At 40.3% G+C, this 1094525-nt stretch overlaps 6 protein-coding genes, 2 long non-coding RNA genes, 2 other non-coding genes and 3 pseudogenes across 45 annotated transcripts; 7 read left to right on the plus strand and 6 right to left on the minus strand.

Moving 5' to 3' along the window:
- Window positions 1-752: 752 nt before the first annotated feature.
- On the minus strand, window positions 753-180593 carry COL28A1 (collagen type XXVIII alpha 1 chain). Of its 2 annotated transcripts, XM_061413526.1 has the most exons (35): window positions 180451-180593; window positions 176823-176980; window positions 175467-176023; window positions 168373-168393; window positions 166698-166754; window positions 164965-165018; window positions 162229-162270; window positions 158184-158210; window positions 152922-152966; window positions 150376-150420; window positions 149356-149409; window positions 132738-132806; window positions 131251-131319; window positions 124505-124573; window positions 121665-121733; window positions 117186-117254; window positions 112496-112564; window positions 109907-109975; window positions 101324-101395; window positions 100520-100588; window positions 97254-97325; window positions 92406-92474; window positions 91719-91787; window positions 87099-87167; window positions 86817-86885; window positions 73072-73140; window positions 70588-70656; window positions 29538-29606; window positions 28669-28749; window positions 28544-28579; window positions 23212-23248; window positions 20833-21387; window positions 18931-19088; window positions 4988-5189; window positions 753-1038 (listed from the first exon to the last, which is right to left on the minus strand). In XM_061413526.1, exons 2-35 carry the CDS (start codon window positions 176941-176943, stop codon window positions 866-868), a joined length of 3444 nt encoding a protein of 1147 aa, XP_061269510.1. In that variant the 5' UTR covers window positions 176944-176980; window positions 180451-180593; the 3' UTR covers window positions 753-865. The 2 variants fall into 2 exon arrangements, with proteins under 2 accessions (XP_061269510.1, XP_061269511.1); XM_061413527.1 differs by lacking the exons at window positions 91719-91787; window positions 92406-92474.
- Window positions 48043-48114, plus strand: TRNAS-GCU (transfer RNA serine (anticodon GCU)). Its single transcript has one exon. It is a non-coding gene; the product is annotated as a tRNA-Ser (tRNA).
- A 27878-nt stretch (window positions 180594-208471) lies between the features above and the next one.
- MIOS (meiosis regulator for oocyte development) lies at window positions 208472-245618 on the plus strand. 8 transcript variants are annotated; one of them, XM_061413529.1, is made up of 12 exons: window positions 208472-208572; window positions 209733-209824; window positions 215284-216625; window positions 216947-217045; window positions 223794-224048; window positions 226181-226350; window positions 228746-228811; window positions 230587-230745; window positions 235301-235453; window positions 236861-237065; window positions 244147-244276; window positions 245385-245618. In XM_061413529.1, the coding sequence occupies exons 3-12, from the start codon at window positions 215332-215334 to the stop codon at window positions 245479-245481; spliced, it is 2628 nt and encodes an 875-aa protein (XP_061269513.1). In that variant the 5' UTR covers window positions 208472-208572; window positions 209733-209824; window positions 215284-215331; the 3' UTR covers window positions 245482-245618. The 8 variants fall into 8 exon arrangements, with proteins under 8 accessions (XP_061269513.1, XP_061269515.1, XP_061269518.1 ...); XM_061413531.1 differs by having other exon boundaries at window positions 208565-208855; XM_061413534.1 differs by having other exon boundaries at window positions 208565-208743; window positions 215281-216625.
- On the minus strand, window positions 243115-243882 carry LOC133245869 (pancreatic progenitor cell differentiation and proliferation factor-like; annotated as a pseudogene).
- Window positions 245619-264581: 18963 nt separating the features above from the next.
- TRNAC-GCA (transfer RNA cysteine (anticodon GCA)) lies at window positions 264582-264653 on the plus strand. The gene has a single exon. It is a non-coding gene; the product is annotated as a tRNA-Cys (tRNA).
- A 1398-nt stretch (window positions 264654-266051) lies between these two features.
- RPA3 (replication protein A3) lies at window positions 266052-269302 on the minus strand. Of its 2 annotated transcripts, none has more exons than XM_061413546.1 (4): window positions 269148-269302; window positions 267947-267997; window positions 267032-267140; window positions 266052-266439 (listed from the first exon to the last, which is right to left on the minus strand). In XM_061413546.1, the coding sequence occupies exons 1-4, from the start codon at window positions 269244-269246 to the stop codon at window positions 266357-266359; spliced, it is 342 nt and encodes a 113-aa protein (XP_061269530.1). In that variant the 5' UTR covers window positions 269247-269302; the 3' UTR covers window positions 266052-266356. The 2 variants fall into 2 exon arrangements, with proteins under 2 accessions (XP_061269530.1, XP_061269529.1); XM_061413545.1 differs by having other exon boundaries at window positions 267923-267997; window positions 269148-269300.
- Window positions 269303-269423: 121 nt separating this feature from the next.
- Window positions 269424-567287, plus strand: UMAD1 (UBAP1-MVB12-associated (UMA) domain containing 1). Of its 6 annotated transcripts, XR_009735792.1 has the most exons (7): window positions 269446-269641; window positions 308417-308516; window positions 452072-452145; window positions 523106-523320; window positions 524899-525026; window positions 543641-543818; window positions 567122-567287. XR_009735792.1 is itself a non-coding variant. In XM_061413542.1 (5 exons), the coding sequence occupies exons 2-5, from the start codon at window positions 308435-308437 to the stop codon at window positions 567129-567131; spliced, it is 381 nt and encodes a 126-aa protein (XP_061269526.1). In that variant the 5' UTR covers window positions 269444-269641; window positions 308417-308434; the 3' UTR covers window positions 567132-567287. The 6 variants fall into 6 exon arrangements, 4 of the variants coding, with proteins under 4 accessions (XP_061269525.1, XP_061269526.1, XP_061269528.1 ...); XR_009735791.1 differs by lacking the exon at window positions 543641-543818; XM_061413542.1 differs by lacking the exons at window positions 524899-525026; window positions 543641-543818 and having other exon boundaries at window positions 269444-269641.
- On the minus strand, window positions 428024-428082 carry LOC133246955 (U6 spliceosomal RNA; annotated as a pseudogene).
- Window positions 452142-630604, minus strand: LOC133245873 (uncharacterized). The gene is made up of 3 exons (XR_009735793.1): window positions 627827-630604; window positions 521962-522138; window positions 452142-452357 (listed from the first exon to the last, which is right to left on the minus strand). It is a non-coding gene; the product is annotated as an uncharacterized LOC133245873 (long non-coding RNA).
- GLCCI1 (glucocorticoid induced 1) lies at window positions 627312-734566 on the plus strand. Of its 4 annotated transcripts, none has more exons than XM_061413536.1 (8): window positions 627312-627862; window positions 657358-657509; window positions 680645-680731; window positions 705197-705313; window positions 711024-711176; window positions 715578-715788; window positions 730424-730544; window positions 731714-734566. In XM_061413536.1, the coding sequence occupies exons 1-8, from the start codon at window positions 627406-627408 to the stop codon at window positions 732057-732059; spliced, it is 1644 nt and encodes a 547-aa protein (XP_061269520.1). In that variant the 5' UTR covers window positions 627312-627405; the 3' UTR covers window positions 732060-734566. The 4 variants fall into 4 exon arrangements, with proteins under 4 accessions (XP_061269520.1, XP_061269522.1, XP_061269521.1 ...); XM_061413538.1 differs by having other exon boundaries at window positions 711024-711134; XM_061413537.1 differs by having other exon boundaries at window positions 705200-705313.
- A 21286-nt stretch (window positions 734567-755852) lies between these two features.
- Window positions 755853-764993, plus strand: LOC133245874 (uncharacterized). The gene is made up of 2 exons (XR_009735794.1): window positions 755853-761827; window positions 764251-764993. It is a non-coding gene; the product is annotated as an uncharacterized LOC133245874 (long non-coding RNA).
- Window positions 764994-768095: 3102 nt separating this feature from the next.
- ICA1 (islet cell autoantigen 1) lies at window positions 768096-931272 on the minus strand. 19 transcript variants are annotated; one of them, XM_061413549.1, is made up of 15 exons: window positions 931104-931252; window positions 905246-905348; window positions 901046-901211; window positions 898005-898077; window positions 892266-892389; window positions 887785-887983; window positions 818433-818558; window positions 817219-817317; window positions 802668-802765; window positions 800104-800156; window positions 797369-797431; window positions 797226-797258; window positions 783030-783299; window positions 771107-771193; window positions 768096-768946 (listed from the first exon to the last, which is right to left on the minus strand). In XM_061413549.1, the coding sequence occupies exons 2-15, from the start codon at window positions 905260-905262 to the stop codon at window positions 768825-768827; spliced, it is 1530 nt and encodes a 509-aa protein (XP_061269533.1). In that variant the 5' UTR covers window positions 905263-905348; window positions 931104-931252; the 3' UTR covers window positions 768096-768824. The 19 variants fall into 19 exon arrangements, with proteins under 19 accessions (XP_061269533.1, XP_061269538.1, XP_061269535.1 ...); XM_061413554.1 differs by having other exon boundaries at window positions 901046-901208; window positions 905246-905286; window positions 931104-931199; XM_061413551.1 differs by having other exon boundaries at window positions 905246-905286; window positions 931104-931199.
- Window positions 931273-940198: 8926 nt separating this feature from the next.
- LOC133246736 (elongation factor 1-beta-like) lies at window positions 940199-952770 on the plus strand (annotated as a pseudogene).
- Window positions 952771-1094525: the final 141755 nt, after the last annotated feature.

A 1094525-nucleotide genomic window follows, 5' to 3' on the forward strand; every position in this document is an offset into this window, starting at 1 on the left:
CTCCATTGTGTGCTTTTACACATTTTAAAGGAAGAGTAGAAAAAGTTCCTTTATCTTAATTACAATTGTTAAATATATAGCTTAAACATACAACAAAGGCTTTTCTTCCAAATATGTTGGAGTGGGAAACAACAGTTAATAAATTTAAGTCATTTTAATTCAGATTGATTTCTTAATCATTTTCAGGGCAAATAAAGCAAAAATCTAACTACCTATTCCACCCCTGGGGTCACTCATCTTCCAGAACCACTCCATCTTGCTGGGTTTCCCCCAAACAGAGTATCTTTCTTACCTTACCACCATCTCTGCACAAACATACTCTCATCCCTTCTAATGCTCAAAACCAAGTTCTTCCCCACCAGCTACATTTTGCAGCAGGCAGGGGTTTGATGGGTTCAGGGGACTAAGGCAGGTGCTAAGGGACTGGGGGAGCCAGTGGGCGTAGGGTGGTCTGGGGTGGGAGTTTCATGTGACATAAGACGTGCAAAGGAATTAATGGCAATCAGAACCACATTGCAGGTTTTGAAGTAGATAGAACATGTGTACTGAGGTTACATAGCCCGGGGTCAGGCCCCCCAGCCCTGCCACTTTTTATTTGGGTGACAGTAGAGTTCCTAAACTTCTGAGAGTCTCAACATCTTCATCTGTAAAAATAGTTACTAATACCTACATCGTAGCGTGGTTGTAGGATTTGACTGTGTCAGTGCTGTCAGTATACAGTATACAGTATACAAAACTGTCAGTGCTCAGTATACACTCAAATGCGGTGTTTATTTGCATTGGGTGAATATTGAAATTACAGAGATTCTTTCTAGGCTTGTTGATAGAGATGTAGATTTGACTCAGTACAGGGTAATTTACTTGCTCATCCTTGAATGCAGATTTCTTCACACTCCTTTTCGCTGTTGAATCTATTTCCCGAGCCTTTACAGCCACTGAACCAAAAGCGAGCGCAGGAATTGACCTGTTTGTCATAATACCATCGAACCACATATTCACTACAGTTCCCTGGTTGTAGGGGTTCCAGACATCTAGGATCTAGAGTGAGAAAAAAATAGCCAGTTATTATAGGTTTTTCTTTCACTGAACAGTAAAAGCTTTATGAAGCTTTTTCTCTATGCACACTAACATACTAAGAAAGTGTGATTCTAAGTTAAGAAAACATTCCCAAATACCCAAAATATTTCCTCTACCACCTGAAACTTTACTTAAATATACATTCCCCTGAAAACGTTGAAGTTTTTGGTCTTCATGAAATCCCATTAAATGCTTATTTCCCTGAAAGCATAATACTGTGAGCCTTCTTTAGCTTATACTCTTGTGAGTCACCTTGAAATTATTTATTAGTTTTGATAGTTTTTGTGTGGAGATTTTAGGGTTCTCTGTGCCAGTATTGTGTCATCTGCCACTGTCATCTGAGTGACAGTTATTTCTTCCCTTCCAATTGGATATGCTTTATTTCTTTTTCTTGCCTGACTGCTGAGACTGGGACTTCCGGCAGTATCGTTAATAGAAGCTGTGAGAGTAGGCATCCTAGTTTGTTCCTGAATTTAGTGGAAAGGCTCTCATATTTTCACCACTGAGTATGTGAGTTTGCAGAAATGGCCATTTTCTCCTTTTTTTTTTTTCCCAGTTGTGTTTGTAGTTCTTCTCTGATCATTTCATCTTATTTTTGCTTCTCTCATTGTGGTTTGATGACTTTCTTTTGTAGTATGCCTGGATTCCTTTATCTCAACATTTCTTTTAGGGTAGATTTCAGTTCAGTTCAGTTGCTCAGTCGTGTCCGACTCTTTGCGACCTCATGAATCGCAGCATGCCAGGCCTCCCCGTCCATCACCAACTCCCAGAGTTCACCCAAACTCATGTGCATCAGGCTGGTGACGCCATCCAGCCATCTCATCCTCTGTTGTCCCCTTCTCCTTCTGCCCCCAATCCCTCTCCGCATCAGGGACTTTTCCAATGAGTCAGTTCTTCGCATCAGGTGGCCAAAGTATTGGACTTTCAGTCTCAGCATCAGTCCTTCCAATGAACACCCAGGACTGGTCTCCTTTAGGATGGACTGGTTGGATCTCCTTGCCGTCCAAGGGACTTGCAAGAGTCTTCTCCAGCACCACAGTTCAAATGCATCAATTCTTTAGCACTCAGCTTTCTTCACAGTCCAATTCTCACATCCATACATGACCACTAGAAAAACCATAGCCTTGACTAGATGGACCTTTGTTGGCAAAGTAATGTCTCTGCTTTACAATATGCTGTCTAGGTTGGTCATAACTTTCCTTCCAAGGAGTAAGCGTCTTTTAATTTCATGGCTGCAGTCACCATCTGCAGTGATTTTGGAGCCCCAAAAAATAAAGGTTGACACTGTTTCCACTGTTTCCCCATCTATTTCCCATGAAGTAATGGGACCAGATGCCATGACCTTCGTTTTCTGAATGTTGAGCTTTAAGCCAACTTTTTCACTCTCCTCTTTCACTTTCAGTATTGCTTAATTCTTTTAGTTTTTGCTTGTCTGAGAAATTCTGCATCTCTCCTTCTGTTCTAAGTGGTAATATCGCTGTGTAGAGTATCCTAGGTTGTGGGTTTTCCCTTTCAGCCCTCTACATCATGTCACTCCCTCTGGCCTGCAAACTTTCTGCAGAGAAATCAGCTGATAGCCTTATGGGGATTCCCTTGTATATGACTCTGTTTTTTTTTTTTTTTTCCTCTTGCTACCTTTAGATTTCTCTCTTTAACTTTTGCTATTTTAATTATAGTATGTCTTGGTGTGGGTCTGTTGGGTTCACCTTGTTTGGGACCCCCTGTGCTTCCTGTACCTGGATCTGTTTCATTCTTCAGATTTGTGAAGTTTTCAGCAGTAATCTCAGCAAATGCATTTTTGATCCTCTTCTGTCTCTCTTTTCCCTTTTGATGCAAATGTAGGTATGTTTGATGTTACCCCCAGAGGTCTCATATGTTGCATTTGTTTTTTGTTTTTGTCTATCTGTTGTTCTGATTGGGCAATTTCTATTATTCTATCTTCCGGATCACTTATGTGTTCTTCTGTGTCATTTATTCTGTTCTTCATTCCGTCTAGAGTATTATTTATCTCAGATATTGAATTATCTGTTCCACTTGTCTTATTTATGGTTTCTAGTTATTAAAATGACTTGTATTCAGATCATTTCTCTTCCCTAATTAGCATTTTTATTACCAATGATTTGAATTCTTTATGTCATAAGTTGCTTATTTATGTTTCATTGTTTTTTATTTTTTTTCCGGGGGTTTGCTCTCTTGTTCTTTCAATGGACAGTAGTTCCTCTGCCTTTTCATCTTCCCTAACGGTCCCTGTCTGTGAATCTAGATGAGACTGTTACCTGTTTTGGCTCTGAAGAGGTTTTCCTATGTGGGAGTGTCCCTGTGCGATCTCCATGTGCCCAGGGCCGTTTGTGGGAGAGCTGGATTTGATGTGGATGCCAGCCCCATCTTTCCTCAGGGTGTGCTGACAGCTGCCATTTGGGTAAGGGAGCAGGGCTGGCGATGGAGACGCTGGAACTGGAGCCGGCTGTGAGGCCCAGTGTCTTCTCTGCTCAGTGGCCGTCACCACCCTGTCAGGGGCAGGACCTGCTCCCAAGTTGCTGGAGTAGAAGCCCTGAGGATCAGGCTTGAGCTGACTCTTCGCCCTTTAAAGTGTGTGTTTTTCCTTCTCCCTACTCTGGGATTTTTGCTCCAAAGGAAGAGAGTTCTGAAGCAAGTGGGGCTCGTGTGCTCTGACCATTCACACATCTGTAGTTTGGCTCAAAGGCACGCCACAGTCTCGTCTTTCCTGCTGTTGTGGCCACCCGAGATCTAGTGCTCGGCTGTAGCATGGAGTGAGTGGGGCTGGAATGCTCCCTCCTCTTGGGCTGGGGCATGCAGCAAGGTAGTCCTGGGAATTCTAGCAGCTGTGCTGCAGTCAGAATCTGGGCTGCTTCTGGGGGGCTGCTTGAATACAGGCCAACGGTGGCTGCTCTCTTTATATCACAATTTTCTTTTAAAAAGATCATCTTTTACAGAACAATAAAAACATGACCTTCTAATGTCAGTTGACAAGTTTTGGAAACACTTCCACTTCTCCAAAAAATATAAAAAATTAAGCTAAGTAGAGCTACAATAATAAAGCCATTTGTTAAATTCCTTTTTTTATTTCATGGTTGTCCTTAGTCCCTTGGTTAGTATTTCTTACGGAGAAAGTAATGCCAAGGTGAGAAAATTCCTGAAAAAGGCCAAATAGATGCTTGCTGCCTGATACTTGTGTTTTGCGCAATAGTTTACATGCCGTAAGCTTCATTTCTCAATAGCAGAACAAGCCCTTTCTCCATCTGCCATAATCATTTCCCCAGATTTGAAGTATATCTCAACCAATGTATTTTCTAAAACTGACCGCTAACTTTGCCTCTTTGGCCAAGTGGAAATGAGCAGTGGATTCTATCTCCCTCCAGTCTTAAAAAACAATAACTAAGTGATGTCTGTTTCAAGCCAACCTAAGCTGCTTGGGGACAAGAAAATTGTCTCTCTTGCATGTTCTTTAGAAACTACATATGTAGTGATTAATTTTTATGGATATTGACGCCATAGACAATATGTTGGGGAATCGGAACGTAGATTCTAGCTTCTTTCTCTTTCTTCCACCCAGGGGTCAAAGCTTCAAATGTCTACAGGCGTGAAGGTTCCAAGTAAGACAATAGGGGATGGTAGGAGCTGTGGTGAACATGAGACCAGCATCCTCTCTAAAGGCATTCACATTTTAACAGTAACAGTAAGCACTCTAAGACCTTTACAAGTTTTGATCAAATTTGTTCCACGACCAGTCTGTTCTCCAATTCTATATATAATACAATGAAAAGCTTCTTCTGTCCTGCCTGTTTAGAATCAGAACATGCTCCCTCTGCCTCTGGATGAAATTTTAGAGACCATCCTTTTGGTGCCTTATTATTACGGATACAGCAGCTGATGGACAGAAATCTCTTACCTTTGTGCACAAAATTTTCTGGCTCTAAGTTCGAAGTGGAACTCGGAGCTCTGGTTTCCAGGCCCTTTGCCTGATCCTCAGGAGGCCTGGGCAGTGGCCCCGGGATGGTGGCAGCCTCAGGTGAAGGAGTGGTGGCCGGGCTGGCAGCCCAGGTCCTCTCTGAAGGCTCATTCTCTCTGTCCTGGGCCCCGGAGACATGCACCTGCACAAAGAATCCAGAGCTTTGAAGCTGGTGATATCAAGTCAAGAAGGCGAGTTTGCTTTGGGGAAGATTTAAAGTCCAGCACTCCAGCTTCTCCCCAGTTTTTCAATGTTAGTTATTTCAGTAAAAGCTCAGGAAGTGATGCCTCGCCTCTATGTCAGGCATCCCCGAATACCTGAGTTATGCATTTTCTGACCACCTCATGCAGGTGTAAGTGTGTGTACGTGCGCACGCGCACACACACACACACACACACACACGTCCTGCTGCTAGGCACAAATGCTTTTCTTCTGGGCCTTTCAGAGAGATCTACCTGCAGGGCATAAAGCGAGTGAGTTTGAGAGGAGTTTCATCTTCATCCTTTTCTTAGTCAGTTGTATGAAGAGGGAAAATAATCACTATTTCTTTAACGTTTTTTTTTCATGGCCTTTTCCTCTCTGTTTTCTAACACTAGAGAGCTTAACAATATATTCCAAAATCTCTACCACAAACTCAACCAATGTTGAGATTGGGAACTGGAGTGACAGAGGCCGATAATGCAGCTAAAATAAAAACAAGAGCATCACTTCTCATCTCATCCTATTATCTGGACCCAGCAAATGCCAAATGCTGCAGGATGTAGCTTCTAAGAAGCTCTGGGAAATGTATGCTAGCTAAGGAATGAAGGATTATAATTTCAAAAGCAAGTTTTCTGAACTAAGAATTCTAAGTTTCATCTAAATTTATGATATGTAATGAAACAAGAAAGAAAATATGTTTTAGTTAAAAAAAACAAAAAACAGTCAGGCCAGTTATTCTTGCCTACAGTTGCCCGGAGCTAGAACAATCTTTCATGGTCCAATTAAGTTCTTTTTCTTTTCCTCTTGGATCCCAGCTACACGGAATTGAATGGATCATTTATTTCAGTCCTAGCACAGTGTGGCCATTTATCCTTGCAAGGCCCTCTCTTGTTTGTTTGTGTTTATTTGTTTATTTAAATAAGCAAACCTGTGAACTAGGTAAAGTTGTTTTTGCTGCTTTCTCACCTGTGGTTCGTGTCATCTTGTGACCAGAGCCAGCTGTCATCATTAGCTGCTCTCTGCCATCTAAGATGTTCCACCGCTTTTGATTCTGTGTACAAATACAATACTTTGGCCACCCGATGTGAACAGCCAGCTCGTTGGGAAGGACCCTGATGCTGAGAAAGATTGAAGGCAGAAGGAGTAGAGGGCAACAGAAGTTGAAATTGTTTGGAGGGTACCACCAATTCAATGGACATGAACTTGGGCAAATTCTGGGAGATGGTGACAGAGAGGGAAGCTTGGCGTACTGCAGTCCATGAGGGTCACAAAGAGTTGACATGACTTGGCTGCTGAACAACAACAACATACACACACATACACACACACGCACACACACATACACACAGTGGGGAAGGGCTAGTTAACTTTATTACTCATGTATGTATGTTTTTATGGCAATTAAGTGATTATCAGAGCAAATGTTTCCATTAGGACTGATCTGGTCATCAGCATATGTAAAGGGCACTCAATTCAAATGCCATAGTGGCATTTCACTAACCACAGACACATTTTTTGGTACAAATGGAGGTAAAACTGTGGGTCACTTGGCGTTCCTCTTTCTTTCAGAATGATCTTGTATATACCAGTGACAATTTGAATATGAACTTTGTTATATTCGTAGAACTAGAGAATTGTAAGATTAGGGGAAGCCTTTATCAGTACTTCATTTTCTACAGGGGAGTCTAAAGCACCAATTAATAATTAATGATCTAAAACTTCCCCCAAATTATTGGAAAGCTAGTGGCAAAACTAGAAATCCCTTTTTCAGGAAAGAAATACTGAGGCTTTTAGGTTTGTTTGTTTTTTTTTTAACTTGTATATATTTCATATTAAGCCAAACTAAGTTAAAATCTTTGACTGAGAAGTAGTTTATCAAACATCACGAAGACAACAGACTTTAGGGCTACACTTGAGATATACTGTCTGTCGAGAGAGAATGTCCCTTTGAAGAAGTTCCCTAGACAGTGCAGTTCTCTTAAAGGAATAACTCAGCCCCAGTAGCCATCTCGTTCAAGCCTCATGGCCTCATAAGTTATTCTCTGCTTCTTGGAAGTCTAGGAGTGTATGCTTCTTTCTCAGTTACATCATCATGTGGGAATTTTGACTACTAGAGCATTATACCTCAAGTTCTAGAACAAGTGAATTTTTTTTCCATAAATGAGAATAATTTTATCTTTTGGCTCCAGGGGACTTCAGTTTATTTAAATAAATACATAATTGTTTGCCATTTTTATGACTTTCTTATTGCAAAAGCAAATGTGTTCATTGAAGGGAATTTACAAAATTCCCTGGACAAGCAACAGGAAGAAACTAGAAATCACAAGTGATTCCACCTCCCAGAAATAATTGTTGTTGACACTCAGATGGTTTATCCCCCACCCCATCTTTTTTTTTTTTTTGATATGCATGTGTATTTTTTAAGAAAATATATACTGTATGTTGGTTTTCTGTTTTTTTTTAATATATATTATGCTTCCATATATTTTACTGTGGCTCCATAATACCATTTTGAATACAGAATATACATAACTACAGTGGTAATTTTTAGCATTTAATTTGCTTTTTTTTTGTTTTTCTGTGAGAAGCTACATGGCTCATTCAGATCAAACAACACACATATTTGAACCTTCTGAGACAAAGTTCCCTCCAAAAATGTTTTACCAATTTGTACTCTCACTAGTAAGTGTCTTTCCTTAAACTATTACCATTTATGAGACATTCTGATTGGAAAAGGAGAAAAAGCTTGATAGGTCCTTCAACTGATCTACATAGCCCTGCCGGCCTGTACTCTTACTACCCCCAGTACATCTGGCTCTGACCTTCCACTCCCTCCTCCTCCTCATTCTGCCTCAAGCTCTCAAAGTCAGCCTGCTTGCCCCAGCAGGAAGTGTTTGTCCCCAGCAGCAAAAGCCAGCCAGCACGAAGTTGCCCTGTCCAGAAGGTGCATGGTACCTTCCAGGGCTCCACGCTTGGCCCTGATCATGCAGAAGTTAACCTTTAATCCTATCCTCTCGATCATTTCTTATTTCACATGTGTAAATATCACTTCCCTGATAAGCCAAACCACATTTCTCTCTCTTTCTCTTTTTTCCCTTCCTTCCTGCCTTTGCTTCTTTATTTAAAATCTTTATAGCATGGAAGAGTAAATATTTGCCACTGGGTAAGTTCAGAATGAGTAAGAGAGAGAGACAAAAAGGGAGAGAGATGGGATTGGGGGACACTTTAGATTCATTATTCAATTCCTCTAGGCTTTACTGTTTATTTTATTTTTGGCTGTGCACTGCGTGGTATGTGAAATCTTAGTTCCCAGACTAGGGATTGAACCTGTGGCCCCTGTACTGGAAGCAGAGCAGAGTCCTAACCACTGGACCATCCGGGAATTCCCTCCTCTAGGCTTTAATGTCATCATTTTAAAATAGGGAAAGATTAGACCCTAACATAAAGCTCCACTATTTTGGCAACCTGGTGTGAAGAGCCGACTCATTGAAAAAGACCCTGATGCTGGGAAAGATTCAGGGCAGGAGGAGAAAGGGGCAACAGAGGATGAGATGGTTAGCTGGTATCATCCACTCAGTGGACATGAGTTTGAGCAAACTCCGGGAGATAGTGAAGGACAGGGAAGCCTGGCATGCTGCAGTCCATAGGGTCGCAAAGAGTCAGATACAAGTGAGCAACTGAACAACAATACCTTCCAACTCTGAAAGCGAGATGTGAGCAGCCCCAGATTTTACTGGTAGAATACACACCAAACTCATGATAATGGCTGCTTCTGGAGAGAAGAGGAGGAGAAAGAGACTCTAAAGGAAAATAGCAAGGACTTTCTCTGAAGCAAGAGTGATGAACAAAGGGAAACACCGGTTATATCTGGGTGGTGGGCTTGCCAATGTTTGCTATATGCCTTCTCTGTTGTTGTTATTTTTTTATAAATCTTAACCCTAAACACAACAAGCTGCCTCTCAGCTCTGCACATTTCTGCTCCTGCCATACACCGACCTGCCTTGGAGGAGACGAATGTTCCCAGCACCAAGCTGGGCACACACAGTAAAACACGGCAGAGGATCTGGGGCCTGTGAGGGCTGACACCTGGACGCTGGGCCTGCTCCGTGCAGCTGGACAGGCAGATGTGTAAGATCGGTCCCTTCCAGCCTCAGTGCAGATCTTTAAGGGGAGAAAACAGATTTCGAGCTGCATCCAAGAACGTGAACGGGTGACCTAAAGGAGGATTACTAACCAGACACCACACTATTCCAGAGCATCCTTTGGTTTCTGACTTCCAGACACTTTCCTCATAATTCATTACCCTGAACCTTGCTTATATTATAGACAAGCTCTTTGAACCTGAGCTCCTGTCTCCCCTGGACAGATGCCAGTGATCAAGTACATTGGCTCATGTGCTCAGACTTAGCTTTTCCCAGAAGCGCAGAGCCACGTTGCTCCCAGGGAGCTGTGGGGCTCCTACACCTGCCAGCTGGCTCCACTGCCCATGCCTTCAAGGTATCTGGCTTCTAGGTTCTGACCTTGACTGGCCCTTCCTAGAAAATAGTGCTTCTTAGCCAGGTCTCTCGACACTCCAGCACTGAATACTCTGTCTGCATTTAAGGTTGCTGAGGACTGTGGGGAGCACCTTGAGTTTGGGCTGTGCCTCCCTGGATCGCCTGCAGCTTTCCTAGAGGTAAACTGCAGGATTTTATTCTGTTTAAGGCTTCTCATACATTAGTATAATGTCCTTCATTCTGGCATTGCCCAGGAAAGGTTGTTGACTGTTTCTAATGACATATTTTACAAAAGAATATTCTGGGAATAATGCCTTATTGTACAAATGAGGAAGCTTTAAGAAACAGGTGATTCATGCAATGTTAGGTTGCTGTCAGATCTCATTTCTAAGATATCTTTCATTGTGAAATACACTATAAAATTAAGCCTAGAAAAAGACCACAACTAAGTAGATGCATATTAATCTCTGAAATAACAAAGTAGAAGTACAAACTTTGGAGACAAGGATTTAACTTCAGAATTGAAACTTGAGTCAGTCAAGTTTGCTGACTTCCAGATCTGGGGTATTATTTTCTAGATCAGTTTGCAATATGCTACTTTTTTCTTCTCCATAGGAGAGAAACATCTTACATACTGAGGCTTCTAAGTCTATGATAAGCAATATATGAGGTTTCCACAGGCACATCACCTGGAAATTCTAATAATTAGGTATTGTTCAGTTTAATTTGAGTTTTTTTGACTACCACAATGAGGGAGTATTAATTGTACTTTATAAACAAATAAATTATAGTATTGACCAATATAGCCATATCCGTATATGTGGCTTAATCAAGGCCACTTACAAAAACTAGGTCTGATTTCAGGAAATCAACTTAATTTTCATGTCAGTGGAGAAACTAAACTAATATTAGGCTTAGTCTCAAGTGTTTTGAAAGTTTAAAAAGTCTTTGTGTTTTGAAAGTATTGATTATGGCCTTTGAGTATGCCTGAATAGGTTACTTCATTCAATAATGAGTATAGGATGATTGAGCAACCTATAAAATTTTACTTGAATAAGACATATGGAGAAAATATAGATGCACCCAAATATTTGTCTTTTTCCTAATCTGCCATGGATGCTCAGTACCAAGTTAAGATATAGGCCATCACAGACAGGTTTTTAAGAAAATTCAGCCAAAATGGAATCATATGTATGAGAAATATTAACAATTCAATGATGTTATTTTTAAAAGGGCAAAAAAAAATAAAATGACTCTATCAGCAAGTAATGGATAAACTGAAGAGTATATAGAAAAGAGAGATATGATAAGAGTTTTGAGACCATATTATTAAATACTGATCAGAAATGATGAGGCCCTGATCTAAGGCAGTAGAGATGTTAGTGAGAAGAAAAGAGTTGAGAACATAGGTCAAGGGGTGATAACAGACCAGAGATGACAGTTCCAATGAGTGTGAAAGATACAGTGAGAGCAGAGCTCCAGGTGTGGCTCAGGTTTCTTGCTCGATACCCAGCTGGTTGGAGGGACTATATTGTATGAAGGAAATCCACTGCTGTGTTCAGCATGGTGAACACATTTCACATTGCGTGCCTGCAGGACACCCAGAAGATGATGTACACAGACAATCAAAATGTGTATCTGGGACCCAGGAGAAAGGCCTGGAGTGGGGCTGCAGATTTGAGAACTGTTAGCACACATGGCTTTGAAACTTAGAGAATATGGAATAAGAGAAGTAGGCCAAGAACAGATCTCAGAAAGATGGAGTTTAATGCTAAGGGGTAAACAGAGAAAGAAAAACCCCAAAAGCAATTGAGAAAGAATGCTCAGAAGGAGGACCGGGAGAAAGAGGACTTGCAAAATCAAAAATCAGCAGTGACAGGGTGATATATGCAAAAGAGAAATCAGGTAAGAACAGGATGATAAGGATCTAGCAATGAGAGGGTTGTTGGTGACTTTTGCAGCAGCAGGGCTTCAGTGACACAGTCGAGGCAGCAACCTTACTTTGGAGGGCTTCCCAGAGGAATGGAAGTGAATGGAAGTGAGGAAACAGAGCGAAAGCCAGGGGGAGATAGGGAGGGTGCAGGTGGGGACATGAGTAGCAGAGATTGGCCTGTGGAATAACTTTATTATATAAAGATAGAGATAGGATAGAATCACAGTTGACATAAGAATTATGGATTAGGGAAGGTTTTAGATGGGAGAGTCTGAAGCCTGTTTGCTGCCTCTGGGGAAGGAGTTGGAAGTGTTGCCAGGGAAGGACACCACAGGGAAGGAAGGTCCTGGTTTCAGAAGAGGCAGAAGGGAATAGATAGGCCCCAGAGCACAGTAGGGGACAAGTGGGTGCCACATCAGAGTGGAGGCGAGAGTCCACAGTCAGGTCTGAGAGAAAGGACACGTCCAATTCCAGCATCCAGGCAGGACCTGCCTAGGGCTGCGGTTCTCAGAATACTGTCAGTGGAACCCTGGTTTCAGAGTGGCCCTCTTTATTTTTTAATTAATTTTTACTGGCGTAACACTTTACAGTGTTAGTTTCTACTGTACAGTAAAGTGAATCATCCATAAGACATATATCCACTCCCCTTTGGATTTCCTTCCCATTCAGGTCACCACAGTGCATTGAGTAGAGTTCCCTGTGCTATATAGTATCTTATCATTAGTTATCTATTTTTATACATAGTATCAATAGAATATATGTTTCAATCCCAATCTCCCAATTCCTCACATCCACCCTTTCCCCGTTGGTATCCATATATTTGTTCTCTACGTCCGGGTTTCTATTTCAGCTTTGCACGTAGGGTCATCTATACCATTTTTTTAGATTCCACATATATGCGTTAATATAGGGTATTTATTTTTCTCTTCCCAACTTAGCTCTGAATGACAGTCTCCAGGTCCATCCATGTTTCCACAGATGACCCAATTTCGTTCCCCTTTATAGAAGTGGCCCTCTTTAGAATGGATCTTGAGATGGAGTTAGAACAAGTAAGCGTTGTGGGGAAAGGAGAGTAAGAGATCAAAGAGGTAGACTGAAAATAGAGATGAAGATCTTTGAGCAGCTTACATGATCATGGCAGAAGGGGAGAACTGAGGCCAGTGGCATGGGGACGAGGGATAGGGTCTCTCTAACAGGATACACAGAGAGGGCGGGCAGCTAGTGGAGTCAGCCTGCTGTATTAGCTTTTTGTAATTGACTTCAGTACAGAGCATCCATTACTTCCACGGAAATGAGGAAGCTGTATGCTCAGCTTAAGGCTGGCACTGGACTATGCATCAGGACCACATCATATAAAAGGAGAGGACTTGGGGCTCCCCCTCTGCCTCCACCCTCTGTCCACCCCATGCAGGAGCTACTCAGAGGGCCTCTTCCCACACCAGCTTGACTGACTTCCCTAGGTTGCTATGGAATCAGTCATTCTTCATAGGAATCCCACAGCCTCCTTTCTACAGAGAGGGAAAAAAAAAAAAAAAAAACCTTTGCTGCCAGTTACCTAAGTTGTTTGCAATCTGGGAACAATTTTTCATCTTACAAAAAAGGAGTTTTGTGGAAAAGGTAGACAGGGATTCTTTCCTTTCTACTCTTTCAAGGGGAAAAAAAATCTGAAATCTTGTTGCAAGAAACTGGCTCCAGCGAATGGGCCCTGTGCACTGACATTATTTATTAATCCATTTAGAATGACAAACAGTGACTTCATGCAGGAAATTCATATACTTGTTTGCTTAGTGGTCCATTACTGGTTATGGCCACTTGGTCTGATTAAATGATGTTTACTTGATTTGATTGCCCTGCTCCAGTTTATATCCAGGAAATCTTTCTCCAGCTGGCCACACCCTGAAACAAGGAAAGAACATGAAGTGCCAACATTGTTAATCCCATAAAAGATAAGGATTTCTTATGTATACAGTCTTTTGAATCGCAGTATAATTGATGACTTTCCCTAAAGAAAATCTTCAGATTTCTTTTTTAGCCTAACAGTTGGTATAGCCTTCATTTGGTCCTTACGTATTTATTGAGCATCTACTGTGTACAAGATGAAGCACAAGTCTAGGTCCCAAGAGACACAAAGTTTAATTAGATACAAATGTCCTCAAGGAATTCAAATCCATTAGGAAAGTTAGGGTACCTACAAAATTCATTATTAACGATGTAAAATGTGATAGAGTTCAGAAGAAAGTATAAGCTTTCCTGAGATTTCAGGAGAGAGACAGAATAGAACGAATGATGTACATGTCTCGTTTCCTAAGACTGCCCAAAAGGGCAACACAGCAGGAACTGCCAAAGCTTTATGAACTTAGCAGAACCTTGGAAATCCTTCTGCTTTCTATATTTCACAGCACATCTGTTTGTAGGTATTTAGTATACATCATGTTCATTACACAATTAGATAAAATAGTTCAAATGCAAGTCTTTCTTGACTTGAGTCAATCCATTGGCTTACACCACTCACAAAAGAGTAAATAACTGATAACAGATTTTCCTCTAAAAAAATGGATTTTTGCTAGAAAGGAGAGGAAGAAGAAACACTGAGCTTGGTATCTTAAGGAGTGATAAAAGAAAGACAACAGAGAAGGAAATTAGAAACACAAAAAGGACTTCTGACATCATTTATTTTGCAATATTGTCTAGGGTAGGCTTGGGAACAAACTGAGGATTGGAAGGTTTTGACAGATTCATTTTACTTTGGAGGTTTCAATACTATAATTATACTTTTAGATAAAGCATGTGCATTCACGGATATATAAATATGTTTTTGTATTTATGAGTGTTCCCTGGTGGCTCAGACAGTAAAGAATCTGCCTGCAATGCGGGAGAGCTGGGTTTGATCCCTGGGTTGGGAAGATCCCCTGGAGAAGGGAATGGCAACCCACTCCAGTACTGTTGCCTGGAGACTCCCCTTGGACAGAGGAGCCTGGTAGGCTACAATCCATGGGGCTGCAAAGAGTCAGACATGACTGAGCAACTAAGAACATATATTATATATACACATGACAGATCTAAGTGTGAATATAAATGCATATATGTTTGTTCAAATTAAATATCTATTAGGATCATTCATTTTTTAAAATTCAGCCTTACTTTAGTGCTTCTGCAAAGAGAGCCAGGGTGAGAAGGCATAGATTCAAGAGAGACTATCCAAGTTCAAGGTCATTACAAACTCCCATTAGGAGTTCATTACAAGCTCCCACTCTCAGTAAGAAGCCCCATAGGGAGATCCAACTGATGCCCACCAGGTAACTCTTGGTGCTGTAAATCTAAGCTATTTTGGATGTACTCTTCGCATGCTCTCCCCTCCCCAGCTACTAGAATGCTTCCTCTGCCATAATCTATTAACGTCACTTGTCTCTCAGGGCATCTAACTTCCTGGGTCACAACACCAGAGTCACAGGGTCTTCTTGCTGCCCCTCATTCTGTGTCATTGCCTTGAATGTCCCTCTGTCACCTCCACTTTGGCACAGATTAAGCCCATTATTTTCCTTCAGAGAATCCTACCCCTACCCTGCCTGCTATATTCTCCATCTCAGTGGATGTTTCAGTCTACCCCATCTCCAAGCTAGAATCCAATCATCATCCCCAAGCCCTCTTCCTAACCTCCACTGACTCTCCAATTCCTGTTCTTTCTACCCAGAAATGGCTTTCCAATCCATGCTTCCTTTTATTCTGGGGCCCCTGTCTTAGTTTAAGGCTTTATTATCTCTCACCTGGACCGTTACTCCTCACATCCCAACCTCCAGTCTCCTCTCCTCCTCCTTCTTCTATTTATCTTTCACCCTGCAACCAAATGTGACTGTACGATCCTTGTTTTTAAAACTCCTCTGCTTTCTTCTGGTTGCCTGGCCTATGGAGGAAGTTCAAGCTCCTTAGTTTGACACATTTATAATTAGCCCTCAAATTATTTGTCCAGTTTTAACTCTCACCCTTTTGCAGGTACACCTTTGGCTCCAGTTAGACTGAACTTGTCCTAATTTCTTAAATGCCATTCCCTATGGATTCCCCCTTTGCCCCTACATGTTCCTTCTTCTTGGAAATACCCTTCCCCCTGCTCTTGCCTTGAAGAACTCTTCAGTTCAGTTCAATTCAGTTCAGTCGCTCAGTCGTGGCCAACTCTTTCCAACCCCATGAATCGCAGCACGCCAGGCCTTCCTGTCCATCACCAACTCCCGGAGTTCACTCAGACTCACATCCATCGAGTCAGTGATGCCATCCAGCCATCTCATTCTCTGTTGTCCCCTTCTCCCCCTGCCCCCAATCCCTCCCAGCATCAGAGTCTTTTCCAATGAGTCAACTCTTCACATGAGGTGGCCAAAGTACTGGAGTTTCAGCTTTAGCATCATTCCTTCCAAAGAAATCCCAGGGCTGATCTTCAGAATGGACTGGTTGGATCTCCTTGCAGTCCAAGGGACTCTCAAGAGTCTTCTCCAACACCACAGTTCAAAAGCATAATTCTTTGGCACTCAGCCTTCTTCACAGTCCAACTCTCACATCCATACATGACCACAGGAAAAACCATAGCCTTGACTAGACAGACCTTTGTTGGCAAAGTAATGTCTCTGCTTTTGAACATGCTATCTAGGTTGGTCATAACTTTCCTTCCAAGGAGTAAGCGTCTTTTAATTTCATGGCTGCAGTCACCATCTGCAGTGATTTTGGAGCCCCAAAAATAAAGTCTGACACTGTTTCCACTGTTGCCCTATCTATTTCCCATGAAGTGATGGGACTGGATGCCATGATCTTCGTTTTCTGAATGTTGAGCTTTAAGCCAACTTTTCCACTCTCCACTTTCACTTTCATCAAGAGGCTTTTGAGTTCCTCTTCACTTTCTGCCATAAGGGTGGTGTCATCTGCATATCTGAGGTTATTGATATTTCTCCCGGCAGTCTTGATTCCAGCTTGTGTTTCTTCCAGTCCAGTGTTTCTCATGATGTACTCTGCATATAAGTTAAATAAGCAGGGTGACAATATACAGCTTTGATGGACTCCTTTTACGTAATCTTAAAACTTAGCTCAATACCAGCTCCTCTGTAAAGCCTTACATTACTCTGTCCTGATATTAATCTGCAGCATCTCTTGAGCTTCCTCCATAGCTCTGCTAAAGTTCTTAATACTCCCTGTACTCATCCATTCTCTGAGAGACCATGGACTTCTGCTGGGTAGGAACTGTACCTTAAGATCCACCCTTGAGCACCACAGTAAATGATCAGTACATCTCACCGGAACTCATTGATTTTGAGGAGAGCTCTGTTTAGACACTGCTTGCTGGATGAAACCTGAGTTTGTTCTTGTATAGGTAGTTTTTAGAAAGAAACATGGATTGATTAGGGCCAGGACAAAGAGATAAATCACAGGAGAAGGAGAAGATAGACTGTGTACATTATTGCCTATAATTTACTTTCAAATGCTTAATAAAGACCAGGGTTGGCAAACCCCTATGGGCTGAATGTGAATCTTCACCTGTTTTGGGAAATAAGTTTTATCTGAACATAGCCATGTTCATTCATTGCAGTACTGGCTATGACTCCTTTTGCATTTCTAAGGCAGAGTTGAGTCACTGCAACAGAGATGAAGTGGCCTGCAAAATCCCAAATCTTTCCTATATCAGTTCAGTTCAGTCGCTCAGTCGTGTCTGACTCTTTGCGGCCCCATGAACTGCAGCATGCCAGGCCTCCCTGTCCATCACCAACTCTCAGAGTCTACCCAAACTCATGTCCATATAGCCCTTCACAAAAAGGGTTTATTGACCCCCTGATATAGACCATGTGGTATAAGTGTGTGTTAATTTAAATCTACAATCCAGGGGTTGTCTGTTGCCCTAATCAGAATTACCCATATTGAAGTTGGTTAGTATTTAATCAAATAGATTACAGACCTTTCTGACCTTTTTTGATATCATATAAAAATCTTGTGAGTCCTGTAATTTGTCCCCATAGGAATGGCAGCAGGGTCTTTCCTGGCATCAGGGTCTTTTTCAATAAGTTGGCGGATTCTGGGAAAGATTGAGGGCAGGAGGAGAAGGGAACAACAGAGGACGAGATGGTTGGATGGCATCACCGACCCAATGGACCTGAGTCTGAGCAAACTCCAGGAGATAGTGGAGGACAGGGAAATCTACTGTGCTACAGGCCGTGGGGCGGCAAGGAGTCAGACAACTTAATGACTAAACAACAACAACAGGAATAGCATCCTCAGCCTGACTCCTGAATGGTCCTGCATTCACCTACTAGTCTGGGGGTTTCTCAAGTCTTCAGTTCCTAGTCAGTTAGTGGAATCCTAATACTTGAACATTGTTGCACTGGTTCAAAATAAATCTTCCATGTCTTTGAAGACTTCATAAAAGGACACCACAGGGGGAGTTCATTGAGCTTATAAAATACGGACACTGCTGTGTACTTGCTTGCCAGACCATGTCTATGCATGTGATAGACATCGGTTCACACCAGCTTTAGTTGTGAGTTGGTGGGAAAGAGACTACATCACTCACCCACTGGTAATTATGAGAGGCTCTCCAGTTCTAACCTAAAAGAAACTTATGAGTTGCTTGTGACCCATGGCTGAGGTCAGTGCTCAGAGGCTTGCTCTAAGGACATCACCTTTGTCTCAATACATTAAGGAGGTAGTTCTCTCATACACACATGATTGGGGAGCTCTGAAATGAAGCATCCGCCTTGTGCCACATGCATGCATAGCTTCCCTCCCTGTCCCTGCCCTGGGTGCAGGCAGGGGAAGCTAAGTGAGCAAGAGGGCGGGCGGGAGGGAGAGAGAGTGCAGACAGAGCATGTGTGCACTTGCCAGAAACTTGAAAGGGTGCAAAGTGTGCAGTGGATACACAGACGGATGGGGAGATTTGCAACCCAGTACAGAAAGATGATTCGGATAGTGTCGTATTGATCTGTTCTAGTGAACATGATTACTTTTGACACTGGCAGGGGTATAATATAAAAATATTATTTGTAGCATATAATAAATAAGTATAAAACATGGAAATGTCTATCTGTCTCATATTCATGCTCATAAACCCCAGGGCTATTTCAGAACTAGAAATCTAGAAACAGAAGGCTAATATTTAGAGCCAAGGACCTGAAACTATCCATACCTCAGTTGATTCTTGAAAGCTCAGGACAAGATGGTCTTCAATGTAGAGCAGACAGAATATATCATTTTAGGCTCACAAATTGAGCAAGATGGTTACTTACAGACTCAGAAATGTCTTTCTGGGGCTCTGGAGTGGATTCATGGCGTTCTTCCCCCGATATCCCAAATCCAGGTTGAAGCGGTGAGGAACCCAAAATATGAAAGAGGTAGGCTTCGAAATCCTCACAACTTTTTGTAAATAATTTTTGCTTCAGGGTATCTTTTAAAAAAGAGAAGTAGAGAAGGGTTTGGAGGAGCAATGAAACATTACTCAAATCCGTTTATTATAAAGATCTTCTGCACTCTCCACTTGCCCAGCACTTGAAGTCAACCACTAGGAGAGCTAAGTTTTTAAAGCATTTTTACATCATCTGTAAGAGGCCATCTAAAATAATTTAATGTAATAATATAGAATGGCCCAACTGAAGCTGAAGCTCCAATACTTTGACTACCTGATATGAAGAACTGGCTCTTTGGGAAAAACCCTGATACTGGGAAAGATTGAAGGCAGGAGGAGAAGAGGACGACAGAGGATGAGAAGGTTGGATGGTATCACTGACTCAATGGACATGAGTTTGAGCAAACTCCAGGAGATTGTGAAGGACAGGGAAGCCTGGCGTGCTGCAGTCCACAGGGTTGCAAAGAGTCAGACACGACTTAGTGACTGAACAACAACAAATGGTCCCAATAGGCAAACAGATGACTTAAATTCATTTTATCCAGAGGGAACTACCCTGTGGAAGGGGCGAGTCTCACCCATAATAAGTTTACCAGGCAATTAGCTCTGATTTTGGAGACTGCAAAAGACAAACCAGTCCCAAAATATACCCCTCACGTTAGTAACTTCTTTGGTTGAGATGCCAAAGCTCTTCAGTTATTAAAATATAACTTGTCTGAAATGCTTAATATTCTGGCCATTTCTAACACATTAACTGCCCAGTGAGACTGAATGCACCAGATAAACCCTCCAGTCATCCAGTGTTAAGGAAGCCAGACCCCAGGTTAGGGAGGTCTGAAGTATGAGGGAAAGTGGGATAGTTCTGAGTGTGGTCTGCTCTCCTTAGGGCCAGCTATGTGGGTACCCGGAGCCCCAGGAGCAGGACGAGGCCAGGAGGGCCCATGCCAAGCCACGTCAGGCCCCGCGTCCTGATGATGGAGAAGGAAGGATTGGGTCAAACTGGAGCCTGCAAATACAGTAAGTATACATTTTACTTATTTCATAAGCTTTCTGGGTGTGGGCTCTGCCAGAATGTGTTATGAGTTTCCAGTGACCTGGAATGTTTCATTGTAAAGTGATACTGATCACACTTGAATCACAGGTGAGTCAGTGTCTTAGCATGCCTCACTAGGAAATATCAGTTCTTATGAAAGGGTAAAGCCGCATAGGAAAACCCATCAGATCAGCCCTGAGTGTGTGAGGTGTATTCAAAATGTTGTTCTTTCAGATAAAGTCCTGACTTGTTTACTCTTCATTATCTGTTTTCAGAAAAACAGAGAAGAGGGAATAGAGGAGAATAATTCTAGTTGCTATGTCTCTCATCTCTTTAGATTACCATAACTTTTCCCCACTCATCTTGGACTTATTAATTTATTTTGATTCCACAGTTATTTTCTGCCTTGCTGTGGGCTTGTTCCATCTCTTACCCAAGTTAGGTAACTTTTAGAACATAAGCTAATCTGAGCAATGCCCTCAAATCCTATCCTTTCTTTTCAGCCCTTCAGTTGTAGATACCCCAAGTAAACAACTCCTTGGCCAACTCAGCACTTACTACAAATGAATAAATATAAGGACTGTCCTCTCTGAACTGAATGATACTAAACCTCTTTTCCTTCAGAGTTTGTGTTACAATTTAATGCTGGTGTAAACCTCAGTAGCCTTCTGATTTCCATTTTTGGTCAGGATCATCCCACGATGTGGTTCTTGGAAAGGCTATATAAATTCTTTTCCCCTGGAACTGTCTTACCTTCAAGAGTGATGAAGTCATCAAATAGATAAACGTGCTCACTATCTGGGTCAGTAGCAATCAGATTCATTTCTTGGTGGAAAATGTGGAAGTTGGGGTCATTCCTCTTCACTACCCCAATCACAAATATTTCCACATTGATGTCACTGGCGTTCTTCACCACCTCAGTCAGATTCTTCTCGTCTCGGGTATCTGTCTGCCCATCAGTGATGACCAAGGCCACCTTCTTCATGCCGGGCTTGGCAGCTTCAAACATACGGTTGGCGGCATGGAGCGCTGTGGCCGTGTAGGTACCTTCCCCCAGATACTGCATGTTGTCCACAGCCCGCTTGAGGTCATCCTTGCTGGAGAACTGGGTGAGGTGCGCCACCTCCTCCACCTTATGGCTGTAGTTGATTATGCCTACGCGGGTTGTGGCCAGGTCCAGGGCGACACGGTCCGTCAGGGTCTTCACAAAATTCTTGATGATTTGGAAGTTCTTGAGGCCCACGCTTTCTGAGCTGTCAATCACAAACAGCAGCTCCAGCGGAGTCTCTTTGCATTTACGCCCACAACCTAAAGCACAGATGCGGACACAGAAACACAGCAGGAATGAAAATGAAAACATCCCAGGGAGAGGGGAGGGGGCGGGGATGAACGCGAGACCCGGATCGTAGCCTTCCTTTTCTGTGACCGTGAACACAGCTGGCAGTTGTCTCCCTTCTGGCTTCTATGCCTGAGTCTTTTCAAAATGATACATGGGAGGGGGGCGGGGGGGGGGGGCGTGGAAAAACCTCCCACACAAAATATCAAAATGCTGTAGAGGATAACATAATAAACAGCTAGCCAATTTCTCAGATTAAAATATAAAAGTCTTTTAAAAAGATTCAGCATCCGTTTGCATGCCTTCCTTGTCTGTAAGAGACAACCACCATCCTAAATTTGCTCTTTATTATCCCACCATGTGTATTGAATCTGAATCTGAACGCTAATATTTCAGTCTTCAACCACATCCTTATGTGAAAATGAACACTTACTCATTGATGTGGCCAGTGAGTAAAGTAATGGGATGAAACTTTTTAATTGTCGGGGAAAGATCTGGATCTTTAACTGGGCATAAGCATAGTAGCCCCCCCCCTTGCTATTCTGGCTTATGTCCCCAGTCACCCACGGTGACCCTACGGTGGCTCCCATCTTATCACGGAGGCCTGGAGAACATTTACCCTGTGAAACTGTTCAAGGGGAGTGATCTAGGAACACTGGTCAATAAACAACTTCTATTTATGCTTTATCATTCGAAGCAGTTGCCAGAGTCCCTAAGCAGTAAAAAGTATCAGGGCTCCACTGGTGTATTCGTATCCTTATGTTGCCCAATAACACTCCCACGATAAATCATCAGGAAACTGGCTGCTATTTTTACAGGGTGTCTAGCACTCAGAAGCAACGTCTAAATTAGCCTGTCACCACAGAGAGTCCCAGGCTGCTTCGTAAGGTCCAGAAGTCTTTTGGGGGACAAGACAGTTCTGGGGTTCCCTATGTGGAAGGATAATGATATTCCTTCCTCTGTCCATTTTAAACACAGAAGGTTCTCTTATCGTCATAATCTATTAATTGCTTGCTTTTTGGCTAATCTTTTTGCTTTACTTCCTTGTTCTGATAACTCTGTTTTAAGCCTATTTTGCCATAGGGGCTTCCCAGGGGTCTCAGCGGTAAAGAATCCACCTGCCAGTGCAGGAGGCGCAAGAGATGCGGGTTCGATCCCTGGGTGGGGAAGATCCCCTGGAGTAGGAAATGGCAACCCACCCCAGGATTCTTGCCTGGAAAAACCCATGAATAGAGGAGCCTGGCGGGCTACGGTCCAAGGGGCCACAAAAGAGTTAGACACAACTGAGCAACTGAGCACACACACATTTCACCATGGAAACATTTAGATCGAGGTGCGACACAGGGTGACCTCTGAACTCTGTCCTCTTGCTTTTGAAGTGGCAGGCACTCTAGGTCTCAAAACTCAATTTAGAGACATTACTGTCACCAGCTGGGCTGGACTCAAACACCAGTGAGGCCCCTGTAGTCATGTTTCCTTGGTGGTTCTTTCCTTCCCAGGCTCAGGTAAATGTCACCGAATACAAATGAGCTCAGTGCTAACAAAAGGCCTGGCTGCACAGACTCTGGTGTCTTCATGCTTCTTAACCACTCTGGGAACATGATTTTCTTTCCTTAAATCAGGATTCCCACAGCCCCTCACACTGCTTCCTTTTGGTTTCCCACCAACTTTGCAAATGAAGTTGAAACTTTCCCATGAGCTCTACAGTATACATCTTCTGGGTAAATGCAATATCTTGAACATAGTGGGACTGGTACTTTAAACTGGTGCTTGCTTTCTTGATGGTCAGATCTTACCACATATTTCAAAAATAAGCTTGATGATTTCTTCTTTCTGGAGGGAAAGAGGAAAATGTATTAATTGTGTGACCATAATATTTTTTCCCTAACATAAAAGGGACTGTCTCACTACAGTCAGCATTGGGCTATTTGATTAATCCTTCTGCTGCAAATAAGATACATAGTACAGAGGTTAAAAGTTGGCTACGATATATTATAATTGGAATGTGTTTGAGCTGTAAGATGTAATAGCTGAGACTTGAAGTTCAAACTGCAGCTTTGGTGTTTGTCAGCTGTGTGACCTTGGGCGTGAAGTGACCTAACAGAGGTCTGTGTCTCAGGGCTGTGGTGAGATTAAACGAGGTAACACACACAGCTCTTAGCACAGGGTATGACCCCCAAAGGATGCACTCCCTACAGTTCTGCATCCATGGATACAGAGGGCTGACAGTATTGCGCTGTTGTATATGAGGGACGTGAGCATCCACGGGCTTCGGTACCTCCTGGGTGGAGGGGCGTGTGCTAGAACCAATCCCCTGCAGATACCAGGACGACAGTGCCGTGGGCAACCTGTGCCTTCGTTACATGATTTAAACCACAAGTGCTAACCAACCAGGACAAGCACCTGGTTTGAAAGAGAATTTATTCTGTACCGTATTCTCTCCCCTTTTTCCGGACCCATCCCCAAATTTGCGAGTCTCCTCTCTGGTTTCCTAGTACTCTCACTTGGGTTTCTCCATGAAATGTCCCTGGTTCCTGGATGCCCCTTCCGGGCCCTGCTCCTCACTAGCTCCATCAGAGGGGCCTGAGATGCGCTGAATACTAGCAGTCAATCTGCCGGTGGCCTGTGCCGCGTGGCATGTTTACAAATGACTGGGATGGGACTGGAGAAGTCGGGATTCTACATCTGCCAAAGACGTGACGCTGACAGGGGTGATTAACTTCACAGAGGAGAGAAGCAGAAGCCCAGAAAATCTCAACGGGGAAAAGCAGGGGGCCTTTTCTAAGAAGATAAATGTAACAGCTGCAAAAGTGAAGTTTTAAAGAAAAAGATCTATAATGACAGAACAGGGGTGCGGTGACAGCCCCTGGCATGGCTTAGCAGAAGCATGTGTGGGGAATATTCACGGCATTTTAATTTAGATTGTTTTTTAAACTGTAAATTGAGTAAAAGCCAGTGATTTCAAGTGGCTATACAAAAGTTACTCCCAGTATGAGATTCTTTAAATTATATGAAATAAAGGAATCAACAGTTATCTTTTTTTTTTTTTTTCAGGCTTTGTCATGCTTTTTCCACATTTAGAGAGACAATAAATCTGAAACTAGGGTGTGTCTAAAAAGGAAACTTTCTATATTAATATATTTATATTGTATATCCTGGCAGGGGAAATGTTACACATTTAATATAGTTATTTTTAATTTTTACAAGTGGAGAAAATACTGCAAGTTTTATGATTATAGTTTTTCACTTAACATTATATATCATAATTAATTTCCCATATTACCAAACATTCTGAAAAACTTGATTCCTGGAGTCAGAAGCATGGCCATTTTAAGGTTCTTGATTTAGACTGCCTAACTATCCTCCAGAAAAGTTGTGGTAGCTGATAGCTCTAACCGTAGTATATAAGAAAACCTGTTTTGTTTTAGAGATACAATACTGGTTATTATTACTATATAATCTTTGCCATTTGATAGAGAAAAATATCTCACTGTTTTAAATTACACTTAATCCACTACTTGCAAGGCTAAATTTTAAATGTGCGTTTCCAGTTATATTCTCTTGTGCATGGTCTTTGTGCGTCCTTGGTCCATTTTTTTTTTTCTATTAGAATCTTTGTCTTTTATTGACTTGTAAGAGCAATTTATATATCAAGGTTGCATTTAATTCCTTTCACTGTGCTTTTATGCCATAACCAGGTCTAATATGCTTTAAGTAGTCATATATAATCAACATATTCCATGTAATCTTTGCTTTAAAGTCACTAGAATGAATGATTTCACTTTTTCTGCTAAAATTGCTGAGTAACCTTGGTTTCTCAGTGCCAATGATGAAGGCATCAAATTTATATCCTTCAAAGGACTCATGTTAACATGAGTCTAGTAGCAAGTAGGCAAAGACACAAATACTTTTTATAAGTGCTGTGCCGTTGGATCAGAGCCAAGGAACCACGTCGATCTGCCGGAATACCAGGGGTGGGAGAGTGGAGTTGGTGCTGTGGTCCAGGGAGGTGGGAAGACTCTGACCAGGGTGGAATGGGGTGGAGAGAGAAAGAGGAAGGACCTTCCAGGCAGGGGACAAAACACACAAAGCGCAGTGTATTACAGTACTTGAGTGAACTTATGACTCAGGGTGTGTGACAGGAAGAATGGCAGAAAATGCGGAACACAGCTGGGCTCTCAAGTGCCTTTGTGTCTTGTTGAAGAGTGCGGACTTAGCCTGAGCAGTGAGAACAGACGTGGTCCATGGCAGAGAAGAGAATTGGTTGTACCTTTACTTAAGAAAACTGACTCTGGCAGCCAGTGGAGTGGTCTGAGATTCCTAAATAGTACGGGCAAAGAAAATTAACACCAGAAAACCGTGATGGGGGTGATGGATGGGGAGGGATGGCTTAGAGGGATGCTGCAGAAGGAGATGAAGGGGGTGGTGAGTAACTGGAAGACAGGATGAGGGGAAGGAGGCGTCTAGGAGGTAAACGATAGCAGTGCCACTCTTGGCGGGAGGGAGGGAAGGGACAAGGGCAGGCTGGAGCTAATGAAGAGTGAACTGGGTTCAGCTTGATTCTGGCTGAGTTCGAGGCGCCTGTGGGAAACCCAGCTGGCAAGGCAGTAGGAAGTAAGGTCTGATGCTCGGGAGAGGGGCTCAAGCTGGAGGCAGAGTTAAGAAAGGCCAATGTTCAGTTGGCTGTTGGAAGAGGGGTGGCAGATGAGATGGCTTGGGGCAGGGCTTGCGTGTAACCTGGGAGACCCCTCCATACCCACTTTGGTCAAGCATAGTTTTTCTATATTTATAATCGAAAATGCTTTCTCATCCTCCATACAACTTTACTGTAATATTAAATCCGCCTTTTTGAACTGTGCATCCGTGCACCTTTAATAGCTGTCCCTCCTTGAGAGTTCGAGGACACGGAAGAAATGATCACGGGCAGGTGCTGAGAAACACTAGCATTTCAGGCATAGTTGGAGAAAGTCTTTTTGAAGTAGCTTGGGTGAGAATGATTAAAAACGTGAACTCCCATCAATAGTATTTGCCTCTTGAAAGGGGAATTTGACAAGGTGCTCTGTGACAACCCAGAGGGGTGGGGTTGGGTGTGAGAGATGGGAGGGAAGTTCAAGAGGGAGGGGATGGATATATACCCATTAATGATTCATGATGATGTATGGCAGAAACCAACACAAAGGTGTGAAGGATTATCCTCCAATTAAAAATATACATATATATATTTTTAAAGGAGGAGTCTGTTAGTCTGGACTGAATCTGCCCCTGAGAGTGTGTGAGGATAGGAGAGAGTAGGGGTGGGGAGAAAAAGGAGGCCTTTCGAGAACAGCCTTCATGAGAGAGCAGGCTGGTTCTGGCTTCCAACAAGCCAGCTCCAGCTCTAAGGGCTCTGTATAGCGAGGTGACTCGGGGCATGTTGCTCAAGCTTTCTGCAAGACTTGGCTGGTCTTTATCTGAAAGGGAGACACTCCTCCCTCCCTCATGGGCTGTTATGTGCATTAATGTGTGTCCTGAGCAAGAGAGGGCTGCAGTCTCTAGCCTGTCCCCTTCTCCCTGCCCCCCATCTTCACCAGTCCTATGCTGCCCCGGGGTCTTAGCCAGCACTCACGAGGTGAACCCAAGCTCTGTCAAATACCCGCCAAACGTCTGCCCCTTGGCTACCTCATGCATACAGGCCAGTGCTGTCCACTTCCAAACTTGAGGCCATTTGGGGACAGTTCTGAGATCTGTTTATCCAGAGTGTGGAACAGGGCAGTGTGTACTCAGGGTGGTCGCTCCTCACCTGGAGGAAAGGGCGTACCGGGAGAAGGACTAGGAGTCCAGAGTCGGGGCCCAGTCTGCCTGGGTCCCCCAGGCGACCTGCAGCAGTGGGTCAGGGTGGTGCTGATGTGAAGGAGCCTGTCATACTAGAGTCTCGTTTAATGCCGACCTTGGCTTTCTAAATGCTAGACAAAGGGAAGCGTGAAGGAAAAGAGAATTTGCATCAAATCTCACCTCATTTTGTCTGCTCTGGACCCACACATCACCTCTGTCACAGCCTTTATCAAACTGTAGGTGAACATCCTCTGCCTGCCTTTCTCTCCCATTAGACTGCGAGCTCCTTGAGTCCAGAGATGTGGTCTCTTGTTCTCAACTCTTACCCCTGTGCCTGTCTCAGACCCTGACCCAGGGGATGTGCCCAATAATTGTTGGTGAAATGAATGAGCAAGTGCATGGATGAAGGAAGACAGTTCCCCTCTCCATGCAGGGATGGGATGGAGGGTATAAACCTACAGGGAACATTTCTCTGGGCATTTAACATACACCCTCCTCTGCTACGTGTAGGGAGAAATTGCTGCATGTATAGCTGCTTTATCCTCCATAGGTATCTGGGGAGGGTCTGACGTATGGCGTGGAACAGCGAAGAGAAAAAGGCAGATGGGCCGTGAAGACCGTGCACAGTTCTGTGTGTCACATGCCAGCTCTGGCCTTCATCACGGGAACTCTCAGCTCTGGGCTTCCTGACACTGCATGTAAGGTCAACATCCCCAGACCGTGACCCATCAAAAAGGGAACAAGAGAAGTTCCCTGTTTTCTCCTCAACTCCAGGAAAGGTAGATACTAGAAAGGAAGAATTAGACTTTTCTAGAAATTCTAGAACCTTTCCATCTTGTGGGGCTTTCAGGGGTCAGCTTTGTGTTTGCAATGGAGCAAACCAAAGAGAAGAAAAGGGGGAAGTTTGCACATCATCACAAGTGTGTTGAATAAGTGAATCAGTAAATGAAAGTAATCCCAATTTTGCGATTGTTGTTCCCAGAGCACTTAAAGGAACTAGTTCAGAAAAAAAAAAAAAAAAAAGAGCCCCTATTCTGAAAAAATAAAAAAATCCCTTGTTCATTGGATTTCTTTTAAATGGCTCACCTCTTTGTTAACATTTCTACCAGGGGTCAGGGTGTGTAGTTACATGTCTACAGTGAGGCTGGATAAGGGCTGCTGGGGTAAAGTGCCCCTCACATTCAGATTCAGTCACCCTCTGCATTGAAGCCAGCAGTAATTCTGTGTCAAAGGAAGTCCTACTTGTAATGTGAAAGCACAGATGTAATCATTTTGTGAGCACAAACCCCTCAGCTCCCCTCTGGGATGGATACTCACTGTAAGTCCTTGGTCTCCTTTTGGTCCTTGTAAGCCCTACTTAGTGGAAGAAGAGTAACAGTCAGTGAAGGTTGCACTCGGTTAATGTGTGCAATGACAGTAAGAGGTTAAAAATCACTTCTTGCCTGTTCTCCTTGGGGTCCGGGATCTCCAATTTCCCCTTTATCACCTTTCTTTCCCACATCGCCCCGTTCTCCGTGCTCTCCCTTTACAGCACAATGAAAAGATAAGCTTAGATTGTGAATATTAACGCCAAATAAGGAAAACTCTGAAGTTTCATTTCTTTGCAACTGAGGTACCTCTTGAAGACTCTTGGTTCTTGTTGGTATGAATATACTATATGAAAAAATAGGGGGCATTTTATTTACATCCTCCCAGGTACCATAGGGGCTTCCCCCGTGGCTCAGATGGTAAAGAATCCTTCTGCAGTGCAGTAGCCACAGGAGACACAGGTTCAATCCCTGGGTGGGGAAGATCCCCTGGAGGAGGGCACGGCAACCCACTCTAGTATTGTTGCCTAGAAAATCGCATGGACAGAGGAGCCTGGTGGGCTACAGTCCAAAGGGTTGCAAGGAGTCGGTCATGACTGAAGTGACTGAGCACGCACGTGGACAGGCACCATTATCTAATTCATGATGAACTAGAGACCCCAAGGTGAGGAGACCATGAGATGCCATCTGATCAGTTCACTGACTTTGGGAACTTCAGCTATTATACAGGTTAACACCTGAATTATCTGGTATCTTCCACGTGGGTAGGTTGTAAGGATTTGTTCCTCATCAGCTGGCTTTGAGTTTGAAGAAAAGGAGATTTCATGAAGTAAACATGTTTGTAGTTAGGAAAAGAAATGCATAAGGATTCACTCTGAAGCGGTATTTTTCCTCCAAGCATTGTAAGGAGAGGAGTAACAAGTTCATGAAAGCCCTTCCAGGGTTCAAGTTAAGCCGCTGAGATCCGAAAGCTGAGCATTTCCCTTCAGTCCTGAAATACTTACCTTCTGGCCAGGAAGGCCATGGCCTGTCATGCCCTTTGGCCCTGGGAAGCCCTGAGGTCCTTGCTCCCCCTGCACAAAATACGTGAGATGGATGGTCCTGTTAGTTTCCCAAAATAACTCAGAATATACTTCTTAATCAGATATACATTTGCACTTTCAAAGCTGCAATTATGGAGACCACCCTGGTGGTCCAGGCTTAAGACTTTGCCTTCCAGTGCAGGGGGAGTCAGGGAGGTAAGATCCCACATGTCTCAAGGTCAAAAAACCAAAACATAAAACTAAAGCAATATTGTAACAAACTCAGTAAAAATGGTCTACATCAAAAATAACTTTTTAAAATCTGCATTATAGCATTATCTATATTTTGGGGGAAATACACATGTAAGTAAGATGAGCTCAATGGGATCAATGTAGTAAAAATTTAACTACTTTTTTGGGATAGAAGTAAAGGGGTTGACTTATGACATTTGTCTGTTTCTGTGGTGTAAATACTCCCTCCCACCTTTGCCAATTTCACACTATGAACTTGACATCACAAGTAACAAGCAACTGTTATTCCAGTGGTGATATTATTGGTGATTTTTATAATCTTCTTTATAATTTATATATTTTTGATATGTTGAAATTGTGTATTATCTTCATAATGGAATACAAGAGGGTTTAACAGCATCTCTCTCCAATTAATGCCAAGGGGTGTTTATATAATTCACCACACACTGTTTGTTCCATACCTAATCATTTGTAGTAACATAAATCTATTCATCTAAATTGAATACCTCCTAAATTTGGAATTGAATTTAGAAAACATCTTTTCCTTTCAATACTTGTTGTTAGCTTCCCCCATCATATCTTCCCATTATCTGCTGTTCCTGTACCCCCATCTTCAAAACCACACAGGTTTACAAGATTTTCATGATGCTGCACATGAGCCAGAAGTTATCACTAACAAGTCTACAAAGTCATAGCACTGATGCTGCTTGGACCCTATAGCAACCCCTGCCTCACGCTAGATCATTGTAAGCAGTAAGTCCATGGCAAAGGTTTGAAAGACCACAGGCTCCCAGAATTTGGTTTGCTTACCATTAGCTTCTATCTCAAAGATATCCTGACCATGATCACTAGAATCACTGGTATGCTCAAAAAAAACCTGACCAACTAAACGAGAATCAAGAGTCAGGGTAGGGATAAAATATGCATTTTTGCCATAGGAAGGCCTGAGAGCCATGGCTCCAGAAGGCAGGATGGGCTTTAGGAGGTCACTCCTGGAAGGGGCCACAAAGGGTTGCTTGGAGACCATTTTCCCTAACTCTGAATTGTCAGCATTTCAGAGCCCCTTGTCCTAGCTCATTGACTTTCAAACTTTTTAAACACTGAACCACCCCCCTCCTCCTTTTTTTTTTCTTTTTTGGATGTGGTTACTAATTAGTTTTATTTTTCAATTGGAAGATAATTGCTTTACAATGTTGTGTTGATTTCTGCCACACAACAACATAAATCAGCCAGAATTATATGTATATCCCCTCCCTCGTGAGCCTCCCTCCACCCTCCCACCCTACCCTCTGGGTCGTCACAGAGCGCCGGCTGGGCTCCCTGTGCTGTGCAGCAGCTCCCCCCAGCTGCTTATTTTCCACACGATAGAGTATATATGTCCCTGCTACTCTCCCAGTTTCTCCTCCCTCCTTCTTTCCCTGCTATGCCCACAAGTCTGTTCTCTATGTCTGTATCTCCATTCCTTCCCTACAAATAAGATCATCAGTACTGACTTTCTCTATTCCACATACAGGCATTAATATATAATATTTGTTTATTTCTCTTTCTGACTTTTCACTTTGTATAACAAGCTCTAGGTTCATCCACCTCAGAACACCTGACTCAGATTCACAGAACCCTTTCTTTTTACAAGTGTCATAATAAAATGTTTCAGATACAACATTTTATATGGAAAAACACAAACACTGACATATCACCTTATTAAAAAATGAAATAGTGCAGATACCATCGAAACCCCCAAGGTACCCAATCCCGTTCTCTGAAGGAGAGAGGAAATTTGTCTCTGAATTGATATACATCATTCATATCTCTGCTTTTATACTTTAACTACACACATGTATGCTCTAAAACTGTGAATAATATTGTTCTTAATATTTAAACTTCAAATAATTATACAGTTATACATATAATTTATATTAAAAGCTCTTACACAATGAAGGAAACTATAAGGTGAAAAGACAGCCTTCAGAATGGGAGAAAATAATAGCAAACGAAGCAACTGATAAAGAATTAATCTCAAATATATAAAAGCAGCTGCTGCAGCTCAATTCCAGAAAAATAAATGACCCAATCAAAAAACGGGCCAAAGACCTAAACAGACATCTCTCCAAAGAAGACATGCAGATGGCTAACAAACACATGAAAAGATACTCAACATCACTCATTATCAGAGAAATTCAAATCAAAACCACCATGAGGTACCATCTCATGCCAGTTAGAATGGCAGCTATCCAAAAGTCTACAAGCAATAAATGCTGGAGAGGGTGTGGAGAAAAGGGAACCTTCTTACACTGTTGGTGGGAATGCAAACTAGTACAGCCACTATGGAGAACAGTGTGGAGAGTCCTTAAAAAACTGGAAATAGAACTGCCTTATGATCCAGCAATCCCACTGCAGGGCATACACACTGAGGAAACCAGAATTGAAAGAGACACGTGTACCCCAATGTTCATCTCAGCACTGTTTATAAAAGCCAGGACATGGAAGCAACCTAGATGTCCATCAGCAGATGAATGGATAAGAAAGCTGTGGTACGTATACACAATGGAATATTACTCAGCCATTAAAAAGAATGCATTTGAATCAGTTCTAATGAGGTGGATGAAACTGGAGCCTATTATACAGAATGAAGTTAAGTTGGAAAGAAAAACACCAATACAGTATATTAATGCATATGTATGGAATTTAGAAAGGTGGTAATGATGACTCTATATGTGAGACAGCAAAAGAGACACAGATGTAAAGAACAGTCTTTCAGACCCTGTGGGAGAAGGCGAGGGTGGGATGATTTGAGGGAATAACATTGAAACATGTATATTACCATATTTGAAACGGATCACCAGGCAAGTTTTGATACTTGAGACAGGGTGCTCAGGGCTGGTGCACTGGGATGACCCTGAGGGATGGGATGGGGAGGGAAGTGGGAGGGGCTTCAAGATGGGGGACACGTGTATACCCATGGCTGATTCATGTCGATGTTTGGCAAAAACCACTACAGTGTTGTAAAGTAATTAGCCACCAATTAAAATAAATAAATAAATAAACTTAAAAAAAATTTATTGGAGTATAGTTCCTTGACAATGTTGTGTTAGCTATACACATTCTAATTTGTATTTTAAATATCAACACTATTTGAAATTTATCTTGGAACATATATGTAGTTCTAGTTAATTTCGTCTGCTCTACAGTATTCCATTAACTAACTAGACTGCATTATCTTATTGATGGGCATTCATGTTGTTTCCAGTATTTCCCTATTATAATAATGCTTCAACAAGTAGTCTTTTAGGAGAGAAAGTCTTTTACACATCTTTGCACACTTCCCTAGGAGAGAATTCCCTCATTGAGACCAATCTTATACAGAAGAGTAAAAATAAAATGAACCTAAGTGGAGAGTCTCTTGTTGGTAAGTGAAGTGTTCAAATTCTTCCTGCTCCCAACCCTAGCCCCTTGCAGCAGGCTGGCTTGGCAGAACTCTGAGGCCCTTGCATTTCTTCCATGTAGAATTTCTAAATGGATGGCAGGAAGAGGGTCATAGATTTTCAACCCTAGAGGACTGATAGCAAGTTCCTTCAGTCAATTCAGTTCAGTTCAGTCGCTCAGTCGTGTCTGATCCTTTGTGACTCCATAGACTGCAGCACGCTAGGCCTCCCGGTCCATCACCAACTCCTGGAGTTTACTCAAACTCATGTCCATTGAGTTGGTGATGCCATCCAACCATCTCATCCTCTGTCATCCCCTTCTCCTCCCGCCTTCAATCTTTTCTAGCATCAGGGTCTTTTCTAATAAGTCAGTTTGCATCAGGTGGCCAAAGTATTGGAGTTCCAGCTTCAGCATCAGTCCTTCTAATGAACATTCAAGACTGATTTCCTTTAGGATGGACTGGTTGGATCTCCTTGCAGTCCAAGGGACTCTCAAGAGTCTTCTCCAGCACCACAGTTCAAAAGCATCAATTCTTTGGCACTCAGCTTTCTTTATAGGCCAACTCTCACATCCATACATGACTACTGGAAAAACCATAGCTTTGACCAGACATACCTTTGTTGGCAAAGTAATGTCTCTGCTTTTTAATATGCTATCTAAGTTGGTTATAACTTTTCTTCCAAGGAGCAAGTGTTTTTTAATTTCATGGCTGCAGTCACCATCTGCAGTGATTTGGGGGCCCCAAAAATAAAGTCTGTCACCATTTCCATTGTTTCCCCATCTATTTGCCATGAAGTGATGGGACTGGATGCCATGATCTTTGTTTTCTGAATGTTGAGTTTTAAGCCAACTTTTTCTCTCTCCTCTTTCACTTTCGTCAAGAGGCTCTTTAGTTATTCTTCACTTTCTGCCATAAGGTGGTGTCATCTGCATATTTGAGGTTATTGATATTTCTCCCAGCAATCTTGATTCCAGCTTGTGCTTCATCCAGTCTAGCATTTTGCATGATGTACTCTGCATATAAGTTAAATAAGCAGGGTGACAATATACAGTCTTGACGTACTCCTTTCCCAATGTGGAAAACAACACCCAATTGTGGATGAAGAGGAATAGGCCAGAATATATGGATCACACAGCCCAATGTCATTACACAAACTAGAAAACATGCTCTACCAAGAGTGGGCTACAGCATCTTCTTTACTGTGAAGGATGGAAGGTCTATCTGCATACAGGCTAGTCTGTTATGCAGACCAAGTGACCAGCCCTTAGAGTGAGGTGAAAGACGGTGGGAAGATTCCTGCCTGGGATACTTCCACTCTCTGTTCTCGTCAAAAAGAAAATTACAAGCAAAAAGGACAAGAAAGGTATCCTCTGAAGAAAGATGTATCAGTAAATGACACTTTGGCATAAATTAGCTTTCTCAGATTTTTGGGGAGCAGGGGAATGAGGACATTTTTATTCAACCAGATCCTTGGTTGCAGGGTAGTTTGGGGTTGTCAAGGACATGCCTGACAGCACAGGTACCTGATATGGGGAGTCAGTTGGGTTCCTAACCAGGTGTAGGGGAGATGAAAGGTTCATGGGAGAAATCTGTAACTGGCTTTGTTCCAACCCCAAGGGACAGCGTGTGTGCTCAGTCATTCGGTCGTGTCTTACTCTTTGCGACCCCATGCCCTGTAGCTCTCCAGGCTTCTCTGTCCATAGGATTCCCCAGACAAGGCAAAAAAGGGGCTGGGACTATGGTGTGAGGGTGAATTATTACTGGGGATTATATATTTAGAAAATGAGGGTTCAGAAAGAACTTGATACCTTTCTGACAATTATTCAGAATAATTATTTTACAAACTCTTAGATTTCCTACAGCAGCTAATCTAGAATATATCCAATAAATGTTTATGACTGACCAGCTGCTTTTAAGAAATGACACCATTTCCTTGCAAAGTTAAAAACTACTGTGGCTTCTTTGCCATGCCCTGGGGGAAAAGCCTCAGACTAGCCGATTATCATGTTAGAATCAGCTCCACATTCAGGAATTTATTTTGCATTACTTCATAACATAGACATTTTATATATCATTGTTAACACTGTACTTATTCCAGGCAGCTGGGTTTGTTATAATAAAGGCAGGGTGTTTTTTTTTTTCCTTTTTAATCACCAGTTTCCCTTCAAAATAATTGAAGGCTCCTTATAACTTTCAGATTAGACTATCTAGCTGAAAGCCTTTAGCAAATAAGTCCATGCCTTAGCTTGGAGGAGGTGAATGCTTCCCAATCAGACTTTTTTCCCCTTACAAGGCTCAGGAAAATGACAGGCAATGATTTTCAGGATGGATCAGAAGCCATCCTGCAAGAAAGAACCTGTCTCTCTGAAGGTATAATTAAGTCCACATTTCAAACCCAGCTTCTTAAACACTATATCTCAGTCTTAGATCCTTTGTGCTAAAGATGTGATCTTTTTAACTTTTCAGATGACTGCTCATTCTCTGGGAAAGAGCGTTCTAAGAGTTGTATGCTCTAAGAGTTCTAAGGATAATTTACAACTATCTGAATATTTTTGGTAAATCAGTGGCAAAGAATCTGCCTGCCAGTGCAGGAGATACAGGTTCAATCCCTGGGTAGGGAAGATCCCCTGGAAAAAGGAAATGGCAAGCCACTCCCGTGTTCTTGCCTGGAGAATTCCATGGACAGAGGAGTCCGGCGGGCTACAGAACATGGAGTCACAAACAGACACAACTTAGCGACTAAACAACAACAACATGTGAATATCTTAATAGATTGAGGGAGAGGGTCTATTACTGGTATGTCAGTAAACAGCAGGTTTTCTTCCCAAATGTTTTCTCAGGTGCTGTAAGGGAAAAAATCCAATTCATAGATGAGCAAAAAAAATGTAAAATGGATGTCTGACTTCCTCCTAGGATGTAGAAAACTAGAAAAGACAGCGTTTATTCTTAAAACCTCACCAAAGATGCTAAGCTAATCTTTGAAGTCACAGCTTTCCTTGAATTTATCATAGAGCTATGGTTGCAGGGCAACCAGCTTACACCAAACCCGAGGAGACACAGGCTCATCCAGGGAGAGACAGGGCCTGGATGCTCACCTGCTGGTGACGACAGACAGCATACGTGCCAGTAAGAATTCAGCTACAGTTCTTAACACTGTTCGAGGCTGAGTGTGGGCTAGTGTGAGGAGGCAGAACCCTGGGGAACTTCAGGCATGAAGGAGATTCACAGCCACCCACGCACAGACTCTTCTGGGACCTCACCAGTGCTCCAGAGACTAGGGATAGGCTAAGTCCCAGAGTTTCCCTGAGGAGGCAGACCTAGGGAAGCAGGCAGCAGGGAAAGCCATGAAGCCCCCATGGGGTTTCATGGGGGTCTTTGTCCCCAGGGAAAGGCATGAAGCCCCCAGGGGACAAAAACCTTAACCTGCAGGTGGAAGTGCAGCAAAGCCTGTCACCTTTAGAGCACAAACGATGGAACTGTGGCAGCTTAGGGAAAGCAACAGACTAAAGTCTGCAGGAATGAATCCTGTGCAGACCTTTAGAGAGATCCCACTGCTTGGGGTGGGGAAGGGAGCCATCCTCAGCCCAGACCATTGGAGGCCTCCTGAGTGTTGACTGGACCACATAGAGCCATACACTTTAAAGGGTGAATTAAAAAGAATTAATGGAACACTTGGCAGAATAACTTAGGTCTATAGAGTAAATAATACTATTGTTGTTGGGCTTCCCTGGTAGTTCAGTGGTCAAGAATCCAGCTGCCAATGCAGGAGATGTGGGTTTGATCCCTGGGTGGGGAAAATCCCCTGGAGAAGGAATACCCACTCCAGTATTCCTGCCTGGGAAACCCCATGGACAGAGGAGCCTGGCGGGTGACAGTCCATGGGGTCTCAAAGAGTCAGACACAACCTAGCAACTAAAACAACACCACCACAGAGTAAATAATGCTGTATCAGTGATAATGTTTTAATGTTTATAATTCTCCTGTATTATATAAGTGGTTTTTTTTTTTTTTTTTGGTGTGAAAGATACTGATGTATTATGGGTAAAGGAATAGCGTATCTGCAACTTACGCTCAAATGTTTCAGAAAATGAGTAATGTATGGGTCACGCACACAGCGTCGACAAAGGAAATGTTTAGGGTGTCTGGGTAAAGGGCTATGGGAATTCATATCCCATATCCCATAATTCCTGTATCTTGGCAACTTTTTCATAAGTCTGAAATTACTTCAAAACAAAAGTTAAAAATTAATATATAGGACAAGTGAATGAAGACACTGAGTGCTTGCAGAAAGATGTCTGCCCTTGCCATAGGCGCAGAAGCACATGAGGATACAGGGACTTTACTTACCCAAAGTCTGCAGGCCCACAAGCTAAAAGAACACTTGAAAGACTTAGAGCAAAGCCAGCATTGTGGCCGCCTCCCTCCAGAGACGACTTACGCTCTTTGCATTCAGGAGGCCTACATGGTTACCAGGAACTTGTTTCCTCAGGATTTACATCCATACCAGCTCAGTTCAGCCTTTTAAACCAACCATACCGCTGTCCCACTTGGACAGTTTATAAGCCTGATGCTCATTCTCTCCACCGTGCTGTGAACCAATCCCCTCCCCAACCCCAACTCCTGCACAGGAATGATGTAAATGCTGCTAGAGAAGGTGGAACTCAGCCCTGCACTGCAAGAAAGGGAGCCGAAGCCTGCAGTTACCGTGTTCCCTTCCTGATGGAGTTAATACCCCAATAAAGGATAAAGTCCTTTAATAAAGTCTTGTAAGCAATAATGAAGATAATGACTTAGAGTGGCTTGTTCACATTTACAGAAGAGTATTAGGAAGCCCACGGCTGGGAAAAAGTGTTTTCATTGTTCTAGAATTTTAGCACTTGCCCATCACCTCAGACTAAAACCTAGCTACAATATACCCAAATGGGATTTCGGCCCAACACAGGCTCACATTAGTTGAAAAACTTCACCACTTTATTTTTGCCCTTTACATCCTTTTCATTTTACTGCTGCACTGCTTTCTTCCTTCTCTCTTTCTATTTCTTGCTCAAAGGGAAAGGGCTGAAATCACCGATTACAAGTTATCCAGTCCCTAATATATCCAGCTCAGTCAGAGGCTTGGGTTTCTCCTCCATCAAAGATCTGCAGTCCTGTCTGAGAAATTGCAGAGGCCTGGTTACATACTGCGAAGAAGAGAAACCTCTGGCTAGCCTTCAGTCGAGGCCAACTGGAACATTCTAGGTGGAGAAGAGCCGTTGCTGTAGACTCTGCAGGAAGGGAAGGTATTTTACTTTTGTACTGAATGTTCTTTGCCAGGACGGAGTCATGCCACCCTCTTACAAGCCTAAAGCCATCCCTATCACTGTGAAATGGCCCCCAAAAATCCTAGAGAAAGTCAGCTTGTCATTCTTCCCTCTGCCTCCCCTCCTGTTTGCCTTTCCTTCTTTCTGGTGGTGATTAGAGTCTTGCTAATTAGGAGCCAGGGGAATTGTACATTTTGAAAGCGGGGAGCAAAAGCTTGTTATTCAGCAGTCCTTCTGCCAGCTTGAAGAAAGAAGCCAGTATTGTAGTAAGACGTTGACTTAGTGGGTAACTTGTGTGGTTAGCAAAATGTAGTGACCTGCCCAAATAGTCATCTAGTATTTGGCCCGGAATCCAGGAACCATTCTATTGAAAGGGATTGTTTTCTTATCCTTTGTGGTTACTGCTGGTTCACTTTCCTTTTTTTTTTTTAACTTTTTATTTGGTACTGGGGTATCGCCAAGTAACAATGTGGTGACAGTTTGAGGTGAACAGCGAAAGGACTCAGCCATGCATATACATGGATCCATTCACCCTCAAACTTCCTTTCCATCCAGGCTGCCACAGGACGTTGAGCAGAGTTTCCTGTGCTATACAGTAGATCCTTGTTGGTTATCCATTTTAAATATAACTGCTGGTTCAGTTTAGATAATGTTACTTATAGAGCATATAATCACCCGTGTATATAGAAGGCCCTCATCCAGAGGCCCCTAGAACAACTCAGGGTCTAGCATTTTGGCATTTCTCTCCGTCTCCCTGAATTTGTGATCATAGCAATCTCCTGTTGTAACTAACAGCTGCCATTGACTATGTGCCAATGTACAAAGACTGAGCTAGGTAATGACAGACTTAGGCAGGATCTCACTTAATTTCTGTAATAACCCGGGAGCAAGTATATAAATGATGAAACCAAGGCTTTTCCAGTTCTTCCATGTCACCTCAGATTGAACCTGGTTTCACAGCAATGCTTTGAATGGTAATTCTCTCTCCCAAATGCACAGCTGACTGTTCCTTCAAACAAAAAGTTCTGATTTTCAATCCCTTAGTTCTATCCTGGCATAAAATAGGAACCAGGCAATTTCTCCATCTCTAACCTGAAAATCAGGAGCATCCTGTTTCTTAAAACTCTTTCCTTTGTCTAGTTGGATTGCTCTAACTTCACTTTGATATGCTATTTTGCTATGTTGATCTTCTCTAGTAGACAAAGACAGCCTAATGCTCAGTCTGTAAAGCAGCGCATTTGGGTATTGAATTAATGAGTGAGTTACTTGTCATCAGGGACCCTTTGGCTGGAGTGTGGCCCTGGCTTACCTGGTACCTGGCCAGGAAACAGTCATAATGAATTTAATGAAACATCATGGCTTCCTTGTATTTGATTTTCGTTCAGATGTTGACCTAAACTCACTGTGTCTGGTGAGAGGCAGTGAAATAGTTTACTTTTTACAGATCCCGGGGCTGATTTTGATTTTGTTCCTAAAAACAGTTTAAAACTCTCACCATTTGTTCCTCTCATTTCTCTATGGCCCTCTGTGCAGCCTTTTTTGTTTGTTTTGTTTTTTTGCAGCCTTTTTTTTTTTTTAAATAACCCAAGAACTGTCAGCAATGTATAGCAAGGATTTTCAAAACAGCTCCTGTGGAAATTTCCATGAGCTGGACCGAGATGCTGCTACCATCATTAATCTTGATGACTATAGTCATTTCCTATTGCCACTGTAATGAATGGCCATAAATTTAGTGGCTTCAAACAATGTAAATGTGTTCTCTGACAGTTCTGAAAGTTAGAAGTCCAAAATCAGTTTCACTGGACAAGATGTTAGTAGGGCTGGCTTCCCTTGGATTTTCTGGGGGGAGCAGTTGTTTTCCTAACTTTCTCAGCTCCTGGGGTCACCTGTGTTCTCTGACCAGTGGCCTCTTCCTCCGTTTTCCTCCACTTCATCATCTGTGATTCCATTATCACATCACCTCTTCCATGGTCTATTCTCCTTCTACTTCCCTCTTATAAAGACACTCATGATTACACGTTGGGCCTACAGATTATCCAGGATAACCGTCCCAACTCAAAATGCCTAACTAAATCACACCTGTCCTTCTATCATAGAAGGTAATATTCACAAATTATAAGGATTAGAACATGCACATTTTTAGGGGCCATCACTAAACCTACCACAGTGACTTTTTCTATATTCATGCAAAAAGAAAGAGAATTATTATGATTTTTTTTGTAATTCACCTTAAGATACTTCAGTTTAAGCAGTAACACAAATATGTGTACATGTAAGTTACTTACCTTGAGGGGTGCTGAATTAACCCTTGAAATACCATAGTCAGTAGTCCATACTTCAAAGACAGGTGAGTAACTGAGTCCTTTTGCTGTTCACCTGAAACTTTCACTCTTACCCTCATCCCCTAATAAGGAATCCCTTTAATAAGGAATCTTATTAAGAAGTTAGTTGGGCCCATCACAAGAATATTGTTGTGTTTGCCTCAGAATGAGCATTTTATGCAAAGTACTTGTCAAAGTACTTAAAGAGACACAGAACTGGAATTTGGACCCAGTTTTCAATACATGTTTATATGCCTACCTGTTAATACGTAGCTGAACGTAGGGTAGAATTCTCTCTGAAACTTGCTTTAATTGAAACATGGCACCTAATAGCAAGGTTGTCTAGAGGCCAGATCACGCCTGCCAACTTTTAATCTCCAGAAGCTGCTGCCGACAGTCATCAAAAAGAGTCTGACAAATTGTGACTACCTAAATTGGCCTGGTCCAGCTCACAACAGTCATAGCCAAATGTGCTCAACTCGGCTGTATTTCCCCCCAATCACTTTTGTTAAAATTTTAGTCCCTGCTTCCATTTTTCTGTTTATATATACTGAAAGTGAAAGTGTTAGTCACTCAGTCATGTCTGACTCTTCGTGACCCCATGGACTATAGCCCATTAGGCTCCTCTGTCCATGGAATTTTTCAGGCAAGAATACTGGAGTGGGTTGTCACTCCCTTCTCCAGGGGATCTTTCTGACTCAGGTATCGAACCTGGCTTTCCCACATTGCAGGCAGATTCTTTACCGTCTGAGCCACCAGTGAAGCCCTTTTATCTACTAGCAGGTGATAACGTGACTGAACAAGCAGCACATGAATATTTGAAAATAATCTCTGCGATCGCCAGACCACTGCATGGACTCTTTGCTTGCTTTATAGACACATGAGCTCACTGTTAAGATCTATCCAGTTCATATTTTCCATGAATAAAATGGTTCTTAGCATAAAATCTAGAATTAAGTACATTAATAGGTCACAGTGCATAGAGAAGCAGTCCCCAAACTTTTTGGCAGCAGAGAGCGGTTTCGTGGAAGGCAATTTTTCCACCAGTGGGGGTGGGGGGCAGGTGGCGGTGGTGGGTTTGGAATGATTCAAGCACATACATTTACTGTGCCCTTTACTTCTATTATTATTTTTACATCAGCTCCACCTCAGATCATCAGGCATTATATCCTGGGACCCCTGGCATAGAGCATCATAGCTTCGAGGGGTTTTATTGGCCAAATTCAGTTGCATAAATTGACTTATCCTGCTCTCCTGACTAAATAGCCTTCTGTAAAGCCTGCCAGATTTCATGAATGTCTTGTCTGGCATTTGAATGTACTTGCACCACAGATGATAAATACAAAATGACAAGGTCAGCTTTATCGCAGTTCCTTGGCTAGGCACTCTGGGGGACTCTAATTGTTCCCTTTGTTGGCCATCTGCATGGTTCAGCCTCCTGGTTTTCCTTCTGAGTTTCTCATGATCACTTTGTGTTGAGAACTCTGATGTCTCTCTCGGTCCTCTCTGTGCCCTCAAGGTCTGCCTTGGACCCCTAATCCTGTCCATGGTGACCCTCTGGGGCTAACCCCCAATTCTCTCATCCTCAGTCTTACTCCCGGCTCTAAGCTCCAGGCATAACACGATACCTGCTGTCTAGACCAGTCCCCCTGCTGCCCACATCAGAACCAGACCTGTCCAGTACAGAAACTCTCCTCGGCCACGTCTGCCTTCCTTCCTGGCTTCCCTCTTCCACTCATCTCTCAGTCTTCCAGGCTTGCGATTCCTTTTGTGTTCTGACCTTACTTGTGCTCCCTGAGTACACTCATCCCATCACTGGATCACTGGATGGATTCTAGTCCATCAAACACATCCAAGGAGTCTCCCCTGATTCACCGTCCCCAGCCCCAGTCACGAAGTAGCTGCCCCTGGTCTGCCCACACCTGTCCTGTCGCCTGTCTCCGAGCATCTTTAGGTCTCACATCCTTTCTGCCCTACCTGTCTTGCGTGCATGTGTGTGTGCTTAGTTGCTCACTCATGTCTGACTCTTTGAGACCCCCTGGACTGTAGCCCCCCAGGCTCTTCTGTCCATGGGATTCTCCAGGCAAGAATACTGGAGTGGGTTGCCATGCCCTCCTCCAGGGGATCTTTGCAACCCAGGAATCAAACTCACGTCTCTTACGTCTCTGAAATTGGCAGGCAGGTTCTTTATCACCAGTGCCACCTGGGAAACCCCCTACCTATCTTAAACTCCCACAGTGGAAGCACTCCATCTTATTTATCTTTCTGCCCTTTGAGGTACCTATTCCAGGGCCCTGCATATTGCCCCAAGCTAGAGACAGTGGGTGTGAGGACGAACCATCTTTTTGGTAGAAGTTGCCTAGAAACCATGCATCCTGAACGCTGTCTTATTGAGCCTCACAAACCCCCATTGATATCTCGGTAAAATTCATGATAGGCATTTAGAGATCCATGTGGAAAAGAGATAACAAAATTGAGATGCATGGAAATGTGCCAGCAGAGATTTTCTGATGGGGGTCAACCTAAGGACGTATCTATAAGTAGGCTGACTTTATTAACAGCTCCTGTGGCACTGGCCTTGGAGACAGCTGAACAAAGCAGGTGAGGAGTTTGCCACCAGTCAGAAAAAGCACAGTGACTCATTTCAGAAGCATTCTGCTGACTGCACAGGCCACTGCAGCCGTGCCACCAGGGTGTGAGCTCGGTGGGAGCTGCTGAGCTGGGAAACCACAAATGCCACCACAGCAGCAGGAGATGGGACCTCTGCTTTGGGGCCCTCTAGCCCAGTGTTCAGTCCCTGTGAATAAGCTTGCTGAGTGAAAGGGTTCCAGGAAATGTCGCAGGCTTTCAAATTACTCTTCTTTTCTCAATATATCACTTCATTAACAGATAAGAAGCAGCACTGTGCTGATTTAATGCTGAGGTAGGCTGAATAAGGGCCCCAAAGATATGTGGATTGTGATACCTGGAACCTGTGAAATTTGCCCTATGTGGGGGAAAAGGGATTTTGGCAGGTGTGATTAAGTTACAGGTCTTGGGTGGGGAGATTGTCTTGGACTACCTGGGTGAGTCCTAAATGCATTCACAAATAGTCTTATAAAAGAAATGCAAGAAGAGACTTAGGGGGCATAAGAGAAGTCCTTGTGATTGAAACAGCAAAACAGAGATGGGGAGAAAAGATGTAAGCCACTGGTTCTGGAAATAGAGAAAGGGGCCATAAAATAAGGAATACAAAGAAGGTGGCTCCAGATTCTGGAAAAGCCAAAGTAATAGAATCCCCTCCCCACCACACCTCACCTCCCGGCCTCTGGACTCCCTGTCAGTGTCTTAACTGTGGCCCTATAAGATTCATTTTAGACTTCTGTGCTCCAGAACTACAAAAGAATAAATTGGTACCATAATAAATCACTGGATTTCTAGTCATTTGTTTCAGCAGCCATATGAGACTAACATGTTATAGTTCCTCCCACCTTTAACAGATCAGATCACAACACAGATAATTTTGCATCAAATTACCAAAAACTAATATGGCTCAGAATTCATTTGTATTTCAAATGTCATCAAGGGACACTTCTAACATTAATGCGTGGAGGCTGTGAGCAGTGCCCAAGGTGGCTTTGGGTTCTGCAGGCAAAGACAGTTCCCTGAGAAGTGATGCTCTTCTCCTTCCAGGAGAGAAAGCAGTGCTGAAAAATATTTCACTCCAAAGGGAAGGCTATGCAATATATATGACTTTGCCTTTGCAGCCTAGTTGGAAACTGGCCGAAGAAGGCTCTGAGTCACTAAGCATAATGGCTCAGAATCAACAAGTCCGTCCCTTCTAAACTTGCCCTGGCTCCAGTATACATCATCTGTGAGCTAATTTGTTACAATAGCTTCTTAATCCATGTCTTTCCTTCCGCTCATATGCCTGTATGCCAGGGATTCTCAACTGTAGGCAGGAGGAAGAGGATGGCTCAGGAGACCCTCAGGATGCAAGGGGAAGAGAACATTTCCAAGTACACAGCCCATCTTCTATCCTGACACCACTACCTAAAAAGGGAAAAGTGAGAAGAGCTGCTGGCGGAGTGTTCTGGATATGTGAGTGGTATGGAAACAAAAGAATGAGAAACATTGCCCCAAACTAAAAGACAAATACATGAAAACACTCAACTGGCCACGTCACGTGCTAAGCCACTTCAGTCATGTCAGGCCCCTCTGTCCATGGGATTCTGCAGACAAGAATGCTGGAGTGGGTGGCCGTGCCCTGCTCCAGGGGATCTTCCTGACCCGGGGATCGATCCCACATCTCTTATGCCTCCTGCATTGGCCCGCGGGCTCTTCACCACTAGTGTCACCGGGGAAGCCCAGCTGCACCACTCTTATTATTAAAAGTCTTCCAGATTATATACCCAAGAGAAATGAACACAAAAATGTGCCCACAGGTTTCACAACAGCATTATTTATAATAGCCAAAAAGTAGGAACAACACAAATGTTCCCCAGTGGACAAATGGATAGACAAAATGTGATGTATCTATACGGTGGAGTATTATTTGGCCAAAAAAAAGGAAGTTCTGATACAGCATGGGTGACCTATCATGCTGAGTAAAAGAAGCCAGCCATGAAAGACTGCATTGGGTGATTCCATTTATGTGAAATGTCTGTAACAGGCACATCCACAGAGACAGAAAGTCGAGTAGTGGTTGCCTGGGGCTAAAGGGTGAGTGGGAAGGGAATGAAGAGTGACCACTGTGAAGGATGGGGTTTCTTTTGGGGATAATGACAATGTCCTAACATTAGGTTGCATTGCTAGATGCACAATTCTGTGAAAATAGTAAAAATCATTACATTGTATATTTTAAGCAAGTGACTTGCATAGCATGTGAATTATATCACCAGAAAATTTTTTTGAAAAAATAAACACTACCTGGCCTTTCTTGGAGAAAGAAATGGCAACCCACTCCAGTATTCTTGCCTGAAAAATCCCATGGACAGAGTACATTGTGGGCTACAGTCTGAAGGATCGCAAAGAATTGGACATGACTAAGCACAGCGCCAGGCCTTTCTATCATCAGAGCAGTGGTTTTCGAAATTTGGTGTATCAGAAATACATGCTGAGCTTAACACAGGGACTACTGGGCTCTTCCCTCAGAGTTACTGGCGCCTTAGGTCTAGATGGAGCCCGAGAACTTGCATTTCTAATAGGTTCCTAGGTGATGCTGACTGAGCTGGTTGGTGGCCATGCTTTGAGAGTCACTGATTCATAGGTGCCAACTAAAGCTCTTCAGCTTGGCCATGAAGGCCCTTCACAGTCTGGGCCCCACTGCTTTGTTAACTGTCTTTTCACAAGCTTCGTCTCATCTTAGCCTTGATTCATACAGGTCTATTTCTGGTTCCCTCATTTTCTGGCCTTATGTTGGATGTCATTTTACACCCGTTGTGTCTGCTATGGCACAAAACAGATACTCAGTTAATGTTTTTAGACCATTGATTGTACCCAGATCACCCCAGCACCCTAAATCTCACACCAACAGGTAACTACTGCCTCCTTAGAGCTGGTGCTAGCCACTCGTCCCAATCCCCTCGGATAGGGGCCTTCAATAAATGGGAATGAAAGAGCTAACCAGTCTTCATGAAGCATAAACCGAGAAATTCCAGGTTTACCAAACTGTATAAGGCCGTGCATCCTTGAGCATATAGCCAGAGGGAAGATTCTAAGTAGAGTCACCTAAGCTTTAACTGTGTGGATCACAATAAACTGTGGAAAATTCTGAAAGAGATGGGAATACCAGACCACCTGACCTGCCTCTTGAGAAACCTATATGTAGGTCAGGAATCAACAGTTAGAACTGGACATGGAACAACAGACTGGTTCCAAATAGGGAAAGGAGTACGTCAAGGCTGTATATTGTCACCCTGTTTATTGAACTTATATGCAGAGTACATCATGAGAAATGCTGGGCTGGAAGAAGCACAAGCTGGAATTAAGATTGCCAGGAGAAATATCAATAACCTCAGATACACAGATGACACCACCCTTATGGCAGAAAGTGAAGAGGAACTAAAAAGCCTCTTGATGAAAGTGAAAGTGGAGAGTGAAAAAGTTGGCTTAAAGCTCAACATTCAGAAAACGAAGATCATGGCATCTGGTCCCATCACTTCATGGGAAATAGATGGGGAAACAGTGGAAACAGTGTCAGACTTTATTTTTGGGGGCTCCAAAATCATTGCAGATGGTGACTGCAGCCATGAAATTAAAAGACCTTACTCCTTGGAAGGAAAGTTATGACAATCCTAGATAGCATATTCAAAAGCAGAGTATTACTTTGCCAATAAAGGTCCATCTAGTCAAGGCTGTGGTTTTTCCAGTGGTCATGTATGGATGTGAGAGTTGGACTGTGAAGAAAGCTGAGTGCTGAAGAATTGATGCTTTTGGCCTCCATCTCTGGCCATATCAGTCTGAAGAATTGATGCTTTTGAACTGTGGTGTTGGAGAAGACTATTGAGAATCCCTTGGACTGCAAGGAGATCCAACCAGTCCATCCTAAAGGAGATCAGTCCTGGGTGTTCATTGGAAGGACTGATGTTGAAGCTGAAACTCCAATACTTTGGCCACCTCATGCGAAGAGTTGACTCATTGGAAAAGACCCTGATGCTGGGAGGGACTGGGGGCAGGAGGAGAAGGGGATGACAGAGGATGAGATAGCTGGATGGCATCACTGACTCGATGGATGTGAGTCTGGGTGAACTCCAGGAGTTGGTGATGGACAGGGAGGCCTGGCGTGCTGCGATTCACGGGGTCACAAAGAGTCGGACACGACTGAGCAACTGAACTGAACTGAACTGAAGCTCATTGTGCACAGACTTCAGAAACATCAAAAGGAAATGTGTGGTGAAAGTCTTTTCTGTTGAAATGAACAGAAAAGTACAGCAGGCAGCTTTATACATGAGCAGAAGGCAGCAGGTCCAGGATCACAGTGAATGTGTCTGCACTGTCACGCTTCCAGGTGTGAAACCTGGTGAAAAGTGATCTTTACACCCTCACCAGATGAGTCTGGGGAGAGGGAAATGTGTTTAGACTATATATTACATGTTTGATTATATTGAAAAGAATATACTGGGCTTCCCTGGTGGCTCAGTGGATAAGAATCCACCTGCCAGTGCAGGAGACACGGGTTTGAGCCGTGATCCAGGAAGATCCCAGTGGCTTCCCTGGTGGCTCAGATGGTAAAGTGTCTGCCTGCTATGCAGGAGACCTGGGTTCGATCCCTGGGTTGGGAAGATCTGCCTGGAAAGGAAATGGCAACCCAGTCCAGTATTCTTGCCTGGAAAATTCCATGGACTGAGGAGCCTGGTAGGCTACAGTCCATGGGGTCACAAAGAGTCGGGCACGACTGAGCCACTTCACTTCACTTCACTTCACTTGACCAGGAAGATCCCACATGCCATGGAGCAACTAAGCCCATGCACCATAACTCCTGAGCCTGTGCTCTAGAGCCCGGGAGCCACAACTACTGACCCACGTGCCGCAACTACTGAAGCCTATGCACCCTAGAGCCCGCACTCCGCGACAAGAGAAGTCACCGCCATGAAATGCCCACACACTGCAACTTGAGTAGCTCCTGCTCTCTGCAACTAGCGCAAGTCTGTACAGCAATGAAGACCCAGCACAGCCAACAATAAATACATAAAATAAAAAAAGAATATGCCAATGTGACATGAAGCCAGACCTTCCCTTAGGTCAAAGTTACTTCCTGTCGGTAGGTTTGCTGAGACCTGTTAACTTGTGAGGTGCATGGGAAAAGCAGAGCCAGGGGTGGATTACAGCCACACTTCGCCCCAGGACCTCCGGCAGCCAGTCTGATGACCTCCCATGGAAGCAGAATGCCTGCCTTGTCAACACTCTCCCAGATCAGACCCCCGGCCATCCAGACACTTAAATTGCTGCCCTTCCCACCTAGAAATTCTGAGGCACTGTTGACACTGGTGTCGAAAAGCCACCATGGAAATGCATCACTCTCAAATGCTTGTATTTGAGATGCAGGTATGGGACAGATGCCTCTGCCTTGTTCTCCTAGTTTTATTGCCTGTCACCAAGCATGCCAGTTACTGAAAGACAATCGCATTCTATAAGCTGGTTATTCTGTACCAGGAATTAAAAGTACAGGAAGGGTTACTAGCTAGCTGCTCTCTTAGAATATCTTTCACCAGAGGATTCAAAGTATTAGCTCTTCTATGTGTCTCTTTCCGGATACCCTATGGGAATTAAACACGTAATATTCATAAAGTCCTAATGAGGCCCTTAAACAAGAGTGTTATAGGCTTATTTCATTTAGCATAATGTCCTCCAGGCTGACCATTGTTGTCACATATGCAGAATTTCCTTCTTTTGCAGGGGCGGTGGATAGTAACCTACTGTGCGTTTATACCACATCTTCATTCATTCTTTCATTGCTCATTGGGCACTTAGGTTCTTTCCGTATTTAGGTTATTGCAAATAGTGCTGCAGTGAACATAGGAAGACTGAGATGAGCTAGTCACAGAAGGACAAACACTGCATGACTGTACTTATGTGGGCTTCTGAGGTGGCAGTAGTGGGAAAGAACCTGACTACCAAAGCAGTAGATGGGAGTGTGACCCCTGGGTCAGGAAGATCCCCTGGAGGAGGAAATGGCAACCCGCTCCAGTATTCTTGCCTGGGGAAATCCCATGGACAGAGGAGCCTGGCAAGCTACAGTTCATGGGGCTGCAAAGAGTCAGACACGACTGAAGTGACGGCATGTACTGTGTGAAGTAACGAAAACAGTCAAACTCACAGAAGCAGGGTGGAATGGTAGAAATGAGATAATGGGTAGAAGTCTCAGTTATGCAAGATAAATAAGCTCTAGAGATCTCCTATACTGCATGCTGATATACACTGAAAAATTTGAATAGATCTCATACTAAGTATTCTCACCAAAAAAATTTAAAACTGAAATAGCTGAAAATTCATTTTCATGAATTTCAATGAAAATTTTTTTCATGAAAAAATAATGAATTTGTTTTAAGAATAGAAATGATAAATATATTCAAGTCTGTTTTTATTAAATGAAGAAAATTGTATTAATTGTTAAAAGTTGAAAAAATAGTACACTGGAAGCTTATGGTTAATGCACACTTGCTTTAGGCTGTCCCCAGCCCCATTCATTTATATGCCCTGTTTTCCTTTCTCATTGCTTTTAACTTGTCGTGATAGTAACTATTCCTGACAATTCGAATACCAGTTTCAGAGGTGCAGAACTTACTCACATGAAAAGTTTTCTTATAATTTTTCCCTGAAAAATTTCTAGACTGTCTGCATAAGCTGCTTAATGACAACCTAAGAGGTGCCCTTGCTACACCACAGAACACACAGATGTGGGTGGCATACCTGAGACCCGGAAACAATGAAGCCAAATGAAACAATTTGAAAACAAAGTCACAGCTTCCTATAAAAGCATATCTTTCAAGAAAACTCTGTTATTAACAAAGTTAACTCAGGCTTTAATCACACCATGCTTACTTAAAGGATAAAGCAAGAAAACCCTTGAGTCAAAGTTTAACAGTAAAAGAGACAATATAGGAATAATGAAATTAGACTCCCAAATTTTTGTAAGCCTACACTCATGGTCACAGTGAAGTTGAAAACCACATCAAAGGATTAGCAGCAGCAGAAAAATTCACAAGTAGGCAGATCTCAGTTGAATATAAGGAAAGAAAGTCTATCAATGGTAGATATAGAATAAGCCTTTAGAAATACAGTGAAATGAACATTCAAGTATGGGAGAATACAAAAACGTTCTTAAGGGAAACATATAAATAGCTTATATCCATGTACTAGACAACTATGTAGATGTTTTAAAAATACAGTAAATCTTTATGCATTGATTTGAAGGGCCATTCTTGCCCAGATAACGGGGAGGTGGGTAGGGGGAGGGGGTTGGGGGAATTATGTATAAAATGATTTTTAAAGGTGCTGTATATGTGTGTGTATCCAGTGGAACATATGGAAGCCACACACCTAACTGCAAACAGAGGCACCCTTTACAGGCTGGGACTAAGGGGAAAGAGAGAAACTTTGACAACTTTGTGTGATGATGAGGTATTTGGATTTGATACAAGTATGCATTATTTTCATTTTAAGAGGTAACAGAGCTTTTTTAATTTGTTACAAGGTCTTTGGGAAACATGCAAGAAAGGGGAGAAGCTTCTATTCCCTAGCATACCCAGGGTCTGGAAGGCCAGATACCCTTGAGAATGTCATGGAATATTCTTGTGATGGATGAGAAGTGGATGAGGAGACGCCCTTATAATTCAAAAGATCAAGGGCAGGCCTCTAGCAACTCCCTTCTCTCTGGCATCATGAATATTTCCTCGTTCACTCAAGCTTTGCCATCAGCATACAGCATACCTTACTGCTGCTGCTGTTTAGTCGCTTCAGTCCTGTCCAATTCTGTGTGACCCTATGGACTGTAGCCCACCAGGCTCCTCTGTCCATGGGATTCTGCAGGCAAGAGTACTAGGGTGGGTAGCCATTCCCTTATCCAGGGAATCTTCCCAACCTAGGAATCGGACCTGGGTCTCCTGCATTGTAGGCAGATTCTTTACCACTGAGCCATCAGGGAAGCCCACAGCATACCTTATCTCCCACCTTAAAAAAAAAACAAACTTCCTTAATCGCACATTTCACTCCCTCTATCAGCCCATTCCTATGTTTCCCTGTATGCTCTGTCTTCACTTCCTTTCCCACCGTGATCTCTTTTTGCAACTTTTTATTTTAAAATAATTTCAAACTTACAGAAAAATTGCAACAATAACACAAATATTTCCCATGTTCAACCAGATTTATCAATAATTGTTCAGATTTCTCCCTATGTTTTATTCTGTGTGTATGTTTGTGTTTATGCATGAACGTGTGTGTATAGTTAACTATACCCTCCTCCTTAAAACATGTCACCTGGCTTCCAGGAACCACCTCCTCTTGGTTCTCTACTACTGGCTACTTCTGTTTCCTTTCCTTTTCACTGTAAAAGCCTCCTGATGCTGAGGACCCAGGGCCCATTTCTTTTTCCAATGTGTATTCACTCCCCATGTGTTCTCATCCACTCTCAAGACATTAAATATTATCTGTATATTGTTAAATCAAATGTGTATCTCCTGTCTTGATCTCTCCTCCACACTCTACATTTCTATCCCCAAATACCTACTTCATAGCTCTGATGGAGGTTTACTTTTTGTGTCCAAATCAAAATTTTAGACTTTGTGAGCTATTTTTTTCCATATTAACGCATCCCCATTTTCCTGTAGTTTCTCCCATCTGAGAAAGTGGCAACTCCGTCCTTCCCATTGTTTGGGCCACAAACCTTTGCCATCCTTAAGTCCCTTATCTTACATCCCCCACACGCAACCCGGAATCCAGCTGACCAGTTCCAGGAGTGGAACCCCTCCCTTTTCCCACCACTACCACCCTGGGCTAAAGCACCACCATCTCTTACCTGCACTTTGGTTCCTACCATAACTTTTAATTTAGCTTTCTCCTTCCCACATGCTGCCAGGACATGACGAATGTCAGGTCACTCGTCTACCAAAGCTCTCCACTGGTTTCCCATCACACCTCGTGACTCCTTGCATCCCGGTCATCCTGTCCTGATGTTCTTTGAGTACTGCCAGGCATGGGTTCTTATCCCAAACCCCTCACTAAGAAGCCTCAGAAATCTTCCTACCCACTCCTTGAGCTTCTACCCTGCTTTTCCACGTGCAACATGGAATATCAAGGGCCAGGGATGCAGAACAAAGAAGGACAAAGACAGTGGCCAACAAGGAAGCGTTCTGGCAAAAGAAGCAAAAGCAGGTGGTCAAGGATTCTCCCTCCCAACCGGAGCAGTGCTGTGCTGAGTCTTTTGTTCCTTTAATTCATACTTTCGCCTCCACCATCAGTGCAGCTGTAAACTCTGGGAGGCTGTTTGTTATCCACATTGGCTAATGTTATTAGGATTTAGTTCCTGTTCATGATTCATCAGCACAGCAACCAGGGTTAAACTTAAGGACATTTTGCTTCTTGTCAAGGCTGTTCACAATGCCACCATTTTATGCAATGAGAAGTGGTAAATTATAAATGCCAGTATTTTATGGCTCAGAAAGCATGGACTCTTCTAGACGTGTGGAATACGCTTCGGTCTCATGAGTTCCCAGTCCCATCTCCTACACCAATCTTTACTCAGCATGTGAGAGAATGCATGTAGCAGATGTCTCAGATGGAAAGAAATTTGCTTTATAAAGATGTTTATAGAATCAGACTCTGTAGACTTGTAGTTTTCACTGTGGGTGAAATAAATATCAAGTCAAAATAGTAAACAAAATCATCTTATCTTTTGTAAGGTAAAGAGCCCACAAACCCTATCCACTGGTCCCTATCTTCTTCTCCTCTGCATGGTATGATCTTTTTAAAAAGTAATTGATTTTTATTTTTTGTCCGTGCTGAGTCTTCACTGCTGCACTGGCTTTTCTCTAGTTGCAGAGAGCAGGGGCTGCTCTCTAGTTGAGGTGTGTGGGCTTCTCGCTGTGTTGGCTTCTGTTGTTGCAGAGCACAAGCTCTAGGGTGCTTGGGCTTCAGTAGTTGCTGCACGTGGGCTCAGTAGTTGTGGCTCACAGGCTCTGGAACGCTGGTTCAAGAGTTGTGGCACACGGGCTCTGTTATTTCCTGGCATATGGGATCTTCCCAGATCAGGGCTCAGACCCATGTCTCCTGCGTTAGCCACCCTTAGCCACCAGGGAAGCCTTGATCTCTTTTTTAATTAAAACATTTTTTTTGGTATATGGAAACCCTGTAGCATCTAAACACACGTATAGGTGTTTTACTGAACCTCACAGTCACTTCTGTCCCCTACATTCAGGTCAGTGCCCAGCACATGGAAGACGCTGACTGATATTTGTTGAATGAATGCTCTGGAAATAGGCAAGATGATAAATATTGAGGAAAGCTATAGACAGGGCTCATTTTTCTATTAGATACCTATATGTACCAGATGAGTTGGTTGGATGGTATCACCAACTCAATGGACATGAGCTTGAGCAAGCTCCAGGAGTTGGTGATGGACAGGGAAGCCTGGCGTGCTGCAGTCCATGGGGTCACAAAGAGTAGGACACGACTGAATAACTGAACTGATGTGCCAGGCATGTGTTAGCTGCTCAGGATATGAAAACAAAAATACAAGACATCTGCCATCTCGCAAAGCTCACGGTCTGGTGGTTAGGTAAGAAAACAAGCACCTTTGGTACAATGTGGGGAGCACTGTGATGGGGGTTATCTGGTGGACCGTGGAAACACAGGATTACGATGACAGAGAGAGCTTCTGCAGGCAGGGCTATCTAGTGTGTGCCCTGACAAATGAGTAAGAGAGAGCCTGCTGAAGTAAGGGGTAAAAGGGATCTCCCCAAGAAAAGGGAACAGTATATACAAAAGCCCTGGGGCCAGGGAACACAGCTTTCACTGGAAACTGAAAGGCTTTCAGTGTGATTAGATCTTTGGAAGCTAAGGGTTGAGAAGACTTAAGATTGGGTGCCTAGATCATACAGACTATGGCTAATTTTTTTTAACTGATCTCTTTGCGTATGTGTGTTAGTTGCTTAGTCATGTCTGACTCTTTGTGACCCCATAGACTATAGCCCACCAGGCTCCTGTGTCCATGGAATTCTCCAGGCAAGAATACTGGAGTGGGTTGCCATTCTCTTCTCCAGGAGATCTTTCTGATCCAGGGATCGAACCTGGGTCTCCTGCAGTGCAGGTAGATTCTTTACTGCCTGAGACAACTGGGAAGCCTTATCTCTTTGGATACATGTTAAAAATGTTTCAATTTATTTTCTTGATATATAAATACATACAGGTTTTAAAAATTATACAAAAGATTTTGGATAATATACTTGCATCCATATCTTTACCATGGATGAAGGTTTAGTTTATTTAAAAGACCATTACATATGCTTTCTAATGGCCAATAGAAGACAGATGCCTCTTTTACTGGACTTTGGCAGAGAAGTCAGGTCAAAACAAATGGTACTTCTGTCACATGTATGTGATAAACCCAACAATTTCACCTATGTGTATGAGCATATAATTATCACTGATTGAGGAGAGACAAAGGGCTGAAAGGGAAACAGGCCGATGTAGAGAGGAAAATTCCTCCTTTGTTCTCTTCAGATGCATGATGAGACCATATGTCTAGGGTTAGCATGTTTTATTTTTGTGCCACAGTCCAGATATAAAATACAGTTAGTATGGTTCAAGATTCAGTTGGTAGATTTGCAGTCAGATTTATCTATCTGGCATCAATTTTGTCAGACAGGCCACTAGGTATAAATCCTTTCCTAGAGAATTAAATATATGTAAACTAGATTATAAAACTTGGATTTTCAGGTGCCATGCATAATTGCCTCGATTCCTAAATAATCTTCTTAGTTTAATCCTTGTCCTACTACCTCTATTCTCAGACCAGCAGTCACCATTATTCTTTTTAAAAGTCGTATCATGCTGTTAGTCAAAACCCAGAAAATTGCTACTCACTTCATTCTGGGTATTACCCAGAGTCCTTACAAGGTCCTGTATGGCTATATGTGATCAGACACGCCTTCAACTTCACTGATGTTACCTTTCTAACCTCATCTCCAGCCACACAACTGTCTCTGCTCTTCTTTAAGCAAGCCAGGAGCCTTCTGCTACCAGAGCCTTTCCATGAGCTCTCTCTGCCTGGGGTGCGCTTCTCTCAGAAACCCACAAGCCTGCCTCCCTCATCTCCTCCAGGTCTCTGCTCAAACGTTATCTTCTCATGATGCCATACACTTAAAACATCATCAAGGCTCTCTATCCTCCTAACCCCCCTCTCTCCTTTATTGCATAATAGTTTAAATCTTCAAGTATACTGTATAACTTATTTATTATATTTATTGTCAATAGAATGCAATTTCTATAAAGATAGGAATCTTTGTCTCCTTTGCTCATAGTATATCCCAAGCACCTAGAACAGAGCCCACATATTTACATATATTCAATATTTACTTTTTGAGTGAGTTACTGAAATAAAAATTTTGTATAATTAGCCAAGACTGAATATTAGAGTCAGTGTCCTTAATTTTGAGCAGGAAGATGATCTGATTTTAAAATTGGTATATAAACTTATTTTCCTTATATGCAGAACAAAAGCATTCTGTTTTGGAGGGCATATTGTGTGTGTGTGTTAGTCACTCAGTCATGTCTGACTCTTTGTGACCCCATGGACTGTAGCCCACCAAGCTCCTCTGTCCATGGAATTCTCCAGACAAGAATACTAGAGTGGGTTGCCATTCCTTTCTCCAGGGCATCTTCCTGCCCCAGGATCCATGTCTCCTGCATGGCAGGCAGATTCTTTACCATCTGAGCCACAGTGCATGCATTTGAAAGACATATTAGTGTTATTCATTTCACAATCCTGGAAGAGAGTATATGTGCACTATTATTTAAGTATATACTTAGCAAGAAAACAGAGCAAATGTGTTTGCTTCACAGAATCATCACAGTAAGGTAATGTAAAAGGGAAGGGCAGATTGAGGTCTGTGAAAGATTTATTTCTTTCTAAAACTAGCATCATAATAATAATAGGAACTATTGACTTAAAACCAACAGGAGCCAGTTGGAGAACTTTCAGAAGACTAGTATTCTAATAGATTAAAATTTTATCTTCTCCTTTGAAATTTAAGAACCACTGTTTAAAGGCGTAATTGCATACACCAAAAAGAAGTCTTGTAAAAGCTTACTGTCTTTACACCAATGAATAGGAATCAATAATGAATGCTTTAGTACTACTCTTTAAATGTCATCTCTACAAATATGAACCCACAGGAAAATCTGTCCATATCCAAGTCTTATACTTCCTGGCAAAAGCTACAAAGTTGTAAAAATCTAACAACTAAATAGCACTGGGTCTCTCTTTTATTTCTAACTTAATTATTAACTTAAGAGGACCATGGAAAATGTACTGATATTGCGTAATAGTTGGCCTGTCTGATGACAGGAAATGGAAGGTAAAGTTTCTTCTCCTTAGCTCTTTAATTTATTAGCATTGGTCTTTAAAAGTATTAGATTTAGATCCAATCAATCAAGAATTTACTGAATATATACACTTTGGTTATTGTGGGCAGAACCCACTATGAATACAAAAGAACCACCAGATACAATACTCTCGGGTTTATTCATATAAAACAAGTACCTTTACTTTTATAGCATTCATTGTGGTCCTGTTGCATTGCAGTAATAGATAATTGGGTCACGAAGATATACTTTGAAGAAAGTGGAATCCAGCACTTTCTGAGTAAACTTCTACCCATTCTGCCAACCAAATATACCAAGTACACAGTATCCCCTTACAATCTATAAGAGCAAGGTACTTCCACTATTAAGCTCTAAGATTTAGAAAAGAATTTATCATTTCACAAGTTCAGAGTTCTCTTAATGATGGAATTCAAGAATGGTTTATTGAACTAAAGTATATGCAAATGAACTGTTTTCTGTGTTGACAATGTGGTTACAGGTGGAACTTTACCATCATCTACTGTACAACCTTAATACATTCATTCAATTATTCACTACTTTGTTGATTAATTAAACATTTATTAAGTGATTACTATATGCCAGACCCTCTGCTAGGTGGAAATTAGAGATGAATAAAAGAAACAAAATCCTTGCTCTCAAAGACTTTCTATTTACCAAGAGAAGACAGATAATAAGTAAACAAAGAAACATTTTCAGATGGTAGTAGTGTTATGAAAACAAAATGGGAGAATATAGAGTGATTGAGAATGAAGCAGGGATCAGATGGTGTGGTCAGACATAGTCTCACTAAGGAGATAATGAAGGGAAGGATTCAACCATGTCAAAGGCCAACGTAGGGGAAACAAGAGTGCAGAAGGAAGGGACGTTGCTTTTGGAAAACAGAAAGGAAACCAGAGGGCCTTGATTGTACTGAGTGAAATAAAGGAAGATGCAAGATAAAATCAGAGAGACAGGCAGCATCCAGATCATACTCAGCCTTGGAGAGAGTTTTCTTTCCTTTCTTTCTCTTCTTCCCTTTCTTTTCTTCTTCCTTTCCACTTTTAAAATATTGTAGGAAGACTTTAAAGGCTTTTTAAGCAAGAAAGGTATAGAGTCTAATTTTTTTTTTTTTCTAAAAGAATGTCTATATAGCATGACTGTGTGGACTTAAAAAACTCAAATAGAACATCTAGAAATAATTGAAGCTACAACTGAAGCTAAAAATTCAATGAACTGCTTAAACAACAAATTCAGCACAGCTAAAGAAAGATTTAGTGAACTGGAAAATAGACTAGAAAAATATCAGCCATAATGTATCTCGGAAAGACAAGATTGAGAACATAGAAGAACAGATACAGAGGTAGAGGAATGAAACGATTTAACTAATTATGATTCCAGAAAGATGGAGACAGTATGGGGATGGGAGGACTGGATTGGATTGCTTCAGCAATAAAAGATAAGGCAAAGGATTCCAGAAATAATTTTTAAAATGCTTGTTCACAAACATCAGGAATTCTAACAACTCTTAAGCAAAATAAATAAAAAGAAATTACATCTAAGTACATCATAGACCCAAGACCATATAAAAAGAGAAAAAAGCCTTAAAAATCACAGAGGAAAGGACAAATTACCATCAGAAGAATAGCTAGCCCACCAGGCAACTTTCCAAGAGCAATAATGGAGGCCAAATGATGGGAGAATCTCCCATGCATGAGAGGAAAACCTGTGTGCCTAAAATTCTGTACTCAGAAAAGTGTGTTGTAAGACGACATTACAGAAAATAAATACAGTTTCACTCAAGCAAAAATAGTGAGAGGTTGTGCCAGTAAAAATTTCCTCTAAAGGATATTCTGAAAAATCCAAGTCAGGCAGAAGGAGACTGGTTCCAGTATGAGATGCAAGATGGATTAAAGAGAAACAGACTAGTTTGTGAATAAATCTAAATAACTCAGTTCAGTTCAGTTCAGTTCAGTCGCTCAGTCATGTCCGACTCTTTGAGACCCCATGAATCACAGCACACCAGGCCTCCCTGTCCATCACCAACTCCCGAAGTTCACTCAGACTCACGTCCATCGAGTCAGTGATGCCATCCAGCCATCTCATCCTCTGTCGTCCCCTTCTCCTCCTGCCCCAAATCCCTCCCAGCATCAGAGTCTTTTCCAATGAGTCAACTCTTCACATGAGGTGGCCAAAGTACTGAAGTTTCAGCTTTAGCATCATTCCTTCCAAAGAAACCCCAGGGCTGATCTCCTTCAGAATGGACTGGTTGGATCTCCTTGCAGTCCAAGGGACTCTCAAGAGTCTTCTCCAACACCACAGTTCAAAAGCATCAATTCTTCGGCGCTCAGCCTTCTTCACAGTCCAACTCTCACATCCATACATGACCACAGGAAAAACCATAGCCTTGACTAGACAGATCTTTGTTGGCAAAGTAATGTCTCTGCTTTTCAATATGGTATCTAGATTGGTCATAACTTTCCTTCCAAGAAGTAAGCGTCTTTTAATTTCATGGCTGCAGTCACCATCTGCAATGATTTTGGAGCCCCAAAAATAAAGTCTGACACTGTTTCCACTGTTTCCCCATCTATTTCCCAAGAAGTGATGGGACCAGATGCCATGATCTTCGTTTTCTAAATAACTCAGGATCATATAAAAATATTTTGAAGGATTTAAAATCAATTAAAATATAAGAACACAAGAATAATATTAGCGTAGGGGTTGTTGGGCCAGTGTGAGGAAAGCAGGAGACACTCCATTTTGTAGCCTGCCATCCTTCTTAAAGACTGGATGTGAACTGGGCCTAAGCCCTGCCCAAGTGAGGAGACCATTGCTAATGAAAAGCAGGTCTCCTGGAGACTTCCCTCCCTACAGACAGCAAATGGAGATTGTAGTTGAGGTCAGGCTGCCCCTGTTGGATTAACCATGGAGACATCCCCCCTTGATATATAATCATTGTTGCCCCCTCCCATCCATCAACTTTAATTGTTTGTTCTCCTCGCACCTGCTTATTGTAAAACTCAGTCATATACAACAAAGAGGTTGCTAACAGTGTCAGACTTTATTTTTTTGGGCTCCAAAATCACTGGAGATGGTGACTGCAGCCATGAAATTAAAAAACGCTTACTCCTTGGAAAGTTATGACCAACCTAGATAGCATATTGAAAAGCAGAGACATTACTTTGCCAACAAAGGTCCGTCTAGTCAAGGCTATGGTTTTTCCACTGGTCATGTATGGATGTGAGAGTTGGACTGTGAAGAAAGCTGAGTGCCGAAGAATTGATGCTTTTGAACTGTGGTGTTGGAGAAGACTCTTGAGAGTCCCTTGGACTGCAAGGCCATCAAACCAGTCAATCCTAAAGGAAATCAGTCCTGAATATTCACTGGTGGGATTGATGCTGATGCTGAAGCTTCAATACTTTGGCCACCTGATGCAAAGAGCTGACTCATTGGAAAAGACTCTGATGCTGGGAGGGATTGGGGGCAGGAGGAGAAGGGGACGACAGAGGATGAGATGGCTGGATGGCATCACTGACTCGATGGACGTGAGTCTGAGTGAACTCCGGGAGTTGGTGATGGACAGGGAGGCCTGGCATGCTGCAATTCATGGGGTTGCAATGAGTCGGACATGACTGAGCGACTGAACTGAACTGAACATGTAACCAGTCACCTGGGGGGAGGGAGAGCAGTAATAAACTGCACTCCACTGTCTTGAGTGTCCTCTGAGGTGTTTTCTGTGACTCCAGATTCCACAACAGGGTAATTAAGAGTAAGTATTGAAAAAAAGAGGAATAAAAATTTATAAATTCCTAACTAGTAAAGGGGAAAAACGCAACAGTTAAAAATTAATACATCTTTCAAAGGGAAAGAAAATATTAAAGAAATGGAGTAAGTGGGACAAATAGTTCAAAATTGGAAGGTAGAAATAAACGCTAAACGTTCACTAACCGCCTTAAGTGTAAATGAACTAATGCAAAGACATACATTGTCAGATTGGTGTTGTAAAAATCCACATATTTGTTGTCGAAAAGAAACATGTAAAGTAAGAGGGTGCAAAAAGGCAGAAGTTAAAGGATGACAGAGTAGTACCAGGAAAATTTAGCCGAAAGATAGAAACTCCATTAATCTCGGGTAGTTGCAACTTTAAGGTCAAAAGCGTTATTAAGCACAGAATCCTAAAGAAGTCAGCATGACCAATTTCCTATTTTCTTTCTTTCCCTTTCTCCTCCTTCCTCCTCAGCCCCCTTCTCTGACTTAGCAGCAGACAGTTTTGTTGCCTGTTTTTCTCCATTTCCATATTCTTTGCTCTTCTCACTTGGTCTCCCAGGGCAGAGTCCACACCCCGTGGACCTCTGAGTCTCGTCGTGATCATGTGAGAAGCGGTTCCTAATAATTCAAAAGATTATTGCTTGAAGAATCTTTCATGGGATGAAAGGGAGATTATCCTGAGGTTAGCTGTCAGTCTGAACCACCAATACCCATAAAACTCCACCATCTTTGCTTTGTTAGGGATTCTGTGAGTGACCTTGAACAGGTAACGTAACTTCCTTTCCCTTTGCTTGTTATATTTAAAGTAAGAAGTCTGCAACTAGATAAGCAGTGATGCTGATAACAAAAAGCCAATCACTGTAAAGTAAAGACATCTATAAAGGCAATATAAATTTTAGATTACAGAGTGGTTGGCTACCACTGACTTGTCACAGAGGTTTGCAGGACAAAAGAGTATGTCCTTCCACCACCCAAATCGGAAAGGACTTGATAAGCTTTGGAATGTGTGACTAGTTTCTTGGTTAGAACAGCCTCACCACGAGGCAGCTACACACATCAGCCTAAATCTTGCTGTAATTCCTAGCCTTGTGCCTGGTGATTGATTTAAAAGGTAACAAAGCTCCTGGTTGGGACACAACTGTGCTTGGGGAAAAAGTAGTACTTTTATGCTACTTTCTTTTTACAAATTTATATTATCAAGAAAAAAGAAACCTCACCGTATATTAGTATATCTCACATCTCCAAGGGCCAAGTTTACATCACCAGGTACAAAAACATTTTTGACTTTTCCAAATTTAATTATGAAAGTCTTAAATGGACCTTTTCCTCTCTCTGACATCTACCTTGACTTTGATTACTACCCAACACATAGTTATTTCAAGAAAGCCATCTAGAGCTGTGAGTGACCTTGGAACATGACTTAACATACCTGTACCTAGGTTTCCGAAAGCCTGCCTCACAGGCTGGTGAAGCTGGAATAAGATAACATGTGAAATGTAGAGATTATAGTATGACCCTAGGTGCCTCTCCAAGCTCTGAGTAGTAAAGGTGCCTCTGATCTCACTGAATGCAAAAGGGGAAACATATATACTAGGATCTTACTTCTAGCCAAGCATTGAAAGGTGGGAAAAAGATAACATATATTTTATTAATTTTCAACAGTGAAACTCATGGGCTATCAAGATGGTAGCAGCACCTAAGGGTAGTCTCTCCATGTCCTTTACTCAGCTTGGTTTTATATGGACAACCTGTTACAAGAATGAAAAGAAATACATATATAGTATTTATATCTTTGTATATTAGATAAATGTGATTGGATGGGCAAGAGGCGCAGAGGGAAGGAGGGGAAAGAAAAAGAACAATCTAAAATGGCAGCATGGAAGAGGAAGTGGCACCCACTCCAGTACTCTTGCCTGGAGAGTCCCATGGACAGAGGAGCCTGCTGGGCTACAGTCCGTGGGGTTGCAAAAGTAGGACATGACTGACCATAGCATGCGCACAATGGCAGCATGCTCACATAATTATGAATTATGTAGTAGCTTTAGTATGCAACTGCTCAAATGAAATCTTTCATATAATTTTTAACTTTTGGTGCTAATTAAAAAAATTTTTTTTAATATTCAGCACCAAAATATGGCATTGGATACTATCTTTATTACCAAGACTTTAGTCCTTTTGACTTTTCTTTTGGAATTAGGGAAACCATAGTAAATCTTGGGGCAGGATACAATACATACTTAGGAAAAAATGACTTGGAAATCAGTTTTTCCTTTAGGTTCATAGTAGCGCAAGGAAGCTGGTAGATATCAGTCTTCTGTGATGGTCACTAATCACTGCACAGGCCCTTGTTCACGGTAACTAGACAGTAAAAAGAAGCTGGTAATGCTGATTCAAGCCCCCCTAAATTGAGAGCTTAATATTTTCATTCAAAGTCTGATTTGGGAAATAGGCCATTTAAAAAGGAAATTTCAATAATGCGATTAACATAGGAAAATATTGAGTTGTCCACAAAGTTCATTTGAGTTTTTCCATAACATGTTATAGAAAATCCTGAATGAACTTTTTGGTTCACCCCAATGTCATACCATACGCTCAGATTCAGTTTCAGGAATTAAAAAAAAAAAAAGATACTATCCTGTATCTTAATTGGCTTGAAGAAATGAGAGGCACTTGGCCCAAGAGGGACATGAAAGTGAGATATACAGCTAAGCTCAGAGCCAACCCTGCCCCCCGCCCCCGCCCCAGCTAATAAATGCAAATTGCCCCTGACCTAAGCAACCTATAGTGTAGAGAGTATTATGGGATCTGTTCTTTAGGCTTTGGTTTCTAACCATGCAATTGTTTTTAATTTGGTTTTAAATAGTAATAATAATAAAAAAAGTTTAAAGGTATGAGGATGACTTCAGTGTCTGAAAATAGATTTGTGGACTTTGATGACCAGACTCAATTTTTAGCCACAGCCCTCCCCACTGCCACAGGCACTTTGGCAGGTGTCATCCCAAAACAACAAACCGTTTTATGGTTTAAACTCTCAGGTAGCTCCAATCTCTCCTTTCTACATAGAGGAATCATTATAGGAATTTGAAAATTGCAGTACAGGAAAGCATTAGAAGTTATTTCAGAGATGGTTTCTGGCATAAAGATACACTAAGTTATGCTGTCAAGTATATCCCTTATTCAGAGAAGGCAATGGCAACCCACTCCAGTACTCTTGCCTGGAAAATCCCATGGATGGAGGAGCCTGGTAGGCTGCAGTCCATGGGGTCACAAAGAGTCAGACATGACTGAGCGACTTCATTTTCACTTTTTAGTTTCATGCATTGGAGAAGGAAATGGCAACCCACTCCAGTGTTCTTGCCTGGAGAATCCCAGGGACGGCAGAGCCTGGTGGGCTGCCGTCTCTGGGGCCGCACAGAGTCGGACACGACTGAAGCGACTTAGCAGCAGCATATCCCTTATTATTTCAGTTTAATTTCTAAGTTGTGCTCAGGTTGAATACAGTGAGCATACTGTTACCACAGTTGGTTTTGTGGTCTATTTTTGATGCTGTTGTTAGATTGTGGTCAGGAGGAAGAAAGAAAAATTTAAACTGAAATATCAGAAAGTCACCATATTAAAATACGTGTGAGTGTGTGAGTTGCTCCCTTAGTAATATTAACACCATCAGACGCACAGTTCCGAGGTTCTGAGCTTAGAAGACTAAAACAACTTCTGTGTGCCAGTATACCTTAGCCTTTGTGTGTGTGTGTGCTCAGTTGCTTCAGTCGAAGTGTCTAGCTCTTTGCGACCCCATGGACTGTAGCCTACCAGGCTCTTCTGTCCATGGGATTCTCCAGGCAAGAATACTGAAGTGGGTTGCCATGCCCCACTCCAGGGATATTCTGGACCCAGGGATCAAACTCATGTCTCCTGCGTCTCCTGCATTGTAAGTCCACTCTTCACCACTGAGCTGTGGGGGATGTCCCAGGTATTTGCAACTTACTGTACATTGAACCTATCTCTGACTTCTTAGAAGTGAGAATTTTTCCTCCTTAAGTCAGTTTCATTTCAATGAATGAATCATTTCTATTTCACCTTTAAAGAGGGCAATTTCCCATGCTGTAACAAGTCCACTCTAATAAAATACCTAGTCACATGGATTCTGGAGGCACTTTCAATGTGATCAGGGTCACAGGAGCGGGCAGGGGGGAGGCAAATGGAAAGCTGGCAGGTTCCCTGTGAGATTCCCACCACAGCACGCTGACATCTGTCAAGCTTTAGCCTTTCTGGTGAAGAGACACCAGAAGGTGGCCCACATACCTGATGCATGGAATTTACAGAACCACAGTTGCTTCAATATAGTTGAAAAGACTAACCAAAAAAAAAAAAAATCTACCTGAGATTTGACATTAAGCTTAAACACTGAGCCAAGAATCTTACAAAGTTCTGGGTTCTACTTTGAATTGCTAATCAGAGAGCTTTGGTGGGAGAAGGCTGTTTTCTTTCTGGCTGTTCCTGTGCAAGCTGGGCTGACTCACCCACCATCACACCCCTGCTGATTTCCATCGCTGCTGGCTTCCCATGCAATGTCCTGGGACTCTAGCCCTTCCCTTATTCTCCACGCGAGCCTGATCACCCACCGGCTCCTCCATCTCCCAATGTGGGGCTCATTGCACCAGCTCTGCTTCCTGCCTCTCTTGCCATCCCCATCTCTCTCCAGCCTTTGAACCACAGCTCTCCTGCCGGGTTTCAGGCGGCCCTCTTACTTTGTCCCTGGCTCTGCCAAAGACAGGAATGAGCATTTCCCGTTTGTTCCCTGGTCCCACTACACCCCCAAGCCTCCTCCAGCTCTTTGGCTAGTTCTCAGCATGTCTACTCAAGGCAGTTTCTAAATTATCCACTGGTACTTCTGCTGCTGCTTGAAATAAGTAAGAAGACAGCAAGACTGAGGGTTTTGTTTTGGTTTTTTTGGGGAGGAGGGGGGCGGGGAACATAGGATAAAGGGAATGATAAAGCTGAACCCAGTCCTTGTAAACCAGGTGACTGCTCCCCACAGTATCGGGAGAGTGACAGGCATTCTGGAAGTTGCCATGGAGACCGCTCTTGCTTCCTGTTTTCTTCCTGAAACACCAGCATACTTGAGAATAATGTGTAACTTTACATTTTCCATCTTTCCTAGAAGCTGGTTCCATTTTGCCTGGCAGCAATCGCCAGCTCTTTAGTGAACCCTGGGCCCCTCTTCTTCCTGGGCACACAGGGTACACCACCTTTCTGTGAGATGAGCTCTTGCCGAGGAAACGTGGGCAGAGGTGCTGTGTGTCGCCTCTTGGCCCAGGCTTTTAGGAAGCAGGTGTGCCTCTTCCACACCCTCCCCTTTCTGCTGGCTGAGTGTGAGTGGTAGAGAGACCCCCTCCGATGGAGAAAACATAAATGGGAGTGGAGATTCTCTGAAATCCTATGCGGAAGGAAATTGTCCACCAGTGAGGAAGACTCCCTTTGGCGTGCCATGTGAATGAAAACCTCAATTGTGTTTCAGCCTTTATATATTTGTGGCTGTCTTTTTGGTACACATGTCAGGCCTCCTCTAATTAATGCAATCAATATCTCAGGTTTAAGAATGCTAGATCATATGAATGTCAGAATCTGGGCCTTCATCCTAGAAAATACAAGAGGGACTAGTCGAAAGGAAGGGAAAGCAAGAAGAAATTATAATGTGAATAACTCCAACCATTTACTGCATATGTAACCATGCGTTGAACCTTGTTTTAAACACATTACACGTACTGTCTCATTTAATTTCATTCATTTTCTGTAACAACTTTAGAAAACAGTACTGTTATTATCCCCATTATTCAGATGTGGAAACTGAGGCAAGAGGTGCAGTGCTCAGGAAACCATGATTCAGATCAGTTGATTCCATAACCCAGGCTCTGGGTGAGAAACCACTACTGCGTACTAGGCATTCTGTACAATTTTATCTTCACAACACCTATTGCAAAATAGCTTTATTATCCCCATTTTAAAGATGAGGAAGCTTTAAAGTTCCTCAAAGATAAAAACCTTATACAACTAGACAGATTCAGCCCAAGGTCTTATGTGGCTCTCAAGCTCATTCTCTTTCTGTCAGACCCTTAAGGTCAGAATCTAGATAGAGCAGTGAGGTCACTGGGACTCAGTTTCCCTCCACTTCTGGGCCCAGGAGTCTCTGGGGTTGATCTGTTAGCTCTGTGACCCTGGAACCACTATTGTCATCACGCTTTGTCAGCTTTGGAGATACTGGGATTTCCAGCCCGTGGTGTTCACCAGATTCCCCCTGCACGTCATCAAGACTGTTTGCTCACACTGATAACAAACTGGCGAGGCCTGAAATATCAGTCAGCCCATCCTTGGCCACAGCCTAACTACAGGGAGTACTTCCTCAGTCAGTGAGAGATCAGTCATGTTCAGGCCTCAGCGGAGGATGGAAACCAGTGGCATGGAGGCCCATTCATTTAATGAATAAAGGGTTTACGCACACCTGGAGTCGTAGTCTAGTCCACACCTCTGTCTTGGAAACTCCCAAAGCCGTAGAGGGCCACCAGGAATCCTATTTTCACAAAGACCTCCTGATCCTCTGAGAAAAAAATACTCTGGGAATGTCAAGGCTTGTTGGGACACAAGAACTGAGTTGAACAAAGGTGGAGAGAGGGCGTGCCTCCTGTGTAGAAATGCAGAGTGGATGTCGTCATTTCTGCCTGCCCTCATACTTGGTGTTTTAACCTCGATGACCCACCCTCTCAGTCTCTCTCTCTGGGCCCCTCCAGAGCTGGTTGACACATCAAGCCGTTCCTCAAGACCAAGCCCCACCCTTCCTCCTTCCTGACTTAATCTGAGGACTACTCTGCTACTGACATAACAGGAGAACACGATCAGTGCTGGGGGCTCACGGTGGGACAGCACAGCGGCATCACGCAAGCCCCGACCAGTGTCGTGAATCTGAAAGGCCAAGGCCACTGAGGAACCAGAGAGCCAGTGTCTCGTATTCATTCAATTCACTCAACGTTTGTGGTTGAGAGAAAGCACTGGGGCCCCTGAAGGAGCTGGAGCTCACCTGCAGCGTGCAGCCAGCCAGGCCACAGCGGGGACTGCAGAGCAATGGTGGGAGGTGACTGTGGTGCCCTGGGGAGTGAGCCCATCATGTTGTCCTGGGTTCCCACAGCAGCAGGCTTGGCTGATCCTAGAGCCCTGGGAGGGGTAGGAGGAGAGGGTGCCCAGAAGCTCATGTCTTCCACACTGAGAATCAGAAGATTACGCAGGGGTATGGGAGGGGCAGCCCCACACTCCTTCTAGTCATGCCCATCCCTTCTGCAGATGGTAGACAGAGGGGATCTTGGATCAACCCTTGCCTGATCATGTCACCCTGCTCTGACTTTCAGTCACTCTGGGCCTGAGACCAGACTCATTACTGTAGTCTAAAGGACTCTTGCCTAACCCTGTAAACCCATTCATTTCACTGTGCCACCCCCTCTAGACTCTCTGGAGCTCAAAAGTGATCATTTGATGTCTCTAAACCCCGTGAGGACAAAGTTCCCATCTTTTCACTCATCGTTTTGTACCGCACGTAGCCTACTTGTCTGACATAGATGGTGTTCAGTCAGGGTCGGTTGGTTGGTTGAATGCATGTGCACTCAGTTGCTCAGTTGTGTCCAGCTCTGTGTTTCCCCACGGACTGCAGCCTGCCAGACTCCTCTGTCCATGGGATTCTCCAGGCAACAATACTGGAGTAGGTTGCCGTGCATGCCCTCCTCCAAGGGATCTTCCCAACCCAGGGATCAAACCCATGTCTCCTACGTCTCCTTCGCTGGCAGATGAGTTCTTTGCTACTAGCACCAGCGGGGAGCCCCAGGTTGGTTGAATAATTGGTAAAGCCAATGTTCTAGGACCTAAGGTGGAGCAAATCACTTCTGTGATTGCAGCCTGGGCCCCTTATTTTCCCCACGGTTGGGATGACATCGAGAGACAGGGTACAAATTGGGCCCTGACATGAACATTTGATAACAAGGGCTTCCATCAGAGTCTCATGAACAGACATGCCAGCTAAAGCAGATTTTACTGATTCAAATAGTTTTTTAGAAAGGGGTGTGAAACAGATTCAACAAATGAACACAAGAAATGAAATTTTGCTAAGTGTGGAGCCTTAAAATGACTCGGAGGAACACCGCCAATTCGATTTCTCAGTTCTCTCCCTTTTGGAGGGATGGTGCGAGCCAGGGTCAGAAAAATGAGGTGGGCGTCCTGAGAGAAATGTTTGCCCTGCTGCCAGCAGGGATGGCAGTATGTCTAGAGGAGGCTTGTGAGGCAGCTTTGGTCCAGGCTCACTGCCAACAGCATCAGGCCCCAACCCTCAGTGGAGGAAAAACTTCCCTCACTTCTGATAGGACTGGATACGTGGCAGTGTTCATTTTGGTTCTTTCCTTATGATGGTGGTTTTCCAACCATAGTTTCACTCAGGAGGGACTTTGACCATGGCCTAACCTGGAGGGCGCAAGGAAGGGCGCGGCACCAGGTAACTCAGAATTGATGAGGATTAGTTAAGCACAACTCAAGAGGCCCCTTTGTTAATAAGGAAATAGTTCCCAGATAACAAAGGGGGAAAGCTGGCAGAGAATTTAACACGGCAGTGATAACGAACTGATAGCACACGTGAACTGAGCGAATCATGGGTTCGTTGCTCAAGCAAACTCATAAATTCCAAACCATCTTTTAACTGTAGAACTTAAAAGATGAAGTGTGAGAGGAGCTGTTTACAAGGAAGTAGGTTTCTGCTGGGTTTCCCAGTGCTTGCAGGCTACTGGGAATGTGAGCTGGCCTTTGCTTGGGTACTTGGCCCTACAGATGAACAGCTGTTACTTAAAGATCTGCAGTGGAAGCCATAGATGTTGCGTGATAGATTGGAAGGTTTAACACGGATTTAAATGAGTTTTGCTCTTTTGAGTTAAGAACTCACTCTTAACACAGGAGTAGGTGGCTTAATTTCAACACAGGATTTTTCACATGTATTATCTTCAGCTCCTACTGTCTCCCACTTACTAAGAAATTCTGCCACCTGAAAACGAGTTTGTTTTGAATGCTTCCACTTTTTTAGAGTCAATGTCAGTTACCCACGAGGGAATTACTCTGTTTTGAAGGTTAACCACTATAGTTTATTTGGGTGGAAACAAATAGAATGAGAGTGAGCCAGTAAAAAATAAATACATAAATCAACACATTAGAAGAGGGAACTGTTTAAATTACACAGTAGCCTGTGGATGCCAGATTCTGTCTACTGAGGCAGGGAGACCCTGGGAGTCCCATCTCACAAGACAGGCCTGCTGTGGCGGAGACAGAAATCAAGCAGAATGCAATGGTTGTAAACACTAGTAGCAGAGAGTCGGCGTTCTCACCTGGATGCTCAAGAGAATCACATGGGCGGCTCTTAAACCCACAGGACTCAAACTCTGCCCCCCAGAGATTCAGATGTCCTTCCTCTGGGGTAAGACAGCAGCATTATTCAAAAGCTTCCCCGGGTGATGCCACTGTGAGCTAAAACCAGAAACTCAGGCATCCCTGGGCTAAGAATGGAAGCTGCCGGTGAGGAAGGTGAAGGGAGCGCACGCAGTGGGGGCACAGACTCCCCGTTCAGCTCAGAAACCCACAGAACCGCAAACCACCATGACCATTCAGTTCCGCTCCAAGCTACTTACTACTTACAAAAGCTAAGCTTTTGTGAAGCAAGTGTACTCATACCACGTTTCCACTTTTGGACAATGCCTCTAAATACTGGATGCGATTTTTACTGCTAAGCTTACATTAAGTCCATTTCTTAATAGCCGTGTTTTGTATTATCCACAGCCTCTTCTCCCCCTCACCCTAGTGCGTTGAGAGGCGACCCTAGCACAATTCCATTCACTTACTTTGATTCCTTGTAATCCATAGCCAGGGGAGCCAGGAGGGCCAGGCAAGCCTTTCTGCCCGATGTCACCCTATTAGAAGACACAGAGAAATCCGAGAGAAGGGTAAGGAGATTTAGAAATGAGCAACAGATTACTGCTCTTAGCTGCATTCTCACTGCAGTCTTTCCATATTGATATAAAGCAGGGTTTTTCCAAAAATTTTAAACCACACAATCCTTTCGAACATTTTTACATGTAATCCAGCTATAAAGCGATAAGGCAGAACTGCTGGGTGTAAGCAGAAGTGCTGGCCCCATAGCCTTGCCCGCTTGGGCTCCTCCTGCTGCCCTAAACACCAGGCGTTCAAACATGGCTCACACATAATTCTAGGTAGCCTTTACTATTTTGCACCATTTCAATACAGCCTATTAATTCATGGGGGTTGAACTTAAAGATTCAGCAGGTTTCCTTGCTGGTTCAGGGGTAAAGAGTCTACCTGCCAATGCAGGAAGATCCCTGGGTCAGGAAGAACCCCTGGAAAAGGGGATGGCAACCCACTCCAGTATTCTTGCCTGGAGAATCCCATGGACAGAGGAGCCTGGCGGGCTACAGTCCATGGGGTCACAAAGAGTCGGACACGACTGAGTGACTCTCACTTTCACTGTACTATGTCGCACAATTTCAGTATAGCACATTAATTCACAGAGTTTGCAGTTAAAGACTCAGCACCTATTGACGTGGATCAGAGTTGAATTGCTAAGAAAATATGTAAATGAAGCAAAAAGTATGTCAGTTCCCACTATATTTTCCTTATAGCATAATTTGACCCCATGTATCTTGAGGAAAGACGTCTGTGGTCAAGTAAGATTGGGAAATGTTTACACCATGAATGTGCCTCTCCTTATAGATCCCTGGGGCAGGTGAATATATTAAAGCCTCTAAGAAATCCCACAATAGAAAGGTTAGTTTAACTTTGTTGATCCCAGAAGTTCCCTAATTAACATTTTGGCGAAACAAACTTTCAGGAATCCTGAGTTAATCAAAGTTACTGTGTAGGTCAGTCTTTTCCTTTCCACTATAGGGAAAAACTTTACTTTTTTTCTGATTACAAGAAGAACTTATTGGAGAAAAAGTAAAAATAGGAGTGAAAATTACAATGAAAAAAAAATCAACCCATCGTTCCATCACCCAGTGATAACAACTACTAACATCTCAGAGGGATCTCCATCCATTTAAAGGGATCTGTACGGTTAAGAAATAGCCCACTATCACAATGGAGTTGATGAACAAAAAAAAGATAAACTAAGAACCTTGGTAATTCTAGGATCTGCAGTCAAATCTGTGATTCACAAAGCTCTCTCTCTTTCCTCCCTGATAATAGGATTCTAATTAACTTCTGTGCATTTGGGCTATGAATATACCTGTCTGTAGTTTGAATTTGTGATGGGTGGCTCACTGAAACCTGTTTTCCCTATGAATACCCTTGGTATTTCTTTATTGTTGTTAAGTCATTAAGTCGTGTCCGACTCTTTGCAACCCCATGGACTGTAGCCCACCAGGCTCCTCTGTCCATGGGATTTCCCAGGCAAGAATGCTAGAGTGGGTTGCCATTCTCTTCTCCAGGGAATCTTTCTGACCCAGGGATCAAACCCGTGTCTCCTGCATTGGCAGGCAGATTCTTTACTGCTGAGCCACCTGGGAAGTGGTATTTCCTTACCTGCCTCTTTGAACAAATCAAAGGAATATTTGTTGAGCAAATGAATGAGCAATTAAAACTGGGCTCCTCAACCTGAGCATAATTAACATTTTGAGCTGGATGATTCTTCAGTATGGAAGGCTGTCCTGTGCATCCCAGGCATCAACCCACTAGATCCCAGTAGCCCTCCCTCCCCAGTGGAACTTGACGCCCAGAATGATTCCACATACTGCCAAAGGTCCCCCTGGGTGGAGAGGGGAGGACAAAATCTCCCTCATTGAAAAACACTGGATTAAAAGAATAGAAGGATAAATAACCACCAAATTGGAGGTGGCAAAAGGAAGAGAAGTAGAATGAGAGCAAAGGGAGCCAAAGGAAGTCCCTCTCGGCTTCTACGGGGACAGTAAACTAGGCTCTTGCACTGGGGCCCTGACAGAGGAGACTGTGCACACAGGTCACAACAGACCCATCACCTGTTACCAGGTGGCCTGAGGCACCTCTGGCCAAAGTAAACACAGGCTTCTTAATGTTAGCATAGTCTCTAAGGGGCCTGGGAATATTTTGAGCACTTTGCAATCACTTTTTAAAGAGGCGTTAACTTTCTAATTTCTTTGGGAGGAAGCAAATGACTTTATATGCTTAAATGTTCTATTTTACTGAAAGTTCACGATAATGAAAATGTAAGGCTCTTCATCAGTATCAAGAAAAAATAAGTCAACATGATATGAGCACTTCCTGTGCACTAAATGTTTCCTTGGTCGTCTGGATGGCACCTGACCTGTACCCAGAGCACAGACCTGCGGACTCACCTTTGGCCCTGGGGTTCCTATGCCCCGAGGCCCAGGGGGGCCTGGAGGGCCTCTGACGCCAGGATCTCCCTGAAGAAACACAATGAATGACAAGTTGTTGATTTAAGAAAGTGCTGTGTATCATGTTTCATATAAAATTTCATATGATAATATTTTCTATGAATTTTCATATTCAGAAATATACTGTAAAATCCCAAACCCTTGAATTTGACTAAGATAATAATCTTTTCTTCCAGATCATTTTTCTATATTTGATCAACAGTATTATCTCTCTTTGTTTTCATTTCTTATTGCCATTTATCAAGCCAACTGATATGGGTTCATTTCAAAGCAATCAAGTTAATTAGCTTCTTGGAAACCTTAATATATACTTTTTGGAGCTCGCTTCTTGGGACTTTGGAGAAGTAATTACTGCCATTGTGAAGACAGGGAGAAAGGCGAGACAAGAATAATAATTTTTTAAAAAGCATTAAAAGATATAACCTTTCTGAGCTAGTTGCTCTTACATTTTTATGCAACAGTGATTATCCTACTTGGGCTCGAGATTGGCTTTAGGATACTCCTGCCTCTAGAGGGGTTGTGAGTACACAGTGGGTTCTCTCAAGGTTACAGATTCATCAAAGCATGACAGTTTCATAATAGGCAACCACCACCAGAAATAGGCTTTCCTGGTGGCTAAGTGGTAAAGGCATGACAGCCCACTCCAGTACTCCTGCCTGGAAAATCCCATGGACGGAGGAGCCTGGTAGGCTGCAGTCCATGGGGTCGCTGAGGGTCGGACACGACTGAGCGACTTCACTTTCACTTTTCACTTTCATGCATTGGAGAAGGAAATGGCAACCACTCCAGTATTCTTTCCTGGAGAATCCCAGGACAGGGGAACCTGGTGGGCTGCCATCTATGGGGTCACACAGAGTCTGACATGACTGAAGTGACTTAGCAGTAGTAGACTGGTAAAGAAGCTGCCCACCAGTGCAGCAGACCTGGGTTCATTCTCTGGGTCGGGAAGATCCCCTGGAGGTGGGCATGGCAACCCACTCCAGTATCCTTGCCTGGGAAATCCCATGGACAGAGGAGCCTGGCGGGCTGCAGTCCGTGGGGCTGCAAAGAGTTGGACATGACTGAGCGACTAAACAGCAGCAACAATCACCAGAAAGGTGGTGGGGTCTGATTGAGGTGGGGCGGGCCCTGTGGTTAGATCTCTTTGAGGTGTGAATAAAGGAAGAAGAGGAGAAATTAAAATCTCTTCGTTGATCACTGTCAGTGTCCCCAGTAGTATGTTCTGCATGTTTTTATATGATACTTGGTGTAACTTCATATTCACAAAAATCTTTTTGACGACTAACTTCCCTAACTTCTCTGAACCTTCATAAATTCATCAGACACATAGAAAATCGTGTCTACCTTTCATGGAAATGACAACGAAGGCAGATACAGAATGTCGTGCTCCTATCATCTTGTCTAGCATACAGCAGGCACTTGGTAATTGATAACTCCTCACCCCACCTGTTTTTTTTTAAAGAAGAAACTAAAGTTTGCCCAAAGCTGCATAGCTATTGCGAGGCAGGGCTGGGAGGATGTGGAGAAACAGAATCCGTGTTTGTTGCTGGTACAGCTACTTTGGAAAATAGTTTGGCAGTTTCTTTAAAAGTTCAACATAATTTTACCATTTGATCTAGTAATCTCACTCCTAGGTATATACCCAAAGAAAGTGAAAACATATGTCTACACAGAAACTTAACATATGAATGCTCTTAGCAGAATTATTCATAATAGCCCCAAACTGGGAAAAACCAGAATGTCCAGCAACTGGTAAATGAATAGACAAAATGTGATATAATCGGCAGTTAAAAGGAATGAACGACAGCTGCACACAACAATATAGATGAGCCTCAGAAACTGTTCCTAATGAAAGAAATCAAATACGTGAGACTACATATTGTTTGAGTCCATGTATATGAAATGTCCAGAAAAGGCATATCTGTAGAAACAGAAAGTAAGTCAGTGGTTTCCTGGGGCCAAGAATAGGAGCGTGGAAGGAGAATTAACTATAAATGGACATGAGAGATCTTATTGGAGGATGAAGATGTCCTAAAACTGATTTGTGATGATGGCTATATAGCTTGGTAAATGTACTAAAAAAATCACTAAATCATACACTTGAAGTAGGTGAATCCTAGGACATATAGAATATGCCTCAATAAAGTTATAAAGAAAGAAAGCCTAGAACCAGTCTTTGAACCTAGACTCCCAAGCTCTTTGCCCTAGGTTGTTTTGTCCACGTCCTAATTAAGAGCTAAATAACTAGCTTTTCAACAATTCAAAAATCATAGATTATAAGAAATGATTACATTGTTTATCTAGAAAAACATCCCATCTTTTATTTAGCTTCACTTTCAACTTACAAACCTTAAAATACTTCTATAGAAAACAAGGCCTAAAAATTGGGGAAAACCTTTAAACTTTGTTAATGAGTTAGTTCTTTTATTCCCTACTTCTTAATTACATGTTTCCCTTTTGCTTGCAGGCAACTTTTATGATTCTGGTCTTCTACCTCCATCTCTTCCACTTAGTCCTTAGCTGCTTTTGAGACCACAGATACTAATTCTCTCTTTGACACCTCTCTACTTCTGATTCCCAACTTTTACTGACCCGAAGTTTCTCCCAACTTAATGATCATGCCTATCATCAAGAGCTCCAAGTAGAGAACATGACCTTGTCCTGTATTATACACATTTCTATTATCTCTTCTTTCTTGTGTACCTCTGAAATACCTTTAAAAGGGATATCTATAAGTCCATCAAGCAAGGGTCTCCAGTTATACCTGACCAGTTCACACACTTGCTGCATTTTCTCTTTTATTCAGTTCCTGTGACCTTCACCCTTTAGGAATGTCTGATGGTTAAATGCAATAGAGCAGCTGCCCCTGAGGACACCTTCTTGCCGTCTGCCTATCTGACCCTTAGCCAGTGAGCTTTAACAACATGATGCATGCCACTGGTACTCCAGCGTTTACCTCAAACAAGCTGTCCATCTCTTTTTTCTATATAACCGTTGACATATAGCTATGTTTTATCTATCAGATTAGTCTTTTGTAATCTCTTGATCTATGTAAATATACTTGATCTATGCTTTTATGAATCTGATAGACTTTAAATCAAGTCTTAACACATTCTGCAGGTATTAGAGTTGGTCAGTAACATGTTTTAGGGTAGTTCCTTGGGGTTCATGGACCAACATTTTCAGTAGATGGGAATAACAAGCCGTTAATGAGCTGTGTAAATCCACATAGACCATGTCTCTCTACTCTGGTGGGGTCTTAAAAATGTATCCTGTCTTTTGTTCCACAGCATCTGTTCATGCTAGCCTACAGCACCAGGTAAGAGTGCTTAAGAGGACTGTGGTCAGGACTCACTTCACTCCTGGAGAGCCCCACAAGTGCCCGAGAGGCACAGTTACTATGATATTTTTAGATATGTTGTTTTCTTGTCAGTGGATAGAGTGACATCCACAAGTAAGAAGACTCAACAGGTACTTACAGAGCCAGATTTAGCTTCCACGTGGGAGCTGAGGTTATTGGATCCTGCAGAGGGAGCTCTTGCATTAGGAGATAATGAACAGACCTGAAAGCTAGTCCCGGAGTTGCCATTTGTAACTACAGCCATCAATTTCGTAAGTCTTACAAGTCCCCTGTCATCTCCACTCCCTCGAAAAAGAGTAACTATTTAGAATGTCTTCGGCTTCATCTTGGCCCACAAAAGGATTCTAGATGGGAGATACTCCTTTCAATTTCATACAAAATGGCCAAATTTAGGACTTTCTGCAATGCTTCCAAGTGTGAACTTAGCAAATGATTCAGTAAAGGTTTCACCTAGTCCATAACCTTGCATAGTGGTTAATTTCAACCTCTTTAAAATCATGCATAATTTTATGATGGTCCTAGTAGTCATTCATTAAACCTTTTACATTTTAAAAGGAAGAAAAAGAAGAAAAAGAAAGCAAAGGCACTATCACATGCATTTTCCCTTTGGCAAATATTTTCTTTGGTTAATATTCAAACAATTATAATTACTTACTAATGAAATCAGTAATAAAATTTATTTTTTACTCATGTGTCATGTACTTTTTATTCAATATCTTATCTGAACATCATTACTGTATTTTACACATAAGGAAACTGAGGCTAAAGAGAACATAGGATTTGCCAAAAACCATGCAGCTGGAAGCAATTCCAACCCAGGTCTGACTCCAGAGTCCATCTCCTAAATGATGGTGACTAGAGCCAGAGGCAAGGTGCCGACTTCTCCCCAGACTTGTTTCCAGCTGCCATTTAATGCAAAGACCATGGCTTTGTGGCTGTGAAAGTCCTTTGCCTATACTGAGTCAATCATATTCTCTCAAAAAGAAGAAAAAAACATGTAGATTTTAAGATTTCCAAGAGGTCCACACAGCCCACACAAGCACCCAGCTGTCTCAGGCTTCCCTTTCCCTCGCCCTCTTTTGCCATGCCTTAGTTTTGTGGTTTTCCCCAGATTTCAACTGGTCTCTTTCCAGGTCTCCTACTTACACAAACGCTTACTCTCTGTTTATCTATACTGCAAAACACTTCATTTGGCATAGTAATGTGCACTCTGACTACTACTATTTCTACTAATACTTTAGTGTGTTAGAATTCATAAAAACATCTTATAGACATGATTCCATTCACTTTGCAGAATAACCCTGTGAAGTAGGCTTATTTTCCCAAGTGACAGATGAGGAGGCTAAGTCTGAGGGAGATTAAATGACTTGCTGAGGTCACAGAGTTTATAAGTGGCAAAGATTTCATGTGGAACAGTGATAAGGAGACATCTATTATATCTTTTATGTTCTATAGGATTTAAGTACAATATCTGAGACTTAGAGACAATCTTAGAGACAAAATAGTCCATTAGACTGTCTCCACCTTCGTGTATTAATAAAGCTCTAATCTAAATTGTTTGTGCCAATTTAATTCTCTGTCACTCTTTGAGAGGCTGTGGAAGTAGATTACCGTTGTTCTTAAAGTGATTTCATGCTTTTTTACTTTGGGGGCAATAAACAGAAAATTGAATTCACTATGAAAAGAATTAGCCTCTCAAGGATTTCCCCCCAAAAATGGTACTCTGAAGAGTCCACTATATGATGAAAAAAAGAATGATTGAGTTTTAAAATAAGGTAGGAGTCAAAGTTATGATTTGCAGTTGCTTAATGTTTCTTTTTATCTGGCTTTTAAAGAGAATTAAGATACACCTACTAAGGCTCCAATTACCACAAACATAAGCAACACTCTGGAACGAATTATGTAATGAGCTTGTGACTCCTAAATACCTCACTTATGGTGGCCAGTATGTCAATGGAAGTTTTAGAGGCATTCTGCTAAGCTTTGGACAGACAACTCAGTTATTGATAATTGTGTGTTAATTATTGACTGGGCCGTTGTCAATCACAACTCAATCACTGTTCCCTGACACCCTTTAATGATGAAAAGGGAGACAGTAACAATTACCAGCACAATTCTCAAGTGGATGGGGAAACAAGAAGGTGTAGAAAACAAGATTCAAGTCACTATAACATTTCCTTTAGTGTACTTTCCCAGCTTTAAATTTCAAAGCATTTAAAATAATTTCAACTCTCTCAAATCAGTTTCTCTCCTAGTTCAGTTTCTTCTCCTAGTTTTTTCTCCTAGAAAGTTCCCCTAGAACTTTCTTTTCAGTTCAGTTCAGTAGCCCAGTCGTATCCGACTCTTTGCGACCCCATGAATTGCAGCACGCCAGGCCTCCCTGTCCATCACCATCTCCCGGAGTTCACTCAAACTCATGTCCATCGAGTCGGTGATGCCATCCAGCCATCTCATCCTCTGTCGTCCACTTCTCCTCCTGCCCCCAATCCCTCCCAGCATCAGAGTCTTTTTCCAATGAGTCAACTCTTCGCATGAGGTGGCCAAAATACTGGCGTTTCAGCCTCAGCATCATTCCTTCCAAAGAACTTTCTTTTATTACAGTATAATTGGTTTACAATGCTGTGTTAGTTTCTGCTGTACAACAAAGTGAATCAACTATATGTATACATATGCCCCTCCCTCTCCAGCCTTCCTCCCTCTCCCCCACCCCTAGAATTTCAGTATTCGCTACAGAGCAATAGCATTTTAAAGTCCGTGATAACTTAAAAACTTGCTGTAGAATTTAGCGGGGATTTGTTGTTGATGGTTTCTTCGTTTTCTCAAAATCAACTCATCAAAGATGAGCAAATTATTTCCCTGTGCCGAGAATCTCATTGGAGAGGGAGAGCCTTCTTATTTAGTTAGGTTAGAAACCTTAAAAATAGAAATGTTGATAGTGCCTTTAATGTCAGACAGCAGGTTCTCCTGTGTTGATATTCAATATGATTTTCCACTAGGGGAAAATCCCTGCATGATTAAAAATAAAAAATGTGTTGATGGTGACATGGGTGTTGAATGTTAAGAGGATAAAATGTGCGTCCTTAAGGCTGAAGGGAAGGTATGTATGTACTCCTGGGAAGAGAAATGCAGAGCTAGGGAAAGAGTGAGGAAAAACAAAAATTATACTGAAAATTATAAGGTAAACGTGATTATGGCTCTGATTGCAGAGATCGTGCATAGAACTGCATCGAGGAGTAACCTTGAAAAGTCACCTAGTCGAGTGACCTTTTCTGACATCTAGAGGTCAAACTGCCTGGTATTTAAACTTGATATGGCTCTGGTTTTAATTAGTCCCGTTTTTGAGCTGATTGCCCTGCCTGTAGCAATTTTGCAGTCATATTAAAAATGGTGGGTTTCATCAATTCCAATTTGGAATCATGGACCCTTAATATCACTATCATTAAGTCTGTATCCCAGGTCAGCCCTCCTTGTCAGACAAGGTTCAACATGGAGCTCCTTGTCCAGCCCACGTCCGCTGACAGAATCCACAAATTCCTCGTGCATCTCTGTGTGAATCACTCCTCTGTTCCACCTCTGCCTACTGCTGGTGTGCGCATATGTAAGCCATTGCAGAGAACAGAGAGGCGATTCAGATGCTGGGAACGTTTTCAGAATAATGGTACTCAGAGGGATTCCACATAGACTTGCACTTTAATTTATGAGTATGGGTCACTTTTGTCAAATAAAGCATGTGTTTACAATATTCAAACATTTAAAGCTCTGGAAAACGTTGAACTCTTTGGGGTTTGGGCTTATGCTTCTGCTGAATGTTTATATGATTTATGTTTTGACAATGGAAAAGCTAGAATGGAAAGAGAGACCACCTAACTGTCCCCTAAACAGTGCCGAGGTGGTCGGAAAATGGACAGTATGGAAGATTGAGCATCTGTAGATCAGGACAAGTCATTCCACCGGCTCTGACTTATTAATTCACCTAGTTTTCCATTCATTCATCCATATTTATAGTCTCCCTCTGACACTCAGACAGAATAGTATCAACACTGTTCAGACTCTAAAGGGGCAAGTCATTCAACTTCTTTGGCTCTTGATTTCCTTATCTATAAAATAAGAGAGTTCTTAAAAATTCCATGATAGTCTGGAAATATTTAGGTTGCACATAATATTTAGGTAGTATACAATTATAACATATAACAACAACCACCCAACAAGTTTTTTCTGCCCAGACTTGATTCCAACCACTTAATGGTTAAAAGGTCCCTTAAGAATCCCCCAAACCAGGTTAAAGGTTCTCTTTGCAAGAACTGGCCTCAGTTCCACTGCCCCTGAAGCTTTGGGGAAGGCCTTGGCTTTCTCTGTGATGAACTGGCACAGTGATGGGGGCTGAGAGAGCTGAGAGAGGTGCCTGGTGGGATGCCCCTGCCCTTCTGAGCCCAGGAGAGCCACTCCTCATAATTCTCTCCCAGGAGGCCAAGAACGAACTCCCACCCTCAGAGATCGACATCTGAGACCTCAGCCTCAGCCCTGGGTGATTCACCAGCCTACTGGGATGAAACATACAAAAGCAAAGAATTATCTGGGCTTCTCAAAAGGTAATACAGTTTATAGACTGATAGTCCCCAAATCACAAAGGGTCCTCTTTGTCTCTGGTGTGCATGCTTGAGGAGTGAGTGAATAGTCGCTCAGTCATGTCTGACTCTTTGTGACCCCATGATTATACAGTTCATGGAATTCTCCAGTCCAGAATACTGGAGTGGGTAGCCCTTTTCTCCAGGGGATCTTCCCAACCCAGGGATCGAACCCAGGTCTCCCACATTGCAGGTGGATTCTTTACCAGTTGAGCCACCAGGAAAGCCCAGGAATACTGGAATGGGTAGCCTATCCCTTCTCCAGTAGATCTTCCCGACCCAGGAATCAAACCAGGGTCTCCTGTATTGCAGGCAGATTCTTTACTAGCTGAGTTATTAAGGGAAGCCCTGCGTGCATGCTTAGTCATGTCCAACTCTTTATGACCCCATTGACTGTAGCCCATCCATGGGATTTTCTAGGCAAGAATACTGGAGTGGGTTGCCATTCCCTTCTCCAGGGGTCTTCCTGACCCAGAGTTCGAACTCACATCTCTTGCATTGGCAGGCAGATTCTTTACCTCTGAGCCACCAGGGAAGCCTAGTCTCTTGGGGTCCAGTCAAGAAGTGCAGGCAGTGTAATGCAGGATCTTTGTGCTTGCCCTCCCTATCAGTGAGCTGACAGTTTGGGTCTAAGGACCAGGGCACTGGATGAGCGCTTCCTACTGCGCAAAATCCAATTGTCAGTTCCTCTTTATGGCATGTTCCAAAGTGGATTTTAAAACCGTATCTACTATCTCCTTGGAAACTTGTAGTTTTCATAAGAATTTTAGAAATCTCTCAGAAGCCCTTGTCAAAATTCAGAGTACCTTCAAGGGAAGTGTACGGAGAAGTACTATAACCACTGATGTCAGATGGAATTCCTTCACTTGGAAAAAAGCCACAGAGCACCACAAGGCTGCAAGATGTCAGGGACTGCTTTTTATATGTTTTGAAACATAGGCGCTTTGATTCTAATGTCTGTGTCATATGCTAAACACATGTGACCTTAACTAAATATCGCAAAGCCCACCATAAATTAATCGTCAACCTTAATGGCTTCCTCATTTCAAAACACATTTCTTTTGTAAGTTAATGTCCTAAGGCCAATATTTTAAGGTGACAACACAGAATTTAAGTAAAAAACATATCCAATATATATGTCTATACAATTACACACACATGTGCGTCCATGCACACAAACCCACATATTTCCACACACAATTTCTCTGCCATTTTAAGACAAAATAGAAGGAGAGGAATTTTGCAGACATTTGAGTCCTATGCTTTTGCTACCATTGCAAACCTTAGGTGTTTTGAGAGTCTCAACTCCACCTTACTAAACCAAAAGGACAAAATTAAGTGGAATTAGACTTTTCCAAAAATGTCCTTTTCTTTACCAGCTTCTGTTGGGCTGTGTGGGTAGCCAAAATTTTCTTTAGGAAATAAAAAAGACACATAAAGACTCTAAGGTGTCTATAAAAGAAGAGAGGTGATTTTGGAAGTTATTAGAAGCTGCTGTTTGCTTTTGGAATGTCCTTGATTTTGAAATTCATGATCCAAGTTCTTTGATTCTAAGAAGAGCATGCACTCCTGATATTTCCTTCCAGGGCTAGAGGTGGGCAGGATAACACACCTCCCCAACATCCACAAGAAGGGGAGGCAGGAAGAAGGAAAACGCAGCTGGGAGGGAGGTGTGGAAAGAGACAGGTCCTAACCAACATTCCCTCCTCCCCTGGGTAGAAGTGAGCTGAAGGATGCCGCCTCCATTCAGCTTCCTGTATGAATTAATAGACACAATATGAGTTTGGGCTTCCCTGGTGGCTCAGCAGTAAAGCACTCGCCGGCAACGTAGAAGACACAGGAGACCTGGGTTCGGTTCCTGAGGTGGGAAGATCCCCTGGAGAAGGAAATGGCAACCCATTCCAGTATTCTTGCCTGGAGAATCCCATGGACAGAGAAGCCTGGTGGGCTACAGTCCTTGGGGTCGCACAGAGTTGGACATGGCTGAGCATGCATGCACATAAATGAATATGAGTTTCACCTGAGACACATCTTTTGGCAACATGTTATTAATAACAACCAAAAATAGGCAGGATAAACTTTTGAAAGAACACCTTTTTTTTCCCCCTTAAAATGTATATGAAAAAACACAAGGGACTTTGAGAGAGAAATGATCAATGAAACCATTTAGTAAATGTTTTAGTCTATATGTTAAATAATCTGACATGGTGGAACATTCATGAGAATAAAAATTTTTAAGTGCTATCTGTGCTTAAGTGTCCACCTTTTTATTAGTACTGCTAAATGTAAAGTAGTAATCAGATCAGATCAGATCAGTCACTCAGTCGTGTCCGACTCTTTGCGACCCCATGAATCGCAGCATGCCAGGCCTCCCTGTCCAACACCAACTCCCGGAGTTCACTGAGACTCACATCCATCAAGTCAGTGATGCCATCCAGCCATCTCATCCTCAATAGTATAATTCAATATAACACAATGTATACTTATATAAAATATTTATAATAATCTACTCTATGGAAATGTGAATGGTTATGTGTTTCCATTGGAATATAAACAGTCCGGTATATTTAACACATTTTATTTCACACATACCATATTTTAAATAGGAATAAGCTCCTAGTTCCCTAACTAAAGGAATATTCAGTGTAAAACCAAAAGTTTTTACCAATGTTTCACTTAGCAGAAAATAACGAGGTTTATATATTAAAGTTCCTGTATTTTTAAATTTTAACAGGCACTTTGTCTTAGAGAAAAAAGAATATTTCAGTGCCCCAGTTCAAATAAGGATCAGATTCAGTGCTGAGTCAGAACCTTGGCAAAAGCACCTAGGGTGTCTCTTCCCTGCACAGTCTACTCAGCGCTTTCAGACACGTCTCCCTGACTTTCCTAGTTATCCTGAGAGACAGAGACGGGCAGGACTCAAGATCTCCTTTAGGGATGAATTGAATGCCTTGGGTCTCCAGTCTCATTCTACAAGGGAGAGGATGAAAGAGTACTCGCCCCACAGTACAGAAGCAGCATCGAGGTGGCGGCACTCACAGGTGCCACGGCAGAGACCAAAAACTCAAGACCAAAAGTTGACCTTAGGCACTTATAACCTCTTTCTTTAATGACCTGGCAGCATCTGAAAAACTAAATGTGTAGATCTATTTCTAAGGAGAATTTCTCTCTGTGGGATAATATTGATCATTCACTCATTTTTCATTCATTCAACACATTAAAGAGTTCCTTTTGGGTGGCAAGCCTAGTTTTGGAATCAAGAATTTAGTACAACAAAGAGCTGGCCTTCAGGAAAATTGATACCCTTGTGAAATATGCAGAGCAGGAAATAAGGAAGTTGATTTCAGAAATGATGCATGCCTTGGAGGAAATACACCAGGGGATAGGATTGTGGTAGGGGAGGGAGGGAGAGGAAAGAATTGCCTTTTGTATAGGTGGAGAAGGAGGTCAGATTTGAGACCTTAAGAATGAGCCAGCCTGACAAAGTCAAGGTCTGGAAGCAGGAGTGAGCTAAAGGAGGCCAGGTCAGTGTGGTGGGAGGCAGGCAGCAAGGGAGCAAAGGACAGGTGCTGCGGCCCAGGTTACAAAGGGTCCCAGAGAACACGGAAAGTGGGTGCAGCGTGCTCTCTGTGCAAAGAGAAGCCACCACAGAACACTCTCCGACATACATCACAGCAGGAGCCTCTGTGACCCAGCTCCCAGCACAGTGGAAATAAAAGCAAAAATAAACAAATGGGATCTAATTAAACTTAAAAGCTCCTGCACAACAAAGGAAACTATAAGCAAGGTGAAAAGACAGCCTTCAGAATGGGAGAAAATAATAGCAAAGGAAGCAACTGACAAACAACTAATCTCAAAAATATACAAGCAACTCCTACAGCTCAACTCCAGAAAAATAAATGGTCCAATTAAAAAATGAGCCAAAGAACTAAATAGACGTTTCTCCAAAGAAGACATACAGATGGCTAACAAACACATGAAAAGATGCTCAACATCACTCATTATCAGAGAAATGCAAATCAAAACCACTATGAGGTACCATTTCACACCAGTCAGAATGGCTGTGATCCAAAAGTCTACAAGCAATAAATGCTGGAGAGGGTGTGGAGAAAAGGGAACCCTCTTACACTGTTGGTGGGAATGCAAACTAGTACAGCCACTATGGAGAACAGTGTGGAGATTCCTTAAAAAACTGGAAATAGAACTGCCTTATGATCCAGCAATCCCACTGCTGGGCATACACACTGAGGAAACCAGAATTGAAAGAGACATGTGTATCCCAATGTTCATCGCAGCACTGTTTATAATAGCCAGGACATGGAAGCAACCTAGATGTCCATCAGCAGATGAATCGATAAGAAAGCTGTGGTACATATACACAATGCAGTATTACTCAGCCATTAAAAAGAATGCATTTGAATCAGTTCTAATGAGGTGGATGAAACTGGAGCCTATTATACAGAGTGAAGTAAGCCAGAAAGAAAAACACCAATACAGTATACTAACGCATATATGTGGAATTTAGAAAGATGGTAACAATAACCCTGTATATGAGACAGCAAAAGAGACACTGATGTATAGAACAATCTTTTGGACTCTGTGGGAGAGGGAGAGGGTGGGATGATTTGGGAGAATGGCATTGAAATATGTATAATATCATATATGGAACGAGTCACCAGTCCAGGTTCGATGCACAATACTGGATGCTTGGGGCTGGTGCAATGGGACGACCCAGAGGGATGGTATGGGGAGGGAGAAGGGAGGAGGGTTCAGGATGGGGAACACATGTATACCTGTGGCGGATTCATTTCAATATATGGCAAAACCAATACAATATTGTAAAATTTAAAAATAAAATAAAATTTAAAAAACAAACAAACAAACAAAGAGAAGCCACCAGAGAGTTTTCTTCAGAAGGAAAGGGGTGTGGTCTAATCTCTGGCTTTAAAAGATCAACTTGCCTGCTGTGTAATAGAAGGGCAGAGGTGGAGGAGAGAAGGCCAATGGAGAAGTTGTTTTCACAGCCCTGGTGAGATAGTGGTGATCTCCTTGGGAGACACAGCAGGAGACAAGTAGCCAGAGGCAAGATATAATTTTGAAGGTAGAACTGACAGATTTGCCATAGGACTAGATGTGGAGGGAAGAGAGGGAAAGGAGGACCAAGAATGATTTAGGTATTGTGGCATTAGCAAGGAGTATGAGCAGCACCACTTTCAGGCTGATGGAGTGAAAATCAAAGGCTTTATTTGAGTTATTAGGTTAGAGATGTCTGTGAGAGATCTAAGAGGAGATGTCTGGTAAGAAACTAGGTGTGTGAGACCAGGGCTTCGAGGCAAGAAGATAGACATTTGGAGGCCATCAGTGCGTGGACGGTGGTTAGTGCCATGGGATGGTATGAGAGCATCTAGGCAGGAGCATGACCAGAGAGGGCAGGGGCCTGAACCAAAGTCTGTTCTTGCGACCGGAAGACAAAGCAGCAAACGAATGCAAGGGTTGCTAGCAAGGAAACAGAAGACAAAAACCATAGGGTTAATCTGCATGTTTAAGTGAGCGCAAGGCTCTGGAGAGTCCATAGATGAGGATGAATAACTTCATCAGTTCTTTAGACGCCTCTCCTCTTCTCTCAGGTCCGGTAAAGATGTTCACTTTTACCAAACCTCTTAACTACAGGTACATTTTTAAAGGCTACTGTCGCCTACCTTTGCTCCAGTGTCTCCAACTCCAGGTAATCCCCTTGATCCAGGAGGTCCTGGGATTCCTCGAGGGCCCTGAGATGACATAATAAGGAGGAGAGGGAGCAACCTTGCTGTGTGCAGGGTTCAGGCAGGGAAGGGAGGGAGCGAGGAGAAAAGAGAAAGGAAAAGAAGGGAAGGGAGGGAGGGGAAAAGAAGAAAAGGAGGGAGGGATGAGAGGAAGGAAAGGAAAGAGACAGGAGGAAGAGAGGGAGGGAGGGAGGAGATAACAGCAGCGTTCACACTTACGGGCACACCAGGATAGCCGTCACCTTTGAGTCCTGGAGCACCCACTGGTCCCTGCGGGCCTTGGGCACCCTGCGTGAATTCCAACACAGGAGATATCATGAGCCTAAACTATGAAACAGCTGGCAAAACTTAAGTTCAGTACCAACTCAGCACACCAAAGGCAGATTTGATAAGGGCAGAGGAATGGTCTGAGAATTTTTAGAAGGAAATATGGCAACTTCTTATCTCCTTGTAAGTCTTTCCCATTTCTGTTATGGGAAGCAAATGATGAGTGGAATGAGTGTAAGGAGTATATATAAACTACTACAAAGTCCTGCATAGGAAACATTTCATGGGGGTTAGAAAAGAGCTAGTTGCTGATATTTTAATTTTAAAAATTACAAAACATTAGTGCATCATAAAATAAGGGCAATTATAAAATGAGAAAATTTAGTCGGCACCATGTGAGAAGAGTAGAGAAGAATATGAACAAAATTTTAAGTATAAAATAAGATAGTGTGTGTTACCTATTATTATGTTACATCTATTATCTTCCTCAGTGAGGCCCAAATTAAGTGAGGAATAAAAGCTCAAATAAAAATGAAAAACAGGTTAATTTTTAAAAAACACTTTATAAAAGAATAGGACACAGAGTTAGTGGTTCATATCCTGAGAACTAGGAAAAAGTGATAAATACTGCATTACCATGATGACTTTGGGCATCAGAAACTTAGTAGTAATACTGTCCTCTTATATAGAGGATAAGGAAGGAGGATTATTGCCCTTTGAACAAGAGTTCTCTGTACCAATGAAACTCAGAGAAATTTCTGGCCAGAATAAAATGGAACGAAGGACAAATGAAGAAGACTCTTACCAAAGAAGATTTATTCATTGTAAACCTATTGCACTTATATTTAAAACATTTCTTTACATCCCACATCCCATTTTGTTGCTGTGATAACTCTTACAGTGGCATTTGTCAATTCACATCAATTATTTTGATAAAGAGCTGTTCATGATTTAAAATATTTATGTTTTATCTGTTATCATATGTGAAACAGATCACCAGTCCAGGTTCGATGCATGAGACAGGGTGCTCAGCGCTGGTGCACTGGGATGACCCTGAGGGATAGGATGGGGAGGGAGGTGGGAGGGGGGTTCAGGATGGGGAACACATGTACACCCAGGGCTGATTCACATCAATGTATGGCAAAAACCACTACAATATTGTAAAGTAAAAGCCTCCGATGAATGGATAAAAAAGCAGTAGTACATATACACAATGGAGTATTACTCAGCCATTAAAAAGAATACATTTGAATCAGTTCTAACGAGGTGGATGAAACTGGAGCCTATTATACAGAGTGAAGTAAGCCAGAAAGAAAAACACTAATAGAGTATACTAACGCATATATATGGAATTTAGAAAGATGGTAACAATAACCCCGTATACGAGACAGCAAAAGAGACACTGATGTATAGAACAGTCTTTTGGACTCTGTGGGAGAGGGAGAGGGTAGGATGATTTGGGAGAATGGCATTGAAACATGTATAATATCGTATATGAAACGAGTCACCAGTCCAGGTTCGATGCACGATACTGGATGCTTGGGGCTGGTGCAATGGGACGACCCAGAGGAATGGTATGGGGAGGGAGGAGGGAGGAGGGTTCAGGATGGGGAACACATGTATATCTGTGGTGGATTCATTTTGATACATGGCAAAACCGATACAATATTGTAAAGGTAAAAAAATAATAAAAATAAAAAAAATAAAAAATAACTTTTTAAAAATAATTTTAAAAATAAAAATAAAATATTTATGTTTGCCACATCATTAAAGAAACTCTAATAATAGACATGTGTTTTCCAAGATTGGAAAAAGTAGTCAGATTCCTAATATTTGTCTTATATGTAAGCAAATGCTGAAATCAAGCTGCGTTATTCCAAGCCAAAGTGTTGCCCCAAATCTAATTCCCAAAAATGGTTTCTGATTTTACTCCTATAAATAAATAACTGGGGAAAGATTTTTTTTATGCCAAAAGAAAGTTAAATTGATTTTGAAAATCATGAATACAACAGCTGTAATTTCCTATTAAGACAAAGAGACTGTGGCCTCGTATGGTTAACCATCTTAAGAATGGTCTTCAGAAAACATGTGGCCACTTATAAAAATGCACTATTAATGCACTATTTAGAATGCACTATGTACTTAATGCACATCAACAGAAATCCAAGATGATCTCTTAAAGATGTATGACAAAGCAAAAAACAAATTATTCTGGAGCACTGAATTCTGGTGGCTTCCCCACTAAGGAACTGGTCATATCTGAGAAGCAGTTTATTATACTATTCCAATTATGTGCAAGGTTGAAGCACTAAGCATTTCCTATGGGGACAGGTCCCCAAATAAGATGCCCGTTTCTCTGCGTGCTTACACAAGGAACAGGCCAGCCGCAAAACAAAGCAGTAACTTCCCCCTGGTTAAGTTGAAATTTAAAGAGAAATTGGAATCAAAATTCACTTTCCATTTTCATTCCTAAATTCCAAGCCTATAACAAATTATCAGCAGCTGTTACTGTTTATCCTCTGGCCCCCACACTGCAGGGAAAGCCATTGAAACATCCATGGTTTAGGAACATTTTTTTCCTAGAGATCTGTGTCCTGTCTCCTGCAGAAATTTCAGTTAACTTGTTACTTCTTATGCTAACAGCGGGTAGGGAAAGGGCAGTGTTCTTGCTCAGATTTTTATTTTGGACACCTCTTGATAGTTTCATGGATGGAATTTTGCCACTTGGTTTTTCTGCACTGGATTCAAGAAAATGTTTTGCAGAGTGATTCTCTTTGAAGTGTCTCTCTCATTCAACAGAAATTAGGGTAGAAATCTTAATCAGGTGTTTCAAAATGAGCTTTAAAAAAAAAAATCTGGGTGGTCCCTGAAGAAATACATAAAACTGAATTAATGTGCTAAAATTTTTATCAGCTAACCCTCCATGAACTTAAAAACAATCTATTAGGGGAAAATGGCAGAACAAGTAATCACTAGAGACCAAGGAATTAGAAAAATGACTGGAGTGAAAAGGCAAATAACTCTAAATACCATCACCAATAATGATCAGTAGAAAATGGTTAGAGCTTATAAACATCAACTATGCATTTAGATGGAAAAGGCAATGGCACCCCACTCCAGTATTCTTGCCTGGAAAACCCCATGGACGGAGGGCCTAGTGGACTGTAGTCCACAGGGTCGCCAAGAGTCGGACACGACTGAGCGACTTCACTTTCACTTTTCACTTTCATGCACTGGAGAAGGAAATGGCAACCCACTCTGGTGTTCTTGCCTGGAGAATCCCAGGGATGGGGGAGCCTCGTGGGCTGCCGTCTATGGGGTCGAACAGAGTCAGACATGACTGAAGCGACTTAGCAGCAGCAGCAGCATACATTTAGATGTTGCTTCTCTTGTAAAGAACAGTGTAAGTAGAAAGAAATAACCTTGCATCATGGACCTAGGGTTGCACAGATTCAGGAAGCTATCAAACAGTATGAAAATTGTCACCCAAATGTTCTTGACTGAGGCCATGCCTGTAGTTTTAGCGTTTGGAAGTTTGGAATTTTCTCCTTGAGTCATACATAACTTGGGTTTCTGTAGAGTCTTTTACATAGCTTGGGTTCCTATGTGCCTCAGAGTCTGGGCAGTAGGGTGACCATCTTCTTATGATTTTCCCAGGACATTCTCTGTTTTAGCTTGAAAATATCCCAGAAACGTCTTCTGTCCCCAGTAAGCCAGAAGATAGCACTCTAGCAAGGACAACTCTCAAAGTGATTAAGAACAGCGGAGGTCAGCATCCTACCTCTTGCTTTAAGAGGAATCACTACAACTTATGTTAGTATATAATAGGCTTTGAATTATATGCAAAGATGGTCTAAGTTTTCTTTTTTGAAGTTTGAAAGTCACTGGTGTCAGTACTTGAACCCTTTCATTGAGAATAGACAATTTGATAAAGCCAGCTTCAAAGCTACATAACAACATGCTACTAATTTAATGAGCGCTGATTATGGAGCCCTGAAGCCTGTCCTCATAAACAGGGATGTGCTTGTTGACATTTGGAAAGTAGCATTTCTCTGTGTAAGGCTAGGTTTTATGTGAGGAGGGAAATGGTACTTTGTTGCCATGGGAAAAATAGTGATGATTACTTAAAACTGTCTTCTCTCATCATTATTTGCATTTTCATTTAAAATAACTCTGAAAGATGGACAACAAGCAGGGAAATCTAATTCAATAAAGTTTCTAAACATGAACTCTTTGGACAGTGTTTTGCAGAAGAGATGCATTGGCCATTAATATGTAAATGAAGGAGGCCAGAGGCCATATAATATCATATTATAGACATTACAGAAAGAAAAAGAGCATTTTCAATCAGCTGTTTAGTCAGCAAGCATTTTACCAGAGGAGCTATCATCCTCCACATTTATGAAAAATAAATGATCTGCTGGCTTGATTTTTTAAAGGGGGAATAATATATTCTTATATCTCAGTTCATCAGTGTAGAGACTCTAAGTAGAACAATCTCAGTCATAACTTATGATGCATTAAATCTGCCTTCATTTTTTATTGCAATAAAAGAACATGAATAAAGGATACCTTTGGTCCTCGAATAGCAATTCCAGGTTCTCCTTTAAATCCAGGCATCCCAGGTCCACCTCTGTCTCCCTGCACATGTCAAATAATTTTCAGTTTCAGACTTTAGGTTTTATGAGAAACCATCATGGCTCAGGGCATAAAAAGCCATTGGCCAATTATAAAGAGCTTAATCTCTTAGAATCAGATTCTGAGAGAGTACATCCTTCTAATATATTTGAGAAGAGTTTCAAATCTTAAGCAAATAAAAACTGTCAGTAAAGACTACTAAGCTTTTCAGAGAAGAGCTGAAATAATAGGTGGCTCTCTAGACACAAATATTTAGACTGTGAAAATGTCTGGGAATGCTCTTACATCTGAGTGGATTTCTTTTCTGCCAGACTTTCTGATTAGCAGATTATTCTGAACAAATGCAATAAATTCTTACATGCATTAAGGCTAGCATTTAAGGAAGGTAGTTCAAAGTAGAGTGATAAGGAGCAGAAGACCAGGAGCAGAAAACCTGGTTTCTAGTCTTAAATTTGCTGCTGGCCCTCCATCTGCTTAATCATGAAATGGCAGGGTTGAGCTATATAATATCTTTGGGTTTTTCCAAAGCTAAAATTCTTTCACTGATTTTATGAATCTTTTCCCCACTCCAACTTCCAAAAAATCCAAGTAAAAGAAAAATATATCCCCAAGAATGCATACTTTTGGTCCAGGTGGTCCAGGAATTGATATTCCAGGCATCCCAACAGGGCCCATAATTCCTGGATCACCCTAAAAACAGAACAAAATACTCATTACATTTCAAACAAGGAAATGATATATGGAATTATATTAAGAAAAATATAGAAATATATTTCCAGCATTTTAAAGTATTGTGACCTGTTTCACAAACCACATGAAAATACTTGAGCATCTTTGTTAAGCCACTACTAAAGTTATTAATAATTAAGATTTCACTCCCTATAATAAATAAATTCAGTTAATTCCTTAGTAATAGGAAATTTCTATCTCTTGTGCATCCTTTTATTAGGTAACAAAAATCATGCAATGCGTGGTGATTCATTTTTGTGTTTGTACGCCAGGAAGCTCAGAGGGAAATATTTATTCAGTTATAGCAAATACCTTTAGTGTAAGTTTTAAGGTACATGTGATAGGCAAATAATGTTTTTTTTAGTTTACAACTTTTTCCTTTGAATTTTATGCTCCACATTGTATCAGTCTTCCATTGTATGGTATCTCATGTCCCTTTTTAGAAGTAGTTAGTTTATGGTAAAAAAAAAATTAATATGAATTTTTATAAGGCACCTCTGGTGATTCTGATATAGGTACTACTACTGTACTTTGAAACACTATGCAAAGCAATTGTCTGTCTTTTTAACTTATTTTATTGAGGTATGTTTTAATGTGGTGTTAATTTTTACTATACAGAGAAGTGATTCACGTATAGCTGAACCGTGTATAACATGTCTATATGATTCACGTATACCATATATAAATGTTCGTGTTCTTTTCCATTATGATTTATCACAGGATATTGAATATCGTTCCCTGTGCTTTGGTGGCTCAGATGGTTAAGAATCCGCCTGCAATGTGGGAGACCTGGGTTCAGTCCCTGGGTTGGGCAGATCCCCTGGAGAAGGGAACGACTACCCACTCCAGTATTCTGGCCTGGAGAATTCCATGGACAGAGGAACCTGGCAGGCTATAGTCCATGGGGTCTCAAAGAGTTAGAGACGACTGAGCGACTTTGACTTTCACTTTGTGGTAGGACCTTGTATTTTATCCATTCTAAATATCACAGTTTGCACTGGCTAATCCCTGGCTCCCAGAGCACTCCTCCTCTAGCCCACTCCCCGTTGGCACCACAAGTCTGTTATGTCTGTGAGTCTGTTTCTGTCTTTAGATAGATTCATTTGTGTCATATTTTAGATTCTACATGTAAGTGATATCATATGGTGTTTGTCTTTCTCTTTCTGGCTTTTCTTAGTATGATAATCTCCGGTAAAGCAATTATCTTTAAAAGAGGGTCACACACCCCATGAAGTGTTCAAAATAACACATTTGAGATATTAGAAAAATTTATCAGGACTACACTCTGTACTTTTATCTCATCTTTTAAAATTTCAATCATTTATGTAAATCTCATAATGTATGTTCATATAATAGTTTATGAATAAAAATTAGAATTGAAAACCCAATAAGCAAACATAGATTGCATCATGGTCAATTTTTTTTTTATTAGTAAGGATTTGTAATCAAGCAGTTTAGAAACTACTGATCTAGAGTAGGTGCCAGATCCTGCCTGTTGCCTGTTTTTGTACCCCCAGGACTAAAAATGGCTTTCACGTTTTTAAATGATTGCTATATAGGTGCCTCCATAATATCCTCAATTTGCTTCTTGAACCAAAAAGCCTAAAATATTTGCTCCCTGTACCTTTACCAAAAAATTTGCCTCCTCTTGCCTTTAGAGAGGGCTTCCTAGGTGGTGGTGGTGCTGCTGCTGCTGCTAAGTCGCTTCAGTCGTGTCTGACTCTGTGCGACCCCATAGACGGCAGCCCAACAGGCTCCTCCGTCCCTGGGATTCTCCAGGCAAGAACACTGCAGTGGGTTGCCATTTCCTTCTCCAATGCATGAAAGTGAAAAGGGAAAGTGAAGTCACTCTGTCGTGTCTGACTCAGCGACCCCGTGGACTGCAGCCTACCAGGCTCCTCCATCCGTGGGATTTTCCAGGCAAAAGTACTGGAGTGGGGTGCCATTGCCTTCTGCGCCTAGGTGGTGCTAGTGGTAAAGAACTCACCTGCCAATGCAGAAGACATGAGAGACATGGATTTGATCCCTGGGTTGGGCAGATCCCCTGGAGGAGGGCATGGAAACCCACTCCAGTATTCATGCCTGGAGAATCCTATGGACAGAGGGGCCTGGCAGGCTACAGTCCATAGGGTCTCAGAGAGTCAGACATGACTGAGCAACTTAGCATGTCTTAGAGAATGAACTATGTAATCCTGCTCCTCCAGGAAGGACTCCATTTCGAGGACTCACTGGTAATGACCCCTGCCCTGGGCCCGGTCCATCTTCACAGCTGAGGCCTCCTGCTGTTCTGGTTACCCGTATGACCAAATGGGCTGAACACACTGGCCTTCTGGGGCCAGATGATGCCAAGGCATGTATGTGCCAGTCCTTAATCCAAACCTGTATGTGAGTGGCACAGGACATGGCCAGGATTCTGGCAACAGATAACCACCCTATTCAGTCCCATTAACCTGTTAAAATTTTCACTAAAACCAGGTTAAGTGAAATTATGTGTCTAGAATTAATTTATTCTACTTTTTTTTAATAAAAAGAAGCCAATTACTTTTAAATTTTTTTAATTTTTTATTGAAGTATACTTGATTTACAATGTTGTGCCAATCTCTGCTGTACAGCAAAGTAACTCACTTACACCCATATAGATGTTCTTTACTTATATTCTTTTCCATTGTGGTTTATCATAGGATATTGAATATATTAATAGTCCCCTGAACTATAAAGGAGGACCTTGTTGTTTATCCATTCTATATGTAATAGTTTTCATCGCTAACCCCAAACTCTCAGTCTGTCCGTCACCACCCCTCTCCCCCTTAACAACCATGCCTGTCCTCTATGTCTGTGAGTCTGCTTCTGCTTTATAGACAGGTTTATTTGTGCCACATTTTAGATTTAGCATATAAGGGATACATGGCATTTATCTTTCTGACTTACTTCACTTAGTATGATAATCTCTAGATCCATCCATGTTGCTGCAGATGCCATTATTTCATTGTTTTTTATGGCTGAGTAGGAGTCCATTGTATATTTATCCCACATCTTATTCTTCTTCCATCAGTCTGTTGATGGACATTTAGATTATTTCCGTGTTTGGTCTATTGTGAATAGTGGTGCTATGAACATAGGGGTGCGTGTATCTTTTTGAATCATAGTTTTGTTCAGGTATATGCCCAGAAAAGGGATTACTGATCATACGGTTGTTCTCTTAGTTTTCTGAGGAACTTCCACCCCGTTCTCCGTACTGACTGCAACAACTTTCATTCCCACTGAGACTGTAGGAGGGTCCCCTTTTCTTCACCCTCTCCAGCATTTGTTATTTGTAGACTTTTTAACGATGACCATTCTGACTGGTGTGACGTGGTACCTCAGTATAGTTTTGATTTGCATATCTCTAATAATTAGTAATGTTGAGCATCTTTTCAAGTGCCTGCTAGTCATCTATATGTCTAAAGAAGCCAATTACTTTTAAATATAAAATTGTATACATGGAAAGTATACAAATTTTTTTAAAGACCCTTATTATAAAGTGTGAGTATGTTTTACAATATGGCAATTCTTTATCAGGAAAAGCCTTATTTCAAAATGCAAGAAAATATTCATGTTGAGTCAGTATAACTAAGACATGAAGAGTAATCACTGTTGTTAATACAATATATTTCCTATATAATGGCTTTTCTCATTGTGTGCTCCTTGAACTTCCTGCAGCAGGAGGTAGTTATTTAGGAAATGCAGATTCTTGGGTCCCACCTACATACTAAATCCAGACTTCTTGTGATGGCACCATGAAATATGACTTTGTAACAAGCTCCCAGGCAATAATGATGACATGGAAGTTTAAGAACCACTGGCATGTAGGGGATGCTTTGCTTTGTATCTGTGTGTATCTTCTGGGGGGCCTATTTGTTTTAAAGTTGATCTTTAATCCTCTGGTCCTTGAACTTACTCCCTGTTTCTTTCCTACAATTAGCATCTTCCTGGAGCCCTTAACTCTCTCAGGTGTGCAGTTTTTGTTTGCTGACACATCCAGATGACCTCAATATTCTCTCCTGCTAAGTTAGGACACGTGCCTATTTGCTTGCTTTGCAGTTTCCTTACTTTTTTCTCAGCACCCTGTCTCAGGCAGTTTATCAGGACATATATGCCCTACTTTCCACTTCATTGTGCTGATTTTTTGCTCTCTGAATAATTCCACGTGCTGAACACTAACAATGTACCTGGAACCATGATAAGTGGTGCTTTAGTCATTCCTTAAAGTCATCACAACAACCCTGTGAAATAGACACTGTTACCATGATTATTTCCATGATTAAAGTGACTGATCTCCAAAAGTTCTGGGGTGCAGCAGGGTGAGAATCCCCCTCTCATCCCTTCTGAAGCCCCACTCTACATCCTCCCCTCATTGCCTCTCAGTCTGGGACTTTTTTGTTCTTGTTCAGCAAAGCAAGGTGATAGAGAATTGATATCTCCTATGGTCTTAATGTATCCCAACTATGGAATATTTGGTTGTTAATAAAGAACACTAACACACAGATTCTCTCCTAGCAGCATCAATATTCCAATGAAGATCACATGTTTTATACAATCTCTTTATCCCATTTTGTAATGGTCTGAAATAGTATGTTTTCTAAAGCCTTTTTCATTTTGGAGGCTTTGGTTTTGTATTTCTTAAGAAGGAAACAAGATTCCATTAAAACCAGACACAAGAACAATCTCCCCAAAGCATAAATAAGAATTTATGGTACATACCTTTGGCCCTCCAGGCCCCTGAGACCCTTTCTGTCCTTGATTTCCTTTGCTCCCTTTCTTTCCTTCATCTCCCTGACAAAAAGAATTATAAAAAAGTACAGTTGTTTTATAATATATCCACCTCCATCTTATAGCAACTACGTCATGGCCAGACTCTCAGTGCATACCAACTTCAAAGTCATGTTCCCCAAGCCCAGCTCAGTTGCACAGGGTCTGTCGATGTTCTTGTGTAGATTACATGACTTCAAAACTGTCCAGACTGCACCATTTACTCAGTGTGATTTAACACTTCCTAGGAGAAGACAATGGCACCCCACTTCAGTACTCTTGCCTGGAAAATGCCATGGATGGAGGAGCCTGGTAGGCTGCAGTCCATGGGGTCGCTGAGAGTCGGACACGACTGAGCGACTTCACTTTCACTTTTCATTTTCATGCATTGGAGAAGGAAATGGCAACCCACTCCGGTGTTCTTGCCTGGAGAATCCCAGGGACGGGGAGCCTGGTGGGCTGCCGTCTATGGGGTCGCACAGAGTCGGACACGACTGAAGGGACTTAGCAGCAGCAGCAACAGCAGCAGCAAACTCTGTGTTCAGTATCTTTCCTTGGAGACTTTGATTTGACTTTACAGGTCTTTTGCCCTCTTGGTCTGTTTAAGTAGTGGTTCTGAGACAGTCACAGTTTCGAAGAAGAAAACCACCTATGCTTTTCCACGCTGTTTTTCAGGTTCTGTGCTATCTCAGTTTTGAAACATAAAAGGAGACATTTAAAAAATCAGCCCTGGTTCTTCCTCCATGGAGTTTAATTCTTTCTCCCCAAGGAGGCCAGTAATTCAATTGGTAGAAAGATGAGTGAGCATTAACCCAGTGCAGAGCAACACATTGCCTGGTGTTCCCCAGCAGGGTTGTGTACACCAGTGCTCCCCGCCAGAGAACTTTGTTACCTTCAACCAGAAGCCTCAGAGCATCCCAGAACTATCCTTACCCTAGGGCTCAACTCCAGGGCACCATAGCTAAGCATGTGCCCAGCTCAACAAAAGAATTTCTTGGGGTATGTAGCTGAAGGTGTTAGTCACTCAATTGTGTCCAACTCTTTGTGACCCCATGGGCTATAGCCCACCAGGTTCCTCTATCCAAGGGATTTTTCAGGCATGAATACTGGAGTGGGTAGCTATTCCCATCTCCGGGGGATCTTCCAGACCCAGGAATTGAACTTGGGTCTCCTGCACTGCCGGCAGATTCTTTACCATGAGGCTGTCCAATATTTATGACATAAATGACTATACCACCGTTTTCAAACCTAAACATGCATAAGAATCACCTGGAGATTTCTGGGCCCCCCATCCAGAGTTTCTTATTTACTAGGTCTCTAGTAGAGCCCAATAATTCACATTTCTGACACATTCCCAGGTGACACTGACACTGCTGTTCCAGGGGCTGTGCCCTAAGAACCACTGGCCTATACCGAGGTCATCAGCAGTGCAGACACTCCACTAAAAAGGAGAGAGACCTATAGAATCCACAAACATGCAGACAACTCCCTAGTACCCGTACTAATGGAGGGCAGTGATGGCAGCTAATTTAAAAAACTGTTAAATATCCAAATGTCACTTATCATGTCGTTATCATCTGCCAATAGCATCGAAATCTACCCCAACTCTTTATGTTCTCCTCTTCAGTACCATATTTAACTTATTGACCTAAATGATCCCAGAAGCCAACAGCAGTATGTGTGTGTTTAGTCACTCCGTCATGTCTGACTCTTTGCGACCTCATGGACTATATGGCCAGGCTCCTCCGTCCATGCAGATTCTCCAGGCCAGAATCCTGGAGTGGGTTGCCATGCCCTCCTCCAGGGGGATCTTCCCCACCCAGGGATCAAACCCAGGTCTCCCACATTGCAGGTGGATTCTTGACTATCTGAGCCATCACGGAAGCCCAGATCCACCTAAATGTAGTAAAGAGCCAGCACCACACACTGACTGCTTTGATATATAACATATTCCTGCCTACCACTCTTCTGCAATAGCCTTCTACAAGCCCCATATCCCCTCGATGCCAGAAATTCAGTTCACGCATATTTTCCTTGCTCTGCTGGTGTATTTGACACCACCCATTGCTTTCTTCTTGGAGCCCTTCCTCCTCGGCTCCCCTAACATGGTACTCTGGATTCAGCCTGTCTTCATGCTGTATGGAATGCTCTCTCTCTCCATCTGCTGTAAAATGCAGGACTCCAACCTTAGCTCTCTTTCTCAGAGCTGTCTTTCATCCCCACAGCTTCAATTATTAACTCAAAGGGCCTATTTTCCAAAAGTATATTCAGGGAAACATTAGTTCTCCTGAATGTTAATAGGCAATCATCTCTAAAAGTCCTTTTTGCCTGATGTTAGAAAGGAACTCTCTGTGTATGTTTCCACTCCCTGCTGCCCACTGTGCCCCCCACCCCCTTGCCAAAAAAACCAGATCTCATAGTCTGGTTAGTCAGTTTTAAATTTTAAACATTTAAAATATTTGAAATGCTACAAATACATTTATATTTCACATTCTCATGTTTAAGGCTAATGACTCAATTTTAGCCAATATTTTTAATAATACGTAGACATCTAAGCTATCAATTACTGTTTTAATAGAATTAAAAATAGAACACTAGTAAGTATATGGATTTTATTTTTACTTTGCTCATATATAATTCTTCAGAAAATTTATATGGGTATTGATGACTGCACCTAAGAACTGTAGTAATATCTGACACCTTAGAGGTTGTAGGTCTTATTGATGAATTTGGGTGTTTTCCTACTGACATATAAAGATATTATTCAACAAGTGTTTCTAAAATGTGTTGAATAAATCTATGCCATGTTGTGAAAGTGCCACTTCATCAGGTTATATTTCTTACTACTCTGTGAGATTGTATAAACATTTGAAAAAAAAAAAATTATGGACTTTGATGTCTCAAGGATGTATCCCAAGTCTTCTTTTCCCTTACTGTGTGTGTGTTTTTTAAATGTCAACTTGGCTGTTTATTAAGAAAACATGTGTTGAACTCTTCCTATAAGCTTGGTTTTGTGACAGATGTTAGGAAAATGGAGATGAATAATACATACTTGCTGTCTAGCAAAGCTCAAAAGCTAGTGGCCATAATTTTAAGCCAGAAGTAAACGTCTTTGACATAGCAAGAATAACATCAAATTTCTCCTAAGCTGGCTTCTTAGTATCAAGACCAGAACTCAGCCGTCTGCTTCCCTTCCCCTACCACTGTGGATTCCATACCTTGAGGCCAGGCTGTCCTTTCCCAGGTGGTCCTTCAGGGCCTCTTGCCCCCGGAAGCCCTGCTTCTCCCTAGAGAAAATGACACCAGTGTCTTAGTTGATCCTGCATAGCCAATATGAATACACCCGCCTTGTCTCTGCTTGGATCCTCCAGTACAGAAAAGACCTTCACTCTAGTCTCAAATTTAATTTGGAAGTTTACCAACATGAATAATTTAATATCAAACTTCAGTTTAGCTCAGAGCAGCTGAAATATTGTGGAAAAGTCCAATTTCCCAGCCAGTTGCCAAAGCAATAAGCTCACTTTCTTTTGGCTCTTCGTTCACATTTGGTGGTTTGTTTTTTGAAAAAACAAGAAAGACCTTCAGCCTTACCATCTGCTGTTTTTCTCTACTTACATTGAAAAATGAGTATTTCAAATGTCAACTCAAAATATTTCAGGAAATCTTTATAATGGCCTTACTTCCTGAATACATTTACAGACTTTTCCTTTTTGGAGGGGAGGAAAAAAAGCCTTTTTCTCAAACTTTAAATAAAAGTGCTTTCTAGGAATCCCAAAGGGAGTAGGTCCCTGGAACACCATGGCCAAAACACCAGAGAAAAGACAGAGGTCGTAAGATACTTACTTGGGCTTTGAATTGGTGCTCTTTTATCTGGACTAAGTGAAAAAGGAAATTTAGAGTTGTGGGATATTATTTTCTTAAAGAGACTAAGTTCGTCTTGAATGGTTTCATTTGAGCTCTTGCAGGACCAAGATATATGTGGTTTAATAGTTTTATTCCAATAATATGGAAAACAGTGTTACCTTCTTCCCTGCAGCTCCATCTTCTCCTGGTACTCCTGGCTGTCCTGGGAGCCCTATTGAGCCTGGCTCCCCCTGGTGGATGAGGAGAGATTTTTATTTCCCAGAAGCTCACATTTATCATGGAACTTCACTTTAAGGTACTTGCAGTGGGATGCATCTTATTACAATATCTGAGAAAAGCCTAGGAGCAGGGAAATCTGAATAGTAATTAACAGTCATTAAGCTACTTGACCTTGGGCGAATTACTTAACCTCTCCAGATCTCAGTTTTGGATTATGTTGTTTAATATCAGTTAAACTGTGACCAGCTCCCTCCCCTAAAAGATATGTTGAAGTCCTAAACCTTGGCACCAGTGAATGGGCCTTATTTGGTAACAAAGTTGACATGAGGTCATTATTGTGGGTCCTAATCCAGTGTGACTGGTGTCCTTATGAGAGGAAAATGTAATGTGAAGACAGACACGTAGGGAGAACCCCATGTGACAAGAGAGCCAAGATTAGAGTAATATAGCTACAAGCCAAGGAATGCCAGGGATTGGCCACCACCAGAAGCTAAGAGGCAGAGGAAAATTGTCCCTGATAGGTTTTGGAGGAAGTGTGGCCCTGCAGACACCTTGATTTTTTACTTTTAGCCTCTAGAACCGTGAGAAAATAAATTTCTGTTATGTTAAGAAATTTGTGGTAATTTGTGACAGCAGCCCCTAAAAACTAGTATAAAAATGAGATGAAATAATGGGGACCCAAACATTGCTTCGAACTGTAAAATTCACTTATTATACCCTCTTTGAAGTCAATTTATAATTTAAGTCCTTTAAAATGTTCAGAGAAAACACATGATAGTATCAAACAGTATAACGCTGTCCTTGTTGTTGTTTAGTCATGTCTGACTCTTTGCAAACCCATGGACTGTAGCCCACCAGGCTCCTCTGTCCGTGGGATTCTCCAGGCGAGAACACTGGAGTGGGCTGCCATTTCCTTCTCCAGGGAAATGTGTCCTTACTGCATATATTCAGAGCAAAAAATATTGAAAATAATGAAAAATCATTTCAACTAAACTCAAGTTTAAAAACTAGTGAAAAAAGCACAGTGAACCTAAGAGTAAATAGTAGTGATAGTAATATTAGTTGCTCAGTCATCTCCGACTCTGGAGAAGGAAATGGCAGCCCACTCCAGTGTTCTTGCCTGGAGAATCCTAGGGACGGGGAGCCTGGTGGCTGCCGTCTATGGGGTCACACAGAGTCAGACACGACTGAAGTGACTTAGCAGCAGCAGCATCTCCGACTCTTTGCAACCCCATGGACTGTAGCCTACCAGGCTCGTCCGCCGTGGAGTTCTTCAGGCAAGAATACTGAAGTGGGTGTCCATTTCCTTCTCCAAAAGTAAATAGTAGGATATAATAAAAATGAGAGAAAATCATAAACTTGCTGGCAAAAATCAAGAAGAATAACAAAATTAAAAGGTAATAAAAACTTAAACATACTAAGAAAAGAAATAAACTGTAATGATAAATATTTGTAAAAGAAAAGGCATAAAAAAACAGTATTAGGAATGAAAGGTGAATCTATATACATAGAAAAATTTTAGTTATAGAAAATTTCTGTGATAATCTCAAACAAATATATTGGAAACATTAATACATGGATAATCTTCAAGAAAAATATAAATTACATAAATGACATAAGAAGGAATGGAAAAGCTAAATAAACCAATGCAATTAAATAAATTCAGTCAGTAATTGCAAGTCTGGACTTCCTCTCCCTCCAGGATCACAGGCTTAGTTGACTTTCCAGTCAAACTTACTAAATTTTTAAACATCTGAAGAACAGATATCCCCTCTCTTGTTTCTAAAACATAGAAAAAGAGGGAACTCTATCCAATTTATTTTATGAGGCTAATAAAACTTTGATTTAAAAAACCATACAAGATAAGAAAACTAAATTATAGACCAGTCTACCTAAGAAAAAGATTCCAACTTCAGGTTCTCATGTAAATGAAAGAATTTGTGTGTGTGTATGTGTGTGTGTGTGTGTTAGTTGCTCAGTCATGTCCAACTGTTTGCGACCCCATAGACGGTAGCCTCCCAGGCTCCTCCGTCCATGGATTCTCCAGGCAAGAATACTGGAGTGGGTTGCCATTCTCTTCTCCAGGGAATCTTTCCGACTCAGGGGTTGAACCCAGGTCTCCTGCATTGCAGGCGTATACTTTACCACCTAAGCCACCAGGGAAGCCTTGGAAGAATAGGAACCAGATTTAACTTCCCACCTGATGCAACTAAAAAAGCAGATAAAATACATGAAACAGTGACATTCCTGCTACAGTTTCCCAAGTTTACTATCTGGATAAAGTTTCCAGGCCATTGTTCAGGGAGAGAGAATCCAGGGAAAGTCCAGAAGTCTCTCTAATTTAAGGCGACAAAGCTAAGAGTCTGGATAAGCCAAGATATCAAAAATTCACAAAATAGATTACCAGAGAGGAAGGTGTGACATGAAGAGAGCGATGAAGATCTACTGAGCATCCCCCTTGAGTGTTTAAGTGAATACTGTTCAGCACAGAGTGAAGAAATTACCCCAGGCCATGAAAACAACCACTCGAAAGGATCAGAGAACTGAGGCAGGAGAGAGATGGTGCCTGCTCCCAGCGGCAAGACAAAACTTCACACTGCTGAGGGCATAGATGAGTTCTTTAAAGAGTACTGCCTTAGTAGTGGGGGAAAATTAGCCCCAGACTAGATACCGCTCCTGTCCTACCTAACAAATCTTAAAAGCAAGATCAGAATGCTTTGAGCATTACTGTTTTCAAGTAATGTAGAAGCATCTAAGAAAAAGCATCTAAGAAAAAAAGCTCAAAAATATTTATAGGAATACAAAAAATATCTAGCACCTAAAAAGGTAAACTTCACAATGTCTGGCAGTGAATCAAAAGCTATTGAGGATTCAGAAAAGCTGCAGAAACATAACACAGGGGATAGAATTCATGAATAACATTAGGACAGTTATTATACTGCATTCCATATGTTCAAGAAACCAAAGGAAAATTAAAACTTGTTAATAGACATGATGCTTTCTAAGGCCCACTTGACTTCACATTCCAGGATGTCTGGCTCTAGGTGAGTGATCACACCATCATGATTATCTGGGTTGTGAAGCTCTTTTTTGTACAGTTCTTCTGTGTATTCTTGCCACCTCTTCTTAATATCTTCTGCTTCTGTTAGGTCCATACCATTTCTGTCCTTTATCGAGCCCATCTTTGCATGAAATTTTCCCTTGGTATCTTTAATTTTCTTGAAGAGATCTCTAGTCTTTCCCATTCTGTTGTTTTCCTCTATTTCTTTGCATTGATCCCTGAGGAAGGCTTTCTATCTCTTCTTGCTATTCTTTGGAACTATGCATTCAGATGTTTATATCTTTCCTTTTTTCCTCTGCTTTTCACTTCTCTTCTTTTCACAGCTATTTGTAAGGCCTCCCCAGATAGCCATTCTTGCTTTTTTTTGCATTTCTTTTCCATGAGGATGGCCTTGATTCCTGTCGCCTGTATAATGTCATGAACCTCCTTCCATAGTTCATCAGGCACTCTATCAGATCTAGCCCCTTAAATCTATTTCTCACTTCCACTGTATAATCATAAGGGATTTGATTTAGGTCATACCTGAATGGTGTAGTGGTTTTCCCTACTTTCTTCAATTTAAGTCTGAATTTGGCAATAAGGAGTTCATGATCTGAGCCACAGTGAGCTCCCGGTCTTATTTTTGCTGACTGTACAGAGCTTCTCCATCTTTGGCTGCAAAGAATATAAATATCTGTTGCTTAGAAAGCATCACTATGAACAAAGCTAGTGGAGGTGATGGAATTCCAGTTGAGCTATTTCAAATCCTGAAAGTGCTGCAACTCAATATTGCAGCAAATTTGGAAAACTCAGCAGTGGCCACAGGACTGGAAAAGGTCAGTTTTCATTCCAAGCCCAAAGAAAGGTAATGCCGAAGAATGCTCAGACTACTGCACAATTGCACTCATCTCACACGCTAGTAAAGGAATGCTCAAAATTCTCCAAGCCAGGCTTCAGCAATATGTGAACCGTGAACTTCAAGCTGGTTTTAGAAAAGGCAGAGGAACCAGAGATCAAATTGCCAACATCTGTTGAATCATGGAAAAAGCAAGAGAGTTCCAGAAAAACATCTATTTCTGCTTTATTGACTATGCCAAAGCCTTTGACTGTGTGGATCACAATAAACTGTGGAAAATTCTGAAAGAGATGGGAATACCAGACCACCTGACCTGCCTCTTGAGAAACCTATATGCAGGTCAGAAAGCAACAGTTAGAACTGGACATGGAACAACAGACTGGTTCCAAATAGGAAAAGGAGTACGTCAAGGCTGGATATTGTCACCCTGCTTATTTAACTTACATGCAGAGTACATCATGAGAAATGCTGGACTGGAAGAAGCACAAACTGGAATCAAGATTGCCAGGAGAAATATCAATAACCTCAGATATGCAGATGATACCACCCTTATGGCAGAAAGTGAAGAGGAACTAAAAAGCCTCTTGATGAAAGTGAAAGTGGAGAATGAAAAAGTTGGCTTAAAGCTCAACATTCAGAAAATGAAGATCATGGCATCTGGTCCCATCACTTCATGGGAAATAGATGGGGAAACAGTGGAAACAGTGTCAGATTATTTTGGGGGGCTCCAAAATCACTGCATATGGTGATTGCAGCCATGAAATTAAAAGATGCTTACTCCTTGGAAGAAAAGTTATGACCAACCTAGACAGCATATTCAAAAGCAGAGACATTACTTTGCCAACAAAGGTCCATCTAGTCAAGGCTATGGTTTTTCCAGTGGTCATGTATGGATGTGAGAGTTGGACTGTGAAGAAAGCTGAGTGCCGAAGAATTGATGCTTTTGAACTGTGGTGTTGGAGAAGACTCTTGAGAGTCCCTTGGACTGCAAGGAGATCCAACCAGTCCATTCTGAAGGAGATCAGCCCTGGGATATCTTTGGAAGGAATGATGCTGAGGCTGAAACTCCAGTACTTTGGCCACCTGATGCAAAGAGTTGACTCGTTGGAAAAGACTCTGATGCTGGGAGGGATTGGGGGCAGGAGGAGAAGGGGACAACAGAGGATGAGATGGCTGGATGGCACCACTGACTCAATGGACGTGAGTCTGAGTGAACTCTGGGAATTGGTGATGGACAGGGAGGCCTGGCGTGCTGTGATTCATGGGGCCGCAAAGAGTTGGACACAACCTTGTGACTGAACTGAACTCAACTGACTTTCCTTATAGACACGTTATAGTTAATTGAAAAGTACAAAAAAAGGAAACAATTCACAATCATAAAAATGTACCCAAGGTACCTTTTTAACTAAAAAAAGTAGAAGATGTTTATGGATAAAATGAAAACTATTTTTGTGAAAAAGTAGAGAGTTTTACTCTGTGGTTTGAAAGACTCAATGTTTAATCTGAAGATTCAGTGCAATTTCAAAAACTCTGATGGAATATTTTGTCAAATTTGACAAGCCATTTCTAAAATGTATATATTAGAACCAAGAATAGCCAGGGAAGAAGATGACAGTATTTTCCCTATGGATGATAAAACATTATAAATCTATCATAATCAAGACAGAGAGATAGTAGCACTGAGAGATATTAATAGGCAAATGGAGTGTCATAAAGAACTCAGGCACTGATATTCACACATATAGAAACTTGATACATAACACTGGAGGTATTACAAGTCAGTGTGGCAATTTAATAACTGATGCTAGGATATTTGGTTATCATATAGGGAAAACTAGATTTCCTACCTTGTCCTGGCCACAAAAATAAATTCCAAGTGTATTAAAGATGTAAATTTTAAAAAGTAAAACACTGACATTTTCAAAAGAAAATAAGTAAAAATATATTATGACTTTAGGGTCAAGACATGTTTTAAAATAATATTCCAAAAACCCAAACCATAAAGGGATAGAAATACATCAAAATCGAAAACTTCTATGCACTGAAAAGCCCTCTAACTAAAGTGAAAAAGGCAAACCGTATCTTAAGCTCTGAGAGGAATACTCAGTATCCAAAAAATGAGCATCTACAGGAATTTATAAAAAAGAAAAACCGAGGTCCATTAAACAGTCAAAAACTGTTCAGTTAGATATCAGGGAATAAGAACTGAACCAATGAGATGTGTTTTTTTTTACACATTTCACACTGGCAAGAATGTAGCGAAAAGGGCATTGCTGTCTGTTGCTGGAAGGAAGATAATCTGGTCCGAACACTGTACCCATTGTCTATTTGGAGCAGAATTTTCACAATATGAAAACTGAAAACTTGTATACTCTGTGATCTTCCAATTCACAGCAATCTGTCATCTACTGATAGGAGAAATTTATATCCTTACACAAGACGAAACCCAGAGAATGTTTATGGCAGCATTATTAGCAAATGCACAAAATAGAAAGCAATTTAAATGTCCATCAGTAATGAAGTATTCTCATACAGTGTAGTATTGCAAAGCAATTAAACTGAAGCAAAGGCATATAAAAACACGAGACACAAGGCTGAGTATAAATATATTGCTGAATGATATATTATGTAAAGTTCAAGAATACAAATAAGCAATATATGGCTTATGAATAAAATTGTGGGAAAATCATATAAACTTTGAAAGAATGATAAACACTAAATTCATGATAATGATTATGTCTGGGGAGGGAAGAGGGGACAGCAGAATTGGGGCACACAGACAGAGACCTTCAGCTATCTCTGCAATACTTCTTGAAAACATTTTAGAATACATGTGGCAAAATGTTGATACTTGATAAAGCTGGGTTGTGGAATACATGGGTGTTCTTTGTTATTCTCTACAGTAGGGAGTGTATTTTAAGTATTTCATTTTTTAAAATGAGAGAAGCTTAAGATTACATGTCTATTTAGTGCAAGATTGGGATTTGAATTCAGGTAGTTTAAGTGCCTCATAGTCTTGCTACCCTATATGGCCCCTCTGAAATTGGCGTGAAATGACATAATATGTATATATACACATATATACTATAGACACGTATAGACATAAACATATATATATATGTATATACATGTATATGTACATGGCATATTTAGTACTTAGCACATTGTATGACAGCAAAACCATTCAGCAAACGGCAGCTATTATCACTCTATTAGTATATTTTTTGTCTCTTGCAATTATATGTTTATGTAAATGAAATTTGTACATATTTGTCTTAGACTGTATCTTACATATTATTTTAATACCCAAACTCTCTTAAGAATCGTGACGGTGACTTCAGAACAATGATGGATATTAATCCTCAGCGTGGCTTGCCAGATTCTAGATGCCTTCAGGATGAGTTATCGAAATTGTAAAGGGTAAAACAAGGATTCATTTATTATTCATCAGCACTTATTGAGTACCTATTGTGTCCCTCAAACTGAGGATTTATTAATAAAGAAGAAAAGGAAACAGAGCCCCTGCCCCAGTGGGGTATTACTGTTCAATGGAGATATAAAGCAAGCCATATATGTGATTATAATTTTATTAATAGCCACACTTACAACTTTAAAAGAAACAAATAAAGACAATTCTAATAATATATTTTACTTAATACATCTGAAATTTTGTCATTTCAACATGTACTCCATATACAAATATATTAATCATATAGTTTACATTCATTTTTTGTACCAAGCTTTGTAATCCAGAGTGTATAGTACCTTTGTAGCAAACTCTTAGTTCATACCAGCCACATGTCAAGTATTCAGTAACTCCATGTGGCAAGTGCCTGCCGTTTCTAGAGGGCAGCGTGTTTCTAGAGGGTGTAGTACAATGAAGAGTAATTCAAAAAACATGCAAGTTAAGTGGTAAAATCAAGGGGAACAAAAAAATGTGCTTTTAAATAACTGGGTAACAGTAGTGGGGTAGACATACTTTAGGTTTAGTAAATGAATTTTGAGAAAGTATCTTTTGAGCTGAGACCTGAAGGATGAGAAGGAGCCAGCCACAAAACAAGAGAAGGGAAGTAAGCTTTAGTGAAATTCTACTAAACTTTTATAATATGGCAGGCAACAATGTTCTTAAAGAATCGCTCTGAAAGAGGTGAAAGAGGACCTCTAACGCTAATTAATTAATAATAGAAACACAGTCATCATTAAAATAAACTATGTTTTGGTTCTTCTTAAACCATATGAGTTAAGCATGAGACTCTCTTCTGAATAAATATTCTCCTCTGGATATAAATGAAGCTTTACATAATATGACATAAATGCCTCCAACTAGCTTAGACAGGAGAAGGCAATGGCACCCCACTCCAGTACTCTTGCCTGGAAAATCCCATGGATGGAGGAGCCTGGTGGGCTGCAGTCCATGGGGTCGCTAAGAGTCGGACACGACTGAGCAACTTCACTTTCCCTTTTCACTGTCATGTACTGGAGAAGGAAATGGCAACCCGCTCCAGTGTTCTTGCCTGGAGAATCGCAGGGACGGGGGAGCCTGGTGGGCTGCCGTCTATGGGGTCGCACAGAGTCGGACACGACTGAAGCGACTTAGCAGCAGCAGCAGCAGCTTAGACAACTCACCTTTGGACCTTGTACTCCGAGTCCCACTGGTCCTCTAGGGCCTGTAGGGCCCATCTGGCCAACTTCTCCCTAGTGAGGAAAGAGTATTTGAAGAGTATTTGACTCTAGCACCAAAATAAAAATAACACATACCTTACCTTTGATCTCCTAAGAGCAAAACATATCAGCAAAATAAGATAAAACTGAGTTTCATATACTCCATTCACATATGTGTATATATGCATTTATCTATTCAAATATAGATATATTTCAGGCAAATAGATATATGCACATATATATGTATATATGGTCTGATTTAAAAGACAGGCTGTGTATAATACTCAAAATTGACTTTGAGTCCCCAGGAAGGGCATGTGAAAAAGATGAGCAGTTACAATCCACAGCAACTATAATTGACACATGAGAAACCAAGATTACCGCTGATCCAAAGCAGTATTGTAACCAGAGAGAACAACCTGAGCTTTCACCATTGACCTCAAATCAGAAATTTCAAGGACAGTAACTGTATTCTATTGAGCTACTTCTCACAGGGGACTCTCGAAGGAATCTACTGAAAGGAAGGTACTCTCAGAGAAGTGAAGTGAAAGTCGCTCAGTCGTGTCCGACTCTTTTCGACCCCATGGACTATACAGTCCATGGATTCTCCAGGCCAGAATACTGGAGTGGGTAGCCTTTCCCTTCTCCAGGGGATCTTCCCAACCCAGGGATTGAACTCAGGTCTCCCACATTGCAGGCAGATTCTTTACCAGCTGAGCCACCAGGGGAGCCACAAGGGAAACGCTCAGAGAAGTGTTGATTTAATAATGCTTAGTGATTCTTTGAAGCAACATTAAGGACAGCTGGTTAAACAGTGTCATGCTTCTCCCCAAAGGATAAATAAGGATAAATAATTTATCTTCTAAATTAGAACATAAATTGCCTCCAAGTTCATAGAAAACTTTTATTGGCTAGGTATTTCTGACTCTGTATCTTTAAATATTTTGGTTGTCGGACCTACTGTGTGATCATTGGTGAGAATAAAAACTAGCCAACCCACAGTAACCTCTACTGATATTACTGCTTGAGTTGCTTGAATAAGGTCTCACAAGTAAAAGTAATAAAAACAATAAATTGAGATGTGGAAGTATAGTCTGTCTCCTCGGTAGCCACCGGTTCCACATTTGTGGATTTGAAAGAGTCCGCATAAAATTAAGTCCCTCTGATGAGTTTGTGATTAACCTCTCTATCCAAAACTTTATTATTCCCTTTCTTGTCTGCGCTGTTCCCATTAGGGTTAAGAAGTATCAAAGAAACGGGGGGATTGAAACTGAGCAGGACCCTGTGGACCCCTCCTGGGTTCAAAAGCTCCTCCATTTCCCCTACTTCTTGTTTGTAGATAGACTTGAGTCTCCTGGGCCAGAGTTCCAAAGAACAGGCACAGGCAGTTACTAATTAGGGAAGAGAAGGAATGCAGAAACAAAGGAAAACCAGTTAAACAAGAAAAGTACTGACAATAGTTCAGGGATAAAGCAGTTCCTTCTCTTTAGGAACTTTAAGTCTTAGGGACTGGCATAACAATCTGATGGATATCTCTGAGTTGTTCTTTAAGAACTAAGATCTGCCTCCACCACCTGCTTCTTGTTTGTAGAAGCTTAGCATCTCTGACTCCATATTGTACCTATCTGTTCTGCTGCTTTAATCGCTGAGTCATGAGCCTCTGCTCAGGTCTGCATGTAGACTTGTTAATTACTAAAGGGGTTCTGCTTGCAGATTACAGGTTATGCAAACTTACCTCACATGAGGAGATAAGAAAGTATGAACAAAAATAACGATTGTCTTGTCAAGATTTATAGGAACATCAGGACCAGACTCAGGTCAACTAACCAAGAACAAAATGTTATCACAACCCTCCTTGGACACTCACTGTGGTCATCCTTCTCTTCTTGATCTTAACCCTTTCCAGCTTCCCCCTTCCCTAGCAATAAAGAAGCTTGGTTTCTATCCCAAATTAGGATGGTTCTTTAGAACATTAGCACACCATCTTCTCAGTTTGTTGGCTTTCTGAAAAAAGTTGTTTTTCCTCTCCCCAACACTGTGCCTCTGGACTTACTGGCCCTTCACGCAGCAAGTGGTATGAGCTTGGACTCTGCTACAATTTAACCAACCTTGGTTGGAAAATACTCAGGAAAGAAATTCCAAAAAGTTCCAAAAGCAAAACCTGAATTTGCCACATGCCAGCAACTAAACGCTTTGTAATATTTACAATGTATTTGGTATTAGAAGTTATCTGGAGATGATTTTTTAAATACAGGGAGATATGACTAGATTAAGGGACTGGAGCATCCTAAGATTTTGATATGGGGAAGGGAGTGGGAATCCTAAAATCAACCTTCCAGCAGATGCCAAGGGACAAATGTGAAAGCTGCTAAGAGCATAAAGAATGCACATTACATTCTCTAGACCATTAGGAATATCAGTAGCATTTTGCATTAAATAGAGATCTCTGATTTTGAAGTTCATCCCCTCTGCTGCCTTCCAAATGCACTGGCCACTGACCAGAAAACAACAGTTAGAAAATAGATTAAACTCTTCTCTCATTTAGAAAGTTACCTTGGGACCAGGTGAGCCTTGTCCTGGGGGCCCTTGTGGACCAGGTGGGCCAATGGGACCTTGGATTCCCTTTAAAATAAAGTTTGAAGAATAATATTAGTGAAATTAAGAAGGAATTTAAACGAGAGAAGTTTCAAATCCTCCAAAGTAAAAGTTCAGTTCACATCCCATAGTTGATTACTTGTACTCAGTTAATACTTATTGAATGGGTGGCTGAGGCTGCTAGGGGAACCACAATATGCAATTCTACCATTTTTCCATAGTAAGAGTAATTTTAACTGGCCTGCATTTCTGCTTAGAGTAAAAACCACCTTTCCTAATCCCTGTTGCAGCGGGTATTGCTTGGATTCTGTCCAATGGGATGTGAATGAGGGGATTAGTGCAATTTCATGCTGAAGGAAGGATATAGTGCTCCATCCCTGTTCCCCTCCCCCTTGCTGAAGTGACGACACGGAGCCTGCCTATCCTGGATCAGGTGGATGGGGAAAGCACTTTTGGAATGTCAGACTAACACGAATGAAGAAGCCAGAACCTCTGAAGACCTTAATGAACAGAGGAAACACACCAGCTTGGAGTTTTAAACAGGAGAAATACAGTTTCATCTTATTAACCTATTTCACTTCTCAGTTACATACAGGCAAACCTATATCCTAGCTGTACCAAGGGATATCTATCAGGATGTGAAATTGAAAATTTGACCTAGGCTCTAAGAAGCAAAAGCCTGCAAACACAAAACTGAAGAATGTTCTAATACTTGCCTCTCATTCACACTGTGGGTATAAAAAAGGAGAAGATATGGGATTTAATAAGGTCTTCTCCAGAGAAAAGTCTTCTAAAGTGTTTTCTTTGAAGAAAATGGGGAGAAGTTTGCCACATTATAGAAAGGGAACATCAGTGAAACCTCTGGGAGACCTTGATTTTAGTTTTTGGAACACCATGAACCAGTGTCTGACTCGTTCCAAAGAAAGCTAAAATATGCTGTGATAGCCAAGAGAGGGCTGGGTGGGGTAAGCCCGTGCATCCAGAGCTTGTCAGTGCAAAGGCCATGCAAGTTTTTTTTCCTGTGGACCAGATGTACTCTAGATTCCTGGAGTTGGCCTGGAACTGCTTTGATTTCTGTCCAAGAGGACCTGGAAGAATAATTGGACTCCAGCTGAGAGAGTCCATATAGAGTAAATATATTCCCAGAAAAGCAGAGGCTGATGGGGAGAAACAGCTGGAGGAAGAAAGTCCTTTGTCGGTGTCCCAGGAGTGGCAGTGCAGGAACCCCACCGGGAAAAATGTCAGCATCAAACATCTGTCAAGACCAGAAGACCCAAAGCCATCTGACAATAGACCAGCCAAGAAAGAACCTCCATGCCCTTCCCGCCTGCTCCCATCCTCCCATCCTTGATTCAGCCTGGGAGGGATCAGAAGTACATTCTATCCCATGGACCACAAGCTCATACAAAATGAATGAAGATTAAAAGGAAAATTGATACGTTGACTAAATAGTTTGTATTACACAATTAAAACTGACTTGAAATTTAGAGGTATCCTATGTATGTTTAGTCACTCAGTCATGTCTGACTCTTTGGGGACCCCAAGGACTGTAGCCCACCAGTCTCCTCTGTCCATGGGATTTTCCAGGCAAGAATACTGGATTGGTTAGTCATTTCCTTCATCAGGGAATCTTCCTGACCCAGGGGTCGAACCCGCAGCTCCTGCCACATCTCCTTCATTGGAGGCACATTCTTTTACCCCTGAGCCACCATGGAAACCCCTAGAGGTGATCCTATAACTTACTGTTACCTAAAAGTGATAGGAAAGTCTGTAGCCTGATGGCAATATTTTTTCTGTGGTAGGAAAAAGAAAAAACTTTCCCCATTGATAAAAAATTTAAAGGGATGATGAAAGAAAGACTAAGACTTCGTTTTATTTATCCCCCACAGGTCACGATTATGTAAAAAATGGCTGCAAATACATGATAATTTTATGACAAATGTGATCCTATTTTCTCCAGCTAGATGATACATCTGCTTGTTCATTTTTTAAGTACAGATATCATTCCCTTTTTCTCAGGTTAATGAAGATGAAGCACTTTGAACAATTTAAGGAAGCTAAGGTTCAGGATTTATGCTATGCTATGCTAAGTCACTTCAGTCGTGTCCGACTCTGTGTGACCCCATAGATAGCAGCCCACCAGGCTGCCCTGTTCCTGGGATTCTCCAGGCAAGAACACTGGAGTGGGTTGCCATTTCCTTCTCCAATGCATGAAAGTGAAAAGTGAAAGTGAAGTCGCTCAGTCGTGTCCGACTCTCAGCGACCCCATGGACTGCAGCCTACCAGGCTCCTCCATCCATGGGATTTTCCAGGCATTGAACCATTATAAGAAGGGAATCCTTCCTGACTTTTACAACAGTCTACAAGTACCACGTTAGGATCCAAAAAATTAAAAAGATATGTGCATATAGGCATGTACACATGTATATGTGGTTACTTATATTTCACTTTATTTTATAAGATATTTGAAGTAGTAAAGCTTCTAAATATTTAATGAAAATCTGCAGAGGCCACTTGAGAGAGATTGTAAACATGTTGCTGGAAACAGAAGTTCCCCCAGAAACAGATGAGTGGGAAAATTAATGTCTATAAGAAAAGTGAGAAGATTTAACAATAACAGTAATTCAATGGGTAAGCATGTTATAGTAAGGATAAGAAGAAAAATGGGTAACCGCCTGTGAAGAGGTTAAATTTAAATAGAATATAAATCCCTTGTCTTAAAAGGGTAAACAAGTTTTTTTCTTGTTCAGTTTACAAATGACATATTGCATTCAATTTCCTACCCAGTAGGAGTCAGCTCCATATGGTCACATACACCTTGAAAGGTTTTTACTCTTGAACAAGAAAAGAAGAGGCTGAGAAAGCAGAAGTCAAAGAGGTGTGTTGTTTTTTTTCTTTTTCCTTTTCAAGCTGTAGAACAACTTCCACTGAGAAACAGCATCTGAAAAGACTTGGCTTTCTTTGAACCTCATTTTCAGCCCCACAATGGTGACTCAGCACCAGGAACAGCACAAAACCCAGGATGTAACAGCATGGTCACTTCCAGGATCAGGAGCTTGCTGAAACTAGCAAAGAAAACGACAAAGCTGGAGAATGCCTGGTGGCATAGTCAAACCATGATCCTTATGTAGCCCAAAAACAACAGCTCTTAATTATTGTCTAAATATTTATATACAGATTTATCTTGGCTTCTCCTGCACCTTAATCCTCCTGATGTATTATACTAGGACCGTTACCAAGGGGAAGGAAACAGAAAAAGGAGTAATATCCAACTTGGCTGTTGCTCGAATTAACAACAAAAAATACTGATTAATTAGCATATAATTAAAAATAAACTCAAGAATTTATGTCAATAATGATATTCTCAATTATCTCCTTTTTTATCCTTCTCTCCCTATTCTAGATAAGTGTTAGTTGTTCAGTCATGTCCAACTCGGCAACCCCATGGACTGTAGTCCACCAGGTTCCTCTATTCATGAAATTCTCCAGGCAAGAATACTGGAGTGGGTAGCCATTCTGTTCTTCAGGAGATCTTCCCAATCCAGGGATAAAACCTGGGTCTCCCACATTGCAGGCAGATTCTTTACAGTTTGAGCCACCCATCCTAGATAAAGGAAGTACTATTTGTTCACTAGGCAATGGAATAATTTAAACCATAATCATAAATTTTAAACTTTTTGCCACTTTCTACACAAGAGGACATTCAAAATAAATTTGGATTTGTTGGTCACTTTGATTAAATGAGATCATATAGGTAGACAGTAATGTTATATTCATATTATTTCAGTTAAACAAAATTGCCTCGCTTTTTGAAAAGTTATAATCAGAAGAATTTGGAAGAGGTTCCAGCCATAAATTCAGAGATAGCCTCACAGATCTTTCCTTTCTTCTGACCAAGAGGGACCAAGAGTCATTTATAAACCTGCTCTGTGGTTTGCTTCTATTCAGGAATGGTGCCCCTTCAGTAAAGTGAGTGCCTCTAATGCTGGGCCTTGTTTAGGTTTTTTTTTTTTTTTTTTTTCTAGATTGCTATGTGGCTAGAAAATGGGAAACACTACTCTACTGGCGTCAGAACAGAATGGGATTTCATCAGTCATAAAGATTCAAGGGGAAGAGCAAACACAACCCACCAGGTAAATAAAATATTTCGTTTCCCTTGGGAAACTAAAAGCTCCAAAACCCTCATCCTGTAAATTGGCTTTAATGTTAACAGTCACAGCACCAAGAAACACACAATTTATTTTTTAAGTCTTTGTAAGTTCTCAAAACTAGAATCTTCTGGAACCATCTTATCCCTTCCTACATACCTGTTTGGATGAAAGTGAAAGTTAAAGTGAAGTCGCTCAGTCGTGTCCAACTCTTTGCGACCCCATGGGCAGTAGCCTGCACCAGGCTCCTCCATCCATGGGATTTTCTAGGCAAGAGTACTGGAGTGGGTTGCCATTTCCTTCTCCAGGGAATCTTCCTGACCCAGGGATCGAACCCAGGTCTCCCTCATTGTAGACAGATGCTTTACCATCTGAGCCAACACCATTGCAATTCCACTATCAAATGTACTTATAGCTGTTTGCCGGACTGGCCTTCAGTGAACACCAGGTTTAGGCCAGAATGTTCTGTATGAAAGGGAAAGAGAGAAAGCAGCAATTACCTGTTCCCCTTGACTCCCAATTCCAGGGATGCCCATCAGTCCTTGGGGTCCCACAGGTCCCATATCCCCCTGTGTAGAAATAAGCCAGAAATTTAAGAATACAGCTAACCTCATTCTTTCACACTTTGCTAATCTTGCAATATGATGGATTAAAGTCTCTCTTTTAAACCATAAAGAAGTTCAACATGGAAAGTTACAAAACACCATTGCTTTTAAATAGTGTATGGTTCAAATTTGCCAAAATAGTGAATAATGTTTTCGCTATTTGGTCAAAAATGGTGTATGTTTGCACCAGCTTATATTCATCAATCATTTTTCCATAGAGAAACCAAAAATTCAAAAATTGTTTTTATAATGACACAAACACTTCTTGTTAAGATCATAGAAATATTTAAATATTTAAAACATATAAAATTCATAGGATGTAAGAAGATCAGTATTTGAGAAAGGAATTAAAGAATAATATTTTTTAAATTTCTAAATACCTTTTTCCTCCAAATCTTAACAAAAATTTTAAAACTTTTTAAAAATTTTTAAAAATTTTAAAACTTTTTTAAAACATTTTAAAACTTAAAAAATTATCTAAGGTAAGTGCAGCAAAATGAAAGTACTTCACCTTCTTATTCCATGAATAATTTTGAGAAATAAAGTGAGAGTTATCAGTGAGAACAATATCATTCATCCTTTCTCTGTGTATTTCCACAAATATTTGTTTAGTGTTTATTGTGTGCTAGGAATTGCTCCAACATGGGGAAATAGCAGTGACCAAAACAGACAAAACTCTCTTTCCTCATAGATCTTTCATTTTCTTGGGGAACACAGAAGATAATAAACAAGACAGAAGAAATAATAGTATGCTGAATGATGGTACACGCTAAAGAGAAAAATAAATGGAGGAATGGAGAGATAGCTGCAATCTGGGGAAAGGTGATTCAGGATGGTCTCACTGATGAGAGGGGTAAACCAGGTAGAAACTTGGAGGAGAAGCATTCCAGGCAAAGCAAACATCCATGCAAGGAAGATGCCTAGAACATTCCAGAAACAGCAAGGAGACAATGTGGCTGGAGCTGGTGAGCATGAGGGAAAGCAGTGGAAGATGAAGTCAGGGATGTGGGTCAGTGGGCTCAGGCAGAGCTACTGATAGGGTCTTTTAGGCCATTGTGAGGGCTTTGGCTTTTCTCTACGTGAGCTGAGGAGCCACTAGAGGATTTTGAGCAGAGGAGTAAAAGATCTGGCTTAGTCTTCAAACGTTCACTCTGCAAGCCACATTGAGAACAAACGGAAGAGATGTCCGTATGAGAGATGACTGTGGCCTGGACCAGGCTGTTGAGTGAAGGTGGTGGGGAGTGCTCAGATCCTAGATAGATTTTGCAAGTAAAGCCATCATGATTTGCTATAGATCGAGGATATCTTTGAGGTTTGTGGGAAAACATCAGTTCAGTTCAGTCACTCAGTCGTGTCTGACTCTGCAACCCCATGAACCGCAGCACGCCAGGCCTCCCTGTCCATCACCAACTCCCGGAGTTCACACAAACTCATGTCCATTGAGTCAGTGATGCCATCTAACCATCTCATCCTCTGTTGTCCCCTTCTCCTCCTGCCTTCAATCTTTCCCAACATCAGGGTCTTATCAAATGAGTCAGCTCTTCACATGAGGTGGCCAGAGTATTGGAGTTTCAGCTTTAGCATCACTCCTTCCAATGAACACCCAGGACTGATCTCCTTTAGGATGAACTGGTTGGACCTCCTTGTAGTCCAAGGGACACTCAAGAGTCTTCTCCAACACCACAATTCAAAAGCATCAATTCTTTGGCACTCAGCTTTCTTCACAGTCCAACTCTTACATCCATACATGACCACTGGAAAAACCATAGCCTTGACTAGATGGACCTTTGTTGATAAAGTAAAGTCTCTGCTTTTGAATATGCTATCTAGGTTGGTCATAACTTTCCTTCAAAGGAGTAAGCGTCTTTTAATTTCATGGCTGCAATCACCATCTGCAGTGATTTTGGAGCCCCCCAAAATAAAGTCTCTCACTGTTTCCCCATCTATTTCCCATGAAGTGATGGGACCAGATAACATACTTGGGAAAGCATACTTGTCACTTATTGAGAGGGAAAAGACTGAGATGAAGCAAGGCTGGGGAAGGGTGTAATACCAGTAGCTCAGTTTGGGACGTGTTAAGTTTGAGATACCTAAAATAAACATTCAGGCAGAGATATCAAGTAGGTGAGAGGGGTGTGAGCTGGAGATGTCAATTTGGGAGCTCTCACGATATAGATGGTATTTGAAGTCAAGACTGGGTGAGTTTTCAAGTAGAAAGAGAAGAGAGAAGGTTCAAGGACTGAGCCCTTTGGGTGCTCCAAGTATTAGAGGTCAGAGAGATGAAAAACCAGCAGTGGAGACCGAAAAGTATACAGCCAGAGGGATCAGGTGAAGATATTCTTTCAAGAAGGTGAGGATCCTAGCAGATGATGCTACTGATAGGCCAAGTAAATTGACAACCAAGAGTTGACCACTGGACTAGGCAACATGGATAAATATGCTTTATTTATTTATTTATATTTGTGCTGGGTCTTCATTGCTTTGTATGTGTTTTCTCTATTGCCGCAAGCAGGGGCTGCTCTTCGTTGCAGTGCATGGCATCTCACTGCAGTGGCTTCTCTTGTGGTTGCGTTTCCCGGGCTCTAGAGCACAGGCTCAATAGTTGTGGCACACGGGCTTAGCTCCTCTGCAGCATATGGGATCTTCCCAGATCAGGAATCAAACCTGTGTCTCCCACATTGACAGGTGGATTCTTTACCACTGAGCCACCAGCGAAGCCCAATACACTTATTTTAATGTCAACTGCATTTAGACTACATCAGGATCTGCAAACTTTTTCTTGAACAGTTGGATAGTAAATATTTTATGCTTGAGAGTCATAATAAGGTCTCTTGCAAAACCAGTGAATGCTGCTTCAGTAGTACAAAAGCAGCCAGACAGTAGTTAAATGAATAGGTGTGTCTGCTGAATACTTTATTTACAAAAACAGGCAGCCCACCCTATAGTTTGCCAATGCCTGGGCTAAATAAATATGCTTTTGTGAACAAAAGCACATGATTAGATCATAATTTATATAATATTAAAAACCTGAACCTGTCATGAAGACAGGCCCTGGCATATGCTTCTTAGTGGTTCACTTTGTGTCAAGCCCTAGTCTAAATAAATGTCCATAGAAGGAAATAGGTAATGGACTCGAGTTTTAATTCAAAGCTGGGTTATTCTGATTCAGAACTTGATTGCTTATCATGAGGCATTCATTGTGCCAAATGCTTTTCATGCTTTATCTCATTTAATCCTCACAGAAACCCTCTGAAAGTAAGCACCCCCATTTTCCAGATGAGGTTAAGTTGGGAAGACCCCCCTGGAGAAGGAAATGGCTACCCACTGCAGTATTCTTGCCTGGAGAAGTCCATAGACAGAGGAGCCTGGCTGCAGTCTCTGGGGTCACAAGGAGTCAGACATGAGCAACTAACATTTTACTATTTTCAACTCCCAGTCACACAACGGATAGATTCAAGTCCTCTCCCTCCAACTCCGAACCCAACTCATAATCACTGTTCTGCAAATGTTCAACAGCTCATATAACAGACCTCTTTGGGGAATTACATTACATTTAAATATCTGTAGTAAAGCTACTTCCTTGTTCTGTAAAATAGTGTATTTTTGAGAGTCCTTATCACAGAAGTGTTTATCTAATCACTTGAATCCCAGAATATAAAAGAGTAGGGAAAGAAGAAAGGAGAAGGGAAAGGGAATGAAAATCAGATAAAAGCGTTGCAGTTACTAGGTGACACTGTCCTGATATTTCATTGTCTTCTTTGCATGAGCTCCAGATATGAAACCACAAAGACCATGTCAATACCTGGAAAAGTTAATTTACTGAACTTATAACACAGCATTTACGTTGTATTCAGTAGTCACTACTCCAAAGAATGAAAGAGCATCTTACGTATTTTTGTGTATTTGGAACTGGAGTTACACCACCAGAGCTCAACTATTTGAACCAAGAATTGTATGATGTCTGAAATTTGTATAGTTCAACATTTACTACTGTCTCTGCTACTTAAATACAGATACCCAGAAGAGACAGCTACCAGTAAATAGTAAACAAAAGAAATAAGTAGTTCGAGTAGAAATACAACACCCAAGATAATCATCCATGTCAATTGTTATTCTAATACAATGATGTGTTTAGATATTGACGTATATGTAGGACTCCAAACTAATTGCTGTCTGTGTTTTCGCACATTTCTTATATCCCTTCCTTCTCTGGCAGCTTTCCCTTCCTACCCGTCTTTAAAACGTTTGTAGTTAACTGGATACCTGTGTGGTATGGTTGTCAGGTTGTACATAGTTCATAAATATACATACATAAGGAACAATAAAAAGTCATTTTATTGGCATATTTTCTGTTATCCGCCCTATATGCAATACCTTGTCCCCTTTTATTGATGGGCCCGCTTCTCCTTGTGGGCCAGTTGCTCCTTGAGAACCTTTTTCACCCTGAAAGTATATGGGAGAGCTATCAATGCAGTAATAAAATTCAGGATTTTAAAACAGGTAAAGCATTCAAACCATCAAAATTCACTGCTAACTACAAATGGGTAATTCTAACTCCAAGATTTGTAAACTGACAAAAAAAAAAAAAATAGCATTAACATTTCATAAATATAAAAGAATCTGTTCAAGCAGAAAATTTACACAGCATCACTGAAGTGGGAAAAGAGCCCCATTCCTAATATAATCAGAAATATCTGAAAGTGGGAGATCTAATCAATCATGTATTACAACCAACTGAATCAGTCTTCTGTTTCTTTACCATTTCTGTAACTGTATCCATTACATAATGAAAATCTGTCTCTCAGTATGTGAAATAACATTTGCTAAGATGGAATTATTTATTAAGTGTTTTATACCAAAATTTATAAACATTTATTGAAAACTTAGTTTTAAAAGAATTTGTGGAAAATCTTTTGGGGTCTGCTTCTAGAGCCACATGGCCTACGTGAATCACTCTGGTTGTGATGTCATGTCAATGCAGTCGTAACACTTTGTCATTTGTATGAAAAACAAACCACAGAATTGATCAGAAATAGCACACATTTCATAAATTCATTTGAACCAAGAGTAAAATCAAAGAACATTTGCAAGAAACCTAGGAAAATATACCTTTATGTCTTTCTGTAGTCATTATTTATTCACTTAAGCCCCATGTCATTGCAAAGTAGCCCCAAGAAGTACATACAGAGAACTCCCATTGGTCTTGCTAGTTGAGGAGTGAAGAATTCTGTCTAATGGGTTCTGATTGTTACCACAAAGTACATCTGTGTACAGTCAATCCTAAAACAACACTGAATATAAAGAGTTCTTTCTTTGATGAGTCAGAGGGCAATGCAGTGCTATGGGTTATTATGAAGGAATGTAACATTATACCATGCCGTTGAAACTGCCAGTAAAACGTGCTCTGAAATATGCTTCTCAGTGTTTTATTTACTCTGTTCTCATTTATTTATTTCTTTAAACCCCACAGATTATAAGGAGAAATAATTCTGGCTGTTTGAATTTTCCAGGTTGTTTGGGCTATACATAATTAGAAATTTACTGTGTGCCAAAAAAATTAAATTATGTATGATAAAACTTTCTGAAATGTGGTGCCAAATTGCTGACCTCTGCCTTCTTGTGATGATATTTTGATTAGGCGAGGGCATTAGTAATATCCCCTTTTCCAACATATTATTTCTATTTACTATAACAAATTAAAATGTGTTGGTTAACAAGGGCTTCTTTTAAAATTCAGCCCAGCAGTCACTCACAACTTCGTGTGATATATTTGTTTTAGCTAACTGATTTCCCTTCAGTGGAGATTTAGGTTTCTCATAGATAATTGAATATTGATCATGGTGGAAGAGGCTGAAAATGAGAAGCAATTTTAGAGTGTAAGACCGTACTGAGAAGGTCAGATCTCAGTGACTCGACTGAATGAAGTGGAAGGTCTTAAACACTTAGAAAACAGCACACGCTTCTCGGGGTAGTGTGTGTGCATGCTTGTATGTCTGGGGGAAACATTTTAGGAAAGGAGGAAAGAGGACCCCCAATTTATCCTTGTGAAAGTTCACTTTCAGTCTATTGAAAGTTGCCCAGCCGTGTCCGACTCTTTGCGACCCCCATGGATTGTATGGAATTCTCCAGGCCAGAGTACTGGAGTGGGTAGCCGTTCCCTTCTCCGGGGATCTTCCCAACCCAGGGACCTTACCTACCCTGAAATTCTGTTGTTGCTGCACAAAGGGTCTCAGAAAATCATTTCCTGTGTGGCCTTTAGCAAGTGAGCCATATATTATGGGTAAAGAGTCTAGACCAGGGATCAGCAACCCATTGTCCAACCCCAGCCCACTGCATGCTTTTTTGTAGATACAGCTTTACTGAAGCACAGCCAAGATCACCCATTGTTTAGGGTTGCCTTCATGCTTTGGCAACAGAAGCTAAGTGGTTGCAACAGAAAGCACATGGCTCACAAAGTCTGAAATAGTTACTGTCTGGTTCTTTACAGAAAGTTTGCAAGCCCTGGTCTAGAGGAACTTGAGCTACAAGAATTACGTGTGGGAGGCGGTGCAAACAGTTAACACCTCAGTTGCCAGGTGAGAGGTAGTTCTTGCGTAACATTTTGCTCCTTCTGGTAGTAAGGCAAATTCGATTCCCTCCATCCACCCACGTTACCTTTCTTATATTAATGGCAATAGTGTGATAAATTGGTTTATTAGATTGTTTCTTGTCTGTTTCACAGAACAAAGTTGTGGGTAAAACTTGGTATGTCGTGTGTGTGTTAGTCGCTCAGTCGTGTCCGACTCTTTGAGACCCCATGGACCACAGCCCACCAGGCTCCTCTGTCCATGGAATTCTCCAGGCAAGAATACTGGAGTGGGTTGCCATTTCCTTCTCCAAAACTTGGTATATAGCTATGCTCAATAACTTAATTTCTGGGCATAAAGATGCTATTTATCCCTGTGGTTTTAATGACTATGAATGACTTTAAGAGATTTTCTAATTTCATATGCAGTAACTGTATGAAGCAGCAGCCTTGCAATTACTTGTTTATAATTGCAAATGTCACTATAGCTTCATGTTAAGGGAAAATTTACATACAAATTCACTTAATAGGGTGAAGATGATCAGGAAAATACTTGACCTGGGATAGTTGGCTAGGACACCGTTTTTGAATTTATAATTCATGATCATGCAATAGAGGCATTTCTCCTCCATGTAGAAGGTGCTGTTACCTTTGGCCCTGGAAGTCCTTCTCCCGGTAAGCCTCTCTCTCCTGGTGGTCCCTCAGGCCCGCGGGGACCCTGGTTAGGATACAAGAGAGTGAGGAGCAAAAGGAGAGACAGAGAAAATAGGAGAGAGGAGAGGGCAGGGAGGAGAGAGGAAGAAAGATAATGGTCACATTTCAGTTCACAGGGGCATGCAATGATATAGTCCTATTCACATGATTAGTGAGACTCGATCCTCCTAGTACATACCATGCTGATAAGTAGAATCATATGGTTGTGAAGAATAATATTCTCATTGTATTAAATACTTGTTCTATTTGATTAGCATAAGATGTTCCATTCTGATGTTCTCAAATTGGCAGAAAATGGAAGTGAAGTGATACTTCAGAATAAGGATGAGGAAATCAATCCTAAGAGGAAAGGCTAAAAATCTAGGACTGTGTGGCCCAAAAAAGGATGCAAAGTGATGAAATAATTTAATTAGGCACCAGGGGAAGGAATCACCACACAGCTGTTTTAAAGCACTGAATTCTGTTTACATGCTGTTTTAATTTCCATCCTGATAAATTTGGATTCAGACTTGAATTCTTTCTGGAACTTGTTGAATCCCCTGGAGGTTTATGTGCAAATAGAAATCTTGATAGAATCTTTTAAGAGGTAACAAGACTTTTGATCTCAATGATTAAAATTAAGTCCGTGTGACTCTTGCTCAGAAAGGCACTCAGTAAGGTGAGGACTTCTCACATAAGGAAAGAAAAACAGTGCAGTCTCAGGGTTTGAAACGGATGAACGGGCAGATGCTAGTTGAAAAAGACAACAACAAAATATTCACTTAAACCAGGAATTTTAAAAGATTATGAATTTGTTCTCTCTTTCTTCTTGACCAGAAGGCAAAAAAAAAAAAAAAAAGTAGAAAGGAGACTAATAACAAGAATGGCAGATGCATGAACTGGAGCTTTTCCTCTAGTAGGCATAGAAAGATAATTAGGACTCTCTTGGCAGGGAAGTAAATCTATGATGGTACAAGACGGAGTTGCCCAGAGCCCCAAAGGAGGTCCCCCCCTGTAGACACTCTGAGTGATCTTGGGGCTCAGTCTACAGTAATCTAGGGTGATTTAAGAGATGTTTTCTACTCAAGCCTTGGAGCTGAACTAGGATCCAGCATTATGCACATCAGTGGCCAATCACCACTACAGATTTGTGAGAGAGAAAACTAATTGTACCCCATATCTAATTTTGGGGGGCTTTCCTTAAAATCGTATCTTATAAAAGACAGCCTTCTTTAGTATTTATGCATAGCCAATTTAGTAAAGGCTTTAATTAAAGTAAAAAACTAGCATTTAACTCAATTTAAATTGTTGTACTTATGGGAAAACTAGCTTTTAACCATCCAAGGGCTTAATCAAAGTCCTAATATCCATGACAGAGTAATCTAATGTTAGAGCAATTAACTAGGAGAAAAAGAAATATGGTGTGAAAATTAGATTGCAAACTAGACAGAGAAGCCCTAGCTAATATTACACACTGTATAAAAAAATATTAACAGGTTATTCCTCTTCCTCAAATGAAAATAACCCAATTTTCATGGAATGCAAAGGAGTCTTTTTCCAGCTCATTCAAATTTTTTTCCCATTCATTCAATGAATGTTTACCAAATGCCTGGTAGGTGCAAGTCACTGTGCTAGCGTCTGAAAACAGCAGACAGCCCCACTCCTTGTCTCATAGAGTTTACAGTCTTGCATAATAAACTAAAAGCAGGTTTGGGAGTCATTTGGACTGATGTTCAAGCCACCTCTTGCTACATATCAACAGTGTGATCTTAAATAATTCCATCTCTCTAAGTTCAGCATTCTCACCAGAATAGTGGTAACAATAGTATCTACCTCAACCACACATATTAATATAAGGACTAGATCAGAGAGATGTAAAGCTCTTACATATTAAGCACTCAATAAATATCTGCTTGCTATCACTATCAAAATTGTTTTCCCTGGATCCTTCAATTGCTAAGAAAGTCCTTTCATGAAGTTTTTACAAATTAAGTAGTCTCAGAGTATGACCTATGTTAAGCAATGTGGAGACGCATGCCACATAGAGCAGGCGCTGACACTTGCTTCCACGTCTGCATTTCTGGAAGACAGTAGCCAAGGTGAAAATGAAAATCATGAAGACTTTGAGGAGCCCCATTTTCCAAGCTGCTGAGAACAGAGAGTTAATGCTTGTGAACAATCACTTAGGGGCATTGAAAAAAACAGTGATTCAAGGTTCAATTACTGGAAACCTGGAAACTGTCAGCATAATATTCTGCACCATCAGTATATTCTCAAGTTTTCTAGTTAAACAGTCAAGGTGAATGATGACTGCTAACCAGAGAAAAGAAAGAGCAGGTACTTGGGTTAGAACTATACTTTCAATTTATTAAGATGGTACCAACAGATTATTTTTTAAAAGACAAAAATGCTCAGTAAAAAAGTATCTTTTTCAAAGGCTATCAGATCTAGTTATAACTCTGACATTCTTATTTGGCTTCTAATGAACACCTTTAATTAAAACATATCTAGTGGAAGAGACTAATTATCAATTAACAAAGTCTGACCAGAAATGCTTTATATGAGACATTAACAAGATAAAATATAATTGTCTATTATCATTATCTTCCTTAATAATCTCAATAGTGTGGATAATCGGAGAAGGCAATGGCAACCCACTCCAGTATTCTTGCCTGGAAAATCCCATGGGCGGAGGAGCCTGGTAGGCTGCAGTCCATGGGGTCGCTAAGAGTCGGACAGAACTGAGTGACTTCATTTTCACTTTTCACTTTGATGCACTGGAGAAGGAAATGGCAACCCACTCTAGTGGTCTTGCCTGGAGAATCCCAGGGAAGGGGAGCCTGGTGGGCTGCCGTCTATGGGGTCGCACAGAGTCGGACACGACTGAAGCGGCTTAGCAGCAGCAGCAGCAGCAGTATGGATACTCAATTAAAGTGGTTTCAATATATGTTGTAGGCATTAAAGATAAATATGCTAAATAATATTAAAAATTATCCTTAGTATTCAGTGAAATTTATTTTTAACTTCAAAATAATTAGTTTTACTTCAGGGGATTTTTCTTACTGAAAGTGCTCCCAAAAAACCAAACACAGCACCCTAAGAGTGTTGAACCAATTTATTATTCTTTAATCAGTCATCTGACAGACCAACACACAACTAGTGATAATCATATAATTAAAGATGGTAGCTGTCAGTTCATAGTTCAGTCAAGGAGCTGGAATATTAATTCATTTGATCAGATTTATATTACTATCGTATAAAAAGAGTAGTTAGTACTAAACTAGAAACCACTTGAAATGATTCAGGCAAAGAAACAAATGTAAACAACTTTCAGCAGAAGCTTTGTCAGTCCTAAGATAAGCCTTTATGTTATTTTTAAATAATTCAAAAACTCATTATTGATTTTTATTATGATATTTTGGGACAGTATTTTCATACATTTCTTGAGATTTATCCCCTCTTTGTTATGGTTTTAGTTCCCAATTATTTCACAGACTACACAGTGTCACTCTAATTTGTGTAATTGTGGCTTAGATAACAAGAAAACAAACAAGAATTTCATGTTCTGCCAATACCGTGAAAACCCTCTAGCTACAAAGAGAAAAGCAAATAATACAAATTTTTCTTTAAAATGAAGGCCCCCCAAAAATCAATAATTAAGGGAAGTTACAGGGTTTCAAAACAGAAAGAGAGCTGAACACTAGAGGTATGCCCATAAGCTAACACTGTGACTGTTCTCAGTGAAAAGTGTGGTTGTGTCCTAGGGCAAAGTCCAGGAGTCTAAGAGGAAGAAGTGGGAACAATGACTTAGGCCCACTCAGTGGAAGATGAGCAGGAAATTAGAACTGAAATCCCCCCATAAAACTAGGACCTTCTAAGTTATATATCTCCAATGAAAGGGCAGGGTAGACCACAGTGCTCCCATCAACACAGTGTTATGAATGACAAGAACCGTGTCTACTTCACTTGGGCTCTAAGTGGACCTGACAACTCCTAACCGGGTCCTGTGCTGTGTATGGGTTGTAGTTTCAAGCGACACCACGTTGGTGGTCCTGGGACACCTTAGTCAAGGCATTAACATCAAGTATGTGCCTGGAATACATAAGAGACGCAAATAAATGCACATTTCTCTCAAATATGCTCCAACATAGAACACTTGGGATTTCACAGGTAAACCTGGCTGACAATAAATTCAGATGCCAGGGTACAAAACATACAAGAAATTAATTCTCAGTGAGTAAAAGTGAACCAATAGATACCAAAAAAAGGGAAGGTAGACTTTAAATGATTAATGGTCTTAAGAATAAAAATACAAGAAGCGAAGAGGACAGTATAGCAAAAATATATTAATAAAAAGAGGTAGATTTTTAAAAATAGCTTCAAGAATTTTTTAAAATACTTATTAAGTTAAAAACACAAGGGATGATTTAAGGACATTTTCTAAGTAGAGAAAAATACATTTGTGCATTATGTTAGGTTTTAGGAAACCACCCCAAAATGCAACTAAACAATAGAGTTCTTAAATAAATAATGTAAAAAAGAAAATGTCTGAAGAGATCATAACTAATACCTTGCAAAATTGCTGATTTCTCAGAGATATGAAACTCATGAATTTGAAGCAATATAAATGAAAATATATCCATATGTGTTTGCATCATAGTAAATCTATGGAGATAGTAAGACCTTCAATGGTAGATAGTAATGGCAAATCCTCTCTTGATTATTAATTAATTGCTTGCCCCCACCCCTCACCAATTATGGCCATCATCATGGCCCCCTCCATTATGAAGGAGTTCTGTGGTAGTCAGCATACTATCAGAAATATAACTGGCTCTGTCCAGAGAAAGGTGGCATCAGGCTTCCATGTACCGTTTGCAGATTGGGCATAGTCAGCAGTGCCAACATCCAAGTTAGCTTTGTTCAAAGGAAGTTGATGTCACTCCTGTGTATAGTCTCCATCCCAGCCACTAAGTAACTCAGTGGATGGTAGTAGAGCTAGGAAATGAGATTGAGTGACGTTCCGTCTATTTGCTTATTTAGAACCGTCTTTAAAATGTATGTGGTTTGGTGAGCATTCACCTAGGACACAAATATTTTCATACTCTGTGCTCATGAAGAGAACAGGAGTCTACTTCCAGCTAGGCTGGCCTAACACGCTCAGTTTTGCTCTCCTTTTGTCTGTTCATATGGGGCTATAGGTGTGGCTCGTGGGAAGAGCAACAATGGAGAAGATGCCATCAGAGTCTCCAAGTCAATTACTCATGACACTATTTGTATCTTTAAGAATTGATGCTGGACTTCTACTGCATATAGCCTAGACGTCTTATATAACACCCAGTTCATGATGAATAATTCAACATATATGGTCACGTATTGTCCCTTGGTTAGCCATGCAGTCTCTTTTAGGATTCAGCACAGCAAGGCAGAGCTGTTTATTAAGTTAAAAGTAGGTGGTAAGCCTATGGCTGATTCATGTTGATGTTTGGTAGAAACCAACACAATACTGTAAATCAATTATCCTTCAGTTAAAAATAAATTAATTTTTTAAAAGTAGGCATATGGAAGGAAAAGAAGTCTTATGTTTGTTTCAAAAACCTAGGTTTCTTTTGGACAGCTTATAAAGATTTGACATTGAAACATGAAACTCATTTTTATTCCCACTTATTCAGAACATTGTGAGAAGATTTTTTCATTTCTGTTGAAAACGTCCCAAATTCTCTGCTGTACTCCCTCTACTCATGGCAGCATGTCTGGGCCTGCGTCCTTCTAGCCAATGTCACTTTGCTTTTCTAGGTTTCCAGTCTGCTCTAGTGTAGAATGAGCAGTGTCTGCAGAGAACTCATACTCTCTCTCAGTAGTTAAGTTTTAAGAGTCCTATCTAGTTAGTGGGAACAGCAGATAATTAAGCCAGTATATTTTCCCGCTATATGATGTTCTATTTTTTTGAATCTGTGCATTCAGACATTGGTGAAAAGTCTAACCCTCAAATAACATGCTGCCATTTCATTCCCAGAGTATAGCAAGGAAGCACGCATTTGTCTTAATATTTACATGTGAGGAACTACAAAAACCAATTGAGAGACCAACTATTCAGTCGGTTGTTTTTATTTGAGCTACTATTCTTTTCTAGAAGGATAATGATTACTTGAAAAGTTTAAAACCTTCTTATTCCAGAAGTCACGTTTTATTCATTTCCTCTCCAGCTCTCTTTTGATAGAAAATTTTTTCCTTTCCAACAACAGTGAATATCAAAGCTACCTAAGGTAGAAGCTGCAAATTGCACAGTATTACCTGTCTACCATTATCAATTCTAACTTTAGAGTATACTCAGTATTGGGGGATTATACTCAGTGATTTTTCTCATGATTATAGGAAAGTCAATTACAAATTATAGATATTAAGTCTGAACCTAGATCTCCTATCTCCTAGGAAAATCTGACATATGAGAACGCTTTTCTTCATGGACAAGCTGATTAATTTCATAAGAGATTATACTAAGAGAGAGCCTATGTACATATCCTATAAATATAGTTATCCCTTTTTCAAGTAGTATGAAGACTAACGCCTGGATCTGACCTTTATATATTTATTGACTTTTGTTGTTCAAAAAGATAAAGATAGCTTAGTTTAACCATAGTCTAACCCAAAGGAGCACATAAGAATTTATCCTTTTAATTCCACCTAGAATTTTTTGCTACTCACTGTCTGGCCCGGTTCACCAACACCAGTAGGTCCTGGAGGCCCAGTTCTTCCTTCCTGGCCTCTTTGCCCCTACGAGGAAGAAATAATTGAATGCAAGCTTGAGTTTTTAAATAAAGAACACACATAGCACAAAGTACTCTGGAGATTTCAACAAAGATAGACAGCAAAAATGTCAAACTTTTCAAATTCATAAAGATTAAAAAAAAAAATCTAAAGGAGGAAAGGGCTTCCCTGGTGGCTCAGAGGTAAAGAATCCACCTGCCAATGCAGGAGACGTGGGTTAGATCCTTGAGTCGGGAAGATCCCCTGGAGAAGGAAATGGCAACCCACTCCAATATTCTTGCATGGAGAACCCCATGGACAGAAGAGCCTGGTGGGCTATCCATGGGGTCGCAGAGTCAGACACGACTCAGTGACTAAACAACAGAGCCTGAAATACACCTTGAATTTAAGTGAACAAATTACCCCCAAATGTTCCTCATTCCTTCCTATCTAAATGTAATTTTAGTTTTCAGAAATGATTAGCAGTTGGCAGAACAGACTGTGTGCAACTCGCTCTGATTACTGAGAAGACCAACAGACAATGCTTGTGCTGTTCCCTGGCCCCCGCCACTGTCCTGGGATGCCTCCCATCCCCTCCCCTCCCCTCCCCGTCCTGTTCCATGTCACCTCGCCATTCGTGTTTCACCTTTCATCTCGTTCAGAACCCTTCTCCAGTAACACTGCCAATATAAACTCCACATTCCCTGGAGTCTCAATGTGCTTATTGCCTAAATGCCATCCATGGGGACACCTGGTTACATTCGAAGCGCACTTTTTTGTACTGCTCTCTGTTTTAGCCCCACGTTGAAGTCTTATTGTCCCAGTGACATAGAAAAGCCATTTAAAATAAGCACTTTTGCTCTAGTACATCCTGCATGATGCAGAGCACCCCAGAGTGGTGGGTGTTCCAGTCCTTTCCCAGTTGGTGCTAGTGGTAAAGAACCCACCTGCCAATGCAGGAAATGTAAGAGACATGGATTCAATCCTTGGATTGGGAAGATTCAGCCCTTCCTAGTTTCCAACAAACCTGTCAGCATTTACTTATTCACTGTCAGGGTTCTTCCAATTTCTGCCCCTCTATGCTTATTTGATGTGAGCAGGTGATAGCTGATGTGGTAAGGTATTTCACATCCTAATGACATTTTTGCGTGATAACATTTACAGTCCATGAAAACTCAATAGAACCAGATGTACATTGGTGTGAGGGTGAGTATTTGGAGCCAAGAGTAATTTTCATTCCAAACAATCAAAAAATACATAGATTATTCTTGGGGTAATTGGCCCCAACTAGGGCATTGTGAGTGTCCAAGCATCCAGACTGTAGTAACTCATCCTCAGGCAGACTCCTTGTGTCTCTGAGGGTAAGACTGAGCACAAGTCACAGTCCTCCCAGCCTTACAGTAAATTCAGAAATCATCAGTGGGCAGAGAGACAAGTATCGTTACCTTAACACCTTGCTGTCCAATACCAGGGGCTCCTGGAGGACCATAGGGACCAGGGGGGCCAGGTTCACCCTGGAGGAAGAAACAGTGAGATGTTAGGTCAACTCCAGCATATTTGTTGGGCAGTTCTTAGCTGTACAGTGCTGTGACAGGGGCTTGAGGGCATCAGTACAGCCTAACACTCAGTCTCACGGTCTCCACCCTCACGTGTTTACCATCCAGTTGGACAGACAGCACAGACCCAGGTTGGAATTAGCCATGAGGCACAGTAGACCCAGATTCTAGGGTTCGTGAAAATGTCTCCATTTAAATTCTTAAAATCAGAATTTTTTTAAAACAACTTAATATTGATTATAGTAGTGAATCTAGTCTGGACCACATTTTCTTCATACCAACTCAGTTGAAATCTGTAATTTTAAACATTTTTATGGAGGAAAATCCCCAGAAGCACAAAAGTTTTTAGGATCTGTGAAAAGTCATAATTCAGCCTTCATCCATTTGTTCAGAACATCTTTATTAAATGCTTCTGGCAGACACATTTGTTTCCTACCCAGTGATCATCCTCTCCCTTCTCTCTTCCCTGCTGTTATGAATCTGATCTGTTCAGGTCAGTGGGCAGGTATTCTTCACCCTCAGAGGTGTAAGATGAATGATAATCAGTCTAAAATAAGGGGAGACTCTTCTTTCTCATTGCCACTGATGAGTCTGCGTTAATCCTGTGGCTCAGTTCTAAGAAATGAGATGTGGGGACCTTATGGGATGCAAAGGGAAATTTTGCTTCTGCTTCTTTTGTTCCTTGGAGAGGTAATAGCTTGTCTTATAACCATGAGGCACCAATCTCCCAGATGAATGCCAACGGTTGGTGAGCGTGAGGCAGAAAACGTTTAGAAGAGCCTGGCTCCTGGACAGCCTCTCTGAGCTCCTGATCCGGTCCTGACTACCCACCTTCAAACACTCAGTTCACTCAACAAGAAGCATTCTTACGATTTGAGCTGCTGTTAGTCAGGATATTTGTTACTAGATAGCAGAAGCAGTTCAGTTAATACGGTCTACGAGGTGGCAGGCCCATCATGGAGCTTGGGTGTTATACAACTGAACGTGACCACGGCACTCAAACTCCTGTGTTTCACCAGTGAGGAAACGGAGTCCCAGAGGGATTATCTGGCCTGCACAAACTCACACCTCAGTATCACCCACAGGGATATGGGTCTTTGGGTCTTTCAGGCTTCTGGTCCTGTCATGTTGCCAGAGAAAAGGAGAGTGGCTGTGGATTGCCATTTCTTTTTTATAATGCTGATTTCTTCTGTTTAACAAAATAATGTGTTTTTTTTTATTGACACCAGCATGAGTTTAATTATGAAGTCTTATTCTCACGCTCAGGGAGTTCATATGTTCAGATGCCAGGCAGAGAGCAACAGAGAGCACAGTGGGGAGATCTGTGATTGCTTATGAGAATCTGACTCCTAGACATTTCATGAGATCAATTTTAAATTTTATGCCAGCTGCAAGAAACAAGGTAGTCAACTGATACTCAGAATTCACAATACTTCATCTTGCTGTCAACATAAGCTGAAGATATTAAGAAGAGGTTGCAAGAATACACAGAAGAACTGTACAAAAAAGATCTTCATTACCCAGATACACCACCATGGTGTATGCAGGTCACCTAGAACCAGACATCCTGGAACGTGAAGTCAAGTGGACCTTAGGAAGCATCACTACAAAGCTAGTGGAGATGATGGAATTCCAGCTGAGCTATTTCAAATCCTAAAAGATGATGCTGTGAAAGTGCTGCACTCAATATGTCAGCAAATTTGGAAAACTCAGCAGTGGCCACAAGACTGGAAAAGGTCAGTTTTGTTCCAATCCCAAAATAAGGCAATGCCAAAGAATGCTCAAACTACCGCACAATTGCACTCATCTTACACGCTAGTAAAGTAATGCTCAAAATTCTCCAGTCCAGGCTTCAACAGTACGTGAACTGTGAACTTCCAGATGTTCAAGCTGGATTTAGAAAAGGCAGAGGAACCAGAGATCAAATTGCCAACATCCAGTGGATCATTGAAAAAGCAAGAGAGTTCCAAAAAAACATCCGCTTTTGCTTTCTTGACTATGCCAAAGCCTTTGACCAAAGCCTGTGATCCCCATGTGGATCCCAACAAACTGTGGAAAATTCTTAAAGAGATGGGAATTCCAGACTACCTGACCTGCCTCCTGAGAAATCTGTATGCAGGTCAAGAAGCAACAGTTAGAACTGGACATGGAACAACAGACTGGTTCCAAATAGGAAAAGGAGTACAGTCAAAGCTGTATATTGTCACCCTGCTTATTTAACTTCTATGCAGAGTACATCATGTGATATGCCGTGCTGGATGAAGCACAAGCTGGAATCAAGATTGCCAAGAGAAATATCAATAACCTCAGATATGCAGATGACACCACAATTATTGCAGAAAGCAAAGAACTAAAGAGCCTCTTGATGAAAGTGAAAGAAGAGAGTGAAAAAGTTGGCTTAAAACTCAACATTCATAAAACTAAGATCATGGCATCTGGTCCCATCACTTCATGGCAAATAGATGGGGAAACAATAGAAGCAGTGATAAACTTTATTTTGGGGGGCTCCAAAATCACTGCAGATGGTGACTGCAGCCATGAAATTAAAGACGCTTGCTCCTTGGAAGAAAAGTTATAACCAACCTAGACAGCATAGGTTGGTTAAAAAGCAGAGACATTACTTTACCAACATAGGTCCATCTAGTCAAAGCTATGGTTTTTCCAGTAGTCATGTATGGATGTGAGAGTTGGATGATAAAGAAAGCTGAGTACTGAAGAATTGATGCTTTTGAACTGTGGTGTTGGAGAAGACTCTTGACTGTAAGGAGGTCCAGCCAGTCCATCCTAAAGGAAATCAGTCCTGAATATTCATTGGAAGGACTGATGCTTGAAACTGAAACTCCAATACTTTGGCCACCTGATGTGAAGAACTGACTCATTGGAAAAGACCGTGATGCTGGGCAAGATTGAGGAAGGGCGGAGAAGGAAGACAGAGGATGAGATGTTTAGATGGCATCACCGACTCAAAGGACATGAATTTGAGTAAGCTCCGGGAGTTGGTGATGGACAGGGAGGCCTGGCATGCTGCAGTCCATGGGATCACAAAGAGTTGGACATGACTGAGCGACTGAACTGAACTGAACTGATACCATGGGCCTCAAGATGGAAGAAAGTCAGTGTTTCATACAACCTACTATTAATACAACCTACTATTTAGTACTGCCCTAACTTTATATAGATTGTCTCACTTAATCTTCTAACCATCTTAGGAAATTGGTATTTTTTTCCCATTTTATGATGTAGGAATATCATCTCCTTTTTTAAATTCATTTTTAAGTATGCATGGTATCACAGGGGGAAAAACATGGCCTTTTCTTTCAGTCAGTCGAGTTGAATTCTGGTTCTCTAATTTATAAACAGTTTGAGCTTTTGCAAGATTCCCATATGCAAAATGAGGGTCATTATATTTACCCTGCAGCATTGTTGAAAGGATTCTAAATAGCATCTTAAAAATGTCTGAGTTGTAACGAGTCACGTGGTTGGCTGTATAACATTTGTAGAGCAATTTTTGCTCACTAGACTTTAACTGAGCACCAGCCTGGTACCCAGAACCTCCTTACATAATTATAGACGTAAATCAGGTTGCACCTGTACTTTGCAGACACTTACAATCTGGCTGGAGAGATAAATGAATATAAAACAAAACACAAACATGTGAATTCGCTATAACAAAGGTATTAGTACAGCACACGAGACTCTAAGGCAGAAATGTTTAATTCTACCTGAAGGAATTGGGAAAGTTTTATGCAGTAGTGAAGATGTTTGCTCTGAACAAAAAAAAAGTATGAATCATGTCTCATCTGGTAGAAAAAGGGGACAAAGTTTCAGGAAAAGGAGAGAGTATGGTGTGAAATGTTCTGGGCACAGTGAGCAGCTCTGTGGGCTCAGGCAGACAGGAATGAAGGTGATGGTAGGGTCGCTGTGCGGAGCCGCACTGCCCATGAGAAATATACGAAGAAACACATTTAAAACTTTTAATTTTCCAGAAAGTAATAATAGATTTTACTTAACCCAGTGTCTCCAAAATGTTATCGTTTCAGCATAAGCAATACAAAACTCTTAGTAATGATTTTATTTTCCATTATTTTTAACGTGGTGTCTTCAAAATCCTATGCGTGTTTAATACTTATGGCACATCTCAGTTCGGACTAGCCACATTTCAAGTGCTCAGAAGTCATGTGTGGCTACTCTATATTTTTAATTTATTTTTAATTGGAGGAAGATCCCCTGGAGGAGGGAGCATGGCACCCCGCCCCCCCTCCAGTATTCTTGCCTGGAGAATCCCATGGACAGAGAACTATAGTCCATAGGGTCTCACAGAGTCAGACACAACTGAAGTGACTTAGCCTGCCTGCCTGGAGGATACTTGCTTTACAGTATTGTGTTGATTTCTGCCATACATCAACACGAATCAGCCATAGGCATATATGTGTCCCCTCCCTCTTGAAACTTCCACCTCCCAGCTCATCCCACCCCTCTAGGTATTCACAGAGCACAGGGTTTGAGCTCCCTACATCATACAGCAGATTCCTACCAGCTATCAGTTTTATATATGGCAATATATGTGTTTCAGTGCTACTCTCTCTGTTCATCCCACCTCTCCTTTCCTGAACAGCACAGATTTAGAGTGATTAAAGAGGCTGGAGGCTCAGGTCAGAACCATGGAGAGCACCGACACTTAAGTCAGGTGGGAATGAAAGAAGATAGCATCTTGGGATCTGCAGAAGACAGTGGTCAATAAAACTTGGGTGGGGGGCGGTGTTTGCTGACAAAGCCAGTATAAAAGAAGTCAGGTAAAAGAGAATTTCAAAAGGAACTCATTGTTTCCAAAGACAAAGTGATAATCTTCTACTTGCAAACCTGATCATCTTTCAGCATTCCCTCCATATGTCAAGTGAGAGCCTACAAGTCATTCTTAACATCTCTCACTTCCTTACCGATCGAATGCAATGCATCATCAGCACCTAGCAATGTTCTCCTAACTCTCAAATCCCCCACCTCTGTGTGCTTTACCATGCCTCTCTAGTCTACGCCAAAGTAATATCATTTCCTGCTCAGATTACAACAGTGTTAATACTCTACATGCATCCATTCTAGCACATTCTAATTTACTCTCCCACCCATCCATTGCTGCCAGAGCAATCTTCTAATAGTAATCTGAGTAAGGCCCTTCAAGTCCTTTCCCTCTGCTCTTAGGGTAAGGACAGAGCTCCTTCTAAAGCTTGTGAGCCCCTGCATGGTGTGATGCTGCGGAGTGCAAAACTTTTCACTAGCCACCCTAGCATTTGGCCTTTGTTCAGTTCTCTGTCCTTGCCGTGCTCCCTGCTGCCCCAGGACCTTTGCGTGTGCTATTGTCTCCATCTGGGATGTGGTTACCTCTCTCTTTTCCTAGTTAGTCTTTATTAATCCCTCAGATATTACTTTAAGCAGCATGGCTTCAGGGAGGCCCTCTCTGGTCAGGTGAAATCCCTATTCTAGAGACACTGATAGCATCATTTCTCCTTTTTCTGAGCATTCATTACAGTTGCAGCTTTGCATTTTTACATGTGTTAATATGTCTTCCCAGAGACTGTGAGGAGGGTGTCATGATTTTGCTCAGCTTTCCATTCTCAGTGTTTGCCTAGTTGATATTAACTACTCAACCATCCAGGCCTCAAACATTTACTGAACAGCAACTAAAGAGCAGGTATTGTGCCAGCTGCTAGGGGTGAACAAAACAAGAACTTGGTCTAGGCAGAGGGAGTTGGGGGTTTGGAATTGTTCCTCTGGCATTCCCACTGGTTTACTTAGATTTTCAGCTAAGAGCAACTGTGCATACATTACACAGTGATATCAAGTCCTTATCACATTTTCTCCTGCAAACTTACCCAGACACCATTAATCATTTTTTTAAGTTGAAGTCATAATGAAACCCCAATAGATGGTATAAGGTTACACTGTATGGAAAGTTTGGCTTGGAAATCCAGCACCCCTTATTCCTGGAACTGGCTCTAACCAAAGTCAGTGTCTTTCATATCCCTAAAATAATAAATAATGAGTGGTTGTTCAAGACTGGATTTTTTGAGAACAGAACTTTACCTTTTCTAAAACAATACAATTATGGATCATTTAGTCATACCTTGGACTCTTAACATTAGACAGATATTTAGCAACTTCTTTTCATCATTTCCCAGATATGGATAACACCAACTTTAATACTTTAAGTCTTGTGACAAGTATTCTCATACTTTCCCAGTGGAAGGAAATGATGAATGAGTGTTTTGTAAGGTGCAAAATGGTTCAAGTATGCACAAAATGGGCTTCCCAGGTGGCGCTGGTGGTAAAGAACCTGCCTGCTATGGAGGAAATGTAAGAGACGTGGATTCAATCCCTGGGTCGGGAAGATGCACTGGAGGAGGGCATGGCAACCTACTCCAGTATTCTTGCCTGGAGAATCCCACAGACAGAGGAGCCTGGCAGGCTACAGTAGATCACAAAGAGTTGGATACGACTCAAGCACTTAGCATGCACGCATGCACAAAATTCACTCTTAGCTGAAACTCAATGATGTGATTACTATATTAAAAGGCTTGGGAAAAAAATAAAAGCCCTTTTTTAGAAAGGAATGAAAAGCAGGGGAATGGTGGAGACAGGAAACTAACATTTATCAGATCTTGTTAAGTCAAGCTCTATTTTTAGTTCCTAATTTTTCTTTCAGAGAAGTGTTATTTAATAAGAGGCTTATTTTTAGAAAATGTACCAGGCCAACTCTGTTCTACATTAATGAAAAAGGTTGTCAAAATATTTAGCTGCCTAATTATTGCCAACACATGTGGCACTTACTATGTAACAGGTGCTGTTCTAAGTGCTTTTCATGTATTAACTCATGTGATACTCAGAACAATTCTACTATTGACCCATTACGTGGATGAGAAAACTGAGGCATGAGGAGGAAAAGTTCCCCAGATCAGAGAGCTAACACAGTATAGGGCTAGATCTGAACCCCAGCAGTCTAGCTTTAGAGCGAGTGCTAATAACCGCCATGCAAAAGTGCCTCTTAGGGCTTCTCAATTCTTAAAGTAATTAAAAAATCATTTGATTACAGACTAAATTTATATCTTTATTTTAGTATTAAAAACACACACGTCACAGAGTTACAATCTCCCCATAGTTGAAGATTCATCATATGAAGACAAAGAATCTAACATAAAAATAAGCCAAGAGAAAGTATACTTTTACAAGCTAACATATATGCCCCTTCAGGCACATAAAGTTGGCTTGGATTAGTGCTGTCACTGAATCAGTGGTAAAGTTCATCTAAATTATATTTGGCAATACTATGATCACACAGTGTAACTCTACATATAAAGCAATTGTTAACCAACTGCACTGAATTTGGACCATGATTATTTAAAATCTCCAGTTGCAATATTTTTTGAATAATATCTAGTTGGATAAGAAAAAAGACCACTGTCCATATTCCCCACCTACTTATGCTTTTCAAACAAGAAAAAAACCCATAGTAATGAAGAAACGGTGGAGGATGTGATGAAAACTGTAGTGCTGTAGCAGATTTTAGTAACTCAGCTCCTTTTCTTAATTGCTACTAGGTTAAATCACATGGCACTGACAATATTCAACTATGTTTGACTTACCAAAAGGATGATTCATATGTTTCAATCTGTTAGGAAAGTCGTATTTCATTATACACGATAAAATCTAAGGAAATGTGTGTCATTTTCCCTAAAAGGAAGGACTACTCCACAGTCCATCAGTAGAGCTTTTAAGAATCTCAGATTTGGTGGACACTCTTAGGACGCCTCCAGCACAAAATGAGTTGCTAGAAACTACTCAGGGTGAACCCTCTCCATAAATCCGAGAAGGACGTCAATTTACAGAGAGATGACAGGTTCGTAACAGTGTGACATGTTTCCTAAAAACTTACTCTTGGAGACCGGGGGCAGAGGAAAGTGACAAGAGTTACTGTTGAAAGAGTACACAGTTTATATTAAAATGATGAAAAAATTTTGTAAAGTGATGACAGTTACACAATACTGTGAATGTATTTGATACCACTGAATTGTATACTTACAAATGGTTAAAATGATAAATAGTATATGTACTTTCAGTTCAGTTCAGTTCAGTTCAGTCGCTCAGTCGTGTCCAACTCTTTGCGACCCCATGAATCGCAGCACACCAGGCCTCCCTGTCCATCACCAACTCCCGGAGTTCACTCAGACTCACGTCCATCGAGTCAGTGATGCCATCCAGCCATCTCATCCTCTGTCGTCCCCTTCTCCTCCTGCCCCAAATCCCTCCCAGCATCAGAGTCTTTTCCAATGAGTCAACTCTTCGCATGAGGTGGCCAAAGTACTGGAGTTTCAGCTTTAGCATCATTCCTTCCAAAGAAATCCCAGGGCTGATCTCCTTCAGAATGCACTGGTTGGATCTCCTTGCAGTCCAAGGGACTCTCAAGAGTCTTCTCCAACACCACAGTTCAAAAGCATCAATTCTTCAGCACTCAGCTTTCTTCACAGTCCAACTCTCACATCCATACATGACCACAGGAAAAACCATACCCTTGACTAGATGGATCTTTGTTGGCAAAGTAATGTCTCTGCTTTTCAATATGGTATCTAGGTTGGTCATAACTTTCCTTCCAAGGAGTAAGCATCTTTTAATTTCATGGCTGCAGTCACCATCTGCAGTGATTTTGGAGCCCAAAAAAATAAAGTCTGACACTGTCTCCACTGATTCCCCATTTATTCCCCATGAAGTGATGGGACCAGATGCCGTGATCTTTGTTTTCTGAATGTTGAGTTTTAAGGCAACTTTTTCACTGTCCTCTTTCACTTTCATCAAGAGGCTTTTTAGTTCCTCTTCACTTTCTGCCATAAGGGTGGTGTAATCTGCATATCTGAGGTTATTGATATTTCTCCTGGCAATCTTGATTCCAGCTTGTGCTTCTTCCAGCCCAGCATTTCTCATGATGTACTCTGCATATAAGTTCAATAAGCAGGGTGACAATATACAGCCTTGACGTGTTCCTTTTCCTATTTGGAACCAGTCTGTTGTTCCGTGTTCAGTTCTAACTGTTGCTTCCTGACCTGCATACAAATTTCTCAAGAGGCAGGTCAGGTGGTCTGGTATTCCCATCTGTTTCAGAATTTTCCACAGTTTATTGTGATCCACACAGTCAAAGGCTTTGGCATAGTCAATAAAGCAGAAATAGATGTTTTTCTGGAACTCTCTTGCTTTTTCCTGATCCAGCGGATGTTGGCAATTTGGTCTCTGGTTCCTCTGCCTTTTCTAAAATCAGCTTGAACAACTGGAAGTTCACAGTTCACATATTGCTGAAGCCTGGCTTGGAGAATTTTGAGCATGACTTTACTAGCATGTGAGATGAGTGCAATTGTGCGGTACTTTGAGCATTCTTTGGCATTGCCTTTCTTTGGGATTGGAATGAAAACTGACCTTTTCCAGTCCTGTGGCCAGTGCTGAGTTTTCCAAATTTGCTGGCATATTGAGTGCAGCACTTTCACAGCATCATCTTTCAGGATTTGAAATAGCTCAACTGAAATTCCATCACCTCCACTACCTTTGTTCATAGTGATGCTTTCTAAGGCCCACTTGACTTCACATTCCAGGATGTCTGGCTCTAGGTCAGTGATCACACCATCGTGATTATCTGGGTCATGAAGATCTTTTTTGTATAGTTCTTCTGTGTATTCTTGCCATCTCTTCTTAATATCTTCTGCTTCTGTTAGGTCCATACCATTTCTGTCCTTTATCAAGCCCATCTTTGCATGAAATGTTCCCTTGGTATCTCTAATTTTCTTGAAGAGATCTCTAGTCTTTCTCATTCTGTTGTTTTCCTCTATTTCTTTGCATTGATCGCTGAAGAAGGCTTTCTTATCTCTCCTTGCTATTCTTTGGAACTCTGCATTCAGATACTTATATCTTTCCTTTTCTCCTTTGCTTTTCACTTCGCTTCTTTTCACGGCTATTTGTAAGGCCTCCCCAGGCAGCCATTTTGCTTTTTTGCATTTCTTTTCCATGGGGATGGTCTTGATCCCTGTCTCCTCTACAATGTCACAAACCTCATTCCATAGTTCATCAGGTACTCTATCTATCAGATCTAGTCCCTTAAATCTATTTCTCACTTCCACTGTATAATCGTAAGGAATTTGATTTAGGTCATACCTGATTGGTCTAGTGGTTTTAGCATAATTTAAAAAATCTCACTCTTAGAATAAACTTGATTTTCCCTGCTGCAATGTTGCTGGTAATTCCAACTTACTTGAATTAATTAAGAACGCTGATACAATTTAAAAAAAAATAAAAACCTCTGACATCCTTCTGAAGACACTGCAGTAACTGAATCTGTCCCACATTAGTGCCCCACCTGACTGGGCATGTGGGTTAGCCTCAGCACCCTTTTAAGGGAAACACAGGCAGCACTTGGCTTCCTTGATCCATCAGAGCTTTCCTCTTGGCAGCCTCGGCACACTCATGCGCACATTCATACGCACGCGCGGCATGCCTCATCTGCTGAGGACCATATGTGTCAGATATTTGGGGAGGAAAATCATGTCTTGAAGCCAGTGGCTGACACACCACATGTCCTGGCAACCACTTGAAGTTGTCAGTATCAGTGGTCTCACATCAAATGAGTGAATATGTTCATTTAGAATCCTGGTGGGCAGATAGGCATGTGGGTCAAAGCCCTTTCCACAACAAGTATCGCTGGATTACTAACGATTCTTTCCCGGGCCCGGACAGGAATAGTATTTAGAGTTTGACATCCCTGAAGAAAAAGACAGTCACACAGTTTGGCAGCTCGGCTCTGATTATCCATTAGACAGATACTTGTCATTAAAATTGTAAAGTAATTCTTCGCTTTACACTGCTATGCACCAAGCAGTCACAACTTTGTTCAAAGGTATGAGCCTGCCAGGAGAACCAGAAGGCCCATTATTGGTTTTGGACAACTGGAAAAGCTGACATGTTTGAGTACCTTGAACTTAAAATGCTTTATTTACTTGAAGCCAAAAATGTAGTCATTCTGTTATTAAGAGATCTGTGGACTTAAAAAAACATTTTCTGTTTGGTTAATTATTCTCTGCTGGCAACTGTTGAGGTCTACATGTTTCACCTGATTTCCTTCCCATCAAGTTATAAAGAATTATATCCTATTAGAAATCATCATTTTCCAGTGGTTGAAAGCAATATCATGACGTTAGGGTATTTTTAGGCCTTTGAGTTGTGTGAGAGCTGAAATAAAACTACCCAAAGTTCTAGTGTAAGGAGAAAGTTTCAGCTTCTTCATGGTTGTTCATATATGTGGTATTTGAACTATTTCCAAACCATAGCTGAAATATTAGTGATGTTCAGTAGGTCGATCTACTAAAGCTACTAAGCTAACTTTAAGTCAAAACAAGTATTTAAATATTAATACTATAAAGGCAAAACTAAGAATTTTTGGTTTTGATCTTGCCGCAGGGCATTAGGGATCCTACTTCCCCGACCAGGAATCAAACCTTCACCCCCTGCAGTGGGAGTGTAGAGTCTTAACCACTGGATCCCCCAGGGAAGTCCCAGAATGTATTTTTAAAATTACTAAATCTTCATGGGGCTTCTCTGGTGGCTCAGTGTAAAGAATCCACCTGCTAATGCAGGAGACACGGGTTCAATCCCTGGGTTGGCAAGATCCCCTGGAGAATGAAATGGCAACCCATTCTGGTATTCTTGCCTGGGAAATCCCATGGACAGAGAAGCCTGATATTCTGCAGTCCATGGGGTCACAAAGAGTCAGACATGACTTAACAACTAAACAACAGCAACAAATCATCATTTATGATATATATATATATTCTAGTGAAAATAGTGACATTATAAAAAAAACATAAAATTCTAAGTTTATATATCTGAAACTGTGGGGGAGAAAACAATTAAGTTCCATGCCTGACTCAGGAGTAAGTGGAATTATAAATAAGGTATCAGGTCATTGAATGTACAAGAAGCTTTTGATGGGTTATGTCAACACTGTCCTGTTTCTATATATTATCCTAATATCTTGGAAGAATGGTCAAAAGTCCTGACTTTTGCACCCTTCTCTCTGATTCCTGTACAATCCCTTGTCACTGCCCTTCCCCCAATCTCTCAAACATTTCCAAAACCCTCAAAATCGACAATCTAAGTGATTCCATAGGTCCTACCTGTTTGACCTGTCTGCAGTATGATACTGTTGACAGCTCATTCCATGTAAGACCACTTCCTCATTCTTTCATTCAACAAATGCTTATTTTCTGCTGATCTTAAACATGAGTGTAGATATCATAATTTTTTTCTCTCTCAGATACGATAGTGGTACTCCTGAACTGTTGTCTCTAGATTTCCTGCTTTGGGTTTTTTCAAAACCGTAGTGGATCTGTATACATCTGTCTAATTCCTCTGCCAGTGGTTCGTATCTGAAAGAGGACTGACCATGTTTAAAGGTAGAGTGCACGGAAGCGATAAAGAATCTTGATTAGTACTCTTCCAGCTACAATGTACAGATGCATTCCTAGTAGCTGTTGTCAAGATAACCACTCCTATTTTAAACACTAACCTCTTTTCATAGAGCATTTTGAAGAAAATGAGTCATTGTGTAGGGATGTTTACTAGCTTTACAATTTTAATTTCAAGATCTGTACATTTAGCTTTCATTTACTTAATTTCCTTACAAGAACATCAACTCCTTAAAGAAGTATCTGTTGTGCTTGGGAACCTCAAAAAATGAGAAGGAACCATGACAGAGGTAGATAAGGAGGAGTAGGCTGTCCAAGAGTCATGTACAGTGGGCTAAATGCTTCATTTGCCCCCAATTCCACTAAAACCTACGTCTCACTTATTCATTAATACTAGGTCTGTTGTTTATTTTGGGGCGTAGATGGATGTTTGATTCACCAGTGATTATTTACTCTGACCATATCTATTTATTAAATTGGACCAGACTGGCACTGCCTCTGAGTTTTTGTAACATCTCAGAAGCTAAACTGAACATAAAGTAAGAGTACTTTGAGTTTCTTACACTTGAGTACCACACAAGAAGACACTGGTGTGGGAGTGTGGCGGGGGGTGGGGGAGTGGATCCCTAAAGAAAAATGTATGAACAGCCTCAAGTAGAACAATGGAAGAAGTTAAAATAAGGGAGGCAATTCATCTATTGAAAGAAATCAATGTATAATGTAAATATCACAGCAGTTTTAAGTTGTTTGAGGATTAGCATGTGTTACTTTGACACAAGGGAGTACATCAGGGATAATTCCTAAAGCCCTTTTGGCCCTAGCACTGAGCTCTCATGCTAGAATATTTCAGCAAGTCATAAGCTATTTCATGCTCAGACCACAGGGAGCAGTCCCTCCTCCCAGAGCACAAAGAGGGTCTTCTTGCAAAGAGCAGATCTGGGTAAGATTGGAGATGAAAACATCCTTCAGAAATAACCTCAGAAGGACATCAAGAAATGGCAAAAATTACCCAGTGTGGGCTTGGCACACCCAGCATTCTACTATGTTTATTTGTTCCAGACTAATTTTGGTTACTTGTTCTCTGTGATTTGAAAGGCCTGCCAGTCTCGAGCCATTCTTTCTAGTTATTGGAGGGCCCACTCTATGACTGGATGGAGTGGCTGCCTGACCCACAACAGCCCTTGGGAGGTGGCGTAGGGTTCGGAGGCCTTCAGTTTTTACCGAGAAAGAGCGTGGTGTCAGTTTGGGCCTAAGGATGTGGCTTCTCAGACACTTGTGCGATGACAGTTCTAATTGATTTTAGAGACTGATGGGATGATATTCTTATGAATAGCACTCTTGACCCTCATCTCGTCTGGGAAAGGCTGAGGTGGCCTCAAAGGCTTCATTCTGAGAAAGATCTATGTTTTGTTTCTAAGGTAACGAGGTCATTTAGGGCAGAATAGGAGGTACTTTACATATGGAAACTATTAATGACAGAAATGATGTATGAAACAGGGCCAGAATCACATTTTTCTTTGATTTCACACATGCTATTTTTTCCTTTTATTCTTTGGCCACCTTTTCTGCAAAGCCTTTGATGAAGAAAACCCAAGCACTGGAGCCACAGAACGGGATTGTCATTCATGAGAGAGACTATTCATAATTTCACATTCATAGACAGGCCTCATCTAGAAACTCCCATGGAATCTTTGCAAATGTTACAAGTCCAAAGGTTTCTATTTTAAGGTCTCATAAGAAACAAAATATTTGAAAACACACATTACTGGTTTCTTTTTCCCATGAGAGTCCTCTCCTTCTTTCCTTGCATTTTCAGATGAACATTATAACCAAGTAGACTATAACTCAACAGACTATTGTGGTGTGGTGTTTAGTCACCAAGTCATGTCCGACTGTAGCCCGCCAGGATCCTCTGTCCATGGGATTTTTTCCCGCAAGTATACTGGAGTGGGTTGACATTTCCTTCTCCAGGGGATCTTCCCGACCCAGGGATCAAACCCAGGTCTCCTGCACTGCAGGCAGATTCTTTACTGACTGAACTACTAGGGAAGCCCCAATAGACTATTGTTTCCAGCCATTTAATGATAATTTTACATTAAATGTCTTCACCACAATTTTGGGGGGAAAAAAAGAAACTTTTAAAAGAGAGGCTCTTGAAAAGTTGAAGTCCTCAGCTACTTTTGGAAAAATGACTCCTCTTATGGCAAAGTTGTGAAAGTCAAGAATGAAGTGTTACGTCAGAAAATTACAGCCTGCTTCAAAATACTTTACTCATTATATTTTCTTTCTAAGAATTAATGCCTTGTTAGAATAAAAAGCTAAATTATGTGGAAATAAACTCATTTTAAAAGAAAACTCTAAGTAGTAATCGTATGAGACATGAAGAGACATGATCAAGCAATCACGTTCTTACATGAACTGCCGTCAGCCATCTCCTGAAGTTGCATGTCCAGCTCCCAGCCCAGCATCTCCACAGATGCCCTGACTTCCAGACTTCACTTCTCATTTTCCAAAATAACAGCTTTGGGCTGGTATGATTTCTAATATCCTTCGTGACTCAAAATATCTATAATTCTATCACTGTTACAAACTTCAAATCTGATACCTGATTTTAAGCCTCTTTTTCATGAGCAGGTGAAAATTATCGTCTTAGGTGACCAAAGAATCCAAGAAATAAGTATGGATGTCAAAATATATATGTATATATTTTTTTGTTTGTTTGTTTGTTTGTTTTCCCCTGGCTGCAGGATTTTTACCTACGGCCAAAGCAATTTTGTAAAAAACTTCTACTCAGTATTCAAAAGAGCCATTTCTTTCCCCCAGAGAGAATTAATCCTAGGCAAGGACTGGAAAAGAGAGTTTCCCCAGATGAAGCTTAAGCACACACCCGCTGAGAAGCTCATTCTGTTTTAATTTGCCAATTAAAACTGCCCTGGGAAATCATGCGTTGTCATTATCTCATTAAAAATGCTATGTGTGACCTTCCCTTACCTCTCTCTGAAAAAAGAACATTCAAGTAGCCCACCGGCTCCCCACAACTTAAATTTAAGAGCACCCTTAAAAGACTGGCTTTACCTAGGGTCCTCTGGGATCCATCGTCTGCTCTTATTACTACCATAAATTCTACGGATCTCCAATCACTAACTCAAAATGTTTACTGGGTATTTACTGTATCTGAAATTTTCCAAGCATTGAGAAGTGTTTAAAAGGCACTAAAATGCCTGTTTTCTGCAAATTAATGGCAACTTTCATTGGAAAATAGGATCTTATAAACTGGTCTTTTAAAGATCCCTTCTATATCGTCTTTTGTTTCTATCTGACTTTTATTCAACCCCACCCTGGCTGTCTTGCCTGGTTATCTGTGGAATGAATTACAAGGCTGATACTGAGAGTTGAGATTGAAAGTGTTAGTTGCTCAGTCATGTCCGACTCTTTGCAACCCCATGGACTGTAGCCCACCAGGCCCCTCTGTCCATGGAGGAGTGGGTAGCCATTCCCTTCAATCCCAACCCAGGGATTGAACCCTGGTCTCCTACATTGCAGGCAGATTCTTTACTATCCGAGCCACAGGGTTACACTCTTTAAATTAAAAAGCTTAATTTTTGTTGATATGAAAGTTATAAATCCCCTTTACTTATCAGTTGTATACTGAGTTCACATTACCTGTGGGCAATAGAGCGATTTCAATTGTGTTATTTATTACTACTTTTCAATTTCTAGTGAGTCATAAAATGACTAAAAGCTTGGAGTAAGATGGAAACTCTACAGAAATTCTGGATAATGGCTCACATTTAATAACGCCCCTTTGAGTAATATAATAATAATAAATGAAAAACTATGACACTAGCATCCTACATAGACTTAAACATGATTCTGTGTGTGACACCTGCAGATTATTACGTTTTCCAAAAGATTCATCCTCAAAGAATCCACGGACTCCTGTTTAATAAAAACATGTAGCCCCATAGGTCAATAGGGGAAAGGCACTCTGCCTATCTGTAACCGACGGGGATGATTACCTTATTGCCTTGAAATCCCTTCGGGCCTGGATCCCCAGGAGGTCCAGCGATGCCCTGCTCCAGGATGAAGACCAAGAATTAGTTCTGCATACAAAAGGCCAACGCAGAGTGAATCTTTCATAAGGATCCCTAGAGATCCTGGAGTTGAAGTCAGGACTGTCTGACTCAGAGTTAAGTGAAGGTTACACACATGGAGAAATGGGATGAGATAAAATGCCCTGTGTCAAACACATAGCTTCTAAAACAGTACCTAAGCTGACAGCGAACATTTATTGATGAGCTATTCATTTTCTACACCTGTGCTTCCAACATTATTCCTGTGCTGGGCCACTTTCTGGAAAGATCTTGGTTAAACAACAGCTTTTAAAAATATGTATTAATATCCACGGCATATAACTGAAAATTGGAGTGTCCAATGACCCTTTGATAATAATCAGTTACTGCCCTGCCCTGACACAATTCCAGACCAGAACAAAGAAGATGATGGTTAACAAGATGCCATCTAGGAAATTGGGGTAAAGGTATAATTTTCAGTAGACTTTTTGAAATGCTGAAATTAGCTCTTTATGCATACACACACTCCTCCCATTACAAGTTTAGACAAGGCAAGTCCCCAAACTGGAAAAAACTGATTCAAATCATTTTCTGGAAGAATCATTGCATGTTATTGAGCAGTGACTATTTATGATGGAACAATACAAATGCTGTAATTTAGATAAAATGCATAGCTTTCCCAGCAGCAGTGCAAACATAGGTACATTCTGTTTTCAATTGCTTTGACATTATGCTTTTATCTTCCTAGACTCTAATTTTTTTGTTGTTGTTAACTTTTACTCTTTAGCTACTCACTAAGTAGACTCACCTGCTGGTAACTATCTTGAGGGAGCCTGGATTATTCAAAATACTGTAATTACCTGGGAATCTTTTGACTAAATTGGTAGAGGGTACAAGTGGGCAAAGGGATTTTAAAAGCTTCCTAGATGATTCTAATAGACTTAGATTTGGTTTTCACTCCCTTACCTGAATTCCTCTGGGTCCCTTTGGTCCATTTGGTCCTGGGGATCCCTGTGAAATAAAATTAGTAGTAAGATACTCTAAATATCTATTTAGTTTGCAGTGATCTTAGGTGGCACAGAAGGGACTTTATTCTCAGTAATGGCCAGTCTTTGCAGCTTATCCAAACATCAGATTCATTGTTAACAAAATGGTAATTATTAACAAGCCACCTTGGTTTCCAGTTTTCCTTTAGTAAGAAAATCCATGAAACCACAGTTTTGGATTAAGTCTTTGCCTATATGTATTTGACATTTTGATCAGAATTTTTAAAATGTATTTCTTAAGAATTCTTAGAAAGCAGTATACTTTGTGGAATTCGTATTCTTCCAACAAGGCAATATCAGTTAAATTAAGTGAGTTTCCACAATATATACATCACTCTTTTCCCCATCTTCAGGACATGGAACTTGGCAAAACACAGTTTATACTTAATACTCTTCTAACAAAATATTTCAATATGTCTGTTAACTAGGAAGCCCTTTAAAGTTTCTTTTTATAAGAGTATAATCTAGTCTCTCTTTTCTCAAATTTCTAATTTTTTTAATTACCAAAATGTAACCTATTTATAATAGTTATACCATGACAATTATAGAAAAAAGTAAATTCATGGACAACAATCACACAGAGGCAACTGCTGTTAACATTTTAGGCATGTTTTCATACAATATTGTTCCCAATAGATTTTTTTCTTTAAATAATTTGATCAAAATGTATATCAAATTTTGTGTCCTACTTATCTGGTCTTCCATTCGGTCAAAAATATTTTGCATGTCATTAAAAACTCTTAGTAAACGGAATAATATCTAAGAATGTGAATCTATCATAATTATAATTACTCATTTCCCCAGTTTTGACATTTGTTTCCGATGATTTCTATTGTTAGCAATATTATAGTGAATATCTGTGTGTATAAATCTCTGTTCAACTTCTGATTTATCCCTGAGGATAATTTCCCAGAAGATGATGATTGGCAAAGAACTTGAAGCACATTTAAGGCTCTCTCTCACTTTCTTTTGTCTCTCCACATATGGAAAGATAAAGGAACATTTCCTCCATAAAGTGTGTTCAGATTTTCATTCCCACTACCTGAGTAGAGAGAATACATCTTCATTTTATAGAACCCCCATCAATACTGAGTATTATGTATTACTTTATATTTTTAATATTTTATTGCTAAAATATTTTAATGTTTTAAATTTTACTTCTCTGACTGCTTATATGTTCATTTATTATCCATTTATATTTTCTGTTTTATGTTTTTTCCTGTTCTTTGTACATTTTACATGTAAACTTACATGAACTCATTATGTCAAGGACATTATATTTCTTTGACTTTAGACATGCCTTTTTTCAGATTTTTACATCTCTGATATTGGAATACATGATACAATCAATGCCATCTTACATTTATAGTCAGTACTTTTCTTTCTTTCTAGCACTGAAAATAATAGGGCATTTAACAATCCCTGGCATCTTAGTCAATGAACGACTTTAAATCTTTGTCAGCCATTTTTATTTCACAGAGTTTTCCCAGTTATTGTTCGACTTTCATTTCTGTTCCGTGTGTCCCTTCTTCAGTATTTTCAAGTCCATGTCCATCTCCCGTTTTCAGTTATTCTCTGGGAAGAATCCATTCATTATCACACCTTTCATTTTTCCCAGAGATAATTACCAAGCCTACATTTTTCAGATTCACCTGTCCTTTAACTCTACAGTAGTTTAAAAGCTTTCAGAAAGTTCAAGCTATTTAGTATATAATAGGCCAGGGTCACTATTTTCTGCTTTTCTTCTTACCTTCTGCCTCATTTTCTCTCCTTGACTCTTCCCATAATTAAAAGATGGATACTGAAGCGCTTCATTATGTTGGTGGCATGCTGTTAACAGTTAATTGTAATGAAAACTATTTACTTTCACTCTGTACTTTTTTGGATCCTTTATCATGTTTCAAATACACTATGTATTTCTGGTCCATTAAGGAACTCCTTAACATTTTAATGCTGTCTCCAGTTTACATATTTTATTCATATTTATTTTCTAATGAAGGTAAATAACTACTCAGTTATCTGTGGTTGGCTGCATTTTCAGTTTCAAACCCCTTTCTATGTCTAGTTCTTCCCTATTATTGAAAAGTAGTTCATTAACTTATTTCATAGTGTTCATTCTATTTTCGAAGGTGCTTGTTCTCAGGGTTTAATTTACATCTGGAAAACTATTCCACTTTGATCCAATTGGATCTTGAACTGACTTTGCCAGTTAAGTTACTCTTTCACCATTAACATTTAGTGGGCCTGGTCTCAAAGGTTAGGGTGCCACAGAGGCGTGTGTGGGCTCCATTAACTAAAGTTAGGGGTGGCTTTGTTTTCTGCTTCATGTTTCACAGATGTGAAAATTGAACGGTGACGCTCTAATTCCAGTAGTGAGAGCAACATTATGCTTCCCAGGATTTCCTCTTTAGGAAACTCATTCCCAAGAGATCACAGCTGTTAGCATTTTAAAAGCATGTTCCTTACTTTGTCACCCTTTATGCCGGGTTTACCACATTCTCCACGTTCACCCTAAAAAATAAATACACAAGATAAAGACGACGGTCATTCAGTGTTAGGATTCTTTTTATAAGATTCCCAGCAGAATCTTATGACAGCAGTCTGATGAATTAAACACAATTTTATCCTCAATACTGTGGGTTGTTTGGGCATTGAACTCTGAAAAATTTTATCCTTGAGTCATTCCTAACTTGACAGAATCAAATTAGTAATACCACCTAATGAGGCTTCACATTTTTGAGACATGGATGAAATTAAGAGGAAAGAAACCAAGGCTTAATTAGCATCTACCATATATTATATGCCCTTTGCATATATGTGATTTAATTGAATCCACATTACAGCCCAATGAGATCAGTTTTGCCATTCCTTTTTTTTTCTTTTTTTGCAATTTGATCTTTAGATGTCTTTTTTTAATTGACATATAGTTGACTTGCAATATTAGATTAGTTTCAAGTGTACAAGATAGTGACTCAACGTTTTTATAGATTCCACACCATCCAAAGTTATTCTAAAATATTGCCTATATTCCCTGTGACTTATTTATTTTATAACTGGCAGTTTGTACCTCCTAATCCCCTTCACTTTGATCTTATTTTATACCTGAGGAAACTGAAGCTCAATAAGATAACTTCACTCCATCACTGAGCTAGTAAAGAAGAGTCAAGGTCTGAAACCAGGTCTACTCAGACTCAGAGATCCTGTTCTTTCCACAACACCACATGCTCTGGCCTGAGCACCAACTTTGATCAATTAGTAGCGTTTGCCTAGAAATCCATGAGGAAAAGGTTCTGACTTGACAGAGAAGGGAGCCACAATGAATGAGCAAGGTCTGCACTGAGAGAGAGAGTCAGGGGTGGTGGCAAGCGTGCTGTGTGTTTTCCATCACCTCAGCCTACGGTCCTGCCTTTCCTGGAATATTAATGGGGGAAAAAATTAACATTTAAATGATGCTTTACTGTTTATTATTAGTGTTATTTTACAGACATTATCTCAGTTAATCTGACATCGATGTAAATCATTTAAATCACTGATGTAAATCTTTAATCATTTAATAATGTAAATCATGTCTGAGGTAGATAGTATTAGCCCAGTTTCACAGAATGAACATTTGTGATTTAAATGTAACTTGCTCAGATAGAATGAGAACTGGGGCCTCTGAATACTAATCCATTATATCAGACTTCTAAGACTTTTAATAATTAGAATTTAAAGGTAACAAAGTCAATTAGAAAAACAACTAAAGTTAGAATTTTCAAAGTGTGTTCATGTATATATTTATTTATTCTGAGCCTCCAGGCAATTCATATTTTTAAGAGAAGGCAGTTCTGTTGGGGAGGTTAAATGATTTACGTCAATGTCCATGCCAGCCAATGACTTAATCCAGTGCCGTCACTACGAGTTTCTGTTTCTGCTGCTGTTTTATTATCTCTGTGCTGCTCTAGAGCATGCGTCTTGAACTGCTAATACACAATGACATAAGCAACTTATGCTAGCGTGAACGTCACTGCCCTGCTTCCTTCATTAAGGAAATCTTGCTATGAAAAATGTCAGCTAAGCTAAACTGGACGTTTAGTGATACAGTGGAGTTATACTCTGCTGCAAGCTTCAGCTCAACACAAAATAGCAACAGTTTGCAGGTTGACAGCCAACCTGCTGACCACACTTTGCTCTAAGAAGGGAAATGATAATTGTGACCACCAATTATGGATGCAGAGTGTGTGCCAAAATGTCTTGATGTTATTGCTAATCCCCACAACAGCCTTGCATGGCATATATGTCTCCATTCATCACAAGGAAAATGAGGCTCAGACAGATTAAGCAGCTTGTTGATGACCACAGTCTTGAGTCTGTTAGACACCCAAGTCCGTGTTCTTCCTCAACCACCCAGAGCTGCACAGGGCATGCTGCCATGGTCTGCAAGTTACTCTTCACTAACCTGACACCTCTGCCTGGGGTCCTGCCTGGTATATTGCTGGCATCTGCAGCAGGCAAGAGGGAGGTACAATTTTTAGATCCAACTATGCCTCTATTCAGAAGCAATCTGTCCTCTCTCCCCTTCATATTGTGAGTCAGCCCAACCCAGGAAAAACTGAGCTTTCCCTGAAAACAAGCTGAACATTTATTTCTCAATGCAAATGGAAAATCACTCTTGAAGAATCAATTAGAAAGCAATTAATTTATTGTTGTGGAGTAAAATGAGTGGAATTAAATATGAATGGAAATAAAATGAGCCAACCACCAAAATATAAAACAGAAAAGTACTGTAAATATGCTCAAAATTCTTTTGGCTAAAAACTCACTTTCCATTTGTCCAGACAGATTTGTTAGCTACAGGGTCCTGAGAGGCAGCATTGGTTTGGGGGTCGATTCCCATCAATGAAAATACTGTACTCATGTTATTTGCCTCTGCAAAGGCATTTTCTTCTTTGGTGGGCTCAGTAATCCCTGTGGAATGGTCACAGTTACAAAGTTCCTGAGAGCAAGCACTTCAGAAAATTCTGAATGGATTAGCTCTGTTCCCAGCCTCCAATTTCTGATGCTACTTCTCCTGGTGAAATTCTGGCTTGAATGTGGATAGTTCAGGGTCCTTTCACTCTGACATCTTCTATTTCACTTTCCAATCACCCTGTAAATTGTTTGTTTAGTCATAAGCCATGCCTGACTCTTTTGAGACCCCACGGACTGTAGCCTACCAGACTCCTCTGTCCATGGGATTTCCCAGGCAATAATAGTAGAGCAGGTTGCCATGTCCTTCTCCAGGGGATCTTCCTGACTCAGGAATAGAACCCACATCCCCTGCATGGGCAGGTGGATATTTTTTACCACTGAACCACCGAGAAAGCCTGATAAATTAGGGAGGCCTGCATTGATCCAGTTCTATACAGATGAAAAAAACAGGCATTCTAAGATATTGAGTTGTTCATGTTCTTATGGCCAAGTACAGAATCATGGCATTTCTTACACTCTTCCCCTTTAAGGCCTAACATTTCCAGTTTAGGAATGTATTTATTTGCTTGTATGTAGGTTTAACTCTAATGTTTACAAGGGCCCTGGGGCAAGAGTGCAAGCAGAGGCCCACATACCATGTATCTAAGCAGCTGAAAGTTAGAAGTCAAGCTAATAAACTAGTACTGTTCTAACTTCCTTTCTTGGCAAATGAACCTACAAAAGGAGTAAAAAGTTAAAGGAGTTTTGGAATTCCTCAGAGGTCCACGTGGGAGACCTTTGCCCACGACCTACAGCCCAGCTCCCACTGCACTTCCCATCTCCAGCCCCTTCCACAGCAAAAGAAGCTATGAGTGTGTGTCTGTGAAGGTGCCTGAAGCAGCATAACAAAGCCCCCTCCATGGGCCCCTCCTGCCCCAGCAAAGCTTCCATTTGGTTTCCCTCAGGGCTAGGAAGACGATGGACATGGGGAACAGGTTTGTGTGAGCCTTTGAAGCGGGCTCAGGCCATTTGGCAGGGTCTTCTAGGGTGTTTGTTACCCAGAGTATGATCCGGGAGGAGGGGGCATGGGCCTCTCACCCTGCAGACTCCTGGCTCCGTCACGAGTGAGGAGATTGGAGGGGACCCAGAACAGGACCCTGTAACGCAGGCCTTGGACTTCCCTGGTGACTCAGATGGTAAAAAATCTGCCTGCAATGTGGGCATCCAGGTTCGATCCTTGGATCAGCAAGATCCCCTGGCTACCCACTCTAGTATCCTTGCCCGGAGAATTCCTTGGACAAAGGAGCCTGGTGGGCTGTAGTCATGGAGTCGCAGAGAGTCAGACACAACTGAGCGACTAACACTTTCACTTGCTCAGGTCTGAGGGTTTTAAGACAGAATGAATAATAGCGACATGTTCTGATTTTAAATAGCTTATCTGACAAGGTGAGCATATAATAATAGCAGCATAAACTTAGGAATGAACAACTGCTGCTGCTGCTAAGTCGCTTCAGTCGTGTCTGACTCTGTGCGATCCCATAGATGGCAGCCCATCAGGCTCCCCCATCCCTAGGATTTTCCAGGCAAGAGTACTGGAGTGGGGTGCCATTGCCTTCTCCAATGAACAACTGAACACTCTCAAAGATTTCTGAACTCCAGTCTAACACATTCATTTCTTTTGAATCACTTTGATGTCATAATTAGGAGATCCAACCAGTCCATTCTGAAGGAGATCAGCCCTGGGATTTCTTTGGAAGGAATGATGCTAAAGCTGAAACTCCAGTACTTTGGCTACCTCATGCGAAGAGTTGACTCATTGGAAAAGACTCTGATGCTGGGAGGGATTGGGGGCAGGAGGAGAAGGGGACGACAGAGGATGAGATGGCTGGATGGCATCACTGACTCGATGGACAAGAGTTTGGGTGAACTCTGGGAGTTGGTTCTGGACAGGGAGGCCTGGCGTGCTGCGATTCATGGGGTCTCAAAAAGTTGGACACGACTGAGCGACTGAATTGAACTGAACTGAACTGATGTCATAATTTGTAATTTCCAAATAATCATAAAATAACAACTCATAACCTTTGTCAAATTCACTTCTCCTGCAAGCTCTACCTAGATGATTGACAAAATGAAATAAGTAGTTCTTTACTGCTTAAGCAGGATGATCCATCCTCTTTCCCCCAGTAGACAGTCTTATGTCTATGTTTCATAGGGAGCTAAGTGCCAAGGGACTAGCCTAATTGTAGTATTGCTGTATCCTCTTGTACATAGAAACTTTTGGGCTGGATACTTGTGATGCATGGCTGTAAAAGTCAGGATTCTCTATTGAAAACAATTCATATTTGCAGGGCTAAGAGAGACTGGATTCTGATCTCAGGAATCTTGGGCCACCTTCCATTCTTTATAGCATATACCCATATCTTAAGTTCTATTATTATTTTATGTTAACAGAGTTAAAAATGTAATTAGGAATTTGAGAATCCAGACTTCCAAAAATAAGGGAAAATAACTTTTATTAAGTATAGAAATGAGCTTCCTGGACAATAAAGTATCTGCCTGCAATACAGGAGTCCTGGGTTCAATGCCTGGGTTGGGAAGATCCCCTTGAGAAGGAAATGGCAACCCACTCCAGTATTCTTGCCTGGAGAATCCCATGGACAGAGGAGCCTGGTGGGCTACAGTTCATGGGGTCGCAAAGAGTCCAACACGACTAAGCAACTAACACACATACACGAATATATAAATACAGTTATGTTTCTGTTTTTCTTTATGAAATTCTATTTGTTGCTACCAACTTACCTTCTCACCCTTGTACCCAGGGATTCCCTAATTAAAAAAGAAAAGTAGAATACGGTATTAGAAGGCGTAGTTGGAGGAAGTATCTGATACTTTTCATTTATAAAGTATAACAAAGCACATTTGTACAGTCTTGGAAAGTAAGACCAGGTAAAGATAAGCTCGTTCACTTATCTTTGCTCTTAGGGAATGTGTATATAGTAGAGGGAAGAAAAGAACCTATGTTTCCTTTTATTATAGTCTATTCTTAGTTCCACATATTTTTTTCAAGCCCAATTTCTTACCCTTTCGGCCAGAGCTAAAGGAGAGACTATACACTGAGACTCACTGTAGCAGGGACAACCTGTAACAGCCCTTTCAAAATTGTCCTATTGACGTTTGAACTATGAACTCTCACAGCTGAGGGTGTTCCATGGAGACTGTTAGAGAAATTGGCTTTGGAAACGAGCTGAGATAATGACCTTTAAAATACCCGTAAATATTTATATCCATTCAGGTCCTCCTTTCAAAATCAGTCTCGAATATAGAGCATCACGGAAATGAATGGTTCCTTTGTCAACCCTGGTGAGACAGTGGCCTTTAAGTTACTATATTTTATCCCGCGCTAAATGAGGGGCTGGTGATTCTGCAGCTCTTGTGTGTCAGTCTTGGGAACCCTGCACAGCCTTCTCCGTTGTGTCACTGCCCACAGTCCTTTAAGTAACACGACACTGAATTTTAACCTGATTGGGAAATTACCAGCTTTAAGCAACACCAAGTCTTTAATTGGATCGAGTGTCTTTTTCACACAACTACAGTTTCCAAGTATAAAAATAGAATTGCAAGGCATATTTTTAAATGAGCTGGAGAAACCAGTGGAATAAACAAGATGTAAGTGTAGTTACATGTGAGTCAGAGTACAAAATTTTGTTGTGTAGGACTTTTTTACAAAAGATAAAAAGGAAAACTTTAGGAAACAAGTAACACTTCTCTCCAAATGTGCAGTCACTGAGAAATTGAAGAGTAAAACTAGTAAAACGAAGGAAATGTTATGGTACAATTTAATCCATGTTGGAAACGCTTATTCACGTAAATGGTTTAAGGTTTAGTATAGTGCTTAAAGTTAAAGGCCATAGTTAAACTGGTGTTCTTTATAAAAACAATTCATGTCTGCAGCACTAAAAAAAAGCTGGACTTCCCATCTCAGGAATCTTGGACTTCCCATCTCAGGAACCTTCTAACCCACCATCATATTTAAAATCCTGTCATCATTTTATGTTCAGAGAGGTGAGATTGTATTTAGGAAGGAGCCAATACAGTTTACAAAAATAAAGGAATATTATTTTTTATAGTATAATTTTTTTCCTGTTTTATTTTCTTGTTTTTTTTGTGTTTGTTTTCTTTTTAGTTTTTTCCCTGAAATCCCTGGTTTTACTTGCTAGTTTTAAAATACTCAAATTTAAGGCAGTCAACGCTGTGCTCATTGGTCTCTGCAAAATTTGTTTCTGACTTTCCTATTTCTATTAATGGTACCATCGTGTTTCAAATCAGACAGAAATCAAAAGTTTATTATCATCTTGTCTCTCTACTTGCCCCTTCCATGCTTTTAATCCAACCAATTAAAATTCTCCAACAGCTTCCAGGACACTTAGTTTCATACAGAGGTTATTGTTTTTTGGTAATTACACCTATGTGTATAATCAATGTTGTTTTGTGTTTTTTTTGGCCACAGCATAGGAACTTTTCTTGGCCAGGGATCGAACCCATGCCTCATGCAGTGGAAGCGCAGAGTTTCCACCCCTGGACCTTCAGGTGGGCCCCAGGGCCCTTAGTTACAAATCAAGGCCCATGTGATCCAGCCCCTGCCTACCTCACAGCCTCATCTCCTACCCCCGACTCTCCCTCAAGCTCTGGCTCTCTTGCCATTTCCTGGGCCCCCCAAGCTTCTTCCGCCTCAGTGCTTCTGTACCTACTGCTCTTTCTGCCTAGGAGCCCATGTGACCTTGTTTGCATTTTCATCACTGACTCGATGGACATGAGTTTGAGCACGCCCTGGGAGTTGGTGATGGACAGGGAGGCCTGGTGTGCTGCAGTCCATGTGGTCACAGAGTCAGACGTGACTAAGTGACTGAACTGAACCTTCTCACTGACTGGAATTCTTATTCACTGATTCACCTATTGATCGCCTCCTGCTGCGTGAACACTTCATGAAGCATGATCTCTCTACCTTGCTCACCTCCATTTCCCCCTCACCCAGTATAGGGCCCAGCACATAGCAAGCGCTCAGTAAATCTTGCTGAACAGCTGAGGTAGAGTTAGTCACCACATCCCCGCATTTCTGCACCTTCGTGGTTCTCACAGTGTTCCCCTCCTTTCTGTTTTGTCGTCACCGTAGCTCAGTTCTGTCCAATATAACGTGAGCCACATATGTCATTTTCAGTTCCTTCATAGCCACTTCAAAAATGTAAGAATTAACAGGTGAAATTACTTTTTAATAATATGTTTTATGTCTCCTAACAGGTCAAAATTCTGTCATTTTAACACATGATCAATATTAAAAAATTATCAGTGAGATATTTTCTGTCTTTTTTTTTGATACTGAGTCATCAAAATTCAGTGTGCAGTTCGTTCCTCCAGCACACCTCCCCTCCGGCTTGCCTGTCTTGACCACCAGTTGAGCACACATGGCCGGAGACTCACATTGGCCAGAGCAGCTCTAGCTAATTACCGTCCCTGTTACTTCTCATGCAGCCTGTAGCAACAAACCTCTTCAAAGTAAACGTTCTGCTTATCCCCACTTCAGTTTTGCTTTCAGAGCCAGGCCCAATTAATCTTCTAAAACCACAGCTCTGGGGCCGTGTGCCTCATCTAAATCTCACGGGGAGTCCATCACCCAGCAAAGCCCAGCCTTCCAGGCATCAGGGGTCACCCACTCGGCCCCTCAGGCTGTGTCTGCCAACACTCCTCTTGAGGCCCCATTTCGCCATTCCTCACTCACTGCCCTCCCCCTGGTTGCTGCTCACAGCGCTCTCCAGCTGCAATGCCTACCCCTCCACCTCCCGGTCTGTCTTGATCTGACCTGGTCCTTCCCTCTTAACTCGTGAGGGCTCATCCCATAGAACCCACCCTGACAGCTCTGGTTTTCTCTGAATGCCCATTTATACATAATATTTGACACATGAAATTTTTACAATGTTTACATTCTGCTTCATATTATAGCTGTTTTACCTCTCCTCTGAGATAATGGATTTTCCTGAAAATAAGTACTTTGTCTTAATTTTATTTTCACTAACAGTATGTTTTATACATAGAACATACCTAAAATAAAGTCTTTCCTGAATGAATAACACAAATTTCTGAAGGAATTTCCATTGAGCTTATCAAGCTTTCTATCAAATTTCCCATGACATTGATTACAAATGCCAAGAGAAGTGTTTTTTAAACCTCTGGGTCTGAGTCCTGGGCTTTTTCATCCAAGGGGATAAGCTGAGAGAGAAACATAATACAGCTTCCTTTTAAGTTCCTGTATACCTCTCTGCTATTTGCTACACCACTGCAGTTCTCCAGGAAAATGCAAAAGAAGAAATGTATAGTAATTATTTCTCAGTTGTTCAGTCTCTGACTTCATCTAATTTTAAGGATGATAAATCAACTAGAATGATCTCTTCTTTTGCCTGTAGAATTGGATTTACAAAACCGTAGTTGGGATGATGTAATTCTTAGGCTCCCTGGATCTTTAAATTAATCTTTTTATTTTTTATAAAAAGCACAAGAAGCAAAGCAAAATATTTTTCTCATTGGAGCCTTTCACAAATCTCAACTTGAGCATCAAGGGGCGTCATGTGGTGGAGCACTCTGTCCCATCCTCACTCCTTTTGGACAGAGTATTTTCTCCTCACATTGCAGCTTCTGAGATCATAATCTGTCTGATTGCCTGTCTGAGCCATCCAGAGCACAGGTAGACATAAATCATTTTTGCACTTGCACTGCAGGGGTCACAATGACCCATTACCGAATCTTCGCATCCTGGGATTACTTTCTTAGGAAGGCATTTCAGTCATGTGCATACCCCTGGGCCTCTTTCTCCAGGTTCCCCTTTTTGAGCATCACCCTGCGACAAGAAAAAATTCAGTCAAAATTCCACCGCCCTGCAGAGCAAGTGATTGCTCAATAAAATGCACTCTTCAGAATTCCCAGATTAATAGGTCAACCCAATGGGGAAAGTATCTTTGACCTTGACCACTGACTGACATTCTCCCCATGCAGTCTAGGGAAGAAAACAGCGGTTCAGATAGCCTTTGCCCTTTGAAGTGAAGCCAGACGTACAGGGTACAGAATGCAGGTATGTTTTCACAGCTTGGGCCGAGATTCGCATGCTAGTTTAACAACACGGCCGTTGTTCTCAAATAGACCATTGTACCCTCTCTTGGAGCCAGGCACTCTGGCTTTTCTCCAAGGGGCTTTGGAATATTTTCCAAAATGTCCTGAAGACTGATTGCTTGATTTCAGCAAGACTTAGGAAAATATATTATGTGGCACACAATTACAAGCCAAATAAATGAAATAGTCACAAAGACTTACAACAGGTATTTAACAAAACAAAAAAGAAGACGTGATGGCATTCATTCAGATCCGCAGAAAGTGGGAGAGTGTAGGGGTGTGAGTGTGTGTGTGTGTTGTAAAGCCACCCAAGAATACTTTATGTTCCCTCTCTTTGGCAAGCAGGCAATTGGCAAAAACGCTCTCATGCATCTACCTTATTATATGTTCCATTAACGCCCTAAACCTATTCTCAGAAATGGAGTTACTGGGATTAAAATTTTGAACATTTGAATGCTTCTTATGTAGTCCCTAATTGATTCCCAAAATGTTTGCGTTTGTGCCGTTACCCTTGCAATGAAGAAGAAAGTACTTTCATCACCATATTGCTAGTTATTATTGTTTTAATTATATGTTAGTTACTTTAAGAAACTTTTTAAAATTTAAAATATGGAAAAAAAACAATATGAACTAGATATGAACTATGTGAACTTCCCTCCACCCCCCACCTCCAAAACACCCCAAGAGCCTTGGAGTCCAAAGTTTCTAAAATGTGAATAATTAGTATTAAAGGGCACCTCATTGTCAGTCTTTAAATTTCATCCATTACCCAGTGAAATTAGACATTTTTCTATTTCTTTATTCCCTGGATTTATTTCCTCTCTTGAAAACTGTTCGTGTCCTTTGACCATTTAATTATTCATTTCTCACCTATTTTATAAAGTCGTTATGCGTTACAGCAGGGATTCCCAGGTGGTGCTTGTGGTAAAGAATCCTCCTGCCAATGCAGGAGACTAAGAGACATGGGTTCGATTCCTGGGTCAGGAAGATCCCCTAGAGAAGGAAATGACAACCCACTCCAGTATTCTTGCCTGGAGAATCCCATGAACAGAGGAGCCTGGTGGGCTGCAGTTCACAGGGTCATAAAGAGTCAGACACACCTGAAGTGACTTAGGACATCAGACGGATGCATTGTAGCAATTACATCAATGTCCATTGTATTGGACATAAACATTTCTGTACAGGTCTTCCTCTTTATTTTAATTATTGTTTTTCATTGAATACAATTTTTCTTTAAATTTTCACCTGGTTACATTTCCTAATCTGTCTCCTATGATTCCTTCTGTTCTCTTGAAAGACCATCCCAACAATGATATAATTTTTTAAATCAAAGATTTTCTTTTTTGGATGGCACACAAAGAAAAGAATTAAGGAATTCATAAAGGAGTTTTAATTCTTAAAACTCAAGTGCCAACAGCAATGTGTTTTGGAATATGTATTAGTGATTCATGAAACATTGTAGTACTCAATTTAGACCGCCATTATTTAAGAATCCCACTGCTGGGCACACACACCGAGGAAACCAGAAGGGAAAGAGACACGTGTACCCCAATGTTCATTGCAGCACTGTTTATAATAGCCAGGTCATGGAAGCAACCTAGATGCCCATCAGCAGATGAATGGATAAGAAAGCTGTGGTACATATACACAATGGAGTATTACTCAGCCATTTAAAAGAATACATTTGAATCAGTTCTAATGAGATGGATGAAACTGGAACCTATTATACAGAGTGAAGTAAGCCAGAAAGAAAAACACCAATACAGTATACTAACACATATATATGGAATTTAGAAAGATGGTAACAATAACCCTGTGTACAAGACAGCAAAAGAGACACTGATATATAGATCAGTCTTATGGACTCTGTGGGAGAGGGAGAGGGTGGGGAGATTTGGGAGAATGGCATTGAAACATGTATAATATCATGTATGAAACGAGTTGCCAGTCCAGGTTCGATGCACGATACTGGATGCTTGGGGCTGGTGCACTGGGATGACCCAGAGGGAGGGTATGGGGAGAGAGGAGGGAGGAGGGTTCAGGATGGGGAACACAGGTATACCTGTGGCGGATTCATTTCGATATTTGGCAAAACTAATACAATATTGTAAAGTTTAAAAATAAAATAAAATTTTAAAAAAAATTAAAAATTAAAAAAAAAGAATGAGTTTCTCTTTATTCAACTCCCTAGGTTTCCTGAATTTATTGACTGAAATGGCCATATGCTTCTCTGAATTTGTAAATATAAGTTTATACAAGCCAGACAGATAATGCAGGAGGCAAACAGCCTGTATTCTTCACAGGAATCATCAGATTTTTTTTGGCATTGGCATAAAGTACAATGCTTTGTTTCCTCAATTTTTGTTCTTTAAGTAGAACTAGAAGGAGATACATTGGTTTAAAGAAAAGCTGTTTAGTCATTTACCGGGTTTCCTTTTGGTCCTCGCTCACCTTTGATACCTGGGTTTCCATGTGTACCCTGAAGGCAAAGGGGAAAAAGATTATATGCAACAGACAGTCTATTAGTTTCCTACACCTTACAGTAATTTCTTATCAGCTTCATCCCATAAAATGAGAGAGGATTATAAAAACAAAACTTTGCCTACCAAGCAGAGATTCAACTCTGCTTTCCCATACTACACACCAGGAAGATGACAGTCTCGAACAGGCAGATTCTCTAGAGTTGCTAAAAAAAAAAAATAATGTCTCTCTCTCCCTGATATCCAAGGGAGAGTTTCAAAAGATAGGATAAGAGAGTTCTTCAGTTTTGTTCCAGAAAGGCATTTTATTTTCCTATTCTCAAATCACCAAAAATCTCACTCTTCTGTGAACTGGTTTTGGGAACACTCAATAAATGCTAAATGACATAGTTCTATGGCTGTGGACTGACAGGGCACAATCTAGAGGGTTCCAAAGAGTCAGACACGGCTGAGTGACTATGCATACATGTACACATATGGCTATTCCTATGAAAACATGGTACAGTAGTCTCTTCCAACAATAGAGCAACTGAAATTGTCAGATTAGCTTAGCAATCGTTAAGTCTTCTGTTTATTCTAAAACATAATTGAATATCCCAAGCAAACCTTTCCTGCCCATTTCTTGGTGTAACAAGTATAATCTAAGACTGCACAGGAAGGAGAAGTTAAATCTCTGCTCTGACCAAAATCAGATTCTACTGACTGCCACATTTTCGTGTGATATATCTAGTGTGTATTTTGAAGAAAAAAATTAAGACATTCTCTCTTTCTGATGCCTTGGTTGGTAGAATGATTTGAAAACATATAGGTTTTGGACCCAGGACTCAGAAGAAAATGCGTCCGAGTCTAAGAAACTCACTGTGCCCATTTCCCTCCTTGCCCCCAAATGCAAGCATCAGTTCAAAAACATTATTCATGCATTTTTGTGAAACGTCTCCTCTGGGCTCTTGACCTCTAAGGTTTGAAATCACAGAAGAAAATGAAAAACTGAAGGAGCGCCATGGAGGTGTCTAAAAGCATGTGTTAGAGGAGTCTAGCATCTCCAGTCCTTGTGATGTCGTTTCCAGCACCTTCCCAGAATAGACATGGCACCTGCCAGGTATTAGGGCAGAACGTAAGGGAAGCGCGCACGTCTTCGGGGATTATCATTTCAAGTGCTGAACCATGTTAGCAAATCCTGCCATTTATCTCCGGTTGCCACGTGGTGTCTTCCATCTCACACAATTCACTAAATCCAGAGCTCCCTCACAGGCTTCCTCCCCACTAGGCATTTTTGGGGTTGCACTTGGTTCTGGAGCAGTCACTTGTTTGTAGTTAGAAGTAGGATGAAGCTTTGCCTAGCTCACCGAGGACCTATATGAACCCTTTCCCTATATTTTCACTTCAGTACTGAGAAATTCTGGCTCCAATTGTCGCAGCAGAAGAGGTGCTGAAATATCCTTTGTGGGAAGAACATCTGATTTTAAGGCAAATCTGCCCTCAGTTCAGGTCAGTAAAATCCCAAGCTAATTTCTTAGGACAGAATGTATCCCTTTAGGAATAAAAGAAAGACACAACATTTCCGTTTTTGCTGCAATTTGCTTTTCAACAGCACAAAGTAGCCCAGTGTTTTCAGAATAGAGTATCATGGTTAGGACTTCCTGAGCTGACCCTAAGTTCAAAGCAGAAGTATACTCACCGGAGGCCCTGGATCGCCGGGATCCCCCTTCTCACATTCACAAATCTTGCGCTCACACTAAATCAACAATGAAACACAATGTTAACACACGGTGAAATATAGCGTATTAAATCTCATTCAACACATAATGAAATGGAGCGCTCCCTTGAAGAAACTTTACCTTGAAAATTTATGGAGCTTTTGCTCTCCCTCTAAAATTTTTCTAAGAAAACTCTGAGCTAGGAAGAGCCAGCTAATAAAGTATTAAATGTTGGCATGGTTAAATAAAATAGATCTCCATTAAAAATGGATGTATTAATATATAACATCTACTCATCAGCTAAAATGAGAAAACAAACATTTTCAGTGGACTTTTGGAATTTCTGCTGTTTTTCTTCTATATAACACATCCAGGCTCAATAATATACAAATATCAAATACTGCTTTACTCAACATAGGAAAAATTTTGATTTAAACTGTATTTTATCAATTCTGAAATACATCTTTTTTCTTATTTTCACATCTTTGAAATCAAAAGAAGTATTCTATGAGTCAGGCTTGACCAGGGTGAAACTGGTGTTTTCTGCACATGCCCTTCCGCTCTTCCAGAATGAGATGGAAGAAAACTCTAAAGGCACAACCAGAGCACTTGAAGAAATGCTGTGTCACCTATACTTTTTGTGGCACAGGGGCCGGTATTGTGTGCAAAAGCCAGGGCAGCAATGACTCTGAGACAGAAAGTGATTCAGAAGATTTCGACTTTGAATGCAAAGAAGTTGCAAAAATAACCAATTTCATTTGCTTATATTTTCTGTCTTAAGTATGCACAAAAGTGATACAGGATTTAAAAATCTATATCTAAGTACATCTAAAAGGACTCTTGCCTTAAGTACAAAATTAAAAATTGTGATTCATAAGAAGGCACTGTATTATATTTTAATTGGCAGAGAGCTTTTTTAAAATCTCTCTAAATGGCACAGAAAATAGTGATGTATCTGACCATGTATGATTCAGCGAAGCATGGTTCTCTACAAGTTTTGGTTGGCTTCTAAGTATTTTATGTGATATTATAAGTGTCCTCATGTTAAAGAAGCAATTTCTCGAATTAAGTTCAGATGTTCTAAACCCTCTACCCAGAAACATATGTCCAGTACAGCAGTCCTCAGCAAGCTGATGGTCATCAATTGTGCTGAGTACTGTCCAACCAATATTGGCCAGCTTGCTTCGCCACTTGGTCTGGTGGCCACCATCAGGGAGGAGAATGAGCTTAGTCAGTCATCAGGCAGCAGGGGTGACTCTGAGCCCTGTCCATTAGCCAGGAACACTACTTCATCCTGGCCAACTCAAGGCATACTAGAGTGGAGGACCCTCATGAGCGATGGGTATTGAGACACAGTTAGGATGAAGGAATCAGTATCAAAGTAAGCAAAACTGTATCATGTGCATTATCACTGATTTCTAAAACCACTGTCTAAAATCATTTAAATATTTCCTACTTTTTCTAAAATTTCCAACCTGCAGTGGATATGGCAACATAAAAGAAATCAAGTGGCTGCCTCAAAATAGAGCAGCTCATTTTAAAAAAGTAAGGATTTTTATTTAGTCACACCTTACCTTCTAATGTGAATTATAATGCTGATTTGATTATGTGAGCGTTTTGGAGTAATTCATAGTAATCAAAGCATGTGGTGCTTACCTTCTTTTCAAATAAGATGTCCTAGGAGGGAAAAAAGAATGAAACATTAACTCAATTCATGATTCTGCTTCCAGCTTCTTATTAGCCTTAATTATTCCCAATGGGATATGCAATTTCCAAGAAGAATAGCAATTCAGCCTTTTTAACCTTGTAAAAGCAATAAAGCCCAAGCCAACCACCCAAGGAGTGCTCTGAGCCATATACTAATAGAAGACATGAAGGATACTAACATTCATTAAAAATAATTTTTTTCTGGGAACGTCATCCTATTGCATCCCATGTTTTCTCTCTTGTTCCTTTTTATCAGCTCTAGAATCTCCATAGTTTGGCTACAAGCTCTATCAGCCATAATGAGAATTTTCTTTTGTTTACAAAGACTTAGGCAGAATATGTAATTGTGTATTTTCTCTATTTTTCTATCCCTATGTGCTGTGCTGTGCTTAGTTGCTCAGTCGTGTCCAACTCTTTACAACCCCCAAAGACTGTAGCCAACCAGGCTCCTATGTACATGGGATTCTCCAGGTAAGAATACTGGAGTAGGTTGCCATGCCCTCCTCCAGGGGATCGTCCCAACCCAGGGATCGGACCCACGTCTCCCACATTGCAGGCAGATCGGATTCTTTAACATCTAAGCCACCAGGGAAGACTGAGAATACTAGAGTATGTAGCCTATCCCCTCTCCAAGGATCTTCCTGACCCAGGAATCGAACAGGGTTGTCCTGCATTGCAGGTGTATTCTTTACCATCTGAGCTATCAGGGAAGCTATTTTATCCCTATACAGATGTGCATTTATTGTTTACCGTTAGAACATAAATTTTAGGGTGATAACTTCATGAAATATTAATGAGCCTTAGAAGTCAGTGCGGTCCAGTGGCTCATTCTGTCATAAAGAAACTTGAGACATGGTGCTGTGGCTTGCCCAAGGTCACACTCTTGGGCTGAGCTACCTGACCAAGCTCAGCACTATTTCCTACTTAACCACACAGAGATGAATTAGCCAGAATATTTTTTAAATGACTTTCAATTCATAAGTTTAGAGAAATTCGCAATGTGGTTTTTGTCAGACCTTTAGGCCTCACTCCTCCACTCCAGTTCAGTGGGGTATTATTACCTGAAAAGAAGATCATGTCTGAATCAGTGGACACAAGCTATGTTTACAGATAGAATCATTACTCCCTGAAGGTAGAATTTATGTGTCAAATTAATGCCTTATGACTGAATCTGAGGGGTAGCTCACATATGATAAAATAGAAAACAGAAGCAAAAGCACTACAGTATTTGTTGTAAGTTGTTAAAAATAAAGAATGTGATGAGGAAGCTAAAGATAAGTCAGAGTTGTACCTGTACAGAAGACTCTGCATCCTTTTAGTTTTGTTTTTACTCTACGTTTATTTTGATACAAATGAATTGTTTAGAGAAGGTATAGCAACTTGCTTTAAGTAGTTCTGGTGATTTAATCAGAGAAAAATTTAGACTAGGAATTAAGTGTCATCTAGGATTTTCATCCTGTTTCCACCATTATCTAGCCACCTGACTGTGGGCAAGTCATATCATCCCTCCAGCTCCTTTTCCACGTCTATAAAACAAAGACGCTTGACCCCGTGGTCTTGGGAGCGGTCCAACTCTGGCCACAGACCCTATCTACCAAAATCAGCATCTCAACTATGCTCTCTTTCTCTTGCCCTACCCCAGTGATTTTAAATTACTAAGCAAAGTAAACCCAGGCTGAAAGCAGATGAGATACCTGTGTCTTTAAGAACTAGTAGGTCATGTGGAGATCCAAGCAATCCATTCTAAAGGAGATCACTCCTGGGTGTTCTTTGGAAGGACTGATGCTAAAGCTCAAACTCTAATACTTTGGCCACCTCATGCAAAGAGTTGACTCATTGGAAAAGACTCTGATGCTGGGAGGGATTGGGGGCAGGAGGAGAAGGGGACGACAGAGGATGAGATGGCTGGATGGCATCACCAACTCGATGGAAAGGAGTTTGGGTGAACTCCAGGAGTTGGTGTTGGACAGAGAGGCCTGGCGTGCTGCAATTCATGGGGTTGCAAAGAGTCGGACACAACTGAGCAACTGAACTGAACTGAACTGAACTGAGATCATTTGGACAATGGAAACTTAGCTAAAGTGACAATTTTAGTGTAAAACAGCATTACCCTCTCCAGAATATTTGGCTGTGCACAGAAAGTTGAAATTTACATGCTTTATCTCTAGGCTGCCCAGGACAAGTCCTGGCTTCCACCTGTGATCCTGACATACTTTCCAGACACACCCTAGAGAAATTCTTGTGTAGTTCAGCATTCATTGTTTTTTAATAGTGAAAAATTGGAAATAAAATATCCATCAATAACATACTGGATCAATAAGCAAAATACCACTCAGTAGTTAAAATCAATGTATTGAATTTATATAATTTAACAGAGAAATTTCCTAAAAAGTTGAATGAAAAAGAAAGTTGAAGATGAATGCTTAGAACATGATCCAAATTGTGAAAATATTTAAAATATACATCAGAAACTTGGTGTCGTCTGAGAGGGAAAGAAGGAAAAGAAATCTGAAAGAGAGGCAGTAAAGCAACTAATAATTCAAGTCAGACTGTAATATTTGAAAATAGCTACTGAAATAAAGAAAAATTCAAAGTTGTGTCCCTTTATCACCTTTTTATACTAAGCAATGTCCTTATCAATTTTACACTCATGAATTTAGCCGCTAGTGCGGCAGATGTGTAATTTTACACTTTTTTCGCTTTTCCTTTGAAAATTCAATTTCTGCTTTGCCACATTACCCTTTAAATGTATGTGCCACGAGGCTTAAAAGCGATAACAATGCAACTAATTATTTTTGGAACTCTGGCTTTTGTGTTTGCTTGAATTTATATTTCCGTGGAAACAAAAATGGACCCAAACCGCACAATAGATAAGACTGTTTCAAACAAGAACAAAGCTGCATTCCCTAAGGACACTTGGAGTGCATAAACCCCAGTGATAGAGAATACCGCACAGCAAGCTGCGTGGGAAGGAGAGCCCAGACTTGGCGGGCAGAGAGGGAGGAATAGGATGGTTGTTTGGGAATGGTTGGCCTTCTGGATGATTTTGAATAAAGGAATGCAAAGGACCAACTCATTAGTGGAATGTTGTTCTACATGTCAAAGTTGATAAGGAAAAAAGGCATAAAGACCAATGTGGGCAATCAGACAAAGATAGCACCGAGGAGGGACATTTTAAAAAAGTGGACAGAGCTGGAGGCCTGGAGAGTAGTAAGGCATTTTGCTTAAGCAGAGAGACAGGCCATGTGGAGAACAGTTGGGAGACCGTGGTCAAAGCCAGAGCGAAGGGCATGTTCAGTGAAAGTCTAGGTGGATACTGTGATTTAAATGAAAAAGTATAAATAGAGAAAGGACTTCATCAGAGCAAAGGGAAGGGGCATTTTATTAACAGAGTTTTATGATGGTAGATATGTGGGGAAAAAAGAAATCTAGGCTGGAATTGCCAATTTTGTGAGTGACCATGAGGTCAATGCTCTGAGAAGGGAACAGAGAAAATGTGAGGAAGGTGCCAAAGTTACTAGCATGACGGCAATGGGGGTGAGAATAAGGAGCTTAGTAGGCAAGGGTTACAAATCCCATGACAAAAATAATGTTTGCAACTTGATATAGCAGAAAAAGAGCCATTATCAAATCTCAGAGGAAGAAATAAGGCTCTAAACAGAGGAGGCCTTGAAAAACTGGGAAGTGGACCATCCTAATAATCAATGAAGCCTAGGATTCTAAAGATGATACAGAAATGATGACGTTGATCCCTTCTTGCTCTGTGAGGGAGAAGATGCACTAAATTAATGTTTTTCTTCAGTTCAGTTTAGTTCAGTCACTCAGTCGTGTCAGACTCTTTGCAACACCATGAATCGCAGCACGCCAGGCCTCCCTGTCCATCACCAACTCTCAGAGTTCACTCAGACTCACGCCCATCGAGTCGGTGATGCCTTCCAACCATCTCATCCTCTGTCGTCCCCTTCTTCTCCTGCCCCCAATCCCTCCCAGCATCAGAGTCTTTTCCAATGAGTCAACTCTTCGCATGAGGTGGCCAAAGTACTGGAGTTTCAGCTTTAGCGTCATTCCTTCCAAAGAAATCCCAGGGCTGATCTCCTTCAGAATGGACTGGTTGGATCTCCTTGCAGTCCAAGGGACTCTCAAGAGTCTTCTCCAACACCACAGTTCAAAAGCATCAATTCTTCGGTGCTCACCTTTCTTTATAGTCCAACTCTCACATCCATACATGACCACTGGAAAAACCATAGCCTTGACTAGACGGACCTTTATTGGCAAAGTAATGTCTCTGCTTTTCAATATGCTATATAGGTTGGTCATAACTTTTCTAATGCTTTTTTTAGTACTCTCCAAATAAAGAGACCAATTTGTTACAATTGTTATTCCCATAAAGACTTTTAAAAAGTTTAATGTCAAAGGTAATAAAGAATTTTTTTTAATATCCACATACTCTCTCATGCTCTTTTAAAGGACCAAGTAATATATCCAGAAGGTTGTTTTGAATGTGTTTCTTCAGGGTTCAGTACTGTTCTGTAAATCATAATAAAACAGAAACATGAATATTTTCTTTTTGGAATCATCAGGTCTCTCTTGGGTAATTTAGAACTAAAAATTGTTTTCAGAGGTTCTAACATGGTACTCCCTGATAGAGTGCCAAGGAACATGCAATGATTCCTTGATTTGTCTGGGCTCCTGCAAAATCTATTCACTGTGTACACTTCTGTCCATAAATTCAACTAAAGTCTACTCTGCAATGAAAAGCATAAACTGACAATACAAAAAACCACCCAGATGAATTTCAGAATCATTACACTGGGAGTATGAACCTGACACATGACGCGAGTTCGTTTATATAAAATTCTAGCTGTACACTGATTTAGGTTGACGAGTCAGGTCAGTAGTATCTCAGGCACAAGGGATGCATGTGTTGTGAAGAGGCACAAGGAAACTTTTAGAGATGATGGAAATGTTCCATATCGTATTTGTGTTGGTGGTTTCATGGGTGAATACATCTAGAAAAACTCACGGAATTTTGCACTTAAAGTAGATGAAGTTTTGTACTTAATACATAAGTTAACTTATTTTTTAAAGTCAACTTCATGATTATTTCAAAATAAAAAGTTTAAAAAATTGAACTACAGATGTAATAGACACAGATTAGATAAGGACTTTTTCAAATAGTCTGAGCAAAAGTCCAGTTTTGCTTCCTAGACAGTGGCCATTTGAAACATTGATACTTAGTATATATCTCTTGGAAAACCCCGATAAGCTGTTTGGATCCTGCAGTTTGTTTGGAAAGCGGCACCTCCTTCTAAGAAATGGCTTGTTCACAGAGCTTCCATCTGAACAAACAAGCTGAAACCAGAGGATGCTACGGAAGAGCAGAGTCATTAGGATGCTTGGTCATTTTTCGGTTTCCCCAGAAACAGTTTTGTTTCGGATGTACTGCCAAGAGCCTGCACTCTCAGTTGGGCAGGAATTCTTAGCTAGGGTGTATCTGGAGGGAGTATGAACCTCCTGAGCTGACACATCTGGCCAAACAAGGAGCTGCCTGTCCTGTGTCTTCTCCAGGCAGCAGCAGGTGACTCATTGTCACAACCCCAGGGTTCTTTCCTGCACATGCTGGAAACTTCTGTCTCATTCAGTGGTGAGGACTCAAATTAGGCACAGGCAGGGCTCGGCAGTTAGCCTGACCTCCCTGCATGTTCCCTTTCCTGCAGAAGAGATGCTCACATAAGCATTCACCCCAGGTACCTGGGTCTGAGCCTATCATCCGAGGTCTAGGCAGAACTGCCCCCTCGTCTTCCCTTAATGCCCACGTTTCAAAAGGCTAAAAGCAGCAGTAGATTTTTGAGGAGGGATGTTTCTTAACTGTTTCAAGGAATTTTTGCTTGAGAAAACCTTAAAAAAATTTATTCTCTTCTCTCCCAGTGTAACTTTACAGGGTCAAGCATGCAGACTCTGGGGTCTTTGCCTGGCCTTAAATTTTCAACTATAAAATAGATATAATAAGAGTACCTACATCATAAGATTGTTGTAAACATTGAATAAAATAAAATATATAAAGCCCTCAGAGCAATGCCTAATATACCCCCACTCAAGACATAATCACTATGATTTAGGTAAGAAAAACTCAGCGTCTCATGCTAAAAGCACCTGAGAGTAACAAAATCAAAGCAATGTTGGGAAAAAGAATTGAGATAAGGGACAAAAGGAGCAAGACTGTCTCTGAAAGAGGGCCTGAGGTTTTTTCAATCGATAGAAGAGAGCCATATGAAGTACTCAGGACCTAAAGGACACATCAGCCTAGCCCTCTTGTCAAGAATTTTTTTTTTAATCAGTATTTTTAAGCAAATTAATTTTTGACACTTAACAAATCAATGGCCTTATCTCCAGGAGTTCCTCCTTGAGGAATGTGGTGAAGAGGAATTTTGTTTTGATTGCTTTGCCTTGTGTTCTCCCTAGCAGCGAGGAAGGGTTCTTACAACCAATAAAGAAAAGCAGTGATACCGCCAATCGTGACTTAAAATTAGATGACCTTGTTAACACCTAAGAAGCAAGGAGATCAATTTTCAAAATGGAAGTCTGTGACCTTCACTTGAGCATACTATGGCAAATGGTGAGACAAAGGGTCAAAAAATATTTCTGCACAAGTGGAACGGGAAAAAAAGAACTTAAGACAAATATGGCAGATTGCAATTTGACCACAAGTCGAATACAAGTCAGCAGTGTTCACTGAGCCCACGATGCACAAACAGGAGTCCCAGATGGATGATCGGAGATGAATCCTTCCAAAATCTTCAGCATTGGCTGATAGTAAAGTTAGGAATTCAATTACAGAGAATTAGCCTGGTACCTTCCCGGTTTATGTGCTGCAAACTGTCAAGAATGTAGAGACACATCAGCAAGATTCTTCTTTCCATTTCAAAGGTAGATTTTTTTTTTCCCCTTTCATCTTTTTGACTTATTACCCTTTCAGAATTTGTGAACAAATTATCAGCATTATAATAAGAAATGTACATAAAATCAACACGTTAGGTACCTACCAGGCGATCCTGAATTTTGTCGACAAGGGTTGAATCATTCAACAGGAGAATGGGTACACTGGGTAAATCCCCAGATATCAAACGCAGTTTGGTTTCGTTGACTACAGCAGAAAGTCCAATGGTGATAAATAATATTCCTGCAGTTCTGGCGTCTTCAGAAATACTTTGAACATCTGGATTCTTTGGATGGTCAATGCCATCAGTCATCAGCACGGCCACTTTCATGCCATCCTTACGCCCTTCTCTCTTAAGTAGCCTCGTGGCATTGGCAATGGCGTAGTAAGAGAAAGTACCTTGCCCAATGAAATTCATAGACTTGACCCTCTGTTTAAAAGTCTGTAGATCCTTCCAGGAGGAAAAAGGTGGATCGATTTGGACAGAGCTGCTAAACTGAAGGGCTGCCAGTTTGATGTCATATTTCAAGGAGCCAACTGGGGTCAACTGAAATATCTTGTCACTCAAGCTACCCACAAAATCTTTTTGTTTGTCAAACAGAAAAATTTTGGAACTTTCAGAGCTGTCCACGATGAAGACAAGATCTATGAAGCACGTGGAGTCTGAAATAGAGCAAATTGGTTAGGCAGCATCCTTGTCCCCACTTGTAAAACAACTTTGCGTAAGGAAAGCCCTGAGGCGTGTGGCCTGAATAGCTGATCTCCAAGAGGAGAAGGAAGTAAAAAAGAGAGGCACCTTGGAGATCGGGCTGACATTGTGAATAACTAAATCTCTTTCCAAGTCTTCAAATTCTTTTCCTCCTCTAAAATCATGCAACTCAAAAGCAAACAAAATACCATATATTCGGAGCATCTTCCCAAGGAAAAACTTACTTAAAGTGAGAGGAAAAGAAAGAACATTGTAGTTTAAAAATTCAACAAACACTAGACAAAGTTGTCTAGAAGTAAATAATACTCTGCCTCATTCTCAGATTATGGGACATATTGGTGAGGCCCCATCTTGTTTGGGTACAAATTTTTTTTTTTTTTAACATTTTTTAAATCAAGGGAGAAAATGACTGGATGGATCGTATTGCAGGCGTGCTGAGGGACAAAAAAACCTAATAGTGAGAACTGAAGGTTGAATCCTAGCTCTGTGACTTGCTACTTAATTTGCCTGCAGCCTCAAGCATGCCACTTCACCTTCTGGGCCTCAGTTTCTTTATCTATGTGAGTGGCATTCTCTGTTGTGCCCATTTAAGTATGCTCTGTAAGTATGTAACATGCCTTATGATCATATCAAAATAGAGTATCACATATATACATAAATATGTAGTTTGCTGTTTATACCAAGTGCTATTTGGAAAAATTCATATTAGGGTTTTAAGAAACTAAAACTAACAAAGATAAAACATTTTTTTACCCTGGAGATTTTTCCTTGCAAGTAAATTGGTCTTTGAGCCTTTCTTTCTTTGTCCATATATTGCTTGACTCATAAAAGCTGGCAAAAGCAGGAGATACAGGACAAAACGTCTGTTCCACATTATGATGGATGGTGAAAAATCATCTGCCGTGTAGCACCTTTAATTTAAAAAATCAGTTATAAGTACTTTAATAAGATATAGAGTTTGCTATTTTTAATTTCAAGCCCGTAAAATTTGAAGCTGGTATGTGGAAAGAGAAAAGGGTTTTTCATTCATATTTATGGAGAATTATCCATATGGAGATTTTTAAAGTTTCTAATCTAAATAAATCATGGTGACACAACCAAATATCTATTAATGAATGTTTTTGTATATTCAAAGAATTACATCCAAGTAGTCTGAATTTCCCATTATATTGTGGGGAGCAGGAGAGGGTAGAGCTATTTCAGAACATTTCAGTCCCACTCTATATGATGGCTGTGTTTCAATCACAGGGTCTGTTTGACATATCCACATTCTCCAAGGTAGTATCAGATTGCTACAAGGTTGTTTTGTCCATTTTCATTATAACTAACTCCTGACCATGCCAATATTTTTACAGGGTTGTAGAGAGCCACCACGATTTCAGTCTTAATATTACATGCACAATTTCAGTGAGTTCAGAGGTCGTCAAAAATTGAATTGCCCTTCTGTTTCCACAGAACCCCATTTTCTACATTTACTTTGTTAACTTCATCTCCACTGGAGTTTCAAGCTGTCCTACAGCTGCATATCCAGTCAGTCAAAAGAGTATAAGAGTAAAAAAAAAAAAGAAACAGATTTGCTAAGTGTTAGCTGGAACAACTACTGGACAGATAAAGGACTTGAAATCAGGAAGCAATCCCCTCTGAAAGGCCCTGTGAAACTATTTTCCTGGGTAGATTAAAATATAATCTTGTATTTAAATCTTCAGCAATTTTCAGCACTCAGTAAGCCCAGCTATGTACCAAATGCCTTTAAAAGCCACAGACTTCCCTGGCAAAAGAAGACTCATGTGTGGCTAGCTCAGTATACCTGAGAATGGAAGTAAGAAGGCTTATTTTGAACCCCATGTTTTGCATGGTTTGGAAATGTTTGCCAGCTTGAAGTGTATAGACTTTAGAAGTTCTGGAAAAAGAATCATGCTTTCCTTCTTTGGCACCTTGCCTTCAGGGAATGGTAAACTGGGAAATCATGAGCATGATTTTTTCTAGACTCTCAATGGGCAGGGGAGGTGGTGGGGTGGAAATACATGCTAAGGCAGTAAGGAATGAGATGGGAGACTGACTTCTTCACACATGCCAGATGGAGAAGCCCCAATGAGAAGCAAAGCTATCGGATTGGGGGTGAATCGGTAGAGGGCTCCATGCCATAGTCTGCTCCTCAAATAGCCTCGAATAGCAGGAAGCTTACTAAGCCGACTTTCTATCAGTATGACCAAGTGTGTGTGCTGTGTGTGCTCAGTTATGTCCAACTCTTTGTGACCTCATGGACTGTAGCCCACCAGGCTCCTCTGCCCATGGAATTCTCCAGGCAAGAATACTGGAGTGGGTTGACATTCCCTTCTCCAGGGGATCTTCCTAACCCAGGGTCAAAATCATGTGTCCTGTATTGCAGGCAGATTCTTTACTGTCTGAGCCACCAGGGAAGCCCCATATCTCTTGGCATTTGCCTCAAGTGCAATTGACCAAATGTTAACTGCTCTTCAGACCAGGTATGCTAAGATTTGGAGACAACTAGGTATTAAAACGAGAAGGCAATGGCAACCCACTCCAGTACTCTTGCCTGGAAAATCCCATGGACGGAGGAGCCTGGTAGGCTGCAGTCCATGGGGTTGCTAGGAGTCGGACACGACTCAGCGACTTCATTTTCACTTTTCACTTTTATGCACTGGAGAAGGAAATGGCAACCCACTCCAGTGTTCTTGCCTGGAGAATCCCAGGGATGGTGGAGCCTGGTGGGTTGCCGTCAATGGGGTTGCACAGAGTCGGACATGACTGAAGCGACTTAGCAGCAACAGCAGCAGGTATTAAAAGGGACTTCCCTGGTAGCTCAGATGGTAAAGAATCTGCCTGCAATGCAGGAGACCCCGGTTCAATCCTTGCATCAGGAAGATCACCTGGAGAAGAGAATGGCTACCCATTCCTGCATTCTTGCCTGGAGAATCCCACAGACAGAGGAGCCTGGTGAACTCCAGTCCATGGGATCGCAAAAGGTCAGACATGACTGAGTGACTAACACTTTCACATTTTCACATTCAAAGCTGTGTAGCAAAACGCAGCCGCTGTTACATTTTCAGAGGGGGAAGATGTATAGCATCATGTCCCTGGTATTACATACGACTTCTTTCTTTTGTTGACCCTTGTACTTAAAGAAGTTCTCAGAAGTTCTGGAAATAAGAGACTGAAAATTTAATTTCATTGAGAACAAGAGAGATTTTACAAGCTTGTAGCTTGTAGATCAAGACAACTCTTCAAAAACCTAAAGAAGGGGATTCCCATGAAGGATCCTGAGATGAAAACCACTATTTCTCTTATTTGCAGGCCTCATTTTGGGCTTCGGAAATGCTGGCTTTAAATAGATATCTTTCCCCTAAACTAGGCACTTGCTCAGACAGTTTGTTGACGTGTAATTATGAATTCATAACTGAAGACTTATATATATATAATGTTCCCTAACACAACTGATTCATTAGCAATAATCACAATATCTCATACTTAACTACTATTTGTTCTGACATTTTTTATCTAGTTCTCCAAAACCAAAGTCATGCTGTTGCTTTCCGATATTAGCCAGAGGACACCCTTACACTTTCTCTAGTTTTTCAGTTCTACTATCATCCTGAAATCTCTTATTAGTTTAATATCTTAAGAGCCCACTCATTTTGGATCTTTTTTGTCATGCTTTATTTTGCCTCGGTTTTTAATACTTCCCACCTTTCTCTCATTTAGATGATATATACAAACAAAATAGGTTTCAGGGGGAAAGAGTCATTAGTTAAATAAAGGAAATATAAACCTCTGTGCTTACTACAGTTTGCATTTCATAAATGCAGAAACAATTGTTACCTTTAATCAATGCCGTAGTTTTGGCTTTTTTGTGTGAAAGGTATTTAGGGTAAATATCAGGATCAATAAATCCAACAGAATTTATATTTTATGACATTTTGGAAATAATATTATTTTTCAGCAAAGTTTACTAATTTTATTCACAATGTTTGCATCTCATTTGTTTTGCCATGAAGATAAAGTGATCAGATACTTTATCCAAATCGCTAAACTTACCATGTTATAAAGAATTCTGCAGTGACTACTGAGTTATAAAAATGTGTCCAAATTAAGAAAAAGATGTCCCAAAAGATATTAACAGTATAACAATGCTACATAGTAGGCTATAAATTAAAAATAAATTTTAAAATAGCTTTAAAATTAACATTTCTACATTTTAACACTTATTATTTCCCTGATAATATAATTAAAGTAATAACAAAGGATAAAAAAATCTGATAAGCTTTCTTCACATAATAAATACGTAAACCGTTTAGTCTTCCACAGTTCCTAGATGTCTGAACTAGTTTCGAGTGATTAAAACAAAACAGTCATGTCTTACCTTATAAAGTTTATCAAACAGGAATTAAAGACTGGTTAAGCAAGTGCCAACAGCAAGGACCATTGCTGAGGATGGAGCTGACTATTTGATATTGTTCTGTTCTGTGGGAAATAAAAATTGTCTTTCCCTTTAGATCTTTTGTAATTCTCTACTCATGTTTTTTAGACTAAATTAAAGCAAGAGTGGCTAGGCATTTGGCCAGGGTGCAAGATCTGGGTGGGATCAGTGAGTAATTTAAAGGAACAGTGCCTTTCACAATAAGTCTGTGCTTTCCAGGCTGTTTTAAAAATAACTTGGGCAGATTTCCTACAGTTTAGACATTTATTGACAGCCTGCCTTTGTTTGTCAGGCCATGTCCTCTTTCTGGTCCTTTGCCCGGGAGTTGCTCGGTAAGATACTGTTGCTGAAGAGCTCTGTGAAGGAGGATAAATCATACCAGCTTGCGTGTGCATGCTAAGTCGCTTCAGTCGTGTCCGACTCATTGTGACCCCATGGACTGTAGCCCACCGGGCTCCTCTGTCCATGGGATTTCCAGGCAAGAACACTGAAGTGGGTTCCCACTTACTCCTCCAGGGGATCTTCCCAATCCAGGTGTTGAACCTGCATCTCCTGCATTGCAGGGGGATTTTAGTGACTCTAATTATAGAGTTAGGATTCCAACGAAAACAAGGTCTTGTTGATGTTTAGTCATTAAGTTGTTCCAAATCTTTGTGAGCCCATGGACTGTAGCCCACCAGGCTCCTCTGTCCATGGGATTTCCCAGGCAAGAATATTGGAGTGGGTTTCCATTTCTTTGTCCAGGGGATCTTCCCAACCCAGACTCAGATGCAAATCTGGTTTTTCAACAGAGGCAATGGGTTGATAATTATTGAAGATAGGTCATGAGCATATAAACATTTGTGATTCTAGTCTTTCTACATTTGTGATTTTTGAAAAGTTTCATAATCAAATATAGACTACTGTATAGAATTTAGTCCTGGTTCTGTCTTTCACATGGGGACCTCAGTTTCCCACTTATGAAATGAAGGAGGGAATTTGATTATTTATCAAGATTCTGTCAAACTGTAACTTGACAAGGAAAGTTACAATGGTCAATATTCTGAGGTCTCTGTCTAGGAAAGGTGATCACTGTAGTCATTCCATTCTCTTTTTGTCCTATTTTCTACCTGTGGTTACAGCCCATATTATTAATACATCAATATTTGTCACTGCAAAGCATATTGCCAAGAAGCCACTCGACCCCTACACAATGTATAGCAGGTTTCTCTACAGACTACCTCAAGGATCAGGAAGAGTGAGATGATCAGAGAAAGCAGTAGAAGTGTTCAGTTATAATTTAGAATCAGCTTTCTTAGGAAGACATTTTAGCATTTATATCTCCGCTTATAGTGACAGTAATAACTTCCATTCCATGAACTCTTTACCAGGTGCCAGGCACTGGGCTAAGGGCTTCACACACATTATGGGATTTAACCCTCCAAAAGCAAACCATCTGCTCATTGTAAGGACTACAGGGGTTTGTGTTTTGCAGATAAAGGGTGTTGAGAAAGAGAGGAGCTCACTAACTTGCCCATGGTCATACTAATGCTAGAGAATACCAGAATGGGATCTTAACTCAGATCGCTCTGATCCCTGAGGCTGCATCATTAAGTTTGACATCCATGTGAAATGTGAACATTTTCTTTGCCTCCTCACCACATAGCAGGTTTTGAAGAACTAAGGAAGTTTTGTGGGACGTTGGTAATAGAAAAAAGGAAATAGTGGATATATCACAGAAGTAACGGTGGAATGACCTAGGAAGCAACCACATATGTATCTCAAATAGCCTGTAGATGTTAGCCGCATGTTTCACTTGTGTGAGATGAGAGTCATGGATCAAGGAAGTGGCAGTTCTTCAGAAGATCAGCTCTTTTTCCTAGGGTAGGTTAACAACTTGCAGAAAAATAATACCTCAAGGCTGCAAACAGGTGACCCCTGAGGTGAAAGATGGGACTAAAGACCTCCTGCTTTAGAACTGTTCTGGTTAAAATAAGTGAGGGGTCAGAACCCTGCCTACTCATTCATCGGGGTACTCATCTGTACCCCAAAGGCAGATGTGCTTAGTCATGTCCAGCTCTTTGTGACCCCATGGACTATACTCCACCAGGTTCCTTCATCTATGAGGTTCTCCAGGGAAAAATATTAGAGTGGGTAGTCCTTCCTTTCTCCAGGGGATCTTCCCAACCCAGGGATCAAACCTGGATCTCCTACATTGTAGGCAAATTCTTTACCATCTGAGCCACCAGGAAAGCCCACCTCAAAGGCAGATAGGGCACCTCAAACCTAACGTTTTCTGCCTTTCACTCTCAAGTGTGGAAATCACCACTAAGTTGACTGGATAGATGACTCAAAAAAAATCTTCTGTTCATTTATATAAAGCAATGCGATTTGTAGCCAGAGGAACAATGCACAAGGGTACGTTAATAAAACAATCTTAACCCTAAAGGAGGGTCTTGAATTGGTACACACAGACCAAGTAAAGGAGCAGAGATCACGGTGATGACTAGAACAAGGCAACCTGGAGTCCACGCCCTTCTGCAGTTGGTCTGCAGCAGCCTTATACAGAACGATAACATGCTATTTTTGCTATTACTGCTGCAGGTGGCCCAAGTAAACACCCCATAAATACTTGTTTAATGAATGATAATTAGAAGTATTTTTCAAGAGCTCATCAATCACTTGAGAATCATGATAAACAGATTGCTGCTGCCGCTGCTAAGTCGCTTCAGTCATGTCCGACTCTGTGCGACCCCATAGACGGCAGCCCACCAGGCTCCCCCGTCCCTGGGATTCTCCAGGCAAGAACACTGGAGTGGGTTGCCATTTCCTTCTCCAATGCAGGAAAGTGAAAAGTGAAAGTGAAGTCGCTCAGTCGTGTCCAACTCTTCATGACCCCATGGACTGCAGCCTACTAGGCTCCTCCACCCATGGGATTCCAGGCAAGAGTACTGGAGTGGGGTGTCATTGCCTTCTCCGGATACAACAGATTGCTCTCCTTCAAAGCACTGCTAGACAGGAAATCCTTTTTTGAAATTTTTTAATTTGTTGAAATATTCAACCATATAGAACCTATGTTGGTTGTGTTTGTTTTGGTACCAATGCCAACATCTCCATTTCAACAGTGATGATGTTTTAGGGTCCAAGGATCATTTAAAAGGACAAAAACCTGAGATGACTTGTGAATATCGGAAGGTGTTATGTGCCTGGGGTTACAGAAACACCAAAAGGGCTAGTAACATATCAGAACAGACTTGTCTCATAGTTGCATATCTGGACCAAGATCAAGGTATAATTTAGTGTTTCACAACCTTCTAATTTCACCTACCTCCCAGACTGCTCATCCACAGTAGAAAAGAACATTTTTAGCTGATGAAGGAGAAACCAGTGTCCTTCTTACCCAGCTTGGAAAAGTTAGTCCTTAGCAGTCTATTTTCTTCAGTATAAAATGTTGATACAGTAGAATATCTAACACTTGTCCCAAAGCTCTGGAGGTTCTGTGATTTGTTATCTTTCTTGACTCCAACTCGATGGACATGAGTTTGCGTAAGCTCCGGGAGTTGCTGATGGACAGGGAAGCCCGGCATGCTGCAGTCCATGAGGTCACAAAGTGTCAGACACAACTGAGCGACTGAACTGAACTGAACTGGAGTCCAAAAGTATAACAGATACTCTCTCATGTCATTCATCATAAATTAGAAAGACACCCAAATGGTATTGGTCTATTTATTAACTAAGGGAAGGATTCAAAGCATTCAATGACAAGGAAGTGAACATTATCCTTGGTAATGAAGTGTAGGAATTGTGCCATCTCTTACATCTGGAGCAGTATGGCCCCTTAACATCCATCTACATTTTTTTTCTTTTTTAAAAAATTTATTTTTTAATTGGAGGGAAATTGCTTTATGCTGCTGTGTTGGTTTCTGCCGTACAACAACTCGAATCAGCTGTAATTATATATATATCCCCTCCCTCTTGAGCCTTCCTCCCCTCCCCTCATCCCACCCCTCTAGGTCATCACAGAGTGCCAGGCTGGGCTCCCTGTGTTGTATAGCAACTTCCCACTAGCCATCTATTTTGCACATGATAGTGTATATATCAATGCTCTATTGATCCCACCCTATCCTTCCCCTGCTGTGTCCACAATTAAAAATACATATATTTGTTTTTAGTTGGCTGTGTCAGGTCTTAGTTGCCTAAGGGAACTTCTGTTGCAGCTCAGGGCTTCTTTCTAGTTGTTATGCGTGGGCCCCATTGCCCCGAGGCACGTGGGATCTTAGTTCCCCGACCAGGGATGGAACACATATCACTCTCACTGGAAGGTGACTCCTTAACACTGGACCACTAGGGAATTCCCCATATTTTTTTTGTATTATTTACTCTCTGATCTATATCTATCTATCATCTTGCTTTATTATTTGTCACTTGATCCCCAGCTTGAGTCTCATATACAACAAGAGGGTCCTAGAATCCAGCAGCAGCATAAATCCTCATTGCACCAATCTTATGACTGTGAAAATCTTTCTCTAAAAATTTCCTTCAACATTCATATTTTCTCTTTCTGTACTATTCTTTACTAAGAGCAGATTTCTTATGACAAAACAATCAGGGTGCTATCTGGAAATTTTTTACAATTTTCCTTTCTAAGAAATATCTGAAAGTGTACAGGTCTTCCTCTGTCATAGATTGGAATGTCCAAGTTTTAAAAAAATTATTCCCTTCAGTGAATAAAGAAGTCTTAACTTTTTCATGCAGAATCCACCCAAAAAGAGAAATATAGGCTCTACTTACTAAGCTTTGACCAAAGTCTGCTTTTTTAATGGGGAAAGTATTTTCTGTTTTTCACTTGGCTGGTTTTATTTTCAGGTGTTAGAAAGTGTGTTGTATCTTGGTAAATTCTTCCATTTTTCCACTAGATGGTAGTTAGACTTTTCTTGTATTGGGGACAGATAGTAGCATCAAATCTCAGAACCTGAGGGAAACTTTGAAACCACTTTCATTTGATTCTTCCATTTCACAGGTGATAAGGTAGAGGGCAGGTGTTGAGATGTATCCAAAGATTATCCCATGAGATGGTGAGGGAATAAAGTTTAGATCTTTGTACACTAGCCAGGCATCTTTCATTGTCCCTAAATACCCCAGCAGTTCTCTAGGCCTTTGTACGGAGCAGGAGAAAAAGAAGGCTGTTATTTGGCCAACAGTTTATGTTTCATAAATGTGGATATTTCCTTTAGTAAGAACTGGCTCAGGGCAAATTATCATGGACTAAATTCCAGCACATAACAAGTCTCATCTCTCACTGTAAATCTTCATGTCTGGGTCATCAAGGGCAATGAACACTATTTCTGAGGGCTCAGAGTTGAAGAACTTTCTCCTCCTGGTTTGGGCAGGGATGCCAGAGTAGCCTTGGACTGTAACAATGATTTGAGTAAACTGTGGTGCATATTATTGATACCTGATCAAAATAAAGCCAGTAATAGAGATAGATATCATCACTTGTATGAGTAATAAGTTATAGAAACTCAACACCCTTGTGAGTTTTCTAGTCGGTCCACTTTGGGATTTCATAAGAATATTCAACAAAGTTTTTTAAATAAATCAACTAAACTCCTGGAACTAAAGTATCTTAAGAACATTAAGTAACTTATTTCTCATATTATGTCAATCCATTGCAACTCTGGTTCACACAACAATGTCCCCAATTGAGGTAGCAGTCATCTTTTTTTTTCCCCCCAAGTTACACCTAAATTATATAGCTCCTTCTATACAATAGTTTGTTTCCTCCTCTGTCCTTTTAAATTTGTACAGGGTAAATTATTCAAAGTTTACAGTGAAAGGGACTTGAATTTATATTTTACTATTTTGGGTATGAAAAACCTTTCAATATGCTCAGTCGCTCAGTCATGCCCGATGCTGTGTGACCGCATGGACCTAGGCCGTCAGGCCCCTCTGTCCATGGAATTTTCCAGGCAAGACTACTGGAGTGGGTTGCCATTCCCACTCATACTCCGTTCTACTTATACTTCATTCAATACTATACAACTGAAACAAATGTAAAGTACCTAATATAATCATTATTCATTGTTTATATCCAGAACTACAGATTCTGAAATACATATGTATAATTTTATTCAATGTAAGAACTTTTTATTAATTATATATATGAATATAAAATCGGAGAAGGCGATGGCACCCCACTCCAGTACTCTTGCCTAGAAAATCCCATGGACGGAGGAGCCTGGTGGGCTGCAGTCCACGGGGTCGCTGAGGGTTGGACACGACTGAGCAACTTCACTTTCACTTTTCACTTTCATGCAGTGGAGAAGGAAATGGCAACCCACTCTGGTGGGCTGCCATCTATGGGGTCCCGCAGAGTTGGACACAACTGAAGCGACTTAGCAGCAGCAGCATGAATATAAAATATTCCATTATGCTAATTAACCAAATTAAAAATACTATATACTAACAGAAATGAGTGAGGACTGACCATGGGTCTTGAAGGACTATTGTTTGAAAAAAGATATTTGGGCACCACCTTGTGGGGCTTTGTAGAAAGACACTTTGAGAGAGTGTCTACTATCATTAACAGATTAAAATTCCTAGCTTCCTGGGATGCTAAACAGGTAGAATGCAGGTAGCCGCCTACAGATTTTCTGGGTAGGGTAATAAGAAGATGAATCAAGGGAGTGACAAAATTACTTTATGTATAAATCAAGAAACTAGCATCTGGTGAAATCTGAAATGCATTCATTTAACAAATGTTAACCTAGTTCCTTCTATGTGTGAGGCATTGGGTAGAAAACAAAAAAGACCCAGTCACTTCAGCCTAATGGAAGCGATAGGTAAGTAAAAGGCAATGGCACGTTTTACCAAAAATATTCTCAAGTAGTCAAATATCCAGCTCTAGCCAACAGTAGCGTGCTGGAGTGTTTGAGAGTAGAGGGCACTGGTGTCTGCAACTTTGAATGCATTTAAAAGAAAAGAGGATAGATAGAGGGATGGATGAATATTGTGATCAAGCAAAGATGTCAGATACTATAGATCAGATGTGGATTGCAGAATCTAGGTGGTGGGTAGTGGGTTTGTTATATAATTCTGTCAACTTCTGAGTATATTTGAAAACTTGTATAATAAAATATTAGATAAAAAGGCACTGACAGTACAGTGTGATAATATCCATAACAGAGACCTGCAAAGAGGGCACCTGGCCCAGATTGTGACGCGGAAGTCAGAAGTGCAGGGAGCAGAGGGTGAGTAGGCTCTGAATAGGTGTTAAGTGTTAGCATCACATTTTTGGAATGTGGGAGTATTCATCACCTCTTGTTTTGTTCCAGTCTAGTGGGGCTTTAGCCAAAACTAGAGATGACAAATCCTATTTTTAACAGTCTGTTACATAAACAAATATGTTGTAGGAGCATGGCTAAATCCTTAAATTGAAATAGGGAAATGACAAAAGTCGTGCATGGTAGAAATATCTGAATTTTAAAACTTGTCCTTCAGTATTGTCTCCATAATAATATTTTTAAATTTTAAGTTGAAATGGAAGCATTCATTATGTTTGCTTAATTTTTCATCTTGTATTTGTTGTTTTGATTCAACAAATAATAGGGGGAATAGTGATGATTGTAATGTGTATCCTACGCTCAGGGAATTCACAATAGAATCATATGAGTATACTGTAATATAATCTGCAGTAGCAATATTATAATACATACTTATATATAAGCATGTGCACACACACACTCACTCACGTGTGTGTATGTAAAGAGACTGAGGATGTAAGACAAGGCCCAGCTACAAGTGCCAAGGAGTTAGAACAGTAGACATTACTTCACTTGTGGGAGACTTTGAGAAGCTGAGAGATGTATTTTGAGGAATGGAGAGAGTTTAATTTTTCTACATTTCAGGGAAGGATATTCCAGGGGAAACTGGAAAAAAAGCATGTTTAGGGAAATGGCTGTGTAAAAGTAAATGGGAACAATTCAGTAGGGCTGGAGCTAGAACGCATTAGAGGGTTAAGCTGAAAAGATATGTTGGGCCTGAATGGGGACAACCTCATGTTGATAACTCTTTTTAATATCCCAGAAGCTTTTGTATATGTTACATAGAAAGGAATATTCACCATTTATTAGGAGATCAAACAAGTAGATCCTAAAAGAAATCAGCATTGAATATTCATTGGAAGGACTGATGCTGAAGTTGAAGCTCTAATACTTTGGCCACCTGATGCAAAGAACCTACTTATTAGAAAAGACTCTGCTGCTGGGAAAGATTGAAGATAGGAGGAGAAGGGGGTGACAGAGGATGAGTTGATTGGATGGCATCATGGACCCAATGAACATAAGTTTGAGCAAACTCTGAGAAATGCTGAAGGTCAGGGAAGCCTGGTGTGCTACAGTTGTGAAGAGTCAGACATGACTGAGTGACTGAATAAAACAATTAATTTTAAAATAATATATATCTTATTTTAACAGATAATTCATAAAATATATTAACTTAATAAATTAGATTTCTCCAAATTCATAAACATTATTGTAAACTGAATCCCTTTTTTTGCACATTTACATCAGCAGATTCTTTTAAATGATTTTTAAGAGAAGACAAAATATACTCAACATTGCAACAATTACAAAACTGATATAAAACTTATAAAAGGGCTAAAACTTAGGAAGTAAATTTGTTTCCTCATCCTTTCTGTCCTGATTCTAATTCTGATTCTCTTTATGCTTCTGATTTCTTTCCTCTTCCATTTCTTCCTGGGGTAACAATTATACTCAACTAAGAAAGCCAGGCTTAGCTTTGCAAATATGCCACTGATAGTCCAAATTTTGAACATGAAAATTAAGTCCATTATCCATTTGAAGATTTTTATAGTCATACATTGTACATTACATCAGAAACAGTTCAAATTATTGACTCAGGCCAATCAGATATGCTTTGATTTTTCAGTGACCTGGTCTTTTCCTCAGAATGACACTGGTCCTGAACTCATTATTTTCAGAGTTAGATATGTGTCTGACTTTCAGTTTTGGTTCTGGACATCTTTTTCTCATTTTACCAAGAGAAACCTACTTTTACAACTGCTTTGGACTTCATTGTATTTAGGTAATTCTAAAATTAATTTGATCCGTTGAAAATACAAATTTTCTTTTTCATCCGCCATGAAGACTTACAATATTGACATCTTAACTCCAGGCTGAGGAGTTTGGATCTTGGTCTGTAGGAAACATGAGTCAATGAAGGGTTCTAACAAGAAAAACACTTGAGATGTCCTTCAGAAAGATCAGAGGTTCAGAGTAAAAGGGTAGGAGCAGGGGAGCCAGAAACCAGTTTGGAGACTATTGTTTGGGTGAGCAATAATTAAGACCTAAATAAACTAGGGCAGTAGCTATGGGAGCATAAAAATTAATAGAATTTGAACACCTTCTCTGTTCCAAAAGCACTAATGTGATTTACTCAAATCCTGCCCAATGAGCAGAAGAGATCAGGCAGAGAGATGGCCTGGGATTTGATTGTAATGTTGATGGCTGCCACATTAGTGCTTCAGTGCTCATCAGAAGGGGTGAGCCCAATTTCTTAGTCAATTGGGTGGCTTCTAAACAAATTACCATTGGGTGGCTTCTAAACAACAGAAATTTATTTCTCACAGTTTTGGAGGCTGAAAGTCTGAGATGAAGTGTCAGCACAGTCGGGTTCCAGTGAGGGTCCTCCTCCGGGTTTCAATGCCAACTTCTCATCGTGTCCTCACATGGCAGAAAAAGGGGGAGACAGTTCTCTGGGGCCCCTTTTATAAGGGCACTAATCCCACTCTTGAGGGCTCTACCCTCATGACCTAATTACCTCAGGAAGGCCCCACCTTGTAATATTATCACACTGGGGGTTAGAATTTCAATATATCAATTTGTTGTTGTTATTTAGCCACTAAGTCATGTCCAACTCTTTGCGACCCCATGAACTGTAGTTCCTCTGTCTATGGGATTTCCCAGGCAAGAATACTGGAGTGGATTGCCATTTCCTTCTTCAGGAACCTTCCCTACCGAGGGATTGAACCCACATCTGCATGCAGGCAGAGCCTTTCCCACTGAGCCACCAAGGAAGCCCCATGTCAATTTGGGAGGGAGTACAAAATTCAATCCATAAGACCAGGATACCCACCAATGAAACAGAGACCCTGTGAAGAGACAACTAGAAAAGCAGGAAATGTGAGGATTACCAGTGTTGCAGTTATCATCCTAAAACTACCCCAGTTGATAAAGTGCTCTGCATGCTGCTTGAACTTTATCATTTCTGACTTAATTCTGTGAGTATTGGATTATGAAGTACCCCTTTGTCATTACTGAATTTAGCATCCTAATCCCTCCAACAATGCTCTTTAAAATAATATTCATTGAGTTTTTTCTCATTAAAAATGTTTTACATTTTTTATTTCAGAAAACACAAAAATATAGTAAAGAGAATACTGATCACCTTTAAACCTACCACCCAGGGAAATCTACTGTTAAAATGTTGGCACAGCTCCCTCTAGCCTTTAAAATATAAGGTTAGGGTCATTATGTTTATTCCATCTGGTATTGTTTTATTCCTATAACAGTAAACCATGAGTGTATCCTCTATCTTTGCATATTTTTTCCCCATAAAACAGAGGTTAGTAAACTAACCCAGTCTGGAAGATCCCCTGGAGAAAGAAATGGCAACCTATTCCAGTATTCTCATGTAGAGAATCGCGTGGACAGAGGAGCCTGGCAGGCTGTGGTCCATAGGGTCGTAAACGTCGGACACAACTGAAGCAACTGAGCACACACGCCCGGGCCAGAGGTTAGAAGCACAGTGGTAGAGCCAGATGGTCTGGGTTCATATCCTAGCCCCACCACTTAAGAGATCTCAGGCAATTTACTGAACTTCTCTGTGCCTCAGTTTTCTCATCTGTAACTTGGGTTGATTTTCAGTCTCATCCTCATGAGACTGCCGTGAATTCTCTGATGCAGCACCCAGAAGTCCGCCTTCAGTAATGAATGACTTGCTCCTTCAGCTGCTGGGTGTGATGCCAGAATCTGGCCCACAGCTCTCAGACTTCCTTGAGGACTGCCTTGCCAAGAAAACTGCCTCATTCAAAGTCATGCTGAAAGGTCTGGATCCCTTCTCCCAACTGGAAACAAGTCTGCAGGGCCAATCCTATTCCAAAGTTTCCCACAGATTGGCTGAGGCCTTCATTGGTATTAAATCACAGCTCAGCTTCTCCCTCTGCCCAACCCTGCATTTTCTTCCTCTCTTTCACAAGTGTTTATCTCAAGAATACTCCCTAGTAAGCTCCTACATCCTAATCTCTATCTTGGAATATGGTTGCCACAGCACCCAACCTGAGACAGAGTGTTAAATGAGCCTGTGTTGTGAAGTTTCTGGTACGTGTGTGCTCAGTCGCTCAGTCATATCTGACTCTTTGCAACCCAATGGACTGTAGCCTGCCAGGCTCCTCTGTTCATGGGGCTTTCCAGGCAAGAATAGTTTAGTGGGTTGTCATTTCCTACTCCAGGGAATGTTCTCGACCCAGGGATTGGAACCTGCATCTCTTGTGTCTCCTGCATTGGCAAGTGGAATCTTTACCACTGCGCCACCTGGGAAGCCCTTCTGACACATAGTATAAGCTACATGATTGTTTGTTATCAAACACATAAATAATCTACTGGGAGACAATAAAATGGAAATAAAAGCTCAAGAAGAAAAAGTAGAATAATATAAAGTTTCCTACAATTAAAGAATAGTTTATTTACTAAATTTTTAAATGAATGATAGAAACTTTCATTAAGGTATTTAAATTTCACTGGATACATTTAAAGTTTGATATAACCATTTTATTTACAACATAAACTTTAAAAATTTATTAAAAATCATACCCTTGACAACTTTGTAAATGTATTATGACAATATTAGATGTAATCCAAAAAAATGGTAAGAGCATTATTTTACGAAATCGATTTAGAAGTGTGCTAGAATATTTCTTAAAAACCACTATTTTAAGATGTCTCAGATCTTCACATCCTTGACCTTTGTAAAACGATTACCTAAGCCATATTCCATGTTCACAGGGCCTTAATTTTCACTTGGTGCCTAAAGAGTAAAAGCTTCTCCCAGGTATAGACTGATTTTGTGCATGCGGAAATAAGGAGAGTTGGGATTATCCAGTCATAGGCTCCACAGAATATTCCAATAGCTGCTGAATTGCTGCCTAGGGCAGCGGTAAATTAGAAGGAAATTAGCAATCTTCAACTGCTCTCCTTTATTGGTTTAAAACCACAACCAAGGGAGGAGCCAAGATGGCGGAGGAGTAGGACGGGGAGAACACTTTCTCCCCCACAAATTCATCAAAAGAGCATTTAAACGTCAAGTAAATTCCACAAAACAACTTCTGAATGCCGGCAGAGGACATCAGGCACCCAGAAAAGCCACCCAAGTCTTCGAAAGGAGGTAGGAAAAAATATTAAAGACAAAAAAAGAGACAAGAGAGGGAGGGATGGAGTTCTGTCCCGGGAAGGGAGTCTTAAAAGAGAGAAGTTTCCAAACACCAGGAAACCTTCTCACTGCCGAATCGGTGCCGAGCTTTGGAAGCACAGAGGGCAACATAACAGGGAGAAAAAATAAATAAACAATTAAAACTCGCAGATTGCGAGCCCTACAGTAACTCCCCCAGCGGAGAAGCAGCGCAGACGCCTGCATCCGCCATTAGCAAGCGGGGGCTGGGCAGGGAGGCGCGGCGTGGGCTGCATCGCTTAGAATAAGAATCTGGCCTGAATACCCTGAGTGCTATCTGAGCGAAATAATTTGGGCTAGCAAACCAGACTGTGGGATATCTACCACGCGAAAAGCCAGCCCTAACCTAAGACACCGCCAGGCCCGTGCACGGAACAAAGGACTGAACAGAGATAGCCGGCTGCAGATCTTCCCCCTCCGGTGACAGGCAGCCAGAGCCGGAAGGGGGCAATCGCAGCCCCAGAGAGACATTATCTATAAAACTGTAAGCAGGCTTCTTTGCTAACTAAAACTTACTGGGGGTCTGGACGGTCAACATCTGCCTGAGAAGGTGCGCTGGTTTTACACCCAGATAACCGAGTGGCGGGGAGGCGATAAATCGCAGCATTGGCGCTCCCCAAACACCTCATCACCTGAGCTGCTCGGACCTGGGAAGAGCACAAAACGCAGGCCCAACTGAGTCTGCGCCTCTGAGGACTACCCGAGTGCCTGAACCTGAGCGGCTTGGACCTGGGAGGTGCATGCAACCCAGGGCCGGCCTCGGATTGTTCCCGGCGGAACAACCTAGAGCCCGAGCAGTGTGGGCAGGGAGGCTACACGCGCCGTGAGCGGGGACAGACCCAGTGTGACTGAAGCACTGCAAGCTCACGCCAGTGTTATTTGTTTGCAGCATCCCTCCCTCCCTCCGCACAGCGCGACTGAACAAGTAAGCCTAAAAAAAAAAAAAAAAGTATCCTCCACCATCCCCTTTGTGTCAGGGCGGAAACCAGATACTGAAGAGACTAGCAAACAGAAGAAGATATAACAGAGGGAAACGCCTTGGAAGCTACAGGCAATAGATCAAAACCCTGTGGTTACTACGGACTACATAGGAAGGGGCCTATAGATCTTGAGAAATATAAGTCTGACCAAGGAACTAGCCAAAAATGAACTGAACCCACAATACCCACAACAAAACCAAGAAAGTCCTAGATATATTTTTATTATTTTTATGATCATTCTTTCTTTTTTTTTTAATTAAAAAAAAAAATTTTAAGTCCTCTATTGTTCCTTTAATTTTCACTTTTATAACCTATTACTTTGCAAAAAAAAAAAAAAAAGACCCTGTTTTTTTCTTTTTCAGCAAACTTCATATATATATATTTTATAATTTTTTGACCTTGTTTTTTTTTTTCTTCTTCTTTTCTTTAACATTGTATTTTTGAAATTCCAAACTCTACTCTAGATTTTTAATTTTAGCTTTTTGGTATATGTTATCAATTTTGTACCTATAGTTTTTTTTTACAATTTCTGTGACTTTTTTTTTCTTCTTCTCTGTTTCTTTCTCTTCTTCTTTTATATAACATTGTATATCTGAAATTCCAAACTCTACTCTAGATTTTTAATTTATGCTTTTTGGTATTTGATATCAATTTTGTACCTGTATTTTCTTTATAATTTTTGTGACATTGTTTGTTTTTGTTTGTTTGTTTTCTCGCTTTATTTTTCTTCTTCTTTTTTTTTTTTAACATTGTATTTTTGAAATTCCAAACTCTACTCTAGATTTTTAATTTTTGCTTTTTGGTATTAGTTATCAATTTTGTACCTGTACTTTCTTTATAATTTTCGCGACCTTGTTTGTTTTTGTTTGTTCGTTTTTTCTCTCTTTCTTTTCCTTCTTCTTTTCTTTAACATCGTATTTTTGAAATTCCAAACTCTACTCTAGATTTTTAATTTTTGCTTTTATGTATTTGTTACCAATTTTGTACCTTTAAGAACCCAATCTTCAGGACCCATTTTTCACTAGGGAGCGAGATTACTGGCTTGACTGCTCTCTCTCTCTTTGGACTCTCCTTTTTCTCCACCAGGTCGCCTGTGTCTCCTCCCTAACCCCTCTCGACTCTACCCAACTCTGTGAATTTCTGTGTGTTCCAGATGGTGGAGAGCACTTAGGGAACTGATTACTGGCTGGATCTGTCTCCCTCCTTTTCATTCCCCCCTTTTATCCTTGTGGCCACCTCTGTCACCTTCCTCCTTCTCTTCTCTGTATAACTCCGTGAACATCTCTGAGTGGTCCAGTTGTGGAGTGCACATAAGGAAGTGACTACTGGCTAGCCCACTCTCTCCACTATTGATTCCACCTCATCTCATTTGGGTCACCTCTAACTCCCTCCTCCCTCTTCTCTTCTCCATGTAACCCTGTGAACCTCTCTGAGTGACCCTCACAGTAGAGAAACTTTTCATCTTTAATGTAGATGTTTTTTCAATGGTGCTGTATAGAAGGAGAAGTTTTGAAACTACTGTAAAAACAAGACTGATAACCAGAAGCAGGAGACTTAAGTCCAAACCCTGACTCCAGGGAACTCCTGACTGCAAGGAACATTAATTGACAGGAGCTCATCAAATGCCTCCATACCGACACTGAAGCCGAGCACCACACAAGGGCCAATAAGTTCCAGGGCAAGACATACCAAGCAAATTCTCCAGCAACAAAGGAACACAGCCCTGAGCTTCAAGATACAGGCTGCCCAAAGTCACCCCAAAACTATAGACATCTCATAACTCATTACTGGACATTTCATTGCACTCCAGAGAGAAGAAATACAGCTCCACCCACCAGAACACCGACACAAGCTTCCCTAACCAGGAAACCTTGACAAGCCACGTGTACAAACCCACACACAGTGAGGAAACAATAAAGAGAACTCCACAAACTGCCAGAATACAGAAAGGACACCCCAAACTCAGCAATTTAAACAAGATGAAGAGACAGAGGAATACTCAGCAGATAAAGGAACAGGATAAATGCCCACCAAACCAAACAAAAGAGGAAGAGATAGGGAATCTACCTGATAAAGAATTCCGAATAATGATAGTGAAATTGATCCAAAATCTTGAAATTAAAATGGAATCACAGATAAATAGCCTGGAGACAAGGATTGAGAAGATGCAAGAAAGGTTTAACAAGGACTTAGAAGAAATAAAAAAGAGTCAATATATAATGAATAATGCAATAAATGAAATTAAAAACACTCTGGAGGCAACAAATAGTAGAATAACAGAGGCAGAAGATAGGATTAGTGAATTAGAAGATAGAATGGTAGAAATAAATGAATCAGAGAGGATAAAAGAAAAACAAATTAAAAGAAATGAGGACAATCTCAGAGACCTCCAGGACAATATTAAACGCTACAACATTTGAATCATAGGGGTTCCAGAAGAAGAAGACAAAAAGAAAGACCATGAGAAAATACTTGAGGAGATAATAGTTGAAAACTTCCCTAAAATGGGGAAGGAAATAATCACCCAAGTCCAAGAAACCCAGAGAGTCCCAAACAGGATAAACCCAAGGCGAAACACCCCAAGACACATATTAATCAAATTAACAAAGATCAAACACAAAGAACAAATATTAAAAGCAGCAAGGGAAAAACAACAAATAACACACAAGGGAATTCCCATAAGGATAACAGCTGATCTTTCAATAGAAACTCTTCAAGCCAGGAGGGAATGGCAAGACATACTTAAAGTGATGAAAGAAAATAACCTACAGCCCAGATTATTGTACCCAGCAAGGATCGCATTCAAGTATGAAGGAGAAATCAAAAGCTTTTCAGACAAGCAAAAGCTGAGAGAATTCTGCACCACCAAACCAGCTCTCCAACAAATACTACAGGATATTCTCTAGACAGGAAACACAAAAACGGTGTATAAACTCGAACCCAAAACAATAAAGTAAATGGCAACGGGATCATACTTATCAGTAATTACCTTAAATGTAAATGGGTTGAATGCCCCAACCAAAAGACAAAGACTGGCTGAATGGATACAAAAACAAGACCCCTACATATGTTGTCTACAAGATACCCACCTCAAAACAGGGGACACATACAGACTGAAAGTGAAGGGCTGGAAAAGGATTTTCCATGCAAATAGGGACAAAAAGAAAGCAGGAGTAGCAATACTCATATCAGATAAAATAGACTTTAAAACAAAGGCTGTGAAAAGAGACAAAGAAGGTCACTACATAATGATCAAAGGATCAATCCAAGAAGATATAACAATTATAAATATATATGCACCCAACACGGGAGCACCGCAGTATGTAAGACAAATGCTAATAAGTATGAAAGGAGAAATTAACAATAACACAATAATAGTGGGAGGCTTTAATACCCCACTCACACCTATGGATAGATCAACTAAACAGAAAATTAACAAGGAAACACAAACTTTAAACGATACAATAGACCAGTTAGACCTAATTGATATCTATAGGACATTTCATCCCAAAACAATGAATTTCACCTTTTTCTCAAGCGCACATGGAACCTTCTCCAGGATAGACCACATCCTGGGCCATAAAGCTAGCCTTGGCAAATTCAAAAAAATAGAAATCATTCCAAGCATCTTTTCTGACCACAATGCAGTAAGATTAGATCTCAATTACAGGAGAAAAACTATTAAAAATTCCAACATATGGAGGCTGAACAACACACTGCTGAATAACCAACAAATCACAGAAGCAATCAAAATTTGCATAGAAATGAATGAAAATGAAAACACAACAACCCAAAACCTGTGGGACACGGTAAAAGCAGTCCTAAGGGGAAAGTTCATAGCAATACAGGCACACCTCAAGAAACAAGAAAAAAGTCAAATAAATAACCTAACTCTATACCTAAAGCAACTAGAAAAGGAAGAAATGAAGAACCCCAGGGTTAGTAGAAGGAAAGAAATCTTAAAAACTAGAGCAGAAATAAATGCAAAAGAAACAAAAGAGACCATAGCAAAAATCAACAAAACCAAAAGCTGGTTCTTTGAAAGGATAAATAAAATTGACAAACCATTAGCCAGACTCATCAAGAAACAAAGGGAGAAAAATCAAATCAAAATTAGAAACGAAAATGGAGAGATACAACAGACAACACAGAAATACAAAGGATCATAAGAGACTACTATCAACAATTATATGCCAATAAAATGGACAACGAGGAAAAAATGGACAAATTCTTAGAAAAGTACAACTTTCCAAAACTCGACCAGGAAGAAATAGAAAATCTTAACAGACCCATCACAAGCACGGAAATTGAAACTGTAATCAAAAAACTTCCAGCAAACAAAAGCCCCGGTCCAGACGGCTTCACAGCTGAATTCTATCAAAAATTTAGAGAAGAGCTAACACCTATCCTGCTCAAACTCTTCCAAAAAATTGCAGAGGAAGGTAAACTTCCAAACTCATTCTATGAGGCCACCATCACCCTAATACCAAAACCTGACAAAGATCCCACAAAAAAAAAGAAAACTACAGGCCAATATCACTGATGAACATAGATGCAAAAATCCTTAACAAAATTCTAGCAATCAGAATCCAACAACACATTAAAAAGATCATACACCATGACCAAGTGGGCTTTATCCCAGGGATGCAAGGATTCTTCAATATCCGCAAATCAATCAATGTAATACACCACATTAACAAATTGAAAAATAAAAACCATATGATTATCTCAATAGATGCAGAGAAAGCCTTTGACAAAATTCAACATCCATTTATGATAAAAACCCTCCAGAAAGCAGGAATAGAAAGAACATACCTCAACATAATAAAAGCTATATATGACAAACCCACAGCAAACATTATCCTCAATGGTGAAAAATTGAAAGCATTTTCTCTAAAGTCAGGAACAAGACAAGGGTGCCCACTTTCACCGTTACTATTCAACATAGTTTTGGAAGTTTTGGCCACAGCAATCAGAGCAGAAAAAGAAATAAAAGGAATCCAAATTGGAAAAGAAGAAGTAAAACTCTCACTATTTGCAGATGACATGATCCTCTACATAGAAAACCCTAAAGACTCCACCAGAAAATTACTAGAACTAATCAATGACTATAGTAAAGTTGCAGGATATAAAATCAACACACAGAAATCCCTTGCATTCCTATACACTAATAATGAGAAAACAGAAAGAGAAATTAAGGAAACAATTCCATTCACCATTGCAACGGAAAGAATAAAATACTTAGGAATATATCTACCTAAAGAAACTAAAGACCTCTATATAGAAAACTATGAAACACTGGTGAAAGAAATCAAAGAGGACACTAATAGATGGAGAAATATACCATGTTCATGGATTGGAAGAATCAATATAGTGAAAATGAGTATACGACCCAAAGCAATTTATAGATTCAATGCAATCCCTATCAAGCTACCAACAGTATTCTTCACAGAGCTAGAACAAATAATTTCACAATTTGTATGGAAATACAAAAAACCTCGAATAGCCAAAGCGATCTTGAGAAAGAAGAATGGAACTGGAGGAATCAACCTACCTGACTTCAGGCTCTACTACAAAGCCACAGTTATCAAGACAGTATGGTACTGGCACAAAGACAGAAATATTGATCAATGGAACAAAATAGAAAGCCCAGAGATAAATCCACGCACATATGGACACCTTATCTTTGACAAAGGAGGCAAGAATATACAATGGATTAAAGACAATCTCTTTAACAAGTGGTGCTGGCAAATCTGGTCAACCACTTGTAAAAGAATGAAACTAGACCACTTTCTAACACCATACACAAAAATAAACTCAAAATGGATTAAAGATCTAAATGTAAGACCTGAAACTATAAAACTCCTAGAGGAGAACATAGGCAAAACACTCTCTGACATACATCACAGCAGGATCCTCTATGACCCACCTCCCAGAATATTGGAAATAAAAGCAAAAATAAACAAATGGGACCTAATTAACCTTAAAAGCTTCTGCACATCAAAGGAAACTATTAGCAAGGTGAAAAGACAGCCTTCAGAATGGGAGAAAATAATAGCAAATGAAGCAACTGACAAACAACTAATCTCAAAAATATACAAGCAACTCCTACAGCTCAACTCCAGAAAAATAAATGACCCAATCAAAAAATGGGCCAAAGAACTAAATAGACATTTCTCCAAAGAAGACATACAGATGGCTAACAAACACATGAAAAGATGCTCAACATCACTCATTATCAGAGAAATGCAAATCAAAACCACTATGAGGTACCATTTCACGCCAGTCAGAATGGCTGCGATCCAAAAGTCTACAAATAATAAATGCTGGAGAGGGTGTGGAGGAAAGGGAACCCTCTCACACTGTTGGTGGGAATGCAAACTAGTACAGCCACTATGGAGAACAGTGTGGAGATTCCTTAAAAAACTGGAAATAGAACTGCCTTATGATCCAGCAATCCCACTGCTAGGCATACACCCTGAGGAAACCAGAAGGGAAAGAGACACGTGTACCCCAATGTTCATCGCAGCACTGTCTATAATAGCCAGGACATGGAAGCAACCTAGATGTCCATCAGCAGATGAATGGATAAGAAAGCTGTGGTACATATACACAATGGAGTATTACTCAGCCATTAAAAAGAATACATTTGAATCAGTTCTAATGAGGTGGATGAAACTGGAGCCTATTATACAGAGTGAAGTAAGCCAGAAGGAAAAACATCAATACAGCATACTAACGCATATATATGGAATTTAGAAAGATGGTAACAATAACCCGGTGTATGAGACAGCAAAAGCGACACTGATGTATAGAACAGTCTTATGGACTCTGTGGGAGAGGGAGAGGGTGGGAAGATTTGGGAGAATGCCACTGAAACATGTAAAATATCACGTAAGAAACGAGTTGCCAGTCCAGGTTCGATGCACGATACTGGATGCTTGGGGCTAGTACACTGGGACGACCCAGAGGGACGGTATGGGGAGGGAGGAGGGAGGAGGGTTCAGGATGGGGAACACATGTATACCTGTGGCGGATTCATTTTGATATTTGGCAAAACTAATACAATTATGTAAAGTTTAAAAATAAAATAAAATTAAAAAAAAAAAAAACCACAACCAAAAATTCTGTGCTGGATCACCACAACATAAATAAAAGAGCTTAAAAAGAAGAACATCCTGTTAGTGCTGCTGCTGCTGCTAAGTCGCTTCAGTCGTGTCCAACTCTGTGCGACCCCATAGATGACAGCCCACCAGGCTCCCCCATCCCTGGGATTCTCCAGGCAAGAACACTGGAGTAGGTTGCCATTTCCCTCTCCAATGCAGGAAAGTGAAAAGGGAAAGTGAAGTCGCTCAGTCATGTCCGACTCTTCGCAACCCCATGGACTGCAGCCTACCAGGCTCCTCCATCCATGGGATTTTCCAGGAAAGAGTACTGGATTGGGGTGCCATTGCCTTGTCCGCCTGTTAGGGCTACAGAAGTTTAAATGAACAAAACAAACACTAAGACCAGCAACTCTGGCATCATAAAAATAAATGTTTGATGAAGGCAGGTAGCGTAACAGACCAGTCTGTTAAATTCCCTGATACAGTTTCCTCTTGCAACAAATACAGTGCATTCTCTCACTCTGTAAATATATTTGAATACATATTATGTAGTCAGGCACTCTAGGAAATTCAAAGTTCTATACTAAAAGTTTACTTGAGTGCATGCTAAGACACTTTACTTGTGTCTGATTCTCTGTGACCCTATGGACTGTAGCCCACCAGGCTGCTCTGTCTATGGGATTCACCAGGCAAGAATACTGGAGTGGGTTGTCATGCCCGCCTCCAAAAAATGTTCCTGACCCAGGGATGGAACCAACATCCCTTATGTCTCCTGCATTGCAGGTGGGTTTTTTACTTCTAGCGCCATCTACCTACGAGAAAAATACCATTTGCTATTTTCCAGACAGCAGGCAGGGAGAAGAGGACATGGATAGCAGGTAGCTTCTAAGAGACATTCCTCAGTTTTCCTCACAAGAAACACAGTTTAGTGTAGGAGAATCAATTTTAAGCATAATGAGAAAAGGGTCACATTCGTATAGGGACTTTAGGGAACAAAGAACTGGCAGCAATATGAGAAGAATGCACTTTCACAAAAGCTTGGATGGAAAAAAAGAGAGAAAAAGATATAAGCAGGAGGATAACGTAGATCAGAGAAAGATACTACTTTAGGAGTTATTCAACAGATTTTACTGAGCGCATGCTCTGTGCTGTGCACTGTTTCAGGTTGTGGAGATTAAGCAGAGAATAAAGTATATAGAACCCCCGTGTGTTACTTAGGGAATAGGATAAGCCGCTGTAACAAACATTTCTGAGCAAACAGTAGTTTTTAATGGAAGATAGTTCATTTTCTCTTGTGTAATGGTCCAGAACTCTGTGGCTGATCCAAGGGAGGAGGGAACCTCAGTTCCACGAACTGGCCTAGGACAGACTAACGGAGCAGTTTTGCCCTCCTTCATACATGGCTTCCCTTCCTAGTCCATGTTTCTTTTGGCCATTTTCCAGGGAGTAAGAAAGAAGACAAACTAGACAGTAAGAAGCTTCTCTTTTGAGGGACATGATCCAGTTCTACTCACATCTTACTGGTCAGTTTTTTTTTTTTTAACTTTTTATTTTATATTGGAGTACAGTTGATTAACAATGTTATGTTGATTTCAGGTATACAGCAAAGTGATTCAGTTATAGGTATGCATGTAATTGGGCTTCCCTTGTGGCTTAGCCAGTAAAGAATCCGCCTGCAATGTGGGAGACCTGGGTTTGATCCCTGGGTTGGGAAGATCACCTGGAGAAGGGAAAGGCTATCCACTCCAGTATTCTGGCCTGGAGAATTCCATGCACTGTATAGTCCATGGGGTCACAAAGAGTAGGACACAACTGGGTGACTTTCACTCACATGCATGTAATCTGATTTAGGTCATACCTGAATGGTCTAGTGGTTTTCCCTACTTTTTTAAGTCTGAATTTGGCAATAAGGAGTTCATGATCTGAGCCACAGTCAGCTCCCAGTCTTGTTTTTGTGACTATATAGAGCTTCTCCATTTTTGGCTGCAAAGAATATAATCAATCTGATTTTAGTATTGACCATCTGGTGATGTCCATGTGTAGAGTCTTCTCTTGTATTGTTGGAAGAAGATGTTTGCTATGACCAGTGTGTTCTCTTGGGAAAACTCTATTAGCCTTTGCCCTGCTTCATTCTGTACTCCAAGGCCAAATTTGCCGGTTACTCCAGGTGTTTCTTGACTTCCTACTTTTGCATTCTAGTCCTCTATAATGAAAAGGACATCTGTTTTGGGTGTTAGTTCTAGAAGTTCTTGTAGGTCTTCATAGGAACTATACAAAGAAGAACCTCATGACCCAGATAACCACAATGGTGTGATCACTCACCTAGAGCCAGACATCCTGGAATGCAAAGTCAAGTGGGCCTTAGGAAGCATCACTATGAACAAAGGTAGTGGAGATGATGGAATCCCAGTTGAGCTATTTCAAATCCTAAAAGATGATTCTGTGAAAGTGCTACACTCCATATGTCAGCAAATTTAGAAAACTCAGAAGTGGCCACAGGACTGGAAAAGATCAGTTTTCATTCCAATCCCAAAGAAAGACAATACCAAAGAATGTTCAAACTACCACACGATTGCACTCATCTCACACGCTAGTAAAGTAATGCTCAAAATTCTCCAAGCCAGGCTTCAACAGTATGTGAGCTGTGAACTTCCAGATGTTCAAACAGGTTTTAGAAAAGGCAGAGGAACCAGAGATCAAATTGCCAACATCTGTTGGATCATCAAAAAAGTAAGAGAGTTCCAGAAAAACATCTACTTTTGCTTTATTGACTATGCCAAAGGCTTTGACTGTGTGGATCACAACAAACTGTGGAAAATTCTGAAAGAGATGGGAATACCAGACCACCTGACCTGCCTCTTGAGAAACCTGTATGCGGGTCAGAAAGTAACAGTTAGAACTGGACTTGGAACAACAGACTGGTTCCAAATAGGAAAAGAAGTACGTCTAGGCTGTATATCATCACCTGCTTATTTAACTTATATGCAGAGTACATCATGAGAAATGCTGGGCTGGGAGAAGCGTGAGCTAGAATCAAGATTGCCGGGAGAAATATCAATAACCTCAGATATGCAGATGACACCACCCTTATGGCAGAAAGTGAAGAAGAACTAAAGAGCCTCCTGATGAAAGTGAAAGCGGAGAGTGAAAAAGTTGACTTAAAACTCAACATTCAGAAAACTAAGATCATGGCATCTGATCCCATCACTTCATGGCAAATAGATGGGGAAACAGTGAGAGACTTTATTTTTTGGGGGCTCCAAAATCACTGCAGGTGGTGACTGCAGCTATGAAATTAAAAGACGCTTACTCCTTGGAAGAAAAGTTATGACCAACCTAGACAGCATATTAAAAAGCAGAGACATTACTTTGCCAACAAAGGTTTGTCTCATCAAAGCTATGGTTTTTCCAGTAGTCATGTATGGATGTGAGAGTTGGACTATAAAGCAAGCTGAGCGCTGAAGAATTGATGCTTTTGAACTGTGGTGTTAGAGAAGACTCTTGAGAGTCCCTTGGACCGCAAAGGAGATCCAACCAGTCCATCCTAAAGGATCAGTCCTGGGTGTTCATTGGAAGGACTGATGTTGAAGCTGAAACTCCCAATACTTTGGCTGCCTGATGTGAAGAACTGACTCATTTGAAAAGACCCTGATGCTGGGAAAGATTGAGGGTGGTAGGAGAAGGGGACAACAGAGGATGAGACGACTGGATGGCATCACCGACTCAATGGACACTACTTTGAGTAAGCTCTGGGAGTTGGTGATGGACAGGGAGGCCTGGTATGCTGCCGTTCATGGGATTGCAAAGAGTTGGACACAACTGAGTGAGTGAACTGAACTGATGCATGTAATCTGTTCTTTTTCAAATTCTTTGTTCATTTAGGTTGTTTCATAACATTGAGCAGTGTTCCTGATGCTATACAGTAGGTCATAGTTGGTGGTAGTGGTGGTTGTTCAGTTGATAAGACGTGTCTGACTCTTCTCTATTTTAAATATAGCAGTGGGTACATGTCAATCCTAACCTCCCTCCCTAACTCTCCCTCTCCCCCTTCTCTCCTGGTGACCCTAAGTTCATTCTCTAAGTCTGTGAGTCTTTTTTGATAAAGTCATGCCTAGCCGGTGGTGGTTTAACAGAAGAGAATGTAATGATGTGGAACGTATATTCCAGAAGAGGATGACAGCAACAGTCAAGTAAAGAGCCATTTTTACAGAATTGTTGTTATTGTTGTTTAGTCGCTAAGTCATGTCCGACTCTTTGAGACCCCATGGACTGCAACATGTGAGGCTCCTCTGTCCTCCACTATCTCCCAGAGTTTGCTCATATTCATGTCCATTGAGTTAGTGCTGGGATGGTGAGTTATGGGATGGTGGGCATGAAAGCCTGAGTGGGCTGAATTCAGGGGAAACAGGAGGATGTGGGCTTTGAGAGTGAGTATGCCTCTTGAGAAACCTGTATGCAGGTCAGGAAGCAACAGTTAGAACTGGACATGGAACAACAGACTGGTTCCAAATAGGAAAAGGAGTACGTCAAGGCTGTATACCATCACCCTGCTTATTTAACTTATACACAGAGTACATCATGAGAAACGCTGGGCTGGAGGAAGGACAAGCTGGAATCAAGATTGCCGGGAGAAATATCAATAACCTCAGATATGCAGATGACACCACCCTTATGGGAGAAAGTGAAGAGGAACTCAAAAGCCTCTTGATGAAAGTGAAAGTGGAGAGTGAAAAAGTTGGCTTAAAGCTCAACGTTCAGAAAACAAAGATCATGGCATCTGGTTCCATTACTTCATGGCAAATAGATGGGGAAACAGTGGAAACAGTGTCAGACTATTTTTTGGGGCTCCAAAATCACTGCAGATGGTGACTGCAGCCATGAAATTAAAAGACGCTTACTCCTTTGGAAGGAAAGTTATGACCAACCTAGATAGCATATTGAAAAGCAGAAACATTACTTTGCCAACAAAGGTTCGTCTAGTTAAGGCTATGGTTTTTCCTGTGGTTATGTATGTATGTGAAAGTTGGACTGTGAAGAAAGCTGAGCGCCAAAGAATTGATGCTTTTGAACTGTGGTGTTGGAGAAGACTCTTGAAGAGTCCCTTGGACTGCAAGGAGATCCAACCAGTCCATTCTGAAGGAGATCAGCCCTGGGATGTCTTTAGAAGGAATGATGCTAAAGCTGAAACTCCAGTACTTTGGCCACCTCATGTGAAGAGTTGACTCATTGGGAAAGACTGATGCTGGGAGGGATTGGGGGCAGGAGGAGAAGGGGACGACAGAGGATGAGATGGCTGGATGGCATCACCGACTTGATGGACGTCAGTCTGAGTGAACTCTGGGAGTTGGTGATGGACAGGGAGGCCTGGCCTGCTACGATTCATGCGGTCACATAGAGTTGGACACGACTGAGCGACTAAACTGAACTGATGGTCCTCTCCTTGGAGGAGAAAAGTGGGAGTGACTCAACTGTACGCTGATGGTGAAGAAGCAGTAGAAATGAGGATGTTGCAGACACATGGGGAAGGAGAAATTTGATGTGTAAGGTCCCAGGAGTAACAGCATATAGGGTCCCTCCTTTTCCTGTATGTCAGCTGTAAGGAGGTAAAAATGGGAGTGAATGAAGGCTGTGGGAATTCCTAACAGTTTTAATTTCCTTTCTGAAGTAGGACACAAGGTCTCCTCCTGAGTGTGTGGGGAGATGTTCCCCTCAGCTTTGTGTGGTAGGAGTGAAGAAGGAGGGAACTTATATTGATCTGAGGTTGGGGATTTGGGGCCAGGACCAACACCATTGACAAGAATGGCAAGATAGTGTTTGAAGTGATGAATCCGGTGGTGTCTTGCCTCAGTGCTCAGCATTTTCTTTAGCCTCCACTTCTGCAATGGCAGGAGTTAAAGGGAGCCTCAGACCTCCACAGGCAATACTTGCCGCAGACTCTTCCTCTTACCCAGATTATCTGCCTTGAAGATTATCAGGACTTCACTCTCACTTTTCACTTTCCTGCATTGGAGGAGGAAATGGCAACCCACTAGGGTGTTCTTGCCTGGAGAATTCCAGGGACGGGGGAGCCTCGTGGGCTGACGTCTATGGGGTCACACAGAGTCGGACACGACTGAAGTGACTTAGCAGCAAGCTCAGTATGCTGTTTATATCAATCACCACAAGCCCCAAATGACATCCTTTTAACTACGAACAGACAAGCGAAGATGGCGGGACATCTGAAGAAAGTCTCTGTGTCAGCTTTGTAACACCTGTGGCAGCATCATTCATTCAACTATGGGAGCCAGAAACCTAGAACCGTCTCTCTCCCTCACTCCCATAATCATCCCAACCTCTACATATTCCCCAGGCCATACACTTCTCTCCATCACCACCCTCCCTACCACTGGTAGTATGGGTAACCATCATCTCTCATTTGGATACTTACCTTATCCCTTCCCCTTCTCTCCCGTAAAAGTTGACTATACCACTCTCCTCATTAAAAATGTTCAATGACTGTACCAATGCCTTTAGGGAAAACTCCAGCCGGACTCACTAAGCTGGTTTCCCAACGCTAATACATCATTTTAATCTGTCCCCACTTCCCGGTGTTTCCCCACTGCTATGTGCCCTCCTGACCCTGCACTTGCTCTTCCTCTGCTCTAGAAGGCTCTTCTCTTCCAACCCCTCTGCCCTGTTCCCTTTCCTAGCATCTCCTCGTCCTTCTTGTCTCAGCCCAGCAGTCCTCAAGGAAACATTGCTGACACACACCAACACACGTCTTTATTGTTCAGTCCAGTGTCCCCAGCATTACAGCAAGTACACAGTAGGCACTCGGGACGTCTTTGTGGAGTAAATGAGTGAATAAATTGTGAAGCAAGTACCCTGGATTTTCTGCTACATCGATGGCCCGCAAATAAATTAATGGAAATTTAGACTGATTAAATAAGCTAAGGAGAAGGAAACGGCAACCCACTCCAGGGCTCTTGCCTGGAAAATCCCATGGACGGAAGAGACTAGTAGGCTACGGTCCATGGGGTCGCGAAGAGTCGGACACGACTGAGCGACTTCACTTTGACTTTTCACTTTCATGCATTGGAGAAGGAAATGGCAACCCACTCCAGTGTTCTTGCCTGGAGAATCCCAGGGACAGGGGAGCTTGGTGGGCTGCTGTCTATGGGGTCGCACAGAGTTGGACACGACTGAAGCGACTTAGCAGCAGCAGCAGCAAATAAGCTAAAACGTCTAAAGCCCTTGAAATCCGAAACAACTTGGCGAAGCGGTCTGGATCCAAGTGTCCGGGATCCAGCCGGCGCGCTCAGTGGGCGAGGCCTGCGGAGGTGGACCGCAGCGCTCAGGAAGCAGGCGGGGCCTGCGGATCAACCGGAGCTCCGGAGCAAGGAGCTCCGGAGCAGTGACCACGCCCCGGGGCGGGGCGACTCCCGCGATCGCCGGGGGCGGGGCTCGCAGTTGGGAACTCCCCTTCCGAGGCCGAGGTGAGTCCGTGAGTCCACGAGGCTGGGTGGTCGGGAAGTGGACTCAGGCCGGGTGGCCAGGTTACTGGCCGCGCCGTCGCGGCCGCCATCTTGCCCGTGTGTGGACTCCCCCGGCGGGAGGGGCGGTGACTAGGCCGGAAGCGGCAGTACGACGGGCGCATTGCCTCCCAGGTCGGTGAGTGCGGCCCAGGCCTCGCTCTCGGCTCCGGGAGGCTTTAGTCAAGGGCTCGAGGGCGCTGGGATGATCTCGAGTCGCTCGGGAAAGCCCAGTTGAAAAGCCCAGGCGAGTGCGGACTCGGGGCGGGGGTGCTCCTTCGAGCCGAGACGCGGGGAGTCGCGTTCCGCGCTGCAGGATAACCGCGGCGGGCCCGGCCTCGGAGCTGCAAGCGGCCCGGGGCGCGCGGGTTCCTCCTCCCGGAGCTGGGTCCGCGCTGCAGCCTCCGCGGCGCCGGGTTTATGCGGAACCGCGTCCTCCCCGTGGACGAGAGGCTCAACCAGTGTCTGGAGCTTGGGAGCCCCCAGCAGATTCCTGCCTTACCCGGCTCTGCCTACCAGCCGTGCTCTCCTTGTACTCTATTGAATACTTCAAGGGCCTGTCACCCGGGTGGCGCTGTTCGCAGCCTGTACGGAGTCGTGAAAATTCCGTGAGAGGATAAAGCTTCTCACAGGTGCCACGAGCCTTTCTAAATCACTTCGAAAGCGACTGCCTTTGCATTCTTTTTTATAGCTATATTTTAAGGGAAATTTGGGGTTATACAGAACATCTCCTTGAAGATGGTGATAGAAATGTCTTGAAACTGCTGCTGTTATTACTTGTGCTGAGACAAGTAAAAAAGGGAACAACAACAAGATGTAAAGGGTGGTTGGATACCTTGTACACTTAATATTATATAGGTCTTCACTATCCACTAGCCACACAGGGTTGAGATGTGCTTGAAGTGTAAAATACACTTTGGATTCCCGATATTTGGTACCAGAAGAAAAGTATATGTCTCATTCATAAATGTTACACAGATTGCATGGTGAAAGGATAATATTTTTGATATGTTGCGTTAAATATATTAAATTAGATTTGATTGATTTTATTTTTCAATGTGACTATTGGAAAAGCTTAAGTTAAACGGCTAACACTGTGCTTCTCTTGGACCATGCTATTACAGATGAGCATCTGGTGAGGAACACAGAATCATCAACATGGCTTTCCTTTGCTCAGAAACCATTACTGGGAAGTGAGTCCTTGTTATACTTGAAGGTGAGGATCTAAATGTAAGCTGTAATTATGGCAAGCTCCACCCCTCTGCCCCCAGTGTCTTGGTGTCTCTAGCATTTGAAAGCATTAATTTCCAGGGCTGTTTAAGGGAATCATACTGATATTGACATGTTTTCGATGCGAAGAACTCGTTTAATTTGATTGTCACTACTCTGTGAGATGGAGATAGGAGATGTTCTATCTCTATTTTATAGTCTTGGCATTTTAAGGCACTTGTTAGGGTCAAGCTACTAAGGGGCTGGAGATGTTCTGCTCTTCACCATATTCCTGGTGGTCTTTGTTCAGGAGCCAGGATCTGTCTGTATTGTATGTTGGATTGAAAAGAAAAACAATTGGCTCTTCAACAGCAGGGGCTTGAGCTGCATCAGTTCAGTTCAGTTCAGTTCAGTCGCTCAGTCGCATCCGACTCTCCACGACCCCATGAATCGCAGCAGGCCAGGCCTCCCTGTCCATCACCAACTCCTGGAGTTCACTCAGACCCAGGTCCATTGAGTCAGTGATGCCATCCAGCCATCTCATCCTTTGTCGTCCCCTTATCCTCCTGCCCCCAATCCCTCCCAGCATCAGAGTCTTTTCCAGTGAGTCAACTCTTCGCATGAGGTGGCCAAAGTACTGGAGTTTCAGCTTTAGCATCATTCTTTCCAAAGAAATCCCAGGGCTGATCTCCTTCAAAATGGACTGGTTGGATCTCCTTGCAGTCCAAGGGACTCTAAAGAGTCTTCTCCAAACATAGGTCCACTTATATGTGGGTTTCTTCCAATGGTAAATACCACAGTGCTACAGGGTCCACAGTTGGTTGAATTCGAGGTTGTGGAACCACAGATACAGAGAAAGGACATGTACAGAGGACCAGCTATAAGTTATATGTGGACTGTGCTGGAGGGTTAGTGACCTAACCACCTAGTTGTTCAAGGGTCAACTATGTTTTTTAAGAGGGTATAGATGTACCTATGTATTCAGGGCCAGTTTCACAGTATGTGACCTATGCAGACATTGTCAGGACCCATCTTTAGAAGGCCTGGCACTTGGTATGGTGCTCTTCTGTCATGGTCTTGAAATTCTTAACATGTTTGAATAAGCGGGGGGAGAGGGGGTGCCTGCACGTGTAGTTGATCCCTTCTCTGCTCAGTAATCTAGGATAGGAGTAGGGAGGTGTTAGGAAAGAATGAAAACATCTGGTCCTCTCTGTACACCTATGTGAATTAAGCAGGGTTTGCTAGACTCAACTCTCAAATTCTGTATGAATTTTGATTCTGTATGAATTATTATAGTCAGATTTGTGGATGGTAATATAAATATATACATCATATGAGAAGAATTACAGATGATTCTTAATTGTGAGTCATATAAATTAAATAGTTTTTTAAACTATAGTAACGCTTTCTGTTTGTTTGTTTTTTAAGTTGGATTTTGCCATGTGGCACCACGTTTTCTTACCATAGATCATTTGTGTAAAAAGTACAGCTATAGGATGGAAGCCTATATGATAAATGTGCTTATTTTAGTATTTGTCTTTCAGCGAGAGGAAGATGGGCCAGATCTTAGGATACCTCCAGTTGAGAGGTTTCTTCTGTTTACAAGGGCATGAGTATGAATGAAGCCTTATTTGGCAGTATCTGTTCCTTCTTTGTGATTTCTTAGCTACTTCCTGTTACATAAGGTGCCTTTTCTTCTTCTTAAATTTTTAAATGGTCTGTAACATTGGACATAACTTCAGCACAAGAATACAGGCTTTATTATACTAGTGTATTAGTTAGCTTGTGCATGTGTGCGTGTGCATACACGCTAAGTCCCTTCAGTTGTGTCTGACTCTGCAACCCTATGAACCGTAACCTGCCAGACTCCTCTGTCTGTGGGGATTCTCCAGGCAAGACTACTGGAGTGGGTTGTCATGCCCTCCTCCAGGGGATCTTCCCCACCCAGAGATCAAACCCGTGTCTCTTATGTCTCCTGGATTGGCAGTCAGATTCTTTTGTGCCACCCACAAAAAAACATGCCATAGATGGGTTGACTTAAACTATGTAAATTTATTTTCTTATACTTCTGGATGCTATAAGTCTCAAATTTGGGTGCCAGGATGGTCTGATTCTGGTGAAACCTATACTTCCAGACAGCTGCCTTCTCCCCATGTACTCATATGGGGAGAGAGCTTTGGTATCTCTTCATCTTCTTTTAAGGACACCAGTTCTGTCAGATCAGGGCTTCACCTTATCACTTTGTTTAGCCTTAAGCTTAATTTACCTCCTTAAAGACTCTTGTGGAGATGGGGCTTCAACATAACAAATTTTGGGAGGACACAGTTCAGTCCATAGCAGCCAAGATGGATGCTGCTGCTCCTGAGTCGCTTCAGTCGTGTCCAACCCTGTGGGACCCCATAGACGACAGCCCACCAGGCTCCCCCATCCCTGGGATTCTCCAGGCAAGAACACTGGAGTGGGTTGCCATTTCCTTCTCCAGTGCATGAAAGTGAAAAGTGAAAGTGAAGTCTCTCAGTCGTGTCTGACCCTCAGCGACCCCATGGACCTCAGCCTTCCAGGCTCCTCTGTCCATGGGATTTTCCAGGCAGGAGTACTGGAGTGGGGTGCCATTGCCTTCTCCGCCAAGATGGATATCTGGTTGCTAAAATATCTGTCCCTCTTAACTGCTGTGTTCCCAGCATTTAGAACAGTGTCTGGAACATAGGAGAGGCCCAGTAAATATCTATAGAATAAATGAAAGCCAGTGTATTAGAGCAATCTTCTCAGGGCTGCTCACTGTGGGCCCTTACCAACAGGTGAACCAATTATGACAGTGACCACTTAGTTTTTGGCTGGAGCCAGCGCCTACTAGAAAGGGCAGGGGTGCAAGCGTGGGGAGATTGGTACAACTTGGAGAAAGCAGTGTGAGAAGTGTCAGAGGTAGCATTTAACAAATGCATTTATTTAACAAGTACTTACTAAGTCTCTACTACGGGCCTCATACTGTGCTGGGTACTGGAGGTTCATATAGAGAGCAGAAGATACTTTCCGTACTCTCAGGGAGTTTATAATCTAGTAGGAGAGGTAGAAAGTGAAGTCGCTCAGTCGTGTCTGACTCTTTGCGACCCCATGGACTATAGTCCACCACGCTTCTCTGTCCATGGGATTTCCCAGGCAGGAGTACTAGAACGGGTTGCCATTTCCTTCTCCAGAGGATCTTACCGACCCAGGGATCGAACCCAGGTCTCCCTCATTGTAAACAAGACACTTTACCGTCTGAGCCACCAGGGAAGTAACACTAGTAGGAGAGATGGAGAGGGTGATTTAAGAGGGAGGAATATGATTCGATGAGAGTGTATATCTAAGTAACCTGCTTTTAGATTCGGGAGGGGATAGAGGGTGGTTGGTTTAAGGCTGAGCAGGTTTTAACTTGGCCAAGAAGGGAGGGGAGACCGCTCAAGGCAGAAGAAACAGTGTTTGCAAAGGTGTGGCAGTGGGGGTGGAGGGTCACGTCCTAGGAAGCTAGAGCTCAGTTAGCAGGGAGGCGAATGGGGTGCATTGAGGCTGGAGCAGTAGGTAGGCCAAAGCATTTAGGGTTTTATAGGTTATATTGAAGAGTTGGAAGTCTGTATGAAGAGCAGTTGGAAACCATGAAAGGGTTTTAAGCAGGAGTTGGATAACCTGGATAAGTTTGTGTTTTATTAAGATCACTTTGATATTGTATAATGATGAATTTCATAAATGCCAGAGTAGGAAGATGAATAAAAGAATTGCTGAGACAGCACCACAGGCCAGACATGTTGTCTGTTATTTTTTTATGGAGTCAGTATGCAGAGCCCTGAGACTCGGCAGCCTGGGTGGAGGAAAGAAGACAGTGAATAATTCAGTTGAGTTAGAGTTGGGGGAGGCAAACCCGGAGTGGCAGGGAAATGAAGAAGTTGAGGGTGCTAGTAAGAATATAATTGAAGTGATCAATCTTGGGCTTCAGACCTATTAAGGAAGGAAATAAGGCAGTGTTGGAATTCTTAAAGGCTTTTTCCTTTAAGTTTTGTAAGTCTGTTGAAATTCTAGACTGGTAGTTGCTAACTGAAACTTTTGCAAGATCAAAAAGTTAAGTATGTTTGAGCTGAATTTATTTAGAATATCTTTATTAGGAGTCTGTGCCAGGCTCTGCATCTGGTACAGAACATAAATGAATGAACCCTGACTTCGTGCCTTAAGAACTGACAGCATGGCTGTACAGATACCAATCGCCATGAAGATTATGAATATCTTTGTTCATTTTTTAATCCGTACTTACCTCTAGCCAGACTCAGTGAAAAACAGAAGTTTACATTTTTGTAAGCAGCTTGTATTTTTAAACTAACCATTTTTAGCATAACTGTTTCTAGTGCTTATGTGCTGAAACTTCTACTAGAATAGTTAACCTTTTCAAAAATCCTGTTTCAATACCTATTCAAAGGTTATAGAACTGAAAATTGAAAAAGCCTCTATTGCTCATTCAGTTTCCCAATGTGCAGTGTATCCTACTGGTCATAAGCAGGATGATTTCAGGTAACCCAATTGCACTTTTAATAGTTATATATTTATTCAATGTATGTTAGAAAAATATATTTGACATGTCATACACATGATTCATGGACCTTATGATGAAAGCAAAATTGATTTTCAGATTTTAAGAATGAGTCAGTTTAAGGAAAAACATTAAAAAGGGCACAGGTGGTAGATGAATAACAGAAGTTTGGGAAACACTAGTCTTAAACCAATCCTTAAGCTGTATAGATGAGAAAACAAAAGGACCTCCAAACACAAAAGACCTTTTTTGAGCCTATACTGTACTAGCTGTATAGTATATGTCAGAGCTAGGACTAAAACTGAGTACAATCCTGCTTCTTCCCATTGAAATTTGAAGAGACTTGTGGCTTTTACTTCACATCTGCATTGTCCATTATGGTGGCCTCATGTGGATATTTATATTAAAATTAAATAAAATTTAAAATTTGCACTGCCATATTTTCTAGTGCTCAGTAGTCAGTGTGGCTAATAGTTACCATATTGGACAGTTCAGAGACAGAACATTTCTGTCATTGCAGAAGGTTCTTTTGGATAGTGCAACTTTATTACCTAGATACATGATTACTTACTTAGATACAGTAACCCTTTAATGTTTTATCCCCTTCAAAGGGATGATACTTACTAATTTACTCACCACCTGAAGTTATTTCAACCCTGATTGAAGGTACTAAATTGAAGGTACTGTTAATAGTGCAATTAAGATAATTGATCATGGGAAATAAAGCCAGAATGAAGTTCTCAGATTCGTACCAGCTCAACTTAACTGGAAGACGTCCTTCTTGTCCTCTTTTTATTAATAAATACTGTCTTGAATTCAATAGAAATTTCTAATAGAAAATTTCCTGACTTTCTAAATCCAGCTTAGAATTGTATTTCATTAACATTTTAAAACTTTTTATTTTTAAGCAGATTTTCAGTGAATGGACCTAACTGGACTCTCTGAGATCATCAATAAACATGAGCGGTAGCAAACCTGATATATTGTGGGCACCACACCAGGTTGATAGATTTGTTGTATGTGACTCCGAACTTAGTCTTTACCATGTGGAATCTACTGTGAATTCAGAACTCAAAGCTGGATCTCTACGTTTATCTGAAGACTCTGCAGCTACATTACTATCAATAAATTCAGAAACCCCCTATATGAAATGTGTCGCCTGGTATCTCAGCTATGATCCTGAATGTCTCCTAGCAGTTGGACAAGCAAATGGTCGAGTCGTACTGACAAGTCTTGGTCAAGATCATAACTCAAAGTTCAGAGATTTGATAGGAAAAGAATTTGTTCCAAAACACGCACGACAATGCAATACCCTTGCATGGAATCCAGTGGATAATAACTGGCTTGCTGCTGGTCTAGATAAACATAGAGCTGACTTTTCAGTGCTGATTTGGGATATCTGCAGCAAATATACCCCTGATATAGTTCCCATGGAGAAAGTAAGACTCTCAGTAGGTGAAACTGAAACGTCATTATTAGTAACAAAACCACTTTACGAATTAGGACAGAATGATGCTTGTCTCTCTCTTTGTTGGCTTCCACGAGACCAGAAACTTCTGCTTGCTGGTATGCATCGTAACCTGGCCATTTTTGATCTTCGGAATACAAGTCAGAAGATGTTTGTGAATACGAAAGCTGTTCAGGGCGTGACAGTAGACCCATATTTCCATGATCGTGTTGCTTCCTTCTATGAAGGTCAGGTGGCAATATGGGATCTTAGGAAATTTGAGAAGCCAGTTTTGACTTTGACCGAGCAACCAAAGCCCTTAACAAAAGTAGCCTGGTGTCCAACTAGAACTGGTCTGCTTGCCACTTTAACGAGGGATAGTAATATTATTAGATTATATGATATGCAGCACACACCCACTCCCATTGGTGATGAAACTGAACCCACAATCATTGAAAGAAGTGTGCAACCTTGTGACAATTACATTGCTTCCTTTGCTTGGCATCCGACGAGTCAAAATCGAATGATAGTTGTAACTCCTAACCGGACAATGTCTGACTTCACTGTTTTTGAAAGGATCTCTCTTGCCTGGAGCCCGATTACATCTTTGATGTGGGCTTGTGGTCGTCATTTGTATGAATGTGCAGAAGAAGAAAATGATAATTCTTTAGAAAAAGATATAGCAACGAAGATGCGCCTTCGGGCTTTATCAAGGTATGGGCTTGATACAGAGCAGGTGTGGAGAAACCATATTTTAGCTGGAAATGAGGATCCCCAGCTCAAGTCACTCTGGTACACTCTGCACTATATCCTTTGTGTGGTGAGGTCTGTGAGATGAATCAGATAGAAATGTTCTTGAAGTTTGCGGAAAGGTCAGTCTGTAAATATGCTGAATGTTTTGTGTGCAAATACAAGTCACAGAATAGTAAAATCACAAAGTAAAATTGTTTAAAACTGTTGAACTTGAGATACTGCCTTGCAGATCGAGTAGGAGGAAGAAAAGTAGATCTCTGTAACAGAGTAGAACTGACTGACGCCTTTTATAAATTGGCTCCAAATGAAAATAAGTTTAGTTTTGAAATACTTTATTATGCTTCATCACTAGTATTTCCTATGCATTTAAATACTTATGAAGCAGTATACGGAAGATATGGACCAGAAATCTCCAGGCAACAAAGGATCATTGGTTTATGCAGGAATTAAATCAATTGTAAAATCATCTTTGGGTAAGAAAGTTGTTTTTATTTTCTGCAATGTGTGTTTAATTTTGTTCTCTCTATTTTTTCCCCATATTTAGTTACTTCAGGATACTGTAATATCTGGCCATATTTTTTGACTGCATTGTTTCTGACTGGGTATTTTAGGGAATTGAGTTAAATGCATAATTATTTATATATGTAAAATTCTTTTTGGAGGGAGTCTTGGTTCTTTGAAGGGATAGTTGACTTTTTAAAATCTAGTCATTAATTTATTCACAATTTTTTTTTTGAAGACTCACTTTGAAAGATATTACATTAGAGGATTTATAGGCTCTTCCTGGTGGTTAGTTCAGATTTTATCACAGAATTTACTTTTTTAAAAAATAAATTAAAAAATTTCTAATCGAAAAAGACCCCTTTTATTTTGCTGCCTAAACCCTCCCACTTAGCTGTCTGATGGCAAGGCCTGTATAACTATGACATGAAGTATGGACTTACCTGAAGTGCCTTACTATTTCAGTCCTTGATGATTGAAAAATGTATGAATTAATGTAGGATTGAAATTAATAGACTAACAGTTTAAAAAAAGGAAACATGACAAGAAAGCCAGGCTTACTGTTTGTTCCCTGACTTCTTTAAACAGTTGTTCCTATTGTCTTTATTGGAATTAAATTGTGAATTATAGTTGTTTTCTCAGCCTAGCATTTGATATCTAGCTTTAGATAGCTGTCAAATTTGGTCTCGTCAGGCTGCTAGAAAAGTAGTTCTTATGATTTAGTCAAAAAATAGGAATAGAAGTAATAAATCCAACTTGGTTTTTTATAGGACTTTCATGAATACTGCACAAAAATATACAAAATAAAATGCTATTTTTTAATGAGTAGTTTGAGCATTTCAACTAAATGCTTATATTATTTTATTTTTTTTAAAGGACTTTTAAATTACTTTGGTTCACATTACTGAAGATTGAGTAGACTGTTTATTTCATCTATTTCATTTTAGTGTTCTCTCAGTAGGTCCGACCCAAAAAAGTAACTTTTATTATAAACAATAAAGTGAAAGAGTTTAATTAGAGACTTCCATTTTTATTAATGTAAGTTAAAGGTCAGTAATACTGTGTTACCTTGATGAAAAGTATTTATAGCTATACAGTAGGTCAGACCACATTGCATTCTCAGTATTGTGAGGTTTATTGTTTTTTGCTGTATTTTGATATATTTCGGGGAAAAGCCAGCCAAGTACGTGTAAAGCACAGGGGAATAATGGAATTTCTTTATAAGTTTTTGGTGCAGTAGAAACAAACTGAGTATCATGAGTTAAGAGTAGTCTTTACCCAAACTGTTTGATTAAGACTACTGTTGGAAAGATTACCTCATTGCTGGACTTTTGGCTTTTTGCTTGGTTTGGATTGGTTTAGATATTTTTGTTTCTGCAACCCCAAAGTAAAAAGTAGAGAAATGACTGTCAAAGATGGCAGTCCTTAGGTTTCAATCTTTTCTTTTTTCCTAATTGTATCTCTAATAATTCAGCACATAGTAAGTCAACATGGTGAGCCATCTTGCCCACAGTAACCTAATGCACAAGTTTATAGAGTGCACAGCTAAATTTTAACTTTGGTGACTAATAATATATAGTGAGTGCCTATTATGAATTAGATATCACGCTAGTTGCTTTCTCATTGTTACTTGACTTAATTCTTTCAGCTGTAATATAAGGTAAGTTTATTCATTTGGCCAATATTTATTACTTGCTCACTATATGCCAAGAATCTAGAAACTGGAGACATAACTATCAATAAGATAGCTAAATCTCTTTTGTCATGGAGACTGAATGAGATATGATTCCTGCTCTTGGGAAGATTACAGTCTATAGTTGACCCTTGAACAAGGAGGTTGGAGGGTGGTTAGGGTCGCTGATCCCTCTCCCCCAGTCAAAAATTTGCATACTTATATTTCTTTCTCAAAAACAAAGAAATTGTTAAATGACTCACTCAAGGACAGGAAGCCAGAACAGTTTAGATAGAATTAGGACTCAAAGCCTACTTCTTTTGATTCCACATATTGTGATCTTTAATCAAACACTAACTTTTCCCCACATTTAGAGATCTGTAAAATGAAAATACAGGTACTATATTTATTGAAAACTCTTGTGTATAAGTGGACCCATGCAGTTCAAACTCATATTGTCCATATAGTTCAGAATATGGACAAGTAAAGTTAGTTACAATACAAGGAAGAACAGACAGTTGTGGATAGAAGAATTCATAATCTGGTTGTAGGGACTAGTGGTGGCTTCTTGCAGGAGGTAAAGGCAAAGACAGGGTTCAAACAGGGCGCAGCAGATTCTGTGAGCCCGGAGGAGAGGGGACGGAACATGTTGAGTGTTGCGGGGACAGCGCGGGAGAGGACGCAAAGAGAGAACGGAGGCAGTGGGGCAGCTCAGGCCTTGGGGGTTAGGGAAATTAACATCCCTGATAAAGGGATGATAAATTTTATATAAATATATTAATTATTTGTTATCATCCCTAACAAAGGGAACCCAAGAAAAGATTTTAGCAGTAACAAGATGAGATATGTGTTTTAGAGCTGTCAGTCTGTGTGTGGAATGGATTGGAGAGGATTAAGATAGCAGGGACCTCAGAAGCCATAATAATCAGGCAAGATATGATGGAATTCTTACCGAAGTTAGTGGCAGAAGAGCTAGAGAAACGTGGGTAGATGAGAGAGGGGGACAAATTTAATTGATTGGATGAAGAAGATGGAGAGGAAGGAAAAATGAAAGCATGCTAAGGCAACTGGGATAATACTAATAGCAGTTAATTAGATAGGAATAGCACAGGAAGAATGTGTTTGAGAGCAAGAAAAGAGTTTATTGGGGGATAAATTTGAGATAGCTAGATAGTGATGTCCAACAGATAAATGTAGGTTGAAAAAAGGAGGTCATCCATTTTAATTAATTCTTCAAAGAAATTTGATTATATGAAGGAGGATAAGAAGATATACAGTGATAGCAGCAGGCGAATTTGGGATCATGGGGAGCTTTTGTGTTTTGTTTTTAGCATGGAATTGATTTAGGCATGTTCAAATGCTGATGAGAAGAAACTCATACAAAGCAATTGGAAGATGCAGAATAAAGAGCATGAAGAGCAAAATTCCTAGGAACGGGAACCAATGCATAGGTCAAAGATTGGCTTTAGACAGGAGAGTGCACACCTACTCCATAGCAGGCAGAGGGAAAGGTATGTACGTGCTCAGGTGCATCCTATTCTTTGTGACCCCTTGGCCTGTAACTCACCAGTCCTTTGCCCATGGAATTCTCCATGCCACAATAACGAAGTGGGTTGCCATTTCCTACTCCAGGGGGTCTCCCCAGCCCAAGGATGAAGCCCACGTCTCTTTCGTCTCCTGCATTGGCAGACGGGTTCTTTACCACTGTGCTACCTCGGGAGCCCAGGTGTTTATGCAGGGTGTTTAATGTTCAGTGATCAGAAGCTGATGTGTTTTCCACCCGATGGCTCCTATTTTCTCAACATAGTAGGCTTGCTTGTTGAGAAGAGCAGGGAGGTTGTGGAAATAGAGGAGAGGAGAGAATTGTCTTGAGAAATGGGAAGACTGTGGGGCATTGTTGTTTTTCCAGAAGAAAGAATAAAGGACGGTGGAGCGAGGGAATTAAGGGTCCTGGCAAGAGGTTGATCCGTTGTTGGTCCTTGGGGTCTAAGCTGGAGAGGGAGGAAGATGACAGAGCACTGACAAGGAAATACGAGTGGTCCAAGGATGATTGTGAGGTTGGGATTGTGAGCTGGGAGGCTGGAGAGGGGGGGAGATGACAGAGCACTGACAAGTAAATACGAGTGGTCCAAGGATGATTGTGAGGTTGGGGTTGTGAGCTGGGAGGCTGGAGAGGGAGGAAGATGACAGAACACTGACAAGGAAATACGAGTGGTCAAGGGTGATTGTGAGGTTGGAGTTGTGAGCTGGGAGGCTGGAGAGGGGGGGAGATGACAGAACACTGACAAGGAAATACGAGTGGTCAAAGGATGATTGTGAGGTTGGGGTTGTGAGCTGGGAGGCTGTGAGGTTGTGGGTAGAGAGTGGCTCTTTTGGAGAAGGAATTGTGTGGAGTATGTCCATGATGAGAGTGGGTAAAATCTTGGAGGTGTGGACCACTGGAGATAAGGAAGCCAAGAAACAGAGGCGAGTTTACAGGATGGATCACGTGTAGAATTCAGTCAGGAGGAGAACGCGTGCTCTGAGGGAAGGCCTTGTACAACTTCTGGAGCAGGGTAATGGTGTTGTCAGTAGGTATAATTCCTTCCTTTTAAGATGGCAGAAAATTACATAATGTTGGTCAGCTTTCCATCCAACATGATGAAAATATTTTTCATACTTGAAAGGCAAACTGATCTAGAAAGCATACCTATTAAGAGGAATTCCTTGAAGGGGCAGAATATCTGGGATTTAGATTTTTGAGAACAAAATGCTCTTATAAACATTGGATTATTTTATTGCTCTTTTATTATATAAATGTAAAAATGCAAAATTTTATATCTACAAATAGTATTTGATTGCCTGATGTAGTATTTAAGACAAAAATTTTAACATTTTTAATGTTTAAGTGAACCTGGTTCACTTATTTCCCTCACAGCCATCATAAAATGATGATTTTATTATTTATATATGTTATGCTATGCTAAGTCACTTCAGTCGTGTCCGACTCTCCGCGACCCCATAGACGGCAGCCCACCAGGCTCCCCCATCCCTGGGATTCTCCAGGCAAAAACACTGGAATAGGTTGCCATTTCCTTCTCCAATGCATGAAAGTGAAAAGTGAGTGAAGTCGCTCAGTCGTGCCTGACTCTTAGCGACCCCGTGGACTGCAGCCTACCAGGCTCCTCCGTCCATGGGATTTTCCAGGCAAGAGTACTGGAGTGGGGTGCCTTATATACGGGCAATCTCAAATTTGGGGAATACAATCTTGTCACTTTACCAGGTGATGCTAGTGGTAAAGAACCCATCTGCCGGTACAGGAGACATAAGAGATGCAGGTTCGATCCCTGGATTGGAAAGATCCCCTGGAGGGGAGGGCATGGCAGTCCTCTCCAGTATTCTTGCCTGGAGAATCCCCATGGACTAAGGAACCTGGCGGGCTACAGTCCATAGGGTAGCAAAGAGTCAGATACCACTGAAGCAACTTAATACACATGTGGTGTGTATAAATTGATTTTAATTAATCATAGATTTAAAAATTCATGCATATTAAAATCATGATATGACTATGTACTTAAAAGCCACAATATCACATTACTTACTTGATAACCTTAATTACTTATAGCATAGTTGTTAAGCAGTGGGAATGTCTCTCAGCAGCCAAAATAGTATGACAGAGTATCCATGCATTTACAGAATACTTTTCCACCTCCTAGCAGTGAATTCTTTGGATTCATACATGTTGGTCTCTATTCCATGACACTGTTTCTGGAAAATAAAAAACTCTTAAGAAGCGAGAGTATTATTAAACTGAGGGGAGTTGTCTGAAAAGTAAATTGGTTTTTGTTCACCTGTTTAAAGTTGTATTTTTTAATCAGTAGATGATATCATCAGCACTGAATCCAACACTTACACAGGAGATATGAAAGTAAATACCTTATAATACATCTGCAGCTTGTTTTACCTGAAATGCAGTGACTACATACTGTCCAAACAATTTAAATTTGTTGTTCTGAAAAAAGTCTTCTTTAATTTTTAACATGTTTTATTAACCTTATTGAATTATTCAGAGTTTTCTCAGAATTCTTAAAATTTCACTTCTGCAAACTATAAGAGACTTTGTCTTCACCAGCTTCCCTCGTGGTTGCAAGTAGAGCAGCACACTTCTTTCTGATGGACAGATATTCTCTTAAAACCTTTTCTCAGAAGTCTCTAACTCCTTGATCTGAATTGGCAAATTTCCAGTAGGAGAAGGCGATGGCACCCCACTCCAGTACTCTTGCCTGGAAAATCCCATGGACGGAGGAGCCTGGTGGGCTGCAGTCCGTGGGGTCGAAAAGAGTCGGACACGACTGAGCGACTTCACTTTCACTTTCCACTTTCATGCATTGGAGAAGGAAATGGCAACCCACTCCAGCGTTCTTGCCTGGAGAATCCCAGGGACGGGGAGGCTGGTGGGCTGCCGTCCATGGGGTCGCACAGAGTCGGACACGACTGAAGCGACTTAGCGTACTTTCAAAGTACTTTGATGTTTTTATCTCGCTTTTTCCTATGGATGTGTATATTCATGGAGCGACAGAAGGAGGGGGAGAGTCTGAGTGTTGGTTCTCGGTCACTGAGAATACCTTTCAAATAAAAGACAAGATGCCTGCCCTTTTGGAACTTAGGTTCTAGTAGGAGAAGTGCTAAGGCTGAAAAATAAATATGAGAGTGTATGTTAGTATAAAGGAAGTGGAGGGACCAGTGGTCAGTTAGATAATAACAAGTGGCACCCCGCTTTAGATGAGGTGACCAGGGAGGCTTCTCTGAAACAATGACTCAGCGTGGCCCTCAGAGCGTTGACTCTTACTCCTGTAGCTCTCTCTGGTAGCTCAGGAAGCTATTGTACTTAGCAACGTGTAAAGTATGTTTTGTTTGTGGCATGCTTTATCTTTATGCTGTCTGTCATAATATTGTGGCTGAGAAGTTGAATGTTTAAAATCTAATGTTGAAATACTTCTGTGTAAAACTGACTTCTTTGCCAAATATGTTTAAAAGATAAACATTATAAAGGTGTTTCTTTTTTTTAGGAATGGTGGAAAGCAGCAGACATAATTGGAGTGGGCTGGATAAGCAAAGTGATATTCAGAATTTAAATGAAGAGAGAATCCTAGCTTTACAGCTTTGTGGGTGGATAAAGAAAGGGACGGATGTGGATGTGGGCCCATTTTTGAACTCCCTTGTACAAGAAGGCGAATGGGAGAGAGCAGCTGCTGTGGCATTGTTCAACCTGGATATTCGGCGCGCCATCCAGATCCTGAATGAAGGAGCATCTTCAGGAAAAGGTATAGGGTTATATACTAAGATACATGCCATTCACTGAATCTGTGAAAGAAAAAATGCTGATGATTTTTAAAACTCTAATCAATATTTTTGGTAAATTTTTTTGAAAGAGAAATTAGCACAGAACTGTATCTATAAAAGTAAATGTTAGCCCATCACTTTGATTACAAAGAAAATGTCTTAATTGTCTTTGTAATATTACAAAGAATACACAAATGTTATTTCAGTGTTTTTTCTTTAAAGATAATAAGTTGGCCAGAAAGTTCATAGATAGAAACAGCATAACCATACAATGTTCACATATATTTTGACCAACCCAGTAGTTCACATACATTTAAAGATATTTTTTCTTTGAGACTAGAACTACTTTAGTTTGCAAGCATTTTTATGGCAAACATTTAAGTGCATTTTAGTTTATACTTTACTCTTTGTTATGGTTTTTGGTTGACTTTTAGGAAACTGAATGACACTTTTAGTTAGACTAATATAGATTCTTATAAAAATCATACTTTGATCTGCAAAAGTGTTTCTGCTTGGGTCTGCTTATTTGAACATCATAGCCATTTAATATATTTTTTTAAAAGAAGAAACAAAAGTAAGTGTGATAAAATTTTCACTCTGACATTTTCTGAGAGAAAAGTCAGAGAAATGAATCTTAATCCAAGAATTCAGTTGTCTTTCTTATTGGGACTATTTCATTTCAATACACCAATTTTTAATACACCTTGCCAAATTGTGTATGAGTATTCAGAATATTTGGTGGTCCATTTAAAAACTATTACAGTTCTGTTTTACCATAGGAAAAACACTTGAAATTAGCTATAATATGTTAATTTTGCATATAGTCTAAAAGTTGAAAAAGCTAATGTTTTGCCCAGATTGGCCTCTTTTCCTTCACTTTTACTCTGACATAAATCTGCCCTGTTGGAGAGTGCAGTAGAAGATATGTGGTAATGGAAGAAAGAATTGATATTTAAACCCATTTCTAATTATAATTTTACTATGACCTGAGAGCATGATAATTTTTGTCATCTGTACCTGGAAAATTTGGTGTTAAACACCTATCTTAACAGTAGAGGAAAAGTATCTTCAGTGATTTGAATAACCTTGTTGAGGACTGGAGAAAAAATTTCACTGAATCAAATAGTCCTTTCCATTTGGAGATGGATTGTTCTAACCAGAATTCAAAGAGGATACTCCTTTGTTGTGCTGATGGTAGTACAGGAAGCAGGCACAAGATAACTTGGGGAAAATGTTTCTAGAAATGAGGAGCAGGCTATTAAGAACAAACAGTGGAAAATGTTGTTTTATTTGGAAAAGAAGTAAATGATTAGAATTAAGAAACATAATAAAGTTGCTATAATAAACATAGAAAACGCTTAAGAGTAAAAGTTAATAGTGAATTTAATTTTCTCTTTTGAAGCTAAACTTATGTTAGATGGCTAGGCAGCCATAGGACTGACTGCCAGCCTAGCCGCTCATCAGCAGCCCATATGAACTACTGAGAACAATGTTTAAATTGGTAACAAATACTTTGTTGCGAGTATGTCTAAATACAATTCTGTGGTCATTCTGGTAGTTAATTTTGCCAGAGAAAAATTAAAAGTATAATACTATAATAAGAATGCTGAAATACTGACTTTTAGTACTTTGCTGATAAAACACACACATAAGCATGGGTATTATATATGCAGAAATAGGAAAACAAGATGATTTTGCAAATTGTAGTGCTGAGATACAATAATACCTACTGTCAACACTTTGAAACATCTCTACGTAAATAACCTTGTTGATGAAGTTGGCAGTGTGTTGCTACTTTTTTGCATTTAGGTCCTTAAGCAGTAACATGCTGTATAGGAATCTGCCTGGAATGAGAATTCAAGAATTAAAAGATACGCTTGTCCTGCCCAAGGTTTGCAATATGGGTAGAAATTTTATAATAGTGGAAGATTTTCCTTGTGATTCTTGCCAGATTAACGAGCATGTGTCAGAACCCTTATTCTTTCTAATGGGTTTATTTTCCCGAGGGCTAAAAGTCACCCTCTGATCTTTATTTGTTTTATGATTAAAGAACTCGAAGAAGGAACATTAAGCTTGTGATTACTTTGATCAGCTAGTTCTTTTTAATACACAGGTGATCTGAATCTTAATGTGGTAGCAATGGCTTTATCGGGTTATACGGATGAGAAGAACTCCCTTTGGAGGGAAATGTGCAGCACTTTACGATTACAGTTAAACAACCCATATCTGTGCATCATGTTTGCATTTCTGACAAGTGAAGCAGGATCTTACGACGGAGTATTGGTAAGCTAAGCTGATTTCTGTTTCGTGAGACTCTTCTTTTAAGATAGGAGTTTTTAATACAACTTTGTTAAAATTTGCAAATGTCACTTGCATAAAGTAACATTCTATTTTGATGCATTTATATTATTTAAAGCAAGGTATCTTAAAAATTTGGAGTTCGTTGATAGCAAACTGAACTTGATTTTTTTAGTGGTTTTAATAATAAAATTTAGAGACATAGAAGGATTAAGATTTTATACTTTAGCTGAGGAACTGAGCTCTGGCACTCTACAACTCCAGTTACATATATTTTATATTGAAATATAATCTTTTAAATGTGCATATACTGTTTTTTCTTTTTTTTTTCTTTTTTTAGTTAAGTGAATCAGTGCACAATCACTGATGATCAGGATGTCCAAGTATCTTGTCTGAGTGTTTGTCCTTTGCAGACATGCAGACGTGTTCCAGTTTGGAAGATAAATGATCACACTACTTATAGTGGACTATTTTATTTTTATTTTTTCACTATTTGGTCTTTTCACTGCTATTTTTTCTTTCCTCTCTCTCCTGCTTTAACCCTTATGACCACATCACTAAATAGGTGCTTTATCACAAAGTGGGAGAAGAAAGAAAGGAGTGAGTGGTGTTCATCAGTTTTATTATTGGGTTTTAAGCTTCACCTTGTCACCACAGCTTTATTGGCGTTTGTTGGGCTTCTTTCTAGCACTGAGAAGAGCTGCCAAATGTGAAACGTATTTCTATTTTTTTTTTTTTGCCATTGTAGCACTTTTAAAAATACACATTGATAATTGATTTAAATGTCAAGTCATAAGAATTTCTAAAAACATGTATTTTATTGAGATATCTTAATGAATATGTTAATAAATGTTGTTGGTGTTCCTTTCGACAATTATTTAGTTTATGTGTTTTGTTTACTTTTAGCAAATTACTATTGAACTTTTTTAACTACTTCATATTAATATCCAAGAGCACGTTGGGGTTTTTTTGCCTTGTTTTTACTATTTACTACTCTTTTTGTTAAATAGAAGACTTTAAACGTTGCATCTTGAGAAAATAAAATACTTTTAGGAAGTAGTAGAAGATAATGAAGACTAGAAAAAGAAGTGGATTGTTTAGAGTTTAAATTGATAGAGAAATATATTGTCTAATTATTAAACTTCTGTGTTTCCAATTAAGTGATTTATTAAAAATACCCTCTTTTCTTACACCTAAATAAGGGATATCATATCTTGAGTAGAAAGTTTATATTTCCAAACTGTGTCAAGAGTGTACCTAATTAAACTTTATATGTAAGTAATAATTATCATTGTTCTTTTTTAAAAAAATTATAAGTTACAGTAATCTCGTGAATGGTTTTGAATTGGGAAATCAGAAGATATAGGCCTGAGTCCTTGCTCTCAGTTACCTAAGCTAGTCAGTTAACTTTTCGAGGTTTTAGTTTTTTCATCTGTAAAATGGGACACATAATATTTATAACTCTCTCCAGATCAAAAATAGTAACACATGCAACATAGTTCAAGAGTTAAATCTAGTTTATACCAAATATTTGTCTGTCTAGTTTGTCTCCTCTTTAGGGCAGAACCATATTTTATAATTGAGAAAATACAACCAAGGTATCAACTGAAATGAACCTATGTTTAAAGGAGGAAAACCGTACTTCATGGACTGACTTCAATAGAAACAGGATCTTTTATCCACCCTTAAACTGTATTTTTACTTATCACAGAACTAATTGTACCTTCTACATTTATGGTAAACACTTTTCAAAATAGTATTTTACAATATTGATAAGTATACAAAAACTTAAGAATGTATTGTAACGCCTCTTATTTGGCTACAAGCCACCTACCTATATGACAGTATTTTACTATAGCCACAAAAGTGTGTCTGTTTACTTAGAGTATGTTTTAAAACTTTGAGTTGAGAAACATGTATTGATATTTCTAAATCCTGTGTTAGTATATTTACTGATAAGTCACAGATTTCCTAAACTTGGTGATTAACTTAGAAGCCAAGGAAAGGTTTCCTCAGTTTCTCCTGAATAAATTTCAATGATGAAAGGATTATTGGCATCTTAAATTTGATAAACTGTACACCATTGTTTTTGTTTTATGTTAAAGTTATATAAGACTGAACTAGTTTCAGTTTTTTTTAAGTAAATTGGTCAGTTTAGGAGGTACATCTTTACTTTGTATGAATAACCTTAGCACTGAGTTTTCTGAGCATTACATTAAGAAAGGCATCTTAGGCAGTTCATGGCTCTGCCAGTATACACACAGTAACTTATTAATACATTTGAAAATCAAGTAGTATATTAGGTACAAAATATCTAGTCTGCAAAAATTTAAAACTCACAACACCTGAAAGTAACTCCTTGCTTCTTCTCTTTTTTCAGTATGAAAACAAGGTTGCTGTACGTGACAGAGTGGCATTTGCTTGTAAATTCCTTAGTGATAGTCAGGTAACAACTAATTTAATTTGATATTTAAATTGATTACCACTTACTGTCAGTGGATTAAAAACTAATCTTTATGTGTAAATATGTGTCTATGAGGTTTATATAAAAATTCTTCTAAAAAGTGAGGTAATTTCTTTTAGATTGAGACATAAACATGTATCATATCTAAATGTATTTATTTAAGAATGCTTACTTAATAAGAATCTACTGTTTAGCACAGGAAACTATACTTAATGTCTTGTAATATCTGTAAGGGAAAATAATCTGAAAAAGAATGTTGTCTATATGTATATATATTTTATGTACAGCAAAGTGATTCATATATGTAGATATACAACAGCAAAGTGATTCATGACTGAAACTAAAACCAGTATAAACCAACTATACTTCAATTAAAAAAAAGGAGTCTGAGTTAATAGTTTGTTTCTGCCGTGATGAGTCAAAGTAGTCAGTAGGTAAAGCTGTTAAACTTTTTAGTTTAACATCTCTTAGTAATGCTACATTAAAGAATTTCTTCATTTCTAATACAATAAACAGTAGTATGTGAGGGTTTGGCAACCCACTCCAGTATTCTTGCCTGAAAAACCCGTGGACAGAGCAGCCTGGTGGGCCAAAGTCCATGTGGTTGCAGAGTCAGACAGGACTTAGCAGCTAATACTTTCACATGAATATACTATGTAGATAGTGAGAGAGAAATGTACATAACTAGCTAGTAATACAGTGTGCTAAGTACAATAGTGAGACAGTGCTAGGGGAACATAAAGCAGTCTTGGCTAGAGTTTGGGGTAGGGTGAAGTCATGGGATTGCAAAGAGTTCGACACAAGTAAGAGACTGAGCATGCATGCAGCACAAAGTCAGGGAAGACCTTATAAGAACTGTTTTTTTTTTGTTTGTTTGTTTAGGATAAGATAAAGGACTCATGAGCTTTATTGGATCAGAATCCCAAAAGAGATTTTCAAGGTTTTTTTTTTTGCTTTAATTTTATTGCAGTACAGTTGTTTTACAGTGTTGTGTTAACTTCTGCTGTGCAGCAAGGTGACTCAGTTATGCTTATATACATTCTTTTTCATATTCTTTCCCATTATAGTTTATCACAGGATATTGAATATAGTTTTCTGCAGTATACAATAGGACCTTCTTGTTTATCCATCCTACATATAAGAAATGTTTGTTGTTGATAATCTTGAAGTTCTCTTCCAGTTCAGATTCCATGACTGTTACATCCTTATAGCCATCAAGAATTTTGCATAATAATGACTATTGTTGCTCAGATGCTCAGTCATTTCCAACGCTTAGCAACCCCATGGACTGCAGCCCGCCAGGCTCCTCTGTCCATGGGGTTCTTCTGGCAAGAGTACTGGAGTGAGGTGCCATTTCCTCCTCCAGGGGATCTTCTTGACCCAGTGATCCAACCCGAGTCTTCTTTCTGTATTGGCAGGCAGATTCTTTACCACTAGTGTCACTGGGGAAGCTCAATAATAAGGACAGTTTTCTTTAAATTTAAAACAGTAAATTGTCTGTGGATCTTTTATAGAACAATTAACAGAACATAGTAAATACCTTTCCTTTTTAAAAAAATATTTTAAATGATCATGGATGCTGTATTGTAATTATAATAGATGCACACTTAGAGATCACATATCTAGGTTTTTACAAGGGCTTTTGTTTTAAAATGTTTTCCATTAAGAGTAAAATTGTTCCAAATGTAGAATTTATGAAGCAGAAAATACCAATAGTGAAGTGGATTGCTTTAGAAAAATCACTTTGAATTTTCCAGTTAAATAGGTACATCGAAAAGTTGACCAATGAAATGAAAGAGGCTGGAAATTTGGAGGGAATACTGCTTACAGGCCTCACTAAAGATGGAGTGGACTTAATGGAGAGTTATGTCGACAGAACTGGAGACGTCCAAACAGCAAGTTACTGCATGCTACAGGTTAGTGCGGTGTGGCGGCGGCAGTTTATTAAGGAGGAAAAAATGGCTTAGCTTTCTCTTTCCTTCCCTTACGGAGCGGATATGCTCGTTTGTTTACTTAGGATCTTTAGGAGACATTTAACTTTAATCACTTGATCTACAAAAGACTTCTGCCTTATTTTATTGTCCCTAAGCCCTGGCGTGCTGCAATTCATGGGGTCGCAGAGAGTCAGACACTGAGCGACTGAGCTGAACTGAACTGAACTGAAGCCTCCTGCATTGGGTTAGCCAGTTTTCCTTACCCTTTGGGAAGTGTCGGTCTTAAGTTTATGCAGAGTTCAAATGAAGCAGAAAAACCTCTCTGATTTTTCTGATTGTTGACAGAACAACACTGTCTACAAAGAGATTGCCTTTCCCTGATCTGAATTGCAGTACCTCTTTCTTGAAGTACAGAAGGCAACTTACACTCAGCTCTCAGTTCTCATTATTCCCTTTTATTCTCTCATTTCCTCATTTACTAAATGAGCATGACTCGGAGTAACCATTCATCTGTTTTTCTCTCAGTTTTTACTGCCCACTGATTAAAAATGGATTCCTGGCGAAGATTCCCTATAACTTTGCTTTTGTTGGAAAACTGGTGACATTTTAGAGCATTTTCCTGAGATTTCCTTAGCTCTCCAGCAGATCTTACCCTTTCCTGGTGTTCTCTTTCCTGTTCTTATCCTTTTATGCAGTATAGTAGCATGCTGCATACTGAGTAAACAAAGTAAAATGCCTCCTCCCCCGACCCTCCCTTCTTAGGAACAAATGTAAATACTGGCCCACAAACCACAAAGTAAACTTACCATAAGGTGTCAGGCTACTGTCCTTCTATAGCATAAGGTGTCGTTGTTTTGTTACCAGAATGAGTTTACATCTATTAAATCATGGTATAGATATATGGCTATGAAATACAAATGGTTGGTAATCTCTTAACAAGGTTTATAAAATATATTTAAAATGCAGTGTATAATTGGATATTGCTTTTAAAAAATCTAGTCTGATAATCAGCTGCCTTTTAATTGAGACGTTTCCTCCATTTATATTTATATGGTCAAGATTTAGTACCATCTTGCTGTTTGTTTTCTGTTTTGTTTTCGTGTTCCTTTCCTGCCTTCTTTTGGGCTACTTGAGTATTTTAGTATTTTACTTTATTTCATATGTTGACTTTTTAGTTATATTCCTTTTCATTTTCTTCTTCTTTTAAGTAGTTGCTCCAGGTCTAACAATATGCATCCTTAACTCATCAGTCAACAATTTACTCCTCATAGTTTACATTTTGGAGGCAATGGCGCCCCACTCCAGTACTCTTGCCTGGAAAATCCCATGGATAGAGGAGCCTGGTAGGCTGCAGTCCGTGGGGTCGCTAAGAGTCGGGTCACTAAGAGTCGGACACGACTGAGTGACTTCACTTTCACTTTTCACTTTCATGCATTGGAGAAGGAAATGGCAACCCACTCCAGTGTTCTTGCCTGGAGAATCCCAGGGACGGGGGGGCCTGGTGGGCTGCCATCTATGGGGTCACACAGAGTCGGACACGACTGAAGCGACGCAGCACCAGCAGTTTACATTTCACACGTGGTACATCATGCTTCCTACTTCACCCTTTCTCCTCACACCTGACATTTTCTGCTTTTTGCTTCGTATTTCATGTTTCAAAAATGTTATCACAGTGTAATTCCATTTACAAATCTCCCTCCTTTTTCCTATTGTCGTATATTTTGTTTCTACATACATTATAAACTCCAACTTATAGTTTAGTATTTTTGCTCTTAATAGTTGGTTGTCTTTTATGTAAATTATATGAAGAATGAAAATACGGGCTTTTATATTTGTTTATTGGCCATGTTTTTTTTTGCTGTCCTTACATTAGACTCAGATTTCATCTCTTGTCATTTCCCTTTAGCCTTTTTCTTTAGCATTTCTTATAGTTCAGAGTTGCTGGTGACAGATTCTCATAGCTTAATTTTAATTGAAAATATCTGTTTTATTCATTTTCTTTCAACACTTTAAAGATGTGGTTTCACAGTCTTCTGGCCTCCATTTTTTCTGATGAGAAATCAGGTATTATTGTCTTTGTTTCTCCTGGGCTGCTTTCAGGATTTTCTTTTTGATTCTTAGCAGTTTAAACCTTGAGCCTAGTTGTGGTTCTCTCATCCTGCCTGTGATTCACTCAGGCGTTTGGATCTGCAAGTCAATGTTTTTCATCAGAGTTAGGAAGTTTTCAGGCATTATTTCTTTTAAGTATTTCTTTTTTTACCTCAGTCTTATTCTCTCCCCTTTCTTGGACTATTACTGCACATGTATTAAACCTTTTTTGATTTTGTCCAGTGGGCATCTGAAGCTGTGTTCATTTTCCTTTCATTTGTCCCGCTTCATCAAACTGGATAAATTCTATTGATGTGTTAATCAGCTATTCTTTCACCTTCTATCTGATGTTAGTTTTTCCAGGGAATACTTAATTTCAGTTATTGTACTTTTTAGTTCTAGAGTCTCAATTTTTTTTTTTTGTTTACATTTTTCAGCTCAGTTCCCTGTCCGTTTATAATTAAAACCCTATTTCTTCTAAGTCTGAATACATGTCTAATAGTTGCATTGAGGTCTTTGTTTACTCTAACATAAGGGCTGTTTAAGGTTTAGTTCTATTAACTTTCTTTTTCCTTTACTTTGAACCATGATTTACCTGTTTCTAATATGGCTAGTGTTTTTTTATTGTTCAGTACTGGACATTGCTTGCAGTCCATTATAGAAATCTGGTTTCTTTCCTGCTGAAGTACATTGGTTAATGCTTTTGGAAGTTTGGTTACTTAGTGATCACTTTGGTCTTAAATTTTACTACTGTGGGAAGCCCATAATATTTCCCAAGTCCTTCTGATTTGATCAGACCTAACCTCTGAACTGTTTTCTCTGCACACATTTTCAGAATTTGATTTTAACTTTTATTGAAATGGTTCTAGAGAAGACTTACTAAATATGAATTGACCAGATTCTTTCTTAGTTTATCCTTAGTCCCACAGAAGGGAAGAGTGGGATAGGAAAATTTCTGATTTTTCTGTGAGTCTTCTTTTTAAATCAGGGATTTAGTTCTGGTTGCTGCTGCTAAGTCGCTTCAGTCGTGTCTGACTCTGTGAGACCCCATATAATGGCAGCCCACCAGGCTCCCCCGTCCCTGGGATTCTCCAGGCAAGAATACTGGAGTGGCTTGCCATTTCCTTCTCCAATGCATGAAAGTGAAAAGTCAAAGTGAAGTTGCTCACTCATGTCCGACTCTCAGCAACCTCATGGACTGCAGCCCACCAGGCTCCTCCGACCATGGGATTTTCCAGGCAAGAGTACTGGAGTGGGGTGCCATTGCCTTCTCTGTTAGTTCTGGCTGGTTGGTCATAATTAGGAGTACAGTAGATGTTTACTTTTTTAAAAAGTGAAATTGTCAGCTATTAGTTTTTCATGTGTTCTTTTAGCTAAATTTAACTCTGGTAATTGAAATTAATACTTAATTACTAGGTGAGAGATGTGCTTCTTCTGTCTTGATGAGTTGTCTAAAGGTAGATTGTCTTTATTAGCTGTTACAGGTTTCTTTTTTCCATAAGATGAATGCGAACTGCTCTCTGACATTTCATTTTCTCTGTGGCCCCAAAACTGGAAAATCTTGGCTTCAGATTAATGCCCATTGGATCATTGAGGATAGAGGCTTTTTCTGCTTTGTTCATGTGAAGATAAGGATGGTATCCTGAACAGAGCTAAAAGCAATATATGAAAACTCAAAGCAAGCGTAGGTGAAATGTGGAATGTCACAGCTGCCAGAGAAAATACAGCTTTCAGAAAAGTCTGGCAGGAAATTGAAGTTGTTAATGAGAAGGAATCTAAAGTAAATTTAAGGGAAAGAAAGTATTCCTTTTCACCATGGCTTAGGGGTCAAAGAACTAAGCATTTTTTGTTCAGTTTTGGGTTCTTTCTTGCCCTTTTTTTTTTTTTTTTTTTTTACTTTTAAGGAAATAAATACATGTTTTAGTTGAAGGCCAGGCAGAGAATAAGCAGTTTTAATTTTCAGATAGATAGGTATACTAAAATGGCATCTGAATTCACAGTGCAGTGCTAGATTGGAAGCACCAAGCTCAGTTATTTTAAATGTGATTGAGCAGTTTTGGTGTGTATTTGGAATGAGTAAATATATTTTGTCAACCTAGAAGTTTTAATTGTTGGGAGAAAAAAATATTTGCATCATTTTTTGACTTTACTGCATTCAACCAGGGAGGTGAATTGATTGCTCTTAGGTCTTTAAACTTAAGTAAGAGAGAATTACACTTCCCTGGCCAGGCATAATAGTACACAGTGCATATGTATGTCATTGGTAGAAGCCAGTTTAAATTAATGGAGCTTCCATCAACTGTTTTATCTGTATCCTCATTAGGAGCCGGCTTTTGGCAAAAAGGTGGCCTGTTTCTTCGCTTGTGACTCACACTCACATGTTGCCTAGAATCTTCAGGCTTAGCCAGGAAAATTTTAAAAACTGAAATAATTCATGTTTTCTTTTTAGGGTTCTCCTTTAGATGTTCTTAAAGATGAAAGAGTTCAGTACTGGATTGAGAATTATAGAAATTTGTTAGATGCCTGGAGGTTTTGGCACAAACGAGCTGAATTTGATATTCACAGGAGTAAGTTGGATCCCAGTTCTAAGCCTTTAGCACAGGTAAGTGTACTGTTTTGGAGAGAGTCAAATTGTAACATGTACCTAATAGCCCAGCCAAAAAAAAGAAGTGTTTACAGCATGTTATATAGGGTAAATTGAGGATTCAATTTAATAAATTGCTATTAATAAACTCGTTCTTTGCTCATGTTGACTTCCCACTGATGTCTTAGACTATACTTTGTCTTTAGTTTTCGTGTTTTTTTGGTCCTACACTTTCTCACAGTCCTCTCAGTGTCTTGCACTTTAATCTAACACAGAACAAACCACAGCAGACCTAGAGGATCTTAGGCAAACCTAACTCAGTCCTAAGAGTGTCTGAGTGAGGCTTTCTAGTCTATTCCAAGACCTTTCAAATTTTAACTACTGTATGTTCTTACACTTTGCACTTGGGTATTGTGGTTTTCTGCACTATTATATGTAATAAGGCAGGATTTGTTTAATGGTACATACATACATATCTATATGTCTAATTACACATAGAAATTTATTTTTTCAAGCAGTAGTTTAAAAAACATGAAATAAGCACTATTTAAAATAAACAAGAATTTACTGTATAGCACACTGTCTTGTTATAACCTAAAAGACTCTTGAAAAGACTCTAAAACTGAATTAACTTTGCTGTGCACTTAAAATTATACAGTATTGTAGATCAACTGTACTTTGACTTAAACAAAGCAGCATGAGATCAATTATTACATAAAGCACTTGACATGAGATCACTGTATCTGATTCCAAGCATTAAATCTCATTAACAGTCAGGTATATCCTCGATGTGAGCACTGGATGGTGCTATTTTCCTGTTTTAGAAAATTGACAAATTTCTGTTTGTATTAAAACAACCTGAATATTAGTAAAATAGTGTTACATGATATTTGTTACTACTCTGTATCATAAGTGTTTGAGAGTCTAGGAGTTTAATATAAAGGTAAAGTGAATAGTTTATATTGCTATTATTTCTAAGTTTTAGCTATTTACTGTTATAGGCTCCCTAACTCCTTTTTATCTTAGGAAATGAGTATTTTCTTTACAAGAAAATTTTGTTTAGAATATTGTATCTTTGAAATTTGTATCAAAAGTCATATTAGGATATTTTGTAATGTCCCAGCGTGAACTCTTATTTAGTCTTTGTTATTCCTAAAATTTGGAATCTAATGCTTTTGAGTTTTTCTGTACCTATCAGTGATGTTAGGAAGAATATAACTAAACAAAGTAACAAGAAGAAGTATTCAAATAAAGTAACTGCTAAGTAGAAGTCTTAGAACTAACCAGCTTAACAGATAACTTACAGTATACAATACAATTTTGAAAATTATTGAAAAATACTTTGTTAGGATCAAACTTTAGTTATTTTAAATTTTATTCATGAAGTTTGCATTTTATTTATTTCTCCTTTCATTTGTTTTCTAGGTGTTTGTGAGTTGCAATTTTTGTGGAAAGTCTATCTCCTACAGCTGTTCCACTGTTCCCCATCAGGGCCGAGGTTTCAGTCAGTATGGTGTCAGTGGCTCACCAACGAAATCTAAAGTCACAAGTTGCCCTGGCTGTCGAAAACCCCTTCCTCGCTGTGCACTTTGCCTCATTAATATGGGAACACCTGTTTCTAGTTGTCCTGGTATGACATAATTCTATATAATAATTCAGTATACTTTTTTGAACTGAAATTGTTTCTACGTAATTGATTTAATAATGTTGTAAATAAAAGACATACCACCTTGGTTTTATATTATTTCTAAGAGCAAGCCACTTTGCTGGCTTGGCAGTTTTTGTGTTCTATAATTTATAAAATCTATACATTAAAAGTATAATCTCTATCCACAGTATCTCTAATCTTACATGCTTACCAGTTTAAAGTTTGTAAGAAGAGCTTAAATATTAAATAATCACATACTGTTTTCTTACCACTTTTTCTAAGACGAGCTCCCTCAGATTTTATGTTTAAAAGTCCTGTGGCCTCATCTAGTAACAGACATCTTGTGCACATCAAGAACTTTTGATCATCTCAGACCACTTTGACATTTTCTCTTACTTCATCTTCAAAATCTGCCTGTGAAAATATATAGGGAAAGTATTAACCTAGCGGTTAGAGTCCTGTCCTTCTAAGTTTTGGTGTTGTTTCTGCTATGTCTGTCAGCTGTCTTGTAAATATATGTACTTTTTTAATGGTTAAAAATATTAGAATTATTGTATACTGCTTAACGTAAACATATAGAGAAAATTTTTGAGAACAGTAGATATATAATCGAATATAAATCGAATATAAATATACCTAGTGGCTGGAGATATTTCAGCTATTTATATAAGTTGAAAATCATACTAAAGCAAAAATTTTAATTAGAAATACTTGAATATCTGGCATAATGGTAAATGAATAAGGAATGAAGAACTGCATCTGATACCAGAATGCCTGTTTTAGTTCTGGCTCTGTGATGTTTAGTCTGTGAGATTGAAAGTCACTTTGACCCACTTACATACGGAGTGTTGGACTGGGAGATCCTCCTAGTTGTGAAATTTTATAATTCTCTTCTGTAGCTTATTCTTCTAAGTAGACTGTTTTATTTGTTACCTTAACATCTGAAAGAGATTTGCTAGTATCATTAAGTTACTATTTTTCAAAATAGATCCTTTTTTTAAAACATGAATTTCTTTTATCTGTTTTACTTATTTTTAGCAGTGTTGCTGCTCATGGGCTTTCTCTGGATGCAGTAAGCAGGTTTTACTCCAGTTGCGGTGCCGGGCTTCTCACTGTGGTGAGAGCACAGGCCCCAGGACGTGCGGCTTAGCAGTTGTGGCGCACGGACTTAGTGGCCCTGTGGCACGTGGAATCTTAGCTCCTGGAGCCAGGGATTGAACTCATGTCCCTTGCGTTGGCAGGTCAATTCTTAACCACTGGGCCCCCTGCCCCCCCCCCTTTTTTTTTAACAAATGTAGTATGTAATGTTTTAAATGCACATTAGTCTTGACTTGTTTTAATCAAGGACTTTCACTTTTTACACTGCATGTTGATCAATTTTTTTATGGCCTTGAAAGAAAGCGTTAGTCCCTCAGTTGTGTTCAGCTCTTTATGATTGCATGGACTGTAGCCCACCAGGTTCCTCTGTCCATAGAATTCTCCAGGCAAGAGTACTGGAGTGAGCTGCCGTCCTTCTCCATCTTCCCGACCCAGGGATTGAACCCAAGTCTCTCCCATTACAGACCATTTCTTTACCATCTGAGCCACCAGGGAAGGCATTGCTACTAATAAATAGATAATAACAATTTGAAATAAAAATCTACTACAATGAAAGAACAAGGAAGCAAAATATGGTGTCTAGTAAGTTCTATGTGAACTTAAATACTTAGAAATAATTGAACTTAATATGTCTTTTGGACCGTAAGTCTCAGCAAACTGTACTGGCTAGAGTGCTATTGCTTTTTGCTAGATACTAGCTTTTCAGATTTTTCTATTTTTGAAATAGGTAAGAAAAGATAAAAACAGTTTTCTAGAATTTGAAGAAAATTAAACCATAAAGCATTTTAAGCTCCGTTATAGAGGCTATTGGAAAAGGCAATGGCACCCCACTCCAGTACTCTTGCCTGGAAAATCCCATGGACAGAGGAGCCTGGTGGGCTGCAGTCCATGGGGTCGCCAAGAGTCGGACACGACTGAGCGAATTCACTTTCACTTTTCACTTTCATGCATTGGAGAAGGAAATGGCAACCCACTCCAGTGTTCTTACCTAGAGAATCCCAGGGACGGGGAGCCTGGTGGGCTGCTGTCTATGGGGTCGCACAGTCGGACACAACTGAAGTGACTTAGCAGCAGCAGCAGCAGCATAGAGGCTATTAATTTAATGAAAATTCAACACCCAGGTTTATCAAGTCTTAAAACTTTCTCATATTTGCTTCAGTTTTTTTTTTAATTTGCTGTAGAAGTAATTTCTTTATATAAATTTGAATATTTGTTTAATGCACTAAGTTAAGGCTGATAGCTAGGATGACTCAAAGATCCTCGTGGAGCTTATGGTGTATAAATGTATAAATGAGCATGGATAGCTAACATAAAATAAATTATATGTTCTAGAAAATAAATACGAGTTCAGAATCTTTGGGGCTTCTCAGCTGGTGTCGGTGGTAAAGAATCCACCTGCCAGTGCAGGAGATGTAAGAGATGCAGATTCAAACCCTGAGTCAGAAAGATCCCCTGGGATAGGAAGTGGTAATCCACTCCAGTATTCTTGCCTGGAGAATTCCATGGACAGGAGGAACCTGGCAGGCTACAGTCCATGGGCTTGTAAAAAGCTGGACACGACTGAGCAACTGAGCATGCCTGTCCACAGGTCCTTTTATCTGTCATTCCCAAATCTCTGTAAGATTTGAAAAGCCAAAGTTTAGGTTTGTTTGGGTTTTTTTTTTTTTTTTGAATTTTCAGAATCTCATTTGGCAAAAGAAAAAAATCTGTTCAGAATTGACATGAGGTTATTAAAGTTTTTATTTCTCTTTGTGAACATTCGTATATTTCGTCGCAGAAATACTGATGTGTTTAATTACAGGATGCTGCCTCAGGGTTTTCTGGGGGGTGTAATTTAATATTTGCTCATTATTTTTCTAACATCCCTAAATATTTCAAATTCTGAAATACACTTGGCTCTCTAAGGTGAATAAGGGGTATTTTTTATGTTTTCTAAAGAAAATATTAGGAATTTTGAAAGAAGATAACATTGGTTCTATCTGAAAAACTCTCCCCCTCCCCCCCCCAAAAATAAAGATGCCATTTAAGCTAGTCCTCTAAAGTTTGATAGATTTAAATATGTGGAGATTTTGGAGAAGGCTGCCCAGGTTGTAGACAGAGTACAAAGTATGTACTGGAGTAAAGAGATTGGTAAAGATGGTAATTACCGCGAGTCTGTGGAGACCACTGAGTAGATGAGTGTGACAGGGTCTGGGAAACAGTGTAGGGAAGTCAGGGGAGCCTGGCTCTGATCTTTAAAGGCAGATTGGACTGAGTTAATTACGGAGAAGTAAGCGTTTTCTTAAGCAGAAGACTCTTGAATTCTGAAGTAAAATAGGACCTAATAGAAATCAAATACTGGCTCATGGCAGTGTAAAGATTCAGATGTCCACACCTCCTTGTAGCTCTGTCTGCAGTTAGAGATGGCATCCATCCATTATGCTTTGTGATGCAACTGCCCAGAGTTTCCATAAGTTTATTTAACTGAGGGTTGCAAAGTTTTACACGGAGTTGTGCTTTCAAAGTTGGACTTCTTTTGAAGTGTCTCATTGAATTTATAAGTATACATATTTAGTTATGCTTACAAATTATGAACTGATATTTAGCATTAAAAATTATAAACATTATCTATTTAACAGTGTTTTAGTGCCTGTTTTTTCTAAGTACTAGAAATGTTACAGTAAACAAAACAGACAAAAATCCCTGCCCTTATAGAGCTTAACTTTTCGGTGTGATACATTTGTAAAAGTTAGATTATATATTAGTTTATTATTCTTCTTACTATCATCATTATTGTTATTGTTATTCTAGTTAGTGCCTAAGTGAAACTCTGGTTTCCCCTTACCTATTCTGTGGCACTTACCTTCATGATTTAATATAAATCTTTTAAATTTAAAAGCTGTTTGAGGGACTTTCCTGGCAATTGAGTGATTAAGACTCTGCTTCCACTGCAAGGGGTGCAGGCTCCATCCCTGGTGGGGACGTAAGATCGTGCATGCTGTTTGGCATGACCAAATATATACAATTTAAAAATAATTATTTTTAAAAATTGAAAAAATAAAAGCTGTTTGGATCTTTAAAAGCCTTCTCGCAGGGCAGTGAGGTAGTGCTGTTATTTTAAGCTTTATCAGAAGCCAAGACTTAATCTGTCCTGGATTCAGTCTGTTTTCTCTATGGATTAGAAGTTACAAAAACAAAGAGGAAATCACCAGTGAGAACTATACACAAAAGTATAAAATGCTTTATCCTTAAAGGTCTATATTTTCTTTCTCCCCTCTTCTCCTTCCTTTCATTATTAATCGTTTTTGTTAAGCTTTTAGGAAGAATTTCAGTGTGTATATATCTTAAATCCTTGAACCACCATTATATCCTTTCATTTTCATACCATTACAAAAAGAAATAAGTATATTAAAAAATTGTTTGCAAGACTGTCCTAGCAGTAGTATGATCAGCAATGACCCAGGTGAACTTCTGAATATAGCATTATGTCTTAATAGGTACACAGTTGCTTATTTAAGCTTAATATTTTTACTTTTCTATCCTTTTCTCTATATATGGTCATAAAATATTTTGATTTGCTGTTTTAGAACGAAATGAAACGTATTAAGGTGGCCAAAATTAAGGGAATGAGGATTTTTCAAGCATTGCAAGTTACATAAATGTGTGTGTGTGAATGTAAATGAATAACATTTTTCTTCCATTTCTTGTGGACTCTAGTACAGATGTATACAAATGTACTCATCACGTACTGTGATAAATCAGTCGTCAGTGAGTCTCCCACCCTGCTTAAGATAATACTGTCTGTACCAGTGCCTTGGGTCATTTCTGCCTGCCTCTTCACACCTCTATGGGCTCCTCTTCAAAGGTCACTACTGTCCTAAATCATCTATTAATTTCGTCTCTTGCTTGTCTGTGTAGTTTTATCACATATTTACTTTTGTCTGTGTTTTTAACTCTATAAATGAATCAAATGGCATATATCCTTTGACTTGCCGTTTTTATTCAAGTTTTCTTGGTTTTTAGTTTCAGCTGTGCTGATGAATGTAGTTGTGATTTATTCATTTTTATTACTACTTACCATTTATGACTGTAACACAAATTCTTCCATTGGACATTTGTTTCTTTCCAGATTTTTACTATTATGAACATTCCTGCATATTTCTCCTTTCACTATGCACAGAAGTTTCTTTAGTTCATTTTCATGGAAGCCAAGGGATTCCCTCGTGACTCAGTGTAAGGAATCTGCCTGCAAATCAGGAGACGTGGGTTCAGTTCCTGGACTGGGAAGATCCCCTGGAGAAGGAAATGGCAACCCATCCCAGTATTCTTGCCTGGCGAATATATGGGTAGAGGAGCCTGGCAGAGTACAGTCCATGGAGTCTTAAGAGTTGGACACGACACAGTGACTAAATCACCAGAGATTTGCTGAGTCATATTGTTTGCTAATGTTTTATTTAGGATTTTATGTCTGTTCAGGAGGGAGATTGGCCTATAATCTTCTTTTTTATGTTACCTTTGTCTGGTTTTGTTAGCAAAGTTATACCTGCCTTATGAAAGGCATTGGGGAATTTCCACTCTTTTCCTATACTTTGGAAAGGTGTGTGTGCGGGCTAAGTCCCTCCAGTTGTGTCTGACTCTGTGCAGCCCTGTGGACTGTACCCTGCCAGTTTCCTCTGTCCATGGGATTCTCCAGGCCCTGAAGTGGGTTACCATTTCGTCTTCCAGGGGATCTTCCCAACCCAGGGATCAAACCCACGTCTCTCATGTCTCCTGCACTGGCAGGTGGGTTCTTTACCACTAGTGCCAGTTGGGAAGCCCTGAAGTTTGTGTAGATGAAAATTACCTGTTCCTTCAATGTTTGGTAGAACTCACCTGTAAACCAAACTTGGTGTTTTCTTTATGAGAAGATTTTTAAACTACTGATTATTTCTCTAAAATTGTTAATTCGGATTACTTCTTTTTTTTTTTTTTTGCTCACTCCTGGAGTTTATTGTCCACTTGGTGCAAGGCACAGGGTCATGGGGTGTGAGGAAGGAGCGTTTGTGTGGCTCGGATAGCAGAGAGTGGGATTCTCTCAACTTCCTTTTTGGTGTTTTGCTGTTTTGATATTAAAAAGTGAACTGCTTCCCTTGACTGTAGCCTGCTTGGTCTTGGGGAGAGGAGGGGAAGGGAGGGTACAGGGCAGGGGGAGGAAGAGGGCTCTGAAGAGCCTAGCGCCTTGAAAGGAAGCCTGGCAGCTGGTGGTGGTCACTCAGGACGGGGGCCTGCAGTTGGTTTTGCCAGGCTGGCCGCTGGGCTGCTGCTTCCCCACAGCTTCCCGAGCCAGGTCACATGTGATCGTGCTGGTGGAGGCCTGGGCAGACTCCCGAGTGCTCTGGGGACTCCAGCACTGTGACCATGAACGGGAGAGTGGACTTCCCGAAGAAGAAGCTAGCCCACCAGTGTCCCGGGTCTGCTTTGGGGAGACCCGGGTGGTGGGGGATGACTTCCCCAGGGTACTCAGCACTTCCGCAGGAGCTGTTACTGGAAGTGGAGCCCAGGCGGCGCCGGTAGTAGTCGTGGGTGGCCACGAGCGAGCCGCTGGAGGGGATGGCTGCCATGCTCTTGCTTGCGGGCTAGTAGAAACCTCAGCGGCGACCCCTCCAGGGCCTCGGCGTGAGATCACAGACGGTGGGCACGGGGCGCTAGGCCACAGACCCCATCTGCATAAGAAAAAGCGGGAGGCCACTCCACAAACTAGACGCGAGGGCCCGGATTACTTCTTAGTAGGTTTGATAATGTCTGTTTTTCCACGTATTATTGACTATTAAAAATACAAGAAATTCTGGTTATTATTTTTCAATCTAAACTACATTCTAACATTAAAACTGCTATTTCAATATGAGGTGTGATTTGTATTTTGACATAAATTCAGATTTACCTTTTAAGAAATTTTGAATCAAGTATTATGCTATAGTTAATGAAGATCATTGTTTTTAACCCATAGGAGGATCCAAATCAGATGAAAAAGTAGACTTGAGCAAGGACAAAAAATTAGCTCAGTTTAACAACTGGTTTACATGGTGTCACAATTGCAGGCACGGTGGACATGCCGGACACATGCTTAGTTGGTTCAGGTAACCGGTACATTCCTTCTTTAGTAGGCTTGGGGTTACAGGAGGTAAAGCAGAGGGCCTTTTAAACACTTCAGGTTTATACAGCCAGAGGATGGATGGATTTGTTTTTTACTGTCACTTAAGTTAACACAGATGGCGCAGACATTTGTATCACTAGTTTGTATAATCTTAAACTATAAAATTAAATTTAAGAAACTTTAATAAATGTACGAGTTAAATGTATGAAAAGCATTATTTAACTTTATTTGGGGAGGATATATTTACAGTTTTTTACAACTGACTGAATATCCCATCATATATAATGTCTAGTATGTATGTGAGTTAAATGATAGAATACTTGTCAAACTCCTGTAATAGTTATCTTTTATATAAGCTTGTTATGTAGAAAATAAACATTTCATACAAAGGAGACTCAAGATTATATTTAACACTTACTTTGAGGGCTTCCCTTATAGCTCAGTTGGTAAAGAATCCGCCTGCAATGCAGGAGATCCAGGTTCAATTCGTGGGTCGGGAAGACCCCCTGGAGAAGGGATAGGCTGCCCACTCCAGTATTCTTGGGCTTCCCTTGTGGCTCAGCTGGTAAAGAATCCGACTGCAATGTGGGAGACCTGGGTTTAGATCCCTGGGTTAGGACGATCCCCTGAAGAAGGGAAAGGCTGCCCAGTCCAGTATTCTGGCCTGGAGAATTCCATGGACTGTATGGGGGTCCAAAGTCCGTGGGGGTCACAAAGAGTCGGACACACCTGAGCGACCTTCATTCTCACTTTGAGTGGTATCGGTGGCCCTGTCCGCTTCGTTGCTATAACGTTTGCACCCAGTTTGTCACATGGGCTTAAATCTAAACTCTGAGCACAGACTGTTATGGTCATAACTGTAAATGGGATATATTTAGAAAGTAAAGCTGTTCATTTTTCAGTAACTTTTCCCCCATGTTCAGCTTGGTGCTCATTTCTAGTTTAATGCTTTTGGTCTTCAGGTTTTAATTCCTGTATCTTTCCAAATGCCATTTTGAAAAATTGCATTATAGATATGAATAGGCTATAAGATAAATGTGTGTACGTATGTGTAGTTTAGATTTTTAACTGTGACTTGACTTGTGTTTCAGGGATCACGCCGAGTGTCCCGTGTCTGCATGCACGTGTAAATGTATGCAGTTGGACACAACAGGGAATCTGGTTCCCGCAGAGACTGTCCAGCCATAAAATGCTGTCACTTAAAGAGGAACCTTCAAGTGCAGAGCTTCCTAATAGATGTCCTTCGTAGCTCAGAAACATACCTCAGAACAAGTCACTCATGACTTTCCTGTAATGGGAAAATAAATCATTCTATCAAATCAGCAGTTTGATGTTTGAGTGATTTTGATGTACTTCACAGAGACAAATGCTGCTGAAATGAACATCAGGGTGTGAGCATGAATTCTGTTCAGTAGGTTGAAGATGTTCATTTTAGAAAGAACTTCCTCAGGTTTTGTTGAAATTATGAATGTTCTACAAGCAGTTTCTGGAATCACTAAGAACAGACCTTGAACCCATACCTGTTATGTTGAAATTGGATATCTTTCAGTAAAATCTGCACACTTTTGAAATAGAATAATATGAATAATTTAGTGGTTCAGACAGTAGTTTAAGCTCAACCATGCTTAGTTTCCTTTCAGATAATATTGTGGGTTTTTACTTTTAGAATTAGAAAGACCCCACACACACACACCCTACACTGGAGAATTATTTCTCAATGTATGATTGATACATATTTTTTAAGGAGTCTTTTCTCTCATACACTTTCATTTTAAGATAAATCTTTTGGCACTGACATTTACTGTCTTCCTAAGAAAGGTCAAAACTGAGAAAGTATCATATGACTTTTTCTCATATGAGGAGAAAAATATGCACCATTTTAAGGAAAAGTGTATAAAATTTTCCATTTCCACCTTTTGCTTTCCCAGTGTCCTGATATATCTTCTAAGGTTTCTTTCCCTGTTAATTTATCAACTTATGCTCATGATCTGGAAGCATTGTGCAGAATGCAGAGTTTGTACAAGGTTTTATGTGACCAACCATTCAGCATAATCTATATGTCCCTACTGTGAGAGCCCCTCTTGTAGAATATTCTGTTTTTTCAAAGGTAGATGGAGAAGTTGAGGAAAACAGAGTCACTTTGGAGACAATTTCATCTTTTTACATTTCTAAAAGTAAGTATATCTGGGCCAAAACAGGGACTTCATTTTAAAATTTTATTTTTTCCCTTTTCACAGCTAGATAGTTAAAAGAGAAATACAAAGATTTATAGCATCATCTGACATATGCAGAGGACTGAATTTCATAGTTGAAATTGTACTTTTAGAAAAATAAAAAGTAAGCCTGAAACTTAGATTTTGAAGAAGAAATATCTTTAAGAATTTTAGAAGCTTTTATGTTAGCAATTTTACCTGGTAAAACTAAGATCTATTAGATTAATTTGAGATAAGACCTCTAAGTCCTGAACAAAGGCAGATTCAATTTATTTTTTGTTTTGAGGTCTTTTTACAAAAGGTCCTTTTCTAGGAAAAAATTGCATATCTACAGTAAACATCTCATCAAGATGATCTTTTGTTTAAATCAAAGAACTGGAAGTGTGTGTGTGTGTGTGTGTATATATATATATATATATATATATATATATATATATTTGGTTTTTTTAAACAAAGATTGTTACTAAGGGGACTTTTTCTAATCTAAGCAAGTCTTCCTGATTTCACTTTATTAAAATATTACCTTTACCCTTAAAGTTGCTTCAGTTGAAGTGTTTCTTTCAGATTTACTCTGTAGTATGAAAAATTGGCTTTAATGTCAAACTGTCATATACGTTTTTATTTCTCCTTAGCTAAAGTAAGGTAAATTTTTTGAGTTGACGTTAAGGATGGGGTTATATCTAAAATATGTGTAATTTTTGGAAATACAATATAAGACATAAAGTCTGTTATATAATATGCTTGTTTATGACCAAAGGGTGACATTTTTACAAATAATTGTTTTAACCTATGTGTCAATCTCCTAATATTTTCTGTGATCTCAAATATTCCTGTAAGATGTTTATTATGCTTATTTTGCATCTCATTGTATGTAGACCATGAAAACAGGTTAATTTTTCATTTTTATTAGTAGTTCACTAATATTTGGGTTTAGAAAATGCAAGATTTTACGTAAACATGTTAAATAGAGGTGTTTAATAAAGATGTTTTTATTATTAAAAAAATTGAAGTCAATACATCTAATCTAGAAATTGTGTATGACCACTCTGCAAATAATACAGTAAGATAATATCTGTTATTTTGGTGGCAAATTTGATGCTTAATATTAGAAGTAACTTTTTGTCAACTCTGTTTTTCAGCTTTCCAGAATGATGATGATTCTTTAAAATGGTACATTTTAAAAGTATCTTTGCATTGTCAGTGCTACACACAGTAAGTATTAGAGTTAGGAACAGTGTAGTTCTGCGCTTAATTGCATGGCTGAATGTAATTTCAGTCACTCATTTGCAGATATTCCAAGTATGGGCTTTGAAATTTAAATTATAATCCTAGCCCGTGTCTTAGCTAAGTGACCTAACCTTTTTGAGCTTCAATTTCCTAATACATTCCTCCTTCATAGGGTAATTGGGAGTGTTAGGTTATGAAATAAACATGGAGTGTTATATCTTTGTCACAGAATGCTCTGTAAAAGTAGTGCTTAACAGTCATTGTTACCTAATCTTTATTGGTTACAGTGGCAACCCACTCCAGTACTCTTGCTTGGAGAATCCTATGGGCGTAGGAGCCTGGTAGGCTGCAGTCCATGGGGTTGTGAAGAGTTGGACACGACTGAGCGACTGAGCGATTTCACTTTTCACTTTCCTGCATTGGAGAAGGAAATGGCAACCCACTCCAGTGTTCTTGCTTGGAGAATCCCAGGGATGGGGGAGCCTGGTGGGCTGCTATCTATGGGGTCGCACAGAGTCAGACACGACTGAAGCGACTTAGCAGCAGCAGCAGCAGCAGCATGTGTCAGTACATTTTAATTAAATGTGGTATACTTTAAACAAAGAATCTACATTCCTCTTAGTAGTGAAAATTTCCCAAGGGCTTGTTTTTCCAATTCTGAATCAATACAAATCTTTCTTTTGAGATAGAACTTTACTACTTTTGTTTATCTTGTATTTTGAATATTACTTCTTCCCTATATGAAGAAGTCCTCTGAATAACCACCTAGGATTTTAGTGTGATAGAAGAGGGAACCCAGGGATGAAAATTAAGATTTGGGTCAATCTACACAGCTAACTGCTAACTCTTGAAAACTTGAGGTTGTTTTCATATCTATGTTCAACTCTTAAATCCTGGCCTTCATAGGAGAAAATATCCAGGATTTTCTCAGTATAATCCTTTCTTTACTGCCATTCTTTTATACTTGATGTTCATTTAAGTTAACATTTTGGGATAGTGGTGGTAATAAGGAAGTACACTGTGAAGTCTGTTTTCCCTTGGGATAGCTATAATTAAAACATGTGGGCACTGAGCAGTTGTACATGTCTAACATCTGTTGAGATAGAGGCATCCGAGAGAAGGGGAAGGCTTGTTGGATGTTGGTTCAACATCCCTGTATGAGGGCCTGTGACCACAGGGCCGTGGCAGAGGTGGGGCTAACTCTCCTAGCCACTCCTTTTCCATTACATCATCTGCATATTTTGCTCTCTTCCCCCACAATTGTGTAGGTTACTTTGCTGATTATAAAAAAGCATTTTATGAAAATATTAATCTTTATAAAATACTGATTTTTTTCTAGAGTATATAGACATAAGGAAAGTTTGCCAAATATTTTTAAAAGCTAGCATAATCCAGGTATCAAATGAATATAAATTGCTAAAACAACTGATTTCACTTAGGAATATTTACGATAAATTCATAAATAAAGTGAATATCTGCTTCCCTGGTAGCTCAGTCATAAAGAACCTGCTTACTAATGCAGGAGATGTGGGTTTGATCCCTGGGTTGGGAAGATCCCCTGGAGAAAGAAATGGCAACCCACTCCAGTATTCTTGCCTGGGAAATCTCCTGGACAGAGAAGCCTGGCGGCCTGCCGTCCATGGAGTCACTAAAGAGTTGGACAGAACTCAGTGACAAAGCTAACAACCACCAAGTGAATATCTAATCCCACAGTATATTACTGAGAATAGTAGTTACTATTGGTGCTTTTTATATGCCGGGTACCATGCACATGTCGTGTTTTAGGCCTCACGGTAGCCCTGTGAGGCAGATTCACTGTTACTGTTCCCATTCTACACATGAGGTGGTTAAGGGGTAGGGACGCTGGGTCACATGTCCTGGGTTACACAGCTAATTATAGCAGAGCCAAGACTTAGACACCAGTAGTCTGACTTCCCAGTCTGCACTTCTCATGTTTTATACTTCTCTGTCCTACTTTATGGGCTGTGTGTCAGAAGATAATCCACCACGACAAAGGAGGGTTTACTATATTTAGTATTTATACACCCAAAGAGAAAAACAAACAAACATGTCAGTGGCTTTTGGATACAAAAAGCAGTTGGTAAAATCTAAAAATTGGTTCCCGATCTGTACTTTCATTTTGTTTTTAATCATGAAAAGGAAATATTTCTCCTCCATTTTTCCCTGTCCAATTTTATTGTCTGTCTCAAATAGCCAATATAAACATAGTGAGGAAATCCTAAACTCCTTCCCATTATAGACTAGCATAAACCAAGTATTATGTGGTTCCCACAGGTTCTGCACACAGCAGTGCAGAAGAGGAGAGTGGGTGAAGGCACAGCTTCTTTTCCAAGTCCTTAAGGTTTGGTGAGCAGAAATACCAGAAACTGAGAAGGCAAGCGAACTGGCAAGCTGCAACATGCATACGAATAAGACCCTTAATTCACAATGTTTTCAAGTCCATAAGGAAAAGACACAAGTGGTTAATATTTAATCAAGGATTTGTACAGTCAAAATGGCCAATAAATATTAAGATGGTAATAAAGTAATGATAATTAAAATGACAAAAGGATACTGTTCACTTGCCAGTATGGATTAGAATAATATGCGTTTCCATGTGTTTTCATACGGGAAAGGGACATTCTCAGATAACTTGTAAGAGTATATTATTAGTACAAGTTTTCCTGAGGACAATGAGTAATATATATCAAAAGTCTTAAAAAGCTTCATACCCTTTGACAGATGGATTTGGGAGTATTTTCTGGGAGATTAATTGGATAAGTGCACAAAAGTATATGTTTTTATGAATGATCACATTGTTTATAATAAATTGGAAATCTATATGTTCAATAATAAGAGTAAAGAAATTGTCACATACATATAAGCTATTGTTTGTGAGGGATACTCACAAACTATTCAAATAGTTTGGGTGTTTTTATTGACAAAGTGACATAATATATTTATAAATGGAGGGAAAGGCAAGTTACAGGATAGTCTGTATGGAATATATTTGCATGGAACACTGTAGGAGAGTATTTACAAAATTCTAACACTGGTCATCTTTCAAGAGTAGGATTTTAAGTGGCGTTTTTCTTATCTGCATCTTCTAGTTTTTCTGCAATAAGGATGAATATATAAATAAATATGTATATCACAACACCTTTTGTGTAATCAGTCGCTCAGTCATGTCTGACTCTTTGCCATCTCATGGAATGCAGCCCGCCAGGCTCCTCTGTCCATAGAATTTTCCAAGCAAGAATACTGGAGTGGGTTACCCTTTCCTGCACCAGGGCATCTTTGGGAAGATGGAGCCAGGGATCAAGCCTACATCTCTTGCATCTCCTGCCTTGGCAGGCCAGTTCTTTACCACTAGTGCCACCTGGGGAACCCCATCACACACACCTTACTGGCTTTTATAAAAATTACCCATGACCTGGTGTCTTGTTTTTACCATAATAAATTATTATCTGAGGTGAAGACACTTGCTATAAGGTATTATGAAAAATCAAAACATTTAATTGTTTAGAAAACATTTTTCTAGATTTCATATTCTACAGTAATATATAGGAATAATAAACAGATGCACTTCTTTCTCTTAATCGTCTCTTTCATCATATTTGGAAAAAGTGCATTTAGTTCTCCATTTAACACAGTGGAAAATGGGTCCATAAGGTAATTCTGACTTTCCTGAGGTAGTTTGGTTCAGTCGCTCAGGTCTGACTCTTTGCGACCCTATGCAATGCAGCACGCCAGGCCTCCCTGTCTGTCACCAACTCCCACAGTCCACCCAAACTCGTCCATTGAGTCAGTATTGAGTCAGTGATGCCATCCAACCATCTCATCCTCTGTCGTCCCCTTCTCCTGCCCTCAATCTTTCCCAGCATCAGAGTCTTTTCAAATGAGTCAGCTCTTCTCATCAGGTGGCCAAAGTATTGGAGTTTCAGCTTCAACATCAGTCCTTCCCATGAACACCCAGGACTGATTTCCTTCAGGATGGACTGGTTGGACCTCCTTGCTGTCCAAGGGGCTCTCAAGAATCTTGTCCAACACCACAGTTCTAAAGCATCAATTCTTCTGTGTTCATCTTTTTTTATAGTCCAACTCTCACATCCATACATGACCACAGGAAAAACCATTGCCTTGACTAGACAGACCTTTGTTGACAAAGTAATGTCTCTGCTTTTTAATATGCTGTCTAGGTTGGTCATAACTTTCCTTCCAAGGAGTAAGTGTCTTAATTTCATGGCTGCAGTCACCATCTGCAGTGATTTTGGAGCCCCCCAAAATAAAAGTTAGCCACTGTTGCCGCTGTTTCCCCATCTATTTGCCATGAAGTGATGGGACCAGATGCCATGATCTTCGTTTTCTGAATGTTGAGCTTTAAGCCAACTTTTTCACTCTCCTCTTTCACTTTCATCAGGAGGCTCTTTAGTTCTTCACTTTCTGCCATATGGGTGGTGTCATCTGCATATCTGAGGTTATTGATATTTCTCCTGGCAATCTTGATTCCAGCTTGTGCTTCATCCAGCCCAGTGTTTCTCATGATGTACTCTGCATATAAATAAGCAGGGTGATAGTATACAGCCTGGACATACTCCTTTCCCTATTTGGAACCCATCTGTTGTTCCATGTCCAGTTCTAACTGTTGCTAAGGTAGTGCTATATCATTAATGACTTTATTTCAATCTTCTCTCTCCTAGATGTTCCTCATGATGTTTCCTGACTCCTGTATTTTGGCTCTGGGCCTGTGGCTGTACATCTGTCTTTTGTATTTAGAAATCAGATGATTATTGTCCAATCCAGGCTAGAGTGCATTTTACTCAACTCATTTCCAGTAATTTAAGAAGATACTGATATTTAAGTGCTGAATTCTGGACATTCCTGCATGTCTATGCTTCCAGCAAACAACCAGGCATTAGCATGCTTACATGTGCTGGACACTCAAAGGTTATGATTTCAAAGGGTTGATGGCACCACCGTTGCCTTGGAGGAGCTGTCTAATGGATGAGGTAGACATGAGCATTGTTTTCAGCAGACTCAAATTCACTCAGATTAATATTTGTAATTGCTAGAAAGAGTATCATAATAGCATCTTGTCTCTCTCGGTAGGCCAAAATACATGTCAGTTTATTTAATTTTCTAATTTTGGACTTTCAAACTTATTTTCTAATTAGAAATAATTTGAGGAAGTAGAGGTCCATTACATTTTTCAAAAATGCAATTTTCTTGCTGATCTATTAATAGTATAGTATTTTTAAATGTTTTACTAAGAAGGTAATTTTAGGATTAAAGGATAATTTATGTAATGTCAAATAGCAGTAATAATAGTAATTCAGTGGATACAGTTCTTTCATCATTCAATTTGTGAAAAGCATGTTGCCATAACTTAATTTCATGACTGGAAATTGATATAGGAATCTAGTTAGGCTTTTAAAATATAAAGTCATAAAGACAAGAGTAGTCTAAAGAGCATTTGAAGGGAGTAATGTATCATAAATTTGAAAGAGGCATTTTCACAGAAAAGCATGCAAATTGTTAGTCTTACGTCTTTTTGCATGAGTAATATTAGCTCCACTTTATATATATATATATATATACACACACACACACACACATACACACACATATACATACATGGGGGAGAGGGTAAGTGGGAGTATGTGGGGATGTGTTTGCAAGAAAGTCTGGAGCTTGAGATGGCAAATGTCAAAATTCATGTTTGTTCACATTTTATTACATTGCAGCCAGATACTTGGTTGATGACAGTTTAAGAAGTTGCCACTACCAAACGTGGTAGGTAAAACTAAGTATCCTTCTTAGTATTAAGTAATTTGATAGCTGATTATTTTATAGTAAAAATTTGTTGCAGAGTTCCTGTGCTACACATGTTAGTTATATCAAAGGAAAAGTACTTTCCTCATCAATTTTGGAATTTGTATTATTCATTAAGCACGTATACTTAATATTTGTACAATATGAGTGTGTAGCTTTATGGCACATAAATGTCCCCCAAGTACGATGAAGATGTTTAATTTGTGGAGCAAAATATTCAGCAACTTGATAAGTGTGGGGAAGTTAGTATGTTTTCTCATCTTAAATATTCTGATCTCCTTACCTTCTTCAAAAATGGAATGCAAGGTCAGTTGTGACTCTTAGGACAAACGCACCGTTTTTAAAAGATAGATAAATTTCTGAAATACATGGAATTCTTTTTGAAAAAGTGTATATAATTCTCCCAGTGAATTTTAAGATGCTGCTGGCTTCCAGAAGAGAATTTCTTAAGTCTGGGAACATTATTTTCCACTGGAAGCATAACACATAAACTATAGATAAGCTGGGGCAGGTTCTGAAGGTCATTTCTTTTGGTAACATTGTTCACCTAATTTGGTGAACATACAGTGTTTTTAAGTCTATTTCATTGAATTCCGTTTACCTGTGTCTTCAGAAAATAGTTGCATGAATTATAGAATACATCTGTTCCTTCTAGAGATCTGAGGAGCTTAAAATGTGTTTTACCCTTACTGCTGATAAAACATATACTGTGCAGATAAATGAACCAAGAAGTTATTAATACCTTTTCTGCTTTGCCTCTTTTATTTCTCAGTTCTTTTAGAGTTCACTCCCAATATTCAGGATTCTACAGATTTCTAAATAACCTTTCCAGTATCTTACATTAAAGTTTGAGGAGTATATATTTTCTCAAACAGAGATGTCTGAGCAGAGTGAGAATGAATTCTCATAGAACAAAACTTGCCAAGCATATGTGATGGAACTGTAGGAAAAAAGAGCCTAACTCTAATTTTCAGTAAAGCTTAAAAATAGCTACACTGTTATTATGTATGAGGCCTGACAATTGACATTTCTCATTTTGGCAGCATTCACCTACAGCCCCCTGTCAGGAAATGAATGTGTTCATCTCCAGGGTAAATGATTAATGAGCTGTCTATCATTTCCACTCCTTTGTACCAAGTGGTAGAGGCTTCCCTTGATCATATTGCAGCCATCAGCGTCATTACTGAAATGGACTGTGCCTTGAGAGGGTTATACTAGACTAATAGATTAGCATTTAAATAAAGAATTAACTTATGGCATTAAAAATTAAAAAAAAATTATCCCTTCAGAGTCACTCTGTCACACCTGATAAGGTTGTTCTGTTTTGTTTTTGCTGATCAGCCACCGTCGTAAAACCTTAGCTTGAGCAAAGAAGGATGGAAAAAGGCATAGAGGTCAAGTTGTTCTTGTTTTGAGTACATTGCAGTAAGATTTCCACACTTTTCACTCTTTATTAATCATTGTCATGTTGTATGAAATACATTTATGAAATTATGCAACTTGCATGCAATGATGAACAGTAAACTTGGCAAAGTATTGTGTTTAGAGAAAAAGTGAAAGGGTAAAGACATGTTTGAAAGGCCAGAATTAGTCCAGAAAAGAAAAAAGTTGGAGGATAGAGATTGACAAATGATACTCAGATACAGTGAAGTGAAACTTTTCTAATTTTTGAGCAAGCAGATGTGAGAATGAGGAGATAAGAGCATTGTAATTCAGGTGTCTTGATGATGTCTTCATTTCTAAAACAGATGGCAGAGCATGAGGGTCTGTAGAGGCCTAGAAAAAAAGTGACAGCTTATAGTTTTGGTAAAGCGATATACCCAAAGCAAACAGCTGAAACTCAGAACTTCTAGTTTGGCATCTCCATCCACTCCTGGAATAACTGCCTGAGAGTTCTCAGTATTACTGAATTTAAACTTCCCCCTCAGCTGCTTTTGTCTTCCAGCATATGACTCTCTTCATTCCCCTATATTTTCCCACTGTTTCCTGTCTCTGCTCTCTTCTGATTTTCATGAGACCAACTGTTTAATCTACTTCTGGATTAAGACAACTTCTTGAAATTATATTGGTCACCCAATCAAAGTGCACGTCATTTTCTTTACAGCTGAAACGGGTTGTACAATGAAATGTAGCCATCCCTGGTTTTTCTCAGTCCGTCTGCTTTCAGCCTACACTGATTAAGATTCTAGTAGTTCGGCTGTGGGCGATGGTGGTGTGCGTTTTCATCTTTTTTCTGGTCTGTGTGTATTTTAAGAAGCTGGAAAAGGCAGCTTTGAGTACTGCTAAGTAGAGGACAGTTTTACCTAACAAGAGATTGATATAAATGAGACTTGTATTTTGGAAAGTGGGCAGAATATGGTTACAGTAAGAGGAAACAGTTTTGTGATATGAAAAAACATGGGAACATGAATTATGCAAGTGGACCAATAGCAAAACTTCCTTTATATGTTAAAATTCACCATTGACAAGTGACTCTCAGTTACCAGGAGATGAACAGATTAGGCTCAGGTGTGCTCCAGCTGGAGCTGGGTGCGTGACCACACCCTTCTTTACCCTGACACAAGTTGCTTATCAATTACCCTCTTTTTCTCAGAAACTTTTTCTGCTTTGTTTTGGAGGCATCAACTACCAACTGGTCATTCACTGGTTTGCCATTTTTAGCTCCAAAATTTGGTATGCTCTGACCAATTTTTATTCAAATGTGTGAGTTAAGACTAACAATTCATGATTTTAAATATTTCCTGAGTCATTTTTGTCTGTGTACTGAGTCCAGCTAAGTAGAAATTACCTATTTCCAGGTTGTAGTATTATATATAGTATATATAATTGTAGCATATTATTACAGTTATATGTACAATATACAAATGTAATACATTGTAAATAAATAATATTGTATAAATGTTATACAGTGTTTGTTATAAAATATTATTTTACAATGTGTATTTTAATATGTTTAATATATTCAATAAAACTCTTATTTGCATGCCTGCATGCTTATGAATGGAAATGAATAAATTTGTTTCCTAGGAACAAGTTTCCATAGCTCATAAACACTTAAGTATTTCTCATCAGAGCTCTAGAAGTTTTTCCCTAAACAAAGCAGTCTTTGTCTTTTTCATGACATAGTTTTTCTGTTTTAGCATACGTCAGTTTTGAAGTCTGTAATCTGCATTATATATAGCCTGCAGGTTGTGAGTGAGGTAGCCACTTTCTCCTTTACTGGAAAGGGGAATGTTTTCCTGTGCCACCATGTAATTTGCTTTGCAACAATTATTGCTGTTTGTAACCAGATCTTCTGATCACAAGACACATGTAGCTGAATTTAGAATCTGAAGAGAACACAGAAGGCAGCATGACTGCTTCTAAATGTCATTGATTCAATGATTTTAACTCATAAAAAATTTTAAAGTTCAAATGCATGAATCCAAATTATTCATTTCTGAAATGTACTTTAAATAAATTCGGCAGTGTTCTGTTGTTGCAAATGGTTGTCTATGCATGAGTTTATTTTCCCAAGTCTCTGCAGTTTCCTAACGTTTCCAGTGAGACAGTTTATCAGACTACTTATCTCTAGATTCTGTTTTAAAATTATAGAAGCCAAATGTCATGGATTCCAGACTTTGTAAGGAGTCCACACCTAGAAGCATGCCATGCTTTATAATCCTTTCTAGCCCTTCGATTAAGGAATCATAGAGGTAAATGTAACTGGTTCTTTTACCAATTATTGCAGATGAAGTTTACAAATGTTTCTTTGTCTACCCCTTTTTTGGTCTGTTTTTTTCTTTAAGCGCTGAAAGAATCAAACAGGGAAACATTATTTTTGTTTAAGCTATCTTAGGTATAGTTTTTGAGTTCAAATGTACCGGCAATTGTATTTTCCCTGTTTTTTTTTTTTCGCTTAAACTATGTTCTTACATTTGTACCTCAAATAGGTTTATGTTATAAAATAGAAGGAAGAAAGCAACACAGAGCGTATTTTATTCATCTTGAAATGATATTTTAACGTTTTCTCTACAAAGGTTAATATTCCTGTGACAAATGATGGTAATCAATTGACTGTCCCGTTCTACCGCCACTGAAATTTACATTTAGGAAAGTCACATTGTATGAGTTCATGATGAGAAAACAGGGAAAGAATAGAAGGCATTGCAGTTGTCTTAAATTCTTTTTTTGGAAACAAGTGGGGTAAAAATATATACAGATCGTATCTCATCTTGAGTCGTTTTCATGGCTTAATTATACCACTGAGAGTGAAGGAAATTGCCCAGTGGGTCAGTTCCACTAGGTCACTGAGTTCTAAAAGAAAGAGAAGTCAACAAGTTCCCCTGGTTTGGAGGCCGTGATTCTAATTCCTAGGTCCTCCCTTGATCCATAATATGTTCATATGGAAAACATTTAATAATTTCTGAGGAGATTTCAAGATGAGGCAGCTCCTAGACCACTGTCTGCCTTTCATAAATGGTGAAATACATGACTGACTAAGGCTTACCATCTCTGAGCCAAATTAAAAGAACAATTGGCTCACTAGGACCCTGATCACTTAAAAGATGAATCTCTTTAAAGAAATGTATTTTCTCATCAGGTCTAATGTTTTCATAACACTTAAGCTTCCTCAAAAGCTAAAGAAAAATATTAAAATATTTAAGTGAAATGTGATAGTATTTTTGATTTTCTATAGAGTTATGCTAAATTCATTTAATGCAGTTTGGCTTTAAATAATCATTGTACATTAAGTGAATTAATGAAAATAAATGTTAAGATCTAAATAATATTAATTTCCAAAATGAATATCTAAGGTAAAAATAATGTTAAATTAACTAGCTTTTTAACTAGCGTTTATTCAGTAGAAGAATTTCTCCTTACTGATTATCCCTCAAGATTCAGGGTGACAAGATACCAAGATCTTTCATTGAAACTATTTTTTAAAACCTATAATTATAAAATTTATAATTATAAATTTTATTGCCTCAATATAACATTTTCGGGTGAGAGAGTCTTCTTACCAGCCAAGATAATTGCCTTATTTTCCTGGGGAATATTTTAACGTTGTGTGAAAAGTGAATAGTCTTTTTAAAAGGGGGCTACTTAAGTCACAGTGTCATCAGTGGCATTGCCCGATACTTTTTCCACTGCTTACTTATTTTCCTTCTAGCTTATGATACTTGGGCTTCCCTGGTGGCTCAGACAGTAAAGAATCTGCCCACAGTATGGGAGACCTGGGTTCAATCCCTGGATTGGGAAGATTTCCTGGAGGAGAGCATGGCAACCCACTCCAGTATTCTTGCCTGGAGACTCCCCATAGACAGAGGAGCCTGGTGGGCTGCAGTCCATGGGATCACAGGGAGTTGGATACGACTGAGCGACTAAGCACAGCACAGCGCTCAAGAGTTTGAGAACTGGCTCAAAGCCTTCTCAATTTTGCATCTTAAATACTGTATTATATAGAGTCCACAGGGATTGTTGTTCTTTACTCACCCACCTACAGAAGCAATCTGGTTTAAAGAATCATTTTTCATATGTGAAAGCACTGCGTACGTGTGTGCTGTCGCTTCAGTCATGTCTGACTTTTTGCAACCCGACCCCGTGGGCTATAACCCACCAGGCTTCTCTATCCATAGGAATCTCCAGGCAAGAACACTGGAGTGGGTTGCGATGCCCTCCTCCAGGAGATCTTCCAGGCTCAGGGATCGAACCCATGTCTCTTATGTCTCCTGCATTGGCAGGCGGGTTCTTCAGTCCAAATCTTAACCATGAGGAAATACTAGAACATAAGACCTGCTTCTGACACTTGATAATAAGTAAAGAAGAAACAATGGCATGCTAATAACAAATTTAATCCTTTCCCCCAAGATGAATGTATTACACCATTAATTGTTCATAGCCTACACCTCTGGTCTTAATTAGCCATCTCAAAACCCTATACTGTAGGTCAACTGAGGTCATAAATAACATAAGAGGATTAACTTAAACCAACATCACAATTAGAAAGTAACTCAAAACATATGCTTTATTAAATACTCTAGATTTAGCATCTTTTTATGAGTGAGAACCTGTGGTACTAGGATTCTTAATTTTCTTTCTTTCATGGAATTGATCAGAATCAAATTCCATGTGAATTAATTAAGAGAGGAAACCAAATTGGAGTTTCACTAAATAGAAAATACAGAATTTGATTGTTCTTAATCATAGTAGATTTCTTTAAAACCTTAGGCCAGTTAAATATTAAATAGTTCTGAGTTGAGACATCTTTGGAAATTATGCTAAACTGCCATGGATTGAAATTTCAGAAGGCAAGGACTTTGTAACTCTAGGAATTAGCCCAAGATTAAAATAATTGTTGAGTGACTTAAATGAATATTAAGTTAATACCTTAAAAGACAACTCAAAATTCTTTAAAGTCAGTAATACCAGTTTATCACTCAAAGTGCTTAACTCACCCAGTGAAGAGATGTTTTCAGAGTTGTTTTAATTTTGTCTTTGTCAGGTGAAAATTAAAAAATCATCTGAAAAGCATCTGTAAGATTATGACTGATGACAACCTTTTTATAGCTCATTATTCCTCATGGTAGATTCTGGGTGATATTCCTTTTAGAGAAAAGTTTGGTTGTCATGGTGAATTTAAGTTATCAAAATTCTGTGGCCTATTTCCTACTCTTCCTGGCTTCTCAGGAACACTTGGACCTAAGTTTAAAGTCTTAATTTTATTTCCTGTTGAGTGTTCTTATAGTTGTTACCTCCTTTTATTGATATGTTTTCCCTTTTTATTTTTGTAGCCTCGTTCTTTTTAGAAATGTGTGATATATGTTAGTAATATCAGTCTTTTATTCTCAGTCCTCATCTTCAGTTCTTTGAGTTTTCAGCATCATTGACTTCTCTTTGAAACTCTTCCCTAGCAGTTCATGATATTCCTTCAGTGGATAAATACTTAGCAAGCGCTTACTAGGTGTCAGGCACTATTGGGGTCCTTCTCCTGATTCACACTGCTGTTCCATAAATGCACGTTCCCCCGGGTTTTGTCACGGATTCTGTGGTTTTCTTCCTCAGGATGCTGTCCCTGATTTAGGAACACATTCCCCTACTTGAAAGTGCTGGGGCCAGATGTGCTTCAGGATTCAGAGCTTTTTTATTTTAGAAAAGTGAGAGAGGGTATATTTACTATATGTTATGAAACATCCTTCCCAGAGCGGCAGTACTCTCTAATCAAACATGGTAATACTTGTGCAGTGAAGCTTAGGAATATTTCCAGAAGTCAGATAAAGACCACGAAGTAGCCTCACTACAGTTCTTACCAGGTTTTGTTGCCAAATGCATTTAGCCCCCAATTTGGGAAAAGTGGGTTTCGAACTGTTAAGAAATTTTGAAATTGCAGATAAGGCATTGGTAGATCTTCTTAAACTCTAAATATTAGGCAGGTTGCAACTCAAATCTCTGTCTGGTCCTACTTTTCCAAATATCTTGTGGACATCTTCACACAAGGGCCTGTTAAATACTTAAATTTGTATTGAAGTGAAAATATTGCCTCCTCACCTGTTGATCTCATCCTGGGTTCTTACCTTGTTTGACTCCTGGCATCATCACTCACTGAGTCCTGTGGAATCCATTATAATATATCCTCAACTCTTGGCCTGCTGTCCCTTGTCACTTCACTGAATTATGGTTCAGGCCTTCATTGCCTCTCTTCTCAGCTTTGTGGCTTCTCAAACCAGGGTGCATGGACTAATTTATTTATACACTAGATAGCATCACCAACTCAATGGACATGAATTTGAGCAAAGTCCAGGTGATAGTGGAGGACAGAGGATCCTGGTGTCTGTAGTCCATGTGGTCGCAGAGTCAGAAACGACTTAGTGACTGCTGCTGCTGCTGCTAAGTCACTTCACTCGCGTCTGACTCTGTGCAACCCCATAGACGTCGGCCCACCAGGCTCCACCGTCCCTGGGATTCTCCAGGCAAGAACACTGGAGTGGGTTGCCATTTCCTTCTCCAATGCATGAAAGTGAAAAAGTGAAAGTGAAGTCGCTCAGTCGTGTCAGACTCTTTGCGACCCCATGGACTGCAGCCTACCAGGCTCCTCCGTCCGTGGGATTTTGCAGGCAAGAGTACTGGAGTGGGGTGCCATTGCCTTATCTGGACTTAGTGACTGAATAACAACAAATGTTAGACATTGGGAAATACAGACAAGACAGGTTTTTAAACTACAAGTTCATCTGTAAGAGCCTCTTGGTGGGGAAGGCTAGTAGAATGTGTGTGTTTGTTGCTCAGTTGTATCTTATTCTGCAACTAGTAAAGGACTGACTTACTAAATTAAGAAACACTTGGCACATGGGTATTTTTCATCCATTAAAAAGGATGAGATAGCTCAATATCTCAATTTCCAAGACTTATTAAAGGAAAAATGCATGTTGTAGGGCAGGATATTGAGGTCCTATAGATAGTTTATGTAGAGGAAATTCTGGAAAGCAGCCCACCAATCCATAGTAGCAGCATCTTTGGGGAGACAGTGGGAAATTTACTTTCTGATTTTTATAGTGTTACAAATATAATAAAACTACATATGTATATATAATTTCTTAATCCAAAAAAGAAAAAAAAGGTTATGAGCAAGTTAAGTGTGATGAGAGGACTATAACATAATGTAACTAACTCTGCTTGCTCATGTTTGGGAAAGCTTAGAGAATGTTTTCCTTTGGGCATAGGAACAGACATCCCAATCAGAGCCAAGAGCGAACTCAACAACATCTGGATCTTAAAGGGTCTAGTGTGTTCTGGCAACAGCAGAGCAGTGCTGGGGGTTTGCTTCAGGGGAGAGCAGGATTTGAGTCTGAGGTGAGATGTGGGAAGGTCTGGACGACTAATTAGAGCTGTGGACTTGACTAGTAACTGGGGAGCCTCTGGAGGTTGTTGATTTTGTATTAAGTGCATTTTTTATTTTGGAGTAACTTTAGATTTATAGAAAAGTTACAAAGAAAGAGTTCCTCCCCTCACCCCGGGAGTCTCCTTTTATGTTACCTTATAGTTTCCTGGTACATTCGTCAAAACTAAGAAACCAGTACTGGCCCATCACTTTTGCTCCAGGTTTTATTCAGATTTCACCCGTTTGCCCATCAACATGCGTCTGTTCCAGGAGTCAGTCTGTGATCCCACATCGCATTTAGTCATGTCTCCTTCGTGCTCTGTGACATTCCTTCCTCATTACTTGGACAGTTTTGAGGGGAACCGATCAGTCTGTAGAATGTCCTTCAATTTGAGTATGTTTGATATTCACTCATGGTCAGACTGGCATAACCCGTTTTTGAAAAAATAGCACAAAGGTGAAGTGCCTTTCTTACCCCATTATTCATGGGCACATGGTTATCCACATGTCATCACTGGTGATGTTAACCTTGTTCACTTCGTTAAAGTCATATTGGCCAGGTTTCTCCCCTGTTAAGCTTCCCAGGAAGTTTTCCCCTTTTCACACTTATCTGGTTTTTAAACTTTGTAGTATGTTGATTATAATTGATGTCTGCTGCTAGCTAAGTCACTTCAGTCATGTCCGACTCTGTGCGACCCCATAGATGGCAGCCCACCAGGCCCCCCCGTCCCTGGGATTCTCCAGGCAAGAACACTGGAGTGGCTTGCCATTTCCTTCTCCAATGCATGAAAGTGAAAAGTCAAAGTGAAGTCGCTCAGTCGTGTCCGACTCTTCGCAACCCCGTGGACTGCAGCCCACCAGGCTCCTCCGTCCATGGGATTTTCTTCTTTTTTTGTTTGTCCATGGGATTTTCCAGGCAAGAGTACTGGAGTGGGGTGCCATTGCCTTCTCCGATAATTGATGTCTAATGCAACTCAAAGCAGTAAGGCCAGTCATATATTTAGGGCTGTTGGGATAGCTCAAAGTGAGAAATGACAGCTATCTGAACTTACAGTGGCAGTGACAGTGAAAAGGAGGAGAGGCATTCAAGCTTTTCTGGCCAACAGAGTGGCTTATGGTAGCTTTGAAAGAAACAAGACAAGTCAAGATCACTTCACACCCATTAGGATAACTCTGAACAAAAAGATATTAAGTGTTGAGGATGTGGAGAAATCGGAATCCTCAAACACTGATGCTGGGAATGTAAAATGGTATAGCCACTTTGGAATAGTCTGGCAGTTCCTAAGAAAGTTAAACATACTTACCATTTGATACAGCAATTCCTCTCGTAAGTATACAAAGAGAAATAAAAACACAGGTGTATACTGAAATTAATGTTCATAGTTCATGAATGAGGTTATTAATGTTCATACATGAATATTCATAGTTCATTACAGCTAAATGGTGGAAAACATCCAAATGTAGAGCAGCTGATAATGGATGAAAAAAATGTGGTATATCCATACAGTGGAGTATTTTTTGTCCATAAAAAGGGATGAAGCACAGATGAACCTTGAAAACATTATGGTAAATAAGTCAGTGACAAAAGGTCATATATGATTTCATTTATATGAAATATCCCAGACGGGTAAATCTACAGAGACAGAAAAGTCGACTGGTTCCTTCTTAAGGGCAAGGTGGTGGTGTAGAGATTGGGCCAGGACAGGTAAGTCATGATGAAAACGTTCTAAAATTGACTGTAGTCATGGATGTACCACTCTGTGTACTAAAAGCCACTGAACTGTACACTTGAAATGGTGAATCATATCTAAAAAATTATTACTAAATGTCAGGCAACACACGGCAGGGGAGCTGCATCTGTTCAAACAACACTCTTTCAAGCCAAAGTTCATAGGTAACACGGGGGCTAGAGAAATGGCACCATAAATCATTAGTATAAAGGATTCACTTGTCAGAAGTACCCTCGTCATTTAGTCCAGTTTACTAAACATAGTTGTTCAGGGGTTTCAAACAGGACACCTTTAACATTTAGTGTTTTCCGAGGTTAACACAATTGCGGGCTGACCCCTTCTCTGGCATTGAAGACAACACTGTGTTATTGAGATTGGCTGATGTCCCTCCTACACCTGAATTTCAATTACAGTTGTCTTTATGTAGGGACTTCCCTGGTGGCTCAGATGGTAAAGCGTCTGCCTGCAATGCGGGAGACCCAGGTTCAATCCCTGGGTTGGGAAGATCTCCTGGAGAAGGAAATGGCAACCCACTACAGTACTCTTGCCTGGAAAATCCCATGGACAGAGGAGTCTGGTAGGCTATAGTCCATGGGGTCAGAGTATATGTGTGCTCAGTTGTGTCTGACTCTTTGCAACCCCATGGACTATAGCCTGCCAGGCTCCACTTGTCCATGGGATCTTCCTGGTGAGAATATTGGAGTGCAATTGCCATCTCCTGTTCAAGGGACCTCAAAGGATCTTCCTGACCCAGGGATCAAACCTGCCTCTCCTGCACTGGCAGATTCTTTACCACTGGCGCTGCCTGGGAAGACCAAAATTGTCTTTCCTTAGTGTAATAACATGCTTTACCATGAGTAGCTCCGTTGCTTAAGTAATTTGTAGGATATCTGGGGATGAAATTGAAGATGTTACCAACTTAAATATTCTTGGCATGATCTACAACCTGAATGGATTTAGAATTTATTTCCTCACTGAAGAAAATGGGTCAAGCCATAAAACCTGTGGCTGTACAGGTCACCAATTACTGTTGTACACTTGCAACATGTCACCCGGGTTGGTGGTATAAGTACAAGAATACAGAAATTTCAAATTGATTTGGACTGTTGTTATTAATAAAATCCTGAGAAAGAGATGCTATGATGGTTACTTTTTACGTGTCAGTTACGACTGGGCTAAGGGATACCCAGATAGCTGGTAAAACATTATTTCTGAGTATATCTGTGAGGGTGCTTCTGGAACAGATTAGCATCTAAATCAGTAGATTGAGTAAAGATGGCCCTTGCCGAAGTAGGTGGGCATCATTCAATCCGTTTATAGGGTTAAAATACAACAAAAAGGCAGAGGAAGGGCACATTTGCTCTCTCCTTAAGCTGGAATGTTCATTTTCAACTGCCCTCTGACACTGGAGCTCCTGGTTTTTGGGCCTTTAGACTCTTGCACTTACAGCAGTGTCCTCCCTGTTCTCAGGTCTTCAAATGTGGGCTGCAAGTGACACCATCCACTTCCCTTATTCTCAGGCTTTTGGACTCACACTGTGTACCACTGACTTTCTTGGTTCTCTAGATTGCAGATCGGGTGACTTCTCCACCTCCATAACCATGTAAACCAACTTGTGTAACAATTCATTTACATATACATATCCACATATATCCTATTGGTTCTGATTCTGTAGAAGCCCTAATACAAGTATTCAAAAATTACAGATGTTGGATTCTGTTTGCTTTTAATATCATTGTTTTTTCACAGTGTCAAGGAAGTGATTAACATGGTAATCATGGTTCATGATGTAGCAGTACATTCTTAACCAGGGTTTCATTTGGGAAATGTTAAGTCCTGACCTGACAGGTATTAAATTCCAAGTTTGTGCTTGAACAGGTGACTGAAAGAAGAAGAACGATATGACCAACAGCACATAAGTTTTTATTAATAAAGCAGAAAATATAAGTTCAACCAAATGTTTTTTTTTTTCTTGCATTTAATCTGACCATATGCCAGAGAAATTATTCTTTATGAGAACTTAGGTGAGAACTGTCAATAAGCCAGTTCTGTCAAAAATGGCACACTGGAATATCTAATAAAGTTAGGTAAATGAAATTAAGAAGAGAACAAATTAAATATTAAAAATCACAGGAATTGCTCCTTCAAATATCAGGGGCCTCCTTTAATAGTCTTCAGTGTAGCTCACGGGCAATCATCAAAATAGTTCAACCATACTGCACGACTCCCAAAGGAAAAAACTGAGGGAACTCATGGGTAATCTTCACAGCCTCATTGTAAAGTCCAAGATCTGAAAGAAATAGGTTAGCAAACATTTAATCTACAGTGGAAAGTTGTAACATCAATTATCATTTAAAGAGTTCTACCTGTTTCTCTTTTCTCTCCCTTTTAGAAGAGAGAACTTATTTTCACAATCCATTTGCTAAAACTGTGATATAGGTCATATTTATTTAAGTATGGTTCCAAAAAATAAAAGTCATGCAGTAGAACTTCCATGATTTCCAAAATTCATGGAGTGTAACTTCCATTTTGACTCCCATCGTACAGGCACCATTCTTGCCTGGTTGTGATTTAGGTGTTGTGCATTATTTGATGCCTTTATATATTAAAATCAAATAAAAAAAACTATTAACAGTATTTTTGTTTTGTTTACTTTGTTTTAAAAAATTCTCTTTCCACAAATATTAATCTTCATTGTGTTTCTTATATACAAAAGCATTATTTAGAAGTAGGCCAAAATGTCCTAGCATTTTCCTTTGGGATCAAAAAGTGATACAGAAATTCAAAGTGTAGCAGGACTGAAACTTGAGACCAAGACATAGCAAGTTAAAAATAAAGTTGTTTTCCTCCTAATTACATGAATTACAGAATGTTTTATTTACCAAAAGGATGATTATCTTCTTTAAACTGGACATAAGATGCACACATAATGGTTGCCTTGGCCGTTACTCTTCCAACTACTTCCACGATTCCAGAGATTTCTTCATCAAGCTAATACAAAGAACAGAATACCAACTTGGTGTTATCACATTTTCAGCTGATAATTAACTTGGAAAATTGTTTTAGATTTTACTAATCTTTCATGTAACAAAATCATTTTAAGATTTATCAATGCAAAAATGGAATTGTAACTTGTTAAAAATGTTGGAGTACTTATCACTGTCAGCATGTCACCAGTCCAGTAACCTTTAGTAGTGGCTTCAGGTCTAAAGCTACAGTTACATGTTTAAGTTGAAGACAAAAATCATTTAAAGATACTGAGACTGTCCAGTATTTCCACAAGGAGTAATTTGTTTAAAGGACTTATTGAAAGGAACTTTCTATTATTTATATTTGTACAGTGAGTTCTGTATGCATTAACCAAACAGTACACACATCTGTCTTCATAAAAGACGAAGAAAGTGTACCATAAACATAAACCGTAAAAGCAAGTGACAACCGAAAATAAATGTAAATAAAAATAGAAAATTGAATTTAAAAAATGTGAAACTACGGAGGAAGGGAAAAGTGATTTAAAAAATAATTTTTTTCTTAAGTGATTTTCTGGTCTTTCATAAGGAATGAGAGTTGTCAGCATGTATTTAAAAATAACAGAGCCCCAAAAATCATTGGTTAGAAAAGTAAAGGGAAATGTAAAAGCAGGACACAAATTTTATTTGAGAGAAGTTTGATGAGCTGGTCCTTTATATGTCCACTCCAAGAATAAGAAACATCAGCAACAAACCAAATGAAGAATTAATTATAATATACATAGAATTAATACTTAAACATACAGGCTCCATCAACTCAATAGTTACATTTTTTCCTTCACCATCTGAAAGAATAAACATTTTCCCAGTGGGATGAATCTGAAAAAGAAACACATAATTTTTTTAAAAAGTCCATATAAACTGTTTAAAATCCCCTTAAAAAGACTAGAAGTTTGACAAAAGATGAGCAAATTGACCCACACTTAATTAGTGCACACAAAGCCATTTTTTTGAGCAGTTTAACTAGTTCACATTGTCTTGTGTTACTATACCTGATCAAACGATGCCTAAATTCGAATTTTAGATAAACCATTACCTTTTTAGTGCAAATGTGTCCTGTTAGTTTTATTTGCTAAATCTGGCAACCCAGATTTAGATCTAAGAACAAATTAGAAGAACAAATTAAGGAGGGTTCATATTATCTAAAAGTGAGATCTATTGGCATCCATGATTTAAACAGTATATATCCCACAGATGGTATGTTTTAAAAAATTAGACATGAGGAAGTAAAGAGAAACTGGTTATTAGAACATCTGGGTTCTACTCCCGCGAGACAGCTGCAAAGAATGCAGTCAGATCTGGTTTGAATGCCAGCTTTGCTACTTGCTGTGGCCTTAAGCACTTTTTAACCAGATGCCACTCCTACCCAATTTCCATAACTGTGAAGTCCAAATATACCTATTGCAAGAAGATAATGTGACTGAAATAAACTAATAAGTAAACTTTCATATAAAAGTTTTTTCTCGGTTCCCTGATCCTGAGCCTTTGGCCCTGTTTCTCACCAGTAGGATGAGGGGCTGTGCTCTTAACACTTGGGTAAGATAACAAACTGGCACTGGATCAGTAAAATACAATCAAGCAATGTTTCACAGAAAAGCGACTTCAACGATAAAACAAGGTTTGATAAAAGAGGAAACAGCATAAAAGAAGGAAACAAGAAAACTGGATTAGCTGTCAAGGCCGGCTAATAGAAAACAGATGGAGTTTTGTCTATAATTTCAAGTAAAAAACGAGGGCCGGACACTAGAACGGAGCGCGTTCGAAAAATTCGCGATTCCGCGCGCTAAGAGCCAAACATTGGGCTGCAGTGGTCAAAAAGTGTGCAAACAGTTGCGCTGCGAGAAATAAAGCAATTCGGGGCGCAGTGATGCTTTCTCTCTTCCACCCTCCGTTACCTACCCTGGGGCCGCCAGCCCGACGGCCACGGGGCCCCTCCACCCAAAAAGCCCAGGGCGGTGAGCGCGCGCACCTTCTCCAGCCTCCCTACGAAGCAGACCGGCTGGTCGATGAACTGAGCTAGCATGCTGGCGTTGATGCGCGCCTTGGGCGACTCCATCACGTCCACCATGATTGCAACGCAATGCAGCCGGCGGGAAACAAGCCGACCACTGAGACTGTGCTCCCAGCTGACGTCTACGGGGCGGATTCCCCCGGATCCAATCGGCGGAGACCAGCATTCTCTCTCCGCCAATCAAAAGTGCCGATATCTCCATAGCACTCGCGCAGTCCGGGACAGCGTGGAAGGCAAGGATGCGTCCGGAAGTGGGGACCGGCTGCTTAGTGACGCGCGGCGTCCCGGAAGTTACCCGGTCCTCTGCGAGGCGCGCGTAGGGGCAGGGCTTGGATGGGGCGGGGCTGAGGCTCCCTCCTTCTGAGACCTCGGTCCTTGCTGCGGCTGAACCCCGGAAGCAAGGTGGCGGGCTCCGGTGCCGGTACGACGGGGGACTGCGGCGCGAGCATAAGGTATCTCTTCTCGCGGGAGTCGCCGCATCCTCCCGGTTGCCATTTCTTCCCACGGACGTTTGCGGGAGAGGCGGGAATCGGTGCCTGTTTCGGAGCTGCGCCACTAGCTGTCTGTGTTTCCCCAGTTCTCCTGCAAGGGAAACTCGGAGTTCATGCTGAAATCTAGGGAGCTGGTCTCATTTTGACCCTCTCTCTCCTAGAGCTAGGAAGTGGGGTCCCCAGTGATTTTCATCGCCTTCGGGAAGCTCCTGCAGCTCGGTGGCCGAGGGTTGTTGATTTTCTGCCCTAGCTGCGTCACTTTCCAACGTCAGTTTCACCACCTGTGAGAGGAGGGGCCGCGACCCTTTCTGGTCCCGACATTCTGGCCCCACTGGAGGTGCGGGTTTTCTCACGTCACCTCCGTGTCAGGAGCGAACTGAAGCGTTTGGGAGTGGGTGAGGGAACGGTCACTGGACTGAGAGAGGAGATGGATTCAAATGACTCTTAGATCCTTAGCAGGTGCGCTTCTTCCCGAGACACGATTTCCCTCTCCGCAGAATGAGGTTAGGTAACGTTCATTGCAAAGTCCCAGCTGATTTAAGTTTTGTCCATATGATTCACGGACTCTCTCTTCTGAATTCCCAGTAATTTTCCCTATTGCTTTTCACACCTCAGGATTCTGGAGGGGAGATCGCATGTGAAAGACAACCTGTTTGCAGGAGATTTGGAGCGGGGGGTGGATTCTTGAATCTGTTGTTGGCTTAGGGCCTTTATCCTACGGGATTTGGTACCTGCCTTGCTAGGGATATTCCAGAATGAGTGCTCATAAAAATACCTGCCAAGGATGCTCCAGAAGTTGGAGAAGTGTTTTTTTTTTTTTTAATTGGGATGTTATTATTTTTTAGGAAACCGAATCCATGAATTAGCCTAAAACCATTAGGATCCCTATCTAGGGTCTCGGGTTTAGTCCCACAGTTGCCTTAAGCTAAGAAGATCCTGTTTGAGATGCCACTCAGCACTTTAAGATGGAAATCTGATATCTTAATTAAAGGATAGTTCGCCTCTCTATTTAGCAACTTAGTATTTATGTACATATTCTTACCTTTTAATGTTGCTGTTACTAAGACAAGTTTAAAGGATTTCATTAGCAGAAATAGGGTGCATGTCAGTGGGTATATAAGAAAGTGGTTGCAAGTCAGTAGAGTCTGTGCAAAGCTTTCACATCTTTTGCACTTCAGTGATGTTTGGAAACCAAGTTGATTGCGTTATACAGGGAGGAGTACACATGAACGTCTTTAATAGCAATTTTTTTTTTTTAAAGAGCAGCCCCTAAAGTGCCAGATCTCAATAGCACTTTTATAGCAATGAAAAGAACCACTTTTACCTACCAAGAGCATTTTTTTTAAAAATATGGAGATGAGCAAGAAGATATTTTCAAATAGCTTCTTGGATATTTTTTCGTTCACTTAAAATTTATTGTGTAATGCCTCAATGCACAGAGAAGAGTATATCCAACTGATATGTATAGTTTCCAGAGAAATGAACCCAGTTGGACCTCTCATTTAGCTAAAGAAATGGAACTTTACCAGTTAGGGGTTGTCATTTCCTCAGTTGAAGTCCTTCTCTCACCCAGCTAGAAATAAACACTATCTTGAAATTTGTGTTAAGCACCCTTTTTTTTCTATATAGTTTTATCATATATGTAGCTGTTTCTAAACAGTGTGGTACCAATTTATCCTCCTGTCAGGAGTGTAGGAGAATTCCAATTGATCCACATCACCTCATAGGCCAGAGTAGATGTTGGGAAATCAGCCATGTAGTCCCCATTCCAAATCCAAAGAAGTGGACGCACAAAGGGTCTATCTTCATGAACTCAGCTCCCTTTAAAGAGCCTTCCTGGAAGTCCTTCACAACTTGACTTTCTACTTACTAGGTTAGGGACTTTTCCTTCTATTCCTAGTTTGATAAAAGCTTTAATTGAGTGGTTATGAAATTTGATCAAATGAATTTTTTTGCATTGAGATGATTGAATATATTTTCAATGTTGAATAACATTCTCATTCCTGGAAGAAATACAACTTGGTTATGATACATTATCTTTTATTCTGTATTCTTGGGTTTGATTTGCTATTGTTTTGTTTAAAATGATTTTTGTATTCATGTTCATGAATGAGATTGGTGTGTAGTTTTTCTTTCTCGTGTAGTCTTTGCGAGATTTTGGTATTATTTAATATTAGCATTACAGTAGTCTCATGAAATGGAGAAGGCAATGGCAACCCACTTCAGTACTCTTGCCTGGAAAATCCCATGGACGGAGGAGCCAGGTAGGCTGCAGTCCATGGGGTTGCTAAGAGTCAGGCACGACTGAGCGATTTCACTTTCACTTTTCACTTTCATGCATTGGAGAAGGAAATGGCTACCCGATCCAGTATTCTTGGCCTGGAGAATTCCAGGGACGGGGAGCCTGGTGGGCTGCCATCTGTGGGGTTGCACAGAGTCGGACACAACTGAAGTGACTTAGCAGCAGCAGCAGCAGCAGTCTCATGAAATAAGTTGTGGAATGTTTTCTGTATTCTCTAGGGTTTTATGCAAAACTGGAGACACCTGTTTTTTGATGTTAGGCAGAACTCACCTGTAAAACATTCTAGGTTTGGTATAGTTATCTTCTATTGTTGCTTAGTTCTTATGTCTGACTCTTTTGTGACCCCATGGGCTATAGCCCACCAGGCTTCTCTGTCTATGGGGTTTTCTAGGCAAGAATCCTGGAGTGGGTTGCCATTTCCCCTCCAGGGAATCTTCTGACCCAGGGATCTAACCCACGTTATCTTAACGTGGATTCTTTATCATTGAGTCACCAGGGATACCCATAATTAACTGTACCTGCTGCCTTGGGCATAGCCCACAAATGTTCCTAAGTAGATTTCAGTAAGTTCTAAGTATTTTCTAGTGTCTTACATACTCTCTGATTCAAGGGCTGTTTTTGTTTCCAAATATATAGATTTTGGGCTTCCTTGGTGGCTCAGTGGTAAAGAATCTGCTTCCAATGAGGGAGACTTCGATTCTATCCCTAGGTGGGGAAGGTTCCCTGAAGGAGGAAATGGCAGCCCACTCCAGTATTCTTGCCTGAAGAATCCCATGGACAGAGGAGCCTGGTGGGCTACAGGCCATAGGGTCTCAAAGAGTTCGACACAACTGAACAGCTGAACACACACATAAAAGTTTTACTTATTAAGGTCGTTTTGTTCTTAATTTACAGTGTAAATTGCATTATCCTCAAATGGTATGGTCTGATACTGTGAAAGTATGAGGCTTGCTTTAAGACTTATGAAGTATATGGACAGCTTTTTGCAAATGATTCATGTATTCTTGAGAAAAATTTGTGTTTTCCAGTTACTGGATCAAGCTTGTTAATTGCAGTGTTCAGCTGTTTCTACTTTTGTTTGATTAATGTCTCAATTATAGAGATAATTGCAGATGGTAGCATTGGCAATTTCTGCTTGAACTTCTGACAACTTGTGTTATATATTTTTGAAGATGTGCTTTTCAGTACACACAGATGAAGATTATGAAGGAAAATGGTGCAGTGAAGTAGTGACTATTTCCAATCATGCTTTTTGCCTTAAAGTTAATTTTGTTGCTAATACTGTTGATACGCTGGCTTTCTTATGGTTAAATTTTCTTTGTTGTCTCTTTTTCTGTCCATACTTCACCTAAGGGAGGCAAGACTTTTGAGCTTTAGCGTTCATTTCCTCATCTCTTTGGTGGCTTATTGGAGTGCTGACCTGGTAAGTCTTAGCTCAAAGAGGGAGCAGGTTGATAGCACAGTACTGACAAGGGGATTTTGTAGAAACTAATGTCTGTGGCTGGCAATTTATGTAAGTAAATATTGAAACATCTCCAGTCAATAATATTCAGGTAACAAAAGACATATTAATGTCTCTGGTCAATAAGTTGATGCCAGCCTGTGAGTTCAAGCAGTTCTTCCCTAACAGTGTGCTTCATTAACCAGTAGGCTTCCATTCGGACAGAATTTCCCAAATGTGTGGAGGTTGGATTCTTTTTATTTTTTTCAAATTGTAGTTGTATACTTGATTTGCAGTATTGTTAGTTTCAGATGTACAAAGCGACTCGGTTTTATATTCTTTTCAGAATCTTTTCCGTTGTAAGTTATTGCAAGATATTAAATACAGTTCCCTCTGTGCGTGTGTGTGCTTCGTCACTCAGTCGTGTCTGACTCTTTGCAACCCCATGGATAGTAGCCTGCTAGGCTCCTCTATCCGTTGGGCTTCTCCAGGCAAGAATACTGGAGTGGGTTGCCATGCCCTCCTCCAGGGGATCTTCCCAACCCAGGGATCAAACCCAGGTCTCCTGCACTGCGGGCGAATTCTCTACTGTCTGAACCACCAGAGAAGCCCATAGTTCCCTGTGCTGTACAGTAAATCTCTGTTGCGTCTGTTAATCCCATATTTCTAATTTATCCCGACTCACTCCCTTCTCCCCTTTGTTAACCCATAAGTTCATTTTCTATGCCTGTGAGTCTTGTATATATAATTTTGGATTATTTTTTAGATTGCACGTGAGTGATGTCAAATAGTATTTGTCTTTCTCTGTCTGACTTCGCTGAGTGTAATGTTCTTTAGGTCCATCTCTGTTGCTTCGAGTGGCAATGTTTCGTTCTTTTTTCGTGACCGAGTAATAGTCGACTGTGTGTACATGTGCGTACGCACACCACCTCTCTGTAAGCCGGTCATCTGTTGATGGGCCCTGGGGTTGTTTCCAGGCCTTTCCTATGGTAAATAGTGGGGCTGTGATCATTGCTGGGCATGTATCTTTTCAAATTAAAGTTTTCATCTTTTCTGGATATATGCTCAGGAGTGGGATCGCTGGGTCATATGGTAATTTTAATTTGGTTTTTAAGGACCCTCTGTACTGTTTTTCATAGTGGCTGCACCAGTTTACGTTCCACCAACTGTGTTCTCCACACCCTCCCCAGCATTTTAGTTTTCTGTAGATTTTTTGATGACGGCCATTCTGACTGGTGTGAGGTGATACCTCCTTACGGTTTTGAATTGTATTTCTCTAAACGTTAGCTGTGTTGAGTATCTTTTCATGTGTCTTTTGGCCATCTGTATGTCTTCTTTAGAAAAATATATATTTAGGTCTTCTGTTCATTTATTGATTGGGATATTTGTCTTTTCAATATGAGTTTTATGACCTGTTTGTGTATTTTGGATATTGAGTCCTTATTTGTCAGATTGTTTGCAAATATCTTCTCCCATTCCATATGTTGTATTTTTGTTTATGGTTTCCTTTGCTGTGCAAAAGTTCTTAAGTTTGATTAGGCCCCATTTGTTTATTTTTGCTTTTATTTCTTATGCCTTGGAAAACTGATCTAAGAAAATATTGGTACAATTTATATAAGAGAATGTTTCACCTATGTTCTGTTCTAGGAGTTTTATGGTATCATGTCTTATATTAAGGTCTTTAAACCATTTTGAGTTTATTTTTGTATATGGTGTGAGGGATTATTCTGATTTCATTGACTTGTATGTAACTTTCCCAACACCATTTGTTGAAGAGAATCTCTTTTCTTCATGGTATATTCTTGCCTCCTTTGTTGAAGATGAATTGATTGTAGATGTGGGTTTATTTCTGGGCGCTCTATTCTGTTCCAGTGATCTACATGTCTGTTTTTGTGCTGTTTTGATTACTGTAGCTTTGTAGTATAATGCAAAGTCTAGAAAGGTTATGTTGGAGAAGGCAATGGCAGCCCACTCCAGTACTCTTGCCTGGAAAATCCTATGGACGGAGGAGCCTGGTGGGCTGCAGACACGACTGAGCATCTTCACTTTCATGCATTGGAGAAGGAAATGGCAACCCACTCCAGTGTTCTTGCCTGGAGAATCCCAGGGACGGGGGAGCCTGGTGGGCTGCCGTCTATGGGGTCGCATACAGTTGGGCATGACTGAGTGACTTCACTTTCACTTTTCACTTTCATGCATTGGAGAAGGAAATGGCAACCCACTCCAGTGTTCTTGCCTGGAGAATCCCAGAGAAAGGGGAGCCTGGTGGCTGCCGTCTATGGGGTCGCACAGAGTCGGACACGACTGAAGTGACTTAGCAGCAGCAGAAAGGTTGTGTGGAAGCTGGATTCCTTTTTTCTGAGAACACTAGTGTTTGGTGGATCGCAAGTTCTTTGCCACTTTGCTTGTTATGGTTTTTCCCATATACCTCGTTTGATAAATTTATGCTCTGTGACCTTGTGGTATTTGTGTCGGTGTTGGCCTGATAACTTTCAACTTTTCCGTGCTCTTATGTTTTACGTGTATCTTTTGTAAATAGTGCATATAGCTTGAGGTTTAGTTTTTATACCTTTTGTCCATTTGCATTGATTGTCATCACTGATGTTTTTGGATTCACTTTGGCAGTCATTTTGCACTTCTTGTGTGTTCTGCTTTTTGTTGTTGTTTTCTCCTCTCTTCTTTAGATTTGACTTTTTAAATTTTTTCTGTAATTCTGTTTTATTCTTCTGTATTATATATTCTGTTATATATTCTTTAAAAAAACTTTGTGATCACCCTTTAATGAGCACATTAAAGCCTAAAGTTACTTTTCTCTGTGTTAAGATGAGAACCTGTAACTCCACGGCCCTTTTTTCAATTGTATGCTTTGTCTACAGTTTTAATTCTACTTTAATTAGGTGTTATTATATGGTTGCTTAATGGTAAGAATCTGCCTGCAATGCAAGAGATGCAGGTTCAGTCCCTGTGTTGAAAAGATCCCCTGGAGAAGGAAATGGCAACCCACTCCAGTATTCTCGCCTGGGAAATCCCATGGACAGAGGAGCCTGGTGGGCTACAGTCTATAGGGTCACAAAGAGTCAGACATGACTGAGCAACTAAGCATGAACACATTATCTTATGCAGTTAATATTTGTTTGGAATTGTTCATATGTATCATTTTCTTTTTAGTTTTTAAGACAAAGAATCTGTCTTTACTTTTTATTTTTACATCTCACCTCTTTTTCTGTTGTTTCCCCCTGCCTTTTTCTGAGGTACCTTCTTTGTAAGTTTCTTCAATGGGAATCATTGGTAGTATGTACAACAGTTTGTGTTTCTCTGAATATGCTAATTTCATCTTTGTTTTCAAAAGGCAGGTTTATTATCTATATAGAATTCTAAGTGGACAATTAATTTCTCTTAAGGCTGCTGCTGCTGCTAAGTCGCTTCAGTCGTGTCCGACTCTGTGTGACCCCATAGACGGCAGCCCACCAGGCTCCACCATCCCTGGGATTCTCCAGGCAAGAACACTGGAATGGGTTGCCATTTCCTTCTCCAATGCATGAAAGTGAAAAGTGAAAGTGAAGTCGCTCAGTTGTGTCTGACTCTTAGCAACCCCATGGACTGCAGCGCACCAGGCTCCTCCATCCATGGGACTTTCCAGGCAAGAGTACTGGAGTGGGGTGCCATTGCCTTCTCCATCTCTTAAGGCTACTCTGGTACTATTTTACTCTTAATTTGCTTTTCATTTAAATTGTGATTTTGTTATAAGCTTTCATGTCTGTATCTGCTTGATCTTCAGTTTGTTTGTAATGTGTACTGAAAAGGGTTCTTTTAGTTTTGTGGTGAATATGTTGTGCTTTGTGAATCTGATAATCTTGTCTTGATCAGCACTGGGACATTTTCAACCATTATATTTTTGAGTATTGTTTCTCTCCTATTCTCTAACTCCTTCTGGAAATCCAGTTAGAAGTAAGAAGTAAGGGTGTGCTTTTTACCTTTGTTTTATGATTCAGTGGTTTTGATTCTTTGTGCTGAATTCTGGATAATTTTTTTAGATCTTCCAGTTTACTAATTCTTTATGCAGTTATGACTCATCTGCTATAATTTCAATACTAGTTTTTTTTCTGGAAGTTCTGTTTGGTTCTTTATACACATCTTAGTTGTTATTTGATGCTCTTTTGTCATAGTTTCAGATCTCCCTTTATTTCTTCATATTTCACGGAGTGTAAGGTGAGTCTGTTTAGAGCCTGGTTTTGATATGCACAGTCTTTATGAGTCTGATTCTGTAGAGGTTTTTGATTCTGTTTGAGTCTTCCTTACTGTGGCTTGTATCTTTATTTGTACAGTATTTTTTTAATTATGAATTCATGTTTCTTGGAACTTTGTTGTTGACTTTTTTGAGGTTTAGTTTGAAGGTGTTGTCCTCCAGAGAGAGAGATCTGTGTTTCCTCCTTCCAAGGTTGTTGGCTCCCAGACTTTGTCCTTGTTCCCTGTGGTGGCAGTGGTGGTTTAGTCGCTAAGTTGTGTCCAGCTTTTGTGACTCCATGCACTGTAGCCCCCCAGGCTCTTCTGTCCACGGGATTCTCCCTGTGGGACCTGGGTAATTAAAACCCAGGCTTTTAGCCATTAGCAATCGGTAACGCCTGCAACGAAAATGTTAACTATAGTCCTTGCATATAACCTTGTGGATTTATAGATTCTTGTGTTTTCTGGCTTCTATAGATTTTCTTTATTCTTTTTGGGGGTTAGCATACATTAAAAATAGATATTTATATTTAAAACATTACCACAAGTGCCCTTTTAGAGAGCCACTGTGGGGATTCTGTTAGTTGTTAGGGATGACGAAGTGTCAGTGAAAGTGTAGCAGTGCGCCAGGGGGCGGCAAGAATTCAGGATGAAGGTCTAGGGTTGGTTTTTCTCCCTCTGTCTTGTCTTGTCGTTGCAGAGAATTGAAACGACAGACTACTCATTGCTCAAACAGGCATGGTTTATTAAGCAGGCAGCAGCAGTATTTTCTTGAGCTTTTTGTCTTGTAACAGAGACTTGGAAGGGCAGACTACCTACAGCTCAGTCAGAGCTCTCACATCTCTAGATGGGAGAGGGGCCAACTCCCATAGGAGTGAGTGTTCTCCGCTCCTTTTGGCTTCCCTTTTTATATCTTTTGTCTTTGACCCTGTATAGTCCCTGGAGCCTGATTGGTTTTGCTGGTGCAAAGTAGGGCTTTTACCCCCACCGAGTAGGGTGAATGCTGAAGGCCAGTCAGGGAAGGGGCCGTGTTTGGGTGTTTTCTCCCCAGGGTTTCTCGCTCCAGTCTGAGGCTTCCCCTTTCTGTGGGCTTTTCCCTTTCTCTGACCCTTTCGGGGGCTTTTTCTAGTCACTGTTTTCCTTTAACCACCATTTTGGACTCCTCCTTCCTTACTCTTAACTACCTGACAAAGGTAAGTAGACACAAGAACTTGGAATGTCCTCCTTATATGCCATGCGGAGGAGTTGAGCTTAGTAGTGAGGCTGGCGGATCAAGGGAGTGAAGTTTGACATTTTAGGTTGAGTATTCTGGGTTCATGATGATGAATGGCTTGAACTATAGTAATCAAGGTGCTTTTGGTACAAGTAATATGACCTCTTTAAATCAGCTTAAACTTTTTTTTTTGGTTAATTGTGGTAAAATGTACATAACAAAATGTTACATTTTAACCATTTTTAATTGGATGGCTCAGTGGCACTCGGTGTATTCACGTCGTGTGCAGCCATTGCTGTCATCCAGCTCCTGAACTTTGTCGTCATCGCAGACTGAAATTCCGTGCCCATTTTACCGTTGACTACTCTAGGTACCTCCTGTAAGTAGAATGACACAGTACTTGTCCTTCCTGTCTGGCTTATTTCATTTGACGTCTTCAAGGTTCTTCTATATTGTAGCAGGTATCAGAGTTTCGTTCCTTTTCATGCTGAATTATAGTCCATTGTGTGTAGTGAATACTACATTTTGTTTACCCTTTCTTCTTTTGGGGTACATTTATCAAAAGGAAACTGATTAGAACTTTTTTGGGTTAGCTTGACTGACCTAAAATTATTAGCCTCACAAAGGACTGGAACCATGAATAGGAAAGCTTTTAGAATCCAGGATGTCTTCTTTCTCTTTTTTAAAAAATTTAATCAATTTACTGACTTGTGGCTGTGCTAGGTCTTGTTGCTGCACACAGACTTTCTCTCGTTGCGACGAGCTGGTGCTGCTCTCTACTTGCGGTGTGCCGGTTGCTCACTGGGGTGGCATGGAGCAGCGGCTCCAGGGCGCACAGGCTTCAGTAGTGTGGCATGAGGGCTCAGTCTCCCTGTGCCATGTGGGATCCCCCTGGATCAGGGATTGAACCCACGTGGCCTGTATTGGCAGGTTGATTCTTAACCACTGGACAACCAGGGAAGTCCAGCGCCAACTGATTATCTCTCAATTCCACATTGAGTCTTGCTTGCCCAACTGTGTGACATGAAGCTGGATTCTGCAAACCATTTTCCTTTGGAATATTAGGCATTCCCAGCAGAGGGCCCTGAAGGAACACTGCAAGGCTGTTGTGTCGGGAAGACCCCTCCCTCCCAGGCTCCAGCCCCCATTACGACCTTTGGCAGGAGCCCAGCTGCCAGTTCAGAGGTCAGGTTGTGACCCTGAGGCCTCGCCCTGCCCTCGGCCCAGCTCCAGCCTGCTCTCTGCTGAGTTCCTCCGCTGCTCCTGATACAGTTTCTGTCCCTCCAAGGAGGTCTGAATCCCCACAGTCTTCATCTTGTGGAGTGGTGTGCTTAACTACCTTACGGTCCACTCTTCTTCAGCCTAGAGATAGTGGCTAACTTTTTTTTGGGGCGGGGGGCTGGAGTTTGCACTGCTGTTTTTCTTTGAAATCTTATTCCTTATGAGTATTTACTTCCTGCTGCTGCTAAGTCACTTCAGTCGTGTTCGACTCTCTGCGACCCCACAGACGGCAGCCCACCAGGCTTCCCGTCCCTGGGATTCTCCAGGCAAGAACACTGGAGTGGGTTGCCATGTCCTTCTCCAGTGCATGAAAGTGAAAAGTGAAAGTGAAGTCGCTCAGTCGTGTCCAACCCTCAGCGACCCCATGGACTGCAGCCTTCCAGGCTCCTCCATCCATGGGATTTTCCAGGCAAGAGTACTGGAGTGGGGTGCCATTGCCTTCCAGTTAACAATTCATTGTATTAACATTTTCCCTGCTCAAACAACTGGTGTGATTTCTATTTCCTGACTGGACCCTGACTGATATACATATATGATCATTTTGCAAAAATTTATCAAGCTTTATACTTAAAGATTGTGCACTTCACATATCTTATTTTTGGTGTACAATTATCTGAATTGGTAAATACACTGATACATAAGAATAAATGTTCAATGTGAATTATTAAAAGGCCATGAACATATTACCTCTCAGTTGCTGTTATAGATTGTTTCTTGCTAATTTTAAACTAGAGACTATATTTAAAGAGTGCACATCTTGTAAACTTTTAAAATATTCAGCAGTGGTCCATGAATGCTGTTAATTTGTGGAATAAACAAAAATAAGCAACCCCCCTGCCCCTTTACAAATCTTACACGCTTGTGGAGGTAGTATCATAGAAAGGCTAAGTAGCATCTGTTATACACTTTGAAGACTCTAAACATCTCAAAGCAGGTTTATTTCCCGTCTACCCCAAGATGGCACTTGCCTCATACAGGTGCTCAGCAAACATCTAATGAGGTAGGACACTTCATTGACAGACAGTAACTTTGGCAGGCTGCTGTTCAGTGGCCAAGCCGTGGCTGACTGTTATGCTCCCGGGGTCTCCTGCCTTGAGCTGAATTCTTTACCAGCTGAGCTGTGTGTGCTGGGAATGACTCAGGCCTGAACACTGAAGCAATACAGCACAGAGTAGAGGATACAGACCTGGATTAAATCTTGATACTTGATACCTAAGTGACTTTTGGAAAAATTATTCATCCGTTCCAGAGCTGCAGTTTCTGTAAACATGGGAGATAAAAACATGGACATAAACATGGGAGATAAAAAAGCTTCATGTGGTTATTTTAAGCATTAAGTAAGATTTGCATACGTAAAGCCCTGAGCACAGTGTCTTGTTACACTAAGTATTTAAATAACAGATTGTGACTTAAGTGTTAATAGCGTGACCAAATTGTCCTAAAGTATCTGTTGGACATCTTAATGATGATGAAAAGTAAGATAATGAAGGGGGATGAAAACCCCAGGGTGCTTCCCTAAAGGAGGGAAGTATGTAGGCTTGTCTGAGAGCTGAGATCATGAACCATCTGGGTGATGGTATGTTTTGCCCAGCTCCGCTCAGCAGCCTGGATGGAGGAGACTGTATCCTCCTAGAACAGTTTGAGGGTTGCCAAGATACTGTCTGTACTGTTCAAGAGCTTCAAGAGAATTTTCATCAGAGAGATACTCTTCCTCTTGATCCTTGGGTCTGTATTTTCCCTTCCTTCTGTTGATTTCATTGAAGTGGGTGAGTGCGGCTTCTTCCGTCTTCCTCACTGAACTTTCTATTGCAGGCAGCTTCTTGTTTCTGTGTCTAGTCCTGGAAGATATATGGTTGCATGTGTTCCTTGGCTTGTTCTGTTCCCAGGGGCTAACAGGCACTCATTGTGTGGCTCTGCCAGGCTGAGATGGAAATTTCCATGGCGCACGCAGACTGTCCAGGTCTCTGAATGAGTTAGAGAATTAGGAGCAGTTTGCCTGGAGAATCTCCATGGACAGAGGAGCCCGGCTGGCTACAGCCCAGAGGGTCCCAGAGAGTCATACATGACTGAAGTGACTTAGCATGCACACATGTAATTCTTCAGCCATGAAATAGTATCTGTTACTTTCCTGCATTCTGCTCATGGAGCTTTTTCTCTCTGGGACCCTGTTTTACAGAGTCGTCCTTGGGCAGTTATGAACCATTGCCCTCCTTAATTTTCCCTCTTGCCTGCCCAGGCCAATAATTACTATCTTGGAATGAGGTAGATCTCCCAGGAGAGGGGGAAGGTTAAGAAAGGGAATCCAACTTTGCCAAACTTCGGAAGGAGTTCCCATGCAGTGACCTGTCCGGCAGCCTGTCTTTTTCTGGTAGGTAGAGCTCCTGTGTTTCAGAACTAAGTTCAGGCAATGGGGATGTGGTTCACTCTCCTCCTGCCATTTGCTTGTGTCTTCACTTACTCACTCATCCTTGGATAACATTTCGGAAGATGAAGCACAAGACAGGAAGTATGGTAATGAACTCTTGGGTCAGTTGAGCTTCTTGGTTGTGCAGTTGATGCACCTTTGACTCAGACTATGGCATATGGTGAGTAGACTTTGGCGTATGTTTGATAGAGTTATTGCCAGATTTTGTCTTGTGTTTCTTTCTGTGCATTTTGATGAAACATTGAGGGGAGGTAAAACAGTCAGCTTTCTTATGTACTTAGGAGTGTGAGGCAAGCCTTCAGACAGAGCAGTGTTTGACTAGACTGTTAGCAACCTGTCAGCCACTTGCTTGGCTGGTGCTGGTTTTAACAGGGCTCGGCAGCATGCTTTGTGCCTGCTGGTCCTGGGAGAGGTGGTAGGGAGGCAGCCCAGAGGCAGCATGTATATGGGTAGTTCCTTGAATTTGGAGAAAGTGCCTTGTTTGGTTTGATTTTCTAGGGCCCACCAGTGGGCTTCCCTGGTGGCTCAGACGGTAAGGAATTCGCCTGCAATGTAGGAGACCTGGGTTTGATCCCTGGGTTGGGAAGATCCCCTGGAGAAGGAAACGGCAACCCAGTCCAGTATTCTTGCTGCGATGATCTCATGGACAGAGGAGCCTGGTGGGCTACAGTCCATGGGGTCGCAAAGAGTCGGACACGACTGAGCGACTGTGCTTTGACAGCAGTGTGCCTGGCCAGTATCTGGCCTTCAGCACTTGTTGGTGAAAGAAAAGTGAGCAAATGAACAAACGACTGAATTTTAGAAGTTTGTTTTTGTTTAGGGAGGAAGTACTTTTGATAATGCAGTTAGATTGTATTGGAAGTCAAATAATGTAGATATAATAGGCAAGAATGCTCAACCGCACAATTGCACTCATCTCACACGCTAGTAAAGTAATGCTCAAAATTCTCCAAGCCAGGCTTCAGCAATATGTGAACCGTGAACTTCCTGATGTTCAAGCTGGTTTTAGAAAAGGCAGAGGAACCAGAGATCAAATTGCCAACATCCGCTGGATCATAGAAAAAGCAAGAGAGTTCCAGAAAAACATCTATTTCTGCTTTATTGACTATGCCAAAGCCTTTGACTGTGTGGATCACAATAAACTGTGGAAAATTCTGAAGGAGATGGGAATACCAGACCACCTGATCTGCCTCTTGAGAAATTTGTATGCAGGTCAGGAAGCAACAGTTAGAACTGGACATGGAACAACAGACTGGTTCCAAATAGGAAAAGGAGTTCGTCAAGGCTGTATATTGTCACCCTGTTTATTTAACTTATATGCAGAGTACATCATGAGAAACCCTGTGCTGGAAGAAACACAAGCTGGAATCAAGATTGCCAGGAGAAATATCAATAACCTCAGATATGCAGATGACACCACCCTTATGGCAGAAAGTGAAGAGGAACTCAAAAGCCTCTTGATGAAAGTGAAAGTGGAGAGTGAAAAAGTTGGCTTAAAGCTCAACATTCAGAAAACGAAGATCATGGCATCCCGTCCCACCACTTCATGGGAAATAGATGGGGAAACAGTGGAAACAGTGTCAGACTTTATTTTTCTGGGCTCCAAAATCACTGCAGATGGTGACTGCAGCCATGAAATTAAAAGATGCTTACTCCTTGGAAGGAAGGTTATGACCAACCTAGATAGCATATTCAAAAGCAGAGACATTACTTTGCCAACAAAGGTTCGTCTAGTCAAGGCTATGGTTTTTTTCTGTGGTCATGTATGGATGTGAGAGTTGGACTGTGAAGAAGGCTGAGCGCCAAAGAATTGATGCTTTTGAACTGTGGTGTTGGAGAAGACTCTTGAGAGTCCCTTGGACTGCAAGGAGATCCAACCAGTCCATTCTGAAGGAGATTGGTCCTAGGATTTCTTTGGAAGGAATGATGCTAAAGCTGAGGCTCCAGTACTTTGGCCACCTCATGTGAAGAGTTGACTCATTGGAAAAGACTGATGCTGGGAGGGATTGGGGGCAGGAGGAGAAGGGGACGACAGAGGATGAGATGGCTGGATGGCATCACGGACTCGATGGACGTGAGTCTGAGTGAACTCCGGGAGTTGGTGATGGACAGGGAGGCCTGGCGTGCTACGATTCATGGGGTTGCAAAGAGTGGGACACGACTGAGTGACTGATCTGATCTGATCTGATCTGAATGGGCAGTTGAATTTTTGGAAGTTGTATATAATGATTCATGTTGTGTGGTAGATGTAAGCAAATAGAAACATAAAGACCCACACTGAATAATGTTTTATTTATTTCATTCATTCTCAGTTTCTCTATGCTATAGAGTTGTAAAGAGGGGTGACCTCACATTGGTCTACTTTATTCTCCCTTAGGATATTATTAAATAAATCACCTATTTAAATCAACCACCAAAATACTTGTTTCATGTGAAGAGATACTTTTGTTAGAGTTGTTGTGGGGTCTTTTCCAGGTTGTGCTTTCATTTTAGAGTTGTACCATCAAATGCAGTGGTTAGCAATTTGTGTTTTCTTAATAGGTATCAGTGTTATTTAATCTAAAATCAGAAATTTTTGTGTTAGTTATGTAGAATTATGTTTGTAACTTTTATAAAACATAAAAATACATCATTGTATAATTAACTTATAAGAATCAATATAACACTGAAGCTTCAATTACATTCTTGGTCAATGACTGAGACCAAAATGATACAAATTATGAGTGCAGTTTGTTATAAGGCTCTCAAAGGCAGCAACTTTATCTTCTAAATTTATGTGTCTCTTCACACTATTTAGCATCCTTCCTTAGGAAAAGAAAGATACGGTTTTTACATGTCATGCATTAAAAAGAGGAAAGTTTTGTTTGTTTTAATAGCACCTCTTGAAATTAAGATATCTTATGGCTAGAATGCATCACATGCTAAGTGATCACACCCAATTGTCTGGTCTAAAATACTAACGGTGAAGAGATTGAGAAATTGTGGTCTAATGTAATCTAATGTAATGGGTGATTTCCTCCCCCCTAAATTAGTAGAATCAGTGATGGCTTTTTTTTTAAGTGCTATCCTGTTTTTCATTTTATCAGTAAGAGACAGTAGAGGGAAAAAGCAGTCAGTCTTTATCATTGTCAGGTTGCTGACTTAAAAAATGCACAATGTGATTTGCAAGTTAAGGTTTATTTGCGACAAAATGAGGACTAGAAGCCAGGAGATGGCATTTCAGATACTCTTGAGAAGCTACTCCAAAGAGGTAGGGGAGGACCAGTGTATATGTGATCTTGGTGAAAGGGGAGTATGTGCAATCAAGCATGTATTTTTGCAGGTTTCTGTAAGTCATGAGCGGATAGTGGTCACCATGGAGGAATTTAGTGCTTTTCTAGATGTGAGGAGATGCAAGAATTGGGCTCGTAAAATCAGCTCCTAAGAATATTTAACTCTCAGAAGACTTGTTCTGCCAGTGTTTCCAGAGCACAGAGTGCCTCATTTCTGCTCTGTACCCTGAACGCCTTTCAGGGAATGTTAAAGGTCAGCAAGTGCAGCAGCATGTGATTTAACCCTTGTGGAGGTCGATGGCAAGTGCCTGTTTGTAGTTGACAAAGCTACCATTCTTGATTCTGAAAATCAAGTATGAATTCTGAAAATCAAGTAAGAGTAATGAATTGAAATGAAAACAAAACCCCTCACACCCCCACATCAACAGCAGCAGCAAAACTAGACAAAATGTCTCTAATTCTGATAGAGACTTCGGTGGGTGATGTTTACAGAGCAGTGTCGTGCTGTGCTTAGTCATTCAGTTGTATCTGACTCTTTGCGACCCCATGGACTGTAGCCCACCAGGCCCCTCTGTCCATGGGATTCTCCAGGCAAAAATACTGGAGTGGGGTTATCATGACCTCCTCCAGGGGATCTTCCCGACCCAGGAATCGAACCAGGGTCTCCTGCATTGCAGGCAGATTCTAGTGTTCGTAGGAGCACTATTTATAGTAGTTAAGACATAGAAGCAACCTAAATGAATAGATAAAGAAAATGTGGTATATGTGTACAATGGAGTATTCAGCCATAAAAAAAAAAAGTAAAATAATGCCATTTGCAGCATCATAGAAAGAAAGTGAAAGTAAAGTCGCTCAGTCATGTCCGACTCTTTGCGGCCCCGTGGACTGTAGCCCACCAGGCTTCTCTGTCCATGGGATTTTCCAGGCAAGAATACTGGAGTGGGGTGCCATTTCCTTCTCCAGGGGATCTTCCCGACCCAGGGATCGAACCCGGGTCTCCCGCATTGTAGGCAGATGCTTTATTGTCTAAGCCACCAGGGAAGTCTCTGCAGCATTATCAGATCATATCAGATTAGTCGCTCAGTCGTGTCCGACTCCTTGTGACCCCATGAATCGAAGCACGCCAGGCCTCCCTGTCCATCACCAACTCCCGGAGTTCACTCAGACTCACGTCCATTGAGTCGGTGATGCCATCCAGCCATCTCATCCTCTGTCATCCCCTTCTCCTCCTGCCCCCAATCCCTCCCAGCATCAGAGTCTTTTCCAATGAGTCAACTCTTCGCATGAGGTGGCCAAAGTACTGGAGTTTCAGCTTTAGCATCATTCCTTCTAAAGAACTCCCAGGGATGATCTCCTTCAGAATGGACTGGTTGGATCTCCTTGCAGTCCAAGGGACTCTCAAGAGTCTTCTCCAACACCACAGTTCAAAAGCATCAATTCTTTGGCGCTCAGCCTTCTTCACAGTCCAACTCTCACATCCATACATGACCACAGGAAAAACCATAGCCTTGACTAGACGAACCTTTGTTGGCAAAGTAATGTCTCTGCTTTTGAATATGCTATCTAGGTTGGTCATAACTTTCCTCCCAAGGAGTAAGCGTCTTTTAATTTCATGGCTGCAGTCACCATCTACAGTGATTTTGGAACCCCAAAAAATAAAGTCTGACACTGTTTCCACTGTTTCCCCATCTATTTCCCATGAAGTGATGGGACTGGATGCCATGATCTTTGTTTTCTAAATGTTGAGCTTTAAGCCCAGCGTCATGGATGGACCTAAATTTGTCATACCTTTACATGAAATAAAGTAGAGAAAGACAAATATCGTATGATGTCACTTATTTATGAAATCTAAGAAGATGATACACGTGAACTTATTTACAAAACAGAAACACTCACAGACGTAGGAAAGAATTATGGTTACTACAGGGGAAGGGAGGGACTTCCCTGGTGGTACAGTGGATAAGAATCCACCTGTCAGTGGAGGGGACCTGGGTTCAGTCCCTGGGTTTGAAGATTTCACATGCCGTGGAACAACAAAGCCCGTATGCCACAGCTACTGAGTTGGTGCACCTCAGGCCCGTGTGCCTAGAGCTGTACGTCTAGAGCCCGAGCTGTCGTTGCAGAGAAGCCACTGCAGTGAGAAGTATTTGTTAAAAATACTTTTAAATCAAAAGTATTAAGTTTTAATTAAAATAAGTATTAATTATTCAATATTGTTAATTTAATATTAAATAATATCAAATGTTATTAAATTTATATTTAATTATTTAATATTATTAAATATTTATTAAGTATTAATTAAAAGTTAAAAGAGGGAAGATGAAGGATAAATTAGGAGTATGAAATTAATATATACACTATTGTATGTAAAATAAATAAGGACCAATATATAGCACAGTTAGTCTCTCAGTCGTGCCCGACTCTTTGCAATCCATGGACTGGAGCCCACCAGGCTCCTCTGTCCATGGGATTTTCCAGGCAAGGATATTGGAGTGGTTTACCATTTCCTTCTCCAGGGGATTTTCCCACCCAGGGATTGGACCCGGGTCTTCTGCACTGCAGGCAGATTCTTTACTGACTGAGCTACTAGGGAAGCCCTGGTATATATAGCACAGGGAGCTATATTCACTATCTTGTAGTAGAAAAGATTCTGCAAAATTCTAACGTAAATCAAATATACTTCAATTAAAAATTGAAAAAGGTTTTTATTTGATTTCATATGATATTTGGCTTAGGAAAAAAGCAAATACTATAAAAGAATCATAACATAAATATAAACTGGTCGTGCTTCCTGGTAACAACAGCTATTACGTTTGGTGTATATTTTTCCGTATTTCTTTCCTAAGAATGTACAAAACTTACCTACACATATACAATAGAAAATAATTTTATAATAAAAGTCTGCTAGTTTGGATTTGAAAAACCAAATTAGAAAAAGTACTAGAAAGGATGAAATAGTAGAAAACAGATACTTCAGCTAAAAGGTTGTCTCTCCAAGAGGCCTGGGTGACAGAGCAGCAGTTGTGAGTCCAAGGCCCATGGTCACAAAGGGAGGGACCTTCAGACAGAGTTCAGTCGCTCAGTCATGTCTGACTCTTTGCGACCCCATGAATTGCAGCACGCCAGGACTCCCTGTCCATCACCAACTCCTGGAACCCAAACCCATGTCCGTCGAGTCGGTGATGCCATCCAACCATCTCATCCTCTGTTGTCCCCTTTTCCTCCTGCCCCCAATCCCTCCCAGCATCAGGGACTTTTCAAATAAGTCAGCTCTTCACATGAGGTGGCCTGAGTATTGGAGTTTCAGCTTTAGCATCAGTCCTTCCAATGAACACCCAGGACTGATCTCCTTTAGGATGGGCTGGTTGGATCTCCTTGCAGTCCAAGGGACTCTCAAGAGTCTTCTCCAACACCATAGTTCAAAAACATCCATTCTTCGGTGCTCAGCTTTCTTCACAGTCCAACTCTCACATCCAATCATGAACACTGGAAAAACCATAGCCTTGGCTAGACAGACCTTTGTTGACAAAGTATTGACAAAGTAATGTCTCTGCTTTTCAATATGCTGTCTAGGTTGGTCATAACTTTCCTTCCAAGGAGTAAGTGTCTTTTAATTTCATGGCTGCAGTCACCATTTGCAGTGATTTTGGAGCCCAGAAAAATAAAGTCAGCCTTTGTTTCCACTGTTTCCCCATCTATTGCTCAGCTTTCTTAATAGTCCAACTCTCACATCCATGCAACCATACACCTTCAGTTTATATTCCCCAGAGGTTAGATGCATTGGGATCATCTCGTGTGGTGAGCACAAGGAGTCACTGGGGAGATGGCATAATGTAACTTCAGCCTGTTCCTAATTTTTTGGTGGTGGTTATTTTATTTTTTGCCTTGGCTGTAACTGCAGATGCAGATCTGATTCCAGGCTTTCCCAGCTCAAAGCCTTCCAGAGCTCTTCCCTGAATAATCCTTCAAGCCTTGTTTTGGTGACGGGCTCCTCCTTGTGGCTCCCCGGGCATCTCCCCACTCCCTGGACGTGCTGTCTTTAGACCAGGCCTGCACTTTCCTTCCCTCCTGTCTCAGACCGGGCAGGTTTCACCCTTGGTTATCTGCCTGGCATTTGAATTCCCCCCCTGGATTGTACTGAAGAGGCCAGTTGTTTCTGCAGTTTTGAAATGTGTAACAATAAAGTCAAGTTAATATCTTAGTCCTGGTATGGCAGCTAGTATTATGTGTTGGAAAATGATGAAGAAATGGTAGTATCCACATCCATTTGCTGATAATTAAAGGGATGCATTTTATAGTATAGTTTGAGATCTTAGAAATCATGATCTCAATCCCTGAACTTTTGTTTTCCATTTGAAATTCCACTGATGTTTGTGATTTCAGCTACCACTTACATGCCAACAGCTCCCTAATTCCAACTTACTCCTTTCATTGGAGCTGCTGCTGCTGCTGCTAAGTCACTTCAGTCGTGTCTGACTCTGTGTGACCCCAGAGATGGCAGCCCACCAGTCTCCCTCGTCCCTGGGATTCTCCAGGCAAGAACACTGGAGTGGGTTGCCATTTCCTTCTCCAATGCATGAAAGTGAAAAGTGGAAGTGAAGTTGCTCAGTCGTGTCCGACTCTTAGCGACCCCATGGACCGCAGCCTACCAGGCTCCTCTGTCCATGGGATTTTCCAGGCAGGAGTACTGGAGTGGGGTGCCAATGCCTTCTCCGTTCATTGGAGCACTGGGTCCTATTTTCCAGCTGCATTTTACATATTTCCGTGTGGACCAGTCTTTGCTTCCCTATATCTAAACTTCTCTGAAATGGAGTTCATCATTTTTTTCTTAACCGTCCTTTTCCTACTTTCTTTTTCTTATTCTTAATGTCACTTTCTTTGCTCCCTCAGGCTTGAAGCTTCCATCATCTTTTATTGATTCCTTTCCATCAGTATTTGTAGAGTTGAGTGACTAAATCCTATTTCACAATGCTGTGCATCCCTTCTGTTTCATGTTTTGGTATTTTGGCTATGTGGCATGTGGGGTCTTAGCTCCCTGAACAGTGTTGAAGTTGAATTCTCAACCACCTGACCACCAGGGAAGCCCCTCTGCTTTGCTTCTGGAGTCTTCTGTTTACCTCGTGCTTCCAGTGAGCTGAGGCCCTCTGCTGCCCTTCAGCACGCTGTGCTCTTTGTACCTGCTGAGCTTCTAACAGGAGAGCCCTCCCTTTTCTTCCTGGTTTACATCCGTGCCCATCAAATGAAGTTAAACTCAAGGCTACCTGTTGGTCACATGTAACAGGGCTTTTCTTATTGAGCCTTCTGGAATGTTTTGGACTGTTTAACACTTTTGGGGGCAATATACTCTTTTATGATTAAACTGTCCAAAGCATGGACTTTTGTCTTTTTTGGTCTCTCTTGGAATAAATTAGGAAACTTGTTATTTAGATTTTATTACTTTTGTGTAACCATGCAGTTCAGAACTCGTCATACAGAAGAGGAAGATTAAACATGGTTCAGGATTTTAGTTTTTCAGCAGTATAAAATTTCCTGGATTGATTTATGTCAGTCCTACATAGACATCTTAGTATATTTACATTATCTTAATGTATTTACATTATCAAGAAGTCTGTTGAAACAAGATGATCAGATTGTGAAAATCAGGTTACCTTTAGTCCTTTTGTCCTGGGTAATATTATTTAAAAAGTAAATCTTAGAATAATAGGAAAAATAAATACGTTACTTGTGCTATCCACTTTCCCTTCAGAGCAGTAAAATCTGCCCTGCTTAGCGATCAGAGTAGCCTTCTATATGCAGTCTGTGTATCATTAGAAGTGAAGATGCTGTCCTTTCATTTCTCAGTTTTATGTGAGTGCATTGAGAAAGGAGCATCTTGCTTTGTATATGAAGGCTGCAACTGTAACAGCACAAAGTGATTTAAGAGATTTGAGACAATGAATAACTGTGAACTACAGCGTTTATGGGCTTCCTTGGTGGCTCAGATGGCAAAGAATTTGCCTGCAATGCGGGAGACCTGGGTTTGATCCCTGGGTTGGGAAGATCCTGGAGGAGGGCATGGCAGCCCACTCCAGTATTCTTGCCTGGAGACTCCCATGGACAGAGGTGCCTGGCGGGCTACAGTCCATGGGGTCTCAAAGACTGGACAGGACTGAGAGACTCTGCACAGCACACTGCATTTATATACACCTAGAGTATCATGCTAATAAGGAATTTAAAAAGCGCTTTATTGGGGTATTATCAATACAGGATGAAGTGCACACGTTGAAAGTGTACAGTTTGATCAGTTTTGGCGTGTTTATGTCTCCTGAGACCGTCGCTGTAGTTGAGGTAATGAATATATCTGTCCCCCCCAAAAGTTTCCTCATGATCGTGGTAGTTCCTCCCTCCCACTCTCCCTCCCTGTACCTCCCATTCCCTAGGCAGGCCCTCATCTGCTTTCTGTCACTTTATGTAGTTTGCATTTTCTACAAGTTTTTTGTGGTCTGGCTTCTTTCACTCAGCCTGTTTTTTTTTTTTTTCCCCTCCCAAGATTCATGCATGTTGTAGCGTATCTTAGCCCTTCATGCCTTTTTATCGCTCAATAGTATTATGGGTATGCTCCTGCTACTGCTGCTGCTAAGTCGCTTCAGTCATGTCTGGCTCTGTGACTCCATAGATAGCAGCTTACCAGGCTCCTCCGTCCATGGGATTTTCCAGGCAAGAGTACTGGAGTGGGGTGCCATTGCCTTCTCCGATGGGTATGCTACAATTTGTTTATTCTTTTATTTATTGTTGAACATGTGGGTTGTTTCCAGTTTGGAGCTGTTACCTAAAAAGCTGTATAAAGTTTGCGTATAAATACGGACATACGCTATTGTTTTTCTTAGGTAAATACTTAAAGGAGACAGTCTGGGTCATGTGGTAGGTGTATTTTTACTTTGTCTTAAGAAATGGCCACACCGTTATCCAGAGTGGTTGTACCACAGCATCCAAGAGTTCCAGTTGCTCCATGTTTTTGTCAACAGTTGGCATGGCATGCCTTTTACAGTGTTAATATTTTAAAGGATATATGGTGTTAACCCATTGAGATTTTAATTTGCATTTGCCTGTTGACTAATGATGTTGAGTATCATTTAATGTGGTTCTTTGCCATCACATATCATCTTTGGGAAAATGCCTCTTTGCAGCTTTTGCTCAGTTTTTATTGAATTTTTTTCTCATGATTGAATTTTAAGAATTTTTTGTATGTTCTGAATGTGCGTCCTATTTCAGATCTGTGATTTGCAAGGATTTTCTCCCAACCTGTGTCTTGGGCAGTGAACACTTCATCCCCTTCTGTGTGGAGGCAGCCCCAGGACCCCAGCGTCTGGGGATTAGGAGGCCTTCTGGGCTGGGTCCCAGCTCAGCCAGCCCGTACTGTTGCTGCCGGGGATAATGGCTTTTTAAGAATAAATTTTGATATTTCTCCCATCTGTAAGTGTAAAATTTGCTTACTGTTTACAATTTCTACAATGCTGAAATCATATCTAAGGAAATGAGGCTGGAACATGCTGGAACAAGCAGAAGAAGGCCACTGTCAAAGCCATGTATGTCAGAAGCATGCATGCTTGGGGCTTCCCATCTGCTTGGCTGGGGGCACCAGGGCTGCTATAGGCCTTCTGCACTTTAGGGGTGGAGCTCCTAAATCCCTCTTAGTTTTGCTCAGGATTGCCTTCAAAATCGGGTAGGTTCAGGTTGCTGTTTGTCCCCTTACATATAAGTTGAGTGCTGCATTTTTTGGGGAAGGCAGTGGCACCCCACTTCAGTACTCTTGCCTGGAAAACCCCATGGATGGAGGAGCCTGGTAGGCTGTGGTCCATGGGGTCGCTAAGGGTTGAACACGACTGAGCGACTTCACTTTCACTTTTTCACTTTCATGCATTGGAGAAGGAAATGGCAACCCACTCCAGTGTTCTTGCCTACAGAATCCCGGGGATGGGGGAGCTTGGTGGGCTGCCGTCTATGGGGTCTCACAGAGTCGGACACGACTGAAGCGACTTAGCAGCAGCAGCAGCAGCTGCTGCATTTTTAGTGCCCGGTTAGTATCTGGCCTAGGCACTTACTTTATATTTTATGACTATTTCTTAAGTGAAAGTCTCAAACATGGATGTTGTGGAATTAGCAAGTGTCTTCAGAACACAGAGCTGAGCATGCTTTGGAAAAGTAGGGATTTAGAAAGATAATCATGAAACGTATTTTGACTAATACTAGGAAATATTCTATTGAAGTCCAACACGAATGCTTTGTTAAGGGCTCCTTGTCTTTGGTGCTTTGTTGATGAAAAACGTTCAGTTGTGGTGCCCAAGAGACTTGGTTTAAAATTCTAGCTCTGCTGTGTACTAGCCATATACACGTGCATCCATATGTAACCAACTTCAATTCTTTCATTTACATGATGTGCATAATTATTTGTACGTGGTGGGATGATGGTAAGATTATAGGAGATAGAGTCTTTAAGGCATTTTGGTACTGTGCTTGACACACTGTAGAAGCCTGGCAGATGTTACCGGGGTTTTAGTTACTCCCTTCCCCTTGCCCAGTTTCTGGTCTTAGGTGGGGTCAGAAAATCTGGCTGCTGGAGTGGTGACCTAGCCGTGTAACTTTCCTGCTGTGGGACTAGCTCGTGGAGGGAACATGGCAGAATGGTACTGCCAGCTCTGCTAGGATAAATTTTTATACCACTTTGTATTTTTAATGACACAAAAAATACCATGGGATAAAGGTAATTTGTTGTAGATTTTAGTGTCTCAGGACATAGCCGTTTCATGCACAGACTGATTACTGTAAAGCTATATAGTTAGACTGAATTAGGTGCCTAGTGGAATGAATGAATCACTAATGTCAGCAGCGTTGATGGTACAAGGGAATCCCAAGAGTTGGATTGTGAAATTGGCACCATGTTCCCATGGAAAAACATCTTAAAGGAGTTAAGACAGTGGTCAGGTAGGCAGAATAGCAGGGGTGAGGGTGATGGGTACTTTTGTAGCAGTTTTAGAGCAATTTCCAGTGGCTGTTGGCAGCAGACTGTCTTTGCTGCCCTGCTGAGCCCTTTTGTGCTGTCTCTACTTCCCTTTTCCTATTCCTGAGCTGTTTCTTCCATACTTGGATAGTTGTTGACTTCTTGGAAGCTATGTTCTCTCTCCTCTGAAATGTTTGGGATTTTCTAGTGTTCTAGAATGGCAAACTGTAATAGTATCCATTGCCACAGAAGTCGTACTGTTGACAACCTGCGGCAGCCTGTTTAAGCCTGTGTATTGTTTTAACTTTTTTTATAGGTTATGGAGAGCTTAACTGCTTCACTTATTTGAATTATAAGTTCTGTACAAAATACTTGAATTTAAAAAGATTCTTACACTACTGCTGAGTTTGCTCTGAGATTTATAACAATGTTTCTAAACTTTGGGGGCTTGAGTATGACTCATGAGAAGTGCTTTTCTGATTTTTATGTTTGTTCCATCTCTGTCTTATGGCCAGACATGAAAATGTATTGAAGTTTGAGTCCTTCTCTTAAAGGCTTTTCCTTTGTTTGTTAGAACAGGAACCACTTGCCTTTTTTTGTGTAGCTCTAAAGTTTACTTATTTTGTTCCCTACCTTCTTTTTTTAAAAAATTAATTTATTTTTCTATTAAAGGATAATTGCTTTACAGAATTTTGCTGTTTTCTGTCAAACCTCAACATGAACCAGCCATAGGTATACATATAACCCCTCCCTTTTGAAACTCCCTCGCATCTTCCTCCCCATCTCATCCCGCTAGGTTGATACAGAGCCCCTGTTTGAGTTTGCTGAGCCATACAGCAAATTCCGGTTGGCTATCTATTTTGACATATGGTAATGTAAGTTTCCATGTTACTCTTTCCATACATCTCACCCTCTCCTACCCTCTCCCCATGTCCATAAGTCTTTTATCTATGTCTTTTTCTTCATTCAGTTCAGTTCAGTTGCTCAGTCATGTCTGATTCCTTGCAACCCCATGAATTGCAGCACACCAGGCCTCCCTGTCCATCACCAACTCCCGGAGTTCACTCAGACTCATGTCCATTAAGTCGGTGATGCCGTCTAACCATCTCATCCTCTGTCATCCCCTTCTCCTCCCGCATTCAATCTTTCCCAGCATCAGGGTCTTTTCAAATGAGTCAGTTCTTCACATCAGGTGGCCAAAGTATTGGAGTTTCAGCTTCAACATCCGTCCTTCCAGTGAACACTCAGGACTGATCTCCTTTAGGATGGACTCGTTGGATCTCCTTGCAGTTCAAGGGACTCTCAGAAGTCTTCTCCAACACTACAGTTCAAAGGCATCAATTCTTCGGCTCTCAGCTTTCTTCACAGTCCAACTCTCACATCCATACATGACTACTGGAAAAACCATAGCCTTGACTAGACGGACCTTTGTTGGCAAAGTGACGTCTCTGCTTTTCAACATGCTGTCTAGGTTGGTCATAACTTTCCTTCCAAGGAGTGTCTTTTAATTTCATGGCTGCAATCACCATCTACAGTGATTTTGGAACCCCCCAAAATAAAGTCAGCCACTGTTTCCACCGTTTCCCCATCTGTTTGCCATGAAGTGATGGGACCAGATGCCATGATCTTCGTTTTCTGAATGTTGAGCTTTAAGCCAACTTTTTCACTCTCCTCTTTCACTTTCACCAAAAGGCTCTTAGTTCTTCACTTTCTGCCATAAGGGTGGTGTCCTCTGTATATCTGAGGTTATTGATATTTCTCCTGACAATCTCGATTCCAGCTTGTGCTTCCTCCAGCCCAGCGTTTCTCATGATGTACTCTGCATATAAGTTAAATAAGCAGGGTGACAATATACAGCCTTGATGAACTCCTTTTCCTATTTGGAACCAGTCTGTTGTTCCATGTCCAGTTCTAACTGTTACTTCCTGACCTGCATATAGGTTTCTGAAGAGGCAGGTCAGGTGGCCTGGTATGCCCATCTCTTTCAGAATTTTCTACAATTTATTGTGATCTACACCGTCAAAGGCTTTGGTGTAGTCTATAAAGCAGAAATAGATGATTTTCTGGAACTCTCTTGCTTTTTCCATGATCCAGCAGATGTTGGCAATTTGATCTCTGGTTCCTCTCCCTTTTCTAAAACCAGCTTGACCATCAGGAAGTTCACGGTTCACATATTGCTGAAGCCTGGCTTGGAGAATTTTGAGCATGACTTTACTAGCGTGTGAGATGAGTGCAATTGTGTGATAGTTTGAGCATTCTTTGGCATTGCCTTTCTTTGGGATTGGAATGAAAACTGACCTTTTCCAGTCCTGTGGCCACTGCTGAGTTTTCCATATTTGCTGGCATATTGAGTGCAGCACTTTCACAGCATCATCTTTGAGGATTTGAAATAGCTCAACTGGAATTCCATCACCTCTACTAGCTTTGTTCGTAGTGATACTTCCTAAGGCCCACTTGACTTCATATTCCAGGATGTCTGGCTCTAGGTGAGTGATCATACCATCGTGATTATCTGGGTCATGAAGATCTTTTTTGTACAGTTCTTCTGTGTATTCCTTCCACCTCTTCTTAATATCTTCTGCTTCTGTTAGGTCCATACCATTTCTGTCCTTTATCGAGCTGGTCTTTGCATGAAATGTTCCCTTGGTGTCTCTAATTTTCTTTAAGAGATCTCTAGTCTTTCTTGTTCTATTGTTTTCTTCTATTTCTTTGCATTGATCGCTGAGGAAGGCTTTCTTATCTCTCCTTGCTATTCTTTGGAACTCTGCATTCAATGGGTATATCTTTCCTTTTCTCCTTTGCTTTTTTCTTCTCTTCTTTTCACAGCTATTTGTCAGGCCTCCTCAGACAGCCATTTTGCTTTCTTGCATTTCTTTTTCTTGGAAATGGTCTTGATTCCTATCTCCTATACGATATCACAACCTCTGTCCATAGTTCATCAGGCACTCTATCAGATCTAGTCCCTTAAATCTATTTCTCACTTCAACTGTATAACTATAAGGGATTTGATTTAGGTCATACCTGAATGGTCTAGACTTTCTTCAATTTCAGTCTGAATTTGGCAATAAGGAGTTCATGATCTGAGCCACAGTCAGCTCCCGGTCTTATTTTTGCTGTCTGTATAGAGTTTCTCCATCTTTGGCTGCAAAGAATATAATCAATCTGATTTCAGTATTGACCATCTGGTGATGTCCACGTGTAGAGTCTTCTCTTGCGTTGTTGGAAGAGGGTGTTTGCTATGACCAGTGTGTTCTCTTGGCAAAACTCTATTAGCCTTTGCCCTGCTTCATTCTGTACTCCAAGGCCAAATTTGCCTGTTATTCCAGGTGTTTCTTGACTTCCTACTTTTGTATTCCAGTCCCCTGTAATGAAAAGCACATCATTTTTGCATGTTAGTTATAAGAGGTCTTGTAGGTCTTCCTAGAACTGTTCAACTTCAACTTCTTCAGCATTATTGGTCGGGGCATAGACTTGGATTACCATGATATTGAATGGTTTGCCTTGGAAACAAACAGAGATCATTCTGTCGTTTTTGAGATTGCATCCAAGTATTGCATTTCGGACTTCATTGCTGCCCTGTAAGTATATTTTTTAGTACCATTTTTCTAGATTCTGTATATATGCATTAGAATATAATATTTATCTTTCTCTTTCTGACTTACGTCACTCTGTGTAATAGGCTCTAGGTTTATCCACCTCATTAGAACTGACTCAAATGCATCCCTTTTATGGCTGAGTAATATTCCACTGTGTACCACAACTTCTTTATCCACTCATCTATTGATGGACATCTATGTTGCTTCCTTGTTCTAGCTATTGTAAACAATGTTGCAAAGAACAATGGGATACATGTATTTTTTTCAATTTTGATTTCCTCAGGGTATATGCCTAGGAGTGGGATTGCTGGGTCATATTTCATGTGAAGAGTTGACTCATTGCAAAAGACTCTGATGCTGGGAGGGATTGGGGGGAGGAGGAGAATGGGAGGACAGAGGATGAGATGGCTGGATAGCTTCACTGACTCGATGGATGTGAGTTTGAGTGAACTCTGGGAGTTGGTGATGGACAGGGAGGCCTGGCGTGCTGCAATTCATGGGGTCTCAAAGAGTTGAACACGACTGAGCGACTGAACTGAACTGAACTGATGGTGGTTTTATTCTCAGTTTTTGAAGGAGTCTTCATACCATCTTCCATAGTGGCTGTATCAATTTACACTCCCACCAACAGTGCAAGAGGGTTCCCTTTTTTCCACACCCTCTCCAGCATTTATTGTTTGTAGACTTTTTGATGATGGCCATCTTGACTGGTGTGAGGTGATATCCCATTGTGGTTTTGATTCGCATTTCTCTAATAATGAGCAATGTTGAACATCTTTTCATGTGTTTGTTAGCCATCTGTATGTCTTCTTTGGATAAATGTCTGTTTAGATCTTTTCCCCACTATTTGATTGGGCTGTTTGTTTTTTTGGCATTGAGTTGTATGAGTTGCTTGTATATTTTGGAAATTAATCCTTTGTCGGTTGTTCCATTTGCTATTATTTTCTCCCATTCTGAGGATTGTCTTTTCACCTTGCTTATAGTTTCCTTTGCTGTGCAAAAGCTTTTAAGTTTAATCAGGTCCTACTTGTTTACTTTTGTTCTTATTTCCATTACTCTAGGAGGTGGGTCATAGAGGATCTTGCTTTGATTTATGTCTTCGAATGTTCTGTCTCAAGTGTTCTGTTCCTCTAAAAATTGTATAGTTTCTGGTCTTACATTTAGGTCTTTAATCCATGTTGAGTTTATCTTTGTGTATGGTGTTAGGAAGTGTTCTACTTTCCTTCTTTTACATGTAGCTGTCCAGTTTTCCCAGCACCATTTATTGAAGAGGCTATCTTTGCCCCATTGTATATTCTTGCCTCCTTTGTCAAAAATAAGGTGCCCATAGGTGCATGGCTTTATTTCTGGGCTTTCTATCTCATTCCATTGGTCTATATTTCAGTTTTTGTGCCAGTACCATACTGTCTTGATGACTGTAGTTTTGTAGTATAATCTGAAGTCAGGAAGGTTGATTCCTTCAGTTCCATTCTTCTTTCTCAAGACTGCTTTGGCTGTTGGGGATCTTTTGTGTTTCTATATGAATTGTGAAACTTTTTGTTCTAGTTCTGTGAAAAATGCCATTGGTAATTTGATAGGGATTGCATTGAATCTGTGGATGGCATTTGGTAGTATAGTCATTTTCACGATATTGATTCTTCCTAGCCAGGAACATGGACTATCTCTCCATCTACTTATATCATCTTTGATTTCTTTCATTAGTGTCTTAGATTTTTCTGTGTACAGTTCTTTTGTCTCTTTAGGTAAGTTTATTCCTAGATGTTTAATTCTTTTTGTTGGAATGATGAATGGGATTGATTCCTTAATTTCTCTTTCTGATTTTTCATTGTTAATATATAGAAATGCAGCTGATTTCTGTGTATTGATATGTATCCTGAAACTTTGCTAAATTCAGTGATTAGCTCTAGTGATTTTCTGATACTATCTTTAGGGTTTTCTACATACAGTATCATGTCATCTGCAAACAGTGAGAGCTTACTTCTTCTTTTTTGATCTGGGTTACTTTTCTTTCTTTTTCTTTTCTGATTGTTATAGCTTGGACTTCCAGAACTATGTTGAATAATAGTGGTGAAAGTGGGCACCCTTGTCTTGTTCCTGATCTTAGAGGGAATGCTTTCAGTTTTTCACCATCAAGAATAATGTTTGCTGTAGGCTTATCATATATGGCCTTTGCTATGTTGAGGTAGGTTCCTTCTATGCCCATTTTTGGAAGAGTTTTAATCATTAATGGGTGCTGAATTTGGTCAAAGGCTTTTTCTGCATCTCTTGAGATGATCATATGGTTTTTATCTTTCAATTTGTTAATATGGTGTGTCACAGTGATTTGCATATTTTGAAGAATCCTTGCACCCCTGAAATAAACCCAATTTGATCATGGTGTATGAGCTTTTTGATGTGTTGCTGAATTCTGTTTGCTAAAATCAGGAAACACTTTTTGAAGCACCTCTCTCTGTGTCCACAAAGCTCCTTGTTCTAGAACTCTAACAGCATGTGGCAGTGAACTGAACAAGGGACATTGCCACATTGACCTCCAAAGGGGTAGAAAACTGCAGTCCTGATATGTCTCCTGATAGAAGGTTGAGAGCCTGATGGTTCCACGGTTCTCATCTGTGGTCACTGTGTACTCAGGTCTCTCTCCCTATTGTAGGCAAAACAACTCACCCCTTCCCGAGGAGGTGCTTTAACCTTTTGTCCCATTCATTCATGGCAACATGCTCTAAGGTCAGTATGTCTTCATCAGGTTCAGATGTGGTGCTCTTGGTGTGGCAACTTTGTGAACTAAAGAGACCTGCGGTCTGTCCTGCTGCCCTGTCCTGTAACTGGGAGAGGTAATGCCCAAACCGCTCTCACCCAGAAAGGAGGGGGTGGGGGATTGACGGCAGGTGCAGAGGAGGGCAGTTCTGGCATCCCACTGAACAGGCATCTTGGGGGAGCCCCTGCCTTGGGTTGGAGAATGTTAACTAGTTGTGCCTAGATTTGGCTTCCCAGGAGGCCACCCCACCTCCCCAGCAGTCTCCAGCCCCATTGGCTCCACCCTCTTGGAGTTCCTTCCTTTCCCAGTAACTTCCTTGGCTACCACTGAAGTAAGCACTGGAGAGTAGACCCTCCTTGGCAGATTAGCACTTTGCTCTGGCAGCTTTCTGTCTGCAGGGTTGTGGTAAGTATCCAGTAGTCATAGTCCTTTAATCCAGACTGGTAGTCACTACGGCAGCACAGCTCTCCAAAATTTTATTGGTTACTTATCTATTTGATTGTAGTCAGCTTCAAGTATCTGTAGCTAGATCTACAATTTTGGCTAACTGTCTACAATGCGGGAGACCAGGGTTCGAGCCCTGGGTTGGGAAGATTCCCTGAAGAAGGAAATGGCAATCCACTCCAGTACTATTGCCTGGAAAATCCCATGGACAGAGGAGCCTGGTAGACTACAGTCTGTGGGGTCACAAAGAGTCAGACATGACTGAGCGACTTCACTTATAACTATAGTTATATAACTGTAACTGTAACTCTTAGATCCGCTGCATTTCTCATCTTTCACCCTTAAATGTGCCCCCCTTTATTTATCCAATGGTATCTTTTCTCTGTAAGGCTCCAGTTGGACACTATCCTGCTTCGTCTCTATGCCTTCACCCTTCGTGTCCTAAGTGAAGGGCTTCCCTGGTGGCTCAGTGGTAAAGAATCAGCCCGCCAATTCAGGAGACTTGGGTTCGACCCATGCATTGGGAAGATCTCTTGGAGAAGGGCATGGTAACCCACTCCAGTATTCCTGCCTGGAGAAGCCCATGGACAGAGGAGCCTGGTGGGCTACAGTCCATGGGGTCTTAGAGTCAGACACAACCAAGCAACTAACACACACGCACACATTTTCATGCCAGCTGAGGCTTTAGTATCAGGTTGATGATTATATCCTTGACTTGTCCCTTACCAAGACTGAGAAGACATACAGATGGCTAACAAACACATGAAAAGATGCTCAACATCACTCATTATCAGAGAAATGCAAATCAAGACCACTATGAGGTACCATTTCACACCAGTCAGAATGGCTGCGATCCAAAAGTCTACAAATAATAAATGTTGGAGAGGGTGTGGAGGAAAGGGAACCCTCTTACACTGTTGGTGGGAATGCAAACTAGTACAGCCACTATGGAGAACAGTGTGGAGATTCCTTAAAAAACTGGAAATAGAACTGCCTTACGATCTAGCAATCCCACTGCTGGGCATACACACTGAGAAAACCAGAAGGGAAAGAGACACGTGTACCCCAATGTTCATCGCAGCACTGTTTATAATAGCCAGGATATGGAAACAACCTAGATGTCCATCAGCAGATGAATGGATAAGAAAGCTGTGGTACATATACACAATGGAGTATTACCCAGCCATTAAAAAGAATACATTTGAATCAGTTCTAATGAGGTGGATGAAACTGGAGCCTATTATACAGAGTGAAGTAAGCCAGAAGGAAAAACACCAATACAGTATACTAATGCATATATATGGAATTCAGAAAGATGATAACAATAACCCTGTGTACGAGACAGCAAAAGTGACGCTGATGTATGGAACAGTCTTATGGACTCTGTGGGAGAGGGAGAGGGTGGGAAGATTTGGGAGAATGGCATTGAAACATGTAAAATATCATGTAAGAAACGAGATGCCAGTCCAGGTTCGATGCACGATACTGGATGCTTGGGGCTAGTGCACTGGGACGACCCAGAGGGATGGTATGGGGAGGGAGGAGGGAGGAGGGTTCAGGATGGGGAGCACATGTATACCTGTGATGGATTCATTTTGATATTTGGCAAAACTAATACAACTATGTAAAGTTTAAAAAAAAAAAAAGACTGAGATTTAGTTATCTGCTCTTCCTTCAGAGGCGTTCTCTGTTTTAGTTTTAGCTGTTCGGGTTGAGAACTTAGTTGCTTCTTCCAACCTTTTAAGTCTTTGAATGAACTTTATTTTCTTACATTCCTGCCTGTAAGCCAACCAGTTCTTTTCTGATATCATTTCTTTCTTGGATCAGTTTCTTTTTTTTCTTATTCAGTTTTTTTTTTTTTTTTTAAATCTCATTCCTTGTCTTTTCATCTTTTCCTGTTGCTTTTCCATTTAATCTTTTTTTTTTTTTTCCATTTAATCTTGTTTTTTCTTTTTGCCAGATTTAAAGGCCTTGTCTTGAGGATGCCAAACTTTTTCCAGACTTCTCTTATCGCTCCATCATTATATCCAGTAAGCTCTGTCTTTGCAGATTTCATAGGCTCTTCCTTTTCCTTAACTGAAATATTTTCTTTTTCACACAGCTTGTGTTTTTCTTCTCCTTTTTTTTTTTTTTTTTAAATTTTAGAAAGTGAAACCTGCCAGATATGTTTCCAACAAACTGACTCGTTTACCATCTACTCTGATCTACAACTCAGGGCAGGTTGACCTACACAAGTACCCGAACAAATCACAGTTTCTAGAAGGCTTTTGATCAGATAAAATCTTGACTTACCCTCCCTGCTTGATGTTCTGGTTTTGTTGTTCAGTCAGTCTTTGTGACCCCATGGACTGCAGCATGCCAGGCTTCCCTGTTCTTCACTCTCTCCCTGAGTTTGCTCAAACTCATGTCCTTAGAGTCTATGATATCAATCAACCATCTCATCCTCTGTCATCCCCTTCTCCTCCTGCCTTCAATCTTTCCCAGCATCGGGGTCTTTTCCAGTGAGTCAGTTCTTCGAATCAGGTGGTCCAAGTATTGGAGTTTCAGCTTCCGCATAGTCCTTCTAATGAATATTCAGGACTGATTTCCTTTAGGATGGACTGGTTGGATCTCCTTGCAGTCCAAGGGGCTCTCAAGAGTCTTCTCCAACACCATAGTTCAAAAGTAACAATTCTTCAGCACTCAGGCTTCTTTATAGTCCAAGTCTCATATCCATACATGACTACTGGAAAAACCATAGCTTTTACAAGATAGACCTTTGTCAGCAAAGTAATGTCTCTGCTTTTTAATATATTTTCCAGGTTGGTCATAGCTTTTCTTCCAGTGAGCAGGTGTCTTTTAATTTCATGGCTGCAGTTACCATCTGCAGTGATTTTGGAGCCCGAGAAAATAAAGTCTGTCACTGTTTCCCCATCTATTTATGATGAAGTGATGGGGTCAGATACCATGATCTTCATTTTTTGAATGTTGAATTTTAAGCCAGCTTTTTCACTTTCCTCTTTCACCTTCATTGAAAGGCCCTTTAGTTCTTTGCTTTCTGCCATAAGGGTGATGTCATCTGTATATGTGAAGTGATTGATATTTCTCCCAGAAATCTTTATTCTAGCTTGTGCTTCATCCAGCCTGGCATTTCTCATGATGTACCCTGCATATAAGTTAATAAGCAGAGTGACAGTATATAGCCTCGATGTAATCTTTTCGCAATTTTGAACCAGTCCATTGTTCCATGTCGGCTTCTAACATTGCTTCTTGTCCTGCATACAGGTTTCTTAGGAGGCAGATAAGGTGTTCTGGTATTCCCATCTCTTGAAGAATTTTCCAAAGCTTGTTGTGATCCACACAGTCAAAGTCTTTAGCGTAATCAATGAAGCAGAAGTAGATGTCTCTCTGGATTTCCCGTGCTTTTTCTATAATTCAGAGGATATTGGCAATTTAATCACTGGTTCTTCTGCCTTTTCTAAATCCAGCTTGTACATCTGGAGGTTCTCAGTTCATGTACTGTTGAAGCCTAGCTTGGAGTATTTTGAGCATGGTCTTGCTAGCATGTGAAATGAGTACACTTGTGCAGCAGTTTGAACATTCTTTGGCATTGCCCTTCTTTGAGATTGAAATGCAGACTGACCTTTTCCAGTCCTGTGGCCGAGTTTTCCAAATTTGCTGGCATATTGAGTGCAGTACTTTCACAGCATCATCTTTGAGGATTTGAAATAGTTCAACTGGAATTCCATCACCTCCACTAGCTTTGTTCACAGTGATGCGTCCTAAGGCCCACAAGACTTTGCACTCTTGGATGCCTGGCTCTAGGTGAGTGAGCACACCATCGTGGTTATCTGGATCATTAAGATCTTTTTTGTATAGTTCATCTGTGTATTCTTGCCACTTCTTAATATCCTCTTCGGTTAGGTGCATTCTGTCCTTTTTTGTGCCCATCTTTGGATGAAATGTTCCCTGGGTATCTCTTTCTTGAAGAGCTCTCTATTCTTTCCCATTGTTTTCCTCTATTGTTTTCATTAGATAGTTTTCCTCTATTTCTTTGCATTGTTCACTTAGGAAGGCTTTCTTATCTCTCCTTGCTATTCTTTGGAACTCTGCATTCAATGCGTATATCTTTCCTTTTCTCCTTTGCTTTTTTCTTCTCTTCTTTTCACAGCTATTTGTAAGGCCTCCTCAGACAGCCATTTTGCTTTTTTGCATTGCTTTTGTGGGCAAGGTTTTGTTCACTGTCTCCTGCAGTGTTACGAACCTCGTGTAGTTCTTCAGGCACTCTATCAGATCTAATCCCTTCAATCTATTTGTCACTTCCACTCTATAATCATGAGATTTGATTTAGGTCATACTTAAATGACCTAGTGGTTTTCCCTACTTTTTTCAATTTAGGTCTGAATTTGGCAATAAGGAGCTCATGATCTGAGCCGTAGTCAGCTCCTGGTCTTGTCTTTGCTGTTTGTATAGAGCCTCTCCATCTTTGGCTGCAAAGAATATAATCAATCTGATTTCAGTATTGACCATCGGTGATGTTCATGTATAGAGTCATCTCTTGTGTTACTGGAAGAGAGTGTTTGCTATGACCAGTTCATTCTCTTGGCAAAACTCTATTAGCCTTTGCCCTGCTTCATTTTGTACTCCAAGCCACACTTGCCTGTTACAACAGGCAAGTTTGGCCTCGGATATTCTGATATGGGCAGAATATATGAAACTGAAATGGGGGGCACTTGATGCCACGAGGAATTCTGCTTTGCTGTCTCTTGTATCGCTTTGCTAATAGGGACTGTCCTCAGAATGGTACGTGTTCTCCCCAGTTCCCTTTAGCTTCTTTCCCAGTTGTTTTCTAGGAGTTGTTGCCCTGCCCAAATATATAAAGCTGAATGTACAAAGTTCAGTTCAGTTCAGTTGTTCAGTCGTGTCCGACTCTTTGCGACCCCATGAACTGCAGCACACCAGGCCTCCCTGTCCATCACCAACTCCTGGAGTCCATCCAAACCCATGTCCATCGAGTCGGTGATGCCATCCAGCCATCTCAAACTCTGTCGTCCCCTTCTACCTTCAGTCTTTCCCAGCATCAGGGTCTTTTCAAATGAGTTAGCTCTTCACATCAGGTGGCCAAAGTATTGGAGTTTCAGCTTCAACATCAGTCTTTCCAAAGAACACCCAGCACTGATCTCCTTCAGAATGGACTGGTTGGATCTCCTTGCAGTCCAAGGGACCCTCAAGAATCTTCTCCAACACCACAGTTCAAAAGCATCAATTCTTCGGCTCTCAGCTTTCTTCACAGTCCAACTCTCACATCCATACATGACCACTGGAAAAACCATAGCCTTGACTAGATGGACCTTTGTTGGCAAAGTAATGTCTCTGCTTTTTAATATGCTGTCTAGGTTGGTCATAACTTTCCTTCCAAGTAATAAGCATCTTTTAATTTCATGGCTGCAGTCACCATCTGCAGTGATTTTGGAGCCCAGAAAAATAAAGTCAACCACTGTTTCCACTGTTTCGCCATCTATTTGCCATGAAGTGATGGGACTGGATGCCATGATCTTAGTTTTCTGAATGCTGAGCTTTAAGTCAACTTTTTCACTCTCCTCTTTCACTTTCATCAAGAGGCTCTTATTTCTTCACTTTCTGCCATAAGGGTGGTGTCATCTGCATATCTGAGGTTATTGACATTTCTCCCGGCAATCTTGATTCCAGCTTGTGCTTCTTCCAGCCCAGCGTTTCTCATGATGTACTCTGCATATAAGTTCAATAAGCAGGGTGACAGTATACAGCCTTGACGTACTCCTTTTCCTGTTTGGAACCAGTCTGTTGTTCCGTGTCCAGTTCTAAGTGTTGCTTCCTGACCTGCGTACAGGTTTCTCAAGAGACAGGTCAGGTGGTTTGGTATGCCCGTCTCTTTCAGAATTTTCCACAGTTTATTGTGATCCACACAGTCAAAGGCTTTGGCATAGTCTATAAAGGAGAAATTGATGTTTTTCTGGAACTCTCTTGCTTTTTTGATGATCCAGCGGATGTTGGCAATTTGATCTCTGGTTCCTCTGCCTTTTCTAAAACCAGCTTGAACATCTGGAAGTTCACGGTTCACGTATTGCTGAAGCCTGGCTTGGAGAATTTTGAGCATTACTTTACTAGCGTGTGAGATGAGTGCAGTTGTGCGGTAGTTTGAGCATTCTTTGGCATTGCCTTTCTTCGGGATTGGAATGTACAAAGATGTAAGGATAAAGAGGCGAGAGGCTGTGTGTGTGTGGAGGGGGCAGTGCACAGTAATCTCACCAATATAGATATTTGCCTGATAGGGCTTTAAATCTGGCTGCAGTTTTACCATGAATACAGCCCTGAGTGTCTGAATCAGATAACCAGCTCTGGAGGGTGTGTGTAGTGCCTTCTTTTCTTTTCTCAGGTGGCTTCAGTTTCATGCGGCATGATAAAAAATCTGGAGAGGTGGTTTTTTTTTTTTTTTTTCCTTTCCTCAGTCCAGTGTCCAGTTAATGGTTCCTGGGATCCTTTCAGATTTGGTGTTATCTGTTGATTTTAGTTTTACTTGCAGTGATTTCTTGGATTATTTCCTACACGTTCAGAAGTCTAGAGCGGTTGCAGGATTCAAGGCACACAGGCTGTCAAACTGGAAGTCCATCTCCTGATATTCTGGTTTTGCTTTCTGATACTTCTGTTACCTAGAGAGGGCTCGTGTTCTTAAGTTTGGGGATAGAATTCCTAAAAGTCCTTATTGTGATCTCTTTACATTTGGCTTTGTAGTAAGAAGGGTGAAAGTTTCATCTGAATTTGACATAATACCATGTTTGCTTCTGTTTCAGGTAGCAGCAGAAGCAGCAATGTTTCACTTCTTCAGGAAGCCTCTGGAATCTAAGAAGCCGTCAGTGCCCGAGACAGAGGCAGATGGCTTTGTCCTTTTAGGTGAGCGTTTTTCGGGCTTAGTTGTTGTTGTTTAGTGTCTCGGTGGTGTCTGACTCCTTGCGACCCCGTGGACCGTAGCCCACCAGGCTCCTCTGTCCATGGGATTCTTCAGGCAAGAACACTGGAGTGGGTTCCCATTCCCTTCTCCAGGGGATCTTCCCAATCCAGGGATTGAAGCCACATTATTAGATTAATGATTTTTGTTTTAAAAGACTACTTGAAAAGTTGTATGATTGATTTAAAAATATTTTTCTACTAATCCCAGAATTAGTTGATGTATATGAAATGTATAAAAATATGGATCATTAATCACTTGAAATATTATTGTCAAGTCTGACTTTTCTTGTATATCAGTTTGAATGTGTCCTTCGGGTTCAATTTATAAAATCATCCCATTTTTTCTATCCTGTAAGTGAGTCAACCTTTTTAATTATGAAAAGCCAGAAGTCTTGAAGAATTCTTGATAAATTCAGATTGTGTTTGAAGAAACAGGGCTTAGTGCTGCTTATAAATCAGCTTCTGAAATTAAATTAGGCATCTAGTACATAGTTGCTGAATGAGGTACATTTATTTTTTTATTTAAGTAGAGTTGATTTACAATATTACATTAATTTTCAGGGGTACAACATAGTGATTGAATATTTTCGCAGATTAAGTGCCAATAAAAATTATTATAAGAACTGTTATAACGTAATGGCTATAATTGTGCTGTATAGTACATCCTTGTTGCTTATCTTTTTTATATATAGTGGCCTGTATCTCTTAATCCCATACCCCTAACTTGCCCTTCCCTCTCCCTTTTGGTCACCACTAGTTTGTTTTCTGTATCTGTGAGTTTGTCTCTATTTTGCATATGCTTCACTTGTATTATTTTTGTGATTCCACATGTAAGTGATGTCGTACAGTATTTGTCTTTCTGTGATTTATTTCACTAAACATAATGCTCTCTGGGTCCATCCATGTTGTTGCAAATAGCAGAATTTCATTCTTTTTTATGGCTTTTTATTCTTTTTTTCTGTGTGTGTGTGCACGTGCGCATTGCATTTTCTTAGTCCAGTTGTGTGTTGATAAGTACTTGGGTTTTCTCTTGTCTTGGCTATTTTAGATGGTGCTCCTGTGAGCTTAGGGTACATGTATTTTTTTGAGTTAGTGTTTTCATTTTTTCCAGCTATACACCCAGGAGTGGGATTGCTGGATCATATGGCAGCTCATTTTTAGTGTTTTAAGGAACCTCCATTCTGTTTTGCATGGTGGCTACACCAGTTTACATTCCCATCAAGAGTTTTGAAGTACACTTTAAAATCTAAATATGTTAAATAGTGTCTCCTGAATCTTAAGACTAGTTTATTTTCTATTATAAAATTAATCCCTGCTAGTTGTTAAGATTTTAGTGGCTTTAAAAAATACTCCTTTCAACCAGATATTACGCTCTTCCCAAGGGGAGTTCGGAAACATGACGTTTCCGTCGTGTCATTTTCCAGTCCCAAAGAAGGAATTGGCAGTCTTTCGCTGGTTCTTCCCAGCAGCTGTCTTCTCATAGGGCGTTGAGGAGCAACTAAAACCCAGTGTCCCCTGGGGACACCCGTCCTCTTCCACCTGGATTTCCTTCTGCCAGAGTCAGCTCCTTATCTGAGGATTTGCATGAACTCATAGCGTGTTTGCTCTTGACAGTATTTCTCAGGGTCTCCATTTGTAGATTCTGGTTCTCTACGTCTTCTCTCTATATCTTGGCCTAGTCACTCCGAGGTCCCTTGGCATTGGCAGAGGCTCTGTGTGTCTTGACAAGTGGAAGACGGCTTTTTGGGTTTGCAGGTTATGTTGAACTTTTAGGTTAGGCCTTCTAAGAGCCAGGCTCACACCATACCTCTGACGCCACACATTCAGAATGGGTGGGTGGATCTCTGCCTTTTCAGCACTTCTCTTCAGAACCTGGTCTCTTGCAGTAAGGACACGGGGGTTTTACCCCTCTGGCCCTCTTCCATTTCTTGGCCTTAATCTCTGGGAGACCAGAGGAGAGTTTTCGTTATAGTTAAATGCTACCATAAAATATGCTGTCTTTTCCACAGTCATGTTCTGGTAGGTCTGTGGGTTTCCTGGATCTGCTTCCTGGGACCTGGAACAGGGGCTGTAGGTGAGAGTGGTGAGAGCTGTTTTCTCTCTGACCAGATCCGCTGCGTCTGAGGCAAAGTAGTGGGGCATAGTCTGACCAGGGTTGCTGGTTTTTCTGGGGAGCCTCCTGACAGGGATGAAGTGGGGTGCCACCAACCCGGCTGCTTCCCTGGCCCTTCTTACAGTGTCAGGAAATTGTGCTTTGGCTTCTAAGACAGATCATCCCCCAATTCTGTTTCCAATGCTGCCAGTGTTGCTTCCCTCTGACCTGCTGAATTAGCCCAACTAACGGAAAAAACTTCAGGGGTGCCTCTAGTCTCCTGTGATGTTTCTGCCTCTTCTGGAGTTTCACAAAAAGTTCTTTCAGAAATTTGCTCTAGCAATGCCTGGTTCTCCAAACTCTGCTCTGTATTTCTTGTTTTAGAATACCTCTGTAGCCTGGAGAAAGGCATGCAACCCACTCCAGTATTCTTGCCTGGAGAAGCCCCATGGACAGAGGAGCCGGGTGGGCTGCAGTCCGTGGGGTCCCATGGAGTGACACAACTGAAGTGACTTAGCACACAGCTTTAATGCACATGCAGAGAGCTGTGTTTTCCTGTTGTCTCATGATGAGAAATAGTGCACTGACGTGTCTGCGAGCACACAGCTTCTGTAGCTGTACTTGAAGAACTCTTGATCCGTCTTGCCTTCTTCTGTGGCCTGCCACTTGCAACATCACAGAGACAAGTTTTAACCACAGCTGAAAAAGCTGCTGTGGCTGCTGTTTCTAAAATCTCCTCCGGTGTCTGGAGATACACTTCAAGCTTGTAGCTTGAAGATATTTCACTGCCTGTCTTAGCCCAGCAGGGGTTTCTGCCCCCAACTGGTGAAGCTTCTGTTGTGGACTCTACCTTTCTAAGAAAGAGTAGTTTAAGTAGTGGTCCTTACCTGAGGCTCAGAAGACAGAAATGCCAAGAGTTGCTACTTCTTGAGGGAATCTCCAGCTATTACTTCCTCTGGTATGGTTTCACAGACCAGCTGCTCCGTCTGATACCTCTCAGCTCTAACGGTGCCGTTTCCCGTAAGCTGACACGCTGTGTGTTGAGAGCGTTTTTGCAGGGCCATCTTGGCCTGAGTGGGATTTAGCTCCTGCACCACGTGTGCTGTGGTTGAGCAGTCACAGTGAGGCATCATCCTGCCCCAAGCTCAGGACTGTAATTTAATTTCAGGTGCGGCTGGTCCCACACCCTTGTTCAAATGATCCAAGCAAGAGCAGACCCCCACATGTTGACTGAGGCCTCCTGGTCCTTCAGCTGCAGTGTCTACTGATGCTTATCTCGGTTTAGTGCCATTTTTTCCCCCAGGTGTAAAGCTCCAACCCCTCCACCATTTTCCATGAAAAATCCTTGGGTTACTATGGTTATGTGATTTTTTTTCCTCCTAGAATCTTCCAGAAAGTTTTTTTTTGTTTGTTTTGTTTTTATCTCCTGCTTTCAGGAAGAAAAGGAGAGGACAGAGTGCCCTTCTCGCACCTGGTGTTTTTTCAAGTTTAGCTCAGAATAATCTTTATGCCAAAGTGGCATATTTTGGGTTGGTATATCTGCCACCCTTCACCATTTGGGGAAGTTACAAAACCTCCCAGGTATCATTTAGCTTATTTAGAAAATGAGCATGGTAACAATAGGGTTATTCAGGAGATTAAATGAGTTAATGTGTGTAATATGCTTAGGAGAACACTTTGAGTGAGGTGGTCATGTATCTCCATATACGGTGTGTGCTAAATTGCTTCGGTCATGTCCAGCTCTTTGTGACCCCATGGACTGGCCTGCCGGGCTGTCTGTCCATGAGATTTCCCAGGTGAGAATATTGGAGTGGGTTGCTATACCTTCTCTGGTGGCTCAAACCCATATCTTTTATGTCTCCTGCATTCACAGGGTGGTTCTTTACCACTAGCTCCCTGGGAAGCCCCCATATACAGAAGAGGACTTGAAAAAGTTCGCCAGCTTACATGGGCCAGATCTGGAATCAGCCCAGGCCTTCTAACTTCAGAGCCTGTCCTCTTAACCACTAAGCTATCCCTCTTTTTTTTTTTTTTTTTTAAGTCACATTATCATTTAAAATTTTGAGACAGTAGTGACACTTTAAGCTCTTTTTAAAAATTTAAATTGTGTTCAATAATTTTCATATATTCCTTAAGTAACTTTATTATTGAATGGGATTAAAATATAGTGCAAAGGAGAACAGGATTAAATGCCAGAGAAGTATAAATATATCATGTCTGTCAGTTTAACTTTCCCTGAGTTCCCTAGACAATTAATTTTTAAAAGACTAAGTGCTATGCTTTCTTGTTTTCTTTTTTTAATAAAAGAGGGTTGGTTGTGTTATACATAAATTTGGCTTTAATTTTGGCTGCCTCAGACGTTCCACTATTTAATATTTTTAGATACTTAAAAATATTACAATAAACTATAATCTCCTTAATGAAGTTGCGATTGGAAGACAGAGTCAGCCCTCTATTTCCACAAAGTTCCACATCTATGAATTCAACCAACTGCAGATTGAAAATATTGAAAAAAAAAATCCAGAGTGGTCCAGCAAAGTAAAACTTAAATTTGGGGTGTGTCTAGCAACGGTTTCCATGCCATTTATATTGTATCAGGTGTGATGAGTAATTTAAAGTATACAGGAGGGTATGCATAGGTTATATGCAAATACTGCACTGTTTATTTAAGGAACTTGGTGAGCCACTGCAGATTTTAATAAGGGTACTGCAGAAACCTAGGAACAACTATACACTGTTGAGTTAGTGAAATATCCTTCTGCAGTTAAAGCCTTAACTGAGAATTGACCAATAAAACTCAGGATAGGTTATTTGGGAATATAGTAAATTACCTTAAAAAATAGGATGGTAATCTGTTTTTAGAAACTGGTCTAAGTTCTTTTTATCATATGGTTCTACATTAACTTATATAATATCTACTTTCAGAGCATGCTCTGTGTATATGTAAAAAAATTTGAAAAGATATCACATAGGTCAGATGATAGCTATGAACGACTTTTATCAACATGACTCCGTCCTTTGGCATATGTGCTTTGGTTATCATGTGTCCACTCATCTTGCTTGGTCCTTTTGTGCAGTAGATAGATTGCAGGAAAATAATTGTCTGTACGTGTTTCTGTGTGTTTGTTAACTTATAAATGATACACCTAAGTGAAGGCTTAGATTATATCTATACCAAATGAACTTCTTCAGTTCATTTCAGTCGCTCAGTTGTGTCCGACTCTTTGCGACCCCGTGTACCGCAGCACGCCAGGCCTCCCTGTCCATCACCAACTCCCAGAGTTCACCCAAACCCATGTCCATTGAGTCGGTGATGCCATCCAACAGTCTCGTCCTCTGCCATCCCCTCTCCTCCTGCCTTCAATCTTTCTCAGCATTAGGGTCTTTTCAAATGAGTCAGTTCTTCGCATCAAGTGGCCAGAGTATTGGAGTTTCAGCTTTAACATCAGTCCTTCCAATGAACACCCAGGACCGATCTCCTTTAGGATGGACTGGTTGGATCTCCTTGCAGTCAGAGGGACTCTCAAGAGTCTTCTCCACCACCACCGGTTCAAAAGCATCGATTCTTCAGTGCTCAGCTTTCTTTATAGTGCAACTGTCATATCCATACATGACCACTGGAAAAACCATGGCTTTGACTAGACAGACCTTTCTTGGCAAACTGATACCTCTGCTTTTTAATATGCTGTCTAGGTTGGTCACAGTTTTTCTTTGAAGGAGCAAGCATCTTTTAATTTCATGGCTGCAGTAACCATCTGCAGTGATTTTGGAACCCAAGACAATAAAGTCTGTCACTGCTTCCATTGTTTCCCCATCTATTTGCCATGAAGTGATGGGACCAGATGCCATGATCTTAGTTTTATGAATGTTGAGCTTTAAGCCACCTTTTTCATTCTCCGCTTTCACTTTCATCAAGCGGCTCTTTGTTTTTCTTCGCTTTCAAGGTGGTATCATCTGAGTATCTGAGGTTATTGATATTTCTCTCGGCAATCTTGATCCCAGCTTGTGCTTCATCCAGCTCAGCATTTCACATGATGTACTCTGCATATATGTTAAATAAACAGGGTGACAATATACAACCTTGACATGCTCCTTTCCCAGTTTGGAATCAGTCTGTTGTTCCATGTCTCTAGCTCTTGCCTCTTGATCTGAATACAGATTTCTCAACAACTTCTTATCAGTATGGATTCTGTAGAATTTGTTAAGACTGTTATCTTACTTGGCCTTTATAACGTATTTCTAAAAAGGTTAGAGGTTAGAGTAAATTATGTTGTTAAGGGTATAAGTTACCTGTATTTCCCTCCTTGACAATACCTTTTCCCCTAGACATGCCTTCCAACTTAACACAAATAGGTTTGAGGTCACGATTATTAGATGATGTTGCTGAAGTCGACACCCATGACTTGAAACTCAGGGTCTAAGCAGACCCTAGGCTCTTTTATTGATAATAGGGATATATGGGCTGCTTGTACAGAATTAGCTCACTTTTGGACAGAAAGCTTTTTCCGTTAGGGTTTCCAAAGCATTTAGCCTTTGTAAAATGTCGAGTGTGCTAAATAATAGTAAGGAAATTAAAAACAAAAAGGCCTGGTGGGAAAACATCCTTTCGCTTTAACTAGTTCTTATTCTCATAAGGAGGTAATAACTATTCGTTCATTCAGTAATGAAATCGAAGTAATCCTCTAGGGTACTCATTTTACACAAAAACAAATTGCAGTTTTCTTTTGTATCACTGGGTGGCGGTTTTTCTTAGTCTTACACTACTGTTTAAAACCCCAGCAAGCCTGGTACTATTTGTAATTACCAGGGTTTTCTTCTGTTATGACATGTTTAATTGTGCTTTCAAGACATTATCTTTAGGTTGATTACAAATTTACTACTGTAGTATGCAACCTCTTATTTTAAATTAAGGAAAAGAGTATCTGTTGCCTAGATGTTGGCATAAAATCCTTCCAAAACTAAGACAAAGGCATCAATTAGCTTATTATATTATAGAAAAAAAGAAAAATAATAGCAACCAAGAAAAGTCACAGAAAATAAAGTGGAAAGGATTATTGTATATTCACCAACATTGGTGACCAAATAGTGAATGTAACTTTGGAGCAGGCAAATGAAATTGGGCAAACACCATTAAAGAGATTAAAGGAATTGGGTTACAGTAAAACTAAAGTTCATAGTGTTTTTCAGAATATGCAGGTGCTTCTTAAAACTATAGCCTAAGAACTTCTAGCTCCCATTAAGCTAATTATTTTGTAAAACTGATTGAATTTAGAATCAGTTTAGTAATTCACCACAGCTTGAATTTCATCTTTTAAATACTGACACTGAAGTATGTACTTGAGTCTCACCTCTGTTTGCCAGTTTAAATGGTAAATCAGGTTTTGGGAAATAGTGTGTTTAAAGTTTTAAGACTGTCTCCTACTGAATTCCCCATGGTGGGAATCATTGAAATCATGTATACACACTAAAGTTGAACTGTCACATTTTTATGTGGAACTTTTTAGGTAGTGTCTTCGTCTCTGTACTGTGGCCTTTATTTAAAAGTGAAAATCTAGTGGTGTATAATAAAAATTTACATCCCAGAGAATAAGGGACAGTAAGTCACTCTGATTCTGTGTAGGACTGAAGGCTGTAATGAAAACAGCAGTGACAGAAACTAAACAGATTTTCACCATGTGTTTCCCCATCCTTACAAGAGAAGCATAACATCTTCAAAAGAAAGTGTTTATGGGTTAAAAAAGCAACCGACCCTATTAATATCCCTATTAATATCTTACCCATGTATTGTGCTATTCAGAAAAAGTCAAATTGCAGTGAATTTACTTGGCAGTCTTTCTGTTTTTTTCTCTTGACCTTTCAATTCTAAAGGAAGTATGCCAGGATTTTCAACTGAACTCATAGCACAGTTGTTTATTTTCCCATTGAGAAATGGTGAGTCGTGTGTATAATGGATAAAAATGAACAGAATTTGCACATACGTTGCTTCCTAATTCTGGTTCATCTCGTGGCGTTCAGAGGTGAAACGGCTGAGGCCAGACTGTGGGATGTACCACTCTGCCTTGTCTCCTGAAGGGGCAGGATGAGAGGGGGCTTCACGGGGCGGGGCAGAGATGTCCACGAGCTGAGAGGCAGCACAGGCCCCTCCATGGCACACAGTCAATTGTGAGTTGTGAGAAACGGGCTCAGAAGACTCAGCCGACTCAAACGCGAGTTAGGGATCCGTCTCCCTGACTCAGTGAGTCTAACCCTCTTTTGAATTAGGGGGCAGTTTGCAAAAGTGCTGGTGCTGGGGCTTCATCCCTCCATTCTGATTAGACACACGTGGGGTTTGGCCCAGACACTGACTTTTTTTCCAGAGTTTCCCCAGATAGTTCTTGTGAGCATACAAGGCTGAGAACTGCTGCAGTTCACTCTTTATAATTTAGTTATGGACACCATCAAATCATGTGTTAAAACACTTTGACAAAGACCTCATAAAAATACAAAAGTTACAGTTTCTCTTCCACTGCAGTTGAGCCATAAACAAAAAAAATAAAACGACAAAATTTCTAGGTAGAACATCTTTTCAAACATTAAATAAATAGCAGAAAGATTCAGATTTCTAAGGAATGAAATTGGTTTCTTAAATATATTTAGAAACTTAAAACATTTTTTTTTTAATCAGTAAAGCAGTTGAGAAGCATTTTGTCAACTTAATTATACAAATACTAATTCCAACTGGCTTGTAACTCTTTCTGTCTTTGACCATAGCTTATCTAATCTAGAGTAACTTTAGGTAAATTTATTTGACAAATTAACATCTGTGAACTCTTCAGAGCCACTCTGATGTATTTTTTCTTTGAACTGAAGCCATCAGGCAGTCAGATTTTTAGTCCACTCGTTGGTGTAGTTGACCAGTTTACTATGGTACTGTTTCCTGGAGGACACTTTTTCAGCACAACTTCAGTAGGCAAAAAAATGTATGTGTGCTCACCATAGACCATAAATGGGTTTCCTCTAGCATTTACTCAGAGGCTTTCATAATGTTATATCTTCCACATCTGAGACCACTTTAACTGAAAAATTATGATGAATAGCTTTGATAGTTTCAGTTAAAGTTTATTCTTATTTCATTCTGTTAAGGAAATAATAGGGATGAGAATCTAAGTAGAATGTACACTTATGAGCATTGCAGTTTGTACTAGTACTTTAGACAGGGTTGGAAGACCTAAATATTGTCTTGCTAGTAATTTTAATAATACCACAATATTGTTTTATATTTAAGTGGTTGTCTTATTCAGTATCTGTTTTTTCCCATTGTATGCAGCCAAAGCATATTATGAAAGGAAGAGTTCTTATTGAGGTCACACATTAATCTTTCCAAATGTGAATTTCTGAGAATGTGTCTTCTTTCGTTATTATCATGATAGAATTATGGTGGTACCTCAAAATAGCATTCTCTAGTAAACTAAGCCAGAAGAAAAGCTTTTTTAAACTGTTGTTTTTGTTTTTCATATTTAGTACATAAATTTAGAGCTTAGCCATTGGTTAATAACACTATATTACATTATATATTGTTATTCAGTCACTGAATTGAGTTCTTTCAAGAACATACTTCACTTTGATTCTCCCAGGAGCCTGGGAGATCTGATAAAGGTACTAAAACTCATACTACAAGAAAAACATCTTAAATTAGTGTAAGATGGTCTTTTCTTGTTGTGGTAGTCATCAGGTGAACATTCTTGAGCACTTTTCTGTCCTGGACACTCTGCTCCTTGTTTAAAAAAGAATGCAGATTTATGGGCTTGACCCATAACTACTAAAACAGAATCTTTGTAAATATAGCCTAAGAATCAGCATTTTAAAAAAAAGCATTGCAGGTGATTTTTATTCAGGCAAATATTGAGAATCACTGGAATAATTCTTTTATAATGTATGGTAGGAGAGAACATTTTCAGGTGGTGGGAAAGGCTGTAAAGTATGTGCATTCAGAAGAATCTGGAACATATTCAGGGCCAGTAAGCAATTCTTCAGGAGAGAGGGTATGTCAGGGCCACTGGTGAGGAACGAGTCTAGAACTGGGATTTGCAATGGGCCTGTGTGCCATTCTGGGATATTAGAATTCTCTCCTGTTGTCAGTAATGAACTATCAGATATCTGACCATTTTAAAACAGTGAAGTATTGTTTGGGTTTTTATTTTATTGGAAATTTGTTAATTATTAATTAAATTAATAATTAAATTAATGAAATTTATATAATTATAAATTATAAATATAATTAATTAAATTAATAATTAAATTTCCAATTTAAATTGTTAATTTAAAAAAATGGAGCTAATTTAATAATTTCATCCCATTGAGAATTGTTTTTTAATGGAAAGCATGATCACCTCTTGAATGCATTGCTGAGACGGTGCACACACACTCATGCCAGGTGGACGGAATGTGATAAGGAGACAATCAGCCAATGAATTGCCTGGGGCCGCCAGGCTGCAAGTCACTCTCTCAGACACTTCCAATTCCACCTTCTCCACATCTGTTAGTTTCGACATAGTGTAGGAGTAGATAGGAATAGAAGCTACTAGTTTTCCTTCTATATTTGCTTCTCTCTACTTCTTTGCTAGAGGTATTTTATCCAGCCACGTGGCCATTTTGTGGTTGGGTGTGGAATTTTGATGAAATTCCTGGCCCACATGATTTAAGGAGGAACGTCGTACTACAGGTTTTATGGAACCTTTTAAATGCACAGCTGGTGTGTACCTTCCACCTCTCCCCTGCCCCTAACTTTTCTCACGCTGGAGCACGGATATGATGGTTTGATGGTGCACAAGCTGCCATCTTGGATCATGAAGACTAGAGTGCATTGTGAGGATAAATGAAGAATAAGTGGGGAAGAGCCTGGGTCCTTAAAAAGACTGTGGAGTTGCTGCAACAGCCCCATAATGCTTGCCTTTGAACTGCTTTTATGCGAGACAGGGATAAACTTCTGTGTGAGCCACTATTTTATTTTGTCATCTGCAGATGATCAAACCCAGGTACTGAACTGGAAACCATAATATTCAGATTCCAAGTTCCATCATTTTCTTGCTGTGGATCAAGCAGGCTCCTTAGCCTTTCAGCCTCATTTTCCTTCCGTATAAAAAGTTAATAGCATTATGGCTTCCTCACGACGTTGTTAGAGAAGAGCAATGAGAGGGGACTTCACACCGATTTCTTCACTTACAGAAGTGAGAATAAGAAGTTCACTTGCTAATCCTGATGAGCTCGGCAGCATGCTAGGGAGAATGATTCCGAGCCAGCCTCTCAGGGCTCAGCTGGAGAGAATGCAGTGATCATTACTACTGTAGATTGTAGGCAAGGGAATGGTAAGCACCCTATGACCCATAGGTCTTTCTTCCACTCACCCTGGAAGGCCATTGCATGCTTCTGCAGTGAGTCCAGCAAATAGTCCATTCATATCCGTTAAATGCTGAAATGTTTATAAAGTGTGCATTAACTAGTGGAACGTTATTAAAGAATTGAGAAATGTTGCTACACTCTGGTTATCAGAAAGTTAGAAACTGATTCATTCTCTGCTATCAGTATTTCCATCAAAAATGGCATGTACTTTTATGGCCATGCATATGTGTGTGTGTATGATATTTTTAATGAGAAGTATTAAGAATACTAAAGCTTTATATGGTAGTATTAATGACTTAAAAGCATCATTGTCCTGAGATTTTTTTCAGTATTCAAAGTCAAATAGCTCAGCCCTAAACTTATGAAATGACTTATTTTTGTTTCTGGCATCTATTATTTCCTGATGCACAAGCTGAAAATATGCTTGGCAGCGCCGGAGGAAAACTGTAACCCTTAAAATAGTTTGATGGATTGCTTAAAGGAATTGATAACTGTGATAACCAGTGATTGCCCTTGTTGTTATCACTGTGTTAGGGGGTCTTAGCCATGATGAGTTTGAGTGGAGTGCTCTGGAAGCCTCCTGAAATTACAAGCAAAATACTGTGTTTGCATTTTTGGGTGAGAAGGGTTTCTGAATTTTATCAGATTGTCAAAGATCTGTGACCCTAAAAAGGTTAAATAGTGACTTTTCTATCTATGGCTAGGTATACCAGTCTTTACTAGCCACTTGGGCTGTGGTATGTTAGGGATTTTTTCATGACAGAGACAGATTACATCCTATTGGCTGCTTTTACTAATTTGGGTTCACAAAACAGAATGATTTTTGAGCAGCTAAATAAAAATTAGGGAATAATTACTACTAGTAAGATATATAGCAGATAAGAGATGTCTGTAAGGAGGTTACAGTCTATATCACAAGAGGTGCAAAAATGAAAGTCAAGAAACATTACAAAACAGTAACATCAAACACTTAAGAAACTGATAGAATGACTTATATCATGGTGGTCTCAGTGCGTTAATTTGACATTGCTTCTCTGTCTTATGCTGTCAGTTACACTCAGTATGAGTATATTTACTTTTCCAGGGATGCCTTCAGGACATGGTGCTGTGATTAGGTTTTTCTCGTTCAAAGAACTAAAAAAATAGGCAAATGATAATGGATATGTATAGATCCCAAACTGTGGTTGGGGAATGTTTTTACTTGTTATCTTAAACGTATAATTAGTAGCTAGTAATGACAGTTTGCTCTTGGTTTACCTCCACGTGGACCTCTCACGATTTGAACCAGGATGTTTTTCTGCTGCCAGGCTCAGGGCCCAGTGTTCCCTTTGTGCAGATGCCCGGCCTGGTCCGCTTTGTCCGTATCCTGTTACAGTCAGATCCCACATGAAACCTTGCCTTTCGGTCTCTAGAGAGCTCTGCCTTTGATCTCATGGTGTACATTTTCTCCCATCACTTATTTGCTTCTTAATCACATAGCAGCTCCTATATCGTTGTTTTGTAATGTTATTTAAACTTTTTAATGTTTTGCCACTTAGATGGTAGCCATACAGATCCCTTGTCTGCTGTGTATCTTACATAATAGTCAGCATGAGGATTTCCATAAAATATATCCTCCATCCATAAATTGTTAACAGGTTTGGAAAGTGTTAGTTGCTCAGTCATGTCTGATTCTTTGGGACCCCATGGACTGTAGCCCACCAGGCTCCTCTGTCCATGGGATTCTCCAGGCAAGAGTACTGGAGTGGGTTGCTGTTCCCTTCTCCAGGGGATCTTCCCAACCCAGTTATCACACCTGGGTCTCCTGTATTGCAGGCGGATTCTTTACTGTCTGAGCCACCAAGGAAACCCCAAAACAGGTTTTGGAATAACTTCTAAATCACTTGGTATTTGGTTAGAAAACTTGGTAATGACTTCTATTAAGGTGTTTTTCCAGTGAAAATATACCTTTGTTTGGCTTCTGTCACCCATCTCCTGGACTTAAATTTTACAAATTTTAGTTATTACTGCAAAAGAAATTAAGTATTCAGAGCAGTTTCGCCTGCCCCAAATCCATGCCCCCTTCTTCCACACCTCAAAGGATGCTCTTTCCTCTGTGTGGCCATGTGTTTCAAGAGAGACTGGCCTTCCTTCCACCCATGGGAGGGCAGTTCCAATTTGTCTCTGCCAGTCAGGGTGGTCCAGTCCACCTTGCCAGCTTGGGCACCTGTGACCGTTTTCACTAGTTGGACCTGAAGGGCTCATAGGCAGACCCTGCAGAGACAGCCACCCCTCCCCTGGCAGCTGTTTTATCTCGATGAAATGCCTGATGCGTTTATATCCATTGTTGCTATCTTTGCTGAGGAGAGGTAGCCTGAGACAGAGGGAACGTGTTGAAGATGGCAGAATAAAATGTGGAAGCCACCTGCTCTGTGATGACACTGCTCAACTAATCTGTTTACTGATGAGCTTCCCTGTGCTCAGATGGTAAAGAATCTGCTGGCAGTGCAGGAGACCCAGGTGCAATCCCTGGGTTGGGAAGACCCCCTGGGGAAGGGAATGGCAACCCACTCCAGTATTCTTCCTGGAGAATCCCGCACGCAGAGGAGCCTGGGGGGCTACAGTTCATGGAGTTGCAAAGAGTCAGACGTGACTGAGGAACTGACACTTTCACACTTTGACCTGGTCCATGATGACACTGCTGTTTACTAGCTTGGGAGTTGTCAACCTCTGGGTTTCTTGTTAGGTGGGATAATAAGTTCCTTGGTTAAAGTTTAAGCCACTTTGGGGTTGACTTCTGTTACTTGCAGCTGAAATGTCTGGACTGATGTTGAAAGATGTGCATGCAGTGATGCATCCTCCTGGCTCAGTCTCTGTTGGCAGAGCCCCTCTTAGTGTTTGCTGTCCAGACGTTGTGGACTACATGTCAGGTTATTCAGTTGATTTATATATAGGCAAGGTTTATATCTATGTCCTGCAGGACTCAACTGTTAACAGACCAGTGTGTGAAAATAATCTTGAGCTACATTTCAAGTGAAAGGACTAGACTGCCAGTTCAGTTCAGTCGCTCAGTCATGTCCGACTCCTTGTGACCCCATGAACCGCAGCACGCCAGGCCGCCCTGTCTGTCACCAACTCCCGGACTCCACCCAAACCCATGTCCATTGAGTTGGTGATGCCATCCAACCATCTTATCCTCTGTCATCCCCATTCTCCTCCTGCCCTCAATCTTTCCCAGCATCAGGGTCTTTTCAAATGAGTCAGCTCTTCGCATCAGGTGGCCGAAGTACTGGAGTTTCAGCTTCAACATCAGTCCTTCCAATGAACACCCAGGACCGATCTCCTTTAGGATGGACTGGTTGGATCTCCTTGCAGTCCAAGGGACTCTCAAGAGTCTTCTCCAACACCACAGTTCAAAAGCATCAATTCTTCTGCACTCAGCTTTCTTTATAGTCCAACTCGCACATGCATACATGACCACAGGAAAAACCATAGCCTTGACTAGATGGACCTTTGTTGACAAAGTAATGTCTCTGCTTTTGAATATGCTATCTAGGTTGGTCATAACTTTCCTTCCAAGGAGTAAGCGTCTTTTAATTTCATGGCTGCAGTCACCATCTGCAGTGATTTTGGAACCCCCCAAAATAAAGTCTGACAGTGTTTCCACTGTTTCCCCATCTATTTCCCATGAAGTGATGGGACCGGATGCCAGAGTTATATGTAAATATTTCAAAAGGTCTGCATCAGAAGGATCTGTATCTCGATTTTGCTAGTGACAAGGGAGGCCAGGCCTCTGCTACACAGCAACTGGTGAACTATCATGTTAGTTGTTGGGAGATCAGGAAAGGAGTTCAACACACTAACATCGTCACTTTTTAATATACATAGGCAATCTACTGTGTCTTAGTTATATTTTAAGAAATTGGTTGGTAGGCCTAGATTGGTGTGCAACACGTTGTAATTTGTCCCATCTAAAGTAATGAAGAATAGGTTCCCTGGTGCATTTTCCTACATGTCCAGTTTTCAGGAATGGATTATTGATATTACTTAGGCAATTCCTTTCTAATATGAACCAGCTATTTTATTAAGTCAGCAGTCCTGCTAATGATAATATGGTCTTAAACTTAATATAAACTTAAGCAACTCACCTCTAGGACTCATATAGCTTTGTGTGTTACAGATTTAGAATGTACTGTTTTCAAAAATCCTAAAGGCATTAAGTGAAGTCATAATTCTCTTTTTAAACTTGGAAAATTGGGAGAAAAATTGAAATGTATATGTTTCCTTTGGTCATCCCCAATAATTCTAAAGTCATTTTTTAAAGCTTAAAAACCAATATATGTTATATTTTTACTTGAATTGCACATTAATTATGTTCAGTACATCAGATTTTTAAGAAGAGTTTTTAAAAGCAGTGGTAAAACTTTCATTAATCTTATTTTTGAATGTTTACATTTTGAAATTATAAATTGAGCTATGGTTTATAATTTATAACATTCTGCTATTAAAGAGTGGGAGTGAGGCAGCATATAATTTTTAGTGCTGGAAGGAGATCTTAAAGATAGTTTTATGTAGCCTCATATGTAAGTATTTTTGAGTGAGAGTTGTATATCAGAATACTTTGAGATACATGCATTCTTTTTTTTTGGTTTGGGGGAGATAGAAAGGTAAATAGTATATAGAAGCTCCCTTATAGAAAATACCAAATTATGATAGGAACCCATTATCGTAAAAGCATTCCCTTCACGGTGAGATATAAATGCCTTTCTAGCCTCTGGGCATCTTTTTATTGCTAAAGTTGGGTTAAATTTACCACCACAAAAATTCAGTTATGATTTCTACCTCTTAGGAAAATAAGCGAATGCATCCAAATATATTTTAATGTGCTCGGTTCAGATAAACGTTTCCATTCCCTGAGGGAGAGCAGTTTCAGCTGCTTTTATGTCTCCACCATTACAGGACTTGAAGCATGTGGCGCGAGTGTGTTGTTACTTCTCAAGCTGCATTCCCTGTGCACCTTCCTAGAGCTGGGCAGAGGTGCTGTACCCCCCAACACTGGATAAGAGTGTTCTCTTCACAGTTAGTGGGAAAAAGGAAGCGGATGGAATTGCAGTTTTTTCATTCTGAAATTTTTCTTAAATTCAAGAGAGAGCCAACATTAAGGTGGGCAGGTAACACGTATGAAGAAGGCGCAAAGGGTTATTAAAGGAAGAACTTGCCAACAGAAAATCATATTTACTTCTGTAGCTGTTTTATTCTTTGAACATTTGTAGTCATAGTCATGGTTTTATATTTTATTTTATAGCCTAAAATAAATTGAAGATTGTGTGTGTGCTAAGTCGCTTCAGTCACGTCCAACTCTGTGCGACCCCATGGACTGTAACTCTGCAGGCTGCTTTGTCCATGGGATTCTCCAGGCAAGAATACTGGAGGGGGTTGCCATGCCCTCTTCCAGGGGATCTTCCCGACCCAGGATCGGACCTGTGTCTCTTACGTCTCCTGCATTGGCAGGCGGGTACTTTACCAGCATCACCTAATGGCAATTTAAACTTAGACTAATTAAGTGTAATGTTTTGTCTAAAATTATAGTTTATGTGGTAGAATATGAAATACCAATATTTCATCGTGTTGTGCAAAGAGTATTTAGACTTCCAGAAATTTCATGGCCTTCGCTGTGGAAAAGATTTCCAAGGAGAAGGCGACTCTGCTGCTGATTGTCTTCCTCATCACATGCGACTCAGACCACTTTACTGGAGCACGGATTCTTCACGTGGTGAATGAGCAAGTCAACTAGACTTTTATCTCTGAAGTGGTGGTTTGTTTTTAATAGCTTAACAGTTTAGTGATACCTTCTGGGTTCTCTGTATTTAAGGCAACTGACAGATCCTTCAAATTCTTCTCATCTCTGTTGGAGTAAATTGTTGGTACTGAAGTGTTTTCTGATACTTCGAGTTCTCTCTCAGGAGGATAAGAAATCAGTCCGCCAGCTGCCAATAAAAAGTCAGTGTGAAGTTTTTTTAGTTGAAATTTTATGTAGCTAATAGCCCCAATTTAGCCTGACTCATCTCTTATGAAAATAGTCCTGAAAACAGAAGGAACGTCTTATAACCACACCAAGATGCAAAGGTGACAGCTTAATGCCAGAATCTGGGCTGCAGTTAGACTGAGAAGAAGCTAGCTAATCTCCTACACGTGGCACAGGATGTTGAGTCCTACATCCTAAGTACGTAGAGCTTGGCGGTCATCCTACTCGATCCCTGGGATTCTGTTCTGTGAAGGAAGCAAGGACTTTGTTCCTTTTCTGCACGTCCCTCCTACACAACACTATCTTTCTTCATTCCAGAAAACAGCTGGTCAGCAAGCAGAAGAGGCACTGTGATGATGGAGACCTACCAGGGGGTAGAGTTTGCACCAGTAGAACAATGGAGGCAAGAATAGAGATTAAATTTTTATTTTTATTCTTTTAATGTCCTTATAAGGACCAAGAGGTAGCAATTGGAGGAAAAGGACATTCCAAGAGAGAAGAGTTACACTGAGAGGAAGCCTAGGAAAAAGATGCAAATAGATTGTGTGTTCTGGCCTGCCTCCAGCTGGTGGGAATTTATCTTTGAACAATCTTTATGAAAGACAGATTGGCGATGTGTATCAGACGCTTCCCAGGTGGTTCAGTGGTAAAGAATCCCCTGCCAATGCAGGAGACCTAGGTTCAATCCCTGGGTTAGGAAGATCCCCTGGAGAAGGAAATGGCAACCCACTCCAGTATTCTCACCTGGAAAATCCCATGGACAGAGGAGCCGGCAGGCTACAGTCCGTGAAGTTGCAAAGAGTCGAACATGACTTAGCAATTCAACAGCAGCAGCGGCAGTATCCGAAGCTTTAAAGAAGTAGATTCTCTTTGCTTTATGCTGTGTTATACTAAGTCGCTTCAGTAGTGTCCGACTCCTCGTGACCCATGGACTGCAGCCCGCCAGGATCCTCTATCCATGGGGATTCTCCAGGCAAGAATACTGGAGTGAGTCTCCATTTTCTTTTCCAATTTGTCATCAAAATGTAAACAAATGCAGTTTATACAATGGTATGTTTAGCATAAACCTTTTTGTTATATAATTACATATTTTGTGCAATTAAAAATTCTTTGGAAAGAAAAACGTTTATCTGTGGGCTTTATGATTACAGGTGATTTAATTTTTTCTTCCTTTTGACTGTTTATCTTTGCATATTTTGGTTACTTTATTGCAACAAACATATTACTTGTATAAGCCCCAAAGTCAAAGAGAGCCCCAAAGATGTATGTCCCTGAATCCTGGATTCTTTCATGAAAACTGAAGTTCTCCAAAAAGCACAAGTGCCTTTTCCTCTTACTTCTGTAATTTCATTGTGCCTCTTGTTTCCAGTTCACCAAACATCGGTCGAGTAAATACAAATACTGTTAGTTTCTGTTAACATATTTAAATAAATAATTATAAATATTATTTTAACAGACTTTAGGCCAGAGTATATCATCATCTTAGTTTTTATTTTTCAGTAACTTAATAATTTATTGCATTTCTTAGAGGAAACAGCATATAGGGATAAGATAGTCACCCACTTCTTTGAATTTCTCTCACCTCTGTTCCTGGATGTAGATAATCCTTTTATTCCCTAAACACCTTTATGCAACCAGAACTTGCAGTGTATCAAGAGACATCCTTTAAACTTTGAAGTCAATTTTAAGGTGGAATTTCACTGTACTTTATAAATAACTTACGTAAACTATGTAATTTTTAGTGGATGTCGTAAACGTGGACCTTGTTTAATTTTGTATAGTCTGCTTCTTGGCAGTTTTTCAAAAAATTGAAGTATAGTTGATTTACAATGTTGTGTTAATTTCTGCTCTCCAACATACTGGTTCAGTTATACACATACATATTCTTTTTCTAAAATATTCTTTTCCATTATGGTATATCACAGGATGTTGAATACAGTTCTCTGTGTTGTACGGTAGGACCTTGCTGTTTATCCATTCCATATATAAAAGCTTACATCTGCTAACCCCAGCCTCCCATGCCATCTTCCTCCCAGCCTCTTCTGCCTTGGCAACCACAGGTCTGTTCTGTGAGTCTGTTTTCTGTTTTGTAGATGGACTCATTTGTACCATATTTTAGATTCCACGTATAAGCAATGTCATATGGTATTTGTCTTTCTCTTTCTGACTTATCCATGTTGCTGCAGATGGCATTATTTCATTCTGGTTTTTTTTTTTTTTTTTGGCTGAGTAGTATTCCGTTGTATATATGTACCACATCTTCTTTATCCATTCATGTATTGATGGACTTTCAGATTGTTTCCATGTCTTGACTATTGTGAATAGTTTTGCTGTGACTATAGAGGTGCATGTGTCTTTTTGAATTAGGATTTTGTCTGGTTATATGCCGAGGAGTGGGTTGCCAGATCATAATTCTGATTCATAATTGTAATTCTATTTTTATTTTTCTGTACTTGGAAATCTTCATAATATTAATGTGAAGTTTTATATTTATCTTATGTTATTTTGCATAATATATCTCTGAAATTTGAAGTTTAGACTTTTAAACTCTAATTGTACCACGAATATATATTTAATAATTTTTCTTTACAGTGGGTTGTTGTATTGATTGTTTAGTTAATAATTGCATGACTGATGTTAAAAAGGTTTTTCTCTCTGAAGAATAAGATCTTTTTTTTGTTTGTTTGTTTTATTTTTTATTTATTTATTTTATTTTATTTTATTTTTAAACTTTACATAATTGTATTAGTTTTGCCAAATATCAAAATGAATCCGCCACAGGTATACATGTGTTCCCCATCCTGAGCCCTCCTCCCTCCTCCCTCCCCATACCATCCCTCTGGGTCGTCCCAGTGCACTAGCCCCAAGCATCCAGTATCGTGCATCGAACCTGGACTGGCAACTCGTTTCTTACATGATATTTTACATGTTTCAATGTCATTCTCCCAAATCTTCCCACCCTCTCCCTCTCCCACAGAGTCCATAAGACTGTTCTATACATCCGTGTCTCTTTTGCTGTCTCGTATACCGGGTTATTGTTACCATCTTTCTAAATTCCATATATATGCGTTAGTATACTGTATTTTAATTGTCATTATTTTCAGGTGATTTGGAATGTCTTGTTAATGATTCACTGAAAGCAACTGGATTTTTAAAAATTTCAATTGCGTCATTAGGCACTTGGATCAAATATATAAGAACCTTTCATTTTAAAAAATCTTATCTTTTTTCCATACTTATAGAGGAGCACTATTAAGTAGTTGGAGGTTTACCTCTGAGTCATATTTCAACATCCTGAAGAAGGATTTAAGCATATTTTCCAAGTAGAGAAGTCCCCCTTGCCTCTCACCTGGTAATCATACAATAGTTTATTTACTAGTCTTCAACATTTTCTTCACCACAGTTTATCTCAGGCAGAATTTTCAAACCTCACTAATTTAGGATTTTATTTGTAACAAAGAATGGTTATGTTCTATTAGATGAGAAAGGGTGTGAAAAGAGAAAAAAGTCTGCTAAGTTTTGTCCCTTCATCTTTTTCTAGACATAGAAAATGGATTTTTACTCTGATTTTGCCCACTTAATTTTGGTTACATGCTTCTCAACCATGTCCCTTCCTTGTTACTTTTAGGCATAGAACTTCCTAAATGTTTAGTCTCAGAACAAGAACACTCATGCTTTTCATGTTCTCTGGCGTTAGCGGCTGTCCCATTGAATTTCTGGCAGTGGAATTTTTACAGACAGAATCTGACCCCTTGCTCCATGGCCCTGAATAAAGAAGCCTTGCTTCTGGGCATGTGTCCCTAAGCAAGGCCCTTCCCCTCTCCTTCTGAGTAGACCTCGCATACTGTGTATGTGTATATTGTATATCTGTGTATATTGGGATTATCATTCAGGTCTCCTCTAGGTTCTTTATTTTCTCCACATCTGTCTTCTCGCATGATCATAAATGATATCTGTAAATTAAGTGGCATCATTCACATTTCATTTTATGCACTCACAGTTGGATTTAGTAAGGCAAGAGTGTGAAGGAGTGAGGTAGACTGTCCATCTTTATCAGTACCAGGCTCTTTTAAACACAGTTTATCTCCGTGGGTTTCTGACAACACTGTTACCACTATGATCTGTTTTCTGCTTGAGCTCTTATGAAACTCACTCTGTTCAAGTCAACATTGATTAGAAGAGTTGGGTATGTTGGGTACACTTGGGTACGTTAAACAAACGTGGTTTGATTTGTGAGGTACATAAAATAAAGATAATTTGGGAAAACAATGTGGAATCTTAGATGTGTCTTAGTATAAGATTTTAATTTTCCAGGAAAGAAAAACTATTAAAAGACATGAGTTTAGCCACTAGAAGTGGCCACGAGGTCTGATTTGGAAATAGAATCTTGTGGTATGAATTTGGAAGTTAAATTATGGAAATTCAGATCTCAGTTGATCGTGGGGAAGCATATTTTCCCCAGCCATTAACCAGTGTCAACTGCTTGAAATTTATCGATCTCAAGGCTCTTCCTTATTTGTTGCCAGTAACTCTCCCTCATACTGAACAAGTGACTCACCAGCTCAAGCTAAATGAAACACTGTAAAGATTTTCTCCCTCTCAAACCGCTCAAAGTTGCCTTTGAATAGTGGGCAGTGGTCCTTGCCAACTGGCTTACCTTTAATAACTCCATGGCTAGGGCCCTGTCAGCCCAGACTCAGATGTAGACACTCCCTTTTTTTCTTTTTTCTTTTTTAAAGACTGCCCTTTTCAGACATTCCATCTGAAATCTGTTAAGAACAACATAAGACTCGTCACAGATTTATTGATTTTTCCTGGGCATTGGACTATGGGACGCAGAATCATCTATGACCTAAGCTTTGCAAGCTCAGTAAACACTCTCCCCCTATTCCAAGTTCTGTAGAACTTCAGTCTTGGTATGTGTTCCAAGCGGAGTCAGTAGGAATGGTTGGTGGTAGATCAAATAATGTTCAGCAAGGGTGAATTAGATTGTTTTGCTTTTCTTCTTATTTTTTAAAATTATTTTTTTCACCCATTGAAATCTTGATGAACACATTCCTCTTCTCCATGAAGTACATTCTTGACCCTTTGCTGGACTATAAAGAGAGTAACATCTTCTACAACAATGCTGATGATATAGGGTTTATATATGTATATATTTTTTTCTTTTTTTTTTTTTGGACAGGTCTCTCACTGTATAGTACTTCTGCTATCTAATTTTTGTCCAATAGAACTGCTTAGTGTTTATTGCTTTAACATCAGAGTCATCAAGTTTTCCAGGCAGTTTACAATATTTAACTTGCTTATCTCTGAAAGACTTAAGAAGCAAATAACTTATCCATTTCATCTTGAGGCATTTAAAGTTATCTGCTTAAAACAGATATTTTATGGGTAATTTTTAGAGATTTAAAAAAGTTTTAAAAACAAATAATGGAAAATTCAATTTGAAAATGTATTGTGGCCTCTCTATGTGGCAGTTCTGCTCATACTTTTTTTTTCCAGAAGTACCCCAGTGACAGAGGGGAATGAATGTATGCCCCCTAAAGCCTCTGGGGGGAGGCATGTGACGTTAGGGAATTTTTTTCCTTCTGAGCTAGTGTTATCTCAAACTCATGTGAATATTGCCCTCAGTGCAAAATATGGCGATGGTTATTTTAACATAAAATGCTTTAAAACTGTGTAGCATCGAGCAGTGACTTAGATGCTAGGGGATTTGCTGTGTTTCTCCTTTGTCATCGTGTGTCTTCCTGGGGACACTCATCTCCCACTTTGAGAAGTATAAATCAGAGTTCCTCAGTTGCTTGAGTGACTCAGTTTAAAGAGACCAGAAGTGTTTGGAAGGAAAATTTTGATATTTCTCCAGGCCATGTCATAAGAGGTTGTAAAATGGCGTTTGCTTTGGGGAGTCGCTTGGAGTGGATTCCTTATCAGTCTGACCCTCTGTTCATTTGACTGTCAGAGCATATAAGTCTTCTTTTAATTAAAAGTAGAGAATTTCTGCACTACAGATTCTAGCCAGGAAGTGTGTTATCTGGATCTTCTTTGTTGTCAAGTTCTTATCAAACTTCAGTAACAAGCAGTCTTAATAGTGGATTGCCTGAAAGAGAAATAATTTTTCCATTACTCAAAATAAGTCGTACCCTTTTTTGGCTATGAACTGTGTGAGAATCGGAGGAAAAATGCCCATGTACCCATGGGCTCAATATTTCACGTACAGTTTCAGGAGAGTCATAGAATCCTGGTAAACCGTTCATAGATTTCTAGTAAGTTACTCATTTATTCAATAAATTCACTAAACACCGAGTGCCTACTCAAACACTTATGCCCAAGGGCTAGACCCCATGCTGGTAGGCATGAAGAAAAACAGTTATCTCTATTTCTGAAGAGATTTTATTTATTATGAGTTATGTACACTTTATCAGGTCTTTTGGTGAAATTAATGAATTTAAAGATAGGTCAGATCTATTTCTGTGAAAAGGTTGAAAAATACAACAATTTTCATTTTTTAAGCAACTACAAAGACTTCTTCAGTGTATTTTTACAAGTATTATGTGAGTGCATTTCCCCCTCCCCCTCTGCTATCAATTTCAACCCAATTTGTAGAAGTTTTAGTGAGAAATGGCTGTAAGTCTACTTGCGATGTGTTTAGAACTTAGCCTTTTCCTTTGAAATTACTTCTTGAACCAGACCCACCTGACTTACAAAGTGTTTGAGATGGAACCATTGCAGATTTCATTCTGTCCAAATATTTTTCCTGTTTTGTGGCATATCATATAACCAGGATCCTGTCTGGGCAGTTCAGTCCACTCTTTTGACTATCAAATAGCCTAGTTTTCTGGGTGAGCGCTGCGGCGTTAGCATTTCCAGTTCTTTTTTGCAGTGACCCCTTTCACCCTCCTTCTCCAGCCCTCTGTTATATTAGCTCCCCTCTTCCTCTGTGGTTATTCAATGGTAAGGGGAGTGGGAATCTTGTCTTAAAATCAACTCATCTCAAAGTGATTTGGAGCTGAAAAGTAGCCCTTGGTTTTTCCTGTAGCAAAGTAATGCTGGCTTCTGTGCATACTGGTTCTCCCAACCCTAAGGGGCACTGGCTCCATCGATTTACAAGAGCATCAGCCTTTCTTAGAAAGGTTTTGTGTTTTTCCTTCTTATCAGACTGATTTTTTTTAAAGGTAATAGAATGAGTTTTTAGGTCTCTTTAGATTCTTTTTCCAAGTGATGATTTAAAAGTTAAAGCTGTTTATGCTCTACCCATTTGTAAAGTTGGGCCTCAAGTCAAAATGTTGGTTTCCTTAGAATTCTACAGGAATTTATGAATTGGACAGATCTGTTTTATTTTTACTTCCATAAAAATAGGGGAATCATTAAACTGTTTAAAAATAGTGGCACCAGGCTGAACTAAACAGGAGCACTGGAAAGTTTCACTTTAGAAACTCTGTGAATCCCTAGGGTGGTCAGTGGATATGATGTTCCCATCTGTAAGGTCATCTTGGAAATAGATTCAATTCTAAGTTTAGGATCAGAAAGATTACTTCCTTCCTCTAGGCTCTTCACATTTAGCCCAGAAGATGTATTGAATGAGGGCAGATCTGTTTTTCAATTCCACCACTTCTTGGGAACCGTAACTTGTGAGTCACTATGACCTTCGTGTTCATATGCGTGCGTGCTCAGTTGTGTCTGACTCTGCAAAGCCATGAACTGTAGCCCGCAAGGCTCCTCTCTCCATAAGGCTGATTCATGTTGATGTAATGGCAGAAGGTAACACAATATTGTAAAGCAATTATCTTTCAATTAAAAGAAAGAAAGAAGGGGAAAAATAGAACACTGGAGTGGGTTGCCATTTCCTCCTCTAGGGGATCTTCCCTATCCAGGGTTCGAACCCGTGTCTCCTGCATCTCCTACATTGGCAGGTTGATTCTTTGGTACTGAGCCACTTGGGAATCCAGAGCTCATGTAATACCTTACAAGTATTATTAGGTGTTCAATACATATTTTGAGTTGAGTTAAGGGGAGTGGATGAATTTGCATGGCAAAACTTCTAAACTGAGCTTTGGGTTATAAATAAAATGATTTACATAAGTGGAAATCAGTCTTTTGTTTGCTTCTAGTCAGATTACATCTAGAAAACTATATTTAAAGGTAGGAAAAGTTCTAAATATTAGTAAAGTATTTTTTTCTCAAAGTGATGCTTTACCCACTTAATAAGCCATTTAAATATTTGGAAGGTGCTCACTCAGTTAACTAACTCATTCTTTGGTGGAGGGCAAACCCCCAAATTCAAAAGTTTATACTAAGAAAAAAATCATATAATTCACACTTGGATGTCTACAGAGATTTGGTTAAAATTTGTGTTATTGGTGTTCAGTTGCTGAGTCGTGTCCAACTCAACCCCATGAACTGCAGCAAGCCAGGCTTCCCCGTCCATTACTATCTCAAACTCGTCCATCGAATCAGTGATCCACTCAGCCATCTCATCCTCTGTCATCCTCTTCTCCTTCTGCCCTCGGTCTTTCTCAGCATCAAGGTCTTTTCCATTGAGTTGGCTCTTCACATCAGATGGCCAAAGTATTGGAGCTTCAGCTTCACCATCAGTCCTTCCATTGAATATTCAGAATTGATTTCCTTTAGGATTGACTGATTTGATCTCCTTGCAGTCCATGGGACTCTCAAAAGTCTTCTTCAGCACCACAGTTCAGAAGTATCACTTGTGTATCAGGCATTTAATTTCTGTATTCTTACAGAGAAGGCAATGGCACCCCACTCCAGTACTCTTGTCTGGAAAATCCCATGGGTGGAGGAGCCTGGTAGGCTGCAGTCCATGGGGTCGCTAAGAGTCAGACACGACTGAGCGACTTCACTTTCCCTTTTCACTTTCGTGCATTGGAGAGGGAAATGGCAACCCACTCCAGTGTTCTTGCCTGGAGAATCCCAGTGACAGGGGAGCCTGGTGGGCTGCCGTCTATGCGGTCGCACAGAGTCGGACACGACTGAGGCGATGCAGCAGCAGCAGCAGGACTCAGGGACCCCCAAACTTGTGAAAATGAAGTTGTGGCCAGCAACTTAAAACCTTCAGAGGAAACTTAGGTTGGGGAACTTAAGTTGGAGGTGTATCTGTGTCAGTTTTTACATTTTCCAAATGAAAAGAGTAAAGCATGCCTACAGCAATCTACATGACGTTTTATACACCTTGAATTAGGGATACTGCTCAATTTTTTAGACACTTTACTGCTCGATTCCATGTACCATCCCTTGTTTCCCAAGGACTTCCCTAGATCTCTCGCTGTGTCCCATGATTGTGAATTTGTGTTGCTTTGCTGAAGATAAAATATTTATAAAAGAAGCATTTTTCTGAGCCTCCCCTCCATTGAAATGCTCTTGTTTTCCTGCTTTTCTGGTTCACAGTTGGGCTTTGTGTCCTGCCTTCCGGTTCCTGGCTTAGAGAAGCGTCATTCAGAGGCTGATTAGGGGGATTAATGGACCGTGTCTGTGTTTACCTGTACTTACCTCCCTGTCTGCCTATCAGCCCCCCTTGGTTGTATCTAGGATACAGCTGTTGATGTCCCCAGGATTGATAGCCCCAGGATTACTTCACCACAGACCCTTTTACCCACGTGTCTGCTCCCTCACTCTCTGAAGATGCCTGGATGTACTTCCTGTCTGCCATCTCCCTTTATCTTCAGATTACCACTGTAACCATGTCTGCTATTTCTTTGCCCTCCACTCTGCTTCCCTTTTCTATTTCTGATCTCTCTTCTTTTATGAATTTCTCCAACAAGAGAAGGTCATGATTTGTAAAACAGAGAAGTGAAATTCACACTGAAGTTCAGGCAGAAAAGTTGTATAAGAAGTAGATTTACACACAGTTGGGTTTTATGGAAGGGATCTCAAACGAAAGAAGTAATTAATATAGAGATGTTTAGTCATCTCCTTTCATTATTTTTGTGATTGAAAGCTATATTTTATGTGAGTACTAAGTCGCTTCAGTCATGTCCAACTCTTTGCAACACCATGGACTATAGCCCTCCAGGCTCCTCTGTCCGTGGGGTTCTCCGGGCAAGAATACTGGAGTGGGTTGCCATTTCTTCCTCCAGGTGATCTTCCCCACCAGGGATTAATTTTACAGGATAAATGATTTCATACTTTGGCTTTAAAAATATGGCATTTGATAATGTAAGTATAGTAATAGACTGTTTCACATTTTACAAGTCTAAATTTCTATTAACTAGCTCTTTCACAACTTCGTAATATAATTCATATTCTTTTTCAGGGCCCGGTGTTCCTGTGCTTCCCAAACTGACTTTTAAAGAAAGATAGAAAATAGTTCAGACAGCTTTAATGTTATATATATTTTATTAGAGTTTATTTTTAAAATGTGGTATTTTATTTATGAAGTAAGATAGAATTCTGGTCTGAGTTTCAGCCACTCTCAAATGGCTCTTATATAAAACTCGAGTATTCTTCTCTAATATTATACTTGAAACAGCTATTCCCATTTTAATTCCTAGTCCCTATATTTTTCCTGATGCTTTTATATATATATGTGTGTGTGTGTGTGTGTATGTATAAATATATAACACAACCCTCAAGGATGAAGATGGAAATGTTTCTTAATGTATTAAACAAATGTTTTCCAGTTCCTAGGTAAAGAATCCTCCTGCCACTGCAGGAGATGTAAGAGATGTGGGTTCAACCCCTGGGTAGGGAAGATCCCCTAGGGGAGGGAATGACACCTCACTCCAGTATTCTTGCCTGGAAAATTTCATAGGCAGAGGAGCCTGGCGGTCTGCAGTCCACGGGGCTGCAAAGAGTCAGACACAACTGGGCACGTAAATTCTTTGAAGCGACTTTTAAGATGCTGAATCTTATTTTCCCACTCATATCTATTGTAATCTCTGAAATGCACTCCCATGAGTAAAATTTGATGCATAGTAAAGCTACTAGATTATTCCTCTGACGTGACTGTGAGTATCTTGTTGGCTCTTTTCTAAAAACTGCTGAGATACAAGCCAGCTAGTTTGTGTATTGATGAACAGTTGCTGTGTCCACCTGTTCAACTGCACTGTCATAGCTGCAGGGGAAGAGCACTTGATTTTTGCTTACATCATTCTTCAGTCCTGTTGCAATGTAAATTTATTGTGTTCTTTGAAGCCATGAGACCGGCCGCAGCAGAATTTCAGGAGCATGCCATCGGCCACTCTTCTAGTAGCACCGCACTGAATTTACTGCCTGCTTTTAAAATTCTTGCTTGCCAGACTTTCACTGTAATTTATTTTATTTGCCAAAAATAATTCCTTTTACCTACTAAAATGGTGATGAAACTCTCCTCGATGTTTGTAACCCTTTTTGCTAAGATTTTGAAAATATGCTAAAATTGAGGCTTCATCAATGAAAGTCAATGAAATAAGACTTACATCAGTGCCTCAAATTAATTGAATTTGTCTGTTTTCAGGTTGCTGTTTAAATGATCCTTTATCAAAATTTAGAATAGTAAGTCAACACTCCAATTTATTGTACCTTTAGAGTTTTTAACTTTTTAATGTGAAATACCATTGTATTAGTACTCTAATTTTTCTTTTAATAAATAAAAAGAAAAATAAACTTTGTCCATTATATGGATATAAAACACACATGGCAGAAACATTAAAAAACCTCTTTCCTAACCTGTATTGAATCCCAGAGGTCCTGATTCAGGTTTAAACTACCTCAGGAGACAAGTGCATACCACCCCAAGGGCTGTCATCAATTTGTCAACTGTCCAACCAGTTCAGAGGTTGAGCTTGAAGCCCTAGGAAGTGTTTTCACTTCTAGTTGTTTCTTTGGCCAGTAAGGTGTTTTAATTATGAAACAGACATACTTTAGAGTGGCAGGCCTCAAAGAGATACTTTCACGGGATCCATGAAGTGTTCCCTTTTCCAGCTTTATATGTGCGATCTTGCTTTTTTTTTTTCTTATTCTTCAGTGAAGCCATATATCACAACAGCCTAAAGGCAGAAACAGATAGGTGAACCCAGATACCCATTCTTAAGCCAAAAACTGAAGGATATTTGTAAAAATACAAGACACTGCCTCTCTTTTTACTACATTTTTGTGTTTTTCATATAGCTATTTTTCATTAAAGCATGTTATTTAGGTTAACATGTAAAATACAATTTTCCATGAATTAATAAATGAAAAACTTCTCAATTTATGCTAAAACCTCAAGAGATATGTGCTGCCATGCTGTTATTCAGTTGTGTCCGACTCTCGGTGACTGTAGCCTGCCAGGCTCCTCTGTCCATGGGATTTCCCAGGCAAGAGTACTGGAGTGGTTGCAATTTTCTCCTCCAGGGGGTCTTCCCATCCCAGGGATCTAACTCACATTTTCTGCATCTCCTGGGTTGACAGGCAGATTCTATACCAGGAGCCACTCAGGAAGCTCCTCGAGAGATATAAGTGACGTAAATAAAAATCCTTTGAGGGCTTCAATTTTTAAGATTAAAGAGGTCTTGGGATCACCAAGTTTAAGACTTGCTGCCTTAGAGACTTGCTTCTGTACCAAAATATTGTTTAACTTAGAGTTCTTAATCATAAAAGAGTCATGAATTAAAAAAAGAATTTTGGGGGTAGAAGTGAAAACGGCAGGGAAGATGGGAAGATCCTAAACAGTACTCTTTACTGAATGGAAAGAGCTTCTGAATGAACTCAGCACATGGGTGCCTGTCCCAGAGAGAATCGACACCCCAGGAACCAGGGCGCTGCTTGACATCCTTAAAATAGAAGATGGCGGACATTCCTTCATACGTGTCTATTCTTTTGAATTGAACAGAGCTCCTATTCTCACACGTTGTAAACCAGTTTTTGTTTTTTAAAGCCTTTTATGCAATGGTGGTAGAAGAGATCTCAGCTTAAATCAACTCTTACCTAACTGCATCGAATTGGAACTGAGCTTATAAACTTCTGAGATGATTGTAATGAAGTTTGGATAACTGATGCACAGCAGTTTAGTTTTTGTTATTGAGATTGTGTTTGGGGTTATAACTGTCTTATAAAAACTAGAATTCTCACAGTTTTTAATCATAATAACCACTTACATTATTTGAGTGTTTTGAAGTACATATATCCCAATGAATGAAATGAGTCAGAAGTAATTTTAAATGGTCTTGGAAAGTACTCACTCAAGTCATGATGTACACATAATAAAATTAGGTAGGATTCAGTAAATATAATGGAATTGGGTCACATGCTCTGTGTAACCTACACCCAGCCTTCCTATTCATTGTGTTGTCACAGAGTACATATACATATCTTATTTAATCATCTGGCTCTAAGTGCTAATTTACTTAATTCTTTATTTTGATAGTTGAATATTTCTATTATAAGGTAATGAATTATAATTCAGGCTGAAATTTTGCAATTATTTAAAAACAGAAAAGTGTATGTGATCTACAGCCTTGTATTAGAACTCTTTATTAGAACTCATGGTTTGTATTTTTGCATGGAAGAAAATGTGGATGAAATCACTGTTTCCTAGAAGAAGCTGTGAAAATCCTCAAAGTTATCATGGAGTCTGGTTGTTGACAAGACACGAGGTGACGCTCAGTGGTATTTGTGTATGTTGGGTCATTTGGCGAAGAAAAATAGTAGAGGTTAGTGAAAATATGTGAATTTTGCTCAAGCAGCGCAAAATGGATAATCATCTTTTGAGAAGAAAAAAATTTTAGAAATTTTGGTGTAGGGTTGAAAAAAGTCTAGAAGAGGAGTAGACAGCGAGTGTTACCACAGGAGTCTGTGTTTGTTGGACTGAGGCTGTGTGATTGGAGGAGGGCAGGGCAAGGTGAGGAAATAACCACAATGATTCTAACAAGAAAAATGGGAACTAATATAACAGTGCTCAGTTCAGTTCAGTTGCTCAATCGTGTCCAACTCTTTGCAACCCCATGAGTCACAGCACGCCAGGCCTCCCTGTCCATCACCAACTCCCAGAGTTCACTCAAACTCATGTCCGTCAAGTCGGTGATGCCATCCAGCCATCTCATCCTCTGTCGTCCCCTTCACCTCCTGCCCCCAATCCCTCCCAGCATCAGAGTCTTTTGCAATGAGTCAAAACTCTTTGCATGAGGTGGCCAAAGTACTGGAGTTTCAGCTTCAGCATCATTCCTTCCAAAGAACACCCAGGACTGATCTCCTTTAGGATGGACTGGTTGTATCTCCTTGCAGTCCAAGGGACTCTCAAGAATCTTCTCCAACACCACAGTTCAAAAGCATCAATTCTTTGGTGCTCAGCTTTCTTCACAGTCCAACTCTCACATCCATACATGACCACTGGAAAAACCATAGCCTTGACTAGACGGACCATTGTTGGCAGAGTAATATCTCTGCTTTTGAATATGCTATCTAGGTTGGTCATAACTTTCCTTCCAAGGAGAAAGCGTCTTTTAATTTAATGGCTGCAGTCACCATCAGCAATGATTTTGGAGCCCCCCAAAATAGAGTCTGACACTGTTTCCCCATCTATTTTCCATGAAGTGATGGGACCAGATGCCATGATCTTCGTTTTCTGAATGTTGAGCTTTAAGCCAGCTTTTTCACTCTCCTCTTTCACTTTCATCAAGAGGCTTTTAGTTCCTCTTCACTTTCTGCCATAAGGGTGGTGTCATCTGCATATCTGAGGTTATTGATATTTCTCCCAGCAATCTTGATTCCAGCTTGTGCTTCTTCCAGCCTAGCATTTCTCATGATGTACTCTGCATATAATTTAAATAAGCAGGGTGACAATATACAGCCTTGATGTACTCCTTTTCCTATTTGGAACCAGTCTGTTGTTCCATGTCCATTCTAACTGTTGCTTCGTGACCTGCATATAGGTTTCTCAAGAGGCAGGTCAGGTGTTGTGGTATTCCCATCTCTTTCAGAATTTTCCACAGTTTATTGTGAACAGTACTAACAGCATATGTAATATTTTTGGTCTTTTTTAGCTCTTTCCGAAGCTTCATTTGAATATTCCCCAATGGCTCAGCAGGTAAAGAATCCATCTGCAGTGCAGGAGACACAGGAGACACTGGTTTGATCCCTGGGTCAGGAAGATCCCCTGGAGTAGGAAATGGCAACCCACTCCAGTATTCTTGCCTGAAAAAATCCAAAGGCAGAGGAACCTGGTGGGCTATGGTCCAAAGAGTCTCAAAGAGTCAGGCATGACTGAGCATGAAGGTTCATTTATATTATGACTAAAAACTTCAGATACTATTGTCTTTTTAGAGCTGGGGAAAATGAAGTACACTATTACTTAAGTAATCCATTCAAAGATGCACCCCAGTAAGTAGGAAAAATATTAGTGTTGAAAGTTAATATTAACTTATTTAATCCTCACAGCAGCTCCAAGAACTTAGCACTGTTATCCCCAGCTCACAGATGGGGAGGCTAATTGTGAGAGAAGTTGGATAACTTGTCGAAGATTGCACAGTTAATAAGTGCCAGAGCTGGGATTTTAAACTCAAATGGAGTCTGTGCTCTTAACCAGTATGTTATACTTTCTATCGGTTGTTTCTGCTATTTTTGGATAGACCATCTTCACTTAGATTTTAAAAATAATCCAATATAGGAAAACATTTGCAGTGATGCCTAAGATCCTAATAGTGACCTGGAAGGGTAATGGTAATTTTTTTTTTTAACTTTTTATTTTATATCGGAGTATAACTGATTAACAATGTTGTGATAATTTCAGATGAACAATGAAGGGACTCAGCCATACACAAACATGTATCCGTTCTCCCCCAAGACTCCCCTCCCATCCAGGCTGCTGCATGACATTGAGCAGTTTCATGTGCTGTGCGGTAGGTCCTTGCTGGTTATCCAGTTTAAATATAGCAGTGTGTACAGGACGATCCCAAACTCCCTAACTATTCCTTACCACCACCCATGAATCTTTCTTAACACCAGGTTTACAGTCTTGTCCCATTCTTATCAAAAAACATCTGAAGTCAGTCCCTAGAAGCAGTACACGAGTGTGTCAGGGCCCTCACTAATTAATGTTGAGGAGTTATTTTCTCATTATAAACACATAACGATTGTACTAGCATTATTTGGATAGTAGAATTACTTATATGTTGAGATAAATAGGCAAGAATCAGTTTCTGTGGTTGTGAGTACTGCCTGGCATGTGCAGCGAAAATTGTATCCATCAAGGTAGTAAGCTCGTTGACATGTCTAAAATATTAAGGAATGAGTTTTACCATTAGTTTATTGTAACTTAGAAGACTTACGGTAATGTCCTTTGGGTATCAAATTACATTTGTAAATGTGGCACTTTTACTTGCCTTGAATGGCTTCCTGGGAAGCTGGAAGCCTTGTGTTCCATTTCTAGCACCATCATCAATGTTACCTTCAGTAAATCACTTGAACCTGTTAAACGTATGTTCCATTTGGCAGTGAGAATGCCATATGCTCTCATATTGCCTCAGTGTAATTTTGCAAAAGTGAAACTGATTTTAAAATATGAATATGTAAAGTGATTTCATCATCTATTAAGTAGTATGCATTGTATGCTTCATAAATCTAACAATTTAAAAATGGATGATTATTTTAGAATTTTTTTTAAAAAAGACCTCTTTAGTTTTGTATGATCCATAATCTAGCTTAATTTTACCCTCTATTCTTAGTGTTAATATTTAGTGCTTTATAAAAGCCCGTTAATGTATCTTTGGACATTTAAATTCTTTTTCTGTTCCGAAATGTCATTAACTTGAAATATAAAGATGCTTTCTAAGGAAACTAGGTTGCCCAGCCAGATCTTATAATGTAGTGATTTTGTGATGTGAACTGTAAAACCCAAACATTGAGGCTGCCTTCCACAGTGCCTTGTTGCCCAGACAGTGATGTCATGTTGTAAGCATGTTTAGTTTGCAAAGGTCCTGCTTTTCATCCTTTAGTTGTCACTTTTTTTTAAAATGCAGCTCCTCCTGAATTACAAAGGTGCTGAAAGTAATTTGCTTCATTAAGGTCTGTTGCTGACACTGTTGTATTTCATTCCTCATTCTTCTCTTTAGCCCCCTTCATTAAGACCTTATTCAAATTTGGATCATGGTTCTACTGCGACATCCATGCCATTATCATCTAAATAGCAATTACATATTCCAAAACAACAGCGTCTCCTTAGCTGTCTGTAACTTAACATTTTACATAGATTCAAGTGGGAATGAAGAATAAAATGAATCTTTTCTTTGTGGTTTAAAACCCTCCCTTTCATTCTTGATTTACTAGTTAATGTTGGATAAGCTACTTGTAGACGAAAGAAGACAAAGTTATTGACTGCTCAGCTTTAGTTTTGTAGAGGTATATATATTATGAGTTGTTTATGTATTAAATAGTTAACCAGGTGACAGTGACCCTGATTTAATCACCCGTGTACTTGTTAGACAGCATTTACCATTTTGGATAAAATGGGACCAGGTTTAACACTTTATTAAGAAATTAATAGCATCTTTTACAAAAGCATCAGTGCTTTATAACTTGAAACATTTAAAGGAAACCTTTTAAAATGAGTCAGTATATTTGTCCTCTGTTAGAATAGAATTCAAAATTGAAGCAAATTCTGTTAATTAAACACTAATGTACTTTTCTAACTACCCTGTTTTGGCCACCTTAAAATTACATTTTATAATCAGTATTAACTAAGCTGGTTTGACTGAAATGAGCCACTGTGGTTTCTAGAGACAAAGTGTTTGAACAGATATAGTGGATGTAAATATTAGAACTTTTTTGCCAATAATTTATAAGTCAAAGGAAAAACAGTACAGAATAGCAAATATGCATGTGTGTATTGTGTCTGTATAAATACAGGCGGCTGTGTTGTATGGATTTATTTTAAGAATTGCTTATCAACAAAAACTGTGTGTGTGTGTGTGTGTGTTTGTGTAGGGAATGAAAAGGGAGAGGAGGGGAAGGGAAGGGAGGAGAAAGAGTCCTAACCATCAGAAATGCTAATTATTCAATACCTAGTCTTTTGATGCCTTACATAATAATTTCTTACATATTTTCAAATTTCTTGTCACCATTAAGGAATTTTATTTCCTCTTCATCTGAAAGGAACTTTCATCTCTTTTTCTATCTGTATCCTCAAATTATCTGAATTACGTACATATATATGGAGAAGACAATGGCACCCCACTCCAGTATTCTTGCCTGGAAAATCCCATGGACAGAGGAGCCTGGTGGGCTGCAGTCCATGGGGTTGCTAAGAGTCAGACATGACTGAGCGACTTCACTTTGACTTTTCACTTTCATGCGCTGGAGAAGGAAATGGCAACCCACTCCAGTGTTCTTGCCTGGAGAATCCCAGGGACCGGGGAGCCTGGTGGGCTGCCGTCTATGGGGTTGCACAGAGTCGGACACGACTGAAGTGACTTAGCAGCATATATAAATACATACAGACATACATATATATGTCTACACACAGACACGTGTGTGTGTGAATAGTTATATAATGTGCGCGGTTATATCCAATATCGATTTAAGTGAGATGCTAGATCAGTTTGGAACATGTGAACATTAGAAACTTCCTCAGTTGTGGATCTTCACCAGAAAGAGTCAAGAAGTCTCACTCTCTCCTAGCTCAGTATTTTTGTGAGGATGAGTCCAGAGGATAAACTGCACAGGTCAGATGTTGGTGATCATTTCAGGGACTGCCAACTCGGAGGACAGAATACTGTAAAACAAAGCAGAAGAAACTAGAGAAAGTGAACCACTGGGAGGCTTGCAGTTGAAAGGAAAGTCAGGCTTTGACCCTATGGGGATAAGCGAGGCTTGTGGGATGAGTGGGATTTGCTCAGAAGCCATCTGTTCCTAACAAGGTCTGTTTGATATGTCCTGATATTACATTTTGTAATGTTTTGTGACCAGCTGGGTGCTTAGGTCATAAAAGTGATGTGTCTTACCGAATGTTGTTTTTGCCCTTCCTGTGCTGCTGTCTTAGCCCCTTTGGGCTGCTTAACAAAAATACCATAAATTAGGTGGTCCATTTTGAGTAATTTTTAAAATGATTTATTTATGTCTCTGCTGGGTCTTCATTGCTGCACGGGCTTTTGTCCAGTAGCGGCGAGCAGGGGCTACTCTCCAGTTGCGCATGGCCTTCGCATTGCTGTGGCTTCTCTTGTTACTGAGCACAGTCTCTGGGCTCACAGGCTTCAGTGGTTGCAGCACGTGGGTTCAGCAGTTGCAGCTCCTAGGTTTCAGAGCCCAGGTTCAATAGCTGTGGCACACGGGCTTAGTTGCTCCAAGGCATGTGGGATATTTCTGGACCATATCTCCTGCACTGGCAGGTGGATTCTTCACCACTGAGCCACCAGGGAAGCCCCATTTTGAGTAAGTTTTATGCAAAGTGTTAGGTCAAGGTTATTATTTTTTCTTTTTCTGCCTTTAAGTGTCCAATAACAGTATTCATCATGATGTAAACTGTGGTATATTTACAAAATGGAATGCCAAATAAAAACGAAGAACTAAAGGTATGCGCAGCAATATCCCAGATACACAGTGTTGAATGAAAAATTCAAATTGTAGAATATTTGTATGTATGTTGTGATTGTCATTCTGTATATACATGATTCTAAAGTGTATTAAGCTAAAATGACTATAATAATACACTAAAAAGAGATGGGAAACATAGAATTTAGGGAGTGGAATTCACCTTTGAGGAGGGAGTAAGGAAGTGTGAGATCAAGGGACTTCAAGGTTAACCATAAATTCTATCTCTTAGATTGAGTGGTGGGAACAGAGGTGTTCACTGCATAGTCATCCTGAAAATGTTTTCAAAGACTGCATTTTCTGTTTTGTTGCTAATATAAAAACAATGTAGTTGATTTTTGTAGCAGCCATCTTTACAGAGTTTTTATTGCTAATCATTCACCTTTAGATTCTTAAGTTGGTTGCTGACTTTTGGCTCATCAATTTTTAAACTGCTTAATATTCTAATATATTTATTAAAATTTCTGTATTTCCTATTTGCTGCTAATTATCACTTTCCAGTTTTTAATTTGTGTTATTTCCATTAGCTTGTGGTTTAAAATTTTTCAATTTGTAATCGTTTGTTGAGTTATTTAAAAATATCTTAAGATTTCCGAGTATAGGAAATATTTTGATTTGGTTATCTTTTTGGTGAAGATTTTTAATTTAATACATTGTGATCAGAGAGTATGGCCCAAATGATAATCTTTACATTTGTTGAGTGTGATTCACAACCTCAGTTCAGTCCAGTCATTCAGTCCTGTCTGACTCTTTGCGACCCCATGAACTGCAGCATGCCAGGCCTCCCTGTCCATCACCAACAACTGGAGTTTACTCAAACTCATGTCCGTTGAGTCAGTGATGCCATCCAACCATCTTATCCTCTGTCGTCCCCTTCTCCTCCCACCTTCAATCTTTCCCAGCATCAAGGTCTTTTCAAATGAGTCAGCTCTTTGCATCAGGTGGCCAAAGTATTGGAGTTTTAAGCTTCAACATCAGTCCTTCCAATGAACACTCAGAACTGATGTCCTTTAGAATGGACTGGTTGGATCTCCTTGCAGTCCAAGGGACTCTCAAGAGTCTTCTCCAACTCCACAGTTCAAAAGCATCAATTCTTCAGTGCTCAGCTTTTTTTATAGTCCAACTCTCACATCTGTACGTGACTACTGGAAAAACCATAGCTTTGACTAGATGGACCTAGTACATAACATTTATGGAATATTTGTAGGTGAGAGATAATTTTTAAGTTTTTTGAAAATAAATTCTGTTTTGTTAGATTTCTACACTCCGCTTGCATTCATTGTACTTTACAAATGGACAGTTGTTAGGAAAATCTGCTGTTTTCAGATTCACTATTGTATTCACTATTCAATTCACAATAGATTCACTTTGTATTCACTATTACAAAAGTGAATATTTTACTGAACCCACATTTATGTTACAAAAGTTATGTTTTCATCATTTCAAGCTTTGTAAGTCCTGGCCACATTTTTTGTCTTGGATACTTCCATTTCAAGATCAAAATGATCACTTTTTAACACAAGGATACAGTAGTTATTTTGTGTTGTTTTAGTTTCATAATCTTCTGTTAACATTTTTGTGACCTTTCTCAAATATTTTGTATGAAAACTTTTATTGTTATGAGTACTATTAATTTTGATGTGTTTGGTTTTCATTTCTTTCAGACACTTGAGCATTACCTTGTGTTTATTTAAATGGTTTTTAGATGACTCCATTGCTGGTTGTTCACCATGTAGCTTAATATAGGTTTGCCCAGAATTAGCAGTGAGAGCATGTTATGTATAACATGGAAGACAAAGGGTCACAAAATGTAAAATTGTAAAATTTTCATGTTAGGACAGAATAAGAAACAACTTAGTATTTAAGTTAAATTGGAAACATTAGCATTTACTAATTTTTTTAGATGTTAGTAGTTGATAATAAAGGAGAATCATGTTTCAATTTAAGAATGGGAAATGCTTGGCTTAAAATGATTGAGAATATTTCATAAGAGTGTTTTAGTCTTTAATGTCGGAGAAGGCAATGGCACCCCACTCCAGTACTCTTGCCTGGAAAATCCCATGGATGGAGGAGTCTGATAGGCTGCAGTCCGTGGGGCGCTAAGAGTCGGACACGACTGAGTGACTTAACTTTCACTTATCACTTTCATGCATTGGAGAAGGAAATGGCAACCCACTCCAGTGTTCTTGCCTGGAGAATCCCAGGGACGGGGAGCCTGGTGGGCTACCGTCTCTGGGGTCTCACAGAGTCGGACATGACTGAAGTGACTTAGCAGCAGCAGCAGCAGCAGTCTTTAATATATTACTGTGTCTAGAAAATATCTAATTTAGATTCCTAGTATTTAATGTTTTCTAGATTGGCTTAAAACTCCTTTTTTCATGGAGGAATTTATAGAAGTGAATATTTTACTGAACCCGCATTTATTGAAATACTACTTAGAATACTTTTCAGAAAGTTATCATTGGTCATTAAGAATTTGGGAAAATCCTGGGAATAGAAATTATGAGACCTTTAATGAAAAAGGTTTACATTAGAATTAATATGTATTAGTAAGAATGCCTAATACGTTTGATGCTTTAAGGATTTCAGAGCACAGTGACCTATTTGGTATTGTTCTGTCTTCAGAACAGCCTTATACAGTTGTGGGTTGGCTACTTGAGTGAAGCCTGGAGTTAAATATGCCTGTTCTATAAATGCTGCTAGAAATTCCATTCAGGGATTCTTAACTTTATTGTTTAAATTCTTTCCATCTTCATTGTTGATTCATTGAAGTAACACGTTAGATGAAACCTGTTGTCGTCGTTAAAGAAAAAGCAGTAATCCAATTAAACTGGAATTTTTTTTTTAACCTGTTTATGTTAGCATTTCCAGGTTCTCCTATTCTGCTTACAGTTTTGTGGGTGGTCAGCATTAGTTATTTTAGTTTAAACTGATAGTGTTCAGATTGTCAGTTTTAATTATTAATGAAACAATATTATCTGTATCCAGATGGAAAAAATTGCATTCATAACTTATTTGAAAAATGAGTTTTGTTTCACTATGTAAAAATTATATTTAAAAATTCTGTTGTTGACTCTTTTTATCATACACAGATTCAGTCCCTAATTTAGGATTTTTAGACTTTACAATGCTGTGGAAATGATAGGCAGTCAGTAGAAACAGAACTTCAGATTTTGAATTTTTGCCTTTTCTTGGGCTAAGAGCTGCAACACGATACTCTTCCTTGATCCTGGGCGACTGTGAGCCGTTCAGCTTCCAGTCAGCAGTGTGATCGTGAGGTGAACAACCACGTACAACCATCCTGTGTTCGTACAGCCAGTCTGCTTCTCACTTCCAGTTTAGTATTTAATAAATTATATGGGAAATTCAGTACTTTATTATAAAGCAGGCTTTGTGTTACGTGATTTTGCCCAACTATTGGCTAAATGTGTACTGAGCACATTTAAGGTAGGCTGGGCTAAGATGTGATGTTCAGTAGGTTAGATGTATTATAAATGCATTTCTGACTTAATGATATTCTCAATTTGCAAGGGGTTTGTTGGTCCATAACCCCATCATAAGTCAAAAAAGATCAGTACTTGGCAGATTTCTTTGGAAACCTTTATTTCAAAAAATTGTGATACAAGTATATCTTTGAAATAAGAATTGGAAATATAGGATTGGTTCTTGACAAAGATTTGTAAACTCAGAAATGATTTTTCATTTCTCCTTCATCACTCCTTCAGAGTGGTGTCCTGTCCAAATGTCACCCTCTTTGCTGCTAAATATGTGTGTTTGTTACTACAGTTGCACAATTGAATTAAAAATGTGAGTATAAAAAAGGAGTAATTGTTTCTACAAAAACACTGCTAAATATTTGAAAATAATCATTATAGTTTAATTGCTAAAATAAAAAAAAGAAACTGTCAACTTAGGTGTGGCCGAGTTAATAGAGTCTAGGAATCTACATCAGACTGATTTGCAAATGTCTCTTAAGTTCTCATCTGCTTAAAAACAATTGGATACTGTGTGTAGTGAATTGTATGATGGGCTTACTAAGGAAGTCTCAGAACTCAAATGTGTGCTGCTAAGTCGCTTCAGTGATCTCCCACTCTGTGCGACCCCAGAGACAGCAGCCCACCGGGCTCCCCCGTCCCTGGGATTCTCCAGGCAAGAACACTGGAGTGGGTTGCCAGTCTTGTGCAAAAAAAGGCCTTGGCTTCCAGTCTTCTCCTGTGCTAAAGTTAAGTCAACTACCAGATGCATGAGGGGAAAAGTCAGTTGTTGGGGTATTGGGCACTTGCATGGAGAAATTTTCTTCTAATCAACCTGTTGTTCAAAACCTTACAAATGATTTTCGTTCTTATTGATAAGGACAGTTTTATTGCAGGCTCATTGTACCAGACAGTTGAAACCGTTCTCAAAAATGATATAAAAAAGCGGAGCATGCAGCAATAGAGAAAAAAAAATTGAAAGGGAATTACAGTTGCTGTAGGCAGCAGAATTAACAACCTAAAGCTTCTTTTTATAGGCAAATTCACAAATGCTAAAACTTTAGAAAAATATACATTATACTTTTTTTTTTTAGTTTTTCAGCCAGGTGGATTCTAAATTAGTTATAGAATTTTCCCCATTAATATGTACTGTTGGCATAGAAACACTTGTAAATAAACTTACCTGAAATGACACATTAAGTTACTTCTCATCCCTGTCCTGGGGAGGACCTTAGAGAAAGTGACCTAAAAGCCATAGTTTTGCCATTGAATGTAATGTTCTTGCTCTGACCTTTGAGTCAGATTTTTGGATTGTTTATAGAGTATATATGGTAAAAAGAATTTTGAGAGAAGTATAAGACAGAGTAAGCAGTCATATAAAATAGGTGACATCAGACATTTGAGAAATAGTGTAGTGATAGAGGGCGAAATTTCCATTTAAGCATTTCCAGAACCTTGGTGAAAACTGTAACCTAATAATATCCTGAATTACAAGGAGATTCTGAAGGACATAGTTTGTTGTTGTTGTATGTATGTTTTTAATTATCTCAAATTGAAGACTTTTGTCAATTGGTAAAAGACTGATTGTCCAATAGAGTTTTTTTAGATAAAATTGTGGATGATGCAGAAACCATACAGGTTGTGACAGAAAAGAATGGATTCAATATGATGAGGAGGAGGATATATGAGCAATCCAGAGCCAAAAATTACTCATATCGTAGAGAGACCCTAGACACAGCTCTGTGTTGTATTGAACAACAGCATTCAATATTAATATATAGGAAGGATCAGTGCCAGGAAAATTGTATTTCTTCTAAAGAAATTCAAACTATCCACTTTATTAAATGGGCATTATTTATTTATTTTAAAGTAAAATGTAATATCTAAAGTGTGCTTTTTTTTTTTAATGATTTCCTACTTATCTAGATTTTTATTAAATGAAATAGTTCCAATCACTGGATAAGATGGCCTCTGCTGTATTAAATTCATTTATTTTTTCCACTCTAGGATATAGACAATATGACGTGTTTGTAAAATAATTTATATTTTGAACAAATAAAATGTTAAAAAACATTTATATATTAATTTGTAATTGTATGGATCAGGAACTGTGATCTAGATGAGAGGGTGAATTAAAAATTTGACCTCAGGATTTTGTTTAAATTCCACCACTTCTGTGTATGCATAAATTTATAACTGGTCATAAATAATTATCAGATTAACATTTTGTCATTCATATGAAAGTCTGTTTAGGAAAACTGTTTTAATTAAACTTGTTTAATGGTTTAATTTTAGAAAATTAAACAGGAATTAAAAGGTTCTATTTAGCATAGTTGTATAGCTTTTAGTCTTTGGGGAAATCCAGTTTTTAGAATTAACACTGTTTCATTACTTAAGCAGTGTGTTGACTGACGTGTTGCAGTAGAACATTTATTAATAACTTCATATTTTTGCGTAATTATAAATTTTAGATCAAATAATGAAGTAAAACTGGCATCATTCATTTGGGGAAGAGAAATATTTGGAACTTGCATGATTTTTCCAAATAATGTGTCCATTCTAACTTAATTGTATTATCTTTATCCCTAATAGTATTTTGTTGTTTTAGTTGCTAGGTCTTGTCTGACTCTCTTGCCATCCCTTGGACTATAGCCTGCCAGGCTCCTCTGTCCATGGATTCTCCAGGCAAGAATATTAGAGTGAGTTGCCATTTCCTTCTCCAGGGGAATCTTCCTGACCCAGGGATTGAACCTGGGTCTCCTGCATTGGCAGGCGGGTTCTTTACTACTGAGCCACCTGGAAAGTCCCCTAATGGATTTTGAAGTACATTGATACAAATTTCTTACACTTAAATAATCATAAAACTATTTTAATTTTTTATAATGTCATATGTGGTATGGTACACATGGTGTGCACATAATTTGTTTATTCTTGTTTAGCACTTCCTTCATAGTGCTAGTGTGAAATGAATGAATTACTAAGAAACAGGAGAGTAGAGATGAATAGTCTAAAATTTAAAATGTATACCTTCAAAGTCATACTTTTAAGTTATCTTGATAAAAAAACTATATGCATCCAGCAAGGTGAAATAGATGTCTAGGAAATTAAGACTGTTTGGAAATAGGTGTTTTATTCCTCATCATTATTGTTCACTTTCCAGAAATATCCTCTTGGTGCCTCTTATCTGATTATCTTCTGTGGATCTAATGATTCTAGTATTTTATTAATATTTGGTTTGAAGGTTCCAGTTGACCTCATTTCTTTGTATAGATATTCTTTATTCTTTAATTTTTTTAATTGAAGTGTAGTTGATTTACAGCCTGTCAGTTTCCGGTGTACAGCAAGGTGATTCAGTTATACATGCATTTATATATATGTGTGTATATATATACTTTTTCAGATTCTTTTTCCATTTAGATTATTATATTCATTAGAAAATACTGAGTACAGTTCTCTGCTCTATAGAGTAGGTCCTTGTTTATCTGTTTTATGTATGTAGTAGTGTGTAAATGTTATTCCCAAATTTCTAATTTATTTATATTGTGTCTAGATATCATTCTTGACACAAGGCCTTTATTACTTATAATAACAAGCAGCAAAAAGACCTGCCTGAAATAGGCAGAAGCTTGTTCATCTCTTTCTTTCAGTATGATTCTCAGAAGCAGTACCAGCATAAGCTTTATTTAGCTTATAGATAATTTTAACTCTCTTTAAGTCATGACTCAGTAGGTTGATGAAGCTGAGAAATCTGTTTTTCCCCTAAATCTTGTAGGGTGTCTTTGATTATCAGTCAAGTGTACAAACCACTGATTAAGATGAACTTCCGTAGGATTTGTTACTATGTTCGTTCTAAGCAGAGAGAAAGTGGAAAGAACTTTTTAACGTCAAAGAGTGTCTTTGGAGATAACATAACTTTTATTAAAACAAATGTTTTTTAAGAAGAGTTTTTCCTGCCTTTTTGCTAGCAAGATTCAGTAATGGCTTAGCTAAAAACACCTTTGGGATGGATTCAGAGGATCCAAAAGACACGGTGATGCAATGTGATTAGCAAGCTGGAGGGGAGGGTCACAAATGTGTGATTTTGAAGTCTCTTCTGTTTGAAACCAATTTTCAGAGTCTTGAATTTGATCCAGTAGATAGTATGTATACTACAAATGGAAAGATTAAACTGGAGCAACATAATTAGGGTAAGCCATTGCATCTGCACTTGTATCGCAGCAACTGAATTTGAAACCAGCTGCAAAATGGTGACTAATCTCTCTGGCAAGCCCACATGAGAGTGTAGTACAATGAACCAGCTTTAGCCTCCCAAGCACATGTGCCTTCAGCGCGCCTCCAGCAGGTGATGGTGGTGACGCAATCTGATTATACTTTTGAATGTATTCTAACCACAGTCAACAGTTGAGTCTCACAAGGGATTTCACAAAAGACTTCAAATCAACTCTAGGGTTTTTTCAGATAGTTTCAACTATAGAAGGGTGTAGGAGCTAATATATATATATATAAATTTTTTTCCTTTAGTGACTATAGTACCTTATAATGCCTTATTATCTTCAAGTTGAAAGGTTTTGGTTAATTTTTACATATGCAATGAAGATGAGAAAAATAATGTGGAAAGAAGAAAGTACTTGAACTTGGAGCTCCTTTTCAGAATTGTTCATGACAACTTATACTGATCAATTAAAATAATTAAGCTGTCTAGACTGTTTGATTCTGTGCAAACAGGAGATGGTGAATCAGTGGGCTAGTAAGTGCTGTAGTGCTGCACTAACCTCTCCGGAGGTTCCTCTCCGGGATCCGCCTCCCAAGCGTCCTAGTGTGTCCTGGTGAGGTGACATTTAACAGTGTCTTGCATACGAAAGGTGTTTAATAAATACTGAGTTTGACTTGGACCTGAGCCTTTATTTTTCATCTTTGAATGGAGAAACAGTTTCTTCCTCCAGTGTACCACAGAGGGACATGGCGAGGATGAAATAGATAGAGCCATCTGTTTGAGAATATATGTCATCTTTGGGGAAAAAGCGCTGCAGGACCTAAAATACAGTCAGACGTACCATTTCAAATGAGTAGTTCAGAAGTAGGATGCTTAGAAAGTGCTTGTTAATCTTAAATTTAATGCAAAAATAGGATCTCTAATGGCTTGCAATAAAGGACAGGAACTCACCCCTGAGAATAAAGGGGGAAAGGGGGTGTGAAAGCCATGCCTGGTAGTACTCAAGCTTAGTGTTCATCAGTTAGCTTGGACGCTTGTCACCAGCACATATGCCTGAGTCTCATCCCCACCAGTTCTCATTTTGTTGGTTTGGAGTGGGGTCCAGGCACCTGGGGTTTTATTCATCTCCCTCCCTAACCCTCTCACCCAGTGGTTTTTACACACACCAACATTTGAGAAATCCTGCCCCGGACTATAGTAGTATTCTGACATGACTGAGCGACTAAGCACGCACGCGCGCGCGCACACACACACACACACACACACACACACACCCCAATTATAAGCAGACCGCTAGAATGCAGACTGCTAAGCTTCCTAACTTGCGAACAAAAGAAAACTCTTCATTGTCATCAGGAGAAATAGACTGTTCTCATGGTAATTGTTAAAAGGTTTTTTTAAAAAATATAATGTTTGTTGTGTTCAGTTGTGATTTTGTAGAAGCTGCTAATATTTTTCATGTATTTATTTAAACTTTTGATATAAATGAAATATTACCAAAGGACTAAAAGCTTTCACTAAAGTAAATTGGGTGGATTGGGTGCAGGTATGCTGCCTTCTAGTAATCTCCATTTGCAGAAAAGTAGCATTTAAACTCTCAAAGAACTAATGGTTAGCACATGTTGTGGCTTGACTGTGTCCCCCAGAAAGATACGACCTAACGTCTGGTATCTCTGAATGTGATCTGATTTGAAAATCGAGTCTTTGCAGATGTACTCAAGCTATCAAATTAAGATGAGCTCATACTCATTAGAGTGAGCCTTCCTCCAGTGACCGGTGTCCTTTAAAAAAAAAAAAAAGAGGGAAATCTGAACGCAGAGACACATACAGAGAGAAAAACATCATGTGATGATGAAGGCAGAGATTAGAGCAATGCAGGAACCCCAAGGATTGCCAGCAACCACTCTAAGCTGGGAAGAAGAAAGACAGGGTCATTCCCTAGAGACTCCAGAGAGAGCAGGGCCCTGCTGACACTTGATTTCAGACTTCAAACTTCTAGAATTGTTAGAGAAGTGTGTGTGTGTGCACGCTCAGTCATGGCCAACTCTTTGCAACCCAATGGACTATAGCCCACTAGGCTCCTCTGTCCATGAAATTCTCCAGGCAAGAATACTGGAGTGGGTTGCCACATCCTTCTCCAGGGGATCTTCCTGACCCAGCAATCACACCCATATCTTCTGCACTGGCAGGCGGATTCTTATTAGAGAATAAATTTCCATTATTTTAACCCACTAAGTTTGTGGCACTTTTTTAATGGCAGCTCTAGGAAACTAAGATAGCACGTGGATAGCTCTTCTCTTATTTAGATTTTTGATCAGAAGTAGATAGAAGAAAAATGTGAAAGTTCTTTTCTCACATATTCTGTGTGTATATAGAGGTTCATGTGCTTTGAACCTGCCCTTGTGGCAAGCTGGGATTCGGTTTGCAAGGTCAAGGAGACAGTCTAGTAGTGTTACCAGATAATAACCACTCTGCTTGTGCAGCACTGTGAGCCAGAGGGGTTCCTGTTGTTAGAACCCAGCTTTTCCTTAAAAAGATGCTCATGTATTTGAACGTGTGTGTGTGTGTGTGTGCACGCGCAAAGTTGCTTCAGTTGTGTCAGACTCTTTGCGACCGTAGCCCTCCAGGCTCCTCTGTCCAAGGGATTCTCAAGACAACAATACTGGAGTGGGTTGCCATGACCTCTTCCAGGGGATCTTCCTGACCCAGGGGTCAAGGTTGCATCTCTTATGTCTCCTGCATTGGCAGATGGGTTCTTTACCATTAGCACCACCTGGGAAACCCCATGTATTTAAGTACTAAATGTCGATGTAGGAATTTTTTCCCAGAGGATAAGGAAGACTTTTATCATTAGCAAGAACTGGTCTCCCCTGGAATGAAATCCCCTTCCACTTCAGGGAAGATCTCTGCAGAGTGAGTGAATCAGCCTTTGGTGCTGCTGCTTCCTCCTCTCTCTGATCTTCTGTGACTGCCCACTGGAATTTTGGCTACTGTCCTTACTGTAATTGTTATCGAGCTTTCTGTTGAAATCTGTTCTCTTCTGTCGACCCAGTGTCCAGCTTTCAGGGCCTTTATTCTATTGTAAAATGTCAGGGTGAAGAGCACCAGCTCGAAGCCAGTCAAACTGATACATAGTCACATCTGTGTGCACATCTGAAGTTGCTTTTTTTGAAGAATAATTTGGCCTGAACTGAAGGTATCCACAGGGATTGAGGGCAGGAGGAGAAGGGGACCACAGAGGATGAGATGGCTGGATGGCATCACTGACTTGATGGACGTGAGTCTGAGTGAACTCCGGGAGTTGGTGATGGACAGGGACACCTGGAGTGCTGCGATTCATGGGGTCGCAAAGAGTCGGACACGACTGAACGACTGAACTGAACTGAACCCCTAAGGTCAGCTCTACATGCAGATAGAGTACCTCTGCCTAAGAATATTTTGGCTCTGTACTTCTCTGGTGGGGACAGAAGGTAAGTCATTTAATCTCTTTGAGGGTTGATCTCCTTATTTATAAAACTGAGGTGATAAAACCTATCTTTGAGGTTGACACATGGATGAAATGAGTAGCCATATATGGCATGTAGGAAGTCCTTGAAAAATGATATTTCTGGCTGTATAAGAATAGTAGCAAAATCCCATCGACCTTTTCACTATGTTCATTTACGTATTCATTCATATATTTATTCACTTACTAATTAGATAGCATCCACAGTGGGCTTACTATATGCCAGGCACTTTGCTAGGCATTTGGGAATAAATGGTGATTATGATAGAAAACAGGCTGTGCCCTCACAGAAGGGACAGTCCAGTTGGAGAGATAAACGTTAATTGTATGATCAGCTGATTAAGTGTAAAACTATAGCATCAGTAAGTACTATAACAGATGACCAAGTGAGGAAGTTTGAGGAAGTCTTCCCTTAAAGAAGGTGAAAACGTGTACAGGTCAACTGGTTGGGGAGGGTTCAGACTGTGTTGTTGTTCAGTCACTCTTTGCAACCCCTTGGATGCAGCACGCTGGGCTTCCCTGTCCTTCACCAACTCCCAGAGTTTGCTCAAAGTCATGTCCATCAAGTCACTGATGCCATTCAACCATCTTGTCCTCTTTTGTCCCCTTCTCCTCCTGCCTGCAATCTTTCCCAGCATCAGGGTCTTTTCCAGTGAGTTGGCTCATTGCATCAAGTTTGGCCAAAGTGTTATAGCTTCAGCATTAGTCCTTCCAATGAATATAAACGGTTGATTTCCTTTAGGATTGACTGGTTTGATCTCCTTACAATCCAAAGGTCTCTCAAGAGTCTTCTCCAACACCACAGTTCAAAAGCATCAATTCTTCGGTGCTCAGCCTTTGTTATGGTCCAACTCTTACATCCATACATGACAACTGGAAAAACCATAGCTTTGACCAGATGGACCTTTGTTGCAACGTAGTGTCTCTGCTTTTTAATATGCTGTCTAGATTGGTCATAGCTCTTCTTCCAAGGAGCAAGCTCTTTTAATTTCATGGCTGCAGTCACTGTCTGCAGTGATTTTTGATGCCCAAGAAAATAAAGTCTTTGACTGTTTCTATTGTTTTCCCATCTATATGCCATTAAGTGATGGGACTGGATGCCATGATCTTTGTTTTTTGAATGCTGAGTTTTAAGCCAGCTTTTTCACTTTCCTCTTTCACCTTCACCAAGAGGCTCTTTAGTTCCTCTTGGCTTTCTGCCATAAGGGTGGTATCATCTGCAGTATCATCTGCATACTGATATTTCTCCCAGTAATGTTGATTCCAGCTTGTGCTTCATCCAGCCCAGCATTTTGCATGATGTACTCTGCAAAGAAGTTAAATGAATAGGGTGACAACATACAGCCTTGACGTACTCCTTTCCCAGTTTTGAACTAGTTTGTTGTTCCATGTTCAGTTCTAATTGTTGCTTCTTGACCTGCGTACAATTTTGTTAAGAGGCAGGTAAGGTGGTCTGGCATTCCTATCTCGAGGGTTCAGGATGGGGAACACATGTATACCTGTGGCAGATTCATTTTGATATATGGCAAAACCAATACAATATTGTAAAGTTAAATAAAATAAAATAAAAATAAAAAAAAGAATTTTCCATAGTTTGTTGTGATTCACACAGTCAAAGGCTTTAGCATAATCAATGGAGCAGGAGTAGATGTTTTTCCGGAATTCCCTTGCTTTTTCTGTAATCCAACAGATGTTGGCAATTTGATCTCTGTTTCCTCTGCCTTCTCTAAATCCAGGTTGTACATCTGAAAGTTCTTGGTTCACATACTGTTGAAGCTTAGCTTGGAGGATTTTGAGCATGATCTTGCTAGCATGTGAAATGAGTGCAATTGTGCGGTAGTTTGAACATTCTTTGACATTGCCCTTGTTTGGGATTGGGATGAAAATTGACCTTTTCCAGTCCTGTGGCCACTGCTGAGTTTTCCAAATTTGCTGGCATATTGAGTGCAGCACTTTCACAGCATCATCTTTTAGGATTTGAAATAGCTCAGCTGGAATGCCATCACCTCCACTAGTTTTGTTCGTAGTGAAGCTTCCTAAGGCCCACTTGACTTCACACTCCAGAATGTCTGGTTCTAGGTGAGTGATCACACCATCGTGGTTATCTGGGTCATTAGATCTTTTTTGAATAGTTCCCCTGTGTTTTCTTGCCACCTCTTAATATCTTCTGCTTCTGTTAGGTCCATACCATTTCTGTCCTTCATTGAGCCCATCTTTGCATGAAATGTTCCCTAGATATCTCTCATTTTCTTGAAGAGATCTCTAGTCTTTCCAATTGTACTGTTTTCCTCTATTTCTTTGCATTGTTCCCTTAGGAAGACTTTCTTATCTCTCCTTGGTATTTGGAGCTCTGCATTCAGATGGGTCTATCTTTCCTTTTCTCCTTTTCCTTAGCTTATCTTCTTCTCTTGGCTATTTGTAAGGCCTCCTCAGACAACCATTTTGCTATGTTGAATTTCTTTTTCTGTGGGATGGTTCTAGACTGAGGGAACAGCAAATCAAAATATCGCTTTGGTGGGAGGGCGTGTAACACTTTTGGTGAATCAAAAGACACCCTTAGGCTGATGTGCAAAGAGCCAGGAGGGAGTAGGGAACTTGACGAGGATGGAGAGAGTTAGGCAGACCCAGCCCACGCTGGACCTTGTGGGCCTTGATGATGTCTTTATCTCAAAAGCAGAGGGAGTCATTGATGAACAATAAGCTTTGAATGACGTGAACAAATATGGATATGAAAAGATGCTCCTCTGTTTTCTTCCTTTCACTGGGATGATTCTGCCCTCTCAGATGGAACCTGATTGTTCTTGGTGTGTGCACTTAGGACTTGGCTTCTGTGATCAGAGTTGTCATTCTGCAGCTGCCATTCAGTCTGTTTCTCTTCTACCTCATCAGTAAAGGCACCATCCTCCACTCGCTCCAGACTGTGCTCCACATTGACAGGGCCCTTGGATTTGGCTTTTCTCCCTTCCCAGCTCTGTAGACAGCTTAGGTAAGTCTAACGGTCATGGTGAGGCCCCAGCTAACACCTTCACCTCAGTCCCTTGTTCTCCAAGACTTTGTACGCTGATGACCTTCCTTTTGGCAATCCACTCCAGTACTCTTGCCTGGAAAATCCCACGGACGGAGGGGCCTGGTGGGCTGCAGTCCATGGGGTCACTAGGAGTCGGACACGACTGAGCGACTTCACTTTCACTTTTCACTTTCTTGCATTGGAGAAGGAAATGGCAACCCACTCCAGTGTTCTTGCCTGGAGAATCCCAGGGACGGGGGAGCCTGGTGAGCTGCTGTCTATGGGGTCACACAGAGTCGGACACAACTGAAGCTACTTAGCAGCAGCAGCAGTAGCAGACCTTCCTTTTCTACTCCAGCAGTTCTCTGTTGTGGCCTTGCTCTCGATTATACGATCACTCAGACATGCATCCTCAGAAATCTTAAATCTTAAACCCAGGAATTCTCTTCTTTGATGTCGTGTTGTCCCCGTTTCACGCCACTGTTCCTGCTTGCTCATCTAACTGGTTCAAAGCTCTGTTTCAATGACTTCCTGACTTCTTATCTAGCTTGAACCCTGTGGTCAATCACTGCAGTCTTGTGAGATTAAGTCTCCCAATTATTTTGATCTCTGTCTGTTTTCAGCTCTGGATCAAGTCAACCTTTCCCCTTATCTGCCCCCACTCTCAGGCTACTAAGAGTACTGGAAGAAAATTCTAGCTATGTGTAGGGGAACTATAATGCATTGTTGCTTTCTAATCATCTGAAATGTCATCTCTCTTTTTCGGTCCTTTCTCATCAGCGTTGTGTTAACAGAGTGTATGTCAACCTTGTCTATATGCTGGAGTTACCTGAAGGTGTTCTTAAATGTACCACTGCCTTGCTACTACTAAGTCACTTCAGTCGTGTCCAACTCTGTGTGACCCCATGGACTGCAGCCTACTAGGCTCCTCCGTCCATGGGATTTTCCAGGCAAGAGTACTGGAGTGGGGTGCCATTGCCTTCGGTTCCACCCATAAACAGTGGGGTTTTTTTGAAGATGAATGTTGTTTTTTATTAGAATATAGTTGATTTACAATGTTAATTTCAGATGTGCACCAAAGTGAATCAGTTATACATACACATATATCTACTCTTTTTTAGATTCTTTTCCCACGTAGGTCATTACAGAGTCTTGATAGAGTTCCCTGTGTTACACAGCAGGTGCTTACTAGTCATCTGTTTTGTATATTGTCATGTGTATATGTCAGTCTCAGTCTCCCAGTTTATCCCTCCTCCATTTTCCTCTGATAACTGTAAGTTTATTTTCTACATTTGTGGCTCTGTTTCTGTTTTGTAGATAAGCTTATTTGTATCATTTTTAATTAGATTCTACATATAAGTGATATCGTATAGTATCCGTCTTTGTCTGACCTGCTTCTCTGAGTATGATAATCTCTAGCTCCATCCATGTTGCTGCAGATGGCATTCTTTTATATGGCTGAGGAATATTCCATTGTGTATATATATGTACCACAACGTCTTTATCCATTCACCTGTCAGTGGACATTTAGGTTGCCTCCCTGTCTTGGCTGTTGTAAAGAATGCTGCAGTGAACTTTGGCGTGCATGTTAGTATTCTCTGGATATATGCCCAGGATTGGGATTACTCGGCCATATGGTCTCCAGCAACAGAAGTCCAGGACCAGATGATTTCACAGTGAATTGAATCAAATATTTAGAGAAGAGTTAACACTTCTCCTTCTGAAACTCCTCTAAAAAACTGCAGAGGAGGGAACGCTCCAACCCTCATTCTACCTCGAAAGGTTCTGATGTGATTGTCCTAGAGTACACTTCACTTGGTGAGACACTTCCCAGGTGATTCCAGTGTTCAGCCAAGGTTAGAACCACCGAGCTAATGTGCCCACAGAGACTGACGGACTCACCTCTTCTTGAGCTTTCTTTTAGCCCTCTTGCCTTTAAGCAGACGATCTTGTCTCATCCCAACTTCCTTTCCTTTCTCTACCTTTAGACCTAGTTGTTTTTAATGGCAACCATACTCAGCTAGTTCATTCCTGTTATAGAGAAAAAAATTGCCTACGTTGTCATATTTGACCTCTGTACTGGATGTCAGTCCTTCTCTTCCTCCTCCAGTCCTGATCAGAGCTGAGTGACCTGTTCTGAATGATTGGGCTTAAAATGTAGACATGTGCTATCATCCTCAGTTCAGTTCAGTTCAGTCTCTCAGTTGTGTCCGAGTCTTTGTGACCTGTGGACTGCAGGACACCAGGCTTTCCTGTCCATCACCAACTCCTGGAGCTTGCTCAAACTCATGTCCATCGAGTCGATGATGCCATCCAACCATCTCATCCTCTGTTGTCCCCTTCTCCTGCCTTCAGTCTTTCCCAGCATCAAGGTCTTTTCCCATGAGTCAGTTCTTCTCATCAGGTGGCCAAAGTATTGGAGCTTCAGCATCAGTCCTTCCAGTGAATATTCAGGACTGATTTCCTTTATAATTGAATGGTTTGATCTCCTTTCATTTCAAGGGACTCTCAAGTGTTTTCTCCAGCACCACAATGCAAAAGCATCAATTCTTCAGCTCTCAACTTTCCTTATGGCCCAACTCTCATATCCATACATGACTATTAAAAAAACCATAGCTTTAACTAGGCAGACCTTTGTTGGCAATGTAATATCTCTGCTTTTTAATGTGCTGTCTAGGTTGACCATAGCTTTTCTTCCAAGGGGCAAGCATGTCTTAATTTCATGGGTGTAGTCACCATCTGCAGTGATTTTGGAGCCCAAGAAAGTAAAGTCTGTCACTGTTTCTATTGTTTCCCCACCTATTTGCCATGAAGTGATGGGACCTCTATCATCCTGTCAAGCATGAATTTTCTCTTGAAAACAAAACTGGGTGAGAAAGCAATCAGTTCCAAGCTTAAGAAATACTAAGCATATAAGTGAAAGGTGATGCTTTTCAGAGCAAATGATGAAATATACTGAGAAGTGCTACCTGAAAGGTGGTTGGGACCAGACGAGGGGCAGCAGTGGGGAGGGCGTTGGGGTCTCTGAATATTTTACTAAAGTTGTTGAACTTTGATTTTCAAATACTTAGAAAGTCTTTTCTTCCTGTGTGCACAGAGTGAAATTATCAAATACATGTTTTTGTTTGTTTTTAATTTATTTGAATGCCCCAGGACTTAGTTGTAGCATGTGGGATCTAGTTCTCTGACCAGGGATCAAACCCTGGCCCCCTGCATTGGAAGTGTGGAGTCTTAGCCCCCAGACTACCAGGGAAGTCCCAAATATGTTTTAAGGACAGCGTTATGGTCACCGTATAGGACATGGTCTGTAGAGGAAATAGATTCAAGACACGAAGGATTTTTGGGAGCCATTTGCAATGATCTAGTCAGGCAGTGATGAATCGGGATGAGCCTAGGAAAAACAATGGTGAAGGGAGAAGAAACTGCTTCTAGAGATACTGATAGAGGTGGAACCAAGAGGATCATGTCATTTCACATTTTAGAGTATTATGTCAAGACCCATAGGTACTGTGTTTAATTTGGTCATAGTGATTGAACCCAGAATTCTGCTCAATTGCCTGTTTATAAGCTACTTGTTTTAGTCCATGCTAACACTATGACAAAATTATCATCACCCTGTGTGGCTTATAGCAACTGGCCCAATATAAAAAAGACTTCTCAGGAAAAAATTTTTAAAGAATATTTATCTTCTATGGAATGGCGTGTTAGACCAAGTTTAAAGTATACTATTTGATTAGTGATTCAGAATATTTCTTAATGGTCTGTTAGAATGTATGAAAGAAGCCTTAGGGATAAAAATATAACCAGAAGTGTGGTAGAAGGATTTGAACTGTGGATACAAATTGGATTTGTCTGACTCTTCAACCCCATGGACTGTAGCCCACCAGGCTCCTCTGTCCTTGGGATTCTTCAGGCAAGAATACTAGAGTGGGTTGCTGTTTTCTTCTCCAATGGATCTTCCCAACCCAGGGATTGAACCCAGGTCTCCTGCACTGCAGGCAATCTCCTAACCGACCGAGCCACCAGGGAAGCCCCAAATTAACATTGGTATAAAACTAGTAACTAAACCACAGACTTTATCTGGATTTTACCAGTTTGTCCCCTAATGTCCTTTTTCTGTTCCAGGATCAAATCCAGGTTCCTACGTTGCATCCAGCCATATTCTAACATGTTAACCAGTCTCTCTCTTGCATTGATTTTTCTCCTTTCACAACGCATTAGGAAATGGTTTGCTTATAAAACTGCATCTTTATAAATAGTACACTTTTACAGATATGGTCTAGGTCAATTGGAGAACCAATGATCTCTAAAATATACTTTAGCTCTTTAGGATGCTGTAAAACATTTTCTAATGAGTTGCTGTTAGTCTTCTGACATGGGAAAAATAATAAAATTTCTAATAGAAATGTATAACATCATAGCCATATTGGGTATTTAAAAAAAATTTCCACGTTAACATTAAACCTTTATCTTTGTTGTATTTGTATTTGTGGCAGAAAAAAAATAAAAATTACTTAAATCAGTGTGAATAAGACTTTAACTCTGCCGTTTAAATTTATAGACTTCAACATAGCCACCATTTTTTGGTGATCAACCTTCAGTCTGATTTTCCACCTCATTGAAAACATTCTCCAGCTGCTGCTGAGTGATTTCATAAATTGCACTCATGATCCTGGCTTGAAGTTCCTTTAAAGAATGTGGTCCGGATGAATACACAGCAGTTTTAACACAGCCCCATAAAATATAGTTCAGTGGGATAGGTCATGCTGAAAGTTGCACAAGGATTTCATAAACACCCTGAGTAGACGATCACTAAAACTCTGAATGTGTTATATGGAAAAACCTCATAAAGGGTGGCAGTGTTCCAGATGTAGATTAAGTTGGTCATCTATGAAACAGTTCCTACTACTGATGGTTCTTACAGAACCACCTGCCAGTTCTTTCATATTAAATTGTGTGAAATAACACATTCTGTAAACCGATGAACTGCTTATTTATTTAATAAATCCATCAATGAAAGAAACCTCTGTCGTTAGAAATGGAGTTATTTATTAGACCCAAAAGGTCTTAAGCCAGAAATGTCAGGCATTTGGTGGGGGGAGACAAAGAATGTTGCAATCCGGCATTGTTTTTTAACAAACAGCAGCAAGTAGCACACCATGCCCAGTTGGTATGTTTGTCCTTCATCCGGCAGGAAACTCCAGTCCCCGGGTAATCAGCCCAGTGCCAAGTTAAACCTCAGAAAGAACATCATTGGTCTTGGTGTTGAGTTTTGAAGACATTTCTAAGCCATATGTGGGCTGACATTTTGGTTGCTTCACTGATGCATTTTCTTTGCTGATTTTATTTACTGGTTTAGTGAGGACATCTTTCCCCCAGTCATGACAATTGCTATTCTGGAAAACAGAGCATACCAATATAAACTTCATATTCCTCAATTAGAGTTGTGGTTAGTAATAGACGTTGCTCATGTTTTGAGATTAAGGTGGTCACACGAAATAGATGCTACACAGAAAACAGAGCAATGTGTGGTAATTGTGCATACGTAGGCTGGATTGTCACTACCCACTGTGCAAAGTTAATCCCAGTGCAGTTTTTACTACTAGTCATTCATGTCAGTTGAAGTCAGATATTCTGCTGTAACACCTTCATAGTTTTCAGCTCTGTCTCTGAACCTTTCTTAAAAATCTTTATAAAAACATATGAATTGTTTATACTTATGTATTTTATGTGCTTAATATATTTCATTTGTATGAGTAGCTTGAAACTATCTTGAATTCAGATATAACAGACCAAGGCAGATTTCCCACTTTTTGATAAAAATAGAAATTTCCATCATCCATAATATGAAAATCTCTCTTTAGAGAAGAAAATGTGAGTGTAATTTCTGGTTCTTTTAGATAATTCTGAGCTTTTCATTTCCTTGCATTTTCTAAGAGTTATAATTGCCTTTTTCTTTCTTTCTTTTTTGCTGTGTTAATAGTTAAGGTTTTGCCGTTTCTGCTTTAATTCCAAAGGATAGGGTTGTTCTTCTCTACCTTAAAAAAACCCTTTTGATCCACGTTGTTATTATCAACGTTACTATAAAGTTACCGTAGAACCGTTGGCTTAACTTACAGCATTCTTTTCGAGGGGCTTCCCTGGTGGCGCAGTGGTAAAGAATCCGCCTGCCAGCGCAGGAGACATGAGTTCAGTCCCTGGTCGGGAAGATCCCCTGGAGGACGGCATGGCACCCTACTCCAGTACTGCCTGAAAAATCCCATGGACACAGTAGCCTGGTGGGCTATAGTCCATGGGGTCGCAAAGAGTCAGACATGACTGAGCAGAGCACAGCGTTCCTTTTGAGATACTGTCTCTTGCTCTGTAATCCTAGGGAACCTCTGCTGTTAGCTTGGGGAGTCTCTGAGGCGAGTCTGTTTGTGAGATCTGGGGAAGGTGGGGTCAAATTGAACCATTAGATTTACCCTAGTGTGGGTGTGAGCCTCCTCTCAGTTCCAAGAAATTCTCTGGTTCTTGTAACTTGGAGTTGTAGGTAGCCTTAATTATCATCAAGATTTTTTTTTTTTTTTAATTTTAACTTAAGGCCTTTAGAGATGAACCTTTAAGAAGTTCACTAAAGTAGGAAGATTATGCTTTGAAAATTACCTTCCCTATTCAACTAAGCTACATTTTGGTGCTTTTACTTTCCAGAGTTAAATCTCTCTCCTAATTGGCTTTCATCTAAGTAAATTCAAAAGATTTGTTATTCTTCATTATATGTAAACATATATAAACATTACCGTATATTTGAAGTTTCAGCATAAATACTCAAAAGCATGAGGAATATGGTTAAATTGAAGCTCTTCACCACAGCACTGGGGCTTCCACGTATCACTCGTGGTAAAAAAAAAAAAAAAACCTGCCTCCCAGTACAGGAGATGTAAGAGACACAGGTTCAATCCTTGGGTCAGGAAGATCCCCTGGAGAAGGAAATGGCAGCCCATTCCAGTGTTCTTGCCTGGAGAATCCCATAGACAGAGGAGCCTGGTGGGCTACATTCATGGGGTCACCCAGAGTTGGACGAGACTGAAGCAACTTAGCAGGCACCACAGCATGCTGTGCTAGGCTAACCAAATGCCTAGCCTTAAAGGATTTAATGATTGTTATTTTTCCATTCTCCCTCATTAAAAACACAAGAGTTACCTATTACTTCCATAAATTTCAGGCTTTTTAGTTCTTCCATTAATCCTTATGATATGGGGCTTCCCAGTCAGAGAAGGAAATGGCAACCCACTCCAGTATCCTTGCCTAGAGAATCCTGTGGACGGAGGAGCCTGGTGGGCTGCTGTCCATATGGTCACACAGAGTCTGACATGACTGAAGCGACTCAGCATGCATGCATGTGCTGGAGAAGGAAGTGGCAACCCACTGCAGTATTCTTGCCTGGAGAATCCCAGGGACAGAAGGGCCTAGTGGACTGCCATCTATGGGGTCACACAGAGTTGGACATGACTGAAGTGACTTAGCAGCAGCAGCAGGTAGCTCAGTGGTAAAAGTATCTGCCTGCCAGTCTAGGAGACACGAGTTCAATCCCTGGGTCCCCTGGAGAAGAAAATGCAATCCATTCCAATATTCTTGCCTGGAGAATTCCACGGACAGAGGAGCCTAGTGGGTTACAGTCCATGAGGTCACAAAGAGTCAGACGTGACGTGAGCAACTGAGCATGCGTGCGCGCGCGCGCGCACACACACACACACACACATCTTATGATAAATCTTTTGGTTATTAAAGCAAAATAGGCCAGTTTATTTTTTCATCCAAAAAGCAATAGTTTAAATCCCAAATGCGTTAACTAAAAACTCTTTGCAATCTCCCACAGTGTTTAGGAGATAGCTAAGTCCTAAGAGTCTGCTGTCAAATGCTCTACCCCAAGCTGTCCCCCCAGACCTAAGACTCTTTCAAAAAGTGTTTGAATTCAGTTTGAATTGTGTTACATAGTAAATATAAGATTATGAAATGTTGTACTTGTATTCATAAAAGTATGCTTAATGAGTATGTTGTGAATAGGGTGCTGTTATTTTTGTAGTTTCTTTCGTAGAACACTTGGGTTTCATAAGACCAATAATGTAAAAAAAATTTCCAGGAACACATCAAATAAATTACAGTTTGATAGACAGTGATTTGTCCGTGAAGAGGGATTGTACCTTAAATGAATCTCCTTGCAAGGTCAGTCACAGAGGAAAGTTGATATTGGGTGGTTGGTAGCATACCACTCTTGGGCACAGATGTTATAGCTGGAAATAACCTATCAAGGCATCAGATTGGAAGGAAAGAACAGTATAAGGTAAAGGTAGTTTTTCAAGGGACAATGTATTTGTACCTATTGTACCTTAAAATATATCATAAAAATATATAATCTGTGCTGAAGGCTAAAGATTTCAATAAAATTTTAGTCCAAGTCCACTTTGTTGTACACATTTCTTAGAGAACAAGTAGGGAAGATCTTGCAGATATGAATCTCCAGAGTTGAATCCAATATGAATCATATATGAATGTCTTCAGAATTAATTCTTACAAAGTCAGTTTTGGTTTTGTTGACCCCAGAAGTCTTGCTCCTAGTCTCCCTAAAGCCTCGTCTCACTCGGTTTAGGACGACGTGGTAATGCCCATGAATTAGCTCCCATGGAATTTTTGCCCTAGGAGTCGCGTTCCTGAAAGTTTGTGCTGGTCATTAGAAGTAACTCTCTCATTATCTTTCCATGATTGGAGAATTGCTTTCTCAGATAAGACCTTTGTATCTCCTGGGGAAGGCGAAGCTGTGATCCTTATTACCAAGTGCTCTGTCCCTGAGTGAGAGAGGATTGTCTTCTGAGCATTGCGTCCCAGTGTCTTCAGTGCCTTCTCTTGGGCTGAAGGTTCTCCTGATTGCAGTTGGAGTTTTCAGTGTTGTAGTAGTTCAGGCTGCACTTAGGTCCTAATATCAGTTAGTCATTTCTCCTTAGTTCCCAGGTGAATCCGGCTCACTCTGAGGTGAAAAATTTGGTCTTTGAAGCCATGTCTTCTGGTTCCATCTTCTTTCTGAGATTGATTGTTTTGGAATTTTGTAGTTTAGTTTTAGTATTTCTACATTTCTTCCTCGTAAGTTCCAACTATTGTGCTAAACCATGGGTCTCTAGCTTATAGCTCCAGTTTTCCCACCTCCCAGTTTGATGGAGGTGGATTTAAATGGTTCTTCATTTGCTGAGTTTCTAAATATCCTTGGATGGAGGAGTTCTGCTTATTTACATGGCATACGTTCACTCAGTACTTCCAAACATCTGTTTGTCTTTATTCCATTGTGCTTTTCAAATTATGTTATCGATGTGCATGATAGTTCTTGTTTACTTGTTTTCATTTCACAGAACATGTTTTTCTTCATCTAATCTGGTTCCTGTCAATGTCTCTTCCAAATATTCTTCTTTTTTTTTTTTTTGAAGAGTTCTTCCTCAGAATTGAAAATTCTTAATGTCTTCATGTAGGGTGACAGGGCCAAACAGGAAGCAGTAGACTCATCCCTCGTTGTGTTAAGGTGGGAGTCACTGCGTCTCTGAGCTTTCCCACAATTCAAAAGGCAAAGTCATCCTCCACCAGTGTGCCCAGGACTGTTGGACCCTGGCTTCCAGTGGCCGCCCACAGCACTGGAACTTTCCATTCCCTAACTGAAATCAGCTAGGGTGGCTGGAGATGATCAGGTCTCTAGTTTCCCAGCAGACCCCACTACTCATCCAGCCATGGTAGCTGCCTCGTTCCCAAGGGCGTTCCTTACTGTGGGCTGTGTCCTGTCCCCACCCTCTAGCTTCTATAAAGCAGAATCCTATCATTTTTGGAGAAAAAGGAGTTAAGTTTACAAAATGTATATGTGTACCGTTGTTGTTCAGTCGCTAAGTTGTGCTGACTCTTTGCAACCCCATGGACTTTAGCATGCCAGGCTTCCCTGTCCTTCACTGTCTCCCTGAGTTTGCTCAAACTCACGTCCATTGAGTCATTGATGCCATCCAACCATCTCATCCTCTGTCGTCCCCTTCTCCTCTTGCCTTCAATCTTTCCCAGCATGAGGGTCTTTTCTAATGAGTCGGCTCTTTCCATCAGATGGCCAAAGTATTGGAGCTTCAGCATCGGTCCTTCCAATGAATATTCGGGGTTGATGTCCTTTAGGATTGACTGGTTTGATCTGTTTGCTGTCCAAGGGACTCTATTGAAATATATATATAATTTTTATATGATCCCCTGGGGGAACCCCTTTCTTTAGTGAGTCAAACATCTGAAGTCACATCTCAGCTGTTTGCCCACTGCGACAGTGGTGAGATAATGAACCTCTCTGGGCTTCAGTTTCCTCGGCTGTGAAAGGAGGATGATGACGTGGTCTCAGAAGGGCTGCTGAGATATTTAGACCCAATAACTTAATGTAAAGTACTCAGCCCAGCACTGGGCACAGAATGGGTGCTCACTGAGTCAAAATTTCTGCTTCTCTCCAGCCAAAGGCCAAGGTTTCTGCCCAAGCCCACCACCAGTTCTTGAACTTGGCCTTTGTTTTGTCCATGACTTAATCTCCAGAGCAAATAATGTTCAAGTCATGCTGTTGGCTCAAAAGCCTGGAGCAAACAACCACCACTCCGGTACAGATGAAAAACAAAATCAGCAGGAAATACTCAGTATTATTTGATTTCTCCTGTGAGAGTTTTATTTATTTTTTTGATGACACACCAATGGTTGTACCTTTATTTGAATGTATACACTCAGATCTATTAAGTTTTCATTAGCCTAAATTTTCATCTGTCAGAAAATAATTGCTTTTGTTCTGTTGACTTGTAAGTTTTTGCTGAATTGGTCTCTTTAAAGCTGGTCATTGTCTCCTTCTATATAGTAACTTTAGAACGAGGAGTGTGGACAGGGAGCATCATTTGATAGTAGCCAGATTTTAAGATAAAATGTAGAAACATACATTAAGATTAGTACATTTGCTTTTTTAAAACTAATCCTGAATACTTTCTTTGTATTGAAATGAGATCTGTTTCTGTGGTTCATGCCTCTTTTGCATGCGCTCAGTAAACATCTACGAGTTTGACTTACAGAACTCATCTTGGGGTTCAATCCAGGCTTTCCTTACTGAATGGTCCTTCATGCTCGGTAGAGACCTAACCTGAGTAATCCTTTCGGCTAATTGAATAATTTCCTGCAGTTCTCTGTGGTGAATTGTGGTTGGGAGAGTCGAGTGAAAACAGTCTACCCTAATGACCAGGATCTCGACCTCTGGAGCTCATTAGACCTGAGTCCAGATCTAGTTCACATAACATTAATTAGTTGTTAATCTAAGCAAGTCTGGAGAAGGAAATAGCAACCCACTCCAGTACTCTTGCCTGGAAAATCCCATGGACAGAGGAGCCTGATAGGCTACAGTCCATGGGGTTGCAAAGAGTCGGACACGACTGAGCGACTTCACTTTCTAAGCAAGTCACTTACTGTCATTATACCTCAGTTTTCCTATCTGTCAAGTGAAATAGTAATGTGTAGTTCATCAGATTGTCGTAAAGATTGAATGAGATAATATATGTCAGAAACAGACTAGCACTTGCATATACTGAGTCTTTAAGGAACTTATGTGATGGAAAATCCAGTGTTAATAAAAGTTTGTCTTAATTTGTCACTTTAAAACACAGAGACAGTGTTAACCCAGGTTTTTCTTGTTATCAATTGGGATAATGGATTCTAAAGCCAAACTAATAGAAAAAATGTATTTGAAACATACAAGATTATAGTTATCTGAATTGCTAAAAGGCTCTATAGAATGTTGAATAGTAGTTAGCTATTGAAATGATCAATCTGGTTTCTTGAAGATGTTTAACATCTGAGCAAGGCCAAGTATAAGCACTGGAAGAATTTAATACACTTTTTGAAACTTTTCCAGTATGGGATCTGACTTGCTGAATTTGAAACAAACAAAACAGAAGCTTGTTCTCCTTGTGCCCTTAGTGCCAAAAAATAGACCATTGCTGTATTCATCAAGCCATAAAGTTTAAATCATCTCTGTTTGAGTTGGACACCCCAGGGTAGTATTTGACGCTAACCACTGATTCAAGCAGGACCTGGTGATATTTAATGGACTGTTGTTCAAGGTCAATCGACACTGGGTTGTTGCATCAGTATTAAAGTATTACACAATGATATGGATATATAAAAACTTCCATTAAGCATTGAATGTAAATGAACTCTGTTTGTCCTTGTAACCAAATATGCTATGGTTTATGGTTATGTAACCAAATGCTCTGCATCAAGAAAATTTCCTTGCTTTAGCTTTAGCAATAAATTGCCCTTTTTCTGAGTGACTCTTAGAGCTGTAGCTACTCAGCAACAAAGCACATAGGCATTTCTTTATGTGTTTTTCCTGCTTTCCTATTTTTCTGCAGGTCAGAACCACTGGCTCTTAATCTACTCTGGGATGTGCTAATGCCTAACAATGACACTGTCTTTACCCTTGATGTAAAGTGCTGGTGTTTTTCGTACACCTGCTGTGGGCAGTTGCCCTGATATGACGCATTTGGAATTAGCTGGTAGCTGCCAAAGGTCAAGCTGTTGGCTTCAGGGTCGACAGTCCCAGGTGAGATAGAGGACAAAGAAAGCAATTAAAAAGGAGGAGAGAGGCTACAGAAAATAAAATCTTGTTGTTTGGATTCCTAAAATAACTGGCAGAACTTTTAGGGAAAAGGGTAAGAAATTATTTTTACTTCTAAGCACCATTATTCAGGCACGATATCTGAGCAAATCATAAACTTTTAAAATAAATAAAATATTGTTTATTACATAGGTATTAAGGCATACCTAAAGTTATTACATAGTTAATAGGAATACCTATGTAATAACTTATAGTAATAGCATAGATTAATGTATTTTTAAAGTATAAAGTTAGTGTGGTTTGTTAAAATATCAAACTTCTAATTTTACAGACCACAGGTGAGACCCTGTAAATACTTAGTAATGAATTGCTGTCTCAGCAGGCATGTAAGGTTTAAATCATATAGTCAGTTTGTATCTCATGATCATTGCCTTGCCTGGTCCCTATGACATTCACCATATTGTCAGTCAGCTGCTGTACCCTCAAGTGAGATGTGACATTTGTCCTCATTCTTAATACCTGCCCTTTCCTATCGTGCTCAAAAAAATGAGACAGTTCTTTGTAGCAAGGATCAGTAGCTCAACAAATACTTCTTTAAAGTAACTGATTATTTACTCTTAGGCTGTATGGTTTGACCTTGGTACCTTTGCTATCTAAAAACAGTCAGAAATATTGTCAAAACTTAGATTCTTCAACATCAGTTTTGTCAAATAAGCAGATTGGTATTCCTAATGACATAGCGAGTCAAGCAGTACCTTTAGGAAACCTGGATATTTACAGTAGGATTAAAAAACACTTAGTTTTTCTTAAAATTTATGCATAACAAAGGAAAACTGTCATTCTTTATGAATCAAGATATGTCTATATATTCAGAGAAGTTATAGGACTTTTAAAATTGCCACTCTGGATTGATGATGAATTCATGAAGAGTAGAAGAAATGATCCGGCTTGCCATTGATCGACTGAAGAAACTTAGTTAAGATGTTCATATTCTATATATTTGTCTCTACAAAGGGAAGCAGAGAAGGTTAGGCAGCACTTGCCCCAAGAGAAATCTGAGTAAACTTCATAGTTCCTGGGTCAATGGGAAAAATAGTCTGGCAGCTTAAATAAGTCGAGACTGTTTAGCATCTCATTATTATACAGTGAACCCCCTCTTTTGCTTAAAAAAAAAGCCCTTGGTTGCCAAAAATTCTTGAAACCTAGAATTGCTCCTACTTTCAAGGCAGAAGGCAGATTTGAAGTTCTGAGCAGGAGGCTAAAACTTTCATTTGAAAACTGGTCAGCAGCCCCTTCTTAACAGGAAGCAAAGAATTCTGGTGTTTGGTCCAAACCTATATTTTTTTGCATTCACCTCAAAGGATGTTTTGTGTGAGTTTATGACTGTTGTTTGTAATAACAACCTCTAACAGTTCAAGATTACTTTTAAGTCCACAAAATGTATAAAAATTACCCAAATCCTCCTTCAAACTATTATAAATTTAGTTTTATACCACTTCTTACAAGATTGATGGTTTCTTGCCACAGCTTAGAATAATACTTTGTCTGAAATTATTTCAGAATTTAAGTTGGTATTTTCCTTGTAAAGATCTTAAATTCTAGAATTTTGAAATTTGGTGACCGAGTTCAAGTAGGACATACCTTTCATAACAGCTCGTAACATTATATACTCTTATAAGCTGCCTTTTGCATTTCCCTTCCCATCCTCAAGTGTCCTAACAGTTTTTACAGTTGACGGTATATAGCAACCAACAGATTTCTTAATCATTTTAGTATCTTTGAATCTTATCCAGCGTCCATTTGTGTTTTGACATGTAGCTGTCAGAATTAAAGACAGTTTGAGAGTAGAAGTCAAAAGTATTGCTTAGTTAATATCGAAATCAATAAGTCATTGTTTCTCCAAATCGTTTAAACACTGACTTTTGGGCAGGATTTCTTTTTTGCACTCCATTCATTTGATGGAAACGTTAATTAACCTAATAGTACAGCAACGTTCCCCGGTGCCACTGTGAGTCCCTGAGCAGCGGTGCACATTACATTAACTTCTTCAGGTTATAAAGCCTCTATTTTGCATCGTGAAGTGGTAATTTCAGGGAAAAGCGCTTAATGAAGTTTCCCCAGGTGTTGAACTTGGTAGGAGAACTTTGAATTCCTTTTAAGTGCAAGGACAAATAAAGTAGGAGGTTTTCCTTTTTTTTTTGAAAAGATTTTTTAATGCAGTGAATTAAAACACAATTAGAATATACTTCAATTAAACAAAACACATTAGGATGACAGTTCAGATTCTCTGTGCCTGTGGAGATCGTGCTAACTTGAATAAATGTGAAACTATTGGCTTGCTAAAAAACAATTTTGGATTTTTCAGTTAATTATCTTTGATATAAGGACTGAGTAAAACATGCATCTCTTCTTCTGAAAGCAAGACTACTAAGTATAAGGCATTAAAATCAACTTGTTAAAAATTCAACACCTTTGTGAAATGACAAAGTTATTTTTTTCTACTCCTAAAGAAAATATTTTCTTTTTATTGTAACACAGTTAACCACTTAATAATACAGTTTTATTGTAGAAATCTTTCTTACCGCCTTCCTTTTAAAACTTTTAGTGATATCTGTAAAGCAGTTATCCTTCAATTAAAGAAGTAAATAAATTTAAAATTAAAAAAAACAAAACTTAGTGATAAAATGCTGCTGGTAAACCATTATGGACATGAGCCACATGACCTGGTACATAATAATAGATGCTCAGCAAAATTCTATTGCTGTGTTGAACATCTACATGGTAGGGCTTCTTTCTATGTAACATGTACTTTTTTGTACTCAAATCTCAACTTTTTCTTTTTTTTTTCTTTTACTATCTTTTAATTATTATATAGGCCCTACTTCTCTTTAATTATTTTTCTAGAACTATTTTTATTAGATTTAATTCAAGTGTTTTCTGGGCTCCAGAATCACTGCAGATGGTGACTGCAGCCATGAAATTAGAAGACTCTTACTCCTTGGAAGGAAGGTTATGACCAACCTAGATAGCATATTCAAAAGCAGAGACATTACTTTGCCAACAAAGGTGTGTCTAGTCAAAGCTATGGTTTTTTCAGTAGTCATGTATGGATGTGAGAGTTGGACTATAAAGAAAGGTGAGCACCGAAGAATTGATGCTTTTGAACTGTGGTGTTGGAGAAGACTCTTGAGAGTCCCTTGGACTGCAAGGAGATACAACCAGTCCATCCTAAAGGAGATCGGTCCTGGGTGTTCATTGGAAGGACTGATATCGAAGCTGAAACTCCAATACTTTGGCCACCTGATGCTAAGGGCTGACTCATTTGAAAAGACTCTGATGCTGGGAAAGATTGAAGGCGGGAGAAGGGGACGACAGAGGATGAGATGTTGGATGGCATAACCGACTCAATGGACATGGGTTTGAGTGAACTCCGGGAGTTGGTGATGGACAGGGAGGCCTGGTGTGCTGCGGTTCATGGGGTCGCGAAGAGTCGGACATGACTGAGCGACTGAACTGAACTGAATTCAAGTGTAAAAATTTGTACTAGGAAAACATACTAAAATGCATTCATGTTTGAACTCTTTGCCCTTTAATCATGTGTCTTCCCTGGTGGTTCAGCTAGTAAAGAATCTGCCTGTAATGCAAGAGATCTGGTTTCAGTCCCTGGGTTGGGAAGATCTCCTGGAGAAGGGAACAACTACCCACTCCAGTATTCTGGTCTGGAGAATTCCATGGACTGTACAGTCCATGGGGTCACAAAGGGCTGGGGATGACTGAGTAACTTTCGCTTTTTCATATATGGAAAGATAAAAAAGAAACTCTTACAATGGTTCCTTTCGGGAGCAGAGTGTTGGTGGAGAAGGAGACTTACTAATTAATTAATTCAGCAAATATTTATAAAGCACCCATTATATGCCAGTACCATGCAAAGTGTTGGCTATGCAGAGGTGACCAAGATAGACATAGTCCCTGTCTTCATGAATTTTAAAACCTAGTGGAAGAGGCAGGCATTTAATATGCACATACATACACACACCTACATATACATGTGTTCATACACATATGTTCATAGACATACTTTCCTGATGGCTCAGACAGTAAAGCGTCTGCCTACAATGCCGGAGACCCCGGTTCGATCCCTGGGTTGGAAAGATCCTCTGGAGAAGGAAATGGCAACCCACTCCAGTAGTCTTGCCTGGAAAATCCCATGGATGGAGGAACGTGGTAGGCTACAGTCCACGGGCTCGCAAAGAGTTGGACACGACTGAGCATCTTCACTTTCACTTTCATACACATACAGATTTATTACTTAAAAATTGTAATGAATGATATACAGAAGAAAAGGATGCTATGGGAGAGAATTCACTAGGGAGAACTAATTTAATTTGGATGGAAGGCAGTTCAGGGAGAGTGGTATTTTTGCTGAAATTTGAAAGATAAAGTGGTTAGCTGGGCAAAAAGTAGAGGAAAGTGTTCCAGGTAGAGGAACCAGTGCGTACAAAAGCCCTGAGGCAAGAAGGATTTTGGCTTACTGGAAGAACGGAAAGAAGACCAGTATATCCTGGAGTACAGATAGGAACAAAGAACTGGGATGAAGATGGAGAGGAACAGGCAGGTCAGAATATACACGACTTGGCCATTTGAATTTCATTCTAAAGTGCAAGGGGAAAGTACTGAAGGATTTTTAATCAGAGGAATGATAGTATCTGATTTTTTGTTTGCTTTAAGTTTAAGAGCTCACTAGTTGTTGGAGAGGAGAATCCGTTGGATATGTGTGTGTGTATGTATGCTCAGTCACTAAGTCATGTCTGACTCTTTGTGACCCCGTGGACTGTAGCCCTTGAGGCTCCTCTGTCCGTGGGATTCCCAGGCAAGAGTACTGGAGTGGGTTGCTGTTTCCTCTTCTAGGGGATCTTCCCGACCCAGGGATTGAACCTGTGTCTCTTGCATCTCTCACTGGCAGGCGGATTCTTTACTACTGAGCCACCTGAGCCTAGAGCAGTAATAAAAAGCCCAAGTGAGAGACAGTGGTGGCTTGGACTGGGGCAGACAGTAGATATGAAGAGAAGCGGACACATTTAGAATGTATTTGGGAAAATGCAAATTTTCCGGGAGTTGGTGATGGACAGGGAGGCCTGGCGAGCTGCAGTCCATGGGGTCACATAGAGTCGACATGACTGACCGACTGAACTGCACTGGGAAAATGGTGATGAATTATATATGGGTACCAGGAGGTTCCTAGAATTAAACCAGTGTCTGATGACATGAGCCTCAGGGTAGAGCATACAGAAGTCTAGAGAAAGGAGCAGGTTTGGGGTAAAGATCAAGAAATCAGCTTTTGGACAAAGTAGCTTTTAGATAGTGGTGGAGGTTTGGGTTTATAGTTTAAATCTGGGGATTTTCGGGGTTTGGATGGTATTTACATCTTTGTGAATGAATGTGATCACCTACAGAGGAAATGTTGAGGAAACAGAACCCAGGACCTGACTCGAGCTAGCTCTAATAATTCCCAGTTTACTATAATAGAGGACCCTCACAGAAGGGACCAAGAAAGAAGAGCCAGTGTTAAGAGAAGATATTGAGGAGAATAGGTGTTGTGAAAGCAAAAAATGTTTCAGTAAGAATTAGGCCCATTCTTGTATAGTTGGGGTATACACTTGTGCATGTGTGCCTGCTAATTTGCTTCAGTCATGTCCGACCCTTTGTGACTCCATGGACTGTAGCCCCACCAGGCTCCTCTGTCCATGGGATTCTCCAGGCAAGAGTACTGGAGTGGGTTCCCATTTCCTTCTCCAGGGCATCTTCCTGACCCAGGGGTTGAATCCATGTCTCTTGCATCTCCTGCATTGACAGGTGGGTTCTTTACCACTAGAGCCACCTGGGAAGCCCCATTATATATGAATATACATATATATTTTTCCCCTAGAAAATGCCGCCTTAATATATTGTATCTAAAAAATCTCACTGTAACTTAAAAATGAAATTAACCAATGAGATGACCTTTTGGAGTCAATTTTTTAAACAGACACCTAATTAAAGACCTGTTCAAATATGTGTACAGAATACACACAGAATGGGAAATATATAACATGCAGAATCCAAGTAGAAATTATTTTTATAAAATTGGCATCCTGTTTTCCATGTGTTATTATTAAGTTGCCTCTGCTGCTTGGATTAGTAGGATGTTAAGAAATATGAATATTAAGGTTGAGTTTATGTATACTTGTGACTGATTCATGTTGGTTGATATATGGCAAAAACCATCACAATACTGTTAAGTAATTATCCTCCAATTAAAATAATTAATTTTAAAAAGGTTGAGTTTGATTTAGTTTTGTTGATTTCTTTGTTCTGATGTGTCAAACTTGAAACAGTAGGATTGCTGTGCCTAAGTGTGATTTCCCCTTCCTGCTGCTGCTGCTGCTAAGTCGCATCAGTCATGTCCGACTCTGTGCGACCCCATGGACTGTAGCCTACCAGGCTCCTCCATCCATGGGATTTTCCGGGCAACAGTACTGGAGTGGGTTGCCATTGCCTTCTCCCTTCCCCTTCCTAGCTGGGTAAATATAGATGAGCCCATTAGACTTCAGGAAAATGTGTGGTATTCCCTGAGCCTGTTTGCAGTTGTAATAGCTGATGCTACTGAATTATCTTAGTAAATGATAGAGTGTTTACCAGTGGAAGAAAGAATGGTGTAATGGAAAGAGCATGGACTTGGATTCAGTCCCAGTTCTATTTCTTACTCCTGCACAATTGTTCAGGCTGCTTAATCTCTTCTTCCTTAGATTTCCCATGTTTGAAATGGCTGTACATAATGAATACCTACTGCACAGATTTTTTGTTAAGATTAAATGAAATGATGTAAAATGGTATGTAAAATGATTAAGAAAATATCTTTTAGAGAGTGTGCACTTAATACATGTATTTCTTAAAAGTTTACTAAAAATGTTATTTATAGTCTCCTGGCCTTACCAGTCTTTTTTTTCTCATCTGAAAAAGACTAGCATTTCTTTTTCATCACAGAAAATGAGATTTTAAAAAATCATATATAATATTCTTTAAATGTTCATAAATATGAAAAAAATTTATTAATCAAGGCATAATTTATATCAGTATTTTTACTCTGTTTTTCAAGATGCTTTTTGTAAGTCGCAACTTCTTAGAAGGATTAATTGATTAATTCTTTTAATAAATGAACCTAACATTAGGGACCCAAATTTTTAGGTAAAATGGTTTTCAAGATGGTCATGTGAAAAGAATGTAGATATGAGTGATCACAAATTTGAAATTCTGTATTCATTTATCCAAGATAAGCTTGATTGGTGACAAAGTTACTGTTGTTTGGTGCTTTAATTTTTCCAGCTCTGATATTGATGCTTTATTTTGTTTAAAACAATACGGTGGTAGAATATTTACTCTTCTTTCTGTCATCATAGGCTTGTTTTGAAACTAAACCCATCAAAGTACTCTACATTCAAATTCAGTCATGTTAAAACAGTAATTCTCAGTGTATTGGAAAAGACTTACAGAGAAATATTTATTGTAAAGGACTTCCCGGATAGCTCAGTTGGTAAAGAATCTGGTTGCAATGCAGGCAACCCTGGTTCAATTCCTGGATCAGGAAGATCCCCTGGAGAAGGGATAGGCTACCCACTCCAGTATTCTTGGGCTTCCCTGGTGGCTCAGCTGGTAAAGAATCCACCTGCAGTGCAGGAGACCTGGGTTTGATCCCTGGAGAAAGGAAAGGCTACCCACTCCAGTATTCTGTCCTGGAGAATTCCATGAACTGTATGTATAGTCTATGGGGCCGCAAAGAGTCGGACGTGACTTTCACTTCACTTTCACATGACTTTTACAGTGGATGCATTAGGCTATTTTTGCTTGGTCTGTCTGTATGTATGTGTATGTGTTGATGCATACCTGTTGAGATCTGAAAGAGGTGCTTAAGTATTACCTTTACTCACATCAATGTGCATTTCTGTTTATCTATAATAGAATTGATTAGGAGCAACTTAATCAGATTTCGCTGGTGAGTCAAAATGAGATATATACAAGTTCACTTACTTACAAATAAGTTGCTCTAAAATCCAAGTAGGAGGATAAATGCAGTGTGAAATGATACACAAAATCCAGCACAACATAATTAGCAAAGGATAGTTAGTAGAAATACCTGTCTTTTAAAACCTGAAGTGTAATAGTCAGTTATTCCCCCATAACAGAAAATAGTAAGGCAGTTAGCAAGCATCATCTGTCAAAAAGTGTTAAAGGTTTAAGAACCACAAATAAAAAGTTCATAAATTATAAAATTGAAAAGAATGCATTTGATTTTTATGTCTTTTACAATTTTTTAATGTTACACTGATTGATTTATTTCAATAAAATCACCAATATCATGTTAGTAGTTTCCCTCTCTATATATATGGGCTGATAAAATATTTTAGATGTGGGATTTTCCTACTTTGGACAAAGTGATTATACTGAAGAAAGAAGCTACTCATAATTAAAACTGGAGAAAGTTATTTTTTTCCATTCTGCAGTGTTTTCTTAAAATTATTGTGGTAAAATATATATGACATAAAATTTTCCATTTTAGCCATTTAAAATATACAATTTAGTGTTATTAATTACGTTTATAGTGTGAAACCAATACCACTGTTTCCAAAACTCTTTCATCACCTGAAACAGAAACTATATTTTTTGAATAAAATCTTTATTGAGATATAATTCACATACTATAATATTAACTTACTTAAAGTGTCCAGTTCAATGGCTTTTAATATAGTCACAGAGTTAGCAGTTGTTGTGTAGTTATACAATCAATTCTAGAAAATGTTCATCACTCTAAAAAGAAACTCTATACCCAGTAGCAGTTACTTTTCATTTCCCCCATACTTTCTGTCCCTATAGATTTCCATTTTGTGGACATTTCATATAAATGAAGTCGTGCAGTCTATTTGGTCTCTTCTGACTGGCTTCTTTTACCATGGTTGTTTCCTTTGCTTTTACTTTTCAAGGTTCATCCACGTTGGGACGTGTATTGTTATTCCATTCTTTTTTATTACTGAATGATATTCTATCTTAATGACTATACCATATTTTATCCATTCATTCATCAGTTGATAGACATTTGAGTTATTTCTACTTTTTGGCTAATATTAATACTGCTGCTATGAATATTTGTGTACAGGTTTTGGAGTAGATATGTCTTCATTTCTCTTGGGTATATACCCAGCAGTGGATTTGCTGGATCATATGGTAACTGTGTTTAACTATTTGAAAAAACTCCAGACCGTTTTTTTGTTGTTTTTCTTTTACTGTTTTCAGACTTCCTTGATGGCTCAGGCGTCTGCCTACAATGCCACAGACCCAGGTTCAGTCCCTAGGTTGGGAAGATCTCCTGGAGAAGGAAATGGGAACCCACTCCAGTATTCTTGCCTGTAAAATCCCATGGATGGAGGAGCCTGGTAGCCTACAGTCCATGGGGTTGCAGAGTCAGACACGACTGAGTGACTTCACTCACTCACTGAGGCTGTTTTGCAAAGGGACTGGCTCATTTTACATTTCTAACCGCAATGTGCAGGTTCCAATTTCTCAGTTATCCTCGTCAGTATTAATTGTTAATATCTATCCTTTTGATCGTACTCATCCTAGTGGATAGGAAGTCATAGCTCATTTTGGCTTGATTTGCACTTACCTGATGGCTAATGATGTTGAGCATTTTTTTCATGTGCTTATTAACCATTTGTTTATTCTTTTCATTGGACCAATGATTATTCAGATATTTTCCTTGTTTTTAACGTAGGTATTTATCTTTTTATTATTGAGTTATGAGTTCTTTATATATTCTAGATACAAGTCTCTCAGATATATGATTTGCAGTTATTTTTTCCCATTCTGTAGCTTGCCTTTCATAAGTCTTTCTTTTGAGAGTCTGTTGCTTCTTCAGTTCAGTTCAATTGCTCAGTTGTGTCCGACTCTTTGCAACCCCATGGATTGCAGCACGCCAGGCTTCCCTGTCCATCACTAACTCCCGGAGCTTACTCAGACTCATGTCTGTTGCTTCTTTCTGATTTCCAATTACATTGTGATGTTATTTTGAGAAATTCTGGTCTCCTTATGGGATGTCCATGTCAGTGACAAGCCAAGAAAGGTTATACTTTCAACACTCTGTGCCAAATGGACTAGGAAAGTCCTCCTACAGTCTGTGCCATAGCATTCAGGAAGCGTTTATTTTGGATCCTGCTGTTGTCCTGGACACCGGAACCAACCTCTGGGAGGCATAAGGTGGAACTCAGTCTCAGTAAGCGTACAGTCTAGTGGACAGGTGGGGAAAAGTTACATTGTCAGGAAAAGCACTGTATCTTCCCAAAGCAAGCAGAGTTTATTTTATTAGATTTATGATACAAACTTGCAAGTAAAGGAAGCAGACTTGAACATCTCTGAGTCTGTTTGACTTCATGACGTGTAAAAGCTAGTCTGGTGCAGTGATTTCTAACAAATACTCTGTGTCCCTGCACTTTCCATCGCCCCTCATCAGAGAGCTCTTTTTCAGTCTCTTTGAGCCCCGGAATCTGGTCATGTTGGATCAGTATTGTCATTTCCCAGACCATTTCTTTTCTCCTCTTATTCAAGTCTTACCTTAAATCCAGGGCCTACCTCAAAGCCTTCATGACTGGGTACCTTCATGACTGGTACCTTTATGATAACTGATGCTCTTTTCCTTCTTAGATTAGGGCATCACTCATAGCTCAGTTGGTAAAGAATCTGCCTGCAATGCAGGAGACCCCAGTTTGATTCCTGGGTCGGGAAAATCTGCTGGAGAAGGGATAGGCTATAATACTTTTGAACTTTAGTTGTATCTTAACTAATGGTCTCATATTTGAATGCTTAGTTGCCCTTATAGCTTGAGTGTACCATAGAGTTCAGACCATTTATTTCTTTGGGACACTACTTGTCGAATAAAATGGAAGAAACATGATAAAAGCAAGGGTTTCTGTTCTGGCTTTGTAAAACTCATTTGGAAAAGTGATATGGGAGGGGCGGTGGAACATACTCTGGGCAAAATCAGATGGCAATGGGTTAGCAGACGCAGGAGTTGACATGGTTAATTAAACAAGCTCTTATGTTGAGTTGAAGGCAAGAAATATACACAGTCAGTTTATATTTGAGGCTATTTAGCATGTTTCTTTTTTCTACCCCAGAGTTTTCATGGGATATGCAGTTTTAGTAGGTTAACATGGAATTCTCATACATTTAAAGTTTTCCATTTCACACATGTTGTCTAAATATGTGCACATAGTCTTTGCTTTTGCTACTGGTCTAATAAAAGCCTCTTGTGAATGCTTATCACCTTGTAAAGTAGTTAGCAGAGCTACAGTGAAATTTGCCTGCAAGTGAAAAGGCCTTGACTTCCCTAGAGGGAGAATAAAAAACATATGAGACAAACAGCAGCAACTGAAATTATCTGGTGTAGAAAGTGGCAGAATGCCAACCAAATGCTCTGTCCCTAAAAATGTTTTAAGCCTTTATCTTGACTCCCTAAAAAGACCACCTTGTTTAAAGAACTTCAAACACAAACTTGGAAATCTCTCATTATTTTGGTACAATTTACACTAACAATCCCCCTTTTTGTTGTTATCCTCAGGAATTAAGGTCCTGTAGATTTAAAAGAATGCTTTAAGATGTTTATATTCCTTTTTAAAAATGGAGTCTGTTTATGTGTGTTGTGTGTGTATAAATTGTTACTGGAAGTTATTACCATGTTTTTGATACTTCATATATCTAATTAGAAATGGCTTTGTTGATTGTTCAGTAGGCAAAGTGGCCTTCAAGTGCGCGGTGGTGAGAAAATGAGATACCTTCATTAGCCCCTAGGCCGTGAGGACTTTTTTCCTAAATAATAGAGATGCAAGAGGTTAATAAATTCTACTGTTGTTTTGGCACTGCTGTGGGAGGATATTACGTAGTGATGTTTTGATGTCTGTCCCTGGGTAGAGGACAACTCTAGCCTTGTTTTGCTCAGAATTGTTCGTAGTTTTTTTTTTTTTTTTTTTGAAGTTACCTTTTAGAAAAGTCACTCACCCTTTTCCTTTATAATTTTTAAAATTCTTTAAAAACGTCCTAGTCCTAGAGAGCCCAATTACAGTTAAATGTTTCATTTCATTAATAATCACTTTTATTTTTGCTACTATTATTAATACTGCTGCATTTGTTGAGCACTTTGTCTTACAGAGCATTCATGCCTGCTACTTTATTCAGTCCTTTCAGAAACCTCTAGAACAAGGCAGAGCAGATGGTTTTATCCCGGTTTGTAGATGAGGAAAGCTGAGGCTCAAAAATACCCAGTGAGTTGGGAAGGTCACCAGGTAATGGAGAATGTTTTCTTTTGTTTTTCCACTGCTTTGCTGTGCTACTCAGAGATCTTCAAATCTGGGGTTAGTGTGATAGTTAACAATTATGAAATACATTTTTGCCCAGAAATTAAAAAATAAAAAAATCTTTTAACCAATTGAAACTGCCAGAAAGTCTGCGAGAGCAGTAACTCAAAACAGAGCAGAGATGGAGGGGTTTGGTCCTTTCCTCTGAAACACAGAGCCCTACTCGGCCAAGGTTTTGAGAAATGAGAAAACCTTCATTGCTGTTTGCTGAGTTTCTCTTTGTAACTATTTTTCTCTATAACTGAAAATTTGGCTGTGATTATTTTCAGTTTAACCAGTAATTTCCCTTGAAGGAAAAGGATAGTTTGCCTGAATTCTTGGTAGAAAGTATAGGAATTAAATCTGCACCATTAAATTATTAGAAAATGTGCTGTTTCTGGGTCAAAAAATAGGGGAACAAAGTATAATCTTCTTCTGGGGCATTATATGTTTTCTTATATGCATTGTTTTATTTTATATATAAAATTAATATTTTATTTATTGTTAATGTTTATCTTTTAATATGAAATTGTCTGTCATGAGGTGAAACCAAACTCTGTTCCATGTATTAGGGCATAATATAAATTTAGTACCTATTCATAAAATAAAGATTTATAGAAATATTATGGAGCTAATTATGGGATTTTGAAATTGCTGATGCTACAGAACTAGATGACCAATCCCAGAATTAGAATATGAATTAATCACTCAATCTTCTTGTTAGAGAGACTATAATTTTTTTTTTAACAAGCAAGTGAGATAGGACTTATCTTTGCCTTGGATTTACATTTATAGCAAAGTAATCAGCATTGATTACAGCTTCCCAGGTGGCACTAGAACCCACCTGCCAATGCAGGAGACATAAGAGGCTCTGGTTCCATCCCTGGGTGGGGAAGATCCCCTGGAGGAGGGCATGGCAACCCGCTCCAGTATTCTTGTCTGGAAAATCCCATGGACAGAAGAGCCAGGTGGGCTGCAGTCCGTAGGGTCTCAAAGAGTCGGACACGACTGAAGCAACTTAGCACGCACACACAATCAGCATTGTGCTGTGGTGTGTATTAATAACACAGTCGTCATGCTGTGCACCTGTTTACCAAGGTTTGTGAAATATATTTTACATTTTCAAAACTGTTTAAATGCTGTATATCATGTTGCTCTTCTGAAAATAGTAGTACATTTTAATATATAAGTTTTAAGGTTTTTTTCCTGTTATTTTCAAGATGAAAAATGTAGGGGAAAGAATATAACACTTGGTACAGTAATACTTTGGAATTAAACTCTGTCAGCCTAGAACCAGGCGTGGTCATCAATGAGTCTAACACCCAGCTTCCATACACTCCAGATATCCCTTTGCATCCCATTTTTAAAACAAATCTTTAAAATGTATTTCTTTATTTTTGGTGATGCTGGGCCTTCATTGCTGCACGCGGGTTTTCTCTAGTTGCAGCGTGCAGGGGCTACTCTTGGTTGCGGTGCACAGACTTCTCTCTGCTGTGGCTCCTCTTGTTGTAGAGCTCGGACTCTAGGACCCATTGGTTCAGTAGTTGTGGCCCAGGGCTTAGTTGCCCCACGGCACGTGGGATGTCCCGGGGCCAGGGATGGAACCCACACCCTCTGCCTTGGCAGGCGGATCCTTAACCACTGGACCACCAGGGAAGGCCCTGCACCCCGTTCTATTGCTGTGCTTAAAAAGCCCCATCATGCAAGATTTTCCTCTACCCTGGGCTCCTCTTCCCTTAATTCATCGTGATTGCATTCATTTTACGTTAACTTTTTTCTTTTGTTTTTCAAAAATTGCCCTTGCCAGTGCTTCTAAAAGTTCTAGCCTATAGCCTTTCCACTCTTGGTGTTGGTGTTTTATAACGGATTTGAAGCAGAATTTTGTGGGAGTCCAAGGAAAATATTTATCAGTTACTTTTTCTGAAATTAACATGCATGCTGTAACAATTCCACAATAAATGCAGTGAGATTTAATGTGTTAAATTAATTTAAATTATTCTGACATTCTTTTTTCCTTGAAGGATTCTTTTCTGAGTTTTTATAATCTCACTTAAATGAGCATACAAGGCAATTTAATTAGTTTCCAGCGGTGCACGCACTAACAGCCAACATTCCAAGTTAAAGCTATGTGTCTTCTTTGGGTTTGAACTGTTTCCATCTAATGCAAGGGAAAATATTTGAGGGACATTAGTTAATTCATTTTCCAGAAATGGGAGTGGGTTAAGTATTTTTTTCATAACTTACAGAATATTTAGCAATCTGAGCCTTTAGTATTTAATTTTATAACATTCTCAGTACTGGCGGCAAAGACTTCCTCCAGAAATAGTGAGAAATTATGTGAACTCCCTTCTTGGTATGTTTAGGAGGGCAAGTCATAAATCTTTAGCCTCGTATTTTTCTAAAATAAAACCAGGCATTGATATTTGCTCTGATCTAATATGCAGATATAATGAAAAGATTCAGAGTGGCATATATTAAGATTTTGAAAGTTCTCACAAAAGGTGGCATAAACTGAAACTGCTATTATGAAGAAATCTAAGATACAATTATTCTTTTGGGTGATAGTTTATCTAAGTTCTGTAAAAACTTTAATAACATTAAGTGCTAATGAAAGGACCTTGTGTGTCACATTTGCATTCATAAATACCCATGAAGGATCTCTTTCACCCATGTTATTCAATCTTAGTCCAGGACAAGGTCAGACATTGATTATGTTTGACAGTTTTAACAAAAGTGAATAGGGAAGATAGATTTTCTTAATTATATTGCTAGAATGGTGAGGGGCAATGATCTTTAATACATAGTATAATATAGAAAGAGGTATGTTAATGGAACAGCATAATGGTTGGTTGCAATAGTAATAATAACCTATTTATTGAGCATCTGCTAGATGGCTGGACTACATAATAGCTCTTTATGTATGTTTTATATAATGTGATTTTAGCATATATCTTAAGTTCAGACAGCATTATACCCATTGCCTAAATACAGAAAACGAAGTTCTAAGAAATTACATGATGTACTTACAGCTTCCCTGGTGATTCAGATGGTAAAATATCTGCCTGTAATGCAGGAGACTCGGGTTTGATCCCTGGATTGGGACGATCCCCTGGAGAAGGGAATGGCTTCTCACTCAGGCAAGTATTCTTGCCTGGAGAATCTCCATGGACAGAGGAACCTAGCGGGCTACAGTCCATGGGATTCAGACATGACTGAGTGACTTAACACTTTATTTTCCACCTTCCTAGCTAGAGGCCATTTCATATACCTCAGACTCTGTTAGCCCAAGCTGCTTATCCATGTTTGATTACCTTGTGATCAGGGATAGATAAAGGACTGATAGTGTACAAGTTGTTTATTTGGCTCAGAATTGTGTTTGTTTTCTTTTGAGTTAACTGTCTTTGGCAGTTTGAAGTTTACAACATGATGGAAGATAGTAAAACTCCACTCAGACTAGTATGAATATCTTGATTTTAGCTTCTCTGATCACTCCCATTTCATATTACACATGGGTTCATATTTTTCTTATATTTAACAAACATGTATACAGCCCTAGTGTGTATCACGTGCTGCTCTCAGTATTTATAGCTACAAATTTTCATTTAATGTTCACAGCATCTCTCTCTCTCATTTTATCCCTGTTTTAGAGATAAGATAATTGAGGCACAGGGAAGTTGAATGACTTGCTCAAAACTACGGGTAGAAAGTGGCTAAGCTGGGTTTTGAGCACATTCAGTTTGGCAATGAGTTTGTGCTCTTAAGTATTTATATTTTTCAGATTTGACAGAATTTTATGAAAGCAGCAGCTGAAACCTGTTGCTGGACTTCCAAGAGTGAGAGTAAATTTAGATAATAAATAGTGTCAATAAAGTATTTAAGAAATAATGACCCCCAATAAGATCTTGGGCTTCCCTGGTGGCCCAGACAGTAAAGAATCTGCCTGCAATGTGGGAGACCCGGGTTCCATCCTTGAGTTGGGAATATCCCCTGGAGAAGGAAATGGCAACCCACTCCAGTATTCTCGCCTGGAGAATCCCATGGACAGAGGAGCCTGTCGGGCTACAGTCCACAGAGTCACAAAGAGTCAGACACGACTGAGTGACTAACATAACATAATGAGACCTTGGGACTTTTTATTAAAAATAAAAGATGAGTCATAAAGAGAAACTGAAAACAGTTTCTTTTGTGTTAAAAGCCAGCTGTGATTCCTACTTTATAGATATGTTCAAGGGACTTCCTGGGAGGTGCAGTGGTCAAGGATCCGCCTGCTAGTGCAGGAGACAGAAGAGACATGGGTTCAATCCCTAGGTTGGAAAGATACCCTGGAGAAAGGGAAAGGCTACCCATTCCAGTATTCTTGCCTGGAGAATCACATGGACAGGGGAGCCTGGCGAGCTACAGCCTGTGGGGTCACAGAGTCAGACACGACTGAACGCGCGTGTCCACACACGATGTTGTGCAGGCTTCGCCCTGTGCGTGTAGCTGAGCAGTGTGACTATAGCGCCATCATTACTCTGGCCTTCGTTGAACCACCAGTTTCATTACTTCCAGTAATGAAGTATTGATCTCTGTGATGACTCTTGCCCACCCTAACTGTAATGTGTCATGGCTTTAGCCCATATAATGGAGTTTGTTTTTGTTTTTATTTCATTGACCTATGGGGCAAATGAGATTTTCAGAGTTGTTATGTTAAAACAGGGCTTTAGAGAACCCTTGAGCATCTGTCCAAACAATGGATTGGGGAAACTGAAACTGAAGAAGCTTCTTAAAAATAGAAATTTTTGGTCGTTTAAGATTTCAGCTTGTATGACCTCAACTTTGGCAAAAACTGAGATGAAGTGATTGTAGCTGTGTCAGGTGGGGAAGAAGGTTAGAATGTGCTGTCTGACCTCCTAGAAGTGTACTTCAGCCTGAAATAGAATATTCGCTCTGAAGGTGGAGGGACAGGTGGGGAGAAACACCTAACTCCTTAAGCTAAGGACCTTTGGCTTGAGCTGGATCTTCTGACTCCTCTGTTTACCTGTAATCAGAGGACGTTTACAGGAGCTAAATTGACGGGGTTTAGGTTTCAGGGCCCCTTCCTTGCACAGACCCCGCTCCAAGGCCCTGGGAAGATCCCTAGCTTTGTGTTCACAGGGCCACATGGTTTTGCAAGATTTGAAGAATTTTAAGATATTTAAACCACAATTAGTTAAGACTGCTGTCTCTTTTCTGCCCTGACCCTCCTTCCATCACATTTCCTCACATGTTAGATTGCTCTGGACTAATGACAGGCATTTTTTTGAGGACCTGGCTTAGAGGAAAGTTGAGCTGGGAATATAGAGCTTTAAGTACAGTTTGAAAGATGTTTCAAGAGCGTTTCAGTAAGACAACTGAGAAGTTAGATTCCCAAAGTAAACATATATGGAGGGTTACTTCTTTTCTCACCACTACAACCTTTTTTTTTTTTTTTTATTAAAGAACTGAGTAAATTCAAATAATGGAGCATAAAACTAAAGAAACAAAAATAAATGATGAAAAACTATTCTGATGACACAAAGTATATTGTAAAAATAAATTTCAGATTATCCTCAAAGCTGTAATTCATTTGAGAAGAGCAGAATTTCAAATATAATAAATAGGCATGATGATTGTTTGAAAATCCAGTTAATGAAAAGCGATGAATGATAGAGATACGTTGGGAAAAGAGTTATGTTTCTTGCTGGTTTGACCACAGTATAGTAATATGGAGAAAGAACAAAAAAACTTATTAATATGATGCTGCAATGAGCTTTATAGTTAAAAAATGCCCGCAGTTTGAAAGGTATTTGGGGTTAGTCATCACATAAGAAACTGGAAAGCCCTGACATTTTGCAGCTTACATATGAAAGAAAGTCTACAGAAGGTTTTCCAAACTCAGCAATGATCCTAAAAATTGACTTAACATGAGTTGTGAAGTTAAATGAACCTTTCCTAGACATATATTTCTAAACAACTATGTTGCTATACCATAATTAGAAGAAACATTAGCTCATTCTTTAATTTTATATGTATATACGGAAAATTATAAAATTGTCATTTGCCACAATGTGGTGGTCAAAAATTTTAGGGAAAGAATTATAGAATTTTGCTAGGTGATTAATTAATAAAGATAGGATGATATTCTGGATTCTATCATGTTTGTGGTATTTTCAGGTATTTATAAAATTTGTGAATTTGGTCATTTCTAAATGCATTTTCACTTTTTTATATGATTTTGTATTTCATAATGTTGTATTTGACTTCTTTCAGAGGGATTTAAAAGCTGTATAAGCTTCAGATAGATCCCTTACAGGTTGGATCTGCCCCTGTCCATAGTTAATACTTCTTAATTTGAAAAAAAAATGTTTATTTGGCATATATATTCCAGAAGGCATCACATGAGAGGGAGAAAGCCCTTCCCTTGCCCTCAGTTCTAAGTTCCAGAACTTTCCTGTGTGTTTTCTATAGTTCTTTAGATCAGTTTTGTCCAGTAAGGTACTTGATAGCCACACGGGGCTGTGGAGTCCTTGAAGCTTTTGACTATGTGGATCACAACAAACTGGAAAATTCCTCAAGAGATGGGAATACCAGAGCACCTTACCTGCCTCTTGAGAAATCTATATGCAGGTCAAGGAGCAACAGTTAGAACCAAACATGGAACAACAGTCTGGTTCCAAATAGGAAAAGGAGTACGTCAAGGCTGTATATTGGCACCCTGCTTATTTAACTTATATGCAGAGTACATCATGAGAAACCCTGGGCTGGAAGAAGCACAAGCTGGAATCCCAAGATTGCCGGGAGAAATATCAATAATCTCACATATGCAGATGACACCACCCTTATGGCAGAAAGTGAAGAGGAACTAAAAAGCCTCTTGATGAAAGTGAAAGAAGAGAGTGAAAAAGTTGGCTTAAAGCTCAACATTCAGAAAACTAAGATCATGGCATCTGGTCCCATCACTTCATGGGAAATAGATGGGAAACAGTGGAAACAGTGTCAGACTTTATTTTCTGGGCTCCAAAATCACTGCAGATGGTGACTGCAGCCATGAAATTAAAAGACACTTACTCCTTGGAGTAAGTAATGACCAACCTAGATAGCATATTCAAAAGCAGAGACATTACTTTGCCAACAAAGGTCCGTCTAGTCAAGGCTATGGTTTTTCCAGTGGTCATGTATGGATGTGAGAGTTGGACTATGAAGAAAGCTGATGCTTTTGAACTGTGGTGTTGGAGAAGACTCTTGAGAATCCCTTGGACTGCAAGGAGATCCAACCAGTCTATTCTAAAGGAGATCAGTCCTGGGTGTTCTTTGGGAGGAATGATGCTAAAGCTGAAACTCCAGTACTTTGGCCACCTCATGCAAAGAGTTGACTCATTGGAAAAGACTCTGATGCTGGGAGGGATGGGGGGCAGGAGGAGAAGGGGCCAACAGAGGATGAGATGGCTAGATGGCATCACGGACTCGATGGACATAAGTTTGAGTGAACTCTGGGAGTTGGTGATGGACAGGGAGGCCTGGTGTGCTTCGATTCATGGGGTCGCAAAGAGTCGGACACAACTGAGCAACTGAACTGAGAGCTCCCACAAAAAAAGAAAAAAAAACGCACTAGTTCTGATAGCTGTGGACATTGGAGGCAAGAACACACAGGAGTAGGACCAGATTAGAATCTGAGCTGCCCCCACAGCAGATCCAGAGATCAGCCAAGGGTAGAAGGGCATCCTAGGGAGGTGAGGTGGACTGTGACTCCCAGCAAGGGAAAGGACTTGAACAGCAGTGACTCAAGAAAAACATTATTATTCTTATGTTTTGACTTACTCTATTGATTCTTTTGGATTTTTTTTTTCTTTCTTATTTTTCCTTTTTTTACCCCCTCTGTTGTAGTTGTCAATTTTATTGGCACTATGAAATCTAATTAAGCTTTTTACCTTTTTTTTTTTTCTCATTCACATTTTTTATTGTTATAAACCTTGGCCTCTTTGTTGGCTTTTGCAGTTCTGTGGAGTTCTCTTTTTTTTCCTTTCTCTCTCTTTTTTTTATTTTTAATTTTTAAACCTATTTTTTCTACACTTATTCCCTTGTTTGCTTTTCCAACTGTTCTTTTCCCCTTGTGGTTAACCTTTAATGTATATAAATCTTCTTTATCTACTTCTGTTTAACTTTTTATGTCTATTCTTTCTTTGCTTTCCTCTCAACATATTTCTTAGTTTTATTTTCATTGCTTTATCTCCCAGTTAGCACCTTGCTTCAGTTTTGTTTTCCAGTTTGTGCTTTAGTTAGTTTTGTTCTTAACTGGGACCCCTATTATTCGAAAGTTGGTGCGTTTGATATTGTCCCAGAGGTCTCTGAGACTGTCCTCAGTTCTTTTAACTCTTTTTACTTTATTCTGCTCTTCAGGAGTTATTTCCACCATTTTATCTTCCAGCTCACTAATTCATTCTTCTGCTTCAGATATTCTCCTATTGATTCCTTCCAGAGTATTTTTTTAATTTCAGTAATTGTGGTGTTTGTCTATGTGTGTTTAATCTTTAATACGTCTAGGTCTTTGTTAATTGATTCTTGCATGTTCTCCATTTTGTTTTCAAGGTTTTCATCGTCTTTACTATCATTATTCTTCTTTTTCAGGTAGTTTGCCTATTTCCTCTTCATTTATTTGGACTTCTGTGTTTCTAATTTGTTCCTTCATTTGTGTAGTATTTCTGTGCTTTTTCATTATATATATGGGTTTGTTTTTTTTTTTTAAACTTACTGTGTTTGAGGCCTCCTTTTCCCAGGCTTCAAGGTTGAATTCTTTCTTCCTTTTGGTTTCTCCCCTACTAAGACTGGTCCAGTGGTTTGTGTACGTTTCATAAAAGGCAAGATCTGTGCTGAGGTTTTTTTTTTTCCTGCTTGTTTTTCCTCTGATGGGCAAGGCTGAGTGAGGTGGGAATCCTGTCTGCTGATGATTGGGTTTGTATTTTTGTTTCGTTTGTTGTTTAGATGAGGTGTACTGCACAGGGTGCTACTGGTGGTTGGGTGATGCCGGGTCTTGTGTTCAAGTGGTTTCCTTACTGTGAACTATTTGATACTCTGCAGGGTTAGTTCTCTGGTAGTCGAGTGTCTTGGAGTCAGTGCTCCCACTCCAAAGGCTCAGGGCTTGATCTCTGGTCAGGAACAAAGATTCCACAAGTGGTTTGTTATGGCATTAAGTGAGATTAAAACAAATACCCAAAAACGAAAAACCAACAATGAACCCTAGACAATTGGTGTTACTAAATCAGGCAAATAATAATTAAAATAATGGAATATACACACATACATATACATCCATAAGCAAAGTCAAAACAGTCCAACTAAAATAAAGTACAGTAGATTGACCTGGCAAAAAAAGGAAATCAAAAATAACATTTACCAGTTAAGAACAAAACTAACTAAAGCACAAACTGGAAAACAAAACTACCGCAAGGTGCCAAGTGGGGAATAAAGCAATGAAAACAAAACTAACAAATATGTTGAGAGGAAAGGAAACAAAGAAAAGAAAGAATAGATATGCAAATTTAATAGAGATAGATGAAGAAGATTTATATACATCAAAGGTTAACTGCAAGGGGAAAATAACAGTAGGGAAGGCAAACAAAGGAATAAATGTAGAAAAAATATAATAAGTTTTTAAAAATTAAAAAAAATTATAGAAAATAAACAATAGTAAAGATGAATAAAACTAAAAGCTGGTTCTTTGAGAAGATCAACAAAATTGACAAACCCTTGGCCAGATTCATCAAGGAAAAACGAGAGAAGAATCAAATAAACAAAATTAGAAATGAAAAAAGAGAGGTTACAACAGACAATGCAGAAATACAAAGGATTATAAGAGACTATTATAAACAACTATATGGCAATAAAGTGGATAACCTGAAAGAAATGGTCAGATTCTTAGAAAGGTTCACTCTTCCAAGACTGAACCAGGAAGAAATAGAAATTATGAACAACCCAATTACAAGCACTGACATTGAAGCTGTGATGAAAAATCTCCCAAAAACAAAAGCCCAGGACCAGATGGCTTCACCAGAGAATTCTATCAAACATTTAGAGAAGAGCTAATGCCTATCCTTCTAAAACTCTTTCAAAAAATTGCAGAGGAAGGAACACTTCCAAACTCATTCTTTGAGGCCACCATCACCCTGATACCAAAACCAGACAAAGACAACACACAGAAAGAAAACTACAAGCCAATATCACTAATGAACATAGAAGAAAAAATCCTCAACAAAATTTTAGCAAACAATTTAGCAACACATCAAAAACCTCATACACCATGATCAAGTTGGGTTTATTCCAGGGATGCAAGGATTCTTTAATATATACAAATCAATCAATGTAAACCATATGATTATCTCAATAGATGCAGAAAAAGCCTTTGACAAAATTCAGCACCCATGTATGATTAAAACTCTTCCAAAAATGGGCATAGAAGGAACCTACCTCAAAATAGTAAAGGCCATATATGATAAGCCTACAGCAAACATTATTCTTAATGGTGAAAACCTGAAAACATTCCCTCTAAGATCAGGAGCAAGACAAGGGTTCCCACTTTCCCCACTGTTATTCAACATAGTTCTGGAAGTTCTAGCTACATCAATCAAAAAAGAAGAAAAAAATAAAAGGAATCCAGGTTGGAAAATAAATAGAGTTCTCACTGTTTTCAAATGACGTGATTCTGTACATAGAAAACCCTAAAGATAGTATCAGAAAGTTACCAGAGCTAGTCAGTGAATTTAGCAAAGTTGCAGAATACAAAATCAATACACAGAAATCACTTGCATTTCTATATACTAACAATGAAAAAATCAGAAAGGGAAATTAAGGAATCAATCCCATTCACCATTGCAACAAAAAGAATTAAATATCTAGGAATACACTTACCTAAGGAGACAAAAGAACTGTACACAGAAAATTATAAGACACTAATGAAAGAAATCAAAGATGACATAAACAGATGGAGAGATATTCCATGTTCCTGGGTAGGAAGAATCAATATTGTGAAAATGATTATACTACCAAATATAATCTACAGATTCAATATGATCCCTATCAAATTACCAATGACATTTTTCACAGAGCTAGAACAAAAAATTTCACAATTCATATGGAAACACAAAAGACCCCGAATAGCCAAAGCAGTCTTGAGAAAGAAGAATGGAGCTGGAGGAATCAACCTTCTTGACTTCAGATTATAGTACAAAGCTACAGTCATCAAGACAGTATGGTGCTGGCACAAAAACAGAAATATAGACCAATGGAACAAGATAGAAAGTCTTGTTAGAAATAAAGATAGAAAGATAGAAATAAAACCATGCACCTATGGGTACCTTATGTTTGACAAATAAGGCAAGAATATACAAAGGGGCAAAGATAGCCTCTTTAATAAATGGTGCTGGGAAAACTGGATACCTACATGTAAAAGAATGAAATTAGAACACTTCCTAACACCGTACACAAAGATAAACTCAAAATGGATTAAAGACCTAAATGTAAGTCTAGAAACTATGAAACGCTTAGAGTAAAACATAGGCAGAACACTCGATTACATAAAGCAAGATCCTCTATGACCCACCTCCTAGAGTAATGGAAATAAAACCAACAGTAAACAAGTAGGACCTGATTAAACTTAAAAGCTTTTGCATAGCAAAGGAAACTATAAGCAAGGTGAAAAGACAACCCTCAGAATGGGAGAAAATAATAGCAAATGGAACAATTGACAAAGGATTAATTTCCAAAATATACAAGCAACTCATACAACTCAAGGCCAGAAAAACAGCTGTATCAAAAAGTGGGAAAGAGACCTAGACAGACATTTTCCCAAAGAAGACATACAGCTGGCTAAGAAACACATGAAAAGCTGCTCAACATCGCTCATTATTAGAGAAATGCAAATCAAAACTACAATGAGATATCACCTCCCATCAGTCAGAATGGCCATCATCAAAAAGTCTACAAACAATAAATGCTAGAGAGGGTGTGGAGAAAAGGGAACACTCTTGCACTGTTGTTGGGAATGTAAATTGATACAGCCACTATGGGAGATGGTATGGAGATTCCTTAAAAAGCAAGAAATAAAACCACCATATGACTCAGCAATCCCACTCCTGGGCATATACCCTGAGGAAACCAAAATTGAAAGAGACACATGTATCCCATTGTTCATTGCAGCACTATTTACAATAGATAGAACATGGAAGCAACCTAGATGTACATCAACAGATGAGTGGATAAAGAAGTTGTGGTACATATACACAATGGAATATGACTCAGCCATAAAAAGGAACGCCTTTGAGACAGTTCTAATGAGGTGGATGAACCTAGAACCTATTATACAGAGTGACGTAAGTCAGAAAGAGAAAGCCAAATACCATATTCTAACGCATATATACGGAATCTAGAAAAATGCGGCTGAAGAATTTACTTACAGGACAGCAGTGGAGAAGCAGACATAGAGAATAGACTTATGGACATGGGGAGAGGGGAGGAGAGGGTGAGATGTATGAAGAGAGTAACATGGAAACTTACATTACCACATGTAAAATAGATAGGCAATGGGAATTTCCTGTATGGCTAAGAAACTCAAACCGGGGCTCAGTATCAACTGCGAGGGGTGGGATGGGGAGCGAGATGGGAGGGAAGTTCAAAAAGGTGGGGGATATGTGTATACCTATGGCTAATTCAGGTTGAGGTTTGACAGAAAACAACAAAATTCTGTAAAGCAATTATCCTTCAATAGAAAAATAAATTAAAAAAATAATTCCATCAGAAATATCACTAGTAAAGTAAAAAGCTCTCTATTTACAAATCGGAGTTTCTCACTTATCTGAGCACCACCATCTCCTTTTAAAGCAAAGAAGTCCTGTGTTGCTGTACCAGTAGTACTCGCTAAAGTAAAAGAAACTTTGTTAGACCAAGTAAAAATTATTGCAGGCTCGCTGTAATCAAGAGCACATTTTAAGGAGTTTGAAAGAGGAAGTGGTGCAATGGAAGATAGCTGACGTACACCGTGTCTTCAGACTTGGGTGCTTCTTTATTGCTAGATTAAATTTCAGAATTTAGAGTCTAAATTTTCCCTTTCACATCTGGTGGCACTTTTTTTCAATCAGTGTGCAAAAAGAGAAAAATCTGTCTGCCTTGTCTCCATGCCTGTCACTACAGTCCAGCCTGTGCCAGGCTTTAAGGCAAAGCCTTTTGCCTTGGCAAGGATACACCAAAATGGTTTCCAAGCTTATGAAAAAGTAAAGGAAGAGTTTTGCAGTAAAATGTAAGATTTTTTTTTTTTAAGGTGGAGTGGTACAGTGTGAAACTTTTTTTTTTGTTTTAATTAAAGAATGAAATGTGAAAACTTGTTGGTTCTGTGTGTACAAAATGTTAGTCTTCTAGTGCCATTAGTATTATACTAGGCTCCCGTGCTTGGTTTAAACTTTACATTTAAGAGTGCAAAATTTTGGAGGATTTGTGATTATGGACAGCTGAAGAGATTAGAAAGCATGGTATGGTGATGGCTGTAAATCCATGGACTGGCACACATTTATCACTGATAAACCTTTTGGATGGGCACAGTGAGTGAACAGGAGGACCATGTTGCTCTCAGTAAGTGGTTGTTAGAGCATTGTATCCAGGCCATGGGACTGAAGAAATCAGGGGCAAAATAAGCAAAAAGAAAAGAATCTGAAGAGCTGGCTGAGGAGCTTTAATAAATTCTAAAACCGAGGATGCCCTGAAGTAAGTCACTAAAGGGAGAAGATGATTACTGAGAAATAGAACAATGGCCTTTTGTGCCCGAGACTAGGGACGTGACCACCCCGATTTGGTGGTGTTGGACTTCTCTGTGGTGGATGGCCTAAAAATGAGCTTCTCAGAGAAGTTGAGAATTACAGTGAAAATGGATCTGAACTGAGTATTATTTGAGACTGTTGATGAAGAAAGTGACAGAAGATCTGACTTTTCCTGGCTTACATGAAAAGGGACATTTATCGGCTCTTCTGTGCAGATGGTGATGAGTTAGGCTGACCTTAGGCATGCCCTGATTCAGGTTCTAAAGAGGGCCCAGGATCTTTGTCTTTGCATGTCCCCCTTGTGTGTGAAAGTGTGAGTCACTCAGTTATGTGCGACTCTTTGCAACCGCATGGACTATAGCCTGCCAGGCTCCTCTGTCCATGGAATTCTCAGACAAGAATACTGGAGTGGATAGCCATTTCCTTCTCCAGGGGATCTTCCTGACCCAGAGCCTGGCCTTCTGGCTGGCTGTCCCTCCTCTATGGGCATGATGTCCCCAGCAGTCTGATGCCTGTTCTCTGACATGTGTTTTATCTCCATCCTAGGGGTTGCCTTCCCTCTCTTCAGGGTGTCTTTTAATAAACTAATTGTCCACATTAATGTTGAATTGATCAATCTTTTCCCCTTTTGCTTAACACTTTATGGATCTGTGCAAGTAATCTTTGCCTCCTTTAAGATCAAAATAGCATTCTCTTATGTTCTCTTTTAGTCACTGTTGTTTTACCAATCATGATAATACAGAGCAATAGTCTGCTCAGAATGTTTTTAAAGTTTCTGGATGATTCTCCGGTGTGGCCAGGGTTTAGGATCACTGGCTTGAATGATGCTAAGAGTCTTCCCAAAACTCCTGGATGCAGCCACAGCATGGCGTCCCTGCTCACCCAGAGGAGATGACCAGTTTGAGGGAGCACCCATGTTGATCTATTTTGTGGCAACCTAAATATGCATAAAATCTTTTTGTTTTTAACAAATAGGATTTTGCCTTTCTCTGAGAGGTGAGTTGCTACTTTTGTTAAGAGGTGGGCGATGTGAATGTGTCCGTGGTTAGCAAGTGAAGGACAGTCAGTGATCTCTTCAGGGTGCCATCTTGGATTCTGAGACCTTGAGACACTTCAGGGCTCCTTGAGCCTTTGATTTGGACATCCTTGCACATAAGGAGGTATCCAAGATGTGGGAAAACAGTTATTTCAGATGCTGCTCCGTAGTCACTTTTTAGAATGCTTCCATCTAATTCTTTCCCCCAAAGAAAAATCCCCCTTGGAGTTGTTTCTGGTATTATTTGTATTCGTTTCTAAACCTTGACAGCCATGTGGACATAGAACAGGTGCTTTTGTCAGAGTGAGCTCTAAAGTTCTTTGCAGTGTGCTAGAAGGGGAAATACTTACACATTACCAAAGCAAACTGCTTTAAAGGAATTAAACGTGATTTGGAGCCAGATGTAACTTAGGTAACATATTTTGGAAGATGCTTTAATTTACAGATGCTTTGTGCTCAGTAGCTCAGTCGTGTCTGACTCTTTGCGACCTCATGGACTGTAGCCTTCCAGGCTCTCCTGTCCATGGAACTTTCCAGGCAAGAATACTGGAGTGGGTTGCCATTTCCTACTCTAGTTTATTTTACAGATATTTGGTAATTATAATTTCTGATTGACAGAAAGGCAGCAACACACTGATTACATGTCTGGCTCTGGCTAGAATCCTCCCTCCACCACTTGCTAAAGTCCTTTAACCTTTTTGAAATGAAGATGACAGTCATCCTTACCTCATAGGCATTGTGTGGGCTAAACAGAAAATGTAGACAATGCAGATAACTCTGAAAGCTGTCAATGCCTGGGGTGTCGTACGTGCTCGCTAAATCGCCATTATTCCCTTGGTTCTGCCTCCGTCACTCTTCCAAAGACTGCAGCAGTCTGTGTTATGTTTTATCCTCTTTGCTCATGGCCCCTCACAGTGGGAGGATGGTGGTCACTTTACAACACGCAAAAGTTGAGGCAAGGATCTGGAGTGTGATTGATGTACAAAAAAATTTTTTTAAGTATGTTTGAGTAGTTGGATTTTTGTTGTGGTGGTTTTAGTTAGCTTATTTTGAGAACCAGAGATGACTTCTCTTCGTTGGTCTCACATAGCTTATGTCAGTGGTCCTGAGCTCCTCAACATCTGCCTGGTTTTTATATCTCTGTGTTTGTGCGTATTTTTGATAGTGAATATCTCAAATGACGAAAGTGTAAGAGATGTCCTAATGCATCTTTTCTTATCTTGAAATTTTATTATGTTAAATTAACCAAACGTCCGTCTAGTCAAAGCTATGGTTCTACCAGTAGTCGTGTATGGATGTGAGAGTTGGATGATAAAGGAAACTGAGCACCGAAGAATTGATGCTTTTGAACTCTGGTGTTGAAGAAGACTCTTGAGAGTCCAAGGGAGATCCAACCAGTCCATCCTAAAGGAGATCAGTCCTGAATATTCATTGGAAGGACTGATGCTGAAGCAGAAACCCCAATACTTTGGCCACCTGATGCGAAGAACTGACTCATTTGAAAAGACCCTGATGATGGGAACGATTGAGGGCAGGAGGAGAAGGGGACAACAGAGGATGAGATGGCTGGATGGCATCACCAACTTGATGGGCATGAGTTTGAGTAAGCTCTGAAAGTTGATGATGGACAGAGTAGCCTGGCATGCTGTAGTCCATGGGGTCACAAAGAGTTGGACACGACTGAGCGACTGAACTGAACTGCACTGAAGCTTCATGAAAATTATGAAGCATAATATGAGCATCCATGGGTCTGCCACCAGCTTTTAGAGGCAAAACATAATGGATGGCTCCCGTGGAAGTTGCCTGGGTACCGTGCAACCCCCATAGAAGTCACCACTCAGTCCCCTGTCTTATACTTCTACCCGTATGCTATGAAATTCCAAATTATATGTTGTATTGCTGTGCTTGTTTTGAAAGTTTATAGAAGTACTGTCATTTTATTTGTATTCTGCTGCAATTCACTTTTTCTAGTCAGTGTTGTATTTGTCTGATTCATCCTTGTTGATATTTATTTGATCCATTCCTTTTAACCACTGTATAGTATTTCTTTGCTTGAAGATACCATAATTTATTTACCCCTTCTCCTCTCAGCAGGCGTTTACAGCCTGTCTCACAGACAGTGCTGCCATCAACATTTTTGTACAAGTTTTGCTTCACAGAACTTTGTACCTTTAGTTTTGTTTATTTTTATACAAGAGATGAATTCTTTTTAGCCACTTTTTTGGGTCTCAGTTTTTTCATTGTAAAGATAGTAAGATTGAACTACAGACACTAACTTATGGTTTGACTTAACGATTTTTCAACTTCACAACGGTGAAATATGTATTCAAAGGAACAATACTTTGAATATTGAATTTTGAACTTTTCCTGGGCTAGCAATATGCAGTATGATCATTAGGGTAAACATCTGATCCACTGAGAACCATTCTGTTTTTAACTTTCAGTACAGTCTTCAGTAAATGACAGAAAATATCCAACACTTTATTATCAAATAGAATTTGTGTTAGAGAATTTTGCCCAACTGTAGGCAAAATAAGCGTTCTGAGCACATTTAAGTTGGGCTAGGCTGAGTTATGATGTTCAGTAGGTTAAGTGTATTAAATGCATTTATGACTTAGGATAGTTTCTAATTAACCCCATTGTAAGTCGAGGAAGACTTATCTTTTATATCTTTTCTGGCTCAAAATTTCATTTTTATATAGGTTGTGTGACCTGGGTAGTATGAATATTGGATTTTGTTCTCAGGATAATGTCACAGTTCCAGTAGTGTATCTCTTCAAGTCATTCTGTAAGCTGTGGATTTTACTTTCCCATTTTCAACATTTTTGAGGACAAAAATACATGCGATATTAGAAATGTTCATTAAGTATAATGGCAGAAAACTCTAAACTTGTTCCCCCCGATTTCGCTTGTGTTTCCTAGAATTTATAGTGACTGCATGCGCTTGCTCAGTCGCTCAGTCCTGTCTGACTCTGTCACCCCACGGACTGTAGCCCGCCAGGCTCTTCTGTCCATGAGATTCTCCAGGCAAGACTACTGGAGTGGGTTGCCATTTCCTCCTCCAGAGGATCTTCCCAACCCAGGGATCGAATCCATGTCTCCTGCACTGCAGGCAGATTCTTTACCACTGCACCACCCGAGAAGTCCATAATTAGAATAGGCATAGTTATATACCTGTGTGAAGTAGGCTGTCTACTTCTGCTCGATCAGCCTCTTCTGGCCTCAGTCTAGATATAAAACTCTGTTTCTCCACTTATTTTACGAAGAGTTCCAGTCACATTGAGCATTTTGTGTCTATTGTTTAAGTTTGGTTGAAATTTATAGGGTCACAGCATTTTCTTGCTCCCTTTGGCTTTCTCTCTCTTTTTTGTCTTACTTAAATGAAAGCCTAATGTAAGATAATTAGTAGGAAAAACACTGTAATGAAGAAAAAAGCACCAGAGAATCTGAAACAGTGAGAGAGTAAGCATGACTGAAAGACCTGGAATGGATTCTTAGAAGGAAGAGGGATTCAAGCTGGGCTTTAAAGAGTGAAGACCTTAAAGGTCTGTGACAAGGAGGAGGAATGAGAACCTTCTGGATTAGCCCAGTTAGTGATCACCGATTACCAACACCGAAGCCTCTAACGTGACCACATGGAACAGAAGAACCACTCAGCTCTGCCCAGATTTCTGGCCTTCAAGTACGTGAGGTGTGAAAAGTGAAAGTCGCTCAATCATGTCCAACTCCTGGGACCCCATGGATTATACAGTTCATGGAATTCCCAGGCCAGAGCACTGGAGTGAATAGCCTTTCCCTTCGGGGGATCTTCCCAACCCAGTGATCAAACCCAGCTCTGAGACCCACATTGCAGTCAGATTCTTTACCTGCTGAGTCAGAGGTGTGAAAACAAATAGTCATTTTTCAGCTCATAAGTTTGGGATATACCAAACACTTGTTATACACCAGTAAATAAGAGAAAAGCAACCAAAGCCAAGAAGGGGGAATCCTTTTTTCGGATGCTTGCTGAAGACAATACTTAGTCATGCAAAACCTCTCCCCCAAGTATAATGCTTAGTGTAATTTAGAACTTCTAGCAGGAGGACTCTCAGAGAAGGCAGTGGCATCCCACTCCAGTACTCTTGCCTGGCAAATCCCATGGGTTGGAGGAGCATGGTAGGCTGCAGTCCATGGGGTCGCTAAGAGTCGGACACAACTGAGTGACTTCACTTTCACTTTTCACTTTCATGCATTGGAGAAGGAAATGGCAACCCACTCCAGTGTTCTTGCCTGGAGAATCCCAGGGACGGGGGAGGCTGGTGGGCTTTCGTCTATGGGGTCGCACAGAGTCGGACACGACTGAAGCGACTTAGCAGCAGCAGCAGCAGCAGCAGGAGGACTGAGTTTGGAGAGAATTCCAGGCAGAAGTGAGCTAAGATATCAGGGGAGGGAAGGGAGGACGGGATATATGTAAAGCAGAGCACTGGGAGTGGAGGACCTCTTGTGGATTAGGGGAAGAGTAGAAAGGAAGGTTAGGGTGTGGTCACGAAGGGCTTTGAATGTGAGGTTGAAAAGACTGTATGACATAGAGCCCCTGAAGAATTTTTGGAAAGAGAAGTTGTATTAGTAGGACTCTACTTCTGGACTCAAATGTGGAGAAATTAGGGGATCCGTTGGGAAGCTATTATAACAAGATGTTATGTGAGTCTGGTTTGTGAAGATTGGGAAGTAGATGAAAGACATTTGGGGCTTTCATTAACCCACTCAGTGCATTCTGGGAATTTAAAAGTTGGTCCTTCTTTAAGACCTTTTATTTCCATCTCGTAGAAAATTGTTGTAATATGTTTATTTAGTTGGAATAAGACACTTGACTGCCACCTACTGGGAATTGAAGTCTGCACGTCCCCAGTGTGAATGCTCCTCCCCCTAGCTGTGACACTCTTGTGCAGTACACAGCCTGTACAACCATGCCTACGACCACAGTCATGAGCAGTCGGACTTGGTAAATTGTTACCTTATTTTTCAGAAGGAAAAGGAAAAAAATCAACTCTGGATGGTAGGGAAGTTGGTAATACAATTAATAGAACCGAAACTTACTCTTAGCAAATATGTTCACAGAGCAAAATTATTCTAAACATAAATAATTCAAGATGTTGATAATTTTGTTCATTGATCTCAGTACTTTGCATTTATTCAGTAAGAATTTTATTATCTTCTAGAGTCTCAGCTTTCCAACCTTTTGTGACATCTGAGAATATTGACAAATTCATCTTTCTTTTTGGGTTCCAGTCTGTCCTACCTTTTGGGTTCCGTAAGTCCCTATCTCCTATATCTTTCCCTTCTTCCCTGATCAATGATTTTTCTCAAATTTCCTTTGTGCTAAGTGGCTTCAGTCATGTCTGACTCTTTGCAATTTGATGGACTATAGTCCGCCAAGCTCCTCTGTCCATGGGATTCTCCAGGCAAGAATCCTGCAGTGGGTTACCATGCCTTCCTCCAGGGGATCTTCCCAACCCAGGAATTGAACCTGAGTCTCTTGCATCTTCTGCATTGGCAGGAGGTTTCTTTACCGCCAGCACCACCTTGGAAGCCGTCAGTTTCCTTTGCACGCCCTGTTTTCTCAGGCTTACATTCTTGTACCTTTGTGTACAGTGGATGCACACTCTTTCTTGAATTACATGGTCTTTGGAATTTCAGTTTCAGGCTGACCAGGGGACTGAGTCATAGGCACCAGGGACTAAGGGTGTGCCAGAATTCGGAATGTAGAAACCAATCCTAAATATACTTCCTTGTCTTAGGATCCATTTTCTATACAATGGGTCACTCTTTGTTGGGGAATCCCTGTGCTTTTGATCTGTTCATCATTGTTTAGCACTGGCATACCAGGAGAACAAATTATTTACACTGGCTGTCTCATAAGGGTGTGTCTAACTCAGACTATGCTTTCAAATAAAATAAGCTTTCCTGGCTTTTAGCTTGGGAAGGATGAAAAGTTAAACATGAATTGAGATTTTTTTTTAAGTACAGAAGTAAAATACTAAGTAAGATCACATTTAAATATTTTCATTTGCAATTACTTGCTAACATTCTTACCACCACCGCCATCCCCTCTTGCCACCCATTCACCTGGGTTTCTTTTGCTTTCATTTTTCACGGGACGTGTGTATCAAGGAAAACCCAAGAACTTTGCTTTTTTCTGGTACAACCTCACACACATTTATTGTGGAGCTGCTTTGTGCAGAGTGCTATGGGCGACCTCACGGAAGATACAGAGGTTTCAGGTTGCTTCTGCCCTTCAGGAGAGCTTGGCTTAATGGGCGAAGGAGACGCATGTGTTACTGCTCCAGGGCAGGTGATGACAAGGGTCATAATGTAGTGCAGACAGAGCCAGGATTCCCTGTGTAAACATCGCTCTAAGTCCGAGCCACATACACAGACTTGCCATATTTCTTTTCTAAACTGCACATTTAACTCTTCACTTTCCTGGGTTGGATTGGAATGTGTTTCTTGGAAGATTCTGGAGTCAAAACTGCACTATGATAATTAGGCTAACTGAAAATGCATTGGAGTAACATTAATTTTAGAAGACTTTTTAAATGCATTTGTCGGCACTGTCAAAAGAAGCTAGACAAAACTAGAGAGATCCTAAGTAAACAAGGATATAAAACAGGAGTTCTATGTTTATGTAAGCCTAGCATTTAGGAAATAAATATCCTGAAATTCACTAGCCAAGTTATATTTTAAAATATGTTTTGAACCCAAGGAAGAAGTTATAAAACAGCATAGTAGAGAATAAATAAAACTGTCATAAATATAATGAGGTAGTATTTCAAATATTGAATGGATCATTATTATTTAATTAAGGTGTCTTTTATTAAAACTGAGGACATTTTTATAATTTTTAGGGAACCAAAGACATTTGGATTTTTTAAATGTAAATACATTTAAGATTTGAAATTTAAACAAATGTTCCTTTTACCTCTTAAATAATTGTTGTTTCAATCTCAAAAAAAAATGGGTGAAATTGAACCACATATACATAATGTACAAAAATAAATGAGACTAAAAATCATTTTAACTTTTGTATAATTGGTCATAAAATAAAGTATATGACTTGTGTAAAAGTAAGCAATTTAGGTTTACTGATTTAATAACATGATGCTGCTGCTGGTGCTAAGTCGCTTCAGTCCTATCCTACTCTGTGCGACCCCATAGACGGCAACCCACCAGGCAACCCCTCCGTCGCCGGGATTCTCCAGGCAAGAACACTGGAGTGGGTTGCCATTTCCTTCTCCAATGCATGAAAGTGAGAAGTGAAAGTGAAGTCGCTCAGTTGTGTCCGACTCTTAGCGACCCCATGGACTGTAACTTACCAGGCTCCTCTGTCCATGGGATTTTCCAGGCAAGAGTACTGGAGTGGGGTGCCATTGCCTTCTCCTTAATAACATGATGACTTACAATTTTACCTAAATTCATTCTTCTTAAAAATATGCTTTCTTATGGAGGCATATTGCCTAATTTTCCTGTGCATTTTCATTAAAAATATAAAATCATAAATGAATAATATGTCAACCAAATTTACATATGATAGTAAATTGGGAAGCATCTCAAATAGCGAAATAATAGGAGTAGCACCAAGATACCTGAAAAGGTTTGGAAATATCACAGGAAATAGTGAGATTCAGCCTAAGAAAATGCAAGCTAGTACATCTAAGAGCAGATCATCTGAAATAGACATTCACTGGGAGAGAATGCTTAGTAGTGCTGAGAAGCAGCCTAGGTGAGAGACGACAAAGTGGGCGTGAGGTTGCAGTGGGTGTGGCAGGCACAGAGAGCCATTGCCATTTGGAATCATTTTGCAGACTCATTACAAGGAAGCGGAAAGCTCCCACCAACCACAGTACAACCCATGAACAGCCAAGCCAGTAGCTCCCAGTATTTCAAATAATTTGGAAAATAAAAACTATAGTGCTTAGGATAGGGAAGAATTTGCTTAGTAAATATGACTTTTTAAAATGCCTTCTCTTTGGTCAAGTAATAAAACAATATGAAGTGAGAGAATGGATATAAGCACCTTGCTGGAAGACAGACGTGGCTGGATTAGACTGAGCCCATGGACATCTGGAAATAACGTGAACACTTTTATGGGCACTTCTCAGCATCTTAAAAGATGCACCTGAAGACAGTGGTGGGAGCTGGATCACTTGAGGTGAGTTTGGAGTTCATGAAGAACTCCATTAAGGAACAGTTCCAGGACTGACTGGAAGCAGTGTGTTTTAACAATACAATCGTATTTCTACAGTTGTCTCTACTGGTCAGATAACTCTGCCTCACTGTTTACAATCTGTGGTTCAATGTTTATGATTTAGGACCATTCAGATGTTCTTGCCAGGGTACCCTGTCCTTCCTCTTAGCACCCTTTTTGATCCTGGTTTTGAATTTCTTTGATTGGGTACCTTTATCGCTCCCATTTTGAAAGCACTTCCTTCCCCAAATATACCTGCTGTCCTGTCATAGCACTGGCCATATGTGTGTTTCAGCCGCCACTGTCTACCACCGATGGCACCTCTTTGCTCTCATTCTTACCATCATTAATAAGGACACATCGAATCAGATGTTGTCTTGGCTTGTCACACTTAAATTATTGAAGCCCTGTTCCTAGTCTTCCCTTCCCAAATCCTGCAGCTACACTGCTTTCCACGTAGGCTGGGGAGGACAGCATCTCAGTGATCAAAATGCTCGAACTCTTTCTAACCCTCACTCGTATCCTGTCTCTCCCCACTTTACTCTTTATGTATCTGTTCCTTTTCCTCCGATAACCAAATTCTTACTCTGGCTTTGAGATCTTTCTCTAAAAAGATTCCTTTTGTTTATAACATGATATACCAATGCTTAATAATAATGATAATATATACATGATACTTAATAAATGATATTTAATAAAATTTCACCATTACCTCAAAAACTATTGGTGACTTATAAAAAAACCTTTTAAGTTTCTATATTTTCTTACTTCAGAACTTATGAAAAGGGAATTAATCATATTTAGTCAACTTAAAAATTTTTGTAGCTTAGTACTAAAGCCCTAAAAGTTGCCTTTCAAAATGGCAAGTTGTTCAGTCATTGAATCTGTTAACTTTCATCAAACCATCAGTCACGTCTTGAGTCCCATCTCTGTGTCAGGATTGACCTAGGCATGCACAGAGAATGATGACTGATCTGTGCTCTTTGGTCTTAAAAGGCTCACACTCTCGTTATGGGCAGTCATTTTGGTTGGTTGAGGAACCAACCTCAGTTGATTGGTTTAATTCATATATTTAATACATATGAATTATCTGAGGATACAATATGGGAAGCAGGATACATAAGATCCCTGCCTGCATGGGTTTCAGTCAGCTAGGGAGGCAGACCATCAAAAAGTTAAATACAATGGGAGGTTGAGAGGCGCTGTATGCGCAGGCATGCTTAACATAACAGGTGTTTGAGGAGGACTAGAAGGATAGTCGGGGGTGACTCTGAGGAAGAATATTGCAGAGCACAGGGGCTTGTAGACTTGGAAGAGGGGTGATGTGAATTTACGCTAGATGGAGCTGGGAACCGGTGAGCCTGACTGTTAGAGGAGAGAAGAGGGCCAGTAGCTAGAGGAAAACCTGAGACTCTTACAGGATTATCTAATAAGCACACAGGTCCAGCTGAATGTGTAGAAATAAGATGGCCTATCCAAGATTTTAGAAATAATTATCTTCCTTCTATGTTAAATGCCTAGTTAGGGTAGTATGTGGTGTGTGTGTGTGTGTAAGTGGTAGAACAGTTCTCCTCAATTACACGTTACTTTAATAGTGGAATAATAATTTTAATCAGAATTAGCCCTCTGATCATTTGTTCAGTGTAGAATCTTATGTTGCAGTTTTCTCATTGTAATAAAACTTTGATTACACCAGCTCATCAGGTTATAATAGTGCATCCTTGCCCGTAAGCAGCAAAATTTACTTCTCTATTTATTCTTCCAGAATACATATGTAGTTAAATACAATTTAATTTTTTTTTTTGCTACAAGTTATAGCTTATCACAGGCAAACCCAATGATATACTACTTGTTACTTATATCTGCAGGCCAACAATTTATGATAGGAAGTAAAACTTTTGCTGTTTAACATTAATCTGATTAATAAACTGATATTGCCTCAGGTCTCAAACTCTGTCTGAATAAAATAGGTCCTCATGCCATTTAAAAACAGAGTACCAGCTGCAAGTCCAGAAAACACTTGCTGTTGATCACATAGTAAAAGAACCACCAAAGCCTTATAATTTATAGATTCATAACCACTTCTTGTTGAATTTATTCTTCTAAATGGTGCAGGTGCTGCTTTGGTTTAAAACACACAAACCTCTTTAGGCAAACTATGGGTACCCTGAGGTGCTTAATTTTTTCCCTTATGTTGTGAACTGGTTAGTGGTGAGGATAAGCTCAGCACTTCATTTAAAGCTCAAAGATGTGATTGTTTTAAGGCTTACCTAATACTCCCTTTTTTCATGATTTAAATATGGATGTAATTTCCTACAGATGTATAATTGAGTGTTTACTTAAGATTTGGACAGTTCATTTTTACTTTTATTCTTTTAATTGTAGTTGATTTACAGTGTTGTTAATTTCTGCTGTATAGCAGAGTGATTCAGTTATATATATATCTATATATACATGTTTTATATTCTTTTCTATTATGGTTTATCATAGGATGTTGAGTTTAGGTCTCTGTGCTGTACAGTAGGACCTTGCTGTTTATCCATTCTGTAAATAATAGCGTACATCTGCTAGCCTCAAGCTCCCGCTCCATCCCTCGCCTAACTCCTTCCCCCTGACAGACACCAGCCTGCTCTCGATGCCCATTTCTCTGTTTCTGATTCACGGATAGGTTCATTTCTGTCATATTTGAGATTCCACGTGTAAGTGGTATCATGTGGTGTTTGTCTCTCTCTGATTTATTTCACCTAGTATGATATTCTCTAGATGAATCCATGTTGCTGTAAATGGTATTGCTTCATTCTTTTTTATGGTTTAGTAGTATTCCGCTGCCTGTTCATACCCATCATGGGTTCTCAAGGCAAGATTGTGTGTAGATACACCACATTTTCTTTATCCTTTCACCTTTGGGGGGCGTTCAGATTGTTTCCATGTCTTGGCTGTTGTGATAGTGCTGCCATGAGGTGCGTGTCGCTCCTTGAATTGGTTTTATCTGCATACACGCCCAGGAAAATGGTTGGGTCATTTGGTAATTCTGTTTTTGGTTTTCTGAGGAATCTCCGTACTGTTTTCCATAGTGACTGTACCAACACCAACAATGTAGGAGGGTTCTGTTTTCCACATCCTCTCCAGCTTTTATTCATAGTTTGTAATGATAGCCATTCTTGAACAGTTCATGTTTAACCATATGCATTTATTCACACCTCTGGTCCAATGGAAACTAAGCAACTGTTTCCAGTTCTGTCTTTTAAAACCCTTTCACCTTAAAGAGATGGCATGAACACGTTGCTTTAGATAGCTGTTAACTATTCATGGTGAATAGTGAACATTTCAAGAAATTAAGCTCTCAACCAAAATTAAGACTAAACAGTTTCCACTGCTAAGCATGTTTATTCAAGTTTTAACTCCAGAGTATTAGTGACTGAAATTATTTCATTAACGAAGCAGTAATTTCACACTGTTTAGTAAGACAATAAACATTTTTCCAGGAGTTCATCGGTGTTAGGCGAATATGAATCCTACAGTAAAGTACTCAGCTCCAAGTCATCATAATAAAAATACCCACCCCCTGACACGCACACACACACACACATACTGATAATACCAGTTGATATTTAGGTACCAAGTGCTATTTTAAGAATTTTACATAAATTTACTAGTATAACCCTCAAAATAATTATTTGAGGTAGATACCATTACTATAATGTCTGTATGGCATCTGCAGAAGCTCAGAGTGGAGTAACTTGGCCAGGGTTACAAAACTAGCTAGAAGCAAGGCCTAGATGGAATCCCAGGTAGTCTGGCGCTCAGCCTCTATGCTCTGCTGCAGCTTGTACTTAAATATATGCTTCCTTATGACCCTTCTTGCCTGCTTTTGTGTTCCAGTGATCTGCTTTCTCTGAAATATGTAAATATGAATTTGTGTAGCACACACAGTGTACTCTGAGTATGAAAGTGAGCATTCTGTATTATTTTTTTCCCTCATACTTATCACCATCCTATCTTGAAATCATTTTGTTTTTCATTTATTGTGAGTTCAGCAGATGGTAATCTGGAAGTTCATTTGTTTTTGTCCTTAATTGAGTTTGCTTGCTGATCTCTTGATTAATTCATATATTTATTTTCCTGATGCCTAGTACCCTGACTGTGCTGTGTGCTAGGTCGCTTCAGTTGTGTCCGACTCTTTGCGACCCCCTGGACTGTAGCCCACCAGGCTTTTCTGTCCACGGGATTCTCCAGGCAAGAATACTGGAGTGGGTTGCCATGCCCCATTCCAGAGGGTCTTCCCCACCCAGGGGTCGAACGCACATCTCTTATGTCTCCTGCGTTGGCAGGCAGGTTCATTTCCTCTGGCACCACCTGGGAAGCCCAGTTCCCTGACAGATTTATCAAATTTAAAATGAAAGTTTAGTCAAATTCATTGCATACAAAATTCTGGAAAACGATGGAAACAGAAAAGCAGATTGGGTTTTCCCTTGAAGAGGAAGAGCGCAAGTTTGGAGAGAAATTTCCTCTTCTCTTACCGCAGTATTTTGAGTTGCTTTGCCCCCGGTGGGTTTTGGCTGGAGTGGGTATTCCTGCCGTTCTAACTGCCCACCCTGTTCTCTTCCCCACCTGCGATGTTTGCTTCCTCACCCAGCCTCTCCTGCCCATCCTCGTATGTCTGCTGGCGGCGGCCTCTCTGACAAGGCTGTGCTCTCTCGATCTGGAGGAGTTGTCTTCTTTGGTGTGCTGCCTTCATTTTCTTTGCTCATTTGTTTATTAATTAAATAAACAAATCCTCCTTGAGGACAACAGGTTTTTTTTGGTTTGTTCTTTCTCTCTTCACTGTTGGCTTCTCAGTGCCATCGTGCCGGTGTATATTAGGTGTTTGATATGCGTTGAATGGGCTTCTCTGGTGACTCAGCTGGTAAAGAATCCTCCTGCAATTGTGGGAGACCTGGGTTCCATCCCTGGGTTGGGAAGATCCCCTGGAGAAGGGAAAGACTACCCACTCCAGTATCCTGGCCTGGAGAATTCCATGGACTGTGTAGTCAACGGGGTCGCAAAGAGTTGGACACGACTGAGGGACTTTGGCTTCACTTCACTTCATGCATTGAATGGATGCATACCTCTATTATAGCACTCACTGTATTGTATTTGATTGTTTTAAACATTTTTCTCCTTCAACTGACTGTAAGCTTCACATTTTATATTTTCCTCTATGTTTATATTGCAAAATAGGTAGTCAGTAAATGTTTATCGAATGAATGAGTGAATAAATGATTAATATCTTTACATCTCTGTGGTACTGGGTGGAGATGATTAAAGAGGGACAAGGATGGGTACTGACTGAAAGGACCGGCGCATTAAGAAATTTTTGACTCTGAATTAAGAAAGGAGGCACAGAAACACCAAGAACAGATGTCCCCTTTTATTCTTCTGTCCAGAAGTTCAGTTTCTTCATGTCTGTCGTTTGCATATTTGGACATATCAGTCAAAATGAATTCCCAGATACTCATTTGTCTTTCAGGGTAAAATGGTAAGGAAAATAGTTCTAGAGATAGGAATGAAAACTCCATAAATCTACTCTGTCAGTTAGGGGGACTTAAGTGGCATTACCTTCCACAGAAATCTCGAAAAAAATGTGCCGTCCATTGTCATTTTTTTTTTAAGACATAGAGAACTTTATTATTTATTTATTGTATTTAAACAATACTAAAATTGTTTATTGTATTTATTATGTATTATATTTAAGCCTTAAATTTAAAATTCGATGAGTTATAGAAACATGGACCTGAGGAATAATATCTAAGTTTATTACACCTTTGGGGTGGAGTACCTAATGACAAGGAACCCATTTTCCCCTTCTCTTTACATGCCTTAGAAACCCTGCCTCCCTCCACATTGTATGATGCTTTCAGCCGACCAAGTGCTTGTAGAGTGCTCACTGAGTGCCGAGCTGACTTGCTTGATGGCCTGCTGCCCTTGGCCATTCAGATTTAATTTGGAGTGTTCCTTTCTTGTTCCATAAAGAGTAGAGGGAGGTGAAGGAGGGTAGAGGGAAACGCATCTACACAGAGGAAGCACAGGTTCTAAGACAGAGTTCTGACAGCAGGGCATGTTCTAGAAATGGCAGCGTTTGTTCATTATGATGGAACAAGGTTCCAGGAGAGGAAGACGAATGAGATGGCATCAGCCCAGGGGGAACTGAGCTGAATGGATGAGAGCAGATGCTGAGAGCTGATGGTGATTTAAACCCGTCAGTGCCATAACCCCACTCTTCCCCTTCTCCTGCCCATCACCTTTGCACCAGGCATTCTTCTTCTTGGTTTCCTTTCACCAGTTCAGATTTATGATCGCCAGTCTTAGATCACCACACTCTTTTCTAATTTTTTCCAATCTATTCCTAATCAACTGCATTTTCCATTATCCATAGTGACTGTTTTAAACTAGAACAGCTTTTCTCAGGAACTCACCTCTCATGACTGTCTCATTTTGAAGTAAAGGTCTTCCTCCCTTGTCATTTTCCCAAATAAGTAAATAGCTGGCATCTACCCCCTCAGCTTGCCTCCCCTCCACACCCAGACTTACCTCCATCCCCAGCCATCCTTATAATCTTTCTTCCTGTGTATCTCCTCCAGGGTTCTCAAGCTTACCTTGGACTCTGGGACCTTGCTCTATTTATCAACTACTTTCTCATTTCTTCCTCAATAGAGGCTCTTACTTTTCAGCTAATATGCACCCTCAGATCTCTTGTGTGCTAAAAACTTCATTCTTTGCTTTCTTTTTTGTTTGTTTGTTCCTTAAGATGTCCCTCATTTCTCCTTATTTAAGCAAGGAAGATGGTCAGAGTATTTTTAGAAAGACTACACTGGCTGTGGTGTGGAGGAGGAAGAGGAAGTCAAGGAGGACAGGAGTTTGAAGGAAGGATCAGTTGGGAGTGTGTTGAGCTGAAGTTGTGGCCATGGAGAGGAGCAGACAAGTTTGAGAGGTGTAGAGGAGGTAGAATGGACCAGACTTGAAATTGAATGGATATGAGATTTGAGGGAGAAGAGGAAATCCATAATGATTCTCGTGGATTGAGGGAGTAAATGCAGGAGGAGGAGCAAGTGTCAGGGAGAAAGTGATGAGCTCCATACTGGAAGTGTTGAAGTGAACTGCTCTTGGGGCATTCAGTCGGGAGAAGTCAAGTAAGTAGTTGGAAGCATGGGCTGTAGCTCAAGAAAAACATTCTTTAGAAATAATGTTGTTAGTCAAAGACACTTCGGTGTGCTTCACATTATATTTTTGGTGTATCCTGGGAATAAGATCCCCAAGAATGGAATGGGAAGAGAAGTACCTTGGGGAATAACAGAAGAGTTAGAATAGAGAACCTGTGAAGGAAACTGAGAGCAAATGGCCAGAGAGAAAACAGGCATGTGTGAGGGGGTATGTGTATGTGTATGCGTGTGTGTGCATGCAATTTTTGTTACTTTTTTTTTTTTTTTGTAACCTCCAAGAAGACAAGGATGTTTGTATTACCAGCTTCTAGAAAAACCTGGCAAAAGTATGTAGACCATTGAGTCTAAGACATGCTGTTATTGACAGGGCTCACTGAAAACAATCATCTCTTGGTAGAACTTCCTTTGCCTGAAATCACATATTGCTAGGGATTTGGAAGGAACAGATTTGTAAAGCAGACAGTTTGGAAAGGCAAAGCATTGATAGGAGGCACGTGGAAAGGTTGGGTGACTAGCATGGTTAGGAGATCCAGTAATTGCCACAGCCCAGGGTGTTACTTTCAGTAGAAACCATTTGTCAGTGGAGGTGCTATTGACTGCTGTCTTGTGTTAGGAATCACTGATAAAATCATGCCGGCAGCTTTGCCACCAAAGTGGAAGGTCGGGAATCTAAGCATTTTCTTGTTTTATCTCTGTTCACATGTAAGTTCCATTGCAGCACTCTGGTCATGACTCAGAATTTCAAGCTGTCTAAACTAGTTCATGGGCTTCCCCGGTGTCTCAGCAGTAAAGAATTTGCTTGTAATGCAGGTGATGTGGGTTCAGTCCCTGGGTCGGGAAGATCCCCTGGAAGAGGGCATGACAACCCATTCCAGTATTCTTGCCTGGAGAATCTCATGCACAGAGAAGCCTGCATGCACAGAGGCAGCTACAGTCCATGGAGTCCCAAAGAGGTGGACACGACTGAGCTACTGAGCCTGCACATGGAAACTATATATACTTTTGTTTCCATGGAAAATCTTCATGGGAAGAGGAGTCGAAATTTACAGCAATTAATTTGTCCAAAGTTACTAACAAGTTAGCTTGGCCTCACACTAGCCCTGGCTCCCTTAGGGTCTCCATGAGGGTGGGGGAGGAGGTGGACATTCCCCTGAGAGCCATCCAGCAGGGGCCTTTGGAGATGTGCAAAGACAGTTCATATTTATGAATTATATTTATTCCCATCCTTAACAAACAGCTGTCTATTTTTGTGTATGTTTTTGAATGTGCATTAGGTATTAGTCCAGTGCTCCCTGTTTGTAAATAAATTATATTTTTATATGCAGGGGAGGCATGTGCAAACATTTTTTAATTGATTAAGTGCTTGTTTGGGAATATACTTTGGAGACCTCAAGTTGAAAGCATAGATAACTGTTTGGGCATCGTGAATAAACTAGGAACATTTAGGGGTTTCTTATCACAATTTGTTAAGGACTCTAGCTGTGATCTAGAGTCCCAGCGTTTGAGTCACAAATGCAGATGTGTGACTCGACCTTCCTTCCACTGTTTGGATTTTAACTGAGCGCATGAAAACGCAAGCTCAAAACCGTTGGTTGCACATTGCATGAGCACATTGCTGCTTTCTCAGGAGCTGCCCACTGCCCTTCCACATACAGTGTGTTCTTTACAGTCCCCCTTTAGTCACAGGCAGTTGAAGCTGTTAAATAGTATCTCTCTTTAAAAGGTAGGCTGATGGCGTTTCTATCTTCTGGTACATCTGGTAAGTTAATCTATACAGTCTCTGTGAGTATCCTGCCGGGACCTGTTTTTACATGCATACAGGGACGTTTCTGTAGAAATCAAAGGCCATGAATCAGAAGAACACAACTCTTGTTTCCAGCGTAGTAGAGGCTTACAAAAATTGGCTTTGAAAAATTGAAAGTAGGGTGGTTTGTTTTTATTGTGGAACCGATCAGGAAGAACAATTTACAGTCATCGCCATTCTTCACAGCTGAATGGAGGAGAGGTGCCTGCCTCGTGAAACGCAGCAGCTGCACCCGTTTTCTGCGGGCTCACAAAAACATTTGCTTTTTAATCAAGAACTTTGGATGGTGGGGTACAGTTTGTTTTCATGATGGAAGTGGTCAGTTGTGCCGTACCAGACAGCTGTAGTGTAATTAAGAAAAACTGTGTGAAAATGGATTAAATATAACAGAAGAAGCCTTTTTTTTTTTTAAGGGGGGGGGGCGGTTTCACCTTAAGTTTATTCATTTTTTTCTTCAATGTTTAAAAGCTGAAATGTCCCTGTACTGCTCTGTAAGATTTTGCTGTTTCACAATATCATTTAGCTCTTGGAAATATAAGGCATTCTACTATAAAGTAGTTGTTTTTGTAACAGATACAAGCTAAAAGGTATGGGTTTTAGGATGATTTAGCTCATCAAAGATTTGCTTTTCAAATAATGTTTAATAAGAGACTGCACAGTTTTATTTATGTCAACCCTAATGCATTAAAAGAGTTAGTAATTTACTTTTGTAGGAAAAGTTAAGGCCATTTTCAAAACTCATTTTATATACAAGTTGCAACATAAGGAGGATAATCTGTTTTTTAAGGCCAGAAACTACGAGAGGTGAAAATTACATTTTTATTGATAAATTTTTTAATGAACTAGTCATTATAATGATGAAATAATGTGGCAACATGTTGACTTGTTATAGTTAAATGTGGAACATTAGACTGTCAGTTAGCTTTGAAAAGCATACACTTATTTTATACAGCAGACTCTGAAATAAGAATAGAAAAGCCTTAATTTGCGTCACAGTAGCAAAATAACTGTTGCAAGGTCAGAGGGAGATGAATTAAAAAAAAAAAAACAACAGAAGCAATTGTGTTCACAAATAACCGAGATTGTACTAGACACTCATCCATTTCTAAGTTTTTATGCTAATTGCCCAAATACTAAAACAAAATTTTCACCCTAGACAAAACAAGGGTGCCAGGATCACGTTTTGCTCTAAGAGTTTATCCTGTACTGATGATTTTCTAGTGGAGACTCTTGGGCTTTATTTCCAGTCGAAGGTTGGCAAGGAGTTACTACACTAAAGCCTGTTTCCGGTTTTACATCTGTCATCTTGGGGATTAATTTGGGAGGAGGACTCTACACTGGATGTTTTCAAGAAGAAACCCCACTGTCATTCCCCCCACTCTCTGGTGACTGCTCTCTCCTGATTCCTTGTGTCTTTCCTCCCCAGAGGCCCTAAGAAAACACTGAGAACCAGGCTTGAGTTCATTCTAAATATTATCAAACCATGACTGCAGCTGGGAGTTGGTGGTTCTGTTTGCACCCTGAACCCTCGTGTGCACCAAACTCTTCTGGCGGCTCCTGCCTCTGATGAACCTGAGAGAAGCCGAGTTGGGGAAAGTCAATGCAAAGGGGCGAAGGGTGGGCTGGAAAGGTAGACTAACTATCAAGGAGTGTCTGGGGCCAGGTTTTAAGACAAGAATGATGATAAAGAGCATCGGAGAAAAGAGAGCAGCATGGTGCAGAGAGGGAATTACTGGAAATTCTAATCTTTTCTAATCTCTTTTAATTACTGGAATTAAAAGATCTGAATTCAAGTTCTGGCTAGCCAAGTATTTTGGGAAAGTTGTTCTCCCAGCTTCTATTTCTTCATGTGTAAAGTGGAACTGGGACACCTGTTCCATGTACCCAACAGGTTGTGAATCTTAGAGGGAAAAAAACAAACAAACAAAAACCCAGAGTGAGAATTTTGTTTCCTGGGTGTAATTGTGGAATCACTTGACCCAGACCCTTTTGTGTCATTTTTTTTTCTTTTTTGGAGATCTTGGCAGTCAAGAAATGGGAATGCAGCAAGGATTAAATCTTACTACAAACGTGGGTCCTTTCTCTGTGAGTGTTCTCAGAGCTCCTGGATGATCCCATTACTTCTCTCTATTTGATTCTTGATGGATCAGTACCCCCTGCAACACCAGTTCCAAACCCTTTCACCTTCTCAAGACCCAGTCTCTGCCCCTCCTTTCTCAGTCTCAGTAGATAAACTCCTCCCCTACTTTGCCAGAAGGGCTTTCCTGGTGGCTCAGACTGGTAAAGAATCTGCCTGCAGGAGACCCAGGTTCAATCCCTGGGTGGGGAAGATCCCCTGGAAAAGGGAATGGTACCCATTGCAGTAATTCTTGCCTGGAGAACTCCATGGACAGAGGAGCCTGGTGGGCAAAGTCCATGCGATGGCAAAGAGTTGAAGACTGAGTAACTAACACTATCCGGTCTTTCTCCATGGCCAGGGAACTCTTTGAGTTCAGTGTCCTGTGGTTTTTTTGTTGTTGTTGTTCATTTTCATTCCTAAAATTTTTAAGAGTGATTTGAGCCCTTTCCCTCTTCACTATCCATACCTTCTTTTGATCTATTTCAAATATGACTTCTATTTCATTGTATTGAAACTCCTGTCTTGAAGGCCACCACTGATGTCATTGTCAAATCCAGTGACCATTGCTCTGTATTTGTTGGTTTCTGGGCAAAGTTGCACGTAGATGTTGACAGCCTTAACTCTCCTTTAATTGCAGCCCTCTTCCTCTTTGGCCTTGTGTGTCAGTACCTTGCTCCTTCTCTTCCAACTGTCACTGTCTGCTTTCCTTTTGCTTTCACCCCTAAGAATAGATATTCCCTAGGATTCCGTATCAAGCTCACAATATACAAAAATTAATTCAAGTTGGGTGATAGGCCTAAATATAAAATGCAAATCTATAAAACTGATTAATTAAAAGATAGGAGAAAAGTCTTTGTGACCTTGGATGAAGATTTCTTAGATATAAAAAGAATGCTCCATGAAGGAAAAAATTGATAAATTATATTTCATCAAAATTATATATTCTGTTTTTAGAAAGGTATTGTTAAGATTAGAAAAGCCTCAGATTAGAAGGGAATATTTACATAACTTATCTGATAAAGAACTTGTATCTGAAATATAAAGAACTCCAAGTTTAATAGTAAGAAACAGCCTCGTTTTAAGCAGTGGGAAAAAGATTTGAATAGACACTTCATTAAAGAGGATATAAGGATGACAAGCACATGAAAAGATGCTCAGTATCATTAGTTAATAGGGAAATGGAAAATAAAACCACAATGAGCTACTACTGTACCCATCAGAAAGGCTAAAATTATGATGCCAGAGGTGGCAAGGGTGTGGAAGAATTGGAATTGCTTGTATTGGTAGTGAGGATGGGAAATGGTACAGCCATTCTGTCAGTTTCTTAGAAAGTTAATCATCCATCTACTACATGACCCAGTCATTGGACTAGGTATTCTACCCAAGAGAAATGAAAGGAGGTGCTGTTTGTTTCCATTTATATAAAAATCTAGAAACTGAAACCTGTGGTGATGGAAAGCAAAATCGTTGTCTGGGGATGGGAGTGTGGTGGAGGAGGAATGGATTACAGAGGGGCACGAGGAAATGTGAGGTGGAGGATGTGTTCATGGTGCTGAGTGTGATGCTGCTTTAACAAATGCATACATATGTCAGAACTCAGACCTGGCGCTTAAAAATGTGAGTTTGTAATACATTACTTACATCACAATAAAACATTTAATAGAACCTCATATTAAAAAGGATGAATATTACAGCATGTAAATTATCCCTCAGTGTCCCTGACTTAAAAAAGAAAAAAAAAAACATATGGAAAATGAAACATGGGGATTAAAGCTGCAAAATACTTTTAAAAGCTAATCTTGAAAGGTTGCATGCTGTATGATTCCATGTAGATAATATCCTTAAATGACAAAGTTACAGAGATGGAAGACAGATTAGTGCTTGCCAGGGTTCCAGGGTTTAGGGTTGGAAAGCACGGGGGAAGATAGGTGAAAGTTACGCGGGAATTTTCAGTGCTATTTCTGCTACTATATAATACGTAATTAATGAATCTATAGTTATCAGAAAATTAGAGAGTTTCTTTAAAAAAGTCTTTTGGATATTATTGTGTTCCCTAACATGAAACAAAAATAACATGCCAAAAGTGATCAAGTTTTTAGATCTTACTAATGGTTACCATGCAAACACTAGAAACTGTGCTTTTATGGAAATGATGGCAGCTTAACATTGCATCATTGCAGATAGAAGACATAGCAAGAATCGCTTTCAATTTCTGGTTCCATATCTGAATATTCAATGCCTTAATCTTCTTTCTCAGAGATTCTTATTTCTATTTCTCTGATTGGATAATAGATACAGATGGTTCAAACATACATAAAAAGGGATACAGTGAGAAGTCTTCTCCAACATCTGTCTCCCATCCACACAGCTCATGCTCCCCCCAAATTAAACAACTGTATACTATTAATTTCTTGCATATTCTTTCAGAATTTCCTTTTGTCTATACAAGTAAATGTAAATATATCTTTTTTTAACCTTTCTCCCTGCTGTTACATAGAAGGTAGTTTACTCACTGTTTTGCACCATACATTTTTTTTGCTTAACAGTCATGTCTTTGGAAAGTTTCCATTTGGTACGTATCTTCTTAATTCTTCTTCTTTTGACAGCTGCATAATATTCCACTACACGGCCATGCTGCACTTTATGTACTGATCCTCTACCTGTTGACATGTTGACATTTAGATTATTCCCAGATGTCCACTTCTGTAAATAATATTATAGTGAATACCTTACATGTATGTCATTAACCTCTTGAACAAATATATGCGAATATATGAAATTTCCAGTATTGACTTCTTAACCTGGAAAAATAAACTTAAGTGGTTTAACCTAAAATCTGCCGAATACACTCTTAGGTGTGTAATTATTTGAGATGAAGTGTCTCGTGTCCTTTTGATTTTTGGATCCACTGCCAGATATACATGATTATTGGATGCTTAAAAAAGGGAGTGGAGAACCTTCACTTAAATGTCATTCAGTATACCGAAGGGAAAAACTTCTCTAAGGTTTTTGCAGTAACTTCATTAAGTAACATGTCTAACCCTGATCCAGCTGTGTCAGGCTTCTTTGCCTCTAAATGAAAGCCTTTGCTCTCTCCTTATTAATGGCCTAAGAACAGAGCTCTGAAACCCTTTTTCTTTCCCTAAGGGGCATTGCAAAAAATACCTTTTCATCCGCTATCAGTGTTAGTTAGCCTCCAGTGTGCTTTGTAATTATTGCAGCTTAAGTATCATGACATTAGGTTTTGACATCATGTTCTCTGAAAAAAGGTGGTTTTCTTTGTTCACATGGCAAGTATGTCCTTCTACACAGCGAGTCAGCCAGTTGGGTCTTGGATTCTCTAACACTGTGAGTGTTTGTGTGTGAGCAGGAGATGGTGGTGGTGTGGTTTAGTCACTGAGTCGTGTCCGACTCTTTGCAACCCCGTGGACTGTAGCCCTCCAGGCTTCTCTGTCTGTGGAATTCCCCAGGCAAGAATACTGGAGTGGGTTGCCATTTCCTTCTCCAGGGGATCTTTCTGACCCACATCTCCTGCATTGGCAGGCTGATTCTTTACCTACTGGGCCACCAGGGAAGCCCGGGAGCAGGAGATAGTAAATGTGGCAAAATTTAGCACTGGTGAAAACAGATGAAGGTGAATAATCAAAGATGTTCATTGTACTGTTCTTTCAGAATTTCTGAAGATTTAATATTTTTCAAAATAGAAAAGTTGGGAGCAAGCATATTCTTTGCTGAGATTGTGTGCTGTGAATCAGGAGAGACTGCTTCATTACCTGTTACATTCTGTTTTTTGTTTTGCTGTTTCTAGATCTGAAGACGTCTTAGAAACTCCACCCCTAGACTTAAAAAATAGTGATGTTAGCAGTTTATAGTTATTGAGGGTTTCCTCTGTGTCACATGTTGGGTTCAGCATTTCATGTGGACGAGCACATGTAAGCCTCTTATCCATCTATTATTATCCTCTTCATTTTTCATATCAGGCCACTCAGGGCCTGTACGATTAAATCACTTGCCACCAGTCACACAGCTAGCCTGTGATAGAAACGCTCCTTGCAACCAGACTGGCTATCATTATACTTGACCTGGACCCCGCTTGACCCAGTCGCTCTTTATTTTGGCCTGAAGTATTTTGAAGTGAGAGATAGGTTGTCCTCTGGCTCAAACTCTTACAGTTGACTGATCCAGATAGCATGATAATCTGAAGGCCTCTTGAAAAACTACAAATGGGGAAACATGGAGAGGGAAATTGAGCTCTTTCTTGACACAGTAATTTGCAAAGCTCTATGAAAAAGGAGAGCTTTGTGTACATATTAGCAGTCAAAACCTACCCACTCCTTTTCTGGGTTTGCCTCGTCTGTGTACACTTACCAGTCTTCTGAGGGACATTACTGCTTGTGTTCTGTATGTTTTCTGTCCCTTTCCCTCTACTGACTCTTTTTCCATCAGAGATTAAACAGGTTTAGGCTTTTCCTGTCTTGACAGCATTCATTCCCCTTTACTCCACATACACCCTGCCCACCACCATATCTTCACCCTAAGCTTTCCTAACACATGACTCTTATAAGACACCATAGGGAGATGTCTTTTCCTGTCTCTTACTAGCTCCTCAAATCCTCCCCAGCCCCCCAACTTACACCAACCTGTTTTCCTTCTAGCAGTTGTTCTTTGCTATTCTTTTATTCCCAAAACCAAGACTCTATTTTATATACAGTATTGTACCCTGATTTTTCCTCTTTAATAGACTTTTTCTCATGTCATTAATTTTGAAGAGTTTCTTATTGATGAATAACTTACAGAAACATATACAAATGATGAGTTCAGTGACTTCATAAAATGTTGTTAGCATCCACATCAAGAAATAGAAATGATAAAGTCCTAGAATCTCCCCCCTCCCAACTAACTCCTTTCAGCCGCTTCACCCTACTCCCCCAAATTATCTTGACATGTAACAGCACAGATTGTTTCGTGTGTATGAAATGTGTGTCAATGAATTATATGGTGTGTACATTTTGTGTCTTGCTCCTTCACTAAAAATTATTATGTTTGTGAATTCATCCATATTACATGCAGTTGTAGCTCATTATTCTTGTTATGAAATTTTCTATTGTGTGAATATACATTAATAAGTTTTAAAACAATGTTTGGAGTTATATATCATTCCATTGTATGAATATTATTTATTCTATTATTTTGGCTAGTTTTTCACTATTAGAAATGTCTATAATGAATATTTTTGTATAAATAACTTATAAATAACTGTTTATACAAAATATTTTTATATAAATAACCATTCCTTAGAATAAATTCTACAAGTGCATTTGCTATCTAAAAGAATGTAAACTCTTTAAATGTTCTTGATACCTTTTGCCAAATAGCTTTCAAGAAAAATTTTACTGGTTTCCTTTCATACTAACACAGTATTGACAGATAGGTATTCAATAAAATTTTGTTGACCTGAACTAAATTCACTGAATTCTTTTATATCCCAGGGTCTATTTCTGAGTTTTCTTTGTCATTGATTGGTCTTTACAGTTCAATGTTGTTTTAATTAATTTAGATTTTAACAATTTAACAGTGTATAGGGCACAAATCCTCCTCCCCTTCTTATTTTTTATCCCCCAGAAATTATCTGATTTTTCTTCTTTAATGTTTACTGGTTCAAACTTTAAAATACATTGCCGAATTCAGTAGATACTTCATGGAATTACCTCATTGGTATTTCTATACACTTATCTGGGAAGAACTGACACATTTATGTGTATATAGTCTACCTAGGAATGATTCTTTATTTATTCAAGTATTTTTATTTTTATTTTATTTTTTTAATTTAATTTTATTTTTTAACTTTACAATATTGTATTGGTTTTGCCATATATCGAAATGAATCCACCACAGGTATACATGTGTTCCCCATCCTGAACCCTCCTCCCTCCTCCCTCCCCATACCATCCCTCTGGGTCGTCCCAGTGCACCAGCCCCAAGCATCCAGTATCCTGCATCAAACCTGGACTGGCGACTCGTTTCATATATGATATTATATATATTTCAATGCCATTCTCCCAAATCATCCCACCCTCTCCCTCTCCCACAGAGTCCAAAAGACTGTTCAATACATCAGTGTCTCTTTTGCTGTCTCGTATACAGGGTTATTGTTACCATCTTTCTAAATTCCATATATATGTGTTAGTATACTGTATTGGTGTTTTTCTTTCTGGCTTACTTCACTCTGTAAGTAGGCTCCAGTTTCATCCACCTCATTAGAACTGATTCAAATGTATTCTTTTTAATGGCTGAGTAATACTCCATTGTGTATATGTACCACAGCTTTCTTATCCATTCATCTGCTGATGGACATCTAGGTTGTTTCCATGTCCTGGCTATTATAAACAGTGCTGCGATGAACATTAGGGTACACGTGTCTCTTTCAATTCTGGTTTCCTCAGTGTGTATGCCCAGCAGTGGGATTGCTGGGTCATAAGGCAGTTCTATTTCCAGTTTTTTAAGGAATCTCCACACTGTTCTCCATAGTGGCTGTACTAGTTTGCATTCCCACCAACAGTGTAAGAGGGTTCCCTTTTCTCCACACCCTCTCCAGCATTTATTGCTTGTAGACTTTTGGATTGCAGCCATTCTGACTGGCGTGAAATGGTACCTCATAGTGGTTTTGATTTGCATTTCTCTGATAATGAGTGATGTTGAGCATCTTTTCATGTGTTTGTTAGCCATCTGTATGTCTTCTTTGGAGAAATGTCTATTTAGTTCTTTGGCCCATTTTTTGATTGGGTCATTTATTTTTCTGGAATAGAGCTGCAGGAGTTGCTTGTATATTTTTGAGATTAGTTGTTTGTCAGTTGCTTCATTTGCTATTATTTTCTCCCATTCTGAAGGCTGTCTTTTCACCTTGCTTATAGTTTCCTTTGGTCCCATTTATTTATTTTTGCTTTTATTTCCCATATTCTGGGAGGTGGGTCATAGAGGATCCTGCTGTGATGTATGTCAGAGAGTGTTGTGCCTATGTTCTTCTCTAAGAGTTTTATAGTTTCTGGTCTTACGTTGAGATCTTTAATCCATTTTGAGTTTATTTTTGTGTATGGTGTTAGAAAGCGTTCTAGTTTCATTCTTTTACAAGTGGTTGACCGGTTTTCCCAGCACCACTTGTTAAAGAGATTGTCTTTAATCCATTGTATATTCTTGCCTCCTTTGTCAAAGATAAGGTGTCCATATGTGTGTGGATTTATCTCTGGGCTTTCTATTTTGTTCCATTGATCTATATTTCTGTCTTTGTGCCAGTACCATACTGTCTTGATGACTGTGGCTTTGTAGTAGAGCCTGAAGTCAGGCAGGTTGATTCCTCCAGTTCCATTCTTCTTTCTCAAGATAGCTTTGGTTATTCGAGGTTTTTTGTATTTCCATACAAATTGTGAAATTATTTGTTCTAGCTCTGTGAAGAATACTGTTGGTAGCTTGATAGGGATTGCATTGAATCTATAAATTGCTTTGGGTAGTATACTCATTTTCACTATATTGATTCTTCCAATCCATGAACATGGTATATTTCTCCATCTATTAGTGTCCTCTTTGATTTCTTTCACCAGTGTTTTATAGTTTTCTATATAGAGGTCTTTAGTTTCTTTAGGTAGATATATTCCTAAGTATTTTATTCTTTTCGTTGCAATGGTGAATGGAATTTTTTCCTTAATTTCTCTATTTTCTCATTATTAGTGTATAGGAATGCAAGGGATTTCTGTGTGTTGATTTTATATCCTGCAACTTTACTATATTCATTGATTAGTTCTAGTAATTTTCTGGTGGAGTCTTTAGGGTTTTCTATGTAAAGGATCATGTCATCTGCAAACAGTGAGAGTTTTACTTCTTTTCCAATTTGGATTCCTTTTATTTCTTTTTCTGCTCTGATTGCTGTGGCCAAAACTTCCAAAACTATGTTGAATAGTAATGGCGAAAGTGGGCACCCTTGTCTTGTTCCTGACTTTAGGGGAAATACTTTCAATTTTTCACCATCGAGGATAATGTTTGCTGTGGGTTTGTCATACATAGCTTTTATTATGTTGAGGTATGTTCCTTCTATTCCTGCTTTCTGGAGAGTTTTTATCATAAATGGATGTTGAATTTTATCAAAGGCTTTCTCTGCATCTATTGAGATAATCATATGGCTTTTATTTTTCAATTTGTTAATGTGGTGTATTACATTGATTGATTTGCGGATATTGAAAAATCCTTGCATCCCTGGGATAAAGCCCACTTGGTCATGGTGTATGATCCTTTTAATGTGTTGTTGGATTCTGATTGCTAGGATTTTGTTAGGGATTTTGCATCTATGTTCATCAGTGATATTGGCCTGTAGTTTTCATTTTTTGTGGCATATTTGTCAGGTTTTGGTACTAGGGTGATGGTGGCCTCATAGAATGAGTTTGGAAGTTTACCTTCCTCTGCAATTTTCTGGAAGAGTTTGAGCAGGATAGGTGTTAGCTCGTCTCTAAATTTTTGGTAGAATTCAGCTGTGAAGCCGTCTGGACCTGGGCTTTTGTTTGCTGGAATATTTCTGATTACAGTTTCAATTTCTGTGCTTGTGATGGGTCTGTTAAGATTTTCTGTTTCTTCCTGGTCCAGTTTTGGAAAGTTGTACTTTTCTAAGAATTTGTCCATTTCTTCTGCGTTGTCCATTTTATTGGCATATAATTGCTGATAGTAGTCTCTTATGATCCTTTGTATTTCTGTGTTGTCTGTTGTGATCTCTCCATTTTCATTTCTAATTTTATTGATTTGCTTTTTCTCCCTTTGTTTCTTGATGAGTCTGGCTAATGGTTTGTCAATTTTATTTATCCTTTGAAAGAACCAGCTTTTGACTTTGTTGATTTTTGCTATGGTCTCTTTTGTTTCTTTGCCATTTATTTCTGCCCTAATATTTAAGATTTCTTTCCTTCTACTAACCCTGGGGTTCTTCATTTCTTTCTTTTCTAGTTGTTTTAGGTGTAGAGTTAGGATATTTATTTGACTTTTTTCTTGTTTCTTGAGGTATGCCTGTATTGCTATGAATTTTCCCATGCTAATCTTCTCTGTATCATTCCAATTTTAGTATATGTGCTGCTGAAGCGAGCACATTCAAGTATTTTTATTAAATGTCACTCAGTAAAATTTATAGGTTTATTCTTACAGGATCTCTTAAGTTACTTTCAAATATTTTATATTTTGTGACTTTCTGGGATTAAATAATTTTGAAAGTTATTCAGTTTATATATTCATTTTGTGTTCTTCCTCTTTACTGAGCTCTTATTAATACTAACAGTTTTTGTTTGAGTTTAGGACCATAAATGCTTTGGGGATTGGGGCTATTTGATTTCTAAATTCAGAAAAGGAGAAGTTGATACCTGGAATAAAGAAATAGAAACAGTAATCTGCAAAACTATTTTTAAAATAGAATTGAGAACTCTGGTCATTTGGAAAACTCCCATTTTTTTTCATGCATTGAGGTATTGTCTTTGTCAAATTCAAACTATTATCTCAAGCTTACATTTTTGAATGAAGAAGCAGATTACAAAGTTAAACATAAAATTAATGAAAAAAATTTTAAACATGAAAATCTCTCATTTAGGCACATTACTTGTATGAGGAAAACCACATCATTTACCATTTGTGTTACTCTGAATTTATTTATTTCCATTCTTTCATTTAAAAAATTTCCCCTTATCTGTTGTTTGTTTTGCTTCTCTGTTTCTTTTTAGATATATAGTAGTTTGGGAAGAAGGGAAGAAATCTTTTTTAACACTAATGGAAAATAAACTAGGGTGTAAACAAGGGAAAAAGGAAAATTTTCAGTTTTGCTTTCAGATTTTTTCCTGTGTACCTTTCTCATGTATTTTTCCTATGTATTTTTCTCAATACCTTTCTGTTCTTCTGGATGATTCTCATGATCCTCTGTCTCCTTATACCATTTATCTATCTGAAACCTTTAAGACGTGTCCATGTGTGATACACATATTTATGTCCCAGGCTGTCTTTTATATCACTTCCTTCTCAGAGGTAAGACAGTATGTCTGGGCTTCCATTGTAGCTCAGGTAGTAAAGGCTCTGCTTGCAATGCAAGAGACCTGGGTTTGATCCCCTGAATCAGGAAGATCCCCTGAATACTGGATCTTACGTATCACTTCCTCCTCAGAGGTGAGACAGTATGTCTAGGTCATGTATATAGAAGCTATTGCATATACAATGGAAATAGAAATTTCTCAGTTGAATAGTTTACTTTGAATTTTTTAAACCTTTTTATTTGTTTTATTTTCTTTTTTTATTAATTTAAACTGTAGGGTTTTTGTTTACTCTTACGAATAGTTGAAACTTGAGCCACACTGTAATCAGAAAATAACACATTAATCCTAGTTAATCCACATTATTGTCCTTCTGTGCCGTATCAGCAACAATCGCAGAATGTCTGGCATATAATCTCTTGTGTGGACACAGACTCACAGGCAAAGCCTAATCTAGAAATGAAGTGTCCTCTTTTGAGACGGTAGTTTTGCTGATATGTAGGAAGAGCCAATGTAGAGTCTCATTTCAGCCTTGTAAGAGAGAAGCTGGTTAGTATCTTATTTATAAGACGAAACTAGGTCAGGTCAGTTACAGATAGTTATAATGCACTCTAAGTGGCCTGTAAGCCAAGGCTGGTGTTATTATTGAAAGACATACTTCCTTTGTCAAAAAAAATTCACCCTCTCAGTATGACAGTAGAATTGGAACCTTAAGAAGTAAGAATCCCGACCTTTTATAAAAAGAAATGATCTTTTTAAAAAGGCAGAATTCTGTTGGGGGTGTTTCTGTGGGTGTTTTTTAAGCATTGGGGCTGGGAGGTGAGAATAGAGTGGACGATAAGGACATCATGTTCCTGGTCTCACTTGTAAAATGGAATTGAAGGCAGAGGTGGAGGGCGGTAGCCAGGACAGTCTCAAAGGTTGCTTTCGTGTCTTAACTACCAGATCTTAGTTTGAAAGATGAACTCTTGTAAATTGTAGAAGTAAAGTGATGTGCTTTCATTAGACAGATGTAAAACTGGTTCTCAGTCCTGAAGGAGAAAATAGAAATGAGACATCAGAACCAGAAGCAGTCACACCAAACATCTGCTTAAAAACCGGTAACAAAACTGCTCCAACGGGCAGCGTCCTGCGGTTCTCACCTTGTTGTGCACAGTGGGATAACTCGGTCAGGACTTCTGGTTAAGCGGGATGAAGCCAGAAATAGACACCGTACTCTGTTCTCATTCAGTACATTCACAAAAAGGGGGCTAAACAAAGAAGAAATTGAAGATGATAAATGGATCTTATTTGCCTGTGAGAGTACGCCATTCTAAAGGTGGATATTGTTCATGAAGAGAATTCAGAATTAACTCTCTAATTCTGTGTGAAGGGGCGTGGGTCTTGAGTAGGAATATGGGTCTGGAGTAGGGTTGTGGGTCTTGAACCCAGAGTTTAGTTTGAATACTGGTCCCACCACTTAGGCATTTTGTGATGCTCAGAACTTTGAAATATCTTTTTCATTATTTTTTTCACCTGTTAATAAGCAAAATTATTCCTTCTTCTTATAGCTGTTGCGAAGAAGTTTGCCTCTCAATTCATGAAACTGTCACAGCTTTATTGAAAAGTAGGAAAATCATTTTTGCTTAAAATCTTTTGAGGAAAAGTTCTGTATAAGAAAATAAATGAGACTAGCCTGGTGACACATTATTGTACTCTCTGAGTGTATTTTAAAATTTGTTCCTGCTCCTCCTTCTTAGAAAGATTCCTTATTTATCTAAACTGTGTTAAGAGTTTTTGTTGTTAGTAAAAACATCCCTGGGTAACTGCGCATACTGCATTCACTCACTTGTGAGTAAAAATGGTGAAAAGGATAAAGGATTAGTTAGTTCTCTTTTGGTTGATGATTTAAAGGGACCATTGAAATCTCTACCACTGTCTCTGTCTTTATCTTTAAATCATATCTCTGTACTCTAACCTTCCTAACTATTCCTCTCTTTTCTGTTTATTTTGAAATAATTTTAAATTTACAGAAAGTTTGCAAAAATATACAGAGATCTCTTTGTTTTACCACTTGATAGTAAATTAGCAATATTATGTATCATTACTTCCAAACACTTGAGTGTGCAAGGATATATCCTACATCAGTGATCAAAATCAGAAAACTAACCATCAAAGCCATAGATGCTTCATTTCTGTTTTGTCCAAATGATGTACTTTATAACAAGAGGATCCAGTTCAGTATCTCATGTTACATTTAGTTGTCTTGTCTCTTTAATTCCCTTCAGTCTGGAATAGTCCTTAGTCTTTCCTTGACTTTAAATAGCTAGACGCTTTTGAAGATTACAGGCCAATTATTTTGTAAAATATCCCTCAGTTTGAGTTTGTGTGATGGGGCTTCTCTGGTGGCTCAGGCAATAAAGAATTTGCCTGCCATACAGAAGACCTGAGTTTGATCCCCAGGTCAGGAAGATTCCCTTGGAGGAGGGCATATCAACCTACTCCAGTATTCTTGTCTAAAGAATGCCATGGACAGAGGAGCCTGGTGGGCTACAGTCCATGGGGTCTGAAAGTGTCAGACATGAATTGGCGACTAACACTTGGGTGTGGGTGATGTGTCCTCAAAATTAGATTTGGATTATGCTTTTTTCTCAGGAGTATCACAGAAATGATGTGTTCTTACTGTTCTTACATATTGGGTAGGACACAGTTCTCCTTTGCTACATTTTTGTTGTTGTTCAGTCACTCAGTTGTGTCAAACTCTTTGTGACCACTCCATGTGACCACATGGACTGTAGCCTGCCAGGCTCCTCTGTCCATGGGATTTCCCAGGCAAGAATACTGGAGTTGCCATTTCCTTCTCCAGGGAACCCACATCTCCTGCATTGGCAGGTGGACTTTTTAGCTCTGAGCCACCAAAGAAGCCCTAGGGCCATTAATCATCATTTCTTAAGACTGTATCTACCAGATTTCTCTGCCATAAACTGCTCATTCTCCCTTTAAAATCAGTATTTGGGAATCGAATCCACCTGTGATGCAGGAGACTGGGCTCGATCCCTGGGTTGGGAAGATGCCCTGGAGGAGGTCATGGCACCCCACTCCAGTATTCTTGCCTGGAGAATCTCCATGGACAGAGGAGCCTGGCGGGCTACAGTCCATGGAGTTGCAAAGATTCAGGCATGACTAAGCACAGCACGGCATTTTGAGATTATGTAATATACTTTTCCTTATCAACCACCCAAACTTAGATAGCTTTAGCATCTATCTGTGTTTTTTGGCTGAATTATTAGGATAGTAGTTGCCAAATGGTGATTTTTCTAATTCCTTCACTCCTTCTCCATTCATCAGTTGGCATTCCAGTACAAAGCAAAGCATCCTCCTCTCTTTATGTATTCATTCTTTTTTTATATATTAGTGTGAGTTCATGGATTTTGTAAATGATTGTATTATTTACGGATATTTTAATGGATTATAATCTATTAGTGTCACTTATTTTGCTGCTTGAAATGTCCTAGTTTTGGCCCGTGGGAGCCCCTACAGATTGTCCTCCTCATTCTTTGAGTGCTTTATGTCACAGTGAAATGGTCTAGGCCTATCTTCAACACCCTGAACGAGGCCATGCTGCCACGGCCTCCCCTATATCCTCCTTTCCTCACTTGCTCTGTATCTTCTTGCCACCTCTTCCTTTCTGGGACTCAGTTACTTCGGAAGACAGAGAAAAAGGAAGAAAGACCCAGGTAGCTAGTAAGCTAGATGACTGACTTAAAAATCTGCCCTTAGAAATTTGGGAATAAAAAGAGAAGCTCACCCATCTTGTAAGGAAACAGATATTTGGATAGCCATAAGTGATGGCTAAGCCCCAAATAATGTATTTATTTTGATTTTAGAATGTGTCTTAGTCCATTGCACCTGCTATGACAAATTATCAGAGACTCACTAGCTAACGAATGTGCGTGCGTGCGTACGTGCTGACACTTGAGTTGTGTCTGACTCTTTGTGACCCCATGGACTGTAGCCCGCCAGGCTCCTCTGTCCATGGCATTCTCCAGGCAAGAGTAGTGGAGTGAGCTGCCGTCTTCCCGACCCAGGAATCTAACTGGGGTGTCCTGCATTGCAGGCAGATTCTTTTCCAACAGAGCCACAGTGTTGTTCTCTTCTACTGGTATTTGAATATGAGTGAGTCTGGTTATGGTTTTGAGAACTCATGGCCTAAATCTAAGAGCTCCAGCTCTTTATCCCACTCCTACATACTGTCTCCCAGTCTGAGAAACAACATCTTATGCACGCTATTTGCTGTCATCTTAGACTCAGTCTTAACAACAACAACAAAATATTCTCTATGCACTTCTTGGTTGGTAGGTGCATGGTCTACAGATCAGTCAGCACTGTGCAGAGAGTCAGCGTTTAGCATTTTTCCCTTAGTAAGCTGCGTGGGGAGAGTCACCTGATCTTTCCTTAGATAGAGGCTCTCTGTCTGTTGCCGCCGGGCTCGGTTGCAGGGGCCTGGCCCTCAGTAGGTTGATGTGCTTTCTTTCACGGTGAAGAGGGGGAATCTGGGAGCTGCAGGAGGAAGGTTTGCTTCATGAGGTCTGAAGGTGGTTAAAGCGATAAGTGGAGAGGAGGATAAATTTGATTGAGACAGGTTGATTTGAATGAAGCAACTATTCTTAGAAAACTTACCATAATGGAACTGGTTGCTTAATATGTACATCTTTTCTATCCTCATCCTTTAAGCCTTAGGAAAAATGTTACTGAAGATTGGAATTCTTTTTTTTTTTTTTAACATGTTCTAATTAGGCTTGGAAGGAAGGTTATGACCAACCTAGATAGCATATTGAAAAGCAGAGACATTACTTTGCCAACAAAGGTCCGTCTAGTCAAGGCTATGTTTTTTCCAGTGGTCATGTATGGATGTGAGAGTTGGACTGTGAAGAAAGCTGAGTGCTGAAGAATTGATGCTTTTGAACTGTGGTGTTGGAGAAGACTCTTGAGAGTCCCCTGGACTGCAAGGAGATCCAACTAGTCCATTCTGAAGGAGATCAGCCCTGGGATTTCTTTGGAAGGAATGATGCTAAAGCTGAAACTCCAGGACTTTGGCCACCTCATGCGAAGAGTTGACTCATTGGAAAAGACTCTGATGCTGGGAGGGATGGGGGGCAGGAGGAGAAGGGGCCAACAGAGGATGAGATGGCTGGATGGCATCACTGACTCGATGGACATGAGTCTGAGTGAACTCCGGGAGATGGTGATGGACAGGTAGGCCTGGCGTGCTGCTATTCATGGGGTCACAGAGAGTCAGACACAACTGAGCGACTGAACTGAACTGAACTGAATTAGGCACATGTCTAGATGAATTCTAATTTCACTGAGCCAGTCCCTAGGAGACTACTGAATTTATTTGAAATTGCTGTGTCATGAAGTATATAATAGGGATTTAAGCAACAAATTCTAATTTCAAAAATATCGAATTCATGAGGCGGAGCAATACTGTGGAATTCAGTGGTAATAAATTAGTAATTTTAAGTACATAAGCATTATACAGTTTTCATAACTTTAAGTGATAAGAGAGAAATTTTTGAAAAAAATCACAAATGTTAGTACATATTTCTAATGTTTCTATGTTTTTTAAAGAAGGCATTTAAAATTTGCCAAATACATGTTAGTAGTAAACTTAGAAATGCAGCATTAAATTCAATAAAATAAATAAAAATACTTTGTCAGAATTCCTTTGGAATCTTAGCCATGTCTTCTGTTTCATGCAGTTACCTCAAACTCACTGTAATGACAGAGAACCCAGTGAGATCTCTTCTCTGATTTCAGAGTCACTGTTGCCTCTTTGGCGTTTTTCATCTACCCTAAACAACCTTCTGGGAAGTGTTTCTAAGTATCTTACAGCTGGTCTACCCTGACCTTCCTTATTGCTGAAATCCTGTCCAAACTTGATGACAGAGCTGTGATTATTGATCTCTCCCAAAGCCTTTTTGTCCAGACTCTGCCCTCCACTCACTTCTAAGTGCCCTTAATCAACGTATTTCCTTTTACCAATCAGAGTGCCTCCTCTTTAGCTTTCTTTGTTTATCCCATCATTTCATCAGGAACTCATGTTTCTGAGACTGTGTGTGACCCTCCTCATGACAAGGCCACTTCTGCTGTAATATATCAAACAGTTATTTCATCAGGGTCTACCCGGTGTATTCTGGGTGCCGTCTACTGTAGTAGGTTCTGGAAATACTGTGGTGAAGAAACACACCCTTGTCCTGGTGGAGCTGACAGACTAGTAGGAACAAAAGCTATTAAACGAGTGAGTGCAAATCACTGAGTGATTGTGAACGTGGAGCGCACTTTGGAGGATGGGCATGAACGGGAGCGTGTGATGGGGGCGTGGGCTCTCCTGGGTCTGGAGGGCTGAGATGTGAGGAGGGAGTACATGTCAGCTGGTGGGGTCTAGGTTGAGGAGCACTGCAGGCCAGGAGTGCTCCTCCGTCTATCATCACTTTTCACCTTGTCATCAAGTAAATTCTCATACTTCAACCATGTGACTCACTCCTTCTAACCAGGGGACTTCTTCCTTAATGCGTTTCTGCCCTTTCGGCTTTCTGATTTGTGTGCTCTGTCTGTCTTGGAGCTCCAGAGGTCAGTGTCCCCTCGTTGTTAGTTGAGGACCTACCAGTAGTGGGCTCCCCAAGTCTGATTTGTCCACTGACTCCTACCCTCTTAGTCTCTTCTTCTTTTTCTTCCCTTAATCTCTCATATTTGGAGAGATTTCTGTGGGAAAGAAATTCAAGCCACTAGTTGGGGACATTACAATTAATTTATTGATAGTGATCTCTTCCAGCAAACCTTGATTTCATTGTCAGCCACCTCCTCTCCCCATCCTAGTGACATTAAGGCTTAGGGGCTTGAAAACTCTCTCTTCCTAAGAGGACGTTTAGGTGTTTTGTATTAGATAATTAAAAGATAGGAATATTAGCTCTGAAATTCTACATGATCTCTAAAAGTGTGCTTTATTTATCTAGTACTTTATATTGTAGATTCCTTGGTTATGACCAGCAATTGAGATGTTTTTAAAGTATAGCATGTTGATACTCAGTATTACCAACACTGTTGTTACCTTGTTACCTGGTGACGTTTATACAAACAAGTATGTGGATGTACATCTACAAAAACATCATAACAACATTACTGTACTAGTACCGAGTGGCCAAAATGTGTTCTGATGTTATTATTAATTAATGCAATGCATTGTAACTCTGCAGTTGGGCGAACTATGTCTTTTTTTTATTAAACTTTTTATTTTGTTTTATAGTATGGCTAGTTAACAATTTTGTGACAGTTTCAGGTAGAAAGTAAAGGGACTGGATCATACATATACACATGTCCATCCTCCTCCAAACTCCTCGCCCATCCAGGCTGCCATATAACACTGAGCAACAGTACTGAGCAGCTGTCTGTACAGCAGGTCCCTGTTGGTTATCTACTTTAGTTTTTAATTAAATTTATTTATTTTTAATGGAAGGATAATTACTTCACAGTATTGTGTTGGTTTCTGCCGAACATCAACATGAATCAGTCATATTCTTATGTCCCCTCCCTCTGGGACCTCCCTCCCCATTCCACCCCTCTACATGTTACTGAGCCCTGTTTGAGTTCCTTGAGTTATACAGCAGATGCCCATTGGCTGTCCATTTTACATAATGTATGTTTCCATGTTATTCTCCATATATCCCACCCTCTCCTTCCTCCCCCCACGTCCATAAGTCTGTTCTCTGTCTCCTTTGCTGCTAAGTCGCTTCAGTTGTGTCCGACTCTGTGCGACCCCATAGACAGCAGCCCACCAGGCTCCCCCGTCCCTGGGATTCTCCAGGCAAGAACACTGGAGTGGGTTGCCATTTCCTTCTCCTATGCTGTCTCCCTTGCTGCCCTGCAAATAGGTTCATCAGTACTGTCTTCCTACATTCCATATGTATACCTTAGTACATGACTAACTCACTTCACTCTGTGTAATAGCTCTAGGTTCATCCACCTCATTAGTACTGACTCAAACGCATTCCTTTTTATGGCTGAGTATTATTCCATTGTGTGCGTGTGCACAACTTCTTTATCCATTCATCTTTATCCATTCATCTGTCTGTGGACATCTCAGTTGCTTCCATGTCCTTGCTATTGTAAATAGTTCTGCAATGAACATTGGGGTACATATGTCTTTTTCAATTTTGGTTTCCTCAACATATGCATTGGAGAAGGAAATGGCAACCCACTCCAGTGTTCTTGCCTGGAGAATCCCAGGGATGGGGGAGCCTGGTGGGCTGCCGTCTCTGGGGTCACACAGAGTCGGACACGACTGAAGCGACTTAGCAGCAGCAGCAGCAGCAACATATGTGCCTAGGAGTGGGATTGCTGAGGCATATGATGTTTTTATTCCTAGTTTTTTAGGAATCTCCATACCGTCTTCCATAATGGCTGTATCAATTTACATTCCCACCAACAGTGCAAGAGGGTTGCCTTTTCTCCACACCCTCTCCAGCATTTATTGTTTGTAGATTTTTTGATGATGGCCATTCTGACTGGTGTGAGGTGATACCTCATTGTACTTTTGATTTGCATTTCTCTAATAATGAGTGATGTTGAGCATCTTTTCATGTGTTTATTACACTTGTATGTCTTCTTTGGAGAAATGTCTGTTTAGGTCTTTTGCCCACCTTTTGATTGGATTGTGTTTCTGGTGTTGATTTGTATGAGTTGCTTATATATGTTTGAAATTAATTCCTTGCCAGTTGTTTCATTTGCTGTTATTTTCTTCCATTTTGAGGGTTGTCTTGTCACCTTGCTTATAGTTTCCTTTGCTGTGCTAAAGGTTTTTAAGTTTAATTAGGTCCCACTTGTTTATTTTTGTTTTTATTTCCATTACTGTAGGAGGTGGGTTATAGAGGATCTTCTGTGATTTATGTCATAGAGTGTTCTGCCTATGTTTTCCTCTCAGAGTTTTATAGTTTCAGGTCTTGCATTTAGCTCTTTAATCCATTTGAGTTTATCTTTGTGTGGGGAGTTGGGAAGTGTTCTAATTTCTTTCTTTTACACATAGCTGTCCAGTTTTCTCAGCAGCACTTACTAAAGAGACTACACTATACCATTGTATATTCTTGCCTCCTTTGTCAAATATAAGGTACTGATAGGTGCATGGGTATATCTCTGGGCTTTCTGTCTTGTTCCATTGGTCTATATTTCTGTTTTTGTGCCAGTACTGTCTTGATGACTGTAGCTTTGCAGTGTAGTCCGAAGTCAGAAAGATTGATTCCTCCATTTTCATCCTTCTTCCTCACGATTGTTTTGGCTATTTGGGATCTTTTGTGTTTCCATATGAATTGTGAGGTTTTTTTGTTCTAATTCTGTGAAAAATGCCATTGGTAGTTTGGTAGGGGTCACACTGAATCTGTAGATTACATTTGGTAGTATCGTCATTTTCACAATATTGATTCTTCCCACCCAGGAACATGGGATACCTCTCCATCTGTCTCTGTTGTCTTCGATTTCTTTCATTTGTGTCTTATAGTTTTCTATGTACAGCTCTTTTGTCTCCTTAGGTAGGTTTATTCCTAGGTATTTTACTCTTTTGTTGCAATGGAAAATGGGATTGATTCCTTAATTTCTCTTTCTGATATTTCATTGTTGGTGTATAGGAATGCAAGTGATTTCTGTGTATTGATTTTGTATCCTGCAATTTTGCTAAATTCACTGATTAGCTCTAGCAACTTTCTGATAGTGTTTTTTAGGTTTTCTATGTATAGTATCATGTTGGCTGCAAACAGTAAGAGTTTTACTTCTTCTTTTCTCATCTGGATTCCTTTTATTTCTTTTTCTTCTCTGATTGGGCAAACTATTTCTTATAGCTTGGCCCTTTAATTGAGTCATAAACAATCCTGTAACAGAAAGAAAACACACATTTTGCTTCACTTGATTTTTTTCCTTTTTTTCTTTATATATATATTTAAATAACAGCATGAACATAGAATAAATACCAATTATAGCATTTGTATGTAAACACTTATTGTGCTATGCTTAGTCGCTCAGTTGTGTCTGACTCCTTGGGACCCCATGGACTGTAGCCTGCCAGGCTCCTCTGTCCATGGGGATTCTCCAGGCAAGAATAGTGGAGTGGGTTGCCATGCCCTCGGGATCTTCCCAACCCAGGGATCAAATCTGGGTCTCCTGTATTGCAGGTGGATTCTTTGCCATCTGAGCCACCAGGAAAGCACTTATTAGGACAAAGCTAAAATAAATTGTAAAGTACAGTATTGATCAGCGGTAGACTTACCTTTAACTTCTACCATGTTATTCTAAATAGACAATAACACATCTTAAATTTTTATATTTAATTGTAGTAAAGTACCTGTAAGTTTTACCATCCTAACCAGTTTTACATGTACAGTTCCCTTAAGTACATTCACAAATTTGTAAATCAGTCTCTAGAACTCTTACATTGCAAAACTCAAGCTCTCTACCTACCAATCAAACAACAGCTTTCCGTTTCCTCCTTCCTCCAGCCCCTGGCAACCACCATTCTGCTTTCTATCTCTATGAATTTGACCATTCTAGACATCACATATAGGAGTAATCATACAGCATGTATCTTTTCATGACTGACGTTTTACTTGGCACGACGTCTTCCGGATTTATCCGTGTCATAGCATATGTCAGAATTTTCTTCCTTGAATGGTTGAGTGATACTCACTTGTATGTATATACCATACTTTGTTTATCCATTCATCTGTTGATGGATAGTTGGGTTTCTTCAGCTTTTTGACTCTTGTGAATCATGCTGCTGTGAACATGGACATGCAAATATTTCTTCAAGACCTTCCCTGCTTTTAGTTCTTTTGGGAATGTTTTGGGCTGTGACTTAGAGCTATGCACAGAGCTATGTACGTACTCTCTAAACATTTAAACAATATGGGTGGGAAGGAGAAATGAAGGCGTGGACAGTCACTCCCAAAATCAGGCAGATGATACTCTGTCAGCATCTCAGAGTATTGTTTGTGAGTCAGCTCTAGTAGAGTCTCCTAGAATGCTAGCTAAAAATTTAGACTCTTTGGCTGTTCACTGAACTGAGCAAGTCTGCATCTCGCATGAGACTCGGGAATTTGTACCCCGGTGATTGTCACACACTCTGATGTGAGATGCAATGCCCCACCGGGGCATGTGGGAGATGTCGAGCATTTGAAGGTCCTGCTCTCTGCTGCTCTTAGCCCCTGCTTTCCCTTAGGGCACGTTTGTCCCAGGCTCGCCCATGATACACTCTCTTTTCCATCCTGTCTGTATGTTATAGTCCAATTAGAAGTTCCATAAGTAGAAGAGGATGCCCAGGCCCGAGTTTACAATCCTAAACTTTGATCACCTCCCAGGTGGGCTCCTCCTTCCTCAGAAGGCTAATTGGTGATTCACTGTGGCTCTTTACCTGCTTCTAGTTAGTAGACGGGTGTACCGGTTAGGACTTTCTCCCTCAGACCTTGTGGTGTTGAATTTTACCTGAGTTCCTAAAGGGGCCAATGGCACCCCACTCCAGTACTCTTGCCTGGAAAATCCCGTGGATGGAGGAGCCTGGTAGGCTGCAGTCCATGGGGTTGCTAAGAGTCAGACACGACTGAGCGACTTCACTTTCACTTTTCACTTTCTTGCATTGGAGGAGGAAATGGCAACCCACTCCAATGTTCTTGCCTGGAGAGTCCCATGGACAGAGGAGCCTGGCGGGCTGCCGTCTATGGGGTCACACAGAGTCGGACACTACTGAAGCAACTTAGCAGTAGCAGCAAAGGGGCCAAACCACTTGTCTTATATGAGCATTTTTTTTTTTAATGTATTTATTTTTAATTGAAGGATAATTGCTTTACAATACGTTGTTGGTTTCTGGCATACATTAGGATGAATCAGCCATGGCTATACATATGTCCCCTCCCTCTTTATATGAACATTAAAATTATTTTTAATTTCTTGGCTGTGCTGAATCTTCATTGCTGTGCAAGCTTTTCTCTAGTTGTGGTGAGCGGGGGCTACTCTCTAGCTGTGGGTTTCTCGTTGCAGTGGCTTTTCCTGTTGCAGAGCTTGGGCTCTAGGCACATAGGCTTCCTGTAGTTGCAGCTCTCAGACTCTGGAGCACAGGCTAAGTAGTTGGGGCACACGGGCTTAGTTGCTCCGTGTTACATGGGATCTTCCCTGACCAGGGATCAAACCCATATCTCCTGCAGTGGCAGGCTGATACTTTACCACTAAGCCACCAGGGGAGCCCCCATATGAACATTTTAAATGTGACATGTGGTGATCCTCAGGACAGCAGTGTCACATGCTCATATTGTATAATCACATGAGAAGTGTGACGTCTTCAATAAAGCAGGCCCAGCTTCTTTTGCATTTTGTAGTCAAACTCCCGTTCTTCATCTGGGATAACGTTACACCACCTCATCACATTCGTCACACGTGGCTTTGCTTCTAAGTTGTGATCTGTGGTTCGCAAGTGATTCATTTTTAATATCAACTTTTCTTGAAATAATTTTGCTATATTTTCAGAAATACTCTCTTCTTTTAAAAGTAATGATGCTGACAAAATATATACTTTATTTTTAGTGAAAGGAGCTGAGGGGGAAAGAAAGCCCTAATATGAAGCTTGCTCTGGTTATGACTGGCCACTTTTCCCACAGTGTGCCTTGAATGAAATTTCTATTCCTTAATTGATTTGATATTCCCATAATTTTCAGTTTGGGGCTAATTTCTACAACCAGTTTTTGTGATTACATTTTGTTGGCTGAAAAATCTCCTCTTGGATGCAAACAGATCGAAGGCGGGAGGAGAAGGGGACAACAGAGCATGAGATGATTGGATGGCATCACCGACTCAATGGACATGAGTTTGAGTAAACTCCGGTAGTTGGTGATGGACTGGGAGGCCTAGCGTGCTGCAGTCATGGGGTTGCAAAGAGTCAGACACGACTGAGCGACTGAACTGAGGATGTAAATGCTCTGAGGGCAGGGATGGTATCGCTGTAGTTCACATGGTACCCAGAGTGATATGTGGCACATAATAGATTGTTGTTGTGTTCAGTCACTAAGTCATGTCCAACTCTTTGCCATGGACTGTAGCCCGCCAGACTCCTCTGTCCTCCACTCTGCTGGAGTTTGCTCAGATTCATGTCCACTGAGTCAGTGATGCTGTCTAACATAATAGATATTCAGCAAATATTTATTGAATGAATGAAACAACATGAAGCTGATTGTAGTATGTTTCATGTACTGCTTTTATTGTTTCTGCTGGAAATTTTCTTTGCACTCTTCTCTTACACTACTTACAGGGAGACCTGGATTAGATCCCTGGGTTGGGAAGATCTCCTGAGAACTATATGGCAACCCACTCCAGTAATCTTGCCTGGAAAATCCCATGAATGGATGACTCTGGTAGGCTACAGTCCATTGGATTGCAAAGAGTTGCACACGACTGAGCAGCTTTACTTCTTACACTACAACTCTTTGGTCCCTATCAGAACTCGGTTTCAAGACACTGACGGCTTACTTACCTAATACCTCTGATTGGACCAATGGATGCTGTAGGTGGAAACACACATTTGATCTCATGGTATCCCTTATTTCTATGTGGAAAACTGACTGAGCAGAACTTCTGATCCAAGCCAGTAACTCTACAAGTTTATTCTGTTGGTTGGAAAGGAGACCAGACGTTGAGCGTGAGTGACTTGGTGCCAGTGATCTCTGCCTCGGTTGCATTATTGGTGATGGATCAGTGCCATCCTTTTTCCCCAACAGCAGGCAGCACATTTGAGTCTTTGTTTCAGGATACCAGATAAACTGGTAGAGTGAGCCTGTTTTGTTTTGTTTTGTTTTCTGTTAATAGATTTCTGTTTCAAGCCCTACACATTGACAATCCTCCTTATATCAGTCCTGTTTGTTTGCAGCAGGCCCTGTAGACCTGTTGTCAGCGGCCTGCTCAGGGCTAACCTTTGTGTAGCAGGTTCTTTCAGCAGCATTTTGGGATCCAGGGTCAGGAATGATGAGCCGCCCAACATATTCTTGCAGGGTATAAATTTACTCTGATTTAGGAAAGCTATAAAAAAAAAAAAAACCCCACCTTTGAAGGCATATTTGTATAGCGTGATGCAATATTCTACAAATGTACAAGTACAAAATTACTTTGGCCTTTTGAGTGTCTAGTCTTCCAGTCTAAAAAAATGCCTGGGCTTATGTGTTTAACATGGTGTTAAATACTTAATTGATGTTTTGGGTTGCTTGAAATCTTCCAGAGAAATTTTTACCTATAGCTACATAGTAACAAGACTCAGAACTAAAGAAATTTGGAATCACAGGTCGAATTAATTAAGAGCAGGCCAGGAGAACTGATCGAGTCTGACTTCTGTTGGATTTTTGGGTATTCTTACTTCCTTGAATAGATGTCCTTAAGTGTCCGGCGTGACCCTCAGCTTGCAGTGCAGTAAGCAAAATTTTAGCTGTATGATTTTAATAGCAGTCATAAATTAAAATCTGTTATGTTGCCTAAAAGTTGTATGAAATATGTGTTAAAATTAAGATTCACACTGTGTGTGTGACTGCATGCTCCATTGCTTAGTTGTGTCTGACCCTTTGTGACCCCATGGACTGTAGCCTGCCTGGTTCCTCTGTCCATGGAATTTGCCAGACAGTCGTATTGGAGCGGGTTGCCATTTCCTTCTCTGGGGGATCTTCCTAACCCAGGGATCGTACCCCAGTCTCCTGCATTAGCAGGTGGATTCTTTACCACCCAGAGTCACACTAATATCTTATAAAATGCATTGCGTGTTCTTCTGAACCCTTAATTTTAATTTTTATCCATATTTTAACAGTCATTTATAATTCTTTTCAGGGGCTCTTTGTGTGTGCGTAGGATTATCTTTGAACTATCCCCCTCTCACATACAGTTGAATGAACAGTGTTAACTTCATTTATCAGAACGATGCCAGTGTGTTAGTTGTAAGCATCCTTAGCTAATTTGGGTGTCATAATCTTGGTATGCTCATTTAATGTGTTCTTGGTACCATTTTCATTTGCTTTTCTTTAATTCCTCGCTGGCTTGAACCTTTCCCTCCGTGTGTTTGCTGACTGCGGTCCTCTCCCCATGGCTTAGGTGTTCTTATTCTTGGCTTCTCGTGGGGTCACTGTTGTCGTCAAGAGTCCTGGCCTGACAGCAGCAGGCTCCTGGGCAAGGCACAGCTTTGGCAATTAGTCCTTCTGCTTTCTCTCTGTCCTTCCTTTCTTCATTATAGTGGAAACAGGGAGTGTGTGGACAATATTCTCAAAAGTGGAAAAGAAAACAGAACAGAACTGGAGGAGACTTAAATATAATGTGTATTAAACGGAGTTGGATAACTTGTCTTGAGGAGTAATGAGAAGCTGCGTGGTGTTACGTGAGGACTTGGCACTGTCAGCAGACTTGGATTCCACCACCAGGTCTGCCGTCCTTAAATGGATATTACAAAGGGACCTCACCACACTGCATGGGGCACTAAATGCGTTTACAGGAGAGCGGTTCTTTGACCTCTGCTGTGCTGAAGATCATGGCAACAGCTATTCACCACGTTTGTCTTTGCCCCAGCTGCTCTCCCTTCTTCCTCTCTGCCATTAGTGTTTAGCATGTTTTCTCATTTAATCTGTGTGTGTGCACATGCAGTCACTCAGTTGTGTCTGACTCTTTGCAGCCCCATGGACTGTAGCCTGCCAGGCTCTCTTGTCTATGAAATTCTCCAAGCAATAATACTGGAGTGGGTTACCATGCCCTCCTCCAGGAGACCTTCCCCACTCAGGGATCGAAACCTTGCATCTCCTGAATTGGTGGACAGATTCTTTACCACTGCTGCTGCTAAGTCACTTCAGTTGTGTCCGACCCTGTGCGACCCCATATATGGCAGCCCACCAGGCTCCCCCGTCCCTGGGATTCTCCAGGCAAGAACACTGGAGTGGGTTGCCATTTCCTTCTCCAATGCATGCAAGTGAAAAGTGAAAGGGAAGTCGCTCAGTCGTGTCTGACTCTTGGCGACCCCATGGACTGCAGCCCACCAGGCTCCTCTGTCCATGGGACTTTCCAGGCAAGAGTACTGGAGTGGGGTGCCATCGCCTTCTCCACTAATGCCACCATAATAGCCTTATTATGTGTCATGATTCCCATTTTTCAGATGAAGAAATTGAGGCTCTGAGAAATTCAGTAATGTGCCCAAGGTCGTGGATTTGGCAAAGGCATTGGGTTGAGTTCTGTCAGTTTCAAAGCCATTCGGTTGCCACCGTGCCAGGCCTCCTTGGGTAATGAGTGTGTGACTGAGGAATGAAAAGGAGTTAATGGAGAGGCCATTCCACTGTTCTTTCCACTACTTCACTCTGTGAATGACTAATAAGCAAATACTCCCACAGGGTATTTGCATTTTAAAGGAGGAGCTCATTAACCCTAATGAATCTCTAATTGGTAGAATTGTGAGGGGGATGTTTCTGAGCACTGGGACTTTCTCCTGTGTCTTCAAGGTGTCTGGCTATCCTTTTCTCCTCGGTAGACGATCAGCTATTCTGGAATCAGAATCATGCAGTAGAATGCAGTCACAATCTGCTAGTCTGCCCCAAATGCAACTGAATGAATTAACAGGGAGTTGTAAAAAGAATCATCTAAAGGAAAAGAAGTGTGAGTTAACATTGTATAAAATGAATGCTCAGGAACTAAATAATAAATTTGACAATGTGGAGGATTTTAAAAGTCAGTAAATTATATTTCATATTCATTTTCACTTCAGAAATGTTATAGTAGCATTTTCTGTAGTGTGACACTCTGCAAGATTTTAATAGAGTGAATAAAGCGGTTTTCTAGTCAAAAACATGGTGAAAATTTCTTTTTAGTTTCTTTACTGAATTTTTCAGAGCCTTTACTATGTCAGAGTACGTTGAAAATCAACCAGAAGGGAATGCATTCGGTAGGTTTTTCCTCATACTTTTGATCAGAGAGCTATTTTTTCCATGGGAACCCCTTGAAACTAGTGTTTTGAAGACTGCATTCTCAGATATGAAGCTCTAGATAATTCCTCTCTAATAAAAGGAAAGAAAGAAAACACGTTTCTGTGTTCACAGTTGTTCATCTGTAGGCAGGCTCCAGTGCTTTCCACACCAGGCCATCCCCTGTCCTGTTGGATTCTAGGGTGTTCCAGTAATAACACCCTCCTTACCCAGATAAGATCTGGACAGTTTAGTTAAAAAAATAAAGACAGATGAAGAACAGATTCTCATTTTTATTGCCTATCGAGCTGGTGTTGAAGAACGTGGCTTCTGTCAAGAAGCAAATGGGTTTCCTGTTCTGAACCCCATTAGGTTGACCTCCACCCTGTTAAGAGTGTGCTGGGCTGGGGCAGCCCTGCTCCAGTGGGAGGGCCCCTGGGCAGGGTCAGAGCAGAGGGGAGTGAGCAGCAGCAGGAGAGCCGGGAGGGGAGTAGAACAAGAAGAACCCCGTTAGCTTTGCCCTCCCACATCACCAGCCCAGTGACAAGAATGGAGGGAGAGACTGGGGGGAGGTTAGTAACTAGGGTTTCCTCCACATTGAAGGAGGCCTAAAGAGTGAGAGTACTCCCGACTCACCCACCACCCCCTCCCCAAAAGAGATCTCCTCTGGGGGACCCAGAGAGGCATTCAGGTTTCCCTGGCATCACTGGCAGCGTCTCCTCTTTCCTTTTCCCTTGTGCCTGGTGCTCATTCTTCATCACATCTCTCCTCTCCCTCCACCCAGGTCACCCAGTAGAATGAGATCATGAAGACATGCTCATCACCAGCCCTTTCTCATCTCCTTATATAGCATAATTCAGCTTTTTTTCCTAGAAGAGGTAGGCTCTAAAATAGAGATCTGGAAACTGCAGCCTGACTCAACCCACTTTTGTAAGTAAAATTTCATTGAAACACAGCTCCACTCAGCAGTTTATATATCTGTGGCTGTTCCCAGCTACAATGGTAGACTGGAGAAGTTTTGACAGAGAAACCTAAAATATTTCCTGTCTAGCCTCACTAGACTAAAATACACATGAAATTTCACTTCAGTCCTTTAAGTTCTGAAAGAGCTTCGTTAATATGCATGAAGCCTTTCTCCTTTAAATTGCCCAGGCTCCTCTGTCCATGGAATTATCCAGACAAGAATACTGGAATGGGTAGCCATTCTCTTCTGCAAGGGCATCTTCCTGACTCAGGGATCAAACCTGGGTCTCTTGCATTGTAGGTGGATGCTTAAACGTCTGAGCCATCAGTGAAGCCCACACAGTAAAGTCGGGGAGGAGGGAAATTGGGATAAGAATCAATTGTGGTATTATAAATAAGACTTTATGAAATGTTAATACTATGAGTTTTTTTCTTTTTTTTAATTGAAGTATAGTTGCTTTACGGTATTGTGCCTGTCTCTGCTGTACAGAAAAGTGACTCAGTTATATACATATACACATTCTGTTTCAATATTCATTTCCATTATGGTTTATCCCAGGAGATTGGATACAGTTCCCTGTGCTATACAGTAGGACCTTGGCATTTATCCATTCTCCATGTAATAGTTTGAGTCTGTTTTTGTTGTCTTTTTCCTTTTAAATAGCTGAGTTGCAAATGAAAGTTTTGAATCTATGGGTGCATGCTCACTCAGTCAGTCATGTCTGACTCTGCCATCCTAGGAACCCGCTAGGCTCCTTTCTCTGTCCATGGTATTTTCCAGGCAAGAATACTGGAGTGGGTTGCTGTTTCCTTTTCCAAGGGAACTTCCTGATCCAGGGATCAAACCTGCATCTCCTACATTGGCATATAGATTCTTTACCACTGAGCCACCTGGGAAGTCCTATTGAATCTATACAGCACATAAATTAGAACTAACTCATGTCTGAAAACTGAAGCATCATTTCACATTCATCACATGCATTTTTATTTTTATTCTTGAAGTGTTTTACATTCATATGGGTTATTACAAGTTAGAGAAACTAATTGAATTTTTACTGTGATAAAATAATTCTTCAGTGAGAGGAAAATGGTTCTGTTTCACTGTGACCTGTTCTTGTCTGTTTGCTGTTTGTATAGTTTTCATTTTGTGCCTTTGTTTGTAGAGAATAACCTTGCAGGTCGCATTTTTCCCGATAATCAGTTATTGTCTTGAGTCATCACCAAAATTCTTGTCTGTTTGCTGTTTGTATAGTTTTCATTTTGTGCCTTTGTTTGTAGAGAATAACCTTGCAGGTCGCATTTTTCCCGATAATCAGTTATTGTCTTGAGTCATCACCAAATATGGCATTTCAGGAAATCGTGATGGTACAGTTGCTTCCAGGCAGATGTGTTGTGTGGTGTCAAGAGCACTGGCTGACAGCCTTTCTGGTTATTCAGGCAGCAGGGAGGTTGGGACTTGCCTGCTGGCCCAGTGGTTAAGAATCCACCCCACAGTGCAGGGAACGTGGGTTCAGTCCCGGACTCCGGGAGCTGAGATTCCACGTACCCCAGACTAAGCCCACGCACCACAACCAGTGAGCCTACACTCTGCAACAAGAGAAGCCACTGCAAAGAGAAGCCCACGCAGCACGACTGGAGAGTAGCCCCTGCCCGCCACAGCTAGAGAAGAGCCCCACACTGCGATGAAGACCCAGAGCAGCCAAAACTGCACACATACATACATAAAAAGTTTGGTACAGATACTTGTCTTGAAATCAGAAATTGGCAAAGGAAGCATAGACTTGAATGATTTCACCCAAGTACAGTGTTTGTATGGCTAGGGGATGGCCCTATAATCATTTTAAAAGATTAAAAAAAAAACCTTAGAGTAAATGCCGTTTCATATTGGATGACACATACTTTCTTCTAAACCTCAGGCATGTGAGTTATTAAACACCTGACTCAGTGTACAGGGACTTGCATGACCTTGGCTGCGTATGCTGCTGGGGTCTCAGTGGTCTCATTCCCTTTACCCAAGCAAACTAAACAACTTGTGGATTGGTTTTGCCATCCATGAACTGGGGGTTGATTTGCTCATCCCTAACTTTCAGAGAGAAGGTGGATTTCTGAGAATAAGACTCTTCCCGATGTGCAAATAAATGGTCAGTTTAGATAGTAACTTTTAAAAAATCAGTCAAAATTAGTAATAAAAGTAAGTTGACATAATTTTTCACTTAATGACTATTAACTTTATTATCCTATAGATGTAGTTTAAGTTCCTAATGCTTTTGTTTCAACATGATTTTTAAAAAATCATTAACTTTTTTAAATCTAACAAGTTATGCCCCAATTACCAACCACTGGTAACAATATATCAGAATGGTATTTAATAAATTTGCTTTTTAAGTTTCACAAATATGTTTTAGAGGAAAAAGACTAATTATATGCTCAAATAAAGCTTTTATTACATACTAGTTAGTACTGTCATGGGCTTCCCAGGTGGCTTAGTGGTAAAAAATCTGCCTGTCAATGAAGGAGATGTGGGTTTGATCCCTGAGTCAGGAGAATTTCCTGGAGGAGGAAACGGAAACCCAGTCTGGTATTCACAAACAGAGGAGCCTGGCGGGCTATATAATTCATGGGGTTGCAGAGTTGGACCTGACTGTGTGACTAAGCACACATGCACAGTATTATCACAGTTTTATAGGCTAGAAACTATAGACAGAAGTTCACTAATTTACTCAGCTAGTATTCATGAAACACCTACCATATGCTGGGCTCTGACCAACAGTATGAATGCCATACTTAGCTGAGAAAACAGCTTGTAGGCTGGAATATGCATGACGTGCTTGGATTTTAAACATTTAGTGGTTTACTTTATCTTATGTCAATAAACTACCAACTTAATTCTTGCTTAATAGTTTTAGAATTTAACAGAATTTTATTTAATTCTTTAAAATTTTACAGGGCTCTTTCTTGATTATAGCCACTGGTAAACTTTTGTGTTCCACTGTGGAAAAATTAAACCCAGCCCAGACTTAGATACTTCGTTGCCTCCAGTGAAGACTGTGACCTTCCCCGCATTAACAAATTCCTAACCTTTAGTGTCAGCCAAGTCATCGTGTGTGGATTTTGTAATCTTCCCTCTTGTGGACATTCCTGGGCTGGCCTAACTTTATGGGAAGAACAGATTGCTAGATTAACTTCTCATTGTGCTTTTAACAAGTAGATTAATGGTTTCTTTACCTACCATGTGTTAATCACAGATGATTAGTGTTAGTCAATAAATTAACATAGACTATTAATACATTAAATTATGCAAGTACTGACCTAACTGTATTTCTGTCTGTCCTGTGTCCTTAGAGGCAGCCTAGTCACCAGCTTGGTTTAGTAATATAACCCACCCAGGCACCACCTTTAGGAATTAGGCTATTAACTGAACGCTCATTTATGAATTTGTTCATTGTTCTTTCCTGTTGTAAAAATGGTTTGACATATGGTTAATTATTACATACAAACATACATACTCTGAGGCAGATCTACAGAGACACAAATAAACACTTATAAAGAGTAAAACTTCTTAAAAGACACATTTAGAGGACAGTTACTCATGTTAGAAAGATGTCTAATGTTTGAAAGTAATTTGCTTTATCTATTTAAGTTACAGGAGAAGGCAGTGGCACCCCACTCCAGTACTCTTGCCTGGAAAATCCCATGGACGGAGGAGCCTGGTAGGCTGCAGTCCATGGGGTTGCTAGAGTCGGACACGACTGAGCGACTTCCCTTTCACTTTTCACTTTCATGCATTGGAGAAGGAAATGGCAACCCACTCCAGTGTTCTTGCCTGGAGAATCCCAGGGATGGGGGAGCCTGGTGGGCTGCCGTCTATGGTGTCGCACAGAGTTGGACACGACTGAAGTGACTTAGCAGCAGTAGCAGCATTTAAGTTATAAGGTTTCCTAGTTTATTTGAAATATAACTTTATTTACAAAATATAAATTCACTTGATTTTTCCAAAGTAAACCTGTATAAAGCAGGATACATTTCTGGTTCAAATTGTATGTCTCTGTATTTATGATTTTTGTGACCTCTATAAAATTACTATTCTTAAATATTAACTGTTTACTCCGCAGTGTGAACATACAACAGCAGAAGATACTTCATTTTGTTTTGGTACATCAAACAAAATTTTATTTAAATCTCATTTTCTGTGTTATTTGAAAAATTTTCATTCTGTATTTAATTATAATAAAGATATCCCGTGTTCTTCTATTAAAATTAGTCCTTCAGTGAAAATCCTGAGTTTTCAGTGAAAATTTTCAGTAAAAACTTATAGGTAAAAATACCCGTTTACCTATAATTTCTTTATTTTAAATTTCTTTTTAATTGGAGGAGTATCGTGTTGATGTCTGCTGTACAACACGATGAACCAGCCGTCAGTGTACGTACACCCGCTTCCTCCCAGGCCTCCCTCCACCCCGTCCCAGCCCTCTAGGTCAGCACAGAGCAGCAGGTTGGGCTGCCTGTGTTACACGTGGTGTCATATATATCTCAGTGCTCCTCTCTCAGTTCATCCCCACTCTGCTTCTCCCGCTGTGCCCACAAGCCCATTCTCTATGTCTGTGTCTCTATTCCTGCCCCGCAAATAGGTTCATCTGTACCGTTTTTCTAGATTCCATATGTATGTGTTAATATACAGTATTTGTTTTTCTCTTTCTGACTTCCTGTAACAGGCCTTTTTGTGGGTGAGTAATATTCCATTGTGTGCATATACCACAGCTTCTTTATCCGTTCATCTGTTGATGGACAGCTGGGTTGCGTCCATGTCCTGGCTGTTGTAAATAGTGCTGCAGTGAATGTTGGGGTACACGTGTCTTTTTGAGTCACGGTTTTCTCAGGGTATATGCCCAGTAGTGGCGTTGCTGGGTCATGTGATGGTTTTATTCCTAGTACTGTTTAAGGAACCTCCATACTCTTCTCCACAGTAGCTGCCCCAATTTACATTCCACCGCAGTGCAAGAGGGTTCCTTTTTCTCCACACCCTCTCCAGTGTTCATTGTTTAGTAACAGAAGATATTTCAAATAAGTAGTAGACAGTTTGGCCTCAATGGCATGATAAAGTTTTGGGTTTTTTTTGTTTGTCTAATAGGAGATACAGCGCATGAACAGAGAGTGGCAGCAAGAGGCAAAACCTCAGACGTAGAAGACAACCAGCCTTTGGAGGTAAGCGAAGCTCAGTGAGCCCTTTTGGGGTAAATCCAAACAAGTCACTGTGATAATAGAGTCCTCTGAGGATAAATAGTCACTTCATTCTGGCCATGCAGACAGGTGCCGACGTACCAGGAGAACAGGTGAGCTGCCAGAAATCAAGGCAGGTTGGGCGGCAGTGACTTCCCAAGTACTAAGCTTTTCCTAGTGCCGGAAGTGGAAACTTCCTGTTGGAAACAGAGGCATAGAACACCGAAGTTAAAACATTTGAATTATTTTTGTTGAGTGATTATTTTCTAATATGTTTGAGTAAATGGGTAATATATGAACCTATAGAGAAAGGTTTGAGAGTAACTTCTTCAGAACTGCCTTACATTAGCATTTCCACCACCACAGTGCACGCCTTGACATTGTTCAGTAAAAACGACTAGAGTTTTTATTCTTTTTCCACGTAAGAAAGTTATTTGCTTCTGAGTACTTGAGAGTGTAGTTCACTTCCTCTCATGGTCTGTGTGGAAACATGCTGACCTTATTGAATCACTGAAAGAATCATTTTTAAGACTGGGAGAATGGTAACTATTGGAGTGGAAGAGATATCCATGGATTTTGAAACGTTCTGCGTGGTGACACACCTCTACTTTTTGTAGAGAGGGTGTTGCATATAATGGGAGTGAGGTCCGGGCACCTGGCCTCTTTGATTCATCACTGTATCCACAAAGCCAGGCACAGAAAAGGAGGTCAAAAGTATTTGTCAAATGAATGAATACAATCATGAGTTATAAGTAGAGCGCAATATTCATCTTAAAGGTTTTGGGGTTTAGATTTTCCACAGTGAGTAAATATTTTATAATCAAGAGAGAAACTTAAAAGCAGTTACTTGGGAAGTAAAATTGATGTAGAAAAAGAAAAGAGCCATATTTCCAATAAAACTGGCATTTGTTTTTTTCTATTAATGCATGCAAGTGGTATTCATTAAGCAATGACTGTGTTCAGTGCAGTGTGCAAGCGGCTGAGTATATAGTGGTGGAAAAAAAAGATAAAAGGACAAAGAAAAATCTGCAGTATATGTGTTGCAGCATCTTGATCTCTTTACTCAGATATTTAGTGAATACTGAACATAAGTAACATCTTTTTTTTAATTGGGGGTTAATCGAGTTAGTTTCTGTTGTACAGTAAAGTGAATCAGTTATGTGTATACATATATCCCCTCCCTTTCAGATCTCCCTTCCACCTTAGGTAGTAGCATCTTTGATAGGAAATAAAGGTTGATGTATTTGAGCTTTAGGAAAGAACCACCAAAATGGTTTAGAAATCATCCATGATTACTTCAGTTTTACTGCTTAGGTATGTATGTGATTCAGCGGAAATGTCTGCCGAACTCAATTATTTTTAAAAGTCAATTTATTGATAGGAAGAATTCCAAGATTAATTTTGAAGGAAAGAAGCTTTTGAGAATAGATCCTCTGAGATTTGAAACTAGCTCATTGGAACTACTTCACTTACAAGTTTCTAAACAGTTCGGCCTTTACTTGAGCAAAGAAGAACTATTGATCCCTGGCCCTGCCACCCCGAGGCTTCTCTCTGCTGAAGTTTTCCCCATCCGTGTTAAATAGCATCACCCTCTGAAGAGTGGTTTAGAATCATACCCCTGGGGTACCCCTGGCTCCTTTATTTCCCTCACTCTACATGCATTTCCACCAGTTAAGTCCTGTTTCCTCCCCTTCCGCATACATCCAGACTCTAGCCACTTCTCAGTGTGGGCACTGCTAGAATCCTAAGCCACCAATTTCACCTGGACTCTCTGCCTCCATTCTTCCCCCTTAAGTCTGTTCTCTTCACAGCAGACAGAAATTGGATCAGATCACATCACTCCTTGACTTCAAGCCCACTGACCACCCACTGTGTGGACTCAGTTGCTCAGTTGTATCCAACTCTTTGCTACCCCTTGGACTGTAGCCCACAGGTGCCTCTGTCCATGGGGTTCTCCAGGCAAGAATACTGGAGTGGGCTGCCCTTTCCTACTCCAGAGGATTTTCCCAACCCAGGGATCAAACCCACATCTCTTGCATCTCTGAATTCACAGGTAGATTCTTTACCACTGGTGCCACCTGGGAAGCCCTAGGAGTTATCATAAATCTATTAATTTAGATTATTTTTGACATTCAATACATTAGCAGGATGAAGTATTATGATTTCAGTTGGGTTTTTGAAAGATATACATCTGATTAAAATGTAACTATTATAGCTAGCAAGAAAGATTCTCATTATTTTCCTTTTTAATGGCTATACAACAAATGTTGAAATATTATTTATAATGAAAACATATTTGATCAGTTTGTATAGGTTCCCTAGAGCTTAAAAATAACACTCTTAGTTACCAAAATATACGTTGTTTTTCTAAGAACCCTTTGGAGAAGGTAGATTTTAGTGCCCCCAGATGAATTTTTCAGTGAATTCAAATAAACATGTAGATTGACTACTATTTTCAAGGAATTTGGTTGGACCTGGGGCAAAGAGGATATAAAGCTGTGTAAGACTTCATGATTCTTACTTACATTCTCAATCTATTCATGAACATCAGACAGCTTCACAAGTCATTATAATAAAAGGTGGAATAAACACATTTCTTAAACTCCATAACTACAAAGATAACTGAGATTTCAGTGGAGGAAGAAACATCATTAGTGAGAATCAAGAAAGGCTGCAGTATTAGGTGAGCTTTGAACTATGAAAAAAATTTTTTTTTACAATTTATGCAATTTTATATATTAGTACAAATTCCTGTGAAATGAAATTCCTCATTAACATTTTAGACATACAGAAGCAAATCATGGATTGAAACTACTTTCCACACATGGATTTCAATGACAGATTAAAAAAAAAAAAAAAACGAATGGAACTTGGCCTATGCTATACTGTAGTTTTAATGGCAGTTACAATATTTTGTTAAGTAGTCTGTGTTATTTTCCCTTACACTTTATAGCCCAAGTATACTTCAAAAACTGTGTTGCCTCTCCAAGTACAGCTTTCCCACAGACATCATGGAAATTCTAGATGAAATATATTTGAAAAAAGGAGATCTGGTTTGGGCATCAAATAAGCTACATTTTACAAAGTTGGAGTAGGACTTATTTTAATGCACAGAAGATTCTATGAAAAGCAGCATGTTTATTTGTATTAAATAATATGTGGGATTTTTACTTCATGAAACTGAAAATAATGCAGCATTCATTCCAGGAAATCATACTTTCTCAAGTATGTTTGTCTCTTCTTTACCCCACCTCTGTAAATATTTAGGTTTCTCTTAATGATGACTTTATTTACTACTGTTTGTGCTTTGGCTTTCCCCGAATATAATCCTAAAGTGTCGTTCCCTAAAACAGGGTAACTTAAGGAGGCAGTGAACTACCTAGTTATCAAATGTGGTTTCCCCAGGTTGCGCTTTTGCCTGTGTGTTAATCCCCGTTAGTAACTCTTCACAGAATTCACATGTTTTTCGTGTGTAGCATATAAGCTCCTGTAAACCCGTATTTGAGCTGATTAAAGTCAAGTCATCAGACTGTAGTACTTGAGGAAAAAGTGATAATTTGGAACTAATTATCCAGTTGGAAGTTTATCTGCCTCCTTCTGCTCCTTCTCTTTTTTGTAGCTGCCTCTCTGGGTAAATTTTGGTGGTGAGTTGTAATGACATTACAACAACTTCCTGTTTTTTGCTGCTGTAGGAGCCAGGGTATTTACAGCTCAGGGGGATAAACCCACAGATTAATGGGGGAACTGGTTTTGAATTTTTGTCATGATTCACCTCTGCAAGGAATTAACAATATAAGTAAGTAATTAGTCATTCTTTTCTAATCTTCAGTTGTGGAAAGTGTTTCATATTGTGAAAACTAGAACGATATTACTGATTTACTACTGATTGTTTTTTGGTCTGTAGGTATATTCTGAGAGCTGTGAATATAGAAATATCAGTTTTTTAAATAGAATTGCATCAATTTTGGTGACTATTAATTTTAAACAGTTTTAGCAGATACTTTTAGATTGCATTTGTTGAACTTAAATTTATTTGTACTACAAAAATAATTTTTTACTTTGCCTTTCTTATCCTCTTTATTTTATTGAAGTACATTTGACATACAATAGTATATTAGTTTCATGTGTACGACATAGTGCTTCAACATTTGTACACATTGCAAAATGATCAGCTCAATAAGTCCAGTTACCATCTGCCACTATACACAGTTAGTCCAATATTATTGCCTGTACTCCCCATGCTATACCTTACATCCTCATGACTTACAACTGAAAGTCTGTATTTCTATAACTGCAATTTGCATTTCGTTTTGGTCTCCAAGACTGAGGAATATGTTTATTTATTTAGTTCACCAACCTAAAGATAACAAAATGCAAAACAAGCCAATAAAAAAGTCCCCACAAAACCACAGTTCCGTTCGTGTGTTTGTCTTGAGTGACAACTAATTCACATATGCATATGGAGACACATATAAAATAATAACTAACAGATGGTATAGCTGCAAAGTAGGATTTATAAAGATTATTATCAGCTGGTGGTACTGAGACACTGTGGTTATACTGACAGAAGACACAAAAATTGCTTATCATAATAAACTGTGACACTAATATCCCCCCAACTTCTGTTAACCAAAGTAGCTTACCGCATATTTAATACAGATTTTTTAATGAAGACCTAAAATAATCGTACAGCCAGTTTGTACTAGGGAATTTAATAGATAGCAGTTGTAAAAACAGTAGGATTAGTGAGAACAACAACAAAACATTTGCTAAGATCGTTAAGTGCATAATAGTAGAATCCCCGGAGAGTGAGGTAAGGATTTGGGGGACTCTGTTTGTTCATGTCATTTGAAGTACACATCTCAGTCTAGTGCAGTGGGCACAGTTTTTGTATTTTCTTACTTGCATTTTTCTGGATTGTTGAGTTACATGTGAAATTCATAGTTCAGTAATTTAGGGAACAAAAGTTGATCTTTTGAAAAAGGCATAGAATGGACATGTATTAATGAAATGTTCACTCTTTTTTTAAAGTGTTTGTATATTTTGCTTTATGTCTTTTGACAAAGCTATAGGCCTTCAGATTCTGTAGGGATGAATTTTCTTGTTCTTTTTTTTTTTTTAGATAGTCATTCAAATGAATGAAAATATCCTTGAAGTTTGTAAATTCCGTATGATGTAGACTTTGGTTACCACTCCTTAAAAAGGGGTATAAGATTATCTTATTAAAGACTGAATTCTGTGTAGAAAAAAATTAAGACTGGGTACTACAGAAAAAAGGAAACTTGAGTGATTCTCAGGAATAGCAAATATTCATCCCCTGGTTATCACGATTTTGGTTTTAAGATTTTTTAAGTATAACATTGATACATGTTAATAAGTTCATAAATTTACATTATGGGGGTTATAATGATGATTATGAAACTATTCTCACAAGATATTCCTAATCCAAATACAGGTACAATGGAAATCGCTATTGAAGGCAGTTTAAATTGTTACACCCATTTTTGAAAGCATTTTGGCAATAAGTATCAAGAACCATAAAGACATTAACATACTTTGACAGTAATTCCACTTTTAGGATTCTAAGAAAATACTCTTAAATCCACAAGAGGTTGTGTGTGCAGAAAGATGGCAGTCCACTTAATGGAATATTTTTTAGTGTTCAATAAAATATAAAGACTCTTGGTTTCATAATTTCAGTTAGAAAATTTGAGGTGCAAAATTATATTTTAAACTGTGCAGAAAAAGATTATGTAATGCATAAAAACATTAAGAGTAATTGCCTTGGGAATGTTAGATAAATCGGAGAAGGCAATGGCACTCCACTCTAGTACTCTTGCCTGGAAAATCCCATGGATGGAGAAGCCTGGTGGGCTGCAGTCCATGGGATCGCTAAGAATTGGACACGACTGAGCGACTTCACTTTCACTTTTCACTTTCCTGCATTGGAGAAGGAAATGGCAACCCACTCCAGTGTTCTTGCCTGGAGAATCCCAGGGACGGTGGAGCCTTGTGGGCTGCCGTCTATGGGGTTGCACAGAGTCGGACACGACTGAAGCGACTTAGCAGCAGCAGCAGCAGGTTTGATGGTGAGGATTTTGCCTAACAGAAGAACTTTTTTGGATGGAAGCTAAGGCTACGGAGCAGTCTACTGAGGATGATCTTTGGGAAATATGTAGGCACTTTCCTACCTTGGCTTATTTATGATCTCTTAGTTAGTTGATCACAGAGCATTACATCTGATCGCGGTTTGTCAAAACACCTGTCCTCTCACCTAGGGGTCTTTCCAGCAGGGAGAAGAGTGAGTGACTGAAAGGTTATTTTTCACCTATCATTGGTAATCACAGGGCCCAGACTTTTCTCGCTGATCTACTTGACTGTCTATTTCGTTGTATTGGTTATAAAGTCATATTCCTCCCTATTAGGGATTGTGGGTTACTGGCCTGAACACGTATTTACCTACAGACCTTGTTTTTTCCTCTGTATCTATGAATCTGAGACTCTTGGTTTGAAGATAAGAACCAAAGAACCGGAACCTGTAATTGCATTGCACAATTTCTGGAAATATAATTTTATCCAGGATGAGTGAAAGGATCTTTGTGTTTTGTTTTCCTTATATAGAACTATTTCAAATTTTTGATTTACTGAGAAATGAAGCACAGTTGGATTACTGCAGTGCTTATGTCATTTAAATGGTAAATTTAATTCTTTGATGTGTTTATCCTCCTATGCAAGATACCTTTTGGGAAAAGATTTTGTAGCGCGCATCTCTCCAATCTTTGTTTTCACTTGAATTAGTGGGCCATATAATACAGTAGAAAGTACATTTTTTACTGAATTCCTCTGCTCACCAAGTGTTTGATCTTGGACAAGTTGCTAAGCTTCTCTTCAACTTCAATTCTTAGTCAATGAAGTCGAGGGATTAGATGCAGTGTCTGAGATCTTTTCCTCCCCACAAGTCCTGGCTCTTTACCTCTTTGGAAAGTGAACTGGAATTTTGCCACCAAATGCCAACCTTTATACTGCTTCTTTGATTGGAGGGTGGAGGAAGGGGGATGGCGGGAAACCTGCTGCATAATGAAGATTTTAGGTATTGATTAATCAGGCTTTTGTGCTGACTAGGAAGGAATTACCCTTGCAGGTAAATTGTCAGACTGCTAAAACCATTTCCAAGATCCTCGTTCTTGCTTGCAGAGTGTGTTTGGGAAAATGATAAATTTGGCCACTGGTAAAGAACAATTAAAATACCTCATGATTATGTCTTTAAAACTATAAACTTTGTACTTTTATATTTGCCAGATTAGCTTGGGTTGTTGATTGCTCGAAACACTGGCAAGATGAATTAGCTTGAGGCGTGCTCCTCGGAGTTTGTGAAGATCTTTTCCATCACTTCAGACTTGTTTGTTTTTGTTACTACGTCTCAGTCCTAGTTCAGTGTTGCTGGAAAAAATTCGAACAGAGAGGTCATAATTCTGATACTTTCTGGCTTCCGTTGGGTTAACAAGCACTGAAACATTATGTTCATTCATCCTGGCCAGAAAAGGCCAAACTGTGTGAGGTGTGTGAGGTGCCCCGCTTCCATCCAAAATGCACATATGGTGTGGGCAAGCCGGCAGTGGGACTTTGACGCAGTGTCTCAGCTCATGTACGCAGTCTGTTGCTCAGCACCGGTTACTCCTTGCCAGAAACCTGCTAACCTGCTGCTTTTGTAGCTCCACTTGATGAAGCTAAGGTACGCTTAAAGTGACCACAATGCTATTTGTTCAACTTGAGCAGTCTTAGTTTGTTAAACGTTATGTAACTGTAACCGCCTGCCTCCTCTGTTGATTCTTCACAATTGATTGCAATTAGAACCAAAGAACCGGAACCTGTAATTGCATTGCACAGAGCTACATCAGATCCAATATGTGTCTTTATTGAGTATGTTTCGAAGGAGGAACTGAAATGTGGAAATGCTGGCTTTTTGCTGAGAAAACCAGATTTGCTATCTCCAGTTGAGGAATTATTTTCAAAACCAGAGAGGCTATTCTGTGTATCTGTTGGTAGTCATTTGGTTGTCATCTTTCCAGTTTTCACTTTTGTAGTTTTAAAACACCACAGAATCAGCAGGGTGGGAGGTCCATGTTGGGAGAACAACTGTTCCCTATTTCCCAGAGCCATCTTTTTTTCTAATCCCCTGTTTTTTTAATTAGTAACAAATGGTCCTTATTTTTCCTCCTTTGGCTCCGGTTACAGTCGTACCTGGTCACTCTATAGGGAGTTCAGATTAAAGCACAGCCCTATTTATGTTGTCTGCACACACAACTAGAGATTCTTTTTCAGAAGGATAAATTTCACCTGACTCTATGCAGTGGAAAACTGGCCTGCAGGTACGTACTTGGCCTAATTGGCATTTTCTGAATATTCCACTTTGTACCTTACTGAGGATTCTTGTGAATATGCTTATGAGAGTGCACCAACATGAATACATAGGGGAAAAAATCACACCTTAGTAAGCTCAGCTAAGTTTACATAGATTTTACATTTTTTCCCCAGACCTAACAGGCTCCATTTCTTACTGTATATCAGGTTTTTAAAAAAATGAACTCCTGTGTTCATCCTGTCTTGTTAAATAACTGGTATTAATTTCTACCTGTTCAAGGACTGTTTAATATCCACTTTTGGAATGTCATATTGTTAGGTACATGCCTTTCACACATTACCTTTTAAATTAGTTAAGAAATCATTATGGGTTTGAATTCCTAAATTTTCTCTAATACTAGTTATGTAATAGAAAGTGTGTGGACTAGAGCCTCCTAATGTAAAAGCAAAAGGCCATAATTTTTTTGTAGGGAAATGCAACCCAAATTTTCTGTGCCTTTTTGTGCCTTTTTGTCCTTGGAGAAGGAGAAAAGATTGGCATATAAGTACTATACCTAAGAGCCCAGTGCCAGTGGACTGAGTACAATTTACATAATAATAAAATGCCCCTGAAAACTGTCTCAGAACTTCTGAACTGAAAAGAATCAGTAAACTGTTGCATAATCCTACTTCTTAAGTTGGTTTCGGTTGGAGAATAATTTGAAGAACATGCTGTCTCTTTGTTCACGTAGATATTCTGGGATTTATTACTAGATCAAGCTGGCCCATTGGAGAGCTGTGTATTCCTATCTCATTGCTTCAGTGCAGCACAGATTGCCTTCCCTGAGCTGTTTTTCAGCTTGATTGAATAACTCTGTGAGAAACTGTTGTGTGGAATACACTGTGACATTTATCATGGAGGAATTACTGAGACATTGTCTGCTCTCTTCTATAGTTGCCCCTGTGTGAAGTCCCACTCAGGTCTTCTGATTTCTTACTGCTTTTATGCTAACAGAAAATATTTTGTTTCTCCTGAGGTGGTAATACTCTTTCTCATGGCCACTGTGAATTTGGTACCTAGTCACTTTTTTTTTCCATTGTGCTTTGGCAAGAGGTAGCTCAGACCTAAATTTGTAGCTCAGTGTTAGTAATTATTTAGAACTGTATAGAATATACATCAGCTTTCTTTATTTTCTTCTTATCTCATGCTCCTGTATTTTTCCTGGTTATGATTTTTAAATTTATTGTGAGTCTTCTATTGGCTGCTTCAAGTTCATTGTAAAGAGGAAAGAGTTAACGTATGCATTTATCTGTATATTTATGTATTAGTTATATAAACAAGTATATATTTAAATTGTGCTTTTTAATAGGTTATAAGAGATACAAGTTACAAGATATATATATGTGTGTGTATGTATGTGTGTATATATATATATATATAAAATATATGTGGCCCCATGGACTGTAGCCTGCCAGCCTCCTCTGTCCATGCAATTTTCCAGGCAAGAATACTGGAGAGGGTTTCCATTCCCTTCTCCAGGGGATCTTCCAGACCCAGGGATCGAACCTGGGTCCCCCATATTGCAGGCAGATTCTTTACCGTCTGAGACACCAGGGAAGTGCAAGATACATACACAATTCCCAATTTTAATTCTCTCACTCTTCTTTTAAAAAATTACATGTGACGAAAGCATGAGCTTTTTTAACTTGAGAATGTTTGTGACACTGGGCACCTTGCTTTCTCTCTGCCATGCCTCAGGCTCATATGCTGATTTCCAGTTTAACATGATTTCTTCAGGTCCTTATTGACTGGAGATGATCAGCTCTGTCCAGCTGCAGTCAGGCCGTGTGCCTTAGGCACACGCTACCCTCAGCCTTGCGTGTTTACCACTCCGAGGTCTCCTACTTCACACACTGGTTTTTCATGCTCTAGATATGCTCTAGGTGGTTTCCCTGTGGAATCTGAGGTATCAGGAGGAGGACCTAGAGAGACACTGTCTTGGGAGCCATGGTTCATAGAAGCCCTGCAGTAGCATCAGTAGCTGCCAGGGTGTGAACTTCATCCTCAGACAGACAAGGAGCTCCAATCCTGGCTCTCCACGTATCACTATGGTACCTCTGATAAAGTACCTAGGCTTTCAGAACTTTAAGTGCCTTGCTGTAACATGATGATGCTATTTACTTTGCAGCGTGTCTGTATACACAGTATCTGACATACCAGATACTCAATAAGAGTTTCTTTTTAAATTGGAAGAAAATCATGGTTGATGATTCCCACTCACACCCAAGTGGGATTGAAGGGATTGAATCGGTTAGGAATTGGGCTCAGAAAAGAGTCACAGAGACATGGAAGGTAGTGGCTTCAATTTAGGACTTTTTTTTTCTCATGTGATGAGAAGACTGGTGGAAGGTGGTGGGAGCATTGTTTCAGGAGCTCGAGTATGGCCAGGCTGATGTCTTATGAGTCTTGGTCTTTTCCTCATAGTTGCAACATAGCTACTGCAACTCCAGCCATCACACCTCACTTCCAGGAAGCTGGGATAAGGAAGATAGCTGAGGGAGAATAAGAATACCTATGTCCAGAAACTTTCCAAATAGTCTCTAACAGAGTTTTGCTGGCTCTGTTGTGTCACACACTAGGCTATCGCTGGTGGCAGGGGACCCTGGGGGGTGTTTTTTGTTTAGTACCCTCAGCAAAATCAGGGTCCAGTAATAAGAAAGGGAAGATGAATACTGGATAGGCTGCAGGCAGTCTTTGATACAGATACCATCCTGCTTCGATTTTAGAAGCTTCATTTTCCCAACAATAGACGTGGAGAAATAGAGGGAAACACCCATTGGTGATAATAGGATCTGTTTGGAGGCAGAAAGACTTTGAGTAGTCAAAGAGGGGTGGAAAAATAAGGATTTACTTATTATTTTTTGAACCTATAGTAAGTTAGTGGTACTGGTAGGAGATTTACATATATCACCTCATTAACTTTAACCAGTGAGATAGACTGTACTATCTAGATTTTATAGATCAAGTAACCAAGGCTCGAGAACATCAATTTCCCAAAGTCATGCCACCAGTAACAGTAATGGAGCTGGAATTCAGACTTGCACCTGAGTGACCACGAAACCTTTGCCGTGCACTGTATTGCTTTCCTGCGTAACTCGGGAGAAACTGTTATTGCACGTTGCTCTTATTTTCTGTAGTGCCTTATACTCCTGGGGCCCATAGTAACTATATTTTGACCTAATCATTTGTGAACAGAATTAAAATGAGCACCATAAAAAGGATCTCTGCTGAAGGTTGTCCAGACCAGGCGGGGAGGAACAGGCGGTGGCGCTTCCCTCTCAGAGGGGCTGGTGGCCATCTCTGGATTTCTGCCTCTGGAGTCAGGAGCACATTCTTCAGGACAGAGAATGAGGCAGAGCAGCAGTGACCAATATCAAGAGGTCAGAATCCAAATTTAAAAGCTGACAGAAGGCTTGGCTTGAAGACGGATACCTTCTCAAGTCAGAAGCCAGGGTATCATCTTTGCTTTCTTCCCTCTTACCCACGCTCAACCCAGCTGATCACCAGGTCACTGTGTTTTTGCCTCACTTATCTGTCCTGTCCTCTCTCTCCCCACTCCACCCGCAGCAGTCCTGTGAGCGGTCCACTCATGTGGACTATTGCAGTTTCTGAAAGAGCCTTCTATGCCCTAGTCTTACGTTCATTCAGCCCATTCACCACAGATCTGAGCGTGTACTTGCCTTATTTGATCACATCTGGGGCTCTTCGCTTCTTGCAGGATAAAATCCAGTAACTTTTGTCTGGTGTGCATGTCTCTCCATGATCTGGCCCTGCCACGTGTGTAAACCTCCAGGTCTGTCCTGTGTCACTACACAGAGTTTCTGACCATGCTGTGAACATCTTCCTTTCTCCTGGAGTTTATATGTGCAATTCTCTTTTTTCCTGGAGTGCTTTCTTTCCATTTTTAAAAAATCGTTTCAACTTTTTATTTTGGATTATAGCTGATTAACAGTGCTGTGATAGTTTTGGGTGGACAGCAGCGGGACTCTGGAATGCTTTCTTTATCCCTTCCCGCTTTTGAACAGTTTGAGTGTTACCATTCACCCTTCAAACGCCTGCTCAAATATTTGGCCTCTTGGGTGCCAACTTCATCTCCCTTTCAGTCACCAACTCGTGTCTGATTCTTCACAACCCCATAGAGTGCAGCATGCAAGCCTCCATGTCCCGCACTATCTCCCAGAGTTTGCCCAAGTTCACGTGCATTGCATTGGTGATGCATCCAGCCATCCCATCCTCTGTCACCCTCTTCTTCTTAGGCAGCATAAAGACCTCTCTTCTGCTCCCTCAGCACCATCCATGCCAGTGTTCTGGCTCCCTGTATCGTGACCAGAAGCGTCTTGACTGGGGGATCCTGGCTGATTCTGTATTGCATTCTCTGTGCCTGGCATTGTGCATGGCATGTGTCAGGGCATCGTGCATAGCATGTGTCAGGTACTCAGTAAACGTATAATGTTAGTTGCTTGCAGGAATGAGTGCTTGGATTAGACCAAAGGCAGAATATCTTGTTCACCTTATTACCTAAGGACTGGAATAGCCTAACTTTGGACAAAGTCCTTATTTTTTCAATGCTGGATTAATGGGAGTATATGTGTAAAAGTATTCCATCTCTCCAAACTGTATTATTTACATCAGGTTCTGCCATAGTTTCTGTTAGTTTTTCAGGTTGTCTTAATCAGTCCCATTAGGCCAGCTCAGCAGTGCTTCTGATTCCCAGATCCTGAAGAGGATCTTAGTTCTGTTATGTTTTAATGTCTTTCCCCAAAACTCAGTTGTGTTTGGGATGTTTCTCCTTTCTATTGGCTGTTTCAGCATCCATTCCTGACTGAAGACACATTTTAAATGGTACTTTTAAAATGATTTTTAAAAAATTTTAAAATAGTGACTCTTAAGTGGTTTTTGGTATGTATGTTGCCTTCTTTAGCCATTTAAAATAGTACAGGACCTTCTTGCACAAGAATTAAGAAGTTGGCAAAATGAGTAAGTGATAAGCATCTGAAGTTTTTCTTCAAACCATGGGTATTATTGCTAGTCCTTAAAATTTTAATTCCCAGTTTGTAATATTATATATCAAATACTGTTAACATTCAAAAATTCCTTACATTGTGCTATATCTGACAAGTTGCAAATAGTAACTGAAAGAATCTGAGATTGTTAAAAGCTGTGATCTTCTCTGTCTTATTTATTATTGCTGTTGTTATTCAGTCACTCAGTCGTGTCCAACTCTTTGCAAACCCATGGACTGCAGCACACCAGACTTCCCTGTCCTTTACTGTCTCCCAGGTTTTGCTCAAACTCATGTCCTTGAGTCGGTGATGCCATCCAATCATCTCATCCTCTGTCATCCCCCTTTTCTTCCTGCCTTCAATCTTTCCCAGAATCAGAGTCTTTTCCAATGAGTTGGCTTTTTGCATCAGGTGGCCGAAGAATTGGAGCTTCACCTTCAGCATCAGTCCTTCCAATGCATATTCAGGGTTGATTTCCTTTAGGATTGACTGGTTTGATTTCCTTGCAGTCCAAGGAACTCTCAAGAGTCTTCTCCAGCACCACAGTTTGAAAGCATTAATTCTTTGGCACTCAGTCTTCTTTATGGTCCAGCTTTCATATCCATATGTGGGACTTCTGGAAAAACCATAGCTTTGACTAGACAGACCTTTGTCGGCAAAGGATGTCTGCTTTTTAATATGCTTCCTATTTTTGTCATAGCTTTTCTTCCAAGGAGCAAGTGTCTTTTAATTGCATGGCTGCAGTCACCATTCTCAGTGATTTTGGAGCCCAAAAGAAGAAAACCTGTCACTGTTTGCACTTCTTCCCCATCTATTTGCCATGAAGTGATGGGATCAGATGCCATGATCTTAGTTTTTTGAATGATGAATTTTAAACCAGCTTTTCACTCTTCTCTTTAACCCTCATCAAGAAGCTCTAGTTCTTCTTCGCGTTAGAGTGGTATCATCTGCATATCTGAGGTTATTTCCTCAGGCAGTCTTGATTCCAGCTTGTGAGTCATCCAGCCCGGCATTTCACATGATGTATATGAGTTAAATAAGTAGGGTGACAATATACAGCCTTGACATACATACTCCTTTCCCAATTTTGAACCCAGTCCGTTGTTCTCTAATGCCTAAAAACAATACTTACAAATAATAAGTGTCAAATAAATAGTTGTGGAAGGAAGGAAATTAGCAGTGGCAGTAGCATTTCAATTAACCAGTGCCTGGGAAGCCTGCACTAGGGTGAATGTCCAAGTTCAAAGTCAGTGAAAGAGAATTTCCACATTTGCACACCAGACCAATGAAGACCTTCCGAACTCACACTTGTGCCAAAGGGCCATTGAATCAAACAGAAAGAGGTGCACCATTGGTAACTGGATAAATCTCCAAGGGTGTCACTTATTGTTTTAAAGTTCTGCCTCATGCCTATTGACATTGAGACCCAAAATCAGATTCTTGCTTTCAACTTCAATAGTTGTGGTTTTGCTGTGAGAGAAAAATGGACTCAGCTTCTGGTATAACATTCTTTAGTCCTCAAAAGATCCTGTGAGTAACTTCATTTTTATCATTATCTAACTAAAACCTGGATATCCTGGTTAATAGATAATTCCCTAGTTTCTTATCCAAGTTCATTTTGAACTATTTATTTGTTTAAATATTTCTTAAACATTTATTTGGAGCAAGACGCTGTTAAACATGTCTAAAAATGTTGGAGATATTATTTTGTGGAAGATTTGTGGTTAAAAAAATTTGTGTTACACACCTAAAAGCTCATCATTGCAAGATTATGCAAGATGGTAGGCCATAGTTGAACTCCAGGATTAGAAGCTATAATTCTGTCTCTCAGAGGCAGTCTTCCCTCAAGCAAATTTCAGGGCATCATAGAGCTAACTATCAAATAACCAAATGAATCAGTTAGCCATACTACTTATGGCTTTCCTTAATCAAGTTAAGTATTAAGGAGTTTTATTAATAAAGAAAGAGCTATAGGAGAATGTGAAATCTGAAGAAGATATGAGAAATATAGGCTAAATTATGGATGAACTGTGGGTAAGAGCAACATATGAGAAGGCTTAGTTTTTCTGACATATCTTACCTAATCGCACTGTAAGTGACTAAGAGGAATATTTTGGTTCTATCTCCGGAATATTTGGAGTTGGTTATAACATATATAATTCCAGTAACTTTCTGGTTTCTAATACATTGCCTATAACTATTAGTCAAGTCAAAACCCAATCTTAAAATTTCCTAACAGTAAATGTGAAAGAAGACAGAATCCAGCAACACATCAAAAAGCTCAGACACCATGATTAAGTTGGGTTTATTACAGGGATACAAGGATTCTTCAGTATACGGAAATCAATCAGTGTGATACACATTAACAAATTGAAAGATAAAAACCATATGATCATCTCAATAGATGCAGAAAAAGCCTTTGACAAAATTCAGCACCTATTTATGATTAAAACTCTTCAAAAAATGGACATAGAAGGAATCTACCTCAACATAGCAAAGGCCGTATATGATAAGCCTACAGCAAACATCTTTCTGAATGGTAAAAAGCTGAAAGCATTCCCCTTAAGATCAGGAAAAAGACAAGGGTGTCCACTTTTGCTACTGTTATTAAACATAGTTCTGGAAGTCCTAGCCACAGCAGTCAGAGAAGAAAAAGAAAGAAAAGGAATCCAGATCAGGAAAGAAGAAGTAATGCTCTCACTGTTTGCAGATGACATGATACCATACATAGAAAACCCTAAAGATAGTATTAGAAAATTACTAGAGTTAATCAGCGAATTTAACAAAGTTGTAGGATATAAAATCAATACACAGAAATCACTTGCTTTTATATATACTAACAATGAAAAATAAGGAGCAATTAAGGAATCAATACCATTCACCATTACAACAAAAAGATTTAAATATCTAGGAATATGCTTGCCTAAGGAGGCAAAAGAACTGTACACAGAAAATTATAAGACACTAGTGAAAGAAATCAAAGATGACATAAACAAATGGAGAGATATTCCATGTTCCTGGGTAGGGCGAATCAATACTGTGAAAATGACTATACTACCAAATGCTATCTACAAATTCAATGTGATCCCTATCAAATTACCAATGACATTTTTCACAGAGCTAGAACAAAAAATTTCACAATTCATGTGGAAACACAAAAGACCCCGAATAGTCAGAGCAGTCTTGAGAAAGAAGAATGGAGCTGGAGGAATCAAGCTTCCTGACTTCAGGTTATACTACAAAACTACAGTCATCAAGACAGTATGGTACTGGCACAAAAACAGAAATATCGACCAATGGAACAAGATAGAAAGCCCAGAAATAAACCCATACACCTATGGGCACCTTATTGTTGACAGAGGAGTCAAGAATATATAATGGGGCAAAGACAGCCTCTTCAATAAATGGTGCTGGGAAAAACTGGACAGCTTCATGTAAAAGAATGAAATTAGAACACTTCCTAACACCATACACAAAGATAAACTCAAAATGGATTAAAGACCTAAATGCAAGACCAGAAACTATAAAATTCTTAGAGGAAAACACAGGCAGAACACTCGATGACATAAATCAAAGCAAGATCCCCTATGACCCACCTCCTAGAGTAACAGAAATAAAAACAAAAGGAAAGAAGTGGACCTGATTAAACTTAAAGCTTTTGCACAGCAAAGGAAACTGTGAGTACAGTGATAAGACAACCCTCAGAATGGGAGAAAATAATAGCAAGTGAAACAACTGACAAAGGATTAATTTTTACAAAATATACAAGCAGCTCATAAAATTCAACACCAGAAAAACAAACAACCCGATCAAAAAGTGGGCAAAAGACCTAAACAGACATTTCTCCAAAGAAAACATACAGATGGCTAACAAACACATGACAAGATGCTCCACATTGCTCATTAGTAGAGAAATGTAAATCGAAACCACAATGAGCTATCACCTCACACCAGTCAGAATGGCCCTCATCAAAAAGTCTACAAACGGTAAATGCCGGAGAGGGTATGGAGAAAAGGGAACACTTTTGCACTGTTAGTGGGAATGTAAATTGATGTGGCCACTATGGAGAACGGTATGGAGAGTCCTTAAAAACCTAGGAATAAAACCACCATATGACCCAGCAACCCCACTCCTAGGCATATACCCTGAGGAAACCAAAATTGAAAGAGACACATGTATCCCATTGTTCATTGCAGCACTATTTATAATAGTTAGAACATGGAAGCAACCTCAATGTCTATCAACAGATAAGTCTATCAACAGATGAATGGATAAAGAAGTTGTGGTATATATACACAATGAAATATTTATTACTCAGCCATAAAAAGGAACACATATGAGTCAGTTTTAATGAGGTGGATGAACCCTGAATCTGTTGTACAGAGTGAAGTGAGTCAGAAAGAGAAAGATAAATACAGTATTCTAACACATATATATATGGAATCTGGTAAAATGGTACTGAAGAATTTACTTACAGGGCAGCAGTGGAGAACCAGAGAATAGACTTATGGACATGGGGAGAGGGGAGGAGAGGTAAGATGTATGGAAAGAGTAATATGTAAAATAGATAGCCAACGGGAATTTGCTGTATGGCTCAGGAAACTCAGGGGCTCTGTATCAACCTAGAGGGTTGTATGGCTCAAGAAACTCAAACAGGAGCTCTGTATCAAGCTAGAGGGAGATGGGAGAGAGTTTGAAAAGGGACGGGATACATGTATACCTATGGCTGATTCATGTTGAGGTTTGACAGAAAACAGCAAAATTCTGTAAAGCAATTATCCTTCAGTAAAAAGTAAATCAGTTTAAAAAAGTGAAAGAAGAAAAGTATAAACTGTCATTCATTGTTTAAAAAAAAGATATTAATTATGTTACATCTTGAATATTCATTTTTGAGGACTAAATACTGGTACCTCTCTGTCGCTTATTTTTCTACTAACGATCAACCCTGACTCAGCTCTTGAAAATGGCTTGCTGAGTTTCAGTTTTGCATGCAAGCCCTTAAGCGGTCCTTTGTAGTTTCACAAGAACTGAAATGCTTGTTAGTCTGGAATTTAGTGGATTTTAGTACTTATTTGTTTTCAGTTTTTCTTTTCTTGATTTTTTGGAACTCTTTTCATGAGGAAACTCCATGGTTCTTAACAATTAGTCATAAACCAGTTAGGAATTATATAATTTACCTTTTTGGAGCACTATTCAAGCGGCAAATGTAAAGATGGCAAAATCTCACTTCATCTTTGGTGATGTGGCTGATCCTCAGAGAAAAACCAGACTCCTCAAGTTTGTGGCAGAAATAGAAATGTGGCCAGAGAAAGCGAGTAGTTTAAGAAATACTTGTTTTTAATAAAAATTAAGCATAGCCTCTTAGACTACAATCCCTGTTTCTAGTGGTATAGCTTTTTTGTGTTTTTACTGTGTTCATTAACACAAAGGATAAGTAAGCTCACTAGTAGCTAGAGATTTGACTTGCAGGAAAACATTAGGTAGTAATTAAGAACACGGCCTTTCCCCCCCCAAAGTTGTGAAATTTTAACTGTGCTGCCATACGTGGTCTCTACTTGGCACATGTAGCTGTTGAGCACTTGAAATGTGACTCGTAGTCTGAGATGCGCTGTAAGTGTAAAATACAGACTGGGTTTCAGAAACATGATATGAAGGAAAGATTGTTAAATATTTCAATGATATTTTATGTGGATTTCATGTTCCCATGATAACATTCTGGATATATTGCATTGGGGGGGAAAAGTATTAAAAGGAATTTCACCTGTTTCTTTTAACTTTCTTACTGTGGCTACTAGAAAAGTTTAGAATACAAATGTGGTTTGCTTTATAGTTTTACTGGACACTGCCAGTCTAATAGGCTAAAAAAGTCTTAGTCTGTGTAGTAAATATTAATTATTAGTATGTTTAGCTCAGTTTTCAACCTCTTGAATAGTCAGTGCTTTTGGAAGTCTGGGAACCCTGATCATTTCGTTTGCTTTTTTCAAGGGCTGCACATTGAAGCCACTGTTCTTTGCAGTTGCCAACCCTGGTTCAGTTGACTGATACCAATTGGTAGATAGTTCTAGGAGGAATAAGTGCTGCTTTGTGTCCAAATGAATGAACTGCACCTACTGTTTCTCTGCTTTACACCTTTTCCCCTGGTGACTTTTACATGATTTTTCCTAACGGACTGATATTTATAGTAACATAGATCTAAATTCATGCAGGTTTTCAAAGACCCAGTTCATATTATCACCTTATACCGTAATTTACTATATGTCATAAATCATTACACCTCATCATCTTATTTACAGCCTTTGAATAATATTGTCACTTATTATCATGTTATTATTGATCAAAAATATTGATAAAACAGATGAGATTTTGTGATCACTCTTTTGTAAGAAACCAGTTGAAGCAGAACCTACATGTTGCAGGATCTGGGAAGCAAACATTTATGAATAATCAGCCTTTTTCCTTTGTGCGAAAAAAAAAATCGTAAAAAATCTGTATGCATTTTATTTTAAATTCTCTAATTTATGAACTGTTTGATACTAACCTAAAGTGTTTGGGAGCATTGAGATTAGTAGAGTGAAGTCACATTATGTTAGGCAGGAAGCGGCAGTTGGATAGATGTTGATAATAATAAAACCTGTAAAGGTCATTCTGTGAAAATAAATGTAATACTTAAATTACTCAGTCATTTACTTTCTCTCAAAAAGTAATAAGTTAATCTTGTTCCCCCCAAAAACCTCTGAGACTGGTAGTTTCTTTTCAATTCCTTTCATCTTAGGCCATCTTTTGTATATCATGCAAAAGGCCATACAATTAGCATGAAATGAGAGAGTGCTTTTTAAATTTGATGAATAAGGGCTCTTTTTTCCTCCAGCTGTTCTGCATGCAAGGTGGCGGTCTGTATCTCACCAGCAGACAGACTATTTGGTATCTACTCTATAAGTAGCTCCCAGTTTTTATATCTGTGCCTTAATGAGGAAGGAGGTCTGGAAGTAATAAAAGTGAGCTTAGAGTGCATCGGAAAAAAAAAGAAAAACCACAATGCCTGAGTGCAGTGCTCCAAGATTCCCAGTTTGGGCATTTAGGGCTTCTCTACCTTGCCCTGGATTCCAAAGATGGCCCTGTCACTCTCTTTTTCTGGCAGTCAATTGAGGACATATTAGTAAGACCTCCCTGAACATGAAAAACTTTTTCGGGGGTGGATCTCTTTTCTGTCATTTATCATGAAAGTATGCTTTGTTAACATACTTTTTTTTCCCCTCAATGTTATCTCTTGAAAAGTTTTTATGCCTCTGTATTCTTGTGGGTTTGCTTTTTAGACACACTTGTCTTTGAAGTTGTAATATTTATGTCAGTGAATATTACTTATTCTCTCTTTAAAAATGGTAATGTACTATTTCATTAGTTAGAAGTCCTCCTCCTTTGCTGTTTTAAACAACCAAGATGAGATTGCCAGTATTGTTGGTAAGGTGTTTGTAAGTTGTTGGCCATTCATGCTCATGTTTTTATATTGTTGTGTTTCAGAATTCCCTTACATATAGCTATTCCTATTGCATAAAAGAACCAGAATGCCACAACTAAGATGCATAGACCATAACTGAGCCATCTTTCTCCCCTTAAAGTACTACCATAACCAGAACTGCAAATAACAATACTGAATGCTGAGATAAATTTGAATTTCAGATAAACAACAGAATTTTCAGTATAAGTTTGTCCTATGTATTTCCCTGGGGGCTCAGACTGTATAAAGAATCCACCTGCAGTGCAGGAGACCCAGGTTCAGTCTCTGGGTCGGAAAGATCCTCTGGGAAAGGGAATTGTGCTATGTAATATTTGTATCATACTTAGACTTTTTAAAAAATCACCTATATTTACTCTGGCAACCATAACCAGAGGGTGAAAAGAAGAGCAGTTCTTAATTTTCAAATGAATAGCTAATCTACCAATGCTATTTACTAGCTATGGAATTTTGATATAAATAAAGTACTCCCATAGAAAGGGGAGGTTATCGGCAGCCTTGTGTAGTAAACGTGAGCTTGCTTTTGGGACCCTTTCCCATTAGGTCCTGTATCTCTCATTTTTTGTACCCGCCCCCACCCCCCCACAATGCCTGTCCATGTCTTTGGTGTGCAACTGCAGTCAGAGGATGAGGATGGCTCCAGGGGCCAGGAGAGGGAAGAAGAGATGTAGTAGCCGGATGTTGCTCCTTTCTTGACTGGTCTCCCTATAGGAAAATTCACCTATCTTGTGTTCCATCCCCTCAGGGCCTAACAAATCATGAAAGTTAATTCATAAATTAATTCACAATGAGATATTCAGTTATATTGATAACCCAAAGTGTAACTCTTCTCCGACAATATTTTCATTTTAACAGATGCTTTCAACTCCTAACACCAAAGAATGAATAACACTGACATGATATACTTTATTGGAAATCTGTACTTTATAGTACCAAGGAAAAGGTGTTTTTGAGAAAGCAGGAGAACTTTTAATCACCCGTCAGATAGTATAGGGACTTCCCTGGTGACTCAGTGGTAAGAGAGTCCACCTGCAAGGCAGGAGACACGGGTTTGATCCTTGGGTCGGGAAGATCCCCTGGAGAAGGACATGCCATCCCACTCCAGTATTCTTGCCTGGAAAATCCCATGGATAGAGGAGAGGAGCTGGCAGGTTACAAACTGTGAGGTCACAAGAGTTGGACACAGCTTAGCGACTAAACCACCCACCCACCACGAGATAGTATTACCCAGGGCTGTCTGTAATGATTCTACATATGCATGAATCAGAAATTGCATTTGATTGCCAGCAAAGGAGACTCTGTGGCTTAAACAAATTAGGTGTATATTTTTCTTCATCGGAGAATGTCCTAAATTAGGCAATTGAGAGCCAGTATAACAACTACACCACACTGTCAGTCTCCTAGACTCTCTTTCTACTCTACCACCTTTAGTATGTGGCTTCCATAACCCAGGTTGCCTCTTGATTATAGTATGGCCATGCATCTCCAGCCACAGAAGGAGGGGATTGAAGCAAATGCAAGCTCCTTTTAAATGGCTTTTCCAAAAGCCTCATCCAACAGCCATCTTATTGACCATCTCTACCAGCAGGAATGGTGGGGAAATGTTGGGAGCTAGGCACATTGCCATGATATATTATCTGTAACTAAGGAAGAAAGATATGTAACTAGTAATCTTACACTGGTCCAGATTAGGGCAAATAATCTGTTAGGTTTTGCCTTTAAGGGATCATTCAGATAGGTACATAGAACTAAAAATTGGTTTATTTTAGTTAATATTATAATAGAATTGCCTTTGAAGTACAGTTACTTAAATATAAACATAAGGAATTATAAGACTATTCAGGAAATATTTATCAGCATGCCCCCTGTTTACTCAGTGCTACAGAGATGAATGAATTCTTTTTGCTCACAAGTCGTTTATCAGTCTAATAGTCTAGGACACAGACACGTGAAAATTTAAATAATGCTGTATTAGAGCATATGATTATGTACTAATCATATGGTAAAGATGAAATCATATAATAGAGACTAAATTCTAGAGACGTTCACATTTCAGAGAGTCGTGACCATGGCTGCAGGGGCCAAGGAGGACCTTCTGCAAAAAGTGGGAGATGAACAGAATGGGACAGGCCAACAAGAATGGTGGAGACAGCACCTGCCCACCCCCAACCTGTACCACCTGTTGTTTTTAGGGCACTTACATTAATATATTTTATATAGTTATTAAAATATTTTTAGTATTTTAAATTGATGCAAGTTTTAACTCAATATATATATGTATTTAAAAAGAAAATTTCATGCTAGTATCATAAATGTCAAACCAGCTTTCCTTGCCAACTAAAAGGTAATGTAAGGAAAGGGTGATACTAAAATTTTAAAATCCATAATGAAGTAGAAAAGTCCAAATCAGATTAAGTTTTTCAGAGGGAAAATGCAATGTTCTGTGATCAGAACTTGATATATGTGTGGACTGAAGTTTTTCCTGCTTGCTCACAGTAACACTAAAAACCAGATTTAGCAACTAAAAGCCAATTATCTTACTGGATGTAGAACCTCCAGTCTGTCTGAAACACCAAATCCATTGAGCCAAATATCCCTTCACTGCTCACTGATCGCAAAACATTAATATCACCATTTTCTTAAGTTATCTTTTAGCTGACAAGGAAAGTTGGTTTTACATTTATGATACTGGTGTGAAATTTTCTCGTCAAATATATGTATCGAGTTAAAAACATAGGTCAATTTTTAAACTATAAATTAGTATTTAAAAATATTTAAATAAGTATATAAGATACATAGAACTAGTTTTGAAGCAAAATGGTGTAGATGACTTTTCTGACAAACGTTTGTTTCAGGAAGCTGTGTGGCCATTTCTGCTGTTGTCCTCTTCTTTTGAATGTGTCAGATTATTGAATAATGTTCTGAAAGTGGTGGAATAAAAAAAGTGTTTCTTTGGCATCCACCACTGCCATCTTTTTGGGAAACTACTTTTGAAAACCCTTTATCAAATTCAAAATATTTTCACTGAATTCTACACTAGAATTTTTAACCTAGTGTTTTAAGAAGCGTAGGGGGTTTTGATAGTTGCTGTTTGATTAAACGGATGGATGAGATTAGAAGACTGCTGCCTGTGGCTCTGGTGGTCTAGATTCACATTCAGTCCTAATGGTAAAAGCTTTTATTTCTTGGCTCTTCTCCTATGCTTAGGTGCTGTGCTAAGCAGTATATATCATTTAATTCTCCCTGTTTTTACAGTTGAGAAAACTGACACTTAAAGTGAAATGTCTTGTGCGGGTCACTTAGCTGATATGTGGCTCCAACTTGAATAAAGATTGACTCAGTTCAAACACTTAGGCGCCGAGTCACTGTCAGTAAGTCACAGTTGGGGCTGCAGCTCTGCCTGAGCCGTCCCAGAGCCCCTGGTTCTGAGCTCGCGGCAGCCAGCACTCCCCAGGGACTCCGCTCATGCTGACCTGTGTGTACACACATGCTCGCACAGGTGGGAGCTGAGGGGCTGCCCCTGAAGGCTTAGATCCAGAAAAGAAAGGAGATGGCCCTTGACTTGCCCTGCCCTTTGCTCTGCCTGTCTTCTTGCCCATGAAGCCCCCCTGAACCCGAAGCCCAGCCTTCTAGGCGCCCTCCTCCTCAGCACTTGCACAGCCAGTGGTACAAATCCTCATTCCTCAGGAATCACTGACTGTATCAGGGGAAATTATGACTAGAAGTCCATTGGTCCATATCATCCAGGCCTTTGGATGTCAAATTTGAAACCTTGACCTCAATTTTGTATGTGACTAGGATGTCACTGATAATAATGATATCTTTAAATTAGGGTAGATAAAAATCAGTGGTTTCTCTTCAGAACACAAAGATGGAACATTGTTACAAGGGGAGAAATTTCTAATTATATAACATTGACTATATAGTCATGTCATTTCCTAAGGAAACATTTTAAGTGCATTGTAATGTATCCCAAACATTTTCTTGTTTTTTTCTATCAATAGCAGTTCTCAGCGCTAGTGCTAATGAGGATTTATCTCTGGATATAGTGGCTAGCAATTTTTTATAACAAGTGTGGTGATCAGTGTAAGTTATTTGGGAAATGGATTTTTCCTGGTGAAATGTTTAAGTTGTCATTTAATAAGCAGCAGCAGCCATGGGGTCGATTGACATTTATGAAAAATATTTATGGTATGTTAACTCTGTTGATACTTGTGCTAATATGACATTAGAGCAAACATGCAGTATGAGCCTCTGGTATGCCTAACATACCATTTAACAGGCAGTCTAACACTAACAGCAATACTTCTCCCCATGTTTGGGGGATTTATATTTGACTTAAATTTTTGTTTAATTTTTAAATTTATTCATTTAATCAGTAATTTTTAAGCATCTACTTTTGTCAGGGTTTTACATTATCTTTGGCAATGTGGGAGGGAGATATAAAGACCTTAGTGGGTACAGATCCTTTGAATATCTGGGAAAGAAAAAACTAAAGCTTGTTTTCCTTTTTATAAATGTGAATGAACAGAGCAAAGAGAATGCAGAAACCTGAGCTAGAGACATAATCTTACTCTCATATCCGGAGTCTGGCTGAAAAATAATACGTTTCATTTTTATTTAAAAAAAGATACATTTCGTGTTGTGATATTACTTTAAAAAACAATATTTTATTCTTTTCATTGATGAAAAATATTTGTGATACACTATTTACTGATGAAAAATATTTAGGCTCCCCAGGTGGTGCCGCGGTAAAGAACCCACCTGCCGATGCAGGACATGCAAGAGATGAGGGTTCGATCCCTGGTTTGGGAAGATCCCCTGGAGGAGGAAATGGCACCCCACTCCAGTACTCTTGCCTAGGAAATCCCATGGATGGAGGAGCCTGGTAGGCTGCAGTCCATGGGGTCGCTACAAGTCGGACACGACTGAACGACTTCACTTTCACTTTTCACTTTCACACAATGGAGAAGGCAATGGCAACCCACTCCAGTGTTCTTGCCTGGAGAATCCCAGGGACGGCAGAGCCTGGTGGGCTGCCGTCTATGGGGTTGCACAGAGTCGGATGCAACTCAAGTGACTTAGCAGCAGCAGCAGCAGCCATGGGGTCGCAAAGAGTCAGACACAATTGGGCAACTGAGTGTGCACACATGCAACACACGATTGACATTTATGAAAAATATTTATGGTATGTTAACCCTGTTGGTACTTGTGCTAATATGACATTAGAGCAAACATGCAGTTTGAGCCTCTGGTTGCCCTTGGTCAGATGTGCAGCACACCCTTTTCCTCACGTTTAATTCTTCACTAGGTGCTGTCAGAGACTCTCTTGTTTGTCCTCTCTTTTACCTCTCCTATGCCAAGATCAGAGATCAGACCCTCCTCATCCCTCAGCCGATGTATTACAAAGCCTCCTGACAGATCTTTCTGCCTCTTGATTTTCACCTTCCTGGTCTGTTCCTTACACAGTGTCAGAGCTTTACATTTAAAAAAAAAAAAAAGGAAAGAAAGAAAAACTTGAATCCTCATCCCCCCTGCTATATTATTTATAAAAATAACTATAAATTATAAAGCAGTCCTTAAAATATATGTTTTGTGGCTGTTAAAAATGAATCATCTCTCTAATTCTTAAAGATATTATTAATGATACACAAATACTAATGATACACATTTTTAAGGAAATTTGTTTGTACTCAGATCAGATCAGATCAGTCGCTCAGTCGTGTCCGACTCTTTGCGACCCCATGAATCGCAGCACGCCAGGCCTCCCTGTCCATCACCAACTCCCGGAGTTCACCCAGACTCACGTCCATTGAGTCAGTGATGCCATCCAGCCATCTCATCCTCTCTCATCCCCTCCTCCTGCCTCCAATCCCTCCCAGCATCAGAGTCTTTTTCAGTGAGTCAACTCTTCACTTGAGGTGGCCAAAGTACTGGAGTTTCAGCTTTAGCATCATTCCTTCCAAAGAAATCCCAGGGCTGATCTCCTTCAGAATGGACTGGTTGGATCTCCTTGCAGTCCAAGGGACTCTCAAGAGTCTTCTCCAACACCACAGTTCAAAAGCATCAATTCTTTGGTGCTCAGCCTTCTTCACAGTCCAACTCTCACATCCATACATGACCACTGGAAAAACCATAGCCTTAACTAGACGAACCTTTGTTGGCAAAGTAACGTCTCTGCTTTTGAATATGCTATCTAGGTTGGTCATAACTTTCCTTCCAAGGAGTAAGCGTCTTTTAATTTCATGGCTGCAGTCACCATCTGTAGTGATTTTGGAGCCCAGAAAAATAAAGTCTGACACTGTTTCCCCATCTATTTCCCATGAAGTGATGGGACCGGATGCCATGATCTTTGTTTTCTGAATGTTGAGCTTTAAGCCAAATTTTTCACTCTCCTCTTTCACTTTCATCAAGAGGCTTTTGAGTTCCTCTTCACTTTCTGCCATAAGGGTGGTGTCATCTGCATATCTGTGGTTATTGATATTTCTCCCGGCAATCTTGGTTCCAGCTTGTGTTTCTTCCAGTCCAGTGTTTCTCATGATGTACTCTGCATATAAGTTAAATAAACAGGGTGACAATATACAGCCTTGACGAACTCCTTTTCCTATTTGTACTCAGGCTGGTATAAATTGAATGCTCCTAACTAGTAATTTGATGTAAATTCACAACAGTTAGAATTAAGGTAATGTTAATTTTACTCTGTTTTAGTCCCTCACCCTATGTATTTATTAGGTCCAGCGTGTCCTCGTCTCACAGCTACTACAACCAGAACATTCTAAGTACCCATCCCTTGTGGGAACTTATTCCTCTTACGTAGCTTTGAATGTATCATTCATTAGGGACGCATCATATGATTATCTGGACTCTGTTTTGATTATCTGAAATATATGATTATAAAACCAAAAAGTTCTCCTTGTTGGCTCCATTCTAGATGCTCTCTATTTTCCTTTGGATAAAAAAGAAGTCAAAGTAGAGTTTAAATCAAAGACCTGTTTCACTATTCTGAAATGTGGTTACTTGGTTTTGCCTTTGGTTTCAGGCTCATTTTTGCTAATTTATGTGAACCATGGAACCTCCCTGGTGACCAAGGTCAGTGTTCAGAGCCAGAGACTGAGAATTCCAATTCCCTTTGTGTCTGTTTGACAATTACCTAACTTTCCTGTATTTTCTCCTTGACACCGTTGGGATAATTGCCTTTCGTACTTCATAAGAGTATTGAGACATTAATTAATGTTTGTAAAGTGTTTTCAGGATCAGGATGAAAGGTATCAATTTGTAAGCATGTGATATTATTATAATTATTAGTAGTAATGGGGATGGTTGTTTAATGCAAATTTTCATCCGAGTGTAGGGTCATATTTTCAAAGGATGATCTCTTTCTTTGTGGCCAGATGTGGATACAATTAACCCTTCACCCTTTATTTTGAAGATACAATTAGCAAATTGTGTGTGCAATTAGACTTGTAGGCAGTTTTTGCCAGAACAACTAATTACGGCCTTGGTAAAAGTCCTTTTGGAAACGCAGGCCCTTTGAATCTCGACTGTCCCTATCTGTGTAATAAGCAATTTGTGCTAAGCATATTTTGGGGCCATGAAGGCTCCTGAATATTGAAGAATTGCTTTTGCGGTTGCTAGAGAAAGATTTTATGTTCTTGAAGCCGTACCTTTGTCTTTTGCCATCAAGCCTAAAAAGCCTTTCACATAGTTCAGGTTTCAAAGGTTTTATTGATTTTTCTTAATCTTGTCATTCAGCTGAAAGATTTTCCACAGACTACATTTTATGATGCAGCTTTTTTTGGGGGGGCGGGGAGGTTAATTTTTTTTTTTTTTTTTCTGCCTTGAAAACTCCATTTCCTTTCTGTCTTTAATCCAGACAGATCATCTCATACTGTCCCTACTCAATAAAGAGTGAGTCAGGAACAGATTAGCACTCATCCGCTCTTCCCAGATATGGCCTCGTGACAGCATTTTACAGGGGACTTTTAATCACTGCAATGTAAATTCTATTTATACAGGAGAGTAGAAAGACTACTCAAAGAGACCAAGGAGATACTCTTATATCTGTTTGTCTCCACTGATCCCCTGTTATTAAGTGAGAGGGGAGTGTTCACAGCTTTTAATGGTAAGTTTAAAAACAGCCTTTAAAAAGATATCTACTCTTTAACACTTCTTGTCACTGATTATCCTTGAACTCAACTTTATGTAAGGCAGGATCCTACCACCATGGGCGATTCAGAGATAAGCAAGACACTTGCTATCTTCTAGGAGCTTAGAATTATGTGTTGAAGATACGAAAGGTGCTCAGAAAGGTGCTCAGGTCGGCAAACTGCAGTCAGCACCGTACAGGGTTTGGGGATGGAGTTGCCGGGGAGGTGGTGATCACACGGATCAGGCCAGGGGCATCAGCACGTGCTTCTTAGGAGCCATATTTGGGCTGGGACTTGAAGGACAGGTCAACTTTTGATAGACAAGAAGGGAAGTTTGATAGACGAGAGGGGAAGTTTTTGTATGAGCAGAGACTGGTTGTTGTTGTGTAGTGGCTCTCCTGCGACCCCATGGACTGTAGCCTGCTTGCCTCCTCTCTCCATAGGACTTTCCAGGCAAGAATACTAGAGCGGGTTGCCGTTTCCTCCACAGGGGATCTTCCCGACCCAGGGATCAAACCCACATCTCCTGCATCAGCAGGCAGGTTTGTTTGTTTGTTTGTTTACTGCTGAGCCATCTGGGAAGCCCAGCACCAAGCTGGTAAAATGGAGCCAGGTTCAGGGAAGAGTGGTTGATTTTGCTATAGCTATAGTGATCTTGTAAGGGAAATAGTACGATATGAAACTGGAAAGACAGCTGGAGCCATATTGTGGAGGGCCCTGAAAGGTAGGTACAAAAAGTGACATATAATTCAGCTATCGACATGAAGCCGTTGCATGGTCTTGATAGTGAACTTACTAGAGCCATGGTTTAAAATTAAGCCAGTCCCAGCATGCTAGACAAAGCACAGCTGGGACAGACTAAAGGAGAGGAGATGCATTCAGAGGTGTCGCCAACATTAAGACCAGAGTCGTCTCTGGAGGGTTAGCACTGGGACTGAAAGAGAGAGTTATTATATACATGAGGCATGAGTTAGTATTTCTTGATCTTGGCAGCTGTCCTGACTCAGAGTTGAAACACAGGAAGGAGCTAGGTCAAGATGACTGGGAAGAAAGAAGGAAGTAGCTTTCATTGAAACAGTGATGTCAGGAGTGGGGGAGATTGAAGAGAACTCACTCTTGGGAATTATCACAGGATGGCATGTTTATACAATAGACAAAGATAGCAGGACAGAAGAAGATTAATTCTAGATATCCAGTGTAATGTTTCCACTAAGATGAGTGGAAAATAATTATATTTTATCTCAACAACAGAATCAACTTGTATTGCTGAGGCAACCTATGAACACGGCCAATGAGAGAATATAAACAGAAAGCTTGAAGAAATTAAACAAGTACATTTCTTGGAGCCTATTAACCTTCATCCTACGAAAAACGAATTGGAAAGCTATACATACATGATAAATGTCCAAAACATAGCTCTGTGTGTATGCTCAAAGAATATCTTGAGTCGCTGAAAGCAGCTAGGACATTGGTGGTTAGTTATTCAAGTTTCTGTTTGAAACACTTGGAAAGAAGAAGCCAGAGCAAAATAGTGTTCTCATATCTAATCTTTGAAAAGTCTGTGCTCCATCTTATTCTGTCAAACACTGTTTTTAAGGAGGTCCTGTGGACCATTTATCTTACTATCAGCCTCAAGAATATGGAGATTTACCCAAATACCCCTAACATCCCTGGATAACCTGATACGATTCTGTCATCCATAAATTTCCTATCCTTTTTCAGTCCTTTAACATTTTCAAGCTTCACCATGTCATTGAACAAGAAATCTCATAATTCAGGAAACTAATTATTATGAGAAATACCAATTATTTTGAGAAAAAGTCTTCTCAGCCTTCATTTGTAAAATGAAAAAGTCTATAATCCGCATGGTAGATGCTCTGTGCACATAATTTTGGTTGCCTTTTTTCTCTAGTGCTGAGGCATTGTGGAAAGACTGTGAGCTTTGGAGTAATACTAGTCACCGTTTCCATAACTAATGCAAATGATGACACTTTATCCTTCCATCTGTTCAGACTAAATCTTTGGAGTCACGTTGACTCCTCTTATCGCTCGTGCCTACGTCTAACCCACCAGCAAATTCTGCTGAGTTTACCTTCAGTTCCATCCAGAATCTATACTTCCCTTCCCTGCCACCTCTGGCCAGGCAACCGCCATCTGCTATCTAGATTACTACTGTAGCTTCTTCATTCTCTCTTCCATCCTCGGTGCCCTGTTCTCAGCTACCCAAAGGACATAGTGATTCTTTTCAAGCATAAGGCAGATAACTTTCAATTACAAGCCCAAGTCTTTGACCATAAACTTAAGGCCCCACGCAGTCTGGTCTCCCAGTTGCTGCTCTCCCACTCTGAGTCCTTTTTCAGGCTACTCCAGCCTCATTGCCTTGGGTCTCCGTGCTTTTGCATTGGCTGTTCTGGCCTGGAACACACTTCCCTCATCTCCTGTGAGTGTTTGTTCAGTTAACATCTTCTCAGGAAAGCCTTTCCTGACTGTTTAAAATTATAACTTCCCAGATCTCTCCATCCCTCTTTTCTGCTTTATTTTTCTCATGTTAGCTATCACCATCTACTATTAGATGACCTGTTTCACATGATTGTATTCTATTTTTGCCTGGCATAGTGGAGGGACTCAGGAGGTACTTACTATTTTTTTTCTCCGGATTTCTAAAAGTTACTTTTTATTCTTGGCTATGCTAGGCCTTCGTTGCTGCATGTGGGTCTTCTCGAGTTGCAGTGAGCAGGTGCTACTCTTCATCGTGCTGTGCAGGCTTCTCGTCACGCTGGTGGTGGTTTAGTCACTAAGTCGTGTCCGACTCTTGTGACCCCATGGACAATAGCCCGCCAGGCTCCTCTGTCACTGGGTCACCATTTCCTTCTCCATGGAGGTACTTGTTGAATGGATGAAAACAGCCATACTTTTAGGCACTAATTATTATATGAAGTTATACCTCACACACATTTGCTCAATAAATGTTACCTTCACTCTTTCCCTTTGATTTCTCAAGGCATAGTATATGGAATTGCACACAACATTCTGAAATCAAATTTAACATAGTTTTTATGCAGAAAAGTCATTACTTGTGACTATAGAACTGTACTGCACTCATGGCTTTAGAACGCCTTTTTCAGTTTCTTTTCTCCACCCATTCAGGCGTATGAGATCTCCCTGCACTTATCTGTTTGAGATCATATTACTTAGAAAGTATTAGTTAATACGACATTTACAAAAATGATAGACCAGTTGCAGAAATGGTTTCCATACACTTAGACTTCAGTTTTTTTCCGTCTAGAAAAATTTACATTTATTATACATTTTTATTTCAATCCCATGAATTATTTTTCTAACAGCTTTTGGGTAAGAAAAGCTTGTCAAAAACATTCCGCATGGAATCTAGCAAGTACTTTAGTAATGATGATTTTCTAATTTAAATAGTGTATGTATCCTTGTTGTTTAGTCACTAAGTCGTTTGCGACCCCATGTACTATATATAACCCCTAGGTTCCTCTGTCCATGAGATTTCCCAGGCAAGGATCCTGGAGTGGGTTGCCAGTTCCTCCTCTAGGGGATCTTCCCGACCCAGGGATTGAACCCATGTCTCTTGCATTGGCAAGTAGATTCTTTACCACTGCGTTATTAGGGAAGTTCATACGTATACTTAGAAAACTATTTATGTGCATGTAAAATACACACACACGTATACATTCATAGGGTCAATTATTCAGATAGACTCTATTTTTATGTTTTATCTACCTAATCTGTCAAAGACTATTAGACTATTAGAGTGTATTTGTGACTGTTAGTCGCTCATAATCATTATAATTCTATCATTTTCTGTCTGAATCTCTATGTTTTTATTTTGCTTTGTATGTATGTAAATCCTAGAATTTGATATATCAAGGTTTTAGGACTTAAATTCCATTATTGATTTTGTCTTTCATTAACAACAAAAATATATTCTCTCTCTCTCTCTCTATACACACACACACACACACACACACACACACACATATATATGAGAGAATCTTATTTTTCATTCAACAACGTATTTACAGTTGAATGAAAGATTCTTTGAATTCTACAGTGCTTTACAATTTTCAAAAGTTTTACACACATATTGTATAATCCCATAATAACCCTTTTCTCCCTACAATATATTTCTTCTACTTATTTTCAAAGTATTTTGCTATTCCTTTTTACATGACATTTTAATTGTAACCTCTATTTTCTTTTTCTTTGACTTTTTATATTTAACTTCCTGTGTGATGTCTAGTCATTCACTCATTCACTGATTGATTCAACGCATATTTATGGAGCGCCCTAACAATATAGGCATGAACATGACAGCCATGGTCCTTTCTTATGCAACTTATATTCTAGTGCAGAGAACTGGGCAATAAACAAGTAAAATAATTCTAACAATAGTAAGCGCTGTGAAGAAAATAAAATAGAATTTTGTGCTAGCATGATAGGCAGCATGACAAAGTACAAGTCTTATATTTTGGTTAATGGAGGGGAATATTTGTCCTTCAATAAAGAGATGTAAAACTCATTTATCAAAATAGCTGATATGTCTGATCTTAAAATACATTAGATTTTATTTTAGGCTTCCTGGAGTTTCTTGTCTCCTTTTAGTTTATATTCTTTTCATTCCTGTGGATAATATCTTGGCTTTGTTTTTTTCTCTAATGATGTAGAAGATGTTATTGTTCTTACTTACGTAAGTGGTTATTTTCATAGACCCTTAAAACATTCTCTAAATTTTGCCTGTCAAATCCAAGAATTGTCCCTTTTCCCCTTTGCAACATGTAAAATGTGATCTTTCACACTCTTACTTAATAGTCTTTATTAATATAATCTTAAGGGTTCAGTTCAGTCACTCAGTTGTGTTCGACTCTTCGAGACCCCATGGACTGCAGCACGCCAGGCTTCTCTGTCCATCACCAGCTCTCAGAGCCTGCTCAAACTCATGTCCATTGAGTCAGTGATACCATCCAACCTCATCCTCTGTCGTCCCCTTAATCTTAAGGGTTAAATTCTATTAATTGTATTAAAGAACTATTCTCTATGTGGTTTCATATCTATAGCAATGACAGTGACATGTCCATATTTAATGGCTTCTCATGCTTACCATCAATCTTTATACAAAATTTTATCTTCCTAAATTTCTTAAATATGATGTTAAACATCTTTAGAAAATTGCTTTAAGAATGGTTTGAATATAGGTTTAAGCTGTTGCATATTTAATACTGTTTTTCTGTTTTTATACATGAACAGTACTTTTACTGACTTAAATTCTTTTGTCACAATCTTGGATTTGCTCAAGATTGTGTATATCACTCCACTGTCTTCTGCATAGGTAAATTTTTTCTGTTTCATCTTTCAGTTAAATATTTTCCTTATCTTTGAAATTTAAACATTTATCATATATAGTATAATATCTGGAGAAGGAAATGGCAACTCACTCCAGTATTCTTGCCTAGAGTATCTTGTGGACAGAGGAGCCTGGTGGGCTGCTCTCCATAGGGTCGCACAGAGTCGGACACAACTGAAACGACTTAGCATGCATGCATGCATTGGAGAAGGAAATGGCAACCCACTCCAGTGTTCTTGCCTGGAGAATCCCAGGGACAGGGGAGCCTGGTGGGCTGCCGTCTATGGGGTCGCACAGAGTCGGACATGACTGAAGCAGCTTAGCAACAGCAGCATAATATCTGGGTCTCAAGCATTTCTTTTTCAAAAATATCCTTTAGTATAGTAGTTTAGATCTCAGTTCTCTTCCCTTTTTACTCTTTGTCATTTGGTCTCTCTTTAAATTTTGTCATTACATTTTTCAGTTACTTGGTAATAAAAGATTCAAAGAAACCCAAAGTCTAGAACTTCGGGCAACTTAAGCTGAGTTATTAGTGTCCTCAGGCTCAGGCAGAAGCAAACACAAATCCTTTCTGGAGGAATCCCCTTTCATCAAGCCAAAAGAGTCTCACAGATAGAGTTCCGAGGAATATTAGTTCTTCAGTCAGAAATCATAAAATACACAAGGAAACAAGGCTGAATGAATGGGAGTTAACAAAAAATAGAAGAATCAGATATCTAGAGATTTCAGATACTGGTATATCTCATAATGTAAAATAATTATGTTTATGTATTTAAAGAGTAAGGAACAGGCTTGAAAATATAAGGATCAAGAGACTTTTTTAAAAGATCACCATATTTGGAAAAGAACACAATGAGTCATTAGAAATTAAAAATAGTCGTGCAACGCACAGGTTGACATTTAGCGTACTATACATAAATGAAGAGAGATCTCATGGGTTAAAAGACATCCAGAGGAGTTACTCATAATGCACCACAGAGAGATACAGAAATATAAAATTGTTGCATGGAAGGTGCTAATATTATGTAGAAAGTGAAAGTGTTAGTCACTCAGTTGCATCTGATTCTTTGTGGCCCCATGGGTGGTAGCCTGCCAGGCCCCTCTGTCCATGGGGTTATCCAGGCAAGAATACTGGAGTGGGTTGCCATACCCTCCTCCAGGTGATCTTCCTAACCCAGGGATTGAACCTGGGTCTTCTGCATTGCAGGGGGATTCTTTACTATCTGAGTCACCTGGGAAGCCCATATAGAGGGCTGTAATTAAATACTAAAACATAATATATACTAATATATAGTGTGTGTGTGTGTGTGTGTGTATATATATATATATATATATATATATATAAGCCAGCAATATAAATATTATAATAATTATAAGTAATTATTATAACATATACTATGTTAGTATATAATACATAATGTTATACTATAATGAAGTGAGGAGGTGTAACATGCATCTTAACTGGAATTCCAGAAGCAGAAAAGTCAGAATCAGAGAATGGAGCAGAGTCAGAATTTGAAAAGATAAGGGCTAATAACTCTCCAAAACTGGTGAAAGACATCAATCTTCAGATTTAGCAAGCCTCCCAAAATTCCAAAAAGAATGAATAGAAATAAATGCACATTAGACATATCATAGTGAACCTACACAACACCAAAGACAAATAAGATAGCTTAAAAGATCAACTCAAAGGAAAGTAGACTTAAAACTGACTTGCCGGTAACAACCGTGGAGCCAGAAGGCTGTGAAATAATATCTTCAAAGTGAGGAGACAATATAATTGCCAACCTAGAATTCCATATTCAGCAAAATTTTAAGAATAAGTGTAGATAAAGTTCTTTCCAGATAGATAGAACCTGGGAGAATATGTACCAAGAGACCATCTCTAAAAGAAATTCTAATTGATGTACGTTAGGCAAAGGGAAAATGATCCCAGATGGAAGACCTTAGTTGCAGAAAGGAATGATAAACTAAGAAAGTTCACATGAGAGTAAATCTAAGCTAAAATTGATTTATAACACCAAAATAGTAATGGCTTATAGCAAATAACTTAGGAAGGAAGTAGCTGAAATTAAAGTATTCTAAGGTCCTTGATATATGTAGGAGGATGGTAAAATTACTGACATTCTCTGTTCAGTGCATGTTAACATTTCTAGGGTAATCACTAAAAAGATATGGTGTAATTTCTAAATATAGTGGAGATTTTAAAAGGAATAAAAACATTCAGTCAACCCATGAGAAAGTAAAAGAGGAGAAAGAACACACATATGACAGTAGAATAAATGCAGATTAGTCATTAAATATGTGTAAGTTAACAAAACCTTACTGTTAAAAATTGGTATGGCCATTATGGAAAACTTTATGGAGTTTTTTGTTTTTTTTTTAATTAAAAATAGAACTACCATATGATCCAGCAATCCCACTTCTGGGTATATACTGGAAGGAAATGAAATCTTACCATATAATCCAGCAATCCCACTTCTGGGTATATACCGGAAGGAAATGAAATCTTACCATATGATCCAGCAATCCCACTTCTGGGTATATACTGGAAGGAAGTGAAATCAATCTCTTGAAGACACGTTTGCACCCCTCTGTTTGTTGTGGCATTGTTTACAGCGGCCAAGGTATGGAAACAAGCCAAGTGTCTACTGATGGAGGAATGGATACAGAAAATACGACTTTTATAAATATAAATACACACGTGCCATTGAGCCTTGAACAGCTGACCCACTGCAAAGTCAAGCATCTGCTTGTACCCTATAGTGGGCCCTCGTGTGCATGATTCAGCCAGCCTCGGATCTTGCAGTACTATAGTATTTACTGCTGAAAAAAATCTATATGGACCCATGCAGTTCAAACCCATCTTGCTCAAGGGTCAACAGTATGTATGATGTATGATTACTCGACCGTAAAAAAGAAGGCAAACCTGCCACTGGCAACAACGTGGCTGAAACTTGAGGACATTTATAGTAAGTAAAGTAGGTCAGAGAAGAACATACTATGATCTCTCATATATGTGGAATCTAAAAAATTCTTTTTAAAAAATGAACTGAAATAGAGTAGATTGGTGGTTGCCAAGGGAGTAGGGGAAGTGGGGAGATGTTATCCAGAGGTACAGTCTTCTAGTTAGAAGATGAATAGGTTTGGGGGCTCTCAACTATACTGTGGTGACTAAAGGGTACTATATTGCATACCTGAACATTACCAGGAGAGTAGATCTTAAATATGCTCAGCACACACACCCACATCCCCCACCCTATACACACACATAGTAATAATGTGACGTGATTAAGGTGTAAGTAACCTCATTCATGGCAAATAGGTGGGGAAACAGTGGAAACAGTGGCTGACTTTATTTTGAGGGACTCCAAAATCACTGCAGATGGTGATTGCAGCCATGAAATTAAAAGACACTTACTCCTTAGAAGGAAAGTTATGACCAACCTAGATAGCATATTCAAAAGCAGAGACATTCCTTTGCCAACAAAGGTCCATCTAGTCAAGGCTATGGTTTTTCCAGTTGTCATGTATGGATGTGAGAGTTGGACTATAAAGAAAGCTGAGCGCTGAAGAATTGATGCTTTTGAACTGTGGTGTTGGAGAAGACTCTTGAGAGTCCCTTGGACTGCAAGGAGATCCAACCAGTCCATCCTAAGGAGATCAGTCCTGGGTGTTCATTGGAAGGACTGATGTTGAAGCTGAAACTCCAGTACTTTGGCCACCTGATGCTGGGAAAGATTGAGGGCAGGAGGAGAAGGGGATGACAGAGGATGAGATGGTTGGATGGCATTCTGACTCAATGGACATGAGTTTGAATGAACTCCGGGAGTTGGTGATGGACAGGGAGGCCTGGCGTGCTATGGTTCATGGTGTCGCAAAGAGTCTGACGCAACTGAGCGACTGAAGTGAACCTCATTCTGATAATCATTTCACAATATATATCAAATAATCACAAAAGCTGGAAAAATAAGAATAGCCTTTACTTCCTGGTGAGGGAGGGGAAAGAATGGGGGTGGGCAGGAGAGACACAGTAGGTTTCAGCATTTCTAGTAATTGTCTGTTCCTTAAACTAAGGGTAAAATACAAATCCTCTGTGCCTAACACATACTTTTAATGTATTATCTCCTAATTGTTTAAGAAATGAAATAAAATACACAGGAATATGGGGGAAGGAAGTGCGCAAACAGCAAGGATGGAGACTTCTTCCAGGCATTCTACCACACAGGAGAACAGAGCAATGGAACGATAGGAGAGAAATGAATAAAAATTAAAAAAAAAAAAGAAAAGTAGCAGATGTTATACTACGTTGGAGGCTAATACGAGTGATCTGGAAAAGAGGTGAAATATCAAAATAAGAAAGGGGGGGTAATTTCAGGAACCAACTCCTTGAGATATGACGTGGTATACAGATGGTTTGGTCTTCGGGACAGCTTATCCAGTTTAATGGGGAGTGGGGGAAACTATATGGTGCCCTTAAAAGTAGGTTGGTAAATTTGTTGGTGGGAAACAAAGATGACCTCTAGAGATTTTTGATCACAAATTTGAAATAAAACTAGTCAGCATGATTCTGTACTTTCCTTCAACCCGCATCCAGGTAACAACTCAAGTGCATGCAGGTTTGCGGTTGGCATAGAATTGGGTTTTACTGGGCTCGAAGCTTTACTGAATGAAGACACCACATAGACCAAACAGGGCGCTGGAGCTGAAGGTGTGTGCAGTGAAAGAATTACAGCGATGAAGCACAGAATCCAGGCTGGGGAGAGAAGGAAAAGACATCTTGGACAATGAGAAAGTGGCTTGGCCATCTTCGTGGGTCACTGAATTGCCAGAGTACAGCTTCTAGAGTGTGTGAAGCAGATTGGCAGGAGGTAGGCGTGAATGTGTGTGATTCATGAAATAAAGTTCTGGAATTAGTATTTTCATTATTAACCTCAGGGTCTAAGATGACCATGGACGTGTACCTGGCTGTTGTGGTTGAACAGAAAGGATTTTGGAGGTCATGGAATGGAAAGGATGGAGTATTGGCTGGGTTGTAGACTCATGGTTTTCGGTCCTGGCTGCACATAATCTGAGGAGCTTTCAAAGAATATCAGTCAATGCCCAGACCCTTCCCCAGATGAATTAAATCAGCATCTTTATGTATAGTTTCTTGGGAACTGAACTGCCATTTCCTAAGAGCTCCTCATGATTATAATGGGCATTTAGGGTTGAGAACCACGAGTATGAATGTTGGCCAAGAATGATCATAAGAGAAGTGGTAGGGGAAAGTATTGTGAGCAGGGGAAGGAACGAAGGATGATTCCAAGGGTAAGGATCTCCCTGAAAGGCATTGAGCTCAAGTCATTTCCTGAGTGTGTGCACTCAATAAATGGGATCTGCTGGTATTTTGTTGTTGTTATTACCACAATCCTCATCATTATTGACAGTGGCAACAGCAATAGTATCATCCAGGGAAAAGAGTCCAGATCTTAAAAGTCTCAAAGGGTCCCTCCAAAGCTTAAAGCCCACTTATGTTTAGATGATCATCAAGGAGAATTCCTAACAGAGTTTGGAAAGAGAACCTTGGAGGCTGGCAGCATTGTTAATTGACCTTCCAGAGTAATACTAAAGCAAGAAGGCGCTCCATCCCGTCACTGCTGACTTGGCAGTCCGCAGGCATCCACAGCCAGCTGGTCCGGAGTTGGATGCAGCTTCCTGCCCTGGGAGCCAAACAGTTGCCTAGTAGACCTTCTTTTCTCTTGTCAAACCTAAAGGCTGAGACAGCTGAGTACTGACAGGGACCTATAAGCCTTAGCTGTGTTTCAGCGCTCCTGTCGCAGAGCACAGAGTGGGAGAGGAGACAGGCATTAAACATCTAACACTAATATTTTGTATTTCCAGATTGCTTTCTGGGCATCTTTTGCAATCTTGTCCCTTCCCCCTCAAAGAAAGAGTGTTTCCAGTCAGGCTGAGCAGTCCTGTTCAAAGCTCGTGTGTACTCGCAGGTATTTTAGTGCCTCTTCAAGATGTAGTCTCGGTAAAGAAGGCAAAGAATTCTACTAGGTACAAACGAACAATGTGATAGAAATAATCTTATTTTTGTGGTTTTGCACATGAAAGCATGTTTTCATGTAGATTCACTGGCTCATCGGGAAAGCTGGCATGCAAACACGTTAGAAAAGATAATGTCAGAGAAAGGATTGGGAAATACTCCCAACTGGAACATTCCAGATTCGTTCTATTCTAGTTTGAGGAAGAATAAGATACATCTGTCCCTTTATACCCAACCAGATTTTAGTTTGCTATAAAGAGACATAACCTCTTATGTTTTATTCCCAATCCTCTCTGTCCTCCATGATAGCTCTGATCAGCTTGTGTTATAAATGAATAAAAGAGCTAATTAAAAAACCCATCACTAGATATAGGAAGACATTCACTTTTCTCTCTGGCCCTGTATAAAGCAAAAATAATGATGACATGGCTGGATAATGATACTTTTCAGTAAAGAATGTCATTTCTGTACAGTGTCTCTATTCGGTGGGTTAGGTAGGCAAAAGTAGTTAAACTAGGTACTTCCTTGGCGGTCCAGTGGTTAAGACTTCACCTCCCAGTGCAGGGGCGCGGGTTCAGTCCCTGGTCGGGGGCCAAGATCCCACATGCCTCACCGCCAAAAAACCAAAGAAGCGATGCTGCAGCAAATTCAATAAAAACTTTTAAAATGGTCCACATTTTTTAACAAAGTCAGTGAACTAAAGTTTGTTTTATAAATCAGTCATCTTTTAAATATTTCAGCTGTGTTTCTGTCCGACTCTCGCACCTGAAATTCCCAACTATTCATTTACTGACCGTGTGACACTGACTTAGCTCTGTGAGCGCCATTTCTTCCTCTGTAAAAACAAGGGTAACTCTCTGGCTTCTCCACAGGGGTGCTGTTGAAAGCAAACGAGGGTATGAATGTGGAATACTTTGTACATTAGAAATTGCTACATATACTGGTTTTTGTCATCATTGTCATTCAGTTTTCGTTGTTGTCATTGCTGTATTTCTGATCTAACAGATGGACCTTAAGTTACTTTGATAAGCATGACCAAGACCTAAACAGGTTTAAAACCTGACTTGGCATCACCATTATGAGCATAAGAACTTAGAGCATTTCAAAGTTTTTATTGTAAGCCATCAGAAATTTAGAATGCTTTCTTAAGGTCTAAAAGAAAAGTAGTTTTATGTTTTCTGATGACCTGTGGACATTTTCCTGATGGTGCTGAGTAAATTATAGCAAAGCAAATCAAACTGCCTTTTGATATTTTGGACTCCTATTGCATTAACATTTTATTGAGATCAAAGTTCACTCTCTGAAGAAAATAATATTACCCTAGAGGAGAAAATAAAGAGTACATCTCTAACTTGATACATATTCTTCAGAAATCTTGGTCACTGGAGTGTCATTGTCATTTCTTTTAGATTCCTTGAGAAAATTTTTGTTTTCCCCATTCAACAAATATTTCCTAAGCACCTGTCCCATGCCAGGCATGCTTCTCAGGGTTGGAGACAGAGTACAGTTATGAAGAGATAGACATGGTCCATTTCCTCCCAGAGCCTAGGGTATGAAGGCAGTTACAGAAAGCCTTGTACAGTCTGTTCTGTGACAGTGAAGGCAGGGCGGGGGGTGTGTGGGGCGGGGGGTGCCATGAGCCGTCTCTACCAACTGGAGAATCTCACCATTTCTTAAATATGATTCTGTGTAAGATGGCCCATCCCATATTGCCAGCCCTCCAAACAGCAGTCCTGATGCACAGATTTAAAAATCTGTTTAGTGAACTTACTTTGCAGAAATGAAAGTCTCCTTTCCACTTTAAGAAAGAAAAACACAAGATGCTGTATTAAGCCCCCTGCTTTTAAAGCTCTGAGCACTTGACTGAGAAGTCTGTCAAAGGTCAGTGGCTTTGGCATGGAGGTGTCCCTGTCGCAGCTCACAGTTAGTCTGTTCTTGAGATCACTGCCAAGATGAGCCTCTTTCTGGGCCCAGTCAATTGTTCCTTGGGTGCTTCTAGAACTAACTAAAATGATTGCTTAAAAACTGGCAGAGTCTTCTGTGAGGAATGGTAAACCTTATTTTAAAATGAAAGTTTCTTAAAACATAGAGGACTTTCTTCTGATTGCTTCTAGAACTTTGTGTACACCCCAGTTTCATTTAGCCAGTCTCTGCATGGATCGGCAATGAAGAGTCCTTCTCTTATTCTTATAGAATAAATGAAAAGAGAATCAAGCAAACTGCCTATAATTGTGGTGTTTAATATTATCCAACTTTTTATTGTGCTGTATATTTGCTGCTACTGCTAAGTTACTTCAGTCATGTCCGACTCTGTGTGACGCCATAGACAGCAGCCCACCAGGCTCCTCTGTCCCTGGGATTCTCCAGGCAAGAACACTGGAGTGGGGTGCCATTTCCTTCTCCAATGCATGAAAGTGAAAAGTGAAAGTGAAGTCGCTCAGTCGTGCCTGACTCTTAGCGACCCCATGGACTGCAGCCCACCAGGCTCCTCCATCCATGGGATTTTCCAGGCAAGAGTACTGGAGTGGGGTGCCATTGCCTTCTCCAGCTGTATATTTGAGTTGAGTTTAAACCTGTTCATAAACATGACACTCGTAGGCTGGAGATAACCTTAAGAGCCTATGGGAGGAAGATTTAATACATCTTGTTTGCTATATTTTCTGCAGTGGGGATTTCTTACCACCTGTGATTCTCGGATAAAAATCTTTTCTATCTAGGAAAGAAGTTCTAGATTTGGAGCCAGACTGAGCTAGGTTACCATCCCACTTATGTAATCCCCCCAAATTCTTCGTGTCTCCAGTCTCAAGAATTAACAGGGAGTCTCTTCCTCCCTCACACATAATGTCACACATAATGAACATAAGTTCAGCACTGAGGTTTGCTTACAAGAATAAACTGAGATACTAATTCTTGGTTTATGATCAAGCCATACTTTCCTCCTTGCTAGTGAGAGGGAGTAAACATGTTCCTGTAATGCGTGAATCCTTGTCCTAAATTCATAGCTTCCAGGCACTTGACTGAATAAAAATGTGTGGCTGAAGTTGATTGGTAACCACCCTGTCCTTCTCCTCCTCCTCTTCACAGGAGGCTGGCACGGCCTTCTCACCTGTTTATTGTGCGGTCATCTGCAGCTGTGATTTCTGTAGCATCTCCATGTGAATCTCAAAGTGGGAACTGGTTGATGAGAGGACACAGATTATCCAGGTTTTTGCCTTCAACAAGCTCTGTGCCACAGTCTTCCCATTTCTCCTCTCAAGGTGCAGCTCGAGGTTTAAATTTCATCTGTTATTTAGCACCCACTTGTTTTCAAGTGGCTTGCCTAACTATGCTTCTATCAATAACTTTTCATGTGTCTTGTTAATACATCTTCTTAGAGGAGCCTGGGGACATTTTACACTGCTGGTGTTAATTCTTCACCGACGTCACTCCGTCACAGCTGTCATTAACTGATGCACAGGCTTAAATGGCAGCCTTTCTTTGGGCATGATTCTGTCTAGCACATGACTATCTAGGTTTTCTTTCGGTCTTTATCCTGTTTCAGTTTGAACTGTAAGTTCCCATTAAAGTTAGACTATAAGAGTACAACGCTAAGTTGTAAGTAGGTAAAATTTTTCTTAGGTATCTACCCTCCGCCGGCTTCTGATTCTTACTCCCCCAGAGTCCTGTTAGATGCTAATGATCCAGCTGATAGGAAAAACTCACAGCCACATCAAGTAGTAAGGACCCTTTAATGTGCTGTTTACAGCCCATCTGCTTCTAAAAAGATTTTTCAATTGTACGACATAAAAACTTAATTTGTCAGTTTGTTATCCTTCTGTGATTTATATTTTAAAAACACTGAAAAGCACAGATGATTTCTGTTTACCCCAAAGCATTGCCCACCTGAGGCAGCTTTTCGAGCCTCTGTAGTTGAGGACGGTGCTGCTGTTCAGCCACACTGTGTGGACAGCTAGTTTCATTAAGCCTAATTTCTGCTGCTGTGCCTTCCTTTTAATAATAGAATACTCCTGAAACATTGCACATTAATTATTGGAGAATGAACTTGTGTAACTGCCTCTACACACATGTGGCTTTGGGGCACGTTAAATGTGCATTGTACTGAATCTGAGTTGTGTGCTCTAAGAGTAAAATACATACCAGATTCAGTAAAATACATACTAGGCTTAGTCTGGAAAGAAGAATTGTAATTTATTATATTGTTTTTCTGAACTGATGTTTTAGATATAAGGGGTTAAACAAAAATATGTTGTTAAAACTACTTATTTGGATGAGATGGTTGGATAGAATCACCGATTCAATGGACATGACCTTGGATAAACTCTGGGAGATAGCGAGGGACAGGCAGGCCTGGCTTGCTTGCAATCCACGGGGTTGCCAAAGAGTTGGACACAATTTAGCTACTGAGCAGCAACAACAACAAAATTATTTATACCTTTTCCTGTTTTTTTTCTTTTACTGTGGCAAGTGGAAAATTTTAAATTACATAGGTGGTTATTAATTTCTATTTAATAGGACTGGTCTATAAAAATCCTGTAGTCCCGCCCCTTCATTTTAGAGATAAGAAAGCCAAGCAGAATTCAGAGAAGTTAAATGACTTGCTTTATTTAAGTCACAAAGCATCTTAGTATAGTAGTAAAGCTTGTGACTAGAAATTCCTCTCACATCTTCAGGCCAGCGTCCTTTTCAGTGATCTCAGCGCTTTGCGACTCTGATACTTTTTATATAGGAGGAAGTGTCTACCTTTCAGAATTTTTCACTGAACCCTTTAGTTAGAGCAAAGGTTTTTTCATTTTTCCCTATAATGCAAGTAAAAAAGTCTTTTAGTTTTTTAAATGAATTTGTTCAGTTATTAGCTTTTCTTAAGATGGAGGTAGTTTTGCCTATGAAAATCTTACAAACAGAACACGTTAGGCATTGGAAATGTTATTTTAAAAGAGCCAGTAAATACCATATTAGAATTTTCAATCTCATTGCACTTCTGTAATATAGATACATCATAAATTGCACATTTTTATTGGGTATGCTCTAGTCACACTATCATGTAAGCATATTCCTGGGAAATGATGCTAGTAAGAGTGAGGCCTCCAGGCTATATATTTCATTGGTAAATTGCAAGGCAACTAGTTATTTTCTCTTGCTAAGCTTTAGTACTCTCTGTGTTAGTTTTGTGAGAATAGCCTTTATCTGAGCTAAAGAATTGCTCATGGGTAGGAAAGTCATCCAGAGTTCAGTTTTGAAGAGCAGTGTAGAGTGGTGGTCTGTGGTGTGTGAACTGTGGCCTCGGACCCATTATTTACTGTCTCCGTGCCTCACTTTCCTTGTCTCTACGTTAGGGACACTGTGCTCATCCACAGGGTGGCCGCGCAGGTTTGGATGACGCGCGTGCGGCAGAGCATCCCATAATGTCTCATACTCTCAGTTTTTCTTTAGTACAAAGAGAAGATAGAAGAGCACGTGTTCGTTATCTTTAAAATATTTTTAGCTTCTTCCTCCTCTTTCCCATTGAAGTAAGCGTTCTTGGTCAAACCTGCTTATCAAGGACATCTTCTTTTTCACAGAAAGATTTTTAATTGTTATTTCTGACAGATATCACACTCCATACAATGCTTACAGCTGGAAATACTCCCATTGAAAATACAATAGGCACAGAATATCACAGTTAGAATATAAAATATAATGAGATGAGCCTTATTAAAATGCTTACCTAAATAGTAACACACACACATTTTTATTTGACTGTGTCTGGCACACACACACACACACACACACACATTTTTATTTGACTGTGTCTGGGTCTTAGTGTGTAGGATGCAGGATCTAGTTCCCTGACCAGGGATAGAACCCGGGTGCCCTGCACTGGGAATGCAGAGTCTTAGCCCCTAGGCCACCAGGGAAATTTTTTAAAAAATAGTAATATTTTTCCAACTTCATCAAAATAATAAAATACGTAGGAATAAATTTAACCAAGGAGGTAAAAGACTTGTACACTGAAAAGTATAAGATGTTGAAGACACAAATAAATGGAAAGGTATTCTGTGTTCATGGATTGCAATAATTAACTTTTTCCAAAGCAGTCTATAAATTCAGTACAGCCCCTGCCAAAATTCCAATGGCATTTTCCACAGACAGAGAAAAAATCCTAAAAATTGTATGAAATCACAAGACCCTGAATAATTAAGGCAACCTTGAGAAAGAAGAACAAAGCTGGAGGCATCATGCCCCCTGATTTCAAACTAATTTAAAAATCTGTAGTAATTGTTCTTGCCTTGAGAATCCCAGGGACCGGGGAGCCTGGTGGGCTGCCGTCTATGGGGTCGCACAGAGTCGGACACGACTGAAGTGACTTAGCAGCAGCAGCAGCAGTAATCAAAAGAGTATGATATTGGCATAAAAACAGACATGTAGATCAATGGAAGAGAATAGAGAGCTCAGACATGAACCCATACACTTATGCCAGTTAACTTTCAACAAGGAGGCAAGAATATCCTATAGGGTAAGGACAGTCTTTTCAATAAATAGTATTGGGGAAACTAGACAGCCACATGCAAAAGAATGAAACTGGACCACCGTCTTGCACAATACGTAAGAATTAACCCAAAATGTATTAAAAACTTGAACCTCAAGCCAGAAACCATAAAACTCTAGAAGAAGACATAGATGATAAGCTCATGGCCATGGGTCACGGTGATGATTTTAGGATTTGACACCAAAAAGCAAAGGCAACAGAAGCAAAAATAAATATGTGGGCCCAAACTAAAATGCTCCTGAACAGCAAATGAAATCTTCAACAAAATTAAAAAGTAACACACAGGGTCAGATAAAATGTTTGCAAACCTTTTATCTGATAGAGGGCTAATATCCTAATAGCCAAAGTATACGAAGAAATTATGCAACTAAATGGCACAAAAACAGTCTGATTAAAAAATGGGCAGAAACCGGAATAGACTTTCTTCCAGAGAAGACATACAGATGGCCAACAGATATATTAAAATCTGCTTAACATTACTTATCATCAGTTCAGTTTAGTCGCTTAGTCGTGTCCGACTCTTTGCGACCCCATGAATCGCAGTACTCCAGGCCTCCCTGTCCATCACCAGCTCCCAGAGTTCACTCAAACTCACGTCCATCGAGTCAGTGATGCCATCCAGCCATCTCATCTTCTGTCGTTCCCTTCACCTCCTGCCCCCAATCCCTCCCAGCATCAGAGTCTTTTCCAGTGAGTCAACTCTCTCATAAGGTGGCCAAAGTACTGGAGTTTCAGCTTTAGCATCATTCCTTCCAAAGAAATCCCAGGGCTGATCTCCTTTAGAATGGACTGGTTGGATCTCCTTGCAGTCCAAGGGACTCTCAAGAGTCTTCTCCAACACCACAGTTCAAAAGCATCAATTCTTCAGCACTCAGCTTTCTTCACAGTCCAACTCTCACATCCATACATGACTACTGGAAAAACCATAGCCTTGACTAGATGGACCTTTGTTGGCAAAGTAATGTCTCTGCTTTTCAATATGCTATCTAGGTTGGTCATAACTTTCCTTCTAAGGAGTAAGTGTCTTTTAATTTCATGGCTGCAATCACCATCTGCAGTGATTTTGGAGCCCAGAAAATAAAGTCTGACACTGCTTCCACCGTTTCCCCATCTATTTCCCATGAAGTGATGGGACTGGATGCCATGATCTTTGTTTTCTGAATGTTGAGCTTTAAGCCAACTTTTTCACTCTCCTCTTTCACTTTCATCAAGAGGCTTTTTAGTTCCTCTTCACTTTCTGCCATAAGGGTGGTGTCATCTGCATATGTGAGTTTATTTGGTATTTCTCCCGGCAATCTTGATTCCAGCTTGTGTTTCTTCCAGCCCAGTGTTTCTCATGATGTACTCTGCATACAAGTTAAATAAGCAGGGTGACAATATACAGCCTTGACGTACTCCTTTTCCTATTTGGAACCAGTCTTTTGTTCCATGTCCAGTTTTAATTGTTGCTTCCTGACCTACATAGAGGTTTCTCAAGAGGCAGGTCAGGTGGTCTGGTATTCCCATCTCTTTCAGAATTTTCCACAGTTTATTGTGATCCACACAGTCAAAGGCTTTGGCATAGTCCATAAAGCAGAAATAGATGTTTTTCTGGAACTCTCTTGCTTTTTCCGTGATCCAGCAGATGTTGGCAATTTGATCTCTGGTTCCTCTGCCTTTTCTAAAACCAGCTTGAACATCTGGAAGTTCACGGTTCACATATTGCTGAAGCCTGGCTTGGAGAATTTTGAGCATTACTTTACTAGCATGTGAGATGAGTGCAATTGTGCGGTAGTTTGAGCATTCTTTGGCATTGCCTTTCTTTGGGATGAGTTATCATCAGCAAAATGCAAATCAAAATCACAATCAGATTTCACCTAAAACCCAAAGAATGGCTATTATCAAAAAGACAAGAGATAACTAGTTTCGGTAAGAATATGGAGAAAAGGAAACCCTTGTGCCCTGTTGGTGGGAATGTAAGTTGGTGTACCCACTATGGAAAAGTCTAGAGGTTCCTCAAAAAACTAAAAATAGAACTACCATGTGACCCAGCAATTGTACTTTTGGTTATTTATCTAAAGGAAATGAAAACACTAGCTCAGAAGGTTTTATGTGCCCCCATGTTTATTGTGGGACTATTTTTAACAGCCACAAATGGAAGCAACTGAGTGTCCGTCAGTGAATGGATGGGTAGAGCCAAAGTCAGACACATATGGATCTATATATATAGATGTGTGTGTGTATAATATGTATGTACTCATGTATATATAAAATGTTACTTGCAACAACATGGATGGACCTTGAGGGTATTACGCTAAGGGGATCAGTCAGGCAGAGAAAGACAAATACCATATGATTTCACTTACATGTGGAGTCTAAAACAAAAACAGACTGGGGGTTGCCACAAATAGGAGAAATGAGTGGAGCTGGTCAAAAGATACAACCTTTGTGTTATAAAACAAGTAAGTCCTGGGGAGGTAATGTACAGGATGGAGAATATAGTTAATAATGCTCTATTTGTATATATGAAAGTTGCTAAGCGAGTAGATCTTATCATAAGAAAAAAGTTATTTTTGCAACTCTGTCGTAATAGATGTTAACTAGACTTATTGTGGTGACCATTTTGCAATACATACAAATATTTCTTATATACTTGAAACTAATACAATATTATATGTCAATTATATCTCAGTTTTTAAAAAGGCACTAGACATGCCAATATCCTTCTCTTACTGGTCACTACTTATTTGTCTACTGACCTATTCCCAAAAAAAACACTCATCCAAATAGTAGGGTTTTTTAAAACTGACTTTTCAAAATCATGGTGGAATTTTTATCATCTTTGTTTATGTTTTAGTAACCACACCAGACACTATCATAACATCGAAGTAGATTTTAAAATTTGATACGTATTGAGTTAGAATATTGGAACAAATAATATTCAATAATAATTGTTCCCAAATTTCAAATATTTTAACATTGAAGTTTGGCAATTGAATCATATAAGTTTAAAGGTTTTTCACTTAAAATTATTTCATCGTATGTGTAGTCCGCACTTGTTATCTTATCTTCTTGTTATCTTCTTCGTGCCCACTGCCCCATGCCATTTCTTTTCATTGCCAGCTGTTCCTTCCTTGCAACCAGTACTTCCCACAGTTGTGTTTCTTGCATTTTGCCCAAATTCCCCTCTGCACTGTAATCCTCACCAAAGTAGCACCACAGCTGTTTATCCCCCACTTTATCCGTTGCCCAGTCTTGTGCCAGACACACTATAGGGACCCAAATACTTTTTTTAAATAGATGAATGCAATTGATTTTCTGATTCCTAATTCATTTCTTTCCTCTGTATTATATTACCTTTGTCATTTTTATAATTAGGATGTGCATTTTTAATGGAAAAAGTGCAGGTCATTATTTATACTCTTTTGGCCAAGTTCCTTAAAGCTATTTGGTTTCTTTACATGTAGTTACAAAATTCTTAAACTGTTTTTAGTTGGTAATCATCTTTTGATGCTTTGACTATTCGAGCCAAGATGAATTAAGCCAATCAGAAATTTTTTTTTAACATATTACTAAATGAGGAAAAGAATTCTGAAACATTTCAGGCACCATTCAAAGCTGTTTGAAATCAATGATGTCCGATCTGGCATATAATTTTTAAAGATTATTTTTAACATTTTTTAATATGATTATAAATTGATGCTTCTTGCAACTTGACAAGTCTCAGTGTCATTTATTTCTCCACAGTGACTTTAACTGAGTTTAACAGAATCTGTTATGCTACTAAATGTATCAAAATAAACCTCATGCTAAATCTGTGTTTTAGTTTGCCATCTCAAGATAGAGTGACAAGTAATTAATGTTTTCAAAAAGAGAATGCGTTTTGGCGATTTTTAATGCATCCCAGTGAGTTTGGTAATTGGGTTGAATGTGTGCTTTGACTCCGGGAAGTCTCTAATCCTAACGTCAGCAGTTGGTCTGGTGTCTAAAATGTTCACAGTTTTGTTAAAATTATACTTAGTACCAATGCAGTCCTTTCACCAAGAAAGGCAGAGTCAAGTGACACTTCTGGTGGTCTCAACAATGACAATAGATAATATGCTGAATAAAAGTTACTATTAGTGAAATGCTTGCTAGAAGTTATTTCTCTAAGCATTGTTACAGGAAAGGAAGGGGAGAAATTGGTGAAATCTTGACAGGAATGCTGCCTTGATCCATACCACTTGAGTTTGGAAGCAAGGAAATAATTATAAAAAATTATTACTGGCTCTTTTTATTATCCAGTCATCAAACCTAACCAAAAAAAAAGAAAACTAGAAAATGAAGACTACCTGATTACTCAGCTCAGCAACGTTTGTTCATTCAGTATGTCTGCTGAATTGCGTGTCTGCTACATACCACATGTGCAGTTTACTACAGGGGACCCTCCTCACAGAGTTTGAATTTTAGCGGGAGATAAAGACTGAAAACTAAGTCTAAAATAAAAGCAGACAAACATATAAAATTATATCAAGTTGTGGTAAGTTTAGTGAAGGAGATAACCCGTGGAATGAGATGGAGAGCAAGTAAATTTACTTGGGAGGATATACTTTAAGATGGGGTGAACAGAGCAAGTCTCTCTGAGGAAATGGTATTTAAGATGAGACATTGAATTGAAGCAGAGTGTTAGAACTGAGAAGCAGAGGAAGTTAAAATATGATACCTTTTCACATTTGGATTGGGAAAGATTAAAAAACCTGAAAATCACCAAGTTTTGGTGGTGATGTGAGAAAAAAGAAGCCCTCAGAGCCAGTATAAGTAGAGACAAGTACTCTAGAGAGCAATTTGGCATTATCTCTCAAATGTGAAGACAATTTTGTATATATACTCCAATAATATATCCTCCTATACTAAGATGTCATATGAAATTTTCTATCACAACTTGAACAGTTTCAAAAGATGGAGTTTCCCACATATTGTAAATATTGGCATTTAAACATAAAACTATGACATCATTCTTTCATATTTATCCAATGAAATTGAAATCCCATAGCAGTTTCACACACGACATTATCTGTCTAAAAAAATACATGAACAGGCTCTTTACCAATCAGAAATTTTGCATCATTCCTTTTTCTACTTGAACTCAGATTTCTATCCATGAAGATCTTTTATTGATCACTGTACCACATTTCTTGGCAACAAAAAATTAGTATGAATTAAATATATATATATGCATGTATGTGTGTGTGTGTGTGTGTGTGTGTGTATACACACACATACACACACACACTATGACCACAGGCCAAGTGTTAGAAATTTCTTCTGAATTATTTATTTGTAGTAGATAATCAACCAAAACAATATAAATATATTACACATTTTTATAATTACTTTAAATTTTTGTAGAAGGGTATCTCTTAATAGAAGAGCTTAATTTTTCCTACAATAAATTCATGTGTCTGAGGACGATTATTACTACAATAAAGCTAACAGTAAAATGAAGAGAAGGAATTGGGCCACGGTAATTACAGTGGAGGGGAAGAGCTTATAAAGGTATGTGTTTTTTACATGCATTAGTATAGTACAATCTACAGTGTTCCTCTGAAGTTTATCTAAATATTATATACTACGTAGATGAAATTTAAAAATCATCATAGATTTATGATTTAAAAATCGTCATAGATTTATGATTTTCAAAAATATGTTGGCAAAAGGATGAAAATGTTTCTTCTGTGAGTCTGATTGAGTGTTTAAGAAAATAAAAAACACTATGATCAATACAGCGTCCTTTTGCTTGCAGATGTAGCTTTGACCTATTGGAAGTAAAGGTGGACTTTCACTATTAATCTCCTTTCTGTCTCAATGGACCTGCCTCTCCTGAATATTTCATACAAGTAGAATTACACGCAGGCTTCCCTGATAGCTCCAGTTGGTAAAGAATCCGCCTACAACGCAGGAGACCTGGGTTTGGTTCCTGGGTCGGGAGGATCTGCTGGGGAAGAGATAGGCTACTCACTCCAGTATTCTTGGGCTTCCCTTGCGGCTCAGCTGGTAAAGAATCTGCCTACAGTGTGGAAGACCTGGGTTCAATTCCTGGGTTGGGAAGATCCCCTGAAGAAGGGAAAGGTTACCCACTCCAGTATTCCGGCCTGGAGAATTCCATGGACTGTATAGTCCATGGGGTCACAAAGAGTCGGACACGACTGAGCGACTTGCACTTCACTTTGTGACTTACTTTTTTCACTTGGCATAATGTTTTCAAACATCATCCATTTGAAACATGTATCAGTACTTCATTTCTTTTTATCGTTTTAATTGTTGAATAATATTTCATAATGTGATTATACCACCTTTTGTTTATCCATTCATCAGTTGGCTTGTTTCTACCTTTTGGCTATTGTGAATAACCCTACTATGCAAATACAGAAGTATTTTTTTGAATACCTGTTTTTACTTTTCTTAAATATATATCTAGGAGTGGAATTGCTGGCACTATGATAATTCTCTGTCTAAATGTCTGGGAAACTGCCAAGCTGTTTTCCAGAATGTTTGCACCATTTGATCTTACCACCAGCCATGTGTGATGGTTCCAGTTTCTCTGCATCTTAGCCAGCAGTTGTTGTCTGACTTTTTGATTATAGCCATCCTAATGGGTGTGTAGTCTCTCACTGTAGGTATCTTAAGGGTTGTTGTTTTTTTTTTTTTTTTTTCTTTTTGCAATTCCTTCACAGCTAATGATGTCAAGCATCTTTTCAGTGTGTATTGGCCATTTATCTTCTTTGAAGAAATGTCTATTCAAATCCTTCTCCTGTTTTTCATATAGGTTATCTTTTTTATTACTGAGTTATAAGAGTGTATATATTCTAGATTCATAGCCCTTATCAGATATGATTTGCAAATATTTTCCCCCATTCTGCAGGTTGCCTTTTTACTTTCATGATAGTATCCTTTGAAGCATAGTGTCCTTTTAATCAATTTTTGTTTAGGTTTTAGTTCAAAGCCGTTAAATAAATAGGAAGTAAAAATGCACTTGTGAGCCTTTTTAAAATCAGCTATACACTTTGAGCTTGAAAGCATCACTTTTATTGTGCTACTTTGGGCATAAATAGTGATGATGTACTTCCCTTTTTTTTCTACATTTAAGAGTCCACCCAGAAGCTTGCAACTATATTGAGTTCCGGAAATGTTCTCATTCTCTTGTCTTGCCAGTGATATAATCCTCTTAGCATAGTTGGTTCAGGAATAATGTTAAGTAGACCCAGATCTACTTAACATTTGGTTTGGGCCTGTTAAAGGCAACATATCTTCTTTGTTTCCTAAAAATAAACTGCAACCCAGGTTCCAGCCACTTGGCACCTTTTTGCCATTGCTCACCAAGTGCCATGAGCTGGGAAACGTGAGCAGCTGAATGCAGTCATTTGTCCATGTCCCTGGAAAATTGACCACAGAGGGTGTGTTTCAGGAAGAGTCCTCTTCATTGAACAAAAGACAATATGTGGTTATTTTAAGTTCTTAAATTTAACTGGAATATATTTGGTTAAGGTAAAAAGGTTATTTTCAAAATATATCACTGAGGCTTCACAATGGTGCTTTTACAGATTAAAATAGTCTAAAGAGTCTATAATTTTAGAGTTTCTAATTCACATAGAATTAGCAATATCCAGCAGGATATAAAAATGAGTCATAATACAACATCCAAAGTTGTTTTTTTTTTTTTTTTTGTTAAGTTGGTATCTTACCATTCCTTGTGCTTTGGTTTTGAGAAAAAAAGAAAGTATGATTATTAGAAAAGTAGCCTACAGCCCTTTCTCAAGGAGAAGATGCTCTTTTGGTCATTAGAAGAAATTACACCACATTTTAAAAGGCATGAAGTGAAGTTTCCTTAGACTGGGTTGTATTTGCAAGGCAGAATAGTGTAGCAGCTAAAAGTCTACTTCCAGAGTTAGATCAAATTCTCTGTGTTTTAGTGTATTCCACCTTTTAAATGGAAACATTGAGATAATACAGGTAAAAAAAATCTTAGAACAGTGACTCGCGAATAAACGCTCATGAAATGTGAACGATCTCTGGGAGCGTACGCTATCAGAACACTAGGACCGAACCAAAATGAAGTTAATACAATTAGAATCACTAGTAACTAGTATAATTTACTTTTCAGTATTTATCAGAACTCATAATCTAAACCCTTATTTCCATCCTCATTGGTAGGCCATAAATTATCTAGTTTCTTCAGAGACTTCACATCAACCCACCTGCAAAGAAAGCACAGGAGGGAAACACGGAGCTCTGGTGAACTCTGAGTGTAGAATCTGTACATTTAAGAACACGAAATTACAGGTGTTCATTTCCAGGCCAGTTTGGCGCTGAAGCCATAGCACTTACTTCTAGAAGGCCAAAGGAAAATTTGTATTGTGTTCTGAAAATGGACTCTCACTTTCACCTCTGATGACCAGTCATTCTCACTTCCAATGAATTACCTTCTTTCATGCACATACAACTTTCTTATCCCTCTTCTATCAGATTTTCCCACTTCAGGAAAAACTCTACCTCATCACCTTACTATTTAGGAGAGTAAAACAAAAAATCTTAATGACCATAGCGCTCCAAACTTCCTAGAGATATTTCTCATTAAAATACTCCACTACAAATCTAGGTTAGCAATCTTGAGAGTGCTCTGAAGTACCTTCCAGATTCCTACCAAAGTTCAGTTCATACAAATTAATTTGCCTTTTTCAAGTACTCACATTTAAGATAACTTTAATATATTTTATCTAATTTGTTTAGTCACTCAGTCATGTCTGACTCTGTGATCCCATGGACCATAGCTTGCCAGGCTCCTCTGTCCATGGGATTTCCCAGGCAAGAACACTTGAGTGGGTTTCCATTTCTTTCTCCAGGGGATCTTCCCAACCCAGGGATCAAACCCATGTCTCCTACATTAGTAGGTATATTCTTTACCACTGAGCCACCTGGGAAGCCTTTTAACTATTAATAATTTATTATTATTCTAATGATAATACTAATACTATAATAATTTTCCTACATCTATTTATAATTATAAGATTTCCTCTCTATTATGGACTCACTGGCCTGAGAAAATATAGTCTGCTTTCTTAATATAAGGTGAATTATGAGAAGATTAGTACTTGCCTGTATTTTTCTTACTTGACTCCTAAATGTTTCTCATTATCAAGAGCAGGATGAAATTAAGTATTCTTCCATGGTAGAAATCCTTTTCATAACCACTGGAGTTCTGAGTTTCTTCTCAAGATACTGTCGATACTTTCTACAGTTATCATTTGTATTGATTTAAGTGGTGTTTCCCTAAGAACGTTTACTAATACAGAAGAGTTAGGGTCTAAGTCTACTTGGAATCATGGCAGTCCAGAGCTGGATCATCCGATCCAATTACCTCTTATTTCAGAGGAGTTGACTGAAACACAGAGAGGCCAAATGATTTACAGAAGGTCACATCGTCTAGGTAGAGGCAGGAGTCCCTGGGACTTGATCTAGTGCCGTTGCTACTCAGTCTTGCAGATTAGTTTTCAACTTGATGTATCAGAAACAGTGTATAGTCTGACAAGTACCTTCTTTTTCCTTAAAAACTTAGGAATCCTAAAAAAGGATGGCTCAAGGAATTGATTATACATTAATCAACTTTTATGTCAATCTTGAAAGCATCTTTCAACTACAGTGTATTGTTCTTTGAGAAATTCCAAGATGACTTGGATAAAGTTTGTTACTCTGCTGAGGCATTTAAACTATATTTAAATTTATTAAGCTATATGAATTTTAGATTTTCCTCTGATGAATTTTTGGATACAACTGTGGCTTTTCATTTTTAATCATTTCTTAGCATTACTCACTCTCAAGTTTGTTGAGCAAACTTTTCCCAAGAGCAGGTAATGACATCTTGCACCATTACAAAAATACACAAAAGAATTACTGCGTAGAGTTCAAGCGTGGGTGGAAGGTCTTTGAGAAATTACGGAGCTGTGTCAAACAGGATTGAAATAACATCGGTTATACTCAGATGTTAATTCATAAAGTATTAAATTGACAAGGCTCTTTTTGATTATGATTTTTAATGCCAAGCAAAGTGTATAATGGTAAAGCATACAAATTTATTATACCTAAATAGATTTATAATTCAAAATAAGCGGGAACCAGAGTTTGTTTCCCTTAGTTCAAGTTCTTTCTAACTCTACATACCTAAATAGTATTCGTATATTCATTGACTCCTGACAATCCTTTTAGCATTAATTTGTAGATTTCCATTAGTTGATTTTACTATAGCTTAAAATATTGTGCTGCAATACACTGCAATAGGTAGAAACAACCCAGATGTGTATCAGTGGATGAATGGATAAACAAAATATGATATATACATACAACAGAGTAATAGCTGTAAAAAATTCTGATACATGATGCAACATATATGCATATGGCCTCTGAAAACATTACATTGAGTGAAATAAGCCAAACGCTGAAGGACAAACACTATATGATTCCATTTATATGAGATACTTGGAACAGGCAAGTTGATGGAATATGATATGATAGATAGAAGTTACCAGGGGCTGGAGAAGCGAGGAATGGAGAGTTCCTTAATGGGTACAGAGTTTTTATTTGTGATGACAAGAAAAGTTCCAGAGATGGATAATGGTGTTAATTGCATGACGTGCCTATATTTAATGCCACTGAATTATACACTTATAAATGATTAGGGTCATAAACATTGTGCTGTCTATATTTTACCACAGTAAAAAATATTATCCTGAGTTTGCCATGAAGTGAAACAACAGCACGCTGTTTGGGGCTCTGAGTGTGCACCGAGAAGGGACCCGGCCTCCTGCCACTCCTAAGAGCCTCTTCATTCTCACACTGGGGTAGAGAAAACGCAGCTGTGTTTACTTTTCCAACCCCATCTTCTGTTTTGAAATACAACCTTTTTGCAAATGAGAGCCAAAGTCAAGTGACACAGCTTTCTGCTCCCCTCTTCAGTTTTCCAAACACTGTTTACTGTTGACCTAGTGGAGTTGTGGTTAGGTGCAGCACACCCAGGTAACACTATCACTCCCGTGCCCTCTGATGGAATTTAACTAGCCTACTTTCATGATTTCTGTGCTCAGCTTGGTATGATGTGTTTCTGTCTCACTTGCATCTTTATGTGAAAGCATACAATTGTGTATTCACCAACTATAGTATTTTCAAGTGTGTGGACCATTCCACACATCAATTTGCAAGGAAACTAAGGCTTTTCTTAACTAGTATTTTCCTATTTCTCAAAAAATTGTTTGTTTCCTGAGATTAGAAAGATAAATATGCAGTATGAACATGAGCTTCTACTGATAATTGTTTTTGAATTCTGGCTATGGAGATAACAATTTGAAGTGCATCCTAAAAATTATGTATTTATGTTTTTACATAATAATGGTAGAACAATGACAGAATACAAATTTTGCAATTAAAAGAGCTGCAAAACAGATTAGCTGTCTTCAAACAACAACTTTAACATGAATTGATTAAAATCTAAATGTCTGTTCTTAAAAATGTATATTATCTTAGGTTTATGAATTTACTAAATGTTCATTTCATCAAAGCACATTCCAAAAAAGCCAGCATATAGCTATTATTTAATATTTTTAGATTTACTTTTTTGGGGGTATTTTCTACTAGTATCTTATGGTATTATTTCCATTCAATCAGTATCACATAAAACATTTGTTATATCTAATTATAAACATCTAATGATACACATTTAAACATCTAGTCATATAAAAACAGATATATTCTCTTATCAGCTTTAAAAATAGAAGAGTATTTCATTTGCTTTCTGATTGTATATGCAGACGGTTGAAGTACTTTATTGTTTTACAAAATGAAAAAAAGTCATTAGGATGAAATTAATATTCATTGTGCTGAGGAAATGTGCAAGATCAGGTTTCATTGTGTTCCTTTGAAATTGACTAGAAAAAATATGATCTTGTTGCACTGCATTCTGAAGAAGTTGAATAGATACTTAAAATAAATAAAGTATGTAAATGGGAAGTGGACTCCACTGTGACTAACGAGGGATATCAGATTCTTCAGAACTGTGGTGTACACAGCAAGCTTGAAGAATCCACACACAAAAGCCTAAGCTATTGTGTAACCTTGGTGGTGATCAGACGCTATAGTTTACTAAGCTATTACATATTTCATCCAGCTTGGTAGGTTTAACCTGGTAATAAGATGCTTAGTTGAACCGTTAGTTTAAACTCTGTTTTCTTTAGTCACTCAGTCTGTATTTTAGGAACTTCGTCCTCTACCCCAGATAATACTTGTCTGTAGAGAAACTGTTAAATTTAAGTTCTTTTAAGAAATAAAACACCCAGACAGGTAAGCTTTAAAATTGTTTCTCTTGATGATGGCCTTTATGTTAGAGAGGGAGCATGGGGTTCTAAGTCAGGAGACCCCGCGTACAAGTCTTTGCCGGAACGTAGTGTGTGACCTTGGATAATCACTACCCTTTGAGCCTCAGAAGATGAGAATAAGAACAGCAGCTTCCCTATCAGATTTAGTGGGTTGTGAGGTTCAAATGCAGTAACGTATGTGAGACAACTTCAAAAGCCTTGTAAAGCATGAAACAAATAGTAGTTGCCATTTTCCCAAGATTCTGATCAGAACTTTTCAGATCTCCCAGATTTAACTGAATTGTGAAACTGATAAAACCAAACCAATAAGTTGTTTCAGAGAGCACTATAGGACACGTTTTAAAAACCGTGACTTTGTTATGTTTTAGATTTCCTGATCATGTGGTGTCTGTATGATTTTGCTATATTTGTTTCGATTTTTTGGTGTTTAAGATGCTTCTCCGTTGTTTAGTGGTTTTTTTTTTGTAAATGGAATTGCTTTGGAAAGTAGAAATTGGTGGGGTTCTAATCTCCTAAAAAAGGGCACCCCTTTTCCTCACCTGCATCTTGAGCCAATGGAGAAGTTAAGACCGAAGAGCCCACAAACAGAGGAACAGAAATGGTGCTCACCCTTTAGACCGATAGAGCCTCGGTTGGAGGTGACTCAGAGTAGCAGCTAAAATGGACTTCCTCGTTCCAATAAACTTTCCCCACTGGTCTGGACATGGGTTAAGTCAGCACAGCACACACTCCTACCCTGGTTCCTTGTCTCCTCTATTTCAAAGAGTCAGAAGGAGAAAGACTCCCCCCCAGGCCTCAGGATCTTGGGCAATTCAGGTGCCCCCATCTAGAAACATGGACCCTTGGCCATCTTTCACCAACGAGGTAACTCATTCTCCCTCCTTTGGGAGGAGTAGGGGGTGGGCAGAAGGCCAGGGTGCTTAAAGAAAAATCCCTCTTTATGGAAGTCAAAGAAGAAAGGGGCTTTTCTCTTGAACAGAGGTGAATAGAAACTAAATAAATGGCATTTATACTTATCCATCCCCTCTCTTACCCACTTCTTCAGCTCTTATCTCTGAGGCTCTCCTCCTCCTCCAGTGATTCCCTAGTCCTGCCACCCTGTTGCTGGTCCTGTACCCCGTGCCCCTACCCCCAAGCACAGGTTTCCCTGCAGCCCCGTCAGACTGGACCGCATAGCTGTGGACAAATCCTGACTCCCAGGCAAGGCAGGCTGATGCTGCAGACTGACTTTGTGCCCCCACCCCCCAGATTCTCATGTTGAAACTGCTCTCCAGTATGAGAGTATGTGGAGGTAGGGCCTTTGGAGGTGATTAGGTCATGAGGGTAAAGACTTCATGGACGAGATTAGGGCCCTTACAAAAGAGGCCCCAGGGAGCTCCCTGCCCCTTCTGCCATGTGATGTTACAGTGAAAAGAGGGCAGTCTGTGAGCCAGAAAGCAGGCCTTCCCACACACTGATTCTGCCAGCACCTTGATCTTGGACTTCTCAGCCTCCAGAACCATGTGAAGTAAACTTCTGTTGTTTATAAGCTACCTCGTCTAAGCAGCCTGAACAGACTAAGACAGTTGATTAAGGGGAGTCTGGAGTAGCTGAGGTTAGCTTCTGTCGCTCTTTCAGTGAAAGAAAGGTAGGTAGGTAGGTCTCTGGTAAAAATATTTCCCAAACGGTTTCCTCTCTAAAGTTTGCGGCAGCGCCTCACTGAACATCCTTTGGGAGACGTATCTGTGAAGTTGTTTACTTGGCAAGGCAAGAACAACCCATCTCTTTCTTCAGGAAATAGATGTAGCTGGGGTCTCAAGTGAATTTAAAGTTCTACTTGACATGTGATACATGTCAGTGATAATATGGAAAAGAGTGGGTCAAGTCTTGTTAGGAAAAAACATGCAAAAATCCACAATCAACATAATATGAAGAAATTTAAATTATTTAGTCACTCATTTGGACTTCTTGGTAGCCCAGTGGTAAAGAATCCGCCTGCCAATGTAGGACATGTGGGTTTGATCCCTGGGTCGGGAAGATCTCCTGGAGAAGAAAATGGCAACCCACTCCAGTATTCTTGCCTGGAGAATCCCGTGGACAGAGGAGCCTGGCGGGCTACAGTCCATGGGTCCTCAAAAAGTCAGACACAACTGAGCCACTGCACAGAAACAAACACGATCACCTCTCATGAGCCAGCCACTGCTCACATTCAAGGAAAGGGAGAGGAATCTACTGTCCCTGGCTTTGAGCTTTCCACAGTTTTTCAAGGGTATGCACAGACTGTTAAGGGAATGCATGGCCAGGGGCGTGGCTGAGGTTTGAGGACTTAGGTGGGGCAGTCTTCCTGAAAGAGTCCTGACGTGCAGCATGCAGGGCAAGCTGAAATAGGCAAGGTGAAGGGAGTGGAAAAACAGAGCAAGACGTAGGCAAAAATCATTGAAAAGAAGAAGACAAGACTCAGAGCTAAAAAGAGCCCAGCCTGTTCAGATAATAACAGTGGAGTAAAGATGGAGTAAAGAGTTTAGAGGATGGTAATAAAAGAAAGCGAGGGATGATCGAGGCCAGCTTATGCCGAATGTGCTATGGTAAGGCGTTTGTGCTTTTTTCCGAAGACGTGGAGGCATTGTAAGTGAGGATGAGCATGTGTCTTAGCCATCACCAGGGATGGGGAGAATGTGTAATTGTATAGAGGGAGTAACGCCAGCTCAGGAAACCCTGGTGACATTCACGCCAGGAGACCTTGGTGGCCTGCACTGAGAGGACGACAGTGGACCTGAAGAGCCATGGATGGACTCAGGGATGCATCAAAGACATCAAAGTCAGTAGGATTCAGTCATTTACTGGATGGAGGGAGTGAGGAGGAGAGAGAAGTCAAAGGTAACTCAGGTTTCTGAGTCAGGCAACCGTGTTGGCACCCATCACCGATAAAGAACATATCCCGAGAGCATTAGGTTTGGGGTAGACTTGGGAGGAAGCTGAAAGCCAGGTTTAGAACACACGGAGTTATGTTCCCTATTGAGTGTCCGAAAGAATGATGTACAATAGGGTTTGCACATATGGGTTAGGAAGTCTCGATAGAAATCTGGGTTTGAGATTTGGGTGTGTGTGTACATGCGCACGCGTCTGCATATTCACTTTGGGTGGAGGAGTAGGGCGGTAGGCACCTTAGGTATGGATAAGTTCCTCCAGGGAAGTGTGTTGAGGCTAAGAACAAAGGAACAGAAATGAGGCCCTGGAAAATATCACTTCAGAAACAGGCAAAAAAACCAGACAGAAGGCAAACCTAACGAGTGTTACAGAAGCCAAGAAATAAAAACTCAGAGTCACCAGCCTTAAGTGCAACAAAGAGGTTCTGGAAGTTTTAGCACGTCAAGTCATCTTCTGAACGTAGTGAAAGAATGATGATATGAGTGACCTTGGAGAAATCAGTGGCAGTAGAGGGCAGAGAGAGAGGCAGATGGCAGTGGGTGAGGAGTGAGGCAGATAGCGAGTGTCAGCAGTGGTGTCAGCCGGGCTGGGAGACAAAGTAGAGAGATAGTGGCGGTGGGGAGGGGAGCGGAGGAGGTCAGTGGGTGAGGAGCCAGGGGCCCTAGAGACGCGGGGAGAATTTTCTGTAAATGGAGAACTGACTGTATGAAAGATGAGCAATTCGAGGCCACCTTCTGATGGAGGAAGAGTGGGGACAGAATGGCTGTGCAGCACCAGGAAAGGGTCTGCTTTGGGCGGGAGGAAGGCAGCTTGCCCACTATGGCAGGAGGAGGGCACAGGTGGGTACGAGGGCGGGTGAGGCTTGTGAACGTAGCAGGTAGGGGAGATCCTCAGGGGATGGTTCCTGTTTTCTCTATGATAAGAAGGAGGCTAGCCACCTGCTCACAGCAGGGAGGAAGGTGATGATGTTGGGCCAGAGAAGAGAAAGGGTGAAATCCACGCTGTCAAGGCGTGGGGAAAACGTCCTGGGAAAATAGGAGATCTCTGGCAGCTTAAGATTAACGATCACAATTTTTTTTTAATAAACTGTTTAAATGTCTTTTTTAAAAGAATCACTGAAACAGCCCTTTATATTTTCAAAACCAGTATAAAACAGGATCCCCTACTGCACACACCGTTTCTTGCTGGTTCATTTCCTAAAATGCTCCTCTTTCCTCTTTCCACTTCTCCCCCACTCCAGTTGGCTGGTACTAAAGATTTTCCGGCTCTAGTCAAGCCACTTTTCCAAGAATACATGGAACAGATTACAGAGGCAAGCGCCAGCCAGCTTGCTTCCCCTTCTTCACTTACTTGTGTACATTCAGCTGGAGTTCTGAAAAGAGGAAGTCAGGAGAACTTTTTTCTTTTTTAAAGAAAGATGGGAGAAGCAGGAAGCACAGGCAGGTGGAAACACTGAGGGAAAAAAAGAAAGAAAAAGGGAGCAAATACGGAAACAAGAGTATCAAACCAAAATGTAACCTGAAATGGTGTCCTAGGTCAGAGAGAAGAGCCAGCGAAGAAAATGCCTGCTTTCTAACCCAGCGTCTTAGTTTGCTACTAAAATGCTTAGTATCCTTGATCTGGGAGCCCACGTCACGTGGAACGCAGCCACCTCCTTGCCTTTAGCTCTCTCCTGCCTCATTTATTTGCATCAGCAATGAAGTATTCTGGGCTTTTGTTTGTTTCTTTGGACCAACCCCTTAATTTAAAAATCAAGTCGAGGGAATCAGAAACAAGGGGGCCAGATTCCGCTCCATTCACAGTATTTAACGGGTGCTCCTTACGTGCAGGTACAACTGTTCTGGGTAGTGGGGATTTGCAGAAAAATAGGAAGTAGTCTCTACATTTGCAGTATAATTTCTCCCAGTTGAAAGGAGACCACTGCTTAGGACTCAGGTAGGTAGAAGAGCCCAATCCTCTGGCTTTGATCAGCTAGCCAGACAGTTACTAGCAAGTAGCTTCTTAGAAGAAAGTTTGGGTCCTGCGTGCCCTGTGCCCTGCTTGTATCACCTCTTTCTAACCTCTCGTCCCCTGATACTTCTGACTCAGATTTGCCCCCCACCGCCCCCCAATCAAGACACCGATGTGATGCAAGCAGATACCAGCTGAAGCCAAAATAGAAAGGATGGTTATCTGGGGAGATAAAGTGACAGGAGTACCGTGTTCCCTGTTCAGGCTGTTGTTCACAGGAATGTGTCTTTTATTTATAAACATAAAATTAAAGGCATAGACAGCCAGAGCTTGCTATTACCTCTTCTTCCTCTAACTCTTTTCCTAGAAATACACTTGATATAGCTACCTTCTTTGTATGTAAATTGAATGTGTTAGATGTATGTTTTATACCTGGTTTCATGTTCTTTTAATAGGTTCTATTACTGTTGGGGTTAAGGCTGCTTTCTAAATTTTAATGCTTCAGTATTTTGCTTTTATAGGATACTATTTTATCTGTACTTATCTGAGGCACAGGTTACTGAAAAAGGCAGGAGGTTTTAAAAGATGCCAAATATAGGTGCTGTTCATATTAATAAACTTATTTATACCTAAGTCGGGTATGGCTAAGCAGATGAAGTCTCCAAATTGTCAGTGGGTTTGCAAAGTCGGCAACCCTTAATAGATTTCCTGGTGGTTAGTGGGGCCTCTGTGCCAGGAAAAATGTAGTAGTAGTCTGCTCTTAAACCTGCGTTTTCTTGCTTCCACACACCCAAGAATGAAGTTCAGAAGGACGCCACTAACCTTCTGATGCTCTGGAGAGGTGACTTCATTTTTCTGAGCCTTGACTAAAAAGTGTTATGTGCCTCGTATTCTCAGAGTGTGTTTTTCCTTAAGCGCTGAGATTTTACAGATTGAGCCTCATGAATTTTTACAGCCCGTCTGCAAGAAAGGGAGGAATAGAGCCTATAAACCACTCTGAATCATTCGAGACAAAGATAAGAGGACGTAAGGAACCCAACATACACTTGGCTGGCTCATTTCTCTGAATCATTCGAGACAAAGATAAGAGGACGTAAGGAACCCAACATACACTTGGCTGGCTCATTTTTAACAGGTTAACTGATGAACAAGAAGTAATTTTTATACAGACATGAAAACACCTGGTTATTTGTAAATGATGTAGATAAGGAAATTTATTTTCTCCCTGAGATTAAAAACTGATTGTGACATGGTATACTCTCACTTACCCTTGTCAGGGCAAACTTAATTTGAAAAAGCAGTATGAAAGCTACATTATAGGAAGGACCTTATATTCAAGAGTATCATCATATCAGTAATTCTGTGAGCAAGATTAGTCACAAAAATAATGACTATGCTTTATGAGCATAATATTTGAAGTAATTTTTTAAAAATTTGGCTATAAACCGCAAGGTTAATTGATTCTTTTCTTCCCACTCTATTGTGGTTGACATACTCATTCTTCCCTTTAAAGACCCATTTTATTATGCAAATGGAAAAAAACTGAAAGACTCTGTGTGGGAGAGAGAAGGCTGCTTTCTGCAGGGGGACTCATGCACCTGTTTCGGCCTTCAGCCCCCACCGCTGCTGCCATTGGCTGCCAAGTCCGGGACTTGGTGATCAGGGCTAGTAGGTGTGGGGTCCTTGAATTTTGACTCCCATTCCCTTTGTGACTTTCTCTTATTTCGCTGTCTAATTTCTCCCCTTCCAACTCTCAGCATGCCAGCAGCAGCTGCATCGTGGCACTTGCCCTGCTGCCAAGAGGGCAGGCAGCCTCCTTGGAGACTGTACTGTGCGTTCTAGCCAACTGTTAAGAGCGAGATGCTGGAGTCAAGACATACAGACCGCTGATACTCAGATCCTTCTAGGGGGCATTTAATGGAACACTGTGTGCATGGTATTTTTTTAATTTAAATTTTGGAAACTTTTTATTATGCAAAGCCTTCAAACATATACCGAGGGAGAAAGAATACTGTAGTACATGCCCACGTACCTTTCTGTCCCTCCTCTTCCCCCATCATCAACACACAGACCGTCTTGTTTCACTGACCGTGCTGTTTCCCCATGGTTTATCCAGGCTACCGGGAGATTTTTTTCCAGGGATAAATTTTTCTTAAATTATGCTTCTTTTCCATCCTTCTTCAATCTAAGATCTGTCCCCTCGATGATTTTCTCAATCCTTTCTTCCCAAAGGTAAGAGATATTAGAGTCTATTTTTTTTTCTTCTAAATTAAGCCAAGATGCTACTAAGCCAAGTAACTATCATGTTTTCCCCTAAATTTTTGAGGCTTTGTTCATTCAGTTAGCCAGTCTACCAAAGCATGGCTGAAGTGTGCTTAGAATATAGAGTTTTTTCAGCGTAACTGAATTTGAAACTCGTCTCACATCCAAGTATTAACCAGGCCCGCCCCTGCTTAGCCTCCAAGATCAGATGAGATTGGGCACCGCGTTCAGGGTGATATGGGTGGTAATAGGACACGCCCTACAGAGCTGTTGTAAGACTTGGAGAGTTAATATACCTAAGTGTTTAATACGTGCTAGTTGCTATCACCGTCACCACCGCCATCGTTTTTTGCCCCTCACCGTTCATTTGACAGAACGGAGAACTGAGGCCCAGGTGGATGAAGCAGCCTCCTTCCTTCAGGTCAGATGGCAGTTTTATCAGAAGAATTTGAACAAGAAGCCACATGTCTCAGTTCCTTTATTATGCTCTGTCCTCAAGGAATTATGCTCTGACAGCAAGAATGATTTGTAAAGGAAAGGGAAGAGGATTAATAGCAGCATGAACAAAGGAATAAATGTCGCTGCCAGAGGTAAACCTTAGAAGCTCATATGTTTAGAAAGCAGAGAGTGCTCTGGGTAACATGCCTCCTTTTTTAGTGGGAAGGTGAGATTATAGGAATGCTTTTGTTTAAGAAAGGAGATGATTTGGCTAATGAAACTGTAGAACACGTTTGGTACTCAAGGGAGGAAGAGAGGAAAGCTCGAGTATGGGATGTGATCAGCAGACCTAGGGAACATTTGCCTGTGAGAGTAAGAGAGAAGACAAGCTCTGAGAGGAGAGAGGAAGGCAAGATTGTTTGAACCATCAATGAATGTCAAAAACAAAAGGACTGGATGGATCCTGGTCTTCACCTAAAGCCAAAAGGGGTCTGACGTTTCTAAAGTTTTTATTTATCACTGACTTTAGCATGTGCTCAGGATTATTCTACTTACTTACGATTATTCATACAATTTTCATAACGACTGTATGGAATAGGCACTAATATTGGTTTCCTAATAGCTAAGGAAAAAGACACAGAAAGTTAAATAACTTGTCCCAGGCCATTTGTATATTTTTAAGGAGGATTTGTACCCAACCCAAATAGTCGGACTCTAGAATCTGTGTTCTTAAACACTCTGCCATGCTGCTCCATGGTAACCACAGCCCTGGTGTTTGCATAATATTGAGGAAACCAGTGTATAGTGATGCCCTTTAAAGAGGCTAGAATCCTGGCATTGTTGCTCACCAACGCCTGTACTCTTGGCTGACGCAAGGACACGTAATACTTAAGTCCCAGTTAGATTTCAGGAGGCGGTCTCTGCTCGGTCAGTGCATACGTGGACCTGTCTAATAAGATTCATCACTGGGTGACGTCATGTTTGTTCTAGTTGCCATCCTACGAAAGTACTCTGGTGATTTATTTTCACGTGAAGCTGTAAAACAACCCTGATAGCGATGTGTTTGGTACCTTCATTCACTGCCCAAGTACTTCTTGAGAGCCTCTGTTCTGGATGTTGGGGGGATGCCAGTGAAGAGAGCAGTTCCTTCTCTACAGAGTCTCCACGGAGTTTCCTTTTCTTAGGGGCCTCTTCTCTTCAGCATATAAACTACCATTATTGCTCCCAACTTCCAGAACAGAAAGAAAAATCAGGAGAAAGTTGTCTTGACCCTACTTTCCTTTCCAGCTACTGGCCATGTCTCTTTTCCCATTTGCAGCATAATATTTAGAAAGTAGCCTATTCTTGTATTGGTCTTCACTTTCTCTCCTGCTACTGTCTCCTAAATACATACCAAGCTGCCTTTCTCCACCAGATCACACCAGCTCCAGGCTTGACTCACACCCCCCTGCCTTCTAACCACACCACTTAAATGTCTGTCCACTTTGCTTCACCCTTGACTCCACTTCTCTCTCACAGTCCACCATCTATTCCATCAGCACATCCTCCTGACTTTAGCCTTTAGGTCTCTCCAAAACCGCTTTCTCTCGCTTTTACTATCACAGCCCTAATCTACATCACTATCATCTCTCTTTCCCAGCTGGTCTTCCTACTTCCTTCCCCAACCCCTATACCCCTCACTGCCGGCTATCAACATGGCAACAAAACAGTTATTTTAAGATGCCAGAGTATCTCTTCTTAAAAAAGTATTATAATCCCACATACAGTGTATAGTGAAGTCGCTGAGTCGTGGCTGACTCTTTGCGACCCCGTGGACTGTAGCCTACCAGGCTTCTCCATCCATGGGATTCTCCAGGCAAGAATACTGGAGTGGGTTCTTTCTCCAGGGGATCTTCCTTACCCGGGGATCGAACCCCAGTCTCCCTCATTGGAGGCAGACACTTTAACCTCTGAGCCACCAGGGAAGCCCATACAACAATATAAATGAATCTCATAATACAACACTGGATAAAAAAAAGCCACAAACAGAAAGAGTTTATACTGTATGGTTACCTTCATTTAGGTGAACAGTCTATACAGTAAGAAGTCGGGATGGTGATTGAGGGGGTAGGCAGTTGACTGTGAATGAAAGAGAACGCCACGAGGGCCATTTCTATTTATCTGGGTTCTAGTATTTCGCTGGTTAAAATGTACCAGCTATACACTTAAGATGTACTCCTTTCTGTAGTTTGCACTTCCATAAAAAGTTTTATAAAATTGTTATTTCTTACACAGAAAATCATTTGTTTCTAGACTTAAGAAAGAGGAATTTATCAGCATTTATAGCCATTATAGTATAAGGCCTCCTCAGGCAAAAGTCTTGACCACTCTCTTTTATTCACCAAATATTTACTGAGCACTAGACACTGAATCTGGCATTTGGGATACAGTGGTGAACATTAAAGGAAAAAACTGCTTACACTTCTGAGGGATGATAATCAGAATAAAGTACAGAATATATCACCAGGTGCCAAGAGGGCAGAAGCAGGAGAGGCGGGCGGAGAATGCTGGAGGGGATGAGGTGTGGGCTCATGGGACAGCCAGGAAGGCCTCATTGAGAAGGTGACGTTTGGGCCCGCACTGGGAAGGATTGGAGGGAAGGAGCCCCATGTGTATCCCGGAGAAGGGTCTGCAGGGTCCAGCCTGAGGCAGAAATGGGCTGACTGTGCAAGAGCCATGGCAAGAATAGAGGGACTAGAGGAGTCCGAACAAGGACAGACCAGCCAGGCTAGTGTCAGGGAGATGCCTGTGGCCAGATCACCGTGGGCCTTGTAAAGGCTCAGGAGTTTGATTCTGCATGAGACCTTGCGAAATGGGGAGTAAATTTTTGCCTGACCTGGTTTGGTTAGGGGTCAGCTGCTTGTAGTGGGAGGCTCTTCATTCTCATTGCTGTAATCTACTTCTGTTCCTCGTCCATGCTGCTACTGGTGAACGGGTGCCAGCTCACTGCACCAGCCCAGGGCTTGCACCGAGTGCTACTGTGAACTCGTGCTGCAGGTCTTTTGGTAAACTTCTGTAAGAGACACCAATTTTAAATAAATCAAACAAAATATATCAATTCTTCTTCTTATTCTCATAATAACATAGCATTTTAGTTCCATCATAGGCAGCTTATCAGTCACTGGTTCGGTGCATGTTAGAAGTCAGTTCCCAAGTACACATGAGGGTAAAGCAGGAACGTATGAAAGGCAGAGAATACAGAGATGGGTACAATGGATTGTGTGCCCCCAAGGACCCTAGATTCTCTTTGCTAGTTGCATTTTATTGTGCTTATGTCTTAACCCCAAAGACACGTAAAGGAAACACCAAATACTATCCCGGGCAAGCTGCCCTGTAACCGTGCTGAAGCAGGCAAGGTCACTTTGGCTGTGTTGATAGAAGATTTCAGAAAGAAGCTGGAGATCCTGTGGAGCCTGAAAGTTGACGTCAGACTTGGAAAAGCAGCGAGAGAGACTTTGTGGACGTGATCTGGGCTAGGGAAACGGCAAGAGTGCGCGTCTGTATCTGAGGGGCTTGTGGGTGGTTCATCTGAGTAAGGCTGGGCTTCGGATTCATTTTAACACCTAGGAGATATATAGATGGATGTGTTTCTCAAGTAAGTAAATAGCGGCGTTCTAATCTGAGAATGGGCTTCCCTGGTGGCTCAGCGGTAAAGAACCTGCCTGCCAATGTAGGAGAGCTATAGGAGACGGGGCTTCAATCCCTGGGTTGGGAAGATCCTAGCGAGAAGGAAATGGCAACCCACTGCAGTACTCTTGCCTGGAGAATCCCATGGACAGAGGAGCCTGACAGGCTGTAGTCCATAGGGTCGCAAAGAGGTAGACAGGACTGAGCAAGTAAACAATGGCAGCCTGGGACTGTTTATATACTCTGCATTTCTCAATCACCTTGAGATGTTAATGCCACGTTTTGCTATATTAATGCCATAGAACCTCGAAGTCTGTAAGATCGAAATGACTTACATATATATGTATTTTTAGACTGGCAAAGAAAACTCATCCAGTGTGACTGTGGCAGGGCCTGAGACGGAAACTAAGGCAGGCCAGACCCTGGAGAACAGCTCACTAATGGCCGAGCTCCTGAGCGACGTGCCCTTCACCTTGGCCCCACACGTGCTGGCCGTGCAGGGCACCATCAGTGACCTTCCCGACCACTTACTCTCCTATGATGTCAGCGAAAACTTATCAAGGTTTTGGTATGATTTCACTCTTGAAAACTCAGTACTCTATGGTTCATAATCATTATGTCTGTGTGCACCTTAACAAGCTTTGAAACAAAAGTTTGATGATTTTATTTAACTTGTCTGATATTTTTTGTAAAGGCCCTTAAAGGTCCTCAGAAAGCAAGGATCATGAAGCAGATAATAATATATTCATTGCTCTATTTTTTTAGAATAAAGCATATTTGTATAAAAATTAAACTTAAGATCTACTTCCTTTTCCCCTAGTAATAAATACAAAGATTAATTTATCAAGGTTTTTTGAAAGATTTTGTCAACCAGTCTATAGCACCTCACATGTATCTTAGAAAAACTGTGAAAAAGAACTGAGGCATTTTTTTTTTTTTTTTGGCACAACTCTGAAATCTCTACTTAGAGTGTGACTTCTCTGGTTTGGAGGAAAACTTAATGTTATCCTCTTTCTCCTTCCACTGTGTTTATGAATGAATTCAGACAAAAAAAAAAAGTTGCTAGTTAGCTTAATGTCTTCAGTCTTAATTTAGACATTGATGTGGAAATTTACAACTTTTCCTAGAAAGCAATAGTAGTTTGCTGAGACAAGAATGCTGTATGAAGAATGCTCTGGATACTGTTGCTTTTGAATGACAGATTCTCCTTAAGCCCATGGCAGTCTTCACCTTGATGGAGACCCAGGTTCCTGTCTTTATTTTTTGCTACTTCATGGTTTGCTCTCTCACCAGCTTTACAAGAACATTCTCTGCTTCTGGCTCAGTTGGCATTTTCCCTCCTTACCTCCTGTATTTCTGGTTTATGAAGAGACCCGCATTCCTTTCCAACCTCTCTGCCTCCCAGAGAAAAGGAGCTCGTGATGATACGTATTATTGCTGATAAAGCCCTTATTTAGACATCTGTTGCCCACAACACAGTTCTGACTGACATAGAAAACTGCCATTGGTCCGTAAACTATAAAGGGAAGAGATGTGAGAGTATTTTCTATGCCAGAGAAAATTTAAATTACATTTGTTCTGATTAGTGGCAATACAATTTATTGATTCTGTGCCAAATCTTATATTTTTCATGAAGATAGAGTGCCATAGCAAAACTAAACACTGTGCATAATAATACATGAATTAAGTTTTAATGTGGCATGCATGTTTGTTTAATAAATGTGGCATGGTCTTGATAAACTGTTACATGATTTAAGAGTTAAATGTACATTTATATTGACAAAAATATGCTTTATTTACAAATAATGATACCATATGAGGTGAATGATTAAATCAGATCTTTACATAGTTTTCATAAAACATCAGTCTAGGAAATCTAATTTATTACTAAGACAAATGTGAACATTTTATAGCAGTTTTTGTGAAAACATTTTTTTCAATATTCATGTAAATATACCTTAACACCAAATGTAAGCAAGTCATCAGTTTGATATGTGTTAAGTTTTGTCTGAAGTACTTATACATTTCATTTATATGTATGTCTACCATGTTTAATCTTATAAGTATTTTAATTTGTCTATAAAAGATAAATAAACATGAATTTTAAAAAACTGATACTTATTTTTTTTTTTTTTACTATTTTCAGATCCAGAAATAATGGTTTTCTTTGTGTTATTCATATCTGAGTGCAAATTACTGATTCTTTGAGAGGCCAAGATTTAAGTACACAGTTTTTGTAGTGCAGAGAAAAATGAAATTTCCTCTGATATACAGGTAAAATGACTAGTCCTAGATCCTTAAGACTACAGAGATTTGGGAGAAATCACATGGACAGCTCAAGGTAGATCTCCATCATCACAAAATTCAGTAAAGGCCAGTGTTACTGTCCTGTTTTTAACAAAACATTGTAAACATGGCCATTTTAATTTTCTTACTCTCTATATAAATCAACTGTTACTCTTCTAAAACTGAAAAAACATTAGAAATCAACTATCCAACTTCATTTTACCCAAGAGAAACTTGAAGCCTAGAAAGGTGAAGTGATTTAAGTCACCTCATTAGTGATAAATATTTACTTGAATAGTGTTAATAGTTTTGATATGAATTATAACAAAGTTTGTATGCTCTGGTATATTTGAGGCGCAGCCAGAGGTTGTAATGATTTATACTTAAACAGGCTGTGAGATTTGGAGTTAGTCCCCTAATTTCTAGAGTCCTTAGTTCTTTCTCCTGTTATAAATAATAATGGTATGCACTTTACAGGATTGTGGTAGGGTTTTAGGTGGGGTATGTTAAATGCCTAACAACAGAAAGCTTGAACACGACATAGGAGTTCTGGAAACAGAGCTCTTATAATTCTTATTACTAACCACACACACTCAGCAGTCTGATAAAATGCAAAATACATACTAACTGACCTGCTTAAAGTATAATATAAAAATAGCTACCTACATTTATTGTAGAGCCTTCCCACCCCATTATTTTTTTCTATTAAATACCTCACTAAGGAAAACATTGCTAAAATAGGTTGGCTGACTCTTCTGTAATTCCTTAGTTACGACTTCCACAGGGAACATTTTCTTTATTCCTCTCTTTATCAAGCATCATGGCCCCTTTTCTCAATATAAGTAATCATTATAAAATACTGTTGATACAGAATGTACAAGCAATTTTACTGAATTTTTAACCCTAAAATATATTCAGGAAGTTTCATATTTCTTTTTCAGCTTCTTTACTGACATTTGCATTTTTTAGAGAGGTGATTCTGACCAATTAATTAATGTGGTTAAATTGTGATTGAACTTTTAAAACTGTACCATTAAATGTTAACAAGAGAGCATTTTTTGGTTAACATTTCTAGAAACACAAATAGTTTTTTACGTAAACATTCATGGATACTACTTTTTTTCTCTTTATCAAAGTAAAATGATAAATTGAGAACAGTATAAATGGAAAACTAATTCAAAAAGATACATGTACCCCAATGTTCATAGCAGCACCATTTACAACAGCCAGAGCGTGGAAGCAAGCTAAATGTCCATCAACAGAGGAACTGCTAAGGTTGTGTGTGTGTGGGTCTGGGTGTGTGGTGTGTAATGGAATATCACTCAGCTGTTTCAAAAAGAATGAACTAATGCCATTGTAGTACATGGATGGACCTAGAGATTAGCATATTAAGTGAAGACAGAGAAAGACAAACGTGTGCTATCACTTACATGTAGAATCTAAAGACAAATGTACACATCAACTGTACTGTACACATCAACTGTACGAAACAGAAAGAGAGTTGCATATGTTGACAACAAATTTACAGTTACCAGGAGGGAATGGGAGAGGGATAAGTGGGAAACCGGGGTCCGCATGCACACACCACTATGTATAAGACAGATAATAAGGACCTACTGTACAGCACAGGGAATCTACTCAATATTCAGTAATCCAGATGGGAAAAGAATTTGAAATGAATAGATACATGTGTAACTGAATCACTTTGCTATATACCTGAAACTAACACAACATTGTTAATCAACTGTTCTCCAATATAAAATGAAAATTTAAAAATACTACATTGCTAAAAAAAAATGCTAACCATCCCAAAAAACAAAAACAAAAAATACTCCCTTATAACATCTTATAATAGTAACTATTTGGCTGATGCAATTTCAGTCTTTCAAAGTCAGGAGAAAAGAATAGAAAGAAAACAGAATGAAATGCCTTCTAAAACTCCTAGAGACCTGATTTATTTTCATTCTAAAGTACAGAATGGAGTAGCAAAGAGATAATCTCATTCATGTTCTAAAACTGGCATAAGGAGCCTACCCTCTTACCTCTCATGATAAGAACTGACAAATGAACAGCATAGTCTAACAATATGTTACCTTCAGAGGTGAATACGTTTTCATAATAATGTCATTAATAACATTCGCATGCAGTGTATTGGATACATGGTTGAATGATGTCACACCCGTAGAGCTGCTGAGAAATATGGGATTGTGGATTTATCTTTTGAGTATCCGTGTCATGTTACTAAGGGCACGACCTAAATATTACTGGAAAACCTAAAATTCTCAGAATAGGTTTGACGCCATTTACACATTGGTCTGAAACACAGAAAACCCGTATGTGTCAGGAAGATGACTCTTTATGCCATATAGTTCAGTGGCACCCCATACAGGTGGGGTGAAAAAGAGAAAATGATGTAATGATTGATGCATTGGAACTCTGCTACTAGCCATGCTAGTCAATGTAGTCACATGTTAATCATTTTTAAAGAAATGTTTTATTTACAGATTCATTAAAAAGCTACATAAATAATGCAGAATTCTTATATCCCTCTTATCCGGGTTTCACTATTTTGAACATCTTACATTAGTATGATACATTTGCTATAACTAAATTATTGAGATATTACTATTAACTAAAGTCCACACTCTACTCAGACTTGATTTCTTCTAATGTTTTTTTGCCCTTCCAGCATTCTATCCAGTGTAACCCATTACATTAATTATCATGTCTCCTTAGCCTCCTTTAGGCTGTGACAGCTTCTCAGACATTTCTTGTTTACAGTGGCCATGACAGTTCTGTGGAGTACTGGTCAGGTGTTTTGTGGAATGTGCCTCAATTGGGATTTAATCTAATATTTTCAAATGGTGAGACTGTGGTTATGGGCTTTGGGAGGAAGACTGCAAAGGTGAAGTGCCCTTTGATGAGATCATGTCATATCAAGGATGCATACTCTCCACATGACAGCCTGATGTTAACCATTATCATCTGGCCCAGGTGTGTGCGCCAGTTTTCTCCACTGTAAAGTAACTCTCTCCCTATTCTTTTCACACTCTACTCTTTGGAGTTAAATCACAAAGCACAGCCCACACTCACGGGACAGGGAAGTAAGCTTCACCTCCTTGTGGGGTGAGTAACCACATAAGTTATTTGGAGTTCTTGCTTATGAGATAAATGTCTCTTCTCTCCTATTTATTTCTCCATCACTTTGTTTTTTATATTGGAACTCAAGAGTATTCAATCCCTTTCCCCCCCAAATACAAATCAATGGTGACCAAGAAACATGTTTACATTTTTATAAAAGTTAATAAAGATAAGTTGGAACATTTTTCATGGTGCTGATGAATACTATTTGACATCGGGTATGATAATATGTTCTATAATTTCCCCAGACTTCATCTTCCTATAAATATCAGATGTGTTTCTCCTGCACTTGCCATGACTCCGTGTTCACCCTCGACATTCCCTGAAGGCTGTAAGCGTTGCCTTGTGAGTGGAGCCCTCTAAGATACTTGGCTTTTCCCCACCTCATTCCCATGACGATTGCATCTTACACATAATGACCTTCTTCCGCAAGTGATGTGGAGGCAAGGTTATAGTGTAACCATTTTCCTCTTTATAGAACCAAGAGAATTCATGAGCTCTTCTCTATAGTAGATACCATTTTTTGTCTGTCTGTTTTAGTCACAGCAAAGACAAGTTATAGCTCCTTAAGTTTCTAAAGAAATGGTTCATTTTCAACCTTTGGGAAGTAATTTTAAGAAACAGTATAAGGAAACTCAGTCTTTTATCAGAGGGAGGAGGTGCCCAAAAAACTCTTATTTTTACTTCTGCTTAATCAAAACACTGTGTGCTAAAACAAGGTTAATCTCATCCAATTTCTGCGAGGAAAAATATCAATCAAAGCAAAAGAGCGTCTTATTTGTCCTTGGAAGAAAGCTGAATATAGTTCCTTGTCAAGAATTTGCTCAGTCCCAATTTTCACCCCCACAAAGGAAATAAATTCCTTATAATCAAAGGTAAGGCCAAGGATAATTGCATCCAGAACAACCCATCAGCACGTTAACTCTGACCCAGGCCCACAGACAGCTTGTTAGTTACCACCCAGGCCAGAGAGAGAGACAGACAATAGACCATTTCAGAGGTCAGTTAAGGAGACGGCCTCCCACTTAGGACTGCTGCCAGGGACCTACGATCCAGTGTCTGACATCTGGGTTCTGCAGCTGCCAAGCCTGCCCTTGTGTGGCCACAGGTGTTGGCTATAACTCTCAGACACATGGAAGAAGTAGTGGAGTAATGTCAGCTTCACTATGCACATGTATGTTTGTAAGTGTGTGTGTTCATTTTGCTTTCCAAAAGGCACATGATTTTTTTTTGTTTGTTTCAAAATTAATGTATTTCTGCATTATGGCAAGGAAGAGTTGGGAAACTAACAAAGAAGAAGCTTTTGTTCAAGAACAAGGGCAAAACAAAGCCGAGTTCTTACACCTACAGGTTAGGCCATACACGCACAGGCTGTGTGTGGCATTGCTGGCTTAGTCTTTTGAATAGGTCTTCTCTGGAGCAAAAAAAAAAAAAAAAACAGAAATGGATGCAGAAACACCAACAGGCAAACACAGAACCTAAATATTTATTTTCTTCCTATATCCCCTGCCATCCTTGTTCTGGATCTTCATGAGAATTTGTACTCATCAATGTGTTTTTGAATCTGGGATAGACTGTATTTAGGTTTAATTTCACACAGCATGAACTGTACCCATCACTTAACACACTTAAAGCTGTAAAACTAAGCTCTCCTCTTCCCCTTGCTCCTGTTTCTGAGGCAGATCTAGAAGTTTCTGTCTTAGGTATTTGAGGTCCTAACCCTAAAGATTGTACTCATCTCACACACTAGTAAAGTAATGCTCAAAATTCTCCAAGCCAGGCTTCAGCAATACATGAACTGTGAATTTCCAGATGTTCAAGCTGGTTTTAGAAAAGGCAGAGGAACCAGAGATCAAATTGCCAACATCCACTGGCTCATCGAAAAAGCAAGAGAGTTCCAGAAAAACATCTATTTCTGCTTTATGGACTATACCAAAGCCTTTGTGTGGATCACAATAAACTGTGGAAAATTCTGAATGAAACAGGCATACCAAACCACCTGACCTGTCTCTTGAGAAACCTGTACACAGGTCAGGAAGCAACAGTTAGAACTGGACATGGAACAACAGACTGGTTCCAAATAGGAAAAGGAATACGTCAAGGCTGTATATTGTCACCCTGCTTATTGAACTTATATGCAGAGTACATCATGAGAAACACTGGGCTGGAAGAAGCACAAGCTGGAATCAAGATTGCTGGGAGAAATATCAATAACCTCAGATATGCAGATGACACCACCCTTATGGCAGAAAGTGAAGACAGACTTTCTTGATGAAAGTGAAAGAGGAGAGTGAAAAAGTTGGCTTAAAGCTCAACATTCAGAAAACTAAGATCATGGCATCTGGTCCCGTCACTTCATGGGAAATAGATGGGGAAACAGTGGAAACAGTGTCAGACTTTATTTTTCTGGGTTCCAAAATCACTACAGATGGTGACTGCAGCCATGAAATTAAAAGATGCTTACTCCTTGGAAGGAAAGTTATGACCAACCTAGATAGCATATTCAAAAGCAGAGACCTTACTTTGCCAACAAAGGTCCGTCTAGTCAAGGCTATGGTTTTTCCAGTGGTCATGTATGGATGTGAGAGTTGGACTGTGAAGAAAGCTGAGCACAGAAGAATTGATGCTTTTGAACTGTGGTGTTGGAGAAGACTCTTGAGAGTCCCTTGGACTGCAAGGAGATTCAACCAGTCCATTCTAAAGGAGATCAGTCCTGGGTGTTCATTGGAAGGAATGATGCTGAAGCTGAAACTCCAGTACTTTGGCCACCTCGTGCAAAGAGTTGAATCACTGGAAAAGACTCTGATGGTGGGAGGGATTGGGGCAGGAGGTGAAGGGGACGACAGAGGATGAGATGGCTGGATGGCATCACCAACTCGATGGACGTGAGTTTGAGTGAACTCTGGGAGTTAGTGATGGACAGGGAGGCCTGGCGTGCTGCAATTCATGGGGTCGCAAAGAGTCAGACACGACTGAGCAACTAAACTGAACTGAACCCTAAAGATTTGGGCAGTGGTAGAAATGGATAATTAAGAGAAGGGAACTAAACTGGTAAGAACTATGAAGAGCTAATAGTCAAGAGCATTTATAACTGTATTTCCATAATTAAACATACACTTTCCCCTTGGTTTGCCTGCTTCGGAGCTTGTATTTAGACACTGAATTTAATGGAGGAGGAATGAATCTTCAGATTTCATCTTACTGAGTCTTTTCTAAAGAGAAATGCTTGTATCCTAAGGCCAGGGGTTCTCCATCTTTTAAGACCAATGTGCCCTACAGTGTTTTCCATACTGTCTTCTAAGTATTTCACCAGCCACGAAAATTTTTAACAGGTTTTATTGTGTATTTTCTATTCCAAAAACAGCAGGTCAGTTGAATATGCTTTTTCCAAGCACAGCCACCACCCCCATTTTCCTTAAGAACCTATGCGCTCTTGTTGATGTTCCCTCAGTCTATGCTTAGCACATAAACACATCCTCGATCAGCATTTGTTGAATGGTTGAGTCAACCAGTATAATAAATCACCACATTATCTGTACGGGAGACTTCCCAAAAGAAAAGGAATACAATTTCAAAACTTTTGTCATTTTTCAGGCCCCAGTAAGTTCCCCAAATTATCATGCTGTGTTTACACAGCTGAAAGTAATGCTTAGTTTACCAAGCGTCTACAAATTGTGCCTTTTGTCTGTTTCGGGTACTCTCCGTGTTTTCCTGGTTGTGTTTTCCTCTGCCCATAATAACTGTGTATGTCCTCTTGATGAGTGAGGCCTGATTCTAGACAACACAGTGTATTTTGGTGCTGTGGATTCGCACTGGAGGTTTTGTCTGGCAGCCTACTCTCCCTTGTGTGCTTTTGGTTATGTTTGTGTGTGTTCATGACACAGAGTTTATTAATCCTGTCTGACCTGTTCTTCAGAATGGTTTCCTTTTTCATATGTTTTCCATTGAGCACACTTGGATATTTTAAACGACCAGCTTTTAGGGGAAAACAGTTTTCTAGAAACAGTAGTACACGTTCTTTTGGGACTCTTCAGTGTCTGTCTCACATTTCCTACTCAGCCAGCTCTTCCCTCTTCCTATAAACATGTTCAGATCTCTCCCCTCCACCTCCAGCTATAAACTCCTTTTCCTTCTCTTTAGTGTCCAGCTTCTTGAGAGAGTAGTTTGTGCCTCCACTTCTTTTTAGTCTTTCACTGACCCTCTGATTAATCTGATTGCCTATCCCTGTTTAGAACTTCCAGAGAGCTGATTCATACAAGAGCCACCTCCAACCTGCCAAAGGCCTTACCTCAATTCCCTAGTGGCAATTTATCACTGTTGATTAATTCCAGGTTCCTGAAACCAACCCTGCCTTTCCAGCCTCACCTAATGCTATTCTCACTCAGGGCCTCTGCGTTCTTGCCCTGGTAAGTGATGCCCTGTCCCCAAGCATGCCCTACCTTCTCTCACCATCCTTGCATTTCCTTCTTTTTCGCTTGTACCACCCTGACCTTCCTTCTTCTTCTTGTTTTGTTGTTTGTTTTCCAGTCAAAAACATCTCTTAGGGGATGCTTTATGGAATATAGAGGATATGAAATTTAGGATCACAAGATAAAGCAGTTTCAATCCTCTCAAAAGTCAGCCCAATCCTCAATGCTCTGCAGATGTAAAACCACTGGTGAGACTCACTGAAAGCACTTTGTCACAGAGGAGGCTTTTTGTGAACATTCACAAGAGTATCTGTTAAGTGCCAGACCACATCACATTACACTCATGCAGCAACAATGCATTCGTACCTTTTTCATTAGTCACTAGTGGTCAGCTTCAGAAAACACCAGAAAGAAGCACAAGAGGGCTCACAAAATGGGTTAAAAAAAGAACCTGTCCTTGAAAAGCACACTGAAATGGAGGACCAGAAGACATTTTTTAAAGTATGCACCCTGCAGAAAGTATTCATTCCATGATCTCAAGTGACCCAACCTGTGATAAATGTTGTTACAAGGTTTCACTCAAGTAGCACCTCCTCTGGGAGCCTTTCCTTATTCTTCCTAAGTGGGACTGGATTTCCTGACAGGGTCCTGCCGTGGGTCGTATACACAGTATACGCTCCTGTGTGCGCTTCTTTCAAGGCCCTTGACCCACAGTATTGTAATTGTTTCCTCACTTGTCCACTGCACAGCTCTGTGAGTGGACCCTAACATACATGTGCTACCATGGTTACCATGCTGCTGCCATAGTGTGCGTGCTCAGAACAAGTTGGCTGAATGGACACATGATGGAATCACCATTAATCCAAGGAAATGTATGATATTTTTCATCTACGGTAGAATTTGCCTTTGAGTGTCTTTTTGGAAGCCTTTAAGCATCCTTCTAGATGTTTGTACTAGAACATGCTAAATTTATTAATGGCCCTAAATTTATCTTGTATCCTACATAATTTAGCTCTTAAATTTTTTGAAAGTAGAAATCTACCTTTGGTTTGGTTAGCTGTATCAGGAGTACTAATACTTCTTAGTATTGGATACAAAATGTAATAAATACCAAAAGAATTTTTTGTGTTTATTATCACCTTTTTCAGACAGTGTTAAGTCTTTAGATTAAATCTGGGGAGTTTAAGTGACTGTAAATCCATCTGTCATAACTTGGGTTTTATATTTCAGTTTTCCTTAATGTACACAGAGCTGGAACTTTCTTCTGTCTTCTATTAAATCAACATTGATTACTGCTAATTAAATTACATGGCTCTTCTTAAATCATAGATCTGTGTAGATTTAAACATACACCATAAAAATTGAATGCCTGCTTTTTTAATGGGTTGTGGCATTTTGTTTTTATGTAACCTAACCTCATTGACTTTGGAATATTTAGACTTTGGAAATATTAACCCTTCCACATTCTGGAAGGACAAGCTCATTTTACTTTTGAGGAGAAACAAATAATTATCTGAGGAAAGACCATCATGTTGATTTTTCATGTAATCAAAGCAGATTCTAAAATATTCTTTAACTGGTCCATTCACTTGGTAGCCAGTTTACTGCATAAATTCACCTTAATTTCTATAATGCATTATAATGACTATACATTATTAATCAATTACATTTCTAACCAGTTTGGTCACCACATTAATTATTACAATCTCTAAAGTTCCTCATTTTTATGGATATTCCCTTCTCCCTAGATGCAAAGATAAAGACATACATCATTTTCAACAGATGGAGAAAATAATAGTAGCCAATCTCTTAAAACTTACATTTAGTTTATAAAAAGCAAAAGGCAAAAATCCCTGTTATGTTGGTTAACACAATTCTATGTTTCTATTGTCTAAATAACAACTTGCAAATACTTTAACATCAAGAAGTAATAAAATCTTCCATTAGACAAGCTTTTGGGCAAAAATAGTCTCCCAAATTCAATCTGAAACAAAGTCCTTAATCTTTATTACCTTCCTATTCTTGACTAAAACATTGTGTTAAATGAGTATCAAGGGTCAACAGTTTCTTTTTTCCCTCTAATTGAAAGACTATCTCCCGAAACTCTCTCTGCTCATCTGAGGTTTACCACCATAGTCATTTTATGTGACTTTAAGTTTCTATGCTTAGCAATGTACACCTATTGGAGAGTGACTGTAGGAATAAAACCCTGATTAAGCAAAGCACTAGTCTCCTGGGTGTAGGTTATTTCCATTTGGGTTTTCGAGTGTTCATGGAGATACACTGGAGGCACAATTTCTTTTTTCACGTAGATTGTGATAAGAGCCTCATTTCCTAGGGCAATCTCTCCACCCTACAGGTCGGAGACCGCTGGGCTCGCTGCCTTTGTTGTGGATCTGATGCCAGATCCCTCAGCCCAGGCCTGCTTTGTCACACTTGTTAGGTACCAAGTGCAAGAAGTGTACCCAGCACTTGACAGAACAAAAGACAGAAGAGGCTGGAAGGCTACCGCTTTCATTCCAGAATGTGGCATAGCTGACAGCAATCGCAGTATCTCCTCAAGAGCCAGTGACAGCTTAGGTCATCAGCAAATGCCAGGTAGGTAAGCCAATTTAAATGAAACTCCTGGAAAGACGGGACTGGGAGGGTGTGTGGGAGTTATTTAGAGGAACCCAGGAAAATTTGGTGGGAGCTATTTTTTTTTTTTTTAATATTTTTCCCTTTGCCTAGAGTGTGTAAGATGAAACACAACAAGATATGAGAGAAGTAGGCAGGGGAGGGGGTAGTGGAATGGAATGAGTGTCCCGCACGCAGAGAGGAAGCTGTGTTCTCTCGTGCTGTGTTTAGTCGCTCAGTTTTGACTCTTTGCGACTCTACAGATTGTAGCCCACCAGGCTCCTCTGTCCATGGGGGTTCTCCAGGCAAGAGTACCGGAGTGGGTTGCCATGCCCTCCTCCAGGGGATCTTCCCAACTCAGGGATCAAACCCACGTCTCCTGTGTCTTCAGCATTGCAGGCAGATTCTTTACTGTCTGAGCCACCGGGGAGGCCCCTGGATCTCGTGAGGGACCTAACAGTAACCAGTTTCTTACTGCCGCTGTCCTCCTGGGCCCCACTCTCCCGCTGAGCCTCATTTCCTGTGCGGTCCAACCAGGCCGACCTCCCTCCTCACTGCCTGTTCAGCCCCACCTCCTTTCCAGTGCCCTGTCGGTCCTCTATCGACGCTGTTCCCTTTCCATCTTCTCCTCTGCCTGTAAGCATGCCACCCACTGATAATGCCGTTTGCAGCAACATGGGTGGGCCTAGAGAGCATCATAGTGAGTGAAGGCTAGACAGAGGAGCAGTATCATGACATCCCTGATACTCAGAATCTAAAAAGAAATGATACTAATGAACTTACTTACAAAGCAGAAACAGACTCACACACATAGAGAACAAACTCATGGTTCCGGTTGGGGAAGATGAGAGGAAGAGATAGTTAGGGAGTTTGGGATGTCCTGCTATCTTTAAAATGGATAACTAATAAGGACCTATTGTACAGCCCAGGGAACTCTGCTCAGTATTATGTGGCAGCCTGAATGGGAGGGGAGAATGCATCCATGTATATGTATGGCCGATTCCCTTTGCTGTTGACCTGAAACTATCACAACTCTGTTCATCAGCTATATGCCAATATAAAATAAAAAATTAAAATGAGAAAAAAAAAACAACTACTCAGTGCAGCTCAGTTTCTAGCCCCCTCCTGAAAGTTCTCTATGCATGGAGTTCACATACATCTCAGAACCTCAATGGCATTCTGATTTTCTATTTCTTCCACTTGCTTTCTGATGATATTGTGGGGGTTAATCTTGACTCTCTTAAATACATTGTAAATTACACCAGGGCTGATAATCACTTTATAGGACACATTACACACAGTAGGAGCTCCTTGAATGCCTCACTCCCAACATTCCAGTAGTTCATCTTAAGTGTCAACCATCCACACTCACCCAAAAGGTCTGCTGTGCCCAAGTAAGATCTGCTATCACCATCATCAGATTTATTGTCATTTCTTCCTCCGCACTTTTTCCTCCTCCTCGTTTTCATGTGCTCCTCAGTATAAGCCCCCTCCCAACCCCAGATCCTCTTCCCAAACTATATCTCCCACCAGCTAAAACATTGGCCTGCTCTGCACACATCTCTACTCCCTACCTATCCATGTTACTTGGAGACAGAAATTTGTTTTTCTCACTTAAGAAATAGCACTCTCCCTGGTACCACCCATGACAGTAACTATATGGAGTTTTTGTTTTGTACCTTCTCAAATGAGGCATTAGGTGCAAAGGATGCAAGTCAACAATATTTATAAAATCCATTAAAAAATGTATTTAGCAGGATGAGGACTTCATAAGGCAGGTGTCTATTTCATTGATAACTCCGGAGAAATAACACATTCCAGTCCTAGAGACGTTTTTGAAGCTCATGATTGAGTGTAGAACTATTCTATCATTATCAGAAATGTTCATTAAGCACCTCTTTTTCTTCTTTGTATTTTTAAATAAATCAATTATGCGTCACTTCAGCTTAGGTTTGAAGCATAGAATTTCTCCTGTAACAGATGCTCAGTAAATTCTGAATGGACAGATGTATGACTGCAGCCATGAAATTAAAAGAGGCTTGCTCCTTGGAAGAAAAGCTATGACAAACCTAGCCAGCATATTAAAAAGCAGAGACGTTACTTTGCCAACAAAGGTCTGTATAGTCAAAGCTGTGTTTTTTCCAGTTACCACTGGATGGATGTGAGAGTTGGACTGTAAGTAAAGTTGAACACCAAAGAACCGATGCTTTTGAATTGTGGTGTTGGAGAAGACTCTTGAGAGTCCCTTGGACTGCAAGGAGATCAAACCAGTCAATCCTAAAGGAAATCAATCCTGAATATTCATTGGAAGGATTGATGCTGAAACTCCAATACTTTGGCCACCTGATGCAAAGAGATGACTCATTAGAAAAGACCCTGATGCTGGGAAAGATTGAAGACAGGAGGAAAAGGGGACAACAGAGGATGAGATGGTTGAATGGCATCACTGACTCAATGCACATGAGTTTGAGCAAGCTCCAGGAGATGGTGGACAGTGAAGCCTGGTGTGCTGCAGTCTATTGGGTTGCAAAGAGTTGGACATGACTGATCGACTGAATAACAGCAACAATGGAAGGATGAATGGATCAATGAAAGTGGGTTGTTGTCCATCACACCTGCACATGGTCACAGATCCATGAGAGTATCATTTGCTTTGAATTGTACAGTAGGTTCTGATCATTGTTTTATGCCAGTGCACATACATACTTGTCCATTCCTCCTTGGGAAAAAGACAGTTGACAGGGTGGATGTAACCTGATGGTGTATGGTAATAGCAGATATAATTTTAGCTTACATTTGCTAAGTTCTCCTTAGGTATAAAGCACTGTTCTAAGTGCTTTAGGTATATTACTTTATTGAATCTTTTAAAACCTTATCATTGCCAAAAGATGGAAACAACTTAGGCTCCTATCAACAGGTGGATGGATGAACAAAATGATGAAAACATTAGAATATCATTCAGCCATGAAAAGGAACAAAGTGCTGATATCTGCTACAACATGAATGAACGTTGTAAACCTTATTTGAGGTGAAATGAGCCTTGTGGAACAATATTGCACTATTACACTTATATGAACTGTCTAGAATAGATTCATTCATAAAAACAGTAAGTGGCTTCGAGGTTAGCAGTGATTTGAGGCTGGGGAGAAGGTGGCTGGCAGTTCTTGCTTAGTGAGCAGAGTTTTTGTCTGGGGTGTTGATCAAAACTGTAACTAGATGTGGTGACAGTTGCACAACATGGTGAATGTAACTGATGCCACTCCATCGTACACTTAAGATGGTTAAAACAACATATTTTATTATATATTTTACCTCAATAAAAGTTAGTGGGCAAAACCTTGTTATTAAAGTTTGTTGCTCAGTCATGTCTGACTCTTTGTGACCCCATGGACTGTAGCCCACCAGGCTCCTCTTTCCATGGGATTCTCCAGGCAAGAATACTGGAGTGGGGTGCCATTCCCTTCTCCAGGGGATCTTCTCAACCCAGGGATCATACCCGGGTCTTCTGCATTGCAGGCAAATTCTTTACTGTCTGAGCCATAAGGAAAGCCCCTCAATAAAAATTAGTGGAAAAAATCCTATTATTAGCCTCATTTTAAATCTGAATATAACAGGAATGTTTAAACAAATGTGAGTGATATATTCTGACAAAACAAGAAGTACAGGAGGAGATACAGCATTGGTTCACGGCCTCAATGATAGCGAGGCCATCCCCTCTTTGAGTCTCTTGCCTTTTCCTGATGATAGCAAGAAAATGGCTACAACTCTACATATTGCTTCTGTGTTTGAGGTAGGAAGTGGATAAGAAGGGGATGACACCTGTCTAATCTTTTTCTTGTATCAGGAAAAAAACAGAAGTTTTTCTTATACCTCTAATACATTTCCACTGTACCTGACTAAGCAGAACTGTGCCCCCAGGCTGTCCTTAGATGCAAGGCCAGGAAGCCTGGCTAAATAAGTGATTAGGGTTTCCAGCCTCTTCTGCTGGGCTTCCCAGATGGCTCAGTGGTAAAGAACTGGCCTGCCAATGCAGAACATGTGGGTTCGATCCCTGAGTCAGAAAGATCCCCTGGAGGAGGAAATGGCAACCCAGCCCAGTATTCTTGCCTGGGCAGTCCCATGAACAGAGGAGCCCCGAGGGCTATATAGTACCTGGGGGTCACAAAGACTCAGACACAACAGAGCATGCAGGCCTCCTCCAGGAGGCAACAAGGAGATGGATTGGCAATGTCTGTTAAGGAAAGAACACCATCTGGCACAATGACAAAAATGAGCACCAGAGAGGTTAAGGCAGAGTTTCCCCTGCTGGAAAAAAAACCTGACCGTTGACATTTTGGACGGGATAGTTCTCCGTTGTGAGGGGCTGGTATGTACTTGATGAGATGCTAAGCCCCATCCCTTGCCTCTACCCATCAGATAACAGTGGTCTTCCACCCTGCACCCCGCCCCCAGTTGTGATGATCAAAAATGTCTCCAGGCATTGTCCCTAATTGAGGACCACTGGGTTAGATGATTGGCCAGAATCTCATTGCTGGGACCTCCCTAGTGGCCCGTGGCTAAGACTCTGCCCTTCTAATGTAGGAGGCCTGAGTTTTTTCCTTGATCAGGGAATTAGATCCTACATGCCGCAACTAAGGCCCAGCACAGCCAAATAAATTAATTAATTAATTAAAAAAAATATGAAGTCTCGTTGCTGAGAAGTGGTGGAGCTGAGATTTCAATCCAGACACCTGAATTTATATTCCTCTTGGCCACCATCTGAACAGCCTGTGCCATTGAACAAATGGCCTTATAATTAACAGGAGCTACAGATCAAGTGGACTAACTTGCTGTACACTGAGTTAATGAGACACCCATGAAATGCTTTGCCAACCATCCACATGCATTTCCTGAGTGCTTGTTATTTAGACATAATCCCTTGCAGTTTAGAAGTCATAGCACGTATTTATGATGGAGAAAGGTTCAAGTAGCTTTATAACCCAAACATTTTCAACAGTGCAAAAATGTCTTAGATATTAAAACTCAGCCCTACCCAACAGATCTTATCCCAGTATTTAATTTCTCTATAAAGGAGTATTTAAATTATTTTCTTCTTGTTGAGGGAGCAATAATGAAAAAAAAAAAAAAAAGGTTGAGAAACATTGCTGTAGCCTAAGGAACTAGGTGGAGCAAGCAGTTTTTTTCTGAAAAGGTGAGAAATATTATTACCTAAAATGAGATAGGAGAAGGAAATGGCAACCCACTCCAGTATTCTTGTCTATGGAGAATCCCATAGACAGAGGAGCCTGGCGGGCTACAGTCCATGGGGTCAAGAGAGTCGGAAAATGAGATAACATAGGATCTCTAGAATGTGAACGGTGAGTGAATTTTAGGAGTCCTGCTGGCTGTTTTCATTAGATTCATCCCTTTATTGGTGCAGTCAGTAGTCCCAGTTAATTCAGTTTCATGTCTCTCTATTCATGAATGTGATACATTTTTATCTTTCTCCCTTTTTTTATCACATTAGTTTCGATGGAACATGCCTCCCAACAAGTGAATTTCCTCCCTTTTCTTCAGTCTCCATTATTCAGAGAGGCATCTGTTTTCTTTAAGAAATAAAAGTGTCTAGAAATACACTCACAGTATTAAAAACGTGTCTGCATCATCAGCTGATTACTCACATCACAGAATAGCTAGTAAATATAGTGAGGAAGACACGTTTACGAACCATGAAATTTAGTAGCTCTAGCTTTAATTCCTTGATGTTGGACAAGTTACATGACCTCATTGAACCTCCATTTTCTTATCTTTGAAATGGGCATGATGTTTGAGATAGTGTTGAGATAAGAATTAAAGGAGCTATTATATGTCAACTGCTTAGCAGAGAGCCTAGCCAGTAGTGAATGGCAAACATGTGGCAACTACTGGCAATAGTGTGTGTAAATAATATTGAGTAAAGCAATTTTTTCTGATAGAAAAAATAGATGGTAGTATGAGAATGGACTGATTCAGATCAAAGTGACCTAAGAGATTCCTCATCACTCAGTGGTTGGCTCAGGAGAGTCGGCCAGGATTGAGTCTACTTGTTCTGAACTTAGTCATGGTTCCTGCTGAGCATAAAGACAAGCTGCCTAAGGTTCACGCAGGAGAAGGGCCACACTGGACCCTGTCTCCCTGTACACCTCCCTCGAGCTGATGCTGTCCACCACTCTCAGCAAGTCACTTAACATCTGTTTATCAGCATCCTCCTTTAACGATTAGGAGGAAGGTACCTGCCCTTCTTTCCTCATAAGATGGTGGAGAGTAAATGAACTCATTCATGCATATCTATTCCCTGAAAGATAGCATAAGGCACAGTCCCTGTTCACAGAGTTTGCATTTGTTGTCTTATTTCTTTAAAACCCCTTTGCTTATATTTACAATAGTCGAACATGAAAGCAACCTAGATGTCCATCAACAGATGAATGGATAAAGAAGTTGTGATATGTATAAACAATGGAATTTTAGCCATAAAAAGGAACACACTTGAGTCAGGTCATGTATGGATGTGAGAGTTGGACTGTGAAGAAGGCTGAGCGCCAAAGAGTTGATGCTTTTGAACTGTGGTGTTGGAGAAGACTCTTGAGAGTCCCTTGGACTGCAAGGAGATCCAACCAGTCCATTCTGAAGGAGATCAGCCCTGGGATTTCTTTGGAAGGAATGATGCCAAAGCTGAAACTCCAGTACTTTGGCCACCTCATGCGAAGAGGTGACTCATTGGAAAAGACTCTGATGCTGGGAGGGATTGGGGGCAAGAGGAGAAGGGGATGACAGAGGATGAGATGGCTGGATGGCATCACTGACTCGATGGATGTGAGTCTCGGTGAACTCTGGGAGTTGGTGATAGACAGGGAGGCGTGCTGCGATTCACAGGGTCTCAAAGAGTCGGATACGACTGAGTGACTGATCTGATCTGATCTGAGTCAGTTCTAGTGAGGTGGATGAGCCTAGGGCCTGTTATACAGAGTGAAGTAAGTTGAAAGAGAAAAACAAATATCGTATATTAAAGCATATATATGGAATCTAGAAAAGTGGACTGATGAATCTGTTTTCAGGGAATGAATGGAAACAGATATAGAGAATGGACTTGTAGATACAGCGAGAGGAGAGGGGCAAATTGAGCATTGACATATATTTACTACCATGTGCAAAACAGCTAGCTAGTAGGAGGCTGCTATATAACACAAGGAACCCAGCCTGGTGCTGTGTGACAACCTAGAGGGGCAGGATGGGGGGAGCCCAAGAGGGAGGGATATATACATATATACACACACACACACACACACACACACACACACACACACATATATATATATAGTTATGATTCTCCAGGGTATTGTATGGCAGAAACCAACATAACAGTGTAAAGCCTTCAAATAAAATTATCCTTCAAATAAAATAAATATCCTTATTATCCTTCAAATAAAATAAAAATAAACCCTTATTTCCACATAGGAAAACATAAAAAAAAACAATCATTTATTTTTTTGTTATTCTCTAAAACATTATCAATTTAAAATGCACCTTGGCAGTATTATGCTGACTGATGACCTGAAGGAAATGGGTGCTTACTGTTACCTGGGTGTCTGAAGTAGGTGGTTTGTATGTAGAACTCGCTAATGCTCCTGGGTTCATAATTCAGTTGTCTATTGACTTTGGATAATAAAGTGTTCAGAGGATAGATGCTTTTTATAATGGGGCAGGTAGAGGTGGAAATAGGATGACTTGGGAAAGTAGCTATTGCTTCTATCTTTTAAATTTCTTCTCTGAAAATAAGTTCACTATTTAGTCAGGATGTCTTCTTAGGGTTACTAAAGCTATAGACGGTGTTGGGAGAGAGATTCTGTGCAATTCTTTCTAAACCCTATATTTCTGACATTTCTTTCAAGTTGTTAAAATATATGTGAGATATTAAAGTGAAGAAGATACATGAAATAATCCACAGCTTTATTTTATGTTTGTGACCCCATCTGGCTATAAAGCAAATGGCTCACAGATTACAGCAGTCACTTTTTATCCTGACCACACTAGTTTAGAATCATTATAACTACTACTAACCACTCTATTTGCTAGAAAGGCACATATTCTAGACTAAATTTTGGCTTAGGGAACTGCTATTAATTCCATCACATGAATCATAGGATAATCTTATAATATGTTCATAGCTGAACACTGGATTTATCTTCTTTGGCACTATACTAGATTCCTTCAAGAAATTCTCTGGCCTAGAGATTACTGTTATTAATTGTCCCAGCATCTGACTTGAAATCATTGCTGGTCTCAACTACTGGGCTTAGAATTCTTACTGCCTTTTAGCCATCATCTCAAAAACATAATTGAATGTATGTATTCCTGTCTTCTGAAACACTTTCCTTCAAATCAACCTAATTCACCTCTTCTCTCATTTCCTCCTGCCAGACGTCCTAGAGTGTGAAGTTAAGTGGGTCTTAGAAAGCATCACTATCAACAAAGGTAGTGGACATGATGAAATTCCAGTTGAGCTATTTCAAATCCTAAAAGATGGTGCTGTGAAATTGCTGCACTCAACATGCCAGCAAATTTGGAAAACTCAGCAGTGCCCACAGGACTGGAAAAGGTCAGTTTGCCTTCCAATCCCAAAGAAAGGCAATGCCAAAGAATGCTCAAACTACCATACAATTGTACTCATTTCACATGCTAGTTGGAGAAGGAAATGGCAACCCACTCCAGTATTCTTGCCTGGAAAACCCCATGTATGGAGGAACCTGGTAGGCTACAGTCCATGGGGTCGCAGAGAGTCAGACATGACTGAGCGACTTCACTTTCACATGATAGTAAGGCTATGCTCAAAAACCTTCAAGCTAGGCTTCAAGAGTACATGAACCGAGAACTTCCAGATGTACAAGCGAGATTTAGAAAAGGCAAAGGAACCAGAGATCAAATTGCCAACATCTGCTGGATCATTAAAAAAAAACAAGGGAATTCAAAAACACCTCTATTTCTGCATTATTAACTATGCTAAGTCTTTGATTAGGTGGATCACAACAAACTGTGGAAAATTCTTAAAGAGATGGGAATACCAGACCACCTTACCTGTCTTCTGAGAAACCTGTAAGCAGGACAAGAAGCAACAGTTAGACCTGGACATGGAACAACAGACTGGTTCAAAATCAGGAAAGGAGTACATCAAGGCTGTATATTGTCACTGTGCTTATTTAACTTATATGCAGAGTACATCATGTGAAATGCTGGGCTGGAAGACTCACAAGCTTGAATCAAGATTGCTGGGAGAAATATCAACAACCTCAGATATGCAGATGACACTCTTATGGCAGAAGGCGAAGAGGAACTAAAGAGCCTCTTGATGAAAGTTAAAAAGGAGAGTGAAAAGGCTGGCTTAAAACTCAATATTTCAAAAACAAAGATCATGGCATCTGGGCCCATCACTTCATGGCAAATAAATGGGGGGAAAAGTGGAAACAGTGACATTTTATTTTCTTGGGCTCCAAAATAACTGTAGATGGTGACTGCAGCCACGAAATTAAAATAGACACTTGCTCCTTGGAATAACTGCCATGACAAACCTAGACTGTGTATTAAAAAGTAGATACATCACTTTGCTGACAAAGGTCCACATAGTCAAAGCTATGGTTTTTCCAGTAGTCATGTGCAGATGTGAGAGTTGGACCATTAAAAAGGCTGAGTGCTGAAGAATTGATGCTTTCAAACTGTGGTGTTGGAGAAGACTCTTGAGAGTCCTTGAGCAGCAAGGAGATCAAACAAGTCAATCCTAAAGGAAATCAATCCTGACTATTCATTCAAAGATCTGATGGTGAAGCTGAAACTCTAATACTTTGGCCACCTGATGCGAAGAGCCAACTCACTGGAAAAGACCCTGATGCTGGTAAAACTTGAGGACAAGAGGAGAAGGGGACAACAGAGGATGAGATGGTTGGATGGCATCATCAGCTCAATGGACATGAGTTCGAGCAAACTCTGGGAGATAGAGAAGGACAGGGAAGCCTAGTATGCTGCAGTTCATGGGGCTTCAAAGAGTTGGACATGACTTGGTGACTGAACAACTCTTTTCTTCATAGTATTAATTTTATCACATAAGCTTTTTTTTTTTTTTTAACTGCCAGAGTGGAATATCTGACTATAAAGTTGAAAGCACAAAAGTCAGGAAATGCTAGGTGAAAACTCTCCCAACAACAATAAATCCTTCTTATGGCCCTTTCTGCATCCTCCAGTATCCATTTAATAGCGCAACTAGTCATCCTACATCCTTTATGGGAAAACATTAATTTTTGGCTCCCTGGTTTTTGCCTGATTGTGTTCAAGCAATTCTTTTACTTTAGAACTTCTGATTCTTTTTTTTTTTTTTTCTTTCTACCTTCTCTCCTTTATTCTAAGTCTCAGTGGAGTTGGGAATGATTTATATTGAAGAAGAAAAATATAGGGCCCCACACGAAAATTTCATAAAATGTGAGGTGGATTTCTTTAGACCCGGATGAAATGCTTTGTCTAGATTTATTCATCCCCTTTGGTTTCTGGGATGCGGTAAGGAATCTTGGCCTTTGAGATGGAACAGAATGAATAGAGATGCTCAGGAAATATCTCCTAAGTAAATGTAATAATAAATGCTCCTCAAACTGTTCACTTTATTCCCATGTCTTGTATCATTTGACATACCATGAAGTTTGAGTTCTGCCTGGTGGATGCCCATGCTGGGTGGTATGATTCTGGTTAGGACTTCTTATGGCATGTTTGAACCTAGCCAAAGAACAATTATTATTTTCTCCTATAAAATAAAACCTTATTGTATCATAGAAATACAAACATAAAGGAGCACTCTTTAATTAAAAGCCATATAATAAAACATACACTACATTTTAAGTATACTTTTTATAAAGCTGCTGCTGCTAAGTTGCTTCAGTCATGTCCAACTCTGTGCAACCCCATAGACAGAAGCCCACCAGGCTCCCCCATCCCTGGGATTCTCCAGGCAAGAACACTGAGTGGGTTGCCATTTCCTTCTCCAATTCATGAAAGTGAAGAGAGAAAGTGAAGACGCTCAGTCATGTCTGACTCTTAGTGACCCCATGGACTGCAGCCTACCAGGCTCCTCCATCCATGGGATTTTCCAGGCAAGAGTACTGAAGCGGGGTGCCATTGCCTTCTCTGACCTAACTCTAGGCTAACTCATAAATGGGAAAATAACTTGAATAGATACTTGTATATGTATGACTAAATCACTTTGCTGTACACCTGAAACACAACATTGTTAAGTATGCTGCTGCTGCTAAGTTGCTTCAGTCGTGTCCGACTCTGTGCGACCCCATAGACGGAAGCCCACCAGGCTCCCCCGTCCCTGGGATTCTCCAGGCAAGAACACTGAGTGGGTTGCCATTTCCTTCTCCAATTCATGAAAGTGAAGAGAGAAAGTGAAGACGCTCAGTCATGTCTGACTCTTAGTGACCCCATGGACTGCAGCCTACCAGGCTCCTCCATCCATGGATTTTCAGGCAAGAGTACTGAAGCGGGGTGCCATTGCCTTCTCTGACCTAACTCTAGGCTAACTCATAAATGGGAAAATAACTTGAATAGATACTTGTATATGTATGACTAAATCACTTTGCTGTACACCTGAAACACAACATTGTTAAGTATGCTGCTGCTGCTAAGTTGCTTCAGTCGTGTCCGACTCTGTGCGACCCCATAGACGGAAGCCCACCAGGCTCCCCCGTCCCTGGGATTCTCCAGGCAAGAACACTGGAGTGGGGTGCCATTTCCTTCTCCAATGCATGAAAGTGAAAAGTGAAAGCGAAGTTGCTCAGTTGTGTCCGACTCCTAGTGACCCCATGGACTGCAGCCTACCAGGCTCCTCTGTCCATGGGATTTTCCAGGCAAGAGTACTGGAGTGGGGTGCCATTGCGTATACTCCAATATAAAATTTAAAAAAAGTTGAAATATTATGTTCCACCCTTTACTGTCATAGTGCGTCTTATCTAGAGTTACTGAATAATTTATTTAATTACTTAATAATTATGTATTAATAATAACTTATTAAACTGAGCTTAAACACAGCTGCTTGTAAGGATATTAAAAGCCCATTTCTAGTAAGCCCTTCCTAAGGAAGTGACGGCAAAATTCTCCCCAAACGTGCCTAAAGCTTGGAAAATCATCTAAAAGTTTAGTGCTGAGGAAGTGACACTAAATGTCTGGAAGCTCGGAATGTGTTCTCAAGAGGCGGCCCATGTGCAGTTGGCCAAGGGGACCTAGACAGGTATGAAGCTCCTCCAACCACTGGGAATTGGAGGTCTTGATGGGATGGGTGGGGGGTGGCGGTGGTAAGAAGAGGAAGTAGAAACGGGCTGATTTCATGCTCCTCTAACTTGCCTCTTGTCCCCTAGGCACAGCCCAGACATTCTCTGGCAGGAGTAGGAGCAGCTGGATAGATGAAGAAAGGCCTTTTGTCCCTCCATTCCCTCACAGACCAGAGATGCGGTGACAGATGTAAAATAGGACTTCAGGCAGGTCCAGAGTGACCTTGATATTCTGAGCTTATTCTTGATTAGCAAGATTTAGGTTTTAGTTGTTTGGGATTTTTTTAGACCAGCGGTCCCCAACCTTTTGGGCACCATGAACTGATTTCTTGGGAGACATTTTTTGCATGGACCGGGAGTGGGGGCGGGGAATGGTTTTGGAATGATTCAAGTACATTCCACTTATTGTGCACTTTATTTCTGATCTAACGCCAATGCTGATTTGACAGGACTTATGGGTCTGCCACCTGGAGGCCGGAGACCTCGGCTATAGACAGAAGTGGGTGGAATTTCATTTTTGGATATTTTAAGCAGAGCTTCACCCCCTCATTCCAATAAAACAAATTTCATTTTAATACATAACACTAAATGTTTTTGTTTCAATTTTTTTCCTCCTTGTAGAACAAGCATCACAGAATATCTACACAAAATCACAGGAAATAATAAAAAGTCTCAAAATCTTACTTTTTATGTGCTGCTAGAAACAATCATGTGACTTTTTTCTTTACTTAATCATTCTGAGGGGGAAAAAAAAGGTGCTCAGGATGATGTGGAAAACTTCAGCATTAAAAATAATATCCTAAGTAATCCAAAAGGGAAATTAATTTCGCTTTGAAGGTGTTCATGCACACAAACACTGAAATAATGAGTAAACTGGCTCTCCTGAGAAAATGCCAACTGTCACCTGCTTCCCACTGGGCTCCAGGGGTAACCAGCTTCTCTCACTGCCCTAACTTCTGACTCCAGAGATTGAACATCTCCTCAGGCAATCAGAAATGATTGTGTTATGCTGCTGCTGCTGCTGCTAAGTCGCTTCAGTCGTGTCCGACTCTATGTGACCCCATAGAGGACAGCCCACCAGGCTCCGCCGTCCCTGGGATTCTCCAGGCAAGAACACTGGAGTGGGTTGCCATTTCCTTCTCCAACTTGTGTTACGAGACACCAACTACTCCCATTGTTAAGACAGAACTGGCTGATTTCCTTAAGTGAAACTATCATTGCTATTAAAAATACCGTAACTTATTAGGCAACTTATAATGCACAGGATGTTTAAGTTGATGGGATCTCATTTTTAAACCCTCTGGGCACAGTGAATTGGTTGGAGTACTCATTCACACCCACATACAGGGACCACTCCCCTGGGAGAGGGGAGGGCTTGGTTAGATATTTCAGGTAAAAATAAATCAGTAATTCCACGCTTAAACTTTAGAGCAGATTTGAAAGGTATTGTTGTTATTTAGTCGCTCAGTCCTGTCCCACTGTTTTGTGACCCCATGCACAGCAGCCCACGAGACTCCTCTGTCCATGGGATTTCCCAGGCAAGAGTACTGGAGTGGGTTGCCATTTCCTTCTCCAGGGGATCCTCCTGACCCAGAGTCTCCTGCATTGTAGGCATTCTTTACCACTGAGCCACCGTGGAAGCCTGTATTTGAAAGTATGTGTAATATAAATGGACTTCCCAGGTGGCGCTAGTGGTAAAGAACACGCCTGCCAATCCAAGAGACAGACACAGGTTTGAGCCCTGAGTGGGGAAGATCCCCTGGTGTAGGAAAAAAACGTATCTCCTATGAAGTTCCATGCTATTATATAAGGTAGAAGTTGAAAAGAAGAAACAAAAGCCCTGAAAAATTCACTAAATTAATCATCATTTACAGATTATTAATCAATGAATAATCATTAGAAGCAGAGGTGTTAACAGAGTAAATCCTGTGAGTTACCATCACAAGGGAAATAGTTTTTATATTTTGTATATTTATTTATATCCATACAAAATTACGTATCTGTATGAGATGATGACTGTTCTCTACACTTATTGTGGTCATCATTTCATCACGTACATGTAAGTCCATTCATTATGCTCTACACCTTATACAGTGCTGGAGGTCAATTAAATCTCAAACTGGAAGAAAAAAAAAAACTAGAAGTTGACTCTGGAGACGCCAATTACAGACTTGGTTTGTTGAAACCACCTTCTTCTGTGTCCCCTTCCCTCCAAATTGACTTCTCTTAGTGTCTCCCACCATTCAAGGGCTGATACAGGCTCTGCCACTCCAAGCTCCACCCCTCAATTCTCACCCATTGAATAAACATCTTCATCTGTTAGTGTTTTTCAAGAGTAATAGCAGATGTGCACTGTGCTGGGAACAACCTTAGCAGCACAGATTTTAAAAGGCTACAGTCCCACCCCCAAAGAAAATGCCTCGGCCTAACTGTGTTCAGACTATTGACTAAAACAATACCTGGTTTTGACAAGTAGAGCTTCATGCCTGAGGGTGTTGTTGGTTTGTTTGGGTTCTTTTTGGGTAGGGAGGCGGGGGATGGAGAATTAAAACTTGAATGGGAAAGTCCAAAGGCCGGGAGCGGGGTGGGGGGTGGGTACTTGTAGGTACATTATCAACAAGGACAGAAAAAATAATTCACTTAAATACCTCTGGGGCAGGGAGGTGGGGGGAATCTCTGAAAACTTTTGAAAAGGGATAAGTAATATGGCCAAGTCACCTGAAAAGCACTTTAAAAAATATTCTCTCTCCATACTTAATCCTCAAAATATCTAAGATGAAGTTTAGGATATTAAGTCATTATTATTTTAACTTTAAAAATACTTCTAAACAAAATTAGTAAAATAGAAACTGGATGGAATTTAAAAAATCCCAAGGTCACTTGTGGCAGCTATTCATAACTTTGTTGGAATGCTGGTAGATCAGAGGGTGTATTTCTAATCCTTTCCTCCCAGGTTCTCTGATAGCAGACTGCCCTAAATTGAAAGGTCTGCTTCACTGATTGCCTCCAGTTTTCACCCTTGCTCTCCCTGGGCTGGGAGAGGGATTCTTAATCATTATTAATTTTGTGCTATGCTAGCAACTGTTTATGTTGACAGATTTCCTGAGGACAGATGATGAGTCCACAAGGAATCCCACATTTTTTTCTTCATTGGTGTATCCATATAATTTATAATTTCACCCTATGAATTAGTGGAAAGATTATTTCAAAAAACTACTTGAGACATAGCATAATGTGGATTAACATGATTAATCCAAGTCATTCTCATCACCCAGCAATTGTTTGCTTTTGTGTATAAGTAAAAACAAATGTTCTGTGTGTACAATTATTTTGATCTTAAAGGCCATGCTTATTACAGAGAGACAAGATTGGGATTCTGTAGTTTCCTTTTGGGTCTCCAAGGTGTTTCCCTTATAGTCATGCCTCTATAGAGATGAAATTGTATTTATAATAGTTTCTATTTAGGCTTGATTTATATATTTGTGAGATTAAACATGGACATGTATATCTAGACTTGGTTATGCACAGACATAAAAAAATAAAATCATAGACCAGGTTATAATATAAACACTTACAAGTGGAATTTAATTAAACATGTCTTCTAAAATCAGGTCTAAAGAGTAATAGGAGTTATTGAAAAGTCTACTGGATTGGACATAAAATAGTTTCTAGTCCCCCTTTATCATGAATTGGGTAAGTCACTTACCCTTTTAGAACCCCAATTCCCTTATTTGTAAATTGAAAATTTAAAAATAATTATAGATATACCACCCTTTAAATCATAATAGGGAACCTTATGCTGGAAAAACCAAGACACAATGATCAGCACACGAGTTTTATTTATTGAACTTAGATTCAGAATAAAACTGCCACTTCCAGCATCAATGGCAGACAAGCTATTGTCTAGTTGGTGGAAACCAACTAGATCCTAAATAAAACATTTTGGTTCATTGCTGTACTCCCTAGAAGTAGGTAAAATAATCTCCAAGGCCAGTCCTCCTCTCTCCCACATTCCAAATGAACAAAGCTGAGTGAAAAGTGGAGCTTGGAGCAGTGAACAGATAAATACGCTGAACAAAAAGCAAAGGAGAGAAAGTGGGTTATTCTGAGAGAAAATGCCAGTTATTTATATTTATATTGCAGTTTTGACACTAAATCTAGAGTTAACAGCAAAGAAAGGGCACTGAACCTGAGACTCTGCATTAGTCCAGGACTCTCCAGGAGAGCTTAAATGGCCCCAGATTGCTTCCCAGTCCCAGCAGAAACAAACCAGATTTCCTTAGGAATACATCCTACAGAATAACGCATCAGATTCCCACAATTTATAAGTGGGCAAATATTGGTTCACAGCTAAGGCCACCAAGCACATGAGGAAGTAAGCCATCTATGTTACAGCTGTCAGATACAGAATAGCTGCTTATGAAGTACTTAAAGAAATAAAGCATAGAATCAGAAGAATGAACAAGCAGCAGAAAACTATCAGGAATGATCAGGCAGTTCTGAAAAATAACTAAACGGAGTATTTAAACAAAAATATGTAAATGGTGAAAGAACAAACAAAATGTTTTAAAGAGCAAATTAGTCACATTTGAAAGAATTAGTCAACTTGAAGGAAGAAGTTAAGAATTTAATCAAAATGTAATTCAGAAAGAAAAAGGACTGGAAAATAAGAGAATAATTTAAAATACTGAGGATAAAATGAGTTAAACATATGTCAAGTAATATTCATGAAAAGAGAGAATAAGAAGTTTCCAGAAATGCTGAAAGCTATTAATCTACCTTTTTGGAAAGCATAGTTTCTCAAGCAGGAGAAACAACAAGAAAATCAATGCCTAGATGTCACCTCTTAGTGACTCTGTAGAGCAACAAAGACAAACTTTTTTAAAGTGGCCAAAGTAAAAGATACCACAAAGAAATGATTATTTTATAGACAGCAGACTGTTCCACTATAATTACAGGAAACAGAGGCAATAGAATCATATATTTATATTTATATATACACACACACACACACACATATATATTCAGTTTTGAGAGGAAATAGGTATTATCAAATCTTAGAGTGAAACAAAGACATTTTTTAGATAGCCAAAAAGCACATGAAAAGATGCTCAACATCATTAATTATTAGAGAAATGCAAATTACAACTACAATGAGGTATCACCTCACACTAGTCATAATGGCCATCGTCAAAAAATCTACAAACAATAAATGCTGGAGAGGGTGTGAAGAAAAGGGAACCCTCTTACACTGTTGGTGGGAATGTAAATTGGTACAACTATGGAGAATAGTAAAAATTTCCTTAAGAAAGAAAAAAAGAATTACCATGTGATCCAGCAATCTCACTCTTGGGCATATATCCAGTTCAGTTCAGTTCAGTCACTCAGTCGTGTCCAACTCTTTGCGACCCCATGAACCACAGCACGCCAGAGAGAAGTATAATTCAAAAAGATACATGCACCCAGCATGCATTGCAGCATTGTTTACAACAGCCAGGAAATAGAAGCAACCTAAATATCCACTGACAGAAGAATGAATAGAGAAGATGTAGTACGTATATCAGAGAAGGCGATGGCACCCCACTCCAGTATTCTTGCCTGGAAACTCCCATGGACGGAGGAGCCTGGTGGGCTGCAGTCCATGGGGTCGCTGAGGGTCTGACACGACTGAGTGACTTCACTTTCACTTTTCACTTTCATGCATTGGAGAAGGAAATGGCAACCCACTCCAGTGTTCTTGCCTGGAGAATCCCAGGGACGGGAAAGCCTGGTGGGCTGCCATCTATGGGGTCACACAGAGTCAGACACGACTGAAGCGACTTAGCAGTAGTACATATATACAATGGAATATTATTCAGCCATTAAAAAAGAATGAAATAATGCCGTGTGCACCAACATGGATGGATCTAGAGATTGTCATACTGAGTGAAGTCAGACAGAGAAAGACAAATACATGATATTGCTTATATGTGGAATCTTTTAAAATGGGACAAATGAACTTATTTAGGGTCAGAGATGTAGAGAACAATCTTATGATTGTCAGTAGAGAAAGATGGAGGAGGGATAACTTGGAAGACTGGGATTGACGTATACATACTACTATATAAAATAGATAACTAATAAAGACCTGCTATGAAGCACAGGAAACTCTACTCAGGACTCTATAATGACCTATATGGGAAAAGAATCTAAAAAAGAGTGGACATATCATATGTACATGAATAACTGATTCACTTTGCTGTACAGCAGAAACTAGCACAACTTTGTAAATCAACTATACTCTGATAAAATTTTTGAAAAAGAAATCACAATGAAGTTTTTAATTATATGCTAAATTATAATGAAAATTAACATGTCAAGACTATTTTTGAGTGATATCTGTCAGCCATAATGCTTACAATAGGAAAATCTGAAAGTGAACCAAGCATCCATCTTAAGTATTTAGAAAGAAACAAAAAATAAACAAAGAGAACAAAAGAAACAATGAAAATAAGAGAATTCCATGAAATTGAAAACAAAAGTACAATAGAAACATCGATAAAGTTAAAATTTAACTTTTTGAAAAGACTAATGAAAGAGACAATCCTTTTGCAAGACCAATTAAGAAAAAAGAGAATACAAAATGACTAAAAGGGGAATGTAAATATAGAGCGAAGAAAGAAAATACCCTGAGTGATTTTATGCCAATAATTTAAAAACCTAGATAAAACAATTCTTAGAAAAACATAACTTAAAGACTGACTTAAGAATTACAAAACTTGAATAGTCCTAAAACTATTAAAGCAATTGAATCAATAATTTAAAATATTCCTACAAGGAAAGACCAGCTCCAGGAAATTTTATAGGATTAAGGAAATCACTAAACATTCAACAGCTAATTTCTATCTTTTATGGGTTTACTCAGCAAATAGAAAAATAAGAACTGCTCTGTAAATCATTCTGCATAATCTGGGTACCCAAAATAGATAAGTACAATCTGAGAATAGAAATTATAGACCAATCTCACTCAACAAGCTAAACAAAATATTAAATCCACTGTTTTCTTTTTTTTTTTTTTTTAGTTTATTTATCATGACTTAGTTGGGTTTATCCCAGAAATGCTAGAGTAGTTTAACATTAGAAAATCTAGAATTGTGACCTACCATAATAGATTAAAAAGAAAAACCAATATATAATCTCAATAGAACCCTCCCCTCCAAAAATTGGATAAAGTTAAGCTTTGATTCAGCATAAAAAGTCTTTGCAGACTTTGAGTGGAAGAGAATTTTATTTACTTTACTTGAATGAAGATATCTACTAAAGCTTCAGTAAACATCATTCTTAATGATGGTAAGTTAGAAGCATCCCATTTAAAATCAGAAAAAGGACATTTGCTTCCTATCATGTTTTGATCATCACTGAAGCTGGAGGCTCTAGCCAGACAATAAGAAAAGCAAATAAAGACGTCAAAGACTAGAAAGGAACAAACCCAACATTAGTTGCAGTTACTATGATTACATATACAGAAAACCACAAACAATCTAAAAACAACATATTAGCAATAACAGAAGAGTTCAGCAACGTTACTTTCCTATTGTGTACAGCTCTAAGACCAACATGCAAAAATTCACTGCCTTTCCAAACAGTGGCCATCAACATTTTAAAATGTAATAATTAAAAGATACAATTTATAATTCCAGAAAAAACATAAATCTGGGAATAAATCTAACAAAAGGCATACAAGGTTTACCTAGAGAAAATAATAAAACTTGAAAGTCATTAGGGACCTAAATAAATGAAAAGATGTACCACATTATGGATAGCAATACTTAATATTTTAAAGATGGATATTCTCTCAAATTGGCCTACAGTCTTAAAATTTCAGAAGAATTTTTCATGCAATGGGCAAGCTAATTCTAAAATGTAAAAGGAAAGACAGAAACCTAAGAAAAACTGAATCTCCTAAAAAATTTGAGTGTAACAATTTGTACCAGGTACGAAGATCTTCTATAAAGCTGTAATAATTAAGACAGTGTGATTTTGGCAGAGTTAGAAAAGTCGACACAAGGAGAGTGACAGAATGAAACAGAGAGTAACTCAAAAATACATGGAAACTTTATATGTAATACAGATGGTATAACACATAAATGGTGGTGAGACAGGGTATGGAAAAAAAAGGAAGGAAGAGATTGGGAATGATTGCTAATGGGCATAAAGTTTTTTGGGGAAGTGATGACTCTAAAATTAGAAAATGATGATGGTTGTACAAGTCTGTATATATACTGCCAGTTATTGAACTATAAACTTTAAATGGGTGAACTTTATGGTGTGTAAATTGTCAATAATGCAATTAAAGAGTGCTCTATAGTAACACAAAGTTACAGAGATGAATCTTTAGGAATATTAAGTGAAATTTTAAAAGGCATAGTGAAATGATACATTATTTATGCATGCATGCTAAGTCGCTTCCAAGTCTTTATGACCCTGCGGCCTGAAGCCTGCCAGGCTCCTCTGTCCATGGGATTCTCCAGGCAAGAATACTGGAGTGGGTTGCCATTTCCTTCTCTAGGGGATCTCCCAACTCAGGGATCAAACTCGAGTCCCTTACATTTCCTGCATTGGCAGGCAGGTTCTTTACCACTAGGGCCACCTGGGAAGCCCTTATTACTTATGGATATGCACATATATGATAAAACTATTTGGAATATTGCAAAGGCAGGATAAACATACAGGAAAGTTGCTCCCTCAGGGGGAAGAGAAGGAAATGGAACAGAGGAGGAATCCATAGGCAGATGCATATTGGTGATTGTTTTGGTTCTTGACTGATTATTTAAAAGTTTTTCATTTTGATTATCTATAATTTACATATTTTATATTTACTCTTTGAATCTAATGTTCTACTTATAATAAAACTTACAAATCTTTAAAATGATAATACAGGTATTGGAGAAGGAAATGGCAACCAAATCCAGTGTTCTTGCCTGGTGAATTCCATGAACAGAGGAGCCTGAAGGGCTACAGTGCACGGGGTCGCAAAGAGTCAGACATGACTGAGTGACTAAATTTCAAATTTTATTTTCCCACCCCACTCTCAAAACCACAGACAGTGCAGCAGTGTCTATAAAACTCTGAGGAAATGAATGCATGACTTGAAAGTTTTAAACCCAATCAAGTTACCTCCTAAAATAAATGCAAACAGATAATAAAGTGAAAGAACATAAAGAAATAAAAATCCATGAGCTTTCCTTGGAATAAAAATTTAAAACTATTGTATGATATGTAACCTGAAACACAACATTGAAAATCAATGATACTCCAATTAAAGAAAATATATATTGTATGGCAAACTCAAGGCAACCAAGTAGATGAATCAAAGTAAAGAGTGCAGAAATAGAAAAGCCAGGCCATGAAAAGATCTGGTGTTGAGCACTAAATTATTTAAAAGAGGATCAAGAGTAAACAACTGTTTGATGGTTTCAGAACAGGAGATGAGTGTTATAAACCCAAGCACTGTACAGAATAGTAAAACTAATCAAAAGTAAGGTTAGAAGGAGTGAGGTGAGAGAAAGCAAACTAGTGTCTCTTTCTTCAAATTTCGTAAGAAAGTCAACAGATAGGATGCAAAACAAGCGTACTTTTAAAACTATATTGACTCTACCTCAGTACTGATCACTGAGTAACTAGTGACTTTTGGGAGGGGCGTGTCTTTGATATTATGAAGGTTCTGTGCACTGTAAGATGTTTGGCATCTCTGCAGCCCAGTCACTAAACGCCAGTTATCGTGACCACCAAAAACATGTCCTTGCATTTCTAAAAGTATCCTAAGAACTTGGCACTGCATTAGATTGAGAAACACTACTCTCACCTCTTATAGGTTTTTTTTATAACACTTTTTTCTTCAAATTTAGAGCAATGTTGGAGATTTAAGGTCTCCTTACTGAAAAATCACAGAAGGGATTCTTTACATCAAATCATTCAATTTCACATTGTTATCCCTTTCTTCTACTGAATTAAAATAAAAGTCAACTTAATACAGAATAAGCCCTCTTACAAATATAATCATTTGTAAGTTTAACAAAACTTGTTGAAACACAGAATATGAAAAAATAAACCTAGTTTTCATATTTAATATTTCTGAGTGTGATAAAAAATGGATATCAAGTTTAATGTATTATGCATTTTTAAGTGTACAATTCTATGACACAAACATATTCATATCATTGTACAACTATCACACTCTTTATCTTTGGAACTATTTTATCTTCCCTAAATGCATATTTTAATATATTTATATAACATATATAGCCATTTGCCAATCTTTTGATTTGGGGCCAAGATCTTTTCTTTGAGTGCAGTTGCCTGACCGGAATTCCCCCTGGCCATCTTTTTTGCATGAACTACACTAATAACAAACTCTCCAGGATTTTCAGTTTCGATTTCTTTAAAATGAAACAAGAACCGAAAAACATTGGGAGAGAACCTGAGTGCTGCATCCTCCCCTCTGTGATCCTCTGCTACCTCCCAATAGTTTACCAGCTAAACTTAAAGCAAGTTTTGAATAACCCTACATTTACCTAGTCTTCCGGGTGCTCAGTCTAGTCTTTATGAAACAATGATTCATTCTTTTTTGCATTGGTATTTTTATCATTTTTTTCATAAAATTCAATGAAGTTATATGATTTTAAAGGTTTGGGTTCAAATACAGTTGACTCTTGGAAAGTATCCAGTTGAACTAATGAGTAGGGGAAGTTAGAGAGCTGTCTGTTTACCATAAGCATTTTAAGAAATGTTCATCACAGCACTGTTTATAATAGCCAGGACATGGAAGCAACCTAGATGCCCATCAGCAGATGAATGGATAAGAAAGCTGTGATACATATACACAATGGAGTATTACTCAGCCATTAAAAAGAATACATTTGATTCAGTTCTAATGAGGTGGATGAAACTGGAACCTATTATATAGAGTGAAGTAAGCCAGAAAGAAAAACACCAATACAGTATACTAATACATATATATGGAATTTAGAAAGATGGTAACAATAACCCTGTGTATGAGACAGCAAAAGAGACACTGATGTATAGATCAGTCTTATGGACTCTGTGGGAGAGGGAGAGGGTGAGGAGATTTGGGAGAATGGCATTGAAACATGTATAACATCATGTATGAAACAAGTCGCCAGTCCAGGTTCGATGCACGATACTGGACGCTTGGGGCTGGTGCACTGGGATGACCCAGAGGGAGGGTATGGGGAGGGAGGAGGGAGGAGGGTTCAGGATGGGGAGCACGGGTATACCTGTGGCAGATTCATTTTGATATTTGGCAAAACTAATACAATATTGTAAAGTTTAAAAATAAAATAAAATTTAAAAAAAAAGAAATGATCTAACAGGAAGTTTAAATAATTTTAATAATAAAAATGAATCTATTACAAATAGTATGTGTACCTGTGGTGGTTAATGTGTGTCAACTTGACTGGGTCACAGGATGTCCAGACTTTTGATCAAATATTATTCTGGGTATGTCTGTGAAGGTATTACTGAATGTAATTAACCTTTCAATGGTAAGACTGAGCAAAGCAGCCTGCCCTTCCTAATGTGGGTGAGCCTCATCCAATAAATTGAAAATATGAACAGCTCGAAAAGGTTGAATAAGGAGGAACTCCTTTTGCTTCACTGATTTGAGCTCTGGAACATCGTTTTTGTTTTTGTTTTCTCTAGTTTTTGGACTTGAACTGAAACATCAGGTTGTCCTGGGGCTTCAGCTTATTGCTTTCAGAGTGAGACTACACACGGGTTACCCTAAGTCTCTAGCTGGCTAAATGCAAATCTTAGGACTTCTTAGCCTCCAAAATCAAGTGAGCCATAGATAAACTAAACTTTAAAGTAAAGACAATTACGAGAGACAGAGAAGGACACTACGTAATGATCAAGGATTCGATCCAAGAATATAAAAATTGTAAATATTTATGCACCCAACATAAGAGCACCTCAATATATTATGCAAATGCTAATAGCCATAAAAGGGGAAATTGACAGTAACACAATAATAGTGAGGTACCTGAGCACTACTTACACACTTATGGGTGATCCCATGCATAGACCATCCAGGCAGAAAATTAATAAGGAAACCCAAACTTTAAATTACACATTATACCAGATAGACTTAGTGGGTATTTATAGGACATTCCAACCAAAAAAAAAAAGCAAAAAACAGAATACACTTTCTTCAAGCGTACACAGAACATTCTCCAGGATAGATAACATCTAAATTTAAGGAAATTGAAATCATATCAAGCATATTTTCTGACCAAAATGCTATGAGATTAGAAATCAATTACAGGAAAAAAACTGTAAAAAAAAAAAAAAAAGGCAAACACATGGAGGCTAAATAATATCACTACTAAAAAAAAAAGAGTCACCAAAGAAATCAAAAAGGAAATTTTAAAAACTACTTAGAACAAATGATAATGAAAACAAAACCTGTGGGATGCAGCAAAAGCAGTTCTGAGAGGTAAGTTCAGAGCAATAAAATCCTACTTTAAGAAACAAGAAATTTCTCAAATGAACAAGCTAACCTTTACATAGAAAGTAACTCGACAAAGAAAAGTAAACAAAGCCAAAGTTACTAGAAGGAAAGAAATAAAGATCAGGGCAGAAATAAATGAAATAGAAACAAGAGAAAAATACCAAAGATCAATGAAACTAAAAGCTGGTTCTTTGAGAAGATAAACAAAGTGATGTAAACATTTACCTAGACTCATCAAGGAAAAAAGGAGAGAACTCAGATCAATAAAATTAGAAATGAAAAAGAAGTTACAACTGACCCCACAGTAAGACAAAAGATCCTAAGATACTACTACAAGCCACTGCATGCCAATAACATGGATAAATTGTAATAAATGGATAAACTCTTAGAAAAATAAAACTTTCCAATACTGAACCAGGAAGAAATAGAAAATCTGAACAGATAAATCACAAGCAATAAAATTGAAACTGTGATTAAAAATCTTCCAACAAACAAAAGTCCAGAACCAGATGACTTCTGACCATTCTATCAAATGACCAGGCAAATTCTATCAAACATTTAGAGAAGATATAATACCTATCCTCAAATTTTTTCAAGAAGTTGCAAAGGGAGTAACAGTCTCATACTCATTCTACAAGGCCACCATCACCCTGATACCAAAATTAGACAAAGATATCACAGAAAAAGGAAATTATAGACCAGTATCACTGGTGAACATAGATGCAGAAATTCTCAACAAAATACTATCAAACAGAATTCAACAACACATTAAATACACCACGATCAAGTGGGATTTATCTCAGTGATGCAAGGATTCTTCAATATATGCAAATAAATGTGATACACCATATTAACAAATTGAAGAATAAAAACCATCAACCTTCTCAATAGATGCAAAAATGCTTTTGAAAAATTCAGCACCCATTCAAGATAAAAATTCTTCATAAAGTGAGCATAGAGCGAAACAACTGCCACATGACAGACCATAGCAAACATCACTCTCAATGGTGAAAAACTGAAAGCATTTCCTCTAAGATCAGGAACAAGACAAGGGTGTATCTACTCTCACCTGTATTTTCACCATAGTTTTGGAAGTACCGGCCATGGCAATCAGAGAAGAAAAAGAAATAAAAGGAATCCAACTTGGAAAAGAAGTAAAACTGTCACTGTTTTCAGATGACATGATATTACACATAGAAAATCCTAAAGAGGCCACCAGAAAACTCCTAGAGCTAACAAATGAATTTAGTAAAGTTGCAGGATACAAAATTAATACTCTGAAATCTCTTGCATTCCTATACACTAACAACAGAAGATCAGAAAGAGATACTAAGGAAACAATCCCATTTACCATTGGGATTGTTTATAACAAAAGTAATAAAATGCCTAGGAGTAAACCTACCTAAGGAGGACTATGCCAAAGCCTTTGACTGTGTGGATTACAACAAACTGTGGAAAATTCTGAAAGAGATGGGAATACCAGACCACCTTACCTGCTTCCTGACAAACGTATATGCAGATCAAGAAGCAACAGTTAGAACTGGACATGGAACAACACACTGCTTCCAAATTGGAAAAGGAGTACATCAAGTCTGTATATTTTCACCCTCTTATTTAACTTATATGCAGAGTACATCATGCGAAATCCTGGGCTGGAAGAAGCACAAGCTGGAATCAAGATTACCAGAAGAAATATCAATAACTTTGGATACACAGATGATACCACCCTTATGGCAGAAAGCAAAGAAGAACTAAAGAGCCTCTCAATGAAAGTGAAAGAGGAGGGTGAAAAGTTGTCTTAAAGCTCAACATTCAGAAAACGAAGATCATGGCATCCGGTCCCATCAATTCATGGCAAATAGATGGGGAAACAATGGAACAGTGAGAGACTTTATTTTTCTGGGCTCCAAAATCACTGCATATGGTGACTGCAGCCATGAAATTAAAAGACACTTGCTCTTTGGAAGAAAAGCTATGACCAACCTAGACAGCATATTAAAAAGCAGAGACATTACTTTGCCAACAAAGGTCCATCTCGTCAAGGCTATGGCTTATGCGGTCGCTATGTATGGTTGTGAGAGTTGGGTCATAAAGAAGGCTGAGTGCCAAAGAATTGATGCTTTTGAACTGTGGTGTTGGAGAAGACTCTTGAGAGTCCCTTGGACTGCAAGGAGATCCAACCAGTCCATCCTAAAGGAAATCAGTCCTGAATATTCATTGGAAGGACTGATGCTGAAGCTGAAACTCCAATACTTTGGCCACCTGATGTGAAGAACTGACTCTTTGGAAAAGACCCTGATGCTGGGAAAGATTGAAGGCAGGAGGAGAAGGTGACAACAGAGGGTAAGATGGTTAGATGGCATCACAGACTCAATGGACATGAGTTTGAGCAAGCTCCAAGAATTAGTGATGGACAGGGAAGCCTAGCGTGCTGCAGTCCATGGGGTGCAAAGAGTCGGACACGACCGAGTGACTGAATTGCACTGAACTGAACTGAAGGAGCAAAAAAATCTGTATGCAGAAAACTATAAGATACTGATGAAAGAAATAAAGGATGACACAAATAGATAAAGAGATATATCAGTACCATGTTCATATCAGTACCACATTCTTGTATTGGAAGAATCAATATTGTAAAAATGACTATACTAACCCAAAGCAATCTACAGATTCAATGCAATCCCTATCAAATCACCAATGGCATTTTTCACAGAATTAGGATAAAAAATTTAAGAGATTCAATAAGTGGTACTGGGAAAACTGGACATATAAAAGGATGAAATTAGAACACTGTCTAACATTATACAGAAAAATAAACTCAAAATGGATTAAAGACCTAACTGTAAGGCCAGACATTATAAAATTCAAAGAGGAAAATTCACAGGCAGAAAACTCTTTGATATAAATAATGGCAAGATATTTTTTAACCCAATTCCTGGAGAAATGAAAATAAAACAAAAATAAACAAATTGAACTATTTATGTTTAAAAGCTTTTTCACAACAAAGGAAACCATAAAGATGAAACCATAAAGATGAAAGGACAGCCCTCAGAATGGGAGATAATATTTGCAAAGAAAAGCGACTGACAAGGGATTAATCTCCAAAATATATAAATAGCTCATGGAGCTCAATATCAAGAAAACAAACAATCCAATCAAAAAATGGGCAGAAGACCTAGACATTTCTTCAAAGAAGACATACAGATGGCCAAAAAAAACACATGAAAAGATGCTCGATATCACTAATTGTTAGGGAAACGCAAACCAAAGCTACATGAGGTATTACGTCACACCAGTCAGAATGACCATTATCAAAAAATGAACAAGTAAATGCTGGAGACAGTGTGGAGGAAAAAAGAACCCTCTGACACTGTTGGTGGGAATGTACATTGGTAAAGTCTCTATAGAGAATAGTAAGGAAGTTCCATAAAAAACTAAAAATAGAACTACCATATGACCTAACAATCCACTCCTGGGCATATATCCAAAGAAAACCATAATTCAAAAAGATACATGCACCCCAGTGTTCACTGGAGCATTGTTTACAATAACCATGATATGGAAACAATCTAAGTGTCCATTGATAGATAACTAGATAAAGAAGACGTGGTACATATACACTGGAATGGAATATTACTCAGTCATAAAAAGGAATGAAATTGTGCCATTTGCAGAGATGTGGATGGACCTTGAGACTGTCAGAGTGAAGTAAGTCAAAGAGAAACACAAATATTGTATATTAACACATATTTGTGAAATCTAGAAAAATGGTATAGAGGATCTTATGTATAAAGCAGAAATGGAGATACAGATGTAGAGAACAAAGGAGGAAGGGGGCTATGGGATGAATTTGGAGATTGGAATTGATGTATATACCCTACTGATATTGTTAATATATATAAAATAGATACCTAACGAGAACTTACTGTATAGCACAGGGAACTCTACTCAGTGCTCAGTGGTGACCTAAATGGGAAGGAAATCCACAAAAGGGGGGATATATGTAAACATACAGCTGATTCACTTTGTTGTACAGCAAAAACTAACACAACATTGTAAAGCAGCTGTACTCCAATAAAAATTAATAAAAAATCAAGCAAGCCAATTCTTTAAATAAATAATTATTATTTATTTCTTATGCAATATATGCACATATCCTATTGGTTCTGCTGCTCTGGAGAATCTTGACTAATAGAATACCTGACAAGTAAATGCAATGTGAAACTTGGAACAGAAAGAAGAGATTAGTGGAAAAACTGCAAAATTCAAACAAAGTGGTGGATGAAACTGGAACCTATTATACAGAGTGAAGTAAGCCAGAAAGAAAAACACCAATACAGTATACTAACGCATATATATGGAATTTAGAAAGATGGTAACAATAACCCTGTGTACGAGACAGTAAAAGAGACTCTGATGTATAGAACAGTCTTATGGACTCTGTGGGAGAGGGAGAGGGTGGGGAGCTTTGGGAGAATGGCATTGAAACATGTGTAATATCATGTATGAGACGAGTCGCCAGTCCAGGTTCGATGCACGATGCTGGATGCTTGGGGCCAGTGCACTGGGATGGCCCAGAGGGATGGTATGGGGAGGGAGGAGGGAGGAGGGTTCAGGATGGGGAGCACGGGTATACCTGTGGCGGATTCATTTCGATGTTGGGCAAAACTAATACAATATTGTAAAGTTTAAAAATAAAATAAAATTTTAAAAAATTCAAACAAAGTCTTGAATTTAGGTAATCATAATGTATCAATGTTGATTTTTAAATGTGTTAAATGTACCACGGTAATGGAATATGTTAAAAGGAGAGGAAGCTGGTAATACTCTGTAGTATGCTTATAATGTTCCTGTAAATCTAAAATTATACCAAAATAAAAACTTGGTTTCAAATGATAACAGGTATTGTGTGATCCCTCTTTCTCAAACCATATCTAATTACCTGTCATTGTATTTATATTTGTTCACCAAATTTAGTAATCTTTACTTTGGGAAATTATTTACCTCTTCCTTTGTACCTTTCTGTATTTCTTGAATTTTTTAAAACAATAATAGACATTATTCTATAAAACAATAAAGTCATTCTTTAGAACATCTGAGTCTGTTTGACAAGGGGACGTTTAGAAATTATCTAAAGCTAAAAGCACTATGATGTTTGATTTGATGTTAGTTTCTAATAACATGCTTTCATCTGTGACACTCTCCTTGTGAACCTAAAGGCGACTTTAAGATGAGGCTCTAAGTTTATTAACACTATGCCACAGAACTAGAAGAATGACCAGGTAATGTTGGAGTAAGAGCATATTGTTTTTGACATACATAACTTAACGTTCTTCATGTCTGTGTTACTTTTGCTTTTTTGCCAGCTGTAAGCATCATAAAGGACGAGAAGGGAAGGCTCTTGGTAGCAGTTTTGCAGTTCTGATCAGTGGACCAGTGAGGCATCAAGAATTGTTAGAGATCCGTATCTCCAAGTCACAGCAGAACTTGCCATTGAGTCATGGGAGGGATTAGAAGGACAGCTTCCTCAAAGCCCTAACACAAAGAAAATTGTTTGATGCTCATTCTTTTCATCCTCGTATTTATCCTCTTTCATCTTTGTTCTCTTCACCTTGTCTCTCCTCTCCCGCCATCCTGCTTCTTCTCTCACTTTGACCATTAGGTACTTGTAAATTCTCGGGGGAGCTGCTTCTTTTCATTTTCACTCTAAGACCATGACCTCTTCACAGACAGGAATAGTTATCTTCTTCATTCCCATGTCCCCATCACCTAGCATAGTCCTCACCCATCAATCATGGGCTGGGTTGTTGAATGGGTGACTTTGAGACTGGAAGGGATGGTGATGTCTATGAGCTCAGCCTCAGCTGCAAATGGAACCTCTGAGATTTTCTAGTTCTTACTCATCCAAGTTCTATCTCTCTTCTTACCTATTGTTTTTCTTTCCCAGACTCTTTCTTCCTGTAATTTATTTGTATGTATGCTTATTCACTCAGTCATATCCAACTCTTAGTGACCCCATGGACTATAGCCTGCCAGGCTCCTCTGTCCATGGGATTCTCCAGGCAAGAAGACTGGAGTGGGTTGCCATTTCCTTCTCCAGGGGATCTTCCTGACCTGGGATCAAACCTGCGTATCTTGTGTCTCCTGCATTGCAGGCAAATTCTTTACCCACTGAGCCATGGGGGAAGCCTGTAATATACGCTAGCCTTATTGTCCTTATTCTGCACTTTTTGAGTCTGCCTACTCTAGGGTCATTCTGCTGTTTGCATGAGGTCAAGTCTTCCCTTTAACTTTTGTTTCTAGAAAGTGATCATCTATGCCAGTAGTTCTTAAACTTGATTGGGCATCAGAATCACTTACAGGGTCTGTTAAAATACAGACTCCTGGGCCCCAACCTCAGTAGGTCTGGGGGAAGGCTGGAGGATTTGCATTCCTAAGTCCCTAGTGAGGCTGCTGCTGGTCCAGAGACCATGCTTAGGGAATCACTGATCTATGTGCTACAGAAGTACTAGCCAGTAAGTTATCTAATCTCCTCTGCCAGGGAGAAAAAAGAAACAGAGTTTTCATTGTCTAGAACTTAACTATGAAATAAAAGTAATGGGAAGAATATGCATGTTTTGTTTTAAGCTCAAAGTATATAAAGGTTTTTTTTTTTCCCTTATAATCGTCATTCTTTAATTCAAACCATTCCATAGACCATAAGTAAAGTTAAAACTGCTACCAGAGAAAAGACTATTGATATTTCTATCAGAGTATATAAAAAGGTTAATTATGGTGTGCACATCTTTAAAGATCTCCTTGCTGTGTGAGCCATCTCCAGAAATACTTGCCATAGAACTGAAATAGAAATGATTATATGAGTAAATTATCACCCACACTCCTTGCATGCATCATTTCATACCACAAGCCTTTTCTCTTTTCAAGGAATAATGGTTTTACATTTTACTTTGTGATGGCATTCTAATTGCTAAATATAATAGGGCATTATGCTACAAAGTTAAAAGATTTCAAGTGAAAAGATAAGTCAAATATAGTCATCTCATCCAGCCAATGATTTCTTAAAGTGTGCTTCTCTTTTTTTCTCAGCTGTCCCTGAATTCTGATCTCTTCTGGGATGACTGAAACCAAACACCATGGCAGAAAAAAAGCTTAAAAGGGATGCTAGAATTCAACAAGTCCAGGCATCTGTGACTCTGACCCACTGCCCAAATCTGGCCCACCATTTTTGTAAATAAAATTTTATTGGCAAGTAGGCATGCCTGTTTGTTTACATATTTGGATGACTGCTTCCACTCTTCAGTGATGGAGTTAAGTGGTTGCAACACAGACCATGTGATTCAAGGGCCAAAACATTTACTATTTTACCCTTTACCAAAAAGGTTTGCTGACCCCTGCTCTAGTCCAGCTTACTGATTTGGCAGGTGAGATAACTCATCCTAAGAGAGAAAGTGGTAGCTCAATGTAATACATTCAAAGAGACACAGGACTGTAGAATGCCAGGCGTCATCCTCAGCAATTCCTATAAGAGCTTTGTCCCCAGAGAGTCATCGCAGCCCTGCATATATTAAGTAGAGAAGGGGACATTGGGGTAAGTTTGCATCTCATTACAATTTTTAAAGAGCCCTGTATATGACAAACCCCAAAAGAACAGTGTGACAGATGTGTGCTTTGATGTTAGTCCAGGATGTATAACGGCATCATTTTTTTTTTTTCACACGTGCACAAAACACATTAACTGCCTAACATTTAGGGCCCATTTCAATAATGAGAAAGTCTTTCTCATTGATGGGAGAATCGTGAGGATCATCTTGCCTTCCATAAAATGTACTAACATTCTGTCATGTAATATTCTCGAGTATCCAGAGCTTTCAGGAGAATGTGCCTGACTGTGTGAATTCTCTCCTCAAGGTATTAGACTCACAAATTTGACAAAACCATATGGCTGTGTGTATATGTGAATTTACAGAAGTGTTTTTATGGAGTTCATATATCTGTGTCTAAAATGATACCATGTTGCCAGGTGTCAGTGGTCCCCAAATCCCTTTTATTTGTATGTTAAGAAAATGTCTATTCTATTGTTCCTGTTGTTCAGTTGCTCAGTCGTGCCCAACTCTTTGCCACCCCATGGACTGCAACACGCCAGGCCTCCCTGTCCTTCATTATCTCCCAGAGCTTGCTCAAACTCATGCCCATTGAGTCAAGGGTGCCTTCTAACCATTTCATCCTCTGTTTCCCCCTTCTCATCTTGTCCTCAGTCTTTCCCAGCATCAAGGTCTTTTCCAATGAATCAGCTCTTCACATCAGGTGGCCAAAGTACTGGAGCTTCAGTTTCAGCATCAGTCCTTCCAATGAATATTCAGGGTTAATTTCCTTTAGGATTGATTGGTTGGATCTCCTTGTTGTCCAAGGGACCCTCAACAGTCTTCTCCAACACCACAGTTCAAAAGCATCAGCTCTTTGGCTCTCAGCCTTCTTTATGATCCAACTCTCATATCCATACATGACTACTGGAAAAACCATAGCTTTGACTATTTATATTCTGTAAATGAACCCAAATTCTATGGTTTCAGGTAAATGCACAGGGTTGTACAATGAATTTAAGAGGAATGTTTTCACTAAAAGAACCATGATGTTACTTGTTCGTTCATCGGTGCTTTATTGGGTGTCTCATCTGTGTCAGGAGCTCATGTGCTGAGATGATACACAGAGAGAGTAAGAGGACCTCACTGACAGGAGGAGCAGTCCTCTAAAGACATGCGGTACAAAATCCCTGAATGCTCTGCCATGAAGAGAGTGATGGAAGAGACAGAGCAGAGTCCTGAAGGTAAACAGGAGCTTGCCGTGCAGCTCTGCCATGCAGCCTTTGACACAATTTCAATGTTACGTCTCTTGGGAGCCTTTCTTGACTCCCCAGTCTCATTTAGACATCCTTTTTAGTGTTGCATAGTCTATCACAGGACTTTTCTCACTGCCTAGGGCTTCCCAGGTGGTGCTAGTGGTAAAGAACCCACTTGCCAGTGCAGGAGACAGAAGAAACTCGGGTTTGATCCCTGGGTCAGGAAGATCCCCTGGAGGAGGGCATGGCGACCCACTCCAGTATTCTTGCCTGGAGAATCGCCATGGAGAGAGGAACCTGGTGGGATACAAACATACATAGGGTTGCAAAGAGTCTGACAGCACTGAAGTGACTGAACACACACGCACGCACGTGCACACACACAGAGCCTTCAGTAGGTATTCAGTAAATAGATGCATGGTGAGTGAGTGAATGAATGGATGAGCAAATGAGGGAAATAACATAATGAACAGACAAAAGGCAGAAGTGTGAACCACCATGGCCTGTACAGGGAACTGCTTATATGGCTAGGAGATGGGGCATGGGGAAAAGGGGACAGGCCCACTGGGAGAAAAGTCTAGAGAGGTAGAGGAGGGGAAGAATGTGGTGGACCATAGGCCACTCTAGGAGCTGGCACTGCATTAAGTATATCAGCAAGTCCTTGTTGGCCCCTACTATATGCCAATCCTGTGTTAGGCTCTGGGGGTATAAGATCTGGCCTCTGCCCTTACGGAGTTTATTGCTTCACTGAAGCATATTAATCATGGTTACACATGGGCTCTGGATACAGACTGCCTAGGTTCCAGTTTTAATTTATCCTTCACTAGCTATGTGGCCTTCAGCTTCTTAAATTTCAGCTTCTTTACTTATAAAGCTAGGGTAATAATAGAACCTACCTCATAGTTGTTGTAAAGATTAAAATGAAATAGTATATATAAAGATGCCTCACACATAGGAAGTACTTAATAAATATTAGGCACTCTTATTGGGAAAACAGACATTGAACAAAGAATTTAAAGTGTGTTGAAACCATAACTCAAATAGATACATGCACGCCAATGCTCATCTCAGCACTGTTTACAATAGCCAGGACATGAAAGCAACCCAAATGTCCATCAATAGATGCATGGATAAAGAAGATGCAGTACCTATATATGAGGGAATATTAGCCATAAAGAAAGAACAAAATAATGTCATTTGCAGCAACATGGATGAACTTAGAGATTATCATAAGTGAAGTAAGTCAGACAAAGACACATATCATATAATAGCACTCATATGTGGAAACTACTTTTTTAAAAATGATATAAGTGATCTTATTTACAAAACCTGAAACAGACTCACAGATTCAAAAACAAACTTATGGTTACCAAAGGGGAAACATGGGCAGGGGATAAATTAAGAGCTTGGGATTAATATACACTCACACCATATATATAAAATAGATAACCAACAAGGACCTTCTGTATAGCACAGGGAACTCTACTCAATATTCTGTAGTAGCCTATATGGGAAAAGAATCTGAAAAAGAATGAATATATGTGTAACTGAATTACTAAGCTGTACACCTGAAACTAACACAATATTGTAAATCAACTATACACCAATAACATTTAAAAAAATAAAGTGTGTTGGAGAGCTACAGAAGGTGCGGCCCAGACTGCAATGAGAATGTGATGGTGGTGGATGGTGACAGGCACAGGAGCAGCCGACACAATCTGGAGGTTCGGGGGAGTGGGTAGAAAGATGTTCTAAGATAAATGCCTTGTGAAAGGGGAGGATTCTTGCCAGAGTGATTTAAGATGCACACCGTTCTGGCTACAGCTAACGTACTGAGAGGGAAGAGGGCCAGGACTGGAATCGAGCTGGAGAAGCAGGCAGAGGCCAGTATGGTGGGCTTTAGGAGTCGTGGTAGCATTGGGGGCTTCATCCCAAGTTAATGGGAACCACTAAAAGGATGAAGCATGAGGGCAGCAAGACCAGAACTGTGTTTTTAAAAGATGTAGAGAAGTGGACATATTCAAGAAAGTAAAGGAATTGAATGAATTGGTGACTGACTGGATATAAGATGTGAGGGGAAAAAGGTATAACACATCTCCCAGATTTCTGGATTGAGCTGTTGAAGGGATATGTACTCTTTACTTAGCTAGGGACATGAAATAAAAAGTAGACTCATCATTTAAAATTCTCCTAGATCCTAAACAGACTCATTTCTGGCGTGAAAGTGAAAGTGTGTTACTCAGTTGTGTCTGACTCTTTGCGACCCCATGAACTCCTCTGTCCAAGGAATTCTCCAGGCAAGAATACTGGAGTGGGTTGCCATTTCCTTCTCCAGGAAATCTTCCTGGCCCAGGGATCAAGGCCAGGTCTCCCACATTATGGGCAGATTCTTTACCAATTGAGCCACCATCACATGCCAAATTCCACATTAAATTCATCTCATAAAAATTTTCCCTTTGAAGTTAGTACTAGTTAAATTTTTTTTGTATTTAAGCCAATCAACTTTTCTGTAGATCACAAACATTGTACAGGTTCTTGAAAACCCAGAGGACCATTATCAATGATGACCACATTCACAGGCTATGGTGGGTTATGGAGTGAGTGAGTGATGAAGTGAGGACACTCTGAATGGATTTCCCTTTCACAGGCAGAACTAGGAAAGAAACGAAAGAGCAGGCGAGAGGCAAACAAGGGTATAAAGTCCAGGGAGAGTATGATTTATTGAAGATTAGAGCTTTTCTGCTCAACATCACTTACTATCAGAGAAATGCAAATCAAGACTGCAACAGGGTATCACATCACCCCAATCCAAAAAGCATCATCAAAAAGCCTACCAATAGTGAATGCTGGAGATTGAGGTGGAGGAAAAGGAACCATCCTATACTGTTGGTGGGAGTGTAAATTAGTACAACCACTATGGAGAACAGTATGGAGGGTCCTTATAAAACTAAAAATAGAACTACCATTTGATCCAGTAATACCACTCCTGGGTATATTTCCAGATGAACCATAGTTTTAAAAGATACATGCACCGCAATGTTCATTGTAGCATTGTTTACAATGGTCAAATTATGGAAGCAAACTCAGTGTCCATCAGCAGAAAAATGCATAAAGAAGATATGATACATATATACAATCAAGTATTGCTGCTGCTACTGCTAAGTCGCTTCAGTCGTGTCTGACTCTGTGCGACCCCATAGACAACAGCCCACCAGGCCCCCCCATCCCTGGGATTCTCCAGGCAAGAACACTGGAGTGGGTTGCCATTTCCTTCTCCAATGCACGAAAGTGAAAAGTGAAAGTGAAGTCGCTCAGTCGTGTCCGACTCTAGCGACCTCATGGACTGCAGCCTGCCAGGCTCCTCCGTCCATGGGATTTTCCAGGCAAAAGTACCGGAGTGGGGTGCCATTGCCTTCTCCAACAATCAAGTATTACTCAGCCATAAAAAAGAACCAAATAGTGCCATTTGCAGCAACATGGATGGACCTGGAGATTACCATGCTAAGTGAGGGAAGTCTGAAAGAGAAACACACATTTATCACATGATTTCACTTAGATGTGGGATCTAATTTTTAAAATGATATAAATGATCTTATTTACAAAACAGGAAGAGACTCACAGGTTTTGAAAACACAAATTTATGGCTACCAGAGGAGAAACACTGAGGGGAGAGATAAATCAGGAGTTTGGGATTAATATACACACACTGCTGTATATAAAATGGATAACCAACAATGACCTACTGTGTAGCACAAGGGACTTTATTCTATATTCTGTAATAACCTATGTGAGTAAAGAATCGGAAAAAGAATGAATATATGTATAACTGAGCCACTTTGTTGTACATCTGAAACTAACACAATATTATAAATCAAGTGTTCTCCAGCAAAAATTTTTAAATTAGAGATTTTTACAGAGTTTGGAAGAAAAGAGTAGCCAAAGAAAAATTAATGACACAGGAGAGACTATGAATATTTGATCAAAATGCTACTTGAGGAGAGAGCAGATAGAAAGTGATCCAGAAATTAAGTAGATTTACCTTATTCAAAATCCCTCTTTCTCCGAATCTAGATGGAAAGAGAAGAGGACAAGTGGAGAGACACTCATACCCTAGAGCTATTATTAATAATGTTAAAATCAAAAAAGTACCTCCAACACTCCCACTCAGTGTAGTTCTTCTTAACACCAGAGAATACAGTAGTGCCACAGGGAGGTTACAGCAGTTAGCAGCTCTGTTTCATAAATAACCCCAAAGCTCTCTGTAGGAGTGCTGTGTGGGTGCCTGTTTGGGTTTGTCTCTGATTCTTTTAAGAGCAGGGAAGAGGCAAGTACTGTCTGGGAGTAAAATGCCCACCCACTTGTGTCTAGCAAATTGATCTATCAAAGGTACTATCTGATAGATTAGTTGATACACACAAAGAAAGCAAGAGATATACGGACAGTGCATTACGTCTTTGGGACCACTGGGGCAACATCAGTAAGTCACTGCTACAGTACTAAATGGTTCCCTGAATGGCCTCAAAGAGTAAATGCACCCTCCAAAGGGTGTCAGATGGTGCCCATGGTCATTTGCCCTCTGAGACTCAAGAGTGATTACAAGTACTTTTCAAGAGTTGGGTCACTGGCTCAGTTCCCACTTTGCAGATAAGGAAACTGAAGTTTATTCTAGGCCACTTGGCCCGTTAATGACAGAGCTTAGATTAGATATTAGCCAGCTAAGTGGTTAACCAATAATTAGCATTGCTTTTCCAGTGATCATCACAGTAAATGTTTGTCACTCAAAGTGTAATTGCTCACAGTGAAATACTCCATACATTTTCCCCATAGAGTGGACAAATGAATCCAATAAGTTGAAATTGAATGGTCTTTTAAAAAAAAAAAACAATAACATTATTTTAGTTGTGGGGTTTTGTTGTTGATAGATGGTTTCAGTTGTAGAAGTTTGAATGAAAACTCAAGTTAATATAGGAGGTAAGAATTGTTTTCATGAGAGATGTTGAGGGTAGTTTCCAAAGATTAAGAGTGCATTTTTCAGGCTTGCTGCTGCTGCTGCTAAGTCGCTTCAGTCTTATGGACTGACTAAACTGGATCATCTTTGAAGGTGTAGCTCAGAGCTGAAAGGGGCTTTGAGATCCTCAACTCAATAATGCTTTTACAAATGAAAAAATTGGTCCCAGAGTTGGCCTTGAGCCTTGAGGTTACAAACTAAGACAGCCAGGTTACCTGAAGGCAACAAGGAAACCAGTCCATCCTAAAGGAAATCAACCCTGAATATTCACTGGAAGGACTGATGCTGAAGCTCCCAATACTTTGGCCACCTGATAAGGAGAGCTGATTCATTGGAAAAGACCCTGATGCTGGGAATGATTTGAGGGCAGGAAGAAAAGGGGGTGACAGAGGATGAGATGGCTGGATGGCTTCATTGACTCAGTGGACAGGAGTTTGAGCAAACTCCGGTAGATAGTGAAGGACAGGGAAGCCTGATGTGCTGCAGTCCATGGGGTCACAAAGTCAGACAGAACTTAGTGACTGAACAACAGCAAAGAAGAGGGCCCTCCCAGAACTGTAGGTCTAGAGGCACTTCCAGAGAGGTAGATCAAGAGTATTACACATGGTCCTTATTATAACTCAGGCTTATTATTAAAAAGGCTACCAAATCTTTGCAAAATATACATTCAGTTACAAGGCCTTCTCCTCTTTCAAAGGAAACAACAACAAAAAAAGCAAGAAAAATTAGTTACCAAACGATAAGCATGTAAAATTTAGGTCAAGAAAGTTCTGTCCCAGGGCTTATCCACCTCTATACTTCAAAGCTTACTGGCATGGCCAAGGGCTTCTAAAATTTTGTGACCAGATGCCAAGTTGTGAATTTTCTAGAAAGACAAAAATAAAGGGCTGCTCTGTGAATACAGTTGAACCTTGATTATTTCTGATGCTTCTTAGTATAGTATTATGAACGTGCTGTTCTAAAACTTACATAGAAGAGCAGTGGGGTGTGTAAATTTTGCTAAAATGGTAGCTTTTTTTGGTCAGTGGACCAAGAATGAGGGAAGCCCAGGGTTCTGGAATCACATGGAATGGGACATTGGGGTTTTTTTTGGTCTTGTCTTAGTGATTAGAGTTAGGACATACATGCCAAAATAACCCATTTTAATCAAAAAGAGGACTTCCCTGTTGACATCTTGGCTGAGTTCACTGAGTTATGCAAACACAAAGAAAGCAGACTTGAATGTAGGCAGAAGGGTGGCTCACACAGGAAATTCAGCTTTCTTCCCTAAATAAGAGATGCATGTGATTATTAACTAAAATAAATACAAGGGTCAAATAATTATTGATATAATTGCATCAATCTCTGGGGATTTAGGACCTCTCTAATCCCTATAGAAGAATAGCTATTAGTGAATTCATTCATTAAGAATAATCCCTTGCATCATGTACATTACATATCATACATTACAGAGTGCATTCACCTCTTAAGACTTTGTTTGATGTTCACAACAAATATGACCTGGGCAGGGCAAGTGTTATTATCCCCACTTAACAGATGAGCAAGTTGAAGCTGCACATGGTCCAGAACTCTTTCCATAGACCACACCGTCTCTCAAGTCCTGTTAGCAGTCTGTTTCTGATGAATAATAACTTCTTTGCTCAAGTAACAGCTGAGCCTTCAAGCACTACTCTCATTTAATCTATGTGTTGGCTGAAGATGTGCCCACTCTGCCCTGGAAATATAAGTAGTGTGCTGATATGTCTTTATTGTATTCATCAATATGTCTTTATGAAATTCACCAATGTGTCTTTATGAAATTCAGGCAGGTTATCTTTTTCTAGCAATAAATGTTGAAATATAGCAGCAATATTAACAAGAGCCAGGACATGGAAACAACCTAAATGTCCATTTGCAGACAAAGGGATAATGAAGATGGGACATACACATATATAGCAGAATACTACTCAACCACAAAAAAGAATGAAATAATGCTATTTGCAGCAACAAGGACAGGCCTAAAAATTATTATACTAAGTGAAGTAAGTCAGAAAGAGAAAGACAAAAACCATATAATATCACTTATATGTGGAATTTAAATAACAAAAATGAACTGACTACAAAACAGAAACAACTCACCTAGGAAATAGACTTCTGGTTGCCATGGGGGAGAGTGTATGGGAGAGGGATGGGAAGTTTGAGACTAGCAGATAAAGCTATTATATACAGAATGGATAAAAACAAGGTCTGTTTAGCACAGGGAATTATATTCAGTATCCTGTAATAGGGCATAATGGAAAAGAATAATTTGAAAAGAATGTATATATGCATATAACTGGATCACTTTGCTATATAGCAGCAATTAACACAACACAGTAAATCAACTAAAATAAATTTTAAAAAATAGGAAAGAAAAGACTAAAAAAATTAAGGAAAGTGCATATTAAATATGTTTTCAGTTGATGGAAGGAATGTAAAAAACATTCTAATTAATGACTTTGTTAATGGCTCTTCTCACTTTTCTGGATGCTGTTATCAATGCTAGTGAGTTTTGGACTTTGGCCGTAACATTTCTCCCTTTCTCCAAAAGCCATTTTCATTCAGACTCCAGGTAAGGTTACCTAAGCTACACTTGCCAGCTTGGTGGAAGGTCTGAATGCCTCCAGACTAGTGCTCCCTAAGAATCTGTAAAATATTCTTTGCATGCCAGCTGTTCTGATCCTTTGATCCCTCAATTTGCATATGGTACATTACTCAGTGAGAGAGTTTTCTTTCTGTTTGACCAAATGCAGGTGCACAATCATTCCATGAGAGTTCTCATAATCGGCCATGTAAATTACCTCTCAGATCCAAGGTCTAAAAACATTAGTTTCTCATAATGACAATGAAAACCCACAATATTTGTACTCTATCATTTTCAGTCTTCTTTCTGCACATAGCAACCTTGCCAATGGCATCAGTCATTGTGGGAAGGGTGTTTTAGCTGGTACAGGTTTGTGGATTGTTTTTCCAAAACAATAAATAAGTGGTGAGATATATTGGTTCACTTTGTTTTCTGAGAAAGCCCACCATTTTTTTTTCTTTTTTATTTACTTAAAAAAATCTTCCCAGGTATTTAAGAATTCTTGGACTCTATCTTCTCAAATATTACTTTTTTCTTCTGCAGCCATTTTCTATAAAAATGTACTCATCTCATACTAAGAATACCAAACTGAAATACTCAGGTGGAAAAGGGTATTTTTTCTTCTTTCTCAGTTACACTTATGTGCACAGATGCTAACTGGAGTACAGTAAAGGGATTATGAACATTTAGACATTATAGAAAACCTGGGCCTATTAAAACATGGAGTGTCTTTAGCCTTAATTTTATAACCAGAAGTCAAAAGGATATATGAAAGATCAAATAATTATCTTATTGCAAATCAGACCCCAGAAATAATAGTTTATCCTATAACTCTTTATAAAATGTTAAAAATTATATCACATCTAAGGAAAAATGTATGATTTTTCATGCAAACTGAAAATTTCATTAATAATTCAGATTTACTCATCAAATATAAGATGGCTTTAAACGTACTGATTCTCAATAAAAATAAAGTGAATTTTTATTGATATGAATTTTTATTTTACTAGGGGCTTCCCTGGTGGCTCAGATGGTAAAGAATCTGCCTGCAATGCAGGAGCCCTGGGTGTGATGCCTGGGTTGGGAAGATCTCCTGGAGAAGGGAATGGCCACCCACTCCATATTCTTGCCTGGGAAATCCCAAGGATTGAGGAGCTTGGTGGGCTGCAATTCATGGGGGCCCCAAGGGTCAGACTTGACTGAGTAACTAACAGTATCACTTTCAAAATTTATAAAAGTATTAAATAAATGTATAAAAGAGGAACACAAACATTCTCTCTAAATGATTTATTTCATTCTTAAGCATTGTTCAAAGCTTGGGCTGATACCATGAAAGACAAGTAAAAATTCTTTCTCTGCTTTTTCTTTAACTTAGTTTCCAAGCCAAATTTTATAATCACGTTTAGGGTCACCAAACTCTGAATGTTTTTATTTTATAGAAAGGAAAAGGAGTATTAGACTTGTCCTTTATATAGCAAATAAGGCATAGTAGAACCTTAAGTTGATTGCAATAGTAATTAGATCAGAAGGAAATGCCTCCTTTTGTATTATACAGTATTCTGTGGGTTAAACTCAGACTCAACTTCTCACATCCCACTCAACTAACTGAGCAGATGTCTTCTCTGGACATTATCTGGTAGCCTGTGTTGATAGAGGAGGGAGCCCGAGACACATGAATTCGGACACCAACTTCAGCTCAGAAAGGCTCAACAGAGTTCTAGTTCCAATAGGCTTTGCAGAAAAAAAAAATGTGCCATAAACATGAGCAGTTTGCCCAAATTCATCTTAAATATGCCTTCTGGTCAGCTATCTTTACTTTCTATGGATTATCAGGCCACTGGGAGAAAGAAAAGGATTTTTGCAAAGTATTTGTCCTTCCAGGAGGCTGCATTCTGGGTATGAAAATGTGTATGAAACTCCAATAGCCTTTTTCCTGAGAGTCTGCCAGTCATCCGCCCTCACTCACCCTTGCCCAGAGCTCAAGTCCCAGGCTCCTTTTACACTTGGGGTTGTTCCTTACCCACTTTAGATTGTGCCAACTTGCTTTCTTCAGCACATTGTTGGTGCTAAACAAATGGTGTGATTTGTAGTAATACTGGTGATGCTAATGAATCTTAAAACATCCAATTCCAGTGAACTATCTGTGATGTGAAGGCTGTAGAACACACGGTTGACTAACAGTGATAAGGACTGAAAACGAGGTGATAAATTACTACGCAGGTTGCTGATGACCTATGATTGTCTCAGAAGGAGGGCATCAGCCCTATTCCATTTAAACAAATATACATGTAACATTATAGACATACAGGGTTGTACCTGTGCAGTTTTTGTTTTTTTTCAGTAACCTGGTCCATAAAACACAGGGACTCCAAACAACCTGGACAAACACTCTTGAGGTCGAGGACCACGAGAGGTAAGAATTAGGTCTGTGTTTGTCTTTTCTTAAATATTACATTGTTCCTGGAACTGTAAGCATAACTTTAGAGACTCCACCAACATAAGCACAAAACTACCTAGTTATGAGCCTGTGTTGACACAGTCCGGATCAAAAGCATAGACATTCATTCGAGTTCATTTGCTGTCAGAAATGTTCTGATTCCTCTTTTGAAAAGTAGTGATAATTCATAATTTGATGCCATTCACTCTCAAGGTTAATTTAAATTTATAAATTTTATAAATGGCCTCATATATATTATATATACATATTTTACCAGCTATATATATATGTATTTTTTGTTCACGTTGCCAGTACTTTTTTTCCTTCTGAGTAGCATTGTTCTTCTCTAAGGAACTGATTGTGTGGCAGATCTCGGATCATTGCAGGGAGCACAGATGAAAAGCCTGTTATTCCAAAGGATTAAATTACAATTCTTAGTGAACCATTGCCAGGCTATTTTTTTCAAACCCAGAGAGGATTGGAAATAGGAAATGTTATGCCTTGAAAAGGGGTGGATACCACTGAGTGTCTGAGAAAGAATACCCATCCTGGTAGGTGTTATTGAATTCTCTTCAAGTACAATCATGAAGCAAATAAAAGATGATAAAAAAAAAAACCTATAAAATATCCAAATAACCAGGAATAACAACTGAGTTTGTAAGCAGTAACGATATCATGGGATGAATTTTTATTGAATTGTAAAGACAGACAAGGAAAATAATAACAGATGCATATTCACATGAATATACAAAACTGATTCAGATCGCAACCTCATTTCAGCATCTTCAAGGCCTAAGAAATATGGGGGCAGGGGACCTAATATTTGCAAATCAGCGATAGCTTGCATGTGAGCTCTCTTGGGAAGGATTATAAAATGTAGTGGGGAAACAAAATGAAAGAGTCTCTACACCAAAGTTACCTGGAGCAGGATAAGTAATCCTCCCCCCAAAGTCTGACCTGCTAAAACCAGGATAAATCAGTTCTTTTTTGAAATTCCAAACACCAGGGAAGTATCACACCAGGTGGGAGAGAGTAGGATAAATAAATTTGGGAAAGCAAACACCATAGAGAAAAGATGTTTTGAAATTCAGTTCAATTGAACTGAAATTCAAGTCGGAAATATGCTAATACATTTGGAGGAAGATAAAGACTTAGGTGTCCAAAGGCTTGGAGAGCCTGAAGGAGAAAAGAAACTGACAATTTAGACCAGAGGGAGTCTACAGGATACGCTGTGGTTTCTGCTAGTTTATCACTGTACAGATCAGGAACAAACTCCCCATGAAGTGCTGTAATGAAAAGTTCAAAAATACACACTGAGAGTTTCCCATATCTCAGGCACATGTCAAGTGTGACGGTAGGTGTTTGGGGTAAAAAAATGGATGAGAAACAGTCTGCTCATTAAGAGTTCACAATATATTAGAGAAGTGGGAGACATAAACAGATAATCCCAGTAAAAGGAAATGGAGCACATGCTACAAGCATGAGCAGTGTAAAGGAAGCGGAAGAGGGACAATTTGCTTTGCCTGAAGAAATCAGAAATGTTTTGTGTGCGCTCAGTCGCTAGTCAAGTCTGACTCTTTGTGACCCCATGCACTGTAGCCCACTAGGATCCTCTGCCATTGGAATTTTCCAGGCAAGAATACTGGAGTGGGTTGCCATTCCTACTCCAGGGGATCTTCCCCACCCAGGGTTCAAACCCACATCTCCTCAAACTCCTGCATTTGCAGACAGATTCTTTACCACTGAGCCACTTGGGAAGCCTCAAGAAATGCTTTGGAAAGGGATAATGTTTGGATTGGAACTTGAAGAATGACTAAGCGTTCTCTGGGCACAAAGAAATCAGATGCAAAGAATAAGGTGCATCTAGTGTGATGCGTTCGGGGCCTGTGAGGTTGGAGAATGGTGGGGTCAGACAGTGAGGGGCCTCCTGTACTATGCTGAGGGGTTTGGTCTCAACCAGGTAAGGGAAAGATAGCATTACTAGCTTTGAACCAGGGGGATGACCGGATCTAATTGTGTCTCAGAACAAAAGTTCTAGCTGTGAGAGGTAGGGTAAAGCTCAAGCCTTGAGGTCATCACAGTAGAAGAGCAAGGAGATGAGAGGATGAATTTCATAGACATTTTGGAGATGGTATGAATAGACTTTCATGAGGTATTAAATGTTAGGGATAAGGAAGAGGGAAAGTTGAAGGGGCCTCAGCTCCTAAAATGGTGATGCCATTGACTGAGATAGAAAATACTGGAAAAAGAATACAGGTGAGGCCAGCAAATCTGTTGTTAAAATCCTCCTTGTAGAGTGGAGACGTCTCCAACTCAGAGAAGGTCAGCCAGAAGTGTCCTCACACGCCCCACCCTTCTATGTCCTTGAGGTGACTCTCAGTCGTGTCCAGCTCTTTGCGACCCCATGGACTATAGCCCGTCAGGCTCCTCTTTCTATGGGATTCTCCAGGCAAGAATAGTGGAGTGGGTTGCCATGCCCTCCTCCAGGGTATCTTCCCAACTCAGGGATCGAAACCGGGTCTCCTGTATTGCAGGCGGATTCTTTACTGTCTGAGCCACCAGGGAAGCGCTGAGGAGACTCAAGGGGTCAGCGAACATTCCATTGGAATTTTACTTAATTTTTAACCTCTATAAAACAATATTTTGAAAAATAGGCGCATTCAAGTGTCACGTACAAAATGGTAACCCAATAGAGGCCAGCAACATGCTTCACGGCCTCCTCAGGTTAAATCTCTTGGTGCAGCCCCCAGGACAAATGAAGCTCCTCCTTGCCACAGAAATGGAATGATGACCTGAGATCAACAGGTAACTTGTGTAAGAACTCTCTTTCCCACAGTTTAGCATTGTCATCAAGAAGAATCTTGATAATACACAAGAAGAAATCACAGAAATAAGTTTGTTGCTGAAGCTCACGTAAGATGAAAATTTTTACTAATCCCCTAATTTTAATGTTAGGTATTATCAAAACAGTCTTGTTTTTTCAGTGAATTTGAAAAAATGTGATAAATTTGAACTAATATACGTTTACTAAAAATATTCTTCCTATTTTATATATTTGTGTGACTCTTCGTAATATTTTGTCTGAAAAGAGGGTTCTACTTCTAGAATAGTCTTTTAAAAAACTGAACGTAAAGTGCTTCTTTTCTACTTTTTTAAACTACTTCTTTTTCTAGGGACTTTTATTTCTGAGAGCATTAAGCAAGTCTTCAATTTACTGGACTCATTTAAAATTCTAACCCCCCCCCCCTTTTTCTCTCCTCACACACATCCATATTTTTCTCTCTGTTCCCCGCTTTGCTCTCTGAGCTTCGTACTTGTGTAAGACAATAACAGAAACAATCTGATTTGGCAGGATAATAATCAACAAAAATGTGTCTCTTCTGGTTTTCATTTTGCTTGATTGCAACATCAAAATGCAAGAATGGGTGAATTATTTTGAAGTCTGGGCTTTGCAAACACCTGTTTACAGATGTGAGTGTGTGAATTTTCCTACCAAACAATGACAGTAGCTTACTCGGTCATTTTCACACTTTGATTGCAAAAAAAAAAAAAAAAGGTGGCCCGGACATATCCTGGCAAAATATATTCAAAGGTTATGGCAACAGCTGATATTTTCATGGAAGAATAAAAACGTACATTAGAACTTATAGCTTTGGTAGCAAAGGGCAAAGGCGAGGGGATAAATTAGTTTCAGATTAACAGATATACACTACTATATATAAAACAGATAAGCAACAAGGGCCTAGTGTATAGAACTAGGAACAAATTCAATATCTTGTAATAAACTAGAGTGGAAAATTCTGAAAAAGAATGTGTGTGTGTGTGTGTATGTATCTGAAGCACTTTGCTGTATACCTGAACGTTGAAAATCAAATATATTTCATAAAATTTTTTTTAATTAAAAAAAATATATGTTAGGACAATTTACACTTATTTTATTCCTCTATACAATCTTATATAAGCAATCATCAACTCCTCTGTTCTAAGTAACTTTTTAATGTGTTATGTGAATCCACCATCAGCTTCTTGATTGGGTCTCAAGCACTAATCAGGTCCCTCACAAGTACATCGGATTCTTAGACATCATTCATCCATCATGAAGAGTAAGTAGGATCATAATGACTAATCACATTAGCATAATTTAAAAATGCAAAGCATGAGTAGCTTTTCCCCCTCAAGATTTGTAGTAAAAACATACACACAATAAGACTGCAATGATTCATTACACCATTGGCTTGTTTATATTATAACATATTTATGTGCCCAGCAAAATGAAACCATAAAACCACCATTAACAAGCAGAGGAAAGAGATTCTTTTTTTAACTGAATTACATGAATTCAGGATGAACACACAAAAAAATTATTTCAAAGAAGGGTAACTGCTGTCTTCTGGTGTCCTCTAAGACATTACAAAATCCAGTCTCACTAAAGATCTTTTTAGTAACCTATATTTTGTACTTCCCACTAAGAACCACTTTCTTCCCATAAAGCCAAACAGTGAGTTCCAGGTGAAGTCACTGCCTATCACAGAAGCACTAAGGAAAATTTTCACTAAGGGAAAATTCATTCTTAGGAAAAACAAACAAAACCCTTTACTACTGGGGGAAGATAGTCCACTTACAAATAGTGTATCAACACCCAAATGGATATAAGTTCCCTGACTCCCTCTCAGGACTTTGAGCGTCTGCTTTGGGCTGAACTGGCCTGCTAAATGTTTGCCAGGCACTAAGCAGGTTGTCTTAGATGCAACTATGAAAAATGACAGACGGTTCTTGCCTTCTACAAGCTTACCATCTAGTGAGGAAAGCAGAAAGGGAAATAGGCATTTAAATGATAGTATTTAGGGTTCTGATCTGGAGGGATTAGCAGGCAAAACGTCCTGAAGAGGAGGGCGTAATGACAGTGTTGATTCCTGGAAGTCAAGCGGGAGTTCAGGGGAAAGGACAGCAGGGTGCAAAGTCTTCCAAGCAAAGGGTACCCTGGAATATTTAAGGAACTGAGAAGCTTGTGATCAAATGATACTTGAATATTTGCGGCTGCATACAGCTAAACCACAGATTTCAAGGGAGAAAGGGGCAAGAGACAAAGCTAGAAGAGATTCAGGGGACCAGATTTATCAGCTTCACGAATATACAAGGGCAAGGGGTCTACCAGAGCATAAGCCACACGTGGCATCTGCCCTCAGGAGCTGATGCTTTAGTAGGGGAAACAGACTTTTACAAATCAACATCGTATCAAATTGCGATCGGCGCAATGAAGAAAACACACGGGTGCAACCATAAGAGGAAGAGCCTACTTAACGTGGTTTCAGAGGGGATGTCTCTGAGGAGGTGAGGTTTGAAGGGAAAAGGGGTCAGATCATGAAGGGCCTGGTGAACTTTATTAGGGAGTTGGGGTTTTATCTTTATGGTTATCCATGAGTTTGAGTAAACTCCAGGAGATAGGGAAGGACAGGGAAGCCTGGTGTGCTGCAGTCCATGGAGTTGCAAAGAGTCAGACATGAGCTAGTAACAGAGCAAAAGCAATCCATGTTTAAAGGTTTTAAGTAGAGGAGAGATGCAATCAACTTGTATTTTAGACAAATCATTCTGGCTGCTGTGCAGAGTCTTGAGGAGGCAGGAGGAGAAGGTAGGGATCTCAGTTAGATGGCTTTTCCAATGAACTGGGTGAGAGATGATTTCCTAGTCCTAGAATATTTTAGTGACAGTGTATTAGGTAAGGGTAATATTAAAATCTTTAATAATCAGTTTTGCATGAGCATTAATTCATCAGGATGGATGGTAGCTTTAGCCTTGAGCAGTGTCTACAGAATTGATGTTTTCAAACTGTGGTGCTGGAGAAGACTCGAGAGTCCTTTCATCAGCAAGGAAATCAAACCAGTAAATCCTAAGGAAATCAATCCTGAATATTCATTGGAAGGAATGATGCCAAAGCTCCAATACTTTGCCCACCTGATGGGAAGAGCTGACTCCTTGGAAAAGACCCTGATGCTGGGAAAGATTTAAGGCAGGAGGAGAAAGGGGATGACAGAGGATGAGATGATTGGATGGCATCACCAGCTCAATGGACATGAGTTTGAGAAAACCATGGGAGATAATGAAGAACAGGGAAGACTGGCATGCTGCAGTTCATGGGGTCACAAAGAGTTGGACACGACTGAGTGACTAATCAAAAACAAGGGTCTGCAGACATCTCTCTGCCAGGCCAGGCTGGATAGACAGCTGGCACCCAAAGGTGAGGCCAACACAATTGGAGCTTAGACTAGCAGCTCTTTGTAGCCAGTATGGAAGAATTGATATTTCAATATTTCAGCAACAGATACAGCTGTATCTGTTGCCTGGGAATTAGGTATGGAGAGCCAGGAAAGATCCAGGAGATGGTTAGGAAAGAGAAGGCTTACATTTGGGTAATGCATGAGGTGAGCAAAAGGGAGGGGTTATTGATGAGGCTCTGGTTTCTGTTGGGCAACCAGGTAAATTCATTTATTTATTCAGTCATATTTATTCATTACTTTATGTTTTAGATACCTGAGAGACTTGAAATGTCAAGTCAGCAACTAGATATGTGAGGCAGGAAAGGGTAGGTGGGGGAAAGATCTGGGCCGAAGACATAAAGGTGGGAGTTTTCAGCAAGTCGTTTAAAGCTAAAGAGTGGATGAGGTCCCCAAAGGAGAGAAGAACAGAACCCAAGATGGAACCCTGAGTAACTTCACCATGTAGAGATTGTCAAGAGAAGACTGATGGCAGAAAGAGTGGCTACTGCCATACAAGGAAAACCCATCCAGTGAGGTTTCAGAAGCTAAGAGTGGGGAGTGTTTCCAGGAGCAAGGAGTGGCTGGCTATGTTGTAAGCTGTGGCGAGAGTGAGTAAGAAAGAGAGCACTGGAGTCTCTGAGGTATTTAGCAACCCGGAGATTGCTGGTGACTCTGATAAGAGCAATTTCAGAGGGCGGTGAGCACAGAGGTCAGATTGTCTGGCACTGGGGGTAAATGAGAGGTCGGGATGTAGAGGTGGTAAGTACAAGACAATTTCTTGCAGTGACGTGGGATTTTGATTTTTTTTTTTTTTTAGGGAAGAGGCTTGAGGAAGTTTAATTGCTACTAGGAGAAGCAGTAAGGTATTTTGATAGATTCTAGGGGTCAGCAAACTAGAGCTCCTGCCTGTTTTTGTAAATAAAATTGTATTGGAACCCAGCCACTGCCATCCACTTATGTATTATCTATAACTGTTTTTACACCACAAGAGCTTACTTAGCTTAGTAGTTGTAACAGAGACCCTATGACACAAAGCCAAAAATATCTACTCTCTGCCCCGCTTAGAGAAAAATTTGTAAGCCCTTGGATTAAAGTATTACATGCCCATTTAATTTCCACAGAAATACATATAAATACGTACCATATATAAATGCATACATAATGACAAACTAACAATTTCCCAAGTCAAAAGTACTATGGAAACTCTCCCTCATTCGTTTACAATTTCTCAATTAAAAAAAAAAGGGCTTAGCTACTGCTCTTCTGCTCATACTATATGTCTATTGTTCATGATATAAACACAGTTTATTCACTATGGCAAAACCAGTGCCTGGTGCTAAGCCTGACACGTGATAGGTGCCCAGTAAATTCTGATGCCCAATAAACACCCATATGTTTCTGCTGAAACACAGAAGAGAAGGTGTTGTACTAGGGTGCTGCACCAGGGAGCTGCCTGGAGCAAGAGGTCTTTTTAGATTTGGGTCAATAGCAGAGGATGGCCAGGGTAGATGAACTTACTGGGAACCATCTCCATGAGGTTTATGGAGGCGAGGTTAGAGCACATTCTTCTAGAATGAGTCGGGGGAGTGAGGGAAAAATGGCTTGTGGGCATCTGGCTAAAGCTGAAGAGGATCCTTGATGTGAAAACAAGGTCACAGAGTGGCAGTTTGTAGTTGGCAGCAGGAAAGGGCAGTCTGCACAGCTCTATGTTTGTTGTGATGAAACAGAGAGCAGAGATGAGCTGGATTCATGTACAGCTCAAGCCAGCTTCTTCCTTAGTAGCTTCTGTTGCTCTGTTCAAAAGTAGGTTAAAGCAACAAGTCAAAAAATGGAAATTTCCACAAATATTTTGTTTAACTGAAAACAAGTGTGTATCAGTTGACCAATCTTTTGACATAAGGGCAAGGTCTTTGAGCGCAGAGCATTACTCTTGAATAAAGCACACCCATAACATATTAAGGCTTCCCTGGTAGCTCAGTTGGTATAGAATCTGCCTGCATTGCAGGAGACCCCAGTTCGATTCCTGGCTCAAGAAGATCCCCTGGAGAAGGGATAGGCTACCCACTCCAGTTTTCTTGGGCTTCCCTGGTGACTCAGATGGTAAAGAATCTGCCTGCAGTGTGGGACACCTGGGTTCGATCCCTGGGTTGGGAAGATCCCGTGGAGGAGAGCACAGCAACCCACTCCAGTATTCTCGCCTGGAGAATCACCATGGACAGAGAAGCCTGGTGGGCTACAGTCCATGGGGTAGCAAAGAGTTGGACATGACTGAGCGACTAAGTACAGCACATAACACATTAACTGAGATTTAAAATATGGGTGTCTTTCAAAGAGAGTGAAAACTTGCAGAGAAAGGGGAATGGACCTGAGTGCAGAATTCTTCTAGAGTTTTTCCCACAATCTATTGCAGCTACATCACTCAGACTTTATGAAGCTTTTGACTTATGCATAGAAACTCTTTTTGTCTTTGTATTCCATCTATTTATGTAATACTTAATGAAACCACATCATTAAAATAACAAAATGCAACTGTCATAAACAGATGTGGGAAACAACTGCTTCTCAGGGAGCATACAATTCATATGAGAGGCTAACCTACTTTGTTCTGTGTGTGTGTGAATGCTGGGGGATAGAGGCAGTGGGCAGTGATTCTGGTGAATCCAGGAAAGGGAGTTAAGTGAAGACTGTTTCTCTGTGAGGGAAGTAGAAGCCCGTAATGGGGCCCCAGCTGGTGCTTCCTGAGTCACTGACAAGCTGCCAGCCTGGCTGGGTCCCCTGAATATTGACTTGGGGCGGTTGTCCCAAGTCATCACACCCTAGGGACTGTGCAGTATTGTGCATTGGAAAGCATGCCGTGCACACTTGCTTTAGCTTCTTCTAAAATGTAGTATGTGGAATAACAGCTGACTCCTCTTCACAATGAAACTACTAGAGAATTACAACTGCCAAGAAACCAGCCTTATATATCACCTAGCCGATTTAGCTTTGCAAGGCACAGTTAACATTTTCAAACTGCTGAATTTAGACAGAGACAGTACCATCTGGCAGTAAGCATATTCTGGCAGCAAGTCACCTGGTCACTAATAAAGAATACCCAAAAGAGCAGGCAAAGATCACTGGACAATATACAAGTCGGTAATCAAAGCAGTGGTTAATATGTTTCCACGAACTGAGACTGGGGAGCCCACCTTTTGCAGCAAATGCCTAGTCAGTGTTCTAATTTATTTTATGCTAAGATTGGGTTAATAAAAAATGATTCTATTCTCTGCTGTCAATACTTTGGAAAATTATTTCCAATAGTTTGGAAATGAGGGAAATAAGATTTCCCTGTAAGAGTTAACTGCAAGATCAAGAATGTCATTGATTAAATATAGATACACCATCTCTCAAGAGACAGAGTACTTCTGATATGAAACCTTTTATAATACACAATGTTCTATATCAAGATATTAATCAATAGTAGAACTAGGAGGGGCTGAAAAGGGTCCAATACTAAGACTCAGAAAGGTTACATGCTATGTTCAAGGTCCCAAAGTCAATGATGAGTTAATCTAGCCTATGACCTAGGTCTCCCAGGTCCTCATGTTTTTGTTATTATAGCACCCTACTTCTTACTGGAATTTTCTGAGTAGCTGGGATCACTTCATCCTTAGACATCTGGTTACTACAGCTGAGGAACAAATTATCCTACAACTCAATGATAAAATACTATTTGTAAACCACCAGTGGTAAAACACCCATTTATAGGGCTTCCTCGGAGAAGGCAATGGCAACCCACTCTAGGACTCTTGCCTGGAAAATCCCATGGATGGAGGAGCCTGGTGGGCTGTGGTCCATGGGGTCACTGAGGGTTGGACACGACTGAGCGACTTCACTTTCACTTTTCACTTTCATGCATTGGAGAAGGAAATGGCAACCCACTCCAGTGTTCTTGCCTGGAGAATCCCAGGGATGGGGGAGCGTGGTGGGCCGCCATCTACGGGGTCGCACAGAGTCGGACATGACTGAGGCAACTTAGCAGCAGCAGCAGCATAGGGCTTACTGGGTCTGTGGGTCACAATTCAGGCAGGAGACCCTGGGGATGACTAGGGGCTGGGATCTCCTGAAGTCATTCCCTCACATGGCTGCTGACGGATGGTGGCTATTGCTGGGACCTCAATACCTAAGAGCAGCCCCTCCTGCGCTACAGGAGTAGCCTGAGCTTCTTCCCAGCACGGTGACTGGCTTTCAAGGGTGAGCATCACAAGAGAGTCAGGCAGAGGCCGTACTGCCATTTATGACCCAGCTGGGAAGGTCCACAACATAACACCCAGCAGGACATCCACCTCTCCTCTTTTCGTTGAGGCAGACATCAAGTTCTACCCTGCTTCAAGGGGAAGGAGATGGATCTTCACCCCTTGTTGGGAGCTGGCAAGGTCCTGGAACAGCAATGTGGGGCCAGAAATATTGCTGTGGCCACTTTTGGAAATTACCATCTTCTGCAACTAGAATTAAAGACCTTCTTTACAAGGAAAAAAAAAAAAAAAGAGGGAGAAAAGAAGCAGCCGAAACAACTAACAAATCACACCTGAAGGCTGAGTGTGCCTGCTCCCATTTCTCTCCCTCTGGGGAATCTGCAAACTGTGCTTACTGCAAATTGAACTGGAATAAAGCATTTTAACTCTACATGATTGAAGCTTTTATTGAATATTTCATTTAACTGTCTAGTTTGGTGTGTTGGAAAGTATGTTTATAGGATATATCCTTAGCATAAAAGCCTTCACAATGAGGGAAAAGGGAAAAACAATTTTAATTGAAGAAATTATTTTTTAAAAATAGATCATGGACTAGACTGAAAAGAAAACATCAATAAATCTCCTAAAGCACAAAGTGCACAGACATGCTCTGACCACAGAACAATAAAACTATAAATTGGAAACATTTAAGGAGAAATTTCCCACCCACTTGGAAATTCAAACATACCCTTCTATATATCTCTTGGGCATAAAGGAGGAAATATGTTTGCAATCATAGAATATTTAGAAAATAAAAAAATGAAAACATGCAAATCAAAACTCATGAAATATGACTAAAGCTATATTTAAGAGGCACGTAAATCAGTGAGGAATGAGAAGCGACAAGGCAAGCAGCACCAGCAATGGCTGCCGCTTTCTATTCTAGGAGCTTTACATGTGAGGATTAAATGAGTCAACACGGCAACCTACGGGCAGGCACTATTATTTTCATTCTCAGTTTACAGAGAAACAAATTGAGACACAGGAAGGATGAGTGATTTGAGCAAGATCACCCAACTAGTCCCTATTTTTCCAGGCACTGGGGTAACACAATGACCTAGAAGGTAAAGGCCACGCTGTCTTAAAGTTGTGAGCTCCTCATGAAGACTGCACCAATGCCTTCCTGGCTGGGAGGAGCAGAAGTGCCTCTTTGCTGCTGGGTGGTGGCAAAAGCCACGAACCTCCACTGCTGCTGCTGCTGCTGCTGCTGCTGCTAAGTAGCTTCTGTTGTGTCCGACCCTATGCGACCCCATAGACGGCAGCCCACCAGGCTCCCCCGTCCCTGGGATTCTCCAGGCAAGAACACTGGAGTGGGTTGCCATTGCCTTCTCCAGTGCATGAAAGTGAAAAGTGAAAGTGAAGTCGCTCAGTCGTGTCCGACTCTTAGCAACCCCATGGACTGCAGCCCACCAGGCTCCTCCGTCCATGGGATTTTCCAAGCTAGGCCTTCTCTAACAGCACCCCATCTGGGATAGGGAGGGAGGCCTTGTTGCTACCAAGAGGGTCTGGAAGTCCAGGCTCCCTGTGTGGTCTCTACTGGTACTGTGGGGAGGGAAGGGAGGACAGCAAGTGTCATCCCTGCCTGGTGGGGAGGAAAATCCCAGCTCCCTATGTATCCCTCTCTGTCACCACCTTGGCAGGTATGTGGGGGTGCCTTGGTACAGCCTAGCGGAGGCTGAAGTCGAGGCTTCCCCCTAAGACTTTGCTGGCATGGGTGGGAATAGGTCAGTGGTTTTCTGTGGTTTTGGCTAGAGGAGAGCTGTTTGTGCATGCGTACTCAGCCATGTCCAACTCTTTGCCATCCCATGAACTGTAGCCCCAGAGAAGGCAATGGCACCCCACTCCAGTACTCTTGCTGGGAAGGTCCCATGGATGGAGGAGCCTGGTGGGCTGCAGTCCACAGGATTGCTAGGAGTCGGACACGACTGAGAGACTTCACTTTCACTTTTCACTTTCATGCTTTGGAGAAGGAAATGCAACCCACTCCAGTGCTCTTGCCTGGATAATCCCAGGGATGGGAGAGCCATGTGGGCTGCCGTCTATGGGGTTGCACAGAGTCAGACACGACTGAAGCGACTTAGCAGCAGCAGCACTGTAGCCCACCAGGCTTCTCTGTCCATGGGCTTCTCCAAGCAAGAATACTGGAGTGAGTTGCCATGCCCTCCAGGGGATCTTTCCTGACCCAAGGATCGAACCCACATCTCCTGTGTCTCTGGCACTGGCAGGAGGATTCTTTACCACTGAGCCACTTGGGAAGCCAGAACTGTTTAGATAATTCTAAAAGTTTTCCATTTCACTAGGATGACCCATTCCTGGTTCTCTGTCTAGGCAAAGCAGGCTTTGGTTAAGGGTTTTTGTTTTGTTTTGTTTTTGTCTGTTCCTGTTGGTATTTCTGGGTTGCCAGCTTCTTCAGCTCCAAGTCTGGGATTTTTTGAGGCAAACAAACAACCAACATAGGAACTAACCATATGTCATTCTTCAGGTCTCAAAGCCCCTAGCTGATCTGCCTTCTTCTCTCTACCTCTCAGCCTTCTTATGTTTCTTTTATACATAATGTCCAAGGGTTTTTAGTTTTACTTAGCTGGAAGAATATGGGAAAGTACATCAACTCCATCTTCCGAGAAGAAGTTGTCTTTTATTTCAAGAAAAATATAATCTGACAGATGTGTTCATTTTCAGGGCAGGAACAGAGTCAGAATGACAAGAGAATCACTCACTGGTAGTGATGGGAGGAGGGAGAAGAAAGGGTGCGATCCTGTGCACAGGTTGGCCTTCGATATGACAATGGATAGTTCATCTGAAGTCACAAGAGGGAAAGCTGAGAATCTATGACAAATGCAGGGAGGTTGGTGGTGGGTGGACGAGGATGCACTTCAGTGTTAGACTCCATTGTCTCAGTGGAATAAGGGAGAAAGGGAAGACTTGGGGTTTGCAGAGAGAAGCTGCTTTCAAAAATGGTAGAGAGAACTGATTAGAGAAATACAGGATTGCTAAGCATCCTGAAACTGCATGAACTTTGAAGGAAACTAGTTGGCATAGTTGCTTGCTTTCTTCCAGAACCAGGTACAAAGTTGGCAGATAAGCAGGGGTTTAATCAATAACTGTGTAGTGTCAGATGATAGGAGGGGAAAAAACAAAAGGACATGAGTGTGTGTCTAAGGGAGCGATTATGATGATGGAACACAAACTCAGGACCACAGCATGGCACAGTTCCAGAAGGTACTGTTTACATTGTATTCTGCAATACAGGGATCCTGCATAGATTGTAACATGGATGAGGGAGAACCTAGGTAAATGGACAGTAAATATTTGGGAGGGTGAATGAACTGGGAGCCCTAATAGAGTTAAAGAATCGTTAAGGTGAGACTGGTAAATGAGAGGCATCCGAAGACAGGAGATGATGGCCACAGAGAAGATATCAGAAATTGAGATTTAGGAGGTGAAACAGGTATCGGAAATGAAAAGATCTAGAATATGAGAGGTTATAGCTGAAATGAGGCGGAGGATGCTTAACAACCTGGATGCCCTTAACAAACTTCCCATTGAGAATAACTAAAAACAATGAATAAAATATACAATTATATTTTAAAATGCATCAATGACCTGCTAATAATGTAAGGCCAAAATGAACTCAAAGTGAGGTCCTAGTGGGATGACCCAGGCACTGATACTGGCCTTAGGACTGAGGGCTTTTGACAAATCAGAGGATCTTGAGTTCCAGTGTTCACAGCCTTTAGAGATATGGATGATATTTGACAAAGCAAAAGAGGGCAGTCTCAAAGACAATCCTACATAAAGCTCAAAAGGGTATACTAGAAATAAAACTGTTCCCAAAGCAGACAACAAGGATATCTACTTATCTTAAAATTTGGCACTGGTAAAGGGGAAAAAAAAATCTTTCCTGAAAGTTTCTAAGTACAAGCTAGCCCTCATGTGTGAGTTTTCTTACTGGACTAGCTCTACCTCAGTAGTCTTCAAAACTTCAAGCTGAGAATTCAGTTTAAAATGGTCCTCTTTCAGCAGTAGCCATGGGCATCTGCCAGAAACACACACAGATCCTTTTTAAATGAACTCCTTTTAATCTTGACTTCAAATAATTCCCATATAAATATGTGTCTACAATTAAAAAAAGAAAGGCATGATGAGTGAGCTCCAACAAAACAACAAAAAACTCACATCACCTATGCAAATGTTAGGTATTGGAAATATCAGATAGTATAAAATATATGTACACTTTATAAAGATTGGAGAGGCAGACAGTAGGGAGTCGTCATTTGCGGGAGATAAGATTTTTACATAGAAAGTATAACAGAATCTATATATCAAATAGAATTAAGATTTTTAAAGTAAAATTGATGCTTATAAGATCAATATTTTAAAAATGCATTTCTGTATACCAGCAACAAATAATTAGAACATGTAATTAAAAGATGCTGCTTATAGTAGTATCAAAAATATTAATGATCTAGGAAGAAACTTAACAAAATCCAAGTAAGGCCTGTATACATAAAATCATAAAAAGATTGAGTGAAATTAAAGGAAACGTAAATAAGTGGAAAGAGATACTATGTTCATGGATAGGAAGATTCAATATTATAAAGTTGTCATTGCTTTTCAGATTGATCCACAGATTTATTTCATTATATTTAAAATCCCAACAAAGTATTTATTTTGACTGGTGGGCATTGAGGGATGGATAGTGGATTTTGGTAAGTTGATTCTCAAGTATGTCACAGCTGACACTGAAAATCAGTTGAGAAAGTATAAGCTTTATTTTTTAAATTTTATTTTATTTTTAAACTTTACATAATTGTATTAGTTTTGCCAAATATCAAAATGAATCCGCCACAGGTATACATGTGTTCCCCATCCTGAAAAGTGATGCTGAGAAAACTGGTTATCCATATAGAAAAAAATTAATCTGAACTCTTACTAACACCACACACCAAAAATCAGTTCTATGTGTATAAAATACTCAAAATTTGGTATAGCTTTAAACATTTTTGAAAGTAATAGAAGAAAATGATCATTTCAGTTAAAGGAACATAAGATTCTCTATGTCTTCGCTGGTGGCCCAGTTGGTAAAGAGTCTGCCTACAATGCAGGAAACCCAGGTTCAATTTCTGGGTCAGGAAGATCCCCTGGAGAAGGAAATGGCAACCCATTCCAGCATTCTTGCCTGGGAAATCCCATGGACAGAGGAGCATGGCAGGCTACAGACAATGGGGTTCACAAAGAGTCAGATACCACTAAGCAACTAAACCTACCTACCAGACAGAAAAGCACAGACAGTAGAGGAAATTATTATTAAAGTCAACTACATTAAAACTTCAACTTATACATTATGAACTTTTTTCTGTTCATCCAGAGAAACCATAACACGAGTGAAAAGATGAGCTACACGCTGAGAGAGGGCATTGCATGTGACAAAGGGTTAGTATCCAGACATACAAAAACTATAACCATTAAGACACACTGAGAGAGGGCATTGCATGTGACAAAGGGTTAGTATCCAGACATACAAAAACTATAACCATTAAGACACACTGAGAGAGGGCATTGCATGTGACAAAGGGTTAGTATCCAGACATACAAAAACTATAACCATTAAGGAAAAAATACAACCTAATTTATTTTAAATGGGAAAACAATTTGAATGGGCACATCATTGAAGGGAGAACATAAATGGCAAATTAACATATGAAAATATGTTTAACTTCATTTTTAATCAGTGAAATCTGATCATATTGACAAAAATTTATAATTGTGAAATACCAAGAATTACAAATGTGGAGTCACTGAATTCTTATACTGCTTGGTGGGAGAGTAAATTTATTTCAACCATTTTGGAAAACAATTTGCATTATCTATTAGGTTGAAGGCACTGCATGCTTTTGACCTAGCAATTCTATTCTCTGATGTTTGGTCTTATACACACAGCATGGGAGATAAGTACAAGATGTTCACAGTAGCATATTTGTAAGAGCAAAAAGTAGAAATAACCAAAGCATCCACCAACAATAGAATGGATTAAAAATTATGGTACATTCATATAATTGAATACTATAGAGGAAAAAACATGAGTAAACTGTCGTTATTTGCAACGACATGGATGAATTTCAGGAATATGTTATTATGTGGAAAAAGCATGTCCCGGAAAGACCCATATGGTAACATTCCAATTATATGAAGTTCAAAGCATGCAAATTCAGACACACACACATACATACATATGTATACGGAATGATTAGGAAGGAAGGATGAGATTGGAGTGGGACACAAAGGGGGTTAAATGCTCTATGTCTTAAACAGGACACTGGATACATAAGTGATCAGTGTAGTGTTACTTTTTTTAATCATTAAACATTTTATAAATATTATTTTGTACATATTCAATACTTAATAAAATGTCAAGGCTTTTTTGGAATTGAGGAGGTAAAAAGAGGTTTATCACAGAATGATTTCATGCTGGAAAGTTAGAAACAACTAAGATCCCCAATAAAGGTCTGATTAAATAAATTAAGGTACATATATAACACAGAGCAGAATCTAGTCATGAAGGATTATGAATCAGAAGTGCATATAGTGACATGAAAAGCTGTATAGTAGGTAAAAGAAGTTACAGAATAATACAGTATCTCATTTGCATAAGAAGCATAAAAATACACATACATAAGACTATTAAGTGTTCAGTTAGTGCACCAAAAAGTTAACTGTGCTGGGATCTGGATGTTGGCTATTAGAATTACGTTTAGTGCTTTTCCTTTTGATTTCCTCTCATTTTTCTCTACCAGAAACATTATTACTCTTATACCAAAAGAAGTCAGAGAAAGAGTAACAAAAAATATCTGAGAAAGATTAGAAAGAAGAACGTAAACATAAAATATTTGGAAATGACCTTCACAAAATATTCATGTTATTTGAAGAAAATTACAACACTATTCTTAGAGGTAAAAAAAAAAAATGATATTTGAAGATAAATGGATCCATCTGTCTATCATCCATCAAGTCTCTGGCTAAAAGGCAATATCATGAAGATTTAACTTTTCAATTTAATTTACAGGATTAAAATAATCCCAAAAAAATCCAGGTGAAGTAATTTTTCTAATTGATAAAACAGTTCTAAAGTTATCTGGAAGAATAAATGAGACAACAGAATAATAAAAGAAAGAAAGAAATATTGACAACAGAATTCTGAAAATTAAAAATTAAGAGGTTAGATGTGTTCTAATGGATAAATTTTTAAATGAATGATAGGAACTTGCCTGGTGGCCCAGAGGCTAAGAGTCTGTGCTCCCAGCGCAGGGGGCCCTGGTTCAGTCCTTGGTCAGGGAACTAGACTCCCTCCCCCCGCACCATGCCACAACTAAGAGTTCTCATGCCATGACTAAAAGGTCTAGCATGCTGCAGCTGAGATTCAGCACGGCCAAATAAATAAAGAAATACTTTAAAAACTATTTAAGAAATAAGTAAAATTAATGATAAAGCAACAACTACTGAACCACTATGATACAAATAGGAAGCTCTTTAATAGCTAGTACAAAGTGCTCAAACATCATTTTATATTTTTAGAAACAGTGAATGTTGGAGGAAATAATGGTCATAGAGAAAGCAGAAGATAAATAATGTTGGAATAATGGCTCCAAAATCACAGCAGATGGTGACTGTACCATGAAATTAAAAGACGCTTGCTCCTTGGAAGAAAAGCTATGACCAACCTAGACAGCATATTAAAAAGCAGAGACATTGCTTTGCCAACAAAGGTCCATTCAGTCAAAGCTATGGTTTTTATAGTCGTCATGTATGGATGTGAGAGTTGGACTATAAACAAAGCTGAACAGCGAAGAATTGATGCTTTTGAACTGTGGTGTTGGAGAAGACTCTTGAGAGTCCCTTGGACAGCAAGGAGATCCAACAAGTCCATCCTAAAGGAAAGAAATCCTGAATATTCATTGGAAAGACTGATGCTGAAGCTGAAACTCCAATACTTGGGCCATCTGATGCAAAGAACTGACTCATTGGAAACTACCCTCATTCTGGGAAAGATTGAAGGCCGGAGGAGAAGGGGATGACAGAGGATGAGATGGTTGGATGGCATCACTGACTTGATGGACATGAGTTTGAGCAAGCTCCAGGAGTTGGTGATAGACAGGGGAGCCTGGCGTGCTGCAGTCCACGCGGTTGCAGAGTCAGATACAACTGAGAGAATGAACTGAACTTAATAGCTAAGGAAGGATAGTTAATTTTTTACCTTAAAATATATTCTGAAACAAATTTGACTGTATTTATCTAAATTATAGATGAATTAATGTGAAAAATTTAAATCATTATACAGAGGAAACAGAAAATATGCAACATATTCACGATGGTATTAATATGTCACTAAATCCAATAACTTTGCAGTACCAACTGATAGTCTTGATTACCAACCTTCTTTTTCTTCCCTTTGCTTCTTTGACTTCTACAATATACAATGCCCTGATTTTTCACCCCACTTTGGTTGCTACTTCTCCAATTCCTTTGTAAGATTATCCTCCTCCAAAAGCCATTATACATTTGAGTTCCTCAGAGCCCATTCTTTCTCTACACTGTCTCCCAAGGTATTCACATCTATACCCACAGCTCCAATTACCACCTCTACTCAAGCGACTCAAATTTAACTCTAGCGCAGCCATTTCTTTCCTACTAGTATAGGTCAAGATCGCTGAAAGATACAGGTGGTGCAACCAAATGTACCATAATTAAGGAGCCTGTAGTCACAAGATCATTTGCAGAGGGCTTAGGGAAAACAATAGAGAATCTATGCTCCAGCATCTCAGGGAAATTTTCCTGCCTAGACTTTAAGTAGGAGATGGAAGTGATTAATGGATTACAAAGGAAAAAAACAGGAAGACATGGGAGGAAGAAGAGCAGGAGAAGCAGGAGGCAAAGGAGGAGGGTTTGAAGGAGTCAAGGTGGAAAGAGAAGGAGATGGGAAAGGGGAAGAGATGATGCAGGATGTAGACGATACAAACACTCAGCCTTCACTCTTCTTCCTAATCTGCCTATACCTCCCCTTGACTGAATGCAACTAGAAGCCAGAGCACATGGGGGCCATGTGATGGAGATACATGGAATCTTGACACCTCCCACACAGGTCAGAGTCTCTGGACATGCATCAGAGTAGAGATGGGTGGAGACTGGCTCTAGATGGGGAGGCAGAAGAGATCTATTCACCTCCTAGTTGGCTTCTTCTCTAGGACATGCAGGGGTATTTAAAATTCAACACGTCCAAGATTAAACTCATGAACTGCCCACTCCACAAGCTCTCAAGAACAAAACTAATAAAAAACAAACTGACCCTCTTTCAGTGCTTTCTGTGTCATCAAAGGGCATCAAGGTCAGGGCTGGATCTCATAACAGGGTAGGAATGGGTTGGATCGGGGCAAGAGTAGGTGCAGATAGATCACCGAGGAGGCTATTCCATTAGTCCAGGCAGAAGTGATGCTAGACGAACCAGAGAACGTTTGGAAATGATGAACATGAGTGGGTAGGTTGAAGTAGATAGATTGAAGAGATGTTTAGAAATAAAATTTTTAGGACTTGCTATTAGAATGGATGTTGGAGGTAAAAGTAATGCGGTTCTCAAAGATGACACCTTCAGTGACATCCCATGGATCTTACGAAGGAGACACAACTCCTTGACATGGACTCTTGCCCCTGCGTGGTCAGCGTCCGCACCCCCCACCCTTCAACCTTCCACCTTCATCTTGCACCAGGCTCTTCTCAGGATGTGGACTCTGTTTACACTCTTTCAGTCCTTCCGGTTTCCTGTGCTTGCCCCTGAGCTGGACCTTTGCACCTGCTCTTTCCACTGCCTGTAATGCTCTTACCCAACTACCTAATTCCTCTTTATCATTCTGAGCTCAGTCACCACTTCCCCAGGAAAGCTGCCCCGACTTCCCTAACTCTAGTCCTCTTTTGAAAGCTCTCCTACACTGTGTCCTTCCCATCATAGGACTTATCCATTAATACTTACATGCATTTATGTGGCTTTTCAGTTAATTTCTAATATACACCAATGCCCCACCAGGATATGAACTCCAGGAGGACAGGGACTGTGTCTTTCTTGACTCACAATAGTCTTATTGTCTCTAATAATGCCTGGCACCTTATAGTTCACACACACAGACACATATACACACTCTTTAATGAATGAATGAATAAAAGTAAATGCAATGGAATATATCATTAAAAAAAACCACTGATGGATTTAATAGATTTAGATTACATTCTTACCTATATTAAACAAAAGTAAAGAATAAATTATAAGTGATAAATTTGGAGATATATTCACAATGTAAAGAAAGGCAAGAAGACTATATTCTCAGTAGAGTCCTTGCCACATCAGCAATACAGATGCTAAGAACACCCAACAAGAATTGACAAAATGAAATAAAAAAACAGCAACAACAACTACAAAAGCCCATAGAACAAAAAGGGTTATGATAAACTTTCACTGAAGAAATTGAAACTCCAAATAAAAGTGACCTAAAAAATAAGGAAATACTATCTCGTGGAACCAAAAGGAGAGGATGGCTTCTTTTGGGATCATAAGATGGTACCCAACAGTCACTGGGGGGCGGGGGGCAACATGTTCTCTTGTTCACATTCATCAGAAGAGAAATGGAGTCTCTTTGCTACCAGTACAATATAAGCACTTCTCCTTAGCTTCACTGAGTCAGTTTCGGACCAGGCTCGATCAATTCTGCTATCAGAGGAATGCCATATTCTGACTTTGAACCATTCGCTAGCAAGAGAGATTGGATTTGCACGTTTGGTTTGTGTTAATTGAGACCCATTCCTGGCACTGGGGTCAATTCCAGAAACCACAGTGTTGCTGAGGAATCAAATACAAAGTTCACTGATACTGGCCAACCATGGGGGGAAACAGTCAACCTTAGGAGTGAAGCAGATACAAGAAAACAAGGACAGCAGTGAGGTGTCATTGTTCAACTTGCAAACTTCAAGTCTGCTTGAACTGTACAAAATTATCATTCATTTAAAACAGCTTATAAATTGATTGAATCTTTCTGGAGGGCAACTTGGCAATATATGAAAAACCTTGAAAACACTTATGACAGATTTTGGGAAGCATGCATGTGTATAGAAATAAGACAGAAACACACAAAAATGTTCTTGTGGTTGTTACTGGCTGGCAAGTTTATGGGTAATTTTTATTTTCTTTTAAATATTTTCCAAATATTCTTTAACAAGCCTAATTTTGTTTATTCAAACACAAAGAACATGAAGGAACCTGTTATTTCAGAACATGGACCACTTTCAGTCAGAAATATCCTCTGAAAGCTTAAGCAGTGGGAAAAGCAGTGGCAAGGTTTCATTGTTCTCTGAAGGGGATGAAAAGAAAACAACAATCTATCTGAATCAAAGATTCCAGGTTGCAGAATCCAGTGGGGGAAGAAAAAGAAACAAGTCATAAAATCCTGCAGAAAGATATGTAGCTATCTACACAACATTTAGCACAAGGTTTATTCTAATCCATGCTCTAGTTCAGCTCCAGAGGCGCCTGGCTAGAGGCCTTAGTGCGCAAACAGTCAGAGTCACATGACCAGACTGAGCTGGGTCTACCGTCGCTTTTGCTGAGAACAGGCAGGCCAGTTTTAAAAACATGAGCACAGGAAAACATCTGAACTCACTTTTAAGTGAAGAGTCTGAACACCTGGGATTAAGAAATGTGTGTTACTGAACTGGGACTTCCAACAGATCTTTAACCATGAGTATCAGTGACAATGTCCTTCCTCCAGATTTAATTTGATCATTTTCCCTATTTTTTTCTCAGACCACCCGTTTGATTCTCCACCTTTCTGAGTAACCTTAGACAAGTCATTTAACCTCTGCTGTAGCCTTTCAGAGAGAGGCTCTGTCATGGACTTCCCTCTATCTCAACATCTCCAGGGTTTCCTTGAAATGAAAGATCAGGAAAATCTATAAATTTAGCATAGCCTTCAGGAGAAGGAAAGGGCAGCCCACTCCAGTACTCTTGCCTGGAAAATCCCATGGACAGAGGAGCGTGGTAGGCTACAGTCCATGGGGTTGCAAAGAGTAGGACACGACTGAGCGACTTCACTTTCAGGCTAATACCACTGTATTTTTACACCGTCCTTGTTTTAAGGGCTTACAAACAGACCTTTCACCTAGATAAGAAGGGAGTTTTTGCCAGCATCAGATACTATCCCATCAGTCTCCCAGCAGTTACAGCAATCCAGCAGCTCAGCCTGTGCCTACATGGGCCGTGAACGTACAAGTGAGGACAGCAGAGAGGCAGGAAATGGGGTTAGGTTGATTTCCATCTATTAGCAGCGGCTTAAACTGGCGTGCTGGGCAGCTCCGTCCCCCATTGGCCACAGCTGCTACAACAGCAGGATGAGGCTTGACCTATATCTGTCGGGTGGAAGGCAAACCCTGAATTTGTTTGTAGCAAACTTCAGTGTTCCAGAACGCCAAGTTTCCCTTGTGCTTGACCACATACAATATTTTTATCAGGAACCGTGATATCCTCCACCTGCGGGGAGCTTAACATCTGTGGGTTCCCCCCTCCACGTCGATTCTTTTGCTTTCTTTCTCACTGCCTCTCTCCCTCCTGTTGCCCTGTGACCACTTTTGTCCCCCTGCATCTGTGTCATTCTCTGGCGGGGAGAGGTTGTGATGATCACAGCTGTGCTCCTTCTAGCAATCACGGTCACACGGGCCCTTCTCTGCCTGCCCCAGTTTCCATGTGACCAAGTGTGCCCATCCCTGGCACTGGCAGTTGCTACCCAGGTTAGCACGGCCTCATGCCTGCATGTGCCCTTCTGGGCCATCGAGAGTTTCAGAATGTGTCAGTCGCTAATACCACTGCCGCTGTAGACAGAAATACAGAAGCCTGTCCAAAACATGGGTCCTAAACTTCCTACGCAGTAAATGTTTAATAGTTTTTGAAGGCCAGATAATTTCAAGATAGCATGCAAGTGTTTGGACATTGGTTTCCCCAGGTTAGAGAATAAGGTACTTGAACTTGCACTGAGGCAGTCACCATGCAAACATGGCAAAGCCCCTTTCCTTTGTCTTGGGTCTCAGTCAATATGGATGTTGCTTTGAGTCTCAGTCAGGATGTGTGGTATTTATTTACACTGACATCACAATGAGAAACTTAACTGACTCAGTTCTGCCGTCACACTACAGCCTCAGTGCAGTTAGACTTCTATTTATAATGCAGAAACGGCTCTCCATTACCTATTCTCATTTCTTCACTGGGGCCGTGTAGGAACAGAAAAGCAGCCCAGATGATGGAAAATTATTCCAGCAACTCAGGTCCCCATGTACACAAGCCACATCACTGTAATTTGAGATGGGAAAGACCTATTAAGTCATCCCACTGATTCTCTGAGGGCGTGTGGTGGTTTTTTCCCTCTCCAATATGCTGATCTACTTTTTAGTGCCTTTTCCAATTGTAAATGTCACAAGTGATGGGGCTTCCGTGCCTTCCTGGGGGACAGCGCAGCTCAGTCAATAATAGGTCTCTCCATTAGGGCATGAGACCTGCTCAGCCACGTAAATCATCTTTGTTTTGACTTTCATTTCCACCCCTCCTCCTGCCGTCCCCTTGGATCACACTAAATTATTCCTCTCCGTCCCTGCTATTTACACCCTTCAAGTTCTTATGGCCAATGAGCCAGTCCCTCTTAGTGAGAGCCAGTGGTCATGCTGGGAGACTTATCTCTTTCATCTTCCCTCTGAAGGCAGTCCCTTCAGGCTGATCAATCAAGTTTGTTGCTCTTAGATGAATGCCAATTGGTTTCTCAATAATTTGCCACATTTCTTTGTCACTCTGGCTGCTCAGGAAAATCCCCTTTGTTTGTCTCTGTTGTTGCACAAGAAGATGATGGAAGTAGAATCTCTGCTTACAGCAAACAGAGTGGACCTCTTCAGCCACCAGGCATCCTCCTGCCCCCAGGACACTGGCGTCACCCAGGCCCTTATCTTTCACTCTCTTACTTGGGTGTGGAGCTACTGTGTTAATAGGACTTCGGTGTGTTTGTAGAGACAGGAAGAGATAATATGTATTTCATCCAACCAGCTTTCCTTGTGGCATATTTAGTTAATGCCCATTAACTGTTTAAATCGTAGTTTGCTGCCCATCTCAATCCTCAGTTGGAAAAGCTTCCTTGAACTCCCTCAAGGGAAAGCTAGCCTCCTATTTTCCATTAATGCTCCCACGCTTCCTGATTACTAAAGAGGACGACATAGCCACACTGGACACCTTGGCCAGAGGGGGAGTTCCCCTGCTATGAGAGGGACAGACCTTGAACAAACTGAATGTCACTGCCAACCCGGAAATTTGGGGAGTGGATTTTGCAGTGCTAGGGTCAACAGTGTTCCAACCTGTCCCCTAATTCCCCTGAGTGCTAAAGTACCACATTTAATAAGGTCTTTCCTAATGTGTTCAATGTTCATATGTCTGCAACAACAATAACTAGCTCAATACTTTATGATCTGTTTTCATCCAGTTACTACTACTTAACAGTCACTAGAGGAGGAAATGGCACCACACTCCATTATTTTTGCCTGGAGAATCCCATGAACAGAGGAGCCTGGTGGGTTAAAGTCCATGGGGTCAAAGAGAGTTGGACATGAATGAGCGAGCATGCACACACATAACAGTCGCAACCACCTTGTAAGAAAGAAATTATCTTCTTTATTTTACCGGGGAGGAAACTGAGGCTTAGAGAAGTTCCATTGCCCAATTTCACAAATACTCAGTTAATTCTCCTTGCCATTCCCTTTTGTTCTTCTCCTGAAATCATTGGAAAATATGCTCCATGAGCAATATGTGAAAAGGCAGGCACTAACTGCATACAGGTTCCTAAAGTCACTGAGGCTCTGGTCATTGCATAATATTTCTCTGTGCTCTTAGTTGGCAAAAACAGAGTGACTAGACGTCATTCACAGTTCAATAGGAGTCCTATGGTTTATCTGCAATATAATTCAGTTGTTATTTGATGACAGAGTATATTAAAATTTATAACACAGAGGCTGCTATCTCCTTCTAAACAACAATGTAATATTATTAGGAATGAGCTAAAAGTGAGCTTATCTCTTCAAATACCAGTTCAGACCCTGAGGGGATCTGTTTTTCCTGCAAAGTTGATAAAATTATATACACCTAAGATAAAAGAAGAACTATATATGTCAATACATGTTTATTGCATGATTTGAAGAAACAAAGGACCTGAATAATACTGACTTTTTTGAGTAATTTAGAAAGCAGAAATATAATTTTCTACCAAATAGATGGTAAAGGAGGCACAGTATCCTAAAATTGTGCTAACAGCTAGGCAAAAGAGGGTATTGACTGCATCATTAATTTTCAGATAGTGCTTATCAATATTTTTAATTTGGCAAAAATGGGATTACAGTAGGAGAAAGACCCATGCTGAAAGGGTTTTATGCCATAAGGGATTGAAGCAACATCCAAACTGCCAGAAATTTGAACAAAATCCACATCAAGAAATGTATGCTGTTAAGTAAACTGCTTCTTTCTGTAGCCTGGCCAGAGAAAGCAAATTGCATGTGCACATATAAACTGTCAACACACAGAAACATGCAAAAATCTGTCTCTATCAAAATGGAAGGCAAAATTATTCCTTCTCTATCAGTGTTAAGATAGAAGGCAGAATTATTCTTTCTGCGTCAGCTCCGGGGCCCTCCCTGTCTCATGCGTAACTAACTCTAAATTGTACTTTGTGGCTAGACTGATGGTCTGTAACTTTGTTGCAAGACATTACAAAGTCAGTGTTCCCTTGAAGATGCACCCACGATGATTCCGGCTGTGTTTCTTCATACCCAGAACTTAATGGTAAAAAAGAAAACCCTTATTGCTTTTAAAAAAAAAGTACTACAAATGCAATACATGTTTACTATGCTGCTGCTGCTGCTGCTGCTAAGTTGCTTCAGTCGTGTCCAACTCTGTGTGACCCCATAGACGGCAGCCCACCAGGCTTCCCCATCCCTGGGATTCTCCAGGCAAGAACACTGGAGTGGGTTGCCATGTCCTTCTCCAATGCAAAGTGAAAAGTCAAAGTGAAGTCGCTCAGTTGTGTCTGACTCTTAGCGACCCCATGGACTGCAGCCTACCAGGCTCCTCCGTCCATGGGATTTTCTAGGCAAAACTACTGGAGTGGGGTGCCATTGCCTTCTCCGACATGTTTAAAAATACAATGAGAAAAAAAATAAAATAAAAACGATAGTTTTTATTTAGAAGTAACCAATTCTGACACACCCTCCTACTGCCTTATCTACATAGCTATATATAATATGTGTATATATTCATCTTTATTAAAACAGTGAGTTATTTGTTTTAATCTTCAATAATACTTCTTTGTTCCTTTAACTTAAGATCTCTGAAGCTCTTATGGGAAAACTGATGCTGTTTTAAACTGATCTAAATAGGGTGAAAAATGCTTTAATTAAAAGTTTTTAGTAATATATCTGGAGAAGGCAATGGCACCCCACTCCAGTACTTTTGCTTGGAAAATCCCATGGACAGAGGAACCTGGTAGGCTGCAGTCCATGGGGTCGCTAAGAGTCAGACACGACTGAGCGACTTCACTTTGACTTTTCACTTTCATGTGTTGGAGAAGGAAATGGCAACCCACTCCAGTATTCTTGCCTAGAGAATTCCAGGGATGGGGGAGCCTGGTGGGCTGCCGTCTATGGGGTCACAACAGAGTCAGACACGACTGAAGGGACTTAGCAGTAGCAGCAGCAGCAGTAATATATCTACCTCATAGGACTCCCATGAGATTTGAAATCTTTTAAAAGTACAAGACACCTTCTACAGCCAAACTTTGGATAAATACCTAGAAAATACATAACACCTATTATTCCGCTCAGTATGAGTCTATTTGAACTTTTCCATGGAGTTCAGTGTGTATCAGTGACCTGCAACACAATGCAGAGGGACTGGCATTGCCTAAACCCAGCTTTGGGAATTAAGGGAAGTGGGGCAGGAGTTTGATATCAGACCTAAAGGACTGATGTCAGTATCAGGCTCGTTTCTCAGCCCACCTACCTCCCCGACCATGCACATCGTCTTTGCTCCCAAGAACAGAGCTTCTCAGGAGTATTTTTTAAAACATCTTTCAGGTTATTCTTAAGTCTCAAATATTGAAATATCTATGAAGTCCTTGGAACCCTAGACAGAGTTTTGACTTTTTACACTGTATTGAATACTGGATTCCATCAGATTGAAGACACTATTAAGTTGTACCATTATTTTAAAGTGATGCTAAGAAAAAAGATGCTGCCAATTACATTATGACATGCCATTAATTTCACATTTGATGCAATTTTAGAGACGTTGCTTAGAAGAAAAGCTCTGATAAACCTAGGCAGTGTATTAAAAAGCAGAGACATCACTTTGCCTGCAAAAGAGTATAGTCGAAGCTATATTTTTATCAGTAGTCATGTACAGATATGAGAATTGGTCCATAAAGAAGGCAGAGCACCAAAGAATTGATGCTTTTGAATTGCAGTGCTGGAGAAGACTCTTGAGAGGCCCTTGGACTGCAAGGAGATCAAACCGGTCAATCCTAAAGGAACTCAACCCTGAATATTCATTGGAAGAACTGATGCTGAAGCTCCAATACTTTGGCCACATGATATGAAAAGCCAATTCATTGGAAAAGACTCTGATCCTGGGAAAGATGGAAGGCAAAAGGAGAAGAGGGTGGCAGAGGATGAGATGGTTAGACAACATCACTGACTCAATGGACATGAATCTGACAAAACTCCAGGAGACAGTGGAGGACAGGGAAGCCTGGCGTGCTACAGTCCATGGGGTCACAAGGAATGGGGCATGGCTTAGTAGTTGAACAACAATAACACACACTGCATAAAGAATGTCCAGTCACATACCATGAACAGACTTTTAGTGCCTACTGCATATTAGGTTATGTACAGAACATTTAAAATTAGAATAGATATCTTTGGCATTTCATTTGTTTATTTTTTTGGATTGAAATCAAAGCAAAATGTTCATATTTTAACATTTATGTTTCCATGGAGAATACTCATTTTTCCAGACCTAACTTTATGGTCTCAGAGTGGGAGCAGAGGCCATCCATATGGTCTTGAGTCTCTTTATCTCTTTGTAATGTATCCTCAGAGACAACAAAACTTTAAGTTAGACCTCTTTTCAGTTCAAGAAGCATGTCTGGGTTCTTTCAGCTTCAAGATTCCAGCTAGTCACTTAATTCAGTTTTTAAAAAATTCATCAGGTTTGGAAAATGCAGATTTATTCCAATCTATATTTATCATATCCTCTGTTTGGCCAGTTTAATTACCAGATTTAATACTTAGAGAGAGTGAAACTCAGGCCACTTAACTGTTTTGTCCCTCAGCATTCAGGGAGGTTCTTTTTTGTCTAGGTAAGTCTGTCCAACACAAAGTACAGTCTTGTTCAGGCTCTTTTAATCTTACAGATCCAAATATGTTCTTTTAGTTGCCTAAGATATCTCTTCTCTTGAGCGTCCCTGGTGGGTCAGTTGGTAAAGAAATCTCCTGCAATGCAGGAGACCTGGATTTCATTCCTGGAAGATCCCCTAGAGAAGGAAATGCCAACCTATTCCAGTATTCTTGCCTGGGAAATCCCATGGACAGAGGAGATTGGCAGGCTACAGTCCATGGGGTCACAAGAATCGGACACAACTGAGCGACTAAACCACCAAAGCTTCTGTAATCCAAGTCCATATTTCCATCTTCTTTTAAATCATTCTGCCCCATGTTGGCAGCTGCTTTCTAGTATCCAAATCTAGAATCATGTAGTTTCCCCTTAGGGAGAGAAAGAGGCATTCCCTATTTATACAGAAGAGTAATTTGCTACCTGGGATATAAACACAGAGCCACTAGCCCGTCAAATGCGAATCTGCTGAGACAATAAGGGAACAACTTTGTATTGCTCCCAGCCTTTCCTCTTTGAGTTTTACCCTTTCTCCTTTTCTTGCTTTAAAATGATTATATTTAAAGCACAAGATAGAAATAGAAACACTAAAAATATTTAAAATGTGAAATTTTGATGGAGTTTTTAAAAAGCATATTTTAAGGAAATATACATACCGGTGATCTTTGGTGGAATAAGTTTACCAGCTGTGTACTGAAGGGTAATGGTGTATTTGAGCCCACTCTCTCCCATTAGGCTGCTCCCTGGGGCCACAAATAAACCCGTTAGCTAGAAAACAAGCTGGAGGAGGCTGAGCAAAGATTTATATCACCTAGGGCAAACTTTTCCTGAAAAGGCAGAAAAATCCCCAATAACTGTGAGGAAGGTGGACTCCAGAAGGCATTAATTAGCAACGGTCCTGAAGGGAAACCTCCAAGGGAATTCAGAGAAGATAGAGACTAAAGGCTGAGACAGGAAGGGGCGGGACTGATATGTGAGGCACAGGCCATAATTGCTTTTTGGAAGTGGCTGAATTGGGCAAAGACATCCTTATTCTTCAATGAACAGAAACATTTTTCTCTAGGTCATCTGGATTCTTTGCTCCCCCTAAATAAATACTTCTGGATCCAATCAGAGTGGGAGACAAACAAATCTAGTTGTTTAAAAATCCCACTCATATTGCTGAGCTGCTTTCTTATTGATTATAATTGTATCTTTCACTTATAACCTCAGTAAGTAACTGAGGTTCTAATTGTTGGTCTTGAAATGTGATGCCAGACCCAGGCCGTATTCCTTGAGATCACTGGGTTAATGTTCCTTCGTTTAGAAATGTAACTCCTAAAACGGTTTCCCTCAAAAATTGTGGGATGTTTAACCATTCCAATTTTATCTAACACAGATGATTAAAATACATTTAAACAAGTGTTTGTGTGTCTGCTACAGACTGAATGTTTGTGTCCTGGCAAAACTCATATGTTGAAATCTTAACCCCCAGTGTGTGACAGTATTAGGGGGTAAGTTTTTTTTGCAGGGGGTGGTTAGGTCCTTAGGTCCTCTCAGGAATGGCCCTAGGGCTCTTACAAAAGGGACTCCAGAGAGCTTTCTGGGCCCTTTCACACTGTGAGGACACAGTGAGAAGATGACTCTCTATAAACTGGGAAGCAGGGCCTCACCAAGATGCCGCATCTGCTGGCACCTAGATCCTGAACTTCCCTGCCTCCGGAACTGTGAGAAATAATGTTTGGCGTTTGACCCACCCAGTCTATGGTATTCTTGTTACAGCAGTCTGAAGGAAGATAGCTTCCAAGTGGGACGATGATATCTTCAAAAAAGAATTTTAGACGTCTCTTTGTTTGTGTTATATAATAAAGGGCTGATCTAAATTCAAAACTGGTTTTAATCACAAATAAAAACTGTAAATGCAGGTTCAAATAACAGTGTAGCTATCAAGTGCTGATGTTTTCTTTGCATTTCAAATATTTCTGGAAATATAAACATAATCAGTATGATTAAAGAAAAATGAAATTATCTCATGGCTTCATTTCCTGTTTTCATTACTCATTAAAACTTTGATAAGTGTGGTGAATAAAATGTACTACATAATTACAGTGTGCCAGAGATTCCTTTGGACACAACCTACATTAATTGTAAGGTGTTTTTAAATGAAATATGTGTGCCAGGTAATGGATATGGACTTCTAAGATCAACAGTCATCTTCCTTTGTGAATTCTTCAGTTCCTTAGCTTATCAGTAGAACACAATAACCAAGATAGCCAGCTTTTACTGAGTGCTTACTATGTGCCAGGCACTGTGCTAGGAGCTTTAGAAGTATCATCTACTGAACTCTTTTGAGAACTCTGTGAGCTAGGTTCACACCTATTTTACACACACGGTACCATAAGCTTAACTGTATGTTTTCTCTGTGCCATGTTAGTTTTAGGCAGGGAACTAAACTCTGGAAGTTCCATGTAATAATTTTACCATAATAAGAAATTACTTGAAGGATCAATTTTATTTGCAGTGATGAGAACACAGTTTGCTGCCACCAATGGGCTTGATGCTATGTAATAAATATCCCTTATCATTTGCATAATTCCTGATATATTGTTTTATTTCTAAATGTTAACATGTTTGCAGAAAGTCATGTTTGTGTGTGGGAGGCTGTGCACAGGCACATGTGTGGTGGTAAAGCATTCTTTCTAGTAATATGTGTAAAACCTATTTTTTTCTACATATAGAGGAATGTCAAGCCACCCAGATATGAAAATAAAAGCCATCAGTTATGCCAGTGCCCTCAGGGAACCATTGTTAACATTTTGGTGTATATTCTCCAAGTTGCTTTTATCCATGTGTATATAAAAATATACTCAAATTTAACTGGAAACATACTTTATAGCTTGGTTTGATTTTACTGATTTTTAAAAATTCATTTGATAATAGTATATCAAAATGCTTTCTTACAATCATTAAAGTTTCCTACGTAATTTGAAACACAGAATCCCATTGCATGGTTATACTTTAATAACTAGACCAAGCCCTTATCGTTGAACATAAGTACAGGTGGGAAAACTTTAAATATAAATTCCTAAAGTCTTCCCCACGTTATAGGTCTTAGATCTTTCATGATTATAAAAGCATTGAACCAAATTTCTATAGATCTTAATTTTAATCTAAAACTACAGGGTTAAAGGCAACTTCAGAGGAATTTAGTCAATTTTCCTACTTCTACATAGGAATATATCACTGTCTCAGATATATCTTTCTAGAAACTATCTTGAATTTAATGAGGGAAGTATAATATTATGGAGACTTGGTGTCAGGAGCACAGGCTTTGACCCTGGACCGAATACTAAATAAAGGACTCTGACCTTTGACTTGGACTTTATTACTCTCATTTACTTTGTTTCTATGAGGATTCCATTGCAGGGTTTTTGAAAGATTCCATAAGATAATGTATATAGCTTGTCCTGCACAGTATAGATGCTGAACATATGCTAGAACATTTTATTTACCCTGCATTTCTCAAATCTGTAAGATGTCCTTGCATTTTTCTACAATTCAAGTAAACACAAAGCAATATTTCTGAAGATCATTACTAAGTCCTCGAAACTGGTTTGATGTTTTCTAGAGTCTGCTTTCATAATTCTTAAACATTCAGACCTTCCGAAATTGCAAGACACCAAACAGTGTCAGACTTTATTTTTCTGGGCTCCAAAATCACTGCAGATGGTGACTGCAGCCATGAAATTAGAAGACGCTTACTCCTTGGAAGGAAAGTTATGACCAACCTAGACAGCATATTCAAAAGCAGAGACATTACTTTGCCAACAAAGGTCCGTCTAGTCAAGGCTATGGTTTTTCCTGTGGTCATGTATGGATGTGAGAGTTGGACTGTGAAGAAGGCTGAGCACTGAAGAACTGATGCTTTTGAACTGTGGTGTTGGAGAAGACTCTTGAGAGTCCCTTGGACTGCAAGGAGATCCAACCAGTCCCTTCTGAAAGAGATCAGCCTTGGGATTTCTTTGGAAGGAATGATGCTGAAGCTGAAACTCCAGTACTTTGGCCACCTCATGCGAAGAGTTGACTCATTGGAAAAGACTCTGATGCTAGGAGGGATTGGGGGCAGGAGGTGAAGGGGACGACAGAGGATGAGATGGCTGGATGGCATCACTGACTCAATGGACGTGAGTCTGAGTGAACTCCGGGAGTTGGTGATGGACAGGGAGGCCTGGCGTGCTGCAATTCATGGGGTCGCAAAGTGTCAGACACAACTGAGCGACTGAACTGAACTGAACGGAAGTTATACAGGAGATATTGCCACTGGTCTGGCCAGTGACACTGATGGTGGGAAATTTCACCATTCTTTATATATTGTCTCGCTGCCATTATAGAAAGAACTCACTGAATTCTTAAGAGATTCTGATGTTATTCACTTGGGTTCCATTTATAGGCCAGCATGACAAGGATAACTGCTTTCCTGTGTTGTACTTATTTCTTGATACTGACTCTTCCTCTTGCTTAGAAGCAGTTCCTTGTTTCAAGTTAGTTTCATTCATTTGGGTCTGTTTTCCAATGTCAGACTATTTGGTTTTAATTGTATGGTCATGTCATCTGCACATGTACTATAATCTATTCTTAAATTGCTGATTGCATTTAGGGCAAATGAGTTAATCTGCACCCTCACAGTTCAACAAGAAGCCATTTATCCATCTATGCAGTGGAGTAGGGACACAGAAATAAAGCCTGCCTCTTTTGGAAGCAGTTTTCTTCTTAATGCGAGTCCAGTAGCTGAGAGTTTCTCTAGCCTTACATGTTTGAGTAGATTTTGGTATGTCATCTGTGTGGATTAGGAGTCTGTAGGCTTTGGCTGTGAAAGCTGTAATTACCAATGTTTGAAAGACATCTGTGAGGGTGAGGATACGGAGAAGATAAGCCAAAAGTAAGATATATAATTACCACACCCTGTCTTCCTATCAGGAACTCGGGGTGTTTAAAGCAAATTAGGACCTTGTAGACAGCCCTTCTCCTATCAGGGTGCATCATCAGGTTGCTTGGCAATTAGGTAATCAATCTCTTAGGCAGGAAGTGTCCGCTCTCACATACACGATCAGCTGATAGGTCCTTCAAAGACCAGGGGTGGAAAAGATCCATGCTTCTCTGTTATTTACTCAACATATCCCTGACTCTCTTTCTATACAGGCAGTTTTTATTCAGAGGAAAGAACACTGGGCCTGCAGTCAGGAGAGCTGATTTCTAGTTCTGAATCTCTCATGAGCTGTGACCCCAGCCAAGGCTTCAAGCCTCAATTTCCCCGTTTGTAAAATGGAAGTCATATAACTACTTCACACAAGGATTGCATATAAAAAGGTCCTACTTACGAAAGGTCTTTAAAAATACTATGAAATTTCTAGAAAAGAAAAAACCATGGAGAATCACACCATTTCTTTGGAATGCTGAATATTTGTTTTGGTTTTCATCTCTAGCTGAATACTGAACATATATATTTTTGATATTTATGAGTTTGTTGAATGCCCAGCTCCACTATGAATAGCTATGACTGGGAAATATTGAGAGAAATTACAAGATGTCTTATTATTGATAATTAAAACAAAGGAACTAATTCTTTCAAAGGTAAGGGTAGCTTAGATCTGACTCACAGTTCTCTACTCAGACTGGTTTTTCTTAGATTTTCTTCAAGGAAAACTCCTTAAAAGTTTTGCAAGAATAAGTGAGGTGAGATTGGCCCTTGAGTAAGGAAAGGGGGCAGCTAAAGCCTAAAGCTTCTTTCTCAGCAACAAATTTAAGTGCCTTGTTTATTTTCATGTGATTAAGTGACATTTGTATAAATACCTTATTGAGTAATGGTGCTGTGGCAAAACTGAAGTTTATGTAGGACACTGCTCCACCCAAGGCGAGCGATTAGAGCAGGTATGTAACCTAAGTCCCCGTCGGCTTCTCCATTGAACCCTGAGTAAGTAGTACTAGGAGGGAAGACCAGTGTGGGCCACGTGACGTGGCTGAGGTGGGAATACAGGGCAGGAGAAGCCTCTCTGAATGAATGAAGGAAGTGTGAGGGGTGACAGGGAGACTAACAGCTGAAAATTGATTCTGACTATTGATGGCAGTCTATCGAGTTAATGCAAATTAAGGTGGCATGAGATTTGTTTTTTAAAAAGCCTTTTCCCCATGCAGTGTAATAATAACCATCTTATTTTAAATGTAGCCAAGAAGGGCTGTGTTTGCTCATGTGATCCAGTTTCCACACTTCCCACACCTGGGGAAGTATCAGCTAATATTGATTTAGCACTAATTTATACCTGATGGTCAGAGTCAACTAGGAGAGAGGAAAACTGGTACAAATTAGTGAGGCCCTGTGGTCCCTGAAAGTGGTCTGGGGCTCAAATGTTGTATATCAATACAAATCACCCCTTCTGGGAGGGAATGGAAAAAATATTTTAAGCAGATCTGAATCTGCTCTTAATGGCTCTACTGCTGTCGGGCTAAAGATCTCCTTTAAGAATGCTAGGAATGGGTAAGATCAAGTTACATTCTTAGATTTTTATTATGTTTAGCTTATTAATTTGGGAGCTAAGCAAACTAGAAGCAGAACAGGCTTTAAAATACCTGACTTGTTACTGTATTATGAGTAATCACTGTTAGCTGGTTTATTCCATTTACCTTTTCCTCAGTGAAATTCTCCATAATAAAGAAATAACCATAAACTACTCTTATATTTAAGTACTGCTGTAGCTTATTCAGAACCATAGAATTAGATACCTATCCTTTGAAAACTGTTTTATTTGAGTAATTTCCATAAATTGATGTCAGTTATCTATTTTTGTTTGAATTATATTTTGCTAAACACTAATATTTAGGGCCTGTGATTAAATTTGGGGAACTTTTATTCATTTCTAATCAACAGTTCCCCAAATTTGCCTAATCATATACATCACTCAGGGAACTTGTAAAAAACTATCCACTTCTACCCCTCCTGCTCCCAGACCTGCCAAATTTAGACTCTACAGGGTACAAGGCTGAAATCTGTTTTTCAGGAAGGTCCCAAGAATGCCTCATGAGCTATATGTTTGAAAAATAGCTGTGCCCTTGTTGTATTCCTGATGATGTTAGAACTCTTCAGACCCCAATATTCCCTTTTGCCTACCCCACTCCTCAGTGACTGTAGGCTTTTTTCTGTTCTACCCCACCTAAGAGATAAGGCACGTCCCCACCAACCGCTGTGGCCCTCGGCAGTGAGTCCCCACTGCAGTGGTGGTAGACAGCATCAACCATCTTGGGGAGAGAGGTGATGGAGCAAAGGGATAGAAGTGTAGTCTGGAAAAGTCTTCCCAGAGACTCCCCTTGACAAGCAGTTGTAGAAGACATTGGTACCTCCTCGAATGGCCATGTTCAACCTCCTTTTTGCTAAATAAAATTTTTCTTTCCCTTCACTCTCTTATCTTCCCTTCATCCTGTAATGGAAGGGAAAACACTATTCTATTTTTGTCAGACTTGTGCTGTTGATCAAATCCTCTACTGCCTCATAGAAACTAAATCTCTTAATCTTCCTCATTCAAACTTTTTCTCTTTTGGCTTCCATTAGCCCATCAATAGATGTTTCTTCCCTATTCTTTTTAAACTAAAGCTTTTTATACTTGTTTGGACTCCACTGAACCTCAAGATCTCATTTTACTTCATACCTTATGTTTATTGTCAAATTTCTCAGAAAGAGAACTCTATATTAGTTGCATTCATTTTCTCACCATTCTCATCAACCCAACTGTACCCTGGCTCCTGCAGAGCCACATTTTATGGACACTGCTGGTGTGAAGATTACCAGTGATGAGATCCAATGATTTTCCTTAGCCCCTAACATTCTTCTCCGTCTAACAGCTTTTGACATTGCTGATCACCGCATCCTTCAAAAAAACACTAATCAACTAGTGATCATGGAATTGTAAGGACAGAATCTTATTCAAATAATTGAAACAATAAGGGGAAGGGTAATTTAAGACCACAGAAACTCTTACAGAAAGTGTAATATCACTGCACCAAGCTTAGAATTAGGAACCAGAAACCTATCATGCATGCTAAGTCGCTTCAGTCATGTCTGACTCTTTGTGACTCCATGGACTATATGTAGCCCTCCTACAGTCTACATGGATGTAAACCCATGGACTATAGGCTCCTCTGTCCATGGGATTCTCCAGGCAAGAACACTGGAGTGGACTGCCATGTCCTCCTCCAGGGAACCTATCAGTAAGCAATAAAGTTTTAACAAATTCTTGGGCACCTGCTGTATTCTAGGCACTGTGTCAAGTGACCAAGTAGTGAATAGAAGAGACAAGGTCTCTGCCTTTAGACACTTTACAATCTAGTGGAGAAGGCAATGGCAACCCACTCCAGAACTCTTGCCTGGAAAATCCCATGGACGGAGGAGCCTGGTGGGCTGCAGTCCATGGGGTTGCTAAGAGTCAGACATGATTGAGTGACTTCACTCTCACTTTTCACTTTCATGCCTTGGAGAAGGACATGGCAATCCACTCCAGTGTTCTTGCCTGGAGAATCCCAGGGACAGGGGAGCCTGGTGGGCTGCCATCTATGGGGTCGCACAGAGTCAGACACAACTGAAGTGACTTAGCAGCAGCAGCAGGGAAGGCTTATATCAACAGGTAAACAAATATGTATTTACACTGTGTAATGAGCTCTACAGATGAAACAAACTGACCTTGTGATACATTATTATAGGTTATTACTCGTACTCCTCAGAAAGGACACTCTACAGACATGGCAGTTAAACAGATCTGAAGACTGTGAGGGAGCCAGTCAGGGAAGCTGAGAAGCCGGATTATGGAAGGAGTGTTTTAGGCTGAGGATACACGTGTGAAGGTCCTGCAGGGGTGTTTCAGGGGAAATGAAAGAAGGCCACTGTGGCTGGAATCTGAAGGGTGGGGGGAGAATAGAGCAAGGTGAGGTTGGAGAAGGAAGCAGACCTTTAAAGCTATTTAAAGGAATTTGGATCTCAGTGCAAAGTAATTGGAAGACATCAAACAGATTTAAGTAGGAAATAAGAGGGTCCAATGTAGTTCCAAGCTTACCCTGACTAATTAGCAGAAAACAGATGAAAGGTGGCAAGGGTAGAAGGTAGACCAGTTGGCAGCTACAACGATAACTCAGGCAAGAGATGATGGCAGTTTGGATTAAGGTGGTAGCAGAGGAGATGGATAGACCTGGATGGATTAGGTGTCTGTTCATGAGGAGCAAATAAAAGGACCAGCTGATGGGTTAGAGTTGGGGAAGGAGAGTGGAAAAAAAACAAAATCAAGAATGTTGCCTGGGTAGTCTTGCTTAGAGTAACTGAGTGGATGGTGATACCATGTACTGAAGTGGAGAAAAAATGAAGATAGGGAGGGGAGGAAAGGGATACAGAAATTTAGAGTTTTAGTTCTATTTCAGATACTTTAATTTCATATATTCATGGAGACTTGACATGTCATATAGGCAAATGAGTACCTGGAAACAGAATTTGGAGGAAGTGTCTACACTGTGGAGATAAATTTGGGAGTTTGTTACCATTTTATAGCATTTAAAGCTATGGGAAGGACATAGATTACCAAGGAGGTGAGTTCATAGAGAAGAAAGCAGAGAATGGATCCCAGTTTCTAGAGGCCACTAGAGGAGGAAATCTTCCCTGGTGGCTCAGAGGTTAAAGCATCTGCCTGCAATGTGGGAGACCTGGGTTCAATCCCTGGGTTGGGAAGATTCCCTGGAGAAGGAAATGGCAACCCACTCCAGTATTCTTGCCTGAAGAATCCCATGGACAGAGGAGCCTGGTGCGCTATAGTCCACGGGCTCGAAAAGAGTCGGACACGACTGAGCGACTTCACACACACACACAGAGGAGGAAAAATCCCTGAAGGTCACTAACAGCAGTGGTTAGAGAAGTAGGAGACAGATCAGCCGACAGAAGCAATTTTTTAAAAAAGAAGTTGAACCTGACCAACAGTGTTGAAAACTGCTAAAAGTTGGAGTAGGAGGCTAAGGTTCAAGGAACACCCACTGGGCCTGGCATTAAGGAGGCTGCTGACAACACTGATTAGCAGTTTCCACTGGCATGGCCGGAGTGAAAGTCTGAGTCGAGTAGATTTAAGAGCAAATCCGAGTTAACTTGCCGACATCTTTCTCAAGAACGGTTATTGTGAAGGAATCAGAGAATTAGTACTATAGATGGAGAGGGACAGCATAAGAATCTTTTTTTTTTTTTAATGTTGGGATAGAGCATATTCATACATAGTGGATGGAGTGAAATGGCAACCCACTCCAATATTCTTGCCTGGAAAATTTCATGGACAGAGCAGCCTGGCGGGCTGTAGTCATGAGGTTGCAAAGAGCTGGACACAACTGAGCACAGATGCATACATGTTCAGGATAATCAAGAATCTGATGATTTACAAGAGGAAGGGGAATTACTGAAGAAACGAAGCCCCTAAGAAGGAAAGAGGGGAAGGGATTTAAATCACAAGTAGAGGAATGGGTTTTGATAGGAGAGGAGAAAATACCACTTTTAACAGAAAGGAAGGTCTGGTCCAAGTGCCAAAGGATTTGTAGATTTGATGGTAGGAGTATACTGGAATTGTATTAGGGGTAGGCAGGTGTGGGGATGGTTTTAGAACATTGAACAAGTCATTATGGGAAAATAAACATACTCCCAGTCTCTCTCTCTCAGGTCACCTGTTCTCATTTCTATTTTCTGAAAGTCACTTCATTCTTTTCTTTCAGAAGTCAGGTTTCTTCCGCTTCTCCATTTCTGTGAAAGAAGATGGCCACCCCATGCACAAGTCTCTGTGATCACCCAGTTCATGCCCTTAATAGGATCACTCAGTTCATGCCCTTAATAGAATAACACTGTATTTCTTAATTCCAAATTTCCAGGGGAGAAAATTTGATTGGTCCAGGTTTGGTCAGTTATCGAACTCAGGTCAAGCCAGCCATGGTCAGAAGAACAAGGTCACTGTGTACAAACACAGCCGTCAGGCCTAAGCCCTCTCTGTGTTGGGGGAGGACTAATTCTTAGAGAAGGGGTTGTGAGCTCCCAGATCCCCAGAGGCATCTACCAAACATCCTCCGAGACCCCGAACTCTAATTAAGAAGTGCTTCCTAGTTTTGCTGTCTTTGGTTTGTTTGTTTACATATCCTCCTCCACTAATGCATAATCTCCCCACATTTTGTCCTTAATCCTCTTTTTCTTTACTGCTATACTTTGTTCCCTTGCCAACTTCATTTGTGTCCATGGCTTCAACTACAAAATGTGCATGGATAACCTCTCCCAGACCCCAAACCAAACCTCTGCTCTTCTCAACTATCATTTAAAAACTGTCTTTAAGAACTCTAAAATATTCTCCCCCCCACCCCTTGTATCGATATGAGATGATGAATGTTAGCTAAACTAGTTACTGTAATCACTTCATAACATAGGCAAGTCAAGTCTTGATGCCGTAACCCTTAAACTTATACAGTGCTGTATGTCAATTATATCTCAATAATACAAAGGGAAAAACTGTCTCCCCATGAATGTCCTCTGGTTCCCTTATTTGTAACTGAACTCATTATTTTTTCCCAACCCTACTCCTTCCCTTGGCTCCCTGTTCCTATTAAAGCCACAACTATCCTCTTAGGCATCCAAGCCTGAAACTTCAGAGCTGTCTGACCTCCTACTTTCAAGGTCCATCAGCTGAGAAGGAGTATCACTTGCACCTTTTCCCCCTCTGCATGTCCCCTCTCACTCCCCTAACTCTTGTTACCTAAACTTCCACAGACTCTTCTCAAAGTCTACTATCATCTTCCAGTTTGCAGTCTCCATCCAAGTTGTAGACTCTTTTTGCATTAATCTTCATAAAGCCCAGCCTCTTTCATGTCCCCCCCCCCCCAATTTAAGAATCTTCAACAGTTCCTCTTGCAAACTCAATAAAGTGCAACCTCCATGACATGTCATGACATGTCATCAACAGACCAAGCCTTATCTTCAATCAGTCGAGGCAGGCTGCTCGATCATCTCCTAACACATCCTCTGTTTTCCTGGTGACAAGACTTCTTCACACTCTTTCCTGAAGCCGTTCCTCAAAAGTGATCTTTCCCTCCCATTACTTCTATTTGCTTTATCTGCATAGCTCCTATGGAAGCCATGCTAGTTTAGACATGGTTTCTCCTTTATTTGTAGAAATATCTTTTTGCCTCTGCTGCTGCTGCTGCTGCTGCTGCTAAGTCGCTTCAGTCGTGTCCGACCCTATGCGACCCCATAGATGGAAGCCCACCAAGCTCCCCCATCCCTGGGATTCTCCAGGCAAGAACACTGGAGTGGGTTGCCATTTCCTTCTCCAATGCATGAAAGTGAGAAGTGAAAGTGAAGTCGCCCAGTCGTGTCCGACTCTTAGCAACCCCATGGCCTGCAGCCCACCAGGCCCCTCCATCCATGGGATTTTCCAGGCAAGAGTACTGGAGTGGGGTGCCATTGCCTTCTCCATTTTGCCTCTGATGGATTTCAATTTACCAAAGTGTGAGAACAGGTGCAGCCCTTACAGAGTATACAACAGTGTCTTACTTTGAAGGTATTTAAAACAACAGTGTCTTACTTTGAAGGTATTTAATAAGTAACTTGATGAGGAGTTACTAAGGCCTGATGCTAGTAGTATTGCTATTAAATCCTCATACAGGCTTATTAAATATATTAATATGAACCTTTTCAACAGGATATTGGGGAGGCCACTGGAACTTATGCATTACAAACATTTAATAATTAAAAAAATTTCTCTGCTGATGAATTGATGGCCCTTTAACAACAGTCATTCAACACACTTATGTGGTAAAAAGTAAGCTTCAGCCACATAGGAGGAAATTAATCAATGGCAAATTTTAATTACTCTAAACTCTCATTGAAAAAATAGTACTGTGATAATCAAGTACAGTCTTTTCATAGGATCACAATTGCTCTCATATATTGTTGACACTGTGTTTGGAACTAAAACAAATGAAATGTCACAGCAAAGAGAGAATATTTCCAGTTTCCTGGTCCCAAAATCTATTTAGCCTCTGAATGTGCTGGGTTTGTAGAATATAATCTCTTAGTTAAATGATAAAATCCTACTTACGTATACCAGCTTAGGGGATGTGCGCCTGGCATCATAGTTGGGGACAGGAATTGCTTTGAAGATGAAAGCTGAAAAACTGGTGGTCCTCCTCACTATTTTCTATCCAGGTAATAATAGTTGCATCCTTTACTCTTTTGATATTTACCAGTTAAAAAAGAAAATATCCCTGACTTTTATTGCTTCTTCTGAACTTTTAAAATCCAAAGCATAAGGGAAAATCCCTTGACATTAGTCTTAGCAAGGATTTTATGGATATGACACTCAAAGCACCACAACAAAAACAGAATAAACCAGTGAAACTACATCAAACTAGAAGGCGTTCTACACAGCACAAGACACAATCAACAAAATGAAAAGTCAACCTAGATCACGGGAGAAATATTTGCAAATAACATATTTCAATGGGAGTTAATACCGCAAATATACAAGCAACTCATATGAAAGCAAAGAAAGAAAGAAAAACACAACGAACAATCCACTTAAAAATGGGCAAAGGATCTGGGCAGAGATTTTTTTCTGAAGAAGATATTCAAATGGTCAACAGGTACATGAAAAGGTGTTCAACATCACTCATCAGAGAAATGCAAATTACAACCACACTGAGCTACCTCCTCACTGTTAAAGTGGGTATTATGAAAAAGACAAGAAATAATAAGTACTGCTGCTGCTGCTGCTAAGTCGCTTCAGTCGTGTCCGACTCTGTGCGACCCCATAGACGGCAGCCCACCAGGCTCCCCTGTCCCTGGGATTCTCCAGGCAAGAACACTGGAGTGGGTTGCCATTTCCTTCTCCAATGCATGAAAGCGAGAAGTAAAAGTGAAGTCGCTCAGTCGTGTCCGACTCTTAGCGACCCCATGGACTGCAGCCTACCAGGCTCCTCCGTCCATGGGATTTTCCAGGCAAGAGTACTGGAGTGGGGTGCCATTGCCTTCTCCGAATAAGTACTGTGGAGGATATAAAGACTTAGGAACCCTTGTGCACTGTTGGTGGGACTGTAAATTGATGCAGCCACTACTTAAAACATTACAAGTTATAAAACATTACAAGTTACTAAAAAACTTAAAAATAGAACTACCATATGATCCAGCAATCCTACTTCTGGGTACATAGCTGAAGGAAATGAAATCAATCTCTCCAAGAGATATGTGTACTTCCATGTTTGCACTATTTACAGCAGCCAAGATATGAAAACAACCTCAGTGTCCATTAATGAATGAACGGATAACAAATGTGACATATATACACAAAGGAGTATTACTCAGTCATAAAAAGAATGAAATTCTGCCATTTGTGTCCACACAGATGAACCTTGAAGGCGTTACAAGAGAAGTCAGTCAGATGGAGAAAGACAAACACTATATGATCTCACTTATATGTGGAATCTAGAAAAAAAAATCCAAACTTGTATAAATAGAGAACAGGAACAGGGGCTGGAGGGCAATGGGTGAAGATGGTCAAAGGTACAAACTTCTAGGTATAAGATGAATACATTCTGGGGATATAATGTGAGGTATAGAGGTTATTTTTTAACAATACTAAATTGAATATTTAAAAGTTGCTAAGAGAATAGATTTTAAAAGTTCTCATCATAAAAAATTTTGTAACTATGTGAGGTGATGGATGTGTTAACTAACCTTATGATGTTATTTTCCACTAAGTAGCAAATCATTACATACCTTAAACTTACACAATGTTTTATGTCAATTACTTCTGCTGCTGCTACTGCTAAGTCGCTTCAGTCGTGTCCGACTCTGTGAGACCCCAGAGATGGCAGCCCACCAGGATCCCCCGCCCCTGGAATTCTCCAGGCAAGAACACTGGAGTGGGTTGCCATTTCCTTCTCCTTATGTCAATTACATCTCAATAAAGCTGGGGCTGGGGGGAAGAAACAAAGTAAGATGATTATTATTTTCATGAAATGTTCCTTTCTGCTTAAATGTATGTATTTTTCGGTTCCCTCACACAGGCCTCTTGAGAATAACTGCTCCCAATAGAGAGATAGAACTAATTACATATCAGCAGATGTCATTCTCTAACTGATGCTCCTCAACTGGCCTCTGTCAATTTCAGTTGGTTATTTTTTTCTACAGATTTCAACTGCCTTTTCTCCATTATCAATTTCATTCTCCACTTTCAACATCAGATGAGCCTACAAGAGCCACGAGGACTAGTATTTTTTACTCTGCCTTTATAACGATCACAATACAAGATACGCTTTCCTTTTGAATGCTGGCCCCAATGTGAGTATCTGTATAGTTTACAGAAGCCACATGGAACATTTTTCTACCTTGTGGCTATGCCTCTACAACAGTGATACACATACACTTGTTATTGTCAATTTTGTTTTCTGATGAAAGGTGCAATTTAGTCTTTGGAACAAGCACTGATTAAAATTTGCTACCCTTTTAAAAACATTGAGCAAATATTGTCTACCGGGTACCAAGCACTACTATGGAGATTCAGCAATAATAAAACTGATAAAAAGTCTTGCCTTCATGGTGTATTCTGCACGGACAGAATAAAAAATAATTACAATATACAATGTGTGGATGGTAATCTGGGAAAGAAAAGTATGACAGAGAGTAGGGACCATCTCGGGGTGCTTGCAATTTTCAAAAGAGTTTTCAGAAAAGCTTTCATTGTGAAGGGGATGACATCTGAGTAGAGACCTGGGGGAACTGAGGGAGCAAGCCATGTGGGTAACTGGGGCAAGAACTCCTCAGGCAGAGAGAGCACCTAATGCAAAGGCACACGTAGGCTGTCACAAGCAGTAAGGAGTTTTACTGTAAGCATCTGCCAGGGACAAATATTCAGGCAAGGCTCTTTTTGTTGTTGCTATAAAGAATCCACCTACAAGAGAGTTTAATCAGCTTAAGCTGAACATCAGTGCAGATCTGTTTAGTGTTTTCTCTCAGCCATGACCTCATTTCTAACGCTGACAGCTTGGACTGCCTCTTACATTTGGTTGGGCCTTGGATGCACAGCCTGGCAAACGTGGACGAAACTAGAAGAGGGGGGTTCTGGTAGCTCTGTAGGCCCGATGGTTATCTCGTTCTCTTTTCACACGGTACTGCATATTAATCAGACACAGCCAATGATTCCAAGTTTTAATGTAACCTAATGGGTATTGCAGCCCATTACCATATATGAATCAAGAAGTAAGTGTACCAGAGTTCTACCTCAGATAAGCTAATGGTGAGACCTGTTCCACGAATAACTAAGACACAGGTTACTGAGGACAAAGATGTTTCCTCTGCCACCTGATTGTGCTTTCAGTGGTGTCTTCTTCCAGGCAGGACAACACAAAAAAAGAGGTTATTATCAATATTAACATTTACAGAATTTACAGGGATTGTTACACTTATATTCAACAAACAGAGATAATCCATACTGGGTGTATGATTCCATACCTAGCACAGTCTGATAACAACAATGCTCTTCTAGCCTAGAAATTCACACTTCCTTCTAAGGGGTTTCCAATTTACTGGGGAGTATGTTTTCCTAAAACTTAAATTTATACCCTTGGAGCCCACTCCCATCCTCACTAAGAAGAAAATGCTATTAAGACCTCAACATGTGGACATTTGAAAGCAGATGCTGGGTTTAGTTTATTTTAGCCCAGCTTTCATTTGTTTAGAGACTCGATTCTTAACACATAGAGATCCATATTTATTTCATGAGAACAAAGGTTTAAGAGATGACCAAGCTATCTTTAGTAAAGAGGTGACTGAACATCTAAATAGGTCATGATGACTTGATGACTTACCAGCAACTAAAAATAGTATTTTAAGATCATACTAGTTCTCTTTGTGTGTCATTTAGATTTGTTTTGGATATTTAACTTGGTATGATAGTTTTGAACAAATACAGAAAGCCTTTAAAAGGTATGTTGTTTTAGATCCAAATCAAGTATTGATTGGAAAAGACCCTGATGCTGGGAAAGGTTGAGGGCATAAGGAGAAGGGGATGACAGAGGATGAGATGGTTGGATAGCATCATTGACTCTATGGCCACGAGTTTGAGTAAGCTCTGGGAGTTGGTGATGGACAGGGAAGCCTGGCGTGCCGCAGTTCATGGGGTCTCAAAGAGTTGGACACGACTGAGAGACTGAACTGAAGTATTGATCGTTATGGCTGTGGCTTGGTATAAATTTAGAATTATTGTAATCTAAAGCATTGAGTTTGTTTCCAGAGATAACATTTCTATAATGAAACCATGCTGTAATCAAATCAACAACTTGGATATTTTCCAGCAATTTTTAAAAAACTTTATTCATTTTAATCTGTCAATTTTTGTTCTTGATATTCCAAAAAAGTCATCAGAAAGAAGCCATTTATCATTCTTTTTCCTCATGAAGGAATTCAATTTCCTAATGAATGAGGAAATCTTTTATTTTAGATGGAAAAAAATACTACAATAGGTCAATTATACCAAATTTTAACGAGTAAAAATTTTACTGTATTCATAATTAATATATTATTCTGGAAAGCAAACATATATGAACACAGTGGTGATAATAATAGTATCTACGTTGTGGATTATAGAAGGATTGAAGGCGTTAACACATACAACAGTCTTAGAACAATGACCGACACATGAAATGTTCAATAACTGTTCACTATTATTCTAGTATGTGATAAAGTGAGGAACTATCAGCAGTCTTAATGGGTGCAATTCTTGCATTTTTACAGAAAAAGTGGGTTTCATCCACTTTTTACAGAACCGGGTATACTTTCTTTTCTGAGGACACAAGGAAGCTGAGAAGGATGGCCCCTCTAAGTGAAACCGATCTCTGCATTTAGTGCCGAAAATCAGAGGAAGCGTGTCACTGTGGGCAGACACCAAGAGTAGATCAATCTGACCCCCCAGTTATGCTTTTCTTATCTCATGGAAACTAAGGGAGGTTATCTGATTAGACCCATCAATCAATTGTTCCTTAAGGTTTAAGCAGGAACAATTTAGGGGTAAACTTAGGTTCCTGGTAGTCATCTAAAATCTTTGTATCCCTTCAGTTTCACTGCAGAATAAAAACGAAATTTACCACAGTGTATTGTTACATCAAGTCTGGTACTTCTCCCAAGAGGGCATCTGCTTCTGGGAAAGACAACAGCGTACCCTCCATTAATGTATTTAACTGATGGTGTAATGATGTACAACTCCTTGTTGACTCTTGCAATTCCAAGTTATTATCTTGGAACAGAAGATTTGACTCTTTTCACTCCATAGGTTAACTGTAAAAGTATCCACTCAGTGTTTAATCCAACTCCCACACATTGCTTCTGATGCCCTGAAGTTCTTTCGATTAGTCTGCTCGCTGCAAAACCTCAGATTACTAAAGTTAGAGAGAAAGGGATGGATTCTAAAAACATCCCACTATCAGAACAGGTGTACTTGTAAAGTCAAATTTGCCTGATGTACCCTCTGTCTCATATTGTACAATCGGCCCTGGAGGGTGGAGCCCTCGTAACCTGCTTCCTCGGGTGTACGCGTGTCTGTGGGTGTTGGGGCAGGACACGTACGGACCCACTCTCCCAAAGCAGCCCAATCAAAGTCCCCCTCTCACCTCAAAGGCTGTCAACTCTCACGCCCCTCCTTGCGCGCACAGCCCCCTCCTCCCTCTTCCACCCCTTCATATCCCGCCTCCAGAGTAGGACACCCACTTTCATTGGCAGATACTCTTCTCACTCCTATCCTGAAACCAATCACTACAGCGTTGGTGGAGAAGGACGGAGCCAATGGGAATGCTCGTTGCGGCAGCTGCCGGTCCCGAGCGCCGGGAGGCGGTGCCGGGGGCGGGGTACAGCTTAGGGGTTAGTTGCCTTTTGGAGTGAGGAGAGGGCAGAAGCGGCGGCGGCGGCGGCGTTTGCGGTGGCGCGGCTCCGCGGAGAGCCGGGCACCTCGAGGCCCTTTTCCCCCTACCCTGGTCCCCAAAAGCAGGGGTCCAAGCCCTCTTTGCAGCTACCGGCCTCTCCCGCGCGTGCAGCCCCGCGAGTCGGCGTGATCCGGCCGGTTGCCCCTCTCCCCTGTCAGCGCGATGCCCGGGGCGGCGGCGGCGGCTTCGGGCTCCTTGCGGCCCCGGCCGTGACCGCCACAGCGAGCCCGGCCGGGCGGTTGGGGCCGTTGGACGTTTGTTTTCGCAGCTTTCCCCTCCCCCTTCGCCGAGGCGGCGGGGGTGCGCGTTGGGAAGGGGGAGCCGGGAGACTCCTCCCCCTCCCCGATACCCCCGCCCCTCCCCCTTACACACTCGCACGCACTATCGCGCCGGCTCCCACACGCTCGCGCGCCTCCCGCTCCGCGCCTCGGTGTCGGCCGGCGTCGTCCCGGGCCCGCGGAGCCACCATGTCCACTGCCGCCTCCTCTTCCAGTTCCTCTCAGACCCCTCATCCCCCGCCGCAGAGGATGCGGCGCAGCGCCGCGGGTTCCCCGCCCGCCGCCCCCGCCGCCGGCAGCGGGAACGGTGCAGGCGGCGGCGGTGGCGGCGGTGTGGGCTGCGCCCCAGCTGCGGGAGCCGGCCGGCTGCTGCAGCCCATCCGCGCCACGGTGCCCTACCAACTCCTGCGGGGCAGCCAGCACAGTCCCACGCGCCCGCCCGCCGCCGCCGCCGCCGCCTCGCTGGGCAGCCTCCCGGGGCCCGGCGCGGCCCGCGGCCCCAGCCCGCCCAGCCCGACGCCGCCGCCAGCCGCGGCCCCAACCGAGCAGGCGCCGCGGGCCAAGGGCCGCCCGAGACGGTCCCCCGAGAGCCACCGGAGGAGCAACTCACCTGAGCGACGGAGCCCCGGCTCGCCCGTCTGCAGAGGTAGCGAGCCCAACCCTTCCGTCCTCCCGGGCTACGTCTCCCTTCCCCGACGGTGCCCTCCGTGGAAACTTCAGCCTCTCCGGGCTTCTCTTTGCTAGTGCATTATCGAAGGTGTGAAAGTGGCTTTGGGAACCTCACCCCTCTGCGGTCGCTGCGGGGCTTGGAGGAGCGGACTGCAGAGCAACTTTTATTTGACCCTTCTGCCTCCCCTTCAGCTTTTATCTACCATCACACGCCTGCATCGAAAGGTTTTTCAGTTTAAGAGCTGATTAGCTCACTCCTGTGTTTGCTGTTTGTAGTGGGGGAAGGAGGAGCTGGGTGAAACACTTTAAAAAAACACGCACACCAACTCCGGCAGCAGATAAGGTGGTGGTTGTAATCTCTACAGCCTCTTTGTGCTTTCCTACAAAGTTCCCATAATGTGTCTATGCCTACCGGGGTAATTTTTTTCTTTTTTGGAGGGGTGGAGGCACTAGTTATGATGTAAGGATATCCTGTTGGGTGTGTAGAGGGGACAGTTTTGGATGTGCAATTGAAGTGTATAGTGTTTGGTGTTTTTTTTTTTTTTGGTCTCCTTTTCTCTACTTTATATAGTCATATGCATCTGGGCGGTACTGCACTGAAAACAGTTTATGCCCAACTCAAGACTTGCATGGTAAATTTCTGAGGACCTATTTGTGGAGTGTGCTTACTTTTTTTCTTCCATTTGTAAGTACACTTAACAGTTCAGTTCAGCTATTAAAGGATCTCGAGTTTCTTTTCTGTTAGTTGTCAAAGGCAATGGAGACCTGGTGGATGCTGTCGGCTTCCCTTAATGTTTTGTGTTCTGGTGTGGTTTGGTTTATCTCTAGGGACATAGTGCATGATCTAGTTGAGTCCTGGGGGAGAAGAGGGAGATAAGCCAAAACAGGGATGTAAAGCTCATAAGGAAGAGAGGAGTAGTAGCTCATGTGATTAGATACCGGGTTAGGGTTACAGATGCTGCTGCTGCTGCTGCTTCTGCATTGTGGAGAGACCCTATCATACCGGTAACAGAGTGGAAAAATCTCTGCTTGGGAGGAAAACATTGTGGAGCTCTGTATGGTGTTTTATATGGTATGTGGAATTTTTTTCATGGTGTTTTCTCAATGAGGGTCTTAGACTTGGAGAAAGTGATTGTGTTAGTAAGATAGACTGCAGTTTGGGTGTTTTTGTTTTAGTGTTTCGGACCTGTAATTTGCATGTTGCTAAGGCCCTTGTTTTCAGACCACTTGATGGTGAAGGCAGGGTAGGATGTAGTGCAGTGGTATGTGTACAGGAGCACCAAGAAACACATCCTGTAATCTGTATGCACCAGAAGGAATTTGCTCCCCTACTCCTCCCCCAGGTCAAGCCAGCTGCAGAAACTGACATCCTCCAGCAAATCCTGAATGAATGAATGAAAACAACGTGATCGCCCTAATAATGACCACAACTGAACACACATCTTTGGCTGTATTTTACAGAAAAGGCCACCATTTTCTAACAGATTAATGCCATATGCGACTCCCTTGCTCATTTTCTAGAACTGTATGAAAGGAAAGGTAACAGAAAGAAAAGACGGCAGCAGTTACGTACATTTTTGAGTGATTTAGCTTCAACAGTATGTCCATTGGGTTTTGGGACTTTCTTTTAAGGACTAATATGAGAGCCATAAAATAAGCACTGCAGAAAGATTCTGTCCAGAGGGTTTTGTGGGCATAGTAAGAGTAGTTTGAGCAATTGCTGCAACAGTATGATGGCCATCTACTACCTCCTCCCCTTTTGCTGATAACCACTAACATCTTACAATAGATTGTAGTACAACTTGCTTTTTCTGCATCTTTCAAAAGTCTTAATTGATTAGGAATTACAAGGTCCATCATCAAGTAGTTTTAATAAAATTTGTGACCAGACTTAAACTGTCCTCTTTGTTGTAGTACGGCACATCTGAGTTTAATGCAATTTTAACACAATCATGATGAAAACGCTTCTCTGAGTCTAGTTGTGCAGGAGACAGATTTGCATCATCAGAGAGCTTGTACAGGGACTAGAGGAGGCCTTTCTGTTGGTTTTAACATCAAGTGGTTTGTCAGTTTCTTACATTGAAGTGATTTTGAATGTAGGCTCTTCTGCCCCCAGTTCGCTGATGATATTACGTTTATGTCACTTCTCCACATCCCGCCTTACTCCTCTCTACTCAAGTTAAAACTATAGAGCTAATCTTTTGTGTTTACTTTGCTATTTAAAATTCATACTATGAACAGTTGAACAATTTTTTCAAACGATTATCTACTCAGTTTCTTTTGAATTCTGCAAGGTTCTGACTTCAGTGGATTTTAGCCTCCACAGGTCAAGGCTCCTCCCGCTGCTGCTGCTGCTGCAGACACTGACATCACTATACTGCATGAATGAAAAACAACAACGTGCTCCATTGCTTGCTTTCCACCTCCTTCCTTTTCTGCACACTCCTGTGTGTGTGTGTGTGTGTGTATTTAAGACGGTATTGTGCTGCATTTAAAACTACATTTAAAAATGTTCAGTTAGGTAGCTAGTGGCTCAGGGTAGGCATTTAGTATAGAGGCATATTGTTTACAAAAAGCTTCAAGTGCTATGAGCATTTAGACTAGAGGTGACATAACAGCATTCGGTATTTTTTTATCTGCACTGGTAGCTATGGAAGAAAATACAGAAGCTGTAAACAGTTTTCTTTGTAGTTGTTTTACCAAGAAGTTATGAAACAACATGATTTCTAAACATGTTAGATCATTATCTCCCTCTGAAACATTCTTAATATGCATTTATAGGGTTAAGTCTAGAGTAATAAGTGATAATCAGATTATTTCACAAGGCTGAGAAAAAGCTGAATTATGTAAATAGGTACAGTTTTAATATGATATAATTTATAAAATTTAGCAGGAAGGTGTTAATTTTCTTTATTTTGTAGAACAGTTTTAGATAATTTAAATGGCTGTCATAATAGAAGATACATAAATCTCCAAACACCTTACTTTCTACAAATATCACCAAGTTTTATAAATTGAAACTATCTTGTTTATGCATATGGATCATATTTTTGTTTGCATTTTTAAAAATTTTAGTTTGCATTTTTAAAACTTCAAAGTTTGTTATTTATATTCATTTCTTTACTTCTGCCATTAGCAAAATGTCACCCTCCCCCTTGTTTAGTTCTGAAGGGTCTTGAAGTGGTGAATGACAAGCTACTGAATGCATCCTCAGGCTCCCTGTGATGTGTTTGTAATAGATGTAAAATCATAAAGTATTATGCAAATAGTTATTTTTTGTAATGTTAATATGTAAGTCTACCTTCGAGATAAATAGAACAACTCAAATGAGAATGTAACAGGATGTTAGTGTTAAAATTAATGATCTTAGAAATCATGTGTAACAGTGAAAAGAAAATAGAATAAATTTGCTTCATTCTGAAAACGTCATAAAGCAAAACCTATGGGCTCAAAAACAGAACAAATACAGTTTTACTGTTCAAGACAGTAAGTAGCAGTTGCACGTCCTTTTGTGGTTTTCTGTAAGGACTGAGCATTGAGATGAATTATAAATTCTAAAAGATATAAAGACAATTGCGTTAGAGCACTCTGGATGTAGAATACTACTTATTTTTAAGGGTACCAAACCTAATAACAAAAACATGAAGAGCTTATAATTTTATATATTTCCTGCTATGGAAAACAGCATGTGTTAATTCCTGATTTAACATAATAGATTTATTTAGGCCTAGTAGTCTAACAGATTATTAACTCTAGAGTGAAATTTGATAAGAATTTTTCATGAATGCTTGAGAGCTTTATTGTTTTATACATTAAGAAGTTATTCTATTTAAAAGAAAATACAAAGCCAACTAACATATAATCCTGAATGACTGCCTTCAGAGTGTGTGTGTGTGTGTGTTTTAATCAGTCAATTTGCTTTCAGTTTATCTTTTCATTAAATTTCCCCTGTTGAGTCATTTTTAGTGCTGTGCTCAATTTGTAGAATTCCAGCATTTTTAATTACATTTTTCCCCCATTTTAAAGATATTCAGACATTCTCTTATTATAAAGTTACTTCTCAGGCTAATATTTTTGAAAATTATGGTCCCCCACTCCTGTGCTTAGATCCTTGTTTCAAAGCTTTATTATACTAGACTGAAAAATATACTGACAGTTAAAGCTTTGACTTTTTTCCCTAAAGAGATAGCTTTCAAATACTGATTTTGGGGAAAGATTTTTAGCTTTTGAGAACTACACTAAGTATCAGCAGCATTCATTAATTTTTCCCATTAATTATGGTACATAAAACTTCTACATCAGTGGGTCAATAGCAAAATGGATCTGAGTGAATTTATAGAAGTTTTATATTCTTAAACTTTTTCATGCTCAAAGATTACATTCCTCTCAAATAACTATTATTCTAAGCATATTGAATATTGTATACACCTAGTGTTATAAAAGCACCTTGATCAGTTTAACTGTAAAGTTGTGTGTACATATATTTAGCTAAAAATTACTTCATTATTTACTTTTTACAGAGGACATTTCATTCACCACAGTGTATGTTTCCTCAAGGATTTAATGCAAATTAGGATTTATATATTGGGGAAATGTTGAAGGGTAATGGTATCCTTGTGATTTTTATTTGTGCTAATGCAGACTAAATGTGAAGAAGAAAATAAAGGAGTAATTGGGCTCCATGGCAATGAATAACAATGGAAATAAATGGCAATGTTCAACGAATGGCTAGTAGGAGAGGATTTTTCTTAAATCTGAAATTTAAAACATTGCTAAAAGCCCATTTTATCTAAGCTTTCACACGTAGCTAATAATCTGCCAAGACGTATCTACTGATGACTTTGTTATTCTTAATTTTAGTTTAGTCTTTTCTCCAGAGTTTAAATCCCCTGATAGGATTTTCCTTAGCACCTGTCTGGGGTTTGTGCCTGCTGCTGCTGTTTTTTGTCTTCAATATATAATTTTGTTCTCTTATTAAATGTCTAAGAGACCAAATCACTGTGCTGTTTCTGTCCTGTGTTCTTTTTTAACAAGAAGTTGAGGTTATCTCATAATTGTCGCTAACTGGGTTTGCTTAAAGCAAGTGGAAGACAGAGAGCACACTATCATCCGTGATGTAAAAAACTTGAGAAACTGATGGAAGAGCCAGAAGCCATCTTGCTTTCCCTTTCTACCCCTCATCTGAGTCCCTGGAACTGACTATGACTTCATCACTCATCCAGCTTATTCTAGAAGAACAAGATTTGTGTTTATTCTGCAAAAAAAAATATATATACATATATGTGTGTACATAAAATATATATATGTGATACACACATATAATGGCTTTATAGTAATTCTGAAGAAAAGAGGATTATTCTTAATTATGAACAAATTGTGGAAAAAAATATTTCATTTTTGTAGGAGCAAGCATGGCAGATACCTTTAAGCTGTGATGTTTACCGCAGGTAAATGTTACTGTGGCAGCTGGCTGGACGAGGCAAGTTCATGGATACCTCAATCTTGCAGGCTTAGTTGCTCAGTCATGTTTGGCTCTTCGCGACCTTATGGATTGTGGCCTCCTGGCTCCTCTGTCCATGGGATTCCCCAGGCAAGAATACTGGAGAGGGTTGCCATTTCCTCCCTCCAGGGGATCTTCTCAACCCAGGGATTGAACCCACGCCTCTGGCATCTCCTGCATTGCAGGCAGATTCTTTGCCACTGAGCTACTTGGGAAGCCCCAGATACCTCAATAACCTCTACAATATTATGTTGTATTTCTAAAGATGTAGGTAGAAAGGAAGAAAACATGTGAGTGCTTAAGGCAGTATATACTTTCATTCATCAAGAAAGTGGATTTGAAATCTAATTTTTGATTCTAGATGCGGTGTTCACTCTACAGGATTATCCTGTTGCTCCTAATTGAAAGAAGACTTTGATACTGGTTATCAGCTGTGACTTCTGAGCTGTAAAAATTACTAATGAATAGGTTTTCTGTTGCTTCCACAGCACTATTACACTGTGCTGGAGTATGTTTTGACATTTTCAGAATGTCTAAAAATGTAAGACCTAGGTTAGTGAATGTAACTGAAATAGAATATGGTTGGATTGGTCATATCTCTTTGTCACATAAAAGCCTGAGAATGTGTGTGTGAGTAGGAGTGAGTGAGTGAGTGAGTGAGTGAGTGTGTGTGTGTGTGTGTGAGAGAGAGAGAGAGGAGAGAGAGAGAGAGAAGAGAGAGAAGAGAGAGAGAGAAGAGAGAGAGAAAGAGAGAGGAGAGAAGAGAGAGAAGAGAGAGGGAGAAGAGAGAGAGAGAAGAGAGAGAGAGAGAAGAGAGAGAGAGAAGAGAGGAGAGAGAGAAAGTCAGGTATAAGTGACTGTGTGAGAAATCCTGGTTCCTGAAGGGTCAAGGATATGAAATTGGCTGTATCTGGCCTTGTGTACTTCTAGAATCTGTACTGTTTCTGAATTGTATTATAGTGAGAAGTACTTTTCCCCATGATTATTAAAAGTTAGTTATATGCGGTGATAAACTGGTAAATATTTCAGGAATCACTAAGCAGAGATTCTGATCTCAGGTGATAGTCCCAGCAACTGGTGCTGGATTAATTCAGCCCCTCACCCCTAAGAAGCTAATAGTTATCCTGCAATTTGTGGGTTTGAACTCTGAATGTTTGTAACTTAATGAAATGCCACTATGGTGTACTTTAATGATGGCTCACCAAAAATAAGGACGAGTTAAACTTGTGAGACTCATCATTGTGTGGGAAGACTGGTGTCCAAAATTGTCTTCCAAGATATTAGAATTAAGAAACTCACTAAACTTCTGGGTGTGTTTGATAACAAGAATGCAAAAACTGCTACAGATTTCTGCCTAGTGTCACTAAAGATCAAGTGTCTATCTCCTGCTGACAGTAATAGCCCCTTATTTAGCCAGTATGGTCACAGGGAGAACTTCACATAGCTAGCTTTTAGATGACTAAAATATTAACTATTTGGTGAAACAAAGGCTTTCTAAAATCATTATACAATTGTTTTCTTAAGCAGAAAAAACAAAACCTCAATGAACTCTTTGTGGCTTAATTAGTTTTGTTAATACCTATGATATATCTTAAAATGATTGCTATAGATACTATTGAATATAAGATTGAATGAGCATGGCCTATTGCTGATCATATAAATTTGCTTTGGGAAGGGTCTTTTTTTCTGATAAATGTGGAATGAAACAGTGTGTGGCCCCATTTATTCCTTAATAGAATAACCTGGCTTTTTTCTCTTATCAAGTTAAAAACCAAAAAATTATTTTCCAAATGGTTCCATAAAAGAACCTTAGAAACAAAAAGGTATGCTGAAAAATAACCAGATTTGAAGTCAAGAGACTTGAGTTATTTATCCACTTGCAACGTTTGACTTACACTATGTCCCTAAATCTTCATCTTATTTTCTCTCTCTTTAAAATGAGTGGGCTTTTTAAGAGTTTAGTTGGGTAAGGAAAAGAGTCTACTATGGAAAGGAAAAGTAAAAGTAAGTTTATTAAACTAGATGATTCTTTTGAATTTTTAAAACTAGTTTTACTGAGGTGTAGCTGACAAAGTTGTATATATTGTAAGGTATACAGTGTGATGATTTGGTATACATTTACAAAGTGAAGTGATTACCATAATCAAGATAACTGCATATCTATCACCTCACAGAGCACCTTTTTTTTTTTGATGTGTGATGAGAACACTTAAGATCTACTCTTAGCAAATTCCAAGTATACAATACAGTATTACTGACTACAGTCACCAGCTGTACATTAGTTTCCCAGAACTAACCTGTCTTACAACTTTAAGTTTGTACCCTTCCAGCAACTTTCCCCACCTGCCAGGCCATGGCAACCATCATTCAACTCTCTCCTGTGGATTACTTTTTAAGATTACACACATAAGTGAGATCATAATTGTTTTTTCCCCCGTGTATTTGTTTTTTTGTGTCTGGCTTATTTCACTTAGAAAAATATCCTCCAGGTTCATTTATGTTGTTGCCAATGGCAGGATTTCCTTTTTAAAAGACTGTGTAATATTCCGTGTGTGTGTGTGTGTACACATACATATATGTATGTATTTTCTTTGTCCATTCCGCCATGAGTGAACACAGAGGTTCTCCGTATCTTAGTTATTGTGGATAATGCCGCATTGAATATGGGAGTGCAGGTATCTTTTCAGGATCCTGGTGTTATTTCCTATAAGCATATACTCAGAGTGAGGTTGCTAGATTATATGTTTTTAAGTGTTTGAGGAACCTTCATGCTGTTTCCCAGTCCCACCAGTTTACTGTCTCGCCAGTGGTGTACGAGGGTTCTGTTTTCTCCACATCCTCACCAACGTGTGTTATTCTCTTGTCTTTTTGATAGTAGCCATTCTACCCAGTGTGAGATGGTATGTCATTGTGGTTTTAATTTGCGTTTCTCTGGTTAGTGCTGTTTGAGCACCTTTTCATGTGCCCTCATTAGCTGTTTATATGTCATCTTTGGAAAATGTCCACTTAGCTCCTTTGTCTATTATTTAATAAGCTTATTTGTGTTTTCTGCTATTGAGTTACATGAATTCCATATATATATTTTGGGTACAGCAAATGTATATATCCAGAATAGTAGGCCCTTATCAGATGCATGGTTTGCAGGTATTTTCTTCTGTGCCATAACTTGTCTTTTCGTTTTGTTAATTGTTTCCTTCGCTGCGCAGAAGCTTTATAGTTGCTTGTTTATTTTTGCTTCTGTTGCTTGTGCTTTTGGTATTATATCCAAAATGGCATTGCCAGGACTGAGCTTTTTCCCTACATTTTCTTCTAGGAGTTTGACAGTTCCAGGTCTTATATTTAAGTCTTTAATCCATTTCAAGTTAATTTTGTGCATGGTATAAGATGGGGTTCAGTTTCACTCTTCTGCACATAGATATCCAGTTTTCCTAGCACCATGTATAGAGAGACTATCCTTTTCTCATTGTATATTCTTGGTACCTCTGTCAAAGATCAGTTGACCATATATCTGTGGATTTTTATATCTGGGCCCTCTGTGCCATTGGTCTGATGTGTAGAGCCAGCTCATTGGAAAAGACCCTGATGCTGAGAAAGGTTGAGGGCATAGGAGAAGAGGGTGACAAAGGATGAGATGGTTGGATGGCATCACTGACCCAATGGACATGAGTTTGAGCAAACCCTGGGAGATAGTGAAGGACAGGGAAGCCTGGCGTACTGCAGTCCATGCAGTCCAGTCGGACACAACTTAATGACTGAACAACAACAAATATGCGTGGATTTATTTATCTGGGCCCTCTGACCCATTGGTTTATGTGTCTGTTTCTATGCCAGTACCATACTGTCTCCACTGCTATAGCACTGTATACACTAGATGATTCTTCGTACAGTTAGTTATGTGTTGAGCAACTAGTCTTAACCAGAACTCAGTGTAGAATACTTTTATAATACTTTTACAATCTCTCTTCACAGATAACTTTTATAATCTCACTTCTCTCTTGAGAGGTTAAGTAATTTGCTCAGGGTCAGGTGGCATGCACAGAAGGCCCACAGGGCCATGTAACTCTCTAAGTCCTGACTTCAGGTTAGCTGGAAGTTGCTTTTGGAACCCAGTTAATTATGGGACAGGAAAACATGCACAATGGGTAATCCCATTGCTTATGTAGTTAAGACACAGAAAGGCCAAAAATAGAGTTGGCAGGGGGTTGGGTGAAGAGAAAGCTAAATGGGACTAAACTCTAGGGTCCACAGAACTTAAAATAGCTGCAGGTATTCCCAGTGATTCGGGCCTCAGATATGTCTGTAAGAATGCCATAGCACTTCAGAACTTCATTATGTCATTAGTGGGCCTTTCCCTCGGTCCTTAAAATACACTTTGTTAAGACAGAATTTAGATTTCGTGTGAAATCTCAAAATCTGGGCAGAATGAGTCTTTTGTATTTTCATATTTGATAATGTAACCTTTGCATTTGTAATAAAGCATCATAAGGTTCCATTCAAGCATAACACTGATTTTAACCTCCACCGTTCTGTGACAGCTCAGCAGCATTCAAAATAGTATCTTTTTATATTTCATTCTCTTGGCAAAGTAAGGTGTGCTGTCTTCTCCGTTTATGCCTGCTTGGGCTCTTTTCCTTTTTCTAGGTTTGCTGATGTGATCTAGAGAGATATTTCAGTCTCCATTTTAACAACTGCTTTCAGGATGCTGTGACATCCTTCAGTGCCCCTTGTGCTTACTGCACGCTCTCTTTGATAGTGTGGAATATGGATCCTTTCATAAGTAACATGAGACATGGCATTTCTATTGTTGTTCTGATACTGAAAGTGTTTTATAGAGTCTATGTGATGAAGTTTCTCATGACATTTCTTCTGTAATTAGTTTCCTAGTTAAATACATCAGTTTATAAGTTGGATTAGTGAAGTAATCTTTGTATCATAGAAAATAATAAAAAAACTTACAGAGCTCAGTTGCTTAGTTACCTTTAAAAACTGTTTGCTGTGTGCATGTAACCTGTGAAATGATCTTTCCATAAATGTGTACAAAAGATCATGGTAAAATACTGATTTTTCTCTATATTAGCTGGTAATCTATAAACAAATTATATTTATGATAGTTTTGAGTTTTCTGACAGCGTCATTTTCTTTCTACTGAAGGGTTTTTGAAGGTACTCTGAAAAGAATCAACTGTCCTTTTCCTGTTTGAAGTCAGGTGGTTTCATTTAAGTGTCTAATACTTACTAAGCAGGGATTAGCAAATACTGCTAAATGCAGTTTCATTAGTGTTGTAAAATTAGGAAGATTGTGCTCAGAAATAATGTTTTGGGGAAAAGCTAAAATATGCAGCAATATTTTGATCAGAGAGCTTAAAATAAACCTTATTTTAAAATTCTGGTCATTCTTTACATATCTAAGTGACCCATTATTGAAAAACACCTGGCCAGTTGATCGCATTTGTTCACTCTTTGTCTTTTTGGTTAAAATACAAAAAGGATGAGTACAGCTTTAATTTCAGTGATAACTGTTCATTTAAGAAATTTTTATTTTCAGGTATTGCAGTAGCTGTTGATAGTATGTTGATGGGTAAAACTAGTGGATTTTCTCTGTCTTTCACACAATGAATATTTATTGAGTCTCTACCATGTCTGAAGAGCTGTTTAACCCTTAAAGAATACATATTCTAGGTGCAGTTGGGGTGTTCACATTTATATTTCTCAACAAACTCAGGTTATTTAAAATCTTCCAAGAATATGACCCACTGTTTTCTCTGAGCTTTGAACTTCACATATGAATTATTATGTTCCTATGCTTCTCTTTCAAGATTAGGTTGAGCTTTTTGGTATTCTTTTTTGAATACTGAATACTTACTTATATGTGTTTTTCCCTTACTAGATGAAACTTAGGAGAGCATCATCTTGTGGCTTCTCTAATATATCTAGGTCTAAGCTGTATTGCTGCCTATGCTATGCTAAGTCACTTCATTCGTGTCTGACTCTGTACGACCCCATAGACGGCAGCCACCAGGCTCCCCCCGTCCCTGGGATTCTCCAGGCAAGAACACTGGAGTGGTTTGCCGTCTCCTTCTCCAGTGCATGAAAGTGAAAAGTGAAAGCGAAGTCGCTCAGTCGTGTCCGACTCTTAGCGACCCCATGGATTGCAGCCTACCAGGCTCCTCCATCCATGGGATTTTCCAGGCAAAAGTACTGGAGTGGGGTGCCATTGCGTTCTCCGATATTGCTGCCTAGACATATTAAAATATTCTGCTAAAGTTTGGCCTAGCCTTGTGGAATTAACATGAAATCAGCTTCTGAAGCTGTTCTACTTGGAGAAACTTAAAAAACCATCATGCCAAAAACTGTGGACATACTCAATTAAAAATTTAAATGTTTTCAGATCTGTCATAAAGATCATGATTATTCTAAGCTCCAAGTAGGAGAATGTGAATTACATATTAATTTGTGCTTTATTATAATGTAAAAATTTTAAAGTAAAGAGCAGATTTTGGGGTGGTTATTTGCTTAAGAGAATATCCAATTTATGTGCAAGTAAAATTATTCAATTTACCAAAGTGTTATTTATACAAACTTTTTAGGAAGTCAGTTACACAAGATTGAGGTTCATCTGCGGTTGTAAAAATATATTACTGAATAGTGTAATTTCTCATTGCTACATAAAATGTTCTACTGACATTTAGCAGAATTAATATCCTAAGAAGTTATAAATGAACATGAATAGATCTCTTCCATTCCCTTTCTAGTGTGAGTATTAAAATTATAAGAGATTTTGTATTCAGATAACCCCTAAAAGGGAAAGAATTCATATGCACTAATGATTCTATTTCTCACATTTTTCTGTGGAAAGGTATGCTTTTAAATTCAATAAATATTCCAGGTTTTTTTTACCGGATTATTTTGTCCTTATAAAAAAAGTTATTATTTGAGTTATAATTTCCTACCAAACCTTTCCTAACCAGTTTCATGGAGGAAATATTTCTTCCTTCATGAAAAACTTTCACCAAACCTTCCCCTGTTACTAATGTCAAGAGGACAAGGCAATAAGTCAGCGTGATTAGACTAGAAATATGATTAACACTGTGGATTATGATCTTTATAGTTGTATATTCCTATAGTCTGACTTTAACTTAAAGTTTCTGTATATACTTAAGGATTAAGAAATTAATTGCTCACCCATATATACACTATAAGCTAACAAGCACCTACTGTATAGCAAAGGGAACACTACTCAGTGCTACGTAATGGCCTATATGGGGAAAGAATCTAAGAGAGTGGGTATATGTATACCAGATTCATTTCGCTGTGCACCTGAAGCTAACAAAACACTGTAAATCAACCTCACCCCAATAGAAATTGAAAGATAAACAAACATTCACAGGAAGTTGAAAAGACAGTACAGAGAAGTCCCATGTATCCTCCATCAACTTCTCCTTTAATGAGTATATCTTACAAAATTAAAGTATGGCATTAAACCAGGATTTTTGTATTGGTGTGCCTGACGCTATACGTGTGTATCAGTCTTATCGCGTGTGCAGCAGATCTGCGTAACCACCAGCGTAATCAAGATGCAGAGCTGCCCTATCACAGACGGCGGAGGCCACGCGGACCCCCTCTCGTGCTGCCCCGCAGTCACACCACTCCCCCCACCACCACCCGCCATCCTGACTCCTGGCAGTCACCAGGCTGTTCTCAGTCTGTATAAGTTTGTCATTTTGAGAACGTTAGATAAAAGGAATCATACACTATGTGGCCTTTTGAGCGTGACTCTTTTTCACTCAACATAATGCCACCAACATATATCAAAGTTGTTGAGAGTACCGATAGTCTGTTCCCCTTTATTGCCAAGCAAAATTCCAAGATCCACGGATGTACCACAGTTTCTTTAACCCACCACTTATTGGAGTACATCGTGGTTAAGTTTGGGGCTATTACAAATAAAAATCTGTTTTATAAAATGTTACAAAAATTTGTGTACAGATTTTTTTAAAAAAAAGAAATTAATTGGTCACCTAATCTGATTATACCTGAAGTCTGCACAGTATCCATTAGTGTGGTGTGTGTGTATACAAGAGAGAGAATGCTGCAAAGTTCACATTCCTTTCTCAACAGTCACTGGATAGTCACTGGCTCTTGACACTTTTGCTATGTAGAGTAGAAATTCATGGTCATCTTCTCATAATGCTGTAAGTAATTTTAATATACTAAATGGTAGTGACTTATACTAAGTATTAGTTACTTAGAGCTCTATGTTACTTGCCCCATGTAAGAAAACCAGTGCACATCTAACTAGATGAGAATTCTGAACATCTTCCTTGTGGTTATAGAGAAATTTACTATTTCTAACACAATTATATTTCCTTCTAGAGGCATGTCTTAAAAGCTGAATTCTTTGTAGTATTTACTTCAGGACTCTGGTAAAAATGAGTTTGTTGGATGGGTTTTTAGATACAGATTGATTGGTTTAAATATAAATTCCCCTTTCTGAGTCAACTAACATAATTTGGAATGACAATTCAGTTATCTGTAGTTTAATTTTTTTAACAAGTGTATGATAATTTTCTCTGCTGGAATTGGCTTTGTGATTTTTGAGCAGAAGATTATGTTGGTATTTAAATTCAAAGTTGAAACAGGCATTGAAAGGTGTAGTTATTGCATTTCCACTGATTGGAATGGGTATTCTTAAAGGTGATAACTGTATATAGCAAATTAAAACAGACATGATGCTGACATCCTGCAAGTTTACATATCCAAATATTTTAAAATATCATTATAATTGTCCTTGGATGTTTTGCTCATGCTCTTTACCTCCTTGCTGATTTTGTTACCATCTATATATAAAGTTTTCCCTTAAAGTATACTCCACCTATGTTTCACACAGTAGAATATATCATATGCTTTGAAAAGGTGGCCTAGTGTATTTTTCTGTGCTGACAGAAAAGCAATGATTTATTACTACATTTTACTCTGTGTAATTTCAAATTTAGGTAATGTGCTTTAATTATTCCCATGTGATAAGATAGTATTAGAAATATTATCACTGTGTGTGTGTTAGTTGCTCAGTCGTGTCCGACTCTTTGCCATCCCATGGACTGTAGCCCACCAGGCTCCTCTTTCCATGGAAATTCTCCAGACAAGAACACTGGAGTAGATAGCCATTTCCTTCTCCAGGGGATCTTCCTGACACAAGGATCAAACCTGGCTCTCCTGCATTGTAGGTAGACTCCTTACTTTCTGAGCCACCAATTTAAACTCAGAGATTTGGTACAGAAACAGAGCTGAATAGTTTCTTGTATTTGCTTACTGGCAATGTGAAACACAGCAGCCTTGGTTAAGACTTTCCGACCCAGAGCATCATTGGATTGGGTTCTTAACTTCCTTATAGCATAATTATTAACTTTTCCTCTTCCCTCATTTATCCCATTCTGTGTCTTATCCCATCTCCCATCTCCATAGAATTATGTCCTGAATCTGGGAGCTTCTTTCCGTCACCTCATGGCTTCATTACTGCTTATTGCTTTGCTAGAACTGCCGCCTCTCTAGTGGTTCCCCTACCATTAGTTCCCCATCTCTAATTTACCCACTGGCATTGTTATAAACACAGTCTTTCTTTAAAAAAAAAAATTCTGAAGTTCACAATCCTTGCCTTGACATAAATGACTCATGTTAACATCCACAGTTGTGTACCTCAAGTACTTTGTAAACTGAACTCACTTTGTACTGAAAATGCTGTTATCTTTCAGTAGCTCCATACTTCTTTCCTTGTCAGGGTAAGGATTCCTTGTCAGGGTAAGGTAATCTATTGATTACTGTAAAAAAAAATTAATTATTCTATTTGTGGTAATGATTATAATAATTCAGTGAGACACACTCTAAAATTTGGCTATCAAACTATCTACGAGGGTAATTCAGACAAACTGCCTTTCTATTGTAGAGACTTCTAAGTATTCACCAGATCCTGTTTTGTCTCCCTCTTGGCCCACATCTAGACTATTTTTCCTACTCCTTGCAATTAGATAAAGCTTTGTGATACACAACAACACTTTCATCTGTGTTCAGTGAAAAAGCACTAGTTTGATCCTCCTCATTCTTTCTCTTTCCTCATCTGCCAGCTGGATGCAAAGAATTTAGGAGAGGAGTCTAACCAAGGCCCTGGGGGAATGATGGAGCCATGAAATGAAGGAAGTCAGAATCCATGAATGATTATATGGAAGGCCATCTGTCAGCCAGGAAGATACATTGAGTTTTTATTGTGCTAAGCCACAAATTTAAAAAAATGGTAGCTGCTAGCATTAGCAACTTTGCTGCACTTCACAGTTCAAAGAAATGTGGTCTGCCAACTGCTTCGCCTGGAGCTGGTGAATTTTACCTTGGGAGTGTCACTGTTCCCTCCCGTGACCCAGCACATAGGCACATGTGGTTCATGGTAGTCAGTGCCTCAGTCAGTATGCAGGAGACCCTACGTGAAGTTCACACACCAAGCTTGTGTGATCTGGGTGGAATGGATTTATTTTTATATAATTTGCTATTTTATTTTTATTAACTGAAGACCTTGTAACCATTTTTGAAAAAGTTTGGAGATATTTTAAGCATTGATAGCCTTGTGGAAATCAGTCCATGGTCTCGCAGAGTGCCTGTGAGGGCACTAAGTTTAGTGATCTTGTTATTTTATATGAATGTTACTTTTCTTGGGCATGCAGAAAATGGAAGAGTTCTTTATTATATGAACCTAATGACCTGCTTGTGAAATACCTAAGCATGGAGATCATAGCCTTTTATGTACATGTTGAAAACAGGATGATAATAGGATCTGAATTCAAGTTCCTTTTGTCGCCGTCTTGCACCCTATTCACAATGATTTTAGATGAGCTCCACATACAGAATGTTAAAAAAAAAAAAATAGGAGCCATTCTGTTGAGGCCCTGCCAAAAAGTGTCCTTTGGTAATGAGTTCTATCTTAGTTTTGGGGTAATTTATTACGTTAAGAATAAGGAAAGAATGTATAACTGAAATAAATCCACAGGTTTAACAAAACTTGAGAAGTTGTGCCAGTTGTTAGAGAAACAAAGAAAAAAAGAGACAGCCTTAATTTTTAGGAAAGGAGCCCACCCTCTGGCAAATATGTTTATGTTTTAAGTATAAACTAAACAGATTAGTGAATTGTGTTAGGTTTTGCTTTCTTATTTCATTCTTAAGTGAAAGTAAAATAGCTTTCAGAGAGAGGGATAAATGATTTGACGTATTCATGAAAAATGGTTTTATTTGTAATGTTTGAACATATATTGTTCAGTACTTGTCCTGCCTCAAACACTACACAGGAGATACTTAAGAGGTGAAGGAGGAAAGAATGGAGGAAAAGGGCAAAAATCCAGTTGACTCATCTCCTTTGTATAATTGGCAAAAATGTGGTTTTGTTTTCTTCCCTTGTTGAGATGAATCTTTTTAGTACATCTTAAAGTGTTGTTCAGGTTTTTATGACAAATGCCCTAGCTATTGTAGGTATGATTGACTCATGCTATATCCAAAAAGTATAGTCTGATATTTGTGCACTCATTTCTTGGGCTCTTGAACAATGTTCTTTTTATCATTTAAGGGAAAAAATTAACTTAGATGCTAATAACAAACTCTGAAACTTTGTGACTTCAGTCCATTTGTTGCTCCCGGGCAGTGCCATTTTGGATTAAGTACAGTTCAATCAATAATATCAATAGACTGTTTTTGACTAAGATTATAATTACCAGTTTGGGTCTATTCTGGAGGAATAAAACATGATGCTCTTCTAAAATACTTTCGACACTTTTCCCTACACTTAGTCATGCCACTCGTAGTTTTATTCTATTTTTTCTGAAGTTGCTCCCAGTCCTTGGCAACGTTTCCTGGCAACCTTCTATGCATAATATTTGTAGAATTGTTGAGGTGGAAGGTGTTCTGTGTATGCAAACACAGAACTAGTTTTTACCATGTTCTGTTTTACTCCATGGTTTCTACAAAGGTATCATTTATATAAGGCCTTTTCCTTCAGGATGTTTCCTGCAGCTTTTGGCCATTTCCAGCTTTAATGAAGCATCCAATTTTGGATAAACTACTGCTTCATACTACATATTTGGTTCTTTGATGTCAATATTTATGAAAGTAAATGCTAGAATAAACATCTGTGTTTCCTTATTTCTGAAGCCTTCGTTCTGTTGAGCCTACTGATTCTGGGTTTCATCTACAGAAGTGTAGTTAGTTCTGTATTCACCATGGCTGGATTTGGGAACACAGGGAAAAATACAATTTTTGAAGGGAAAAATACAACTAGTAGGGTAGATTTAATTAGATTCTTTTTCATGAAGCAAATCAGTGGCATCCAGATGTATTGCAGTACAGCCTTCTGTTTATAATTTGCCTACCATCAGCAAATTAAGTTGACTAGCAGTCAGATCTTAATGAAACTAAACAGTTTTCTTTTCCTAAGCCTTTCTCCTTAATCTTTTCTATGTTTAACCATGGAGTTAACTATTTACCCTCTTATTATGCTATTATGAGCTATTATCATGCTATTATGAGCTAATCTGTAGTTTTTATTACCTAAACAAAATGTTTCAAACTGAAGACTTAAATGCTTGAATCTTACTTTCATTTATAAATTGTATGTTGTTAAAATATATTTGGATTTAGAATTCTGCAAATTTTCAGTGTAGATTTAAGAAGAGATATTTACTTGCCTAGGAGACTGTTGTGCTTTCTGTGCCATATTTAGTCATTATTCTTTATTCAAATAAGAGATGAGAAAGATGATCATTTTCAGGTTCTTTTTCAGAATCAGAGGAACTATAGGAGTCATACAGATTTCTAAATACCTTGTTTTTCATGGTATAACTTGATTGTTCTTTTGTAATAGTGGTAAGATCCTGATTCCATAATGTTAATAGTCAATTCTTTTCTTGGCCTTGAAAATTATTTTAGGACTTTTTGTTCTTTATTAACTTGTCCCATAGATAGTAGGATGATGTGGAAAGAGGCTGCTTGCTTTTGTTCCTTCGAAAAGCAGGTCCTTCTAGATTTAGCCCCTTGCGAGGTGAAGGTCCTCTTCAGACTTTCCGTCTTGTTTTTTCCAAATGCTTCTCTCTCCAAGCACCTCAGCCCATTATTCTACTTTTCCCCATAAAAGGAATTCCTGTTCCTTGATCCATTCCTGGTTCTTGCTACAGGCTTCTGTAGGGTGTATTTTCAAACTTGACTCTGTAACTGCCACCTCTAGAGGAAGGGGATGGGCAAAAATTCTAATAATAGAGTGACTATGGATGCTCCATTTCAGTTCGTTTCTTCAGTAGATTGAGCAGGAGCTCATTTCTTTACTAGGTTACCTAGGAAGAAAGTATACCTCTCTGGGGCTAGTATTAATTTTTCTGAGTCAACGCAATAAATATTGGAGGAATATTAAAATTTTTAATATAAATATGGCTATATAAAATTTTTAATTTGGTTATCACATGTTCTGGAAATTCTTAAGTCTTAAATTCAGATGTGCTGAGAGAATAACCATATGAATTTGCAATCCTCCTCTGGTTATTTCTTTCATGTACTGATGAAAGACTTGCCTTAGAGATACTGAGCATTCTGCTGTTTTCTCCTTTGAAAATTACTGCATGAATGGCTCACACATTCCAGCAGTCTTCATGTTAATTCCTTTCCAAGCTGTTGGTTGTATGAAGCTTATTCTCTGGTAGATTCTTCAGGAAAGACTCATGGGAACAATATTCCTTGAGTTCTACATATATTATGTAGCAAGAACTGAGTTTTTTTAATCTATGGCTTGTTATACTTGAAGGTCACTAGCTTCATTAAAGTGTGTTTGATATGGACTGTATTGGCTGTATCATTTTTCTCAGATCCATGTATGGTCTTTCAGTATGTAGTTTGAAGTTATCTTTTATTCTAGGAGAGTTTTCTTAAATTGTAGTTTTTAGTATGTTTTGTTTTGTTGCCTTGGTCTTCTTCAAGGACTCCTCCTAAACATGTTGGACAGTTTTGCTTATGTTACGTAATAACTATTGTCTCTTAAAATTTTTTTAAATTCTAAAATTTAAATTTTCTTTTTTTAAATTCTAAAATTTGTGTTATGTTCTATTTTCTACCTTAGGCAATGCATTAACCCACTCTGTTTCTTGTAACTTAAAGTTTTCATTCCTAGAATAAGTTTTTCTTTTATTTCTAAATCTTTCCTGAGTTTGATCACCTCTCTTTTCATATCTTCCTTGACTGCAAACACATCATTTCTGAATGTTTCTAATTTTGAGGTTTTTCATTGCTTCTCACATTTAATTAAAGTAGATTTTTAGCATGTTTTGAACTATGAGATCACAGCTTTCCCTACTTTCGATCAGGGGGTTTCATCAGTTAACATTGGATGTCATACTGTGGTAAAGATACAGCCCATTTGGTAGCCTTTATTGTACTGTAATCTTTTTTGTTAGTTTGTTTTTTATTTTTAATTGGGGTATAATAGTGGATCTGCCTTATTTGGTTAAAAATTTTCTAAGCTCTACCATGGCTTTAACTGAAAGTTAGGTGCTTTGAAACAAAACTTTATGAAGCATTTCATCTTCCGGTTAAGGAATATCTGCTTTCCTCTCATTATATTAATTTCCATCTTTGATCATCTTATATTATCTTATAGTTGCTAATACTTTGTGATTGTCTCTTTAAAATTTGAACCCATTAGTCACGTGAGATTTTGGATATTTGGAATCTCTATTAATTGAATTCAATGGGAAGTTCATAAAGTTTATGGAATGTTCTTCTGCTAATTATGACTTTGCCGAGGTTCCCTAAAGAAATACCATTTTGCCACCAGAAAAAAAATGAACTTAAAAATCTTTAGCATCTCAGCTGCTATACCCGTAATTCTTTGTAGATGTATTCTAAATGTCAGAACTCCATCGTAATTTGTTGTGTATTTCTTCCAGTGCTTGTCACCTGCCTTCATGACCATCTTGGTGAAGTTTTCTTTACAGCCTTAATACAAAAAGACACTCTCTTGAATTTTCTTTGAAAATAGGCTGAAGGCCTTCCTCCAAATGTCTTATCTCAACTTATGTATCATTTGACACAAATTTGAGTGAGCTGTAACCTAGAGAATCATTCCTAAATGGCTGCTTGACTCCATTCTCCTGTTTGTTTTTCTTGACAGACCTCAGGTTACAGGTGTCAGGCCTCATTGGGTCAGACACATGTTTGTTTCTCTTGTCAGCTTCTTGACTGGTTCCTTTCCAGATTTCTGCAGGGCAGCCAGATGGTCATTTCAGCATATTTTCTAGATTGCTTCTGTGGCAGGATTCCAGGTCTGGTTGATTAGTGTTTCAGAAACTACTCACACTGAGAGGGCTTTAGTTTTTGCCCTTTAGTTTTAGTTCAGATAGCACATTCAGATCTGGTGTCCTTCCTGTCTGTTATCGGAAGTTCATTTGATTTTGATGATTTTATATGGCCCATGTATTTGGCTTACTTTCCATCTTCTTATATGTTATGCAAGAAAGGCCCATGAAGGCCATTTGTGAAGTGCCTAGACAGTGCCGATTTTAGAAAGCTGAATCTAACAATAATTCTGCTAGATGATCAGTATTAATATGCATTAGATTGGCTAGAGAGGTATACCAATCTCCTCTTTTCTACATTTTTTATTCTTATATAATTCTTTAAATTGCTCTTTTTTTGGGGGGTAGTGGGATTTATTTTGGAAATTGCTCTCTGTAACTGTGAGGTAAGGAGGAAAATTACTCACAATGTTGGTAGTGATGTTTAAGAAAAAACTGTTCATGACACTTTTTATTTTTTTTTTTCATGACACTTTTTAAAGAATAGTAAAGCAGACTATTTTCAAGGAGACTATTGGGATAGGTGTAGGCACCACTGCAATGCAGAGAGAATAACCAGAAGTAAATACAGAGAAATGGGGCTCAAACTCAAAATACAAGTAGAAAAAGTGAGGCTGTATATCTGGCTAAGAAGAAGGATGGGGGTGAATAGATGAAAAATTACTAAGAGGAAAAGTGAAGTGAAGTCGCTCAGTCGTGTCCGACTCTTTGCGACCCCATGGACTGTAGCCCACCAGGCTTCTCCAGTCCATGGGATTTTCCAGGCAAGAGTACTGGAGTGGTTTGGAAGGAAACATCCAAATAAGGGGGATCTTGGCTAAACAGATCTGAAAAGGATTACTGAAGACAGGCCAGGGCAGCAAGATACAACATGGGAGCTGGTGGAGATGAGGAGCCTGATCACGTATCGAGGGTGATCAATGTTGAGGGTGGGGGATTCTGGTTAAACTGACATCGTAGGATACTTGCTAAAGTCGGACAATTCAGAGCTAAATACAGAAGCCTACAATTAGGGCCTAACTGGGAAGAGTTTAGAGGAGCTGGATAAAGTATGGTCAAAGAGACACTTTTTGACAGTGTTAATAAATTTAAAACTATAACTTTCAAGGAAGGAGCTGTCATTATAGAAATACTGAAGCAAATCTCTATTAACAGAATAGACCTGTAGTAGTTCATGCTTAAGCTCAGTGAACCAATAGAAGGAATATTCCCTACCTGCATCTACTTTTGGTTATTCTTGATCACTAGGATCTGTATCATTTCAGATTATTTTGAAGTTGAAGAAAAAACAACTTAATGTCTTATATTCAGGCTCTGCTTCATGATTTTGTTATTTTGATTTCAGTGATGAGGACTGAAATTATAATATGAAGAAGCTAATTTAGACATCATAAAAACTCACTGCTTTTCTGTTAAAAGATAAAGGTTTTAAATAAACTAGCTATAAAATATTGTCATATTTTGAGAGTTAAGCTTAAATTCTTTATTCAGGTTAATGATTAAAATCTAAATTTTACTTTGTTTATATATTTTATTTAATTTTTCCTTAGCACTTTATAGAAAAGAACCTACTTAGTTTATTTTTTCAGAATTTCTTGTATTTTTTGGGGAAGTGAATTTTATTGTAGTTAACTTTTATTTCTATGCAAAATGCCCTGTTTGGGTGGGAGGCAGTCTTTCCAAAGAAGCTGTATTGCTTTTTGTCAGTTATCTCATCTTTCTAGTGTTCCTAAGCATTCTGCCTGGAGTGCTCTGTGTTTAGATTTAAAGGTTCTTATTTTCATGACTGGCACTCAGTTTAGAAAGTGACCTTTTGAAGGAGATGACTAAAAGTTTAAATGTACTAGATTCTAAAAGGTAAGCTGCTAGGTGCAGATTTTAAAGAATTGGTTGACTATTTTTACAGCAGGATATTTTCTTGGATTTATATTCAGACTTTCAGTGCCTGTAAATGGAGTAGATTTATAGTCAACAAAATTTTTTTTTTTTTTTTTGAGCAGCTGCAACTCTAAAGGATCTAGTCCCAATCCTTTAGACATAAGTTCCTAAGTTTTTAGTAGCATTAGATCACATGCTTATTAAAAATTCAGAATTTTCTGGTCTCACTAGCAGAGAGTCTCACATTGTTGACAACAAATTGGGCCTGGTATGAGCATTCCTAGCAAATGTCCAACACTCTGAGAAACTCTACTTCAGGACCTCCATGGTTCCCAAGCCTGAGGATGCTTTTGAATCAATCTGGTTTGGTTTAAAAAATATGTTAATACCTGGTCCATCTGATTACTACATTCGACTATCTGGGACTATGGTCCAGTAACCTGCATTTTTAACAAGCTGCCTGGTGATGCTTAGACAGAAAGCCACATCTCAGGCTCCCATCTTTGAGATCTGTTGCTTAGTTTCACCTGTGCCTGAGGGCTTTGTACCTTTATGTTCTAGGGATCTCCCAAGATCTAATTTCTAGAAAGCTCTTGCTGTTACTTCTCAGACATGCCCAGATGTTGCATGGGGCATAACTAAAATTGCCTTACATTTTTCTATTCAATACTAGGTGATTTAAGGCTTGTGTGTGTGTGTACGCGCGTGCACACACACACACACATTATGGGATTTAATGGCTCCTTCTTTTTGAATATAACTGTTAAAGGATAAAAAGGTTTTACACACTTGTGTTTTGATACTATTGACTAACATTGTTAATGTGGTATATATGTGTAAAACTAGTAATTTAATATGAGTTCTGTGTAGAAAGATCTGGAAAAATTGGTACTTGTTACTCAGTTATATTAGGCATTCTGCTGAATTGTATGACTTGAGGATTCTTTACAGTTGTAATCAATGTTGGGTTTTGAATAAAGAAAGCAGAAGTTCATTCTTGGTGGTGGTGTTACAATAGCAAAGTTTCACAGAGTTATAGTCCTTACACAGCAGTTGAAGGAACAGTAGGTCTTTTTCAGAAGGTTTAAATAAGTGGTCACTGAAATGCTTTCTTTAAGTTTAGATGTGTTTTGCTTGTAACATCAGTGTTAATAGAAAGCTTGGCTTATAATCTTTATTGAGAGCTAAACACAGAGAATCAACAATTTTTACTTTTTATTGACTTATGCAGACTGAACCTATGAAAACGTTTAAGTATGTTAAAGTTTTAAGAAAAGAATGTGAGCATTTTTTATTATGTGTATTAGTGTACATTCTGTATGGCTACATTATGGCACTCAAAAATACTGCATCCTTTTTATCACCTGGTGAGGTTGGTTTAGAATGTGTGGTGGCTTGTTTCATGTTACTCTGTAGCTAAAGTTCTTAAAGTTTCTAACAACAATTTTTTTTTAATTTGTAGAAATTGCACTTAACTTCGTTAATTTTCTACTTCAGATTAGTTTCTTAATACATCAGATTTCCAAACCCACTAGTCAGTCAATCTTCAGGTATTGCCTCTAAATGAAAAATTGTTGGGAACTAACTAATTAATCTAACATCATATTACAGTTCTCTGGCAGTTAGACTTTAAGTGTCTTTTGCCTGTTTAGAACAATGCCTTGTATGCTATTTGGATTCAGAGTTTCTAATACAGCTTCTTGCATTTAAACCTATTATACTACGATCAAGTCGCCTTAAATTTCCAATTGGCTGTTAGAAAGCAATAATTCTTTTGTACAATCCTCAGCAGGTATCCCAGAGGAACCCCAGGCCTACACTGCTCCATCCTCAGGGAAGATAAGAGGAGAGGGATAGTACAGCCTGTGTGTGTGTGTGTGTTGTGTATGTTAGTCACTCCGTCTGTCCAGCTCTGCAACACATCAGGCTCTTCTGTCCGTGGGATTCTCCAGGCAAGAGTACTGAAGTGGGTTGCCATTCCCTTCACTAGGGGATCTTCCCAACCCAGGGATTGAACCCAGGTTTCCCGCACTGCAGGCAGATTCTTTACTGTCTGAGTCACCAGGGATACCTAATATAACCTGTAGATGGATTATAATGAGGACATCATTTTACAGAATGCTGCATGAGTAGTCATCTTCTGGTCCTAATATGATGGTACTGGAAACAGATGTGATTTTTTTCCAGCCATCGTATTTTATTGCTGAATTTACTTACTCTGCATTTTACCCTCAAATATTTAAGTAGGAGATGTTAGCAACAGAACTACAAGTGGCATGTTAAGAGTCTTTTTTTTTTTATTTATTTTTTAACTTTACAATATTGTATCCTACTACTTGACAGCTGCCCTTGATGTGGTTAGGGCACACCACTCTAGCTGTCTGTTACCTGTTTTTTGCCTTGTGTGCCTTCTTGTCCTTCACTGGTGTGCATGTGCCATAAAATACTACTTTATATTATAGCTTAATTCTACATATTATATCTCCCTCAACCAGAATGTAAATTCCTTGAGGAGAATATAAAATTTATTTTGTCATTCTCCTTGGTACGTCAAACAGTACTTTCCATGTAGTAGACATTCATCAAGTTTTAATCAGTGGTGGTAATTACCTGGTTTCACCACATATGAAGTTACTATTTTTCTGATGCCCGTTTAGCTTAAGTAATGATAGTAAGTATTTATTTTTTTTCATACTTTAGAATATTTATTTTAGCAATTTTATTATTAATTTTAATTAAATTTTATTATTTAAGTGCTTGTAAATTTAAAGATTAAGTATACTAATGTATGTTTCTAGTGGATAGGTGTCCTCTTGTTTGATTTACTTGAGTTGAGGTAATTTTGTAATAATTAGTTGAGAAATGTGATCACCCAGTTCAAAACTAAATACATATTCTAATCACAGCTGTAATCATGAAATAAACAATTTATTATGTTGCCTATATAAATGGATAGACCGCCCTTATCCACAGGGGACACATATCAGGACCTCTGTTGAGCCTAAACCTGCAGATACTATTATATCCTGTATATCCTGTATTTTTCCTGTACGTGTGTAAAGCTTATAAGTTAGGCGCAGTTAAGAGATTAACAAAAACAATAATAAAATAAAAGTTGTAAGAATATACTGTTATGGGGACTTCCCTATTGGGCCAACGCAAGGGGCTTGGGTTCGATCCCTGGTCAGGAGACTAGATCCCACATGCTGCAACCAAATATCCTGCCATGCCGCAGCAAATACCAAACATCCCACGTGCCACAGCTAAGACCCAGTGAAGCCAGATTAAACATTTTTTTAAATATATTGTAATAAAAGTTATGTGAGCATGTGCTCTCTCTCAAAATACCTCATACAAATATAATGCCTAATGCGTTTTCCATCTTAACTAAGTATTTATCACACACTGTGGCTCTTTTGCAGTTTGAGGTGCAACAGCAGAAGAAACTAAATTTCTTTTTCATTCTTCACAATTTCACAGATAAAAGATTTGTTCTTACCATAGATCTTAGTAACCTGAGCATTTAATATTTTTTTCCTTCCTTTATTAAGCTGAGAACTGTCACATTTTCACTTCAAGGGAGCGCTTTACAGTATCTCTTCGGCATAGCGGGTTGCCAGCATCACTACTCTTGTGCTTTGAGCCATTATTAAGTGAAATAGTTGTTACTTACAAACACTGTGATACCAAGACAGTCAGTTGAATAACTGAGAAGGCTAGCATGTGGCTTAAAGTTGGGACACGAGTTCTTCATATATAGTGGCTTTCCATTTTCTGGTTGTAGCTGACCTTTATGTAGGCCTTTTTTATTGCTAAAAATGGTTGTTTTTCAAGGGATAATCTGTTTTTGTCCTTGTTTCTTCTTGGTGGAGAGAACGTAATTTAAAAATTTTTTAAATAAATTATTATAAATCAGATTATGAGAGGTGTTAACTTTCTCTGCTTCCTAAAGTTGCTAAAATTTGTACGTATTGCTTTTATAACCACATTTTTTAAAAAGAATTAATAGAAATAGCTCCTGGTAGTTGAACTAAAAACCGTATGCATGTCTTCTGAATTGCTTATGGTAGGGGGCGAGATAAGGAGGAGAAAAAGAAATAAAAAGTAAGTCATAGAAAACAAATAGCAAGGAAGCATTCTAAGAGAAAGAAAAAGTTCCATGAAAGAGTTACAGATTTAATCAGACTTGTTATAACAATAAATATAAGTGGGATGAACATATGTTTTTCAGGAAGAAGACTTACTATAAAGTTTTTTCAAAAGCCTAATTATATACAGTATACAAGAGTGTTACCTAAATAGCACGATTGAAAGAAACGGAAAGTAAAAGAACAGGCATACCAGATACAGTATAATAGAAAGAAAGCATAGAGGGGGGATAAAATTAAATTTGATAGAGTTTAAAAGTAAAAATAAATGGAACAGACTATAATGGTAAAGCATATGTCTTAATAATAATGTCATGGATCAATATGTAACCAAATTATACAGAACTAAATTTCTATAAAAATTTTTTTTTTCTGGCCACTCAGCACAGCTTGTGGGATCTTAGTTCCCCAACCACCAGGATTGAACCCACGCCCCTGCAGTGGAAGTGCAAGAGTCCTAACCACTGGACCACCAGGGAAGCCCCCAGAACTAAATTTAAATGATAAAAATTATAAGAGATAAAGAGAATTTTCATATCTCAATAGTAGTTTAGAAGTTTTGGAGTAGTTCTCTAAATATGTGACAGATCATGGTTCTATTTTATTACTATATTCTGTATTTTTATTTCAGTTAGTATATAAGAAAAAGAACTGTATGCTGAAAACAGAAAATACATGCTCTCCATGACTGATGAAATATTTATAAAGATTGACTGTGATTTTTGGTCACAAATAAAATTTCAGGTGATTCCAAACAGTAGAAATAGATTATCCTAGACTTTGCTTATCATAAAATAAAATGAGAGCTAAGTAATAAAGATAGGTAGGAAACCTGGTAATTTCCAGATCTTCTCTAACACTCTTGGGTCAAAGAAGAAATCAGAACTGCAGTTGTAAGATTCAGTTTGGCTCTCCAGCCCTCTGTGTCCAACGAGGTGGACCCCAGGGAGGTGGAAGACCAACTGTAAGAGACTTGAGCTTTCTCAGATTCTGGTATTCATGAGAGTCCTAGACTCAACGGACATGAGTTTGAGCAAGCTCTAAGAGAAGGTGAAGGATAGGGAAGCATGCTGCAGTCCATGCCGTGGCAGAGAGTTGGACGTGACTGAGTGTGAGTCATGGGGTCGCAAAGAGTTGGACACGACTGAGCGACTGAACTGAACTGATCTGACTGAACGAAGAGCCAGTCCCCTACAGAACTGAGGATGACTGTGTGTGAATAATGTGACAGTTCACAGTATGCTGCATTTCCTTTTGTCTTCTGATTTTTAAAAAAAGGAAAACAATTTTGTGTTTTGTTTTCAGAAGAATAAAGGACAATATTCAGTAACAAATGTTTCTTGACCCTCTGTAATGTGCAAGGCATTTTCTTTGATGTGAAATATAACTGAATAAGACTAAGCCTTGGATACTTGTAATCCACTGGATTTTATTATAGTATGCACATTTGAGATGCATACATGAAAAATCTTTTATATTTTCATTGTAAAGAAACTATAGAGTTCAGTATGATCATCTCTGTTTGCATCAGAGGTAAAACAGATCATTATAGTAGATTGACTGAACGGTGTAGAATGTCCGGAGATCTTGGTTCCTTTTTACCTCTGTCACTTATTAGCAGTTCTGTTTCATTGGACAATTTAATTTTATCCCTCTGGGCTTCAAATTCTTCATCCATTAAGGAGGAAACAATTAAAATAAGATTCTGTATACATGATTTTTTGTGCACGTGGAGCCTTGAATAAATTCATTTCTAAGTATTGAGTATCAACTCCTTTTCAATCTGTAGGGACCAAACTTACCCTCTGGTCAGGAAGGAAGGACAAATTTAGGGCTTTATGCAAGCAGAGGAGAGTGTGTATATCTTTAAGAAGGACAGAGATGAAGAAAAGAAGGGCATTGGGAAAGGTTTCACAGAGGCAGTGTGACACCTGAGCTGGTCTTGAAGATAAGTTTTTGCCAAGTGTACAGAGAAGGGGAATATTTTAGATGCAGGAGATGATAGAAAAAGTATAGAGGCAGAGAAGCGAGTACTTCACACTTGGGAAATTGGAGTTTATTAGTAGTTGTTATGGTTCTTAGTAGTTAGCAGAGGTTTATGGAGGAGTGGTGGTAGCAAGACATTACGTATTGAGGTATATGGGAGCTGAACAGTGAAATATTATGGACTTTAAGTGAAAGACTGAATAAACCATGGCAGTTTTTTTAGCAGTGGAGGGAGGTGGCCCTGTAAGATAAAGTTAGTGTGGATTCAGAGATAGCAGTTAGGAAACTGGCAGTTTAGTTGAGACATGATGAAGTCGTAATTAAAATAATGGCAGTGGAGATGATATAGAGGGTTAAGAATAGGTCTCTAAAATGAATGAGCTTTGTAGGGTGTGACAGTATATGCAAAATTTAATACGTGAATGTATTTCCCTTTGGTCTATAAATTTCATCAGCTCATACAGGATGGCTTTTAGGGTAAATATACATTGTGGGGACAATTGGCAGGATGGTATTTTACAAACTATGAAGTTTAAATAATTTTAAGTTTCACTTTATTCTTATGACTAATGTCTTTTTTCCTTCACTTTTTATAGTGGACAGGCCCAAATCTCAGCAAGTTCGAACCTCTAGCACAATAAGGCGAACCTCTTCCCTGGATACCATAACAGGACCTTATCTCACAGGACAGTGGCCACGGGATCCTCATGTTCATTACCCTTCATGCATGAAAGATAAAGCTACTCAGGTAAAATAAGCAAATCAGTTTCATTACCCTATAGTTCTTCTATTTTGATCACAGTAAAAATGTAGTTTAATCAAATTTTCCCAATTATTAAATATATCAAAGAAAATGATATCTTTAATAAACTTTAAACTAAAAACTTTTATCACCTGGGTTTTTGAATTATTTAGTATTTAATAAGTAACACATCAGTCTGTATTAGTGATTTTTGAGGCTTACAGTTTTAAGAATTAACTTTCCTACAGAAATTAATATAATGACTAGTAACTATATTAGAAAATACAGGCATATCTCATATTATTATGCTTCTCAGATATTGCCTTTTTTAATACAAATTCAGTGTTTTCGGCAGTCTTCAACCGAGCAAGTCTGTCAGCATCAGTTTTTCCAACAGCATTTGCTCACTTCATGTCTCTCTGTCAGATTCTGTCAATTCTTTCAACATTTCAAATTTTTTTTATTATTATATGTATTATGGTGATCCATCACCAGTGATCTTTATTGATACTGTTGTAAAAGGATTATGATTTGCTGAAGGTTCAGATGATGGTTAGCATTTTTTAGCAATGAAGTGTTTTTAATTATAGTATGTACATTGTTTTTTTAAGATGTAATCCTGTTGAACATTTAATAGATGATAGTAATAGAATAACCATAATTTTTGTATGCACTTGAAAACCAAAAATTTTGTGTGACTTGCTTTATTGTGGTGATCTGGAACTGAACCTGCAGTATCTCAAAGGTATGCTGGCATAAGTAATTTTTGAAGAAAACCTTGTGCAGTTATTGGAAATAATTTATAAAGTATTAATACATGGCTAAGGAAGTTTATGTTAAAGGATTTTTTTCCTGTTTAAAACCAAAACTGAAATCCTCGAGAAAGAAATAGAAAATTTTCTGTTTGTCACACTTTGCCTATTTGTGGAAGATTTCCGAAGCTTTTGATTTGAAAAGTTTTCCTTCCATGGCAGGATAATATCTGAAAACATCCTAATATATGGTTTCTGAATTCCTGACCATATCTGTATAGCATTAGTCAATCAGCATTATGAAGAAGTACTAAGAGTATGAGAGATGGCTGTTGGCCTTAAGGAACTTACAGCATAGTTGGGAAGATAAGATTTAAATGCAAGAAAATTGGTAATAGAAGACAGAGTATAATTAGGTATTAGCTGAATGGAGCATTTAAATGTAAGGGAATTCAGAGGAATGGGAACATTTCTGGCCTTGTGGATGAGGGAAAAAGAAGGATTAGAGTTTCATGTCTGAAGAATGAGGGAAAGGGGAATTTTGGACATGATCTATGATCTATGGAAATCTTCTCCAGTTTTGTAATTTTCTCAGGCAAGCTTGAAACCATGGAATTAGCTTTTTTATCATCCATCCTATCAGTTTTGTCTGTGTAATATTTTATGTCTCCCATACCAAGTCTTTTGCTTTCCACTCTTTATGAGGAAAAAGAGCAGTTTGATACAGTAGGCCCTGGGATGTGGGCCTGGACCCTTAGACATGGTCATGGATAATTCAAAACTATCTTTCTGGAGGAGCTGGACTCAGAAGTGTGATAGAGTATAGGCATAGACTATAAAAAGAAAGAAGGTCAAGAGATCAAGGACTCAGTTTTTAGAAATGCACAAAAGGGAAGGATAAAAAATTAATGTATTCACCTGGTAGCAATGAGAAGAAAGTTAACATTTACTGACTATTTACCATGTACTTTGTGTTTTTATATCTGTGTGTCATTCTCATTTAATTCATTTATAAGGACATTATAAAATTACACAATGGAAAAGCAGAAATTCAGGGAAGTTAAGTGACTTACTCAGTATCATAAAGCTAGAAAGTGCTGGAGCCAGGTTTCTAATACAGGTTAATTTGTCAGCTGATCTAAACTTCAATTTTCTAGGGGTTTTAGGATAAATGGAATACTGTGTGTGTGTGTATCACCTAGTAGAGTAATTGGCACTATACCTAAAAATGGTAGGTATTCTTTTTATATTAAAAAGAAATCCTATCTTTTGTTGAATATATATGCTTGATGCTGACAGTCTCCAAAAACATCTTACTCATTCTTCACCAAAATTCTGAGAAAGAAGAGGAAACAGAAGAAAAGCAAAAGCTTAGAGAAAACTAAAATAGTGTAGCCTTACACACCAAAGGGAAACTTGTTTTAAAAAAGAAAAGATTATTAACAGTATTAGGTACTGTCCTGAGGTCATAGAACATAAGCACTAGATATAGGGATTAGGGGCATACATATTGTCTTGGAGAGTGAAATACTGATAATATGCTAAGAGGGGAGGATACTTGGGAGTTAAGAAGAGAGTGATATGGAGATAACAGAAAAAGGAGCTGGGTAGGTTTCTTAACCATATCTGTTTCTTTACCTGTGCAGTGGGATGAATGAAACCTAACTCGTGATAATGTTGGATGACTAAATAGGATAATATTTGAAAGTGAATGGGCTTCCCTGGTGGCTCAGTGGTAAAGAATCTGCCTGCAATGCAGGAGACTTGGGTTCGATCCCTGGGTCAGGGAGATCCCCTAGAGAAGTGACTGGCTACCCACTCTAGTATTCTTGCCTGGAGAATGCCATGGACAGAGTAGCCTGGTAGGCTACAGTCCATGGGGCTGCAAAGAGTAGGACACAACTGAGTGACTAACTACTTGAAAGTGAATATGCAATACACAGGTTATTAGCAGTAGATACAGACAGGCCCATTTGGAACATTTGCAGAGTCTGGAGCAAATACAAAATGTACACCTACATACCATATACATACTAAATTAACAAACTGTTACATAAAATCTGTTCTATCCATTCATTCTTGATATATAAACCTTCTTATAGACCTTGAGGTTCATGTTTGAATGAAGTCCTGGATTTTTCAGAGTTGAATGCCCGAATGTGTCTGCCTGATGCTGAGCCCACCCTACCCTCTGAGCCTGAACCCTTCCTGTCACTCACACCATTCTATACTCTGAGGGATGGCTTTATGCGTATGTGTCAACCCCCTAGTCTTCCCCTTCATGCTCCATATATACTTTCTCAGGGAGTGAGACCAGGAGTAGGTCTTTGTAGACCCTGGAAATCAGATCTGGCGTGGTTTGAACAACGAACTCATGAGTCTAGGTTACCCAGAGCAAAGTTGATGGCAGAGATGTGGACTCATGATGTGTATGCCCTTCTGGCCCCAGGGTCTCTTCACCCTTTGGGAAGAGGCATGGCTGGAAGAGCGCCACAGCAGTTCCCCCAAAAGCTTGAGGTCCAAGGTAGGGCCTTCTGTCGCCTGGGTCTTCCTATAGATTGTCTATTTGAGAAGCCAGACGTTGATAGGAAGGCAAAATACAGGCTTCGTACTGAGGCTTAGAGAAGTTTAGTAACTTGTTATATAGCTAATAAATATGAAGAGATTTGAATCCAGATTTGGCTGATTCCAAAGGTTGTATGTTTTCTCCAGTTCCTCACTGCCTTCCATAGTAATCACTCAAGTGTGCAGTGCTTGCCTCACATGTGTAAGAAATGGTCTTGCCCTGAGCATTTTTAGTTTAATTGAAGATATAAGAGATGAACATAGGAGATGGTTATTATTAATTCTTTAACTCTTGGGGAAGGAAGAAGATTATTTTTATTTATTTAGTGGAAATTAGTAAAGAGAAAGTGGTGCAGTCTGTTTGCTACAGATATTAAATACCTAGGGTGTCTGACTTTAGTGGAGGGAATCTCAAGTATTTTCCACCTTTCATTTTTCCATATTTCAGCTACCTTAATTTGATGGTTAGAAATAGAATTCTTATTGTTTAATATATTTGCACATTGGGCCCTTTTAAAAGAAGCTGCGTAGTATGAAAAAGATTATGGACTTTAGAGACAAATCTTGTGTTCAAATCAAGGCCCAAAGTGAGAGAACTTTCTGGGATAGTAGAATTGTTGTATATCTTGACAGAGGTTTGGTTACAGGGGTGGATATATTATATTTATTAGAACTTATACAAGCATACACTTTGTGCATTCTAACATACAACTTAACTTTAATATATAGAATATAAATATTGACATCTAAAAGATGTTTAGGTATCCCTCGTTCTTGGATTGGAAGAATTAATATTGTTAAAATGGCCATACTACCCAAAGCAATCTACAGATTTAATGTGATCCATTTCAAATTACCCATGACATTTTTCACAGAACTATAACGAATAATACTGAAATTTATATGAGACCACAAAGGACTTAGAATTGCCAAAGCAATCCTGAAGAAAAAGAATAAAGCTGTATGCATAACCTCCCAGATTTCAGGCAATACTGCAATGCTGTAGGAATAAAAAAAAGTGTGGTATTGGCCCCCAAACAGGTATATGTATCAATGGAACAGAATAGAGAGCCCAGAAATAAACCCACAAACCTACAGTCAATTAATCTTTGACACAAGAGGCAAGAATATTCAGTGGAGAAAAGACAGTCTCTTTAGCAAGTGGTTGTGGGAAAGCTGGCCAGCCACATATAAATCAATGAAGTTGGAACACACCTTCACAACATACACAGAAATAAACTCAAAATGGCTTAAAGACTTAAATAAAGATGTGATGCCGTGAAACTCCTAGGAGAGGGACTTCCCTGGTGGTCCAGTGACTAAGAATCCACCTTGCAATTCAGGGGATGTGGAGGCTCCTCCCTAATGAAGTAATCAAGATCCCACATACCACTGGGCAACTTAGCCTGCGTACCACAACCAGAGAAAGCCCGTGTGCTGCAACAAAGAGCCAGCAGGGCCAAAAAAGAAAAAAAGAGTAAAACTCTCAGAAGAGAATATAGGCAAACATTCTGTGACATAAATTGTTCCGTATTCTGTGACATAGATCATACTACCAGTGTTTTCTTAGGTCAGTCTCTCTCAAGGCAAAAGAATTAAAAGCAGAAGTAAACAAATGGGAGCTAATCAAACTTAAAGGTTTTGCACAGCAAAGGAAACCATAAAGAAAATGAAAAGACAACCTATGGAATGGGATAAAATATTTGCAAATGATGCAACTGACACAGATGGGCTTAATTTCCAAAGTACACAAACAGTTCTGACAGCTTAATATCAAAAACCAACTCAGTCAAAAAATGGGCAGGACAGCTAACTAGACATTTCTCCAAAGAAGACATACAGATGGCCAACAGGCACATGAAAAGATGCTCATCATTGCTAATTATTAGAGAATTGCAAATCAAAATGATGATGAGTTATCACTTCACACCAGTCAGAAAAGCTGTCATCAAAACGTCTATAAATAATAAATCTTGGAGAGGGTGTGGAGAAAAGGAAACCCTCCTACACTGTTAATGGGAATGTAAATTAGTACAGCCACTATGAAAAACAGTATGGAGGTTCCTTAAAAAACTAAAAATAGAGCTACCATATGAGCCCACAATCCTAATCCTGGGCATATATCCAGAAAAGACAAAAACTCTTAAATCAAAAAGATACATGCACCCAATGTTCATAGCAGCACTATTTACAAGAGCCAAAACATGGAGCAACCTGTGGCCATCAACACATGAAGAAGATGTGCTGTCTGTTATATAATGGAATATTACTTAGCCATAAAGGAGAATTAAACATTGTCATTTGTAGCAGTATGGATATACATAGAAATTATCATACTAAGTAAAGTGAGTCTGATAAAAGACAAATATTATGATATCACTTACGTAGACTCTAAAAAAATGATACGAATGAATTTATAAAACAGAAACTGACTCAAAGACATAGAAAACAAACTAGTGATTACAAAAGAGGAGAGGGGGAGAGAGAGAAATTAGGACTTTGGGATTAACAGATACAAACTACTATGTATAACATAGATAAACACGGTCTTACTGTATACCACAGGGAACTATATTCAATATCTGTAGTAACCTATAAGGGAAAAGCATTGGAAAAAGAACACGTATGTATGTATGTGTGTATGGATCACTTTGCTGCACATGTGAAACTAATGCCATATTATAAATCAAACTATACTTCAATTAAAAAAAATGTAAGACCTGTTTTTCAAAAGCATCATTTGGCATTTTTTTCCTCTGTGTATTAGGTTCAAGCAACTAGTTGAAGAAAGTAAAAGACCCAATAATTGATGATATTCAACAAAGTTAAAAAAAAAAGATTAAGGACTTGAATATAAGATCTGAAGTCATTGAAATCCTAAAAGAAAACGTAGGTGGTAAGCTCCTTGACATGAGTCTTGGTGATGATTTTTTTGGATTTAAAACTTAAAATGAAGACAATAAAAGAAAAAATAAACAAGCAGAACAACATCAAACTAAAAAGCTTCTGCACATCACAGGAGGCCATAGACAAAATATAAGGCGGCCTACTAAATGGTCACAAAGAGCTGGACACAATTTAGCAACTGAACAACTAAATGGGAAAAAATATTTGCAAATTATATATCCTATAAAGGGTTTATATCCAAGATATATAAAGAACTCAGACAGCTCAATAGCAAAACAATCTAAAAAAACAGGCAGAAGCCCTGAATAGACATTCTTTCAAAGACGTACAGATGGCTACCAGACAAAGAAAAGATGCTCAATGTCACTAATCATCAGGGAAATGCAAATCAAATACACGATGAACTATCACCTCCTACTTCAAGAAAATCTGTTATCAGAAACACAAGAGATAACAAGTGTTGGTGAGAATGTAGAGAAAAGGGAATTCTTGTCCTGTTTGTAGGAATGTAAATTGGTGCAGTTACTACAGAAAACAGCATAGCGTTTCCTCAAAAAATTTAAAAATAGAACTACTATATGATTTAGCAGTTCAATTTCTGGGCATTTATCCAAAAGAAATGAAAACATTAGCTTGAAAAAAGCATAGGCACCCTCTTGTTCATTATGGAATTACTTAACCAAGATAGGGATGCAGTCTAACTGTCCGTTGATAGATGAATGGATCAAGAAAATGAATAGATAAAAAATACTATTATTCAGCCATAAAAAAGAAGGAAATCTTGCCATTTGTGACACCATGGATGGACCCTGAGGGTGTTATACTAAGTGAAATAAGTCAGATAAAGACAAATACTTTATCTTATCACTCATACATGGAATCAAAAACAAAAATCTACTATCTCCTAGATACAGAGAACAGATTGGTAGTTGCTAGGGTGGAGGGGGTTAGGGGTAGTTAAAATGGGTGAAGGGAGTCAGAAAGCACAAACTTCTAGTACTGAAGTCATGGGGATATAATTCACAGTATGGTATGTATACTTGACAATACTTCATTGTATATTTGAAAGTTGCTAAGAAAGAAAATCTTAAAAGGTCTCATCACAAGGAAAAAGCTTTCTGTAACTATGTATGGTGGCAGATTTCACTATTGTGGTGACCATTCAGCAATATATACAAATACTGAATTATGTTGTATACCCAAAACTAACATAATGTCATATGTCAGTTATACCTCAATTTAAAAAAAAGCTAGCGCACTCACTTTGACAAGACTAACATCAAACATACATGCATATGTTACTAATTGTTTTCTTTAAATCAAGAATGATTCATTAGGTGTGAAATGCCATTTCATCTTTGAAATGAAGGTTGTTTTAACTCATAACCTATAATTTGGTGAGTTTTTTAATACTTAATTGATCATAGTTACACTTCTGAAATGAATACTATTCATTTATGGAGTTGTTTAAAATATACAGTAGCAACTGAAGTGTTTAATATTTAACTATATTTGTTTCAATATTGAGAAATGAGGCCTGAAACTTTTTCTTTCTATAGTGTAATCCTTAGATTTCTGTGTTACATTTGCTTCATAAAAAAGATTTTGCGAGATTTCCTTTCTTTTCTGGCATGGTGTAAATTTCATCTCTGTTATCTGTTGCTTGAATCTGAAAGAATTTCCCCTGTGAAGCAGACTAGTATGTGTTTGGATTATAGCTCTTTAGTAAATCTCAGTTTATTCCATGGCTGTTAGTTTCTTTTGATTTCTGTCTCTTTTGTTCAGTTTTTTCATTTGTTTTCCTAGAATATAATCTAGTTCATCCAAATTTTCAAGTGTATTTTCATAGTTTCACAAAGTACTTTTCTATAATTCTTTCAACTTTTTGTTTATCTGCAGTTATTTCTCTGTTCTCATTTTTAATATTGTATATATTTGTGTTCGAGTAATTCAATTTACTAGGTTATATATTAAATTTTTTAAGGTGTTGAATTTATTTTCCTGTTTTTCTTTTTTTGAGTTCCTTGCCCTTTGACTTTGATTTGTTTTTGCCTTTCTTCTACCTTCCTGGCATATGCAGTGTTCTTTTTCTGGATTCTGAAGATTAATGCTTAATTTTTTTATTCATGATACTTACCGTTTAGTAATATAAGTGTTTTATGCATTTTATGCCAAGATTTACCTTCTGAGCTCAACTTTGGCTCGTATGTTTCCATTATTTGTATTTTCAAGAGATTATGCAATTTCAGTTTTGATATCCTGTTTAAAATATGAGAGTTTTTGTGTGCTTTGTTTTAAACTTCTAAATGGTCAAAGTTTCTTTTCCTAATAAAAATTCAATTTCTAGTTTTATTGCATTATAGTATAGACGAATAGGTTTTTGGAAACTTCACTGATTTTCCATGTGGCTTAATATATGATTTATTTTTTCTTACTTCTCTGTATTTGAAAATGAGGATACAGTCTTTTAGATAAAGAATTCATGACATATTGGCATGCGTGCTAAGTTGCTTCAGTTATGTCCGACTCTTTGCAGCCCTATGGACTATAGCCTGTTAGGCTCCTCTGTCCATGGGATTGTCCAGGCAAGAATACTAAAGTGGGTTGCCATGCACTCCACCAGGAGATCTTCCTGACCCAGGGATTGAACCCATGACCCTCTCATCACCTGCATTGGCAGGAGAGCTCTTTAGCACCTAGTGCCACCTGGGAATCCCTCATTACATATTAATTCAACCATATTAATTATATTACTCAATTTCCATATAGCCCCCTTTATGTCTGTCTGTTCTATCATGAGCTGGATGTTGTTAAAATTTTGTTGATTTCTGTTTCCAGTGGTCATTGCCTTAAAGATGATAATACAGATGTTTTAAAGATGTATATCTGTTATGTCTTTCTTATGGTTGATACTGTTTATTGTTACTGAATATTCAATGTCTTGATGAATATTTTTCCCTGAATATAACCTTTTTATGATATAAATTAACATTGTAAACTCATTTTCATTGGCCAGGAGCTGTGGTTTGGGAACCTGATAGCTTGGGTTTTTGTTGTTGTTAAAACTTAGAGTTGGAATTGTCTTTTTTGTGTATTTTTTAATTTTATTTTTAATTGGAGGATAACTGCTTTACAATTGAAAATTTTACAAAAATACGAAAAAGAAAGGTAAGAGGGCGACAGAGGATAAGATGGTTGGCTGACGTCACTGATTCAATGGACATGAACGTGGGCCATCTCCAGGAGATGGAGTAGGAGGCCTGGCATCCTCGGTCCGTGGGGTCATAGAGAGTTAGACGTGGCGTGGCAGCTGAACAGTAGCAGCAGTTGCTTTACAACGTTGTGTTGGTGTCTGCCGTACATCAGCGTGAACCAGCCACAGTTATACATGTGGTTCCTCCCTCTTGAACCTCTGCCCCACCACATCCCACCACATCCCACCCATCTAGGCTGTCACAGAGTACTATGACTAAGTACTATGACTTGATTTTGAATCTTGGCTCTAGCATTTTAGCTTTGTAATTTTGGGCAGATCACCACTTTGCCTGTTTCCTCATTTATTAATGGAGTATTCTACCTCACAGGATTGTTGTAAGGGTTAATTTGGGTTAATGAATTTAAATGCTAAGTAAAATGACTGGTGTATTAAGTGTCAATAAGTTAGTGTTGTTCAGTTGCTAAGTCATATCCAACTCTTTGCAGCCCCATGAACTTCAGGACACCAGGCTTCCCTGTCCTTCACTATCTCCTGGGGTTCACTCAGACTCATGTCCATTGAGACAGTGATACCATCCAACCATCTTATCCTCTGCTCCTCTTGTCCTCAATCCTTCCCAGCATCAGGATCTTTTCCAGTGAGTCTGCTCTTGGTGTCAGGTGGCCAGAGTATTGGAGCTTCAGCTTTAGTCCTTCCCATGAGTATTTGGGGTTGATATCTTTTAGGATTGACTAGTTTGATCTCCTTGCAGTCCAGGGGACTCTCAAGAGTCTTCTTTTCCAACACTACAATTTGAAAGCATCAGTTCTTTGGTGCTCAGCCTTCTTTATATTATAGTCCAACTCTCACATCCATACATGACTACTATAAAAACCATAGCTTTGACTATATGCACCCTTGTCAGCAAAGTGATGTCTCTCCTTTTTAATATGCTGTCTAGGTTTGTCATAGCTTTTCTTCCAAGAAGCAAACATCTTTTAATTTTGTGACTGCAGTCAATGTCTACATTGATTTTGGAGCCCAAGAAAATAAAATCTGTCACTGTTTCTACTTTTTCACCATCTATTTGCCATCAAGTGATGGGACCAGATACCATGGTTTTCGTTTCACTCTCCTCTCTCACCATCATCAAAGGCTCTTTAGTTCCTCTTGGCTTTCTGCCATTAGAGGGGTATTGTCTGCATATCTGAGGTTGTTGATATTTCTCCCGGCAATCTGGATTCCGGCTTGTGAGTCATCCAGCCTGCATTTCACATTACTTACATTTACTAGCAGAGGGAAAAAATAGGTGGATGTTTGGGTATTGGCCGTGGCACTCTTATTTCACAACTGGAAAGGGGAACTTCCAATAGCAATTTCTTCCTCCTTTTTTCCCTCCTGTTTTCCATGGTTTTTCTTTCAGTGTTTTTGTCATTTGTCTTTCTGGTCTGACAAATCTTGCTTATTGCTGGAAATAATTAGCTTTGAGCTATTTATATATTTTTTTGAGTCATCTGCCATATATCTATTTGTTAGGGAAAAATGACATGGTAAGCCTGACTTTTTTTTTTTAGCCTGATGGTTTTTAAATGTCTGATGGCCAGTTGAGGTGAGAGCAGCTTTTCCTTCTCTTCTTTGAATGCTGGTCTAGCCCCCTTATTCATCTTCTCTGCAAAGTTGGGATGAGAGGAAGATTTCAGAACTTCCCATTTATCTCTTGTATTCTTTGAAGGGTAAGAAATGGAATGGTTAGATTTTTAAATGAAATTCTGCATACTTCTTTCTTTTCTCCAGATTGATGTTTTTCTTTGATATTTTATTGTTTTTTATTTTCAAATTTCACAGTGTGAAACATTTAAACATGTCCAAAACGTATATAAGATAAACTTTTACTTTATTTTTCTTCATTTCATTAAGTTTGAGTGTATGGAGTTTCATGGTCTTATGCTAGCGTCTTTCACTAAAAGTCCTTTTTATACTTATTTTTAAGAAACAGATCTGGAGTAGGTACTAACTGTTGACTTGAGCCAACGTATGATAAAGTCAACAACTCAACTAAAATATATTAATTCTTTGCTGTTGAAAATACACATTTAAAACACTCTATCCTTTTCTTCCCTTTATGAAAGGAGTTTGGGTGGAGAGGACTTTAATCAAAGGAGTAGGTGATACATCTCAAATAGTAAATAGATATAAAAGAGAACTTTCAGTTTTACCACTCTGATCAGAAGCTCATTTCCTGACCAAAAGTCATACTTTGTACAGCTCTTTGGGTTTCCTGTGCCCTTGTTGAAGAGCTTGCTGTTGAAGTTTGTTTAAGAAGTGGTAGTTGTTGGAACAATTTTGGACAGGGGAAGCTTTTCTTGAAATGGAAGCAAGTCTAAAGATCTTGGCCTCTTAGATTGCATTCCAGGGATCTGAATTGTTAAGTTTTATGAAGCTGGTCCCCAACTGGCACTTGAGTAAGTTTATAAAGACTCTATCTTGTTCAGGATCTCCATTACTTTTTCTTTCAGCCATTAGGTAATTAAAAGATGATTTTTCTAATCCTAGAGTTGAACTGTCCACATGATAGGAGTCATGTTCCTAGTTGAGGGAGTAATATTTTTGGTTGCCAAAGGAATATACTCATATGTATTGATGAAAAATTTAAATACATAGCTAAAATACAGTATTTACTATTTTACTGAACAATATTTACTATTTTACTCATCAATTTCAAATACTACCACTAAAATTAACAGAAAACTCAAAGTTCTCCTTATGAATTTTTAAGAATGTATCCATTTAAATCAAAAGTAGAAGGTAAATAGCAAAGAGCTTCTCCATACTCCTGTTGCCCATGTACCAGTTTCTTCCCATTACCAGAAATGTTTAACAGTTAACAAATCAACTGATTTCCCTTTATCTCTCCCCTTACCTTTACCCCTAAACTAGCTCTAGGTAGAGTTGTGAAATAGGTCGTATTTATTTGAAACAACCTTCTTAGCCTGTCTTCTTGTCCTTTGTTGTCTGGTACATTGTTTCTCAACTTTTTATATCCTAAAATCCATCAATTCTCTATCAAAAATCCTATGATATTAGAAAGACATTTAAGAATGTCTTAAATGTTAAGAAGTGTTAAGAGTTAAGAATTTAAGAACTGGGTCATAGTTAAGGGTGTATGTAGTGTGGGAAAGCAGTATGCCTTTCAGGTTGTTAATAACTTGGCATACATTTTTGAATAAACGATTGGCATAAAATACATCATGTTTCCTGTAGGAAACATTAGTGTAAACCAAGTGAAAATAAGTTTTTATGCTGTTGAGATTCTTAAAGCTTTTGGGGGTAACACTAGTTGGTGAAGCACAGTAAGTGGGACGTAGCAGATGTTGATCAATGTTACCTGCCTTTGTACTGGAATCTATAGTATTTCATTCTTTAAATATAATAATACTGAATTGAGTGGACAGTATTACTAGTGTCAATAATTGATTGTGTAATTACGAACATTAAGCCTGGATTGGTCAGAAATGGCGTAGAAATGGTGCAACTAACTCCAGGGCATGCTCAGACTCACAAACTCAGTAAGCAGTTCGTGGTAGGTCAGGATTCATTCAGTCAGAAGTAGCTTTTGTTTTCTCTTGTGCAGTCTTACAAGTAAGAAATGGTATTTCAGATTTATAGGTCCAGGTATGGGAGAGTAGACTTTTATTGCTACAGAAACTCCTGCTTCCTTTCTCATTACTAATGTATTCCGTTGATGATATTCATGTCATCATCGGTTGAGCACTATTAGCTTTTATGACTTCAGAATGGTATGGAAATATTTTTGGCAGGTATCTAGTCAGTATTAGTATTTCTGATATATCTTGTCAGTCACCTGTGTTGCTGATTTTCTGTCAAGTATAAGAGATTAAAAAACATTAAAAGATACTAAAAAGCAATAAAAGTTATTTATCTCTTGGATAATACTGAGGCACTTATAGACAAGTATGTTTGTCAAATATATATATTTTTAAGTGTTTGGAAATACTACTTTTAAAAAAGTAAAATTGCTCTCGTTATTTACAAGTGGAATTAGTTTTTTGAAACTCAGCAACCAAAGCAAATTGCAACTGAAAAAATTGCAACAGTAAAGAATGAATGTTTTAGTAATGCTCTCTAAAAACTGAAAATTAGTTGGCTTTAAATTTATCCACAATAATAGTAATAAAACTTGTCACAATGCGTATTATTAAGTATAAATACCAAATAATAAGTTAAAATATTCTTTATAATTTTAATTCTTCATATGACTGTCTCCTTTTGGTTAAAGCAGAAACCGGTTGTTTATCAAGAGTCTATTTAGTAACTGTTTCTGTAAGAAGTCAGAGATTAGCATTTTTGATATATAGTTTACTTTGTTACATTATTTCCTTTGTTAAATGTTCTTGCAATGATTTGAGAAATGTTCTTGCAATGATTTGAGAAACCTGACTGGATAGAATACTAATGTATTCCTCCTACCCTTTTCTATGACATTACTAGTGCCTCAGTGTGATTTGAAACTTGGCAAGAAGAGTATGATAGAAAATACTAATTATTTTTGAGAAAATACAAGCAATGCTTGGGACTTTCAGGTTTAGCAATACAGGGCTTTTTTAAAATTGAAAAATGAGATTGATTTATAATTTCCTCTTTTACATAATTATTTTTAATAACGTTTTATTGAAGTATAATTTATATACCATACAGTTCATCTATTTAGAGTGTACAATATATGGTTCTTAATATATTCAGAGTTGTGCAAACATTGCCATAATCAATTTTAGAACATTCCATCCAGTGAGAAAAAACACTGTGCCCATTAGCAGTGCCTCACTGTCTGGCCCCAGCCTTCCTTCCCTTAGCCACACACAGCACCGAGTCGTCTCCTTCCTCCCTCTGTGTGTGTGCGTGTTCTGAACATTGCATATCAGTGCATGCATGCATGCTCTGTTGCTTCAGTCAGTAGCCTCATACAATTTGTAGCCTTTGGTTTCTGGCGTTTTTTATTTAGTATAGTATTTTTAAGTTTCATCCATGCAGTAGCACAGTTATCAGCACTTCATTCCTTTGTATTGCCAAATAATGTTCATGGAATGGACATGCTACAGTTTATTTGTACATTCTTGAGTTGGTGAACTGCTTCGAACATTTGCATACAAGATTTTATGTTTACATATGTTTTCATTTCTCTAGGAATTGCTGGAGCATATGGAAGCTCTATGTTAAACTTTTTCAGGAAAACATTTTTATAGATATTTTTTTCCTCCATATAATTAAAGTATAACATGAAAGACATCCAAACTGAATTACAATTTCCTGTCAATATTCTCATCAATAACTTTCCACTAATATTTCTGGGTGTTGGACATTTCACTTATCTTCAGTTTTCAGTTACTCTAAACACCTAAATATTTTGGCTTTTCTAAAGTCTCCAACTCCATTCCCACAGCCAGTGATAAACTATGTACTGGCACTTGCAGTTGTGAGAGAACCCCAACCTATTAGTCAGAGGGACCTCTGTGTGGTGAAAAATATTTTATGGTGATGTATACTAACATCTTTACTTAACATGTAATGTGTCTTCCAAGATAGATTTGAGGTTTGCATCTAAAGTTAGAATTTCTATAAATTCTGTGTTTGACTTTCTCAGAATATACATCCACACTTACAAATTCTATAACACAGCTCTCTTATTTTTTTTAAATCCTACTTCTAATTTTGAAACAGTAGTCACTGCAGAAGATTTGGAAAATACCCAAAATCTCAAAATAAGCTACTTATAATTCTACTATCCAGATAGCTGTTTCTAACATTTTGATGTATACGCTCTTATATTTTGATTATTTACATTTAGAAAAAAATTTAAATTGCAGACCATTTAAACAATAGAGTTCAAAAAATAGAGAGTTCAGATGATATTGCAGGTAGTGTTTTATAACCTATTTAATAAATCATAACATTTTATGTCATTAAGTATTATTTTAAGTCTCTTTTTTAAAATCTTGATTTTTCTCAGTTGAAAAAAAGAATTTATAATTATCTAGAATTCTTACATATTTATATTTCGAAATATCTCTTTAAAGTCTTTTTCTCTTTGTGTGTATTTGGTTACTAAAGTGGGATTACAGTCTGTATAGTGTGTTTTCTTGTATTGTAAGACTGTTCCACAATTTTTCTTTTCTCTGTTTGTAGACATTTATTTCCACTGCTTCTCTTGGTGTGCATTTCAGATTAGTTTTTAAAGGTACATTTACTATGAATATTCTTAAGATTTTGGGCACATTTATGATTGCTTTTATTCAAATTAACATTTCTTACAGATCAGGCAAATACTTTTATCATGTATAACATAGGTGTAATAGTTGATTTCTATGGTATTTCCTGTTTTTAAAAATTGCAATCCAGAGATATACCACCAACACCTCCATCATCTTAAGAACTTGAAACAGAAATATAACTTAACTCTTCTGAATAAGTTCCCTGGCTAATAATCTAGAAAATCACAAACCATTACTACACAGGCTTTTATTCAGGTGTGTGTGGAACACTTTTAAGCCTAAATATACATGGATTTTATACATTTTTGTAATCTAACAGAATGAGCACATAACTTAGTATGTAGCTGGAGCATGATGAAATAATCTGAGTGTGTAACTGCTCTCACTGAATTCCTAAAGCTCTTGTTTTTAGCCAGACTCTTCCTTTTGTACACTTCTTAACTAGTGAAGAGACTATTTATGTTTATATTTGGTTATAAAACTATATAAACTTATATACAGTTACTGGGAAAGTGAACCATAATATTATAGTCACAGTCTTTTTGTGCTGTATTTTTTAATGCTTCATCAGGATAGTCTTTTCAAAGTTTTTAAAAAGTTAAAAAAATTTATTAGTCAAAAGAAAACCAAATCTCTCAAAGACATATTTATGAAGAATGAGAGGTTTGTCATTTTCTATTTTAAAAACTTTTCTGTACCTTAAAATCAGATTATAATCTTAATTATTAATTTAATATCATTGATTTTTCAAGTAATTCCATTTCTTTTCTTGTCAGGTTTATTAGTACCATAATGTTAAGTATCATCTATTTAAGTAAAGTAAAAACAATTAGCAGTTAGTAATCATATTTCTGTAATACACTATAAACTATAGTAAATTTTTAAGACTAAATTTAAACCACACAAAAAATACAGATTTTAAAGTTTTACATAGGACTTAAAGTAAGTTTTAAGTAAGATTAAGAGAATTTTCTGAAGTGATTCGCTTTTTCTTTTTTTTTTTTGGTGAGATTTTTGGAACTGACTCTAGGCTCTTGCATATTGAAAAAGAATATTTTCACATGTGTATACCTGTGGCAGATTCATTTTGATATTTGGCAAAACTAATACAATTATGTAAAGTTTAAAAATAAAATAAAGTAAAAAAAAAACAAAAAAAAAGTGAAAAAAAAAAAGAAAAAGAATATTTTGCTAGAAGTTAGTTTGATCCGTTTTGAAGTTGAGAAAGCAGGAAAGTATATTCACCCTTGATAGTCTGTGAATACAGATATGAATAGCAAAAGTACCCATTGTTCATATCTAATAAAAGACCCTTATCCAAAATATGCAAACACCTTTTAAAACTCAGCAAGAAGAAAACAAACTAGCTGATTAAAAAATGGGCCAAAGACCTTAACAGACAGGTCACTAAGGAAGATGTGCACACTGTGAACAAGCATATGAAAAGGTGTTCCACAGTATAGGTTATTAGGGAAATGCCAGTTAAAATGAGGTACTCCACACTGATATCTACTAGAATGGTCAAAACCCAGTACTAAGAGCACCAGATGCTGAGCAGAATGCAGAGCAACAGGAACTGTCATATGTTGTTGGTGGAAATAAAAGAAGTGGTACATCCACTTTGGAAGATGTTTGGCAGTATCTTACAAAACTAAATATACTCTTAGCTTATAGGCCAGCATTCATGTTCCTTGGTATTTACCCAAAGAAGTTGAAAACTTAGAAAAACCTGCATACAGATGTTTACAGCAGCTTTATTCATAATTGCCAAACTTGGAAGCAACCAAAATATCCTTCAGTAGGTGAATGAATGAATGAACTAGATCCCACGTGCCACAACTAAGAGTTCGCATGCCGCAATTAAATACCCCACGTGCTGCAATGAAGATCGAAGATCCTGCGTGTTGTAACTAAGACCTGACGCAGCCAAGAAATATTTTTTTAAAACAGCATGGAGGAACCTTTAATGTATATTACTAAGTGAAAGAAGTAACTCTGAAAAGGCAACCTACTATATGATTCTAACTACCTGACATTCTGGAAAAGGCAAAACAGTGGAAAGAGTAAAAAGATCAATGGTTGTCAGGGGTTTGGAGATGGGGAGGAATTAATAGAGCACAGAGGATTTTTAGGGCAGTGAAAATAACTCTGTATGTATGGAGAAGGCAATGGCACCCCACTCCAGTACTCTTGCCTGGAAAATCCCATGGATGGAAGAGCCTGGTGGGCTACAGTTCCTGGGGTCACAAAGAGTAGGACACGACTGAGTGACTTCACTTTCACTTTTCACTTTCATGCATTGGAGAAGGAAATGGCAGCTCACTCCAGTGTTCTTACCTGGAGAATCCCAGGGACAGGGGAGCCTGGTGGGCTGCCATCTATGGGGTTGCACAGAGTCGGACACGACTGACGCGACTTAGCAGCAGCAGCATGGTACTATAATGATGGATACGTGTCATTATACATTTTTCCAAACCCATAGAACGCACATCACCAAGAGTGAACTCTAAATGTAAACTATGGACTCTGGGTAATAATGATGTGTCAGTGTGGGTTCATCAGTTATAACAAATGTCCCACTCTGTAGGGATAGCTGTGCATTTGTGGAGGTGAAGGGTATATAGAAAATCTCTGTAATGTCTCTCAGTCTGTCTATTAGCCTAAAACTGGTCTTTAAAAATAGTCTTAAATACAAATGTGTAGTCCTGTGCAGTAGGATTATTTTTTGTTTATTTCACTCAGAGAAGCAGCATTCATCACACAGGAAACCAAGATAGTAGACTGGCTAAGGGGGTCCTTAAAGCTTCATGGGCTGGACTTTGTGTGATTCTGAGAGGTAAAATTTTAAAATGGCCTCTTCCACCTATAGGTATCCTTTTGATGTAGAGGGGATTTTTTTTTTTTTTTTTTTGCCAACCAAGGTTCATTTTCTCTCCCCTAGTAGTTTAAGTGGAGGCAGCTAGAAAGGAAGAATCCTCGTAAGTATGTGGGCTGAAAAGCAAGCTGTTATATATAATACCACTCATTGAGGATTATATTTCTTTTGTTTCTTTCCAGGTTGCCTGGAAATGTTAGTAAGTGTAAAATAAGTGTTCTAGGATCATATAAGTAAGAGAGAGTATGTGAAAATGAAAGTTATTCAGTTGTGTCTGACTCTTTGTGACCCCATGGATATACAGTCCATGGAATTCTCCAGACCAGAATACTGAAGTGGGTAGCCATTCCCTTCTCCAAGGGATCTTCCCAACCTAGGGATTGAACCCAGGTCTCCCACATTGCAGGCAGAATCTTTACCAGCTGAGCCACCAGGGAAGCCCAACTGGGGTGGGTAGCCTATCCCTTCTCCTGTGGATCTTCCCAACCCAGGAATCAAACCCAGGGGTCTCCTGCATCGCAGGCGGATTCTTTACCGGCTGAGCTACAAAGGAAGCCCGTAAGAGAGAGTAAGTAAAGCAGGTTTAAAAAAAAAGTTATTTGTGTATGTGTGTTTGTGTATTTGAGTTTTGAAATGCTAATTGCATTGTTACACTGAATAGACAGATATAGTATATAATATTTCCCAAATTTGTTTGACCATGGGATTCTTCTTTCATAAGTTTTTTACTAAAATCCAGGACATAAGTAGGACAGTTCATAAAATTCTACTCTAGATTAATGGACGGAATAACAGGCCAGTTGGAAAAGAATCTCTTGCTGGCATGAAAGCAAATACCTTTTGCTACTTTGTGTTGTTTTCCTAATTCAAATGGTAAAATACTTCTCATGTACTCAGTCTTAACAAATTAGATACAAATTAACTCATCCTCTGTGGCTTCAGAAGCATAATTATAGATTAGAAGACCAAGTGGCCATCTTTGGTTTTGGTTTGATTTGAATAACTTGTTAAAAATCAATGATTTTTAAAACACTGCACTCAACAGAACTTTCTGCAGTGGTAGAAATGTGCTATATCTGTGCTGTTCTGTATGGCAGTCAGTAGCTACATGTGGTTATTAAGCATGTAAAATGTGCTAGTGAGGCCAAGGAACTGAATTTTCTGTTTTATTTTTGTTAATTTAAATTATTACATGTGGCTAGTAGCTTCTGTTTTGGACAGTGCAGTCTTTAGAATATATTTGTATATATGTGCAATTAAAATGAAATAATTCTTTTTTGGAAAAGCTGAAACTGATGAATATACTTAAATAATTTATATTCATGTCATTTTATAGCCACATGATTGAAAGAATTCTCCCAGTGGTTTTGTACTTAAAAAAAAAAAAACTATGTAATTTACTAGATAGATTTCAGGACCATAAATATTTTTTTTTTTCATAAATATTTTTTTACAGTTATTTTTTATGTATTTCTTTTGTATAAGCAGTACTACATTCCAAATGATCAAAAGGGTTTCACATTCAGTTTGAAGAAAAGAATGACAATAGGAAGGAAGAAGGTACCCTCAGATGAGACCCCAGATTTAGTTTCATTTGCCATTGGTGTGCTGGCCAGAACTGAGGCATCTGCAGAATTTTTCCGGTTATTGATTTATCTCTAAGTTGGAGATACAGTTTATATAAATATCCTTTGAAAAAATTAGAGCTTACAAAATGAAAATAGTGTTATAAATGTTATTGTTAAATAATTATGGAACATATCAGAAATTTGACTCATTTTCTGCAAATATACTTTTGAGTTTTAAACATTGATCCTTAGTCATTTGATATCATCTGATTTTGGGTTAGAATAATGCCTGTGTTTGGTAGAAAGGCAAAAGTATTAAGGCATGTAGATTCTCAAAAGAAAAGTTTGACTAAAACTATCATAATTGAATAATTTTAGAATAAATTGTTAAAGATATAACTACTTAGGGATTAATTTCAGAGTAGTTTTTCTTATCTAACACTGAGATTAGGAAATTTTAATAACCAGTTATTTGCAAGCAGCTTATTTAATATATTAATAATACCTCTTTGCACATGCCAGCTGAATAAAATATTTTACTCAATAATATGCCTAAATAGTTTCACTTTAGTATTGAACTCTTAAAGCAGTTTATATGTATTTTTATTCAACTAGCATTCAGTTGTTACTGGTTTTATTTTGGAGTATCATTACTTTTTTTTTTTTTTGGAGTATCGTTACTTTTAAGAGCTGGTAATTATTTAAAAAGTTGTCCACAAGCATTTTGAATTGTATAGAACTGATGGCTTCCTCATAAGAAGTTGTGCATTATGTAGAGTCACAGATGTAGCCTCAATATAAATCATGAATTTTAGGTACATAATAAAAAATAATTTTAAAGCTATATATATTTATATTTATGTGTGATAATCAATGCCTTTTGTCTGTCTTAAAATAGTGGTTTTAATGTTCCCTAAGTTGCAAAAATCTTCTCATATATTAAAGATGATAGTTTTACTATTTTTCATTTTTAATACAACCAGTAAACGACCTTACTATGTGGCAATTAATGTTTTATGGTATATTTGGATGAAGTGTGTATTATGGATTAAATCACTCAAAATGTTGTTTTAGGTAAAAGCAATTCTGTTTACTGACATGTAGCTCAGTTTCTTTTTGTTTTTTAAGATGCACTACTTTAAATTATAGTCAGTTTACAAAGGATTAATTTCCAGAGTAAACAAGCAGCTTACACAGCTCAATACCAGAAAAACAAACAACCCAATCAAAAAGTGGGAAAAAGACCTAAACAGACATTTTTCCAAAGAAGACATACAGGTGGCTAACAAACACATGAAAAGATGCTCAACATCTCTCATTATTAGAGAAATGCAAATCAAAACCACAATGAGATATCACCTCACACCAGTCAGGATGGCCATCATCAAAAAGTCTACAAACAATAAATGTTGAAGAAGATGTGGAGAAAAGGGAACCCTCTTGCACTGGTGGTGGGAATTTAAATTGATACAGCCGCTATGGAAGACTTAAAAAACTAGGAGATTGCTTTAAAAGCTAGGAATAAAAGCACCATATGACCCAGCAATCCCACTCCTAGGCATATACCCTGAGGAAACCAAAATTGAAAAAGACACATGTACCCCAATGTTCACTGCAGCACTATTTACAATAACTGGAACATGGAAGCAACCTAGGTGTCCACCAACAGATGAATAGATAGAGAGCTGTGGTACATATACACATGGAATATTACTCAGCCATAAAAAGGAGCACATCTGAGTCAGTTCTAATGAGGTGGATGAACCTAGAGCCTATATAACAGAGTGTAGTAAGTCAGAAGGAGAAAGATACATATCATATACTAATGCATATATATGGAATCTAGAAAGATGGTACCAAAGGATTTATTTACAGGGCAGCAGTGCAGAAGCAGACATAGAGAACAGACTTATGGACACAGGGGTTGGGGAGGAGGGAAAAGGCAAAATGTATGGAGAAAGTAACATGGAAACTTACATTTTGGTATGTAAAATAGATAGCCATCGGGAATTTACTGTATGACTCGGGGAACTCAAACAGGGGCTGTGGTAACAACAACCTAGAGGGGTGGGATGGGGAGGGAGGTGGTAGGGAGGCGACATACGTATGCCTATGGCTGATTCATGTTGATACGTGGCAGAAAATAACAAAATTCTGTAAAGCAATTATTCTTAGCAAAAACAAGAGCAAATATTATAGTCAATTTAGCCTAATCTTTTCCTATTTTTATAACAACATTTTTATATAAACATGCTTGATGTTTTTCAAAAAACAGTACTACCTATCAATAGATATTTGACATAGAAGTAATCTGTAAGCCCACTGCTTCTAAACACATTCTGTTGATTTTACTTCTATTTTATGTAATAAAAATACCATTTCATAATTAGCTTGCCTTTTCTCTTTAAAAAAAATACCAATATGCATATTTCACAGTTCTCTTTGAATTTGATAACTTTAAGTTATTGCTGCTGCTGCTGCTGCTGCTAAGTCGCTTCAGTCATGTCCGACTCTGTGCGACCCCATAGATGGCAGCCCACGAGGCTCCCATCCCTGGGATTCTCCAGGCAAGAACACTGGAGTGGGTTGCCATTTCCTTCTCCAATGCATGAAAGTGAAAAGTGAAAGTGAAGTCACTCAGTCGTGTCCGACTCTTAGCGACCCCGTGGACTGCAGCCTACCAGGCTCCTCCGTCCATGGGATTTTCCAGGCAAGAGTACTGGAGTGGGTTGCCAGTGCCTTCTCCGTTAAGTTATTAATGTTGATGTAAAAAGTCAAATGTTTTGAGTAACATTACTCAGAGACATCTTAGATTGACTGTATCTAAGTTAGAATAATAAACATTTCACAGGGTCATGAAAGTCCTAGCTTTTAAGGTTTTTAGTATTTAGTATAACCCCATAATTGATATGTGCTAATATGTTTGAGTTGCTATGAGATTAAGGAGTAGAGACAAAATTCCTCATTTTTTATTTGTTTCTTTTTTTAAAGACACCTAGTTGTTGGGCAGAAGAAGGTGCAGAAAAGAGATCACATCAGCGTTCTGCATCATGGGGGAGTGCTGATCAACTGAAAGAGGTAAGTTACTTCTGTTTCCAGTCTGTAACGTGCTCTGGTCCTAGCAAATTCTTAACTATTTCCTGAATATAATGATACTTCCTGTATTTATGATAAACTTACCTCTTTCAGAGTTTTAAGGGTTGCTTTCCACTTTTTGGTGAATAATTCTGAGTTTACATCATTTGTGCCCTTCATATTTTTATGAATATTTCTTATGTACTCACTGAGATTTTTTTGCCTTTCCAGAATGAAGTCTGATTTTATGTAATTTTATCTTGTTCATTTTAGTTATTTTTTTCCCCATTTCAGCGTTCTTGTTCTTGAATCACAGCAACTAGAACTATAGATCACAGTTTTTACAAAGGCACGATAAAGTTAGAGAAACTTAAAGTTGAAAGATCACCTAGTCCATCTCCTATATAAATACTTGTATACTTATAGTTGATTCACACTGTTGTACTCCAGAGACCAACACAACCTTGTAAAGCAATTATCCTCCAATCAAAAATAAAAAAGAACAAAGCACTCCTTAGAAAATGTTCATCTGGTCTATTATAGTCATTCTCAGTGAAAAAGCTCATCACTTTGCAAGGGAACCAAACCAGTTCAGTTGTTGCAGCTTAAGTTGTTAACTAGTTTATTTTGTATATTGAACTTAAAATTATACCCCTAAGTTTTGACTCTGCCCTCTGCATCAATATTGAAAAAGTATAATTTAAATATTTGAAAGGCTTGCAGTATGTCATTTTCCTCCAGGATAAACATTGACATTTCTCTCAAGTACATTTCATATGATAGTTTCCATACCTCTTAGTATCATTTTCTTATACTTTAGGTATCAGTATTTCTCATGTACTGTGGTATCTGGACTGAACAGATATAGTAGTCTATTCGCATAGTCTGTTGCCTGTGACTGTGTTACATTTTTAGTTGCTTCATTACATTATTGATGTAGAGAAATCCTCAGCTCCTATCCATGCCACATACAAACACACATGCACAAAATCAATTTTTACCAACAGCAACAAAAAAGGAAGCTGACTCCAGTATATCTAGTTTAAGATAGGCATTGAATATATATATACATGCATAGACTATTGAGTGATATTGAATAAAAAGTAAATTTGCTCTTTTATCTCACAGGTAAATATAATCTTAAAGCTATAGCCAGGATTTGGTGTAGTTGAACTTTGGACTACAGCAGTTCATGATATACCCTATTAAAAAGGAATGGCTGACATGACGGAGTGAGAGATTTAATTACTCTCCTCACAAAAGAATAATAAAGCTGGACAAAATAATCAAAACAAATTCAGCACTCTGGAAATCAATCAAATTAAGAAACCTTATTCATGGAAAGTACTGAACTCCTCAGGGTAAGAATAACACAAGTTTGTGGTGTTCTTACTTGGTGCTGCGCTTCTTTCCCTATTCCTCATCTCCAACTTTGCAGATGTGGTATTTCAGCCAGGACAGGGCAGGCCTTGAAAACCAGAAGCTTTGCTGCCCCTGCTGGAGAGAGAACCTTGCTAAGGGAGTATTACAGAGTAAAATAACGTTCTTAGTTGCGAAGTAGGAAGGACCTATGGCTCTGCTGATCTGAGATTGTGGGGTGATTTCTGGCAAGCCCAGACTCACAGAGTGGCAGGATTTTATAGAGAGTTCTTGGAAGTCAGACAGTCTTGGAGGCTTGATAAGTTCACCCCATATCCCAGGTTGACTGGAGGCTGTAGAATAGTGTAGCAGAATATCAAATGGGCCCAAGTCACCCACTTCTTAGTGGGTAGTATAGCTTAAGAATAAGCGGAAATGAGACCAAACAGGCCCAGTGGTAATAAAATCTGAGGCCAGCTTGTAAAAGGCCCAAGTTTTGAATGCACTCCTCATTCCACACACAAACCTCATTTAGATATACACACGTCCTGAGAGTGGAAGCTTTATTGGACTGAGATGTTTGAGTAAAATGTCTGAATAGTGTTTTGCTAAACAGTAAGGTGACACTGGTGGAGAAGGCAATGGCACCCACTCCAGTACTCTTGCTTGGAGAATCCCATGGATGGAGGAGCCTGGTGGGCTGCAGTCCATGGGGTCGCTAAGAGTCGGACACGACTGAGCGACTTCACTTTCACTTTTCGCTTTAATGCATTGGAGAAGGAAATGGCAACCCACTCCAGTGTTCTTGCCTGGAGAATCCCAGGGACGGCAGAGCCTGGTGGGCTGCCGTCTATGGGGTTGCACAGAGTCGGACATGACTGAAGCGACTTAGCAGCAGCAAAGAGTCAGACACGACTGAAGTGACTTAGCAGCAGCAGCAGCAGCAAGGTGACACTGGAGACCACTTAAAAAGGTATGAAAAAGCCAGTCTTAGAAAAATGAAGGGGCAGGAGAAATGGAGGAGAGATGTCAGTGGCCACATATTGTGGGGAAAACAGACTTTTAGTCTATCAACTGCTCTCAAACAAAATCAGAATCTAGTTGCTCCAATATATTATCTAAAATGTCCACATTCAACAAAAAATTTAGACATATGCAAAGAGACAAGAGAGGATTACCCATACTTGAGGAACTATGCCTGAAGAACTACGGACGGAGGTTTGTAACATTATACAGGAGGTGGTGATCAAAACCATCCCTAAGAAGAAGAAATGCAAAAAAGGCAAAATGTCTCAGAAGGCCTTACAGATAGCTGAGAAAAAAAAAGAAGCAAAAGGCAAAGGAGGAAAGGAAAGATATATCCATCTGGATACAGAGTTCCGAAGAACAGCAAGGAGAGATAAGCAAGCCTTCCTCAGTGATCAATAGAGGAAAACAATAGAATGGGAAAGACTACAGATCTCTCCAAGAAAATTAGAGATACCAAGGGAACATTACATGCAAAGACGGGCACAATGACGGACAGAAATGGTATGGACCTAACAGAAGCAGAAGATACTAAGAAGAGGTGGCAAGAATATGCAGAAGAACTATACAAAAAAGATCTTAAACCCAGATAACCACGGTGGTGTGATCACTCACCTAGAGCCAGACATCCTGGAATGTGAAGTCAAGTGGGCCTCACTTAGGAAGCATCAATATGAACAAAGCTAATGGACATGATGGAATTCCAGCTGAGCTATTTCAAATCCTAAAAGATAATGCTGAGAAAGTACTGCACTCAATATGCCAGCAAATTTGGAAAACTCAACAGTGGCCACAGAACTGGAAAAGATCAGTTTTCATTCCAATTCCAGAGAAAAGCAATGCCAAAGAACGTTCAAACTACCACACAATCGTACTCATCTCACACGCTAGCAAGGTAATGATCAAAATTCTCCACGCTAGGCTTCAACAGTACATGAACCAAGAACTTCCAGATGTTCAAGCTGGATTCAGAAAAGGCAAAGAAACCAGAGATCAAATTGCCAACATCCGTTGGATTATTGAAAAAGCAAGAGAATTCCAGAAAAACATCTGCTTCATTGACTATGCTAAAGCCTTTGACTGTGTGGATCACAACAAACTGTGGAAAATTCTTCGAGAGATGGGAATACCAGACCACCTAACCTGCCTTCTGAGAAATCTGTATGCAGGTCAAGAAGCAACAGTTAGAACCTGACCTGGAACAATGGACTGGTTCCAAATTGGGAAAGGAGTACATCAAGGCTGTATATTGTCACCTTGCTATTTAACTTATATGCAGAGTATATCATGCAAAATGCTGGACTGGGTGAAACACAAGCTGGAATCAAGACTGCAGGGAGAAATATCAATAACCTCAGGTATGCAGATACCACCACCCTTATGGCAGAAAGTGAATAGAAACTAAAGAGCTTGATGAAAGTGAAAGAGGAGAGTGGAAAAAGCTGGCTTAAAACTCAACGTTCAAAAAACAACGATCGTGGCATCCGGTCCCATCACTTCATGGAAAATAGATGGGGAAACAGTGGAAATAGTGACGGACTTTATTTTCTTGAGTTCCAGAATCACTGAAGGATGGTAACTGAAGCAGTGAAATTAAAAGACGCTTGCTCCTTGGAAGAAAAGCTATGACAAACCTAGACATCATATTAAAAAACAGAGACCTTACTTTGCCGTCAAAGGTCAATATAGTCAAAACTATAGTTTTTCCATGAGTCATGTATGGATGTGAGAGCTGGACTATAGAGAAAGCTGAGGGCCACAGAACTGATACTTTGAAGTGTGGTGTTGGAGAAGACTCTTGAGAGTCCCTTGGACTGCAAGGAGATCAAACCAGTCAATCCTAAAGGAAATCAATTGTGAGTATGCATTGGAAGGACTGATGCTGAAGCTGAAGCTCCAATAATTTGGCCACCTGATGTGAAGAGCTGACTCACTGGAAAAGACCCTGATGCTGGGAAAGATTGAAGGCAGGAGGAAAAGGGGACGACGGAGGGTGATATGGTTGGATGGCATCACCGACTCAATGGACGTGAGTTTGCACAACCTCTGGGAGTTGGTCATAGACAGGGAAGCCTGGCATGCTGCAGTCCATGGAGTCGCAAAGAGTCAGACATGAGTAAGTGACTGAACTAAAATGATTCTTGAGGGATAAAAAACAGTCAGTAGAAACTGTATCTAAGTGTCTCCATATGTTGGATTTAGCAGACTGAAACATCAAAGCCCCTATTATAAGTACGTTCAAAGAACTAAAGAAAACCATGTTTAAAGCATTAAAGGGAAGTAGGACATCTATGACTCAATAAAGAATATCCACAAAGATGCAATTATTAGGAAAAAATATACAAAACTCTATAGAGCTAAAATGTGTAGTAACTAAAATTAAAAATTCACTAGATGAACTTGGTAGAAAATTTGAGATGGCAGAAGAATCAGTGAGTTTCAGTACAGGTCAATAGAATACTCTCAAAGAGCAGAGAAAAAGATGGAAGAAAAGTCAGAAGAGCCTCAAAGGGAAACATTCCTGTGGGGAAATATTAAGTTCATATGTATACACAAAATGGAGATGGAGGAGAGGAGAGGGGAGAGGAGATAAGTTTGAAGAAATAATGACAGAAAACTTTGCAGATTTGATGAAAAACAATCTATGAATTCAAGAAGCTCAACAAACCCCAAGTACAAAAACAAAAAACTACACATAGACACATCATAGTTAAACTGTTGAAAGCCAAAGGAAAAGAGAAAATCTTGAAACTGGAAGAAAAAAATGACACGTTACAGTAGGGGACCAATAATACCATAATGGCTGATTTTTTTAATCAGAAGTATGATAAATACGGTTTCTAGTGAAACCGTAAAGCGGGACATATTCAAAGTGCTAAAAGAAAAAATATCAACCAAGTATTCTATATTCAGAAAACCTTTAAAGGTGAAATAAAGTATTCTGAGATAAAGATTCACAGAATTTCCTGCTACTAGGCTGTCTTACTCTTCATACAGTTCATGGGGTTCTCAAGGCAAGAATACTGAAGTGGTTTGCCATTCCCTTCTCCAGTGGACCACATTCTGTCAGACCTCTTCACCATGACCCGCCCGTCTTGGGTGGGGTCGCAAAGAGTCGGACTGAGCGACTGAACTGAACTGAGGCTGTCTTACAAGAAATACTGAAGGTACTGACTCTAGCTTAATTCAAATTGATAGGAAAATTTGAAGAGTGTTGGGTATGGCAAATATGTGAGTAAATATAAAACAACCTGTAGATACATTTTTCTCATTTTTCTACCTATTTAAAACACAAGATTACATGAAACAATAATTATAATACTATTATGCTGGGTGTATAACATATACATTAAATATAACAGTAATAACACAAAAGAGGACAAGGGAAAAGACATATTTTAGAATATAGATTCCCATTTACTGGAATTAAATATTATTTTGAAGTAGACTATAATAAATTATCTGGTCCCATCACTTCATGGGAAATAGATGGGGAAACAGTGGAAACAGTGTCAGACTTTATTTTTCTGGGTTCCAAAATCACTACAGATGGTGACTGCAGCCATGAAATTAAAAGATGCTTACTCCTTGGAAGGAAAGTTATGACCAACCTAGATAGCATATTCAAAAGCAGAGACATTACTTTGCCAACAAAGGTCCATCTAGTCAAGGCTATGGTTTTTCCTGTGGTCATGTATGGATGTGAGAGTTGGACTGTGAAGAAGGCTGAGCGCCAAAGAATTGATGCTTTTGAACTGTGGTGTTGGAGAAGACTCTTGAGAATCCCTTGGACTGCAAGGAGATCCAACCAGTCCATTCTGAAGGAGATCAGCCCTGGGATTTCTTTGGAAGGAATGATGCTAAAGCTGAAACTCCAGTACTTTGGCCACCTCATGCGAAGCGTTGACTCATTGGAAAAGATTCTGATGCTGGGAGGGATTGGGGGCAAGAGGAGAAAGGAACGACAGAGGATGAAATGGCTGGATGGCATAACTGACTTGATGGACGTAAGTCTGAGTGAACTCTGGGAGTTGGTGATGGACAGGGAGGCCTGGCATGCTGCGATTCATGGGGTCGCAAAGAGTCAGACACGACTGAGCGACTGATCTGATCTGATAATAAATTAAAATTCTTGTTATAATCCTTAGAGCAGTTCCTGACAAAATAACGCTATATAAGAATAGGAAATATCAAAAGTAGAATGCTGATGCTGCTGCTAAGTCGCTTCAGTCGTGTCCGACTCTGTGTGACCCCATAGACAGCAGCCCACCAGGTTCCCCCGTCCCTGGGATTCTCCAGGCAAGAACACTGGAGTGGGTTGCCATTTCCTTCTCCAATGCATGAAAGTGAAAAGTGAAAGTGAAACCGCTCAGTCATGTCCAACTCTTTGCGACCCCATGGACTACAGCCCGCCAGGCTCCTCCATCCGTGGGATTTTCCAGGGAAGAGTACTGGAATGGGTTGCCATTGCCTTCTCCCCAAAAGTAGAATAAAACGATACAATAAAAAATATCACAAAAGAAAGCACCTAGAGGAGGAAGAGACAAGTAAAAAAGATGTGACACAAGTAGAAAAATAGCAAAATGACAGGAACAAATCCAGTTATTTAATTACATTCAGTGAATGGAGTGAACATTCTGTTTAAAAGGCAGAGATTGTCAAATTGGATAAAAAAGCAACACTCACCTATATCTTGTCTATAAGAAACACACCTTATATTCAAAGATATGAATAGGTAGGTTGAAAATAAAAAGATGGGGAAAGCTACACAGTGAAAAGAGTAATGATGCTTTCTTATCAGATGAAATAGACTTAGACAAAAAATATTACTGAAGACAGAGACATCTCATAATTGTTTATACATATAACACAGTCTCAACATGCATGAAGCACAACTATGGAAGAAGAAATCATTTTGCTTAACAATGTTTGATAGAACTGGGTAGAAAACCAGCAAGGAGATAGAAGAGTTTAAACAGGATAATCAGTCAACTTGACCTAACATACATAGAAAACTGCCCATTGACTGTAGAATACACATTTTTTTCAAATTGAAGCATTTTCTGGGTTAGACCATAAACTGGGCCATAAAACAAGACTCAATAGGTTGTGAAAGACTCAAATCATGTAACAGAAAATAATCTTGTAACAAACCCAAATATTTGTCTTTTAAAGAACATTTACCTAATACCAAAAAGGAAATTTTAAATATTTGAATAAATGAAAGCAAAAAAGACAGCTTAGAATTTGTGTTTACAGATAAAGCAGTACTTCAAGGAAAAGTTATATGTAAGTGCACATATAAGAAAAAGAAAATTCTCAAATCAGTACCTAAGCTTCCATCTTAAGAAACTAGACAAAGAAGAGAAAATCATACCGAAAGCAAGCAAAGGAAATGATAAAAAATATAGCAAAAACTAATGAAACAGAAAAATAAGAGAAAAGTCAATGAAATTAAAAGTTGTTTTTTTGGAAAGATGAACAAAGTTGACAAACCATTAGTTAGATTGACCAAGAAAGAAAATATACAAATTACCAAAATGAATAGTGAAAGAGGGGCCGTTACTACCAACCTTTTAGAACGTAAAGGTTTTATAAAGGAATCTTATAATCAAATGTGTGTCATCATTTATTAATAGAACATAAGATGAAATGGATAAAATTCTAGCAAGATAAGAATTACTAGAAAGAAACAAATTACCAAAACTGATTTAAGAACAAATAGAAAAATATGAGTATAAATTGTAGCAATAAAGAAATTAAGTAAGGAATTAAAAATGTTCTGCAAAGAAAATCCCAAGGTTTGATATGGTGAATTCTATCAAATATTCAAAGAAGAAACAATCCTTCAAAAGCTCTTTCAGAAAATAAAAGAGAAGGGAGCACTCCCCAATGTATTTTATCAGTCTAGAGTTATGTGATGTTGGCAGGCAAAGATACCTCAAGAAAAGAACATTTCAGATCAGTTTCTCTCTTGAACATAGATGTAGACATCCTTAACAAAATATTAGCAAACCAAATCTAGCAACTTATAAAAAGGATTATACACAAAGAGCGAGTGAGATTGGTTCTAGAAATGCAAAGTTGTTTTAAGATCCAAAATTCAATTAATGTAAATACACTATATTAATAAACTAAAGAACAGGACCACATAATTATCTCAGTAGAGTCAGAGAAAGCATTTGCCAAGCTCCAGTATCTATTCATGATTAAAAAAAAAAATCTCTAAATAAACCAGGAATAAAAGAGAATTTTCTCTGCCTGATAAAGACTGTTTCTGAAAAACCTACAGACATCATCATATTCAGTGGTGAAAGCCAGAATGCTTTCCTCCTAAGATAAGGTAGTGATGTCTACAGTCACCTTGTCACCACTTCTCTTAGTATGGTACAGGAAGTTCTAGTCAGGCAGAAAAAATGAATAAGACATTTGGGGATGGCAAAACTGTCTTTATTCACAGATATATGATCCTATATATAGAAATTCCTAGGGAACATACAAATATATAAATTACTAGAACTAATACAAGTTCAGCAGGAAAAAAAACATCAACATACAGAAATCAAGTGCTTGTCTAGGTATCAGATGTGAACAATCCCCAAATCAGAAAATAATTTATTATAGTTGAATCAAAAATATTAAAATATTTAAGAAGAAGTATAATAGAAGCAGTTAAAAATTTGTATACTGAAAACAAAACTGCTGGATAAAGTTTTTAAAAATTGAAATAACTAGAAGACTGTTCATGGATTGGAAAACTCAATATTATCATTAAGATGGTAATTCTCCTCATATTGATTTAGTGTAACCCCTGTTTTTTCGTAGGGTTTTTGTTTTTGGTAAAAATTGACAAGATGATCCTAAAATGTATGTGGAAATGAAAAGGACCTAGAATGGCAAAAGTAATTTTGAAAACAAGGAAAATTTTGGAGAACTACTTCTTATATAATTTCACTACTTCTTATAAATTTATATTAATGAATTTGGCAAAATACTAGCATAAAGAAAAAATATAGATGATTCAAAATGGTGAACCCAAGGATAAATCCTTGTATTTTATGGTCAGTTTTTAGCAGAGCTGCCAACACAACTCAGTTGAAAAGGACAGTGTTTCTAACAACTGGTACTAGAATAATTACATATCCATAGCAGGCCCACTTCTGGGCATACATCTGGAGAACAACATGAGCTGATAGGATACATGTACCCCAGCGTTCACTGAAGAGCTGTTTATGATAGCACACGGAATCAACCTAAATGTCCATTGACAGAAGAATAGATAAAGATGTGGTATATGTGTGCACACACACATGCACACACACACAATGGAATATTCCTCAGCCATTTACAAGAATGAAATAGTACCACTGGCAGCAACATGGATGGACTTAGAGACTGTCATACTGAGTGAAGGAACTCAGAGGAATATTGTATGATATGGCTCATATATAGAATCTAAAAAGAAATGATACAGATGAACTTACTTACAAAACAGAAAAAGATTCACAGACTTAAAGAATGAACTTATGATTGCAGGAGGGAAGGATAGGGGAAGGGATAGTTAGGGAGTTTGGGATGGACATGTACACACTATTACATTTTAAATGGATAGCCAACAGGGGCCTACTGTATGGCACATGGAACTCTGCTCGGTGCTGTGTGGCAGCCTGGATGGGAAGGGAGACTGGGAGAGAATGGACCCATGAGTCCATTTGCTGAGTCCCTTTGCTGTTCACTTGAAACTATCACAAAATTGTTTGTTATACAAACAATACAAAATTAAAAGTTAAAAGAAACTTAGATCCTTGACACTCACCATAGAGGGAAATGAACTCAAAATGGATCATAGTCCTGAATATAAGCTCTAAAATTTTAGATCTTCTAGAAGACCTTGGATTAGGCAAGACATTCTTAGATACAGTACCAGTAGTAAGGCCATAAAAGAAAAAAAATTGAACTTCATTTAAATGAACATTTACACTACATGACTAAAAGTATGAAAAGACAAAACCAGACAGAAATATCTGATATAGGACTTACATCCAGAATATATAAAGAACTCTTAAAAATCAATAAGAAGACAGCCCATTAAAAAAAGGGTAAGATACTTTGATAGAAATTTCTCATCAAAGATGTATGGATGGTAAATTACCACATGAAAAGGTAGTCAACATCATTTGACATTAGGCAAGCGTAGATTTAAACCTCAGGATACAACTACACACTACTACAGTGACTGTAATTTAAATGACAGATAACACCAAGTGATGGCAAGAATGAAGAGCATCCGGGGCCCTCAACATTGTTCGGAAAATAAAATGTTACACCCAACTTTGAAAAACAGTTTTGACAGTTTCCTTAAAAGATAATCAGAGATACTTCCCTGGTGGTCCAGTGGTTAAGAATCTGCCCGCCAGTATAGGGGACACAGGTTCAATCCCTGATCCAAAGAGATCTCACGTTCAGCAAGTAAGCCTGTGTGCCACACTGTTGAGCCTGTGCTCTGGAGCCCATGAGCCACAATCCCTGAGCCTGCGTGCTGCACCTACTGAAGAGGCTCCTGCACCTGGAACCTGTGCCCACAACGAGAGGCGCCTCCGCAAGAAGCTGTGCACCGCGGCAGACAGTGGCTGCCCCGCGCTGCAGCTGGGGAAAAGCCTGCACAGCAGCAAGAATCCGTGTAGCCAAAAATGAATGAATAAAAACTTCATCAGAAATTTAGCATATAGCCCAGCAATTCTATTTCTGGGACTCCATAAGAGTCTTGAAAACACCTCTAAAAAAAAAAAATAATAAAAATAGCCATTGTTTGGTAAATGGATAAAGAAAATGTCATATATTCATGCAATACCAGACTGTTCAGCAATAAAAAGGAACACTGTGATGAATCCTGATACATGCTACAGTGGGAATGAACTTCAAAAACGTTTTACTAAGTCAAGAGTCAGCACATTTTGTTTTTCTATGAAAAGCCAGATAGTAACTATTTTATGGTGTGTGGGTCACAGAGCCTCTGCTGCAGCTGCTCAGCTCCACTGCTGTAGGTGAAAGCAGCCATAGACAGTATGGAGTGTGATTATGTTCCAATAAATTGTATTTACGAAAACATGTGGCATCCTAGATTTGGCCTGCAGACTGTAGCTTGCCACTCCCTGCTAAGTGAAAGAAGCCAGATGAATAAGATTACATATTATATGGTTTCATTTATATTGAAATGCCAGAAAGGGCAAATCTATAGAGGAAATAAAGCCCATTAGCGGTTGCATGTGGCTGGGGCTAGGGTGGAGGCAGTGGTGATTGGCTGTAAATAGACTCAAAGCAAATATGGGGGGTGATGAAAAAGTCCTAAAAATTGATTCGTGATTACTTTGTGCAACTCTACAAAGTGATTACAACTTATTTAATTTTACCCTTACAATGGATGAAGTTAAGGCAATGTAAATTACACTTCAGTAAAGATTAAAAAAAAAAAGAGGAATAGACATAAAAGACTAGTAGGCTTTGCATGGTATATTCATGGTAGATTTTATATAACTGAGCCTGGAAAATGAGTATATGGGTAAAGACTACATAAAATATTAATACTTATAAAAGATGACAAAACTGGAATCTGAGGAAATTACGAAAGCCAAAACTATTAATGTTATTGAAACAGTAATATTTTTAAAATTATATGCTACTAAAATTTGTTGTTGTTTTTTTTTTAAATAACTTTGACCTGCTTCCTTGTCCTGGTATCAAATTCAGCTGTATCACATCCATTCTTCCTGAGTCAGAGATATGCTCCCCACCTCAGATAGTCTGCATCTGGATTTCTGACTTCAACGTCAGTGAAAGTACCTGTATAGTTTACTTCTGCTTTGCTCCAAGCTTATAAGACTACAATGTGAAAAATGTTCAAAGAAATACCTTAATATATTTTAGCTACATTTAAGACAAGAGAACCCCCTACACCCATGAATAGAAGGGAAATCCTTAATGATGAGTAGATGCTGATGTTATCTGACTCATAGAAATCTGGATCGTGTTGGCCAGATTTCTCTGAGTTGAGCCAAATTTAAGAAATTGTAGATTACTACACATTTTAAGGAGATGGGAATACCAGACAATTTTACCTGTCTCTTGAGAAACCTGTATGCGGGTCAAGAAGCAACAGTTAGAACCCTGGATGGAACAACTGATTGGTTCAAGATTGAGAAAGGAGTTTGGCAGGGCTGTCCGCTGTCACCCTGTTTGTTTAATCTGTATGCTGAGCACGTCATGAACAAAATGCCGAGCTGGATGAGTTACAAGCTGCAGTCAAGATAGGTGGGAGAAACATAAACAACCTCAGACGTATGGATGACACCACCTTAATGGCCGAAAGCAAAGAAGAACTAAAGAGCCTCTTGATAAGGGTGAAGGAAGAGAGTGAAAGAGCTGGCTTAAAACTAAATATTAAAAAAAAACTAATATGACTTCCAGCCCTATTACTTCATGGCAAATAGAGGGGGAAAAGGTGGAAGTAGTGACAGACTTCCTCTTCTTGGGCTCAAAAATCACTGCAGATGGTGACTGCAGCTATGAAATTAGAAGACATTTGCTTCTTGGCAGGAAAGCATGACAAACCTAGACAATGTGTTTAAAAGCAGAGACATTATTCTGCCGACAAAGGTCTTTGGTCTTCCCAGTGGTCACCTATGGTTGTGACAGCTGGACCATAAAGGAGGAGGAGCACCGAAGAATTGATGCCTTCAAACGATGGTGCTGGAGAAGACTCCTGAGTGTTGCTAGGACAGCAAGGAGATCAAAGCAGTCAATCTTAAGGGAAATCAACCCTGAGTACTTGTTGGAAGGACTGATGCTGAAGCTGAAACTCTAGTATTTTGGTCATCTGATGCAAACTGTTGACTCATTGGAAAAGTCCCTGATGCTGGAAAAGATTGAGGGCAGGAGAACAGGGTAGGCATCAGAGGATGAAATGGCTGGATGGCATCACTGATGCAATGAACATGAATTTGGGCAAACTTCAGGAGATTGTGAGGGACAGGGAGGCCTGGCGTGCTGTAGTCCATAGGGTCACAAAGAGTCAGACACGACTGGGCAACTGAACACCACCACCTTTTTAGAGGGTAAAATGTGTCTTGCAAATGGGAGATTGAAACTGGGCTATATGCTTAAAGCAGGGAACTAGGACCATGTGTCTAAACAGTAAAACTAGATCTGAAGTAACTTCACCTGACACTGTTGGTGTTGTATAAAAAGAACATCTGTAAAAAAATTGAAATAGTAACCATATGCTGTGCGTGGGTATGGTGTCTGGAATAGAGCTGTACTCACATGGGGGCACAGCCCCAGTCTTCCTGATTTAAGGCTTGCTCTGAAGCTATGCACCTTTGAAACACCATAGTCTTGAGCAACCATGAAATAATATGGCAATAAAGCAGATTTTTTATCAGTTGAACTGTGAGCAAGACAGAGAGTAAAGAGTTTATAAAGGATAAAACTCCCACATACAGAGAACTTGCAAGTAAGTGTTTTAGGGTATGTAAGGAAATGTATTGCTATAAGAGAGAGTGGATACATTAAATGGGGTATATCTGGGAAAATAACACAATCCCCCAAAAGAACTTAGGATATTTAAGAATTTCAAATGAAACAGTAACTCGCAATGAGAACAGAAGTAAGAATAGGCAGAATGATAAAGGGTCCTTTCCAAGGCATATTGGTGAAACTGAGAAGTTGGTGAAACTGAAAGTAAACTCTTCAGTGGATTAAGTTGACATAGCAGAATTGAGAATTAGTGAATCAAAAGTCTCAAATGAGAAAGTCTGGATGAGCAAATCATCTAGAATATAAAATAAAAAGACAGAAATTGACAGTTTGAATGTCTATCATTAAAAAATCTACGAACAGTAAATGCTGGAGAGGGTATGGAGGAAAGGAAATGCTCCTGTGTGTGATGTTGGTGGGAATGTGAATTGGTACAGCCACTATGGAAAACAGTATGGAGGTTCCGTAAAAAACTAAAAATAGAGCTACCATATGACTCAACAACCCCACTCCTGGGCATATATCCAGAAAAAAACAAAAACTCTAATCCAAAAAGATACATGCACCCATATGTTCATAGCAGCACTAGATAAAGCTTTACTCAGCCATAAAAAGAATGAATTAATGCCATTTACAGCAACATGGATGGACCTAAAGATTATCATACTAAGTGAAGTAAGTCAGAAAGACCGTATGATGTCACTCACACACTGTGAAGTTGCTCAGTCATGTCCGACTCTTTGCAAGCCCATGGACTGTAGCCTACCAGGCTTCTCCGTCCATGGGATTTTTCAGGCAAGAGTACTGGAGTGGGTTGCCATTTCCTTCTCCAAGGGATCTTCCCGACCCAGGGACTGAACCCAGGTCTCCTGCATTGTAGGCAGACGCTTTACCCTCTGAGCCACCAGGGAAATAAGATACAAATGAACTTATTTACAAAACAGAAGCAAACTCACAGACATGGAGAACAAACTTACGGTTACCAAAGGAGAAAGAGACTAGGTGGGGGAGATAAATTAGGAGTTTAGGATTAGCAGGTACAAGTGATTATATACGAAGTAAATACCAACAAGGACCTACTGTATAGCACAGCACGCTATATTCAATATCCTGTAGTAGACCATAATGGAAAAACAATGAAAAAGAATAGATAGATCTACAGCTTAACACTTTGTTATATACCAGAAACTACTACAACATTGTAAATCAATTATACTTCAATAAAAAATAATTTTTAAAAAGATAGAGGTTAAAAATATGAAAGAGAAGTTAAGAAACATGGAAAACAGACTGAGTAAGGAGTTTCCAAAGGTAAGAATAGTAGGTATCAGGGAAGAGATATTCCTTAAAGTTTGACAATATGCTGGATTTGGAGAGTGACGTGGGTCTTTAGATTGAAAAAGCCCACCAATTCCTTGGAAGATAAACAAAACAAAAATTTCCACTTCTAGGTCTGGTGAGTTGTAGATCAAGCACACACACACATACTCATTCTTGCAATTAGAAAAAAGCAGATTACCTATGAAAAAACTGGGAACCAGATTATCAGCTCATATATCAGGACCTGTAACTGACAGCCGGGTACAATGTAGTGATGGGTTGTGCCGCGCGGCCTGTAGAGTTGATTTACAGTGTTGTGTTGGTTTCTACCATGCCGCAAGGTGAATGTCATGCACATACATACGTCTACTCATTTCCAGATTCTCTGCCCATATCATTCTTTACAGAATATTGAGAAGACTCCCCTGGGCTACTGGGTACGTCCTTGTTAGTTATCTATTTTATATAGTAATGTGTCTATGTCAATCCCAGTCTTCCAATGTATCCCCCTCACCTCACTTTCTCCCCTGGTAACTGTGTTTGTTTTCTACATCTGTGACTATTTCTATTTTTATGGTACTTGATTTGTATACATTTAATAGAGGTAAAAGAGAAAAAAGGAAAATTTTAAAGATATTTTTTAGTATACATTATCAGCCTATAGTGGCAATGCATTTGTTCATGGATTAGCATCAAATGCGTAAGACTGTATGCTCAAAATTATGTAAAAGCATGTAGAATTTCAAAAGAAACAGTAGGTAAAATCTACTTTTTAAAGAGCTTAATTACATATTAGGAAAGGAAACTAAGGCTTTATGGGATAATAAAAGAACTTTATATTAACTCTCACTGTCCTTTATTTGGTGAGAGAAGTTCAGTGCAAAACTAGAAGCTCTTACACTCCTGTGATTCCTTTAAGTGAGCATGCATTCCAGTCTCTTGGAAAGCTCCTCCTTATTTCACGGTTGTGGTTGCTCCTCTTCTAGCTAGGACATACTACCCCTGAGTGGCTTCCTGGGGGAAGGGAACCTGAGCTCCGTTTGTCTTTTTTGCTTACCTTTGTCCTAACTCCATAGCTACTGCGTCTGAGCCTCTGGAGTTGGAGCTTAAGAGAGAGGTGGAGTGGTAGTGTTGTATTAGTTGCTCAGTCGTGTCTGACTCTGTGACACCATGAACTGTAGGTCTCCAGCCTCCTCTATCCATGGGATTCTCCAGGCAAGAATATTGGAGTGGGTAGCCATGCCCTCCTCCAGGGGATCTTCCTGACCCAGGGATCAAACCCATGTCTCCTGCACTGCAGGCAGATTCTTAGCATCTGAACCACCAGGGAAGGCCTATGGGGAGATAAGGGGAACAGAAATGTTCCTACTTGCTGGTACTGTTATAAGGTACCTTTCTATTGCCTGGTCTTGACAGATTTTTGAAACTGACTTTCTTTTGAAATTTCTTGGGTTCTTTGGACATCTCTTGTTGCTGAATCTCTTTCCTATGATTCTAGCTTACTTTCTCCTAAGACTCTAGAATTCTAGAAATAATGTTCAGTTTCTCCAGTGTTGAGCTCTGTTTACCCTTTGGGGTAGCCCTCCTAGGTAGAACCTAAGCCAGCCCTCCATTGGGACTCTCACTTTCAGATTTCCCAGATGGTTACTGAGAAACTCGCACGTTTAAAAAATCTGATTAATATCCGGGAGTTGAGGCTGACTCTGATGCAACAGTAAATCTCCATCATCCTAGCTCAGCATTATCGGTATCAGGAGTGGGAGTCAGATTCCAGTCTGTCGTGTCCTTTTATCTGTGAGGAGCAATCAGTCTTTCCAAGATGTTCCATTAAAACTCCTTTCTCTTCATTTGAGGCAGAAGAGGAAATACACTGGTTCACATCTTGGATTTTATTTTTTCTATTGATAGCCTAATAAGTTAACCTTTTACTAGTTCATGGACACTAGCAGAAGCCATGAGGCTCATGGTTTAGAGATAATGGACTTTATTATTCACAGCATAGCAAGTAACAAGACTATTGAGTTTGCATTAGTTCCTGTAAACCCCAGTGGGGTGATGGAGAGGGTCTGAGTGGATGCCTGCACAAATAATAGATCACATTACAGGAGAGAAACAGAACTTGGAGAATCCACTGTTTTTATATTAATAGTAAGGAGTAAGTAAACCTATCTTTATCCCAGAGGGTGACATTCCCAGAGTATAAATAATATTACTATATTCGTTGTTTTGACTCTTTTACATTGTTTCTGACTTTGATAAAGATAAGTTAAAAAAGTGAGTATTTTTAAGTTCTTCAGTTGATATAAGAAAAAAATCATAGGTTGCTTCTTTATCTCATCAATAAGCTCTCTTACTGCTTGGGATAGTTTTTCTCTAAGTGAAATGATTAGGGACATTTCTTGTTTCTGATCAAATAGTGATTAACAAATATTGTTGGGGTCTTTCTTTTTTCAGTAAGAAAAATAAAAGTTTCCTCATACTCATTACTAAGAGTATAACTGCCCTAATGTTCTGTTAACTTTTGCTATTTAAAAAGAATTGTTTTATCATACCATACTAGAGGAAAATAATTGCAGTAATATTTTCTCTGGACCTAAAAGACAACATTCTGAAGAATTTCTATTTAATTATGTGGTAAAACCTTAAAAGCACAAATACTCATCCAGTAAGTAAATTCTGAGTTCAAATTATATTGAATTGTAAAGATGTCATATTTTCATTATTTAAAATTGAACCAATAAAAATGGTGTTTAGGGTCATCAAACTGCTTACTGAAAAAGAACTGTATCAGTAAGTTATTATGTAGTCAGTTAATTGCTACATCAAATTTTTGTTGCTACATCAAATTTTTGTTCATCTTTACTGCAATTTCACATCTTGCAATATCTCTAGCATTAAGAAAGGAAGTTACTTTGCGAAGTGGTTGCGATTATGAGCCAATACACAGCGAGGTATTAGTGGTTATTTGTGAACACTAATGTAGTACTACTTTCAGCAGCGCTGGTAGCTAATAGAGGTTAGGAACTAAAGGCTAAAGGACTGGGTCTGCCGTTTATTAGTTGTGTTACCTTCAGAATATAAGAGACTCCCGTGTTTCCTTACACGACATTCAGAAGAGTGGCTTATGTATATAACAACTGCAAATATTCTTGCCTTCCATACTTTCACTTAGAATTCTCCTTCTCTTCTCCCTTGGATGCTCAAGAGCCCATGGTTATCCAAAACCATCTCTTCTCCCTAACCTCAGTACTAGTAGACACAAAGGAATCTCTGGGAGGAAGGCACCAATGTGTGTGTTAGTTACTCAGTTGTGTCCCATTATTTGGGAAAGATACTTTACTTTTTAAAGTGCTTCCTCATCTGTAGAGCGGTTACAGTATATCTGTGCAATCTAGTTGTTTTATGAACTTTTTTCTCAATGGTATTATTGTCAGCATTCCTCTATTGGCAGATATACCTTATTGGTAAATAAATTTCTGTATCAAAAACTAAAGTGTCCCAAAGCTAGCTATATCTGTGGAGATAAATCTGTGTTTGGAAATATCTATTTCTTTGTTCTGGGGTGGGGGTTTCTGTGAGTCTGCACGTGGGCAGCATGTGTACCGGTGATGTGTGTGCAGATGACAGCCCCTATTCATATGCGTGTGCTTACACATCTGTGTATTCTTTATAGATGCAGTTTGTACATACATATGCCTCTGTGTGTGCGTTTGGGTATCAGAGGACTGAATAGCCCTGTCCCACTGTCGTCCACCGGGCTCCTCTGTCCATGGAATTCTCCGGGCAAGAATACTGGAGTGGGCTGTCATTCCCTTCTCCCTTCCAGACTGTCTTCCTGACCCAGGGATCCAACCTGGGTCTCCTGCATTACAGGCAGATTCTTTACCATCTGAGCTACCAGGGAAGCCCCAGTTATTTCATTAGCATTTGTCTTTTGGAAAATGAAAGAAAAAAGGAAAACAGCATGATTTGCTCATATTTATGTTAAGTAAAAGTTTTAAATTTTATGTTAGTGTTACAGTAGGTACTGTTGCATTTTAAATTCCTTTGAACACTGTCAAAGGATATAGTATGTAAACTGTTTTCATACTGCAGAACCTTTCTTTTGAGACACTGATCTTTGTAAGCACTCAAGTTTGTCATGTATTCTCTTTTTTCGTATAAAAGGGAATAACAGCTTGAGATTTACAACTTCTCAAGCTATATATTCAGGAAATTTTGTTGGATTAATATCGTTAGTAATTGTTTTTGGTCTTTTAACAGCTCAGCTGTTGTCATTTGTATGTTTTTCTATCTGTCTTACTTTTTATAAGATTCTTTCTCTCCTTGTGAGTTATTAATTTGATTCTTCAGGCAATATAGAATAGTGATTAAAAGAGCAAACTCTGGAATTCCACTTCCCTAAGTTCATGTACTTGTTTCACCACTTAATTGAATGGCTTTCAACAAACTAACCTTCCCGCCCCTCAGTTTCCTCACCTGTAAAGTGAGGATAATAATAGCATTTATCTCGTACGTTTTTATTGAGAAATGAATGAGAACAAAATAGAAAAGATTTCATTTTATAATAATATAAATACGAGTGGCAAAGTGCCGTTTTCCTCGTGTTAATCTAGCTCTCATCTCATTTTTTCCTTTGGATCTTGCTTCCGTTCCTACTGCATCTACTTAGTCTGGTTAAGATTTCTCAATTCCCTGCCTACTATAGAATAGAATTCATTCTGAGAAATATCACCCTCCGTCCCTTCCTTTTCAGTACCTGAGGCAAAAATAATTGACTAGTATTTTGAGGCTTAGAGTTTAGGGTTTTTTTGTTTTTTGGTTTTTTTTATGTGTTAACAATATGGGAGAACTATCAGGACAAAAATTACAAATAAACAAGGGTGATATGACCAGGTTTCCAAAAATGTACAGTAAAATATGTTCCCAGTTCTTAGATTTTAAGTGGGACCAGTCTCTGATTTTTCTTTATCTAATTCCACAAATATTTTAGTCATTTCTTAGTGAATATTTATGATACTTCTTCTCCCTACAATTATTATTTCTTCTTTGTGACCTCGGGGTTTATTCTCTAACTTTTTAAAATGTCAGAGTACATGTGCTTAAGATCCCTTTCATGTTTAGAGAATGCTCCTCTCTCCTTCCCTCTTAATTTTTTTTAAGTTTTATTGAGATATAATTGACATATAACATCATACAAGTTTACGGGATATGCAGCATAACAATTTGATATATGTATATATTGTAAAGTGTACCACAAGAAGGTTAGTAAACACATCTATCACCTCATAATTTTATAATTTTTGTATGTGTAGATAGGAACTTTTTAGATCTATTCTCATAGAAACTGTCAAATATACAATAGAGTGTTATTAACTACAGTCACTATGCTATCCATTACACTCCAAAATTTACTCATCTTATAACTGGATGCTTGTATACTTTGACCGTTCTCACCCATTTTCTGCCCCTGGCAACCAGGAAGCTGTTCTCTGAGTTGTTTTGTTGTTGTTGTTGTTTATTTTCAGAGTGAGCTCATACAGTATTTAACTTTCTTTGTCTGACTTATTTCACTTAGTATAATCCCCTCAAGGTCCATTCTTAATTTTTTCTTAAGCATTGCTAATGAATATTTAGAAACACAAGTAAGATTCATCTATAGTTTAAGAAATCCAGTTAGTATAACTCAGGGTTCCCTTTATAAAGGAAGGTTGTATGCAAGTTTCACTGTAGTAACCAGGGTGAATCGGAGAAGGCAGTGGCACCCCACTCCAGTACTCTTGCCTGGAAAATCCCATGGACGGAGGAGCCTGGAAGGCTGCAGTCTGTGGGGTCGCTGAGGGTCAGACACGACTTCACTTTCACTTTCACTTTTCACTTTCATGCATTGGAGAAGGAAATGGCAACCCACTCCAGTGTTCTTGCCTGGAGAATCCCAGGGACGGGGGAGCTTGGTGGGCTGCTGTCTCTGGGGTTGCACAGAGTCGGACACGACTGAAGCGACTTAGCAGCAGCAACCAGGGTGAATAGACTCACTGAAGTGAGAACCAAGAGCTTTGTGCGATACATTGGAACGTGAGATTGACTAGAGAGGGTGCCTTAGGCAGGAGGGTGTGTATGACTAGATCGGAAATTACAACTTCCTCAGCCCCTTCCTGAGGCTTCCCTGGTAGCTCAGATGGTAAAGAATCTGCCTGCAGTGCAGGAGACTTGGGTTCAATCCCTGGGTTGGGACGATCCCCTGGAGAAGGGAATGGCAGCCCACTACAGTATTTGTGCCTGGAGAATTCCATGGACAGAAGAGCTTGGCGGGCTACAGCCTATGGGGTCCCAAATAATGGGACACAACTGAGTAACTAACACACACATTGGTGCCTTCCTCCCAGAGATTCCTTTGTGTCTACTAGTACTGAGGTTAGGGAGAAGAGATGGTTTTGGATAACCATGGGCTCTTGAGCATCCAAGGGAGAAGAGAAGGAGAATTCTAAGTGAAAGTATGGAAGGCAAGAATATTTGCAGTTGTTATATACATAAGCCACTCTTCTGAATGTCGTGTAAGGAAACACGGGAGTCTCTTATATTCTGAAGCAAAGGAAGATTTATTATACCCTGCTTTCATTCTACATGGTTCCTGAGTAAGAGTTGTAATGTTTTGATTATATATCTAGTAAGATGGGCTTTCCTTTTACTCTAATCTCTAATTTGTAAACAAAAGCATAACTATGTTATAATCCAGAGATAAACAGTATTATGTGGAAACTATAAGGTTGCATAGTCTAAGTTGGTATTCCAAGCAAAGTAGGGTGTGTATCATTATGTTAAAGAGTGGTATGTTAAAGAAAAAAACTTCTGGTTTATTATGATATCTCAAAGCCCTTTAAAAAGAGAGTGATTAGGATTGATCAGTTTTCAGATTATTTTTATTTATTTTTTTAAAGATTATTTTAAAAATGAAAAAGTACACACTGCTTTGATTAATCTGTAAGCATTATGGGCTCTTTTCTACAAGCTCTTTAAAAAGCCAGTTTTGAAACACCACTGCTGCTAAGTCACTTTAGTCGTGTCCGACTCTGTGCGACCCCATAGACAGCAGCCCACCAGGCACCCCCATCCCTGGGATTCTCCGGGCAGAAACACTGGAGTGGGTTGCCATTTCCTTCTCCAGTGCGTGAAAGTGAAGTCGCTCAGTCATGTCTGACTCTTCATGACCCCATGAACTGCATCCTACCAGGCTCCTCCGTCCATGGGATTTTCCAGGCAAGAGTACATTGCCTTCTCCATGAAACACCACTAAAACATCATTAATACTCAGAAAACACTTAATTTTATACCCCTGTCCTAATGAAATAACTTGTACAATTTGAAATTCTATTTATCTTTTATCATAGTCTGGCTTGATTTATAATGATTACCAACTAATTTTGATTCCTTTTCTCATGAAAATTAATATTCTCTAGAAGAAAATGATGTCATTTCAACAGAGAGCAAGGAACACAAATATTAACACAGATAATCTCATTTGTATACCTTTGTAAGGAAATCGTATGTGATGTCCTTAAAGCTACAAAGAGTTTCAAAACACTAGAGGAGACTAAGGATCTTACTTAAAATGAAAAATATAGATTTTCTTTTAGGTTCTCTATTTTCTTCCATGCTGATTCTCTTCTGTTTGCCACAGGTAAAAATAAATTTTCCCAGCAACCCATATGCTTTTCCCCTTGAACATTTATAGGCTTTAATAGCAACTGTCTATTTTGCTTTTTATTGCCATGGTTATTCAAGGTAAGCATTTTGCTAACATCTCTTAGAGAAAATCAATATATTTTACAGACTTTACTTTGTATTGGCACTTTGCCTTGTAAGTAACATAAAATTGGGCTCATTGTAGGTGTTCAAGGAGTACCTACTAATTGATTCATGTCATCATCTACAAGGAAAATATTAAGTAACTTGCCCCAAATTGCTAATGATTCCCTTTGAAAATGCTCAAGTTTTCCTCCTGGTCTGGCACAGTTTAAGACGATTGTATAGCACCTAAAATATATTAATAGTTTGATGAATTCCAAGCCATATTATAGAAATGACTTTTCTCTTAAGCCTTGGAGTATTACTGTTCCATTTAGGAAAATACCTAAGTTATATTTGTTTTTAAATATATGTCACTATAGCCAAGTGTCTGTCAGTGAATAAGTGGATAAAGATGTGGCATATATATTCAGCAATGAGGAAGAAGGAAATCCTGCCTTTGTAAACAATATAGATGAACCTTGAGGGCATTATGCTAAGTGAAGTAAATCAGTTAGAGAAAGACAAATATGGTATGGTATCACTTCTTTGTGATACCAGAGAAGAAAAGCCAAACTCAAAGAAACTGAGGGTTGAGTGGTGGTTGCTAGCGACTGAAGGGGAAAGGAAATGGGGAGTAGCCACAGGGTGCACACTTTCAGTTACAAGATGGATGAGTTCTGGGGACCTAAAGTATAGAATTTTGATTACAGTTAGTAATAGTGTTATTACTTCAAAGCTGCTAAGAGAATAAATCTCAAATTATGTAATGGGGTAGAGCTATTATGCTATAGTAGCATCATTCTGCAATATACAATAGCATGAAATCAACATGTTGTACACCTTAACTTACACAATGTTACATGTCACTTATATCTCAAAAAAGCTGGAAAATAAAAATTTTGTGACTAAAAGTAATATATAGTAAGATGTTAAATTCAAGTAACTAATGCTAAATGCCATAAGGATTTACACCATGGGATTTTGTTTTTTTTTAATGTTCAGAAATTAGTATACCAGATCAATTTTGTTTGTATAAGATGAGAACTTAGAAACTAATGTGATCCCTATATATTAAGAGATTGGGTTTGACTTCAATCAGTAGGCATATGAAATACTAGTTTTACACCTTAGAAAAAATGCTTAGAAGGGAAGATGTCTCTGGTGTTACAAAGGTAAAATATGAAATAATCTGGGGAAATTTAGTCAATGTATTTACCAACAACACTATTTAAATTGTATAAGTGAAGCATTTGTAGCACATATTCTTATTTTCAGTGGTTTCAACTATCAAAAATTGGAGAATAAATCATTGTAATGAAATATCTCTTCTTGAAATCTTTGATAAAATTTTTGTTTTTTAATATCCAAACTTAAAAAAATAAATGCTTAAAGCTTGGTATTCACTTTTGTTCTCATCTTCCTTCTCTTTCCCTCTCCCCAAAGCAGATTGCCAAACTGAGGCAGCAACTACAACGTAGTAAGCAGAGCAGTCGGCACAGTAAGGAGAAAGATCGGCAGTCGCCTCTCCATGGCAACCACATAGCCATCAGTCACACTCAGGTAGGCTAACAACTCACTGTCCAGATTGGAATAATTCCTTTCAAAGGGTTCATTGTAAGGAAGAATCCATCCTTTTAGGATTAAAAAAAAAATTAATGTACATCTCTAACTTGATTAAATTACAGTGTTTTTTTTATAAAAAAATGTTTGTTTTTGTTTTAGCCATATGTATAATCTTTTAATAATAGACATAACAGAGTGTAATGGTCTCAAGGATGATTTATACTGTCCTGGACTGAAATCCTAGCTCATTCACTGACTAAGCAACTCTGGGCATTTTCTTATTTAATCTTCTAATAGTACCTTAACCCATCTATCTCTGTGTCACTTTGTATATTTTACCCCTCTTTACTTATGAAGAAATTGAGAATTAGTGTTTTTGTCCCCCCATCCTGCCAAACTTGTACTGGTAGATCCTATGGAACAAAATTTAGGAAATGATATTCTAAATTTACTTACAAATATTAATGTAAATTTTAGTAAATCAAATATAGTAATATAGCAGAAGCAACCCAAGTTGCATATCAAAAAATTTTTTAATTAGGGGTTTTTCACAAATGTAAGGATGATTCAGCATTAGGAAATGCATTGTTAGTTCATTGCATTAGAAAGTCAAAGCAGATGCTGAATAACACTTGATAAAGACTCAGTATCCATATGTGATAAAAACTTATTTTAAAATAGGATACTTCCTAATGTAACTACCTGCAAATGTGGTGAGATCCTAACAGTAAAGTACTGAAAGTATTTCTGTTAAAAATAAAAGTTAAGTCATAGATGTCTGTAATTATTGATGTTATTTGCTAGTAGTTTAGAGGTTCTAGACAGAGCAGTAAGAAAAAGGAATGTTATCACTATTTGTGATATTGTTGTATATTTAGAAAATTAAAGTGAATTTGTTAAAACTATTAAAACTAATGATAAGATGAAATGGAAAATGGCAATACCAAGTATTGATGAGGATGTGAAACAATCATGACAACTACACATTGCTGGTGGGAACACAAAATGGTACAGCTACTTTGGAAAGAAGTTTGGCATTTTCTGAAGAAGTTAACATACACTGACCATACAGCTCAGGAATTCTACTCTTTGGTATCTGTTCATGAGAAATAAAACATAATGTCTACACAGAGACATCTATATCAATGTTCATGGCAGCAGCATTTATAAAACTCAAAATATGGAAAGCAGCAAATATCCATGAATTGGTGAATAGATAAACAGCACTTCATACATCCATACAGTGTAATACTATTCAGCAGTTTTAAAAAGAAGGAACTGATGGTATTTATGACAACTTGGCTGAATCTCAAAACATCATGCCAGTTAAAGATGTCAGAAGCAAAAGGCTACATTACCTTACATCTTCAAAAAGGCAAAACGTTGCCTTTTTGAAAAGTATTAGAAAAGCTGACTGTAGAAAATCCCTAGAGACATTTTTTTGGATGACAGAAGTTTCTAAAATGTGATTATACTGATAACTGGATGACTGTATACATTTACAAAGCTCAAAGAATTGCATACTTAAAATGGGAGCATTTTATTGTACACCAGTTACACTTCATCAGAGCTGTAAAACCAACATTGCAGACATTTCAAGAGAAAATTCACATATACTTTCCTTTTTTTCTTCTTAATCTGATAGAATTAATATACCATTCATTCTTATTTGTTTATTTCAAGCACCTTTCCTGTATATCTATTGACTTACTGATTAACAAGAAAAGATTTATACACTTGTTCCCAATTTACATTGATTTTTTTGGCATTGTGGTTACGTCTAAAAATAATTATCTTGCTATACATACTGAAATACTTATAGATGAAATATGAAGTCTAGAATGTGTGTTAATTCTCCAAGAAAAAAACCAAGTAGATATTTAGATGAAGTAAGATTAGAGAATGTTAAGTTTTGGAGCTGGATTATGTACACCTATTCTGTTAATTATGATTATAATTTTTCACAATAAAAAGATTGAGAACTTAATAAATGGATAAGATATAAACACATAAAAATCTATTATTTTCTCCTGCACTAGTAAAGGTAAAATATTGTTCCTTCTACTTACAACATTCCTGACACCAAACGCGTGGGGTTTTTTTCATACCAACTAATGAATTCTCTGACTCTCCAGACACCAACCAGGCATCCTACAATTCAGTTACAACACTGACTACCTGCAGTTAGCACCAACCCCACAGATTAAGAACTCCACCCCATGAAACTGCTCCTCGTCAGATGCCAGTTGAAAGTTCCAGGTTGTCATCTGTACTTTTGACCTACCAGTAATAAAGGGATTCTGACAACCCTGTCTTCAGGTTCAGTAACTTGCTGTAAGGAGTCAAAATACTCAGAGAAATACATTTACCTGTTTGTTACAAAGGATATAACGGGTCCATACAGATGAGCAAATTTGGAAAACTCAGCAGTGGCCACAGGACTGGAACAGGGCAATGCCAAAGAATAAACTTCCACACACTTGCACTCATCTCGCATGCTAGCAAAGTAATGCTCAAAATTCTCCAAGCTAGGCTTCAACAGTATGTGAACCAAGAAAGCCCACATATTCAAGCTGGATTTAGAAAAGGCAGAGGAACCAGAGATCAAATTGCCAACAGGCATTGGATCACAGAAAAAGCAAGAGAATTCCAGAAAAACATCTACTTCTGCTTCATTGATTACGCTAAAGCCTTTGACTCTGTGGATCACAACAAACTGTGGAAAATTCTGCAAGAGAGGGAATATCAGACCTTAGGAGGCAGGTCTGATACCTGTCTGTGGTCACCTTACATGCTTCCTGCGGAACCTGTATGCATGTCAGGAAGCAGCAGTTAGAACTGGACATGGACCAATGGACTGGTTCCACATTGGGAAAGGAGAATGACAAGGCTGTATATTGTCACCTGCTTATTTAACTTATATGCAGAGTACCTCATGCAAAATGCTGGGATGGATGAAACACAAGCTGGAATCGAGATTGCAAGGGGAAATATCAATAACCTCAGATATGCAGATGACACCACCCTTATGGCAGAAAGTGAAGAGAACTAAAGAGCCTCTTGATGAAAGTGAAAGAAGAGAGTGAAAAAGCTGGCTTAAAAATCAACATTCAAAAAAGAAAGATCATGGCATCTGGTCCGATCACTTCATGGCAAATAGAAGGGGAAAAAATGGAAATAGTGACAAAGTTTATTTTCTTGGGTTCCAAAATCACTGCAGATAAGGACTGCAGCCATGAAATTAAAAGATGCTTGCTCCTTGGAAGAAAAGCTATGAAATACCTAGATAGCATATTAAAGAGCAGAAGCATTACTTTGCCAACAAAGGTCCATCTAGTCAAAGCTATGGTTTTTCCAGTAGTCGTGTATGGATGTGAGGTTGGACCATAAAGGAGGCTGAGTGCCAAAGAATTGATGCTTTTGACTGCATCAAATTGGACTGCAAAGAGATCAAACCAGTCAATCCTAAAGGAAGTCAATCCTCAATATTCATTGGAAGGATTGATGCTGAAGCTCCAATACTTTGGCCCATGATGCGAAGAGCCGACTCATTAGAAAAGACCCTGATGCTGGGAAAGACTGAAGGCAGGAGGAGAAGGGGACAAAGGACAAGACTGTTGGATGACATCACTGACTCAATGGACATGAGTTTGAGCAAGCTCCAGCAGATGGTGAAGGACAGGGGAGCCTGCTGTGCTGCAGTCCACGCGGTTGCAAAGAGTCAGACATGACTGAGTGACTGAACAACAAAATGAACAGCAGGATGAGGAGGTTCACAGGGCAAAGTCTGGCGGTAACTCACATGTAAGAATTTCTGCTGACATGGAGTTGGTGTGCACCGCCCTTGCGGTACATGGATATATGTTCACCAACCTGGAAACTCTGACCCACAGTGCTGGGATTTTTGGAGGCTTCATCACACAGGCATGCTCCCTCTCCTCTCACCAGAGGTGGGACTGGAAGTTCCAAGCTTCCAGGCATGGGTTCTTTTTAGTGACCAGCACCCCATTCTGAACCTATTCAGGAACCCACTAAGAGTCACCTCATTACAACGAAAGACTCTTGGTCCTATCACTTAGGAAATTCCAAGGGGTTTAGGAGCTGTCAGGATTGGTGTCAGAAACCAAATATCTGAACAAAAGATGCTCCTAATGCCCCCATCCTTCAGGAGATTACAAGAATTCAGGAACTTTGTGTCAGGAACCAGGGGCAGAAACCAAATACATATTTCTTATTATGTTACAACTAGAAACAGCATGTTAGTATATATCTGGTGAAAAATATAAAATGCCCAGAATTAAACTTAAAAGAAATATGCAAACTTTAAGACCTTATTGAGGATATGAAATATAAAATAGAGATAAATGGGAAGTCATTCATACATGGGAGGACTCAGTATTTTTCAAATAGTCATTTGTCCAAAGTTAATGTATGAATTGAGTTCCAGTGGAAATGTAAAAGGAATTTTTTTTATTACTTTAAAAGTTATTTTCAATGTTAATGTGGAAAAGTAATGTCAGTTAAAAAGAAAATTTGAAAAGGCTTTCCCTACTGGATACCAGAATGCAAAATGTAATTGTTGTAAAATTATAGCAGTTAAAGTGGATCTCTGAATAGAGATTGTCAGATAACACGTTAAGGAAATCAAATGTAGAATCCAAAGAGAAATGTTGGGGCAGTTTTATTACCATGTGGGAAAAAATACTACTTCATAACATATAGAAAAATAAATCAAGATAGGTTAAGTATTTAAATATGAAAAACCATGAAAGTACTGGAAGAAAGATATTTCATACTAAAGTAAACAGCAAATGGATGACAAAGAGTTACAACTTCAATATGAAAAAAGCTCATATGTTAATATAAGACAAAGGACATTTGCAGGCAGCAATTCACAAATGGCAGGAGCATAGCATGTGTGGGAAATATTCATTTAATCAGTGCCTAGCTGTCTACTTCATTGTGAATCATATGTATCAACTTTAACCATTCAGATTAAGGTACAGACCATATTATTTTTCTTTTTTCCTTGTTCATGTTTATGTTTTTAACTTCCTTTGTGTTAAGTTCCTTGAGAATCAACAGGCTTGACTTCCACTTTATGGTACCTCCCACAGGACAGCTATGAGGGGTATTAATTTTTACAAGTCCTCCAAAGGACTTTTGAAAACAGCCTTAAAGCTGTTAAGTGAGTGTTGTAGAACTTATCATGATATTGTTGCCATACTACTTAGTAATCCAAAAGGTTTTCTTAAATTGTGGATAAAGTATAAATGAAAAATACTAGATGGGGATTGTCACAGTGTGGGGAACAAATCGTTTAAACACGCACACACGTAAGCATAGAGCAGAGCTGAAGAGTCACATGGTATACTCAGTTTACATGATTTCAACTGTGCTTTTTCAGTAAAAACAGAAAAATGAATGAAAAAACAGTACAGAGGATTCTGTCTGATATTCTGCTGAAAAAATGTATACAGTTTACAATTATAGCTTTACACTTCCATAAAGGGTTATTTTGACTCTGTAATTTTTACCTTCTTACTTTGGAACCTAAATTGCTGTATGTGTACCTGAATTTATATTGTTATCTGAAATGTCAAAATAACTGCTCACTGAGTTTCTGTTTTAAGATTTACCTTGCTTTTTAGTTCATAATTTCTTCATCCATAAATAATTCGATGCCACCTTACCTTGTGTTTTGTAGGCTACCGGATCAAGATCAGTCCCTATGCCGCTGTCAAATATATCTGTGCCAAAATCATCTGTTTCACGTGTGCCCTGCAATGTAGAAGGAATAAGTCCCGAATTAGAAAAGGTATTCATTAAAGAAAATAATGGGAAGGAGGATGTGTCCAAGGTAAGGGTATATGGGATATTTGAATCCCTTTTTTCTTTAATACTGTGAACTATCTCAGTCTTTTTTGTTACAGCTTTATTAGATATAATTCAAATACCGTACAGTTTACCCATTAAAAGTGTACAGTGGTTTTTGCATGTTCACAGTTACACAGTCAATACCACAATCAACTTTACAGCTTTTTCATCACCCCCAAAAGAAACTCCGTACTTTTCAGCAGTCATCTCTTCCTTTTCCTCCAGTGAGACAACCACGAACGTACTTGGTCTGTGAGTTGGCCTGTTCTAGATATTTCATGTAAAGGTAGACATGCAATACAGGGCCCTTGTATCAGGCCTTTTTCACTCAGACTAATGTTTTTAAGGCTGAACTAAGGTTCATTTATAGTGTAGCATGTATCTGTACTTTTATTCCTTTTTACTGCCAAATAATATTCGCTCATACAGATTTTATTATCCAGTCATTAATTGATGAACATTTGTATTATTTCTACTTTCTGTCTGTTAAAAATAATGCTGCTGTGAAAAAAACCTTCATATACAAGTTTTTGGGTGAACGTGATATTTTCATGTCTCTTGAGTACATACCTAGAAGTGGAATTGCTAGTATGGTGACTCTTTGATTAATCTTTTGAGAAACTGCCAGATTGTTTTCCAAAGTTGCCACTCTGTTTCATTTTACATCCCCACCAGCAGTGTATGAAAGTTCCGATTTCTCCATCTAAAGCAACTTATAATTACCTTTTTTATTATAGCCATTCTGATGGGTGTGAAGTGGTACCTCATTATGGTGTTGACCACTGTATATCTTCTTTGGAAAACTGTCTATTTAGATCATTTGCCCCATGTCAAAATTAGGTTGTCTTTTTACTATTGAAATGTAAAAAGTCTAAAGTTCTTACTTTCTAGATAAGAAGTCCTTATTAGAGGATTTGAAAATACCTCCCATTCTGTGGGTTGTCCTTTTCACTGTTCATATCTAAGAAAATATTGCCTAATCTAAGGTCACAATGATTTAGTCTTGTGTTTTCCTCTTAGGCTTTTATGGTGTTAGTTTTCACATATATTTAAGTCTTGCATCCATTTGAATTAATCAAAAATACTTTATAAACTATCTCTGTCCCAGAATAGAAATCTGGACACTCCTGCACATGAACCTATATTTGACCACATTTTAAAGGTATATTCAACAAAAGAAAACATCAAGTAGCTTTTGGCTTAATTATCTCTCTGATGGTTTTTTAGAACTAAAATATGATTTATGTCAAATGTGTATCTGATTCCTTCAAATAATATGTAGGTTTTAAACACTGATTTAGAGTTCATCTCAAAATTCACATAATTTTATATTTATAAAATTGATTGAAAAAACCTTTTTCCAACTTTCAATATTGCTTAGCAAATATGAGCACTAATCATAATTTATTGTATATTCTTCCAGATATGTGCCTGTATGCCAATATATGTTGAATCATTATATGAATGTACCATAATTTAAAAGTCCCCTACTGGTGGACATTTAGACTGTTGTCAATTTTTGTTGTCATAAGCAGTGCTTTAGAAAACACGGTGTGCTCTTGGCAGACAATTTCCAGGCAGTGAAATTGCTAGGTCAGAGCATTTGCACATTTTAAATTTTGATTAATATTGCTAAAATTACCATCCCAAAAGGTTGTGCCATTTTACTCTCCCTAAGAGTTAAATTTTTACGTTATATTTATTAGGCCAGAAAGGAACCCTTTAGAAATTGTGCTCTTAGCTTAGCTGTGCATACCATTAAAATGTTTCCTTTATACATTATGTGACATTCAAGAACAGTAATGTAAGGAGGTAAAACTGGTCTAATTTTTTCAGGATGAGATAATCAGTCACATTTGCTAATTCTTTAAGAACTGCTAAGCAAAACTATATTAGAAAATTAAATATACTCATGTAATTCTGATTTTAAATAAGTCATATTCTAATTTCACAGTAGATATTTCAGAATTACTTTGGGGTAACCTACATAGTAATAACTAAAATATTAAGAATTTTTAGATTTATGATTAAGCATGCCTCAAAGTTTTAATAAATCAAAATGTTATCATTTTGGCAGACGAGCCTGCCAGTAGCTTCCTAAGTATATAAATGTTCTCCGGTTCAGTTCAGTTCAGTCGCTCAGTCATGTCCGACTCTTTGCGACCCCATGAATCGCAGCACGCCAGGCCTCCCTGTCCATCACCAACTCCCAGAGTTCACTCAGACTCACGTCCATCGAGTCAGTGATGCCATCCAGACCTCTCATCCTCTGTCATCCCCTTCTCCTCCTGCCCCCAATCCCTCCCAGCATCAGAGTCTTTTCTAATGAGTCAGCTCTTCGCATGAGGTGGCCAGAGTCCTGGAGTTTCAGCTTTAGCATCATTCCTTCCAAAGAAATCCCAGGGCTGATCTCCTTCAGAATGGACTGGTTGGATCTCCCTACAGTCCAAGGGACTCTCAAGAGTCTTCTCCAACACCACAGTTCAAAAACATCAGTTCTTTGGTGCTCAGCTTTCTTCACAGTCCAACTCTCACATCCATACGTGACCACAGGAAGAACCATAGCCTTGACTAGACGGACCTTTGTTCTAAGCCTTTATAATTTCCATCATTATTTTGTGTAAATATGTAAACCTCTAAAATCTGTCTTGTTATTCTAATTCTCTGAACCCTCTCCCCAACAAAACAGAAGTTGGTTAAGGAAATTGGTATATATATTATCCAGTTACAGATTCAGAAGTGGGACTACAGAAAAATTGTGTTTATCAAATAGGACATGAATAAAAGATAACTCAGGTTCTTAAACTTTTTAAATTACAAATTGATACATTATTATTTTACTGATTACCAATATTGACATTTTATTAAAGTAAGATTTTTGTCGACTTAAACATACAAATTTTAAGAAAGATCTCTGTCATAAAGGCCTCATGTATTTTCCAAAATGATCTTTCCTGATGGATTGTTCTGAGAAACTCCCACATCTATCATATAATCTTGTCAAAAAAAAAAAAACAAAAACCCTGCACCAGTGATTTCTTAGAATTTAGTGCAGAGTTGTAATTAAAATCTAAATTTAGTTAAGTAAAAGAAAATAATGTAATAAAATAATTATTTTCTTAGCATTTGACCAAGTAAATTAATATATCTTTGGGAATATTTCTTTCCTAAGTTGGAAAATTTTACTTTTGTTATTTGTTACAAAATGAATTAATGTTCCATAAGTGACTATATTCTTTATAGTAGCATGGTCATTGTCAGGTTGTAAAGATGGTATAGTTTTGGTTTAGCAACTTTGCATAGATAAATGAAGTTTTCATTTTAGGTTTTGGCCTTTACTTGTTACAGAAAAAACTGATACTCTTTGAGTCTCATGTTGTACCTTAATTCATTTTCCATCTGACAAATGTTCCTAAATCTAAAATCTCTGAAATGTTTCTAAAATCTCTGAAATGACAAACCTCAGGATTGATAGCCTGTAAATAGTGAAAATAAGTTGTAAATAAACTAAGCATATACTGGTTCTTTTTTCCCAGCATTTCATCCTTGTCTATATAACAACAAAAATACTGTAAATGGTTAATATATACATTGTATTTGTTGACCTCACTTTGTTAGCTTGCTGATGAGTAAGATACGTCTTTACAGCAGAAGCAGAGTAGAAAGAGTCAGAAGCTCTGATGCCATTTAAATGATCATGTCAGCAGGAGCTCTATAAGTTCTTTATTGGTGAAGATACTGTACTGATGAGGTCTAGGGTCTTCTTAGGTTGAAAATACATGATTCATATATGAGTCTACAATTATAATTTCATTTCTGTTTATTTTTGTCACTCAGAACAATGCATTAGAACTAGGCAAAATCCATTAGTAGTCCTACTCAGTTGGATACCAAATTAGTAGAATTGTTTAGTTATATTAGTATCCTCCATTCAGTTCTACTAGAATAAGTCTGTTTACTAGACACTTTGGGTAACCTGCAAAACCTGTTCCTGGCTTGTAAAAGGAAAAAAAGAAAAAATGAAAAATGGAAATCCATACCTGTGAATATGAGATTTCTCTTTTCTTATTAGCAAGTCAAAGTGGTTTCTGGAGCAGTTTGACTAATTCTTTGGATAAATGTTTATTGAGTGTCTGCTGTCTGCCAGGCACAGTTAGGATCCAGTGTTAAAAGACGCCCCTGTCCTAGAGGAGTATTCCTGGGAGTACTGACCTAAAGGTAACTGGCAGAAAGGATGACCTAAGATAGGTATCTTTATTCTCTGAAGAATCAGCTATGCTGGCAATAATAGTGAAAAGTGAAATCAAAAGAAACAGCATGTGCTTTCTGTACGGATGAAGTGTATGAACCGTCACTGACTGTGTGACGGTTGCTGCTCTTCCAGCCTTTGGACATCCCCGATGGTCGGAGAGCCCCCCTCCCTGCTCACTACCGGAGCAGCAGCACTCGAAGCATCGACACACAGACGCCCTCTGTGCAGGAGCGCAGCAGCAGCTGCAGCAGTCACTCACCCTGTGTCTCTCCCTTCTGTCCCCCGGAATCCCAGGACGGCAGCCCCTGCTCAACAGAAGATTTACTCTATGATCGTGATAAAGGTGAGGATGGGATCATCCACTTAGGTAGCGGGTGTGTTACAGGGCCTTGCTCATTATACTTCCTTTGTCTTAGACCATTACATCACCTTTTTTCTTTTGTTGAATGGTGGGACTGTAAAGGATCGGTGGATCTAGGTTTGTTTGTTCATTGGTTTCACGTACCCCCTTCTTTGTGACTTTCGCAAACATCTTCCATAAATGTGTCAGAGGAGCACAGCGCGTGGTTCTAACAGTTAATGAAAGCTATAAAATGAGTGTGGACAGCTTCACATAATACAACACACAGTTTTTTCCTCGGTATTGTCCAGAGTTAAGGATGGTTATGGTAGACTTTAGGGTTCTCGTGCCTGAGGTTAGATGTCCTAATAAGATTAATTTGAAAGGAAATAATTTCTAAAAATGCTGTTGGAAAATGAGGATATTTTTAACCAAGTAAGATAAAGTTTAACAAGTACCTGCAGCACATCACAGATTATATTATGGTATATAGATGAATTATTAACACCAATAAGAGTGCAGAACCCGTGGGGCTTATTGCCTGTCAGGCCCTCACCACCCGTGTCCTCCTGTCCTCAGTCAGGCCCTCACCGCCTGTGTCCTCCTGTCCTCAGTCAGGCCCTCACCACCCGTGTCCTCCTGTCCTCAGTCAGGCCCTCACCACCTGTGTCCTCCTGTCCTCAGTCAGGCCCTCACCACCTGTGTCCTCCTGTCCTCAGTCAGGCCCTCAGTGCCCGTGTCCTCCGGTCCTCAGTCAGGCCTCAGCGCCCATGTCCTCCTGTCCTCAGTCAGGCCCTCACCACCTGTGTCCTCCTGTCCTCAGTCAGGCCCTCACCGCCTGTGTCCTCCTGTCCTCAGTCAGGCTCTCACTGCCTGTGTCCTCCTGTCAGGCCCTCACCACCTGTGTCCTCCTGTCCTCCTTTTAGGCCCTCACTGCCCGTGTCCTCCTGTCAGGCCCTCACCGCCTGTGTCCTCCTGTCCTCAGTCAGGCTCTCAGCGCCCGTGTCCTCCTGTCCTCAGTCAGGCCCTCAGCGCCTGTGTCCTCCTGTCCTCAGTCAGGCCCTCAGCGCCCGTGTCCTCCTGTCAGGCCCTCACTGCCTGTGTCCTCCTGTCAGGCTCTCACTGCCCGTGTCCTCCTGTCCTCGTGTCAGGCACTTAACTGCCAGTGTTCACTCTCTTTTTTCAGTTTCTGGACCCTGAGTCACAGACAGTCCCAAAGACTGCCCAACCGCCACCTTCCTAGCTACTTACAAAGGAATACTGCACTTCCTCTGTAACACATTTACTGCTTGTCACCACAGAAAAACAGATCATAGGCAACAAAATTTTAAAAACATGAAAAAAATAAAGTTTACTAAATCTTACAGGATTTTATGGGCCTTGTCCTGGCTTGACCCCCAGTCCCCTCATTTTGTTTTGAGATATTAATGCATTTAAAGTGCCCAAATATTAAGTGCTAAGCCCCCTGAAGTTTTACACGTTTGCACTCATGCAGCTACCTCTTGGGATCAAGATACAGAACATATTTTGCATCCCAGAAGGCTCCTTAGCTCCCTTTCCAAAAAGAATCCTTCTGCTCTCCGCCTGGAAGTAACCACTGTTCTCTTCTCCATCACTGTAGCCTAATTTTTCCCCATTACTGGATTTCACAGAAATGAAATGATGCAGTCTGTGTTCTTTTGGTCTGGCTTGTTTCAGTCATCATTATACCTGACTCTCTGCTTAGATTTTAGAGGGAAGCTCCCTTGGACTTCGTCGTCTGCTTTTATTTCTGTGGGTGGATATCAGTGCTTCTCCATTTTCATTTCACCCTTGCCTTACTGGAAACCTTGGAGTTCTCTTCCTCCATTAAGAATGTATTGAAAGCAGAACCTTAGTTAGGCATCTCTCTGCTTCAACTGGAATGTCTGTTTCAAAGAATGTCAGACTAGGGAACTTCCAATACACTAAGGTGTCCTACCACAGCAGACACTTGAATCAATTCCTCACATTTTTAATATGGATGTTTCATAATAAACAAGAAGACACCTTGCTTGTAGTAGCAGGGTTTGTTTTGAAGGTTAATAGTCATATCTTGTTTTAGGATGCACAGGTGATAAATGGTAAAGCAAATATTGTTTGATTGATTCCAAAACCTGTATTTTTTGTTATACCAGTAAAAAGGATAACTGCAGATCACTTTTGCTACTTATTAGCACTTGTAGTTGGGTTAAAAGGAAAAGTAAAAATAACAGTGATATAAGGCTAGGCAGTAAATTCTGGACTTTTTTTTTCTTCTAAGTATAATCCTATGGGTAATTGAGATGCTGAACCTAAAGGGAGATGTATTAGGAAATTGATAGGTGAGTTCCATTTTGGTTTGCTGTTTGTGAGCTTGCCTTCCCGGCCTCTATGGGAGTGTATCCGATGAGGCAGTCTCACAGCCACTTAGAACCACATTCTCTTTATTTATCTGTTCATGGACACATAGGTTGTCCCCATGATTTGGATATTGTGAATAACACCACAGTGAGCATATATCTCTCTGAAATAGTATAATAAATCTGAATTCTGACGATTTTTTAGGGAAGTTAGACTTTTTCCTAAGACTTTGCCTTTGGTCGTATATAGTTTTTCTATACCCTTTTATTCTTTTTACCAGATACCTGCCTGTTAATGTTCTGTTCCTCTTGTGTTTTTTTGTTTCTTTTTTAAATGTAAAATAAGAACATTGGTTCAGATCATCTCTAAGGCCAACAGTTTTTTAAAAAAAATTATTTTCTTAGTAAAACAGGGTAATAATACTTGTTTTATACTTCATACCACTGTTGGGGTTAAATGAGATATTGGAACAAAGTGCTTAGCACAACTCCTGGTATGTAGTAAACATTGAATAAATAGTGTTGGGTGTGACTAATAGTCATTTTTTAAAAAATTTCTTTAGAAACTAAGGAGATTGCAGAATCATTTAAGACACATTTCCATTTTCTACAAAACTACCTCAGTTTAGAAATTTAAGACCTCATGACATAAGTTTCTTAATATACTTACCAATGTAGCTTTGAGGCATTACTTTGTAATTAAGATCAAGTTTATAGTACTGTTTTCTGGAAAACTGTGTGACCTATTATAATGTTCAGTTTCTAGTTCTCAAATCAACTACCTTCTTTGTGAAGGAAAATTAAAAAGCATCTCTCTTACATACATATGTATATGTGTCTGTATCATACATACACATGTATTTTAGGATTGGGAGTGGAGGTTTATGTATTTCAGCTGAGTTTATGCTTCTGGTTTATTCAAGATACGTTTCTTAGGCATCTACCGTATGTCAGGCACTGTACTGCACAGTGGGAAATAGAGAAGAGGAAGATGTGATACCTATTTTTAAGAGGTTTATACTCTAATAAGGATTAATAGTAATGTTAAAAAATAATACACTATTACACAAGTGTATTCAGAATACTAAAGGGACAAAGGAGAGGGAGTTGTCAGTTTTGCAGTTTCTGAAACTTACATAGTTAAGTCATTCAAACTATAGAATAATCTCTAACTCATTGCTTCCCTATGAACAGCCCAATGTTTTTTACAATACTAATTCTAGCTTATAATTTTCACTTTTCCACAGTAAAGCTTAAATTGATCTTTTGTTTTATATTTATTTCCTGTAAAGAAAAAAGGGAAGCTATAGATTTCTAAGAGGTTTGGATTGATTTGGAGCACCTACCTTTTCTGAAGTTGCTGTTGTGGAATAGCTAGGTTAGACATCCAGAATTGGCATGCTCCCAGGGGAGAGGGATAGGCATGTGAGTTTATTGCTCTAATGAGAGATGGGCTGGTGTGATTATTTTTCTAGTGTTCATCTGCTATATACTTATCCTTTTCCTGACTTTGTTATTTCTGCTTATCCCTAACATCTGTTTTTCTCCATGACACATGTATACTTTGAGACCTATAAAATAATTTTAGTTGATTAGCATGTTGGTTTTTCTTTGGTTCTTTCAATTGCAGTGCCAGGACAAAAACACTCTATTAAGAAAAGTCTAGCCTTTAAGAGACTATTTTCAGGTTTTATTTTTTTGAGTTGGGTGGTTTTTGGACAGATTTTTCCAGTGACTTAAAGGGTGAAGGCAGCCAGCTATCATGTGTAAAGTTGCTTGGCTAACTAACCAAGTAACAGCCACAGGTCTACACAATGATTTCTGTGGAGAATTCAGGGATCCAGAATAAGAGTTCTCATCTTCACATCTCCAGAATATATCCTATGGTTAGTTAGCCTAAATTCTACCTTATCACACCCAAATGCAAGGGAGAAAAACAGTCATTTATATAATGTAAATCGCAGTGTCAAATATTATTTCTTTGAGCAGCTCTGCCAGCTTTCCTTATTGGTACCAAGTCACAAAATCTAGACTTCAGTCTGCCACTTACAGTTGATCTTTGGCACAGTTCACTTAGGCAGTTGTTATAAAATTCTGCAGTTTTGCAAGATATTGTGGAAACATTGATTATTCTAATCATGAAGTCAACTGAACCATTCTACTCAGGCCAGCCACTAAGAGCTGTATTCCAAGATTCCATAAATTGGCTACTTGGAACTGAAACTGGGTTTCCCAACAGGAACAATGTATATCATGTGGATGGAGTTTCCAGGGCCAGTGCACATCAGTCTGTTTAACTTGTACCATGATTTAACTCATTAATATTTCTGAACTGTAGGTATTAGGACTGAGAAGTCCATAGTTGCAGGAAAGAAAGAAACAGTTTTATCTTTTCAGGGTCTAGGGCTGACCCTAGCCAGACTTTTGAAAAAGACTCTCTTTGATGTCTGAGTCCTTTCTATATACATTTTAAACTCTATTTGCAGTCATCTTGAGGGCTCTGTTTCTTAACACTCTTTGGCGTTTGCCCTTAACATACTTTAACCCTCCATCTTCTAGGCAGCCTCATCGGCCAAAATTCGGTGGCACTTTTCTTTGTGGTTTATATTGTGAAAATAGATAACGTTAGATACACTTGTTTTAGCTACCACACCTTGAAAATCACTTCGTTTGAGCCTTGATCTGTTTCTCGATCAAAAGGTTATCCCCACATGATTCTAGGTGCTTATTATCCTAGAAGAACCTCTCCGTGGTAAAATTACAAAGAGTGTAGAACTCTTACCCCCCAAAAGGAGTTATTCTATAGGTTAAAAACTGAACTTTTGGAGAATTACGTCCCTAAGTTCATCTTCTCTGTTTTGCTTTTTCAAGATTGCATCTGAAATTATATATATTCACATTATCTGATGTGTTTAATCATCCAGTAAATGCCTTTCCCCACTCTTTCTGGAATGTTTGCTGCTGCTGCTCAGTCACTTCAGTCGTGTCCGACTCTGTGTGACCCCAGAGATGGCAGCCCACCAGGCTCCCCCGTCCCTGGGATTCTTGGCAATTGCTGTGCTAACTTTCTGTGGATGAGTTACTATTCTTAATTCAAAATTATTAGTAAGTATACAACTCACAGAGAAGGCAATGGCACCCCACTCCAGTACTCTTGCTTGGAAAATCCCATGGACAGAGGAGCCTGGTGGGCTACAGTCCATGGGGTTGCAAAAGACTCGGACACTAGTGAGCATGGATGCATATATAAATTTCACTTAATCTCCAGTTATCTATTTACTATGATATAAGCTCCATCAAGAGCAGGTAACTTTAATTTGCTCATTACTTTATCCTCAACAACTACAGTGCTGCCTATCATTAGTATAGAGTAATGATTAGTGGAGATTTTTTGAGTATTCTTTTTTTTTTTTTTTGCCTATTATACAGAGTGAAGCAAGCCAGAAAGAAAAACACCAATACAGTATACTAATGCATATATATGGAATTTAGAAAGATGGTAACAATAACCCTGTATATGAGTATTCTTTCATGGTATGTCCATTTTTAAAGAATATATTGTTCGCAGTGCCTCAGCCACCCTGGGTCATGGAAGCAACCTAGATGCCCATCAGCAGATGAATGGATAAGTAAGCTGTGGTACATATACACAATGGAGTATTACTCAGCCATTAAAAAGAATACATTTGAATCAGTTCTAATGAGGTGGATGAAACTGGAGCCTATTATACAGAGTGAAGTAAGCCAGAAGGAAAAACACCAATACAGTATACTAACGCATATATATGGAATTTAGAAAGATGGTAACAATAACCCGGTGTACGAGACAGCAAAAGAGACACTGATGTATAGAACAGTCTTATGGACTCTGTGGGAGAGGGAGAGGGTGGGAAGATTTGGGAGAATGGCAATGAAACATGTAAAATATCATGTAGGAAACGAGTTGCCAGTCCAGGTTCGATGCACGATGCTGGATGCTTGGGGCTGGTGCACTGGGACGGCCCAGGGGGATGGTATGGGGAGGAGGAGGGAGGAGGGTTCGGGATGGGGAACACATGTATACCTGTGGCGGATTCATTTTGATATTTGGCAAAGCTAATACAATTATGTAAAGTTTAAAAATAAAATAAAATTAGAAAAAAAAAAAGAATATATTGTTAAAAACAATAGAATCCTTTTAAGTTATTTAATTATATATGTTAGGTTTTTGAATCTTTGGGAAGAGTAGGATAATCCTCCCAGCTACCCAAAAAAAAAGACAGTAAAGAGTAACCACTCTAAGGTTACGCTAACAGTGATGACAGGTCTTTGGTGAGAAAGAAACCATAAAGTTCAGATTTCCTATTGAAATTACAGAAAATAAAGTAACTTTGCTAAAATCTATCTCATCTTATACTCTGATCATGACTAGGGAAAAAACAGGGTATCAAGTAGACTAGAGAAAAGGAGAATCTGTTGAATTTTTTCTTTCTGTTATCTGTTACGTTCCTCTAAGAAGAAATAGGAAGCATTGAAGCCGTTCTTTGCACTGTGCCTTTGTAATAGAAGGCAGACCCAGTAGAGCTGTTGCCTAAGCTCTCAGACCTTAAGTAGAAGCCTAGAATGTTAGATTGGAACTTGATCATCTAGTCTCATGAGGACACTACAGTTGAGATAGATCAAAACAGTGATGCAGATAGCGTGACGATCATGGACTCTGACTCTGCTGCAGCCACTGAATCTCTGCTCTCCCACTGACTAGTTGTGTATCTCTGGGCAAGTCACTCAGGTTCTCTGTATCTTGGTTTTCTGGGAAATGATGGTACTGCCTCATAGGATTGTTATGATGATTAAATGTGCTCAGGTGCCTTTACCTTTTTTATCTCCTGTAATATTACCACAATCCTGTGAGTAGGGACAGTGTCATTATTTTAAGAATGGGGAGCCTAAGGCATAGAAAAGTGAAGTTAACTTTCCTAAAGTCTATGGAGTCCAGAGGCCAGCAGAAATCTTTTGTAGGAACTTCACACTACTTGTTGCCGCCTTTGCAAGAGGAATGGCCATTTCACAGTCATTCAGCTGTGAAAGAGCCTGTTGAGTACAGTACAAAATCGTATGGCTGGAGCACAGGAATAAGTGGTAGGGAGGAGAAAGCAGTAAGAGTGGAGATGTAGGTAGGAAGGCCACTATTTCATAAGGGCCTTGTAGCCTTGCTGAAATAAACAGACAACTAAGTGAAGAACTTTTGCCAGCTAAAGGACATGACCAGCTCTAAGGATAAAGCTATAGAAGCAGAGAGAGACTTTAAGAGGAGATAAGATGCTATTTTAATAGTCTAGTCCTGAATCTCCAAACTTGGCTTATTACACACTTTTTTCAGCAGTTATTAATCTATACCTGTAATGTGAATGTATATATTTCTGAGTTATCTAAGTACATAGTTAAATTCATATACAAAATATGTATTGGTAAAGTTTTCTTATTTTTAGGGATAAAAAGTAAATGCGTATAAATGTTCTCCAGATTTCCTCCTGCATGTCAGCAGATTGTTTAGTGCACTGTAGTTGGGAAACCACAAGTGTTGGGCAAAGATGAGGAGGGATAGCACAGGCAGAGGAATCGGAAGAAATAGACTGAAGAAGAGTCAGCAGCATTTGGTGGTTGATTAGATGGACAAGGTGAGGGATTAGAAAAATGAGGATAAAGGCAGAGTTCTACCAAGGTTCTAGCTTGGAACATGGGAAAACAGTTACCACTGTGAATAAGGCAGTGAATGTCAGAGAAGGAACAGGCTTTCAGGTGACTATTATATAAGTTTAACATTACATTTGGTTATCTGCTTAGAGATGTTATAATGCCATTTCCCTTTAAGCAAGAATGAGGAGAGAGGAGAAATACTGAATTTTTACATAGCATTTTGTTTTGCCTTCAGTTTCACTCTGTAAATATATAAGTGCACATTTAAAATTATATTGAAACTTTTTCCTTCTGTAGGACACTTTTGGAGCACTTTAATATGAAACACTGTGTTTTAGATTTTTGAAAACTGATGTCCCTGGAAATTTGTTCATCTAAAAAGCTCAAGAATGTGAAAACTAAGGTTCTAGCAGAAGAACTCTCCTAAGATCCTTAATTATTTTTCCAGATATAAAATATTCTGGGTAATCTGAAATTTATTTTCAGTTTAGTTTTACCATTGTGATTAATAAGAGGCATGATTTTAGTTTATAAATCGGTTTGAAGACTGTCTTCAATAGGGTGATTTGCTTTCATTTTTAACTGCCATGTCGGATAGATTCAGAGTGACTTGTTCACATTTGTGTACAAGTCTGAGTGACCAGTTAGTATGTTGGTGACGCCAAGTCACATTTGAAGACAATACTGAGCGGTGTTGTGCTACTTATCAGGATTATGTTTGCAAAAGAAGCTCTTGTGTATTGTCAGTACACAAGAACAAAGGAGCAACTAGAGTTTGTTTGCTTCATTTGTAAATTATCAATTCAGTGAATGCAGAGTAAAATGTAAAACACGGGCCTAACATTGGGAATGTAAGTGAAGTCCCAGTTAATTCAAAACAGTCTTATTTGAGAACAAAGTTCAAAAATACAAGTGACAAGGGTTGTAATGTTAATTTTTTTTTCATTTTTTTAAACTTTACAAAATTGTATTAGTTTTGCCAAATATCAAAATGAATCCGCCACAGATAAACATTTTTTCCTCCTTACCTTTTGCTATATGCTGATCTAAGAAAGATCTTAACTGTCTATAGCTGTGTTGCTTTTTCTTTTTTAATTGTGTAACCTTCTCATAAGGGCTTTCCTGGTGGCTCAGTGGTAAAGAATCCACCTGCCAATGCAGGAGACATGGGTTCAATCCCTGGGTTGGGAAGATCCCCTGGAGAAGGAAGTGGGAACCCACACCAGTATTCTTGCCTGGGAAATCCCATGGACAGAGGAGCCATGGGGTTGCAACAGAGTCAGACACAACTTAGCGATTCAACAACAACAAACCTTCACATAAAAGGTTGACTTTGAAATTACGGAGAAATCTTAGAAACTATTTGTAAAAGTCAGATGTTCTCCTTGCTCTTTCACAGTTTGATCTTGGAGTTCACTGAAAACGAAGGTGTTCAATACAATAGGTAATGCCAACTAGTGCCAAAAGTGTGTCATCAAGGCATGCTTGTACACTTGTTTCTGTTGATTCCATTAGGCCATCAAATCACACTACTGCTGATGGTTTCATTTCCTAATGCACAATAAGTAATTTTTAAAATTGAAGCATAGTAACTGTATACTGTTATATATTATAGGTATATACTATTGACAATTACTACAGGTTCTAACTGTTTACAGTTATTGTAAATAGTGACTACACCCCCATTGTACAGTATATCCTTGTAGCTTATTTTATACCTAATAGTTTGTGCCTCTCATTTCCCTACCCCTGTGTTTCCTCTCCCTATTTCCCTTTCTCCACGGGTAACTGCTAGTTGTTCTCCATATCTATAAATCTGCTTCTTTTTTGTTAAATTCACAACTTTGTTGTATTTTTTAGATTCCACATCTAAGTGATGTCCTACAGAATTTGTCTTTCTCTGACTTATTCCACTTAACATACTGTCCTCCAAGTCAAGTCCGTCCACGTTGCTGCACACAGCATTATTCCGTTCTTTTTTATGGCTGAGTAATATTCCATTGTATATATGTACCACATCTTCTGTAAAAGAAGTCATTTTCATACTAGAATTAAAATAACAATTATATTCTACTGGCTCTTGCTGCACATATAATAAATATTTTCTTTGTAGAGGAATCTATAGAATCTGTGTACTTTAGGCCTTGTTGTTAAATTTCAGAATGATAAATCTCTGTATGCTAAAAGATGCTATCTTTTATATAACATAATAAAGTTAGTGTGCAGCTCTATTAAAAAGGACATTTCTGTTACTCTCTTCTGCCAACAGAATGGAATAGGCATTTAATTTCTGAATGGTTCACCTTTGTTTAATTTGTAAATTGGTAACGATGTTTTCTTTCTACTATTGTAGCAATATTTGTTGAGAGCTTGCTGTGTTTCAGGGACACAGGTTTCTTCCACAGCCGTCATATCAGTAGTTATTCCTATTTTATATATCAAAGCACAGAGGATGACACTGTTCCTCAGCTGTGCGGTTGGGCCTGGAGAGAATCAGGTGGCCTGACTCCAAACCAGTGTTTTAACCTTTTCATAACTGGTCCTCGAAGTTGGCTATACTTCAAAAGCATTTGGGAGCTTTACCAGAAAAAATGGGGGGTGGGGACAGCACATGCCTGGGAAAGGGGCCCCAGACTAATTAAATCAGAACCTCTATAGGGATGAGGTTTCAACACTGGCATTTATTAGTATTTTTAAAACATCTTCTGATGAGTCTAATGTGAAACCAGGGTTGAGAACCACTGCCCTATAATTATACTGTTTATATTAGAATTAATTTTACTTAATTTGATAAAGTAATCTGATAGTAGCAGATAAAGCACATGTAAAGACTTAGGGCTAGAGTAGAACCACGGCAAAGGTTTTACATACCTTCCTACATAAATGAAGCAACTTTATATCTACAATCTTTAATACTAGAATTGTGGGCCATACAACTTAACACACCAAAAGTAATGAGGCTGTATATGAAGCAGAAATTCAGAAAACTACAAAAACACAAAGTTTAATGAGTTTTGTTTCTATATGGAATTTCAGACTTCAATAATATCTTTAATTTTTCCAAGCTTTAGTTCCCAATTATCATGTGTTTAAAAATACTACTTATATTTTAATTGTAAGTATGGTACATGCTTAAGTATAATCTTTTATAATAAAATAGTCAATAAAATGTTTCCAGATCTGGGTGATTCTATTATAAATATAGATGAAACTATTGTGAATGCAGACAGATATATAAATAATCATATTCATCGCATTTAATGTCATAATTCATATGGCTTATGAAGTTATAAGAACATAAGGTATCATTTAACTTAATAACATGTCTAGTTACTGTCTTAACATGGGATAACAGAATGAGAAAATGTATCATGCCTGTGAACAAAAGGGATTGACTACAGATAACCACGAGACTTCATCCCGAATCTCCTGAGCAGGCATGCTCACCTCACGTTTAGTTACTGAAAGTGGCTCAAACTCAACATAGGCATCTACATGCAGAAGTTAGACAACCACGTCTAGAATGGGTATAATGAGTTGTTCATGGGAGTTGTTTTTAAAGCATGCCATTTATAAAGCAAAAAAAATATTTTGGTACACCTCCCCTCTTTTGTTTGTTAGAACCTGTTTTTAAGAACATTTTTATAGTGGAGTATAGTTGATTAACAATGTTGTGATAGGTTCAGGTGTACAGCAGAGTGATTCACTTATGCATACACCTGTATCTATCCTTTTTCAAATTCCTTTCCCATTTAGATTCTTACATAATACTGAGCATAGTCCCTGTGCTAGACAGTAGGTCTTCGTTGGTTCAAAGTGTTAGTTGCTTAGTCATGTCCGACCCTGTGACCTCTATGGACTGTAGCCCGCCAGGCTCCTATGTCCATGGAATTCTCCAGGCAAGACTACTGGAGTGGGTTGCCATTCCCTTCTCCAAGGGGTCTTCCTAACCCAGGGATCAAACCTGGGTCTCCTGCATTGCAGGTGGATTATTTACTGTCTGAACCACCAGGGAAGCCCTCTTCTTTGTTGGTTATCCATCTTAAATGTAGCAGTGTGCACATGTCAGTCCCAAACTCCCTAACTATCCCTCCCCCAAATCACAGAATTTTAGTTAGGAATGGCAATTCCTGTAGTTATATAGAAACTTAGAGAGAGGCAGCTTGTTGAAGGTTATAGAACTATGCAGCTAGTCACAGAGCTAAAACCACAGAAAGTTATCTCTATTCCTTTTTCCTGTTTATACTCTATCAGATTGTATATTTACCTTAGGGAGGAAAAAAAACAGATTTAAGAAATCTGTTTATGGCACCAATATTTTTTCTTTCAAGCTTTGTCTTTCCAGCACCAAACGTTAGGTGTAATACACAAGCACACATACGTGTGTGTGTGTGTGTCTGCATTTGTGCATGTGGATTTTCTACAAATAGTTTTTATTGAAAAGGCAAGGTAATATAATAGCACTGAATACCATCTTTCTGGGACAACGGTATACTGTGTTTCTTTAAACATTAATCACCCTCCCCCTCTCCCAAAAAAGAATTTTCAAGCAGGTAAAACTCTGTAGAAATATAAGCCTCTGATACTAGAAAAATTTTAAGAAGAAAAACCATTTACTCTGTAATTCACTATAGATTGTTAATAGGAAGATAGTTTTGCAGATTATCCAGCTTCCAGCTCAGCAGCTAGCTTTCCATTCTGGGAAGGTCCCTTGAAACCATCAATGAGGTTATGAGAGAAATCATGTAGTAGGTCTGGTGATGTGGCCAGAAATAGGAGACAAAAGACTGTGGCCAGGATGACTTTCCCTACATGATAATAGGGTGGATGCCTGACTGCTGACATGGCCACACCTCTGCTGATGGCAGAAAAGGCTAGTCGAGCCCATGGTTTTGAGCCTATCCTGCAGGCAGTGGGGCATGTTGCCACCAGTACCCTCCCAGGGGCACCACATGCCACAGCTACTTTTTGCATGTAGGTCCTTGGCAAGGCTGGTCATTTGGACAGTAAAGCAAGGTCAACCTGTAATCTTGGTATCACACTGAATTCAAGGTCTCATGGTAGACCATGAGGTAGACCAGTTGTTTTGTCTAGCCTAGCTCAAGTAACAGGGAGCCCAGATTCTAGTCAGGTTTGTGATGTTTTGCATCTCCCTAAGAGAAAAAATATTCCTTGTCTTCCCTTCCCATTTGTTCAAACAGTTTAAAAAGAAAAAAAAAAAAATCCTGAATCTAAGAAAATCCTCAAGTCTGAAGAAACCCAGCTTAATTCCAAAACTTCATTTCTTCCAAGAGACTATACATAATCTGTATGGACACATGTAACAGTAGTGATGGAGAGACTGTGTGGTTCTCTTAGGTTTCCCAGTAACGTGGCCTTGTTCTTTTGCAGGCAACAATTTCCCAGCCAGAGATACTGCCATATACAACCACAAGCACACATCTGCACTCCCACGACTTACATAGATGCTCTTTGAATTATTCACCAAATACACTATAAGTGTGCCTCAAGGGTCTACTTTTTAAGCATGTACTATACTTCATAAATGATGATTTAAAAAAAAAAAAAAAAACCTGTTACTCAGATTATGAATGTTGGACTGTGCACGGAATCTTAAACTGCAGCAACTTATCAAAATTGTGACACCTGTAATTATGGTACTAATGCCGTCTTTCAAAATATGTATGAAAATAATACATCCTCAGTAGGTCATGTGCTTAGTATTTTAGCCTTGAGGATCGGTTTTGCTTTAAGTCAGAATTTGTTTAAATAGGACTACTGTATTTATGCAGGTATGTTACTGGCTTTACAACTTGGCATCTTAAAAAGATAATGACACATTTTGGTGGATTTGAATTTCCAAAAGCCTTTGCCAGGTAGGAAAGAAAGAAATTGCATATAGGTTTTACGGCTTTTCATGAATAGACCGTTTCTTTTTGGTTAAAAATACGAAGATGCTTTTAGATTCCTCATGCTTCCAGCAGCAAAAATACAAATAGTGCTCAAAAAGTTCTTTTATGTAGACATTTACAAAGCAGAGTTCTGAGCATTACCTTTTTCATTGTGGGCCAAGGGAAAGTCTGTTGTCTTATAAGCCTGTTTTTCCTGCACACATGTCATTCATAGTACTTAGTAACATTTCTGCTAACAGCTTTCGTAATGAAGATTATACCACAAATTAATATATTCAATTAAATCAGCTGAAAAGTGAGAAAATACAGAGAACCCTGTATCCTAATCTCTTATAATGCTTCTGCATGGCTTATACATATTACCCCATCTGTTTACCTTTTTGAAATACATAATGATGTGTTTATTTTCAGGATTACAGCTCTGCTTTGCTCAAAATGCCGTTTTCTGGACCAAACTATCAGCTTTTTTGTGTTCTGTGGTATGGCAGACTTCTGTTGCATTGAAGCTTTTATTTATAAGAAATGTACAACACAAGGATGTTAGAAATAGCTTTGCAATAAAGGAAGCTCTGTGGTGGAAGCCAAGGGGCAACAGTGGATAAATTGTGCAAAAGGCTGCTTGTTTGGAAATCACATTTAATTTAAAAGAACTTTCAATCACTAGTTAATGTAACTGCTTTAAATTTACAGACAGTGGGAGTAGCTCACCGCTACCCAAGTATGCTTCATCTCCCAAACCAAACAACAGCTACATGTTCAAACGGGAGCCCCCAGAGGGATGTGAGCGAGTGAAGGTCTTTGAGGAAATGGCGTAAGTAATGTCTTTTCTATCAGCTGGGATCTGCAAAGCTGTAAAGCTTTTTACTGAGACCAGTTGATTACAGATGAATCAACTACTCCGTCCAGCTGATAATGTGTTTCAGAAGCAAATTATGAAAAGAGAATTCAATAGGCCAAAGAGATCTGACTTAAGGAGAACTAAGAGTCTGTGTGCTGGAAATACACTAACACAGAGAAACTTGGAAATTCATCCCTACTACCTACAAGATCAATTTTGAATCTTTAAGAATTTTCCTTTCATAAGCTCTATTAATTTAGATGGTTAAAGAAAACCGACAGCCATAGCAGCACAGTGAATACCCACGTGTGTGTAGCCTTCACGACAGTGACCCCACCAGCCGGAGGGACTGTCTCCTACCCTGTAGACACATCTAGCATGTGTATTCATTGCATTCAGACTTCCTGTTCACAGATTTTTTTTTAATTCTTCTTGAAAGTTCAGTGTGTATAAAATAGAAATATTCAAGGGAAAAGAGATTCATGTTGTAAATACTTGGCAGAACAGCTCAAAATAAAGAGTGTGCAGCTCTTGGGTCGCTCATCCCCCTGTCCCGGTGCAGGCTTGCCCGGTGGAGGCTGCTGCACTCCTGTAACCTCAGAGGGGACAGAGACCGGTCTTGGAGGAGGTGGCGGTGTAGTTCCCAGGAATGGGGGGAGATGAAGGGCTTGTGGACGCTGCTCTGTTGGCCTGACTAGCTGGCTCTACAAGAAGCTACTGAAACTTTTTCTTATTTTTCCTGATCTGTATTCGTAGAAGTACGTATAGAGATACAGAAAAAGGAGGAAGTACTTAAAACCAAATATCCAATGGGGTAATCCCTCTACCATGTACTTAACAGAAGAGGTCATTTTAGCATTGCATAATCCACGTTTCTAAATAAATGAAAGCAGACTAATCTCAGAAACTTTTTCGTCTGCCCAATCCTTTTGAAAATCCTTTTGTTTTCAATATCACCTCAGTGCTGTGTACGTCAGTAGTATGCCAGCTGACTTGTGCTATGGAAGATGTTTATCCCTCTGTGTACACTGAATCCATTCCCTGCCATTCACATTTTAGCCGTTTTAGAGAACTCCAGTTAATTTGAAAAATGCTTGACTTTTTTAATGATTGTAAAACCTAATTTTGTTTTATGGTTTTAGGTCTCGTCAGCCTATCTCAGCCCCTCTCTTTTCATGTCCTGACAAAAACAAGGTTAATTTCATCCCAACCGGATCAGCTTTCTGTCCTGTAAAACTCCTAGGCCCTCTTCTCCCTGCCTCCGACCTGATGCTCAAGAACTCTCCTAACTCGGGCCAGAGCTCGGCTCTGGCCACCCTGACCGTCGAGCAGCTCTCCTCCCGGGTTTCCTTCACATCCCTTTCCGACGACACCAGCATAGCGGGCTCCGCTGAGGCCTCTGTCCAACAGCCATCCCAGCAGCAGCAGTTCCTGCAGGAGCTGCCGGGTGAGGACCACATGTCTGCTCACAACTACGTGGTCATCTAAGGTGAAGGGGGAGCTGGCCTCCACCCTGTGTCCCACGCACTAGAACTAGAGCTCAGACACCTATCTGCATGGAGTGACCGACTTTCTGACAGCACCACCACCACCAACAGAATACTGAATCAGAATCAAGTATCTCAACACTTATCTTGGCAGGGACGGAACTCCTATTCAGCAGTTTTTGTGGAAAGCAGTAATGCTTGCAAAATGTGTGTATCATTCAGCATTCTAAGTGGAGACTATGCATTTCATAGTATGTTTGACAGATTAGTACTGTGTCCTGTGTTTTGTCCCAAAATCTTCAGTATAAATAAGCTCTATATCAGAAAGTTGCCTGTCTAAATAGAAAATGTCTTGCTGTGTTTTGTCCTATGGAAAAATACTGTACTTCAGGATTATGTTTACAATTGATCCAGGTGTTTGTTTCTAACTTCTGTAATACATACAATGCAAAAAATAAATAAATGGCCACAACAGTTGCACAGGGCCCACCCTATGGCCTAGCTTCAGGTACTTCAGTCGAAGTCTAAACTCAGGTAACTTGGAATGTATATCATATTGGGATATTACCTATTTCACAGCTAAAAAGCTAAAGAGGGAACAGCACTCTTTTGCCTTTGCTTCTTTTATGCATTTCCCTTTCCTCATTACATTCCACATTCTTAGAATAAGTGCATTCAACCCTAGGAGAACAGAAATCCTGGACATGGGTGAACGCGAGGAGAACCAGCAAATCCGTGGTGTCTGACATCACTTTTGTCACGCGGTTACAAGTGAAACAACTGTTGCATTCACTGTTTCAACATGCGTACATGTGGCTTTTTTTTTTTAACAAGTTCAGGTGTTGCTCAGTTAAGACTGATACAATGTTGCAAGTAAAGTATCAGGTACTAGGCTGTACAAACATTCCCCCAGTGTGTATGCGGATGTTAAGGAGGAGAATGTCTAGGTGTCATTTTCCCAGAGGATGGCTGAGGTGTTTGTTTATGTTGGCCATCAGGGTCATGAAATGCTACTGATCTATCGAAAGGCATAGTCACGTTTCGTTTCTCTTTTGGAAAGTCTTGAATCTGCAGGTTAAGAAATGACACCCTTTGGTTATTTTCCTCAAGCAGTTCAGGTGCATGAGTTGTTTTAATGTAGAGAGAGCATATGTGAGTCTCAGAATTCAAAATAGGTTATTTGGTGACTTGCAAGTGCAAGCAGTGTGGAGCGGTTTCATTTAAGCCTCTCACAATAATACCATGAATACGTCTGTTCATATTTTGGAAGCATGGGGTAGACCATAAACCCAAGTAAAGAGCCTTGAACCTGCAGACTTGACCTAACTTCTTGAAGTGTGAAGAGAGCCCTAGATGTTCCTGATTGGTCAGCGAAAGAGCCCAACTTCTGACATTGTTTTCTGCAGCACAAAGAGTGTGTTCAAAAGCGGAGAGAAGTTTCTGTGTTTTTATTCCTTCAGTTCCATAAAACAGTTGTTTGATCTGCACCTACAGTGTACGGCACAATTTTCTGAAGAATTAGGGGAACAAGGTGCCTACAGTTACAGGAGCGTTTCAGTTCCTTTCAGTCATTCCTGGGTTTTCCTTTGTTTTGTTTTCTAAGGAGGTTGAAGAAGGAAGATGTGATAAAGAAGAAAGCAACACCATTGAATTTTTTTTTTTAAGAAATGGTATATATATGTGTGTGTATATGTTTGTGTATGTGTTCAGTGTATTATTTTGTCATGATCCCAATTATCTTCTTTCCACCAAAGTTTGCAGTAATATTCTCTCCTGAAGGTGCATTCTGGCTCCTTTAAATTAGTCAGTGTTATATCGTAGGAGACTGTCATGGGAAAGGACTCAGTTTTCTTCACCATTTTCACAGGGGAACCTTTTAAAACAATCTATTCAGCAGAAGACACCTTTAACCCTAATAATCTCAGGCCTTGATGAAAATACTATATTTTGTAGATCATGGTTAAAGGGAGAAAATTATTAGTTCTGTAAGATAAATATGAGCTCCATTAACTTCTGATATCTGGTTTAGCATTACATAATGTGTTGATCTTATACTCTGCTTTTGTCCAAATAAGATGCAATAGTATCAATATCAATTTCTGAACGATGGACTGAATATGCTTTTTTTGGTAATGAAATCTGATGTACGATATTTATAGTGACGTGCTTTTATTTTCTCATGAGAAAACTAAATATTGTGTTGTACATTTGTTCTTAGCATATATTAAAGTTTTGAACCAAATGTGTTAAAGCTTATGCTTTGCCATGTAAATTTCCCAGAAGTTGTTGAGCTCAAATGTATCCTACATCCAGCTGTAGAAATTTGTCAGAGATTGTTTAAATTTTGTATATAGTTGTACTGTTTAATTCTACACTGCGCTGAACAGTATTCGAGTTACCATACAATATGGCTTTACACAAGGAAATGTGTGGCTTTTGTTTTGTATTTTTTCAGTATAGAAGTTCCTGTGTCTTCTTATTTAAATAAAGTTATTAGTAAAACTGGAATAGTTCACTACGTTTTTGGAAAGACTGGGCTTTTAGCGTCTTACCTGACAAGGATGAATTCAGCTCTCGGGTTGGAGGTACACTGACTGGATTAGATTTCCACAGCCTGATTTCCTCTTGACATTTAATTTACACACTTTCCATCACAAGCTAAGAAACGTGATGTCTGAAGTTCCATCCAAGTCTTTTTTCTGTTCCCAGCAATGAGCACCTTAAAAAGAGAAGACACTGTCCTCATGTTATCATTTTATGCCTAAGAATTATTTACGAAAATAAGTTTGTTTAATGAAATCGCCACAAAGGAAGTTGCAGCACTCTTTTTATTTACAGAGCAAAAGAGTGTTGATGTTTTCCCCAGTTACCTAAATATGGTCATCGTAGGCCACGTGGTGGCTTGAAAGCAAAAACTACCTGCTTTGAGAAATAATTTGCCAGCAGCATAGTCTTCATTTCCAAAGCACCTCTCACTAAACAGATTTAAGTTGAACCTAAAATGATTATGTTTGGGGCTTTAAAAAAATAAATATAATTTTTTAAGAGTGAGTTTGATCAATTGTCTTCTTCAGGACTATATATGATTTAGGCAGGAAATTATCTACTTTATACAAGTTAAAAATTCCACTGCAAATGAATGTGGAGAAAAAGTGGAATTTTAGCCCCAAATCTGCTTGATCATATAGGCTTAATATTAAATGGCCCTGAGACAAGTTAGTATTTGCAAAATCAAACCTAAGGAACAAGGAAGGAGAAATTCTAAGAATTTTGTTTTATGTTTAACCCTATGTTACTAGAAATAAAGGTTATGTATGAATATCACAAAATAAATATTTACCACCACCCACAGTGTGAGGTAAGCTCTAGCTCTGAAGTCTGGTTATCCCCGACTTACTCCCTATAAGCAGCTTCTATCTCCTACCCCATCTTTGGACTGCACAAGTCTGTCTTCCCTGGTAAAGTCACTTTGGTGAACTTAGGGTTCCTTAGAACTACAGGAATTCTGTGAAGGTAGATCCCATAATTCACACCTTGAGTCAAAAGCTGAATGCTGTAGTCTAGCCCCACAGTTCCAGATAGCTAGCAAGCATCTCCTATTGGACTTCTTGCCTCATTTCAACTTCAGTGATTAAATGGAATGAAGACACTCTTGTTCCTGTCACACCAAGTTAGCCCTTCTCCTTCACACTTACGTTCCTTCTGTTTTCCAGAAAACAAGGACTAGAATACTATTTTCTGACATTTTCTTCACCTAAATCAAAATTGCCTGTCTTCCTACTATCTCACCACTAAACTATCAAGCTGCTAGAGCTGTGATGGCAGTAGATACAGCCATGCCATGTGGATGAATTTCTTTTGAAATAGGATTCAAATGGCAAGAAAAATAAGTTTGCTGGACTTCCAAAAATCTCTTCAGCTGTAGACTAGGGGTCAACCAACCATAGCCCATGGACCAAATCTTCCCCAATGCCTATTTTTATAAATGTCTACATTTATACTGTCTGGTGGCTCAGATGGTAAGGAATCTGCCTGTAATGCAGGAGACCCAGGTCTGATCCTGGGAAGTTGGAAAGATCCCCTGGAGAAGGAAATGGCAGCCCACTCCAGTATTCTTGCCTGGAGAATCCCCATAGAAAAGCCAGGCAAGCTACAGTCGATGGGGTTGCAAAGAGTCAGACATGACTGAGTGACTTAACACATACATACATACTGGAACAAAGCCATGCTTAGTTCCTTATGTACTGCCTTTGGCTACTTTGCTGTACAATGTCAGAATTAACGTAGCTACCACAGAGACAGTGTGGCTCACAGTGTCTAAAATATTTACCATTTAGTCCTTCAGATATGCAGATGACACCACCCTTATGGCAGAAAGCAAAGAGGAACTAAAGAGCCTTTTGATGAAGGTGAAAGAAGAGAATGAAAAAGTTGGCTTAAAACTCAACATTCAAAAAAATGAAAATCATGGTATCCGGTACCATCACTTAATGGCAAATAGATAGGGAAACAATGGAAACAGTGACAGGCTTTATTTTCTTGGGCTCCTAAATCACTGCAGATGGTGACCGCAGTCATGAAATTAAAAGATGCTTGTTCCTTGGAAGAAAGCTATTACAAACCTAGACAGTGTATTAAAAAGCAGAGGCATCACTTTGCCAACAAAGGTTTGTATAGTCAAAGCTATCATATTTCCAGTAGTCATGTATGGATGTGAGAGTTGGACCATAAAGAAGGCTGAGCACTGAAGAATAGATGCTTTTGAACTATGGTGTTGGAGAAGACTCTTGAGAGTCCCTTGGACTGCAAGGAGATCAAACCAGTCCATCCTAAAGGAGATCAGTCCTGGGTGTTCATTGGAAGGACTGATGTTGAAGTTGAACCTCCAATACTTTGGCCACCTGATGTGAAGAACTGACTCATTTGAAATGACCCTGATGCTGGGGAAGATTGAGGGCAGGAGAAGAAGGAGACGACAGAGGATGAGATGGTTGGATGGCATCCCCAACTCGATGGACATGAGTTTGGGCAAGCTCCAGGAGACAGTGAAGGACAGGGAAGCCTGGTGTGCTGCAGTTTGACACAAAGAGTCAAACATGACTGAGTGACTGAACAACAACCACCCTTATAGAAAAAGCATTTATTGACCTCTGCTATAGACCAAAGAATAAGCTAGATTAGGTAACGTGTCATAAATGTGGTTGTTTCAAAAATATGTCCACAGTCTCTTCAGGGAACCCTCTTACACTTTTTAGTTTTTAGTTTTTAGTTTTGGTAAAGCCATGTGCAAATCAATGAAGTCAGAATATTCCCTCACATCATATACAAAAATACATTCACAATAGCTTAAAGACTTAAATATAAGACATGACACCATGAACTCCTACAAGAGAATGTGGGCAAAACACTCTCTTGACATAAATCATAACTGTTTTCTTAGATCAGTCTCCTGAGGAAATAGAAATAAAACCAAAAATAAACAGATGGGACTTAAACTTATAAGGTTTTGTGCAGAATATAAGCTTTTGCACAGAAAAAAGAAGAAAAGACAATCTATGGACTGGGAGAAAATATTTGCAAACAATGAGACCAACAGGGCTTAATTTCCAAAATATACAAACACTCAAAACAGCTCAATAACAAAACAACCCAATCAAAAAATGGGCAGAAGACCTAGATGTTTCTCCAAAGAAGACAAACAGATGGCTAATGGGCATACCAAAAGATGCTCAAATTTGCTAATTAGAAAAATGTAATTTAAAACCACAATGAGGTGTCACCTCATACCAATCAGAATGGCCATCATCAAAAAGTCTACAAATAATAAATGCTGGAGAGGGTATGGAGAAAAGGGAATGCTCTTACACTGTAGGTGGGAGTGTAAATTTGTCCAAACACTGTGGAGAACGGTATACAGGTTGCTTAAAAAAACTAAAAATAGAGCTACCATATGAGCCAGCAGTCCTACTCTGGGGCACATATCCAGTAAAGACAAAAACTCTTAATTCAAAAAGATACATGTATCTAATGTTCATAGTAGCACTATTTACAACAGCCAGGACATGGAAGCAATCTAAGTGCCCATCAGCAGATGGATGGATACAATTTTCTTTAAAAAGAAAAAAAAAACAGACTCACAGACATAGAAAACTTATGATTACCAAAGGGGAAAGAGATAGAAGGGATAAATGAGGACCTTGAGATTAATAGATACACACTATGATGTATAAAGGCTTCCCTGGTGGCTCAGACGGTAAAGCGTCTGCTTGCAGTGCTGGAGACCCGGGTTTGATCCCTGGGTTGGGAAAATACCCTGGAGGAGGAAATGGCAACCCACTCCAGTACTCTTGCCTGGAGAATTCCATGGACTGAGGAGCCTGGTAGGCTACAGTCCCTGGGATCGCAGAGAGTCGGACACGACTGAGCGACTTCACTTTCACTCTGTATAAAACAGATAAGCAATGTCTTACTGTACAGCACAGGGAACGGTAATATCTTTTAATAAACTATAATGGAAAAGAATTATACATATACACACACTTTGCTGTACACCAGAAATTTGTACAACAGTGTAAATCAAATTTTTTATACTACTCCCTTCCAGAGGTAGAGTTTAATTTTCCTCCCCTTAAGTGTGGGCTGGACTTGCCTAAGAATAGAAAACAGCAGAAGTAACAGGTTGTCATTTTCAAGCTTAGGTTACAGAAAGACAACCATGTAGTCCAATCTGTGGTTTTTCCAGCAATCAAGAATGAATGTGAGAGTTGGACCATAAAGAAGACTGAGCGCCAAAGAATTGATGCTTTTAAACTGTGGTGCTGGAGAAGACTCTTGAGAGTCCCTTGGACAGCAGGGAGATCAAACCAGTCAATCCTAAAGGAAATCAGCCCTGAATATTCAGTGGAAGGACTGAAGGTGAAGCTCCAATACTTTGACCACCTGATGCAAAGAGCCGACTCATTAGAGAAGACCCTGATGCTGGGAAAGATTAAGGGCAAAAGGAGAAGGGTGCAGCAGAGGATGAGATGGTTGGATGGCTTCACTGAGTCAATGGACATGAGTTTGAGCAAAGTCTGAGAGTTGGTGAAAGGGAAGCCGGACATGCTGCAATCCATGGGGTCACAGAGGTGGACACAAGTCAGCGACTGAACAACAAGAGCATAGACAGGCTTCTGTCTTGCACGTGCACTCCTGGATCACTTGCTATGGGGAAAGCTACACTGTGAGGATACGCAGGGAGTCTATGGAGACACCCGCACAGCGAGCAGCAGAGGAACAGGCCTGCAAGTAGCCATGCGAGTGAGCTTGGAAACAACTCTTCCAGCCCCAGTCAAGCTTGAGTGCTTGCAGCCCCAGGCCACAGCTTGACTGTTGACTCCTATGAGAGACCTCAAGCCAGGCCGGCTGAATCACTCCTGGGCTCCTGACCCTCAGAAAGCGTGTGAGAGGATGTTTGCTGTTTCAAGGTACTAAGATTGGAGGTAATTTGTCATATCGGGCTAGAGACTAATATACAATACAGCAGCTGCCCTCCAGCCTCCCTTGCAGCCCCATGGAATGCAACCTCCCAGGCCCCTCAGTCCATGGGATTCTCCAGGCAAGAATACTGGAATGGGTTGCCGTGCCCTCCTCCAGGGGATCTTCCCGACCCAGGGATTGAACCTGTGTCTCCTATGTTGGCAGGCAGATTCTTTACCACTAGCACCATCACTGCCACCAATATTACCTAGAGTCTCACTGTATCATTCCATCCTCTGGGTCCAGAAAATGATGCTTGCCTTTTTGGAATGGACACTTCGTGAATGAAGGCCCTTTGGACTAAGTTCAAGACAAAGCTTTCTCATATATAATTTTGTCATTTGAACAACTCACATGATAGTAAATCTACTATTAATAGATTGTGATGGAAAGTTGTCTAACACTAAACCATCATACCTAAGACAACCCAGTGGAGGGAAAAATTAAATCCTTGCAGGAAAGGATTCCTTGTGGGAAGGGAGGCAAAGAGAGGAGGATAGATGATCAGTGGAAAAGAAAAGCAGAATCTCTAAAAATAACGGGAAATATTTTCATCTCAAATGTCTTTTTTTTTTTTCCCCTTTAGTGAACAGGAGGCTGGTGATCCATTGATTCTAATGGTCTATTCCATTCCAGAGGCATCTGCATTGCTCAGGAGAGGAAAGTGTTTTCAAAGGTTCCAGATCAGTTGGGTGATGACCCCCTCCCATTCAAAAGAGTCATTTTCTTAAAAATGACTAAGAATTTGAATAATTAGATCATTTTCCCTCCAAAAGATTTTCTGATGATAAGAAATGGGTCGCATTTCACACTACAGATTCTACTCAGATCTTGGCATAAATTCTAAGCGCGACTTTGATGACATCCCTTAAGCCACACCTGGGTGTGGGCTTGCAGGCAGTGGATGTTATTTCAAACCACTGTGGGGAAGCAGATTGGATCAAAGGTGGATGGAGGGCTTCACAAGGACCTCCAGACGGAGCAAAGCGTCCATGAGGGAAAAGGCAAACCATTTCTCAGGTTTTCCATTCCGCTTTGTAAAGGAAAGGGTTATACTCAAGGGAAAGAACTTAACAAAGGCCACTGCTCGTGTGTTACAGTCGACAGCCTGCCGTTTCTCCAACAGCCTGAAATCAAGGCAAGCTGGGTAATGCAGCTTGCTCTCCATTCATCTGCCCGTTTGATTTCAGACAAACCCCTGGGGTGGTCTGCCCTGCTTCCCTTCCCAACTGACCACCCTGGGAGCTTTGTATGAAGAACCCATTTCGTTTTGAATTCCTGACCCTTTCTCCTGGTCACTCTGCTAAATTCAAGTCCCGCAGGAAGACAACAAAGAGTTGGGAGGAGGAGACCAAAGATGGTTAAACCAGGGGAACAGGATCTGCGGATGGTGCAAGAAGAGGGCTGAGGTGAGCGTTTGCAATATTCATAAGCCCTTTTGAAAGACTTGATTTCTGCTCACAATGAGCACGTATTCCTTTAGTAATGTGTTCTAAAAGAAGAAAAGGAACATGGTCTTCATTTCTGCAGAACCCTTGGCAATCTTCTTCCTTCTGCTTGCGACCCCCTTCTTACTATCCATTCATCAGACCTGCAGCACACAGGGCTGACCTGGGTGTGATCGAACTGAACTGCTTCACACACTCCTGATATAAAGACAGGGTGGAGTTCAAGGGAGTGATCAATGTGAAAATAAAGGTTTAGCCTCGCTAATGATCAAAGCAATGAAAACGGAATCAATTTGTTTCCTTTAAATTGGCGAAGATTAACAGGAATGATAATATTCAGTGTTTAATGGGGGTAGCACTCAGTTGATAAAGAATCTTCCTTCAATGCAGGAGACCCTGCTTCAATTCCTGGGTTGGGAAGATCCGCTGGAGAAGGGACAGGCTACCCACTCCAGTATTCTTGGGCTTCCCTTATGGCTCAGCTGATAAAGAATCTGCCTGCAATGCGGGAGACCTGGGTTCAATCCCCGGGCTGGGAAGATCCCCTGGAGAAGGGAACAGCTACCCACTGCAAATATTCCATGGGGTCACAAAGAGTCAGACACAACTGAGTGACTTTCACTTTCACAATGGGGTAGCAGGGATATGGTCATCTTCATATATACCATTAGAAGAATAAATTGGTCCACCTTTCTGAAGAAGAGCATGGCAGGACTTACACAAAACAGTGTGACCCGTAGCTTTATAAAAATATATATGTGAATTTTAAAAAAGACATGAAGAAGGGACAAAAATTAACAGTGGTTGTGTCTGGGTTGTAGATAATCTCTCTTTAACATTTGTGTTTCTGTTTTTCTACATTTTCTTTAGCAGCAACTGTTAGCCCTAGAACCTGGGAGAAAATGCGTGTTAATTTCTAAATATCAAGAGAAGGGGGAAAAAATATTGAGTAGAGGAAGGAAATGGTAGAAAAGATTTAGTTTTAACAGAAATGAGCCACAGATCTCTTAAAGTCAAGGTGGCTTGAGAGAAGGTTTGGTACAGTGAATTTTGGCTCAGTGGAAAAATCCAAGTATGACAGAGTTTCAAGCCTTTTCCTCTTAGGGAGAAAAAAAAATGGCCCCCAACAGCTTCATAACCAGGTAGAGAGGATTAAATTATATAAGTGGGGGTGGGGGGGATAAATTGGGAGCTTGGGATTGACATTACACACTCCTTCCCAGGTGGTAAAGAGCCCTGAAAATGCAGGAGACATGGGTTGGATCCCTGGGTTGGGAAGATCCCCTGAAGGAGCACATGGCAACCCATCCCGGTATTCTCACCTGGAGAATCCCACGGGCAGAGGAGCCTGGCAGACCACAGTCCCTAGGTGCAAAGAGCTGGACATGACTGAAGCAACCCAGCAAGCACACACACATACTCACATATACAAAGTAGATAATCAACAAGGACCTACTGTACAGCACAGGGAACCACAGTCAATATTCCATAATAACCTAAATGGGAAAAGAATCAGAATAGGTAATATGTGTATAGATAATTGAATCACCTCCCTATATACCTGAAACTAACACAACATTGTAAATCAATTATACTCCAATATAAAACAAAACATTTAAAAAACAATTTAAGCCTGGACTGGAACTGGAGGTACATTTCACTTGCAGGAGGCTGCATCTTAAGTTCTGAGGACAGAGCATCACCCGGAGCATGGAGCACACTAACTGCTGTCCGCTCAGCTGAGATGGATTTGTGATGTGGGCACCCAGGGGCTCCACAGTCCATTCCATTGTTTAAACTTCTTGAACTACTTCATCAAGAAAAACTGAAAAGAACTCCCTGCCCCAAGCAAACTACAGAAACCTGAAAGTGGCCAAGAGATGGTTCCCAAATATGATTCCTGTTTATTAGCACACTCTTTCTGGAGGGTTGTTCAGTCTAGCTTTATAGAGATTGCACAAAGTGGGTACATGTGAGATGGAGGCCAACCAGGATTTGAACTGGAGGAGATTGGGACTCAAAGCACTAAACAAGTTGCGGTGAAGTCCTTGGCCTGAGAATCACCAGTGTAGGAGGACTTGGTCCCTCCTGTTAGTCTTTGCATCTGTAGCTGGCATAAGCCAATGGTGTGGACAGTAACTTGGGACATTTCCTTATTTCTACTTTTTGGCCAGTTCCTGCCCCTTATTCTCCAGACTGAGTCTTCACACTTTGTCATTTGTAGTTTTCGTCAGCTGGCTGGCTACATGGTAGAAAACCATGTCTCTCCCACATTCTGGGACCCAGAAGCAGAGTGGCATAAGGGGATGTGGGCCAGGTTTGGCATCAGACAAGAGTGAGTGGTGACCCTGTGACCCTGAGAGTCTTGGTTTGCAAAACAGAGATAATAATTCTCAATATGCTTGGGCTGCTGTAACAGAAGACCCCAGGATAGGTGGATTAAAGAACATTTACTTCTCATGTTCGTGGAGACTGGAAGTCCTGGATCAAGGCCCAGCAGAGTTCAGTTTCTAGTAAAGACTCTTCCTGGTTTGCAGATGGCTACTTTGTCCTCACTGAGCCTTTCCCTGCACCGCTGTCTCTTCTCAGGATGCTAATCCTATCAGGTCAGGGCCCCATCCTTCCTTATGATCCCATTTTACCCTAATTACTTCCCAAGGTCATATTTGCAATTTAGTCACACTAGGGCTTTAGGACTTCAAAGCATGAATCTTTGGGGAGACACAATTTACAGCAAGCAAACACCTACTGCCATTAGGAAAATGAAAATCAGAACCATAAGATACCATTTGAAACCTGCTAGGAAGGCTATACCCCAAAAGACAAATAATTACAAATGTTGCAGATGATGGGGAGAAATTGGAACTGTCATACACTATTGGTGGGAGCGTAACATGATGCAGCCACTTTGGAAAACAGTCTAACAGTTCCTCAAACGGTTAAGTATAGAGTTGCCATATGACCCAGCAGTTCCACTGCTAGGTATACACCCAAGACAAACATAAATGTTTACACAAAAACTTGCACAGAAGTGTTCATAGCAGCATTATTCATAATAGACATAAAGTGAAAACAATTCAAACATCCATCAGTTGATGACTAGGTAAATAAAATGAGTCATATCCCTACAACTACTAATTCAGCAATAAAAAGGAATGAAGTACTGGTATATGATACAACATGGATGAACTTTTAAAATGTTATGCAAAGTAAAAGTGTAACCAAGCAGGAGCCTATGGGGACTTCCTCGGGCAGACTAAATGATGGGCATTTGCTCTTCAAATCTTCTGTCACTTTGGTTAAAGTGAAAAGTATTGTTTCACAGTGATCTATGCTCTTATTCATCCAAATATTCTGAACAATTTTTGGTATTTTTGACAAGCTCCCCAAATATCAAATTTTAATTAAAGTTCTTTTGATCTCCAGCTAATTTTGGAATACTTCAGAGAGCCCCTAAAGCATCTGAGAGAGAAATATTAAACTAACTAGCATTGTTTTGTATGTTAAATTGCAGGAGGCACTATCACAGCAGTGATCAACCTTCTTAGGTTATACTGTATGGATGTCATTAATAAAAGTGTTCTAGAAATTATATGAAATTCCAAAAATTTAAATATGCTTTGATATGATGTTGTTAGTCATAATTCTGGTTATTACCTCAAAATGTATGTCTCAGCAATTTGGTTAAGTCCCAAAGTCCTTTTGCATGGCAGTCAGATCTTTCACCGTAACTTTTTTTAGATGCCTTTTCATTTTCTCACAGGTTTTACTGTATGCATATATTATGAAGCCCCTGAATATTTCTGATGTTACATCTACTGCTTACAACATTGTTTATATTGGCTCTTTCTGGGTTTCACTAAATAGTCAAGTAAAGATGGATAATCCACAACTTTAACCCTCTTTGCTGATAAGACTGGCTATTTCAGTAATATACAAGGTAAATCACAGGAGAACCTTCAGAAGACATTTTTGGAAGAGTCTTCTTTTTGCTTAGAGGAATATGATACTGCAGTGGTTACGAGCATGAACTCTGAATCCAGCCTGCTTTGGTTCAAATGCCAGTTGTGCCCCTTCCTATCTTAGCAACCTTGACCAGGTTACCTAACCTCTCTGTGTCTCAGTGTCCTCATCAGCAAAATGGGAATAGTAATAATAGGACCTAGTGTTGTTGGAGAACAGTTCCTAGTACTTCATAAAGATCAGAGAGAGTACAAAGATGTTGTCTGTACTATATTTTGCCTGCAGTTTAGGGTATGTTTTAAAAATAATTCTGTAACTTAGTTACAGAGTCACATTAAGTCCAAACTCCATGCTCATCCTGGTCTCATCCTTCCCTCTCTGCCCAATCCTATATGTTGGCCAATCCTATATGTTCCTCAGCCAAAAGCCCCTCTATCAGCCACACTGTTTACCTCCCTCTTCATCAAACAAGGGATGGAGACTAACTTTTATTCATACCCGATCTCTTTGTCTTCTGACTTCACCTTACCAAATTCCTTGTTTTCAATTTTTTTCTTTGCTTAATTTACTTGTGATTCCATTGTTTGTTATCCTTGTGACTCTAACCCTAACCTGTTCCATTTTCTCATTTCTGAGATGGAAAGAATCCTTTGCCTACCTCTGGGGGTTATTGCTGGGATCAAGACAGTGCATGCATATGCTGTGTGTGTATGTCTGGTGTATGTCTGTACTTTGGGGGTTATTGTTGGGATTGAGACAGAAAGTATATGCATATGCTTTGTATGCATATGCACGTATGATGTATGTATATACTTTCAAAGACCAAAAGCACTGGGCAAGTGTCGAGTCTCATTACAGCCTCCTGTGTCTGTCAGTGGCAGCTCTTTGCCCTGCTCATCACCTACTAAGTTCTCAGCAAACAGAGATTTGGTGCTTCTCTGTCCTTCCCTGGAGAGTCTGGCTCCTGCTCCCTGATCTCCATTTAGAAAGACTGCTTGGCCTCACCATGAAAGTGAATAAAACAAGAACTGTTACAAGAGCTGGCATACTTTCAATTATTCAGTCAACGTTCTTTTTCAGTGAAATGGCAGAAAATCTTGGACATAAGACCATACCAGCACTACTAAGCCACAACATGAGGAAATTATGCTCTTTCGTTGTATATCCATGTATAAACATGGAAGGATTTTTTTTCAGAACCACATGATGAAAATGATTATAATTTCTGCAGAGCAGAATGTAATCAAATTGACAGAATGCTTTTTTTTTTCATTTTGTTACTCCAAACAGTGCTTGATTTTGTTGTGTTTATGATCAATGGTGCTGTTGTTTAGTCGCTAAGTCATGTTCCGCTCTTTCTCAACCCCATGGACTGTAGTCTGCCAGGCTCCTCTGCCCGCAGGGTTTCCCATGGGCCAGAATACTGGAGTGGGTTGCCATTTCCTTCTCCAGGGCACCTTCCCAACCCAGGGGTTGAACCTGTGCGTCCTGTATTGGAAGGCTGATTCTTTACCTCTGAGCCATAACCGTGACTTCTGAACGCCTTTCTCATTCACAGACAGTTGTTCACTTGGGTGCTTTTGCAGAAATGCTTCATCCTCAAGAAGATTCATAGAAAGGACTTTTTGAAAAGCATAGGTTTCTGATAACTAAGATCATACTGCTGAATTGGGTAAAAAATTAATTTTAATGGAAACTTTGATGGTTCATAAAACTGTTAACAGAAAGGATTAGTTATATAGTACTGAATGACCTGATAAATGTGATCAAAATTTTATGATTTTTGTCTGAAATATTATTGACTTTTTAAAAATTTATTTTTTTATTGAAGGATAATTACTTTACAGTATTTTGTTGTTTTCTGTCAAACCTCAAGATGTATCAGCCATTCAGTTCAGTTCAGTCGCTCAGTCGTGTCCGACTCTGTGCGACCCCATGAATCGCAGCACGCTAGGCCTCCCTGTCCATCACCAACTCCCGGAGTTCACTCAGACTCACATCCATCGAGTCAGTGATGCCATCCAGCCCTCTCATCCTCTGTCCCCTTCTCCTCCTGCCCCCAATCCCTCCCAGCATCAGAGTCTTTTCCAATGAGTCAACTCTTCGCATGAGGTGGCCAAAGTACCGGAGTTTCAGCTTTAGCATCATTCCTTCCAGAGAAATCCCAGGGCTAATCTTCAGAATGGACTGGTTGGATCTCCTTGCAGTCCAAGGGACTCTCAAGAGTCTTCTCCAACACCACAGTTCAAAAGCATCAATTCTTCTGCGCTCAGCCTTCTTCACAATCCAACTCTCACATCCATACATGACCACAGGAAAAACCATAGCCTTGACTAGACGAACCTTTGTTGGCAAAGTAATGTCTCTGCTTTTGAATCAGCCATAGGTATACATATATCCCCTCCCTTTTGAAACTCCCTCCCATCTCCCTCCCCATCCCACCCCTCTAGCTTGATACAGAGCCCCTGTTTGAGTTTCCTGAGCCACAAAGCAAATTCCCATTGGCTATCTATTTTACAGATGGTAATGTAAGTTTCCCTGTTACTCTCTCCATACATCTCACCCTCTCCTCCCCTCTCACCATGTCCCTAAGTCTATTCTCTATGTCTGTTTCTCCATTGCAGCCCTGTAAATAAATTCTTCAGTACCATTTTTCTAGATTCCATATATATGCATTAAATATGACATTTATCTTTCTCTTTCTGACTTACTTCACTCTGTATAATAGGCTCTAGGTTCATCCACCTCATTAGAACTGACTCAAATGCATTCCTCTTTATGGCTGAGAAATATTCCATTGTGTATATGTACCAAACTTCTTTATCCATTCATCTGTCAATGGACATCTAGGTAGCTTCCATGTCCTAGCTATTGTAAACAGTGCTGCAATGAACATTGGGATACATGTGTCTTTTTCAATTTTGGTTTCCTCAGGGTATATGCCTAGGAGTGGGATTGCTGGGTCATATGGTGCTTTTATTCCTAGTTTTTTAAGGAATCTCCATACCGTCTTCCATAGTGTCTGTATCAATTTACATTCCCACTAACAGTGCAAGAGCGTTCCCTTTTCTCTACATCCTCTCCAGCATTTACTGTTTATAGATTTTTTGATCATGGCCATTCTGACCGGTGTGAGGTGATAGCTCACTGCGGTTTTGATTTGCATTTCTCTAATAATGAGTGATGTTGAGCATCTTTTCATGTGTTTGTCAGCCACCTGTATGTCTTCTTTGAAGAAATATCTGTTTAGGGCTTTTCCCCACTTTCTGATTGGGTTGTTTGTTTTTCTAGCATTGAGTTGTATGAGCTGCTTGTATATTTTGGAAATTAATCCTTTGTCAGTTATTTCATTTGCTATTATTTTCTCCCATTCTGAGGGTTGTCTTTTCACCTTGCTTATAGTTTCTTTTGCTGTGCAAAAGCTCCTTAAGTCTAATAGGCCCCACTTCTTTATTTTTGGTTTTATTTCCATTACTCTAGGAGGTGGGTCATAGGGGATCTTGCTTTATGTCATCGAGTGTCCTGCCTATGTGTTCCTCTAAGAGTTTTATAGTTTCTGGTCTTACATTTAGGTCTTTTATCCATTTTGAGTTTATTTTTGTGTACAGTGTTAGTAAGTGTTCTAATCTCATCCTTTTACATGTAGCTGTCCAGTTTTCCCAGCACCATTTATTGAAGAGGCTGTCTTTGCCGCATTGTATATTCTTGGCTCCTTTGTCAAAAATGTGGTACCCATAGGTGCATGGGTTTATTTCTGGGCTTTCTATCTTGTTCTATTGGTCTGTATTTCTGTTTTTGTGCCAGTACCAAATTTTCTTGATGACTGTAGTTTTGTAGTATAATCTGAAGTCAGGAAGGTTGATTCCTCCAGCTCCATTCTTCTTTCTCAAGACTGCTTTGGCTATTCAGGGTCTTTTGTGTTTCTATACGAATTGTGAAATTTTTTGTTCTAGTTCTGTGAAAAATGTCATTGGTAATTTGATAGGGATCACATTGAATCTGTAGATGGCATTTGGTAGTACCGTCATTGATTTTCCATACCCAGGAACATGGAATCTCTCTCTTGTCTTTTGTCTCCTTAGGTAAGTTTATTTCTAGATATTTAATTCTTTTTGTTGCAATGGTGAATGGGATTGATTCCTTCATTTGTCCTACTGATTTTTCATTGCTAGTATATAGAAATGTAAATGATTTCTGTGTATTGATTTTGTATCCTGAAACTTTGCTAAATTCACTGATTAGCTTTAGTAATTTTCTGATACTATCTTTAGGCTTATCTATACAGTATCATGTCATCTGCAAACAGTGAGAGCTTTTCTTCTTTTCTGATCTGGATTCCTTTTATTTCCTTTTCTTCTCTGATTGCTGTAGCTAGAATTTCCAGAACTATGTTGAATAACAGTGGTGAAAGTGGGCACCCTTGTCTTGTTCCTGATCTTAGGGGGAATGCTTTCATTTTTTCTCCACTGAGAATAATGTTTGCTATAGGCTTATCATATATGGCCTTTACTATGTTGAGGTAGGTTCCTTCTATGCATATTTTTTGGAGTTTTAGTCATAAATGGGTGCTGAATTTTGTCAAAAGCTTTTTCTACATCTACTGAGATTATATATGGTTTTTATCTTTCAATTTGTTAATATGGTATATCACATTGATTGACTTGTTTATATTGAAGAAGCCTTGCATCCCTGGAATAAACTCAATTTAATAAACCCATTTAATTCATTTACATTTAAAGTAATTATTGATATACATGTTCCTATCACCATTTTCTTAATTGTTTGGGGTTGACCTTGTAGATCTTTTTTCTTCTCTTGTATTTCTTGACTATATAAGTCCCTTTAACATTTGTTGTAAAACTGCTTTGATGGTACTGAATTCTCTTAACTTTTGCTTGTCTTTTTCAGGCAAGTTTTTTATTTCTCCATCAATTTAGAATGAGATCCTGGCTGAGTATGGTAATCTTGTAGATTTTTCCCTTTCAGTACTTTAAATATATCCTGCCATTCCCTTCTGGTCTGCAGTTTCTGCTGAAGGATAAGCTATTAAGCATATGGGGTTTCCCTTGTGTGTTACTTGTTGCTTTTCCCTTGCTGCTTTTAATATTCTTTCTTTGTGTTTAGTCTTAGTTTGATGAGTATGTGTCTTGGCATGTTTCTCTTTGAGTTTATCCTGTGTGGGACTCTCTGTGCCTCTTGGACTTGACTGACTTATTTACTTTTCCATGTTGGGTAAGTTTTCAACTATAATCTCTTCAAAAATTTTCTCATATTCTTTTTCTCTTCTTCTGGGACCCCTATAATTCAAATATTAATGCATTTGATATTGCCCCAGAGGTCTCTTGACTATCCTTAGTTCTTTTCATTCTTTTTACTTTGTTCTGATCTTCAGAAGTTATTTCCACTATTTTATCTTCCAGCTCACTGATTCACTCTTCTGCTTCAGACATTCTGCTATTGATTCCTTCTAGAGTATTTTTAATTTCAGTAATTGTGTTGTTTGTATGTTTATTCTTTAATTCTTCTAGGTCTTTGTTAATTGATTCCTGCCTTTTCTCCATTTTGTTTTCAAGGTTTTTGGTAATCTTTACTATCATTATTCTGAATTCTTTTTCAGGTGGTTTGCCTATTTCCTCTTCATTTATTTGGACTTCTGTGTTTCTAGTTTGTCCCTTCATTTGTGTAGTATCTCTCTGCCTTTTATCTTTTTTTTTTTAACGTATTGTGTTTGAGGTCTCCTTTTCCCAGGCTTCAGGGTTGAATTCTTTATTCCTTTTGGTTTCTGCCCTCTAAGACTGGTCCAGTGGTTTGTGTAAGCTTTGTGTAGGTTGGGATTTGTGCTGAGTTTTTTGTTTGTTTGTTTTTCCTCTGATGGGCAAGGGTGAGTGAGGTGGTAATGCTGTCTGCTGATGACTGAGTTTGTATATTTGTTTTGTTTTTTATTTAGATGAGGCGTCCTGCACGGGGCACCGTGGCTGGGTGATGCCGGGTCTTGTCTTCAAGTGGTTTCCTTTGTGCAAGTTCTCACTATTTGATACTCCCTAGGGTTAGTTCTCCTTAAAGAAGGCAATGGCACCCCACTCCAGTACTCTTGCCTGGAAAATACCATGGATGGAGGAGCCTGGTAGGCTTCAGTCCATGGGGTCGCTACCAGTCGGACGCAACTGAGCGACTTCACTTTCACGCAATGGAGAAGGAAATGGCAACCTACTCCAGTGTTCTTGCCTGGAGAATCCCAGGGATGGCAGAGCCTGATGGGCTGCTGTCTATGGAGTCACACAGACTTGGACACGACTGAAGCGACTTAGCGGCAGCAGCAGGGTTAGTTCTCCAGAGAAGGCAATGGCAACCCACTCCAGTACTCTTGCCTGGAAAATCCCATGGACGGAGGAGCCTGGTAGGCTGCAGTCCATGGGTTCACTAGGAGTCGGGTACAACTGAGCGACTTCATTTTCACTTTTCACTTTCCTGCATGGGGAAGGAAATGGCAACCCACTCCAGTGTTCTTGCCTGGAGAATCCCAGGGATGGAGGAGCCTGGTGGGCTTCTGTCTATGGGGTCGCACAGAGTCAGACACGACTGAAGCGACTTAGCAGCAGCAGCAGCAGGGTTAGTTCTCTGGTAGTCTAGAGTCTTGGAGTCAAGGCTCCCACTCCAAAGGCTCAGGGCTTGATCTCTGGTCAGGAACGAAGATTCCACAAGTGGTTTTTTATGGCATTAAGTGAGATTAAAACAAATACCCAAAACCAAGAAACCAAACAGGAACCCCAGACAAATGGCAGTTACAAAATCAGGCAAATAATAATTAAAATATTGGAACATACACATATACCCCCATAAGCAAAGTCAAAACAGTCCAACAAAAATAAAGTACAATAGATTGACCTCTCAAATAAAGGAAACCAAAATTATATCTACCAGTTGAAAACAAAACAAACTAAAGCACAAACTGGAAAAAAAAAAAATGAAAGCAAGGTACCGGTTGGGGAATAAAGCAATGAAAATAAAACAAATATGTTAAGAGGAAAGGAAAGAAAGAAAGAATAGACATGCAAAGTTAAATAGAGGTAGATAAAGAAGATTTATATACATTAAAGGTTAACTGCAAAGAACAGTAGGAAAAGCAAACAAAGGAATAAATGTAGAAAAAATAATAATAGGTTTAAAAAGTTAAAAATTATAAAAAGAGAGAAGAAAAAAAAAAAGGAAAACTCCAGAGAACTGGAAAAGCCCTATGTAGAGGCCGAGGTTTATAACAATAGTAAAAAATGTGACTGAGGAAAAAAAATAAAGCTTAATTAGATTTCATAGTGCCAATAAAATTGACAACTACAATGAGAAGCAGGGGGGAAGGGATTAAAAAAAGAGAAAAGAATCTACAGAACAAGCCAAAACATAAGAATAATAAATGAAAGCCCAGAGATAAATCCACACACCTATGGACACCTTATCTTTGACAAAGGAGGCAAGAATATACAATGGAGAAAAGACAATCTCTTTAACAAGTGGTGCTGGGAAATCTGGTCAACCACTTGTAAAAGAATGAAACTAGAACACTTTCTAACACCATACACAAAAATAAACTCAAAATGGATTAAAGATCTAAACGTAAGACCAGAAATTATAAAACTCCTAGAGGAAAACATAGGCAAAACACTCTCTGACATACATCACAGCAGGATCCTCTATGACCCACCTCCCAGAATATTGGAAATAAAAGCAAAAATAAACAATTGGGACCTAATTAAAACCTTTTGCACAACGAAGGAAACTATAAGCAAGGTGAAAAGACAGCCTTCAGAATGGGAGAAAATAATAGCAAATGAAGCAACTGACAAAGATCTAATCTCAAAAATATACAAGCAATTCCTGCAGGTCAATTTCAGAAAAATAAACAATCCAATCAAAAAATGGGCCGAAGAACTACAGACATTTCTCTAAAGAAGACATACAGATGGCTAACAAACACATGAAAAGATGCTCAACATCACTCATTATCAGAGAAATGCAAATCAAAACCACTATGAGGTACCATTTCATGCCAGTCAGAATGGCTGCGATCCAAAAGTCTACATATAATAAATGCTGGAGAGGGTGTGGAGAAAAGGGAACCCTCTTACACTGTTGGTGGGAATGCAAACTAGTATAGCCACTATGGAGAACAGTGTGGAGATTCCTTAAAAAACTGGAAATAGAACTGCCTTATGATCCAGCAATCCCACTGCTGGGCATACACACTGAGGAAACCAGAAGGGAAAGAGACACGTGTACCCCAATGTTCATCGCAGCACTGTTTATAATAGCCAGGACGTGGAAGCAACCTAGATGTCCACTGGCAGATGAATGGATAAGAAAGCTGTGGTACATATACACAATGGAGTATTACTCAGCCATTAAAAAGAACACATTTGAATCAGTTCTAATGAGGTGGATGAAACTGGAGCCTATTATACAGAGTGAAGTAAGTCAGAACGAAAAACACCAATACAGTATACTAACACATATATGTGGAGTTTAGAAAGATGGTAACGATGACCGTATATGCGAGACAGCAAAAGAGACACAGATGTATAGAACAGTCTTTTGGACTCTGTGGGAGAAGGTAAGGGTGGGATGATTTGAGAGAATAGCATTGAAACATGTATATTATCGTATGTGAAACAGATCACCAGTCCAGGTTTGATGCATGAAACAGGGTGCTCAGGGCTGGTGCACTGGGATAATCCAGAGGGATGGGATGGGGAGGGAGGTGGGAGGGGGTTCAGGATGGGGAACACATGCATACCTATGGCTGATTCACATCAATGTATAGCAAAACCCACTACAATATTGTACAGTAATTAGCCTCCAATTAAAATAAATAAATTAATAATAATAATAAATGTTTTTCTTGAGTCACTGCTGTCAGAGTCCTTTCCCTCTCTGGGAGTCACAGTCCACCTCACCTCCCTAGGATGCCCTCCAACACTGTGCTGAGCTCTGGACCTGCTGTGGGTGCAGCTCAGATTCTGATCTGGTCCTACTCCTGTGTGTTCTTGCCTCCAATGTCCACAGCTATCAGAACTAGTAAGCTTTCTTTTGTGGGGGCTCTCAGTGTCCTATTATATATTCCTTAGACATGGAGTCTCCGAGTTGATTGTGTGGATTTAACCTGCAGCTTATACATTTGGTGGGAGGGTTTTGGGTCTTCTTCCTCAGCCACACTGCCCCTGGGTTTCAATTGTGGTTTTAGTTCCACCTCTGCATGTGGGCCATCCACTGGGGTTTGCTCCTGAGGCTGCCCTGGAGGACTTGGGTTTGCCCCTGTGAGGGCCAGGTGTGGAGGTGGTGCAGCTGCTTGGGTCACAGGGGTTCTGGCAGCACCAGGTACTCAGGGGAGTTGGCAGCTAGGGCAGCAGGAAATATACAGTGGTCTAGAAGGGTATGGGGGAGAAGGCAATGGCACCCCACTCCAGTACTCTTGCCTGGAAAATCCCATGGACAGAGGGGCCTGGTGGGCTGCAGTCCATGGGGTCGCTATGAGTCGGACACGACTGAGTGACTTCCCTTTCACTTTTCACTTTCATACATTGGAGAAGGAAATGGCAACCCACTCCAGTGTTCTTGCCTGGAGAATCCCAGGGACGGGGGAGCCTGGTGGGCTTCCGTCTATGGGGTTGCACAGAGTCGGACACGACTGAAGTGACTTAGCAGCAGCAGCAGAAGGGTATGGCAACCAGTATTGGCCAATACGCTCCAGTCTTCTTGCCTGGAGAACCCCCTGACAGAGAAGCCTGGCAGGCCACAGTCTACAGGGTTGCAAAGAGTTGGACACGACTGAAGCGACCCTGCATGCATAGACAGAAGACATTTCTTTTTTGCCTGTGGCAGCTCTGCCCCCATGAGTGTTGAGCGTGAAGGTGGTGCAGCTGCTTGGCTTGCGGGGACCCTGGTGGCGCCAAGTTTGCAGGGACATGGACTGCCTCCGCTGCAGAAGTTATGGTCCCATCAGAGTCTTTTTTCAAGCCTCTTGTAGCTGGTGATCAGAAGTCCTCTTTGATCGTCTTTCTCCCTAGCTTTGCCTGTTCAGGCACTTAGAGGGCTCCCTTGACTGGGTCCTTCTCTGCTGTCAGACACATAGAGGGGCCCCCCTGGCTGGGGTCCTACTCTGTAGTTCAGTGCACTCGGTGGGTCAGTCTTTCTATTGTTCAGCTGCCAATGAGAGACAGAGGCTATGATGATGGGTCCACTCCATTATGCGTGACTCAGCAGTATCGCCTTGCTTCCAAGTCTGCCCAGCTTTCCTCCACGGGCATTTCCCCCCATGATCTCCTCCCTCACATCCCCTTGATCCGTCTCTACGCAGACAGTAGCAGCCCTCACCCTGGGATTGCTCCCATCCCTAAACTCCAGCTACCAGCTGCAGTACCTTCCAGGGCACCTGCGTCCCTGTCTGGGGGTACATATGGCTGCGGCAAGGACGGATTCTCATTCCATTTAGGCTGCCACAGATCAGCTGTTTCACTCTCAGCCTTAAATGTTTCTCCTCTGACTCAGATAATTGCCCGATATGGGGACTGGACCCCTGCTTCAGTTCCCCCACCCCTGAGGGCAGGTCCAGTCTTATTAACACTCCTGTTTTTCCCACTAGTTCCTTCATGCTGCTGAGTTTTGTGTAGCTCACAAAAACTTTATATATTTATATTATAAATATATAACTTTAATATATATTATATATATAAATTATATATTATATATTTCATATATTTATAATATATATATATTTCATATATTTATAATATAAATATATATTTCATATATATTTATAATATAAATAATATGTGTATATATTTTATATTTAATATTTATAACTTTATAAGATTATATAACTTTATATATTCTTTTGCACTGGTCTCCTTTCTGCTGTCAGCTGGTGTTCTGCATGCACTTCTGTGTCTGAAGGTGTATTCCTGATGTATCCATGGAGAGAGATGTACTCCATGTCAACCTACTCCTCCGCCATCTTGTTCAAAATCTGTTACTGACTTTTAATCTGTTTTCCAGATATAAGGAACTCTTTCCCCTTAACCTAATTATAATTTATAACAGCTTGGGAAATTACACTTTTGTAAGTGAAATCCAAACACTTCTCTTCTCCCTCTACCTGATCCTTCCAGGAACTGGAAACTCTTAGGTTTTCTGTAGATTTATCAGATGAATAAGAAAGGTCACCTCCTGACTGGTACAAGAACATCAAGATATCTGGGGGACTTCAAGAAGAGGAGAAATCACCCAAATATATAGATTACAGGCACAATCTGATGACAAGCCAATGGTATAGCTTTCCTGGCCTTTAGTTCATGAGGTTATTTATGAAGAGTTCCAGAATAACCAATTTAAAAGAGCCTATGTGATCAATCAACCATAATCAGACTTACTTTGTCAACAAATTAGTTTTAATTTGGCTATATTTGGTAAAAAAGAAAAAAAAATGAGGGCAATTTTAGAAAGAAAAAGATGTTTCAACGGATATTAAATTCTAGTTTTGTTGATTCAAATCAGTATTTACTGCTTAAGACTCACTTCCCAAGTAGCTCCTTGTTACTACGTTACTGTACTGTAAAGTTTGAGTCATTAAGAGGATATTCTAAGCCTTTTTTCTGAAGTCAAACACAGTATTCTAAGTCTGGATGAAGGTAAAACGCCCCATGACCTGCAACCAGGTGATTATACTTACTAGAAAAGGCATCATTTAAACAACTCTTATCAGGTGTTCTTAAATACCTCATGCACAATGCAACTGAAGGGACTTAACTCTTAATTCATATTTATCACTTAAGAAAGACCTCTGAATTGGACTGGTCTATAGAAAGGTCTGTTGATCCCAAGTGATATCCTCAAGAGGACAAAAAAGGGATGACAGCCATGGCAGACAGCGAACCCAAGAATCCAAACCAGATCAGTAAGATCTATCACGCCAATTCAACTGAACTTTTCCCAAAACTTTGTCTCCCTATCAACACTGAAAGTTATTGTTTTATTTCTAACCATACTGTTGCCACCAGGGTTTAGGATGGAAAGAAAATTCTCTAATGAAGTTGTCACAGGGTATTATTACGCAGGACATGTACCACTCCTTGCTCCAGGCCTGTGGCTTGAAGTGCATGTATGGTGTTTGTATGAAAATTCAGTGTAACTGATAATGTGTATAACCTGCAAAGTGCTTCCCCATCCGCATGCCTCTGTGCTTATTTATTTTGTCTCATTATTTTCCCCCAACTTGGATAAGCAGGCAAATTACACACTTACACACACACACACTCTCTCGCTCGCGCTCGCCCTAGCACTGAGGTGCGTCACTGACCCAGGGCAGGCAGCTACCATTATGGCAACAAGGGACAATTACTTTGATTATTCATGCATTCTATCTAAGTGGGAAATGTGCTGGAAATTTTCACATATTGAGGTCTGGGAAAGTCATTCGGGCTTATAACATGACTTAAATTGAACTTTAGGCTAACCAGAACAGCCCATTTGTGGCCTATTAAACATACACTGTACATCTGTTTTAACCACTGAAAAATACATTTAAAAAAAAAGAATAACTGTTGTTCAGTTCAGTTGCTCAGTCGTGTCTGAGTCTTTGCGACTCCAGGGACTGCAGCACGCCAGGCCTCGTTGTTCAGGAATCCAAAATACAGCCAGGTAGACACTGTGGATGTGGTTTCAGACACAGTTCTATATTACTGAGCACTCAAGTTTTCTAAATAGTATCCGACTCAAGGACACAACCAGATGTTCTCAAAAGATTATCTACTAGCAGCTGCCAACTGCATCCTTATGGTCTCAAGGTCTCCTCTTGGAGCTAGGAAACCTTGCTCTTACTTTAAGAATACAGTGGCAAACAAGGTGGCTCAAGCCACAGCCTCCTAGGTAGGCACTGGATTCTTTAGCCAGGACACTATTGGATAATAAAATTGCTTTAAATAATATTTTGGCAAAAAGGGAGATGTGTGTAGTGACCAACAACTGTTATGTATAATTTGTATCCCTGGCCTGGAGAGCTGTATGTCAATCAATGAAGTAAAAATGGTCTCTCACCCTATACACAAAAATAAACTCAAAATGGCTAAATGACTTAAATCTAAGACGTGACACCATAAAACTCCTGTAAGAGAACATAGCAAGACATTCTCTAACATATAACACAGCAATATTTTCTTAGGTCAGTCTCCCAAGGCATTAGAAATAAAGGCAAAAATAAACAAACGAGACTTAAACTAAGAAGCTTTGCACAGGATAAACAAAACCAAATGAAAAGACAACTTATGGAATGGGAGAAAACATTTGCAAATGATGTGACCAACAAGGACTTAATTTCCAAAATATATGAACACGTATATACTTCAATAACAAAAAAAACCCCCAAAAAACAACCCAATCAACAAATGAGCAGAAGATCTAAATAGACATTTTACCATAGAAGATATACAGATGGCCACCAGGCACATGAAAAGATCCTCCACATGGCTAATTATTAGAGAAATAGAAATCAAAAGTATAATGAGGGATTACCTCACACCAGTCAGAATGGCCATCATCAAAAAGTCTACAAACGAGAAATGCTAAAGAGGGTGTGGAGAAGAGAGAATCCTTGCGCACTGTTGGTGGGAATGTAAACTGGTACAGCCTCTATGGAGAACAGTATGGAGGTTGCTTAAAAAACTAAAAATAGAGCTCCCATATGAGCCAGCAATCCCACTCCTGAACACACATTCAGAAAAAACAAAAATTCTAATTCAAAAAGATACATGTACCCCAATGTTCAAAGCAGCACAATTTATAGTAGCTAAAACAAAGAACCGTGATGACAGCCTAAGTGTCCATCAACAGATGAATGGATAAAGATGTGGCATATATGTATACACACACAAATACAATGGAATATTACTCAGCCATAAGAAGAATGAAATAATGTCATTTGAGGCAACGTGGATGGACGTAGAAATTATCATACTAAGTCAAACAAAGACAAATATCATATGCTATCGCTTACATGTGGAATCTAAAAAAAAAAAGATACAAGTCAACTTATTCACAAAACAGAAACAGACTCAAAGACATAGAAAACAAACTTATGGTTATCAAAGGGGAAAGAGGGGGCAGAGACAAATCAGGTGTTTAGGATTAGCAAATACAAACTACTATATATTAAACAACAAAGTCCTACTGTGTAGTACAGGGAACTATATTCAATATCTTGTAATAAATTATAATGGAAAAAAATTAAAAAAAAAACTATATGTGAAAGTGAAAGTCGCTCAGTCATGTCTGACTCTTTGTGACCCCATGGACTATACAGTCCATGGAATTCTCCAGGTCCAGAATACTGGAGTGGGTAGCCTTTCCCTTCTCCGGGGAATCTTCCCAACCCAGGGATTGAACCCAGGTCTCCTGCATTGTAAGTGGATTCTTTACCAGCTGAGCCACAAAGGAAGCCCCCCCCAAAGAATACATGTATGTGTGTATGTATGTTATACATGGATAACTGAACCACTCTGCTATACACCAGAGACTAACACAGCTACTGAAAGCCCTACCGGTGCAAGAAGTTGCCTGAATGCTGACCGCAAGCACATCAGCCCCATACATATGACATATGGATAACTGAATCACTGCTGTACACAACTAAACTAACACAAACTAAAACTAACCAGTAAATTAACTGTACTTCAATTAAAAAGAAAACCTTAGAGAAGTTAAAATGCAAATACAGAGCAATTCAAAAAGCTGCTCGTTTACTGGATATATGTAAAGAGAACCCACTCCAAAACTTGTTTTCCATCTAAGATAGGAGGACTATTTGGAGGAATACTGCAAGATGCATTTTAATCATCATCCTCATTGTGATATGTCTGCTAATTTTCCAAGCTCTGTACATGTACTATGACAAAGCAATCGAAGAGAGAGGTAATGTTTTCATAACACAAAATATCAGTGCTAGGCTTGAAACTGGGGCATATAACCAATTCTGAATCCATTCCTCACATTGAGGAAGGACTATACCCCGTTTCATCAGGAAATACCCAGAGCCCCATTTCCTCTAAGATTTGGGGAAAGCTGAAACAGGGTGGAGGTTGAAACCAAATCCTCCTAAAAGTGAGTTCCTTGGCCAAGTTTATGATTAACTTCTCTAACCAAAACCATTCCCTTTCTTGTCCTGTACCTGTTCTCTGTCAAGTTTGAGGACTATCAAAGAAAAGAAGGGATTGTAATCAAGTAGAACGTTATGGGGCTCTTCCTGAACAGATTCCCCATATTCTCCATCTACCTCTTGTTTATGGGAGAAGGCAATGGCACCCCACTCCAGTACTGTTGCCTGGAAAATCCCATGGGTGGAGGAGCCTGGTAGGCTGCAGTCCATGGGGTCGCTGAGAGTCGGACACGACTGGGCGACTTCACTTTCACTTTCCACTTTCATGCATTGGAGAAGGAAATGGCAACCCACTCCAGTGTTCTTGCCTGGAGAATCCCAGGGACGGGGAAGCCTGGTGGGCTGCGGTCCATGGGGTCACACAGAATCGGACACGACTGAAGCGACGCAGCAGCAGCAGCAGCAGCAGCAAGCCATATCCTTGAGCTGTTTTGCAGCTACTAAAATCCCTCCCAGGTGGAAGAAGTTAACTGAATGTTGACCACAAGCATGTAGACCCCAAACTGATTAGAACCAGAAGGTTGATGCTGACTCCTGATTACCTCACTACCGACCAAAAATAGAAGACTGTCCACCAGCTGATCCCATATCCCTCTTCCTCACCCTACCTTTAAAAACCCCTCCCTGAAAGTCATCAGGTAATTCAGGCCTTTTCCTTTGGATGTTAGCTTCTGGTACTACTTGCCTGATGCCCTGCAATAAACACTGCACTTTCTTTCACCACAAGCCAGTGTCAGTAGATTGGCTTTGCTGCACTGGTGAGTGGACCCACATTGGGCTGAACAACAAAAGTCAGTTACAAAAGACTATGTATTATAAGATCCCATTCTGTCCATTATAGGCAAATTCATGGAGATAGAAAGCAGGTTAGTTGTTGCCATTAGTAGGATGGAATAGGGAGTCACTGATAATGGGTACAGAGTTTCTTTGGGGGGTAATAAAAAATGCTCTGTAATTAGATAACGGTGACGGTTGCATGACCTTGTGAAAATACTGAAAAGCACTGAATCATACACTTTAAAAGGGTGAATTTTGTCGTATGTGAATTGTAACTCAATTTTTAAAAATCCAATTTGTGTGTGCACACACACACACATCCTACCACATAGGACAGTTAAGAAAATGCCTGGGATGTGCACAAGGCACAGTGTCCAGCGCAGAGTTCCTCCAGGAAACAGTTGTTTTTATTTTCCATAGTCCACGGAGGGTCAGAAAGAGTGAAGGGAGGAAAGCCATAAACACAGCTACATCGGCCTGACGTCTCCGCCTCTGACGTCGGCAGGGCCACTCACCGCTCCGCACCTGCAGTCCACTGCCCGGTATTCCTGCCTCTCAGCTCGGCGGACGGTCCGGCTTCCACCACCGGGGCTCTTCAGGCAGGCGGCCCGAGGTGCGCCTCCACCCTTGTCCTCTTGCAGACCTCGTCGCGCCTTCGTCTTCCCTGCTCAGGCCTCTCCCGCTTGTCCGCTCGCCCTGCCCACCCCCAGAAAACGAACCGCGAGACCAGGACACTTCCGGCTTTAGCGTGAGCCCACCCCTCTCTCCTCTCCAGGTGCTTCATCTTTAACCAAAGGCCTGGTTTCTAGAGTGGAAAAACCTGCTTGGCCCTGGGTTGCTCTCACCATGGGCTCACCACTGAGACCCAAGGTGAGGAGGCTGGGGTGCCCCCCACCCCCGCCCCGGGCAGGTTCTGAGGGTGGCTAACAGATGGGTGGCAGGCTGCAGGGAGCAAGAGCTCAGGAGAGAGTGTCATCAGGATCTGCTCTCTCCTGCTAGTTTCTTCCTTCACGCTGGAGCCAAAGTCACAGCTCACCCAGGAGGGCAGCTCCTGCCGGCAGGATAAAAATACCCCTCAGTTTGACTACTGAGCCCATGCGTGGCCAACTCAGCCATGAAAGGCCAGGAGAGAGCAAACAGGGCGGAATGGCGCTGACTTCCCTGCTTCCTGACACATGGACGAGGCGGGATAAAGCCTTGATGATGAGCATGAATGTTTCTTTTATTGTTCATCAAGCCCTTTGAGGAATTATGGGAGCTCCAGACCATTTTCTCAGGGGGAAGAAAAAATCCATAGAGGTGTATTTTCACACAAAATTACAGACAATCTCAGAGGATATACAGAACTCTTGATGCTAAGAGGTCCATAATTCCCTGGGCCAGAACAGACACTATAGCAGAGCAGAAAGGATTTAGAAGCCAGCCATTGGAAATAGCATTAAGCTGCTGGAAAAGGGTGGAAGCAATGGTGTTGATCTCCACCCTGAGAATCCTTCTGTTTGTACCAGGGATGCAGCACAGTGGGGGATACTCTAAACGTGAGACAGACCCTTGGGCACTACAGCGCAAGACCAGAAACAGTAAGGAGATACCTTGGATCAAAATCGATAGAAGAGCTCCCTGGGAAGCAGCTGGAGAAGAAAGCCCCGGAGAGCTGATATATAATCCAGCCTCCACCGATGAGGCATTTCTAAAATCAACTGCCGCATCCCTGGCTGTCAGAGGTGGCCTCTGTCAGGTGTTAGAGGTTTCCAGGGCACTTCGGATCAGCTAGTTCTCTGCCAAGTCATGCGATCACCACCCTAATGCAAAGAGTGAAAGTTGCTCAGTCGTGTCTGACTCTGCAACCCCATGGACTGTAGCCTGCCAGGCTCCTCTGTCCATGGAATTCTCCAGACCAGAATACTGGAGTGGGTAGCTGCTCCCTTCTCTAGGGGACCTTCCCAACCCAGGTCTCCTGCACTGCAGGCAGATTGTTTACCAGCTGAGCCACCAGGGAAGATACACTAATGCTAAAGCCAGCAGTTATGCAACACTGAGATTAGTGTTCCCACCAGTGGGTGGGGAGGTCGGGGGGCAGGGTTTGTAGCAGTGGAAGGAGGAGCATCTCAGTGCCCTTGAACATACGGGAAGTGCCACCAGAGGGTCAGGCCATAGGATCAGACGGGAAAGAAAGAGACATGAGAGCGCCTGAGGTGGGTCCCAGAATTCCATTGAGAACAATCATGTTTTTCTCCAATCATGTTTTTCACGCTCAACAATTGTGGCTCCTCTTGAGAACTCAAGAGCCAGCATTTGGGCCTGTTGAGAGCAGCAGAGTCCTCAGGTCAGTCTCTCATCGATTACTTATCAGACGTAAACACATATTCTGTATTAAGGGCAAAGATTCTATTTTCAAAGAGGTTCATTCAATTGATTGAAGAAGTTTAACTGAGAGCACTGGAACAGCCCAGGCTGCTCCATGGTCTAGCCAACATTCACCCTCTCTCCCACACTGCCCAGTCTGGTCTGTACCTCTCTGCTCCTGCTGCCTCCACATTTCTGATTACAAGTGTCCCATTGCTCTCAACACACAGTCACTGTAGAGCAATGGGATACTTGTAACCAGAAACAGTTTGCAATTGCTTCAATGTAATGTTGGTATCTACAGCTTTGCCCAGCTTCAGAACTCAACCCCTAGCAAACACCTTGAAGGAAAAGAAGCCTTGGTCCAGGCGTGAGGCAAGGTGGGCTGTAGTCTTAGTTTTTCACTCAGTTCAGTTCAGTCACTCAGTCATGTTCGACTCTTTGCGATGCCATGAATCACAGCACACCAGGCCTCCCTGTCCATCATCAACTCCCAGAGTTCACCCAAACTCATGTGCATGGAGTCAGTGATGCCATCCAGCCATCGCATCCTCTGTCGTCCCCTTCTCCTCCTGCCCCCAATGCCTCCCAGCATCAGAGTTTTCCAATGAGTCAACTCTTCACGTGAGGTGGCCAAAGTATTGGAGTTTCAGCCTCAGCGTTATTCCTTCCAAAGAACACCCAGGACTGATCTCCTTCAGAATGGACTGGTTGGATCTCCTTGCAGTCCAAGGGACTCTCAAGAGTCTTCTCCAACACCACAGTTCAAATCAATTCTTCAGCACTCAGCTTTCTTCACAGTCCAACTCTCACATCCATACATGACCACTGGAAAAACCATAGCCTTGACTAGATGGACCTTTATTGGCAAAGTAATATCTTTGCTTTTTAATCTGGTTTTTATTTCTGGTTTTCCACTAACATGTATGTTTTCCTGTGTCCCTCAGTTCCCTCAGTCTCCTCACTTGGATATCAGGGGACCGGATACAAAGAGCTCTGTGATGCCTTTTGACTTCCCTGTACAGTCAAGGACAGCTGCAAGGTGGAGATCTTCCAAAGGTCACCAAGAGCACCAAGCCTTCTAGCCCCAGTGCCAGGGGTTGACCTCAAAAGGAACTCCAGTGAGGTTTCTGGAAAACATTCCAGTTCTTTCACCCAGCTCACACCATAGCCCTCTGAAAAGGTTACACAGTGTCTCCTCAAAGTCCTGTCAGTGGAAATTCGAGTGGATTGTTATTGCTTTCTTCTTCCAAGGCCCATTCCCTCCTCCCCTAATAATGGAACCCTAGTTTTCCTTTAAGGAATTGTCCTTTCTCTGTTGCCAGTCCTTGAGGGTTGAGCTCCAGGGACAGGCTCATGAAAAGCTGGGCAAAAAGCCTATTTTCCACCTCGGTGGTTGACTGATGATGGGATAAAGGACAAAGGCAGACTCAAATCAAGACGTTGGCCAGAGATGCTGGAGGCCTTTGGCTTCTTTATGGAATGAAGTCTCACAGAAGAAATCAGAGCTGGGAGCTGAAGAGGAGACAATTGTTGAGAACAACATTTGAGCCCCTAGATCCAGCCATGCCTGAGAGCCTATACGTGGACTTTCAATTACCTGAGCAAATAAATCCATTCCCACTTTTTTGTTGTTGAAGGGAATTTGAATTGAATTAGGTGTCAATAATAAAGTGTTCTTTGAACTTTCTGCTTTTCTCATTCATGCATGCCTGTCAATGTTGCCAAATCTGAGTTATTTCTGATTAAAAGAAGAGGAAGGGGAGGAAGAGGGGGAGGAAGTAGCAGAACAAGAGAAAGAGAGAGAAGGATAAGAAGTAGAAGTTGTTAAATCTAAAAGCTGCATAAAAGGCAAGGTCTAATGCACTGTTGGTAATTATATATAGCACTGTTGTTACCACTTCCTGCCCTGTACCCATCAAAAATATCACTCATTTATAAGAATTCTTCTCAATGCAGAATTCTTGGCACCCACTGCTAATCACCTGCAGTTGACTCCAGCCTGAAATCTATTTCCAACAAAGCTAAGACGTCTACTGATTCAATGGACATGAACTTGGGCGAACTCTGGGAGATGGTGAGGGACAGGGAGGTCTGGAGTGCTGCAGTCCATGGGGTCGTGAAGAGTCAGACATGATGTAGCTACTGAACAACAATAAAGACCCCCACAGCACTACACTGTGACTGATGCCAGTCCCAGGACTGGGAGATGGTTTAAACCAAAGCAGAGCATTAACCACCATGGCCAGTCTGGAGGACACGTTGATCCCAAAGACAGAAGCAACTCTGCCATACTGGCAAAATCAAATAGTGCTAATAAGTAGCCCTGAGCCACTGCTAGGGGCTTAACCCACAGGGCTAGGCGGCCTCACATGGCAGCCTCAGGGTGGAGGTGGGGGACTCAGTCCTGGCCCATGCCCAGTGTCAACACTGGCCACAACGTGACGACCCTGTATGCCCACTGGCAACTCGGGGCTCCCATGGCTGCCAATTCTGAGCAGGTGACATCTTCTTGGGCATCAACCTCTGACGACAATAAGTGCTGGTTCTAAGCTGGAGCATTTCTAATCCTCAAGCTGACGGATGCTTTTCTGCCTCCCTCAGAACTCAAAATCAACCTGACGTTTCTCAAATCACATCTTGAAGGCAGATGAGTCTGTAACGTGCACCAAAGCCTAAGCCAGCCAGGGAAAGGAGGAGAAAATAGAAACATCCTGGCTCCCTCCCCTAAATGTGAATATTCTTTCTATATTGGTGGGGTCAGGGGGAGAGGGGAGGGGAACATCTCCAAGGGATAGGAAGTTCCCAAGAACCAGGTGCTCTCTGGTGTCCCTGAGGGTTCAGAGCAGCCTCACGACACAGGATGAAAATTAAGGAGAAGCAAGACTGGCGCATGAAGAGGTGAGGCGCCTTCGACTTCCCGACGAGACAGCCTGGCCTGAGGCAGACCCTGGAGGAAGCCCCCGGGCAGGGCCGGCACACGGGCCACTTAAAAGAGAATTAGGCAGCAGCTGCTTCTCCTTAGACTGGAGAGGTGGTCGAAGGGGCTTTGTGTGAGCCTGGATCAAAACACGCCTATCAAGAGGGATCAAGAGCCTGGCCAAGTGCACTGCAGACAGAAAAGGGAATGAGTTTTGTTTTTTTTTTTTTTTTTTTAGCAAAAATGTAGAAATCCGGAGAAAACTGCCTCCTCCTATTTTTAAATTGTAGCAACGGCTGTCCGATGACCATAATCCTCCTCTCCCCTTCACCCACAGATCAAACTTTAAAAATGCAACCTGTTAGTATTTACAGTGATCCATTCAACACAAAAGAACCGCTGCACCCCTTGGGATCCTGGACAACCGAGCTCCCTGGGCCTCTAGCCTGGATGAGGTGGTCAGGCCCTCCCGCTTTAACTCCTTACAGCTGCAAACAAATGGGACCCAGTACAAAACCAGGAGGCCGTAATCAACATCCCACACAGGGCAGCTTCACTCGGCAGTCATTAGTTCCCGTGCTTACAAGGTGACTCCAGAGGGCCGATTACCGGGGAGAGGAGACAGTTTAGGGAGATAAAAAGACTTCGTCTTGTGGGGTGGCAACACCCGGTGGTAGACTCAGGCACAGGTCTTCTGAGATGGGAGGCCCTGGCGAGAGAGGAGCAGCAATTCCTCAAAGGAAAACTGAGGGCTACGCTTTGAGCCGTCCCAGTGGGAGAGCTGGGGTCTAGCATCGTGAAGGCTGCTGAGGGCAAGGAGACGGGGCGTCCCGGGTTCAGTGAGCAGCAAACGCACAGCCCTAGAGAGGAGAGGGGTCCGAGGGGTCCAGCGAGCCTTCCTGCTTATGTGCAGGTTGGGGTAGCGAGCTGGGGCCCCTGGGGCAGTATATTCATCTCCTCAAAGACCACAAAAGCCAGGCTGAGGAATCTGCTAAATGAGATTCTAACAAAAGCGATGGCCGGCCATGCTTGTCTGGCCCAGAGGCGAGCAGCGCGGGACCCACTGTGCGCATGCGCCGAGGGCTGGACACCGTCTGCCCGCAGCCCGGCTTCCAGGCTGTTCCGCTGGGGCTGCTGCTGGGGCCGCGCACCCCGGGGCGGGGAGGCCCAGCGTTTCTGTGCCCTTGGAGAAGCCGGCCGGGACTCAGGACGCCTCCCGGCCTAGCTGAGCTCTCAGAACTGCGGTGGGGTGGTCCTGGACTCCACCCCCAACGCGGGCCCACGCATCCGGCAGACTGGCTTCTGTGCACCTGTGTGGACTCTGAGCGCATCACCTGGGACGTGGGAGGGACGGCGAGACGCTAACCCTCGAGTCTCTGACTGGGATGGGCCTATTTGAGTCGCTTTTGGGTTGTTGTTCGGTCGTGTCCAACTCTTTGCAACCCCATGGACTGCAGCAGCCAGGCTTCCCTGTCTTTCACTATCTCCTAGAGTCTGCTCAAACTCAGGTCCATTGGGTTCGTGATGCTACCCAACCATCTCTTCTTCTGCCACCCTCTTCTCCTTTTGCCCTCAGTCTTTCCCAGCATCAGGGTCTTTTCCAGTGAGTCACCTCTTTGCATCAGGTGGCCAAAGCATTGGAACTTCAGCTTCAGTCCTTCAAATATTCAGGGTTTTGTGTCCATGTGCAAAACTGCTATTCTCCCCTGTAAGCCAAGGGTCCACCCTGCTGCCTCCACTGCAGTATCTGGGGGAGGTCTGGGTCATATTGGCCGTTTCATGCAGGTGGGACCTCTTTCCTCTCTCTCCAGCCCCCCACCCCATAGCAGCCCCCACCGAGTCCCCCCTTCCCCCCAACAGACTCATTAACTTTGTGTGTCAAATATCTTTTCCATTTAATTAAAAAAAAAAAAAAAAACAGTTAATGTCACACGGGGCTCCAGAAATACATGCTTTTGAATTCCAGCCAAGGAGAGGGCTGGAGAGCTGAGATCTGCAGACATGGCTGGCTTCCACAGACAAGTTTGTGCAGCGCTGACCAGCTCAGTCCCTCTGCCCATGAGAGAACCCGCGGCCCAGGAGGCAAGGTCAGGGCAGTCTTTGGTTGGCTGGAGCTTCACCGTAGCTCGCTGGAAGGTGGCTGGGCAGGAAGAGGGAGTCTCCCTGCAGCCCCCCTTTAAGAGGGACATGGGCCAGGGGTATAAAAGGAGGCATTTAAGCCTCCTAAGACTCCCGCTGTCTCTGAGACTGGAGGACACCTTCTTTCAACCTAACACAAAGCAGATTTATGATGTGAACTTGGACCTTGTAGCAACCCGGTGACACAGCAGCAGTCAGCAGAGGGAGTTGTCAGCTGATGGGCCTGGACACAGCTCCTAGACCATCCGGCACTATCAGGTCCGCGTAGAGGACACACGGACACCCTTTACACCAAATGAGAGTAAATAATTCTAATATAAACAGGGCCTTTGACCCTTTCATTTTATTAAAATGGCACGTAAATATTAAAACAGCATACTGATCACTTCCTACATCCGTGAGCCCCCCGGTGTGTTGATCTGGAGACACTTGTGGGCTCCCTCCCAGACGGAGGCAGCAGACTCATGCATTGAGCAATTCATGTTCTTTATCGGTTTTCCCAATAGCATCAGGATTTGATAGTGGGTCGAGATCAGCAAAAAGGCTGAACCAGGCAGTCAGGTCCGAGGAGGCCTTGGCAGGCTCTGGGGAGAGAAGAGGACACATTAGCACAGCCTCCTTGCTAACTCCCATCTCTGTCAGGCTTCAGGGCCAGGAGCATCTTCAAGAGGGAAGACGCTCAGTCGGACAAACCCTGCTGCTTTTGGTCTTTAAGCCTTGTTAGGATATTCCATGCCCCACTGTTGGCTGGTTGGCTGAGTAACATTTCTATACCATGGTCTTTACAAATCTGCACAGTGAGCTCTTGTGTTAATCCCCAATCAGCACCCCTACCCAGCAGATGGCCACAACCCACAGAGCTGCCTGAAACCCCAGACCCTGTGCTTCAGCACCACCAGGAGATAGCAATCATTTCAGAAACTAGACTGAATGACTCAGGAAGTAAGGTGCCTTCCAGTGTCCCCTGGAGGAATCTTCAAATCTGCTGGATCAAGAGAAATAGGGTGATTACTCTTTTCAGCCTTCTTTAACCCTCTCCCATCAGAGGAAGGGGGCCTTAGACACGCCTCCTTAGACATGCCTCCCCTTCCCCACTGGGCTCTAAATTGCCCCCAAGCCCCTCACCCTCCATGCTCCATAGAGTCCTGCCTTCAAGTGCTGTTTTACCGAACCACCTGCCCTAACTTCTTGAATGCCACGATGACAGACCCCAATTATTTTCCAGATGAGGAAGGCATTTTCAAAAGAGTGCCTGATGCAAGAGATTTACAAAGAAGTTGGGGGCTCTTCTCTATATAAATCGTTCCACATGAGAATCTAAGTTCATTGACTTGGATGACCTATGCTTTTTTTTCTTTCTCCAACAGGTGGGACCATCAAAAACATGAAGAAAATGTCTGACAGGTTATCCTTCTAACCAAAAGCAGCTAGGAATGTGCTTGCCATCTGGTTATGAAGAATCTCAAAAAATACTGGTAAGACGAGTTGCTTAAAGTGCTTCTATGTGATGGTGAGTACTGATGGGATTATGCCAACATACACAGGGCCTTTGATCTTTTCACTAAAATGGCACTTAAACATAAAGACAGTGTACTGATCCCTTTATGGTTCTGATTTTTCCTCCCTTTATCCTTTTTTCCTGTCTCTTGTAAATACATTACTTTATAATGAGACAACAATGCATCTATTACAGAGATAAGCTATTGCAAACAAGAGTAGTTAGTAATATGCAAGCTGTTACTATCTAACATTAATTTCACAGCGTGCAGTTAGCCCCTAAAACTCTTGGTTTATTTTGATATGATAAACTGAGACTTTACAGAGAGCTCAATATAGCTTGGTGGGGATGAGGGAGACATTTTTAAAATTTTTTAAAGGGGCTGTAACTTGTCTTTCTTTAGTCCTGTAGGAGGTCTAAAGAAACTGTATGGAGCATGACTGATTTTGGAGGATTAGTCTGTTCTTGATAGAGAGTATCAAGATATCTTAGTGATAGGCCAGTGAAATACACTCCACCCTCCTCTCCCCTCCCCGGGGGCTTTCCGATGGTGGGTGTGGCCCAGCTGTGAGTAGCCAGGTGATTATACTTGCGGGGAGGGAAATCCTCCCATTCCCCAGACCTCCCCTGTGGGAGGGAAAACCAGGGGCAACTATTTACGCAACACCCAAAAGAACATCAAGGGAAACGCTCTCTGACGATAATAAAACTGACACTTCCTTTAATGTCCTGTGGTCAACACAGGGAACGTGATGACCAAAGGAAGAGAGAGAGATGCAAAGACAGATGAGATCTTCCTCAGGCAGATGTTCTGTCTCAAAAGAGAGTAGATTTCACAAGCTTGAAAGGCCCTTTTTTGACAACTAAGGCACCTGGCTCTTTGCAAAAAGCATTAATCAAATGCTTTGTCTGGTGGAAGCAATGGTATTTTCAGCTAAGGATCCCAATCTCCGAGGCCATTTTCTCCCTTACTGTTGTCATCCAGTTTTGGGGAACACCCGGTCACATACAGACAGATATCTGAGTCCTCCTCATTAGATCTGATAAAGCCAATTATGAATGAGGACCTTAAGCCAGGAAAAAGTTAAAATATTAGTTCCTAGGATCATGCACAGCTCTCAGCCCTTGTAGCCCCGCCTCTGAATCCCAGGTGCTCCAATGGAAATTAGTAAAGAGATAAAGCAAAGAGTGTTAGGTCGATGGAAAGGAAGGTGACCGTCACTTAAGGGGGAGAGAATGATATTACCTTTCACTGCAGGGTAGTTGACATTTGCACTGCTTGCCTTGGGTGCTGGCCATGGAGGAGAAGGACTGACACTGCTCTCTGACCAGCCTAATGTCCAAAACCAGAGGTCGTTAGATCTTAGGGAAGAGCAGCCACACTGTCTCGTCAGTTCCATGTGAGGCACACACACGGCTGTCAACTAGGATGGCCTCCAAAGAGAGAGGAGGCTGGTGTGCCAGGACCCTTCTTCCTTGTGCCTCATATCTGGAATACGTTTCAGAGGAGAGTGGATATGTATAATCTTGCCCACTTCAAAAGGGCTTCCCTGGTGACTCAGATGGTAAACAATCTGCCTGCAATGCAGGAGACTGGGGCTCGGTCCCTGGGTAGGGAAGATTCCCTGGAAAATGAAATGGAAACCCACTCCAGTATTCTGGCCTGGAGAATTCCATAGACAGGGGAGCCTCGTGGGCTACAGTCCATGGGATGGCAAAGAGTTGGACATGACTGAGTGACTAACGAACACCAACTTGAAAGTATGGAAAATTAGGGGGAAGACTGCAAATGAGAAATTGCTAAGGTCAAAGCATTCTTGCTTTCAATTTTATACCCATCTTTCTTACCAAGTGACATCATTTCATGGTCACACCAAAGATTATCAATCGTGTTCCTAGGAAATCAGGTGCCTTGTTTGTCTGTTACAAATGGGCACCATTTGTGCCCATGTCACAAAAAGTGAGCACCATTAAATGCAGTGACAGAATTAGTGAATGACTGGTCTTCTCTATTTCCAATATGATCCAGTTCATTTATTTTCCATACAGCTAATTTAAATTGTGAAATTTAGTTAATACAGATAATTGGCAGCCCAGTCCAAATATAAGAGAGGGAAGAATGTCCACCTTAACTTGATGCCATATCCTTATGATAGCACTGATCTTGTCTAACCCAAGGTTCTGAAGGCCCCTTGGGCTCTTCCTGTTGCTAATGATTAAGAGGTGTGCAGCAGTCCTGTTTTGTGGGGTGGGGAGCAAGCCTAGTTCCCCCCAGCATTTACTGCCTCTGCTGGATGTCCCGGGATAACTCATTTAATTTAGAACTTTACCATATACTTCTTTGTACATCTGCTTTAATTCTTCATGTGTAAGTACTGTCTTCTCCAAGAAACAAGAAACTGTTTCTTCAATGTGCTCCATAATACCTACTGTGGTACAGGTAGGTGTGTGTGGACTGAGTCACTGGTGATGCTCACTGTGAAACACAGACCATCAGGTGACGCATCACTGTGGGCTCCAAATAGTTCAAACCACATCCTTTCCCTGGGATGCTCTGCTCACAGTGTCTTCTACAGAAAAAGTTTGGTCTCTGATAAGGATGCTATGTTTGGATGGCAGAGTTCAGCTGTCACCAAGTTGGTGGCAGTGAAACCAACTTCGGGGGCAAGAAACTCACTCGGCATATGCTACAGAAATGAGAAGATGCAATACTATACCCTATACTTAGGATTACTTGTTTACCCTATACTTAGGATTTGTAATAAGGGACCCACTTTAGAATCATAGCATATCGATTAGCCTGGCGTGCTGCAGTCCATGGGGTTGCCAAGAGTCGGACATGACTGAGTGACTGAACTGAACTGATATTGATTAGCTGCTACTTTTGTCTCATCTCCTGGAGTTCTGAGCCCCTTGAAGGCAAGGACCACGTATGATTCATCTTTACGTTCTTTAGGGCACTACCTGGGCACATGACGAGTGTTGAAATTCAGATAACCACCGAAGGACTCTTAAATCATGAGAACCACACTTATGAAACATTATTTTGAGAGATGGAAAAGCAGTGCTTGCCACTGGAGATGCATCATACTCACTGGTTGGATTCTTTCTTTTTAGGCAAGCAGCATACAAACAGAGACTGTGCACATGTGTGCTCAGTCATGTCTGACTCTCTGTACCTTCATGGGCTGTAGCTCATGAAGGCTCCTTTGTCCATGGGATTTCCCAGGCAAGAATTCTGGAGTGGGTTGCCATTTCATTCTCCAGCGGATCTTCCTGACCCAGGGATCAAACCCAGGTCTCCTGCAGCTCTGGCATTAGCAGGTGGATTCTTTACCACTGAGCACACTGAAAACCCTATAAAGACTAACCAAGGACAAATGAAACAGGCTGCCTGTGACCTATTTATTGGGTTTAAAATATTGAAAAAGTACAGAGAGTTTAAAAAGTATTGCTATTGGGATGGTACTTGAACATGTTATTAACATATTTCACAAACAAAAAAAGGCACCAGATTTTAAGGGAACTTTTTTGGAAGATGGAAATGTTCTCCCACTAGACTGTGGTGATGGCTACACAATATAAATTTACCAGAAATCCTTGAACTGTTCCCCTACAATGGATGAATATCATGGTATGTAAATTATAGTTCAATAAAGCCGTTTTTTAAAAAATGACCAGTATTTGGTGAAATCCAGGAGTAACATAACCTCCCTGGTTCCTAGAAAATTGGCCCATCGGCATTTTCCTTCCAAACCCTAATCACATAAATAGTGGTAAATGTGGAAAGTTAAAATCGCAGTCTCGCTGAGTGCCAAATAACGCTGAAAGAGGTAGCATCTAACTGGGTCAATTTCATCTTTCCCTACGATCCTCTCCTGGACATTTAGGGTCAGGATCCACCTGTGCTCGGCAGAAACCTCACACAACCTTTTCTCAATGCTAGCAGCCTGGCCCCTGTCTCTTACGGCAGGGCTTCTCAAAGTGTGGTGCCTGCCCCAGCAGCTGGGACATCACCTACTAAATGAGAATCCCCTGGAGAAGGGATAGGCTACCAACTTCATGAGGTTGGTAGTGGAGTGGGGTGGAGTCCAAGGAACTGCAAACCCTCAGCAACCCTCATGCGAGTGTAGTGTGGGAGGTACTGCCATAGATGGTTCCTAAGGAGCTGCCGTGGCCACCATCTCTGGCAGGATCAGGTTCATTTCTGTTGAAGCCAGAGCTGGGGCAAGGAGCGAAGCTCTCCTCAGAAACAGAGAGCACCCACCTCCCAGCTCTGCAGCTTTAAGCTCCTTGACCCCATTGGGCTCTCTGAGTTCAGGGATGCCCACACTTCCAGAAAGAATCCAAATGGATGCAGAGAAAAGGCACGTGAGAGGTGTGGAAGGCCACCCCTCCCCCATCTCTAAATGCCGATACAGTGGGAACATGAGATAATTCTTCCCATTTCAAAAACACGCACAACATTTGGCTCCAGAGAATGCTGGAAAAGAGGCAGGTTCAATCGTTGTCTTTTTTCAGAGTATAAGATAGAACACATTCCTCAAGGAAGCAGAAATAAATGCACACGTCAAAACACAGACCCCCTTGCTGTATGTGATGGGCATATTCCCGAATGATTATAAACAAACAGAACGTCTGTATATCAAGTCATATTTTTAGAGTCCCAGAAATACAAGTCATATTTTAAAGCCTATCATTTAAAGGATTGTAATGGCAGGCTCCTTTATAAAGACTGTGCCAAGTCGCTTCAGTTGTGTCTGACTCTTTGTGACCCCAAGGACTGTAGCTCGCCAGACTCCTCTGTCCATGGGGATTCTCCAGGCAAGAATACTGAAGTGGGTTGCCATTTCCTTTTCCAAAAATCTTTGCAACCCCATGGATTATACAGTTCATGGAATTCTCATGAAGTTGGTAGCCTATCCCTTCTCCAGGGGATCTTTCCAACCCAGGGATCGAACCCAGGTCTCCAGCATTGCAGGTGGATTCTTTACCAGCTGAGCCACAAGGGAAGCCTTGTCTTTATAAAGACAATGTCTTCTAATTGTATCCCTTTGTAAGTATGGAGTTCTGAATATTGCTCACCTAAACCCTCAGGAACCATAAAAGCAACATGGAGAATCTACAGACTTGGGGGCTTCTCTGCTGCAAAGGACATGGAGGAGGATGTGCATAAACACACTGCCCCTTTGGGGACGAAGATGATAGATGATGGGGAAGGTAGACCTCAGAGTTTCCCAAAGACACGGCGTTATCACTGTTCTTTTGTCCCACAATGTGAAGCAGAAACAGCCAGTTGGCCAAATCACAATTTCTCTTCAGAACACCTATTAAGCATAAATCTAACAATCCAACCATTCGCACATGAGGGGAGGAAATATTATGGTTGTGACCCCAGCTATATATGTATATATTGTCATTGTTGTTGAGCTGCTACGTCGTGTCTGACTCTTTTGCAACCCCGTGAACTGCTGCCCGCCAGGCTCGCTCTCCTTTGGATTTTCCCGGCAAGAGCACTGCAGTGGGTTCCCATTTCCTTCTCCAGGGGATCTTTCCCAACCCAGGGACTGAACCCACGTCTCCTGCATTGGTAGGTGAATTCTTTACCACTGAGCCACCAGGGAGACCCATATATATATGTTTTAAGCAAATACTAAGCTGAGCTGCAGTTTCACTCTCACTCGTACTGCTTTGGGACTTCTTTAGGGGAGGGGTACAACTAGGGTAATTATGGATGGAATGCCAAGCCAGACTTCAAACGTCTTGGCTTCTGTCAGGAAAAAATGCTATTTACAGAGAACTCAGTGTTGCTAATATTCCTAAAATTGCCATCAACTGCTCTTCAGTTGGTGTTTGTTGGCTGAGGCGTTTTTAACAGGAAGGTGTGGCTGGAAGGATGTCTTCCCCATCTCAGAGAAACTGTGTCAGGAGACGGGGTGGTGCAGCGTGGGGGCAGATGAGACTGAGAGCTCTGGGGGCAAGCTGACGAGCCAAGTTCTCGGTTCCTTTGATATGTCAACTGCGCTACCCGTCTGCAGGAAACATATATAAAATTTTATTGGAGCAATCCTGCCCCCTTTACTGACATAAGGGAAAATATAAATCGGCCAGAAATAATACTAGCTAGCTAGAGCAGCAAGTGAGGCCAAAGTAACACCACCCAGCGTAGCGCTTTACCATGAGTGTAATTTCACTGACTGGGAGGGTAGAAGCCCAGGCTGGGTTGATGAGCAGAGCCCTGGGCGCTCTGGGACAGGGCTGGCCATGAAGGGGAATGTGGGAAGACCATGGCTATTGTGGCCAGGCACCAGCCTGCCGTCCACACCTTCTCTGAGCCCCAGTTTCCATACTGGCAAAGGGTGGATAAAAATTCCTACCTCATTAGGTTGTTGTATGGATAAAATGGGAGCTCGTGGGTGAAACCAGGGCATACAGAGGCTGAAGAGCAGGCGCTCAGTACATCCAATGATTCTGGGTTTCTGCTATCACTCAGCACACATGAGAACCAACCCCTGAGACTGTCTTCAGACCTTTTTCTCTTCAATTAGTGATGCAGTGTCAGTTGGATCTGTCTGCCATCCATCAGCCCATCCACCCAGATGTCTTTTTGGAACATCGATTCCAGGCACTGAGCTATGTTTGGGAAATATGATGTGTGAGCAACATAAACATGGACCCTGCCTGTGACAATGTGAAGCAAGACAGAAAATTCAGCCCATTTTACAATGAGGTGAAATGAGAGGAATGATTAAGTACTGGGCATAAAGGGGATGGAGAGCAGAAATAGCCAGCACTGACTGCTGAGGGAGCCCCTGGATGATATGCTGAACATGAGCACCTGAAGGGTGAGGAGTTAGCCAGGCAGAACATCACGTGTGAAGTGGGTGGAATGCTCTGGGGGGAGGGCAGAGTCGGGTTCCCTGGAGTCCAGCTTAGACATGACACATGGTCCCCAGCAGAGTAGTGCCAGTAAGTCATGCTCAGTGAAGACATGGGAGGTATGGGCAGTGATGACACCGGGGTCAGGCCCTGAAGGACCTCAGAAGCCAAGCTGAGGAGTTTAGTGTAGCTTGTGTTTGTTTATGCCAAGCTGAGGCTTTCCAGGTGGCTCAATGGTAAAGAATTGAGCCAATTCTCCTGCCAATGCAGGAGACGCATGTTCATCTCTGGTTGGGGAAGATCCCCTGGAGGAGGAAATGGCAACCCACTCCAGTATTCTTGCCTGAGAAATCCCATGGATAGAGGGGCCTGGCGAGCCACAGTCCATCAGGAAGCAGAAGAGTCTGATACGACTCAGCAACTGAACAGCAGCAGAAGAGTTTAAACATTATGTGGATGGTGGATAAAACCACAGCAACTCGGCAAGTCATGAGAAGGTCCCCTTTGGGGACCCTTCATGTGTAAATGTGTAAGCCTTGAAGGCTTCCTTCGTGGCTCAGAGGGTAAAGCATCTGCCTACAATGCGCGAGGCCTGGGTTTGATCCCTGGGTCGGGAAGATCCCCTGGAGAAGGAAATGGCATCCTACTCCAGTATTCTTGCCTGGAAAATCCCATAGACTGAGAAGCCTGGTGGGCTACAGTCCATGGGGTCGCAAAGAGTCAGACATGACTGAGCGGCTTCACTTCACCTCACTTCATGTGTAAATGAGGGTGGAGGAGATGGTCACCAAGGTTCCTTCTATGGACTAATAGAGGCACTTAATTTCTGCAAGAATTTAGCCAAGACCTGGGGATGAGCCCTAACAGGTTTAGAAAGTGCTGCTTCTTTGATGGAACAAATAAAAATGCCAGTGGCTCATACTCTCTGTTCAAATTATCTTTAAATGCAGCCCACAGCCTTTTCTTTCACGTTATTCCATTTGAGGCCTGGAAACATCAGTTACCCAGAGCCAGGCTAAGCCAGAGACAGCAAGAGGTGAGCTCTGGTCAAGGAAAGGCGAATCTGAGATAAGGCTAAGCTTGACATGACATTGGCTTTAAGTAGAAACCCACCCAGATGGCAACAACACCTCAGGATTAGCTGAAACAAAAGAACATCCAGAAGGAACAAAGGGCTGTATGTTTGTGAGATTCTGGAACAAGATGCCTAACTGTGGTTGGCAGGATCCTAAATTAGAAGATGTCCTGGTGGATTTATTTTGAGCAGATGGTTATCTTTTCAGTATCAGCATCTGTTTCTAAATTAAATCTTGATGCTGGTGGGAATGGAGAAGAATGTCTAAGAAGGCCTGGCTGGGTCTCTGCCTCAGGCAGCGCCTCTGGGTGGCCCCATCCTCCTCACTGGAAGAGACCTCAGGAAGGTGCAATTTCTCATCGCTGGGTGACACAGAAAATCCTGGCCCCTATCATGCTGGCAACTTCAGAAACTCTTAGAAAGCCTTGCTAAAATTGACTCCTTCACATTTTTCAGCACAACTTGATCCTAAATGTAAGTTCCTTTGTTTTGCTCTTCTAGAGCTTGAAGTAGGTGGGGAAGGAAGATATAATTGTTCTCTTACGAAATCCACTGCTCCCCTTTTCTTTCTGCTTCCCCAAGGCAAAGGGAGGCCGAAGAGGAGAGGGAGGCAGAGGAGAACGGAGAGGTAAGAAGGGGAGAGACTGAGGAGGTGAAGGTGGATAAGGCAGGGGGCAGTGCAGAGGGGGCAGAGAGGGGAAAGATCCCGAGATGTCTGCGCCTGCCTCCAGACAGCTGCCCACCTCTGCCCTGCGGACCCTCGGACCCCGAGGATGCAGCTCCACCTGGTCCTCACAGAAAGCCACAAGAGTGGTGGCCAGACTGAGCAGGTCAGCGCTAGAGTCAACGAGGGGCGACGGCAGGCACCGGCAAAGGCTGTGGAGATAATCTCAAATTCACATATTTGTTCTGAAACATCAGGCTTCTCCACTGGCTCAGTGGGTCAAGAATCTGCCTTCAATGCAGGAGACACAGGAGACAGGGGTTCGATCCCTGGATCAGGAAGCTCCCCTGGAGAAGGGAATGGCAACCCACTCCAGTATTCTCGCCTGGAGAATTCCATGGACAAAAAGAGCCTGGTGGAGTACAGTCCATGGGGTCACAAAAGAGTCGGACAAGACTGAACAACCGAAGAACAACAACAAAATTCTGGAACATCATCCACGTTTTGTGGTTGACACAAGCCTTCCTTCCCACACCCACATCTCTCCTCCATGACCGTGTGGTTGCCTTGCTCCCTATATGTACCTGGGATGCCCAGGACCGAGGTTACAGTCATTACAACTCCGGCTCCTCTAGAAGCACCCAAGGCGAGGCCGAGGGAGCCCGTCGGGGAATCCCGGTTGCCATCAGAGATGTGGTACTTGGTAGCAACAGCAGAGATTTGCGAAAAGCATGAGCTCTGGAGTCTAGTGCCTCAGGCCCACAATCCGGCCTGCCTCCTACCAGAGGTCTAATCTGGGGCAAATTACTTACTCCCTGTTTCTCTGTTTCCCAGGCTGCAAGTTGGAGATGCCACCAGTGCTTGCCTGCCTGCCTGTCTGGGAAGGGTGTGGTGAGGATGAAATAACACACCTAAAGCACGTGGGGCAGTGCTTGGCCCATCGCACGGGCCATACGCAGAGCTCATTCTTGTCATTTTACTGTGATAAAGGAGATCAGTTTTAGACCTCAGTGTCTCTGAAGTGGGGGCTAACCCACGGATAAGAAGACCACATCTGTGGAGAAGTAGAAAGCTCCTTCAGATGACTTGAGTCTCTGCTGAGAATTATTTAGTGAGTCTAATACCTAATATCTGGTCTTCCCTGGTGGCTCAGTGGTAAAGAATCTGCCTGCCAATGCAGGAGATGTGGGTCTGATGTCTGGTTCAGGAAGATCCTCTGAAGAAGGAAATGGCAACCCACAATATTTTTGCCTGGAGAATCCCATGGACAGAGGAACCTGGTGGGCTACAGTCCATAGGGTCGCAAAGAGTCGGACACAACTGAGCAACTAAGCACACACACACACACACACATGCAAAGAAAACAGGATAACTCAGAGATTACAAAATGACTTCTTTAACATTGATCCTGACAGAACCTCAGCAGAGGAAATGAAACTTTTGGCAGCCAGATGGGTCTTGTAAATGGTAAACCAGATCTTGTCCATCCTTGGTCCAAGAGGCTATGATGGTTCCTAAGTTCTTCTAACAACTACAAGGCCTGTGTGACCCAGCTCATCTCCTTTCCGAGCACTTCTTCTCACTCCAACCCCAGTGCTCCTCCTGCAGACCCTCCCTTTGGGCACAGGGGTTTCCCTGCCTAGATCTCCACATGGCTAATTCTCCAGCCTCCTGCGAGTCTCTGCTCAGACCTCATCTTCTCAGTAAGAGTCCATTTAGTTCTCTCCCTGACCTACTCTGCCATTCCCCCAACAATAGCTCTGGCTCTGCTTCTCCTTTTCTCCATATCATTGGTAACTGTCTAACCTACAATGTATTTGCTTTTTCATTATGTTTTGTTGCTGTTGCTCAGTCGCTCGTCGGGTCCGACTCTCTGCAACGTTGTGGACTGCAGCACACCAGGCTTCCCTGTCCTTCACTATCTCCAGGAGTTTGCTCACACTCATATCCATTGAGTCAATGATGCCATCCAACCATCTCATCCTCTGTCATTGCCTTCTCCTTCTGCCCTCAATCTTTCCCAGCATCAGAGTCTTTTCTAATAAGGTGGTTCTTTACATCAGGTGACCGAAGTATTGGAGATTCAGCGTCAGTCCTTCTAATGAATATTCAGAGTTGATTTCCTTCAGGATTGACTGGTTGGATCTCCTGGCTATTCAAGGGACTTTAAAGAGTCTTCTCCAGCACCACAATTATCTCCTCTCCATTAGAATGTGAGTTCCTGGAAGGCAGAAGCCTTGCCTGTTTTGTTCTCAGGTGATTCCCCAGTGCCTGGCACCCAGAGGACTCAATACATATTTGCTGGACAAATAAGAATCTTCCTTCAGTGCTACTAGGGCAGCAACCTCCAGTGAAATTGTTTGCTGAGACATAAATGACTTCCCTTTAAAGTACCTCTTTCTCTTTCCGTAGTGCCAGCTTGCATCTCTCGTGCCGTGGCCCACTCCCTCCTCAGCCCCAAGTGTGCCATGGGCCTTCCTCCTGGCCGTGGGGCAAGGCTGAAGTGCCAAGCCCATGGCTGCTGCTCCTGTCTCAGCTCTCGGGCAGAGTTCCGGGGACAGTGCTCTGGGCCTGAGCTGAGGTCTTGCTCCACCCGCTCAGGAAGAGGATGTGAAGCTCTGAGTTCTCACTGTCAGCCCGAGGTGCCCATGAGACAGTGATGCTCAGCCACCCCAGCTAAGGAGGCCACCAGTGCTCCTGGTGGCAGCAGGCGCCCAGGTGTCTCCAAAGCTGGGGGCTTTGGGGGGGCGGCATTCGCCCTGCAGCACAGCTGGAGGGTCTCTAGCAGCCCTGAGCTTTGAGCCGTGGATCCCGCTCCGGCTCTGCCTCTCCCGACTCTCCCACGCCTTGTTAGCGCCTGCACCACAGGTGGGTGGGGGTGAAACCTGGTCTCTGGCAACCTTGTTCATCTGGGGTTCCGGCAAAAGAGGTGGTGAAACTCGGGTGAGACTCAGGGCAGAGAAGTAGTTTTGGATTGCAGTTATCCCTCTCATCTCTAACCTCATTACTGAGAATAAATGAGACGGCTACAAAATAGGACTAAAAAAGGAAGATGAAAGGAAACACGTATTTCATAAAAAAGAGGAAAGATTTTCTTTTGGTCTTGCCCACCAACTTTTGCCACGTCCATGATCTCATCTCCAAAGACCTGAGTGTTTTTTTTTTAATAATAGCCCATAATTACTTAATCATTCCAGCTCTGCTGTTTGTTCTCATCTCTAAGTGCCAGATAAACATGCTGTTTATTAAGGAGATAACCTAAATTCATGGAAAAATCAAAACAATTTGAGAACTTCTGAACAGCAATCCTTGCCTTATAATTAAAACATGGAAAGAGCAGAAAAGCCTTCAGATACTAAAATGGTTTCCTTCTCAAGGTCTGTTTGTTTAGAAACTCCAACTTAAAAATTTAACTTTCAACCTGAGTGTTAGTTTCTGCACTCAGAATCAATCTGCTCTGCACATCAATAATTCTGAACCAGCATGTGAGCTGCTGGTGAGCTCTGGGGTACCTTGAACCCTTACCAAGGTGTCTCATCACTTTTGATCAGTGTGAAAACTGTTTCTGTTGGGCCATGTGTTTCAGGCAGAACAGGAATGGCTGAGCTGAGGGCGTACTCAGGAAAGGGGTGGGCCATGGTGGGAGAGGGAAGAAGCACCCAGAAAGCCCCATGTCTATGGGAACGTTGTCTCACGAGTATATGGGAGAACTCAGCTAGGGCACTGGCCAGGCAGGAATGGCCACGTGAATAGGCCACAACTGTGAAGGCACTCTGAATCCCTCAAGGGTGCCATGAAAAAGCGTAAAATCAAAGTAAGACAGGAAGACTGAGGGCCACCCCTCTAGCCTTTGATTAATAGGAAGTGTTACCATGGAGAGAAAATTATGCAAAGAAGAGGATTTTAAACCCTAATACGTATCTTAAGGCTAGAATGTGATTCTGAAGCTTCAGCCAAAGTCAATGGACATAAAAGAAAAATACAAAAACAAAACAAAAAATAAAAGACACTGGATATAAGATAAAAGTTAGAAAACACAAAAAAGAAGATAAAGAAAAATAGGTCATTCTCCCAAATCATCCCCCCCTCCCTCTCCCACAGAGTCCAAAAGACTGTTCTATACATGTGTGTCTCTTTTGCTGTCTCGCATACAGGGTTGTCATTACCATCTTTCTAAATTCCATGTATATGCGTTAGTATACTGTACTGGTGTTTTTCTTTCTGGCTTACTTCACTCTGTATAATAGACTCCAGTTTCATCCACCTCATTAGAAGTGATTCAAATGTGTTCTTTTTAATGGCCGAATAATACTCCATTGTGTATATGTCCCACAGCTTTCTTATCCATTCATCTGCTGATGGACATCTAGGATGGGGAACACGTGTACACCCGTGGTGGATGCATGTTGATGTATGGCAAAACCAATACAATATTGTAAAGTAAAAAAAAAATAAAATAAAAAAAGAAAAACAGGTCTTTGGATTAACAAACAAACAATGTATCACCTCCCCCACCACCCCCACCCCCATTACAAGCCCTGTGGTCCGTACCTTCCAGCGAGGCCTGTAAGTCTTTTATGTTTTGATCTAGAAGCTGTGAAGGAAGGAATCCTGAGCCTGCCTGGGGCCTGGGGTCCAGCTCTCCTGGGGCCGCAGTGGGCATTGGCTCCTTCAGCCGACCGTCTCCAAACACAGCAGCCCACTCTTTGCTGAACTCGCCCTCTTCCAGGGAGGAAGCATTGAAGATTTCACTCAACAGCAGCAGGTCATCTTTGTCAGCACCTTCAGGTTCTGGGGTCCCCGCCATTGGGCCCAGGCAAGCTGATTGAAGTAACAGAGCACAAAACACATCACTCCCACAGGCTTGGGTTCTAGGGAACAGATGTTGTAGGGGCTGGGCTGAGACAGACCAACTAGATTTTTTTTAAAGTTAATCAAAATATAAATTAACCCTATTACAGCCCTTGAGAAATTTCCCACTGAAAGCAAGCACGATCCTGTGCGGCCTTCCTGTTGAGACAACGCCCTCTCCCCCTGTGACCCCCAAGCCTCTTGCTTGTAAAAAAGTTTAAGCTTCCGAGGCCTTCCCAGAGCACCAAAGAGCAAATTTAACCAGAGAAGTAAAAAAACACAAAAATGAAACAGAAACAAAGAATAATGAAATAAGACCCTGGGTTGGCCAAAAAGTTTGTTTGGGTTTTTCCATACTGTCTTACAGAAAAACCTGAATGACTTTTTAGTCAACCCAATCATAATAGCTTAGGCATAAAACAAAGTCAAGGACATTTAGTTTCTCCTCAAGGGCTATATAGATAATATCCTGAGCCATATCCTTGAGTTGTTTTGCAGATACTAAAACTCCCACCCAGTGGAGGAAGTTAACTACCTGCTGACCACCAGCACTTAGACAGGCTGGAACCAGATGATGACTGAGATTCCTGAAACATCACCCTGTTACCTCACCATCAGCCAATCAGACAACTGTACATGAGCTGATCAGGCACCCTGCAACCCACACCTGTTCCCTAAAAGGGATCATGGAGTTTGGGCCTTTTGAGCATGAGCTGCCTATCCTCCTTGCTTGGCCCTCCAATAAATGCTGTACTTTCCTTCACCACATCCAGTGTCAGTAAACTGGCTTTACTGCAAGTGGAGCAAGCAGATCCTTGTTTAGTTCCCCCGCATTTCCTTTCCTTCAAAGCAAGTCCAGTTTCTGAGCATCAACAGAATTGCATTGAAACGGATGCATGGATATGTGCTCAGTCGTGTCCAACTCTTTGTGACCCCCTGGGCTGTAGCCCACTAGGCTCCTCTGTCCATGGGATTTCCGAGGCAAGAATCCTGGAGTGGGTTGCCATTTCCTCCTCTAGGGAATCTTCCTAGCCCAGAGATCGAACCCCCATCGTCTGTGTCTCCTGCATTGCAGGTGGACTCTTTACCAGCTGAGCCATCAAGAAAGCTCAAATAGTTTCCATAAAAACTCTATAGAGTTTTGGTGTCTCCTTAAGATAAAAACAAACTTACTATCAATACATTTCTTGGATATGAAACAAAGCCAGGCTTGAAGGCATGTTGGAGATCTTAGTTCTGGTTTCTGTAGCTTCCTGAATCTTCCCACAGAAGCCCGACATCCACAGCTGAAGCCTGCCCTGCCATCCGGCCTGAGGAGGGGAGCCGCATCGCAGCCCAGACTGCCCAGCAGACAGGACGATCAGAGGCACCCTGCAACCCACACCTGTTCCCTAAAAGGGATCATGGAGTTTGGGCCTTTTGAGCATGAACTGCCTATCTTCCTTGCTTGGCCCTCCAATAAACGCTGTACTTTCCTTCACCACATCCAGTGTCAGTAAACTGGTTTTAGTGTAAGTGGGGCAAGCGGGGGGAGCAGAGGTGTCAGGAAGTCTAACAGTGACCAAGAAAGACGTCCTCTTCCCGTCTCCTTTGTGGCACCGCAGCTGCATAAAGCAAAGGAAGGTGAATCTGGTCTGCCTGAGGGCAGCAGTGAAAATGACAGGAAAACAAAAGCAGTAAAGGATGAGCTTCACAGGCCAGAGATGCAGCCCTGAAGGGTTGGCTGGACCACAGGGGTGGACACTGGGCCACCCTTTCCTTGCTGTGCAACTCGCTTGAGATCCTTACCCGCTCTGGGCCTCTGTTTTTTCATCTACAAAATTATAATGTTAATAATGTCCACTTTGGAATATCCTCAGGAAGATCACAAGGAATATATCTTAAACCTCACTGCTGCTCCAGAAGAAAGACTTTAAAGAAGAGACTGATTCTTACCATATGAACACTGACAAAATACTAAATCGTGAGCACAGGTAAAGCGGAGGCAGTAATGATCATGAATCCTATAACTTTTCATTGAGTTTTCTACATAGTTTAAAAACTAAGAACTGATAGGTTTATTAACTCTGGCCACGTTGTCATATCTAATTGCCACTTGGAAACTATAAACATTTCTGTTGTAAGTCATGAAGAGAAGGAACAATCATGATTTATATTTTCTCTGAGCTAGATTTTAATGCTGATACTGTCACAGTGAGATTAAGAGGTTTTCCTCAAATATATGAGATATTTCTTTAAAGTCTTCACTTGTGACTTAACTAAAGCTCTTATCTCCGTAGGTTTTATTGGATCTATTTGCAACCACACTTTGTAGAAAGATTGGGGAGATCTGGAGTGTGCTGAGCAGACTGTCTATACATGGCGGGTGGGGGAGGAGGAATACAGGCACTTTCATATCAGTGTGGTTTAAAAATAGTGGCGAAGGATCACCATATTTGGACAGCTGTCTAATTTCAGCATTCTCCTGTTTGTGTTATCACCGAGGTTTGCACCAAGACCTAGCCTGTGGGTGTGCTGGTGAGAAGAGGAGGAAGATGGCATTTTATTACGCCGGCTTCCGAGATGGTTCTGTGGTGACGGGGGCGCTCAGGAACCACCCAGGCCTGCTCAAGGTGGGAAGGGCCCGGCAGGAGAGGCGAGGGCCTCACCGCTGGGAGCGGAGGAAGGAGCCTTGGCTGTGACAGGGCGTGTCCGCCAACACTCATCTGGGCGTCCCTTCCCACTTCTCTCTTCAGTCTCTCTCAGCATCACCCTTTTCACACACATTCACTGCACAAAGCTCAGTACTTCCTACTTTCAGCTGGACCTAATCGCCCAAACCTTTTCTCATGGTTTCCTTTCGGGCCTGACTGAAACCAGATGATTGCTGAACCAAATCCCCTTTATTGGAACCAATTCAAGGCGATGTCTAGACCCTAGAGGAAGAGAGGACTTTAAGGGAGCACTCAGAATTGTGTGTGTTCCTCCCAAAGTCACTACAGCCTCCCTTGCTTTCATCTAGATGTCAATCCAGGGCAGATCATGACCAGCGTGAGCAACAACAAATAATACACTTGGAGACCCTTTCGAAAATAACTACAGCCTGTGACCTAAAGGGGAAGGAAATCCAAAGAAGAGGGATATATATATATATATACACACACACACACACAGTTGTTTCACTTTGCTATACAGAAGAAACTAACAACATTGTAAAGCAACTATTCTCCAATAAAAATAAAAAAACCCAACCACAGACTGGAGAAGCTCTACCTTTGTGTTTACTGTTTATGCTGTGAGATGGTATCTAGAGTAGCCCTCTGTGGTTTTGCTAACTTAGCATCCCTTTCCTCCCTCTCTTTACTTTCTCTCAGGGAGACCCCTGCTCCTCCTCATCCTGGTGAGACACCAGGTAAGATGCCTCACCGCTTCATCCCAGGTGGACCCATGACCTAGGCTCAGCAGAGTTCTTCGTTGCTCAGGCCATGGTGACTGGCTCAGGGGTGGGCACAAGCCAGGGGCTTCTCTGAGTTTGGAAGATGGAAGCTGGGAGGAAGACGGGCTCTCTTCTTTGGGATTCTAAGTTCTAGGGATGCAGAGTTGAGGCTCTCAGTGATGATGGAACCAAACAGGGATGGAAACTTTTGGAGTTAGAATCCTGACAACATTCTTTAAGCCCCTGGATCCAGCTTTTCTTTTCTTAAAACCTTTTTATTTTGTACTGGGGTATAGCCGATTAACAATGTCATAGTTTCAGGTGAACAGTGAAGGGATCAGCCATACATATACATGTATCCATTCTCCCTCAAACTTTCCTCCCAATCCAGACAGATCCAGCCTTTCTTGAAGTCAATCCACCCCTGTGTATCCTCAGCTACATGGACCAATATCCATATGTTCTTCTATTTTCTTTTCATATTAAAGCTAAACTGTTCAAAGAAGAATTTGTTACTTCCAACTAAATGATTCCTGACTAATAATCTATCCTATCCAATGCAAATTTAGTGACTAAATGAAAAAAGGACCCACGGGGAGGATGTTATTGTCCAGAACTGGTTTTGAATAGAGCTCTTCAATTGAAAGGGGGCTTCCCTGGTGGCTCAGCTGATAAAGAACCCGGCTGCCAATGCCGGAGACATAAGAGACTAGGGTTCAGTCTCTGGGTCGGGAAGATCCCTGGAAAAGGGCATGGCCACCCACTCCAACATTCTTGCCTGGGAAATCCCACGGACAGAGGGGCCTGGAGGGTCCGTGGGGTCATAAAGAGCCAGACATGACTGAGTAAGCACATACATGCACACACACAAAACCACTGAATGTGGCCTGTTACTTAGTGTCCTGGTTATTTAGCAGTTACAGCAGGCTATACTGTGGCTGTTTTCTCTTTTAAGAAAACTTGTTAGCTGAAAGCGATGAAACTGACACCGACTTGAACCAGAAAGCAGGGAAACCTCCCAATTATTGCCCTGATAATTAAGACGCTTGAAATGACTGTACATCACTTGTAAGAAAAACGTAATTACCAATAGAAAAGTTCAGGTTTAGGTCTGTAACCAGACAAGTCAAGACTTGAAAAATAACACTAGTCAGTCGGCTCTTAAGAATCATGCTATCATTTTCTTTGGAAATAATTCAACTCAACTGTGAGAAAACGAGAACACAGCTAGATATGATAAGAAGCCGGTGAGAGCTACAGCTGGAGTCAGAGCTTCCACCCCTGCAGGCAAGCAAGTACCAATCCTGGCTTTCTGAGCCCCATCCTGTCTTTGTCTTTTTTTTTTTAATGATTTTATTTATTTATTTTTGGCTTGGTCTTCATTGCTGCGCGGGCTTTTCTCTAGCTGTGGCGAGCGGGGGCTAATCTCTAGTTGCAATGCACAGGCTTCTCACTGCAGTAGCTTTTCTTGTTGTAGCGTACAGACTCTAGGCACGTGGGCTCAGAACTTGCGCCTCCCGGGCTCTAGAGCGCAGGCTCAGCAGTTGCGGTGCACGGGCTGAGCTGCTCTGTGGCATGTGGGATCCTCCTGGACCAGGAATTGAATCTGTGTCTGCTGCACTGGCAGGTGGATTCTTTACCACTGAGCCACAAAGGCTGTCTGCCTTTGTCTTACAGAATGAACAAAGGCGGCGGAGATCGCAGGTGCCAAGTCCACAGATACGCCTCCAAGCCCCCTTCATGCCCTTGCGAGTTCCCCAAGTCTCCATGTTTACCTTCCCAGCAGTAACCCAGTCACAGATACGACTACAAACATAAAGGCCAACACGCGTGACATACTCCAATTCTCACTGCTTGGCCTCCAACTCTATGACTCCTCATGCACCCCTCTTCCTTTGCGACAATAGCCCCCACTGTACTCTCCCCGTGTTGGGAAGCCTGCTCCACCCCAGCATTATTCCAACTCTAGCATCTGTACTCATTCATCCTCCAAGGCTTCTACCTGGCCTCAAGTCCGTGCACACTCCAATAGTGTCAATCTTCACTTGATACTGCAGTTACTGCAGTCTCCCCCAACACCTCCCTGGTGGCTCAGACGGTAAAGAATCTGCCTGCAATGCAGAAGACCTGGGTTCAATCCCTGGATCAGGAAGATCCCCTGGAGAAGGAAATGGCAACCACTGTAGTATTCTTGCCTGGAGAAGTCTATGGACAGAGGAGCCTGGCAAGCTATAGTCCGTGGGATTGCAAAGAGTTGGACGCGACTGAGCAGACTAACACTTCCACTTTCACTTTTTACCCACCGCCTCCTGTCAAGTCACTGTTCAAGTTTCTTCTTCCTTCTACAGCCACCCGAGCGACTTTGTTAGCACCCTTTCTGGGTCTATCTGTAATCAAGTTCCTGGCCCTGCTCTACACTGAAGTGGCCCTCTTGAAGGTTAGCAGTGAGACCCTCGTGGCAGGTTCCAAGCCCCTATTCTGAGGCTGCTTTGGTCTCTTCAGCACTCTGCACTACTGCCCACTCTGGAAATGCTGTCATCTCCTGGGCTCCCCAGGAAGTGGCTCTCTTGGATGTCCTCCTGTCTTCTTGACTATACTTTCCCTGCCGCCTCGTCCTACTCTGGTTGCCCTTGAGACTTCCTCCTAGGCAATCACCTCTCTCTTCCCTACATTCTCGGCATAGAAGATCTTATGTGTTCTCCTGGTTCTAGTGTCACCTGGGAACAGTCTCAAGCCCCTGTCTCCAATTCCAAATGCTTTCCTGAAACTCTGATGACAAATTCCAGCCTGGGGGCCCTTAGGGGCTGGCCTACTGCTGAGCCTGGTGGGGCTCCATAAAAGACACTCTCCCTTTGTATGTGTATGTGTGTGTGTGTGCACGCTCAGGCGCTGCAGTCATGTCCGACTCTTTGAGACCCTGTGGACCATAGTCCACCAGGCTCCTCCGTCCATGGGATTCTCCAGGCAAGAATACTGGAGTGGGCTGCCATGCCCTCCGCCAGGGGATCTGCCTGACCCAGGTATCAAACCTGGGTCTCTTGTGTCTCCTGCATCAACAGGCAGGTCATTGACCACTAGTACCACCTGGGAAGCCCCTCTGGCTGTATACTTTTGCTTAATTCAGCTGTGAGGTTATCACTCCCTTCCTCAAATAACATCCATGGCCCCCTCTGATTGCTGAGTGAAGTGATGCTCCTTATCGTGGGCTCAGGACCTCTGTAGTCAAGCTCTAAGGTAGCCCTTTCCACAGCTCACCAACATTGCCTTCAGGGAAGTCTGTGGTTCAGCAACACTCTTCTGCCTGCTGTTCTTCACACATACTCCCCCATCTTCCCATCTAAGAACCTGCTATTTTCCCAGTGAAATGCCCAAAGGGAAGAGTCATACTCTGAAAGAATCTTATAAATCATCTCCTCAAACTCATTTTATAGATGAGGAAAGAGAGACCCAGGCTAGATGACCTCAAGGTCATATAATTTATTAGTTATGGATTATCTGGCTGGGGACCCCTGGCTCACAGGTCAAGATGTTTTCTCAGTGCTGCACACTTCAGAGCCTATTAAGGATCCCATATATAAGCAAATATTTAAATTTTCGTAAAGTCTGTAGGGTTTCTAAGGTCATATAGCTCCACTGGCTGCTAGGCAAAATTCTTGGCTGCAGGCATCATGATAGAATGGCCAAGATGACAGACCCTCTCGTCATCTTTGCCTTGCTCTGCCCAAGGCTTCAAAAATCAAACCCCATGTCTCTGCAAAAACATTCCTTAGGAACACTGATTCTGACCCAGTGAGTTTTCAGCAAGTGAAAACTGACATTCAGAGGCAGCGCTAGAGTTCAGACTGTGGGTGACAGAAAACTAAGGTGGGAAAAGGGTGACCGCCCACTCAGGTGACATTTCTGAAATCATACTGAGTTTCATGACCTCAGCAGAAATTAGGAGCACATAAGATGGAAACATGAGTGCACAGACCCAAAATGAAAGCACAGGAAAGCAAACAGATAAATGTCACGGCAGTTCCCTTCATCTGTGTGTGAAACAGGAAGGCGCTCGGGTTTGCTCCCGGCTCCCCGCTCTCAGCATTATGACTAATTGTAAAGGCCTCACGCTTGAAACACACATGAAAAACCCCAAACACCAACACTATCCTCACATCACCCAGAAGACAGCACGGGACAAAGATGGGTAGGAAACCACCTTAGAAAACTAACAAGAAAAATAGTCTTCATTATAAAAGGCCCTGGGAAGAAACCGTACTTGCTTAGAATTCAAGAATACTTCTAAAACCTCCCTTCTGGTGAAAAAAGACATGGATAATAATAGCTAGCAGATGGAGGAAAATCCACTGCACCCACTCTCTGGGACACACACCCACAAACACACACACGTCAAACAAAAAATAAAACAAAAAAAATCCCTTCTCCACGAGTGAAAAAAAAAAACCCCAACAATGCTAGACCCTGAGTAGACACTCAGAAATACTTTTTCATGATCCCCAAGCCTGGTCCTCCATTGTAAAGTTAGAATTTAACAAGCAAGCAATCTTACTAGAAAACTTGACACCTGGAGCATGGGTAAATCTACACAGAACACTCCAGACTATAAGGTGATCAAGTAAGAACAGTACTCGGTTTTAAAAGTGCACCATTAGCTCATGAAAGGAAGCAACCCAGCAGTTCTCCGTAGGACACTGAGGAAGACAGGGAGAAGGGAAAGTTTATGAGAAAAGACATAGCTGTGAGGAAGCAGTCAGATCCCTAGCCAGCTACACATACATGGGTAGGTATAGGAGGGGCTTCCCAGGAAGCTCAGCTGGTAAACAATTTGCCTGCCAATGCCGGAGACACAAGAGACTCAGGTTTGATTCCTAGGTCAGGAAGATCCCCTGAAGGAGATGGCAACCCACTCTAGTAGTCTTGCTGGAACATCAGAGGAGCCTGGTGGGTGACAGCATACGGCATCACAAAGAGTCAGACACGACTGGTGCGCACATGCACACACACACACAGGGGACCCTTCTGAACGACTGAGAAAGACCTGGGGCAGGGACAGAAACATGTGTTACTGATTCAGGCTACAGCTCCTCATCCAGACCTACTGAGTGAGGCTCTCAGTCATTCTGAAGTTTGGCCAGAATTCAGAATCGCAAGTCTGTATGGAAACCGAGGAAGCAGCCGAAGACAAACATTTTAACTGTAATATGAACAATCAAAAAATTCTAAAATTCGTTCAGCCAGTCCCATCTGAGAGAGGGATCTTTTGGATGAAACCAAGTTAGGAGACTTAGGTGAGCTGAGTGGATGGAACTCTCTTCTGCTTTATGCCATCACTTTCTGTTCAGTTATCTGAGAGTTATTTTTCTTGGCCCAACTTTGAGGAACACAAGATTTCTACCTGTTCAGTTCAGTTCAGTCGTTCAGTCATATCCGACTGTTTGTGACTCCATGAATCGCAGCACGCCAGGCCTCCCTGTCCATCACCAACTCCCGGAGTTCACTCAGACTCACATCCATTGAGTCGGTGAGGCCATCCAGCCATCTCATCCTCTGTCGTCCCCTTTTCCTTCTGCCCCCAATCCCTCCCAGCATCAAAGTCTTTTCCAATGAGTCAACTCTTCACATGAGGTGGCCAAAGTACTGGAGTTTCAGCTTCAGCATCATTCCTTCCAAAGAACACCCAGGACTGATCTCCTTCAAAATGGACTGGCTGGATCTCCTTACAGTCCAAGGGACTCTCAAGAGTCTTCTCCAACACCACAGTTCAAAAGCATCAATTCTTTGATGCTCAGCTTTCTTCAGAGTCCAACTCTCACATCCATACATGACTACTGGAAAAATCATAGCCTTGACTAGACAGACCTTTGTTGGCAAAGTAATGTCTCTACTTTTGAATATGCTATCTAGGTTGGTCATAACTTTCCTTCCAAGGAGTAAGCGTCTTTTAATTTCATGGCTGCAATCACCATCTGCAGTGATTTTGGAGCCCAGAAAAATAAAGTTTGACACTGTTTCCACTGTGTCCCCATCTATTTCCCATGAAGTGATGGGACCAGATGGCATGATCTTCGTTTTCTGCATGTTGAGCTTTAAGCCAACTTTTTCACTCTCCTCTATCACTTTCATCAAGAGGCTTTTGAGTTCCTCTTCACTTTCTTTCATAAGGGTGGTGTCATCTGCATATCTGAGGTTTGATATGTCTCCCGGTAATCTTGATTTCAGCTTGTGCTTCTTCCAGCCCAGCATTTCTCATGATGTACTCTGCATATAAGTTAAATAAGCAGGGTGACAATATACAGCCTTGACGTACTCCTTTTCCTATTTGGAACCAGTCTGTTGTTCCATGTCCAGTTCTAACTGTTGCTTACTGACCTGCATATAGGTTTCTCAAGGGGCAGGTCAGGTGGTCTGGTATTCCCATCTCTTTCATAATTTTCCACAGTTTATTGTGATCCACACAGTCAAAGGCTTTGGCATAGTCAATAAAGCAGAAATAGATGTTTTTCTGGAACCCTCTTGCTTTTTCGGTGATCCAGCGGATGTTGGCAATTTGATCTCTGGTTCCTTTGTCTTTTCTAAAACCAGCTTGAACATCTGGAAGTTCTACCTGTTATAACCCATGAATTGAGGCTAAGGATCATCACATGTGGTCACAAGGTGATTTCAGAGCCACTTCCAAGTATTTCAAACTGTAACTCAGTTTCTTCTTCACTTGAAACGTTTGTATAAACTGGCCAAATATTGGTTTTCCATTACATTATCTATTTGTTGTTGTTCAGTCATTAACTCGTGTCTGACTCTTTGCAACTCCATTAACTGCAGCACGCCAGGCTTTCTTGTCCTTCACCATCTCCTGGAGTTTGTTCAGACTTATGTCCATTGGGTCAGTGATGCCATCTAACCACCTCATCCTCTGTCGTCCCCTTCTCCTCCTGCCCTCAATCTTTCCCAGCATCAGGGTCTTTTCCAATGAGTCAGCTCTTCGCATCAGGTGGCCAAAGTATTGGAGCTTCAGCCTCAGCATCAATCCTTAGAGTGAATATACAGAGTTGATTTCCTTCAGGATTGACTGGTTGGATCTCCTTGCAGTCCAAGCGACTTTCAAGAGTCTTCTCCAGCACCACAATTTGAAACTATCAATTCTTTGGTGCTCAGCCTTCTTTATGGTCCAACTCTCACATCCATAAATGACCACTGAAAAAACCACAGCTTTGACTAATGGACCTTTGTTGGCAAATTGTTATCTCTGCTTTTTAATATGCTGTCTAGGTTTGTCATAGCTTTTCTTCCAAGGAGCAAGCATCTTCTAATTTCATTATCTATTTAGTAGGAGAAAACACATTTCACTATGACACTGAGTCAGAGTGATTTTCTGGGCCATGGTTCCTGGGGAATTGTGTCCTTGCTGCTGTCAGAAGTGGTCTGCTCTCTGACAACATTGCACCAGGACTGCCTGTTGAACAGAATCACCACTGAGAGTGAACGGGCCCCCATGCAGCAGGGTGCTAGAGCTTACAGCCCCACCACCAGGCCTATAAAGTCGGCCTTCCCTGGATTAAGCTCTTTTTAACTCTTGATTGTTTAATGTCTCACATACTACAACCAGCATTTTAAATTGAGATTTGGTTCTTCTGGCAGTTTTCCAAAGGGCACATATTTGGAAGTCAACTAATTAAGAGCATTCTCTTCTTCCATCACCTCAAGTTCTTTGTACACTGAGGGAATACTTTTATACTTGGGGCTGTGTTAATTTTTAAGCTGATGCTACCTCAGGGGCTGCAGATGCAGAAGAAGCAGATAGAGGGAAAGAATGGCTCATGACTCAAGGAGGGCTTTGTGGGCTGGCAGTGATACAGGGAAAGGAGAAATTATGTCAAACTGCATTTAACCAAGAAAATTTGTAAATACATTTTTCTGCCTGAGAATGAGTACACAGTTTGAGGAAGAGCACGTTTATTTCTTTATCTTCAGAATTAAATTGAGTGCTCAAAAAAAAGCCTATGAGCTGCAATTCGACGAAACAAAGATTATACCTTTAAACCAACGAGGTGTGGAAGTAGTTTTAAATAAGGAGAAAGATAGTAAGTAATCTTATTCCAGTGAATCTTGGCCCATGGGATGGAAGAAGCTCATGACTGTATCTTGGAAAGGAGCATTTCTGACTAAATTCTGAGAAGAAATGCATGGCTACTGGGTTAGCCATGTACTGCTATGACCAAGTTAAAAAAAAAAATCAAAATCCAAAAACAAGAATATTTTTTGGTAAGAAGTGGGGAAACATGAGACTGTGGACTCAAATGTGCTTGTGTTTGTGGAAAGAAACACTGCAGGGATGCAAGACGGGAGGGAGTGTTGGAACAGAGAGGAGGGTGGGTAGCAGTAATGTGGGCGAGAGGTTTGTTTTTTTCCTGTATATGTTTTTATTATCATTTTGTTTTTTGCACTAATGTGAACACACCACCTACTCAAAAATTATGCTTATTAAAATAATGAAATTAAGTAGGAGATAATGAAAACAAAGGACAAGCTATATAAACAAGAGGTTGGGAATAAGAGAAATCATATTCCTATCAAAATAAGTTGAAGCTTATGTATGAATAATTCGTTAACTGTTAAGACTTGCTAAAACTAGGTAGGAGGTACCTATCACTTGTTACATTATTATCTTTACCTCAGTTTGTAAGACTGAACTATTTCTTCCTCCAAAAATTAATTTGTTTGAAAACACCTTTATTTCATCAAAATTCTATCCTTAAGCCAAGGGAGAAATGATTTTACGAAAACATAGGCCATGTAATGGCAATCTGCATTATTACTTGCTTTTTTACTTTCATAATCTTATGTGATTTCAACATTATAAGTAGACATTCTGATAAAATACACATGGACCTTCATGAAATATTGCATGGTGGAGTGAAAAATTAATAAGGAAAGCAGGTTTCTGCACTGAAGTTTATATTCCTTAGCCCTGGAAACTCTTTTTCTAAGCCCTGGAAACTTAATGCTAGAGTTTTGTTGCCTTTCCAATTTTGAAAAAAATCTTTAACCAATGACCTCTGTTTCCCAGACTCTCTCCTCTCACACTCTGGGAACTAAATCCAAATCAAGCAAAGACTGGATAGAGAAAGTCGTCAGCCCTAGGTAACTGGGGCCATCAGGATATCTTGGCCCACTTCTAGTCCTGAAAGAAACCTGTCAGTCCAGGGCAGACTGTATGCCAACCCCCTGGGGCAAGAGATACTCTAGAATTTGGATGACAATCTCAGGGATATTTTGGACCCATGGTAAATCAGGAGGAGACTCTTGGTAGGATGAAAAGCAAATGCTATGAGCAAGCTGAAAACACTCAATTTCTTGGGATCACTTAAAACTAGGCATGTCTCATCCAGACCCACAGTTGTGGAATCTCCTTGAGGGGCGACGCAGTAAATGACTTTTGGGTCTGGGGACTGGGATGTGGGGCCTACCTAGCCAGCAAGCTCTCCCTTTGCATTTAAGTAAGGCTCAGTGAAGATGAGCACTGTGCATCAGCATGGCAATATTTCTTTTTATTTTTTACATAATTAGATTTTTTTTTTGAAAATTACATAAACTCATAATTTATAATCTATTTATTTATTTGTTTATTTTTGGCCATGCCATGTGCTGCATGTGGGGTCTTAGTTCCCCAACCAGGAATTGAACCCATGCCCCCCTACAGTGGAAGCTCAGAGTCTTAACCACTGACTGTCAGGGAAGTCCCAGCAGGGCAACATTTCTAATCCCACATCTCAACTGCTTACCATTTAGAGAGTGTCCCTGTGTCAGAGATATGAAAGACCCTTTGCATACTTGATCTTCGAACCTGAGAGTAACCCAGCAAGACTGTTGCTACTGGTTCCAATTTACAAATGAGAATAACTGAGGCTAAAAGAGTTTAAGGATGAAGCAAGTTACTTAAGGCCATAGAGATTATTTATAAGAGAACCATATTCAAAAGTCAGGTCTGTCTGATTCTGAAAGCCATGTTTTTTCTACTCCCGCACACAATCTCTGACGTAGCACCTTTTAGCTTTATTGGTTTGAACGTTATAATGATAACGGATCTGCACATACTCCTTGTGCATGAGGATATTTAAAGTCACTTGGCCTTCCCTTGTGGCTCAGATGGTAAGGAATCTCCCTCCAATGCAGGAGACCTGGGTTTGACCCCTGGGTTGGGAAGATCCCCTGGAGAAGGGAATGGCAACCCACTCCAGTATTCTTGCCTGGAGAATCCCATGGACAGAGGAGCCTGGCAGGCTACTATTCATGGGGTTGCAAAGAGTTAGACACAACTGAGCAACTTTTACTTCACTTCATAAAGACAAATGGCAGTTACCTAAAAACAATTGCTTGGGAATGCAAAGCTATTCAAAAGATAAAAATTGCATTTGCCTCCATGTAACCACAGTATTTAAAATATTTAAAAAAACTGTAACCCCAAAGAAATGCATAAATCTTACCACCTTCCTCGGGTTTCATGTCTAAAAGTTCATCTACAGGTTCATTAGAGGAGAAGAAAGAAAAGAAAATTATGTCAGTTTCATTTTGTAAGGAGTTTGAGTCAAATTACTAAAATTGAGTTGTTTTCCTTAATCTGGATTACCTGAGCATGCATTATGTGTAGAGCTTTTGTCTAAGGCAGATAAAACACTTTTTCTATCTTCGGCTGTAAATAAAACACATGCATTTGGTTATCACCACTTCAGAAAGGTGTGGAGTTCATATACTAACGTGGTATAAGGTAAGCACATGCTTCAGGAACAAATGTATCTGAAAACTCCCTCAGGCAGGAGCAGGGGTCCTCAGCTGACATTTTACTCAAGCAACTGGCTCTCAATGAACGCCGAATTAACTGCCCTGAATCCTTGATTTGTTTGGTAGAAAAACTATATGCCACTGATCTAACAATTCTCCTTCCAGGGACACATGTGTGACTTAAGTACCCAACGACAAATTGCTGGGGCTAATGAACCTCAGTCACATGGCCTGGCTAAAATAAAAGGGCAGATTACTGGGTGAAAGAAGCCAACCTGTAAAGGCTACACAGCAGGATTCCAACCATATGACATTCTGGGAAAAGCCAAACAATGGCGACAGTGAGAAGACCAGAGGTTGCTAGAGTTTGGGGGAGGGGAAGACGAATAGGTAAAGTCACAGGGGATTTCTGGGACAGTGAAACCACTCTGCATGATACTGTAATGATGGATATGTGCCATTATACCTTTGTGAACACCTACATACTGTACAACATCTAATGTAAACTATGGAACCTGAGTAATAATGATATGTCAATGCTGGCTCACTGATTATTTACCCTGGTGGGGGATGTTGCTAATGGAGGTGTCTATACATGTGTGGGGGCAAGGAACATGTAGGAACTCTTTTTCCCTTCTGCCCAATAAAGTGTGTGTACACAACAGCACAGCCTTAAAACTTGGTTTGCTCATATGTACATTAGACTTTCTACAAGTCCCAGAATAAAAGGCAGATGGCACTTCTTTATAATGGCTTCCATTCTATGTATCTATGAAACAGGGTGATCGACAGGTACAATCTCAAAATATTATGCAACTCCCACAGGCAAGTGAATATACTGCACAAAGGGAAAACTGCATCCCCTGTGTTGTCACATGTTGTATAAATGCCTTGAATACAAACATACTAAACTGGAGTTTCGTGCTTCCACAAAACTAAAATTTTCCTGTTCAACTAAAGATTCCCACAGGTTTCAGGCTACAGGCCTTGCATGATCCTGAGGTTGGTGGTGTGGATCAATACTGTTCAGAGAACTCTTACATGGCTAGCCTGCCTCTCTGCCTTCTTCTACCACTTCCTCCCTCCTTCCCTCATGCTTTAGGACCTTGTTTCTCGGACCTTCTCCTGGTTCTCCCTGGCTCACAGTCTTCACTCAGGCTGTTTCTTTTGCTTTGACAGGTCTTGCAATAGCCTTGACTGAGATAATTCCCCGATGCCCTCAAACAGGTGAGGGCTCCCAATCACAAATACCTGTAAACAGCCCTTGTAGCTCTCACTCGAGTTGGAGTTACCCAGTAACTTGTGTAATAGTTCGCCCCATGTTGGAAGGATCTACCACTGAACACCCAGAGTCCGCCACAGACAAACGTGTGCTGAACAAATGAACAAAGTCGTGCATAAGGGAAGGCAAACAAGTATGAAAGGATGACAGGAAGTCAAGCTGCAGAGGCAGAACGGTGACAGTTTGTTTTTCCTGTTCAAAGACAGATGAGGAAAAGCAAACGAAGCAGTCAAGTGGGAGAAGAAGGAGAATAAAGCAGGCGACGTGGTTGGAAAAGTAGGAAGAAAGATGGAAGGAAGACAAAGCCTGGGGAAAAAGATGGAAGGGAGGGGGGATTCCAGGGTGTACTCTGCCTGTCTGGTCTCCGGGAGATGACGGAGCAGAGCGGAGGCAGATGTGTCCTGGGAGGGCCAGGCTGAACGGGCACTTGAGGTCATTTCAGATCTCTCCCCACTATATAAGACTGGTCCCTTCATCTCCAAGGATTCGAGTCCCAGTGAAAGACTCAGTTTTCCATCCCGTGAGTTCCATCACACTCAACCCGACCCTGTGCTCCTTATGAGAGAACTGCCGATAAAAGAGCAGGCTATAACGGCAGGAGGCAGGGATTGCTGACAAGCCCTGCCCAGCACAGTGTCTGGGTCACAAGCGCTGTGATCCCTCAGGATCAGAGGAGGGTCAGTGTGCCCCAGGCATCTGGGGTCACTCAGCGAGGAGGAGCCTGGCGCGCTACAGTCCAGGGGCTCACAGAGAGCTGGACAAGACTGAGAGACTAACACTTTGCTTTTACACTTCACTAGTACAGAGCAGGCCCAGGAACCACCTGAAGAGCAGAGTCCGAGCCCTCCCATCGGATTCCCAACAAGGCCCAGCACCCACCCCGTGACACAGCGGAAATCAAACCCCCCCAGTGTCATTATGTGATCTCATCACGACCGTCTCCACAGCCCAAACGTCAGCTACAGCTCGTAATGGTAACGCAGCAACGTTATCACCTGTTGTAAAGCAAACAGCTCTCTGTCCAGTCTCAGTTGTGATGCCCCCCTAACAGGCTGCTGCTGAAATGACTAATGATGGCTGTTTTTTCGTTCAAAATACACAGCCTCTCTCCATAATACTATGGGGTCAACAGCACTGATATTTGAACTTTAAACTCTTAAGAAGGAAAGTAAATACATAATTTTTTTCAGTTGGAAATAAAAAGGTCTAGAAGGAGTTTGACAGAAAAGAAAATGAGTCGGCTATTGTGCAGTAGTATTTCAGAAGCAATTCTGAAAAAAAAAAAAAAAATCGAAACTTACTCTTAAAACTAGAGGATTCCTTGTGCTGGTTTTCATCCTCTAGTGAAATTAACCTTAAAATTAAAAAACAAAGTTTAGTAATATTGTTCTGAAAATGTCATACTTATGACAGAGTCAGATTTTATGTACAATATCTATTATTGTACTTACACACACATAAAATATGAACATATAGCCATTTACATGCTATACATGTTTGGAAGAAGAAATAAATTTGCTGACTTTCTCCTGTCCCTGTACTAAAGGTAGTTAGTAGTATCTTAACATCTGGATTTAGTTTCATGCTAAGGCACATATTCCATAAACATCCAAGTGGGCACTTAGGTATAACAAAGATAGGTAATTACTATCATTTTTAAAAACACAGTTAAAAAACTGATGGACAAGTGAGTGTTTATTCTGATTCTGTAGTTACAGAAGAAGACACCTCAGGAGTTTAGCTAAATTACTGTACATAAGGCTAACAGCAGGATCACTCTCAAATTCACATGACTGTTGCCTACTGAACTCTGACTACTCATGGGTAGGATCACGGCAGAGACACTTCACGGTCCTGAGGTCCAGCCGGTGTCTCTGAACCTCCCTCCTAGCACAGTGGTTCACTTTACCTACCATTTCTGAACAAAATTCTTATGAAATTTTCAATGTCATTAAAATGGTTACTGGGTTATACTTCTTGAGCTTTAAAGAGGAAGTACTAAAATAATGAATAAATATGAAATTAATTAAAACCAATCAACACCATCTTGGGTGGTTCTTCCTCTCTGAGTAAAAGTTAATGCTTTATTTTAATTGCAGTAACACCAAGTGAAAAGAAGGCACCAGGACTCACTCCAGGCCCTGCCCCTTACTATCCAGGGGCTGTGGGCAGACCTTTAACCTCTCTGAGCCTCACTTCCATCATTAACACAACAGGGAAAAGCCTACCTTGATCACACGGAGGGGCATCATGAGAATGAGCTGAGATGACATGAAGAGAACACCTGACATTGTGTTTAGTACACAGTAGGTGTTCACTCCAGTACTCTTGCCTGGAAAATCCCATGGACGGAAGGGCCTGGTGGGCTGAAGTCCATGGGGTCGCTAGGAGTCAGACACGACTGAGTGACTTCACTTTATTTTTTCACTTCCATGCATTGGAGAAGGAAATGGCACCCCACTCCAGTGTTCTTGCCTGGAGAATCCCAGGGACGGAGGAGCCTGGTGGTCTGCTGTCTTTGGGGTCGCACAAAGTCGAACACGACTGAAGCGACTTAGCAGCAGCAGCAGCAGCAGGTGTTCACTAAATGGCAGTTAGATTACCATTGTGTGTTAGTTGCTCAGTCCTGTCAGATTCTGTGTCACCCATAGCCTATCAAGCTCCTCTGTTCATAGAATTTTCCAGGTAAGAATACTGGAGTGGACTGCTATTCCTTTCTCCAGGGAATCTTCCCGACCCAGGAATCAAACCCAGGTCTCCTGCATGGCAGGCAGAGGCTTTACCATCTGAGCCACCCGGGAAGCCCAGATTACCATTACTACTAGTAATAGGTTAAACTGCTTCCACCTAAAAGAGTCAACTGTACTAGATTCAGACCACATTCTATAGTTGTTCCTACAATAAAAAATTGCCTTTGTTTTGCAAAAAACACATTTTCTCGTATTCGCTTTAAAATTACAGAGGGCCACTACAGGCAGCAAATATTTCTGCTGGACAAAAAAGATCTATCTGAACTTATTTTGAAACCCAGTAGAAATGTAAGCCTGTGTTACCACAAGATTGTCATCTAAACTTTTTTGTGTGGACAAGGAAGAGTGAATGGAGGTCAGGCGAACTCCTTTGCCTTCCCAGGTCAGCCGGTTCTCACGGGCTGTTGACATCTCACCAGAAAAAGCATAGGTTCACACTGAAACCTCCTCCTTGCTGTATGAGGTTAGGAATTATGCACCATGTATGTGGAAAAGTTCATCTTTCAAAGTATTTAAAATGACTGGAGGTGCCTTCTCTACAAAGAGGCAAGAAATCAAGATGGAGAGTCACTTCCTACCCTCAAAGCTGCTCTCTGCTTCACAGAAGAGAAAACGGAAGGTCTGTATGTAGAAAACAAAACGTCAAAACCCGACACTTGTGTAGGAGAACCCCAGAGGGCTATACTTGTTGTGAAGCAAGTTCATGGGTTATTTCCTTCTGTGAGTGAGAAGCCGGGGATTTCCCATTTGGGACAGGCCCTCAAAACTGATGGTGACAAGAGGAACAGACAGGGTCCAGGCACCCCAGAGAGTGCGAGCCTGGGGCTCAGGCCAGGAGCCCCGGGCACTCCTGCCTCTTTGGCCCCAGTCAACTCCTCTCAAGCCGCCCTTCCTAAAGACCCCGGGTATGGGTCTCTTATCGGGACAGGTGGGTCCCTGCCTAGAGGAATATGTGTGGGGAGGAGTCTGGCCTCTGTTTTAGTACATCTACTCTGAGAACTGAGGAAAGAAAGCCATCACCCTGTGCCAGAGACCCCAGCAGACTCGGCCAGGGAGGGAGGCGAGCCCTTAGCTGTGGGAAGGAAGGTTTGCCAAGTTAAGGAGCGGTTACTTACTGACTTGGCTCCTCCGCCACGGCCTCTGCACTTTCCTGCTGGGCGATCCTCTTCTTTTCTTCTTTCTCCACCAGTTTCCTCATAGGGTCTTGTAAGCTCTTGATTGTGATAATGGGAAAGAAAATAAAAGCAAAAGAAACATCAGTTAAACACTCAACTGCCACTGGACCCAGTCATCAAACCTTGAATGAGACGTTTAGGGAGGGTAACCTTGAACCAACGAAGTCAACAGGAATGAAATTTTATGTTCTCGGACCCATCCAAGAAATATGAGCTTGTAAAGGAGAGTTGTTTTGTCACTAGATTTATGTTTTCCCTTTTGTGATAAGTTATTCAGAAGAAGGCCTGTTGGCAATTGCTAACTTTATTTTCCATCTTTAACATGCAGCTAAGATAAACACTCTGTTCTGTCTGCAGCCCACACACTGACAGAACAGAAGTCTGCTCTCCCTCAAAGATGAGGCAATTTTATTTTTAATTTTGTTTGCTATTTTGCAATCTAAAACAGCTTATTAAAAAAAAAAGAGCAAACAAACTCCCCTTCCCCTCCCCACCCCACCCTTTTTTTTTTTTTAACTCAAAATAGTGGCTTAACATATTCTGATAAGTTAACTCCCACGAGTGGACAGAGAAGATACATCTAAATCTTCATAGATTAAGAACGGGTGAGAATCTTGTTTTGGCAAATAATTTCTTTGAGTGACTGTTCTTAAAATTTATTAAATATTTAAGGAAAATTTTTGTTTTTGTTTTTGTTTTTAAAAAAGCAAGTGCCTAGGAACTGTACACCAATGACAAAGCCTGAAAAAGCAAAACATTCCTGTTAGCAACCGAATGCTGAGTTACACAAAAGATCTCTATTTCTGGCCCTAATTATAATTCAAACACCAAGGAAGTATCTCAAGACACTTATCCTGCTTGTATTCTTATAACTATCAAAATCCAAGTCCTTATCCTTTGGGTCTTCACCTCTCTGTTCCCGTCTCCCTCGTTCTCATCCTTCACTTTTCTAGCGTGACACACACACAGAGGAGGCAATTACTTCTCATTCACCAATGGATGACCAGAGGGCTGGGTGAAGATGGTTTGAAGGCTGAGTCTCGGCAGAGCAGAGCTGGGATTGATTTTGGAGTCTGCTATGGCTTCCCTGGTGGCTCAGATGGTAAAGAATCTGCCTGCAATGCAGGAGACCCAGGTTTGATCCCTGGGCCGGGAAGATCCCCTGGAGAGGAAGTGGCAACCCGTTCCAGTATTCTTGCCTGGAGAATCCCATGGGAAAGAAATCTGGTGGGCTACCGTCCATGGGGTTGCAAAGAGTCAGACACGACTGAGCGACTAACACTTTAACTTTTCATGGGCATCAGATGGATGCTGGTGTCACCCCTCCTGCCAGAATAATTTTCCTATAATGCCCAGGTCATCATGTTACTCTTTTTCTCACAAACCCAGTACTTTCTTCTTTCTTTCCATTTCTAAACTTCCGTGAGCAAGTTTTAAGATCTTCTAAAATGTGTTCCTATCCTACTTTTCCAGATGCCTTCCCACCAACCACAAGAGACTTTCCATTCAATTAGGCTTCTCCCCTCCTGGTCTTCTGTGTGCAAGTTGCTCTCTTCCAATCTTTGCTCATTCTGCTGCTTTAACCTAAAAAGCTCTTTATTTTTGTTGTTGTTGTTTAGTCGCTAACAACAAAGAGTTGTGTACTACTCTTTGTGACCCCATGGACTGGAGCTGGCCAAGCTCCCCTGTCCATGGGATTCTCCAGGCAAGAATACTGGAGCGGGTTGCCACTCCCTTCACCAGGGGATCTTCCAGACCCAGGGATTGAACTGCATTAGCGGTGGATTCTTTACGCTGAGCCACCAGGGAAGTCTAAAAAAACTCTCTTTACCTACCTGTTTATACTCAAAGTCCTATCAGCTTTTGCAAAGCCCAGACCAGTTATTACCATTTTCCATTAAGCCTCATTCACTGAGCACGCCAAATTCAAGAAAGTCAGCCCATCTCCAAACTGTAGATACATACAGTCTTATTAATATTTCATTATACACATTTTATATTAGGTTTTGTTTCTTAAAAATATTTTTTAAATTAGAAAAATGACAAAACCACATGTAGAATGTTTGGAAAGTGAAAAAAGGAAAAATTATTCATAATTCCATTTCCCTAAAACTGTGTTACTATTTTAATATATTTCCTTTCTGATTATTTTCATACTCATCTACTTACATAATTGGAATCCTTGTTTGTATAGTATATATTTTTATTTTGTATAGTAGATATTTCGTAGAGCAGAGATGTCCTCTTGACCAATTTATGTAGACATTTCATGTTCAAAGCAATTACAGTGCAGAATGTAAGAAAGATTTTATATCTTAAACACTAATATTGAATTAAAAATATAAATGTGTGTTCATTTGTCAATTTCTAGATTCTCTTTCAATCTATGTCCCCTGATTAGGGTTCTGAAGCATTTTCTTGCATAAACTACAACCAAAAAGCACTGCCATCATTTTTAACGATTCCTTATTCCTGGACATTTAGAGTAGTACACTCAGTTAGCAGTGTTTGAGCACATACCAAGGACCAGGTACTGTTTTGGGTGCTGGGGATCCATGGCACACAAGACAGACAAAATTATCAGCAAGTGGTGGGTCCAGGCAGAGAACTGAAATAGTGGGCTAGAAATTGACTGATCATAGTCTGCAGGAATGTCCTCTTTTAGAAGTGATATTTCAACTAAGAGCTAAATGGCGCAAAGGAGCCAGCTACAGGCAGCTCGGGAGACCACGGGGCCCCTGTGCAGAGGCCAAGAGGTAGAAACAGCTTGGCTTGTTTGGGCTGTAGTGTAGGGGGCAACAGGAAGAGTCTCGCGAGACCTGGATAAAGAGGTCAACAGGGGTCACACAGGGAGACTGTTCCTTTACTCACATTCCTCACTACTTAACATTTTCCCCCCATTAGTTTCCTCATGCTCGTTTGCTTTTTCCATCTCTCCACTACACAACAACTAAATGGAATCCACGATCCTGGCCTGGAGGGGGAAATGCTGTGAAGGGCAGCATTGGGACAAATGAGGCAACTGGAATATGGGCTGCACTCTGGGTGTTCTCTCTTTCTGTCTCTCTCTCTAAATACGCACACACACACGCCCCCAGAAACGTCTGCTAAAAGCTGGGCACACATGTGTAAGTGTATCTTGGAAATGTGCAACCACAAGGAGGAGTTCAACAGATGTCAAGGACTTACTCTTTTCAACTGAGCTGCCAATCACGGCATTGTATTCATACACACCACACACACACACACACCCCGCTTCCAGCAGTTTTGTTCTCCAAAGAGTGGTTCAACCCTGGTCAAAGTGAAGCCAGGAGAATTTCCAACCAGTGCTCCGATGGCTACACGTCTCGCTTTTAGATGCTGGGACGCTGGCTCAGGCCTGCCGGTTGGCTCCGGTTATCTCCTCGCTGCGTTTCCTTTGTATCCAGCAGCACTGGCGGGGCCAGGGCGGCCCTCTCAGCCGTGTCTAGCTGCCACAGCGCTTGCCTAAGCCCCTGAGATGCCCTTGACAGCTCCACGGTTATCATCCTTTCTGTCTCCAGCCTGACCTCCCCTCAGGACCACACTCCAGCAGCTCTCAGACAATCCCTTTGTAATGTAAACCACTTATTCCTTCTTTTCAACCCCCGCCCCTGCTGGGCCATTAGCAGGGACTCAACTGTTGGCTCCCTGTCACCACAATCACAGTTAAGTCACTATTGTTCTTCACCCACAGAAAGGCCGGTTCCAATTGCTGCTTTAATTTATTATTAATAATTCCTGTGACAATCACTCCTTTCTTTCTACTATTACCATTGTCCTTAAAACAATTTGGTTGTTGTCACTCAAGAGAGGTACTGTGATGCACTTGTTGGTTGATAAATTAAGGTACGTAAGGTTAAACTGCAAAAATTAGAGCTCTTTAGTTAGGACATTCTAAGGCTCAGGGGAATAATATGAAAAGGTTTGTAAAATCATAAGCAAAATGAATACTGAGCACATGGGCTTGTTTGTTAAATATCAGAATTTTGAACTAAGGGGACTCATGCGTGTGTATTATCTCTATATAATTCACGCACAACAATTCACTCATTTAAAGTGTACAGTTCAACGGTTTTCAGTGTAGTCCCAGTTGTGCGATTATTACCACCATCAATTTTAGAACATTTTCAGAAGGCATCTCTTGTATTAAGAAAGAGACTTAGACCAAACTAAGCTATAGGTTCCTCTACAGAGCAATGGAAAAAACCACACACTACCACATATGGAACTTGTTTCTTACAAAAGATGGCACACATTGAAGACATAAAGAGGCTGAGAGGAACTCTGAAACATGTGGAGGACAAATCATGCCTGCCCTCCTCTCTCAAAATCAGTTCCTGGGTGTGACTGTTCGATTCAGGATATGCTACATACACGGTGAATCACGACTCTTTCCCAGGTTTGATGACAAAGGCCCAACTAGGGGCAGGGGGTTGGAGGTGAATTCTTCAGATTCTTTTCAAGTCCACAACTCAGCTGAAAACACTTAACCCTGCAGCATCCTTAAAAGTCAGAGGTGACAGCATCTTCTGTGTGACACGAACATCTGCTCAGGCAAAAGGAATCTCAGAGGCCTGGCTGACTATACTGACCAGGCAGACATCAGATGGAAGTAGTCTGAATCACTGATGGATGCCACCTTCCCATCCATATCCAGAAATAACATGTCAAAGCATTCTGTTTCTAAACCCCAAACCCTCTAGGTCCTTCATTAAAATTGCTTGTGAAAATCACTGTCCATTAGAAGTGATACAGCCTCATGTAAGACAGACAGGTTCTCTGTGAAGGAGGGAATGTCCTAGACCAAATAATCTTTCTCTCTTAGGGTTACACTGACATGCTAATAGTTTCCATCAATGCCTAAATGGTTTCAGGAAGCGCACACACAACATGTAAGATCAGCATGACAGAGGAAACGCACAGATCGAGCTTGCAAAAGTGTCTTAGAGAGGAAACAGCTTAATACAATAATGGGAGTTACTACTTCCTGTATTAGAAAAATAAAAGCAAGAGCAACATTCATCTGAATGGAAGAAAAACTACTCAGCAAAACAAATTTCACAGGCAAACACCAGCAGCCAGCCCTCATCTAACAACCTACATGTAATGTTTGACAGGAGGGTGACATTTTCTCTAATCTTTAATTATGACTTTTAATTTTCTTAGGCTACTTCTCATTAATTACATGATATGAATATAAAGGTGCCAAACAATTGTTTATAAAAGGAAATAAAAGTGCTCAAAATAGCAAGGTATGGTGAAAAGATGCTGAACTCAGTTGGGCGTGTGTGCATTTGTGTTTGTATAATTAGTAGCACATGAGGAATAAAAAGCAGAGGCCATGATGATGCGTACAAGGCACATAATTTATGGATATTTAGCACATATGTCCTCCCCACCCATGCAGCTATAAATTTATAAAGGCACTATACAAGAAACACAATTAATCTAGCCTGAGAAGGTACTCTTGAATCCTACTGTAGAGCAAAGGAGTTAGTGAAATTAGAGAAAAATAAGCACAATCTATTCTCTAAAATAAGATGGAAAACTGGTACTAAGAAGGCATCATACTGCAGTGGAAAGAGATGGACTTTGGAAAAAGCTTCATGCTACACAATGGAAAAGGGTCTTTACGTCTTGGGAGTCTCTGTTTACCCATCAGAACAAAGGAGGTAAATTATCCGTTCTTGTGACATGTGTGGGTGTGGATGTGTGCTAAGTCCTGTCTGACTCTTTGTAACCCCATGGACTATAGCCCACCAGGCTCTTCTGTCCACGCGATTTCTCAGGCAAGAATACTAGAGTGGGTTTCCATTTCCTACTCCAGGGGATCTTCCTGACACAGAAACGGAACCCGAATCTCCTGCCTTGGCAGGTGGAATCTTTACCACTAGTGCTGATTAACTGAGATAACACTATTGCAGAGTACCAAACTCAAAGTAAGTACTCAAAAGGTGTTTTATCAATGACTTTAAAGATCTAAAAGGGATGCCACGTCTTAAAGGCTCATTTTGTGTTCAGTTCAGTCACTCAGTCATGTCCGACTCTTTGCGAACCCATGGATGGCAGCATGCCAGGCTTCCCTGCTGCTGCTAAGTCACTTCAGTCGTGTCCGACTCTGTGCGACCCCAGAGATGGCAGCCCACCAGGCTCCCCCATCCCTGGGATTCTCCAGGCTTCCCTATCCATCACCAACTCCCAGAGCTTGCTCAAACTCCTGTCTATCAAGTCGGTGATACCATCCAATCATCTCATCCTTTGTCATCCCTTTCTCCTCCTGCCTTCAATCCTTCCCAGCACTAGGGTCTTTTCCAATGAGTCAGTTCTTCGAATCAGGTGGCCAAAGTATTGGAGCTTCAGCTTTAGTATCAGTCCTTTCAATGAATATTCAGGATTGATTTCCTTTAGGATTGACTGGTTTGATCTCCTTGCCATCCAAGGGACACTCAAGAGTCTTCTCTAACACCACAGTTCAAAAGCATCAATTCTTTGGCGCTCAGCCTTCTTTATGGCCCTACTCTCATATCCATACATGACTACTAGATGAACCTTTGTTGGCAAAGTAATGTTTCTGCTTTTTATTATGCTATCTAGGTTGGTCATAGCTTTTCTTCCAAGCAGCAGGTGTCTTTTTATTTCATGGCTGCAGTCACCATCTGCAGTGATTTTGGAGCCCAAAAAATGAACTCTGTCACTGTTTCCATTAGTTCCCCATCTATTTGCCATGAAGTGATGGGACCAGATGCCATGATTTTCGTGTTCTGAATGTTGGTTTTTAAGCCACCTTTTTCACTCTCCTCTTTCAGTTTCATCAAGCGGCTCTTTGTTTTTCTTCACTTTCAAGGTGGTATCATCTGAGTATCTGAAGTTATTGATATTTCTCCTGGCAATCTTGATTCCCGTTTGTGCTTCATCCAGCCCAGCATTTCGCATGATGTGCTCTGCATATATGTTAAATAAACAGGGTGACAATAAACAGCCCTGACATACTCCTTTCCCAATTTGGAACTAGTTAGTTGTTCCATGTCTGGTTCTAACTGTCACTTCTTGACCTGGGTCAAGCAAAGAAAAACAGATTTCTCAGGAGGCAGATAAGGTGGTCTGGTATTTCTAACTCTTGAAGAATTTTCCACAGTTTGTTGTGATCAACACAGTCAAAGGCTTTGGCATAGTCAATAAAGCAGATGTTTTCTGGAACTCTCTTGCTTTTGTGATGATCCAACGGATGTTGGCAATTTGATCTCTGGTTCCTCTGCCTTTTCTAAATCCACCTTGAACATCTGGAAGTTCTCAGTTCATGTACTGTTGAAGCCTGGCTTGGAAATTTTTGATCATTACTTTGCTAGTGTGTGAGATGAGTGCAATTGTGCTGTAGTTTGAACATTCTTTGGCATTGCCTTTCTTTGGGATTGCAATGAAAACTGATCTATTCCAGTCCTGTGGCCACTGCTGAGTTTTCCAAATTTGTCGACATACTGAGTGCAGCATTTTCACAGCATCATCTTAGGATCTGAAATAGCTCAGCTGGAATTCCATCACCTCCACTAGCTTTGTTCATAGTGATGCTTCCTAAGGCCCACTTGACTTCTCATTCCAGGATGTCTGACTCTAGGTGAGTGATCACACCATCGTGGTAACCTGGGTCATTAAGATCTTTTTTGTATAATTCTTGCCAGCTTTTCTTAATATCTTCTGCTTCTGTTAGGTCCATACTGCTTCTGCCCTTGATTGTGCCCATCTTTGCATGAAATGTTCCCTTGGTATCTCTAATTTTCTTGACGAGACCTCTAGCCTTTCTCATTCTACTGTTTTCCTCTATTTCTTTGCATTGATCACTGAGGAAGGCTTTCTTATCTCTCCTTGCTATTCTTTGGAACTCTGCATTCAGATGGGTATAACTTTCTTTTCTCCTTTGTCTTTCACTTCTCTTCTTTTCTCAGCTATTTGTAAGGCCTCCTCAGACAACCATTTTGCCTTTTTGCATTTCTTTTTCTTGGGGATGGTCTCAATCCCTGCATCCTGTACAATGTCATGAACCTCTGTCCATAGTTCTTCAGGCACTCTATCGGATCTAATCCCTTCAATCTGTGACTTCCACTGTATAATTCTAAGGGATTTGATTTAGGTCATACCTGAATGGTCTAGTGGTTTTCCCTACTTTCTTCAATTTAAGTCTGAATTTGGCAATAAGGAGTTCATGATATGAGCCACAGTCAGCTCCCAGTCTTGTTTTTGCTGACTATATAGAGCTTCTCCATCTTCGGCTGCAAAGAATATACTCGATCTGATTTCGGTGTTGACCATCTGGTGATGTCCATGTGCAGTCTTCTCTTGTGTGGTTGGAAGAGGGTTTTTACCAGTGCGTTCTCTTGGCAAAACTCCTTTAGCCTTTGCCCTGCTTCATTCTGTACTCCACGTGTTAAGTGAATTCTATGTCTCACACATCTCCGAAAATGCAGATAAACACTGTCATTCTGATTTCCCGAAATGGACACAGAGACCCAGGGAAAGTGAAATAACTTGCTTAAGGCCAGTCAACCATTCGCAAGTAGAGACAATATTTGAATCTAGGTCTTTACAATTCTACAACTAGTTAAGAAATTATATAGGATGGCCAAGCCAAGAATATTTACTGAACTCCCTTTTCATCTAAAGTGCCCATGAGATGGAGAGGACTTCATTCCAAATTGTAAAGGAAGGGCCATGGGTTCCAGGCACCCGAAGACTGACATATAAAAGATGCTTTTCATTTTCAAAAGAATACTTCAAAGTGCTATTTTTAATTGAAGGTTTAGAACTGTACTTTTAAGATGTTGTACTGTACTTTTAAAGCTTTAAAATGTCTCTGTGTGTATGTATTTGTCTGTGCTGGGTCTTCACTGCTGCCCGGGCTTTTCTCTAGTTGTGGGCAATGGGGGCTGCTCGCCAGTTGTGGTGTGCGGGCTTCTCACTGCAGTGGCTTCTCCTGTTGCAGAGCAGGGGCTCGAGGGCACACGGGCTTCAGTAGCTGTGGCGAACGGGCTCAGCTGCCCTGCAGCATATGGGATCATCCCGGTTCAGGGATCGAACTTGTGTCCCCAGCACTGGAAGGCGGACTCTTTTACCACTACACCAACAGGGAAGCCCCACAGAGGTAATTTTTATAAGTGGCAATTCTGCTTTCTCTGCCCTCCTGCCTCGTGGCCAGAAGGCCAACTGGAAGAAGTACCATGTGACAGAGTACAAGAAACATAAGCATCTCTGTTCCCAGGATCTACCACGTACTGACCATGTGGCCTTGGGCACATTACTAGACCTTTCTGAGCTTCGGTTTCCTCATTTGAAACATGGGAACAAGAACAAGTATGCCCACTTCCCCAAGGCTATTTTGAGGATTAACTAAAATATAGTTATTTTATATACGCACTTTCTATATGTCAATGCTGAACCTAACAGTATTATTCATTATGAGATCCAACCTTGGTACATTAGAGTCACACGTACCATGACAAATTCCCCTAGACACTACTGCCCTTCACCCTTAGTAGAGTGCCTGGCATAAAGTAACTATGCACACAATGACGATATTCTTTCCTTTTCCCTCAAGGAAAAGCTGGAAAATGAGAAGAGATGGGGGCTGGAGAAACATCCTGCTGTTGTGAACAGGGCCTGGGCTACCAGCTGCCTGGAAGGACCAATGTCAGTCACAGGATGGGAAGGATGAATGGATGAGCAGCCACGCCTGGGCTTGTCCAGCTCCGATTTCAGTGGTAGCCGTGGTCAGTCTCTCTGCCGCTCCTCTCCAGGTGACCCAGCTGCATCCCAATTTGCTGTTTGCAATGATCTGGTCTGGAGCAGCTTGGGGGAAAACATTGTTCTGCTAAATGCTGTGTAAAATAATGACACTGAGAGAATACTTGAAAGTCTAAAAGGATATTCTGGATGTTTGCCACGAGTAATTGCCATGTTGAGGCTGGCAACTAAAATTGCATCGCAAAGATATTTACCCAATTTTCATAAAAACTATTATGGCTTTATTTTCAAAGCAAGTAACTACAGAGCCATGTGGCTTGTCAGTAAATGCTCAAGTGATTAACTGAGAAATGTGGAGGTGGGTGGAAGAAGGCTGTTAGGCATACAGATTGGAGAAAAACAAAATTTAGAAAAAGATGTTTTTTGAATTGTGAGAGCTGAAAGCATTTCATGCTCCAGAATGATGATCCATATAATCACGCTAAGTCCTTGACCCCAGGAGAGAAAGGAGGGAACACTGGCACATCTGTTTCAATGGTTATTTTTGAACATGCACAGTTAGGTTTTCAAATTCAGGTTTCCTTAAACTCTTGGCACAGAACAAGGCCGGCTGCAAAGGTAAAGTGCATTTTTTAGTATTAGCCCTGTTTCGGGGGTGGGAAGTCCTCCTACCTTTCCAGGGTGCAGGCTGGCCTGCCCTCTCCTGGTGGGGATGACCTGAGCCAAGACCAGAGCCTGCAGGGCAGAAGGGCTGCAGGGGTGTCCTGGGGAGCAGGGAGGGAGGAGGTTGGTTTCCCTGGGCAAGGTCTGTGAGGCCTACTATCCCACTGCTATTCACAGCCTTGCCTGTGCAAAACTAATAATGCACAGGGAGCAAGGAAGTAGCTGAGGGCTTCCCTAGGGCCTCAGTGGTAAAGACTCAGTCCTCCAATGCAGGAGACATGGGTTCGATCCCTGGGTTGGGAAGATCCCCTGGTGAAGGGCATGGCAATTTCCACTCCAGTATTCTTGCCTGGAAAATCCCATGGACAGAGGAGCCTGGTGGGTCGCACAGAGTCAAAAAGGACCGAGTGACTAAACGACGATAACAACACAATAAAGACAGTACCTGAAACTGGGCTATAGAACCTGACAACCGCAACAGACCCTTCTGTACTGATACTGCCAATGGCTGTTTCCTGGACCTATTCGTGCACTCATGCTAAGTCACTGCAGTTGTGTCAGAGTCTTTGCAATGCCATGAACTGTAGCTGCCAGGCTCCTCTGTCTGTTGGATTCTTCAGGCAAGAATCCTGGAGTGGGTTGCCATTTCCTTCTCCCGGGGATCTTCCCAACCCAGGGATGGAACTGGTGTCTCTTACGTCTCCTACATTGGCAGCTGGGTTCTTTACCCCTAGCACCACCTGGGAAGCCCCTTCTGGACCTATTAAAGAATGTTTAATAAGTACATCCCTACCATCCCCACCATGGGCTCCTGGTGCTACCATGGAGGCTGCCACTCCCGTGAAAACCACCACCACCACCACCACATGGCCGGGCAGGGCAGAGCTGGACCCAGGCTGTGCTCCCACATACTTTGCTTTATCCCATTATCAGAGTCTAAGACTGTCTCCTCCCCCAAACCCTGGAATGGGGTACACCACAGGAATACACTCTGCTACTATTTCCATTCAATATAGGTCCTCAGCCCTTCCCAAATACAAATACAGAAGGACATGCCTTCCCTTTAACCAGTATCTCCCAGGGAGCCTGTCCATGTCTCCAAAGGCCCCACTGATTACTCTCTGTAAAGACAATTGACTCAGTCCATGTGTCAGCATGCCAGAGAGCAGAGACAAGGCCAGGATTTCAGATTTTCCAAAGAAAAGCCACTTGACTCCTAAGGGCTTTTTTTTTTCTTTTTATGTTTTAATTTTTTTTTTCTCCCTGACGCCTGTTCTGGATCTGTAGGGAGATGTGTAAGTCAGTGACATCCTGAAAGGATGAAGCAAACGTGACCACATCTGAAGGCTGGTAATTGAAGACGGGTACTGCTTTCCTACAGACAGCATTTCTTGTACTTTTTGCCCCCAAAAGCTTTAAACTCTTGGTCTAAATTACTTTCTCTAAAAAAGCTTTCAAGATAGGGCTAGTCACATTCCATTCCTCTCCCCATGACTTAATAACTTTTACCATGTAAAAAACCTTCCCAGGTGATTTGGAATCAGTATAAAATGAACACATCAGTGACGATTACTCATGCAAAACATGTATGTTTAGTAACATTGTAATGAACCAATAAAGATTTATTGTTTGAAAATATGAGATTAGGGAATTGCTTCTTTTATTGGAAACCACTCAAAAGACAATTTCTCAACTCTCAGTTTGAGTTGTTACCATTATTAGATTAACAGGGTTTTTAAAAAATAAAATTTTAAGACTAAATTTTCCTTAAGGTTAAAATGCTACAAAAATTTATTTATCATAAAATTAGAATGACAAAGGAATATGTCAATAAGCATAGAATCAAGATAATCACACCAGGCCTGAGTAAAAATGTCGTAGCGGTTATTCCATAAAACAGTACTACAAAATATTCCTAAAATATCAAAATAGTCACTTGGAAAATTTTCAAGTTGTGTGAGATAGAGACTCTGTTCACTTTTATAAAGAAAATATAAATATAAAAATATTATGTAAGAAAGAATTACACCTATTTTCTAGAGAAAGGCTTATAAGAAATAAAACCTGAACTCCTGGCATGTGAGTTTCATCCCTGTAATTCTGTAACAGAAGACTCTCTGCTCTAAACAGGATGCACCGACTGTTTAACACATTCATTATCATCCTTCATCAAGCATAAAACTAACAGTCAGGAAATACAGCTGCAATGGCACAATTACCAACACACTCGGAATACGCCCTGCAGCAAAGAAAGCAAATGAGTTGCTTTTCATTAACAGAGCTTGGCACACCTCTCCAAAGACATTGTTTTCTTTCCAGCCAGTGTCTCAAAAGGCACTTCAGGGGCTATTTGCTTAGGTAAATCCAGGGAACAAGTAAATCATGAAAATATTTAAATTTCAAAATATTCATTATCGATATACAGTGCCATTCATATGTGTGTGTATACACACACACACGTGTGTGTATATACAATATATGTAGATATATCAACATATGTATTGAAAGATGACTTGATCAAGTCAAAATCTTTATATAAAAGACTTTGTATTTTTAAAACATTATTAGTGCAAGAGGGTTGGTAAATCAGGTTGTAGTCCATATTTGAGTGTGACACATAGGTGTTCTTGGTCTTCATTCTCACAGTCTGCGGCATACAATATGATATGCAACATGCCTCCATCTAGGCGGTAATGGGCTGGGTAATAACAGGGTTCTATTATATGGGTTTGAGTCCATATAAAGAAAATAATTAGCTACTAGCTTCAGATTCTAATATAACATGTCATCATTGAAAGCTTAGATGAATAGCCTTCTAAAGAGGTAATAAAAGCACACTTTATTTGGTTGACTCTGGACACTTAACATTCTTATAATCTTATTACACCTTAACATATGTATTACTCCTACTGAATTTATATTATAATTAAACTGTTACTTAAACCGTAATTTAAGGAAGGCCTGGGGGATGTAAAAGGCAACGGGTAATCATCTGCCCCAAATATTTTGAATTATATCCTAAAGCATGGCCACCAGACTTTCACTAAATTCTCTGCCCAGAAATCCTCTAGCATAATCAACACAGTCCTCTTTGCAGGAAAAATATCACAGAAAAATTTAAGGAGTTGAATTTTCCTCAACACAGGAGGCCAGGGATACACAGGGTTACTACTGTCTTAGTACTTCTGTAGATATGGTGACATTATGAACATCTCAAAATCAAAGAGGTGTTTTAAGGCAACAAATAAAAAGAAAAAAAGTAAAAACTTCCTAATGTTGTGTTAAGCCAAGTGATGAGACCTACTTACAAACTGCCTGAAAAATTAAAAGGAAGGTATTTTCAAGATGAAGTTTAATGAGTTCTTTCCTGATCTCTTCCTTTCAAAGATATTAATCTGACCTGGCAACGAAGCACCCAGCGTTCTGTCACCATTCTGAAAGTTCTTCTAGAATCTAAATCACTTCCTTATCTCAATATATTTTCACCCGCAGCAACCATCAGAGAGCAAAATGACTCCACCTTCAGTTGTGATGCTGAGAACCTGACATTTTGAAAGCATTCCTTTTGGGTTGAGAAATCACTGAGTTTAATATTGCTGCTTCAGTTAGGAAATATGATTGCAGCGTTAGGAAAAAGTTATATTCTATATGGGCTGGTACTCACAGAATAAAATATTTGTTAGAGGAGAAAAAAGAAAATACTTTCCTATGTGAATATATTTTAATGAGTAAAAGGTAACACAGTGTACTAGGCTTGCATCATCTTTTCTTCAGCAACAGCAAACAAGTACTTTAAAGGGAGCTGGGCCAATCACTAGGCTCAGGATCACCACAATTCATCTCCCAGTCACAAGTACCAAGGTTCAACCTGTGGTTTTGGATGCTTGTGGCTTTTGTTGTACTGAATACTGATAGGATAAAAAAGATTCTACTGGTGAAGGGCGGGGGCATAATTATCTCTTTGACATTAAGAGTCTGTCATAATAATGATGCTTGCTTCAATGTACATTGCTGGTGATAGAAATAAGACTTGAGTTTTTATAAGATTTTCTAATGGACTTTCTAGCTTTCATACCTTTAACGTGGTAAATTCATATGGCTGATAACCCCTGAAGCTCTCATGGATGGCTGCCATAGTGTGAGAAGTTTTCTCCCAAAAATGAAGCAGAGTGGTCTGTAAAGAAAGACAGTAAAGCCATTAGCATTTGAAATGCCTCAGATCTAGTCATGGGCCCTAGAAGAAGTGTGTCCATCTGTGGCTTTCAAGGTCTTCTCAAATACGATTTTGACTCACCTCTGCAGCCTCGTCTCCTATCACACCTCTACTCACACCCTGTATTTCAGCCAAACGTCATGGCTCCCTGTCCCCTTATAGCTCACACTGCTCCACCCCTTAGGAGGCTCTCCTCTCCATTCTCTTTGTACTCATCTCACCCGATCCATCCTCCAAAACCCAGGGCTGGTCAATGACAATGGACTTTTGTGATCCCTCACCTGATTCCATGTTTCCCTCTTCAAGCCTCCACTGGATTTTTGGTGGATCTCATTTCACTTAGCACACCCTGTTCTGTCTTTGAGGCAGAGAAAATATAGTCAGATGTTACTGTCTCTGACTTCCTTTCTAAACTCCAAATTCCCTGAGGACAGGAAATCTGGTCTTCTCCATTGTATATAACCTACAACCCCCAGAGTCTTCCTCCCACACTCAGTTGTCGCTCCACAGTACAGCTGATAGATGCAAGTGCCATCCTGAGGGAACGCAGAGGCAATAAGGAGACAAAAGCAAGTTCATTAGATTATGACAACCTAAGAGGAAGTGACCGTGGCGTGAGAATCACAGGCAACAATGCTGAGAGAGTTCAGAGGCAGCTTACTGAAGGAGGTAACACATTGTTGGTACATCAAACGAGTGGAATTTGGGAAGGTACAAGTGGAAAGGGAGGGCACTCAGGCAGAAGGAACCACCTAAATAAATGCAGGGAAGTGGGGAATTACAGTGTATGCTCAGGGAACAGCTAATATTCAGTCTGATTAACTGTAGGATGAATCCCATGGATACAGAAGGCTGGCAGGCTACAGGCCATAGGGTTGCAGAGTCGGACATGACTGAGGCAACTTTAGACACAGCACAGGATGCTAAGAAGGAGAGATGCGGGAGGAAAATTATGACAAAGGCAATCAGAACTTCCTCATGCCCAAATCATACTTTGGGTTCAAACCCCATTTTTCCGCTATCTAAAGCTTGTCACATTCTTGTTTCATTGCGACAAACATTTTTCACTTTGTTACCTGGTATGTTGCTAGCATATGAGACAAGAGATTGCATCTGCTCGCTCCAAGAAGATCCACTTTTTGACACACATCCATCTTCAATTTGTCAAAGCTTTTTTTGGCAAGGCGAACTTGTGTCTGCACCTATGAAAGTAGAAAGAGAATTTCTGACCCACTCAAATTCAAATTTTTGAGTGATAAAGATTTGTCCATGAAAAAATACCAATAGCAGGATTATCTCTTTCAAATTTTCAAAACACTTTTGAAAATTCCAGGCAAGTGAGAAAACCCTATAATATCCATCCTTTACTTCCAAAGGACCCAAATGACAGTATTGTATATCATGATTTTACAGCAGATGTACTATCCTGAGAATATTTTTCTCAGTCGAATGTTAGAATTTCTCTCCTCTCAAGGCATTCACAAACCGACCATGGTGGGGAGAAGTCTGGAAACTCACAGGGTGGTGAGAGGACAATGTTTTCCCCATTGTTTTCCTGTGGTTCTTTGAAGCTGACGTCCCCATATACTCTTCATTACCTTCCTCTAAAATAAACATTTTACATAACGTGGTACATTTATTAAAAAAATATGAAATTAACACGGATACAATCTTATTAACTAAACAACAGATGTTATTCAGATTTCACCAGCTTTTTCACTATCTTTTTTTTTTCCTGTCTCGAGATCCAATCTAGGATACCACATAGGAAATTGTGATGCAGTCCAAAAAACTATCCCCACAGATAAACCTTCAATGTTCTATAATTGTGTATGTACCCAAGTAATCTTCCATCCATCCCTACGCCATGTATCAGTAGTAATTCAGGGATGGAGGTGGGGATAAGGGAGATTTCAGAAATGTTTATTCTACATATTATTTGATAATAAAATAGAAAGTTTTAAAAATTTAATACAGTTACAGTACAAACAGTAGAGTCAAAATTTCCTCTTTAGCTAACCTGAAGCATCAACACATCCAACTTTAACAGGGAAGTTAGTCACATACTAATTTATCTCAGATAATTCATGCAGTTGTAGTGACCAGATAGGTAACTGGGAGTTGGGAATAATGCTGACTTGTGAATGGCAGCTCTTTCATCACAGGATACTCGGGTAGGGGGTGGGGTGGGGACTTGAGGGTGATGTCTGCCTTAATCACCATTAGATGATTAGCACCTAGCAACCTCGCACAAAGCAGGTGTTGAACAGATATCTGGTGACTGAATGAAGCAAATTTCCAGACCATTTCAAATGGTAAAGTGCCTGAGTGCCATTTTAAAGTAGAACCTTGAGAACAGTCTTAAAAGTAATAATTTTTATATAAAAATAAACATGAAGGTCATGTGATTTAGATTATAATAACTTTTCCCACTAATAATCTATATTTGCAGGTTTCAAAATTATAGGGCATTATATAATAATAGTAGCCACTGATACAGTAGCTATCATTCATAATAACATAAGATTGAAAACAATTTAGCAATAGATATAATTCACAATGAATACAATTGGTATTCATTGAACCAACTGAACAATTGATACAATTAATACAATTCACTCATCACATACCAGCCTTATTCTGTTAGCCTCTGTATTGCCCTATCTGACTGCTGAGAAGAAGAGGCTTTGTCAGAAGACTTAACTGACCCACAGAGCTGGCATTCTAGATTAGCCTGCCTGACTCCAAAGCTGCACCATCTGTCCCCTGCCCCACAAACAACTTCCACAACTTCTTGCAAAAAAGCTCAAAATTATGATTCTACCCAGAAACACATGTTTTCCTGTAGATGTCTATGGAACTGGAAAATAATCAGGCAATCCATTTAATATCATATTGACAGAATCAATGCCCTATATGAATAGGGTCTTGTTTCGATAGCTGTGTAAAGCATTTCCTAAGAATTTCTCTGTATTCCTAGTCAATAGAGTTTGGAAACCCAGCAAATAGAAGCCATCAAGCTCCCCTCAAGCCACACCGTGAGCTTAAACCCAGAACGCAATCATTCCTCGCTATGGAATGGACAGACTCCAGGGAAAACTACGGGAGCGCGCAAGCTGTAAAAAGTTAGGATGATGTGTTAAATATCAGCGATTTTCTGCCTTCCTTGGAGAACAGTAAGGATGATACAAAAAAGAAAACCCTAGTTCCTGAAGGGAGAAGTGGGAGAGTGTGGAGGCAAAGATGTTTAAGCAGCAGAGAGTTCCACTGCAGGTGCCCTCTGGTTCACTCGAGGCTAGACCCGGGAAGAACCCTTCAGCAGGGATCCTGAGAGGCATCTGTCCTACCCTTTCCTTCTGAAGGGGGAGGAAATAACTCCAGGTGTGAGCGTTCATGCATGCATTCATTAAACACATACTTAGTGTGAGAGAGCTTCTTCTACGTCAGGACCAGTGTTAGGCACTGGGAGGTCTGTAAAGGAATAAGACATATGGCAGGTGGTTAAAAAATACTTAAGGATGAGTGCACAGAGGCACAGGCTCCTCCAGTCTTTTAGAGATGATGGACAAGTCAGCAACTGTATTTAATGCAATGGGAGAAGTACAGCAGAACTGAGTGAAGACAGAGGCAGCACAGACAAAGAGCTGATTAATGCTGAGGGTGGCAGGGGTTGGGGTACACCGATGGTCTCCCCAACTACAGGCCTCCCTGTTATCCACACCCTTAGCCCTGAGACCCTGGAGTCTCCGCCCACTCTGACACTGGGCATGGTGTGTGACCTCCTTTGGCCAATGGGCGAGATGGGATGAAACTGGAAGCTTGGGGAAAAAAAAATGCTAGCATGCTTCCACTTTCTCTCTCCCTTCTCTGAGACTGCCGTGAGAACATGCCCCGGCCAACCTGAGAATGTGCCTGGGCTGGCCAACTGAAGTGATGCTGAGGCTTGTGAATGCAAGAGACATGAGGAGGTAAACCCAGCGGTCGTAAGAGATCAGCTGTTGGCCAGCTGATCCCCAGATATCTGAGCGAGGCCAGCTATGATCAGCCGAGCCTCTCCCCTCCCCATAGTTGACCAAAGACTCATGCGTGAGCCCAGCAGAGACCAGAAGCACCTTGCTAACTCACAGACCAATGAGCAGTAAGAAATGCTCACTGTGTTAAGCCACTGAGTGTTACAGTTGTTTGTTTCATAGCATCACTATGACCACGTTGTCATCGTTTAGTTGCTAAGCTGTATCCAACTTGCGACCCCATGGGCTCTCCATGAGATTCTCTGGGCAAGAAGACTAGAGTGGCTTGCCACTTCCTTCCCTAGGGGAATCTTCTCTACCCAGGAATCGAACCCACGGCTCCTGCTGTGTCTCCTGCATTGCAGGCAGGTTCTTTACTGCTGAGCCACTGATATAAACTGTGAGTTGGGGGATAATGAAGACCACATTATTAGGGGGGATATCTGAATATATCTGATATCTGGGTCTTAAGTCATGACTAGGAGTAACTACCAGGTAGACACAAGGCTGGCCTGTTAAGGCAGAGGTTCTAGATTTTTCTAATTAAATGCAAATAACTTTATTGTGGGATGTGAATTTTGCTTTTTCCTTTACATTAACATAATAAGTTACACATAGATATTCTTTTATCCTGGAAGAAAACTTATTTCTTTTGCTTATAACACAAGGCTCATGAATTAAACACTGAAATGTGCCCTAATTTAATTGTCTGAATTCTGTAAAGTAATTTTAGAAACCTAGAAGACGACTTCAACACTTTACTCAGTGAGTTCTGAAAGGCCATTTGCTTTGTGTGTCAACAATGATTATTAAAATACTTAATGCACTGCTGAGTTTCCAAATGCTGAGCTCCTTCCCTGCCAAACAAGAAGGATGTGACACTGCTGGGCATCGTGAATACGGCAAAGTTCATTTAATATTTTGTGTTCCATGTCTGTTCTCTAAAACACATCCCTAGTTTGCTGCCCGAGGACAAAACACCAAGAACACAGGTGAGCACAGGCCACATCGAGAGTCTAATATCATGTGTCTCCACTAGGACTTAAGTGACAATGTTTTATTATTCCTTTCAATCCCAAATAAATTATTTTCAATTACATAAACATCTTGAGGAGCTCCTGTGGTTTTCAAGGTTCTTTAAAAAAATCTTCAAATCAATGTATCTTTTCTGATTTCTTAATTTTATTCCTGTTGCCCCCCACTCTGTCCTCTTACTCTCCAAACTCTAGGGAATGATCACATATATTAGATCCTCTTTAGCATGGGTCCTGCCCTCCCAAGGCTGAAAAAATACAATTCACCAGAAAAAGGAGTAATGTCTTGCATGCCAAAACGACAGGGCATTTTCTCTGTACTTACATTTCCTAACCTGAAATTCTACCTCTTAGCCCCAACTTGAACTGCTTATGACGAAGCCAAAGCTATTCATACTCAGTGCAGTCTGGCTTATCCATTCAGTGGGAAAGGTCTTCATATTACTCCACAACCACATCATTTGAGGGTAGCTTCGCATTTTGTCCTAGTGTTTTCTTTCCTTTAAAAGTAAAATAAAGCTAACTCCCCATCTTACTCTTACTTTGACATTATCTTCTAGAAGATGGCTTTGCCTCTCTCTCTATTCAATCATTTATCAAACATTTACTGAGTATCTTCCATGCGCTGATAGCAGTGAGCAAAATGGAGGCCTCATGATGCTAGTTCAAGGGGCATTTTCATATCAGTGAGGAAATAACAGAGTGAAGTGACTCGAAGGAAAGTCACACAGTTCCGTAAGAATGATTTACCCAGAGATCCGATTGAGAGGCTGTTCTCCTGGGAGGTGGGACTCAAGCTCTCTCCTGAAGGACTGAGCATGAGAAGCCATGCAAGGAGAGAGAGCTCCAGCAGAGGGGAGAGCATGTGCAAAGGACTGGGGTGGAGGGCAGTAAGACAGGTCCCAGAAAACTAGTGTGGCTGGATCGCTGAGAGCAGAGAGGTGGTATGAGACGAGGCAAGAGAGGCGGCTGGGGCACAGCTCAGGGTCTTGTGGGTGTGCTCAGTATTTCAGTTTCTATCCCGGGGCTTCCACGCAGCACTAGTGGTAAAGAGTTGCCTTCTGATGCAAGAGACGCGGGTTTGATCCCTGGGTCAGGAAGATCCCCTGGAGGAGGAAATGGCAACCCACTCCAGTAATGCTGCCTGGAGAATTACATGGACAGAGGAGCCTGGCGTTTATCCTGGGTGTATCAAATGCATTTTCTTTTTTTTCAAAATGCATTTTTAACCTATGATGATTTTATTGAGACATAACCCCAATGTAAGTTGAGGAAGACCTGTGTGTCTTTGACGCTGCAGCTTGATGGTTAATATAAGCAGTATTTTGTCCAAAACAAGAAAGATGCAGTTGTCATCTTACATCATTTCCTAAGCATGCATTTTGAACTTTAACAGTTCAGCAATAATAAATAAGTAGTGATAATTTTAAAGCTTTTCATTACTGCTGAAATCACAGATAAAATTGAATTTTTTGGTTAGCATTCCCTTTACATGAATTAATAAAACTTTATTCAAGACAACAATTTTGGATCCATCTGTATAATCAGGACAGGCATAACTGTGGCTGACATGCTCTCAACCCATTTACACGAACACCATTGTTTAGACACTCATTTTTAGATACCCAATTTCAGACACTAATGGAAAAAAAGCCAATTTCTTTCCTACTCTTTCCTACCCTTTCCTGCTCTTCAGAAGTTCAAGTTTATAAATGTTCTGATCATGAGTATAAAAGTCACCTAGCAGAATGGAGCGCACCAATGTCTCAAAGTATGGATAAATGGATAAAAGGCTGTATTAGGGATGTATAAGATTCTGTACTGTACGAACGCCTTCATCAGTTATCTTAATGATGATGCAGGACAAGCAGGCACCCATATCATAGTCTACTCTTCCAAGTTTCCAGGGAAGAGAGTTTTAACTCTCCTTTGTTTATTTCGTGTGCTCATGTGTTCCAAGTTGGGTGAGGAAAAGAAAAAGGAATGAACACTCTGGATAGCACTGTTTTACAAATGCTTCATACTGCAGTTCTTCAAAGTATGCAAAATTATCCTCATTTGCATAGAAGAAAAAAACTGAGGTACAAAGTAATTTGCCTAAAACCAAGTAGCCAGTAAGTAGAAAGGCCAGGGGCTGGTCCGGGTTAGATGTTGTCTCCTCTTGTATAAAGTACAAAGTCCACACCCATACAGGCTTCCCAGGTGGCACCAGTGGTAAAGAACCCGCCTACCAATGCAGGAGCCATAAGAGGCACAGGTTAGATCCCTGGGCTGGGAAGGTCCCCTGGAGGAGGATATGGCAACCCACTCCAGTATTCTTACCTGGAGAATCCCATGGACAGAGGAGCCTGACGGGCTACAGTCTATGCGGTCACAAAGAGTTGGACACGAATGAAGGATTTAGCATGCACACATGCCACACTCATACCCTGCCTGCCAGCCTTCAGCCCATCCGCTTCCTCTCCCATATCACCTGCCAGGCACTATACGCTCCAGCTACACCAGGTCAAACCCATATCCAAGCTTCTGCTGAGTTCTTCTGCCTGGAAAGTCCCCTTCCCCTTGCTGTGCACACAGCAACTTATACTCACACTGTAGAGCTTCCACGCAAAGGTTTTCTCCCATGAGACCCTTTTCCTGTTGCTTCTCAGGAGAGTTAGCAGCCGCTTCCTTTGTATAGTCAAGGCACCTTGCAAACTGGCTTAGCACACAAAGCTATGTTAAGTGCTACCTGCCCCCAGGTAAGACCAGCTATCCTCTGAACTAGAAGCTATGTGAGGGTGAAAGTATACTGTCCAGTTTTTTAAGGCTAAGGCTGCATGCCTCCAGGTAGCAGGTATAAAAAACACTGAATGAATAAGGACAGAGCATACCAGAAGGAGTGAACCATCAGGCTATGGGATACGTACCACGTGCTCTGTCTGCTGAATTACCGTTAGACTTCCCCAGACACCGTCCCTCTTCCTCAACCCCTATTCTCCACCATTAACTGATTAGAGATGATACACAGGCACATATTCTCATCTGCTGCTCACAATACTCCTACACCATAATTTTGTTTCTGTTTCACAGAGAAGGAAGCTGGTTTTCAGAAACATTAGGTAACTCGCCCCAGCTCACTTGACTGGCAGGGGAGGGGCAGGATGTGAAAGTCCACGCTCATGTCACCGAAACACTTTGCTGTCCTAACTGTAGCAAATCTCAAACCAGTAAGATTAACTGCATATCACCCAAAATGTGGATGTCAGCACTTGGCCCACTACTCTCTTCACTTGTCACTGTGTCGACTCATTGCATCAAAATAATTTAACATATTCAATGTCTGTGACTCTGGCTTCTTGTTTGAAAATACAAACTGTTGTTCACCATGCAACATGTTCATTCACACAGGAATCAAAGAGTAAGAGGTTTTCTATTCTCAAGGCCTTGGCAAGTTGAAATAAAGATGGTTAAAATGAGTCACAATTATGTAGTTTGCAATACGCCGATAGAGTTCAGATTAATTTAGTTAGTTACCACATGGCCCCAAGTGTTTTAATGTTTGCTCAGCTGCTGAGTTTTTTTTTTTTTTCTTTCTGTTTTTTAACTTAAGAAAGCAATTCTGTCATCAGAAAACTTAACCGACTGGGTTCACTTCCTCTTTTAGGTCATTAGTGGAAGTATTAACTCAGGTCACAAGACCAAACCCAGGGTGCCCGCTTTATCAATTTCTAATCTGAGAAGCACATGTTTCAGGAGAGAGTAAAGGGCTATAGTTCTGTCTCTTTATCCCACTGATATTCTTGTACTTTATTGCGATCTTAAACATATATTATTATTCCTTTTCTTTTTACTACTTTTTTGGGATCATTTATTCATGTCTACATTTCACATGAAAGGCTGGCAAGTGTGCCAGTTGTCTCCTGGCTGCCCAAGCTACACCTGCTTGTACATCACATTATGGTATATTTTCATTTTGCTTATTGATGGTTCTGTAAGTAATCATGATGCACAAACACAAATAAACTCCTAAATTAACAGGTGACTTGATTTGCTGAGAACTACCTTGCTTGAGGAGTGGTGTTCATTCATTCTGCTGCAGGTCCTGGATAAAGCAAAGAAGGGAAAAAGATTGAGCCTTTCCCTTTGTGGATGTATTTGGCTGCCTTTGAGTTCCAAAGTGTGGTGGACCTGGGTATTCAGAGCAACCGGGAAAAGACCGACTCATAACAACACTTTTGCTGGTTCCCAGAACTTGGAGGGTGAAGACAGGCTCTTAACCTGCACAAGCACACCCTTCGTGCTCTGCCCCACGTGCTTACCTCTCTCTCCTAATTCTTTTCTCCCAGTGTGATCTCTCAGCTCATAAGGTGGTTTCATCCTCTTCCTCTTCGTGTGTGGTTCCCAATGATGTCATATTTCTTCTTCTTTCTTGGCCCTTCACAATCCAGCTTGTGCCACTTCTAGAAACTACACTTCCATCCCTAAGGCACATGCTCCTCTTTCCGGGCCTCAATGGCACCGTACTGTCCTCTCATGGGACACATCACATTACCTGGTCATTATCATTTTAACTGACTATCTTTGTCCCTATTCTCCAGGGAGCTTGGGGCAGGAACCATATCTTGGTTATGTTACCCTGGTACTAATAGAAAGAGCTAAAAATGCTAGTCAAAGAAAGTTTTTAACCTGGTGCACGAAAGTGAAAGTCGCTCAGTTGTGTCCAGCTCTTTGGGACCCCATGGACTGTAGCCTGCCAGGGTCCGCTGTCCATGGGTGTTCTCCAGGAAAGAATACTGGAGTGGGTTGCCATGCCCTCCTCCAGGGGATCTTCCCTATCCAAGGATTGAACTCAGGTCTCCCACATTGCAGGCAGATTCTTTACCAGCTTTACACCAGGGAAGCCCAAGAATACTGGAGAGGGGGTAGCCTATTCCTTCTCTAGGGGATCTTCATGACCCAGGAATTGAACCAGGGTCTCCTGCATTGCAGGAGGATTCTATACCAGCTGAGCCACCAGGGAACCTGGTGCATAGTAATATAACACACACCATCACGTGCTTTGGGCCTGTAGCTTCTACTTTAAAAAAATTTCTTTTGAATGTTATTTATTGATTGATTTAGCTACCTGAGGTCTTAGCTTTGACACGTGAGATCTCCACTGCCTCATGTGAGGTCTGTTTTTGAATGCACTGGCTTTCTACTTGTGGCCTCCAGAGCTCGCAGGCTCAGTAGCTGTGGAGCATAAGGGCTTACTGGCTCCACAGCATGTGGGATCTTAGTTTCCTGACTGGGGATCCCAGGGACAGTGTCCCCTGCACTGCAAGGCAGATTCTTAACTACTGGACCCACCGGGAAGTCCCAGCTTCTACTTTTATAGTCTGATGACCGACTTTAACTCTCACTTCAGGAGCATGTGTGTGTGTCTTTAAGAAGAAGACACGTCACAGTAGTTTCATGCCAAGAAGGAAATGGGTCCAGATCCTTCAATTCCCCATTCATATAAATCTTAAAAACATTTTCTGTGTTGAGATTTGACATATTTCTGTAGCACTTCTTTGCTCCTTCCTGCTGGAAATCATCTCATTCCGATTTGTTCTATGTCAGCTCTTCTGGAAAAACTTGGGTTTTGTGTTCTTTGCACACATCTAATCCACTAACATTTTGTGTCAGTGGTCAGTGGTGATTCCTTTTGTTGTTACAGGCCTGAGAACATCTCGGATTTTCAGTTGATGGGCAAATGCTCTTGTGACTGTGGCTGCCAGTGGCCCATCAATATCCATGCGCCCGTCTACAGGTTCCAGTGCCCCCAACAACAGGTGTGGCCGCGGGACAAAGTTCTCTCCAGCAGCATGTGAGCACAGGTAACGCGCATCACTTCCAGGTGTGGCCTAAAGCCTTTCTACCTGTGCTCCTGTGGGTTCTGTCTCCTTTGGGGATGACTGGGATGTCCACATCTAGGGAACACTGGAGGAAACATTTATGAACTGCAAAGATGTACTCAGCCTGGTCTCTAAATGACTTGGAGGAGGAGCCACTCCAAAAACCTGGACACCTGCCCAGTACTATTTTGTGAGCACAAACAAACAAAACCAAAAAAACCTTCTATTGGTTTAAGCCATGGAATTATGAGATTTGGGGTATCCCTTGGACTTCCCTGGTGGCTCAGACAGTAAAGCGTCTGCCTACAATGTGGGAGGCCCAGGTTCAATTCCTGGGCTGGGAAGATCTCCTGGAGAAGGAAATGGTCACCCACTCCAGTATTCTTGCCTGGAAAATCCCATGGACGGAGGAGCCTGGTAGGGCTATAGTCCATGGGGTCGCAAAGAGTCGGACATGACTGAGTGACTTCACTTTCCTTTTCCTTTCCTTTGTACCACAGCCTATCCTAAACTACTCGTCCTAACATAGGCATGGTTTTAAGACAAGGTTGTTTAAATGACAAAGATGCAGACTTCCCTGGTGGTTCAGTGGTTAACAATCTGCCTGATAATGCAAGGGACAAGGGTTCAATCCCTGGTCCAGGAAGATTTCATATGCTGCGGAACAACTAAGCCCCTGTGCCAAAACTATCAAGCCCACACTCTAGAGACTGTGCTCCACAACGAGAGGAGCCACCACAATTGAAGCCCACACCCTGCAACAAAGAGTAGACCCACCTGCTGCTCTAGAGAAAAGCCTGTCGGCAGCAAGGAAGACTTTGAGCAGACAAATAACAATACTAAATCTAAAAAAAAATGACAAGATGCTAGATACAATGTTGGGAGCATGTTAAAGTCTATTAGTCCCATAGACAACTGTCAGCTCTCCAACGGTTCGCTATTTCCACTACTATTTTGATCATCAGTTCAGTTCAGTTGCTCAGTCCTGTCTGACTCTTTGCAATCCCTTGGACTGAAGCACAGTAGGCTTCCCTGTCCATCATCAACTCCCAGAGTTTACTCAAACTCATGTCCATTGAGTCGGTGACGCCATCCAACCATCTTTTCCTCTGTCGTCCCCTTTTCCTCCTGCTCTCAATCTTTCCCAGCATCAGGGTCTTTTCAAATAAGTCAGTTCTTCACATCAGGTGGCCAAAGGATTGGAGTTTCAGCTTCAGCATCAGTCCTTCCAATGAATATTCAGGACTGATTTCCTTTAGGATGGACTGGTTAGATCTTCTTGTAGTCCAAGTAACTCTCAAGTCTTCTCCAACACCACGGTTCAAATGCATCAATTCTTCAGCACTCAGCTTTCTTTATAGTCCAACTCTCACACCCATAAATAACCACTGTGAAAACCATCGCTTTGACTAGATGAACCTTTGTTGGCAAGGTAATGTCTCTGCTTTTTAATATGCTGTCTAGATTGGTCATAACTTTTCTTCCAAGGAATAACCATCTTTTAATTTCACAGCTCCAATCACCATCTGCAGTGATTTTGGAGCCCCCCAAAATACAGTCTCTCACTGTTTCTACTGTTTCCCCATCTATTGGCCATGAAGCAATGGGGCCAGATGCCATGATCTTAGTTTTCTGAATGTTGAACTTTAAGCCAACTTTTTCACTCTCCTTTTCCACTTTCATCAAGAGGCTCTTTAACTCTTCTTTGCTTTCTGCCATAAGGGTGCTGACATCTGCATATGTGAGGTTATTGATATTTCTCCCGGCAATCTTGATTCCAGCTTGTGCTTCATCCAGCCCCAGTGTTTCTCATGATGTACTCTGCATTTAAGTAAAATAAGCAGGGTGACAATATACAGCTTTGACGTACTCCTTTCCCTATTTGAATCAGTCTGTTGTTCCATGTCTAGTTCTAACTGTTGCTTCCTGACCTGCATACAGATTTCTCAAGAGGCAGGTCAGGTGGTCTGGTGTTCCCATCTCGAAGAATTTTCCACAGTTTGTTGTGATCCACACAGTCAAGGTTTTGGTGTAGTTAATAAAGCAGAAGTAGATGTTTTTCTGGAATTCTCTTGCTTTTTTGATGATCCAGTGGGTGTTGGCAATTTGATCTCTGGTTCCTCTGTCTTTTTTAAATCCAGCTTGAACATCTGGAAGTTCATGGTTCACGAACTATTGAAGCCTGGTGAATTTTGAGCATCACTTTAGTAGCATGTGAGATGAGTGCAATTGTGCGGTAGTTTGAGCATTCTTTGGCATTGCCTTTCTTTGGGATTGGAATGAAACAGATCTTTTCCAGTCCTGTGGCCACTGCTGAGTTTTCCAAATTTGCTGGCATATTGAGTGTAGCACTTTCACAGCACCATCTTTTAGGATTTGAAATAGCTCAACTGGAATTTCATCACGTCCACTACCTTTGTTGATAGTGATGCTTCCAAAAGCCCACTTGACTTCACGTTCCAGGATGTCTGGCTCTAAATCAGTGATCACACCATCATGGTTATCTGGGTCGTGAAGATCTTTTTTGTACAGTTCTTCTGTGTATTTTTTGCCATCTCTTCTTAATAGCTTTTGCTTCTGTTAGGTCCATACCATTTCTGTCCTTTATTGAGCCCATCTCTGCATGAAATGTTCTCTTAGTATCTCTAATTTTCTTGAAGAGATCTCTAGTCTTTCCCATTCTGTTGTTTTCCTCTATTTCTTTGCATTGATTACTGAAGAAGGCTTTCTTATCTCTCCTTGCTATTCTTTGGAACTCTGTATTCAAATGGGTATATCTTCCCTTTTCGCCTTTGCCTTTTGCCTCTCTTCTTTTCACAGCTATTTGTAAAGCCTCCCCGGACAATCATTTTTCCTTTTTGCCTTTATTTTTCTTGGGTATGGTCTCAATCCCTGCCTCCTGTGTAATGTCATGAACCTCCATCCATAGTTCTTCAGGCACTCTGTCTATCAGATCTAATCCCTTGAATCTATTTCTCACTTCCACTGTATAATCATAAGGGATTTGATTTAGGTCATACCTGAATGTTCTAGTGGTTTTACCTACTATCTTCAATTTAAGTCTAAATTTGATCATCAACAAGTATGTAAAAACATCAGGAAATTGCTGAAATGTTCAACAATTCATTTTAATGCCACTGATTTTTTAAAGAAAGGTCTTCAGGCAACAGGGGTGGGGCAATCAGTGTGTGTGTGGGGGTGCATCTGAGAAGAGGAAAACTGCTGGAAAATCCTTTGGTACTTCTTTAATCATCAGAACTGAGAAATCTTAAATGATGCTCTGGTGACCTTCCAACTCTCTTAGCCCAAGTTACCCAAATTAGCTCCCAAATGCTTATTATATGTTCCTTGGAAAGGAACATTTTTTATATAAAAACGCTTTTCATATTTTTATACAAAAGAGGTCTCTTGATATTTTCGGCTGGAAGATATATGCTTGAAGTGGTGAAGAAATTAGAATTGGATATGAAAACAAAAGTACACCCCTTACTAAAATGGTCCTTTTCTTTTTAAAAGGCCTATAAATAATTGTCACTAAAACTCATTTCAGTCTGTGCTTTCTTTCAGATATGCTCTGTGCTTCTATTTTTTCCTTCCTCTCCCCAAACTCCTTATTTTCAGTTTTTTTTTTCACTATTTTATTGAGGTATAGCTGAGAGTGAAAAAATATGAAGCTGATTGCCCTATATACTTTGAAATATGTATATACCCACATAAGTATCACCCAGAATAATACATAGAACATTTTCAGCCCTCTGGTAGGCTTCTTTGTATTACTTGGTCAACACCTCCTCAAAAACAGAATATTTTAACCTCTATCACCATGGATTAGTTCTGTCTGATTTTAAGGAAAGCATATACTACATACTCTGTGATGTCTGTTTCTTTTACTCAACACCACGTGCAGGAGATATATCCATATTATTGCAATCTAGTAAAGGAGTACGTCAAGGCTGCATATTGTCCCCTGCTTATTTAACTTATATGCAGAGTACATCATGAGAAACACTGGACTGGAAGAAGCACATGATGGAATCAAGATTGCCGGGAGAAATATCAATAACCTCAGATATGCAGATGACATCACCCTTATGTCAGAAAGTGAAGAGGAACTAAAGAGCCTCTTGATGAAAGTGAAAGAGGAGAGTGAAAAAGTTGGCTTAAAGCTCAACATTCAGAAAATGAAGATCATGGCATCTGGTCCCATCACTTCATGGCAGATAGATGGGGAAACAGTGGAAACAGTGTCAGACTTTATTTTTGGGGGGGCTCCAAAATCACTGCAGATGGTGACTGCAGCCGTGAAATTAAAAGATGCTTACTCTTTGGAAGAAAAGTTATGACCAACCTAGATAGCATATTGAAAAGCAGAGACATTACTTTGCCAACAAAGGTCCATCTAGTCAAGGCTATGGTTTTTCCAGTGGTCATGTATGGATGTGAGAGTTGGACTGTGAAGAAAGCTGAGCGTCAAAGAATTGATGCTTTTGAACTGTGGTGTTAGAGAAGACTCTTGAGAGTCCCTTGGACTGCAAGGAGATCCAATCAGTCCATTCTAAAGGAGATCAGTCCTGGGTGTTCATTGGAAGGAATGATGCTAAAGCTGAAACTCCAGTACTTAGGCCACCTCATGCGAAGAGTTGACTCACTGAAAAAGACCCTGATGCTGGGAGGGATTGGGGGCAGGAGGAGAAGGGGACGACAGAGGATGTGATGGCTGGATGGCATAACCGACTCGATGGACATGTGTTTGGGTGAACTCCGGGCGTTGGTGATGGACAGGGAGGCCTGGCGTGCTGCGATTCATGGGGTTGCAAAGAGTCGGACACGACTGAGTGACTGAACTGAACTGAATGTTTATTTCTTATTCATTGCTCTATAGTGTTCTAGTGATTGAATAACATTACAATTGATTTATCCATCATACTGTTGATAGACATTTGGTTTGTTGTCACTTTGAGGCTATTATGAATAACACTGCTGTGAACATTCTTGTATATGTTTTTTACACACACATTCCTTGGGTGTATGCCCAGAAGTAGACTATTTTTAGTAGATAATGCTTAACAGTTTACTATAGTGCTTCTATCAGTTAAAATCATGTATGATATTTAAGTTGTACTTCAGCAAGATTCTTCAGCTCCTCTATCCTAGCTTAGACTCTACATTTTGATTGTTTGAGTAATGTCTGTTTCCCCTATTACACTATGAATTCTATGAAGACAAAGGCAGCAATGGCCTTATGCACATTTTATTTTCAGAGCCTTGTACAGTATCTGGGATATATTAATTGCCTGATAAATACTTAAAGGAATTACCATGAAATTTGGGCAAAGCAGAAGAATGGGACTCTTGTCTTTTCCTTCTTGAAAACTTGAGTAGAGACCCACTACTAGGCTGTCTCAAAGTGAAATTATTAAGCAAATGCTTATTATCTCTGAAATTCTGGTATGGGTGTTACATTTCTTCCTAATTTTTACTGTTGGTAAAACATAAAGTAGTAAACAACGAATTAAAGGATTACCTTGACAGAAGACCATTCTTCTAGAACAACCAGCAGAACTAGCATTCAGGATTTTTCCCATTTTAATTTTATTTATTTATTTATTTTAGTCTTTATTGAATTTTCTATAATATTGCTTCTTTTTTATATTTTGGATTTTTGGCCATGAGGCAAGTGAGATCCTAGCTTGATAACCAGACATCAACCCCCCTGCACTGGATGGCAAGGTCTTAATCACTGCAAGAGTCAGTGTTAGTCGCTGGGTCTATGTCCAGCTCTTGGTGACCCCATGGACTGCAGCCCACCAGGCTCCTCTGTCCATGGGATGCTCCAGGCAAGAATACTGGAGTAGGTTGCCATTTCCTTCTCCACGGGATGTTCCTGGCCCAGGGATCGAACCTGGGTCTCCCACATTGTAGGCAGACTCTACCATCTGAGCCACCAGGAAGCCCCGACCTATTTTTAAAAATGCTTTGTCTTTAAAATTTTTGTTTTTGTTGTGTCATGATTTTTAATTTTTTCACTTTTGTGTTACATAGGTCTCTTAGAAAGACAACTCACTGTCACTCCGAGGTTGGCACCGTAAATAAGAAGCCCTACATGAGAGATCATATCCCTGGACGGTTTATCCTTGTCTGCATCACCACTCACGTCTTTAAGACATAGCCCCCAAATAAGAACACTGGCATCTACAGTGTTTGTAGATGCCAGTTACACCGGATTTGCCATGGCATGTGCCTAATTTTCCAGGGCACAAGGAAGATAGACTGGACCCTTTAACCACAGCTTTCCTAAAGCCTTCAAAGGGGAAACAGTGAAGAAAAGGAAGCTACAACTTAGCCTGATTTACAAGACTGAATTTGCTTTTTCAGCTCGTGGTCTCCTATGGGGAATTAGGGGAGATCAGTTTAGCAGTCATCAAACAGAGACTAAACCTAAATTTCCCTACGCTCCTAAGAGTCCTACCCAAGAAAATGAAGATTGTATCTTGACTGTTTAGCATCATTCTGAAAACCTCTTTCGTTATACATTTGTTCCCTTAAAGCCTATTCTGCCCTCCATCGCCACCCCTTACTCTCCCCATCGACAGCTGTGGTGCTATTCTGCAGCTTGAACACTGTAGCCATATCAGAATACAACCCAACAGAAGATACACACATACTGATGTGTTTGAGAAGTGGAGTCTGTCGTGTAGGTGTGAGCTCAGCCACTCAGTCGTGTCTGACTCTTTGTGACCCCATGGACTCTAGCTCACCAGGCTCCTCTGTCCATGGGATCTCCCAGGCAAGAATACTGGAGCGGGGTGCCACTTTCTACTCCAGGGGATCTTCCCGACCCAGGGACTGAACCCACATCTCTTGTGTCTCCTGCATTGGCAGGCGGACTCTTTACCTGGAGGGGGTTAGTTTTGGTGCACTTCTATGTATTCAGTTAACAATACTTACGGAAACTCCTGGCAGTGTGGTAAAGTGAAAGGGTATCTGGTCTGGGGTTACAAGGCCTGAGTTCTACGCGTGAGTCAGACACTCCTCAGCTTTATAACACTGGGCAAGTTATTAAACATTTCTGAGATTCTGCTACTAGAGATAAAGCAGGATGAGATAAATAACAGAGAGAATGGATATCAGATATTTCTTTAAAACTGCGGCATTCAATGCTGTTAGGAGTCACATGTACGGTCCTACGCTTAGCACAACACAGGCCCGTTATGTACCTGCTCACTTTCTGTCTCCGTGCCACATTTTGCTAATTATCACAATATTTCAAACGTTTTCAATGTTGTATTTGTTATGGTGATTTGTGATCGGCAATCTTTGCTGTTTCTACTATGATTTGCTGAAAGCTCAGATAATAGTAAGCATTTCTAATAACAAAGTAAAATAATACATAATAAATAAAATAATAAAGTATTAATAAATCATAACATAATAAAGTTAAGATATGCATATTGTGTCTTTAGATATCATGCCATTTCACATTTAATAGACTATAGTATAGTGTAAACATAACTTATATGCACTGGGAAACCAAAAAAAATGTGTGTGACTCACTTTACTTCAGTATTTGCTTTATTGCTGTGGTCTGGAACTGAACTTGCAATACCTCTGAGGTCTGCCTGTTCATTAAGGCTGGGTACCATTTCTAGGCTCCAGGAGGATCAGATAAAAAGGGCACACACTGCCTTTAGCTCCAGCTGTACCTCTTATCAGTAAGACGCAACATGCTCCATAGGGAAAGGACTCCACTCTTTACTTTGAAATAATAGCTGAATTCATATCATGGTTTTTTGGTTAAGAGGTGAAATAGAGCAGAAAAAGAGGAAATTTGCTTTAATCATGCTTCTTGGGGAATATATCACAATATAAAACTCACAAGATGGCTTTCTCTCTTCCAAGGCTACTTATAAATAATACCTTTAGAATAGATTTAGGTTGGAAGAAATAATTCATACTTGGAATAAAACCTAATGACCTACTGTGGATTAAATACCTGTTGTGTGTTAAACAAAAAAGAAGATGAAGAAGATGATAAAAGTTACCTCAGAGGCAGAGGGGTAAGATCTATAAACCACCTTTAACATTATTTTAAATATTTTTTAACATACGAAAGAAAATGAAAAGAAAAAGGGGTAAATGAAAGAGTTCTATCCTGTTTTGGTTAAAAAAGATAGAAAAGGCTCAAATTCAAATTTAAACAATACTAAGACTATGCCAAAGCCTTTGACTGTGTGGATCACAATAAACTGGAAAATTCTGAAAGAGATGGGAATACCAGACCACCTGACCTGCCTCTTGAGAAATCTGTATGCAGGTCAGGAAGCAACAGCTAGAACTGGACATGGAACAACAGACTGATTCAAATAGGGAAAGGAGTACATCAAGGTTGTTTATTTTCACCCTGCTTATTTAACTTATATGCAGAGTACATCATGAGAAATGCTGGACTGGATAAAACACAAGCTGGAATCAAGATTGCCGGGAGAAATATCAATAACCTCAGATATGCAGATGACACCACCCTTATGGCAGAAAGTGAAGAGGAACTAAAGAGCCTCTTGATGAAAGTGAAAGAGGAGAGTGAAAAAGTTGGCTTAAAACTCAACTTTAGGAAAACTAAGATCGTGACATCTGGTCCCATCACTTCATGACCAGTAGATGGGGAAACAATGGAAACAGTGAGAGACTTTATTTTGGGGGACTCCAAAATCACTGCAGATGGTGACTGCAGCCATGAAATTAGAAGACGCTTACTCCTTGGAAGGAAAGTTATGACCAACCTAGATAGCATATTCAAAAGCAGAGACATTACTTTGCCAACAAAGGTCCGTCTAGTCAAGGCTGTGGTTTTTCCTGTGGTCATGTATGGATGTGAGAGTTGGACTGTGAAGAAGGCTGAGCGCCGAAGAATTGATGCTTTTGAACTGTGGTGTTGGAGAAGACTCTTGAGAGTCCCTTGGACTGCAAGGAGATCCAACCAGTCCATTCTGCTTTGGAAGGAATGATGCTAAAGCTGAAACTCCAGTACTTTGGCCACCTCATGCGAAGAGCTGACTCATTGGAAAAGACTCTGATGCTGGGAGGGATTGGGGGCAGGAGGAGAAGGGGATGACACAGGATGAGATGGCTGGATGGCATCACTGACTCGATGGACGTGAGTCTCGGTGAACTCCAGGAGTTCGTGATGGACAGGGAGGCCTGGCGTGCTGCGATTCATGGGGTCGCAAAGAGTCGGACATGACTGAGCAACTGATCTGATCTGATGAGACAGTTAAAGCTGGCATTTAAAAGAAAACTCAATTTAACCCTAATTTTTTAAGAATTATAACTGAATTTGTGATGTACCTAATGCAGAAAATACAGAGCAGACTTAGGAAGCTTTAAATCAAATGATCCATCATGCATCCATTTATTCATTGACGAGGGACTATGATTATGCAGTCGTTCTCAAAATGTGCCTCCTAGAGCAGCAGCAGGGCCAGCCGGCAGCTTGTGAGAAATGCAGTTCTTGGGTTTGATTAGCGGACATTTGATCCCGTCCAAAATGTGCATGGAGACATTTGGTTAGTACCAAAAGGTCCTTAATATTTGGTCCTCCCCACAATATTCATGAGTTTATTTAGTCCATGCCAAGTGGTCCTTGATATCTGTTCCTTTCAAAACTGTTCACGCTTAGAAAAAGTCCTTGGGTTCAAACAGCTCAGGTCTGTTGAAACGTTTGGTTTATAGGATTAATATATAAAACACTACCATTGGTTTTATTGGTCTAGCAACAATGTTGTGGCTGTATGGACAATAATAACCATTCTTGCCTCAGTAGCCTAGTTGGTAACAGAACACAGAATTAGGTAGAAGGGTCAAGGTTCAAATTTTGCAGAAGGGCAGGATTTATATTACTATGTGTACTAAGGAAGAATCCTGCAGGTTAGGGAAACGCAGAGGGCAAGTCGAGGGTGAGGTCTCACGATGCATGGTGCATTAATATGTCACTAAACACCTGGCTGAATGTGGTGGGGTCATTCAGGCTGAAGCATGAAAGGATGAGCTCCATCAAGCCATGGTGTAAAATGGAATAGAACATGATGATGCGAACACTGTACAGTATCTTGCTTGTTAGGAAGGAATGAGAATAGATGTGGCTCTTCTACCACATAGTGTGTGCACTCTCAGTCACTCAGTTGTGCCCGACTCTTTGTGACCCTGTGGACTGCAGCCCGCCAGGCTCCTCTGTTCATGGGATTCTCCAGCCAAGAATATGGAAGTGGATTGCCATTTCCTCCTCCAGGGGATCTTCTCAACCCAGGGATTGAACCCATGTCTCCTAGACTGACAGGCAGATTCTTTACCAATGGGCCACCTGGGAAGCCCCTATTATATAGTAGCCAGGGGTAAAAGCCATCATGAAGGGGGATACCAGAGATTTAATTAATCCACCTACAACTATCTTATTGCCCAGGATTAATGGGCAATGTTCTCCTTGAATCAGTGTCATAGAGGTACCATCTTGTAGACAGCAAGAAGCATCTGCCACTATTTGGAGAGATTTTAGGGGGTATGACTCCCACACTTACCCACCAATCAGTACGGAGCGCCACACCCTGGGCTGGTGCCTACCCACTGCCTTGTAACTCAGCCAGGCTGAACTCGGTGTTCAATCCATAACACAGTAGTAAGGCTTCCCCTATCACTGAACCAGTGATCACTTCTCAGAAGTCTACAAAAGAAATAAACATCGCTTCTTCTGTTGCTTGGCAATATGACATCTTTATTTAAAAACTCTCAGCAGAATATAGCAGAAATATTATACTCACAAAAACAAAAGCCAAGGCTACATAATAGTGGCTTTTGTTACCATTTCCATTCCTTTAACAGAGATAGGAGTAAAAAGGTACTGGCGCTGTGAAAAGAAGAGAATCGGCAATGCCCCATGGACAAATGGTCAGGATTTGGATAATATAAGCATTCAAGATGGACAGGAAAACTTCAGGACAAGTTTTGTGCTGAAGGGGAAGTAAGGAAAAACCTGAATTGGTGAAAATGACAGAGAAGAACCAAATGCAACACCATCACAAGTACTTTGATGAATTTTCTGATATTCATGATAAACAGGTCTTGAGAATGCTACCAGAAAGAAACTCATTAAAGAGGCAAGTAAATAAACAGAATTCAAAACAGACATCAGCATCCAAACCAAACTTTATCGCCTGTAAATGAAATTCCAGAGGAGTATAAAGTGATCAGATGTGGAGAATCAGTTCTTATGCACAATTCCATTGCTCGGGATGATGACAGAATCCTGTTTACACACCTCATGATAATATTTTGATATTTAAATGCTGCTGCTGCTGCTGCTAAGTCACTTCAGTTGTGTCTGACTCTGTGCAACCCCATAGACGGCAGCCCACCAGGCTCCCCCATCCCTGGGATTCTCCGGGCAAGAACACTGGAGTGGGTTGCCATTTCCTTCTCCAGTACATGAAAGTGAAAAGTGAAAGTGAAGTTGCTCAGTCATGTCCGATTCTTAGCGACCCCATGGACTGTAGCCTACCAGGCTCCTCCATCCATGGGATTTTCCAGGCAAGAGTACTGGAGTGGGTTGCCATTGCCTTCTCCAATTAAATTCTAGTACCACAATATTCAGGAATAGAGCCTTCGAGATGGCACCGACACTGAGCAATTACCTAGTGTGCATAGTGTAGTACTGGGTTACGTTACGCTGTTGATTTATGCACTAAATGAAAAGGCAAGAAGACACAGTACCTCACGTGTACACACAAAACCTTGACATTAACCATTCATTGTGCATGATGGGTTTCGAGGTTGCAAATATGAATACAATCTGACTGCTCCTATTAAACGCATGAATAAAAGGATGCTCTTTTCACTTTTCAAATCTTAAAAAAATACCTTCTTTGAGTCTAACTTGTGAATATGTGACGATGAAAAGTAACACTAACTGTGCATTACTATTTGGGCCTTTGAAAGACATAAATGAAACTTTTGAGTACATTGTGGACAATGCAAAAGAAAATCTAGATGACCTAGGGGATTATGTTGAGGTGTGTTATGTCCATGGAAGGCTTGGCAGAGGCAGAAGATCAGACGCTCCAAGACTTCCACCAGAAACTCTGACCCTTTACACATCTGTACTGAACAGCACAGGACAAACAACGCAGTGGAAGGTTAGCACTGCAGATTTCAAAAGCTGACAGTAGTACACCATCCTTCAATTTGAAGCTCTGTTGAAGTGTTAAAGGACAGGCAAGTGGTGAACAAGCTCTCACCCACGTTTTTGCTGGTCACACTCAAATACGGCCACCAACTTCACCATGATACCAATAAAACCGAACGCATATAACTCAAATTGTTAACAGCTAAAGTCAATAATCAGGTCCACGTATACTTGAGGGCAACTGCTCATCAGCTTAACAGTAACCCTGCTGAACGTCACATCAAGGAAGAGTAAGAATAAAAGTGAAATCCAAAACTCATCACGTTGTTGTTCAGTCGCTAAGTCATGTCTGACTCTGTGACCCCATGGACCGCAGCACCCCAGGCTTCCCTATCCTTCACTCTCCCTATCCTTCACATCCCCCGGAGTTTGCTCAAATTCATGTCCACTGAATCAGTGATGCCAACCAACCACCTTATCCTCTGTCATCCCTTTCTCCTCTTGCCCTCAGTCTTTCCCAGCATCAGGGTCTGTTTCAATGAGTTGGCTCTTTGCATTAGGTGGCCAAAGTATTGGAGTTTCAGTTTCAGCATCTGTCCTTCCAATGAATATTCAGGACTGATTTCCTTTAGGATTGACTGGATGCATCTCCTTGCTCTCCAAGGGACTCTCAAGAATCTTATCCAGTACCACAATTTAAAAGCATCAATTCTTCGGTCAGCGTTCTTTCTGGTCCAACTCTCACATTCATACATGACCACTGGAAAAACCATAGCTTTAACTAGATGGACCTTTGTTGGCAAAGTGATGTCTCTGCTTTTTAGTATGCTGTTTAGGTTTGTCATAGCTTTTCTTCCAGGGAGCAAGCATTTTTTAATTTTATGGCTGCAATCACCATCTGCAGTGATTTTGGATCCCAAGGAAAAAAAAATCTGTCACTGTTTCCCCATCTATTTGCCATGAAGTGATAGGACCAGATGTCATGATCTTAGTTTTTTGAATTTGAGTTTTAAGCCAGCCTTTTCACTCTCCTCTTTCACCCTCATCAAGAAGCTCTTTATTTTCTCTCCACTTTCTCCCATTAGCGTGACATTATTTGCATATCTGAGGTTGTTGATATTTCTCCAGGCAATCTTGATTCCAGCTTGTGATTCATTTAAAATAAAAATAATATAAGTATAATTTTAACAAAGCTGAATGTATTATTTAATGAATCGTGGCCCAAATGTCTCAATGGACATTTTGGATAGGACCAATTGTCCTGCAAGGCTCAGGTCACACTAAGACCTACTGAATCAGAAAGCACGATGGGGTCTGGCCATATTTTTATGTCTTCCAAGTGACTGATTGTGCTGCATGCTAAAGTTTGAGAACCAGCCTCCTGGAGTGAAAACCTTAACAGCATGTTCTTCGAAGTCAGAGAAATTTGGGTTCAAATATTTTCACTTAGACTTACCTCCTCTGTGACTTAGAACAAGTCATTTAACGCAAGCATTAATTTCCAAAGTAATAAAAATGGTACCAAATTAGAGACATGGTACCTTTCAGGGCTATCATTAGGATTAAATGAGGAAATACATACAGGTGGGATATCAAGTGTATGTACATCAAACACACAGTGCTTGATGCAGAGTAAGCACTCAGTAACAGTACTCTTGCCTGGAAAATCCCATGGACGGAGGAGCCTGGTGGGCTGTAGTCCATGGGGTCGCTGGGAGTCAGACACGACTGAGCGACTTCCCTTTCACTTTTCACTTTCACGCATTGGAGAAGGAAATGGCAACCCACTCCAGTGTTCTTGCCTGGAGAATCCCAGGGACGGCGGAGCCTGGTGGGCTTCCATCTGTGGGGTCGCACAGACTCGGACACGACTAAAGCGACTTAGCAGCAGCAACTCATGTTTGCTATTCTTCTAGGCATGGGAGGCCCTGTGTTCAATACTGTAAGAAACACTGTGCTCATCAGATGCAGCTTCTTTCTTTCACGACCTCAGTCTGCAAAAGGAGCTACGCTAGCTTACAAATAATCATGATACAAAGCAGAAAGTGTTAGGTGGCGAGAGAATGGGTCCCTTACCAAGGTGCGAGGCAGTTCCTTACATTAAAGACATCCTAACGGAACTTGATGCAACTGGGATTGGAAAACTATTATCTAAAACTTTCCTGGGTATTTTATTATTTAAATGAAGAGCTTTTGGGTCATCATTTCCTGTTATAATTATCAAACTGCTTTCATGGGTACAAAAATAAATAGAACACCTAATTCCTATAATACTTCTCAGGAATAAGACAGTATAAAAAAGACTGCCACAATTTCGTATCACATAATAACACGCTTATTTGGTTTCTAAGTCTCATCATTTCTACCCTGGAAATCTCTCATCTATTTCCTCCTTTCCATTTTAGCAGCTTACATAGAGCTACCAAAATAATGTTTCCCACAAACCGCTTTACCGGAGTCACCTCCTTGCTTAGGAACCTTCATAATGACATAATTTCCTAACGTCAGATACAATGTTAGACAGTCAAGATTCAAGCCTGAACAATTATCTCCTATCACCTTTTGGAATCACCTTCATTAGTATTATTTTAATAGTGAGCATGTAAAGAGCCAACTCACTGGAAAAGACCCTCTTGCTGGAAAAGACTGAAGACAAAAGGAGAATGTGGGCAGCAGGGAGATGGCTAGACAGCATCACTGACTCAGACATGAATCTGAGCAAACTCCAGGAGACAGTGAAGGACAGGGAGCCTGGCGTCCTGCAGTCCATGGGATCACAAAGAGTTGGACACGACTGAGCAACTGAATAACAACAACAACAGAATGGGGTAAGGGTAGTAGCCTGGCAGGGATTTTTGATAGAAGCGGTTCAGGGATTATAGATACAAGCGAGCAAGAGGTAGCTAGGTCTTAAGAAGCATTTTGGGGGGTGAAGACCTTTTTTATATGAGGGAATAGCACAACTATTGGCAACCCAAAGGGTCAGGGCAGGGAAGGCTCTGAGAGAGGAGGAGAGAGCCTTTTAGGCAGTGGCTCATCAGCAGGGAAAAGGCAGGACTGAGGGCAGTGCTCATGGGAATCAAGCCTATGGTTTTGGCAGGCCCGTCCCCTGCATTCCACCTCCCAGTGATTCAGGAAGCAAGGAAAGCCTCCCCCGGAGAGGCCCAGGGACTAAGCTCAACCGTCAGAACAGTGGATGAAGAAGCCATACTTGATAACCAGGGAGAGGCGAGAATGAAAGCAGAAACCAAGGCAGGAGAAAATCTGGGAGGCCCCCCGCTTTGAGGAAATCTTCATCAACTTAGACGCCGTCCTCCTGACTGCCCTCATAATACCCTGTGATCATCGCATATAACACTCATGTTACAAGCATTTGCTTAGACATTTGTCTCCCCTACCAAGCACTCAATACTCTGAGAGGAAGGATCTATATGATCTGAATTCTTTCACTGTATCCCTAACAGCGTGCGTGCGTGCTAAGTCGCTTCAGTCATGTCAACTCTTTGCAACCCCATGGACTGTAGCCCACCAGGCTCCTCTGTCCAAGGGATTCTCCAGGCGAGAATACTGGAGTGGGTTGCTGTGTCCTCCTCCAGGGGAACTTCCTGACCTGGGGATTGAACCCTGTCTCTTACATCTCCTGCATTGGCAGGCAGGTTCTTTACCACTAGTACTAGCTGGGAAGCCCACACTTAGTCTGGAGTCTGGCACAAAGTCTGAGTAAAATGCCAGTGAACGAATGAAGGAAGGAAGGAAGGAATGAAATGAGGATAGACCTTTGATCAACCATACCAAAAAGATGTTTTTAACTCATTTAGTCCAATCCCATTGTTTTGCAGAGAGATTAAAGGGCTTGCAAGGCTCTTCAGTGCTGGGGGAGAGAGGGCCTTAGTGCTAGAGTTGTACCCTAACCCAGGGCACTCGGCCACCCTTCCTCCTCCTCTCTGCCCTGCTGGGAGCATAGAGACAGTTTCCACAGACATTCTAATGTTTGTTGGCTCCTTGTTGGGAATGCACAATACATTCTCCCATGGAGACAGGTTTTTTTTTTTTTTTTTCTTTTTTTATAAATGGTGGTTCGGTTCCCAGGCCAGGCCACAAAAGCCTATTTACCCCATAGCTGAGCTCAGCTATAAAACCAGCGGTAGCTCGGAGGCCTCACTGAACCCCCAGCTCTGAGTCCATAGTCTGGCGGGCAGGTGGGCAGCTGGCTCTGCAGGGGGGGAGGGCAGAGCTCCCTTGAGCAGACCAGGGGCATGGTGGGGGGGCGCGCTGGGCAGGGGGGCTGGGCAGGGGGCCCAGGCGGGCAGCAGCTGCAGGAGTCTAGGCAGCCTCTGAATGCCTTGGTGGTTCTTAAGTGGATTGTTGGTAAGTTGGGAACCGTCTGTACTTAGAAAGGCAGATTTCAAGAGGTAGGGGATCCTATTTCACTTGAAGGCCCACAGTAATGAGGGTTCTTTATTTGTAATGAAGCAGCCACTAATTGGAGGGACAGGCTCGGGAGGCCTGTCGGAATTTTGTGCTCTTGGATCAGAACTGACTAATATTATGCAGTAGCCAGGCAACCCCTCACTTCTGCATAAAATTCATATAAAAATCCACCATGAAGTGCCTATTTGACATTCACTGTTTATTATTAATAATGATAATAACAGGGTGGCTTATATACAGCCTGAAGCTGAGAAAGTGAATGAATTCTCAGTTTCCTCAAGTTTCCCCCCTACCCCCAGCCAGATTAGGAACATTTGGAAAATCCTTACACTGAGAGTGGGCTGAGAGCTTTCATATTTACCCTGAGGAGACATGGCTCTGGTTTCTAAGGCTCATCCAAGAGATGATCTCTTTCCTTCCTTTGCCTCCTCAGAGGCAAAAACAGTCCATAAACTCATAAATGTTGTAAAAGCAAATGTAGGAAAAAAAAAAAAGAAGAAAAAAGCAAATGTATGAAAAAAGTGTTAGTGGAACTGAGAAAGTTACAGTGGGTGAATCAATTATAACAGGTAACACGGTTAGCCTTTCTGGGCTTAACGAAATGGGATCGACTACACTGGAGTGTTCTGGTGCCCCCTGGAGGATCCTAAAACCTACCCAGACTGGTTATTTGGTATCTTCCTTCAGAGGTCCTAGAAAATCCTACAGAGGCAATATTTCCTCTCCCAGGCTCAAATCAGCTCAACCTGATTCAATCACACGCAGGGGAACAGAGTAGGAACTAAAACTAACATTTGAAAGGTTTCACCCACCATGCGTTTATCGTGAGACTGTAGGTTTTTGGATCAACCACAGAATCTATTTTTGGTTTGTGAAGTTTATAAATCTGACAGTGCAAGGTTCACAGTGACATGTGCAATCTCTCAGTTCTTCTGGGCTGAGTGTTTAGTGAACAAGGAAGCTTGCTTCTGTGAACCTTGCTTTGTTTTGCACAGACAGCCTGGAAAGTTAAACATTTAGCTTCTAAAATTTTACTGCACTGATGTTCCTCGGGGACATGACTCTAGTGGAATGATGACTAAACGGCCATCAGAGTTGTTTATTCCATAGCCACAGAGCAGTCAGCAAATGTGAGGAACCGTTATCTGACTTCAGTAAGCTCCAATAATCTAACAGAATTACAGCTGCCCCTCTGCCCTCCCCTCCTCCAATTTTGTGAGAGTGACTGAAATCACTGTCTTGGTGCATAAGGTGGCTGATACCAGCCAACCCTAGATCATCACACCTGAAAGACACAGACCAGGTTTTACTACAGTTGCAAAGACATACGCTTGCACTTTATTGTGACTACTGCAATCATGTTTGAAAAAGTGTGTGCTGAGTTGTATCTGACTCTTTCTAACCCCATGGACTCCAGGCTCCTCTGTCCATGGGATCCTCCAGGCAAGAATACTGGAGTGGGTAGCCATTCCCTTCTCCAGGGGATCTTCCCAACTCCAGGGATGGAATCCGTGTCTCCTGCATCTCTTGTATTGGCAGGCGGATTCTTTTACCACTGTGCCACCTGCAATCATGGTTACAATATAAATACGATATTATATGCAGAATTAATAGTCACTTTTTTTCAGTGCCATTCCATCATGCTAATGCTTAATTTCTTAATGTGAATAACATTATAAAGGAGTGTACTAAAGTTCAAACCATGAAGTCATCAAATATAACTTCAGACTTTCAGAATAGTTGCAAGAATTCTTTGTATTCCTAGATACACTTCACCTAGATTCTCATAATGCTAACATTTGCTAAACTGTCTCTTCTTTATCTAAACTCACATAAATACACATATTTTTCCCAAACTGTTTAAGTTGTGGATTATAATGTTCCTTTATTACTAAGTATTTCAATGTGTATTTCCTAAAAATAAGGGATACTCTTATGTAAACTTGTCAAAATCAGGAAATTAACATTGAAATATTATCTAATCTATAAAATCTTACTGAGATTTTGTCCCATGTCCCAATGATATTTTTTAGCAACAGAAAGTCTAAAATCACACACTGCATTCAGTTGTCATGACTTTTCAGTCTCCTTTAATCTGATGGTTCCTGAGTCTGTTCTTACACAGGCCAGGCATTTCATAGAATGTCGCACATTTTGAATTGTCCTTTGTGTTCCTGTGATTAGATTAAGGTCACACACCTCTGACAGCATAATACAAATGTTACTCTGGCTTTTTCTCTATGCAGTATATTCAGAAGTGCATAATGGCCCCGTTAAGAGCAATGTAAACCTTAACCTTTTGGTTAAGATGGTGTTGTCAGGTTTCTCCACTTAGTTACTACTTTACCCTTTGTAAATAAAAGGCAGCTTGCTGCGATATATTTGGAGACAATGCAAATATCCTAGTTTTAGTTTGGTTCAGTTCAGTTGCTTAGTGGTGTCCGACTCTCTGTGATGCCATGGGCTGCAGCACGCCAGGCCTCTCTGTCCATCACCAACTCCCAAAGTTTACTCAAACTCAGGTCCATTGAGTCAGCGATGCCATCCAACCATCTCATCTTCTGTCATCCACTTCTCCTCCCACCTTCAATGTTTCTCAGCATCAGGGCCCTTTCAAATGAGGAATCAAGTGGCCAAAGTATTGGAGTTTCAGCTTCAGTATCAGTCCTTTCAATGAATATTCAGGATTGATTTCCTTCAGGATGGATGGGTTGGTTCACCTTGCAGTCTAAGGGACTCTCAAGAGTCTTCTCCAACACCATGGTGTAAAAGCATCAATTCTTCCGCACTCAGCTTTCTTTATATTCCAACTCTCATATCCATACATGACTACTGGAAAAACTATAGCTTTGACTAGACGAACCTTTGTTGGCAAAGTAAAGTCTCTGCTTTATAATATGCTGTCTAGGTTGGTCATAACTTTCCTTCCAAGGAATAAGCGTCTTCTAATTTCACAGCTGCAATCACCATCTGCAGTGATTTTGGAGTCCCCCAAAATAAAGTCTCTCACTGTTTCCATTGTTTCCCCATCTACTGGCCATGAAGTGATGGGACCAGATGTCACGATCTTAGTTTTCCTAAAGTTGAGTTTTAAGCCAACTTTTTCACTCTCCTCTTTCACTTTCATCAAGAGGCTCTTTAGTTCTTCTTCACTTTCTGCCATAAGGGTGGTGTCATCTGCATATCTGAGGTTATTGATATTTCTCCTGGCAATCTTGATTCTAGCTTGTGTTTTATCCAGTCCAGCATTTCTCATGATGTACTCTGCATATAAGTTAAATAAGCAGGGTGAAAATAAACAGCTTTGACGTACTCCTTTCCCTATTTGAATCAGTCTGTTGTTCCATGTCCAGTTCTAGCTGTTGCTTCCTGATCTGCATACAGATTTCTCAAGAGGCAGGTCAGGTGGTCTGGTATTACCATCTCTTTCAGAATTTTCCACAGTTTGTTGTGATCCACACAGCCAAAGACTTTTGTGTAATCAATAAAGCAGTAGATGTTTTTCTGGACCTCTTGCTTTTGTGATGATAAAACGGATGTTGGCAATTTGATCTCTGGTTCCTCTGCCTTTTCTAAATCCAGCTTGAACATTTGGAAGTTCATTGTTCACGTACTGTTGAAGCCTGGCTTGGAGAATTTTGAGCATCACTTAGATGAGTGCAATTGTGTGGTAGTATGAGCATTCTTTGGCATTGCCTTTCTTTGGGATTGGAATGAAAACTGACCTTTTCCAGTCCTGTGGCCACTGCTGAGTGTTCCAAATTTGCTGACATATTGAGTGCAGCACTTTCACAACATCATATTTTAGGATTTGAAATAGCTCAGCTGGAATTCCATTACCCCTACTAGCTTTGTTCTTAGTGATGCTTTCTAAAGCCCACTTGACTTGGCATTCCAGGATGTCTGGCTCTAGGTGAGTGATCACACCATCGTGGTTATCTGGGTCATTAAGATCTTTTTTGTATAGTTCTTGCCACCTTTTCTTAATATCTCCTGCTTCTGTTAGGTCTATACTGCTTCTGCCTTTGATTGTGCCCATCTTTGCATGAAATGTTCCCTTGGTATCTCTAATTTTCTTGAAGGGATCTCTCGCCTTTCCCATTCTACTGTTTTCCTCTATTTCTTTGCATTGATTGCTGAGGAAAGCTTTCTTATCTCTCCTTGCTATTCTTTGGAACTCTGCATTCAGATGGGTATAACTTTTCTCCTTTGTTTTTCACTTCTCTTCTTTTCTCAGCTATTTGTAAGGCCTCCTTGGATAACCATTTTGCCTTTTTGCATTTCTTTTTCTTGGGGATGGTCTCAATCCCTGCATCCTGTACAATGTCATGAATCTCTGTCCATAGTTCTTCAGGCACTCTGTCTATCAGATCTAATCCCTTGAATCTATTTCTCACTTCCACTGCATAATCATAAGGGATTTGATTTAGGTCATACCTGAATGGTCTAGTGGTTTTCCCTACTTTCTTCAATTTAAGTCTGAATTTGGCAATAAGGAGTTCATGATATGAGCCACAGTCAGCTCCTGGTCTTGTTTTTTTCTGACTGTATAGAGCTTCTCCATCTTTGGCTGCAAAGAATACAATCAATCTGATTTCAGTATTGACCATCTGGTGATGTCCATGTGTAGAGTCTCCTCTTGTGTTGTTGGAAGAGGGTGTTTGCTATGACCAGTGTGTTCTCTTGGCAAAACTCTATTAGCCTATTCTAGTCTCAAACTTTCATCTGTTAGTTTTAGCATTCACGATGATTCTTGCTTGTAACAATTATGTTTACGATGACTTGGCAGAAGGTGATTTCCTAATTCCATCATTCCCTCTACATTTTTTAGTGCATTTTCTATTATACTAAAGCTTTCCCTTCTTCATTATTTGTTTACCTGTTCATTTATATTGGTGTAGCACATGGAGCCTTTATTCAGTAGTATTAAATTTACTATCATTATTTACTTAAATTAGTATTTTGTTTGTTTCAATTGTTTATTAACTGACCAAATTACAAAAATAATCCTGGTAGATACCTTAGGTCATCCTTCTAATAAGCCTGTTGATCCGGTTTTCCCTGTTGCCAGCATCTCCACCTTCTACAAAATGGGTTGTCTTTTTCTTCATTTCACCTCATGGAAAAGACAATTTAAAGGGCCACAGGAAGTCGTTTGCTTCTTTGAAATGTTTTCCAATGGTATAGATCTCATGAATCAGATCCTCCATGCAGATGACTCCGTATTTACACAGGATCTTTTCTTTTTGGTGAATGTTTCATGTTCACTTAAAAAAGTGTGACGGATAAAGGGAAAGGACAGTTAGGGAGTCTGGGATGGACATGTACACGCTGCTGTATTTAAAATGGATAAACAATAAAGACCCACCATATAGCACATGGAGCTCTGCTCAATGTTATGTGGTAGCCTGGATGGGAGGGGAGTTTGGGGTAGAATGGATACCTGTATATGTTTGGCTGAGTCCCTTTGCTATCTACCTGAAACCATCACAACACTGTTAACTGACTATGCTGCTGCTAAGTCGCTTCAGTCGTGTCCGACTCTGTGCGACCCCATAGACGGCAGCCCACCAGGCTCCCCCATCCCTGGGATTCTCCAGGCAAGAACACTGGAGTGGGTTGCCATTTCCTTCTCCAGTTAACTGACTATACTCAATACACAATAAAAAGTTTAAAAAAAAGAAGAAAGTGTATTTTCTGTTGTCTGAGTGTAGAGTGTGATATATATCCTTATTGATTATGCTGTTTAAATCTTCAACATGTTTACTTTTTTAACCTGATTTGTCTTACACTGAGAGTTATTATGTTAAATTTTTCTATTAGTAGGTTTTTTCTTCTGTGTTTCCCTTTGCATCTCTTGTAAACTGTACTTTCTAAAAGTGGTTGCTGAATAATTTAGTACCTAGATACACATAAATGTTTTATGTCCATTGTAAATTTTGGCTTTTAGCATTAAAAAGTGTCCTCTTTTTTCACCTAAAAGGTGCTTTTTTTTTTTTTTAAGTTATATAGATATTCTACATCTGCTTTCTTATTAACATTACTTCCACTTGTTTGGTAACTCTTTGCTTATCCCTTTATTTTTAGCCTTTATTAACAATTTTATTTTAGATACAGTATATAGTTGAATTTTCCTGGGTAAGTCCAGTGGAAAATCTTTTCTTTAAATAGGTGAAGCCCATTTAAAGCCCATTTAAGCCCATTTACATTTATTGATAAGACTAATATGTTTGGTCTCAACTCTGTCATACTTTAGTTCACAATTAGTATAAGAATTTTATTTTATGTTTTATTTCTCTACTGTATTTTATTAGTCTTTAATTTGATTTCTTATTTTGGTTTAGTGACACTATTCCATATGATACTATAATGGTAAATACATGAAATTATACATTTATTCAAGCCCATATAATCTGTAACACAAAGAGTGAACTCTACTGTAAATGGCAGACTTTGGTTGGCAATGTATCAGTGTTGGTTCATTGATTATGACAACTATATCACACTGATATGGGACCCTGCTGGTGAGGGAGGCTATGTGTTTGGTAAGGGAGGGGCATGTGGGAACCCTCCATATTTTTGCTTCAATTCTGATGTACATATGGGCATTAATCAAAGTATTCACTGGGGGAAGGGTGAAAACAATAAAGATGGTAACCATGAAAACATGATAAAAACTATGTTTCAGATCCTTCAAAAATTATGTCTACCATTTTCCAACCACATTAAAAGAAAAGAAGAGGAGCAAAAATAATGTCTTCCTTTTCAAACTGAGCATGAACCAACACTGTGGAGATATTTATAATGGAAGACCACTGCCAGCTCACCAGCCAACTGACCGCATTTCACACTGAAAAAAGCTGGAGAGCTGTGTCTACTTGGGGCATGGTGGAACGTATACTCCAATCCAGTCTTTTGTGACAGTGGGCTCTAATATTTTACAGTCCATTGCAGTATTTAAATACGGTTTTAAGTTGTGCTAAACTATGTATATCAGTTGTTCCCTTCATTAGGTGTTGGGAAAGAGCAAAGTCATAATGATAAACGAATTTGCACCATTGTTCACATTTCCCAGTAAAGAAGTGATCAAGCAAGGAGATGGCAAGACTGAACATCAACACCTTAGGAATCAGTGAACTGAAAATGGAGGAGAATGGACGAATTTAATTCAGATAGCATTGTATCTACTACTGTGGGTAATAATCCCTCAGAAGAAAGGGAGTATCCCTCATAGTCAACAAGAGTCCTGAATGCCATACTTGGGTACAAGTACCATCTCAAAGATGACAGGATGATCTTGGTATTCAGCATCACAGCAATCCAAGTCTATGCCCCAGCCATCGATGCAGAAGAAGCAGAAACTGGCCAATTCTATGAAGACCTATGACACTCTCTAGAATTAACACCAAAAAAAAAATATATATATATATATATATATATATATGTCCCTTTCATCATTTGACATTGGAATGCAAAAGTAGGAAGTCAAGAGATAACCCAAATAACTGGCATGTTTGGCCTTGGAGTACAAAATGAAGCAGGGCAAAGGCTAACAGTTTTGTCAAAAGAACATGCTGCTCATAGCAAACACGCTTTTCCAACAACCCAAGAGATGATTTTATACATGGACATCATCAGATGGCCAACACCTAAATCAGGCTGATTATGTTCTTTATATCCGAAGATGGAGAGGCTCTATACAGTCAGCAAAAACAAGACCTGGAGCTTGTTCAAATCATCAACTCCTTATTGCAAAATTCAGACTTAAATTGAAGAAAGCAGGGAAAACCACTAGGACATTCAAGTATGACCTAAATCAAATCCCTTATGATTATACAGTAGAGGTGATGAATAGATTCAAGGGATCAGATTTGGTAGGCAGAATGCCTGAAGCACTATGGACGGAGGTTTGTAACACTGTACAGGAGGCAGTGACCAAAACCATCAGAAAGAAAAAGAAATGCAAGAAGGCGAAGTGGATGTCTGAGAAGGCTTTACAAAATAGCTGAGGAAAGAAGAGAAGTGAACGGCAAGGGAGAAAGAGAAATATACACCCAAATGAATGCAGAGTTCCAGAGAATAGTAAAGGGAGGTAAGAAAGCCTTCTTAACTGAACAGGCAAAGAAAACAATAGAGGAAAACAATAGAATGGGAAAGAAAACAGGAGATATCAAGGGAACGACTGAGCAACTGAACAACAATAAAGCAGCAAAAAGCCAAGAGGAAAAAAAAAAACAAGAGAGGTGGCATTGCAAGCTGCATTCTTCACATTGATTCCTTAAAGAACACAGCTTCTCAGTTCTGAGTTGATAAAGTATGGACCAGGTTTACTCAAAAAGCATGAACAGTGGTGCAAATGCCTTTATCAATAGGACTTTGTTGTTGTTCATTCACTAAGTTGTGTTCAAGTCTTTGCAAACCCATGGACTGCAACACACCAGGTTCCTCTGTCCTTCATGATCTCTCAAAGTTTGCTCAAATTCATGTCAATTGAGTCAGTGATGCTACCTAATGATCTCATCCTCTGCCACCCTCTTCTCCTTTTGCTTTCAATCTTTCCCAGCATCAGGGTCTTTCCCAATGAGTCAGCTCTTTGCACCAGGTGGCCAAAGTATTGAAGCTTCAGTATCAGTCCTTTCAATGAATATCCAGGGTTCATTTTCTTTAGAATTGACTGGTTTGATCTCCGTGCTGTCCAAGGGACTCTGTCAAGAGTCTTCTTCAGCACCACAACTTGAAAGCATCAGTTCTTTGGTGCCCGGCCTTCTTTATGGTCCAACTCTCATATCCATACACAACTACTGGAAATACCATAGTTTTGACTAGATGGACATTTGTCGGCAAAAGTGATCTCTCTGTTTTTTAATATGCTATCTATGTTTGTCATAGCTCTCCTTCCAAGGAGCAAGAATCTTTTAATTTCATGGCTGCAGTGAGCATCCACAGTGATTTTGGAGCCCAAGAAACTAAAGTCTGTCACTGTTTCCATTTCCCCCCATCTATTTGCCATGAAGTGATAGGACTGGATGCCATGATCTTAGTTTTTTGAATGTTGAGTTTCAAACCAGTTTTTTCCCTTTCTTCTTTCAGCCTCATCAAGATGCTCTTTAGTTCCTCCTCACTTTCTGCCATTAGAGTGGTATCATCTGCGTATCTGAGGTTATTGATATTTCTCCCAGCAGTCTTGAATCCTGCTTGTGATTCATCCAGCCTGGCAGTTTGCACGATGTACTCTGCATGTAAGTTAAATAAGAAGGGCAACAATATGTAGCCTTGTCGTACTCCTTTCCCAATTTTGAACCAGTCAGTTGTTCCATGTCCAGTTCTAACTATTGCTGCTTGACCCACATTCAGGTTTCTCAGGAGACTAATAAGGTGGCCTGGTAAAAATTTTCCACAGTTTGCTGTGATCCACACAGTCAATGGCTTTAGTGTAGTCAATGAAGCAGAAATAGATGTTTTTCTGGAATTCCCTTACTTTCTCCATGATCCAACAAATGTTGGCAATTTGATCTCTGGTTCCTCTTCCTTTTCTAATCTCAGCTTGTACATCTGGAGGTTCTTAGTTCATTTACTGCTAAAGCCTAGCTTGAAGGATTTTTAGTAGAACCTTACTAGTATGTGAAATGAACATAATTGTATGATGGACTGAACATTCTTTGGCATTCCCTTTCTTTGGGATTGGAAGGAAAACTGATCTTTTCCAGTCCTGTGGCCACTGCTGAGTTTTCCAAATTTGCTGACATACTGAGTGCAGCACTTTAACAACATCATCCTTTAGGATTTGAAATAGCTCAGCTAGCATTCCATTACCTCCACTAGCTTTGTTCATAGTGATGCTTCCTAAGGCCCACTTGATTTTACACTCCAGGATGTCCAGCTCTAGGTGAGTGACCACACCATCATGGTTATCCGGGTCATTAAGACCTTTTTCATACAGTTCTGTGTATTCTTGCCACCTCTTCTTAATCTTGTCTAACAGGTCCTTACAATTTGTGTCCTTAATTGTGCCCATCTTTGTATGAAAGGTTCCTTTTGTATGTCTAATTTCTTGAAGAGATTTCTAGTCTTTCCCATTCTACTATTTTCCTCTGTTTTGCTACTAAAATTCATTAACTTTATACTAGAAACAAAGCATCATTTTGTCTTATTCTGGGGGAAATCCCTCTCCCCCTAAGTTTAACAGATGTGCATTGGACATTATGGAAAAAATATCATGAAAAAATCCGTAATTGTTCTTGCCCCAACTTTGACGAGTCGGTTAAATCTAGTTTTTCCATAATCCCATATTTCCTTTCAGAACTTTTCCTTTTTGGTTGCTGGTGTGAAACCCAACCAGCAAATATACATCACAATCCACTCCTACCCACCCTGCCTTCCGAGCTCTGTTCACTATTATTTATAAAGTTAGTTGTCCTGAACTATTACATCAATATCTTTGTCTCAATTTTTACATTACCAGGAATTTCTTTGGAGCTACTGATCCATGTTGTGTGAAGAGGCAGATATAGTGCAATACAATGGTAACAACAAGTACAAACTCAACAGATATAAGCTATAATGTATCAAAGGCCTGAAGATACATATTAGCTGAGATATATTGCTACCCTCTTTGAAGCATGGATACACCTTGAAGAATGTATACAGATCTTAATCTTGACTTACATAGCAGTTACATCCTGATAAACTCTTATCAGGATAAGTTGAAAATATCCTCAGTCGACAATGCATTTAAACAGAGATGGATTTATATGAAATGGAGCAAGCTTGAGTCAGGGCCCCTTCAAAGACCTCACGCCTAATTTTGTAGGCTTTTTTTCCTAAAGAGAGTTCCAAATACTGTATAAGGCTGGACTTGCACAACTGGGACCAGGCCTGAGTGAAAGGTATTTAGAAATCACTAAGATAAACTGTTTCATTTTGCAGATGAAGAAACTGACATCCAACTCTGCTCAATGTTGTGTGGCAGCCTGGATGGGAGGGGAGTTTGGGGGAGAATGGATACATGTATATGTATAGCTGAGTCCCTTTGTGGTATACATGCAACTACACAGCATTGTTTGTTAATCAGCTATACCCCAATACAAAATAAAAAGTTAAAAAAAGAAAGAAAGAAAAAGAAACAGAGGCCCAGAAAGGACAGCTTGATGAGGTCAGAATGTAGATGTCAGTCATTAATGAAAAGGCAGCCTTCCTTGCTTCCCTGTAGAAGGGACTGCATTCTACCACTTCGTTGTTTAGTTGTGTCCAACTCTTGAGACCCCATGGAGTGCCGCCCGCCAGGCTCCTCTGCCCACGGGATTCTCCAGGCAAGAGTACTGGAATAGGTTGTCACTTCCTTCTCCAGGGGATCCTCCTGACCTAGGGACCAAGCCTGAGTCTCCTGCACTGGCAGGCAGATCCTTTACCACCGGGTGACCAGGGAAGCCACCACGCAGCTACACTGCAGCATAATTACCCCGACCGGACCCCACAGGCTCCTTTCAGGGAAACTGCCCCACTCACAGCCTCTGCTGAAGGAGTAACCACTGCCTGTTTCCGGAAGTGGAGTGGCTTTGTGGAGACCTGGCCTCTTATCCCCACCTCCATGCTGTCAACACAGCTGATTAGACCTGAGGTTGACACCGGACCCAAGGGAGTCATTCCATCTGGGTCAATAACCTGCGAGGTCATCTGGTATAAAAGGAACTCAGCTCAAACACAAAAGGCTTTGATGAACTAGGCCAGTCAAACTCTGTCTCCTTAAGTCTGAACTGAGGAATGTGGAAGGAGACAGACAATGAGCAGCGGGGAGACTTTATAATAAGACCAGACCCAGAGAGTGGCTGTGCAGTTGCCGAGGAAGCCGCTGAGTTCTACTGCTGTGGGAGAGATGAGATAAGCCCGTTTTAAAATCCCAAGGGACCCTCTGGCTCTAGAGTCTTTGAGGTCTAGTTGTGTAGCTCTTCGTGAAAGGCCCGGTATGGCAGCTCTTCTTTCCGGCTTTGTCTTCGGAACCTCTAACCCCCGCTGACCACCACCCCTCAGAGAGCACCTGACCCTTGTGCAAAGTGCTGGCTCAGCAAAGACTCAACTTTCACATCTTTGAAAACCTTGACAGCCAAAGAGTGGGAAATGGCCTTCGAAGTGGGTTCTGAATTCATCTTTGGGGAGAAATTGCTCATTTGACCTCAGGAAAGCACTTGAGTAGGTCTTTGATTATTCAGAAGCAAGAACATATACTGGAAAGGAGGCAGAAGGGAGAGAGGAGGAGCTAAAGTGCTATGCATTATAAAGTAATATATATATGAAGTCTACAAAGATGGTACCGAAAATCCTACGTACTGGGCAGCAAGAGAGACAACAGACATAAAGAACAGACTTGTGGACTCAGTGGGAGAAGGAACGGGTGGGATGATATGAGAGAATAACAGCATTGAAACATGCATTACCATATGTAAAACAAACAGCCAGTGGGAGTTTGATGTATGATACAGGGCACCCAAAGCCAGCGCTCTATGACAACCTCGAGGGATAGGGTGGGAGGGAGTGGGAGGGGGGTTCAAGATGTGGGGGACACATGTATGCCTATGGCTAATTCATAGTGACGTATGGCAAAAGCCATCCCAATAGTGTAATTATCCTCCAACTAAAATTCATTAATTAATTAAAACAAAAATAAAGTGAGTGCTAATCTTCCTGGTAGGTGGATTGTGTCTCCAGCACAGCTTCCCCTTCGACAAGTAAGACTTCAGTCCTCTCTGAGAACCTCGGGAGAGGGGGGCACAATGAGGCCCTGACACTCCCAGGTGGGAGAGTGAAGCCATCTCTGCGACAAGGGGTCCCGCTGGGTCTGGAGGAGAGGGGCATCCTCCAGAAGTAGACTCTGAAAGAATCCGTATCTGGAGTGAATTCCAGCAGGACTCACACATCCGCATTCTAACTCTCCTCCCTTACAGGCCGGTGAGGGATACAGAAAGCAGCCAGGCAGACCGGAGGCTGATAAGCTGACTGAGGACACACGGACACAGCAGACTGGAGGAGCACAGCATTCCTGGGGGATTCCCTGGGGTGCCTGGGCTGGGGCTCCTGGGAAAGGCCTGTACCTCCAGGAAAAACAAGGAAAGGGCTTGGAGCACCATTATTTGTGGTTCAAGTGCAGTGTGACCACTATGGAAGTGAATGGGACATCTGGGTTTCACTTGGTTTCGAAGAATCTCACAAACATGCTAAGTAATTAAAATCACCATTTGGTGCCATCTATAAAAACAAAGGAAGAGCTTTCAGGCATGACTAAGTGCATGTATATATATATAAAGAATAAGTATATGCAGCCATTTTTATTTTTTTTAAACAAGCCATCAGAGAATGGTTAAAACAGGTGTAAACAATTATGATGCATTTAGTGAATTAACACTACATACTCAAGAGGTAGAACTGCCTCCAAAGCTGCCTCTGAAGTCCTGAAGGACTGAGTGTTAGTCATTCAGCCCTGTCCAACTCTTTGTGACCCCATGGACTGTAGCCCGCCAGGCTCCTCTATCCATGGGATTCTTCAGGCAAGAATACTGGAGTGGGTAGCCTGTCTCTTCTCCAGGAACCCAGGGATCGAAGGAGGGTCTCCTACATTGCAGGCAGACTTTTTACCATCCGAGCCACCAGGGAAGCCCTTGAAGGACTGAAATTTATTTCAATTTACTGTGTAACCATTCTGAGTCTACTGCGTTTGCCATTAGCTGGCACCTTCATGATTCCTGGGGGGCTTCCCTGGTGGCTCAGATAGTAGAGAATCTCCCTTCAATGTAGGAGACCTGGGTTTGATTCCTGGGTTGGGAAGATCCCCTGGCGAAGGGATTGGCTATCCACTCCAGTATTCTTGCCTGGAGAATCCCATGGACAGAGAAGCTTAGTGGGCTAGAGTCCATGGATCTCAAAGAGTTGGACACGACTGAGTGACTAACACTCACTTTTCATTTTATGGTTTGCAGAAGGCTGACGCAGTTCCAGGGTCACAACCAGACATGGTAACATCCAGGTAAGTATAGGAGTGTTTTTGTTTTGTTTTTTTTTCTGGCTGTGCCATGTGGCTTGAAGACTCTTAGTTCCCCAACGAGGGATTGAAGTCTGGCCCTCAGCAGTTAAAGAGCAGGGTCCTAACCACTGGACCACCAGGAAATTCCCAGGAGTGGCCTTTTCCTGAGTATCCTTCTAAGGAACAAGGACATTTTTCACAGAAGCCTCTTTACCAACATGATCAACTTTCTCTCACTAGTCAGAATTTGGTAACCTACAAATTCTTGAACCAGTGTCAGAGAATGAAATTATCAAGACTGTCTCAGACCAGTGCTTCCCAAGCTTGTGCATTCATCAGAATCACCTGGAGGAGCTTATTAACACACAGGTTGCTGGGTCCCACTCCCCAGAACTTCTGATTGAATAGGTCTGATGGGGGCAGTCAAGAATTTGCATTTCTAGGTTCCTATGTGATGCTGATATAGCTGTGGACCACACTTGGAGAAGTACTGTCTTAAGACTAACCATCTGGGTTGCAATGGAAGTTAGGGAATCAACCAAAAGTGTTTGCCCAAAGAGATAACTTTGTCAGCCAAAGATTTTGTATATTCTGGAACCAAATATTTCTATGAATTTTCTTTTGAAAACTATAAAGTTTCCATAAGTTATATATGTGACAAACAATACTGACTGTGGTCTACCACAAGCCAGAATATGGAAGTAGAATACAAGCTAATGGCCTATGGCAGAAAATGTGGTTTGAGCAAATGTCACCCATTGTCACAAACATCCACCCATCCTGCCTTGCACGCTGTGCTACCCCACACCCCCCACTTTCCTTGTGTACTTCTGTTCTCTTTCTCAAGGCTGAGGCAGTAGTGGTTATCAACTGCCTACTTGCTGAATTGGTATTGACCTCAGTTTCTCTCCTGGCAGAGGAGACAACATAAGCAAAGGGATGAGTGTAAGAAACAGCTGGTTGTTTGGAGGAAACGCAGCATCGTCATGTTTTTGCAGTATAAAGAATGAGGCTGGAAATGGTGTGAGGTAAGGCCCTAGATTTGGACAGGAGCAAAGCCACAGTGGGTTCTGTGGGATGTTGAGGAGCTTGAACTTGGGCCTGTGGCCTCAGCAGCCACTGAGCAGAGACGTGATGTGGTTGGAGTTGGGTTTTGTTTTAGATCACACTGGGTAGTGTGGAAGGCAGACGTGAAGCAGGGAGGCGTGGTAGAGCTTAGTAGCCCAGGAGAGCCGAGATGGTAGGCTTACACAAAGTACAGATCTAAAGACTATTTAGAAGGTCAAATGTACAAATCCAGTGATCTGTTAGATACAACAGAAGGTACAAAAAAATAAGGCATTCAGATATTCCTCAGTGTTTGACCTCAGTGAGAATAAAGAAATGAGCTGTAATGAGTAAGGTGATGGAGTAGTGATATAAGCAAACAAGGAGATGAAATTAGTTTCAGATGACCTGCATTTAGGTTCTGGCCCACCTCCTCATGAAAAGTAGAGACGCTCAACTGGTAGTTCAGAGAGAGGACTAGATAGGAGTCAGAGATTTTGGAGTCAACTATAGTTGAATCAAGAACACAAATTGACATTTAGCCAAAGATGGGATCCTGGGAAAGGCCAACATGAACATGATGGGCAAAGAAGCAGACAGCAATGAAAAGGAGCAAAGGGAGGAGGAAGACTAGGGTGTAGTTTCAGAGAGTCAAGGTCATAGAGTTTAAAGCAGGAAGAAGTGGTCAACATTATAAAATACTGTAGAGAAGAGATTCCTTAAGATAAAGCCTGAAAATTGTTGATAGGTTTTGAACATGGGGAAGTCATGAGATTTCAGGAGAGTTCTTTTGTTTAGTCACCAAGCCCTGTCTGATTCTTTCGGGAGCCCACGGACTGCAGTCCACCAGGTTCCTCTGTCCCTGGGATTTCCCAGGCAAGAATACTGGAGTGGGTTGCCATTTTCTCCTCCAGGGGATCTTCTTGACCTAGGGATCAAACCCTAGATAGGAGACAGAGATTTTGGAGTCAACTGCTTTGGCAGGCGGGTTCTTTACTGCTGAGCCAGCAGGGAAGCTAGCTGGGCTGAATTACAATGAGGTGAAAAAGTGTTTGTTCTTGTGGTTTTGAGTTTTGATGAGAAGGGCAGGGTAAGAAAGCCAATAGTCCTCACTGAAGGAGGGGTCTGGTCATAGGCTGAGGAGGGTTATGAAGGTGTAGAGGAAGGAAGGAGGGTTATGAAGGTGTAGAGGAAGGAGAGGAAACTGTTCTTTAGGTGTTCTGGGAGGGCTGGCACTGTTTGTATTTGGGGCTCTCTAATTTTTCAGAGCATTTTGGTAGCCACAAACCCAAGAAATAATATATACTTTAAATGACTGTGTCACTGGCTCTCAGGAAGACACCTTTGAATAATGCTTAAAGGAACCGGTAAGTGTATATGGCAGAGTGTATTTTGCAAAAACGGCCACAGTACTATTTCCAGTCACACATGGAAAAGGCTCTGTAATGAAATGACAATGAATAGAAGGCAGAAATGACTCTGTGTGACTTCTAAGGCAAAAGGCGATGAAGCTTCCAACTGGCTCTTTATCTGGGGAGGCTACCAAGCTGTGAGGAAGCCCAAACTGCCCACCTGTCTCAGGCCAGGCCTGATGCTGGCTGCCGGCTGGGTTCCAAGGGCCAGTGTCCCGAGAAAGAGAGCCAGTCCCAAGCTGCACTGGCCTTTGCCTTGGAAGTCACCAGGGTCATTTCTGTCCCCTGTCTGAATTCCTGACCCACATAATCTATGAGTATGATAAATGGCTGTTTTATTCTACTAAGTTTCAGAGTAATTTACTCAGCCATAGTAACTGGAACAGCATCCAAATATCCAATCAAGGAAACATGGCCATGAGAGAGAAACAAGATATCCTTGTATCCCAGACACAGTCATAAGGCATATTGAAAGTTATTATTCTCATCTCTCTTGAATACAAGACATTTTTATTCACTTCCCAGACTTCAGCTTACATGTACCCTAAATGTTTATGTCTAAGCCACAACTTTATCCCTCATGTGGCCTTTATTCAAATACTTTCCTAACTCTACACTTTATACTACTTTTGCATTTATTATAATTAATACTTTATCACACCTAAATAGCTTTCCATTGTGCTAGCCTATTTTCAAAAGTAAATTTTTTGAGCCTCAATACTACTCTTTTCTGCCCTTGAGCAGTAACACACACACATACATACACACACACACACACACACACACACACGGAGCACTTATTTTTAAAACAAGCCTTACCAATATGTCACCAGATATCAAGAAAGGAACACTATCTCTACCTCTGCATACCAGAAAACATCAAAAACAACTGGGCTTATTCCCAGAACAGAATTCTGAAATAACACAGGTAATAACACTATGAGGAATTACCAGCAAAATTTCTAGAATAAATCATAAGTATTCATAAATCATATAAATCATAAATCATTGACGTATTCGTCAATGTCTCTAATGCACAGAATCTTAAAAAACAGATATTCAAATTGTTTTACCTTAAATAACAGAGCTAAAATATTTTTCAGATTAAAGAGTGAAACAATTAAAATCCTCTTAGTAATTTCTAAGAAATAGCTAAGCAACATCTAAGAAAGCACACATAGATAAAACTGTATTTTAAATGTTAATCATGCTTTCAATTTAATTTCTATTTTCATGTTTTGGAGCTCAAATGTAGAAAGTTGAACTTCAGTTATTGGGATATGATTTGTGTTTTAGATTTTTGAGCACATTGACAATTGAAGGTTAAAAAAAGGTTTCCTTACTATCCCACTGTGTGTGGCATGTGTTCAGTTGCTTCGGTTGTGTCAGACGCTTTGCAACCCCATGGACTATAGCCCACCAGGCTCCTCTGTCCATGGAATTTTCCAGCAAGAATACTGGAGTGAGTTGCCATTTCCTTCTCCAGGGGATCTTCCTGAACCAGGGATGGAACCTGAATCTTCTGCACATCTCCTGCATTGCCAGGCAGATTCCTTACCACTGAGTCACCAGGGAAACCCATTATCCCACTGAGTAAAGACTAAGTCTAAAAACATCTCTTTCTGCTTTATTGACTTTGCCAAAGCCTTTGACTGTGTAGATCACAATAAACTGTGAAAAATTATCAAAGAGATGCGAATACCAGACCACCTGATCTGCCTTTTGAGAAATCTATATGCAGGTCAGAAAGCAACAGTTTGAACTGGACATGGAACAACAGACTGGTTCCATATAGGAAAAGGAGTACTCAAGGCTGTATATTGTCACCCTGCTTATTTAACTTATATGCAGAGTACATAATGAGAAACGCTGGGCTGGAAGAAGCACAAGCTGGAATCAAGATTGCCGGGAGAAATATCAATCACCTCAGATATGCAGATGACACCACCCTTATGGCAGAAAGTGAAGAGGAACTCAAAAGCCTCTTGATGAAAGTCAAAGTGGAGAGTGAAAAAGTTGGCTTAAAGCTCAACATTCAGAAAACTAAGATCATGGCATCTGGTCCCATCACTTCATGGCAAATAGATGGGGAAACAGTGGAAACAGTGTCAGACTTTATTTTTGGGGGGCTCCAAAATCACTGCAGATGGTGATTGCAGCCATGAAATTAAAAGACGCTTACTCCTTGGAAGGAAAGTTATGACCAACCTAGATAGCATATTCAAAAGCAGAGACATTACTTTGCCAACAAAGGTTCGTCTAGTCAAGGCTATGGTTTTTCCCGTGGTCATGTATGGATGTGAGAGTTGTTGGACTGTGAAGAAAGCTGAGTGCTGAAGAATTGATGCTTTTGAACTGTGGTGTTGGAGAAGACTCTTGAGAGTCCCTTGGACTGCCAGGAGATCCAACTGGTCCATTCTGAAGGAGATCAGCCCTGGGATTTCTTTGGAAGGAATGATGCTAAAGCTGAGACTCCAGTACTTTGGCCACCTCATGCGAAGAGTTGACTCATTGGAAAAGACTCTGATGCTGGGAGGGATTGGGGGCAGGAGGAGAAGGGGACGACAAAGGATGAGATGGCTGGATGGCATCACTGACTCGATGGACGTGAGTCTGGGTGAACTCCGGGAGTTGGTGATGGACAGGGAGGCCTGGCGTGCTGTGATTCATGGGGTTGCAAAGAGTCGGACACGACTGAGCGACTGAACTGAACTGAAAGACTAAGTCTATCAATAGCGCACTCACCTCTGCTCCATGCCGACCCTAACATCACCAGAAACTTCTTACCTCCAGAATCACCAAATATCAGACTCTTTGATTACAGCTTCCCATCCTTGAGACTTACTTTCTCAGGAGCTCCCAGTGTAACAGCTGATAGCCAGGCCTGCATTCTTACAGACGCTTCAGATCCACTGACCTCTGTCCTCACGTTCCTCTTCATCTAGCTTGGATTGTATGGACATCATGTCAAACACTGTTTGGCTCTTCTGGCAGTCCTTCTTTCTACTCAGGTCGTAACTTCCTAGAAAACTCCAGCTATGGATGGGACCCATCTCCTACCTTCTCGTGTCTGTGCCTGCGGCAACTTGTGTGCTGAAGAAAAATCCACCACCGGGGCAGACTAGTATTATCTTCTAACTGCATGAGTAACAATACAGGCATCCCAAACAGTGCTTGCGTGTGAATTAGAACACGACCTCCCTTCCTCAAGACACTTTACTCCTCTGTCAGAAATCTGTGGTGATGTCTTGACTTTGCAAGAACAAGGTACTTTACTGCCATCTATCAGAAACTTGTCATGACACATATATAAATCTGAGATGTTTATGAGGTGAATAGTGCCCCTCTGAGGTATGGCAACCTTGTGCAATGCCTACACAGCTGTACTCAGTGGCCCTGATGACTAGCCTCAATCAAGCACTCGTGCCTCTAAATGTGGTTTTAGTCAAATATGTCATGCCTTCACCTGTCTTCTTAAATCCACTCTTCTTCCCTTTATTCTCAGGGGATATCTATATCCGATACTTTAAGAAAACTGGAGCCATCATATATTCAGTCGCTAAGTAGTGTCCGATTCTCAGGGATCTGATGGACTGTAGCCACCAGGATCCTCTGGTCCACAGGATTCTCCAGGCAATATTACTGGAGTGGGTTGCCATTTCCTCCTCTAGGGGATCTTTCTGACCCAGAGATTGAACCTGCATCTCTGAAGTCTCCTGCTTTGGCAGGTGGATTCTTTTACTACTGAGTCACCTGGGAAGCCCCATAGCATCATATGAAAGCGAAAGTGAAAGTCGCTCAGTCGTGTCCGACTCTTTGTGACCCCACAGACTCTACAGTCCATGGAATTCTCCAGGCCAGGATACTGGAGTGGGTAGCCTTTCCCTTCTCCAGGGGATCTTCCCAACCCAGGTCTCCCACATTGCAGTCAGATTCTTTACTAGCTGAGCCACCAGGGAAGTCCGTCATCATATGGGAACTCCCTAATTATCTTACTGTCATATCCACACTCTTTCTATAATTTACACCCATCCTATCAAGACCAGTCCCTTTGTGTGAACTCTGTAGTTCAATCCTTCTAGTCTTCCAAGATACTCCTCTCTCTCCTGTATCTTCAACTTTGCATGCCACCTCCCTCCCATTTCTCATCTGCAAACAGGCTTTTCTCCTATTAGGAGAAAAAAAGTCACTCAGACTTTTGTTCTTCATCCACACTTTACTTTCCCTCCAAGCTTCTCAAAAAGACTTGTTCCTATACCCATATTTCCTCTTTCTCATATTTCCTCATTCTTCCTTCCTTGACAATTCTACAAAACACGCTTGTCTGATGCTTAATCCAGGAACACTTTTTATTCTTCATCACATGTGACCTAACAGTGGGGACATTCAGAGTTGGCAGATTCTTCCTTTGAAATACTTCCATTTTTTGGTTGCCATGACACCAAATAATCTTGCTTTTTCTTTACTCTGGATTCTCCTCTACCTGACCATTAGGTGCTGAAATTCCAATCGCCTTCTTTCTTCTTTTCCCAAACCTGTTACTAAGGGATCTCATTTGTTCTCATAATTCCTAAATGTGAGCACCTCTTAGAGATCCACAACAAAACACACAATTCCATTGGGATTATCTCACACTCATCTCCTACATGTATTATTTATGAATTATTTTCTTATGCCCCAAACATGTCTATCATCATGTTTTCCATGGCTCAGTAAAGGTAATCTCTCCCCAGCATGGCAGAGACCAAGAGCCCATCCTTGACTCTTCTCTCCCCATAAGCAAGTCTTCCCCCAATTCTGTCCACACTAACTCCAAAAGTGAAGTGAAGGTTGCTCAGTCATGTCTGACTCTTTGCAACCCCATGGAGTGTATAGTCCATGGAATTCTCCAGGCCAGAATACTGGAGTGGATAGCCTTTCCCTTCTCCAGGGGATCTTCCCAACCCAGGGATTGAACCCAGGTCTCCTGCATTGCAGGCTGATTCTTTACTAGCTGAGCCACAAGGGAAGCTAACCCGAAAGCGGGTCTCAAATGCCGCCACTTTCTTCCACACTGATACTGGCACTCTTGTCCAAGCCACCCCACGGGCCACCTTAACTCTGTGTTCATTTTCTCCCTCAGTCCATCCATGCCCCTCACTCGCTCCCTCATCCATTTCTCAGAATACTTTTAAAAGGAAGCAGAATAACCATTTAAAACCACAAAACTGACCGTTTCATTCTCTTCCTTACAGTCCTCCGCTGGCTTCTCAGGGTACTGAGCTTAAATCCAAGGTCCTTACTCATTCCACCCTTCTCTGACTATGCTCTAACAACACGGCCTCTTCCTTCCAACCTTTTTCCACCTCAGGAATTCGCATATGCTGTGATGTCCATAGAAGTTACTCTTGAAACTTCTCCTAGCTGGCACCAAAGCATCCTCGAACTCTTAGGTAAGATTAGTGACTCTACGCAGAGAAGTCTGCTTACATTCTCCCAACTAAATGAGGTCCCAGGCATGTACTCTCATAACACACTGTCCATGCTTCCAAAGAGTATGGCACAACTTTAAATTCTGTACTCCTCCACATGGGCTTCCCAGGTGGCGCTAGTGGTAAAGAACACCCTGCCAATGCAGAAGACGTAAGATGCGGGTTCAATCCCTGGGTCGGAAAGATCCCCTGGAAAAGGGAATCGCAACCCACTCCAGTACTCTTGCCGGGAGAATCACATGGACAGAGGAGCCTAGTGGGCTACAGTCCACAGGGTCACAAAAGAGTTGGACATGACTTAGCGTGTTTGGTCAGACATGAAATCAACCTCCCTATTAGTTCCACCCTGAGGGCAGGGATCATGCCTGTGTGGCTCGGCACTGAGTCCCCAGTGTTGTGGAGAGACTAGGGGCTCAAAAGAGTTGTTGAATGCTAACACCTAATGGCACTTGTTAATTGAAGTATTCCTCTTCTTTCATTATAATGGATTGAATGATGTTATTAATGTAAGCTTCTGAAGAGTAAGGTAAGCCAGCGTGTCCAATTTACATAAAACTGTACCATGTCTTGAGATGGCCAGTCAAGAAATGCCTTCGGGGAGTGCTACATGGTGATATCTACACGTTTATACCTATCACTGACATAAATCTGTGATTCGTTTCTCTTTAAACGGCTGTCTCCTAGTAAGCCGTGTGCCCTCAAAGTTGCCTCACACCAGTGTGTTCAAACGGGAGGAAATGGACACCTGTTTGGAGAATGAGTTACTCCAAGGGGAGAATGAAAACCTCCCAAGCAGAGCAACCCCAGGATTATTTGACAGCAATAGAGGAGATGTAGAAAGCTGCCAAGTTCCATGGAATATAGACGTGCTGACTTGTGACAAGAGCTGCCGAATTAAAGTGTCCTGCAGGAATTCAGTGCTGGCCTAGCCCTTTGCTTCCAACTGAGGTTTAGTCATGTAAAGACAGGCAGGAAAAACCTTAGAAGCAGAGACGATGTTGGTTTTGAGCATGTGTATGCTGTGCACATGCTCTCTCACACACACACACACCATCTCTCTAAAACCTGGCAGTACCTCTAGCTTTCCCATCTGAGTGTGTGTGTGCTAAGCTGCTTCAGCTGTATCCGACTCTTTGCAACCCTATGGATTGTAGTCTGCCAGCCTTCTCTGTCCATGGGGATTCTCCAGACAAGAATACTGGAGTGGGTTGCCATTTCCTTCTCTAGGGGATCTTCCTGACTCAGGGATAGAATCCACGTCTCTTATGTCTCCTGCATTGGCAGGTGGGTTCTTTACCATTAGCGCCACCTGGATGTAGCCTGCCAGGTTCCTCTGTCCATGAAATTCTCTAGGCAAGAACACTAGAGTGGGTAGCCGTTCCCTTCTTCATATGAGGTAGTCATCATAATGCTTTTTTTTGGGTTACCCTTCCTAAAAATAACCAGAGCCTTAGTATCCAGCAGTAACATCAAGCTTCTTTCCTGCATCTCCCAGCCAGAAAGGTTGGCTGGGATGACTGGTCTTGAAACCAGCTCTCTCCTAAATCAAGCTCAGGTTGTAAGGGGCACTGGATCTGGAGCAGGAAGGCGGGTCTGAGTCTGGTTGTGTCAGGCTCTCCAAGGTGACCACGAGTAAACCAAACTATGGAGTCTCTGCCTCCCTCTTTGTAATGTCTCTCTCTCAGTACACAAGCTGTGACTAAAAAAAGTGGAAGATGGAGAAAATGGGATCCTCAGAGTGTGAGTAGTTATTATTAGAGATCTTTCTCTCATCCGGCTTATGAATTTTAATTGTGATGGAAATACATTTAGTTCAAAATAAAGTGGCACGTTCTCTCAGTTTAGATGAAACTTCATGTCCCCAGAAAGTTCCAGGATGATAGGAACCTAGGGAAGTGCCAGGTGTGGACTCTGCTACTCATCTGAACACTAAGCCATCACACAAATTCTGTCTCATGAGTAAACGTCTTATTTCCCCACCTACACTGCACAACCGTTCCAACACAACAGGCATACTCAGTAACTGGCCAGTGAAGTCACTGAAGGAAGATCAAAGAATGGAAAGAATGCCTAGAGTTTTCTGCTGACATACGGTCAGTTGATTTATCTTTAAAGTGACTGCTTCCTTTGCAAATGTGACTTTATGCTCCACAATCAAAGCAAAATGGTAAAACACACAAAAATTGCCACAGAGAAGGGAAATATCAAGGCACTCATGCTGAAATGGATCTAAAAAAATCGCCTTTTAAAAACCTGATTCCTTCCTTGACTGACGTTCCCATTAATTTTGTAGCTCCTGTTCTTCATAGAATGGGCAGCCTGTCCCTCTGGGAGTCTCCTTCTAGATTAGGGTAATGATACCAGAATTCTGACCAGTATTTCAAGGAAGAACTCTGCACCTGGCGAGGGGACAACATACAATGGAAAGGACAAGGCGGGGCTTGCTGGACTCACAGGAAGACAATGAGTAACAGCAACGCCGTCAAATGCTTTGAGAACAAGAATTATTCTCTAAACCATAAGGGGTTCTCAACTAACGCAGAAACAGGCATATAAAAATGCTTGACAGAAAACATGAAAAAAAAACAAGGTTTCTGATTGAAGCAGAAGTTGGGGAAAAAAATACAGTAAAGGGTACCAACTAGAGACACTAATCTAACTCAAGTTCCTCACAGGGTATATTGGGCCTGATCTAGACGAAACATACACATCTCATTATTAAGCGGCAACATTGCAGCCAGGTAAGGCTTAAATACTAAAAGCCTTCCAGACCTTGTCACTAGAAAAAGGCAACTATTGTGTGGACAGATACACTTAGGTCTAAAGGGGATACAACAAGACCAACCACTTGGCACCCATATCTAAAACATCCAAACGTGGCTACCTCGTGTGTGTGTGTGTGTGTGTGTTAGTTGCTTGGTCATGTCTGACTCTTATGACCCCATGGACTATAGCCCACCAGGCTCCTCTGTCCACATAATTGTCCAGGCAAGAATACTGGGGTGGGTTGCCGTCCCCTTCTCCAGGCGATCTTCCCAGGGTTTGAACCCAGGTCTCCTGCATTGCAGGCAGATTCTTTATCACTGAGCTATCAGGGAAGCCCTGGCTACCTCTTATTGCTATAAAATCTATAGGAAGAGGGGAGGCTTCTCAGTTCCCTTAGGACTCTTCCTACACGGATAGCTAATTTCCTCAGGATCTTTATCATTAAGTAACACTGCAACCTGGTCTGATAATAACAGCCTGAAGAGTTTCAGCTTTACTCTGGAGGAGAGTGGGCCAGCATCGCATAGACAAAGTGGGCATGGTCACAGAGAACACGGAGTATTGGGAGGCTAACAGATAAACACGGTAGATCCTTAAGCAGAGATACATCATGACAAGACTGCTGTTCAGAGAAGGTACAATTTCGGTTAAGTGTGTTTGTAAATGTGAATGTGGGTGTGTGTGAGTGAGAGATAGAGAGAGGCAGACAGACAGACACATCTGTTAGGAGACCTTTCATTAAAGCCCCAGGTGATGAAAAGTCAAGATCAGGTGGTCACAGTGAGAAGAGGAAGGGACCACTTTGCAGGGGGCTTTTGAAGGGTCTCTGAGCAGGATACGATAGGACAAAGGAGATGAAGCTAGGGAATGAGTCAGGTTTTGAGTTTGGGGCCCAGAAGATTGCTAGGGTCACTCAACAAAGGTGGTAAGCTGTAAAAACACAAAACAAAACAGAGGACTGGGGAGGAGACTGGGAGCAGAGACAGGGGGTGTCACGGTGAGCTGCTGGGACACTTACGTGTGGCCTGTGAAGAGGTCTTAGTGTTTCCTAGAAGTTCTCAAATATCTTAAGTGAGAAATCAGGCTTAGAGAGAGAGAAATCCTACAGTTCACCCTGAGGCTGTGGAAGTGAAGTCATGAGAGCTGATGAGGTTGCTCACAGAATGTGAGGATGATGAACGGAGGAGCTGAGGAAGATTTTGAGGAATTCCCTGCTCATCAGCTTGAGGATGAAAGGCACCAGTCAGTGGGATGAGGGAACGAGAAAGGAAATTTACCAGAAGAAGCAGAACACTGAATAGCTGAGAAATTAATCATTCCTTCTGCATTTCTGAGACTCTGGGTGTAGCTCCCTGCACTGGTGTTAATCATGTGTGTGTCTGCCTTTCTTCCCGACTGTCTGGAAACCTCGTCAGGGAAGGGATCCTGCATCCCTGCTCTGTCCCTTCAGTGTCTACCTGATACACCTCCTTATATCAGAGAAGTAGCTGCTAAGAGAGCTGAGAGTTGGGGCACAGGTGTCATTGTTCACGTGCACCTGGCTCCCTGGCAACCAGAAAGCAAACAGCCATGGGCTGTGGCTCCGTGTCTCCACGTTCTTCTCCGGACTTCCTGTCCCCTGACCCTCTCTCCCCAACCCTCCCTGCTTTACACACCCTTCTGCCCTGCCCTCAGCTGTTCTCGCCAAGGGAGAAAGAACTCCCCATCTCCTTATCTCTTAATGTTTTATGGGGAGGAACACAAACACATGTCACTACAGATTTAGTCTGTATCCAACCTAAAAAGGTAAAGTGGGGGGTACTGGCTGGTTCACAGAATTGTTGAGATGCCTAATGAGGTAATGCATGCAACATTTCTTGGCCCAGGGCCTGACCCAGAGTGAGCACCCAGCATGTGTTAAGCATCACTCTCAAGTGGTCAACTTGCATACCTAGTACTGAGCACACAGCCATGGCTCAAAAAATGAATGAATAGTTTAAGCTCAATTATAGAAAGCCTTTATCACTCCTCACAAAGACCTCACATTTGGATGATTGGGAACCATGTATACACATTTAAAAAAAGCTCCTCCTAACTACAGATTTCTCTTTTATAAAGAAGATAGACACTTTTATTTGCAACCTGAAACATACCTGGGGTCGCACAGAGTTGGACACGACTGAAGCGACTTAGCAGCAGCAGCAGCATAGTTGAAGGAAAGAAAAATACATCAGAACAAGTACAAAATAGTACATTACAACAATTACAAAGCAGTGTATTAACCAAAGAGTGAATTCTTGGAAGTTCTGGGTTTTAAGTGAGGCTTGGGGAAGATAGCTGCTGTAAATCGACAGGGAGGAAGTTAAGGAAAAGACTTCCTGTTTGGGTGATGCAACCAGGAAGTGCAGGGACGTGGGGGCCTGCACTTGCCATGTGAAGGTTGATAAATACACAGAAGGGGTTTTGTTGAGAATCAGAGAGATGAAACTGATGAGGTATAGTGTAAAAGGAGAGGAAAGAACATGCGGACACAGGAAATTGGATTAAAACAAGTATCTACTGAGTGCCATTTTAGACTCTTGGACATAATGACTTAAGAAAGATTTAAGCCAGGGTGTGAATATTGGTTGAGTTCCAAACTGGTGATATTGGGTGTTTCTACCAAATGTCCAGTTATACTTTTATGATTGGTCATTCTATTTTGTGACTGTTAATTGTTACTTTTCAGGAAATCTGCTGATGGCATTGGCTTCTACTTTTATAACTGCAGATATCTTTTGGACTAAAGTGAAGTGTTTCATGTCTGATTTATTTTTATAACTGTTCTTTTCTATCAATGCAAAAAAAAAAAATCTCATTCATGCCCGTGGTCAGTGAGTACAGTGGATGAAAGCCTACATAGCTTATGTTCCAGTTGTGGGAAATTCAAGGTCATCTTTTTTGCAAAGAGTGTGTTTTTCTGTTTGCTTTTCAATGCACCTGACCTTCTCCAAGGTCAGCCTGGGGCATACATCTGCCTGGGATGTGTGGGAGGCAGTTCATGTGGACGGTTACCAGAGAAATAGAGAGAGGAAGTGGTACTGGCTCCTGACAGCCCAAATGAGGTTTTTGAAGTCTGCAGCAAGTAATAAGCTTAAAATTCACTTTACCAGACAATAAAGCACTATACCATTTTTCTCTTCCATTTTAGTAGACAGACTTGATCATACTTTTCTTGTGGTGGGGGTTGGGGTGGGGAGGTTAATGATGAGACAGAGAAAGGGAGAAAGCCTGCCCATCCCCTCGGGCTGGACAAGTCAATCAGGAAAGCGGGCCATGACATAGGTGGGTCCCACTTTGTCCCACGGAGGGAAAGCACTGAAGGAAAAACTAAAGGTAGAACGTGGCCTGTCCCACTACCAGCTTAGGAATTTGCAAGAGGGTTGCCTCTCAAGCCTGTCTCTCATCTAAATAAGATCAGCTGCATCCCAGTAAAGCAATGCAGTTGACAACGGAGGGCTGAATTCAGTTCCCCAGTACTGGGTTGGGGAAAGTTCATTTGGGTTTCTCCATACCCTCTTACAGGAAAATCTGAATGAACTTTTTGGCAAACCCAACATTTCCCTTTTCATTGTGTTCATGGGGTTGGCATCTGGTCCTATCACTTCAAGGCAAATAGATGGGGAAAAAATGGGAACAGTGGCAGATTTTATTTTCTTGGGCTCCAAAATCACTGTGCAGGGTGACTGCAACTCCAAAATAAAAAGATGCTTGCTCCTCAGAAGAAAAGCTATGACAAATCTAGACAGTGTATTGAAAAGCAGAGATGTCACTTTGCTGACAAAGTTGCATATACTCAAAGCTATTGTTTTTACAGTAGTCACGTACAGATGTGAGAGCTGGACCATAAAGAAGGCTAAGTGCTGAAGAATTGATGCTTTCAAATTGTGGTGCTGGAGAAGACTCTTGGGAATCCCTTGGTCAGCAAGGAGATCAAAACGGTCAATCCTCAAAGAAATCAACCCTGAATATTCACTGGAAGGACTGAGGCTAAAGCTGAAAATCTAATACTTCAGCCACCTGATGTGAAGAGCAGACTTACTGGAAAAGACCCTGATTCTGGGAAAGATTGAGGGCAAGAGGAGAAGGGGATGACTGAGGATGAGATGGTTGGATGGCATCACTGACTCAATGGACATGAGTTTGAGCAAACTCAGGGAGATAGTGAAGGACAGCAAAGCCTGGCATGCTGCAGTCCATGGGGTCACAAAGAGTTGGACACAACTGAATGACTGAACAGCAACAACAAATATTTCCCTGGGCTCTCAGGGTGTGGAGAGGAAAAGGAAGGCGGCAAAGGGAGTGGGTTAGTGAGCTTGCCAGGGAGTAGCCCTGGGTTGAGGGCCAAATTGGAGTCCAACGTAGTCTGAGTTGCCATTTTAAATGTTGAGTCTGTTCAAAATTCTCTTTCCTACTCGCTCTGGTTGAAGTAGTCCCTTATGGGATGCTCGTTCAGAATTCCACCACTCTCCCATCCTGACCAGGAGGGCACTGGCTGACTCTGTTCTGGAGAGAGAGGGGAGATGGCATCCTTGAAGCCACCCTCTGTCCCCTGGCTCCTTTCTTGTCATTGCTGCATCACGACCATTCTGGGCTTGCATGGTGTATCCCTAAAACCTGTGGCTGGGTTGATGCCTGGTCTCCTTCCTCCACCCTGGCAATGTTCAAAGAGCCTTAGCCACTTTCCCCTGATGAATCACCCTAATGGCAAGCTCTGGTACTCTCCTCTTAATGAGTATTAACCTTTTTGCAATGCACTGGCTTTAAGCCGATAAGCTGACACACAGGATCCTCAGCCAGGTGCTGGCCTTTGTGACATCAGCTTCCCATCCTTGAGCCTTATCCTGTCTGTTCAGGCCTGGGGGCTCTAAAAAGTATACCGCAGCAGGGTTCAGGCACCTGGCCCCCAGGACCGATGTGGAGACACCAGCCATTTTGAACTGCAAATTGCACTCATAGAATAAAATGAAGTGAGAGAAATGCTACAAGCCTAACACAGAACATAAGCTCTCGGGGTCAGAGAAAATGAGAATAGAAAATGTGGAATGTGCTGGAAGAGGTGGTTGCTACATTAATGTGAGGTTTGGTCTCTTCCACCACAGAAACATTTTCCCCTGTGGTGACTAAGCACTTTAAAGGATCCATTTATCGGACTTGTGGAGTCAGAGGACTTGGGTCGAATCCTGCCTTATATGTGTGGCTGTGGGCAAGTCAGTCAGCCCATGGCACCTCAGTGGTCCTAGCTATGAAACAGGACAAAGAATTCAGGCCCTCACTGAGCTGTTGTGTAGCCCCAATCAAGTAATGAACATGGAACAGCTTTGTAAACCGAAGACACCTTACAAATATTTAACCAGAAATATCCTGTGCTGTATACATACTTAAGTTGCTGCTACATCTTATCTATAACACAGAATGCTAAGAAAAACCCTAGGCTGGGAAAAAATTCAAATATGTTAATTATCTTAACATAAATAAACCTATCACATTGTTCAATATGGAGCTTAAATATCTGCTGTGCTTTTGTACCATGAAAAAGATAGCTTTAAAAAAAAATGAGCAGTGCTTTGACTTCCATACAACTTGTATTTAACACTCTCTTAAAATGGGCTATTCTTATTTTCTTGATTAAAGAATAAGTGAAAAAGTTGATCAAATCTTCATTTTCAAAACCCTCTTTCCTAACATCCATTTCTTAATGTCTACTTTACTTACACGATTTATTAGCTGAAACTACAAAATGGTGGGGGAAACGGGAACATGCCGGGAGAGAAGAGGGACAAGTGGGTCGATACAGAATACAAGAGGTTTTGCTCCAAATCTAAAATACACTACGGATGGGGAGGAGGGGGCTAACTTAAGAAATCTAATCACTGTCTGGCTTCACATCGCTACTTTTAGTTGTTGTCTTCTCATCAGAGAGTAGAAGACGTGCAAACACTTTTAAAGGCAAAGCTGGTTTTTTCAGCAGAGAATTAAAATTAAAAGCAGACACAGGCCCGGATAATAAGTAGCAATAAAAGCTTTCGCTGACATAGCTTCAATTTACAAATCACTGGCTTTTCCTGGCAGCGCTTGGGGAAGGAGGGTGAGGAAGTATCGCCTACATGGCCTGGATGAGGAAGATATGGAAAGCTTTAAAATTAAGATGTGTTTCAACTTTTTATTCTCAAACACTTGATTTATGGTGACCATGATAAAATTCCACGGAAACCTGAGTCTGCTCTGCAGACTCTGGAAGCCCTGGGAGCAACTATGTCCTTATGCCTTCCCCAGCACTTCTGATTTTGACATGTATACTGTGTGAGTGTGAGCTCAGGCCATAATGTGTGCACAAAAAGATGTGAGGTTTAGAATCTGTAAATATTTCCATTTTTCTCTAGACTTGAGCAGTAGAAGCAGCCCTTGTGAGAGTATTAGAAAATAAACTACGAATAAATAAATACTAGGAAGCTAAAGGGATGTGACGGATTTATAGAACTGATATTACTTCTTAAGAAATGTTAATGACAAAATTAGGGCTCACAGGAGCATAAATACTCTTGGTTTAGTTTCTGAAACCTGGAAGACGCCCAATAAAAAGGAACTGATGAAGTTGCTAGATTTAGAGAAAAGTGTGCAGAAGTGCTGTAAGGGAAGATTTTGTCTGAGCCTGTTAAGTAGTGTGGATGAGAATTAGAAGTGGATGGAGAACACAGGAAAGGTCATTAAAGCCAGCAGAACCCCACTCCCTCCCCCACATCCCCCCACCAAGTAAGAGATCCAGCACCAACCTACAGATGCTGCAATGCTGCAACCCAACTCAGAGGCCCCAGCCTGGGTGGAAAACGTGGAGGACTCTTCCCTCTGGAAGAGAAGTCCTCTTTCCCTTTGATTCTTCTTTGGGAAAGAGTTTTCTCTACGTTCTCATTTGGTGCAAAACACAGAGCTCATTTCTTCTGGGATGCAACTGAGGGAGAATGGGAAAAGTTATCTTTCTACTTCTTCACCTCTTCCCAACCCTATGAGAAGAAGCCTAACTCTGCTTATTCTAGTTCTCTTAGAACAGTGAAGGCTTTTAAAAGAAACATTCTCATTGTTCTTGATTTTGGTAGGTTTCCCTCAGGCACTGGTTTTGATCATCTTATTCCTCAGTGACTTGACCACTTCACATGACTCTCCCTGCTGATGGCTTTCGAGAATGACTTCATCCTCCAACCTCCTCCATCCAGCTGCCCTGTGACATAACCTTGGGAAGTCGGCTTCCCATCTTTGCCTCTAACACGTCTTCCCTCCTCCCTTCATTATTATGAAAAACAAACTAAAAATCCCTCCTCATTTCTGTCAAAGTAAGGGACTTTTCTGTCCTTATTCCTTTCTTTCTTCTATCAAATCTTATCTGTTCCCATTCTGGTCTTAGTTATTCTCATTAATTTTTACACATTATTATTTTAAGGATAACATATGCGCATGGTACAAAATCTAAAAGGCACAAAAAGGAATACAGTACAACTCCAACCTCATTCTCATCTCTGTTTATCTCCTCTCCTCTCCTCTCTAATCTAGTCCCCTGCCTCGGAAGCAATTACTATTGCCAGGTTCTCCTGTCTCTTTCTTTCCCTCATTTAAGATAAAAAAAAAATTGAAAGGGAACGAGATCCTAAATGTAATACTCTGCTAACTTCTTTTCAGCATTCAATTTGAGAAATTTCTTCATTTATTTCCCATACAGGCGTCTATGGGCTTTCCATATGGTTCTTCCTCCCTAGATGTGGGTATTTTCCAAGTCTCTTTGCCTGGACCTCTCTCAGAACATAAACTAATACCCATGAACTATTTTTGCTCCTAAGAATGCAGAGTCCCATCTCTAAAGGCCCAGGGGGAAAAAAAAGGATTTAAAAGAACAAAGCAGAAAAAACTCCCATCCTTCATTTGTTTATATAATTAATCTATCTTGAGTGGTATCCCTTATTCCAATGTCGGCAGTCACCAGAAGAACCACAGTCAGGAATCAGCATCTAAATGACAATGGTTGTCTCAGAATCACAGCTGGGGAGTGAATTTAAATAGATGGATGGACAGATAGATGGGTCGCTGGATAGAAAGAGCCAATCAACTGTGAAGTGTTACCAAGCCCGAAAATCATATTTCATTTGATGAGAACAACAGAAGCCTGATTAATGCATGTGGGAATTTCATTTCAAAGTTATACATATGGCCTTTCAAGGGCCTGCTTCTTCTTAGGGCTCCCTGAGTCCATGTAAAATTGGCCAGTGTAAGATTTTAGGGCTCCTATATATGACTTTCATTTATCTTGTGTGATGATTAAGTGTGGGATAACTGTTGAACAGGAAATGGAATTTTTTCACTTGGGGGATAATATTCTTTTACCTGGAATTGTCCTGAACAAGTTTATGCTAGAAGGGTAAGCACACACACGTTGATGCTTTCTGTTTTAAGGTTTTACTTTTACCAAAAACTCAGTAAGGGAGGTAAAAGGAAGCCTTCTGAAAGGAGCGAGTTGAATCGTACATGATTTAGCGAGCAGAGCAACCATGCCCAGATCATACAATGGGTCATATGTAGGCCTGCTTGGCTAATTTCCCTGAGATTAAAATTGTATCTGTTCCCTGGAGACCAAAGAATCACAGATACCATTTTCTTTTTTTTTTAATCTCAGAGCTGTGAATGGAGAACACTGGTTTTCAATGGACTCATTCTTGTGATAGTTCGAACACTAATGTATGGATGGATTTGGAATTGAGATGAAGACAAGTTTCACTGACAGACAGGAAGACCTGTGAAACCACTGACAGCCTACGACTCCACTGCGAGGCCACTGCTTGGCTAAATCTCGCCAGGGATGCTTTGTTAGGGGCTTCACAAAAATAATTTAATCATTTAAAAATTGTTTTTCAAATTCTTTCAATATCCCTTCATAAGAAACTAACACAGAACCCAAGTTTGCTTGTTTGTTTCTTCATAAAGCAATTGTGATTCAGAGCTTTTTTTTCTGAAATACTAACTCTCCGTAGCCAATTTATAAGTCCAGTCTGATTTAAAAGTGACAATGTAGACAACCATCAAATCATTATGTTTTTCTGTCACAGAAAAGTCTGATTGGAAAGAAGAACGTATTTGAAAATCCCTTTAACTTTAATAAAAGTAACTTACAGTGCTGTAAAGCTATTGGCACTCAGGAAATAGTAGATGTGTTACTGCTGCTCGATAGTAAATGAAACCCTCATTCCATTTTGTGTGTCTAAGAAAACTACCATTTTGTAAAATAAAAATAATATCATAATGGAATAGGTCCCTGAAGCAGACACATTTAAAAAGAGGGTGTTAAGTTAATCCAGCAAGGTGAAACAGTCTTCTTTCATACAAAATTCTTGAAGATGGTGGTAAAAACTGCAACCAATTTACCATGAGAGAATAAGAGGAAGAGCTGAGAAAGATGATACTTGAGCTGTTAACCAAAAGGAAGATGGTAATCTAGAGGGATATGCAGACATGACAGGCTCGGAGACTGAAGCTATAGCAACAGTAACTAGTACACCATGCTACTTGAATGCAGTAATTTTCCATTAATCTGTAATCAAAAATGACACCTTCTCCAGGAGCTCCTGAAAGGAGACAGAGGCAGATGGAACAATGTGTGTTTTGGGGAAGGGGAGAGGGTATCATGGGCACCAGCCATCCCCCTGACCCCCACAACCAAAAGCACAGTGTGATGAAACATGGAAATAACGAACCCACCTGAGACAGTCTAGCTGCTGAGGGACTGAGAAAGCCATGGTTATCAGAGTTCGATCTGGTACCTGATGGTTCTCAGTAAAATCCATATGTTTTGCATACTATCGTCCATAAAATTCTCAAGACCAGGCTTGCATATGCCATCCAAGACATCTAAGTCTTAGGAAGAAAAACCAGATAATATGGCAAAAGGAAAGCTATGTTGGACTGGATCAGTTCACACTTTGATAATGAACTGTTGTCCAGAGTACATTTTGAGAGTTTACCAAGCTTTCCCTTCAAACAGAGAAATGCCATATGCAAAGATTTGATACCTCTTTTAAGACAGAGGGGAAAAAAAAATCTACTTTAAACTGACACATTAGCTTTTATGGTATTACATACATTTATTTTTAAAAATCATAGAAATATTTATGATTCTTATAGAAATGAATAAATAATGAATTAGTATGTGTAGATAGTATCTTCCAAGATGATAATATCAAAATCAAATGACTCCTTGCTTGCATAGCCTGAGTCTCATTTTTATTCAATGGCAAGATTAAATAAAACACTAAAAAGAAATTATAACATTAAAACCAGATATTTATCATGTTTTTGGAGTTCAAAGTGTGGTCTTAAAGAGTTACTTGCACACTGATGTTCATTGCAGCCTTATTTACAATAGCCAAAGTGTCAGTCGCTCAGTTGTGTCCGACTCTTTGTGACGCCATGGACTGTAACTTGCCTGGCTCCTCTGTCCATGGGATTTCCCAGGCAAGAATGCCAGAGTGGGTTGCCACTCCCTTCTCCAGGGGATCTCCCCGACCCAGAGAACCTGGGTTTCCTGCATTGCAGGCAGATTCTCTGTCATTTGAATCACCAGGGAAGCCAAAGGATGGAAGGAACTCAAATGTGTCCATGCTTAAAAACAACAACAGGTAAATAAAATGTACATACAACAGCATATCATTCAACCTTAAGATGGAAGGACAGCCTGCCACATGTTACGACATGGATGGATCTTGAACATACTATGTCAAGTGACACAAGCTGGTCACAAAAAGACAAATACTGCATGATTCCACTTACTTGAGATAATCTAAAGTAATCAGAGTCCTAAAAACAAAAAGAAGAATGCTAGGTACCAGTGGCTTGGGGAGGGGGAGATCAGGCGGGGTGGTTGTTCAACGGGCATACAGTTTCAGTTTTTCGAGACGAAAAGTTCTGGAGATCTGGTTATACAACAGTGTGTATACACTTAACACTACTGAACTGGAGACTTACAAATGGTTAAGATGGTACATTTTATGACATAAAACCATCTTCAACATTCGTAGGTACCGATAAATCGGGGGACAGCAGACATTTTTCTGTAAAGGAGCAGAATGTAAATATTTTGGCTTTGCAGTCTCTGTCATCCACCAGTCAACTCTGCCATGCTATTGTGAAAGCAGGTACAGACAATAAATAAATGAAGGCGTGGCTGTGTCAATAATAAAAAATGTTTGCAAAATTAGGTGGCCTGCCCACAGGCTACAGGCTTCTGACCCTTGCGGAAGTATTAATGTCTAAATAAGAGGTAAATATTAACAGTTTATAAGCACAAAGAGTTCCTCTACCCAAGAATTAGGAGTGAAATATTCTCCCCCTCCCCTCCCCCAGAGTCCAAGATTAAAGCAACAGGAATAAGACCAAGCAAACTCAACAAGGGACGTGGCAACCTTGTCCAGCACTCCAGCAGTCTTGCCAGGAAAATTCCAGTACACAAGAGCCTGGCGGGCTATGGTCCCAGGGGTCGCAAAGAGTCACACACAGCTGAAGCAACCCTGTGTACACAAATTCAACAAGACCGTAACTTGCTTGTCAGAGGAAAACACGATACAAAGGACAGGTTCGCCCTGCTCAAGTGGGTATACTTCTCTACTGATGGGCTTAACCATTTGAGAGCCTCATGACTTGAGGGGAAAAAAATATTACAGCTGGAAGAGAGCTTGGTGCTCAGCCAACACCTGTGCCTTCTTTGGTGAATGAGAAATCGCCACTGGCTTATCACCCCAATCCAGGCCATCACCAAGGGTGGAGGCAGAGCTGGGGCCAGGGTGAAGAGCCGCCCCACTCAGAGGTCATGCTCCCTCGTCCTCTCTATTTCCAACCACTAGGAGCAGTTAGCCAGTACCCAGCTTTCCAAGAGTTAGCTGCTTTGTGCCTGCTTTTTTCACATGGTCTTGGCCTAACCCTGGAATTAATTTTTGCTCTTCAAGTTCAGTGGAGAAAACTCAATGAAGACACTCAGGGCCCCAAAGGCCTCATCTCATGAAATTCAGAAATGAAAGCAAGGGGATCCCAATCTGTCACCCTTTCCGCATCGTGCCATGTGAACACAGCATCAAGGGACAGCAGCCTGTGGGGGGAATGGAGACTAGCCGCTAGACTGAACCTTCCCGGGCACCACAGAAAACAGGCACCCTGGCTAAACAAAGCACACGTCAAAAAGCAGCAAATGAAAACGGAGGACTGTGAGACAGACAGGATAGCGTGTGGTGGCTTTACAAAAGGGACTTTCACCTCATCAAAGAACTCAAGCCAGGGCTGAGAATTTTAGAACCAGAAGAGACAGGGTGAAAAGGGGTCAAAGCCTCCCTCTGCTTTTTTTTTTTCCCTCACAAGAACTGTTTTTATTTTTTCACAGTGTAAAGGTAAATATAATCTTTTCTTTTTTCTTTCCCCCTTAATTGGAGGATAACTGAGGCAGAAGATTTGGAGAAGGAAGGGCATGGCAACCTACTCCAGCATCTGGAGAATCCCATGGACAGAGGAACCTGGCGGACTACAGTCTATGGGATCACAAAGAGTAGGACACGACTAAAGCGACTTATCACGCATGAGGTAGAACAACAGACAAGTGAGCTGAAAGACAGAATGGTGGAAATAACTGCTGAAAAGCAGAATAAAGAAAAAGGAATGAAAACAACTGACGATAGTCTCAGAGGCCTCTGGGACAGTATTAAAGCCACCAACATTCGAATTATGGGGCTCCCTCTGCTTTTATGTCGGAGAAGGCGATGGCACCTCACTCCAGTACTCTTGCCTGGAAAATCCCATGGATGGAGGAGCCTGGTGGGCTGCAGTCCATGGGGTCACTAAGAGTCAGACACGACTTCACTTTCACTTTTCACTTTCATGCATTGGAGAGGGAAATGGCAACCCACTCCATGTTCTTGCCTGGAGAATCCCAGGGTCAGGGGAGCCTGGTGGGCTGCCGTCTATGGGGTTGCACAGAGTCGGGCACGACTGAAGCGACTTAGCAGCAGCAGCAGCAGCTGCTGCTTTTATGTACGAATTGGGCAAAGCTCCCAAGTGGGGCCTTAACTGGCTTGTCGTATGGACCCAATCCTGACATTTTCCAGCACTTGCTCAACACAACTCGTTGGAGCCCTGAGGTTGGCCCTGAACAGAAGCAGAATGCTGGGTTTAGGCTCAAGGGCTGGATGGCTCAGGCCAAGGAAAGGCCTTTCTAACAGAACGGGGAGATGGCTGAGCGGTGACTTGCCTGCATTACTTGGCATCTCCAGATCCCACGGGACCTGCCCTCAATTGCTGAAAGAGCCTGACCTCTGACAAAGACCAATGATTTCAGCAGTAATTAATGATACTGTCAAATTAATTAACCCAAGCCTTTGTCCACAGGAAGAAAAATCCCTCTGATGTCAATACTGCTCGTTACTAGTCCTTGACCAAGCTCTGCAGACCCAAACCTTCAGTAAGGGCATGGGACACCACTGACTGATGGCCCTAAAAGGTGTCTCCCTGCACCCGACACCTATTAAGCCACCGCCACCTGTTAATAAACCTTCTCATGGTAACATATCCTTTGATAATACGACTTCAGTGAATTCACAGCTCTCCAAAACCTAACACTCTTTAAATAGGCACAAGCCTGAGAACACCCGTGTGTTATCTTCCACACTCGTTACAATACCTTTTCGACACCCGTTTGAATTATGGTGATGAAATGCAATACGAACACTGTAGGATTTCATGAAAACATTTAATAAATGGCCCTCATTAAAACGCCAGTTCCCTTGTCCTTGTCTATAAGGACTCCAGCTAATCCAAATGCCTGCATAGACATTTCCATCTCATCTCTTCAGAGGATTCAGAACTATTTTCTTACACCTAACACAGCTTTCATTCCATTTAGAATAATTACTCTCTATCCCATTTCTGACTTTCAAGAAAAACAGGACACTTAATTGACCACAGGAGGACTCTCTCAAGGGCACCAGGCTGCAAAAGCTCTTGTGTGAGCTCACAACTTAAGCTGATGTAATCTGCTACAAGAAGCTGACTCCTATTTTTAAGTTATACCCTTTTACTCTGCCTTCAAAGGGCACATATATCACACGTTGTAACTGCTCATAAAATACTTTGTGGCCTTGTCTCCCATCCATTTCCCTCCTGGGGTGAATCGCACTGTCACGAGGGGTTTCCAACAGGAGTCCAGCTCTACCCACTGAAATGCATCCACCATTTCCCATGATTCGGTCTTTAGCAGAAGAGCTCCACAAGGCCACTCTCCAGGTGTCCTGTTTACCACGGTCATTTTGACAGGGAACAGATGACTAGCAGGGTCGTTCTTGAGAGCCGGCATCAGGCTTTCCCACCTCCTTGTGTTTCCCTCCCCAAAGACAGCACTTCATAAATGCTTATTAACGTCGCCACCCAGAGCCCTGTCACCAGGCTCACATGCTCAAAGGGGGTCAGCCTGAAAACGGATCATTTGCTTTATTTAATTTAAAGTTTTTCATTCATCATTTCGGTCATGCTCACTGTGTTATTAAAAAAAGTTGTTTAGCATCTCGAAAACACTAAGGGAAAAAAGCCTCAGTTGGAAGTGAAAGTACATTTGATCTCACTATTTATTTATGTATACATATTCTGCTTGTTTCTAAAAATAAAAAAATGTAATTAACCATGGGGCTGTTGTGGAGTCTGGTGGAGGTCATAACAGGACATTTGTCCCTGGTCCACTTCCCTCTTCGCTCCCTGGGCACCCTGTCTCGTCTGCGGCTTGCCCAGCCTCAAGGCTTGGGCACTTCTGGTCCCTACTCCATACTAAAATGTGAGCACAGGTTGGACCACTTGTCTCCCCTTCTCAACACCCTCATTCTCCTCGGCCCTCGGGGAGAGGTCCCTTTCGCCGTGGTCTGCTTACCTGCCCAGACCATGACCCACCCCCACTTCGCTTTTCATCCTCTGGTTGCAGGGGCCTAAAAGGAGCGAAATGTGTTGTTTCCTTTCACGCAAAGGCCTTTGTCCACATTGCTTCCTCAGACTGGAACTCTGTTCTGCAGTGCCCCCTCCCTCTACCCGGCTCCCTCCCACTCATCCTTCACAGGTGGTTCAGATGCCACTTCCTCCAGGAAGCCCGGCAGGTCAGGGGTGTTCCTGCCGCACCAGGGGCTGCAGCTCATCTCACCACACCATGTTCACTTGCTCTGTCTCCAAGTGACTTCCTGGGGCAGCCCTGTGTCTGCTCACTCCCCACTGTATCCCTCTGCACGTGGCCTGGCACAAGGTGGGCTTCAATCTCATTTGTTGGATGAATGAATAAATACATGCTGCTGCTGCTGCTGCTAAGTCGCTTCAGTTGTGTCCGACATGAGGGTACCCTAAAGACTGCAACCAGAGAGGGGTCCCACTTGTGAGGTATGAATTCAAATTTTGTTTTCTCAGAAAGTATGAACTCAAAGAATAGAATTTAACTCAGGATTCATCAGCTAAAATGTGAAGAAGATTTAAAGCAATTATCCTCCAATTAAAAATAAATTAAAAAAAACCACAAATAAGAAAGAATTCAAAAAAAAAAAAAAAAGGGGAAGCAGGCAGCTGGCTCTGAGGAAACTAAACACCCCCCACCCCCCCCACCCCCCCCACCCCGACACACACAGTGACTCCTACTCTTACAGGGGACTCAGAAATGCCTTTTGGTAACTCTTTCCCGGAGAGATAAATGGAGACTCTGTTTAAAACGGAATCCCGCTGGGACAAAACACTAAGGCTGGCTCCAAGTTAAGATTCATGTTAGGAACTCCAAGCGAACAGCAACCTCCACACTTTACATTCATTCTGAAGAGGGCAGCAAGCCACAAACCCATAATGCTACTTCTTACTTGCAAAACCACATATATCAATTCCCCAAACATTATAAAGTCAGTTGCACGTGGTGGAAAGGCTCTGCAGGTGTGAGAAGGCATGAATCCGGCACACAAATGGCACGGCTGGCATCTGGCCATCTGATACGGGTGCTAACTGGGGTCACGTGCTGGGCTGACCTGGGGATTTTTGTAAAGAGAACTAAACTGGTTCCTCATGGAGAGGCTAGTCTAATCAAGTATACGCTTGCATACAGACTCTCCTTTTTTTTTTTTTTTAAATTCTTTCCCGAAATTCTAAGTACACCATGTTCAGCTATTAAATCCAGGACACACGGGACTGTGGAGGAAGGCATTGCTTCAGCTACTTCTGCATAGCAAAGAATTAAAAAAAAAAAACAACCCATATTTTCCAAAATCAACAGATAGATGACACTAGAGAGTGGGTAATGTTTCAACATTCAAACCAATGATGAAGCGTTCTTGGTTTATTTCATCCTTACACAGCTAGTAACACCCTTCATAACAAAACTAAATAAATACAATTTCACATGAAAATTCTTCTGCCTTCTGGAATAATTTTACATTTATTACCTGGCACAGAGAAAGTGCTCAGGAAATGTATGTTGAATGGATAACCACAGGAGGGCTGTAGCTATGAAAATGCCTTTGTCAATCTTAGGTACACTGTTTAACTCCCCTTTATTCTCCTTTTAAAGAAAAAATGATGCATATTTTCTAGGATTCTGATTTTTCATTTCCCTGTCATTTCATTGATCCTGTACTAGCTACTTAGGTATCACTTTCCTCCTCTGTAAAATTAAGTCTGTGTTTTGGTTATTGTGAGGCTTAAAGGAGGTAGTAGAGTGACTGGCTTACACCCTGCAGATAATGTTGGGGTTTTCGTTTCCTTTTTCCTTTTTAACCTCTCCACTCCATCCTCTTCCGATCTCCAAATAAAATGTCAAAGACAAACCAAATCACCAGTCTGATTAAAAAGCCAGGAAATTTCAAATGTAGCCTGGGCTCGCCAACATCTAGCCGTCAACCGTTGAAAAGTTTTATTTACTATTTTGGGGCCTTGGTTTTCTCTTTCACTAACTCATCTTTAAGGAACTTTTCAGGTCTGATTTTCCATGAGCTCAGAAACCTGTCTTATTGAGGAGCTGGCTACTGAGAACACACTAATGTCATCTATGATCAGGAAGAAAATGATCTCTGAGTCCCTTCATAAAGAGGGATTTCAAATGACAAACCACAGTAAAACTTGCCTTTTAAAAGGATTTTTGTCAATCTAATACCTGGGTCAACATTTGGTGACCCTATTCTTAAGCAACAGAAGGTTCCTCTTTTCCCTCACCCCATATATCCCCCCAAGTCCCCCCCACTATCTGACCTCCTGCACATCAGAAATGTTTCCCATCCACTGCTCTGCAATGATGTACTTAGAAATCTAGGGATTTTAAGCAACATCACAGTTACAAATGGATCATTCGAAATGAGTAAGACAATTGACACAATATTATGTCAAATCTAACAGTTGCTAGATTTTTGTCTTTCATACCCTGAAATATACCCAAGTTGATCAAACAAAGACCTACCAAGATTATACACAACAAAAACCTCTCTGTATTTTCATAAATATTCAGTGTATGACTACCACCTAGTGGTGCAACATATCCTTGCATGACCAATCTCCAAAGAGCTAAATGGACCGGGGACACTAAAAACCAATGAAACGTCGTCCCTCTGCTGCTTACCAGTCGTTTCAGGGAAATTTAAGAACATAGCCATCTCCTCAACTATTTTGCTCATACAAATGTGTGAAAGGTCTACTGCAGATGGAGTCAATGCCACATTACTTAATCCTACAAGTCAACCCCACTGCTTCCAAACCTTCTCACCAAACAAAGGAACATTATTATTCTATTAATTGTAATATTCATTAGCAATTTAAAAAAGATTTCCCCAGTAGTCTGTTCTCACCTTCCAGTTTCATTTGATCTAATCTTGATTTTTAGTTATGCATGAAAAAGCATTTAGAAGTGACAGCCTTACAAAAAAGTGCACATTATATGAAAATCTGACTTCAATTAAAATCAGTTACCAAATGCCAGCAATTTCCAGCTGTCTCTTCTATCTCATCCTTAGAGAATTATATATCACATTAATTGGTATTCTGTCACATAGAGAGACACCAGTGATGATTAATTGCCTCCTTGGTGTTTTGAGTTGCGTCTTCTTCACTAAGGGGATTCAAATCACTCACGTCTCATTACCTTCCGGCAGGGACCCCTTTTGGGAACCCCCATGGAACCCCTACCTTCCTGAACTTCTCCATTTGCTTGCAGAGGTCTGGATCAAGCTCCTGGGACACGTCCTTCATCCACAGTAGCGCCCCTCTGTATTCAGTCCGGCACTGCTCCATGCGGTTCACCGTCAGCCAGGTGTCGGAGATGGCCCTGTGCCGGAAAGTCTCCACTTCTTGGTGGAAGCGGCACAGAGGGTTTCTCAAAGCCAACCTAGACCAGAGGGTAAAGCCACAGTCTTGAAACCGAGAGGGCCAGCAATCTGAATCCCTGACAACTTACTGATCTTAAATTCACGAGTTAGTGCGTGAAACATACTCCAGGCTGCAGAGGTATCTGCAGACGTATAAACTGAAATGTATGGAACTTCTAAGTCAACCAGGAGACGGTTATCCAAGCTAATTACTGTTACTTAACGGTATCATTCGGAGAAGGCAATGGCACCCCACTCCAGTACTCTTGCCTGGAAAATCCCATGGACTGGGGAGCCTGGTAGGCTGCAGTCCATGGGGTCGCTAAGAGTCAGACACAACTGAGCAACTTCACTTTCACTTTTCACTTTCATGCATTGGAGAAGGAAATGGCAACCCACTCCAGTATTCTTGCCTGGAGAATCCCAGGGATGGGGGAGCCTGGTGGGCTGCCGTCTACGGGGTTGCACAGAGTCGGACACGACTGAAGCGACTTAGCAGCAGCAGCAGCAGCAGCAACGGTATCATTGGGGAGTCTCTCGATCTGTATTATTGGGGTTGGTCTCATGCCTGGGCAGAGTAACTTATTTAAAGCTGGAACCTATCTTTTGTTCACAGAGGAACATCAAGGAATGACCATTTCCCATTTCTGCCCTTGGCCACTCCCTGCCTTCTGCCTCCCTGAAGCCTGGTCCTTTGAGAAGGGATGGACATGGGCACGATGAGGTCATTCTGGATCACTCTGTGAAGGCCAGGGCGTCTGCTCTTTGCTTCAGTAGTCACAGAGAATGAAGGACAAACAGAAGCTTCACTAAATGGTCTAGGAAGGGGACAAGTATGTTTACTGAGGGTCTACTGTGTTGGGCGCTTTCAGATATGCTATGTGATCTGATTCTCATCTTAAAAAACTTAAGGATACTGTACCAGAAATGAATGTATATGATACAACAAAGTGAGTATAAAATAATATATTGTTCGTAACATACCATCATTTATTCAGCTAAAAAATATTTGTGTGCTTAGTCACTTCAGTCGTGTCCAACTCTTTGCGATGCTATGGACTGTAGCCCATAAGGCTGCTCTGTCCATGGGATTCTCCAGGCAAGAATACTGGAGTGGGTTGCCATGCCCTCCTCCAGGAGATCTTCCCCACCCAGGATGCATAGCAAAATTTGGATAAAATATTTATTTGGGAGGGGGAGGAGGATACTGCTTCTTTCATCTTCCTCCTCAAAATGAGTAATGTCAGATGAGTTATACACTTAAAATACAGTCGTCTCTATGCAGTTGCAGGGTACAGGTTCAAAAAATAAAAGACTAGTATTTACATCTCAATTTAAGGGCAAACTTGTTAAGCTAAAGGGAACAATGATGTCAGTGAGCTGAAGTCAGCTCTTGGCAGTTCCATCAACATCACAGTGCCTGACCTGTATACCGCACTCTAAGATTATAGATGGGACAACAAATTATTCAAAAGGAAAAAGGTTCCCTTTACTATTTTCTCCAGTTTTCCTTGTCTGTAAAGCATTGTTATTAAACATTCAGCACTTCTCTAAAAATAGCTTGCTCACATCATCCTACCTAGATGTCACGGGCTGTTTTATTGTTGTGCCATAAAGTAAGCTTGTGTTTTATCACCGCTGGATTAAATTTAATACTTACTTTTCATCAAACTGAATGGGCTGTTGTAGCAATGACTACCAAATAAAGTGAGTAAAACTAACACTGTTGTGAAGGTTTATAAAATTGGAGACTTCTTTTTAAAGAAAGAGCCCTCAGCTGTCCCTCTAAGGATCCCGTTCATTTCTGGTCTCCTTTGCCTCTGCTTTTAGAGTTTGCCAGTTTTACAAAACTGCCTGATACAGAGTCTTGTGAATAAAATAGTCTCCATTTCTCAGACTATTGTAAAGTTAGAAACCTTTGAGGATGTAATGACATGATGATAGATGTTAATATCTTGAAGAAAAGAAAAAGGTGTGTAAAATCACATCATTTTTTTCTGTAACTTGTTTCACATAAAATCAGAAAGGTGAAAACCCATTCACTTGTGGTACAAGGGACTGAGTCTAAACCAAGAAAAAATTCAATAACTAAATGTCAAGCTTCAGTAAAAAGACCAGCCCGTGTTTCCATTCATTAAAATCGACCCAATGAGAATAATCAATAGAATACCTAAAAGTCTAGTCCAAAGATGTTTATTCTTTAGTAGGAAAAGGTAGAAATGACACAAAGAGTGGACAGAGGGCCTGGGATAAATGCATCATGACATGCCCAGATGATGAAATACTATGCTATGGATGTTTTATAAAATGTATATATGGATTATTTGGTCAAAAACCAATTTGCTAAATAATCAGTATGCAGTACTATACAAAATTATGTGGTATAATGCTGTTTACATGAAAAATATATTCTGGCAAATGCCAAGTTATGTCCATTTGAGAATTTGACTTTATGAGAGTTTATATCATCTTCCTTCTTTCCTCATGTGCAGAGTACTCGTTTCGATTTCATGTGCCTGGTGAGCACTTGAGTATCATGCGATCAGAGCCATTGTATAGGAGGCCGTCTTCCAAATTGCAACACTGGGCAAGCTGCATTCATTTATGGACGGATACAGGGCAGTCTGCTGTACTGCTGTACAGGTTTATTGCAATGATACTTTCCAGTATCATTTGCATTGCTTTAATGTTTTTGTCTGTATCCAAAGGTTAGACTGTATGAACTTCAGGTGCCATATGCTTTGTGAGATAGCTTGCTACATGAATATGAAAGGATATAATTGGATAGCAATGTTATAAAATTATATGATCAGTAATGGTAACTCTTGGAGTGATTATGTCCAAGGATTTGGTTTCTTTCCCATAAATGGATGTTAATCTTAGCATGAAGGTATGTTTAAGAATTTTCCCCACTGAAATTAGTGATAACCATATACATAATACATGAGAATTTATGAAAGGTTTTTTCAAAAATCAATGATCCTTGTAAGACTGTGGAAAGCATATAAGCACTGAGAGAATTTATCAAGGGGTTAAAAGCGAGTCAATCTCTATTTGAAAAATGTGAGTTGTTTTTAATTTTCTCCTTTTGTTTTTCCCTGTTTTAAAATTTTTCTAGAATGAGTATGTATTATTTTTACAAGGAATATAGTTATAAATAAGGTTAAAGGGTACAATTCAAGATTATAAACACTTTTCTTGAAAAGCTGGGGTAGAGAACTCTTGGAAATTTTTCCATTCAGCCATGAAAGTTGGGGTCCAAATGTCATTAGAAAGAACCAAAATGCCCACAAGAGGGGGGGGGCCACTGAAAAATGGACACAGTGGGTCTCTTTTTTCTACCCCAGCTTTCTTGGGTCTTCCTAGGAACAGGTGATGGTCTGCTCCCGGTCCACTGAGAGAGAAAAGCAGCAGGGAGAAACTCACGAGAGACAGTTAATTTGCTGGACAGGCTGGGTGAGTGAAATTTTTGTAGCCCGAATATTTTTGGAGATTGCCCACAAGCCTTATTTAGGTATAACATTTCGGTATAAAGTTTGCCTAATATTAGTGAGTGACACTGGGGAAAGGGGGCTTCTTAATTACTGGGGAAGGAGGAGGAGAGAAGGAATGTCGCCGCCTCAGATACCAAGTGTGTCTCTGCAGTGGCTCCTGTTTATTCTACACGGACCCTGAACATGAGTCATAGTAGTGTTAAAAAAGAAAGTCATTGATTTACTACAATTTTCTCTGACCCAGAGCTTCCCAAACTTGAATGCACATGGAAAACAATTGGGGAACCCATTAAAATCTAGATATGGACTCAGCAGTTCTGGGGTGGGGGTGGATTTTGCATTTCAAATAAGCTCTCCTCCGCTGAGGCTGCTGCTGCTGCTGCCCCAGCGTCTGAGCATCTTGAACAGCACCCCTCTCAAGTGTACTGCCCCCAGAGAGCAGTGAGCGAACCCTTAGGCCCGTCTCGTTAGGCTCCTGCTGAAAGGGGACCAGACAGATTGCTACAAACAACGCAGGAGGTCAAACTATAAGCCTAGGACAGCACTCCCAGGATTGGTGTATGACTATGGACCAGAAGAGGTATGAAAACATTTAAAAAAGTCGATAGGGAAGGAAAAAGATTACACATGCTATCTTAGAGTTGAATACAAACAGACTAACAGCTGTGAACAGAGGCGGCCCTCACTTTCAGACAAGGGCCCTCTAAAGACCAGGGGCAGGTTCCCTTCACGAGTGAGTGGGTCCCAGGTCCTCAGGAGACCCCCCTCCCTCGATCGCCATCAGCAGACCCCAGTGAAGGCCACACACCTTTGCTGGGAAGAAAAGCAGAGGGCCTTTCCTGTCGCTTGCATCATTTTTCCAGCTCTGGTTTTATCTTGGAAGCCTTGGGACCGGAGAAACTTTCCCAGTTCGTTTTCTTCTTGAGACAAGACTGATGGAGAAAAGACCAAAAGGAGCCATGAACAATGAACATCTTTATTACAGAGAAAAGGAAAGAGGCAAATCACAAGGTCTTCTCTCTTCTAGAGACAAAGACGGGATGAAATTAAATCCAAGTGGCAGGCTGTGAGGTAGCCCTCCCCACCCCCCACCACTGCATTTAACTTTCATGCTGTTCTTCCATTGACAAAATGAGAGATCAAATTCACTTCAGCACATCTGTCAGTACGCTTGCTGCCCTGTAACCAGAACCAGAAAATGACCTCTGTACTGAAAAGCGAGCCGATAATGCGCTGCTCTGGACTGAAATTAAAAAGTTGGGTTGTAGAGTATGACTGTGGGAATCTTCTGTGGCTGCCTATAGTGTAGGGCCAGTGTCCTCCTTTTATTCCCTCTTGCTGACTTTTTGATCTCTGCCTTCTGAATAACATTCCACTTGCTTGTACAGCAATTCAAGTATCTTATCCGTGGCACAAGTACTTGGTGGGAGGAGGGGGGTGGAGACAGAGGGTATGTAGGTAATCAGGCTGATGACTTGGCAGATTTTTAAAACTCAGAGCTGGAATCAAATCTGAATTGGTTATGCCTAACTTTGACCTTACATTTTTTAAAAATAAAATTGAGGTATAACTGACATACAGCATTGTATTAGTTTCAAGTGTACAACAAAAATGATTCAATATTTGTGTATTTGGCCTTATTTTTAAAGACAACCTCAGAGGGCACTGCTGGTAAGAAAGGGACACCTACAAGCTCTCTCCTGACTGATTTGGCAGTAAATATTTAAAAGGCAGAATTGTGGGTCTTCCCTGGCAGTCCAGGTTAGGACTCTGCGCTGCTGATGCAGGGGGCGTGGGTTCGATCCCTGGTCAGGGAACTGAGATTCCACACGCCACAAGGTATGGCCGAAAAACTGAAAAACAAAATAAAGTACAGGTTTTTTTCTCTATAAAACATTTTTTTAAAAGTCAAAATTGTGTATCTCTTTTGACATTGTACTTCTGATAGGAGTACATCCTGAGGAAGTAGTAAAATGGGCACAAAGATACATAGATAGATAGATATAATCATAGCACAGTTATTTCTAATAGCAAAACTCTCTCTCTCTCTCTCTACCACGGGGACTGACTTAACCAGCGTGGTGCACCCACTCCGTGGATGTGTGAGCTGTTCTGCAGCCACTGGCCTGAATACACTTTCCCTAACAGCTGAGCCACAGGTAGGCAGTGACGCTGAGCTTCCTTGAACGCTTTTTTCTCGAAGCACAGCTTTTGATAGGGATGCACTTTGAACATTGCTCTCCTTTCACATCGCTGTATTGATGCATTTACCAATCACTTGTCTCTAAAAACGTTTTCTAAATGCTACCAGAATTCTTGTCCGTTTTCATGAACAATCCAGACTTCTTTCAGGATGCACCCCATCCCTGACACGATGTCCCCAGCAATAACTAGAAAACATTAGCCAGGAACCAGTAACCCAAAGGTGAATGTTAAAGCTGCACTGCTTCCTTATTAACCTATGACTGCAGTTTACTTTCAACATTCCATGGAGAAGAGGTTTTTCGAATCCATTTTTCCTGATGGTGAACGACTACACTCCTTCCCCTTCTGTTTTCTCAAAATCAAGTGCATTGGTCAAAGCCTTGCTCAAAAGCTACTTCCTTTGTGAAGCAGGTGACCCCTCCTTCTCTGTGACAGCAGTGCCCTCTCGGCACCTGGTACTAGAGTGTCTGTGGGTGGGCATGTGTCTATTCTTCCCATGAGAATCCCAGCTTTCTTGACAGGGACCTCATCCAGACTATGGATTCCCAAGGCTGAGCAGAAAAGTCGTATTCAGGGCATTAATTAAATGCTTGTGAAACTGAATTAACTATAATTTTTGCCTTGTTATCCCTGTATACTTTACTTCACTTTAAATGCTTATCTGATACTTATATGTCATGGTTCTAGGTAAAAAAAAAAAAAAAATCAAAAAAAAAATTCCTCTAAGAAATGTTGTTGTTTTTTACTACCTTCCATTCTTCTTCCTTTCCACTTACTAACATGGGACTCACTCAACTGCACAATTAGGAACAATTTCATATCTTTGCTTACAACAGTGTGAGGCTATTGTCACCTACCTTCCTTACCTTGAAGCCTCAAGTCACATACAAATGAACACACGAGCTTAAGGCCAGGAAGAAAACCAGTTCATGGCCCTAAACGACTACGTGTGTTAGTAGTGCTAGTCGCTCAGTCGTGTCCGATTCTCTGCGACCTCGTGGACTGTAGCCTGCCAGGCTCCTCTGTCCATGGGATTCTCCAGGCAAGAATACTGGAGTGGGGTGCCATTCCCTTCTCCAGGGGATCTTCCCAACCCAGGGATTATAAGGCTGGTGAAATGTACTCTTTGCTATACAAACCTACGTAGGTTGGAGCATTTGAGAATTCAGGTTTGGCTATTTTACACACTTGAGGATTAAACTCGGGGTGCTAGATAGGCTTCATTTTAAGAGCTGAACCCTGGTCAGTGGGACAGGGCTGCTCAGAGGGTGGTGGGAAGACTGAGGGACCTCAGGCTCCAGGCTGGATGACTTAGTGATGACCGTGTCATTTTCTAAGAAGGGATGTTCATGCTTTAATTTCAGTTTTAAAATCCAAATACTGAAATAAATTTACAAAGTTTAAAATTCAGCTGCAACACAGGTATCAGATCATTCTTAATGTTCCTACGTATAAGGTTTCACTTAACAAGGACTTAATTCAGAGACAAATAAAAACCTATTCATATTTAATTGCTGATTAGATTTTTCAGATGTGCCCTGAAAAGGGAACCAAAGAACTATAAAACCAATTAGCTTGGCAGCATTAATTCACTTAGCACAAATTTACAGATGATCTCATTGTACAAGGCACTGTTCTGGCCACTGCAAATAAAGAGATGGACAAGACACACGAGGACCCTGCTGATGCAGCTTAGGTTCAAGGAACAGGAGACAGAATATAAAAAATACAAAACTCAAACTCAACACACAAAAAGTAAAATGCCAGGTAAGATGGGGGTGGGGCGTAAGAGAGAGTGACAGGTAACTGTTTTGGGCTGGGTGGTCATGCAAGGTGTCTCTGAGCAGGAGAATAAGCTGAGCTTTGAGATAAGGGGCTGCTTGAGACAATGAGGGCAGGGACATCCCAGATGGAGGAAGTGGTGAGGAAGTGGTGAGTGCAAAAGCCTCAGGTCACGTGGCGTGTAAGAGCGAAAGTGGCTGGAGAGGTGAGGTGGGTCAGATCCAGTAGGAATTTGTAACCCATGGTATGGAAGTGTACATCTTACATTAAGTGATACTGGAGGCTTCTCAGCAGAAGAACAATATGATCCAATGTACTTAAAAAAAAAAAACCAACTTTACTTTGAAATAATTTTAGGCTGATAGAAAAACTGTAAGTAGGATACAGAGTTCCTGTGCACTCTTCTTCCCCTAATGTTAGCATCGTACACAGCCATGGTTGTTGTTGCGGCTGTTTAGTCGCTAAGTCACGTCCGACTCTTTGTGACCCCATAGACTACAGCGTGCCAGGCTCCTCTGTCCATGGGATTTCTCCGGCAAGAATACTAGAGTGGGTTGCCATTTCTTTCTCCAGGGGATCTTCCCGACCCAGGATCAAAACCGTATCTCCTGGATTGGTAGGTGGATTCTGTACCACTGAGCCACCAGGGAAATCCATATAACTGTTGTACACCGATCAAAACTAGGAAAATACCACTGATAGAGTATTACTATTTAAACTACAATCCTAGTGAATTTTCCTAGTTTTCCCATTAACGTCCTTCTTCTGTTCCAGGATCCCACATTGCATTGAGTTGTCAATCTGTTTGGTCTCCTTTGACCTGTGCAAGTTTCTCTGTCTTTCTCGACTTGTATGACCTTGGTGCCCTTGAAGAGTACTGGTCAGGTGTTTTGTGGTCTGTCCTCTATTTGGGTTTATTTGCTTTCTCACGATTAGACTGGATTTAGGGGAAGGAAACAGCAGAAGTGGAGTCTCCTTCTTAGTGTAAGATTTCAGGGCTACAGGAGATCAACACACATCATTACTGGTGATGTTAACTAACCCCTATCATTTGGTTCATGTCATGTCTATTGGATTTCCCCACTGTAAAACTGAGATTCTTTTTCCTTTCATAATTGTTAAAAATCTTGGGAGTAAATTCAGAAGACTGTACGAAGATGCAGTCTCTTCTCAAACTTTCACTCACTAATTGTAACATCTTTCCGGGAATCATGCGTGTCACAATTCTTTCTGTGGGTGTGCTTTTGTGGTTCCCTCATTCTTTCTAGATTAATCGCAATTATTTTATAAGGAAGAACTATTTCTTCTCCGCCATTTCTTTGCTTATTTCTATACACACACTTGATGGACATTATCTCACTTCATGGGTTGTAACCTAATACTATTCATCATTTTTGTTGTTGCTCAGATTACTCCAGCTTTGACCCCTGGGAGCTCCAGGAGATGGCTGAGTGCTCTCTGACTGCAGTGTGGATGATGAGCTGGAGGAGGCAAAAGTAGGGGCAGGGAGACCAGTTAGGAAGCTGATGCAGCCAAACAAGGAAGAGAGTGATGACGGTGGCCTGAATGAAGGCAGTGGCCGTGAAGAGGTAGAGGAAGGAGAACTGGAAAGCAAATGAGCTGACAAAATGGACCAGCACCTGTGACTGACTGGACGTGGGACAGAGAAATGTCGGAGGCAGGGTGCCATGTGTCTGGACTGCCTCATACCTGAAGACTGTGGACTGATAGCCCTGGAGACATCTTAGCTCAAATATCTGGTAAATAGTAACACAGATAATTTACCAAATTTTGCCTCTAAATCCTGGGATTTTGTACTTCCACAAAATAGTCTTCATAAAAGATTACTAATAAAGGAAAATGGCCAACTGTTAATTTGTGATTACTGGAAAGGGGTTTGAGGAGTCAGAAACAAACTTCTCAGAGTTTGGTCTCAGAAATACAGAAACTGTACTCTTAAACGATCTCCACATGGAAATTTAAAAACAAAGAGACACAACAACTTGATATTTAGCATTTCAGAGACAACTCTGTTGGTAATGATTTTAAGATGGATGACCATAGGAAAATCTTCTTCCCTAAAAAAACCAGTATCTGACATTACAAAATGTTCAGGAAGAAGTGCTGTCAACAAAATATAGTCAATGGATTAACTGTATGTGCCTTCTCTCTTCATTTGGTCATTTTAAAAGGAACAAAACTGGACCTAAGAGAGCCTAGGCAATCAAATAGTAACAGCTCCAAAATTTTAAATCCCATGATATAAAACTGAGAAAACTTTTTTATAACTAGGAAAAGAAGTGGCACATACTTACCCACGGTAGGCTACATGCAAAGCTCCTCTGTTATTGCACTTGCACTGAGAGATAAACAGCCTATGTAAAGAATTTCTGATAAAATTTTTAAAGACCCCAACCTACCTATTAAAGAGCAAAGACAGACACCCCGAAACACTTGTTTTCTTGTCTTGCCTCCTAAACATATAAAATTATACATTAAGACAAAATATCCAATATCTTACTGTCTATTTGGTCAATATTCATACTTAAGGCATACTTACAACATATTCTCTTTTGATAGAGTACAATTGCTTTAGACAAGTCCAGACAGGTTCTCTGAATTGAGTGAAACAGCTATAATAAAAATACAAACAAAATGCTAAATAAAACAGGCAGCAATGAAATAAAAAACAATTACACTGAATATAACCATAATGTCTGATTTGCCCACTAAAAACAAGATCATATGCCTAAGTATGCTTGGTGTTATGTGATGTACTAAACAGAAAATGTGACCAAAGCTTTTAAATATGCTCCTGTTTTTCTCTATTTATTAGAGTTCATCATCTCTGCAATCTAAAATGAAATCTGCAGAAAGATGATTTCCTCCAGACTACTCAAATAATAGCTGAAAAACAGAAATCCTAAGTGCAGGGCCCATTAGAGGACTTGGTAAACCAGAGACCCAATATTCATTCATAATCTAATTTCTTTCTTTTACCACTTGCTGTTTTTTTTTTTTTTTCAAATGGAGGATCTGTCAATTAAGCATCATATTTAAAACACGACACTAGCTTATTCTATGATCCTAATGCATACTTAAACAACTCTATAAAAACAAACAAAAATCAATCAGCTGAATGTTCTGTCTGCTTTGAAGACATCTGGTAAAATGGAGTTTAGCTAGCAGCCCCTATCACTCCTTCTTTTCCCAATTACTTCATAAAATACATGTAGAAGAAACCTAATATGTCATGCTATGGCCATAACAGAGAATATTAAGGGGAAAGCAGGTAGGCTATAGGGGGAAGAATTTAACTAGATTTTAATTTCTGGTCTTTGCTTCAGAAATGGAGACAGTTCAAGAGAAGCTAAAACAGTTTTAAATCAACTATACTACAATATTTTTTTTTTAAAGGAGAGCATATAGTTCAGAGACATCACACTTTCTCCACCCTCTGTCTACTGACTCAGAGACTGGGATCAATTAAAAAACCTGGCGGACAAACCTTGTGCCTCTGAAGAGCCGCTTCGGAAAGGAGTGCAAGGCTCCTCCCCCTCTCCCCTGGCTTACCGGCCATGCCGATGTAGCCGTCACAACTGGTGTTACAAAGCACTTCATCGTTTGAGTCAAAACAGAAGACTGGCTTCGTGATAAATATGACCAAATGTTCTAATAAAAATGGACATATGCATATATACCGAAAAGATTAAAAACCACTTTTACGAATGCTTAATATGATCAATCTTGGTCACGTGGAGTATGCGTGCGTGCATGCTAAGCTGCTTCAGGCTCTGACTCTGCATCCTCATGGACCACAGCCCGCCAGGCTCCTCAGTCCGTGGATTTCCCAGGGAAGAGTACTAGAGCGGGTTGCCATGCCCTCCCCCAGGGGATCTTCCTGACCCAGGGACGGAATCTGTGCCTCTTACGTCAACCTGTATTGGCAGGTGTGTTCTTTACCACTAGTGCCACCTGGGAAGCCTGAAAATGCTGCTGCAAGAGCCTAAATATAAACATAAAATCACTGTATTTTGTTTCACATACTAGAAATTAACATACTAAATTTGAATAATGCTTGTATTTACTAGGTTGTTAAGAGGAAAAAATAAATCTATAAGATGTGAGAAGCATATACAACTTATCATCATTTCAATTCTATTTAGAATACTAAAATCAGAACAGAGGCCTTGGGACATCCCTGGTGGTCCAGTGGTTAAGACTCCATGCTTCCAGTTCAGGGGATGCAGGTTCCATTTCGGGTCAGTGAACTAAGATCCCACATGCCACGGGACATGGCCCCCCCCGCCCCCGCAAAAGTATATTATCGCTTAAAAAAAATAGAGGCCTCCTGGTTCTTCTCCTCTCTGCTGCAACAATCTCTATTAGCGCATCTCCGTCAAGCCCAGCTTCGGTTAGAAGAATCCCACTGACAGGAGAGAGGGCTGGGAACTCATGTTACTTGTATTACCGTGCATACTTATTCACTGGATACTTATGAATGTGTACCGTGTCTGGCTGAGCATACAACAGTGAATAAGGCTGACACGGAATCTGACCCCTGATGGAGAGAGGGCAGGCAAACGAACACCTGAGATAATTCCATGAGAGATGAGTTCTGGGAATCATGGCCCTGGGTCTAGTTCTTTCCTCAGGTACACAGGATGAATGAGCCTTATCCTCTTCCACGTGACAGCCCAGCCCAGAGAATCGGTGGCTAACATCTCCCCTTCAGCCTCTCTTTCCCAGAAGAAGCACAGTTCGCACCATCCTGGCCCCTCCCTTCTCAGAACGCTTTTTGAAATCTTGAACTTTTGACCTTCCTCTCATTAAGTGTTCAGCTCATGAATTGTAGCTTATATGTTGATATCACTCTGAATTCTTATTAGACCACGTAACACATTATTTCTCTCTGTGCCCTCTCATTCACAGAAGTGATAAGTATGCTTTAAAAATTTTTTTTTAATTAAGTTTTTGGGGAGTATAGTTGGTTTACAATGTTGTGTTAGCTTCTGCTGTATAGCAAATGCTTTTTAAATTTTGATCTAAAGTATCAGCAGAATGTCCAGCAAGGTAGGAAATTAGTGGCCCTTTCACCAGGTATTTGAGAGTCAATCAGCTACTAATTCAGCTTACTGTGTTATTAACTAGTCTAACTAAATATTAGTTAATTCATTCTTGAATTTTCCAGGATTCAACACAACCTTATTAGACTCATGTTCCAGGACTTTTTGCTGTCATCCTTTTTTTTTCTTTAAATGTAAACATTTGTCTGACCCTAACTATCTATAGTAGCACTGGCTCTTTGAGTTAATGTTTTTTAACAAACATTTATTGAGAATTTACCACATTTCATGCATTCCAATAAAGTGCTTAAAAAATGAATTAACTGAGGTATACTGGTGGTTACAGAATTGTGGGTTTAAAAAAAATATGCTGGAATTCAATTGATCTGATCCTAGATTTTCCTCATGAACGATTTTGTTTGCAATGTGTTTTCAAATACAAAGCACACCTATATGCTTGCTTCTGTGAATACACTCTCAGACTCTGTCCCTAGCAAGATGGCCATACGGGGGTCAAGGGCCATGAAGCGCTCACCTCTAGCTTGGCGTCCAGGTCTGCGTCAGAGGCAACGACATGCTCATCTTCTTTCTTCCCCGTGGCTTTAATAAAGGCTTGCTTCGTTTCCCAATACTTCTGCTGCATCTTATTTACAACTGACTTGTCTTGGGGATATCGATTGTGTAAGTCCCAGGGATAACTGCTAAAAGGCACAGGCATTCAAAGAGAGGTTTTACTCACAACTTTCAAAAAGATTTAAGACATCAGAGCACAAACAAATGTATCCAAACGTTCACAACGTTACTAAACACAGAAGTGCTTTCCTACATGGTTATTACACCAAAAGGTTAATCAAGTCTAATTTTTACACCAAAACCTTACAAGTTAGTGAGGAAATTAAGAAACTTTGGCAGGAAACCGAGGAACTCAAGCTCGAGGACTTTGGAAATTGAAAGACTGGAGAAATGGAGAAAGGGAAGCCAAGCCAGGCAAGGGGACTGCCTCAAGCACCCCAGGGAGTAACAGATAAAGCCGAACACCAAAGTTCTCTCCAGTCTGCACTGCAGCCAACGCTGAAGTGATGGCAGAAAAGTAGAGATAAGGGGCTGCAAAATAGCATACTTGAAAGCTGTCACAGAGGTCCCTCACATAGTCAAACTCACAGAATCAGGACAGAAATGTGGTTCCCTGATGTTGGACAGGGAGGAGGAAAGGGGAAATTACTGATCGACAGGCATAAAATTTCAGTGGTGCAAGATGAGTAAGTTCTAGAGATCGGCTGCACAACCGTGTGCCTGCAATTCACATTGTGCCTGTAGTTCACAGGCACATTTAAAATTTTGTTAAAACGGTAGATCTCATGTCAAGTGTTCTTACTACAGACACACAAAATTTTGAAAAAAAAATTTTTTTAATTGGTTATGGATTTCTCGTATTAAAATTTTAAATTATTAAACATAAATGGTTAAAATACATATAGGAAGCTATTCTTCAGGAATAGCACAGTGAGGATCACATCAAAAAGTGTGTCAAGAATAGACTCAGAGAATGAACTAACGGTTGCTGTGTGAAGGATGAGGGAGAGGGATAGTTGGGGACTTTGGGATGGACCTGTACACACGCCTGTTTTTAGAACAGATAACCAACAAGGACCTACTGCATAGCACAGGAAACTCCGCTCAATGATATGGATGGGAGGGGAGTTTGGGGGAGAATGAATGCATGTATATGTATGGCTGGGTCCTTTGGCTGTTCACCTGAAACTATCACAACATTGTTAATCGGCTTGTTAATATCCCGATACAAAATAAATTGTTAAAAATAAAATTAAATTAAAAAAAGAAAAAAATAATAAATAAATTGTTAATTGTTAATATCCCAATACAAAATAAAAAGTTTTTTTAAAAAGGGGTGTAAAGAAGAAATTAGAGAAAACCCAACTGAGAATGCAGTGGAGTTCTGTAAAAGTGCCCAGGGTACCCAAACACTGACAGAAAGCTTGCCATGGGGCTCCATCCCTCCTGGTTGTGTCTGCACCACCTCCTGTGTGTCTAGGGTTTCCATCCAGCTCACATGGGACCCCCAGGTGTCTCCCTCTGCAGACATGCAACTTCTTCCATCCCATCCTATTAGCACTCAAATGTGCCAGACTTGGGTTCTAAAACAGAAATGGCTTTATACGATTGCACCAAAATATGTATCTCAAACCTTGATGATTTACACTCTCTTGCCGGATAAAATTCACAAGTTTTGTTCTTAAAAAACTTGTTCTTAAAAAAATCAGAGTTTCAGATGACTTCCTTAGCAATGGTTATATCTTTGGAAAGAGGCGAAGGATTATGGTTTATATCTTTCTGCATTATTTCAAAGTTGGGAATACGTCTAGATATCAAATGTATAAGCATGATGACCACACTTAATAATACTGTATTGAACACTGCAAACAGGCTAGAAGGGGAGCATTACTCTTCATGTGCACTCATCACACACAAAAATCGGTAACTATAAAGATGATAAGTTAATTAGCTTAACTGCAGAAATGATCTCACTATGTATATCATAATATCATGTTGCACATCTTAAATATATATAATTATTATTTAAAATTAAATGCAAATTAAAAGGTTTTATTATGAGCTTAAATCAGAGAAAAGGAAATGAAAATATGTATGACTTTTGTATAAAAGATAATCCTTCTACATACTACGTGTGTTAAAAGATGGGAAGAGGACTTTCCTGGCGGTCCCGTGATTGGGAATCTGCCTGCCAGTGCAGGGAACATGGGTTTGATTCCTGATCCAGGAAGATCCCACATGCTACGGAGCAACTAAGTCTGTGTGCCATGACCACTGAGCCCGTGTGCTGCAACTACGGAAGCCTGCACACTCCAGTGCCGTCACCACACACTTCAGAGTCTGTGCTCTGCACCGAGAGGCCACCTCAACAAGGAGACCGCGTACCGCAGCAGACTAGCCCCCGCTTACTGCAACTGGACAGAGCCCATGCAAAGCACCGGACACCCAGAGCAGCTGGAAAAAGCCCAAACTGTGGCTATTTCAAGGGAAAGGAATTTTCAAGAGTGGGGAGTAGGACGGACTTCTATTGTTTTTTTTTTTTTTTTTGGTCGTCAAAGGTCATAGATTTAAAAAATTTTTCATTATGAAGGGGAAAAAAAAAAGGACTTTGGAGATCTAGTCAACACCCTTTACTCCTGTCATTTAACAAATGAGGAATCTCAGGTTTCAAAATGTTAAGAATCTTGTCCAGAATCACACAGGGTTAAAATCCAAGCCTCTAAATCCCAGCACAGCATGCATTTCAATGTTCTCTGCAGCCCTCGCATTTCAGTAGCAAGTGGTAAAGTGGCTTTGAAAGGTAAATGGGAGAAAGGCTCTGGGGAAGGGCCCACCTCCTGGGGCTCTCCCAGGTGGTTAAGTGGGGGACTTAACTACCTGCTTCCCTGAGCCTGCTGCCAAGATATGACAGCCATTAAGAGGGTCAGGGGATGAAGCCATCCGTTTGTCTTAATGAGGCAAGATGGAATAATTAAAAAAACAGTCTGACAACTCTTAGAGAGTTGTCAAATGGGGATACTCAGGGAAACAAAATCCCTTAGCTGTTTATTAATTACCTTTTAAAGCTCATTACATTTTAAGATGCAAAATTCTTTTAAAGTGTGACTTTCGATATTACTGAGGAGCTGGACCTGATGCTTCTCTACTGAAAGAGGAGGAATTAAAAAGTATAGTCTTTATTATAATTAACTGTACCTTTGAAAAATGAAAATAGGCACTGTATTTTTTCATGATACAAATTAAAGGAGGTAAAGCATGACAAAGATCACCTTGAGTGGTGGATCAAGGTTTCAAAAGGGTTCAGGAACACTGCTTATAGCAGACCTGAATTTATAAGCAGTTTAACATGATGCTTAGATGAGTTACAGGCATGTGAATGGCAGTGCTAATATTGCCGTGTGAGGACCACATCTGTTTTATTCAGCATCATCTATTTCCAGCAATGACTGGCTCCTGGATGTTCACAAAGGTTGAAGTCATGACTATTAATGACTTCTGAGTTATTAATTAATGAGTCTGAGTTATTTTTGTCATTATACAGTTACACTGTTATTTTATAGCTGCCCTATATAAAATTCCCTTATAACTCTAATAGTAAAAGTTGTAAATAAGACAGAGATTGAAAAATGTATCAACTCATTACACTGAAAAAATGATGGTAAGAAAAGCTATCACTAGATTCCCAAGAAAAAAGGTACATGTAAATGAATTTCTCAGACAATATTTTTGGTTATTGCTTTTCATATTACATTTAGTAGGGATACTGAACTTGACTGTACTCAGCATGGGGGCTTTGTTGGTGGCTGAGATGGTAAAGAATCCGCCAGCAATGCGGGAGACCTGGCTTGGATCCCTGGGTTGGGAAGATCCTCTGGGGAGGGCATGGCAACCCACTCCAGTATTCTTGCCTGGAGAATCCCCACGGACAGAGGAGACTGGTGGGCTACATACAGTCCATGGGGTCGCAAAGAGTCGGACACGACTGAGCAACCAAGCACAGCACAGCCCGGCACATATTCAACACTGGTTGAAGGCTAATAGGTTATTTACTGCTATTGTGACTCCTGATTTTTCCATTCAGTAGACATTTATTAAGTATATACTACATGCTTTCCTTTTTCAATAGCCTCCCCCAATTCAGAAGAGACAACAAATTATTTACCATTTGTGTCCTGACATGGTTCCTCCTTCTTCTTTTTTCTACTGTTGATGATTTGGGGAGAAGGGGCAGGGAAAAAGCATGAGAGGATAAGTTACATTATAACCTGAAATAAAACAAATACGTTTAACAGTTACACACTGTACTACTATTACATTAATTTGACACGTAACATTTTTCAATCTAAGCCATTTTAGGAGCCAAACATCACTCCACAGTAACACTGTACCTAGAGTAGTACCTGGAGAAGGCAATGGCACCCCACTCCAGTACTCTTGCCTGGAAAATCCCATGGACGGAGGAGCCTGGTGGGCTGCAGTCCATGGGGTCGCTAGGAGTCGGACAAGACTGAGCGACTTCACTTTCACTTTTCACTTTCATGCATTGGAGAAGGAAATGGCAACCTACTCCAGTGTTCTTGCCTGGAGAATCCCAGGAACGGCGGAGCCTGGTAGGCTGCCGTCTATGGGGTCGCACAGAGTCGGACATGACTGAAGTGACTTAGCAGCAGAGTAGTACCTAGAGTAGTAGAGCATCTAGAGTAGTTTAGCTAAGTAATACTGGAAGAAACATCCCAAATGAGGTTTAAGAAGTAAACAGGCAGGTTGAATGAAAAGGGCAGGTTGCAGAAGACTACAGAAAATATGAGACCATTACATGCAAGCAATACTCTATACTATTGAACTATACAAGCATTATATAGTGAAGGTATAAAGAAATGTGAATGACAAACACTGAATTCCAGACAGCAGCTACCACTGCTGTAGGGACAGGGAATATAATTTAAGAGGCATATACAGGGACTTTGTACCCACAACGTTGTCTTTGATAAGCTAGGTCATGAGTATACTGCATCTGTAGGTCTCTGTAGATTTTAAATCTCTCATAATTAATATTTCTGAAAAGTAAACCAGCACATTGCCAAAACAAAAGCAAACAAAAAGAGAAGCCAAAACAAAACACCATAAAAGTACAAAGGAAGAAAATGTGATTATTTCAGTTTCGATCAACCCAGTACTGTATTTTCATCTCATTAGTAAATATGGGAGTCACTTGATGCCTTTGCACCTCATTCCATTTGCCCTGGGCTTTCCTGGTGGCTCAGTTGGTAAAGAATCCGCCTGCAATGCAGGAGACCCAGGTTCGATCCCTCCATCAGGAAGATCCCCTGGAGAAGGAAATGGTAACCCACTCCAGTATTCTTGCCTAGGAAACCCCATGGACAGAGGAGCTTGGTGTGCCGTAGTCCATAGGTTGCAAAGACTTGGACATGACTAAGCAACTAAACCACCACCATTTGCCCCACTCATGGGAGCTAGGCAAACGCAGGGAGGGGAACAGCCAGCCCACCCCGCCGCATGTGCCTGCCAGTTACCAGAATGAATGGAGAACTCATTACCTAAAGGAATGGCCTCTGACCAGACACAGACGGCTTGCTGGCTGCCAGGGTGAATGCTCATCATATGAAGGCTCTGGCTGCTCCAATAACATCAACCCAATCGTTCTCCCTCTGCCTCAGAAACTATCCTGGCAACCAGGATCCCTAAAATGATTTGAGTTTCTAAGGAATTTTTTAAACATTTTAAGGGAAATGCAATCGAGGTGCTGATATTCCAGGCTTCAGGTATGGGCACAGGAGAGAGAAAGGATGACATTTTCTTGAGTGTCTCTGAGATGCCTCTGAGATGACAGCATCCCACAATCAGCATCTCTCTTCCTCCTGGAAAGCATCCAGGTTTTTGGACATGTTGCTTTGGGAATGACACTCACGATGAGTAAGGCTTGCCTTCTACTTAATAAATCATGGAGAGGTCACAAGCTTCCATTCCTCTCACCACCCACACAGCTTCACAGCAAGCACACATTTATTTTATGTAGCTCAAGGCTTCCAACAAAATTTCTAAAAAAAAAAGGTATTATCCAAGGAAACAAATGATATTCTTTCCTTGAGTTTGATATCACCATGAACTATTAGGATAGTTGATACTTTTTAATTAATTTTGTATTATGATAAAAGCCATGTAACAAATCTATCCTTGGAACAATCTTAAGTAAATAGTACAGTACCATTAACCATCTGTGCACTGTTGTACAACAGAACTCCAGAATGTTTTCATCTTGCATGGCTGAGACTCTACCCGCACTGAACAATTCCCCATTTCTGCCTCCCCCCAGACCCTGACAATTATCACTCTATAGTTCGACTCTCTTAGGTACTTCAGATAAGTGGAATACTAAAGTATTTGTCTTTTCATGATTGGCTTCTTTCAATTGGGCTTCCCAGGTGGCGCTGGTGGTAAAGAACCCACCTGCCAATGCAGGAGATGTAAGAGTCGTGGGTTCGATCCCGGGGCCAGGAAGGTCCCCTGAAGGAGGACATGGCAACCCACTTAGCATAACGTCCTCAAGGTTCATCCATATCGTAGGACAGGATAGGTTTTCCTTCCTTTTTAGTGCTAAATAATACTCCATTGTGTATATATATAGCACATTTTTTAAATCCATTCATCCACTGATGGACATCTAATTGTTTCCAAATCTTTGCTACTGTGAATGATCAGCATGCAAATATCTCTTCAAGATCCTGTTTTTATCATTTTTAGATACACACCCGGAAGTGGGATTGCTGGATCACAGAGCAGTAGTTCTATTTTTGATTTTTTGAGGAATCTCTGTACTTTTTTCCATAGCAAGTGCATATTTTACAGTCCTACCAACAGGGCTTCAATTATTCTAATTTCTCTCCATCCTCACCAACACGCATTATTTTGTTGTTTTTTTGACAGCAACCATCTTAATGGGTGTGAGGGGGTATCTCACTGTGGTTTTGACTTGCATTTCCCTGACCATGTGCACACTGAGCATTGTTTCACATGCTTACTGGCAATTTGCATATCTTCTTTGGAGAAATGTCTATTCAAGTCCTTTACCTATTTTTTTTATAATCGAAGTTATTTTGTCATTGCATTGTAGGAGTTCTTTATATATTCTGGATATTAACCCCTTATATAATATATGGTTTGCAAATATCTTTTTCCATTTGGTAGGTTGCCTTTTCACTGCTGTTTCCTTTGCTGCAACTTTTGAGTATTAAAATATTTAACAATTTGAGTTCTTTATAGTATAATGGGCTTCCCTAGTGGCTCAGACAGTAAAGAATCTGTCTGAAATGTAGGAGACATCAGTTCAATTCCTGGTTGGGAAGATCCCCTGGAGAAGGGAAAGAATCACTAAGCAAACTGCCCCTCCAGGCTACTCCCAGATTGTGCTGCCATACAGCAGTGGTCCTCAAGGCATTGTTTATGGGTCATGCTGGAATCTTCTGGGGCGGTAACATGCAGATTCCTGGGAGCCATCTCTTACCTAATGACTCAGAATTTCCGGAAATGGCTTTGGGAATCTACATTTGTTACAGGCTTTGCAAGTGACTTTTAGGCACATTAAAGTCTGAGAACCACAGCTAAATGATACACAGGAAAAATTCTCTCTGGAAATGGATCACTCCTAAACAAATTTCTGTATTATATACGGCACTAGAACAAAGGCGAGAAGGGCATGGCAACCCACTCCAGTATTCTTGCCTGGAGTATCCCATGGACAGAGGACCCTGGTGGGCTACCGTCAATGGAATCACAAAGAGTCGGACATGACTGAGACAATCTAGCACGCAGAACAAAGGAATCATGGGTAGCAAAACCAGGTTAGCCTGTACAGGGCAGATCTCAATGTCTCATGAGTAGCAGCTGCTGCCAGAACTTGCATCTCTTTTAATGTATGTTTCAGCCCCATTCACTGGGGAAAATTAATAAACATTTAATGACTTCCTGACAAAATCCATTTCATCTGACCTATCACCTTCTAAATCCATCCACAATGTCAAAATCATTACTTTAAAAATTATTATAATTCTTATCTATTCATTCACTTCATATCAACAGTTTGATTTATCAAACATGATTGGCTATCTGTGTCAGACACCATTTTTGGCCTCAAGAAACCTATAGTCTAGGTCAGCTCTGTCCAACAGAAATATACTATGAGCTATATTTATTTGTTTATTTTAGACTTTTTGTGATGTCATGACTGTAGCTCATCAGGCTCCTCTGTCCATGGGATTTCCCAGGCACAGATACTGGAGTGGGTTGCCATTGCCTTTTCCAGGGGATCTTCCTGACCCAGGGATCTAACCCATTTCCTAAACTGGCAGGTGGATTTTTTACTGCTGAGCACCAGGGAAGATCTTTATGAGCCACATAAATAATTTTAAATGATCTAATAGTCACATTAAAAAAATAAAAAGAACTGTGGAGATTCCTTAAAAAACTGGAAATAGAACTGCCATACGACCCAGCAATCTCACTGCTGTGCATACACACCGAGGAAATCAGAATTGAAAGAGACACGTGTACCCCAATGTTCATCGTAGCACTGTTTATAATAGCCAGGACATGGAAGCAACCTAGATGTCCATCAGCAGATGAATGGATAAGAAAGCTGTGATACATATACACAATGGAGTATTACTCAGCCATTAAAAAGAATACATTTGAATCAGTTCTAATGAGGTGGATGAAACTGGAGCCTATTATACAGAGTGAAGTAAGCCAGAAAGAAAAACACCAATACAGTATACTAACACATATATATGGAATTTAGAAAGATGGTAACAATAACCCTGTATGCGAGACAGCAAAAGAGACACAGATGTATAGAACAGTCTTATGGACTCTGTGGGAGAGGTCGAGGATGGAATGATTTGGGAGAATGGCACTGAAACATGTATAATATCATATAAGAAATGAATCGCCAGTCCAGGTTCGATGCAGGATACAGGATGCTTGGGGCTGGTGCACTGGGATGACCCAGAGGGAGGGTACGGGGAGGGATGTGGGAGAGGGGTTCAGGATGGGGAACACGTGTACACCCGTGGTGGTGGATTCATGTTGATGTATGGCAAAACCAATACAATATTGTAAAGTAATTAGCCTCCAATTAAAATAAATAAATTTATATTAAAAAAATAAAAAGAATAAACCCATACATATACAGTCAATTAATTCATGACAAAGGAGACAAGGATATACAAGGAGGAAAGAACAGTCTCTTCAATAAGTTGTGTTGGGAAAAGTGGAGAGCTATATGCAAAAGAATAAAACAACTATCTCACATCATGCACAAAAATTAAAAATGGATCGAAGACTTAAATGTAAGACCTGAAACCATAAAACTAGAAGAAAACATAGGCAGTAATCTCCTTAATGTAGGTCTGGGCAATAACTTTTTGAATCTGACACTGAAAGCAAAGCAGCAAAAGGAAAAATAAATAAGGGGGACATCATCTTACTCAAAAGCTAATGTAAGGCAACCTCCTGAATGGGAGAAAACATTTGCAAATCATATATCTGATATGGGGTAATATCCAAAATATATAAAGAACTCATACAACTCAGCAAAAACAATCTGATTAGAAGATGAGAAGATCAGAATAGACATTTTTCCCAAGAAGACATACAGATGGCCAACAGATACATGGAAATATGCTGAATTATCAGGGAAATACAAATCAAAACCACAGTGAGATATCACCTCAAACCTGTCAGAATGGCTACTATCAGAAAGACAAGACATAGCAGGTGTTGGCAAGGATGTGGAGAAGAGAATCTTTGCGCACTGTTGGTGGGAATGTAAACTGGCATAGCCCCTACAGCAAACAGAATGGCAGTCCCTCAAGAAATTAAAAGTAGAACTGCCATGCGATCTAGCAGCTCTACTTCTGGTTATTTATCTGAAATGAAAACACTAACTCAAAAAGATATTTGCACCGCCATGTTCACTGCAGCCTTACTTATGACAGCCAAGATACAGAAACAGCCTAAATCTCCAGTGTCCACTGATGCCTGAGTGGATAAATTGTAATGTGTGTGTATACACATTCATACACATACAAACACATATCCATAAAAAATGGGATATTCCTGCTGCTGCTTGCTGCTGTTTAATTGCTAAGCCATGTCTGACTCTTTGTGACCCCATGGACGGTAGCCCACCAGGGTCCTCTGTCCACGGAATTCTTCAGGCAAGAATACTGGAGTGGGTTACAATTTCCTTTTCTAGGGGATCTTCCTGACCCAGGGAACAAACCCACATCTGCTCAGCAGGTAGATTCTTTACTACTGAGCCACCTGGGAAGCCCGAATGGGATACTATTCAGACATAAAAAAGACTGACACCTTGCCATTTACAACAACATAAATGTACTTTGAGGGCATTACGCTAAGTGAAATACATCAGATAGAGAAAGACAAATACGTTCGAATCTCTCTTATATGTGGAGTCAAAAACAAACAAACAAAAAACAATCTCATACCATATTGGTGGTTGCCAGAGGTGGGTGGTAAGTGGTTGGAGAAATGGGTGAAGGGAGTCAAAAGGTTAAAAAAAAATGGGCACGTATAGATACCTCACCATAGAAGGTATACAAATGGGAACAAAATCATACACAAAGACACAGATAATAAGGGAATTATGAGAAAATAAATGCATTGTACATTAGGGAAAACAAATAGAAACAGCTATGAGATATCCTACACATCTTTTAGAATGGTTATATTCTAAACAAACACACAAAGTTGAAAATACCAATCCTAGCAAAGATTAACAGGAAAAGTCATTCATTAAAAAAAAAAGTTAAAAGAAAGGTTAAAAAGTTTAAATATATTTTATTTAATGCAATATATCTTAAAATATTATTTCAACATGCAATTTAAAAATTACAAATTGAATATTTGCACTCATGATTTTCTATCAAGTCTGAAATCTTGTATGCACTTTACATTGAAACTCGTGACATTAAATGCTCAAACGATACATGTGATCATTGGCTATAGTAGTAGACAAAGCTAGCTGAGCAGGAAAGACTGATGAATACAAACATAATTTTCAGATCCAGGAGACTCTTGACATTTGCAAAAGACACCTAAAGAAATCTTCATGTATCCCCAAATTTGTAAATTCTGCTGTAAAAATATCACTTGCCCTATAAAATAAAGTCTAAGAATAGCTTATATTTCAATTCATGATTCTGCACAGGAAGCTATTTCTCCACTTCTGCCACAAGGCACTTATGAAAGAAACCCAAAATAAATCGTTGTTAATATCACAGAGACTTCCTCAAGTTCTACTTGTGGTCGCCTTACCTTGGGAGATAGGCAACGAAGAGCAAGTATCAAGTTACTTATGGACTCTGAGTCCCATGATAAGAAAAATAAAAGCACCAATATTGTTCAGTTCAGCACCACCTGACCACATGTATGTTTGTGTCTCACTAAACTCTGTCTCCCTGAGGACAAAGCAGATGAACCAATAATAATTTAAGACCTACTCTAAGAAGTAGGGGCCCATGAGTTAACAGATCAATGAAATGTTAGTTCCTAATTCTGATGGAGCAACCCTGAGGGTGGGGGGATGAGTACGCGAAGAGCAGGTTCTGTGTCTCAGACAAGTAATAAAGGCGACAGATGTAGCCCTGCTCAGAGGTAGGGCACCTGCTAAGGCCAGCAGAGACACTAAGGGTGACACCAAGACCACCAACCTAATGTTCTTAAGGCTTTCCCAGGCTGCACTTTGATGGAGATGAAATATCTCCAGCTCAGGCTCCAGTGTGCTCAGTCGCTCAGTTGTGTCTGACTCTTTGCAACCCCAGGGACTGTAGCCCGCCAGGCTCCTCTGTTCATGGGATTTCCAAAGCAAGAAGACTGGAGCGGGTTGTCATTTCCTCAGGCTCTAACGCCAGGCATTCAAAACAGGAGCTGTTCTCAAACACATCCATGTGGCTGAGAGACCATCTTGCCACGAGGGGGAAAACGGGACGAACGGGGAGGAGGGATATTTTGTTCACATTTTCTGCAGGGGTTCTGTGCAATCATTATGCTCATTCTCATCTCCGCTTTTCTTACATGCTTGGTGTGTTGACTCTTCAATTTTATCTACCCATGTGGACAGACCACAGCTGTCCCACTTGTTTCTATTTTCTATAGCTATTGAAAAAGCCATTCTGAACACACAGGTTGGCCAACATACATGCAAAAGTTTCTTCTGAATCACTCCAAGGTTCTTAGAACACTAAAGCAAGCCTGGTTTAAGCAAAGTTTGATGCCCTGCTCCAAAAGGAGTCAATTTTAGCTGCCTCAAATCCTGATACTGGATTCTCCTCCTTGGAAACGTAACATGCGTTAAGTATTTTCATTCCATATAGGCTGCCTTCAACTGCACTGAACATTTATTCTGGCCCACAACCCTTTTCTAGGAGCTTATGGAGTTTGCTGATTATATTTGAATTATGCAAAGAGTCTAAAATTCTTGAGCCAACTCTTACTCAGAGTAAAGGTAAGATATATGTCACCAAACCAATACTCTCAACCCACAAAAACAGTAAGCTTCCTTTTGCCTCATGTTTCCTAAGTGTGTCCTGTCTCCTGGGCAGTTTTCACATCTCAAATTAATTTCTTGTCCAATTTAAGCGGTAGGTTTTTCTCCTCCCTCAGGGAGCAGATTTTCTATTAGCTGGAGTCCCAGCTGAAACTGAGTCCAGTATCCCCTTTTCCTTAATCTGTACTGAGCATACGGCAGATTCTCTTGAATTGCAGATCGGAACCACTGCCAAATTTGTCATTTGTCTAATTTATTCAAAATCTCTATTTTCTAACTAAAAACTGTCACCATCTTGAAGTGCTTCATTCTGTTGTGCACACCAGCATGTAAACACACTTTGCAAGGGACGAGAACAGAGTCTCACAGTATATGTAGGTGCAGGGGGGTATGTCTGAACCATCCCATAGTAAGGTCACTCATTCCCAGCTTAATGGCACCACATGTCACTGAATCCCAGGGGCAGATGTGTTCACACTGCAACCTTCTTGAAGCTGGGATATGTCCTACAATCGATACCTTGTCAACTGTTTGGTAGTCGTTTTTCCTCTTCATGCAATGTAAGATGGTGAAATACCTCATGAGCAATGAGTTCACATATCTGATGAAATACAGAATAAGTCTTTGAAATTAAACCCCTGTAAAATTACCCATCACTACCCGCCACAGACTTTTGGGGCTACATAAGTGAACAGGAGAATCTGAAGTCAAGGAGTGCTGAGTGCTTCCTGTGATGGGGATTATGTGCCATGGCAGGGGGAGGTACCCAGGGTTAGAAGAAAAGAGAGGTCAGGGCACTGGGCTGGCTCCCTACCTGGCCTCTGGGCTGGGATTCTGAGAATCAGTGGTTGCTGGCCAGGGGACGGGTAGGAGTGTGTGTGGGTATGTGTGCTTGGTTGCTCGGTTATGTCCCATTCTTTGCGGCCCCATGGACTGTAGCCCACCAGACTCTTCTGCCCATGGGATTTCCCAGGCAAGAGTACTGACTGGCATGGGTGCCATTTTTCCTTACTCCAGGGATCTCTCTGACCCAGGGATCGAACCCTCATCTCTTGCATCTCCTGTACTGGCAGGAGGATTCTTTACCATTAGTGCCACCTGGGCAGCCCTGTGGGTATGTTGGGAGGGTATTATTCCAGACAGAATGAAAGCAAAGAACAAACTGCTTCTCTAGTAGAACTGCAAGGGTGTGTGTGTGTGTGTGCACACGCACGCACATGCACGCAACCAACCATAAGCAGCTGTGCATTCCTACAACTTAAGAACAAGAGCTGTGACCTGGGACACATGCGGACTTATGGGGACCAATCCCTGAAAGCACCTTTAGTTGCTTTTCAGCATTTAGATATACTTTGTAGCTCCTGGAGGGTAGACGTTTGATGCGGTTTATTTCACATGCAGTGATTACCTTCCGTGTCCTGTCTTTGCTAGAGAGTTCCTAATCGACTTTCCATAACAAATGGACACCTGTGGCAGGTCTCTTCGAGGTAACTTCCAATTTTGCAGGATACTAATTTATATAATTTTCTCCTCATTCCATCTTTCTGTTTTTTCAGAGAACAACTTCATCTAGAACTACTACCAGTTTTCAATAGTTGGGTTTTATTTTTCTGACATATAACCACAGAACTAATATAAGTTGTATAATTTAGAATCTAGAGATCATTAAGAACAAAGCCCCTTCCTTTTAAACTGGGGACCTGTCTTCCAGAGGGAACAAATCAAATTGGCTCCAGTACCAGGACTCAGATACAGGCTTCTGATTAACTGCCAAATGAACAGAAGAAATACACATTTGTCAGAGGTGCTAGGTACCATGTTAAAAAAATAATGTTCCTCCTTCTTATTTTGTTCAATATAGTTTTCATCTTTTCCCCCAAAAGTTTATCTCTAGTCAATTTCTCTTGGGCTTCCCTGGTGGCTCAGACGGTAAAGGACCCCCTGCACTGTAGGAGACCTGGGTTTGATCCCTAGGTTGGGAAAATGCCCTGGAGAAGGAAATGGCTACCACCTCCAGTATTCTTGCCTGAAAAATTTCATGGACAGAAGAGCCTGGTGAGATACAGTCCATGGGGCTAGAAAGAGTTGGACAGTACTGAGGAACGAACACTTTCCCCCTTTTCTCACGTCTAGAAAGATTCTTTCCCACATAGAGAAGGAAAAGTGTTTTAAATATAAATGTCTAAATAGTTTCAGTAGAAATGGGAAAAACTAAAGCAATTCTGCTTTATTGACTATGCCAAAGCCTTTGACTGTGTGGATCACAATAAACTGTGGAAAATTCTGAAAGAGATGGGAATACCAGACCACCTGATCTGCCTCTTGAGAAATCTGTATGCAGGTCAGGAAGCAACAGTTAGAACTGGACATGGAACAACAGACTGGTTCCAAATAGGAAAAGGAGTACATCAAGGCTGTATATTGTCACCCTGTTTATTTAACTTATATGCAGAGTATATCATGAGAAATGCTGGGCTGGAAGAAGCACAAGCTGGAATCAAGATTGCCGGGAGATATATCAATAACCTCAGATATGCAGATGACACCACCCTTATGGCAGAAAGTGAAGAGGAACTCAAAAGCCTCTTGATGAAAGTGAAAGTGGAGAGTGAAAAAGTTGGCTTAAAGCTCAACATTCAGAAAACGAAGATCATGGCATCCAGTCCCACCACTTCATGGGAAATAGATGGGGAAACAGTGGAAACAGTGTCAAACTTTATTTTTGGGGGCTCCAAAATCACTACAGATGGTGACTGCAGCCATGAAATTAAGAGACGCTTACTCCTTGGAAGGAAAGTTATGACCAACCTAGATAGCATATTCAAAAGCAGAGACATTACTTTGTCAACAAAGGTTCATCTAGTCAAGGCTATGGTTTTTCCTGTGGTCATGTATGGATGTGAGAGTTGGACTGTGAAGAAGGCTGAGTGCCGAAGAATTGATGCTTTTGAACTGTGGTGTTGGAGAAGACTCTTGAGAGTCCCTTGGACTGCAAGGAGATCCAACCAGTCCATTCTGAAGGAGATCAAGCCCTGGGATTTCTTTGGAAGGAATGATGCTAAAGCTGAAACTCCAGTACTTTGGCCACCTCATGCGAAGAGTTGACTCATTGGAAAAGACTCTGATGCTGGGAGGGATTGGGGGCAGGAGGAGAAGGGGACGACAGAGGATGAGATGGCTGGATGGCATCACTGACTCAATGGATGTGAGTCTCAGTGAACTCCAGGAGTTGGTGATGGACAGGGAGGCCTGGCGTGTTGCGATTCATGGGGTCGCAAAGAGTCGGACACGACTGAGCGACTGATCTGATCTGATCTGAAAGCAATTCCTCCAGGCATAACTAACTGCATTTATTGTTATTATTTCAATATTGATTCATCAAAATGTGTTCACACATAGTTGAGAAAAAGGGTTCCCTGTGGAGGGTGGGAAGTTGAATCATCTTCTATCCCTTCAAAAGCCAAACATTAGTTAAAGTAATGTGATTCTGACTAGTTTTTATGGGTGCTTTTCCTATGTCTCAGATATCACCCAGCTCTCCCTTTCAGATTTTGATAAGGTTATGACTACTTGAGCACTGAATATAACTTTAAATGGGTTCTGTTTGCAGTTGAGTTTGAGTCTCCTGCAAATGATTTTTTGACATTTCATAAATTCAGAAGCAAATGTGAAACACCATCATGATTTAATTTTATGAGTCACGCTTTAATTTTGTGAGTCAGCAAATCATATGGGAGGAAAGCAGAATTCTAACCATATTCAAGGCAGCTAAAAGATGGATGACTTTTCATTTAAACCTACATGTGCAAGTCTCTATTAAAATTTGCATTTTCTGTTAATGAATTGTGGCTTAGGATATTTTTAAACGATTATTCACATTTCAAAACGGCTCAAATATTATATCCAGGCATTAACCAAGCTTAGTAACTCCCTAACTCTATTAAAATCACATCCTGAAGTAAATATTTCCAATGCCGATATAACTTGTCTCCCAATATTCTGCTTAGTATAAAATAAAAGCCTGTAAGCCCATGATCATGATACAAGCTTATCCCTCTTCCACTTGTGTGCCAAGTCATTTCAGTTGTGTCTGACTCTTTCGCAACCCTGTGCAATCACCAGGCTCCTCTGTGCATGGGAGTCTCTAAGTAAGAATACTGGAGTGGGTTGCTGTTTCCTACCCTAGGGGATCTTCCCGATCCAGGGATCAAACCCTGGTCTTTTATGTTTCCTGCTTTGGCAGGTGGGTTCTTTACCACCAGCGCCACCTGGGAAGCCAAACTGAAGTGTGGCTTGCCCATCTTATACTTGGCTCACCTGTACAACAGTAGATGAAGCTAGCTGACATCTAGGTTGCTCTTAATCACAAAACCATAAAGCTGATTTTAATTATTTTTAGAGGATGGGCTTCCCTCGTAGCTAAGTTGGTAAAGAATCCACCTGCAGTGCAGGAGACCCCAGTTCGATTCCTGGGTTGGGAAGATCTGCTGGAGAAGGGATAGACTACCCATTCCAGTATTCTTGGGCTTCCCTGTAGCTCAGCTGGTTCTTTAATCTGCCTGCAATGCAGGAGATCTGGGTTCAATCCCTGGGTTGGGAAGATCCCCTGGAGAAGGGAAAGGCTGTCCACTCCAGTATTCTGGCCTAGAGAATTCAGGACTATACAGTCCATGGGGTAGCCAAGGGTCAGACACAACTGAGCAACTTTTACTTAAGAGAAAGCTTAGAGATAATAAACACAACATGTTCCTTTTTAAAGATAAGGAAATTGGGTTTCTAGAAATAGAGACTTCTTGGAGGTCAGGTTAAAGATCAAGTTTACATGGAGCAATTCTGAGCCCCAAACACTAGTCAGCCAATTAGCAACCTGATGTTCTCCTGAGTCTCTTCCTCTCTTCTAAGAGATGTCTCTCAAAGGCAATTACCAAATACACCATCTCATACTTAAAGAAACTTAAAAAAGCTAACGTATTCTCTAAAAGTCTTTCATCCTTAATATTAATTTTAGTTAAAAATAATATGGCCCCGTGAAATAAACTAAAAACAAAATAACCCCCAAACTCAAATTGCTCACAAGGGGCATGATCTAGGTCTTGCTATTCTTTCTCTTGCTTACAACCCTGCTTGTATAGGAGAATCAAGGGTGAATTTTGTGCTGTGACAAAAATCATGATGGCAATAACAAGGCTGGCACTGAAAAACCTCAAGGGAATCTACAAGAGCAGATAATATGAAATGGATGAGAAGACTGGAAACAGAAAAAGAACAAACAGTGTATCTTTGCTAAAGAAAGGATTTTTTAAAGACCTTGCTGTATAAATTATACTCACCTTTGATTTTATTTACTTTGGGATATGTAACTTTCAAATGCAATTTAGCAAATGGATTTTAATTTCTGGTATTTATAGTGCCTTTTCTCTAAAAGCTTAACCTCACAAGGTGAACAATGAAGGAACACGCTACTCAGACAAAGGTCTCAGTCAACTTCTGTCAAGAAATACTAGACTCCATGGGCCTTCCCTGGTGGTCCAGTGACTAAGACTCTATGCTCTCAATGCAGGGGGCCTGGACTCAATCCCTGGTCAGGGAACTAGATCCACACGCTGCAGCCAAGAGTTTGCACGCCACAACTAAAGAACTCGAGAGCTGCAACTAAGACCAGCCAAATACATAAATTTAAAAAAAAAAAAGAAATACTAGACCCTTGACTGCCAGCACACAGTGTCATTAAATGATGGGAACACATGTTTTTTTTTTTTTTAATTTTAACACTGCATTTTAAAACTGTGATACAATTTTTTGAAAGATTAATCTGCGATAGACAAATTTTCTCATCCAAGACTGTGTTGTCCAGTACATCAGCCACTAGCCAAATGTGGCTATTGAGCAACTTGGAAATATGGCTAGTTTGAATACAGATATGCTTTCAAATAAAACACACACTATATTTTGAAGACTTAGTAATCCCAAAAGTAATGTGTCCAATAAGAAATTTATATTTCATACTTATTTATATTTTATGTTGCTAAAATTATTATGTATTTTATATTGATGTATGTATATTTAAATTTTATATAATTAGATTGCTATATTATATATATATATTTATATTATATGTTATAAATTACATTTATACTTATTTATATTTTATATATGTATTTTTATATTTTATGTTGAAATAATATTTTGGATATATTGCATTAAATAAATATATTATCTAATTTTCCCTGCTTCTTTTTAGTTGTTTCAATGTGTTCACTAGAATGTTTTAAATTAGATATGTGGCTGCCCTTACGTTTTTATCACATAGCTTTTGTCTAAGGCATTAAGTAAAGCAGCAAAGAGCCAAAAATTAATTCTCAGGTCACCAATATTCTATACATACATAAATATTTTAAAGGGTTTTCTCCCCAGAATCTGACAATTATCCTGTCAGATATGTCATTACAGAAATAAAATCTCACTTATATATGTACATAAACTATATATATATATATGTGTGTGTGTATATATACATGTATACATAGTATTTTTAAATGATCTTCAATATAGTCTTTTAAAATGACCTACAATCTGCATTTTCACAATAAGTTGCTTTAAAAAGATCAAACTCTATATGCAAAATGTACTATTTCTTTTAAATCAGATTTATAAAAATGATTTAGTGAAGTGGATGAACTACCATTAGATCATCAAAAGTGAGAAGATAAATCAATCACTCTTACTATACACACACACATACAGAAGCACACATATAAATACCTACAAATATAAAATGCATACATTTATAAATGAAATGTACATAATTCATATACAAATATGAATGGCTAATATTATAAGTGTGAAGGAAGACAAAAAATATGAATGCAGTGATGACACCTCTATGAAATTACACATAAGCATAATGTCAACGATCAGAACAATCTGCAAGATACTACTGTTTATAAAGTTCTCGTTCTTTAAGGTTAAATTCACAACTTAAAGCTTCTTACAGAAATGACCAAGTAATTTCTTAGGCCTCCACAGATCAGTCAGAGGGAGCAGAGGACTTACAGATTATTCAGTCCTATTTTCTCCTTCAGAGATAAGCTAATGGAGGCCCAGGATGGAAGAAAATGTCCGAAGGCATAGAGTAAGCCTTTTCCATTAGTTTTAAATTACCGAAACACACAGACACCAGTATGTTGTTTATAAAATGTCTACGCTGTGCACAGGTCCTGTAAATAAACCAGCATGACCCCTTCCTCTGGAAATGGCACAGATTCACGGACTTTGTTTGGTGAAGTAGTCCCTAAATCATGTTGGCGTTTGTGCTAGCTTAAGAGCAAGGGACCCAGTGGCACCAGTGGTAAAGAACCACCTGCCAGTGCAGGAGACATAAGAGATGTGGGTTTGATCCCTGGGTCAGGACGATCCCCTGGAGAAGGAAATGGTAACCCACTCCAGTATTATTGCCTGGAGAATTCCATGGACAGAGGAGCCTGGTGGGCTGCTGTCCATGGGGTCCTGAAGAGTGGGACACAACTGAAGCAACTTAGCACGCACGTGCAAGGGCCAGGGATGAAGACAGCCTAGGAAGGGGAGGGAGACGCAAGAGGGGGACCTTCAAATAAAAGTCAACAGTAAAGGGAAGCAGGAGACAGCTCTGTGTTTTCATGTGCCTCGATTAGCAGAGCCACCCTCGCCTAAACTGGGTCATCTGGTGGTGTTATCCGAGAACTAGTAAGAGATCTCTTTTCCAAGTTCTTGCTACTTTCTTAGGGAAGAGGTTTACTGAAATAAATAACAGCAGTAGAACTGCTATTACTAATATGAATTATTAATCATTAATTATAACAAATAAGGCACAAGACCAGTTCTTCTGGTGGGAATCAGGAAAGACAGGACCATTGGGCATATACCTGGTCAGGCAGGTGGAACAAGCAGGAAGAACCACCAGGAAGTAGCCCAAAGGCACAGAGCTTCAGGTCAGGCGTGCGGAGAAGACAGAAGCAGGAAGCAGAAAGAGGGCGGGCGTTTGGCGCCAGTGCAAGTTTACCTACTCCACCGTGGCGCCTGCGCTGCCTCTGGCAACGCAGAGAGAAAAGCACTAGATACAAGGTCACTCGGCTCCTGGCCTTCAGGGAGCAGGAGGTAGAGGAGACTCCCCAGGAAGACGATGACCAGGCTCCCCCTCACGCTCTACGGGGAGTCATGGCCCGGGGCATGGCACTGGGCCCTTTCTCCCACAGCTTCCTCTCCTCACCATTACTCATTTTGGGGACCATCCATAGCCACGGCTGTTCCTTTCTCTTCACAAGGGACCGGTCTCACCCTCTTGCCCCTTCCCACCTTATTCCATCTATTATTCCTTCTCTTTCAAGTCAATCAACCTCCCTGTCTGCCTTCAACACATATTCTTCAACCTCTTTCTTCCTCCAGTCACCATCCTCTTCCTTCTCTTCACAAAGGGACGTTTTCTAAGCCCACAGTGTGCTTCCTTCCTCCACCACACCAGAGGAAGGTCTTCACCATGAGCCCAACAAAGGTCCTCCTCTCATTTGACCTTTGACTAAGCTCCCCTTCCTCTATTTCTCAGTAAACACTCTCTACACTTTGGCAACTTTTCAGTTTTCTTTGTTGGCTCCTTTCCCTCTGTGTGTGCACCTTTTGAATATCAATGATCTACAAGGTTCCAGGACTTCCCAGGTGGTTCAGTGGTAAAGAATCTGCCTGCCAATGCGGGAGATCCAGGTTCTATCCCTGGGTCGGGAAGATCCCCTGGAGGAGGAAATGGCAACCCACTCCAGCATTATTTTTTTTTTAATTTAATTTTATTTTTAAACTTTACAAATTGTATTAGTTTTGCCAAATATCAAAATGAATCCGCCACAGGTATACCTGTGTTCCCCATCCTGAACCCTCCTCCCTCCTCCCTCCCCATACCATCCCTCTGGGTCGTCCCAGTGCACTAGCCCCAAGCATCCAGTATCGTGCATCGAACTTGGACTGGCAACTCATTTTATACATGATATTATACATGTTTCAATGCCATTCTCCCAAATCTTCCCACCCTCTCCCTCTCCCACAGAGTCCATAAGACTGTTCTATACATCAGTGTCTCTTTTGTTGTCTCGTACACAGGGTTATTGTTAGCATCCTTCTAAATTCCAAATATATGCGTTAGTATACTGTATTGGTGTTTTTCTTTCTGGCTTACTTCACTCTGTATAATAGGCTCCAGTTTCATCCACCTCATTAGAACTGATTCAAATGTATTCTTTTTAATGGCTGAGTAATACTCCATTGTGTATATGTACCACAGCTTTCTTATCCACTCCAGCATTCTTGCCTAGAGAATCCCATGGACAGAGGAGCCTGGCAGTCGCAAACCTTGGCTGTCTTCTATTACACTCTACTTGCTCTCTGTAGGTGATTTAATTCACTTCTGTGGCTTCCTCCAACAGCTGTATGACTTCCAAAATTAAACCCCTCTCCAGAGACTACAGTGGGAGGATCAAAATGTAGATTTGGCACTCTGGGGTGTGTGTGTGTGTGTGTGTGTGTGTGTACACATGCTCAGTCGTGTCTGACTCTTTGTGAATGTGGATCTGGTGCTCTGGGGGGTGTGTGTGTGTGTGTGTGTGTGTGTACACATGCTCAGTCATGTCTGACTCTTTGTGAATGTGGATCCGGTGCTCTGGGGTGTGTGTGTGTGTGTGTGTGTGTGTGTGTACACATGCTCAGTCATGTCTCTTTGTGAATGTGGATCCGGTGCTCTGGGGGGTGTGTGTGTGTGTGTGTGTGTACACATGCTCAGTCGTGTCTGACTCTTTGCGAATGTGGATCTGGTACTCTGGGATGTGTGTGTGTGTGGGTAGTGTGTGTGTGTGTGTGTACGTGTTCAGTCGTGTACAACTCATTGCGACCCCATGGACTGCAGCCCCGCCAGGCTCCTCTGTCCATGGGATTTCCCAGGCATCAATACTGGAGTGGGTAGCCATTCTCTTCTCCAGGGAATCTTCCCAACCCATGGATTGAACCTGTGTCTCCTGCATTGCAGGTGGATTCTTTACAGTCTGAGCCACAAGGGCAGCTGCTGGCGCTCTGGAGAGGGGTTTAAATTGCCAACTCCCTCCGGTCATCTTCACGGATGTCCAACAGGCATTTCAAATTCAGCACCTCTAAAATTCTCTCTCTCCATCTCCACCCCCTCAATTTTTCTCCTTCTTGTGGTCCCAGTGCTAATCACCAGCAGGAAATCTACTGAGTGGCCCAAACTTGACTTCTCATCTTTTGTAGCCAGTCTCCCAGGCCTCTTCATCCTACCTCCTAAGAAGCTACTAAACACATCTCTTCCTTTTAGATTCACAGTCAGGGCTTAGTCTAGGCCTTCAGAGGCAAAACCATCCTTGTATCTACCCATTCTAATCTTTTACACCATTGTCTGAACTCTTTGTATAACATGCAAATCCTCCTGCTAATGCAGGAGACATGGGTTCAATCCCTGTGTTGGGAAGATACCCTGGAGGAGGAAATGGCAACCAGTCCAGCATTCTTGCCTAGGAAATCCCATGGATTTCCAGAGGAGCCTGGTGGGATATAGTCCATGGGGTTGCAAAGAAGTGGACACAACTCAATGACTAAACAACAACTTAACCTTACCTCAAGACTCTCCACAAATGTCACCTCCTCAGTGAAGTCTTCCCCAACCCAACACCTGTCCTCCTTCTCCCCAGGGGCCTTCCACTCCTGCCCTCCCCACTAGAGAATTAACTGCCCCACACCAATGCTGGTGGTGCTCTGCAGTCCCATTATTCTCCTGCAATGAGCTGATTACATCTGCATCACCCTTCGCCCACAAAACATACACACATACTAGCCCTTCCCAGGTGGCTCAATGGTAAAGAATCCAATGCAGGAGATGCAGGTTTGATCCTTGGGTCAGGAATATCCTCTGGAGGAGGAAATGGCAACCCACTCTAGTATTCCTGCCAGGAAAACCCCAAGGACACAGAAGCCGGGCAGCTACAGTCCACGAGGGCATGGAGTCCGACACGACACATATGCATGCCCCTGCACTGGCCTGCAAGTCCTCTGAGGGGAGGAATCCTAGCTGGTTCATCTTTGTCTCCTTATGCCAAGCACAGAATCTGAAACACAGCAGGCCTTCAGCAAATATGTGCTGGATAAAGGGCAGTAATAATGTACTGCCCTTTACATGTGTGAAGCACCGAACAGAGTCACGCCCATATCGGAAGGGCATACAGCCCATTTTGCAAGTGAAACACAAAGGTGAAATAATTTGCCCAAAGTCAACAACTAGTAAATGAAAGGCCACTTTTGACTTTTGAAATCCTGTTTTTCAGCACTCCACTCTACTCCTGGACCAAAGGGTTGGATAATGGGCTTGTTGTTAGTTTGTCGTTCAGTCGCTGAGTTATGTCTCTTTTGTGACCTCATGGACTGTAGCCCACCAGGCTCCTCTGTCCATGGGATTTCCCAGGCAAGACCACTGGAGTTTGTTGCCATTTCCTTCTCCAGGGGATCTTCCCAACCCAGAGCTCTAACGCTGGTCTCTTGAGTCTTCTGCATTGGCAGGTAGATTCTTTACCACTGAGCCACCAGGGAAGCTCGGATAATAGGCTCAGCTTCTGTAAAAAAAAAAAAAAATCTCTCCTAATCACAGGCTCAGGTGCTATGCTACTCCCAAATCCATAGGTGCCATCGTGCTTATACGCAACAAAACCTTGAAGACTCCTGGCGGCTCTCAGGGTTCCTACCAGGAAGAACAAGGAGTGCCATTTATCACAAAGAGCTCCTTGGTCCCTGGCCTAGGAGGCACTATCCCAGAAACATGCAGAGAAGGCTGAATTTCCCCTAAGTACCATTAGGTTTTCATGCCCTGTTCTGGGAACAGAGAAGTGAGCGTGAGAGATCATGATGATTGTGAGCAACAGAATGGATTTTAATGTGTGGTCTGGAAAAGCAGCTGCAATACTTTATAACCACTTCTTGCACAAACACTCTCACCACAGAATGAGAGGGACCTACCACTCTCTAGTCTAGACTCTCAGGGTTAGTACTGTACTGTTATCTATATACTCATTGGTCATCACTGAATACGTATACCTCGTGTATCCGACCCCATGGTAATTCATTGCATTCACTTGTCTTTTTCAGGCATCCTCTTTCGATTCTATGTACTTTCTGTAAAATGTCTTCTAAAAATGACCCCTTTACTTTCCTCTAATTCTAATAGCTTTTTAACATCAGTCCCTTATTTTCTACTAGTATCTCCACCAGCTCTCCATGACTGTATAGCACAAAATTGAAATGAGTCCTGTGCTTACCCTGATTAATACATTTAAGCCTCTCAACTCACAGGTGATCAAACTTGCCCAAGGTCATTCAGACAGTAAGAGACATACATGCACATTGGGCTCCAGGCCTGAGGACCAGTATTCCCTCCCTCTGCACACGTGGGTACTGTGTGGGAAACTCTCCCTCCATTCATCACCTTTTCTGACCTGCCAAATTCTTACTGGCCCTAAGGCTTAACTCAAGGGTCACCTCCTCCATGAATCTTCTCATTTTTCTCTACCCTCTTCCCCACCAGGGTTGGGTGTCTCTGCCCTGCGCTTCATCGCTCCCTACCTTTCCTGAAGTGTCATCGTCCCCTTACCCACTGGTCTCCCACACTAGGCTACAGGCTTCTCCAGAGCAGTGAGGGGCCTGGGTCTCGCCTTGGGATTCCCAGCATTGGAACGATGAATGGCACATGACTCATGCAACAAATGCTTGCTGAAAACTGAGCGGCAACCCCTCTTCTCTGATTTGGCCACAAGCCTGATGAATGACATCATCTAACCAGCAGGAGAGACTTCACATCAGGAGCAATGCCATTTTCTCAACTCTCCAAGAACTCATTCTCTCACCAGGTTTACAATGAAACATGTAGCTACTATTAGTTGAGGAACTAGCACTTCTCAGACACCAATATGAATGCTCTGTGCACACTATGCTTATCCTGGCAACACTGTCCAGGGGACATCATCCTCATTTTATGGCTGAAGCTCAAAATCAGTTACTTATCCTAATTGGCCGAGAGTCATACAGAAGGAAGGCTTTGTTTTAAAAGTGTGTATAAAACACCTTAGAGTCATCTGTATCCTGTAGAGATTCACTGAAATCTGAAATTACTTCAGTGCATTAATTGGGATTCTAGAATCATGAAAGCATGGTCAACTAGGATTTATAGAGGTTCAAGGAAGTTCTACCATATGCATTATCCAGAGTGGCAAATCATGGCCGTAGTCCTAATTTTCCTAAGCAGATAGATAAGGATTTATAACACCTATTTACCTCAAAGGGAATTGACTATCAAAGGTCATATCTGCCAAAATGCTTTGTTAAAGAAAAGGGCAGAGGCCCATCTTAGTATACTCTGCTGCATAAAATGCTTGGTGCAGTGTTTCTCAAAGACTGGGCTTCCCAGGTGGCTCAGTGGTAAAGAATCCCTCTGCCATTCATGCAGATGCGGGAGATCCGGGTTTGATCCCTGGGTCAGGAAGATTCCCTGGAGAAGGAAACGGTAACCCACTCCAGTGTTCTTGCCTGGGAAATCCCATGGAGAGAAGAACCTGGTGGGCTACAGTCCATGGGGTCACAAAGAGTCAGACACCACTGAGTGAGCATGTTCTCAAAGATCAGTGGGAGAAGCCTGGGGCATCAGAGCTACCTGAGGTGTTAACAGCAGATGGGAGATGCCTGGCTGGGAATCCACGCTTAACAAGCCCCCACATGATTCTATCAGACAGAAAAGTTTAATAATTACCAGCTTAGGACAATGTTTCTCTAACTTTAATGTACACAGGACTCACTTGGGGATCTTGTTAAGAAGAGATTCTTCTTCAGTGGACATGGGGTCAGGGGAGGGTGGGTTGAGATTCCACCTGTCTTATAAGCTCTCAGGGAAGTCAATGTTGCTGGTCCATGGATCACATTTGAGTGCCAGGTGTTTAGAAGATCTACCCCTAATGGAACAAATTAGCTTTGCTTTATTCCTCAACCACAGACTGCATTCTCCAACTTTAGGGAGGATTCCATAAAGCCCAAATTCTCAGTATTGGTACAAAATCACTGCAACAACTCAAAACCAACTGGAATGCATTCTCTATCGTGAGGGAAAGGCAGCAGCATCCTTTTCAGATATAGACAGCACATATGTTTAGCATGTGAAAAAATAATTTACTATTACTTGAGTCCTGCTGTGTGTGTGTGCTCAGTCCTGTCCAACTCTGTGACCCCACAGACTGTAACCTGCAAGGCTCCTCTGACAATGGGATTCTCCAGGCAAGAATATTGGAGTGGGTTGCCATTTCCTTCTTCAGAGGATCGTACTGACCCAGGGATCGAATCGCATCTCCTGCATTGGCAGGCAGATTCTTTACCACTAGCACCACCCAGGAAGCCCAACTTGAGTCCTATTTACTGTGAAAATCCTTATATATATATAAATATAAATGTAATTCCTGCTCTATAGATAAGCAAATAAGGACCTGGAAAGCTGAAGTAACTTGCTCAAGGTCATGTGGCTAATTATGTGTTGCAGCTGGGGCTCCAATCCTGCTCCACTGGGATCCAAAGCCTGTCCTTGCCCATCCTCCATGGCAGTAGATATGACAGTGGTATAAAATGTGACAGCCTGAGTGGGGGGGGAGGGGGAATGTTCCTCCTATACTGGTATTTGAGTTTAAAGGCTTTACTGAGGCAGATTCTGGATGGAGGTGAAGAAGGGAAAAAGGTGAATTAATCAGTGATCTATGTTGCCTCATGGACATAAACATACAGATGGCATCCTTGTCCATGGTTCCCTTAAATCTGAAAGTGCAGATGGAATAAAAAGGACATTAGTAGCCAGTGCACTGATCCTAAATGTTCCCACCCACCCTCAGGCTTCCAGGTGTACAGCTCAACCAATAAAGAGGAAAAATTCTTCCTGATCCTTGTGGCCTATTAACTTTACCACTTTCTCCTGTATGAGGTTTCTGTAACTTAAAAAGTTCACATGGAAACAGGTTGACCCTGCTATGTCATTTCACAGTTGCCACACCTCTTTCTCTGATAAACCTGCCGGGACCTGAAAAAAAAGTGTACTCTTTAGTCACATACACTGAAAATGCAGCAGTTTTGAAGGTTTTTTGAGTAACAAAATTTTCTGTCTTTTTCATAAGCCTGACGTGGAGAGAAATGCATGGCAATAAAGATGCTCAGAGAAAGCAGTCAGATAGACACAAAATGGATCAAATGAAGGAATGAGCTATAAAATAAAGTTCCCAAGCATTTACTATCCGGTGTCTTTTGGTTGAGTGTCCACAATCAGCTTTTTAGCCTTGGGTCTCTCCACTATTATAATCAGTATTCAACAGCTTAACTGTCATTTTCTAAAGGTTCCTCTATAATAGCAGTACAACTCTTTACCTATTTAATGCAAAAAACAATATAATTAGAAAGCTGCTGCTGCTAAGTCGCTTCAGTCGTGTCCAACTCTGTGCAACCCCATAGACGGCAGCCCACCAGGCTCCCCCTTCCCTGGGATTCTCCAGGCAAGAACACTGGAGTGGGTTGCCATTTCCTTCTCCAATGCATGAAAGTGAAACGTGAAAGTGAAGTCGCTCACATCTCCTTAAATTATATATATATAGCAGTCAAAGAATTTTGCCCCTATGGTATGTATTCTCTAAGCATGATGTTTCAAAAACAAAGACTGAAACCTAAAACAAACAAACAAAAAAGAAAACGGACTTGAAAACTTACTTAAAAGTAAAAAAAAAAAAAAAGTGTGTGTGTCTTGAACAGAACGTAAGAAACAGAATCTGGACCACTGATTACAAACTAGTGGGCATTTCCTATTTCATTCCCTCAGCCCAGAGAACAGTTCAGATCTCAAAAAAACCAAACTAAAGGTCTTCAGAAACCAACTTGGTATTTTTCTGGCGAGTTTTTACTGAAATGTTTGGACATGGACATGTTTGCAATGAGTCATAATTTATAGGACATTAATGGCCAATGCCTTCTGTGCTTTTCTTCCTACATTCAATATCATTTTCAAACCAGCTGGTAGTACATTTTCCAGGCCCTGATAATTTTTATAAAGTTACCAGATCTCAGATACTAAGGCTGCCACCCAGCACCCTTTCTCGTGATAATTTTTTATGGTATCTAGAAGAGAACCCAATTCCCTTTCTAAACTATATGCCTTTCGCCAGGGAAAAGGCTCACGCACCGTTTTTAAGATGCCCAAAGAGAAGCTGAGGGGCCTTTGGGGGCACGCCAAGTCAAAAGGCAACGGGAAAGGTTAATGGACAGTCGCTCTGGGCAAAGGCAGACGTAATAACAGGATATGTTCGTTTCTAGAGGAAGCAGGATAGCGCGAGGCAGGAAAGGCGGCGTCAGCGGCACCCAAAGGAAACGGGCGCGCGGGGGTTCGCGGCGACCTGGCCTGCTTAGGGGCTCCCGCTCCAGTCCGGTCCGAGGCTCGGAGCACCTCACCCGGGGCGGGGGAGGGATCCACCTCAGGCCTCCTGGTATGAGTGCTTCTAGTGCTCCCTCCCACCTCCGCCAAAGATGGGGAATGGGGAGAAGAGAAAAGCCGAACACCGGGAGCTGCGGCAGGTGAACTCGGCAACAAGTCAAGTCCCGGCCCAAGAGGGACCGCGGGGGTCCCGGGGCCGGAAGGGCCGGGGAGGCGAGGCCCGGCGCGGGTGGGGCGGGCGGGAGGGGGAAGGGTCTGCCGACGCGGACTCCAGAGAGGCGGCCGGAGCCGGGAACGCTTCCCTCCCGCTGCCCCGGGGCGGACGCGCGCTCTCGAGGCGCGCGCCTCCTCCAGACCTTCCCAGGCCCCAGGGCGGAGGCGGGGAAGGGGAAGGGGCTGTGGCGGTGCCCGCACGGGGATGAGGGCGCAGGAGGAGGCGACCTGTATGTCACCCAGCGCGCGGAGGGCAGGGTTGGCAGCCCCAGGCTGGCGCCCCCGACCGCCCCGGCTGCCGGGAATCTCCCGCGGCAGCCTGCCGCCCGCCCGGCTCGCCCCCGCCCGGGCCCCGGAGGGCAGGTACCTCGGAGCCCCGGCCCCCGGGAGCCTCCCGGCCGCGAACGGAGCGTTCCTCCTGCTCCCTCATCCGACGTCAGCGTCAGCAGAAGGCGAGGGAAGGGGGCGGAGGGAGCACAGGAACCGGTCCTTCCTGCGGCGGAATAGCAGCCGGCGGAGCCCGTGCGCGCCGCAGCGCAGCGCAGCGGTCGGGGGGAGCGGGCGCCCTCGCCTCCCAGCGAGCTCCTAGGGCCGGGACCCCGCCGTCGCCTCCCCTCCCTGTTTCTCCCCTCCGAGGACGCCCAGTGGGCGACCCCTCTCAGTAGGACCCCGGGACCCAGAGGAGGGAGGGGCCGATGGCCTCACCTTGTTTGGGGCGGGTCCGGGATGGGGGGAGTGAGTCTCCTTCTCTCTACTCCCTCGGGTCCTTCCTCGACCCCCATCTCCTGGGGTGCCCCCCGCTTGGATCTACCGCCCAGGGTGACCCCGCCCCGGCTCTCCCGCAGGTGTTCCACGTGTCCATAGAATTTGCGTCACAATGACCTGGCCGACAGGTGGGAGCAGCCGCGAACGCCCCAGGGTTCCCACTGTGCAGTGCTTTGCGCGTGCTACTTGCCTCCACGATAGATTTCCGTGGCTTTAGAGGACAGGACACGTCTTGACTCCAATGCCAAAAAAAGTTACAGAGGCCTCTATCTGGGAATCAAGTTTGGGCTTAATGTTAAAAGGCTCTATGAAAAGAAAAACAACTGTATACATATATATATATATTTTTTTTTTCTTTTGTCCCCATATATTCACATATCTTTTTTTACTTAGGTTACTGATACTTACAGTAGTTTAATCTTCTCTTATTGTTTGTCAACAGGAAAGAACCAACGTCTTGTTTTTAAGTACCCTACTGTGATCACAGGAAGAAAAGGTGTTGCTTGCTAAAATCATCTATGCTGAAAAGCAGTCCTAATGTACTATGACTCATCCCTCATGTTATATATTTCTTAAAAGGTGCATTGAATAGTCACTGATTGAAACAATTTAACAGGGTGAAAGGAAAGATGATTATTGAGTAATGACGCAAACAAGCCTGAAATCCACAGGTAACATGAATGGGCTGCTTGTTATGTGCTAGGCATATGCTGTACACTTTATTGTAATCCTTCAGCAACCCAATAAAATGGGTAGAGTATTATCCATATTTTACAGATGTAAACGTTGCCCAGAGTACTATAAAGGCATTCCGCCAATAGGATGTTCAGCATGTTTGAATCCAGGGTTGTCTGAACCAAGAGATTTAGTTTAATCTCAAGATAGAAAGGGGCTTCCCTGGTGGCTCAAACATTATGGAATCCCCTTGCAATTCAGGAGATCCGGGTTCAATCCCTGGATCAGGAAGATCCCCTGGAGAAGGAAGTGGCAACCCACTCCAGTATTCTTGCCTGGAGAATTCCATGGACAGAGGAGCTTGATGGGCTACAGTCCATGGGGTTGCAAAAAGTCGGATAAGACTGAATGGCTAACACACACACGATAGAAAGGTGTCTGACCAAGATGGAAACAGAAAAAGTATAGGAGAAGATGTCGATCTTTTAATAGAAAGTCAGCAAGATGGTACAGCTCCAGGAATTTATATAACCTTTAAAGTTGACATAATTCTCTGGATATATTCTTTGGGGTTTCTGTTTGTCATAGACGGATTTGAGCCTGTCCCAGTAGGACACAAAATACAGAGCTGAGCAAATATCACGTCCTTAAAAAATGTTTGTGGATAAACCAAATGCTGAATGAATAGGACCTACAAAACAGCAAATTGATGAGAAGCTGAGATTCAGGAGAAATTTGGGAAGAGAAAAACATTGCTCCGATATAACTGGCATTTATAAGAAGCACTCAAGTGAATCTGTTGACAACACAAGCCAAATGATTGTCTTGTTTATAAAAAGGGGGGAAAAGTCCTTTTAAAATGAGAAAAAAAGAATTCCTTGCAAAAGGGAGATGATTAAGATATTTTGTTTTAAAATATTTGATTCAAAGAACCATTAACTTACTGTAAAAACCTAACTTAGGGAGTTTAATAGAAACTTTTTTTTAACAGAATGAAGTGTTATTTGGAAGATAGTAGATGCTCAATAAATGTTGGCTGAATGTATCAATCAAAGCATTGAGAGAGAAATAGGTCACAAAATTTCCTGATTCTGATGTTCTCCTTTCCACCAATGGTTATTTACTAGTTACCTGAAAAGGTATTAGAAACCCTATTTATTAAAGATTGGCTTTGTGGTAGATACATTTGTTAATGAGCTTTGGCATCAATGAGCTTTAGACATCTAGAGCCATTAGAATGGTAGGTTGCTTGTGTATTCACAGCATCTTCTCAAAATGCAAATAATTGGAACACAGGTACTGGGGAGAGTGAGAAAGAAAGCTGATTCGTGAAACTAATTACTCAGGTTTCCTTGTACCTTGCAAAAGGCCATTTAGTCAACATGGCACTGAAATGCCTTGGGTTTAACATAAAGTGCTAAATGACTTTTCATCATTATTCGGGTTGTCCTAACATTGGGGATAATACTTAAAGGAAGAAATAATAAACTGATGCTTGTCCTGCATTGCCACAGAGAGGGCTTTCCCTTCCCATTTAAAAAACTGTTCCATTTATAATACTTCCATTGCTTCTGTATATCAAGTTGTTTCAGTCTTGCAGAGCACCCACAAGGTGCTAGTGAGAACCGGAAACAATTTCTGAGAAGATCGGCTTTGGAGTGGATACATGTGTTAATGAGCCAAATCTAGACATCTAGAGCCAGTTGGATGGCAAGCTGCTTGTGTGTTCACAGTATCTCCTCAAAATGCAGATAGTTGGAACACAGGTACTAAGAAGAGAATGGCTATTGAACGTTGGAATGTGAAATTGTGGAAGAAATAATGTGCATTTTCTAGAATTGTAACAGGATAAAAAAATCTTTACATATTCAATGATCTTTTTGGGGGTGCTTCCCAGGTTCTACATTGCTAATGGGACCACATGAATTAGGAATTGTGATAGGCTGCCCTTAGCAGAGACACACATTAACAGTGGATTAAATGACATAGAGATTTATTTTACTCCCACATTAAAAGAATTGGAAAGTAGGCTGTCCAGGGCTATATGGCCTCTGCTGGCTCCTTGGGAAGTTGCCCTCCTCTCCTGTGCCACCATTCTTAGCAAATAAGCTATTATTTAAAGAAAAATCCAAGCTGGAATGTGGAGAAATAGGAACCTTCTTACGTTGCTGGTGGGAATGTAGAAGGATGTATCCACTTCGAAAAATGATCTGGCAGTTCCTCAAGTAACTAACATAGTTAACATATGACCTAGCAATTCCACCCCTATGTATATAGCCACAAGAAATGAAGACCTCTGTCCACACAAAAACTTGCACATATAGCAGCATTATTCAAAGCAGTCAAAAGTGAAAACAATCAAACTATCTATAAGTGAATGGATAATAAAATGTAGTGCAGTGGAATATTATTGGGTCATGAAAAAGGACAAAATACTGATACATGCTGTGTCTTGGATGAACCTTGAAAACATTCTAAGTGAAAGAAGTCACCACAAAAGTCAATGTATTATATGATCCCATTCATATAAAGTCTAAGATAGGGAAATCTACAGAGACAAAGTAGATTGGTGTTTGCTTAGGGCTGGAGAGGAAAAAATTACATATATGTATATCTCAACACATATGTGCATAAAATGTATGTATGAATATATATAGACACAAATTATCCATCTACATATTATATAATACATGTTAGTGTACTGTTTGTAATATATTTTAATGTTCTGAATGCTGCTTGTGCTCTCAGCCAACAAGAGCAAGAGAGGCAGAATCCTTGTGCCTCTTGGTGAATGGGCACCATAAAGCAAATATTTTCTCTGCCGTTCATCCAGAAAGATACAGCTTTCTACAGCTCTGAAATCCTTTTATTTTATGACTCATCTTTGACAACATCATCTATACTCTTTTGGTACCTGCTAGAAAAGAAATGCAAAAAAGCAAAATGGCTGTCTGGGGAGGCCTTACAAATAGCTGTGAAAAGAAGAGAAGCGAAAAACAAAGGAGAAAGGGAAAGATATAAACATCTGAATGCAGAGTTCCAAAGAATAGCAAGAAGAGATAAGAAAGCCTTCTTCAGCGATCAATGCAAAGAAATAGAGGAAAACAACAGAATGGGAAAGACTAGGGATCTCTTCAAGAAAATCAGAGATACCAAAGGAACATTTCATGCAAAGATGAGCTCGATAAAGGACAGAAATGGTATGGACCTAACAGAAGCAGAAGATATTAAGAAGAGATGGCAAGAATACACAGAAGAACTGTACAAAAAAGATCTTCACGACCCAGATAATCACGATGGTGAGATCACTGACCTAGAGCCAGACATCCTGGAATGTGAAGTCAGGTGGGCCTTAGGAAGCATCAGTATGAACAAAGCTAGTGGAGGTGATGGAATTCCAGTTGAGCTATTCCAAATCCTGAAAGATGATGCTGTGAAAGTGCTGCACTCAGTATGCCAGCAAATTTGAAAAACTCAGCAGTGGCCACAGGACTGGAAAAGGTCAGTTTTCATTCCAATCCCAAAGAAAGGCAATGCCAAAGAATGCTCAAACTACCACACAATTGCACTCATCTCACACGCTAGTAAAGTAATGCTCAAAATTCTCCAAGCCAGGCTTCAGCAATATGTGAACCGTGAACTTCCAGATGTTCAAGCTGGTTTTAGAAAAGGCAGAGGAACCAGAGATCAAATTGCCAACATCCACTGGATCATGGAAAAAGCAAGAGAGTTCCAGAAAAACATCTATTTCTGCTTTATTGACTATGCCAAAGCCTTTGACTGTGTGGATCACAATAAACTGTGGAAAATTCTTCAAGAGATGGGAATACCAGAACACCTGATCTGCCTCTTGAGAAATTTGTATGCAGGTCAGGAAGCAACAGTTAGAACTGGACATGGAACAACAGACTGGTTCCAAATAGGAAAAGGAATTCATCAAGGCTGTATATTGTCACCCTGTTTATTTAACTTATATGCAGAGTACATCATGAGAAACGCTGGACTGGAAGAAACACAAACTGGCATCAAGATTGCCAGGAGAAATATCAATAACCCCAGACATGCAGATGACACCACCCTTATGGCAGAAAGCGAAGAGGAACTCAAAAGCCTCTTGATGAAAGTAAAAGTGGAGAGTGAAAAAGTTGGCTTAAAGCTCAACATTCAGAAAACGAAGATCATGGCATCCAGTCCCACCACTTCATGGGAAATAGATGGGGAAACAGTGGAAACAGTGTCAGACTTTATTTTTCTGGGCTCCAAAATCATTACAGATGGTGACTGCAGCCATGAAATTAAAAGACGCTTACTCCTTGGAAGGAAAGTTATGACCAACCTAGACAGCATATTCAAAAGCAGAGACATTACTTTGCCAACAAAGGTTCGTCTAGTCAAGGCTATGATTTTTCCTGTGGTCATGTATGGATGTGAGAGTTGGACTGTGAAGAAGGCTGAGTGCCGAAGAATTGATGCTTTTGAACTGGTGTTGTTGGAGAAGTCTCTTGAGAGTCCCTTGAACTGCAAGGAGATCCAACCAGTCCATTCTGAAGGAGATCAGCCCTGGGATTTCTCTGGAAGGAATGATGCTAAAGCTGAAACTCCAGTACTTTGGCCACCTCATGCGAAGAGTTGACTCATTGGAAAAGACTCTGATGCTGGGAGGGATTGGGGGCAGGAGGAGAAGGGGATGACAGAGGATGAGATGGCTGGATGGCATCACTGACTCAATGGATGTGAGTCTGAGTGAACTCCAGGAGTTGGTGATGGACAGGGAGGCCTGGTGCGCTGTGGTTCATGGGGTGGCAAAGAGTCGGACACGACTGAGCGACTGATCTGATCTGATCTGAAGGTAGAGCTTAAATTATTCTTATTATCAATGTGTTTAATATGAACTACACATGCAAATCTCTGTTCATTAAGAAAAATGTTTTTGCTTCAGTTTCTAGGTGATTAAAATTAGATGATCTATAGGAGTAAATTTTGAAAAAAATGATGTTTTAAACGTTATTAAATTTGTTTAATTTTTATCAGTGATCAAAATTTAAAGAAGGATTAAGCTAAATTTTATTGGCGGAGATAACATTGTTTATTCACTGTATCTTGTAATGCAGAAATTAGATGTACTCAAGGATACGTACTAAATATATTGACCAATTTTTGTTTAATTCTTGTGATCAGTTGTGTTCTTTACATAGCAAAACAAAGCTTCCATTATTACTCTCATCATTTAGTTATTTTTTGTTGTTCAGTCGCTTTGTCGTGTCTGACTCTTTGTGACCCCATGGACTGCAGCATGCCAGGCTCCTCTGTCGTCCATTATTTCCTGGAGTTTGTTCAAATTTATGTCCATTGAGTCAGTGATGCTATCTAACTATCTCATCCTCTGCCGCCACCTTCTTTTGCCTTCAGTCTTTCCCAGCATCAGTCTCTTTTCCAATGAGTTGGCTCTTCACATCAAGTGATCAAAGCATTGAATCTTCAGCTTCAGCATCAGTCCTTCCAATGAATATTCAGCGTTGATTTCCTTTAGGATGGACTGATTATATCTTTAAGCAAACTTCTATGTGCATGTGAAAATAGAACAGATGTTTAATTAAAAGCATTAACTTTCATTAATTAAAATTAACTTCCTTTCCTTTCAAAATTAAGGCTACAATGAAAAGGCTTATTTTACACTGAAGAGAAAGGTAATTATTTTCATTGCTGCACCAGCTTAGATTTATATATAAATAATACAGCTCCCTACACTTCCACCCCCAGTATCATTCACTGAAACTTCTGCAAGAAAATTGCTGGTGATGGCATAAAAAAGGGACATCTTATTCACTGCCAGTGGAGAATTTTATTTAATCATGTGCCATCCAGTATAACCCTGCTTCTCACTAGGAACTGTACTGGGATCTGGGCAAATTTTAGCCCAGAGGTCATAGCCATGCCTTGGTTTTGGCAGACTTGTGGGTAATGACCACCTCAAAGGGTCACTGTCTAATAAAAAACAGGACTTAACAAAGATTAGGAAGGCGTGCTCGAGGTCTTTGCTGTGTCTTTTTCTCTGTGCACAGGGACAGTTTAGAAGACTCTACTAAGAACTCAGGTTGAAACATGGGTCAAAATTTGGTTTAATCAGAGTAAGGCTGAATTAGGACTATAACCCCCATTTCCTAATCCCCAATCAGATGCACTTTTCCTCTTCTACTTTTTTAATAAAAAATTTATCTGTGTATTTATTGGCCGTGCTGGGTCTTCATTGCTCTGTGAGGGCTTTTTCTCGTTGCAGAGAATGGGGGCTCCTTTCTCGCGGTGTGCGGGCTTCTCACTGCGGTGGCTTCTCTTGTGGAGCATGGGCTGTAGGGCACGTGGGCTTCAGGAGTTGCAGCACACCGTCTCAATAGTTGTGGCTTTCAGGTTTTAGAGCACAGGTTCGGTAGTTGTGGCGGATGAGCTTAGCTGCCTTGTAGCATGTGGGATCTGCCACAGAGCAGGGATTGAACCTGTGTCCCTTGCAATGGCAGGCAGATTCTTAACGCTGGTCCACCAGGGAAGCCCCTTCTATTCTAATTTTAACTCCATTGCTAACTTCCTTTGGCAGATACTGTTAGTGTCTGTAACTAGTAACAGATACTGTTAGTCATGTCTCACTATTTATTCTTTTTTTCTACAGTAGTACAAATTTCAACCGAGCACATTTGGCCCAGCTGAAGACTATTTTCTAGCTTCCTTTATGGCATGGCATGGTCATGTGACCAGGTTCTGGCCAATACAGTGTGACTGAAAAACGTGTGCAACTTCGGGTCGTCCCTTCGAAAGAAACACATCCTTACCTTTGCCTTCTCCCTTTCCCACAAGTTGGATCCCGTCTGGCCATGCAGATGAGGGAAATACTTTGAGGATGACAAAGAGATGGATCCCTGACCACCTGATTTGCCATAGTGTATTGTTTTAGGAGAAGGAAATAAAGTTTGATATTGTTTAAGTCATTATATTTTTAAATATTATTATAGCCCAGCCTTTATCCTAATTAATTCATCTCACCTATGATGTTGTTAAGTTGACTTCAGTTAAGTCGCTCAGTCATGTCCGACTCTTTGCAACCCCGTGGACTGCAGCACACCAAGCTTCCCTGTCCATCACCAACTCACGGAGCTTGCTCAAACTCATGTCCATTGAATCAGTGTTGCCATCCAACCATCTCATCCTCTGTTGTCCCCTTCTCCTCCCACCTTCAATCTTTCCCAGCATCAGGGTCTTTTCCAGTGAGTTAGTTCTTCACATCAGGTGGCCAAAGTATTGGAGTTTCAGGTTCAACATCAGTCCTTCCAATGAATATTCAGGACTGATTTCCTTTAGGACTGACTGACTGGATCTTCTTGCAGTCCAGGCGACTCTCAAGAGTCTTCTCCAACACCACAGTTCAAAAGAAAAAATTCTTCGGTGCTCAGCTTTATGGTCCAACTCTCACATCCATACATGACTACTGAAAAAACCATAGCTTTGACTAGATGGACCTTTGTTGGCAAAGTAATCTCTCTGCTTTTTAATATACTGTCTAGGTTGGTCATAGCTTTTCTTCCAAGGATCAAGTGTCTTTTTAATTTCATGGCTGCAGTCACCATCTGCAGTGATTTTGGAGCGCAAGAAAAGAAAGTCTGTCACTGTTTCCATTGTTTCCCCATCTATTTGCCATGAAGTGATGGGACCAGATACCATGATCTTCGTTTTCTGAATGTTAAGTTTCAAGCCAGCTTTTTCACTCTTCTCTTTCAGTTTCATCAAGAGGCTCTTTAGTTCCTCTTTGCTTTCTGCCATAAGAGTGGTGTAATCAGCATATCTGAAGTTATTGATATTACTCCTGGCAATCCTGATTCCAGCTTGTGCTTTTGTCCTTAAGGAATTGCAAATTAAAACAAGATACCAATGCACACCCACTAGAATCCAAAACACTGAAAAACACCAAATACAGTTGAGAATGTAAAGCAAAAGAAACCATCATTCATTGCTGGTGCAAATATAAATTGATATAGCCACTTTGGAAGATAGTCTGGTGTGCATGTATGCTAAGTTGTTAGGTCATGTCCAACATTTGTGACCCTATGGACCATAGCCCGCCAGGCTCCTCTAGCCATGGGATTTTCCAGACAAGAATACTGGAGTGGGTTGCCATTTCTTACACTCCAGAGAATCTTTCCGACCCAGGGATTGAACCCACATCTCTCAGGTCTCCTGCATTGGGAGGCAGGTTCTTTACCTCTAGCTCCAGCTGGGAAACCCAGTATCTGGCAGTTTCTTATAAAACTAAACACGCTGTTAACACACTAACCTGCAATTTCATTTCCTAGTTTTTATGCAAATGAGTTGAAAACATGTCACACAACATCCTGCACGTGAACATTTATGGCAGCTTTATTCACAACTGTCCAAAATTTGGAGCAAGCAAGACGTCTTTTAATGGGTGAGTAGGTAAATAAACCTCCACACGGTGAAATATTAGTGTTTAAAAGTTTGCTATTAAGAAAAAACGTGGAGGAACCTTAAAAGCATGCTGCTAAGTGAAAGAAGCCTCGCTTCTTCAGGCTTCAAAAAGGCCTCGCTGTATGAGTCCAGTTATATGACATTCTGGAAAAGGCAAAACTATGCAGATGGAAAAGAAAAAAGAAATCAGTGCCAGGGACTTCAGTGGCAGGATGGAAGGATAAATATTTCCCGCTAATATCTAATATTTGAATGGCATTGTCTGTTTTACTTATTTCAGGTAAAGGCATACATCTGGTTCCTTTTACTCTATCTTGGTCATAACTGAGTTAACAGTAACTTTGTATTATGTATTTTATTGGTCAATATTATGTGTGTAATTAATATTGCTATTTAGTGGGAGAGAGTCTAAGAATTTTTTAGTATTGAAGAAGGGTTCTCATGAACACTCCCACTGAAAAGCCCAGGGACAGACAATTCATAAAAGAAGAAATTAAACTAGTAAACTTTTTCAAAAGAATTTTTCAATACAAAATTTTCAACTTAAAAACATTTTTGTTTATTATACTGGCAAACATGAAAAAAGCAAAATTCTTAGTGTTGAAGATATTGGACGTGGACAAGTCCATACTCTCATAAACTGAGGATGAAAACAAAATTTTTTCCAGTATTATGGAGAAATAATTGACATACATCCCTGTAGAAGTTTCAAGTATATAGCTTGATGGTTTGATTTAAGTGTATTGTGAAATGATTATTACAGTAGATTTAACTGACATCCATCCTCTTATACAGGTACAACAAAAATTAAAAAGTTCTCTTATGATGAGACCTCTTAGACTCTATTCTCTCAACAAATGTCTTGTGTATCATACAGTCATCAGGTTGTATATTATGTCCCTAGTACTTACCTACCTTATGACTGAAAGTTTGCACTTTTAGTCATCATCCTGCTGTTTCTCCTTTTGCACCATTGGCCTATAGTAACCACAAGTCTGATCTGTCTTTCTGTGAGTTTGGAGGTTTTTGCTTTTTTTTTAGATTCCACATGTAAGCGAGATCATGTAGTATTTGTCTTTCTCTGTCTGATTTATTTCATTTAACATAATGCTGTTTTGCTGCATCCTTGTTGGAAATGGTAGGGTTTCCTTTTCTATGGCTGAAAAATATTATGTGTGCATGCTCAGTCACTCAGTCATGTCCGACTCTTTGTGACCCATGGATTGCAGCTCACTAGGCTCCTTTGTCCATGGAATTTTCCAGGCAAGAATACTGGAGTGGGATTGCCGTTTCCTACTCCAGGGAGAATAATATTTATATATATATTAAATATGATATATATAAATCACAACTTTTTTATCCACATATGGACTAATGGACGCTTAGGTTAGAAGCAAAAATTTTACATTGTTTTATGGGGTGCAACTTGGCAATATATACAAAATGTTGATTGTGCATGCCTGTGATCTCACATTTCCACTTTTAGGATTTTTTTCCCACAAAAATAATTAGGTAAATGTACAAAAGTGAACATTTGGAGATGAGCATCACAACACTTTATAATATTAAAACTTTAAAAACAGTAAATTGTCCTTCTAAAGGATGGGTTAGTTAACTAAATTATGGTACATTTAGGTATTGGAACACTGACAGCTATTTTAAAAATGAGGTCAAGATGTTTTCTTTCTTTTTCTTTTGAGTGAAAATAGCAGCTTGCACAACATCATGTGAAATATGATTCTATTTAAGTAAATATTTTATATATAAGCATAGGCTTTTAATGATATTCACTAAAATGTTAACAGAGGCTGTCTCTAGGGAGTGATCTTTGGGCTGAGGTTGGAGGAGGCGGAAGGTTGCATTTTCATTTATACTCTGTGGTAACGCTTGGATTTGTTCTATAGTGTACATACTGAATTTTATAATTTGCAGATATAAGGAAGATTAAAATTTTGACACTAGAAATAAATAGAAGAGATCCTTACATTTGAAAATGTTTGGAAATCCTGGTTATATGATTTCTTATTGATTTCAAATTCCTTATTGATTTAGCATTTTATGCTTCTGACCTCTAGACCAACCTTTAAGATTCCTTCCAGTGCTAAAAGTCTGTGGTTTTCTTCTGCTTGCTGTTGCTGCTGCCATGTCAAATGAGAACTGCTTATGTAAATCTTAGAGACTCCTTAATGGGAAGACCCTTACACTAGTTCAGGTTCTAGTTTTCCTCCTATTTCAAATGATTTTATTCCTGGGTGACAGTCTTGAGCTGGTTATGAAAACATGTAGAAGAGCACTGGGTTTGGAAAAGCTAGAAGTGGTTCTAAGAATCTCTGCTTTCCTGAACCTAGAACCTGTTATACAGAGGGAAGTAGGTCAGAAAGAGAAAAACAAATATCGTATATTAATGCCTGTGCACAGCATCTAGAAAAAAATGGTACTGATGAACGCATTTGCAGGGAAGGAATAGAGATGCAGATGTAGAGAACAGACTGTGCATACAGCAGGCGAAGGAGAGGGTGGGACAAGTTGAGAGAGTAGTGTTGACATATGTACTCTATCGTGTAAAGTAGATGGCTAGTGGGAGGCTGCTGTATTGCATAGGGAGCCCAGCCTGGTGCTCTGTGATGTAGAAGGGTGTGATGGGGAGAGGGGACTAAGGCTCTAGAAGGAGGGTAAATATAGATATTTATGAGCGGTTAGCATTGTTGTACAACGGAAACCAATGCAAAATTGTAAAGCAATATCAATAACCTCAGATAAGCAGATGACACCACCCTTATGGCAGAAAGTGAAGAACTAAAGAACCTCTTGATGAAAGTGAAAGAGAAGAGTGAAAAAGCTTGACTTTTTCAAATGTTGACTTAAAACTCAACATTCAGAAAACTAAGACCATGGCATCCGGTCCCATCACTTCATGGCAAATAGATGGGGAAACAATGGAAACAGTGACAGACTTTATTTTCTTGGGTTCCAAAATCACAGCAGATGATGACTGCAGCCATAAAATTAAAAGACGTTTGCTCATTGGAAGAAAAGCTATGACCAACCTAGACAGCATATTAAAAAACAGAGACATTACTTTGCCAACAAAGATCCGTCTAGTCAGAGCTATGGTTTTTCCAGTAGTCATGTATGGATGTGAGAGGTGGACTATTAAGAAAACTGAACACCGAAGAATTGAGGCTTTTGAACTGTGGTGTCAGAGAAGACTCTTGAGAGTCCCTTGGACTTCAAGGAGATCCAACCAGTCCATCCTAAAGGAAACAGTCCTGAATATACATAGGAAGGACTGATGCTAAAGCTGAAACTCCAATACTTTGGCCACATGATGCGAAGAACCAAATCATTGGAAAAGACCCTGATGCTGGGAAAGATTGAAGGTGGGAGGAGAAGGGGACAACAGAGGATGAGATGGTTGGATGGCATCACCAACTCGATGGACATGAGTTTGAGCAAGCTCTGGGAGTTGGTGATGGACAGGGAAGCCTGGCGTGCTGCAGTCCATGGGGTCATGAAAGAGTCAGACTTGACTGAGCAACTGAACTGAAATGAATTCTTCGACGCTCTGCCTTCTTTATGGCCCAGCTCTCATAACCATACGTGACCCTGAGAAGACCATAGCCTTGATTATACGGACCTTTGTCAGCAGAGTGTCGACCAGTGTCAACCCTTGTCGGCTTTTGAACACTGTCTAGGTTTGTCATAGCTTTCCTTCCAAGAAGCAATCGCCTTCTGATTTCATGGCTGCAGTCACCATCCACAGTAAGTCAAAACCAAGTCAACAGGCACAAAGAAAGGTCCCTTCCCCTGCACCTGGTTCCCACTCAGCACCATAGATAATAAATTCCATAACCTTCTGCCTTAAAAAAAAAATAATAAATCTCCTGCTTTTTTGGGGGGTCAGATGTAGGCCAGATTTGAGTGGGAACAGGGATCATGAATTGATTTTTCATATATATATATCAGGACTTCTCTATTTTACTCTTAGATTCAGGATATCACTATTGGATGGTTTATCATTTGTTTAATTAGAACTTATTACCTCCAATTTGACGTGACTCAACCATGTTTTCCTCCCAGAGCTCTTTCTCTTATGTGTTCAGGCAAGCTGAAAAGCCTCAGAATTATTTGGAATTCCTTTCTAGTAAGTTACCTCATACTCAGTTAGCTATTAAATTCTGTTTCACTTTAAGTTTATGGTTCAATACAAGGAACTACGGTTTCCTTAACTAATGCTGCTCACTTTTTCTGTCCACTGTTCTCAGTCTTATTTCCATTGTCTTTCCAACCCTGGGTGTTTCTTACCTGGACTTAAAATCTTTCCACCTCGGGTTGTATATTTATTGATACTTCAATAGTAAGCCAGTTTATTTATTTTTATTTTTATTTTTTTTGCTTGAAGCCTTGGGGAAATAAATTCTGTGCTTTCCTTCACCATAACTTGGTATCAGTAGATTGGCTTTGCTGCATGTTAAGTAAGGGGACCATAATTCAGTTTCATAACATCATTCATTTCTTTTAAATATGGTAAATTTTTAAAATACAGAAAAGTACAAAACAGAAAGTAACAAACATCTAAAAGTTTAGATGGTTGCAATATAAGTATTTTTAGTACTTATTTTTGTACCTGCTTTATGCTAAGAATTGCATGTATGTGTGTGAGTATGACTGTGTCGGTGTGCTGGGTGCTGGTGGAAGGGGTGATGATGTGTAAAGTAATAGAAGACAGAATCCATGTCTCAGAATTACTTTTAAAGTATGAACTTAATTAAACACTATTATGATTTCCTGGCTTCAGTCCCAGCTACAAAATCTTGCAAAGGTTACATCAAAATCAAATGCCTGATCAAGAAATTCAAAACCTTTATCATTCCTAATTTGCCTTACTCACCTTCCAACTGATTCCTGCTCGTCATCTCTCCTTCATCAGTCCCGACATTCACTCCCCTCTTCCTGGACTCATTCACACAAGAATGATCACTGTCTCCTACTGCAAGGTCAGACTTTCACTGGGGGTGTCCTTCAACTCTGAGTTTAGGGTATCCCAGTACCTCCTGGCCCTTCTTTTATTATTATCACTACCACAACGTTTTCCGTATCTCCCAAATGCCTGTTAGAGTTCTCATTACAGGCTTGCTGAAGCAATCTTAAATGGTAACTTTCTCAGGAAAATAAGGACTCCTGGACTTATATCCCATACTCAGCTCAAACAGTTTGTGTTTTCCCACAAGAGATGTACATAGATAATTAGGTCTTTGAGAGCAAAAATTCTGACTTAATTTGTCTTTATCTACCAGAGTGCTTTAGATGTGTAAGTTTCTTGAGGACTTCCTTGATGGTCCTGTGGCTAAGACTCTGAGCTCCCAATATAGGGGGCTTAGTTTCAATCCCTGGTCAGAAAATAAGATTCCAGATGCCACAGCTAAAAGATCCTGCATGCTGCAACAAAGATCATAGATCACACATGCTGCAACTAAAACCTGACCACAAATGATTTTTTTTTAAAGAAAATTTCTTGAATTAATGAATAAATAGTTTTATACAACTAGATCCTTTGCCAGGCCTCCCTGTCCATCACCAACTCCCGGAGTTCACTCAGACTCACATCCATCGAGTCAGTGATGCCATCCAGCCATCTCATCCTCTGTCGTCCCCTTCTCCTCCTGCCCCCAGTCCCTCCCAGCATCAGAGTCTTTTCCAATGAGTCAACTCTTCGCATGGGTGGCCAAAGTACTGGGGTTTCAGCCTTAGCATCAGTCCTTCCAAAGAAATCCCAGGGCTGATTTATTTCAGAATGGACTGGTTGGATCTCCTTGCAGTTCAAGGGACTCTCAAGAGTCTTCTCCAACACCACAGTTCAAAAGAAAAAATTCTTCAGCACTCAGCCTTCTTCACAGTCCAACTCTCACAGCCATACATGGCCACAGGAAAAACCATAGCCTTGACTAGACAGACCTTTGTTGGCAAAGTAATGTCTCTGCTTTTGAATATGCTATCTAGGTTGGTCATAACTTTCCTTCCAAGGAGTAAGCGTCTTTTGATTTCATGGCTGCAATCACCATCTGCAGTGATTTTGGAGCCCCCCAAAATAAAGTCTGACACTGTTTCCACTGTTTCCCCATCTATTTCCCATGAAGTGATGGGACCAAATGCCATGATCTTCGTTTTCTGAATGTTGAGCTTTAAGCCATCTTTTTCACTCTCCTCTTTCACTTTCATCAAGAGGCTTTTGAGTTCCTCTTCACTTTCTGCCATAAGGGTGGTGTCATCTGCATATCTGAGGTTATTGATTATTTCTCCCGGCAATCTTGATTCCAGCTTGTGCTTCTTCCAGCCCAGCGTTTCTCATGATGTACTCTGCATATAAGTTAAATAAACAGGGTGACAATATACAGCCTTGACATACTCCTTTTCCTATTTGGAACCAGTCTGTTGTTCCATGTCCAGTCACCTAACTTTGACATTCAATAGTACTATTATGTACTGAATGGTGTGGCTTGATATTCTTTGTTATAGTTTCTTCCACTCTTATTTTATCCTAAAAATCATGTAAGTACTTGTTCTATAGACTGTAAATGTGTGTGTCTTTCCAAAGCTGTAGGCTGAAATCTAATCCCCAATGTATTTGGGGTAGAGCCTTCGGGAGGTGATTAGGTCATGAGGGCAGAGCCTTCATGAATAGAATTAGTGTCCTCATAAAAGGGGCAAAAGTGGAAGCAGTGATAGATTTTATTTTGGGGTGCTCCAAAATAACTGTAGATGGTGACTGCAGCCATGAAATTAAAAGATGCTTGCTCCTTGGAAGGAAAGCCATGACAAATCTAGATATCGTATTAAAAAGCAGAGATATCACTTTGCCAACAAAGGTCCATATAGTGAAAGCTATGGTTTTTCCAGTAGCCATGTACGGATGTGAGAGTTGGACCATAAAGAAGGCTGATTGCCAAAGAATTGATGCTTTTGAACTGGGGTGTTGGGGAAGACTCTTGAGAGTCCCTTGGACTGCAAGGAGATCAAACCCCTCAATCCTAAAGGAAATCAACCCTGAATATGCATTGGAAGGACAAATGATGAAGCTAAAACTCCACTACTCTGGCCACCTGATGTGAAGAGCTGACTCATTGGAAAAGAGCCTGATGCTGAGAAAGATTGAGGGCAAAAGAAGAGGGCAGCAAGGATGAGATGGTTAGATAGCATCACTGACTCAACAGACGTGAATTTGAGCAAACTCTAGCAGATAGCAGAGGACAGAGGAGCCTGGCGTGCTACAGTCCATGGGGTCGTAAACAGTCAGACATGACAGTGACTGAAGAACAACCAAAGGGGCTTACCTCATGGCTCGAATAGTAAAGAATCCACTTACAATGCAAGAGATATAGGAGGTGTGGGTTCGATCCCTGGGTCAGGAAGATCCCTTGGAGGAGGAAACGGCAATTCACTCCAGTATTCTCTCCTAGAGAATCCCATGGACAGAAGAGCCTGGCAGGCTACAGTCCACAGGGTCGAAAAGAATTGGACATGACTGAGCATGCATGTGCTACTCTCTCCTCATAAAAGAGACCCCAGAAAGCTCTCTCTGTGTGTGCAGACACAGTAGGAGGACAACCATTTATGAGCCAGAAAGAGGGCTCTCACCTGCCACCGAATCTGCCAGTATCTTGCTCTTGGACTTCCCAGCCCCCAGAACTGAGAAATTTCTATTTTTTACAAGCCACCCAGGGTCTGTTACAGCATCCCAAGTAGACTAAGGTGGCTTGTGAAGCCGGCGCATACTCCAGGCCTTTGGGGCCTTTCCAAACCTATGGAATCAGAAAGTTCTGCGGAAGACGCTCAGAATCTGTATTTTTAACACCCAACTGAGTTGATTCTTATGGCCAGAGAAATTTGGAAACTCTGTTATATTGAGAAACGTAATAAATATTGGTTGAGGTTAATGGTTCTCTTTGATCATTATGCCAAATACAACTCCATGAGCATTAACCTGATGTCAGAATGCCTAAATTCCAGCCTTGTTAATTACCATCTGAGTGACTGGGGGCTAGTTCAGTGTTTCTTAAACTTGTCTGCCAATTAGAATCACAGGGCTTCTTTACCATCTGAACCACCAGGAAAGCCCACACAGGGTCTCTAAAAAATTCCAAAACCCAGGCCACACCCAAGACCAATTAAATCACACTTTCTAGTGCTGTGACACAGGCATCAGTATTTTTCGACGTTCCCCCGCCAAGTGATTGATGTCAACACACAAACAGGCTTGAGAATCACTGGACTAATTTACTCTCTCTGTTTCTTCATGAGTCAAATGTGGACAATAACTTCCATTCGAAAATGTTACTCTCATTAATACATGTGAATATATGTTATAAAGGATAAAACTTTGTGTGTTAGTTGCTCAGTTGTGTCAGACTCTTTGTGACACCATAGACTCTAGCCGTCTAGGATTCTTGGTCCATGGAGTTCTCCAGGCAAGAATACTGGAGTGGGTTGCTATTTCCTTCTCCAGGGGATCTGATCTTCCCACCACAGTGATTGAACTGGGGTCTTCCACATTGCAGGCAGATTCTTTACCGTCTGAGCCACCAGCAAAGCCTAAATGATTAAACTTTATATAAACCTAATTATATTTTAGGCTTTAAAATATTTTTAATAAAAACAAATTTGCCAGTAATAATTTTAATATTTTAGATATATGTATATTTGTAGTGCTTATAATTGTGATGATCAGTTCAATAGTTTAGTGGGATAGATTCAGCTTGTGAAGGAAACCATCATTCAGAAAGCTAACCTTACAATTTAGGTAAATTTCCTTCAAGTGGCCCTGGTTTAAAGCAGTGGTTCTCAGCTCTTAGAGTGTATCAGCATGTTCCTTGACTGGGGTTTATCCTCAAAGATTTTGACTCCATAGGTCTGGAGTGGGGCTCCAGCAACTACAAGTTTATAAAGATAAACATGTCACTCTGTTGCCCTGTTGCTAACCATGGTGAGTCTGCTATTTATGTTTAGGCCTTTTGCTTTATCTATGATATTTAGTCATAAATGTTCTACTTTTCTCCTGTCAGAATTCTCTCTTCATCATGTAAGCAGAAAACAATTTTAGAATAGTTTTAAAAATATCTGAAGCCAGGACTTCCCTGGGGGTCTAGTGCTTGCCAAAGTGGGGGACATGGGTTTGATCCCTGGTGTGGGAAGAGTCCACATGCCGTGGGGCAACTAAACCCACGTGCCACAATTACGGAGACTGTGCTCCAGAATCTGCATGCCTAGAGCTGGTACTGTGCCAGCAAGGGAAGCTCACGCAGCACAACTAGAGACTAGCCCCTGCTCGCTGAAACTAGAGATCGAGAACAGCCAAGAAACCCAGTGCAGCCATAAAGAAAATAAAAAACAAAGCAAAAAACTTTTGAAGCCATATGGGTACCATTCTTTATTACCAGTACCATTTGATCTTTAATACAATCTTGCAGTTTTTTTTTTTTTTTTTTAATATCTGAACTGGCCTTCTTGATTTATACTCAACCTTTCTAATGGCTATAATGACTATCTGCGTTTCTAAAAATTCAGAGAATGTGTGGGTCCTCCGCTGACCTGAATCTGTCTCTCTAGGGCTGAATCACTTTCAGAATCACTTTCTTCAGCTTCATTGTGCATGGGTAGCACCTGAGAGGCTCATTAACAACGTACACTCTATCCAGACGTGGTGGATTAACCTTTGGGTTGAAGCCAAAGATTCTGGATTCTAAGCTATCTGCTTGGGTTATTCCAGTGAACACTGCACTTTGAGAAGTATTGGCTCTATGGAACTAAGTGGCTGGGGAAGCTTCGGTGAGGTAGAGACACTAAGGAAGGGCTCATAGGATCCAGACACAAAACTCTGTAAGGAACTCTGTGTTCTCTTCCTTCCTGTGCTTCACCTTTGTGCAAATAATGTTAGATAACCATGTGTTTAGGGGCTTCCCTGGTGGCTCAGCTGGTAGAGAATCTGCCTGCAGTGTGGGAGACCTGGGTTTGACCCCTGGGTTGGGAAGATCCCCACCCACTCCAGCATTCTTGCTTGGAGTATCCCATGGGCAGAGAAGCCTGGTGGGCCCATGGGGTCACAAAGAATTGAACGCTACCGAGTGACTGAACACAGCACACAAGTGGTGTAGTGGGAAAGAATCCATCTGCCAGTGCAGGGCAAGCGATGTGAGCTCAATCTCTGGGTCAGGAAGATCCCCTGAAGAAGGAAATGGCTACGCACTCCAGTATTCTTGCCTGGAAAATTCCATGGACAGAGGGCAGTTCAGTTCAGTTCGGTCGCTCAGTCGTGTCCGACTCTTTGCGACCCCATGGACTGCAGCACGGGGACAGAGGGCAAGGAGAGAACAAAGAAAGAGGCAGGCGAATCTAGATTGGTAGGTGGTGGTGAATAGGCAAGGAACTTACATAGAAGCCTCGTCTTGGGCGGCTGCAAGATGAGTAGATGTTCTCAACTGCCCACCAGAATCTTAAGAGTTTATGTAGAGGCCTTGTATACCATCCAGATGGTCTCAACAAACATAGCTCTCTCAAGGCTGTGTCCTTGAAGCTGTTTCCACTGTTAGAATGGTGGGCAGAACATACATCCCAAAGGCAAGGGAGGGTGTAAGAAGCCTCCAGTTGTGCAGGTCCAGCTCCTGGTTAACTGGTGGTCATGTTCTCTGGATGGCCTCTTCCAACAGTTGCCAGGCTTTGAGCATTAGGGCCTACTGACTTGTGTTGCCGATCCCAGCATGGAGACTGGGTCAGAGAAGACACAGTGAACACATTGGTTTACAGTGAGGAAAGGCTCCCTTTCCTTCTCTTTCTGTTTTCCTTTCCTCCTTCATCTTGACCTTTCCCCATATTTGTCTTTTCCCTTGGTTTGTTGGTTTGTGGACCATTCTTGAGGAAACAGCCATCTAGAACAGACCTGGATACAAAAGCGAAGAAAAGAAAAAACCCTCTACATCAGAAATCACATCAATAACAAACAAAACACCCAATTCATCTTTAAATTACACCGTTAGCACATTTGATAATTCACTTGTGTTAATTATTTTTACTGTTATGTATAATTGTATTTGACCCGTCTTCATTTCATGACTATGCTTTTATTTGTTTACTTTCATTTATCAGCACTACCCACTCCAGTATGCTTGGGCTTCCCTTGTGGCTCAGCTGGTAAAGAATCCGCCTGCAATGCAGGAGACCTGGGTTCGATCCCTGGGTTGGGAAGATCCCCTGGAGAAGGGAAAGGCTACCCACTCCAGTATGCTGGCCTGGAGAATTCCATGGACTGTATAGTCCATGGGGTCCCAAAGAGTTGGACACGACTGAGCGACTTTCACTTTCACTTTTCACCAGCACTTTAATGCATCCTGAAAGCCTTCATCTGCCTATGGTTTCAGGTAAACTGTGTTCTTTCTGCAAAACGTGCAGTAAATGATTTTCTACTAAAATACGTTAGTTTGGTAGGAACGTATAAGGATGGATCACTGGATTTTCATATTCTACATTTTTTGTCTTAAAGAAACTTGTGGATTGTTAATCACTTTTTATGGTAAATCAGTATTGAATAAGCTTCAGACTCAACAGTACTTGAAACCCGAAGAAACTTAAGACTAGACTTCAAAAAAAGTTCGCCTTTTTTTCCCTTTTAGTGCTTGCTGTGGAGTGCTTGGGCTTTTCTTTCCCTCTGCGGCCACCTGGTTCCCCATTAGCCGTTGCCCTGGGTTTTGGAGACTAAAATGCCCCGCGGGGCTCCAGGTGCTCAATGATTACTTGGCGGACAAGAGCCACATTGAGTGGTACGTGCCGTCAAAAGCAGATGTGGCAGTATTTGAAGCCGTTTCTCACCCACCACTTGCCAACTTGTGTCATGCCCTCCTTTGGTATAGTCACATCACCTCTTATGAAAAGGAAAAGGCCAGCCTGTCAGGAGTAAAGAAGGCCTTAGGAAAGTATGGCCCTGCTAATGTGGCAGACACCACAGAAAGTGGAGCTACAGATAGTAAAGATAACGATGATGACATTGATCGCTTCGGATCTGAGGAGGAGGACGAAAGTGAAGAAGCCAAGAGGTGATGAGAAGAGCGCCTTGCACAGTATGAGTCAAAGAAAGCAATAAATCCAGATCTTGTTGCCAAGTCTTCCAACTTATTAGACGTGAAACCTTGGGATGGTGAGACAGATCTAGCAAAACTAGAGGAGTGCATCAGAAGCGTTCAAGAGGATGGCTTGGTCTGAGCCTCTTCTAAATTAGTTCTGGTTGGGTATGGCATTGAAAAACTTCAAATACAGTGTATAGTTGAAGATGACAAAGTTGGGACAAACATGCTGGAGGAGCAGATCACTGCTTTTGTCAAGTATGTACAGTCTATGGACGTGGCTGCATTCAACAAGATCTAAAATCCATTGTGGATCAGTGCCCTTAAATAAAAGTTTGAAAGATTAAAGAAAAAAAAAAAAAAGGTTAGATTGTGTGCACAGGCTAAGTTGCTTCAGTCAACCCCATGAACTGAGGCCCTCCAGGCTCCTCTCTCTGTCCATGGGATTCTCTAGGCAATAATACGAGAGTGGGTTGCCACGCTTGCCTCCAGGGGATCTTCCCAATCCAAAGATAGAAACCTGTCTCTTATGTCTCCTGCATTGGCAGGTGAAGTCTTTACCACTAGTGCCACCTGGAAAGCCCTAGATCAGTATGAGAGCAGACAAACTGATTAATCTTTTTCCAAATCTTTTGCATAAAACTCCAATTATAAACACAGCTCTCTGCCCATCTTCCTGCCACTCCCTGCTTCCACAGACAAGTTGTGCTCTTTATTGTGATTTGGAAGGCACCAACCACAATGGCTAAGTCAGTGCTGTTTAAATAAGAGCTATAATCATATCCACATCATCTCTATGTTTGTTTAAACTCTGTTACTTCTCATGTAAATTACAGAAATCGCCCCTTGTCCCAGAACAACCCTCCCAACCCATTCTGTAGCCCAAGGCTGACCAAGGTATTCTTTCTAAAATAGACATTTTGCTATTTCTCACTTTTGCTTAAAATCTTCTGTTGGTCTCCTGTGCTGTGTTCTCTGTTTTTCTGGTCATCTGGAATGATTTCATTACACATGGAAATTAAATGAGATTCTTAAATTTAATATTAGAGGGCACATAAGCCAGTCCTTCCTAGGGCATGGCAGCTAAAAGAGGAGAAGTTCAAGAGCTGTCAATGGCCATATTCTTCACCCCCTGCAGGAACCACAAAGAGAAGCAGAGATGAGAGAGAGGGAGCAAGCTGCTGCTTGTGTTGGAAGCCCTGGTTCAAACTGTCCCCAACTCTTGCCTGTACCCCTGTTCTTCCAGAAGTTGCTTGTTCTGCCCTTTCTGTGTCACATAAGACACCCCAGTACATTCCTGTAATGTCCATCCTTTCACCGAGGCTTAGAAGTAGGTTTTTGTCACCTGCAAACAAGAGTCTTGGTTAGAACAGCTTGTAAGGAAAAATACAACTGCTCCTGATACATAACAAGCACTCTGTTAATCCTTTTCATGATCATTTGCCTGATTTGCAGCATCATCCCTGTAACAAAAGGATATATATCAGTCCTCTTAGGTTACATTAATACAGAATTGGCACTTAAGAACTAATGACTGGTAATGTAATCAACATTAGTGCAACTGAAGGAAGAAAAAAATAATAGCTTGTAAGGCCCTTCATGATATGGCCCCAGATTATCAAATCACAGTCTCCATGTAACTCTTAGGAAGATGCTACACTTCAAGTAACAGAATACGGACAGACTTACAAGGCATTCTGTTCTCTCTCGTACCTAGAAGGGTAGACAGAGATAGTGCTGGGAATGGCTTATCAGCTCAACTAAATGATAATGGGGCTTCCCAGGGGGCTCAGTGGTAAGGAATCTGCTGCCAAGCAGGAGCTACAGGAGACAAGGGTTCGATCCCCGGGTCAGGAAGATCCCCTGGAAAAGGAAATTGCTCCCCACTCCAGTATTCTTGCCTGGAGAATCCCATGGACAGAGGAGCCTGGAGGGCTACAGTCCATGGGGTCACAAAGAGTTGGACATGACTTAGCGACTAAACAACAATAAAACGTTAATACCTTAGCTCTTTGCAATTTGAGTCTTTCCTTGATCCCAAGATGGTGGTAGCAGCTCCAGACAGTCTTTAAGACTTACGTAAGCATCTTCGATAAGGAAGCAGAGGGTAACAGCTTTCTGCTTGGGAGGGTCTCCTTTTAGCCTGGAAAAGAAGCCTCAGCAGACTTGTCCCTAGATCTCATTAGCCAGCACTGGATCACATGCCCAATCCTAGGCTCATGATTGTGAAGTGAAAAGTACCTTCATTCATTTTCTAGCTGGCTAGAAATCCCTGGACCTGTGCTAGTTATTGAAGGCTTTGTTAGCAGAGAATAGAAAGTGGAGCTGTGTATAGTAAGAAGCCATATCTCCCACACATATATTTCCATACTACCATCATTGCCACCCCAATTCTAAAAGCCAGTCTAATTGAGTGCCTTCAGCACTCAAACATGCTATACTCTCTGTGGTGTCTGGGTCTTTGCACATGACTTGCTTTACCCAGAACACACTGTCTTTGCTTCATTTACTAACATCTTGATCTGAATGGCTCCTATTTCTCCCTTTCGGCCTCAGTTTCAATACTACTTCCTTTGAAAAGTCTTCCCTGATCCCCAGTACTCCAGCACCCTTTTGTTATTCCTGTCTGAGACCCTGCCAAACTACAGATCTTCCTTGACTTATGATGGGGCTGTGTCCTGATGAAACCATTGTAAGTTGAAAATATTGTAAGTCGAAAATGTATTTAATACACCTAACTTACTGAACATCATAGCTTAGTCCAGCCTACCTTAAAAGTTCTTAGAACACTTACATTAGTCTACAGTTGGGCAAAATCATCTAACACAAAGCCTATTTGATAATAAAGTGTTGACTAGCTCACATAACTTATTGAATACTGTACTGAAAGTAAAAAACACAATGGTTGTCTGGATATAGAATGGCTATGATTGCATGACTGACTGGGAACTGCCTGGGAGCACAAGACCGTGTTGTGCCAGATATTGCCAGCACAGGAACAGATCAAAATTCAAAATTCAAAGTATAGTTTCTGTTGAATGTGAATCACTTTTGTACTATCACAAATCGAACTATTATAAGTTGGGGACTCTTTGTATATAGTAATTGTCTGTCTACTTATTTATATTCCCTACTAGATTGCAATCTTTTGATGGTTTATTGATTGAGTCTTACTTCTCTATGACCTCACCTAGAACTTGTACATGGTGATCAACAGATATTTGTAAAAGTATTAATAAATGGAGTGAAGCACTTTTGGGGTGCACTCAAAATCAACATGTGTTAAAACCACTTAAAAAAGGTCACGGGGACATAGATGTTAATTTACTTCTGATTTTTGTTCAAAGGAATAAACAAAAGAGTGTTTTGTTAAAAAAAAATTCCTTACAGACATTTACATTTAAAAGCTTTTGCCATGGTGGTTTCCAAAGAAAGAGGATGGAGAAGGATGATTTATTGCTCAGGTAGGGATGTATTTATTTTGCTTATCTTACACAAAAACTAAAGATTCTAAGAGTTTTCTAATGGTCTTTAACTAGTTTTTCAGACATATTTTTGCATATGCATTTATAACATAGAAACTAAATGTAGCTGCTAAATGAACTCACTTGAATTTTATAAGATGCTGTCTTATTCTGTAACTACTTGATACCACTAGGAAAAAGCAACAATGTGGCATGACATGACACTTTCAGTTCCTTTTGTAAGCAGATACATTTAAATAAACTCTGGGAGTTTGTGATGGACAGGGAAGCCTGGCGTGCTGCAGTCCACGGGGTCACAGAGTTGGACACGACTGAGCAACTGAACTGAACTGAAATTTAAATAAGGACTGAACGAATGAGTGAAATTAAGTGGGAAACAATAATGACCAAATTTGATTAATATAATAGACATCACTTCAAAATTTTAGCACTCTGAAGTTCAATATTGAGATTGTAATTTATATGAAACATTCATTCACAAATTGTTAAAAAGAGAATTTACCAAGCATGATGAGTTGAGGCCTCTTAGGATTTTCAATGTAGTACTGCCACTTTTGCGTGTCATATCCTGGTATATTTTGTCAGTGACCACCCCAAAAGCTGCCCATTCGGAGTGGGGCCCAGAGTTGGAGGAGGTTGTCTAACTGGCCCCAGATGCAAGGCAAGCATCTCTGCCTTGGCTCTAGGGAGCTAGTGGGTCCAGTGCAGAATGGTCTGTGACCCTTCTGAAAGCTGTATGAAGCCTATGCCAAGCCCCAACAAGACCATCATGGAGGAGACCTTTTCTGTTTGGGAAAATGCAAAGGCTAGTTTCAAAAGTGAGTCTTCATTTTGAGAAATGACTCCTGGCTTATTGCTAGGCTCATACAGAGGCTGAATCACTCAACCATCTGGCATAAGATGGCCATAGTACCTCAATTCCTGACCTGAAACGATATTGTCTCAGACACTTAGCATAATGTCAGTCATTCCCAGCAGTAATCCACATCAAGTAGACTGAGATGGAAGAGAAACCTATAAGGCTGAGTCTAGGGGAGTCGGACACGACTCAAGGACTTAGCAGCAGCAGCAGCAGGGGAAGCCTAAAGACAGGTATCTTGTATGAGCAAGTAGTTGCACTTCTACATTACACGTTCCTCCTTATGTGTCCTGGGAGTTTCCTATGACTAGTGGATCAGGGATAGAGTAACCTGAACCTGGTGTACAGATGGCTTTGCAAGATACACTGGCACCAGCAGATGAGAGGAAGTGCTGCTGGTCTTCAGGGTGGCCCTGAACTACAACTGAGAAGTAAAATGCGTACAAGAGTTAAATTTTGAGCAGTAATTTTATGAATCACTATGTCTAGAAAGGAACATATTATTGTCTGCTTTACCTGAGGTCAGGATCTGAGCTGATTCTTGAGCTTTTTATTTGGCGCAGAGGTGATATTCCAGATCTGTGATAAGAAAGGCAATTGGAATGTAGCAGTAAAACTGGGGCTGAAGACCCTCCCTGTGGTGCCAGATGTTAACCCTTGTATTGCTGGATCATAGGGAGTCAGAGATGTCTCTGGGGGAAGCACCAGAGTGACTTTGGCAATGGTGGATATAATGGGGCAGGGGGCTTGGGATAGTGGCAACGTTTTAGAGATGGTTTCAGGTTGAATGGGGGCATTCCTGGTGGCTTGGTGGTAAAGAATCTGCCTGTCAATGCAGGAGACACAAGAGATGTGAGTTTGATCCCAGGGTTGGGAAGATTCCATGGGGAAGGGAATGGCAACCCATACCAGTATTGTTTCCAGGGAAATTCCATGGACAGAGTAGCCTTGGGGGCTACAGTCCATTGGGGTCGCAAAAAGTCGGACACGATAGGGCGACTGAGCAGACATGCAAGGCTGAATGAGTAGGTACTGGGTAGTTTTGCTGTTCTGGTCTGACTCGATGATCAGAGACTTAGAAGGATCAAGACAGGAGAACTGATGACAAGAAGGTTTTAGGAAAGGGTGGATGGACCTTTCAGAATGGGACTAGAGTCTGAAAATACCTGTGTCCATGTGAATGCTAAGACACCTTCATTGCAGAAGAGGTTCTTTATAACCGCACAATTGTACTCATCTCACAAACTAGCAAAGTAATACTCAAAATTCTCCAAGCCAGGCTTCAACAGTACGTGAACCATGAACTTCCAGATGTTCAAGCTGGATTTAGAAAAGTTAGAGGAACCAGAGATCAAAATGCCAACATCTGTTGGATCATAGAAAAAGCAAGAGAATTCCTTTTATTGATTTCTGCTTTATTGATTACCCGAAAGCCTTTAACTGTAGATCACAACAAACTGTGGAAAAACTGCTTCCATTGTTTCTCCATCTATTTGCCATAAAGTGATGGGACTGGATGCCATAATCTTAGTTTTTTTAATGTTGAGTTTTAAGCCAGCTTTAACACTTTCCTGAAATTCTGAAAGAGATGGGAATACCTGCTTACCTGCTTCCTGAGAAATCTGTATGCAAGTCAAGAAGCAACAGTTAGAACTGGACATGGAACGACAGACTGGTTCCAAACTGGGAAAGGAGTACGTCAGGGCTGTATATTGTCACCCTGCTTACTTAACTTATGTGTAGAGTACAGCATGCAAAAGACCAGGCTGGATGAAGCACAAGCTGGAATCAAGATTTTCAGGAGAAATATCACTAACCTCAGATACGCAGATGATACCATTCTTATGGAAGAAAGTGAAGAGAAACTACAGAGCGTCTTGATGAAAGTGAAAGAGGAAAGTGTTAAAGCTGGCTTAAAACTCAACATTAAAAAAACTAAGATTATGGCATCCAGTCCCATCACTTTATGGCAAATAGATGGAGAAACAATGGAAGCAGTGACAGATTTTCTTTTCTTGGGCTCCAAAATCACCACAGATGGTGACTGCAGCCATGAAATAAAAAGATGCTTGCTCCTTGGAAGAAAAGCTATGACTAACCTAGACAACATATTAAAAAGCAGAGACATTATTTTGCCAACAAAGTTCCATCTAGTCAAACCTATGGTTTTTCCAGTAGTCATGTATGGATGTAAGAGTTGGACCGTAAAGAAAGCTGAGCACTGAAGAATTGATGCTTTTGAACTGTGGTGTTGGAGAAGACTCTTGAGAGAGTCCCTTGGACTGCAAGGAGATCCAACCAGTCCATCCTAAAGGAAATCAGTCCTGAATATTCATTGGAAAGACTGATGCTGAAGCTGAAACTCTAATACTTTGGCCACCTGATGTGAAGAACTGACTTATTGGAAAAGACCCTGATGCTGGGAAACACTGAAGGCAGGAGGAGAAGGGGATGACAGAGGATGAGATGTTTGGATGGCATCACTGACTCGATGGACATGAGTTTGAGCAAGCTTCAGGAGTTGGTGATGAACAGGCCTGGCATGCTGCAGTCCATGGGGTTGCAAAGAGTTGGACACGACTGAGCGACTGAACTGTGTCTTAATAACCAGGAGAACAAAATGACTCCTTCTGTGGGAGTCAGCCCTCCTCCTTCTCCAGCTAGTCTATTAGTTCACGGACATAACAGTTGTGATGGCCAGAATGGAGGTAATGCTTGAATTCAATAACATAAATTTCCTTTCCTCGAGATTGATTCATATACTGTTAGCAACGATGACTAGCAATGCACCTCAAGGGGACCTGATCTACTTCCCTGTTTTTTTGAGTTGGAAATGCCCTTTCATCATGGAGGAGCAACATGTATCATCTTTCCGGACTTGGATTCTCTCTCCCTGCTTACCTGCATCTCAAGCATCATAGGATTCCATACATGGCTTCTGACAGGTGAGCTCACTGCATTGCAAAAAGAGAAATGTGATAGGCTACTAACTACCTGGTCTTACCTTATAGATACTCAGTCACCCTAATGATACCACAACACTACTGAAAAAGTGGCTTCCCTGGTGGCTCAGACAGTAAAGAATCTGCCTACAATGCAGAACTGGATTCAATCCCTGGGTCGGGAAGAGTCCCTGGCGAAGGGAATGGCTACCCACTCCAGTATTCTTGCCTGGAGAATCCCATGGACACAGGAACCTGGTGGGCTAAAGTCCATGGGGTCACAAAGAGTCAGACACGACTGATGGACTCACACACACACTATCTAAGAAGTAGCCTCTTGTGTTATTGGTGTGCTCTGTTGTAGGAAACTGAACATGAGCAGAACCAGTGATCAATATGATCGATTTTGTTTTCACAGACAGAATGCAACCTAGGACCAGGGGGTGAAAACTTCTTTACCATTATATCTACTTTTTCACTTTCAGAATTTTTGCTTTAATTCTTCTTAGAAGACCTATTATTTCTTTAACTCTTCAGTGTAAGGAATTCAGTATTCAATGAAGGGATGCTTCAGCTAAGGGTTAAAAAAAATAAGTTGATTGAATTGACAGCTGAGACTGCCACCTGGATATGTGAGATTCTTTTTGCAATCAGGGCAAAGATCCTTGGCAAGCTGTAGTGTTGGCTGGAAGCCAAGAGAACTTGGCCCAAGCTGAGGAGGAATCTATCTTGTAAGTCAGCATCCTTCTTATGAATGCCAGCAGAATGGAGGACTTGAACCAGTATTTCCTTGCTAAGTATGCTATTTATTCTCCTGTTTCCTTTTTAAATGATACTTTAAAATAATTATTTTTGTTCTCTTCTTTCCTCTTTCTTTCAGGGGTATACAATGTTATCTAAGTAGTGGTTGAGTTTATCAACCACTGAGACGGGACTGTGACAGAACTGAAGAGGAATGGACACAAGCCGGTGGAAGCCAGAGGTCCTGGCCAAAATCTTACCTCTGTGTGCAGTGGCTGGAAGTGACTGTGGTTGTCTCCCACTGCAGTTGTGTGAAGACTGGTTGGGTCATGTGTTATGAGTGATTTTGGCATGGGGGATAAAGGGGGAAAAGGTATGTATTAGAGGGAGAGAGAGAAGGGAGGAGAGGAAGGGAGAGAGAGAGAAAGAATGTGTGACAGAGACAGAGAATGAATGAATGAGTGTGTGTGTGTGTGTGTGTGTGTGTGCGCGCGTGCATGTATGTGTATGGGCAGCCCGAGGGTGGATTGTAGCAGATAGCTTTAGGGTATCTGTATGGTCAGTTGTGATTTGTCCTTTCTCAGAAAGACTGTTCCTTTGTGCACAGACGTGGGCTCCGGAGACTTTCCCTGTGCTATGTGATTCTGTCCACCTGGCCATGGATGTTTGTCTGGGAGTTGCTACCTGATCACGTTTTGCAGCTCGACCAATGAGACACAGAGTTGGAGAGCCATTTGATTCCTGTCACATTAGGGCAGATTCTAGAGAGATTTATAAACTCCTTGATGCCCTGGAGGCTCCCCACTTCCTGCCTTTTTGAGCCTTTGTCCTTCACCCCTCTTTGGAGTTCATGAAATGCTCTGAAACCCTTTCCATAATCTTCCTTTGTTGTCTAAATTAGCCAAAGTTGCTTTATGTTCCTCACAACCAAAGAATATTAGTTAGCTAATACAGAAATTAAAGACTGCCTATGTATGGAGTGATCCTGGATGTGGTTGCTTAATTTTAAGAAAAAAAATCCATTATTTGTGAAGAAGAAAGGAAGACTTCCAAACTTAACTCTTTCTTCATGGGGTTATACTTCCCTCCTTATTCCCTTAGTTCTGGGTGGGAAAAAAATCGCATTAATTACTGGAATAATCACATTTATTTTTCTAAAGTTAAATTTTGGATATACAGAGGAGAGGGCATGGGGAGGGATGGAAAACACCATTTGGAATGATTAGTAGCCTAGTGTATCTGGTTTAGTGAGAACTAGGTCAGATGGACAAGTGAAGATACATAGACTTGGAGCAAAGGCAAGCAGATGATCAAAACAAGTATAAATACATAAGCCAGATGAAGTCCGCCAACACTAGCTTCCTCACTCCTGTGCTGTTTCACTAATCCTGCTGCTGCAGAGACCAAAGTAGACCTTCTGGTGGTAGCGGATACAGAGAATAAAGACACTTGCCAAATAAATAAAATTATGCATTGATCTCTTTAGGTATATTATTCATTAATGTCACCTTCTTCCTGGTCTTTCCAGCTTTCTTCTCACTGAAATATAATAACCTCTAATGTATATTAATGAAGTTGTTCTCAAATCTTAGTAATCCTAAAAATTACCTAGGAAGTTCTTGTTAAAATGCATATTCTGGGCCAGCCCCTCAGAGGTCGCAATTTATTAGGTTCAAGGTGGGACCCAGGAAGCTCAACTTTTAATAAAAACCAAGATTTTCAAAGGCAGTTAGTCATTGGTTGAGTGACCACATGTAAATTATTTTCCAAGCAAGAAAGTTTTTGAGAGGGAAGTGAGTTGTTACTAATATATAATTATACTGGAAGGACAGGTACAAACCAGCACTGTCCCGTGAAAATCATCACAGTAATTGATCATACTTGAGAAATACAGCTAAGTGAAATGAAATGTCAGTCAGAGCAACTCAGACAATCCACACTTAAGCTGATTGTGGTTATAAAAGTCCTTCTTATATATGAGACATTTAGGCCTTAAGAAAAGATATATGGAAGTCCTTTTATTTTTCAGGTGGAGAATTGCCTGCCTGCTGTATCCCAGAAAACTAATATAACCTTTGGTGGAGAAGGAAATGGCAACCCACTCCAGGGTTCTTGCCTGGAGAATCCCATGGACGGAGAAGCCTGGTAGGCTGCAGCCCATGGGGTCGCACAGAGTCGGACATGACTGAAGCGACTTAGCAGTAGCAGCAGCAGACTTGTTTTACCCAGTGATTTTTGAGACAATTCAAGAACTTTTAAATCACAAAAAAATCTCTTTTTTTCTTCCCTGCTTTTGTTCCTCACTCCCCACCCTCATTCCCTCGCCAATTTTTAAAATCAAATATTCATTGAGGAATCCAAAAGACTGAGAAAGTCAGCCAGGGAGAATGCAACCATGGACCCTCATTCCTTTTACTCTTCATACACTGCAGAGACAGTCCAGCTCCGGCAACCAGTGCAACTTGCTACTCTTCTGGAGAGATGTTTAGGCAACATCATTAAAAATACAACAGAATCATATTTTGCTTTAATGCTAGTTTAGCAGTTCAACCAGAAACACCTTAACCTTGAATGTTTAAAGGACTAGTTACGCCAAAATATTTTTAAGCAACCTTAGACTGTAAATAGGAAATTTCGTCTCTTTTGTTTGGCATGGTCGTCATTGAGTTTAAGAGTTACTTCTCTTGTGGGTGAAGATTAGGTTTCACTTTGTTCATTTCCAGTTAATTTTGGGTTTGCATTGTAGAAAACAGATCAAGTGTAAGCACAGATAGTAAGAAACGAAAAGTAAGCACCTGCTGGGCAGGAGGAAGGCATTAAGTATTTCAAGTACTAATAAGAAATAGTACTTGCTGCAAAAGTAAATTAGTCACATTCAGTGACAAAGACAAATGAATGTTTCTTTAAAAAATTCTGACTTCTTGAATTATTTGCCCCATAGAAAATGATCTACCCCCCAATTTTTTTTAGAAACTCTATTTTAAAGTATATTTGGTAAATGCATCCAACATTAAAAAAAATAATTTTATGTATTTATTTATTTTGCCTGTGCTGGGTCTTCGTTGCTGAGTGGGCTTTTCTCTGATTGCAGTACATGGACTTCTCATTGCGGTGGCTTCTCTTGTTGCGGAGCATGGGCTCTAGGCTTGTGGGCTTCAGTCCCTGTGGCGTGTGGGCTCAGTATTTGTGGCTCCTGGCTCTAGAGCATAGGCTAAGTAGTCGTAGTACACAAGCTTAGTTGCTCCAAGGTATTTGGATCTTCCTGGATCAGGGATCGAACCCATGTCTCCTGCATTGGCAGATGGATTCTTTAATACTGAGCCACCAGGGAAGCCCCACCTTCTCAATTTTTAAAGTTAAGAGTTGTAGTGAGCTTGGAAGAACTTTATAATTACATTTTCTCTTCTTTATCAAAAAAGAAAAGGGATTTCCTTAGGAAGATAAAATCTCCCTTATTTGATCTTCGTTGATACTGTGTCATCTTAAAGACGTTTTTAGACTTGGAACAACATGAAGCACTTTGATAGAGAGATACATATTTTTTTTTAAATAACTATTTTTCCCTTTGACATTTCATCTTTGATATACTAATTACTGGAAACACAATTAACAATCACAAGATAAAATTCTTAATTTAGACTTAGTTTTCCTTCAGGAATTCAATAAGAAGCAAATGTCAACTCTAAATAAACCTTTGTTTAATGCATAGGCCATACTGTGGTATATGCATTTTCTATAAAATAAATGTCACTTTCTGCTTCTGTTAACTCACATTATACTGGGGAATTTCCTAATGGCTCTTTCAGACATTTTTTTCTTTCTGTAAATCTATTACTGTGAAACTAGTTCCTTCCTGACTTCCTGTTATGTGTCTCTGCTATTGCATTATTGGTATTTATTGTGTTGGAATAATCTGTCTTAATAAATTAATTTTGTCTTTTTGTCTTAATTTTTTCAATGCTCTTGATTTTTTCAACTTATATTAGCATTTTTATTATTAATTGCTTTTTGAAGAGGCATTCATACTTAAATGAGATTTATTCTGTTTGCAAAATTTAATTAAAATTTCCTTCTTCCTCAATACATTAAACCTGTAATTGTTCTTGGATTTTAATATTTTCTATTATTTCAAGTCAATAATGGAGAATGAAAACATTCATGTGCTAGGCCACTTCAGTCACGTTTGACTCTTTGTGACCCCATGGACTGTGTAGCCCACTGCAATCCTCTGTCCGTGGGATTCTCCAGGCTAGAATCCTGGAGTGGATCCTCCAGAAGATCTTTCTGAATTAGGGATTGAACCTGTAGTTCTATGTCCCCTGCATTGACAGGTGGTGGGTTCTTACCACTAGCGCCACCAGCAGCTTGAACATGATTTGTTTTACTGTCTTTGAGATACCTTGAATATAAAAACACATTCTTCTATTTCTGCTTTGTACAGAAAATTTTTCTACAGTTCTTTATCTATAAAATTACATATCCCACAGTTGTGTTATGCATCTTCCCTGTGTCCATTCACTCAGCCAGACATTCATTGAGCACCTATTATTAATCAGATACTAATAGGTTATGTTTGTTATTGTATCTCTCCAATTGCAATCTTTTTTGTGTTCACAAAAAGTATGCTTGAAGCAAACTCTTATGTTGATTTATTCTCTTGCATAGTTAATTGAAGTGTAGTGTGTTTATAGATTTAAGAGCCAAGACTACTAAATAAATACCCTAGCAGTTATGATAATTCTAAAACTGTCTGGTGAAATCATATATCTGTTGTGATGGTCTTTGGACACATATAAAATTTCATTGAAATTTGCAAAAGTTACAGAAAACTTCATGACCTTTCAGTTCAGTTGCTCATTCGTGTTCAACTATTTGTGACCCCATGGACTGCAGCATGCCAGGCTTCCCTGTCCATCACCAACTCCTGGAGCTTGCTCAAACTCATGTCCATCTAGTCGGTGATGTCATCCAAACATCTCATCCTCTGTCATCCCCTTCTCCTCCTGCTTTCAATCTTTCCCAGCATCACGGTCTTTTCCAGTGAGTCAGTTCTTCGCATCAGGTGGCCAAAGTACTGGAGTTTCAGCTTCAGCATCAGTCTTTCCAATGAATATTCAGGACTGATTTCCTTTAGGATGGACTGGTTGGATCTCCTTGCAGTCCAAGAGACTCTCAAGAATCTTCTCCAACATCACATGATGACCTTTACTGGCAATAATTTTAGTTGAAATGGCAAATTAAACACAAACAAATACAAGTTGTAACTTAGTATCATTTACTCTGCACTAATGTGTGGCCCAGCCATAAAAAATCCACCTGCAATGCAGGAGATGCAGGAGGCAGAAGTTCGATCCCTGGGTGGGCAAGGTCTCCTGGAGGAGGAAATGGCAACTCACCCCAGTATTCTTGCCTGGGAGATCCCATGGGCAGAGAAGCCTGGCCGGCTACAGTCAATGGAACTGCAAGAATCAGACATGACTTAGAGAGTAAACCACAGCCACAATGTGGTCAACTCAGTAAGTTCACCTATCATAAAAAATCTAGATAAATGTGAAAAATTCTTGGCAGTCAAGTTGAAATTATTCCATTCACAAAAAAGTTACCTTTTTCAAATAAAGTTTTGTTTTTAGATCTTCACAGGTTACCCTATGGGAAAAGAATCAGGAAAAATAGAAAATAAATTTAAAATGGACAGTTTGCTCAAATGACTTAATTGGAAGCTATTGCTCTTAGCCAACTCTGCTCAGCCAGGATTGTTAAAGCAGAGGTACCTTATAGAGCAACTAAACTGGTTTTATAGAGAAGCTTTTATTGGGCTCCTTTAATAAAGTCTATTTTGTTAGTTTATTGGAACAAACGTGCGTGTACACACATACCACATTATAAGGTCACAATTCATTTCAAAATCTTGGGATACAGGAACGTCCAAGCAAATTTCTAGTTCAGTTCAGCCTCAATGAGCAGATATTTATAGAACACCTACTTTGATCCAGGCAGAATTCTGGGAAGCAAGATGATTCCTCTGAATCCTGATCAAGGATGAAGCCTTATTTATGCTAGATTTGAGGTGTGCGTAGCTCATTGGAAACACTTGAAACCCCATTTCCAGCTGAATAGAGTGAGATACAGTTCTGAACAGTGTTTAAACATTTGATAGTCTCTGTTTCAGTGTGCTCATTCCCTAATACCTAGAGATGTGGCATGATCTTCCTTGGTGGCTCAGTGGTAAAGAAATCACCTACCAGTGCAGGAGATGTGGGTTCAGTCCTTGGGTTGGGAAGATCCCCTGGAGAAGGAAATGGCAACCCACTCCAGTGTTCATATCTGGGAAATCCCATGGACAGTGGCGCCTGAGAGGCTACAGTCCATGGTGTCCCAGAAGAGTCAGACACGACTTAGCGGCTAAACAACAATAGAGATGTGGCAGGATACTAGAGAAGCCCAGACTCTGCTCCTGCCTCTTACTGATGCTCTCGTCACCTTCTGTTCAGCTGGATCTCTTGCCAATTGCTCTACTATTGGGAAATTTCACCTTCTCCTTGAAATTCCCAGCTGCTGTCTAAACTAGGTTTATTCATCTTCGTAGTCACTGGTTTTTCCAGGACTTAATATTTTATCTTTCAAAGGGTACCTTCTTTCTGAGATTTATTTTCCACTTGCAATATCTGCTTTTATTGTTGAAAACATCCTACAAAATTTATAGGTTGCATTTTTTTTCCCTTGAGTTAGTTTTTTCACTCCTCAGAAGATACAAGTTATAAAGTCACTTGCAACTGAGGCTAAATCATTCTTGTTTCTAATCCGATACCTGAAATAGTGTTCTGGCTCCTACAGACTGTTGGTATGAGTTTTCTTAGTTTGATCCATGTGACTTTGAAGAATTTGTAGTGCTTGTGAATGTAAAAGTACCTAATATGAGCAGGATTCAACAAAATGTCCTGTGCGTGCTCACTGAGTATGGTGCTTCACGGTGTTGCTCAGAAGAATCAAGGTACCTCTAGTTCAGCATCCTGAGGGATTCAGACTGTAGTTAGGAAAGGCCACTTCTCACCAGATGGAGTTTAAAAATGCTGACAGGTGTCCCATTCTGAATCAGTCTAGTATTTGAGCTTTTCTCTAGGAAATAAAATGAAAAGAAATTGGACATAAAGATAACCTGATGTATATACCTGTTTGATTGTGAAGAGACCTGTCTATTAGAATTTTCACATATCTGAAAGTAACTCAGTTGTGTCTGACTCTTTGCAACCTACGGACTGTAGCCCAGTCAGGCTCCTCTGTCCATGGGATATCCCAGGCAAGAATACTGGAGTGGTGGCCACTCCCTTCTTCAAGGGCTCTTCCCCACCCAGGAATTGAACCCAGGTCTCCCGCATTGCAGATTCTTTACCATCTGAGTCATCAGGGAAACTCTGATGTATCTAGTGCTGAGATATTTGCTGTTGATCCATTTTCCCCTTGGCATCATGAGTAGATGAAGTTCTATGCATGTGGACTGAGGTTCAGAGCAGAACAAGCAGCAAGCATTCTGATTATAGTAATTGTACTCATTATATAATTTTCTTTTAATGAGACTTCTTTCTAGTTGGATATATTGAGGTTATATTTGATGCCTGCTAAAGTGTGAAAGTGTTAGTCACTCAATCTTGTCCAACTCTCTGAGACTCCATGGACTGTAGCACACTAGGCTCATCTGTTCATGGAATTCTCCAGGCAAGAATACCGGAGTGGATAGCCACTCCTTTCTCCAGGGGATCTTCCCTACTTGGGGACTGATCCCCGGTTTCCTGCATTACAGGCTGACCCTTTACCTTCTGAGCTACCAGGGAAGCCCTGATGCTTCCTAAGTACTTGGAAAATGATCATTTGAAAGAATGTATGAATGAATGAACAAATGGACTGGAAAGTACCAAAATAAAGCTAATCCTATGCTCTGCCTCTAAGAACAGTTTATAAAAGTGGACAATTTAAATTACCCGCAGAAGTTGAAGCTAGAAAGGACAGGGATAAGATTTAAGCAAAGCCAGAACAACGTATCTAGGGTAGGGGTGAGGTAAAGAGAGATGTACAATAAGTTACTGAGGACTTACCACCTACCCATGCTACGAACTTCCACAGATGTTATGCTCTTTAAATCACAAAATAATCCTATAGACAAGTCTTGTTTTACAAGAAAGGACAGAGAGGCTCTGAAAGTTAGGTCACTATCCAAGATTATACTGCCTCCAAGGGGTGGACCCCAGATTAAACTTCCAACACCATAGCTAGTGATCATGTGACAATGCCTTGCTGGATTATGATATTGTTCTCCTGAAACAAATGGAAACCCCACAGCAATAAGGTGAGTTCAGGCATGAGAAGGAATGAAAAAAGAAATACTGCGTAAGATTTCATTCATCAGGGAACTATGAGAATTTAGGAACACAAATTAGCCTAAAAGATATGAATTCCAGATGAATTCGTTTGTTGAATATTAATTTATGATTTATGTGTTCATTCAATAAATATTGGTTTGTTATCCTCCAGGTACTGTGAGCCAAGCTGCTCACAGCTGGTATGGGTCTTGAGTGCTTCTCTGGTTGTTGTTGCTGTTCAGTTGCTAAGTTGTGTTTGACTTTTTGCAGTCCTGTGGACTGCAGCACACCAGGCTCCTCTGTCCTCCACTACTCCTGGAGTTTGCTCAAATTCACATCTATTGAGTTGGTGATGTTATCTAACCATCTGATCCTCTCCTGCCCCCCTTCTCCTATTGCCTTCGATCTTTCCCAGCATCAGCACCTCTCTGGTACTATGCTGCATTTTATTTGGCTCTCCCAAAACCTATGGTCTGTCCTTGGATCCACCCACTAAAACTCAGATGGTAATTTGCCTGTTGATTGTAGCTGCAGGCTTCCCAGTTAGTGACAGAGGTGGATCTAAAGGAGAGGTAAGAGCCAAAGGAGGTAATTTGTCTTCATTTTTGCTGATAAGGCCACCCAGGCAAGTTTTTCTGAGGCTATGGAAATCTGGAAAGCTGTCTCACATATTACCCACAGAATAAGGAAGCTCTGTGGCTAAATTGCAAAGATAAGCTAATAAGTGTTATATTACCCAATAACAGATGCTGAACTATCTAATCTTTCTTTCATATTAGAAGGTGGCCTGGGAACAGCAGGTGCTAGATATAGGCTTTCTTGTCACTTGTCTGACCAGTTGCATGTGCATAAAGTGCACAGGTGAAAAACCTAAACCTGATTAAACATTAACCAGTTAATTGTGAGTAGAACAGAGATAAAGTGAGCCTTGACAATGCCGAAGTGCTATAACATATGCGATGTTATTGTGAGTCTTTATGATGAACTTCAATGGACTGGTTATGTCACAATTAGTAGATATTAAAATCTCACAAAGATTTTCTTATGGACAGCTAGGTGGTATAAGGGAACACTTCTCTAACTTTAATATGCATTTGAATCCCCTGGGGATCTTGTTAAAATCCAGGTTCTGATTCAACAGGTCTGGGATGAGGTTTGAGGTTTTTCATTTCTATAAAACTCTCTGATGATACAGATGCTTCTGGTTCATGGACCACATTTTGAATAGCACAGATGGAAAATTTAGGGCATTATTGTCCTTTAAGAGGCTCTTTAGTTCTTCTTCACTTTCTGCCATAAGGGTGGTGTCATCTGCATATCTGAGGTGATTGATATTTCTCCTGGCAATATTGATTCCAGCTTGTGCTTCCTCCAGCCCAGCATTTCTCATGATGTACTCTGCATATAAGGTAAATAAGCAGGGTGACAATATACAGCCTTGACGTACTCCTTGTCCTATTTGGAACCAGTCTGTTGTTCCATGTCCAGTTCTAACTGTTGCTTCCTGACCTGCATACAGATTTCTCAAGAGGCAGGTCAGGTGGTCTGGTATTCCCATCTCTTTCATGGCAAATAGATGGGGAAACAGTGGAAACAGTGGCTGACTTTATTTTTCTGGGCTCCAAGATCACTGCAGATGGTGATTGCAGCCATGAAATTAAAAGACACTTGCTCCTTGGAAGGAAACTTATGACCAACCTAGACAGCATATTAAAAAACAGACATTACTTTGTCAACAAAGGTCCATCTAGTCAAGGCTATGGTTTTTCCAGTGGTCATGTATGGATGTGAGAGTTGGACTATAAAGAAAGCTGAGCACAGGAGAATTGATGCTTTTGAACTGTGGTGTTGGAGAAGACTCTTGAGAGCCCCTTGGACTACAAGGAGATCCAACTAGTCCATCCTAAAGGATATCAGTCCTGGGTGTTCATTGGAAGGACTGATGTTGAAGCTGAAACTCCAATACTTTGGCCACCTGATGCCAAAAGCTGACTCATTTGAAAAGACTCTGATGCTGGGAAAGATTGAGGGCAGGAGGAGAGGGGGACAACAGAGGATGAGATGGTTGGATGGCATCACCAACTCAATGGACCTGGGTTTGGGTGGACTGTGGGAGTTGGTGAAGGACAGGGAGGTCTGGTGTGCTGTGGTTCATTGGGTCACAAAGAGTCGGACACGACTGAGCGACTGAACTGAACTGAACTGATTGCCCTTCAATTCATGAGAATTTATGAAACTTTTGCCGTAAAAAATGTATACAATATTTATTAGGTATAATTATTATATACGCTATATAGTGTATATTTATAACATTTAAATATATATATTGGGCTTCCCTGGTGGCTCAGTGGTAAAAAATCTGCCTGTCAATGCATGAGACGTGGGTTCAATCTCTGGGTTGGGAAGATCCCCTGTAGGAGGAAATGGCAACCCACTCCAGTATTCTTGCCTAGAAAATCCATGGACAGAGGAGCCTGGCAGGCTGTAGTCCATGGGGTTGCAAAGAGTTGACATGACTTAGAACAAATAAATAAATATAAGATGTATATTTAAAATATATAATGTATCTGGTGCAAGACTCATGATATCATAACAGCAAATCATCAAATCACCTTTAATTTCATCTTTCCTGCCCCAGGAGGGCTTCCCAGGTGGCTCAGTGGTAAAGAATCTGCCTGCCAGTGCAGGAGACGTGGAAGACTTGGGTTTGATCCCTGGATCAGGAACATACCCTGGAGAAGGAAATGTCAACCCACTCCAGTTTTCTTGCCTGGAAAATTCCATGGACAGAGGAGCCTGGTGGGCTACAGCCCATGAAGTCACAGAGTTGGACATAACTGAGTGAGTGAGCATGCATGCACGCCTGCTCCAGTAATCACTGGGTACTTCTGGATGAAAATTTCTCCAGAAATTTTCTGTTCATGTTTATGAACTCTTCTGTTCATGTTTAAGTAACAGATCACCCTACTGTTAATTAAGATCATGAACACGGCTCAGTTCAGTAATTAAATTTAGGTGGCCCAAGATATTATTAAGCTCTGACCTTGATTTAACAGGCAAACCTCCCTCACCTGCTTCCCCTGTAGGTCTGCCCTGGAAAGAGGCCCTCATTAGCTTTCCTCTGTTTAGTTATCTTGGGCCTTTTGGCTTAAAATCGATTCTTTCTTCCTGGGGCACTTTTGTGGAGTTTTTGTGAGGATATTTGCTGGGGGCCTCCCTCCTTCAGTTCCCTTATTGCTAACTTGCCACTGGATTCCACTTGTTCCTCCTGCTTTGGACCCAAGGAATCTGGCCTCATTTCCAGCCTCTTGCTGGGCCTCTGCTGGGCCAGATTCTCTGTCATCTGGTTCACAGGAAACACTCTCATGTCCTATGCCCTCAAAAACTCTGGCAATGCAGATGGACCGGCCTTCAGAGCAGTTACTCAACCATCCATGGTCCTCTAGAGTTCCTGGACAGAAGGCAGATGGCAGACATGGGGCCCCCAGAATGCATGCTTGTACCATTCAGGGTCACCAAGGGGACCCCTCCGAGTTCTTCTCAACAGAGACAGATGGTGGAGCCTACTCATCAGGCAACAGTTATTTCCACAGTGCTCTCTCTTTGCAGGTATTTATTCTCCTTCCCTTTCTCAGTCCACTTATATTCTCAAAGTGGGTCACAGGGTTCAGAGGTTATAGCATGGTTTCTCAGAAATTTCCTTGGAAATTCTTTATATGGCAGTTTGGTGCCTCACTTTTAAGGCACTCTTGTAATTGCTGTTGTAATGGAATGTCAACAACCTAAGTTTACCAAACCCAACATACCATGAGGCGGGGTGTGATACATTTCCCCCTTCGACAGGTGAAGAAACTGAAGCACAGAGAGATTAAGTAAAAAATGTTCTATGGGAACCTAAAAACTTTTGCTCCTGAGTTTGTAATCTTAACTACTAGGCTGGGCCTGTTGTAGAAAATTTCCAGATATTTGAAGGTAATACAAAGATAGATTTTCCCTGGTGGTTCAGACTGTAAAGAACCCACCTGCACTGTGTAAGAGATCCAGGTTCCATTCCTGGGTCGGGAAGATCCCCTGGAGAAGGAAATGGCAACCCACTTCAGTTTTCTTGCCTGGAGAATCCCCATGGACAGAGGAGCCTGGTGGGCTACAGTTCATGGGGTCACAAATAAATGGACACAACTGAGTGACTAACACACTCCTGATACAATGATACATTCAAAACAGAATATTAAAAAGCAAGTGGTATGTCAGACTTGCAGAGTGAAACCTTTGGACAACATTTTTGGTTTTACTGCCTTAAAAGATACATCCTTGGGTTTTATTTATGTAAGTGTGCTCCATAAAACGTTAGGCCCATGGTTCCTTGAACCATTCAACACATTTATGGCATGCTACACAGGCAATTCTGTTCCTCTTGCAGATTTACAACCTATTACAGTGTTTCTAAGAAATCTTGTAGAAAAGAAAAGTATGTTTTAACCCCAAATTACTTGACATTGGATTTTTTTGTTTGACTGTTTTTTGGTAATACCAGTAATATTCTTTGGAAGTTCCAAAGAATTTCCTTTTGGGAATTTTGTAAAAGATCTATTGATTACTTCAGAGATGAGTGAAGGTGCATCTGCTAATTATATTTTCCTCTTCCCTTGGCTGTAAAGAATGTTTAGTTTGTAATCACCTTTTGCAGTAACTTGACAGGTTTCCAAAAGTGTACTTTAAACCCAACCTGGAACTAACTCCCCATATAAATAACTTTGAAAATAACAAAGCAGGAATGTGTTAACATCAGTTTACCTAAGATGTAAGGTTTGGTATAGTGATTCTCAACATTTGTCTGCACATTAGAATCACCTAGAAAGCTTTTAAATCTCCGATGCTTAGGCCACTCCTGAGCATTAAAGCAGAATTAAATTAAAGCAGAATCTCTGGGAATAGAATCCAAGATTTGACCTTCGCACAGTCCATGTGGAAAGTAACCTCGATACTTCTTGTTTAGTCATTACTTCATATCCAACTCTTCTGCGGCCCCATGGACTGCAACCCCGTGGACTGCAGCCTATCAGGCTCCTCTGTCCATGGGATTTCTAGGCAAGAATGCTGGACTGGGTTGTCATTTCCTTCTCCAGGGGATCTTCCTGACTCAGGGATCAAAACTGTGTCTCTTGCATTGGCAGGTGGATTCTTTGCCACTCACTCACTCACCTGGGAAGCCCAACCTAGACACTTAGGTGAATCAAACTACCTCTTTAAAAAGAAGGTCAAATTATCTACCACCAACAGATTTGCTGAAATAAAATGGTTAAAACAAAGTAAGATTTTCTTTAGAAAAAGAAAAACCTAAATGCATACTATTTAACACTTTTACATCATGGCAATTATCTAGGATATTCCTTGCTGAGGCTTTATAATTTACGACCTTTTGTGTAAGACCCCTTTCCTCATTTGGCGCTCATTTGTCAATTTGTATTTCCAAACTGTACGCTACTGAAAATAAGGAAATTAGACCAATATAGTTATGTTAATAGATGTAATATGCAGCTCATTTGAAAGAGAATGGCAATATATATTTTCATAAGTTCTACATTACCCAACTAATTGACCAGCAATGTGTTAATGACGTAAAGCTGGTATTTTGAATGTCTGAGAGGTCCGTTGATGGCACCTTAGAGATAAAAACCTACTTAACGTGTATGAAACTGGAATAAATGACTGCACTGAATATATTTAAATTACCTTTAATGTCCTGTTTTTAGCAGCAAGTTTTACTCAAACTCATTGAATATTACTTCTAGGATTTAAATAAATCAACTATGCATTTTTGTTCATTGCAGCTCACGCAATTCCTTATTATTTTGTTTGAATAGTGAGTGTAGTTCTGTTTGCCAATTAAAAGAAAAACAATCATGGGACTATATATCATCAAAGAATCTATAAACAATAAATGCTGGAGAAGCTATAGAGAAAAGGGAACTCTCCTACACTGTTGGTGGGGATGTAAACTGGTGCACCCACTATGGAAAAGAGTATGGAATTATCTTAAAAAACTAAAACTACAGCTACCACATGATCCAGTAATCCCACTCCTGTGTATATACCCCCAAAAGATACCCTCTAATTTGAAAAGACACATGTATCCTAATGTTCACAGCAGCACCATTTACAATAGTCAAGACATGGAAACACTCCAAGTACCCATCAACAGACTGATTCATGAAGATGCAGATACATATCTTAATGGAACATTAATTATAAAATTAATGTTATAATGCCCTCCTCCAGACGATCTTCCCAACCCAGGGACTGAACCCAGTCTCCCGTATTGCTGGTGGACTCTTTACTGTCTGAGCCACCAGGAAAACCCAATTATAAAAAAGAATATAATAATGCCATTTGCAACAACATGGGTGGGCCTAGATAATATACCAAGTGAAGTAACTCAGACATAGAAAGACAAATATTATACAGTATCACTTATTTGTGGAATCTAAAAATAATACAAAGGAATGTATATGCAAAACAGAATGTATGTCTGTCCTATTTCACAGACAAAGGAAACAAACTTTTGGTTACCAAAAGGGAAAGTGAGGGTGGGGTGGGAGGGATAAATTAAGAGTATGGGATTAACAGATACAAACTGCTATACATAAAATAGATAAGCAACAGGATTTCCTATATAACACAGGGGATTATATTCAATAGCTTGTAATAGCCTTAATGTAAAATAATCTGAAAAAATACGTATAACTGAATCACTTTGCTGTATAGCTGAATAAACACGATATTATAAATCAACTATATATCAATTAAAAAAAATAGAGCTATAAAACCACAATGCCAGAATCATGTGATTTAATAAGAATAAGAGTAAATTCGTGGGATTTTCTTTCATAAAATCTCCGTTGCACACATTCCTTTGCTTTCCCCTTTGGTCCTTGCTCTTGTCATGTATTGTTTCTTGGCTCTATTTTTAGGGGGAAAAGCAATAATGATGGTTTCTAGGTAGCGAGGAACTTCCAGGGTATCTTTGTGGTATCTTTAGGAAATGAAAATCGATTAGATTTCTCCCTTAAGGCAGTATAAGTGGCGAGAATGGGAAGGAGGAGATAGAAATGTAAAAAGTTGCTTGTTTTGGGATATTTGAACAAGGGTGAGGATGCAGAAGGAGTCTTGTTGGAGAGAAAATAGATTTGTGTAAATAGAAGTACTTGCTGTTCCACAGAGAGAAGCTAAAGGATTAGCAACAAGAGATGTTAATGTTTAATCTCCTTTATACTTATCAAAATAGAGAAACTAAGGAACCAAGTAATTTGAGGTTCACATATACAGTGAAAAAGTCATTTGCAAGGTTCATATATATGAACTTTCTATGGAATCCTATTTAAACATCACCTGCCTAAAACAAATATAGTTTAATTGGACTTTGATTGGCAAATTCTTCCTTTTTCCTTTGTGAAGGTGTGTTTCAACTAGCAATACCCAAGAGTGTGGCATTTTAAAAAGGGAACAAGTAAGTGAAAACTATTACCTGGATCTGAGTCCCATGACACAGACAACTGTTTTGACTTAATTATTCTTAATTGTAGTTTACTAGCCTAAAGGGCATCAGCACACTGGTTTCAATTTTTAAAAAATAAAAATACATGGAACAGAAAGTACTAGGAGGGGAATTTGAAGGTGCTAGACTGAATCCTAAAAAATAAATAAATACTGTAAATACTAGGAACTAACTGGAGTCTCAGTTTCATCAACTGTCCGGGTTCAGTTCAGTTCAGCTCAGTTGCTCAGTCGTGTCTGACTCTTTGTGACCCCATGAATTGCAGCACGCCAGGCCTCCCTGTCCATTACCAACTCCTGGAGTTCACCCAAATCCACGTCCATCGAGTCGGTGATGCCATCCAGCCCTCTCATCCTCTGTCGTCCCCTTCTTCTCCTGCCCCCAATCCCTCCCAGCATCAGAGTCTTTTCCAATGAGTCAACTCTTTGCATGAGGTGGCCAAAGTACTGGAGTTTCAGCTTTAGCATCATTCCTTCCAAAGAACACCCAGGATTGATCTCCTTTAGAATGGACTGATTGGATCTCCTTGCAGTCCAAGGGACTCTGAAGAGTCTGGGGGAAATGCCATTTGTCTCTGAGGTCCAAAATGGTATGCATTTATGAATTAGCCTAGAGCTAGGTAGAGTATATTTGCTAAAACCAATGGTGACATCTTGTGGCTAGATATGCTAATAACGGTTTTGACAGCCTTCCAACTTCCCCGGGGCTTGGGAAAGCTTGTTGTTTAAAATGGCTTCCTTTTCCATTTGATGATGTTTTAAGGGGCAGTTGGAAGTTTTTTGTTCAGCCTTTGAACAAAAGGCTCTCTGATTTATTGTTGATAGCATGAGTTTAAAAAGTTATAATTAAGCAGATGAATGAACAACTTAAAAAAAATTTTAGTGACAAATTTGATAATTTTTTTTAAAATGCTATTAAAAATGCGCTAACTTCTGCCTCTGAGTCACCTCTCTGACTCTATGTTGCTGCCATGCAATTGCTTGCAGTGCAGGCTGTTAAAAGATAAACTGAGGCACATTAAAAATTTTAAGAGTTTATCTGAGCAAAAATCAGGTTTCCTCAGGGACAAATAGTAACCATTCCTGGCAGTATGGAACCACCTCCTCAATGCAAAAGGCCTTCCAAAGGAAAGGAAGTGTGCTCCATGGTGTCCGACTCTTTCTTTGAGACCCCACTCCAGGTTCCTCTGTCCATTTTCCAGGCAAGAATACTGGTGTAGGTTACCATTCCCTTCTCCAGGGGATCAACCCGATCCAGGGATCGAAACTGAGTCTCTAGCATCTTCTGCTTTGACAGACAGATTCTTTACCACAAAGTTATGTGGGAAGCTCCAAAGAGGATGCAGAAGATACTACCGTCCCAAGATCCAGAGGCAGTCCTGACCAAAGACAATTCCTCTGAGAGCTGGCAACACTCTGCAGGACCCCAGCATTTTGCATTTTTGTCTGCCCATATTTTGGGGCCCCTGCTACCTGACAGTTGCCAAATCTAGTTCTCAGGACACAAACACAAGGCAAACAAGGAGGCAAAAGGCAAGAGTGATTTCCTTGGTGATCCAATGGCTAAGACAGCTTCCATTGTAGGGGGCGGGGTTTCCTCCCTGGTCAGGGAACTAGTGCTCACATGTTGCAATTAAGACCCAAGGCAGCCAACTTTTTAAAAAAAGGAAAGAAAGAATGAAAAGGCAATGATCTCGTCTCTGAGAGAAAAAAGATCAACAACCACCGGATACCCAAAAGCAAGTTCACAATTCCCAATTTGAAATATAATTCTTAACCCCCTACCCGCCGATCTGCATTTGGGAAGGAAGAGATAACGTGAAATTTTACCTTCCTTTCTTAATCTAGCACCACAGATACAGATCTGAAGAGGTGACTTTGGTAAGAATTTTCCCAGGATTCTGAGTGCAGGACCTGCCACGGCCACTAGGGGGTCCCGGAGGCTCTAACCCTGGTCACGAGAAACCCAGGCGGAGGAAAAAGAATTTTCACTCTGCTCATTATGGTGAGTGTTTTGCTGAGACCCTTTTCCTCCAGGGCGCCTGGGAAACGCAGAGGTTATCCAGGTGAAAAGTTCTTCGCTGCAGTCACTGTCATTCAAGGTTATTTTCGATAAGGTTAACTTGCTTGCTTGCTCAGCCCTGAAGCAAAATTCAGTTCCCGTGAGGCCTCGAACTGGCTTAAGGTGGACCAGAACCCGGTCTGGTTTCCCAGTCGGACCCAGGCTGACCCCGGACCCAGTCCAGCTTCCAAGTCGGACCCGCTTGGACTCCCACTGGTTTCCGGGCCCAACGCGAGAAAGAGTCCCTCCAGAAAAGTTCGAAAACTCACGACACGCGACACGAAAGCTGCTGAGCTAGGAGGAGGGACTCACTCACCACCTGCAAGAGAGCAGCGAGAACGAGGGGCTCTCAGGTGCAGACACCTGCTCGCCTGTTGCTTCACGGGGTTCTCAGGAGTCTCCTCAGGTGCCCTCTGCTGAAGTCAGGGCCGTTAAAAGATAAACTGCTGCTGCTGCTAAGTCGCTTCAGTCGTGTCCGATTCTGTGCGACCCCATAGACGGCAGCCCACCAGGCTCTCCCGTCCCTGGGATTCTCCAGGCAAGAACACTAGAGTGGGTTGCCATTTCCTTCTCCAATGCATGCAATGCATGCTAAGTCGCTTCAGTCGTGTCCCGAATCTGTGCGACCCTACGGACAGCAGCCCTCCAGGCTCCTCTGTCCAAAGGATTCTCCAGGCAGGAATACTGAGGCATGTTAAAACTTACGAGGGTGGTTTTTTTTGGGGGGGGAGGGAGCAAAAATCAACTGGAATCAGGCACTATTCCATCCAGCAGCTAGAAAGGAGCTCTGATAATCCATGGACTTCTCAGGTGGCTCAGTGGTACAGAATGTCTGCAATGTGGGAGACCTGCTTTCGATTCCTGGGTGGAGAAGATCTCCTGAGAAGGGTATGGCAACCCACTCCAGCATTATTGCCTGGAGAATTCCATGGACTGAGGAGCCTGGCAGGCTACAGTCCATGGAGTTGCAAAGAGTCAGGACACAATTTAGCAACTAAAACACCACCACCTAGGATCTATACAAAATGAGACTTGTTTAAGCAGAAGAGAGCAGTACCAAGGACGTTATATTAAGCAATAAAACTGTTGGGGTTGGTCACTGGGAGGTCACTTTCCTTTATAGGGTAGTAGGGGTCTGTCAGGTAGATTAGTGCTGACAGACCCTAGTTTGATAGGGGATTCCTGATTAACTGGGTTTAGAGTCCATTTCTGGGAGAGCCAAAATTGTAAATAAGTTACTTTTTGGTTTGGTGATGTGAGGTTTAGCATAAGTGACTCCATTTGGGATCTGTTGTCTTGTTTTCATCAAGGCTTAAATTTATGTATTTAATGTATTCTCTCACCTATTCAGCTCCCACTCTTGTGTCAACCTCTGTGTGAACCAGGAGGGATCCAGAAACAAAAGCGCATGCCTTGACTATGGAAGCCTCTGGGTTAGAACCTGTGTCGCTGACAACCCACTGGCCTAGGTTTGGGGTCCCTTTGAAATGCAGATGCAGTGGGGTAAGTCTTGATTTTTTCTTCGTTTGTCACTATTTCCTGGTTTGCCTTTCATGGTGGTTAAGGCCTCAGCCCTGCCTCTGAATCCCTGTTCCTCTCAGACAACCCTTAATTTCTACACACGGATTAATGAAGAGTGAGCACTTGCTTATGCTTACTATGTTCCCCCACATTTAATATTCATAACGTCTGATGTGTAAAGTCTTGATATTCCCTTCAGTGCAGAGTGACAGCACCTGCAGCGTAGTCCTTTCCCGAACTGTCTCATTGATTCAGAATTCCCACCTTTCCCAATCTCTGTCATAGTGCTCTGTTTTTCTTCTTTCATAGCATTTAGCATTATTTTCAGTGATCATCTTTATTATTTATAGCTATTTTTTCCCCCTATAATATAAGATGAGAAACCTAAGACTCGGTATGTCTAAGACAATTGTCCTGGAACCTGAGGAAGGGGCAAAGTGAGGAACCTAACCCAGACTTCTAGACTTCCTAGTTTGAGGTCTTTACCACACACTCGTGTGTGTGTGTGTGTGTGTGTGTGTGTGTGCTAAGTCGCCTCAGCTGTGCCTGACTCTTTGTGACTCCATGGACTGTAGCCCATCAGGCTCCTCTGTCCATGGGATTCTTGAGGCAAGAACAGTGTAGTGCATTGCCATGCCCTCCTCCAGCGGATCTTCCCGACCCAGGGATTGAACCCACGTCTCTTAGTTTCCTGCACTGGCAGGCAGGTTCTTTTGCCACTAGCTCCACTTGGGAAGGCCACCACACACCCAAACTGCCATAATTCCTGAATGGGTGAAACCCTGCTTATTCTATTCCTCCTCTTCAGCTCCTCCTTAATTACTCTTTGTAGTTTCTGGGGTGTTTGTGGACAAAAAAGCCGACTCAACAAGAGAGAACGTGGAGAAGGATGCCTCTCTCCCGTCTGTGTCCTTGTTCCCTGTGGCTTATGAATCAGGACGTGGTGTCATAGGCAGGTATAATTCAGTTTAGTTCTCTCAGAAACACTGACAGGTGGTGCAAACAGAAATCTGAATTATTTACCAATGACTGTAGGAAAATATTTACTCTGGGAACTCTTACCATTTTATGCTTGACTCATTTATAGTCTACTATTTAGAGCTGCAGAAGAAAATTGGAGGAGGAAATGGCAACCCACTCCAGTGTTCTTGCCTGGAGAATCCCAGGGATGGGGGAGCCTGGTGGGCTGCCGTCTATGGGGTCGCAGAGTCAGACACGACTGAAGGGACTTAGCAGCATTTAGAGCTGCAGTTGACTTTGCTATCATTTATTCACTTGTGCGTTGAGCCTGTAAACCTTAATTCAGCAACTACTATGAGGATAAAACAGACTAGGTTATTTTCTTAAGCATTTAGGAGTCAGAGTAAATTTGATTGACTTACACTTGTATTTTAACAGGGGCCTCTTATAATCTCGGGGTGCTAGATGGATTCTGGAGCACACAACAGTGACACAGATGATGGCCTCTGTCGCCCCCGTATTCTAGGGTATGCATATGCCAGCACCTAATAGTCCCTGTCGTGTGGTACATGGTCAGTATATACTTGTTCCCTGACTGTCTGAAAGGATATGATGATGCCATCTTTCTGCTTGAGATCCTCTAAGGGCCTACTATTACAGTACATACTGTAAAGTCCTGTCTTTGACCTTCAAGCTCCACTCACCTTTCTAACCTCATTCATGCAGCCACATCCACACTTGTCTTTTTACACATACCTCTCCTATCCTAGGACTTTGGAATGATCTTTTTTCTGTCCTTCTTCAGGTCCCAGGTCAAAAGTTTCTTTCACAGAAAGGCCTTCCTTGACCTCCCCGTTTAAGCACATTCCCTTATCCTTTTCCGTGTCAGCAACTTGTTCGTTACCTTTGTAGCATTTACTTCAGTTCTCAATTTTCACTGTCATTTCTGGGCCTAAACCCCTGTCATCTCAGGCCTGGACTGTTCTTGCCCTCCTACATTTTGTCCTCCACATTGCAACCAGAGTGAATTTTAAAAATAAGATAGTTTGTCCTAGTTATAATCAGGGCTCTGTTGTATATAAGTATGTGTGATGATATGTGACGAAGTGTCTCTGGGCCTGTGTTTCCTTATTTGTAAATAGGAATAGTACAATCGACCCTTGAACAACATGGGTTTGAACTGCGAGGGTCCACTTACAGGCAGCTTTTCTTCAGTAAATACCTATTACAGTATACATGTAGCTGGCAAAGAAGCTGCCTGCAATGCAGGAGACCCCAGTCGACCCCTGGGTCGGGAAGATCCCCTGGAGAAGGGATAGGCTACCCACTCTGTATTCTTGGGCTTTCCTGGTGGCTCAGATGATAAAGAATCTGCCTGTAATGCAGAAGACCCGGGTTCGATCTGTGGGTTGGAAGATCCCCTGGAGAAGGGGATGGCTACCCACTCTTGCCTGGAGAATCCCATGGACAGAGGAGCCTGACAGGATACAGTCCATGGGGCTGCAAAGAGTCAGGACACGACTGGGTGACTAACACAGTATATATGACCCATGGCTGGTTGAATCTGCAGATGTGGAACCTTGGATACGGAGGGCTGACTGTAAAGTAACACATGCATTTTTGACTGTGTGGGGTGTCTGCCCCCTCGCACTTGCATCATTCAAGGGTCAGCTGCAGTAGCGACTCTTTCATAGGCTTGTTAAATGATTAAATGAGTACATATTTGTAAGGCATTTAGAATAGTCCAAGTTCATAATCAGTGCTATATTTTGGCTTTTAACATATCATAACTAAAACTCCCATTACTTCTTATTACACTTTAAGTAAAATCCAGACTTCTTTACTTTGAGTCTCTAAGGTTCTGAATTATCTTGTTTTCTTGCTTCTCTCTTCAAAGTGACTGCTTAAAACTGCTCTCCTTGCTCGCTGTTCAGACACATTGGCCTTTTCTCCCAGTCTTCTGGTCTTAAAACCTGCTATACTAAAGCCGAGAATGCGCTTCCTCCAGATCTTAGTGTAGTTCTCCCCTCACCAGTCAAACTCTTCTGAGAAACCTTTCCTGACCACCTTATCCCCCTCCCCTCCCTCTCTCATACTTTATTCCTGCATCCCTATTGCTCTGTCCTTAACACTTGCAGTTATCTTATGTATTGACTTATTTAATTGTTTTTTTTTCTAGTCTCCCACACTCTGGAGTTATGTCCATGATATCAAACACTTTGTTTACCTGCGTACCTTTATATCCCCAGGTTATAAAAGAGTGCCTAGCATCTAATAGGTGGCTCCATAAATACTTGTTGAATAAATTGCAAAACAGTCTTACAAGTGCACTTTACCATTGGTGGAATTATTGCCATTTCACTCTTTTTGGCTAATGTATAAAATATATGGTATTATTTAATCTGCTTAAATCCACTGTAAGCACTTGGCTGGGATTAAGCAAATTCCAAATTTATGTGATTAGGGTACAAGGAATTGTTTTGATCTCTTATAATTGCGTATTTCAGGGCTTCTTTTGTGTTTTCAGTGTCCTAAGTTATTTAACTAGATCTGCAGTGTGATATTTTTCAGTCAATACCTTTTTGATTAAATCATTTTGTAAAATATATACAACATACAGCATAAAATATGTTATCTACAAAATATAATTGAGAGCCCTAAGACAAGTGTTAGGAATCCGACTGAGGATTTTCTGTGCATCTAAATTGAGAATAGGAAATCTGCTTTGCCCTGATACCCTCCCTTGCCCCCCTCATCTCTGGGGTCTGATAGAAACCTAAGCAAGTAAGGCTGGCTGGCCTGACAAGAGGAAGCACTGCAAAAAATCAAAGGGGTTCAGTCAGTCTTCTCATATGCGAAATAGAACAATCTGCCATTATGAAACTGAAGAGATTTAAATAAAAGCAGGTGATTATTCAATGTGCAAATCATTCAAGGTATAGGTGAATGTCAAAGACAGAAATTCCATTTAGAATCCTTGGTGTCCCTTTCTAAGATATGCAAATGTAGCAAACATATGAGTCCTTAAAGATAGACCCTGACTTCAGCCCATCCCTCAGTTCTTTCTTGGCCCCATCTTGCCTTCAGCCACAGTTCCCTCGAAGAGAGAATGAAGCTCATCACGTGGTAGAACGTGAAAGGTGGAAATCTGATGGTTTGTTTTCAGGTAGTGTCACAGTGTTCTTGTTTCAAAGTGTTCCCTCAGACCGGTCTCATTATGTTATCTTGGCATCAGAATGGCTGCATCAAAGCAGCTTCATCAACAGATCATACACTCAAAATAGAAAACAGGCACATTACCTCAACACAAGAGTGGTTGCTACACCATCTGCCTTTCTGAATACGCCTCACTGACATCCACACTAATTAAATGAAGTTGATTAGAACTCAGCGGTGACCTAATTCCGTGTCTAGCACACCAAGAGCTGTTTGTTTATACCAGGTATCAGAACAGAGTTACCAAACTGCAGAAGTAATTTAGGTGGCACTTTCTAAACAATGTAGATCAATTCAAAGTGGATTCACTGTGGTGAGTGACTCATCATGGAACAGTGAGATCAAACGTATAACCACAAATTATGTCTATAAAAGGAAGAAAATGTGACAAGTGTAAATATCTTAAGTTTTAAAAATTCTTCAGATGAGTTAATTAACTGTTTACTAAGTGCCTACTGTGTACCAGGAGTTGGGGGTTCAGTAGTGGACAAAATGGACCAGAAAGTTCCTTACCTTCAGAAGCTCTCGTTTGTGAGGGAAGGTCAGTAAAACGCTGACCATTGAATGTGTACTGTGTCAGAGAGTGATAAGTGTTATATAAAGAAGAATCACACAAGAAAGGGGAACAATTTCACTTCTGATCTGACACCAAATTCTGATGGCTTTCCTTTCAAAATATATTCAGAATTCAATCACTTCTGCCATTTCCACTACTCAGCCCAACCACCAATATATCCAGGGCCGAATAATGCAGTGGATTCCAGATTGGCCATCCTGCTTTACAATTTATTCTTTTTTTTTTTTTTTTCCAGTTTATTCTTGATACAGCTCCCAGAGTCATCCTGCTAAAAAGAAGTTAGATAATTTCACTTGTCTGCTCTAAACTCTGCAGTGGTCACTCAGAGTAAAGCTCATGTCTTTATAGTAGCCTCTGCTGCTGCTGCTAAGTCACTTCAGTCGTGTCCGACTCTTTGCGACCCCATAGATGGCAGCCCACCAGGCTCCCCGGTCCCTGGGATTCTCTAGGCAAGAACAATAGAGTGAGTTGCCATTTCCTTCTCCAATGGATGAAAGTGAAAAGTGAAAGGGAAGTTGCTCAGTCGTGTCTAACTCTTTGCGACCCCATGGACTGTAGCCTACCAGGCTCCTCCATCCATGGGATTTTCCAGGCAAGAGTACTGGAGTGGGGTGCCATTGCCTTCTCCGAAATAGTAGCCTCAAGACACTGTATTATCTGACGTTTGTTTGCTCATTGTGTTCATCTCTTGTTACTCTTCTCTCTGCTCCAGGCCTGCTGGCCTGCTTGTTCTTCCTTAAACACTGAGCATCTCCTGATCCAGGGCCTTTGCTCTTGCCCTTCCTTTGCCTAGAAATCATCTCTCTTATTTTTTTTTCCTTTGGTGTCACCTGCTCTCAAATTACCTCTCTCAATTACCTCTCAAATTCAAGCAAGCAGGGAGTGTGACCCCAATTATCATCTTTCCCCTGTTTTGCTTCCCACACTGTGCCTGTGGCACATTAAAAGGGTAATAGCAGAGGTTACATCTTGTCTCGTTCTGTTCATCACTCTCATCCAGTTACCCAACTACCCATTTTCTCATTTCACCCTTACCTTGTTCATTGGACCCACGCTCTTACCTTTCTGGATTATGCCCTTGTCCATTCGCACTAGGACCCTGCCTGTCTGTCCTGGTGATGTACATTTGAACTGTGCCTTGGAGATGCACCTTTCTTCTGACTCAGATCCAGGGAACATTTCTAGCTGAGGGCTGTCACCAAGCTTACCTATGCCTCCTCATAGCAGGCAGAATTTGGACATCATGAGCTTAAGAAGGCAACTTCCACCTTAATGTTAGTAAAAATTGAAAAGTGGAGTCCAACAAAATTTTACCTTTGAGCTGATAACGGCCTTTAGGGTGGAGTGGATGTTCTTTAGGCAACTGTATTGAAGAGAAGGGAATGTTATTTTTGTTGGCTATTTAGATTATTAATCACACCATCAACTGGTTGGGTTATTAATAGGTGTGCTGTCTGCAGAGGTCTGTACTTTTCTTGTCTGTCTCTTGCTCCACATTGCAGCACTGATAAATTCTTTTATCTTTCATTCTTTTTGGTCCTTTCATGCTGCCGCTTGTCTTTTGGTGGTAAGATTAAAGATTCAGATATGGGCCTGGAGGGGAGATGAGAACATGATCCAATTAGCTTTCCAGAGTTTTCTGCTAATAGCAGAATATATATACATATATGTAAATATACATATAAAATATTTAAATGAGACTATAGAGTCTATTATATATGTATGTAATTATATATATGTATTATATCAATTCAGTTCAGTCAGTCATGTCTGACTCTTTGCGACCCATGAATCCCAGCACGCCAGGCCTCCCTGTCCATCACCAACTCCTGGAGTTCACTCAGACTCACGTCCATTGAGTTGGTGATGCCATCCAGTCATCTCATTCTCTCTCATCCCCTTCTCCTCCTGCCCTCAATCTTTCCCAGCACCAGGGTCCCTTCAAATGAGTCTGCTCTTCGCATCAGGTGGCCAAGGTATTGGAGCTTCAGCTACAACATCAGTCCTTCCAATTAACACCCAGGAGTGATCTCCTTTAGGATGGACTGGTTGGATGGATCTCCTTGCAGTCCAAGGGACTCTCAAGAATCTTCTACAACACCACAGTTCAAAAGCATCAGTTCATCGGCGCTCAGCTTTCTTGACAGTCCAACTCTCACATCCATACATGACCACTGGAAAAACCATAGCCTTGACTAGATGTATGTAATTATATATATATATATATATATATAAAAATAAAAGAAAGATTGAGGATGAGAGGAGAAGGGGTATGAAAGAACATGAGATGGTTGGATGGCATCACTGACTCAATGGACATGAGTTTTAGCAAACTCCAGGAGATGGTGAATGACAGGGAAGACATGTGCTACAGTTCATGGGGTCACAAAGAGTTGGATATGACTTAGTGACTGAATAACAACTATATGTATATATACATATAGACTCTGGTTGGAGCAATTTGATTATCCCTAGTTTACTATAATTTATAGCATAACATCTCAATTCCTTTTTTTCCCCTAACAGTCAGTATTCCAGTTATCTAGTGCTGTGTAAAAAACCTTCTAAAATCTTAGTGGCATAAAACTAAAACCATTTTTTTACATACATGAAATTTGTTTTTAGGAGTTTGCATAGCACACAATGGCAATGGCTTGTCTCTGAGACCCCAGCTGGGAAGAAGTGAGTGGCTAGGGATGACTGAATGGCTGAGGGCCAAGAATCTTCTGGAGGTGTCTCCCTCCACGTTTGGTACCTGGACTGGAAGGGTTTGAGAGCTGGACTCAGCTGGGACACTGTGAACTGGTGTTTCTCCCTGTGTCCTTTCCATGTGGCTTGGTCTCCCAACAATGTGATATTCATTACACAACAAAATGAGCTGTCAAGTGATGATGAAAGTAGCTTTCACAGATTTCATGTTCCAAAATCTCTTAGGCCCTTATTCAAGAAACTGTTTCTCTTATTTCACAATTCCAGTAGGGCTGCACCTCATGTAACTTGGCCTGTAAAAGATTATAAGCAGTCAATTACACAGTCAAGGCCGATTTCTAGAGGCAGGTGAACGGCTAAGGCCATGACTGTCACGTCTGTATTTGTGTTGGGATGCTTGACAGTGTTCTTGCCTGGAGAATCCCAGGGATGGGGGAGCCTGGTGGGCTGCCATCTCTGGGGTCGCACAGAGTCGGACACGACTGATGAGACTTAGCAGCAGCAGCAGTAGGAATATGCCATAAAGATTAAAATAGAAAGATCATAAAGTAAACCATCTGTACTAGACAATGTCCTGAAAGGAAAGAACCCATTTAATTTGGGTAATTTGAAGAGAGTTTTGCAGATATGTAAGCAGGGTGTGGAACCACTGGGTACAGTGCAGTAGAGGAGAGAGTAGAAAAATATCACCACTCTGAGGTCTCGGGGGAGGGTCTGGGGTTACCAGGACCTAGACACAGTGCGGCTGTGAGAAGAGGGTTGTTAAAACCCACAGCAGAAGGATGCTGCTCACCTCTGGGGACTCCTTCAGGACGGAGGTGGAAGAATAACATCCTGACCTCACTCTTCCTTTTAATCTGCTGAAAGCCAATGGGCCAGCAAGGCAGTCTGCTCACAAGGCCCCTGCAGGTTGGCCTTCTGGGGCTGGGAACAAAGTGAACCAACAATAAATAGCCTTTTTTAATCTCCTAGACAAGGGAAAGATGAAGAGATCAACCATGTGCATGTTATAAAACTTAGAACTTCAGCAAAGGAGATTAATGGAGCTTCCCTCTCTCCTTCCACCTGCTTTGATATTCTGTGGGTGAGGCACAGGGTGATTTAAGGTGCATTTAGCATTTAGCAGTGTTCCAGCAGGCGGTTTGATGCAGACAGTCTTGTTCCAACACTGCCATCCTCACTCAACAGGCCTATTAGGTGATGAGAAATATGTTAGAAGCTGTGGGGAAATTAAGGCCAAGGGTGAAGCTTAATCCTTATGTTGTAAGAGCTATAGTTAAGGAGAGAGGACAAACCCCTGATAGCCAGCAATTCAAGATGATGTATGACTGTACATGTCTGAGGAGTTTGAAGAGGGCCATCATTGAGGACTTGGAAGGATGCTTGGTGGGGGGACATGCAGGGGCGCTGTACTTTGGAGGTGGGTGAGATAGAAAGGGGAGAAGGGCCTGGCAACCCACTCCAGTATTCTTGCCTGGAGAATCCCATGGACAGAGGAGCCTGGTGGGCTACAGTCCACAGAGTCGCAAAGAGTTGGACACGACTGAAGCGACTTAGCACACATGCATGAGATAGAAAGGAAAGGATTCTCTGTGATCAGAGTAAGCAAAGGAGTGATATTTGGGCTCCAGCAGGACCGGCCAGAACAAGCTTTACCCAGTAAGCAAGGGGAAACTAGTCTGAGAGTTTATTGTTGTTTAGTCTCTCAGTCGTGTACGACTCTTTGTGACCCCCTAGCCCTCTAGGCTCCTCTGTCCATGGAATTTTCCAGGCAAGAATACTGAAGTGAGTTGCCATTTTCTTCTCCAGGGGATCTTCCTGACCCAGGGATGGAACCCGCGTCTCCTGCTTTGGCAGGCAGATTCTTTACTGCTGAGCCTTGAGGGAAGCCCAATCTGGGGGTTAGAGGATCTCAAATCTGGTTTAGGGGAAAATGTAGAGTATTAAGTCACTGGGGAATGAGATAGGTTTACTTTTTTTGCCTGTTGCCTTGATAAATCTGGAGGGAAAATCATGGAAGAAAAAAGAACAATTCCTAATGTTGAATTTGATTAACATAGAGTCTTTAAATGTGACCAGGTGAATCCAGTAATTTTTGTCAATTTTTCTAACTGCCGAATTGCAAGAAAGTGCTGATTTAGAATCCTGAATTGAGGTTGTTAGATTTTTACATGAATTACTCTGGTTGTAGGAGTTTAACTGATTCATACAACTCCCTGAGACTGAATAGTTAATTAACTGACAACTAAAATAACTTTATAGATTTATCTGTGAAAAACACATTCCTGAATACCATAATGCTTATTTATTTATCACACTTCTGCGTTTCATGTATATGAAATCACGTAGTACATACTCTTATGTGTCCGTTTTCTTTCAGCAATATGTTTTTGAGATTCATCCATGTTGATGTGTACTGTGGTTCATTAATTACCACTGCAGTACAATATGCCATAATCTTTTCTGCGGTTGATGGGCACTTTAAAAAATGTTGTAACTCTTATAAATACTGATGTCATAAACATTTTCATACATGTACATTTTGTTGGGTTTACATCTAGGAGTTTAACACTAGGTCATAGGATATTTATATCCTGAACTTTACCAATAATGATAAATTATTTTCCACTTATACTAATTTATACTATCATCAGCAGTGTTTGACAGTTTTTTATTGGTCAGGATCCTCATAAACAATTGATATTATCAGATTTAAAAAGCATTTAGACATTTCAGTGGCAGCTCAATCATATTGTAGATTTAATTTACATTTCCAAGGATACATAATGAGGAAGGTTTCTTTGCCTTTATTTAGTTTTATTCATTTGGATTTTCTCTTCTGTAAAGTGCCTAAGTCTTTGTGCATTTTTAAATTGGTTGTCTTTTTCTTATTGAATTGTAAAAGTTTTTTTCTTTTTTTAAAATAATATGAGTCCTACATTGATTGATCGTAGGTATTACAGTTAGTGTTTTCTTCACTATGTGGCTTGCCTGTCGCTCGTTTAATGGTGTTTTTAGGTGAGCGGAAGTTCACTTTTACTAACAACTGAAGTTAATTCAATTCAGACTGATTTCCTAAGATTTTTGGTGGCTTTTCTCTTCTTTCTTTGTTTCCATTTGTTTAATAAATCATTTTCTAGCTCAAAATCATGAAGATATTCCATATTATCATCTAAATGCTGTATTGTTTTGCCTTTTGCAGTAAGGTCTATGCTAGGGTTGAAACTGACTTTTCGTTTGGTGTGGAATGGTTTCCAGGTTTGTTTTTTCCCATGTTTGCCCAGTTGTCCAAGCACCCTTTATTAAAAAACATGGCCACTCTCACTGCTCTGCAGTGTCACTTTTCTCATCAAGTGTTTTTATGTGCACAAGTCTATTTCTGCTCTTTCTGCTCTGTTTCATCAGTTGTTTTGAATAATCTTTCACCAGAATCACAATCCTTTCATTGTCTTAGTTTTGTATTAAGTGTTGATACCCAGCAGAGGAAAATCCTCCCACCGTGTCGGAATGTCTAGAATATAGACAATTCTTAGGCCTTGGCCTTTCCATATAAATCTCAGAATCAGTTTGTCAAATTACACACACACATGTACACACACTCACACACAACACACATGACCTGTTGGTTCTCTGATTAAGATTGTGTTGAGCCTATACATCATTTTGAGGAGAATTAAGTCTTTATAACATTGATTCTTCTAATGTCTGAATATGATGGATATCCCTATTTCTTTACGTCTTCTTTTATTTTGCTCAACAAAGTTTAAGGGATTTATATATCTTTTAGTAGTTTTATTCCTTAGGTATTTAATATTTTTGTGTTATTATCAACCATATTTAAAGAATTGTTTAAAATAAATTTTTAGTGAAGTATGACACTCAAACAGAAAAATGCAGAGAACACAAATATTGCAGCTGAATGAATTATCACTAAAACATACCCTGACTATTACTACTTAAATAAAAAAACAGAATATTGCCCATGACCCAGAAGTCATCCTCATGCCCTTCCCAGGTAGGATATCACCTCTCTTCACCAAACGTGTCCTTTAATCTGATTTCTAATACTACGGATAAGTTTGCATCTTTGAATTTCATTTAATTTTTTAATTTGGCTTTGCCTCAGCAATATATATCAGAGAAGGCAATGGCAGCCCACTCTAGTACTCTTGCCTGGAAAATCCCATGGATGGAGGAGCCTGGTAGGCTGCAGTCCATGGGGTCGCTATGAGTCAGACACAACTGAGCGACTTCCCTTTCACTTTTCACTTTCATGCGTTGGAGAAGGAAATGGCAACCCACTCCAGTGTTCTTGCCTGGAGAATCCCAGGGACGGTGGAGCCTGGTGGGCTGCCGTCTATGGGGTTGCACAGAGTCGGACACGACTGAAGCGACTTAGCAGCAGTAGCAGCAGCAGCAATATATATAGATATATAATTTATTTTTTATTGAAGGATAATTGCTTTGCAATATTGTGTTGGTTTCTGCCATACATCAACAAGAATCAGCCATAGGTATACATATGTCCCCTCCCTCTTGCACCTGCCTCCCATCTCCTACCCCATTCCACCCCTCAACAATATATTTTTGATACTCATCCATGTTCTTACATGTAGCAGTAGTTTATTCATTTTCATTGTAGTTCTGATTTACCCTACCTAATGACTACTCAGTTAACAACTCTTCATTATAATGGATTTTGAAAATTTATTCCACTATTTTGAAATGACTTTTTTATTCAGTAAAATGACTTTTTCAACCCTAAAGCATGCTAAATGAATATGCTACAGGAAGTGATATTTTAACATTTGATTTCAGGCAGACACATTCACCAAAAGTCTTGAACAATTGTTCCTAGTCAGAGAATGTCATACGGGACAGATTATAAATTTCTGTCATATTTGCATGAAACCAAAATGTGTTTGTTTTGAATGGACATGAAGGGAAGGCAGAAGTGATATCTCCCATGACTCTTTAGACTGCTGTGTTTCTATTTGCTTCCAAGAACTCTCATTTTAGCCTTTATTTTGTTCTCTATTTTGTTTTACTATGCTTAATTTATGTTACTTTGCTTAATTATAAGTACAGTTTGAATGCAAAAACCATAACCACCAAAATGTTGAAAGGTTGCTATAAAAAATGATTCAGAATACCATGTTATAGGGCTTCCCTGGTGACTCAGATGGTAAAGAATCTGCCTGCAGTGCTGGAGACCTGGGTTCGATCCCTGGGTCAGGAAGATCTCCTGGAGAAGGGTATCGCTACCCACTCCAGTATTCTTGCCTGGAAAATTCCATGCACAGAGGAGGCTGGCAGGCTACAGTCCATGGAGTTGCAAAGAGTTGGATACAACTGATCAACTAACACACACACACCATGATATCACTTATAAGTGGAATCTAAAGTGTGTGTGCTTAGTTGCTCAGTTGTGTCCGATTCTTTGTGATCCCATGGACTGTAGCCAACCAGGCTCCTCTGTCCATGGGGTTTTTCCAGCAAGAATACTGGAGTGGATTGCCATGCGCTCCTCCAGGGGATCTTCCCAACTCAGGGATCAAACCCAGGTCTCCCACACTACAGGCAGATTCTTTACTGTCTGAGCCACCAGGGAAGCCCAGAATCTAAAATATAATACAGATAAACTTATTTATACAACAGAAACAGAATCCAGACATAGAAAACCAACTTTGTGGTTACTGCTATATATAAAATAAAACAACAAGGTTCTACTATGTAGCACAGGGAACTATATTCAATATCTATATTCAATAAGATATTCAATCTTATAATAAACCATAATGGAAAAGAACATGAAAAATAATATATATATGTATATACACACAAATATATTTCAGAATCACTTTGCTAAGTGATCTAGTTTCAGAATCACCAGAAACTAACACAATATTGTAAATCAACTATACTTCAATAAGGAAATAAATAAATACATAAATATTGGTATAGAAGAAGAAAAAAGAAAGAATACAATAAATCTTATGTCACATTATATTTTATGTGCAAACTACTTTTTAACTATTTTTTTCACTTATATAAACTTGTTTTCATTGTTCATTTGATACATATTCTATCTGTGGATATAATTTGGGCCTATATGATTGGAATAAAATGCATTAGTTTTTTCTGTTAACACTAATAGAAATATTTTTTATTAAATGGTCTTGCTTTAGTAACTGTGGTATTGTGATTTATAACAAGAAATATACATTTGATCTTCTTTCACTGCTCCTGGCACATAGCTCTTAAAACTGTGGGAACTTCCTAAATTGAGAGTCATAAAGGTGTTTTTTGTAATGTTAATGATGTGACTTTTGGATCTCACCTAAGGATGAGGCCTGGTTGTCAGGAGAACCAACCATGTGATTGGAGAATTGGAATGTTCCAACCCATTGAGAAGGGGATAAGGGCCAGAGGTTGAATAGATTGCCAGTGGTCAATGATTTCATCACTCGTGCCTGTGTAATGAAGTCTCAATCAGTCAGTTCAGTTCAGTTGCTCAGTCGTGTCTGACTCTTTGCCACCTCATGGATTGTAGCACGCCAGGTCTCCCTGTCCTTCATCAACTCCTGGAGTTTACCCAAACTCATGTCCATCGAGTCGGTGATGCCATCCAACCGTCTCATCCTCTGTCATCCCCTTCTCCTCCTGCCTTCAATCTTTCCCAGCATGAGGGTCTTTTCAAATGAGTCAGCTCTTTGCATCAGGTGGCCAAAGTATTGGAGTTTCAGCTTCAACGTCAGTCCTTCCAATGAACACCCAGGACTGATCTCCTTTAGGATGGACTGGTTGGATCTCCTTGCAGTCCAAGGGTCTTCTTCAAGGGTTGCAGTCAAGAGTCTTCTCCAACACCACAGTTCAAAAGCATCAATTCTTTGGTGCTCAGCTTTCTTTATAGTCCAACTCTCATGTCCATACATGACTACTGGAAAACCATAGCCTTGACTAGATGGATGTTTGTTGGCAAAGTAATGTCTCTGCTTTTTAATATGCTGCCTAGGTTGGTCATAACTTTCCTTCCAAGGAGTAAGTGTCTTTTAATTTCACTCACTATCTGCAGTGATTTTGGAGCCCCCCAAAATAAGGTCAGCCACTGTTTCCACTGTTTTCCCATCTATTTGCCATGAAGTGATGGGACTGGATACCATGATCTTAGTTTTCTGAATGTTGAGCTTTAAGCCAACTTTTTCACTCTCCTCTTTCACTTTCAACAAGAGGCTTTTTAGTTCGTCTTCACTTTCTGCCGTAAGGGTGGTGTCATCTGCATATCTGAGGTTATTGATATTTCTCACGGAAATCTTGATTACAGCTTGTGCTTCATCCACCCAGTGTTTCTCATGATGTACTCTGCATATAAGTTAAATTAGCAGGGTGACAATATACAGCCTTGACGTACTCCTTTTCCTATTTGGAACCAGTCTGTTGTTCCATGTCCAGTTCTAACTGCTGCTTCCTGACCTGCAGATTTCTCAAGAGGCAGGTCAGGTGGTCTGGTATTCCTATCTCTTGAAGAATTTTCCACAGTTTATGTTATCCACACAGTCAAAGGCTTTGGCATAGTCAATAAAGCAGAAATAGATGTTTTTTCTGGAACTCTCTTGCTTTTTCAATGATCCAGTGGATATTGGCAATTTGACCTCTGGTTCCTCTGTCTTTTCTAAAACCAGCTTGAACATCTGGAAGTTCATGGTTCACAGATTGCTGAAGCCTAGCTTGAATTTTGAGTATTACTTTACTAGCATGTGAGATGAGTGCAATTGTGCAGTAGTTTGAACATTCTTTGGCATTGCCTTTCTTTGGGATTGGAATGAAAACTGACCTTTTCCAGTCCTGTGGCCACTGCTGAGTTTTCCAAATTTGCTGGCATATTGAGTGCAGCACTTTCACAGTACCATCTTTTAGGATTCAAAATAGCTCAACTGGAATTCCATCACCTCCACTAGCTCTGTTCATAGTGACGCTTTCTAAGGCCCACTTGACTTCACATTCCAGGATGTCTGGCTCTAGGTTAGTGATCATACCATCATGATTATCTGGGTCATGAAGATCTGTTTTGTATAGCTCTTCTGTGTATTCTTGCCACCTCTTCTTAACATCTTCTGCTTCTGTTAGGTCCATACCATTTCTGTCCTTTATTGAGCCCATCTTTGCATGAAATGTTCCCTTGGTATCTCTTAATTTTCTTGAAGATATCTCTAGTCTTTTCCATTCTATTGTTTTCCTCTATTTCTTTGCAGTGATCACTGAGGATGCCTTTTTTTAAATCTATCCTTTCTATTCTTTTGAACTCTGCATTCAGATGTTTATATCTTTCCTTTTCTCCTTTGCTTTTTGCTTCTCTTCTTTCCACAGCTATTTGTAAGGCCTCCTCAGACAGCCATTTTTCTTTTTTGCATTTCTTTTTCTGGGGGATGATCTTGATTCCTGTCTCCTGTACAACGTCACAAACCTCCGTCCATAGTTCATCAGGCCCTCTGTCTGTCAGAGCTAGTCCCTTAAATATATTTCTCACTTTCACTGTATAATTGTAAGGGATTTGACTTCGGTCATACCTGAATGGTCTAGTGGTTTTCCCTACTTTCTTCAATTTAATTCTGAATTTGGTAATAAGAATTTCATGATCTGAGCCACAGTCAGCTCCCCATCTTGTTTTGGCTGACTGTATAGAGCTTCTCCATCTTTGGCTGCAAAGAATATAATCAATCTGATTTTGGTATTGACCATCTGGTGATGTCCATGTGTAGAGTCTTCTCTTGTGTTGTTGGAAGAGGGTGTTTGCTATGACCTGTGCGTTCTCTTGGCAGAACTCTCTCAGCCTTTGCCCTGCTTCATTCTGTACTCCAAGGCCAAATTTGCCTGTTACTCCAGGTGTTTCTTGACTTCCTACTTTTGCATTCCAGTCCCCTATAATGTAAAGGACATCTTTTTTGGCTGTTAGTTCTAAAAGGTCTTGTAGGTCTTCATAGAACCATTCAACTTCAGCTTCTTCAGTGTTACTGGTTGGGGCATAGACTTGGATTACTGTGATATTGAATGGTTTGCCTTGGAAATGAACAGAGATCATTCTGTTGTTTTGGAGATTGCATTCAAGTACTGCATTTTGGACTCTTTTGTTGACTATGATGGCTACTCCATTTCTTCTAAGGGATTCTTGCTCATCATATCAATTTAGTTCAGTTGCTCAGTTGTGTCTGACTCTTTGCGACCCCATGAACCACAGCACACCAGGCCTCCCTGTCCATCACCAACTCCCAGAGTTCACCCAAAACATTCTTGTCCAAGGAGGTAGATATAATGGTCATCTGAGTTAAATTCACCCATTCCAGTCCATTTTAGTTTGCTGATTCCTAAAATGTCGACATTCACTTTTGCCATCTCCTGTTTGACCACTTCCCATTTTCCTTGATTCATAGACATAACATTCCAGGTTCCTATCCAATATCACTCTTTCTCCATAAAACCCCAGAAGAACAGGATTGAGAGTTTCTGGGTTGGTGAACACGTGGACACTGGGCCAGAGCAGCACTCTGAGAGGGCATGGAAGCACTGTACCGTTTCCCCCCACTTTGTCATATGCAGTTTTTCCATTTGACTATTCTTGAGTTATATACTTTGATAATAAACTATTAATCTAGTAAATAAAATGTTTCTCTGAGTTCTGCAAGCCACTCTAATAAGGTAACTGAACTTAAGGAAGGCATTGTTGAAACCTTCCTTCAATCTATAGCTAGTCAGAAGCGCAGGTGATAACAGAAGCCGGGGAGTGGCCGCAGTCTCATAGGACTGAGTCCTTAACCTGTTCCCGGGTTCCCCGGTTAGTAGTGTCAGAATTGAGTCAAATTGTAAAACACCCAGGTGGTGTCTGAGAATTGCTCAGTGATGTGGGAAAACCCCCTCCACACACTGAAATTAGTGATGAGTCATTAGTGGCAGTGTTTGTAGGAATGAATTAAAATCATTCAACAAAGGATAGGTATATTTCATTGTATAACTATACCATTTGTCCATTCTATTGTTGATGGATCTTTTTTTTTTTTTTTTTACTATTTTCCTATTTCTGATAATTAAGAATGTTTCTATAAATATCCTATACAAGTTTTTTGGTATCCATGTGGTCAGATTTCTGTTGGGTATACACTTAGGAGTGGTTTTTCTGAGTCATATGTATATGTGCAACTTTAGTAGATAATGTCAAAGAGTTTTCGAAACTGCTTCTGTCGGATCACATTTCTACAATCAATGTATGAAAGTTATGGTTGCTCTCATTTTTGTAAGCACTTGGTATTGTCAGTTTTTCAGTCTTTTGAATATTGTCCATTCTGTCAGGTGTGTAGTGATATGCCATTGTGGTTTTAACTTGTATTTCCCTGATTATTAAAAACTCAAGCATATTTTCGTAGGTCTACTGGCCATTTGGGTATTCATCCAAGTGTCTTTTCAAGTCATCTGTCCATCTGATAGGTGTATTGACTGATAGGCATTCCTTATGCTTCTGGATACCAGCCCTTTGTCTGTTACTGGTGTTTCAAGTATGTTCTCTTATGTGTCTTGCCTTTTCACTGTTAGTGATGTCTTTTGGTAAGCAGAAATAGTTAATTTTATTGAAGTCCAGTGTATCAATCTTCCCTTTATGGTTAGTGTTGTTAAATAAATCTTCACCTACCTCAAGGTCACAAAGTTGTTTTCCTATGTTATCTTTGAGATGCTTGATGGTTTCACCTTTCACATTTAGATCTACAATCCACCTGAAATTGATTTTTTTTGGTATGATGTGAAGTGAGGGTCAAGTTTCATTGTTTTTCATATGGATATCCAATTGACTCAGCACCGTCTTTGGAAAATATGACCGTTTCCTACTGCCTTACAGTGCCACATTTGTCATAAATCTAGTGATCATATATGTATGTTTTTTTTTTCCTGGACTCTCTACCCCTCCATTGATTTTTGTGTCTATTATTGTATCCATAGCACACTGGCTTAATTCCTAGAGCTTTCTAATAAGCCCTGATAACTGGTAGAGTAAATCCTCCAGTTTTGTCTTCCTTATGCTTGTTTTTGGTCTGTTGCATTTTATAAAAACTTGAGTGTTAGTCATCACACACAAGTGCACACACACATTACTATACTTTTGTTTGGAATTGCATTGAAAATAGATATGGTACATCCTTTTATAAGATTCTTAATGTCTTTCAATAATATTTTCTTCTATGTAGAAGTCTTATGTGTCTTTTAAAACAATTGTTTCTAAGTGTTTGATTTGTAGATCCTATTGTAGATGATGTTGTTTCAAAAACTTCATTTTGCAGTGTTTCACACCAACACGGAGAAATACAACTGATTTTGGTCTGCTAACCAGTGACTTTATTAATTTCACTTATTAATTCTGATAACTTATTTGTAGATTCTTAATTCTCTACATTCTCAATTATATTGTCTGTGAATGATGACATTTTAATTTCTTTGGGATTCGCCTGTTTCCTAAGGGTAGAGACATTTGAGGTCCCAGCCTAAAGTAGAGTGTGGTTTACAAAGTTTCCTAACCTCAATGGGTCTTGGACTATTACAACTGCCTGCCTGGCCCTCTAACCGTGGGGACTGCTGCTAGTCGTGCAACTCAGCATCTCAGTTGTCCCTTCCAGGTAGACACATGTTAACAGGAAAAAGCAGCCCACCAACAGTCCATCTCTCCCCTTTGGCCTGGGTATTTCTCACTCTCTTGTTAGCTCTTTGGTGCTTTTAAGAAGCTGTTTTAAAATTATTTCATTTCGTCTTCAATTTGTCTTCAGTGAAAAGATTGGTATTGATTATTGAGTTTGCTATTACCAAAAGCAAAGGTTAATTAGATGTTTTTTTCCAAGTCAGCCTTGGGAGAGAAAGGGTACTGAGCCTGAGGACTAAATTCTGGTGTCTGTTTGGCAGGAAAGTGATGAGTCATAAGTGAAGAGAGCTGACAGAGCCAGGTCAGAATGACCTGCTGGCTTTGGCTGTACTCTGGGGTTGCAATGAGCATGGATAAAGCCAAAATTGTAGAACTCTGTGTAACGGGATGGGAGTGAAGAGTACATCTGGGTGCACATGGAAACTTCTTTCTTATCTATGCTAAACATAGTGATTAAAGTTTACCCAAAGCTATCTCCCTCTCAAGCATCCATTTTCGTTTTTAATTTCAAAGACTATAATGGCATATGGGAATCAATTCACAGGAGTAAAATTGAGTTCTAAATTGTATAGTTCAGACAAGTAGGTATGTAGGCATGATAGAGAAGGCATTTTATGTGTTCAGGGACCAGGGATACCATTTGTTGAGTAGGTGTATTTTAGATATTTGCCAAGTCAGATCCACAAATTGTTGGTACACAGAAATAATTCTGTTCTATAGAAACCTTATTGAAGTGATATTCATTATAGAAGATCTTAACTGTAGTAGTTCTGGGCTGGGATCTCCTTGTGTAATAGGCATTCGCATGAGATTCCACCTGAAAACTGATATAAAACTTTGTACTAAGTAGCTTGTCCTAGCCATCATCAAAAGTCTACAAACAGTAAATACTGAAGAGAGTATAGAGAAAAGGGAAAGCACTATTTACAATATCCAGGACACGTAAGCAACTTAAACCGTCCGATGACAGATGAATGAATAAAGAAGACGTGGTATATAATGAAATATTACTCAGCCACAAAGAAGGATAAAATAATGCCAGCTGCAGCTACATGAATGGACTTAGAGATTATCATATTAAGTGAAGTAAGCCAGACAAAGAAAGATAAATAGCATATGATATGACTTATATGTGGAATCTAAAATAAAAAAGATATGAATGAACTTATTTCCAAAACAAAGATTCACAGACATAGAAAACAAACTTATGCTTACCAAAGGGGAAGAGGGGCTGGGAGGAGGGGTAAAATAGGAGATTGGGATTAACATATACGCACTGTGCTGTGTCTTGAGACACCAGTCTGAATAAGAATATCTATATCTATATCTCTATATATCTATATATAGATATAGATATATATCTGAATTGCTGTGTTGAACACCTGAAACTAACACTCTAAATCACTTATGCTGCTGCTGCTGCTGCTGCTAAGTCATGTCAATCATGTCCGACTCTGTGCCACCCCATAGACGGCAGCCCACCAGGCTCCTCTGTCCCTGAGAAAGAAGAAAAATAGCAGCCTGCCCTAGCAGAGGGCTGAACCAGGATGTATACCATGTCTGAGCCTCCTTGAAACATTCTTCTCCTTTCCTTTCACTTTGTCTCTGAAAATAGAGTATTTGAAAAATACTTTATTTCATTAGGAAGTATTATCTCTTTAAATTTTTTCCTACAAAAGAAGGGAAAAAAGAAAGATAAAATCCTTCACTGCTGATAGAGCTGAAGGATCAGCAATCAATTTAAATTTTCCCATGAAAATGGCTGAAGGCCTCTGGGAATCTCTGGTTCCAACATTCATCCAGTTTGAGTTGATTCAGGGACGCCTGAACATTGGAGTCAGCTTTTCCCTTTCTTTGCTCTTTAAGAGTCTGGGACTTTGTGCATTCTTCATTATCTGTTATGAAAACTTCGTTTTTAACTATATAAGCGTTTTCCACAAAGTAGTGTTTTAAAGCCTTATTAGAGGCAGCATTTTCAGGCTAAGGAATATTTTCAACAAAGGTTAACACGCTATAAAGTTGGAAACAGTCTGGCTTAGGTTATTACTAATCCTACATGACTAAAACATCTGGATGACCTGCCATAGCTACTATTTTTCAAGTGAGATCCAAGCTAAAGACTGTCCATCCTATTAGTACTCTTTTGATTAGAACCTACCCTTTGTAATCAAACATTGTAAATGAATCTTTAATCCTTAGTTATCAATACAACATAAAGTAGCATATCAGAATGCAGAAAAATCAGGGTAAAGAGCAAGTTTAATAAAATTATAATAAGAGGGGTAAAAATATAATAGGGTTTCCCTGGTGGCTCAGTGGTTAAGAACCTGCCTGTCAATACAGGAGACTCGGGTTGCATCCCTGGATTGGGAAGCTCCCCTGGAGAACAAAATGGCCACCCATTCCAGTATTCTTAGCTGAAAAATTGTATGGATGGAGGAGCCTGGTGGGCTGTAGTCCATGGGATCACAAAGAGTCAGACCCAACTTAGCAACTAAACAACAACAACAACAAATATAAGAGGGAATACCTAACAACCACAAATGCCTCACACAAACACATCACTTATGCACATACCTGTGAAAGTATTCCCTTCCCTCTCCCACCCCAGAAATTAATTTAATTAAATGGGCAAAATCTCAAATATAATTTATCTTATATACTGCACTCTACTGCCTAAGAAAGCCCCCTTTGTTTTTTTTTAATTAATTAATTTATTTTAATTGAAGGCTAATTACTTTACAATATTGTAGTGGTTTTTGCCAAACATTGACATGGATCAGCCATGGGTGCACATGTGTCCTCCATCCAGAACCCTCCTCCCACCTCCCTCCCCATTCCATTCCCAGGGTCATCCCAGTGCACCAGCCCTGAGCACCCTGTCTCATGCATTGAACCTGGACCAGCGATCTGCTTCACATACGATAATATACACGTTTCAACGCTACCGTCTCAAGTCATCCACCCTTGCCCTCTCCCACAGAGTCCAAAACTCTGTTCTTTACATCTGTGTCTCTTTTGCTGTCTCGCATATAGGGTCATCATTACCATCTTTCTAAATTTCATATATATGCATTAGTATATTGTATTGGTGTTTTTCTTTCTGACTTACTTCACTCTGTATAATAGGCTCCAGTTTCATTCACCTCATTAGAACTGATTCAAATGCTTTCTTTTTAATAGCTGAGTAATATTCCATTCTGTATATGTACTACAACTTTCTTATCCATTCATCTGCTGATGGACATCTAGGTTGCTTCCATGTCCTGGCTATTGTAAACAGTGCTGCGATGAACATTGGGGTACACGTGTCTCTTTCAATTCTGGTTTCCTCAGTGTGTATGCCCAGCAGTGGGATTGCTGGGTCATAAGGCAGTTCTATTTCCAGTTTTTTAAGGAATGTCCCCACTGTTCTCCATAGTGGCTGTACTAGTTTGCATTCCCACCAACAGTGTAAGAGGGTTCCCTTTTCTCCACACCCTCTCCAGCATTTATTGTTTGTAGACTTTTTGCTAGCAGCCATTCTGACCGGCGTGAAATGGTACCTCATTGTGGTTTTGATTTGCATTTCTCTGATAATGAGTAATGTTGAGCATCTTTTCATATGTTTGTTAGCCATCTGTATGTCTTCTTTGGAGAAATGTCTATTTAGTTCTTTGGCCCATTTTTTGATTGGGTCGTTTATTTTTCTGGAATTGAGCTGCAGGGGTTGCTTGTATATTTTTTAGAGTAATTCTTTGTCAGTTGTTTCATTTGCTATTATTTTCTCCCATTCTGAAGGCTGTCTTTTCACCTTGCTTATAGTTTCCTTTGTTGTTCAAAAGCTTTTAAGTTTCATTAGGTCCCATTTGTTTATTTTTGCTTTTATTTCCATTACTTTGGGAGGTGTGTCATAGAGGATTCTGGTGTGATTTAGGTCAGAGAGTGTTTTGGCTATGTTTTCCTTTAGGAGTTGTATAGTTTCTGGTCTTACGTTTAGATCTTTAATCCATTTTGAGTTTATTTTTGTGTATGGTGTTAGAAAGTGTTCTAGTTTCATTCTTTTACAAGTGGTTGACCAGTTTTCCCAGCACCACTTGTTAAAGGGATTGTCTTTTCTCCATTGCATACTCTTGCCTCCTTTGTCATGGATAAGGTGTCCATAGGTGTGTGGATTTCTCTCTGGAAGAAAGCCCCCTTTGTTTTATGTGGTGGTGGTGAATACAAATAATAAAGAAGGTCAAAGGAATACAGAGTGCATTTACTTTTCTAGTTGGTTTAAAAGGTTTGCAAATTTTGTGGCTTTGAAAAATAGTGATTATTCTACAGCCACATTTTATGCTGTTGACTTGATATTTTGATATAAATTGAATAAACCCTGGGTGTAGTTTTGTTTCCAATTAATTCTTGTAGAATATTCCCCAATAAAGTTTCTCAATGGGAAAGACTAAACTGATGTCATGAAGAAATGATTCTCAGATGAAAGTGCCTTAATTGCAGTGAAAACAATAAAAAGCATTGGCATAGCACCTTGGAAGTCAAACTTTGGAGAAATGTGAGTAAGGCACAAAGAAGTGGTTAAAACAATTCCAAATTATAGTTTTTTTAGAATAACACCTTGTGTGCTGTCAGCATATGACAGGTATTACTGTTGTGCTATATTGAAATACCTTGAGGCAAAATATTGGGATTACATTCATTTTGACTGAAACAAGATTTCTGAGGTTGATAGCCCCTGTAACATATGGAGACATACTTCAGCTACACATGATTAAATAGGCTCCATTTGGAAGCAAGGAAAGGGAGGATGGCAAAGATTGGAAACTCAGGCATTCAGTAAAGAAAATAGGAAAATAACAGTTCCAAGACTCATGTAAGTGACTAACACTTTCTTGAATTATAAGCAACTACTTCAGACCCTTGGAAAACTAACTACAATTTCCATTACTTTACACTGTTTTCCAACTATTTCTTGACTAGTGCTGGGCAAAGTAAAATTTGGACACCCAAATGGGCTTTCTTCCATCACCCTGAAATCCTCACAAACTTGCTTGAAGCTTGCCTTAATATGTGTTACCAGAAGAGGGGACAGCTACGCAGCAGTTGCTGGGGACAATGAGGTGACCAAAGTGTAGTTGTTTCCTTCAAAGTTACCACGGCTTGTGGGCAAATAATTGCAAACACACTGGACACTCAGTGCAAAAGAGGTTTGTACAAAGCAGAGATTCAGGGAAGTAGGGAGTGGGTAAGGTGGAGGTGGCTGTAGGGAAGGCATAGGAGCAAGCCCAGAAAGAGGTGCCCTTGAGCTAAATACCAAAGGGGAGCAGGAGCTCACCCGAGAGGGAGGAAAGGAAAGGCATTTGGAGAGGCAGGTGAGGTCACAGGCCTGGAGATGTTTAACCGATCAGAGATACACAAAGAGCAGAGGAGGACACTGGGAATTACTGGTGAGAGGGTGCTGAAATGCTCATTGAGGATGACAGGTTGAAGATTCGGATGTTGTCCTGTGGGCCAGCAGGGCGCATGTAAACATTCTGAACAGAAGTGTACAATCATTCCATTCACTTTTTGGAAAGACCATTCTGTCTGTCCTGTTGAGAGCAATTGGAGGAAGCAAGTCCAGAGAAAGAAAGGTTAATTGGGAGGCCATTGCTAGAAAACAGGATTTGAATAGGACAGAGTTGTAGTACATAAAGATGTGACAATAACAATGAAATTTCAGACTAGAGTTACGGTGGTTTAATTTACTAGGACAGGGTATACAGGTTTAGGAAAGAAGGCAATTAGTTGAGCTTTGAGCTTCCTGTGTTTGTCATCCTAGGTGATATCTTGGTTGATTAATGATAGCATAGCAGACAGGTAGAGGGTGGAATGGCTTGGCATTGACCTCCAAGGCAGACGAGTGTGCAGCCAGGAAGGCTGGCAGAGTACCTCTCTAGAATTCTATATGGATTTAGAAAGGGCAAAGGAACCAGAGATCTAATTACCAACATCAGTAGGATCATAGAAAAAGCAAGGGAATTAAAAAAAAAAATCTGCTTCATTGACTATACTAAAGCTGTGTGGATCACAACAAACTGGAAAATTAGTAAAGAGATGGGAATACCAGACCATCTTACTTGCCTCCTGAGAAATCTATTTGCAGGACAAGAGGCAGCAGTTAGAATCGGACACAGAACCATGGACGAGTTCAAAATTGGGAAATGAGTACATCAAGGCCGTATATTGTCACCCTGCTTGTTTAACTAATATGCAGAGTACATCATGGGAAATGTCAGGCTGGAAGACTCACAAGCTGGAATCAAGATTTCCAGGAGAAATATCAACAACCTCAGATATGCTCTCCTGGTGGCTTCCTTTGGGCTTTCCTGGTGGCTGAGATGGTAAAGAATTCACCTGCAGTGTGGGAGACCTGGGTTTAATCCTTGGGTTGGGAAGATCTCCTGGAGAAGAGCATGGCAACCCACTCCAGTATTCTTTCCTGGAGAATTCCCATGGACAGAAGAGCCTGGTGCGCTATGGTCCATGGGGTCTCAAAGAGTTGGACACAACTGAGTGACTAACACATACACAAAGTGGGAACAGTGACAGATATTCTTTTCTTGGGCTCCAAAATCACTGCTGATGATGACTGCAGCCAGGAAATTAAAAGATGCGTGCTCCTTGGAAGAAAAGCTATGACAAACCTAGATGGTGTGTTAAAAAGCAGAGATACCACTTTACCCACAAAGATCCATATAGTCAAAGCTAGGTTTGCTTTTTCCAGTAGTCATGTACAGATGTGAGAGTTGGACCATAAAGAAAGCTGAGTGTTGGAAGAATTGATGCTTTCGAATTGTGGTGCTTGCTGAAGAAGACTCTTGAGAGTCCCTTGGACTGCAAGGAGATCAAACCAGTCAATGCTAAAGGAAATCAACTCTGAATATTCATTGGAAGGACTGATGCTAAAGCTCCAGTACTTCGGTCACCTGATATGAAGAGCTGATTTATTGGAAAAGACCCTGATGCTGGGAAACATTGAGGGCAAGAAGAGAAGGGAGTGACAGAGGATAAAATGGTTGGATGGCATCACTCAGTGGACATGAGTTTAAACAAACTCTGGGAGATAGTTAAGGACAGGGAAGCCTGGCATGCTGCAATTCATGGGGTCACAGAGTCGGACATGACTGAGACTGAACAACAATAATTAGCTGAGCTGATCTTAGATTTGGAGGGGACGGAAGGAACTAGTTTGGGAATATGAGGAGAACTGGAATTACTGGATGGGGCAAATGTCACCCAAATTAGGGGATTAGGGTAAATAAAAGCCAAGTTTGAGAAGGAACAAGTCTAGATAGGGAGGTTGGAGAGCCCAGTTACAGCACTTGGGATTTTTTAAAAGATGTTCCTGTTTGCTCCAATGTTCCTAATCTTCAACAATTGGAGTACAATCGAAAGAACCTGACATTTATGTCCTAAGTGCTTTTATAAACAAAGATTTAATTAAATTAATTTATTTGCTTAACTGTGCTGGGTCTTTGTTGCTGCATGAGGGCTTTCTTTAATTTGTGGTGAGCATGGACCACACCACTCTAGTTGCGATGTGCAGGCTTCTCATTGTGGTGGTTTCTCTGGTCGTGGAGCACGCGCTGTAGGTGCACGGGCTTGCGTGGCTGCGGCTCTCAGACTGTAGAGCACAGGCTCAGTCGTTGTGGCGCATTGGCTTAGTTGCTCTGCAGCATGTGGGATCCTCCAGGACCAGGGACTGAACCGTGTTCCCCGCATTGGCAGGCAGACTCTCAACCACTGGACCACCAGGGAAGCCCCATCCCACTTGCCTTTAATTTAAGGTAGATACGATCATATCTGTGAGCCCATATTACACATGAAAAACCGGAGATTTGGAGAGTTGAATAACTGGCTAAGTGGCAGAGCCAGATATCTTTGCCCCAAAATCCACAGTACTCTTTCTACTCTCTCATATTGGATTCTGAGATGAGAGAGGAAAAGAAAATTAATAGGATGAACATAGATATTAAAGGGAAAGAATGGGTTGCCATTTCCTTCTCCAGGGGATTGCAGGCAGATGCTTTATCCTCTGAGCCACCAGGGAAGCCCCAATATATGATGCTACTTAATGTAAATGACAGCAACTGTGAATGGCATACCAGTGAGGCTGACTCTAGGGGGCAAAACTCCTAATATCCCTTAGATTAAATCCCATTAGCTTTAGTGGGTACCAGTCCAAGTGCCTGCGTTTTCAAAGTGCAGTGGCTTAATCTTTACTAAGTAATTCAGCCATCAGACCCTTCCAGGGCTTTCCTTCAGCACTTCCACGCTTCTTAGGAGATACTGATTTCTGTTGATTGATCATTGTTGACCAAGGATTAAGTGGTTGTTATTCTATCTTTGGAGAGGAGAAAGGTGGCATCCAGGCATACCTACAAAGCTCAGTGACACCTTTCCCCTGGTTGTCTTGCTACCACTGCTGCTGTTGAAGGCAGGCTAATTAGTTAGTTCCTTCCAAAAATATCCATTTAAATCTGCATGTGCCAAATTAAAATATCTTCATAATACAGCTTTTAAAGTACAGGGAGAAAACTGATCCTAGTGTCTCTTTTCTGTTGAATGCCATGGTTTAAAAAAAAAAAAACCTGTTTCAGTCAAATTAAAAAAAATCTGTCAAAGTATTACCTGCATAAATAATAGTGAAATAGTTAAAACTGCACCTACAGCTGACTCAGGGTCATTACTTTTCCTTTTTAAGAATCATAGCTAATATAAGTAAGTAGACCAAAGAGGATATTTAAAATATATCCATATATTGCCTTTTGTTAATATCTTTAACCCTGGAAAACCATGTCCATAATCGTAGCTCATTATCTTAATTAGATCTGCCCTACATTATCTCACAATTTATTCTCATTACTTCATAGATGATCAGCCTCCCAAAAAGAATGTGAGCAGAATTTTCTGATTTTTATTGTGATAGTGTCTGTCTTCTCTTTCAACCTCTATTTATATCTTTGGGGTGTTATAATAGTGATGCTATATTTAATTAAAAATTACATTAGAAAGATATTAATATTCATTCTGATGACTGAACACAGGATTAACTCAAGAATTAAAATCTCTATAATGGCTAATGAGGTGAACTCTGCTGGGATGCCCATAAAACAGAGATGAATCATAAAAATGGCTAAAAATGGATGCATCCCTGTCTATTGTCCTGCTCTGTATGTGGGCAGCAGCCTCTTCAGTAACAAATCGTTCTCATGTGTGCTCGCCTTGGAGTGTGACAGCACCCGATGTACTTGAGCCATAACCCTGCCCTCAGTCTCGCACGTCTTACGGGATCGTGACTCCATTGCCAGAAAGCTATACCTTCTCTCTTCCTCTGTCCCCTTCATTTATCCGGGATAGTTGTGTTTCTAATAGCTTGTCCATTAAAATGAATTTATACTTTTTTGAGGTAGGAAATATGTACTGCACTTTCAACATTCTGGCTTGTAATACAGATTCTGGAGAAAACCCATAGGTGAGGAAGGCAAAATTATAACTACTTATGCAAAATGGGAAGAACAAAATCACTAAGTTAAGGTTAGCAACTGTTCGTGAGGTTAGTTCTAGGAGCATTAAGGGCATAAAATATTGAGGCAAATGTAGACACTGTTGGGCCAGTTCTGGGACCCTCTGTGGCAGGTTGGTTCTGTAGGAAGGGAGACTCATGTGACAAGGCAGATAATTAAGATCATGGACGTTCCCCGTGGGATGGGGCTTGGACAGTGGATTCGTGGGCAGAGCGCAAGTCCCAGCAGAGCAGGCCGCCGCCTCAGGGGGAGGACCTTGGCTGATGGATCCGAAGTCTTTGCTGGCTACTGTTGGTTCTTTTCCAGACAACTGTTTCATGGCAAATGTGGTGGGGAAAAAAATGAAGAACAAAACCAAATTTTATTGTATCTTAAAGGTCTTCTTGGAAGAGAGGATAGTACAGTGTGGTGCAAAGAGCCCTGAGCTGAATCAGAGGTAATTTCTATTCCTTCTTTGCTTATGAGAAATTAACCAAATTGCATAACCTCTTTGGGCCTTGTACTTCTCCTCTCTGAAATTAGGAGGTTCAAGTAAACAGTAATCACTGCAGCCCTTCCAGCTGTAGAGTCCTGAGAAACCGATGGCGAGTCCTCCATACAGTATCATGGTAAATGCCATAGTGGACTGATTGTAAAAGTGGTGTCAGTCATTTCCCTGTTAGCATCTGCCACCTCTCAATTGACTTGGCAAATTTTCCCATCAAGAGGTGGCATCTGTACCCTCACCCCTTAATATGACCTGACCTTGTGATTTGCCTTGATTTACGATATTGGGTAACTTCCCAGGTGGCTCAGTGGTAAAGAATCTGCCTGCCTATGCAGGAAACACAGGAGGCGCTGGTTCGATCCCTGTATCGGGAAGATCCCTGGAGGAGGAAATAGCAACTTACTGCAGTATTCTTGCCTGGAAAATCTCAAGGACAGAGGAGCCCGCAGGCTACCTTCCATGGGATCACAAAGAGTTGGACATGAATAAGTGACTGAGTACGCATGCATACACAATACTGGGTGGAACTGATCCCATTCCAGGTCCAAGCCTAGGCCTCAAGAAGTTCTGTGTTCTTTTGCATGCTCTCTCTCTCTCGCTCTCGGATCCTGCCTTCATTATGAGGACAAGCCTGGGTGAATTGGGTGAATTCACTGGAGTTGTGTGAGAAACATGTGGAGGAAAGCTGAATCATTTCAGCCACGGCCACCTGGTTCAGCAAGTCCCCACGGACCTGTTTGTTGACCACAGACACATCAGTGAGCCCAGATGAGATAAACCAAGCTCAGCCCAGGTCACCAGAGCTGTGACTCCTAGACTCATGAGAAATAATAAATGGTTCTTGTATTATGCCAATAAGTTTGGGATATCTTTATACAATAAAACACTACCTCGTGCATGAGATTTCTCTGGCTCTACCCCCGACTCATTCACCCAAGAATTCAATTGCTGGTAAAGTCCTCTCTTCCTGACCCCAACTGTTTCTTAGGGCCTTTAGGCAGTGTTTCATAAGTGCTCATGAAAAGTCTGGTGATAGTCCAGCCAAATAGTCAGCCAAATAGCCCCCACTGGGTCCTACCATCAGCTCTGCTGGTCACTGCTGTTCTAGCTGGAGCGTGGATACCGCACTGGTGGCAGGCACTGCTCCCTCCTGCTACTACTAACTGGTACTCTGGCCACAATTAACAAGTGCTTCAGGGTGCCAAAGCTTTGTTGAGGGAAGAGTGACCAAGTTACAGAAATGCTTTGTTTGTTCTGTTCTCTGTTACATGGTTATCAAGTCTGTAATGTCTTAAGCTTTGTCTTACCAAAGACCTGATGTGTTAAAAGAAGTTTAAATTAAATAAATTGTAGGTTTTATTTATTGTCCCTTGTCTTCCTAGGGCTTAGAGAGTGGATCAGAGAAAGGAATGAGTGAAGATGCCATGTAACACCCAGAACACCTTTCCCTTGCAATGATTAAAGCTTTGGTGTTGGGTGAACTTTGTCATGCCCAACTCTTTCCTTTCTAAGGATGAGTGTTTTCCTGGGAGCCTCCTTTGTACTCCCAGTAAATACACTTTGGGAAGTTTGCCATGCCATCATATGAGGGTCACACAGATGCATTCAAATTCTGGCCCAGGACGAAGCTAGGCTATCCTGATTGTGATTGTTTTGAAATCTTCTTCTTGTATCCAGAGAGAGGAACATTGGGAGCCAAGAGGTGGTTACTTAAGTGTCACTTAGGTATTGGTTGTTTCTCATTGCAACGTGCATTTTTGTTTGCACATAATATCTTAATATTTTCAATTCACTTTAACCCAAACACTGACAGAACCCATTCTTCTCCATTTGTTCACACCAAAAAGCTTAGTCATCAGCATAGGTCCTGCTAAAAACTTTGTGAGGAGAATGAAGATGAGGTTTATATTATATATTAGTTGATTTAGTCTAAGTTCTGCTGTGATAATATATAAACCCTTGAATCCTAGTGGCTTTACACAAATAATACACTTTTCTCCCTTAGACAGAATCTGGTGTCCTCCTCCATTTTTTCCAGCTTCATGGAGATATAACTGACATATGACATTGTGTAAGTTTAAAGTGTATGCTTTAATTTGAATACTTACTTCTTGGAAAATGATTACTACCACAATATTAGCTAACACCTTCATCATATATCACTACCATTTCCTTTTTGTAGTGAGAGCATTTGAGATTTACCCTTCTAGCTAACTTTCAAGTATGTAAGATAATATTATTAACTATAATCACTATACCCCTTCTCCATCTTGTAGCTGTACCATCTGGATCACATAGCCTCCAAAGTCACCAGAGCAGGAGAAAGGAAAGAACAGGAGAACGTTTAGGAAGGAAGCTACATAATCCATTTGGTTTACTTTCCACTGGCATGATCTGATTGAATGATCCCACTTAGGTGTGTGGGGCTTGGAAATGTAGAGAAACACATTAATGTTAGGTAGGCTCTTTTAGTCTCTCCACTGTCTGCCTTTCTAGTCATCAGATATCCAACTACTCCTTTTTCACACATATACGACATCTCAACCCAGTCTTAGGAGAGACAACCCAAAGTCCAATCCAGTCACTACATCAAGTTCTATGGAGTACATGGGTCTCTTCGTGAGGTCTGTGTGAAGGTCTTTGGGATCAGATGACCTGTGAACTAAAAGGAAAATAATGGCCTTCCCACCTCTGTTGGATATACATTGGTGGAAGGGGCAGGATAGTCATGGCACACATTTTTACTTGGAAAGAAGACTGAGGACATGCAGTGATGATGAAGCCCCCCTTCTCTCTCGTGTGGTGGGTGTTCCTGGATGAGGCCTTAGTGCTGAGCCTTGAGAGCAATTGTACTCCAGTTGTACTCCACGGCTGCAAGCTCTTCCCTCTGAGATGTTCCTTCTTTTCCATTATTCTCTTTAGCACCTCTGAAGTGGGTAGAGGGAAACATGGACTCCTTGGGAGCTGCACAGTTTTTTTTTTTCAGCAACCTTCTTTCTCATGGAGCACTGGGGACCCAAGAGTTGCAAATCTCAAAATTTCAGTAGTTTTTTAAATGCAGACTCATGGTTTATTTGGCAACACAGTTTCCTCACAGAGAGTAGGCTTCTGATGTATTTGCTTCCAACAAGCTCCATGTGCCAGTAATCGCACCAGAAGCTCTTTTCTAGACAGAGTTCTACAGTCTGCTTTTGTTTCATTGCTTCACACTCCCATGCATTTGTCTGTCAACTTTATAGTGGCTACCTTGAAGATGTCTGAATAATAGGTGAGAAAATCACACACCTAATCCGATCCTTGTCCCGAGTCATTTCACCTAGCAGGAAAGATTCACTGTGATTTTCTTGCAGAGTCTTTGGAGATCCCTCCTTTTAACATTCGAGCTCTAGAAGTAGTCACTTTTTTGACTTGCAAGTCCCTAAATTTCTGAACTGTTTCCATTCCTTTCATTTCTCTTTGAGCTTATTTTATCCTTGTAATGTTTGTCAAATATAGCCAAAATTTGCTTTCAATGTTCTTCCCCTAAACCATGTGCTCGGAAGCATATGGTCTGCTTCCCAAATTATCACAGGAAATAATTTTATCAAATGCTTTCCCCCACTACATAAAATGGATCTAACTTTGGATACCTCACTGCTTTCTGTCTAATTGCTAAGCCATTGCTGCACATTTTAGGTTTCTTTATTAGGGCCTCTTATCACTGGTACAATTTCTGATTTAGTTATGATAGGCTAGAATATGCTGTGAAAACAGATATTTTCATCCCAACCTAGTTTTTGAACAGAATGAAGTCTTCTTTCTTCTTCATGCAAAATCTCTAGGGTCCTGTCTTATTTTACTGTGGTTATAAGCTGCCATCAGATCAGAAGGGTATAAATTGTGGGGATAATAAAAAAGGAAGTTCAGAGTGACATTCTGTTTAGCAAAGTTCGATTATACGTCAGGATTATTGCTAGGTATACTTTTTGTATGTTTACTTAATGTAATTAAGAAAGCTTATAGTGCCTGAGGTTTCTCTCCCGTGAGAGAGCAGTGGATAAGAATAGGGAGAGGAAAGTATTTTATTACACTTACCAGAATGAAAATTAGCAGGACATTTGTGCTAGTGGACATATAAAATGAAATCTTCTCTAAGTTATAATCATATTTAAATTTTTTGCATTGATAACTAAATAACTGTTGCATTTTCTTTTGGTGGCTTATTGGTGAAAACAAACACAGATGCTTTTATTTGTTTTATAGTTTATAGCAGTGCTTTCAGCAGCCTTGAGAGGTAGGCATGGCATGTGTGTTTAATTGCTTCAGTCACGTCCCACTCTTTGCGACCCCATGGACCATAGCCCACCAGGCTCCTCTGTCCATGGCGTTTTCCTGGCAAGGATACCAGAGTGGGTTGCCATTTCCTTCCTCAGGGGATCTTCCCGAACCCAGGGTTGGAACCTGCATTTCCTGCGTTGCAGGCAGATTCTTTACCGCTAAGTCACCAAGGCATGGCATAGCTGGTATATTTATTATGTTCATCAAATGATGTGGAAACAGAGTCACCTGCCACAGTTCTTGGCACATTAAGGGTCTTAAAAAGATATTCTTGAATGAATGAATAAGTGAACACAATGCTGAATGAGTAAATGAGGCGGGTTAAATGACTAGTTCTAGATTGGTTAGTACTTAACACAATCTAACCAAGTTTCCCAGCGTTCCATTAATGCTGCCTCAAAGCAGCTTCAGAGTCCAGGCTTACACTTCTGCTCTAAATATTTTCTTTTGAGTTTTGCTGATGAATTGAAGTTTCGTAACAAAGAGAAAGCAGATGGCTTTTGGGAGGGGCTTCTACTTGCTCTTTGAACTGTGTTTCTGTTTTGCTTGTTTATGCAGAGTGTGCATGAAGGTTTCCAGAGCCTTAATTTCAAACTGCATCATTTAATAAAACACAATAAGGAGAATTAAGAAGAAAGGCTGCAGGGGAACATCCTGCTTATTATCTCTGAAATGAGAGAGCTATTTTTTCTTCCATCAGTTGCCGATGATGGGGTTTTTGTTTCCTTTCGTCCGGGCACAGTTGTGATATTCAATGAGAGGAGTGTGAAGTGCCACTTTAAAGCCAAACATTCAATTCCTCCTAATTCACACGGGAAAGAAGGATCAAGTTGTGCAGCTGGGAGGTGATGTTTCTTCTCAGCAGCTGTCATTGAAGAGACACGTGCAGACCACAGAAGTCATTTGTCACAGAATCCATCCAGAATTTGCTGTGTGCGTCTCTCTTGCTAACGTGACATGAAATAGTGAAGCTTTCAAAATCAAGCACGGAGACTTCGTTGTATTGACGTGGGCAAAATGAAATGGAGAGCTGAGGCAATTATGTGGATAAATCAGGCCAAAAATATCCGACCATTGAGAGTAAAGTTCCTTTAGCTCAAATTATTCAGAGCGACTGTCCGTCCACGTTCATCAATTTATCAGGATAATGAATTTTATCCTATACTTTGTCACTACAGATATATCTTTGGTCTATGAATTTGAATGACTTGGTGATATTTTATTTCACTGGAAATTATAATAGGAGCTGAATGAGCAAGCACTATGTTAAAAGATTACTTCTGCAGCTATGATAATAGTCCAAGAAAATTTAAACTTCATTATTCAATAGCTAGCAGATATGGCTTTTGGAAGGGGAGTAGGGAGGGTGGTGTGAAATCTGTTGAGACTCAAATGCTTATAACTAATCTGTCTCTCCCATTTAGCAGTCCATTTTCCTTAAATGTCTCGGTCTATAGCTCCTGGCTGCTTTTCTGGTCACTTGACAACTGGTTAAATGAGCCTGAAAATTTCATCAGGTTTCATATAAATAATAATATATTATTATGTTGTACACACAGGTGTATCCTTTTGTGTGTTTTTAATACCCCCTTGTTTGTATACAAAGAGATAATATTTCAAATCCATGAAAGATAAGCAAGGTTAGTTCTCATATCTGCCCATGCATTGGCTTTGAGCATTCTGCCTGGGATCCTCAGTATGCTGAGCTCTTTAGCCATCTCTCTTGTTTCTTCATGCTTCCAGAACCACCAGAATCACGCTTAAGGGGCTCGGAGTCTCCTAGGGGGCAGTGAGAACCTTTGGGTGCTTAGCTACTATTTTGGGTGTTCTGGTCCTTGCCCAAGTCTCCTATATGTCAGGAACGACTCGCCACTCAGAAGATACAAACAAATGCCTAATACTGACCAGCTTTAAAATTTGTACCATAAAATTATAGTGTGAGGAAGAAAATCTAGAAGAATGAGCTTATTGCTTCCAGTCACAATAGTATTATAAAATTTTGTTTTGAAAAATGGAAATATGTGTGTGCTTTTTGGTTGAAAAATGAATACATTGCATAAAATTATCAGGAAAGTAAAATTCACTAGAATTTAATATCCAGCAATAACCACTTATTATGAGTTGAGTATTTGTAAATCCCACCCCTCAATTTCATATGTTGAAACCCTAACTCCAGTGTGATAGTATTTAGTTTTGGGGTCTTTAGGGGCACAATAGAGGTAATAAAGCCCTATGGGGGACACAGTGAGAGGCCATTAGCGAGACAGGAAGAGAGCTCTTGTTAGAAAACAACCCTGCAGGCACCTTGACCTTGGACTTCTAGCCACTAGAACTGTGAGAAAATAAATTTCAGTTGTTTAAACAACTAACCAGTCTATAGTATTTTGTTATGGCAGCCCAAGCCTACTAATACAGACTAATGTTTTTAATCTTTTTATACTTTAATATTCTTCTAGGACCAAAGAAATATGTACATACATAGTCTCCCAAGGCAATAGAAGTAAAAGCAAAAATAAACAAATGGGACCTAGTCAAAGTTAGAAGCATTTGTACCACAAAGGAAACCATAAACCAAAAGAAAAGACAACAAATGGACTGGGAGAAAATATTTGCAAATGATGTGACTGAAAAGGGCTTAATTTCCAAAATATACGAACAGCTCATACAACTCAATGACAAGAGCAAAAAAACCTGACACCCCAATAGAAAAGTGCAGAAAACATAAATAGATGCTTCTTTAAAGAAGACATGCAGGTGGCTAACAGGCACACAAAAAGAAATCTCAGTTGGTAAAGAATCTGCCTGTGATGCAGGAGACCCCGGTTCATTTCCTGGGTGGGGAAGATCCCCTGGAGAAGGGATAGGCTACTCACTCCAGTATTCTTGGGCTTCCCTTGTGGCTCGGTAAAGAATCCGCGTGCAATGTGGAAGACCTGGGTTCGATCCATGGGTGGGGAAGATTCCCTGGAGAGGGCTAGGCTAGTCACTCCAGTATTCTGGCCTCGAGAACGCCATGGACTGTATGGTCCATCGGGTCACCAAGAATTAGACACGACTGAATGACTTTCACTTTCACATCTCTAATTTTTAGAGAAATGCAAACCGTGAATACAATGAGGTACCACCTCACCTTGGTCAAAATGGCCATCACTAAAATGTCTACAAATAACAAATACTGGAGGGGGTGTGGAGAAAAGGGAACCCTCCTACATTGTTGGTGTGAATGCAAATTGGGACAGCCACTGTGGAAAACAGTATGGACGTTCTTCATAAAACTAAAATACAGAGTTGCCATACGATCTAGCAATCCCATTTTTGGACATATATTCAGAAAAGAAAAAACAAAACTGTAATTCTAAGAGATACAGGCACCTCTATGTTCATTGCAGCACCATTTACCACCATAGCCAAGACGCAGAAACAACCTAAAAATCCACTGACAGATGAATGAATAAAGACAGTGTGAAATATATATATATATATACACTCACTCACACACACACAATGGAGTACTACTCAGCCATAAAAAGAACGAAACTCAACATGGATGGACCTAGAGATTGTCATACGAAGTGAAGTAAGTCAGAAAAAGAAAGACAGGTGCCATATGATATCACTTATATGTGGAATCTAAAATATGACACAAATGAGCTTATTTATTCACAGATATAGAGAACAGACTTGTGGTTGCCAAGAGTGTGGGAGGTGGGGAGGGATGAACTGGGAGTCTGGGATTAGCAGATGCAAGCTATTATATGTTGAGTGGAAAAACAACAAGGTCCTACTGTATAGGAGAGACAACTATATTTAATATCCTATAATAAAGCATAATGGGGAAAATATGAAAAAGACTATATATATATATAAATCACTTTGCCATACAGCAGAAATTAACCCAACATTATAAATCAACTGTACTTCAATAAAATAAAAACTCTGTACTACATATACATACAAATACATTCAGATATAGTATTATACTCAAAGGTTAAGATCAATGATGTCCAACAGAAATATATTGAAATATATTGTGAATCACACATATAATTAAACAATTTTAGTGGCTACATTTAAGCACAAAAAGAGAGTTTAGCAATAAGCCTCACAAAATTTTGAAGTTAATCCAATGTATCTAGAATATTATTTCCAACCTATGATGGGTTTAAAAATTGCTCTTGAGATAATTTACATTCTTTTTGCATTCTGTCTTTCAGATCTGATGTATACTTATTCACACATCTTGTTTCAGTTTCAACTGGCCACATTTCAAGTGTCATGGCTACCACCTTGAACAGAGCAGGTTTAAATCTAGGGCTTTCAGTCCTGGGGTTTGGGTTAGGTCTCTGTGCTTTATATGCCAAAAGACCTTGAGTAATTTAATTAATCCTTTAAATCCTGAGTTCCCTGTGCTTAAAATGGAAGTTATAGAAGTATGTAGATCACAGGGTTGTCATGTGCCTAAATAATATTTTATGTAAGGCATGAACAATGCATGGTGAATAGCATTCAATAGATGTAGGCAAAAATTATTTTTGTAGTTATAGAATATGAATTCATATTTTATAATAAATGCTGATTTTTGTATTTAAAACCATTTTCTTACCTAATATTTTCCCATAAATTCTAAATTTATGGACACACGATAGAAAGTGAAATGTTACACACGAGTATCATGTCATCTCATTGCAATACAATGTGAGTGTGTGTGTGTGTGTGTGTGTTTCTACACCTTGGGAAAAATACACAGGTAAGAAGATGCCACCTGAAAAATCTTCCAGGTCTGGGAGACAGTTTTACTGAACTGAATTCTAAAGTATAATGAGTTGCCTTATGTTGAGCACTCAGGAAAGCAGTTGTAATGGTAGTGGATGATAAAGCATCTTTTAATTTCTTACTTGTCATGCATTACATTACTCCAGCCATTGCTGGATTAAATAGCCATTTCATTTATTGACAATCTCAGCAAAAAGGCCAGGAAAATCAATTCTGAACATGAATTATGACATTTCCTTGAATATCAACCACTTCTGTTGTTTCTAAAATTTGCACTATGGTATCCTCTGATTCTGAGCGGTAGGTTATTAATGAATTCTGGTTGCACCTTTTCCCATGCTTGTTATAATTTTTGTCAGAAAGATAATAGCGGTTCCCAGAACAGTAACCTTTCCAACAATCTGTAACTTGATTTGCTGACAGTTCCTGTCCTCAGTTCTTGTAACTCGAGGTAGAGAGGTGAGGTAGAAGTGTCAATAGAGGGAGAGAGATTATTTCTGAAAATGTTTAAATAAATCATTAAAATGCTGATATCTTCCCATATGGCAAAGATATTAACAAGAACAGAAAATAGTATTATATGAAAGCATTTTTCATGAAATGAATGTAATAAGATTAGAGAAGAGGGAATTATGTCAACAAACTGACATTACAGTCTGAATCCTGGCCTTTGGTACTTCTCATGTGTCCTGGTTCCTGTCCTCATTCTCTGTCAAGAACAGCAGATCAATATCGTGTTTTGGTGAGAACCTGAACTGGCCTTAAAACTATGTTCTTTTAAAAATTAAGCTGTTAAATTTATCATTTTTAAGCATATCCAGTGGTAATGAATACCATAGTGATTTCTGCCACCACCCATTAAAAATGACTAGAACAAACCATTTGAGTCAGTCATCTTAGGTGGTTCTTTTATCTTACTTCCCCCACAGAATTTTATCCTAATGAAATACATGTATTTTGACAATTTTTATTGATCATGCTATCATATTTCTTTGCTACAAAAATATGCTTATAAATTGGAATTAACCTTTTTCATCATTTTGTAAAGTTTTTTTTTCACTGCTGGAAGAGTCTTGCATTTTTTCTTTTTTAAATTAGTGTTGTGTTATTTCTGCTGTATAACGAAGTGAATTGGCTCTATGCATAAATATATTTCCCTCTCTCTTGAGCCTCCCTTCCACTACCCCATCCCACTCATCTAGCTCCCACAGAGCATCTAGTTCCCACAGAGCAAATTCCCTGTGCTCCACAACAGGTTCCCACGAACCATCTATGTTACACATGGCAGGGTACGTATGTCAGTCCTGATCTCCCGCTTTGTCCCACACTCCCCTTACCCTCCTGTATCCACATGTCCGCTCTCCACACCTGTGCCTCTATTCCTTCCCTGGAAATAGGTTCATCTGTACCATTTTTCTAGATTCCATATATGTATATAAATATTAATATCCAATATACGTTTTTCTTTTTCTGACTTGCTTCACTCTGTGTGACAGTCTCTGGGTCCATCCATGTCTCTTACAAATGGCACAATGTAAAGTTTGAGTTAAACTGTTTTCCTCTATTGAGTTAAAACATTTTTATTAACTAATAATTTATAAAACCAAAATAAACATTACATTTTTGGTAATTACTATTACAAAGCATAAAAAATACTGAAAGCTTATTTCTTCATGAGGAGAATTTTGTCCCTGTGTGTGTCTCATGGGAAGGGGAACTTGGGGTGTCTCAATGAGCAAATACTTCCTAGAGAGCAGCACTTCAGATTTTTCTGTGAGACAATACACCATAAGGAGACGAGCCTCTGTAAAATGGGAAAAGAACAACTCTGAAAAGAACACTCAGGAGATGAAACTGCAGATGTATTCTCCTGCAGATCAATTTTAGAAATGAACATACTACATGTGGAAACTGAGAATCCGATAGGGAAATTGAGTTCCTTAAGATTTCTGAGCCCTTTGGAATAACCTAGAACCCCCAGGGGTCAGCAGTCCCTCTTGGAAAGTTTAGGTTATAACTTTCGCATAATTTTTGGTGGAACGTTGATGAATGGAAAGAGTTTAAAAAAAAAAAAAACACGCACACACAAAAAAACCAAACCACTCTCAAGCTCGCCATCATACACTAGGTGCAGGAGCTGTGTTAGACAAAGAGAAAGCTCCATCAGGGCAGGTGCTGGAAAGATCCTGGGTTTGAAGGGCTGGGTTTGATTTGCTGTTTTGTTACTCACTAAAAACTAAGCTGCCAGTTTCGTCATTATTGACTGGAATATCTATAAACAGATGTGATACAGCTACTGTAATGATTCAGTGAAATAACATGGTTAAAACACGTGGTTCATAAATCATATAATAAGTGTTTAACTAAAAAATTAAAATATGTATATTTTAATATGTATATTAAAATATGTATATTCATGTTTGGTATTTACATTCAGAAGAATTTATTAAATTCTTCGGAGGTAGGATGGGCTAAAAAATGTCCCAAGACTGGTCTCAGATATACTCACAGGAGTAACCAGGTGTTTGCCAGCTCAGGGGTAATCTCATTTGTCATTATTCAAGAAAATAAGAATGAAACAAATTACTGCTCTCCCAAACTCGACTTGGAAAATGGTAGGAATTTTCTCAGCCATCTGTGAGCACAAGATGATATATGCAAAAGCCACTCAGAGAGAAGGCCTCTTATTCCAGACACTTATCAGCTGAATACAATGCCCAACAAACAGCTAGAAGTTTTCATTTCACCAGAGAAGGGCTCCTGCTTTGAAAGGGTTTTTCAAAGTTTCCATGACAAAATATTCTTTCACAGTCTCTGCATCAGTGAGCTGCTTTGTATTTCGAGCGCAGCTAAGCAATTAAAAGAAGATGAATAGATGTATTCCGGCATGTGTGATAACAAATGGCATACTTAAGGTGACAAGGTTTTCTGTGTTAACTGGCTTTGCAGTTACTTACAAGTTTTTGAAAAATATTCCCTTTTATCGGGAGTTTTTTCCAGCTTAATCTTGGCTTAAAGGCTATTTTTTTTCTCAAAGAAAATTGGAGGAGGACTTTTCAAGTCATCTTTGATGGGACAAAAATATATGTACATATTCCCTCCGTGCAGAGAAGCTGCTGCTTTTTTTATGATGCCTCAAATTGACTAAAGTTTTAAGCATCAGGCTGTTCACCATTACAAAAGATGCTCTTGGCAACAAATGATGAGACTTCTGCAGGAAACTGAGGTGGTCCATTTAAATTACCTCTCTATAGTCAAGCTTTTTGGTAAGGTCAGTGCAAACTAGGGAGTCTCTCCACGGGTCTTGGACTCAGGATATTTTTGGATCTAGATTATTCCCAGAAGCAAGAAGTAATGGGAATTTAGATATCATTTGGTTGCAAATTGATGAAAAGAGAAGCAGATGGCATTAAAGTCCATTCAGTTTAATCTTTAGTCCTCATCTAGTCTCTGATTTTCTCTTGCTTTTGGAAAATTCGCCTACACTGGACTTCAGTTAGGATCTCTTTTGTTATATGAATTTATGTTGATTAAACTGATAATTTTATTAAATCATAGGGCATACTAACCTCTTGCTGTTTTGCAGCTTCAGGAAATAGGCAGTGTGGTGTAAGGTAATATACACCGACTTGGAGGAAGATGAAACTGGATTCAGGTTCTGATTCTGATACGTCTTGTCTCTGTGACCTTGGGCAAGTTACTTGACCTTGTTTAGCTACAAGTTGCAAATGTGAAGGGCTTCCCAGGTGGCACTGGTGGCAAAGAACCTGCCTGCCAACTCAGGTAGACATGAGACGTGAGTTCTATTCCTGGGTTGGGAAGATCCCTGGAGGAGGAAATGGCAACCCCCTCCAGTATTCTTGCCTGGAGAATCCCATAGAAGAGGAGCCTGGTGGGCGACAGTCCATAGGGTCACAATGAGTCAGACACAAATGAAGCGACCTAGCACACATGCAAATGTGAAATGAGACCCTGGGATTGATGATCACTTTCTCTAAGGGTAGTAATATGGCTTTGTAGTTAAGAAAATTTCATTTAATCTCTTTAAGCCTGCTTATTTCCTTACTTAAAAAATAATTTAAATGTTAAAATAATAGTAACAACCTTGTAGGGTTGCTGTGGGGATTAAAAGTGATAATAATGTACATGCTTGATAAAGAGTAGTTCGTATTAGCTGAGAACTCTTTAAAAGAATTATGTGCCATTGTAAGGTTCTTAATAAAGACTCAAATCAGGAAACATTGAAATGGGACTCAGATTATAATCTAAATCTCTCCTTTTATAGAAGGGGAAAAGCCCAAACAAAAACCAAGTGGAGGTTGCAATGTATTCCAGATCCCATGCCAATATCCAATACCTGACTCCAGTCCTCCCATGACACTAAGTGCAGTTGAGATATTCAACAGATAAATAGGCTGTTCACTCCAAGAAATTCCCAATAGAATATTTTACCCCCAAATCAGTGAACTTACCAAGAACGACTTCTTCTTGGGGGAAAAAATAAACATTTATAATCATTGTATTCTCTTTCCTACCTAAAACAGCAAAATGTTTCATGCATAAATAAAGAGATGGACAAATAAGATGGAGGGTTCAAACTTTAGCAGAAGAGTTCGGACATTTATCAAGACAGAGTCCTTTGTTTAGTGAGAATCCATCTGGGTCTTTCAGTAAATGAAAAAAGGTATCTGCAGACCTCACAGAAGAGTTGTTAGGAAATTTTTACATTGACTGTAAATCTTGTATTCCAGTTCTCATCCTCTCCATAGAAGACATTTCCAACCTTCTCCAACCGCAATTCCTTCAAGAATTATTTTTATTGTACTTTCACAGAAACATTTTGTTCCTTAGTTTCGTTTTAGACACTCCACTTCATTCAGCTGAAACTAACTAGGGTTCCCAATGGAGAAAAGGGAAAATGTGAAAATTCAACCATAAAACAAATACGTATTTTATGACCTACACTTTGTGAAGTTACCTTGCTGCACGTCCTGGCTAAATGGTGCCTGTAGACATAATGAATCTTACTGTCTGACAGACTGTTTGAAGAGGTTAGAGCACTTCCCAGCTATTTAAAATGTTAAAGTGGAAATGTTAAATGACAGAATGCCGTCCACTGTTGTTATGGCCTGCGTGGCAAACACAGCTTTTTTCTATTTCACAATTCTGTGCGTGGTGTCTTTTACAGATATTCCTTTCACTGTTCCCCTCACTCCCTACTCTTTTCTTCTATAGTGGAAAAGAACCTTATGCAAAGGCATAAGAGAACAAATACAGTACAGGATTTATCTACAAAACATGTTGAGACTGGAGCTGTAATGTTTACCCATAGTCTCCAGTCTCCATCTGAATAAATAAAATGGCATCATGGGATAGGCTGCTCCACAGATAACGAATTTCAGACTCATTCATCCTGAGAAATTTCAACTGATACAGTTTGCCTATCAAATGGATTTAAAGTTGTATTGTCACTGTGCTGCTTTCCACAATGATTGCTTCTGCTCTGTGGTTCCATGCCTCAGTAGGCGGTTTGATTGTGTATATATATGGCTTTGTTCATATTATTCAGTTTGTAATGGTCTGTAATGTACAACCCTGCTAGCCAGTAATAAAGCAGAGCATAACCCCTTCCGTGATTTTAACTAAGGAGTTCATTTGCTTCTAGTGCTATTTTCTGAGAGTAAATAAGGAAATCTTTTTACCGATGACTCATTTCATTCTTTTTTTTTTCTGCTTTCTCTCACTTCTCCTTCTTCCCTCCCTCCCCTGCCCCCACTCCCTTCTTTCTTTCTTCCTTTGATCCATGTATCCTTTCACAGTTAGGGTTTGATGAATATTTGTGCTGGATTTTTGTGAAGAGAAGATAAGTTATCAATGCATTTTCTTCTTGTTAATGGCTTCAGTGGGCTATCATTTATTATCTGAGTGCTGTATGCCTTGAAGAGACAGTGGAGTAAATGAAGCAGGCTTTCACTGGGTGATCTGCCCCCAACTGTCAGGGAATAGTCTTGGATCTTTGATCGAAATCAAGGACTGTCATTTGCCTCATACTTTGCTGGTTCCAGGAAGGAGGCCAGGATTATTTTCCCTTGGAAAGAGAATCAGCTATATTTCCTTCAGATGCCTAGATTTCACTCTCAGGCTCAATTATCTATAAAAAGAGCTTTTATAGCAAAGAGACTTCACCACAGAGAAATGATGTTAAGTCAAATGGAATATAAAGGAAACCATATTCCAAATTCTCTCTGTTAAGTAATTTAATATTAACTGAAGTCTGAAGTTGCAGAATATAAAAAAGAAATAAAAAATAACTTTGCTGCTTTCTCAAGGGAAAGATTACTCATCTGCCTCGCCGAAGTTGGCCCCTGTGTCCTTTCCACAAAATCACCCTCTTAAGCACTCTCTCTACTTAAACCCTTAAACATCAATATAGGCATTACAGTTTTATTAAATTTGATGCGGACTCAAAATGACTAGGTGTAGAACACTACTGAATTTCAAACTGACCTTGGCACATGGAATAAATGGGCAGCTATAAACAGGTTGACATGGTCTAGATACAAGGTGAAGAAGAAAAACTTATGTATAGAAACCAAGGGGACAGAACTGTGGGTACACAAACAGAGCAGAAAACAGGCCAGGAGACACACATGAGTCACTTTATTCCAGATTCTCCTTAAGGATTACCTCCTCAGAGAAAACTTCTCTGACCGTCTAATAAAACATAGAACATTTTGTCACACTCCACCCCTAACTCAACTTTATTTTTCATCATGGAAATGTTATTGTATATATTAAATATATATTATGATATTTTTAAGATATATATATAATATATATATATTATATATATATATATTTTAAAATGTGGTTATTTGAATTTCCCAGTAGAGCCCACTACTATAGACTCAGCATCTAGATTAGTATCTGGCACTAAATATATATTTATTGAAACAAAAAATTAAAAATGGAAAATATAAATTGGTTATGTTAAAATGTAGCTGGAAGTTCTAATTAGAAGTGTTGATTGCTAGTAATATTCCCAGTCACTCAGCATTTTTTAAGCTTTGTATGAGAACCATTTGGGACACAATGGTGATATTAAAAACTTGTCACCAGATCTTGAAAAGAGATGAAAAATGCATGTAGCTCAGCCTTTGCAAGAATTTCCTGTGGAGACAATTACGTTTGGAAACGTCAACTTCCATTATCTCTCTTTGGGAGGGAAAATATAACAGGAGTATGAGATTTAATAGTACTTATTGAATATACGTAAAAATATTTCATATTGAATGAAAAATAGTGCTAACACTTCTATAGTGCCAGGCAGTGTTTTGAGTACTTTACCTTTATTAGCTCTTTTAATTCTTAAAAAAAAAAAAGACAAAACACTTTGAGGTAGATTTTGTCATTGTTGTTCAGTCACTCAGTCATGTCCGACTCTTTTGTGACTCCATGGAATGCAGCATGCCAGGGTTTCCTGTCTTTACCATCTCCCTGAGCTTGCTCAAACTCAGTGTCCGTTGAGTCAGTGATGCCATCTCATCTTAAAACCATCTCGTCCTCTGTCGCCCCCTTCTCCTCCTGCCTTCAATCTTTCCCAGCATCAGGGTCTTTTCTAATGATTTTTTCTTTGCATCAGGTGACAAAAATATTGAAGCTTAAGCTTCAGTCCTTCCAATGAATATTCAGGGATGATTTCCTTTAGCATTGACTGGTTTGATCTCCTTGTAGTCCAAACTTCTCCAAGACATACAGTTCAAAAGCATCAATTCTTTGGCGCTCAGCCTTCCTTATGGTCCAACTCTCACATCCATACACGACTACTTAAAAAACCATAGCTTTGATTATTAATTTGGTAAATTAATGTTTCTGCTTTTTAATACACTGTTTAGGTTTGTCATAGCTTTTCTTTCAAGGAGCAGGTGTCTTTTAATTTCATGGTTTCAGTCACAATCTGCAGTGATTTTGGAGCCCTAGAAAATAAAGTCTCTTACTGTTTCCCAGTCTATTTGCCATGAAGTGATAGGACCAGATGCCATGATCTTCGTTTTTTGAATGTTGAATCTTAAGCCAGCTTTTTCACTCTCCTCTTTCACGTTCATCAGAGGCTCTTTAGTTCCTCTTTATTTTCTGCCATGAGTGCTGTCATCTGCATTTGTGAGGTTATTGATATTTCTCCCAAAAATCTTGAATCCAGCTTGTGCTTCACCAGTCTGGCTTGCATGATGTTCTCTACATATAATTAAATAAGCAGAGTGATAATATACAGCCTTGATGTATTCCATTCCCAATTTTGAACCAGTTTGTTGTTCCATGTCCAGTTCTAGCTATTGCTTCTTGTCAGGTTTTGTAGGAGGCATGTAAGGTGGTTTGGTATTCCCATCTCTTAAAGAATTTTGCACAGCTTGTTGTGATACACACAGTCAATGGCTTTAGCATAGTCAATGAAACTGAAGTAGATTTTTTTCCTGGAATTCTCTTGCTTTTTCTATGATTCAATAGATGTTGGCAATTTAATATCTGATTCCTCTGCCTTTTCTAAATCCAGATGGAACATCTGGAAGTTCTCAGTTCATGTATTGCTGAAGCCTAACTTGAAGAATTTTGAGCATTACTTTGCTATCATATGAAATGAATGCAGTTGTGTGGTAGTTTGATCATTCTTTAGCACTTTCCTTCTTTGGGATTGGAATGAAAACTGACCTTTTCCAGTCCTTGGGCCACTGCTGAGTTTTCCAAATTTGTTGCCATATTGAGTGCAGCACTTTCACAGCATCATCTCTTAGGATTTGAAATAGCTCAACAGGAGTTCCATCACCTCCACTAGCTTTGTTCATAGTGATGCTTCCTAAGGCCCACTTGACTTTACACTCCAAGATGTCTGGCTGTAGGTGAGTGATCATACCATTGTGGTTATCTGGGTCATTAAGATCTTTTTTGTATAGTTCTTCTGTGTATTCTTGCCACCTCTTAATATCTTCTGCTTCTGTTAGGTCCATACCATTTCTATCCTTTATTGTGCCCGTCTTTGCATGAAATGTTCCCTTGGTATTTCTAATTTTCTTGAAGATATTTCTAGTCTTTCCTTGTATTGTTTTACTGTATTTCTTTGCATTGATCGCTGAGGAAGGCTTTCTTATCTCTCCTTGCTATTCTTTGGAACTCTGCATTCAGATGGGTATGTCTTTCCGTTTCTCCTTTGTCTTTCACTTCTCTTCTTTTCTCAGCTATTTGTAAGCCCTCCTCAGACCCATTTTGCCTTTTTGCATTTCTTTTTCTTGGGGATGGTTTTGATCACTGCCTCCTGTACAGTGTTATGAACCTCTGTCCATACTTCTTCAGGCACTCTGTCTATCAGATTTAATCCCTTGAATCTATTTGTCACTTCCCCTGTATAATCGTAAGGGATTTGATTTAGGTCATGCCTGAATGGTCTAGTGGTTTTCCCTACTTTCTTCAACTTAAGTCTGTATTTTGCAATAAGGAGTTCATGATCTGAGCCTCAGTCAGTTCCCAGTCTTGTTTTTGCTGACTGTATAGAGCTTTTCCATAGATAAGCTCAATGGATCCTTAGATAGTTTCAGGATGGGGGCTGACTATGCTGGGAAGACCAACCATGTGATTAGAGGGTTAGCTCTTTGAGCCAAGCAATATAAGCTCAAACTCCTGGGCAGGGCAGGGGGCCTGGAGTTGAGTTCCATTATGTGGTCAGTGATTCAATCAATCAAGCCTATGTAATGAAACTCTAGTGAAAACTCTGAACACTGAAGATTGAGTGAGTCCAGGGATGTGTCTTGATTCAAGAGGGAAACTTTGCATTTGGAACCCTCCCAGACCATGCCCTCTGTATTTCTGTTAGGAGAAACATACTGACTGAAACTGCCCACTCTGGTCAGACACTATAGTAACCATTTGCCTGAGTTACTTTATGACAGGAGGTCTTGGTCAGGAACACGGAACTAACAAGCCACCGCCAACTGGAAGAGTTCACAAAAGGTTAGAAGGAGATGCCACGTGTCCTACCTTCTCCCAGAATCCTTCTCACTGGTATCCATCTTGGCTGAGCAATGTATGCTCCATCAGGAAGGACTCTGAGTCAGAACGACTGGCCAAAGGCAACCCAAAAACTGATCTCATCTCTGTAAAATCCAAGATTGTGAGGCATGTGACAGAACAGTTCTCCTGGTTCCCTCACCCTCCTGCTCTCTGCCTGGGCACCCTTTCCCAGTAAAAGCTCTTGCTTTGTCAACTCATGTGTTTCCTCAGACAGTTCACTTCCAAGTGTTATACAAGAGCCCACTCTTGGGCCCTGAAAGGGGTCCCCTTTCCTGCCGCATTTCTTCTTTTCACTGGTTATGAGTTGTATTCTTTTGCTACAATACAACTGGAAGAGTATATCACTTCCCTGAGTTCTGTAAGTTGTGTTAGCAAATTATTAAACCTAGCAATGGGAACTCCCAAATTTGTAGCCAATTGATCAAAAGTGTAGCTGGCCTGGGAAGCCTTGCACTTAATGGTTATTGTTTGAAGTGAGAGCTGTACTGTAGAGGCCTGAGCCGTTAGCCTGTGGAATTTCACCTAACTCCAAATTGTTTTTGTTCAGTCACTCAGTTGTGCCCACCTCTTTGTGACCCCATGGACTGCAGCATGTCCCACTTTACAGATGGATAAAGGAGGGCCTGCAGATTTGTCTAGTCTCATAGCTAGGAAGTGGCATCATCAGGAATTAAACCTAGACCATCTATCTGCAGAACATGTCTGCTGTTAATCATTAATGTTATTGTTTCTGTTAATCAAAGAGCTCTTTTCAGCTTTCAATCGAAGTAGGATTGGAATGAATCCATTAGGATTTGTTACTGTGTCCACAGTTTGATTTCAAACTTCTGGCATTCACAACTGTGAGAGAACATATTTCTGTTGTGTTAAGCCCCTCAGTTTGTGGTTATTTGTTGTAACAGCACTAAGAAACTAATACAGTATCTCAAACTTCATATGACCAAAATAGAACTCTTGATCTGCCCCCACCCAAAACCTACTTCCCCTCAGTCTTGCTTTTGGAGCAAATGGCATCCTTACCCATTCAGTTGTCAAAACCAAAACTTGAGGAGTCATCCTCAATTCTTCTTTTCCTTTCCTCCCACCTTTAATCCTTTAGCAAGAGTTAAATACCTACCTGTTGTTTTTTTCCTGCCATTTTCCATCTCCATCTCTTTCCAGCTCTGTTGTTACTATGCTGGTCGGAAATACCATCGTCTCTGGCCTGGGTTACTGTGCCACCATCTTCAGCTGGTTCCCTCCTTACATTCTTGCTGTGTCATACCTGAAATCCAAAGTTCCTACTGTATTTTACCAAACCCTGCCTGATGTGGCCCATGCCTACCCATCTGAATCATCTCACTTGACTTCTACTCACTATGCTTAGCCATATAGATGTCCTTTGTTTCTCAAAGAGACCAACTCAACTTATCTTAGGTTTTTGCATTAATTGTTTTCTCTGCTTGGAATGTACTTCCCCTTGTTCTGGGCTTCCCTGGTGGTTCAGACAGTAAAGAATCTGCCTGCAGAGTGGGAGACCTGGATTTGATCCCTGGGTTGGGAAGGTCCCCTGTGGCCTGGAGAATTCCATGGACAGAGGAGCCTGGCAGGCTACAGTCCATGGGGTGGCAAAGAGTTGGACATGACCGAGTAACTTTCACTTCTTTTCACTTTCCCCCTGTTCTTGATGCAAGAAGTTTCTTCCTATAAATTGAATCCCAACTTCAGTATCACCTACTCTAAAGGGTTTACTGACTTGGTTTAAATAGCCTTCCTGATATTTATTCTTTGTCACATTAGTTTATTTTAAAATTCTTTGCAATGCACCTATCATTATCTAACATTTTCCTTCTTTATCTATTTTCCTTCACTAGACTATAAGCTCTATGAGACTAGAGCTTGACTGGCTGATCGCTGATTTGTGAAGGCCAGAGCAGTCTTTGGCAGGTAGAAAAAACTCAGTAAATATTTGCTAAATGAGTAACTACCATTCTCCCAACCCTTTACTATAAAAAATACTGACACAAGTTCAAAGTATAGCACCTTGAAGATCTGGGCAAATCTATAAGACAGGGGTGAACAATCATTTCACGGTTCCTTTTTCCTTTGTAAGAGTTCTTTATACTCTGTAGTTCCATTAGTGGGTTTGTATAGTTCTTCCTAAATTTGACATATATTGGAGGTGGTTACATGTCAAGGGAAAAAGTACATTTTTATTTTTCAAAATATAGTGCAGAAGCTCTAAAGTTGTTAGTATAAGGGGAATCGTTGTATAAAGTAAATGAATAAATGTGCTGTTAAGAGTTACCTATAAACCATTAAGACCTATTGGGGCATGCCTAATTTAATCACTTTAAATCACATGTCATGAAAACAATTTTTACAGTTCATTGACAGTTTTAGAAATTTTTATTATTATTAGAAAACCATGAAAAACATCTTTAAATTTCTGAAAAAGGCTTGCCTTTTAAAATGCACTTATGATTATCTTTACTGTTTTTAAAATGTGAATTTTAATTCCATATCTGTTTAACTCTGTTTTCAGAAGTGGAACTTCAGGTTAATGTAAAAATGCTTGACAAATTCATGTAATATCTTAGCACAGGTAATGCCTTAATAAGTAATATACTGACACAAAAATGCCCAATTTTATATGGTCTTGGCCCAGAGAAAGTTTTATATGTTTGAAACAAAAATCAAACATTTACATATTTTGAGACATGAAAATTTTGTGAAATTCAGTGTCCATAAACATAGCCAGGCTCATTCATTTAGGTATGGTCTCTGGCTGTTTTCCCATTATAGTGACTGCACTGAGGAGTTGACAGAGACCATATGGCTTGCAAAGCCTAGCTATTTATTACCTAGCCTTCTACAGAAATAGCTTGTTGATCCCTGATCTAACATGTAGAAATATGTGAAAAATAATTTCACCTCTATGTTCATCCTAACCATCTAGTTAGACAACAATGCAGTATATTTTAAACTCAAATCAGTGTTTTTCTTGTATCTAAGAACTGTTTCTATGCAGTATAGGGACAGCAACATAAACAGCTATAAGAATATGGACCTACCCATATCAGCAATAATAGAATATATCTCTAGAACCTATTAGTCAAAACATTCTTCTGTACACTATATAGGAGCAGGAGTCTGTCTTTGTTGAAGCATCTATTTACTTTCAGGTATACCTGGGCTTCCCAGGTGGTGTAGTGGTAAAGAATCTGCCTGCCAACAGGAGACCCAAGAAACGTGGGTTCGACCCCTGGGTTGGGAAGATCCCCTGGAGCAGGAAATGGCAAACCACTCTAATGTTCTTGCCTGGAATATTCCAGAGGAGCCTAGTTGGCTACAGTCCATGGGGTCACAAAGGGTCAGACACAACTGAGCGAGCAGCACATCATTTCATCAAACTTGTATTTAAAGACCTTGGTGCTGTGACACAGAGATGAATGAGGAAGTCCCTACTCTCTAGGAGTTCCTGACTTAGCAGGAAGTTCACATTTCATTCTCCAAGCAAGCAATTTAATGAGATTCTTATTGTTGCTATTTTAGAGGTGAGGTTGCAGAACCACAGGCAGAGATCAGGCAATTTGTATTATTCACCATGAAACATAGGAAATTCCCATGATTTTTTTTTTCTGGATTCAAGTTAACATAGTAATGAAGGATATATATATATATATATATATATATATATATATATATATATATAAAATACACATACGCTTTTTAAATAGCACAAAGCTGAGCAGGTACATAGGGCAAAAGGAGATCCTAGAGACAATCCATGCTCGGCAGGGGAAATCTGTTATCAGGGAAGTCCATGCTGGAATGAATTCCCTGCCCATGTTATTTCTTTCAGCATCTAACAGATTCCTGTATATGTTCCAAGTTTAACATGGTTGAGGGTCAAGCACAGGGAACATTGGGAGTGGGAGAGCATCAGACTGGAGTTTGTCTTTTAGCAAATATATTTCAATGGATCACAGACACCATACCAGTTCCACATTAAAAAGAAATCTCAAAATAGACTTGGTGGAGCCCTGTAAAGTGCAATGATATAAGAAAGAGCAGCTTGGGTGCTGAGAGATGCTCTGAAGTCTGACCTTTCTCAGATGTGGATGTGATGACCCACTTTCATTCCAGTTGGAGAACGAATTCAGGTAAAGATACATGCTGCTATCCCGTGGAGCCCACATGTGGCCTCACAAATGAGCGTGCTGCCAGAGCTCAGAGCAACCAGGTTTCTACCTGTACTCAGAGTCATTTCTATTTTTTTAAAATTTTTATTGTTTTTTATTTTTTAACTTTATAATATTGTATTGGTTTAGCCATATATCAACATGAATCCGCCACAGGTATACACATCCTGAACCCTCCTCCCTCCTTCCTCCCCGTCATTTCTCTGGCTCCAGCTGGAGAGGCAATTCAAAAGAATAAAGGTCTAGACTTTAGACTTTGCCATTGTTAGGGTCCTCCCTCTGGTCTCAACGATGTTATGTGAAGTTATATGTGTACATAAAACACACACACACACACACACACACATACATACACACACACTTTTCTTTTCTCTCCCTGAGCAATTTGAAAGTTAGTTGCAGTCTTCCAGGATTCATGTCACTTCTTTCAGTCTGTATCTTCTAAAAAATGTTCATAACCAAACATCTGCTGATATACTGTCCATATTCAAAATTTCCAGTTGTCCCATTAATGTCTTTCATAGGCTTAACTTTTTTTTCAAAATTTATAAATCCACAATCTAGTCAAGGATCTTGCATTTCATTTACTTGTCATACTTCTTTAGGGTCTTTCTAGGATAGTTTCTAGCCATTTGGGGGGCATTTTTGAAGAGTTCAAGTTTAGTTATTTTGCAGACCATCTTTTATTTGGTATTTTTATGGTTGTCTTATTATGATGAAGGTTAAACATTTTTCCAGAAATATTACAAAGATTATGTGCTCTTCTCACTGCATCTAATTGGGAGGCACATTAGGTCATTTTGTCCTATAATTGGTGACATTAAATTTGATCATTTAATTAAGGTGGAGTCCACCAGATTTTCCCACAATCAAACATACTTTTTGTCTTTGAAATTAATAACTAATCAGTAGAGTCTTATTTTCAGACTATGTGAATGTCTTCTTCAACAGTCTTTCACCTATGTCTTGTCATCTATTATTGATCCTTACCTAAATCAGTTACTACTATGGTGGTTTGCCATTGGTGATTTTCTAATTCTGTTACCTTTCTACATTTATTAGCAAGAACTGTTCCGTGAAGAAGAGTTTTTCCTTCTCTATTCCACTTTAAAACAATATTTATTTATGATTGTAAAGCATATACATATACATAAGCACATTCATATGATACATTTTATATGTATAGGAACTGATGAATTAAATCATCTGTGTTATAATTGGCTTCTGCCATTCTTCATTATAATACTCAAATTAGAATCAATTTAATTTAGATCCACATTGCCTTAGTACTGCTGCTTGGAATCTGAGATCTATGTCATTGTAACTCTAACCTGGACCAAAGCTCTCCTGGGAAGTGTAAGACTATGGTCCATACGAGTTGGGAGAGACATTAAGCATTCCCTGCTCGTGAACAGTAGGAGTTTTCTGTATAATGTCTTGTGTCCATCTGTGGGAAGTGGCCATCCTATTTGCCTTCTTCTCCCCACTCAAGATGCCCTCATACATCTGATTCATCACACATCTTCTGCCATCTGGTGGTAGGTTACAGAGTCTATAAAAAGAGATCAAGCAGAGAAAACCCTCAGGTATACGGAGACCAAAGCAGGACCTGTGCTGTACAATACTGTCCATACTTCAAATAAAAATGCCTAAGTAGCAGGTTATTTATTTGCAGAGAAGAGTCTTTCATTTTAAATACTTGTAAGAGGATATGAAATATGTACCAATTTCTGTTCTCCAACTTGTCACAAGCGGTAAGTTAAACCTTGAGAAGCTGTGCAAGGTAGACTCTGTTATCCTAATTTTATAAATCAGGAAAGGAGAGTTAAATATTCTGTCAAAATCTTACAGCCTATGAATGGTTGGGCAAAAATCTGAAGCAGAGTTAGCTAATTTTGAAACCTGTGTTCTTTCCACTCCATACACTGACTTTAAAATGTGTTCATCTGTATGTGTGTGTGTGTATATAAAAGCATGTGCCGTTTACATTGTAAATCATTGGCTAAGCTAAGCTAAGCTAAGTCGCTTCAGTCGTGTCCGACTCTGTGCAGCCCCATAGACGGCAGCCCACCAGGCTCCGCTGCCCCTGGGATTCTCCAGGCAAAAATACTGGAGTGGGTTGCCATTTCCTTCTCCAATGCATGAAAGAGAAAAGTGTAAGTGAAGTCACTCAGTCGTGTCCAACTCTTAGCAACCCCATGGACTGCAGCCTACCAGGCTCCTCCATCCATGGATTTTCCAGGCAAGAGTACTGGAGTGGGGTGCCATTGCCTTCTCCGGTAAATCACTGGAGGCCTCCCCAAGTCTCAGACTGAAATTAATTGGGTTATGAACTGTCAAGATATGTTAAAACATAATATTATATACATTTCTAAAATGAGTGCTCTTCACTGGTATCAGATTTCCTTACTTTCACAATAAATATAAGGAAGGCAGTAGGGTTGAGAATTTAACAGACCCTGGATTTAGTAATCAGATCTGATTTTGTTCAAATTTGTCACTGCTACTTAAATGTGTAAATATGCACAAGTCAGTAGATGTCCCTAAGCTTTAGTATCTCATACATATAGTGGAAATATGTATGTAATATTTGGTTTATGGAATTGTAATCATTGAGTTAGATAATATACGTCAAGTACTTGATTCAGGGCCTAACAGAATTGTGCTCCATAACCGATAAAAATTGCTGTTTTTGATTATGAAGGAGTGAATGGCAGTCTTTTTAGGTCTGTAAATATCCCTGAGATCTGGAGACTGTCTTGATGCATCTTCTTAGAGCTAAAGCAATGAATTACTCTTGCTTTTTCTCCAACTTAACATTTAAATAGTGTTTCTTAGCCAGACAGTTCCAGAGCCTGCTGCTGCTGCTGCCAAGTCGCTTCAGTCGTGTCCGACTCTGTGCAACCCCATAGACAGCAGCCCACCAGGCTTCCCGGTCCCTGGGATTCTCCAGGCAAGAACACTGGAGTGGGTTGCCATTTCCTTTTCCAATGCATGAAAGTGAAAAGTGAAAGTGAAGTTGCTCAGTCATGCCTGACTCTTAGCAACCCCATGGACTGCAGCCTACCAGGCTCCTCCACCCATGGGATTTTCCAGGCAAGAGTACTGGAGTGGGGTGCCATTGCCTTCTCCGTCCAGAGCCTGAGTACCTGTTAATTATACAGTCATATGTGAGTGATATGTGGAGACTCTAAACTTCTTCCTTTTTCTACTTGTTACTGACCAGAGTCCTTAGAGACCACCTGACTTGGAAAGAACAATTGTTTGAGGTCATCAGGGCTTAACTGGAGACAGTTTTAGATCATTGGAGGATAAGTATAACTTAAATGATATTTGTAAGGCAGATTTTGATATTTATGCCAATGGTGCTGAGACAAAATGGAGCATTAACTTTTATTATTTCTAAATATTCTTAGTGTGACATTTTTTTGTTATGACCATATGCATGTCTCCCTTTACTTACTGCTTATGAGTAGAAATATATGACATTTAATTGATAATTTATTTTCTTTTAAAATATATTGAAAAATATTTTCAAAATATTTTGAAATATACATTAGCTAGATTTCATCATTTTGTAAAGCACTTTGACATGGATTCACTTAAAAATATTCATTGAGTATTTATTACATGCTAGGCAGTATGTTGGGAGAAGGCAATGGCACCCCACTCCAGTACTCTTGCCTGGAAAGTCCCATGGACAGAGGAGCCTGGTAGGCTGCAGTCCATGGGGTCGCTAATAGTCAGACACGACTGAGCGACTTCACTTTCACTTTTCACTTTGATGCATTGGAGAAGGAAATGGCAACCCACTCCAGTGTTCTTGCCTGGAGAGTCCCAGGGACGGGGAAGCCTGCTGGGCTGCCGTCTGTGGGGTCGCACAGAGTCGGACACGACTGAAGCGACTTAGCAGCAGCAGCAGCAGGCAGTATGTCACTTTAAAAAGTAGAGTACAAGAAAAAAATTAGAAAATATGTGTCAAGCACTATGTCTGATACAGGTACTATAAAAATTAATGTAAAATTGTTAAGATATGTTTTTTCCTCAGTGAACTTATAGCCTGTTTTATCATCACTATTTAATATTATTCAGTTCAGTCACTCAGTCATGTTCAACTCTTTGCAATCCTATGGACTGCAGCATGCCAGGCTTCTCTGTCCATCACCAACTCTCGGACTTTACTCAAACTCATGTCCATCGAATCAGTGATGCCATTCAACCACCTCATCCTCTGTCATCCTCTTCTTTTCCTTCCTTCAATTTTTCCCAGCATCAGGGTCTTTTCCAGTGAGTCAGTTCTCTGCATCAGGTGGCCAAAGTATTGGAGTTTCAGCTTCAGCATCAGTCCTTCCAATGAATATTCAGGACTGATTTCCTTTAGGATTGACTGTTTGATCTGCTTGCAGTCCAAGGGACCCTCAAGAGTCTTCTCCAACACCATAGTTCAACAGCATCTATTCTTTGGCACTCAGCTTTCTTTAATATTATTAAATACATTTAATGGGAGATGTGGAAGCTAAAGTTAAAAAGAAGTTGAAATAACTTGCATAAGGTCACACAGAAAGTGAGTTTTAAGTTACAATTTGGGTTAATCAAATATTTTTAGAATATTATTTTATTTCCTACATATATCATTTTTTTGGAACTTTATCTCATCTTTCAAAGACATTGATCTGGGATAAAAATACACCTTTATAACTTATAGTCTACTTAGAATCAACATTATACAGCTTCCTATATAATATAATCATCATACTTCCCTATTCCCTCTTCTAGTCTTTGGACTATTTGTGTCACACATTTTATTCATACATATGTTATAAACCCCATGATAGATTGCTATTAGTTTTGTTTAAATAGTAAATTTTCTTTTAAATTGATCTAAATAGAGGAATGAAATCTTATATATTTATCCGTGTTGCCAACATTTTCTGGTATTCTATATTCATTTGTATAGAACTATATTTCTATTTCATATCTTTTTCATTCTGCCTGAAATACTTCCTTTAACATTTCTTGTAGTGCATGTCTTCTGGTGATAAATTCTTTCAGCTTTTGCATGACTCAAAAAGACTTTATTTTGCCTTTATTTTTGCAAAAGAGTTTTGCTAGGTATAGAATTCTAGGTTGACAGATATTTTTGTCTTTGAGTACTTTAAAGATGTTGCTCCAGTATTCTTGCTTGCTTTGTTTTGGATGATAACTCTGCTTTTTCTCTCTCTCTATATATATAATGCGTTATATATTATATATATACGATATATATTTGTACAACATGTTCTCCCTTTCCCTACCCTTGCCCCCTCTCCCCAGTATACTTTTAAGATTTTCCTTATTACTAATGTTACCAATTTGATTATGATGTATCTTCATAGTTTAATTTATATTTCTTGTCCTTGGGGTTTGTTGAGCTTCTTGGATCTCTAAGTTTATGGTTCTCATCAATTTAGGAAAATTTTAGCCATCCTTTCTCCAAGCATTTTCTGAGTCCCTCCCTTTCTTCTCTTTCAGCAACTTAAATTGCATGAATATTAGGCCACTTAAGTTGGCCCACACCTTACTGATGATGCTCTGTTCATTTTTGTAAATACTTTCTCTGTGTTTCATTTTGGATAATTTCTGTTGTTACTTTTTCTGGGTTACTGTTCTTCCCTTTGAAATATCGAATCCCTTGTTATTCTTTCTTTTTTATTTATTTTTCTAAATTTTGGTGTCACCCACCAGAGCTGCCTTGGAGGGAATCTGTGTCTCAGTGGCTGCCTACTGCTGGTGGCAATCTCGTGATACTCTGCACTTTCAGCCATCAATGCCCTTCTTATTATTCTTATCCAGTGTAGTTTTCATCCCAGTCATCATAGGTTTCAAATCTTAAAATTTGATTACCCTGAATTTCTGACTTTGGAGAATCACCCTTTTAAAAAATATTTTTTGTTTCAACTTAATATTTGGAACATAATTATTTTGATGTTCTTATTTGTTAATTCTAACATTGGTCTCAGTTTGGATCAGTTTCAATTGATTGATTTTTCCTCCTCTTTATGGGTTGTATATTCTGTCCTTTTTGTATTCCTGGTTAATTTTAATTAGACACCAGAATTCTGAATTTTATCCTGTTGAGTGCTGAATATTTTTGTATTTCCATAAATATTCTTGTGCTTTATCTAGGGTGCAGTTAAGTTACTTGGAAGCAGTTTGAAACTTCTGAGTCTTGCTAGTATAATTCAGTGAGTCTGATCAGAGCATCTTGTAGTCTAGGGATAATTGTTCTCCACATCTAATGCAGTATTCTTCTGCATAGTCTACCCAATGCTCCCTGAATAATGTGGCTTTCCAGTCTGACTGGTGGTAATAGACACCAGTCTTTGTCCTATGTGATCATTCAGTGATCTTCCCTCTGGTTCCCTAGGCTTCAGGTAGTTTCCATTGAAGACTTAAAGAGGACTCTCTGGAGATTTCCAGTCTTCTTTCTTCCAGGCTTTTCTCTTCTGTCTTGCCTTCCAGGCAAGTCTCTCCTTTTTGGTTCTCTCCTGCAAACTCCATCTACTTTATTTTCCTTGGACTCTAACTTCATCTCCTCAACTCAGAAATTCTGATGAGTTCTGCTTGATTTCTCCCTCCATGAGTGGTGGCCTGGAAACTCTTAAGTCAGGAAGCTGGGATAATCACAGATAATCCTGTCTCTCAGGGATAACTGTCCTTTGTTGACTGATGTCCAGTGTTCTATTTTTTTCTGTTGTTTTATTTTAGGTTAAAGTAGCCTAAATAACAAAATTTATCAATTTATTATTTATCATTAAATCTAATGAAAGGTAAATCTGTTACTCAATTGTGTCTGACTCTTTGCAACCCTTTGGACTGTAGTCCACCAGTTTCCTTTGTCCATAAGATTTTTCAGGCAAGAGCACTGGAGTGGGTTGCTATTTCCTCCTTCAGGAGATGTTCCCAACCCAGGGATCGAACCTGCATCTCCTGTGTCTCCTGCATTGCAGGCAGATTTTTTTTTTTTAATGTGCTGAGCCATTAGGGAAGCCCTATTTATCACTGCTGCTACTGCTAAGTCACTTCAGTCATGTCCAACTCTGTGCGACCCCATAGACGGCAGCCCACCAGGCTCCCCCATCCCTGGGATTCTCCAGGCGAGAACACTGGAGTGAGTTGCCATTTCCTTCTCCAATGCATGAAAGTGAAAAGTGAAAGTGAATTCGCTCAGTCAGGTCTGACCCTCAGTGACCCCAGGGACTGCAGCCTTCCAGGCTCCTTCCTCCATGGGATTTTCCAGGCAAGAGTACTGGAGTGGGGTGCCATTGCCTTCTCCAATTTATCACTAATATCTATTAATTAATTTAATTTATAAGTCAAAATTTATTAATTTAGAGTAACAGAGTTTATTCTATCTTTGTTGGAAGCAGAAATTCCCCCCTTTTTAAAATAAGCCCTTTAAAGATGCTGTCTCATTGTTTCTAATGAGAAGTCAGAGTTGCCCTATATTGTTCCTCTGTATATAATAATTTTTCTGCTTTGGCTGCTGTTAAAATATTTCTTTACTTTTGGTGTTTTATTTTTTACTATCATGTGCCCAAGTATGGTCTTTTTCTATATTTATATTTTTTTTGTTTTGCTCAGCTTTATGTATTTGTGGGTTGATGTTTTTCATCAAATTTTGGGGAATTTCAACTATTATTTCTTTGATTATTTTTATGCCTCAAAAATGTCTGTCTCCCATCCTTATTAAATTCTAATTATGTCTGTTAAACATGGGAAAGGCTACCCACTCCAGTGTTCTGGCCTGGAGAATTCCATGGACTGTATAATCCATGGGGTTGCAAACAGTCAGAAATGACTGAGCAACTTTCACTTTCAAACACTTTTTACTGTCCCAGTTGCTGTTCATTTGAAAAAAATGTTTAATTTCTATTCTTTAGTTTGGGTGGTTTCTACTGACGTATCTTCAATCTTACTAATCTTTTTTTTCACCCATTGTCTAATTTTCTATTAAGCTCACTTAGTGATTTTAATTTCATATATATTTTTTTAGCTCTTGAATTTCTATTTGATTCTTTTTATGGTTCTCATCACTCTACTGATATTCTCTATCTATCCAATCATTCTATCTATCATTTCCTTTAAGTTTTTGAGCATATTTATAACAGCTTTTTAAGAGTACTTCTCTGTTAATTTCAAAATGTGATCATCCTGGGGGCTTGCTTCCACTGGCTATTTTTCTCTTTTGATTATAGGTCATATTTTTGCTTATTTATATGTATAGTTTTTAAAAAACATATGCTGGACATTGTGCACAAGATATGATTTGTGGATTGTGATGTTTTCTTTAAAGAATGTTGAGGTTTTTTCCTGGCTGGCAGTTGATTTGTGGTGATCAGTGGGATCTTATAGACTGGTGGTTTTCAAGTAGGGGTAGTTTTACTCTCCCCACCCAAAGAGATATTTGACAATGTATGGATATTTTTGGTTGTCACAACTTGGGGTGACTATGACATACAGTGTGTACAGGTCAGGAACATCCCACAGTTGGTGAACATCCCACAATTCACTGGAAAAGCACCCCACAACAACTAAGTATCTGATTCAGTGTTTCAATGCTGAGGTTGAGAAACCCTACTGTATTATTGGAGAGGGTTTATTTCAGTACCCCATCACCTCCAGTCCTAGAGCTTGTACCTTATTCTAGAGTATACCTTATTTCTAGCATTTTGCCTTTCTGGGGTCTTAACCAACTGCCTGAGATACTAAATGGAGCTTCTTTATTCCACTGTGGCTGGGCCAGACCTCCAATCACCCAGCATTTTACAACCTGTGGTATCTTTCTTCAGGACTCACCTCTCAGCAATTGGTTAGTCTTACTGAGTCTCACCCTCTCTAGGTATAGTCCAGTGCTTGGCCAGAGTCCTGAAGGGCACCTCCGTGTAGAACTCTGGGCATCTCCACCATCTCAAGGAACTTTACCTATAAACTCTAGCCTCCTAAGCAACCCTAAATTTCAGACTCTGTGTCCTGTTCCTAATAAGACTGTCACTTTCTGTCAGTCAGTCAGTTCAGTTGCTCAGTCATGTCCAACTCTTTGTGACCCCATGGACTGCATCATGCCAGGCTTCCCAGTCTATCACCAACTCCTGGAGCTTGCTCAGTGCTCATGACCATCGAGTTGGTGATGGCTTCCAGCCATCTCATCCTCTGCTGTTCCCTTCTCCTCCTGCCTTCAGTCTTTCCCAGCATCAGGGTCTTTTCCAATGAGTCAGTTTTTCACATCACGTGGCCAAAGTATTGGAGCTTCAGCTTCAGCATCAGTCCTCCCAATGAATATTCAGGACTGATTTCCTTTAGGACTGACTGGTTTGATCTTCCTGTAATCCAAGGGACTCTCAAGAGTCTTCTCCAACACCACAGTTCAAAAGCATCAATTTTTTGGTGCCCAGCTTTTTTTATGGCCCAACTCTTACATCCATACATGACTACTAGAAAAACCATAGCTTTGACTAGACAGAACTTTGTCAGCAAAGTAATGTCTCTGCTTTTTAATACTTTACCTAGCTTTGTCATAGCTTTTCTTCCAAGAAGCAAGCGTCTTTTAATTTTATGGCTGCAGTCACCATCTGTAGCAATTTTGGAGCCCAAGAAAATAAAGTCTCTCACTGTTTCCATTGTTTCCCCATCTATTTGCCATGAAGTGATGGGACCGGTTGCCATGATCTTAGTTTTTTGAACATTGAGTTTTAGGCCAGCTTTTCCACTCTCTTCTTTCACTTTCATCAAGAGGTTCTTTAGTTCCTCTTTACTCTTTGCCATAAGAGTGCTGTCATCTGCATATCTGAGGTTATTGATATTTCTCCCGGCAATCTTGATTCCAGCTTGTGCTTCATCCAGTCTGGCATTTCACATTAGGTACTCTGCATATAAGTTAAATAAGCACTATTTATACAGCTTTACACAATATACATCCTTGATGTTCTCCTTTCCCAATTTTGAACAAGTTTGTTGTTCCATGTCCAGTTCTAACTGTTGCTTCTTGACCTGCATACAGATTTCTTATTAGGCCAGTAAGGTGGTCTGGTATTCCTATCTCTTTAAGAATTTTCCACAGTTTGTTGTGATCCACACGGTCAATTTAGGGTAGTCAATGAAGCAGAAGCAGATGTTTTTCTGGAATTCTCTTGCTTTTTCTGTGATCCAGTGGATGTTGGCAATTTGATCTTTGATTCCTCTGCCTCTTCTAAATCTACCTTGGACATCTGGAAATTCTCGATTCACATACTGTTGAAGCCTAGTTTGAGCATTACTTTGCTAGCGTGTGAGATGAATGCAACTGTTTGGTAGTTTGAACATTCTTTGGCATTGCCTTTCTTTGGGACTGGAATGAAAACTGACCTTTTCCAGTCCAGTTACTTTCTGTACTTTGCTTCAAAGAGTACTCTTGATAGTAATGTGGGTCAACATGAAACTCAACTTCCACATTTTCCTTCTGTCAAAGTCCATAACCCTATGCATTTTGTTTCCTCATGCCTGACAACAACAATAGTTTCATGTATTTTGTAGTTTCATAGTTTGCAATAGGAGTGTAATTCCCATACCTGATATTCCATCATGGCCAGAAAGATATCCCAGAGATGGAACTTGAAATCTTGTGTTTCTCTACTATTCTTTGAGAGTAACAAAATATCCTTAATCATAAGGAAATATTTGCTAATAGTGAAGATAAAGTTGCAATTTCCTTCTCTAGAAAATATTGAGAACAGTTCTGCTATGTCTGCCTTTTTATTCCATTCTCCAAGACCATTTCTATGCTCCATTTCTATGCTGGCTAACGCTAAGTCACTTCAGTCGTGTCCGACTCTGTGCAACCCCATGGATGGCAGCCCACCAGGCTCCGCCATCCCTGGGATTCTCCAGGCAAGAACCCTGGAGTGGGTTGCCATTTCCTTCTCCAATGCATGAAAGTGGAAAGTGAAAGTGAAGTCGCTCAGTCATGTCCGACTCTTCTCGACCCCATGGACTGCAGCCTGCCAGGCTCCTCCATCCATGGGATTTTCCAGGCAAGAGTACTGGAGTGGGTTGCCATTGCCTTCTCTCTAAAAAAGATAATAATCGCTGTCTTCTGTCGTATGCTTTCTACTGCTAGGTAATGTGCCAATAGATTTACATTTATTGTATTTCATTTAATCCTCACAGCAGCCGTATTTTCCCTTGTTTACTTTTAAGGACACTGAGGCTCCAAGGAGTCAAGTAACTTGTAAGTTTTCAGAGGTAGTGAAATGACAGAGTTGAAACATAGACCTTGGTCTGTCTTAATGTGGGACTGCTGCTGCTGCGGCTGCTAAGTCGAATTAGTCGTGTCTGACTCTGTGCGACTCCATAGGCGGCAGCCCACCAGGCTCCCCCGTCCCCGGGATTCTCCAGGCAAGAACACGGGAGTGGGTTGCCGTTTCCTTCTCCAATGCATGAAAGTGAAAAGTGAAAATGAAGTTTCTCAGTTGTGTCTGACTCTTAACGACCCCATGGACTGCAGCCCACCAGGCTCGTCCGCCCATGGGATTTCCCAGGCAAGAGTACTGGAGTGGGGGCCATTGCCTTCTCCGAATGTGGGACTACCAACTAGCTAGTCACTACCACACCACATTAAGTCAAATTGTCCCCTAAGTTCCTCTTTGGGAAGCATTTATACACTTTGCTCTGAATTCAGCTTTTCTAGGCTGGGGACCTGGTTTACTGTCATAGATAAATCTCTATGCAAGTGGAAGTTAACAGAAATCATATCCTGAGAGGATATGAACTAAAGTTTGTGTATCACATTGTCCATCATAGGGCCAATAATTTTTATCATCAGCATCCCCAATTTTTAGCAATACGTTTTTGATAATTTTTGACCTTTTAATGTACAGTACTATCTACATTATTTTAATTATGACACCACTTCCTCTCCCGTCACTCTCACCTGTCTGGCCCTTGGACCTGGCTGCCATGGTATCAGTGCTTTGTTCACTTGGCCTTTATCTTGCCTGGGTATCAGGCTTTCAGAATAGTGTCTTCCAGTGAAATCTCTGAGTCTATAAACACAAATGAGTGTCAAGAACTTTCTAACTGCCCTGAACAATATCAGTGCTAAGTTAATAGTCAAAAAGTAATCACAAATACGGGGAAGGCACTTCCAAAAAGGGCTGGTGTAGAGTCCTTTGCGAAATGGTAATGACCTGGGAGACCAACAGTTAACTGAAAAAGAGGCAAATCTGAAGAGCACTTAGTCAACTTGCTTTGCTCAGCCCACCTGGGTCTTTCTTTTGATCTGAGTACATCTCTCCCATCTGTTTGGTTGGAGTGTCTGTACAAATTCTCTGGATTTCATTCCAAGCACACCTGCCCTGTTCCAGGACCTCCTTTTCCCTCCTTCTGGCAACACATCCAGATTTCCTCTGTCTTTAGTATCTTCCTTCTTAATTCATCCTAAAAAGATGGTAATTATCTCTGAAAGTGCAGTACACATTATGTTATTCTTGCTTAGAAAATTTCAGTGGCATGCTGTGTCCAGTTTCTTCCCTCACCTACACTCTGATCCAGCCAGCCTGGTTCCCTTTGTGTTCCCAGAACTTGTTCCATGCAATCTCATATCCATCCCCCCACACTGTGTAACCCACGTACCTGTGTACCCTCCCATTCTCATCTCCACTCCTCAAAATCCTACCCAGTTGTCAGGACACAAGTAAAATGTTTTCTCTTCTGTGAAGTCTGCACCCACGTTTCTGATGAAATAAATCCTTCTCCTGCTTGTATTTGTGTGGTGCTGTGTATCCCATGTTCCCTGGCACATTGTAATCTTCTGGGAAATAGGTATCTTGTGAACTTTTTTTATCCATCTCCTACAGTGCTGAGCTGTGCTTCAGTGAAGATTAGAAATGCTTATTGGGCAGAATTAAAAGCAGGATATGACATCAGCTATACAAAGACCTTTTCCTTGAATTAACCTGATAACTAATAACAGGCTACCTCAAAATGATTTGATAATATGCTTGAGATAAACTATTTATGCACAACATAATAGTACATTTAAACTCAAAATTTTAAGTAAAAAGCAATCTGTCAAACAGTTTATGAAATTTATAGATGTTTAAATACATCTATAGAGTCTTTTAATAGTCTGCATTTTCTTAAAGATAATATTATGTAGGAAGAAAAGTTGGAATTATTTCTATAAAATGTACTGTACTTTCCAAAAAAGTAGTGATAGGTATTGAGTGTGCCCAGGATGGTACCACTGCAGGGGGCCTCTTTAGCATTGTCCTGGGTACAGTTTTGCGTTTAGATTGACTTTGCCCAAAGAAGCACAACTTTTGTTGGAAAGCACAACTCCTGGTGCAATGGGGCAATCGGAAAGGGCTGCACTGGAGAGAGATCCTTCAGACTTCATCAAAATTCTAAATGCGTTGAAACTGTCATTCAAAGAGTTAACATCTGCGAAGAATAAAAAATGCAATGGAGAGGTTTCAGGCAAAGCATGGGGAGCCTGATAAAATTATCAGTGAATTAAATTCAGACAGATGGCTTTGGAAAGGAATGAAGTACACAAACCTTCCGTGGAGTATAATGACTCTCATTCTGACAGGGGCTTTGTCAACAGGGTAAGCCTTTAAAAAAAAAAATCTGGATTTTAAAGCAATTGGAAGTCAAATTCTTCTCCTCTTCTGAAGGTGTTGTTTAGTACTTAAAGCAACACAATGACAAAAGAGTCTGGACAGCGTCAGACTCTAAAATGCTAGGTGTAAGTACCCAGCTGGGTGGGAGGCACATGGTAGGCTCCCTGGGTGCTGTCCCTGTCCTCAGACTCACTGCCCACATCAATGGGTCCTTGGCAGTTAAAGTATTTTTACAGAACAGAGGCTAATCATTAGCCCTGCTTACTATAGTGGGATGACAAGAGAAGCTTTCAGCCATTAAACACACACGGGTGCACACAGAATAAAGAGAAATCAACTGATTTTTGTTCCTTGAAATTTCAATTTTTATCAGTTGTTGATTGCATTAAAAAATAGAGCTCCTAGAAAAAGTATCTTAGTTGATACTAACTATCCTTCTCAATTTAGAAAAAAATGATGAGAAAATAGTGTTGAGTCTCCCTCGGGGTTTCTTTTCCTTATGGTTTCTATTTTATCATCACTTACTTGGCTCTAGGGAGCCCCTCTTTCAGGTGATGGGCCCTGGCATATTCACGCTCAGACGTGGATGGCCAGGCAGCTTCTAAGCAAAGGACGGTGCCTTTGTTCCAGACCAGATGTTCTGTTACTCCCTGGTTACAGTTTGCATTGTGGTACCTTATTATCCAGCATTCTCTGGAACTGGTGCCAAGGTAGCCTCAGAATCCGCCAAGAGCAGTGCCGAATCAATGAGACAGCTGGCAGCCTCCCTGGGGAGGGAACATTTTTACCTTTTTGATTCATGCAGTCTCCGCTAGTTCGGATCCAGGATGCCATAAATGATTTTTCTTAGCGACAGGTGAGAACAAAAAAGCTTTGTAAGCCTAATTCAATAGAAGCTGCAAACTCAGTGTGCTATTGATTAAAAGGAGAAGACGATGAAGAGGAAGTGTACACACAGCCCAGTTGCATTTTCTCCATAATTGACGTCTATGCTTCTGCCTGTATTGGAGTTGTCAGATTTGCCGGGAGAAGAAGCTTGAGAATCAAGAGTATTGTGTTTATTGAGCAAGGATCATGCCTCTGAGATTGCATGTTATCTACAAAAACAAGAAGATTACTCTTTTTTTCATTTTTTACTATAAAATTCACTGATCTATTGCTAACTTGGCTAAAAATTCAGGGTTACTTTAATGGATTTGTTCACATCATTCAAGTTTTAATGTTTGGAATGCGTTTATTTACCAGGGCTATGAACTTGGGTAAAAATCATCCATGTTTACACTCTAGCAAAGATGACAGCTCAGTTTAGGGCCTCTACTGAGGTCATACACATGTGAGCACATGTTTTGGGATCAACAGGAACACTAGTCCTGAATACCCTGTCCTCCCAGTGCTCCATGAGAGCAGGCCAGTTCTGAAGTAGTCGGAAGGCCATTAGGAGATGAGATAGCACAGTACCAGGGAGCTCCAGTTCTGGTGTGGCTGAGAGGCAGAAATGTGACAGTAGCAGAATTCAGGGACCCTGCAGTGTATCATCCCTATCAGTCATGGCAGATGTATTGGCAGCATGATGGATGACACCCAAGCACTGACCTTGGTGGGCTAGCCTTTGTCACGTAAGTGTCAGAATAAGTCAAAGCAGTGGGTCTACCCACCGTCAAATAAGAGCAGTAAGCTGTGGCAGCAGCAGAGGGAAAATGAACGTGAATGTCACATATGATCCGTATTTCTGAGGAGCAGTAATCTTGTTGTTCAACCATTGAATGGGATGGGATATTTCATGAAGAGGGAAATCAATCATCAATGCATGCTTGTGGCCATATGAGTTTTCTTCTCTCAACTAGGGTATAACTTAGAGAATAGTGGGTTTATAAACTAGCTGGCCTCACAGGGTGAAAACTGTTATAGATTACTTTAAGCCTGAGAAAATTTTAGTCAAACCAGTGAGCAAATCATGTACAAAGTTTCAATTCCATTTATAAGACATTGGCTCATGTACTTGCAGTTCAACATTCAGTTGGTGACAAATGGCTTGGCTTGGGAATAGAAATAATTTGATCTGGGATTCCTGGTGATTTTCCCATGATGGTCTTTGAATTTGTCTCTCAAGCATTCTCCCAAAGCTTCACACATGTATGACCTACCCCAAGTCTATTTCTTGAGTTTACATTTTATTTGATCAGTCATACAAAGTAAGGAGAAATTTGCAATAAGATATCTCAATATCAGGAGCAGGACATGGTGAAAGGCTTAAAGGGTACAGAGGATAAAGGATACAGAGAAAAGATCATGATCAACTTGCTTTTCATTGAAAACTGAGGTTAGAACAGACTAAAGCAAAACCTGACCATGTATTTTCCAGATGACTTTATGCCATGTGGTAAGGATTCTGCCAGCTTCATGAGTAGAGAGAGTTAGTTGCCATAACCATACCCCCAAGCCAAGGGAATCAGTGAAAATACTGTATCCCATATTTTGGAATCAATATTTAAAAAGCGAGAGACTCAAATATCATATGATTGTCTTTCCTTCCAAGCCAAAAATATTCAGATTGGCATCCTGAGGCACCTAGTCAAGGGGAGTAGATCAGATGTTGCATAAACAGTTAAGGGCCAGACCCTACATCATTCAAATGCAGCCAATTTGAGTTGCTATGCAGTCCCCCACCCTGCACCCCCAGGCACCAGTTAGGTTCTGTGTGCTTCCCATTGTGCCAGCCATCAGTAAAGAGGCTCTTTCAAGGCAAGCAAAGGAGACACTATTTATCATAGCAGGCTTTTATAACTTTTGCAACTTCAGGAGGTGAATCCAAGCTGAAAATAGATATAGAGTCAGGGAAGATTTAGGAGGGAAAAAGGAGCAATATTATATGCATACCAGCTTCATTAAGGAAAGCAAATCCAGGAGCGTTTTGGAGTCAACCTTCCCTCTTTTAAGAACAATGTTAGGAAGATGAAGATATCCTCTCATGGACGACCTGATATAAAACATTTGTCTGATCAGCTAGACATTTCTTATATTCTCTAGTTCTTGATGTGGGTGTAGACACTGAGAAGTCGAGCCTCTGGCTGCACCGTGTTTGGCTGTGTGGACTACTGTATATAAACAGAAGGTAAAGTGTAAGCCCTGATGGTATTCTGAGGGCATTTCTCTCCTTTCTGGATGAATGCTTGAGATGCTGCTAGACTGAAAACTGAGTTAGGTCTCATGGTAATCTTTCCCATTCTTCTCAACTGCAAGATTTATAAAACATTGCTCTTTGGGTCTAGGTATCATTTTGGGATCACATCATGATAACTCTATGCGTATGTACTGGGAGGGCAGAGTTACAAAGCGATTTCTCAGCAGTGCTGGGAAAGAAGCAATTACCGGAACACATTTTAGCCCTGCTTGTCAGACTGAGTTTCACTTGGGTACAAGGGAAGCATTTAACTTGGGCAGCATCCCTTTTTGAAGGCTTAATTTAGTTTTTTCTTCCCTTTAATTGTGTGATTCCAGTATTTTAGCTACAATCCCTAGGCTGTAAGAACCTTTAAACAGCTCTTGATTATGAAACAGGGCATGGGTTTTCAAGAATAAATAGGGAGCTGCATAATTTATAGGAAAACTGCATGATGGACTTCTTCTTCACAAAGAACATTGGGGTTACATTGGCACAAGCCAAATACCTTTTAAATGAATAGTCAGTAATCAGCAGCCGCTACAGTAAGTGCTTGAATTTTTTTTTTATTTTATGTGCTATGAGTCCATAAATTAAGCCTCTGATTCTGATTGCTATCATGAGTGCATACGCCTAATGCTACCCACCCCCACTGCTTAGATCTGCATCAGTTCATGCTCAGTTTAGAGAGTTATGGAAAGTAGAAGGCAAGTCTCTTTTAAAATATTCAATTTCCATTCACTTAAAAATACCATAATGGGGAAAGGGTGTTGATTCCAAGTGTTAGCTTTTGACTAGTTTTGGCTTCAGGCCAAGTTACAAAATCTACTTAATACAAAGTATGAGTTAAGTGTGAATATTTAAAATTAAAAAGTTGCTTCAGAAAATATTGCAATATTGACAACAAAATAAATTATTAGTGCTTTACATATCACAGCACTATTTTCAGTCATTTACAAGTTATTAATTAACTTTTCTTAATATTCCTGTATGATGAGTACTATGATTTTGGTCATTTTACAGAGGAGGAAATTGAGGCACAAAAATATTTAAGCAGCTTCTCATGTTTGCATAGCTAGTATGTGGTAGAGCTGAAATCTGAGTTGAGTTTAACACAAACTCCTATGATTTGAACTGTAGTATTAATTGTATTTAATTAAAAAATAATTGTGGTAATGAGGTATGGAGAAAAGCAAACTTAGTAAAATATATTCAGAAGAAAACTTCGGGATATTCTTCTCTTAAAAGTTGGCAAAGATTATTCTATTGAAGTCTAGACAGTTGCTGTTTTCTTATCAAGCTTTAAAGAAAGCAAAAGAAAGCAAGTTAAAAAATATTTATATGAATTTGGTAAGAACTCAAAACACAGAAATAAAAGGGAATTAAAGAGAAATTAAGAGAAATAGAAAAACTTATAAAAAAGTAAACAATAAGCATGAAAGAGAAAAACAAGGAATTTTAACTTATGCCCAAGTTCCCTTAAAAATGATCCAAGTGTGTTAGTTGCTCAGTCGTGTCCAGCTCTTTGTACCCCATGTATTGTAGCCCGCCAGGCTCCTATGTCCTTGGAATTCTCCAGGCAAGAATACTGGAGTGGGTAGCTATTCCCTTCTCCAGGGGGTCTTTCCAACCCAGGGATTGAACACAGGTCTCCTGCATTGCAGGCAGATTCTTTACCAACTGAGCCACCAGGGAAAGTAAAAGAGAAAGTCGCTCAGTTGTGTCCGACTCTTTGCAACCCCATAGACTATACAGTCCGTGGAATTCTCCAGGCCAGAATATTGGAATGGGTAGCCTTTCCCTTCTCCAGGGGATCTTCCCAACCCAGGGATTAAACCCAGGTTTCCCACATTTTGGGCGGATTCTTTACCAGCTGAGCCACCAGGCAAGCCCAAGAATACTGGAGTGGGTAGCCTATCCCTTCTCCAGGGGATCTTCTGGACCTAGGAATGGGACTGGGGTCTCCTGCATTCAGGCAGATGCCTTACCAACTGAACTACCTGGGAACAGGGAAGAGAGAAGTAAAAAAACACCTAAGCAATCTGATAGTTTCCTCAAAGACCCACTAGGCATCAGTTTTGCCTGAAACAGCTTTGTGATTAAGGCTGCTTAGTCAGGATCTAGGGTTTGTACGGGAAGTGAAGTGAGAAAAATATATGGGATGCTTATTATTCAATTGTCATAACTTGGAGAATGCCTTAATGACTGTCACTTGTTACCCTTAAATTTTGTTAGTTTCTTTTCTTTTTAAAAAATTTTAGTAAATTATAGTATTTTAGGGACAGAGAATACTGTATCTTCCACAGAGTCTGGAGTTGAGTTTCTCATATTTGAAAAAATAGCTGAGGTCCATCCTACAGAGTGAAAAAGCTAAGCTTTGCCATGGGAGAATCACCTTCCTGATCAAGATGCTTCCTTACTCAGCTGAGTTTCTTACTGCCTCTCAAGTTGTGATCTGAACATCATATTCACCTGATTAGTACTGTTGAATAAATGTTATACAGCCTTTGAAACCTTAACTTGTATAAAAATGCAGTGATTTTGTAGTTTAAGCCCGAAAAGTATGTGTTGTGTCATCCTATCAGCTGAGGACTGTGATCTTTGCTGCTTCCTTTTGTATTTCACTGCTGCTTCACTGAGGAGGAAGCAACACTGAATAGAGGAAACCCAAGAGAAGATTTAGGTAGGGTGTAAACCCTGTAGAGAATTGACGCGTTTGGCTTTGCACTAGGTAAGCAAAATTTCAGCAAGTCAAAATCAGCAAATTTGTGCGATGTTCTGGTAAGCCACTTCCCTCCTGCAGTCCACTCATTAATTTTCGGAAGCCTGACAGAATGGCTAAAAGGATGATCAATTTCAGTGTCACTCCTGGTGTGTTTTTAGCCTATGTAAAAGGAGTTCCTGACAAGTAACCCTCTTAGTGCCCTCAAAATGTCTTCTATTATTAAATATTGGGAATAAGCTGAAATAATGAAACTAGCTTTTTTTGCCACCTGAATGGTTGGTTTAGAAGATGATGAGACTGTTGTCTATTACTGACATATATAGGTGGACTTAAGCACTCAAGTGAGCAAAACCTTGAGAGAAATGAACATATTTCAGGAGAACTACTTTTCCTTAATGGGTCTGTATGGAACAAATGGGATATCTCTACTCATTTTCCAAGTAATTGCATGACCTTGTTATCTAGTAGATAAAAACCTAACTCCTCTTCTACCTCCTCCCTATCCATTTTTATTCTAATGTGTTGCTTCAGTTTTGGGCTGACTGGTGTCCCTGGGACCCTTGAGCTGTCCTGAAGGAGCTGGCACTATAGATGTTTCTCTACCGGAGGGACAGCATGGAAAGTCTTTCCCTCCTAGAGTTTGCTTTTCCTCTCTTTTTCCTTCTCACTCACTCATTTCTTTTCTTCTTTCCTACATGTCATCTTTTCCTCCTCTTCCTTTCGATAAAACCTTCTACCATCAAATCTGGAGCCCCAGTCATAGGCAATGTGTAGTTATTTTGATGTCTATTGGCACCCAAGCATTGTTGCTATTGGTCTTTATTCCTTTTATATCCTAATATTTCTCACCAGCATGCCTGGTGAGAAAAGGGAAGAGAGTTGTTGTACAACCTAGATATAAAATCTCTACTGCATATATGTGGACAATTCTAAGAAAGATATAGCCTTCAGATCAGACATACATTGCAAGGCCTTGTATGTGAATAAATAGCAGCAAATGTGAAAAGTACACTCAAGGGCCTGACAGTTAAAGCAAGAAAATGGCACATGCCTAGTAAGGATGGAAAAGAAGGGGAGAGCAGCTGGTCTATTCAAAGGGGCAGCTGCTACTCAGCTCCAGTGCTGCTGCCATTCAGCATATGAGATCTGCATGAACTTACTTGGTTTGATGCCAAGGAATCCTATATAATATAATATAATATAATATAACATAACATAACATAACATAACATAATATTAAGGGGCTTCCCTGGTGGCTCAGGTGGTAAAGAATCTACCTGCAATGCAAGAAACCCAAGTTTGATCCCTGGATTGGGAAGATCTCCTAGAGAAGAGAATGGCAACCCACTCCAGTAGTCTTGCCTAGAGAATCCTATGGACAGAGGAGTCTGGCGGACTACAGTCCATAGGGTCACAAAGAATCGGACATGACTGAGCTACTAACATTTTCACTTTTCATTATGTTATATTATATGTTATCCTGGGAAGAAAAAAAGAAAGAAACTGAAGTGAAAAGAAAGTAAAGGAACATAAATAATTAAAGAAAAGACAAAGTACCTGCATGCTTGGAGTACTACAAGCACCTTGTTTGTGGTTTCTACCATAAATACTATAAATTCTGGAGATAGAATATTGTAATTTTGTTGCACCTGGGAATTTTAATATACCACAGTGTTCTTGACAGAAGCTTGAACACAAACAGTTTTCTAGATGAATGTTCATCCACTCAATTAAAACTCTGTAACTCATCAGAATGTGAAATTCCGAACTAAGACTGGAAACAATAAACTGACTAATTAAACAACATCACCTACTGTTAAGATACAAAGAGCTATTAATTTATAAAGCTAATTGGATTGGAAGGCAGCTAAACTCAAACCAGACTTACATTCTAATTGCTCTTTTACTTTAGAAAATATCAAAGACCATGAGATGATATTTTTATAGTGACAGTTCTTAACAAGCCCTGCAGGTCTTCAATAGAAACCTTTGTTAGAGTACTGATATTTGAAAGAATTTAAGTGTAACAGGCCAGCTTTATGGAATTGACTCAGGCTGCATTAGAAGAGAAAGGATTTGTAAAGGACTAAAAAAATACAGCCTTCATTCCATATACACTGATACCTAATAGCCTCATAATGTGGTTTTAAAACATTTTGTTTTCTAGAATGCTGTCTGAAATATATTATTTAACAGACTGAGTTGCTCTCAGAACTTTGACCCAGTCAAAAATTGTTTCTTTTTTCTTGATAGAGATGTCAGGCTGTTTCTAATCATGTTGGCTTTGATGTCTGTCAAGAACAGACACACAAAGGGAAGGTTGGAGACCTGTTTGGCCCGTGGCACCACCCCAGAGATGCGGAGTAACCAAGTGAAGAGCATGGAGGGATGGTGTGACATGGAGTACAGGACACGGGGTCTTCTAGTCTGAATTCCCACTGATGTTTCAAACTTGTACTGTGAACCCTTCTGTTCAGATATGTATCTCAGACCTAAGATGCTCTTCACTCAGTCGTGGATGACTCTTTGTGACCCCATGGACTGTAGCCTGACAGGCTCCTCTGTTCATGAGATTCTCCAGGCAAGAATACTGGGGTGTGTTGCCATGCCCTTCTCCAGGGGATCTTCCCAACCCAGGGATTGAACTTATGTCTCCTGCTTCACAGGCAGATATGTTACCATCTGAGCCACCAGGGAAGCCCCTTCCTTTTTTAATCTGTTAAATAACCTCAAACAGACCTTGGAGTTACTTCAGTTTTTCTTATCAGTGAGCTTCCTCTGGCATTTATCCAGAGCCATGAACTTGGGGGGCCTTTGGGGCTTTCCTGGGAGTCCCAAGGGCACCTAAGTGCCTGGATTCCTTACAGCCCCCTTAGGAAGTGTCCTGCTCAGTCACTCAGTTGTGTCAGACTCTTTGCGAGCCTATGGACTCTAGCCTGCAAAGCTCCTCAATGCATGGGATTCTCCAGGTAAGAATACTGGACTGGGTTGCCATTTCCACCTCCAGGGAATCTTCATGACCCAACAGGGATCCAACAGGGATCCAACCTGTGTCTCCTGCATTGCAGGGGAATTCTTTACCCCTGAGCCACACGGGAAGCCCTAGGAAGGTGTCAATCACACCTAAATCCTTGACACCCACGTTATCAGAACGCTGTTTCCGGCACGCACGCTGCGGCTCTCAGAAACAGCGAGCAACACCCAGAAGCCAGAAGCGGCGCTGAGTCCTTAAACAGGACCCCGGTGGCCTGTAGGCGTCGGGTTGGTCCTCCCAGCAGCCGCCTGCCTGTATGTGCACACGGGAACCCCGAGTCTGGCCTGTGGCTGCTGCTTGTTGCGGGAGCCAGGCTGTGCCCGCATCTCCACACTGCCAGCACCCTGCTGCTGGCTGGCAGCACAGGCCTCTGGGCAGCAGCTTTCACCTCCTTGGGCTTGTCAATCCCGCATCCCCTCCACTGACCTTTCTTTCCTTCCTGTTTACTGGGCGCCCGTTTCCAGTGCAAACAGCCGCTCATCCTCAGTTCCTCCTGTGTCTTTTCCAGCCTCCAGTCAGGCTGCAGCCCATCAGCTACCTGCCATGCGCGTTTGAGAACCAGTGCTCCTGCGCCTTGTTCCCGCACGCATCTCCTCTCTGTCTCAGTGCCAGTTCAGGGCGCTCAGGGCACTCTCTTGGCACCAAGGCAGGCAGGGTTAGGAGGACCCAACTTGGTCACCTATCTGAGACGGTGTCTCTATGAAATGAAGCAATTTCAACTAGGCTTCTAGATTTTCCCAACAACCTTCCCACCCTATTTCTCACTTACCCACATACGTGCAAGCGAGAACTGTGGTAAATATGAGGTGGGATTTTAATCTCACAACTTTAGAAGGGGAGGGTGTGTGTGTGTGTGTGGGTGGTGGGGGGGGGATGGATAGTTATACAATGAATGTGAAGGAAAAAAGAATGGCAATGAAACTGCTGCTAATACACCTCCTGCAGGGGAAGTGATAAACAATGGACTTGGAAGAAACATTCAGAAGGTTCCTGTAAGACTTTGCACAAGACACATTGCTTCTAGGGCCGAATGGTATTGCCATGTAACTACACTTTGTTCTCTTCAAATCTTTCATCTTTCTCTCCCTCTCCTTCTGTCTCTGTCTCTCTCTCGTTCTCCTATACTCAGTTCAGTTAAGTTCAGTTGCTCAGTCATGTCCGACTCTTTGCGACCCCATGAATCGCAGCACGCCAGGCCTCCCTGTCCATCACCAACTCCTGGAGTCACCCAAACCCACGTCCATCGAGTTGGTGATGCCATCCAGCCATGTCATCCTCTGTCGTCCCATTCTCCTCCTGCCCCCAATCCCTCCCAGCATCAGGGTCTTTTCCAATGAGTCAATTCTTCGCGTGAGGTGGCCAAAGTATTGGAGTTTCAGCTTTAGCATCAGTCCTTCCAAAGAACACCCAGGACTGATCTCCTTTAGAATGGACTGGTTGGATCTCCTTGCAGTCCAAGGAGCTCTCAAGAGTCTTCTCCAACACCACAGTTCAAAAGCATCAGTTCATCGGCGCTCAGCTTTCTTCACAGTCCAACTCTCACATCCATACATGACCACTGGAAAAACCATAGCCTTGACTAGACAGACCTTTGTTGGCCAATTAATGTCTCTGCTTTTTAATATGCTATCTAGGTTGGTCATAACTTTCCTTCCAAGGAGTAAGTGTCTTTAATTTCATGGCTGCAATCACTATCTGCAGTGATTTTGGAGCCCCCCAAAATAAAGTCTGACACTGTTTCCCCATCTATTTCCCATGAAGTGATGGGGCCAGATGCCATGATCTTTGTTTTCTGAATGTTGAGCTTTAAGCCAACTTTTTCACTCTCCTCTTTCACTTTCATCAAGAGGCTTTTTAGTTCCTCTTCGCTTTCTGCCGTAAGGGTGGTGTCATCTGCATATCTGAGGTTATTGAAATTTCTTCCGGGAATCTCGATTTCAGCTTGTGCTTCTTCCAGCCCAGCATTTCTCATAATGTACTCTGTGTATAAGTTAAATAAGCAGGGTGACAATATACAGCCTTGACATACTCCTTTTCCTATTTGGAACCAGTCTGTTGTTCCATGTCCAGTTCTAACTGTTGCTTCCTGACCTGCATACAGGTTTCTCAAGAGGCAGGTCAGGTGGTCTGGTATTCCCATCTCTTGAAGAATTTTCCAGTTTGTGGTCATCCACACAATCAAAGGCTTTGGCATAGTCAATAAAGCAGGAATAGATGTCTTTCTGGAACTCTCTTGCTTTTTCCATGATTCAGTGGATGTTGGCAATTTGATCTCTGGTTCCTCTGCCTTTTCCAAAACCAGCTTGAACATCTGGAAGTTCATGGTTCACATATTGCTGAAGCCTGGCTTGGAGAATTTTGAGCATTACTTTACTAGCGTGTGAGATGAGTGCAATTGTGCAGTAGTTTGAGCATTCTTTGGCATTGCCTTTCTTTGGGATTGGAATGAAAACTGACCTTTTCCAGTCCTGTGGCCACTGCTGAGTTTTCCAAATTTGCTGGCATATTGAGTGCAGCACTTTCACAGCATCATCTTTCAGGATTTGAAATAGCTCAACTAGAATTCCATCACCTCCACTAGCTTTGTTCATAGTGATGCTTCCTAAGGCCCACTTGACTTCACATTCCAGGATGTCTGGCTCTAGGTGAGTGATCACACCATCGTGATTATCTAGGTTGTGAAGATCTTTTTTGTACAGTTCTTCTGTGTATTCTTGCCACCTCTTCTTAAAATCTCCTGCTTCTGTTAGGTCCATACCATTTCTGTCTTTTATCGAGCCCATCTTTGCATGAAATGTTCCCTTGGTATCTCTAATTTTCTTGAAGAGATCTCTAGTCTTTCCCATTCTGTTGTTTTCCTCTATTTCTTTGCATTGATTGCTGAGGAAGGCTTTCTTATCTCTCCTTACTATTCTTTGGAACTCTGCATTCAGATGCTTGTATCTTTTTTTTTCTCCTTATCTCTCCTTACTATTCTTTGGAACTCTGCATTCAGATGCTTGTATCTTTTTTTTTCTCCTTTGCTTTTCGTGTCTCTTCTTTTCACAGCTATTTTTAAGGCCTCCCCAGACAGCCATTTTGCTTTCTTGCATATCTTTTCCATGGGGATGGTCTTGATCCCTGTCTCCTGTACAATGTCACAAACCTCTGTCCATAGTTCATCAAGCACTCTATCTATCAGATCTAGTTCCTTAAATCTATTTCTCACTTCCATTGTATAATCATAAGGAATTTGATTTAGGTCATACATGAATGGTCTAGTGGTTTCCCCTACTTTCTTCAATTTAAGTCTGAATTTGGCAATAAAGAGCTCATGATCTGAGCCACAGTTAGCTCCCGGTCTTGTTTTTGCTGACTTTCTCCATCTTTGGCTGCAGAAAATATAATCAATCTGATTTCGGTGTTGACCATCTGGTGATATCCAAGTGTAGAGTCTTCTCTTGTGTTGTTGAAAGAGGGTGTTTGCTATGACCAGTGCGTTCTCTTGGCAAAACTCTATTAGCCTTTGCCCTGCTTCATTCCGTATTCCAAGGCCAAATTTGCCTGTTACTCCAGGTGTTTCTTGACTTCCTACTTTTGCATTCCAGTCCCCTATAATGAAAAGGACATCTTTTTTGGGTGTTAGTTCTAAAAGGTCTTGGAAGTCTTCATAGAACCGTTCAACTTCAGCTTCTTCAGCATTACTGATTGGGGCATAGACTTGGATTATTGTGATATTGAATGGTTTGTCTTGGAAATGAACAGAGATCATTCTGTCGTTTTTGAGATTGCACCCTAGTACTGCATTTCGGACTCTTTTGTTGACCATGATGGCTACTCCATTTCTTCTGAGGGATTCCTGCCCACAGTAGTAGATGTAATGGTCATCTGAGTTAAATTCACCCATTCCAGTCCATTTTAATTTGCTGATTCCTAGAATGTCGACGTTCACTCTTGCCATCTCCTATTTGACCACTTCCAATTTGCCTTGATTCACAGACCTAACATTTCAGGTTCCTATGCAATATTGCTCTTTACAGCATCGAACCTTGCTTCTATCACCAGTCACATCCACAACTGGGTATTGTTTTTGCTTTGGCTCCATCCCTTCATTCTTTCTGGAGTTATTTCTCCACTGATCTCCAGTAGCATATTGGGCACCTACTGACCTGGGGAGTTCCTCTTTCAGTATCCTATCATTTTGTCTTTTCATACTGTTCATGGGGTTCTCAAGGCAAGAATACTGAAGTGGTTTGCCATTCCCTTCTCCAGTGGACCACATTCTGTCAGATCTCTCCACCATGACCCGCCCGTCCTGGGTGGCCCCACACAGCATGGCTTAGTTTCATTGAGTTAGACAAGGCTGTGGTCCATGTGATTAGACTGACTAGTTTTCTGTGATTATGGTTTCAGTGTGTCTGCCCTCTGATGCCCTCTCACAACACCTACTGTCTTACTTGGGTTTCTCTTACCTTGGACATGGGGTATCTCTTCATGGCTGCTTCAACAAAGTGCAGCCACTGCTCCTTACCTGGACGAGGGTTATCTCCTCACAGCCACCCCTTCTGACCTTGAACGTGGAGTAGCTCCTCTCGGCCATCCTGTGCCCGCGCAGCCACTGCTCCTTGGACTTGAGGTTGCTCCTCTCAGCTGCTGCCCCTGACCTTGGGCGAGGGGTAGTTCCTCCTGGCTGCCGCCTCTGATCTCGGGTGTGGGGTAGCTCCTCCCGGCTGCCGCCCTGACCTTGGGCGAGAGGTAGCTCCTCTTGGCCACGCTTCTGCACGGTCCGTCGCAGCCGGTGCACTTCTCCCATATTAGCCGTAGTAAAATGGGTTTCCCTGGTAGCTCAAATGGTAAAGAATCTGCCTGTGAAGCAGGTGACATAGGTTCTATCCCTGGGTTGGGAAGAGCTCCTGGAGAAGGGCATGGAAACCCACTCTAGTATTCTTGCCTGGAGAATCTCATGGACAGAGGAACCTGGTAGGCTACAGTCTGTGTGGTCACAAAGTGTCACACAAAACTGAAGCGACTAACACACACGCAGATGTGTTAAAAAGTACTTCCTATCTTCATGGCAGTAAAATTACACTTCCTTGATAGTAAAAAAGCCATGCAACCCCAAAATGTGTGTGATGTGCATGTATTTCATCCCTGGCCTTGTCTTTCTGTGAGTGGAGTTTGAACACACACACACACACACACACACACACACAACCCCATTACAATCTTTTTGTTGTATCTGCCTATATAGATAATGTCGTATGTAAATAAAGTCTCTAATTAATTTTTATGACCTTTGCAGCCTTTTGCAATTCTTTTTCTTTAGCACCACTGTGTATAGTTACTATATAATATTGAAATTTTTCTAACAAATTTTATCCCTTAATCTGCTAAACCCTTTCCAATCTGTGGCACCTTAAAAATCTTTGTTTTCTTTTGAAATCTTTTTCCCCTTAAACAGGGAAATTTTATAATTAGGTGGCATGATAACATCAGTAAAATAAAACTCTCTCAAGATTTAACCTGTTATAAGCTGTCTTTAGATAGCGATTTGCAAGGTACCTGAAAATGCATAGTCTGAGAATTTATGTTTGGACTTCACCTATAAAATAATTAAAATAATAGTTTATGGGTGGACAGAGAGTATAAAATTCTGCAGTAATTCCAGTTTATTCATATTTTTATTCTTGCTGCCATCATCTCCTTTATTTTCTGACTGCATTTCTTAAGTATTCCCTAAAAGCTGTAGGAGAACTTAACCTTCTCTCTTCCAGAGGACAAGACTGACAGATGATGCTCTAAAGGGGGCTTTTTTGTATCTTCCCATTTTCCAATCGAGCAATGCATTTTTGTGCTATTTCAGTTTTGTGGTTAACACAGAGCAGAAACACGATTTCATCCATATCGCCTTAGTCAGATATGTAAGCCAATAGGCGTTGCTTTATACACTGAGAGGATTCTCACTACTGATCGCAGAGAACTTCTTTTTTAAATTTCCTGGTAGTAGGATTTTTATTATAGTCTGGAAGCCCAGCATTTCTCTGGTTTCGTGTGTGGGTAGCCAGAAGAGGTCTCCAAGAGTCAAAATTCATGTCTCCCCTTTGCCTTCTTATGGATAAACTGTAGAGGTTTCTTGCTACAGGTTGTGCACTTGGCATCATCTTTACAAGAACAGCAGACCTTTCCACTTGGTTGTAGGATGTGTTTCCAAAGACAAGTTAAATCTTTTCCACTGAGAGCAATCTTTTTCTTCCTAGCCAGAAAAGATCTAGTTAGCTTATGTTATGCACAGAATCCCCATATTATGGCATAACTTTCTTATCATGCATCTTCTGAAATGCCGCTCATGTGATTGGGAATAGTCAGGAAATGGGTTGTACAGCCAAATAACCCTGTACTATGTTGGAGGCAGCCTGGAGCCAGGAACTTGAGAAATCAGGTATAACAGTTCCTCACATTTCTCTTCTCTTTTGAAGACTAGGGCAAGTTTGTCACTAAATGCTGGTGTTGCAACATCCTCCTCAAAAAATATCTCTCACTTCCCCTTCAGTTAAGGAGCTCTTCATCTGTGAGGTATTCTGATTTCTAATACCTGTGCTCTGGTTAGGCTCTTATTTACAAGCCTGGAGACCTGCTGGTTATACACACCAAGAAGTGCTTTGGTGATCTGTTGGTGTATTTTGGTGCTATGAACTTCGCAGTCATTTTCTCTGCCAAAGAGCCCTGCAAAACACCACTCCAGTGTTCACCCTGGCTCTCCTTCCTGTTTCTGGCAGCCAGTCTCATCCTGCTTGTGGCAGGCCATTGCCGGATCCACCCATCCTCTTGGAAGTCAGGGAGCCCATTGTACTGTGGCATCTCTCACCAGTGTCCTGGTCTTAGGCAAAAGCACTTAAGTGCTTTTCAGACATGCTGGCCCTCTTCTCAGCACTGTATTTCTCAAGGCCTGGGCGAATGAAGTGTCAGATCTCCTTAGGGACGTAGTTAGAGGGCAGGTGGCCGATGAGTTACCTGTGATGAATCCATTCCAATATTATTTCATGAGCTCTTGTGTATCTTCCAATTTAAGAGTGCTTTTTTTTTTTTTTTAATGGCATCTCCACTTCATTTTGTGTTGTCTACTGCTATGTCTCAGTTGAGTTCAGTTCAGTTCAGTCGCTGCCTCGTGTCCAACTCTTTGCGATGTCTGCTGCTGCTGCTGCTAAGTCGCTTCAGTCGTGTCCAACTCTGTGCGACCCCATAGACGGCAGCCCACCAGGCTCCTCTGTCCGTGGGATTCTCCAGGCAAGAACACTGGAGTGGGTTGCCATTTCCTCCTCCAATGCATGTAAGTGAAAAGTCAAAGTGAAGTCGCTCAGTCGTGTCCGTCTCCTAGCGACCCCACGGACTGCAGCCCACCAGGCTCCTCCGTCCATGGGATTTTCCAGGCAAGAGTACTGGAGTGGGGTGCCATTGCCAAACACCAATTAAAGCCACTTGTAGCAGCTTGAATTAGTTTATCCTATCCAGGATCTCTGGTGAATATACTCATGCTGTGTATACTTGTTTGAGCATCTTTAGAATTCATTTCCACACAAATTTCTAAGATTTTTGTAGATTCTAGCAATTCCATTGGTGTATAAGCCTTCTCCAAAAGTGGTTGATGTTGTCATTGTATGCCCAAGACATTTTGGGATCTGACTCTAGTTATAAGACTAGTGGTGTAGAGGAGTGAAGGATAAAGAGAATTGGTTTTTCCTTGCAAAGAAAGTTCTTCATATGAGGTTACTGAAATATTTTCAGGTAGTAGGGGCAGCTTCATCAGACAAGGGTGGCAGTTGAAGGTTTAAGGTACATAAAAATTCTCCAAATCTTCCTGTATATTTTACTCAGCTTGGGCTGACAAAACAAAATACTATTGAGTGAGTGGCTTACACAGGAATTTATTTCTCATAGTCCTGGAGGTTTGGGAGTCCAAATAGAAGTGGTGACAGTTAATGCAATTTGCAGGTGAGGGCTTTCTTTCTGGATTATAGACAGCTACCTTCTCACTGTGTCCTTACATGGTGGGGAGAGAGAGAGCAATTTCTCTCTGAGGACCCTAATACCATCATGAGGGTCCCATCTGCATGACCTCATCTAAACTTAATTACTGCAAAAAGGCGCCGTCTCCAAATACCATCACACTGGGGATCGGAGCTTCAACACAGGCCTTTCAGAGGGATACAGTTCAGTTCATAGCATCATAAATCCTCAGTATAATTCTCAAAGCCCATTGACTTCCCAGTGACTGTCCTAATTTTCACACATGACACATAGTGAACATGTGAATTCAAATGATGTTGTGATTCAGTAACTTACAGGATAAACATCCTCAATTGTTGTTAGTTTCTGATTGCCCCTGGTTGTTTGCATCCGTCTCTCAATATTTGAAAGTCCAGATATAAGTATTTGATTGGTTGAGCCTGTGTTGCCATCATGTGCCTTGGTTGTCTTCCATAATGGGAATCAGGGCACTAAATTCTTTACCTATTGGGATCTAACCTTACTAAATCAGGAAGATGTTCAGATGCTGGGTAGCAAAAAACCCCAATTGTTTCCTCTAATGATGTTCAGTTATTTTTCTTTGATTTCCTTGCCGTTTTCAATGGCACTGATAAATAGTAAGGCTTCTGCTTATTTTCTAAGATAGAGTCTCAGAAGTAAAGTTTTGATGTCAAAGGTTTTATACAAAATTTCAGGATATGTGATATATCTGTCAAGTTGCTTTTTCAGAATTTCTGTACCAATGTATTCTCATTTCAGCAATGTTTGAATGATCCCCTTTCACTGAGTCCTTACTCCCAGTGACCTAAGATGTTTCCTTCTGTCAACAGTCTTTTATTCTTTCTTAAAAACATCAACGTTTTATCTTTTAAAGAAAACTTAGCAGTTCCCTCATTCCTGTTTTTATTTCTCTGCTTTCTTCTTAAGAATACATATAGTGAAAAACGCACACACTCTCACTTCTGTTGTATTCCTGCCCCAAATACATAACCTTAGTCTGATTATGAGAGAATGTCAAACCCAATCTAGATATTCTGCAAGAGAACTGGGCTTCAAAAGTGCCAATGTTGTTCAAAAAACAAGGATTGGACTGTTCCAGACTAGAGGAGACTAAGGAGACAAGGCAACTAAATGCAAAGTGTGGTCCTAAAGTGGGTCCTGGACTGGAAAAAAAAGGCTATATTAGGAACACTGGTGAGATCTGAATAAAGTCTCTAGATTAGCTAGTAATATAATATCAATGTTCGTGAGAATTGTACTGTGCTTATATAAGATGGCCACATTAGGGGAAGCTGGGTAAAGGGTGTATGGTACCTTTCTGTACTATTATTGTGACTTTTATATAAGTCTAAACATTGAAAATAAAAGTTAAATATTTCAATATATAAATTTTTTGTGTATAGAATATGTTCTATGTATAATGTCATGGAAGACACAGCAATGGATGGAGATGCTGTCTGGATTCAGTAGGAGGAAGGCTTTTCATTTCTAGATTTTCTTGTAACTCTATTTCACTCAAAATCTTTGTTCATCACTGTGTGGTAGACTTGACCATTTCTCTTAAACCTACGTGGGAGGCTTATTTAACTCTCAGAGGCTTTCATAAAAATCCATAAGTAAGATTCCACAGGCTGGAATACTTGCTCCTCTCTGCAGCCTTGCTCTAGTCTGCTTCTGCTTATTCATTATACTCTTCTCTAGCACATCTCTACCCACCTGTCCCTCCCTCCTTAGGACGGCTCCTTAGTGTTTCCAAGAAAATGAATCCAAGTTCCTTATGAAGCATATTTGATTTGCGGTTGTTGTTGCTGTTGACTATTAACCTTTTCTTTGAAGAACACTCCCATTGCAAGGGACTTTCAAGCAGTTTCCAACCTGTCCATTTGTTTCAGCAGTGCCTTGGGGACTGTGCGGCTTTCTCGTCGCTGCCTTCTGGCGTGAATACAGACAGCCGCCGGAGATCACGGTGCTTAGAGGCCCCTCCTGCCTCAGGAGAAAACGCTCACTGAAGAACGTTCTTAATGATTCTTGTATGCCCTTGGACATCATTATCTCTGTAACACAGTCAGGATAGGGGTTGCGGTCTGCGGTCCACACAGTAGCTTTTCCACAGTGTGGCCTGTGGATCACCTCAATCAAAAGTTCTAGGAGGGCTTATAGAAAAAGTGCACATTCATTTCACTCCTGTCAGACCCATTGTTGCGTCAGAATCACTGACATCACCAAGAAATCTTTGTTGTGTCAGAACCATCTTCATTCTTCTCTTATTCCTTTTTTATGTTTAAAAACATTATTTATTTTTGGCTCTGCTGGGTCTTGGCTGCTGCCCAGGCTTTTCTCTAGTTATGTCAAGCAGGGGCTACTCCCTGGTTGCAGCGCTAGGCTTCTCATTGTGGTGGCTTCTCTTGTTGCAGAGTGCGGGCTCTAGGGCACATGGGCTTCAGCAGCTGTGGTTTCCAGGCTCTAGGGCGCAGGCTCAGTAGTTGTGGCTCATGGGCTTAGCTGCTCTGTGGCATGTGGGGTCTTCCCTGATCAGGAATTGAATACGTTGGCAGGTGGATTGAGTACATTGACAGTGGCTTGTCTCCTGCATTGGCAGGTGGGTTCTTTACCATTGAGCCAACAGGGAAGTCCTCTTCTCTTATTCTTGATTGACAGTTTTTTTTCTGAAAATGTAATTGAAAACTGAAAATAAGGCTAATGTTTACTCAGAATTTGAAGAAAATATTTGATGACAAGAATTTTCCTGGAAGACTTGTTTCTTTCTAAATCTGGAACTGTAATTGGAGAGATAGCCAGAAAGTTTGAGTCAGAATCTCTTGGTATGAAATAATTTCACAATTTGTATGGAAATACAAAAAACCTCGAATAGCCAAAGCAATCTTGAGAAAGAAGAATGGACTGGGACGAATCAACCTGCCTGACTTCAGGCTCTACTACAAAGCCACAGTCATCAAGACAGTATGGTACTGGCACAAAGACAGAAATATAGATCAATGGAACAAAATAGAAAGCCAAAAGATAAATCCACACACCTATGGACACCTTTGACAAAGGAGGCAAGAATATACAACGGAGAAAAGACAATCTCTTTAACAAGTGGTGCTGGGAAAACTGGTCAAACACTTGTAAAAGAATGAAACTAGAACACTTTATAACACCCTACAAAAAAATAAACTCAAAATGGATTAAAGATCTAAACATAAGACCAGAAACTATAAAACTCCTAGAGGAGAACATAGGCAAAACACTCTCTGACATAAATCACAGCAGGATCCTCTATGACCCACCTCCCAGAATATGGGAAATAAAAGCAAAAATAAACAACTGGGACCTAGTTAAAATTAAAAGCTTCTTCACAACAAAGGAAACTCTAAGCAAGGTGAAAAGACAGCCTTCAGAATGGGAGAAAATAATAGCAAATGAAGCAACTGACAAACAACTAATCTCAAAAATATACAAGCAACTCCTGCAGCTCAATTCCAGAAAAATAAATGACCCAATCAAAAAATGGGCCAAAGAACTAAACAGACATTTCTCCAAAGAAGACATACAGATGGCTAACAAACACATGAAAAGATGCTCAACATCACTCATTATCAGAGAAATGCAAAGCAAAACCACAATGAGGTACCATTTCACACCAGTCAGAATGGCTACGATCCAAAAGTCTACAAGCAATAAATGCTGGAGAGGGTGTGGAGAAAAGGGAACCCTCTTACACTGTTGGTGGGAATGCAAACTAGTACAGCCACTATGGAGAACAGTGTGGAGATTCCTTAAAAAACTGGAAATAGAACCGCCTTATGACCCAGCAATCCCACTGCTGGGCATACACACTGAGGAAACCAGAATTGAAAGAGACACGTGTACCCCAATGTTCATCGCAGCACTGTTTATAATAGCCAGGACATGGAAGCAACCTAGATGTCCATCAGCAGATGAATGGATAAGAAAGCTGTGGTACATATACACAATGGAGTATTACTCAGCCATTAAAAACATTTGAATCAGTTCTAATGAGGTGGATGAAACTGGAGCCTATTATACAGAGTGAAGTAAGCCAGAAAGAAAAACACCAATACAGTATACTAACGCATATATATGGAATTTAGAAAGATGGTAACAATAACCCTGTATGCGAAACAGCAAAAGAGACACAGATGTATAGAACAGTCTTTTGGACTCTGTGGGAGAGGAAAGGGGGTAATGATTTGAGAGAATGGCATTGAAACATGTATAATATCATATATGAAATGAATCACCAGTCCAAGTTCAATGCAGGATACAGAATGCTTGGGGCTGGTACACTGGGATGACCCAGAGGGATGGTACTGGGAGGGAGGGGAGGTGGGAGCGGGGTTCAGGATGGGGAACATGTGTACACTCATGGTGGATTCATACAAAAAAAATTTAAAAAAATCTCTTGGTATGAAAGCAAAGAATCTGTATTTTTTAAATAAGAATTTCATACCTTTGTTATGTTTTATTTTGTCTTTAGCCACAACTACTTCACTCTGTATTTGACTTTTCTGGGCTTTATTGTCACACCTCTGCTTCATGGGAAGAATAGTTAATTTATTCTCTGAGAATCTCCTTTGAATAGGCACTGATACAAAGAAAAGCCAAGGTCCCTTCTTTCAAGCAATTGTCACAGACAAGTAAATAGTCACTTGCACACTACTTGAGGAGGGCTGCGGTGGAGGAGACACACGGGGAGGTGCCGGCTCAGCCCAGGGACACTGGGCAGGGCTTCAGCCCAGGGATACCTGGGCAGGCAGGGCTTGAGGGCGGCAAGTGTGTCTGTGGTTTCTGCTCTGTGTCAGTGGGCACATGCATGCCTCTTACTCTCTGTTAGATTTACTTCATCCATTTCTTCTCTACTGTTTTTGGTTCTACTGGTTAAAATCCCATAAAATCCCATTTGTTTCTTACATCCCACCTCATTTCACCCTCCTTCTTTATTTCTTTAACTAAACCTCTCTGAGGAACCAAACCTTTCATCTCCATTGGCTGTGATCTACCAGATTTCTCTACCACTTACTCCTTCTGTCTCAATTTCTTCCTCTGCTCCCTTGTTCTGTTGGACTTTGAATGAGTCTGAGTATTTTCCTTCAGATCTTTGCATTCCCACACCCTGGATGATGGGCCCCGTCAGTGACTAAAAGGGCTTGTCTCTAACACTGAATGGCAGTCAGTGAGGAGGTATTATTGGCCCAAAACATGCACAGTGACTTCTGTCCACTTCCTACTGGGAGTCAGGAGCAGATGGTTTGCCACAACCCTCTTCTGCCGCAGCTCTGCCCAAAGTCAAGTTCTCACAGTCTACCTGCTGCCTTGTTGAGATGAGTGAAGGTTGCCATATTGCCAACCCTCCAGAAATATTTAAAGACTTGTTCATAAAGTATCTTTCATAGTCAGAGATCTCTGGATTGAATCTCTTAAGGAATTTAAGGTGACGGTCATTTTGGGGTCAGTTGCCACCTTCTTTAGGGTATTCCCAGCCCATTGGCAAATTATCTTCTGCTTGGGCCTCTCCATGCCTTCTTTCTCCTTTTGGAACCATACACTTCTCAATTTCCTTTTTATTCTCTCCCTTGAGGTAGGTTTTGAGGTAGGGCAAATGTCAGATAGTGAACCATTAAATATTGCGAAGGGGTTGAACTATGGAGAGATTCAAAATGTGGTCAGGAAGGGGGCCTCAAATGTTTGCCCATTTGTTAATTCAAAGGGCTTCCCTGGTGGTTCAGACGGTAAAGAATCTGCCTGCAATGTGGGAGATCCCTGGATTGGGAAGATCCCCTGGAGAAGAGAATGGCAACACACTACAGTATTCTTGCCTGGAGCATTCCATGGACAGATGACCCTGGCAGGCTATAGTCCACATGGTTGCAAAGAGGCTGACACGACTGAGCAACTAACACTAGTCAATTCAAATGGCCAACGTGTAATTTAATTAACAAAGTCAATCTTTGTAATTGAAACTTTCAACTAAATCAAAGTTATTTTCTGCCAAAAAAATTAGACATTCTTTTTTTAAAATTAAAATCACTGTGCGAACACATCCTTGTAATAGACTTCTTAGTTCTGAATTAAAAATTGTAGGTTGCAAGCTTATAGGAGTAATGAGGTAAGAATCGGGAAGAGGGAGAGACGAGCCAGACAGAGACAGGAGAGAGAGATTGGCTAGGGGTTAAAAGGGTTTTGTTGTTGTTATTCAGTTGCTAAGTCATGTCCTACTCTTTGTGACCCCATGGACTGTAGAATGCCAGGCTTCTCTGTCCTCTACTATCTTCCGGAGTTTGCTCAAATTCATGCCCATTGAATGGTGATGCTATGTAACTGTCTCATTCTCTGCTGCCCTCTTCTCTTTTTGCCTTCAATCTTTTTCAGCCTCAGGGTCTTTCCTAAGGAGTTGGCTCTTTGCATCAGGTGCCAAAGTATTGGAGCTTCAGCATCAGTCCTTTCAATGAATATTCAGGATTGATTTCCTTTAAGATTGACTGGTTAGATCTCTTTGCAGTCCAAGGGACTCCCAAGAGTCTTCTCCAGCACCACAATTTGAAACCATCAATTCTTTGGTGCTCAGCCTTTGTTATGGTCCAACTCTCACATCCATAAATGACTATCAGAAATACCATAGCTTTGACTAGATGGACCTTTGTTGGCAAAGTGATCTCTCTGCTTTTTAATACACTAAGTTTGTCATAGCTTTCTTTCTAAGAAGCAAGCGTCTTTTAATTTCATGGCTGCAGTCACCATCTGCAGTGATTTTTGGAGCCCAAGAAAATAAAATTTGTCACTATTTCCAACTTTTCCCCTTCTATTTGCCATGAAGTGATGAGACCAGATGTGATGATCTTAGCTTTTTGAATGTTGAGTTTTAAGCCAACTTTTTCACACTCCTCTTTCACCCTCATCAAGAGGCTTTTTAGTCCTCTTTACTTTCTACCATTACGGTCACATGTCTGCTTATCTGAGGTTGTTGATACTTCTCCCAGAAATCTTGATTCCAGCTTGTGAGTCTTCCAGTACATCATGTGAGTACATTTCACATGCTGTACTCTGCATATATGTAGAATAAGCAGGATTACAATAATATAGCCTTGTCATACTCCTTTTCCAGTTTGAACCAGTCGATTGTTTCATTATTCAGACTCAAAGTGAAGAAAGTAGGGAAAACCACTAGACCATTCAGACATGACCTAAATTAGATCCCTTACAATTATACAGTGGAAGTGAGAGATAGATTCAAGGGATAAGATCTGATAGACAGAGTGCCTGATGAAAAATGGACGGAAGTTTGTGAGATTGTATAGAAGACAAGAAAAGGAAATGCAAAAAAGCAAAATGGCTGTCTGAGGAGGCCTTAAAAATAGCTGTGAAAATAAGAGAAGCAAAAAACAAAGGAGAAAAGAAAAGATATACCCATTTGAATGCAGAGTTCAAAAGAATAGCAAGGAGAGATAAGAAAGCCTTCCTCAGTGATCAGTGCAAAGAAATAGAGGAAAACAATAGAATGGGAAAGACTAGAGATCACTTCAAGAAAATTAGAGATACCAAGGGAACATTTCTTGTAGAGATGGGCTCAATAAAGGACAGAAATGCTTTGGACCTAACAGAAGCAGAAGATATTAAGAAAAGGTGGCAAGAATACACAGAAGAACTGTACAGAACAGATCTTCATGACCCAGATAATCACGATGGTGAGATCACTGACCTAGAGCCAGACATCCTGGAATGTGAAGTCAAGTGGGCCTTAGGAAGCATCAGTATGAACAAAGCTAGTGGAGGTGATGGAGTTCCAGTTGAGCTATTTCAAATCCTAAAAGACGATGCTGTGAAAGTGCTGCACTCAATTTGCCAGCAAATTTGGAAAACTCAGCAGTTTTCACAGGACTGGAAAAGGTCAGTTTTCATTCCAATCCCCAAAAAAGGCAATGCCACAGAATGCTCAAACTACCGCACAATTGCACTCATCTCACACACTACTAAAGTAATGCTCAAAATTCTCCAAGCCAGGCTTCAACAATACGTGAACCATAAACTTCCAGGTATTCAAGCTGGATTTAGAAAAGGCAGCAGAACCAGAGATCAAATTGCCAACATCTGTTGGATCATCTAAAAAGCAAGAGAGTTCCAGAAAAACATCTATTCCTGCTTTATTGACTATGCCAAAGCCTTTGACTGTGTTGATCACCACAAACTGTGGAAAATTCTTCAAGAGGTGAGAATGCCGGACCACCTGACCTGCCTCTTGAGAAATCTGTATGCAGGTCAGGAAGCAACAAATTAGAACTGGACATGGAACAACAGACTGCTTCCAAACAGGGAAAGGAAATTGCATCCAAGTACTGCATTTCAGACTCTTTTGTTGACTATGTGGGCTACTCCATTTCTTCTAAGGGATTCTTGCCCACAGTAGTAGATATAATGGTCCTCTGAATTAAATTCTCACATTCCCTCCATTTTAGTTCACTGATTCCTAAGATGTTGATGTTCACTCTTGCCATCTCCTGCTTCACCACATCTAGTTTACCTTGATTCATGGGCCTAACATTCCAGGTTCCTATGCAATATTGTTCTTTACAGCAATGGATTTTACTTTCACTACCAGTGAAATTTTACATCCACAGCTGAGCGTCATTTCCACTTTGCCTCGGCCACTTTCTTCTTTCTGGAGCTATTAGCAAATGCCCTCTGCTCTTCCCCATTAGCATACTGGACACTTTCTGACCTGGAGGGCTCACCCTCCAGGGTCATATCTTTTTTGCCTTTCATACTGCTCATGGGGTTCTCAAGGCAAGAGTAGTGGAGTGGCTTACCATTCCCTCCTCCAGCAGAACACGTTTTGTCAGAACTCTTCACTATGACCCGTCCGTCTTGGGTGCCCCTGCACAGCATGGCTTGTAGGTCCATTGAGTTATGCAAGTCCCTTTGCCATGACAAGGCTATGATCCATGAAGGGATCTGTGAAGGGATCACTGTGCTTAGTCGCTCAGTCGTGTCTGACTCTTTGTGACCCTTTGGACTGTAGCCTGCCAGGCTCCTCTTCCATGGCATTCTCCAGGCAAGAATACTGGAGTGGGTTGCCATTTCCTTCTCCTGGGATCTTTCTGATTCAGGAATTGAACCCTTATCTCCTGTGTCTCCTGCATTGCAGGCAGCTTCTTTACCCAGTGAGCCATTTCTAAAAGATTTTTGCTCCCATTATTAGTCCTTCCTGTTATTCTCTGATCTCTTTGCTTTCCTCCCAATGGACTTACCCTCAGAGGCATTTCAGATTTGTCCCCTGGTTTGCTTTGCAGGTGGTTTTACATCCTGGGACAATTTACTACAGCAGGAGTTAAGTATGGGCAAGAAGTGTTTTTTGTTTTTTTGTTAAGTAGGAGATGTGTCAATGTGCAAGGGGAAGAAAGAAAATGGAAAGCATCAGAAGGGGAAGCATGCTCAAGCAGATGAGTTTTCAAAAATTTTTATTTTGAAATAATTTTAGATTGCAAAGAGTAGCAAAAATAGTCCAGAGAGGTTCAACATACCCTTTGCCCATTTATGATAATATTAACCTTGCATAAAAGCATAGTTTATTTACCAAAACTAAGAAGTTAACATTGCTTCAGAGTTCACAGATTCACATACATTTCACCAGTTTTCCCACTAATGACTTTTTTCTTGATTCAGAATAATATGTTGCATTTACAGTTGATTCTTGAACAACATGTGAGTGTGTGTGGGGTTAATCTGCCTATAAATTATAGTCAAACCTCCATATCCCTAGTTCCTCCAAAACCTTGGGTTCAACCAACCATGGACTGTATAGTACTTACTATTGAGAAATACCTGTGTATGGATGGACCTTTGCAGTTCAGAACTGCATTGTTGAAGGGTCAGCTGTAATTCTTGTGTCTTTTTTTTTTTTTTTTTTTTTTAAGGCTGTGCTATGTAGCATACAGGATCTTAGCTCTCCAACCAGGGACTGAACCCCTGCTCCCTGCATTGGGAGCATGGAGTCTTAACCACTGGATCTCCAGGGAAGTCTTTCTTACGTCTTCTTAAACTCTTCAGTCTGTGATCATGTCTTAGTTTTTCCTTGTTTTTCATGACCTTGACACTTATGAAGAGTATTTTTCAGGTCTTTTGTATAAGGTATATTCATTAGAGTCTGTCTGATGTTTTCTTGTGAGTAGGCTGGGGTTATGCATTCTTAAGAAGAACACCTCAGAGCTAAAGTGCTTTCATTGTGTCAGGTCATGAATTCATAACATCAATGTGACTTACCACTAGTGCTCTTAACGTTGATCACTTGGGCAAGCGGTATATGCTGGGCTTCTCCACCATAAAGTTATGGTTTCTCCCTTTCCATCTTCTACTTGATAGAGGAGAGTCACTAAGTCTAGCCCACACTCAAGGGGAGAGAAATGAAACTCTACCTCCTAGAGGGAGAAGTACCCGAGGATACTGATCAAACCATCACAGTAATCAAATTTGGGAAGAGACCATTTAACTATTCTGTGTAACATTAAAGTTTTGCCTACTACTTTTAGACTTTGTCAGTGGATCTTATCTGCAGGGATTATTATGTGGCATTCATATGGTGATTTTTTGTTTCACTCATAGCCAAGCAAGTATATGAGGAAAATTGTCTCCTCTCCATTTATTGACTTAGTCAATCACTGATGCTTATTTTATTCTTTGGGTTATAAACCAATGTTATTTATTTGGTTGCTCAGTTTCATCCAGCTTTGGACATTGGGAACTCTTTAGAGTCGTGTCCTTTTGACATGCTTCTATCTTCCCTTGCTCCAACTCTCCCATCATCTCCTTCCTTCCTTCTTCCCTCCATCCCTCTTTCTTTCCACTTTCTTATTTTCTGGCACTGCAAGATATTGCAGGCTTATTCTGTATTTTCCGTGCCCTATTCTTAGAATCAGTTGTTTCTCCCAGGAGCCCTGGTTCCTTTTATTGCTAAATGTTATCTAGAAACCAAGGATGGAGTGGTAGCTGAACACATACATTTTAAGAAAGAGTATATGTGAAAGAAAGTTGAGGATCTGGAAATGAGTTCCCTTAAGGCTGTCTATATTCACAAATCCTCTGGAAATTCTTGTGTCTTGAACATTAGGTTTTTATAAGACTTAAAGATATAGTGTGTGTCATGCAGTCTAAATACCTGAGAAGTAAGTTCTACATAATGCTAAAACTGTGAATATTGTGCTTACAACCTATGTTATATGTGATGGTTAACATGCTTTATTAGAAATAAGAGTAATGGCAAACCAAAGCTGGTGAGGAAAAATGATGCCTATTAACTAAAAAGTATGGATTAATCCCATTCTTTTATTCTTAAGATTCCTTAGAGCTAATCGAGCTCATGTCTATAATCAACTAAGTGGTATTTCACTTCTTGAATGTTTACTTCTGAACCCTTTAGTCTCTATTGCAGGGGCCTTAAGTAGGTATTAAAATCTCGGCATTTTTGCTTGGTATCCTCACGTTTCCTGGCTTTTCCCAAATGTGTTGCATTAACAATTTCCTGCTTCACTGCTCCTCCCTATAAAACAAGCCGTAAGGTTTCATAGTCTTGCAGCACAATTGAGTAACAGCACTTCCATCTCTCTTTATAAAAATCAGCCTTCCTTTTCTTGCCTGGTGTCTGCCTCAGTGTGGTCAGTCAGACTTTGGAGATATTTGCATGGTAACAAAAGAATCCAAGGGACCCACCCTATCAACTGATATTAGCTCAGCTTCCCTGTAATTCTCTTGACACTGCACTGACTATACAGCTCCTGATCTAGACTGTGGCAAATGTTGAGACCAGCGGTCAAGATTGCATATACACAGAGTACCTGATGGAAGATTTGGGCTGTGCTGATGTTCACCCCAAAACTTTGGGCTTGAGGAAAATATTGGCTCTGAATGTGGTGCTGCTGTCATTCTTTTTTTAGATTATTGCAACATTTCTCATTGAAAGAAGACAGTACTTGAGCTTCTCAGAAAGGAATAAGCTGTGTACTCAACGTAGAACATGAGCTAAAGAAGGATCATTTGAATGACATTCAGTAAGAACCTGCCTTTCCTATCATCACCAAAGTTACATATGTGCTCTGATGCTCACTTAAGTGGTTTCCAACATTTTTGAAAATGAAGAAACATTTTTAATGTCTTCCAATCTCTAAAATCCCCGCAGGAACAGCTGTGATTTTAGGATCTGCTGAGAAAACACTTGATGACAAAAGCTATTATGAATTCAACAATGCTTTGAAATAAATTTGTTTTTCACAACAATATATATATATGAATTAGAAAAAGTGGTCTATCTTTATAGGACATGTATTATTTATTCAATCTATAAATAACTCTTGGTTCACATATAGATTCTGGATCTCCTCATAATAAGCTCAGGGCCATGATCAGAGCATGGTAGCCCAGTAACTATAGATAGAAACAGTAGTTGATTTATTTAATTGATATTATCAAGAGCTCTTAATTAAGGGATAGTAAGCAAATCAAGACTAATCCTTAGGGTCAGAAGCAAGTCAAGATTAAGCCTTAGGGGCAGAGATATTAATAAATCTCAGAAGATCTTCTGAGATTTATTAATAACAATATTTTACATTTCAGGTGACACACACACACTTTTCACTGTTTAATCAGAATCCTACACAGAGAGATCAAATCTTTTTTGAATCACTTAATACCTGGAAGGGGGATATTGAATAAAATAGGTTGTAGTTGGTCATGATATAAGCAAAACTCAATTCTAATGGCCATTCATAGAGTAGAGATTGCTCTTAAATAATCATATTAAAATGTGGCAGTGAGAAAACCACTCTGATAAACTGGGGAGAATTAAATCAGTCCAATTTCTTGTGACAGCAATTTGGCAAAATATGTGGAAAACCTTAAACACCTTGGCCCAGTAATCCCATCTCTGGGAGGCATAGAATGACTTTCAACATTTTTTATGTTGGTAAAGAATGTGGAACTATCTTCATTGCCAACAGCAGAGACACGTCTAAGTTCATTATGGTCTACAGATTGGATGGAACACTTAAGTAGTCATTAAAAATTATCTTTACAAAGTCTTCATTCAGTGTGGAAAAGTATATGTTGCTTAAGAAAAAACAGTGTACCAAATTGTACATATAGTATAACTGTAAAAATAACTGTTTTCAGATTTTTATAATAAACCTGAATATCTTTCATAATAAAAACTCAATATATTTGTTTGTTTCCAAACTGTATGTTACAAATTAGCTTCCCTTTTTAAAAAGTTATATTGGAAAGCAGTATGTAAAATAGCAAGATCATTGACTTTCTAAACAGGTATACTTGGGTTCAAGTTCCAGCTCCAGATTGGGTTGCCGTGTGACCTTGAGCAAGTAATTTAAAAACCCTAATTTGAGTCTCCTTATCTATATAATGGGTTGTCATGAAGACAAGATGTGATGCATGCATATATGCTAAGTCGCTTCAGTCGTGTCCGACTGTGCAGCCCCATGGACTGTAGCCTGCCAGGCTCCTCTGTCCATGGGATTCTCCAGGCAAGAATACTGCAGTGGGTTGCCATTTCCTTCTCCAGGGGATCTTCCCAACCCAGGCACCAAACCCGGGTCTCTAAGTCTCCTGCATTGGCAGATGGTTCACCGTTAGTGCCACCTGGGAAGCCCCAGCATGTAGTGATATATATGTTAAATGCCTAATGTAAAGAAAGGTAGCTGGGTTAACAATTCAGAAACTGCTATATGTGTATCAGTTCAGTTCAGTCACTTAGTCGTGTCCAGCTCTTTGCGACCCTATGGACTGCAGCATGCCAGGCTTCCCTGTCCATCACCAATTCCCGGAGTTTACTCAAACTCATGTCCATTGAGCTGGTGATGCCATCCAACCATCTCATCCTCTGTCATCCCCTTCTTCTTCAGCCTTCAATCATTCCCAGCATCAGGGTCTTTTCAAATGAGTCAGTTTTTTGCATCAGGTGGCCAAAATATTGTAGCTTCAGGTTCAGCATCAGTCCTTCCAATGAATATTCAGGACTGATTTCCTTTAGGATGGATGGTTGGATCTCCTTGCTGTCCAAGGGACTCTCAAGAGTCTTCTCCAACGCCACAGTTCAAAAGCATCAATTCTTTGGCGTTCAACTTTCTTTATGGTCCAACTCTCACATCCATACATGACCACTGGAAAAACCACAGCTTTGACTAGATGGACTTTTGTTGGCAAAGTAATGTCTCTGCTTTTTAATATACTATCTAGGTTGGTCTAACTTTTCTTCCAAGGAGCAAGCGTCTTTTAATTCCATGGCTGCAGTCACCATCTGCAGTGATTTCAGAACCCCCCAAAATAAAGTCTGTCACTGTTTCCACTGTTTCCCTATCTATTTGCCATGAAGTGATGGGACCAGATGCCATACTCTTAGTTTTCTGAATGTTGAGCTTTAAGCCAACTTTTTCACTCTCCTCTTTCACTTTCAACAAGAGGCTCTTTAGTTCTTCTTCTCTTTCTGCCATAAGGGTGGTGTCATCTGCATATCTGAGGTTATTGACATTTCTTCCGGCAATCTTGATTACAGCTTGTGCTTCTTCCAGCCCAGCATTTCTCATGATGTACTCTGCATATAAGTTAAATAAGCAGGGTGACAATATACAGATGTATTCCTTTCCCTATTTAGAACGTCTGTTGTTCCGTGTCCAGAACTAACTGTTGCTTCTTGACCTGCATACAGATTTCTCAGGGAATCTAGTATATGTGTATACTAGAGTTTTAAACAAACGAATAAATGGATTATGGAAACCAGATTTATGCAAGTTGGAGACAGAGGTTACAGTTAAGCAAGGAGGGGGCCAGAAGGGATAGATGGACCATGAGATACTAGATTAGGAACTGAATCATCACTATGAAACTGTGTTTAATTTAATGTAGCTAAAGATGAATAGACACAGAATATAGATTTTTATAATTCATATTACATAGTTTAGTACACATACACGTATTTTTCTAGCTCTGTCTGCTGAGAAGACCACAAAGCAGTGACATTCTAGAAGCAATGAGCATACTCAGAGCATAGATCTTCATTTCTAATATTACTTTCTAATAAAAGAACTAGGGCTCTTTGGAAAAATAGCTGATTCTAGGGTTGGGGCAGAGAAAACACAAGACTAGCCCAGGGCATTTTGTAGTGACAGAAGTTAAGAAGTGTTCAAAAAACGAAAAGATAGGAATACATCTAAGAGACACTGGAGGCAATCTAAAAGAATTGCCCATGGCCAAAACTGGAAGGCTTTGAGCAGTAAAATGAATACTAGCAAGACTGCATTGTAACCTAAGGAATAGAATAAATACTTATGAGTTCATGCTGATATAAATAATCTAGAGACAAACAAGTAAACAAATGGGGAGAAATGATAAATCTTCCTTACAGAACTCCAAATAATTTATGTAGCCACTCCTTCTTCCAAGAGGTGAGCTGTGTAGTAACTTACTTTCAAAAAGTAGGTTATGGAAAGGAGGTAAAAGAATAACTTTACGGTGAAGAAATTTTACCAGTACTACTTCAGCCAAGCGATCAGTATTAGCAACAACAGTCATAAGTCATGACAACATGTACTCTTAACATAATGTGATTCAAAATGACACTACCTTTGTGTTCTTTATCTCTCAAACCCATAACCCCAGTCTAATCGTGAAGAAAATAAACAAATTTAAACAGAAGGACAATATTCAATATCCCTCAAAATTTTCATGGTCGTTAAAAACAAAGGAAGTCTGAGAGACTGTTACAGTCAAAAGGTGCCTATGGAGACTCGACAACTAAACATTATTTAGCAACTTTCATGGGATTGTGGAACAAAAAAGGACATTAGTGGAAAAGTTAGTGAAACCAGAACAATGTGTGTGTAGTTCACAGTAATGCACTGATGTTACTGGTTGGCCAAAAAAATTCATTTGGATTTTTCTGTAACATCTTATGGAAAAACCTGAACACGTGTTTTGGCCAACTCAGTAGTTCTTTAGCTGTGACAAAGGTATCAGAGTTGTATGTAAGATGTCACCTTTGGTACAGCCTAGCAAGTGGCTGAAAAGTTCCTTCTTGACCTGTTGTTGTTATTTAGTCACTAAGTTGTGTCTGACTCTTTTGTGACCCTGTGGACTGTAGCCCACCAGGCTCCTCTGTCCATGTGATTTCCCAGGCAAAAATACTGGAGTGCATTGCCATTTTCTCCTCCAGGGGATCTTCCCTACCCAGGAATCAAACCTGTGTTTCCTGCATTGGCAGGCAGGCTCTTTACTGACTCACTAGGGGAGCCCTTCTTGAATCTTCCAAGCCACAAATTGAGGGAGTCTGTTGCATCTTTGGTCAGCTCTGAAGATTATTCATTCTTCATTCTGAATCATCCATTCAGTTAGCACAGGTTGTGCACCGTAAGGCCTCGTGCTAGGGCATTAAGGCATATTGGTGATGAAAATGAATGTGGCTTCTGCCTTCCAAGGGTGACCAGAAAGTGCATGCCTTCAATAAGCAGACATTCATTTCCATGCAATATTTATCTAGTGATCCTAGTTCTACCTCTTTCAGTACCACAAAAATTATAGAGAATCTGTCTTGCTCAAAATAATCTTCAAATTTTGGAAGACAGTTATCATGCTTCCTCTGGGTTTGTACCAGACAAAGTGTCCTCTCTCCCTTCAGTATTTTCTAAAATATAAAGTTTTGGTTTTCCTCTAAATCCTGATTGTCTTGCTTTTTTTTCATTTTCTTCTTGGGGTATGCAGTCCAGAATAATTTTAACCGCTACTATGTACCTAGCTGTGTGACACTCTTTCACAAAGTGTTTGATAACCCCAAAAGCTGATGTTGTTACCTTGATGAGAAACTGATACCTTGGTTAACAACATTAATTCAATTACAGGTGGGTTTATCGAGGAACTACTTTGTACCAGACTGCTTCAAAGTTGTCGGGATAAAACAGTGAATAAATCAGATTAAGTCCCTGACTAACGGAGGTTATTATTCTAGAGCAGGGGTGGCAAACTATCAGCCTTGGGCCAAATCTAGTACTTGCTACCTGTTTTTGTAAATAAAGTTTTATTGGAACACGATATTGCCAATGGCTCCTTTCTTCTATAATAGCAGAGTTGAGAAGTTGTGACAGAAATCCACATGGCCCACAAAGCCAAAAATATTCACTATCTGGCCTTGTATAGTAAACGTTTGCTCACCCATGTTCTAGGGAGATTGAGAGTGTGGGGGGGTGGTGGTGATCAGGCATCGAGGGAGATAGAAAAAATAATCATATGTCAGATGCTGATGGATACAGTGGAGAAGAATGAAACAGGGAAAGGGAGACAGATGGTGAGCGCAGCACCAGTGCAGTGTGCAGTGTGATGAAATTGAGGATGAGAGAGGAGCTCTTGGAAATGGTAACCTGAGAGTAAAGACCTGGAGGCACTGCAGGAGGAAACAGAGAGGCCATGGAGGAGGAAGACATTCCGGCCAGAGGGAGCTGAGGCGCCTGCCGGAGACAAGAGGCTGAGGGAGGAGGAGAGCCAAGAAGCTGAGGCAGGAGGAGAGCGGGAGACAGGCGCACACGGAGGTGGCTCAGGGCCCGTGCGCGGTGGGGACGGTTCACTTCTCCTCTGCTGCCGATGTGGAAGTCATGAGAAGGCTGGAGCACAGGAGCTAGGTGTGGGGACCATAGTGTAAAGGATTGTTCTGGCCGCTGAGCGGAGGACAGTCTGAGGAAGCGCAAGAGCAGAGGCAGTCAGTGGGTCATGGTGGCTCGGCCACAGCCGCACGGAGGCAGGGGCCGCGCGGGACTGAGGTCCCGGGTCTGCCTGCAGAGTCCAGGCTCCATCAAACAGAGATTCTAACCACATAACCTGGGGCTGTAGTCCTGGGTCGGCCAGACAGCATTTACTTGCCAGAGATGTGACTTCGTCGTGGATTCTCTGTGTCTGGTCGGGAGAACTGGGTGACTAATACATGAATCCACAGTACTAAGATAATTGAAGGGTTAGATAAAAACTGTTGGCTTGTGAGATCTTTTGAGTCAGAGCAAGGACACTCGTGAGCATCTAGTTAAGGCTTTGAAGCACACTTTCTAGGGGAAAAAAAGCGACATATATACACATCCATAATACTGTGCACAGATTTTTAGGGTGTTTACTACCTTTGCCTCTAGCATTTAATATTGAGGACTGATTGCTTTCCTATCTAAATCAGAGCACTGGCTATAAAGTGAGAATTTGAGGTTGAGCGAGAAGGGGTGATGTCACTTTACTGAGTGAGTAGGGAGATATGAAAGATATGTAAAAGATGCCATATGACCCTTATGGCATCTTTTAAGTCACATGGAGCAAGTCACCTGTAGAAAAGGACTGTGTTAGCCTGGATGTATCTCCTATTGTCCTGACATAAAATGATATATTTACTCATCATTTTTCAAAACATAAATGTATTAATTTTATAAAATATTATAAAATTTCCTGGATACAATGCAAATGTGCCTTTTGAAATATTTTTTTTTAAGTTGCATTCAAGGTGATGTCACATCTTTCCTTGAGCATCAAATGCCTTTGTATATTTCTGTTCCCACTTATATTTTGTAAGTGAAGAAGCTGAAGTAGTTTTACAGGGAACCTAGATTCTTCTCCATTCATTGACTTGACTGAAAATGGGGGGAAAATGGTCATTCAGGCTGAAATGATGGGCTTTCCCCTTTGTTACCTGACCAGAGTTTCATAGAAATGTTGGCTTTTCCATGTGCTGACTAAGCTAGTTTATTAGCCTGGCATGCATCTGGATTTGAAAGATCCAGACTGCAGTTCTATTTCCTAAGACAATAGGAAATAGGCTTTTTATCTGACTCAGTCCTAGCTCTTCTTATCTAGAAGCAAAGACATTTTTTCTGGTTGTTGGATTACTTCGATAAAGAGATTTGAGAAAGAGAAAACCAGAACAAGAATAATGGGATATTTTCTCAAGGCACATGTAAACACCATCTCATTTTCATGTAATTTCAGGTAGAACAGGGTTTTTTTTTCCCCCTTAGTTGGAATTATTCTGTGATATACTTAACATATTTGACATTTGGAATGGGTCAATTTTTAAATATCACCTTTTTTAAACATAAGACAAAAATATTTTAAGTAATAGTCATGACATAAAATTAGAGATCCATAGCTTTAATCCATAAGGGTAGTGCCTAAAACATTACATCCAAGTGGTCTTGTGTCCAGCTATTGGTTTAAGATGATTCCTGGTTGCTTGATGCTGATCTTAATACAATTCTGCCTCAAGGATGTTGCCACACCTGTGAATCTTTCACACAAGGTAGTTTTTTGAGCAATAAAAAAATAGGTCTGGGACTTTGTTACACTTATAGAATAGGTCATATGAATAGTTTTGTATTTGCTTGCTACTGACTATTTATTTAACAAATGTCTATTTGTGTGGCATAATTTGATCTGAGAAATGCTATAGTATAATTTGGTAGCAAGATTGTGGGAGAGTAGTCGTCACCCACCATAATCTCCTTCTGTGACCACGATTTCTAATAACAAGAACCTGAGAGTGTTCTCAACAAATTTTGTTTGTTATTTCATGAAAGTTGTGTATTCAGTGGTTATCGTTTTTTCTCTCATATTTCCTTGGCTGTATCTGTAAACACAGCATTTATATGAGTAGATCTTCCACTTTGAAATGCTAAAATGAATCAATTATTAAGTCACTCACCATTTGTCAAAAACAGGGTCAATCTTATAATGGCCTTGGTTTGCTAGGAAGCGATGGTGAGTAGGATAGGGGTTTAATCTATTAAAATGAACCCCAAAAGAGTGAAAGACTTCAAATTCAACAAAAATGACAAGAGCCCTTCAGCAATTTAAAAGTCCTAACAGACAAGAATGACAATACCTTGATTATAAGATTGCAAAATCAAGCTCTGAAGTCTTCCTGTTTCCTTTTATTTGGGGTGTGTGAATGCCTTTGTAAGAAATTGGGTTGGTCAGGATACAGCAATATGTGGAAAACACGAGGTGGCGCTAGAGGACCATGATAATTGACCACAATTAGCGCCCTTTACAGATCACACCACTGTCAGCATCAAGAGGAGTGCGAAATTTTACAAGAAAGATGATGCAAATGGTCAGATTTCTTTCTCTCCTGACTATGGCTTAGCTCACTAAAAATCCAAGTGCAGTTCTGTCATGAGTGAAATAGAGTGTATGAAGTGCTTCCTGGGCATTAACTTTTCAAAACCTGCACTGTAGAAACAATGGTCCTTTGTTTGCATGCTTCCATTTTCAAATTTTGTTGATCCTCAAAGTCATGGTCTTAGTTTGGCTACCAGTCACCAACTCACTGCAAACCATTCACAGGAAAATTCCACTTGATTGTCACCTTTCTGATGACTGATAGCTTCCTTTCCTTATTTTGTGCAGGTTTTTTTTTTTTTTTTTAAATTAAAGGGTCACTGTAAATCTTGGAGCACAGCAGAGCATATGATGAAAGGTGAAGGCTGTTCCTTCATCCTCCATTTGCCCATGTTGTTAAAAAAAAAAAAAAAAAGAATGAAAAATGTCTGCTGCATAAGCTGATCTCCTTCATGTTTCATCTTGACTCTTCAACAGGAAAATCTATTTCATAATCATTTCATTGAGAGTTATTATGTCTATTTTCATTGAAAGGTATCCACTTTCTGGAAGTCAATTAAGATTTGGCAAAAGAAAAAAATTGTACACAGAGTTAATCATCATTACATTTCTCTTCTTCTTTTGAAAATGATAAAAGAAAACATATACCTAGTTTTCCAGTCAGTTTATTTGTCAAATTCTCCTGCAACATTTTGAAAAGTTGTATCTTATTAATGAATTCTGAAACCTAAGATACAGGTAGAAATAGTAAACATGAGGTTTAAAATATAAAAGTACATAGTCTAAAGATGAAATAATATCTTAGTATCCTAGTCAAATAGAATATCAGTTTCACAAAATCAACATATATCTAATATACTTCATCTTATTTTGAATTGTAGAAGCTAAAATCTAATATCTCTATATTTCATATTCAGTTTACCACAATATAATATGAGAAAAATAATTACTAATATACAGTTAAATTTAAGTTAAATTGTTCCAATTTTATATTTCTTTATCAAAAATAATTTTAAAATTAAAAATTCAGTCTTGGATTTTATTAAAAGTTAGCACTTGTTAAGAAATATTGTATAATATCCTTTATACGTGGAATCTAAAAAGAAATGAGCTTATGTACAAAACAGAAGCAGACTCACAGACTTTGAGAATGAGCTTATGGTTTCTGGGGGGAAGAAATGGGAGAAAGGGACAGTTAGGGAGTTTGGGATGGACATGTACAGAGCACTATATTTAAAATAGATAACCAACAAGGACCTGTTGTACAGCACATGGAATTCTGCTCATTGTTACATGGCAACCTGGATGAGAGGGGAGTCTGGGGGAGAATGGATACGTGTATATTTATGGCAGAGTCCCTTTGCTGTTCACCTGAAACTCACAATGTTGTCTGTTAATCGGCTATATCCCAATTCAAAATAAAAAGTTTTTAAAAAATTAGTACTCCTTAGAAGATCTCAATGTAACTTCAAGTTTTGGGACAGATGATGACTTTAGGATATAAACTACAGAGCGAGGGCCACTTGGGTAGACACTTGGGATGCTGAGTGAACTCCTTAACTGCCTTAGCAAGTTGCTCCATCTCATCAGAGAATATATTTCCATCATAGCATCATATGTTGCTGTTAACTTTCCCTTCTTTTTTTTTTTCCTTAGAGCCCATGACCAAAGGTAAAGTGAGTAAGATTGCCAGACTTTTGTTGCTAACCTTGAAGCTTCAATAATATTGGAATAGTTGTTAGTAATTATTCACTCAGATCTCTAATGGAGCCCCAATGACCTTAGAGGGTTAAGAAAGCTCTCAAAATTCCTAAGAGTTCCCATACTTGGGAAGTAAACAGAACATTTAAAAAATAAATTTGAAGTACACAGTTCATATTAGGTTCAGAAAGCACTTGCCTAATAAACTAGTCTTTGATTGTTCTCTTAAGATTAGAAATCTGAGAGGAAGGTCTTGTGGCAAAAAGAAGTCCATTCCAAAGAGGAAATGTATTCCCAGAGAACATTTTAATCCTGAGTTTCAGAAACTCAGACTTGTAAATCATTACTGTTTGAGTCAATGGTAGTTTAATAAGCTTTCAAGATGGAAAAGATGAAAAGCAGGAAGTTGTTAAAGAACTGTTTTGTTGATATTTTGTTAAGTTAAATGATCAAACCCACTGTAAGACTAGTGGTTCATATGTTATTAAAGAAGAAAAAATAGAATTAAATAATTGTAATTTCACTGAAAAACATTCAGTAAGACATCTTCGATTCTAAATGAAAAACCTTGGAAAACAACTTTGAATTAAGTTTCAGGTGGCTTTATATTTTTATTTAGGAATCTACATGGTGGAAAGAGGGAAGGACTGGATTCTAAAGTCAGAGATTCAGGTTCCATGTCTTGGAATATCCTTGGGCAGGTCAGCCTCTTTAAGATTACTGCATCATAGTCTTATAAAATATTTATTACCCATATCCTATGGGTCTTGAAAGCTTAAAGAAGATATGATATATAAAATAACTGTGCAGTGTACATCCTTTTCATCCATCCTTTCAGCCATTGTTTACCTACTCATTCTACCATATATTAATCCTTCATAAAGTGTCTTCTTGTGTGGCTCTATTTTGTTTCTCATTGATCCCGAAAGTGCCATTTAATCAATAGAATAAACAATGCTAAGCTTGGTCTTAAGATATATTTTTAAGTGGAAGGTATATAAAAATAGAATTTTTGAATCCAGTAGTTCAAGACACATCATGATGTTGAGGTACAGATGATAAGCCTAAAATCTGGTGTAACTATATATTAAAGCAAAGCATGCTGAAAGCTCAGATTAGGGTTCTTTCTTGTTTTTTTTTTTTTTTCCCAGAGGAGAAAAGCCCTTGGGGTGGAGCAGGAATTTCCAGACAAGGGTAATATTATAGCTAAACTGGTCTGTAAAAATAATTCTTCTTTTTAGGATATGGTCAATAAACTGAAATAGACTGAAACAGAGGATATTATAAGAAAATGCTAAAAGATAAATTTTGGGTAGAAACATTTCATGAAGGTCTGGAAAGGACAAAATGAGTAGAAATTGGACCTACAGTCTTCTTAAAATTATTATCAGGCAGAAGAGCTGGAAAAGAAGGCAGAGAATGCCATTGGGGAGATACTTATTTAGTTCATCATGTATTTTCTAATACTCACTGTAGGCACAGAAGTGTGCAGAGTTCTGAGGAGGGTGGTGTTGTGGTTGTAAAAGGAGATATTGATTCTCTCCACTAAGAGCTTCCAAATTAGAGAGGAAGAAGACATAAACATAGTGAGGAGTTAAGTATCACTGAGGGTGAGACATGACAAATATGCCAAAATGAGCAGGCTGGTAGTGCTGGTACAGACTCAGGAAGAAGGACATTCAGAGGGATGAGAGAGTGTCTTGCAAGAGTGGGCCGTACTCACTAGGTACACTCCTTTGCTTTACATTTCTTTGTTGAAACTACTCCACTCAGCCTTCCCCTCACCCACCCACTGAAACTGCTCTCATCAAGGTCACCAGAGATTTCCATATTTCTAAATTCAATGGCCATTTCTAATCTTCCTGATGTAACAAAGCACTTGATCGAGTTGCCTATTTCTCTTTCTGGGCTCCCTCCTACATCACTGAGTGCTCCCTCTCAGCCTCCTTCCCTGGAGCCCTCCCTGCCCCCAGGCCTGACCTCTCAACAACGAATGCTCAAGGGCTCTTTTCCTCCTCACCTACACAGATTCCCTTGATGAGCTCATGTATTTAAGTACCTTTTATATGCTGGTAACATCTAAATAATATCTGAATTTATATTTTCAGCCCAAGCCATTTCTCCTGAATTCTGGATTCATAATACTCAATATATCCACATGGATGTCTAATATATATCTTAAACATCATGTTAGTGTTAGTGTTTGGAGAAGACAATGGCACCCCATTCCAATACTCTTGCCTGGAAAATCCCATAGATGGAGGAGCCTGGTAGGCTGCAGTCCTTGGGGTAGCTAGGAGTCAAACACAACTGAACCACTTCACTTTCCCTTTTCACTTTCATGCATTGGAGAAGGAAATGGCAACCCACTCCAGTGTTCTTGCCTGGAGAATCCCAGGGACGGGGGAGCCTGGTGGGCTGCTGTCTATGGGGTCGCACAGAGTCGGACACGACTGAAGCGACTTAGCAGCAGGAGCAGCAGCAGCAGTGTTAGTGTTAGTCACTCAGTTGTGCCTGACTTTTTGAGACCCCATGGACTGCAGCCCATCCGGCTCCTCTGTCCATGAGATTTTCCAGGCAAGGATACTGCAGTGGGTTGCCATTTCCTTCTCCAGCAACATGTTAACATGTCTCAAAATCAGTGGTCAGTTTTTCTTCTCCTTCTCCCTTGCTTTGTTCTCTCACTGTCTTCTTCATATTAATCAGGATACTGAGGGTAAAAACCTTCCCGAACTGTTCTTCCCCATTCTGCTCTTTCTCCTATTAAAGGTGTTTTTGACTTGGTATCTAGAATAATCTAGTTAAAAGGTGAGTCAGACATGTCACTCCTTAGCTCAGTGTAAGAGCCTCCTGTAAGGACTTATGAAGTCAGATTCCTCGAGTGCCCTTCACACGCTGTGCAAGTCTGTCACCTCTGACCTCATCTCTTTGCCATCTCTTCCTGGCTCATTCTTCCCCAGACACACTGGCATTCTTGCTGTTCCTCTAATATATGAGGTTGTACTTCTTTCTCAGCTTTTTCACTTGCCTTTCCTTATGCCCAGGAAGCTCTTACTCCAAATGTCTTCATGGCTTACTCCTTCACTGCCTTCAATCTTTACTCAATTGTCATTGTTTCATGAGGCTTTGACAGTCCTTAATTGCTCCCACAAGAGGTTCAGATGTCATCCTGTGTGATAGGATTTTTAAATTCCAATCTATTACTGTGTAGAGTAAGGTTTCTCAAAGTGCATTCTTTTGACAGTGTTCATCAGTATTTCCTGGATGCTGTTAAAATGCATCGTTTTCAGGGTCAAAGCCCAGACCAATAAATTGTAATTGAAAGTGAGGCCTGTAAAGCAGATTTTAATAACCTTTCCCAGGTGAACATTAAACAAACTAAGGTTTGGAAACTACTGTCTTAGAGTATCCTGGACAGTCTCTAGCTCTAGGATTGCTGAAGAGTCTTTAGGTATGGTTCTAAGCATTCTCTGTCAGTCTCAACCAGAGAAGCTTTGAGTTTTTGTTTTACTTACTATGTGTCTAAGTGAGGATTCTCTTGAAAAAAAAATAAATAAAAGGTTTATTGGAAAAAAAGTAAATGGATACATAAAATAGCCCTCTATAGATATAGGAAAGTAAAAGAAGCTTTATTTATTTTTGGTGTGCAATGGAGTAACAGAGCAAATGTGTTATTTAAGAAATAATCTGGAGGTGGTATAATAAATTTAATCTATGCATCAGGCAAATATTTATTAAGCATCTATTAGGTGTTTGGCACCATATTAGGTGCTAGAAGTACAGAGGTGAATAAGACATAGTTCCTACCATCCTGGTTCTCACAGCAGTGAGATTAATGGGAGTTGGGAAAGACTATGTAGCCAGGGAAAGTATTTTATAAGGTAGCTGTCTGGATATGACATGATGAAGACCTGATCTAGAGTAGTCATAAGGAGGTGGATGAAAGAGATATTCCAAAGGGAGATATGGTGGGATAATGTGACTAATCTATGAGATATACACAGAAACAATGAGAGCTAATTCTGAGGTTTAAAGGCTATGTGAAAGGCAAGTTGTGGTGCTACTAATGAAATTAGAGTAACTGTAAATAGGACTTTGTGTGTGTGTGTTGGGAGGGTGTTGGTCAGTTTGAAAAGTGAAAGTGAAAGTGAAGTCGCTTAGTCGTTTCAGACTCTTTGAGACCCCATGGACTGTAGCCTACAAGGCTCCTCCCTCCATGGGATTCTCCAGGCAAGAGTACTGGAGTGGGTTGCCATTTCCTTCTCCAAGGGATCTTCCCAATCCAGGGATCGAACCCGGGTCTCCTGCATTCCAGGCAGACGCTTTAGCCTCTGAGCCACCAAGCCCACTTCCCTGGTCAGTTTACTCTTGAATTAATACATTGAGTGCTAGATAACAGTAGGACATTTGAGTGACAATACTCTCTGGTAGTGGAAGATCTTAGGCTGTAGTTTAGGTTCAAAGGGGAGGAGGGCTTGAAACAGAAAATTGATAGTTTTTAGAGAGCTAGAGGAACCAGTGTAGGAGACAAAAGGAACAGTCAGAGAGGCTGGAAAGAAACCTGGAAAGGATGGTTTTGTCATTTAGATATTGCCATTCAAATGCCCTACTGTTGTCTGGCACTCTCTGTGTAAGAGTAGTCTTATCAATACTCCCAATGCCCTCCCAGCATACTCACAAAATCCTATTCACAGTTACTCTAATTTCATTAGTAGAACCCAAGTTTTCTTTGCACACAGCCTTTAAACCTCATATGATTTTGTAAAGAACTGATGATATAAAAATTGAGGAAGGCTATTGAAGTAACTCTACAGGTTACTTTATGTATTTATTTTTTTTTTACCGGTTACTTTAGAGTCCTATCAATGGAGGGATGAAAATATGATTCGAGTACTTAATGAGACCTCAGAGATCATAAACCAGGAACCACAGGTGTCTATGGTATTGGGAATGTAACTGTGATAAGAAAGTGTTAGTGTTTTTTTTTTTTTTTTCTTGACCATGGGCCACACAGTTCTCCTTTCCACCAAAAAGATTCATTCAGAAGCACAGAATCATAAAGCCTAGAGTCCTCTTATTGTTAATGGGTCCAAATCCCATTCACCAGGTCCAGAGTTGGTGGTAGTTGTGATCATGGTGTTCACGTTCCTTTCTTGAGCTCCCCTCTCTCTGTCACCTTCCCTCTTTTACCTGGTGCTGAAGGTGGAGGGGTAATGCAGGGTCTGATGGTACTAGAATGTAATACGGATTTGCACTGCACTTATGCAGGATGAAACTAGAATTTAGGGACATCTGGGGGCTTTTTGGTATCATGTCCTTCTTGGCCCTGGAAATGAGAAGAGTTACTGAATGTGAAGGGTCAGTCGTAGAGTAATCCATTCAGGCTAAATTTCTCATTTAGCCCCTAATTCTGAGAAGAGTATTTGCAGGTGTTTGAGGGTGAGGGAGCTTCTTCTGACCTAAGCCTCCCACCCTGGTTCTGTTCTGTTTACTCATTTCACCAGGCTGGGATTTGCCTGAAACCTTTTCTAATTATGCACTACTTGAGTACTTCATAGATAAAGAGTTGCTACTGCAGAGCCTCTGATGTGCTTTCTTGCAAGAGGGACACTAGGCTGTTTTCCAGACACTGTGCTTTCCAAACATGGCTCAAAGTTCAACTCAATCCAGTTCAAGGTAAGGCAAGGGGTACAAAAGTGAATGACAGAGTCCAGTAGAGAAGACTTAAACAGCATGGTGTAAATGATTAATAATCAGTTTTGTGCTTGGATCTCTGAGAAAAGTGGAGCGGATGAAAGGTAATCTCTGAGCAGAGGTATGTAGGGAGATTAAGAGTTCACCTAGAGGTTGAATGGCTGGCTTAGTTGCTTCAGTTATGTCCGACTCTTTGTGACCCTATGGACCATAGCCCGCCAGGCTCCTCTGTCCATGGGATTCTCCAGGCAAGAATACTGGAGGGGGTTGCTGTTTCCTCCTCTAGGGGATATTCCCAGCCCAAGGACTGAACCTGCGTCTCTTTATGTCTGCTGCATTGGCAGGCAGGTTCTTTACCACTAGCATCGCCTGGGTTGAATTGAGAGAATTCAAAGCAAAGGGAAGAAGGTGCAGAGGCCCAGGTTGAGACTTACAGTTGGGTATCTGGAAGCTCTAAGGATCCTGTAACTGATGAATATAAAGTATATAGTCAAGCAGGGGCCAGGCAGGAGCTGAAGACAGATGAGTGGACAGGGGCCAGCTCAAAAGCAGACTTTTGTGCTGAGCTGAGGAGTCTGACTTGGTTCTGTAAGCAGTGGGAAGCTGTGAGGTTTAAATGGATCTGTAATGTGACCACATTTTTGCTGTAGCTTTGTAGTTCAGGTGGCATGGAGGAGGGCATCTGTATGGAGGCGGAAGCTCGAAAGAATGAGATCAATTAGAAGGCCACTGCCATAGACCAGGTGACTGATGATAGGAAACGGAGTCCGTAGTAGAAGCAGAAACAGAGGAAGAGAGACACAAGAGATAATTAGGTGAAAAATTGAGAGGTGCTGGTAATTTTATTTTTGATGTGTAGGAAACAAAAAGATGGCAAAAGACATCTGGTTCTTAGGTTTTCCAGTAAAGTAGCGGCGTCACCAAATAGTCAGCTTTGGCCATGATAATCCTGTACAACAAATAATCCCCAAATACTGATGGTTAAGCAGCAAACATTTATTTCTTACTTTTGAATCCTCAAGAGTCTATACATCAGCTTTGGTGGCTGTGATCCAGATCACAAATCAGAGTCTGGTCTGCTTAATGTGTTTATTCATTTTAGGACTCATCCTTCAGGACTGAAGGGTGCAGCTTTTACCTGCTATCTGCTGTTCTGGTGGCTAGAGGATCAGGTAGGAACATGCTGTACCTCCTAAAGAGTCTGATTAGGATTAAAAGGAATCCTAAGGAAGGATTTCCCAGGAACTAAGGGAAAAAAGAAAGAAAGGAAAGAGAAAAAAAAACAAAAAACTTGCACATATGGAGAGGTATATTCCTCCATTTCACTGTGAGGTCACATGGCAAAGGGCGTGTATCTTAATTGTATTTAATCATATTATTAGTAGAGAACTCCAGAATCTATTCCACATCTAACAGGATACTCATGTAACATAGTGATATAATGTGTTCAGCTTAGGCATGTAATTCTAAGCATCTCTGCTGCTGCTGCTGCTAAGTCGCTTCAGTTGTGTCCGACTCTGTGCGACCCCAGAGATGGCAGCCCACCAGGCTCCCCCGTCCCTGGGATTCTCCAGGCAAGAACATTGGAGTGGGTTGCCATTTCCTTCTCCAATGCATGAAAGTGAAAAGTGAAAGTGAAGTCGCTCAGTCGTGTCCGACCCTCAGCGACCCCATGGACTGCAGCCCACCAGGCTCCTCTGTCCATGGGACTTTCAGGCAAGAGTACTGGGGTGGGGTGCCACTGCCTTCCTAGTACATCTAAATGGAGATATACACAATTGAATAGTTGGGTCAAGAAAAATATCAGAGCTGGATTTATGAAGCTGTTGGTCATTGAGTGTCAAGTAATAAATGAAACTGTGGAAATAAGAAGAATTGTCTAATCAGAGTGAAAAGAGAAAAAGAGAGTTACAGATGGAGCCCTGAGATGCACTGCATGTAGATAATCTGAGAAGAAGCTTCCCTGATGGCTTAGTTGGTAGAGTCTGCCTGCAATGTGGGAGACCTAGGTTCAGTCCCTGGGTGGGGAAGATCCCCTGGAGAAGGAAATGGCCACCCATGCCAGAATTCTTGCCTGGAGAATTCTGTGTACAGAGGAGCCTGGCGGGCTGCAGTCCATGGGGTCACAAAGAGTCAGACACAACTGAGTGACTAACACTTTCACTTTTAATCTGAGAAGGAATGGTTAGAGGATTAGTTGAAAAATTTGGAGAGAGAGTGGTGGTACTGAGGAGAGAAGAGACTTACAAGATGGAGGGAATGGGAATGAATGGTCCAAGGATGCTGAGATTTGTTTTAAGTTGGCCTCCACAGAGAACTGGTGTGAAGACTGAGATCTTACCTAATCTGAGAGGTTTCCCTTTAAAACTAAATTGCAGATTGATGCTCACAGAATCACTAGGGAAGCAACAGATAATGTAAATAAAAGCCAGGGTATGGTCCCTAGCACTCAGTAAATGGTAGGCATTATAATCCTATTGAAACTATGGAGCTTGTTGCTGCCAGTTTCATACAGAATTTGATGTTAGACCATTTTGCTTTGAATTTTATCAAAAAGCATTTTATTATTAGACCCAGGAGAAGCAGAAAAATGTAACATGATGTGATTTTTATGGCATCACCTTGAAGTTAATTATGGTGAAATTCTGGTGTAGTTGTTTTCATTAATTTGATGTTAAAAAGGGAAACTGAGAGTTTTTGCATCCCTGAGATATCTCTTATTTAAAAGCTGTCTAATCCAAGGCATTCTTATCATTTTGATCTTAGGGCTGAAGGAACCATTTGTTCCCTGCCTGTATGAATCACCTTATTTTTAAGTTCTGTCTTTATATTGCCAACTCAGAAAGAAAGCTGAAAAAAACATATGTTTCAAAATATACATGTACTTTAGATTATGGAGATGAAATATGCACTTTTCAGAATTGCTTCTGATTTTCAGGTAACCACAGGGCTTGCAGGTTTTTTCCTCATATTTTCTTCCATCCCTACGTGGTTCAGAGTCCTGCTGTTCTTCCTGGCTGAAAGCATATGCTGTATTTCACTTTATTAACAGAACATTGGTTATCAAGTTCTTTATCTTTACTGATTCAGCTTTAGGGAACTGGCAATTAATAATCTCTGGAGGGCCCACCATGAAGAGTTTCAGTAATTAGATTATAATGCAAAGGTTTGCTTAGTCACAGTATTTTTTAAAATTTTAATTATGATTTTTGGGCGATGACCCCAATCTTCCCATCTTTTACAACCAACTGCCTTTTTAATGCTGATTTTCTGCAGTTTCTCTTATTGCATTTATTCTCTTTTTAAAGTCTGTGAGTATAATTAAAACTACCCTACCTTTGAGAACCTTGTGTCCTCACCTAGCAGAATAAATGAAATATGGATACAAAGACTGAGCATATAAATTACCTCTAAAAAAAAATGCCTTCTACTTAAAGCTTTTTGATTCCCTTTATTTTTTTTTTTTTTAATTCTAGAGCTTGATGGCTATTTTCTCTTTAGTCCAGTGATCTTGTTACTAAAGCATCCTTGTAAAGGTAATTTAGCACACATGCCTCATAGTTATTAGCCAAATTCTACTACATTCAAATATCAAATCACTTTGCAAATGATACTTCCTTCCTTTAGCAAAATAGCTTGGGGTGTGGAGGGGTCTAGGGGTGTTTAATTGTTTTGAGTGACATTCAGGAATTCTGCAAAAGTAGTGGAAATGACTTTTAAACAAATATTCATATGTATTATAAAGGTGCCACTCTCAGTATAGAGTCTTATAAATCAATGACATCAAAAACATGTGCAGAACAATTTATATGAAAAAAATTGTGTAATTAATGCAATAGAGCTGACCTTTGACCTAGGAGAAAGGGTATGAGGATGAGGCAGAGAAGAAATGCCCCAAAAGGCCTTAAGCTCACAAACACACTAGACTTAAAATCTTTGAAATGCACTGAACAGAGTATATTCTTTTAAATTATTAA

The sequence above is a fragment of the Bos javanicus genome, chromosome 4 (genome assembly GCF_032452875.1).
Source record: "Bos javanicus breed banteng chromosome 4, ARS-OSU_banteng_1.0, whole genome shotgun sequence".
NCBI lineage: Eukaryota > Metazoa > Chordata > Mammalia > Artiodactyla > Bovidae > Bos > Bos javanicus.

Excerpts from the sequence above, each read along its gene's own strand:
- COL28A1 (XM_061413526.1), bottom strand. The coding sequence starts at position 176,943 with ATGTGGAACAGACGTTTTGTCCTGTATCTCCTGCTTTTGCCAGCTTTT. Across the intron at positions 100,589-101,323 it reads ATGGAGCTGCAGGGAAGAAG|GGAGAAGCAGGGCTTCCGGG; the intron begins GTAACACTGTTT and ends CATTTTCTCTAG. Across the intron at positions 86,886-87,098 it reads ACGGCTATCCTGGTGTGCCC|GGCCCTCGAGGAATCCCAGG; the intron begins GTAAGTGTGAAC and ends ATGTCATCTCAG.
- MIOS (XM_061413529.1), top strand. The coding sequence starts at position 215,332 with ATGAGCGGTAGCAAACCTGATATATTGTGGGCACCACACCAGGTTGAT. Across the intron at positions 226,351-228,745 it reads GATCTTACGACGGAGTATTG|TATGAAAACAAGGTTGCTGT; the intron begins GTAAGCTAAGCT and ends CTCTTTTTTCAG. Across the intron at positions 237,066-244,146 it reads ACCTGTTTCTAGTTGTCCTG|GAGGATCCAAATCAGATGAA; the intron begins GTATGACATAAT and ends TTTAACCCATAG.
- RPA3 (XM_061413545.1), bottom strand. The coding sequence starts at position 269,246 with ATGGTGGACGTGATGGAGTCGCCCAAGGCGCGCATCAACGCCAGCATG. Across the intron at positions 267,998-269,147 it reads TCGTAGGGAGGCTGGAGAAG|ATTCATCCCACTGGGAAAAT; the intron begins GTGCGCGCGCTC and ends TTTCTTTTTCAG. Across the intron at positions 266,440-267,031 it reads AGAAGATAATCATCCTTTTG|ATCTTGGACTTTACAATGAG; the intron begins GTAAATAAAACA and ends TATTTCTTTCAG.
- UMAD1 (XM_061413541.1), top strand. The coding sequence starts at position 308,435 with ATGTTTCACTTCTTCAGGAAGCCTCTGGAATCTAAGAAGCCGTCAGTG. Across the intron at positions 308,517-452,071 it reads AGATGGCTTTGTCCTTTTAG|GAGATACAGCGCATGAACAG; the intron begins GTGAGCGTTTTT and ends TTTGTCTAATAG. Across the intron at positions 452,146-523,105 it reads AAGACAACCAGCCTTTGGAG|ACTGGCAAAGAAAACTCATC; the intron begins GTAAGCGAAGCT and ends ATGTATTTTTAG.
- GLCCI1 (XM_061413536.1), top strand. The coding sequence starts at position 627,406 with ATGTCCACTGCCGCCTCCTCTTCCAGTTCCTCTCAGACCCCTCATCCC. Across the intron at positions 657,510-680,644 it reads TGAAAGATAAAGCTACTCAG|ACACCTAGTTGTTGGGCAGA; the intron begins GTAAAATAAGCA and ends CTTTTTTTAAAG. Across the intron at positions 730,545-731,713 it reads AAGGTCTTTGAGGAAATGGC|GTCTCGTCAGCCTATCTCAG; the intron begins GTAAGTAATGTC and ends TTATGGTTTTAG.
- ICA1 (XM_061413549.1), bottom strand. Across the intron at positions 771,194-783,029 it reads CTTACAGGCCTCGCTGGAAG|GCTGGTCAGAGAGCAGTGTC; the intron begins GTACGGACCACA and ends TTTGGACATTAG. Across the intron at positions 768,947-771,106 it reads CAACTACCCTGCAGTGAAAG|AGCCTGCCAAGGCCTCCTCG; the intron begins GTAATATCATTC and ends TTCTCTCCCCAG.